The following is a 933,416-nucleotide window of genomic DNA, read 5'->3' as shown; positions in this document are numbered from 1 at the left end:
CCTTTTTTATACTCTGTGTGTTTGGAAGAAATCTGTTTCAGAAAACTTGGAGTCGACTTAGCTATATGCGTTCGTCTGGGTAGCCGCCTGAAGAGCACGATAATTCTCCAACAGATCAACCGATTCGGTCCAACATTTGGCCTTAGTGATATTTTGATGAACTTCGAAGATCGATCTACTCATTCGGCAAACTTGCAGTTTAAGACCTCTCTGGATAAGCTGTGTAAGCTTAAGACCTCAATGGTCATGGCTTCACTTCCTTTATGCTAATAATTTAGTTATAAGTAAAAATATGAAATAAATAAATCAATAAATATTTTTATTTATCTCTCTCTCTCTCTCTGGAAACGCATTGCTTTTTTGCAACAAGTGTTCTCGGGGCTCCTATTACTACCGTAAATATTTTTCAGAGGCAAGTCTATACTTCCAGAGAAAATGGCCTGAAAGCTATAAGGAACCCCTAAGGCAATCATGTAGTGGCTAGTGCGCACGACAACTTACGAACCGGATACTGCGTTGGTCCAAACTTTGTTTATCGCGATATTTCAGCGAGCCTTATATATACAAAATTCGAAGATGGTGCTTTTCGGTACACTTCTTCTGGTATTTTCCCCCCAATTTTCAAGAATTTTAGCTCAAGTGGTATGAGCGAGTTTTCTTGAACGGAGCAACAGATTTGGTCCAAAATTTGGATTTAGTAATATTTTTTCCAAACTTAGTTTTTACTCGAAAATGGGCCATACTGGGGTACTTCCCTCACAAATCTTCGAAATAGTTGTTTAAGTGCAGTATAAGGTATATTCGAGGATCTTAAATTTTTTTTAACTAAAGGTATTCCTTGTGTTTAGAGCGGTATTATGTTTTTCGTGGGCAAGTCCATATTTCCTGACATAAGAGTCAAAAGGTGAAAATTATACTGTGGCGAACTGAAAAGACTGGTGGGCGCAATATCTTTTGAAAGGAATGACTCCCAAAATAAGATCTACGCCCAAAATGAATTATGTCGGTCCGGTCCATTTCTCCATACCTCCTCTGCAACACTTGTGATCAATGATACAAATCCATATTTTGTTTGCAAGCTCATACGTCCGAAAATGGCTACAAATTTCTGAAAATCTCCTAATGCATAGTTTTTGGGTTTAAGGATTTTGGCTGTGTAGCCGCTATTCGATCTGTAGATGAAAGTTTCAATTCACACAGGCTCAGGGTATATTCCTGTCCGCAAAGTCGAGTGGTACTTGTTGAGATTTTGTCGAAAAAGATTAAGATTTCGTTTGTCGTCACAAGGTTCTTTACCGAAGGAGGAAAAATTAACTTTTCTAGAAATGTGCATCCATTGAAAGTACTTCCGAAAATACAATTGCTGTGGGTTTCTATGACGTTTTCTTCTTGTTTTATTTAAAGAGTAATCGACAGAAAAATCTCTGAAGATAAAATTCATTGTAATTTTGAAATATTGGAAATAATATAATATAATAAATCAATATATATATAAAGTAGAAAAATGTTTGTACGTTTGTTTTTTTTTAAGTTTATGGACTCAAAACCCGCTGAAACGATCTACCTGAAATTTTCAGAGTATATCACTACATGGCCTGAAGGTAACATAGGCTATAAAAGTTTCTGAAATTCCGCGTTGATCCGGAGATATAGCATCAGAATCGGAGGTACCTCCAAAAAATTTATATTTTTTATGCAAGCGCACCGGGTTCAGCTAGTAAAATATAAACATTGACCTCAAGCTCAATAATCTTGATTTTATTAAAATTCGAAAGGTCGAACAAAACATAAAAATTCGACAGAAAAATACTTTTGTCCAATATACATTTACGACACTGCGGTGGAACAGAAATTATATCATAAAAAATGTTTGATATACATAGTTTTTTATTGCAAATTTCAAACATAATAAAGAATTTGTAATAGTTATGAATTTCAAAATCACGGTTTTACATTTTATTGTTGAATTGCTCTTATAAAAAATTTCAAAAACAAAATATCGCAAAAATTTTTTTTCTGGATGTTATTTAAAAGCCAAAAAAATGCTCAAAAAGCCTAACTTGTTCATTATTTTTATATTTTCAAATATGTTGGACAAAAGTATACCAATGTAGTTAAATAAATCGCTGTAATGCTTCGATCTACTTTACATATTTCTTGAATAATTTAAAATTTTACTCAAAAATTAAAAAATGTGTAACATAGGCTAATATCATATGGGAACTAAAATCATTTCGGGGGTAATTTGGTATTTTGTGTCTTCAGAGACCAGAAAACATTCCTACCAAAGTTGGATTATATAGGTCCACGTTTTGGTATAGCCCCCACATAAGGCCCCTTATAAAGTACGCGTCATTTTAATATATTTTGAATGTATTAGACCCACTTAACCAAAGAATCGGTTGTAACTTTGTATTTTGTGTTTCTAGAGGCTAAGAAACATTTCTACCATAAAATGTTTATATATGTCCACGTGTTGATATAGCCCCCATAATACAATATGTCCCGATTTTCGATATTTTGAACGTTTTAGCCTCATTATCACACCGAGATGGCTGAAATTTGGTATTTAGTCTTCTTTAGGCGTATAAAACTTTCCCCCAGAAATTTGTAGGTATAGGTCCACGCCATCATATAGCCCCCATAGAACGGTACCTTCCGAATTTCGGTATTTTGAAGGTTGTGGCCACATTAATCCACCGAAATGGCTGAAATTTGTGGTGGAGGGTATAAAAAGTTCGGCCCGACAGAACTTAACGCTTTTCTTCCTTGTTTTTTAATAAATATTGTTGCCAACAAATATTGACACCAAAAACAAGTCCTATGAATAATTGGTTGGTAGTAAAATCGATAATAGAAGTCGACTTTTCCCATAACCAAAAGTAGATTTCGATTTTTAAACTTTTCAAGGCAACAAGTGGACAAAGTGAGTAATCAAAAGTGCACATGCCTATTCTCAATAGGCACATTGTTCTACAGATACGTGCAAGGTGATGCAGGAAATGTTTGAAGTTCCCAGGCAGAATTGGTTATGAATTAATCCTGATTATTCCGAACATGAGTATAAACTTTTTAAATCATGGAGACAGAAATCTGCATTTTTGTAAATATTTAGAAAGACAAAAAGAGTAATACTCGTCAGTTCCACGTCACACTTTTCGGTTTTGAAGGCTTCAGAATTTTTCATATCTTCCTCTACATTTTTTGTTAACTTAGGACAACAATTTAAACCTAGTCACAATAAAAAATTGCCCGATTTTTCGTTAAATAGTTTTTTATTTGATTTTAATTTTTTTTTCTGCGTCTGATTGAGATTTTAGCTCCTCAGGAAAATAATTTGTGGGAATTTTCAGGAAACTAATTTTATTGCTATTTTTCTTAAGATTTAAGTGGTAAAACAGTTGTTTCCCTTAAAATTCGCATATTATTTAAAAAATAAAAGTATTCTCAAAAAAATAACTAACCTAAATAAAAAAAAAAATGCCGATTAAAAATATATTAAAAAATCTACAATTTGAAAAAAAATATTTTTTAAAAATTCACAATTAGTGGAGAAATAGTTTTATAAATCCATGAAACTTTTTTAAAAATCCACGCTTTGAAAACAAACATTCTTAAAATCTACGATCTGAAAAAAAAAACATTTTTTTTTTAAAATCTACAAAATGAAAAAAATCTATTTAAAAATACCGGATTTGAAAAAATGTAAAATCCACAATTTAATTTCACAATATTTTTTTAAATGTCCATTAAATTTTATTTTATTTAAAAGGCGGCAACACTGCTAATTATACTGCTCTATTTTCTCTCAAATTCTCTTCATAACAATAACAAACAATTCAGCTGTTCCATATCTCTTAAATATTTCGCAGACATGCTCAGTAAATAGAAAAATACAAACAATCCAACACTCTCTTAACCACTCTCATATAGAGAAGAATTTTCCCGAGTTGTGTTAACCAAAGAAGAGGAAAAATTGTTAGCAGCACCGCGTTGCCGCCAGCAACGCACGCACACTACAATAATAAACACTCTTGTTAGTAGATCTCCGTTTTCATTTCCACTCCTCGTGGATGTTTGTGCGAGTTTTCCGACAATTTTCAGTTAACAGGTTGCTTGCATTATTTGTGCTGTGTGCTTCGTGCTGCGGTTGTTGTTGTTGCTGCATGTATGGATATTTGTTTTTTATTGATACCATTTTTTTCTTGTTCATGGTGGCTAAGGTATTTTTTCCATGATGAAGTACTATTTTTCCTCGGACAATTTGTGTGTGAGCTGTGTAAACGGTTGAGTGGCAATGTTCACTACGTTTTTTTTTTTGGGTTTGATGGGTTTTGTTGTTGTTTTTGTTAAAGTTATTACACTTCGAGCTCTGCTGCATGATTTGGTTCAGTTTACCACAATTTTCCCCTTAACAACTTTAATGTTATTTTATTAAAGGAAAATTCTGTGTAAAACATGAAAAGAATACACAAGGAAGATACGTTAGTGGATAGTAGTAGCCTCTTAACATATGCCAAGTTGTTGAGGTGGCGACGCGGCGGTGTCTTGAGACTTCTTCTGGGGGTTTCAAGCACAACAACAAAATATTAAAATTAATGAAATTAAAAATAAAATGAAATTGCTAATTAAATGGCGTTTCTGGGTATGGCAGTTAAAGCAGGAGTTTCAAAAATGGGACTTTAATTCCCAAACCATATGGTTGTGGAGTACTTAGGGAATACGCAACTAAATTAGAATGCACAAAATAGAAGAGGTGAAAAAGGATATCCCAGAACCAATCCCATACAATGAAACATAGACAATACTTAGAATAGATTAAAAATTATAATAAACTGCCCGAAATTAGGGACGATAACGTTGTAACCAACAATTTCCTGGGCAACAGAAATAAAGGACGACCGTATTCTTAAATTAAGTTAATTAATTATTAAATTAATGAAACAAAATATTTACATAAAATTTATATTTTGTGGGTGAGATTCCGGAAGGAGTGGACCGATGTTTATACAAATTTTTTTTAATATTTTTAACAAATCCACGATTATTATAAAAATATATTTTAAAAAATCCACGATTATAAAAATATTTTTAAAAAATCCACGATTATTATAAAAAGATTTTTTAAGAAATCCACTATTATATAAATATTTTTAATATTTAAAAAAAAAATCCTCGATTATTATAGAAATATTTTTAATATTTAAAAAAATCCACGATTATTATAAAAATATTTTTAATATGTAAAAAAAAATCCACAATTGTTATAAAAATATTTTTAATATTTATAAAAAAATCCAAAAATCCAACTGCCGAACGAGTCGGTTGTGTTTTCCTAATCAAAAAATAAAATAAAAATAGTCAAAAAACAGAAATTTTTCAAGAAATCTTGAATAAAGAAAAACCCACATTTAATTCCTTGATTTTGAAAAGAATGAGGAAACAGTCCACGCTTTTGCAAGCGGGAGGAAGGCCTCCCGATATTTCTGAAGGAGCAATGAAAGATAATGCAAATGGAGCTACTCCGAAAACTAAAATTAATTGTACCAAGGATCTTAAAGAACCAATTTCAAAACCATCAAATGATACGAACAGAGATCATGAGAATCAATTGCAAAGTTCCGTTTTTGAAAAACCAAATAATTGCATCCTTGGGGAAGATTCTGCATCTTGCAATAGCAATGAAACTTTACGTAATGATTGGGATCCGGACTCAATTTCCATTGCTTCCGTAGATCAAGATTTCAAAGAGGTGAGATCAAAAAAAAGACGTAAACATGAATGTGATATGGAAATTGATTTATCAAAACATGTTTTCAAACAATTAGATAAGGCAGATGCTAATATTAATCGCTCAAATAGATTTTCGTTATTGGGTAATTTAGATATTGAGTCTAGTGTAAATGAAAATATTATACATAATAACACACGCACTACAAAAAAGAATGAACCACCTAAGGCGGAAAGAACTTCGTTTTGTCCTCCAATTTTCCTACAAAATGTCAATATAACGTCTCTCGTTAAGCAGTTAAAAGCTAAGAATGTAGATTTCAAAATTAAGAATCAGTCTAACTCTAAAAGCAAATTGTTTTTGAAAGATGCGACGACACACGCTGAGATGATGGCATTATTGAAGGAAAAAAATATTTCTTCTTATACATATACTCCCAAGGAGTTCAAACGCCAAAGTATAGTCTGCCGTGGTCTATACCATAAAACTGAGGCTAATGATATTAAGTCAGAAATAGACATTTTTGTTCCAGATACTGTGGAAACCGTCACAAAGTTTTCTACGGATTTTTCCAAGAAAAACGGTTATGATACCGGGTTGTTTTTAGTAACTTTAAAGCCAAATCGAAGAGCAAATGAGATTCTAGGCATAAGGTATATCCTTGAACAAAGAGTATATTGGGAAAAACCTAAATCTTCAAAAAAAATTCCGCAGTGCTATAGGTGTCAACAGTGGGGACATATTTCGAAGAATTGCAGTCGCCCTTCGTCATGCGTTAAATGCAATAAAAAACATGAACACGGTTTATGTGAACTTGGTCCTGATGATAAAGTATTTTGTGTTAACTGCAAAAACTTTGGCCACACGGCAAATTATAGAGGATGTAGCTCTTATAAGGAATTTATTTCTTATAGAAACAAAATTGCTGAAGAATCCAAAGCACGAAAAATGGCTGCGGCAAGAAATGTTACAGGGTTTTTAAATAGTCAAAACTTGGTTAAAGAAAATAGAACATTTGCTAATGTTCTTAGAGTACATGAGAAGCAGGAAAATCCTGCTTTAATCGATGAATTTTTAAAAGTTGCCAAAATTTTATGTGATCCTGAACCTATAACCGTAGAGGATAGGATAAAGGATTTCTTGAGCAAGTACAAACAAATGTCGAAAGATCAAGCAAAGGCTGAATGCTTGAAAATAATGGAAGTTGTCCAAGATGGGTACCACCGGTAATTCTTTGAACATAGTTACTTTTAATGTTGGCTCCCTTGTCAACGTCAGTAGAAAGCTAGAACTTAACGTAATCTTGGATCAAGCTAAGGTTGATATAGCGTTTCTCCAGGAGTTACACTTGCCTGAAGAAAACAATATTTATTTAGACAACTTTATAGTTCTAAGGGACAAGAGCTCTGTTGGAGTGGGCATAGCTATTAAGAAGAGCATTTCTTATTCAAAAATAGCAATTCCTAATTTGAAATTTCCAAATTTATTTGTAGAAATCAACGTTTTGATAAACGGAACAGTTCAAAAAATGTTATGTGGGTCTGTTTATTTCCCTAGTAATTATGATCGCAGGTATATATGTAATGGTTTATCAGCAATTCTGAATTTTTCTCAAAATTTTGATGGGCTTATAATGGGAGGAGATCTAAATGCTAAACATGTTACCTGGGGTGATCAAATTAATAATTATAATGGTGAGGTTCTCTCAAATTGGTTTGTTAATGAGAACTTAAATGTAAATAGAATTTGTGATTCCGATCCCACTTATCCAAGATGTTCATCACATTTAGACCATTTTATTGTTAGTAGTAATTTGGTTGGTAACCAAAATTTCACAACAAGTACATTACCCACATTTTCAGATCACTTACCTCTGAAACTTAAGCTGTCTTTTCCCCAATTTGACTTTATTTTGCAACCCAACGAAACCTTCATCTCATTTAAGAACACCAATTGGGATTCATTTAAACGAGATATTACTAACTCCTTGATGTGTCACTATCCACCCATCAACCGAAATCTGACAAATTCTGAGATTGACTATTACATAGAGGAATTTGTGACGACTCTGAATTTTGTTGCACAGCTTCATTCCAATGAAGTTAAAAGAGGAAATTTTAAATTCATACCGTCAGATAAATTAAAGGCATTGCTTCGAGTTAAGTATAATTGGCAAAAAGATTTAAAAAGAATTTTTGCCCGAACCTTGAATAGAAACCACCCAGACTATTTATTGATATCGAAACAAATTGATTTGATAAAGGTAATAATTAAGGAACAAGTAGAGTTAGAGCAGGCCAACATTTTTAACTCAAAACTAAGTGAAATAAAACCTGGCCCTTGGGCATATAAAAAGATATTTAATATTATAGGGAAGAAAAATAGGTCAAAGGTAAAGGATATTTCTGTAAATGGTGTTAATATAAATGACGTTAATCAAAAGGTAGAAGCTCTCAAGAATCATTTTAGTTCCATTTATCAAGGTTCTCCTCCGGATAGAGACACATCGTACATAGATGAAACCATAGATCGTGTTATATCTAGTGTACCCGATTCAATCAACACATTTGATGATTCCACGACAGCGTTAAATAATGAAAACGACACATTTTTTACGTCATTAAATGAACTTCAGGCAAACTTGAAATCAATCAATAACAAAAAGTCGTGTGGTGTGGATAATATATCCAATTACCTATTAAAAAAATTCCCGATGAAGGCCTTAGAGTATATGACAATATTATTTAATAACTGTATAAATAACAGTTATTTTCCTAGGGCATGGAAGATCGCAAAAATTGTATCTATACAAAAAAAGACCGGCGACAGTGATATTAATAACTTAAGGCCGATTTCACTTTTGTCCAACCTTGGAAAATTGTTCGAAAAAACTATTAAGGAAAAAATGGATATAGGGCTTGTTGATTCTTATATTCCTCAATATCAGTTTGGTTTCAAGAAGGGAAGTTCAACGGTTCATGCACTCCTAAAATTTCATAATGATATTGTCCAGAATCTTAGGGAACGTCGCTGTACAGTAGCTGTATCACTAGACGTTGAAAAGGCTTTCGACAAGGCCTATCACAACGGAATTTTGTTTAAAATGATCGAGATTGGTTTCCAACCATCGATAGTAAAACTGTTTAAAAGCTTTTTCGATGAAAGAAAATTCTGTGTTCAATTTGAAAACACTCAGTCATCTTTGTGCAATGTTACTTGCGGAGTGCCGCAAGGATCCATATTGGCACCTCATTTATATAACATTTTTATATATGACTTTCCCCATCTATTGGATGAATCCAAGGGTATACTTTATGCCGACGACTCTCTTCTCTACGCCCATGATGAGTCCCCGTCAACTGCCCTTCAACGTGTCTCATCGCATCTTAATCGAGTCAAATATTTCTATTCGCAATGGGGTATTAAAATTAATGCCTCAAAGAGTAAAGCAATTTGCATACGAAATGCTTCTGGCAAATGCAAATATACTGTAGTACCGGAAAGCAAACAATTAGATCTGCAGTTAGATGGTGATAGAATTGAGTTCGTAAATAGTCTAAAATACTTAGGAGTTAATTTTGATAAACTTTTAAAATTCAACAGGCATGCTGATTATAATTTGGAAAGAGCAAATCGGATTAAAGGTGCTTTTTCAAATTTATTTAACAACAAATTTTTGTCAGTTAAATCTAAATTATACCTCTACAAAGTTAGCATACGTCCTGTCCTATTGTATGCCTTTACTATATGGTTTAACATTTCTCCAACCACGATGAAGAAATTAGAAATTTTTGAGCGGAACATTATCCGGAAAAGTATAGGTCGAAATTTTCAGTCACGTTTTAAGAGACTTTCAAATGAATTCATTTACAACGAGAGCAATATTACACGGCTTTCATCATATGCATTGGATCTGATGAGGCGATTTGTAGATAGACTTGCTGATTTCGATGGGTCTATTTTCCAGGATATTTTAAACAGCGAAAATGAATTAAATTGGACGAATACAAATTATCTTTCCGCTTTTGGAATACTACATGAGTGGCCAAACACTTCTGTAGAAAACTTTTATACTTGCTCTACACCTGGCACACATAGGGGGTAATTTTTTATGTATTTAGTTTAAGTTAATGTATAAGTTTTGTTTTTTTTTTTTTTTTTTTTATTATTATTAGTTATAAGTCCTAGTTTTTAAGTCCATTACAACATATATAGATTAAACTCTATTCGCTATTGCTAGTGTCGGGAGCAAACACTATATTACTGTAATTATCGAAAATTTGTTAAAAACAATTAATTAACTAAAAACTGTATAAGCATGTAGCATCCTCATTTTCTGTAATGTAATTAAAATAATACGCAATAGTTTTAAGTGTTCCTGATATTTTCTGTTAATACTATGGCTTTTATGAAATGAAAAAAAAAGTCTCAATAAAAATACAATTACAATTATTATTATAAAAATATTTTTAATATTTAAAAAAAAATCCACGATTATTATAAAAATATTTTTAATATTAAAAAAAAACCACGATTATTATAAAAATATGTTTTAAAAAATCCACGATTGTTATAAAAATATTTTTTTTTAAGTCGACGGTATCTGAAAAAAAAATTTTTAAAAAATATTCTACATCTTTGTGTTTATTTCAGTTTTAGTCCATATTTTGTTGTATTCAAGTATTTGAATAACAACAAAATGTTTTACAGTGGATATGAAATTGATTAGTTGCGGGCGGGGTGTAGGGAATACTATAGTTTCAGTTGTCACCAAACAACTTCATCAGTTCCCTTTTCCGCTGACTCTGTATCGATAAACAGGTCAATAAGCCCATCCAGCAAATTAAACAAAATGAGAAATTTGCTATATGGCCCTAAAACTGATTACCCTACAATTTGAGTCGAACTAAAGAATTTTATATCCACTAAAGAATATATGAAGTTGTTTCGTGACAACTGAAACTATAGTATTCCCTACCCTCCGCCCGCAACTAATCAATTTCATATCCACTGTAAAACATTTTGTTGTTATTCAAATACTTGAATACAACAAAATATGGACTAAAGCTGAAATAAACACAAAGATGTAAAATTCTGCAGTCCAACAATAAAAAACGCCAACAAAAATATTCTATTAAAAAATACTTTTTTTTAAAAAATCGACGATTATTAAAAAAATACTTTTTTTAAAAAATCGACGATTATTAAAAAAATATTTTTAAAAAATCGACGATTATTAAAAAAAATATTTTTAAAAAAATCCACGATTATTGAAAAAAATATTTTTTAAAAAATCGACGAATATTGAAAAAATATTTTTAAAAAATCCATGATTATTGACAAAATATTTAAAAAAAATACACCATTATTATTTTTTTTTTAAATCCACAATTATTATAAAAATATTTTTTAAAAAATTCACAATTTTTTAAAAGTCGACGATTATTGAAAAAATTTTTTTAAAAAGCCCAAGATTATTGAAAAAATATTTTTTAAAAAATGCACCTTTGTTGAAAAAATATTTTGTTAAAAAATCTACAATTATTATATTTTTTTTTAAATCGAAGATTATTATAATAATATTGTTTAAAAAAATCCAAGATTATTATAAAAATATTATTTAAAAATCCACCATTTTTATAAACATATTTTTCTAAAAACCGCGATTATTATAAAAAAAATTTATAAAAATCCACGTTTATTATGAAAATATTTTTTAAAAAATGCACGATTACTATAAAAAAATATTGTTTAAAAAATCCACCAATATTATAAAAATTTTTTTAAAAAAATTCACGATTATTATAAAAATATTTTTTAAAAAATACACGATTATTAAAAAATTAGTTTTTAAAAAGTCGACGATTATGATTTTTTTTTTTTTGAAATCCACGAAATTCACGATTATAAATTTTTTTTTAAAAAAATTCACAATTGTTATAAAAATATTTTTTAAAAAAAATTAACGATTATTATAAAACTATTTTTTTTAACCTAGGGTTATTATAAAACTATTTTTAAAAATTCCACGATTATTATAAAAATATTGTTAAAAAGATGGACGATTATTGAAAAAAAATCACGATTATTGAAAAAATATTTTTAGAAAAAATCCACGTTTGTTGAAAAAAAAATTAGTTAAAAAAATCCACAATTATTATAAAAATATTTTTTAAAATCCACTATTATTATAAAAATATTGTTTAAAAAAATTCACCATTATTATACGAGTAGAACTATTTTTTTAAATCTACTATTATTATAAAACTATTTATTTTTTAAATCCACAGTTATTATAAAAATATTTTTAAACCAGTAAGGAAAGGATCAAAGTCGGGAGGGGCCGACTATATGATACCCTACACCACTGTGAATATGTAAAATATAAATCGGAGCTATATCCAGATCTTAACAGATTTCGATATAATTTGGCACATTTATTTCCAGACCGAATTCAGTCATACATCCCTAATTTCATCGAAATCGGAACTACAGTGTTGGTCACACAATTAGCACACCCCACTACCAACATTTATTTTGCCTAAAAAGACCTTCAAAAGTAGTTGTATTTAATAAAGTATTTGTATTAGTATATTCTCAGTAGTATGCTTAAAGAATACAACGCAATACAGAAACTGAAACATAATTGTCAATTTGAATAACCTCCAAAAATGTAAAAAATTTCCTAAATTCACTGGACACGTAATTAGCACACCTAAAAAGAATCACTAATATTGTGAATAGTTTCAATATTTTCGTCCATATTCAGTTTTAAATCCCTTTCGTTTGGGAATAAGTTCCAGTCTGCTAGTTATACTCTCCTCCAGTCTCCGAAATTTTAGTGTCAGAGGGGAATTATATGGGGTACACCTTGGGTCCCAAGGACTGATGGAAATGTCAGTTTTTTTAGTGTTTTTTATCGATTTTTTCACATGTAACAAACTCATTGAGGCAAGTAGTTCATAGAAACATCAAATAAAACATCATATTCTTGTTCATCTTTGTAAATTTGCGAATAGTGGGATGTACCCACCAGCAGTGTGCATCTGTAAAGTCCGTTTGACTCAAAAATTTTCATTAAAAATCTGTAATATGATGCGTTGAGCTATTGATTTTATGAATACTTATCCATCTGGACTGAATTTTACCGATATGTCTTGATGTATGTCACGATAAACCTATGTTCATCTCTATGGGACCTACACAAATTTCAATAATTTTCTAAACATAAGGCAAATGAGAGATAGCCTAGTGAGAACGCAAGGTAATATGTTTCCCGGAGCTTAAAACGATTCAATTTGAAATCAATAATCCAGAAAACATTTATCTTCAATAGTATATGCATACTTTCATGGATTTTAACCAATTTCAGCAAACCTCAAAATCCCTTATGGTCAGAAAGGGGTTATACTTTTAAACATACCCACGTGCCACGTATTCATCTAGTGCTTAATTGACAGTTTTGTAATGATAGGTCCTTGGTGTTATCCAGACGTGTAATTTTGAATTACAAATGGTGTTATAAGTTGATTTTTCTTCACATAAGGGTGCATTTTATTGATCTTCTTTCTATAAACCCCTTCCAAATCGAAAATTTTCTTGAATGAATCATGGACCTTAAACACTTTTTAAAAAGTTTTTGCACTTTATATTTCAATTTCGGTAATCGGTTAACAATTCCAATAATTTCTGATCCAATTGTGCATTTATTTTTAAAGTTTTGGTGACTTTCTGACGTTTAAGTGTACATTACAAAAAATGGTCCGCTATTGGGATATATTTTGAGATTTCGGGGTGATAAATTATTTTTTCTTTCAAAAAATGATTTGTTCAATACGTTTTGAATATGAATTAACATCAATATAAATTAATTTTTGTATATTAACTGAATTAAATTAAAAAATCTTATGGTGTGCTAATTAAATGTCCCCTTGATAATTTGGGCGTCTTCACAAAACTTTTATTTTCAAAAAACCACTGATAGTACTATTCACTTATATCATTAAATCTGTTAAATACATTATAGAAAACGATTTTGTTTACGAAAATTTTTCAATTTGTCCAATCAAAACTCTTAGCTGACTGAAATCATTTTGCACCAAAGGGGTGTGCTAATTCTGTGACCAACACTGTATATAGCGTGTTAGGTACAGAAAATACGTGAAATCGGCCGAAAATATATATGGAAGCTATATCCAAATCTGAACCGATTTCGATTTTATTTGAGACACTTATTTCTAGACCGAATTCAGTCAAACATTCCAAATTTCATCAAAATCGGACGTATATAGCGTGTTTGGTGCAGCAAATACGTGAAATCGGGCGAAAATATATATGGGAGCTATATCCAAATCAGAACCGATTTCGATATAAGTTGGCACATTTATTTCTAGACCGAATTCAGTCACACATTCCAAATTTCGTCGAAATCGGACATATATAGCGTATGTGGTACAAAAGATACGTGAAATCGGCCGAAAACATATATGGGAGCTATATCCAAATCTGAACCGATTTCGATATAATTTGGCACACTTATTTGTAGACCGAATTCAGTCACACAAGCAAAATTTTATCATAATTGGACGTATATAGCGTGTTTGGTGCATCAAATACGCCAAATCGGGCGAAAATATATATGAGAGCTATATCCAAATCTGAACTGATTTTCACCAAAAGCAATAGCATTCTTCCTATTGCTAAAAAATTGTAGTCACCAATTTTCAGCTGAATCGGACAAAAAATGCGACCTCTAGGCTGCGAACAAAAATACATGGACAGACGGACGGACGGACGTACAGACGGACGGACATGCATAAATCGACTCAGAAAGTGATTCTATGTATATCCCTCAAAGAAACTATATGTCTATCTCGCTTCCTTTTGCACGTTACATACAAATGCACAAAGACATAATACCCCTTACCACATAGTGGTGTAGGGTATAAAAATTCACGATTATTATTAAAAGTCCTAATATTACTTTAAAAATATTTTCTAAAAAGCCCGCTTTTATTGAAAAAAATATTTTTTTAAAAATTCCGCGATTATTGAAAAAAAATATATTTTTTTTTAAAATCCACAATTATTGAGAAATATTTTTTAAAAAATCCACGATTATTGAAAAATTATTTGTTAAAAAAGGGATTTAACATTTTAAAAACCATCATATTGAAATTGAAATGTTGGGACTTGGTGAAATATGTTTAATAGTCACTATTAAAAATTAAAACAAAAAAAAAACCAAAAATGAAATACTTGTAATAACAACCAAAATATTTCTAGTTAATAATTCCTATTTTCTAAAATTTCTGAGTGTGTGTCACACCCGCATAGTTTAATTTGATCTTCATGAAAAACAACAAAAAAATCACAGAAAATTTTAGATAAAATTTCAAAATTGTGATTTCTAGGGGTTTAGTTACAAATGTCTACTGATGTGATAAAAATTATGCTGGTGAAACTAGAAGCGGAAGTTGGTGGAAATTTCTACTGAATACGGGGGTGGATGAAATCACGGAAATCTAAACTAATCATAATTTAATACAAAATGAGAATTAAAGATGAATGGATAGCCGGTAAAGTTTAAATTACAATGATATTTATTAACCTAAAACCCATGAGAGAGAGCTTGTTCCGAGCTGCCAACTTTAAGGAATTTGTATTTATGTGGACTGGAAGCCTTTCCAATTGTTGCAAAGGATAATATTCCTTAAAAATATTATTTATTACTTTAGAAATATACTTCAAACTGCAATATTTTCTTCTCAATATTATCACGTTTTGTTAACCATGGTATTTCCGAAAACCACCCTCGTTCATCAAAGTCACATGTGTGTTTTTCCTTGAACAATGTGTAGTATGGTTGGTGGTTAGTTGACGCGCTAATAATGCTCATGACGATGACAATGATGACGATGCTGTTGCGTTGATAATGAACTTAGGAAACTAATATGGTCAATAACCAATATTGTACAAATTATTTAGCATGACTTGTTGGTTGGTTGGTTGTAACAAAACCAACGTGGAAAGAAACCGACAAATAGGCAGTCATAGTTTCCAGCAAAAAAAAACAACATTGGACACTGAATGCCAAGAACATCTGAAATCATGTGTGTTTGAACGCTGTTGGTAGTATCTAAGCCAAATAAGAACAAAAAACAATAGAGGAATGGCCTGCTAATCATGACAGGCGGATACAACGGGGACAATCGGGGAAACGACGGAACAATCAGCACAAATTCGTGAGTGAACAATGTAAACAATTTGTAGAATCTTAGCGTGTAGTCACTACACTGTAGCGTTGTCAAAGCCCAAGCAAGCAACAGCCGTTCAAGTCCACCATTCAACGTAAGAAATCGGGGTAATAAGAAAAAAAAAAAACGAGTAAAAGAAACCTCATAAAAATGAAAAAAAAGAAAAGCCAAAAGACAACAACATTAGTTGGAACAGATTTAAACATATGATGTGTGTCTTACTTACTAACTTCTCTGCCGGAGGAATGGACCTGTTGACTAAGCCGAACAACCAACCAGCCAACCAACACAAAAAACCAAATAAGAAATGTGACCAAGATTATTAGTATTGGCAATATGAAATGGGGGAAAGCAAAGTAAATAAATGCTGACAACCGTAATAGGCCGATAATGTTTGATAATAATGATCATGGAGTGGTATGGAGCAGCAGCAGCAGAAACAGCGGAGCAAGAAATGAAGACAACAAACAAGAAACTCTTTTTTCCGTGACTAAACAATCAGAACAAAAATACCGTATAACCATGGATGATGGTTGAATATGGTGGTGGTTAGGAGTAAAATTTATGGGCTGTAAAATAAATGGAGTATACAGTAAGCCACAGTGGGTTGGAAATGGAGTACAAGTCTGTAGAATTAAATTAATTAATTCAAAAGAAAAATATTTAAAGGACCAACACACCTTTAAGCCTGGATTTTATTAAGAAAACTATTTAAAGGGCCAACACATCTTTAAGCGTGGTTTTTTTTTTGAAAAATATTTAAAGGACCATCACACCTTTAAGCGTGGATTTTTTAAGAAAAATATTTAAAAGACCTACGCACCTTTAATCATGGATTATTTAAGAAAAATATTTAAAGGACCAACACACCTTTAAGCGTGGATTTTTTAAGAAAAATATGTAAAGGACCCACACACCTTTGAGCCTGGATTTTTTAAGAAAACTAAATGACCAACACACCTTTAAGCGTGGATTTTTTATGAAAATTATTTAAAGGACCAACACACCTTCAAGCGTGGATTTTTTAAGAAAACTATTTAAAGGACCAAAACACCTTTAAGCGTGGATTTTTATGAAAATTATTTAAAGGACCAACACACCTTTAAGGGTTGATTTAAAAAAAAAATATTTAAAGGGCCAACTCACCTTTCAGCGTGGATTTTTAAAGAAAAATATTTAAAGGACCAACACACCTTTAAGCGTTTATATTTTAAGAAAAATGTTTAAAGGACCAACACACCTTTAAGCGCGGATTTTCTAAGAAAAATATTTGAAGGTCCAACACGCCTTTAAGCGTGGATTTGTAAGAAAAATATTAAAAGGACCATCGCACCTTTAAGCGTGGATTTGTAAGAAAAATATTAAAAGGACCATCGCCCCTTTAAGCGTGGATTTGTAAGAAAAATATTAAAAGGACCATCGCACCTTTAAGCGTGGATTTTTAAAGAAAAATATTTAAAGGACAAACATACCTTTAAGCGTGGATGTTTTAAGAAAAAATTTTTAAAGGACCAACACACCTTTAAGCGCGGATTTTCTAAGAAAAATATTTGAAGGACCAGCACGCCTTTAAGCGTGGATTTGTAGAAAAAATATTTAAAGGACCAACACAACTTTAAGCGAGGATTTTTTAAGAAAAATATTTAAAGGACCAACACGCCTTTAAGCGAGGATTTTTTAAGAAAAATATTTAAAGGACCAACACGCCTTTAAGCGAGGATTTTTTAAGAAAAATATTTAAAGGACCAACACGCCTTTAAGCGTGGATTTGTAGAAAAAATATTTAAAGGACCAACACAACTTTAAGCGTGGTTTTTTTTTTAAGAAAAATATTTAAAGGATCAACACACCTTTAAGCGTGGATTTTTTCAGAAAAATATTTAAAGGACCAACACAACTTTAAGCGTGGTTTTTTTAAGAAAAATATTTAAAGGATCAACACACCTTTAAGCGTGGATTTTTTCAGAAAAATATTTAAAGGACCAACACACTTTTAAGCGTGGATTTTTTAAGAAAAATATTTAAAGGACCAACACACCTTTAAGCGTGGATTTTTTTAAGAAAAATATTTAAAGGAACGGCTCAACTTTAATCGTGGTTTTCTTTTTACGAAAAATATTTGAAGGACCAACACACCTTTAATCATGGATTTTTTAAGAAAAATATTCAAAGGACCTACAGACCTTTAAGCTTGGATTTTTTAAGAAAAATATTTAAAGGACCAACCGACCTTTAAGCGCGGATTTGTAAGAAAAATATTAAAAGGACCATCGCACCTTTAAGCGTGGATTTGTAAGAAAAATATTAAAAGGACCATCGCACCTTTAAGCGTGGATTTGTAAGAAAAATATTTAAAGGACCATCGCACCTTTAAGCGTGGATTTGTAAGAAAAATATTAAAAGGACCATCGCACCTTTAAGCGTGGATTTGTAAGAAAAATATTAAAAGGACCATCGCACAGTGTTGCCTCAGTGGACAAAAATCGAAAAATGTGTTCTTGACTTTTTTATAATTTTATGGTTTTATTTTATTGAGAACACTTCAAATAGGACAAACCTCAAAGATGTTGTCGATATTTGGCGTTACTATAAAGTTATAGCTCGTTAAACATAGAACATTTTTCGTATGTGACATTTACTAAAATGTATTAAAAAAGAAACCCATGTTCAAGGAAGTTTTTTAAAGAAATTATTGACATATCCCACAACTTTTGAATAGGGAATTAAAGAGTGGTCGATAGTCTTGCAATTTATGAAAAAAAAGTTTACATATAATGTGTATACATAAAGTACCGTTATGTTGATTGAAACAGTAACGTGTTATACAAAACTCACGAATTTCGCTTTTTTCATGGAGTGTATCTAAAAATTGCAGCAAATTGCAGTTTCGACCATTTGGTACATGAAACAGACATCCCTTTCGAATTAAAAAATGCAAAGTTTTCATCCTATAAAATCCGATTCTCGGAGCCACAACCATATCATCATAAACAATTTGTACGAAAGGAGCAAGAATCCATGCTTTGCCTCAGTGGATAAATTCACTTGATTGGACTGCTTCGTTTTATATATCCAAATATGAAACGATTTTTAACAAAATCGGTAAAACTGATCAGAGGCCCAAGCAAATAGCGCGTTTTAAATTTGAAGGCGGTTCAAATAAAATTGGCTGAGTTATAGCATAATCGGGGAAATATATATATGTGGGGGCTATATCGAAATCTAATCAGATTTTTAACAAAATCGGTAAAACTGATCAGAGGCCCAAGCAAATATCGCATATTAAATTTGAAGGCGGTACAACTAAAATTGGCTGAGTTAATACAGAATCGGAGAAATATATATATGGGGGATATATCCAAATCTGAACCGATATGGACCAAAATGGGAATTTTTCATTCCTATGCCCGCATAAGTACTTGTATAAAAATTCATCGACCTAGGTCAACTGCTTCTATTTTTGTCCACGTTTACAAGGAAGCGGCAACACTGTGCATCGCACCTTTAAGCGTGGATTTGTAAGAAAAATATTTGAAGAACCAACGCACCTTTAAGCGTGGATTTTTTTAAGAAAAATATTTAAAGGAACAGCCCAACTTTAGTCGTGGATTTTTTAAGAAAAATATTTAAAGGAACAGACCAACTTTAGTCGTGGATTTTTTAAAAAAATTATTTAAATTACCAATACACCTTTAAACATGGATTTTTAAGAAAAATATTTAAAGGACCAACAGACCTTTAAGCGTGGATTTTTTAAGAAAAATATTTAAAGGACCAGCACACCTTTAAGCGTGGATTTTTTAAGAAAAATATTTAAAGGAACAGCACACCTTTATGCGTGGATTTTTTACGAAAAATTTTCAAGGGCCTATAAGCCTTTAAGCCCGGATTTTTTACGAAAACATTTTCAAGGGCCTATAAGCCTTTAAGCCTGGATTTTTTACGAAAAAATTGTCAAGGGCCAATAAGCCTTTAAGCCTGGATTTTTTACGAAAAAATTTCAAGGGCCTATAAGCCTGGATTTTTAGCGAAAAATTTTCAAGGGCCTATAAGCCTTTAAGCCTTGATTTTTTACGAAAAAAATTTCAAGGGCCTATAAGCCTGGATTTTTAACGAAAAATATTTAAAGGACGATAGGGCTTTAAACATGGATTTATTTTAAGAAACGTGTTAAAGGATTATATGGCTTTAAAAACATTTATAGGACCAACACACCTTTAAGAGTGGATTTTTTAAGAAAAATATTTGAAGCGCCAATAGGCCTTTAAGCGTGGATTTTTTAAGAAAAATATTTAAAGAGCCTATAGGCCTTTAAGCGTATATTTTTTAAGAAAAAATTTGTAAAGGCATTTAAGCCTGGGTTTAAAAAAAATATTTAAAGCGCCAATAGGCCTCTAAGCGTGGGTTTTTTAAGAAAAAATATTCAAGGGCCTATAGGCCTTTAAGAGTGGATTTTTTAAGAAAAATATTTAAAGCACCAATAGACGTTTAAGCCTGGATTTTTTACGAAAAAATTTTCAAGGGCCTATAGGCCTTTAAGCCTGGATTTTTTAAGAAAAATATTTAAAGGACGATAGGGCTTTATGTGTCAATCTTTTTTAAGAAACATATTAAAGGATTATAGGGCTTTAAGCGTGGATTTTTTAGGAAAAATATTTAAAGCGCTAAATAGGCATTAAAGGGTGCGTTTTTTTAGAAAAATATTTAAAGCGCCAAATAGGCATTTAGGCGTGGATTTTGTAAGAAAAATATATAAAAGGCATTTATCAACAGGCCTTTAAGCGTGTATCGTTGAAGAAGTTTAGGTTTTGCCAAATTAAAATTGCAGTAAACCATTTATGTGTGATGCATACTTTTAGGCGTTATTTGTCAGCTGTTAACCAGGGTTAACCTGAAATTTACAACAACTGTATCATCAAAATATTTTCGTTATGCTACACTCTATTACAGTAATAACCTGGATCTGTCTGCGATTTCAAGCTCTAATTTTGAAATTATTTACCAACAAATTTGCCCTTTTATAAAACTATTGCCGCAAGCAAACCACCAGAACAGAAAATAAATATGCCATAAATAATTATAGGAAATTCTAGTAAATTATACAAAGCATATAGGCAATTGAATCATTGAACATATATGAGTAGCTATGATTACTACTTCTTGCGGTTTTCCCAACAAAACCAAAAGGAAGTCACTATCATCATCGCCATGGCATCATGGCAATCCCCTGGCCTGGGTAAGGCCCAACAAAATACATAAATGCATTTGGAAAAATAACGGAGAAAAGAAGGAAATCATTTTCAAGAATCTTCTAACCCGCTGAGGGAAATAGCAAACGACAAGAACAATGGTTTAACAAGCAGAAGCAGGAGCGACAGCAGTAGAAGAAGAAGTAGAAACAAAAGTTAACAATTTATGGTTATGATTATTTACAGCTGAGAATTTTTTGTCACGACAACAACAAAAACCTCTTTAAATTGGCAAAGTAACGGTTAATAATGCAATGCAACAGCGAAATGCAAGAAAAGCCAACCAAGAGAAATGCAACAAGCCATGAAAAGCAAAAAAGCCAAGACAAGAAACGGAAAATAGAAAATTGCCACAGGAAAACATGTTCTCAAAATGGCTTAAGCGGCGACCAAGAAGATATAGAAAACTGGTTGTTGGTGTTAGCCAGGTTTTAACATGAAATTCAAAATCTATGAAGCTTTTTTTGCTGTTAGCTGACAGATATCAAGATTTTCCAGCAAAGATTAATTCTAAGCCAAGTCAAGTCAGGGTTTGAAGACAAGAAAAAATAAGAGAAACAAATCAAAAAGGTAATCGACTAGAAATGAAGATGGTTTGGGGCACAAGGTATTAAAACAGTCATGGTATTTGTTTTTTGGATTTTTGAGGAAGTAAAATACCTCAAACCTAATAATGATGATGATGATAATCATCATCATCGTCATAATACAAATAACAATAATGAAGATGAAACTAAAAACGAAAAGTTTGTTCAGTTTTTTTGTCTTCATCTTGGTTTACTGTTCTTTTACAATTGCCATTATGGTTGGTGTTCGGGGAATTGTTGGTAATCATAACATGACTGGCCATGATCACCACAATTTAAAAGCCTTTTTCATTGCCATCATTGTGCCATATTGGGAATGTACAGAGAATTGTGTGTTACTTGTTTGGTATTCTATGACATTGGCTGTTATGGTAGAAGGGATTATTTGCCTTTTTGTCTCTCACTCTCTTAACAAATTGTTTACCTTTTTAAATAATTGTTTTTTTTTTTTTTTTTTGTTACTCTAGAAATCCATTTTTAGTCTTGGAAATTTGTCAAGCCTTCACGTGTAGAATCCTTGATAAAATATTAAAACATAATTTTTCTATGGAAATCAACGAAAATCAGAAAACGTATGTCAATTTGTATTCACAAAGGATGTGCGGTGCATACTTTTAGGCAGCACATATTATACAAACACGTAGCAAGAATTTTATCATGCAAACTTGTAATTGTAAAAACATGGGTAAATTAAGACTTACCAAAATTGTAGATGTAAGTAATGAGAAATTTTTAAATTAACGTACCTGGAATGAAAACAAATACATGTTGGTATTTAGATAAGTGATGAGAGATAAATTTCACTTTTTAAAAATGTTTATTTAAACAAATTATCTGCGCTTTAATTAATTTAATTAATTAAATAAATATTTTATAGTAAAATATATACTTATATACGCTGATTTTTAAGAATATTTTTGATAGATTATAAAAAAGGGTTTCGAGGAAATCAAAACCTAAAAGCGTCAATAGAGGATATATAAGAAAATATATTTGAAAAGGTCTTAGAACTATAACTGTGGATTGCCATCCTGCTTGCTCCCCGTATCAGCTGAAAATCAGTCTAGAAAATCTGTCACTATAGCATTACACGTGTCTTTTTCTAAGTAGGAAGGCCATTAAAAGTAACTTGTACCTCGCAGTTTTCATCAAAGCCATGCCTTTTTGGATGCTCAAATATTTGGAGACTTGTATTAATTTTTGCAGATGAGTACTAATTTTCTCAGGCTCATATTTTGCAAATCATAAGGATTTTGGATTTACAGGGCGAGACAAAGTGGTAGCTCTTATCATAAATATTTTGAACATTTAAAATCATTTTCTGACGTTGAGTTGAATTATTTACTATTTCAGACTTTCTCTAGCAGATGGCTATTCAAACTCTTATCTTTGGGCTGATTGAATACCGGCTACACAGCCGAAAGTAATATATTTAAGGAGTTTTCAGGATTTCAACGGTAAACTTTACCATGGAGGTGTATAGGAGGTAACCAGTAGAAGGTATATTGATATAGTTCCGAGTTTAAAGTCACATATCAAAATGTTGTATAGTTTAAATCTTCATTTATCACAAAACTATTGATTTTTATTTCAGTAATAATTTCCACAAGTGACGCCTTTTCGTGACGCCGCACACTGGTCGAAGCCATTGATCTAGCGGCGCGAAAGTCAAAAAATCAAAGTATAAAATTGCGAAATCTTTTCCATTGTATCGATTACAGACACTCTGCTGACTAAAATTTTGTTTTAAATTTTTTGTTGTTATTAACTGTCAAGTGCAAGAAATTTTGATGCATCCGATTTTAACAAAATTTTTGCTAAAACCCTGATTTCATATTTGTTTAATTGTTTAATAAATTCGTAATAAAACTAAACAAAGTTTATTTTTTATTGATAGGGGAGGGTGTAAGTTAAATTTAAAAAAAAAAATTGGGGCCTGAAGTTACTTAGGTATATAGCAATAAATTTTCAAAAATTAATATAATTTTTTTATGTTTTTTGTGAAATATACTTTTGTTGAGGTTCAGTCCAATTTCTTTACTAATGGACTACCTACTAGTGGACTACCTAGATTCCGAACAAATTAGCTGCAAATAGGTGCAAATATTGCTAATAAATGGTCTTGAAAGATAGCTTAAATCCTCAAAATACCCAAAATCTGTGCGTACAGTTATATGGGGGCTATATAGAAATGTAGACCTATGTTTACAATTTTTGGTGGAGAAGATGTATAACCAACGAGAACCTCCTATGCCAAAATTCAGCTTATTTGGTCTGAAAATGTAAACAAAATCCTAACAATACCGAATATTGGGAGGTACAGTAATATGGGGACAATATTAAAATGTAGACCTGTGTCCACAATTTTTAGTGGAGGATGTTTGTGTCCACTGGGAACCCCAAATACCAAATTTTACCTAATTTGGCCGGGAAATGTAGCTTTAAAGCCCCAAAATACTGACAATCGGGAGGTACCTTAAAAGGGGCCTATACCCAAACGTGCACCTATGTCCACAATTTTTGGTGGAAAGGTTTAGTGATCACTAGAAACCCGAAGTACCAAATTACAACTAATTTGGAAGGAAAGTATGGCTTAAATCCTCAAAATACCGAATATCAGGAGGTACCGTTATATGGGGGATATACCAAAATATTAGCCGATTTGGTTCATATTTAGTCCATTATTACCCACGGAAACAGACATAGTTTGTGCAAAATTTCAGAAAGATATCTCCATTAGAGTGGGGCGATTTGAACACCATCACGGGCGCCTGGAGTTTACTGAGCAAAAAAGTCAACTAGACCATATGTCTACGGTGAAAATCGAGCCCCCGGATTTTGACTTGAAGTTATTTTTCAAGGATTTTTGGATATTTTGGCATATAAGAACCAAACCACTGAGTTTTTCGATCCAACACAAATACAACAATTGTAGCCAAGACAATAATAAAGAACTCTCTAGTACATCGCAAGAGCATTGGAACGCTCCTTCAGTTAGTTATGGCCTCGAGAAGGTGCACATTTTTCGGAAAATATCGATAAATGACACTGTGCTACAAAATGGGACTCAAAGTCAGTGGGTCGAAAATTCCTTTTGGAGATGAAAGCCCTTGGTGAGAGTACTAAGAACCCAAAAGGAAATAATCACCATAGGTCAAGTTTCCGAGATATCGCGTGATTAATGGTTTAATTTTGGCCCCTTAATTTGTGAGAAAATAGCTTCATATCTCTCTAAAGCGTTATTGTATCTTCATTTGGGCATTACATTTCTTCGGTCAAATCGAATGGTGAATCTTTTTGTAGAATATTTCATCCCTCTAACTCAATTCCTTTCATGTCCTTTATTTTTTGAACCGTAGTAAAAGTAACACAAGACGAGATTTTACAGCATCCAAATATTCTACAAAAATGTTGTTCAGAAGATTTTAGGTACGGTTCCCATTGATGACCAATCGATATTTCCCCGTTTTCATGGTCCTTTTTGACATTTACCCGGTTTTTGTTCAGAAAACTATGTTTTGTTTTTATGTATATTCGTTATTGGTCTGTGGTGCTTCTGAAATACTTACCATAATTAGCTCTTGTAATGACGAACACGTTAATAACAAATTTTATTTGAGGAAACAAAATATCTCACCGTAATCCTTGACCACCAGTAGCGATGGAAGAGGACTATTGAGTAGCGCACAAAGAAAGACTTAATCGCACTCTACTCCAATAAGAACTCAATATGTAAAATTTAGGAGGTCCAGACCTCAGTTTATATATTGGATTTATAATCCTGTGGCCTATTCCGTCTTGACATATAAAGACATCCGTATGTTGGCATACGCTCTGCGCAAAGTCAAGAGCACTCCGCTGACTGCATTAAACTGAATAAGGCTGCTGGAATAGTCTAGTTTAAGTCAGTCAGAAGCGCTTTTAGACTCAGGGATATGAGCTGTTTTGGACACGCTTCTGTCCTCCACAAAGGAGTCTCCCTGGCCCCTGTGGAGATCAGTGATTACCTTTGACCAATACTCAACTTCAGAGCGGCTATGATCTTGATTTTACATGGAAGACTACTTCAACATAGATTGCTCATATTGCTATTTTAAAAGCCCTGGAGCTGGAATTAAGTGGTTTTTAGACGCCGCCACATAAATCATTCCTTATAAAAGCCAGGGTTGTTAACATGTGTAGAGATCTGCTAGGAAGGCTACAGAACGAAAACACTGTTTGTTGTCGAGAAAGAGATTGCGAATATTACAATTTGAACGACATCCGTTTCATACAGTTTGCAATCGGTTTAGCCCGGTCCGTCCGTCTGTCTGGCTGCTGGAGCAGACGATAACTCTCGAACATAAAATATTTTGTCCAAACATACATAGAACTAGTTCGAAGATGGGCCATATCGGTACACTCTCTCTGGTACCTTACCCACAAAAACTCAACAATTATCGGTAAAATGGTGCGCACGTTAACTCTCGAAGGGAGTAACTGATCTGGGCGCTATTCCACAAAACAACTTATCAACTTTTCATTTTGCACTTAGCAATATTTTGATAATTCGCAAATTTTTCTGTTTCACAGAACCCTCCTTATTTTTGATAAGTGATAAGTTGCTAATGATAAGTTGAGTTTGCTAAGTTTTCAGTTTTCTGTTCCACAGACGTCCTCTTCTGCTAAGTGAAAAGTTGTAACTGCAAACTCTTTCGTTCCACAGATAACATTGCATTTTGTTTTTGCTGACCAAATTTTGATAAGTTTGCCTAAAATTTTCGGGGTAAACGTTCTCTTTGGCCATGTACATTGTTAAAATAGGTAAAGTTTTTAAAACGTTACGAAGGGTGATTTTGTTTGGAAATATTGAAAACACGATAATGACAAGAAATTATAAGGATCCACCCCCTCTGAACTTCCCTCTGCAAACTTCCACCTTCAGAACCATCTGAACTTCCACCCTGCGAACAACCCCATTCCAAACTTCGACCCTGCGAACCACCCCATTCCGAACAACACGCTCCGCACCACCCCACAAATCACTTAGACTAAACTCTATTTCAGGGTTTTTTATTTTATTTTTATTTTATTTTTGCTTTACTTTTATTTTTATTTCATTTTTATTTAATTTTATTTTATTTAATTTTATTTTTATTTTATAATTATTTTATTTGTATTTTATTTTTATTTGGATTTTAATATTATTTTATTTGTATTTTATTTGTATTTTATTTTTATTTTATTTTATTTTATTTTATTTTATTTTATTTTATTTTATTTTATTTTATTTTATTTTATTTTATTTTATTTTATTTTATTTTATTTTATTTTATTTTATTTCATTTTATTTTATTTTATTTTATTTTATTTTATTTTATTTTATTTTATTTTATTTTATTTTATTTTATTTTATTTTATTTTATTTTATTTTATTTTATTGTATTTTATTTTATTTTTTATTTTATTTTATTTTATTTTATTTTATTTTATTTTATTTTATTTTATTTTATTTTATTTTATTTTATTTTATTTTATTTTATTTTATTTTATTTTATTTTATTTTATTTTATTTTATTTTATTTTATTTTATTTTTATTTTATTTTTATTTTATTTTTGCTTTACTTTTATTTTTATTTCATTTTTATTTAATTTTATTTTATTTAATTTTATTTTTATTTTATAATTATTTTATTTGTATTTTATTTTTATTTGGATTTTAATATTATTTTATTTGTATTTTATTTTATTTTTATTTTATTTTATTTTATTTTATTTTATTTTAATTTTGATTTTTCAAATTAAATAAACGCCACCAATGTTTTATTTTATTTTATTTTATTTTATTTTATTTTATTTTATTTTATTTTTATTTTATTTTATTTTATTTTATTTTATTTTATTTTTATTTAATTCTTTTTTATTTTTATTTTCATTTAATTTTCATTTTATTTTATTTTATTTTTATTTTGTGTTTATTTTATTTTATTTAATTTTTCTTTTATTGTTTTTTTAATTTTTGTTTTATATTTGCTAAGTACAATAAGAGAAACTGAAAAGAAATTTTGTGGAACAAAAAAATATAATTTTTCAAAATAGCTACTTTTTGAGAAGTGCAAAATGAAAAGTTGATATGTTGTTTCGTGGAATAGAGCCCTGGCCCAAACTTTGAACATCGAAATATTTCTACCATACATCAAAATACTGATTTTAGACCCTAAGTATGTTTGGACAAAATCAGACAATATATCTCCGTTCGTCTGTCTCTCTAACTGGACAGAATGATATCTCTCTCTCGACCACATCATCCAACAGGGTCTCACCTTTCGGTTTCGTAATATATTGTTCAAGTCTATAATTCTTGAGACATTGTTCCAATGTCTCTAAATGACCCTGCTGGCATCAACTCAAATGATTGATGAACACAAAAAATTTATGAATCAATTTGGCCGAATCTTTTTACATGGTACAATTTATTTCCAGCCTTACATCAAGTTCTATGAAGGATTATATTGGAAAACACCTCCCCCACAGAAGTTCAAAATTTTTCCTAATATGCAGTTTATGGGCTGTTCGAGGATCGTTTCCAAATGAATGTACTTACTGAATGGGCTTCTTGTGGTCCTGTTTACAGCAATATAATGTTTTTCGTGGGCAAGTCCATGCTTTCGGACATATTGGTCCACAAGTTCTAAAAAAATCCACGGTGACACCTAAAGTGCCTGATGGTCACGACAAATATCGAAAGGAGTGATTGACATTCGTACTTCAATCATGTACATATGTATGTCTCTTAAAGGGAGTCCTCGATTTCCTCCAATCTTTGCACATCGTAATCGTTCATCCAAACTTACGTTTAATCCGAAGATGGGCATCTGTCCACTTCTTCCCCTTTCTTGAATAAAGCCCCGAGAAAATAATAAGTTAGCCACTCGATCTTAGAGTCATAAAAAAGAGAAGTGACACTTGAGATTCTAGAGAAATTTAAGAACTCTATAGTTCCATAAGGCTAGAAAAGGAAAATAGCTTACAGCAAACTTCAAAAATAAACAAAAAATCTAACAACTCATCGCTTAGAATATATTGTAGCAAACAACAACAGCAGCAACAAGTACAAAAGAAACACGAATAACAACAATCCATGGTTTTATAAGAATAATAACGACGAAAAAATAAGAAGAATGCTCGTTAAACAATGTTCAGTTGTTTCTGTTGCTGTTTTGTTCATTTAAGCCATGGCTTAAAAGATTACAACAACACAATACAATTGGCGGGGAGCATATTAAAACAAACAGCAACAATAAGAACAACAAAAGCAACAGCAACAACAGCTAGTACCCAAAGAAGAATAATAAGAAGAAAATAACATACAAAAACAAAACAGCAACACACATTTTTTCCTACTTTCCAGTCAAACTACTTTAAGTTCGTTCACCGCTCGAGCTACTTACTCACAAGACAAGACAACGAACTACACGATCGCCAGGCATACATAGATGGTGACGTTGAAAGAGCGTTCGCGTTAACGTTGGCAGAACAGCCGAAGAAAACACCGGCTTGAGAACTAAATCTAAATATTATGCTTGGAGTTTTAGAAAGAAGAACAAAAAACACGAAGCAATGGAGGGGGAGGGGAATATGACGACATAATAAAACTATGACGGTTATAACATAACATTGGGTCAATAGAAGGGGGGCTCTGGTTGGGTGAGTTGGCGGGCCAGTTTAGCTTAAAAATAAGCCAACATTGAGGGTTATTACCAAATGTTTTGTTTCTCTATTTTCGGTAGTTTGTCTTTAGAAAACAATCAACTTGGCTCATTTTCCAAAGGCCAGAATCACAAGAGGTAACACGTTTGTTGTAAATTAGACTTTACAACAATAGCAACAAACACAAGAGGAGGTTTGTTAAAATCCGCTGTTATTGTTGTGGCAGCTGTTCTACTACTCCTCAGCATTTGTTATTTTGGGTTTATCACATTAATGCTCATTATTGTTATTAACTTAATGTGGACTACTCTATGGCCTATGGGGTCGGTTGGTTGGATAAACGGTCGGTCGGTCGTTAAGATGAAATTTGTTGTGGAAGGGCGTACCATTCAGTTGAACGAACCTTAGAACACACACAGACACATCGCATACCTCAAACTAATGATTATACAACGAAGCGTTAAAGAAACAATAAAAAAATGCCATGCCGATAAAGAGCATCGTGGAAGTGAAGAAGAAGAGGAGCGAACCTAGAATTACTGCGAACCATTAATGTTTTGTTAGTTTTTTTTTTTTTTTTTTTTTTTTTTTTTTTTTTTGACTGACCTATCTTATGATTTTGTAAGTGGGTAATTATCAGATCAGCGAACCCTTAAAAATAAAAGCGGAAGTAAACTAGAGAATAGCATGTTAATGACAATCATGGGCTCATAACTAAACTTTATGTGTTCAACATTAAGCATGTCACTAAAGGTTTCGGTTTGAAAGAAGGAGGAGGATGTGGAAGAAGCTAGCGGAGGAGGATCGCAAGGCCCTTAAAAATTATCTTAAAAAAATTCAAATAAAAATTCATAAAATATTAAAAAAAAATAATCAATTTAAAAAATCAATAGAACTATTTTAAAACCTTCGTTTTAAGAGTCTGAATACGCTTCAAAAATATTTAAAAGAACGCCTTGGACGGGGATGTGGCCCTTGTTACGGGGGATACTAGAAAAGTTTCTGACCTAATAATGAAAACGCGAATATTTACCATCAAAATAGTTTTATTGTTTTCTTAAGTAGTCTCCAGCTTGATATTTACACTTTTTAATGCGCCCAAACCTATTGTCGAATCACTTTTTCCACTCCGATTGAGATACCTCCAAAACATGGTTTTTGAACGTTTTAATAGCATGTTCTGGGGGCAAAAATCGTTGACCACGCCTTTTTTCTTGACTTGCGGGAATAAAATAAATTAATTTGGTGCCAAGTCAGGTCTGTACGGCAAATTACCCAACTACATGTTCGTGTTCGTTTTTATTTTTATGTCTTGTCTTTATCGGTATAGAAAATAACCCCGGACCATGATTTTGCTACGATTGTCACCGTCTCATCGACCATATGTCTGTGTCAGTAAGATGCAACGAATGTCGTGATGGGGTACATTTCGGGAATGGTTCAGGCCTGACCTTCCTGAAGGGGTATAACGATAGGGATTGGCGAAATTTCAATGCGCATCATGAGCTATAGCATTCAACCCTAGAAAATGGTCAGAGATGCATAGCCCTAGATAGTTCCTCATTTGGCACCGTAAACGAAGACGCACCCACCAGGATTTTATCGTCTTTGCATTATTTTCTACTTGGCAATGATAAATAAGACATGTAACAAATAAAAAAGTATCAGTCGGCTTTGCCGACAGAGATATACCCTCAGCATGCGTATATTGAAACAAATTTTTCCCAAAATACGTATGTATTTAGGGGGTTTTAAAGATTTTGGGCGTTTGAACCGACAAAAATGTTGATTAGGATTAAAGATCAGTTTTGCGGAGGAGATACTAACACGAATGGATCGACATTGACCGTTATGGAAGTGGATCTCCAGCCACTACATATGGTGCCATAGGGGGTTTTTACACTCTTCGGGCTGTTTGCTCAAGAAGTATGGACTTGTCACTAAAAAAAACTTTTGCCATCGTAATTGAGGCAGGGAATGCAAGTTGCTTGAACAAAAATCAAAGTGATTCGATATGAGGTCTTAAAGTGAACTTATCCGAAATTTTGTGTGGGAGGTAACGGATGGAGTGGGCAAATATAGCCCATATTTCAACCTGATCTATATCTGGTAGATATATTAGGACGTGTAAAGTATAGAACAATTCGGCCACTCCCTTCAAGAGTTACCGTACGAACAATTTTTCCGAACATGTTTGAAATTTTGTGAGGGGAGGTACCTCAAGGAGTGGACCGATATGAGTTATGTTCAAACTTAAACTATGTTTGGACAAAATATTACTAAGGACATATTTTTGACCGAATCGGCAGATCCGTTCGAGAGTTATCTTTCGCTCCAACCACCTCACACGGTGTCATAGGGGTTTTTTTTGCAAGTTTCATGCTATTTTCTCAAGAAGTATGGACTTGCCCCTGAGGAAACTTGTACCGTCGTATGGAGGGCAGTGAATACAAGTTGCTAAAACCAAAATCAAAGCGATTCGAGAGATGGCCCTAAACTGAACTTTTCCGAAATTTTGTGTGGGATGTACCCGAAGGAGTGGACCTATTGAGACCATATTGGAACCTCATATTGCTCTGGTAGAAAGTTTACGCTATACAAAGTATGGACCAAAACTTTCACTCCCTTCAAGAGTTATCGTGCGCACAAACTTTCCGAACATTTTGGAACTTTTGTGGGGGAGGTACCGGAAAGAGTGGACCGATGTAGCTCATCTTCGAACTTAAACTAAGTTTGGGCAAAATATTACGAAAGCCAAAATTTTAACCGAATCGGTTCATCCGTTCGAGAGTTATCGTGCGCTCCAGCCAGCAGGACGGACAGACAGACAGACAGACAGACGGACGGACATGGCTAGATCGACTCCAAATTGTCTGAAACACATTTCGTCCAAACATACTTGGGGTCTAAAACCATTAGTTCGATGAGGCACATTTTCATCGTATCAAAGTGTATATACCCTCCTTATCCTAAAGGTTGAGGGTATAAAACTGGGACGCGAGAACAAAAAAGAAAAGAAACTGGTGTTATTAAAAGTGAGCAATGCAAAAAATAAAATAAATTATAATAAATGAAAATAAAATAAAAATAAAAGAAAATAAAATAATTAAAATAAAAATGAAATAAATAAAATAAAAATCAAAATAAAAGAAAATAAAAATAGTCTGGCTTATTCCCATTGTTGTTGTTTTAATATTTAAAACAACTAATTTATTAGTAGAGAAGGTTTGGCATTGTTCACCAAGGGGTAAGGCAGGGAGGACTAGTTTCGATCATTGCCACAGGAACTCATCAGTTCCCTTGTTTTTTGTTTTTTTTTTTGGATATTCTCCACCGAAGTTATTATTCAATAACTTCATCAAAAAAAAATTATACCCAAACATCAATCGTAAGCTCAAAGTATAAAGATGAACCAAGAAAAAACGTCAATGAGAAGTTTTTCTTTGGCAACCTGGCACAACCCAGACGAAAGTGTTTGCAAAACAAACGAAAACAACACAACAAAATGTTGTTGGTAGCTTTTTCTAGCCATAACCAACCATACACAAACCGTGCCAGTGCTTCTGAAATAAAAATAAAATAAATCAAATAAAAATAAAATAAAACAAAGATATAAATAATATGAACATAAACTAAAAATTAAATTAAAAACTAAAATAAAATAAAAATTACAAAAAAAAAAATTAAAATAAAATAAAAAAAAATAACATAACATAAAAATAAAATAATCTATATATATAAAAATGGTGTAAAAAATGTATAATAATTCATAAAATGAGAACGGCTAGGCCGATTTCTGTAAAATTTGTTGTCAGTTATTCGTATTTTCGAGGAGAAGGTCTTTACGGAAGAAAATTTTAGAAAATCTCTCTGGAAAAGTCGGAAAATTGGAAAAATCGAAAATTGAGTTTTTGTATGAAATTTTATTCCTTAATAGCGAGACGAAGTTCGCCGGGTCCGCTAGTATAAAATAAAAATAAAATAAGATAAAAATAAAATTAAAAATAAAATAAAAAATTCTGAAATAGGGGAGGGGGGTTGTTCGGAGTTTGGAAGTTCGGAATGGTGTGGTTCATAGGGTTGAAGTTCGGAATGGGATGGTTCGGAGCGGGTTGGTTCGGAGGTTGGAAGTTCGGAATGGGGTTGTTCGAAGGTTGGAAGTTCAGAAGGGTGTGGTTCGCAGGGTGGAAGTTGGGAGAGGGGAGTTCAGAAGCGGTGGTTCGGAGGGTAAAAGTTTGGAAAAATGAAACCGATCCTTATACTTTCATGTCATTACCGTGTTTTCAATATTTCCGAACAAAATCTACCGTCGCACAGTGCGAAATATGGGAACTTTAGTGGAACTTTACTCAAAAATTAAAATACATAAAACTAATGAGATTCTTGTTGAATTCTATTGCTAAGTATCCCATGACTAATGCCTCATATTCAGTTTTGCGATTTAACCCGCGAAACAACTAGAAATGCACTTAAAAGTTGCACTTTTGTTTTACAATATTTATTTTCTTAAAAAATTGCTTTTAGCTTTGCTTAAGTAATATAGTGATACAAACAAATTGTACGTTAGTTGACTATAGTTTTGGTTGCTATTATAATTCTCGAAAATTTTTTGATTATTTAGCGTTTATAGATTTGTAATATCTAATTAAGTTTGGTTGCTACCCGTTGCCCAAAAATGTGCCTTTTTAAAAGTCTACTAAATTCTTTTTTTATAAGTTCTGAAGGTTTTTTAATGTATTGTGGTGAATTGCAGAAAAAATCGCACATTTTCTGAGATGTAGGATATGTTTTCAATAGACAAACCAAAAATTAGCTGCAGGATCGCGCAGGTATGCGAGATATGCGACTTTTTTAGAAAGTCATTGGAATATTTATATATCTATATTTTTTGCAAATTTGATAAAAGAGCCGGCATTAGACGTCAACGTTGGTTTCGTTTATCCCATAATGGTTTCACCAATACTAAGAAATGTTGCTTTTAATAGTTTTATAACTATTCTTGCGAATTTCATTCACATTTTATAGAAAAATTGTCAAATTTGAGCAGTTTTCTCAGGACATCGTTAAGTACATACCTAAAACAAAGCATAGTTGCACCAGATGCTTTTAGGTGATATACTCATTTGCAGAACCGTGTAATAAGATAAACATATCCTCAGTCGAAACGTTCAATTTTTAAAATTTATGTTATATCAATGACACTATACTAAAAATCTCAAAAACAATTTTTTTTTCATTTACTAACATTTGTGGATGCTTGGGGGAGGGGCCAAAGCAAGGATCTATGCCCTGAATTGTTTTTTAGAATGGTTTCTATTCAATGAAGACAAATTTCAAAGTAAACCCAACTCGGTTGGCAATAATTACCTAACACCATTTAAATATGGGGTACCCCCTCATATTGGGGATATAGCAAAACGAGAATATAGGTACTTTATTAATATTTCGCAAAACGGTTTTCTTCCTACGAAGAACATAAAATACCAAAATGCAAACAAATAGATTGGTAAATGTGCTTGGAATCTAAATGTGGTATATTGGCCGGTACCGCTCAATGGGGGCTATACCTATACGCGAACAGATATTGACAATATTTTGTACATATGTTCTCCATCCACTGAAACCCCAATAAACCAATTTGCAGCAAAATCGGTTGAAAAATGAACCTAATACGTAAAAACGGTCAACACCGATATATGTGGGGACTATAGGAAACCGCAGGTCTATGTGGCCCATATTTATCCACGTACGACCCTCAACTATAAGAAACATTTTTGGAAAATTTTAATAACCTACGTTCTTCATATTAACAATGTACATTGGCAAAGAGGACGTTTAACCCGCAAATTTTATGCAAACTTATCAAAATTTGGTCTGCAAAAACAAAGTTTTCTGTGGAACGAAAGTTAAAAATTTTTTGCAAAATCTTAGCAAAATACACTTGGCACTTGGATAACGACCGGACAAAGACCAGTTTTTTTATGTCGATTGCGATCTTTTGAAACAGGAAGTTCCCCAAGAAGGGGGTTATATCTTCAGAATTGTTTAACCTCTACCTTTCTGAAGTCACTAGCCGGCTGTACTTGGAAAACAGATAAAGAAACCTGTAGTAAGCTACCAGTGTCGTTTGTCAACGTAAGTGATATGCAATGGAAGAACTAACAAACTTGTCACAATGCAACCCTAAGAACCGCGACAGGATGTGTTCTAATTTCTTCAATTTACATGCATGCATGAGGAGACTAAGATAACCCTATAAAAATATTCTTTAAAAATCACAGCTTTTTCACTGAAAATGTTGTGCCTACATTTGGCAAACTATTCGACTTTAACCACTGTATATATGTACATATGACCACTGTTTAATCTCTTCAAACCCGGCTGTATACTTTTTATATCCATTTCGTTCTAAATGTGTTTTACATTCTATAGTCCGAACAACATCGTCGTTTCAGGTAAATAAAAATCACCACAAAGTGTGGCCATAATCGTTAATGTAGCACCTTTTTTAGAGTTTAATGTTGCAGTTGTTGTTGTTCTTGTTTTGATAGGTATGGAGGTGCTCTTAAATGGTGGACGGTGATAGTGTTGCTGCTATTGCTGCTGGTATTGCTTTATTGTGGTTGGTGTTTGTTCGTTCGTTTAGTGATAGTTACAATTGAACCAAAGTGGTAAACTCTTCTGCAATAATATCATGTGCAACAACAACAACAACAAAAGAACAACAGCGTATTGAACATGGTATGGTCAGCGGCATCCATCCATCCATTTATCTATCTTGCCACCTAGCTAGGGAAAAACGAAACACAAAAACAAAACGACCTACGAGTACTCCTATTTTATATGCACCACCACATCAGGTGGCGGTATGAAGTAGCAGCAATAGTGAAGCGATTAACAGACAAGCACCTCATTTTCATTAGATGTGTGTTTCACAGACCTATCACATGTAAAAAGTTGGTTATACCAAGAAAAGAGTTAAGTGATTTTGGTTCAAATGCTCATTAAAATGTTCGAGGCGTTAAAAGGGAAATGATGGAAATGATCATAAAATGTGTCCAGTGGTGAGGTATTTGAACATTATATCAATACCAACGTACTATATGAAAGAAGTTCCAATTTGTGATATAATCTTCAATTTTTTCTCCAAAAATCCACGATTGTTACAAAATATTATTTAAAAAATCCACGATTGTTTTAAAAATATTGTTTAAAAAATCCACAATTATAATTAAAATATTGTTTAAAAAGTCTACGATTATTATAAAAATATTGTTTAAAAAATCCACGATTATTATAAAAATATTGTTTAAAAAATCCACGATTATTATAAAAATATTGTTTAAAAATCCACGATTATTATAAAAATATTGTTTAAAAAATCCACAATTAATATAAAAATTTTGTTAAAAAAATCCAAGATTATTATAAAAATATTGTTTAAAAAGTGGGTGCCACCGTGGTGCAATGGTATGCACGCCCGCCTTGCACGCAGATGGTCGGGGGTTCGATTCCCCGGCCAGGCAACATCAAACATTTTTCAACGGTGGCAAAATACCCCTCAGTAATGTTGGCGACATTTCCTGGGTATTTCAGCCTTGAAAAACTTCTCCACATGTGGTGTCTTAAGACACGCCGTTCGGACTCGGCGATAAACAGTAGGTCCCATATCATTGAGCTGGGGTGCACTCATGGATATGAGAGAAGTCTCCCTTGTCCCGTATGGGATGTTGTGGAACAATGTTTTTTTTATTGTTTAAAACGTCTACGATTAATATAAAAATGTTGTTTAAAAAATCCACGATGATTATAAAAATATTGTTTAAAAAATCCACGATGATTATAAAAATATTGTTTAAAAAAATCCACGATTATTATAAAAATATTGTTTAAAAAATCCACGATTATTATAAAAATATTGTTTAAAAAATCCACGATTATTATAAAATTATTGTTTAAAAAATCCACGATTATTATAAAAATATTGTTTAAAAAATCCACGATTATTATAAAAATATTGTTTAAAAAATCCACGATTATTATAAAAATATTGTTTAAAAAATCCACGATTATTATAAAAATATTGTTTAAAAAATCCACGATTATTATAAAAATATTGTTTAAAAAATCCACGATTATTATAAAAATATTGTTTAAAAAATCCACGATTATTATAAAAATATTGTTTAAAAAATCCACGATTATTATAAAAATATTGTTTAAAAAATCCACGATTATTATAAAAATATTGTTTAAAAAATCCACGATTATTATAAAAATATTGTTTAAAAAATCCACGATTATTATAAAAATATTGTTTAAAAAATCCACGATTATTATAAAAATATTGTTTAAAAAATCCACGATTATTATAAAAATATTGTTTAAAAAATCCACGATTATTATAAAAATATTGTTTAAAAAATCCACGATTATTATAAAAATATTGTTTAAAAAATCCACGATTATTATAAAAATATTGTTTAAAAAATCCACGATTATTATAAAAATACTGTTTAAAAAATCCACGATTATTATAAAAATATTGTTTAAAAAATCCACGATTATTATAAAAATATTGTTTAAAAAATCCACTATTATTATAAAAATATTGTTTAAAAAATCCACTATTATTATAAAAATATTGTTTAAAAAATCCACTATTATTATAAAAATATTGTTTAAAAAATCCACTATTATTATAAAAATATTGTTTAAAAAATCCACTATTATTATAAAAATATTGTTTAAAAATCCACTATTATTATAAAAATATTGTTTAAAAAATCCTCTATTATTATAAAAATATTGTTTAAAAAATCCACGATTATTATAAAAATATTGTTTAAAAAATCCACTATTATTATAAAAATGTTGTTTAAAAAATCCACGATTATTATAAAAAGATTGTTTAAAAAATCCACGATTATTATAAATACATTGTTAAAAAAATCAACGATTATTATAATAATATTGTTTTAAAAATCCACTATTATTATAAAAATATTGTTTAAAAAATCCACTATTATTATAAAAATATTGTTTAAAAAATCCACTATTATTATAAAAATATTGTTTAAAAAAATCCACTATTCACGGTGCTCTTGAAACAATTTTAAATGGAAGGTGCTTACACCTCGGAAGTTTTTGCGGATTCTGAAACTACAATGTTTGTAGATGAGAAAAATCAAAAAAAACAAAAAAAATCGCCGGAGCGCTTTTTAAATAAATCGCGATTTAAGTTGAAATTTTTAGGGGTTGTTTAGGTTTTCACGATTTTGCTTAGAAACCGCAAGTCCTATCAAAATGGGACTAAAGAAAATGATGTAGTTATCTACAAGATCGACATTTATGGTATTTTCGTAGTTTTTACCATTTTTGAGATATAGAAGTTCAAATTGGAATAATGCACTGACTGTATCGCCCCCTTATAAAGCAATGTCATGAAGGGTGCGCCTTAACTAACTTTTAATGAAAACCGCTTACACAGGGGAAGCTTTTGTGAATTCTGAAACAGCAGTGTTCATAGATGAGAAAAATCCAAAAACAAGAAAATAATCGCAGTAGGGATTTTTAAATAAATCGCGGTCAAAATTCACATTTTTAGGTGTTTTTTAGGTTTTCACCATTTTGCTTGGAAACCGCAAGCCCAATCAAAATGGAGCTAAAGAAAATGTTGTAGCTGTGAAAATTCTCTAGAGGATTGATGTTTATCATTTGTTCCCAGCCTGTACCAATTTTGAGATAAAGAAGCTCAGTTTACATTTTTAGGTTTTTTTGTTAGGGTTTCGCGATTTTGCTTGAATACGGTAAGCCTTATCGATATGGGACCTGAGAAAAAGCTGTGAAAATTCTCTACAAGATTGGCTTAAGTATCTGATCCTAAGTTGTAACATTTGTTTAGATATATGAGTTTATGTTGGGAATTTGCAGTCGTGACATTGTTTTAAAGGGGACGATAAAGAATTGAATTGAATTTGAATTGTCCCAATTTTAACTTCCATATCTCAAAAATGGTAAAACCGACGAGAATACCGTAAAGGTCAATCTTGTAGAGAATTTTCATAGCTACAATATTTGTTTTAGTCCCATTTTGATAGGAATTGCGGGTTCTAAGAAAACCTAAACAACACCTAAAAATGTCAACTTAAATCGCGATTTATTTTAAAAGCGCTCCGGCGATTTTTTTTTGTTTTTTGATTGTTCTCATCTATAAACATTGTAGTTTCAGAATCCGCAAAAACTTCCGAGGTGTAGGCACCTTCCATTTAAAATTGTTTCAAGAGCACCGTGTATTATTATAAAAATATTGTTTAAAAAATCTACGATTATAACAAAAATATTTTTTTCAAATATCCACGATTTTTATAAAAATATTGCTTTAAAAAATCCACGGTTATTATAAAAATATTGTTTAAAAAATCCATGATTATTATAAAAATATTGTTGAAAAAAGCCACGATTATTATAAAAATATTCATTAAACATTTTACGATTACACTGTGCAACATTTTCAAGGCAATTTTGGGCAAACAACTTCTACTGCGGATTTTATGAAAGTACAGACCCAAACGCCAAAAACCATATTTGGATTTTGTTTTGTTAGATCGGGCTTAGATTTTATGGCCACACCTAAATATGGCTAATTATTGACTTTTTAAATAAACAGGTATTGTGAACATTGTTTGAAATATGGTTTTTAGAAAGTATGATATGAAATAAGGCCTAAACAACATGAAATAATTATTTTAGAGTTTCAGTATGAAGAATTGCTGAGCGCATTGATTGGACAATTTTTGCGAAAGGTTAGTGAGTTCAACTCCCAAGGTTTAGCTACTGCTGACCATAATTCCAGAAATTATTTAAACTTTCATATATTTTATCGACTTTGATGCGCTAGATGCAGTTTTTCCCGGTTCATCTGTTTGACACGTAAGTTCTTCTACTTTATTGTAGATTGCTGAAATCGCGAAGTAAAACTCTTATTACTTTTGTGAGATAAAGCCAAGATAAATGAAAAAAGGGGTGGTTTTAGCCCAGGTCGGATGAGGCTATAAAATCCAAACCCGATATAACAACACGAAATCCAATTAGGGTTTTTGTAGTCTCAGTATGTATTTTCAGAAAATGCCCATAAGATGTTTTTTGCATTTTCAGTGTTGCATAGTGTTATTATAAAAATATTCTCTAAAAATTTGCGATTATTCTAAAATTATTCTCTAAAAACCCACGATCATTATAAAACCATTCTTTAAAAAATCGACGAGTTAAATTTCAATTCCCAATTATCCTTTGAAGAATTTCCCTTTAATGCTTTTTCCAAATTGAATGTTATTATTTTCCCATTCTAAAACAAATACTCCTCCGCACCCTGTAAAACTTTATATACAAACCCCTAAATGATAGACAATACCACCAGAGTCTGATGATCAGACAGAACAACGTTGCATCTCTTCATCATAGTTATGTCCCCCAAAAAAGAAACAACAATAAAATGACAATTGAAAATCAATCAATAAAAACATTTTATTTCACAAAATGAAGCAATGCAAAAAAATTGAACTGTACCACACTTCATTTAACTGCAATGTTAAATGGAATAGATTTTTTGTGTTAGAGTTTAGTTTCGTCTACATATCGTCACCATAAATGCCAAAAGTCGTAACTAATAAAATAATAATTTTACAGGAGAAGCAAAAAACGTTATAAAATGAACACAATGGAGACTGTTTTATGGAATATTAATCTTATGAGGGCGAGTATATAGAGTAAGTAATGAAACCAAAACCGCGGAAACGCTTGGTTTTGGGATCCGTCATTACAACAAAATCTGCAATGTTATCCCATTTACCGAAATGCCTATTCTTGAATAGGATCGTTATTTTTTAACGCAGAAGCCTGAAATTTAGCATGTGGATGTATTTTAGTCTTATGTATTAGATTCAATTAAAAAAACACTTTTGACTTTTTTGGAGATACGACTTCGGGCACTTATGGTGACGATATTTACCTTTTGAAAAAAAAAAATGTTCCTGAATCTGCAGGACTACCATTTATAAGGTGTTAGTATGTATATTGTATACGGAAGTGTATTAGGATGAGGCTAGCTTGTATGGAGGAAAAACATACATTATCATAGTTTGAACGCATGATAACTATCGAAGCAAGTAACCGAGTTTGGTCCAAACTATGCACATCTTAATATTGGTGATACGTCACTTAATCTTTCCGTTCACATTGGCCTTTCTGTTTGACGTAGAATCGCAGCCACGTTCCGGGCCTGTGGGGAGCTCTTTGTAACACCGGTGATATATGAATTCTTATTTACCGCATTCCGCCAAACCAGAGATCCATAGGTAAAAATTGGGAGTACTGTGGTCATTATGATCACAGAAATTCCTCGCAATAAAGACAACCTAAATACTTCTTATGCTTTCCTAATATATTCCTCTTTTAACTCTATGCCGGCAACCCTGCACAACAATTGTTTAAACACTAAAACCTCCAAACCAAGCAAAATGTCGCAAAGGAAGTTTCAATATTTGCAATACAACCCCAGAATAACATCAACAACTGCAACATCGTCATCGTCGATGACAAAAGTAAAGCAACAAAAAATTGTTGCAACACATATGAGTTACAATAACTAAAACAAGTACAGCACAAAAATTGTAAAGATACATACACTAGAATAAAGTTGGCATTTTAAGTGCTATTTTTAACAATCATTTCAGTGTTCTATGTAACCAACGTGTGCCGCTGTTGTTGTAACTGATTTTTTTTTTCTGAGAAATGGAAAAATAACATTGCATCACACGAGAACAACAACATTGATGATGTTAGAAGAGGTTGTTGGTTGGTAGGTAGTAAAAAAATGGAAAACTATCAAAATCCTGCAACAGTTTTTTGTTCGTTTTGGAAGAATAGCTAACGGAAGAGCTCAACAATTTAACTGGATGACTAGAAACTGTAAGCGGTGTCACGATTGAGAATGAAGGTCTGGTTGCCCGGTTGCTTAGTTCCGTTTAGTGTTTTTTCTGTGCTCCCTGGATAGATGGATGGATGAATGGAATGATTTTCTCACAGGGTTATTCATAAATAAAAAATAATGATTGAAAGATTTGACGTTGGAGTAGAAATGTTAAACGAGAAACCATAGTTTTTATTTGAATTGTTTTTAATTTGAAATATGTGAATTTAATGGAAGGTAGGGATAAAAATCGCACTGATATGTACCTTAAAATAAGAGGAAGTAGCTAGGGGAAACAGAGAATTTTCAGACAACCCACAAACGTAGATTATTTAAAGAATATTGTAGAATATTTTTTCAGGCAACCCACAAACGTGGATTATTTAAAGAATTTTTTTCATGCCATCCATAATTTTTTTCATGCCATCCACAAGCGTGGATTATTTAAAGAATTTTTTCAAGCCATCCACAAGCATGGATTATTTAAAAATTTTTTTTCAAGCCATCCACAAGCGTGGATTATTTTTTTTTTCAAGCCATCCACAAGCGTGGATTATTTTTTTTCAAGCCATCCACAAGCGCGGATTATTTATTTGTTCAAGCCATCCACAAGCGTGGATTATTTTTTTTTTCAAGCCATCCACAAGCGTGGATTATTTAAGGAATATGTTTTCAGGCAACCTACAAGCATGGATTATTTAAAGAATACCTTTTCAGGCAACCTAGAAGCGTGGATTATTTAAAGAATAAATAAAATCCAAATTTGTAATCCGCAACCTTGCAACTTTATTCTTTCCATAACCTCTAACCAACTCAAGCGTCGAAATGTTATAGCAACAAATGAGATTGATATACCAGAGCATTCCCAACCCCAATTGTCAATAACAATTTCCCAACAACAACTACGAAAAACACAAATAAATAAATTGAATCTCCCATATGAATGTTTGGAATCTTCCTTCCTTCCCCAGGCACCAGCACCAACATGTTTCCACATTTTTTTCCCATTTGTGTCCAGACACAAATATAGCGACAACGAAATTTAAATCAGTGTTGTGGTCTTGATCTGAGGTTTATTCAGTAAAATACTCGTCGGTGGTGGTTACCGTTGTGATGTTGTTATTCAAAATTGAAATAAACATTGCATGTGGCTATAATTGAATTCAATTTGAAAAAAATACCGGTGTTGTTGTTATTGAGGTCTACGACTACGTTGATGATGTCCACTTTTTAGGGTACTTTCATTATTTATGATAGTAAAAAGCTGAAAAAGAATAGGGGTCCATCACATCAAATCAACCAGATGATAGGTATTTTCCGGTCATTTAAATGTGGCGGGGGAGCCAATTTTTTTAAGTTCAATCACACATTTTATTTTCCATTGCAGCAACAACAAAAGGGGAGAAAATAAATAATGACATTTATATCCGCCATATTAAAGTGTTTGTGTGATCATCTAAAGCTTGTTAAGAGAAGAGTACACGATAGGGAATATCTATCGTTAGACGATAGAGAGTATTTATCATTAGACGATAAACGATAGAGAGTGTCTATCGTTAAACGATAGATAGTGTCTATCGTTAAACGATAGATAGTGTCTATCGTTAAATGATAGAGAGAGCCTATCGTTAAACGATGGAGAGTATCTATCGTTAAACGATAGAGAGTGTCTATCTTTAAGCGATAGAGAGTGTCTATCTTTAAACGATAGAGAGTGTCTATCTCTAAAAGATAGAGACTGTCTATCATCAAACGATAGAGAGTGTCTGTCGTTAAACGATAGAGAGTGTCTATCGTAAAACGATAGAGAGTGTCTATCGTTAAATGATAGAGCATATCGTTAAACGATGGAGAGTATCTATCGTTAAACGATAGAGAGTGTCTATGGTTAAACGATAGAGAGTGTCTATCTTTAAAAGATAGAGACTGTCTATCATTAAACGATAGAGAGTGTCTGTCGTTAAACGATAGAGAGTGTCTATCGTTAAACGATACAGAGTGTCTATCGTTAAACGATAGAGAGTGTCTATCGTTATACGATAGAGAGTGTCCATCGTTAAACGGTAGGGAATATCTATCGTTAAACGATAGAGAGTGTCTATTATTTAAAGAATATTATTATTATTATTATTATTATTATTATTATTATTATTATTATTATTATTATTATTATTATTATTATTTAAAGAATATTTTTTCAGGCCATCCACAAGCGAGGATTATTTAAAGATTTTTTTCATGCCATCCACAATCGTGGATTATTTATAGAAATTTTCTTCAGGCCATCCACAATCGTGGATTATTTAAAGACTATTTTTTCAGGCCAACCACAAGCGTGGATTATTTAAAGAATATTTTTTTTTTTCACAAGCGTGGATTATTTAAAATATATTTTTTCAGGCAACATAGAAGCGTGGATTATTTAAAGAATATTTTTTTCAGGCCATACACAAGCGTGGATTATTTAAAATATATTTTTTCAGGCAACATAGAAGCGTGGATTATTTAAAGAATATTTTTTCGGACAATCCACAAGCGTGGATTATTTAAAGAATAGTTTTTCAAGTCATCCACAAGTGTGAATTATTTAAAGAACATTTTTTCAGGCCATCCACAAGAGTGGATTATTTAAAGAATATTTTTTCAGGCCATCCGCAAGCGTGGATTATTTAAAGAATATTTTTTTCAGGCCATCCACAAGCGAGGATTATTTAAAGAATATTTTTTCAGGTCATCCACAAGCGTGGATTATTTAAAGGATATTTTTTCAGGCCATCCACAAGCGAGGATTATTTAAAGATTTTTTTCATGCCATCCACAATCGTGGATAATTTATAGAAATTTTCTTCAGGCCATCCACAAGCGTGGATTATTTAAAGACTATTTTTTCAGGCCAACCACAAGCGTGGATTATTTAAAGAATATTTTTTTCATTTAAAGATTTTTTCATGTCATCCACAAGCGTGGATTATTTAAAGAATATTTTTATCATTTAAAGATTTTTTCATGTCATCCACAAGCGTGGATTATTTAAAGAATATTTTTATCATTTAAAGATTTTTTCATGTCATCCACAAGCGTGGATTATTTAAAGAATATTTTTTCAGGCCATCTACAAGCGTTGATTATTTAAAGAATATTTTTTCAGGCGTGGATTATTTAAAGAATATTTTTTCAGGCAACCTAGAAGCGTGGATAATTTAAAGAATATTTTTTTCAAGCAACCTAGAAGCGTGGATTATTTAAAGAACATTTTTTAGGCCATCCACAAGCGTTGATTATTTAAAGAACATTTTTTAGGCCATCCACAAGCGTTGATTATTTAAAGAAAATTTTTTAGGCCATCCACAAGCGTTGATTATTTAAAAAATATTTGTTCATTATTTAAAGAATATTTTTTCAGGCAATCTAGAAAAAAATCCAACGAATATTTTTTCAGGCCATCCACAAGCGTGGATTATTTAAAAAATATTTTTTCAGGCAATCTAGAAGCGTGGATAATTTAAAGAATATTGTTGCAGGCAACCCAGAAGCGTGGTTAATTTAAAGAATATTGTTGCAGGCAATCCAGAAGCGTGGTTAATTTAAAGAATATTTTTTCAGGCAACCTAGAAAATAATCCAAAGAATATTTTTTTCAGGTAACCTAGAAGCGTGGATTATTTAAAGAAAATTTTTAAGGCCATCCACGTGCGTGGATTCCTTAAAGAATATTTTTTCAAGTTATCCACATGCGTGGATTATTTAAAGAATACTTTTCAGACAATCCACAAGCGTGGATTATTTAAAGAATATTTTTTCAGACCATCCACAAGAGTGGATTATTTAAAGAATATTTTTTTCAGGCCATCCACAAACGTGGATTATTTAACGATTTTTTTCAGGCCATCCACGTGCGTGGATTCATTAAAGAATATGTTTTCAAGTCAACCACAAGCGTGGATTATTTAAAGAATATTTTTCAGGCCATCCACGTGCGTGGATTCATTAAAGAATATTTTTTCAAGTCATCCACAAGCGTGGATTATTTAAAGAATATTTTTTCAGGCCATCCACAAGCGAGGATTATTTAAAGAATATTTTTTTCAGGTCATCCACAAGCGTGGATTATTTAAAGAATATTTTTTTCAGGCCATCCACAAGCTAGGATTATCTAAAGAATATTTTTTCAGGTCATCCACAAGCGTGGATTATTTAAAGAATATTTTTTCAGGCCATCCACAAACGAGGATTATTTAAAGATTTTTTTCATGCCATCCACAATCGTGGATTATTTATAGAAATTTTCTTCAGGCCATACACAAGCGTGGATTATTTAAAGACTATTTTTTCAGGCCAACCACAAGCGTGGATTATTTAAAGACTATTTTTTCAGGCCAACCACAAGCGTGGATTATTTAAAGAATATTGTTTTTAGACCATCCACAAGCGTGGATTATTTAAAGATTTTTTTCATGCCATCCACAAGCGTTGATTATTTAAAGAATATTTTTTTCAGGCCATCCACAAGCGTGGATTATTTAAAAAATATTTTTTCAGGCAATCTAGAAGCGTGGATAATTTAAAGAATATTCTTGCAGGCAACCCAGAAGCGTGGTTAATTTAAAGAATATCTTTTTCAGCCAACTCTAAAGCGTGGATTATTTGAAGAATATCTTTTTCAGCCAACTCTAAAGCGTGGATTATTTGAAGAATATTTTGTTCCGCCAACCCTAAAGCGTGGATTATTTGAAGAATATCTTTTTCAGCCAACCCTAAAGCGTGGATTATTTGAAGAATATTTTGTTCCGCCAACCCTAAAGCGTGGATTATTTGAAGAATATTTTGTTCCGCCAACCCTAAAGCGTGGATTATTTGAAGAATATCTTTTTCAGCCAAACCTAAAGCGTGGCAGTCCTTCGAAGACATGGTGAAAAATAATGAACCTTTTTTGTAATATCGATATATAATTTGCTATTGCTTATATATATTTGGATGTTTGCCTTGGAATGGTCATTCGCTGTTCTCCACTTAAAATTTTGAAATTGATAGCAACATTGAAAAATTGTTGCTTTATCCATCCAAATGCACCTGCATAATTTAATCCAAAGCACATGCTTATATTTTTGTACGATTATTTTTATTAAAATCGTTGCATTTTGAATACAAATTGCAATGAAATGTATGTCATTACTAACAGACGTTGCGCTGCAGCGGCTGCAGTAGTTTAAAGCTATGTTGGAATTTATCCAAGTTTTTTTTTTCTGTTTTGAGACAGCCATCAAATACGTACTACTCTAATGCTGGTAGAGAGACAGTTAGACACATACCTACCAGATGACTGACCATTACTGTTTGAAGCAAATGTCACCAACGTCATATTCGCCGCCATCATCTTCAATTAAATTAAATGATCTCGAACTACAAAACAACTGTCAGATAATAGAAAGCAACAGGATCTCTGCTGCCCCAATGTCCTCCTCCTCCTCATTCGCCATATTGTGGTGGGTAACTGTTAAGAGAAAATCACACAGCAATGGACGGATTTTACACAAAGATGTATCTGCTTTGCTAATAATGATGATGGTTGAGTGACTGTCATTTCAGACATCATACAATTATGTCAGAAGAATGCAATTTCTATAGAAGTGGAGGCACAGACAGACAGGCAACAGATGTACAGATGTATGAACAAGCAGCAGCAATGGGTCAATTTAGTTGAAAGTCTAAATTTTGATGACCCCAATATCTTGATTTGTCATTACAATTGTGTTGTTGTTATTGTTGGCATAGAAATTATTCTAATTTCACAGAAGCTCGAACAGATTTGCAATTTGCATTGTTTGACAAGTGTGTGTGTGTGTAGAGTAGGTATGTGTGTACGTGTAATTATGTTTTCGGGGCCAGAAATGTTAACAAATGATTGACTTTGTCTTCTTTAGAAACTAAAAGTGTTTATTTGTGAGTCCGGCCAGAGCAAGAGAACTTTGAAAACAACCAAACCCCAACCCATCCATGATTGTATTTTGGATGGCCAATCCCATAAATTTTTATGGCAAATTTGTTATATTTTGCCATCACCAATGACGATGTCATTCCATGCATTTTCTTTACCCCTAGCCCCCCACAAAACAATTACATTTGGAAACAATAATATTGTTGTCATTGTTGTTGTCATTCAAAGTGGTATCATTTGCCAAATAACACCTTAATTACATTACTATGAATGCTCGTAAACTTCTCCACCTTCTCTTGCCATACTTCATATATCATCTATACACGAGAGGGGATTCCACATAGCATACCTCCTCCTCATGTGTGTCATACATACATAGTTTGGCTTGCCTTATGCGGAGCAGACAGACACCATATCCATGCAATATGTTTGTCGTTGTGACTGTCAGAGAACAACCTTTGGCAAACAATCGTTAAATCAATCAGTCGCTGCGCACCTTTTGCGAAAAAAATAAACAAACGAAACGAAAATGTTGCCGGCTTACAGCGCAATAGTAAATACCGATACAGTTGAGCACTCCAAGTCTTTAATGCCTTGTCGTCTGCAATGTTGTTTCGAGCTTTTTGTAGGCAGTGGTTTCAGGCATTGGCGTGGTTTAAATTTTCTAAGGAAATTTTCTGTAGAATCCTTTTGGAATGCATAACAAAAATTAACAATGAATAAACAAAGCTCACCCCTGGAAGGTGTAGACAGGTCTAAAATAGTCTGGTTTAGTTTCTTAAAAAATTAAATTTTATCTCAAAAAATTGTCTTATATATATTGACTTAATTTTTTTAATTAGGTACCTCCCAAGCAATGTTTACTTCCCCAAGGAGTCTTCATAGATACGTCACTGGTTATTTCACACCAATTTTGTTTCTGTTTTTTTTTTTTATTGTGCTTCACACTAAAATTACATTTTTAGCAAAAAGACCATGAAAAAATAATAATAAAAACAAAATATTTGGCTAACGACTGTTGCCATTGCTTGTTATGTCATAGGCACACCGCCAGCCATACTCACAACACAAACAAACGATATGGAAATGGAATTGACACCAAAATAAATATGAAATTATATTAAGTAGGTGGTTGTATCTTCATATGGAAATAATAATACGAAGATTATTTTTGGTGAATATTGATTTCTTTAATTAAACATTACGCATTATCAATACAAATTTATTATGAAATGATGTATACTTTTAGGCGCTAGAATTGTAAAAACATCTGAAAGGAATAGTGAATTGTAAACGTAAAGGTATAAATAGAATACAAATCTTTGGACCACAGAGAGGGAAAACATTCCGAGACGTGACAACAGTTAAGCTTAGGAGCATTCGAATAATAGATATAAAAAATAGAATTAACCGAGAAAATCAGGTGAAAATAGGAACACGATTTTGTTGGAAATGAATTCTATATGCCAAATTCAAAAGCCTGACGAAGGAAATTATGAAGGCTGGCGTATCCAAATGAAAAGTGTGTTTATTGATTGTTGACAATAGAGAAATTTCAGCGGGAATACGAAAATGGATCCATCGAAGAAAGATGCGGAGACATCAAAATTAATGGGAGAAGATCAAAAGGTGCTTGTAACAATTTACTAAGCGTGAAACCATATCAATTGAATGAATCATTGGAAACATGGGTAAAGAAGCTGGAGAAAGTCCACAAATATCAAGGGCCAATGCAGAATTTCGTGGTGGTTATAGAAATGGGACCGGTTGCCGAGCATTTCATTTATGCTAACGAGGGTATACACAATTTCATATGGGCAAAATGTGCCTCATCGAAATAATGGTTTTAGACCCCAAGTATGTTTGGACGAAATATGTTTCAGACAATTTGGAGTTGATTTAGCCATGTCCGTTCTACCAGCCTTAGATGAGATTCCAATATGGACTCAATCGGATCGCTTTGATTTTTGTCGTAACAACTTGTATTCACTGCCCCCCATACGACGCTATAAGTTTCATCAGGGGCAAGTCCATACTTCCTGAGAAAATATCCTGAATGGTAGAAAAAACCCCTATGACACCGTGTGTAGTGGATGGAGAGCAAGATAACTCCCGAATGGATCTGCCGATTGGGTCCAAAATGTGGCCTTCTTAATATTTAGTTCGAAGATAAGTCATAACGGTCCACTCCTTCAGGTACCTCCCCCACAAAAGCTCAAAAATGTTCGTAAAAATTGTGGCCACGATAACTCCTGATGGAAGTGACCGATTTGGTCCATACTTTACACATCCTAATATATCTACCAGATATGGATCAGGTTCGAATATAGACTACATTTGTATACTCCTTCGGGTACCTCCCACACAAAATTTTGGATGAATTCACTTTAAGATCTGCTCTCGAATCACTTTGATTTTAGTTGAAACAACGTGCATTCGCTGCCTCAATTACGACAGTAAAAGTTTTTTCAGGGGGAAGTCCATACTTCTTGAGAAAACAGCGTTGTAAAAAACCCTATGGCACCATATGTTGTGGCTGGAGAGATCGAACAGAATACTGCGTTCGTACACACTTTGGATATTATAATATTTGGATATTATGATATAAAGGGTCTGTTCGAGGATCCTTTGGACATTTTTACCGAAGGTTTTCTTAGTGGACCTGTTTACAGCGATATTATGTTTTTCGAAGGCTAGTGTGATAAAAAAGCCCTATCTATCGTTATCCCCGCAAATTTTTGAGCTCTAATCCCATCCATACTTTTGTCGGTTGATACGCCCAAAATTTTGAAAACCCCCCTAAATACATATGTTTTTTTTTTTTTGTTTTTTTTTTTGGGAAAACGTATTTCAATCCACACAGGCTGAGGGTATGTATATCTCTGTCGGCAAAGCCGACTGAAACTTTTTTATTTGTTTTTTTTTTTTTTAATTAACGTAGCAACTGCAGGAAGAGGCCGAGAGGAAACCCGATTTGGAAAAGGATGAATTTCCAGAACAACAAGTTTTTTACCAAATAGGCATCGAGAAAAAGTGTTGAAATTTCCGGATCTACATCAAAGAACAAAATTCCAGGGTAAGGGGGAAAAGAAGAAGCAATTCAAAGGAAATAGTTTTGTCATGTGGCCAGATTGTGCAGTTAGCAAAAGGAGGTAATATGATCACTGCACACACGGAGCGCTTTTTAAATAAATCGCGATTCAAGTTGACATTTTTATGGGTTGTTTATGTTTTTACGATTTTGCTTGGAAACCGCAAGTCCTATCAGAATGGAACTGGAAATGTTGTAGCTATCAAAATTCTCTACAAGATTGACCTTTATGGTATTTTAGTAGGTGTTACCATTTATGAGATATAGAAGTTCAAATTGGGACAATTCACTGACTGTATCGCCGCCTTATAAAACTTTTTCATGAAGGGTGCGCGCGCCTTAACTAACTTTTAATGAAAACCGCTTACATAGGGAAAGTATTTGTGAATTCTGAAACAGCAATGTTCATAGATGAGGAAAATCCAAAAACAAGAAAAAATCGCTGTAGGGATTTTTAAAAAAATCGCTGTCAAAATTCATATTTTTAGGTGTTTTTAGGTTTCCACGATTTTGCTTGGAAACCGCAAGTCCTATCGAAATGGTGCTAAGGAAAATGTTGTAGCTGTGAAAATTCTATAGAGGAATGACCTCTCTGTTTTGTTCCCAGGTTGTACCATTTTTGAGATAAAGAAACTGAGGTTACATTTTAAAGTTTTTTGTTAGTTTTTCGCGATTTTTCTTGAATGCGGCAAGTCTTATCGATATGGAACCTGAGATTCTTCAAGCTGAGAAAATTCTCTACAAGACTGGCTTATATAACTTTTCCTAGGTTGTACCACTTTTTAGATATATAAGTTTAAGATGGTAATTTGCAGTCATGGCATTGTTTTATAAGGGGGCGGTACAGAATTCAATTTGCATTGTCCCAATTTGAACTTCTATATCTCAAAAACGGTAAAACCGACGAGAATACCATAACGGTCAATCTTTTAGAATGATAGCTACACCGTTTTCTTTAGTCCCATTTTGATAGGACTTGCGGTTTCTAAGCAAACCAACTTAAATCGCAATTTATTTAAAAAGCGCCCCGGCGATTTTTTTGTTTTTTGATTTTTCTCATCTATGAACATTGTAGTTTCAAAATCTGCAAAAACTTCCCAGGTGCAAGCACCTTCCATTTAAATTTGCTTCAAGAGCATCGTATAACTAGCGTGTTAATGCGGAGCGTCAGCTGCCACGACAAACCAAAGAAGTTTTGGCTCAACTACACTCGGTCTGGTGCAGCCGCCTAAATTCTTTTAGGAAAATGATTGTTGACACTAAAAAAAAAAAAAAATATTTGTCTTAATATGTTAGAAGTTGATGATGACAAAAGTTGGAATATTGACCACTAAAATAGTATTCTGAATCACTGTAAATTCGCTAGGTTTAGCAAGTTATCCTTTAAGAATGTCTGTTAGTCTTTTCATCCTCGCCTTATTTCTATAGTTGATTTTATTTCTTCCTAACTCTTAATGCGTCGAATCATCTACAAATGTATGATAAACTTACCAATTTTCGTTTCAGACAACCAAGATTTTATATGAAATCGACGCTTACCTGCAAATAAAAAATGTGAAAATAAAAAAATATATATTAGTCTCTTTGTAGATCTTCACACAGATAATATTGTAAATTTGTAAGCAATTTGGTGACACAAACATTTGCAGCATTTCTTTATGGCAGCAAATTGTCAATGTGTCATAAACAAAATTGTGGGAATATTTGATGAACGGTAATAATAATTAAAAACATGGTGGCAATTGCGAAAATTGCGTTTTATGGTGTATTTAAATAGAATGAAAGCAACAATTTGTACAACAGTTTGTAAGATTAGGTGCAGCTAAAGTAGTGTCGTTTTCCAACTTCTATCGGAGGTAGTCCTTGTGATCCTGATTGTAGGTAGTAATAATGGCCAAAAAAAAAAAAAAAACTAAAAAAAACGTGCTTGCACCAACTAAAGTTACTGATGATCACGATCAGTTTCGAATTGAATGTCCGATTTGGTCGAAACTTCACAATTAAGATATATTTCTCCCAAACATAAATAATATCGGACAAATCTTTCGATCACGAACCAAAGTTCAAAATTTTCAGATTCTGTATACAACGATGTGATGTTTTTCCTGGGATGTCCGTACTTCCTGACGTTATGGCCCGACAGCTCTAAAACTCCTACGGTAACCAACAAAATTGACCCGTTGATAAGAAAACTATCGAAAGGAGTGACTGCTAAACTTGTATGGATGATGGACTAGGGGTTATTCGATTTTAACAAATATTAGATAACTTACCTGTACTGGCACTTATAAGACTATTGCCTTGTTGAACAGGAGAAACATCAAATAAAACAAGTAAGAAAGTATCAGACAGCAGCTGTGCCGACAGAGATATACCCTCATATTTGGACATAGAGAAAAGAAATAAACACAATACTTATGACGTCTATAGGGGTTTTTTAAGTTTTGGGGCCAATTTCACAGGAAGTTTGGGCTTGTCCCCGAACATGTTAAAAACGATATCAGACGAGTCCTTAAACTGTGATCTTTGAAAACTTTGTGTGGGAGGTACCCGACAGAGTGGTCCGATGCAGTCAATATTCGGACATAACACTGTGTGTAATTTTTTGAGTCATGTTTTATTAACCATATTCTGACTCCACAGTATGATAGAAAACCAAAAATGAGAAAACACGTGTCTCGCCGTTTTTCCCTATCTCATCAACTTTCGCGGTTATAGGGCTCCAAAGGTTTGAGGCTTTGATGTAAAAAGGGTCATTTAGTCAGGACTATATCTTCCAAACCGTTAGGAAATTTGAATGTATCTCAGAGGGAAAGTTGTTGCTCTTATCTTAAAGTACAAATATTGTGAACACATATAACCAATCAAACTTCATCTGCAAGGTCAAAATCGCCATGGTCAAATTTCTTTTACAAATTTTTCTCAAGTTTGGTTTACAGCTTTCAAACCGATAAAATTTGAAGCAAACAACCAACTACAAAAATGTACCTCAGATCTCAGTAAACATCTTTCTAGAATATGGTTAATAATTTTCGTGTTGAACAGTGTTATTTACGGACCTGAACAGGAAAGAATGATCTAAAATAATCGAATTTTGAGCTTGAAGAATTGTTCCTAGAATCTTCATTTGTTCTAGAAACTTGTTTTTTGAAATCTAAGGTACATTTTTGTAGTTAACTGTATCCTTAATTTTTGGGCGGTGCGTATCTTTGGACCAGAGTCGGAGAAAAAAGTATAAAAATTGGATATTTTCAAAAGATTTTTGCTATTTTTACCATTAAGAACCGTTCATAGAGATTTCGCATATTCCAGAAAGTTTTTTATTGAAGCCTTTGCTACACTATTGTGGTTGATAGTTTTCTTGAATTTTCAACAGTTTAATATCTATGGAGCAGAAGCCGAGAAAAGAGGATAAATATCTCAATTGTTTTGCTATTTTAACCATTAAGATCCATTTCTACAGAGTTCGTTCGCATATTCTAGAAAGATGTTTACTGAGATCTGAGGTGCATTTTTGTAGTTGGTTGTTTGCTTCAAATTTTATCGGTTTGAAAGCTGTAAACCAAATTTGACTAAAAATTGTAAAAGAAATTTGACCATGGCGATGTTGACCTTGCAGATGAAGTTTGATTGGTTATATGTTTTCACAATTTTTGTACTTTAAGATAAGAGCAACAACTTTCCCTCTGAGATACATTCAAATTTCCTAACGGTTTGGAAGATATAGTCCTGACTAAATGACCCTTTTTGCATCAAAGCCTCAAACCTTTGGAGCCCTATAAACGCGAAAGTTGATGAGATAGGGAAAAACGGCGAGACACGTGTCTTCTCATTTTTGGTGTTCTATCACACTGCGGTGTCAGAATATGGTTAATAATTTTCGTGTTGCACAGTGTAATCCGAGTCTGTAAGAAATAATACAATGTACAATGTTTGGACCAAAGCAGTTTCTCCATTCGAGGGTTATCTTACGTACTACCCAGTTTAGTTGGTGTTGGCAGGCTTTTTTGGAGCTTTTGCGCCATTATATCAGGAAGTTCCCTAAAGTACGCAACAAAAATAAACACCTGGTTTACATCAGCGATAGGCGCCATCTATTTGTATTGCATACTTTTGGGGGTGTCATTGTGTGAGTGCATGCTTTTTCAATTAGTTGAATTGCCTGACGCTGGTTTACATCCATCCGTCTGTTTGTATGAGTGTGTGTATTTGCGACTAGATTGTCATTTCGCTTGAACATTGTAGATTCTACAATATTCTACAGATTCTATTTATCGGCATTATATTTTCCATTGCATACTTTAGGGGTGGCATTGTGTGAGTGCATGGTTTTTTTGATGGGTTGAATTGTGTGAGTGGAGAGAGAAACTCTCATTGCTTCCTCGCGAGTAAAGGCAATGGCTGTTGTAGAACATTCTAGATCAGAGCTGAGCAAAATCGAGAGAGAGAGGCAAATTTAAGGGAGAATTAATATTTAATTTTTCTTGATGTTTCATTACTTATTTCACTCATCGAAATTATGGTTTTAAACCCCAAGTATGTTTGGACGAAATGTGTTTCAGACAATTTGGAGTCGATAGAGCAATGTCCGTCCGTCTGTCTGTTTGGCTGGGTGGAGCGCACGATAACTCTCGAACGGATCAACCGATTCGGTCCAAAATTTGGCTTTCATAATATTTTTTCCAAACTTAGTTTAAGTTCGAAGATGGGTTATATCGGTCCACTCCTTTCGGTACCTCCCCCACAAAACTTCGGAAATGTTCGGAAATTTTGTGCGCACGATAACTCTTGAAGGAAATAACCCATTTGGTCCATACGTTGCACATCGTGAAATTTCTACCAGACTTAGATGATGTTCCAATATGGACCTAATAGGTCCACTCCTTCGGGTACCTCCCACACAAAATTTCGGAAAAGTTAGTTTAGGACCTGCTCTCAAATCGCTTTGATTTTTGTTGTAGCAACTTGTATTCACTGCCCCCCATACGACGGTATAAGTTTCATCAGGGGCAAGTCCATACTTCCTGAGAAAATAGCCTGAAAGGTGCAAAAAGACCCTATGACACCGTGTGTAGTCGTTGAAGCGCGCAAGATAACTCTCGAACGGATCTGCCGATTCGGTCCAAAATTTGGCCTTCGTAATATTTTGTCCAAATATAGTTTAAATTCGAAGATAAGCCATATCGGTGCACTCCTTCAGGTACCTCCTCCACAAAAGTTCAAAAATGTTCGGAAAAATTGTGCGCACGATAACTCTGGACGGGAATGACCGATGTAATCCATACTTTGCACATCCTAATATATCTAACAGATATAGATCAGGTTCGACTATGTACTATATTTGTCTACTCCTTCTGGTACCTCTCATACAAAATTTCGGATAAGTTCACTTTAAGACCAGCTCTCGAATCACTTTGATTTTTGTTGGAGCGATTTGCATTCGCTACCTCCATTACGGCGGTATAAGTTTTTTCAGGGGCAAGTCCATATTTCTTGGGAAAACTCCCCAAAAGCTGAGATGGTCTGTCTACAATGATGACGTATATGACATACATTTCTGACGTATATTACATACGTCGGAAACGTCGTAAACCTAGCCAAACAAACAAGGTTTTTGACAGAATAAACAAACTAATTTTATATCCTAAAAATTGATGTTTTTCCATAATAATAAAACTCATTTTATTATTATTTTTTTGAGATCATATTTTATTACAAAACAGGCATAAAAAGATTTCACTCTAAAATGTACATTTTATAAATATTTTTTACATTATATGGACATTATACATACATATGTTGGTTTATTACTTCACCCGCAAATTCTTAGAATCTACGTAAAGTAGTGGTAGTGTTCGGAATATATTGTAGATGGCGTGCTAAGTGGGTAATCCAATTTATTGTTCAATTATTTCAGTTATTTTAAAAACTAAAATATTAATAAAAATATGCTGTTATTTAAAAAAAGGTACCGACGCTCTTCAATAACAAAGACAGGCTTGCAGAATTAATATTAAGTGAAAAATATGATGGTAACATACATTTTTTGAGGTTTATGACATTTACTACTTTTTATACGTTTTCTACGGGTATATGACGTTTTCGACGTTTACAACTTTCTTACAGTCGAAAACCTAAAAAATCTTCATACAGACCATCTCTGCCCAAAAGGTGTAAGAAAAAAACCCTATGTCACCATATTGGCGGTCGGAGAGCACGATAACTCTCGAACTGTTCAACCGATTTGGTCCAACATTTGGTCTTCGTCATATTATATCCAAACTTAGTTTCATGGGGCAATACCTGTTTACAACTTCCGGTATTTCTCCCCAATATTTAAAAAACTTTTTACAACTTCCGGTACTTCTCCCCATTATTTAAAAAACTTTGGATCTTTTGTCAAAATTTAGTTTAACTTCTAAAATGGCCCATATCGGTCCTCCCTGGGGGTACCTCCGCCAGAGTAGTTCAACATTTGTGCCTTAGTGCAGTTAATTCCTAATCCACATTTTTGTCGGCAAGTTAAAATGTCCAAAAAGGGCCACAAAATTCTGAAGAGACCGTAAATACATTCGATCTGTCCGTAGGTGAAAGTTTCACTTCACATTGACTGAAGGTATATATCTGTCGGCAAAGCCGACTGACGCTTTTTTACTTGTTCTTATTAAGGTAAAAATTGTTGACAACATGTTTACAAAGTATTGACTTTGTCGCCATAATAGTAGACAAAGTGGTGACATGTCGACACATGACCCTATGCTTCCTACAGGGTAGATTTGAAGTAAACAGACAGACACCAAAGCAAGTTAAATAAAACACTTTAAAAATCAAATATTTTCTAAAGTTTTTTGTTTACCTTTACGAACCGGTCATAGAAAGTTCGTATGCTTCAGAACGTTTCTTACTAAATTTTGAACGGTTTAGTATCAATGGACCGAAAGCAGAGAAAAACGGAAAAATTGCATTGTTTTGGTTGTTTGACATTTAAGAACTGTTGACATTTAAGAACAGAGTTCGTATGTTCTGAAAGTTGTTTATTGAGATCTAAGGGTACATACACTTTTGTATTTGGTTGTTTACTTCAGTTACCATCGATTTTGTCCTTGAAGATGAAGGTGGTTTGGTGGATTGTATGTGTTCACAATTTTTGTTCTCTGAGACAAAAGCTATAACTTTACCTCTGAGAGTAAACCAAAATTCTCAGCGGTTCGGAAAGTGTGAGCCTGAAATAATTATGACTTTTGAAGTCAATGCCTCAAGTTATTGGCGACAGTGCAAGTGATGGGGAAAAACGCCGGGACGCGTATCTTCTAATTTTTGGACTTCTATCACGCTGTGGTGTCGGAATATGGTTAATGTTTTGAGTGTCGCACAGTGTTATTTTTGTCATATATAAGGATACTCTCAGCCTTACATATTATTACCTTATTCTTCGTTCCACACCTCTAGCTAGGAGCCGTTTTCCGTATGTTATTCCCTTATTAAGTTTAGAGTAAGCATTATTGAGGGTTTAGTTAATGTGTTACACTTATGAAGACAAAAAAGATTATTTCAAATAACAAAAGTTATTAGTTTTAAACGTCTTCTACAGTGGTCAGTAGCGTAAGAGATCGTAATTTAAACAACAAATCTCTCAACTCCTCAAAACAAGGATAAATTTCATTTTATACAAGGCGTTTATCTTTCGTGAACTATTTTTTTAAAAGAGATATTTTCTCCCCTATGTTAAATCTTTAATATCGCCCTGCAAACAAATCAACAACAAGCAAAAGATAACGATTGTACATACAGTATGCAAAGTTCATATTCGTACACCCCTAAAAAAATGAATAAAATCGTTATTAATTCCATATTTTATGTGCAAATATGAAATAATTGATAGGAATTACCATAACGAAGAAAGATTTAAGAATAACAAAACAAATTTTTAATTTACTCCGTCTTTTAGGTATAGATGGCGCCTGTGTGGGTGGCAAAGTTCGTATTCGTACACCTATAAGCTCTATATATTTGGAGTTTTTAAGGATTTTCGAAGCAAAATACCGTAAATTTTTGTTCTTTTCTTCTTTTGGAATGCCTCTGCTATAGAAATATGTAAAAATAACGGTAATTTTATTAAAAATTGTGCATGAATAAAAAGTCGGACGAATATTTGAAATACTTAAGAAAAATTCGAATTTTGGACGAAAATAGCTAATAGCAGTCCTTCTGTAACAATATTCGAGGTCTAATATAAAAAAAATGTGGTCAGCGTTTGGAAATGCAAATAAACGTAATCCGGGCTTAGGTAAAGTCAACACATTTTTGGTTTTTACTTGGTGAAAATCACAAGTTTCGTTTTATATTTGACATTAAATGTATAGAAGTTTTAGAATACGGTTTCGAAAATCATTTTGTGTCAAGACATATCGGAAATTACGAGGAATAATCAATTTTTAAGGAAGAAAATTTTCCCAGAAATAATGAATTTCTTCAAAAGGTTACCCCACGTTCTTTCCTGGAAAATTTACTTCATTCTTTTGACATTTTTGCACTCATTTTGGATCCTTCGGTAAAGAAATATAATTTTCAAGAAGTAAAAACCATTATTTTCGCAATTTTGGCGGCCATAACCCTCGTTCATAGTAAGCGTAGAATTTCAGACGTACGCAGACAGTATGAAAACTTGTACAGTTTCATTTTTCTTCATAATTTCTCACAGTTTTCGACATAAAATGATTTTCGAAACCGTATTCTAAAACTTCAATACATTTTATGTCAAATATAAAACGAAATTTGCGATTTTTACCAAGTAAAAACCAAAAATGTGTCTACTTTACGTAAGCCCGGATTACGTTTCTTTGCATTTCCAAACGCTGACAACATTTATTTTCATATTAGACCTCGAATATTGTTACAGAAGGACTGCTATTACCTATTTTCGTCCAAAATTCGGGAATAAATTGCAATAGTTAATCATACCTAGCACATTTTTCTTAAGTATTTCAAATATTCGTCCGACTTTTTATTCATGCAACATTTTTAATAAAATTACCGTTATTTTTACATATTTCTATAGCAGAGACATTCCAAACGAAGAAAAGAACAACAATTTGCGGTATTTTGCTTGGAATATCCTTAAAAACTCCAAATATATAGTGCTTAGAGGTGTACGAATACGAACTTTGCCATCCACAAATGCGCCACCTATACCTAAATGATTGAATCATTTAAAAATTAGTTTTGTTATTCTTAAATCTTTCTTCGTTATGGTAATTCCTATCAATTATTTTATATTTGCACATAAAATATGGAATTAATAACGATTTTATTCATTTTTTAGGGGTGTACGAATATGAACTTTGCATACTGTAAATATAAAAAAACGATGACTAATAGACAAAAAAAAAGAAACCTGGTGCCGTTAGAAGGTCTGAGGAAGAGACAAAAGTTAAACCCACTTCATCATCATCATCATAGAGTGTGTTAATAAGCCGACTTATTGTCATATTGGGGGTTACCAGTAACTAAAATGAAGAAAAAAAACTAATGTTTAAATTTCCACACTTCAACACCAACAACTAACTATAAAAAATAACATTGAACTTGGCCTATTGTACGGTGGTCGTATCACAAAGAATAGAGAAGTAGGTACATGAAAAGCGGAATAAATAAAAAAAATACGACAACACAATCAACAAACTTAAGTCTCTCTACCAAGCCCAATAAGACAAACGCTACACACAAAATACATTTTTTTGAACGACTGGAAACTTTTCCCATTGGTTTTCTTGGAACAATTGCCTTTTGATGTCTTTGTCAATAACAACAAGTTGCTGGTACTATCTATGTATGTAGTTTTTGTAAGTATGTAGTCGCTTTATTGTCGTCACATAAAAAATATGTTTGTGGCAATTGTTAAGTATTTAAGAAATTGTATTTTTTCTGGTTTTATTAAATAGCTCGTACATACATACGTATGTATGTACGTACACATGGAACGTAGTATGTGGATTAACGTAAAGTCACCGCTTTTTTGGAATTTCAGAATTTTAATTGAGTAAGAATAGAATGAATGAGTGGAAAATATTTGAAAATATAGTGAGTAATACAGGTCCGCTTACCAATAGGTTTCTTGGTATACGGATATTTCAGAACGCAGGTAACGACTATATGATATAATTTTTAAAGAATGTTTATCAAAGACCAAGATATAAAACATCCTGGTTATAAGAAAAATTTCCTTGGCGAATATATAACACATCATGAGTTTTTATATATAACTAGCTGACTCCAGTCCGCGTTGCTGGTCCATCGTAATGAGTTTTAATGAAAACTTTTTATGGACTTCATGCTTGACAAATCAAAAATAGGTATTTTCTACCTCATTTCTTCGGGCCCACTATCAAACCTAGGAGAATTTTAAATGTATCAATAGATTTGCCTTTAGCACTTCTTTTCTATCACGGACTTTGTCGGATTTGTCGCCCATTGATGCTGTTTAGGATTTATTATCGTCCGTGTCCCCTGTCTTTATCCGAAAGCGATCTAATTATAAAAGCTAAAAAAATGTTAAGTAGAATTCCGTTGAATCTCTCCATTTAAAGAAAATTTGTAAATATATCGTTTTTCTTGATCGGGGGAGCAACGACCGTTGTCTCGAAAATTAATTTGCAACCCGATGCACTCATAAGTTTAGCAAATATAGCTATTATAAAACAATAGGTCCCCGAAATTTTACAAATATATAGCATTTTGCACTATGGACATTGCTGAAAATTTTCTGAAAATTGCATGAAAGTAGGTTGCGTAGTTTTGGAAAAATAATGTATTGAAAAGAGTGGACGTGGCCATCAGAATCAAGATATAACATATTTAAAAAAGTGGGCGTGGTACGCACGGTGCGCTTTAACTAATTTTAAATGGAAGGTGCTTACACCTGGGAAGTTTTTGCGGATTCTGAAACTACAAAGCTCATAGATGAGAAATATTAAGAAACAAAAAAATCGCCGGAGGGATTTTCAAATAAATCGCGATTTAAGTTCACATTTTTAGGGGTTCTTTAGGTTTTCACGATTTTGCTTGGAAACCGCGAGTCCTATGTAAATTGGTCTAAAGAAAATGTTGTAGCTGTGAAAATTCTCCCCAAGATTGACCTTTATGATATTTTCGTAGGTTTTACCGTTTTTGAGATATAGAAGTTCAAATTGAGACAATGCACTGACTGTATCGCCTCCTTATAAAACAATGTCATTACTGTAATTTCCCAAATTAAACTTATATATCTTGAAAACGGTACAACCTTGAAAAAAATAAATCATTCAATCTTGTAGAGAATTTTCACAGCTTTAACATTTTCTTTAGTCCCATTTTGATTTGACTTGCGGTTTCCAAGCAAAATCTTGAAGACTTAAGATAAAAACCTAAAAATTTTAACTGAACCTCTATATCTCAAAAATGGTAAAACCAACGAAAAAAAACTAAAGATCAGTCTTATAGAGAATTTTCACAGCTACAACATTCTTTTTAGACTCATTTCGATACGACTTGCGGTTTCCAAGCAAAATCGTGAAAACCTAAAAAAACCCTAAAATTGTGAATTTTGATCGCGATTTATTTAAAAATCCCTCGCGATTTTTTTTTTGTTTTTTTTATTTTTCTTATCTATGAACATTGCTGTTTCAGAATCTGCGAAATCTTTAAATGTGTAATGTGTTTTCATCAAAAGTTAGTTTAGGCGCACTGAGCATGATATTGTTTTATAAGGAGGCGATACAGTCAGTGCATTGTCTCAATTTGAACTTCTATATCTCAAAAACGGTAAAACCTACGAAAATATAATGAAGGTCAGTCTTGTGGAGAATTTTCACAGCTACAACATTTTCTGTAGGCCCATTTACATAGGACTCGTGGTTTCCAAGCAAAATCGTGAAAACCTAAAGAACCCCTAAAAATGTGAACTTAAATCGCGATTTATTTGAAAATCCCTACGGCGATTTTTTTAGTTTCTTGATATTTCTCATCTATGAGCATTGAAGTTTCATAATCTGCAAAAACTTCCCAGGTGTAAGCACCTTCCATTTAAATTTGGTTAAGGCACACCGTGTACGGTATTTTGGCTCCAAATATGTACTTAAGGCACACAGAACCCATCGCCTCCCAACATTTATGCTAAAACCGATATAATCATAAGTTTGACTTTAGCATATATCGTTTAAAAGAAAGGCGTGGGGAAGGTACCCCACCTCCTCCGAAATTCATAAAATATACATAACATTGCATAAAAACCTAAGGGTCCAGCCGTTCTCAACTCATGCCATTACCAACGAACGACATTTGATTTTTATTTGTGTATATAGATTGTTCCACAAACATCCCAGAAGTAACAAGGGAGACTTCTCTCAATGAGTGCACTCCGATTCAGATTAGCTCAATGATATGGAACATATGTATATATTTTTAACGCCTAGTCCGAACGGTGTGACTTAAGACATTACTTGTTGAGAAGTTTTACATGGCTGAAATACACAGGAAATATCGACAGCATTACACTAAGGTGTATTGTGCCACCGTTCAAAATTAGTTGTTGCCTGGTCGGCGCGTAAGGCTGGTGTGCATACCTTTTCACCACGGTGGTTCCCATGAATTCTTAAGCCATGAATTCTTTGAGCGATCAATTGACACTTGGGTATAAAAAGTTTCTTGCTGAAAAACAAGAAACTAGGGAACTGATGAAGATCTGCGGCGAGATCTGAAACTACGAGTATAGTCTTCCCTGCCTCACCCCTTGGTAAACATCGCCAAATTATTCCACTAATAAATTAAACTTCTTTTAGTGGAATATTTTGAAAAGCTAAATGGACCAATAAAACTTTAAGTATTATTTTTAATGATTTCCATAGCTGAGACCTTCCGGACCTACGCACTGTTTGAGGATAGTGAAAAAATTATCGGTAGACATATTTGTTGGCTGCTAATTAAATATATAGCAATGCACAATCCAAATTAGAGTATCGGAGAAAATGCCACAGTGCCTATAATTTCTGGATCTAAGAAGCGAAAATCCTTACTTAATAATGGGTTTTTATAGTACTTTTTTGTAGTCGTAACTCCTTACAAACCCCCCTGCTAACCCATTATATTAATGTCGTACTGAATTACTAGCTATTCAATGACCACTAGAGTAACTAGATATTCTGTGGCCACTAGAAGAAAAAAAAATACGCTAAAAAATCTATTTTTACAACAGTTGAGGTGGAATTTGTTTCCAATTTCAACACACTTCATATTTTTTTTTATTTCGCTCTCTGGTGGATTTGATCATTTGTAGCCGAACACACTACACAATCGGTCACGCGTACGAACATTAAGGGTTGTTAAACGCTAACATGTGCACCACCATCTGTTCTTTAATTTGTCAACAAAAAGCTCGCCTGTCGATGGTGAGCGTTGAACACACAACCCTCTGATTTGTAGTCGTACACACACGCTCTGTGCCACCGTACTCATAACATAGTAAGGAGTAATATAAGCAGTTATTTTTGTTTACATTACTTTGTAATGGGTTACAGAATGACTAGCGGATCCGAATTTTTGCTGAGTAAAATAAATCATCCTAATTTTGATACCTCCCGCAAGCAATTTAAGGACCATTATCTGCGAATTTGTTCCTAAAATCGTTAAAGTTCAGAAAAGCGGGCGGGTCGCTTATACTGGAGCTATATCTAACCGTGGACCTATATTGAAAATTTATTCCAATATAATAATTGTTCCACTAACATCGCAGACGGGACAAGGGAGATTTTTCTCATGTTAATAAGTGCACCCAAATTCATATTAGCTCAATTACATAGGACCTACTGCACGGTGTGCCTTAGCAAATTTAAATGGAAGGTGCTTACACCTCGGAAGTTTTTGCTGATTCTGAAACTACAATGCTCATAGATGAGAAATATCAACAAACAAAAAATCGCCGGAGGGATTTTAAAATAAATCGCGATTTAAGTTCACATTTTTAGGGGTTCTTTAGGTTTTCACGATTTAGCTTGGAAACCGCGAGTTCTATGTAAATGGGTCTAAAGAAAATGTTGTAGCAGAGAAAATCTCCACAAGATTGGCCTTTATGATATTTTCGTAGGTTTTACCGTTTTTGAGATATAGAATTTCAAATTGAGACAATGCAATGACTGTATCACGTCCTTATAAAAAAATGTCTTTACTGCAATTACCCAAATTAAACTTATATATCTTGAAAATGGTACAACCTAGAAAAAAAATAAATCATCCAATCTTGTAGAGAATTTTCACAGCTTCACTATTTTCTTTAGTCCCATTTTGATATGACTGGCGGTTTCCAAGCAAAATCTTGAAGACTTAAGATAAAAACCTAAAAATTTGAACTGAACCTCTATATCTCAAAAATGGTAAAACCTACGAAAAAACCTAAAAGTCAGTCTTATAGAGAATTTTCACAGCTACAACATTTTCTTCAGACTCATTTCGATATGACTTGCGGTTTCCAAGCAAAATCGTGAAAACCTAAAAAATCCCTAAAATTGTGAATTTTGATGGCGATTTATTTAAAAATCCCTCCGGCGATTTTTTCAATTTTTTTATTTTTCTTATCTATGAACATTGCTGTTTCAGAATCCGCAAAAACATCCCATGTGTAAGCGGTTTCCATTAAAAGGTAGTTAAGGGGTACTGTGCATAATATTGTTTTATAAGGGGACGATACAGTCAGTGCATTGTCCCAATTTGAACTTCCATATCTGAAAAACGGTAAAACCTACGAAAATATCATAGATGCCAATCTTGTGGAAAATTTTCTCTGCTACAACATTTTCTTTAGACCCATTTACATAGAACTCGCGGTTTCCAAGCTAAATCGTGAAAACCTAAAGAAACCCAAAAAATGTGAACTTAAATCGCGATTTATTTGAAAATCCCTCCGGCGATTTTTTTTTTGTTTCTTGATATTTCTCATCTATGAGCATTGTAGTTTCAGAATCAGCAAAAACTTCCGAGGTGTAAGGACCTTCCATTTAAATTTGTTAAGGCACACCGTGACTGGTTATCGCCGAGTCCGAACGGCGAGTCTTAAGACCCCACTGGTAGAGAAGTTTTACATGGCTGAAATACTCAGGAAATGTAGCCAACATTACTGAGAAGTATATTGCCACCGTTGAAAATTTGATGTTGCCTGGCCGGAGAATCGAACCCACGATCTTCAGGGTGCAAGACGGGTATGCATACCATTTTTTGCAATTAGGTGTATTTTATCAAAAAATGTAAAATTACAGTCAAATCGGTTGAAAAATTTTGCTAAAATCGTCAAAATACCGAAAATCGGGTGGTACCTTTATATGGGGCTATACAATTTTGTGTCGATAGGTCGATTAGAAATATTTTTGGCACACCTTCCCACACAAGTGGGAACACCATGCAACGTCCCGATGAACGTGGAAGGCACGTCGAATGTTGACGGCAGCGAAACGATGACCGTGGAAGGCACGTAAGTTGATGGTAGCTTTAGCACAACAACGCCACAATGAATGTTGACGGCACGTTGGTTAACGTTGGTTATAGGCTGCTTGGATACAACGGTTGGACGGTGACGGCACTCCGGTTGTCGGCTACGTTGCACGTCCCGGTGAACGTAGAAGGCATGTAGGTAGGCGGTAGCTGTAGCACAACAACGGCACGACGAATGTTGACGGCACGTAGAATGGAATCTGTTTGAGAACAGTTGCGACGTGATGAACGTGGACGACCCGTGGGTTGATGGTAGCTTTAGCACACCAACAGCACGATCTTAGGTCATAATAGCTCGACTCGAAAGAGAAACAATTGAAAATATCATTAAAAAATTACATTCGCTTTAATAAGGCAAAAATATAATAATTATTTTTTAATGCGAGATTCCAAAAAATAAAAAATGTAACGAAATTTAAAGACATTTCATTAGAAAAAAATCTCCACTTGGCTTCAACTTTAATGCCTTCACATCCTGTCACAAAATATCCTTGTGTATGTAGCTGGGGAAAAACTGTTTCTCTTGTCGTCTACTATGTTTATGTTTGTGTCTGGTGCTGCCAGTTGCTGTATGTTATGATTTGCTGTTTCTGAGGCTGAGCCAAGAGTACGTGTGCTGTGTATTGTTTGTACACTTCCATGTCTCATATCCCTAGGCTAGTTAAAGCAAAGCATATTGAATTTTAAAAGCAATTTGTAACGTAATATATTTTCACTTAGTTTGATGTGATATTCCCACTTTATAAAACAAACGAAGTTATGGAAGCATTGGACTCAAGGGGCATATGTCCCCTTTGAATAGAATCAACACAGAGAGATTTTATAACAAAATATGGGTGGGGGTAAGGATAGTGAGCGAAATTTGAGTTGGTTTTCTAGCTAGCTAGCCAGCCAGCCATAACGAACGATTTGTAATAAAAATCGAAACTTTTATTACAACACTAGTTAATATTCCTTACCACAAACCATCCAACTCGCTGATGCTTTTGCAAACTGACTGTAATAGCAGCAACAGTGATGCTATCAGGCGGTAGCATTTGTCTAATCTAAAATTGTCCTTAGTTTTACAAGTATCCTTAAGAGATATTCATCATCACCATAAGTTCCATGATGGTGGCTGGCAAAGAGCAGTCAGGCAGGACAGAATAGCATAGGATAAGAAAGGCAGTCAGTCATGTAGCCAGCCATCCGATTCAGCATGCCTGACAGTTACTAAATTAAATGAAGTGTAACAAATTAATTTATCTTGTCTATGTAGTTGTCATATACAAGCACATACATACAGTTAATATTTTAAAGTAAATGAGAAGGAATAATTGCTAAGTTATCTCTATGCCATGGAGATTTTTTATTTTTTTTTTAATTTGTCTAAAAAAGTAATTAATTTCCTGATAAAAATTATAAGAGCTATTCCACATTAGAGAAATTCAATCTCCAATTAAAATTGTTTGGAATTTTATAAGCGCATTATTTCCCAGGAAGATTTAGTGATAAGAAATTTTTGCGAGGAAAGTTGTCGCAACCAAAAAATATTTAATTTGATCAATATTGTCGGATTTACTGTTTGATTACTGGATGTGTGGTGCATACTTTTAGGCTAACAAATGGGTAAGCCAGACGTTATCTTAACTTTAAAAATCTACTCGTATTATAAATTGTATAAAACTCCACGTTTATTGGTCAGTAGTGGCTTGAATAAATATTCTTTAAAAATCCACGTTTATTAGTCTACTAGCAAATGCCCGCTACTTCGTATGCGGAAAGGGAACAAAATATATATAAACAATATTTAATACGGGAATGGTGAATACTGGAGATTCTGTTGTACTAAGACCTATTTTTATTAACAATATTTTTTTTCGATTGTAGTCAGAATTTACAAAAAAAAAAATCTGAAGAATCGCATCCCTACACAACTACCATATTTTTTATTTCGAATTTCCAAAACTACGTATCATATTGCAAATTTCAGATTTGACTCCTGGTTTTAACCCTTCACTAACACAGCATTCCCTTCCAGTACGAATTTCCAAACACTAAACTTTATCTCACCCCTTCACAACAACAATCACGCACATTTACAATGCAAGGTTCTAGCTTTAGCGGTTTCGCCCAGAACCCGAATAGGTCCGTTAAATTTTCGACATTCAAAATGTCCATAAAAATCCAAAATGACCATAAAAATCCACGTTTTCGTATATCCATATAACGGTACCTCTCGACTTAGTGTATTTTAAAAGATTATTTCCTTATATTCAACATATATCCTAACCCCAATTCACTTTTCCAGCTTTATCTGTTCTCCTGAAACCCATTATAGTACTATTTAGTACTTTTTGTATAAATAAGTACGAATTTTCAAAACCTCCTCCCTACCTCCACTCTAAACACCAATTGCTAATCTAGTACCGAATTTCAAAATTCCAGTTCTACCCTTTACAAAGTCACAAATTGTACAAAATTCTCTACCATATAGCAAATACCAAAAGGTACTAAATTTTGTACCATTTAGCACTTTTCGTACACGATTTTCCAAAATGTACTTTCATATCTCAGCTCCATCCGTTCACCTAACCCCAATTTATAGCCAATGTAGTTCCATTTAGCACTTTTCCATAAGTATGAATTTCCAAAACTACCTCAATCCTCACTCCAACAGTAATCTGTTCACGCAAATACAGCGAATTCCGTACCATTTAGTACTGCTTCGTTCACATTAGTACCATTTTCCAAAGCTTCCTCCATATCTCAATTCTATATTTTAACAGTAATCTTAATTCCAAATTTCAGGATTCCAGCTCTTCAAATCCAAATTATACTAAACTCACTACCATTTAGGACTTTTCCACCTTTGGTACATCTTTCTTACTCTTAATCAGTGACCCCCATTCCAAATTTCAGGATTCCGGCCATATTCGTTAACCCATATCTAAATTGTACTATATTTAGTACTATTTAGTACTTTTCGTATAAGTTTAGTTCGAATTCCAAAAACCTTTCATTTTTACTCTTCAACAGTGATTCTCATTCCAAATTTCAGGATTCCAGATCTATCCGTTCACCCAAATTGTACTAAATTTAGTATCATTTAGTACTTTTCTTGTAGTTTTGTTGTTGTTTTTGTAGAAGTAAAATTGTATGTTCTTGTTGTTGTTGATTTTGTTTAATTAAAAAAGTATGGTTGTTGTTGCTGTAGTTGTTGTTTTGTTGTAATGAAGTAGAACTCTTTTTAGAGCAAATTACATTTGGTCCTCTTGCTCTTTTTAACTTGCAATGCAGCTTTAGTGGCGGTTTCAAAAACTTCTCTAACACCTTCCTTGGACTTGGCCGAACATTCTAAATAGGCAAAGGCATTGATTTTTTCAGCCATAGCACGACCTTCTTGTGGCTTAACTGGTTCTTGCTTCATTTTTGCAAGATCCCGAATTGTATTGGGATCGTTTCTCAAATCTTTTTTGTTACCCATCAAAATAATGGTCACATTTGGACAAAAATGCTTGACCTCTGGGGTCCATTTTTCAGGAATATTCTCTAATGAATCTGGTGAATCCACTGAGAAACACATTAATATAACATCTGTGTCTGGATAACTGAGTGGGCGAAGTCTGTCATAATCTTCTTGTCCATAATCTTATTTCGTGCACTTATAGCTCGAATTTCTAAAAACCTTTCTTTGTTACTCTCCATCAGTGACCCTCATTACAAATTTCAGGATTCAAGCTCAATCCGTTCACCCAAATCCAAATTGTACTAAATTTAGTATCATTTAGAACTTTTCGTGCACTTATAGTTCGAATTTACAAAAACCTTTCTTTGTTACTCTGCACCACCTACCCTAATTTCAAATTTTAGGATTCCAGCTCTATCCATTCATCCAAATCCAAATTGTACAAAATTTAGTACCATTTAGTACTTTTCGTACCCTTATAGTTCGAGTTTACAAAAACCTTCATTGTTACTCTTCATCAGTGACACTCATTCCAAATGTCTGTATTCCAGTTCAATCTGTTCACCCAAATCAAAATTGTACTAAATTTAGTACCATTTAGTACTTTTCGTATCCTTATAGTTCGAATTTCCAAAAACCTTTCATTGTTACTCTTCATCAGTGACCCTCATTCCAAATGTTTGTATTCCCGCTCTATCCGTTCACCCAAACCCAAATTGTACTAAATTTAGTACCATTTAGTACTTTTCGTGCACTTATAGTTCGAATTTCTAAAAACCTTTCTTTGTTACTCTCCATCAGTGACCCTCATTACAAATTTCAGGATTCCAGGTCTATCCGTTCATCCAAATCCAAATTGTACTAAATTTACTACCATTTATTACTTTTTGTACACTTATAGTTCTAATTCCAAAAACCTTTCATTTTTACTCTTCATTAGTGATCCTCATTCCAAATTTCAGGATTCCAGCTCAATCCGTTCACCCAAATCAAAATTGTACTAAATTTAGTACCATTTAGTACTTTTCGTAACCTTATAGTTGGAATTTCCAAAAACCTTTCATTGTTACTCTTTATCAGTGACCCTCCTTCCAAATGTCTGTATTCCAGCTCTATCCATTCACCCAAATCCAAATTGTACTAAATTTAGTACCATTTAGTACTATTCGTGCACTTATAGTTCGAATTTCCAAAAAGTTTTCTTCGTTACTCTCCACAATTGACCGTAATTTCAAATTTCAGGATTCCAGCTCCATCCGTTCACACAAATCCAAATTGTACTAAATTTAGTACCATTTAGTAATTTTCGTACACATAAGTACGAATTTCCAAAATCACCCTCATGTCTCAATCATACACTTCAACAGTAATCTTAATTCCAAATTTCAGGATTCCAGTTCTATCCGTTCACCCAAATATAATTTGTACTAAATTTAGTATCATTTAGTACTTTTCGTACACATTAGTACGATTTTCCAAAAACATTTAATTACATCAACACCACTTCCCAACCTTGATTTCCATACCAAATTCCATGGTTCTAGCTACATCCGTTCAAAATATACAATTGGTACTAAATTTTGTAAATTTTAGTACTTTTCGTACACTTAGAAGTCGATTTTCCAGAAACCCTTTGGTACAACTTTCTAGATCTCCATCAGTTACCCTCATTCCAAATTTCAGAATTCTAGCTCTTACCGTTTCCTAATACAAAGGGTACCATATTTAGTACTTTTCGTACACTTCTGGGTCGAATTTCCAAAAACCCAGCCTTATATTCTTAAAAAATCCACGTTTATTGGTGGTTGCTTGAAAAAATATTCTTTAAAAATCTACGTTTATTGGTGGTTGCTTGAAAAAATATTCTTTAAAAATCCACGTTTATTTGTCCACGAGTGGTTGGAAAAATAGTCTTTAAAAATTCACGTTTATTTGTCCACGAGTGGTTGGAAAAATAGTCTTTAAAAATTTACGTTTATTGGTTTAAGAGTGGTTGGAAAAATATTTTTTAAAAATCTATGTTTATTGTTCTATGAGTGGATGGAAAAATATTCTTAAATCAGATATTCTTTAAAACCCTGGAAAAACATTTATACCCCCCAAAAATCTTTTCGTTTCACATAAAAAGTTTTATGTCGATGTAAATCTTTTAACTCCTTTATCAAAGGAATCAAGAATTGCATATTATTCTTAATAGGATACATTCCTGGTTTAAAGGAATGCGTATAATATTCACAGAGATAGCGGAACAGTCACTCAGTCAGTCACAGAAGTAAAAGAAAAACATCCTTATGGTAAAATGAAATAAACAGAAGTGTGTGCAAAGGCATGTGTTAATATGCAATACCACACAAAAGATACATACATTTGTATATGTGTGTATATGGAAACGATTTGGTGTAACATTTCCAAGAGGAGAGATAAAATGTATAATTTTCTTGATTCTATACACGCGTCAAAATGTCGTCACTTTTCACTCTATTTTATTTATATCAGTTGTGTTTTGTTTCTTGTCCTTTACTCCGTTAGTTTGGCCTTTTGCAAGGCACATAAGAAGAATGTTTTACACAAACACAGTTATAAGATATATTAACATGTACATATGTGTGGAAAGATTTACATACTTAAATTACATATGTATGTATGTAGAAGTTTAGAGAATGGAGTATAAATAGGAAATGAAATATAATTCAGTTATATACATATACAGATAAGGGCATACAAGTTGTCGTACTTTTGCATCCAATCCTTCAAAAAAACCTTTTTTTATATGAAAAAAAAAACAAAATATTTAAAACTTAATAATAATGATGTTTTTTAAATAATAGTGAATTTTCTAGAAACATTATTCCACTGTAAATGGGACCACAAGAAGTACGATCTTAATCTGCCGCAAGGACAACCTGTTGCAACAAATTTTGAAACGTACTTTTGCGTTCAAGTACTTTTGCGAATAATTTTAAAATTTTTAAAAATTCTGTTTCTTGTTTATTGTTGACGTTTGATCTTTAATATTTCTTCTTGTGATTTTAGTTCGGCTAAAGGTCCTTGTAATAAAACAACGAAATTTTGTTTTATTTTTAATTATTTATTTCCAATATTTCGGACGTCTTCGACGGTCATCATCAGGGATTTTTGGTATTATTTTAACAGGTAGCAGGTGTATTTTTAAGATTATCTTTCAAGGCCGTGGATTTTAAAAGAGTATCTTAAGAATGTGTAGTTCAAAAGGGCGTGGATTTTTTTATAAAACATCTTTTCAAGGACTTGATCCTTTTTAGAAATATTTTCGAAGACCGAGGATTTGTTAAGCACGTGGATTTTTTCCAGAATATTTTTCAAGGACGTGGAATTTTTAAAGAAATTTTTTTTCAAGAGCGTGGATTTTTTTTAAGGACATTTGTCGAGGCCGTAGATTTTTCTTAAGAATATTTATTCAAGGCCGTAATGTTTAAGGAATATTTTTAAAAGGACGAGGACTTCTTTCAGATACTTGGATTTTTTAAAAATATTTTTGAAAGTCGTGGACTTTTAAATATTTTAAAAATATTTTTCCAACAAATGTTTGTAAGATTATTTTTTAAGACAGTGGATTTTTTTAACGACGTAGATTTTTAAGGAAACATTGCCAAGGCTGTGGATATTTTTAAGAATACTTTTTCAAGGCCGTGGGTTTTTAAAGAACATTTTAAGAATAATTTTCAAGGGCGTGGATTCTTTTAAAAAAACATCTTTTCAAGGACTTGAAATATTTTTAGAAATATTTTTGAAGGCCGAAGGTTTGTTATTTTTAAGGACATGAATTTTTTCCACAATATTTTTTCAAGGACGTGGATTTTTTAAGAACATTTGTCAAGACCGTAGATTTTTCCTAGGAATTTTTCTTCAATGCCGTAATATTTAAAGAATATTTTTAAAAGGATGAGAATTTCTATCAGGTACTTGGATTTTTTAAAAATATTTTTGAAGGTCGTACATTTTTTTAAAATTTTTTTCACGGCCGTACATTTTTTAAGAATATTTTTCCAACAAATATTTGTAAGATTATTTTTAGGGCAGTAGATTTTTAAGAATATTTTTCAAGGACGTGGATTTTTAAGAAAAATGTTCCAAGGCTGTGAATATTTTTAAGAATACTTTTTCAACGCCGTGAATGTTTAAAGAATATTTTAAGAATAGTTTTCAAGGGCGTGGATTTTTTTATAAAACATCTTTTTAATGACTTTTTAGAAATATTTTTGAAGACCGAGAACATCTTTAAGGGCGTGCATTTTTTCCAGAATATTTTTTCAAGGATGTGGACTTTTTAAGAACATTTGTCAAGGCCGTAGATTTTTCTTAAGAATATTTATTCAAGTCCGAAATGTTTAAAGAATATTTTTAAAATGACGGCAATTTTCTGAGACTTGGATTTTTTAAAAATATTTTTGAAAGTCGTGGATTTTTAAAAAGTTTAAGAATATTTTTCCAAAAAATATTTGTAAGATTATTTTTTAAGGCAGTGGATTTTTTTAACAATATTTTCAACGACGTGGATTTTCTAAGGAAACTTTTTCAAGGCTGCGGATATTTTTAAGAATACTTTTTCAAGGCCGTGGGTTTTTAGAGAACATTTTAAGAATAATTTTCAAGGGCGTGGATTCTTTTAAAAAACATCTTTTCAAGGACTTGAAATATTCTTGAATGCCGAGGGTTTGTTATTTTTAAGGACATGAATTTGTTCCACAATATTTTTTCAAGGACGTGGATTTTTTAAGAACATCTGTCAAGGCCGTAGGTTATTCCTAAGAATACTTCTTCAAGGCCGAAATGTTTAAAGAATATTTTTAAAAGGATGAGAATTTTTATCAGCGACTTGAATTTTTTAAAAATATTTTTGAAGGTCGTAGATTTCTTAAATTATTTTTTTACGACCGTCAATTTTTTAAGAATATTTTCCCAACAAATATTTGTAAGATATTTTTTGGGGCAGTAGATTTTTTAAGAATATTTTTCAAGGACATGGGTTTTTAAGGAAATTTTCCAAGGCTGTGGATATTTTTAACAATACCTTTTCAACGCCGTGAATGTTTAAAGAATATTTTAAGAATAGTTTTCAAGGGCGTGGATTTTTTTATAAAACATCTTTTTAATGACTTTTTAGAAATATTTTTGAAGACCGAGAACATCTTTAAGGACGTGCATTTTTTCCAGAATATTTTTTCAAGGATGTGGACATTTGTCAAGGCCGTAGATTTTTCTTAAGAATATTTATTCAAGGCCGAAATGTTTAACGAATATTTTTAAAATGACGGCAATTTTCTGAGACTTGGATTTTTTAAAAATATTTTTGAAAGTCGTGGATTTATAAAAAGTTTAAGAATATTTTTCCAAAAAATATTTGTAAGATTATTTTTTAAGGCAGTGGATTTTTTTAACAATATTTTCAACGACGTGGATTTTCTAAGGAAACTTTATCAAGGCTGCGGATATTTTTAAGAATACTTTTTCAAGACCGTGGGTTTTTAAAGAACATTTTAAGAATAATTTTCAAGGGCGTGGATTCTTTTAAAAAACATCTTTTCAAGGACTTTTTAGAAATATTTTTGAAGGCCGAGGGTTTGTTATTTTTAAGGACATGCATTTTTTTCCACAATATTTTATCAAGGATGTGGATTTTTTAAGAACATTTGTCAAGACCGTAGATTTTTCCTAAGATTTTTGCTTCAAGCCCGTAATGTTTAAAGAATATTTTTAAAAGGGTGAGAATTTTGGATTTTTTAAAAATATATTTGAAGGTCGTACATTTTTTAAATTATTTTTTACGGCCGTCAATTTATTAAGAATATTTTTCCAACAAATATTTGCGATTATTTTTAGGGCAGTAGATTTTTTAAGAATATTTTTCAAGGACGTGTATTTTTAAGAAACATTTTCCAAGGCTGTGAATATTTTTAAAATACTTTTTCAAGGATGTGGACGTTTTAAGAACATTTGTCAAGGCCTAGATTTTTCTTAAGAATATTTATTCAAGGCCGAAATGTTTAAAGAATATTTTTAAAATGACGGCACTTTTCTGAGACTTGGATTTTTTAAAAATATTTTTGAAAATCGTGGAGTTTTAAAAATTTTAAGAATATTTTTCCAACAAATATTTGTAAGATTATTTTTTAAGACAATGGATTTTTAACAATATTTTTCAACGACGTGGATTTTTAAGGAAAATTTTCCAAGGCTGTGGATATTTTTATGAATACTTTTTCAAGGCCGTGGATTTTTAAAGAAGATTTTAAGAATGGTTTTCAAGGGCGTGGATTCATTTAAAAACATCTTTTCAAGGATTTGATCCTTTTTAGAAAAATTTTTGAAGACCGAGGATTTTTTAAGAATATTTTTAAGAACGTGGATTTTTTCCAGCATATTTTCTCAAGGACTCGGATTTTTTTAAGAAAATTTGTCAAGGCCCTATATTTTTCCTAAGAATATTTCTTCTAGGCTGTGAATATTTTTAAGAATACTTTTTCAAGGATGTGGACATTTTAAGAACATTTGTCAAGGCCTAGATTTTTCTTAAGAATATTTATTCAAGTCCGAAATGTTTAAAGAATATTTTTAAAATGACGGCACTTTTCTGAGACTTGGATTTTTTAAAAATATTTTTGAAAATCGTGGAGTTTTAAAAATTTTAAGAATATTTTTCCAACAAATATTTGTAAGATTTTTTTTTAAGACAATGGATTTTTAACAATATTTTTCAACGACGTGGATTGTTAAGGAAAATTTTCCAAGGCTGTGGATATTTTTATGAATACTTTTTCAAGGCCGTGGATTTTTAAAGAAGATTTTAAGAATGGTTTTCAAGGGCGTGGATTCATTTAAAAACATCTTTTCAAGGATTGGATCCTTTTTAGAAAAATTTTTGAAGACCGAGGATTTGTTAAGAATATTTTTAAGAACGTGGATTTTTTCCAGCATATTTTCTCAAGGACACGGATTTTTTTAAGAAAATTTGTCAACGCCCTATATTTTTCCTAAGAATATTTCTTCTAGACCCTAATGTTGAAAGATTTTTTTAAAGGACTAGAATTTTTGCAGGGTCTTGGATTTTTTAGAAATATTTTTGAAGGTCGTACATTTTTTAAAAATTAATTTTTAACGGCCGTCAATTTTTTAAGAATATTTTTCCAACAAATATTTGTAAGATTATTTTTAAGACAATGGATTTCTGACAAAATTTTTCAAAGACGTGGATTTTTTAAGAAAATTTGCTCAAGGATGTAGAAATTTTTAAGAATACTTTTTCAAAGCCGTGGATTTTCAAAGAATATTTTAAGAATAGTTTTTAGAGGGCGTGGATTTTTTATGCACATCTTTAGGACAACGTGTATTTTTTAAGAATACTTTTTTTCAAGGGCATGGCTTTTTCTAGGATTATTTTTCAAGGACGTGAATTTTCCTAAGAATATTTGTTCAAGGATGCTGTTTTTTAGGAATACTTTTTAAGATCGTGGTATTTTTAGAATAATTTTCAGGAACGTGGACATGCGAAATTTTTTTTCAATGTCGTAGATATTGTAAAATTAAAATATCCAGGACGTGGATTTTTTTAAGAATATTTTTCCAGAACGTGCATTTTTTGATGAAGAATATTTTTGATAGGAGTCGGATTTGTTAAGAATTTTTTTCACGGACACGGATTTTTAAATAATATTTTTTAAGAAGTTGGATCCATTAAGATTTTTTTAAGGACGTGGGTTTTTTTAAGAATTTTTTTCAAGGACGTGGATTTTTTAAAATATTTTCAAAGATTTGGTTTTTATTAAGAATTGTTTTCGAAGACGTCGATTGGATTTTTTGAGAATATTTTTCAATGACTTTGTCAAGACCGTGCTTTTTAAGAACTTTTTTGGAGAATGTGAATTTGTTATGAACTTCTTTAGGAGAACGTGAATTTTTTTAACAATATTTTTTCAATGCCATGGCTTTTTTAATTTTGTTTAAGGGCGTGGATTTTTCGTTGGGCTTCGAGTCCTTAAGAGTGGTGTTTAAGGGGCATAGATTTCTGAAAAACATTACTTAAAGGACCTACATTTTATCCTCTTTGGATTTTTTAAGAATATTTTTTAACATGGATTAAAAATATTTTTTTTTAAATTTAGATAGTTTTATGGAAATTTTTGAATGAAAAAGATTTTTTTAAATCTTAGATTTGAAATTTTTAATACATTTCGAAGAAAGTGGATTTTTGGAACATTTCTTTGAGGACGTGGATTCGAATACTCAAAATTCTAGCAAATTTCCCTAACTCTTAAAATTCTAGCAAAATTCCCTTTTTAAATATACCCTTCACACAACCTTTTAAATATATATAATTACAAGACAAACCTCATAAGTTGCCTGTATAAGGTTGCCATTTCTTGGCCGGTCAGTGTCTTGCCTGTTCTTTCCACAACAAACTGTTGCTCAAACTGTTGAACTCTTAATGTGTTCTCTCCCTCTCTCTCTCTCTCTCTCTCTCTCTGATTCACTGAGCTTTCTTTGTCTATCATCTAACACAAATGTAAATTTCGCCCGAGGCGGCAACAGTGCCAACGACGCCATACAATCATCACAAACTAATTTGTTTTTTCTTCTTCGCTATAGTATACTTTTAGGAGTTTATTATCATTACAGTGCCATATGGTGGTGAAAATTGTTATGTGGTTGTCCCCTGTGTTGCTTCCCCAAAGTTTTTGTCGTTTTTTATTTTAATATTTAAGTTCAAGTAATGATTATGAGTACAACAAAAAAAGGACAACGCGCATTTAATGGGCATGATGGCGCGAAGGATGACAGGGTGGAGTAGGAAAAGAAGAAATTGTGGAAAATACATGAAATAATAACAATGGTTGAGTTCATCTCGCCTCTTAGTGGGCGATTATACAAAACAAAAAGAAAAAACCGAACACAAAACTAGGACGGACATTGTTGTGTTATGGTTTGATGGTGGTGATGTTTATGTTGACATCAGCGGCGACGATAATCATCAGCATGTTGTCGAATAAGTGTTTCTGATGAGAATGATGATGATGGTGCTGTGCTGGTGGTGACTACGATGACGGTGATGAGAATGAAGATAGCAAGTTTGTCGTGTTTCTCTAGCGTAACGGACCTTTGCATGGTTAAGCTTACAAGTTGTCGTTGTTGTTTTTTTTTTTCATTTGACACACAAGAGATTAATAGTTAACATTATAAAAAATTATATTAAAATTTTTATAATTTTTCCTGTTCCACTTTTTTTGTTTTTTTTTTTTTTTCTTTCTTGCAGACCCAAATGGCGCCATTGTCATAGGTCTGTGGGTGTAATAAAGGACACAAATATGTAAAAATTTGTTTAATTACAAATTGATGTAGTGCTCGCACCAAATGAAATTTGACATTGTGCGAAAAGAAAAATGTTAATAAATGTGGGGGAAATTTCATTTTGCGAAAAAAAGAGAAAATAAAAAATGATTAGAAAAAAGGGCAACTAAAAATAATCAAATGTTTAAATTGAAGGAATATAGATTTTTTAATTTTAAGATATATTTTTCAAAGGGATCATGGAATTTTTATGAAAATTTTCAATGTATTTTTTGAAAAAGCTTTTCGCAGGGCCATAAAAATTCTAGGACATTTTTAAAGATATTTTTCAAGGCTTTTGTTGGATTTTTTACTATTTTTCAAGATTTGTCACACTTTGAGAGATTTTTTGATGCATATTTTAGAAGTTGGAAAAAGGCTTGAAACTTTTCTTACGCGAAGTAATAACATTTTTCTATGGCATACTTTTAGGTACTGTGAACAAATATTGCCTATTTTTAGGCTTCATAAAATAAAAACTTCTAATTACTGCATATTATATAGCAAAAGCGTTATTTTAATTGTACACTACAACACTTAAAGAAACCCACCACATAAACACAAATGACGCAATACAACAACAACAAACAAATTCTTTGACAGCCATGTAGAGAGAAATATAAAAAAGCATCATAGGCCAAAAACATAAATGCTTATAATACAACCAAACAAATTATAATGAGATGACTTAGAAGGCAAAAAAAAAAAAAAAAAAAAAACATGGAGAAACATAGTAAACCAGCTGTAAAAAAGTGTGGCTGGAATTGAAGCCAAGCGTATAGAAGTTTGTCAATATCTGGCACGTCTGTCCTGCCATCCACCACTACAATGATTTGCATAAAAATAATAATAGAAGTGTCAACAAGGTATCTAAACTAAATAATTTGTCAAACGGCAAAACAAAAGAAAAAAATGTGTACGAATATATCAAAGGCAACAGACATACGACGACATAAATACATCAAAATTATCGACAAAAACAAGTAAACGTAGGAAACCCAAGAGGTGGTGGTGACACAATTGCGGCCAAAAAACAAAGAGTTTTTTTTTGCTTAATGAACAGCAGCTACTGATCGTTTGCCAAAGATAAAATAATAGACAAACAAAAAAGGTTATTATGTTTTGAGTCTGGAGTTCAAGTGGAGAATTTGAGAAAAACAAAGATTATTCGATTATTTAAATGAGATATTTTTTTTGAGATGCTGGAGAGCAAAAGGGGATTGTTATTGATATAAAAATAAAGGTATTTTAGGTGTATTCTCTTGAGACCTCCTTTAGGATTAAATTTTAAATACAAATTTTGGACAAATGTATTAAGGAAAAATTGAATTGACAAATTTTAAAAAATTTAGAAAAAATAGTAATCGTCCGAACCCCATTACTACATAGGACGTAAAATTTTTGTAATTGAACGTAGTTTAATACAAACAAATTTAATGAAAATCGAAAGGGGTCGAAAATCTTTAAAAATTGATTTTAAATATTAAATCGCGAAAATAGCATCCAAGCCCACTGTGCAATTTTTTTTTGCTATTTTTCATTTAATTTTTTTGCTGAACATGGATTTTTTAATTATATTTTATAAGAACGCAGTTTTTAAGAATATTTTAAGTACGTACATTTTTTAAAATACTTTAGGGACGTTGCTTTTTTTAAGATAGTTTTATGGACGTGGATTTTTTAAGAAAAAATTTTGAGGCCGTGGATTTTTTAGGAATGTTCAAAAATGTAGTTTTAATAAAAAATATCTTTTTAAGGGGCGTGGATTTTTAAAAATATTACTTCAAAGACGTAGATTAAAAAAAATCATGGACGTAGATTTTTTAAGAATATTTCTTCAAAAACGTAGTTTTATTAAAAAATAATTTTTCAGGGATGTGGATTTTTAAAAATATTTCTTCAAAGACGTAGATTTAAAAAAAATCAAGGACGTGGATTTTTTAAAATTCCTGTTTCAAGGGAATGGATTTTTTTAAAATTTTTATAGACGTTAATTTTTTACAATTATTGTGGACGTGGATTTTTTGAAAATATTTGGAGTTGTTAAATATATTTTTTCAAGGAAGACGATTTTTCAAGGACTTGGATTTTTTAAAAATACTTTGCAAGGACATGGGTTTTTTGAAAATATTTTTACAAGGACGTTGACTACTAAAAATATTTTTAAAGGACGTTGACTATTAAAAATATTTTCAAAGGACGTGGACTTTTAAAAATATTTTTTGTGGACGTAAATTAAAAAAAACTTGTTTTCTAGGATGTGAATTTTATAAAAATATTTCTCAAGGACGAGGATTTCCTAAAAAAAAAATCAAGGATGTGGATTTTTTAAAATGACTAAGTATGTGAATTTTTAAAATGACTTTTTGAGGACGTGGAGTTTTTAAAATGAATGTTTAAGGGCGTGGATTTTTTAAAAATATATTTCCAAGAACGTGAATTTGTTAAAAATATATTTCCAAGAACGTGAATTTGTTAAAAATATTTTTTCAAATACGTTGATTTTTTTTCTTATTTTTTTGCAAGGACGTGGTCTTGTTAAAAATATATTTTTAATTGATTTGATTGATTTAAAAAAAAATCAAGGACGTACTATATTTAGAACCTCGATTTTTCAAAAATATTTTTTTCAAATACGCTGATTTTTTTTATATTTTTCAAGGACGTAATCTTTTTAAAGTAATTTAACGCAAGAGAGCAATAGTAGACGCAGATACATGCTAGAAATGCTGCACATAATTAATGTACCAGCGGAAAAGCGTATGAATTATAAGGTAGACACAGAACACTGTGCCAGAATCTATAGAAATATTGTAGAAAAACACAAAAAACTTTAGTTAGTTGGAAATTAGTTGTGAGCAAGAAGAGATGTACCGATAGTCGATAAAGAAAAACGAAAAATGTAATTATTTTTCACATATGTCGTTTATATATTTTTATAACAAAATGTTATTTGTTTTTTCAAAAGAAAATCCCTGATGATGAACACCGAACATTGGAAGAATAAAAATAAAATAAAAACAAACAAAAAATTTGTTTTATTTTCTGACCTAAAAGCCAAACTAAAGCAACAGAGATTTTTAAAGTAACTATTTTAAGAAAGTGGGTTTTTTACATTTTTTTTTTTAATTTTTTAAAAATATTTTTGAATCACGTGGATTTTATAAAAACATTTTTAAGCACGTGAATTTTATAAGATTATTTTTTTAAGAACGAGGATTCTATAAAAAATGTATTAAAGGACGTCGATTTTTTAAATATTTATGGACGCGGATTTTGTAAATATTCATAGACGCGGATTTTTTAAATATTTTTCAAGGAAGCCGATTTTTTAATTTTTTTTTGTTTTTTTTTTTTTTTTTTTTTTTTTGTTTTGAAGGACGTGGATTTTTAAAAAATATTTTTGAAGGAGGATTTTTAAAAAATATTGGCACTGATTTTTAGATTTTAAAAAACATATTTTTGGAAGTACTTTGATTTCTAGATTTTTTAGAAATATTTTTCAAGGACGCGTATTCTTTAGAAATACTTTTTCAATATTTTTAAAACAACGAATTTTCTTCACTTATAAATTCGTTATTTTAAAATATTAAAATAAAAACAATGGTATTAGCCAGATTATTTTGAAAAACAAAATTATTTAAAAATATCGGAAGTGAATGACTAGAAGATTATTTAAAAATATTTTTTCAAGGACGTGGATTTGTTAAAAATAGATTTTCAAAGACGTGAATTTTTTAAAAATATTTTTTCAAGGACGTGTTATTTTTTAAACATGTTTTTTTAGAGTACGTGTTATTTTTTAAATATTTTTCGAGCACGTTTTATTTTTTAAAATTGTTTTGTCAAAGATGTGGATTTTTTAAAAACATTTTTTTAAAAGGACGTGTTTTTTTAAATGTTTTTTCAAAGACGTGGATTTTTTAAAATATTTTTTAAGGACGCGAAATTATAGAAATATTTTTTTGAAGGACGTGAATTTATAATAATAATAATAATAATTGTTCCACAAACATCCCATAAGGGACAAGGGAGACTTCTCTCATATCAATGAGTGCACCCCGATTCATATTACCTCAATGATATGGGACCTACAGTTTATCGCCGAGTCCGAACGGCGTGTCTAAGACACCACTTTTGTAGAAAAGTTTTACATGGCTGAAATACTCAGGAAATGTCGCCAACATTACTGAGGGGTATTTTGCCACCGTTGAAAAATGTTTTGATGTTGCCTGGCCGGGGAATCGAACCCACGACCTTATGTGTGCAAGGCGGGTGTGCATACCATTGCACCACGGTGGCACCCACGTGAATTTATAGAAATATTTTTTCAAGGACGTGAATTTATAGAAAAAATTTTTTTGAAGGACGTGAATTTATAGAACTTTTTTTTCAAGGACGTGAATTTATAGAATTTTTTTTTTTTTTTTTTTTTTTTTGAATGACGTAAATTTATAGAAATATTTTTTCAAGGACGTGAATTTATAGAAATATTTTTTTCGAAGGACTTGAATTTATAGAAATATTTTTTTAAGGTCATGAATTAATAGAAATATTTTTTAAGGATGTGAATTTATAGAAATATATTTTTGAAGGACGTGAATTTATAGAAATATTTTTGCCGGATTTTTAATAATATTTTTGAAAGGGGTGGATTTTTTAGAAACTTTTTTGTCAGATTTTTAGAATATCTGTCAAAGGCGTGAACTTTTTAGAAATATTTTTGTAGGAGTCGAATTTTTAAGTATATTTTTTAAAATCATGAATATTTTTGAGGTATTTCTGATTTTTAAAAATTATTTTTAAGGGACCCGGATTTTTTAAGAATATTTTTTAAAGACGTAGATCCTTAAGACCATTTCATTCAATGACGGTTTTTTTTAAGAATATTTTAATGAGGTGGATGTTTTAAGAACGTGATTATTTTTTAACATATTTTTAAGGATGTGAATTTTTTAAACAACGAGGTACATATTTTAAAAATATTATTAAAGACGTGGATTTTTTAAAAATTTTATAAATATGTGATTTTTTTAAATTTTATTAAGGACGAGGTATTTTAAAAATATTATTAAAGACATGGTTTTTTTAAGAATATTTTTTAAGGATGTGGATTTTTACGAACGTAAACTTTTTAGGAATTTTTTAAGGACGTGGATTTTTTAAGAATATTTTTAAGGAAGTGGACTTTTTAAAACTATTTTTAAGGGCGAGGACTTTTTTAAGAATATTTTCTAGCAACGTGGATTTGATCTTTTTATGAAACTACACCATTTTCACATGTAATTCGAAGAATTTCGATTTTTTTCATTTGAAATTCGAATTATTTTATTTGTAATTTGAGAATTCCATTGAAATTCGAATGTTTTCATTTGTAATTCGAATTATTTCATTTGTAATTTGAATTTTTTTCCATTTGTAACTCAAAGTTTTTCATTTGTAATTTCAACTGAAAATATTAAAAATACAAATAAAAAATTTCAAATTACAAATGGAAAACTTCGATTACAAATGAAAAAATTGGAATTACAAATGAAATAATTCGAATTACAAATGAATAAAATTGGAATTCTCAAATTACAAATGAAATAATTCGAAATTAAATTGGAATTCTTTTTTGAAGGACATGGATTTTTTAGTAAATGTCTTGATTTTTCAAGAATATTTTTAGGACTTAGATTTTCTGAGAATATTTGTAGAAGAACTAAGATAATGTTTCAGAAATATTTAGGAATATCCAATATTTTTTTTTTTTTCAATGACTACTCACTCGACTTTTAAACTGAATTTTTCGAATATTTTTTCAAGGACCTTTAATATTAGATTTTTATGCCTCAGCCTTTAGGCTAACAAAGATATGTATATACATTTTAATGCGACCAAAAATGAGGCTCATCAAAATAATGACCTTGGACTCCATGTAAGTTTGGACAAAATTCATTTCGGACAAATTGAAGTCAGTTTAGCCATGTCCGTCTTTTGTCTGCCTGGCTTGCTGGTGCTCATGAAAACTTTTGAATAGGATATAGATATTCGGACCATAGATTGTGTGCCAGATTTCGGATATCCTTCATTCATCCAATCAATCCTCTATTTCCCTGAGAAATTAGTTTCCCATAAAAAACTCAATTGCAAAAAAAAACGTTGCTAATAATAAAAGCATCTGTTCTTATCTCAATCTCAAAACGATAAAACATTCTAAATGCCTTGGCAAATACTATACATTGTTTGTCAATACCACAAAGATAAGAAAGAAGAAGAACAAAAACTAGATTCAAAAAGAACACATCTTTCCGTTCATTTTCTCTCGGTTTTTTTGTTTTGTTTTGATGTTGCATCAAAAGAAAATCCAGTTTAAAGAATTCCAATTTTACTTCCTGGTTGGTTACAAGCCCAACCAAGAAAAAAAGAGGAACAAGAACACCAAGACCAGGAGGCCCAACAACAAGTTTTCTTTGAGCATTTCACCAGATTGCCTTCACTTTACAACTGCCAGTTGGTTGGTTGGTCTCTAGTAGAACAAGAAGAAGAAGAAAACAATTTCAAGCTATTATAACGTGACTTTTATAGGCAACATGAAGATGACAATGCAGCAACAACAACGACAACTGGTATCAAGAATAAAAGAAAATCCAGTTTTCTTGTAATCACATTCTTTTCTTTGTCAAGCTTTTTCTTGGTTTACCAGTTTTGCCATCTTCAAAACACTCCCAAACGAACACCCCAAGTGAGAGAACTTCTTATCCAAGTCAAATGCAGCTCATCATCATCGTCATCATCATTCGCATTCGCATCTGCATTTCTAGCTTTAATGTTGTTATCAACAAAAACAACAACATTATGAGCTCCACTATAAGAGTTGCAACATAAAACACCTCTTAAGACATTCTAAAGAGGACAAAGAAGTAGACTTTAAGAGGCATTTATATCCACTTTTGTCTGCTATCCACCGGCAACAGCAGCAGCAGCATTTATTCCCATCGTCTTAACGTAAATGAGAAGAAGTGTGCTGTTGAAGTACGATTTGAAATTATTTGACCGCGTAGTTGGTGGAAGGGGTAATGGGAGAGAAAAAAGCCAAAACCAAAAGAACCCCAAATGTGCAACATGTAAAGTGTTTTTGCCACATACAGTCAGTTAGACAGTCATAGCCATATGGTCGTTGTGGCCCATAGTAGGTCAACGACCAAACCAGACTTGAAGACAAAACACATGCAACACATGTTGGAAAAGTAGCAACAACATCAAAGTGATAATCATAACAAGTATTATCATAAATATCATCATCATGTTGAAGAAGTTCTTTCCTGTTGCATGTGTTGCACTTAGCGCAAGAACAGCAGCAGCAGCCAACAGCAAATGTTGTTGTTTTTGTCCAAGGGTTAGGGGAAAAACTTATTCCGAGTAATTGCAAAACAAATCCTGAAGGAGGGTTGATAAAAGATTTAAAATTTTTGAAGAGGGATTAGTAATTTTTTTTTAAAAGTACTAAAAACATAAAAATTAAAAAAAATCTATGAATTAAAATTTAGGATTTTGAGCAATAATTTAGGCTTAGATATATGGCTAAATTTAATCCATTTAGCCTGCCTGGCTGGTGCGAACGAAAAGTCTCGAATGGCTTAACGGACGTGGATTTTTAAGAATACTTTTGAAGGACATGGTTTTCTTATAAATAGTTTTGAAGGACGTGGATTTCTAAAACATATTTTTATAAAGGACGCGGATTTTCAAAAGTATTTTTTCAAGGACGTGGATTTTTTATAATTATTGTTTGATTTTTTAAAATTATGTTTTGAAGGACGTGAATTTTGTTATAATTATTGTTTGGTTATTTATAATTATGTTTTGAAGGACGCGATTTTTTTATAATTATTTTTTGAAGGGCGTTGTTTTTTCTTATAATATTTATTAAGAACATGGAATTTTTAGAACTATATTTTAAGGACGTGAACTTTTTACAAATATTTTTGTAGGACGTTTTACAAATATATTTAAGGACGTGGATTTTTTAGAAATAGTCTTAGGACATTGACTTTTTACAAATAATTTTAGGATGTTATTTTTTTAGAAATATTTTTATGACATGGTTTTTTAGAAATATTTTTTAAGGACGTGGATTTTTTAGAAATATTTTTATGACGTGGATTTTTTCGAAATATTTTTAAGGACGTGGATTTTTTAGAGTCATTTTTGAAGGACTTTGAATTTTTAGAAATACTTTTTGAAGGAACTGGATTTTTTTAGAAGTATTCTCAAGGACGTGGATTTTTTTAGAAAAAATTTTAAGGACGTTGAATTTTTAGAAATATATTTTGAAGGAAGTGCATTTTTTAGAAGTATTCTCAAGGACGTGGATTTTAAAAAAAAAAAAAAATTAAGGACGTGGATTTGTTTAAAAAAGTTATTAAGGACATGGAGTTTTTTGGATTTTTTTCTGAAGGACGTGGACATTTTTAAATATATTTTTTTGTTGATTGACGTGGACTATTTTTAAATATTTTTTGATTGACGTGGACTATTTTTAAATATTTTTTGAATGACGTGTATTTTTAAATATTTTTAAGGACGTGGATTTTTTAGAAATATTTTTGAGGACGAGGATTTTTAAACATATTTTAAGGACGTGGGTTTTTTAGTTTTTTTTTTTTTTTTTTGAAGTATTTTGATTTTTTGGAAATACTTTTGTAAGGACGTGGATTTTGTAGAAATATTTTTAAGGACGTAGATTTTTGTTGAAGGACGTGGAATTTTTAGAAATAGTTTTAGGACGTTGACTTTTTACAAATATTTTTAGGACTCTGATTTTTTAGAAATATTTTAGGACGTGAATTTTTTAGAATCATTTTTGAAGGACTTTGATTTTTCAGAAATACTTTTTGAAGGAAGTGGATTTTTGTAGATATATTTTTAAGGACGTGGATTTTTTTAGGATTTTTTTTTAAGGACGTGCATTTTTTTCTTATGAAAAATTTTTAAGGGCATGGAATTTTTTGGGTATATATTTTTTTTTGAAGGACGTGGACTTTTTAAAATATTTTTTAAAGGACGTGGTTTTTAAAGTCGTGGATAGTTTAGAAATATTTTTAAAAACTTTAAAAACATCAGTAAGGTTGTGACTTCTTATAAAGCATGTAACTCAAAATTGAAAGGATAAAATTATTTTTTTCGAAATGGAAGTTTTAGCACAAGGTTTTCTAATTACTTTCTTTTACATAAAAATTTGTGCACATTATTCGCATAAAATGTGATGGAAATCACATTTTTTATAATACTTTTTTGTGGATTTTTTTCCAAATCCTAAAAATTGAAGTTGAGTTTTACTAACTTCGCCATCCTTCGCCACTCTGCAAATTTTCTGAAGAATGTTCGAAATAGTGTCAAGTTTATAAAAAATTTGGTTCCAGCTGCATATATTTGCATTTCCGTGTGTGACATTAAAAATACTGACGATGCCTCTGGTCGTTTCAGTGAATATGCCGTATTACTGTATTCTCAGTTTCTTCTTTGTTTTGTGTTTTAATTATTTGTTTTGGTTTTTTATACCCTCAGCAGTTATGCTAACGAGGGTATATACACTTTCATACAGGCAAAACGTCCCTCATCGAAATAATGGTTTTAGACCCCAAGTATGTTTGGACGAAATGTGTTTCAGACAATTTGGAGTCGATTGAGCAATGTCCGTCCGTCTGTCTGTCTGGCTGGAGCGCACGATAACTCTTGAACGGATAAACCGATTCGGTTCAAATTTTGGTTTTCGTAATATTTTACCCAAACTTAGTTTAAGTTCGAAGATGTGCTATATCGGTCCACTCCTTCCGGTACCTCCCCCACAAACGTTCGAAAATGTTCGGAAAAATTTGTGCGTACGATAACTCTTTAAGGGATTAAGCGATTTGGTCCATACTTTGCCCATCGTGAAACGTGTACCAGACTTAAATAAGGTTTCAATATGGACTCAATCGGTCCACTCCTTCGGGTACCTCCCACACAAAATTTCGGAAAAGTTCAGTTTAGGGTCATCTCTCGAATCGCCTTGATTTTTGTTTTAGCAACTTGTATTCACTGCCCTCCATACGACGGTACAAGTTTCATCAGGGGCAAGTCCATACTTGCTGAGAAAATAGTCTGAAATTTGCAAAAAAACCCCTATGACACCGTGTGAGGTGGTTGGATCGCAAGATAACTCTGGAACGGATCTGCCGATTCCGTTCAAAATTTGGCCTTAGTAATATTTTGTCCACACATAGTTTAAGTTTGAAGATAAGCCATATCGCTCCACTCCTTCCGTTACCTCCCCCACAAAAGTTCAAAAATGTTCAGAAAAATTGTTCGTACGGTAACTCTTGAAGGGAGTGGCCAAATTGGTCTACACCTTACACATCCTAATATATCTACTAGATATAGATCAGGTTCAAATATGGACTATATTTGTCAACTCCATCGGGTACCTCCCACAAAAAATTTCGGATAAGTTCACTTTAAGACTTGCTCTCGAATCACTTTGATTCTTGTTGAAGCAACTTGCATTCGCTGCTTCAATTACGATGGTAAAAGTTTTTTTAGGGTCAAGTCCATACTTCTTGAGCAAACAGCCCGAATAGTGTAAAAACCCCCTATGGCACCATATGTTGTGGCTGGAGATCCACATCCATAACGATCAATGTCGATCCATTCCTTTTAGTATCTCCTCCGCAAAACTTTTGATCTTTAATCCTAATCAACATTTTTGTCGGTTCAAACGCCCACAATTTTTAAAACCTCCTAAATACATACGTATTTTGGGAAAAAATTGTTTCAATATACACAGGCTGAGGGTATATCTCAGTCGGCAAAGCCAACTCATACTTTTTTACTTCTTTCTTATAAACTTTATTAAGGACATGGATTTTTTGGAAATATATTTTAAGGACGTGAACTTTTTACAAATACTTTTGTAGGACGTTGACTTTTTAGAAATATTTTTTAGGACATGGATTTTTTAGAAATATTTTTAAGGACGTGGATTTTTTAGAAATATTTTTTTAGGACGAGGATTTTTTTAGAATAATTTTTGAAAGACGTTGACTTTTTAGAAATACTTTTTGAATGAAGTGGATTTTTCAGAAATATTATTAAGGACGTGGATTTAAAAAAAAAATAATTAACGTGGATTTTTTTAGAAATATTTTTAAGGACCTGGATTTTTTGAAGTATGTACATTTTTTAGAAATATTTTTTAGGGACGTAGAAATATGTTTGAAGGAAATATTTTTTAAGGACGAGAATTTTTTAAGAAATATTTGTTTAAGGACATGGACTTTTTATAAATATTTTTAAGGACGTAGATTTTTAAGAGATGTTTGTTAAAGGACGTGGATTTTTTAGAAGTAGTTTTAGGACGTTGACAATGTTTTTTAGGGCGTTGATTTTTTAGAAATATGTTTTAGGACGTGTATTTTTAAGAAGTATTTTTATGACGTGGATTTTTTAGAAATATTTTTTAAGGACGTGGATTTTTTAGAAACACTTTTGACGGACGTTGACTTTTTAGAAATATGTACTTTTTGAATGAAGTGGATTTTTTAGAAATATTCCTAACGACGTGGATTTTTTTAGAAAAAATTTTAAGGACGTGGTTTTTTTTTGAAGGACGTGGATTTTTTTTTAAGGACGTGGTTTTTTTTTTGAAGGACGTGGATTTTTTTTTAAGGACGTGGACTTTTTTTAAATATTTTTGAAGGACGTTAAATTTTTAAAATAATTTTTGAAGGACGTGTTTTTTACATGTTTTTAAGGTGTTGTGTGTCACCATCACATTATGTTGCCATGCTTTTTGATATTCAGTATTTTGTTTTGTTGAGTTGGTCAGTGCCACAACGAGTTCATTGCTTTCATTGTTTCTTTGTTTTCAAAGCGCTACTCATATGAAGTTCATTGCTTCATGCTCACTCATATGTTGGCGACAGTTTAGAGTTTCCAATTGAAAACTCAAATACTATTGTAATGAGTCAGAGTTCGGCCAATGGGAATGAAGAATATCCCAATAGTAAATTTCATTGAGTGAAATTCCAGAATATGAGTATGAATGAAAATATGAAATGCATGACAACATATGTAAAAATATCAAATACACACATACAAATATACCAAATGTAAAATAGATTTGTAAGAACTCTTTTCTGATTGGTTAACAGAAAAGAGTATTGAGTGATATCTAGATTTAAGAAATTTTGTTAGAATTAAGAATTTTATTATAAATACCGAAAGGAAAAATAAAGAAGTCAGACTTGTGCTGACATCCATCAAACTTGCTCTATCAGCAAGCCGACAACAAAAAAATAAACGGTGTTTGAAATACTTATTACAAAGGACGTGGATTTCATAGAAATATTTAATGACTTTGATTTTTTAAACATATTCAATGACGTGGATTTTTTTAGAAATATTTTTAAGGACGATGATTTTTTAGAAATATTTTTAAGGTCGCGTTTTTTTTTTTTTTTTTTTTTGAAGGATGTTGATTTTTTTGAAATATTTTTAGGGCGTGTCTTTTTTAGAATCATTTTTGAAGGACGTTGATTTTTTAGAAATACTTTTTGAAGGAAGTGGATTTTTGCAGAAATATTCTTAAGGGCGTGGATTTTTTTAGAACATTTTTTTTAGGACGTGGATTTGTTAGAAAAAAAATTTAAAGGCATGGAGTTTTTTGGATATTTTTTGATGGACGTGGACTTTTTTAAATATTTTTTGAAAGACGTGGACTTTTTAAATATTTTTTGAAAGACGTGGACTTTTTTAAATATTTTTTGAAAGACGTGGACTTTTTAAATATTTTTTGAAAGACGTGGACTTTTTTAAATATTTTTTGAATGACGTCGTTTTTAAAGACGTTCTTTTAAGGACGTGGACTTTTAGAAGGCTGCGTATTCTTAAGAATATTTTCGAAGGACGTAGATTTTTAAAAATATTTTCGAATGACGTGGATTTTAAGAACATTTTCGAAAGACGCGGATTTTTAAGATTTTTTCTGCATATTTGCCGTCGATTTTTAATAATTTTTTAAAGAACGTATTTTTTTAAGAACATTTTCGAAAACGTCGGTTTTTTAAGAATATTTTCGAAGAACATGGTTTTTTAAGAATATTTTCGAAGAACGTGGGATTTTCTTAAGAATATTTTCGAAGGACGTGGGATTTTTTTAAGAATATTTTCGAAGAACGTGGGGTTTTAGAATACCTTAGTTTGCTCCTAAATCCACATTATGGCCAGTTCCCGGATTGTGTTGACTATTCTTTTTCCTATGGTTGTGGTTGGTTACAATATTAGTAGCATTATTTTTATGAGGGAATACTATGCGTCCCAAATTTCATGGGCCCCAAAAATTTCCCAACAATCCTACAGCCATCCAACAACAGCTTTAAAATAATTTTTGAAGGCAATAATCGTAGATTTTCCAAAACCATTTTTAATGCACTAATCGTAGTTTTTTAATATTTTTAAAGCCACCAATCGTGGATTTTTAAAATATTTTTTGAAGCCACCAATCGTGGATTTTTTAAAGTGTGTTTTGAAGCCACCAATCGTGGATTTTTTAAATATTTTTTAAAGCCACCAATTGTGGATTTTTTTAAATATTTTTTGAAGCTTCCAATCGTGGATTTTTTAAAATATTTTTTGAAGCCACCAATCGTAGGGGTTTAAAATATTTGTTTGTTGAAACCACCATCGTGGATTTCTTAAAATATTTTTTGAAGCCACCAATCGTGGATTTTTTAAAGTGTGTTTTGAAGCCACCAATCGTGGATTTTTTAAATATTTTTTAAAGCCACCAATTGTGGATTTTTTAAATATTTTTTGAAGACACCAATCGTGGATTTATTTAAATATATTTTTTGAAGCCACTAATTGTGGATTTTTTTAAATATCTTTTGAAGCCACCAATCCTGATTTTTTTTTAATTCATTTTGAAGCCATCGATCTTGGATTTTTTCAAATATTTTTGAAGCCACCAACCGTGGATTTTTAGGAATATTTTTTGAAGCCACCAATCGTGGATTTGTTTAAATGTTTTTTTTTTTAAGTCACCATTTGTTGATTTTTAAAAATATTTTTTGAAGCCACCAAACGTGAATTTTTTAAAATTCATTTCAAAGCCACCAATCTTGCATTTTTAATATATTTTTTTAAGGCAATACATCTGAGATTTTTAAAAATAGTTTTTTAATGCATACGTGTATGATTTTTTTATGTTATTCTGCAATACATTTATGAAATAAAATTTCTCAAACAAAAATGCTTTAACTTAGAAATTTTATCCAAGGTCATACAAATACTTTAGCTTATAGAATTACTGAATATGTCTGACTGAAAACTCTTTGTAAAATTTGTTCAGCTGTTATCTCTTACACAAGAGATTACTCGGAAATCCGAATAGCTTATGTTAAAAATTTAGCTTTAGACAATAAAAAATGAAAATAAAACAAAACATATTTTTAGGAAGAAACGGATATCTGCCTAAATAAATTTTGCAATAAAACAGAGAACAAAATTGTTAAATTTCCGTTTAAACACACATTGCAAAATGTTATCACATTTGCTAGACGGCAGTCTATTGTCTTTGGCGTGGGCGTCAAAAGTATACCGTTTGCCGGCAAAGGGTTACTAAATAGACTATTAACTTTCGGCCCTATTTGAAAGGAAATTCACGTTATACATATATGACTGATTTATTTACTTCTCAATTTCTCATCTGCGTTTTCTAAATTCCCTTTCGCATAACCCTATTGAACACACACATGAAGAGAAAGTCTCTAGATGTATTTGTAAGCATGCATGAACGTATGTATGTATGTATGTTTCTGTAGACTTAATAAAATTAAAACAAATATTTGCATTTATCATATGAAAACCCACACCGAAAAAAACTGAATACGGACAGTGTGTGTGATGATTACAAAAAGAAAACTGAAGAAGAAACTGTTCTTCTTCGTGTAGTCATTCGTTGCTGGGTGTAAAGGATTGTTTGCATACTAAAGCGACAGGAATTGAGTTTCACTTTATATGAAAATACATGGCACAAAAAGAGGAGGGAATAGTTTATTCAGGGTTATTTTGAAACACAATACTGAATAGTGCTGACATGAAATAGAGAAGTTGCAGGACGAAATCGAAAGAAGAAAACAAAAAGGACTGCAAAAAGAACAGCTAAGGAAAAACTATTTTTAATTCACCATTCAGTGTGAATGAAGTAAAGCACAGTGGTGTGAAATTTAATAATAGTGGAGTTTTGTTTTTTTTAGGGTATATCAGGGATTTGAGCTTGGTATTACTTGAGATATTCCATTTAATTTCAGAGACCATTGTTGTTCATTATTTTCTGAAGAAAAATAATGGTTTATTTTTAAGAATATTTTTGAAGGTCCGTTCCTCAAAGCATTTTGTTAAGTTCTTGTTTCAAGAATATTTTGAGAAATAATTTTGTTTTTTTAATACACAATTTTAAAGAAAACATTTTATAAAGGCATAAATCGTAGAATTTTTTTTTAATATTTTGTTTTTTGGAGACATTTTCTAGTAATAATAGTAGAGTTTTTAAGAAAATTTGTAGAAGGCAATAACAGTGGAATATTTTTTTTAAGGACATGAATTATTTAAGAATGTTTTTCGAAAGGCGTGGATTTCGAAGGACGTGAATTTTTTTAAGAATATTTTTGAAGGACGTGATTTCTTAAGAAAATTTTTTGAAGGACGCTTTTTAAGAATATTTTTTAAAGCATTAATCTTGAATTTCTTAGCATTAGTTGATGTATAGTGGATTGTTAAAGAGCATTTTTAAAGCATTAATTCATTTATGCTAAATTTTGAATAATATTATTGGGAACATTCTTCGTGGATTTTTAAGAATATATTTTTAGGCATATATATAGGCACATAGGCATCGTATATTTTTTAAACTATTTTTAAAGCATTAATTAATGTATCGTAAAATTTTAAAACTATTTTTGGAATATTTTTAAGTATATTCTTGAGAAATACCGCCAATTTTTAGAATATTTGTTGAAGGCATTCGTAGATTTTTAAAAATATGTTTGACATAATCGTGGATTTTGGAAGACATTAATACTATTAACCAGAAGCAGATGGAAACAGATATGTTACTCTCTTTACCAATTCACACCATAACTGTTTGAAAGAGTAACAATAACAACCAACCAGTAACAGAAACTTCATTACACTCATCAATACTCACTGATTTTTGAAAAACATCAAAACTGATGCATTCAGTTGTATCAGTGCACGGCTTTAATTAATAGTCGATTTTTAAAAATCTTTTTGGAGACATTAATCGACGATTTTTAAAACTATTTTTAGAATATTTTTAAGAATATTTCTTGAGAAATACCTGCAATTTTTAGAATATTTGTTAAAGGCATTATTCGTAGATTTTCAAAAATATGTTTGATTTAATCGTGGATTTTCGAAGACATAAATCGTCGATTTTTTAAGAATCTTTTTGAAAACATTAATCGTCGATTTTTAAATATATCTTTGAAGCCATTAATAGCGAATTTTTAGAAATATTTTTAAATCATTAATCGTGGATTTTCAACATATTTTTGAAGCCAAATATCAAAATATTTTTGAAGGCTTCTTAAAAGTAGTGAAGCCATTAATGGTTGCTTTTTTAAGAATATTTTTTAAAGCATTAATCTTGGATTTTTAAAAATATTTTTTTAAGCATTAATTAATCGTGCATTTGTAATGATATTTATAATGCATTACTTAATCGTGGATTTTTAAAAATATTTTTTAAGCATTAATTAATTTATCTTAAATTTTTTAAACCAATAAATTTGTCGCGGACTTTAAATAATATCTTTTAAAGCATTAATTAATCGTGGCTTTTAATAATATTTTTTAAGCATTAGTTAATTGATCTTAAATTTTTTAAACAAATAAATTTTTCGCGGATTCTTAATAATATTTTTTAAAAATATTTTTTGAGGGCAGTAATCGTGAATATTAAAAATTATTTTTGAGGACATTAATTGTGGGTTTTTAAAAATATTTTTGAGGGCATAATCGCAAATTTTGAAAAGTATTCCCTTAAAGCGTTAATTAACCTCGGATTTTTAAAACTATTTTTGAGGGCATAATCGCGAATTTTAAAAAATAGTATTCTAAATCATTAATTAATAGTGGGTTTTAAAAATATTTTAAGGCATTAATTAGTCATGGATTTTTTTTTAAAAAAATTAAAGCAGTTAATGGTGGATTTTTTTAAAAACATTTTAAAGCAATAAATCGCCGATTTATTTTTTGAAAGCATTAAATCGTTGAAGAGACTAGTGTATTTTGAAAAATATTTTTGAATGCATTAATAGTGGATTTTGAAATATATTTTTTCGAAGGCATTAATCGTGGAAAACGTAATGACCCAGCAACAAAATCCTCACAAAATAATGGGGTTTTATAGTACTTTTTGGTAGTCGTAACTACTTACAAACCCCCTACAAACCCATTATTTTAACAAGCGCATGTCGCACTGAATAACTAGTTATTCTATGGCCACTACAAGCTAAAAAACATATGTTCTATTTTTAGAATATTTGAGGTGGAATTTGTTTTCAATTGCAACACATTTCATATTTTTATTATATTTCATTCCGCTGTCTGCTGGAGTAGATCATGCGAAGTTCTGATTTGTTGCCGAACACGCTACACATTAGCCCACGCGTACGAAGAGTTGTTTAAACGCTTACATGTGCTTGCCACCAACTGTTCTTTGTTTTTTATTTATTATTGTCTTTTTAGGACGAAGGCCATTTGTTTTGTTTAACAAAAAGAACCCGACCGACGGTGAGCGTTGAACACACAACCCTCTGATTTGTAGTCGGACACAAACGCTTTGTGCCACCGTATTCATAACTTAGTAAGGAGTAACATAAGTAGTTATTTTTGTTTACATTACTTTGTAATGGGTTACGTAATGGCTAAGGGATCCGAATTTTTGCTGGGGAGGAGCAACTTCGGGGATTTTTAAAAATATTCATGAGCAGCATGTGGAAAGGATGATGTGCAACTACGTTGATTTTTAAAAATGTTGATGAGCAACATCGTTGATTTTCAGAAATACTGATGAACTAGTCGTGGATTTTTAAAAATATCGATGAGCACCTTCGTGGATCTTTAAGAATGCTGATGAGCAGTATTTAAAAATACAGTATAGTCTCGATAATCCGGACACTCGTTAATCCGGACAACGCGGTAAATCCGGACACTAGAATTTTTTACATTGTAGACTCTGTAATCCGGACAACGCATATTTTTCTTACCTCGATAATCCGGACGTCAATATTTTTTTCCTATCTTGGGAAATAGATTCTTATTTATTTCATTGACGTTATATTCTTAACAATAGCAATTGGTGTATATATAAGAAAAATTAGGTTTTTCAAAGTTTTCAGTCAAAATCTCGACTTAATAGATATCCACTGTCAACTCAGTTATACAGTCAATATGGAATTAACTCTCTGAATCTGTCAAATAATTTTCCTATCGTTCAACCATTAATGACTGGCTATGACAAGCAACAGTATTAAAATCTTGGGTTGGGTAGCCTGGTTCCCTGAAAAATCGATGTTGAGAGGTCCTTTGCTCTAAAGGAATTAGTTCATTAGTGAGAAAGTCCCTTGGGGCATGTAATGCATTCCAAGGATATTTTACCTAGAAATGTTTAAATCTTTTAAAGCGTTAGGATTAGTAGGTTAGTGTTCATTGGGATTTATAGTTAAACGAGGTTGTTATGTAGGAATTTCAATAAATATATATGGTATTCCAAAAAAAAAAAACGCAAAATTTCATGTCAAAATTTCAGGGACTAAGGGGATGGAGGAAAGAAATATTTTTCTGGTTACATCGATACTACCATGGTTCCAATATCTAGTTCTGGTAGCAGAAAGTATTTTCGGGAAACCCATAAATTTTTGTCTATAACAGTCCATGTAGTGGTGTAGGGTATGACTACTTGTTTAAAATTATTACTCTACCTTAAAAACGTCAATTATGCTTTACCACCCAATTCTATTTGGTTTTTATTCTTTTAAATGTAGGTACATATTTCATACATTACATGAATGAATGAGTATAAATATATAATTGACAGTTCAGAAATTCGTATCACCGTTAACATTGCAGTATTAATTAACATTTTGGGAAATATTCGCCAGATTCGTCAATAAAACAAGGATACCAAAAAAAAGAGAAATAAAATAATCAGCAAATGTCAATTTTAAATTGAAATATAATATTTTGATGTTGCCTATCGTTCGCAAAGTACTAATTATCGCAAAAATGCTTAAAAACATAATACAATAGAAATAAACCAACATAAATATTAAAACATATATATAAATAGTTTATTTGTTGTTATAAATGTCAATCATGTACCTATATAAACAATACGCGTTAGGATTAATAGGTTGGTGTTCATTGGGATTTATAGCTAAACGAGGTTGTTGTGTAGGAATTTCAATAAATTTAAAATAAAGTAATATGGCCCCTTTTATTTTTTTCTTTGACATTCAAAAACATCGGTAACTAAAGCTGGGTACACATTGTTAGTTTTGAATGACACCTTTGTTGCTGCTTGCTAGTGTGGCCGCTCATTTTTGTCATTCATCATGCACAATATATTTTGTGGTTGCTGGCTGATTCGTCAGTTATCGATAATTGCAAAAAATCGTCATTCAAAACTGACAATGTGTACTGTACTTAAGGACTGTTTTTTGTTTGTTTTACATTCTCGTAATTATGCAACAAAAAAATAAAACAAATTTTTTAGTTTCTTCTACGAGATGAAGTCATTTCGTGATGTTAATAGAAATGGCTTAACATTCCCCACAATGAGATGAGTGCATTTGAATTCTGAAGTTCTATCACGAGTCATAAGAGGCTCAAGTCCAATGGACAAGGGAAATCAATATATGTATGTACATGGGCTGAGAATTTTAAATCATTAAAAAAAAAAACATGCATAAATATGCACCAGTTGTAGTAGAGAAGATTTAGATGACAAGAGTAATTCGTAAATGTCGCCTAAATTATGCTAGAGGATTATAAGACGTAAATTTGGTAGCCAGGGAAGTTGCTTCCGGTCTTAAAATGGTCGCAGCCCATTATATTTTCATAGAATGAATTAATTTACCTTATATGTCAGGTTATTATATAGCAAAAGTCCATTATTAATGATTTAAACGTACAAAGTTATATATTTTTGTTATAACTCGGTAATCCGGACAATTCGATAATCCGGACACCGCCGAAACATGTGGTGTCCGGATTATCGAGATTATACTGTATATCCTGGATTTTCAAAAACAGTGGTAAGCCACATCGTTGATTTTCAAAAATATTGATGAACAACGTCGTAGATCTTTAAGTACGTTGATGAACAACATAAGGTATTAATCATGGATTTTGAAAAATATTTTTGAAAGCATTAATTATGGAAAAAATATTTGCAACACCGTTGATTTTTGAAAATACTGATGAGCAACATCGTGGATTTTTAAAAATTTTGATTAGCTACATCATGGTTTTTATACCCTACACCACTATGTGGGGTGGGTATTATAAGTTGGTTTTGCCCAAAAAGTTTGTAACGCATCGAAATAATGGTCGTAGACCCATACTTATATATACCAAAATGATTGTCTCGACGAGCTGAGTCGATCTGGCCTTGTGTGTCTGTCCGTCCGTCTGTCCATCTAAACCTTGTAATCACGCTACAGGTCGCAATTTTGATCGGATCGTTACCAAATTGTGGGAGTTGATGAGGGTCCCGGAGGGGAAGAAGCCTATTGATTTTGGTGATGGTCGGATAATATTTAGGGGTCGGAATGGGCAAAAAACTTATTTGGAGGAAAGGTCAACTTTTTTCCAAAGGGAATATCTCAGCTTCCATAAGGGTATACCAAAAGAAAAACCTGCCGATGAAAGTAGAAAATATCACCTTTCTAACGATGTAAAGGAGGTTGTCGTAGGTGGTCAAACAGCAAAGATATCGCAATAGCCGCAAATAGAACCCAACTTTTAATTTTTGCGATTTTAGTTATAATGACGAATATCACAGCCTTGGTTGGCGACTATCCAAAAGCAAAGTTTGGCTATAAAAGTAAAAAATATCATCTTTACAATGATGCAAAGTAGGTTGGCGTAGGTGGCCAAATAACGGAGATATAGCAATAGTCGGTAATACATCCCATTTTTCATTTTTTTTTCGAAATCGCGCTACAGGTCACAAGTTTGATCGGCTCGTTACGAAATTTTGGGGGTTATTTGGGGTCCTACAGAGGAAGAAGCCTATTGATTTTGGTGATGGTCGGATAATATTCAGGGGTCGGAATGGGCAAAAAACTTATTTGGTGAAAAAGTCAACGTGTTATTTCAAAGCAAATATCTCCGCTTCTATAAGGGGTATATCAAAACCAAAACCTGCTAATGAAAGTAGAAAATATCACATTTGCAACGATGTAAAATAGGTTGTCGTAAGTGGTCAAACAACGAAGATATCGGAATAGCCGTTAATAGAACACAACTTTTAACTTTTGCAATTTTAATAATAATGACGAATACACAGCTTTGGTTGGGGACTTTCCAAAAGCAAAGTCTGGGTATAAAAGTAAAAAATCTCATCTTTAAAATGATGCAAAGTAGGTTGGCGTAGGTGACCATGAGATATCGCAATAGTCGGTAATACATCCCACTTTTTAATTTTTTTGTAATCACGCTACACGTCGCAATTTTGATTGGATCGATACGAAATTTTGGGTGTTAATGGGGGTCCCACAGAGGAAAAATCCTATTCATTTTGTTAATGGTCTGATATTATTCAGGGGTCGGATTTTTAAAAAAATTATTTGGAGAAAATACAAACTTTTTATTTCAAAGCGAATATCTCTCTTCTGTAAGAGGTATATCTAAAAAAGTCTGACTATGAAAGCAGAAAATCCCATCTTTACAATGATGTAAAGCAGGTTGTCGTAGGTGGCCAAATAACGGAGATATCGCAATAGTCGGTAATACATCCCATTTTTCCATTTTTTGTAATCACACTACAGGTCGGAATTTTGATCGGATCTTCACGAAATTTTAGGTATTGGTGGGGGTTTCAAGAGAAAGAAGCCAATTGATGGTTGGCGTACATCCCATTTTTCCATTTTTTTTTTTATTTGAGTTGTACTGGCGATGCACTTAAATGCGTTTCAATGAAATTGGCCTCTATTAATGAAGACATTCAGAGCAAAGGCGCTAAGCTATCCCAATTTTAGTATTTTGAATTTTACCAGTCAAAAGCTTATGCACAGGAGTAGTGGTGTAGGGTATCACATAGTCGGCCCCAACCCGACTATAGCCTTGGCTCACTTGTTTAAAAATGCAAATGGGCAAATTCGCGGATTTTTGCAAATTTTGAAGAGCAACTTCGAGGATTTTTAGAAATATTGATTAGCAACATCCTGGTGTTTTAAATGTTGAATGTTGATGAACAACATCGTGGATTTTCAAAAATATTGGCGAGCAAATCCAACTGGAGCCAAAATGTCGGAGTGTTTGCAATATTTTTACGCTTAGACTTACCCAGCAAAAGTACTCTTACAAAACCGCCTACTAACCCATTATTTTAACAAGGGCTTGTCGCGCGATAAATAAATAAATAATAAATAAATAAATAAATAAATAAATAAATAAATAAATAAATAAATAAATAAATAAATAAATAAATAAATAAATAAATAAATAAATAAATAAATAAATAAATAAATAAATAAATAAATAAATAAATAAATAAATAAATAAATAAATAAATAAATAAATAAATAAATAAATAAATAAATAAATAAATAAATAAATAAATAAATAAATAAATAAATAAATAAATAAATAAATAAATAAATAAATAAATAAATAAATAAATAAATAAATAAATAAATAAAATATTGACATCTCTTAGAATGTTGATAAGTAACATCGGGACTCTTAAGAATATTGATGACGGATTTTTGAAAATATCGTGGAAAAATATTTCAAGAATATTATTCGTTTATTTTATAATAATATTTCTAAGAATAGCTATCGCGGATTTTTTAAGAAAATTTTCTTGCCACCTATGAAATTTCTTTTTAAAATTACGGATCTGTTCATGGTATATTTAGGACCACCACTCATGTTCTTGTTTTTTGCTATAGTCACAGGCTGAGGGCATTTTTCGATTTCAGAAAAACAATCAAGGATCTTATTGAAGAAGATTCGGTGTAATAATAATACTGGAATATTTTGAGAGTATTTTTAAGAATCTTCGTAGTAATGTTTGCGGATTTTTTAAAGAAGCTTCAGGGCAATCTTTACGATTTTTTTAAGAATATTGTGTGCAGAATTTTCAATACGAATATTTTTTGAAGGATAATTATTTAAGCTTTTTTATAATATTATTTTTGGATAAGTTTTAAAAGAATCTTCCGTTAAAGAATCGATTTTTCAGATTTTTTAATTCTTAAAGTGTTAAGAGAAACAATCAAGGATTTTTTGAGAAATTCTTTGAAGAAGCTTTAGAACAATGTTCTCAGATTTTTTTGAAAAAGCTTCAGGACAATCTTTATCATTTTTTTTAAAGAATATTGTCTGAAGGATTTTCATGACGAGTGTTTTTTTTAATGGATTTTATTTAAAATAATCGAAGATTTTTTAAGATTATTTTTAGATATATTTTTCTAAAGGAACTTCGGATCAATAATCGATTTATCAGATTTTTTACTTCTTAACGGCTTCATAGAAGCAACCAAAGATTTTATTGAAAAATATTCATGGCAATAACGCTGGATTTTTTGAGAAACTCTCTGAAGAACAATGTTCACGGTTTTTTATATATATAATTGTTCCACAAACATCCCATACGGGGCAAGGGAGATTTCACTCATATCAGTAAGTGCACCCCGATTCATATTTGTTCAATGATATGGGACCTACTGTTTATCGCCGAGTCCGAACGGCGTGTCTTAAGACACCACTTTTAGAGAAGTTTTACATCGCTGAAATACTCAAGACATGTCGTCAAAATTACTGAGGGTTATTTTGCCACCGTTGAAAACTTTAAGCGTGCAAGGCGGCTGTGCATACCATTGCACCACGGTGGCACCCATTCACCGTTTTTATCGTTATGAATATTTTTAAGAATATTTTTTGAACGATTTTCAGAAATTACTATTTAATAGCATTATTACTTAAACTATTTGTCGATTTTTTAAGAATATTATTTTTGTGTGGTTTTGAACGCCATAGGAAATTTTTAAGGCTATGATATATATTAACCTAAATAGCTTAAGAAAGTGTAATAATTTTGGCATAATAATGTTTGGATTGCTACACTGTTCTCACTTTATGGCAAAAGTATATAAACTTTTTGGTTTGAGACATCAGCACATCTCTACTCTCATATGAGCTGATGATACTCTGTTATGTTAGTAGGTAGCAGTGGTATGTAAAGTGTAAAGTCATCGTTTTATAATCAAATTTTTTTGCATCTTTGAACAAACACAAGTGAACAAGTATGCATACATAGTAGTAAGATGAAGTAAACCCTTTTCCCCAACACAAATATAAAATTCAACAATTGTTAAGCTCTTGGAATTGTTCTATGGAAAAGGCAATGGAAGACACGGTACTAAGATGTACTATGTGATGGCTATCAATGTGGATTGATGACTATTGCTTAGGTGAAAACACCTTTAAATGTCGAAAATTATTTTAAATAGTTATTGCATAACTGTAAATGATGGCTTTTTTATATTGATTTTTTGAAAAGGAGAAAATGTGACTTATTGGAGACTTACTAGTCCACTATTAGTTCCGCTACTGTAAGAAGAATATAATTGAAGTTGCGGCTGCTAAAAAATGCATATGCAAAATTCAAATTGAAGCAGTTGATACGAAGATCGGACAATAATTGTCATTTCGTACGAATTTGCCATCCCATGTTTCATATGTATAAGCTATGCATATTAAAAGAAGCAGTGAGAATATCAAGTAAAGTCAAACTTTAAAATTTAACTGTGACTGCTTTTTGACAAACCATCGCAGAACGTGTCGAAGAACCTAAGGAATATGTTAACCATTCAAGAGGAAAGGAAAATATGTTTTCAGATTAAATTGACCAAAAACTTGTTAGAGAAGCAAAAAAAAAAAAACAAAGTTTAGTTAACAAATGTGTGTGTGTGTGTGAAGCAAAGAGCAGAGCATTGCTTATTCTAAGGCAAGAATGACAAGACAGCCAGCCCCATGTAGTTTGTCAACACCATATCCAAAGTCTGGTCACACTTTGTCGCCCGGAACTATATTATATTGACTCTTATTTTGATTAAATAAAGTTTAAAGTGTTGATAGTAAACACTTTTGACAAGTCAAAAAAAGGATAGGAGAAACATCTAAAGTTGTTTGTTTAAAAAGACAATTTTCTTCAAGGGAAAATTGTTGAGAAAAGGGGGAAAAAAGAATAAACTAATACAAACGAAGAGTAAGGATAACTATAATGTACAGAGAAAATATTGTCGTTAGGTTTATTTTGCTATTTGATAAAAACAATTTGTTTCGAAAACAAACAACCATTAAGGTTATTTTGTTTGTGATAGAAATCTTATTTTCCTCTGACTCCATTCCAAAATCCATGAAAAAGGGAATATTGAAAGTCAAGCTAATCAAGTCGAAAAAAGAAATAAATTCTCCAATATTGGTATGATGTGTTTGTTTACATTTCCAAGATTTTTGTTTTCTAAGTCAAATTATGGGAGCAAAAGAACATGCTGATTTTGCTTAGGGCAAGTAACCATATTATACTACCAATAATATTGTTTTTATTTCATACCCGAAACCCCCCTTTAGGCAAATAGAGGTAGAAATTTCATGTTGTCCAAGAAATTCTTAACGAACAACTTATCCAAAAAGACCTTTGGGTTATTAATTGATAGGCAATGTATTTACGTATCCTTCCAAGAATCACTTGTGATTTATTTCATGACTCCCCACACCCCAATGAAAAACATCCATTTAGGGGGTCCTTTATAATTAGCTTTAAAAGAGATTTTAAGAAAACCCTTATAATTATATATTGATATTTTGTGCTGAAATACTAATTAATTTTTAATAATGTTTACATAATTATAGGCATATTATAATACATGCGTCAACATGTGGCGCCTAAATGTAGGCACACATTTATGTGTGTGTTTAATAACAAAATCCTATAAATATTCCGCACAATAATAATAGTAGGAAATGGGGGTGGGTGGCCACATGAAGATGTCTTGCTAATAAATATTTCATAAAGGGTTTCAATATATATTCTGCGCAATTCTATGTGGTCTATCCCCAAGAAAATTCAGGGTCATTTCTATAATTTCACATGTAAATGCAATTAATTTGCTCTTGTAGATTTTGTTGGGCATACAAATTATATTTTTATTCAATTTTAATTACGTTGACATATAATTATATATGTGTGTCTAACTAAGTTCATTAAGTATTTGGGGCCTAATCTTAGGCTAATTATAAATCGTTCGATATATTTTCATAACTAGGGATAAAGTATCAATAAATAAATGAACGAAAAATTTTAGACATGAAGAATAACAAATAAATGATGTGCATTTTCCATATGTAGTGAGAAGGAAATTTTATAAAAAAAAGTTATTTGCAGTGGTCGGATAGTGTCTGCACGCCAAAGAATTATTGAATTTCTTAGCCTATTTTGTAAAAAAATCATTTGTTCATCTTGGTCTGTAGGAACGAAGAAAAGAATCGATGATAAAAGCACAGGACTTATGCTGGCATTATTGAAAGAAGTATTTTGAATTCGGACCAGCTAATGGGCCACACCAAAGTGGAAGGCCCAAACTCTAATGAAAAAAAAAATAACACCATAAAAGTAACAATTTCTAGACACTAAAATTTAACGAGGAAAAATCGAGTAAATGTATTGAATGTATTTCCATTAAGGTAATGAAAATGTTCATAGTAGTGATGAAACGATTTTATAGCATTAATGAAACCGTTCCATTGCAATAATCATAAAGTTGCATTACATTAATGAGTTGTACTTTATTACATTGTGTGTAATTTTACGTCGCACAATTTGTGTTCTGAAAGACAAGAGCTAAAACTTTGCCATCGAGAGCAAATTAAAATTCGTTGCGCTTTAGAAGGCATGAACCTGACAAAATATTTCCTTTCAACATCATGGCCTTAAGCCTTTGGGGGCAGATAACCGCGAAAGTGACACGTGTCTTCTTATTTTTGGTCTTCTATCACTCTGCGATGTCTGAATATGATTAAGTTTTTTTCGTGTCGCACATTATTACATTAATGAAAAAGTTTCATTCCATTAATGAACATATTCATAAATATTACTATGCTAACAACTTTACGTTGATACAAAATCAATTAATATATATATATATATATATTTTTTTTTTTTTGGAACAAACGTAAAATTTAATTTATTTAATTTTTTTCGTGTTGCTCATTGTTACTTTAATGAAAAAGTTTCATTCCCTTAATGAATATATTCGTAAATATTACACTAATGCAACATTAATGCAAATAACTTTACGTTGATTCAAAATCAATGACAAATTTCATGGATTAAACGTAAGATTTAATTTATTTTATGAAGCTGTCATTGTGATAATACCCGATTTGAATTCCAATCAAAATATGTATGATACCAAACGACAGTTTTTCACGTCTGCAAAGCTCAGGACTTATCTTGATCCCTATTTTATCCCAAGTGGACATTGACTTCTCGGTAGTTTCACCTGGGGAACGGCCTTTAACATCCGCTAAAAGATTTAAGCTGACTTGTACCGCGCGTTCACCCATGAAAACAATAAAAACTTGGTTGGAATTATGGTTAGTAACAAATCTAAAGTTGAGGACCCCGCAAACGTTTTAAGGATCACGAACTTCAAGTCTGCACTTGAAATGTCCGGTCTCCTTATAGAGTAGGTGTAGTTTACCCTCTGGCAGATGTTCGATCGATAGACACAACACGTAAGTTGGACATCGGTAAGCTGTAATCACAACAGATAGCCATAGCTTATTCCAATCAACTGGCCCAATTGTTTAATTAAAGCACTCCTCGTCCCGATAACATATCAGCACAGAGGCAAAATATTGCCCACTCCATGCAAACAGCCGCAAATACCATACCTTCAACAAGGAACCTATGGTATAACCAGGAGTGTCGTGCGGCTATCGAAGATAGAATGCGGCATATTGGGCTACTCTACAGCTGTAGTGCGTGAGAGAGCTATCGGGAGAAAAGGATTGAGGAGAAACGACTTTTCCGCAAAGAGATTTACAGGAGCCAGAATGAAGTCCGAAAATTCGTCCAAAGAGTGAAACATCAAACTGATGGCTTTGGTACCGACACATCTTCCTCTAGATATCAGAATGGTAATGTAGTAGCTGATGCAGATAGCAGGAACGAAAATAGAAATTCATTTGGGGGGTCCACTAAAACAAAGATGACATTTTTGAAGAAGAATGCTAAAAAATTGTATGAAAAAATGTCCGTGCTCAGGACATGGAAAGAACATTTTTCCAAACTGTTTTGGTATCCAATACTATCGAAGACGACGAAGATACCACATATCCAATCTCAGAAGATGATATCGAATGTATACCGCTCGGCCAAGATGATGTAAAGACAGCAATAAACCGACTGAAGAATAATAAGGTAGCAGTAGGCGATGGCATACTAGCCAAGCTGTTCAAATACGGAGACGGCACGCTGGTAAGGTGTATGCATCAGCTAGTTAGCACCATACGGCCGGAAGAACAGGAAACGAACGTATTTATTGAGCTTCCTTTTGCTTAGCTACTACTTTTGAGAAGCAATATATCATCAGATGCTTGCAATAGCAATATTAAATATATTAAAGTATTAGTAATATATATACAAAAGCTTTAAAAGTGTTACTATTGCAATATAAAGGACTTCGACGAATAATTACTGAAATTGGGATTGCTTCAGTCTCCCCTCTGATGCTGAAAGCGTTCCGATGAAGCATCAGAAATATAATGTTGTGGAAATTGCTACAACAAACCCTATCAGGAATAATGAATTATTGAATCTGTTACAATAAACCAAATCCGGGTTAATTGGTTGTTGGATATGCTAAACTGTATGAGGATGATGGGTTGTTAAATTTGGGCAGGTATAAGGTTTTTGAATCTGCTAAAACTACAATGATGGTATGAAGATGGCGTTGAAGTAGATTTATTGGATGTTCAAACCAAACTTTCTTCGGAACCTCCCTGGAGTAAAACTGCATTATGCATTTTGTAGACACTGCTGATGCACTATTGCAGGAATGAACTATCGTGTTACATGGCCACTGAGTTGGGCGTCAGTGAAAGAAACAAGACTATTGCAATATTGTATACATGATTTACTTACTCTCTGTATGTGTTCAAAATAGTTCAAATTGCTCTACAGAAAAGGAACAAATTTTTTTGAGTTTCGTACTGCTTAGCTACTACGTCTGAAAAGCGAGATCTCATCTAGTAGGGCGTAATATGTCTTAATAGTAGTTTACAATGTTTGTAGAAAGCCTATTTGTGAGGTAATGAAGCTGTAATTTTAGAATATTTCACTCATCCCATAAAAAGAATAATTACAAATTACCTTACTAAACCATTATTTTAATCACGGCACATCGCCAGAAATAAGTTGTCATTTTCTGGCTACTAAAAGATATCATACATGTTATGTCATTGCTTATAGACGATAATAAACTATTTTGAGTATATTTCGTCAAAAAAAAAAAACTTATTACAAATTTCCGACTGGTTATTTTAAGACATTTTCATATATTTAACTCGCTTTTGTTCCATTGGGTTCATCAAAATGGTGCCGCGATCTATTTCTTGCTACATCGTGATATCGGACAATATTTTAATTACTTTTTTGCTTGCAAATACATATATATTTTAAAATGAAATTTTCTTACCAAAAATTAATTTCGTTTTTCAGTCGGACATACCTGAAAATAAAATAAAAATATTTATCATTAAATCTTTATAACAAATGTTAAAAATTGAAAATTATCCCAAAAGATATTTTATTATTTTCCAGAAAATATTTCTCGCTACAACACCTATTAATATTAAACAATGCAAATGGTGAATAATGCTTTCCTAAAAGTATGCAACATATTACACATACAATGCCCCTAAAAATATGCACCACACACGACATTCTATGTGGTATATGAGCGATTCATCTTACAAGTTTTTGTCATTTGGCTACACAAGTATTTGGCATATTGCAAAAGACATGTGGTTTTACAGCTAACCGTTTTTGCGGTTTAGGAAAAGTTTAGTGAACACTGCCTAAGATGGAATTTCTGGTTATAACCTAAGTGTAAAGAGGTAAAACTGAAATAAAGATTTGTTGTTGACAAAATGAACTATTAGTGCGACAAACATAAATATGGCGGTTTTGACACATTTATGACCATAATATGTATACTCATCAGAAGTATATGGGTAATGGAATGTTATGAATGTGTTCCCGTACACAAAAACTTGCAAACTTTTTTAAAAGACTGTTAGTCCATAAAGAATTTTTTAAAGAATATTTTTTTTAAAGACTGTTAGTCTTTAAAACTTGGATTTTTAAAGAATATTTTTTAAAAGACTGTTAGTCCTTAAAACGTGGATTTTTTAAAGAATATTTTTTGAGGGACTATTTGTCCATAAAACGTGGATTTTTAAAGAATATTTTTTTTCTGAGACTATTAGCCCTTAAAACGTGAATTTTTAAAGAATATTTTTTCAGGGACTATTTGTCCTTAAAACGTGGATTTTTCAAAGAATATTTTTTTCTGGGACTATTAGTCCTTAAAACGTGAATTTTTAAAGAATACTTTTTCTGGGACTATTAGTCCTTAAAACGTGAATTTCTAAAGAATATTTTTCAGGGACTATTTGTCCTTAAAACATGGATTTTTCAAAGACTATTTTTTGAGGGACTATTAGTCCATAAAACGTGGATTTTTTAAAGAATATTTGTTGAAGGACCATTAGGACTTAAAACGTGAATTTCTTAAAGAATGTTTTTTAAGGGACCAGTAGTCCTTAAAACGTGAATTTTTAAAGAATATTTTTTGAGGGGCCAGCAGCCCTTAAAATGTGGATTTTTTAAAGAATATTTCTTCAATATTTCTTTAAAACGTGAATTTTGTAAGAAAATTTTTTAAGGATATTTTTTTGAGGGACTATTAGTCCTTAAAACTTAGATTTTTTAAAGAATATTTGTTGAAGGACCATTAGTCCATAAAACGTGGATTTTAAAGAACATTTTTTGAGGGACCAGTAGTCCTTAAAACGTGAATTTTTAAAGAATATTTTTTGAGGGACCAGCAGTCCTTCAAAATGTGTATTTTTTAAAGAATATTTTTTGAGGGACTATTAGTCCTTAAAACGTGGATTTTTTCAAGACTACTTTTTGAGGGACTATTAGTCCCTAAAACTTAGATTTTTTAAAGAATATTTTTGAAGGACTATTAGTCCTTAAAACGTGGATTTTTTAAAAAATTGTTTTTTTTTTTCAGGGACTATTAGTCCTTAAAACGTGGATTTTTTAAAGAATATTTTTTGAGCGACTATTAGTCCTTAAAACTTGGATTTTTTAAAGAATATTTTTTGAGGGACCATTAGTCCTTAAAACGTGGATTTTTTAAAGAATATTTTTTGAGGGACCATTAGTCCTTATAACGTGGATTTTTTAAAGAATATTTTTTGAGGGACCATTAGTCCTTAAAACGTGGATTTTTTAAAGATTATTTATTCAGGGCTAATAGTCCTTAAAACGTGGATTTTTTTTAAGAATATTTTTCAGGGAATATTAGTCCTTAAAACGTGGATTTTTTAAAGATTATTTATTCAGGGCTAATAGTCCTTAAAACGTGGATTTTTTAAAGAATATTTTTTCAGGGAATATTAGTCCTTAAAACGTGGATTTTTTAAAGAATATTTTTTCAGGGAATATTAGTCCTTAAAACGTGGATTTTTTAAAGAATATTTTTCAGGGAATATTAGTCCTTAAAACGTGGATTTTTTAAAGAATATTTTTTCAGGGAATATTAGTCCTTAAAACGTGGATTTTTTAAAGAATATTTTTTCAGGGAATATTAGTCCTTAAAACGTGGATTTTTTAAAGAATATTTTTTCAGGGAATATTAGTCCTTAAAACGTGGATTTTTTAAAGAATATTTTTTCAGGGAATATTAGTCCTTAAAACGTGGATTTTTTAAAGAATATTTTTTCAGGGAATATTAGTCCTTAAAACGTGGATTTTTTAAAGAATATTTTTTCAGGGAATATTAGTCCTTAAAACGTGGATTTTTTAAAGAATATTTTTTCAGGGAATATTAGTCCTTAAAACGTGGATTTTTTAAAGAATATTTTTTCAGGGAATATTAGTCCTTAAAACGTGGATTTTTTAAAGAATATTTTTTCAGGGAATATTAGTCCTTAAAACGTGGATTTTTTAAAGAATATTTTTCAGGGAATATTAGTCCTTAAAACGTGGATTTTTTAAAGAATATTTTTTCAGGGAATATTAGTCCTTAAAACGTGGATTTTTTAAAGAATATTTTTTCAGGGAATATTAGTCCTTAAAACGTGGATTTTTTAAAGAATATTTTTTCAGGGAATATTAGTCCTTAAAACGTGGATTTTTTAAAGAATATTTTTTCAGGGAATATTAGTCCTTAAAACGTGGATTTTTTAAAGAATATTTTTTCAGGGAATATTAGTCCTTAAAACGTGGATTTTTTAAAGAATATTTTTTCAGGGAATATTAGTCCTTAAAACGTGGATTTTTTAAAGAATATTTTTTCAGGGAATATTAGTCCTTAAAACGTGGATTTTTTAAAGAATATTTTTTCAGGGAATATTAGTCCTTAAAACGTGGATTTTTTAAAGAATATTTTTTCAGGGAATATTAGTCCTTAAAACGTGGATTTTTTAAAGAATATTTTTTCAGGGAATATTAGTCCTTAAAACGTGGATTTTTTAAAGAATATTTTTTCAGGGAATATTAGTCCTTAAAACGTGGATTTTTTAAAGAATATTTTTTCAGGGAATATTAGTCCTTAAAACGTGGATTTTTTAAAGAATATTTTTTCAGGGAATATTAGTCCTTAAAACGTGGATTTTTTAAAGAATATTTTTTCAGGGAATATTAGTCCTTAAAACGTGGATTTTTTAAAGAATATTTTTTCAGGGAATATTAGTCCTTAAAACGTGGATTTTTTAAAGAATATTTTTTCAGGGAATATTAGTCCTTAAAACGTGGATTTTTTAAAGAATATTTTTTCAGGGAATATTAGTCCTTAAAACGTGGATTTTTTAAAGAATATTTTTTCAGGGAATATTAGTCCTTAAAACGTGGATTTTTTAAAGAATATTTTTTCAGGGAATATTAGTCCTTAAAACGTGGATTTTTTAAAGAATATTTTTTCAGGGAATATTAGTCCTTAAAACGTGGATTTTTTAAAGAATATTTTTTCAGGGAATATTAGTCCTTAAAACGTGGATTTTTTAAAGAATATTTTTTCAGGGAATATTAGTCCTTAAAACGTGGATTTTTTAAAGAATATTTTTTCAGGGAATATTAGTCCTTAAAACGTGGATTTTTTAAAGAATATTTTTTCAGGGAATATTAGTCCTTAAAACGTGGATTTTTTAAAGAATATTTTTTCAGGGAATATTAGTCCTTAAAACGTGGATTTTTTAAAGAATATTTTTTCAGGGAATATTAGTCCTTAAAACGTGGATTTTTTAAAGAATATTTTTTCAGGGAATATTAGTCCTTAAAACGTGGATTTTTTAAAGAATATTTTTTCAGGGAATATTAGTCCTTAAAACGTGGATTTTTTAAAGAATATTTTTTCAGGGAATATTAGTCCTTAAAACGTGGATTTTTTAAAGAATATTTTTTCAGGGAATATTAGTCCTTAAAACGTGGATTTTTTAAAGAATATTTTTTCAGGGAATATTAGTCCTTAAAACGTGGATTTTTTAAAGAATATTTTTTCAGGGAATATTAGTCCTTAAAACGTGGATTTTTTAAAGAATATTTTTTCAGGGAATATTAGTCCTTAAAACGTGGATTTTTTAAAGAATATTTTTTCAGGGAATATTAGTCCTTAAAACGTGGATTTTTTAAAGAATATTTTTTCAGGGAATATTAGTCCTTAAAACGTGGATTTTTTAAAGAATATTTTTTCAGGGAATATTAGTCCTTAAAACGTGGATTTTTTAAAGAATATTTTTTCAGGGAATATTAGTCCTTAAAACGTGGATTTTTTAAAGAATATTTTTTCAGGGAATATTAGTCCTTAAAACGTGGATTTTTTAAAGAATATTTTTTCAGGGAATATTAGTCCTTAAAACGTGGATTTTTTAAAGAATATTTTTTCAGGGAATATTAGTCCTTAAAACGTGGATTTTTTAAAGAATATTTTTTCAGGGAATATTAGTCCTTAAAACGTGGATTTTTTAAAGAATATTTTTTCAGGGAATATTAGTCCTTAAAACGTGGATTTTTTAAAGAATATTTTTTCAGGGAATATTAGTCCTTAAAACGTGGATTTTTTAAAGAATATTTTTTCAGGGAATATTAGTCCTTAAAACGTGGATTTTTTAAAGAATATTTTTTCAGGGAATATTAGTCCTTAAAACGTGGATTTTTTAAAGAATATTTTTTCAGGGAATATTAGTCCTTAAAACGTGGATTTTTTAAAGAATATTTTTTCAGGGAATATTAGTCCTTAAAACGTGGATTTTTTAAAGAATATTTTTTCAGGGAATATTAGTCCTTAAAACGTGGATTTTTTAAAGAATATTTTTTCAGGGAATATTAGTCCTTAAAACGTGGATTTTTTAAAGAATATTTTTTCAGGGAATATTAGTCCTTAAAACGTGGATTTTTTAAAGAATATTTTTTCAGGGAATTTTAGTCCTTAAAACGTGGATTTTTTAAAGAATATTTTTTCAGGGAATATTAGTCCTTAAAACGTGGATTTTTTAAAGAATATTTTTTCAGGGAATATTAGTCCTTAAAACGTGGATTTTTTAAAGAATATTTTTTCAGGGAATATTAGTCCTTAAAACGTGGATTTTTTAAAGAATATTTTTTCAGGGAATATTAGTCCTTAAAACGTGGATTTTTTAAAGAATATTTTTTCAGGGAATATTAGTCCTTAAAACGTGGATTTTTTAAAGAATATTTTTTCAGGGAATATTAGTCCTTAAAACGTGGATTTTTTAAAGAATATTTTTTCAGGGAATATTAGTCCTTAAAACGTGGATTTTTTAAAGAATATTTTTTCAGGGAATATTAGTCCTTAAAACGTGGATTTTTTAAAGAATATTTTTTCAGGGAATATTAGTCCTTAAAACGTGGATTTTTTAAAGAATATTTTTTCAGGGAATATTAGTCCTTAAAACGTGGATTTTTTAAAGAATATTTTTTCAGGGAATATTAGTCCTTAAAACGTGGATTTTTTAAAGAATATTTTTTCAGGGAATATTAGTCCTTAAAACGTGGATTTTTTAAAGAATATTTTTTCAGGGAATATTAGTCCTTAAAACGTGGATTTTTTAAAGAATATTTTTTCAGGGAATATTAGTCCTTAAAACGTGGATTTTTTAAAGAATATTTTTTCAGGGAATATTAGTCCTTAAAACGTGGATTTTTTAAAGAATATTTTTTCAGGGAATATTAGTCCTTAAAACGTGGATTTTTTAAAGAATATTTTTTCAGGGAATATTAGTCCTTAAAACGTGGATTTTTTAAAGAATATTTTTTCAGGGAATATTAGTCCTTAAAACGTGGATTTTTTAAAGAATATTTTTTCAGGGAATATTAGTCCTTAAAACGTGGATTTTTCAAAGAATATTTTTTTCTGGGACTATTAGTCCTTAAAACGTGAATTTTTAAAGAATACTTTTTCTGGGACTATTAGTCCTTAAAACGTGAATTTCTAAAGAATATTTTTCAGGGACTATTTGTCCTTAAAACATGGATTTTTCAAAGACTATTTTTTGAGGGACTATTAGTCCATAAAACGTGGATTTTTTAAAGAATATTTGTTGAAGGACCATTAGGACTTAAAACGTGAATTTCTTAAAGAATGTTTTTTAAGGAACCAGTAGTCCTTAAAACGTGAATTTTTAAAGAATATTTTTTGAGGGGCCAGCAGCCCTTAAAATGTGGATTTTTTAAAGAATATTTCTTCAATATTTCTTTAAAACGTGAATTTTGTAAGAAAATTTTTTAAGGATATTTTTTTGAGGGACTATTAGTCCTTAAAACTTAGATTTTTTAAAGAATATTTGTTGAAGGACCATTAGTCCATAAAACGTGGATTTTAAAGAACATTTTTTGAGGGACCAGTAGTCCTTAAAACGTGAATTTTTAAAGAATATTTTTTGAGGGACCAGCAGTCCTTCAAAATGTGTATTTTTTAAAGAATATTTTTTGAGGGACTATTAGTCCTTAAAACGTGGATTTTTTCAAGACTACTTTTTGAGGGACTATTAGTCCCTAAAACTTAGATTTTTTAAAGAATATTTTTGAAGGACTATTAGTCCTTAAAACGTGGATTTTTTAAAAAATTGTTTTTTTTTTTTCAGGGACTATTAGTCCTTAAAACGTGGATTTTTTAAAGAATATTTTTTGAGCGACTATTAGTCCTTAAAACTTGGATTTTTTAAAGAATATTTTTTGAGGGACCATTAGTCCTTAAAACGTGGATTTTTTAAAGAATATTTTTTGAGGGACCATTAGTCCTTATAACGTGGATTTTTTAAAGAATATTTTTCAGGGAATATTAGTCCTTAAAACGTGGATTTTTTAAAGATTATTTATTCAGGGCTAATAGTCCTTAAAACGTGGATTTTTTAAAGAATATTTTTTCAGGGAATATTAGTCCTTAAAACGTGGATTTTTTAAAGAATATTTTTTCAGGGAATATTAGTCCTTAAAACGTGGATTTTTTAAAGAATATTTTTCAGGGAATATTAGTCCTTAAAACGTGGATTTTTTAAAGAATATTTTTTCAGGGAATATTAGTCCTTAAAACGTGGATTTTTTAAAGAATATTTTTTCAGGGAATATTAGTCCTTAAAACGTGGATTTTTTAAAGAATATTTTTTCAGGGAATATTAGTCCTTAAAACGTGGATTTTTTAAAGAATATTTTTTCAGGGAATATTAGTCCTTAAAACGTGGATTTTTTAAAGAATATTTTTTCAGGGAATATTAGTCCTTAAAACAGTGGATTTTTTAAAGAATATTTTTTCAGGGAATATTAGTCCTTAAAACGTGGATTTTTTAAAGAATATTTTTTCAGGGAATATTAGTCCTTAAAACGTGGATTTTTTAAAGAATATTTTTTCAGGGAATATTAGTCCTTAAAACGTGGATTTTTTAAAGAATATTTTTTCAGGGAATATTAGTCCTTAAAACGTGGATTTTTTAAAGAATATTTTTTCAGGGAATATTAGTCCTTAAAACGTGGATTTTTTAAAGAATATTTTTTCAGGGAATATTAGTCCTTAAAACGTGGATTTTTTAAAGAATATTTTTTCAGGGAATATTAGTCCTTAAAACGTGGATTTTTTAAAGAATATTTTTTCAGGGAATATTAGTCCTTAAAACGTGGATTTTTTAAAGAATATTTTTTCAGGGAATATTAGTCCTTAAAACGTGGATTTTTTAAAGAATATTTTTTCAGGGAATATTAGTCCTTAAAACGTGGATTTTTTAAAGAATATTTTTTCAGGGAATATTAGTCCTTAAAACGTGGATTTTTTAAAGAATATTTTTTCAGGGAATATTAGTCCTTAAAACGTGGATTTTTTAAAGAATATTTTTTCAGGGAATATTAGTCCTTAAAACGTGGATTTTTTAAAGAATATTTTTTCAGGGAATATTAGTCCTTAAAACGTGGATTTTTTAAAGAATATTTTTTCAGGGAATATTAGTCCTTAAAACGTGGATTTTTTAAAGAATATTTTTTCAGGGAATATTAGTCCTTAAAACGTGGATTTTTTAAAGAATATTTTTTCAGGGAATATTAGTCCTTAAAACGTGGATTTTTTAAAGAATATTTTTTCAGGGAATATTAGTCCTTAAAACGTGGATTTTTTAAAGAATATTTTTTCAGGGAATATTAGTCCTTAAAACGTGGATTTTTTAAAGAATATTTTTTCAGGGAATAAGAGTCCTTAAAACGTGGATTTTTTAAAGAATATTTTTTCAGGGAATATTAGTCCTTAAAACGTGGATTTTTTAAAGAATATTTTTTCAGGGAATATTAGTCCTTAAAACGTGGATTTTTTAAAGAATATTTTTTCAGGGAATATTAGTCCTTAAAACGTGGATTTTTTAAAGAATATTTTTTCAGGGAATATTAGTCCTTAAAACGTGGATTTTTTAAAGAATATTTTTTCAGGGAATATTAGTCCTTAAAACGTGGATTTTTTAAAGAATATTTTTTCAGGGAATATTAGTCCTTAAAACGTGGATTTTTTAAAGAATATTTTTTCAGGGAATATTAGTCCTTAAAACGTGGATTTTTTAAAGAATATTTTTTCAGGGAATATTAGTCCTTAAAACGTGGATTTTTTAAAGAATATTTTTTCAGGGAATATTAGTTCTTAAAACGTGGATTTTTTAAAGAATATTTTTTCAGGGAATATTAGTCCTTAAAACATGGATTTTTTAAAGGGACCATTAGTCCTTAAAACGTGGGTGTTTTAAGGAATATTTTTTGAGGGACTATTCCTCCTTAAAACGGGGATTTTTTTAAATATTATTTTTGAGGGAATATTAGTCCTTAAAATGTGGATTTTTTTAAAGAATATTTTTTCAGGGAATATTAGTCCATAAAACTTGGATTTTTTAAAGAATATTTGTTCAGGGATTATCCATCACTCCATGAAGGGTTAAAACCCCGGAAGATAAACCTTATTTGTCGATTAATACCCTTTTCTCTAAAAAAATGGCTCAGCTCTTGAAAAAACCTATATGCCATTTGAGAAAAACCATCCGCCACAAGATTCGCAGTGAAAGATGATGACGCTGATGTTGTGGTGTTGGTGCCTTTACACACACAAGAATGTTATTTTAACATATGCCAATCTTTCAAATTTACCTCTAAGGCATGAAATGAACAAACAACCAAGTGGTAGAATGTAGTTGCCCATATTCTATGCTGATACTTTCTTTTGAAACTAAGACAACAAGAACAACACAGATGCAACAGCAACATTAACCTCATCTTTGGCCTTGGGCCATATGAAAAGCAACAGAAAATACAATCCTCTATTACAAAAAAGAAGAAAAACAGAAGAAAAAATAAAGGCAAACGAAGTAAAACCATCGTCTGTATGGTAACATAGTTTCACGTACGCAATATGGCCAAGCCAAAACGGGAGGCAGGCACGAGGCTAACAACGACACAAACTCGACTCAACTCTTCGGGCAGCACGCAGCAATGATGTTGCTACAGCTTTTCATGTCTTCAAAGATAACAGAGAGATCCCCAGAAAAAGGCAAAGGAACCCTCTAAGACATTCATAGGAAACACAACAACAACAACTGAAATGGTGCTTTCGCTATTGGTTACATTTCAAGGAATTAAGACAACGTCAAAGCAACCATCCGCAAGCTAGAAGACAATAATATACAAACATAGAGAACGAACGAACAAGCGAACATTCATCAGCCATTTGGGTTGGAGAGCTCTAACAGGAGAAAAAAAAAATCTTCACTCAGACGCCTTTTGATGAAGAAATATAAAAAAAAAAACAGAAAAGTGGCAGAACATTGACGACGGCATATTAACCGCCATCATCATCTTATTCTTTACTTTAAGAGTGAGTTACGACGGCAAATAATGTGGCAACAACATATTTCTAATAATCTTCCAGCGTCACGTAATAATGTGATGTTTGTATCTTCATTTTGTCCAAGTGGCATTTTAATGTTTTCTCCACTCCGTATCATCCATTCCCTTGTTCTTGGGGCATAGAATGAACATGTTTGTTGTTGAAATAAGCACGCAAAGAAAATGAGAAACCTTCCGTTTGTGAAAAAAATAAGTAGAAAATACTTGTGGCGCTAAGTAAAATGTGGTGAAAAACTATGTGCGAATTATGAAAACTATGTTCTTCCAACGCTAAAGGCTTTATTGAATTATGTTGAATAAGTGCAATAAACTTTGTGGATGTAGTGGGATTTTTATAGAATTTGTTCAATGCTTGCTTGCGAAGGGATTTTTAATATGCGAATTTCTAAGAATTTTTTAATGATATTTGGATTTTAGGAAAACAGATTTTAAGAATTTAGAACTTATTTGAGCTCGTCTATCATCTTATATGGGGAGAATCAATGAGCTACATTGGTGAGTCACAGAATTATAAAAATGGTTAATGTTTCGTAGAAAGCAGATAAATATGAATCTGTCAGCGCGAGGCGCAAAATCATCAAAAGCGCTCGAACCCAACGGAATTTCAATGATTTACCATCAACGACAGCTGTATGAAGCTGCTGATTAAAGTGCTAAACTTATCATTAGCTACCCTAATAGTTACCGAAGCCTGGAAAACGGACAGTGTGGTGCCGTTAGTGAGGCTGCCAGCAAAGGTGAATCATACAGGCCGATCTCACAAAAGATATCACTAAACGCCATATACACACATATTAGTCGAGGTCTCAACCACAACAAGCCGTGTCATAGAACAATGATGATAGCATTGGATCTGACTACATACGTACAGATGTTCCCACAAGAAAAGCAAACACGTAGAGTGAAACAGGGAGTTATACATCCCGCCGAGAAATAGCTGTATCTCAGATTACGTGCCTAACAATAGCCCGCTTTTGGAAGGTCATAATCGTCTGGTTCTGGGGGACTTTAATGCGCATCATGAGATGTGGTATTCGGCCAGAGAGGAACAGCCGCTGGCTGAGCAGATTGACAGCTCTACGTTTTGCACGGTCAATGAGGACGCCCCTACCAGAATTAGAGGAGAGTGTCACAGCTCGCCAGACATAACCATCGTGTCACTTGGTCTGACAAATGACGTTACCTGGCAACCCGTCATTTCCCTTGGATCACCATAATTGTCTCCATTAGCAGACCACCCGATTTCATTACCTCTGAACGCCGCACATTCGCCAATCATAAGGAAGCTGATTGGCCGGGTTTCAGAGAGTTCACCAATCACCGCTTCAGATAACTGCCCAATCCTTCTGATGTTCGGGTAGCGGAAAGGACTGCTGCAGCCGCTCGCCATATCCCTGCTGGTCGAATACCCGAAGTAAGACCAAACTTCCCATTAGGGGCGACGGGATTACCAAATGAGCGTGATGAGCTTCGCCGAAGCAACCCCAATGACCCCAGAGTCAGGGAGCTGACACTGGAAGTTAACAGGCTGGTCGGCGAGCATAAGCGGAACAAGTACTTAAATCATCTGAGGAGTTGCAACATTGGAACCGGTATAGGTGAATTGTGGGCAAGGGTTAGTCACTCTCGAACCCTGGAAGAAGGGAATATAGGACCTCAGTCACGTTTGGCGACGTTACGTTGACTAACCCAAAGAGGTGCGCAAGTTATTTCAATCGACAGTATGTCGAGCACCCCGAGAGTGACAGGGCGAAGAGAAGAGTATTACGTCACATCAGATCTCTTCCTGCCGAGGAGGAACCACCACAGTTTACAATGGATGATGTTGCCAATGCCATCAGGAACGAACGCTAAATCATCCAAAGCGTTGGGCCCTGATGGAATCTCCATGGTAATGCTGAAGCAGAGTGAAGTATCTCACTAAAGTTCTCAACTTGTCGCTATCCACCCTCATTGCTCCCGAAGTCTGGAAAATGGGCAGGGTGGTCCCACCACGGAAGCCCGGCAAGGATGCCAGCAAAAGGCCAATTTCGCTTTTGTCGCCCGTAGCAAAGACCTTTGAGGCCTTAGTCCTCCCCAGAATCAGAAATAGCTATCAATTTGCCGATCATCAGCAAGGATTCCGTAAGCAGCACAGAACGACAACTGCGCTGCACGCCATTACCACATATATTTGTCAAGGACTCAACCAGACACGGCCGTGCGATAGAACAGTGATGGTGGCGCTTGAGTTATCAAAATCCTTTGATACAGTCAGGCACTCCACGCTGTTTGAGGACATTGAGCAGACAAGCCTCCGGCCTTGAAACGTTGGATAGTCAATTATATGTGTGGACGCCAGTCGTACGTGGAATTCAGGAACAAGAAGTCCAAACCCCGTAGAGTGAAACAGGGAGTTCCCCAAGGTGGGGTGATATCTTTGGAAGAGAATTGAATGTTGTGGTCGACGGTAGCAGAATTCCGACCACAAACTGCCCCAAAATTTTAGGGGTCACATTCGACACTATTTTCACGCCGTGCGCGCACGCCACAGTTATCTGCGACAAACTGAAAAGTAGGAACAAGGTCCTCAAGTCCCTAGCCGGCAGCACTTGGGGTGCAGATAAAGAAACCTTGTTGACCACATATAAAGCAATAGGTCGGTCTGTGGTAAGCTATGCGGCTCCAGTCTGGTCCCCGAGATTATGTGATACGAATTGGAAAAGATTCAAACATGCCAGAATGCCGGCCTGAGAATAGCAACAGGGTGCCTCCTCAAATCTTCTGTGGACCATCTACATGAGGAGGCAAAGTAGGAACAAGGTCCTCAAGTCCCTAGCCGGCAGCACTTGGGGTGCAGATAAAGAAACCTTGTTGACCACATATAACGCGATAGGTCGGTCTGTGGTAAGCTATGTGGCGCCAGTCTGGTCCCCGAGATTATGTGATACGAATTGGAAAAAGATTCAAACTTGCCAGAACGCCGGCCTGAGAATAGCAACAGGGTGCCTCCTCAAATCTTCAGTGGACCATCTACATGAGGAGGCAAAGATTCTTCCAGTAAAGCAACACAATGAGATGCTTTCGTTGCAGTACCTGCTTGGATGTTACGTGTGAGCCATCCCAATCACCATCTTGTGGGTAGGCCCGACAAATTCAGGCAGATCAGGAAGGATATCCATGCTCTATAGGGAGAGGTCCAACGATACGGGAGAGAACCCCTAGATCAACAAGCATATCAAGCAGGTTTATATAGTATTCACACGGATGCAGTTGCCAAGGCCTTAAGCAATTATAGTGTGAATAAAGTCCTCGAAATACATCCCCCATCTATTGCTGTATCTGCTTGAGTACCATATCATTCCATCCACAGCCCACGCATGTCAGGAAAGATCTTCATGATCTAGAGAGAAAGAGGTCTAAAGATACAAAAGATAACCTCTAAATCAACATGTATATGAAGCAGGTGTGAGTAGTATTCATACTGATGCAGTCGAGGAGGCTTTAAGAGTCCATTGTATGAATACCGTAATCGGAAATCACCTACCATCCGTGGCGGCAGATGAACAACAGATGCCTTAACAAAAGAGATTTGTTTTAGCGCAACTAAGATGCGGTTGGTGTAGCTGTCTCAAGTCACAATGGGCCCGGATTGATAATAATGACACACAATAGCAGACTTTTTAATACGCTACACCTGTTTAACTGCCCTGCCAAACTAATCATTGTTTCATTATCGACAAATTCTATTTAGGTGGTCTCATTTCTGAACTAGGAGTTAGGAACAGAGTCGAATTAATAAATTAATAACGAACATTTGTGTAGAGGATGCTACAACAACACTCAAAACATAATACCATTTATATTGCATAAATATCACGAGGGCCTCGCTCTTGGAAAATTTAGGTCATTACCGAGGGGTATGGAGAATAAAATTATAGTTTGGTAACAAAGAGCACAAACACTACGTACGAGAAGCGTTTACGGGAATGTTGGATATTTCGGGGCCCATAACTCAGGAAGTATTGGATACCCGTAAGTGTGCTGTGCTTAACCGTTGTTTTGCCCTCACATTCGCTATAACAGTTCAAAGACCATCGAAAATTCGATTAAAAGTTAAATTCCTCAACATCAGTCAAAACCAAAAATATACATTCTCTGTGCGACTAGAAAAAGCATATAAAATTTTGCCGCGGTTTCCAGGAGGTACCTGAAGGAATGACCTAATCTCGGAGGCCATTCATTTCGATAGTTATCGTGCGAACTAGCCATTTTAGTTGGTCACTGTTGTATTTTTAGAACTTTTGGGTCATTATTAGACAGCGGAATCCTATGCAAATGCATATATGGTTAGGATGATCGAAGAGAAAATCTGATTAGACAGAAACTCGTTTTATCACAAAATAAAACGAATTAGGCCCAGACATTTTTGCATATTTTGCATATCGTGCATATTTTGACATATTTTTAAATATCTGAATAAAATGAGGATATGCAAAAATATATTCAAGGATTTGTGGTCCAAATATACCACCGAAATGGCTGAAATTTGTATTAAGTCCTCGTTAGGGGTATGAAACTTTACACCTGAAATTTGTCGGTATAGGTCCACGTCTTCATATAGCCATATAATGGTACATCCGGATTTGTGGTATTCTGAAGGTCTCAATATCCTTAAGAAATGGCTGAAATTTTGAATTAAGTCTTCCTTGGGGGTTAAAAATGTTCCACCTAAAATTTATCGGTATAGGTCCACGTCTTCAGATAGCCGCCATAGAATGGTACCGCCGGATCTTTGATATTTTGAAGGTTGTGGCTTCTATATCCCTCCGAAATCGCTGAAATTTGGTATTAAGTCTTCCTTGGGGGTATAAAACTTTCCACCTGAAATTTGTCGGTATATGTCCACGTATTTATATAGCCCCCATAGAATGGTACCTCCGGATTTGTGGTGTTTTGAAGGTTGTGACCTCAATATCCCACCGAAATGGCTGAAATTTGGTATTAAGTCTTCCTTGGTGGTAAAAAACGTTCCACCTAAAATTTGTCGGTATAGGTCCACGTCTTCGTATAGCCCCCGTTGAACGATACCTCCCGATTTCCGATATCCCACCGAAATGACTGAAATTTAGCATTTAGTCTTCGTTGGGAGTATAAAACTTTCCACCTGAAATTTGTCGGTATATGTCCACGTATTTATATAGCCCCCATAGAATGGTACCTCCGGATTTCTGGTATTTTGAAGGTTGTGGCATCAATATCCATCCGAAATGGCTGAAATTTGGTATTAAGTCTTCCTTGGGGGGTAAAAAATATTCCACCTAAAATTCACCGGTATAGGTCCAGGTCTTCCGATAGCCCCCATAGAACGGACCTCCGGATTTCTGGCATTTTGAGGGGTGTGGCTTCAATATCCCACCGAAATGACTGAAATTTGGCATTTAGTCTTCGTTGTGGGTAAAAAACTTTCCACTTGAAATTTCTCGGTATAGGTCCACGTCTTCCGATAGCCCCCATAGAACGGTACATCAGGATTATTGGTATTTTGAAGGCTGTGGCCTCAATATCACACTGAAATGGCTGACATTTTGTATTAAGTCTTCGTTGGGAGTATAAAACTTTCCACCTGAAACTTGTCGGTATAGGTCCACATCTTTATATAGTCCCCATAGAACGGTACCTCCCGATTTCCGATATTTTGAAGGTTGTGGGCTCAATATCCCGCCGGAATGGCTGAAATTTTGGTATTATGTCTTTCTTGGGGGTAAAACATTCCACCTAAAATTTGTCAGTTGAGGTTCAACCCTTCATATAGTCCCCAGAGAACGATATCTCCCGATTTTCGGTATTTTGAAGGTTGTGGCTGTGGTTATACATTTCTCTATTTTATTGGCTTGTCTGAAGAGAATTTTAAACAGAAAAATGGTACAAACATTTTTGTACCTATTATTGAAATATTTGTTGCATAGGAAAATATGTAAAATGCATGTGCATATGCACATATTATTTTTTGCATATGCAAAATTTATGCATTTTGCATAATTTTGCATATGTCATATGTTTCGATTGCAATTTAATCAGAAGCCAAAAATATGCCCAGTCTCAAAATTTGGCGTGAATCGGACCAAAAATAGGGGTTGCATAAAATTCCGCTGTCTAATGATTTCGTATAGCACCATATTACGGTAGCTACAGATTCCACGTACTTCGAAACAAACTTGTAATACAAAAATCAATATATTTTATATACGGCATATACGATCAGTGGCTGAAGGTATATCTCCGTCAGTACATCTGACTGATAATTTCTTACTTGTTTCTTTATTTTCTCATCTTGTCGCTGGTAAAATTAAATAACGACTTCTCTTCCATTTCAGGTTTTCATAGTCGAGGCACCGGTATTGTCTAGAACAATTAATTTAAACTTAAGTCATTCAACGTCAGTACTGTCACCAGCGGAATCCACAATTGTGGAGTTGTTAGGACTATTTTTTGTTCAATCCTTAAAACGATATTTTTCAGCAATCGCTTTTTTAGTCCTCCACCAAAAATATGTTCAAAAACCGAAAACCCCCCTCCAAAATCTATGTCTTCACTGGTCAACTAAATATATGACTATTAAGCTCATGGAGTATTTGTATTTGATCTGCCAAATATTTAAAAAATATTCATGATTAATTTTTTTTCAATATTTTCTGCTGGCAATTAATTTTCTAGCAAAAGTTCAAGTTCAATGTTAATTATGGTGGAGTAGGTGTTGGTGGTTCACATTAAAATTTCACCAACAATAAAACAAAATAATTGCTGGTCGAAAAAAAAACATAAAAAAGTTTACGATTTTATTTGATGGTTTCATACGTGGCAGATCATAACAGAGGATAATTTATGTTGGTTTTTGAGCTACGATCAGTTAATACACATTCGTTAAAAAAAAATTCAATAGAAAAAAATAACAACAACTACATGATGATAGCTAGAAAATTGGGAAGTAAATCGACATTAAAAGTTCAATAAACTCCTCGTTTAGTTGCTCAAATGAAAACCATAACTAATTCGATTAGAAAATGGCGAACAAAAGCTAAGTGAAGAAAAAACAAAGTTAAAGTTCACACACACACGCCATAAAATTACAAAGCAAACAATTGGTAAAACAAAATAAAGTTTTTGAAAACCCTTAGCTATGATAGGCTTAAAATATCCAACAGAGGAAGAAGTAGAAGTTCATCTTCATTTTGACCTAATAGAAGGTTGTTTATTTTGTTAAGGCATAGAAGAGCAAAGCAAACAATAATCATTAGGGCATAGGAAATTTTAGTTTTTTTTTTTATTCAACCATCGTCATGACTTTCAATCTATTCGCTGATGATTATATTTATTTTTATAACTAATTTGATGGCAAACACAAAATAGAAATAAACACAAGTTTATGTTTAACCATAAACACCTCATATTGCCTATAATAGTAACATCACACCCAAGCAGGCAGGGAGATTCAATCACAGTTGTTGTTCTTGCTAAGAGATCAATTTCTGTTAAATTACTGTTAGAACCGCACCACACTTATGAACCACAAATTGTGATTTTTATGCAAGCTCTCGCGCCACCGCCATTGATTAATTGAATTATTAATGAAAATTTTATCTCCAGCGAAGACATGAATTTGATGACCATAATAAAAACCATTAAATTGATAGGGGGCTACCCTTTAATTTTTGAATGCCTTCGAAAGCCTAACGATTACCTGGCTAGTTCACGACAAGCTTTACTACAAAGTATGCAGTATCAAAAACACTTTGACTGGCCACCACCACCAACCATATCGTTTACAGTCACGCTATGTTCTTACCATTTGCTTAAAGGAATAAGAAGAGAAGAACAAGAAAAACTGCGGCCATATGTTGTTTTCTCCTTTAGAAATTAGAAGTGTTAAAAAGCGTGATGGTTCACGTTATCTAAAGGCAATCGACTGTTAATGGAAAACAATTTACTTTTTAAATACATTATTTATTATAAGAAAAGTGATTTTAGGGGAAGGGTAAGAAAATGAGACAATGATTAATTGTACAATTCAAGGTATTCCGTCATTTTTTTACAAATCTGTTGAAAAAGTACGGTAATGGACAGAAATGCCCAAAACTCTAGCAGATATAGATCAAAATCAATATACATACATACATGTGTCAGATAATCAGATGCCAAGAATTATATTGTTAGATTTTGCACGGAAAATGTTTAAAGTGTAAACGGAGGAAAAAAGGCCCAAACATATTTTGCAGCAAACATATATTTGTTTGCAATCAGTCCCAAACATAACATATCTTTGAGTCCTGCAAACAAATATATGTTTGGGTGCAAACAAATACAAACCCAAAAGCCACAAAAAAACAATGTGAAACGCATAGAAATGTATGCTCCCTTGCTCTCAGTAAGCGCTTAGTGGCTATCTCAGACATATACACACATTTATAAATGGTGGTGGTTTATTGAAAGGCATAAAAAAAGCAAATGCAACAACAGACACATAGGTACAAAAAAAACCAAAGAAATACATAACAGACTTTAATAAAAGAAAAACTGAATGAAATAATTTATAAAAAGTAGCACCTTTAAAAAGAAAAAAAAAAATTATATAGAAACATCGTTGAACGCTTCTCCTTAGTTGTGAAATAAAACACATTTTCCTGAAAGTTGAAATCATTAGCGGGAAATCGGCTTCTGGAATCAAATGATTATATAATGTAATAAATAGGTACATTCATATATCAAATATATGTACATATGTATGTATATGAAAAATGTATTGATGTAATTACCAATATTAAATGCAATTTCTTCCCTGTCCAATAAGATATTTCCATTCACCTTTTTGATTCAATTATAAAATTTCCAATTATAACATGTATTGGGCATTTAATTTACTAGAAATCGTCATTTCTTTAAGAAAACTCCAAACACTGATTTATTCACTCACTTTACAGTCTTTACTCAACGATTGTGTTTAGAAAACTGAAGAAAAAAGAACAACATAATTTAATACAATTTTTTTCTTTTCCTCTTCGCTTGCTACGTTGGTTAACAACAACAAAGCACGAAACACACATGTTTTACCGCATACACACCACCAAAGCTTTTGCGTCCCATATTACACCATAAACACAGCTCTTTATTATAAAACAGCATTCCGCTGCCGCGAGAGCCCTGTTTTTACTCTCAAACAAATAAAATTCGGATATGTTACAAAATGTTGCAAACATATATTTGTTTGGACACAAGCTAATTATGTTTGGATCCAAACATATTTCTAGCATATATTTTTCTATGTGTATAAAACACATTTGCATTTGAACAGTAAAAAGTTCGATGACAGAGAAGCCACTTCACAGCCGATATGTCTGAAGAACTGCCAAACCAACAGCGAAACTAGTCACATAATTTGGTGGTTGTGTGCGTTCGAGTCTGCGGCTTTCCTTGCAAACAAATTTCGATCATAAAGCTTAACTTTAAACGAGAAAATTAACATTAAAAATGACCTTCACTTTAACTGGTAAAATTTCAAAAACAAAAAAAAAAGTGATGGAAAATTAAAAATTCCATAAAGTACTAAACTGCTACTTTTTCAGTGAAAAGGTACTTTTTGGAGAATATATTAAGTTTTTTTTCGGTTTGTCTGATTAAATTGCAATCGAAACATATGACATATGCAAAATGCATAAATTATGCATATGCAACAAATAATATTTGCATATGCAAAATTTATGCATAATATTTGCATATGCAAAATTTATGCATTGGAAATATTTTCTTATACAACAAATATTTCATTAAAAGGTACGAAAATGTTTAAGTATACAATTTTTATACCCTCAGCATTTATACCAAAATGTGCCTCATCGAAATAATGGTTTTATACCCCAAGTATGTTTGGACGAAATCCGTTTCAGACAATTTGGAGTCAATTTAGCTGGCTGGCTAGTGAGCACGATAAATACTCTCGAACGGATAAAACGATTTGGTCCAAAATTTAGCTTTCGTAATATTTTGTCCAAACCTAGTTTAAATTCAAAGATGGGTTATATCGGTCCACTCATTCCGGTACCTCCCCCACAAAAGTTCGAAAATGTTCGGAAAACTTGTGCGATGGATAACTCTTGAAGGGACTAACCGATTTGCTCCATACTTTCTGATTTTCTAGCATGGACTCAATCGGTTCACTCCTTCGAGCACCTCCCACACTAAATTTCGGAAAAGTTCAGTTTAGGACTAGCTCTCGAATCTCTTTGATTTTTGTTGCAACAACCTGTATTCACTACCCCACCTGTATTCCATACTACCTGAAAAAATAGCCGGAAAGATGCAAAAAACCCTATGATACGGTGTGTATTGGTTGGAGCGCAAGATAATTCTCGAACGGATCAACCGATTTGGTCCAATATTTGGCCTTCGTAATATTTTGTCGAAACATAGTTTAAGTTCGAAGATAAGCAATATCGGTCCACCCCTTCAGGTACCTCCCCCACAAATGTTCGGAAAAATTGTTCGCACGATAACTCTTGACGATAACGCGATAACATACTTTACATTCCCTAATATATCTACCAGATATATATCAGGTTCGAATATGGACTAAATTTGTCCACTATTTCTCGGGTACCTATCACACAAAATTAAGGATAAGTTCACTTTAAGACCAGCTCTCCCCCCATACGAGGGTACAAGCTTCATCAGGGGCAAGTCCATACTTCCTGAGAAAATATTCTGAAAGGTGCAAAAAAACCCGCCTATGTAGTGGTCTGAGCGCCAGATAACTCTCAAACGGATGGGCCGATTCGGTCCAAAATTTGGCCTTTGTAATACTTTGTCCAAACTTAGTTTAAGTTCGAAGATAAGACATATAGGTCTACTCCTTCAGGTACATACATACCTCCCACACAAATAGGGATAAATTCACTTTAAGACCTGCTCTCCAATCACTTTGATTTTTGTTGAAGCAACTTGCATTCGCTGCCTCAATTACGACGGTAAAAGTTTTTTTCTGGGGCAAGTCCATAATGCTTGAGAAAACAGCCCAAATGGTGTAAACCCCTATGGCACCATATGTAGTGGCTGGAAAGCGCGATAACTCTCGAACTGATCAACCGATTTGGTCCAAAATTTGGCCTTCGTCATATTTTGTCATAATTTTAGTTCGAAGATAGGCAATACCGGTTCACAACTTCCGGTACTTCACCCGAATATTAAAAAAATGTCGCTTAAATGGTATGCAGGATATCTCTTGAACAAATTTGGTCCAAACATTGGATATCCTACTTTTTCCAAATTTTGTTTAACTTCTAAAATGGAGGTGCCTTAGTTCAACATTTGTGTCTAACCCGCTGTTTTTGTAACTTATTTTTGTTCGTTCGTCTATATTCGTAATAATTTAGGCATCCATAGCTAAGCCCACAGATGACATACAGACTTAATTTTTCGTAGATTAGTTCCAAATATAGTTAAGAATTTCTCATTTAAAAATCAGTGCTCTCCGTTTGCGCAAAGGCGAGTAAATCGATCTACAAAATTTGACAATTCGTGTGAGAAAAATACAATGTTTTACAAAAACAATGTTTTTTTACAAATACAATGTTTTACAAAAACAAGTGCAGTTTAAGGTCCGTTCGAAGATCCTTTGGAAATGTATACCGATGCTGTTTGTTGTTGTCCTGTTTACAGCGATATTATCTTTCACGTGGACAAGTCCATGCTTCCTGGCATACTGGTCCAAAAGTTATACGATGAACCATTGAAAGATTTGACTCCCAAAATAAGATCCAATTCCATAATGTACTATGTCAGACCATTCCGTTAAGTACCTCCCTTGCAACATTTTTGAACTTTAATCCTAATCCATATTTTCGTCGGCAAGTACAAAAAAGGCCACAAAATACAGAAAAGACCCAATTCACATAGGCTGAGGGTATATCTCTATCGGCAAAGCCGTCTGATATTTTTTACGTGTTCTGTTTAAAATTCTCATCAGACAAGTCAATAAAATAGAGAAATATATACCCACAGCCATAACCTTCAAAATACCCAAAATCGTGAGGTATCATTCTATGAGGGCTATATGAAGACGTGCACCTATACCGACAAATTTCAGGTCGAAAGTTTTATACCCTCAACGAAGAGTAAATACCACATTTCAGTCATTTCGGTGGGATATTGAGGCCACAACCTTCAAAATACCGAAAATCGAAAGGTACCGTTCTATGGGACTTCATGAAGACGTGGACCTATACCGATAAATTTCAGGTGGAACGTTTCATACCCCCAACGAAGACTTAATACAAAATTTCAGCCATTTCAGTGTTATATTGAGGCCACCTCCTTCAAAATATCGGAAATGGGGAGGTACTGTTCAATGGGAGCTATATGGAGACGTAGACCTATGCAGACACATTTCAGGTGTAAAGTTTCATACCCCCAACGAAGACTTAATACAAAATTTCAGCCATTTCAGTGTTATATTGAGGCCACCTCCTTCAAAATATCGGAAATGGGGAGGTACTGTTCAATGGGAGCTATATGAAGACGTGGACCTTTGCGGACACATTTCAGGTGTAAAGTTTCATATCCCCAACGAAGACTTAATACCAAATTTCAGTGGGATATTCAGGCCAAAAATCCTTGCATATGGTTTTGCATACGCCCATTTTATACAAATATGTAAAAATATGGAAGATATGCAAAATATACAAAAATGTCTGGTCCTATTTCGTTTTATTTCGTGATAAAACGAATTTCTGTCTAATCAGATTTTTTCTACGACCATCCTAACCATATATGCATTTGCATAGGATTCCGCTATCTAGTGATCACTCTAGCTTCTTAACAAATTGACATATGACTCTAAAATTTTGGACAGTCGCGTCTTTTGTTTGCAGATAGGCCATGTTCTGTATCGGTCGACATTTTGGAATAGCCCCCATATATCGGTATGACCCGATTTCATGTATTTTTCAGTTTTTAGATACATTTTATAACCTAATTAGCTATAATTTGGCATTTACGGTTCCTGATAGCCGAAAATTTTTCCAACAAAAATTATGGACATAGATCCACTTTTGGAATTGCCCCCACTAACGGTACCGTTCGTACTTCGGTACTTTTGTATTAAAATGGTATTGAAAAAAGTACTATTGTGCAGAATTTTCCATCCCTGGTATATGCACAAGAGCACATGTTACTCGCTCATGCCGACGATACCGACATCTTGGATCGAACCTTGTAAGAAGTAAGATAGGCACAGAATATGGTATCAACGTGTTATGCGTCCTAAAAATTGTAAAGTCCCATTAAACGGTACCATTTCTTTCAGGTATTTTTACGTCACGAAAACCCCAATCCCAAAATTAGTTTGACCCTATTTAATAACCCTACTTTAGTGAAAGAAGTCGCTTAATTTGCAGAAATTAGTAAAATCGGGTATATATTGGGAATATACTAAAACGTAGACCTGTACAATTTCGGCAAAAGTATAGTATACTTTAATTCCAAGTTTGACAAACAAGGCCTGAGATCTGGTGGTATCTTTTTTCAAGAAAGAGCATCGACAGACCATCTAGCCTATGTATTTTAAGGAAGCTCTAGCTATATACAGATTTTGGTAAAAAAATTGTTTTATATACCCACTACCAAGGCTGCTAAAGGGTAAACACTTTGGCGCCCAGCCCAAAAATGGTGAGGGGTGGGTCGAAGAGATATCTTTAACCAATCGCAGAATATATCTAGAGCTCCCAGAAATACATATCGCTCATTTACTCAAAGAGTGGCATATCTCAAATAATGCGTTTTCTGAGTTAGCAATTTTCTACGACTTCCACTTTATCTTGTGTCAAAATTTTCATGCTGATATCTCTAAAATTCGACGAGTTACAGCTCATTTACTACGAGTTGCCAATAATTCAGCACAAAAGTTTTTCGAGTTTATGAAGCACTAAAACACTTCAAATCATGATTGATATTGCACCGATATTTAGCAGTGATATCTAGCTAGCTGTCTGCAAAGTATGGATTTTAGTTTTTGTGTAATAATCTTTTTAAGTTGGGAAGTCAAATTTCAATCGCCAACTTAAAACGCGTTTTTCTCGAAACTGGATTTTTTGAGATGTGTCACTCTTTGAGTAAATGAGCGATATGTATTTCTGGGAGCTCTAGATATATTCTGCGATTGGTTAAAAAATTATTGTACATACTTACTACCAAGGCTGCTAAAGGGTTATTACTTTGGGGCCCCGACCAGCAACTGTGGGGGGTGGGGGTCGGTGCTCTATATTTTTCTCTCGAAAGTGCATCTAGCGTATGTATTTCAGGGAGATCTAGATATATTCAGATTTTGGTAAGAAATTTTTAAGGCTGCTAAGGTGTGGGTCGACGGGGGATTTTTTTCTGGAAAGGACATCGACAGATCATATAGTCAGGTAGCTCTACATACATTTAAATTTTGGTAAAAAATTATTTTACATACCCACTACTAAGGCTGCTAAAGGGTAAACACTTTGGGTCCCCGCCCAGAAATGGTAAGGGGTGGGTCGAAGGGATATTTTTTTCTGGAGAGGACATCGGTCTTTCGATGTAGCCTATGTATAGCCTATGTACTTCAGGGAGCTCTATTTTATTCAAATTTTGGTAAAAAATATTTTATATCCCCACTATCAAGGCTGCTAAAGAGTAAATACTTTGGGCCCCGCCGAGCAACGGTGAGGGGTGGTAGACGGGATATTTTTTTCGGGAGAGGCCATCGAAAGATCATATAGCCTATGTATTTCAGGGAGCACTAGATATATTCAGATTTTGGTAAGAAATTATGACCATTACCTAGGCTACTAATGTGTAATTACTTTGGGGCCCACCGCCCAGCAACAGTGAGGGGTGGGTCGGCGGTACATTTTTTTCTGGAAAGGGCATCGACGGACCATCTATATTCTGCAAACAAGTGTTTGAAGCCTCCTTTTTGCCACAAATCCAACGTCTAGCTTATGTTATGTGTTTTGAAATTTTATTCGACTTTTAATTAATTTTCAATTAATTTTCTATACAAATCGTGGAGCAACACACAATTTTCATTGGATTTTTACTATTATATTTCGCTTGTTTAAATAACCTTTAATTTTCATTAAATTTCAAATTTTGTAACTAATTTCATAATGGTTAACAATTTACTACATCTTTTAAGAAATCAACACCAATTTTGTTATAACAACTAAACGTTATATAAACTTTGCAAGTTCAACCTCCCATGCTTGGTTGTTATTTGCAATTACTTGCTTAAGATATTATCTGAGCCGTGACATTTTAAAGGAGCCTCCTTTCTGTTTACAAACATACAAAGAAACAAGCTCCAACAACAATAGCTGGCTGGCTCATCATTACAAAGTTCATTATGGTGTTGCCGTTTAAAGGCTTTTCAACCATAGTTTCTGCCACTGCCGCTGCATTGTTGCGCCTCTTGCCACTTCCACAATGCATCGAATGTCAAGTTCAGTTACTCTTGCGCATTACAAGATCACAAAAGAAGACAATGCAATGAAAAAAATAAAAAAGATTTTCAAAAGAAAGGTGTAGCTACCATTCTTGGTAGTTAGTCATTCTCCCTAGGCTATTTTGCCAGCCATAGAAGAAAACCTTTTCTCAACCTGCTGCTGCTTCTGGTGATGATGGTGGTGATTATGTTACGGGAAACTAAAAAAACAAAACGTCTATGTCGACATCCGTCTACTTCCTCAGAGCAATGGCATGGTAGTATGACTGGCTGACTGGCCAATGATATGCTTTTTTTGTCGGTCTACTATGGAAGCGTGGAGTTCGCGCTGATGCTCGCTCGCCCCTTTTATTTTTATTATTATGTTTTGTTCGGTCATTGCACCTGTTTATCTATGAAATTGTTGTTATGTTTCTGTTTTATTTTAATTTAATTTGTTTTTTCTATGCTCTTTTTGTTTTGTATTTGTTAAATGTTCATATTTAGTGTAGCTAACTAACTGGCAGGCAGACGGCAGTGATATGGTCGCTCATTCATCATTTCACATGATCACTGGTGCTGCTAAACCTGGGTGGAAGGAAGGAAAGAAGGAAGGAATGGTTGTAAGGCCTATGTGCTTTGTGGTGAACTGTGGACATGCGTGCATGTAACGTGTCATGCGTTACGTTTTTATGTTTAGAATTTCAAAGCTATCATCTCGCCATCAATATTTCATGCGGTTTGTTGTTGTTGTTCCAAAACATTAGTTATAATTTTAATTGCTATGGGTTTAATTACACCACCTTTTATTGCGCATCGGTCGGTGTTTTATGAAACCCAAAAATAGATTGCCTCTCGTCTATGTCGAAAATAATGAGCTGGTTCCGCAGAATTTAACTCTGGTTTTGTAAACAAAAACATATTTTATTTTGTAATTGTCACTCAGGAAATTCCACGAAAAGTGTTCTCTTATGTTCCTCTATTATACTCATAGCCTTTGATACGATAAAAAAATGTAGCTAATCGAAATAATGGTGGTGGTGATTTAAAAATTCCAAGATAAGAGAAAAAATATTAAAAAATCCACGATTAATGAAAACATATGTTTTAAAAAATCGACTATTAAAGAAAATTAAAAAATCAACGATTATTTAAAAACTCCACGATTATTGAAAAAATATTTTTTAAAAAATCCAAGATTATTGAGAAGATATTACTTAAAATAAACCACGATTATTGAAAAAAATATTTTTTAAAAAAATCCAGGATTATTTAAAAAAATATTTTTTAAAAAATCCACGATTAATGAAAAAATACAAAAAAACCCACAATTAATGAAAAAATATTTTTTAAAAATCCAGGAATAATAAAAAATATTTAAAAAAATCACTATTATTGAAAAAATATTTAAAAAACCCGCAGTTATTGAAAAAATATTTTTTTAAAAAAAATCTACGATTAACGAAGAAATATTTAATAAAAAATATTTTTGTTTTTTAAAAATCCATTAATCGTGGATTTTATTAAATAAAAACAAAATATTTTTTTTTTTTCTTAAATCCGCGATTAATGAAAAAATTTTTAATAAAAAATGCTTTTTAAAAATAAAAAATCCACGATTATTGAAAAAAATATTTTTTAAAAATTCACGAATATTGAAACAATTATTTTTTAAAATATCCAGGATTAATGAACATTAGTGAAAAATATTTTTTAACAAATCCAAGATTAGCGAACAAAATATTTTTCAAAAAATACAGGATTTATAAAAAAAATTAGAAAATCGAGGATTAATAACACAATATTTTTTAAAAAAATCCAGGAAAAATGAGAACACATTTTAAAAGATCCAAAATTATTGAAAAAATATTTTCAAAAAAAAAAAATATATATTAAAATATAAAGGATTAATGAACATATATTTAAATATTTATTACAATACAAGGATTAATGAAAATTTTTTTTAAAAAAAATTCACGATTGTTTTTTTTTTTAAACCCCGATTATTGATTTTTATTAATTTTTTAAAACATCCACGATTGTTGAAAAAATATTGATTATTGACAAACAGAAAGATTTTTTTAAATAAACGATTAGTGAAAAAAAAATTAAATAATCCACGATTTAAAAAAAAATTTTAACAAAAATCCATGGTTAGTGAAAAAATATTTTTTAGAAAATATAGGAATATTGATTTTTTTTAAATTTTAGAAAATCTAGCAGTGGTAAAGATTTGGTTTTGTTTGCAAGTGAACTTGCTCGAGTTCTCTGATCGAGAATTTCTTTGGCAATACGAGCAATTGACACTTGGGTGTAAAAGGCTTCTTGTTGAAAAACCAGAAACAAGGGAACTGATGAAGATCTGTGGCGAGATGTGAAACTAGTCTTCCCTGCCTTACCCCTTGGTAAACATCGCACTAATAAATTAAAGTTGTTTTAAAAAATATTAAAACAACGACTATTAAGCCTGACTATTTTGAAAAACAAAAAAAAAATCTAGGATTATTGAAAAAATATTTTTTAAAAAATCCAGGATTAATATAAAAATATTTTGAAAAAACAAAGGATTTATACAAAAGTATTTAAAAAAAATCAGTATTAATAAAAAATATTTTTTAGAAAATCCTGGATTAATAAAAAAACATTTTTTTAAAAAAATTCACGATTATTAAAAACATATTTTTTAAAAAATCCACGATTAATGAAAAAATATTTTTTTAAAATCCAGGAATAATGAAAAAAATATTTTATTGAAAAATCCACTATTATTAAAAATTAATTTTTCAAAAATTTCAATATTAATAAAAAATATTTTTTTTCAAAAATTTCAATATTATTAAAAAATTAATTTTTAAACAATCCACGATTATTGAAAAAATATTTTTTACAAAATCCACGATTATTAAAAAAATATATTTTTTTAAAAATTAGGGAAAAATATTTTTTATAAAAATTAGTGAAAAAAATATAAAAAATATAAAAATCCAAGATTAATGAAAATACATATATTTTTTAAAAAATCCAAGGTTAATGGAAAAATATTTTTCAAAAAATCCACGATTAATTACAATTTTTTTTAAATCCACGATTAATTAGAATATTTTTTTTTTAAATCTACGATTAATAAAAAAATATTTAAAAATTAACGTTTAATAAAAAATATTAAAAAATCACGATTAATGAAAAATATTCTTTAAAAAATCCACGGATTGGTGAAAAAATATTTTTTTTTAAAAAATCTACGACTAATGAAGAAGTATTTTTAAAAATAATTTTTAAATAAGTAACGGTTAATGAAATATATTTTTTAAAAAATCCACATTAATGAAACAAATATTAAAAAAACTCCACAGTTAATGAATAAAATATTTTTTAAAATTGTTTAAAAGAAATATGGAAAAAGGTAATCCCTTTTTTCCAATACCTAACAAATAAGCATAAAATACTTAGGAAATTCGTAAATTCAATTCTGTTGAAAATCCTTCAAAATTCTTCTCTTGGTCCATAAAGAATATTGTAGCTCTGCAGTAATCCACAATAAAAATTAAATTTTAAACTTTTAAAGATATCTTTAATTTTAAAGAAGGCTACAAAATATTATTTTAAGAATAAGGGATATTTGCTGTTGTGGAAAAAGCAAAAAACGATTTCATGGAAGTGGGTGGGACTTTCCAAAATATGGCTAGGGATACATAAATTGTTCAATACCTATTTCCATGTAAAAATGTTTCATAAAAACCTTTGCCAATATCAATACTCTTTGTCGTCGTCGATATATTCTAATACCGCGATAACATGAAACTTATGGCATATGGTCGAAAGTGTTTTGCTGTTGCTACCCTCTTAGAAAGAGGAAGAGGATGTAATACTACTTTACCCTTGTCATATAACGAACGACAACACACAGACGGGTTTCCGGTTTCCTGGCATCGAACAGTTTTTCCCAGATAACAAAAAACAACCTTCATACATGTGTTACAGTATTGCTTCAATATAGAAAAAAGTAAAGTAAAGCAGAAAAATATGAAAAATACTTGAGAGAAAAACACCAAAAAAATGCGAAGCAACAAATCCCAAGCCATTTAGCGGAACGCTTATTTTTTGCTAATATTCCTGGGTTGTCTGGATGGTGTTCTGGTCGATTAAAGTGTCTGACATTCTTTCCACAACTTTTGTTATCTTTCACTAATCCCTACTCCCCTTCCTTTAATACGACCTACACCTAGACACAAGTGAACACACGTGGATATTATCGATGTAGTGGTTGTTGTTGCTTAACACATGCAACAACATTTCCTAAAAGCACTTTGTTACTTTCCTTTTTTGTTGTTGTTCAAGTTCCTGGAAAAGTTTGCTTATATGAAAGGATAACAAGTATGAGAGGTAGGAGTATCTGTTATCTCCTTCTTCTTCATTTTGAGTGGAAAGAGGAAGACATTTTCACTGAAAATGAGAGGTTAAATATTCGCCATCGAATTCATGTAATTTCCAATGTGGTAAACGTATTAGAAAAAATGTCATGCCTAAGATAAGTAAAGAAGCAAAAGAACTGACAGACATTTTTTTGGAAGGCTACATAAGCGCCAACATAATGTATTTCTAAATTTAGCATATAGTCAAGATGGATAAGGCAATTTGTTCAAAGTTTGTTGCTATTTTTGGTAAAACGATTTAAAAAGTGCTGTGTATTAGGCCAGGGCGATTTGAAAACCTTAATGGGCGGATCGCGTTTCTGATTCCTGGGTTTGTACTGAGCAAAAAATCCTACTAGAGCATATGTCTACCGTGAAAATCCAGCCTCCCGATTTTGACTTGAAGTTTTTTATCCACTTCAGACTCGTTGTTAAGAATTATATTAGATTTCGGAAAGGCTTTTTCGGAAGTGTTTGAACATTGGCATTCGGTTATGGGGTTTTTTAAGAAGTTTCTAATGGCATTGACCATGCAAAAATTGCATTGACCATATATTTTTTATTCATTTGTTGATGTCAGAGAGATGCCATTGAAGATAATTTTGGATAAACTTTTGGACGCCACAATTATAATAAAATACTTTTGTCTTTCACCAGCGCAGAAGTTCTTCAGAGTTTGTACAGAAATGTCTGACACATATAATAACGAATAATATATAGAATATATTTTCTATTTGATTTCCGATCTGAGACATAAATAATGTTAATTCAGTCAAGTTGTTAAGAATTGTATTAGACTTCGGTAAGGCATGCTTACACATCGAAATTTCTAAAAGAATTCCAACCGATTTTTCGGAAGAGTTTAGACACTGACATTAGTTATTGGGGTTTATCACCTTTGATAAAAAAAATTGCAGAAGTCTTATTCTTGTTAAAAAAAATCAGAATCCTCTACAAGACCATGACGAAAGTCTAGCAAATAAGATCTTCAAATAATAGAAAAACTTTAATTGCAATATTAAGAAAAACTTAACTAATGTCATGTCTTGGTAACCTGAAACATATGTATGTGTTGAGTCATAAAATAAAAATTATATTTTTTAAACTTTTTATTGTTCTTCTTTGCTTAACGAAAATGGGCCTATAAAATAAGACAAAGACAAAATAAACAATAACACCACTGCTTTTCAAGGCCCCTTAAGATATTGTTCAAATTATTGTGTCTATTTAAAAGTAAACAAGTTCCATTTGTTGTCTTTTTTTAGTATTTGTTTAAAAGAAATAATTTTTTAAAAAAAATTATAAACGCCTCTTTTTACATAATTACAAGTAACTTATTGTGGAGCTATTTAAACTTTAAAGTTACAAAAAACATGGCACAAACAACAGGGGCGTCCCATAATGACTAGGCATAGAAAACAAAAAGTAGTCACAGCTCAGTACTGCGGTGGTAGTGTGATATAGGCCCATAACTATTAGCCATTAAAATAATTACAAAGATGTGCGCGTAGTCAAAAAAAGTCAGGGTATAAAATCCAACAAGAAAAATAACAACAATTTGGAATTACGCCTATAATTACCTGTGTAATTATAGATGACGAATATAATAGTCAAAGGTATGTACTTGGTTGGCACCACAAAGCTATTTAATATGGCATTAGCCAGAAATGTTAATCATTTGAACTTCTTGAAGTGTAAAACCAGAAAACAAAAAGACAAAAAACAAATGAATGCCTTAACAACCATTGTATACGGAAAAAAAGGTGTTTGGTATAACAAAACAATAACGATTATTATTATAAATTACGAACTGTTTTGAAGGACAAATGTGGCGGGCTATTTAGGCAGTAAGGGAACACTCTATAATTTCTAAATAAGAAGAATTTGAGTTAGCACTACTTCATATCATTACTGCTTCATGATTTTGCAGACAAACATTAAATGCCATGGATAAGTTCTACCTAAAATTTTAGACAAAAACTATTGGAATAAAGACTAGCTTTTCCAAACATACCATGGAAAATACCCTTTACAAAACCATTACGAACTCATTATTGTTAAAATAATTATTGTTAAAATAATTCGGATGAATATTGAGGCTTGGACCTATTCTGACATATTTAGAGGGGAATGTTAAATACCTCTACGAAGAGTAAATACCATGTTTCAGCAATTTCAATGCATTATTGTGGCCATAACCTTCAATATACCGAAAATCGGGAGGTAGCGTTCTATGGGGGCTATATCAAGGCGTGGACCTGCAACGGCAAATTTCTGGGGAAAAGTTTCGTAGCCCCAACGAAGACTAAGTACAAAATTTCAACCATTTTGAACTAATATTGAGGTGACAACGATAATAGACAAAATATTTTTTTTTTTAAATCCACGATTAAAGATAATATTTTTTTAAACACTCTCCGATTATTAACAAAATATTTTTTTAAATCCACGATTAAAGATAATATTTTATTATTAACAAAATCCACGATTAATGACAAAATATTTTTTAAAAAAATTACGATTAAAGAAAAATATTTTTTAAACCATTCACGATTAATAAAAAATATTTTTTAAAAAATCCACGATTAATAAAAAATATTTTTTTAAAAAATCCACGATTAAGAAAAATATTTTTTATAAAGTCCACGATTAATAAAAAATATTTTTTAAAAAATTCACGATTAATAAAAAATATTTTTTAAAAAATTCACGATTAATAAAAAATATTTTTTAAAAAGTCCACGATTAATAAAAAATATTTTTTAAAAAATCCACGATTAATAAAAAATATTTTTTAAAAAATCCACGATTAATTAAAAATATTTTTTAAAAAATCCACGATTAATTAAAAATATTTATTAAAAAATCCACGATTAATTAAAAATATTTTTTAAAAAATCCACGATTAATTAAAAATATTTTTTTAAAAAATCCACGATTAATTAAAAATATTTTTTAAAAAATCCACGATTAATTAAAAATATTTTTTAAAAAATCCACGATTAATTAAAAATATTTTTTAAAAAATCCACGATTAATTAAAAATATTTTTTTAAAAAATCCACGATTAATTAAAAATATTGTTTAAAAAATCCACGATTAATTAAAAATATTTTTTAAAAAATCCACGATTAATTAAAAATATTTTTTTAAAAAATCCACGATTAATTAAAAATATTTCTTAAAAAATCCACGATTAATTAAAAATATTTCTTAAAAAATCCACGATTAATTAAAAATATTTTTTTAAAAAATCCACGATTAATTAAAAATATTTTTTTAAAAAATCCACGATTGATTAAAAATATTTTTTAAAAAATCCACGATTGATTAAAAATATTTTTTAAAAAATCCACGATTAATTAAAAATATTTTTTAAAAAATCCACGATTAATTAAAAATATTTTTAAAAAATCCACGATTAATTAAAAATATTTTTTTAAAAATCCAAGATTAATTAAAAATATTTTTTAAAAAACCCACGATTAATTAAAAATATTTTTCAAAAAATCCACGATTAATTAAAAATATTTTTTAAAAAATCCACGATTAATTAAAAATATTTTTTCAAAAATCCACGATAAATTAAAAATATTTGTTAAAAAATCCACGATTATTGAAAAATATTTTTTAAGAATCCACGATTATTAAACAAATATTTTTTAAAAAATCCACGATTATTGAAAAATATTTTTTAAAAAATCCACGATTATTGAAAAATATTTTTTAAAAAATCCACGATTATTGAAAAATATTTTTTTAAAAATCCACGATTATTGAAAAAATATTTTTTAAAAAATCCACGATTATTGAAAAAATATTTTTTAAAAAATCCACGAATATTGACAAACTATTTTTTAAACAATCAGCGATTATTAACAAAATCCACAATTATTGACAAAAGATTTTTTAACAAATCCACGATTATTGAAAAAGATTCACTTTGGCAGTTTTGTTGAGATGTGTGTTTTACTTACTATTTGTATTTTACTTATTGTAATTTCTTTTTCTCATATAAAAATTTAAATTTTGAAATATTCATTCGGAAATTGTTTTAATATCAACCGCTCTTTTGTTTGCCGTATAATAAAAAAGTTATACAACCGAATATTGGTAAACACAATACATCGTGGTGTAAGCCCCTTGAGACCATCGGTACATTGTGGCTAATCTCATACACAACAACTTTAAAGTGGGATGTAGTTAAAATTGATTACTTTAGGGGATGGCAGAGAAGACTAGTTTCGTCCAACGCCACTTGGACTCATCAGTTCTCTTAGTTCTTTGTATTGAAACAAAGAACCCTTCCCCAATTTTATGACGACTCGAGCTCAAGAATAAGTGTGACTGATGAATTCGTTTAAATGCGAATTCAACCGAAACACCTAAAAACTCTCGTAGCCGCATATGTAAACCAAATTAACTACTCCCACTGTCACGTCTCCACATTGCAGAGAATGCACATAATTATAAAATTGGGGAAGGGTTCTTTGTTTCAATACAAAGAACTAAGAGAACTGATGAGTCCAACTGGCGTTGGACGAAACTAATCTTTTCTGCCATCCCCTAAAGTAATCAACTTTAACTATAACCCACTTTAAACTTGTTGTTTTTTTAAATTTGAAAACAACAAATATGAGATTAAGCTTGACTTACATACAAATGGTAAGATTAATAAAAAATATTTTTTTAAAAATTCACGATTATTGACAAAATATTTTTTTAATAATCCACGATTATTGACAAAATATGTTTTAAAAATACACAATTATTGAAAAAATATATATCGGCCTTTTTGTAGAAAATTTACTTCTGTTGAAACTGAGGTATGGGGTATTGTATCTCGCGAATTGTTGTAATATACCATAACTTTTGAACGCATTTAGGTAAAATAAACTGTTTTAGCACGATTCAACGATGGATTTCTTAAAATTATAATTTGAGCGGAAGCGGAATAAATGTAAAAAAATAGGAAAAAATCGTTGAAGGAAACGAGTTTTTTTAAGACAATTTTCAATTAGTGGCTTTACAATACAATGTAGAGTATAATGTTCAAAGAAGAAGTTAAAGAATACACTTCAGAGATGAAGTTTCTAATGTATGATTTTTTAATATAACCACCGCATCAATCTCAAACGGATGCTGACATTTTGAAGACTAAAAAATTGGGGTTTTTGAGTTTTTGCTCTAATCGGGACGCGCAACTGTACTCGTTTAAAAACTGATTATGAGATTGTAGTACATGCGATTACACATTTTTTGCTGTATAACTCGGGCGTGTAGCCTTCAAAGGTTCACAACAATCTCAGCTTAAAGTCGAAATTTTTGTGCGTAAATTTTTCTAAAAAACCTGTTTTTTGGATTCAAAATTTACAAATGCCATTCGATTTCAGTGGAAACCCGCGTGAATTTAGTTTTTTTACGTTCTGAATCTAACAAGCCTTGGCGCGTCTAAATCCATCCACTAGATCGGCGGATATCGGCGGTTAGTAAGGTGTTTTGATTGGGGGGTAAGGAGTATGATTTTCGGATATTTAAAAGAACATCTTAGTAATTCAAAAATTCTCTGAAAATATGTCGATTTATGGACTAAGAAAGCATTTAATGTTGTTATAGTTGCCTTTCTCCCAGCCCTTTGCATCTCAAATGCTTGATGAAATGTTTAGCCAGCAGGAAAAGGCGCTTAGCCTTAGATTTGTTATTTCACGCCCTTTAGGTCGAAGATCAATATTTTCTGTGATACTTTTATTTCTCTTCGCAATGAAAGCAGCAAAACTGTACACCCACCTAAACATTTTGTTACGCTTCTCTGCTAACTAAACCCTTCATTAAACATTTATGGTATAAAGCTTTATATTTTGTGTTAAATGTCACCTCATGAAATTCGAAATTAAATACAATTAAAAAATATTTTTTTGTGAAAGTTAACCTAATATTGGAGGTGGTGGTCTGCCTTTACAATTGATAAAAACCACAATCAATAACACATCGTTTTTCAGAAAAAGAAAAAAAACAAAAAACCAACTGACAAAGGTGGTAACTTAATACCTTATAGAAAATATCTGAATGAACTATTCTCTGTCTGTATGGGGCAATTAATTATGTTTCACTTTTATTTTCAATACCCTTTTCACAATCTCCCTCTAATTGTTAACTAGACGCGTCACATAAAAGTACCTACAAACAAAACCACATTAAAAGCGATTGTATTACCAAGGTCTTTGGTGAATGAAATGCTGATAGAAAACAGCAAAACGAAAAGCTATATGTCAATGTCTTGTTAGGAGAAGTTTAAATACAAAAACAGTAGTGGAAATTAATATTAAAAATATTATACAGTCTGGCATGGTTATAATGACTTCCATGAAACTGCTTCAGATGATCCTTGTCAAAATAAATTAATGGAGCTTTTTAAGAGGTTTCTTCAGGACACAAAAATTACATTGAACATGATTTTTTTAAACATTTTTGGCGACACAGAGTTGGCATTTAAACTTTTAGACGAAGCAATGAAAACAAAATACTTTTGAAATTTCCTCAGAGTTTTGGCCGAAATGTCTGACAAATATTTGATTTCTGATCAGAGACAGAAATTATGTTACTTTAGCCTCTTTGTTAAGAATTCTATTAGACTTCGGTAACGTTTGGCTATAGTTTTTAAGGATGAACCAAAAATGACATTGCACAAGGATTTTTGTAAAGATTAGTTAATAAACCAACAATTCCATTTAAATTTATTTTACCCTCAGTCTTTAGTGTAACGAGGGGATGTACTCTTCAACGCGATCAAAAATGGACCCAATCGAAATAATGATTTGGACCCCAAGTATATGTGGACGAAATCCTTTTCACACCACTTGGAATCATTTAGCTCTGTCCGTCCGTCTGTCTCTCCGGGTAGTTCGCATAATTAACTCTCGAACAGATCAACCGATTGGGTTTAAATTTTGCACCTCATAAGTTTTTGTCGAAACTTATATCAAGTTCAAAGTTGGACCATATCAATGAAAATACTCGGGTTATCTCGGCCACAAAAGCTAGACATAGATTGGGTGTTAATATGAGCTATATCGGTCCACTCCTTGGGATAACTCCCACACAAAAATTTGAAACATTTTCGCAAAAGTTTTTAAGGACATGTATCGGATCGTCTTGAATTTTTTTAAGATAATTTGTCCTAGTGGCGTGCCTCCGTAACTTTTAATTCACGATTTATGAAAAAATATTTTTTAAAACATTGACGGTTTAAGAAAAAATATTTTTTTTAAAAAAATCCACGATTTATAAAAAAAATATTTTTTAAAAAATAAAATTTTTATGAAAAAATATTTTTAAAAATTTTACGATTTATAAAAAAAATTTAAATTCACGTTTTATTAACAAATATTTTTTAAAAGTGTTATGAAAAAACATATTTTTAAAAAAATCCACGAGTTATGAAAAAAATTTTAAATCCACGGTTTATAAAAATTATTTTTAAAAAACCCACGATTTGTAAAAAAAAAAATTAAAAAAAAATCTAACATTTATGAACCAATTTTTTTTTTTAAAAAAAATCACGATTTATTGTATTTTTTTTTTTAAATGCGCAATTATTATTATGGACGAAATCCTTTTCACACCACTTGGAATCATTTAGCTCTGTCCGTCTGTCTGTCTCTCCGGGTAGTTCGCATAATTAACTCTCGAACAGATCAACCGATTGGGTTCAAACTTTGCACCTCATAAGTTTTTGTCGAAACTAATATGAAGTTCAAAGTTGGACCATATCAGTAAAAATCTTCGGGTTATCTCAGCCACAAAAGTTAGACATAGATTGGGTATTAATATGAACTATATCGGTCCAGTCCTTGGGATAACTCCCAAATAAAAATTTGAAACATTTTCGTAAAAGTGTTTAAGGACATGTATCGGATCGTCTTGAATTTTTTTAAGAAAGTTTGTCCTGGTGGCGTACTTCCGTAACTTTTAATTCACGACTTATGAAAAATAACAAAAATATTAAGAAGAAAAAATATTTTTTTAAAAAATCCATGATTTATGAAAAAGTATTTTTAAAAAAATTCATGATTTATGAAAAAATATTTTTTAAAGAATCCATGATTTATGAAAAAATATTTTTTTAAAAAATCCACGATTTATGAAAAAATATTCTTTAAAAAATCCATTATTTATGAAAAATTATTTTCTATAATATTCCCGATTTATGAAAAAATATTTTTCAAAAAATTCACGATTTATTTATTAAAAAAACATTTTTTTAAAAAATCCACGATTTATAAAAAAATATTTTTTTAAAAAATCCACGATTTATAAAAAAATATTTTTTTAAAAAATCCACGATTTATAAAAAATATTTTTTTAAAAAATCCACGATTTATAAAAAAATATTTTTTTAAAAAATCCACGATTTATAAAAAAATATTTTTTAAAAAATCCACGATTTATAAAAAAATATTTTTTTAAAAAATCCACGATTTATAAAAAAATATTTTTTTAAAAAATCCACGATTTATAAAAAATCCACGATTTATAAAAAATTATTTTTTTAATAAATCCACGATTTATAAAAAAATATTTTTTTAAAAAATCCACGATTTATAAAAAAATATTTTTTTAAAAAATCCACGATTTATAAAAAAATATTTTTCTAAAAAATCCACGATTTATAAAAAAATATTTTTTTAAAAAATCCACGATTTATAAAAAAATATTTTTTTAAAAAATCCAAGATTTATAAAAAAATATTTTTTTAAAAAATCCACGATTTATAAAAAAATACTTTTTTAAAAAATCCACGATTTATAAAGGAATTATTTTTTACAAAAAATCCACGATTAATGAAGAAATATTTTTTAAAAAATTCACAATGATTTTTAAAAATCTACGACTTATGAAAAATATCTTTTTAAAAAATCACGATTTAAGAAAAAATATATTTTTTAAAAATCCATGATTTATGAAAGAAAAAATATTTTTTAAAAAATCTACGATTTATGAAAAAATATTTTTAAAAAAGTCCACGATTTATGAAAAAATATTTTTTAAAAAATTCACGATTTATGAAAAAAATTAAATATCAACGATTTATGAAAATCTAGTTTTTTTTAAAAAAAAACCGACGAATCATTAAAAATTATAAAAAAATCTACGATTTATGAACAAATATTTTTAAAAAAATCCACTATTTTAAAAAAATATTATTAAAAAAATCTACGGTTTATTACAAAAATATTTTTAAAGTATCCACTATTTATTGCAAAAAAAATTAAATCCGCAATTATTAAAAACATTTTTTTTAAACCCACGATTTATGAAAATCTAGTTTTTTTTTAAAAAAAACCCCACGGTTCATGAAAAAATATAAAAAAAAAATATAAAAAAATCTACGATTTATGAACAAATATTTTTTAAAAAATCCACTATTTTCAAAAAATATTATTAAAAAAAATTTCCGGTTTATTACAAAAATATTTTTAATGTATCCAACATTTGTTGCCAAAAAATTAAATCCGCAATTATTAAAAACATTTTTTTAAATCCGCGATTATTAAAACCCATTTTTTATCCACGATTTATTTCCAAAAATATATCATTTTTTAAATATCCACGATTTTTTTTAGTTTTTAAAAAACCCACGATTATAAAAAATATTACTTTTCCAAATCCACATTTATTTTTTGTGCAAATTATTTTTTTAAAAAAATCAACGCATAAAAAATCACCTTTTGCTCAAAAATATTTTTTTAAAAAATCCAAAATTATTTTTTGTGCAAAAAATTTCAAAATCTTGGTTTAAGTTAAAGGATTTTTCTGAAAATTTCATCGAAAGTAGTCAATGGATGAAGGGAGTACAATGGATAAAGGTAAGTATGGACACAAATGCTCAACTGGTGGCACAAGCCCATCGGCACGTACCGGTAATAAACATCAATGACAGGATGACACGGGAACATCCTGACTGACTGACGGGAATCAAGGGAGACTCCAACATCAGTCAATGGCTTTAAGGACAAATCTGTCAGATAACTTAAAGATATAAAACACTACAAACGATCCGAATTTGCGCTCTAAGAAGGAGGTATTTTTTGCATCAGATGCAAGCTGAGGTACATGAGAAAATTCGAAAGAACTTACCCTCATGTACTCCGAAGTGAATTTCAAGTGGGCAAAGGAGACTCAAGGAGCCTGCACAGGCTACAAAGAAGTCTAGGAGGTTGGGCCGACTGAAAAACCAACATCTTCTGCTAAGACCAGCCAAGTTCTACAGCAAGGCCTGTAGGTTTCACCCAAGAAGACAATGGTCCAACTGACAAAATTTTATGTTTTGTGAGGGTCGGGCCAAAGGGTAGCAATCCAACGCTTAAAATTGAGGACAAATACATATATTCGTTATTTATTATTTAGAGATTTTTGATAAGTCATTAAGAGGTCCAAATATGACACTAAACCTAGATTTTTTGAAAAAAACTGTAACTCCCTTTCATAAATTCACTAAAAATTATATCTACTGTAAATGTATATCCGTTATGAAAGTAAAAAAGACATTGTTGTTGTCGTTGTTGCTATTGTGATATTTGATTTTCATAAATTGAAAAATAATCAAACACGATTCAAGTTTCCTAATATGATTGTATTTCATTACATGTCTGACACTATTGAACATATGTTGGCTTGCTATTATTGTATAAGGAAGTTTATAAGAAGACTACAAAAAAGAGGAGAAGAAGTATACTACAAAATGGAAATGATATGAAAAGTAAATCGATACAAACAATCGAACAAAAACAAGTAAAACATTGAAATGCAATCAAGGGACACCGAGCGAAATCAGTCAGAGAATGGAGTTTCTCTCGAAGTCGCTTATGGTTTAGAAACAAATGTATATTTTAAATGGAGTTAAAGTTCGGAATATGCAGATTCATGGGTATCCATTTAAAAACAGAATTCCCGGACTCATATATAAATAAAATACATAACTTCAATAACAAGATTTTTTGGGTGTTATAACATCCGACTTTATAGAAGGACCTAGCCCCAAAATCACTGTGGGAGTTACATCCGGACGCCATATTTAAATCCTTTCTTCGCTTTTTTATCAATGTACCCTTATCGACAGCACTGCAACAACAACAACAATAAAATACATAAAATGTAATAGAATTCGTCGACAAGAAACAAAAAAAAACTATAGAAAATAGTGTAAGTAAAACTAAAACAACAACAATATTCATACAAACTAAAACAACGTTTTCAATTCACTGAGCAATGAACGAAATTTGATCTTTGGCAAATGGAAATGATAAACTTACAAATGGCAGCAGTGATGAGCGTTGGATGGATGGATAGATGGATGAACGGATGATGAGGTGACGGTCTGTTTTCTGTACAAAAAAAGAAGCGTTGATAATGCAGTCTGCAGACTTACATATGTTTTACAACAAATACGCCCCATGCTCCTCTATCGCTTTGTTTTTCATTTTCTTGGGCTTCTTCATCATATGTACATATGTGGAAGGAAGGAGTTAGACATACACACATCAGACCAATAAACTTCTTTAGTTTCAGTTTTTCAATTCAAATTTTATTTTTGCAGCGGATGAGCAGCAGAGTTGCCATTTTATTTAGGAAAATTCACGAGACCTCTGCTACAATGAACGGCAACTAAAATTTTTCGATAGAGAAAACTTATACCAGAGGTAAGGCGAATTTTTTTCTATAAAAAAAAACTTGGGCCAGAGGTCCGCCGATTTTTTTTTTTTCTATGGGAAAAAACTTAGACCGGAGGTCCGGCAATTTTTTTTTTCTATAGAAAATACCTTGGACCAGCGGCTCGGAAAAATTTTTTCTATAGAAAAATGCTTGGACCAGAGTTCCGGCGAATTTTTTCTATTGAAAAAAGGTTGGACCAGAGGTCACCCGAATTTTTTCTATAGGAAAAAAACTCGGACCATAGGTCCCGCGAATTTTTTTCTATAGGACCAAACTTGGACCAGAGGTCCTGCGTATTTTCTTTTCTATAGGAAAAAACTTAAACCAGAATTCCCGTGATTATTTTCTATAGGAAAAAACTAGGACCAGAGGTCCCCCGAATTTTTTTTATAAAAAAAACATGGACCAGATGTCACCCGTATTTTTTCCATAGAAAAAAACTTGGACCTGACGTTTGAACCTGAAAAAGTTTGGACCAGAGATCCGGCGAACTTTTTCCTATAGAAAAAAAGTTTAGACCAGAGGTCCCGTGAATTTTTTTCTATAGAAAAAACTTGGACCAGAGGTCCCGTGAATTTTTTTCTATAGAAAAAACTTGGACCAGAGGTCCCGTAAATTTTTTTCTATAGAAAAAACTTGGACCAGAGGTCCCGTGAATTTTTTTCTAGAGCAAAAAAATTGGACCAGAGATCCCGTGAATTTTTTTTAGAGCAAAAAAATTGGACCAGAGGTCCCGTGAATTTTTTTCTATAAAACAAACTTGGACCAGAGGTCGCGTGAATTTTTTTCTAGAGAAAAAAATTGGACCAGAGGTAGCGTGAATTTTTTTCTAGAGAAAAAAATTGGACCAGACGTCCCGAGAATTTTTTTCTAGAGAAAAAAAATGGGCCAGACGTCCCGTGAATTTTTTTCTAGAGAAAAAAATTGGACCAGACGTCCCGTGATTTTTTTTCTACAGAAAAAATTGGACCAGACGTCCCGTGAATTTTTTCTACAGAAAAAAATTGGACAAGAGGTCCCGCGAATTTTTTCTAGAGAAAAAACTTGGACCAGAGGTCCCGTGAATTTTTTTCTAGAGAAAAAAATTGGACCAGACGTCCCGTGAATTTTTTTCTAGAGAAAAAAAATTGGACCAGACGTCCCGTGAATTTTTTTTTAGAGAAAAAAATTGGACCAGACGTCCCGTGAATTTTTTTCTAGAGAAAAAATTGGACCAGACGTCCCGTGAATTTTTTTCTAGAGAAAAAATTGGACCAGACGTCCCGTGAATTTTTTTCTACAGAAAAAAATTGGACCAGACGTCCCGTGAATTTTTTTCTACAGAAAAAAATTGGACCAGACGTCCCGTGAATTTTTTTCTACAGAAAAAAATTGGACCAGAGGTCCCGCGAATTTTTTTCTAGAGCAAAAAAATTGGACCAGAGGTCCCGCGAATTTTTTTCTAGAGCAAAAAAATTGGACCGTGAATTTTTTTCTAGAGAAAAAAATTGGACCAGACGTCCCGTGAATTTTTTGCTACAGAAAAAAATTGGACCGGACGTCCCGTGAATTGTTTCTACAGAAAAAAAATTGGACCAGAGTTCCCGCGAATTTTTTTCTAGAGCAAAAAAATTGGACCAGGGGTCCCGTGAATTTTTTTTTTCTAGAGCAAAAAAATTGGACCAGAGGTCCCGTGAATCTTTTTTCTAGAGCAAAAAAATTGGACCAGAGGTCCCGTGAATTTTTTTTTTCTAGAGAGAAAAATTGGACCAGAGGTCCCGTGAATTTTTTTCTAGAGAAAAAACTTGGACCAGAGGTCCCGTGAATTTTTTTCTAGAGAAACAACTTGGACCAGAGGTCCCGTGAATTTTTTTTCTAGAGAAAAAACTTGGACCATAGGTCCCGTGAATTTTTTTCTATAGAAAAAACTTGGACCAGAGGTCCCGTGAATTTTTTTCTATAGAAAAAACTTGGACCAGAGGTCCCGTGAATTTTTTTCTATAGAAAAAACTTGGACCAGAGGTCCCGTAAATTTTTTTTTATAGAAAAAACTTGGACCAGACGTCCCGTGAATTTTTTTCTATAGAAAAAACTTGGACCAGAGGTCCCGTGAATTTTTTTCTATAGAAAAAACTTGGACCAGAGGTCCCGTGAATTTTTTTCTATAGAAAAAACTTGGGCCAGAGGTCCCGTGAATTTTTTTCTATAGAAAAAACTTGGACCAGAGGTCCCGTGAATTTTTTTCTATAGAAAAAACTTGGACGAGAGGTCCCGTGGATTTTTTTCTATAGAAAAAACTTGGACGAGAGGTCCCGTGAATTTTTTTCTATAGAAAAAACTTGGACCAGAGGTCCCGTGAATTTTTTTTCTATAGAAAAAACTTGGACCAGAGGTCCCGTGAATTTTTTTCTATAGAAAAAACTTGGACCAGAGGTCCCGTGAATTTTTTTCTATAGAAAAAACTTGGAACAGAGGGCAGGCGAATTTTTTTCTATAGAAAAAACTTGGAACAGAGGTCCGGCGAATTTTTTTCTATAAACAAAAAACTTGGGCCAGAGGTCCGGCGATTTTTTTTTTATGGGAAAAAATTAGACCGTATGTCCGGCAAATTTTTTTCTATAGAAAATACCTTGGACCAGCGGTTCGGAAAATTTTTTTCTATAGAAAAATGCTTGGACCAGAGGTTCCGCGAATTTTTTTCTATAGGAAAAAAACTTGGACCAGAGGTCCTGCGTAAAAAACTTGGACCTGACGTTTGGACCTGAAAAAGTTTGGACCAGAGATCCGGCGAATTTTTCCTATAGAAAAAAGTTTAGACCAGAGGTCCCGCGAATTTTTTTTCAATTAAAAAACAACTCGGCCAAAGGTCCCTCGAATTTTTTTCTATAGAAAAAAAAAACTTGGGCAAGAGGCAACAACACTTTATGGTTTGGTTTCAGTGTTTAGTTTTCTGACTAATCCGACCAATTTTGTTTTTGAAGATACCAAAATCCGCCACACTGTGCAACAGCCACTGTTATGACGAGATGTGTCCGCGCCATTCATTTTATGTGAGACATAACAATTGATATCTTATGACTGCAATATGGCACATGTGTGTCGGTGTGTGTAAACTGCATAAAGAAAGCCAACAAGAAAAACGGAAGGAAGGAACTAACAAATAGTTATGGGTGTGTTTGTATGTAAAGATGGACCAAAATGCAAAACTGTATTAAAATTACAAATACTCTTGTAAATGGCAAAGTGAAGGGTGAGAGAAGATGGATCATTTAGATGATGATGAAAGACTACAATCGCATAAATAAAAGCTGGTGTTGTCATTCAAATGCATATTAATCACTTTATATTTGCCAAACGAAAAAGACGACGCCTAGAGTTAAAGGATACAGTGGGTGTATTAGAGAAAACAAAAAGAAATTTTGAAACGGAAATCTTATGAAAATCAAATACAAATGTATTCGGTCGAACAAATGTAAAAACTCAAAACAAACGAAAATCTTTGCACAAGTGAGCGTAATGTGCTGAATCAAGTGAAAATATCTTGCCAAGATTGCTGGAAGAGCAAAAAACTAAAAAGGACTTTTTTAATTTCTTGGCATTGTTGTCATTGTGTCAAAGGATTTGACGCTAAATTAAGTGTACAGCAGCAGGAAGAAGGAAAAAATGAACAAATATGTCGTCTACATTTATTTATGGATTTACATTGGATTCTATGGTGCAATTGAAGCGGGTGATGCTGATGAACAGTGAGTGTAAAAACTTTGAATAATTTACAAAAAAAAATGAGAACTATTACGAACTAAAAATTATAACTATTACGACTGGCATAATGAAGAGCGGCTATGAGAAACAAATCCCATTTTCCTATCGTTAGTAAAAAAACATTTTTGGCATAAGCCACTATCTCAGGGCTTTTGACAAATTTCGGAGTTCATATTTCGGGAAGTATGGAAAAAATTATGTCGTTGAAATCAAGAACTTGCTTCGAACTTGCCTTAAATTGCAGTTAATATATATAAGAAATTATTTGTGGGGGTAGGTTTCCGAGATAGTCCTTCCTAGAATTTAATCTAAGTTTGGAACAAATATTTTATGGTGCAAAATTTGGACCAATGTCTGTTTTTCCTTTTGAGATTTATAATTAGCACCATGTATTTTGGTTTGTCACAATAGGATTTTTTGAAGCTTTCGGGACATAATGTCAGAAAGCCTGGACTTGCTCATGGAAAAATTATATCGTTGTTATCACGACCGCAAGGAATGCCCCCAGTAAAATTTTTTTAAACGATCCTTTAAATGACCTCAAACTTCATCTAGTTGAATATTGTTGAACTTTCGTGGGGAAGATATTAGAAGCAGTAGACCTAGATAGACCTTATTCCAACTTAATTTTAGTTTGCGAGAAATATTACCCACAGTTTTTTATAGATGTGCTTTAAACATATTTTCAATGATCGTGGATTTTTTAAAACATTATTTTCAATAATCGTTGATTTAAAAAAAAAATATTATTTCAATAATCGTTGATTTTTCAAAAAATATTTTTTTTCAATAATCGTTGATTTAAAAATAAAAAATTCTTCAAAATCGCTGATTTTTTATGAAATATTTTTTTTAATAATCAAATAATTTAATGATTTTCTAATAATTAAAAAAACGATTTTTTTCCAACAATCGTGAATTTTTTTAAAAAAATATTTTTTTTCGATAATTGTAGATTTTTAAAAATTTTTTCCAACTTTGTATATCGAATAAATTGTAAGGGAGACAAGTCCAAAATATGCTAGAAGGACAAGTCTGACCAAGTCTGGAAGAGAAGACGGCATTGGCGGCCTACTGTACATTGACAAGGCATACACCTGACTTCAATAATGTTCAAATTCTGACTCAAGAGAATAACTACCAAAGAAGATTCACTCTTAAGATGTTACATACAATTAACACTCCAAGCAATTTAAGACTTAATTACAAAACTGACACAGACAACTGCGCTCATATTTACCGACACATAGTTAACAAATACAAACCCGACAAACTTTAGTTGAAGTACAGTAAGTTCGCTGACGTTTAGACAACTACAACTTTCCTTAAGTAAGTTTGTAATTTTGTATTCTTATTAAAAAAAAAAACATTTTTCAACAAGAGAAGATTTTTTTTTTTTTTAAAATAAAAAAACATTTTTCAATAATCGTGTATTTTTTACAAAATATTTTTCAATAATCGCGGATTTTTTAAAAAATATTTTTCAATAGTCGAGGATTTTTTAAAAAACATTTTTCAATAATCGTGGATTTTTAAAAAATATTTTCAATAATTAAGGATTTTTTATAAAATATTTTTTAATAATAGTGAATTTTTTAAAACTATTTTTCAATAATCGCGGATTTTTTAAAAAATATTTTTCAATAGTCGAGGATTTTTTAAAAAACATTTTTCAATAATCGTGGATTTTTAAAAAATATATTTTAATAATTGTAGATTTTTAAAAAATATATTTTAATAATCGTGGATTTTTAAAAAATATTTTCAATAATTAAGGATTTTTTATTAAATATTTTTTAATAATAGTGAATTTTTTAAAACTGTTTTTCGCGGTTTTTTTTAAATATTTTCATAGTCCTGGATTTTTTAAAAAGCATTTTTCAATAATCGTGGATTTTTAAAAAATATTTTTTAATAATAAAATAAAAAATATTTTTCAATAATTGTGGATTTTTTAAAAAATATTTTTTAATAATAGCGGATTTTTTAAAAAATATTTGTCAATAATTGTGGATTTTTTAAAAATTAGTTTTCAATAATTGTGGATTTTTTAAAAAAGATTTTTCGATAATTGTTAATTTTACAAAAATATTTTTCAATAATCGTAGATAAAAATAGTCATCAATGGTGGATTTTTTAAAAAATATTTTTCAATAATCGTCTATTTTTTAAAAATATTTGTCACTAAATGTGGATTTTTTAAAAAATATTTTTAATAATCGTGGATTTCTTAAAAATATTTTTTAATAATCCTGTATTTTTTAAAAAATATTATTAAATAACCATGAATTTTTTTTTAAGAATATTTTTCAATAATCGTGGATTTTTGTAAAAATATTTTTCAATAATGGTGGAGTTTTTAAAAAATATTTTGCAATAATCGTGTTTTTAAAAAAAATATTTTTCACTTATTGTGGATTTGATAAAAAAAAATATTTGTCATTAATTGTAGAATTTTTAAAAAAGTATTTTTTAATAAACATAAATTTCTTAAAAATATTTTTCAATAATCGTAGATTTTGTTTAAAAATATTTTTCAATAACCGTGAATTTTTTAAAGAATATTTTTCAATAATCGTGGATTTTTGTAAAAATATTTTTCATTATCGTAGATTTTTTTAAAAATATTTTTCAATAACCGTGAAATTTTTAAAAAATATTTTCCAATAATCGTGTTTTTATTTTAAAATTTCGTTTGATTTCAAATAAAGTATATCTCACTCACCCTCTCTTCCTTTGCAGTGTTCACATTAAATTGCATATGCCCAAAGGTGGGTCCAACACAAGAAAAGCCGTCCATCATCGTCACCCGATAAGGCATAAGAAAAATCCCCCATCACCACCGCCACCACATGTGCATGGTGGTGGTGGACATGCCCATATATCACCAATACCAACACCCCTAGATTTTCAGGATGCTAGTGGACCTGGATTAACACATGTCTTTCATGATAGTTCCCATAATTATGCGACATCGCCACATTATTTACATGGTCTGCAAGGAAAGCAACAATCTTCAATTTTGTCAGCACTGGACGGTGGGGGTGGTGGTGGTGCTGTCAATGAATATTATACAACTGCAGATGGCAATCCGGTGGCTGATGGCGGAGAGCATGGCGAGTTTTTACTAAACGAATATTTGACTTCAAATTTTGCCTCATTCCCACATCATACCACATTTGAAGCTGAAATAATGTCACAACCACACACAAATGCTCCCAACGAACTGGCTGCTTATCATAGACAAAGAATACGAGAAGCTATAGCAACGCCATCGCCAACATCCAGTTATCACAATACAGCTCATCAGCATCGTCATCATCATCATTATGACACTGTAGCCGCTGATGTGATTGCGGCTGATCAAGAACACGAATTGGAAGACAATGAGGTCTTAGGTTCTTTGGACCAGCATACAGCGTCATCCCTACTGGGCAATTCGGGAACAGCAGCTGAATGGTCGTCACTGGCTACCACCGCCATCAACCGTCATTTGGCTAAGCCGCCTAAAGGAGGAGGAGGATTTTCAACTATTCAGACCATGAAAGGCGAGCACTTGTTAAGGCACATCATGGAACAGCAACAACAACGGGAGCATCAACATCCTTTGTCGTCAACATTTCCTTATCAACAGGAAATTACAAATACCGTTGCTGGGACAACGGCCCATATAAGGACATTGGGCAAGGACAAATACAGAAATGACAAATTACCACAAATACTGATGGGTGCCACGACGACGACAACATTGGGCGCCGGTGATGGTGATGTGGGCGATGCCATGAATAACTATGATGATGTTGATTTGGTCACGGCTTACAGTGACCAACCTGCTAAAACGGAAAGTGCTGGCGGAGAAGGAGGAGGCATAAAAACCTTAAGCGTGGATGACATATGGTCTCAGTTACAGCGAGCATATCTTAACAAGTATACCCCGCAAGCCCAGCCGGCAGCAAGAGATCCAAACTCCTCATCCTCTTCCTCCAGAAAACGTAAAAGAAATTCCCAAAAATCAAAGAACAAAAAAAGGAATCATCAACATCAGTCTCATCACCACAGTATAAGATCAACGCCATCCACCTCCACCTCTCTACTTTCCACTTCCTTTCCAACTGTCAAGACTTTAAAGTATGAAAATAATCGCTTTAATGAAGCGGAGTCTGTAACAAAACCGCTGTCATCTGGTAAATCATACATTTCCTATACACCGTATAGTTCAGCTTCTTTTACCAGCTTTCCTTCCTTTGGAGCGGCCTCAGCTACATCTGCCACAGATACGGATTTATATGATGGTGGTCGACGGCCAACACTAGCAACTCGTCCGTATCATAATTTCAATAAAGCCTCCAATTTTGAGTCTTTCGATGATGCTGATGCTTCCGAGTCGGAGGATGAAGATAATGTTGATGATGAAGATGAAACCAATGATGAGTTGATTATTCAACATTATCAACAATCGGAAGAAGATGATGCTGCATCATCATCCAGTGATGAATTAACGCGGCACAAAAAAATTGGTAATAATCGCAGTCATCGACACAGTAGCAGTTCGCCTTATGGCCACAACACTCAACTGAATAGTCCTCTCAATTATTTCGATTTATATGCCTCGTATAGTACACCAGTAGCTGCGACCGTTGCCACCCATTCCAATGTCCCCATATCAACATATCATCCCAATTCATATTCATCCTCCTCCTCTTCGCCCTCCTCCTACTCATCATCATCATCATCACAACAACTGCCGAGTGACTCCCAGACACCAAATCTTGAATCAACTTCATATCAATGGCGTGAACAACAACATTATCCATCGGCCTCCTATCACACATATCAACAGCAATATAACCACAACAAACGTCCTCAACAGCAACAGCTGCAGTTGTATCAACCGGCCACCAGCAATGCACTACATTTGCCCAAGGCAACACAAAGCACGACGACTACAGTGACAAAATCCTCATTGTCCTCCACGGCTGCTGCAGCAAATGATTTTGGCAATCAGTCAGGGCAACAACAACCACAGCAGCAACAACAACGTTATAAGAAACGCAAAAATCGTTTGAAATCAAAACGCAATCGCATTGTGGTGACTTAATAGGGAAGTTTTAGCAGTTGGCCGGCGGCGGCGGCTTGTGGTGGAGTTGTAGTCACGAAGTGGTTGTGTGTGTACAGTACTTAATGCAAGTACTGTTAAAGAAGTAAATTTAAGACTAATGAATGTTTGGTCCTTTGAGCTGAATTGTTAGTAGCTGTAAATTATATTTTAGACGGTTACGGGCGCTTTAGTATAAAACCCCCCTAATTTAGACTGTATTTGTTATTTATTAAATAAAATGTATAACAAAATATTATGTTATAAAAATTTACTTTACAGGCCACTTAAAAGTGGTCGGGGTTATAGTTTCTAAGAACTGAAAGTTTTATTTTTTAATACCCTATTTCTCATAATAGTGAATAGACATACCTGGAGCTACGAAGAAGTCGTTAGGTCTATATAGGCTCGATGATTTCATAAGAATTTGTGTAGGTTCTAAGAGAATAAAGATATCCAATGACCCCAAAGAAATTTTTAAAACTAAAAAGTACCTAAAATCTATATGAGCTTCTGAGAATGCAAGAAGTTTGTATGAAACAGAGTTAAGTAAGAACTCAGATAAATTCTCTGATCTAAAAAAAGGAACTCGAAAATTTCGCAAAAGTTCAAAAAGTTCGATGGAAATCAAAGTGTTCAAATGAACTTCAAGAGTTCAAAGGAGCTCAAAAAATTCAAATAGAGTTTCTCAAGAACTCAATGAGTTCTCAAGAAATCAAAGAGTTCACACGAACTCAAGAACACTTACGATTTAAAAGAACTCTTAGAGTTAACAGGAACTCTTAGAGTTTGCAAGAACTCTTATAATTCACGAGAACTCTTAGAGTTCACAAGACATTTTTAAGTTCACAAAAAATCTTTGATTTCACAAGAACTCTTAGAGTTAACATGAACTCATAGAGTACGCAAGAACTCATAGAGGACGCAAGATCTCAAAGAGTTCACAAGAACTCAAAGAGTTCACAAGAAATCTTGAGTTCACAAGAATTCAAAGAGTTCACAAGAACTCTTAGAGTTCGCAAGAACTTAAAGAGTTCACAAGAACTCAAAGAGTTCACAAGAAATTTTACGTTAACAAGAACTCAGATAGTTCACAAGAAATTTTACAGTTCACAAGAACTCAGAGAGTTCACAAGAGCTCAAAGAGTTCACTAACACTCTTACAACTCACATGAACTCCTACGATTCACCAGAACTCTTAGAGTTCACAAGAAATCGATGACTTCACAAGAACTTTTTGAGTTCAAAAGAACTCTTTGAGTTCACCAGAAATCTTTGAGTTCACAAGAACTCTTAGAGTTCAGAAGAACTCTAAGGGTTCCCATGAAATCCTTGAGTTCAAAAAAACTATTAGAGTTAACAAAAACAATTAGAGCTCACAATAACTCTTAGAGTTCACAAGAACTCTTACAGTCCACAAGAACTCAAAGCGTTCATAAGAAGTCAGAGAGTTCACAAGAACTCATAGTTACTCATGGAGAACCAACATTTATATAGTTAACATAAAAAATTAGAGTTCGAGCGAAATTGTGGACTAACACGTAAAGTTCACAAGAACTCATGAGTTCAAAGGGACTTACGAGTACAAACAAATCATAAAGTTCTTAACAAGTTCTTGAAGAGAACTTAAAAAGTCCACAGGCGCTCATAGAGTTATAAGCATCATGTAATTGAACTCACAGAGTTCAAAGGAACTCATGGAGTTTACACGAACTTATCGAGTTCGAAAGGGCTCACAGAATTCATCGGAAAACAGGGAGTTTATAAAACTAAAAAAAAAAATTAAATGAATTTATAGATTACAAGTGTTTCCAAAAAAATCTAGACAGTTGTAAGGAATTGATAGAAATTACTGGAGTTCCTGGAGTTCACAGGAAGTCATAGTGTTCACAGGAGTTCTAAGGTATCAGATGAACTCACTCACGAACTCGCAAAAACTCATTGAGTTCAAGAAACTTCAATGTTCGTTGAACTTTTGAGATTTTTTTAATTCAATGCGTTCCTTTGAAACCTGGTTTCCTGGGCACTCGTGGTGTTCCATTAGAGGAACATAGTTATCAAAGAAACGAATTAAACTCAAAAGATCTCAAAGAGTTCAATGGATATCGGAGACTTCAATGAATTTCAGAGGAAATACAGTAATATAAAGATAACTTTTAAAGTTCAGAGTAACATAAAGAGTTCATAGGAAGTCACTAGTACAGGAACTAATAAGGAAACTAACAAAAATTCAAAGCAACACACAGGGTGTAAAAGATCTCATAGAGTTCACATGGACTTATCGACTTTGCAGAAATTCGCATAGTTCGTAGGAACTCAAAGAGTTGGTTAGGGTTCATTGAGTTCATAGGAAGTAAAGGAGTTCAAAGGTGTCATAAAATTTAAAGAAACTTGTAGAATTCAGACCAATTTAAGGGATTTATAGACTACAGATTTTTATATTGATTCCAAATCTCAAAGGGTTTCCAATGACTCAAGGCTCAGAATAATGTGAAAAAGTTTTCGGGAATTCATAGAGTTAATGGAGTTCCTAGAGTTCACAGGAAACATTAGAGTTCAAAAGACTTCTAAAGAGTTCAAAAGAACTTATAGATTTCAGCAGGGCACCATAAGTATCTTACTGAATGTTTATTTTCATATTTGATGAATTTTCATAGTGATGAATTTGTTAAAGCATTCAAATTCTCCAAATTCTCGAGCTCAAAGGACCCTTACAATATGTAGACACTCCTGGAACTCATAGAGACTTCTACAATTCATAGAACCCTAAAATCTATAGGAACTCTTGGAATGTAATGGAACTATTGGATATCATTGGAATTCCTAGAGTTTAGAAAAAATCCTAGAGATTAAATATATATTTTCTTATAATATATAATAAGGCAAACTTACCAGATGTTAGAATAAATAAATTTGTGTATTAGAAAATATCATACCTGAAAAGAGAAGAAAAGACAATAAGTTAGAAAGTGATTGTGGAACATTACAATTTTGAAATGTAAAATCATACATAAGGTGGCACAGCGGTATTTACGTCAAAAAAGTAGCAATGGAATAAGTTTGAAATACCTTCAAAATTAATAACTTGTGGATATTAATATACATTTATTTCAATACCCATCAGGAAAATGCTTAACTAAGTATGAAATTAATTCCAATAAAAAGGCGTAATAATATCAGATTTATTCTGCTAGACAGCAGAGAAAGCAGATCTGTTTTTGAGCATATCAAACACAAAATTATACATTTTCATGGTACAGCGAAATAAGAGACTCATTCATTGGTTTTATTGCAAAACACCAACCCATCCATATATTTACCCATACACTCACTGTCCTCAGTTCTCGAAGGATAATAAAAACCAATGGAACGTGCCGAAATATAAAACTTTTTTGGAAATAAATCAAAAATTGGAAAATAAATACAAACGGACTGAAATGTAAAACTGGTATTAATAACAAAAGAAAAAGGACGAAAATAAGTGGAGAATAAAAAGATGGAAATAATAGACAAACATGAAGTGTTGTATTAATTTTTGGGCAATAAATGGGAAATGGATGACAAGACAACGGGCCAAAAATAGCCACAAAGAAATATAAATAATCATCAAATTAACAGTATATTTCCTCTTGAGACGCCAAAAAAGATACTAATAAATTATATAAATTTTATAAAAATTTAACAACATTACAACAACTATAAACGCTGGAAATGTTTGCTCCCTCCAACCCTCACCATCATATCAAATAACAACTATGAAATGCAATAAAACAAGAGAATGAATAAATGACGAACTCACCACAGCAAGCCAGACAGACTTACAAATAACTGGAATGTGCATTTAGAACATCCATCTAGCCATCTATCCACCCACCCAACTAATTTGGGACAACATTTGAGCCACATGAGTTCTCATTTACAGTCATTCAAAAAGATGACATCAACTTCTCCCAGGGAAAGTTCAAACAGTCAAACTGTGATGCGAAAAATGAAGAGTATGCCATTTAAATGTTTCGTCTTTATTGTTGATGTTGTTGCATTTTTTGCTTTAGCTTTTATCTTACTAGGACAGCTGGTTGACAAAAAAAGGGAGTTACTGTTTGGTGTGTCAAAAATTTAGATTGAGAATAAAAACAAACATCATTAGGTTTATGTGAACTCATTGAGTTTGAAGAGTTCCTTAAACTCAGTGAATTTTTTTGTTTATGAACTCAAATGGTTCCCTGATCTCTTTTAGTTCCTAAGAACTAAAGAAGTTCCTTTGAAATCAATTCTATCATATGAACTCAAGGAGCCCATATTACCTCTAGAGGTCTATATGTGTTGAAGGAGTCCATATGAAAGTAATTAGTTCCTGATAACTTAAATATTTCTTGTAAATTCACTGAATTCAATGAGCTCAACTTGTTCCTACGATCACTACGAATTTCTTTGAACTTCATCCACATCATGAGAAACCTATATCAATTATTTCCTATGAACACAATTAGCTTCGTGAGCTCACATAAACTCTTCCTTTGAACACTGTGAGTTTTTTTAGCCGTTGATTTTTTTATGAACTACAGCAGTTCATATGAACTCTATGTGTTCCTATAAACTCTATGAGTTCCTATGAAATTTATGAGTTCCTATGAACGCCATTAGTTCCTAAAGATGCCATTAGTTCCCATGAACTCTATGGGTTGCAATCAACTCCTGGAGTTTGTTTTTGAGTTCCTATGAAATCTATGGGTTCCTATGAAATCACTCGTTCCCATGAGCTCTATGGGTTGCTATCAACGCGAGTTACTTTAAACCCTGTGGGGTTTCGTAGTACTCTATGAGTTCCTATAAACTTTGTTAGTTCCTATGAACTCTATGAGTTCCTATGAACTCTATGAGTTCCTATGAACTCTATGAGTTCCTATGAACTCTATGAGTTCCTATGAACTCTATGAGTTCCTATGAACTCTATGAGTTCCTATGAACTCTATGAGTTCCTATGAACTCTATGAGTTCCTATGAACTCTATGAGTTCCTATGAACTCTATGAGTTCCTATGAACTCTATGAGTTCCTATGAACTCTATGAGTTCCTATGAACTCTATGAGTTCCTATGAACTCTGTGCGTTCCTATGAACTCTATGAGTTCCTATGAACTCTATGAGTTCCTATGAACTCTATGAGTTCCTATGAACTCTATGAGTTCCTATGAACTCTATGAGTTCCTATGAACTCTATGAGTTCCTATGAACTCTATGAGTTCCTATGAACTCTATGAGTTCCTATGAACTCTATGAGTTCCTATGAACTCTATGAGTTCCTATGAACTCTATGAGTTCCTATGAAGTCTATGAGTTCCTATGAACTCTATGAGTTCCTATGAACTCTATGAGTTCCTATGAACTCTATGAGTTCCTATGAACTCTATGAGTTCCTATGAACTCTATGAGTTCCTATGAACGCTATGAGTTCCTATGAACTCTATGAGTTCCTATGAACTCTGTGCGTTCCTATGAACTCTATGAGTTCCTATGAACTCTATGAGTTCCTATGAACTCTATGAGTTCCTATGAACTCTATGAGTTCCTATGAACTCTATGAGTTCCTATGAACTCTATGAGTTCCTATGAACTCTATGAGTTCCTATGAACTCTATTAATTTTCTATGAACTCTATGAATTCCTATAAACTCATATGTACGACATTAATTCCTATAGACGTCATTAGTTCCCATGAGCTCTATGGATTACTATCAACTCCGCTAGTTTCTTTAAATTCTGTGGGGTTTCTTAGTACCCTATGCGTTCCCATAATCTTTCTTAGTTCTTTTGAACTTTATGAGTTCCTATCAATTCTATGAATTCCTGGGAACTCTATGAATTCCTGTGAACTCTATGAGTTCCTATGAAGTCTATGAGTTCCTATGAAGTCTATGAGTTCCTATGAACTCTATGAGTTCCTATGAACTCTATGAGTTCCTATGAACTCTATGAGTTCCTATGAACTCTATGAGTTCCTATGAACTCTATGAGTTCCTATGAACTCTATGAGTTCCTATGAACTCTATGAGTTCCTATGAACTCTATGAGTTCCTATGAACTCTATGAGTTCCTATGAACTCTATGAGTTCCTATGAACTCTATGAATTCCTGTGAACTCTATGAGTTCCTATGAGCTCTATAGGTTCCTATGAACTCCATGAGTTCCCATGTAATCTATGAACTACTATAAAATCAGTGAATTTCTTTGAATTCTAGAAGTTTCTATGAACTATCTGAGTTCCTATGAGCTCCATCAGTTCCTTTGTTCTGTGATTTCCTTTATTAGTTCTAATGAACTTTGTGGGTTGCTATCAACTCTTCGAGTTTCTTTGAGCTCTTTGGGGTTTCTTTGTACTTGAACTGTTTGGGTCTCTATGAACTTCATGAGCTAATATGATCACTATGAATTGCTATGAAATCAGTCAATTGCATTGTATTTCTATAAGCTTCTATGAACTCAATGAGTTCTTTTGAACTCTATGTGTTCCCTTGAATCCCATAAATTCCTGCGAACTCTGTCAGTTCCTTTAAAATTTGAGTTCCTATGAACACCATAAGTTCTAATGAATTCTATGAAGATTATGGATTTTTACAAACTCTATGAGTTGCTACTCAGTGAACCTACAGGAACTAAGTTTGTTCATAGGAACTAATTGTTTTCATGTGGTCTCCTGTAACACATATACACTCCTTATGTTGATGTGGGTGCCTTGAGTTCATAAGAAAGAATTGTGTTCAAAGGAACTAATTTTGTTCTTAGGAACTAAGTGAGTTCAGAACAACTATTTGAGTTCAAATGAACTCATTGAGTTTAAAGGAACTCTTTGCGTTGAAAGCAACTTCGTATGTTCGTAAAAGCTTATTGTTTGACTAGCAGCTACAGTAGGATTCTGTTAACTTCTATGTTTTGTAATGGAATGTAATTTCCTAATTACCCATCATGCCTAAAAGAAAAAAACACAAAGAACAAAAAATACGAAACAATAATACAAAATTAAGTCCTTAGAGAGCTAGCTTGCATGAGTATGGGGAGGAGGGGAGGTGATGGAAGGATGTGTGTGTACACAACACTTTATGTGTATATTGAGAAATTTAATTGTGTGTGCATCATACGAGTCTTATGACTTTTCCTTCAACAATCAACATGCTAACTCATTTGATTTCTCATTACATCCCCTGCTCCCTTCTCTGGCCATCAATCGATCCTTCCAGTTTTCCCTCACCCCATCAGTCATTTCTCCAATAACAACGCGACATTTGGCATATACAGTTTGTATGTGACATTCAACCTAAAAACTGACACAATGCCACAACTACTATCCATAGCACATAAAACACCCACAGAGAGTTGGATTTTGATACATGCGAATGATGTCAACTAACTAACTAATAATAATGATAATGGGGATGGCCCTGAGAAGAGGTCAAGCTGTCAGGAGGAGTTAGGAGGCAATATTGTAACTGAAACCTACCTACTAATACATTGGATTGGAGGATGGATTAAAAGACAGTATTGTACATAGCTTTATTGTGAACAGAGCGATAAAGGTTATGACTTGAAGTGTATCATATAACTCTGGACTAGAGAGGGAGACAGAGAGAAAACTAAATATCAATTGTGAGTGGGTAATAAAATTAACGGGAACATATGTTGACCTATAATGCGTAATAAACTGGCAAACCAATTGTCACTTTTGCTGCTGCTGATGATGATGATATTGGAAGCCATACATTGTGAAGTTGAGAACGGATGTTGGGGAAGTATTAAGAGGAACCCTGGTGCCAGCGTATGTGACTAATTTACGATGTTAATTGTCAAAACCGGTAATAAAGATATTTCTGACTGATAGCAAGTGAGAGATATCGTTTTAATTGAGTTATTTAGAGAAATAGTAGTAGAGATTTAATTTTTCAAGGAATAGCAAGGAAACATTAATGGATTTCTAAGAATATTTTTTCAAGGAGTAGCAAAAACAATAATAGAAATATTTTTAATAAGATTTAAAATGAACTAGTAAAGTTAATTTTAAGTCACTAACTGCATAGAAACTCACAGAGTCCATAGAGTTATAGAGGTCATAGATAGTCATATAGTTCATTGGAACTCAGGGAATTCACAAAGCAAAGTTTATACTTCATAGGAACTCACAAAGGAACTCTGTGATTTCAAAAAAAAAAAAAAACTCTCGGAGTTCATAATAGGAACTTATGGATTTCATAGGGACTCCTAAAAGAACTCTTACCCCCAGTTTATGTATTTCGAAACGAAAATGTGTGCGCATGAAACACACCCAAACTTTAGTTTTTGAAATATTATTGCCTTTGCTTTTACTTCAAAACAAAAAACAAATTTGAAAAACACACTCAAATTTGGTAGTCTTTCTTGCGCATTCATTTTCTTATCGACATACATGAACAGGCTGTTAGAGTTCATTGGAACTCATAGTGTTCATAGGAACTCACAGAATTCATAAAAACTCATACAGTTCAAAGGAAAGCTCGGAATTCATAATACTCACACAGTTCATAAGAACTCACACAGTTCAAAAGAGCTAACACAGTTCATAGAAGCTCCGAAAGTTTATAGGAAGCCGCAGAGTTCCTATGAACTTATAGAGTTCAAACAAACTCACGGAGCTCATAGGAATTTACCTGAAAACTCATGGAGTTCATAGAAACTCATACAGTTCATAGTAACTAACAGAGTTCATGGGAACTCACAGAGTTCATGGGAACTCACAGAGTTCATCGAAACTCACAGAGTTCAAAGTAACTCACGGAGTTCAAAGTATCTCACGGAGTTCAAAGGAACTCACGGAGTTCAAAGGAACTCACGGAGTTCATAGGAGCTCATAGAGGTATTCAGGGGCATTGTAGTGGATTTTTTAAAAATATTTTTTTTAAGAAGAAGCTGAGAAATAATAGTGCATTTTTTAAAAGGTTTATATTCTTTAATGATTAGCAGAGCAACATCACTAGATTTTTTAAATATTATTATTTTTTTTCGGGTATTAGAAGAGCAATAATTTTTTTAAAGAAGGTTTATTTCAGAGATATTATCGTGGATTTTTAAAGAATATTTTTTTCAGAAATTAACAGAGCAATAATCCTGTATTTTTTAAAGAAGATTTTTTCGTGGTTTATCAGAACAATAATCTTAGATTTTTGAAAAATATTTTTTCAGACATTAACAGAGCAATAATCGTGGATTTTTAAAGAATTTTTTCATAAATTAACAAAGAGATAATAAGGGATTTTTAAAAAATATTCTTTCCAAAATTAGCCTAGCAATAAACGTGGATTTTTTAAAGAATAATTTTCAATCAACCACAGACCAATAAACGTGGATTTTTTAAAGAATAATTTTCTATCAACCACAGACCAATAAACGTGGATTTTTTAAAGAATAATTTTCAATCAACCACAGACCAATAAACGTGGATTTTTTAAAGAATAATTTTCAATCAACCACAGACCAATAAACGTGGATTTTTTAAAGAATAATTTTCAATCAACCACAGACCAATAAACGTGGATTTTTTAAAGAATAATTTTCAATCAACCACAGACCAATAAACGTGGATGTTTTAAAGAATAATTTTCAATCAACCACAGACCAATAAACGTGGATTTTTTAAAGAATAATTTTCAATCAACCACAGACCAATAAACGTGGATTTTTTAAAGAATAATTTTCAATCAACCACAGACCAATAAACGTGGATTTTTTAAAGAATAATTTTCAATCAACCACAGACCAATAAACGTGGATTTTTTAAAGAATAATTTTCAATCAACCACAGACCAATAAACGTGGATTTTTTAAAGAATAATTTTCAATCAACCACAGACCAATAAACGTGGATTTTTTAAAGAATAATTTTCAATCAACCACTGACCAATAAACGTGGATTTTTTAAAGAATAATTTTCAATCAACCACAGACCAATAAACGTGGATTTTTTAAAGAATAATTTTCAATCAACCACAGACCAATAAACGTGGATTTTTTAAAGAATAATTTTCAATCAACCACAGAGCAATAAACGTGGATTTTTTAAAGAATAATTTTCAATCAACCACAGAGCAATAAACGTGGATTTTATTAAAGAATATTTTTCAAGCAACCACAGACCAATAAACGTGGATTTTATTAAAGAATATTTTTCAAGCAACCACAGACCAATAAACGTGGATTTTTTAAAGAATAATTTTCAATCAACCACAGACCAATAAACGTGGATTTTTTAAAGAATAATTTTCAATCAACCACAGATCAATAAACGTGGATTTTTTAAAGAATAATTTTCAATCAACCACAGATCAATAAACGTGGATTTTTTAAAGAATAATTTTCAATCAACCACAGACCAATAAACGTGGATTTTTTAAAGAATATTTTTCAAGCAACCACAGACCAATAAACGTGGATTTTTTAAAGAATAATTTTCAATCAACCACAGACCAATAAACGTGGATTTTTTTAAAGAATAATTTTCAATCAACCACAGACCAATAAACGTGGATTTTTTTAAAGAATAATTTTCAATCAACCACAGACCAATAAACGTGGATTTTTTAAAGAATAATTTTCAATCAACCACAGACCAATAAACGTGGATTTTTTAAAGAATAATTTTCAGTCAACCACAGACCAATAAACGTGGATTTTTTAAAGAATAATTTTCAATCAACCACAGACCAATAAACGTGGATTTTTTAAAGAATAATTTTCAGTCAACCACAGACCAATAAACGTGGATTTTTTAAAGAATAATTTTCAATCAACCACAGACCAATAAACGTGGATTTTTTAAAGAATAATTTTCAATCAACCACAGACCAATAAACGTGGATTTTTTAAAGAATAATTTTCAATCAACCACAGACCAATAAACGTGGATTTTTTAAAGAATAATTTTCAGTCAACCACAGACCAATAAACGTGGATTTTTTAAAGAATAATTTTCAATCAACCACAGACCAATAAACGTGGATTTTTTAAAGAATAATTTTCAATCAACCACAGACCAATAAACGTGGATTTTTTAAAGAATAATTTTCAGTCAACCACAGACCAATAAACGTGGATTTTTTAAAGAATAATTTTCAATCAACCACAGACCAATAAACGTGGATTTTTTAAAGAATAATTTTCAGTCAACCACAGACCAATAAACGTGGATTTTTTAAAGAATAATTTTCAATCAACCACAGACCAATAAACGTGGATTTTTTAAAGAATAATTTTCAGTCAACCACAGACCAATAAACGTGGATTTTTTAAAGAATAATTTTCAATCAACCACAGACCAATAAACGTGGATTTTTTAAAGAATAATTTTCAGTCAACCACAGACCAATAAACGTGGATTTTTTAAAGAATAATTTTCAATCAACCACAGACCAATAAACGTGGATTTTTTAAAGAATAATTTTCAATCAACCACAGATCAATAAACGTGGATTTTTTAAAGAATAATTTTCAATCAACCACAGATCAATAAACGTGGATTTTTTAAAGAATAATTTTCAATCAACCACAGATCAATAAACGTGGATTTTTTAAAGAATAATTTTCAATCAACCACAGACCAATAAACGTGGATTTTTTAAAGAATAATTTTCAATCAACCACAGATCAATAAACGTGGATTTTTTAAAGAATAATTTTCAATCAACCACAGACCAATAAACGTGGATTTTTTAAAGAATATTTTTCAAGCAACCACAGACCAATAAACGTGGATTTTTTAAAGAATAATTTTCAATCAACCACAGACCAATAAACGTGGATTTTTTTAAAGAATAATTTTCAATCAACCACAGACCAATAAACGTGGATTTTTTTAAAGAATAATTTTCAATCAACCACAGACCAATAAACGTGGATTTTTTAAAGAATAATTTTCAATCAACCACAGACCAATAAACGTGGATTTTTTAAAGAATAATTTTCAATCAACCACAGACCAATAAACGTGGATTTTTTAAAGAATAATTTTCAATCAACCACAGACCAATAAACGTGGATTTTTTAAAGAATAATTTTCAATCAACCACATACCAATAAACGTGGATTTTTTAAAGAATAATTTTCAATAAACCACAGACCAATAAACGTGGATTTTTTAAAGAATATTTTTCAAGCAACCACAGACCAATAAACGTGGATTTTATTAAAGAATATTTTTCAAGCAACCACAGACCAATAAACGTGGATTTTTTAAAGAATAATTTTCAATCAACCACAGACCAATAAACGTGGATTTTTTAAAGAATAATTTTCAATCAACCACAGACCAATAAACGTGGATTTTTTAAAGAATAATTTTCAGTCAACCACAGACCATAAACGTGGATTTTTTAAAGAATAATTTTCAGTCAACCACAGACCAATAAACGTGGATTTTTTAAAGAATAATTTTCAATCAACCACAGACCAATAAACGTGGATTTTTTAAAGAATAATTTTCAATCAACCACAGACCAATAAACGTGGATTTTTTAAAGAATAATTTTCAGTCAACCACAGACCAATAAACGTGGTTTTTTTAAAGAATAATTTTCAATCAACCACAGACCAATAAACGTGGATTTTTTAAAGAATAATTTTTAATCAACCACAGACCAATAAACGTGGATTTTTTAAAGAATATTTTTCAAGCAACCACAGACCAATAAACGTGGATTTTTTAAAGAATAATTTTCAATCAACCACAGACCAATAAACGTGGATTTTTTTAAAGAATAATTTTCAATCAACCACAGACCAATAAACGTGGATTTTTTAAAGAATAATTTTCAATCAACCACAGACCAATAAACGTGGATTTTTTAAAGAATAATTTTCAATCAACCACAGACCAATAAACGTGGATTTTTTAAAGAATAATTTTCAATCAACCACAGACCAATAAACGTGGATTTTTTAAAGAATAATTTTCAATCAACCACATACCAATAAACGTGGATTTTTTAAAGAATAATTTTCAATAAACCACAGACCAATAAACGTGGATTTTTTAAAGAATATTTTTCAAGCAACCACAGACCAATAAACGTGGATTTTATTAAAGAATATTTTTCAAGCAACCACAGACCAATAAACGTGGATTTTTTAAAGAATAATTTTCAATCAACCACAGACCAATAAACGTGGATTTTTTAAAGAATAATTTTCAATCAACCACAGACCAATAAACGTGGATTTTTTAAAGAATAATTTTCAATCAACCACAGACCAATAAACGTGGATTTTTTAAAGAATAATTTTCAGTCAACCACAGACCAATAAACGTGGATTTTTTAAAGAATAATTTTCAGTCAACCACAGACCAATAAACGTGGATTTTTTAAAGAATAATTTTCAATCAACCACAGACCAATAAACGTGGATTTTTTAAAGAATAATTTTCAATCAACCACAGACCAATAAACGTGGATTTTTTAAAGAATAATTTTCAGTCAACCACAGACCAATAAACGTGGTTTTTTTAAAGAATAATTTTCAATCAACCACAGACCAATAAACGTGGATTTTTTAAAGAATAATTTTTAATCAACCACAGACCAATAAACGTGGATGTTTTAAAGAATAATTTTTAATCAACCACAGACCAATAAACGTGGATGTTTTAAAGAATAATTTTCAATCAACCACAGACCAATAAACGTGGATTTTTTAAAAAAAAAATTTTAAGCGACCACAGACCAATAAACGTGGGTTTTTTAAAGAATAATTTTTAATCAACCACAGACCAATAAACGTGGATTTTTTAAAGAATAATTTTCAATCAACCACAGACCAATAAACGCGGATTTTTTAAAGAATAATTTTCAATCAACCACAGACCAATAAACTTGGATTGTTTAAAGAATAATTTTCAAGCAACCTTCGATTAATAAACGTTGTCCATGGATCATTTTGGTCCACTTGTCCTAGTCTTGGTTTCCTTTTAAAGTCATATTTATAGCTGTTGGCAAAGTCAAGAGATCATTTTTTGTTTTTATTATAAAGTTCAATCCTTGCATAAGAAGCGAGCGATATGTTTGCCCAATGTCACCAATATCTCCCATGAATTTGCTGCCTCTCATCACAAACTTTTATTATTATCTTCAAAACTGTCAGCTATGGAACCACATTTCTAGCATATGTCAATAACACCTCTAAACACTAATGCCCACACCATTCTAAAAATCGAAAACTTATACCGTCCACTCCAATAACTTGCTTAGGAAAAAACTAATACCCCAAAGACCACCACTTTTGCCATAATTCGTTTCAACTCGAAACTCATTGCAATACATGACATATGCAGATCTAAGTAAATTTTGCTGATGATAGTTGTGAGGATGGGGGTGTTGCTGAGGATATGTGTCCTCAAGTTGACTGTTTATATGAATTTTTGATGACTTTTTGGTTGGTGTCGACATTTGTGGGACATCTCACATTTCATCAACAAAACCCTTTCAGTTATGGGGGTGATGATATTACTTATATACACAGCAGGGTGCGGTTGGTTGGCGATGACATCTTCTTTTCACTAACCATCCTCTCCCTCTTTTCACAAGCCTTTTAATCCGTAAACCCCCATCACCAATGATCTGGGTATGTTTGATGGTGACTATTGTGCATATTTGAGCTGTGAGGTGAGTGAATTCGTTGTCATCGACATTTCCCAGGTGGGCATGGACAGAGTCAACCAACCAACATTGCTGATGGCGACACACCTTCATTGCTGCGACGACATACATTTCATACCTAAATAACGTATAATTTTCCAATTAAATGTAATTTTAAATACTTTGCAAGTTTAACTGATGATGACGATGAGTAGCATTTTTCTGGGTTTCTGTCACATATATGGCAGTTTGCGTTGCTGCTTTGTGTGTGTGTATGTCTCACCCCATTCGCCGTGTCAATTCAACAGCGTAAAAACACCTTCACCTAACACGCTTTTAATTGCATTAATGTTATTAACTTGTTTATTTCAAAAGAGTTACCTTGCGTTGTGTAATCGAAGTTAGTGGGGGCGGTTGAGAGGAATTCTCAAAGGTGGACTTCAATTTCTGTTGAAAACTTGCGCTGACACTAGTTTAGTGTGTTAATTAATGCCCAAAGGTAATTTCGATATGTTAATTAGGTAATTTTGTGAGACGGTGCTGATGGGCATAAGGGAGGCTAAAATATTTGTTTAAGGTTGCGGATGTTTTGGAATGAGATTTTCAAAGATCCTTGGAGAAAAATTCTTCAAATCTCCCTTAAAAATCCACGGTTATAGCTCTGGTAATTTCTTAAAAGAATATTCTCTAAAAATCCACGATTATAGATCTGCTAATTTCTGAAACAATCTTTTTTAAAAATTCACGAGTATAGCCCTGTTAATTTCTGAAAAAATTTTCTTTAAAAATCCAAGTTTATAGATCTGTGGTTGGGTGACGTAGGGGATGGAAGATACCAAGGAACGGTCCTGACCGGTTTTATCATGGCAAAGCCCAGGATTTATCTTGGTCCCTCTTTCATCCCAAGTGGACACTGACCTCCCCGTGGTGTCACCTGGGGAACTGCCTTTAACACCCGTTAAAGGTAGTGAGCTAACATGTGCCGCGCGTTCACCCATAAGAACGTTAAAAACTTGGGTTTGGGCGTCGGGTTAGTAACCCTCCCCTAGAAAAAACAGCCTACTATGAAAAAACGAAAGAAAAGAAAAACAAACCCCTCTAAAGTTGACGAACCCCGCAAACGTTTTAAGGACCATGATCTGCGAATCTGCACCTGGAATGTTCGCACTCTTTATAGAGAAGGTGCAGTCTTCGCATTGGCAGACGTACTTGAAAAGTACAAGACCGATATTACTGCCATACAGGAAATACGATGGATTGGGAAAGGCGTCACAACAACACCTAAAGGTGACGCACTGTATTATAGCTGCCATGACGTAAAGCATGAGTTTGGTTGTGGATTCGTAGTTAGTCGGAGACTAAAACATCTTGTATCCAGCTTCACTCCAGTGAATGAAAGACTTGCTGCAATTCGAATAAAAGCTAAATTCTTCAACATCAGCTTTATTTGCGCTCATGCTCCCACTGAAGAAAAGGACGAACAGACCAAAGATATATTTTACGAGTGCTTAGAAGAAACATATGACCGTTGCCCTGCCCATGACATTAAAATCATTCTAGGCGATTTTAATGCCAAAATTGGAAAGGAGAATATCTTTGGCCCAACAGTCGGGAAATTCAGTCTCCACAGTGAAACATCTGACAATGGTATGAGACTGATAGACTTTGCAGCTGCAAAAAACATGGTAGTTAGCAGTACCAGATTTAATCATCTCGATATTCATAAGGGCACCTGGCTGTCTCCAGATCAGAAAACAAGAAACCAAATTGATCATGTTGTGATAGATGGAAGACATTCATCGAGCGTGTTGGATGTACGATCGTTCCGAGGCGCAAACATTGATTCGGACCACTACCTTGTTGCAGCAAAGGTACGCACCCGCTTAAACGTAGCAAACAAAGTACGAGCAGACACAACACGAAAGTTAGACATCGGTAAGCTGCAATCACAACAGATAGCCACAGCATATTCCACTCAACTAGCCCAATTGCTTAATCAAAGCCCTCCTCATCCCGATAACATATCAGCGCAATGGCAAAGCATTGCCCACTCCATGCAAACAGCCGCAAAATCCATACTTGGATACCAGAGACCTCCACCAAGGAATCCATGGTATGATGAGGAGTGTCGTGCTGCCACCGAAGAGAAAAATGCGGCATATAAGGCTACTTTACAATCCGTAGCAACGCGTAGCGCACGAGAGAGATACAGGGAGAAAAGGAGAGAGGAGAAACGTCTTTTCCGCAGGAAAAAGAGAGAGATGGAAAAGCGGGAGTGTGAAAAAATCGAGATGTACAGGAGCCAGAATGAAGTCCGAAAATTCTACCAAAGAGTCAAGCATCAAACTGATGGCTTTGGTACAGGCACATCCTCCTGTAGAGACCAGCAAGGTAATTTGGTAACTGATACAGATAGTATACTCAGGATATGGAAAGAACATTTTTCAAATCTGTTGGTATCCAATAGCAGCGAAGAAGACGAAGATACCACAGTCCCAATCCCAGAAGATGGTATTGAATGTATACTGCCCAGCCAAGATGAGGTAAAGACAGCAATAAATCGGCTGAAGAATAATAAGGCAGCAGGGGCCGATGGCTTACCAGCCGAGCTGTTCAAAACCGGAGGCGACACGCTGATAAGGTGTATTCATCAGCTAGTTAGCACCATCTGGCAGGAAGAACGAGTACCCGACGATTGGAACCTGAGTATCCTGTGCCCCGTTCACAAGAAGGGAGATAAGACTGTATGCTCTAACTATAGGGGCATAAGTCTACTCCCTATTGCCTACAAGATCGTGTCAGGGATATTGTGCGAACGACTAAAGCCAATGGTCAACGAGATTATTGGACCATACCAATGCGGCTTTAGACCTGGCAAGTCCACCATTGACCAGATATTTACCCTGCGGCAAATCCTGGAGAAGACCCAAGAGATGCAGATCGACACCTACCACCTTTTTGTCGATTATAAAGCAGCCTTCGACAGTCCGCTGCGCTCAAAGGTATTCCAAGCCATGTCTGAATTTGGTATTCCCGCAAAGCTCATCCGGCTTTGTAAAATGACTTTAACTGACACGAGGTCCTCAGTTAAAATAGGAAAGAACCTCTCCGAAGAGTTTGGTACCAAAAGAGGTTTCAGACAAGGAGACAGCCTTTCGTGTGACCTCTTCAACATCCTGCTAGAAAAGGTTATACGAGAGGCAAACGTCAAAAGAAGTGGCACAATCTACACCAATAGTCACATGTTACTTGCTTATGCTGATGATATAGACATCATGGGTCGATCAGTAAAAGAAGTAACTGATACCTTTATAAAGGTCGAAGGAGAATCTGCTAAAGTGGGTCTGGCGGTAAACGGTGAGAAGACCAAGTTGATGGTGTCGACGCGCAATGCGTCCATTGAGCTCGGACCGACTGTGGAAGTTGGTTCCTATAATATTGAGGTAGTAAAAGACTTCGTCTACCTCGGCACCTCCGTCAACACAACAAACGACATCAGTTGTGAAATAAAAAGAAGAATTGTATTGGCCAACAGATGCTACTTTGGATTAAGTAAGCAGTTTAAAAACAAAGCCACATCTCGTCAAACAAAAATAACGCTCTACAAAACACTGATACTACCCGTGCTGATGTATGGCTCCGAAGCCTGGGTACTTGCGCAAGCAGACATGGCAGTGCTTGGTGTGTTTGAGAGAAAAATTCTTCGAAAGATCTACGGACCAATCTGCGTTGACGGTGAATATCGACGTCGCATGAACCACGAGCTGTATCTGCTATACAACGACATGAATATTGTTAAACGTATCGAGATGCAGCGATTGCGTTGGCTAGGCCATATCATAAGAATGAGCGATGATGAACCCGCTAAAAAGGCGTATGAATACATGCCACATGGCGGTGCACGCAGAATTGGCAGGCCAAGGAATAGATGGCGCAAACAAGTGGATGTTGAGATGAAAAGGCGCGGTATTCCAGAGAGCAAAGCAACAAATAGAGAGGAATGGAGATCTCTTCTTAGTTCGGCCTATAGAACAAATGTTCTGTAATGGGCCAGCTAAGTAAGTAAGTAAAGGTTGCATTAAAAAATATTCTTTAAAAAGCAAAGTTTATTGGCCCGTGGTTGCTTGAAAAAATATTATTTAAAAATCCACTTTTATTGGTCTGTGGTTGCTTGAAAACATTTTCTTTAAGAGTCCGCGTTTATTGGTCAGTGGTTGCTTGAAAAAAATATTCTTTAAAAATCGACTTTCATTAATCTGTAGTTGCTTGAAAAAAAATTTTTTAAAAACTCAGGTTTATTGGTCTTTGGTTGCTTGAAAAAATATTCTTTAAAAATCCACGTTTATTGGTCTGTGATTGCTTTAAAAAATATTCTTTAAAAATCGACGCTTATTGGACTGTGGTTGCTTGGAAAAATATTCTTTAAAAATCCAAGCTTATTGGTCTGTGGTTGCTTGGAAAAATATTCTTTAAAAATGGACGTTTATGGGTCTGTGGTTGCTTGGAAAAATATTCTTTAAAAATCCAAGCTTATTGGTCTGTGGTTGCTTGGAAAAATATTCTTTAACAAGTATAAAAGTGTCAGTCGGCTTTGCCGACAGATATATACCCTCAGCCAATGTAAAGTGAAACTTTCACCTACGGACGGATCGAATGTATTTAAGGTCTCTTCAGAGTTTTTTGGGCTTTTTTGGACATTTGAACTTGCCGATAAAAATCTGGATTAGAAATTCACTGCACTAAGACACACATGTTGAACTTTTGTGGGTGAGGTACCCTTAGGGAGGACCGACATGGGCCATTTTAGAAGTTAAACTAAATTTTGAAAAAATATAAGGAGATCCAAAGTTTGGACCAAATTGGTTGCGCCATTCAAGTGATATCGTCATAGCATTTTTGGCATTTTTTAAATATTGGGGAGAAGTACCGACAGTTGTGGACCGGTATTGCCCCATGAAACTAAGTTTGGATGTAATATGACGAAGATACAATGTTGGATCAAATCGGTTGAACAGTTCGAGAGTTATCGTGCTTTCCGACCGCCACATATAGTGACATAGGAGTTTTTTACACCTTTCGGGCTGTTTTCCCAAGAAATATGGACTTGCCCCTGAAAAACTTTTACCGTCGTAATGGAGGTAGCGAATGCAAATAGCTTCAACAAAAATCAAAGTGATTCGAGAGCAGGTCTTAAAGTGAGCTTATCCGAAATTTTGTGTGAGAGGTACCAGAAGGAGTAGACAAATATAGTCCACATTCGAACCTGATCTATATCTGGTAGATATATTAGGATGTGCAAAGTATGGATTACATCGGTCACTCCCTTCAAGAGTTATCGTGCGCACAATTTTTCCGAATATTTTTGAACTTTTGTGGGGGAGGTACCTAAAAGAGTGGACCGATATGGCGTAACTTCGAATTTAAACTATGTTTGGACAAATCGGCAAATCCCTTCGAGAATTGTCTTGCGCTCCAACCACTACACACGGTGTCATAGGGGCTTTTTGCATCTTTCAGGCTAATTTCTCAGGAAGTATGGACTTGCTCCTGATGAAATTTGTACCGTCGTGTGGGGGGCAGTGAATACAAGTTGTTGCAACAAAAAGCAAAAGAAGCAAATCGAGAACAGGCCCTATTCTGAACTTATCCGAAATTTTGTGTGAGAGGTACCCGAAGGCGTGGACCGATGGAGCTCATCTAAAAAAAATTTCACGATGTGCAAACTTTGGACCAAATCGGTTACTCCCTTCAAGAGTTATCGTGCGCACAAATTTTCCGAAAATTTTCGAACTTTTGTGGAGGTACCGGAAGGAGTGGACCGATATAGCTTCGAACTTAAACTAAGTTTGGGTAAAATATTACGAGAGCCAAAATTTGAAACGAATCGGTTTATCCGTTCGAGAGTTATCGTGCGCTCCAGCCAGCCAGACAGCCAGACAGACAGACGGACGGACGGACATTGCTCAATCGACTCCAAATTGTCTGAAACACATTTCGTCCAAACATACTTGGGGTCTAAAACCATTATTTCGATGAGGCACATTTTGCCCGTATGAAAGTGTATATACCCTCGTTAGCATAAATGCTGAGGGTATAAAAATCCAAGCTTATTGGTCTGTGGTTGCTTGAAAAATATTCGTGAATAATTTTCCAAAATCCAAGATTTGTTTGAAAAAAATTATAAATATATTTCGCCTTTGTCAAATCTATTTTTATTTTATTTTATTTTATTTTATTTTATTTATGTTTTATTTATTATATTTTTTTTTCTTCATTTTTTGTGTTTAATTACCATGAGCTTTATTTGTTTTTTCAAGGGCGTATGAGTTGTGGAAGCACTCCACATAACTTATACGCACCCTGATACAAGGTGTTGTAAGAGCTTAGTATTTGAGTATGGTTTGCTTATTTTTCTCAAAAAACTAGTATCAGTTTATTTTTATATTAGATTACTTTTCCAAAAAAATCCCTGTGAATTTCTAAATATCTTTTCATTCATTATTTAAGTTCATTGGCCAAATATCCAAAGCAAACTTTTGCTAATATTGAACTACCACTTGGAAACCACATGCACTTGTTTTGCAATCAAACATTGATGTCCAAACACCATACCTCAAAACATCACATCAGACAGCACATTTAAGAAGGACTTTATCATCAACAACAGCGTTTCGGCAAACAGATTTTAGCAAATTTGTGTGTGGCTTGCACAGGATCCAGGCAGTGTAACTATGTGTGTTGAAAAATCTACATCATCAACTCTCAAATCCATACTTTAAAATCTTCATGCATTTTACGAAAACTGGTCGCTCAACTTTGAAGCTATCTAAGCAAGTAGAGTGTGATTAAACATAACAAAATCAATAATCCTTTGAGGATATGCAACAGACATACATAAGATGTCCAATGTCAAATATTTAGTATTGGTAGGAGGGATTATGGATAAAGTGAAAGCTTTATTACTTACTGAAAAGTCTGGGCGTATGCCTATTATTACTACAAGAAATGGTTATACGGCCCAGGGTTCAATAATTAATATTAATCATACTACCCAAATGTTCAAGATACTAAAGATTAAGCAATTTGTTGGATTGCTAAATGACTTTTGCATTTATTCACATGAAATAATACCGCATATGAAAGGTTATCTAACTGGCATTTATGTAGTGCAAACAATAAATGTTTATTAAAGAATTGTCTGTATAAGACTTAATTTTTCTTATCATCATTTTCAACTTGAGAGATTGCTTCAATTCCTTTACTTCATTTAAAGAAAATACAATCCCCTTATAACATTTTAGACATTCTTTTCAAGCAATAGGAATTTTATTGCATTTCATTCTTGTTACAAATCGAATTTCACTTCATTGGCTATACATATGTAAATGTATGTAATGTATACATGAATCCTTTTAACGAAGGAATACAATTATGTTGAATAAGTGAGTCTAATAACACTGGTAAATGAAGTTAAGTCGTAACACATTTATATGCAACTTAAAATTGCCTTCTTATTCCATATTACAACTACTTACTTCCACACTACACACATATTCTCCCTCATAGAAACAATTGATTTAGATGGTGTTCTGCAATTCTTTATTGTCCTTCTTTACCCATTCTTTGCTCTTTTAACGCATTCTTATGCCGAATACTTTGCACAATAGCAACTAGCCTTCATATGCAAAACAAAGTAAAAGTCCATTTGGTATCACCATATTATTTGCCTTTCTCCTCACCCGCTGTTTGCATTCGTTTTTTTGTTATTTACTTTTATTGTTGTAGTTATATATGATGGATATTTTTTCCTTTATTTTCTGTAAATGAACACTTATTGGGAAAATGCTTTTAAGCCAAAGGGTAGTATAAAAATGAATGGAACCATGATTTGAGGGTCCATGATTTGAGGGTCCATTTTTATAATCGTGGATTTTTAAAACATAGTTTTTCAATATTCGTGGATTTTTTAAAAAAATTATTTTTCAATAATTGCGGAGTTTTTAAAATATATTTTTTCAGTATTCGTGGATTTTTTAAAAAATAATTTTTCAATAATCGTGGATTTTTTACAAAATAATTTTTCAATAATCGTGCATTTAAAATATATTTGTTCAATAATCATGGAGTTTTAATAAAATATTTCTTTCAATAATCGTGGATTTTCTAAAAAAATATTTTTTTAATAATCGTGGATTTTTTAAAAAAATATTTTTTCAATAATTGTCGGTTTTTAAAAAAATATTTTTCATTAATCGTGTTTTTTAAAAGTATTTTTTTCAATAATCGTGGATTTAAAAATATATATTTTTCAAAAGTCCTGGATTTTTTAAAAAATATTTTTTAATAATCTTATTTTTTAAAATATTTTTTCAATAATCGTGGATTTATTAAAAATATTTTTTTAATAATCGTGGATTTTTTAAAAAATATTTCTTCATTAATCGTGAATTTTATAAAAAATATCTCATCATTACTCGTGGATTTAAAAAAAAAATCTCATCATTAATCGTGGATTAAAAAAAAATATTTCATCATTAATCGTGGATATTTTAAAAAATATTTCTATTAATCGTGGATTTTTTAAAAAATATTTCTTCATTAATCGTGGATTTTTTAAAAAATATTTCTTCATTAATCGAGGATTTTTTAAAAAATATTTCTTCATTAATCGTGGATTTTTTAAAAAATATTTCTTCATTAATCGTGGATTTTTTAAAAAATATTTCTTCATTAATCGTGGATTTTTTAAAAAATATTTCTTCATTAATCGTGGATTTTTTAAAAAATATTTCTTCATTAATCGTGGATTTTTTTAAAAAAATATTTCTTCATTAATCGTGGATTTTTTAAAAAATATTTCTTCATTAATCGTGGATTTTTTAAAAAATATTTCTTCATTAATCGTGGATTTTTTAAAAAATATTTCTTCATTAATCGTGGATTTTTTAAAAAATATTTCTTCATTAATCGTGGATTTTTTAAAAAATATTTCTTCATTAATCGTGGATTTTTTAAAAAATATTTCTTCATTAATCGTGGATTTTTTAAAAAATATTCCTTCATTAATCGTGGATTTTTTAAAAAATATTTCTTCATTAATCGTGGATTTTTTAAAAAATATTTCTTCATTAATCGTGGATTTTTTAAAAAATATTTCTTCATTAATCGTGGATTTTTTAAAAAATATTTCTTCATTAATCGTGGATTTTTTAAAAAATATTTCTTCATTAATCGTGGATTTTTTAACAAATATTTCTTCATTAATTGTGGATTTTTTATCAAATATTTCTTCATTAATCGTGGATTTTTTAAAAAATATTTCTTCATTAATCGTGGATTTTTTAAAAAATATTTCTTCATTAATCGTGGATTTTTTAAAAAATATTTCTTCATTAATCGTGGATTTTTTAAAAAATATTTCTTCATTAATCGTGGATTTTTTATCAAATATTTCTTCATTAATCGTGGATTTTTTAAAAAATATTTCTTCATTAATCGTGGATTTTTTAAAAAATATTTCTTCATTAATCGTGGATTTTTTAAAAAATATTTCTTCATTAATCGTGGATTTTTTAAAAAATATTTCTTCATTAATCGTGGATTTTTTATCAAATATTTCTTCATTAATCGTGGATATTTTAAAAAATATTTCTTCATTAATCGTGGATTTTTAAAAAATATTTCTTCATTAATCGTGGATTTTTTATCAAATATTTCTTCATTAATCGTGGATTTTTTAAAAAATATTTCTTCATTAATCGTGGATTTTTTAAAAAATATTTCTTCATTAATCGTGGATTTTTTAAAAAATATTTCTTCATTAATCGTGGATTTTTTAACAAATATTTCTTCATTAATTGTGAATTTTTATCAAATATTTCTTCATTAATCGTGGATTTTTTAAAAAATATTTCTTCATTAATCGTGGATTTTTTAAAAAATATTTCTTCATTAATCGTGGATTTTTTAAAAAATATTTCTTCATTAATCGTGGATTTTTTAAAAAATATTTCTTCATTAATCGTGGATTTTTTAAAAAATATTTCTTCATTAATCGTGGATTTTTTATCAAATATTTCTTCATTAATCGTGGATTTTTTAAAAAATATTTCTTCATTAATCGTGGATTTTTTAAAAAATATTTCTTCATTAATCGTGGATTTTTTAAAAAAATATTTCTTCATTAATCGTGGATTTTTTAAAAAATATTTCTTCATTAATCGTGGATTTTTTAAAAAAATATTTCTTCATTAATCGTGGATTTTTTAAAAAATATTTCTTCATTAATCGTGGATTTTTTAAAAAATATTTCTTCATTAATCGTGGATTTTTTAAAAAATATTTCTTCATTAATCGTGGATTTTTTAAAAAATATTTCTTCATTAATCGTGGATTTTTTAAAAAATATTTCTTCATTAATCGTGGATTTTTTAAAAAAATATTTCTTCATTATCGTGGATTTTTTTAAAAATATTTCTTCATTAATCGTGGATTTTTTAACAAATATTTCTTCATTAATCGTGGATTTTTTAACAAATATTTCTTCATTTATCGTGGATTTTTTTAAAAAATATTTCTTTATTAATCGTGGATTTTTTAAAAAATATTTTTAAAATATCCAAGATTATTGAAAAGCTATTTCTTAAAAAATCCACGATTATTTATAAATTTTTTTTTAAATCCACTATTATATAAAAAAACATATTTTCATTAATCGATGATTTTTTTACAAAATATTTCTTAACTATTCGTGGAATTTTTTAACAAATATTTCTTCATTTATCGTGGATTTTTTTAAAAAATATTTCTTCATAAATCGTAAATTTTTTTAAAAAATATTTCTTCATTAATTGTAGATTTTTTAAAAAAATATGTCTTCATTAATCGTGGATTTTTTAAAAAATATTTCTTCATTAATCCTGGACTTTTTAAAAAATATTTTTTCAATAACGGTGGATTTATTAAAAAATATATTTCAATAATAGTGAATTTTTTAAAAAAATATATTTTCAATAGTTATTTTTTTAAAATATAGTTCAATAATCTTGGATTTTTAAAAAAAACAATATTTTTTTCAATAATCGTGGATTTTTTTAAAAATATTTTTTCAATGATCGTGAATTTTTGAAAAATATTTTTTTAAACCCTCGATTATTTTAAAAAATATCGTAGATTTCATAAAATATCATGGCAATAATCGTGGATTAAAAATAAAAATATTTTTGCAATAATCGTGAATTTCTAATAAATATTTTTCAAATAATCGTGGATTTAAAAAAAAATGCAATAATCGCGGATTTAAAAAAATGCAATAATCGTGGATTTGAAAAGTTGTAATAATAGTGGATTTGAAAAGTTGTAATAATAGTGGATTCTAAAAAAATATTTCTGCAATAATCGTGGATTCTTAAATAAATATTACTGCAATAATCGTGGATTCTAAAAAAAAATTTTTTAGGAATAATCGTTGAGTTTTACTAAATATTTTTTAAATAATCGTGGATTTTTGAAAAAAAATTTCAATAATCATGGATTTTTTTGAAAAAATATTTGTTCAATAGTGATGGATTTTCTTAAAACTTACTTTTACTTTATATTTATTTTACTTATATTTTCAATACGGGGACTTTTATAAACAGCCCCATCGTGAACGTAAAACCCCCGTGAGTTTTGTCTATCTGTCGTTGCAACTTAAAGGAGAGAGTGAGAAAACTCACAGGGAGTTGATATTCCTAATAGGATTGAATATTTTTTAAATAATCGTGGATTTTTTAGAAAATATTTTTTCAACAATCGTTGTTTTTTATATATATTTTTTTAATAATCGTGGATTTTTTAAAAAATATTTTTTTCAATAATTGCGGATTTTTAAAACAAATATTTGTCTAATATTCGTAGATATTTAAAAAATAGGTAAACAAAAAATCTAACAAAAAAACCTAAATTTTTTAATACGTGGATTTTAAAAATATATTTTTTCAATACATGTATTTTTGAAAATATTTTCAATATTCGTGTAATTTAAAAAAATATTTGTTCATTTAATTTATCCAATTACCGTGGATATTTTTTCAATGAGTGAATAAAAAAATATTTGTTAACCCACGATTATTGAAAATATATTTAAAAAAAATCAGGATTATTAAAAAAATATTTTTTTTAAAAATCTACTATTGTTGATATGTTATTCAAAAGTTACACTGACTATAATAAGTCTTCGATAAATCCTTATTTTTGATATTCCTTTAAACCCGTTAAAATAAAAATCTAATATTTTTCTACTCCCTCGTACATTATTTACATGCACTTGAGAATGAAGAAGAAGACCACGATGCCATCCATATATGAAGTAAGCAATTATAAATAAATACTTCATATCTCTGTCTTTGATATCGTTTGCGATTGTTTGAGTTCTCCATCTCCTTCTTCTAGAGGCATATTTACATTTCTATTAGATCACATTCAGGCAGTCATCCTTTATGCACACTCCTACACATATACATAACGTTATGCATGCATCTTATATTTACACTTCAAAAGCAATCGGTTGTTGTTCTAATGTCTAAGTATTTGTATTTGCCACACATATGAATGTGTCCATGTAGGTGTAGGTGATATCTGACAATGAACAAATATGAACATGTGTAATTGTTCAGTGCTATTTCTAGTTCTCTTGCCGCCTTTCAACATTTACAGTTCATTGTATCCGAGCTATGTGCAAAGCAATGTTTGGCCAACACTTGAGAATCCTGGCAACAACAGCTGGGCATAGCATAGAACAAAAACAACAACATTGTTAGTTGTATATACATACATATATATACAATAACAAATATATATATAAAGATACTTCAACTAAAATTCTAACAATTATAACGATGATAATAATAATATTAGTAGCACAATTGTAAGAAACAATAACAAAAACACAGATACAGATACAGCTGTAACAATATTTTCATTGTAACATCTGTATCAGAATTATAGAAACAATTAATTATTATTTTTTGTTGTTATTTGTAAAGGAACGAATTCGGGAGGCAGAATCTGATTTGACAAATATATCGTAGTGAGAGATAGATGTGGAGTGACGGCAAGTTTTTGTGGAAATATAGGCAAATAGGGATGGAATGTGTTAAGGACAATTACAGTGGGTCGAGGATATTTTTATAGCTAAATTTTTCTTCGAATGAGAAATTTGTCTATAGAGAAAATCCAAAATAGGTAGAGTTTAATATCTTTGAGTTTTTTAGATCCTAGTTTTGTTTGCATTTGTACAATTTTCTTGGTCCTTGAAATTTATTTAGAAAAAATATTTGTTAAAAAATTCACAATTATTGAAAGAAAAAAAATTTAAAACCATATACGATTATTGAAAAATATTTTTGTTATGAAATCTACGATCACTGAGAAATATCTATATATATAAAAATGGTGTAAAAAATGTATAGTAATTCATAAAATGAAAACGGCTAGGCCGATTTCTGTAAAATTTTTTGTCAGTTATTCGCATTTTCGAGGAGAAGTTCTTTACGGAAGAAAATTTTGGAAAATCCCTCTGGAAAAGTCGGAAAATTGGAAAAATCGAAAAATCCACGATTATTGAAAAAATATTTTGGAAAAATCCACGATTATTGAAAAAGTATTTTTGAAAAAATCCACGATTATTGAAAAATATTTTTGAAAAAATCCACGATTATTGAAAAATATTTTTGAAAAAATCCACGATTATTGAAAAAAATATTTTTAAAAAAATCCACGATTATGAAAAAATATTTTTGAAAAAATCCACCATTATTGAAAAAATATTTTTAAAAAAAATCCACGATTATTGAAAAAATATTTTTGAAAAAATCCACGATTATTGAAAAAATATTTTTGAAAACATCCACGATTATTGAAAAAAAATTTTGAAAAAATCCACGACTATTGAAAAAATGTTGTTGAAAAAATCCCCGATTATTGAAAAAATGTATTTGAAAAAATCCCCGATTATTGAAAAAATATTTTAGAAAAAATCCCAGATTAATGAAAAAATATACATATTTTAAAAAATTTACGATTATTGAAAAAATACTTTGAAAAAATCCACGATTATTTTTTTTCTTCTTTTTGAAAAACCCCGTTTCTAAAAAAAATATTTTTAAAAAAAACCCGATTATTGAAAAAATATTTTTGAAAAAATCCACGATTATTGAAAAAATATTTTTGAAAAAATCCACGATTATTGATAAAATTCACGATTATTGAAAAAATCCACGATTGTCGATTTTTTTTTAATTTTTTGAAAAATTCACGTTTTTAAAAAAAAATATTTAAAAAAACCCGATTATTAAAAAAATATGTTTAAAAAAATCCAAGATTATTGAAAATATTGAAAATCTATGATTATTGAAAATAATAAATAAATTCAAGATTATTGAAAATATTTTTTTAAAGAATCCACGATTATTAAAAAATATTTTTTAAAAAATCTAAAATTCAAAAAAAAACTAAATTCAAGATTTTTAAAAATATTTTTGCTTACGATTATTGAAAAATTATTTTTTTTAAACATCCAAGATTATTGAAAAAGTTTTCTTTTAAAAATCCAAGATTATGGAAATAATATTCTTTTAAAAATCTCGCGGATTTTTATTACTATTGAAAATTATATATTTTTTAAAAATCCACAATTATCGAAAAAAAATATATTTTTTTAATGCGCGATCATTGAAATAATATTTAAAAAAAATACACGACTACTGAAAACATATTTTTAAGAAATCCACGATTATTGAAAAAGTATTTTTAAAAAACCCCGAATATTGAAAAAATATTTTTTAAAATAAATTAAAGTTTATTAAAAAATATTTTTTTTTTTAAAATTTGGATTATAGAAAAAAATTTAAAAAATACAAGATTATTAAAAAATATTTTTGCTTACGATTATTGAAAACATTTTTTTAAAAAATACAATAAGATTTTTTTAAAAAATATACCATTATTGAAAAAATATTTTTTGAAAATTCCACGATTATTGAAAAATTTTTTTCAAAAAATCCAAGAGATAATTGAAAAAATATTAAAAAAAAACTTTACTAGTATTGAAAAATACATTTATTAAAATGCACGATCATTGAAATTATATTTAAAACAATACTCGACTATTGAAAACATGTTTTTAAGAAATCCACGATTATTCGAAAAATATTTTTAAGAAATCCACGATTATTCGAAAAATATTTTTAAGAAATCCACGATTATTCGAAAAATATTTTTAAGAAATCCACGATTATTGCAAAAAATATATTTAAGAAATCCTCGATTATTGAAAACATATTTTTAAGAAATCCTCGATTATTGAAAACATATTTTTAAGAAATCCTCGATTATTGAAAACATATTTTTAAGAAATCCACGATTATTGAAAACAAATTTTTAAGAAATCCACGATTATTGAAAAAAATATTTTTAAGAAATACACGATTATTGAAAAAATATTTTTAAGAAATCCGCGATTATTGAAAAAAATATTTTTAAGAAATCCACGATTATTGAAAAAATATTTTTAAGAAATCCGCGATTATTGAAAAAATATTTTTAAGAAATACACGATTATTGAAATGTTATTTCGTTAAAAATCGACGTTTATTGAAAAATTAATTTTTTAAAAATCCACGATTATTGAAAATTTGATTTTTTAAAAATCCGCGATTATTGAAAAATTAATTTTTTTAAAATCCACGATTACTGAAAAAAATTTTTAAAAAATCCACGATTATAGAAACAATATTTTTAAGAAATCCTCGATTATTGAAAAGTTGGGGGTTATCATGAACGGCAATTCCCCGTGAATTTTTTCACTTTCTCCCTTAAGTTGCAACGGCGGAAACGAAATAACGTTAAAAATCTACGGTTATTGAAAAGCTAATTGTTTTAAAAATATACGATTATTGAAAAGCACGGTGCTCTTGAACCAACTTTAAATGAACGAAGCTTACACCTGGGAAGTTTTTGCATACTCTGAAAGTACAATGTCTATAGATGAGAACATTAAAAAATTAAAAAATCGCCGGAGGGATTTTTAAATAAATCGTGGTCAAAGTTCATATTTTTAGGTTTATTTTAAGTTTGCAAACCGCAAGTCCTATCGAAATGGGCTAAAGAAAATGTTGTAGCTGTGAAAATTCTCTGGAGGATTGACCGTTATGATTTGTTCCTAGGTTTTACCATTTTTGAGATATAGAACTTCAGGTCACATTTTTAGGTTTTTTTCTTGGTTAGGGTTTAACGATTTGCTTGAAAACGGTAAGTCTTATCGAAATGGGATTAGAGAAAATCTTATAGCTGTGAAAACCTTTTACAAGATTTTTCCTAGGTTGTACGTTTTTTGAGATATATAAGTTTAGGTTGGGAAATTGCAGTCATGACATTGTTTTGTAAGGAGACGATACAGTCAGTGAACTGTCCCAATTTGAACTTCTATATCTCTAAAATGGTAAAACCTACGAAAATAGCATACGGGTCAATCTTGTAGAGAATTTTCACTGCTATAAAATTTTCTTTAGTTCCACTTTCAATAGGGCTTGCGGTTTCCCAGCAAAATCGTGAAAACCTAAAAAATCTTAAAAAATGCGAACTTTAACCGCGATTTATTTAAAAAGCGCGCCGGATATTTTTTTTACATTTTCCTCATCTATAAACATTGTAGATTCAGAATACGCAACAACTTCCCAGGTGTAGGCTCCTTTCATTTAAAGTTGGTTCAAAAGCACCGTGAAAAAATATTAAAAAACTCCACGATTATCGAAAAAAATATTTTTTACAAATTCCCCAATTATTGAATAAAATATTTATTAAAAAACTCACGATTATTTTTTTCAATATCCACGATTACAGAAAAAAATATTTTTAACAAAATCCATGATTATATTTAAAAGTTTTTTTTAACAAAATAGACGATTATTGAAAAAAAATCTTTTGAAAAATCAACGATTATTGAAAAAATACTTTTAAAAAATATCCACGATATTTGAAGAAATATTTCTTAAAATATTGAAAAAAAATATACGATTATTGAAAAAGTATAAAAAAATATTTGCGGGCATAAATTAGAACGACTTATGTATGTTGTCGATATTGAAACTATTTTTGTACTCTCCAGCGCTATGTGTAACAGTTAGCCAAAGTTGCCATAAAAACTCTAATAGCCAAATAAATTCCACTATAAATTCAAGCATGATAAAAAACGAAAACTGGGTCAATTATTCATTAGCGAAATTAAAAAATATATATAAATATTCACTGCAATTGGTGTCCATTAGGATGAGTTTAGCATTTCTATGTACATAACTTGGACACACAGAATAAACGAAGAATGGGACAATGGAATAAGAGCTACAAATGAATGAGTAAATGAATGAATGACTAAAATGTCAAGACCATAACACGGATGATGGTGATTATGAATTGACTTAGTGTCATATTACCGTTGCTGCTCCTGGTGCCTGCTGCTGCACCCAAATTCCGTTAACCTAAGCAAGAAGGAAAGTCATTGTCTTTATTGTAATTAAATTAATGCTTGTTCTAGTCTAAATCCCTTAACACTTCCCGACCATCCACCCCTTTCACATGGTGGTAGCGACAACAACAACAACTGTTGTCATCAGCGCCATCAGTATTCTCATCATGTTGGTATTAATTAGATTATCCTTTATTTGTCATATATTCACGTATTCATCAAAAGTTCTACCTCCCCCTCCATTGCAGATACTCCTTTCATTTTATGTCTGTCTACTCATTTAGAGTTTATTAGGCATATTGCTTATTCGCGTCCATCATCACCATCGCCTTTCGCACACCACTTCGCTTGACATGCTTGCTTGCTATGTGTGTGTTCCCATGTTTTATAATTTCCTTAATACTCCAAGGACTTGATTGCTCTTATTGTTCTGGAAAAGTTTTCAAAGAAAAAAAGGCACTGCATGTAATTTGTACATATAATTGAATATGTGTAGAAATATGTGGCGAGGGGAAGAGACCACGAACTTGAAGCAAAAGGGCGTTGCTAAATTCTTTATAGCAACAGAACTAATCTTAAGTTAAAAAAGTTTTATTCTTCAGAGAATTCATTTTGAGGGCAGTAAGTTATTTTCATGGATAGATATAACAAGCAAGAATTGGATATGCATGATGAACTTTTACGGCGGTTTGCCTCCTTTGGTATGTCGGTCTAAATATTCATTTCAGTTGAATGTTTGCATAAACAGATGGAGACCGATTTTTTTCGGATAGAATCACTTCATTTCAGATAGAATCAAACAATGTTAGTATCATTCTTCTCTGCGAAGTTATCACTGCCATAACAACTTAAAACATCTACAATTTTTGAAAAAATATTCTATATTGAAAAAACATTTTTTAAAAAATCTACGATTATTAATTTTTTTTCTTTAAATCTACGATTATTAAAAAAATATTTTTTAAAAAATCTACGATTATTGAAAAAATATTTTTTTAAAAATCCACTATTTAGGAAATATATTTTTTTAAAAATCCACTATTTAGGAAAAAATATTTTTTTAAAAATCCACAATTTGTGAAAAAATATTTTTTAAAAAAGTCAAGATTATTGAAAAAAATATTTAAAAAAAAAAATCCACGATTATGAAAAAATATTGATATTTAATTAATTCTCTTTCGAGTTGAGCTGTTAGGCCTTTAGAGATACATTGAAAAATTAGGAGTCTACCGAAGTCCCACGCATCCAACCATTACACTACGTTTCACGGGTGGTAAATCCGATCTTCAGGTGTATTAGGATGTTGTTTTTGTGGCAGACGAAGGCAAAGCTTGGTAACTGGTATATATATCGAACTTCATTAGATAAATGTAAAATAAACTTACCATAGTATTTGTGAACATTGAAAAATGGGATTACCAAAGCAGGACTATAGGAAAAGTTTGGAGTTTCAATTAACTGACATAATTTCGCATATACATTTATCTAATGAAGTTCGATATATATACCAGTTACCAAGCTTTGCCTTCGTCTGCCACAAAAACAACATCCTAATACACCTGAAGATCGGATTTACCACCCGTGAAACGTAGTGTAATGGTTGAATGCGTGGGACTTCGGTAGACTCCTAATTTTTCAATGTATCTCTAAAGGCCTAACAGCTCAACTCGAAAGAGAATTAATTAAATATCACTATAAATGGCCTTCGCCTTAATAAGGCAAAAATAAAAAAAAGAAAAAATATTTTTTTTAATGCACGATTATTGAATATATCGCTCACTTACGCGCTTTAAGTTGGCGATTGAAATTTGACTTCTCAACATTAAATGATTATTTCACAAAAAGTACACGAACCACTAAGACCATATTTAGCGAACAGCTGGCCATGTGTCACTGCTAAATTTCTGTGCAAGATCAAGCCTGATTTGAAGGGTTATAGTGCTTCATAAACTCAAAAAACTGTTTTGTTGAATAATACCAAACTCGTAGTAAATAAGCTGTAACTCGATGGGTTTTGAAGATATCAGATTGAAAATTTGACACAAGATAAAGTAGAAGTCGTAGAAAAAATTGCTAAAATTGCTGCATTTTTTCAGTTATGCCACTCTTTGAGTAAATGAGCGATATATATTTTTTTAATCTATTATTATTAAAAATATATTTTTTTTTTCAAAAACCCACGATTATTTTTGAAAATATTTTTTAAAAATTTACGACTATTGAAGAAATATTTTTTAAAAACCCACCATTTTTGAAAAAAGATTTTTTTAAAAATCCACAATTTTTGAAAAAAGATTTTTTAAAAATCCACCAGTTTTGAAAAATGATTTTTTTAAAAAAATCCTCGATTATTGAAAAAATATTTTTTTAAAAAATCCTCGATTATTGAAAAAATATTTTTTAAAAAATCCACGATTATTGAAAAAATAATTTTTAAAAAATCCACGATTATTGAAAAAATATTTTTTTAAAAAATCCACGATTATTGAAAAAATAAATTTAAAAAAAATTTTTTTGATTATTGAATTTTTTTTAAACAATGCACGATTACTGAACTTATTTTTCAAAAAATCTAAGATTATTGAAAAATGTTTTATTAAAAATTCACGATTATTGAACATATAATTTTTAAAAAATCCACTGAAAAATATTTTTTAAAAATCCAATATTTTTTAAAGATCCACTATTTTTGAAAAATCCACGATTATTGAAAAAAATATTTTTTGAAAAATCCACGATTATTGAAAAAAATATTTTTTGAAAAATCCACGATTATTGAAAAAAATATTTTTTGAAAAATCCACGATTATTGAAAAAAATATTTTTTGAAAAATCCACGATTATTGAAAAAAATATTTTTTGAAAAATCCACGATTATTGAAAAAAATATTTTTTGAAAAATCCACGATTATTGAAAAAATATTTTTTGAAAAATCCACGATTACTGAAAAAAATATTTTTTGAAAAATCCACGATTATTGAAAAAAGTTTTTAAAAAAATCTACAATTATTGAAAAAATAAAAATTTTTAAAAAATCTACGATTGCTGAAAAATATTTTTTAAAAAATATACGATTATTGAAAAAATATTTTTTAAAAATGCACGATTATTGAACATATATTTTTTAAAAAATCCACGACCATTGAAAAAAAGTTTTTAAAAAAAATCTACGATTATTGGAAAAATAAAAATTTTTAAAAAATCCATGATTATTAAAAAAATATTTTTTAAAAAATTCATGATTATTGAACAAAATATTTTTTAAAAAATCTACGAAAAAAATTTACGATTATTGAAAAATATTTTTAAAAAATCTACGATTATTGAAAAAATATTTTTAAAAAACCTACGATTCTTGAAAAATATTTTTAAAAAACCTACGATTATTGAAAAAAATATTTTTAAAAAATCCACGATTATTGAAAAAAATGTTTTAAAAATTCATTATTTTTAAAAAAATATTTTTAAAAATCCAATCTTTTTGAAAAAAGATTTTTTAAAAATGCAATATTTTTGAAATATGTAATAATTTTTGAAAATCCAATATTTTTGAAAAATATTTTTTAAAAATCCAACAATTTGGAAAAAATATTTTTTAAAAATCCACGATTTTTTTAAAAATATTTTTTAAAAGATCCACGATTATTAAAAAATATTTAAAAAAAAATCCACGAATTGAATTTTAGATTTTTTTTAATCCACGAATATTGAAAAAACATTTTTTTTAATCCGCCATTATTAAAAAAATAGTTTTTCAAAAAATCCACGATTATTGAAAAAATATTTTTTTTTAAACTCCACGATTATTGAAATATGTATGTATGTATATCGATCGTGGTAAAGAATATCGATGAATGGTGTGTTATGGATGGTCCACCTGTACCTATGAGTGTCAACACTCATTCGCTCCCTGTGAAAATATTTTAATTTTTTATTATTTCTTTATTTGTTTAAGTGTTATTTTTCCATCTTTGAATGTGTTTTCGACTCAGTGTAATATTGTCTAAATTTCTTGATTATTTCATGAATTTAAAAACTTATTTACAAATTATGCAAAAATATATATAGTGAGTAATGTGTGACTGATCTCTCGATGTTGTCAATAGGAACGATGTCCCATATCATTGAGCTATAATAGCATCGGACTGTAATGTTAGTGGGAAATGTTTAAATAAAAACTAATAACTCCTCAATTTGAACGGAATTTATTTCACAATCTCTAAAAAAATATTTCGGTTATTAGTATAAGACATGCAGTTTAATAACTTAAGTTTTGTGCAGCATATTGAGTTTTCAACAAATTTTCTCCGCACAGCTTGTTTAATATGAAGTTCTATGTACATATGAAGTTTTTGGTAGTAAGTAATTCAAGTGTGCTTGTGTGTGTGTGAATGCAAAAATTGCATGCAAATGTTGTTTACTTAGTTGACGACGAGGATGACGTTTACCACACGCTTACAAACTTGTAGATATTACCCCCTCAAATCAAATAGAAATAGAATCGACGAGTAACCCTTTTTCATAGTTCTGTGGACATGAAGTCATGGGTTTCTATTCTAGTTCATTCTAGGTTGCAGGCAAATAAAGTTCAAAGTTTTGCAATGAAATTTCAACCTGGGGGACATGACATGATGCTGCTGTTGATGATGATGATGAAAATGGAAGGTGTGATCTGTAAATATTGGGCGGTGAGTGTTGAGATTTCTTCATTTAAAGGTTAACGGCCATATGTGGGTATGTGTGTGTATTTTGGAGTAGGTTAACCCAAAAGTTCTACAAATTTACACGCACACACCCTTCACACAATTTCAAATAGTAGTTTCATTGCCTTATTTTCACCAGCAAGCAACAACCTCTATTACATTTGAACAAGTTTGTGTATTCTGGGTATATATTTGACTATTCAATTTGCCAAGTGTCAATGACCACCACATATAGGAGAACATTTTGTAGGAAATCTTAATATTGGGTCTCATTGTTTTCTAAACATTAAAGATTTTGGGCTAAGGATTTAAATCGTTGTAGGCAAATTTCCTATGTATATTTTGTGAATTAATAATGGGAGGAAAATCGCAATTTTTAACATTATTAAAAAATAAAGCTGATATTGAAATGGAAGCCTGCAACGGAATAGCTCGAGGTTTCAATGTTGGTTGAACCCCTCAGGCCACTGCTAACTTGCATTTCTTGAGCCATATAAAGTTCTGTGTTTTACAAGCCGTCAGGATTTGGCTTTCCGAACTATAAGTGATCATTCTTTAAGTCAGAAAATGTTTCCTGTTTCCTCTCATTAATAATGACTATACAGTTCCCTATTCAATTCCACATATGTAACTCCAACTTACTGATTATTGTTTTTAAATTTTAAATTCCTTAAATTTGTTATTTTATTTATTTTCTGAATTTATTTGTTTATGTCGATAACCAAATCCAATCAATAGTTTTTCGGTCATATATTTTTGTTCAATTTTTACCACAAAAATTTTTTCATTTAATTTTATTTAAAAAAGCTTCTCTCAACACAAAATTGGTAAACAAAATTTAAATGAAATTCTCCAATTTACAGAATGGCAGGCAGCAGTTGCAACAACAAAAACGCACCAACTACAATTCCAATTAACAAATAAAATATTTATATTGGCTTTAAAACGAAAACAATTGAAAATAATTGTATTTGAAATTTAAAACCAGATATTTTTTGGTTCGCAGGAATATCTGGAATACAACTACTGATACTGGAGCTGGCTTCTGCTGTGCCCGTTCGTGTTTATGGGACAGCAACACAATAAGATTTGGTTCAATTTCAAATGCATTTTCACAAAACATAGAAGGCAATGTTTTAATTGCTGTATTGACCAAATTGCAGACGATGATGGTTTAACAAAAATATGGATGAATGAATATTGATGCTTTCTATCCACTTAAAATTCTGCATGATACATACTGGGTTATTGAAGCAAATGCAAATTTATCTATTGCAGAATAAAACTGTGGGAATTGATAACAAGTTTAGAATAAATATTATTAGAATTGTGTTGTTATAAGAAGTGATAGCAGAATTTTCTTCTATAGCTATGAAAAAAAGTTAAAAATTATGCGTATGAGTGTTGACAGCACTTATACGCCAGCTAGTAGGTAAAATTTTATAAATTTTGAGACCGTTTAAATATTTTGTATAAATTTGTTATATTTAATTTAATTTTAAAGCAATAATAAGACGGTACAAAATGTTGAAGAACATTTTGAATGAAGGCGCTGACATTATTACAAATATTTTTCATTTTCAATAAAGGCGAATATTTTTTCATGTCCAAAGGAGCCGTGGATATTTTTAAGAATATTTTTCATGTCCAATGGAGGCGTGGATATTTTTAAAAACATTTTTTCATGTCCAAAGGAGGCATGGATATTTTTAAAAGCATTTTTTCATGTCCAAAGGAGGCGTGGATATTTTTAAAAACATTTTTTCATGTCCAAAGGAGGCGTGGATATTTTTAAAAGCATTTTTTCATGTCCAAAGGAGGCGTGGACATTTTTAAAACATTTTTTCATGTCCAAAGGAGGCGTGGATATTTTTAAAACATTTAATCATGTCCAAAGGAGGCGTGGATATTTTTAAAATTATTTTTTCATGTCCAAAGGAGGCGTGGATATTTGTAAAACATTTTTTTCATGTCCAAAGGAGGCGTGGATATTTTTAAAAACATTTTTCATGACCAAAGGAGGCGTGGATATTTTTAAAAACATTTTTCATGACCAAAGGAGGCGTGGATATTTTTAAAAACATTTTTTCATGACCAAAGGAGGCGTGGATATTTTTAAAAACATTTTTTCATGACCAAAGGAGGCGTGGATATTTTTAAAAACATTTTTTCATGACCAAAGGAGGCGTAGATATTTTTAAAAACATTTTTTCATCACCAAAGGAGGCGTGGATATTTTTAAAAACATTTTTCATGACCAAAGGAGGCGTGGATATTTTTAAAAACATTTTTTCATGACCAAAGGAGGCGTGGATATTTTTAAAAACATTTTTCATGACCAAAGGAGGCGTGGATATTTTTAAAAACATTTTTTCATGACCAAAGGAAGCGTGGATATTTTTAAAAACATTTTTTCATGACCAAAGGAAGCGTGGATATTTTTAAAAACATTTTTCATGTCCAAAGGAGGCGTGGATATTTTTAAAAACATTTTTCATGACCAAAGGAGGCGTGGATATTTTTAAAAACATTTTTCATGACCAAAGGAGGCGTAGATATTTTTAAAAACATTTTTCATGACCAAAGGAGGCGTGGATATTTTTAAAAACATTTTTCATGACCAAAGGAGGCGTGGATATTTTTAAAAACATTTTTTCATGACCAAAGGAGGCGTGGATATTTTTAAAAACATTTTTTCAGGACCAAAGGAGGCGTGGATATTTTTAAAAACATTTTTTCATGACCAAAGGAGGCGTGGATATTTTTAAAAACATTTTTTCATGACCAAAGGAGGCGTAGATATTTTTAAAAACATTTTTTCATGACCAAAGGAGGCGTGGATATTTTTAAAAACATTTTTTCATAAAAACATTTTTTCATGACCAAAGGAGGCGTGGATATTTTTAAAAACATTTTTTCATGACCAAAGGAGGCGTTGATATTTTTAAAAACATTTTTTCATGTCCAAAGGAGGCGTGGATATTTTTAAGAATATTTTTCATTTTCAATGAAGGCGAATATTTGTTCATATCCAAAGGAGTCGTGGATATTTTTAAGAATATTTTTTTCAAGATCCAATAGAGGCGTGGATATTTTTAAGAATATTTTTCCAAGTTACATCAAGGCGTGTATATTTTTAAGAATATGTTTTCAAGTCTCTTCAAGGCCTGGATATTTTTAAGAATATCTTTTCAAGTCAACTCAAGGCGTGGATATTTTTAAGAATATGTTTTCACATCTTCTTCACATCTCTTTTTCAATTTCCCTTACTGCAAATAGTTTATTTTGTCCATCCTCTTGACATAATTGATATTTCAATATTTAATCAACACATCAATTTCAAATGCATTCCTGCATTCATACTTACACACATACATATAAATAAATACTAAAACTCAAATAAATGTCTTCCTTTCCTTTGAACTTTATATGATTGTCATATGACAAAATATTTATTTAATAATAAATTTTATTATATTAACACCAGCCATTCATAGCATGGATATGAAATTAAATTGCAAAGGCAAATAAAACAACCTACACAATTTGAAGAAGTCTATCGACATTTATAAGGAAATGCAACTTAACCGAAGACCAAAGAAGAGAGAATTGCACTTGCAAAGGACATTTCGATTATCAACATAAATATATTTAAAAATGCAATCAGTGTAACATTGGCAAAGGCTTTGAAATTTTTTTGTTGCAGTTCAGACAGCTACTCACATTCTTTGCTAGAGAGAACCCCCCACAGAGAGGGTCATGACAAACAAGAATATTTGTACTACACAATAACATTGTAACGTCCAACTTTACTTGCATCTACTTCTAGTTCCACTTTATCGTTCATTCATTCGTTCGTCCTTCCATAATCCTTTTGATATTTATGACACATTCAGTATTGCCTTGATGTGCTAGTTATTATTGTTTCTTTTATTATTATAATTCTATGATATATAAGTGTGTATATAGAAAAATGTATCGTTGCATTTTTATATATTTATATTTACTTAAGATACAATAATAACAACAATAAAAATAATAAAAAGATTTCCATAATAAATCCTTAAATATGAAAAATGTAAATAACAATAAATGAACTCAACTGAAAGTGTCAGATAAATATGTATTTTTCGTTTCGTTTTAGGAAAATGAAATCCATAAAACCCACCATCCAAAGACCAACGACATATTTATTTATATTGTACAACAAAATTATGATTGTTCAAGAAGTTTTTATGCTGAATGACGAAATGATAATTTAATATTTCCTTGTCTTTTCATTTTCATATCCTTCTATATGGACAATAATGGAACAATATAGATTGGAAAACTTAGCAAGTGTCAGAACATTTCGTGACACAAAAATATGTATGTTATTGTTTATTTTCATTTAATATCCGTAAATGTGAGATTTATGATGGATTTGTAGATTAAAGATGAAAACAGTAGTAAAACAAAAGCTTGTTGTGGATAATTTTAAAATGGAAAACATAATTTTACTTCTGAGTCGAGAATGGAGCGTATTAGTAGTATTAATTTTGTAACACTGGGCGTATGATAAATATAATGTGCTATATGTTATTAATACGTCACCTACTCTAACAAAAACATTAAAAACCAAAGAATATCATGTCATATTCAGCAGTAGCAGATGGTCATATATTCTACGAATAAGTAGTTTATGTTACACAGTTTGTCTTTTCCATTATTCTTTAAAAACCACGTTTATTGGTCTGTTGGTCCTTGAGAAAATATTCTTTAAAAACTCCACGATTATTGAAAAAATATGTTTCTACATACTCATAATAATTGAAAAACTATTTTACAACATATTCACGATATTTGAAAAACTATTTTACAACATATTCACGATATTTGAAAAACTATTTTACAACATATTCACGATAATTAAAAAAATATTTTACAACATATTCACGAAAATTGAAATTTTTTTTAAAAAATCCACGATTATTATAAAAATATTTTTTAAAAAAATCCACGATTATTATAAAAATATTTTTTAAAAAATCCACGATTGTTATAAATTTTTTTTTAAAAAAAATCCACGATTATTATAAAAATATTTTTTAAAAAATCCACGATTATTATAAAAATATTTTTTAAAAAATCCAATATTATAAAAATATTTTTTTAACCAATCCACGATTATTATAAAAAATATTTTTTTTTTTAATCCACGATTATGATTTCTTACGTCTGGAGTATTCCCCCATTGGCTTAACTTCATCATTACTTTCTATTACAGAGAGTAATGTTTATTTACAAAACGCACTTGACAGCCTTGCAGGTTTTCATATTGGTAGCGATCAGTAAATTTTGCAAGGCTGTCAGTGCTTTTTGTAAAAATTACTCTCTGCAATAGAAAGTAATGATGAAGTTAAGCCAATGGGGGAATACTCCAGACTTAAGCAATCATATGATTGAATCTTCAACAAAACAAAACAAACAATCCACGATTATTAAAAAAAATATTATTTTAAAAATCCTCGATTATTAAAAAAAATCATTTGAACAAATCCACGATTACTAAAAAAAATAATTTAAAAAACACGATTATTAAAAAATCCACGATTATTGAAAAAATAAATTTAATAAAAATCCATGATTATTGGAAATTTAAAAAATCCACAATTATTGACAAAATAAATTTAAAAAATCAACGATTATTGAAAATATAATTTTAAGAAAATCCACGATTATTGAAAATATAATTTTAAGAAAATCCACGATTATTGAAAATATAATTTTAAGAAAATCCCCGATTTTTATAAAAATACTTTTTCCAAAAATCCAAGATTTTTATAAAAATATTTTTTAAAAAATACACAATTATGAAGAAAATATTTAAAAAAATCCACGATTATGAAGCAAATATTTAAAAAATCCACGATTATGAAGCAAATATTTAAAAAATCCACGATTATGAAGCAAATATTTGAAAAAAAAATCCACGATTATGAAGCAAATATTTAAAAAAAATCCACGATTATTATACAGTGTTGCGCATATCAAAAGCAACAAATCCAGGATTTTACATTAATTCAATTTTTAGATCCGTTACAATTTTTTAAAATGCTATATTTTGTGCATAGTTGTTCTTTATTATGTACAGAGAGCTTTCAACAAGTTGTTTCTGTACTTTGTAGTTGGATGGGATAACAACAACAACAATATTGACTGATCCTCAAAAATGGGGAGTGCAAAACAAAAGCAACTATAGAATATTATTAGAAATTGTAGTGTCATCGGTGTTAATTAACTGTACTATTGAATTAAATTTGTCTTTTGGGGCGTGGTAGGGTCATTTTAGAAAGCATTTGCATTTGTTATCCTAACAGGGTTGCAACTTTCTACCACATTTCCCATGGTCTGGGGAAAATATCATAATACCCTCAAAATCAAAATTTTTTCCTCATTTAAAAATTTAAATTTTGAAATATTCATTTGGAAAGTGTATTAATATCAACCGTTCTTTTCTTTGTGTATAATAAAAAAGTTAAACCGAATATTGGTAAACACAATACATCCAGGTGTAAAACCCCTCGTGGCCAACGGCACATTGTGGCTAAAAACGTTGGGGAAAGTTTAAGAATAATACGAATATGAGCTTCCAAGAATTAGTTGGGACTCTTATTTTCGATATATGGCCTAGAGTACTTCGCAGAAGAAGTTTTGAAAACAATTTGAAAAGTTATACATTGGCCAAGAAACCACTGCCATACCCCAAAAAAGACAATTGATGAAACTCTGGTAGAAAACGCAATGTATTGTACGGTTTACAAGACCCAATATGATTTTTTTTAATAAATTATATTAAAAATCAGATTTAGTAACAAAAAATATAAAAAAAACCCTTAACGATATTTTACCCAGTGTTGTTTGAAACAATGCGTTCTTGACAGTTGTGTCGTTTGAGTTGGGAGCTGTATAACTTTTCAAATTGATTTCAAAACTTCTTCTGCGAAGTACTCTAGGTCATATATCGAAAATTAGTGTCCCAACTAATTCTTGGAAGCTCATATTCGCATTATTTTTAAACTTTCCCCAACGTTTTTAGCCACAATGTGCCGTTGGCCTCAAGGGGTTTTACACCCGGATGTATTGTGTTTACCAATATTCGGTTGTTTAACTTTTCTATTATACGCAAACAAAAGAACGGTCGATATTAATACATTTTCCAAATGAATATTTCAAAATTTAAATTTTTAAATGAGAAAAAAATTTTGATTTTAAGGGTATTATGATATTTTCCCCAGACCATGGCAAAAGTGTTAGAAAGTGGCAACCCTGTTAGGACAAAAAATGCAAATGCTTTCTAAAATGACACTACCACGCCCCAAAAGACAAATTTAATTAAAAAGTACAGTTAATTAACACCGATGACACTACAATTTTTAATAATATTCTATTGTTGCTTTTGTTTTGCACTCCCCATTTTCGAGGATCAGTCAATATTGTTGTTGTTGTTATCCCATCCAACTACAAAGTACAGAAACAACTTGTTGAAAGCTCTCTGTACATAATAAAGAACAACTATGCACAAAATATAGCATTTTAAAAAATTGTAACGGATCTAAAAATTGAATTAATGTAAAATCCTGGATTTGTTGCTTTTGATATGCGCCACACTGTAAAAATATATTTAAAGAAAGCCACGATTATTATAAAAATATATTTTAAAAAAATCCACGATTATTATAAAAAATCCACGTTTATTATAAAAATATATTTTAAAAAAATCCACGATTATTATAAAAAATCAATGTTTATTATAAAAATATATTTAAAAAAAATACACGATTATTATAAAAAAAATCCACGATTATTATAAAAATATATTTTAAAAAAATCCACGATTATAAAAAAAAATCCACGATTATTATAAAAAATCCACTATTATTATAAAAAATCCACGATTATTATAAAAAATCCACGATTATTATAAAAAATCCACGATTATTATAAAAAATCCACGATTATTATAAAAATATATTTTAAAAAAATCCACGATTATTTTCAAAATATTTTTGAAAAAATCCACGATTTTTATACCATACCATACCATATGGAGGGTATAATTAAATTTGTCATTCCGTTTGTAACACATCGAAATATTCGTCGGAGACCCTATAAAGTATATATATTCATGATCAGCATAAAATTCTATGTCGAATTGACCATGTCCGTCTGTCCGTCCGTCCGTCCGTCTGTCTATTGAAATCAAGATACAGCTCGCAATTTTAAAGACAGAGAGTCAAAATTTGGTACAGAAGTTTTTATTACTTGCAGGATGGTTGGTATTGAAAATGGGATATATCGGTCCACATTTTGATATAGCCCCCATAGAACGGTACCTCCCGATTTTCGGTATTTTGAAGGTTTTAGCTTCTTTATCCTATCAAAATGGCTGAAATTTGGTACGTAGTCTTCTTTAGGGGTATAAAACTTTCCTCCAGAATTTTGTCGGTATCGGTCCACGCCTTCATATAGCCCCCATAGAACGGTACCTCCCGACTTTCGGTATTTTGAATGTTTTAGCTTCTTTATCCTATCAAAATGGCTGAAATTTGGTACGTAGACTTCTTTAGGGGTATTAAACTTTCCCCCAGAATTTTGTCGGTATCGGTGCACACCTTCATATAGCCCCCATAGAACGGTACCTCCCGATTTACGGTATTTTGAAGGTTTTAGCTTCATTATCCTACCAAAATGGCTGACATTTGGTACGTAGTCTTCTTTAGCAGTATACAACTTTCCCCCAGAATTTAGTCGGTATCGGTCCACACATTCATATAGCCCCCCCTAGAACGGTACCTCCCGATTTACGGTATTTTGAAGGTTTTAGCTTCATTATCCTACCAAAATGGCTGAAATTTTGTACGTAGTCTTCTTTAGGGGTATAAAACTTTCCCCCAGAATTTTGTCGGTATCGGTCCATTGTTCGTCAGAAATATGTCTGTACAGTTCCAAGCTTTCATATTGCCCCATTTCTCACTAAAATTCGTCGGTATAGGTCCACGTTTCGATATAGCCCCCATAGAACGGTACCTCCCGATTTTCGTAATACTGAAGATTGTGACGTCAATATCCCACAGAAATGGCTGAAATTCGTTATTTCGTCTTCCAAGAGTTATAAAATATTCCAGAAGAGTATTATCAGTATAGGTCCACGTCTTCCTACATCCCCATAGAAGCGTACTTCTTGATTTTCGGTATTTTTTAAGTTTTAGCCACATTCTCTTACCGAAATATAGGAAATTTGGTATTTAGTCTTCTTTGAAACTAAAAACTTTCCGTCAGAAATTTGTTCGTATAGATCGACGTTTTGAAATAGCCCCCATAGAATGGTGCCTCACGAAATTGCTGAAATTTAGTATTAAGTCTTCTTCATACACGAAAGGAAACTAATTATTCCATTTTACTTCAATACTTGTGGTGGAGGGTATAACAAGTTCGGCCCGGCCGAACTTAACGCCTTTCTTACTTGTTATAAAAATAAATTCTTAAAAAATCCACGTTAAAAATACTCAATTTTTATAAAAATATTTAAAAAAAAATCCACGGTTTTTATATTTAAAAAAAAAAATCCCCGATTTTCATAAAATTAATTTTTAAAAATGTACACGGTTTTTATAAAAATATTTCTTTAAAAACTCCACGGTTTTTGTAAAAATATTTTTTAACAAATCCACGACTTTATAAAAAAATTTTTTTTAAATCAACTATTTGTATTAAAAATTTTTTTTTAAAAAATTCGCAACTTTATAATTTTTTTTTTTAAATTTCCACAATTTTTATAAAATTATTTTTTTAAAGTCTACGGTTTTTATAAAAATATTTTTTTAAGAAATTCACGATTTTAATAAAAATATTTTTTTTTTATAAAATCCACGACTTTATAAAAATATTTTTTAAAAAATCCACCATTTCTATAACAATATCTTTAAAAAAAATCCATGATAATTGAACAAATATTTTAACACAATTTTTATAAAAATGCTGACATGTGAAAAGTGAGTGTGATTCTCATTCATATGAGAATACTAGGCACTTAAAGAGTTCGGTTTTTTCGCTAAAAAGGCGCCATTTCAAAAACTGAGAAGCCAATTGATAATTCCCTTCGCCGGGATGAAATCATGATATTGGTAAGGATCAGTAAAATTTTGCAACACTGTCAGTTCGTTTTGAAAAACATTACTCTCTGTAATAGAGGGTAATGATGAAGTTTAAGCCATTGGGGGTAACACTCCGGACTTAAAAACAATCAAGTGAGATTGAAACTTCAACCAAAAACAACACAAACAAAAATATTAAAAAAAAATCACGGTTTTTATCAAATATTTTTTAAAAAGTCCACGGTTATTATAAAAATATTTCTTTAACAAATCTTCGATTTTAATAAAAATATTTTTTTTTAAAAATCCACGATTTTTATAAAAATATTTTTTTTATATTTTATTATAAAAATATTTTTTTAACAAATCTACGATTTTAATAAAAATATTTTATTAAAAAATCAACGACTTTATAAAAATATTTTTTAACAAATACACGATTTTTATAAAAACATTTTTTTTAAAGTCCACGGTTTTTATCAAAATATATTTTTTAAAAAATCCAGGACTTAATAAATTTATTTTTTAAGAAATCCACTATTTCTATAAAAATATCTTTTAAAAAATCTACTATTATTATTTTTACACAATTTTTATAAAAATATATTTTTAAAAAATCCACGATTTTTATAAAATATTTTTTAGAAAATCCACGATTTTTATAAATTCTTTTTTAATAAGTATTTAAAAAAATTACGACTTTATAAAAATATTTTTTACAAAATCCACGATTTTTATAAATTCTTTTTTAATAAGTATTTAAAAAAAAATTACGACTTTATAAAAATATTTTTTACAAAATCCACGATTTTTATAAATTCTTTTTTAATAAGTATTTAAAAAAAAATTACGACTTTATAAAAATATTTTTTAAGAAATCCACGATTTCTATCAAAATATTTTTTTTTTTTAAAAAATCCATGATTATTATAAAAATATTTCTAAAAAGCCAATATTATCATAAAAATATTTATTTATACAAAAATATGTTTTAAAAAATCCACGACTATTATAAAAATATTTTTTTATTATAAAAATATTCTTTATAAAATCCACAATTATTAAAAAATATTTTTTTAAAAAAAAAATCACATTAATCACGATTTAAAAAAATCAACGATTATTATAAAAATATTCTTTAAAAAATCCACGATTAGTGAAAAAGTATTTTTTTAAAAATCCAGGATTATTGATAAAAATATTTTTTAAAAAATATTTTTTAAAAAATCCAGGATTATTGAAAAAAAATATTTTTTTTAAAATCCACGATTTTAAAAATATTTTTTAAAAAAAAACCTACGATTATAAAAATATTGTTTTTTTAAAGTCCATGATTATTATAAAAATATTTTTTTAAAGAATCCACGTTTGTTGAAAAAATATTTTTTTAAAAAAATTTACAATTATTGAAAAAATACTTTTTAAAAAATCCAGAATTATTGAAAAATATAGAAATTCCACCTTTCACATTCAAAAATCTGGTCAAGTAGCACACGGCTGTGCTTTGCCGAGTTTCGAGTGTTTCCTCCAAACCCCTCTCTAAGTATATTTCAAAAATACAATAATTTAGCACACACTATTTCATAAATATTCATGAGGTCTTTTCTCTGAACTTGTGCAGCATAAAGATGTGCCATAGCCATAACTTGTAGCTACAATGAAATGAAGCAATTAGCAATGCAGCGTAACAGATTTGCTACAAGCCAAACCAAAACTATGGGTCCTTGATGAAATTTTACCATGACTATCTGCGCCACCTTGACCTCCCTCCCACCTTTACAGCAGCAACATAATGTTTAGCTTACAAATTGCAGCTGTTTAGTTTGGCTTTTCAAATGAAACATAACACGTCATTATTTATTCAAAGAATGGGAGATAGCAGCAGCATTATTAAATATCATCTCATTACCTTTAAAGAGCTGTTGTAAAGTCAAAAATTTCAGTTACTTCTTCTTTGTCTGCTGCTTGGTGGATGCTATGACAGGCAATAGACGAAGAAGAAGAAAGAGCAAAGGACAAAATATGGCCTGGAATGTTAAGGCTGACAAATTACCATTAACACTTTGTTAGGTAACAACAACAAAAACTAATCACTCATCATGAAATATCTTATGTGGTTATAAATTTGTCACTTGCCACCAAAATTTGTTTATCTCCGACAAGAATGTTGTGCAGCTTTTTTATGGTGTTAAACATGTAAAAGACCAAAACCAGGAAGGAATCAAGCAACCTCTAAAACTTTGCCCAAAAATGCCTTGCTGTTGGTAACTGTAGTTGACAGAATAAAATTTCTTATCTTGTTGGCTGCAACATACCACCATCACCAACCAACCAGCAGGCCTACCAGGGTAGACACAACAATTTGCCATTAAGTATCCTGTCTGTCTTGAATTCCATTTCCGTCGAAAACAGGTGTAATGGTTCTTTAGCTTCGCTTCATTTCACGAGCGAAAAACATCATGAAAGACATTGGCGTAACTGACTTCAACTCTATTTTTCCGTACGAAATTACAATTGCAATATTTAGAAGACTGGCTCAACGACGACGCCTATGCCCCATGGGGAATAAGAGACGTTATGCAAATTTTATTTTTCGTCAAATACATATTTTTTGCTTGAGAAATTGTCTGTTGTGCTGCTGCATAAATTAGTCAAAAGCAAATAAATATTAAAAAACAAGTTCTATCAAGAAGGTGAGCAGAATAAGCTAGAATAACAAAAAACGAGGACAAATAAACTTTAATCTGAACTTAAATTTGACTGTCAAATATCTTTAGCCACAAAAGCACAAGTTTGTGGAAAATTATAAGTTTAAAGATTTATTAACGAAAAAACTCTTAACTGGCCCTAAATTTCTACAAGAGATGACCGAAATTACTATAGCCTTGAAAAATTTTTTGTGGAAATTTTAAATTAATAAAAAGCATATTCTGTCGAATACTCACATATCTGCGAAAAATGTAAATGCAAACTTCTTTGCTTACCTGTAATGAAATATGAAAGAAAAAATAATAATATTAACAATTTTAAATTAAATATAGAAAACACAATAGATGTAGATTTATTTTATTAAGCCTTTAATTGATAGGAATATAAGGAGCTTATAATTATTAATAATCATACTTTGTGTGGTACTAAGGAGCGTATGACTTATAATTGTCATTCATACGCCACAGAGTACCATAAACAATGTTTTAAAACATTGAAGAGCGGATACCAATCAACAAATATTGAAACGCACTTTGAAACGTTTAATCTTCTTCACATAACTTATTGTTTTTTTTTTTGTGATTTTGCATACATTTTCAAAATATAATACAATTTATTTTTAATCCAAAACAAATTGTTCCTAAAATATTTTTTTTTCTTATTTTTCCCCATTAAAAGTCCTTGCATTTTATATATACATGTCACATAACATTTTATCTATCAATCATTAAGTGTGCGCTCGCATATATTTTAAACGTTCAATTGTTCCAGTGAAAAAGATAAACAACAAAAATTGCCTTTGGGAATTTTGACACATTTCTTGCCATGGTTTCTTATTGTTGTCAATGTTGTCAATATAAGAATAAGAAGAAAAAAGGGGGTAAAAACATAGAAACAAAATCACTGAAGGATGTGTAGGAGAATAAAATTAAAAAGTACTTAGCATAAACATTAGGACGGGGCGATTTGAAAACCTTAATGGGCCCTTCGCGTTTCTGATTCCTGGGGTTGAACTGAGCAAAAATGTCCACTGGACCATATATCTACCGTGAAAATCGAGCCTCCCGATTTTGACTTTAAGTTTTTTATTGACGTTTTTTGGATATTTTGGCATATAACAGCCAAACCATTGAGATTTTCGATCCAGCACAAAGACAAGCATTGTAGCCAAGACAGTAATTAAAAACTCTCTAATACATCGCAAAAGCATTGGAATGCTCCTTCAGGCAGTTTTGGCCTTAGGAATGTGCAAACTTTTCGGAAAATGTCGATAAATGACATTGTGCTACAAAATTTGACCCGAAAAATATTCAAGTTTTCTGATGCAAAATTATATCGTGTTGGAATCCATGGACAACGAAATGCCTTTATTTCGTTTGGGTCACTTCGTTTTATTTTTTTAAAACGGTAAAAGTAGTGAAAATCTGGGTTTCTTACATTTTCAAATTTAAGCGGGCATATCTTATTTTTTCCACAACGGATTTCTTTTGATTCTTCTTCCTTTAAAAGGGGCGAATAATGTATTTTGAATAAGCTATTATTGTTTTAAATCGGTTAACAAATGGCTAAGTTATAGTGGTTTATGTCTGAAAAACCCCACAAAAAACCTATAAAGGAATTTCTCATAATTTTCAAAAATATAATGTTTTTTTTAATTCTCTTTCGAGTTGAGCTATTTAGACCTAATAGGTACATTGAAAAATTAGGAATCCACCGAACAAAAAAAAAAAAAAAAAATATAATGTTTTTTTGTTTTGTTCAATATTTATTTTGAAAATTATGAGAAATTCCTTTATAGGTTTTTTGTGGGGGTTTTCAGACATAAACCACTATAACTTAGCCATTTGTTAACCGATTTAAAACAATAATAGCTTATTCAAAATACATTATTCGCCCCTTTAAAAGGAAGAAGGATCAAAAGAAATCCGTTGTGGAAAAAATAAGATATGCCCGTTTAAATTTGAAAATGTAAGAAACCCAGATTTTCACTACTTTTACCGTTTTAAAAAAATAAAACGAAGTGACCCAAACGAAATAAAGGCATTGTCGTTGTCCATGGATTCCAACACGATATAATTTTGCATCAGAACACTTGAATATTTTTCGGGTCAAATTTTGTAGCACAATGTCATTTATCGACATTTTCCGAAAAGTTTGCACATTCCTAAGGCCAAAACTGCCTGAAGGAGCATTCCAATGCTTTTGCGATGTATTAGAGAGTATTCAATTACTGTCTTGGCTACAATGTTTGTCTTTGTGCTGGATCGAAAATCTCAATGGTTTGGCTGTTATATGCCAAAATATCCATAAAACGTCAATAAAAAACTTAAAGTCAAAATCGGGAGGCTCGATTTTCACGGTAGATATATGGTCCAGTGGACTTTTTTGCTCAGTTCAATCCCAGGAATCAGAAACGCGAAGGGCTCATTAAGGTTTTTTTGCTTCCACACAAATCGCCCCACCCTAATAAACATGTACATACGTACAATCATATACATATATTGGAATATATGACATGAGACAAGTATTAAGGCCATATAAGATGGAGCGTACATCTACATCTACAATGTGAGCTACAAAAATAGAATACTAAAAGGAAATCAATTTCCAACTAAACTTTGATTTTTTAAATATTAAAAATCGTGTATTTCTTTAAAAAATATTGTTTCATTAATATTGGATTTTAAAAAAAAATATTTTTTATTAATTGTCGATGGCCTAAAAAATATTTTTTCATTAAACGTGAATTAATTTTTAAAAAATATTTTGTTACTAATCGTGGATTTATTAAAACATATCTTTTCATTAACAGTGGATTTTTTCAAAATTATTTTTGCATAAATCGTGGATTTTTAAAAATATTTTTTCATAAATCGTTGATTTTTTTAAAAATGTTTTTTCATAAATCTTGGATTTTTTTAAATATTTTTTCATATATCGTGGATTTTTTAGAAGTATTTTTCATAAATCGTGGATTTTTTTTTAAAATATTTTTTTCATAAATCGTGGTTTTTTTAATATTATTTCATTAATCGTGGATTTGTTAAACAAATATTTTTTTATTTATTGTGTTTTTTTAAATACTTTTTCACATATTGTTGATTTTTCAAAAAAAAAAAAATATTTTTTCATCTATTGTGGATTTAAAAAAATATTTCTTAATAAATCGTCATTTTTTTAAAATTATTTCTTTTTTAATCCCTTAATCTTTTTGTAAAATATCTATTCATTAGATATTTTTCTCTTCATTATTTTTGCATTTTTTAAAAAAATATTTTTTCATTGATCGTGCATTTTTTAAAAATATTTTTTGCATTAATTGTGGATTTTTTAAGAAACACTGTTTCATTAATCGAGGATTTTTTTTAATAAATATTTTTTCCTTGATCGTGGATATTTCTAAAAAAATATTTTTTTTCAGTAATTTTGGATTTTTTTTTAAAAAAAATATTTCTTCATAAATCGTTAAATTTTAAATGATATTTCTACTTTAATCGTGCATTAAAAAAAAAATTGCATTAATCGTGGATTTTTTAATAATGATTTTTTCGTTTATTGTTTTTTTTTTTTTTTTTGATAATGTTTTTTCAATAATTGCGGATTTTTTAAAAAATATTTTTTCATTAATCGTGGATTCTTTAAAAAATATATATCATTAATCGTGGATATATTAAAAAATATTTCTTCATTAATGATGGATTTTTTAAAAAATATTTCTCATTAATGGGGGATTTTTTAAAAAATATTTCTCATTAATAGGGGATTTTTTTAAAAATATTTCTTCATTATCGTGGATTTTTTTAAAAATATTTCTTCATTATCGTGGATTTTTTAAAAAATATTCCTTTCGTGGATTTATTAAAAAAAATATTTTTTATTAATCGTAAGTTTTTAAAAAAAATTTCAATAATCGTGGATTTATTAAAAAATTTTTCAATAATCCTGGATTTATTAAAAAATTTTTCATTAATAGGGGATTTTTTTAAAAATATTTCTTCATTATCGTGGATTTTTTAAAAAATATTCCTTACGTGGATTTATTAAAAAAATATGTTTTATTAATCGTAAGTTTTAAAAAAAAAAATTTCAATAATCGTAAGTTTAAAAAAAAAAATTCAATAATCCTGGATTTATTAAAAAATTTTTCAATAATCCTGGATTTATTAAAAAAATTTTTTTTTATTAATCGTGGGTTTTTTTTAATTTTTTTTTTTAATAATCGAGAGTTTTTTGAAAATTTTTTTTTTCAATTATCGTGGATTTATTAAAAAAATATTTTTTATTAATCGTGGGTTTAAAAAAAAAAAATTCAATAATTTATTTATTAAAGATATTTTTTCACTAATCTTAGATTTAAGAATCATTGTTTCATTAATCGTGGATTTTTCAAAAAATGTTTTTTTCAATAATTGCGGATTTTTTAAAAAATATTTTTCATTAATCATGAAATTTGTAAAACAAAATATTTTTTCAATAACCGTGGATTTTTTAAAAAATATTTCTTCTTTAATCGCGGACTCTTTAAAAAATGTCTCATTAATCGAGGATTTTTTAACAAATATTTCTTCATTAATCGTGGATTTTTTAAAAAATATTTCTTAACTAATCGTTCAATTTTAAAAGATATTTCTTTTTTTAATAATTTTTTCATTGATCGCGGATTTTTTTAAAATAATTTTTTCATTAATTGTGGATTTTTTAAGAATCATTGTTTCATTAATCGTGGATTTTTAATAAATATTTTTCCCTTGATCGTTTTGGATTTTTCAAAAAAATTATTTTTCAATAATTGCCGATTTTTTAAAAAAAATGTTTTCATTAATCATGAAATTTGTAAAACAAAATATTTTTTCAATAATCGTGGATTTTTTAAAAAATATTTCTTCATTAATCGTGGATTTTTTAAAATATATTTCTAATTAATCGTGAAATTTGTAAAAAAAATATTTTTTTCAATAATCGTGGATTTTTTAATAAAAATTTCTTCATTAATCGTGGATATTTTTAAAAATATTTCTTTATTAATCGTGGATATATTAAAAAATATTTTTTCATAAATCGTGGATTTTTTAAAAAATATTTTTTCACAAATCGTGGATTTTTTAAAAAATATTTTTTTCATATATCGTGGATTTTTTAAAAAATATTTCTCATTAATCGGGGATTTTTTAAAAAATTATTTTTCATTATCGTGGATTTTTTAAAAAATATTTTTTCATTATCGTGGATAGTTTTGAAAAATATTTCTTCATTAATCGTGGATTTTTTAAAAAATATTTCTTCATTATCGTGGATATTTTTGAAAAATATTTCTTCATTGATCGAGGATTTAAAAAAAATGTTTCAATAATTGCGGATTTTTTAAAAAATATTTTTCATTAAACGTGAAATTTGTGAAAAAAAATATTTTTTTCAATAATCGTGGATTTTTAAATAAATATTTCTTAATTTATCGTGGATTTTTTAAAAAAATATTTCTTCAATAATCGTGGATTTTTTTAAAAATATTTCTTCATTAATCGTGGATTTTTTAAAAAATATTTCTCATTAATCGGGGATTTTTTAAAAAAATATTTCTCATTAATCGGGGATTTTTTAAAAAATATTTCTTCATTAATCGTGGATTTTTTAAAAAATATTTCTTCGTTAATCGTGAATTTTTTAAAAAATATTTAAAAAATCATTAATCGTGAATTTAATTAAAAATATTTTTCGATAATCGTGGATTTATTAAAAAATATTTTTTCTATAATCGTGGATTAAAAAATATTTTTTCGTTAATCGTGAATTTTTTAAAAAAAATATTTCTTCGTTAATCGTGAATTTTTTAAAAAAATATTTCTTTATTAATAGTGGATTTATTAAAAAAACATTTTTATTAATCGTGGGTTTTTTAACATTTTTTCTATAATCGTGGCATTATTAAAAAAAATTTCAATAATCGTAGATTTATTACAAAATATTTCTTTGATAATCGTGGATTTAATTAAAAATGTTTTTCGATAATCGTGGATTTATTAAAAAATATTTTTTCTATAATCGTGGATTAAAAAATATTTTTTCGATAATCGTGGATGTATTAAAAATATTTGTTCATTAATCGTGGGTTTTTTTTAAATATATTTTACCATTAATAGTGGATCTAAAAAAATATTTACACATTAATCGAGGGTTTAAAAAAATATTTAACCATTAATCGAGGGTTTAAAAAAAAGTTTACCCATTAATCGATGGTTTAAAAAGAATATTTTTCTATTAATCGTTAGTTAAAAAAAATTTTTTTAAGTGGACTTTTAATTTTTATTTTCAATAATCTTGTTTTTTTTATTAAAATTTTTTTTCATTATTTAAAGCGCCGGAAGATCCCAAATTGAAAGCAATAGTGTAACCACCATCTTCCTGTCGACTGTCTGTAGCGCATTTTGTTCTTCCTTCATTAAAAAACAAGACGCACACACACAATTGTGCGTATGATGCTGTCGTCACATATTTATGTGTTTTTCTGCAAAAACAACGAAACAAAGCAAATATATGCCTAAATTATTTATGAAAATTGATACCCAAAGGCATAGGAACAAAAAATAAAACGGATAAAAAAGAAATGCATATCCACCCAGACAAATAACAACACTTGATGATGTGAATGTAGTGTGTGTGCCAAGGATGATTTTAAATTCTCCTTTTGTACACAAGCCTCTGAATACTGGATGGTGGTTGTTGGTTGGTTTGGAGTTTAGTGCCAACAACCAATGTTTTCAACTTTTTTCTACCATTTGAAAATGTTTCCATGGAAATCGAGCTAACGACATATAGGCATATTAAGGCGAAGAAAAAGAATAGGGAAAAAACATCTTTACATACTGTTGCTTGTAAATCAAAAGAAAAAAAATGAAACGAAGAAACCATGTGTTGGGCCAAGTTCGCACAAAAAGAGGAAACAAGAAAAAATCATAGATGGAAGCTATGATTTCTAATGCAATATTAATTGCCATTTAAAAATACACAGATTCGTAAGCAAACAAAAAAAGCGGAAAAAATAGACTAAAAACAGAAACTGAATTTTAAATACAGACATGGCCTAGCCAAATCGTTCTTAAGAAGAAATATTGGCAATATTTGGCATTCAATGTTTTGTTGAATTTTTGTTTTTTTATCTTCGGGAATGAAACATGTTGTTGATTATTATTTCTCAGGGAATTTCGCAAAAAGGAAATTAAAAGAGAATAAAGGGTGGGAATTGTAAATAAAATTACAGCATTTACAAATCTATGTACAATGTGGGATATTAAAGAGATTGCAATTTATTCTTAAATTAAATTTATTTATTATAAGCCGAAGGCCGCCCAACAGTATGCAATATTTAGAAATGTTTAAAATTTTACCTAAAAATGTCGCAAAAGAAATTAAAACAGATGATCCAAAAATTATTTCGAAAACATTTATTTTAAAGACCCACGTTTTCTGTTCCTTGGAAAAAATATTAGTTAACAAATCCACGTTTATTGGTCTTTGGAAACAATATTAGTAAAAAAATCCACGTTTATTGGTCTTTGGAAACAATATTAGTTAAAAAGTCCACGTTTATTGGTAGTTGGAAAAAATATTATTTGAAAAATGCACGTTTATTGGTAGTTGGAAAAAATATTATTTAAAAATCCACGTTTATTGGTCCTTTAAAAATATTATTATGTTATTATATTATTATATATTATTTAAAAAATCTAAGTTTTTACAGGTCTTTGGAAAAAATATTATTTAAAAAAATTCACGTTTGTTGGTCGTTTAAAAATATTATTATGTTATTATATTATATATTATTATATTATATATTATTTAAAAAATCCATGTTTATTGGTTCTTGGAAAAAATATAATTTTAAATGCCCACGTTAGAAAAAATTGCATTAAAAAAAAAATACAAGCGTACGTAAAAATACTTTAAATAACATTTCCAATCGTTTCGTATTTTCCATAGGAACACATACAAAACGAAACATAACCCAATCTGGCTGAGTTCGCTGTTTAGTTTCGTTTTGTTTACATTCGTGAGTGCGAACAAAACGAAAAGCAAAAAGTTCTCAACTCTTCAAGAGCAGATAGAAAACTAAATAGTACTAAACACATGTGAATAAATCAAAAACGTTTGGTGGTTGATAAAAAATTCACTGTGGTATGTTGATGTTTGTTTATAGGGTTGTTAAGCAATTACACGTGTGTGTGTACCTGAGTGTGTCATTGACAATAACGCACGGCAAACGTTTGCCTAAAATTCTTTTTGTTCCGGTGGTGAATGAAACAACGCGGCAAAGCATAGACGAAGTACATTAGAGCAATCGTACAGTTTTCATCTTTTTATATTGAAAAGTTTGTGGTTTTTAGATTCACTTTGGCAGTTTTGTTGAGATGTGTGTTTGTGGTTTTGTTTTGGTTGTGAGAATGAAACGATTCAGAGAAACTGAAAAGTTTGTGTCTTTGTGTGATTGGTACGGGAATTGTTTTTTTTTTCTTTGCGTTCATTGAAAAATTCACGTTTATAAAAAATATTATTTAAAAAAATCCAAGTTTAGAATAGATTTTTAGTAAAAATATTATTTAATAAAATTTACGAAGAAAAAATATTATTTAAAAAAAAATATTTTTAGAAGAAATATTTTTTTTTAAAAAGATGATTGCTTGAAGTCTGGATTATTCCCCCATTGGGATGAAATCATGATATTTGTAGCGATCTGAAAATTTTGCAAGGCTGTCAGTGCGTTTTGTAAGCATTACTCTCTATAATAGAGTTTAGCCTATGGGGGAATACTACAGACTTATAGCAATCTTATGATTGAATCTTCAACAATAACAAAACAAGCATTTAAAAAAAAATTGTTAAAAAATATTTTAGAAAAGAATGTTATTTAAAAACCCGCGTATAAAAAATTTTATTTAAAAAACCCACGTATAAAAAATTTTATTTAAAAAACCCACGTATAAAAAATTTTATTTAAAAAACCCACGTATAAAAAATTTTATTTAAAAAACCCACGTATAAAAAATTTTATTTAAAAACCCACGTATAAAAAATGTTATTTAAAACAGCCAGGTATAAAAAATTTTATTTAAAAACCCTACGTATAAAAAATTTTATTTAAAAAATTCACGTTTAGAAAAATATTATTATTTTTTTTTTTCATTAGAAAAAAATAATATTTAAAAAAGAACCCACCTTTGAAAAGATATTATTTAAAAAATCGACATTTAGAAAAAATAATATTTAAAAGGTCTAGGTTTAAAAAAAATATTATTTAAAATATCCAAGTTTAGAAAAAAATATTATTTAAAAAAAAGGACCTTTAGAAAAAACATTATTTAAAAAATCCAGGTGACAACTGAAACTATAGTATTCCCTACCCTTCGCCCGCAACTAATCAATTTCATATACACTTTAAAATATTTTGTTGTTATTCAAACAATTGAATTACAACAAAATATGGACTAAAGCTGAAATAAAACACAAAGATGTAAAATCCAGGTTTAGAAAAAATATTATTTAAAAAATCCACATTTGGAATAAAATATTATTTATAAAATCCACTTTTAGAAAATATATTATTTAAAAAATCTACATTTAGAGAAAATAATATTTAAAAAATCCACGTTTAGAAACAATATTACACTCTGCAACATTTTTAAGGTGATCTTGTGCAAACAATTCGAACTGAGGATTTTTTGGAAGTACAGACCCAAACGACAAGAAACCCTAGTCGGATTTTATGGCCCCATCTTAACATGGATAAATATTGAGTTTTTAAAGAAATTCTGAAGCAAATTTGTAGATAAGGACAAGAATAAAATATTTGGAGAAATAATGAACTCGAAAAACTACATTTATTGCCTCAAATTTAAAAATATATGCAAAAATTCCACAATTTTTATACATTTCGCACCGTATCTCCAAACCCGGTAATTTTTTCTGAATATTTTCTTTTGGAAAAATATTCCCTGGAATGTAATACACAACACTTTAGAACATGTCATTGTTGTAATATGCCTTTATGCCGTTGTTTTCAGTATATTTTTCAACGATGATTTAATAAAAATGTCAATAATGTAGTGAAGTCCGAAATGCGTGAATAAACTGTTGGTGTGAACTGTGTTTGAAATACGTGTTGTAAAAGATACGATACAAAATACCGCGGAAACAACATGAAGTAAGCATTTTAGAGTTTCAGAATGTTCTAAAGAATTGTTGAGAACTTTGGAAGATTTTTGCAAAAGGTTACTCGGTTTAACTCCCAATAGTTTAGCCGATACTGACCAGAATTTCTGCAATTATGTAAAATTTTCTATATTTTATAGATTTTGATGCCCTAGATGGAGTTTTTCTTATGTGTTTTCTTTCAAAAGATAAGTTCTACTAGTTTGGGGCTACAATATTGCTAAAGACAGCAAGGCCAAGTTCCTATTCGTTTCTGAGATAAAGGCCTGATAAATGCAAAAAAGTGTAGATTTAGCCCGGCTTAGATGAGGCCATAAAATAGATCTGACAGGACAAAACCCTACTAGGGGTTTTGTAGTCTAAATATGTACTTTCAAAAAATGCATACTAGAAGTTGAAAAAATATTGCTTAAAAAACTCGACGTTTAAATGTTTTTAACATATCAAAATTTATTATACCCTCAGCCTTTAGGCTATGAAGGGTATATACCGTCACCATAAATGCCGGAAGACGTAACCCACAAAAATAAAACTTTACAGGAGAAGCAAAAAACGTTATAAAATGAAAACGGTGTTATAAAATATCGAAAATTTTTAGTATCGTGTTTTAAGACAGAGAAGAAATATATTTTTGGAAAAAAATTAAATTTATTTCCAGAATGTTAGAAGCTGTGTGGGTTACGTCTTTTGGTATTGTATTTTTCTGAAATGCCGAACGACGTAACCCACAATTTATTGAGTATACATTTGAAGAAAGTAGAATAAATTAAAAATTATAATTAAATTAGAACTACTTGATTGGCCTACGCGGCAAAGCGAACTTTTAACTAACAATCTGGCGGTGTTTGGTTCAATTCCCAATCTTAACGGTGATATATCAGTGGATCACAATTATGAGAACTGTCTATTCCAACCAGCACTGCAATTAATGTTGAGTGTTCCTTTCCTCCAAAGGATTAATTCATTTGCACTATGATTAGTGAGAATGTCCATTAGGAGCACGTAATGTATTCCAAGAATACTTTACCCAAAAATTTTTATAACATTTAAATAGCCCAGTCATAATAGATATGCGTATAAGGGGGAAATAGCAAAAATTCCCACAAAGCTGGATTTTGGTGGAGAACTAGGGTTTACCATTAGAAGCAACGTCCAAGAAGTGCTCTTCGATCCCATGTGAGCAAAAAAAGTTTTTCGGGGACAAAGGTCATTTTTGGAGGCATTATTCAGTTTTTTTTTTAATTTGTCTCAGAAACGGTAAGACTTAGCAAAAGCCGTCTAGAGTACAAGTTGTAGATTTAACAATTATCTACAATACACAACTACGAGTATAATAACCACACTATGTGTTCCGGATCCGCCACCCGTGAAAACTATATTTATCCGTAATCAGCGCAACAAACCTTACCTTCGTTCCCGATGGGCTTTCAATTACACATGTGGTTTAAATGGGCTATTTTTGCATAAAATTACTCTAACATGAAATAACTCTACTAAACACGCTCCGATTTTGTTGGAATTTGTTTTAAAAGGTATAATTTCGCTCTTCAAGGAAACATATATATTTTGGGGAAACAGACCCGGTTACTTCGGTTATTTTAGCCGGTTCGTTGTGTATGTGCATATTTCCATTATATGTGCATTAAAATCATATGTTTTTTAGAACAACTATATCTCAAGAATGGTTCCTTCTAGGAAACGAATTATAAAGGCCGAACTTATAGATAAGTCTTCTGTTTACAATATTTACTTTAGTCACTTTTCGATTAGATTAAACGTTTTAAAAATAATAAATCCGAAAACCTAGAATTTCAATACATTATTAAAAAAATTAAAAATCACAGGTAGGTCTAGGGATTGTTGTATTGTACTCGCGCAATTATGCAACCAATAGATTTAAATTCCATTTTGTCTTATTCGTAGGCTATAACATTTATATAAATCAATGTCTATTTTATGTTTTTCGATTTCACGTCTGTGAAATGTATACACATAGGCTACGAAGTCAATATCCTTAAAAAAACACTGAATAAATATAAATCAATTGTATAGAGGTTTTAGACGACGAAAATACTCAGGAAATGGCACCTAAGTTATACTGGAGGAATATAAGAAGTAAATGTGGTAGCCAGGAAATAGACTCCCAGTTTTAAAATGGTCTCAGCCCGCGATATTTGTTAAAAATTAATTCGATTACCTTAGATGTCAGAGTATTATCTAGTAATGATTTAAACTTACAAATTATATGTTTTTGTTACTACTTGGTAATCCGGACAATTCGATAATCCTGATATATCCGAAACATGTGGTGTCCGGATTATCGAGATTATACTGTACTTATAATATTAAGTGTATTAGACGATATTTAATACATCAGGTCCAGAATATTATATTTATTGTGGTATTTAAGTCAATTTATCGACAAAATATAGTTAATATAAAATAAGTGAGGTGTAACAATTTAAATGTAACTTTTAATTCTCATAAGTAATGTTGCCATAAATGTAATGACAATCACTTGGAATTAAGTGTTTTAAGTCTAGCAGGTGTTGACATTTCTTTTTTGAAACTTTAAGCCTCTGTGCATACATCTAAGGAGGACCCACTGCCCCAAGATCTCCGGATCAAACGCTAATTTTTGCAAGCAGTTGAGTTTATTCAATCTCAAGCCATTATATATGCTATACCACGGGTTGATAAAAAAATTTTTTCGGCAAACTTACACTATAAACCGACGAAAATTTTGAGCATATACACCTTTTCGGGTCAACGTCTCATAAGACTTGTCACGTACATCAGTTTTTGTTGCCATTTGTCTTCAAAATAACCACTTACTTTTTTGTTGTTCTTGGGAGGTTTATTTAAACCATGGTATAGGTCGGTCTTCAGACATCATCTTCAATTAGACACTTCAATCACTTTTTTATTAAAACTTTCGACATGTTACCAAACCTGGGTTTTGGCTATGACCTGCGTATAAGGGGAAATATCCAAAATTCCCACAAATCTGAATTTTGGTGCAAAAAGTTATTCGAGCTACAAAAACAGCCTAAAGTAAAAGTTGTAGCTTTAAAAATTAGCAACAAGAATGGTCTTTATAATTTTTAAAACGGAATGACTGGTGAGGTATCGTCATCTGAGTGTCAAATTAAACATACAGGGAAATAAGCCGCATAAGAGTCGAATTAAACATATAGGGAAAAACGCCGCATAAGAGTCGAACCGATTAAAATATAAATAACCACGCCATGTGATAGGTATTTCTATAAGCTTCCAAACGACACCCACTTTGTAGTAATAGGTTCAGTAGAACCGGGTCTAACCCGGTTTTTTAATCCGGACTTTCGGATCAAATAACCGGATAGCCGGATCCGTCCCAAAGGAAATTATACATTTCCGTAATCAGCTCAAAATACCCTCCCTCTGGCATTATAATTGCTGCAAAAATCAAAGACTAAATTGTTTGAACTGCTGTTTAATTTTCAAATAATGTGGGTTACGCCTTTTGTGTTTTATGAAAATTACAGTATGCTGTTACGTCTTTTGGCATTTCTTGAATAGGATCGCTATTTTTAAACGCAGAACTTTAAAATTTTGCCAGAGCATGTATTTTAGCTTAATGTATCAGATTCCACCAAAAAACGAATTTCGATTTTCATGTCGGTTACGTCTTCCGGCATTTATGGTGACGATACACTTTCATACGGGCAAAATGTGCCTCATCGAAATAATGGTTTTAGACCCCAAGTATGTTTGGACGAAATGTGTTTCAGACGATTTGGAGTCGATTGATCAATGTCCGTCCGTCTGTCTGTCTGTCTGTCTGGCTGGCTGGAGCGCACGATAACTCTCGAAGGGATGAACCGATTCGGTTCAAATTTTGGCTTTCGTAATATTTTGTCCAAACTTAGTTTAAGATCGAAGATGAGCTATATCGGTCCACTCCTTCCGGTACCTCCCCCACAAAAGTTCGAAAATATTCGGAAAATTTGTACGCACGATAACTCTTGAAGGGTGTAACCGATTTGGTCCATACTTTGCCCATCGTGGAGCGTGTACCAGACTTAGATCAGGTTTTAATATGGACTCAATCGGTCCACTCCGTCGGGTACCTCCCACACAAAATTTTGGAAAAGTTCAGTTTAGGAACATCTCTCGAATCGCTTTGATTTTTGCTTTAGCAACTTGTATTCACTGCCCTCCATACGACGGTATAAGTTTCATCAGGGGCAAGTGCATACTTCCTGGGAAAATAGCCTGAAAGTTGCAAAAAAAACCCCTATGACACCGTGTGAGGAGGTTGGAGGGCAAAATAACTCTCGAACAGGTCTGCCGATTCGGTCCAAAGTTTGGCCTTAGTAATATTTTGTCCAAACATAGTTTAAGTTCGAAGATAAGCCATATCGGTCCACTCCTTCAGGTACCTCCCCCACAAAAGTTAAAAAATGTTCGGAAAAATTGTGCGTACGATAACTCTTGAAGAGAGTGGCCGAATTAGTCCATACTTTACACATCCTAATATATCTACCAGATATAGATCAGGTTCAAATATGGTCTATATTTGTCCACTCCATCCGGTACCTCCCACTCAAAATTTCGGATACATGTTCACTTTAAGACCTGCTTTCGAATCACTTTGATTTTTGTTGAAGCAACTTGCATTGCTGCCTCAATTGCGATAGTAAAAGTTGTTTCAGGGGCAAGTTCATACTTCTTGAGCAAACATCCCTGAAGTTCTAAAAAACCCCTATGGTACCATATGTAGTGGCTGGAGATCCATTCCTTTTAGTATCTCCTCCGCAAAACTTTTGATATTAAATCCTAATCAAAATTTTTGTCAGTTCAAACGCCCAAAATTTTTAAAACTCCCTAAATACATGCGTTTTTTGGAAAAAAAAAAATTGTTTCAATATACACAGGCTGAGGGTATATCTCTGTCGGCAAAGCCGACTGATACTTTTTTACTTGTTTTTTATTAATTTCTCGTTGGAGTCAAGCTTAATGACCGATGATTTTTGAACGTGAAAGTGAAGTGAAAAAGGAAAACCGAAGACTCGACTCCACACAACCACCACTATGTGACATGTTTCGCCTTTGGTAGAGGATCATCAGACATATCGCCTGTGGAGCGGCTTCGCTGTCATCGAACTTTTCTTCTTTCAAATGCAATTTTGTTTTTACAAAGATGGATATTTAGCCATTAATTTGTATGGCTTCCATGACAAACGCTTAGCGCTCTAACTCCAGCTCCAACGAGAAATTAATTAAAAAGTAAGATTAAAAATGGCATTCGCCCTAACAACATTTTATTGACTCTTTTTTATTTATATTTTATTTTTATTGTAGGTTATTATTTTATTTATTTTTTATTTTACTCATTATTTCTATTAGCTTATTTTTAAATTAATTTATTATATTATGTATTTCTTTTATCTTTAGTTTTTATCTTATTTATTTTTATTTTATTTAATTTATGTTTTTATCAGCAGAACGCAGATTACATACATTTCTAATTGAATATAGTCTGTACATTTGACATTGATTTTGATTTTCACTTTTAATGAAATTATAAAGTCACTTAACCTTTATCAAAAAAAAAACAAAATGCCACAAAAGATACATTTTTAATATTCTATAAAACCACGAAAAAGGACAACATATATTGACTTTCATTCTTCTGATGTCTGTAAATCATTTTCATGTTTTTTTTTTTTTTTTTTTTTCAAACAACAAATTGTTTACGAAAACGAAATCACTGTTGCTGTTTATGGCAAAAGATTTGTTCGCAAAACCGCTATGCTTTATCTTAGGGTTGTCTGGTCCTCCATGGTTTGACTGGCTGGATGGCTGACTGACTGATTTGACAGTGATTGATGTATCCTTATCAATTATGTTAAACATAAGCTTTTTATTACTTTGAAGGCAGGTTTTATACTAACCCTTAGGAGTTTTGTTCTGTTGACGTTGTTATGACTTTAGATAAATATTTATTAAATGAAAGTATTCTATTTTAAGCATATGTATATATATTTAGAAGAATAATTTGAAGAAGTGTATTTTGTAGATATAAAAGTCTACCACAAATTTAAAGAAAGGCAACGTATTGTATGATGTACTACACATCCACTTATTATATTAATGATATACATACATATATACATATATAATAATATACATGTATCGAATTCGCCATGAGATGCGCTAAAAAGCCAGAAATTAAATTAGTTTAAGGCTGCCATAAAATATGCAATATTCAGGGTGGTGAAAAAGTATGCTGTATTCACAACTATACTAATACTTAAATTTATCCATTAAAATGACATGTAGATGGTGTTTTTAAATATGTCAAGGATTATTTGTACGTTTATTTGACTATGGGTGGGTAAGAATGTAATTTTACATTCCTTAAAAAATCCATTGGGTGTTTACAGTTGGATTGTTAGTTATTTAAAAAATATTCTACAAAAAAAATATTTGTTAAAAGACGACATATAGATGGCGTTGTTATAAAACATTAGGCATTATTTTGTGATTATTTGTACAAGTAACAAGACAACATCAAATTGTTTAGAGATAGCAGCGAAAATTGCTCGTAATATTTTTGGATATTGTAGCTGTTTATAATTTCCTTACAAATGGTCACTCAGATATTTTTCGATCTATCAATATATGTATTATCTCTCGTCTAGATACATATTTCTGTCGAAGACAAAACCAAAAGAAATAACACCATTCTCAGAAAGAAAATCCTTTTGTTCATAAAAATAATCCTCTGCATTATTTTTCAAGAATGCACAAACGATCATCTATTACCAAAAACCATGAAAATTAATATAAGGTCACTGTGGCAAGACTCTCTTATGTCTGTTAATTATGTTTAGGAAATACTCATTTTCAATAAGAAAGGGGACAGCATAATCAGTGAATCATTTGTCACAATTTATTTTTAATATTTTTATGACAACCAACACATGTTCTACACATCGATAGAAATTATTTTCTTCGTTCTATCAATAGACTGAGTTGTGGCTCATATAGAACAAATGTTGTTGTATGTTTTTTTGCAAATATGTGACAGTTGAATGTGTCTCATTTGACGGACAGAATAAATTAATTAAAAACTTTGTACACAGGTGGATGAATAATCGAAAAAAAAAAATAGTATTGTCAATAATAAAAAAAGAAACAAAAAAATGATCAGCCCAAAAAATTGTTTTAGCTGCTGCGACGAATGGGATTCTATAGAAATATCAATAAAGGACATTTCATTTCATCGTATTTATCGTTTTATTAGAAAATTGTACAACGAAATTTCGTTTTTACACTTTATATCACTTTCTATAGCGTTTAAAGTCATAAAGTCATATATTTTTATTTGAAACCCCTTCATGACCATAAAATATCTATGTGACATGAAGGTGCATCACATTCTTGGTGCTGTAATTCACAATCCACAAAGTGAAATAATGGCTTACAGCAGATTTTTTATACCATTAAGGAATTGCACAGAAATGTGTTGAATTTTATTTTTCGAACATGGATAATGGGTTCAGCTGAGGATTATTGCCATAATACAGAATTTTTTTTCGATATTCCACGATTATTGAAAAAATACTTTTAAAAAATTAGGGATATTGAAAAAATAATTAAAAATCCATGGTTATTGAAAAAAATATTTTTTTTAATCCACAATTAATGAAAAAAATCTTATAAAAATCTACAATTATTGAAAAAATATTTTTTTTAAAAAAATCCACGAAACACTAGGTCGTCATTGAGCTAATATATTCCATGATTATTGAAAAAAATACTTTTAAAAATTTTAATTAAAAAAAATACATGGTTATTGAAAAAATTATTTTCTACAAAATCCACCATTGTTTAAAAAAATCTTTTAAAAAATCTACAATTACTAAAAAAAATATATATTTTTTTTTTAAATCCACGAAACACAGTAGGTCATCATTGAGCTAATATGAAGAGAAGAAGCCTCCCTTGCCCCGTCTGGGATGTTTGTGAAACAATATTTTCTAAAACATCCAATATTATTGAAAAATATTTTTAAAAAAGGCCACGATTATTGAAAAAATATTTAAAAAAAAAGGCCACGATTATTGAAAAAAGAATTTTTTAAATCCACTATTATTGAAAAATATTTTGTTTTAGAAAATCCACGATTACTGAGAAAATATTTTTTTTAAATCCATGATTATTGAGAATATTTTTTTCCACGATTATTGAAAAAATATTTTTAAAAAATCCACAATTTTTAAAAAAAAATTCCATAATTTTTGAAAAAAAAGTATTCTTAAAAAATCCACAATTTTTGAGAAAAACGTTCTTAAAAAATCCACGATTATAGTAAAAAATGTTGGCAAAATCCACGATTATTAAAAAAATACACGATCATTAAAAAATCCACGATTATTGAAAAAAGTTTTTTTTTAATCTGCGATTATTGACAAAATATTATTTTAAATCCATGATTATTGACAAAATATTTTTTAAGTCCACTATTAAGAAAATATTTTTTAAAAATCCACGATTATTAAGAAAATGTATTTTTCTTTTAAATCTACGATTATTGAAAAAGTATAAAAAATCCACGATTATTGAAAAATATTTTTAAAAAATCCACGATTATTGAAAAATATTTTTAAAAAATCCACGATTATTGAAAAATATTTTTAAAAAATCCACGATTATTGAAAAAAATATTTTTAAAAAGTCCATAATTATTGAGAAATATTTTTTCCACGATTATTGAAAAATATTTTTAAAAAATCCACGATTATTGAAAAAATATTTTTAAAAAGTCCACAATTTTTAAAAAAATATTTAAAAAATCCACAATTTTTAAAAAAATATTTAAAAAATCCACAATTTTTGAAAAAAATATTCTTAAAAAATCCACCATTTTTGAAAAAAATATTCTTAAAAAATCCACGATTATAGAAAAAAATGTTAAAAAAAAAATCCACGATTATAAAAAATTGAGAAAATATTTTTTCCACGATTATTGAAAAAATATTTTAAAAAACACAATTTTTAAAAAAAATATTTAAAAAATACACAATTTTTAAAAAAATATTTAAAAAATCCACAATTTTTGAAAAAAAAATATTCTTAAAAAATCCACAATTTTTGAAAAAAAATATTCTTAAAAAATCCACCATTATAGAAAAAAATGTTTAAAAAAATCCACGATTATAAAAAATTGAGAAAATATTTTTTTCTATGATTATTGAAAAAATAATTTTAAAAAATCCACAATTTAAAAAAAAAATATTTAAAAAAATCCACGATTTTTGAAAAAAAAAATTTTAAAAAAATCCACGATTTTTGAAAAAAAATATTCTTAAAAAATCCACGATTATATAATTGTTCCACAAACATCCCATACGGGACAAGGGAGACTTCTCTCATAGCAATGAGTGCACCCCGATTCATATTAGCTCAATGATATGGGACCTACAGTTTATCGCCGAGTCCGAACGGCGTGTCCTAAGACACACACCACTTGTAGAGAAGTTTTACATGGCTGAAATACTCAGGAAATGTCGCCAACATTACTAAGGGGTATTTTGCCAACGTTGAAAATTTTGATGTTTGACTGGCCGGGGAATCGAGCCCACGACCTTCAGCGTGCAAGGCGGGTGTGCATACCATTGAACCACGTTGGCACCGAAAAATTCCACGATTATAGAAAAAAAAATTTTAAAAAATTCACGATTATAAAAAAAAATTAAAAAAAAATCCACGATTATTGAAAACATGTTTTTTTTAAATCTACTATTATTGACAAAATATTTTTTAAATCCACAATTACTAAGAAAATATTTTTTAAAAATCCCCGATTTTTAAGAATATATATTTTTTTAAATCCACGATTATTAAAAAGTATTTTTAAAAATCCACTATTATTGAAAAATATTTTAAAAAAATCCACGATTATTGAAAAAAAATATTTTTAAAAATCTAGTATTATTGAAAAAATATCTTTAAAAATCTCCAGGAATTGGAAAGCAATATTTATAAAAAATCCACGATTATTGAAAAAATATTTTTAAAAAGTCCAGGATAATTGGATAGCAATATTTATAAAAAATTCACGATTATTGAAAAAATATTTTTAAAAAATCCACGATTATTGAAGAAATATTTTTAAAAAGTCCAGGATAATTGGAAAGCAATATTTATAAAAAATCCACGATTATTGAAAAATATTTTTAAAAAATCCACGATTATAGAAAAAATATTTTTAAAAAAAATCCACTGTTATTGAAAACATATTTTTTATAAAATCGACGACTATTGAAAAAATATTTTTTAAAAAATGCAAGTTTGTTGTAAAAATATTTTTCCAATCCAAATCCAATATTATTGAAAAACAAATTTAAAAAAATCCACCATTAATGAAAAATAAATTTAAAAAATCCAATATTATTGAAAAACAAATTTAAAAAATCGACGATTATTGAAATTAATAAATCCACGATCTATTAATGAAAACATAATTTTTAAAAAATGCACTATCAGTGAAAACATAATTTTTAAAAAATCCACAAAAGTTTTTTAATAAATCCACGATTATTAAAAAATATATATGTAAAAAAATCGACGATTATTGAAAAAATATTTTTTATAAAATCGAAGAATTTTAAAAAAACATTTTTAAAAATATACATGATTATTGAAAAAACATTTTTTTTATAAAATCGAAGATTATTAAAAAAAAAAACAATATATATAAAATATTTTTCATAAAATCGAAGATTATTAAAAAACATTTTTAAAAAAAATACACGATTATTAAAAAATATTTAAAAACAAAATTCACGATTAATGAAAAATAAATTTAAAAAATCAACGATTAATGAAAAATAAATTTAAAAAATCCAATATTATTGAAAAACAAATTTAAAAAAAAAAAAACACGATTAATGAAAAGTAAATTTGAAAAATCCAATATTATTGAAAAACAAATTTATAAAAATCCACGGTTACTGAAAAAATATTTTGAATAAATCCACGATCATCGGAATTTTTTTTTAAATCTACTATAAGTTAAAAAATAATTATTAAAAAATCCATGATTATTGAAAAAGTATTTTTTAAAAAATCGACGATTATTGACAAAGTATTTTTTAATAATATGAGATTGAATCTTCAACAATAAACAAAACAAACAAAAAACAGCCGAGGCACGGGCGAATGGAGCTTTGTTAAAAACAAAATTCCAATAACAACCTCGCAGGCAACTGTGGTGATGTTATTTTCAACTCACAGAATTCGACGAATTTTTAGTTGATACGTGCTGACATGTTGCAGAATATTTTGATGTTGGTGTTTCTTTGGAAAAGCCGAGAAGTGAGTGTGATTCTCATTCATTTGGGAATACTATACACTTAAAGAGTTCGGTTTTTCACTAAAAAGGCATCATTTCAAAAACTGAGAAGCCAATTGATAATTCCCTTCGCCGGGATGAAATCATGATATTGGTAGCGATCAGTAAAATTTTGCAACACTGTCAGTTCGTTTTGAAAAACATTACTCCCTGTAATAGAGGGTAATAAATGAAGTTGAGCCAATGGGGGAATACTCCACTCAAGCAATCGTAAATCCACGATTTTAAAAAAATATGTAAAAAAGCGCAATTGTTGACAAAGTAGTTTTTAAAAAATCGACGATTATTGAAAAAGTATTTTTAAAGAAATCCACGATTATTGAAAAAAAAAATTTTAAAAAGAATATTGAAAATAATTTCTTTTAACAAATTCGTGAATTTTTAACAATCCACGATTTATAAAAATACAGTCTATTAATCCACATTGTTTTAATATTCTTTAAAAAATCGTTGGCTTTTAAGGAATATTTTTCAATATCCGTGGATTTTCAGAAAGTCTAGACTCGACCTCTAAAAAATGCAACGTAATTTCCTTCTACACATTTTGTCCTTTAGAAAAATACTCCTCCTTCTTTCTATAAAATAAATGCAATACATCCTAATATAATTTGAAGCATTTCAAATGTAAGCTGGCTGGTGTGTGTGTGCGAGTCTATATGCACTCTAACAATTTTGCTATTTATGTAGATACATAAACGTAAGTAAGGATATGAGGGTTTATGTGTGCGTGCAAAATATGTGTTAAAATCATGTTTTACTTTAATGGTCATAAATTCTATTGCTTGTGGTGGTGGTATAGCTATCCGGAATTTTTATATTCACTCTGACATACAGTGCGGTGCATACGAATGTGTGTGCTCGACCATGATGCCCATTTCGTCTCGTCGTTCGTGTTACACATTGTGTGAATAACGATGACTATCAGAGCAATAGAGGAGTAATACCCTTCATTGTCCAAGGGTACTACATATCGGTACCGAAACATTCATGAGGCATGGTTGTAACCATAACCGTTTCCGGTGTACAATGATGTTGCCAGAAAGAAGCTTTATGTTGGTCGACGAGTGTGTATTGTATTTGTGTGTATGGGAATGAGAGAGCAAAAGTGTGTGTAAATGCTGCATTTTAAACATCAACCTTAACCAAAGAAACTTTAGCGGTTTTCTTCCGGTATTTATAGGTATTTTTATGGCTTAAAAAATGTTTCTCTTCGCATATGTATTTTTACCGCTTCCATCAGTGATAGGGTAGCTGTTGTATTGTAAAAAATGATGTAAGCTTTTATTTTTTTATTATCTATATTTTTGTTGTTGTTGTTTGCAGCTTTATCTTATGAATAATGTTTTGTTTAACTTGTTGTTTATGCCATTGCAACATGATCTTGTGTTGCTGTTTTTTCTTCGTCAAATAGCCATAAATATTTTATCTGTCCTTAGAAGGTAACATGGAATCAATTTTCTTGTAGCTTTGTGAGATTTTTTAAATGAAAACCTTTATAAAATGTAGGATATAAAAAGGACAAACAATGTTGGAGAAATTCTTTACAAGGAAAAATAGTAGTAATCATCTGGGCATGGATTACATATTAAGTATTTAAATTACGATGTGCATAGTTTGGACCAAATCGGTTACTCCTTTCCAGATTTGTCGTGCACCATCCAGCCAGACAGACGAAAGGGACTACTTGTTTTTCTACAGCAAATATCATCAGACCCTAGCATAACTTTTTCTTTGGATTTTGTGGATTGTGGAATTTTTAAAAATATTTTTTATAAAAAGCGTGGATATTTTAAGGTATTTTTTTTTACAAAAACAGCGGATTTAAAAAAAAATATTTTTTATAAAAATCGTGGGTTTTTTAAAGAATTTTGTTTTTTTAATCTACAATTTTTAAAAACTAATATTTTTATTATTATCTTGGATTTCTAATTTTTTTTATGTTTTTTTTAATAGTCTGGCTTAATCCCATTGTTGTTGTTTTAATATTTTAAAACAACTAGTTTATTAGTGGAAAAGATTTGGCATTGTTCGACAAGGGGTAAGGCAAATATTAAAACAACAACAATGGGATTAAGCCAGACTATTTTGAAAAAACAAAATTGCAAACGCTATCCCAAAAAAAAAACGCCACAATGTTTCTAATTTTTATAATTATGGTGAGCAATTTTTAAAGAATATTTTTATAAGAACCGTGGATATTTTAAAGAATATTTTTATAAGAACCGTGGATATTTTAAAGAATATTTTTATAAATAATCATATGATTTTGAAAAATATTTTTCTATACACGTGGATTTTAAAGAATATTTTTCAAAAATCGTGAATTTTTTATTTTAATTTTTATTTTTTAAGATTATTTTTATAATCATGGATTCTTTATTCTAATAAAAGTTGTGGATATTTTAAAGAATATTTTTATAAACAGTCATGGATTTTTTAAAGAATATTCTAATAAAAATCGTGGAGGGTTTAAAGAATATTATTATAAAAAATCGTCAATTTTTAAAAGAATATTCTAATAAAAATCGTGGATATTTTAAAGAATATTTTTATAAATAATCATGGAATTTTTTAAGAATATTCTAATTAAAATCAAGGATTTTTTCGAAGAATATTTTTATTAAAATCGTGGATTTTCAAAGAATATTTTTATTAAAAGCTTGGATTTTTAAAGATTTTTTTATAAAAATCGTGGATTTTCTAAAGAATATTCTTCTAATAAAATCGTATTTTGATTTTTGAAGAATATTTTTATAAAAATCGTGAATTTTTCAAAGAATATTTTTATAAAAATCGTGGATTTTTTAAAAAATATTTTTATAAAAATCTTGGATTTTTAAAGAATATTTTTATAAAAATCGTGGATTTTTAAAGAATGTTTTCATAAAAATCGTGGATTTTTTAAAGAATATTTTTATAAAAATCGTGGATTTTTTAAAGAATATTGTTTTTTATATAATTATCGTGGATTTTTAAAGAATATTTTTTATAAAAATCGTGGATTTTTTAAAGAATGTTTTTATAAAAATCGTGGATTTTTTAAAGAATGTTTTTATAAAAATCGTGGATTTTTTAAAGAATATTTTTATAAAATTCGTGGATTTTTTAAACAATATTTTTATAAAAATCTTGGATTTTTTAAAGAATATTTGTATAAAAATCGTGGATTTTTTAAAGAATATTGTTTTTTATATAATTATCGTGGATTTTTAAAGAATATTTTTTATAAAAATCGTGGATTTTTTAAAGAATATTTTTATAAAAATCATGGATTTTTTAAAGAATATTTTTATAAAAATCGTGGATTTTTTAAAGAATATTTTTATAAAAATCGTGGATTTTTTAAAGAATATTTTTATAAAAATCGTGGATTTTTTAAAGAATATTTTTATAAAAATCGTGGATTTTTTAAAGAATATTTTTATAAAAATTGTGGATTTTTTAAAGAATATTTTTATAAAAATCGTGGATTTTTTAAAGAATATTTTTATAAAAATCGTGGATTTTTTAAAGAATATTTTTATAAAAATCGTGGATTTTTTAAAGAATATTTTTATAAAAATCGTGGATTTTTTAAAGAATATTGTTTTTTATATAATCATCGTGGATTTTTTAAAGAATATTGTTTTTTATATAATCATCGTGGATTTTTTAAAGAATATTGTTTTTTATATAATAATCGTGGATTTTTTAAAAATAGTTTTTATACCCTGCACCATAATATGGAGGGTATAATTAAATTTGTCATTCCGTTTGTAACACATCGAAATATTCATCGGAGACCCTATAAAGTATATACATATGTATATTCATGATCGGGGTAAAATTCATGTCCGTCTGTATTGATATTGCAAATGGGCTATACCGGTCCACGTTTTGATATAGCCCCCATAGAACGGTACCACCCGATTTATGGTATTTTGAAGGTTGGGGCCACAGCAACCCACCGAAATGGCTGAAATTTGGTATTTAGTCTTTGTTGGAGGTAAAAGCTTTTCTGACTGAAATTCGTCGGTATAGGTCCACGTTTCGATATAGCCTCCATAAAACGGCACCTTCCTATTTTCGTAATTCTGAAAGTTGTGGCGTCAATATTGTTATAATATATTATAAAATATTCTAGAAGAGAATTATCAGTGTAGTGCCGCGGGTTGTCATATACCCCACAGAAGCGTAACTCTTGATTTTCGGTATTTTGAAGGTGTTATCGAAATATCGGAAATTTGTTATTTAGTCTTCTTTGAGTCTAAATACTTTCCGCCAGGAATTTGTAGGGGAAGATCGACGTTTTTTAAGTTTTTTAAGAATTTTTCATAAAAATCGTGGATTTTTAAATAATGTTTTTATAAAAAATTATAATTATAATATTTTTATAAAAATTTATAAAAATGTGAATTTTTTATAGAGTATTTTTTAAAAAATATTTTTTAAAGAATATTTTAGTAAAAATCGTGGATATTTTAAAGAACTTTATAATAAAAATCGTGGATATTTCAAAGAATATTTTCATAAAAACCATGGATTTAAAAAAAAAAATAGTTTTATAATTGTGGTGGATTTTTTTAAAGAAACTTTTTATAAACATTTTGGATTTTTTAAAAATATATTTTTATAATTAACGTAGATTTTATATATTTATTTTTTATAATAATGTTGGATTTTTTAACTAATTTTTTAAAAAAATCTATATATATAAAAATGGTGTAAAAAATGTATAGTAATTCATAAAATGAGAACGGATAGGCCGATTTTTGTAAAATTTTTTGTCAGTTATTCGTATTTTCGAGGAGAAGGTATTTACGGAAGAAAATTTGGGAAAATCTCTCTGGAAAAGTCGAAAAATTGGAAAAATCGAAAATTGAGTTTTTGTATGAATTTTTATTCCTTAATAGCGAGGAATTTTTAAGGATTTTTTTAAAGAATATATTTTTAAAATGATCATGGATTTTTTTAAGGAATATCTTTATTATTATGTTCTTATAATTTAAAATAATGGTGGATTTTTTAATATCGTGGATAATTTAAAAATGTTTTTATTAATCGTGGTTTTTGTTTAAATATTTTTATAATTATTTACAAAATTTCGTTTAAAAAAGTATTTTTATAATTTTTGTTAAAATTTTCAAAAATATTTTTATAATTATTTTCAGTCCTCTCAGTTTTTCTAATATGACCGGAGAACTTGTTGCCGCTGGTGCTGTTGTTGTTATGGGTGATTTGCACCATAAACACAATGATTTGTTGCTATTGACTTCTGTGATTCTCTTTTATTTCCATTTTTTGTTCATCTACACCACAATTGTTCTCAGAACTTTTTGGCCTATTTGTTGGCAATGATGCTGCTGTGGCTGGGTTTTAGCTTACAAATATGTGCTAGGCAACAGAGCATACATTCAGGGGCCTTTGTACCTAACATTTGGTGCACTATTCAGCAATAGTTGGTATTTGTGTGCAATTGAAAAAAGAGAAGAAAAAAATAGATTGGCCTATTTTTTGCTACACAACCACAATCCCGTTTACAACAATTGGACAAAAATTGAACTCAATCACTTGTGCACAGACACTAGCTACTACCACCACAACTACACACACAGAGAATGTTATACGAATAGGTTTTTATTGTGGTTTTTGAATTGGAAAAACAAAACGAAAATCTCCCAACATGGCTATGGTCGTCCGTCCATTCGAATCATCGTCATCGGTGGTTATCCAATACATAATATTATTGATTGAATGTCCTGTTTGTTGACATTTGACTTTTTTCATTCCTGTCATGTGGACCGCACATTGCTGTTGTTGTGGTTTTCGTCGAACTACCAATCATTGGTCGTCGGTGTTGAAATAACAATTAAATTGCATTGCAATGTGAATTGTTGACATTTTCAGTTAACAATTCAATTCAGTTTTTTCTCCCCATGTTTGATGCTCGGCAGCAGGTTTGTCGGTTCAATACAATTCGGTTGTGTCACCCAGAGAGCGAAAGGATGGACGCCTGTTTTTTGTGTTATTTGTTATTGCGGTGTCGGTCGCTCTCTGCTACTCTGCTCTATTATTGTTGACATTTATTTACCAAGTTTAATTAAAAATTGTATTGTTGAAATTTAGATTAATGTTTGACTTCCGGTAATAGTGTTGTTTTAATTAAAAATAGATTATCGAAAAATGTTGTTTGTCGAATGAAATATTTTTTGTAATGTGAGGTTTTTGCCTTTCGTCTCGGCAATCATATTTGTTTATTTAAGGAGAGTAAAAAAGGAGACATTTTTAAATGACGCCTGAAAGCATACACCAGTTTTTATAATAATGCACAGTCGCCATGAGGTAATGACTGTTGGTGCAGGGAATTTGTATTGACGAAATTAAGTTCTCAATAAATTATGGAATTTTTTATAAACAATTTTTTTCTCAGTTTTTGTAAATAATTTTTTTTATCTAAATATGCACATAAATTAATTTCAAATAATTGAAATAATTTATTGACTTCAATTTAAAATGATGTGTTTTTGGGGGGCTTTGATGACCGCATCATTAAATTATCTTCTTCTCATGTAAACACATCTAACAAAAAAATATTTTTGGAATCTTGACAATATAAATTATGCAAATTATGTTTTTGTATTGTGCAGAGGTTGTGGAGGCTTGACAGCTTATGTTGTTATTGTTTATAATTTATAATTACACATGGAATTTATTTAAAACCAAGGTACATATTTTACAAAACACACAAACAACGATACTCGATATCGGTCATTTCTCATTTGTGACATGTGCTGTTTGTTTAATGAACTTTTCTGGTCAAAATAATTATTTTGCCACAAAATTAGAATTGATTAAAATGCAATTTTTCCCTTATTATTGTCCATTCATGCAGACAGACGGTGTTGAATGGAACCGCACAATTGTGCGGTTCTTCTTGTTGGCATGGCAGCGACTGCTGGTGAGATTCTGCTGTTGAGGATGACATTTTATTTTTGGTATATTTAATACAAAAATAATGGTTTTGCTTGTAATTAAAAACATAATTTTATAATAAATAAAAATTTGAATACTTTTATAAAATTGTGTTCCACTCACATATTGCTGGCGGTGGATGGTTGGTCAAAGTGAATTTATTATTGGTGTGCGTATGGCACATTAGGTTGTTTTAGAAAAAAAATATATATTGTGATAATTTAATTAATTTAAAATTTTTTAATTTTAAAACTAACAGTTGTCCAAAAGAATCATTGTGAAAGATTATTTTTAATGGATTTTAAAAATTATTTTTATATTAATCGAGGATTTAAAAAAAAATTACAATAGTCGTGGTTTTTTAAAAAATCGTGGTTTTTTAAAAAATATTTTTTATAATAATCGTGGTCTTTTAAAAAATATTTTTGTAATAATCGCGGATTAAAAAAACAAAAATTATAATAATTGTGGATTTTTAAAAAGAAAAAAATATTTATAAAAATCGCATACTTTTTAAAAATGTTTTTATAATAATCGTGGATTTTTTTAGAAAATATTTTTATAATAATCGTGGATTTTTTAGAAAATATTTTTATAATAATCGTGGATTTTTAGAAAATATTTTTATAATAGTCGTGGATTTTTCAATAAAATTTTCTATCATAATCGTGGATATAATCGTGGATTTTTCAATAAATATTTCTAGAATTATCGTAGATTTTTCAATAAATATTTTTATAATAATCGTGGATTTTTCAATAAAATATTTTTATAATAATCGTGGATTTTTGAATAAATATTATTATAATAATAGCGGATTTTTAAATTATTTTTATAATAATCGTGGATTTTTCATTAAATATTTCTATAATAATCGTGGATTTTTCAAAAATATTTCTATAGTAATCGTGGATTTTTCAAACATATTTTTATAATAATCGTATATTTTTCAAAAAATTTTATAATAATCGCGGGTTTTTTAAAGAATAATTTTACAATAATCGTGGATTTTTTAAGGAACATTTTTTCAAAAGTCATGGAAATTTTGAAAAATATTTGTCAAAAAGTCCTGAATTTTTTAAAGAATATTTTTTTAAATCTAGTATATTTAAAGTACTTTTTCAAAGATCGTGGATTTTTATAAGAACATTTTTCAAAAATTGTTGATTTTTTCAAAGAATATTTTTTTAAAAAGTCTGGATTTTAAAAGAATATTTTTTCAAAAATCGTGGATTTTTTCAAGATATTTTTTTCAAAAATCGTGGATTTTTAACGAGTATTTATCCATGATTTTTAGATTGTTTAAAGAATATTTTTATAATATCCGCGATTATTAAATTATATTTTTTCAGTGACTGTGGATTAGTCGTGGATTTTCAGTCGTGGATAACCGGAATTCGCCGAATATATTTCTACTAGCAAAGTGCCCGCTACTTCGTATGCGTTAAATATACAAAACAAATAAACAATATATAATATAGAATGGTGGAAACATTTTGTGTACAAATACGTACCACTTTAGTTCGATTTTCGTCACGCCTACATATCAAGAGCAATCCACATTTTTTGAGATATTTTAATTGAGGTTCTCAGCGCAAATACGGCCTAATCCAACAACCGCCATCCTCATTTTCAGCTCTATCTGTTCCCCCAAAACCAATTATAGAACTATTTTGTACTTTACATGTAAATACATAAATACGAACCTCTTCCTATTATGTATTTCAAAATTCCCTTTACACAATCAAAAAAATGTACCAAATCCTGTGCCATTTACAACTTTTCGTATATTTATGGCGCATATTTCTTAAATCGGACGTTATAAGCAAATGATAACAGTAATCTTAATTCCAAATCTCACGAATCCAGACCTATCCGTTTATCCAATACAAAATTGTACCACACATGGAACCATTTCGTACCCCTAAGTGTACCTAATTCCACATTTTAGGATTCGAGCGCTATAATTTCACCCAAATCCTAATTGTACAAAATGTAGTACTTTTTGTAAGCATAAGTACGAATTTCCAAATCTAAGTACGCATTTCCAAAACTAACCCCAACAGTAATATTAACTCCAAAATTCAAGATTCCAGCTCTAGCCGTTCGCTCAAATCCAAATTGAACCAAATGTAGTACTTTTCGTACTCATAAGTACGAATTTCCAAAAATACTTCCATATCTCAATCCTACACTCCAACAGTAATATTAATTCCAAATTTCTTGATTCCAGCTCTACCCGTTCGCTCAAATCCAAGTTGTACCAAATTTAGTACCGTTTAGTACTTTTCGTACATATACCAAATTGTACCAAATTTAGTACTTTTTGTACTCATAAGTACGAATTTCAAAAACTACTTCCATATCTCAATCCTACACTTCAACAGTAATCTTAATTCCAAATTTCTTGATTCCAACTCTATCCGTTCGCTCAAATCCAAGTTGTACCAAATTTAGTACTATATAGCACTTTTCCTACCCATTACTAAAAATTTCCAAAATTTTATCAATCCTACAATACAACAGGTATTTTAATTCCAAACTTGAGGATGGCAGCTACATCAGATCACCGAAATCCAAATTGTACCAAATTTAGTACTATTTAGTACTTTTCGTACCCATAAGTAGAAATTTTCAAAACTACCTCAGTGCTATGTTTAAACAATAAGCTTAATTCCGAATTTCAGAATTCCATATATATCCGATAACTCAAATCCAAATTTGGTACCATTTAGTACTATTCGTATCCATAGTACGAATTTCTAAACCTACCTCTATCAACACTCCAACATCAATTTTAATTCCGAATTTGACGATTCCAAATGTATCCTATCACTGAAATCAAAATTGTACCAAATTTAGTACTTTTCCTACCAATAAATAAAAATTTCCAAAACTTTATCAATCCTACACTCCAATAGTACTCCTTATTCCAAATCTCGGAATTTCAGCTATATCCGTTCACCCAAATACAAATTGTACCAAATTTGGTATCATTTAGTACTTTCGTACCCATGAGTACGAATTTCTACAACTACCTCAATCCTACACGCCAACAGTAATCTTAATTCCAAATTTCAGGATTACAGTTGCATCCGATCACCGTAATCCAAATTGTACCAAACTCGATACCATTTAATACCAATTGTATACAAACCTTCCTCTTTCAACACTCCAACAGTAATCGTAATTCCGAATTTCAGGATTCCAAATGTATCTGATCACATTAATTAAAATTTGGTACCATTTAGTACTTATCGTACCCATAACTAAAAATTTCAAAAACTTCATCAATCCTACTTACCAACAGTAATCCTTATTCCGAATCTCGGGATTCCAGCTATTTAGTACTATTCGTATCCAAAGTACGAATTTCCAAACCTACCTCTATCAACAATCCAACAGCAATTTTAATTCCGAATTTCACGATTCCAAATGTATCCCATCATTGAAATCTAAATTGTACCAAATTTAGTACTATTTAGTACTTTTCCTAACCATTACTAAAAATTTCCAAAACTTTATCAATTCTACACTCCAATAGTACTCTTTATTCTAAATCTCGGAATTTCAGCTATATCCGTTTACCCAAATCCAAATTGTACCAAATTTGGTACTATTTAGCACTATTCGTACCCAAGAGTACGAATATCCACAACTACCTCAATCCTGCATGCCAACAGTAATCTTAATTCCAAATTTCAGAACTACAGCTGCATCAGATTACCGTAATCCAAATTGTACCAAATTTAGTACTTTTTGTTCCCATAGATCCGAATTTCCAAACCTACCTCTATCCAGCAATCCAAAAGTAAACTTAATTTCGAATTTCAGGATTCCAAATGTATCTTATCACCCAAATCCAAATTGTACCAAATTTGGTACCATTTAGTACTTTTCGTTGCCATAAGTACGAATTTCCAAAAGTATCCCAATCCCACACTCCAATAGTAATCTTAATTCCAAATTTCACTATTCCAGCTCTATCCGATCACTTAAATTCATATTGTACCAAATTTGGTACCATTTAGTACTTTTCGTACCCAAAAAACGAATTTCCAAAATACCTCTATCCTACACCCCGACTGTAATCCCAATTCTAAATTTCAGGATTCCAGCTCCATCCGTTCCCCCAAATCCAAATTGTACCTTATTTAGTACTATTTAGTACCTTTCGTACCCATATGTACGAATTTCGAAAACTACCTCCATATCTCAAACCTTCGCTCCAACAGTAATAGTAATTCCAAATTTCAGAATTCCAACTTTTTCGGTTCGCCCAAATTCAAATTATACCAAATTTAGTACCATTTAGTACTATTCGTACACATGAGTACACATTTTCAAAACCACCTCCTTATATCAACTCATCTTCTAAACCTTGATTTTCATTCCAAATTTCAAGATTTTAGCTCTATCCGTTCACGTAATACCAAATAGTACTAAATTTAGTAACTTTTAGTACTTTTCGTACACTTATAGTTCGAATTTCCAAAAACCATTTGGTACACCTTTCTAACTCTCCATCAATGAACCTCATTCCAAATTTCAGAATTCTAGCTCTTCGCGTTTGCCTAATACAAAGGGTACCATATTTAGTACCTTTTAGTACTTTTAGTACAGTTCTAGTTCGAATTTCCAAAAATCCAGCCTTATCTGACACCTTCGGACCAAGAGTGACCCTCACCCAAAATTTCAAGATTCTAGCTTTAGCCGTTTATTCTGGGCGTTGATTATCAGTCAGTCAGTCAGTCAGTGAGTCAGTGAGTCAGTGAGTCATCATTACTGAACTCTTTTATAAGTATAGATAATCGTGTTTTTTAGACATATTTATAAAAATCGAGGATTTAAAAAAAATATTTTTTTAATAATCGTGGATTTTTAATAATTTTTTTAATAATCGTAGATTTTTAACATTATTTTTTTAATAATCATGAATTTTTTATAAAAATTTTTATATAACCGTGGATTTAAAAAAAAAATATTTTTAGAATAATCGTGGATTTTTTAAATTTTGTTTTTTTTTTTAATAATCCATTGTGTGTTGCATACTTCTAGGCCCGTAGTAAAAAAAAAATTCAAAATACACAACAGTTTTGTTCAAATTAATTATTATCAAAAATAAAAAGGTACCTAGCTTGTACCCTCCTACCTCATAAGCAAAAGCAACTATCAAACGTGTGTATTCTACAAAATTGGTACAACTACCTCCTACCCCTCCCCCATAAGACAACATCTATCCGTACTTTTGCAACAAAAACAGACAACACCCACAAACATTGGTTGAGGCATTATACCAAAACCAAACCACACACTGAAACATTTGTCGAGATTTTAAAGCCATAATCTTCGAATAGGATTTAGGTTCAAGTTTTCATGTGCCATGCAAGCCAACAAATGGCATTATTGCATGGTGTGTCAGTCAGTTAGTCTTTCGCCTAGTACTTCTAGTAAGTTGGTCTGTGTTGTGGTTTTTAAGGGAGGAGAGTGAATAGAATAAGGGGACCAGGGAATGAAATGAGTGGTGGTACCAGTAAAACTGTGGAGACACATCGACACACAAAGTATGAAGATTTCAGTGGTTTTTGAAAAGTATTTGCGGAGGTGTGTGAGTGTATGGGAAGTGAGAACGAAGAGCTAGGTTAGTTGGTTGGATAAAATCCTTACTGTATGAGAATTGTTAAAGGATCAACATTGCAACATGAACGACTACGATGACGACGACATTTTCGTAAAACCTCAACAGAAATCTGTTGTAAACTTCCTTGTTAATGAAGTTGACTGGAAAGAACAACAAAAGCCGCAACAAAGTTGGTAGCCATGTGAAGTATACCACCAACCAGCCAGCCATCTAACCATAGTCATCATCATACTCATCAACAACAATAATAATAACAAGTATAACAACAACAGGAACAATGCAACAACAGGTTGGTGTTATTATCGAAATGTAGGTTTATGCTTCCACATAAAATTTCTAAAAGGATCTGCCCTTGATGGGTTAGAAGAAATTTACGAATAGGAGGGTGGAGAAAGCTTAAATGAAAATACCGTTTTTCTGCATTTACCTCTTTTTATCCCTCCTAGTTTTCTTATTTCTTTGGCAATAACAAGAACAAAAAGAACAATGACACTCAGCTTAAGCCACAAGCATTACATATGGCCCGAATGGTGTTTGTTGGGTTGGCCAATGTCTGTGTGGTTTGCTGGTTATTTGAGTGTTAACTTGAGAGAATGAATTGGATGAAAAAAGAAAGGTTTTTTGTTTTACCATATTGGCATTTGGGAGTACAGAGATTTCAAAATCAGTACTTATGCTTCTTATAGTAAGCATAAGGAGCTAAGGTTGTTATAGTTAGGATAGGATTAATCGTTACAATTATTTTCTGGTTAAAATCATTTAGGTTAATGGAGAACAGGAGTTTGATTTTACGATTTTATTAGCATTGGGGGTAAAATGTGTGATGCATACTTTTAGGCTGGGTAATTTGAGTTTTTGCTTTATATGGGATAATTGCAAGGAAATAATAAACAAAACGGGTTCGAGTTATTCTGCGGCTGAGTTATGGATATCGATTTAGTTAACAGTGAGAATATTATTATATTCTGGGATGCGTAACATATAAATTTAAATATGTAATTCGATTTTTGAAAAAAAAAAACATATTCAGGTATGTGACGAAAACCGATTCGACTCGATTTCCCATAAATCGAAATCGATATTTCGAATTTTTGTAAATATTTTATTGAAATTTTGTATGTATAATTATACTTAGCGACGTTATTTATTGGTTATTGTCATAACATTTGGGTAATAGTAGGGAATATCAGAGCTGAAAACTTGAATATTTATGAACATTTTGGAAAGATTTGCGGGGATATAAATTTGACTTTTTAAGTTGTTTTTAGAGGACCAAAAATACGTTTGAAGAACACTAAGAGCTGTATATGTGATTTTTAGCAATACTTGTAAAAAAACGGGCTACGGAATAAATTTTCGAGTTTATTCTGATTTTAAGATTATTTTGATTATATTAGGGTGCCATAGTGGTGCAACAGTATGCACAGGTCACGTCAGACAACATCACATATTCAACGTTGGCAAAAATATACATCAAAAAATATTTTTAAAAATCAACTATTATTATAAAAATATTCTTTAATAACTGTGGATTTTTTTAAGAATATTTTTATAATAATCGTGAATTTCTTAAAGAATATTTTTATAATAATCGTAAATTTTTAAAGAATATTTTTATAATAATCGTGCATTTTTTAAAGAATATTTTTATAATCATCCTGGATTTTTAAAGAATATTTTTGAAATAATCGTGGATTTTTTAAAGAATATGATGAAATATTCTTTAACAAAACCACGGTTATTGTACAAATATTTTGTAAAAAATCCACGATGATTATAAAAATATTCTTTAAAAAATGCACGTTAATGATAAAAATGTTCTTAAAAAATTCACGATTATTATAAAAATATTCTTAAAAAAATCCACGGTTATTATAAAAATATCCTTAAAAAATCCACGATTATTTTAAAAATATTCTTTAAAATATTCACGTTTATTTTAAAAATGTTCTTAAAAAATTCACGATTATCATAAAAATATTCTTTAAAAAATTCACGATTATTATAAAAATATTCTTTAAAAAATCCACGGTTATTATAAAAATATTCTTTAAAAAATCGGCGATTGTTAGAAAAATTTTATTTAAAAAATTCACAATTACAAAAATATTTTTTTAAAAAATCCAAAATTATTATAAAAATATTCTTTAAATAATCGACGATTTATTATATTATATATGATTATTATGCAAATATTGTATAAAAAATTCTCGATTATTATACAAATAGTTTTTAAATGTCCACGATGAATATAAAAATATTCTTTAAAAAATCGACGATTATTATAAAAATATTCTTTCTACAAACAAGGGAGCCACCGTGATGCAGTGGTAAGTCCGCCTTGTACATAGAAGGTCTGCGGTTCAATCCTTGAGGAAATCAGATTCAGATAATATAATTTGTCCGTCTGTTGGTCATTACCTCTCGAATCTATCAAAAGATTTGCTTCAAATATTGCACCTAGTAATAGTTTGACCAAACCTAGATCAAGGGTCCATTTCCTAATATGTCCGTCTGTCGGTCACTACCTCTCGAACCATCAACAGATTCAAACATTACATCTCGTAATATTTTGTCCAAACCTAGATCAAGGGTCCATTCCTTAAGGTACCTCCCTCCTCCTACACAAAACTTCAACAATTTTGCGCTTTAATCCTGTTAAGGCCACTTCTCGGAATGTATTGACATCTTGAAAGCGGGTAGTGTTTGTGATCATTTTTGCAACAGTAACGTTTTTGTCTAGGGGGGGGCAATACTTCCTGAAATATGGGCTCCGAAATGACTTAATATTGAGGGCCGCCTCCTGCCTGCGGCTTTCACACTAAACTTTTTAGTAATCTTTGTGGACTATAATCGCTTTTTTCACCGACATTGGTCTAATGAATAACATAAGCCTCGAGTAACATATATATATATATTCTTATGTGTGGTGCATACTTTTAGGCAACACTCTGTCTCTCTCTCTCTCTCTCTCTCCTGAGAATATTATAAAATTCACCGAATTGCTTACCGTTATTTACTAATATTAACAAATGAAAATTGCATAGGCTATTTTTACCTGAAATGAGAAGAAAAAAATAATACAATGTTAATAAAAAATTGTAAATATATAGAATCTGCTTATTAACTATTAAGAAGAAACCAATCAAAACAATGGACAAATAAAAGGTGGGTAGGGCTGCATAAGTAAGGGGGAGTTTTAATTGAGCCAAGCTGCATGAGAGTAATATCAACATGGATTATGATGATGGAAACAGGAATAGCGTTATATAGGAATAGCGATTGAGGAAGTCCATTAAACGATAATGGTGTATGTGACACATTGGCCAGCAAAAGTTATCCAAAGTGTTCTAAGAATCGCTTAAGAAGCAAACGAAATCAATGCATGGAGATTCGGAGAACAAAACATTTAAGGTCCATGGTCCACAAAAGCATAACAAATATATTTTCTATGACTATTAAAGGATAATTTTGTTCCTATTTTTTAAATAATATTTTTCTAACATCAACAAAGCAAATATATTTTTTTCTAGGACCCCGTAGAAGCAATAATTCCAACATTTTTTTCAACAAATATTTTCGAAATGTGTTGTAAAAGGATCACTGACTTTTTAAAAAATATTTTTAAGGTCCACCAAAGCAAAAGTTGTGAATCCAGGGCCGCCAAAGCAATAATCGTGGATTTATTAAATAATATTTTTAGAGAATGGAAAAAACAAATATAATTTTTCTAGGACTCCATCCAAGAAATAGTAACAAATTTTGTATGGGAAAACTTTTCGATGACAAGCATAATCTAAGATTTAAAGAACATATTTTGTTAAAGGACCACAGTGTGACTTTCCTTGATTTATTATATAATATTAAGGTCCATCCAAGAAATAATCATGGAGTTTTAAGAACATTTTTCGACAAAGCAATATTTAAATTTTACTTTTCCATATAATAAATAAACAAAGAAGTAAATAAAAATCATTAGTATTGTGGGAGTGGTGCATACTTTTAGGTGTTCAATGACCGATATACGTAGATTTTATTTACAACATTTTTTTAACCAAAATGTAAAGAAAATGTAAAAATATATTCCTAAAGACATTGTCTTAATAGAATAGTTTTAACATTAAATACAAAATTGTTTCTCATTTCGGTGTGTGATGCATACTTTTAGGTAAATATTTACTTTTCGTGAACTACCACATTTAGCTTAGCAAACCCCAATTTCTTGATAATATGGCAATTTTTAATACTATAGAACTCAATTAACTCCATTGCCCATTTAGTTATTTGAATATATGTACGTTGAAACTGACACTACTGATACTGTATACATACTTTCCACGTTAATTGAGTCGCAAATTCCATTAAACTTTGCCCATAATTGCAAATATCAATTGCCTTCATTCTTCTACGTTTCAAAGTGCAATCTTTTGTTCTTGTGTGTAAGTGAATTGAATGGAAAAAGAAACAGATCGATTGATGGAGGTAAAATGCATATATACGAATACAAACATAAATTGCACTTTATTGATAACAAATTGAATTTTATCATTACAATTCACTCGTGGATGGTGGATGGATGGTTTTTATATTTCGTTATTATTTTTCAATTGAGTTTTTTCTTGTTCTACCTTTTTCTACACTTTTGTTTTGTCATGTCAAAGCTATCATTCAAAGGTGTAACCGTTGTTGTTGTCTGTGTGTATGAAGAAAATTAATTAGAAACATGTCCGAGAGAGAGAGTAAAAACAAATCATTGCAATTAAAGGTAACTACATTAGAAATATGTATGTTTGCATGAATAAATACATTGTCATGACAGGAATATAATGAAATGTAATTGAATTGGTTCATTTGCAATGTAATGAGATATGCCACTGCTAGGAAAAGTACCAACATGGCAGGGACAGCCAAACTGAAAAAAAAAAATGAGAAAAATAAAAACAAATTTTCCCCAAACTTTTCGAATAATTTATGAGAGAAAAATATTTTTAACATCAACAAATATTGAAAAAAATGTTCCTTAAACATCCATTTTTTGAAAAATCTATTTTTTTTGAAAAAAAAAAAAATACTTGAAAAATTTAATATCCCCGAATCTAAAACAATCTTTTTTAAAAATCCACAAACACTATTTTCTCGTTTGAGTTGAGCTTAATGACCGAACATTTTATTGCAAGTGAAAAAGGAAAGCCGACGATGCGAACCGACACAACCACAAATTGATGTGACTAGTTTCGCTGTTAGTAGACAGATCATCAGACATATAGGCTGTGAGAGTTGCTTCTCTGTCATCGAACTTTTACTTCTCAAATGCAATGCGTTCTTACAATGACGTATATTTGTCCGTTTTAGTCTGTAAGACTTCCATGAAAAACGCTTTTTAGTGCAGCCTTTGGAAGTTATGAGTTTGGCTTTGAACGCTAACACGTCGTGACAATATCTTCATGTGTTTTCGGGGAAGTGGGTTCATATCGACGCCTCCAAATAATAGTATGCTAAGTCGACTTAGCATGTTTTCAAGTTCTTTACATTTTTATATTTAACGTCCTTTAACTTAAATTCTGTCAAATTTTGGTAATGATCGGACAATCCGAACAGAAGTTATTAACAAATATTTACTTAGCATAGTACTGAAGTTCAAAAAATTTGCAAACTTTGAGAGCTTGTCCTGCAAAACTCACTGTTCAGAATTAACAAACTATTATTTGGAGGTGTCGAACGTCCTTTAACTTAAATTCTGTCAAATTTTGGTAATGATCGGACAATCCGAACAGAAGTTATTAACAAATATTGACTTAGCATAGTACTGAAGTTCAAAAAATTTGCAAACTTTGAGAGCTTCTCCTGCAAAACTCACTTTTTAGACTTAGCATACTATTATTTGGAGGTGTCGATATATAAGCCGGGCTCAGCCGGTTTTTCATTTTTGACATTTTGTTTGTTAGGGCGAAGACCATTTTAATGTTAATTTTTATTAATTTTCTCGTTTGTGTTCAGCTTAGTGTTTTAATGCAAGTGAAAAAGGAATATTTAGAAAATATTTAAAAATATTTTTAAAAAATCGACGAATATTTAAAAACTATTTTTAATAAATTCACAAACATTTAAAAAATATTTTAAAAAAAATCCACGAATATTTAAAAACTATTTTTAATAAATTCACAAATATTTAAAAAATATTTTTAAAAAATTCACGGATATTTAAAAAATATTTTTAATAAATTCACAAATATTTTTAAAAAATTCAAGAATATTTAAAAAATATTTTTAAAAAATAAACGAATATTTAAAAAATATTTTTAAAAAATTCACGAATATTTTAAAAATATTTTAAAAAATAAACGAATATTTAAAAAAAATCCACGAATATTTAAAAAAGATTAAAAAAAATCCACGAATATTTAAAAAATATTTTTAAAAAATTCACGAATATTTAAAAAATATTTTTTAAAAAATTCAAGAATATTTAAAAAAGATTAAAAAAAATCCACGAATATTTAAAAAATATTTTTAAAAAATTCACGAATATTTAAAAAATATTTTTTAAATAATTCAATAATATTTAAAAAATATTTTTTAAAAAAAAAATCAAGAATATTTAGAAATATTTTTAAAAAATCCAAAAATAATTAACAAATATTTTTTAAAAGATCCACGAATATTTAAAAATATTTTTAAAAAATCCACGAATATTCAAAAAATATTTATTAAAAATCTACGAATATTTAAAAAATCCACGAATATTTAAAAAATATTTTTAAAAAATATACGAATATTTAAAGAAAAAATTTAAAAAATTCACGAAAATTTAAAAAATATTTTTAAAAAATCCACGATTATTTAAACAATATTTTTAAAAAAATCACGAATATTTAAAAAATATTTTTAAAAAATCCACGAATATTTAAAAAATATTTTTAAATAATCCCCGAATATTGTTTTTTCAAAATAGTCTGGCTTAATCCCATATTTAAAAAATATTTTTAAAAAATCATATTCGTTTAAAAAATTATTTTAAAAAATCAACGAATATTTAAAAAATTATTTTAAAAAATCAACAAATATTTAAAAAATTATTTTAAAAAATCAAAGAATATTTAAAAAATATTTTTAAAAAATTCACGAATATTAAATGAAAGTTTTTTCGAGCTTGAGATCTTTAGTTGATGTGCATTTTCCTTTATTTATTTATTCTCCAATATTTCGGAATTCTTTGAATTCCATCTTCAGGAAGTTTATTTGATCTACAATAAAAATAATAAAGTACGACTTATAATCTATATCACAGTAATTTGTTACAAACTAAATGAAGGTATAAATAAAATATTATAAATAAACTCCATGAAGATGGAATTCAAAGAATTCCGAAATATTGGAGAATAAAAAAATAAAGTAAAATGCACATCAACTAAAGACCTAAAGCTCGAAAAAACATTCATTTAATTAAAAATCAAAAGGTCGAAGAAAACAACAATAACAATTCACGAATATTCTTAAAATATTTTTAAAAAATCCATGAATATTTAAAAAATAATTTAAAAAAATCCACGAATATCTAAAAAATATTTGAAAATCCACGAATATTAAAAAAAAAAATTAAAAATTCACGAATATTTAACAATAATTTTTAAAAAATCCACGAATATTTAAAAAATATTTTTTAAAAACCCACGAATATTTAAAAAATATTTTTAAAAAATCCACGAATATTTAAAAAATATTTTTAAAAAATTCACGATTATATAACAAATGTTTTTAAAAAAATCCAAGAATATTTAAAAAATATTTTTTAAAAAATCCATGATTATTGAAAAATATTTAAAAAAAAACACGAATATTGAAAAATATTTAAAAAAAAATAGGATTATTGAAAAATATTTCTTAAAAAAATACACAATTATTGAACATTTTTTTAAATTCAAGATTATTGAAAAACTTAAAAAACGAGTAATGAAAAATATTTTTTTTTTAAATCCACAATTATTGAAAAAATATTAAAAACAATCACGATTACTGAATAACTATATAGATACATTTTTTTAAAAAAATTACGAATAATGAAAAATCCACGAATATTTCAAAATATATTTTTTTAAAAAATCCACGTATATTTTAAAATATTTTTTTTTAAATCCACGAATACTTAAAAACATTTTTTTAAAAAATCCACGATTATTGAAAAATATATTAAAAAAAATACGCTGTTATTGAATTTGAATTTTTTTAAAAAATCCATGATTATTGAAAAATATTTTAAAAAATATCCACGAATATTGCAAAATATTTTTTTTTAAAAATTACGATTATTTAAAAATATTTTTTAAAAAAATTCACAATTATTGACAACTTTTTTAATTCAAAATTATTGAAAAACATTTAAAAAAATACGAGTATTGAAATTTTTTTTCTTTGTTAAATCCACGATTATTAAAAAAATATAAAAAAAACAAGTAAGAGCAGGCTATAGTCGGACAGGGCCGACCATGTGATACCCTATACCACTATAGATTTGCAATATCTTTCCTCCATGGATAAATATAACCTGTACATTACAAATTTTACCAATTTTCACACAAAAGTTTTGGTCCATTTAACCCGCTAAATATTATCCGATATTCATGTTGCTTTTCACACGCCTTCTCCATCATAAACTTAACTTTTGTGTAAAATTTCGCGGCGATCGAACTATTATTGCGACCTACAGAGCGGCTACAAAATCGACCAAAAATTTTGTTTTTGGTCCATTTCATCCCTTTAATATTTCACGATCATCGCCAAAAACTAATCAGTTCTATTCTGGTACAACCCCGACCTTCATACTAAATTTCGTGACAATCGGTCCATAATTGCGGCCTGTAGCTTGATTACAATTTTTAATGGACGGACAGACGGACGGACGGACGGACGGACACACATAGCTAAATCGCTTTATCTCGTCGAGATATGAAGTTTGGTATACCACATGAGGGGTCTACGACGAATATTTCGCGGCGTTACATGAATTTTTGGGAAAACAAACTTATTATACCCTTTTCCACATTGTGGTATAGGGTATAACAATCATAATTATTGAAAAAAATATATATTTTTTTAAAAAAATTACGATTAATGAAAAAATGTTTCCTAAAAGAATCACGATTATTGAAAAAATATTTTGTAAAAATCCACGAATATTTAAAAATATATGTTTTTAAAATATTTTTAAAAAGAAATCCACGAATACTTAAAAAAATATTTTTATGTAAATCCACGAATATCTAAAAACACATTTTAAAAAAAACCACGATTATTGAAAAATATATTTAAAAAAAAATACGCGGTTATTGAATTTGAATTTTTTAAAAAATCCATGATTATTGAAAAATATTTAAAAAAAAATTCACGAATATTGAAATATATTTTTTTATTTTAATTTTACCGATTTTTGTCAGTAACGCAAAAAATGAGTTAGAGAATTGCATTACTTGTATAGAAATTTCAATAAATTATTAAAAACAAGTCGTGTGACTCCAGTTAGTTTCAGTCTTTGATATACAAAATATTTATTCACGAATATTAAAAAAACCATTTATTAAAATATCCACGAATATTGAAAAAATATTTATTAAAAAGTCTATGAATATTGAATAAATGTTTATTAAAAAAACCCACGATTTGAAGAAATATTTTAAAAAAATCCACAATTATTGAAGAAATATTTTTAAAAAATCCAGATGTCGAAAATATTGTTAAAAATATTTTTAAAAAACTCCACGTTTATTAAAAAATCCACGAAAAGTTGTAAAAAAAACACGATTATTGAAAAAATATATTTAAAAAATCCACGATAATAGAAAAAGTATTTAAAAAAACACGATTATTGAAAAAAATATTTTTAAAAAATCCACGATAATAGAAAAGTATTTAAAAAAACACGATTATTGAAAACATTTAAAAAAAATCTATGATTAATGAAAAATACTTTTACCCTAAATTGAAGATGTATTAAAAAAATGCACGAAGCCACGAAACTCTATGTGAGTGTGAGACACATAAAATTCATTGCGAAGTTCAAATGCAAAAACAACACTCTAAAGATAAAAGCTAAAAATCCTGCGTGCCAATCTTTGCCTATACCTGGTAAAAATGCATTATACCTTTGTATATATGTATCATCAAATTGAATACCGGCACTCGTAATTAATTGAAATCAATGGATAAAGTGACAACGGAAGTATAGAACATATAAAAACTATTACTACTATTTTTTAAGTGGAACGCATAGTAATTTATCATGTCCTGGTTGATGACTATTTATTTTTACTGCTCTTTCCGAGATAGTAAATATTCTACGAATTTTGTTAAGGCGTTTCTCTTTTTATTTCCCCATTTTTACACTCAATTGCATTTTTAATCACTTCTGGAAAAAGATATTCCATCTATTCTGGCCATTTACAGTCAGTCCTGCTTCCCCATTATCCCACCCACATTTCAACTGATGCCAGCCAGCCAGCTTGCTACTGATGATGATAACGATACCATTTTGTTCTTGTCCTTACAAGTGTTTTGTTTAACATGTTTGCATTTCGATTTTTCTTTTTCGTTCATTTTAGCCCAGAAGCAGCTACTGTGTCAATTTGTTCTTCTTTGCCTCCTTCTAACCACATTTTACCTCCCAGTCTTAACGTCTCACCAACCAAGCAAACAACTTCAACAAATCGATACTGTCAAATGTTCATTCATTGTAAAGTCATTTGTATCGTAGTTTTAGCCCAGAAGTATGGTTGTCGAGACAAGTGTTGTTCTGTGTGAAAGTGTTTCCGTTTCTAAGTGAATGTTTCCGAGAGCGGCTGAGAGGATGCAAGCATGTTTTAAATTTGATTGGTTTGGGGGTTTTGCATTTGTTTCGATTGTTTCAAGTATTTGCTCCAAATAATTTATAATCGATATTGTGTTGATTTGCCATCGGACTGGAGGGAATAGTTTCGGATCTATTTTTGAGGAGAAAAACTATCAAGGCTACATTAAGGACGATTAAAAAAACTGTTTTAAAACATTCCAGAATTATTTAAAAATATTTTTAAAAATTCCACATAAAAATATTTTAAAAAATTCACGATTATTATATTTTTTTGTGCAAAATTCGAGATTACACCAATGTTTTTAAAAAAAATCAGTATTATTATTAAAATATTTTTGAGAAATCCACGATTTTTTAAAAAGTATTCTTTGAATAATCAACAATATTTGAAAAAATATTCTTAAAAAATCCACGATTTTTGGAAAAAATATTCATTAAAAATCCACTATTTAAAAAAAACTTACTCTTGAAAATTTCCACGATATTTGAAAAAATGTCTTAAAAAATCCACTATTTTTTTTTTAAATATTATTTTAAAAATCGACGATTTTTTGAAAAATGTTCTTATAAAAATCTACGATTTTTGAAAAAAGTTATTTTAAATATCATCGATTAAAAAACAAATATTCTTTTAAAAATTTAATAAAATTTTTAAAAATAATTTTTTTAAAAAATACACGAATCTTGAAAAAATTCTTTGAAAAATCCAAAAAAATTTTAAAAAAATATTTCATAAAAAATTCTCTAGTTTTGAAAAAAAAGTTCGTTAAAAAATGTTGCATAAAAAATTCTCGATTTTGAAAAAAAAATTGTAAAAAAATCCACGATAATTAAATAAATATTCGTTAGAAACCCACGATTATTGAAAAAATATTCTTTAAAAAATCCACGTTTGAGATAAAAATATTCTTTAAAAATTACGCGTTTGACGGAAAAACATTCAGAAAAAAATATTCTTTAAAAATCGGCGATTGTTATAAAAATATTCGTTAAAACAACTATTATAAAAATATCCATGATTATAATGAAAATATTCATTTAAAATCCATGATCATAATAAAAATAATCTTTAAAATATCTATGCTTTTTGGAAAAAAAAATCCTAAAAAATCCACGATTTTTGAAAAAATATTCTTTAAAAAATCCACGACTTTTAAAAATATATTCTTAAAAAATCCAAGATTTTTGAATAAATATTCGTTAAAAATCCACGATTATTGAAAAAATATTCTTTAAAAATCCAAGATTTTTGAATAAAAATTCGTTACAAATTCACGATTATTAAAAAAATATTCTTTAAAAAATCCCCGTTTGAGGAAGAAATATTCTTTAAAAAATCCATGTTTGAGGAAAAAATATGCTTTCATAATTCCACGACTGACGTAAAAACATTCATACACAATCATATATTCATATCAAATATTCATTAAAAAAATCCGCGATTTTTATAAAAATATTCTTTAAAAACTCCATGATTATAATAAAATATTCCTTAAAAAATCCAAATATAAAAATATTTTTGAAAAATTCACGATTATTATAAAAATATTCTTTGAAAAACCGACGATTATTATAGAAATAGTTTCGTCGAATTCCGGTTATTTAAAAAAACATTGTTGAAAATCCACGACTATTATAAAAACATTGTCGAAAAATCCAACAGTATTATAAAAATGTTTTAAAAAAATCCAAGATTATTATAAAAATATTTCTGGCGAATTCACGTTGAAAAATCCACCATTATTATAAAAATATTTTTAAAAAATCATAGATTATTATAAAAACATGTTTGGCGAATTTACATTTATTATAAAAATATTTTTGAAAAATCCACGATTATTATAAAAATATTTTTGAAAAATCCACGATTATTATAAAAATATTTTTGAAAAATCCACGATTATTAAAAAATATTATTGAAAATTCCACGACTACTAAAAAATATTTTTGATAAATCCATGATTACTAATTAAAAACCGAGATGATTTTTTTCCTGACCAAAATTTTTTCTTTAAAAAACTTAAGTTTCCTGGGGTCATTTTTTCCTATTCTAATGTTGTACAAATACTGCGTAGTTCCTTTGGTAAGTTCCAAGCACTAGGGGGTACTTCATTAAGTGTCCTAGATGATATACATGTATCATCAAAACTGTTATATGAAATGTGTTATACAGGGTCCCTTAAGAAGTAGTTATATATTCTCTTCCGTTGTACTCTCCGAGAGCACCTAAAAATCTGTTAGCTTTTTTAGAGTATTTTTTTTTAATCAAAAGAGAGCGAGAGGAAGTATTCCATGTTTAAGTATAAGAGTTAAATTTTAACGGAGGGTACCCACTTCCTAATTCCCCACAAAGAAGTAAAGAGTATAATACGAAGCCCAAGATGAATGTTTTAACTGTTGCATTTAAGACGTAGAAAAGAGAGAAATGCCAGCGCATAGATGGTCATCCATTTCAAGGAAAGGAAAGAATAACAAAAATGAAAAAAGGACAACAAAACCACATTGCAGACAATAACTGTTGAATATTTTATTAGAACGCAATGCTAAATATTATTTGCATGTTATAGCGAAATTAAAATCGCTTTCTTAAAAAATATTTGAATGATGAATGAAATTTTAAAAAGTTTACTTCTTTAAAATTAATACAAGTACGTCCTATATTAAAATAATAATAAAATTAAAATAATAAAAAAAAAATAAAATTACGTCATCCTTTCTGTTTTGAAATATTCGTGCCAAGAAAGAAAGAAAAACAAAAGTAAACAAGGGAGTGTAGCCAACACCCGGCTACTGCGAGTAACTTTCACTGAAATTGATTTTTCCTTGAATTTGTTTTTTTTTTTATTCTTTCTCCCTCACAAAGAAAATAAATAAACCAAAGGACTTGCGCAATGCCACTATGGGAGACTACTCCCCAAAGAGAAAATTTCCACGACTTTCTTGGCGTGCAAGAAATTCTCTGGAGTTATCAAACTGTATGCCTATGGTGGGTGTCACAACCATACCATCACATCAAAAGCTAACACAAAAATTGTTGCTTCATATAGGAGAATATTCTCAACATTTCAGCTCACAGTCCTTTCTCTTCCGCCGTGCCAGAGTTCTAGCGAAACAAAACGACAGACCGAACCAACGGAAATTGCAACAAGTAGTTTCCACAAAATGCCGACAAAGATTTTTATCATCATTTCAGTTATTTCAGTTATAAATTAAAGGCAATGACGTCGTGTCAGCAGCAGCAACAATATCAAAAGTAATAAAAAAACCTACACACCGCTCAGACTGGTGGTGCGCTGCTATTCATGTATGACTAAAACTTTATAGACTGTTGTGTTGGGTGTTAAATCAATAAAACAAATGAAATGAATTTAAGAAAATTAAATAGTTTCCAAGGATAAAGGAAAATAGTTTCCTTTTAATATTAGTCACCGATAAAGAAGACTAAATGTTTAAATTTAAGGCCTAATGAAACATAAATATTTTATTCCGCACGGCTGATGCATTATCATTGAGGAAATATACCAAGATATAATTAGTATTTTAATTCTTTATTTTTTTAAATATTTTTTCCAAAAATCGTGGATTTTATAAAATTTTTTTCCAAAAATCGTGGATTTTTTATAGAATATTTTTTCAAAAATCGTGAATTCTTTAAGAATATTTTTAAAAAATCGTGGATTTTTTTAAAGAACAACATTTTAAAAATCTTAAATTTTTTATCAATATTTTTAAAAACTTTGTGGATTTTTTATAGAATATTTTTTTTTTAAATCATGGATTTTTTAAATTGTATTTTTTTTTAAAAAAAATCGTGGATTTCTTATTTATTTTTTCAAAAATTCTGATTTTTTTATAGAAAATTTTTTCAAAAAACCTTATTTTTTGTAAAGAATTTTTTCAAAAATGTTGTATTTTTTAACAATATTTTTTAAATAATATATATTGTAAAAATGGATTTTTGGAATGTGGATTTTTATAGAATATTTTTTTTAAGTCATGGATTTTTTATAGAACATTTTTTTAAAGATCGTGGATTTTTATAGAATATTTTTCAAAAATTCTGAATTTTTTAAAGAGTTTTTTTTCAAAAATCCTGATCTTTTTAAAGAATATTTTTCAAAAATCATGGATTTTTTTAATTAATATTTTTTTCAAGAATCGTGGATTTTTAAAACAATAAATTTTCACAAATTAATGGTTTTTCAAAAATCGTGGACTTTTTAAATAATATTTTTTTTATATTTTTTTTTTTCAAAAATCGTGGATTTTTTAAATTGTATTTTTTTGTAAAAATCGTGGATTTCTTATTTATTTTGTCAAAAATTCTGATTTTTTTATAGAACCTTTTTTCAACAAGTTTTATTTAAAGTGGGATGTAGTTAAAATTGATTTAATTTCGGGAAAGGCAAAGAATACTAGTTTCGTCCAACTCCACTTGGACTCATCAGTTCTCTTAGTTCTTTGTATTGAAACAAAGAAATCTTCCCCAATTTTATGACGACCAGAGCTCAAGAATAAACGTAACCGATGAATTCGTTTAAATGCGAATTCATCAGAATCATTTAAAAAATCTGCCAAAAGTGAATCTAAACCAGTAGGAAAAGACCAAAGTCGGGCGGGGCCGACTATGTAATACCCTACACCAGTCGAAATATTTAAAAATGGAATAATTAGTATACACCCCAATACGCAAATTGGAGCCATATTTGGGGAAAATCGTTAAAATACCTATAATCGGGAGGGACCGTTATATGGGGGCTACAAAAAAACATGGACCTATCCTATGGACCTATCCCTATGGAGCCACATATGTAAAATTTCAGCTAGTTCAAGCAAAAAATGTGGCTAAGATCCCTAAAATACCTTAAATCGGGAGGTATCGTTATATGGGGACTATACCGAACCGTGGACCTATCTTGACAATTTTTAGTGGAGCAATTTCGCGGCCATTGAGAACCGTAAATGTAAAATTTCAGCTAGTTTGGGCAAAAAATGTGGCTAAGATCCATAAAATACCTTAAATCGGGAGGTATCGTTATATGGGGACTATACCGAACCGTGCACCTATCTTGACAATTTTTAGTGGAGCAATTTCGCGGCCATTGGGAACCTCAAATGTAAAATTTCAGCTGGTTTGAGCAACAAATGCGGCTAAGATCCTTAAAATACCTTAAATCGGGAGGTACCGTTATATGGGGGCTATACCAAAACTTGGACCGATATAGCCCATCTTCGAACTTGATCTTCCGACGGCTAAAAAAATGGTATTCCCCAATTTTCAGCGAAATCGGTCAATAAATGCGACCTGTATGTTGCGAACGGACGGACATGCATAAATCGACTCAGAAAGTGATTCTATGTATATCCCTAGAAGGAAGTATGGGTCTATCTCGCTTCCTTTTGTATGTTACATACAAATGCACTATCACATAATACCCCTTACCACATAGTGGTGTAGGGTATAAATAGACACATAGCACGGTAGAGTTGTGCCAAAGGAACTATTTGGAACTATCTAGTTCCTTTAGCAGTTCCAACGGCCCACTTTTTTTCTTTGAACAAACTGCGTATACTTACTATCACACGTTATATTTCATGATGTTACTCATACGTTTTGGAACTGGTACAAGGAACTAGGAACTAGACTGCCCAACTCTATAGCACGGTGACGATAGTTTGTTGTTGTTTACAACAAACCATCAAAATTTGTTATGCGTTTCTTTGCAATGCAAACACCATAACAGTGGGAAGTAGTTACTTGGTTTACATATGCGGCTACGATATTTTTTAAATGATTCTGATGAATTCGCATTTAAAGAATATTTTTATAATAATTGTGGATTTTTAAAGAACATTTTTAATAATAATTTTGGACTTTTTAAAGAATATTTTTATAATAATTGTACATTTTTTAAGGAATATTTTTTTGGATTTTCTTAAGAATACTTTTTTAAAATCGTGGATTGTTTAAAAAATATTTTTATAATAATTGTGGATTTTTTTATAATGATTGTGGAGTTTTTGAAGAATATTTTTATAATAATTTTGGATTTTTTAAAAAATATTTTTATAATAATTGTAAATTTTTTTAAAGAATATTTTTTCAAAAATCGTTGATTTTTTAAGGAATATTTTTATAATAATCGTCAATTTTTTTAAAGAATATTTTTTCAAAAATCGTTCATTTTTTAAGGAATATTATTATAATAATCGTGAATTTTTTTAAAAAATATTTTTATAATAATCGTGGATTTTTTAAAGAATTTTTTCATAATAATCGTAAATTTTTAAAGAATAATTTTACAATAATCGTGGATTTTTTAAAGAATATTTAATAATCGTCTCCAAATTCAAGCGTGATTTATTTTAGGATGTGTAAAGTATCGACCAAATCGGTAACTCCCTTCAAGAGTTATCGTGCGCACAGTTTTTCCGAACATTTTTGAACTTTTGTGGGGCAGGTACCTGAAGGAGACCGATATGGCTTATCTTCCAACTTAAACTAAGTTTGCACATAATATTACGAAGACCACATTTTGGACCAAATCGGAAGATCCGTTCAAGAGTTATCTTGCGCTCCAACCACTACACACGGTGTCATAGAGGTTGTTTGTAGCTTTCAAGCCATTTTGTCAGGAAGTATAGGCTTGCCCGTGATGAAAGTTATAGCGTCGTATGGGAGAGTTCGAGAGTTATCGTGCGCACCAGCCAGCCAGACAGACGGACGGACATATCTAGATCGACTCCAAATTGTCTGAAACACATTTCGTCCAAACATACTTGGGGTCTAAAACCATTATTTCGATGAGGCACATTTTGCCCGTATGAAAGTGTATATACCCTCGTTAGCATAAATGCTGAGGGTATAAAAATTGTGAATCTTTTACGATTTGTTTATATTTATTCGCTAATAATTTCTAAAGAAGGAGTATTCATTAAAGACTTACTTTCTCCCTCTGCTTCTATTGAAAAACATTACCGAACTCACACACTTGAGAGTAATTTGCACTTCAAGGAATTCAGACAATTAAATTATAATTACAAATGTCAATGGTGATGATGATGATGTCATTTGAGAGGCAATTCAAATGATGTTAAAGTGTCATTTATGGAATGCAAACAAACACACACATACATACATGTAAATGCATCATAATGCGTATTAGGGTAGATATCTCATAAAGGTCAAATATTTATCCATAAATCCACCTTTGTAGATCCTTCAAAAAGATCTGTTGCCGATAGTACTGAAAGATTTAAAAGTATGAATTATTATTTTGTTAGTTATTAACACAAAAATAGGTCCCATAGCTAATAAGCTAAAAATCGGACCATTCTGACCATCACTGAGGTAAGTAATAAAAAGCCAATGTGACAAATTCAATATACCCTCCACCTTATATTGTAAGTTATAAAAAAGAGATTTCGCAAAGCGCCAAACTCCAGCCACATTTTACAAATTCTACCCATTTGTTAGTGGAACAATACCCATTGTCTTTTCCGTACATCTTCCGAATGCGTTATGATTTGGTTGCATAAATTTTGGCATTAATAATTTGAGGTTATGTCTCAAAATTGAGAATAGAAGATTTTCAATGAATGACAAATGATTGTTGATGTTCTAATTATGTTGCTTAGTGGTGGTTATGTGTGTTTTGGGGGGAAGGTATGTTGAGGTATGTTTATTGTTCTTGTTGGTCTAATTAAAATTACATTATATTGTTATGTCGCACAAAATTTTATGACACACACACATAGATGTGTATATTCAGCAGCAGCAGCAGAGGTATAAGCAACACAATAGTTCCCACGCTCGATAAATATGAAGATATGAGGGCGCATAGTAGTAGTACAGACAGTGTGCGTAGGAATGCATTAGCACATATCACGTCTTGAAAAATATTCTTTTTGAAAAAATTATTCAGAAATAACCCTTGCTGTGCAATGGTTATCATGCCACCCTTGCAGATACTTATGTGTGGAATATTTCATACCTATTGTAATACTAACATTTTCCGATACTGTACCCCGATTAAAATCATTACAAACAATGGTAATCCAAATCACTTTGGATATTCACAGTTTACAATAAACAATAATGACGTTGAATATGATGATACTGATAATGACAGTAATAACAACAACAGTAAGGATCATAATGTTGATAACATCTCCGTTCTATGACTTATTCAAATGCTCCAACATGCACGCTCACACACATTTCGTTTATAAATGCAGAGCAATGCGCCGCTTCAGGCAGTGCTGCAACTGTCATTTGTGACAGCAGGTCTGAATAAGTATGTATATCCTTTAATTAACTTATAACAAATATTCCAGTGAAAATTTATTGGTTATTTGAAACTTTGATGCTTGTCAGCCACCACACAAAAACGCACATACATATGTGCGAGTGTGACGTCTGAGGGTGATTTTGTGCCTATATGATTTTGAAAAGGATACCATTTGGCATTGATTATTTATTGATTTGAAGCCAAGAGTTAAGTGTTAATACTGTAATTTGATTTTGTGTCAGGGTTTAATTATAATAACAACAACTATAAATTCCATTGCTGGCATAGTTTTATTTCAAATGATATTCGATGTCATGGGCCGGCTGTCATGTTAGGATTTTTAGACACCGACGACCACACGCATAGACAACATACGCAGTAGCAGCAGCAGCACATGCTTTGTTGTTACCCCTGCCAATAGTTAGTTGTTGTGCAGACAAACAAAAATCAATTGTAGACATAAATTGTGGCGATTTCTAATTAAAATTCAAAATTGATTTTAAACAATTAATTGATATTTGTGTCTTTGTGAAGTATCGATTTAAGCGACAACAATGATGATGATGATGAGTTTGGCTAAATACCAATAAACATAATAAATTGAATTGGCCAAAAACCAAAGAAAAAATAATATATTTTATTAAACGTAACGCTACAGCTATAAACCAAATGTGGGGATATTTAGGAATTCTTTTTTAAGGATCAGTGGAGTATTTATTCATTAAAAAGTTTTTTTAACCCACAGTAATTAAAAAAATAATTTTCGAAAAAGATTATTAAAAATTGATTTAAAAAACCCGAGATTATTAAAAAATTTTTTTGAAAAAAATCCAAGATTATAAAGATTTAATTTAAAATCCAAGATTATTAAAAAATTATTTTGAAAAATCCAAGATTATTATAAAATAATTTTTGAAAAATTCAAGATTATTAAAAAATAATAAAATACAAAATCCATGATTTTTAAAAAAATATATTTTATTTTTTTTTTTTAATTTACGATTATTTAAAAAATTCAAATCCACGATTATTAAAAAAATATATTTGTTTAAATCTACGGTTTTTAAAAAGAATTTTTTATGGGGTGACCCCCACTTGTAATGCCCAAAAAAGGTAATTTTTCATGAATTTTTTCCAAGAAAACTAAGAACCTTTTTTGGTAGACTTTTTTAATCTGAAAGAGTGTCTGAGAAGAGTGTAGACACTCGACACTCTTCTCAGATACTCTTGCAGATTAAAACAAATTGCTTTTTATTTTTAATCCATTCAAAAAATATTTTTTAAAAAATCCACGACTAATGCAAAAATATTTCAAAAAAATTCAGGATTATTAATAAGATATTTTTAAAAAAATTGGATTATTAAAGAACTATTTTTAAAAAATCCAGGAATGTAGAAGAAATATGTTTAAAAATCCAGGATTTTTGAAAAAAATATTTTTAAAAAAATCTAGGATTATTGAAAAAGTATTTTTAAAAGTCCATGATTATTTAAAAGATATTTTTTTAAGTCATGATTATTGAAATTAATCCATAATCCACGGTTATTGAAGAAATATTTTTAAATAAATCTGCGATTATTGAAAATATATTTTTTTGAAAATATCCACTATTATTGAAAAAATACTTTTGTAAAAAATCAACGATTATTGAAAATATATTTCTTAAAAAAACCCACGATTATCGAAAAAAAATATTTTTAAAATATCCAAGATTATTAAAAAAATATTTTAAAAAATCCACGATTATTGAAAGAAAATTTTAGGGGGTGACCCCCACTTGTAAAAATGGCCTTTTTGAGCCATTTCCATGAAATTTCCAAGAAACCTTTTCTGGTAAACTTTCTGATTAAAGAGTACATCTTAATCTGGTGTCTGATTTTTTTGTGGTACTTTTGTATGTAGCTGAAATGGAAAAATGAAATGAAAAAAGTCCAAATTTCAATTTTGGGCTTAAATTTTTTAAAAATATAATCGATCGATAAAGGACTAGATTTTGATGTCCTTGGTAACCCCACAAAATTGTATGACAATCTGTTCATGTCGAGAAAAGCACGTTTTTAGTCTCTATGTTACATACAAAACACCATAAATGTTTCCCTAAAAAATCCACGATTATTAAAAAAATATATTTTTTTTTAATCAACGAATATTGAAAAAAATTATTTTTTAAAATCAACGAATATTGAAAAAATATTTTTAAACAATCCACGACCGACTATTGAAAAAAATTACAAAAATCCACCACTATTGAAATTGAAATATATTTTTTTACAAATTCTCGATTATTCAAAAAAATTACAAATTCACGATTATTAAAAAAAAATAAATAATCCACGATTATTAAAAAAACCACGATTATTAAAAAACTATTTTTAAAAAATCCACGATTATTGAAAACATGTTTTATAAAAAATCCATTATTGAAAAAATAGTTTTTAAACTCCACGATTATTGAAAATTGTTTATAAAAGAATCCACGATTCAAAAAAAATCATAAAAAATCCACGATTATTAAAAAAAATAAAAATGTTTTTAAAATATGGCGTTACGAAATATGCCCCCAATGAAATAAGTTCCCAAACTGGAAATGATATAAGTCCCCAATAGTTTGTACACAAAACAACAACAACTATAATTTAAATTTTGGGGAATTTATTCATTTTTCATTTCTATATTTGGGGACTTATTTTCATTTTCAGTTTGGGGACTTATTTCATTGGGGACTTATTCCGTAACGCCATAAAAAATCTACGATTATTAAAAAATTTTTGTTTTTCGAAATAGTCTGGCTTAATCCCATTGTTGTTGTTTTAGTATTTTGAAACAACTAATTTATTAGTGGAAAATGGTTGGCATTCTTCGCCAAGGGGTAAGGCAAGGAAGACTAGTTTCGACCCACGCCTTATTGAAGTTTTTTTCTTTGTTCACCTTTATACTTCGAGCTGACGATTGATGTTTGGGTAAAAAAGTTTCTTGTTGAAGAAGTTATTGAAAAATAACTTCGGTGGAGAATATCCACAAACAAGAAACAAGGGAACTGATGAGAAAAAAAAACAAAATTGTATTAGCTATCCCAATAAAAAACGACGCCACCAATGTTCGATTATAAAAAAATATTTTTAAAAAATCTACGATTATTAAAAAAATCTTTTTAAAAAATCCATGATTATTGAAAAACACTTTTAAATAATCCGGAATTATTGAAAAAATATTTTTCAAAATCCACAACTATTGAAAAACAAGTTTTTTTCAAAACACACGACTATCAAAAAAAATATTTTTCAAAATCCACGACTATTGGAAAAATATTTTTTTAAAAAATTCACTTCTATTGAACAATCTTTTAACAAAATTCACGACTATTGAAAACAAATCCAGGATTATTGAAACAATATTTTTAAAAAAATCCGTTATTGAAAAATATTTTTAAAAAAATCCAGGATTGTTGAAAAAAAAATTTAAAAATCCAGGATTGTTGAAAAAAAATTTTTGAAGTCCATGAGTATTGAAAATATATTTTTTAAAAAATCAATGATTATTAAAATAATATTTTTTAAAAAATCCACGATTATTAAAATAATTTTTTTAATAAACTCCACGATTATTGAAAAAATATTTTTAAAAAATCTACGATTATTTGTAAAAAAAACTACAATTAAGAAAATATTTTTTTAAAGTCCAAGAGATCTGAAAATATATTTTTTAAAAAATCCACGATTATTGAAAAAACATTTTTAAAAAATCTACGATTATTGAAAAATAATTATTAAAAAATCCAGGATTATTGAAAAAAATTTAATAAAAAAATATACGATTATTTAAAAAATATTATTAAAAAGTCCAGGATTATTGAAAAAAATATTTTCAAAAAATCCATGATCATTGAAAATATATATTTTTTAAAGTACACGATTATTGAAAAATATTTTTTAAAAATCCCCGATTATTGAAACAATATTTTTAAAAAATCTGAAATATTTTTCAAAAAAAAACCCACGATTATTGAAAAAAATTTAAAACACGATTAGTGAAAAATATCCTGTAAAAAGTAAAAAAATATATATTTTCTTAAAAAACTCCACGGTTAGCAAAAAATATTTCTAAAAACTCCACGGTTAATACAAAATATTTTTTAAAAACACCACGATTAATAAAAAATATTTTTATAAACTCCTAGGTTAATAAAAATATTTTTATAAACTCCTAGGTTAATAAAAAATATTTTTAAAAACTCCACGATTATTGAAAAAAACATTTAAAAAATCACGATTATTGAAAAATATTTTTTAAAAATCCACGATTATTGAAAAAATATTTTTAAAATAGCAAGCATTATTTAAAAAAGGAAAAAATTCACGATTATTGAAAAAAAGTTTAAAAAATTCACGATACTGAACAAAATTTTTAAACAAATGAACTAATATTGAAAAATATCGGATAATAAAGATTTAAAACAATAAGAACTTCGTTTTTTAATGACCTAAAGCCAAACAATAACAAAAATCAAAAAATAATATTGAAAAACATTTTTTTTAAATCCACGATTATTGAAAAAAATGAGAAATATACGATTATTGAAAAAATATTTTTTAAGAATTTACGATTATTAAAAAATAATTTGTACAAAATCCAAGATTATCAATAAATAATTTAAAAACATATACGATTATTAATAAATAATTTAAAAACAAAATCCACGATCATTAAAAGATTATGTTTGAAAAAATCCACGTTAATTAAAAAATATTTTTAAAAAATTCACGATTATATAAAATATATATATTTTTTTAAAACCACTACTATTGAAAAATACTTTTTAAAAATTCACTATTATTGTAAATAGTTTTTTTTTTTTTAATTGAAGAAATATTTGTTGTTAACATTCCATGATTATTACAAAATTATTTAAAAAAATCATCGATTATTAAAAAATTGTTTTTAAAAAAATCAACGATTACTAAAAAATTATTTTAAAAAAAAGCAACGATTAATAAAAAATTATATTAAAAAAATCTACGATCATTAAAAAAATGGAAATTATTTTTATACACGATTAATAAAAAAAAGTATTTTTGAAAAAATCCACGTTTATTTAAAAATATTTTTAAAAATCCATATATAGCTCCCATATATATTTTCAACCGATTTCTGCACCAAATTTCCCTTGTTATTATTAAAACCTACAAAATGTCACAATAAAATTAATCAACACTAACTACTGGTTTTCGTGTATTTTGTGTGTACGTCGTACCAACGGTTGATGGCTAAAATGACGTAGAGTAAAACAAAATTTCATCATCATCAAATAATCAATTTGACACGAAGGACATATGCACGCTCACACACACATACGCAATGCTTTTCATTGTAAGCTAAAGAATAACCTTGGCAAATGGCTCATCACACACCGGCCAATAACAACAATTGAACTAAAATTTCTACTAAAAATATTGACACACAACAACATTCAATTAATGTAAATATTTTAATTAGGATTTAATATTGAGGAAGCGAGGAGAGAGAGGGAGAGAGGTCGGATGGAGGTGGTGAACAAGTATTGGCAATAAATATTGATGTCCATAAATTAAAAATGTCTAATTAACAAGGCAACATTTTGTTGTTATAAATTAGAAAATAAATAAGTGATTAATTATCATTGAATAATGAAAAATTATTGTATGAATCAATCTACAAGAGTTTTGCAAACAGACAACGGGATGGATGGATATTCGATTAGGTGATGTTGGGGTGTACGCACATAAGGAAACTGTGTGGGAAATAGTAATGGAGAAGATATTGAGGGACGAGAGAGGTGGCTTAGAAGGAAATACGTTGTGTTTCTCAGATATTAAGGCCGTGGTGCAAGGACATATATTTAGCAATAATAATGATTTTTTTAATTATTTGTAGAAAGAGAAAAAAGGTTATACCCGTAATAACGGAATATGAGATTGTTGGTAAAAGTGTCACTAGGACAATCATTTGAATTGAAACTGTAAACCCACAGTCAGCATCTTCCATAACCATTTTCAATTGATCTAAAATTAATTATCCAAGCTCTTCTCAGTATATGTTTCATTTAAATATTATTTCAACTTACCTTCTCTTCCCAAATATATTTAAAAATGTGTAAATATATTTACACTTGTGTTATAGTATCGTTTAAATGTTGAGAATTTCGAGTAATAAATTTGCATACCTGTAAATAAACAAAAGAAAGAACAAACATTAAAATACATTTCATTGTTAATAAATAATTTCATATATAAGTAAATAGTCAATATGTGTTTAAAAATACAATTTTTTATAAAGTTGTTTAATTTGTTGTGGTATAATTTTTGTTGGTTGTGCAACCGTGAATGAGCGCTGAATAACAAAAATAAACTTAATAATTTTCATTTATAGGAAAAATATCCGCTTGGTATTTTAAAAAGCAATGAGAAATATTATTGGGGATATTTTCACAGCAATATAACTGTTTTTAGTTGGTGCAGGGTAGGAAAGGATGATAAATAAACAGTTTAATAAAATCCGATATAAGCATATCATGTTTGCATACAAAATGCATAAAGAAGATTTCTTCGATAATGATGGTTTTTTTTTAATATCAATTTTTAATAATCGTGCATTTTGTAAAGAATATTTTTATAACAATCGTAGATTTTTAAACAATATTTTTATAATAATCGTGCATTTTCAAATAATATTTTTCAATAATAGTGGATTTTTTAAAAAATATTTTTTTATAATAATCGTGGATTTTTTAAACAATATTTTTATAATAATCGTGGATTTTTTATTTAAACAATATTTTTACAATAATCGTGGATTTTCTATTTAAACAATATTTTTGTAATAATCGTGGATTTTTTAAACAATATTTTTATAATAATCGTGGATTTCTTAAGCAATATTTTTATAATAATCGTGGTTCTTTTAAACAATATTTTTAAAACATTTATAATAATTGTGGATTTTTTAACAATTACTTTTATAATAATCGTGGATTTTTTAATAATTATTTTTATAATAATCGTGGATTTTTTAATAATTATTTTTATAACAATCGTGGGTTTTTTAATAATTATTTTTATAATAATCGTGGATTTTTTAATAATTATTTTTATAAAAATCGTGGATTTTTTAATAATTATTTTTATAATAATCGTGGATTTTTTAGTAATTATTTTTATAATAATCGTGGATTTTTTAATAATTATTTTTATAATAATCGTGGATTTTTTAATAATAACTTTTATAATAATCGTGGGTTTTTTTAATAATTATTTTTATAATAATCGTGGATTTTTTAGTAATTATTTTTATAATAATCGTAGATTTTTTAATAATTATTTTTATAATAATCGTGGATTTTTTAATAATAATTTTTATAATAATCGTGGATTTTTTAATAATTATTTTTATAATAATCGCGGATTTTTTAATAATTATTTTTATAATAATCGTGGATTTTTTAATAATTATTTTTATAATAATCGTGGATTTTTTAATAATTATTTTTATAATAATCGTGGATTTTTTAATAATTATTTTTATAATAATCGTGGATTTTTTAATAATTATTTTTATAATAATCGTGGATTTTTTAATAATTATTTTTATAAAAATCGTGGATTTTTTAATAATTATTTTTATAATAATCGTGGATTTTTTTAATAATTATTTTTATAATAATCGTGGATTTTTTAATAATTATTTTTATAATAATCGTGGATTTTTTAATAATTATTTTTATAATAATCGTGGATTTTTTAATAATTATTTTTATAATAATCGTGGATTTTTTAATAATTATTTTTATAATAATCGTGGATTTTTTAATAATTATTTTTATAATAATCGTGGATTTTTTAATAATTATTTTTATAATAATCGTGGATTTTTTAAAAATTATTTTTATAATAATCGTGGATTTTTTAATAATTATTTTTATAATAATCGTGATTTTTTTAATAATTATTTTTATAATAATCGTGGATTTTTTAATAATTATTTTTATAATAATCGTGGATTTTTTAATAATTATTTTTATAATAATCGTGGATTTTTAATAATTATTTTTATAATAATCGTGGATTTTTTTAATAATTATTTTTATAATAATCGTGGATTTTTTAATAATTATTTTTATAATAATCGTGGATTTTTTTAATAATTATTTTTATAATAATCGTGGATTTTTTAATAATTATTTTTATAATAATCGTGGATTTTTTAATAATTATTTTTATAATAATCGTGGATTTTTTAATAATTATTTTTATAATAATCGTGGATTTTTTTAATAATTATTTTTATAATAATCGTGGATTTTTTTAATAATTATTTTTATAATAATCGTGGATTTTTAAATAATTATTATACCCTCCACCATATGGAGGGTATAATTAAATTTGTCATTCCGTTTGTAACACATCGAAATATTCGTCGGAGACCCTATAAAGTATATATATTATTGATCAGCATAAAATTCTATGTCGATTTGACCATGTCCGTCTGTCCGTCCGTCCGTCCGTCCGTCCGTCCGTCTGTCTGTCTGTTGAAATCAAGATACAGCTCGCAATTTTAAAGATAGAGAGTCAAAATTTGGTACAGAAGTTTTTATTACTTGCAGGATGGTTGGTATTGAAAATGGGATATATCGGTCCACGTTTTGATATAGCCCCCATAGAACGGTACCTCCCGATTTTCGGTATTTTTAAGGTTTTAGCTTCATTATTCTACCAAAATGGCTGAAATTTGGTACGTAGTCTTCTTTATGGATATAAAACTTTCCCCCAGAATTTTGTCGGTATCGGTCCACACCTTCATATAGCCCCCATAGAACGGTACCTCCCGATTTTCGGTATTTTGAAGGTTTTAGCTTCATTATCCTACCAAAATGGCTGAAATTTAGTACGTAGTCTTCTTTAGGGTGTACAAAACTTTCCCCCAGAATTTTGTCGGTATAGGTCCACACCTTCATATAGCCCCCATATAACGGTACCTCCCGATTTTCGGTATTTTTAAGGTTTTAGCTTCATTATTCTACCAAAATGGCTGAAATTTGGTACGTAGTCTTCTTTATGGGTATAAAACTTTCCCCCAGAATTTTGTCGGTATCGGTCCACACCTTCATATAGCCCCCATAGAACGGTACCTCCCGATTTTCGGTATTTTTAAGGTTTTAGCTTCATTATCCTACCAAAATGGCTGAAATTTGGTACGTAGTGTTCTTTAGGGGTACAAAACTTTCCCACAGAATTTTGTCGGTATCGGTCCACACCTTCATATAGCCCCCATATAACGGTACCTCCCGATTTTCGGTATTTTGAAGGTTTTAGCTTCATTATCCTACCAAAATGGCTGACGTAGTCTTCTTTAGGGTGTACAAAACTTACCCCCAGAATTTTGTCGGTATAGGTTCACACCTTCATATAGCCCCCATATAACGGTACCTCCCGATTTTTGGTAATTTGAAGGGTTTAGCTTCATTATACTACCAAAATGGCTGAAATTTGGTACGTAGTCTTCTTTAGGGGTATAAAACTTTCCCCCAGAATTTTGTCGGTATCGGCCCACACCTTCATATAGCCCCCATAGAACGGTACCTCCCGATTTTCGGTATTTTGAAGGTTTTAGCTTCATTATCACACCGAAATGGCTGAAGTTTGGTACTTAGTCTACGTTGGTGGTATAAAACGTTCCCCCAGAACTTTGTCGGTATCGGTCCATGCCTTCATATAGCCCCCATAGAATGGTACCTCCCGATTTTCGGTATTTTGAACGTTGTGGCCTCAATATTCCACCGAAATGGCTGAAATTTGTTATTTAGACTTCGTTGGGGGTACTCAAACTTCCCCTTTAAATTTGTCGGTATAGGTCCACGCCTTCATATAGCCCCCATGGAAAAGTACCTCCCTATTTTTCGTATTTTGAAGGTTGTGTCTTCAATATTCCACCACAATGGCTGAAATTTGGTATTTAGTCATCAATGTGATATAAAACTGTTCGCCAGAAATATGTCTGTACAGGTCCACGCTTTCATATTGCCCATTTCTGACCAAAATTCGTCGGTATAGGTCCACGTTTCGATATAGCCCCCATAGAACGGTACCTCCGGATTTTCGTAATATTGAAGGTTGTGACGTCAGTATCCAACCGAAATGGCTGAAATTCGTTATTTCGTCTTCCAAGAGTTATAAAATATTCCAGAAGAGTATTATCAGTATAGGTCCACGTCTTCCTATATCCCCATAGAAGCTTACTTCTTGATTTTCGGTATTTTTTAGTTTTAGCCACATTCTCTTACCGAAATATAGGAAAATTGGTATTTTGTCTTCTTTGAGCCTAAAAACTTTCCGTCAGAAATTTGTCGGTATAGATCGACGTTTTGAAATAGCCCCAATAGAATGGTGCCTCTCATTGTTTTACCGAAATTGCTGAAATTTAGTATTAAGTCTTCTTCATATACGAAAAGAAACTAGTTATTCCATTTTACTTCAATACAAGTTGTGGTGGAGGGTATAACAAGTTCGGCCCGGCCGAACTTAACGCCGTTCTTACTTGTTTTTATAATAATCGTGGATTTTTTTAATAATTATTTTTATGATAATCGTGGATTTTTAAATAATTATTTTTATAATAATCGTGGATTTTTTAATAATTATTTTTATAATAATCGTGGATTTTTTAATAATTATTTTTATAATAATCGTGGATTTTTTAATAATTATTTTTATAATAATCGTGGATTTTTTAATAATTATTTTTATAATAATCGTGGATTTTTTAATAATTATTTTTATAATAATCGTGGATTTTTTAATAATTATTTTATAATAATAGTGGATTTTTTACACAAGTAATTTTGTAATAATCGTGGATGTTTTAACAATTATTTTTATAATAATCGTGGATTTTTAACAATTATTTTTATAATAATCGTGGATTTTTTAATAATTATTTTTATAATAATCGTGGATTTTTTAATAATTATTTTTATAATAATAGTGGATTTTTTACACAAGTAATTTTGTAATAATCGTGGATGTTTTAACAATTATTTTTATAATAATAGTGGATTTTTACAATAATTTTATAACAATCGTGGATTTTTAAACAATATTTTTATAATAATCTCGGATTTTTTAAACAATATTTTATAATAATCGTGGCTTTTTTAACAATAATTTTTATAATAATTGTGGATTTTTTAGCAATTATTTTTATAATAATCGTGGATTTTTTAACAATTATTTTCATAATTAACAATTATTTTTATGATAATCATGGATTTTTTAACAATTATTTTATAAAAATCGTGGATTTTTTAAGAATTATTTTTATAATAATCGTGGATTTTTTAACAATTATTTTTATAATAATCATGGATTTTTTACACAAGTAATTTTGTAATAATCGTGGATTTTTTTAACAATTATTGTTATAATAATCGTGGATTTTTAACAATTATTGTTATAATAATCATGGATTTTTTTAACAATTATTGTTATAATAATCATGGATTTTTTTAACAATAAGTTTTAAAATTGTGCATTTAAAAAAAAATATTTTTATAATTGTGGATTTTTTAAAAAATAATTTTATAATAATCGTGGATTTTTTTAAAAATATATTTATAATAATTATGGATTTTTTAAATATTTTTATAATAGTCGTGGATTTAAAAAAGAAATATTTTTATAATAATCTTCATAGAATAAGGATGTGAAGTCCGTCCTTAACCCTTCCGATTATAGTTTGTTGGCAACATCCTGCAACCTGTATACCTGTGTCTGCCGATATACTGCAGACTTTTCTATATTAATTTAAAATAGTTGTATGTACTTCTTTCATTATTTACCGACACAATTTCTGTTATCCAGGTCACAATCAAGCCCAAACAAAAAATCCTTAAATATATTAACACACTATCCTCGTGAAACAACAAAAACAAAAACACAACGAATGATGCTTTACAAAAAGCAATCAAACGCCTGCAATACATGTAACGCAAAGGTGGGTGGTTTCGGTCGATATGAAAACAAGTCGACACAATAAACAAGGTTTTAATGTCGTGTTCAACGTACAAAACCAGTACTGATCAGGTCAACAAGGGCAAAGTAAGTGAAATGATTACATTTCAGTAGCATATTATGGGTCAATAAGTAATGGTAGAGTTGAAGGGCACTCGCTTTTTAGGTCAATAATTTTTGGTCAACGAACGACGATTGCAGTATAAAACACCTACTGAAAATTTAGCTAAGATTCTATAGCTAAAATTGTTTAGACCCATTAAACAGTTATTCGTTGCTTCAGCGATATGGCTATTTCGAAACACAATCCCTAATTATTTCCCAAACTTTGGATGACATCTTCGTTTCTCATTACTCCTGCGAATTTTGTTCTCTACAAAACGTTTATTAACATTGGCCAGGATAAAATCATATAAGACAGCAACAACAAAAGCCAGTCCCACCTCTTACATCCTACGATACAACAAACAACATATTGTTGTAATAGTTTAAAGGTGAACAACAAAAAGGCGGCATAATGAAGTTTGTACGGTTTGTTGCCATAATCGGCCACCTAGCAATCCGACAGCCAGCCAACCAGCCAACCAACCAATGAAGCGTAAATGTCCTCCAACATTTATTCGCTTGAATGTGACCCAGCATCAGCAATGATGGGAATAATTTACAAAAACAAAAGCAAAGAGAAGAAGAAAAAATTAAATTGAAAGCATGGCCTGCAAATAAAATGTTGAATATTTTTTCACTCCGATTATATATGGAAAAAAAATTGAGCTGCTGGGATATAATTGCAACATGCATGACACAATTTCTGATATCCTTATTTAATTGAGTGGGAATTTATATGGCCATACATACATGTACATATATAGTCTCATGGAGAGTCAGTTGGCAAAGGATTTGATTGCAATTTACGTTGGCTACACCTTGTGTTAAATGTTGAATTTTATGCGAAGCTTATTAAGTTAAATCAGAAGTAGGATACGTGCCATTTAGTAATTATATTTTTTCTCAAAGGATTAAATAAAAAAAAAAAACTTCTGCTGACTCTACAAATAAATTTTTGAAATATCCGATGAAAAATATTCTTGAAACATTCAGGAGTATTTATTATAAAATTTTTCTTAAAAATCCACGATTATTATGAAAATTATTATGAAATTATTGTTATTATGAAAATATGCTTAAAAATCTGTGATTATTATGAAAATATTCTTAAAAAAATCTATGATTATGAACATATTCTTAAAAAAATCAATGATTATTAAAAAAAGTCCTAAAGAAATCGATGATTATTATGAAAATATTTTCAAAAAAATATGATCAAAAATATTCTTAAAAAGCCATGATAATTTTGAAAATATTTTAAAAAATCCACGATTATAATGAAAATATTCTTAAAAAATCCATCATTATTATGAAATGATTATAATTCATGATTATTATTATATTATATATAATATAATTATACATAATAATTATTATATATATTATAAAAATATTTTTAACAAATCCACGAATATTATACAAATATTTTTAAAAATCCAAGATTATTATACAAATGTTGTTCACAAAACCCACGATTAGCATAAAAATGTTTCTTCTTTAAATCCACGGTTATTGAAAAAATATTTTTAAAACAAATCCCGTTATATTTTTTCAATATATTTTTAAAAAAAATTCACTATTATTCAATAATTTTTATAAAACGTTTCAGTGGATATGAGTGGCGTTAGGAGCGTTCGTAGAAAATGTTAATGGTGGTCCAGTTAAAATAGGTCAACATATTATTTACTGACTTTTCCACCTTTTATTTGGGAACCCTCGTTTAAAACGTTTATGTTTTTTTTGACCAAAATATATTTTTTAAACAAATCAACTGCATATACCGCAACAGAAGTGGGCTTCCACAACCAACAGTTAGCTATCTATAAAAATAAAAATATTTTTAAAAAATCCGCGATTATTATAAAATATTTTTAAAAGATCCGCGATTATTATAAAATATTTTTAAAAGATCCGCGATAATTATAAAAATAGTTTTAAAAAATCCACGATTATTATAGAAATATTTTTAAAAAATCCGCGATTATTATAAAAATATTTTTGAAAAATCCGCGATTATTATAAAAATATTTTTGAAAAATCCGCGATTATTATAAAAATATTTTTGAAAAATCTACGGTTTGTTGAAAAATATTTTTGAAAAATCTACGGTTTGTTGAAAAATATTTTTGAAAAATCCACGATTTGTTAAAAAATATTTTTGAAAAATCCACGATTTGTTGAAAAATATCTTTTAAAAAATCCACGATTTTTACAAAATATTTTTTAAAAAATCCACGACTATTATAAAAATATTGTTTAAAAAATCCACGACTATTATAAAAATATTGTTTAAAAAATTCGCTATTATTATAAAAATATTGTCTTAAAATTCCATGATTATTACAAACATATTGTTAAAAAATCTACTATTATTGTAAAAATAGTGTTTAAAAAATCCACGATTATTATAAAAAAATTGTTTAAAAATCCACGATTATTATAAAAAAATTGTTTAAAAATCCACGATTATTATAAAAAATCGTTTAAAAAATTCACGATTATTATACAAAAATTGTTTAAAAAATCCACGATTATTATAAAAAAATTGTTTAAAAATCCACGATTATTATAAAAAAAATTGTTTAAAAATCCACGATTATTATAAAAAAATATCGTTTAAAAAATTCACGATTATTATACAAAAATTGTTTAAAAAATCCACGATTATTATAAAAAAATTGTTTAAAAATCGGCGATTATTATAAAAAATTGTTTAAAAATCTACGATTATTATAAAAAAAATTGTTAAAAAAATCTACGATTATTATAAAAAGCTTGTTTAAAAAATCCACGATTATTATAAAAAAAATTGTTTAAAAATCGGCGATTATTATAAAAAAATTTGTTTAAAAATCTACGATTATTATAAAAAAATTGTTAAAAAAATCTACGATTATTATAAAAAGCTTGTTTAAAAATCCACGATTATTATAAAAAAAATCGTTTAAAAAATCCACGATTATTATAAAAAAAATCGTTTAAAAAATCCACGATTATTATAAAAAATCGTTTAAAAAATCCACGATTATTATAAAAAATTGTTTAAAAAATCCACGATTATTATAAAAAGCTTGTTTAAAAAATCCACGATTATTATAAAAAAAATTGTTTAAAAAATCCACGATTATAAAAAAATTGTTTAAAAAATCCACGATTACTATACAAAAATGTTTACAAAATCCACGATTATTATAAAAATATTGTTTAAAAAATCCACGATTATTATAAAAAAAAAAATTTAACAAATCCACGATTATTACAAACAATTTTTTTAAAAATCCACGATTATTATAAAAATATTGTTTAAAAATTCCACGATTATTATAAAAAAAATTGTCTAAAGAATCCACGGTTATTATAAAAATATTGTTTAAAAATCCACGATTATTACAAAAATATTGTTTAAAAAATCCACGATTATTATAAAAATATTGTTTAAAAAAATCCACGATTATTATAAAAATATTCTTTTAAAAAACCATAATTATTATAAAAATATTCTTCTTACGATTATTACAAAATTATTCTTTAAACAATTAAAAAAGTATCAGTCGGCTTTGCCGACAGAGATGTGCCCTCAGGCTGTGTATATTGAAACAATTTTTTCCCAAAAAAACGTATGTATTAAGGGGGCGTTTGAACCGACAAAAATGTTAATTAGGATTAAAGATCAAAAGGAGGAGATACCTAAAAGGAATGGATCGACATTGACCATTATGGAAGTGGATCTCCAGCCACTACATATGGTGCCATTGGGGGTTTTTACACCCTTCGGGCTGTTTCCTCAAGAAGTATGGAATTGCCCCTGAAAAAAACTTTTACCATCGTAATTGAGGCAGCGAATGCTAGTTGCTTCAACAAAAATGAAAGTGATTCGATATCAGGTCTTAAAGTGAACTTATTCGAAATTTTGTGTGGGAGGTACCGGATGGACTGGACAAATATAGTCCATATTTGGATCTATATCTGGTAGATATATTAGAGTTACCGTACGAAAAAATTTGTCCGAACCTGTTTGAACTTTTGTGGGGGAGATTCCTGAAGAAGTGGACCGATATGGCTTATCTTCGAACTTAAACTATGTTTGGACAAAATATTACTAAGGCCAAATTTTGGACCGAATCGACAGATCCGTTCTGGAGTTATCTTGCGCTCCAACCACCTCACATGGTGCCATTTTCTCAGGAAGTATGGACTTGCCACTAATGAAACTTGTACCGTCGTATGGGTGCAGTGAATACAAGTTGCTAAAACAAAATTCAAAGCGATTCGAGAGATGGCCCTAAACTGAACTTCTCCGAAATTTTGTGTGGTAAGTCTGGTACAAATTTCGTGCGCACAAATTTTCCGAACATTTTCGAACTTTTGTGTGGGAGGTACCGGAAGGAGTGGGCCGATAACCTATCTTCGACCTTAAACTCAGTTTGGACAAAATATTACGATATCCAAATTTTGGACCGAATCGGTTAATCCGTTCGAGGGTTATCGTGCGCTCCAGTCAGCCAGACATACATACGGACGGACATTGCTAGATCGACTCCAAATTGTCTGAAACGTATTTCGTCCAAACATACTTGGAGTCTAAAACCATTATTTCGATGAGGCAAATTTTGCCCGTATGAAAGTGTATATACCCTCGTTAGCATAAATGCTGAGGGTATAAAAATCCACGATCATTTTCCTGTGAATATAATTTAAAACTAGTTTTTTGTCCTGATATCTTTCCAACACTCCAAAAAAGTTATTTAACTCAATTTCGTAGTATTTGTGCACAGTCAGTCAACAACAAAATGCCTTCGAATGAAAACTTTCGTCAGTATTTGTTTTTGAGGCCTGTGGATCCAAGTGGAATGAGGGGTAAAGAACAGAAGCTAAAAATTGTTAGCATAACTTTCGACTAACAAAATAATGGAGGGAAAACTATCAACGTTACAGTCACATCAAAACTACTACGGCGAGGACGACGTCGATGGTGGTGATGATGATGGAAAACGCAAAGTGACTCGATTTTGCTGGCTTATAAGGCAATTGGAGTTGAAATTGCAGTAAGAAATAGAATCACTGTGATGCTGGGGTTAAAATGAAAGTTTGTATTTTTTTTTTCTTTTTTTTTTTTGGAAAAAAGGAGACAGCTATAATACTGGAGCTAGCTGTAAAGTTATACAGCAATAATAGCAGCAGCAACAACGATGACGACGAAAAGCATCTCTCCCATAGGAGCATATCAAAGTTAAATTAAATTGTATTTTAAATTAAAAACTTTATCGTTATGGTATCCTGGCATCACACCCTCTGAATACACGGAACGCACGCATTTTCCCCATTGCGTGTCTAGAATGTTGGCAGAAGTTATGGCTGTAAAATGAAATTTTTGTATTGGTTTAACTTTTCGCTCGACAAAACAGCTTTGCATTTGAGTTGTTAAATAAACTTGTGGCCAACTGTGATACTCTCCTGTTCTTTTTTTTTTTTTTTTTTTGTGGGATAGAATTGGGAGAGATGATTTGTTGGGCGAAGATGGATTTGATGCGGGTAATGATGATCAGCATCATGATAAGCCGTGGAAAATGAAGGATGCTAAGTCGAACTATAAGCCAACTTTCTTTGATTTTCAACGCTTTAGATAGGGTCGGACAGCTAGCTATTCTGAGAAAGAACCCGGCCTTGGAGACTCTTAAGAAAATAATTTGTATTTTAATAAAATTGTCTCATTCTTAGACCTTAACATACTTAATTTTGAGCCCATCTTTTCCATCCAAGAACAGAAACCAAGAGGAACGCCAATCATCTTTGAAACCTCAGAAAGCCTATGATGAGCACAAACTGTCGTATAACATCAAATACGCTACTCCAAAATATGTGTGAGAATATTATAAAGTTAATTCCACCGTTCCATCATCATGTTTTTTGGACTAGCCACAAAGTATCCCAGGCTATTAACGTTGTTTTTGTTGCTGTTTTTTGTGGTTTCCAAGTACAAATTGCATTTGATGTCTGTGCTGCTGGGTTTTCATCTGTCTCTCTGTGACTCGTCGCCTAAATAACTTTGCAGACAGTTTTTTGTTGTTCTTGTTGTTTTTATAATTATTTTAATATTTGTTTTTATTTTGTTAAGGGGAGCATGGGGTGGAACAGAATTCTGTTTATTTTGTGTTCCACATAAACTTTATTTAAAATTCATTTTAATTCATATTTAATGAAATTCACATTAGCAGATGTATCAGCCCTCACCATCATCTCCATATGTCGTTATTAATTCGAATAGTTGACTGTTGGGATTGGGAGCTAAATTCTGTAGAGGAATATGCATTTTGTTCAACATGTTTTAAATAGGGGTTTTCTCAAGGAAAAAAGGGTTGATGTTTTCAACAAATCGTGGATTTTTAAAAATCTTTTTAGCAAATCGCGGATTTTTGTTCTTTTTCAACAAATCGTGAATTTTTAAAAAACATTTTTCCAAAAATTGCGCATTTATTAAAAACGTTTTTCCAAAAAATTATCGATTTTTTAAAAATATTTTTCAACAAATCGTGGATTTTTTTAATAAATAATTTTTCCACAAATTGTGGATTTTTTTTAAATATTTTTCAACAAATCGTGGATTTTCTAAAAAATATTTTTCAACAAATCGTGAATTTTTTAAAAAATATTTTTCAACTAATCGTGGATTTTTTAAAAAATATTTTTCAACAAATCGTGGATTTTTAAAAAAATATTTTTCAACAAATCGTGGATTTTTAAAAAAATATTCTTCAACAAATTGTGGATTTTTTAGAAAAAATATTTTTCAACAAATCGGGGATTTTTAAAAAAATATTTTTCAACAAATCGTGGATTTTTAAAAAAATATTTTTCAATAAATCGTGGATTTTTAAAAAAATATTTTTCAAGAAATCGTGGATTTTTGAAAAAATATTTTTCAACAAATCGTGGATTTTTGAAAAAATATTTTTCAACAAATCGTGGATTTTTGAAAAAATATTTTTCAACAAATCGTGGATTTTTGAAAAAATATTTTTCAACAAATCGTGGATTTTTAAAAAAATATTTTTCAACAAATCGTGGATTTTTAAAAAATATTTTTCAACAAATCGTGGATTTTTAAAAAAATATTTTTCAACAAATCGTGGATTTTTAAAAAAATATTTTTCAACAAATCGTGGATTTTTAAAAAAATAATTTTCAACAAATCGTGGATTTTTAAAAAAATATTTTTCAACAAATCGTGGATTTTTAAAAAAATATTTTTCAACAAATCGTGGATTTTTAAAAAAATATTTTTCAACAAATCGTGGATTTTTAAAAAAATATTTTTCAACAAATCGTGGATTTTTAAAAAAATATTTTTCAACAAATCGTGGATTTTTAAAAAAATATTTTTCAACAAATCGTGGATTTTTAAAAAAATATTTTTCAACAAATCGTGGATTTTTAAAAAAATTATTTTTCAACAAATCGTGGATTTTTAAAAAAATATTTTTCAACAAATCGTGGATTTTTAAAAAAATATTTTTCAACAAATCGTGGATTTTTAAAAAAATTATTTTTCAACAAATCGTGGATTTTTAAAAAAATATTTTTCAACAAATCGTGGATTTTTAAAAAAATATTTTTCAACAAATCGTGGATTTTTAAAAAAATATTTTTCAACAAATCGTGGATTTTTAAAAAAAATATTTTTCAACAAATCGTGGATTTTTTAAAAAAATATTTTTCAACAAATCGTGGATTTTTAAAAAAATATTTTTCAACAAATCGAGGATTTTCATCAAATCGTGGATTTTTTAAAAAAATATTTTTCAACAAATCGTGGATTTTTAAAAAAATATTTTTCAACAAATCGAGGATTTTCATCAAATCGTGGATTTTTTAAAAAAATATTTTTCAACAAATCGTGGATTTTTAAAAAAATATTTTTCAACAAATCGAGGATTTTCATCAAATCGTGGATTTTTTAAAAAAATATTTTTCAACAAATCGAGGATTTTCATCAAATCGTGGATTTTTTAAAAAAATATTTTTCAACAAATCGTGGATTTTTTAAAAAAATATTTTTCAACAAATCGTGGATTTTTTAAAAAATATTTTTCAAAAAATCGTGGATTTTTCAACAAATCGTGGATTTTTTAAAAAATATTTTTCAACAAATCGTGGATTTTTTAAAAAATATTTTTCAAAAAATCGTGGATTTTTTAAAAAAATATTTTTCAACAAATCGTGTATTTTTTAAAAAATATTTTTCAACAAATCCTGGATTTTTTAGAAAATATTTTTCAACAAATCGTGGATTTTTTAAAAAATATCAACAAATCGTGGATTTTTTAAAAAATATCAACAAATCGTGGATTGTTTAAAAAATATTTTTCAACAAATCGTGGATTTTTTAAAAAATATTTTTCAACAAATCGTGGATTGTTTAAAAAATATTTTTCAACAAATCGTGGATTGTTTAAAAAATATTTTTCAACAAATCGTGGATTTTTTAAAAAATATTTTTCAACAAATCGTGGATTTAAAAAAAAAATATTTTTCAAGAAATCGTAGATTTTTTTGAAAAATATTTTTCAACAAATCGTAGATTTTTTTTTTAAATATTTTTCAACAATTCGTGGATTTTTTAAAAAATATTTTTCAACAAATCGTGGATTTTTTAAAAATGTTTTTCAAAAAATCGTGCATTTTTTAAAAAATATTTTTCAACAAATCGTGGATTTTTTAAAAATATTTTTCAACAAATCGTGGATTTTTTTAACAATGTTTGTTGAGGGGCTAACAGAATATTTCATCTACTACACAAATGTGGCAAATCAAACTAGTCAAAAAATAAATTCACGTTTTCTGGCTTTTCTTCTATAGAACACAAAGCCCACAAGTCCCCCTTTATTGGTGTTTTTAAATATTTTCTGGTCCTTAACTAATTTTAGGTCAGTCATAAAACCATTGGGGAAATTATCATTAAGGTATTTTCTTTACGCTTTGGTCATAAACTCCACACACACAGTATCAAATAGCAAAATATCATTAAACCACAAAACTAAATCATACTTCTCCATCCACAGATCTATTCTGGCTATGGAACAATTTAATTTAAAACCAATCCAAAGAAATTAAACGAAAACCCACAAAAGCGTTTTTGCGGAGGGGAAAAAACTTTATGGCATAACTTTCAAATTATTTTTCCATTATTGCCGCCGCCGCAGCACAAACCAACGTAACGAAGCGAAGCTTAAGCAGCATACATCGTACAATATATTCATGCCAATGGAAAATACATTCATATGTTTTTCGTGGCAAAAGTATGACGAACAAGAAGAAGAAGTGGTACCAAAGCCAAATCAAAAAATATGAAATTCAGTTTTTATGCATTGCCATTCTTTTTCTTCTGTTGGCAAAATGTGATGAATTTATAAATAAAAATTGTTCCAAAGAATTCGTACATGAGTAAATTTTTGATGGAACTTGGCTTCTAGTTTTAGTTCTGGTTTTTTCGTTGTTTGTGTTTCGACAAGAACAACATGAGCCACACAACGACAACGGCAATGTTAAGTTGTGTTGTGTTGTTTGCATTTGATGAGAGTGTTGCTGCTGCATTGAAAAGTTTTCTGTTATGAGTGGGAGCAGGAAATTGTTGTGTGTGTTGACGATTGAAAAAGGGAACAGATTTAGCGAAAGGCACTACTAGTACTACTATCCGTTGCATTTTTCTTGTTGTTGCAGTTTCCATAACTAAAGAAAGTTTGAGTTTGAAAAACAATTTAAACTATAAAAAAGCGAAAACTTTTATTTTTCAAATTACTTGCATCAGAATAAAATAAAATAGTGACTATATACAGTCTGTCGCAAAAGTTAGTATACACCGTCGAAACCAAGATGTATTAGGGATAAAAAGCACAATAACTTATTGAAAACAACAAACAATTAGTTTTATTTGAGAGACACGAAGGTCGTCTTCGGTAATAACAATTAAAAGTGCGCAATATTTGCATACATTAGCAAATGTACGGTTAAAATCCCAAAAAGACCAAAAATGATGTCTCAAAAGTTAGTATACAACGGAGAATCCTCGTGGAACTGTGTAAACAATTCTTGATATTTTTGAACAAAATGAAACTAAATCTGTACTTAAGATCATAAAGAGTATATTAATTGGTTTTAATGGCAGTTATAGTACTTATAGTGGCAAGTCCAACGTACACTGAATCGTAAAATCCACAAAAATTGGTCATCTACAAATACAACAACTTTAGCGACAAAATTCCTGGTATTATGTCCTGTTTATGCATTTTAAAGCAATTAAATGCTCAGAAAAGCTCTAAAGTTTCAATATGGGGTGATCTTGATCGAGTTTCGACTTGTCCTTTTTGAAAAAACGGGAATTTCTTGAAGGAAACCCATACTTTTGAGAATGTTGTCCTTTTGCAACTTGTAATAATCCTTAATCCTTACACATAAGGACTTTCCTTTTCAGTTAATTTTTTCACAAATTATGTCCCTTTTCACATTCCCACCAAAAATAAATAGTAGGAGAACCTCAAGTTCTGATGTAAGCCCTACAGTAAGGATATGATAGCAAATTTAAAATTTTAATACACAGCTTTATCTGCTGTTATAACGCATGGATTGTGCAAAAACGTTCTAAAAAGCTGTGTTCGCTTCACTTAGGACCAAAATACAACTAAATGGATCAGTTAGAAGTAGTTCATTAGACATTAGTAGTACATTAGACACTAGGGACACGAGAAGAATGTCCGATACTGCTAAAAGGCCGGTAGGACAGTATAACTGTAGGGCTTACAACGGACCTTGAGGTTCTCCTACTATTTACTTTTGGTGGGAATATGAAGAAAAGGGGCAACATTTGTGAGAAAATTAACTCAAACGGAATATCCTTATGTGTAAGGATTAAGGATTATTACATGTTTCAAAAGAACAATGGCCTCAAGAGTATGGGTTTGCTTCAACAAATTCCAGTTTTTTTCAAAGAGGACAAGTCGAAACTCGATCAAAAGTATTTTTCAAAACGAGGATTTTTTTAATACTTTTCAAAATGTGTTTTTAAAAATATTTTTCAAAAAGTTAATTTTTTTAAAAATATTTATCAAAACGTAGATTTCTTAAAAATATTTTTCAAAACGTGGATTTTTTAAAAGTATATATTTAAAACGTGCATTTTTTAAAAAATTTTTTTTTTCAAAACGTGGATTTTTTTAAAACATTTTTCAAAACGTCGATTTTTTAAGAATAATTTTCAAAACGTGGATTTTTTTAAAAATATTTTTCAAAACATGGATTTTTTAAAAATATTTTGCAAAACGTGGATTTTTAAAAAATACTTTTCAAAACGTGGAGTTTTTAAAAATATTTTTCAAAACGTGGAGTTTTTAAAAATATTTTGCAAAACGTGGATTTTTAAAAAATACTTTTCAAAACGTGGAGTTTTTAAAAATATTTTTCAAAACGTGGAGTTTTTAAAAATATTTTTCAAAACGTAGATTTTTTTAAAATATTTTTCAAAACGTAGATTTTTTTAAAATATTTTTCAAAACGTGGATTTTTTTAAATACTTTTCAAAACGTGGAGTTTTAATAAATATTTTTCAAAATGTGTAGTTTTTAAAAATATTTTTCAAAACGTGGAGTTTTTAAAAATATTTTTCAAATCATGGAGTTTTTAAAATAATGTTCAAAACGTGGAGTTTTTAAAAATATTTTTCAAAACGTGGAGTTTTTAAAAATATTTTTCAAAACGTAGATTTTTTTAAAATATTTTTCAAAACGTGGATTTTTTTAAAATACTTTACAAGACGTTAATTTAAAAAAATATTTTTGAAAACGTTTATTTTTAAAACGACGTTTCAAAACATTACTTAAAAAATATTTTTCAAAACGTTGGTTTTTAGAACTACGTTTCAAAACATTTCTTAAAAAAATAATTTTCAAAACGTTAATTTAAAAAAATACTTTTCAAAACGTTAATTTAAAAAAATACTTTTCAAAACGTTGATTTAAAAAATACTTTTCAAAACGTTAATTTCAAAAAATACTTTTCAAAAAACGTTTTTAAAAGCGTTAATTAAAAAAGGTATTTTTCAAAACGTTAATTTAAAAAATACTTTTCAAAACGTTCATTTAAAAAAATACTATTCAAAACGTTAATTAAAAAAATACTTTTCAAAAAAGGTTTATTAAAACGTTAATTTAAAAAAAATATTTTTCAAAACGTTAATTTAAAAAATATTTTTCTTATTATTCAACGTTTTGGAAAAATGATTTAAAAAAATCCACGCTTTGAAAAAATCCACGTTTTGAAACATGATTTAAAAAAATCCACGTTTTGAAAAATATTTTCAGAAAATCCACGTTTTGGAAAAAAACTAAAAATGCATGTTTTAAAATTTGTTTCTAAAAAAATCCACGTTTTGAAAAATATTTTAAAAATCTATGTTTTGAAAATATTTTCAAAAAATCCACTTTTTGAAAAATAGTTTTAAAAAATCCATGTTTTGAAAATATTTTAAAAAAATCTACATTTTGAAAATACGTTTAAAAAATGCACGTCTTGAAAATTTTTTTTCAAAAATCCACGTTTTGAAAAATATTTTTAATAAATCCACGTTTTGAATCATATTTATAAAAAATCCTCGTTTCGAATCTTATGTATACAAAATCCACGTTATGAAAAATATTTTTAAAAAATCTATGTTTTGAAAAATATTTAAAAAAAAACACTCGTTTTGAAAAATATTTTCAAAAAATCTATGTTTTGAAAATATTTTTAAAATATCCACTTTTTGAAAAATATTTTTAGATATGTAAAAAAATCTACGTTTTGAAAATATTTTTGAGAAATCTACGTTTTGAAAAATATTTTTAAAAAATTTACGTTTTGAAAATATTTTTAAAAATACAAGTTATACAAATTTTTTTAAAAATGCAATCCAAATTTATTTAAGAATCCAAGTTTTTAAGAATATTTTTAAAAAATCCAAATTTTGAAAAATATGCTTAAAAAATTCTCTTTTTGAAAAATGGTTTAAAAAATCCACCTTGTGAAAAATGGTTTAAAAAATCCACGTTTTGAAAATTATATTTAAAAATCCACTTTTTGAAATTTTTTTTTAAAAATCCACGTTTTGAAATATATTTTTAAAAAATCCAAGTTTTAAAAAATATTTTTCAAAAATCCTCGTTTTGAAAAATCTTTTTAAAAAATCTAAGTTTTGAAAAATACGTTTAAAAAATCCACGATTTTAAAAATATTTATAAAAAATTTAAGTTTTGAAAAATATTTTTAAAAAATCCATGTTTTGAAAAATATTTTTTATAAAATGCACGTTAATGCACCTTTTGAAAAATATGTTTAAAAAATCCACGTTTTGAAAATGTTTTTATTAAAAAATCCACGTTTTGAAAATGTTTTTATTAAAAAATTCACATTTCGAAAAATTTTTATTAAAAAAATCCACGTTCTGAAAAAGTTTTTTTTTTTTTTTTTTTTTGTAAATCTACGCTTTAGAAATAATCCCTTAGGAGGGTGGGGATCCATTATTACCCGATGACCCTCATAATGACTCATAGAGCTAATTAAAGTAACGGGATTATTTGTGTATAAATGCAAATAATCCTTTTGCCAAACAAAGTCTTTGCTTTCCATCTCATTACTTTTCATGCATGAAGTTAATTTTAATTTCTCAAATAAATTAATACAACACTACGACATAAGCAACACTCCCAGTTTTTGTTTTATTGTGCCAATAGCCTTTTACATTCCAGAAAAATAGTTTCCCCCCTCAGTCCCTTTGTCCTTACTACCATCATCATTTGATGAAAATGACTTCCTGCTATCATTATCTCATTGCGTTGTAAATTAGATTCAAGGATCTTTGTCTTCCTCCTGACAAACAAAAAATTTTCGAAGAACGATTACTCTACGGAACTTTGAATAATTTCAAGAAATTATTCCCAAATGTTTTTTTTTTTCATTTTCATTCTCTGACTTTAATCGACTACACCCTGTTGTTAATGTCCTGTTTATTCCCTTCGTCATTTCGGGAAGTTGGTAAATTTGAGTATTTGCACTTCATTTGTTAATGAAATGCTGAAAATTTTCTAGATATTGATGCTAATTTCTGATGTTGTTGTTGCTGTTTATGGTGATAAATGACGTAACAAATAACAATTTGATGATGATGAGGATGTGCTTGATAATGTTTGTTAAGGAACATCTTTTATTTAACCAACCTACCCCCATCCCTTTTGAGGTATTAAGTTTTCTATTTCCTACTGCGACCATTGCAGTTAATCATGTGTTTGCGCCTTACTTCGTTCGCTATCCCGGTTTGCTATTCAACCCCAAACCATCCATTTTTCGTATATCCAATTTAAGGTTCTTTAAAGCTGAAACCCATGGCGGTTTAACAGAGGGGGAAAAACAACTATGTTAATTAATAGCAAATTATTTCAGAAAATTCCCTAAAGTATAACTTTTCAACGCGGGATATCAGTGGAGTGAGGGCATGCGACATAAGAAAAATGTCTATCAATGCCACCCGCCAACTACAAGTTTGTGCGTAGTTTGTGTACAACAAGTTGATGAAAAAACAGCAACGAATGACACTAATAATGCTAATACATTCTCAGTATCCCTTATTGTCTTGATAATAACTATAACACGCCAAGGTGAAATGTCCTGTTGTTAGGAGTGTGGATATTTATTTATGAACCCCACATTTTCCAAATGACATGTGGTCATTTGCCGCCACTAGTATTAAAGTCAAACATAAAGACTTGAGGTCAGATTTATTATCTACAAAGAAAATTCGTTAGCCTTCCGTGGATAGTACTAACTTTCTTATGTGGCCCGATACGGAACACTGGTCCCATAAAACAAACTAAAAATACATTTATAACTCCCTCGTCGCACAGAAATTAATTTTTTAAATGACATTTTTTTAAATATTTTTCAGCAAATCGGGAATTTTTAAAAAATATTTTTTAAACAGACCGTGGATTTTTTTAAAAATATTTTTCAACTAAACGTAGATTTAAAAAAAAAATAATTTTCAACAAATCGTGGAGTTTTTAAAAATTAAATTTCAGCAAATCATGAAATATTTAAAAATTATTTTTCAACAAATGGTGGATTTTTTAGCAAATGTTTTTCAACAAATCGTGGATTTTTTAACAAATATTTTTCAACAAATCGTGGATTTTTAACAAATATTTTTCAACAAATCGTGGATTTTTTAACAAATATTTTTCAACAAATCGTGGATTTTTTAACAAATATTTTTCAACAAATCGTGGACTTTTAACAAATATTTTTCAACAAATCGTGGATTTTTTAACAAATACTTTTCAACAAATCGTGGATTTTTAACAAATATTTTTCAACAAATCGAGGATTTTTTAACAAATATTTTTCAACAAATCGAGGATTTTTTAACAAATATTTTTCAACAAATCGTGAATTTTTTAACAAATATTTTTCAACAAATCGTGGATTTTTTAACAACTATTTTTCAACAAATCGTGGATTTTTTAACAAATATTTTTCAACAAATCGTGGATTTTTTAACAAATATTTTTCAACAAATCGTGGATTTTTTTAACAAATATTTTTCAACAAATCGTGGATTTTTTAACAAATATTTTTCAACAAATCTTGGATTTTTTAACAAATATTTTTCAACAAATCTTGGATTTTTTAACAAATATTTTTTTTAACAAATCGTGGCTTTTTTAACAAATATTTTTCAACAAATCGTGGATTTTTTAACAAATATTTTTCAACAAATCGTGGATTTTTTAACAAATATTTTTCAACAAATCGTGGATTTTTTAACAAATATTTTTCAACAAATCGTGGATTTTTTAACAAATATTTTTCAACAAATCGTGGATTTTTAACAAATATTTTTCAACAAATCGTGGATTTTTTAACAAATATTTTTCAACAAATCGTGGATTTTTTAAAAAATATTTTTCAACAAACGTGGATATTTTAACAAATATTTTTCAACAAATCGTGGATTTTTTAAAAAATATTTTTCAACAAATCGTGGATTTTTTAAAAAATATTTTTCAACAAAATCGTGGATTTTTTAAAAAAAAAACCTTTTTAACAAATCTTGGACTTTTTAAAAAATATTTTTCAACAATTCGTGGATTTTTAAAAAATATTTTTAAACAAATCGTGGATTTTTAAAAATTATTTTTTAAACAAATTGCGGTATTTTTAAAAAAATATTTTTCAACAAATCGTGGATTTTTTAAGAAAATTTTTTTCAATAAATCTTGGATTTTTTAAGAAAATATTTTTCAATAAATCTTGGATTTTTTAAGAAAATATTTTTCAATAAATCTTGGATTTTTTAAGAAAATATTTTTCAATAAATCTTGGATTTTTTTAAGAATATATTTTTCAATAAATCTTGGATTTTTTAAGAAAATATTTTTCAATAAATCTTGGATTTTTTAAGAAAATATTTTTCAATAAATCTTGGATTTTTTAAGAAAATATTTTTCAATAAATCTTGGATTTTTTAAAAAACAAATCATAAAAAATATTTTTCAACAAATCGTCCTTTTTTTAAAAAATTTTTCAACAAATCGTCCTTTTTTTAAAAAAAATTTTTCAACAAGTCGTCCTTTTTTTAAAAAAAATGTCAACAAATCGTGGATTTTTCAAAAATCATTTTTCAACAAATCATAAAATTTTTAAAAATCATTTTTCAACAAATCGTAGATTTTTTTAAAATTACTTTTCAACAAACCGAGGATTAAAAAAAAAATTCCAAAAATATTGGGTTTTTTAAAAAATATTCTTCAATAAATCGTGGATTAAAAAATAATCAAATCGTGGACTTTTTAAAATAAAATTTTCATAAAATCTTAAATTTTTTAAAATTATTTTGTGTTTTTTTAGAAAATATTTTTCAACAAATTATGGATTTTTTATAAAATATTTTTCAATAAATCGTGGAATTTTTTTAAAAATTATTTTCAACAAATCGTGGATTTTTTTAAAAATTATTTTCAACAAATCGTGGATTTTTTAAAAAATTATTTTCAACAAATCGTGGATTTTTTAAAAAAATATTTTTCCACAAATCGTGGATTTTGAAAAAAATACTTTTCCACAAATCGTGGATATTAAAAAATAATTTTTAACAAATCGTGGATTTTTTAAAAAATATTTTTCAACAAATCGTGGATTTTTTTAAAAATATTTTTCAACAAATCGTGGATTTTAAAAAAATATTCTTCAACAAATCGTGGATTTTTTTAAAAAAATATTTCTCAACAAATCGTGGATTTTTTTTAAATATTTCTCAACAAATCGTGGATTTTTTTTAAAATATTTCTCAACAAATCGTACTTTTTTAAAAAAAAAATATTTTTCAACAAATCGTGGATTTTTTTAAAAAAAATATTTTTCAACAAATCGTGGATTTTTTTAAAAAATTATTTTCAACAAACCGTGAATTTTTAAAAAATATTTTTCAACAAATCGTGGATTTTTTTAAAAAATTATTTTCAACTAATCGTGGATTTTTTAAAAAATTATTTTCAACAAATCGTGGATTTTTTAAAAAATTATTTTCAACAAATCGTGGATTTTTTAAAAAATTATTTTCAACAAATCGTGGATTTTTTAAAAAATAATTTTTAACAAACCGTGATTTAAAAAATATTTTTCAACAAATTGTGGATTTTGAAAAAAAAAAAATATTTTTTAACAAATCCTGGATATTAAAAAATAATTTTTAACAAACCGTGAATTAAAAAATATTTTTCAACAAATCGTGGATTTTGAAAAAAAAAATATTTTTCAACAAATCGTGGATATTAAAAAATATTTTTCAACAAATCGTGGATTTTTAAAAAAAATATTTTTCAACAAATCGTGGATTTTTTTAAAAATATTTTTCAACAAATCGTGGATTTTAAAAAAAATATTTTTCAACAAATCGTGGATTTTTTTAAAAATATTTTTCAACAAATCGTGGATTTTAAAAAAAATATTTTTCAACAAATCGTGGATTTTTTTAAAAATGTTTTTCAACAAATCGTGGATTTTTTTTAAAAATATTTATCAACAAATCGTAGATTTTTTAAAAAATATTTTTCAACAAATCGTATGTTTTTTAAAAAATATTTCTCAACAAATCGTAGATTTTTTAAAAAATATTTTTCAACAAATCGTAGGTTTTTTAAAAAATATTTCCCAACAAATCGTGGATTTTTTTAAAAAAATATTTCTCAACAAATCGTGGATTGTTTTTAAATATTTCTCAACAAATCGTGGATTTTTTTTTTTTTAAATATTTCTCAACAAGTCGTACATTTTTTTTAAAAAAAATATTTTTCAACAAATCGTGGATTTTTTTAAAAAATTATTTTAACAAATCGTGGATTTTTTAAAAAATTATTTTCAACAAATCGTGGATTTTTTTAAAAATAATTTTTAACAAACCGTGAATTTTTAAAAAATATTTTTCAACAAATCGTGGATTTTGAAAAAATAAATATTTTTCAACAAATCGTGGATATTAAAAAAATATTTTTCAACAAATCGTGGATTTTTAAAAAAATATTTTTCAACAAATCGTGGATTTTTAAAAAAATATTTTTCAACAAATCGTGGATTTTTTTAAAAATATTTTTCAACAAATCGTGGATTTTTTTAAAAATATTTTTCAACAAATCGTGGATTTTTTTAAAATTATTTTTCAACAAATCGTGAATTTTTTAAGAAATATTTTTCAACAAATCGTGGATTTTTTAAAAAATATTTTTCAACAAATCATAGATTTTTTTAAAAAATATTTTTCAACAAATCATAGATTTTTTTAAAAAAATATTTTTCAACAGATCGTAGATTTTTTAAAAAATATTTCTCAACAAATCGTGGATTTTTTTAAAAAAAATATTCTCAACAAATCGTGGATTTTTTAAAAAAAAAATATTCTCAACAAATCGTGGATTTTTTTAAAAAAAATATTCTCAACAAATCGTGGATTTTTTTAAAAAAAATATTCTCAACAAATCGTGGATTTTTTTAAAAAAAATATTCTCTACAAATCGTGGATTTTTTTAAAAAATATAAATATTAAAAAAATTATATCGTGGATTTTTTAAAATTATGAATTTTTAAAAATATTTTTAAAGAAAATCTTGTATTTTTTAAAGAAAATCTTGTATTTTTTAAAAATATTTTTAAAGTAAACCTTGTATTTTTAAAAAGAAAAATTTCAACAATTTGTGAATTTTTTAAAAATATTTTTCAACAAATCGTGAATTGTTTTTTAATATTTTTCCCACAAATGGTGGTTTAAAAACATATTCTACAACAATTCTTTATTCCTTATTTGAATATTTTTAAAGTCTTTCAAATTATTCCCAGACGGTAATTGATTTTCCGCATTTCCTGAAAATGTTTTCCTACTAAAAGAGTGTTTATTTATTCAAAAGTATTGCCTCTCATTTTTTATTTTTCTGTTAATCTCAAATTTTAATAACAACCAATTTTTTTAGTGAATACATAATTAAATTTTGTATGCAACAATTCTTGGTGCTTTTTTCACTGGTTATGCAATAATAATTTCCGTCTGCGAAAATTATTTTATGTTGCAACAATAATAATAAAAATATTATTCATTAATTTGCTGTTAATTAAATGGTAATTAGTGCCAGTTTAAGCGACTGGCTTTTATTTATCGATATCCTGAGTTTATAATTTTTCATTTGGGTGCACAGTTTTGCTGATCCACAGCTCCCATAGCTGGGTATGATGATATGTATGTATAAAAAAACAACAACAGTAATTAAATAAAAAATCATAATATTGTGCAACAATGATATAATGTAATCAATTTGTTCTTGTGTTGGGTAAAAAATTATATACACTGTAAAAAATATATATTTATATATTTGTATAAGAAAGGCGGTCCAAAATATGTGGACCCTACACCACTACATAGGAAGGGTATGCTGAGTTTATTTTAGGCCCAAAGTTATTTAATTATTTAATTTCTTTATTTGCCTTTGGTCCAGTGTTTGCAATATTTTTTTCTCAGGGTATATTTAAATATGTATTGCCTTTATGTTATTTAATAAATAATATTTTTTCTGGATGAACTGAGAAAAATAATACTTGCCCTGCACTACGAGAATGTTACTGTTGTTGTTGAAAAAGGGTCATTGTTGTATTTATCCTCATAAATAACTGATAATGACTCATTGTTTTAAATAATATATGTATTATACAGTTATATGGCAAATAAACGCAAAAGTATAACTCTGCATGTAAATGATTTATTAAAATAAGGGGAATACTTGTGGGAACAGAAATAATATTTATATGCTTAATAAATATTCTGAAACCCAACCCCGAAACGGATTTAAAACATCAGAGATTTTGTTAAAGCTAATAATAAATAAGGTTAAAAGAAAAGGCGCCTTGGTGATACGCAACAGTTTTCTGAAGGAAATCATTGCCCCTAAATGTATGCAATTCCATTTATAGTGCGGCGCAAGTACATCATTAGTTTGTTAAAGCGAAGTTCTTTAAATAAAATCCTTTTCTCAAAGAAGAACTATGGTCCTGGTATCTATCAATCTCCACAATATGCAATAGTTATAAACATGGTTCCTAAAAGTATGCAATTGAATTTAAAGTTATTAAAAATTGCTTCTTTTTTAAGTCAACAACCCTTTCCCTCCTTGTGTCCTTTTAATTAAATTTTGACACACTTTTTTCATGTGCAACATAACTTTTGTATATCGGTCATATGTTCCATTATCAAACTTTTTCATCTATCAACTTATCGAAAGTTTGAAACAATTTCCATTGGAGACGGAGGACAGTAGCAAATTAATGCCACCAAAGGTCTCAAAGCATAGTTGAATTAGTTGCCGTTCAACAAATACACTCCCATATAAGTTACCCGACACTAAAGTGCCATGAACATGGAACAATGAAGAAGAGAAGTTTTCCTATGCAGAGTAGTAAAAGCTTTTAAGGGTGTCAATGTTGATGCTCAAGAAATTGCAATTTAATAAACTCGGCTACAAAATGGACTTCTAATAAATTGTTCACAGGTTTATTCTTCTTCTGGAACTGGATAAAAGATTGATTCATGGTAGAAGCCAAAGTTATGGGACCTATGAAAAGAAAAGTGGACTTGATGGAAACAGTTCAGGTAACATACCACCAATACAATAATTATTTAAAAGAACCCGAACCTTACCTGAAAGAGGAAAGAAAAAAATAATTATTAGTAATTCAATACTCAGAAAAGAACATTATGTTCGGTAAGTTATAGTTCAAATGGTAAATTGTAAAGAGATCTAGTGACAAGATAAAAAGATAAAATATTTTCAACAAATCGTGGACTTTTTAACAACAACATAATTCAAAAATTAGTGGATTTTTTAAAAAATATTGTTAAACAAATCGTGGATTTAAAAAAAATATATTTTTCACGAAAAATTTTTAACAAATCGTGTATTTTTAAAAATAATATAATTCAACAATTCGTGGATTTTTTAAAAAATATATTTCAAATCGTGTACTTTTAAAAAATATTTCTCAACAAATCGTGGATTAAAAAAAAAAATTTCAACAAATCGTGGATTTTTAAAAAAATATTTCTCAAAAAAAGGTGGATTTTTTAAAAAAAATTTCAACAAATCGTGAATTTTTAAAATTTTTTTAAAAAATGGTTGATTTTTTAAAAATTATTTTTCAACAAATCGTGGATTTTTTAAAAAATATTTTTCAACAAATCATGGATTTAAAAAAAATATTTTTCAACAAATCGTGGATTTTTTAACAAATATTTTTCAACAAATCGTGGATTTTTTAGCAAATATTTTTCAACAAATCGTGGATTTTTTAACAAATATTTTTCAACAAATCGTGGATTTAAAAAAAATATTTTTCAACAAATCGTGGTTTTTTTTTTAAAAAAATTATTTTTCAACAAATCGTGGATTTTTAAAAAAATATTTTTCAACAAATCGTGGATTTTTAAAAAAATATTTTTCAACAAATCGTGGATTTTTAAAAAAATATTTTTCAACAAATCGTGGATTTCTAAAAAAATATTTTTCAACAAATCGTGGATTTAAAAAAAAAATATTTTTCAACAAATCGTGGATTTCTAAAAAAATATTTTTCAACAAATCGTGGATTTTAAAAAAAAATATTTTTCAACAAATCGTTGTTTTTTTAAAAAAAAATTTCAACAAATCGGGGATTCAACAAATCGTGTATTTAAAAAAAAAATATTTTTCAACAAATCGTGGTTTTTTTAAAAACAAATTTTCAACAAATCGGGCATTTTAAAAAAAATATTTTTCAACAAAATATGGGTTTTTGAAAAAATATATTTCAACAAATCGGGGATTTTAAAAAAAATATTTTTCAACAAAATATGGGTTTTTGAAAAATTATATTTCAACAAAACGTGGATTTTGGAAAATATTTTTCACCAAAATGTGGATTTTTGAAAAAATATTTTTCAACAAAATGTGGGTTTTTGAAAATATATATTTCAACAAATCGTGGATTTATTAATGGATTTATTAAAAATATATTTTAAAAAAATCGTGTATTTTTTAACAAATATTTTTCAACAAATCGTGTATTTTTTAACAAATATTCTTCAACAAATCGTGGATTTTTATAACAAATATTCTTCAACAAACCGTGGATTTTTTAACAAATATTCTTCAACAAATCGTGGATTTTTTAACAAATATTCTTCAACAAATCGTGGATTTTTTAACAAATATTCTTCAACAAGTCGTGGATTTTTAACAAATATCCTTCAACAGATCGTGAACTTTTCAAAAATATTTTTCAACAAAACGTTGATTTTTGAAAATATTTTTCAACAAAACATGGGTTTTTGAAAATATTTTTCAACAAAACGTGGAGTTTTAAAAAAATATATATTAAAACATCGTGTATTTTTTAACAAATATTCTTCAACAAATTGTGGATTTTTTAACAAATATATTTCAACAAATCGTGTTTTTTCAGAGAATTTTTTTCAAAAAATTGTGGATTTCTTTAAAAATATTTTCCCAACAAATTGTGGATTTTTTAAAAATATTGTTCAACTAATCGTGGATTTTTTTAAAAAAAATATTTTTCAACAAATTGTGAATTTTATAAAAAATATTTTTTAACAAATCGTAAATTTCATAAAAAATATTTTTCAATAATTGTGGATTTCTTTAAAAATATTTTCCCAACAAATTGTAAATTTTTTATAAATACACATTTTCCCAATACATCGTGAATTTTTTAAAAATATTCTTCCAACAAATCGAGAATTTTTTTTTAAATATTTTTCAACAAATTGCGAATTTAAAAAAATCCAACAAATTGGTGTTTTAAAAGATAAAATATTTTCAACAATTCGTGAATTTTTTAGAAATATTTTTCGACAATTCGTGGATTTTTTTAAAAAATATATTTTAGCAATTGTTGGATCAACAAATTGTGGTGCTTTAAATTTTTTTCCAACTAATCATTGATTTGAAAAAATACTTTTCAACCAATCGCGATATTTTTGAAATATCTTTTCAACAAATTGGGGTTTAATAAAAAAAAATATGTATAAGCGATTAAGAAACAATCACAAAGGATTGAATATCATTTCACAGATAATGAAAAAATAATTAATTCTAAATAATTGAAAATAAATTCTAAGGTATTCAATTGAAAAGGCAATAAGAATCTGTTCTCAGTCATTGCGAATAAAATGAAATGAAAATCAATTGCCGGAGAATGAGACTATATACCCCTTCATTATCATATCTCTGAGATTGGGAATAAAATGTCAAAGATGGAAAATAAATTCCACATGTGTTTTGTCAATACCCGGTAACTTCTGCTCTCGACCAATCCTTTGTGTCACCCTTACCATCTCCTGTTTTGTTCTTTTCGTTTGTTGTAACGTTAAGAGTTTGTTTCGCACCTCGTTATTTAAGGCTGCATATCGCTTTATTAAAGCTGCTTTTCATTATGAGCCGCTTCGTTCCACGTTTTATCGATCAACTTGATACCGCACTCAATCAGTTTAAGAAGCGTTTCTACTTCTTTTGCTGACATAATTTGCTCCCTTTGAGGCGAATTGTCAGCTTTCTAGCTTTTTGGTGTAGGCTCAAACGACCAATTTTAAACCGGAATCATTACAAACAAAAACGACGAAATGTCTTTATTTCGTAAATGCTTTTTTTTAGTGCATTGTTTTATTAAAGTAAAAAAATATTAACAACTAGGTATTACAATCTGACTTAATCTAACATAGATTAGTTTGTAAAAGAGAGAGGGACAGTGCACAAATGCGTACAAACTCGTCTGCCATTCAGTTTTATGTAGAGGTCATAAACACACTTCGTTATCTCACATGTGGCAAGCAAACTCGCTAAACATGGTCATCTCTCTTCAGCATAGATCACATCCCGTAATCCAACTTAAGCATACCACATATGTAGCAACAAGGGATAGTCTTACCTCATTTTATTCATACGACCTCCTACAAGATGAAGACCTGCCTACTACATCTTTATCATTCTCAAGTGACTGTATTTTATAAAAAAATAGATCCCGGTTTAACAAAATATCTCTCTTCTCTACACACACAACCCTCACCAAAACTAGTGAATGTCTTTATTAGAAAATCAGCCTGTTCGACACGTGAACACTTAGCTTAAAATGCATTTAAGAAAATCAATTTTGATCGGTTTAACTCACGGAATTTGAAACTTTGACTACAAAGCAATGCGACCCTCGTATGACATCTATGACAAAAGTATGTTAAGAAACTATAAAGCGTGTCCTATATTTTTTTGCTTCCTTTTGTGTAATGTTTTTGTCGGGATACTTTCAGTATTCCCTAAGACGCACACACACACACCAATAAAAACAACACGTAAAACATCTATGTTTTACGTCATATCAATTCGCGTTATTTACCATTCTATTTTTTCATTGGCTTTTCTTTTAGAACGGTTTTCTTAGCTTTCTACTCGCAGGCCGCCAACAACGTCGTCGTTTGGCTTGTTTTAATGGCGGAAGTAATTGACTTCCTTCCGTATGGCAGGAACGAACAGTAGAAGAAGCAGTAATAATAACACAGTCAGTGGTTGTTGCCTCTTCCATCATCATCCTGATCAATGCCAACAGTTTTGCATACATTCACAACAAACAGTAACAACACATCAATGGGCTATTAATGTATGCATCAAACATTATCTAATGCGTAGAAGGAACAACACCAACCCACCATTAAATGTTAGCCAAGTCAGCAAGCAAGCTAGCAAATGGCAAAGGCAAAGAAAGCTTAATTACATTTTGTTTACCTATCTATTAGAATAAATTGATTATTGTATAGAGAAAATGAGTAGATGGCAGATAGAACAGCACTGCAGCAGTGTGTAGACAAGAAAATTAAATTCCGTTTCCATTTTTCTTTCCTTTAATGGACACCACCATAGTTGCTGATCCATTTCCAGTTTGCCAAAGGCAAAAGAAGAAAACAACGATGCCATAAAAAATTATAGAAATGAAGCCTAATAATAGGCAACACAGTTTTTACAATAAAATTAAATTAGCCTAGTAGTGTGCATTGCAAAAATAAAAGGAGGAGCAGGAGTAAAGAATTTATCACGAAGTAAACTCACTCACAAGACAACCCGACAAATATTGTGGGGACTTTAAAGGTATTGCTTAGATTAATGGATAAATTGAAAGGCAATTAAAAACGAAGATCTTGTGTAAATTGATTAGAGCAATCTTAGAACAAGATAAAGAACAATTTAAATGTGTCAGTAGTTCCCTAGGCAAGCAATGACATTTTTTAAAGTAGCGAAAAGAAAAAAGTTTACGGGCAATGTTAAACCAGGATCCTTCTGAATGTAAGAAAAGCCAATAAGCCTTTCTTATTTGAGTGTCTATAGTGCACTGTTTTATTTAAAATAATCTTAAGAATTATGTATTACAATATGACTTAACCTAACTTAGAATAGTGTGTGAATGAAAGCAAGAGAGAGGAAGAGTGCGCAAATGTGTACGAACACATATTTCATACAATCTTATGGAAAGGTCATAAACACACTTTGTTATCTTATGTGTGACAAGCAAACTCGCTACAAATGTTTATCAGTCCGCAGTATAGATTACATCCAGTAAACTGTTTCAGAGAGAGGGAGAGTTCTCAAATGTGTACAAAAGCATCTTCCATACAATTTTATGGAGAGGTCATACCCACACTTCGTTATCTCATGTGTGGCAAGCAAACTCGCTACAAATGTTTATCAGTCTGCAGCATAGACTACATCTAGTAATGTATCTCAGACATATCACATGTAACAGTGGAAAGTTTTATCTCACTTTATTCTATTCTTGGTTCACAGACTCCTATCACACACTTACCTCATTAAGTGGAATGTATATTATAAATAGATTCCCGTTTAACTATCTTTCTCCTCTACACAAAATAACCTCACTAAGATATTCGTTTTCATTATTAGAAAATCGGTCTGTTGTTTTATTCCACTTATATTAAGAAACAAATTCCCCGTGACTTGAGAATTTATTTTCCGTATAGTTGAACACACATTAATATTTTCTATGCCTTCGGAGAAAATATAAAACCGAGGAATCCATTCTTCATCCTAAATAATTGGAGAATAGATTATAGGGAAATTGTCTTAACCAATAGTAATAAATAAACTCTTATGACTGACTGGAGAGTTAGTTGTCCACAGATTTGAAATCCGATAATATTTCCCATGTCCTCAGTGAAAATATAATGCTGAAGATTCCATTCTTAACCTTAATTAATTGGAGAACAGGTTCACTGGGATAGGAAAATCAATTTCATTAATATTAAGAAACAAACTCCAGAGACCGGAGAATTGACTTTCCGCATAGTTGAAACTCGTTTTAATTGTCTCTGTACTCAGGAAAAATTCAAAGCTGAAGAATCCATTCTTATTCCAGTGTCGTAATTGGAGAATGTATTATTTGGGATAGGGAAATCAATTCCGCTATTATTAAAAAAACAATACATATGGGGAGTTGTTTTTCCACAAAATATAAAACTGATTCTTAGTAGATTTCAGTTAAAGAATGCAATCAAAGAATGCAAAAGTCGATTCTAGAAACTGAAGAATCAGTAGTGGGTTGAAACATTAGCCTTAGGGTTTCAAGAATCATTCATCAGTTATCATTCCTCTGTGATGCTTAACAACTAAGTATTACAATTTGACTTAACCTAACTTAGACTAGTGTGTAAAAGAGAGAGAGAATGCACGAATTTTTACGAACGCATCTGCCATACAATCTTATGAAGAGGTCATAAACACACTTCGTTATCTCACATGTGGCAAGCGAACATGCTACACATGCTTATCTGTCTGCAGTCTAGATTACCTTCAGTAATCAACTCAGACATAGCATATATGTAATCATAGCAATCTATTTCGGACATACCACGTGTACCAATGGAAAGTTTTATCTTACTTTATTCTATTCTTGGTGAGCAGACCCCCACACCACTCACTTATCCCTTTAAGATCCATGTTCAACTATATATATATCTCTCCTCTACACAAAATACCCTAACCAAGACGCTCACTATCTTTATTAGAAAATCAGTCTGTTCGCTATGTGAACAGACAATGAATACGAGTCCACGTTTTTAACAATTAAAGGGAAAATTTTGCTTGACTCACCGATATTATCTATATACCCAGGGAAATATAATACTGTCGAATTCATTCATTGTCCTAAATAGTTGGAGAATAGATTCTCTGGGATAGGGAAATCAAGTCTAGGACAATTGCAAAGTTGGAACCCTTAAATATTTTTATGTCCTTAGGGAAAATAAAAAGCTGAGGAATATATTTTTAATCCCACATAATAGGAGAATAGGTTCTCTGCAATAGAGAAATCAATTCGACTAATATTAATAAATAAACTTTTGTGGCTGGAGAGTTGATTTTCCGAAGAGTTGAAACCGGTTATTAATTCAGCTCTGCTTCGACTGAATGTACCCACAGATCTACTTAAGTTAATGAGCAGGTTTGGCAGGTCTGTTGAAAAGGCGCAGTGTGTCGCGAAGGCCTGTGCCGCATGCTGTGCAGATGTTTTGCACGGTGTCATCGATCCTTGCTCTTTAAGAATACAGACGGCTGCACCATTCTGAGCGTAGTTGAGCCAAGACTACTCTGGCTTATCGTGGCAGCTGACGCTCCTCAGCTGCGATAGATGGGGGATGTTCTCCGAGGACCGCATTCACACGATAGTTGTTTATGGCTTGTTGATCTAGGGGTTCTCTCGTGTAATGTTGGACCTCTCTTTCGAGATTAAGAACATCCCTCCTGACATGTCTGGGTGGAGGCTCTAGCATGGCTTTTACGGTAACATCCGAGCAAGTACTGCAATGAAAGCATGCCATTGTATTGCTGTACTGGAGGAATCGTCTCATCATGTAGATGGTCCACTGAAGATGTGAGGAGGAAGCCCCTGTCTCAGTTCTCAGGGCGCTATTCTGGCGGGTTTGAATATTTTTCCATCGCGCTACACTTATAGTCGCGGACCATACTGGCGAAACAGCTTACCACAGACCGACATATCGCGATATATGTGGTCAACAAGGTTTCTTTATCTGTACCCCAAGTACTGCCGGAAAGGGACTTGAGGATCTTGTTTCTACACCTAAGCTTGTCGCAGATAGCTGTGGCATGCGCGGACGACATGAAATGCTGTCGAATGTGACATCTAGAATTTTGGAGTAGAGATTGTGGTCGGAATTCTGCTCCCAACGACCATGATATTCAACTCTATTCTCACCTCTGGAAAAAGGTGACACGATGAGTCAAATAGGAGTTCAGCCTTTCACAAATGACATCTGGAGGGGGTGGAAAACAGCTCTACATCTCCTGTTTTCCACCCCCTCCAGATGTCATTAGTGAAAGGCTGAACTCCTATTTGACTCATCGTGTCTCCTTTTTCCAGAGGTGAGAATAGAGTTGAGATATCACCCTACATTGAGGAAATCCCTGGTTCACTCTAAGGGGCTTGGACTTCTTGTTACTGATTATCCAACGTTTCAAGCTTGGCCGGAGGGTTGTCTGATAGATGTCCTCAGACAGCGTGGAGTGTTTGACAGTATCAAAGGCTTTTGATAAGTCGAGCGGCACCATGACTGTTCCATTACACGGCTTGCTCTGGTTGTGTCCTCGACAAATATGTGTGGAGATGGCGTGCAGCGCTGTTATCGTGTTGTGCTGCTTATGGAACCTATTTCTGAGGCTGGAAGGACTAAGATCTCAAGGGACTTTGCAACAGCCGACTAAAGCGAAATCCGTCTGTACGATTCACCTTTGCTGGCATCCTTGACTGGCTTCAGTAGCGGGACCACCGTGCCCATTTTCGGGAACGATGGCTGGTTGTGTCCTCGACTAATATGTGAGAAGATAGCATGCATCGCTGATGTCGTGCTGTGCTGCTTACGGAACCTATGCTGATGATCGGTAACTGGATAGCTATTTCTCACGCTGGGGAGGACTAGAACCTCAAGGGTCTTTGTTACGGGCGACAAAAGCGAAATCGGTCTGTACTATTCACCTTTCATCATTGCCTATTTTAAGGCTTCGGGAACAATGTGGGTGGTTAGCGACAGGTTGAGAACTTTCAGCTGTTTCAGCAGTACCATTTGTGACATATTGGAATGTCGTACTCGGAAAATTTTGTGGAATCGTGTATCTCGAATTTGCTCTTTGCTCTAGTTATTTGAGAGCTAGTTGTTTATTTGGGGCGCTTGTGTCATGGGAAACAGTAAGACGTTTGGATATTGTCTATTTAAATGGAATTTCACGATGAAGTCTCTGTTGAAAGGAGTTATGGACCACTTATGCGGATGATCTGCACAGAATAATTTATGTAGTTTTATATAAATTTTGTCACTAGCAATCAATTATATGCTATTGCTATTGACACTCTCCATAATACTCTTTGCCTGCTTCTCTATAAAATATTCCAATATTTTTTCTGACTTTGAAACCATGCAACCAAAATTTATCTTTCATTCCTATTTGAAATTAATAGAGCGGAAATAATAACAATTACTACATTAGGATAACATCGGAACTTTTTTGCTTCTTCAGTTCAGTTCTTCTCTCCCGGTATGGGTGTGTGTGCCGCTATTTACATGCACCATCAATTCACAATTGGAAATATTCTTCTGCCTAATTTATGCCCAATTGCCAAAAAAATATGAATATCAATAGAAAAATGGACGGGAAATGGAAAGAGAAGAAAATCCATTTCATTATCGATTTCCGCTTTAGAGACAGAAAAATGTGGCAAATAAAAAGGCAACGTCTCAATTGCAACAAAGTTTCAGAACAAATTTACTGCACATAAATTGTTTGCCAATGTAAGTGAGTGGAAGAGTTTTTTGTTTGCTGAAATGTGAAACGAATGTCGAAATGCAATGATATCCCCTTATAAAATCATATGTTTGTGTAAAGCCTAAAAGTATGCAGGGGGATTTAGTGGTAATAGACATTTACAAATTCCACAGATTATGCTACTAAAAATCAAAGTCGCTGGTAATGTAAAGTGACATTCAGTACTGAAACGGGTAATCGGGATACGATTGTACGCCCTTTAGGGCATCTGCTTTGGGACGTCTATAAAGACTCCATTTTAGGTCGTTTTAGGCCTTCAGTGCGCCTATACAAAAGGGTAAGTGCTTTTATAGTCCATTTCTGAAAGAAATGCGTGCTTCTATAGACCCTTTCTCAAAGAAAGGGTGCTTCTATAGTCCCCTTCTGAAAGAAAGGTGCTTCTAAGACTCTTTCTCAAACAAAGGCTGCTTCTATAGACCCTTTTTGAAAGAAAGGGAGCTTCTACAGACCCTGTTTAAAAGAAAGGGTGCTTCTATTGACCCTTTATCAAAAAAAGGTTGGTTCTATTGACCCTTTCTCAAAGAAAGGGTGCTTCTGTAGACCCTTTCTGAAAGAAAGGCTGCTTCTATAAAAGCTTTCTGAAAGAAAGGGTGCTGCTATTAACCCTTTCTCAGAGAAAGGGTGCTTCTATAGTCCCCTCTGAAAGAAAGGGCGCTTCTAAGACACTTTCTCAAAGAAATGGTGCTCTTAAGACTCTTTCTCAAAGAAAGTGTGCTTCTAAGACTCTTTCTCAAAAAAGGGTGCTTTTAAGACTCTTTCTCAAGGAAAGGGTGCTTCGGTAGACCCTTTCTCAAAGAAAGGGTGCTTCGATAGACCCTTTCTCAAAGAAAGGGCGCTTCGATAGACCCTTTCTCAAAGAAAGGGTGCTTCGATAGACCCTTTCTCAAAGAAAGGGTGCTTCGATAGACCCTATCTCAAAGAAAGGGTGCTTCGATAGACCCTTTCTCAAAGAAAGGGTGCTTCGATAGACCCTTTCTCAAAGAAAGGGCGCTTCGATAGACCCTTTCTCAAAGAAAGGGTGCTTCGATAGACCCTTTCTCAAAGAAAGGGTGCTTCGATAGACCCTTTCTCAAAGAAATGGTGCTTCGGTAGACCTTTTCTCAAAGAAAGGGTGCTTCGATAGACCCTTTCTCAAAGAAAGGGTGCTTCGATAGACCCTTTCTTAAAGAAAGGGTGCTTCGATAGACCCTTTCTCAAAGAAAGGGTGCTTCGATAGACCCTTTCTTAAAGAAAGGGTGCTTCGATAGACCCTTTCTCAAAGAAGGGGTGCTTCGATAGACCCTTTCTCAAAGAAAGGGTGCTTCGATAGCCCCTATCTCAAAGAAAGGGTGCTTCGATAGGCTCTTTCTCAAAGAAAGGGTGCTTCGATAGGCTCTTTCTCAAAGAAAGGGTGCTTCGATAGACCCTTTATCAAAGAAAGGGTGCTTCTATAGACCCTTTCTCAAAGAAAGGGTGCTTCGATAGACCCTTTCTTAAAAAAGGGTGCTTCGATAGACCCTTTCGCAAAGAAAGTGTGCTTCGATAGACCCATTCTCAAAGAAAGGGTGATTCGATAGACCCATTCTCAAAGAAACGGTGCTTCGATAGACCCATTCTCAAAGAAACGGTGCTTCGATAGACCCTTTCTTAAAGAAAGGGTGCTTCGATAGACCCTTTCTCAAAGAAAGGGCTCTTCGATAGACCCTTTCTCAAAGAAAGGGTGCTACGATAGACCCTTTCTCAAAGAAAGGGTGCTTCGATAGACCCATTCTCAAAGAAACGGTGCTTCGATAGACCCATTCTCAAAGAAACGGTGCTTCTATAGACCCTTTCTCAAAGAAAGGGTGCTTCGATAGACCCATTCTCAAAGAAAGGGTGCTTCGATAGACCCATTCTTAAAGAAAGGGTGCTTCGATAGCCCCATTCTTAACGAAAGGGTGCTTCGATAGACCCTTTCTGAATGAATGGGAGCTTCTATAGACCCTTCAGCTCGTCTATAAAGACTCCCTTAAGCTTGTCTATAAAGACTTTTGCGGTTCTGATTTTGTCATTTATGAACACCTCTTTTTTATAATTAATATTAAATAGTTATTGGTTGCCACCGTGGTGCAATTGTATGCACACCCGCCTTGCACGTTGAAGGTCGTGGGTCCGATTCCCCGGCCAGTGAACATCTAAAATTTCCAACGGTGGCAAAATACCCGTCAGTAATGTTGGCGACATTTTCTGAGTATTTTAGCCCTGAAAAACTTCTCCATAAGTGGTGTCTTAAGACACGCCTTTCAGATTCGGCGATAAACTGTAGATCCCATATCATTGAGCTAAATATGAATCAGGATGCACTCATTGATATGAGAGAAGAGTCCCTTGTCCCGTATGGGATGTTGTAAAACAATGCTTTTTTATTAAATAGTTATTGGCTCCTAATAGTATGCCCAACTGCTCCTAATAGTAAACCCACTGAATCCCTCTAATTGTCTCTTGCTCCCCAATGAAGTTTTCGACTGCGTATTCTATTTGAATCATCTTCTTAACTATTTTATTTCAAAGTTCATGCTAAGGATTTTTCCATTTACCTTCGTCTCCTGTACCACCTCCTAAAAGTATGCACCGGCTTTCATAAAGTACTCTAACAAATTGCTACTAGTTTTCTTTCATTTTATAATCACTGCCACTTTAACATTTCTTCTTAATTATTCTTCTTAACAACTGTCCCAAGTGACGATGGCCAGCCAAGAAGAGACAGAGACAAACAAAAAAACAGCTAAAGAATGTTAATGAATTACAGTTCATTCGCCGGCTGGTGAAAATCAAAACATAAAGAAATTGAAACAAGAAAAAAATATTATGACTTGTCTAAATTTTGCAGTTGCTCTGCTGTTGGTTGTTCGTTTTTTTTTTTTTTTTTTTTTTTTTGGTTTGACTTATTTCCAAGACGACTTACCTTGAAGTTGTACTCATTAATATTTAACAAGTTTCATAATTAAGTAAAAATTGCTGAAAACTTGTCGTGTTGTTGATGCTGTGTGTGTTTTTTGTTGCTATTCGTCTTTGCTTTGCAGTAGAACATTTTTGTGAAGTTTTTCTTGTTATTTTTGCCTTTGTTTCCCTTCTTTTCATCATGACAAGAAAAAGTCAAAGCCAACAGTTGAAACAACAACCACCAGGCTTGTTGGCCTGGGAGAAAATAGGAAACTAGTTGTGTTTCCGTTTTGCTCTCTCTCTCTTTCTAGGAACAACTAAAGTCAAAACCAATGTAAAAATGCCAAACGCTTTAGGCGAGCTTTTATTTTGCCAACAAACCAACCAAGGAAACTATAAAACATGGCATCAGGAGAAGAAAAGTTCACCAGTCAGACAAGACAACAACATACAAAACTCAGTTCGAGTTTCATGTTTTCCTCTTTTCCCATTCTCTCAAGATTTGTTGTTCTTTAACCAATTCGTTCTGGCCAAAAAACTTGCCTGGCTCTTAACTTTTCCCTCCATTTCCAAATCAAACAGTGATCAGGGAGTACCCAAAAGCAAAGAAAGAATGAACTGAGATAAAGTTTTAGTTTGATTTTGTTTTCCATTTAATTTGATTGTTGTTCGGGGAATTTCTTGCTGTTGTGTGTTTGTTTTTTGTTCGGTGGGTGTGTTTCCCCCGAAAAGAAATTCAACATTATTATTTATTCTCAATAGTTTTGTGATACTGCTGAATTGGAAATCATGAGAGTGTTTTATTTTCCTTTTTTCCTCAAGAGGAGGTAATAAAATCTTTTTGTATGTTTAGCCAATTAATTTGCCATTAGTTTATTTTCTATCCCGGTGAGGAAACTGTTAATTTGAAGTGTTTTTTTAAGATGGCATACTATGGGATGCAACAAGAGGATAAACATTATAGATAAATTGAATTGAGGTTTTTATAGGGAGTCCTAAAGGAAGTCTTAATTGCAATCGGCTCCGAGGTAGGATCGAGGAAAAAGGGGATTTCGTGTGTCGGAAGAAAATCACGGACGCGGCGGTGCAGGAAACCAAACTCAAAAACAAATGCAGATTACAGCGTTGTGATAGTTATAACGTACTGAGGAAGGATCACACCAGGAGTGGATGTGAAGGAATGAGCTTTTCTACTGCACCAGTCAATACAGACCTATCTCGCTTGATCCTGGCTCTAATGACAAGCACATGGAATGTATGGAGGTAGCAGTATACATTACATGCACTCCAGGTTATAGGCCCAAAATTAGGCCGCTGTGGGAAGGTCATAACTGTCTGGTTTTGGGGGACTTTAATTTCCATCATAAGTTGTGGCATTATGTCCTCGCAAACGACCAGAGGCTGAGCAAATTAATGGCTCTACGTTTTGTAGGGTCAATGGGGACGACCATACCAGAATTAGTGGAGAGTGCCACAGTTCGCCAAACATAACCGTCGTGTCTCCTGAAATTCGATTCTCTAAATCTATTTTGAGATACCTACAAAAATCGGTAAAATTAAAACGCAAAATCATGAACTAAAAGTTCAAACAAATGTTGACAGCACTCCTGTTATCGGTAGAACTTTACGACAATTTTTTTTGTCGCTAACGTACCGAAAAATATTATTAATTACCGATATTATTTTTGTTTTAACCGATTTTTGTCGGTAACTCCCAAACTAAGTTAGAGAATAGCACTACTGGTCTGCTAAATGACGTCATCTGGCAACCCGTCGTTTTTCGTGGATCGGACGATCACCCCACAATTGCCCCATCAGCAGACCGCTCGATTTCATCACCTCTGAACGTAACGCCTTCATCAATCATGGAAAAGCTAATTGGCCTAGTTTCAGAAAATTCACTAACCTCCACTTCAGAGATCTGTCCCACCCTTCTGATGTTCGGGTAGCACAAAGGATGATCAGGGACATCATTACTAGACAGCGGAATTTTATGCAACCCCTATTTTTGGTCCGATTCATGTCAAATTTTGGGACTGGGCATATTTTTGGCTTCTGATTATATTGCAATCGAAACATATGACATATGCAAAATTATGCAAAATGCATAAATTTTTGCATAAGCAAAATTTATGCATTCTACATATTTTCTTATGCAACAAATATTTCAATAATAGGTACAAAAATGTCTATGTGTATAATTTTTCTGTTTAAAATTCCCTTCAAACAAGTCAATAAAATAGAGAAATGTATAACCACAGCCACAACCTTCAAAATGCCGAATATCGGGTGGTATCGTTCTATGGGGGCTATATGAAGGCCTGAACCTAAGCCGACAAATTTTAGGTGGAAAGTTTTATACCCTTAACGAAGACTAAATACCGAATTTCAGCCATTTTGGAGGGATATTGAGGGCACATCCTTCAAAATACCAGAAATCGGGAGGTACCGTTCTATGGGGGCTATATGAAGACGTGGACCAATACCGATAAATTTCAGTTGGAAAGTTTTATACCCCCAACGAAGACTTAATACCGAATTTCAGCCATTTCGGGTGGATATTGAGGGTACATCCTTAAAAATACCAGAAATCCTGAGGTACCGTTCTATGGGGGCTATATGAAGACGTGGACCTATACCGAAAAAAATTCTGGGAGAAAGTTTAATACTGCAAATGAAGACTAAGTACTAAATTTCAGCCATTTCGGTGTAATATTAAGGCCACAACCTTCAAAATGCCGAAAATCGGGAGGTACCGTTCTATGGGGGGTATATGAAGACGTGGACCTATACCGACAAATTTCAGGTGGAAAGTTTTATACCCACAACGAAGACAAAATGCCAAATTTCAGTCATTGCGGTAGGATATTGAGGCCACAACCTTAAAAATACCGAAAATCGGGAGGTACAATTCTATGGGGGCTATATGAAGACGTGGACCTATACAGACAAATTTCAGGCGGAATGTTTTATACCCCCAACGAAGACTAAATACCAATTTTCAGTCATTTCGGTGGGATATTAAGGCTACAATTTTCAAAATACCGAAAATCGGGAGGTACAATTCTATGGGGGTAGGGTTTTGGTTAGGGAAATCCCGCACCGGGAATTCCCGGAAATTCTCGGTTTTTTGGTTACGGGATTTTCCCGGGAAACAAAATCATATTTCCCGGGAAATCAGGATATATCTTTTTTTACATTTATCATAACTAATATTGAATGAATGAATGAATTAACTATGCCCGCTACTTTTATACCGTAGAATTAGAATTCGATTAGATTTTACAGAATCAATTAAAAGAAAAAGATTTGGAAATAACTTTAATCTACAAAAGTGTTTTCAGGGAAAAACGTTATAAAATCCGCACCAAAAACATGGACTATAACGACGAATTATTATTCTGATTGGTCCAAACTTTGACATCGTATTATTTCATCTAGTCATGTATCAGGTTGGAATATGGACTATATCAGTCCAGACCTTCGGGTAACCCCAACACAAAATTTAGAAAAAGTGCAGCTTAACAGCTCATCTCGATTTTTTCAATTCGTACCAAAAAGTTCTTCTTGAAGGCCCTGTTACGACGGCGCAGCTTGTTTTGGGAGGGCAAGCCCACTCTTCCTGAGGTAAAGGCCCAAAATCTCAAAAAGCCATCCGGTACCAACTACATTGGGCAGTACATAAGATAACCGTCGAAGGGATAAATCTCCCACAGTCTCTCTTTTAAATGTTTGGCAACATGTTTTGTGTGCGGCCCTAGTTAAAACGGTAAACATTTTTTCGGGGCAAATCCATTCTTCATAAGAAATTGGCTCAAAAACTCAAAAAGCCGCTGGAAACATCAGAAATATGTTGTTTGCTTCTTTTCTTTAGGTCCGAGGCTGAGGGTATATCTCTGCCGGCACTGCTGACCGATATATTCTTACTTGCTTCAAGCAATCTTAAGGATAAGAATAAAACATACGATTTTCGAGGTCCATAAAATTTAAATTTCCTTAGCTTTGAATAATGGAAATGGTCCATGTTGCCTGGAGCATTTTTCCACATTTTTCGTTTTTAATCGATAGAGCGAAACGTGTAATCCATTTTTGAGACCACAACTCTTTGAAAATATTGTATTTCTTATAAGTAAATATTGATCCACTCTCATGTTTTAAAAATTCCCGGGAAATCCCGGATTGCCGGGAATGGCGATTTTATGATTCCCGTTTCCCGGGAATGATAAAAACCGGGAAAACCCAAAACCTTATATGGGGGCTATATGAAGACGTGGACCTATGCCGACAAATTTCAGGTGGAGTGTTTTATACCCCAAAGAAGACTAAATACCAATTTTCAGTCATTTCGGTGGGATATTGAGGCTACAACTATCAAAGTACCGAATATCGGTAGGTACAGTTCTATTGGGCCTATATGAAGACAGATTTCAGTTGTAAAGTTGCATACCCCTAACGAAGACTTAATACCAAATTTCAGCCATTTTGGTAGGATATTTAGACCACAAATCCCTGAATATATTTTTGCATATGGTTTTGCATATGCTCTTTTTATGCAGATATGTACAAATATGTCAAAATATGCACGATATGCAGAATATGCAAAATATGCAAAAATTTCTGGGCCTAATTCGTTTTATTTTGTAATAAAACGAGTTTCTGTCTAATCAGATTTTCTCTACGACCATCCTAACCATATATGCATTTGCATAGGATTCCGCAGTCTAATCATTACAGCTGCAAACGCTCATATAGATTTCTGGTCGAATTCCCGAAATGAGACTAATGTTCCCAGTAAAGGCGCGGGATTAGCAAATAAGCGTGATGAGCTTGGTCGTATTAACCAACCAACCCCAGACTCAGGAGTTAGCAGGTTGGACGGTGAGCATACGCGGAACAAGTGATAGAATCATCAAAAGAGTTACAAAATTGTAGCCGGAATAAGTGAATCATGGATAACCCTGGAAAGTAAGTTGGTTGGACCTCAGCCACGTTTGGCGACGTTATCCTGACTGATCCGAAGAGTTGCACAGGTTATTTCAATGGACAGTTTGATGAGCACCCCAGGAGTGACAGGGTGAAGTATGATATTGCGAATGTCATCAGGAACGTTAAATCATCCAACGCGTTGGGCTCTGATGGAATCTAAATGATACTGCTGAAACACCTGGATGTGCCGGGAGACAAGTATCTCACTAAAGTTCTCAACCTGTCGCTAGCCATCCCGAAGGAAAATGAAAATGGGCAAGGAGGTGAATCGTACAGACCGATTTCGCGTTTGTCACCCGTAGCAAATACCCTTGGTGTTCTAGCCCTAACCAGCGTCAGAAATAGCTATCTAGTTGCCGATCATCAGCATGGGTTCCGTAAGCAGCACAGCACGCCAACAGCGCTGCATGCTATCTCCACACATGTTAGTCGACGACTCAACCAGCCGCTAACCATCCACCCACATCGTTCCCAAAGTCTGAAAATGGTCCCGGTGGTCCCGCTACTAAAGACAGACAAGGATGCCAGCAAAAGAGAATCATACAGGCCAATTTTACTTTAGTCGCCTGTAGCAAAGGCCCTTGAGGTCGTAGTCCTCTCAGCGTCAGAAATAGGTTCCATAAGCAGCACAGCACGATAACAGCGCTGTACGCCATCTCCACACATATTTGTCGAGGACACAACCAGAGCAAGCCGTGTGATAGAACAGTGATGGTACCCGTCTCGACTTACCATAAGCCTTTGATACTGTCAAACACTCCACGCTGTTTGAGGACATCTATCAGACAACCCTCCGGCCAAGCTTGAAACGTTGGATAATCAGGTACAAGAAGTCCAAGCCCCGTAAAGTGAACCAGGGAGTTCCCCAAGGTAGGGTGATATCTCCGGAACTGTGTTGACCTCTACGTCTGCTGTTTTCCACCCCTCTAGACGGCAGCGAGATCGTAACGTATACCTTCCCTGATGTCATTTGTGAAAGGCTATACTCCTATTTGTCTGATCGTGTCACCTTTCTCCAGAGGTGAGAACAGAGTTGAATGTCATGGTCAATGGTAGCAGATTTCCGACCACAATCTACCCCGAAATACTAGGGGTCACCAATCAACCATTCATGCCATCCCAATCACCATAAGGTGAATAGGCCTCGCACACCCAAACAGGTCAAGAGGAATCATCATGATCTAGAAGAATCATCATGATCTGAAGTGAGTCTTTATAGACGAGCTGAAGAGAGTCTTTATAGACGAGCTGAAGTGAGTCTTTATAGACGAGCTGAAGTGAGTCTTTATAGACGAGCTGAAGTGGGTCTTTATAGACGAGCTGATGGAAGTCTTTATAGACGAGCTGAAGGGAGTCTTTATAGACGAGCTGAAGGGAGTCTTTATAGACGAGCTGAAGGGAGTCTTTATAGACGAGCTGAAGGGAGTCTTTATAGACGAGCTGAAGGGAGTCTTTATAGACGAGCTGAAGGGAGTCTTTATAGACGAGCTGAAGTGAGTCTTTATAGACGAGCTGAAGTGAGTCTTTATAGACGAGCTGATGGAAGTCTTTATAGACGAGCTGATGGAAGTCTTTATAGACGAGCTGATGGGAGTCTTTATAGACGAGCTGAAGGGAGTCTTTATAGACGAGTTGAAGGGAGTCTTTATAGACGAGCTGAAGGGAGTCTTTATTGACGATCTGAAGGCAGTCTTTATAGACGAGCTGAAGGGAGTCTTTATAGACGAGCTGAAGGGAGTCTTTATAGACGAGCTGAAGGGAGTCTTTATAGACGAGCTGAAGGGAGTCTTTATAGACGAGCTGAAGTGAGTCTTTTTAGACGAGCTGAAGTGAGTCTTTATAGACGAGCTGAAGTGAGTCTTTATAGACGAGCTGAAGTGAGTCTTTATAGACGAGCTGAAGTGAGTCTTTATAGACGAGCTGAAGTGAGTCTTTATAGACGAGCTGAAGTGAGTCTTTATAGACGAGCTGAAGTGAGTCTTTATAGACGAGCTGAAGGGAGTCTTTATAGACGAGCTGAAGGGAGTCTTTATAGACGAGCTGAAATGAGTCTTTATAGACGAGCTGATGGGAGTCTTTATAGACGAGCTGAAGGGAGTCTTTATAGACGAGCTGAAGGGAGTCTTTATAGACGAGCTGAAGGGAGTCTTTATAGACGAGCTGAAGGGAGTCTTTATAGACGAGCTGAAGGGAGTCTTTATAGACGAGCTGAAGGGAGTCTTTATTGACGATCTGAAGGCAGTCTTTATTGACGATCTGAAGGCAGTCTTTATAGACGAGCTGAAGGGAGTCTTTATAGACGAGCTGAAGGGAGTCTTTATAGACGAGCTAAAGGGAGTCTTTATAGACGAGCTGAAGGGAGTCTTAATAGACGAGCTGAAGGGAGTCTTTATAGACAAGCTGAAGGGAGTCTTAATAGACGAGCTGAAGGGAGTCTTTATAGACGAGCTGAAGGGAGTCTTTATAGACCAGCTGAAGGGAGTCTTTATAGACGAGCTGAAGGGAGTCTTTATAGACGAGCTGAAGGGAGTCTTTATAGACGAGCTGAAGGGAGTCTTTATAGACGAGCTGAAGTGAGTCTTTTTAGACGAGCTGAAGTGAGTCTTTTTAGACGAGCTGAAGGAAGTCTCTATAGACGAGCTGAAGGGAGTCTTTATAGACGAGCTGAAGGGAGTCTTTATAGACGAGCTGAAGGGAGTCTTTATAGACGAGCTGAAGGGAGTCTTTATAGACGAGCTGAAGGGAGTCTTTATAGACGAGCTGAAGTGAGTCTTTTTAGACGAGCTGAAGGAAGTCTCTATAGACGAGCTGAAGGGAGTCTTTATAGACGAGCTGAAGGGAGTCTTTATAGACGAGCTAAAGAGAGTCTTTATAGACGAGCTAAAGGGAGTCTTTATAGACGAGCTAAAGAGAGTCTTTATAGACGAGCTAAATGGAGTATTTATAGACTAGCTAAAGGGAGTCTTTATAGACGAGCTGAAGGGAGTCTTTATAGACGTGCTGAAGGGAGTCTTTATAGACGAGCTGAAGGGAGTCTTAATAGACGAGCTGAAGGGAGTCTTTATAGACGAGCTGAAGGGAGTCTTTATAGACGAGCTAAAGAGAGTCTTTATAGACGAGCTAAGGGGAGTCTTTATAGACGAGGTGAATGGAATCTTTATAGACGAGCTGAAGGGAGTCTTTATAGACGAGCTGAAGGGAGTCTTTTAGACGAGCTGAAGGGAGTCTTTATAGACGAGTTAAAGGGAGTCTTTATAGACGAGCTGAAGGGAGTATTTATAGACTAGCTGAAGGGAGTCTTTATAGACGAGCTGAAGGGAGTCTTTATAGACGAGCTAAAGGTTGTCTTTATAGACGTGCTGAAGGGAGTCTTTATAGACGAGCTAAAGGTTGTCTTTATAGACAAGCTAAAGGTAGTCTTTATAGACGATCTGAAGGGTGTCTTTATAGACGAGCTGAAGGGAGTCTTTATAGACGAGCTGAAGGGAGTCTTTATAGACGAGCTGAAGGGAGTCTTTATAGACGAGCTGAAGGGAGTCTTTATAGACGAGCTGAAGGGAGTCTTTATAGACGAGCTGAAGGGAGTCTTTATAGACGAGCTGAAGGGAGTCTTTATAGACGAGCTGAAGGGTGTCTTTATAGACGAGCTGAAGGGAGTCTTTATAGACGAGCTGAAGGGAGTCTTTATGGACGAGCTAAAGGGAGTCTTTATAGGACGTCTATAAAGGCTCCATTTAGGGCGTCCAAAAGTCTTGCTGTAAGTCGTCGAAAAGACTCCCTTTACGTCATCTAAAAGACTGCCTTTAGGGCGTCTATAAAAACTCCGTTTCGACGCAATTAACACCCCTTTTATGACCTCTACAAATTTTTTCTTTAGTGCGTCTATGGAGCCTCCCTTTAGGGCCTATATAAAGAATCCTTTTAGTACGTTTATAAAGACTCCTTTTAGGGCCTCGATAATGACTCCCTTAGGACGTCTCCCTAACTCCGTTAAGGACGTCAATAAAGACACCCTATGGGGTTTTCTAAAGACGTCCTTTAAGGAGTCTATAAAGATTCCCATTAGTCTGTCTATAACGGCTTCTCTCTACCGCATGCAAAAATATTCTGGCGCGTGTCCTTTAAATTGTTCACATTACTGAAAAAAGAAAACAAATTTCCATTTGATAAATGAAATGTCTTGCATAATTTTAGGCCTTTATGGAAATTATAGCATGCTTTTAGGCGAATGTCACTTAAATTAATCAAAATAGTTTTTGTTTTCCTACTACAGAATTTTTTTCACTACTTTATCACAAAAGAAAACACATTCTTATTTTCTATTCAAACAAATAGTGAAAGCCACTAGTCCGGACGTCCTTATGACATTTTGTTTGTCTATTTTTCCATTGTCCACCACCTACCAAACATTTGTCATCATTAACCGTCATTATGTAATGCCAACGCCTTCATCAAAAAAAGGAAAACAATAACTGTCATTTTCTTTAGAAAATTATTCATCTTTGCTTTCAGAGTTATCACCTTGCATAATGAATGCGTATTATCCCTATTCGGCATTGCAGCTTAGAGCTTTTAGTGGAGCTTAAAATTGGAGAGAGAGGAGGAAGAGAAACAAAAATGTTTAATTTTTTTGCTTTACATATTTTCCATTGACAAATCCTACTTTTTATCTAATACCAGCTTAGGGAAAATGAATCCTCCCCCAGTGTCTTTTTCCAGTTTTTTTGTTTGTTTTTTCTTCTCACACAAAAGGGCAACTCACAGCAAAATAGAAATGAAATGCAACCCATTGATATGCCCACACAGAAACCAACCACAATTAAGGAAAGGATTGTGTAACAAGACTTCATAATTTTGATTGACAAATGTCTATCAGGCATCTTCTTCTGTATGAATGTCATAGAAAAAGGGAGACATAGAAAACGGAAGACACTAAGCCCTAGCAAAACAAAAAACGGATATTTCTTCTACTCTTACCACCACTGAGTATTCAGAACTAACAAACAAAGGTCTTAAAAAAAAACAAACAAATCCACACCATAGAAATTTCCATTCATTCATTCATTCATTGGGGGTTTTGAAAATTGGACGCATTCTTCTAAATAATCGTGGCATATAACAATCATCATCAACATCGTCATCATAATTGTAATAAGTATGCTAATGATGATGGTGATGATGTCTTGTCATCACCGCTGAGAAAAATAGCGAAAAATGTCACTTCAATTGAAACGCTTTTGAGCGTTTCCCTCCTATAAAGAATTCTTGTGTTCAGCAGTTAAGGCAAATATGACGCCATACTTTTTCCAGTAGTTGTTGCTTTGTTGTTCAACATTTCTATTAGCACTTATTTTAATTAAGGGTGTGTATTGTATTTCTTATTGCTGTTTGTTTTTGTTTTACTTCTCAAATGTCCTTTAAAGTAGGTTACTCAAGTACCCTTTCGGGAGCAAGGTGAAAATGAAAAGTAAAACTCTTAAGTAACGAAGTTTTTTTTTGGGAAAGAGTTTAAGATTTAAAGTGAATTTTACTGCAACGTATGTACATAGTATTGTAAATTCAATCGCTTTAAGGCTAAGTATTTCTAGACAAATTGCTATTTGTATATTTCTACAGACTCCTTCAGCTCGTCAATAATAGATTTCCCGCTTCAGGCTTCCTTATGGTAGGTTACAACCACTCCGTTTAGGTCGTCGTCACCTTTCGTCCATAAAGATTCCCTTCAGCTCGTCTGGAAAGACTCCCATCGGCTCTGTAAACACTCCCTTCAGAGATCGCCTATAAAGATTCTCTTGAAGGGAGTAAACAATTTAGATGCAAACATATTATTTGTTTGCAACAATTTCTAACATAACACATGTTTGGATCCAGACTACGAATTATTGAGTGTTAAAATCTTTATTTAGAAGAACTATTTTGTTTTTTAAAATAGTCAGGCTTAATCCCATAGTCGTTGTTTTAATATTTTATTAAAACAACTTTAATTTATTAGTGGGAAAAAATTGGCGATGTTTACCAAGGGGTAATGCAGGGAAGACTATAGTTTCAGATCTCGCCACAGATCTTCATCAGTTCCCACAGATCTTCGTCAGTTCCCACAGATCTTCATCATATCTGTGCCGAAATCTGAAACTATAGTCTTCCCTGCCTTACCCCTTACGAAGAAATTATTTTCGGATAGGTAAATACATATTCTTTCGTGTGTAGTGTTGTTTGAATCAGTTTTTTTTTTTTTTGACGAAACATAGCTTTTAGCGGGCTAAAATTAGACACCGCCTAAAGGCGGACACTTTACTATATTCACAGACAATTTTTTGTATATATTTTTATGTTTTATACACTCAAGATAAATGTTTAAATTTTTTTCCCATATAAAAAATGTAAGATATTTCCAAAAATGTTCAACTTTCAACGACGTGGGACCAAAAAATATATAGGAATTTTAAATATTTATATATTTATCTCTGTATCCCAATGGTGGGAGTTACTTTTCCATACCTTCCTTCTAGCCATTTCGCAACACAGAGAGGGCTTGCAAAGCCCCACAACTATGGCATATCCTTTGTGGCTGTGATGGTTTTTCCAATTATACAAAGTAGCTGGTGATAATGATGCAATTCCTGACATAAGAACATCATCCAATGTGGTCTTTTGACGATGAAACACCAAATGTCCAACAGGTGACATCCTTTTTTATGGAATATTTAGGATCACAAGGGTAAAAAGTATATAAACTGCAGGCATGTAAGTCCGAATACACAAATGTACTGCTCCAAGTGTAAAGTTAATATACACTCCGATTCATCTGAATAGAACCAACCAATTTTGCCTACAAATACCGTTATATCTAACGATAGGAGAGGAATTGAAAATTATATGTTTGTGGACATACAGAGTATATATGTAGTAGCTGATATTTTTAATACCTAACCTGTATTACGTATGCGTTATAACGGTACTTTTTACTCGCTTTATGAAAAAATTTCAAAATATTGACATTTTTTTAAATGGTTCAGCAGGATAGAACCACCATACGAATTTGCACAAATCCTTTGTCAGATGTGGAAAACTTTTACAAAAACTACTTATAATTAAATATAAAGACCGTGTGTGTCCATTTTCATCAAATATTGGGCAAAAAAATTGTATTAGGGTCTTGAAATATGATGAAAATCGATGCTTAGACCTCAAAAAGGATTCTTATGAAGAAATCGATAGAAATTGTATACTGAATTAGGTTCAATATTTTCAAGACTACAACAAAAATACAAAAAAGTCACATTTTATAGCCTTATAAGTGCGAAACAAAAGAAATATGGTAAAGATAATTCAAATTTTACCTTTCCATTTCAATGATTGATATTTTATCTGAGGAAAATGAATGAAAATCGATGGGTTCCGCGCAGTTTCGTTATGTTAAGTTTATTTAATTATATAAAATTTATTTTTAATATGATGTTGCCTTTTTTATGTTAATTCGAAAAAATATTATTAAGTTTAATTTTATTTAATAATTGGCATGACAATTTTCTTAATTCTGTTTTTTAATTTTAATTGAAAAAAATAAATTTTTAATTAATTTATTGTTGTCTTATTATTTATGAATTAATTTTTTTACTGTTTTAAATTTTAAAGTCGTATAGTTTTCTTAAGTTTTATGAATTTTCTTAATTTTAAATTTTTTTTTTATAATTTTATAACATTTATTTTTATTATTATGATGACTTTTTTACATTAATTTGAAAATATATATTTTTATTAAATTATTTTTTATTATTTTTATTTATTTTTTTTTAATTATTTTTATTTATTTATTTTTTCTAAGTTTATGGCCCTTTCTTTAATTTTATGATGATTTTTTTCAATATTAATAAAAAAATATATTATTTTATTGTTTTTATTTTTTTTTTTAATTTATTTTATTTCATTTTAGTTTTTTTTTTTAATTATATCCTCAGCATTTATGCTAACGTGGGTATAAACACTTTCATACGGGCAAAATGTGCCTCATCGAAATAATGGTTTTAGACCCCAAGTATGTTTGGACGAAATGTGTTTCAGACAATTTGGAGTCGATTGAGCAATGTCCGTCCGTCTGTCTGTCTGGCTGGCTGGAGCGCACGATAACTCTCGAAGGGATGAACCGATTCGGTTCAAATTTTGGCTTTCGTAATATATTGTCCAAACTTAGTTTAAGTTCGAAGATGGGTTATATCGGTCCACTCCTTCAGGTACTTCCCCCACAAAAGTTCCAAAGTGTTCGGAAAAACGTGGGCGCGATAACTCTTGAAGGGACCGATTTGGTCCATACTTCACACATCTTTATATATCTAACAGATATAGATCAAGTTCGAATATGGACTATCTCCCACACAAAATTTCGGATAAGTTCACTTGAAGACCTGCTCTCGAATAACTTTGATTTCTGTTGATGCAACTTGAATTCGCTACCTCAATTACGACAGTAAAAGTTTTTTCAGGGGCAAGTCCAAGTTGGCAACAACTTCCTGTACTTCCCTCCAATATTTAAAAAATGTCAGTAAAATGTTGTGCAGGATATCCCATGAACGGGGCAACCGAATTGGTCCAAACGTTGGATTTCATAATATTTTGTCCAAATTTAGTTTAACTTCTAAATTGGCCGATATTGATCTTCTCTTTATGGTACCTCCCCCACAAAAGTTCAACAATTGTGTCGATCTGTCCGTAGATGAAAATTTCAATTCACATAGGCTGAGGGTATATCTCTGTCGGCAAAGCCGACTGATACTCTTTTACTTGTTTTATAACATTTATGTTATTATTATGATTCCTTTTTATGTTAATTAGAAAAGAAAATATATATTTTTTTTATTTTTTATTTATTTTTTAATTTTATGACAGTTTTCTTAATTTATTTTTTTTTTTTTTTTTTGTAATTTTAATTGGAGAAAATAATTATTGTTTATTATTGTTTTATTGGATCGACAAAGGTCATTATTTATAAATTTAATTTTTTATTCTTTAAATTTTTTAAATTTTATTGTTTACATTAATTTTATGATTTTTTCATTTGAAGTTTTTCATTTAAATTTTACAAAATTTATAACATTTATGTTTACGTTAATTGGAAAAAATATTATTTATTTTAATTTTTCTATTTTTCTTTCTTATCGGTTTTCAATTTTTTTATTTTTTTTTTTAATTGTTTGTTTGTTTTTTAATTTTACGATTTTTTGAAATTTTAATTGAAAAAATAATAATTTTTTATTGTTTTTAGTTTTTTAAATTTTTTAATTTAAGGTTTGTTTTTAAATTTTATAACCTTTATTTTAATATTACGATTTTTAATATTATTATTATGATTCCCTTTTTATGTTATTGGAAAAAATGTTATTATTACTATTTTTTTTTAATTTAAAAAATATTTTTTAATTTTTGTATTTTCTTATAAAAATATTTTAATAGCCTTTCAATGAACTTGCTGACCTGGTCATCCATCTTGAGTGCTCTGATCTTTATTTTTTATTTTAACAGTGTTTTATTTAACTTGCTTTGGTTCCTATCTGTTTAGTTCAAATAGAGTAACTCACAGTTGCAGTTGACCAATCGAACTGAAACTTTGCACATTTTTCAGATTTGGATGACAATACATGAATATGAAACCAAAACCAATATGGGTCCATTTTTTCCTATAGCACCCATATAGCGGTACCACCCGATTTCAGGTGTTTTGAAGATTTTGTCTTAATTTTTAGTCTGAATTGTTACAGTCAATTCAGACTAAAAATTAAGACAAAATCTTCAAAACATTTGGAGTTTCCAATTGTACAGAAACTTCCCCATCACAAATTATGGTCATAGGTCCAGGTTATGGTATAGCCCCCATATAACGGTACCACCCAATTTCAGGCAATTTAAAGTTCTTAATAGTTTTACGCTTAGCCTCAATAAGTACATTCTTCCTAATGATGGAATCTCTTAAAATAGAACGCTTGCATTAAAATTAAAAATAGTGGCAAAATTAAACGGCAAGCGTTTTATTTGGAAGGTTCCATCACGAGGAAGAATATACTTATTGAGTTTTTTTAAGTGCATTTATAAATAAAACACTGAAACTTAATTTTTTTAATTATTTTTTTTTTATTTTTTATTTTTTTAATTTTTTAATTCTTTTTATTTTTTATATTATTTTTGTATTGTTCAATAAGCACTCAATGAACTTGCTGACCCAGTCATCTATCTTCAGCGCCGTAATCTAAGGCAATTGGGAAGCTGCCTTCCAGCACAGTTCTCATAAAGGTTCCATTTTAATAACCACGCAATGAATCTTCTGACCTAGTCATCTATCTACAGTGCCCTGATCTATTTATTTTTATTATTATTTCTTTTTTTTTAATTTTTTGACATTTTTTTAATTTTCTTTAATTCTTCTTATTTTTTGTTGTATTTATTTTTTATAAAAAATATTTTAATAACTACTCAATGAACTTGCTGACCTAGTCATCTATCTTCAGTGCCCTGATCTAAGCCATTTGGGAAGCAGCTTCCCAGCACAGTTCTCATAAGGGCTCCATTCTACGTGTGGTTTGCATCCGAAACCTTGAAATGCCTTGAAAAGCATGGTCATCATCTCAATAATGAGATTATGTGGTATCGAAGTCGGTTTGACACGCCATTATACACAACCTAAATATTCATAAAATAGGGCTAGGATTTTTCTAAAGGATTTTAGCCACCGCCACCATATATGACCATTTGTGTCCAGGCATTATGACAATTTGGCCCCCTTTCCTGCGTACAGACGCCAAGTAAAGTAAAGTCTTACCAATTTTTTTTACACCCTCTACTGCAAGACCACTTAAAAGACTTCATTTTAGTTAAATAGCTAAGGAAAGGATCAATTGGAAAATCACATCACAACTATTAAACAAGACCACAAAACAAGTTTCACATGCGGTTAACACGCACTTAAACGCATTAAAGGGGATCAAAAGGGGTCATATATGAGAAACTTTCAAACTTCCAAACGTTCTGAGAAAAAACTTCAAGAGAAAACCGAGTAAAAAAACAACAAACAAAAAACTTTCAACATATTTAACTTTTTTGTTAAGACACAAACTTTGAGCCCGAACAACTTCTTCTTTCATGTTTTGACGTTGTTGTTATTCTTATAGCTCCAGGCTGGAAAATAGACAGCTATGTTTGTATGTCTAACCCTTCATCTTCATTTGGGGAAATGCCTGTCTATGGTATTGCCTTTTTTTACTCTTTACTATTAACTTACATGGATGCCATCATCATTATATACATATTTAGAGATTTTACTAGGTTTCTTTACAGGATTAAAGGAACTCACACGGACACACACACACACGAAGACACACACTCTTCTTCCATCTCTATGCATAAGCTGTTCCATTCATTCAAATTTTTGCCAGATAATAAAGTCGAAAAACATTTTAAGAAGACAAGTGTTAAACCACATAAGCCTGAAAATGTTTAAACAGAGGATTAAATTGTGAAAATGTTTCGAATCGGTTGCATGCATGTCGGTAGTCTTTCGGTTGCTTCGTTGTTGTGGGTGATGAGAAAGGATCAAAAGTTTTCGACTTTCGTCTAAAGTACTAATATGTATGTTGCTTTTATGATAGCATTTAAGTAAAGATTTTTATTTGATACGTTAGGCAAGGGAAGAAGAAAAATTTCGGTAGTCAAATAGGAGGAGAAGTGATTGAAAAATGTGCCTAGAAAATATTAAAAGAAAATATGTGTTAGAAAATATCTTTTTGCAATGAAATTTTTTTCTTTGAAAACTTTGAGTTATTTTGTTTGTAAAGATCGAAAATTTTATAAAGAAAAATATTTTATAAAGAATGTGTATGAGAGTTCAAAAGGGGTCGATTGGAAATATTGTGTTAGGATTAAAAGGGCTAAATTGAAAAATATGTATCTTAAGGAGGGAAAAATTTACTAGATTTATATAACTGACAAAAAGATAAAGCAGGGAGGAGTTTTATTATTAAGTTAAACACCAAAATTCTAACTCTGAAACTTTGCACGTCTAATCCGAATCATTGTTATAAAACTGTGCCACGATGGGTGTCGAATGATCTGAGAGTTGCAATCATAGATAAAGTTCATCCTAGTGATCTCAGGACATCATTTTCTCAGAACAAGTGGATCACTACAAGTTGCGGTTGACAACTCAGACTTTTACTAAGGAGTTAAAGTCATTAATAAGTAGACATAGGATTTTAGCCTGTTTTTTATTTCTTTCGATTGGACTCAAATTTTGGATCTAGACGTTTTAAGGGACAATTTTTCGATATTTGGGGTCATAACAAAAACATACAAACAATATGCAAAATATGTTCAAAAAATATGCAAAATATGCTAAATATGCAAACATTTTTTTACGAAAATCGCCAATTAAATTTGGAAAATCATTAAAAAGTGTAAAAGTGTTGTCGATTAACGTCGACTTTTTTTGAGACTCTCCAGACTTTCTGCCACAGAAATAAATCTGGACTAATAAGACTTAAATATAGACATAAACAAAATCAGTTTTCACAAGATGAGAAAATTTCCTATTAACCAGCGGTCCTTACTAAATAATGGGGTTTTGTAATACTTTTTGGTAGTTGTAACACCTTTCAAAACCCCCTACTAACCCTTTACTTTAACATGGGCATGTCGCACTGAATAACTAGTTATTCTATAACCACTAGAATAGCTAGTTACTCCACGCCCACTGGAAGTTGAACAGTTTAGAACAGTTGAGGTGGAATTTGTTTTCAATTTCAACGCACTTCATATTTTTATTTTATTTTGCTGTTTGCTGGTTTTGAACACACCAAATTCTGCTTTGTAGCCGAGCACACTACACACTACGCCACACACACGAACATTAAGGGTTGTCTAAAGGCTTACATGTGCACCATCAACTGTACGTTTTTTAACAAAAAGAACACGACCGGCAATGAGCGTTGAACACACAACCCTCTGATTTGTAGTCGGACACACACGCTCTGTGCCACCGTACTCATTACTTATTAAGGAGTAATATAAGTAGTTATTTTTGTTTACATTACTTTGTAATGGGTTACATAATGACTGACGGATCCGAATTTTTGCTGGGAAGTTGCTTTTCTATACAAATTTATTCAAAATGTACGGTAATGGAAAAATTAAAAAAAAAAAAAACAAGTAAAAAGTCGTTAAGTTCGGCCGGGCCGAACTTTTTATACCCTCCACCATAAAATAATGGAATAATAATTAAAATGGAAAATTAGGGTCCTTTCACAATTTTAGGTGGAACAACTTTTCGACTGGCTCGCACTATTGCTTAAATTACACTATGAACACAAATGTTGGGGCTTAAGTGCTCTACAAAGACAACAAACAAAGATATAACGCTAATTCCTGATGGCCCACAGGGTCTCTAACAAAAATTTCATCACGCCATATCGCGGAAGTTCGACTTACGGCGGATCTGTCCTTCGGGGTTCATAATATACTCACCAAGCCCTTTCTTCCCCAAGAGGAATTTTCCGTGCCCCAGACTTTCACCTCCATTTTGTTGCACAGTGTTATCTAATCTAATATAAAAAATGTGTTCAGCTAGGTGAAAGGTACCACTTACGAGGCTATATGAAAGAGTCAACCTATCTTTAAATTTTTTGGCGGAAAAGTTTTATAGCTGCAGAGAACTTCAAGAGTCAATTTGAAGTTAGTTTCATCAAAACAATGTAGACCCTCAAAAATGGACCCATGTTGACGAATTTTAGTGAAGAAATTTCGTGACCACTGAAAATTCCCGAAAATCGGGAGGTACAGTTATATGGGAGGATATACCAAAACATGGACCTATATTGACGATTATTTTTGAATAGACAAAATTGTAGCTAAAATTCTCAAAATACCGATCATTACAGCTAGTTCGGTTAAAAATTGCAGCTAAAATTCTCAAAATACGGAAATCGGGATATACCGTTATATGGGGGCTATACCAAAACATGGACCTATGTTGACGATGTTTCGTTGGAGATGTTTTATGACCACTGAGAACTTCAAATGTTAAATTACAGCTATTACGGTTAAAAACTGTAACTAAAATGCTCAAAATACCGAAAATCGGGAGGTACGGTTATAAGGGGACCATACCAAAACATGTTTGGTGGAGATATTTCATGATCACTCAGAACCTCAAATGTAAAATTGCAGATAGTTCGGTTACAAATTGTGGCTAAAATTCTCAAAATACCGAAAATCGGGAGGTACCGTTTTATGGGGGCTATACCAAGGAGTGGACCTATATTGTCCATCTTCGAACTTGACCTGCCTATGGAAAAAATACCCTCGGGTGCAAAATTTCAGCACTCTATCTCGATTATTGCGGACGCTAGAGTGATTACAACAGACGGACAGACGGGCATGGCTAGATCGTCTTAGTATTTTATCCTGATCAAGAATATATATCGTCTGCTCCGTCGGAAAAGGTCGTAAGTCCACTTTTTTTGGAAATCGCGTTTTTGTTACAGGATGAGAGTACAAGTCAAAACACGTCGTATGATACAAAGAAAATGGTAGCATGTCGCGTTTTTCTATATGTGTTGCCCTTGTCGGAAAAGGTCGTAAGTCCACAAAACGTACAAATTTGAGTACGAAAAGGTCGTAAGTCCACAGGAAAATGTATACTTTAAAAGAATACTGCAGCTAATGTAGTTCATATATAATGTGTAACGTCATCCATGGTTGGGGTACAATGTAAAGAACTAACCCACACCTTTGGATGATAATCGGATGATATTTGGCGGAGCCTGTGGACCAAACTTTTGAACAAAAATGTGATAATTTCTATGTTGCAACGAAAATTTACATTTGAAATCTATTTTCCCCTATAAGCGAACTGATTATGAAAGATGGACTTCTGGTCTTTTCATTGATACAAATTGGGATGCTGTATGTGTTCAAATACCTCATACATTGAAAAATTTGTAAAAAAATCAAAATTTTTACTGTTTTTACTGTCGTATATCTTACTTAACTTTAACAACTGGTAATTTGTGGTTTCTCTAGGGACATTTATTCACATAACGAGATTAGTTTGTATTCTGAATTCAATAAAGTAATACCTTCTAACGGACGGGTAAGTGCAATGTTTATATTATTAAATGATTCTAAAATAATAATTGATTGAAATGTTATTAAACTAAGAAGACATCATGGTTCTTGCTAACAAAGAGCAGTATGAATTTAGAATGGAATTAGACGATGGTGTCATGGGTCCAGTTCCCTATGGTTTTCACGGTGATTCTGAAAGATCTGATGATAAACTTCCTAAACGCAGGAAGACATTACATGCTGAAGATTCTACATGGTTTGCAGACAAAAACAAAAGATGCAGTGAGTTGGGACAGAAATACTTGAGAAGACAAAAAGGGCACTATTTGGGATTACAATGTAGCTAAGAAACCATGTACATTAACGGAATTAATCAGGAAATTTAATTGAAGGAAAAGGTCGTAAGGCAAAAATACAAGGTCGTAAGTACAGCGCGTCATGTTTTATATTAAATATTAGCCGAACCGGTCCACGTTGCTGGCCCTTGAAACAGTTTATGTTACGAAGAATAAATACCAAATTTCAGCCATTTCGGAGGAATATTGAGGCCACACCTTCAAAATACCGGAAATCGGGAGGTACCGTTCTATGGGGGCTATATGAAGGCGTCAATACCAAACATCCTAGAAGTAATAGGGTCGGAGATTCAACAACCGTTGCCTCGCTAATTAATTTTCTGACCGATACTTTCATAACATTTGCAAAAAAGCGTTTTTTAAAAAATCGGGCCTCCGAAATTCAAAAAATATAAAGCCTATTTTCACCTCGGTTTTTCCTTGTATATTCTCTGAAATTTTCAAAAAACATCGGTTTAGCCGTTTTTGAGTCTATGCGGAACATACAAACATACACACATTTTCTTTTATATATTAGATTTCACACAAAATTTTTGGTCCATTAAACCCGCTAATACTTATCTCATCACCATGTTAAATTGCAAGCTTATTCTTTGTCTTAAACTCAAATCATTCTTAAAATTTCGCTTCGATCGGAATATTACTGCGATCTACAGTAGAGCTACAAAGTCGTGTAAAAAATTTGGGTTTGGTCCATTTCACACCTTTCGATCATAACCAACATCTAATGGGGTCACTTCTGGTCGGAACCCGACCTCTCCACAAAATTTCGTGACGATCGGTATAAAATTGAGGCCTGGAGTTTTATTACAATTGTTAATGGGTGGACGGACGCACATAGCTAGATCGCTTTATCTCGTCAATATATGAAAAAATGGCAAGGGGAGGGGGTCTACGACGAATACTTCGCGATGTTACACGAATATTGGACAAATCAAGCTTATAATACCCTTTCCACATTGTTTTGTAAAGTATAAATATTTTATTTTAAAAACGTCCGTAAATTGTGGGAAAATGTCGTAAGTCCCTACAAAAATACAAAACTGTACAAGGAAAAGGTCGTAAGTCCAAAGACATCCAATTATCTCCTAAACGCGACGGAATTTTATCAAACAAAGTACAGATATTGAAGCGGAATAAATAAACGAAAAATACTGCCTTTACCACCACAATAAAATCTTTAATACAGAAAGCGCTGTAATGTTTTTTCTTCCTCCTGAAAAATTTATTAAAAGGGACTTACGACCTTTTCCGACAGAGCAGACGATATACTTTATAGGGTCGCAAATGATTAGTTCGATGTGTTACAAACGGAATGACAAACTTAATATACCCTCCATACTATGGTGGAGGGTATAAAAATTAAAAAAAAAAAACTAAATCGGAAATGTAAAAATCAACGTATCCAAATATAGTGATAGTTTCTACTCGGCTAAAATTGTCTAGCAAAAAAACGAAGGAGATAAAGTTAATCATCGCCATTCTCAATTAATTCTCTTTCGAGTTGAGCTGTTTAGACCTAAGAGGTACATTGAAAAATTAGGAATCCCCCGAAATCCCACACATTCAACCATTATGCTACGTTTCACGGGTGGTTAAATCCGTTCATCAGGCATATTAGAATGCCATTTTTAGTGGGTGGACGAAGGCTAAGCTTGGTTACTAGTATTTATACTACAAATCATTCGAAAATTGTATATTCGAATTATTTTTTTTTATTTTAATGCCAGTTTTTTTAATTCCAAACTTTTCCTATAGTCCGACTGGAGTGTTTTTAAATATCAAACAAAATATGCAGACTATTTTCACTGGGAGCCATCCCTGTACATCCCTGCAATTTTCAGTAAAATCGGTTCCGTAGTTTTGTGATGCAACATATTTTAAAAAGTGGGCATTGTCAAGACTTTGGGTCCCAAATAAGTACGTAGGTTTGGAGACATAACTACAATTATTTCGCAAATTAATTTCCAAGCCGATGCATTCGTAATTATTGTAAATCTATCATTTTTTAAAAAATATGGTATAGGGGAAGTAACCCACCCCTTCCGAAATTCAACAAAATATGTGGCCTATTTTCACCGGGGACCATCGTGACAATTTCATGAAAATCAGTTCAGTAGTTTTTGTAGAAAATATTAAAATAAAAAAAAAAACTGGGCGTGGTCAAATTTTCTTTGCATAAAAACCTAAGTTGGGTTATGACGAATATCTAAAAAAAGGATTATCCAAATCGGTCCAGCCGTTCTCAACTGATGTCATTACCAACGAACGACATTTGATTTTTATTTATATAGATATGTATGAATTATTGTTTTGGAGAGAGAGAGAGAGAGAGAACTTCCGACAATTGCTTCTTATGACATCGGCAAGTTTCCCCATCCTTGTGAAAATTGAACGCTCCTCCACACCCTTTCCATTGGTCATTGATTTACTCTTCCGATTAATATACATTTTCTTCAGATGTAATTCGAAACATTTTAGTTGTAATTCGTAACATTTCATTTGTAATTCGAGAATTTTATTTGTAATTCTAATTATTCCATTTGTAATTTGAAATATTCCTTTTGTAGTTCGAATTATTCTATTTGTAATTCGAATTGTTCTATTTGTAATTCGAATTATTCCATTAGTAATTCCAATTATTCCATTTTAAATTCGAATTATCCCATTTGACATTTGAATTATTCCATTTGTAATTCCAATTATTCCATTTGTAATTCGAATTATTTTATTTCAATTCAAAATAATTTTTTGTGTTAATTTTACACCTGGTTTTATTCGAATTATAAATAAAATGATTCGAATAACAAATGGAATAATTCGAATTACACATGAAATAATTTGAATTTCAAATGGAATAATTCGAATTACAAAAGGAATAATTCGAATTACAAATGAAATAATTGGAATTAAATCGGAAAAAATGTGATTTGTATACTTTCACGCATTTCATTATTTGCAAGCGGAGTTGATGGTAGAGTTGAAAACCTCAAAACTAGTATTTTTCGCTTTAGAAACAGAGTTCGTAATATGCAGGAATCTAAACACATTGGCAAAACTTTTTGAACACTATATATGTATTACATATTTTATACTATGTACGAATGTTAGTAGGACGTTGGACCACTAACACCTACAGCTTTTGAGGTTTTTTGCATTAAGAACAGTGTTCATAATATGCACGAATCTGAACATTGATTACACTCTATGAACATTATTCATAATATGTATGATTTTTTTTTCTGTACAAGTGGTTTTTATAGAATAAATCTGACCTCACTAACTGTATTGTATTCGAGAATCCTCAGAATTTATGTAAAGAAAAAAAAACTACCTCTTCCTACCATTTCTACTATCGTTTAGTTGCTAATAGCCAAAGTAATATAGGAAAGCAATCTCAATGAATATTTAACTTCATTGTACGATAATTTCTTTAAAATGAGTCACTTAATAATGTGATAGCAGCAACAAACTAGACATTAGAACTTTTGGAAAATCCACAAAAAACACACCTCAACACACACAGAGACAAATAAAGTGAACACTTTCCAAAGTATTCAAAGTAGAAAGGGTCAATTTGTATTTGAAGAATACCCTGGTGTACAATCCCAGATAGCATTTAGAAGACTGTTTTTTCAAAAATCACATTGAGGAGTCTTTTTAGAGTCCTTTTGGTGATCAAAAATTGATTAAGTCGCTTGTGTGATCAGAAAGGGACTCGAAAGTGACTCCCTGTAATGATTAAAAAGAGTTCAATTTAAAATACAACAACAAATGTGTAGCAATCACAAATAAATCATTGAGGTGTTTAAAATGTGACAATTTTTTGTTATTTATTGTCACATTTTGATCATCTGGAAGATTGAAAAATGCTTAATCAAAAAAGGGTCATACAGGTGTTTGAAAAGTGATTATAATTATGTACACTCTGATCATATTTTGAACAGTTAGGTGATTAAAAACTGATTGCTTTGTTTTATTTTTATTTGGTTGTAAATAAAAAAATAAAATTCTCATATACACTTTCTACAAAATTTTGATATAAATGTAACGTATAATATTAAAGGTACAGACAAACACAACACAACAGGTTTTGCCAAGTGAAATGAAGAAGCAGTATACTAACCACCAAGCAACATAAAGGATAATTAAAAGACATAACAAAGCAGAAAAGACTATAAAACAAAGGAAAGAAACAAAGAAGAATACAAAATAAAATTTTTTTAATTTATTTCGTCTAACAAAAAGACTCATAAATGACTCCCTAAAGACTCATAAATGATTATAAACATGACTCTAAAAAGACTCGAAAAAGGGTCCGAAATTAATCAACAAAACACCAATAAATGATTGAAATACGACTCGAAAAAGACTCATTTGTGATTTGTTTAGAAGAGTCGCCTGAGGTTATGTTTTCCTACCGACAAAGGAGTCATTTATGATCAGAAAATGAGCTCATATTCTAGCTTTTTAATCGTGCAGTCGGATCAAAAAAGACTCGAATTTGATTAAAATTTTCAAAAAATGCTGACTGGGATATAAGACCCAGTCAGCATTTTTTGAAAATTTTAATCAAATTCGAGTCTTTTTTGATCCGACTGCACGATTAAAAAGCTAGAATATGAGCTCATTTTCTGATCATAAATGACTCCTTTGTCGGTAGGAAAACATAACCTCAGGCGACTCTTCTAAACAAATCACAAATGAGTCTTTTTCGAGTCGTATTTCAATCATTTATTGGTGTTTTGTTGATTAATTTCGGACCCTTTTTCGAGTCTTTTTAGAGTCATGTTTATAATCATTTATGAGTCTTTAGGGAGTCATTTATGAGTCTTTTTGTTAGACGAAATAAATTAAAAAAATTTTATTTTGTATTCTTCTTTGTTTCTTTCCTTTGTTTTATAGTCTTTTCTGCTTTGTTATGTCTTTTAATTATCCTTTATGTTGCTTGGTGGTTAGTATACTGCTTCTTCATTTCACTTGGCAAAACCTGTTGTGTTGTGTTTGTCTGTACCTTTAATATTATACGTTACATTTATATCAAAATTTTGTAGAAAGTGTATATGAGAATTTTATTTTTTTATTTACAACCAAATAAAAATAAAACAAAGCAATCAGTTTTTAATCACCTAACTGTTCAAAATATGATCAGAGTGTACATAATTATAATCACTTTTCAAACACCTGTATGACCCTTTTTTGATTAAGCATTTTTCAATCTTCCAGATGATCAAAATGTGACAATAAATAACAAAAAATTGTCACATTTTAAACACCTCAATGATTTATTTGTGATTGCTACACATTTGTTGTTGTATTTTAAATTGAACTCTTTTTAATCATTACAGGGAGTCACTTTCGAGTCCCTTTCTGATCACACAAGCGACTTAATCAATTTTTGATCACCAAAAGGACTCTAAAAAGACTCCTCAATGTGATTTTTGAAAAAACAGTCTTCTAAATGCTATCTGGGAATACATATGTATGTATGTGTTAGGGGTAAATTGTATAACAAGTTTTTGTGTGAAGTTTGTATGAATGGATTCTATCAGAAATATGTTATACAAAAGGCAAAGAATTGGAAACGAGTGAAAGCTGCAAACACAATACAAAGTATATTTCTATAATATAATGTTTTTGTGAAGGGTAAGGTATTTTTGGAATTAAAGATTTCCCTGGAATGATGCATCCTTTGTAAAAACTGTCACAGCACGTTAAGTGATGTGCATATGTAGATCTATTAGAAAGGAAGTTTAATTGCATCTTTTCATTTATACTGTGGTATATGGTTACAAACTAGTTAAGTCTGGACCACTGAAAACAAGAAGTGGCTGGCCTAACATACTGGCTGGCAGGTCATTTCTTGTTTTCAATGGTCCATACTTAACTGCTTTGTAACCACATTACACAAATTTCATTATCAGGATATTTCAAATCAATTCTCTGTAAATGTAAATGATGTATAATATCCAAAGCATAATTGTTGAAAGTTTGAGATTTATATTGGGAAGACTGCATTTCAAATTTTCTTACGCACCACAAATTGTGCTATAGATTATATGTTAGATGTTTGGCCTAAAAGTATGCCACATATTTTGTAGTTTTAAATTTTGGTAAATAGTTTCTCTTTGTAGTCATTCTTATTCAAAGACATCATCACATTATTTGATGAAATATTTAAAATTATTTTATTGCATTAAAATATTTGTGGCTTGCCGTAAGCAACTTTGCTTCGGCTGCTAATAATAATCTTCTAATTATTTATTTATAAAGAGAGATATTTCATGCTGCATGTGCAGAAGATTTCTGCCCAAAATGTGGTTAAATATATTAGAAGGGAAAACAACTTACCTACCATAGATAATACAAATATGTCAAATTATTACTAAAATATTTACCTGAAAATAGATAAAGAAAATAAGAAATATTTATTTTAAATAATAGTATTAAATTTCAAAGGGTACAGGAAGGAGGCAGCTTCAATCTGTGATAATAAATTCAGTTTTGTTCATATATTTAAGTTATTTTGATACGAAGGTAAAGACTAATCAAAAACTCAAGTAACGGCGTTGGTTTTGGATCAAATATCATTGGCGCCATCCAGCACAACATAGAGGAACAACTTAATATTAGATGTATTACTTTGGTTACTTTGGCACCACGAGCGCCATCTAGCAACGCATAGAGTAACAAATTAATCTTTGGTTATTTTACTTGTAGAATAAAGGTTCGTGTCTACGCTTTCTACTGATTAACAACGACTATAGGTGGCTATAAGTTCAGCCTCTTTCATTACTTCCCTACTAAGGTAGCAAACACTGTTTTTTGCTTAGATTCCTATAGAAAAACTTTGTCCTCAGTTTCTGGGATTTTTTTTTATAAATAGACAAATTGGTCCACAGCTTTTTATGAAATTTTCTATAGAAAACAGTTGGTTGAAGTAGTTTATCTCTGAACTTTTTTATCTCCGTATTATGAATAGTGTTTAAAAAATGTACGTACATATGAGCCTGAACCACAACCATCAATCAGTGGTTTACCTTCTAGTAACATTTTCCAACTTCTTCTAACTCTCGTGTACATGTCGAGTGCCTCACGCTCACGTCTTTCTTGTTTGTTTTTTTAACAAGGCTCTATGCTCATTTTGTTTCACAAATTTTCACAGGTTCTTCGTGTTCCTACTAACTGCCGGGTTATCTGTTACGCTTTGTTCTTCTCTTTAGTAGCTTTACGGCACTGCTGATTGGACAAGTATAGTTACAATATTATTATAATTATTTCTAAGGTTACTACTCAGAATGAAGGTCAAAAAGTGCTGAAATACCTTAAATGCTATTTTTGTTAAGAGGGATAACAATAAAATATTGTTTGGTTTTTTAATAAATGTAGGTACCCCTTCAGTAAAGACAGTAGGGAAATATTGAAAGTGACTACTATTGACATATGATTCGTGGCTAGGATGGCGAGCAAATATAACTAATGCCATCTAGCAACTCATGAATGAACAACCAAAGATATATAACATAACAAGATGGGACATTTCCATTGCTACTATACAACGGCAGATGGCGCAGGGGATCTAACATAATGTTAATTTACAATATGGTGACATGAATTTATGTTATACTTGTTTTTGTTGTCGTCGTTTTCTGTTAGTTGTCTGTTATACACAAACACCCTCTATGGGTTAATAGTAAAATTAAACTGCATTATGGACTATGGCCACTCTTTACCATTGTACGCCTTTGGAACAACTTAATGTTCGGTGAATTTACTAACAAAACAACGGATCGTGACTACGCTAACGACAAATACACAACACGAGCAGTTGACACCATGAGCGTCATCTAGCAACTCATAGAGGAACACATGAATCTTTGGTTATTTTACTCGAAGACCGAAGGTTCGTGTCTATGCTAACTACAGATTAACAACTTGACAACAATTACCGTTGCCTATAATTTTAGTCTCCTTCATTATTTCACTACTGAGGTAGTAAACACTTTTTTATTTGATGGTCAAAGTTGTAATTTTTTATGTAGACAAAATTTTGTCTCAGATTCTATTGATCTTTTGAGGATTTTTTCCTAAGAAAAACTTGGGCCTCAGATACTGAGTATTTTTTCCTTAAGAAAAAAATTGTCATTAACTTCTGAGTATGTTTTCTATAGAAACAATCTGTCTTCAACATTTGAGATTTTTTTCTATAGAAAAAAATTGGTCCTCATCTTCTGAGGATTTTTTTATAGAAACAAATTGGTCCTCATCTTCTAAGGATTATAAAAATTGGTCATCAGCTCCTTAGGAGGTCTTTTTCTATAGAAAACAAATGATCCTCAGCTTCTAAGGATTTTTTCTATAGAAAACAGTTATAATCAAATTCTGAGGATTTATTTCTTAAAGAAAAGAATATTGGTGCTCAGCTTGTGAGAATTTTTTTCATAGAGTAAAATTGATCCTCGACTTTTGAGGGGTTTTTCTTGTAGAAATACATCCATCTTATGAGAATTTTTTTGTTATTGAAAAAAAAAAAATGGTATACAGCTTCTGAGGTTCTTTTTTCTAGGCCCTTAGCTTGTATAGGTCCTTTGGTCCTTATTTTCTGAGGATATTTTCTATATTTTTTTTTTCTACCGCAAAATGCCCTTCTGTTCCTAAAGATACTTTTGTATAAAAATAACGTTGGTCCTCAGTTACTGAGTATCTTTTTTTCAACAGGAAAAAATTGACCTCAATCTCTGCAAATATTTTCTTATAGCAAAAAATTGAAAAAAAATTGGTCATCTTATCAGGATTTTTTCTATATAAAACGAAATTGGTCCTCAGTTTCTGAGGATTTTTTATAAAAAAAATCCTTAGCTTCTGAAGATTTTTTCTATATAATAAAAAAAGAAAAAATTGTTCTTCCGCTACTGAAGATTTTTCATAGAAAAAGTTAGTTTCTGAAGCGTTTTTATTATAGAAAAAATTTATGCTCAGATTCAGAGGATAATTTCTTATAGAAAAATTTGGTCCCATCTGATGATTTTTTCCATGGAAAACAATTTTCCTCAGCTTCCGAGTTTTTTGTTTTTCTATAGAAAAAGTCGGTACTATGCTTAAGAGGATTTCACATTAAACTAATTAATAAAATATTTCTACATTGTTGCCTAGGGACTACATTTATTTGCAATTTTTTTCATCCTGGCCTAAAAACGGCAATTAAATTTCATAACACAATTTATATATTTACTGGAGTTTAAAAAAAGAACAAATAACAATATACTGAATATATATTTAATTAAAAGCAGCGTCTCGCTGTATAATCAAAAATTATTTATTTGTTTGTTTACACAACAACATAAACATATACATACATGCAGAGGAGTATTTATAGTATGTGGCAAAATTATGCAACAAAAAGATTTGTGGAGTTTAGCACCGAAGCAACGAATTTGAAATGCCCTTCGATTGTCCTACTATTCTGGGATGCGATTCTTAGCTCCGAATAAGTACAGTGCTTAGCTAAATAAATTCTAAGTTAAGAACTTCGATGCATTATGTTATTCTTAAATTTCAATAAAATCCATGATAAACCTAGAAACTAGTTATAAAAATTGTTCCCACAAACACTCCATATGGTGCAAGGTAAACTTTTCACACATTAATGAGTCCATTCCGCTTCATATATGTTCGATGATAACTCTAACTTAAATGTGAATGAATTTAATTCTCAAATTAAAAAAAATGTTACAAACAAATTAAATAGCTGTGTATACCCTTCATTCCATAATGTAGAACCTTTAAAAACCTACATTCGCATAAAGTAATCAACAACAAAAATAATAATAAATTATTATAAAACATATGCAACGTGATATTTCATTGATATAGTATTTTAGTTATTGAAAGGGAGAAAAAAACAGCATTGCACGTTTTTATTTTTTGCTGCCGCCATCCATCCATTGATGTGTTCCATTAAAAAAATTTTGTCAAATGGAAAATGTGCGAATCTGCAAAGGCTGCTGTTTCGGTGTCGGGTAAATGGATGCAAATAAAACGTGCTCGACGTGGGCTAGCATATTCATCACGTTTTTTATTTAAAATCGAAAATATTTTTTGATAGAATATTGATAATAATAATAATAATATAAATGCAAATAGATTATTTGCGTGCTTGCTGGTAAATTAGCTATGCGTTCGAAGAAATATAATTTGAAGATGGATTTCGTTTTTTTTTCGTTCTCAATGTGAAATATGAAATATGTGACAAAAATTTAAAAAGCACTATTGTGGAGTTGAGAAAAATAAAGGAATAAATTATATATTTTTTCATACAAAAAAAGTTTGGACTGTTTTTTTTTTTTATAAGAAACTAGCGGACCCGGCGAACTTCGTCTCGCTATTAAGGAATAAAATTTCATACAAAAACTCAATTTTCGATTTTTCCAATTTTCCGACTTTTCCGGAGAGATTTTCCAAAATTTTCTTCCGTAAAGACCTTCTCCTCGAAAATACGAATAACTGACAAAAAATTTTACCGAAATCGGCCTAGCCGTTCTCATTTTATGAATTACTATACATTTTTTACACCATTTTTATATATATAGATAGAAGATGTGTTTTTATAGAAAGGCTGGCTTGATTAGGTGATATCATACGCACCTTTGAAGAAGTTAAAAAATATTAATATGTGTCTACTATTACTATTTAGTAGGTGTGGGTGGTATCAGAAGCTGGGGACCAATTTTTTACAGAAAACAAAATCCTCAGAAAATGAAGACCAATTTTTTCTATAAAAAACACTCAGATTCCGAACACAATTTTTTTATTGAAAGCAATTCTCAGAAGCTTAGGACAATTTTTTCTACAGAAAAAAATCCTCAGAAGTTGGGGAGCAAATTTTGTCTAACGAAGAAATTCGTATAACGATGAGGAACAAAAATTTTTCTATAGAAACAAATTTTTTTCTATAGAAAAAATCCTCAGAAGTTGATTACCAATTTTTTCTATAACAGAAAAATCCCTAGAAGCTGAGGTCTATTTTTTTCTATAGAAAAACTTCTCAGAAGCTGGAGGCCAAATTTTGTATAGAAAAATATCTTTAAAAAATTGACTGTCATTTTTCTGTAGAAAAAAATCCTTAGAAGCACAGGAAGCGAAAAATCCTCAGGATGTGAGGGCAAATTTTTTCTATAGACAAAAAAATCTTCAGATGCTAAGGGCCATTTTTCCTATAAAAAAAAATCGGAAAAAATACTCAGAATATCGTCCTCTATAGAAAAAATTCGAAGAAGCGAAGGACAAGTATTTGTGAAGCAATTTTTTCTATAAAAAAAAAAGATATTGAGTACCAATTTTTTTCTCTACAAAATCCTTGGAAGCTGAGGAAAATTTTCCATATTTCAACAAAAAATCCTTAAAATTAGAGAACGATTTTTTTCTTCTCTGGATCTGAGGACCATTTTTTAGAGAAAAAAATCTCAGAAGCTGAGAACCAATATTTTCTAAACGAAACTATCCTCAGAATCTAAGAACCAATTGTTTTTCTGTAGAAAAAAATCCCCAAAAGCTGAAGACCAAATTTTTGTCTGTAGAAAAAAAGCCTCAGAAGCTGAGGACCAATTGTTTTTTTGTAGAAAAAAATTCTCAGATGCGAGAACCAATTTTTTCTATAACAAAAATCCTTAGAAGCTGAGGACCAATTTTTTCTATAGCAAAATCCTTGGATGCTGTTGACCAAATGTTTTTCTGTAGCAAAAATCTCTGAAGCCGATGTCCAAATTTTTCTTATGCCGACTAAATTTTTTCTATAAAAAATCGTCAAAAACTGCGAACCAGAAAAAATAGAAAAAAATTAAGATAAATAGAAAAAATCCTCGGAAGCTGATGACTACTTTTTTTCTATAAAAAATCTCAGAAGCCGAGGTCCAATTTTTTTTATAGAAAAAAACCATCAGAAGCTAAGGACCAAATTTTTTTCTTTGAAAAAAATCCTTAGAAGCCGAGAACCAATTTTTTTCTATACGAAAAATTCTCCGAAGCTGGTGACCAATTTTTTCTATAGAAAAAAATCCTCAGAATATGAGTACCAATTTTTTCTATCGATAAAAATCGTCAGAAGTTGAGGGCCACTTTTTTCTATAGAAACAAATCCTTAGAAGCTGAGGACCAAATTTTTTTCTATAGAAAAAATCCTCGGAAGCCTATGACCAATTTTTTTCTATAGAAAAAAATTCTCACAATGTGAGCACTAAGTTTTTCTGTAACAAAAAATCCTCAGAAGTCTCAGAAAAGCTATCATCATCAGAAGCTGAGGACCAATTTTTTATAGAAAAAAATCGTCAGTAAATGAAGACCAATTTTTTCTATTGAAAAAAATCTCAGAAACTTAAGACAATTTTTTTCTATAGAAAAAATCCTCAGAAGATTTTGGGGCAAATTTTGTCGAACAAACGAATTCGTATAAAGATGAGGAACAAGTATTTTTGTATAAAAAATCCTCAGAAATTGAGGACCAAATTTTTTAGTATAGAAAAAACCTCAAAAGCTGAGTACCAAATGGCTGAGACCAAACGGCTGAGGACAAATTTGTTCTATAGAAAAAAATCCTCAGAAACTGAAGACCCAAGGTTTTTTAGTATAGAGAAAAAATCGCAAAAGCTGAGGACCAAATTTTTTTCTACAAAAAAAATCGTTAAAAACTGAGGACCAAATTTGTTCTATAGAAAATGTCGCCAGAAGCTTAAAACCCATTTTTACTACAGCAAAATACCCTTAGAATCTGAGTACCAATTTTTTCTACCGAAAAAATCCTCAGCAGCTGAAGACCAAATTTGTTTCTATAGACAAAAATAAGCAAAATCTGAGGACCAAATTTGTTTCTAAAGAAAAAATCTTCAGATGGTGATGCCCACTGTTTTTCTATAGAAAAATCATCAGAAGCTGAAGACCGAATAATTTTATAGAAAACATCCTCCGAAGCTGAGGACTAATTTTTGTGTAGACAAAAAATTCTCTTAAGCTGTGGGCGATTTTTTATAGGAATAATCCTCGGAGTCTGAAGAGCAATTATTTTCTACAAAAAAATCCTCAGAAGTTGATAGCCAAATTTTTTTTCTACTATCAAAAGCCGAGGATCGATTTTTTTTTCTATTTTCTATTCCGCATAAGCTGAGGACCAAATGTTATCTATAGAAAAAATACACCAAAGAAGAGGAAAATTTTTTCTATAAAACAAATCTTCAGAATTTGAGGACCAATTGTTTTTCTATAAAAAAAAAATTCAGAAACTGAGTACCAATTATTTTCTTTAAAAAATCCTCAGAAACTGAGAACTAATTTTTTCTATAGAAAAAATCCTCAGAAACTTAGCACTAATTCTTTTCTATAGAAAAAATTCCCAGAAACTGAGGACCACTTTTTTTCTATAGAAAAAATCCTTAAAAAAATGAGGGCAACTTTTTCTATAGAAAAAATCATCAGAACCTGAGGACCAATTTTTTCTATAGAAAGAATTCCTCAGATGTTGAGGATCAAATTTTTTACAAAAAAATCTTTTGAAGCTGAATTCCAAATTTGTTTCTATAAAAATCCTCTGCAGGTGAGTACCAAATGTTTTTATAAACAATAAATCTCCAGAAGCTGAGGACCACATTTGTTTTTTATAGAAAAAATCCTCAGAAGCAGAGGACCAAAATTCTCAGATGCTGGGGACCAAATTTGTTTCATAGAAAGAAATGATGTTGAGGACCAATTTATCTTAACAGCAAACTCTGAGCACAGGATTCGAATATAATTTTATAGAAAAACCTGACGAAAGTCTCTGAAGAATTTTTTATTGAACCTGAGGACCAATTTTTTCTATAGAAAGAATTTCTCATATCTTGAGGACCAAATTTTTTACAAAAATCTTCTGATGTTGAGTCCCAATTTTTTTCTATAAAAATGCTCTGAAGCTGAGTACCAAATGTTGTTATAAACAAAAAATCCCAGAAGCTGAGGACCACATAGAAAAAAATCCTCAGATGTTGAGGACCAATTTATCTTAACAACAAACTCTGAGCACAGGATTCGAATAAAAATTTTATAGAAAAACATCACGAAAGAGTCTGAAGAATTTTTTATAGAAAATCTGTCCAGTGTCGAATATTCTCTTCGCGGTTCTCAGAAATTTTTGTTAAGCTGAGGATTTTTTTCCAAAAAAAGATCTCATGTTCGGAAAGATAATTTTAGATAAGAAATCTATCATCTGCTACTTTGAATTACTTTTTATTTTTTTTTACTTTGAAGTGCGAACAGTTGGTTAAATATTTTGTATATTTCACACTTGTATCGGCAGCGAATCAAATTGTATTTATTCCACTTTGCTTAGTTAGATGTTTTTGGTATAGCCTATCATCAGCTCTGTCGATTGGCCACTTCTGGCCACTTTCGTTAGGGGAACATTTTATGATTGTGTTAATAAAAATATGATTTTCTTGCTATTGAATATTACGAAAGGAAAAAAATTAAGAAAACAACAAAAACAAAAAATCAACACTAATATCTATTCCGACAATAAGTTTGATTTCATAGGAAAATTTGTTATGCTCTGTTTAGTCAGCATGAAACGTACAATAGTGTTAAAAAACAGCAAAGATTTCAATGTACAACAAATAAAAATTATTGTTGTAATTTTTCAACACTTAACATTTTAATTTCCAACATTGGTTGGTTGGTACCTTGTTTCAAAGACTGCTGGCCGTTGCGGCCGTTCAAAGTTAATTTTTATTTTGTTGTTTTTGCAAAAAAAAATTATAATTATTTTTCAATTTCATTTTTACACAATAATTCGATTGATGGCGTTGTTTTTTTTTTTTTTTTTGCCTCATGAAGAGCTTTGTTGCCTTAAAACTCAACAGGGAAAACATTGAATCGTAAATATATCAATAGACAGACGGCTAGTTGGCGAATAAATAATTTGAAATAATTTTTGGCTTTGTTTCTTTGTGAAGACACAAAGAAGAGGTGTTGAGATTAGCCATAGTTTTCAGCACGTTTTTTCCTTATATAGTTGTGGTTTCCCCCTTTTTGTTGCAACAACATTGGTTAGGTGCATCCACACACGCACCACTATTCGCCAAGTAATGAAACATAGACATTTAATGTAGCGCATAGAATTTGTAAATATTGTAAAATTTTGTTTTATAACTCAAAACAGCTGTATTATGGGTTCAATAAAATTATTTCCAAATTGCACGGTGTAGTTGCAGGTAATTGAAAACATCACGCTGTTCAATTTATGACTAAAGTGTGAACAAGTGCCTTGTTTATAATAGGAAGTTATTAACAAGAAAATTATATTTTAATTTTGTTTTTATAATTTTACGAAGATATACAAATTGGTCCTTTGGCTCCTGAGGATTTTTTTTCTATAGAAAAAATTTGGTCCTCAGGATCTGAGGATTTTTTCTATAGAAAAAATTTGGTCCTCAGTTTCTGAGAATTTTTTCTTGTGAACAAGTGCCTTGTTTATAATAGGAAGTCATTAACAAGAAAATTATATTTTAATTTTGTTTTTTAATTTTACGAAGACATACAAATTGGTCTTTAGCTCCTGAGGATTTTTTCTATAGAAAAAATTTGGTCCTCAGCATCTGGGATTTACTCTATAGAAAAAATTTGGTCCTCAGTTTCTGAGGATTTTTTCTATAGAAAAACATGTTGTCCTCAACTTCTGAGGATTTGTTTCTATAAACAAAAATTGGTCCTCAGCTTTTATTTTATTGAAATATTTTTATTGAAAACTTAGTCCTCAGCTTCTCAGGGATTTTTCTGAGGATTTTGGCCTCAGCTTCTGAGGATTTTTTCTATAGAAAACAATTGGTCTTCAGCTTCTGAGGATTTTTTTCTACAGAAAAAAATTTGGTCCTCAGCTTATGAGGATTTTTTTCTACAGAAAAAAAATTTGGTCCTTAGCTTCTGAGGATTATTTTCTATAGAAAAAAATTTGGTCCTTAGCTTCGGAGGAGTTTTTTTCTATAGAAAAAAATTTGGTCCTTAGCTTCTGAGGATTATTTTCTATAGAAAAAAATTGGTACTCAGCTTCTGAGGAGTTCTTCTTATGAGGATTGTTTTCTACAGAAAAAAATTTGGTCCTCAGCTTCTGAGGAGTTTTTTCTATAGAAAAAAATTTGGTCCTCAGCTTCTGAGTAATTTTTTCTATAGAAAAAATTTGGTCCTCAGCTTCTAAGGATTTTTCCTAAAGAAAAAAAATTTGGTCCTCAACTTCTGAGGAGTTTTTTCTATAGAAACAATTTGGTCCTCAGCTTCTGAGGATTTTTTTCTATAGGTAAAAATTTGGTCCTCAGCTTCTAAGGATTTTTCCTAAAGAAAAAAAATTTGGTCCTCAACTTCTGAGGAGTTTTTTCTATAGAAAAAAATTTGGTGCTCAGCTTCTGAGGATTTTTTTCTATAGGTAAAAATTTGGTCCTCAGCTTCTGAGTAATTTTTTCTATAGAAAAAATTTGGTCCTCAGCTTCTAAGGATTTTTCCTAAAGAAAAAATATTTGGTCCTCAACTTCTGAGGAGTTTTTTCTATAGAAAAAAAGTTGGTCCTCATCTTCTGAGGAGTTTTTTCTATAGAAAAAAATTGGTCCTCAGCTTCTGAGCAGTTTTTTCTATAGAAAAACATTTGGTCCTAAGCTTCTGAGGATTTTTTTTCTATGGAAAAAAATTTGGTTCTCAGCTTATATAGAAAAAAATTTGGTCCTCAGCTTCTGAGGATTTTTTTCTATACAAAAAAATTTGGTCCGCAGCTTCTGAGGATTTTTTTTTTTCTATAGAAAAAAATTTGGTCCTTAGCTTCTGAGGAGTTTTTTCTATAGAAAAAACTTTGGTCGTCAGCTTCTGAGGATTTTTTTCTATAGAAAAAAATTTGGTCCTCAGCTTCTGAGGATTTTTTTCTATAGAAAAAAATTTGGTCCTCAGCTTCTGAGTAATTTTTTCTATAGATAAAATTTGGTCCTCAGCTTCTAAGGATTTTTCCTAAAGAAAAAAAAATTGGTCCTCAGCTTCTGAGGATTTTTTTCTATAGAAAAAAATTTGGTCCTCAACTTCTAAGGATTTTTCCTAAAGAAAAAAATTTGGTCCTCAACTTCTGAGGAGTTTTTTCTATAGAAAAAAAGTTGGTCCTCAACTTCTGAGGAGTTTTTTCTATAGAAAAAAATTTGGTCCTAAGCTTCTGAGGATTTTTTTCTATAGAAAAAAATTTGGTTCTCAGCTTCTATAGAAAAAAATTTGGTCCTCAACTTCTGAGTAATTTTTACTATAGAAAAAAATTTGGTCCTCAGCTTCTAAGGATTTTTCCTATAGAAAAAAAAATTTGTCCTCAGCTTCAGAGGTTTTTTTTTGTAATAGAAAAAAGTTAGTCCTAAACTTCTGAGGATTTTTTTCTATAGAAAAAATTTGGTCCTCAGATTCTGAGGATTTATTTTCTAGGTCTAGGATTACCCTGATATCTAAGGTATTCTATGCAATTTTTATAAACAAATACCCCTAACAAATTCCTCTCTCAAAGACCTTTTTTCAGGAGAAAAAAATTAAATTAAATTCCAACGCCACCAACGAAGTATAATAACAATGAAATGTCTATCTTATTTTATTTATGTACTAGCAAAATGCCCGCTACTTCGTATGCGGAAAATGAAGAATATACAAATAAACAATACTTAATATGAAAAAAATTTATGTATCAACACCTATTTTAAATGATTTTTAATTTAATTTAATATTGTTCGTACAACTTTAGTTCCAATTTCTAAAAAAGGAAAACCCTGTCGCATTACAACGGTGCGGGTAGTTGTACCCACTTTTTCCAACCGAAGTAGTTGTAATTTCGGAATTTGTGATATCAAAATGTATTTCCGCATTTCCAACAACAGCTCAATACCTTGGCCCTCAGTGACCTCCATACCTAATTTCGCATATAAAAAACCTCCTTATCTAAAAACTAACACTGAACCTAAACAAAAATGCGAAATTCCAGCTATATCTCTTTATGCAACAACAAAACGGTACCAAATTTAGTACTAATAATAGGTAATAGTTTCAAAACTCACATCCCTATATCAAAAACTATATCGCAACAGCGATACCTATTTAATGATCCTTATCTTCATTCTATACCCCAACCGCTATCCTAATGCCGAATTTCACAATTTCAGCTCTACCTTTTATGGTACGTATATCCACAATGACATCCATAACTCAAACCTACACAACAACAGCAACCATAGTACCAAATTTCCGAATTCCGTGTACAAAATTTAGTACCGTTTAATACTTTTCATACGAAAGTACAAATTTCAATGACTAACTCAATCCTCCACTCCGGCAGTAATCTTAGTTCTATATTTCAGGACTTTAGCTCGATGCGTTAACCAAATCCAAATTTTATCACGTTAAGTATAATTAAGTACTTTTGGTACACATAAGAACAAATTTCAAAGGTTACTTAAATCCTCCACTCCAACAGTAATCTTAATTCAAAGTTTCAGTACCATTTAGTACTTTTTTGTTACCTAATATTAGATATTTCCAATATCATTTCAGCCATCAACGACCCTCATACCAAATTTCAGAATTTGTACGCATTAAAAAACTACTTACATGATCGTTCATCGTACCAAATTTAGTACTTCTCACACACGTGGGTATAACCTCAAAAAATTACTTTCTTATATCAACCATTTGTACCAACCGCGATTCTCATTTCCAGCTCTATCAGTTCCCCCAAACTAAATTATAGTACTTTACAAACACATAAGAACGAATTTCCGAAACCTCCTCCTAAAATGCCAAAACTTCCTGCTAACCCCTTTACACAATAACAAATTATATCAAATTCAATACCACTTACTACCTTTTATAGTATGCATTTCCAAAACCATCTCCATATCTTAACCCCACATACCAACAGTGACTCTAAAAACAAAGTTTAAAGTTCCACCCGTGCCTACACCCGATACAACATTTAGACATCTTTAGTACTCTTCGTAAATATACAAATGTTACACACCAATACTAACCCTAACTCCAAAAATACAGATTCCAGCTCCGTCCCCACACCCAACAACAAATTGAGTACCATTAAGTAATTTTCGTAAACTTATCGTACGTATTTTGGAAACCACATGTCTCAACCCTACACTGACAATTATACAAAATAACAACATTAATATTGATTCCAAATCTCAGAATTCAAGCAGTATCTGTTCGTCCATTATCAAATTGTACGAAACATAGTTCCATTTAGTATTCTTCGTACCCATAAGTACGATTTTCCAAAAGTACCTCAATTCTTCACTTTTACAGTAACTTTAATTCCAAATTTCAGAATTCCAGCTCTCTCCGTTCAACCATATCTAAATTGTACGAAATTTAATACTTATCATAACGATAAGTACGAATTTTACAAAACTCCCTGAATCCTACAACTCAACAGTAATCTTAATTCCAAATTTCAGGATTTCATCGCAATCCGTTCATCCAAATCCAAAGTGTACCAAATTCAGTACCATTTAGTACTTTTCGTACCCATAAGTATGAATTTCCAAAACTTCCTCAATCCTACAGTCCAACAGTAATCTTAATTCCAAATTTCAGGATTCCAGCTCTATCCGTTCACCCAAATCGAAATTGTATGAAATTAAGTACCATTTAAAACTTTCCGTACCCATAAGTACTAATTTCCAAAACTACTTTAATCTTACACTCCAACATTAATCTTAATTCCAAATTTCAGGATTCCAGCTCTATTCGTTCACCAAATACAAATTATACCAAATTTAGTACCATTTTTTTCTTTTAGTACCCATAAGTACGAATTTCCAAAACTACCTCAATCCTATAGTCCAACAGTAATGTTAATTCCAAATGTCAGGATTCCAGCTCTATCCTTTCACCCAAATCGAAATTGTACGAAATTTAGTACGATTTAAAACTTTCAGTACCCATTAGTACTAATTTCTAAAACCACTTCAATCCTACACTCCAACAGTAATCTTAATGCCAAATTTCAGGATTCCAGCTCTATTCGTCCACCAAATACAAATTGTACCAAATTTAGTACTATTTAGTACTTTTCGTACCCATAATTACGAATTTCCAAATCTTCTTCAATCCCACACTCCAACTGTAACCTTAACTCCAAATTTCAGGTTTCCAGACCTATCCGTTCAATCAATTACAAATTCTACCAAATTTAGTACCATTTAGTACTCTTCGTACACATTAGTACAAATTTCCAAAACTACCCCATATCTCAATCCTACACTGCAACAGTAATCTTAATCCTAAATTTCAGGTTTCCAACTATTTCCGTTAACCCAAATCCAAGTTGTACTAAATACAGTACCATTTAGTACTTTTCGTTCACATAATTTACGAATTTCCAAACCTATCTCAATCCTACACGCCAACAGTAATCTTAATTCCAAATTTCAGTTTTCGAATTCTATCCGTTCACCCAAATCCAAGTTGTACTAAATTTAGTACCATTTAGTACTTTTCGTACACATAAGTACGAATTTCCAAAACTACCCCCATATCTCAATCCTATACTCCGTCAGTAATCTTAATTCCAAATTTCAGGTTTCCAGCTCTATCCTTTCACCCCAATCCAAATTGTTCTAAATTTAGTACCATTTAGTACTTTTCGTACACATGAGTACGAATTTCCTAAACCATTTCCTTTTATAACACCACTTCCAAACCTTTATTTACATACCAAATTCCAAGTTTCTAGCTAAATCCGTTCAAAATATACAACTGGTACTAAATTTTTTAACTTTTAGTACTTTTCGTACACTTAGAGGTGGAATTTCGAAAAACCCTTTGGTACATCTTTTTAACTCTCCATCAGTTATGCTCATTCCAAATTTCAGAATTCTAGCTTTTCCCGTTTGCCTAATACAAAGGGTACCATATTTAGTACCTTTTTGTACTTTTCGTACCCTTCTAGGTCGAATTTCCAAAAACCCAGCCTTATCTCACCCCTACATACCAACAGCAACCCACAGTCAAAATTTCAGCTTTCCAGCTTCAGCGGTTTCGTCTGGGCGATGATATGCCAGTCAGTCTGTCAGTCACTCACTCACTCACTCAGTCATCACTAAGCTCTTTTATATATATAGATTATTTATTATTTATTATTTATTATTTATTATTTATTATTTATTATTTATTATTTATTATTTATTATTTATTATTTATTATTTATTATTTATTATTTATTACATTACATACAAATGCAATTTATACCAAATTTTGTATTTTCCATACTTATAAGTTCGAAATTCATAATGACCTCAATCCTACACTTCAAAAGTAGTTTTAATTCCAAATTTCAGTTTTCCATCTCTATGCGTTCACTCACATCCAAATAGTATCAAATTTAGTACGTTTCGTACCCATAAGTACGAATTTCCAAAACTTCCTCAATCCTACACTCCAACAGTAACCTTAATTCGAAATTTCAGGATTCCAACTCTATCCGTTCACCCAAATATAAATTGTACCAAATTTAGTACCTTTAGTACTTTCCGTTCCCATAAGTATGAATTTCCAAAACTACCTCAATCCTACACTCCATCAGTAACCTTAATTCGAAATTTCAGATTTCCATGTCTATCTAAATCCAAATTGTACCAAATTTGGTACCATTTAGTACTTTTCGTACACATAAGTATGAATTTCCAAAACTACCTCAATCCTACACTCCATCAGTAACCTTAATTCGAAATTTCAGGATTCAAACTCTATCCGTTCAACTAAATTTAAATTGTACCAAATTTAGTACCATTTAGTACTTTCCGTACCCATAAGTATAAATTTCCAAGACTAACTCAATCCTACACTCCAAAAGTAATTAAATTCCAAATTTCAGGATTCCAGCTCTATCCGTTCACCCAAATCCAATTTGTACCAAATTTAGTACCGTTTACTACTTTTCGCACCCATAAGTAAGAATTTCCAAAACTACCTCAATCCTTCACTCCATCAGTAATCTTAATTCCAAATTTCAGGTTTCCATGTCTATCTAAATCCCAATTGTACCAAATTTGGTACCATTTAGTACTTTTCGTACACATAAGTATGAGTTTCCAAAAGTACACCCATATCTCAATCGTACGCTTCAACGGTAATCTAAATTCCAAATTTCAGTTTTTCAGCTCTATCCGTTCACCCAAATCCAAATTGTACCAAATTTAGTACCATTTAGTACTACTCGTACACATAAGTACGAACTTCCAAAATCATTTCCTTATATCAACACCACTTTCCAACCTTGATTTCCATACCAAATACGAATATTGTAGCTATATCCGCTCAAAATATACAATTGGTACCAAATTTAGTAACTTTTCGTACACTTATAGGTCGAATTTCCAAAAACCCTTTGGTAGATCTTTCTAACTCTCCATCAGTTACCCTCATTCCAAATTTCAGCATTCTAGCTCTTCCCGTTTGCCTAATACAAAGGGTACCATATTTAGTACCTTTTAGTACTTTTCGTACCCTTCTAGGTCGAATTTCCAAAAACCCAGCCTTATCTCACCCCTACACACCGACAGCAACCCACAGTCAAAATTTCAGCTTTCTAGCTTCAGCGGTTTCGTCTGGGCGATGATATGTCAGTCAGTCACTCACTCACTCACTCACTCACTCATCACTAAGCTCTTTTATATATATAGATTATTTATTATTTATTATTTATTATTTATTATTTATTATTTATTATTTATTATTTATTATTTATTATTTATTATTTATTATTTATTATTTATTATTTATTATTTATTATTTATTATTTATTATTTATTATTTATTATTTATTATTTATTATTTATTATTTATTATTTATTATTTATTATTTATTATTTATTATTTATTATTTATTATTTATTATTTATTATTTATTATTTATTATTTATTATTTATTATTTATTATTTATTATTTATTATTTATTATTTATTATTTATTATTTATTATTTATTATTTATTATTTATTATTTATTATTTATTATTTATTATTTATTATTTATTATTTATTATTTATTATTTATTATTTATTATTTATTATTTATTATTTATTATTTATTATTTATTATTTATTATTTATTATTTATTATTTATTATTTATTATTTATTATTTATTATTTATTATTTATTATTTATTATTTATTATTTATTATTTATTATTTATTATTTATTATTTATTATTTATTATTTATTATTTATTATTTATTATTTATTATTTATTATTTATTATTTATTATTTATTATTTATTATTTATTATTTATTATTTATTATTTATTATTTATTATTTATTATTTATTATTTATTATTTATTATTTATTATTTATTATTTATTATTTATTATTTATTATTTATTATTTATTATTTATTATTTATTATTTATTATTTATTATTTATTATTTATTATTTATTATTTATTATTTATTATTTATTATTTATTATTTATTATTTATTATTTATTATTTATTATTTATTATTTATTATTTATTATTTATTATTTATTATTTATTATTTATTATTTATTATTTATTATTTATTATTTATTATTTATTATTTATTATTTATTATTTATTATTTATTATTTATTATTTATTATTTATTATTTATTATTTATTATTTATTATTTATTATTTATTATTTATTATTTATTATTTATTATTTATTATTTATTATTTATTATTTATTATTTATTATTTATTATTTATTATTTATTATTTATTATTTATTATTTATTATTTATTATTTATTATTTATTATTTATTATTTATTATTTATTATTTATTATTTATTATTTATTATTTATTATTTATTATTTATTATTTATTATTTATTATTTATTATTTATTATTTATTATTTATTATTTATTATTTATTATTTATTATTTATTATTTATTATTTATTATTTATTATTTATTATTTATTATTTATTATTTATTATTTATTATTTATTATTTATTATTTATTATTTATTATTTATTATTTATTATTTATTATTTATTATTTATTATTTATTATTTATTATTTATTATTTATTATTTATTATTTATTATTTATTATTTATTATTTATTATTTATTATTTATTATTTATTATTTATTATTTATTATTTATTATTTATTATTTATTATTTATTATTTATTATTTATTATTTATTATTTATTATTTATTATTTATTATTTATTATTTATTATTTATTATTTATTATTTATTATTTATTATTTATTATTTATTATTTATTATTTATTATTTATTATTTATTATTTATTATTTATTATTTATTATTTATTATTTATTATTTATTATTTATTATTTATTATTTATTATTTATTATTTATTATTTATTATTTATTATTTATTATTTATTATTTATTATTTATTATTTATTATTTATTATTTATTATTTATTATTTATTATTTATTATTTATTATTTATTATTTATTATTTATTATTTATTATTTATTATTTATTATTTATTATTTATTATTTATTACATTACATACAAATGCAATTTATACCAAATTTTGTATTTTCCATACTTATAAGTTCGAAATTCATAATGACCTCAATCCTACACTTCAAAAGTAGTTTTAATTCCAAATTTCAGTTTTCCATCTCTATGCGTTCACTCACATCCAAATAGTATCAAATTTAGTACGTTTCGTACCCATAAGTACGAATTTCCAAAACTTCCTCAATCCTACACTCCAACAGTAACCTTAATTCGAAATTTCAGGATTCCAACTCTATCCGTTCACCCAAATATAAATTGTACCAAATTTAGTACCTTTAGTACTTTCCGTTCCCATAAGTATGAATTTCCAAAACTACCTCAATCCTACACTCCATCAGTAACCTTAATTCGAAATTTCAGATTTCCATGTCTATCTAAATCCAAATTGTACCAAATTTGGTACCATTTAGTACTTTTCGTACACATAAGTATGAATTTCCAAAACTACCTCAATCCTACACTCCATCAGTAACCTTAATTCGAAATTTCAGGATTCAAACTCTATCCGTTCAACTAAATTTAAATTGTACCAAATTTAGTACCATTTAGTACTTTCCGTACCCATAAGTATAAATTTCCAAGACTAACTCAATCCTACACTCCAAAAGTAATTAAATTCCAAATTTCAGGATTCCAGCTCTATCCGTTCACCCAAATCCAATTTGTACCAAATTTAGTACCGTTTACTACTTTTCGCACCCATAAGTAAGAATTTCCAAAACTACCTCAATCCTTCACTCCATCAGTAATCTTAATTCCAAATTTCAGGTTTCCATGTCTATCTAAATCCCAATTGTACCAAATTTGGTACCATTTAGTACTTTTCGTACACATAAGTATGAGTTTCCAAAAGTACACCCATATCTCAATCGTACGCTTCAACGGTAATCTAAATTCCAAATTTCAGTTTTTCAGCTCTATCCGTTCACCCAAATCCAAATTGTACCAAATTTAGTACCATTTAGTACTACTCGTACACATAAGTACGAACTTCCAAAATCATTTCCTTATATCAACACCACTTTCCAACCTTGATTTCCATACCAAATACGAATATTGTAGCTATATCCGCTCAAAATATACAATTGGTACCAAATTTAGTAACTTTTCGTACACTTATAGGTCGAATTTCCAAAAACCCTTTGGTAGATCTTTCTAACTCTCCATCAGTTACCCTCATTCCAAATTTCAGCATTCTAGCTCTTCCCGTTTGCCTAATACAAAGGGTACCATATTTAGTACCTTTTAGTACTTTTCGTACCCTTCTAGGTCGAATTTCCAAAAACCCAGCCTTATCTCACCCCTACACACCGACAGCAACCCACAGTCAAAATTTCAGCTTTCTAGCTTCAGCGGTTTCGTCTGGGCGATGATATGTCAGTCAGTCACTCACTCACTCACTCACTCACTCACTCATCACTAAGCTCTTTTATATATATAGATTTGACATTCGTCTTTGAGATTGTCAATTTTGACGAGCAAATAAAATAATTTTTGCGAGTTCAGTAGGATATATGAGAGAGGCTAAAATTGTTGCCAACGGCAGACATTGTCAATCCATATTAGCCTGGACACGAGCCTAGTTTTGTGTATATTCCACTATACCCAGGACACAAGCCATGTATAGCCAAGCCACTGATTGCGTTGTTCCACTATTTATCGCTAGATGGCCCCAGGATATCATGATCGAGACGAATCTCCCATAATTTACCTACTGTCCTCATTTATTAATTTTTACTAAATCCTTATTAACATTAAGTACAAGAAATTAGCATTTAAGTGGATCTTCTATATAATGTAGCTTTTGGTGGCTAAGAATTTCTACATTGTATAGAAAATTCTTTATAAAAGGACCCATATGTGTCGGAACTCATATGTTGTTGGATATTTAATTTTTCAATAGCGTCGGGATATTTTCTTTTTTGAGAGGTAATTCCCATAATCTTTGAACTTTAGGCACTACAATCGTTATTCATGTTCTCAGTTATTCTCGTTTCCATTACTTCTTCCAAGTACTTCTTCACATTTAAATCACATCAAAATAAATACTAGGTTACCCAAATACATACATAAATGTTTTGCAAAACAAGAAAACAGAAATCAAAGTGAAACCGATACCATCAACCTTCGAAAAGTTAATTCCTTTACTAATACCTACTTAAACTAACAACTTTGTCACGGCAACACAATATTGGATGGTTGGTTGGTTCTCGTTGTTGGTGTGTCTGAACATACAAGTGTGAAGGAACAAAAACACAACAAGTGACAAAAGTTTTTTTATTTATTCCACCCCCTTGTTATCCTTTTCTCGCGTTTCATTACAACGCTTCTTCTGCAGTGAGGAGTTTTTGTCTTTCGTTTATAAAGTTTTTCCTTGATAGCTAGACTCTGACGACGACAATGATGATGTATTTTCTGTTTTTGGTTTTTGTTTCCTTTTTGTGCCATGAAACTCAAAACTTTGGGTGTCAAAGTGTGAAAAATAACACATACTCCTCTTTTCCAACCAACAACACCGAGGACTACAGAGAATGATGGAAAAGGAAGGGGCTTCAATGATATTGCCACACGCGAGTTGCAAGTTTCTGTTTTTAAGCGACTTTTAGTTTTATCGAAACAATTTTTATTTCCAGCATATAGCGGTGGAGGTATGTGGTGAGAGTAGTGGAAACACAAACCAAACTATGCTAAAAATAGTTGACAGGAGTTTAGTAGGTGAGTTTCTTCTGGTGTAAATGAAATGTTATTAAATTGAATGCAAGTTGTTGAGGGAATCTCTGTTGCTGATCTATTCGAGAAGTTGGGTTTTATTTACATAATGCGCCTGAATGTATGCAATGCTATTGAAAGGTGATGTTAGCTTAAAGTATGCAATGTTTCAATTACATTAGAGAACAAGTAGTCAATTGCGTTGCGACCATAGGAAAAAGTAGAAAAAAATGGTTCCTCAGCTTCTGAGGAATTGTTTTCTATAGAAAAAATTGCTCCTAAGCATCTGAAAAGTTTTCCTATAGAAAAAAATTGGTCATCAGTTTCTGAGAATTTTTTCTATAAAAAAAATCTGTCCTCAGCTTCTGAGGAACCTCTGGTACAAATTGAAAACTCATATTTACCAATTCAGCAAAATACTCATGTATAATTTCCTCACTCTTGCTCAAATTGCCTATAGAATAATTATCTGCTCCTTCCCTTGCTTATTCTCGAAAACTATTGCCAGAAAAACTACCTTGCTACAAAACTAAAAAAATCGATACATCGGCAATACATATGCAAAAAAATAAACAATTGGATATCATGTGTTAAATAAATAAATATTTATAGTCACTGGGTATCCTTTGGTAACCAAATCGTTGGTCCCCTCATTTCTTCTGTTGCCACTTCTTCACCCATCATAGGTGTGAAGACACACATTGTTCAGTTGGTAATAGTTTCAAGTGCTTGCCCGCTTGCTTGCTTTCGGTGAATATCATTGTATTTGCCAAACGTCACGAATGACAAGTACACAACAATAATAATAACAACAATAACAGAATTCTTTATGATATGTATGAAAAATATTACTGCAGAGGAAGTCGAAAATTAAAGTGAATGGAAATTGATATACGAAAAAAGAGAAATACAATAAGTAGGTATCAAATATTTGGCAGAGGAGTATATGAGGGCAACAGACTGACATGAGTCATGCAAATAGTGACGTTTAAATTAAAATTATAAAAATGTATTTGCCACAGCAATCTCTGAATAGACAAGGGAAGACTTTTAAAAGTACAGGAGTTGTTGGTGCCTTGTAATTCACAGGGAAGAGTGTTCCATAGGCGTATAGAACCAATAAAGAATTTCTACACCGAAACAAGACTCCGCCGTTTTAAGGGTATAACCTTTTTCCATCTTTTGGATCTAGTAAAATTAAGTCCCTCAAAAAGGTATTTTGGGTTTTGTTTATAAATAAGCTAATGTAGAAAAAATAATGATTTTATTTTTAAAGGGGTATTTAAACTTATCCCATATAGAGATTTAGAAAAAGTGTAATATGTTGCATTCTTAAAAATATAGTACCTCTATTATCTTATAATGGATATAATAAAAAATACAACAGTTTGGCTAGTATGGACTTAAGATCCATGACTACTATATGGATTTGTCAACTTAAGGAAGCACTGAGGTTGATGGTCAGAGTTCAAGTTGCTCAAGAGGAATGAACGAATTTATTGAATGTTATTCTACTTAGCTTCACTTTTGAGAAGCGACAAAGTCGTTTAGTCATGTATGATAAAATTTAGTTGTACATAGTTGCTTAAAGTAGTAGTATTAAATATATTTACAGAGGTGTATTTTTAGCCGTTAACTTTAAAAATGTAAAGATCAATCACAATAGGAAATATGAAAAGGTATAAAATCACAATGACAAAAGTACAAAAGCTTAAAAGTGTTACTATTGAAATGTAGATGGCGTTAAACTGTAATTATTAAAATGTTGATTGTTTCAAACTTAAAAAATCTTGCGCAGAAAATGGATAGGACATATCCTGCGAAGACCTCAATGTGACACAGCCAATGGAGCACGTAGGACCAACTTAGAACAACGTAACGTAACAGCAAAGTATACAAAGCGAATGTCGGAAACTCAATTCCTCAGGAACGAATTTAAAGTACTCACAGCGATGGAAGCAACTGGTAGACGCCATATGTTCTTAACGAGAACTATTTTATTTTGATATATAGCATATGTTTACACATTTTCAATATTGATTAATTATATACCTAAAGGACAAAAAATAAAGTTGAAGAAGAACTTTCGCCAGAAATGATTGTAAATATATTTTAATTGCAGTTACATTGAAAAATTAGGAGTCTACCGAAGTCCCACACATCAACCGTTATGCTACGCGTTTCACTGGTGGTTAAGTCCGATTATCAGTGGGTAGAAAGAAGGCCACACTTGGTAACTAATGCATATTTGGAGCAACTCTAGAAAATGCAAAGGTCGACAAATGTAAAACGATAATTTTCACATTTAACACAGCAACAGGTAATATGAGACTGCAATTAGAGGGAAAGTTATCCGAAATTTAGACCAGAATAAATATTTAGGCGTTATTTTGCATGACAAAATTGATTTAAATGCATACTGACTTTTTTAGAAACGTCAACGGTATATGATGGTCATACCAGGTTAAGTTGAGAGAGCATATCTACAAAGAAATAACTAGTCCCTGTCTAGTTTGGGATCTCCTTCCCATCAAATGGAGAGGGAGGAGCGTATAATTAGGTCTTGTCTGGACCTAAGGTCAACACAAATGCTAATGACAAATGCTCTTATGTTCCTAGACAAACTGCAACTGTAGGTAACGACTATAGACCACCGAGTATCACAGTTACACTTGATGAAGAAGGGTTTTCCTACAACGATGACAACTCCTCTTTTATCAAAGTATGTACGTTCGGCACGTTAGGTGCGATCTATCAAGTAGCACCATTGCCTTAATTGTAAATAGTAGTTTGTAAAATTAGTTCAAGTAGTTAAGTAAACTTAGAAAAATAAGAAGTTATGCTAAGTATATATCTAAGTTGTAGCTTTAAGATATTTTTTTAGAAAATAAGTGATTACAGAACTTTGTCTAACCACTCACAACATCTAATATACCTTAAGATCTACAACAAACCGGCAGCGAAACGATCGGTTGGATTTGTGAGACTTCGCTAAACATAATCTAGGTCACTATAGCACAAGTAATTAAAATTACCCTTAAATTTTTAATTAACATTAAATGAGAATAGTAAGAATATGATGTAGAAAGATGCTAATATTAGCATAAGGCCCGTGTCTAGAATATCCACAACAACGACGCCATCCAGTGACAAATAGCAGAACAATTTATATAAGTGGTTCGTAACTTGAGTACTGTGAATTTACGTTCAAAGTGATGGTTTGTATCGATGTTAACTAACAACAACTGCTTGACAACGCAACTAATTGGCGAAATACCACTTAGTGTTAGAAAACATTATCATGGCGAGCTTAACCATCGTAGAATGGGGGTAGTAGGAAAACGATATGAAAGGCTTGTATCCAAATAAGGTCCGCGGCAAGATTAAGGAAGGTTAAAGGACGCGTAGCTGTTGAAATTTTTTCGGAGACCTTTTGGTCCATTGTGTTCATGCCGAAAAGTAATAAGTAAGGTAAAGGCTACAGGAACATGTTTTAGAGAGAAAAAAAGTTACAACCTAATGCAAATTTTAAGAAAATGTGAAAACGGGCTTCTAATTGTTTACGGAGTAGAGTGGTGCCGTAAATTCTTCTTGTTGCAGACATTTCAGTTTTCTCGCAAAGCTTCGCAGAAAGTTGTGAGAGATGGGGTCGTATACCTAAAATAATCTCTCTATAACGAATTTCTCTATAACGTTATAATTCGTCGTCGCCAAATGCTATGTTATAGAGAAGTTCGACTGCAATTCACAATATTTTGGTCATGAACATTGGACAGTAACATAGTGCTCGTTTGTCTTTATTTTGTCTTCATCTTCGCATAGTATGCAGTAATCAGCATTCTCGTCTCCTTCCCATTTGCAAGACATCAATCTAATATTGCAGTGACCAGTGATTTTTCCAACCGATAATTTAGATTGGACTTTATTCAGGGAAAGTAGAGCAGCGCTGATGGCGGAAGGGTGGTTTTATCGAGCAAATCGATATTTCAAATTATGCCATATGGGCGCAACCTGGGACTGGCGACATCTAGCGACAAATAGGGATAACTTGATTAATAATAAATGTTTGAGTCTTGGCTATGGTAAATATAAGTACAGACGGAAGGATAGGTTGGCAACGTATGTAATTTCCATATATTTCAATTTCTCTCATAATTCACCTATTGTAATCACCCTTTGCCGAACAATTCATTTCCGGAAAGTGTGATCAAAAATTTTAACATTATCAGGGTGATTATGAATGTAAAGTCCCCGCGAGTTTTGTCTTTCTGCCGTTTTAACTTAAAGGAAAATGTGAGAAAACTCACGGGGAATTGATATTCATAATTGGACTGTGTATATTCATTTTAATTCAGAGTCAGAGAAAACGCTTCTAAGTGGGATCAAATTCATGATACCAGGCCGTAAGTTTTGCATGATGTTTTATATTTTTTCTGTGATAGTTATTTTGGGGTATATCTATATTAAAATATATTCAGGTGTTTCGAAGTTCTAATTTCAGATAACACAGTGCTACAGTGAAAATTTGCAGGGGTTCTAATGCATAAATTCGGTTTTGTGGGAGTCCACAGAAGACGAAAATACCTTTGGTTTCTTTGGGTCACTTCGGTTTTTCATTTTATAAGGGTAAATGTAGTGAAAAATGGGCTTTCTTGAATTTTCAACTTTAAACGGACATTACTTCTTTCTTCCACAACCGATTTGCACACACTGTTTTTCATTATAAAGGGGAGAGTAATGCCTTTCGAACAAGCCATAGATTTTTAGAATTGGTTAGCAAATGGCTAATTAATAGTGGTTTAAGTGTGACAAAAACGTATTAAAAAACAGTAAAATGTTTTTCCTTGTGCTCCAGGCTGCGTAAATGACACCTAACAGTACAATTATTTACAGTTAGCATGTAGGAAATTTAGTTGGCTTTCCAAAATGGGAAAAACCAACAAAATCCGTTGAAAAATGAATGCGTTATGACATTTTTTGTGTTTCAACTTTTTGGTTTTTTTCATATTTTCCTTTATAAAACATTGATATCTTGTGCGTAATTGTTAAGCAGGATAATCACAATTAGAATCATACATGCTAAGATACCCATCTTTTATAAAGGAAAATATGAAAAAAACCAAAAAGTTGAAACACAAAAAATGCCATAACGCATTCATTTTTCTACCGATTTCGTTGGTTTTTCCCATTTTGGAAAGCCAACTAAATTTCCTACTTGCTAACAGTAAATAATTGTACCGTTAGGTGTCGTTTACGCAGCCTAGAGCACAAGAAAAAACGTTTTACTGTTTTTTAATGCGTTTTTGTCACACTTAAACCACTATTACTTAGCCATTTGTTAACCGATTTTGAAAATCTATGGCTTGTTCGAAAGGCATTACTCTCCCCTTTATAATGAAAAATAATGTGTGCAAATCGGTTGTGGAAAAAAGAAGAAATGTCCGTTTAAATTTGAAAATCCAAGAAAGCCCATTTTTCACTACAATTACCGTTATAAAATGAAAAACCGAAGTGACCCAAAGAAATCAAAGGTATTTTCGTCTTCTGTGGACTGCCACAAAACCGAATTTATGCATCAGAAATCCTGCAAAAAAATTTTGTCCACTTTTGTATCACAGTGTAATTAATGCCTTTTGTGGTCAACAGAGGGTGCCATTCCGAAATCGTTGTTGGGATTATCGAATGATAATCTTGTCAATAGCTAGAAAATGTCATCAGTCCTATTCTGAACGTAAATTCCCCCTGAGATACAAAACTGAAGCGATTATTGGTAGGCTATTTACTTTTATCCCGATTCAGAAGAATTCTTTTGCGCCAATTTGTTTGGTAAATTTGGATGAGATATTAAAAAAAACTAACATCGGTAAGAAGATGTTGCACTGCTAATTCCTTCAGATAACCTAAAATTGTTCACAATAAGGAAAAAATCTTAGCGATATATCGGAGGAAAATGTTAACCCTCAATATAGCTAAAATCAGGCTGGTCATAGAAGTCCAGTGCCTACAAATTATTTCTAGGTCATTTATTGTAGAATTGTGTTTTTAGAGATTTGGATTAGATGCTTTGAATTCTGAAGATTATTCACCTTTTTCAGAATGCTAAATTGGACAATTTTGTACAATTGTTTTGTCTGTCCTGGTAGTTTTCTAGTTAGCGACGCATGAGGTCATATTCTGATTAGGGTGTACATCTATTTAAAGATAAGACTGGCAGCAATAAATTGTGTAGTTTTATTACCCACGAAGCATTATGCCTGCTGTGTGCATAATGCATTTCTCGGTACAGCGTGCATTTCTAATGTGCGTCGATTTATTTGTACTTTCTATTTTAAGGTCTAGAGTTAAATATTTTGTAATAAAAGAAGAGTCTCTCTAAAGCAACGAAACGAACAACATCGCTAACGCGGGTGTTTTCATTCTCTTAGGTTATTTTTCCTTTAGTTTCTTGGGAGCATTTGTGATGAGACTAGGAGTCGTCTCATCATTTGGTGACCCCCGACGTGATAGACTCGCGAGTTCAAAAAAGGAAATTTGTGTAGTTTGTTCGTTTTAGTGTAGTTACGTGTTGGGCTCGCATTTTTAAAAAAGAAAAGTGTTGTAGTCTATCCGTAATTTAGTAGCGAGATAAGCGCGTAGTAAAAAGTTACTACGTTGGATTTATCCGTTATTTTAACTAACGCAATAGGCGCGTAGTCAAAAGTGACTACGTTAGGTTTTTGATGTTAGTTAGGTGAAAGGCCAACAGTCGAAAAAAGGCAGTGTTGCGTCGATCACCATAAAGAATCGCGTAGTGAAAAAGTGTCTATGGTAGGATTCTAAAAGTTATAAAAACCAAGTGTAAAATAAAGTGACAAAAATAGAGCTTGCGAAAATGAATTTCGAAGAATTCATCCAACATCAAAGGATGGTGGGCGAGTATATTGTGTCGTTATATTTAGAAATGAGCAAAATTGCTCAGAACAGTGTATCCAAGGGGACTAGGGAAAAGTGTGATGTCATTGTTAGTTCCTTCACGGAAGCCAGAAGGGATTTTATAGACAATGATAGAGAGCTCCGGAATATAGAAAAAGTTCCATATAAAATGCACAGCATATTCGCATCAGGTGTGCGGTATGCAATTAAAAAGTTTGACGTATTATATCGTCAGGTGAGAACAGACATGGGTGTAGAGTCGAAAATAGTTTCTTTGGAGTCGCGAACTCCTTCTAGATTTAAATATATAGCTGAGATGGACAGCTTAAGTCCATTAGCGCAGTATGAAAAAAGATACATACTGCGCCATTCTACCACAATAAAAGGTGGTTTGATAAGAAATTTGGAATATTGTTTGAATGAGTTGGAGACCGAGATAAGGACTGAGTTTCCAAATAGAATATATATCAAGGAAAGATACGATATTGCATCATCAATATTGATGGAATATTTGAGGGAATTTCCTGAAGAAGACGATCTGGTGGAGAATTTCAATTTTTTAAAAATTTGCTACCACATAGTGCGAAGTGGGAACATTTCGAGAATAGCGCCTAAAAGAGTCAGAATTAGGGATTATCTAGTAAAGTTCAGGTAGTGTTGGGGCCACTCAGAAAGTTGGTGGGGACACGGAAACTACGGAAACTGAAAATGAAAACGTTCGCGTTGATGTTTCGCGAAAGTTCGAAAGTGTAATAAGTCTACTACGGAAAGCGAATGAGAAGTTGAAGTCCAATTTAGAGCAAAAAACGAAAGCTTACTCAATTGCTGAAGGAAAGGCTCAAGATGAAAAAAGGAGACGTGCTGAGTTGGAAAACAACATTCAGAGTCTGCGTGAAGAACTTGCGTGCAAGGAGCAAAATCATTTTCGAGATATTAATGAAATACGCTCTCGTTGTCAAGTTGAAATAGATGAGATGGACGGTCGCATCTCTAAACAATACGAAGCCAGATTGCAACAGTCTTCGGAAGTGATACGTGAACAATACGAAGAATTACGTGCCTCACGTACACGTATTGATGATTTGAAAAGTTACATCCGAGAAGTGGAATCTACAAATGCTGTATTGAATGGCCGCAATTGTGATTTGGAGAAATTGCTCGCCAATGAACGCAGACGTCATGCTTCTGATATTGCCAATGTGGAATCTGAATTACAGTGGTGCCGTGATAAAATGGCACAACAGCATCTAGACATCAAGGACTCATTGGATTTCGAAGTTGCTGCCTACGAGAAACTATTGTGTGGCAGTGAAAAGGATGGCATCGACATTTCTGAATGTGAACCGAAGGCTGAATTTGTCAAGGTACCCAAGAAAGGTACCAATGAAGTGCAAACCGTTGGCAGGCGAGTTAAACGTAAAATTCGCTTAGAAAGAATCGATGGTGGTGCTTCCGCTCCCGTGTCTCAATGGTATGCAACGAGTGCAGCACATGAACCAGCCAACATTGTTATGAAGTCACTAAAATGGCAGTGTGGCGAAAGCATAAAGAGGTCGCCGTGTAATGCCGTTGATGAAGAAGCTGACGGTGCAGATGATATCAAGCGTACAGTTATAAGTCGTGTATCATGTCATGGTGCTACCGGAACCGGTGCCAGAAGTTGTCTCCAAAACGGTTCCAGTTATGAAGAAAGATTTATTGGAAAGCAGTATCCTACAAAAAGAAATGTGATATACAAAATGTTTCATCGATGGAAGAAAGATCCACGTCGTCATAGCTGGTTGCTGAAGGTGTTGGGTGCTATCACCTAGACATAAGTTCTTATAATTCTATATATATTATGATTAATTTAGAACATAAGTAATGCCTTCAGCAGTTCGAAAATATAATATATAAAAATATTATGTTAATGATAATATCTCTATTTTGTAACATATTTACATAGTTGTTAAAAGATTAGAATACTTTGAGGACAGAAGAATGTTTAGTTTTGTATCTAAAATATTTTGTGTAACTGAAGTCAGATAAATAGCCGATCAAGAAAGTGTTCAATGACGGACCTGCAATAATTGTTAAAAGATTATGATCTTTTCACGGCGGGGAGTATGGACAATTTTGTACAATTGTTTTGTCTGTCCTGGTAGTTTTCTAGTTAGCGACGCATGAGGTCATATTCTGATTAGGGTGTACATCTATTTAAAGATAAGACTGGCAGCAATAAATTGTGTAGTTTTATTACCCACGAAGCATTATGCCTGCTGTGTGCATAATGCATTTCTCGGTACAGCGTGCATTTCTAATGTGCGTCGATTTATTTGTACTTTCTATTTTAAGGTCTAGAGTTAAATATTTTGTAATAAAAGAAGAGTCTCTCTAAAGCAACGAAACGAACAACATCGCTAACGCGGGTGTTTTCATTCTCTTAGGTTATTTTTCCTTTAGTTTCTTGGGAGCATTTGTGATGAGACTAGGAGTCGTCTCATCATAAATAGTCGTCGAAAGCTGAATTCTAATTTTAAAAATACTGCTGATTGTCACTTCTATCTTATTTACTTTATTTCATTTTGCACCCGTAAATTCTACTTTCCGACCATAATTTTTTTGTCTCTCTTTTGTCCATCCTTTATCTCTCTCATTCCTTTTGACAATTGCTGGGATTATTTTTCTTTCCAAATCCCATTATAGCATTATCCTGCATTGTTATATGCCTTGTTGAAGAATTAAGAAGAGCATCATAAGTGGATTAGAGTTTAACCTGCAACCTATCGTCTGCAGTAGTTAGGAAATCTACCCTCATTGTTGACAAAAACAATTATGAATGACAATTTAGTGAACTGAGGCAATGAATAAGACCTAAGCCTATTTCTTCATTTTTACTGTAATGAACTAACGCAGGTCATGGATAAATAATCTGTTGCGAAGTATGACACTTAAATATTTTCTAGTGTCATGTCATTAATTTCCGTTTAGCGAGGCGATTCTCATGAAAAGCTGACGTTACTTCATAGATTTTGAAATCACAACAATATTTGTTGCGTGCATCTAGGCGCTTGGCACAAAATTGTCTTCTCAAGACTACGGGATGTGGAAATATATTCCTATCATAAAGGCGTCCTTCAAAATCTCTCCAAAAAATTTGGTAACACTTGATTAAATACCAAATTTTGCCTACATTTAGACGCTAGCTTAAACATTGCCCACATTTTGGCTCTCGCATTGCCAATACCAATAAAAAAGAACCATATCAAGAATTACCATTACATTTGCTGATAATAAATCCAATTCCGATTCCTTATTTTTTCTACAATTGTTCCTCCTCCAATTCTCAATTTATGCACCACATCACACCGAACCAAACCAATTCATTGGATGCATCAATGCAGGCCAAATTAACCCCACACCAGGCAGCTAGCTTCATCAGCTCTGAGGCCAATAAATTCTACAACTAAATACAATTGTTGGGAATTCGAAAAGGATGGCCAGGAAACAAGGATGGGGTGGCTAACTATTTTACACAACAGATTGTAAATTGAACAAATGGGCCAAAATGCAACTTCAATTTTAATATATAAAATGTAAGAGGGACAGAGAGAGATAGAGAGAGCGAATGCAAACACTTAGCTCAGCATTACAATGACATTAATGCCCTGGGGAGCCATAAAATCAGTATGCCTATTTGGTAAGGTTTAGAGGGAAAACTTTGCATGAATAACTCGAGGATACAGTTTAAATATTCAGGTCAATTGGATTGGAGGCTTTTAAAGGCAAACAAACACACTGACAAAAAACTATGAGCGGGGGAATATAGATTTAATAATTTGAACAATTGTTTGTTTTAAGGGAGTTACCAGAGATATAAAAATTAACAAGTAAGAACGGCGTTAAGTTCGTATTGAAGTAAAACGGAAGTTGTATTGAAGTAAAACGGAATAATTAGTTTATTTTCGTGTAAGAAGAAGACTTAATACTAAATTTCAGCAACTTCGGTAAAACAATGTGAGGCACCGTTCTATGGGGGCTATTTCAAAACGTCGATCTATACCGACAAATTTCTGACGGAAAGTTTTTAGACTCAAAAAAGACTAAATACCAAATTTCCTATACTTCGGTAAGAGAATGTGTTTAAAAAATACCGAAAATCAAGAAGTTCGCTTCTATGGGGATATAGGAAGACGTGGACCTATACTGATAATACTCTCCTGGAATATTTTATAACCCATGGAAGACTAAATAACGAATTTCAGCCATTTCGGTGGGATATTGACGTCACAATCTTCAGTATTACGAAAATCGGGATGTACCGTTCTAAGGGGGCTATATCGAAACGTGGACCTATGTATACCGACGAATTTTAGTCGGAAATGGGGCAATATGAAAGCGTGGACATGTGCAGACAAATTTCATATATATCACATTGAAGACTAAATACCAAATTTCAGCCATTTTGGTGGAATATTGAAGCCACAACCTACAAAATACGGAAAATCGGGGGGTACCTTTCCACGGAGACTATATGAAGGCGTGGACCTATAACGACAAATTTAAAGGGGAAGTTTGAGTACCCCAACGAAGTCTAAATACCAAATTTCAGCCATTTCGGTGAAATATTGAGGCCACAACGTTCAAAATACCGAAATTCGGGAGGTACCGTTCTATGGGGGCTATATGAAGGCATGGACCCATACCGACAAAGTTCTGGGGGAAAGTTTAATACCACCAACGTAGACTAAGTACCAAATTTCAGCCATTTCGGTGTGATAATGATGCTAAAACCTTCAAAATACCGAAAATCGGGAGGTACCGTTCTATGGGGGCTATATCAAAATGAGGACCGATATATCCCATTTTCAATACCTGCAAGTAATAAAAACTTCAGTACCAAATGTTGACTCTCTATCTTTAAAATTGCGAGCTGTATCTTGATTTCAACAGACAGACAGATGGACGGACGGACATTGTTAAATCGACATAGAATTTTATGCTGATCAATAATATAGGGTCTCCGACGAATATTTCGATGTGTTACAAACGGAATGACAAATTTAAACATACCCTCCATACTATGGTGGAGGGTATAAAAACCATTAAATATGGATATTATTTATCCGCAAATTTTATACACAAACATAGATAATTTCATCCACACGGGTGTTTTTATCCACAATCGTGGATATTATTATTCACAAACGTGGATATTGTTATCCAAACGCGTGGATATTACTATCCTCTAGGGTGGATATTATTATCCACAAGCGTACATATTACCCACAAGCGTTGATATTATTATCCACAAGCGTACATATTATCCACAAGCGTTGATATTATTATCCACAAGCGTCGATATTATTTTCCACAAACGTGGATATTATTATCCACAAGCGTGGATATAATTATCCACAAGCGTGGATATTATTATCCAAAAGGGTGGATATTATTAATCACAAGCGTGGATATTATTATTCACAAGCATGGATATTATTACCCACAAGCGTGGATAGTATTATCCACAGTCGAGGATATTTTATCCACAGTCATGGATAATTTTATACACAGTCGTGGATAATTTTTTCCACATTCGTGAATAATTTTATCCACAGGCATGGATAATTTTATCCACATGCGTGGATAATATTATCCACAGGCGTGGATAATTTTATCCACAAGCGTGGATAATTTTATCCACAAGCGTGGATAATTTTATCCACAGGCGTGGATAATTTTATCCACACGCGTGGATAATTTTATCCACACGCGTGGATAATTTTATCCACATTCATGGATAATATTATCCATATGCGTGGATAATTTTGTCCGCAGGTTTGGATAATTTTGTCCACAGGCGTGGATAATTTGATCCACTTGCGTGAATCATTTTATCCACAGGAGTGGATAACTTTATTCACACGCGTGGACAATTTAATTCACAAGCGTTAATAATTCTATCCACGTGCGTAGACAACTTACCCACAAGCGTGGATATTCCTCAGTCGTGGATAATTTTATTCACAAACGTGTATAATTTAATCCACAGTCGAGGATAATTTTATCCACAGTCGTGGATAATTTTTTCCACGTGCGTTAATAATTTTATCCACAGGCGTGGATAATGTTATCCACAGGCGTGGATAATTATATCCACAAGCATTGATCATTTTATCCACAGGCGTGGATAATTTTATCCACAGGCGTGGATAATTTTATCCACAGGCGTGGATAATTTTGTCCGCAGGCATGGGTAAATTTGTCCGCAGGCATGATTAAATTTGTCCACAGGCATGGATAATTTTATCCACATGCGTGGATAATTTTATCCACATGCGTGGATAATTTTATCCACATGCGTGGATAATTTTATCCACATGCGTGGATAATTTTATCCACATGCGTGGATAATTTTATCCACATGCGTGGATAATTTTATCCCCGGGCGTGAATAATTTTATCCACAGGCATGGATAATTTTATCCACGCGCGAGGATAATTTTATCCACAGGCGTGGATAATTTTATCCACAGGCGTGGATATATTTATCCACAGGCGTGGATATATTTATCCACAGGCGTGGATATATTTATCCACAGGTGTGGATATATTTATCCACAGGCGTGGATATATTTATCCACAGGTGTGGATATATTTATCCACAGGCGTGGATATATTTATCCACAGGCGTGGATATATTTATCCACAGGCGTGGATATATTTATCCACAGGCGTGGATATATTTATCCACAGGCGTGGATATATTTATCCACAGGCGTGGATATATTTATCCACAGGCGTGGATATATTTATCCACAGGCGTGGATATATTTATCCACAGGCGTGCATATATATTTATCCACAGGCGTGCATATATATTTATCCACAGGCGTGGATATATTTATCCACAGGCGTGGATATATTTATCCACAGGCGTGGATATATTTATCCACAGGCGTGGATATATTTATCCACAGGCGTGGATATATTTATCCACAGGCGTGGATATATTTATCCACAGGCGTGGATATATTTATCCACAGGCGTGGATATATTTATCCACAGGCGTGGATATATTTATCCACAGGCGTGGATATATTTATCCACAGGCGTGGATATATTTATCCACAGGCGTGGATATATTTATCCACAGGCGTGGATATATTTATCCACAGGCGTGGATATATTTATCCACAGGCGTGGATATATTTATCCACAGGCGTGGATATATTTATCCACAGGCGTGGATATATTTATCCACAGGCGTGGATATATTTATCCACAGGCGTGGATAATTTTATCCATTGATGTGGAACATTTGATCCACATACGTGAATCATTTTATCCACAGGCGTGGATAATTTTATCCACTGGCGTGGATAATTTTATCCACAGGCGTGAATAATTTTATCCACAGACGTGGATAATTTTATCCACAGACGTGAATTATTTTTCCACATGCGTGGATAATTTTATCCACAGTCGTGAATTATTTTTCCATATGCGTGGATAATTCGATCCACAATAGTGAATAAATTTATCCAATGGCGTAGATAAATTTATTCACAATTGTGGATAATAAAAATTGTTTAAAAAAATGTTTATGCAAGATTTCCAATTGAAATTGCACTCTTAAAGTTTTCAAACACATATAACCAATCGTCACTGAAGTGAATAGTAAGTGAGAAGAAGAGGAAGCTATTACTTGATGGCCCATAAAAGTCAATAACCAAAAAAACGTGGCAACAAAAAAGAGACACCCACAAATTCATAGAATTGTTGTATTTTTTATGCTGTCGATTAGATTAGTGGCAAATTCTTATTCGCATTGGTTGCTAACTGTGAACATTTCCCGCACACTACTCAGTCTGTCTGTTCAAATTTGCCATGCCATACAAGAATTTAGCATTTTTTTGTTCGGAATGGAAAGAGGATACAAGACAGGATGAAATTAACATTTCATCTGTTGGTTTGATACGAATTTTTATTTGCTGCCTGTAATTCTCAACAGGAGCAGTTAGATACATTCTCGTCTTGCCCGCCTGCATCCAACCAGCCACAGGATCAGTAGACAAAAACTTTCCACACATGTGGTTTCTGAGTGGCAACATGTCTAGAAAAAAAGGAAGAAATGAAAAAAAAAAATGTGAATGAAAAGCGAATTGAACACGGAACTTGAGCAATATTGACTGCATTTCATTACAAACCAAACGAACTTTAGAAAAAAAATAGTCGAAAATAAAACTACATATTCTGGCTTAAAATTTATTCCATTACATATCACAGACACATGTGGAGGGACGCACGCCCATTTGCTATGGTGGCAAGCCAAGAAAATTTCAATGTTCCCCCTCCCTCTCTAACTTGAAACTTTTGTGGGAAAGACAACAATTTTCCATCCATACTTTAACCATTTCGACAAATACTTTTCAACACTTCGTATGTTTGCAGTGCAATGAAGTACAAAAAAAAAGAAATCAAATTGCAATGGACATTGACAACCAAAGAAAAGGAGAAAGCTATTTCTTCTTCCTCTCTTTCCTGCAGTTATGCATTTCTACGACATGCCGGCTTGATATCTCCACAAGGAAATCAAATGGCCATTAATATATTCTTAAAAAGGAATATAAATTATTCAATAAAAAGTTTTTTCTTTCTCTTCCTGGCCAACAACAAATTAGGGAGGAAGTATAAATAGAAGTAGAATGGAGTGTGGACAAATATTATAGGCGTATAAAGTCCTTCATAGGGAATAAAGAATTTTTCTCTATTAGTTTCACTCTGTGAAATTTGTACGGCTATGCAGGATAGCTTTCAAACACCCCTCAGTTACAGCAGGAATGAACCTCTCCGAATAGTTCAATACAAAGCAAGGTGTCAGATGTTGACATAACCTCGCTGGAAGAAAATATAAATGCAATCCCACGGCAGCGGGTGCTCTCGTACCGGATGGCCCGGAATGCCGCGAGTGGGTGCATCTCAAGGGTTCTTCTGGACTATTTCATCCGAGGGACTATGTATCTGCATGTTGCGTGAACACGGCTCCTTGTGAGTTGTCGCCGTCTTCAGAATACGGATAGCAACAGAAGTGGAGGTGGGGGATTAGCTTTTCAACTGTAACAGTCTATTCAATACATACCTATATCGCTTGAGCCTGGCTCTAATGACCCGTATGTACAATATATGGGGGTAGCAGTTAGGTGTGGAACTGTCGAGGTAGAGTTGCTGAACGTATACATCCCACCGATAATTAGCTGTACTCCAGGTTATAGGACCAACAGTAGTCCGCTTTTGGAAAGTCATAACCGTCTGATTTTAGTTACTTTAATGCTCATCAAAAGTCGTGGCATTTGGTGCCTGGAAATGACCAAAGGGGTACAGTGCTGGCTGAGCTCGATGTTTCGCACGGTCAATGAAGACACCGCTACCCGAATTAGCGGATAAGGTCACAGTTCGCTAGACATAACAATCGTGGTCTGACAAATGACGTCGCCTGTCGTTTCTCTTGGGTGAGACCATTATTGTCTTCATCAGTATGCCGCCCGATTTCATCAGCTCTGAACGCCGCACTTTCATCAGCAATGGAAGCTAATTGGCCTAGTTTCAGAGATTTCACCAATCACCGCTTCAGAGGACTGCTAACCCTTCTGATGTTCGGGTAGCAGAAAGGACGTTCAGACTCATCACCACTCCGTTGCAGCCGCTCGCCTATATCTACTGGTCGAATACCCGAAGTGAGACCAAACTTCCCAGTAAAGGCGACGATATTAGCAAATGAGCTTCGTCGTGCCAACCCCAGTGACCACAAAGTCAGGGAGCTGCCACTGGAAGTTAACAGGTTGGTCGGTGAGAATAAGCGGAACAAGTGGTTAAATCATCTGAAGAGTTGCAGCATTGGAACCGGAATAAGTGAATTGTGGGCAACGGCTAAGTCACTCTCGAACCCTGAAAAGAAGGAAGACAGTATTCCTGTCACGTTTGTCACTGACAGGGCGAAGGGAAGAGTACTACGTTGCAGTGGATCTCATTCTGCCGAGGATGAACAATTTAAAATGGATAATGTTGCGATGGAATGTCCATGGTAATGTTGAAGCAACTGGGTTGGGAGTGGAGTATCTCACTAAATTTCCCAACCTGTCGCTAGCCACCCTCCATATGGAAAATGGGCAGCGTGGTTCCTCTACTGACAGCAGGCAAGAATGCAGCAAAGGTAAATTGTACAGACCGATTTCGCTTTTTTAGCAAAGACCCTAAAGGTCTTAGCACTCCGCAGCATCAGAAATAGCTATGCAGTTGCCGATCATCAGCATTGATTCCGTAAGCAGCACAGCACGACAACAACGCTGCACACCATCTCCACACATGTTTGTCGAGGACTCAACCAGAGAAAGCCGTCTGATAGAACTCCTATTTGACTGATCTTACCGCCTTTATCCACGCGAGAAATATGCAAATATCCGCCACTAAATATACGGCCACTCTGTTCACCACATGGACGACAGAGGTGAGAACAGAATTGAATGTCACAAACTATCCCAAAATACTAGGGGTCACCTTCGACAGCATGTTCACGTCGTCCGCGCATGCCACAAGCTGAGATGTAGTAACAAGGTCCTCAAGCCAACCTTGTTGACCACATACAACGCTTTTATTCAAATCTCCTTTCTTTCAGACAGGGCAGAAAGGGTCTTTTCTTTCAGAAAGGGTCTATCGAAGCCCCTTTTCTTTCAGAAGGGGTCTATCGAAGCAAGCTTTCCTTCAGAAAGGATCTATCGATGCACCCTTTCTTTCGGAAAGGGTTTATCGAAGCCCCCTTCCTTTCAGAAAGGATCTATCGAAGAACGCTTTCTTTCAGAAAGAGTCTATCAAAGCACCCTTTCTTTCAGAAGGGGTCTATCAAAGCACGCTTTTTTTCAAAAAGAGCCTGTCGAAGCACGCCTTCTTTCAGAAAGGGTCTATCAAAGAATCCTTTATTTTAGAAAGGTTCTTTTCTTTCTGAAAGGGTCTATCGAAGTACCCTTTCTTTCAGAAGGGGTCTATCAAAGCACCCTTACTCTCAGAAGAGGTTTATCGAAACACCTTTGTTTCGGAAGGGGTCTATCGAAGCATCCTTTCTTTCAGAAGGGGTATATCTGAGCACCCTTACTTTCAGAAGGGGTCTATCGAAGCACCCTACTTTCAGAAGGGGTCTATTGCAACACCCTTTCTTTCAGAAGGGGTATACCGAAGAACATTTTATTTCAGAAAGGGTCTATGGAAGCAACCTTTTTGGCCTGCCCAGAGCTATATGCGACAAACTGAGATGTAGGAACATGGTCCTAAATTCCTTAGGCCGCAGCGCTTAGGATGCAGATAAAGAACCTTGTTGACTTGATATAGTTATTTATTCGACTTTCCAAATATATTTGAATTCTCTCCTCGTTTTCCATGTTACTGTAACGAAGGCAATCGTCCAATGGTCTACGCGTAGTATTTTACCGATTCTACTGTGCTATCTCGAAACTAAGCTAAACCCGTGGCGATAGGAAACACGCCTTCCATAGGCATTTTGCTTTAAAACACGCCAGTTTTTCAAAAATCCCACTTACCTGTACATCAAAATTAGGAGGCTGTTGCTGCAATAGATTTCCTGGTGATTCCATTTGATTGGGACCCTGTTGACCTTGATGATTCATCATTGGACTCTGCATTAAGGGGGACAAAAAAAGACAAATATCAAACCGGTTTCAAATCAAAATCATATCTCAATCCTTCCAACTTACCTGTGCCATTTGCATACCACCCACACCGTTCATAACTGGTGGCTGTAGCTGATTCATTTGTGGCATTTGATGATGTGGAAATGAGGAGTTCATTTGTTGACCTTGGCCACCGGGACCACCGGCACCGGTATTGGCTGATGAATTGCCAGGATGATCCATTCCGGCTGCACCCAACATATGGTTGAATGCATGTGGTGGAAATGCTGGATGTTGAGAGGGATCGAGTAGGGTAGGGGGACGTGGTAGGGTCTCTTCGGCTGGTGATGGTTGGCGTGAGCCGGGTGTACGACTGTAAAAAAAAAACAAGAAAAACATAAATAACAGTTCTATATTAGCATTGGGGGAAATGTTAATAGATGAGAAGCAATGTTAAATACAAAGAGGGAAATGTCTACAGTACTGTACACACAGTGTTATAACGGAGGTTGGTGGCTATGGTAGCAGGAAATATTTGCTTGTAGTTTAGACACCAACCATTTGGGTAAAATAACGACGGGAAATTTTAACACAAACAGTGAAATTGTTGGGATATTTTCTATTTCACCATAGATTCGCACCAATTTTGGACTTTGTTAACGGACCAATTTTTTTAACATATTTAGAGTTGTCACAATTCCTTGGGACAACTGTTTATAGGCATCAATGTTAAACTATAATAACAGAATTTTTTCAAATGGTTTAACACCACCTCCTAAACAAATTTATAATCGCGTTTTTAAAGATTTCCAAAAAATATATTTTTTCCGAGACTAACACAGCAATAAATCTGGATATTTTGGAGAATATTTTCGGACCATTAGAGCAAGAAGTGAGTGGAAGTGTGGTTTTCTAAATACAAATTTTAAATAAAAAAACAGACAACTTTTATATCCACATGTATTTAAAAACATATTTTCTTAATAAAAGTAATTTTTTAAAGAATATTTTTATGATAATCGTGGATTTCGTTAAAAAACATTTTTCCATAATGGTGGATTTTTTAAAATATATTTTTCAAAATTGGTTAGATTGTACGTATTATTGATTTTTTTAATATTACATCAAATTTCTATCTAATAGACATGTCTAATAATAATGGTGAATTTTTTAAAAAGTATTTTTGCAATAATTACGGATTTTTTTTAAAGAATATCTATATATATAAAAATGGTGTAAAAAATGTATAGTAATTCATAAAATGAGAACGGCTAGGACGATTTCTGTAAAATTTTTAGTCAGTTATTCGCATTTTCGAGGAGAAGGTCTTTACGGAAGAAAATTTTGGAAAATCCCTCTGGAAAAGTCGGAAAATTGGAAAAATCGAAAATTGAGTTTTTGTATGAAATTTTATTCCTTAATAGCGAGACGAAGTTCGCCGGGTCCGCTAGTTTTATATAATAAAGGTGGAATTTTTTAAAAATTATAATTTTTCAATAATCGTGCACTTATTTTTTTAAAGTCCACTCAATAATTGGGCATTTTGTTTTGTTGTAGTTGAAGATTCAATCATATGATGAAATGTATTTATTAGATTTAAGTTCTAATATAAGATTTGAGTGCAGTTTATGTTAAGTTTGTTTTTGTAACATATACGGCCTTATTGGATTGGTTACCAATCTTGGAAATAAAATTAATTGATAATTCCCTTCGCCGGGATGAAATCATGATATTGGTAGCGATCAGTAAATTTGTCAGTGCGTTTTGTAAACATTACTCTCTATAATAGAGAGTAATGATGAAGTTAAGCCAATGCACACTGGTCCCAACCTGCGACAAAAATCGAAAAATCGATATCAGCAAATCTCTGCGACAATTCAGCAAATTGTCTCTAACATATCATATTTTAATATTCCAGCACTGTTTTTGTAATTTATAACGGTATTTAGCAAAACAAAACAGAAAAAGTTGACATTTACGTATGATCTCTTAAAAACTTGAAAAACATCAGTAAGGTTGTGACTTCTTACAAAGCAAGTAACTCAAAATTGAAAGGATAAAATTATTTTTTTCGAAATGGAAGTTTTGGCACAAGGTTTTCTAATTACTTTCACATAAAAATGTGTACACATTATTCGCATAAAATGTGCTGGAAATCACATTTTTATAATACTTTTTTGTGGATTTTTTTTTCAAATCCTAAAAATTTAAGTTGAGTTTTACTAACTTCGCCATCCTTCGCCACTCTCCAAATTTTTTGAAGAATATTCGAAATAGTGACGATGCCTCTGGTCGTTTCAGTGAATATGCCGTATTACTGTATTCTCAGTTTCTTCTTTGTTTTGTGTTTTAATTGTAATTGGGATCTACATATGAATGTATTTTTACATTTGTATATTTTTGATATATGTATGATGCTACATATAATATGAAAAACAAACGAAAATGTAAAGTTCGGTCTCACATCCCCTACCATGAAATATTCTGACCTCAAATGGTATAATTTGTTTCCTTTCCTGTCCACGATACCAGTCGGAGACGTTTTTTGACTACTAAGAACTCCAAATGGCAAATTACAACCAATTCGAACCGAAAATGTTGATAAAATCTTCAAAATACCTGAAATCGGAAGGTACCGTAATATGAGGGATATACCTAAACCTGGACCTAAGACCACAATTTTTGGCGCAGAAGTTTTTGATCATTGAGAACTCCAAATGGCAATTTACAACCAATTCGGGCCGAAAATGTTGATAACATCTTCAAAATACCTGAAATCTGGAGGTATCGTAATATGAGAGCTATACCGAAACCTGGACCTAAGACCACAATTTTTGGCGCAGAAGGTTTTTGACCTTTGGGAACCCCAAATACCAAAGTACAGCCAATTGGGGCCGAAAATGTAGATAAAAGCTTCAAAATACCTGAAATCGGGTGGTACCGCTACATGGGGGCTATAGGAAAAACTGGACCCATATTGATGATTTTTTGGCTAAAGTATTTTTTACTTGTTTTTAGCATATACTGAAAAAATCAGATTGATCCGACAATTATAAATGTTTATGTCGCACCTTCCCATACAAGTGGGACAAATAATTCTTCAATCTTTAAAAATTATTTTTTAATAATCGTGGATTTTTTACAATTTCTTTTTTTTAAATCGTAGGTTTTTAAAAATTGAATTTTTAATAAAAATTAAATTTTCAATAATCTTTGATTTTTAAAAAATTAATTTGTCAATAATCGTGGATTGTTTAAAAATTAATCTTTCAATAATCGTCGATTTTTATATAATTAATTTTTCAATAATCGTGGATTTTTTAAAAATTAATCTTTCAATAATCGTGGATTTTTATATAATTAATTTTTCAATAACCGTGAATTTTTTAAAAAATAATTTTTCAATAACAGTAGATTTTTTAATAATTAATTTTTCAATAATCGTGGATTTTTTTAAAAATGAATTTTTCAATAGCCTTGGAATTTTAAATAAATAATATTTCAATAATCGTGAATTTTTTAAAAATTAATTTTTCAATACCCGTAGTATTTAAAAATTAATTTTTCAATAATCGTTGTTTTTTTTTTTAAAAACGAATTTTTCAATAATCGTGGATTTTTTTAAAAATGAATTTTTCAATTATCGTGGACATTTTAAAAATGAATTTTTCAATAACTGTGCATTTTTAAAAAAATATGTTATTGAAATAACACACAATTATTTCTAAAAATTTAAAAATTCACTATTATTGAAAAATATTTTTAAAAATCCACGATTTTTAAAGAATATTTCCTAAAAAATCTGCGATTATTGAAAAAAAATTATAATAAATCCACGATTTCAATAATCGTGGATTTTTTTAAATTAATTTTCAATAGCCTTAGAAATTTAAATAAATAATTTTTCTATAATCGTGGATTTTTAAAAATTAATTTTTCAATTATCGTGTATATTTTAAAAATACATTTTTCAATTATCGTGGATATTATAAAAATTAATTTTTTAATAACCGTGTTCAAAATACTTTGAACATAAATTTTCAGCTGTCATCTCTTTGCGAGTATTTTGAACATACTTTGAACAGAACTTTGTTGTTGCCATCTCTTGGCGAGTGGTCAGCATGTTCGAAATATATTCGAACAGAATTATCTGTTTGTATTGATAACAGCTAGACATTTAGGTTTAGAAGATCGTTTTACTTTCATAGATCGTAAATCTTAATTCCTTAAGTAGGTTTATGATTGTCTTAAGTGCTGTGTGCACTTATAACCTTTCTATCTGTATGTTAATGTAACGACCCTTTGCGGGGGTAAACAAGATATGATTAGATCACATTATGCGATAAGTAGTGTTAAGTAGTTTAGTGTGATATGACGACCTAGAACATAAGATGATTGAAAATAAAGAATGAACAGAATCGAAATAGCATTCGAACCGTCCGGTTGGTGTTTTTTTCTTCTCAACATTTTTAAACAGACGAGCTGCGGCTGTCTGTTGGATGCTGCGGCATCACATTAATAATTATTCAAACCGTGAATTTAAAAAAAAAATATTATTGGAAAGACGCACAATTATTAAAAAAAAAATGAAAATCCACTATTATTGAAAAATATTTTTAAAAAATTCAAGGTTATTGAAAAATATTTTTTTAAAAATCCAGGATTATTAAAAATGTTTTTTAAAAAATCCAAGATTATTGAAAAATATTTGTTAAAAAATCTACGATTTTTTGTTTAAATGTATAATATTGTTTCAATAATTGTTGAACTTTTTTGGTGGTTGGTTTAAAAGATATACATACATTTGTATTTATATGTATAAAAAATCATGTTCTTCTTAGCCATACTGACCCACATATGACAGACAGAACACACGTGTCATATAACACGATAATTACTAATCTCTCACAAATTAATTGATATGATATCTTAACAAGCAAATCAGTAACAACAAGAACAACAAACAAAACATGCAACAACACCTAACAAAACACCTCGCAGTCAGCCATACAATAAAAAAATAAAAACTAACAATAAAAACAGCAACAACTATTAATTAAATTGCCATAAATCTATTGACTGCATAGCAAATAGTGTTTAGCGAACAACAATAGTAAATAGTCGAGATCTATCTGTCAATTTGCAAAACAATAACTCTGGCCAATCACCAGAGACAACTTAGACTATAATGGGTGTATAAATCAACCATAAATGGATACCGACCGACAGGCAAAATGCAACAACTAACAACGCCAGTGGGTAAGGTAACAACTAAGTTAGCCAGCCAGCATAGTCAAGTTAGCCCACAACAGTATTGCAGCAGCAAGTAAACACAACACAATAAAAACAAGTAGTCAGGGAGTAAAAACAAAAGACTTAAGCGCCAAACTTGTTAAGTTAAATGAAAACAAAAAAATCGAAATGAAGGCGCTTGGGTGTTCAAGTGATTGCTAAAACAAAATGCTATAGAGAGATTGTTAAATGTGGATGGGCAAATAATTATAAACAATAACACAATATAATTTTAATGTTACAAATTAGCCTTTGTTGTTGCGAAGTAAAAAACAATAATGACGGCTAAATTAGTGGATTTTATGTACAATTAGGAAAAAACATATTGATGGACATTTTGTATCCCCTACACTTAAAATATGAAGAGTAGGCCGGGGCGATTTGAAAACCTTAATGAGCCCTTCGCGTTTCTGATTCCTGGGATTGAACTGAGCAAAAAAGTCCACTGGACCATATATCTACCGTGAAAATCGAGCCTCCCGATTTTGACTTTAAGCTTTTTATTGACGTTTTTTGGATATTTTGGCATATAACAGTCAAACCATTGAGATTTTCGATCCAACACAAATACAAAAATTGTAGCCAAGACAGTAATTAAGAACTCTCTAATACACCACGAAAGCATTGGAACGCTTCTTCAGGCAGTTTTGGCCTTGAGAAGGTGCAAACTTTTCGAAAAATGTCGATAAATGACACTTTGCTACAAAAGTTGACCAGAAAAATATTCAAGTGTTCTGATGCAATATTATATCGTGTTGGGATCCATAGACAACGACAATGCCTTTAGTTCGTTGGGGTCACTTCGTTTTATTTTTTTATAATGGTAAAAGTAGTGAAAATCTGGGTTTCTTACATTTTCAAATTTAAACGGACACATCTTCTTTTTTTTCACAACGGATTTCTAGTGATCCTTCTTCCTTTTGAAAATTATTTTTGAAAATTATGAGAAATTGAGTTATAGTTTTTTTGAGTGGTTTTTCAGATTTAAACCACAATTACTTAGCCATTTGTTAACCGATTTAAACAAATAATAACTTGTTCTAAAGATATTATTCACCCCTTTAAAAGGAAGAAGGATCACTAGAAATCCGTTGTGAAAAAAGAAGACATGTCCGTTTAAATTTGAAAATGTAAGAAACCCAGAGTTTGAGTAGTCACATTAATAATATCAACCACTGTGTCGAAAAAATCAATGACGACCTATGCCATGTGCACGACTGGGCCAAAGCTAATGGACTTTTCCTTAATCCAAATAAATCCAAATGCCTAATCATCCACAGAAACAAAAGATTATCTTTCCAGAACATTAATATTCGTATAAATAATGAACGAATTGAGCAAGTTTCTTCTGCTAAAAACTTGGGAGTAGTGTTTAACTCTTCATTAAGCTGGTCAAATCACGTCGATACTGTTGTTGGGCAGACATTTGCAAAAATTCGCACTTTATGGCTAACCCATTCCTTTACGCCTCTAAGCATACGTCGTCTACTGGCCAAAACCTATTTGGTACCAGGACTGCTGTACGGTTCTGAAATATTTGCACATTGTGACTCTCAGAGTCGTCTTAAACTAAACAGGGCTTTCAATAGTATTATTCGTTATGTCTATGGGCTGAGTAGAACGCAGGATATATCTCATCTCACCAATTCTCTTTACGGAATCAGTTTCCACCACTGTCCTTAACACAAAAGCTTTGCAATTTTTGCACAAGATCATAACTACTCACAACCCAAACTATCTATGTCAAAAAATTACTCTTTCAATATCCAGAAGAGGAAGGAAGATCAAACCCTTTCTCCGTAGAAGCCTCGTATCAGATTGGCAATTTTTCATTGGTACAATTCGTCTTTGGAATACTCTCCACATTAATCAACAACGCATCCCACTTTAAACGTACACTTGAGCTTTATTTCCGTAATCCTTCTCTTTTCCGTAATCCTACTTAATCTGAAAATATTGTGGTCATTATAATTGTAATCATCTTTGCTTGCTTTCATTCATATATTTTTATTTATTTTTTATTATTATTTTTATCACATTTTAAATGCTAATTAACTTTAAAAATGTTTATTGACACTTAATTATGTTACACTTTTCATTTATCTCTACAAAAATTTTATAATTCTCAAAAATGGAAATAGTTTTTTTTTTATAAACCTGTACTGTAATTTATAAGACTTTGTCTTGTTGTACAGGTATACACAAATATATAAATAAGTAAATAAAAAAATAAACCCAGATTTTCACTACTTTTACCGTTATAAAAAACTAAAACGAAGTGACCCCAACGAACTGACAATGCCGACAATGCCGTTGTCCATGGATCCCAACACGATATAAATTTGCATCAGAACACTGGAATATTTGTCTGGTCAACTTTTGTAGCACAGTGTCATTTATCGACATTTTTCGAAAAGTTTGCACCTTCTCAAGGCCAAAACTGCCTGAAGGAGCGTTCCAATGCTTTCGCGATGTATTAGAGAGTTTTCAGTTACTGTCTTGGCTAAAATTTTTGTATTTGTGTTGGATCGAAAATCTCAATGGTTTGGCTGTTATATGCTAAAATATCCAAAAAACGTCAATAAAAAGCTTAAAGTCAAAATCGGGAGGCTCGATTTTCACGGTAGATATATGGTCCAGTGGACTTTTTTGCTCAGTTCAATCCCAGGAATCAGAAACGCGAAGGGCTCATTAAGGTTTTTTCCTTCCACACAAATCGCCCCACCCTAATGGAGAGGGTATCATAAGTTGTTTTAGCTCAAAAAACCCACCCTTATATACCAAAAGAAATGTCTTGAGCAGTTGAGTTTTTTATGGTGATGTGGGGACAGAGTAGAAGAATTACGAATTATCAGGATCATACTGTATATTTTGAAGAATTATTGGATTTAAAGAAAGTACTTTTTAAGGGCTATAGGTGGTAAATTTTTGGGTTATGAAATGGAGCTCTTATACCTCAATTACACCTAAAATACTCTTTGTATCAGTGACAAAAAGATAATCATAAAAAAATCCCCACATCTTTAGGACACTTTAAGCCTAGAACATATATCCGGTACTTTCTTCCCTCGTGAGAAATGTCAACTCTTGTTCACACTAAACTATTTCCAACTTTACATACAACTTCCTCTTTCTCTTTAAAAAATAAATGTAATACCCCAAAAATAATTCGGTAATTATGTTAAACATAATAGGTATATGTAGTTACATAGTCACCAACCAACCTGTTGAAGCTGGTAAATTACATAGCAACACTCGCAATAAGTGGTATTATTATTTGTTTAATGATGATATGAATAACCGAATAACGTCACAACCAGTTTTACTATTACAACAGCAAAAAATGCCGGTTAACACTTTACGCTTCACTCTTATTGCTGGCTGCTGGTCAGAAAATACAACAACAAAAAACATCAAATAATAATTCATGGTCAAAATAATCATTGAAAACTTGATATCTCTCTCCGTTTTTAAAGTAAAGAGTGGCTTACTGGCTGTGTAACACCATTACAATCATTATGAGCGTCATTATTATCATCGTTATTATTATCTGTTGCTATCGCGAATTACCACATTTTGTAATTGCACCGAATGTAATGGGATACCTGTGGCGCATAAAGCTGCAACAGAGTGTCATTAAACGATAAAATTCAATATGTCATAACTAATAAAAGAAACTTTTTTCCATGAACATCGTAAAAGATGAAAGGGAAAAGGCTCCCGTTAGGGCGTCTCTAAAGTCGTTCATTAAGCCGTCTATATAGTCGCCATTAGGTGGACTATAAAGACTCACGTTAGAGCGTTTATGTACTCGCCCTTTAGCACGTCCATAAAAACTCCTTTTAGGGATTTTATAAAGATTTCCGTCTATAAAAAGTCGCTCTTTAGTCTATAAAGACTACCTTTAGGGCGTCTATAAAGACCCCCTTCACGACGTCTACATAGACTTCCCCCCTTAAGTAGCCTATTAGGACTTTCTTTAGGGCGCATATAAGGACTTTTTTTCAAAAAATTTTTTGTTATACTAATTTTATTAATATCTATATATATATATAAAATTCTCCTGTCACGGTGTTCGGCTTTGAACTCCTCCGAAACGGCTGGACCGAATTTGATGAAATTTTGTATGTGGAGTTTGTAGGTCTGAGAATAGGTTTTTAACTACTTTTTATAGTGGTCAGTGGAGTGACCAGGGTACCTCCCCCACAAAATTTTTTAAGAAATCGTGAAATTATAGTTATTTTTGAACGTTTTGTTTAAAAAACGTTTGCAATAATATGATTTTTACTGTCTTGATCTTGAATGGTCATCTCGGAAATGGAATATCGCGGTCAACCCAATTTTTCAAAAATGTATAATTGTAGATAATATCCTTAATTTTAGTAAGCGTGACTATAAAAACGCTTTTAACCGGGGCTCCAATAGGTGGGAAAGCGCGATCAATTCCACATTTTAGAATACAGTACAACACCGATAATATGCATTGGTCACAAAAACGACGGGCCAACAATGCGGTTCGAAAATCTAGAGTGATCAATATTTAACTGATAAATTGTAAATAGATTACAAAGGCTTACACGGAAATCCAAAACGACGGGACAGCAACGCGGAACCGGGTCAGCTAGTTTTTTTATATATTTTCTTTTAACAATATGTTTTTATATATTTTTTTTTATTAAAAATATTAAAATATTATCTTAAATTTAAAATTCACGATCGTTGATATACATATATTTTTTTTAAAAATCCACTATTATTGTAAGATATTTTTTAAAAAAATCCACAATTATTGATAATTTTTTTTAAATCCAAGATTTATAAATATTATTTAAAATATTTATTATTTTAAGTACAGGACCATATTTTTTTAAAAAATCCAGGACTATTAAAAAAATTTTTTTTTTAAATATACGATTATTGAAAAATATATTTTTTAAAAAATCCACGATTATTAAAAAATATTTTTTAAAAAATCTAATAATATTGTTAAATATTTCTTTAAAAAATCCACGATTATTAATAAATATTTAAAAAAACCCCTAGATTATTAATATTTTTTTTAAAATTCATTATTGTTGTTAAATATTTTTTAAAAAATCCACGATTATTAACATATATTTTTTAACCAAACCACGATTATTATTAATAAATATTTTTTAAAAAATCCGCGATTATTAATAAATATTTTTTAAAAAATCCACTATTATTGTTAAATATTTTTTAAAAAAATCCACGATTATTGATAAATATCTTTTAAAAAATCCACGATTATTAAATTTTTTTTAACAAAACCACAATTATTAACAAATATTTTTTAAAAAATCCGCGATTATTAATTTTTAAAAAAATCCACTATTATTGTTAAATATTTAAAAAAACACGATTTTTAATAAATATTGTTATTAATAAATATTTTTTAAAAAACCCTCTATTTTTTAAATATTTTTTTTTAATACAGGACTATATTTCTTAAAAAAATCCAGGACTTTTAAAAATATATTTTTTTTAAAAAATACAGGACTATTAAAAAATATTTAAAAAAAGGATTATTGAAAGATATTTTTTAAAAATCCACGATTATTGATACATTTCTTTTAAAAAATCCACGATTATTAACAAATATTGTTTTAACAAAACCACGATTATTAAGAAATATTTTTTAAAAATCCACGATCACTGGTATATAGTTTTTAAAAAATCCACTATTATTTTTAAATATTTATTAAAACATCCACGATTATTGATAAATATTTTTTAAGAAATCCACGATTGATAAATAGTCTTTAAAATATTAATTTTTTTAATACAGGGCTATATTTATTAAAAAAAATATTTTTTTAAAAATATACGATTATAATATTTTGTAAAAAATCCACGATTGTTGAAATATATTTTTATATGAAATATATATTTTATAACCTAGAGTACAGCTATTTATTGGCGGGATATATACGTTCAGCAACTCCACCTTAGCAGTTCCACATCTGGCTGCTACCCCCATGCATTCCATGTCATTAGAGCCTGGCTCAAGCGAGATAAGTCTGTATTAAACAGACTGGTGCAATATGAAAGCTAATCCCCCATCTCTACTTCTGGTGCGATCCTTTCTCAGTGCGTTGAAACTATCACAACGCTGTAAACTGTCGTTGTTGTTGAGCTTGGTTTCCTGCACCGCCACGACCATGATAGTCTTGAGACTCTTGATATCCACTATTTCCGCGATCTTACCTCGGAGTCCAGTGCAAATTGCAAAAAGGATTTTTTTTTTGGGATTGAAACAGCAACGGCTGGTGTTAAAAGCTGCGTGTGCGGCAACAGTTGGAGGGACTGCGCAAGGGTTATGTATTCACATGACGACAAATCACTGGGGGCTGTACATAGTCTCTGTCGTAGACCCTCGCATGGGCAGGCCCAGAACAACCCCTTAGATGCATCCACTACCGGCATCTATTGCAGCTCACCGAAGGTTAAGTGTGGTGGATGCCGATGTGACACACTGAGCACATCCATATTGGCCCTGGGGTTTCCATCGTCCCGGCACGGACCAAATAAATGTGTCGCCATATTGGGCGCCTATAAAGTCGCCTTATAGGTCTGCAAAGTTGGCCATTAAGGCGTCTATAAAGTCGGCCTTTTGGGCATCTATGAAGTCACCTTTTGGGCGTCGCCCTTTAGACCGTCTATAAAGTCGCCCTTTAGACCGTCTATAAAGTCGCCCTTTAGACCGTCTATAAAGTCGCCCTTATGGGCGTCTATAAAGTCGCCCTTTTAGGGCTTCGGACCAATCTGGAGAAGGGATATGTTGCAACCAATACAGAAAAATGTCTATAAAGTCACGCTTTAGGTCGTCTATGAAGTCACCCTTTAGGGCGTCTATAAAGTCACCCTATTGGGAGTCTATAAAGTCACCCTATTGGGCGTCTATAAAGTCACCCTATTGGGAGTCTATAAAGTCACCCTACTGGGCGTCTATAAAGTCGCCCTATAGGTCTACAAAGTTACCCTTTACGGCGTCTATAAAGTCGTCCTTTAGTGCGTCTATAAAGTCGCCCTTTAGGGCGTCTTTAACGTCACCCTTTAGGTCATCTATAAAGTCGCCCTTTAGAGCGTCAATAATGCCGCCCTTTTGGGCGTCTATAGTCGCCCTTTTGGGCTTCTATAAAGTCGGCCTTTTGGGCGTCTATAAAGTTGATTTAGGGCGTCTATTAAGTCGCCCTTTAAGACGTCTATGAAGTCGCCCTTTAGGGTCGCCCTTAAGATCTATATATCACCTTTAGGGGATCCTATAAAGTCTTGCTTTCGCCTTTTATGGCGTCTATAAAGTCGTGCCTTAAGATCTCTTATAAAGTTGCCTTTAGGTCTATAAAATCGTCCTTTAAGGGCCTATAAATTCGACCTTTAGGGCGTTTATTAAGTTGACCTTTATGACTTCAATAAAGTTGTTCTTAAGGGCGTCCATAAATTCGTCCTTTAGCGCGTCTATAAAGTCGCCCTTTAGGGCGTCTATTAAGTCGCCCTTTAGGACGTCTATGAAGTCGCCCTTTAGGGCGTCTATAAAGTCGCCCCTTAGGGCATATATAAAGTCGCCATATTGGGCGTCCATAAAGTCGCCAAATTGGACGTCTACATATTCGCCCTTTAGGGCGTCTATGAAGTCACCCTTTAGAGCGTCTATAGAGTCTCCCTTTTGGGCTTCTATAAAGTCAGCCTTTTGGGCGTCTATAAAGTTGATTTAGGGCGTCTATTAAGTCGCCCTTTAGGACGTCTATGAAGTCGCCCTTTAGGGCGTCTATAACGTCGCCCTTTAGGTCGTCTATAAGTCGCCCTTTAGGTCATCTATAAAGTCACGCTTTAGGGCGTCTATAAAGTCGCCCTTTTGGGCGTCTACGAAGTCGTACTTTTGGGCTTCTAAAAAGTCGCCCTTTTGGGCGTCTATAAAATCGCCATTTGGGGCATCTATAAGGACGCCCTTTTATGCGTCTTTTAGAGCGTCTATAAAGTCGCCCTTAAGGTCTATATATCGCCTTTAGGGGATCCTATAAAGTCTTGCTTTCGGGCGTATATATAGTAGCCTCTTATGGCGTTTATAAATCATGCCTTAGGATCTCTTATAAAGTTGCATATAGGTCTATAAAATCGTCCTTTAAGGCGCCTATAAATTCGACCTTTAGGGCGTTTATAAAGTTAACCTTTATGGCTTCAATAAAATTGTTCTTAAGGGCGTCCAAAAATTCGTCCTTTAGGGCATTTATAAAGTCGCCATATAGGACGTCTAAAAAGTCGCCATTTAAGGTGTCTATACAAAATCAGTTTTGAGTGCCTTTAAAGACTTCCTTTAGGTCGTCTTAACCGACTCACGTTAGGGCTTCTGTAAAGTCTCCCTATAGATCGTTTATAACGACAATTTTTTTTTTCCTCTTTATTTTGTTGTTCTGATGTCTTTTTTATGAGTTGGCGATTCTCTTGTGTGCTTGTGTACTTTTTTTTTCATTTGTGTCAGTTTTCTTTGATTTCTGTGTTGTAATTTTTGCTAGTCATTAACATTGTATCTTATACAAAAAAAAAGATTTAACCTATTTACCGTAATTAAAAAGGCTAAAATCGAGGGCAACATGATTTGGTTTGAGTGGTTTATTAAAGACTTCAACAAAAATTGATCTCAAACAAGAGTGAGGAGGTGATACCCTAGAATTGCTACTTAAAGTTTAAAATTATTTCGAACACCCTCCATCTAAAAAAGAGAATCTTCTCGTCACAGAAATATTTAAAAAATTTCTAAACTCTAGATTTTTTTATACCATTACTGTCGTTATTAAAAATGTTCTAATAAAATTATATTATTCAACTTTTGTGGAAAAACGTTACTAAATCATTGCCAACATCAATGAAAATTGCCAATTCATTTGATATTATCAACTTGTCCCATTAGTTATACGACTGCTCCCCTCTTTAACGGCTTCGGATGGATTCTAAACGTTTGTGTCTACACAAGTTAATGACCTCTATATGAACAGCAGCAATAACAATAACAACAAAAGCGCAAAAAAGTATCAGTTTTATAATTTATGAGCAAATCCAAACAAAATGACAACAATAATGGCTGACACCAACAACAACAACACCAACTATGTTAATAGCAATAAAAAATATTTAAAATGCATTTAAAAAATTGTGACACAACAAGCGAAAGCAAAATGAATGAATGAACAGCGAGAAAAAAACGTGTTGCTGAAGTTCCAACTATGATTACGCTTACAAACACAACAGACAAACAGTTTTTTTCTTCTTCGCCACACCACACCACACCACGCCACATTCATATTCAATTTTCAGTTTCATTCATTTATTTATTTTAGCTATTCAAGGGATAAGCGGCAGAGCTTTTAAAAAATGGGATTGTTTAAGTCTGGCTTAAGGCAATATTTTTGGTGATTCATCATCGACTAATCGCCCATTTTGGGGCAAAATTGTTTATTTGTCATGTTAAAAATGGTTACCTAAAAACGTTAGTTTTTTCAGTTCTGCTATCTCAATCGTGGAATCATTTCATGTAGTTTATTTTTACTTTATTAATTACTCACTCTTTTATTTATGACTATTGTCAAAAATTATTTACAATACATTGATGTTTTTTATCATTTGGAAGATTGAAAAGACTCGTGACACAGTAAACAATTTCGTTAAAAATAAAGTAAAATAGAGACACCCATTAGAGGTTGTCCATTTAGGGCGTCTATAAAGACACCTTTTTGGGGCGTCTATAATGACCTTTTAGAGCGTTAATAAAGACAGACTTTAGGGCTCCTATAAAGACACCCTTTAGGGTGTATTCTAATGATAAACGTGATCTTCCTTTGATAGAAGACATCATAAAGAGGAGTTCTTTAGATAAAAGTCCCCCTAAAAAAGTATTCTCCTAAAACAGTATTCTATTGATAAAATACCTTATTCATTCTTTAAGTTGAAAACTTTTAATCTCCTAAAGGAGTCTTCTATATATAAGACCAGTTGAAGAGGCCTTCTTTAGATAGAAGACTTTTTAAAGATGTTCTCTATTGATGGATGACAAATTTGAAAGACATTCAATAAAAATTGACTGAGTTGTAGTCAAACTCGGAAGCGATTTTTTGTCAAAATCTATGAAACTGATCAACGACCCCAGAAAACAAGTCATATTAAATTTGAACGTTATTCAATTAAAATTGGCCGATTGATTGCAAAATCGGGGAAAGATGTATGGGGGCTATATCCAAATCTGAACCAATTTTTGTCAAAATCGGCGAAACTGATAAGTAGACAACGGAATTTTATGCAACCACTATTTTTGGTCCGATTCAAATTTTGGGACTGGGCATATTTTTGGCTTCTGATTCAATTGCAATCGAAACATATGCAAAATTATGTAAAATGTATAAATTTTGCATATGCAAAATTATGTAAAATGCATAAATTTTGCATATGCAAATTTTACATATTTTCTTATGCAACAAATATTTCTATAATAGGAACAAAAATGTTTGTATGTACAAGTCATAAAAATAGAGAAATGTATAACCACTGCCTCAACCTTCAAAATACTGAAAATCGGGAGGTATTGTTCTGTGGGGGCTATATGAAGGCCTGAACCTAAACCGACAAATTTTAAGTGGAAAGTTGTTTACCCCCAAAGAAGACAAATTTCACCCATTTCGAAGGGATTTTGAGGCCACAACCTTCAAAATACCAGAAATCCGGAGGTACCGTTCTATGGTGGCTATACGAAGACTTGAACCTGTACCGAGAAATTTCAGGTGGAAAGTTTTATACCCCCAACGAAGACTAAATACCAAATTTTAGTCATTTCGGTGGGATATTGAGGCTACAACTTTCAATACACCAACAATTGGGAGATACCGTTCTATGGGGGCTATATGACCTATACTGACAAATTTCTGGTGGAAAGTTTTATACTCCCAACGAAGACTTTATACAAAATGTCAGCCATTTAAGTGTGATGTTGAGGTCACAACCTTCAAAATATCGGAAATCGGGAGGTACCGTTCTATGGGTGCTATATGAAGACGTGGACCCATGCGGACAAATTTCAGATCTACAGTTTCATACCACTAACGAAGACTTAATACCATATTTCAGTCATTTCGGTGGGATTTTTAGACCACAAATCCTTGTATATATTATTGCATGTGCTCATTTTATGCAAATATGTAAAAAATTTGTCAAAATATGCAAAAAATTCTGGACCTAATTCGTTTTATTTTGTGATAAAACGAGTTTCTGTCTAATCGGATTTTTCTACGACCATCCTAACCATATATGCATTTGCATAGGATTCCGCTGTTAACTGATAGGGCCTAAGGCCTAAGAAAATTTGAAGTCTATTCTTTTAAAATTGACCGAGTTATAGCAAAATCAGTGAAAGATACATGACTCTTTGATACGACCAAAACTTTGCCTCATCGAAATAGTGGTTTTAGACCCCAAGTATGTTTGGACGAAATTCGTTTCAGACACTTTAGAGTCGATTTAGCCCTGTCTGTCTGGCTGGCTGGTGCGCACGACACTCGAACGGGTCAACCGGCACAAATTAGTCACTTCGTAATATTTTTCCCAAACTTAGTTTAATTTAATTTTAATTTAATAAAATGGGACACATCGGTCCACTTCTTCAGGTACCTCCCCCACAAAAGTTCAAATTATGTTTGTAAAATTATGTGAGCTATAACTCTCGAAGGGTGAAATTGATTTGGTTCGAATATGGACTATATCGGTCCACTCCTTCGCGTACCTCCCACACAAAATTCGGAAATAGTGAAGTTTAAGAGCTCCTCTCGGATCATTCTGTATTTTTAGTGGTTTATCCTAGCTTCCCTTTTTACAACGGTACAATTTCTTTCCCGAGTAAGAATATACTTCCTGAAATAATGGTCCAAAAAAGATAACTCTCAAACTTTTTTTAAAAAATTTCTCCCAAACTTAGTTGAACGTAATTTAAAATGTCAAAAGTTTTTGGGTTTTTGGGAGTAACAGGCTCACTGTTTATGGTACCTAAACAGTCCTTTTTCCATGGCACAATAATCGAGGTAGAGTCATGGAAACATATACATAATAACAATTTTTTCATAAGTTCACCTTTGACAACACTCGTCTTTCACAGCCTGTTTCTGTATGTCGAAATGTGTGCGAATGAAACACGTTATATTATACTGTGCAACATTTTTAACGTGATCTTGTGCAAACAATTCGAACTGAGGATTTTTTGAAAGTACTGACCCAAACGACAGGAAACCCTAGTTGGATTTTGTTGTGTCAGATCCAGCTCGGATGTTATGGCCCCATCTAAACATGGTTAAATATTGAGGTTTTAAAGAAATTCGGGGCTATATCTTTGAAACCAATGCGAATCTTCTTCTGATATCTGAAGCAAATTTGTAGATAAGGACAAGAATAAAATATTTGGAGAAATAATGGACTCGAAAAACTACATTTATTGCCTCAAATTTCAAAATATATGCAAAAATTCCAGAATTTATATACATTTCGCACCGTATCTCCAAAACCTTTAATTGTTTTTGAATATTTTCTTTTGGAAAAATATTCCCTGGAATGTAATACACAACTCTTCAGAACATGTCATTGTTGTAAAATGCCTCTATGCCGTTGTTTTCAGTACATTTTTCAACGACGATTTAATAAAAATGTCAATAATGTGGTGAAATCTGAAATGCGAGAATAAACTGTTTGTGTGAACTGTGTTTGAAATACGTTTTGTAAAAGCATTTTAGAGTTTCAGAATGTTCTAAGGAATTGTTGAGAACTTTATTTGGAAGATGTTTGCAAAAGGTTACTTGGTTCAATTCCCAATAGTTTAGCCGATACTGACCAGAATTACAGCAATTATGTAAAATTGTCTATATTTTATAGATGGAGTTTTTTATGCGGTTTTTTTTTTTCAAAAGATAAGTTCTATTAGTTTGGGGCTACAATATTGCTAAAGACAGCAAGGACAAATTCCTATTCGTTTCTGAGATAAAGGCCTGATAAATGCAAATAAGTGTAGAGTTAGCCCGGTTTAGATGAGGCCATAAAATCCGAATCAAAAATATACACATTGTTTTATAAATATTATTAAACAATACACCTACAATTTGTTTTCTTTAGAATACAATTAAAGTTTTATAACATAAAAAAGTTCAGAAAAGCCAACAAAAATGCAGTGTGAAATATTTAAGAGAAAATGTGTCAGATCCTCTTTGTGCATTCCTGATAATACCCTAAACAGACGGCAGCGTTAATTTGCATTAAGATTTGCATTTAATTTTAGCCTGACAGACGACAGTTTCTGCATTTACGAAACGCCTGATTGCTGTTTTGTTGTTTGCATTGTATTTTTGTTTTCCTTGTGTCTCAGAGCATGAATATGCTCTCTCCCTCATAGGAATATGGGCTCTCTTCTACGGTATTGCCAAGTTGAAATAACTAAATGCCCTTTAAATTCAGTTTGATTTTGTGCATTAAGAATGTGGATAATGCACGAATTAATTTGAATTAAGGCAGTTATTATACCCTCAGCCTTTAGGCTAAGGAGGGTATATACACTTTGATACGATGAAAATGTGCCTCATCGAAATAATGGTTTTAGACCCCAAGTATGTTTGGACGAAATGTGTTTCAGACAATTTGGAGTCGATCTAGCCATGTCCGTCCGTCTGTCTGTCTGTCCTGCTGGCTGGAGCGCACGATAACTCTCGAACGGATGAACCGATTCAGTTCAAATTTTGGATTTCGTAATATTTTGCCCAAACTTAGTTTAAGTTCGAAGATGAGCAACATCGGTCCACTCCTTCCGGTACCTCCCCCACAAAATTTCAAAAATGTTCGGAAAATTTGTGCGCACGATAACTCTTGAAGGGAGTGACCGATTTGGTCCATACTTTGCACATCGTGAAATGTGTACCAGACTTAAATGAGGTTTCAATATGGACTCAATCGGTCCACTCCTTCGGGTACCTCCCACACAAAATTTCGGAAAAGTTCAGTTTAGGACCATCTCCTGAATCGCTTTGATTTTTGTTTTAGCAACTTGTATTCACTGCCCTTCATACGACGGTACAAATTTCATCAGGGGCAAGTCCATACTTCCTGAGAAAATAGCCTGAAAGTTGCATAAAACCCCTATGACACCGTCTGAGGTGGTTGGGGCGCAAGATAACTCCCGAACGGATCTGCTGATTCGGTCCAAAATAGGGCCTTAGTAATATTTTGTTCAAACATAGTTTAAGTTTCAAGATAAGCCATATCGGTTCACTCCTTCAGGTACCTCCCCCACAAAAGTTAAAAAATGTTCGGAAAAATTTTTCGTACGGTAACTCTTGAATGGAGTGGCCGAATTGGTCTATACTTTAAACATCCTAATATATCTATCAGATATAAATCAGGTTCAAATATGGACTATACTTGTCCACTCCATCCGGTACCTCCCACACAAAATTTCGGATAAGTTCACTTTAAGACCTAATATCGAATCACTTTGATTTTTGTTGGAGCAACTTGCATTCGCTGCCTCAATTACGATTTTAAAAGTTTTTTTAGGGGCAAGAGTTAAAAACCCCCTATGGCACCATATGTTGTGGCTGGAGATCCACTTCCATAACGGTCAATGTCGATCTTCCGCAAAACTTTTGATCTTTATCCTAATTAACATTTTTGTCGGTTCAAATGCCCCAAATTTTTAAAACCCCCTAAATACATACGTATTTTGGGAAAAAGTTGTTTCAATATACACAGGCTGAGGGTATATCTCTGTCGGCAAAGCCGACTGATACTTTTTTACTTGTTTTGTTCTGTCTAGGGTATAATGCACGAATTAATTTGAATTAAGACATGTAATGCAAATTAACGCCGTCGTCTGTCTAGGGCATAATCTTTCGATTTATTTCTTTTTACATGTTTCTATTAAAAACAAATGACTTCTCAGTTTACTGAGTAGTTATTCATTTTCTTTTTTTATTTTGATAAGTTGACTGACTAATTCTAATTTATTCTTATTCTCTAACCACATCCCTTCCATTATTATATGAAATATGACAGCATTAAGTAATGAATTCCCCAGGAATCTCAATAGCCTTACTTTGAAAAACTTCACTGGCAGAATAAAAAGCACTTACGAAGGTAAATGTCTACGAACTTTTCCCCATATTAGGAAAAAAAACCTACAGAAATCTTTGCTAAATAATACTTAACATAAATCACCATTAAACAGTTTCAAGAACTGATGAAGTCCGATGTGTGCTAAATAAACAACAACAAAAGAACCGGTTACCTTTCCTCATAACAATTCAGACAAAAAGAAAAACAAAACCAACCAACAACCATTGTCATCAAAAGCACACAAAAACAAATCTAAAGAAAAGCGAAAAGTTAAGAGTAAGAGTTATGTAAGAAGAAAACCGAAGAAAAACTTGCAAAGTTGAGGTAGAAGAAATCACATAAAAACAACAACAACAGCACTTTAGAAGTTTTCAACAAGAAATTGGCAAATCGTAAATGAAGAAAAACGAAAAAGAACGACAACGAGGAAAGAAATGAAAATGAAACCTAAAACTAAAACTGAATAAACCAAAACTATGTTGTAATAATAAGAAAACTTTGCAAAACTACAATAACAATAAAGAAGAGGAAGAATAAGAAGAATTAAACAAGGAAACCAAAAAACCAGCGTAATACCATAACTCCAAGTTATGTGTGGAGGGGCAAGCTGGCATTGTTGGATAATAACTAAGCGAACGAACAAGTGTCGTCAAAACCATAAAGCTGTAAATATGCACATTCACTCACTCCACACATGAGACTCTGCTGGAGAAGAAGCAGAAGAAGAAAACTCGTAAGATGTAGACACAATACCAAGTAAGTTCTTGGTAGACAGCCGCCATATAGTGTCATACATATTCTCACACAAACACACACAGATGGGGAAAGAGATGTCTGCTATAGTCAGGAGAAAAAAGGAAATGAACAAGTTTCTCCGATAACCGGTAAAATATAACCAAGTCAACGACGACGTAAACAAAGAAGTAATGCAAACAAGTCTACCATTTTGGCACATATACAGAGCAGCGCAAATGTGTTGAAATGTCTAGGATTACATGGCTAAATGGGTACAGTGCACTGTGATTCCGCCCGTGGACATAAATCGAAAAATTTGTGTCGACAAATTTGATTGCGATTGAAATAAATATTCTCTAAACACATTAAATTTTTATTATCCAGTATTATTTTTGCCAATTTACAGCGGTAATATGCCAAGTTAAGTCGAAGAAGTTGAGATTTGTATGTGGTACCTTTAAAACGAAAAAAGATCCGCAAATTATAGTGAAATTATAAAAAAATTAAGAGGTAAATGTACAATTTCCAAAATGAAACTTATAGTTGATGGCATTGACAATATTCTTACGAAAAAAAAATTCAAAATTCGTTTTCTAATTTCCTTAAAAATAAAATCTTTGTAAATGAATTTTTGTGCTATTTTTAATATCATTGCTATAAATTTATGTTGAGTTTTACTAATGTTGGCCCGGTAAGGCAAGACCATATTTTGTTTAAAATACAGGAGAAAGTCTCTAGTTTACGATAAAAAGAATTCCAGCTGCCACCATCTGCCACCCTGTAAGTTATTCCCCTTATACCACGCCTGTAAAATCGCCAAAATTCCGAAAATCGGGAGGTACGTTTATATGGGAGCAATATCGAAACGTGGACCTATATTGAACATTTTTTGCAAGGAGGTATAGTGTTCCCTCAGAACTTAAAAAGCAAAATTACAGCTAAATCGGTTGGAAAATTTTGCTAAATCGTCAAAATACCGAATATCGGGAGGTACGTTTATGTGAAAGCTATACCTAAACTTGGACCTATATTAAACATTTTTTGCACGGACGTATGATCTTCCCTCCGAAGTCAAAATACAAAATTACAGCCAACTCGGTTAGAAAATCTGGCTAAAATCGTTAAAATACCGAATATAGGGAGGTACGTTTATATGGGAGCTATACCTAAACGTCGACCTATATTGAACATTTCCTGCAAGGTGGTATGTTGTTCCCTCAGAACACAAAATGCAAAATTACAGCCAAATCGACTGGAAAATTTGGCTGAAATCAAATATATAAAATCGGGGGTATCTTTATATGGGGGCTACACCCAAATGTGGACCTACATCCACTAAATTTTTTTTCTCACTTTAGGGCTCGTTATAAAACTATGTTTAAAATTTCGAGGCGTTAACTCGATTAGAACTATTTTTGGCACTCCTTTCCATACAAATGGGACCACTGTGCAGATGAAAATTGAATAGAAAGGGGAAAAATAATGTACGAATAATTAATTGGTCTCTATGACGAAGATATTCATTCTATGGAAAACAATCATATGAAAAAAATATTTTCATGAAAAAAATCCACAAGACCTCAAAAATTGTTTTTTAAGAAAAAAAGTCTACCGTCGAAACCTGCAGATTTTTTAAATAGGAAGAAATTATCTGCAGGACCTGAAGAATTTTTCTAAAGGAAAAAACTAATCATCAGGATCTGAAGTGATTTTTCTATAGGAGAAAATTATTTTGAGAACTATACAGAAGAAGAAGCAACTAAAGATGAGTCAAACAGAAAATCACAAATATTTTGGGAGGGTTCTTTGGTAAATTAAAAAAAATCCACGATTATTGAAAAAATAATTTTTAAAAATTCAAGATTATTGAAAAATAAATTTAAAAAAAAACATGATTTTTGAAAACTAAATTTTTAAAAAATCCACGATAATTGAAAAAATAATTTAAAAAAATCACGTTATTAAAAATACTTTTTTAGAAAATCCACGATTATTGAAAAAATAATTTAAAAAAATCACGTTATTAAAAATACATTTTTAGAAAATCCACGATTATTGAAAAAAATATTTTTTTAAAAACAATCCACGATTATTGAAAAATACATTTTTAAAAAATTTACAATTATTGAAAATTTTTAAATTTTTAATCAACGATTATTGGAGATAAATGTTATAAAAAAATAAATGATCTTATTAAAAATCCACGATTATTGAAAAAAATATTTTTTTAAAAACAATCCACGATTATTGAAAAATACATTTTTAAAAAATTTACAATTATTGAAAAATAAATTTTTAAAAAATTCACAATTATTGAAAAATAAATTTTTAAAAAATCTACGATTATTGAAAATTTTTTAAACCCACGGTTGTTGAAAAAAAGTTTAAAGAATCCACGATTATTGAAAAAAATATTTAAAGAATCTACGATTATTGAAAACTAATTTTTAAAAAATCCACGATTATTGAAAAAACAATTTTTAAAAAATCCACGAATATTGAAAAAATATTTTTTAAAAAAACACGGTTATTGAAAAATTATAAAAAAATTACTTTAAACCATTTTAGCGAATATTTTTGAACTTCAGTGGGGGCAGGTACTGGAAGGAGTTGACCAATAAGTAACTCATCAATGTTTGGACGAACGCAGTATCCGGTTCGAGAGTTGGCGAGCGCACCCGCCACTACACATAGTGACTAAAAGGGGGTTTTCACAGCACCTGAGCATCAGATGATTTTATTTATGGGATATATATTCTTTTCAAAAAAAAAAAAAAAAAAAATCAATCATCAGGATCTGTGGAATATTTCCGTAGGAAAATAATAAGACCTGAGGTTCAAATGATTTCTTTTATACGAAAAAATTATATCCACAATAATCCATCCTCTATAGCAAAAAAAAAATCAATCATCAGGATCGGGGGAATATTTTTGAAGGAAAAAATAAATTGTAAGGACCTCAGGATCAGATGATTGCTTTTATAGGAAAAAAATTATATCCTCAAAAATCCATCTTCTACGGGAAAAATAAAACATCTGGATCTGGGGAATATTTATGAAAAAAAATCAATTCTAAGGACCTGAGGATCAAAGGATTTCTTTAATAGGAGAAAATATTTCCTCAAACCCCCATCTTCTATAGGAAAAAATTAATCATCAGATACTGGATCAGAGGACCAGAAGATTTCTTTTTATAGGAACAATATTATATCTTCAAAAATCCATCCTCTATAAGAAAAAAATCAATCATCAGGATCTGGGAAATATTTGTGAAGGAAAAAATAAATTCTGGGGATTATTTGATTTTTTTACAGGACAAATACATCCTCAAAAATCCATAATCTAGAGGAAAAAATCTACTATCAGGATCCGGGGAATATTTCCGAAGGAAAAAAGTAAATTCTAAGACCTGTAGTGGGATTCTCTAACTCATTTTTTGAGTTAACGACAAAAATCGATAAAATTAAAACGCAAAATTATGAATGAAAAATTCAAATTAAAGTTGACAACACTCTTGCTATCGGTAGAACTTTGCGACTACTATTTATTCGTCGCTAACTTACCGACAAACATTGTTAATTACCGAAGTTATAAGCATTTTAATTTTACCGACATTTGTCGGTAACTCAAAAAATGAGTTAGAGAATCCCACTACTGAGGATCAAATGATTTCTTTTTTAGGAAAAAAATTAAATCCTCAAAAATCCACCCTCTATTGGAAAAAGAAACAATCAATCTTCAGGATCTGTGGAATAAGGACAAAAAAAAAATAAATTCTAAGGGCCTTTGGATCAAATGATTTCTTTTATAGAAAAATACATATATTCTCAAAAATACATCTGCAGAAAAAAATCAAACATCAGGATCTGAGGAATAATTCTGAAGAAAAAAAAATTAATCCCAAGGACCTGAGAATCAGATGATTCCTTTTATAGGAAAAAAATTCATCCTCTATGGGAAAATTAAAACATCTGGATCTGGGGAATATTTCTGAAAAAAAACATATTTCCTCAAAAAACCATCTTCTATAGGAAAAAATTAATCATAAGATACTGGAGAATTTTTATGAAGGAAGCAAAAGATTCTAAAGCCCTGAGGATCAGATTAAAATGGAAAAAATTATATCCTCAAAAATCCATCCTCTATAGGAAAAAAATCAATCATCAGGATCTGAGGAATATTTCTGAAGGAAAAAAATAAATTGTAAGGACCTGAGGATCCGGTAATGTTTTATAAGAAAAAATATCCTCGGGATACCACGTTGTAAAGGGAAAAATAATCATCAGGATCTGGGGAATATTTCTGAAAGAAAAAATTCTAAGGACCTAAGGATAAGATGATTGCCTTAATAGGAAGAATATATCCTCAAAAAATCAATTCTCTATAGGAAAAAAATAATTCATCAGGATTTGGAGAATATATCTGAAGGAAAAAAATCAATTATAAGAACCTGAGGATCAGATGATTTCTTTTATAGGAAAAAATATATCCTCAAAAACCCATCTTCTATAGAAAAAAAACAATCATCGCGATCTGGGGAATATTTCTGAAGGAAAATATAAATTCTGAGGACCTGAGAATCAGATGATTTCTTTTAAAGGAAAAAAATATATATCCTCAAAAACCCTTCCCCTATAGAAAAAAACATCATCTGGATTTGGGGAATGTTTCTGAAGGAAAAAATAAATTCTAAGGGCCTAAGGATCAGATGATTTCTTTTATAGGAAAACATATATCCTGAAATATCCATCCTCTATAGGAAAAAAACCTTTTCCACACAAATCCCTTTCTTTACATTTCTCCCCACTGTAAATTTTCAGAATCCAGCCTAATATAACCATAATCAAGTCAATATTCTGCTATTTGGTGTTATGTGATGATTGCTATTGTCATCGTCGTATAGTTATTACTTTTGTTGTAATATTTTTGCACCGGCTGCTTGGTGGGTTGCTTTGGCAGCCTACTGAAAACTAAGACATTGAAGCATAAAATGACGGCGACGGCGTGCAGACATCACAATATCCACCATAACCAACAACACAACATTCGTTACTCCACAAGAGCCAGTCAGCCAGCCAGTCAGACCAACTGGGAAAAAGAAGTTTTAAAGAAAAGAAAAAACAGAAACAGAAAAGCGAAACCTTGAAGAAACCAGTTCGATAGTTCTAATGTCAATGCCATTACAAACAAGTTGGGGATTGTACAAAAGCATGTCTGGTTGGCTGCCTGGCTGGTTGACTGGATGCAGCAGGCAGTCAGAGTAGCAGCATAATGTTTGGTGGCTGGTTATTGTTAGCAATATTTGTGGTTAGTTTTTGTTGTTTGTTTTTTCTTGCAGCATGCAACATTGCAGCTTGTTGGCAGCACAAACACACAATAACATTAACAATTATTTAAGGAATATGAGATTCCAAAGGGGGATTGAGAGGCGGCTCAGCAGGGACCAGACTATGAGTAAGTGGCACTTCACCACATCGTGATTGTAAACAATAGCAACAACAACAACATTTGACATAACCACATATCAACAGCAACCATAACAACATGCCACGGTCGTCTCTGTTACTCAACTATGCTGCAATAGCCAGTGATGGAGATTTGCTTGAGTTGAGTCTTGAGTGATTACTCGGTTACCTTATTTGCTTGTAAAGATGATGACAATCACCACATACAAATTCAAACAAAAAAAATCATGGCAAATATTTGTGGTTACAGTTATGGAATTTTATTACGTAGTGTTGTCCGTACATGGTTATATATGTATATATATTTTTCATATCGATGATACATACCAACGCCGAATAGTTATAGATTTTGCACATACGACCATAAAAATTTTTTAAGAACATTTAGGTGTCTTTTTTCCTTCTAAAATCTCGTGTTTTGTGTCACGCGTGCATATAATTTTTTATGGTGGGAGTTATGTCCGAGTTCATAGAAGGTCAGAAGTCTCAAGTCTCAGACTGTGGAAGAAAATTTTTGGGAGTTATGTCGAGGAAAATTTAAAGAGAACATTTTAATTAGAGATTGTTGTGCGTCGGTCATGCCGTTGCATGTCGAACTTCCTCTAAAATCTCGAGTTTCGTGTCACGCGTCTCCGAGTTCATAGGACAGAAGTCTAGAAATCATGTTTCGCCTTAATAATAAAATAAATTTTTTAAAGAATTGTTGGGGTTAGGTCCTGAGATTGTGAGCGGACATACATATGTACATTAAACTGATTTTAACTTAAAGGGAAAAAATCGATGTCGAATTTTTTTATGCGACAACCCCTCTTCTCTGCATTTTCCGAAAACAAGGATCATGTCATAAAAGCCTGATTGAAATTGGAAGTGTAGCTAATGTTACTGAGCTTCTACAGATCGCAATGTTTACATGATTGTGAATCAGCACTGGCAACGCTGACTCAATTTAATACAAATCACAATAATCTGGTATTTAACCACCTAGAAATGTGTTCTCTCTCTCTAATCTCTCTTATCTTTTGTTCAGCCTAAATTCGTACTTACTTGAATCCTTTGTCATCGTCAATGCCATTGACAACACCATTCGTTGTTGTTACTTGATCATCCTTCTTCATACCATTTGTGTCAAATGGTGAATTGGCCTTTTCTTTATCGTCGTGCGACTAGAATTAGAAGAAAAAAATAATAGATTTTAATTAACAATTTATAATTAATATTGTAATAATAAGCAATGACAGGAAAATTCCTCGTTCAAGTAAGAAAGTAGTAGAAGTGACCTTATAATTATTTTTAGGCATGGTAAGCGCGTGAGCAATCGAAACATTTTTAAGGAAGTTGTTGTTGTAGCAGCATAGAAACTTAGAAGCCTATGTTTGATGCTGGGTTGGCAGACGAAACACAATGGTTTCAGCTCAATCCGATGCAAAGAACCCACTGCCATGGGATTGTGTTAAAGGAAATATTACCTTCCTATGGCTTGCCCATGTACAAATAATGAGTTTGAAAGTCGAGTTTTACTGCTGTCAAAATTTGCTGAATAAAAAATATTTTATCGAAAAATCTGAAACGCAAGGAGGATTAACTCCGATGACAATTTCAAAAAAAAAAATCCACGAACAGTTCTTTAACTGTATTTAAGAGAAAATTGCTGAACTTTTGTGAGGGAATTTGATGGAAAAAAATTTTACGGCATTGCAGAAATGTAACGGTATCGGATACACAATTCGTGTTTCTCAGTCTTTTTTAAAGCATTATCTCAGGAAAAATTTGTACCGCTGATCTTAACAATTGTAGAGCTAGTTGTAAAGTTCACTTCTAGTGTGGGAGGTATCCGAAGGAGTTGACCGACATATTTCTTCTTCGTGCTGATCTATGTCTGGCAGAAATATTATGAGGCGTGAAATATGGACCAAATTGGCTACTGCCTTCCAGAATTATCATGCCCACGATGATTTAAGTGATAAATTTTGAACTTTTAATCTTAGTTTGGACAAAATAGTATTACCGAATCGGTTGATAGCAAGACGGACGAATTGGGCTAAATCAAATCACGTGTTAATGTCTGGTTCCGAAGCGTGGGTACTTGCACAAGCAGATAGAACAGTGCTTGATGAATTTGAGAGAACAATTCTTAGAAAGAATATCGACGACGTATGAATCAGGAGCTGTATCTTCTATACAACGACATCAATATAATTAAGGGTAGCGGGATACAGCGATTGCGTTGGCTAGGCCATGCCATCATTAGAATGAGCGATGATAAAAACAAAAAAAACAAAATTCCAATAACAACCTCACAGGCAACTGTGTTGGTGTTCTTTTCAACTCACAGAATTCGAAGAATTCTTAGTTGATACGTGCTGACATGTTGCAAAATATTTTGATTTTGGTGTTTCTTTGGAAAAGCCGAAAAGTGAGTGTGATTCTCATTCATATGAGAATACTAGACACTTAAAGAGTTCGGGTTTTCGCTAAAAAGGCATCATTTCAAAAACTGAGAAGCCAATTGATAATTCCCTTCGCCGGGATGAAATCATGATATTGGTAGCGATCAGTAAAATTTTGCAACACTGTCAGTTCGTTTTGAAAAACATTACTGTCTGTAATAGAGGGTAATAAATGAAGTTGAGCCAATGGGGGAATACTCCACTCAAGCAATCGAAAAAGAAATATTTATATATGCATATGTATGCAAATTATATATTATACTAAGTTAAAGGATAATTCACAGGATATTTACTATCTTCTGAAATGTAGTCTATTCATCCTTATTTTGTTGATCCAATTGATTCTTTAGATTTTTGCAAACAAAAGTAAAAGTCTATGACAATCGAATTAAGATTGGACCTTTAACCTCTTTCATCAGAAGTCTTACTGGTCTTCTCCCTACTTATAAATATTGCCTTAGTATGAGCTTTGGATGGGAACAATATACATATTTTATTTTGTATGCAGCATATAAACTGTTTTTTCTCAAAATCGGCCACAAAAATATACGACAATTGGTTTATTTTTCGAGCTAGAGTTGGCACCGCAAAATGTTTTAATAAAAACAGGGTTTCGAAGACGACCTCAAAACTTCAAAGTATTTTTTTCTTTCAGATGAGGAAAAAAATCTGCCAAAAAGTTACGTAGTTTTCTCCGGAAAAAAATCATGAAAAAGGACTATTATTGAGCTTTACAACTGGGGGGTCTCCTTTTAAGACTAAGTACACTAAAATGTTGGCTTACATCCAGTTTGAAACTTGGTCATGAATTAATTGCTTACAATTTTTATTGCATGTAGTCCTTATGATTTGTATTGCCCCTTCATTTTCACATATTTTGAAAGCTTAAAGATTTTCTCACGTGGAAGAATTCCGTCCAGAATATACTCGTGCAAAAAAAGGAAATCCGACAAAAAATTCTAACTTTGCTATTTTTCAATGCAAGATTCGGCAGAAACAATATTGATATGTTCGAATATATTCGAACGAATGTCCTATCTAATGAATATGTAAGAAAAATGTAATACATTAGCCTATATAGTCCGAAATATAGGAAAAAAGTTAAAAAATTGTGCACATTTTATTAATTTTTAGTGGTATAGGAAGTCACTCTCGGAGTCGACCCGGAGTCGGAGCCGGAGTCGTGAAAAAAACTCGTCTGGAGTCGGAGTCAAGCCAAAAATACCTCGACTCCGAAACCCTGATGGCCACAACCATCAGAATTACGAATATCGGGAGGTACCCTTCTAGGGGGGGCTATATCGAAACGAGGACCTATAACGACGAATTTCAGTCAGAAAGGCTTTTAACTCCAACAAAGACTAAATACCAAATTTCAGCCATTTCCGTGGGTTGCTGTGCCCACAACCACTTCGCCACTTCGGTGGAATATTGAGGCCACAACCTTCAAAATACCGGAAATAGGGAGGTACCGTTCTATGTGGCTATACTAAGGCGTGGTCCTGTACCGACAAGTTTCTGGCGGAAGGTTTTATACCAGCAACGAAGACTAAATACCAAATTTCATCCATTTCTGAGGAATATAGAGGACATAACCTTCAAAACGCAGAAAATCGGGAGGTGCGTTATATAGGGGCTATATGAAGGCGGGGACCTATACCCACAAATTTCTTGTGGGACGTTGAATACCCCAAAAGCAGACCAAATACCAAAATTTCAGCAATTTCGGCGGATCATTGTGGCCACAACCTTCGGAATTACGAAAATCGGGAGGTGCCCTTCTCTGGGGGGCTATATAGAAACGACGAATTTCAGTCAGAATTTCAGTCCAACAAAGACTAAATACCAAATTTCAGCCATTTCTGAGGAATATTGAGGCCACAACCTTCAAAACACCGAAAATCGGGAGGTACGTTCTATGGGGGCTATATGAAGGCGTGGACCTATACTGACAATTTTTATATGGAACGTTTAATACTCCAAATGAAGACCAATTATCAATTTTCGGCCATTTCGGTGGATTATTGTGGCCACAACATTCAAAATACCACAAATGGGGTGGTACCGTTCTATGGAGGCTACATGAAAGCATAAACCTGTACCGACAAGTTTCTGGGGGAAAGTTTTATACCCCCAACGAAGACTAAGTACCAAATTTTAGCCATTTCGGTGTTATAATGAGGCTAAAACCTTCAAAATATCGGAAATCGGGTGGTACCGTTCTATGGGGGATATATCAATACGTGGACCGATATAGCCCATTTGCAATACCAAACATCCTAGGAGTAATAGAAACTCCTATACCAAATTACAAAGCTCTATTTTAAAAATGTCTAGCTGTATCATGATTTCAACAGACGGACGGACCGACAGACGGTCAGACGGACATGGTTATATCGACTTAAAATTTCATCCTGGCAAAATTGAATTATACCCTCCATATTATGGTGAAGGGTATAAAAAGAATTACACCATACACCCGATATACAAAAATTTCAAAACAATATTTGAATGGTCATTAAACCTAAGCGAATATTTTCGAAATGAGGTACCAGAAGTATTGGATCGATAAAAAAATTGATAGCCATATTTTAGTTCAAATCGGGGTCACCATTCGAGAGTTATCATTTTCAGAAAGAATGAACTACCCCACAGAAATACTATATCTCGCTAATCAGAACAACAAGCACTACTGGTCGTAAAAAATCAGATAATGCTCGATTAGCCCTTAAACTATACTAAGGCAACATTTTTGATGTTTTGTGGGGGGAGGGAGTGTTAGGTCCAGAATTTACGCTTCTTTCATCTCAAATCGATATACTGCAAACGTGTAAGCTTCGAATATCGGAAAATCCACCCTTTCGTTAATGACAATATTTTCCTATGGGATTTTCAGCAAACTTCGTCAAGCAAAATGCAGTAAATGTCAAAACTATATTCTATTTGTTGTCAGAAATGATTTTGTTTTACAGCTTAGGGTGAGGTAGTCAAGTGATGTTTACATACAAAGTTATTATCCAGGTCTGAATAACTTCCGTTTCAATTACCATCATTTTATTATGGGGTAGAGATGCTGCATTTCTCCTGTGCATTCACATTTGCTGCGGATGCTGTGCCGGTGGTGTTTACAATGGTGACAAACACACAAATTACAATCGTTTACAATGTTGGTTTTACAATTGGACAAAAATATTCCGGAAAATTTAATGTAAATGAATGAAAATTACCAACAACAGCAAAAATAGCACTAATAATAATATTAAAATATATAGTTGTGCACAAAAAGGGCATTGACAAGTAATGAGGTTATCCCTTTACGGGGCCGGTTTGTTTGTTGACTGGCAGGTTTTTTGGTGGTATTTGGTTATTCCATTACTAGAAGAAGTTGTTTGTTTATTTATTAAAGAGAGCTGGTAAGGTAAGGTAAGTCAGGGGTTTGTAACGAGTATTTGTGCTGGGTTATGGGATGGTACTGTTGGAGTTCATTATAACGAGACCTAGAACTTTAGTATGTTTTTAAATTTATTTATTTTTTGCCAACTTACCTTATCATTATCATCGAATTTCAGTCCTCTCAAACGCGGCTCAAGTCCGGACAAAGGACTCTCTTTGTTCGTTGGTGATCCACCCAAAACATATTCGACCATTTTAACACCCAAACCACTTGTTGAATCACGAGGACTGCAATGAGAAAAATAATAAAAAGAACATATATTAAATTTTTTCAGTGGAAGTAAAAAGTATCATTTTGCATTTCAGGCATAGATATTCCCCTCAGCCTGTGAAGCAAATCTAGTATGGGTTGTTTTTACCAATACATTACATACTCTTGTTATAATTACTGCGGAGGAACTATCCGAAATAAAGTTTAAATTTTATCCACGAACAGGTAGCTAGCTGTTCGTATGCCTACATATTTACACTTTATTGGAGGACGTACCGGAAGACCCTTTAGGGTTATTATCTCAGGAAGTGTGGACGAAAAAAAATTATACTGTCGTAATGTTAGCCACGAGGACTAACTGCTCTAAAAATCTCAATACGAAAAATGGTGAAATTTGCTGCGGAGGGTACCGAAAGACTTGACCGATATGTCATGTCTTTCTATAGTTATGGTACCCGTCAGAGATTTAAGTTGGTCGCCGCAGGATTGTTTAGACCCTTTGAACCATTATGTCAAGAAGCATGGGTTTGCTCACGAAAAATATTCTATCAATGTAGACAGGACCATGAGGAGTAGTTTCGGTAACAATTTCAAAACGATGCTGGAACAACCCTTAAACCGCTTTTAAGCGAAAATATTGAAATAGAGAGGTACCGGAAAAAGTTGTCCGATATAGTCCATTTTCGTACTTGATTTAAGTTAGAGCGAAATGTTACGAAGTACAAAATCAGTCACTCTTTTCCCCATTAGTCATTTTTGTTTGTCACCATAGAATTTTTTATTGCATAAAAAAAGTTATTTCGCTCTAAACAGCATTGCAAGCCGTTGAGTCAGGTAGTTATTACCTACCCTAAATAAGGTCCCCCAAAACCGGGATGTTAAGCGACCGCTTGCCCAATGGTGTTTTTCAAGTTTTGAAGTTGAGTACAAACTGAATTCGAATGGAGCCTCGTTGATACTTGGGCGACTCAACGAGTATTAGACATAGTTTTCAAGTCGATGCTGTGGTAAGGAGGTAATGCCACAGTCGACATCTTGTCTTACCACTAAATCAATCCACGGTGCTCTTGAAGCAACTTTAAATGGAAGGTGCTTACACTTGGGAAGGTTTTGCGGATTCTGAAACAGCAATGTTCATAGATGAGAAAAATCAAAAAACAAAAAAATTTCCGGAGCGCTTTTTAAATAAATCGCGGTTCAATTTGACAGGGGATTTTTAGGTTTTCACGATTTTGCTTTGATTTTGAACCAGCAATGTTCATAGGTGAGAAAATAAAAAAAAAACAAGAAAAAATCGCTTGAGTGATTTTTAAACTAATAAAGTTCACAGTTTTAGGTTTATTTTAGGTTTTCGCGATTTTGCTTGGAAGCCGGAAGTTGTATCGAAATTGGGCTAAAGAAAATTTTGAAGCTGTGAAAATTCTCTACAAGATTGTCCTTTATGATGTTTTTGTAGGTTTTACCGTGTTTGAGATATAGAAGTTCAGGTTTGAGATATAGAAGTTCAGCTTGAAAGCGGTAAGTCTTATCAAAATGGGACTAAAGAAAATCTTATAGCTGTAAAAATTTTTTATAAGATTGATCTTCGTAATTTTTCCTAGGTTGTACCAGTTTGGAGATATGTATTAAGTTTAAGTTGGGAAATTGCAGTCATGACATTGTTTTATAAGGAGACGATACAGTCAATGCATTGTCCCAATTTGAACTTCTATATCTCAATAACGGTAAAACTTACGAAACTAACACAAAGGTCAATGCTGTAGAGAATTTTCATAGCTACAATATTTTCTTTAGTCCGATTTCGATAGGATTTGCGGTGTCCAAGTAAAATAGTGAAAACCTTAAAAACCCCTAAACGTGTCAACTTGAATCGCGATTTATTTAAAAAGTGCTCCAGCGATTGTTTTTTTTTTTTTTTGATTTTTCTTATCTATGAACATTGTAGTTTCTGAATCCGTAATTTCAGAAAACTTCCCAGGTGTAAGCACCTTCCATTTAAAGTCGATTCAAGAGCACCGTGCAATCCTGTATGGACATCAGACCTTTTAATAAACCCCCTAATAAACAAAAATAATTCGACCGTTGTTGGTCTTTGTTTCTACAAGTGTTTTCTTTCTTTCAACTTTCCTTTCGCTGGCGATTAGGAACATGGACAATGATTCTTCAAAGATAGTCACCACAAAATTTGAGGAAAAATTTTCTCCACGCAGCAGAGTGGAACACAATCAAGTAGACAGCGAGGGGGGACTTAACACAGACCGATGAGGAAGCAATGGACATAATTATTGCTACCTCCCCCAGCCGGGTTGAGTTACCTCGTCCGGCCGAAAACGTTGCAATTTCAACCTGTTTTGACGGGGGAGGATGTATCGGCTGACGAAACCGATAAGCCACTGCTTCTTAGACAGGCCAAGATAGAAGAAATTGTCGGAGAGTGTGAAGCAGCCATTACTAAGTTGGATGAGTCAAAAATCCCAAGACCTCTCAAGGCGCCAAGAGTAAAGAAGCTGTGGAAAAGTGTGACTATAGGAATGCGATATGATATTGCAACCGAAATGTCAAAAAAGATCCGAAAACAGTCACCGATAGTGAATTTATACTAATATCGATAATGGATCTTCGAATTAGCGAAATTCGTACATCGAGTGATGGAGGAAAACTTGCCGAATCTCCTATGAAAGTCACGACAAAGGGCCTTTCCGACATTTACGATGTGAGTAGCAATATATCACGGTATGCCTACCTCATATCCACCACATATCAGTGTCGGTGAGATGTAATGGATGTAGGGAAGGGGTCACTTCCGAAGCTAAGGGTAGCCCTTTAGGACTACTGCGATAGTAATTAAGTTACTGATTGCTGCTCCGTGTTTCCAACTTCACCGTCAGATACTTCGTCGAGAATACTAGACACTAGATTGTCTCCTTAATAGCAACAAATACAGCACCTTACACTTGGAAATATATCCTTCCTGCAATTCAATTGCAAAGCGCACTGTCTGGCTACCGCCACCTGTAGCTTAAAACGTTGCGACGGTTAGAACGGTCTGCGGAAAGATCGTAAAATTGAATGAGTAGGAGGACTTGCCTTTTTTATGCACCAGTACGGACCTATCCCGCTTGAGCTTGACTCTAGTGACCCATATTTGGAATGGGCGTGGGACTGCCGTTGTAGATGTGCTTAATGTGACACCGATGACGCAATTATATGCCTGGCATTAGTTCGCAAGGGCAAAATCGTCTGGTGCTAGGGGCGTCAATGCTCATGAGCTTTGGCATTCAGTCCATTCCGACAACGACCAAAATGGTACAGTGCTAGTCGAGCAATTGATAATAACGAAGATTTTAGAGACACTATTCTTGCCCATGATCAGAAACAGTTTCCCTGGTGCCCAATATCAGCACAGATTCCACAAAATGCGCAGCAGCACAACATCATTACAGTACCCACACATATCAGTCGAGGACCGAACCACAACAAGCCATACGACGGGACAGTCATTGTGGCTCTTGACCTTTCGATCCCGTCAAGAATATAAAGAAGACTTCCCTACAGTCTTGTTTAAACATCAAATATATATGTGGACACTAGTCGTTTGTGAAATTCAGAAATAAGAAGTTCAAGACCCGTTGAATTAAACAGGGAGTTCCGCAAGGTGAAATGATATCCACGGCCTCCGGACAGCATATAGATCGTAATGTATGCGGATGATTGTACTATCGTCGATGACATATGTGATACTTTAAATATCTATATAGTTGACTTAGTACCTTTCTCCTATCTATCTGGACGGCTGAAATAAGGCCCCCTTGAACAAACTAACCACTGACTACCCCAAGATATTGGGTGTAATATTCGATAGCATGTTTAAGTCGAGCAACCCACAGCTATTTGGGATAACATCAGGAGAAGGTCCTCAAGTCGCTAGTCACCAGCACTTGGGGTGCTGAGATCACCCAGTTCACCTCTTATAAACTAATAGATCAGTCTGTTATTAGCAATACGTAGCGGAAGAATATTCAAACCAGCCAGAATGCCGCCCTGAGGACTGCAACAGGGCGAGTCCTCATGAAACCAATTTACTGACTATCTTCATATCGAGGCGAGATTTTGCCGGTGTATTAGCAGAACAAGATTTTGTCGATGTAGTACTTGTTGCCATAATCTTTTGGACATGCTTCTCCCACCCAATCACAGGAGGATAGATCTTCATGCTGTAGAGAAAGAGGTTAAAAGTTATTAAGGAGAACTTCTAGATTAATGAACCTATCAGGAATGCTTATATAGCATACACAATGATGCAGTTGCGCAGGCAATTCAAAGATATAGTGTATATTCCGTACTCGAAGACCATACCCTCTAGACAAAAGAACGCCAGTTGAAAATGCAAACACGAGAGATTTTAGCCCAACTGAGATCCGGACGATGCAGCGGCCTCATTTCGTATTGTGTCCCAATTGATAGTACGATACGATACACATGTCCTGCATATGGACTGGGACAGCTCGACACGCTACATTTTTTTAACTGGTCAGCTAAACACGCTCACATAACTCCTGATTTTTTATGGATACAGTTAGTTCATACGGTAAAGCTATGTTGGGTTCCGGATCACAGCAACATTATGGGAAACGAGGTAGCAGATGAACTGGCTCGAGGTGGCTCTAGGTCTATCGACTTATCAGTTGATGAAACCGTTCGGCCACCGATGTGCCCCTACATCGGCAAACTTCGGGAGATCTTCAATGAGAGAGCACATCAAAGATGGCTATTGGAGCCTGGTTGTAGGGAATCCAAGGCAATCTAGCCTGTCAAAGAACGGCTTCCCTCCTTTCACTTGATAAGTTAGGGATGAAAATCACGGTGGGACTTATAACAGGTCACTGCAGAGTGAGGTCCCTAACTTCAAAGTGGGACGACAGTGGCATTGACTACTGCAGACTATGTGAAGATGCGGAGGAGATAGATACTGTCGAACATCTGCTTTGTAGGTGCCCCTTGTTGCAAACAAGGAGATACCGAACACTAGGTAGATATGAGATAGACACTCTGACCTTCCTGTCTAACGTAGATCCCATCGTTCTACTCAACTTTGCCAAACCTCTATCATGGCTTGGCAAAGGCCCTTAAAAACTAATAATAATCTGACTCTTTTCACTCTTCCAGAACATTCTCATCTATGCCTTGGCATCAATCTCTTCATCTCCATCCTATCTGCGCTGCACCATCAACTCAACATCTCCTACCTCACCATCATCTCATCACCTCTACCCTATCACCCTCATCTCATAAAACTACATCAACACTCTCTCATCTCTATCATCTTTAAATTATCAGCAACACATCTCCATGGATGTTATTCTGAATAGAAATACCCTGTGAGTTTTGTCTTCGGCCATTTCAACTTATAGGAAGGGGTGATAAAACTCTGGGGGAGTTTTCATTTAGAATAAGCTCCATTATTTTTTCGTGGGCAAGTCAATGCTTCCTGAAATCATGATCCAAAAGCCCAGAACAAAGCTATGCCTACAAAAATATGGCAGTGTCAGACCAAATTCAAACAACTACAGTTTAACTATTAGAAAGCAAAGCTGTAAGAATCATTAGAGGGGTAGGGTTCCCATTCCACCATTTAATTAATTGACAAGTTTAGAATGACATTCATTTTATACTGATCACGTAAAATAATGTGCAATGAAGCTTTGTATTATCTTTAATCTTCCTTTGGAGTTCTCAAAAAATGGAGAAAACCAAAGAATGTAGGCTCACCTTAATATGCCAGCATTTCCACTCGCTGTCGTATCGGGCGCTTGTGGAAATGTACGTGGCCTCGGCAAAATGGTTTCAGTCTGTGTTGACCATGGCGAATCTTTCCAAACATGTGGATCACCAATGTGCAAGGGATTTAAAGGGCCACCGGTAACACCAGCCGATGAGGCACCTTTGCCGTCGGATTTCTCCCATAGTTTTTTGGCAGTGGATGTAGTGATCTGGAAATGGAGGAGAGTAAGAGAAAAGAATTGATGAGTAAATTTTGAATAAAAAATAAAAATTAAATTTTACAAAATTTAAGAGAATAACCTTTAGGCATTACTACGCCTATTGTTGCTGTTGTTGTTCCTGTTTATTTGTGGCAACAACAGCCACAATGACAACTGAATTACTTGACATTTTCTGAGTTTCCGTTTTAGTTTTAACCATGTTGTGTCATTTCCGCAATTTGCATACAATTTTTTGCCCTACGAACGAACATTCAATTCAATGAATTTGCGGATTTGTTGGAGGGTGTGTTAGGGAGGGAGAGGGGGGTCAACAGGACATGTAAAATCAACGCTTTTACCCGCCACCTTATATTTTCCATTGCGGTACCTTGTAATGCTGCTGCTATTTCTGTCATCAGTAAGTCAATCACCTCATTTAAGCTGCTTCTACTAAAGGGTGAGGTGAGCTGAACTGAACTGAATAACTAAGTGAAAGAGTGAATGACTCATTGCAAGAATGGCAGGTTGCTTAATTTTTGTTCAATCACTGCATTTGTAAAAAACGGAAGAACTGGCAGTTTGATGTTCTCTACGACTATTTCTATTACTCCGCATTAGAGGGGGGGACTAGGCTAATGACAACAGCCCTGGGAACAATTTGCAGAAAAGAGGGAGTTGGCTGTTCTTTTTTGTGTGATTTGATTTAGAACCCTCTCCCTCCCTTTAGAGCCCTTAAACTTTCATAATTTAAAATAGGTTTTGGTGTGTGTGTGTGTGCTTGGATACAGAAGAAGATGACGAAGTAGTAGGCAAGAGTTATTTGCCGCATGACCTAATTGCCAAATAGTGTACTAAGTACCACTGTGAATGACTGATGAGAATCAGTGATGATGGCAACAGAAACCCAAACATGTACACCAAAAAACGTGTTCAAGTATTTGGACCAGAATCTTTGACAAAACATCATCAACAAGAGTTAAGCAGAGAAATAGTAACTGCAGGCAAGTCAGTCAACTGTCAAAACGGAAATCACAAATTTTCTGGGAGGGTTGTTTGGTTGATGTTTGGGGTTTTCACTAATTGGACAGAGGGAAAGTAGAAAAATTAATTTTTAAAAACTCCACAATTATTGAAAAAATCGTTTTTAAAAAATTCACGATTATTGAAAAATAAATTTTTAAAAAATCTTAGATTATTGAAAACTAAGTATTTAAAAAATCTACGATTACTGAAAAATTAATTTTTAAAAATCCACCATTATTGTAGCAAATAATTTTTAAAAAATCAACGATTACTAAAAAAATTAATTTTAAAAAATTTTAAGATTATGTTTTAAAATTTTTTTTAAAAAAATTATTTGAAAATTTAATTTTTAAAAAATCCACGATAATCTATGATAATTGAAAAATAAATATTTTAAAAAATCTATGATTATTGAAAAATATATATTTAAAAAAAAATCAACGATTATTGAAAAATTAATTTTTAAAAAATTTAAGATTATCGAAAAATTAATTTTTAAAACATTTAAGATTATCGAAAAATTAATTTTTAAAAAATCAACAAATCAAATAAAATAAATAAATAATCGAAAAATTAATTTTTAAAAAATCAACAAATCAAATAAAATAAATAAATAATCGAAAAATTATTTAAAAAAATCCAAAATTATTGAAAAATTAATTTATAACAAGTCCACGATTATTGAAAAATTAATTTTAAAAAAATCCACGATTATTGAGAACGTAATTTTTATAAAATCCACGATAATTGAAAAATTAATGATTAAAGAATCCACGCTTATAGAAAAGTTAATTTCTAAAAACATCGACGATTATTGAAAAATTAATTTTTTTTAAAATCCACGATTATTGAAAGATTAATTTTTTAAAAATCCACGATTATTGAAAAATTAATTTTTTAAAAATCCACGATTACTGAAAAATTAATTTTATAAACTCCACGATTATTGAAATTTTATTTTTTTTTTAAAAAATCCACTATTATTGAAAAATTAATTTTTAAAAAATTCACGATTATTGAAAAATTAATTTTTAAAAAATCCACGATTATTGAAAAATTAATTTTTAAAAAATTCACGATTATTGAAAAAGTATTTTTCCAAAAAATCCACGATAATTAAAAAAAAAATAATTTTTAAAAAATCCACGATTATAAATATTTAAAAAATTCACAATTATAAATATTTAAAATATCCACAACTATAAATATTTAAAAATTCTACGATTATAAATATTTAAAAAATGCACGATAATAAATATTTAAAAAATCCACGATTATTGAAAAATTAATTTTTAAAAAATCCACGATTATTGAAAAATTAATTTTTAAAAAATCCACGATTATTGAAAAATTAATTTTTAAAAAATCCACGATTATTGAAAAATTAATTTTTAAAAAATCCACGATTATTGAAAAATTAATTTTTAAAAAATCCACGATTATTGAAAAATTAATTTTTAAAAAATCCACGATTATTGAAAAATTAATTTTTAAAAAATCCACGATTATTGAAAAATTAATTTTTAAAAAATCCACGATTATTGAAAAATTAATTTTTAAAAAATCCACGATTATTGAAAAATTAATTTTTAAAAAATCCACGATTATTGAAAAATTAATTTTTAAAAAATCCACGATTATTGAAAAATTAATTTTTAAAAAATCCACGATTATTGAAAAATTAATTTTTAAAAAATCCACGATTATTGAAAAATTAATTTTTAAAAAATCCACGATTATTAAAAATTAATTTTTAAAAAATCCACGATTATTGAAAAATTAATTTTTAAAAAATCCACGATTATTGAAAAATTAATTTTTAAAAAATCCACGATTATTGAAAAATTAATTTTTAAAAAATCCACGATTATTGAAAAATTAATTTTTAAAAAATCCACGATTATTGAAAAATTAATTTTTAAAAAATCCACGATTATTGAAAAATTAATTTTTAAAAAATCCACGATTATTGAAAAATTAATTTTTAAAAAATCCACGATTATTGAAAAATTAATTTTTAAAAAATCCACGATTATTGAAAAATTAATTTTTAAAAAATCCACGATTATTGAAAAATTAATTTTTAAAAAATCCACGATTATTGAAAAATTAATTTTTAAAAAATCCACGATTATTGAAAAATTAATTTTTAAAAAATCCACGATTATTGAAAAATTAATTTTTAAAAAATCCACGATTATTGAAAAATTAATTTTTAAAAAATCCACGATTATTGAAAAATTAATTTTTAAAAAATCCACGATTATTGAAAAATTAATTTTTAAAAAATCCACGATTATTGAAAAATTAATTTTTAAAAAATCCACGATTATTGAAAAATTAATTTTTAAAAAATCCACGATTATTGAAAAATTAATTTTTAAAAAATCCACGATTATTGAAAAATTAATTTTTAAAAAATCCACGATTATTGAAAAATTAATTTTTAAAAAATCCACGATTATTGAAAAATTAATTTTTAAAAAATCCACGATTATTGAAAAATTAATTTTTAAAAAATCCACGATTATTGAAAAATTAATTTTTAAAAAATCCACGATTATTGAAAAATTAATTTTTAAAAAATCCACGATTATTGAAAAATTAATTTTTAAAAAATCCACGATTATTGAAAAATTAATTTTTAAAAAATCCACGATTATTGAAAAATTAATTTTTAAAAAATCCACGATTATTGAAAAATTAATTTTTAAAAAATCCACGATTATTGAAAAATTAATTTTTAAAAAATCCACGATTATTGAAAAATTAATTTTTAAAAAATCCACGATTATTGAAAAATTAATTTTTAAAAAATCCACGATTATTGAAAAATTAATTTTTAAAAAATCCACGATTATTGAAAAATGAATTTTTAAAAAATCCACGATTATTGAAAAATGAATTTTTAAAAAATCCACGATTATTGAAAAATTAATTTTTAAAAAATCCACGATTATTGAAAAATTAATTTTTAAAAAATCCACGATTATTGAAAAATTAATTTTTAAAAAATCCACGATTATTGAAAAATTAATTTTTAAAAAATCCACGATTATTGAAAAATTAATTTTTAAAAAATCCACGATTATTGAAAAATGAATTTTTAAAAAATCCACGATTATTGAAAAATTAATTTTTAAAAAATCCACGATTATTGAAAAATTAATTTTTAAAAAATCCACGATTATTGAAAAATTAATTTTTAAAAAATCCACGATTATTGAAAAATGAATTTTTAAAAAATCCACGATTATTGAAAAATTAATTTTTAAAAAATCCACGATTATTGAAAAATGAATTTTTAAAAAATCCACGATTATTGAAAAATTAATTTTTAAAAAATCCACGATTATTGAAAAATGAATTTTTAAAAAATCCACGATTATTGAAAAATTAATTTTTAAGAAATCCACGATTATTGAAAAATTAATTTTTAAAAAATCCACGATTATTGAAAAATTAATTTTTAAAAAATCCACGATTATTGAAAAATTAATTTTTAAAAAATCCACGATTATTGAAAAATTAATTTTTAAAAAATCCACGATTATTAAAAATATATTTAATAAAAAATCCACAATTATTGAAAATTGGATTTTTAAAAAATCCGCGTTTTGAAAAATTAATTTTTAAAAAATCCACGATAATTGAAAAATTATTTTTAAAAAATCCACGATAATTGAAAAATTAATATATAAAGAATCCACGATTATTGAAGTTAATTTCTAAAAAAATCGACGATTATTGAAAAATTAATTTTTAAAAAACCCACGATTATTGAAAATTTAATTTTTAAAAAATCCAAGATTATTGAAAATATAATTTTTTAAAAATCCAAGATTATTGAAAAATTAATTTTTATAAAATCCACAATTATTGAAAAAATAATTTTAGAAAATCCACGATCATTAAAAAGATAAATTTTAAAAAATCCACTATTATTGAAAAATTAATTTTTAAAAAATCTACGATTATTGAAAAATTAATTTTTAAAAATCCTCGATTATTGAAAAATTAATTTTTAAAAAAATCCACGATTATTGAAGAATTAATTATAAAAAATCCACGATTATTGAAAAATTAATTTTTAAAAAATTCACAATTACAAATCCACAAATGTTGAATAATTAATTTTAAAAAAATCATCGATTATTGAAGAATAAATTAATAAAAATCCACGATTATTTAAAAATAAATTTTTAAAAAATCCACAGTTAATAAAAAATTAATTTTTTAAAAAAATCCACAAATGTTAAAAAATTAATTTGTAAAAAATCCACGAATATTGGAAAATAAATTGTTAAAAAATCTACGATTATTAAAACAATAATTTTTAAAAAATCCACGATTACACTATGCAACACTGAAAATGCAAACAACTTCTAGTATGCATTTTTTGAAAGTACATATTTAGACTACACAAAACCTAGTAGGGTTTTGTCCTGTCAGATCCAGTTCGGATTTTATGGCCTCATCTAAACCGGGCTAAATCTACACTTTTTTGCATTTATCAGGCCTTTATCTCAGAAACGAATAGGAATTTGGCCTTGCTGTCTTTAGCAATATTGTAGCCCTAAACTAGTAGAACATATCTTTTGAAAAAACGACATAAGAAAAACTCCATCTAGGCCAAATTCTGGTCAGTATCGGCTAAACTATTGGGAGTTGAACCAAGTAACTTTGGCAAAAATCTTCCAAATAAAGTTCTCAACAATTCTTTAGAACATTCTGAAACTCTAAAATGCTTACTTCATGTTGTTTCAGCGGTATTTTGTATCATATCTTTTACAACACGTATTTCAAACACAATTCACACCAACAGTTTATTCTCGCATTTCGGATTTCACCGCATTATTGACATATTTATGAAATCGTCGTTGAAAAATGTACTGAAAACAACGTGATAGAGGCATTTTACAACAATGACATGTTCTGAAGAGTTGTGTATTACATTCCGTGGAATATTTTTCCGAAAGAAAATATTCAGAAAAAAATAACGGTTTTGGACATACGGTGCGAAATGTGTAAAAATTGTGGAATTTTTGCATATATTTTGAAATTTGAGGCAATAAATGTAGTTTTTCGAGTTCATTCTTTCTCCAAATATTTTATTCTTGTCCTTATTTACAAATTTGCTTCAGAGGTCAGAAGAAGATTCGCATTGGTTTCAGAGATATAGCCCCGAATTTCTTCAAAAACTCGATATTTAATCATGTTTAGATGGGACCATAAAATCCGAGCTGGATCTGACACAACAAAACCCAACTAGGGTTTCTATTCGTTTGGGTCTGTACTTTCAAAAAATCCTCAGTTCGACTTGTTTGCACAAGATCACCTTAAAAATGTTGCACAGTGTTATTAAACAATAATTTTAAATAAATCCACGGTTATTGAAAAATTATAAAAAACACGATTATTTAAAAAACAATTTCTAAAAATCCACGATTATTGAACAGTAAATTTTAAAAAAATCCACGTTTATTGAAAAATTAATTTTTAAAAAATCCACGGCTAGTGAAACTTTTATTTTTAAAAAATCCATGACTATTGAAAACTTAATCTTTAAAAAATACACGATTATTAAAAAATTAATTTTTAAAAAATCCACGATTATTGAAGAATTAATTTTTAAAAAAATGTTCTTTAAAAAAATATTTATGAAAACAATATTTAGAATAGAGAATCCGCGTATAACAAATCACACGTGTCATATATGCTAATTAGGTATTTTTTTATTGTTCACCTGTCGTCCCATGATTAATAAATACGTAATAAAGTATAACAACACAAAAAAAAATGATATCCTTCTTTTGTCATGACCATAAAACATTACGAGGAACACCTTTCGTGACTGACCACTACTGCGTTTGTGTGGAATTTATGGGAATTTTTCTTTTTCATTTTGAAATACCAAGAAAATGTCCACTTAGCACAATATGGCCATTGTCACAAATTATGACTTCGTCGAAGGACCAATTTAAAGTGTAATGATATAAAGTCATATGTTTGTTGGAATGTTATGAATGGAAAAAAATCCACATTCATATTGAAATGTGTGTGGTGCATGTAACTCAAACATTTGTCACCAGGTTTTTTGTTTCCTGCTGCTTTCTCCCCGCTCAGCATATCGAATGCCTGGTAGTTTACAATGTCTAAAAACGCAATCTAGTAATGACCCTTCTACAAGGATTCATAGCAATTCTCAACACATTGCCTGTTGTTATGTAGTTGTTGTCGCCTGATTGTGCCTCTGTGCCATCTTCTGGGTTTACACAATCATCATTATTTTCAACAGCAATTTTGTGTTGGATTTCTAAGGACTGTTGGTAGTAATTACGGTAAATACGTTGTGGACGTTTATAAGTGGTACAGAGTATATAAGGGCTCGTAGTTAAAAAGACTTCTTTCGCTTGCCTATAAAGACTTCAGCTGACTTCCCCTTATCCAGCTTAAAATTCAAAACACCATCGGAAATCTTTGCGAAAAGTCTGCCAAATTCCAATTTACGATAGAAAATTTTAACGATCCAAAAATTCTTCAAAAGTTCATTAGACTTATCGATTTTATCTAGAATTTCATTGAATACAAACTTGACTTTTTTCAAAACTAAATTTGAAAATGATTTATGTTTTTTTGCTCAGATATTTATGTAGCATTAAATGCCCATACTTTAAATGTTTTTTTTTTTTTAGTTTTTTTTTTCTAAACATGTTTAATTTTCCAGTCAATATAGCCATAAATGTTTTGACTGGCCAAAAACGCTAAGAATAAAAAACAGACGAAAAACAAATCGATATCGTTTGCATGAGCAACACAACAATAAATGACTAAGTGTTGCGGAGAGGTACTAACCGAGGCGATGGCATGTACAAGGATGATGTACGACGTATATAGACGGCTAGAGAGACGGACATATATGTCTAACTAATCGACCCAATGTTGCCTTTAAATGGTAGTCTAATCTTGACACAGTTTTGGTCATTGCACTCTGGGGTAATTTTTTTATTGCAATTGTTGTTAGGTTAAACATTTCATTTGTAATGCCTTAAATGCGTGTTCAGATGTATAAAGTGAGGAGCGTGTAAATAAATAATGTTGTATACGTTGTTAAACATAATTATTGGCCAGTTGACTATTAGCGTAGCAAATTTTAAATACATAAAGTATAATACGAAATAGAGGGAAATGCATGCATCTGTAATAAAATATCAATAATCATGGCTTTAAAAAAGTTAATAGTCGTTGATTTTTTAAAAATTAATTTATCAATAATCGTGAATTAAAAAAAAAATATTTTTCAATATCTTCGATTTTTTAAAAATTACTTGTTCAATAATCGTGGATTTTTAAAACAAAAAAAAATTATTTTTCAATTATCGTGGATTTTTTAAAAAAAAATATTTTTCAATAATCGTGGATTTAAAAAAAAAATGTTTTCAATAATCGTGGATTTTAAAAAAAAATATTTTTCAATAATCGTGGATTTTTTAAAAAAATTATATTTCAATAATCGTGGATTTTTTAAAAAAATCATATTTCAATAATCGTGGATTTTTAAAAAAAAATCATTTTTCAATAATCGTGGATTTTTTAAAAAAATTATTTTTCAATAATCGTGGATTTTTTAAAAAAATTATTTTTCAATAATCGTGGATTTTTTAAAAAAATTATTTTTCAATAATCGTGGATTTAAAAAAAATTATTTTTCAATAATCGTCGATTTAAAAAAAAAATATTTTTCAGTAATAGTGCATTTAAAAAAAAATATTTTTCAATAATCTTGGATTTTAAAAAAAAACTATTTTTCAATAATCGTGGATTTAAAAAAAATATATTTTTCAATAATCGTGGATTTAAAAAAAATATATTTTTCAATAATCGTAACTTTAAAAAAAAAATATTTTTCAATAATCTTGGATTTAAAAAAAAATATTTTTCAATAATCGTGGATTTTTTAAAAAAAACTATTTTTCAATAATCGTGGATTTAAAAAAAATATATTTTTCAATAATCGTAACTTTTTAAAAAAAAAATATTTTTCAATAATCGTGGATTTTTTAAAAAAAATATTTTTCAATAATCGTGGATTTTTTTAAAAAATATTTTTCAATAAACGTGGATTTTTTCAAAAAAATATTTTTCAATAATCGTGGATTTTAAAAAAAAAATATTTTTCAATAATCGTGGTTTTTTTAAAACAAAATGTTTTTCAATAATCGTGGATATATTAAAACAAAATATTTTTCAATAATCGTGGATTTTTTTAAACAAAATATTTTTCAACAATCGTGGATTTTTTAAAACAAAATATTTTTCAATAATCGTGGATTTTTTAAAACAAAATATTTTTCAATAATCGTGGACTTTTTAAATAACAAAATTTCGATAATGCCGAATTTTTTAAAAACGAATTTTTCAAAAATCGTGGACTTTTTATAGAACAAAGTTTCAATAACCGCGAATTTTTCAAAAACCGTGGACTTTTTACAGAACATAGTTTCAATAACCGCGAATTTTTTAAAATCTAATTTTTCAAAAATCGTGGACTTTTTAAAGAAAAATTTTCAAAAATCGTGGACTTTTTAAAGAACAAAATTTCGATAAACCAGAATTTTTTAAAATCTAATTTTTCAAAAATCGTGGACTTTTTACAGACAAATTTTCAAAAATCGTGGACTTTTTAATGAAAAAATTTTCAAAAATCGTGGACTTTAAAAAGAAAAAATTTCAATTATCGTGGACTTTTTAAAGAAAAATTTTCAAAAATCGTGGACTTTTTAAAGAAAAAATTTTCAACAATCGTGGACTTTTAAGGAAAATCGTGCACTTTTTAAAGAAAAAAATTTCAATTATCGTGGACTTTTTAAAGAAAAAAATTTCTATAATGGTGTTTTTTTAAGATTGATTTTTTTAAAAGTCGTGTCTTTTTAAAGATAAATTTTTAAAAAATTTTGGATTTTTTAAAGATTATTTGTCAAAAATTTTGGATTTTTTAACGATTATTTTAAAAAATTGCGTTTTTTAACCCTAAGCTAATCCTGATTCAAATTCCCTTGAAGCTGTCCTCAAACTTCCAAACGGATATCATGTATGGATCAACATTCTGTCACACTGCAGCTGTCATATTATCACAAAGCATGACAAGTTTCATGACCTTTTAACTATCACGACCATTCCACACGACACTTGATTTTATGGTTTACGTTTGAGGTGGCACTCCCCAGACAGGTTGCTTTAATGGCCAGGACACTTATGTCTAACTTTTAAGAGATAGTGGTGATATATCAAATGACATGCAAATGTCAGGTTGAGGCATGGAGGAGAGATCACAGAGCTATGTGTGGTAAGAACAGCTTTAATGGTTGACGATGATTACACTGGGATGTGATGAGATTTAATTTGTAATTGTGGACAACGACAATGCAATTATAACAAGTGTTGATATGGTTGATCTAGTGAAAGGTAGATTAAGTTTATAAGCGAGGTTAAAAATTAATTTTCATTCAATAATCGTGGATTTTTTAAAGAAATTTTTTAAATAATCGTGGATTTGTTAAAGAATTTTTTTTTCAATTATCGTGGATTTTTTGAAGAAACTTTTTTCAATAATCGAGGATTTTTTAAAATTAATTTTTCAATAATCTTTGATTTTTTCAAACATTTTCTTTCAATAATCTGGGATTTTTGAAACTTTTTTTAATAAACTTTGACTTTTTAAATATTTTTTTCAATAATCGTGGATTTTTTTTAAATATTTTTTTCAATAATTTTAAAGACATTTTTCAATAATAGTCGATATTTTAAAGTCATTTTGTCAATAATATTGAATTGTTTAAAGATTTTATTGTTAAAGATTTTTAATAGTGGCTCATTTACAAAATTAATTTTTCAATACTCGTCGATTTTTAAAGAAATTTCGTTCAATAATCTTGGTTTTTCTAAAAATTAATTTTTCAATAATCGTGAATTTTTTAAAGAAAATTGTTTCTATAAACGTCTTTTTTTTACAATATATATATTTATCAATAATCGCAGATTTTTTAACAATTGATTTTTCAATAAGCATCTATTTTTTAAAGAAACTTTGTTCTGTAATCATGGTTTTTGAAAAAATAATTTTTAATAATCATGGTTTTTGAAAAAGTAAGTTTTCAATAATCTTTGATTTTTTAAACATTTTTTTAATAATCTTGGACTTTTCAAATATTTTTTTTTCAATAATCGTGGATTTTTTAAATTTTTGCAATAATCGTGAATTTTTATAATTTTGCATTTTTTAAAGACATTTTTTGAAAAATCTTGAATTGTTTAAGGATTTTTTTATAATAGTGGCTTTTTACAAAATTAATTGTTCAATAATCGTGGATTTTTTACAAATTAATTTTTCAATAATCGTGAATTTTTTTAAAGAAAAAATTTTTCAATAATCGGGTTTTTTAAAAATTGATATTTCAATAAGCTTGGATTTTTTAAAGAAAATTTGTTCAATAATCGTGGTTTTTGAAAAAAATAATTTTTTAATAATCGTGGTTTTGGAAAAATTAGTTTTTCAAATTCGTAGATTTTTTAAGAATTTTTTCAATAATCGTGTTTTTTAATAATTTTTCAATAATCGTGTTTTTTTAATTAATTTTTCAGTATTCGTGAATTTTTTAAAGAATATTTGTTCAATAATCGTGTTTTTTTTTTAAATTGTTTTTTCAATACGCGTGGATTTTTTAAAGAAAATTTGTTCAATAATCGTGTTTTTGAAAAAAATAATTTTTTAATAATTGTGGTTTTTAAAAAAATTATTTTTCAATAAGCGTGGATTTTTTAAATAAAATTTGTTCAATAATCGTGGTTTTTGAAAAAAAAAATAAGTTTTTGTTTTTGAAAAATTAATTTTCAGATTCGTGGATTTTTTTAAGAAAATTTGATCAATAATCGTGTTTTTTTAATTAATTGTAATAATCGTGAATAAAGAAAATTGTTTCTATAATCGTAGTTTTTTACAAAATTAATTTTTCAATAATCGCGGATTTTTTAAAGAATTTTTGTTTTCAAAAATCGTGTTTTTTTTTAATTTATTCTTCAATTAGCGTGGATTTTTTAAAGAAAATTTTTTCAATAATCGTTTTTTTAATAATTTTTTCAATCATCTTGAATTTTTTAAAAATTAATTTTTCAATAATCGAGTTTTTTAATTAATTTTCCAATAATTTCTTTTTTTAATTCATTTTTCAATAATCGTTGATTTTTTTTTCAAATTAATATTTCAATAATCGTGGACGACGACTTCAAGTCGTACTCGCCAAGTCGGTCCAAGGGGAAGGGAAAATTTATTTTCAAAATTAGTTTATTTTATGTTCAGAAGCTACGGCACAAGGCAACCATCATTATCCACTCGTGTTTTTTTAATTAATTGTAATAGTCGTGAATAAAGAAAATTGTTTCTATAATCGTAGTTTTTTACAAAATTAATTTTTCAATAATCGCTGATTTTTAAAGAATTTTTGTTTTTTAAAATCGTGTTTTTTTAAATTGATTCTTGAATTAGCGTGGATTTTTTAAAGAAAATTTTTTCAATAATCGTTTTTTTAATTAATTTTCCAAAATTTTCTTTTTTCAATTCATTTTTCAATAATCGTTGATTTTTTTTCAAATTAATATTTCAATAATCGTGGACGACGACTTCAAGTCGTACTCGTCAAGTCGGTCCAAAGGGAAGTCGGTTTCATGTTCAGAAGCTATGGCACAAGGCAACCATTTTTATCCACTATTTATCACATGAATATTTAATATGTAGGCCGGCCTTCTGGTAGGCCAATCGCGCATACCGAAGCAACAATAATTAAAATTCGGCATACTTTCACTTTATAAAAAAAAATCAGAATATAAAACAAACATGAAAAATGGAAACAAATATGCCGGTATGTTTTAGGCTGTGAAAACAATAACAACACAACGCCAGGTTAAATGGGAAGTTTTTTTGTTGGGCCTTAACTGTATATCTCTCTCCTTCCAAACAGTTAAAGAAAATCAAAGTACCATAAACTGAAACGAAAGTGACGACAGCAAAAATGATGGAGATTTATTTGTTTTAAGTGGTGACTAAATTGCAAATAACCAACCAAACAACGAAGCAACCGAATGACAAATAGCCTTAATAATAAAGAGGCTAAAAACAACAATAACTGATGGCAGCCACCATTCAACAAAATGCCAAAAATAACAACTTGAAGTATTCAATTTCCAAAATAAAAAAAAACGAAAAAAAACAAACAATGGTCACGCATAAGATTTAAACTACAACACCAAACAAAACAAAAACAAAACTTTAAATGTCTAAATCACGACACAGGCCTGTGCGAAAACGTGCGTAATCAACCGACCAAAGACAACAAAATAGAATGGCCAATATAAAGATAGACAAAAAAATCAAACAATATGTGAATAGGCCTAAACAGAATTGTCCGAGACGAAAAAACGAGCCATATCATTTTTTTCATGTCAAACTGGTTTTTGAAATGTTTAAAGGGGGCTTTGGAGGTTGTAAAATAAGCGGTTAGATGGCTAAATAAACATTCAACAACCATATGGTTAAATGACATGGCCAAAATATAGCACAAACAGCCGGTCGGTCAGCCGTTCTGTTAGCCGGCCAGCCGGCCGGCTTATAATCGACAAAACGAACGCACACCGAGGCATTACTCACAATTGTCATACATAAACGACAACGATGAATTCGCCTTTTTGTGACATGATAGATACATATATTGGTGGGGAGCAGTAGAAATGTAAACGCCACAACAGCTAAAGTTTTGAAGAACACAGTCAAGGACGTCCACAGAACCCACAATAGATATTTGCACTAAAGAAAAATATACATATATATCTTGCTTCTCTTTTGGTCTTCAAAAATAAAAAATCTTTTTCAATAATCGTGGATTTTAAAAAAAAAATTATTTCTCAATAACCGTGTATTTTTTTAAAAAATATTTATTCAATAATCATGGATTTTTCAAAAAACATATTTTCAATAATCATGGATTTAAAAAAAAATTATTCAATAATCGTGGTTTTTTAAAAAAATTATTTTTGAATAATCGTGGATTTTTAAAAAATCATATTTCAATAAACGTAGATATTTTTAAAAATTCATTTTTCAATAATCGTGGGCATTTAAAAAAAAAAATAAAAATCGTAGATTTTTAAAAAATGCTTTATTCAATAATCGTAAATTTTTTTCAAAATTCATTTTTCAATAATCATGGATTTTTTAAAAATTAATTTTTCAATCGTGTAATCTTAAAAATTCATTTTTCAATAATCGTGAATATTTTAAAAAAAATTTCAATAATCGTGGTTTTGTTAATAATCGTATATTTCCCAAAAAAAAAATTTAAAAAATCGTGGAATTTTTAAAAAAATATTTTTTCAATAATCGTGGATTTTTTCAAAAAATATTTGTTCAATAATCGTGGATTTTTCAAAAAATATTTGTTCAATAATCGTGGATTTTTCAAAAAATATTTTGTCATATAATAGTGATTTTTTAAAAAAAGATATTTTTTCAATAATCGTTGTTTTTTAAAAAGTTAATAATCGTGGATTTTCTTAAAAATACATTTTTCAACAATCATAAATTTTTTTTAAAAAGATAATAATCGTGGATTGTTTAAAAAATATTTTTTTCAACAATCGTAATTTTCTTAAAAAGATAACAATCGTGGATTGTTTAAAAAATATTTTTTCAATAATCGCAATTTTTTTTAAAAGATAATAATGATGGATTTTTTATTAAATATATTTTCAATAATCGTGTTTTTAAAAAACTTTTTCAATAATCTTTCATTTCTTAAAAATCTTTTTCAATTTAAAAAAAATATATTTTTTGAAATATTTGGAGATTTTTAAAAAAAAAAAATTTTAAATAATGTTGGGTTTTTAAAAAAATAATTTTTCAATAATCGTGGATTTTTCTAACAATTAATTTTTCAATAATCGCGGATTTTCTAAAAAAATAATTTTTCAATAATCGCGGATTTTCTAAAAAATAATTTTTCAATAATCGTGGATTTTTTCTAAAAACTAATTTTTCAATAATCACGGATTTTCAAAAAAATATTTGTTCAATAGATGTAGATTTTCTAAAAAATAATTGTTCAATAGATGTAGATTTTCTAAAAAATAATTTTTCAATAATCGTGGATGTTCTAAAAAAAATCATTAATCGCGGGTTTTTTTTTAAATATTTTTTTTTTGTTTGACACATATTTTTTAAAAACTAATAGTCGTTTTTTAATAAATATTTCCTCAATAATCGTGGATTTAAAAAAAAACATTTTTTTAATAATCGTGGATTAACCCATATCGTCCCGGGACAATTTTTTTATTTATTAAAAAAAAAAAAACACTTTTTTAGTGTAATTAGGACCCACCGATGTCAAAAATCAACTCAAAAAAAATTGAACACTGAGTTATTTGCCGTGTTATTGATTTATTTCACCATTTTTGTATGGAAAAAATGGTTGAAGATTGGTATTGAGACTTCTTTGGACCTACAAAACTTTTCCCCGAAATGTGTAAGCACTGGCCCATGTTTTGGATTGCCCCCCATAGAACGGTACTGCCCGATTTTCGGGAGATTTCAAGGATTTAGCTGCATTATCCTAAAGAAATGGCTGTAAATTAATACAGATTTAGTCTTTTTTGAGGCTACTGACCTTTCCTCCAAAAATTTGTCAGGATAGGTCCACGTTTTATATAGCCTCCCTTGAACGGTACCTAACGATTTTAGGGTATTTCAGAATTTTAGCCGCACTATCCTTTAGAAATGGCTAAAATTTAGTATTTAGTCTAGTATGGTGCTATAATAACTTTTCCTCGCAATTTGTCAGTAAATTTCCACGTTTTGATTTTTTTTTAAATATTTTTCCAAAAATCGTGGAATTCTAAAAAATATTTTTTTCAATAATCGTGAATTTTTTAAAAAATATTTTTTCAAAAACCGTGGATACTTTTAAAATATATTTTTTCAAGCATCGTGGATTTAAAAACTATTTTTTTCAAAAACCGTGGATTCTCTTAAAATAAACGGTTTCAAGCATCGTGGATTTTTTAAAAAATATATTTTAAAAAACCGTAGGTTCTTTTAAAAAATATTTTTTTTTATTTTTTTCTTAAAAATATTTTTTCAATAGTCGTGGATTTTTTAAAAAATATTTTTTCAATAATTGTGGATTTAAAAAAAATAGTTTTTTTTTTCAAAATTTCATCAAAATAGATCAAAATTAAACGTTGATTAATTAACTTTTTATAAAGAAATATGTATAAACTAATAATTTTTACTATTTTCGTAATTTTTATTATTTTTTAATTTTATTTATTTATTTTTTTGTTTGTCGTGTATATTAATTTTTTTTAAGTTTTAGGGCAAATTCATCAATCAAATTTGACTATTCATCCCCCCCCCAAATATTTTTTCGATATGTCAAAGTTCCGGTGTAGCCCTCATACAATGATATGGGGTATTTCGAAGATTTGTACGCCAAGTTTGATTTAAATCGCTGTAATTTTTCATATAGAGAGACGTACAAACCCTCCACCGAAAACACCATGTTTGGCAGGGTTTTTAATGAAGCCTGTCGCTAAATTTAAAATATGTAAATCGTAAAATCAGGTGGTACTGAAAAAAAAATAGAAGGAATTTTTGCGCCACCTAAGAAGACAAAATTTCAGAGTATAGCAAAAATAGAAAACAATTAAAAAACCTGAAAACTATGGGTACAGTTATTTGGGGGCCGTACCGGACCCACGTTTCGCGTCAAAAAATGTTGGTAAGAAATACTACTCTAATCAGCAAAAGTCACTTGTTTTAATTTATTAAGTACAGATAATGCGATTTCTTCCATTTTTCTCCCGACTAATTTTATATGGGCTGAAAAAAAATCGGGAATGACAAATAATTGTGATTTTACCATGGAAAATCGATTCTTTTGGTACTTTATAATATAATTGTTTTTATACCCTCCACCATAGGATGGGGGTATATTAAGTTTGTCACTACGTTTGTAACTACTCGAAATAATCATCGTAGACCCCACAAAGTATATATATTCTTGATCAGCGTGCAATTCTACATCGATATAGCCATGTCCGTCCGTCTGTCCGTCTGTCCGTCTGTGGAAATCACTCTAGCGTCCGAACGGATTGACGTAGGTTGATGAAATTTTGGGAAAATATGTTATATTTACGTAGGACTTTTGGTATTGAAAGCGGGCTATGTAGGTCCACGCTTTCGTATAGCCCCCATACAAAATGACGCGTGACGCGTCGTCGTTTTAAGGCATTTTTAAGATATTTGGCCCATTTTACCACCGAATTGGTTGTAATTTGGTACTTTGTGTCTCCAGAGGCCAACAAATATTCCTACCAAAGTTGGGTTATATAGGTCCACGTTTTGGTATAGCCCCCATATAAGGCCCCATATAAAGTACGCGTCATTTTAATATATTTTGAATGTATTAGACCCATTTGACCACAGAATTGGTTGTAATTTGGTATTTTGTGTCTTCAGAGACCAAAAAACATTCCTACCAAAGTTGGGTTATATAGGTCCACGTTTCGGTATAGCCCCCATATAACGCCCCATATAAAGTACGCGTCATTTTAATATATTTTGAATGTATTAGACCCATTTGACCAAAGAATCGGTTGTAACTTTGTATTTTGTGTTTCCAGAGGCTAAGAAACATTTCTACCATAAAATGTTTATATAGGTCCACGTGTTGATATAGCCCCCATAATACAATATCTCCCGATTTTCGATATTTTGAACGTTTTAGCCTCATTATCACACCGAGATGGCTGAAATTTGGTATTTAGTCCTCTTTAGGCGTATAAAACTTTCTCCCAGAAATTTGTAGGTATAGGTCCACGCCATCATATAGCCCCCATAGAACGGTACCTTCCGAATTTCGGTATTTTGAAGGTTGTGGCCATATTAATCCACCGAAATGGCTGACATTTGTGGTGGAGGGTATAAAAAGTTCGGCCCGACCGAACTTAACGCTTTTCTTACTTGTTATAATAAATATTTCCACAATAATCGTGGATTTAAAAAAAATCAATAATCGTGGATTTAAAAAAATCAATAATCGTGGATTTAAAAAAATCAATAACCGTGGATTTAAAAAAATCAATAATCGTGGATTTAATAAAAAATCAATAACCGTGGATTTAAAAAAATCAATAATCGTGGATTAAAAAAAATCAATAATCGTGGATTTAAAAAAAATCAATAATCGTGGATTTAAAAAAAATCAATAACCGTGGATTTAAAAAATCAATAATCGTGGATTTCAAAAAAAATCAATAATCGTGGATTTTTTAAAAAAATAATTTCTAAAAATATTTTTTTCAATAATCGTGGATTTTTTAAAAAAATATATTTTCAAAAACCGTGGATTCTTTTAAAAATATTTTTTCAATAGCCGTGGATTTTTTAAAAAATATTTTTTCAATAATTGTGGATTTAAACAAATAGTTTTTTCTTAATTTTCTCGTTTAGAGTTAAGGAAAGCCAAGGACTCGAACCCACATAGACACCAAATTACGTTACCTGGTTTCATTGGTGATAAAGCAAATCTTCGGACGTATCGCTAAGCGTTTGTCATGAAAGCACAACTAAATGGAAAAATCCTCATTGTTGTTGTAAAATACAAAACAAAAATGCATTTGAAAGAAAAGTTCGAGGACATCGAAGCCGCTCCACATCCGATATGTCTGAAGAGTCTTTACCGAAGACGAAACATGCATGTCACATAGTGGTGGGTGTGTGGGTTCGAATCGTCGGTTTTCCTTTTTCACTTGCATAATAGATCATATAGCTCGATTAAAAAAAATAAAAAATAAAAAAAAATAACAAAATTATTCAGTTATATTTAAATTATTTGTTCATTATTTCAATCATTGATCGCTTTATTTAATTGGGTATTGATGTCGTATACGTTCTGTCGACAATTATACGCCATGATGTACCTACGTCATAAAGTAAAATGCATAAAATGCTGAAGAATCTACAGTTAGCAAAGTAATAAATCGTGGATTTTTAAGCGATTTTTTTCAACGATTGGCAGACCAATAAATTGTGGATTTTTAAAAGGAATATTTTTAACTATTCACAGGCCAATAAATCATGGAATTTTAGATGAATATTTTCAACTATTGACAGACCAATAAATCGCGGATTTTTAATGGAATATTTTCAACGATCGAAGTCGTATACATTTTGTCGACAATTATACGTCATGGTGTATATTATAAAGTAAAATGCAAGAATCACATACTGAACAGATCGTGGATTTTTAAAGGAATATTTTCAACAATTAACAGACCAATAAATGGTGGATGTTTAAAGGAAAATTTTCAACGATTAACAGACAAATAAATCGTTGATTTTTAAAGGAATATTTTCAACGATTAACAGTCCAATAAAATTCAAAGATTAACAGACCAATAAATCGTGGATTTTTAAAGGAATATTTTTAAAGAGAGAAGTCCCCTTGTCCCTTATGGGAAGTTGTGGAACAATGTTTTGTTTTTTTTTTTCAAAGACTAACAGAGCAGTAAATTTGGGTTTTAAATGAATATTTTCAACGATTAACAGTCCAATAAATTTCAAAGATTAACAGAACAATAAAACGTGGATTTTAAAGGAATATTTTCAAAGGTTAACAGAACAGTAAATCTTGGATTCTTAAATAAATAAATATTTTCAACTATTGACAGACCAATAAACCTTGGATTTTTAAAGGAATATTTTCAACTATTGACAGACATATAAATCGTGGATTTTTAAATTTTACTTTCAACGATTAACAGACCAATAAATCGTGGATTTTTAATGGAATATTTTCAACGATTAAATTCTAAATTACTGTAGGGCGTATGACAAAACATATACGCCAATGTGGACTCAATTAAAAAGCTTAGCACACACTCCTTCCAATATAAAGAAATTTTCCAAAAATTCCCAAAGCTGAAAATCTCTAAAGTCCTGTTAACCTCTTTCTTTGCCACCATAAACTGTCATTAGTCAATCAGCCAACGATTATAATCTCAATCAATTGACACTTTTATTTCCAGCCTATTAACCAGCAACTGGTTATGTTATTGTTGTTCTTACTTGACATCTTTACGGTCTATCAAACTTCTTGTTTTCTTTAGTTTTTTTTAGTCTTTTAACTTGTCTTAATCGTCGCCGTTGGTATTTTTGTTAACGATAAAAAAAAACAAGAACAACACAAAATGTTTAAAAGCCACTTCATTTCATTATGGATTATAGTTTGACTTTAATTTGTTTCAATTTTCTGTTATTCCCTCCACTTTTGGTAGATGGTTGGTTGGTTGTTTTTATCTTCCTCCAATTACGTTCATTTTGTTTTCATTTCATATTCTATTCTATTAAGAGTCGTTGTTGATGTTGTTGTTTGCCTTTTATGGATTCTTTTGTAGTTGTTAAAATGCTTCCTCCTATTTTGGCCAAAAATGTATACAGCCATACACATGTGTGAATGTATGTTACGTTGTATTCAACTACCAAAGATGAGTACCCACTCGAAAGTACGAGTTTTTTTTTCTTCAATTCTTCCTACTTCGACTTGGGCTTCTTCTTAAGCACCCTGCAACATGAAAGTACGTACCTATGACATAAAATACAAAAATAACAACAACAGCAACTTGGTTAAGAACCTACATATGACAGAACTGCCTGGGTTCTCGTCTTTCTATCCATCTATCCGGGTATATTTTATTATTATGTCGAACTCTTGTTGGCAACTGACGTTAAACTGATGGCAAACTAATGCGACAGTCAGACAGACATACAAGCGCTAGGGACTTTTTAAACATTTCGTTTTTATTTTCTCCCTTTTGCAGTCAACCAACAGCCAACCAACCATCCAATAAATGTATGAATGAATAAATGTGTTGATGGTTGTCTGGATAATTTCTTGGTTGGTTGGTGGATTGTTTTGTTTTTGTTTTTTTTTTTCTGGTGGGTAATAAAAGGTCTTTGTACTCGTTTTCTTCATACCAATATTTATTTCTTTGTAGGTAAGAAGAATGATGGCAACAGTGGGAGTTAATCTTTAAGGGACATTTTTCTAATTGACTAACCTGGTTATTTAATAATAAGGGGAACAATACGTTAACAGAAATCCTCTATAGGTTTTTCTATGAGAAGGGCTCGTGGAAAATACGGCAAGGTTTTAAAGAAGTCCTTGGTAGAATTATTTTTTCATAGACTTGTTCAGTCATATTTTCTAATAAAAAAATTTTTCCATTTTCCTTTTATTGTTGTAAAATAATTCAGCGTAATCTCGGGTTTTGTTGTTTTTAAATTTTAAAACAACAAGTTTTATTTAAAGTTGGATGTAGTTAAAATTGATTTAATTTCGGGAAAGGCAAAGAATACTAGTTTCGTCCAACGCCACTTGGACTCATCAGTTCTCTTAGTTCTTTGTATTGAAAAAAAGAACTCTTCCCCAATTTTATGACGACCAGTAATGGGATTCTGTAACTCATTTTTGCTGTTATCGATAATTGTCGGTAAAATTAAAATGCTTATAATTTCGATAATTAACGAAATTTTTCGGTAAGTTAACGATGAATAAAAAGTAGTCGCTAGCCTCTACCGACACAAACAGTGATGCCAACTTTTCTTTATGTTTTTAGTCATAATTTTGCGATTTAATTTTACCGATTTTTGTCGGTAACAGCAAAAATGAGTTACAGAATCCCACTACAGAGCTCAAGAATAAACGTAACCGATGAATTCGTTTAAATGCGAATTCATCCGAAACATTTAAAAAATCTCGTAGCCGCATATGTAAACCAAGTAACTACTTCCCACTGTTATGGTCTTTGCATTGCAAAGAAACGCATAACAAATTTTGATGGTTTGTTGTAAACAACAACAAACTATCGTCACCGTGCTGTGTGTCTATTTTTAGATTCACTTTTGGCAGTTTTGTTGAGATGTGTATTATTTTATTGTTGTAAAATAATTCAGCGTAATCACGGGTTTTGTTGTTTTTAAATTTTAAAACAACAAGTTTTATTTATTTAATAAAAACTTTCATAATTAATTGCTACCATTGACGTATACGTTTTGTCGACTATTATACGCTATGTTGTACGTCATGAATAGACAGCGGAATTTTATGCAACCCCTATTTTTGTCAAATTTTGGGATTGGGCATATTTTTGGTTTCTGATTAAATTGCAATCGAAACATATGGTATATGCAAAATTCATAAATTATGCATATACAAAAAATAATATTTGCATATGCAAAATTTATGCATTTTACATATTTTCCTATGCAACAAATATTTCAATAATAGGTACAAAAATGTTTGTGTGTAGAATTTTTCTGTTTAAAACTCTCTTCATACAAGTCAATAAAATAGGGAAATGTATAACCACAGCCATAACCTTCAATGTGAGGGCAACATGAAGGCCTAGACATGTACCCACAAATTACAGGTGGAAAGTTCTATATCCCCAAGGAAAACTTGATACCAAATTTCAGAAATTTCTGAGGGATATTGAGGCCACAACCTTCAGAATACCGGCAATCGGGAGGTACCTTTCTATGAAGACGTGGAACTAACTATACCGACAAATTTTGTGTCGAATGTTTTATACCCCCAACGAAGACTAAATACCAAATTTCGGCCATTTCGGTGGGATATTGAGGCCACAATCTTCAAAATAACGAAAATCGGGAGTTATCGTTCTATGGGGGCTACATGAAGGTCTAGACCTATACCGACAAATTTCAGCTGGAAAGTTTTATATCCCCAAGGAAAACTTAATACCAAACTCCATCCATTTCGGTGTGATAATGAGGCTAAAACCTTAAAAATACCGAAATCGGGAGGTACCTTTCTATGGGGGCATAGACCTATACCGACAAATTTCAGCTGGAAAGTTTTATATCCCCAAGGAAAACTTAATACCAAATTTTAGCCATATCGGAGGGATATTGAGGCCACAACCTTCAAAATACCGGCAGTCGGGAGGTACCGTTCCATGGGGGCTATATCAAAACGTGGACCTTTACCGACAAATTTCAGGTCGAAACTTTTATACCCCCAACGAAGACTAAATACCAAATTTCAGCCATTTCGGTGGGATATTCAGGCCACAAATCCTTGCGTAGGGTTTTGAATATGCACATTTTATGCAAATATGTAAAAATATGTCAAAATATGCAAAATATGCAAAAATTTCTGGGCCTAATTTGTTTTATTTTGTGATAAAACGAGTTTCTGTCTAATCAGATTTTCTCTACAATCATCTTAACCATGTATGCATTTAGAAAGGATTCCGCTGTCTAGTCATGAAGCTTTAAAATGGATATCTTAGTACAGTAAAGAAAATTAATTTTGGTTCATCCAAAAGAGATGACATTTGGGAAGATCTTTGTCTAAAGAGGGCATATGTTTCGCTTAAACGACACACTTTTTATACATTTCTAAATAAACACTTTGTAGACTTGTTCAGTGATATTTTCTAATAAAAATATAACTCCGTTCTGTTCTTTTTAAAAAATGTTTATTGAAAGCAATGACCGAATTATTTAATAGGTAGCATGGTCGAATACGTTTTATCGCCAATGATACGCTATGGTGTACGTCATGAAATAAAATGCAATAAATGACTTAAATTGTTAAACAAAAATTCCGATAAAAAATTGGATATTCCAACAAATCAAATTATGAAAATCTATGATCTGCAGCTATATACCAACACTGACATGGCCAGATTATGCCGGAATAACAAAGAACAAATTTAAGATCAGCACGGTTGATAATTTAGGTCTAGGTTTTGTGGATAAATATTCAGCACTGAAGTGGATTTATTAGGTTCTTAAAACGCCCACAAGAATTTACAAGGATCGGCTTCTTCGTTTTCGAGCTATCGTTGGCACCGCAAAATGCTTTTATAAAGGAAGGGTTTCGCAGGTAGCCATTTACAACAAAACTATGCAATATTTTTTAACAACAAACATTCAAAAAGTAGTGAAAGATGTGCTTTTTCATATAAAAGAAAAAACTACTTAAGTTTCTTTGAAAAAAAAAATCATGAAAAATGTATTTTTTTTTTTGTGGTCAGCGAATCCCTAGTTTTGCCCTTAAAAAATATTTTCAAGAATCAGCAGACTAAAAAGTGTGACTAGGGTTAAGTATCAAAAGACCAAATCCTGCACTTTTTAAAGAATACGTTTTAAGGGCCAACGGGCCAATAAACTTGAATAAGAAGACCAGTTTTTCTAGGATCAACAGGTGCATTTTTAAAATATATTCTTTCAATAATCGTGAATTTTTTAAAAAAATATTTTTCAATAATCTTGAATTTTTTAAAAAAATTAATAATATTTTTTTCAAAACGAAGTGAGTGAGTGTGATTATCATTTATTTGAGAATACTACACACTTAAAGAGTTCAGGTTTTCGCTAAAATTCCCTTCGCCGGGATGAAATCATGGTATTGGTAGCGATCAGTAAAATTTTGCAACACTATCAGTTCGTTTTGAAAAACATTACTCTCTGTAACAGAAAGTAATGATGATGTTTAAGCCATTGGGGTGCTACTCCAGACTTAAAAACAAAATTAATAATAGTGAATTAAACAAAAAAAAAAATATAGTCGTGAATTGTTAAAAAATATTTTTATATTTTTTTAATAGTAGGTAATTTTTTAAAAATATTTTTATTTAAAAATCATAAATTTTTTGAAAAACATTTTTTTAAAAAATCATAGATTTTTCAATTAATATTTTTCAATAAATATTTTTCAATAATCGTGGATTTTTAAAAAATATTTTTTTCAATAATCGTGGATTTTTTAAAAATATTTTTTCAATAATCGTGAATTTTAAAAAATATTTCTTCAATAATCGTGGATTTTTAAAAACTATTTTTTCAATAATCGTGAATTTTAAAAAATATTTCTTCAATAATCGTGGATTTTTAAAAACTATTTTTTCAATAATCGTGAATTTTAAAAAATATATTTTATATAATCGTCGATTTGAAAAAAATGTCAATAAATGCGGATTTTTAAAAATTATTTTCTCAATAATCGTGGATTTTTAAAAACTATTTTTTCAATAATCGTGGATTTTTGAAAACTATTTTTTCAATAATCGTGGATTTTTAAAAACTATTTTTTCAATAATCGTGGATTTTTGAAAACTATTTTTTCAATAATCGTGGATTTTTGAAAACTATTTTTTCAATAATCGTGGATTTTTGAAAACTATTTTTTCAATAATCGTGGATTTTTAAAAACTATTTTTTCAATAATCGTGGATTTTTAAAAAATAAATTTTATATAATCGTCGATTTTTAAAAAATATTTCTTCAATAATCCTGAACTTTAAAAAAAAAATAAATTTTATATAATCGTCGATTTTTAAAAAATATTTCTTCAATAATCCTGAACTTTAAAAAAAATATATTTTATCAACAATCATGGATTTTTAATTAATTCTCTTTCGGGTTGAGCTGTTAGTAGGGTTTTGGGTAGGGAAATCCCGCACCGGGAATTCCCGGGAATTCTCGGTTTTTTGGTTATGGGATTTTCCCGGGAAACAAAATCATATTTCCCGGGAAATCGGGAAATATCTTTTTATATTTTAAAGTCTCATTTTTATACCCTCAGCCATTGGGCTAAAGAGGGTCCGGCTTGCTGGCTGGTGCGCACCATAACTTTCGAACGAAGCCACTGATCAGGTCAAAAATTTGGCATTCCAGATTTTTTCAAACTTAGTTTAAGTTCGAAGATGGACCGGTGGATCGGTGGTCCACTACTTCCGGTACCTTCCCCACAAAAGTTCAATAATTATCGCTAAAATGGTGCGGACGATAACTCTCGAAGGGAATAACCGAATCGGTCATAATTTTGCATATGGTAATATTACTTCCAGGCATTGAACGGGTTCCACACAAAATTCAGAAAATGTGAAATTTTTCAGCAATTTGTCTTTACGGCCCCCTTTACGGCGATACACATTTTGTCGGGGGAAGTCCATACTTCCTGAGATAATGTCTTAAAAGCTCCAAGAATTTCTGATCAATAACTTCATTGTTTGAGCCAAACCACTTTCCATAGAGCGATTTCATCAGCTTTGAATAATGGGCCAAAATCCGGGCAACTATGGGAAGATAAAAAAATCACGGAGATATTGATCCACTCTCGTATTTTAAAATTTCCCGGGAATTGCGATTTTTTGATTCCCGTTTCCCGGGAATGATAAAAACCGGGAAATCCAAAACCCTAGCTGTTAGGCCTTTAGAGATACATTGAAAAATTAGGAGTCTACCGAAGTCCCACGCATCCAACCATTACACTACGATTTATTCATTTTTTTTTTTTTTTTTTTTTTTTTGTTAATAACAAATATTTTTTCAATAATCATAGATTTTTTAATATTCTTTCAATAATCATGGATATGGATACATTTTAATATTTGTTTAATAATGGTGGATTTTTTCAGAAATATTTGTACAATTGTCGTCGATTGTTTAAAACATACATTTATAATAATTGTGGATTTTTTAAAAAATAGTTTTATAATAATCGTGTATTTTTAAAGATATTTTAATAATAATCGTGGATTTTTAAAAAAAATATTTTTATATTAATCGAGGACTTTTTTTAAAAAATATTTTTACAATAATCATGGATTTCTAAAAAATATTTTTATAATATCGTGGATTTTTACAAAATACTTTTATAATAATCGTGGATTATTTAAAAAATATTTTTATACTAATCGTGGATTTTTAAACAATATTTGTATAATAATTGTGGATTTAAAAAAAATATATTTTTATAATAATCATGGATTTTTATACAATATTTGTATAATTATCGTGGATTTTTTGAAAAAATATTTTTATAATAATCGTGAATTTTTTAAAAAATATTTTTGATAATAATCGTGAATTTTTTAAAAAATATTTTTATATAGTAATCGTGGATTTCTTAAAAAAATATTTTTATAATAATCGTGGATTTTGTAAAAATATTTTTATAATAATCGTGGATTTTTTAAAAAATATTTTTATAATAATCGTGGATTTTTAAAAAATTTTTTTATAATAATCGTGGATTTTTTTAAAAAATATGTTTATAATAATCGTGGATTTTTTTAAAAAATATTTTTTATAAAAATCTTGGATTTTTTAAAAAATATTTTTATAAAAATCTTGGATTCTTTAAAAAATATTTTTATTAAAATAATGGAGTTTTTAAAAAATATTTTTATAATAAATCGTGGATTTTTAAAAAATATTTTTATAATTTAAAAAAATATTTTTATAATCGATCATTTTTTAAAAAATATTTTTATAATCGTCGATTTTTTAAAAATTTTATTTTGGATTTTATTTTTCTAGGAGCAACAGACCAATAAATCGTGACTAACGCATCGTGGCTCGTTGATATTTTGAAGACCACATTCAATTCTTATTCCATATTCAATTTATTTTTTATGATGATTACGCTTTTTCGGATATTAAAAATAGTCTATCATATTCATTCCATTTTACCAATGCAGACCAATCACAGCTGTGGCCTATGATGATTTCCATAAACGTAAATACAATGCAAGAAAAATAAACTAGTCAAGCGGAAAATTGTTTTTCTCTTTGGGTGTTGTTAGGGGTGATAAAGAACAACAATGAATTCCCCAACCTTATATGAACAATCCAATATTGCAACAAATTATTGTTCTTGTTTCACTTATGGTCGGTCGTTGGGTCGTCGTCATTAAAATATTGTTGCCCACAATTGAAAAACGGAAAATATATATTTTAATTTAAATATATTTTGTTACAATAGATCAGAGACGTAGAAATAAAATGTTAAATTGTGAGATGATAAATACACAATGAAAAATCCAGTTAAATGTTTTCAAATTAAACTCCCCACATGTAATATATTCGACAAAAATGTTTCGCCCTAAGATTGCTTAAGATTAATCCAACAAATAATAATTCTATGTTTGTTGTTGTTGTTGTCTTTTATTGATAATTACCATTTCTTGGGTCGACAGCACCATATCTTCTCCATTGCGAGAATCGAAACATAAATTCATGTAAGAATTTCATCATGAGTGTAAAATTTTGATTATTTTGTGTGTTGACTAGAAACGTGTAATTTGATCGGCAATGGAATTTATATTTTGAATACGGTTTAGAGAAGTCGTAGCAATTTTCACACAGATTTCACAAATAACACCACATTAAACACTTTCGCATTAAACGAAAATTTGTTGTGAATTTTTTAGAATGAAATATTTTTTATATTTACACAAAACTATTTACAGATATTTTACAGATCGAATGTTGTCACACCGGATGGCTTGTTGAGATTTATATTTTTTTTCTATATACAGCAGCAAATATAGCGATTCATCATTTTTACAAATAACACATTTTCAATTTCATTTTCATTATTTAATAATTTTTATACATATTTATTTTTTATTTTTAATATTATGAAAACGAATTTAATTTTTTATATTTTTTATAAATTGTGTATAATACGTATAAAATATATAAAAAATATACAATTTTCAATTATAACTATCAGTATTTATAAATTAATTTTTACGTTATTTTTCAAAATTAATTTATTAATAACAAATTTCCGCTTTAATTTTAGTAATTATTTATTTAGATAATTAACCATATCATACATTAATTTTTATTTTTTAAATAGAATTGTATTTATTTATTTTAAATTGTGTGGATTTTTAATGTTATTTTTATTATATATTTCTTTAATTAATAAAAAAATTGCTGTTAGTATATTTATTTTTATGAATTAAAAAGTCATTTGTAATAATTTAAAAAAAAAAAGGTTTTTTACGATGTTTATATATTTTATTATAATAATGATTCATTTTATTATTATTTTAATAAAATTATTTTGAGTATTATATATTTATTACAAATGTTATTTAATAATTAATTGTTATTATTGTTATTATTATTATTATTATTATTATTATTATTATTATTATTATTATTATTATTATTATTATTATTATTATTATTATTATTATTATTATTATTATTATTATTATTATTATTTTTATTATTATTATTATTATTATTATTATTATTATTATTATTATTATTATTATTATTATTATTATTATTATTATTATTATTATTATTATTATTATTATTATTATTATTATTATTATTATTATTATTATTATTATTATTATTATTATTATTATTATTATTATTATTATTATTATTATTATTATTATTATTATTATTATTATTATTATTATTATTATTATTATTATTATTATTATTATTATTATTTATTATTATTATTATTATTATTATTATTATTATATTATTATTATTATTATTATTATTATTATTATTATTATTATTATTATTATTATTATTATTATTATTATTATTATTATTATTATTATTATTATTATTATTATTATTATTATTATTATTATTATTATTATTATTATTATTATTATTATTATTATTATTATTATTATTATTATTATTATTATTATTATTATTATTATTATTATTATTATTATTATTATTATTATTATTATTATTATTATTATTATTATTATTATTATTATTATTATTATTATTATTATTATTATTATTATTATTATTATTATTATTATTATTATTATATTATTATTATTATTATTATTATTATTATTATTATTATTATTATTATTATTATTATTATTATTATTATTATTATTATTATTATTATTATTATTGTTATTATTATTATTATTATTATTATTATTATTTATTATTATTATTATTATTATTATTATTATTATTATTATTATTATTATTATTTATTATTATTATTATTATTATTATTATTATTATTATTATTATTATTATTATTATTATTATTATTATTATTATTATTATTATTATTATTATTATTATTATTATTATATTATTATTATTATTATTATTATTATTATTATTTTTTATTATTATTATTATTATTATTATTATTATATTATTATTATTATTATTATTTATTATTATTATTATTATTATTATTATTATTTATTATTATTATTATTATTATTATTATTATTATTATTATTGTTATTATTATTATTGTTATTATTATTATTATTATTATTATTATTATTATTATTATTATTATTATTATTATTATTATTTATTATTATTATTATTATTATTATTATTATTATTATTATTATTATTATTATTATTATTATTATTATTATTATTATTATTATTATTATTATTATTATTATTATTATTATTATTATTATTATTATTATTATTATTATTATTATTATTATTATTATTATTATTATTATTATTATTATTATTATTATTATTATTATTATTATTTTATTATTATTATATTGTTATTATTATTATTATTATTATTATTATTATTATTATTATTATTATTATTATTATTATTATTATTATTATTATTATTATTATTATTATTATTATTATTATTATTATTATTATTATTATTATTATTGTTTTATTATTATTTTTATTATTATTATTATTATTATTATTATTATTATTATATTATTATTATTAACATTTATTAACAATTTAATTAACATTTTGTTTGTATGTAATTAATGGAATTATAACCTTTCTTTGCTATTCTATACTCTTTCTCCTTTTTGAAAATCAATAAATTTGCCTTTAAATTTAATTGCATCTAATATTCATTCCGTGGGATGTCAAGGTTCTCACAATTATTGTTGAGTTGAATGCATTAAAGGACTTTTTAAATAGAAAATTATACTTCTTAGGTATTCACCCACTAAACGGCCCATTAAGGTGCACAACAGTTGTGAAATGTCACACAGGGAATCAAAATAATGAAATAATAATATCTATAGACAGAAAGCATTGAGAGTTCATCTATAGGCAGAAAACCAAGCAAAGGGAATTCTATGAAGAAAAAAATATTTAAAGGTCGTGCTTCCTGACATAACGACACAAAATTCTAAAGTGATCCACAGTGAAAGGAGTGACTGACATTGGTCTCAAACTTAAATCAAGTTCGAAGACGGACTATATGGGTCAACTACTGCCGGTACCTTCTTCACAAAAAATTATCGCTTAAGTGCAGTTTAAGGAATGTTCGAGAATCTTTTTAAGAATTTGTAACGAAAATACTCCTAGCGGTCCTGATTACAGCCATATAATGTTTTTCATGGGCAAGAGAGTTGTTGCCGGTGGACGGGGTCCCATAAGCCGGTCATTATGGTTCCAACGTGAATAAAATTGGTCGGCTTAAAATAAGATCAAATAATGTGTACTAACGAACTTTGAATACCAATATCTCGCGAAAAATTAGTTCCGCAGGGAAAAAATATGTGGAATACTCAAGTCATATTTGGGTACCTGTGGTAAAGTCCGGCGCTAAAACCTGGCATGTTCCAAAAAAGTATTTTCCAAAATATGGGCACATGATTCCGAAGGTATCGTTTAGTGAGGTTATAGGTTCTATATTAATGTCTTCATAAGAATTTGGTACATATCCAGTGGTAATATATTAATGTCCTTATAAACAATTGCTCCATCGTGGAGGCTTGGTTTTACTAGACGGTAAATTCTATTTCCGCCGCATTCATCGTCAGGATGAATTTTTTTGTGCATATGTGTTTTAAAGTCTCTTCAACTAAACCATGCTTATTTATTAATAATGGTATCCATTCTGGAATAACCGAATGAAATCTAATTTTTTTCTTGGTTTCCTTGTAGTTAGGGATTTTCTTTTTTGAGCTTTCTAAGTCTTGGTCCCTCTTTCATCTCAAGTGGACACTGACCTACCCGTGGTGTCACCTGGAGAACTGCCTTTAACACCCGTTAAAGGTAGTGAGCTAACATGTGCCGCGCGTTCGCCCATAAGAACGTTAAAAACTTGGGTTTGGGCGTCGGGTTAGTAACCCTCCCCTAGAAAAAAACAGCCTACTATGAAAAAACGAAAGAAAAGAAAAACAAACCCCTCTAAAGTTGACGAACCCAGCAAACGTTTTAAGGGCCATGATCTGCGAATCTGCACCTGGAATGTTCGCACTCTTTATAGAGAAGGTGCAGTCTTCGCATTGGCAGACGTACTTGAAAAGTACAAGGCCGATATTACTGTCATACAGGAAATACGATGGATTGGGAAAGGCGTCACAACAACACCTAAAAGCGACGCACTGTATTATAGCTGTCACGACGTAAAGCATGAGTTTGGTTGCGGATTCGTAGTTAGTCGGAGGCTTAAATATCTGGTATCAAGCATCACCCAGTGAATGAAAGACTAGCTGCAATTCGAATAAAAGCTAAATTCTTCAACATCAGCTTTATTTGCGCTCATGCTCCCACTGAAGAAAAGGACGAACAGACCAAAGATATATTTTACGAGCGCTTAGAAGAAACTACATACATACCGTTGCCCTGCCCATGACATTAAAATCATTCTACCTTGTTGCAGCAAAGGTACGCACCCGGGTTGAACGTAGCAAACAATGTGCGAACAGACACAAACACAGAAGCATGTTCCACTCGACTGGCCCAACTGCTTAATCAAAGCACTCCTAGTCCCGATATCATATCAGGACAAAGGCAAAACATTGCTCATTCCATGCAAACAGCCGAAAAATCAGTACTTGGATACCAGAGACCTCCACCAAGGAATCCATGGTATGACCAGGAGTGTCGTGCTGCCACCGAAGAGAAAAATGCGGCATATAGGGCTACTTTACAATCAGTGGCAACGCGTAGCGCACGAGAGAGATATAGGGAGAAAAGGAGAGAGTAGAAACGTCTTTTCCGCAGGAAAAAGAGAGAGATGGAAAAACGGGAGTGTGAAAAAATCGAGATGTACAGGAGCCAGAATGAAGTCCGAAAATTCTACCAAAGAGTCAAGTATCAAACTGATGGCTTTAGTACAGGTACATCCTCCTGTAGAGACCAGCAAGGTAATTTGGTAACCTGATAAAGATAGTGTACTCAGGATATGGAAAGAACAGTGTACTCAGGATATGGAAGTCCCAATCCCAGAAGATGGTATTGAATGTATACCGCCCAGCCAAGATGAGGTAAAGACAGCAATAAATCGGCAGAAGAATAATAAGGCAGCAGGAGCCGATGGCTTACCAGCCGAGCTGTTCAAAACCGGAGGCGACAGGTTGATAAGGTTTATTCATCAGCTATTTAGCACCATCTGGCAGGATGAACGAGTACCCGACGATTGGAACCTGAGCATCCTGTGCCCCGTCCCACAAGAAGGGGGATAAGACTGTATGCTCTAACTATGCAGTCTACTCCCTATTTCCTACAAGATCGTGTCAGGGATATTGTGCGAACGACTAAAGCCTATGGTCAACGAGATAATTGGACCATACCAATGCGGCTTTAGACCTGGCAAGTCCATTGACCAGATATTTACCCTGCGGCAAATCCTGGAGAAGACCCAAGAGATACAGATAGACACCTACCACCTTTTTGTCGATTATAAAGCAGTCTTCGACAGCCGGCTGCGTTCAAAGGTATTCCAAGCCATGTCTGAATTTGGTATCCCCGCAAAGTACATCCGGCTTTGTAAAATGACTTTAACTGACACGAGGTCCTCAGTTAAAATAGGAAAGAACCTCTCCGAAGAGTTTGGTACCAAAAGAGTTTTCAGACAAGGAGACAGCCTTTCGTGTGATCTCTTCAACACCCTGCTGGAAAAGGTTATACGAGAGGCAAACGTCAAAAGAAGAGGCACAATCTACACCAATAGCCACATGTTACTTGCTTATGCTGATGATATAGACATAATGGGCCGATCAGTAAAAGAAGTAACTGATACCTTTATGAAGGTCGAAGGAGAATCTGCTGAAGTGGGTCTGGCGGTAAACGGTGAGAAGACCAAGTTGATGGTGTCGACGCGCAATGCATCCATTGAGCTCGGACCGACTGTGGATGTTGGTTCCTATAATATTGAGGTAGTAAAAGACTTCGTCTACCTCGGCACCTCCGTAAACACAACAAACGAGATCAGTTGTGAAATAAAAGAAGAATTGTATTGGCAAACAGATGCTACTTTGGTTTAAGTAAGGAGTTAAAAACAAAGTCACATCTCGTCAAACAAAAATAACGGTCTACCAAACACTGATACTACCCGTGCTGATGTATGGCTGAAGTGGGTCTGGCGGTAAACGGTGAGAAGACCAAGTTGATGGTGTCGACGCGCAATGCGTCCATTAAGGTCGGACCGACTGTGGAAGTTGGTTCCTATAATATTGAGTAGTAAAAGACTTCGTCTACCTCGGCACCTCCTTAAACACAACAAACGATATCAGTTGTGAAATAAAAAGAAGAATTGTATTGGCCAACAGATTGCTACTTTGGTTTAAGTAAGGAGTTTAAAAACAAAGTCACATCTCGTCAAACAAAAATAACGCTCTACAAAACACTGATACTACCCGTGCTGATGTATGGCTCCGAAGCCTGGGTACTTCCGCAAGCAGACATGGCAGTGCTTGGTGCGTTTGAGAGAAAAAATCGAAAAAAAAATCATCGAAAGATCTACGGACCAATCTGCGTTGACGGTGAATATCGACGTCGCATGAACCACGAGCTGTATCTGCTATACAACGACATCAATATTGTTAAACGTATCGAGATGCAGCGATTGCGTTGGCTAGGCCATATCATAAGAATGAGCGATGATGAACCCGCTAAAAATGCGTATAAATACGGACAGCTTGGCGGTGCACGCAGAATTGGCAGATCAAGGAATAGATGGCGCAAACAAGTGGATTATGAGATGAAAAGGCGCGGTATCCAGAGTGCGAAGCAACAAATAGAGAGAAATGGAGATCTTTTCTTAGTTCGGCCTATGGAACAAATGTTCTGTAATGGGCCAGCTAAGTAAGTAAGTCTTTTTTAGCAATTTCTCTTTTTGTGGGGAGATAGAGAGCCAGTATGGTTTCATCAAGAAAAAAATTTTCGGCAAAATATGAGATCAACCAATGGGTAGTAACGGAACTCTGAATGTACTCTCTGGGGCAGTGAGGACTTCCGCAGGAAATAAATATGAAGGTATGCGCAAATCGTTATACGGTACCAGCAGTAAAGTTGTCAAATAGAGTTCCGTCCGGCGCAAAAACTTGACATGTTCCCAAAAAATTATTTGCCAAAATAAAAAAAAATATTCTGCAGGATTTGAATTTTAGAAATGACCGTTGGCCACTTAAATAGAATTCCTAATAATTGTGCAGTTTCAAATCTATTCTTAGCTTGGCATATACGCTGAGAAGAGATATTGTAGGAGCAATCATATTCTAAGAACAAAATAGTGTATTTTAAAATTCTGAAAATATGTATTGGTGACGCAACAATATATTTTGTGTCATTGTTTCCTGATAAAAAATATATGGTAGAAACAACAATGTATATTTTCAGATTTTTAGAATACACTATTTTGTTCTCAGAATATAGATTAGAATATTTTGTTCTATAGGCACAGAAGAACGAGGGATGAGCAGTATTTGTAAACTCGGGGCGCTAAAAATTGGGAAAGTAGCGAAAAAGATTGGAGGGTTTAGAATCCGATGACGAATTTGTTTTTAAGAACAAATGTCCAGTGTGGAACCACAGAAATAAGTTTTTCGAAATATAGACGTCACGATAGCGATATCTTTAATTTCCGATCTATATATTATGAAAATTGTTAAATTTTGAAACAAGTCAGAAGTCCATGGCAGTATAAAGTTTAAACATTTAAATATATTATTTTTATTTATTATTTTTTTATAAATTGTTTTCATTTTTAGTTATTTATTATTTTTTATAAATTATTTTCATTTCTAGTTATTTATTTATTTGTATACATTAATTATGTATACATTTATATATTATTCCTCTTTTCTTCCTTTACAAATTTCACGTTTTCTTCATACACATGCTTTTGATTTTTTTTTTTTTTTTTTTTTTTTTTTTTTTTTTGATTCATAAATATTCATTACTATTATAGGTAGGTTTTATAATATATTTTAACAAAATTTGCCTTCGATATTTTTTTAATTAGAATCACAAATATTCAAAAATATGCATATTTTTCGGCCTATTTTACTTTCGTTTTGAAAACCACTTTCATTTTTTATCACATTAGCAATTCACATAATTCACTTTTTTCTACACACTAATAAATACAATTTTCTTCTTCTCCTCTTTGCTAATATTATTCTTTTAATTATGGGCTTTTATTTTTGCTCCATATTCATTTGTTGGAAATGATTTTTCAAATTTCCACAATTTTATGCAAAATTTATTATATTTTTTTTATTTCACAAATTTGTTTAAATACTCAAATCCACGGTTTAGTCGATTGATAAATTTATTTGTTGGTTCTGCGTCTTTTGAAAACCGCGCGCATAAAATTTACAACCACAAAAAACTCTGCGCCCAACGAAATGTTATAATTATTGACCAGAGGAGTCGCCTTCAACGGATAAAACAGTTTTAAACAAACCTTTTTCAGAGACCGCGAAAAAACACGCACCGTTCTCGTCGCGGCTATTTAACACAATCGATAGTTGACAACTGAAATAACACAGCGCGAAAAAATGGCAAAACAAAACAATACTCTCATCATCTCAGGCCCACCAAACTAAAACCGGAGAATAAGAAAAAAACAAAAATAAAGCACACAACAAATTTTATAAATAAAGCTCCATGCTAATACCACCAAAGCAACAACAACAACAACGATGATGACAATACTTACAAATAATAAAATAAAAAACAAGTAAGAACAGACTATAGTCGGACGGGGCCGACCATGTGATACCCTATACCACTAAACGCGTCTTCTTGGGATAAAGTTATAAGATGTGCATTAGAAATTTTACCAATTTTCACACAAAAGTTTTGATCAATTTAACCCGCTAAATATTATCCGATCATACCGTTGACTTGCACGCTACTTCTTCATCTCAAACCAAAACTACGTTTAAAATTTCGCGCCGATCGGACTATTATTGCGACCTACAGAGCGGCTACAAAATCGAGCAAAAATTTTGTTTTTGGTCCATTTCATCCCTTTAACATTTCACGATCATCGCCAAAAACTAATCAGTTCTATTCTGGTCCAAACCCGACCTCCATACTAAATTTCGTGACAATCGGTCCATAATTGCGGCCTCTAGCTTGATTACAATTTTTAATGGACGGACAGACGGACGGACGGACGGACGGACACACATCGCTAAATCGCTTTATCTCGTCGAGATATGAAGTTTGGTACAGGGACGTACGCAGGGGGGGGGCACGGGGGGCCCGGGCCCCCCCCGAAATGGATTGGTCGAACAAAATTTTTTAAGCTACTGTAACTAGATATTATATTTTTTTCTCATAAAAATGTTTGTATATTTAAAGATTTCAAATTAAAACTTATATTTTCTTAAGTTTCTGAACAGAAAATGTACATTATTAACAAGTTTTGTAAGAAAATATTTTAAAAATTTTTGTTTCTAAGGTGTTTTTGAGAGAAACTTCCAATAAAATCTGAATTACTTCTTCATGTCATATCATACCACTATCAAATGCTAATTCCTTAATGAATATACCCCATGTCTATTATTTATTCGAACTGTATAGAGCTCTCGAGGCTTAAAACTCATTCGGTTTTAACAAAAATAACGAGTTCAGTATTATTATGGGAATGGAAATATATAAAAAAATCTATTGAATAAAATGTATAAAGATCGGTCCGTCGTGGACTACATATCGACACCTCCAAATAATAGTATGCTAAGTCTAAAAAGTGAGTTTTGCAGGAGAAGCTCTCAAAGTTTGGAAATTTTTTTGAACTTCAGTACTATGCTAAGTCAATATTTCTTTATAACTTCTGTTCGGATTGACCGATCATTACCAAAATTAGATAGAATTTAAGTTAAAGGACGTTCGACACCTCCAAATAATAGTTTGCTAATTCTGAAAAGCGAGTTTTGCAGGAGAAGCTCTAAAGAACTTGAAAACATGCTAAGTCAACTTAGCATACTATTGTTTTCGATATTGAAAACCAATTAGAAATTTGTTTTACTGCCATCGCCAAAATTTTGTTATTCTGTTTTAGACAAATTTGCTGCTAAACAGTATGAGAAAATAATGAAGACAAATGCATTTTTTTTGCGTCACTTGATTTTTACTTATCATTACCGAAGTATAATTGTAACCTCAGACTTTAGATTACGAGATTATATACACTGGGATTGTATCGTATAGATTTCATCAAAATAATGATTTAAGACTTCACATATGTTTGGACGATATTCGTTTCAGCCAAGATGGGAGTACTTACCACCGTCCGTCCGTCTGTATTTCTGTTTGTCTGGCAGGTTGGAACTCATGATAACTCTAGGTCCAAATTATGGATCTCGTAATGTTTTGTCCAAATTAGATTTTAGTCATATCGGCACCTCCGCCATAAAAGTTCAAAAATGCTCACTAAAATGGTCGAAGGGACTAACCGATTCGGTCTAAAATCGAACCTAATATGGTTCGCAAAATTACTTCTAAAAGTACATCAAGGTCTAAGAGAATATGTTTGGACAACATCTTCAGGTTTCTTATACAAGTCTAACATAACTGCAGTTTAAAGACTGTTCGATGATTTTTTGGACATTTTGTAGTCTTGTTTACAGCGATATCCTACTTTTCGTGGACAAGTTTATGCTTCTTGACAAAGCTCTAAATACTACGGTGGCCAACTAAAAAGCTTATGGGCGCGGTAACTATCGAAGGAGTGTCTCTCAAATAATTATTAGTAAATAATTATGTGGGGTTCAATAAGGATCGATTGTTATTTGTCAAAATTATATAGAACTAAGTCCATCAAAGTGTTTGTCATCGAGTCCAAAGACTTCTAATCGTACAATTAAGAAAACAAATTATACCGCTTCTTTTGTAACATAATATTAAAAGTAAAAATAATCCTGGTATCAGAATCTATCTCTTTCGGTAAATAACGCTGTGCAACATTTTTAAGGTAATCTTGTGCAAATAATTTGAAGTGAGGATTTTTTGAAAGTACAGACCCAAAGTACAAATGCCCTAGTTCCGTTTTGTTGAGTCAGATACAGCTTGGATTTTATGGCCCCATCTAAACATTATTAAATATCGACTTTTTAAACAACTCGGGGCTATATCTCTGAAACCAATGCAAATCTTCTTCTGACCTTTGCAGCAAATTTGTAGAGGAGGGCCAAAATAAAATATTTGGAGAAATGAAAAAAAAAAAATAAATTTTATAATATATCTAAAAATTACATTTCGCACCATATCTCAAAAACTGTTAAATTTTTCTTAATGTTTTCATTTGGAAACATATCAACGACAACGACAGCCGATATTCTTAAAAATTAGGCTAAGATCATCGAAATAGTGAAAATCTTGCTATAGCAAAGACAACGGCCATTCTTTGTGGTTGTAAAATTCTGCGATTCAATATACTTCAATAAATTTTACATTGCGACATTGCCGAACGTGGCCCGATATTGTCTATTTTCAATTCTAAATATCCTACTCTGTAAATATTTAAAATTGTATCCTTAGTCCCAATTTACATTAAACGATTTTTCTTGCGGCAATTTTTCTCGTTCTCTTTTAAACTTGCCTCTTGCGTTTATACAGGCAATTCTGTTTTCAAAACAATGAATATAATGTCAAAAACGAAAAATATAAAAGGAATTGCCTGAAAATTGCCGGTACGAGCAATTTTTTTCTACTTCCATACCCCTTACGTGTTTCTCCTACAAACTGAGACTTGCCGCAAGTAAACTCGCCTAATGTAAATTTGGACTAAATATTATGAATTCTTTCTATTGAATTTATATACTTTGTACCATTATTTCATATAAAATATAGAATGGAATATAGAATAGAATATGTGCCAAAATTTCCAGTCCATCGGACAAAAATTTACCGAGATATGAGCTTTCGAAGGGAAACATTTATTGTGTTTTGTATGTAGCATAGAAACTAAAAACGTCTTTTCCTCGAAGTGGCATTTTATATGTTTTTGTGGGACTATTGTACACATAAATCATGTGCTTGACCGAGAGAGTCTTTAAAAAAAAAACTGCTGACGGAGTCAGAAAAAATATCAATTTTGTACCGTTCAAAATTTTTAAAAATTGATTTTTTTAATTCATTTCCGATAATAGACAAGATTATTAGGTTCGTAATGATCCCACAAAAATATATGCTGATCGGTTTATTCTTTTTCAAACTACAGTGGGTACCGCAAACTGCTTTAGTAAAATCAGTGTTTTATAACCGGGCATTTGAATGTAAGATTTTTCAAAAAAAAAGAAGGTAACATAAGGTTTAATAGATTTTTTATAAAAAATGCATGAAAATGGCTTTTCTCGTACTTATAAGTGGCCATAACGCCTTAAAATAGCTTTACGTAACGCTACACAACATTTGAATTTTTCATGATTTTTGGTCAAGTTGTGCCCCCCCCGAAATGAAATCCTGCGTACGTCCCTGGTTTGGTATACCACATGAGGGGTCTACGACGAATATTTCGTGGCGTTACATGAATTTTTGGGAAAACAAACTTATTATACCCTTTTCCACATTGTGGTATAGGGTATAACAACTAACAAAGTAAATGAGCGAAAAAATACCGGCAGACGTAGTAGAAGTAAAGAGGTAGCCGCGCGCCTTATTGGCCGTTTATTTGCCGCTTTATGAGGTTGGAGAATAGTACACATCACCGAGTATGAGTACTTGTGCTGTGGTGTAAACTATAACAACAACAAATTCGTACAAAGACCTCAACATCATCGTCATCGGCTCTAATAAACAAACGTCATAAACGACGAACAAATACGCATAGGGTTGCCAATTTAAACATTCAAAATTATTCAAATTATGGTGATATTCAACATGGCCATTTCGAAGAATTCACTTTAAGAGCGGTTTGGGCTCGGATCCAAATCATGTTGATAAATTTACCTTGAGGTCTGATAAACATTTTTTCTAGCAGTACATCCCAAATATGCCCCTTCATGTTCCATGAGAACGCATAATTTGTTCTGATATTTTTACATCTGAGCATGGCAAGATTGGTAGAGTTGCTAAGCTCGTTCAATTGAACGATCCGGATCACTAACTCATTCAATGGACACCGGCAATTTTTTTGACAATCTGCGTATACTTAATTTCACACGTTGGTTTTTATGATGTTATTCATTCGTCCTTGAACGAAGACAGTGATCCGGATCGTTCAATTGAACGAGATTGCCCAACTCTAAAGATTGGTATCATTATAAAGCCCTGGAGGACTTGATCCAACTATTTTTTTAGATAAAAGTCCATATGTCCGAAATTATGGAACTTTAGGAGATTAAAGATTTAACCGCATTGCCGATGTTGGACTCTGTTCGTAAATGAAGTTTTGAAATTCTCGCCCGTAGCCCGTCCACATGCAGAAGGGCGATTCAACAACTTAACCGGTGTTGTTGTCCATAGGCCGATCACCCACAAAAAGTTTTAATTTTTAAAGCGAGATTTAACCGCGGTCTTTGCAGTGATACCCATAATGACCAAGGCAATATGGGATTGTGAAAAATTAGAAAAAAAACATGGGTACTTATAGAACTATGAAATCCCGCATTTCTATCAGAATAAGTAGACCTACATGTACTTTGAACAGATCTCTTATAACATTACATTTTTAGCCGTTTGTTGGATAGGTATCATTAGCAGTGAGTCTATTTATTGCATTGGTGGACCTCATGAACACAGTCTACGCCAAAAACAAAACATCAAACTTCTTATAATTGAAGAAACCAACTTGGGTGGGGTTTTTGGAACATTCGGACCATTATCGATAGAAATATGGGCAATAAAATTATACCGTTACTACACGCAGAAAAATTTATATTAGAAATATGTTTGGATCCAAACAAATATATGTTTGGGACCGGTTGCAAACAAATATATGTTTGCAACATTTTCTAACATATCTCAATTTGATATGTTTGGGTGAAGAGAGGATGTTTGTCAACGAGAGTAATAACAGTGTTCTCGCGGCTGCGGAATGCTGTTTTATAATAAAGAGTTGTGTGTATTGTATAATAGAAGACGTAGACGTAGCGTCAAGACGGTAAAGAGAGTGAATAAATCAGTATTTTGTGTTTTCTTAAAGAAATCGTGTTTTTAGTAAATTAAATGCCCAATACATTTTATAATTGAATCGAAAAGTTGAATGGAATTATTTTATTGGACAAGGAAGAAATCGCATTTAATATTGGTAATTACATACATATGTTACATATTTGAAATATGGTATATCCATATTTATTACATAGTCATTTGATTCCAGATGCCGATTCCCCACTGATGATGTCAACTTTGAGTAAAATTTGTTTTATTTCGCAACTAAGGAGAAGCGTTCAGCTACGTTTCTATATATTTTTCTTTTTAAAAGTAAAGTGTGTTATGTATTTCTTTGTAATTTTGTATGTACCAATGTGTCTGTTGTTGTTGTGCCTTTCAATAAACAAAAACACCACCATTTGTGTGTATATTATAGAGATATCAAGTGAGTTCTTACTGAGAACAAGAGAGCATACATTTCAAAGTGTTTTACATTGAAATGTACGCTCGCTTGCTCTCAGCAATCGCCCACTGGTGCATGTGTTTGTTTTTTTTTTTCTTGTGACTTTTGGGTTTGTATTTGTTTGCACCCAAACATATAATTTGTGTGCACCCAAACATATAATTTGTATGCATCCAAACATATATTTGTTTGCAGGACCCAAACATATGTTATGTTTGGGACTGTTGCAAACATATATATGTTTGGGATATATGTTAGAGAGGCCGTTTTTTCTGCGTGTAGCAAAGTGCCCTCTACTTCCTATGCGGAAAGGATATAAAAAACAAACAATATTTAATATGGAAATGGCGAACACGGAAAATATTATTTCACTAATACCAATTGAGATTGAACTTCAAAAATAAACAAAACAAACAAAAAACAGCCGAGGCACTGGCGGATTGGAGCTTTGTTAAAAACAAAAAAAAACAAAATTCCAATAAACAACCTCACAGGCAACTGTGTTGGTGTTCTTTTCAACTCACAGAATTCGGTGAATTCTTAGTTGATACGTGTTGACATGTTGCAAAATATTTTGATTTTGGTGTTTCTTTGGAAAAACCGAGAAGTGAGTGTGATTCTCATTCATATGAGAATACTAGACACTTAAAGAGTTCGGTTTTTCGCTAAAAAGGCATCATTTCAAAAACTGAGAAGCCAATTGATAATTCCCTTCGCCGGGATGAAATCATGATATTGGTAGCGATCAGTAAAATTTTGCAACACTGTCAGTTCGTTTTGAAAAACATTACTCTCTGTAATAGAGGGTAATAAATGAAGTTGAGCCAATGGGGGAATACTCCACTCAAACAATCGAAATTGAGATTGAACTTCAACAATAAACAAAACAAACAATTTTAATCAATATTAAATTTTATTTTAAATATGGACTTTCTGTCCTCAGAAGGTAAAACATTCTTGTAAACAAAGAAACCCAAGACCATGTTAGTACCATTTATTACTTTATGTAGCCTTATAGTATTTCTATATAATATGGTACTGTATTACTAGACAAAATTCCGTCACACATTCCAAATTTCATCAGAATTGGATAGATCGGGCGAAAATATATATGGGAGCTATATCCAAATCTGAACCGATTTCGATATAATTTGGCACACTTATTTCTAGACCGAATTCAGTCACACATTCAAAATTTCATCAAAATCGCACAGAAAATACGTGAAATCGGCCGAAAATATATATGGGAGCTATATCCAAATCTGAACCGATTTCGATATAATTTGGCACATTGCTAGTCCGAATTCAGTCACACATTCCAAAATTCATCAAAATCGGACGTATGCAGCGTGTTTGGTGCAGCAAATACGTCAAATCGGCCGAAAATATATATGGGAGCTATATATAAATCTGAACCGATTTTCACCAAAAGCAATAGCGTTCTTCCTATGGCTAAAAAATTATATTACCAAATTTTCAGCTGAATCAGACAAAAAATGCAACCTGTACGTTACGAACAAAAATACATGGACAGACGGACGGACATGCATAAATCGACTCAGAAAGTGATTATATGTACATATATACCCAAGAGGAACTATGGGTCTATTTCGTTTCCTTTTGTATGTTACATAGAAATGCACAAAGACATAATACTCCTTACCACAGTATAATGATATACAATTCTGTACTATTTAGAACCTTTCGTACACATAAGTACGAATTTTCAGAACTTCCTCAATCCTATACTCCCACAGTGACCTTAATTTCGAGCTCTATCCTTACCATTTAGTTCCATTTAGTACTTTTCGTACCCATAAATACGAATTTCAAAACGTCGTCAATCCTACACTCCAAGAGTAATATTAATTCTAAATTTCTAAGTTCCAGCTCTATCCGTTCAACCAAATGCAAATTGTACCAAATTTAGTACCATTCAGCAAGTTTCGTGCCCATAAGTACAAATTTTCAAAATATCCTCAATCCTACACCCCAATAGCAATCTTAATTCCAAATCTCAGTATTTATTTATTATTATTTAGTACTTTCGAACACATAAGTACGATTTTCCAAAACTACCTCCATATCTGAATCCTACACTCCAACAGTAATCTTAATTCCAAAATTTAGCTTTTCAGCTCTATCCGTTCACCCACATCCAAATTATATCAAGTTTAGTACCATTTAGTACTTTTCGTACCCATACGTACGAATTTCCAAAATATCTTCAACATAAATCTCAATACCAAATTTCTGGATTACAACTTTAGGACGAATTTCCAAAAACCCAGCCTTATCGACCAACCTCGCCTCAAGACTAACCACCACCCAAAATTCCAGTATTCTAGCTTCAGCCGTTTCTTTTGGGCGTTGATTATTAGTCGGTCAGCCTCACAAATAACACAATTTTTAGTATATTTTAGTACTTTTCGCACCCGTATAGGACGAATTTAAAAAACCCAGCCTTATCGACCACCTTGGCCCCAACACTAACCACCACCCAAATTTCAGGATTCTAGCTTCAGCCGTTTGGTCTGGGCTTTGATTATTAGTCTATCAGCCACACACATTACACTATTTTTAGTACATTTTAGTACTTATCGCAACCTTCTAGGACGAATTTCCAAAAACCCAGCCTTATCGACCACCTTCGCCCCAAGACTAACCACCACCCAAAATTTCAAGATTCAAGCTTCAGCCGTTTCGTCTGGGCTTTGATTATTAGTCACACAAATTACACCATTTTTAGTACATTTTAGTACTTTTCGCAACCTTCTAGGACGAATTTCCAAAAACCCAGCCTTATCGACACCCTTCGCTCCAAGACTAACCACCATCCAAAATTTCAAGATTGTAGCTTCAGCCGTATATATAATAACAAAGACTTCAAAAACTTTAGTGCGAGAGGTGGCTCTAAAGAAGTGGCCCTTAACATTCGGACATTTCGATGTCCATATCTCAGGAAGTATTGGCTTCCCCTAGAAAAACACATATAATGTTGTAGTCAAGATCACTATCACTATTCAAATTTCAACACGATCCGAGAAAGAAACTGACTTATTGAACATTATCAGAGCAGTTATTTAATGAAATGATCTCACATCGTCCCCCTAGGAAGTGGATCTACGAACACACATATGGGACTTTTATGCGAGAGGTACCAGAATAGTTGTCCGATGTAGTCCATCGTTGCAATCAGAGTTAATTGAAGCTAGAGAGCAATATTACGATCTACGAAGGTTTGGCCACCAGCAATTTCAGTTGGTCAAAGTAGGATTTTTTAGGGCGTTTGGACTATTATGGCGGGAAAAATAGTCTTGGCCACGACTGTCATATATCACTGTAAACAAGACAAGGAGAACCTTTTACAAAAAGTTCAAAAAGATACTCCAGCAGACTTTAAAATGCGCCAAAAGTGTTACCCGATATAGATGTTATTGGAACTTGATGTACTATCGTCCAAAATGGATACTCAATTCGTAAATTACCGTCAACTTTGATCCTTTTAGTTGGCGAGGAAGAGGACAACCTACTGCAAACAAGTAATGGACCGATATAGTCCTTAGTCGAACCCGATCTGTGTTAGAAAAAAAATATTACTACCAGTCCTTTAGCTACCTCCCAACATTATATTTTTTCTAGGGGAGGACAAGGGTATGGGTTCTACTCAAGTCTTCATAAGAATTTGGTGCATCTCCTATGGTCATATATCTATGTCTTTATTAACAATTGTTCCATCTTTTGTATTTGTGGGTAAGGGTAAGTGGAGGCTTGATTTTACTAGACAGTAAACTCTGTTTCCGCCACATTCATCGTCACGGTGCAAATGTTTGGTGCATATATATTTTGAAGTGTCTTCAACTAAACCATGCTTATTTACTAATAATGGTATCCATGCTGGAATAACCGAATGAAATCCAAATTTTTTCTCGGGTTCCTTGTTGTTAGGGTTCTATTCCTTTTTTTGATATGTCCATTATCAAATGTGGGAACGAAAAATTCTTTTAACGGAGCCATCTGAAAATAACTTAATTTAAAGTTGTACTGATATAAAGAGAATAAAAACACTAACAATTTTATTTCCGCCGTAAGGGGAATTGTAAATTCCCGATATTTGTATTAACAATATCAAGATATTGATTGAAATCTAAAAAAAAATAAAATAATCCATATTTGGAGATGCGGGGCATCGATCCCCGTACCTCTCACATGCTAAGCGAGCGCTCTACCATCTGAGCTACATCCCCAACGTGCCAGCGTTTGTGTACATGACCCACACAATATGCATGTGCTAGGGCTACTTATCTGCCCCCCTAGACAAACAAACAACACATGTTATCATAATAAATAACTATCACTCGAAGGGAGGTGAGCTTGACCAGACAACACAAGAAGACAGTATAAATGAACGATTAAATAAATCTATTAGTGCTACAAAAACATTAGCAGAGGGGCAACAATAATGACGTTCACCGTTCATACATACATTTACTTAATGAATGAAGTTAACTCATCGCATAACATATTGGGGGGAAATTCGAAATAAATGTGATTTTGCTGCACAATGGCAACAATATTATGCGTAAAAAATAATCTAACAATGTAACATTAATGGAAAGAGTTTAGCTCAAAAGCCGTTAGAATTTTGAGGACGAGGTAGACTGTATAAGAGAAAAATATGCGTAGGTATCTAAAAAATTAAGTTTTATGACAGTAATGCTAGGTTTACATTTATGAAATCCAATCGATTTCAACTGTCGAGTCCATTGCTTAAACGTCAAATGAAATCCAATGGATTTCAGATGAGATTTCATTTGACGTATATGCAAAGGAATTGACAGTTGAAATCCACTAGATTTCGTAAATGCAAATGGACTAAGTTTCATTAATCAAATATCTAAAAAAATAAAATGGAGGTGGTTTAGACAAAACGTACTGAGCAAAATAGCGTAGAGCATTATCATACAAGATCAACAAACATTATCTAATCGGTAGCAAAAAGAGCGAATAATAGGCACTATCTCTTGGTGAAAAACTAGACTTTCCAAAGTTCATCTTCGAAAAACAGATTTTCTAAAGGTAAACGCTAATTGAAAAAGTATTGACTTCTCCTAAAGAATTATAATGTTGTAGTCAAAATAACAACGTTATTAAAATTTCAACACGATCCGAGAAATCGCCTTAAATTGGTTTAAAGCGCAAAAGTGTTGAACTCTTGGAACATAGAGCATATTCGAACCTAATCTATATCTAGAAGTAGTATTACGATGTGCCCACTTTGGACCAAATCGGTACCCGAGGACCGATGTAATCAATATTCGAACTTGATCTAAGTTTGGAAAAAAATATTACGAGGTGCAAAATTTAGACCCAATCGCTAGATTCGTTCGTGAGACATGGGGCTCAAAACCATTATTTCTATGAGACACATTTTTAATCTATCAAAGTTTATATACCTTCATTAGACATTTTTTTTTTTTTGAGACAGAAATTCTTCTATAGGTTTTTTCTGGACGGAAGGCATTCCAAATAACAGTGGAACTTATAAATGTCTTCAGTTGGCAGAAGACCGCCTAAAGAATTGTATGGACAGAAGACCCTCTGACTAAGAAGACTAAGAATAGAAGTTCTTGTAAGGGTCTTCAATGGGAGGCTAACATTTAAAGGTTATTCAATGCACAGAAAACCTTATAAGTGTTTACTCTGGGCAGAAGATTTACTGAAGATAATCCCTATCTATCTCACTAAAGGATAGAATACCTTCTAAGGGACTGTTTTGAAAGGCCTTCTATTAACAAAATAGTTTCCAAGCGCTCTCCATGGACTGAGGACTTTTAAACTAATTGATTGACTTTGTAACGGTCTTTTACGGTATTATAAAACCAACAACATATATTTTACATATTTCCTATCAAAATATGTTTGTTTTAACAATATTCCGTCTCTGTGCGTAGGCAGAGGACCTTCTGAAAGTTTTTTTACGAAAAAAAAGATCATCAAATAGGCATTATTAGGTCGTCTCTGTACAGATGGCCCCTCTCTATCGGTAATCTATAGGCAAAAGTCTTTCGGAAGGTTTTTTTTTTTATGGAGAGAAGGCCGAATTTTATAAATAATTTATATTTACAGACGGCCTTTTCACTCTCCTCCATAGAGATAGAAGTCCATGTAATGGCCAGAAGACCATGTGAAGTCTATTATAGATAGAAGATCTTCTTAAGGTTTTCTATATGGAAGTAGACTTACTAAAGATCTTCTCTTGACAACATGTTTTTAAGGAACGTTTTGATGGACAAAAACTCGTAAAGATCTCCTATGAACTGAAGGCTACTTTGTATTGTGTATATAATAGAATGTCGTCTGAAAATCTTCTATGTATAGAATACTTTCTTAAGGTATAATCTGACAACAAGAGATTCTTGTTTACTGTTCCACACATAGACTTATCCTTATCCTTGGAAAGAAACCCTTTTAAGGGACTCCTGTGTACTAAAAACCTGATAAATTTCATCTGTTGCCAGATGCCCTTCGAAAGCTTTGGAACACCATCTAAGAGTACTATGGACAAAAAAGCCATGTATAAGTCCGATTTAAAAAGAAGATCTTCCTCCATAGCGAGCTGTTGTCGATTTTATTGCTATGGATAAGTAGATTTGAAAACATTGACAGAAAACCTTCTTAAGGTATGCTATGGCATAAACAGATAACTTCTTCTGAACAAAACACATTCAAAAAGTTTTCAGTGAACAGAGACCTTCTATAGGTATCCTCAATCCCACGGAAGCGGGTTCTTTCGTACCGGATTAACCCGGCCAGCGGCTGTCAACCCCGCATCAAACCTATATTAGAAATATGTTTGGATCCAAACAAATAGTTGTTTGGGACTGATTGCAAACAAATATATGTTTGGATCCAAACATAATTTGTTTGTGTCCAAACAAATATATGTTTGCAACATTTTGTAACATAGCTCAATTTTATATGTTTGGGTACCAACATATTTTTTATGTTAGAACATATTTTTTATGGGTGGAGAGGATTTTTGTCAAATCAGTAACAACAGGGCTCTCGCAGCTGCGGAATGCTGGTTTATAATAAAGAGCTGTGTGCATGGTGTAATAGGAGATGCTGATGTTTTGTGATGTGTATGCGTAAAACACGTGTGTTTCGTGCTTTGTTGTTGTTAACCAAAGTAGCAAGCGAAGAGGAAATGAAAAAATGGTATTAATTATGTTGGTCTTTTTTCATCAATGTTCTAGAGAACATCGTTGAGTAAAGACGGTAAAGTGAGTGAATAAATCAGTGTTTTGTCCTTTCTCAAAGAAATTGTGCTTTTTAGTAAATTAAATATCCAATACATTTTATAATTGAATCAAAGAGGTGAATGGAAATATTTTATTGCACGAGGAAGAAATCGCATTTAATATTGGTAATTACATCAATACATTTTTCATATACATACATACAAATGTATATTTGAAATATGGATGTAGCTATTTATTATATTATATAATCATTTGATTCCAGATGCCGATTTCCCGCTGATGATTTCAACTTTGAAGAAAATGTGTTTTATTTCACAACTAAGGAGAAGCGTTCAACGATGTTTCTATATAATTTTTTCTTTTTAAAAATTCGACTTTTTATAAGTTATTTCATTCAGTTTTTCTTTTATTAAAGCGTGTTATGTATTTCTTTGGAATTTTGTATGTACCTATGTGTCTTTGTTGTTTTGCCTTTCTTCTATGCCCTTCAATAAAAAACACCACCATTTATAAATGTGTATATATGATAGAAATAGCCAGTGAGCGCTTGCTGAGAGCAAGTGAGCATACATTTCAATGTGTTTCACATTGACATTTACGCTCCCTTGCTCTCAGAAAGCGCCCACTGGTGCATTTTTTTTTTTTTGTGGATTTTGGGTTTGTATTTGTTTGCACCCAAACATATAATTTGTTTGCACCCAAACATATAATTTGTTTGCAGTACCCAAAAAATCTTCCAGAAAACCTAGATCTTCTATAGGTCTATGGACAAATAGATTCGAATTGTGTTTTACAGACAAACGGCCTGCTTTGGTAAGAGACTTTAAAGTATTCTATGGTCTGAAGATTTTCTTATGAAGATTTTAGAGAGAACACCTTCTAAAAATTTTTTAGTAGATGTTCTTTTTTCATCTAAAAGTGCACATCTTAATTTACTTTCTGATTTTGTGTTGTTGATAAATATTACGTAGTTTTGTGGTAATTGACCGTCTACCAAACCATATTTTTATGTTTTACGGGGCCAACTCTAGATCGAAAATTAATGAACCGATCATCATATATTTTTGTATGCTTAATAGGAGCGTAAAGATCTTCATCGATCGATTTTTTAAAAAATATTAGGTTTTACGGAAATGGTGGAACCCAAAAGTCAAAATTTAAATTTCTGGCTTAAAAAACTGACGTTTCTGGGTCATAAAACGGGCAAACAATTTTTTAAATAAAATCGATCGACGAAAGACCAGTTTTTGATGTCCTTGATAAGCCATCGCTTTATTAGTTTTTGAGCTAGAGTTGGCTCCGTTTTCAAAATGTCATTTCCAGAAAAACACGTTTTAGTTTCTATGTTATAGTATACTACAGATAGCATACAGCCCATGGGATGGGTAACAACACAACCCATCAAAAAATCATTACTAGACAGCGGAATTTTATGCAACCCCTACTTTTGGTCCGATTCATGTCAAATTTTGGGACTGGGCGTGTTTTTGGCTTTTGATTATTTTGCAAAACATATGAAATATGCAAGATAATGAAAAATTCATAAATTTGGCATATGCAAAAAATATGTGGATATGCAAAATTTATGCATTTTACATATTTTCTTATGCAACATATATTTCAATAATAGGGACAAAAATGTTTGGGTGCACAATTTTTCTGTTTAAAATTTAAATTTCAGTTTTTCGGAGGGATATTGAGGCCACAGTCTTCAAAATACCGGTAATCGGGAGGTACCGCCGTTCTATGAGGGCTATATGAAGACGTGCACCCATACCGACAAGTTTCATTTGGAAAGTTTTATACCCCAAGGAAGACTTAATGTCAAATTTCAGCCATTTCGGTGGGATATTCAGGCTACAACCTTCAAAATATCGGAAATCGAAAGGTGCCGTTCTATGGGGGCTTTATAAAGACGTGGACATATACCGACAAGTTTGAGGTGAAAAGTTTTATACCCCAAGGAAGACTTAATATCAAATGTCTGCCATTTCGGAAGGATATTGAGGCCAAAACCATCGAAATTCAGCTGGAAAGTTTTACACCCCTAACGAAGACGAAATACCAAATTTCAGTAACTTCGGTGGGATATTCAGGCCGCAAATTCTTGCATATGTTTTGGCATATCGTCACCATAAATGCCCGAAGTCGTATCTCCAAAAAAAGTCAAAATTAGTTTTTTTTATTGAATCTAATACAGAAGTCTAAAATACATGCCTTTGGAAAATTTCAAGCTTCTACGTTGAACAATAACGATCCTATTCAAGAAAAGCCATTTCGGAAAATGGGATAACATTGCAGATTTTGTTTGTAATGACGGATCCCAAAACCAAGCGTTTCCGCGCTTTTGGTTTCATTACTTGCTCCCAGTCGTATGTGATTGATAATATCCCATATACTCGCCCTCATAAGATTAATATTCCATAAAACTGTTTTTCATTTTATAACGTTTATTACTTCTCCTGCAAAAATATTATTTTGTTAGTTACGCCTTGTGGCATTTATGGCGACGATATGCTCATTTTATGCAAATATTTAAAAATATGTCAAAATATGCACGATATGCAAACACTTCTGGACCTAATTCGTTTTATTTTGTGATAAAACGAGTTTCTGTCTAATCAGATTTTCTCTACGACCATCCTAACCATATATGCATTTGCATAGGATTCCGCTGTTTAGTCATTACCAAGTAATGACTTTATTCAGTAAATGTTGGCAGTAGTAACTACTTACAAATTGACCGTAAAAGTAATTATTTTTACATGGGGATGTCATAGATGGTACTTCCTTAAATATGTTTCTAAGCACATATTTAATTTAACCACATAGTCGAAAAAAGCTAAAAAGCATATGTTCTATTTTTAGAACAATTGAGGTGAAATATATTCAAATTCAACACTCCACGTTTTTTGTTTTTTTTTTCTTTTATTTCGCCTTTGGATTAATCGATTAACCGACTTTTTGCAGTCAAAAGTCTAAAAATCGTAGTCGACATTTGTCTACGGGGAAAATCGCATAATCGATTATCTTGTGATCGATTTTCGATGGCGCTTTTACAGTTTTGGCGGTTTTACAGTTTCAAACGAAAACTCGAAAATCGACGAATAATCGATTATAATCGATTTTCTGCGGTTATGGAAAAGTCGAAAGTCAAGTTTTAGGACAACTGAAATAATCGCCAGACCGAAAAATCGCATTTTCAGTTTTAGACCAAAAACAAAAAGTCGAAAAATCGATTATAGCATTCCATTACCTATCCCTATTTTGAACAGTAAGAGTTGTTTAAACACATCCATGTACATCAACATTTCATCGTAATTTTGTGAACAAAAAACTGCCATACCGACGGTGTTCTAAACACACAACCCTAGGATTCTTAGTCTGACACACTAGCTCTATGCCACCGTACACATTACATAGTAAGTAAGGAAGTAATTACTTATGTGTAAACCATTATATATATACTGCCTGATAATGCGGAGGGTAATGAGAACTCATTATTCGGTAATGCATGAGTAATGACATGTGCCTATAAAATTTTTGTTGAGAATTACGCGCTTAAGAAAAACTTGTTTCAAATTTTCAATTTTCAAATTGTCAACGAATCAAGGAAAAACGAACGGAAAGTTTTTTCCGTGATTCGTTGGCAGAAAACATAATCGGTTGTAGACATTTTCCATCTGTTTATTTTTACAACAAACGAATTTACATTTATTCCGGGGGCACTCCTTCATACAGCTCTAGCACGAAGTTTTTCGTGAAGTGCTCGTGATCTTTGTAAGTTTATTCTTCATACTTCTCTTAATAATGGACCCAAAGTTCAAAAAAATCCCGCCAAAGTGGTATTCTTACAAAATGTATTATGGACACATGATTCCGATAGTACCATTTAACGTGGGTATGGGTTCAACTTTAACATATTAATGTCTTTATTAACAATTGTTCCATATTTTATGGGTAAGGGTAAGTGGAGGCTTAGTTTTACATAACTCAATTTCCGCAGCATTCATCGTCAGGGTGAAAATGTTTAAGTCTTTTCAACTTAACCATGCTTATTTACTAATAATGGTGTCCATTCTGGGATAACCTAATGAAATCTAAAAGCTTCCTCGTGTTCCTTGTTGTAGTTATGGTTTTCTTTTTCGGCTTTTAAAGTCCTATTTGCCGAATTCTTTATCGCCACACGTGGGAACGCAAAATTCTTTTAACTAAGCCATCTGAAAATAACTTAATTTTAAGTATTAATTTTAAGAAGCACTGAAATAAGGAATCTAATTATCGGTCTTCTATATGATTTCTTCAGACGTAAGACCTTTTAAAAGACAGGCCTTCTATGGACGGAAGATCTTCAAAAATATTCTATACAGAAAATACCTTCTATAAGTCTTCTTCTTTGGAGATGGCTTCTATAATAAAAAAAAACTCGTATGGCCGTTTATATACAAAAGACCTTCGAAGTCATTCTATAGTCTGAAGATTCTATCAAGAAGATTTCTAGAAAAAATACCTGATTAATGTCTACTTCAGATACCATACAGCCCATGGGACATGGGATGTGTGACAAAACAATGACGAATAGCACAAAACGTGCTAAAGAAAAACTTGTTTGAACTTTATTTTGTTTGTTTTTTTCGTTCGTTTTTCTTCGATTCTTTGGCAACGGCATAATCGGTTGTAGACTTCTCCATCTGTCTATTTTTACAGCAAACAAATTTACATTTATTCCAACAAACGACACACGAGGTACTAAACAACGTCATGCATAAGCTGGTATGGATGTGTGTAGTAAGTAAATGCATGACAAGCGAATGAGTAATAATCCAGCCAGTTGGTCAGGGAGGCAGCCAACCAGCCAGCAAACATTATCAGAGTTAGCAGTCGTCCAAAGCGTATGATTTATTTACTACAAGTTTGTATAATTTACAATGGTTTTTTGGTCTTCTTGCTCTCTTGGGCCTATGACCAATGTGGAATCGAGGTAAAATGAAGAGTTGAGTGTTAATTGAAGAATCTCACGCCGCAGTTGTTGTTGTGGTTGGTCACGTTTATGTTTTTGGTGTTTAATTTAAGCAACTTGAAAATAGGGTGTGAAGTGGGGGAGGGTGGAGGCCAAGTGGAAGAGTGTTTTGTATAAACATCCAAAAAAGAGACATATTTTGAATTTGCTACACGTTTTCTTTACTTGTAGAAGCAGACAATTAGCAGCATGTGATTTAAAGTAGAGTAAAACTCGGGTCTCTCACAATTTTTGGCTCTCTCTTTATTGTCAATTGATGTACTTAAGTTATGATTTTAGCAATTAATTTTTTTATGGCAAAACTGACAAATTTAATTTCAGCATAATTAAAATTTGCAGCTGTTGTAAGTATTAAATATTTTTCGGATTTATATACAAGTCAGATCTGGATAGCTGGACTTATTTTGAAAAATAGATAAACTTGAAATGTACACAAAAAAATTATTTTAAATAAAAGCAAAAAAGTTCATTGCTTGGAAATGGCCTACAATTACAAAAACAATGTGTGTATGTAGGTAAGACCTACAACAACATATACCAAATAAGACCGCTGAACTGTTTTACCTACAAAAATCGATTGGGTACCTAAAATATGTCTGTTTCAAAAATATTCAGTGGGTGGTGGTCAACATACACGTGGGGATGTAGCTCAGATGGTAGAGCGCTCGCTTAGCATGTGAGAGGTACGGGGATCGATGCCCCGCATCTCCAGAAACTCTTTTTTTTCAAGTTTTATTATTTTTTTCTTAATAACAAATTGTTCTAACTTTGCAATTAACCATTTTATAACCATTTTATTGTGAATGAAATTTTATACCACAAAAAGAAAACAAAAAATTTCATTTTAATTAGCACACACTTAGTTGAAAGTGGTTTCGTTCGTTTTTTCCCCTTCTTTGATATACTTCTATGGTTTACAAAAAAATCCAACAAGAACTGGGAGGGGGCCAACTAATTACTTCTCGAACATGAAATGTGTGTGTGTGTGTGTAGTTGCATGTTGATTTACTAGGCATTTAAATGTGGAAATTATTATGTTAATCGTATATAATTTACATATAATTAACCCTAAATAAAGTTCCATTAAAGCGCTGTAGCTTAGAGACGTCATATCAACACTCTCCAGCTATAGTCAACGACAGTTCTTGTTATAAGCATACACACAAACATATTAAATAACAAAAAAACATAAAACATTACAGCCCAGTTATATGAGAATTAATGAGAGTAAGATATCATATTCTTATTTGAATAGAGTTACCACTAAATTGGTGGATTTAAAAAATATATTTTTTATAAATCGAGGACTTTGTACAAAATATTTTTGCAATATATTGCGACTTTCAAAAAATATTTTTTGATAAAATATTTAAAAAAAATATTTGACGGTAAATAGTGAATAGAAATATTTTTGCACAAAACGTGGATTAAAAAAAAATATCTTTGTACAAAACGTGGATTTAAAAAAAAAAATCTGCAAAACGTGGATTTTTTAAAAAAATATTTTTCTGCAAAACGTGGATTTTTTAAAAAAATATTTTTCTGCAAAACGTGGATTTTTTAAAAAAAATTTTTTCTGCAAAACGGGATTTTTTTAAAAAAATATTTTTCTGCAAAACGTGGATTTTTTAAAAAAATATTTTTCTGCAAAACGTGGATTTTTTAAAAAAATATTTTTCTGCAAAACGTGGATTTTTTAAAAAAATATTTTTCTGCAAAACGTGGATTTTTTAAAAAAATATTTTTGCACACAACGTATACTTTTTATACCCTCCACCATAGGATGGGGGTATATTAAGTTTGTCACTACGTTTGTAACTACTCGAAATAATAATTGTAGACCCAACAAACTATATATATTCTTGATCAGCGTGCAATTCTACATCGATATAGTCATTTTCGTCCGTCTGTCTGTCTGTCCGTCTGTGGAAATCACTCTAGCGTCCGAACGGATTGACGTAGGTGGATGAAATTTTGGGAAAATCTATTATTTGTACGTAGGACTTTTGGTATTGAAAGTGGGTTATGTAGGTCCACGCTTTCGTATAGCCCCCATACAAAATGACGCGTGACGCGTCGTCGTTTTAAGGAATTTTTAAGATATTTGTCCCATTTTACCACCGAATTGGTTGTAATTTGGTATTTTGTGTCTCCAGAGGCCAAAAAACATTACTACCAAAGTTGGTTTATATAGGTCCACGTTCTGGTATAGCCCCCATATAACACCCCATATAAAGTACGCGTCATTTTAATATATTTTGAATGTATTAGTCCCATTTGACAACAGAATCGGTTGCAACTTTGTATTTTGTGTTTCCAGCGGCTAAGAAACATTTCGACCATAAAATGTTTATATAGGTCCACGTTTTGATATAGCCCCCATAGGACGATATCACCCGATTTTCGGTATTTTGAAGGTTTTGGCCTCATTATCACACCGAGATGGCTGAAATTTGGTATTTAGTCATCGTTGGGGATATAAAACTCCCCCCAAAAATTTGTAGGTATAGGTCCGCGCCATCATATAGCCCCCATAGAACGGTAACTTCCGATTTTCGGTATTTTGAAGGTTGTGGCCACATTAATCCACCGAAATGGCTGAAATTTGTGGTGGAGGGTATAAAAAGTTCGGCCCGACCGAACTTAATGCTTTTCCCACTTGTTAAAAAATATTTTTGCACTAAAAGTGGATTTTTTAAAAAATATTTTTGCACAAAAAGGGTGGTTTTTTTAAAAATATTTTTGCACAAAAACGTGGGTTTTAAAAAAATATTCTTGCACAAAAACTTGGAGTTTTTTAAAAAATATTTTTGCACAAAAACTTGGATTTTTTTAAAAATATTTTTGAACAAAACATGCATTCTTTAAAAAAAATATTTTTGCAATAAATCGTGGATTTTTAACAAAAATATTTTTGCAACAAGTCGTGGATTTTTTAAAAATATTTTTCAAGAAGTCGTGGATGGTTTTAAAAAATATTTTTCAAGAAGTCGTGGATGGTTTTAAAAAATATTTTTCAAGAAGTCGTGGATGGTTTTAAAAAATATTTTTCAAGAAGTCGTGGATGGTTTTAAAAAATATTTTTCAAGAAGTCGTGGATGGTTTTAAAAAATATTTTTACACAAAAACTTGAATTTTTTAAAAAATATTTTTACAAGTAATGGCGGATTTTTAAAAAAAAATATTTTTGCAACAAGTTGTGGAATTTTTAAAAAACATTTTTCCAGAAGTCGTGGATTTTTTACACAAAACTTGGATTTAAAAAAATATTTTTGCAATAAATCGTAGATTTTTTTAACAAATACTTTTGCTACAGTCGTGGATCTTTTAAAATATTTTTGCAACAAGAGGTGGATGTTTTAAAAATCGTTTTTGCAATAAATCGTGGTTTAAAAAATATTTTTTTCATAAATCGTTGATTTAAAAAAATATTTTTTCTTTCAGAAATTGTGGATTTAAAACAAAAAAAATATTTTCTTCATAAATCGTGGATGTAATACAAAAATATTTTATTCAAATCTAAGGACAAATTTAATAAAAAAAACACTACCCAAAAATGTTCATAAAAAAATCAGATTTAAAATATACCGCATTTTTGTACAAAAAATTTTTTAAAAAATCCGCTGTTTTGGACAGTATTTTTTAAAAAATCCTCTGTTACTGGAAAATATTTTTTAAAAAATCCACTATTACTGAAAAGTATTAAAAAAGACCACGATCACTGAAAAATATGTTTAAAAATCCATGTTTACTGAAAAATATTTTAAAAAAAAATCCACGATTACTGAAAAATATTCTTTAGAAGATCAACGATTACTGATTTTTTTTAAATCCTCGATTACTGAAGAATGTTTTTTTTAACAATACACGATTATTGAAAAAATAATTTTTATAAAAATCACTTTTTTTTAAAAAAATACCTTCTAAAAATCTACGATTTACCAAAAATATTTTCAAAGATATCCACGATCAATGAAAAATTAAAATTTAAAAATCCAAGTTTGTTGAAAATATTTTCTAAAAAATCCTTGAATAACCAAAAAATATTTTTTAAAAATCAACGATTTTCTAAAAATATATATTCTTTAAACAAATCAACGATTTTAAAAAAATATTTTTATTTTTTTTTAAATCAAAGGTTATCCAAAAACATAGTTTTTAAAAATCAACGATTTTACAAACAATATATTTAAAAAATCAACGATTTTACAAACAATATATTTAAAAAATCCACTATTTACCAAAAAATATTTTTAAAAAAATCCACGATTATTGAAAAAAACAATATTTTTTGTTTTTCCAAATAGTCTGGGTTAATCCCATAGTTGTTGTTTTAATATTTTAAAACAACTAATTTATGAGTGGAGAAAGTTTGGCATTGTTCGCCAAGGGGTAAGGCAGGGAAGACTAGAGCCAAAGAAATACTTTATTCACCTTCATACTTCGAGCGGACGATTTATGTTGGGGTATACAATTTTTTTTTTTTTTTGAAGAATTTATTGAAAAACTGCTTCGGTGGAGAATATCCACAAACAAGAAACAAGGGAACTGATGAGATCCTGGGGCGAGTATCGAAACTAGTCTTCCCTGCCTTACCCCTTGGCGAACAATGCCAAACTTTCTCCACTAATAAGTTAGTTGTTCTAAAATATTAAAACAACAACAATGGGATTAATCCAGACTATTTTGAAAAACAAAAACAAAATTGTAACAGCTATCCCAATAAAAACGCCACCAATGTTCTAAAAAATATTTTTTTCAAAAATCCACAATTGTTGAAAAAAATATTTAAAAAACAATTTGAATATTGAAAAAACATTTTTGAAAAAATCCACGATTTTTAAAAAAATATTTTTTTAAATACATATATTTAAAAAAATATCAACAATTTAAAAAAAATTAAAGAACTAAGATTTTTTAAAATAACCATGATTTTTCAAAATTATTTAAAGAAATTAAAAAAAATATTTTGTTAAAAAATCTACCGCATTTGATTTAAAATTTTTGAAATATATTTGTCAACAAATCCACGATTTAAAAAAAAAATGTTTGTTTAAAAATCCACGATTTGTCAAATAATATTTTTTTAAAAATCCGCGATTTTTCCAATCAAAAATTTTAAAAAATATTTTTTGAAAACTAAGGGATTTTTTATGTTTTATTTTTGTAATAAATCGCGTTGTTTCCAATATTTTTGACATTATTAATTTTTTAAAATACAAGTAAATTCTTTAAAAAATATCTTTAACATTTTTAGTTTTTTGTTTTTTATTTGGATTTTTAAAAATATTTTTCAACAGGTTTATATTTTTTGCAGAGTAATAAAACTGGAATTCCATATTCAAATTTAGATAAACACATAATCCCGTCAGTAGTATATAGTTCAGCGATATGGCAACCCTTGCTATACAAATTATTTTGGGAGAGCTATGTTATAAACAACTGAAACATGAGAACTAGTAACATTTTACAAAGATAGGTGCCTATTTGTATAATAAAATAGAGTTAGTATTTGTTCACCAAAGATAGTTTGCAAATTTCCAATTCGATATAAAAAAAAGACACTTTTTAAAAACAAAATCCCTTTCATTTCACTCCACGTTCTCACCCTAAAACGGAAACAAACAAATTCACAACCCACCCCATGCTGCTCTACAAAACAAAGTCCACGAGAAGGAGAGGAGAGAAATTGTGCACATGTGTTGTACGCACAGCAGCGTAAAAAACAAAAAAGAAGAAGAGGCAAAGCGGAAAGATAACTAACTGGGGACTAGGGCACTAAAAAAAGCGTCATTATCAAAGCAAACACAGATAGACGACACAACAGACCCGACCCCAAACAACAAAGCAAATGAAAGCCAACCATTCGACCACCAATCATACCCACATTGAGTCATTTTGAAAATTTGTTGGTGTATGGGGTAGACGGGGGCGGGCGACACCATGAAAACAAAAAGAAATACAAAAAAACATTGCAAAAGATAAGAAAATATACAGAGGAGCATGCTGAGTGGAATGTGAGAGCAGTACGATATAACACTCACTCTATGCTCTTCTCCACTCGGCAGACAGAACATAACATTATTTTTTATTGATGGAACAGCAAGCAACATTTGGCTGCTAAAGATGAGGCTACATTTGGTTTTGCATTTTAAATTTTAGTCCTATAAATCAAAGCGATTGACAGACCCTCCGCAAAAATTAAGGGTTTCTTCGATGCGTAGCTTAAGCGGCACATAAGCCAAAATTATGAACTTTTAAGGGAGGTATAGGAAGAGTTGTCCGATACCTACATATTTTCTGGAACTTAATGTACGTTTGGAAAACATTTTTTCTGAGCACCTTTTCGGCCAAATGAGATACTCAATTCCTAAGTTATCGTGCCCAATCAATCATTTTAGTTGATGCTAGTCATTTTAGGGGTTTGAACCATTGTCTAAGGAAGTATGGACTAGCCCCTGAAAATGCTACATATCTTCAAAATAGGAGTCGAGGGGATAGCCTGCTGTAAAACTTACAAAACGATCCGAAACATGTCCTTAAACTGCACTTTTGCAAAATTTGAACTTAATTTGTTACTCCCTTCGAAAGTTATCGTGGGCACAATTTTAGTGAAAATGTTTGAACTTTTTTGGTAATGGCTTCAGAAAGATTCTATTGAAGCACCCTTTCAATCAGAAAAGGTTCTATCGAAGCACCATTTCTTTCATAAAGTGTCTACCGAAGCATCCTTTCTTGCAGAAAGGGTCTATAGAAGCACCCTTTCTTTTAGAAAGGGTCTATCGAAGCAACTTTCCTTTCAGAAAGGGTCTATCGAAACAACCTTTCTTTCAAAAAGGGTCTATCGAAACACCCTTTCTTTCAGAAATGCTCTATCGAAGCTCCTTTTCTTTGAGAAAGGGGGTATCGAAGCACGCTTTTCTTTCAGAAGGCTCTATCGAAACACCCGGTCTTTCAGAAAGACTCTGTCGAAGCACACATTCTTTGAGAAATGCGGTTTCGAAGCTAGCTTTCATTCAGAAGGCTCTATCGAAACACCCTTTCTTTCAAAAAGGCTCTATCGAAGCACATTTTCTTTAAGAAAAGGTTCTATCGGAGCACATTTTCTTTGAGAAGAGGTTCTAACGGAGCAACCTTTCTTTCAGAAAGGGTATATCGAAACGCCATTTCTTTCAGAAACACCCTTTCTTTCAAAAGGGGTCTATCGAAACACCCTTTCTTTGAGAAAGGCGGTATCGAAGCACACTTTCTTTCAGAAGGCTCTATCGAAACACCCTTTTTTTCAGAAACACTCTATCGAAGTACATTTTTTGCGAGATAGGCTCTATCGAAGCACCCTTTCTTTGAAAAAGGCTATATCGAAGCACCCATTCTTTCAGAAAGGCTCTATCGAAGGGTCTATAGAAGCATCCTTTCTTTTAGAAAGGGCCCATCGAAGCACAATTTCTTTCAGAAAGTGTCTATAGAAGCATCCATCGAAGAACCCTTTCTTTCAGAGGAAGCACACACTTTCAGAAAGGATCTATAGAAGCACCCTTTCTTTCAGAGGAAGCACACACTTTCAGAAAGGATCTATAGAAGCACCCATTCTTTAAGAGGAAGCACACACTTGTAGAAAGGATCTGTAGAAGCACCCATTCTTTAAGAGGAAGAACACACTTTCAGAAAGGATCTATAGAAGCACCCTTTCTTTCAGATGAAGCACTCACTTTCAGAAGGAATCTATAGAAGCACCCTTTCTTTCAGAGGAAGCACACACTTTCAGAAAGGCTCTATCGAAGCACCCTTTCTTTCAGAAAGGCTCTATCGAAGCACCCTTTCTTTCAGAAAGGCTCTATCGAAGCACCCTTTCTTTCAGAAAGGCTCTATCGAAGCACCCTTTCTTTCAGAAAGGCTCTATCGAAGCACCCTTTCTTTCAGAACGGCTCTATCGAAGCACCCTTTCTTTCAGAACGGCTCTATCGAAGCACCCTTTCTTTCAGAAAGGCTCTATCAAAGCACCCTTTCTTTCAGAAAGGCTCTATCGAAGCGCCCCTTCTTTCAGAAAGGCTCTATCGAAGCGCCCTTTCTTCCAGAAAGGCTCTATCGAAGCGCCCTTTCTTTCAGAAAGGCTCTATCGAAGCACCCTTTCTTTTAGAAAGGCTCTATCGCAGCACCCTTTCTTTCAGAAAGGCTCTATCGAAGCACCCTTTCTTTCAGAAAGGCTCTATCGAAGCACCCTTTCTTTCAGAAAGGCTCTATCGAAGCACCCTTTCTTTCAGAAAGGCTCTATCGAAGCACCCTTTCTTTCAGAAAGGCTCTATCGAAGCACCCTTTCTTTCAGAAAGGCTCTATCGAAGCACCCTTTCTTTCAGAAAGGCTCTATCGAAGCGCCCTTTCTTTCAGAAAGGCTCTATCGAAGCAACCTTTCTGTCAGAAAGGCTCTATCGAAGCACCCTTTCTGTCAGAAAGGCTCTATCGAAGCACCCTTTCTTTCAGAAAGGCTCTATCGAAGCAACCTTTCTGTCAGAAAGGCTCTATCGAAGCACCCTTTCTGTCAGAAAGGCTCTATCGAAGCACCCTTTCCTTCACAAAGGCTCTATCGAAGCACCCTTTCATTCAGAAAGGCTCTATCGAAGCACCCTTTCTTTCAGAAAGGCTCTATCGAAGCACCCTTTCTTTCAGAAAGGCTCTATCGAAGCGCCCTTTCTTTCAGAAAGGCTCTATCGAAGCAACCTTTCTGTCAGAAAGGCTCTATCGAAGCACCCTTTCTGTCAGAAAGGCTCTATCGAAGCACCCTTTCTGTCAGAAAGGCTCTATCGAAGCACCCTTTCTGTCAGAAAGGCTCTATCGAAGCACCCTTTCTTTCAGAAAGGCTCTATCGAAGCACCCTTTCTTTCAGAAAGGCTCTATCGAAGCACCCTTTCTTTCAGAAAGGCTCTATCGAAGCGCCCTTTCTTTCAGAAAGGCTCTATCGGAGCAACCTTTCTGTCAGAAAGGCTCTATCGAAGCACCCTTTCTGTCAGAAAGGCTCTATCGAAGCACCCTTTCTGTCAGAAAGGCTCTATCGAAGCACCCTTTCTGTCAGAAAGGCTCTATCGAAGCACCCTTTCTTTCAGAAAGGCTCTATCGAAGCACTCTTTCTTTCAGAAAGTCTCTATCGAAGCACCCTTTCTTTCAGAAAGGCTCTATCGAAGCACCCTTTCTTTCAGAAAGGCTCTATCGAAGCACCCTTTCTTTCAGAAAGGCTCTACGAAGCACCGTTTCTTTCAGAAAGGCTCTATCGAAGCACGCTTTCTTTCAGAAAGGCTCTATCGAAGCACCCTTTCTTTCAGAAAGGCTCTATCGAAGCACCTTTTCTTTCAGAAAGGCTCTATCGAAGCACCCTTTCTTTCCGAGAGGCTCTATCGAAGCACCCTTTCTTTCACAAAGGCTCTATCGAAGCACCCTTTCTTTCACAAAGCCTCTATCGAAGCACCCTTTCTTTTAGAAAGGCTCTATCGGAGCACCCTTTCTTTCAGAATGGCTCTATCGAAGCACCCTTTCTTTCAGAAAGGCTCTATCGAAGCACCCTTTCTTTCAGAAAGGCTCTATCGAAGCACCTTTTCTTTCACAAAGGCTCTATCGAAGCACCCGTTCTTTCACAAAGGCTCTATCGAAGCACCATTTCTTTCAGAAAGGCTCTATCGAAGCACCCTTTCTTTCAGAAAGTCCCTATCGAAGTACCCTGCCTTTCAGAAAAGGTCTAGTCACGTCGTCCGCGCATGCCACAGATATCTGCGACAAGCTTAGATGTAAGAACAAGGTTCTCAAATCCCTAGCCCGCAGCATTTGGGGTACAGATAAATAATCCTTGTTGACCACATATAACAGTTCAGTCTGTGGTAAGCTATGCGGCGTTATTTTGGCCCGCGAATATAAATGCAATCTGCCCTGAGATCGGAGATTTTTTAACGGAATTTCGCTAACATACATTTCTAGGGTAAATGGCGTTTTTTACATTGTCTATTTCACTTTTTCCTTCAACAAAACCACTGTGCATGAAATCAAGTCTATACGAAAACAATTGTCACTGACTTCAAAGAGGGCGCACGACAGCACACAGAAGATAATGGCAAAAGGACACAACATACCACCCAGCCCAGCCAACATGCATGAAAAATGGGATGGAACACCCAATAAAAAGGGTGAAGAAGAGGTTGGTTATATTATATTTTGTTGTTTCTCTTATGTTTCCTTTTGCTCATTCATTTATGTAGGTACTGCATGTTTTTGCCTTGCCCTCATGCTTGCTTTTCTTTTATTGTTTCTTTTTGACATGCTGCAGAAGAAAACACGCTAAAATTTAATGCAAACGAAGCAGAAAAACAACAACGCTACGGACAACAACACAAGCTTTGCTTGAAGATAAAGAGGAAAAAATGCCGGCTGTTTATGTGAACTTGTTGTTTTTGTATTCAAATACCCCAGTCAGTTCATAGTAACTTTTGCACAAACAGCTGAATAATTTGTTTTCTTACTCAGTTAGTTACTCTCTCACTCATTTTAGGCTCTCGCTCTCTCCGGGTTATGTTAATGTTTACTTTTTTCATCACAGCAGAGAAAAGGAGGCATTTCCTCCCCTTTTCTTGTTCAAAGTTTAATGTGTGACAATGACAAGAACAGGATTACTCCTTGGCTGGCCCATCCACCACATAGTCAGCCTGCCTGCCTGCCTGACAGTAAGAAAGCCCGCAAATAAAGCCATGCTAGACTTGCCACAACCGCTAGCAAGCAGCCAGTCAGCAGGCAGGCAAACAAAGTAGTTCGTGTTGAAAATAAAAGGAAAACTTTTCGCCGCCATGTTGCCAAATTTCACCAAGGCATTGTAAGTTGGGACGTGGTGATATGTTCTTTCTTCTTCCCTTTGTTTGGAAGAATGAAATGTAATTCATCAAAGAATCGTTGGGCATTGTATGTGTATTTTTTCTTTTCTTTTTTTGTGATTCCTGTTTCCCTAAAAAGAGATTTTTTTGTTCTCCTCCATTTTAATTGCAGTGATTATGAGAGTAAAAATAAATGGGTTATGTGAACGTCAAAAATCATGTCAGCCACATTTAATGAAGAGCAATCAAACAATCAAGGAAGAATCATCATATGACTTTTTGGAACACATTTGTCCTGGTTGGACTAGGCCACAGGCGCAGGTTGTGTTAGCAATAAACCCTTTCTTAAAGAAAGGGTTCGTCGATAAAAACTTCCAGAAAGAAAGGATGCTTCGATAGACACTTTCTGAAAGAAAGGGTGCTTCGATAGACACTTTCTTAAAGGAAAGGTGCTTCGATAGACACATTCTGAAAGAAAGGATGCTTCGATAGACACTTTCTGAAAGAAAGGGTGCATCGTTAGACACTTTCTGAAAGAAAGTTTGCTTCAATAGACCCTTTCTGAAAGAAATGATGCTTCGATAGACACTTTCTGAAAGAAAGGGTGCTTCGATAGATAATTTCTGAAAGAAAGGGTGCTTCGATAGACACTTTCTGAAAGAAAGGGTGCTTCTAGGAAAGAAAGTGTGCTTCGATAGACCCTCTATGAAAGAAACGGTGCTTCGATAGGCACTTTCTGAAAGAAAGGATGCTTCGATAGACACTTTCTGAAAGACATGGTTCTTCGATAGACACTTCCTAAAAGAAATGGTGCTTCAATAGACACTTTCTAAAAGAAAGGGTGCTTCAATACACACTTTCTGAAAGAAAGGGTGCTTCGAAAGACACTTTCTGAAAGAAAGGATGCTTCGATAGACACTTTCTGAAAAAAGGGTGCTTCGATAGACACTTTCTGAAAAAAGGGTGCTTCGATAGACGCTTTCTGAAAGAAAGGGTGGTTCGATAGACACTTTCCGAAAGAGAGGCTGCTTCTATAGACCCTTTCTGAAAAAAGGGGTGCTTCTATATACGCCTTCTGAAAAAAGGGGTGCTTCTATATACGCCTTCTGAAAGACAGGGTGCTTCTATATACGCCTTCTGAAAGACAGGGTGCTTCGATAGACCCTCTTTAAAGAAATGGTCCTTCGATAGACACTTTCTGAAAGAAAGGGTGCTTCGATAGACACTTTCTGAAAGAAAGGGTGCATCGTTAGACACTTTCTGAAAGAAAGTTTGCTTCAATAGACCCTTTCTGAAAGAAATGATGCTTCGATAGACACTTTCTGAAAGAAAGGGTGCTTCGATAGATAATTTCTGAAAGAAAGGGTGCTTCGATAGACACTTTCTGAAAGAAAGTTTGCTTCAATAGACCCTTTCTGAAAGAAATGATGCTTCGATAGACACTTTCTGAAAGAAAGGGTGCTTCGATAGACACTTTCTGAAAGAAAGGGTGTATCGTTAGACACTTTCTGAAAGAAAGGGTGCATCGTTAGACACTTTCTGAAAGAAAGTTTGCTTCAATAGACCCTTTCTGAAAGAAATGATGCTTCGATAGACACTTTCTGAAAGAAAGGGTGCTTCGATAGATAATTTCTGAAAGAAAGGGTGCTTCGATAGACACTTTCTGAAAGAAAGGGTGCTTCTAGGAAAGAAAGTGTGCTTCGATAGACCCTCTATGAAAGAAACGGTGCTTCGATAGGCACTTTCTGAAAGAAAGGATGCTTCGATAGACACTTTCTGAAAGACATGGTTCTTCGATAGACACTTCCTAAAAGAAATGGTGCTTCAATAGACACTTTCTAAAAGAAAGGGTGCTTCAATACACACTTTCTGAAAGAAAGGGTGCTTCGAAAGACACTTTCTGAAAGAAAGGGTGCTTCGATAGATAATTTCTGAAAGAAAGGGTGCTTCGATAGACACTTTCTGAAAGAAAGGGTGCTTCTAGGAAAGAAAGTGTGCTTCGATAGACCCTCTATGAAAGAAACGGTGCTTCGATAGGCACTTTCTGAAAGAAAGGATGCTTCGATAGACACTTTCTGAAAGACATGGTTCTTCGATATACACTTCCTAAAAGAAATGGTGCTTCAATAGACACTTTCTAAAAGAAAGGGTGCTTCAATACACACTTTCTGAAAGAAAGGGTGCTTCGAAAGACACTTTCTGAAAGAAAGGATGCTTCGATAGACACTTTCTGAAAAAAGGGTGCTTCGATAGACACTTTCTGAAAAAAGGGTGCTTCGATAGACGCTTTCTGAAAGAAAGGGTGCTTCGATAGATAATTTCTGAAAGAAAGGGTGCTTCGATAGACACTTTCTGAAAGAAAAGGTGCTTCTAGGAAAGAAAGTGTGCTTCGATAGACCCTCTATGAAAGAAACGGTGCTTCGATAGGCACTTTCTGAAAGAAAGGATGCTTCGATAGACACTTTCTGAAAGACATGGTTCTTCGATAGACACTTCCTAAAAGAAATGGTGCTTCAATAGACACTTTCTAAAAGAAAGGGTGCTTCAATACACACTTTCTGAAAGAAAGGGTGCTTCGAAAGACACTTTCTGAAAGAAAGGATGCTTCGATAGACACTTTCTGAAAAAAGGGTGCTTCGATAGACACTTTCTGAAAAAAGGGTGCTTCGATAGACGCTTTCTGAAAGAAAGGGTGGTTCGATAGACACTTTCCGAAAGAGAGGCTGCTTCTATAGACCCTTTCTGAAAAAAGGGGTGCTTCTATATACGCCTTCTGAAAAAAGGGGTGCTTCTATATACGCCTTCTGAAAGACAGGGTGCTTCTATATACGCCTTCTGAAAGACAGGGTGCTTCGATAGACCCTCTTTAAAGAAATGGTCCTTCGATAGACACTTTCTGAAAGAAAGGGTGCTTCGATAGACACTTTCTGAAAGAAAGGGTGCATCGTTAGACACTTTCTGAAAGAAAGTTTGCTTCAATAGACCCTTTCTGAAAGAAATGATGCTTCGATAGACACTTTCTGAAAGAAAGGGTGCTTCGATAGATAATTTCTGAAAGAAAGGGTGCTTCGATAGACACTTTCTGAAAGAAAGGGTGCTTCTAGGAAAGAAAGTGTGCTTCGATAGACCCTCTATGAAAGAAACGGTGCTTCGATAGGCACTTTCTGAAAGAAAGGATGCTTCGATAGACACTTTCTGAAAGACATGGTTCTTCGATAGAAACTTCCTAAAAGAAATGGTGCTTCAATAGACACTTTCTAAAAGAAAGGGTGCTTCAATACACACTTTCTGAAAGAAAGGGTGCTTCGAAAGACACTTTCTGAAAGAAAGGGTGCTTCGATAGATAATTTCTGAAAGAAAGGGTGCTTCGATAGACACTTTCTGAAAGAAAGGGTGCTTCTAGGAAAGAAAGTGTGCTTCGATAGACCCTCTATGAAAGAAACGGTGCTTCGATAGGCACTTTCTGAAAGAAAGGATGCTTCGATAGACACTTTCTGAAAGACATGGTTCTTCGATAGACACTTCCTAAAAGAAATGGTGCTTCAATAGACACTTTCTAAAAGAAAGGGTGCTTCAATACACACTTTCTGAAAGAAAGGGTGCTTCGAAAGACACTTTCTGAAAGAAAGGATGCTTCGATAGACACTTTCTGAAAAAAGGGTGCTTCGATAGACACTTTCTGAAAAAAGGGTGCTTCGATAGACGCTTTCTGAAAGAAAGGGTGGTTCGATAGACACTTTCCGAAAGAGAGGCTGCTTCTATAGACCCTTTCTGAAAAAAGGGGTGCTTCTATATACGCCTTCTGAAAAAAGGGGTGCTTCTATATACGCCTTCTGAAAGACAGGGTGCTTCTATATACGCCTTCTGAAAGACAGGGTGCTTCGATAGACCCTCTTTAAAGAAATGGTCCTTCGATAGACACTTTCTGAAAGAAAGGGTGCTTCGATAGACACTTTCTGAAAGAAAGGTGCTTCGATAGACACTTTCTGAAAGAAAGGTTGCTTCGATAGAGCCTTTTTTAAGATGGCGTGCTTCGATAGACCCTTTCTAAACGAAAGCGTGTTTCGGTATATCCTTTCTAAAATAAAGGGTGCTTCGATACACCCTTGCTGAAAGAAAGGGTGCTTCGATAGACACTTTCTGAAAGAACGGGTGCTTCTATAGACCCTTTATAAAAGAAAGGGTGCTTCGGCAGACACCTTCTGAAGGAAAGGGTGCTTCGATAGACGCTTGTTGAATGAAAGGGTGCTTCTATAGACCCTTTATAAAAGAAAGGGTGCTTCTATAGACCCTTTATAAAAGAAAGGGTGCTTCGGCAGACCCTTTCTAAACGATAGGGTGCTTAGATAGACGCTTGTTGAATGAAAGGGTGCTTCGATAGACCCTCTTTGAAAGAAATGGTGCTTCGATAGACACTTTCTTAAAGGAAAGGTGCTTCTATAGACCCTTTCTAAAGAACGGATGCTTCTATAGACTCTTTCTAAAAGAAAGGGTGCTACTATAGACCCTTACTAAAAGATAGGTTGCTTTGATAGATACTTTCTGAAAGAAAGGGTGCTTCTATAGACCCTTACTAAAAGATAGGTTGCTTCGATAGACACTTTCTGAAAGAAAGGATGCTTCGATAGACACTTTCTGAAAGAAATGATGCTTCGATAGACACTTTCTGAAAGAAAGGGTGCTTCGATAGATACTTTCTGAAAGAAAGGGTGCTTCGATAGACACTTTCTGAAAGAAAGGGTGCTTCGATAGATACTTTCTGAAAGAAAGGGTGCTTCGATAGACACTTTCTGAAAGAAAGGGTGCTTCTAGGAAAGAAAGTGTGCTTCGATAGACCCTCTATGAAAGAAACGGTGCTTCGATAGACGCTTTCTGAAAGAAAGGGTGATTCGATAGACACTTTCCGAAAGAGAGGCTGCTTCTATAGACCCTTTCTGAAAAAAGGGGTGCTTCTATATACGCCTTCTGAAAAAAGGGGGTGCTTCTATATACGCCTTCTGAAAGACAGGGTGCTTCTATATACGCCTTCTGAAAGACAGGGTGCTTCTATATACGCCTTCTGAAAGACAGGGTGCTTCGATAGACCCTCTTTAAAGAAACGGTCCTTCGATAGACACTTTCTGAAAGAAAGGGTGCTTCGATAGACACTTTCTGAAAGAAAGGGTGCTTCGATAGACACTTTCTGAAAGAAAGGGTGCTTCGATAGACACTTTCTGAAAGAAAGGGTGCTTCGATAGACACTTTCTGAAAGAAAGGGTGCTTCGATAGAGCCTTTTTTAAGATGGCGTGCTTCGATAGACCCTTTCTAAACGAAAGCGTGTTTCGGTATATCCTTTCTAAAATAAAGGGTGCTTCGATACACCCTTGCTGAAAGAAAGGGTGCTTCGATAGACACTTTCTGAAAGAACGGGTGCTTCTATAGACCCTTTATAAAAGAAAGGGTGCTTCGGCAGACACCTTCTGAAGGAAAGGGTGCTTCGATAGACGCTTGTTGAATGAAAGGGTGCTTCGATAGACCCTCTTTGAAAGAAATGGTGCTTCGATAGACACTTTCTTAAAGGAAAGGTGCTTCTATAGACCCTTTCTAAAAGAACGGATGCTTCTATAGACTCTTTCTAAAAGAAAGAGTGCTACTATAGACCCTTACTAAAAGATAGGTTGCTTTGATAGATACTGTCTGAAAGAAATGGTGCTTCTATAGACCCTTACTAAAAGATAAGTTGCTTCGATAGACTCTTGCTGAAAGAAAGGGTGATTCGATAGAGCCTTGCTAAAAGAAAGAGTACTTCGATAGACTCTTTCCTTCTTTGTCTCCTCATTTAGATGTTCCTCTGAGGAGCAATTCACAGGACGGCATTCTAAATATTTTTCTATCATCTGCACCACAAGTCTTGCCGTCTAGGGACTTGAGAAACTTGTTCCTACATCTCAGCTTGTCGGATATAGATGCCACATCGTGGACGACGTTATCATGCTGTGGAATGTTACCCCTAGAATCTTGTGGTCGGAATTCCGGCTACCTTCGACCATGACATTCAACTCAGTGCTCACCTTTGCGGTCCATGTGGTGAACAGAGCGACCGTATATTTATGAGCTGCATCAGTTCTCAATAATAGATCAGTAAAAAGCGCTCCTCAGGTGGCCTTAAATGCGCTACTTAATATTTAACGCCTGGATATTTAGGTTCAGGTATCAGGCATCTAGAGGAATTTTGAGGCACAGGGAGCTAAGTGTGTGACGGCATGGACATGCAGGCATATCGCTACAGATAGGTAGCCAAGTGGCAGGGTAGGAAAAACTTGCTACTTCTTGCCGATTTTGGACTTTATTTAGTAACCTAAAATTGTCATTCCGGTGGTCAGTGTCCAAAGGGATTTTTCAGCTTTAGGATAATTATCTCAGCAAGTATGAAATTGTCCCCTAAAAAAATATACCTTCGTTATAAGGACACAAGGACACTGCAAATTCCCAAACCTGCTTTCCAAAAGTCAAAACAACAAAACTGCGTGGAGAAGTAACTTCATCAAAAGGAATATAATGACTGTCCATATCAACACATTACCAAGCCTCAACATTTTTTTAACTTGGTTCACTCGCAGCTTCACGTGTCGGTAATTGTGTTGAAATGAAGCGGTCAGAGACACATTCGGATGGGCCAAGTCTTTTGCACAAAGAACAACCAAACAACAATAACAACAACTACATTTTTCACATCTTCAATTCTTGTCTGTTTGCGAATTTCTTTCATTCCATTCGTTTTGCACTCATTTACATTTTGTTTCCAGACCTGACCGACCACCAGACCCCATAGACAGACACACACATATTGGTCACAACAGCAAGGCAAATAAAGGAGAACATGAAGAAGAATATCGGTGCTACTACTTGAGGGTTTTTTGCACGGATATATGAATGTGTGTTTGTGCCATCATCACGACAACGACCAGTATTCGACACCGCACAAAGGCAGGCTCCTTAGCATTCAGTCATTCACATCCAGGCAAAAGAATGAAAATGAAAACTTTAAAGAATGAGAAAATGAAACTATTCTTCAGTTGCATGCATGGATGAATGCAGAAAGCAAATGAATTGATACTGAGAATGTTGGCGATGGATGGTTGGTGTTGCTGTTTTTTTGTTGTTTTCAGGTTGTTGTTGTTGTTGCTATTGCATACCTGAAGAATATTTATATGGATGGGGGGCTGTGGTGCTTGTTTGTTGTTCAGATGATCCCAGTCTCTTTGTGTTGGGGCTATCATTTTCGTGTCGTGTCTGGATGAGTTTTTGATGAAAAAGGCGGTAAGCGACATGTGAAACCTTGCACAGTGGGTTGGAAAGTACTTTTGCAAATGTCTAAAATTAAGAAAATCGACGATGAAGAAATATATAGGAAATATTATACACTTTATCCAAATATCGTGGAATTATCCACGTTATTTTAATAACGTGGAATTATTATCCACGTTATCATAATAACGTGAAAATATTATCCACGTATAATAATTTGGAAATATTATCCACGTTATCCAAATATCGCGGACATATTATCCACGTAATCCTAATAAAGTGGAAATATTATCCATGTTATCCAAATAGCGGGAAATGTTATCCATGTTATCCAAATAACGAGAAATGTTATCTACGTTATCCAAAAAACTAGGAAATATTATTCACGTTATCCAAAAAAAGTGGAAATATTATCCGCGTTATCCTAATTACGTCGAAATGTTATCCGCCTTATCCTAATAACGTGGAATTATCAGCCACATTATCAAAATAAAGTGAAAATATTATCCACGTTGTCGTTATAACGTGAAATTATTATCCACTGTATCCTAATAACGTAAAAATGTTATCCGCGTTAAAAAAATAGCGTGGAAATATTATCCACGTTATCCAAATAACTAGGAAATTTTATCCACGTTATCCTAATTACGTGAAAATATTATCCACGTTATCATAATATAGTAGAAATGTTGTCCACGTTATCCTAATAACACAGAAATATTATCCATGTTATCCTTATAACGTGGAAATATTCACTTTATCCAAGTAACATGGAAATATAATCCGCTTTATCCTAATAACATGGAAAGATTTCCTCGTTATCCAAATTACGTGGAAATATTATCACGTTATCCAAATAAAGTGAAAATATTATTCACGTTATCCCAATAACGTATGAATATTATCCACGTTATTATCCACGTCATCCCAATAAAGTAAAAATATTATCCACGTTATCCAAGTAACGTGGAAATATTATCCACGTTATCCAAATAAAGTGAAAATATTATCTACGTTATCCAAATAAAGTGAAAATATTATCCACGTTATCCCAATAACGTATGAATATTATCCACGCTATCCTTATAACGAGGAAATATCATCTACGTTATCCCAATAACGTATAAATATTATCCACGTTATCCAAGTAACGTGGAAATGTTATCCGCTTTATTCCAATAACGTGGAAAGATTATTCCCATTATCCAAATTACGTGGAAATATTATCCACTTTATCCTAAGAAAATATTATGAACGTTATCCTCATAACGTGGAAATATTATCCACGTTATCCAAATAAAGTGAAAATATCCACGTTATCCAAATAAAGTGAAAATATTATCCACATTATCCCAATAACGTATGAATATTATCCACGTTATTATCCACGTCATCCCAATAAAGTAAAAATATTATCCACGTTATCCAAGTAACGTGGAAATATTATTCACGTCATCCTTTTAACGCGAAAATATTATCCACGCTATCCAAAAGTCGTAGAAATATTATCCACGTTACCCAAATAAATTGGAAATTTTATCCACGTTATCCAAATAGCTTGGAAATTTTATCCACGTTACCCAAATACCTTGAAAATTGTATCCACGTTATCCAAATGACTTGGAAATTTTATCCACGTTATCCTAATTACGTGGGAATGTTATCCACGTTTTCCTAATAACGTGGGAATATTATCCACGTTATCCTAATAACGTGAAAATGTTATCCCCGTTATCCGAATAACGTGAGAATATTATACACGTTATTCTAATAACGTGAAAATATTACCAACGTTATCCAAATAACGTGGAATTATTATCGACTTTATTCTAATAACCTGGAAATGTAGAATTATTATCAACGTTATCCTAATAAGATGGAAATATTATCCACGTTATCCAAATAACGTGGTGTTTTCCACGTTATCCTAATTATGTGGAAATATTATCCGCGTTATCCTAATAACTTGGAAATGTTATCCACGTTATGCTAATAACTAAGAAATAGTATCCACCTTATCCAAATTACATGGAAATATTAACCACTTAATTATAACAACGGGAAAATATTATCCACGTTATCCTTATAACGCTGAAATATTACCCACGTTATCCTTATAACGTGGAATATTATCCACGTTGTCCAAGTAACGCGAAAATATTATCCTTAATTCAAAATATAGTCCACATTATTTAATAACGTGAAAATATTATCCACGTTATCAAAATAGCGGGAAATATTATCCACGTTATGCTAATACCGTAGAAGTATTATCCACGTTATGCTAATACCGTAAAAATATTATCCACGTTATCCTAATACCGTCGAAATATTATCCACGGTATCCGAATACAGTGGAAATATTATCCACGTTATCCAATAAACGTAGAAAAATTATCCACGTCATACTAATAACGTGGAAATATCATCCATGTCATCTTAGTGGGAAATATTATCCACTTTATCCAAATGAGAAGGAAATTTTATCTACGTTATCCATTATCCTAACAATAGAAAGATTATCCATGTTATCCAAATATCATGGAAATATTATCCATGTTATCCAAATATCATGGAAATATTATCCACGTTATCCGAATAATGTGGAAATATTATCCACGTTATCTTAATAACGTGGAAATATTCATAACGTATAAATATTATCCACGTTATCCAAGTAACGTGGAATATTATCTGCTTTATCCTAATAACGTGGAAATATTATCTGCTTTATCCTAATAACGTGGAAATATTATCTGCTTTATCCTAATAACGTGGAAAGATTATCCACGCTATCCAAATTACGTTGAAATATTATCAACTTTAGCCTAATAACGTGAAAATATTATCCACGTTATCTTTATAACGTGGAAATACTATCCACGTTATCCTAATAACGTTAAAATGTTATCCACGTTGTCCTAATAACGTGAAAATATTACCCTAATAAAGTGCAAATATTATCCACGTTATCCAAATAACGTGGAAATATTATCCACGATATCCAAATAACGTGGAAATATTATTCACGATATCCTAATAACGTGAAAATATTATCCACGATATCCTAATAACGTGAAAATATTATCCACGTTAACTGTATAACGTGAAAATATTATCCACGTTAACTGTATAACGTGAAAATACTATCCACGTTATCCAAAAAAAACGTGGAAATACTATCCACGTTATCCAAATAACGTTAAAATATTATCCACGTTGTCCTAATGACGTGAAAATATTATCCACGTTGTCCTAATAACGTGAAAATATTATCCACGTTATCCAAAAAAGTTAAAATATTATCCACGTTATCAACAACAAAAGGTTGAAATATTATCCACGTTATCTGTATAACGTGAAAATGTTATCCACGTTATCCTAACAACTTTATCCAACTAAAGAGTTTTTTACCAAATAATGAAGAAGTCATCAGATTAATTCAGAAAATGCCAAGGATTAGCCCGGCTGGCCATATAGCCATATGTAGGTTTTCCTTTAATTCCTTAAAATTAAAAAAAAAAAAATAGTTTTCTACTTACCGCTGCTGCATTCCTTGAAGCGGCAGCTGCTGCGGCAGCTTGATTATTCATATATTGATTTTGTGGCATCATGCCCATGGCAGCGGCGGCAGCAGCCGCATGTGGCTGTCCGCCCAAATACACCAATTCGCCAGGACCCGGTTGACCGGGTGGCGGTGGTTTGGGTACACCGACACCATTCATACCCACACCAGGATGTACACCGGGATGATCGTACATATTACCCGTTGCTGCGGCCTGCATATTTGGTGGCAATTGCATGTGTGGCATACCCGCTGCTATGGCTGCAGCAGCGGCTGCGGCAGCTGCTGGATTATTCATGGCATGATTCAGCAAATTCGAATTGAATTGATGCGATTGCATTTGTGAGGGGTGAGGTGGCCCGTGCTGTTGATGTTGTGGATGTGGTGGCTGTTGATGAGCTGGATGTGGTGGTTGTTGCTGTTGTTGTTGTTGCTGCTGCTGCTGTTGTTGTTGCTGCTGATGGTGTTGAGCAGCGGCTGCAGCAACTTGAGACATCATTTGATTATGTTTAGCAACGGCTGCAGCTTGTTGCATAGCAGCCATACCGGCTGCAGCGGCAGCTGCCGCGGAGTTACCCATCTGATTGGGACCACCCATTGAGGGATGAAGACCGCCATTTGTGCCCATACTACCGATGCCAGCGCCCATACCAATGGGACCAATTGCACCAGGACCACCGCCAGGTGGTGCACCGGGAGCAGCATTTGCCGGGTTCATGGGTGGATTGTATTTCCATTTGTCGGGATTCTGGAATTAATGAGAAATAAAAATAAATCAATAAAATAAAAATTTTGTAAAAATATTTTTTTATAGATTAACAAATTTATTACTCTTTTGCCAGACATTGAAAATATACATGAAAATATGTTAAGTTTTAGGAGAGAGAGGGGAGGTGAAGGAGCTCCCTTTCTCCCTTCTTACCCAAAAACTCAAAACATTTTCATGAAAACGTTCATAGTCTGGCACAAGGCGAATTTGAACATTTTGTTTATTTTCATTTTAGTGATTACTAGCAAAATACCCGTTACTTCGTATGCGGAAAAGTAATAATATTCAAATAAACAATATTCAATATGGTGAACACTGAAAATTTGTATGTACTAATACCTATTTGAATTGATATTTAATTTTTTTCAAGTACTGTTCGTACACGTTCTGTTCGAATCTCAAAAAAAAAGACCTCTACCATCCATGTTTTATTAGAATGGTATAAGTAGTTTGAAAATTTTATCCACATTTTCCAACCGAATTTTGGAATTTGTGATATCAAAATGTTGAAAACCGATCGATTCCCCGGTCAGACAACATCATATTTTCGACGGTGGGAAAGGACCCCACAGTAATTTTGGCGACATTTCCTGAGTATTTCAGCCATGTAAAACTTCTCTACAAGTGGTGTCGTAAGGCATGCCGTTCGGACTCGGCAATAAACAGTAGGTCCTATATCATTGAGCTAATATGAATCGGGGTGCACTCATTGATATGAGAGAAGTCTCTCTTGTCCTGTCTGGGATGTTTGTGGAAAAATTATTACATTATTTAGAAACCGAATTCGTGTTAATAAAGAAACAATAGTACATTATTCATTACAATGTTAAGAATCCAGAACCTTAGCTCATATGTTACAGTTTTACCTCTACGCAGAAAAAAATAATTCATTCAATGTATGAATAGTGTTCAAAAAAATTTTCCAATGTTCAGATTTTTGTATTTTATGAACCTAGTTTATAAAGCAATAAATGCCGGTTTCTTTTTTGAATGAATCATAAACATGTAATATATGTATACTATTTTGCAAAATATGAACAAATTCATTCATTTCAAAATAATCTTCTTTAAAGCAAAACAATTTGCCTATATTCCTAAACTCTTTTTATATTTTTTATAAATTTATTTTTCTATAAAAATTTTTGTTTTTTTATATTGAAACTATTTTTTTATTTTATTTTCAAATTAGTTGTTTATTACTTAATTTTGTAATTCCTGTTCTTTAAAGGGTTCTCTTCTAATAATTAATTATGTATCTTGTAAATCAGAACAATGCGAACCATACGTACAAACATATTGAGTCCATCAGCACTAGCTTGAATTTTTAGATGTTGCATTTATATTAAAATAATTCAAAAATTGTATTTGCGAATTAATGCTATTGATATGGTGAGTGTCTTCCGACAACAAACGAAATCTATGGCGGTTAGTTAGTGGGGTAGTGGTTAGTAGTGTGGGTTGTTTAGGCTGTTATGCTTTGTTGACACGGAGTCAATGTGCGTGTAGATACGCTGGAGGGGAGGAAAGACAAAAATAATAGAATCAAAACCACAACATTTTCATAGGCAAAGCACAAAAACCGGTTTTGCCAGATAACGTAGGAGAAACTATGAAATTAATTTTTGTATTTTAGAAAAGCTTTCATACTTTTGCAAAAATAGTATTGTGTGCATTAGTAAAAAATTTTTTCCATTCACATTAAAAGAGGTACGTTCAAATTATGGACAACAAAAATTATGAACGGAATTAGTAAAAAAATTTCATACTTTTGTTTTTTCTGTGTACTTGCTCACCCAATGCCAATGTTTTGTTGGGTTTTAATAAACATTCTGATCCAATCTCAACAGTGATCCTCACACCAAATTTCATTTATCGATTCACTCAATACCAGTGCTTCAATATTTAGTATTACTTAATACTTATAGTACATTTATTGTACGACCACTTTTAACAATGAACCTGACAAATAAATAATATACCAGAATTCCACTTCTATTCCATAGCCCAATTCCAAATTTATTGCAATTTTGTACTTTTCACACACTATATATCGTCACCAAAAATGCCGGAAGACGTAACCCACAAAAATAAAACTTCACAGGAGAAGCAAAAACGTTATAAAATGAAAACGGTGTTATAAAATATCGAAAATTTTTAGTATCGTGTTTTAAGACAGGGAAGATATATATTTTTGGAAAAAAAATTAATTTTTTTTCCAGAATGTTAGAAGCTGTGTGGGTTACGTCTTTTGGTATTGTATTTTTCTAAAATGCCAAACGACGTAACCCGCAATTTATTGAGTATACATTTGAAAAAGGTAGTATAAATGAACAATTATAATTAAATTAGAACCTGATTATTGGCCTACGCGGCTAAGCGTACTTTAAACTAGTAATCTGACGGTGTTGGGTTCAATTCCCAATCTTAACGGTGATATTTCAGTGGATCACAATTAGGTGAACCGTCTATTCCAACCAGCACTGCAATTACTTATAATATCAAGTGTATTAGACGATATTTAAAACATCAAATCCAGAATATTATATTTATTGTGGTATTTAAGTCAATTTATCGGCAAAATATACAAGGTGGCGCAAAAGAAACCTCCAGATGTTTTTTGGCTGTAATTTAAAAAAAAATGAAAAAAGTTTGATTCTTCTTGTGCATTATTTTTATTTGGTATTTTAATTTTTTTTACATCAAGTCGAGAATATGATATCAGATAAATGGCCGCCGCCACAGCTTATTATCATTTGAGCCCTTTTTATGGCATTTTCCATCACTTTGGCCAAAACTTCCGGCGATAGGTCCATACATTCTTGGCGTATATTGTCCTTAAGAGCTGAAAGAGTCTGAGGATTGTTGATATAAACCCGCGACTTCAAAAAGCCCCACAAAAAGAAGTCTGGAGTGCCTCATAACTCATGATTATTTTTGATGAAATATCATCTTCCTCTTGGTGTTGATTAAGGATGGCTTGATCGTATGTTAGACGCGATTGGCGGTCAGCATCTAACAGCTGATGCACCGTCTGGACTTTGTACGGAAACATCTTCAATTCTTGTACCAAAATTCGCTGTAAAGACCGTCAACTGATACCCATTTGCGTGGCACGTCGTCTGCATTTTCTGATAGGAGGATTACTTTTGCGCCACCTTATAGTTATTATAAATTAAGTGATGTGTAACAATTTAAATGTAACTTTTAATTCTCATAAGGAATGTTGCCATAAATGTAATGACAATTTAAGCCACTGTGCGTATATCAAAGGAGGACCCATTGCCCCAAAATCTCCGGATCAAACGCTAATGTTTGCAGTTTATTGCATCTATTTGCATAAGTAAATAATACAGAAAAGTTGCGTTTTTCTCTGGACCTGTTTGAATATCATTAAAATCAGTTGAGTTTATCCAATCTCAAGCCATTATATATGTTATACCACGGGTTGATAAGAACATTTTTCGGCAAACTTACACTATAATCGTAGTTGTCTTAAAAAAAATATATCTTTGTTTTAGACCGACGAAATATTTGAGCATATACACGTTTTCGGGCCAACGTCTCATACGACTTGTCACAGGCATCAGTTTTTGTTGCCATTTGTCTTCAAAATAACCACTTACTTTTTTGTTGTTCTTGGGAGGTTTATCTAAATCATGGCATAGGTCGGTCTTCAGACATCATCTTTAATTAGACACTTCAATCACTTTTTTATTAAAACATTCGACATTTTACCAAACCTGGGTTTTGCCTATGACCTGAGTATAAGGGGAAATATCTAAAATTCCCACAAATCTGAATTTTGGTGCAAAAAGTTATTCGTGTTAAAAAACGGTCTAAAGAAAAAGTTGTAGATGTAAAAATTAGCAACAAGAATGGTCTTTATAACTTTTAAAACGGAGTCACCAGTCATGTGGTATCGTCATCTGAGAGTCAAACTAAACATATAGGGAAATAAGCCGCATAAGAGTCGAACCGTATTTCTATAAGATTCCAAACGACACCCACTTTGTAGTAATAGGTTCAGTAGAACCGAGTCTAACCCGTTTTTTTTAACCCGCGCTTTCGGACCAAATAACCGGATACGCCCAAAAGGAAATTATACATTTCCGTAATCAGCTCAATATACCCTCCCTCTGGCATTATAATTGCTGCAAAAATCAAAGACTACATTGTTTGTACTGCTGTTCAATTTTCAAATAATGTGGATTACGCCTTTTGTGTTTTATGAAAATTACAGTATGCTGTTACGTCTTTTGTCATTTCGTGAATCGAAGTGCTATTTTTAAACGCAGAACTTTGAAATTTTGGCAGAGCATGTATTTTAGCTTAATGTATCAGATTCCACCAAAAAACGTATTTCGATTTTCATGTCGGTTACGTCTTCCGGCATTTATGGTGACGATATATAGTCCCAGCTTCATTGCAACAACAACGCCAAATTTAATACCATTTAGTACATTTCGTATCTCTCAATAAGTCAGCCAGCCCTCAGCCTAATTTTAGAATTTGTATGCATTTCAAAATATCCTTATCTAAACACCAACACCATCCCTTATACAATAATTCGAAATTCCATCTTTATCCCTTCAAACTGGTACCAAATTCAGTATTTATAATATGCATAAGTTAAAAAACTACTGCCTTTTATCCAAAACTAAATCCCAACAGCAATTTAGTATTTTTCGTATACATAAGTACGTATACATAATACCGAATTTCACAATTTCAGCTCTACTAATTTACACAATAAAAATTTCTTAGGTCTAAACAGCTCAACTCGAAAGAGAATTAATTATAATTAATATAATAAGGCAAAAATAAAAAAAATTGAACCAAATTCTGTGCCATTATGTAATTTTCGTACAGTTATAGTACGTATATCCACAACCACATCTATATCTCAACCCTACACATCAAAAGGGTCCGTTCACCCAAATCCAAATTGTACCAAATTTAGTACCATTTATTACTTCTCGTAAACATAAGTACGAACTTCCAAATTAATTCCTTATATCAACACCACTTCCCAACCTTGATTGCCATACCAAATTTGAAGATTGTAGCTATATCCGCTCAAAATATACAATTGGTACCAAATTTAGTAACTTTCAGTACTTTTCGTACACTTATAGGTGGAATTTCCAAAAACCATACCGAAGGGTTCTCTCTCCATCAGTGACCCTCGGTCCAAATTTCAAATTCTAGCTCTTCCGGTTTGCCTAATACCATGGACACCATATTTAGTACGAAATAAGTACGAAATTGCTGGGTTCCAGATCTATTCATTCAACCAAATCCAAATTGTACAAAATTTAGTACCATTTAGAACTTTTCGTAAACATAAGTACTAAAACTACCCCATATATCAATCGTACACTTCAACAGTTATCTTAATTCGAAATTTCAAGTTTCCAGCTCTTTCCCTTCACCCAAATCCAAGTTGTACAAAATTTAGTACCATTTAATACTTTTCGTACACATAAGTACAAATTTCAAAACCTACCCTTCTAGGTCGAATTTCCCAAAACCCTGTGGTACATCTTTCTAACTCTAACAAAGGGTACCATATTTAGTACCTTTTAGTACTTTTCGTACCCTTCTAGGTCGAATTTCCAAAAACCCAGCCTTATCTCATCCCTACACGCCGACAGCAACCCACAGTCAAAATTTCAGCTTTCTAGCTTCAGCGGTTTCGTCTTGGCGATGATATGTCAGTCACTCACTCATTCACTCAGTAACTCACTCACTCACTAAGCTCTTTTATATACATATAGATTTAAAGGTTGTAAATAGTTTAATGCGTGTAAAATAAGATACCAAAAGTTTAGCTTCAGTTGTCATTGATTTGGAATCGACAAAGAACTTCATTACATTAATGAAAAAGTCGTTGATAAAAGTTGTGACTATTTTCATGGATTGGATGAAACATTATGCATAAAAAATTAATTGTTTTATATCATTCAATTAAACAAAGCATTATTGAATTTTAAAGCAACGACCAATTTTATACAATGCAATTAAATAATGCATATCCAAGTCGAATCAAAATTAAATAAGCCGGGCGTGTAAACGTAGAACTTTATGGCATTTCTGCAATTTTCATCAAAGTAAAATTCAAGGATGGAATAAAGCAAGAAAATTACTGATGATATTTACATATACTGTAAGAGTAATATTTTTGAAATTTTGGCAGGTTCTTGAACAGATCAATTATTTATAGATATTGTTTTTTGTTCAAGATATCAGCAGGATACATTGTTTGAATAAATGATCCTGAGTCAACGTAGATATTCATTGCATTAAAGAAAAAATGTTTCATTGAAGTTAAATTGATAAATCTTTGCATTGATGGAATAAAATCGTTTCATCAATAGCATGTACGTATTTATGCAATTGTTTCGTTCCATTAATGAACGTATGCATTAATTTTCCTTCAACGTAGCATTTTTCAGCAATGTAATGTATAGGTAAATTTAAATAAAACAGTAAGGGTTTTCTTCAATACAAAATCAACTGAACTAGGTGCGTTTGAGAAAGAACATGTGAAAGACTTCGATATACACCAGGCCATGAGAATGACTAAAAAACATACACAAACTAATGACGGGATTAATACTTTTCTTCAGGGTTTAAAAGTCAGCATCTAAAAACATTAGCATTAGCTGTACACTTCAACTGCTACACATTATTGACACACACGGCTAAATAAGCAACAGAACGCATATTTATTTTTTTACATTTTTGCTTATTTCGTTTTTTACGCCTAATATTTTTTTCATTAGGCATAATCGACGACCACGCTACATATTTAGCAGTCGGCTGACCATTCGTAAGAACGAATTAGCATTCGAGGGTGGTTTTTGATTAGAGTTGCCAACGCAGTAATAAACAAGTGAGCCAAGGCTATAGTGGGGTCGGGGCCGACTATGTGATACCCTACACCACTACCCCTGTTCATAAGCTTTTGAGTAATAAAATTCAAAATATTAAAATTGGGATAGCTTAGCGCCTTTGCTCTGAATGTCTTCATTAACACAGGTCAATTTTTTTGAAACGCTTTTAAGTGCATCGACAGTACAAATAAAAAATGGAAAAGTGGGATGTATGCCAACCATCAATAGGCTTCTTTCTCTGTTAGACCCCCATCAACCTCCAAAATTTCGTGAGGATCCGATCAAAATTTCGTAGTGTGATTGCCCAAAACTGGAAAAAGGGATGCATTACCGACTATTGCGATATCTCTGTTGTTTGACCACCTATGACTTCACATCGTTGTAAAGGTGATATTTTCTACTTTCCTTGCCAGGTTTTGCTTTCGATATACTTCCTACAGAAGGGAAATATTAACTTTGGAATAAAACGTTAGTCTTTTTATACCCTACACCACTATGTGGGGAGGGTATTATAAGTTGGATTTGGCCAAAAAGTTTGTAACGCATCGAAATAATGGTCGTAGACCCATACTTATATATACCAAAATGAATGTCTCGACGAGCTGAGTTGATCTGGCTATGTGTGTCCGTCCGTCAGTCCGTCCGTCCGTCCGTCTGTCCATCTAAACCTTGTAATCACGCTACAGGTCGCAATTTTGATCGGATCGTCACGAAATTTTGGATGTTTATGGGGGTCCCGGAGGGGAAGAAGCCTATTGATTTTAGTGATGGTCGGATAATATTTAGGGGTCGGAATGTGCTAAAAACTTATGTGGATAAAAAGACAACGTTTTTTTCCAAAGCGAATATCTCAGCTTCTATACGGGGTATACCAAAAGAAAAACCTGACAATAAATGTAGGAAATATCGCCTTTCTAATGATGTAAAGGTTCTCGTAGGTGATCAAACAACGAAGATATCACAATAGTCGCAAATAAAACCCAAATTTTCATTTTTGCGATTTTAATTATAATGAAGAATATCACAGCTTTGGTTGGGGACTTTCCAAAAGCAAAGCCTGGCTATGAAAGTAGAAGATCCTATCTTTACAATGATGTAAACTAGGTCGGCGTAGGTGACCAAATAACGGAGATATCGCAACAGTCGGTAATACATCCCATTTTTCCACTTTTTTGGAGATCACGCTACAGGTCTCAATTTTGATCGGATCGTCACGAAATTTTGAGGGTTAATGGGGGTCACACAGATGAAGAAGCCTATTGATTTTGGTGATGGTAGAATAATATTCAGGGGTCGGAATGGGCAAAAAACTTATTTGGAGAAAAAGTCAAGGTTTTATTTCAAAGCGAATATCTCCGCTTCTAAAAGGGGTATATCAAAAGCAAAACCTGCTAATGAAAGTAGAAAATATCACTTTTGCAACGATGTTACGTAGGTTGTCGTAGCTGGTCAAACAACGAAGATATCGAAAAAGCCGCTAATAGAACACAACTTTTAATTTTTGCGATTTTAATAATAATGACGAATATCACAGCTTTGGTTCGGGACCATGCAAAAGAAAAATCTGACAATGAAAGTAAAAAATCCCATTATTACAACGATGTAAAGCATTTTTCCACTTTTTTGGAAATCACGCTACAGGTCGCAATTTTAATTGGATCGTCTCGAAATTTTGGGTGTTATTGGGGGTCCCACAGAGGAAAAAACCTTTTGATTTTTGATAATGGTCGGATATTATTCAGGGGTCGGAAAGTGACAAAAGAAAATATTTGGAAAAAAGACTAACGTTTTATTCCAAAGTTAATATTTCCCTTCTGTAGGAAGTATATCGAAAGCAAAACCTGGCAAGGAAAGTAGAAAATATCACCTTTACAACGATGTGAAGTGGGTTGTCATAGGTGGTCAAACAACAGAGATATCGCAATAGTCGGTAATGCATCCCTTTTTCCATTTTTGTGCAATCACACTACGAAATTTTGATCGGATCCTCACGAAATTTTGGAGGTTGATGGGGGTCTAACAGAGAAAGAAGCCTATTGATGGTTGGCATACATCCCACTTTTCCATTTTTTATTTGTACTGCCGATGCACTTAAAAGCGTTTCAAAAAAATTGACCTGTACTAATGAAGACATTCAGAGCAAAGGCGCTAAGCTATCCCAATTTTAATATTTTGAATTTTATTACTCAAAAGCTTATGAACAGGGGTAGTGGTGTAGGGTATCACATAGTCGGCCCCGACCCGACTATAGCCTTGGCTCACTTGTTTCCAAATATTTTCTTTTGTCACCTTCCGACCCCTGAATAATATCCGACCATTATCAAAAATCAAAAGGTTTTTTCCTCTGTGGGACCCCCAATAGCACCCAAAATTTCGAGACGATCCAATTAAAATTGCGACCTGTAGCGTGATTTCCAAAAAAGTGGAAAAATGCTTTACATAATTGTAATGATGGGATTTTTTACTTTCATTGTCAGACTTTTCTTTTGGATGGTCCCGAACCAAAGCTGTGATATTCGTCATTATTATTAAAATCGCAAAAATGAAAAGTTGTGTTCTATTAGCGGCTTTTGCGATATCTTCGTTGTTTGACCACCTACGACAACCTACGTAACATCGTTGCAAAAGTGATATTTTCTACTTTCATTAGCAGGTTTTGCTTTTGATATACCCCTTTTAGAAGCGGAGATATTCGCTTTGAAATAAAACGTTGACTTTTTCTCCAAATAAGTTTTTTGCCCATTCCGACCCCTGAATATTAGGGGTCGATCATCGATAACAATTGTCGTTGAGTGGCGTTGCCAGTTGTCAAAATTGATCCACGTATGGCAACTCTCAACTGAAGTTGCGAATCTCAGTTGACGAAGCGGCTGTTTTTCAGCAACCACCAATTTTCAGTTGCAGTGAACATTTTCGAAGAAACAAGAAGTAAAATAGAAGGAAAAAATAAACATTTTGTTAACAATTATTGATTCTTTGCATCATTAATTAATTTTGTGTATCAATATGGTGAAAATAACGACAAAGCAGGAGTTCGAAATATTAATTGATAAACTGAGTGAAAATCCAAACTTAGCCCGAGGAGTTCGGGAGTTTTGGTGAAACCAAAGCCACAGCGGATGAAGCGTGGAGGTCCATTTCGGGCAGTTTAAACAGCCATGAACCTCCAACACGAACACCTGAAGAGTGGCAGAGTCTGGATTCACTTTAAAGCAAAGTTGAAGAAGAAAATGCCTCAAAATAAAATAAACTTCAACGACACTGGTGGTGGTTCATCACAATAAGTGAATTTATCGCCTTTGGAGCGGACAGCAGCAAATCTTTTGCAAATGAATTTGGTGACAAATACAGTAGGTTCAGTTTAAGTACAAATGACGAACATCCTCCATCTATATAGCCAACTACACCAGGGAATTTCGTTTTTGAATAAAAATGGTTTTTATTTTGCCTTTTTTCCTCCTCTGTCAATTTTGGCACAATTTGTCCTCTATCAAGTGGACAACTTCCTTCAATACTCTCGACAATGTAGATTGAGCCATGCAATTGTTGAAATCATAGCCATGGGACTTTTGGAAACTTCCGTCCTCAAAGAATCGCAACGCTGCGCACACTTTTAAAAGTGGGGGTATTGCTGTTGATCTGTATCTTACTTTGAAGTCATCCTTTAACGTTTCCACAACGTAAACTACGGCATCCTTTGGCAATCGAAAATACGCCTTAAACCTGAAATAATTTACTGATTATACAGATCTTTCCACATGATCATCAGCTTACAGTGCAGATGGCAATTCCAATGGATTCGACTTGTCCCTCAAATTTCTTCCAATAGATGCAATGTCCTGTACATTTTCTTCATCATCAAAAAATAATTCCACCTAACTTATCATTTTTTGGGACAGCAAATAAAACTTGACGATCCGAAGATTCAATGGGCAGGTTATATTCCAATCTTGGGTTGTTTTCCAAATTTGCTCGAAAACTCAGCCAAAATATTAAAATATTGTCCAGAATACACAAAAGAGTTATCCAAAGCGCAATTATTTTTAAAATGTTTTTTTTTTTTTTTTTGCGAATAGAGGTCACAAGTTTGAAAAAACACTGATCGATAACATGTTTATCGACCACCCAGTTGGGTTGACATTAATGGTACAACATTTCGTCTCAGTCGCGCAGACAACTGACAACGCAACTCAAGTTTAGTGGCAATACAAGATAGACCCATTATTCTACCATCACCAAAATCAATAGGCTTCTTCATCTGTGTGACCCCCATTAACCCTCAAAATTTCGTGACGATCCGATCAAAATTGAGACCTGTAGCATGATTTCCAAAAAAGTGGAAAAATGGGATGTATTACCGACTGTTGCGATATCTCCGTTATTTGGTCACCTACGCCGACCTAGTTTACATCATTGTAAAGATAGGATCTTCTACTTTCATAGCCAGGCTTTGCTTTTGGAAAGTCCCCAACCAAAGCTGTGATATTCTTCATTATAATTAAAATCGCAAAAATGAAAATTTGGGTTTTATTTGCGACTATTGTGATATCTTCGTTGTTTGATCACCTACGAGAACCTACTTTACATCATTAGAAAGGCGATATTTCCTACATTTATTGTCAGGTTTTTCTTTTGGTATACCCCGTATAGAAGCTGAGATATTCGCTTTGGAAAAAAACGTTGTCTTTTTATCCACATAAGTTTTTAGCACATTCCGACCCCTAAATATTATCCGACCGTCACTAAAATCAATAGGCTTCTTCCCCTCCGGGACCCCCATAAATATCCAAAATTTCGTGACGATCCGATCAAAATTGCGACCTGTAGCGTGATTACAAGGTTTAGATGGACAGACGGACGGACGGACGGACGGACTGACGGACGGACACACATAGCCAGATCAACTCAGCTCGTCGAGACATTCATTTTGGTATATACATATAAGTATGGGTCTACGACCATTATTTCGATGCGTTACAAACTTTTTGGCCAAAACCAACTTATAATACCCTCCCCACATAGTGGTGTAGGGTATAAAAATGTGTAATTTAATGACAAAATGCCTCCATCATATGGTAGAACCTAAAGAATACTAATTATTATTGTTTAAAAATAAAAAAAATATATATTGAACAGCTTCACCAAAAATTCACATGTCCTTTGAACGAAAAAGTGGAATTAATTATATCGTTATTTTTAATGCATTACACTGGTAACCCTGATCTCAAAAACAATTGTTTGCTGAAAACATGGCTAAGCCGTTGAAACTTTGTTGCTTATTCTCTTTTCTGATATGTGTTGATCATGTGTGCTGCAAAATATGAGTATGCGTGTTCGACGCTTATTTATTATAGCAACAATATCAAATAGCATCAGCATCGCTAGCAATATTTTTGTGAAATTTGTTACTACATGTTGCCGTTGTTCATTGTTGCTAAACATATTTCGAAGAAATTTTAGCAGGCAAAGCTGCAAATATTCGGTGCTTTTGCTAATATGGCGGTAGCATTTTAAACCCTGTTTTTCTTATATCCTCAGCATTTATGCTAACGAGGGTATATACACTTTCATACGGCAAAAATGTGCCTCATCGAAACAATGGTTTTAGACCAAATCCTTTTAAGATAATTTGGAGTCGATTTAGCAATGTCCGTCTGTCTGTCTGGCTGGCTGGAGCGCTGGATAGCTCTCGAACAGATGAGCCGATTTGGTCAAAAATTTGTCCAAACTTAGTTTAAGTCCGAATATGAGCCATATCTGTCCACACCTTCAGGTACCTCAACCACAAAAGTTCGAAAAATGTCGGAAAATTTGTGGGCACGATAACTCTTGAAGGGAGTAACCGATTTGTTCCATGCTTTGCACGTCGTTACATTTCTAAAAAACTGACATTTTCTGATCATAAAACGGACAACAAAATTTTAAAAATAATATCGACTCATGAGCTCACAAAATTATAATTATATGACAATCGGTTCATTAGTTTTTGAGCTATAGTTGGCACCGTACTTTTCGAGAAAAACACGTTATAAGTTTCTATGCTACATACAAATCACAATGAATTTTTCACTTCCAACACTCATCATATCTCAGTCAATTTTGTTCCGATCGACTTGAAAGTTGTAGCACATATTCCATGCTACTTATACTATAAAATAGGCCAATAAAATTTTTCTCGATTTTCCAAAATTTACAAGTGGGGGTCACCCCGAAACGGAATTAAAAAATATCCATTTTTAATAAAATTGTGAAGCGCCAAAGTCATAATTTCGATTTTATTGCTTGAGTGGAGTATTTCGATTTTAGCTGAAAAATTGATAGTTTTTTTTTCGCCATAAAGCTGTCAAAACATTTTTTTTTTTTAAAAAGTCTCTTGCTTCGAGCTACATTCAAAATTGCCATTTCGCTTTCTAACGCTCATATCTCAGCTAATTTTCGTCCGATCGATTCGAAATTTTTTGCACAATATTCTATTCTACCTGTATTTTAAAACGAACCAATAAAAATTTTTCGATTTTGTAAAATTTGTATGTGGGCATAACCCCTTAACACAAACTGATGGTATATTTCTGTCGGCAAAATCGACTTGTTTTTGTATAGGATTCAATGGAAGAATTCTCCCCTTTGAGACCCTCTATTCTAAAGAAACTTCTTAGGAGTAGCTCCGAAATACTCGAGCTAGTTTCATGCTCTACTCGAATTCGAGTGGGAGTACTCCTGCGAGTAGAAAAACTAAATCGAGTATACTCTATTTTTCTGTGTCAATCTCGTTACATAGTGGGAGTAAAATAAGTTCGAAATCGAGCAGATTCTACTCTTGCCGAGTATTTTCTCAAACCAATCTGGGCGAAAAAAAAATAAATTTATTTTTACACTCAATTTCACTCTTGAAGTAAAATCATTTTCAATTAATTTCTCGTTGAAATCGATCTTAATGGTCGTTTATTGCAAGTAAAATGGAATGCCGAAGATTCGAACCCAAACAAGAGGCTCGCCAGACAAAAAATTGCATTTGAAAGAAGAAAAGTTCGATGACAGAGAAGCCGCTCCACAGCCGATATGTCTGAAGAACCTCTACCTAAGGCGAAACATGCTTGTCACATAGTGGTGGTTGTGTGGGTTCGAATCTTCGGCTTTCCTTTTTCACTTGCAAAAACAAAAGGACATTAAGCTCGATTCTGACGGGAATAATATTAAAAATTATCTTCGCCCTATTGACAAAATTTTCAAAATCATTTTCTATTTCCAACAACTAACAGACCCCTCTCCGCGTTGCTGGCCCGCCGTAATGAGTTTTAACAACAACTACTTATGGACTTTATGCTTGACAATTCAATAATATATATATTCTACCTCACTTCTTCCGTCCACATTGTCAAACCAAGGAGGATTTTTAATTTAGCAACAGATTTCGTCTGTAGCCTTTCTTTTCTCTTACGGACTTTGTCGGCTTTTAGAATTTATTATAGTCCCCATGTCCAAACAATAGGCCCCCGTCTGCAAATATATAGCATTTTGGACCATAGGACATTCCTCAACATTTTCTGAATATTGCATGAAATTAGGTTCAATTGTTTTGGAAAAATAATGTATTGAAAAGAGTGGGCGTGGTTATCAGTTTTCAAGATATAACATATTTCAAAAAAGTGGCCGTGGTGGCTACAAATATATTCCAAGGGTACACACAACCCCATTGGCTCCCAAAATTTATATAGCGTTAAAAAGAAAGGCATGGGGAAGGTACCCCACCTCCTCCTATATTCATAAAATATACATAACAACAGCAAACATGAGCTTTTGCTGCAAATTTGATGGAAATCGATTCAGTGGTATAGAGAGATATAACATATTTAAAAACAGGCGTGGTCTGGTCTTTAGGCCCCAAATTGTGGATTAATCCGTACATCTTTCAAATATAGCGTTTTTTTTAAATATCGCATAGAGAAGATACCTCGGAATTGAATAAAATATGTAGCATGTTTTCGGGGGACATCCCGGTACATTAGGTCGGGCGATTTGTATGGAAGGAAAACAAATTTAATGAGCGCCTGGACTTTCTGAATCTTGGGATTGTACTGAGCACAAAAGTTTTTTTTGCATATTTTTGCATAAAACAGCGAAACCATTTAGATTTTTGATCCAACACAAAGACAAAAATTATAGCCAAGACAATAATTAAGAACTCACTGGTACATCTCAAAAGCATTGGAATACTCCTCCAGGCAGAACAAAAAGCCGTTTTCTTAAACCGATTTTGATGGAAAATATCACTGGGGGTGAAAAATTCTTTTTGGCTATGAAAGTCGATTAAGATATTATAGGAGTGGGTCGGGTATGGCCTTCCCGGATAACTCACTGATTTATAGGAATTTATATTTTCCGTTTAAAATAAATAGGAGACCGGGTTGGTTTTGATGTTTTATTAATATTTATTTAATATTAATAGTAATGAGTAATGTATTTGATTAAACGTAAATGATAGTTAATGTTTGAAACGAAAAGTTACAGCAATATTTCATGAGTAAAACATTTAATTAAAACAATAAAAAAAGAATTAACACAAAGAATATTAAACGTTTGCAAATTCAGCCGTCTGCCGTTTTGCCGTCTTCGATTAGCACGTCTGCTCGTCTTTTATTCGCGGAGTTAGAACGTCTTTTCTTCTCCGTGGTTGAGTAAGAACTAACTTCAAAGGAGTTTGAGTAAAATCAAACTTGTTGTTAGAGAGCTTTGTTCTAAATTTAAGTGTTGCCACGTTGTATTAAATAGATCGATCCCACATTTCGGCCATCCTGCGCTGAATTCGTCTCGAATTCTTCGTCGTCTTCCATCATTCCCCATGGCTTCATATACTCGGCACATGTTGTTGTTGCTCTGGGACCTTCGTTGAAACTCGCCTTCTTAACATCGTAGGTGTTATTTGATTTGACTTTGGTTACTTCATACTGGCCTAAATACTTCTGCTTTAACTTCAACCCTGGCCCAAATTGGGTCCTTTTTATTGCTACTAGGTCACCAATTTGATACTGCTTAGCCATTCTGCGTCTCAGATTGTAACCATGTCTGTTCTCGTTTTGTATTTTGAGAATTTCTTCTTTGGCCTTCTTTCTTATTTCATCTCGCTGTTCGTCGAATTGTTGAATCATCTCTTCTTCTATAAGTTCTTTAATATACAACTGGTCTGGTGTACGCATCTTTACTCCAACAAGAAGTTCGAATGGTGTTGTTTTAGTACTTCTCGAATACGTCGAATTCATGGCTTGTTGTACCTTGTCTAGATGTTTGTACCACTTGGTCGGATCATCAGCACTTAATTTTGTCAAAACAGATGTAATTACAGAGTTCATTCTCTCTACCTGACCGTTAGCTCTCGGTAATCCCGTCGTTATTAAAATATGTTCGATGTTTTCAGATTCACAATACTGTTTGAATTCTTCTGATGTAAACGCGGTACCTTGATCAGAGATTATTCTCACTGGATTGCCAAACACAGAACTTTGGGTTTGCAATTTAGAAATGACTTCAGCTGTCGTCGTACTTTTCGTCGGATATAACCAGCAAAATTTGGTGAATGAATCTACTACCACAAATATATGCTTATAATTCTTATTCGTCGATTCCAACGGGCCTAAATGATCTACGTGGTAAGTGTGTAACGGCTCTGAATGTTTCTGCAACGGATGAAGTTCTCCTTCTTGCTTTCCTCTTTTCCTATTCGCAACAATACACTGGACACAATTGTTAATGTGATTCTGGATCTTGCTGTCCATCTCTGGCATGTAATATTCTCTACGTAGAATCTCCTTAACTTTCTTCACAGCAAAATGTCCTTTTTCGTGCGCCTTTCGAATAAGTTCTCGTTGCATAAGTCTAGGAACCACAATCAATTCAGAATCGTCAACAATCTTGTATAAAATACCGTTCTTCATCATGTACCCGTCGAAAATATCCGTTTCTTGAAGTTTTTCCATTATAGGTTTCAATTCGTCGTCATTCATTTGAGATTTCCTAATTCGTACTATGATACCATCTTCTGTTATTGTCATCACTGGATATCTGCTCAAAAAATCAACATGTCTCATTCGAGAACCACTGCGATGTTCCACCTCATAATCAAATTCTTGTAAAAGAAGTATCCACCTTGCAACTCTAGTACATAAATCTTTCTTTCCCATAGTCTTGGTAAACGCATTGCAGTCTGTCACGATTTTAAAATGTATTCCCAAAAGATATACTCGGAATTTCTTTAATGCTTCTACAACTGCAAGAATCTCTAATTCATAACTGCTATATTTTCTTTCGGCGTCCGATGTCTTTCTGCTCATATAGTAGACTGGGTGGAGTTGTCCATCATCTGGTGATTTTTGCATCAAAATCGCACCATAGTCATCCATCGAAGCGTCTGTATGCAGTTCCGTCTCATAAGCTTGATTAAAAATGTTCAACACAGGAGAGTCGCATAACATTCTCTTCAAATTGTTGAAAGCCTGCAATTGTCTTTCACCCATCTCAAATTTAACGTTGTCCTTTGTCATGTCTGATAAAGGTTTAGCAATGCGAGAAAAGTCTGGTATGAACTTACGAAGATAACCTGCGAGTCCCAAAAAACTACGAAGTTGCTTTATGTTGGTCGGTACTTGGAACTTCATAACTGCATTCACCTTTTCAGAATTTGGATATATTTTCCCGTCTTCAATTATGTATCCAAGGAATTCTATTTGTCTTTTCAAAAACTTGCACTTCTTGATGTTGAGCTCCAGTCCGTATTCTCGACAAAGATTAATAATTGTTTTCAAATTAGCAATAGCTTCTGCCTCATTGGCACCTGGTATAATGATATCGTCAACATATGGTAGAGCTATTCCCTCACGAGTCGCTTCTCGGAAAATTGCGTTAATGTATCTTTGGAAAACAGCTGGTGAGTTTGATAATCCAAAAGGTACTCGTCTAAATTGATACTGCCCGTTATGGGTTACGAATGATGTAAATTTCCTACTTGGCTCGGCTACCGGTACGTGGAAAAATCCATTTTTAAGATCAATCGTACTGAAAACTCTAGCATTTTGTAGACGGTCTAATAAGTCTTCTATTAATGGAAGAGGAAACTTATCCTTGATCATGACTTTATTCAAACGACGATAGTCAACACATAGTCTTGGAGTTCCATCTCGTTTTTTCACAAGTACTACGGCGCTACTGTATTCTGATTCGGATTCCTCAATAATTCCATCTTTCAACCATTGATCTACTTGATCGTCTACCAAACACTTTTCTGCCAAAGGAAGTCGTCTCGGTCTTGCTGATATCGGGTCGTCGTTGGCCAATACAATGTTCATTTGGATATTAACAGACTTACATTTTTCCGGCTTATAGCTTCGTATCATTTCGGTTACTTGTGCCTTTGCTTGTTTGCTTGAATTCACGCCTATATCCAATTCAGGTTCTGTATCCACACACTCGATTCTCATTAGTGGGAAATTGTCACATTCGGGTTTTAGTTTTGTAATAGTAACACTACTTGGACGTATTAATATTTCAGCTTGTGAACAAAAGCTTTCACCAATTATCAAGTCAATGTTTATGTAATTTCGCGGAACGATCAAAAAATTTACTTTATAGTCCTCACCATCAATTGTTACTATTTTTTCGAACTGTCCAATTGGTTTAATTTTAGAATTTCCAAATCCAACTAAATAAAATTTTTTCTCACACGACATAATTTTTGAACCGAACTGTTTGAATACACTTTCATTCATTATGTTAAATTTACTGCCGGTGTCTATTAATGCTGTATAATTTTTATTGTCTATTTGCACAGTCTTTTTCATTAATTCGTCTTTTTGTTCTAAAAATCTTGTATTCAATTGTTTCACTGTATCTGAGACTACACAGTCTTTTGCGATATGACCGAACTGATCACACTTAAAACATTTTAAACCTTTACTTTTATTTTTACAGTCTATCGATTTGTGTCCTTTAATTCCACAGTTAAAACATTTTACTTCTTTTGTTGTGATACGACTATTGTCACTTTTTATTTTGATTGTTTTCTGGTTAACACTCTTTAAATTATTTTCTTGTTTTGATTTACCACGGAATGTCTCATATACCGATAATTTCTCTTTAAATTCACGAATGTTTTTTGCACCATACAAAAGGGCTTTGTTTATGTTCAAATCGTCTATTCCAGGAGGAGGCATTGTGACTCACAAGAGAGCCCATGTGCTCTAAGTGAGCGTAAATTTGTTATCGCTCACAGCCTGTGTAGATGCTAACACGTTGTGAACAACAACAAATTTGCGCTCATTGAGAGCACAAGAGAGACCCAAAATTTTTCTCTGCCTCACTCTGGTCTATTCCGTCAATTACATATTGTATAAGAGAGGTTCCATCTACCAGTCCTCTTTCTGCAATCTCTTTAACATTGAAAAAATACTCGAAAACACTTTCATTTTTTCTCATCTTTCTTTCAGAGAGTAACTTATGAATTTGAGCACTGTTTGTTTTATTTGCAAATTCATCACGAAGGGCTGTTTTTAATTTTTCCCAACTCGTTAAGCCACGTTCGCTTTGCACAAATAATTTTGCCAAACCACTCAATGACTTCTTTGCAAAAACAAATGTTTGAAAATCATCCCACTGCATAATTGTCGCAGTTTCTTCTAATTCACAAATCCACACATCAACAGGTATTCCGCTGCTTCCGTCAAATTGTTTAATTGAATCCTCGATGTCACGAAAGTTGAGTGTAAATCTTGGAGTTGTTGTATACATTGTTCTTGGTTTGTTGATCTCCGTTTTTTGATTTACTCCTCTGTCGCTGTCAGCTGAAAAGAAACTTTCGTTGTGGTGTGTTCTCTCGTTTTTTGTTATTCTCTCAATCTGCTGTTGTACGACTTCGTTTCCACTCAAATTGCTGCATGAAGGGTTGATTTGATTATCTGCATTATCTTCGTCGTTCTCATCATATTCTGCATCGCTCTCATCATCTTCTACGTCGCTGTTGGTACGGCTGCTTGTTAGTAAACTCCCTTTCTTTAAATTCTTGAAAATGTGCTGCGTTAGATCTTTGTTGTTGTAGTCGATGCCTAATACGTTACAAATTGAAATCAAGTCTGCTGTTATCAACTGCTCCTCAACATACTTCGCCTTTTGTTGATAGTTAGCCGAACTCTCGTCGAAATCGAAACCTTCAAATTCTCTCAACCGTTGTCTATTTGTTCTATCTCCTTCCGACTCAAAAATAAATTTATGTAAGGCGGTTATGTTTGCCTTTTGACTCCTACGAAGACTTTCACGAACACATTCAAACATACCTAAACTACTCATTGTTCTATTTTCTTTACGTCTTAAAGAGAAACAGAAATTCAAATGTAACCGTCGTTGTTCGTATTTGTGTTAGTGTTCAAAGATGTTACAATTCTTCTTTTGCACGTCTTGCTTTGTTCTTTTTACACGTCTTGTTTCTTTCTTTTGCACGTCTTGCTTTTTTCTTTTGCACGTCGCGACAATTCCGTTAGGTTTCTTTTTGTTTCTTACTAGAATGTTCGATTTATTTTGCAACACGGTTATGGTCTATTTTAAGGGGTTTTATTTCACAACACTCACGGTTTGGGACAATGTCTATGATCTTTTATTTTACAACACGCACGATCAATGTCTATGATCTTCGGTTTCCACAACGTTCACGGTCAATGTCTAGGATCTTGGTTTCCACAACGTTCACGGTCAATGTCTAGGATCTTGGTTTCCACAACGTTCACGGTCAATGTCTAGGATCTTGGTTGAGCTCCCAAAATATAGGAGTGGGTCGGGTATGGCCTTCCCGGATAACTCACTGATTTATAGGAATTTATATTTTCCGTTTAAAATAAATTGGAGACCGGGTTGGTTTTGATGTTTTATTAATATTTATTTAATATTAATAGTAATGAGTAATGTATTTGATTAAACGTAAATGATAGTTAATGTTTGAAACGAAAAGTTACAGCAATATTTCATGAGTAAAACATTTAATTAAAACAATAAAAAAAGAATTAACACAAAGAATATTAAACGTTTGCAAATTCAGCCGTCTGCCGTTTTGCCGTCTTCGATTAGCACGTCTGCTCGTCTTTTATTCGCGGAGTTAGAACGGCTTTTCTTCTCCGTGGTTGAGTAAGAACTAACTTCAAAGGAGTTTGAGTAAAATCAAACTTGTTGTTAGAGAGCTTTGTTCTAAATTTAAGTGTTGCCACGTTGTATTAAATAGATCGATCCCACAATATTATTATAAATAGGTCAAACTTCTGAGTTATGGCGAGATGAATTTATGTTATGTTCTTTTTTATCATGCACTTAAAGTTCATCAAGAATGAATTCGCCATAACTCAGAAGTTTGAACTATGCCCTTACCATACCATTTTCATTTGTTCATAGCGCAAAATTATAAAAATGTTCTATTTTTTTATTTTTCCTACTCAAATTGCAGGGTAAACAGCTTTAAGGCCATACAGCAAATTTCTCATTTTATTTAATTTGCTAGATGGCTTTATTGACCTGTTTATCGATACATAGTCGGCGAGAAAGGGAACTGATGAAGTTGTTTGGTGACAACTGAAACTATAGTATGTATTCCCTACCCTTCGCCCGCAACTAATCAATTTCATATCCACTTTAAAATATTTTGTTGTTATTCAAACAATTGAATTACAACAAAATATGGACTCAAGCTGAAATAAACACAAAGATGTTATCCAAAACTAAAATATTTTTTGTTCTGTTCAATATTTATTTTGAAAATTATTATATTTGGATGCTGTAAAATCTCGTCTTGTGGTACTTTTACTGTGGTTCAAGAAATAAAGGACGAAAAGGACGTGGAAGGAAATAAGTTAGAGGAATGAAATATGCTACAAATAGATTCGCCATTCGATTTGACTGACGACATGTAATCTCAAAATGAAGCTGCAACAACGATTTACAGAGATATAAAGCTATTTTCTCACAAATTAAGGGGCCAAAATTAAACCATTAATCACGCTTTATCTCAGAAATTTGACCTATGGTGAAATTTTCCTTTTGTGTTCTTAGTACACTCACCAAGGGCTTTCATCTCCAAAGGAATTTTCCACCCACTGACTTTGATTCCCATTTTGTAGCACAGTGTCATTTATCGATATTTTCCGAAAAACGTGCAACTTCTCGAGGCCATAATATGTATATTTGCTGTACTTGGCTGTGGTTTGGCTGTTATATACCAATATATCCAAAAAAAACCTTGAAAAAAACTTCAAGTAAAAATCCGAGGGCTCGATTTTCACCATAGACATATGGTCTTGTGGACTTTTTTGCTCAGTACAATCCCAAGAATCAGAAACTCCAGGCGCCCGCGATGGTGTTCAAATAGCCCCAACCTTTTAGACATTCCCTGACAATTTCAGGAAAATCGGTTCAGTAGTTTTTGCAGAAAAAATTTAAATTGAAGATTGAAACAAGTAAGATCGGCATTAAGTTCGGCCAGGCCGAACTTGTTATACCCTTCACCACGAGTTGTATTGAAGTAAAATGGAACAATTCGTTTCCTTTCGTTTATGAAGAACACAAAAACACAAATTTCAGCACATTCGGTAAAAAATGTGGCTAAATTGTTTTGGAGTAGTTTCAAAGTAAATCTGTATATATTATTGGTATGCATATTTTTATATTAGTTTTTAGTTTCTTGGTCTTACATTATATTTTTCGAGTAGTTTTTCCTTTTTATTTGGTTAAGCAATTCTTATGCATTTTGTAATTTACACTGATGGGCCGGTTGGCTTTGAATTACAAGTTAAATAAATTGAATTGAATTGAAATTGAATTGAAAAAATACCGGAATTCTGGAGGCACCGTTCCATGTGGACTATATAAAAACGTCGATCTATACCTAAAAATTTCTGGCGGAAATACCAAACTTCCGATATTTCGGTAAAACCTTTAAAATACCGAAAATCAAGAGGTACGCTTCTATGGGGGGTATAGAAAGCCGCGAACCTATACGGATAATTTTTTATGGAATATTTTATAACACCATGGAAGACTAAATAACAAATTTCAGACGTCACAACTTTCAGAATTACGAAAATCGGTAGGTACCTTTCTATGGAGGCTATATTGAAACCTGGACCAATTTCAGTCAGAAAGGCTTTTACCTCCAACAAAGACTAAATACCAAATTTTAAACATTTCGGTGGGTTGCAGTGGCCACAATCTTCAAAATACCGAATATCGGGAGGTACCATTCTTTGGTGGCTATATGAAGGCGTGGACCTGTACCGAAAATTTTCTGGGGGAATTTTTTATACCCACATCGAAGACTAAGTTCCAAATTTCAACCACTTCGGTGTGATAATGAGGCTGAAACCTTCAATATACCGAAAATCGGGAAGCCTCGTTCTATGGGGGCTATATGAAGGCGTGGACCTATATCGACAAATTTCTGGGGATAAGTTGTATACCCCCAACGAAGACTAAGTACCAAATTTCAACCACTTCCGTGTGATAATGAGGCTAAAACCTTCAATACACCGAAAATCGAGTGGCACCGTTCAATGCAGGTTATATGAAGGCTTCGACCTATACCGACAAATTTCATATGGAACGTTTAATACCCCAAATGAAGATCAAACACCAAATTTCAGACATTTTAGTGGAATATTGAGGCCGCAACCTTCAAAATACCAAAAATCGGGAGGTACCGTTCTATGGGGGCTATATCAAAACGTGGACCGATATAGCTCATTTTCAATACCAAACATCCTAGGAGTAATAGAAACTTCTGTACCAAATTACATCTATCTTAAAAATTGCAAGCTGTATCTTGATTTCAACAGACGGACGGACGGACATGGTTGTATCGATTTAGAATTTTACCCTAATCAAGAATATATACACTTTATAGGGTCTCCAATGAATATTGTCTCGCAAATTAATTTCTAAACCGATACATTGGTAATAATAATAATTGTTCCACAGACATCCCAGGCGGGACAGGGGAGACTTCTCTCATATCAATGAGTGCACCCCGATTCATATTAGCTCAATGATATGGGACTACTGTTTATCGCCGAGTCCAAACGGCGTGTCTTAAGACACCACTTGTAGAGAAGTTTTACATGGCTGAAATACTCAGGAAATCTCGCCAATATTACTGAGGGGTATTTTCGCCACCGTTGATAAGTGTTTGATGTTGACTGGCCGGGGAATCGAACCTTCAGCGTGCAAGGCGTGTGTGCATACCATTGCACCACGGAAGCACCGTACCGATACATTGGTAATTATTGTAAATATAGAATTTTTAATAAATAGGTTATAGGGAAAGTACACCGCCCCCTCCGAAATTCAACAAAAGATGTGGCCTATTTTCACCGGTGGGCATTCCTGTACATTCCATGACAATTTCAGGAAAATCAGTTCAATGGTTTTTGTAGAAAAGATTAAAATTTATAATTAAAAAAGTGGGAGTAAAAGTGGGCGTGGTCAAATTTTCTTTGCATAAAAACCTAAGTTGGGTTATGACGAACATTTCAAATAAAGAATTATCCAAATCGGTCCACCCGTTCTCAACTGAAGCCATTACCAATGAACGATATTTGATATTTGAGCAAATCGAAGCTCTGATTCAGACATTCTGTAATTGCTCGTACCTACGCCTGAAGGACCAAGTCCCATAATTGTAGTAGTATTATGCAGTCATGTACATAGCAGGTTGGGTCAAATCTCTCATTAGTTATGATCCCATAACCCATTTAAACAGTGATTTGGGCGAAATTTTGTCCACCTAATTTAGGCATACGTCTGGAAAGACCCTATAACCCCTTTTTGGCGACCCATAGCATCGAATAGCCACTTTATCGGTTTATGGATTGGTTTTTTTAATATGACCATTTTTTGTTCCTGGCTCATCAATCAAGATATGTCAACCTGTCCATTAAAGAGATTTCGGGGATTGTCCTTAGCTGTTCCGATTATTTTGTACGAATTTCTAAAGTCTGAAAGAGGTTAGGAACCTTAAGATCTATTAGAGTTAAACCATGCCACAATACTTACGTCAATGGTGTGTTCATCGCCACAGGCCCAGCGAGCCTGTTTCTGGGCAAATTGGGCAGCATATTCAGCGGCGGCGGCATCATGGACATTGCCTGTGGCCGAACCCATGCCGGGCGCCATGCCACCCGGTGATGGTCTTGGGAAGACATAACCTACAGCTGCGGCAGCGGCAACATCATCATTATTACGCGGTATAGTTTGGTCAATGCCGCGCATGCTTCTATCATCATTACCGCCCAATAACTTCATGTGTGTTAGTTGTTGTTGGTGCTGCTGCTGTTGTTGTTGCTGCTGCTGCTGGTGTTGATGCTGAAGATACTGTTGTTGTTGTTGCTGTTGATAATGATGTTGTTGCTCCTGCTGTTGTTGGTGTTGTATAAAGTTTTGAGAATGCAGTTGCTGCTGTTGTTGTTGCTGGGGATGGGGTGGCAACTGCTGTTGTTGTTGCTGCTGTTGCTGTTGATTGCTGGACAACGGCGACGATGAAGTTGCCAAAGGTGAAGAAGAAGTTAAGAGAAAATTTTGAAATGAATGTCGCTGTTGGTGCTGCAGATTGCTGCTGTTATTGGCTGACGCCGTTGTAGCTGCTGCTGCTGTTGCCACCGTTGCTCCCGATCCGCTTACAGTTGCCGATGAAGATGATACCGCCACAGCTGTTGCTGATGCTGCTCCTGTTGCCGCCGCCACAGATGTTGAGGACGCCGGCTGGTGATAATAGGAGGGCGGTGTGTTATAATGGGCGGATGATGACACCGTGGACTCAATGGGGGCAAAGGAAATAGACGGAGTCGATAGCAGCTCTATTTTGAGGCCGTTTTCTTTTTACTTGGGGGTGTATGAAAACAAATTCTAGTTGAGGACCCTCTTCCTCAGGTTAATGATGCGGCGTAAGCTTTTAAGGAGTTGCAAGTTGCTGTTGATGGATCAAGGGTCGAGGGGGGCGCTTTGTGTGAGTGAGTTGGTAAAAGTGGACACTTGCTGTTCTTCTTGTATTTTTTTTCTTTTGGAGACAATCAGACTTTTTGTTGTTGCTGTTGTTTGATATTCCTAGCTATAATACACAATATTGTTTTACGTTTACGTTTATTTTTGTTCTTTAGATGACCGATACGATCTGTTTGCTTTGTACACCACACACTGCGTTTAAAACGAGCGTGGAAAGTTCAGAGTTACTTAAAAACGACAATTTTTTTAAGAATTTTACACAAAATTTACACAAACATTGGCTTTGTTGTTGTTGTTGGTAATGATGGGTGTTCAAGCCAAGTTGTTGTTGGGTTTTTATGATTACAATGACGGCGACGCACGCGCGCTTTGACGCTTTAAAACGACAACGAGGACGATTTGAAACAAAACTCCGAGTTTTACGCGTTAATCACGACGTTTTTCGTACACCGAAACTTGTTGAATCGTTGTTGGGATATTGAACAAATTTCTTGTTGTTGTTAAGTATTGTTGTAATTTACACTTAAAAATTATTTTCTTTTAATTTTTAAAAGATTTTCGTTTTGTTTTTTTTTTATACACAGAAATAAATTACACAATGCAAAATGATGCGGATTGATGATTTTGGTTTAAAACGAAGACATTGACGACAGTGTTAGTGATTGATTACAATGACAACGGCAATGACGACGACAATGATAACGCTAAGGACAGTGCTTAATTACAACGACAAAATTTTTACAAAATTGACTTTTTATCCTTGGTAGGCCAGTTTTCGATCTTTACACATAAGAAAACCTCTTGCCGCAAATTGCTGTTATTTTTCCTCCTTCAGCTGTAATTCAGACGTTTTGAACCGAAATTGAAGAAAATGGTTAGTGGCGGCAGTTAAAATAAATCGGTTTTGCTCTGTTCAGTTGTTTCACTCAAAATTTTATTAAAGATTTTGCATTCAGCTTTTTATAAAAAATTATGGGTGTGTGTGAGGGGATTTTGATGAGTGCTTTTGTCGTCTTCGATCGCTTTTTTACTTATTTTGGTTTTGTAATAATAACTAAAAAATATTTTTATACACAAATTTTTACACTGAAAATAGAAGGAAAACAGAAAATGTTATTAGTAAAACTTGAAATAGAAATGGAATAGAACTAACATTGTCATATTTAACATATTTTTTTTTCAAGGACCAACAAAAGTAAATTTTTTTAAAGAATATTTTTTCAAGCACAGTTAAACAAACGTGGATTTTTTAAATATTTTTTTCAAGGACCTGAAACAAACGTGGATTTTTTAAATATTTTTTTCAAGGACCTGAAACAAACGTGGATTTTTTAAATATTTTTTTCAAGGAACTACAACAAACGTGGATTTTTTAAATATTTTTTCAAAGACCTACAACAAACCTGAATTTTTTAAATATTTTTTCAAGGATCTACAACAAACGTGGATTTTTGAAATATTTTTTCAAGGGCCTATAACAAACGTCGATTTTTGAAATATTTTTTCAAGGACCTACAACAAACGTGGATTTTTGAAATATTTTTTCAAATATCTACAACAAATGGGGATTTTTTAAATATTTTTTTCAAAGACCTACAGCAGACATGGATTTTTTAAATATTTTTTTCAAAGACCTACAGCAGACATGGATTTTTTAACTATTTGTTTTTTAAGGACCTGCAACAACGGTGGATTTTTTAAGAATATTTTTTCAAGGACCTACAACAAACGTGGAGTTTTTTAAGAATATTTTTTCAAGGACCTACAACAAACGTGGATTTTTTAAGAATATTTTTCGTGGTTGTTTCAAATATTTCTTTCAAGGACCTACAATAAACGTGGATTTTTTTAATATTTTTTTCAGGGACCTACAACAAACGTGTATTTTTAAATATTTTTTCAAGGAGCTACAACAAACGTGGATTTTTTTAAAATATTTTTTTCAGGAACCTACAGCAAACCTGGATTTTTTAAATATATATTTTCAAGGACCTACAACAAACGTGGATCTTTTATTATTTTTTTTTCTAAGGACCTACAACAAACTTCGACTTTTTAGATATTTTTTTCAAGGACATACAGCAAACGCGGATTTTTTAAATATTTTTTCAAGGATCTACAACAAACGTGGATTTTTTAAATATTTTTTTCAAGGACCTACAACAAACGTGGATTTTTAAAATATTTTATCCAAGGACCTACAACAAACGTGGATTTTTTAAATATTTTTTTCAAGGACCTACAACAAACGTGGATTTTTTAAATATTTCTTCAAGCACCCACAACAAACGTGGATTTTTTTAAGTATTTTTCAAGGACCTACGACAAATCTGGATTTTTTTAAATATATTTTTCAAGGGCCTACAACAAACGTGGGTTTTTAAATATTTTTTTTAAGGACCTACAACAAACGTGGATTTTTTAAAGAATATTTTTTTAAGGACCTACAACAAACGTGGATTTTTTAAAGAATATTTTTTTAAGGACCTACAACAAACGTGGATTTTTTAAAGAATATTTTTTTAAGGACCTACAACAAACGTGGATTTTTTAAAGAATATTTTTTCATGGACCCTTAGACCAATAAACGTGGATTTTTTAAAGAATATTTTTTCAAGGACCCTCAGACCAATAAACATGGCTTTTTTAAAGAATATTTTTTCAAGGACCTACATACCAATAAACGTGGATTTTTTAAAGAATATTTTTTCAAGGACCTACAGACCAATAAACGTGGATTTTTTAAAGAATATTTTTTCAAGGACCCTCAGACCAATAAACATGGCTTTTTTAAAGAATATTTTTTCAAGGACCTACATACCAATAAACGTGGATTTTTTAAAGAATATTTTTTCAAGGACCTACAGACCAATAAACGTGGATTTTTTAAAGAATATTTTTTCAAGGACCACTGACCAATAAATGTGGATTTTTAAAGAATATTTTTTCAAGGATATCAACTGCCTATGGTACTATAAAGCACTCGACATCGAACAGCCCTGTAGGAAGTGTGGGGTCATGTGTTGACATGTCGCCACATTGTCTACTAATATGGTGACAAAGTCAACACTTTGTCACCAGGTTGTCAACTATTGATACCTTTACCTTAATAAGAAGAAGCATTGTGTATATTGACAGATGATAGCCCAACGAAGCATTTTTTTTAATTTTCTTAATTGTTTGGCGTAAAATCAGTTTTGCGGTTGGTGAAAAAAGTGTTTTTGTAAAAATCAATAAAATATCGTGAAAACTTAAAGCATATATTTTCAATAACAAGTATGAGCAAAAGAAAATATAAAAGACATGTGAAAAATAAACAATTCTATAGCAAAGTACGAATTCTGAGGCGACTAACAACATTTGTGGTGAAATTTCGACAATTAGACATTATGTGGAACCTTTAGAAAAGATTGTGGAGCCTGATGTATATATTGTCCCGTCTCTTTATGTGTATTTATACATGTTTATTCTTTTCAATTCCTAGATGTTATATCAACATTCAGCGAATCGCCTGATAAAACGTTAAGTGCAACAGAAGAAGACTATTTTAAGCAGACAAGTCATTGGTGCGACTTGGCCAAGAAAATAAAACGAAAACGTTTTTTATTATTTATATGTTAAAATGTTTAAGCTGCCTTGAAAACATTGTCTTTATTTACTAATTTTTACTTAAGTGGAATCTTTGGCTTAGCCATTTAAAAGTATAAAAATACTGTAATACGCAATTTGTACATTTTTAGCATTTTCAATATTATTTGTTTTATTATTTAATGAAATAAAGTACTTAAACAAATGTGTAGCTTCATCTTCTTATTAAACGTACTATATAGCTGTTTTATCTATGAAAAGTTCCAAATAAGCTAAAAAATTTAGTATTGAAAATCTGGTACTATTGACTAACTACCTCCAATGTCTATACTGACTTACTACCTCCAATGTCTATACTGACTCACTACCTCCAATGTCAACACATGGTTCCTCATGAACTACTGACTTACTATTGACATACTAGTTCCATTGTCAGTACTGACTTTCGAATGACACGTTCATACAAAATGTCTATAGGAAATTACATTAGTTGTCTACAGTTTGTCAGTAGTACTGTTGACAATGTCAGTAGTCAGTATAGATTCACTATTGACATTTCCTACAGGGAGACTACCCTCCAGCCACTTTTGAAATGTTGGATGAACCATCCCAGCAAACCAATCGTACCGACATCGTAACGAAATCGGAACAAAATTCGGACGATACGTCCGATATCTGATCCGAAATCGTAACGATATCTTAACGAAAGTTGTATGAAGTGGTTGACATCATTTCGGAACGAAATGTCGGAGCGACATCGGATCGATTTCGGTCCGATTTCGTAACGAAATCTGAAGAAAATCCTTGGGAAATTCGGAAAGGAAATTTCTTTCCGACATTCATTCCGAAATCGGTACAAAATCTGAACAATTTCCTCTCCGAAAAATCGTTTAGAAATCGGAACGAAATCTGAACGACTTTGCTTCCGAAATTGTTCAGACGTGTCGGACATCAGACATTTGGTTTGCTGGGATTATACATACATACATGTATGTACATATGTATAGGTGTGCACTCCATTTCAGAATTGATAACAAATTACTCCAAATTCCGTTGAAGTCAGTAGAAACCCCAAGAATTAATTATTCTAACAAAATCTGCTTAAAAATTGCCCAGTTTGCATTATAACTTTTGCACATGTTGCAAACAAAAACTCAAAAAGAACAACGTGTATTTTGATGGTGATTTCGTCTGCGGCGTCTTCACAAAAAACAAAAACAATAACAAATTTAATTAAATAATAAACATTGCAAAAGTTGATTCAAAGACGAAGAAGAACAAAGATGAAAAAGAATAAGAACAGCAATAACAATAATAATAAAATCACAGCCTCATAAATCAAATAATAATTGAAACTGAAGCATAACAAGCTGAAGAAAACGAAGATGATGAAGAAGGAGAAGAACAAGAAAAATAACGAAAAACAAAAGGAAAGCATTAAAATCTTCAATTGTTGTCGCACAAAATCTCTTTTCCCGCCCCCCTGTGCAGAGATCATCTTGACCACACCAAAGAAAGGATAGGAGAAGAGAAAATAATTGCAAAATAATGACAAAAACAACAAAACGTAATGTCCACACCACGAGGTGGGGGTCTTCTCAAAACATAAAACAAAAAAATCCAATGGGAATCGCAAATGAAATGCAAAGCAAAAAAACCAAACCATACACGAATGTAATGTCGCCAACTATAAGCAGCGAGCCGCCTGTCCGTCCGTCCGTCCGTTCAAATAAAATGACGATAATGAAAACAAGGAAAAACAACATCATATGGATTGGATGTAGACAATATAATGTATAATGACAGAATGAGAAATGAAATATAACAACAACAATAACTACGGGAGCAGAAATAACATCCAAAGCAGCACCAGCCAGCCGCAGCATATTCAGAACAGAACCAAGACGATTCTGTGTGCGGCTCATTCGAATGGCAAAAAAAGTGTAGCAGCAGCCAGGCAATGTCAATGGAATGGCAAAAATAGCAATGAGGAAGATACCTACATGCCGTTGTAGCATAATGGCGCACAGGAGAAATATTGTGTCAGAGTGAGAGATGGAGAGTGAGAGCTGGGGTAAATTGTAAAATGCCCATCTCAAAAATGGGGCGGGAGAGTTAAGACATGATTATATTGGCAAAATTCTATAACAGGGTAAGTTGAGTACAAATACAGTAATGTACAATAAAATAGCACAACGACTAAGGGAATTAAGCATAATTTTTGATTACATGGGTAATATCTGTGCACAAATGTGTTTTAAAACCACTTAAGACAAGGCTTTAGTCGGGTGGGTCTATATACCCAAAGCGGGAAAAGCGAGTCACACATTGTCCGGCTCCCCTGCCAAAACTCGGTAAAATTAAAATGCTTATAATTTCGGTACCTAAAGATGGTTTTCTGTAAGTTAGCGAGGAATAAAATGTATTCATAAAGTTCTACCGCTATCAAGAGCACTGTCAACTTTAATAAAAAAATTCATTCATAATTTTACGTTTAAATTTTACCGACTTTTGTCGGTAACGATCAGTTTTGACTGTCGATTTTTTGGAAATATCGATAAATGTCAAACTGTCCAGCAACCACAAAATATTTTGTGGTTGCCTGACAAAAATAAACGGCCACACTGTCAAGCAACTGACTATTTGAGCAAAACTGACAGTCAAAACTGATCGTGGTACCCCACTTTACACTTCAGATACCACGAATCTGAAAGAATTTTGTCGATATGTGCATCCCAGGTAATCTAAAGCGATAATCATAGGGAAATTAGACAACCACTAAAATAATTCTTTCTGAAACTTTTGTTGATAATATTAAAAGTTTTGGATGGGGATTTGATGGGTGTGCTATAAATATAAAATTGTAGTACAATAAGTTGACATCAATTTTACATGGGCAAAGTACCGTTATAAAGAATTAAAAATTTAAGGTTGATAAAACAAGTAAAAAAAGTATCAGTCGGCTTTGCCGACAGAGATATACCCTCAGCCCATGTGAATTGAAACACTTTTTGGACATTTGAACTTGCCGACAAAAATGTGGATTAGGATTAAAGTTCAAACGTGTTGCGGAGGAGGTACTTAAAGGAATGGACCGAGTCATATCTTTTCGATAGATATCACGCCCACTAGCCATTTCAGTGGTTCATCGTATAACTTTTGGATCAGTATGCCAGGAAGCATGGACTTGTCCACGGAAAACATAATATCGCTGTAAACAGGACCATGGACCATATCGAACAGCATCGGTATGCATTTCCGAAGGATTTTCAAACAGACCCTAAGCTGTACATGGACACAAATGTTGAACGTTTGTGGGGGAGGTATCCTAAGGAGAGGACCGATATAGGCCATTTTAGAAGTTTAACTAAATTTGGACAAAATGTTAGGAGATCCAAAGTCTGGACCAAATTGGTTGACCCGTTCAAGAGACATAGTGCATACCATTTTAGTGACATTTTTTAAATGTTGGCGGAAGTACCGGAAACTGTGGACCGGTATTGCCCTTCTTCGACCTAAAACTGAAGTTTGAACAAAATATGACGAAGGTCATATTTTGGATCAAATCGGTTGATCAGTTCGAGAGTTATCGTGTTCTCCAGCCACTACATATGGTGCGATAGGGTTTTTTTCAAGAAGTATGGACTTGCCCCTAAAAAACTTTTACCGTCGTAATTGAGGCAGCGAATGCAACTTTCTTCAACAAAACTTAAAGCGATTCGGAAGCAGGTCTTAAAGTGAACTTATCCGAAATTTTGTGTGATAGGCACCCGAAGGAGTGGACAAATAAAGTCCATTTTCGAACCTGATCTATATCTGGTAGATATATTTGGATGTTTAAATCGGCCACTCTCTTCAAGAGTTATTGTGCGAACAATTTTTCCGAATATTTGTGGGGGAGGTACCTGAAGGAGTGGACCGATATGGCTTACGAGTATCTTCGAACTTAAACTATGTTTGGACAAAATATTACGAAAGCCAAATTTTGGACCGAATCGGCAAATCCGTTCGAGATTTATCTTGCACTCCAACCACTACACACTGTATCGTAGGAGTTTTTTTGTACCTTTCAGGCTATTTTCTCAGTGAATACAAGTTTTTGAAACAAAAATCAAAGCGATTCGAGCGCAGGTCCTAATCTGAACTTATCCAAAATTTTGTGTGGGTGGTACCCGAAGGGGTGGACCGAATCGGTTTCTCCCTTCAAGAGTTATTATGCGCACAAATTTTCCGAGCATTTTCGAACTTTTGTGGGGGAGGTACCGGAAGTAGTGGACCGAACTTAAACTAAGTTTGGACAAAATATTACGAAAGCTAAATTTTGGGCAGAATGATCCATTGATCCATTCGAGAGTTACCGTGCGCTCCAGCCAGACAGACTGACGGACAGACATGGCTAAATCAACTCCAAATTGTCTGAAACGGATTTCGTCCAAACATACTTGGGGTCTAAAACAATTATTTTGATGAGGCACATTTTGCCCGTATGAAAGTGTATATGGACAATATTATTAAAAATTTAACATCGTTGAAGCCAAGGTTTACCCATTTATAACTCGCGAATACAATTTAAATGCTTTTGGATAAAATGAAATGTTTTTAGACTTGGCAACAAATATTGGCCTTCAAAGTTGATTTGCGTGGAAGCTGTGGCTATATTTATGTTAAACCACATTTTTCCCGATTTTCCTGTCAAAGTGAAAGTAGAAGCCAACTAAATAAGGATCATCCCACCAATGTATAACTTTTAAAAATTTGATCTGCGCCTACCATTAAATGATGCTGACATTATGAAGCCAGATTTTGAGTGTTTTTTTTTTTTAATTTTCTTATAATTTCGTTCCGCAAACAGGTTTTTCAAAAAATCATATATAGGAATGAAGAACTCACGATTCTGATTTATTTGATATATGTGTCGTGAATGTAGCCTACATTGCTTCAGAGAAATCTGTATCCAAACACGAAAATTTTGTGCGAACAAATTTCTAAAAAATCATATATTTCGGGTCTAATTTGTACAATTGGCATTCGATTTACTCGTGCATGATTGCAAATTTTGGGTCGTTACGTTGCGGATCTCATAAATCATTATTCGTTAAAATCCATCTACTAAAACGCGAGATAGGAGAAATTCCAAGGTAGGAAAATCACCTAATATTTTTATATATTTTTTTTTATTTTTGCCTTGTTAAGGCGAAGGCCATTTATAGTGATATTTAATTAATTCTCTTTCGAGTTGAGCTGTAAGGCCTTTAGAGATACATTGAAAAATTAGGAGTCTACCGAAGTCCCAAGCATTCAACCATTACACTACGTTTCACGGGTGGTAAAGCCGATCTTCAGGTGTATTATGATGTTGTTGTTGTGGCTGACGAAGGCAAAGCTTGGAAACTAGTATATATATCGCACTTCATTAGATAAATGTATATGCGAAATTATGTCAGTTAATTGAAACTCCAAACTTTTCCTATAGTCTTGCTTGGTAATCCCATTTTTCAATGTTCACAAATACTACGGTAAGTTTTATTCCTACATCATTAGTAATTGCTCTTCTATATCAGAAGATTTTTTATTTTTTGATTTGATCATCAATTATTGTCTACTAAAGTTTTGACAAGTTGATGGTGGCTTAGAACGCTAAGACGCCGGCAACCTTGACACTCAGTTGTCGGAGACCCAGGTTCGAATCCCAGCCTGGCTCATGCTGACATAATTTCGCATAAACATTTATCTAATGAAGTGCGATATATATACTAGTTTCCAAGCTTTGCCTTCGTCTGCCACAACAACAACATCCTAATACACCTGAAGATCGGCTTTACCACCCGTGAAACGTAGTGTAATGGTTGGATGCGTGGGACTTCGGTAGACCCCTAATTTTTCAATGTATCTCTAAAGGCCTTACAGCTCAACTCGAAAGAGAATTAATTAAATATCACCTAATATTGTTTTTGAAAATATCGCGCATTTTATCGCGTATTCTGTCGGCCGCTTGCACTACTATGAAAAAACTAGTGCAGCATCTTCCTTTTTGCGGAAACAGAGATTTAAAAACTTCACTGACAAGCGAACTACATTCATTTTATCCCAAAAATAGTGTGTGATGCTACATCCACGGTTCTTGACTGATTGCCTTGAAATATGTATATATCGATGCAGATTTTCATGGTGACACTAAAACCGGATGCGGAACGAAATTTCATGAACTTTGAGCAAATTAACGATGTTTTATACGTTTTTTAATGCTAAGATGCATTATTTTTATTTATTTTATATTTATTTATTATATATTTTTATTACTTCAACAACCCGATAACTTTTCTCAATGGGAAACCTTCTATGTGAATGTAGATAAAGCAAAATCTGCCCATTTTCTTGGGAGTTTCAAGAAAAATAAAAGAAGTACTCCTATAGAATTTTTCCAATATTTTCAACTCTAGAATGCATTTGAAAACTATTATTCCAAATCAAAATTAGTTTTTTGTAACACAAATATGTGCTTATTTTGGCTATAATATCCTAACTACTATCCCGATGATTATAAGTTTGGTCTCATTTGATTTCCCGTGAAGTCTTTCTTTAAAACTGTTACTTTTTTGGAATTTTTGACGGGTAAATGTACCTATATTTTCAACAAATTCGGATTACATTTAAAATTTTGTCAATTTTTTGTAAATTCCGCGAATACAAATATTATGCAATCTACTTAATGACGTCACTTCGTGATAACTTTTTAGCGACAATTGTGCTCAATAAAATAATTAGCGTTTTCATAATAATTTTTTCTGAAAAGCAGAAGTAAAACCGCGATAACATTTGTCCGCAACAACCAAAAATTTGCTCGCGAGTGGATTTGTTCTGGGGAATTTTTTCTGAACCTATGTACCAAAAATCGTTAATGTAGCGCGAAAAGAAAAAATTCAATTTTTTGGAAATGGAATATGAAATAATTGGCAACATTTCCCATATACTCTCGTTAGCATAAATACTGAGGGTAAAATAATATAAATTCTTAATATTTCGTAGAGTAGAACTTTTGATTGCCACCTTGATTTCCGTTAATTGGACATCTCTTTCGAAGCGAAATGTGTAAAAACTTTCTGCACATCCCTGCAACCTTCTGAGATATATCGGTTCAGATTTGGATATAGCCCTCGTATATATATCTTTCACCGATTTTGCTATAACTCGGTCAATTTTAATTTAATATGCGATATTTGCTTAGGCCCCTGATCGGTTTTATCGATATTGACAAAAATCGGTTGACATTTGTGTATATTCATACTTTCGCCGATTTTTCTATAAATCGGCCTATTCAATTTTACAAAAATCGATATATATATATGAAGCCTATATCCAAACCTGAACCGATTTTTGTGGTGTGGCTACTCAGGGGTCTAAGAAAATAACACATATTAAATTTGAAGGCTATAACAAATCTGAACCGATATGGACCAATGTTGATGTATTTCATTACTATGCCTCATAAGTATTCTATTTTAGTCCGCTTTTGTATATCAGTAGTCACACGCGCAAACTTTGCAGTAAAGAAAATTGTGTTTTTTTTTTTTTTTTGAGGGAGCGGCGAGGAAAGTTTCCCTCTATACTTTCTCTTCCCCGCTCTCATCCAAAAACTCAATTTTCTTTATTGCAAACTTTGCGGGTGATACTACTGACTATGGAAGCGGCAACACTATGTCGGTGCATGTAGGGCGCTTTGAGAAGAACATGAATAATTGAGTGGTCCTAACATTGGCAGCCTTCCTTGATGGCCTGTTTTGTTTAAGATGAATCGAAACCAAATTCGTTCGAATTACTACCAAGCACCCGTTTTTATACCCTCAGCCTTTAGGCTAAGGAGGGTACAAACACTTTGATACGATGAAAATGTGCCTCATCGAAATAATGGTTTTAGACGTCAAGTATGTTTGGACGAAATGTGTTTCAGACAATTTGGAGTCGATCTAGCCATGTCCGTCCGTCTGTCTGTCCGTCTGTCTGTTCTGCTGGCTGGAGCGCACGATAACTCTCGAACGGATGAACCGATTCAGTTCATATTTTGGCTTTCGTAATATTTTGTCCAAACTTAGTTTAAGTTCGAAGATGAGCTACATCGGTCCACTCCTTCCGGTACCTCCCCCACATAAGTTCGAAAATGTTCGGAAAGTTTGTGCGCACGATAACTCTTGAAGGGAGTTACCGATTTGGTCCATACTTTGTCTAGCGTAAACTTTCCATTAGCGTAATATGAGGTTCCAATATGGTCTCAATAGGTCTACACCTTCGGGTACCTCCCACACAAAATTTCGGAAAAGTTCAGTTTAGGGTCATCTCGCGAATCGCTTTGATTTTTGTTTTAGCAACTTGTATTCACTGCCCTCCATACGACGGTACAAGTTTCATCAGGGGCAAGTCCATACTTCCTGAGAAAATAGCATGAAAGTTGCAAAAAAACCAATATGACACCGTGTGAGGTGGTTGGAGCGCAAGATAACTCTCGAACGGATCTGCCGATTTGGTCCAAAATAGGGCCTTAGTAATATTTTGTTCAAACATAGATTAAATTTCAGGTTCAAATATGGACTATACTTTTCCACTCCATCCGGTACCTCCCACACAAAATTTCGGATAAGTTCACTTTAAGACCTAATATCGAATCACTTTGATTTTTGTTGGAGCAACTTGCATTCGCTGCCTCAATTACGATTTTAAAAGTTTTTTTAGGGGCAAGTCCATACTTCTTGAGCAAACAACCCGAAGAGTGTAAAAACCCCCTATGGCACCATATGTTGTGGCTGGAGATCCACTTCCATAACGGTCAATGTCGATCCATTCCTTTTAGTATATCCTCCGCAAAACTTTTGATCTTCAATCCTAATTAACATTTTTGTCGGTTCAAATGCCCAACATTTTTAAAACCCCCTAAATACATACGTATTTTGGGAAAAAAATTGTTTCAATATATATACGCAGGCTGAGGGTATATCTCTGTCGGCAAAGCCGACTGATACTTTTTTACTTGTTATTGATATTTTTGTTCATTTGTAAACCAAAAGGAATCGAATATTTTTCAAGTAAGCAAAACAGAATCAGTCCGTTTTAGGACAATAATAACAGGAATTGTGGACCAATATCCTATGAACAGATCGATCCTCAATATGAAAAATGTTACATTTTCATAGGTGATGTAAACAATTTTGGAATTTTCCAACATAATTTTAAGGCGTGTGGGGTAGGTATCATAAACAGTGGACCACCTAATTATTCCACTGACAGATCCAATTAACACAGTTTACAGCAAAATCCAGAAATACTATGTATAATGGAGTGGCCCTAAATATTGGAACATTTCTGGGCTTCACCTATCAAAAAAAAAATATAATATAATGTTGTATTCGTGACCTACCCGCTATCAAAATTTCAACACTATCCGCGAAGTTGTCTTCTGCAAACATTTAAAACGCTGATATTCAACTGGACTTTTGCGAACATTTTTGAAAAATCGTATGAATTGGAAAAGCTGCATCGAGAAGCCGACAAAGAAAGGTCTATACCACTCTATACAGTTCTTCAAAGCATACATCAAATCCTTGTGGTAAAACATTTTTGCGGATACATTTTTAATTTTATTGCGAATAGTTCTCGTGGTTCTTATTTTTATACCCTCAGCCTTTAGGCTATGAAGGGTATATACACTTTCATACGGGCAAAATGTGCCTCATCGAAATAATGGTTTTAGACCCCAAGTATGTTTGGACGAAATGTGTTTCAGACAATTTGGAGTCGATTGAGCAATGTCCGTCCGTCTGTCAGTCTGTCTGTCTGGCTGGCTGGAGCGCACGATAACTCTCGAAGGGATGAACCGATTCGGTTCAAATTTTGGCTTTCGTAATATTTTGTCTAAACTTAGTTTAAGTTCGAAGATGAGCTATATCGGTCCACTCCTTCCGGTACCTCCCCCACAAAAGTTCGAAAATGTTCGGAAAATTTGTACGCACGATAACTCTTGAAGGGTGTAACCGATTTGGTCCATACTTTGCCCATCGTGGAGCGTGTACCAGACTTAGATCAGGTTTTAATATGGACTCAATCGGTCCACTCCGTCGTGTACCTCCCACACAAAATTTTGGAAAAGTTCAGTTTAGGAACATCTCTCGAATCGCTTTGATTTTTGCTTTAGCAAGTTGTATTCACTGCCCTCCATACGACGGTATAAGTTTCATCAGGGGCAAGTCCATACTTCCTGAGAAAATAGCCTGAAAGTTGCAAAAAAAAAACCCTATGACACCGTGTGAGGAGGTTGGAGAGCAAAATAACTCTCGAACAGGTCTGCCGATTCGGTCCAAAGTTTGGCCTTAGTAATATTTTGTCCAAACATAGTTTAAGTTCGAAGATAAGCCATATCGGTCCACTCCTTCAGGTACCTCCCCCACAAAAGTTCAAAAATGTTCGGAAAAATTGTGCGTACGATAACTCTTGAAGAGAGTGGCCGAATTGGTTCATACTTTACACATCCTAATATATCTACCAGATATAGATCAGGTTCAAATATGGACTATATTTGTCCACTACATCCGGTACCTCCCACTCAAAATTTCGGATACATGTTCACATTAAGACCTGCTTTCGAATCACTTTGATTTTTGTTGAAGCAACTTGCATTGCTGTCTCAATTGCGATGGTAAAAGTTGTTTCAGGGGCAAGTTCATACTTCTTGAGCAAACATCCCTGAAGTTCTAAAAAACCCCTATGGTACCATATGTAGTGGCTGGAGATCCATTCTTTCAGTTCAAACGCCCAAAATTTTTAAAACTCCCTAAATACATGCGTTTTTTGGAAAAAATTGTTTCAATATACACAGGCTGAGGGTATATCTCTGTCGGCAAAGCCGACTGATACTTTTTTACTTGTTGTAATAAGAATAGCTTTCTTGGGAAGTTCATATGTACCAAGATAATGGGCCGAAGTTTCCAAAGAAAAAAGGTACAGATAATTTGGTCGGTCGATTTGGTCGAAACTTTGCACAGCCTGATATTTCTTCCTGAATTATCGGTCCACGTCCTGAATTATCGGTCCACATTTTGGTATAACACCCACTTAACGTTACCTACGGATTTCAGAATTCTGTTTACCAAAAATTTTTGTCATAGATCAATGTTTTGGTCAGAGCGCCGGTTTGCGCGATTTTACTCGCCAGTGGGAGTACTCGAAGAGTACGAGTTTTACAAGAAATGTACTCTCCACTCTTTTGTTTTATTTGGCAACCCTCGCGAGTACTCCTGGTTTAAAAATTAAAGAGTATGAGTGAAAATGCTCAAAATAGAGTAAGAGTTTAACTCTAGGCATAGACTAATGAACATACAGACGACGGATTACTCAATTTTTCCGCGGTCGAGTAACTCAAACCCGAAAACTCAAAAAAGTTCGAAGATTTTTGGGGAAAATGACAATATTTTCTTGGAAATTATCTGAGGATACAGTTCCCATCAAAAACTATCCCCATGTAATCTTTTGCCAGAATAAAATATTTATTAACTTGTATTTTTACCACACTCAATTCGAACATACTCGGTGATAGCATTCCGGCGTCTATGTCTTTATTCGTCTATGCGTTAAGGGTAAAATCGAGTGAAAAATAAATTATTTTTTAGTCGTTAGTGTGTTCATTGGACTGAAGGTGGATGTGGCAAGTTCGGAGGAGGTTGTTAGAATTTCAGAACCCACATACATGTGATTGGCTCGCCGTAGACGCCCAGCACGTAGCCTAGATATACGTAATCGTATCGTTAGGTAACTTTCAACGTTTTACATCCATACAGCAGGGCAGATTTGACATTGTACTCGAACATTCTGGGTTTTCCAAATGTTGATTTTGTGGTACCAATTTTAGCTTATAGTAGATTTAGCTCAGAATTAAATTCGGTACTGTTCTATGGGGGCTTTAGGAAGGCGTGGAGCTATACCGACAACATTTTGGGGAAAAGTTTTATACCCCAAACGAAGACTAAGTAGGGTAAGTGCACCAGTAGTCGGCACTTTAATGATTCTCGTATCTTCAGCCGTATGTCATTCCGAGTCTAAATATCCAATCAAATTGAATTTAAGTTGTTATGATTCGTTATTTTGTGTAGTTTTAGATTATATAAACAATTGTTTTGATTATTTCTGTTCAACATGCAAAAAATACAATTTTAGTGAAATACTGCTTTTTCACCAGTAGTCGGCACCATTCCCCAATAGTCGGCATGATATGATCCAGTAGTCGGCATGTTATATTTAAATAAAGAAAAAATGCACACTTTACATTTTTTCTTAAATATTTGAAAGAACTATAGCTTAAGCATTAGTTATTTATACATTTCTAGTTTATTACATACGTTTCTATTGATTTTACTTCAAAAAATAAGGGAATTTAAACATATTGTTTAAATAAATTAGTTCGTACCAGTAGTCGGCATCTATTACCCAGTTGTCGGCACCCCACAACGTACGTACTTCAAATCATGGCTAATATTGCTTAAAATCGCTAAAGTTCCTTTCAAATTGAAACTATTTTTTTATTAATTAGCCTTTAAACTATTTCTTTAGTATTTTTTATAATTTTTAGCTAAAAGTAATCGATAAAAATCAATGTTTATAACCCCATGCCGACTTCAGGCAAATTTTATATTTTTTTTGTCCCTAAAGTCGGCATCAGCAAAAATTGCACAATTATAAATATTTTTTAAAAATTTCTTTTTCTGAAGTGTTCTTTTAACTGTTCTCTACCTATATAACAAAAATGTTGTGGAAAATTTCTTCATTTTAAAATAATTACAGAGCTTATAAGGTTAACATCTCTACAATTTTTTTCTTAAGAAACATGCATTTTCGGTTGTGGTGAAAAACCCTCACTGACAAAAACTTAAATTTCGATATAAAAATTGGTCCTAGCCCAATGAAATTTTATATAAAGTTAGCTGACAATATTGTTGAAGAATTTTTAAGATTATTTTCCTATTTTGTTTTCTTAATTTTTAGTTATTTGAGTTCAAATTCAAAAGGTGCCGACTACTGGTACATGCCGACATTAGGTGCACTTACCCTACCAAATTTCAGCCATTTCGGTGTGATAATGAAGCTAAAACCTTAAAAATGTCGAAAATCGGGTGGCACCGTTCTATGGGGGCTACATCAAAACGTGGACCGATATAGCCCATTTGCAATACCAAACTTCCTAGGTTTAATAGACTTCTATACCAAATTAGAAAGCTCTATCTTAAAAATTGCGAGCTGTATCTTGATTTCAACATACGGACATGGGTATATCGACTTGAATTTTACCCTGTAGTGCTATTCTCTAACTCATTTTTTGAGTTACCGACAATTGTCGGTAAAATTAAAATGCTTACAATTTCGGTAATTACCGATGTTTTTCGGTATGTTAGCGACGAATAAAAAGCAGTCGTAAAGTTCTACCGATGGCAAGAGTGTTGTCAACTTTTATTTGAACTTTTCATTCATAATTTTACGTTTTAATTTTACCGACAATTGTCGGTAAATCAAAAAATTAGTTAGAGAATCGCACTACTGATCAAGAATATATCGTCACCATAAATGCCCAATGACGTAACTAACAAAATCATAATTTAAAATGAAAAACTGTTTTATGGAATATTAATCTTATAACCGAGTATTTGGGATACTATCAATCATATACGAATGGGAGTAAGCAACGAAACTAAAACTGGAAACGCTTGGTTTTGGGATCCGCAACGTTATCCGATGTTTCCGAAATGCCATTTCTTGAATAGGATCGTTATTTTTGAACGTAGAAGCTTGAAATTTTGCATGTATTTTAGTCTTATGTATTAGATACAATGAAAAAAAGAATTTTGACTTTTTTGGAGATACGTCTTCGGGCATTTATGGTGACGATATATACTTTATAGGGTCTCCAATGAATATTTCGATCTGTTACAAACGGAATGACAAATTTATCATAATATGGAGGGTATAAAAAGAATAAAATCGCATTGATTAACTCTTAGCAATCGCAGTTTTAATTAAAGAAACTCAAGTAGACACTTTTGACTGTGAGTCACTGTGTAGCTCGGTAAGTATGGATATATCGTTGTGATCAGGGTCCCAAGGAATTCTTACTGTAACAATTTCAGCTCCATTTGAGAGGTGGCTCTAAACGGGACCAGTTTCCTTCAAGCTTTTTATACCCTACACCACTATGTGGGGAGGGTATTATAAGTTGGTTTTGGCCAAAAAGTTTGTAACGCATCGAAATAATGGTCGTAGACCCATACTTATATATACCAAAATGAATGTCTTGACGAGCTGAGTCGATCTGGCTATGTGTATCCGTCCGTCCGTCCGTCTGTCCATCTAAACCTTGTAATCACGCTACAGGTCGCAATTTTGATCGGATCGTCACGAAATTTTGGATGTTGATGGGGGTCCCGGAGGGGAAGAAGCCTATTGATTTTGGTGATGGTCGGATAATATTTAGGGGTCGGAATGGGCAAAAAACTTATGTGGATAAAAAGACAACGTTTTTTTCCAAAGCGAATATCTCAGCTGCTATATGGGGTATACCAAAAGCAAAACCTGACAAAGTAGGTAAAGTAAGTGTAAAGTAGGTTCTCGTAGGTGATCAAACAACGGAGATTTCGCAATAGTCGGTAATACATCCCATTTTTCCACTTTTTTAGAAATCACGCTACAGGTCGCAATTTTGATCGGATCGTCACGAAATTTTGAGGGTTAATGAGGGTCACACAGATGAAGAAGGCTATTGATTTTGGTGATGGTCGGATAATATTTAGGGGTGGTAATGGACAAAAAACTTATTTGGAGAAAAAGACAACGTTTTTTTCCTAAGCGAATATCTCAGCTTCAATATTAGGTATACCAAAAGCATGAAAGTAGAAAATATCGCCTTTCTAATGATGTAAAGTAGGTGATCAAACAACGAATATATCGCAATAGCCGCTAATAGAACCCAACCTTTTATTTTTGCGATTTTAATAATAATGACGAATATCACAGCTTCGGTTGGGGATCTTCCAAAAACAAAGTCCGACTATGAAAGTAGAAAATCCCATCTTTATAGCGATGCAAAGTAGGTTGGCGTAGGTGGCCACATAACGGAGATATCACAATAGTCGGCAAAACATCCCATTTTTCCACTTTTTTGGAAATCACGCTACAGGTCGCAATTTTAATTGGATCGTCACGAAATTTTGGGTGTTAGTGAGGAAAACAACACAGAGGAAAAACCCCTTTGATTTTTGATAATGGGCGGAAATTATTCATGGGTCGGAATGTGAAAAAAAATATTTGGAAAAAAGACCAACGTTTTATTCCAAAGTTAGTATCTCCCTTCTGTAGGAGGTATCGAAAGCAAAACCTGGCAAGGAAAGTAGAAAATATCACCTTTACAACGATGTGAAGTAGGTTGTCATAGGTGGTCAAACAACAGAGATATCGCAATAGTCGGTAATGCATCCCTTTTTTCATTTTTGTGCAATCACACTACGAAATTTTGATCGGATCCTCACGAAGTTTTGGGGGTTGATGGGGGTCTAACAGAGAAAGAAGCCTATTGATGGTTGGCATACATCCCACTTTTCCATTTTTTATTTGGGTTGTACTGTCGATGCACTTAAATGCGTTTCAAAAAAATTGACCTGTGTTAATGAACAAAGGCGCTAAGCTATCCCAATTTTAATATTTTGAATTTTATTAGTCAAAAGCTTATGAACGGGGGTAGTGGTGTAGGGTATTACATAATCGGCCCCGACCCGACTATAGGCTTGGCTCACTTGTTTCAAAATAAATTAATCTATCCTTATCTCATAATTAAGTTCAGATGAGATTTTATTTTGTTGTTCATCTTTGATTTTGAATTTCTCAATTATGTAATTACTTCTTTATTTATAAAATGGCAATGATCTTAAAACCAGTTTAGGGGGGAACCGGAAATATTAACCCTTCTTCGGCCAGTTTCCGCTTCACTAAAACCGGAACTGTGTAAATAAAGTCATGTTTACCGGTTTGTTATGCTATTTCAATTACCCATAGCTGTGCAAATACAATCATAAAAATATGGCGTCAAAAGAGAGCAGCCAGCAAAACAATCTCAGAGAGCAGTAAAATGAAAACAACAAAAAAGGAAACAAATTCAAAAGAAAATGCGAATGAGTTATTTTTAATGGACAGTGGACAAAGCACAGCGGCATACAACACATGCACAAAGACGCAAACAAAAGAGGATATGTGGAAGGAAATTGGAAAGAGAGAGAATGGAAAAAGGACAAGAATGATGAAATTAAAAAGGAACAACGGCAAATATTGGTGTGTGAGTGTGGCTGTGTGAAAATACAAAGTGGTGTTTAGAATTCTAATCAGAATTAAAAGAAAAGGGAAAAAATGAAATGGAAATGAAATGAAATGGAATGCAAAGGAAATTTCAAGAAAAGAAAAAAAAACAAGTCCTTTTTGTTAAAAATATCTTTTAAATTTTTAGATGGATTTGGGAGCCTTGCTTCCAAAACTATTTTTGTTTTTTTTTATTTTTAATTATTTTTTTAGTTTATTTGGAATTGATTTTTACCGTTTTCTAAAGACGTTGTGGTTGTCCGACAACAACGAACGGCGTTGCGGATGATGACAATCAAAAAATGCTTAGGCAGCAGCAAAATAAATTGAAGGTTATTTCCCTTGCAATTTCGTTGGTTGATTGGATTGGTTGGGTCGGTCGTTTAGTTGGATTGTATGATTGCCTGTATTTTATGTTGTCGGAAAAGATTTGTTGTTTCACCGCTTCGTCCCACCACAATAAATATTTTTTATTTTGTTTTATGTGGAAGAAGAATAAAAGCGTTGCTTAAATCTTATTATTTTGGGACGTACGAAAACCGGGGGTAGTAGGTAGCCGCCGTGTATGGGGTAAAACGCTAGAGAGCAGCACTCTTTAGAAAACCAGGAATTTCGTTTAGAATTTCCTTTATATTCGAAAAATAAAACTATTTTTTTTTCACATACAAAATTTTACAAAACGCCACAAATTATTTGCTTTTTTAATTTTTCTTTTTGGATATTAACAAAAATTTACACAGAATTTTTTTTATACACTTTATTTTTTTTGTTAGTAAAAAACACAACACCGTCGTCGAGCAGGCAGCGTCGTTGCTCGCGCTCACTCGCATTCACACCAAAAAAAATATAATACCGAAAGAAGAAAAATAATTAAATTATATGACAAAAACCTGGCGCAGTTGTTGTTGATTTTGGCTTTTTTCGCGTTTATGGGATTTTTTTCACGCAAAGGTTTGGTTGGTTAGGAGCAGGCTAAATATGCTGATGATGATGAGGATGGTTGGTGGTGGCTCAAAAAGTTGCCCCTTAAAACAATGAAACTTTTTCACTTTTTTCGGACGCCTTATCTATTTTTCTTTTAATTTTTCTTGGTGGAAAATGGACTCAAGATGATTATTTGCAAATAATTTTCATGGAAAAAAGAAGCTATTCTTTTATTTCTTTCTTTCCGATTGGTGGTTGTTTTGTTTATTTTCTTTTCGGTGTGCCACACAATTTAATTTGATGATCGATTGATTGGTTGGTTGTTGTTGTTGCTGTGGTATTCTTAATTATTTAGTTATATTTGTACAATTATTTACACAAATTTATTTTATCGGTTTGAAGAAGAATTTCTTCGTCGCGAGAACACACACAAAATGCTTCTGTTTTCAGTTGCGCCGCCGTTGCCTGCCAGACATTGGGATTTTGCGGTCTTTTTTGTGATTCTTATGTTCTCTCTCCCTTTTTCGTATGCTTCTCTCCTTTTGTTGTGGACTGCTGCTCTCTATCACTCTGTACAAAATACATATGCTCGCATTTCATACCCGTGAATTGTGCTCTCTAACCCCCCCTTATTTTATTGAGTATTTTAGTTTGTCTTTGTTTTTATCATTATTGGTTTGTTTTCTGCCACAGGGTTGCCACATTTTGAAAATTTGCAAATTCAGCATTAATTAAAAAAGGAAGCAAAATATTCCAATTTGAAAATCCTATTTCCAATTTAATTGTAAACACGTGAAATAATCGGAAAAGTGATAAGCAGTATGGCGCATTGTTTCGTTCTCCTTCTTTATTCATTAACAGCAGATGACTTATGCCAGAATACCACGCTGCATTACTTAACGTGTTTCCAATTAATTGGAACTTGGAATTTGTATATCCTTAGGCTTTAGGATACGACCGAAAAATGTGCCTCATCAAAATAATGGCTTTGAACCCCAAGTATGTTTGGTCGTAGTCCGTTTCAGACAATTTGGAGTCGATTTAGCAATGTCCGTCCGTCTGTCTGGCTGGCTGGAGCGCACGATAACTCTCGAACGGATCAACCGATTCGGTCAAAAATTTGGCTTTCGTAATATTTTTTCCAAACTTAGTTTAAGATCGAAGATGGTTATATCGGTCCACTCTTTCTGGTACCTGCCCTACAAAAGTTCGAAAATGTTCGGAAAATTTGTGCGCACGATAACTTTTGAAGGGAGTAACCGATTAGGTCCATACTTTGCACATCGTAAAATTTGTACCAGACGTAGATGAAGTTCAACTCATTCGGTTAACTCCCACACAAAATTTCGGAATAGTTCAGTTTAGGACCTGCTCTAGAATCGCTTTGATTTTTGTTGTAACAACTTGTATTCACTGCCCCCCATACCACGGTACAAGTTTCATCAGGGGGAAATCCATACATCCTGACAAAATTGGCCATCGTTATATTTTGTTCAAACTTAATTTAAGATCAAAGATGAGCCATATCCGTCCACACCTTTAGGCACCTCATCCACAAAAGTTTGAAAATGTTCGGAAAAATTTGCGCACGATAACTCTAGAAGTGAGTTACCTGGTTTGGTTCATACTTTGCACATCGTGACATATCTACTATTTACAGATGAGGTTCCAATATGGACTCAATCGGTCCAATCTTTCGGTTACCTAACATAAAATTTCAGAAAAGTTAAGTTTATGACCTTCTTTCGAATCGCTTCGATTTTTATTGTAACAACATGTGTTTGCTGCTCTCATTACGACGGTAGAAGTTTTATTAGGGGCGAGTCCATACTTCCTGAGAAGTAGCCCTCTAAAGGATCAGCCGAATCGGTCCAAATTTTGGCATTCATAATATTCTGTCCAAACTTTGTATATATTCGAAGGCACTGTCGGTGCACAAGTTCCGATAGCGTTAAACCAGTTCAGACACACTGTATTCGCTCGGATTTCGGCCTGGAGGATTGTGTTATGTTATGATTTGACAGTCGAAGGGAGATTCTTGTTTCCTGGTAAACGATATAGAGATCCAGTCCTTCCTTCTCCCTAGCACAGTGCCATCTGTAAACCCACAGCTTCCAGTTGGCATCTGCGCTAGGGTTAAATCAATCCACATGTCTCTTTCTGATATTAAAACTTCACATATAGCGACTTCACTTCTTTCAGGTATACCGTCTGATACAAAATGATCTATTGATTCACTCGTTGTGACCCGTAGTATGTTTTGGTGGTATGTTTGGTGTTCTCTTTCGATCTACTCGCTCATCGACTTAAGTCTAATAGCTACGATGGCTGCTTCATACCGTACCTGGATTTTTATGGGGTGAACAAACAAAATTATGTCTAAAACTCTAGTTGGTGTAGTGATCATTGCTGCACTCATGCTTAAGCAGCACATTCTTTGGACTTTTTGCAATATTTTCACATGGCATTTTTTGTCCGTAGCTGTCCACCATACCACAAGGCGTATGTTAGAATTACGCCTCTGTCTAGCCAGTGTATCATCCTTGGATTGAAATCCCATTCTAAGCCTATAGACCTCCTACAGGTTGATCTAGCCCATCGCCCAAGCGGGAAGATCTCCCCTTTGGCGTTCTCACCAACTTTGTCTCTTTATGTTACGTCAAGTAACGCGCAGCTCATCCATCTATTCCATAGCATATTGTTCATTCCCTGCGGCGCTCTCTGACCAACTTTGTCTCTTTTTGTCACGTCATGTAGAGCGCAGCTTGTCCATCTATTCTACAGCATACAGTTCATCCAGTTTCTCAGGGTTCGGGTTTACCTGAGACTCGTCTAAGGAGTGGATCAGCGTTTCATTGCTGACGTTGTTGGAAGACGCCTTCGATGTCGATTACACACCGAGGGTATACATCTTCATTTCGAAGGTTATCTCTATATGGTGCACTGCGTCATGTAATGCTGTTTCCACTGATCTGCCTTTGACGTATGCATGTTGTTTGTATTGTCGACCGTCCGTTCCATTGTCTTGAGTAAAAATGAAGTTAAACTTATCGGATGATACGATTTTGGTATTGCGTAAGTTGCCTTTGGAAATATAGACTACCCTTGCCTCTTGCCAGGTTGTGAGGGTATACGCAAATTTCAAGCAAGAGTTGTAGATTCCAACCATCTTCGACGATATATAGTTCACCTCCCTTTGAAGTAAGGCCGGGAAGATTTGGTCTGGTCCTGCTGCTTTGTATTATGAGAAACTAGGGGAAATCTAATTTTTGGTTACCTACGAAAATCGGTAAAATTAAAATGCACAATTTTGAATGAAAACTCAGAACTTAGTGACAACTTTATTTTGGTCGCTAATGTACCGAAAATACTCGGTAATAAAACAATTGCAATTACGACGATTATCGGTAATTCTGTCGTTAACTAGTTACAGAATTGCACTGCAGATCATGAAGATCTCTCCAGACTAGTAGATTGTGACAGAGATGCTCACGGGAGTAACAACCAAGGAGGTCCACATCTTGTTATGCTGATGTACAGGTAAAATCTTCGTATCCTCATGTAGATGACCGACTGGTACCTGTTGAAGTCCTCAGTTATTTAGTGGTCGGAATCAGGGCACCATTGATCAATATGCTCAGGGAGAGCCTCATTTCAGCCGTCCAGATGGTGAACAGTGTGGCAGGGGATTTAGCGACGAATACGTTCATATTCCTCAGATGGAAGAATTGCACTAAGTCAGAAAGGATCCGACACAAAAATCGTGCGATCATTCACACACATTATGCCGTCTGGAGGGTGTAGAATTTCAGTTAAACAGTTCAGGAGATATAACCCCGACTTGGGGAACAACCTATTTCACTCTACGGATCTTCCACTTCTTTTTCCTGAATACCACGAACGATTGGTGCAGACACATATAGTTGGTTACATGGCATCGAAGGCCTTCAATAGGTCATGCGCCACCAAAACTCTTCGGTCGCACGGTCTGTTCTGGTTCTGTACTCGACTGATTTGTGTGGATATGGCGTGTAATGTTGTTGGGGTGTAGTGCTGTTGTTGGTCAACTGGGAAAATGTTTCTCATCTCTCATAGAACGTCTAAAATCGTTGCTACTGGCGACAGGTGTGAAATCGGCCTGTACGATTCACCTCTTCTGGCATCCTTGCCAAGGTTCAGTAGCGGGACCACCCTGCCAACATTCCACTAACTTAAGGATTACCATCGATATTCGGCGAGGCCCCAACGCTTTGGATGATTTCGCGTTTCGAATGGCATCTGCAACATCGTCCATCGTAAATTGTGTTCGTGCCTCCTCAGCTGGCAGAGTTCTTCTTATACGGTGTAGCACACTCTTCTTCGCCCTACCACTCTCGGGGTGCTCTACGAACTGCCGGTTAAAATAACTCACGCAACTCTTTGGGTCAGTTACTGTCACGCCGTTGAAAGTAACAGCCATTCTGTCATCCTTCTTTCCCGGATTCGATTTTGCGAGTGATTTAATCGTGTCCCACAAATTTACACAATCCTGTACCAATGATGCATTGCTTCAGGGGATCAATCCACCTTTTCCGCTTATGTTCGACTACTAGCCTCTTGACTTCAAGAGTAAGCTCTCTAACTCTCGGATCTTCAGGGTTCGTACGACGAAGGTCATCACGCTCATTTGCTAGTCCCGTCGCCTCTGCTGGGAATTTTTGTCTTATTTCGGGTATTCAACCAGCAGGTATGTATCGAGCGTCTGCTGCAGTGATGATGCCCTAGAAAGTTCTGAGAGAATGGGCAGCTCTCTGAAGCGGTGATTGGTAAAATCTCTGAACCCTTGCCGTTCAGCGTTCAGAAGTTATGAAATCGGGTGTTCTATTTACGGAGACGACGATAGAAATATGGTTTGAGCCAGGGGAAATGACGGGTTGGCAGGATACGTCATTTATCAGACATGATGACCAATGGTCATATCTGGCGAGCTGGGCAATCTCCTCTTATCCTCGTAGGAGCGTCTTCATTCACCGTGCAAAACCTGTAGCTATCGGCCAGCGCTCTACCCCTCTGATCATTACCCAGGAGGGAATGTCAAAGCTCATGATGAGCATTGAAATCCCCTAGCACAAGACAGTTATTGCCAAAAGCGAATTAATGTCGGACATATAACGCATGGCACAGCTATGTATTCATCGGCGGTATGTACACATTTAGCCAATCTACCTCGGCACACATTACCGCTTTCCTCATACATTCCATGTACGGATCACTAGAGTCAACCTCAAGCGAGGTAGTCTGTACTGGACAAACTGGTGTATAATGAAGACATATATGCTCCTCCTGCGCTTCTTGTACAATCCTTTGCCAAACGTTGTAACCATCGCAATGTTGCAAGCTACATTTGACGGTGAGATTTGTTTCTTGCAACGCTGCGGCCATCATGTTCTTTTACGGAGACCCTTGCAACAGAATTGCAGAAACGATTCTTCTTTTTTTGTTCATGTTAGATGCTGCGTTTGTTGTTGTTGCTGATGCGGGGGTGTCCGGTATTCCGACGACGACAAAGTTGGTGACACGCTGGGAGAAAATCTGGCGTATCAAGTAGCAACATAACTCCTATCACAGTGGTCCAGGAAACGGTTAAGACCAGTTCATTCGCGGAAGTGAACCGATTTCCTACAACCATTGCATCTCACCAATGTTGAGATGTGGTGGATGCGGATCTGGCAAACGGAACAGATCCATAGTCTGGAGTTCTTCTCTATCGCAAGGCGAACCAAAAGAGTTCGGAGCAGGCATCACGGGATATATTGCCGACACACCATGGTGAAAAAATATATGAACACAAAACATAATTGTTGAGGTGACGGCCCCTGGTCGAAAATTACTCGGAATCAATCCGACGCAGCCCAAGGTATGTTTGTCGATTCTTTGGTCTATAGGTTAAAATAACCTTATTGATGGTGCATTATATTGTTATACCTCGCCAGTTTAAGCATCTAGACAAATTTGTTGGCAATATTATCATTACGTCTTCATATATTTCCCAGACTAGAGTACCATTTTCCCCAGCAGCTTTAGCCGCATCGTTTGATAGAAGTTCGCTGTGAAAGGTTTTCAAGAGCGTATTTGCAGCTTTATATAAGTCACGGTTACGATTTGTTTGAGGGAAGAGGAGGAAGCTATGAACAACATGTATCCACACCTCCAGTCAAGATACTTCACCTTAAACCTTCGGAAAAGTTCCTGAACCGACCTATTCCATTGTACCGGATGACATTACTTCTTAGCCAATTGGTTAAAAATCGTATCGTAGTGAAATTACCACTTCAAGTGCAGGAGCACCCCCTGTCGTGACCCCTATGGAGGTGCTGGAGGTGGTGGTGATTGTGGGACCTCGGACAAGCAAATTATAGCTAATTTTTAGGCGGTATAAAACACCCCCGATCTCGATACGGTCATAATATCCGTTACGGCCTTATATCCGTTAGGCGTTATGTCCTGTCCCCTTAGTAGTAATTAGTTGCAAAAAATAATATTTTCACTTCGGCTTATAGAATATTCCTGATTTTTATAATACTCAAAATAGAACATAGTTTTATCTTAGCTTTTGGCAACTCTGTATCAGACGCCGGAACCTGCACCAACACAGACACACACACACAGTTCCTTGATTGCAAAACATTTTTACTCTCTCACACTCTCTGTATTTAACTCTCTTGTAAAATGTAATTTGGGGGCTGGCTGGTTGACTGGATAGCTCTTCTGTATGCTATTGTGAATTGTTTTTGGGGATTACACTTGTTTCATTCCTTCATCGTATTCTTTTCATGTGGTTGTTGTTTTTGTCATCGTTTATACATTTGCACATTTTTGCTTTGTTCTTCTCCACACAGTGGAGAAGAACTGAAAAGAAATGTGGTTATGTGCGTTGCCGCATGACTGACTGCTTGGCTGAGTGACTGACTGGCCTGGCGCTGCTTATGTTTGAAATGAAAAACCAAACAATGACCGGAAAATACAAAAATGGAAGCAAAACAACAACATCGAAGAAATTCAAAGAAAAAGGATGATGAAGATGCATAAAAATAAATGTTCGCCTGGTGCCTGGAGAGTGGTGGAGTAATGAGCAAAATGACAAAAACAGTGTGGTCAATGGTCACATATGATAACTATCGGTAGAAAGTTATTTAAACGCTATTAAAATTTCAATACGATCCGAGAAGTGGCCGGCCTTATGCTGGATTAAAGCGTAAAAGGGTTGGAGGAGGTAATTTAGCGAAGGAGGTAATTTTGGGAGTCATTGTTTTCGAGCCAACCCACTATTTTAGTTGGCCACCGTAGTATTTTAAAGAACTTGTGGGTCTTTGTGTCAGCAAGCATGACTTGTTGACGAAAAAACAATATATAAATGCACTCAGAAACATAAGGACTACCTGCGATAAAAATTAAATTTACCATAAGCTAAGTTTGTGAGGGAGGTCCGGGAAAGAGTCGTTGTTTTCGGTTGTTGTGTAAATAGTAATGGCTGTTGTCAGCTGAAGAAAGTGTGTCACTTCAGTTGGCTGTAACCACAAGTCGATAGGAGTTAAGCTCGTGGATGCGACGGGCAGTTGAATAGATGCTGGGTGGCATGAGGGCTCTGATGCAGGATGGGAATCTGTTTCTACGTATTCTGTAGGAATTGGGAATGCTATCTTCACCACGCCTTATGGTTTCATTGGTCCTCACAAAAAAATCTATAAAAAATCCACGCCTTATGCCCTCTTTGGTCCTCACAAAAAAATCTATAAAAAGTCCACGCCTTATAGCCTCTTTGGGTCTCACAAAAAATTTATAAAGAATCCACGGTTTATAGCCTCTTTGGTCCTCACAAAAAATCTATAAAAAATCCACGCCTTATGGCCTCTTTGGTCCTCACAAAAAATCTATAAAATATCACGACTGATGGCCCCTTTGGTCCTTACAAAAAATCTATAAAAAATCCACACCTTATGGCCTCTTTGGTCCTCACAAAAAATCTATAAAAGATCCAAGGCCTATGGCCTCTTTGGTCCTCACAAAAAAATCTATAAAAAATCCTCGCCTTATGGCCTCTTTGGTCCTCACAAAAATCTATAAAAAATCACAAAAAAAATCTATAAAAAATCCTCGCCTTATGGCCTCTTTGGTCCCCACAAAAAAAATCTATAAAAAATCCTCGCTTTATGGCCTATTTGGTCCTCACAAAAATCTATAAGAAATCCTCGCCTTATGGCCTATTTGGTCCTCACAAAAATCTATAAAAAATCCTCGCCTTATGGCCCCTTTGGTCCTCACAAAAATCTATGAAAATCAATAAAAAATCCACCCCTTATGGCCTCTTTGGTCCTCACAAAAAATCTATAAAAAATCCACGCCTTATGGCCACTTTGGTCCTCACAAAAAATCTATAAAAAATCCAAGCCTTATGGCCTCTTTGGTCCTCACAAAAATCTATAAAAAATCCTCGCCTTATGGCCCCTTTGGTCCTCACAAAAATCTATGAAAATCAATAAAAAATCCACCCCTTATTGCCTCTTTGGTCCTCACAAAAAATTTATAAAAAATCCACGCCTTATGGCCTCTTTTGTCTTTAAAAAAATCTATAGAAAATCCAAACAATGTGGCCTCTTTGGGCCTCACAAAAAAAATCTGTAAAAAAAATCCTCGCCTTACGGCCTCTTCGATCCTTACAAAAAAAATCTGTAAAAAAATCCACGCCTTGTGGCCTCTTTGATCCTTACAAAAAATCTATAAAAAATTCACGCCTTTGTCCTCTTTGGTCCTCACAAAAATCTTTAAAAAATCCACGCCTTGTGGCCTCTTTGGTCCTCACAAAAAGTTTATAAAAACGCGCCCATTACAACATTTGTTCCATAGACCGAACTAAGAAAAGATCTCCAATTCTCTCTGTTTAGTGCTTCGCTTTTTGGAATACCGCGCCTTGTCATCTCTTCATCCACTTGTTTGCGCCATCTATTCTTTGGCCTGCCAATTCTGCGTGCACCGCCATGTGGCTCGAATTTATACGCCTTTGTAGCGGGTTCATCATCGCTCATTCTTATTATATGGCCCAACCAACGCAATCGCTGCATCTCGATACGTTTAACCATATTGATGTCGTTGTATAGCAGATACAGTTCGTGGTTCATACGACGTCGATATGGCCTCTTTGGTCCTCACAAAAATCTATAAAAAATCCACGTATTATGGCCTCTTTGGTCTTCACAAAAAATCTATAAAAATACACGCCATATGGCCACTTTGGTCGTCAGAAAAAATCTATAAAAAATCCAAGCCTTATGGCCTCTTTGGTCCTCACAAAAGTCTGCAAAAAAATCCACGCCTTATGGCCACTTTGGTCCTCACAAAAAAATCTATAAAAAATCCACGCCTCATGGCCTCTTTGGTCGTCAGAAAAAATCTATAAAAAAATCCACACCTTATGGCCTCTTTGGTCGTCAGAAAAAAATCTATAACAAATCCACGCCTTATGGCCCCTTTGGTCCTCACAAATAACACTGTGAACCGAAATTTTGGGGGGTGGAAAATTCCTTTTGAAAGTGAAAGCCCTTGATAAGTATATACAGAACCCCAAAGGGCAGATCCGCCGTGAGTCGAACTTTTGAGTTATGGCGTGATGAGTTTTTCACTCAGACCCTATAAGCCATCAGAAATTAGCGTTATATCTTTGTTCGCTGTTGTTTTGGATTATTTTTGATATGACATGTCTTCAGTCAAATCTAATGAGGATCTTTTTCGTAGAATATTTCGACCTTCTAACTCGCTTCCTTCCATATCCTTTTCGTCCTTTATTTCAAGAAACACAATAAAAGTACCACAAGATGGCATTTTTCAGCTTCAACATGTTCTGCAAAAATGTCGCTCAGAAAATTTTAGGTACGGCTCTCATTGACTACTAATCGGTATTGTCGCGTTTTCATAGTCCTTTTTGACATTTGCCCTGTTTTTGTTCATGTCATATCACCCTGGTTTTGTTCATATCATATGTGATCGATATGTGATCGATTTTCGAGTTAGCCCATAGATTGTTGACTTGGCGGTTTTACACTTTCAAAAAAAATCGAATAGTCGATTATAATCGATAATGAAATCGAACGTCGAGTTTTAAGGCAACTGAAATAATCGCAAGACCGAAAAATCGCATTTTTAATTTAAGACCAAAATCGAAAAGTCGATTACTGCTGTAATAGAACCTATCCCTATTCGAAATTAATTGACGTTTGAGAGAAATGTTACTGTTTATTTGAGGCGTTGGTGGGGAAAATTGAAAAGAGATGAATAAAAACAAAGCGGTATCAATTCTTTTGTATAAAATAATAATTGGCTTTATTGATTTCAAGTATGTTCTTTTCTAATACAACAACCAAAATTACCTTTGTAATTTGGGGTGGCGACAGAGGCCTTTGTGCTTTCGCTTTCAATGCTAGACGACAAGTGAACGCAGAGGTTCTTGCAAACAAGGATTGCAGTGATCGCAGAGGATCGTTGTCGTTTTCTACTACATTTACAATTAATTTCCTGTGAGAGCAAGAGTATCAAAGTGAGCGAAACAACAACAACCGCCCGTTGGCATCAACACTCTACGGTCTCCGCAGAGGGAACTTGCTGAGGTGATGCCTATCAGCATTAGTGAACGACTAGGCTCGGGAAGTTGAAGTCCAACGTATCTAACTTATACAGTTACGATGTGCAAATTTTTGACCAGTGTGAGTCTCTTCCTTCGGTAGTTATCATGAACCACAGCCATTTTAGTTGGTAACCGTAGGATTTTTAGAAGCATGGGATTGTCCAGAAAAAAACATAATAGCTTTGTTCCTTTTCGTTAGAGTTTCATAAAGTTTTTGCAGTTTTACCATTTTTAACTCGGAAAGTGTTCCTTAACCTCAAACAGTAACAAAACTTGAAACAAAATTTAAGAGGTAGCATGCGAATATGGCTTTCTTGCATTAACTGAAGTTGTAAAAAAACTTTTTTTTTAATTCAATCGCAACTGAATTTGCTTCCTCATTAGAAAATGTTCTTCTCCTGAGTTTACGCAAAAATCTTTGCAACTTTATTTTCTATCAAATCACTAGTCTACATTGCACGACATCTAGTTGATTTTGTTGGGTATTCATCTGGATAAAACACGCTTAATTGACAACACTGACACCAAGACAAAAAGGAATAGTAGTAGTGGAGCATATTCTTTTATGCGCAGAAATTTCATGATATGTATTTGTATGGATACGGCGAATGGTTGGATGGATGGATGGACGGCACGGCACGGCACGATTCATTCAAGAGCCAGCCATACATGGTGGTTTTGGTGTTCTCGCATATTTTGTTTCTTGTTTTTTTTTTTTTTTTTGCTTCATTGGTAGTTCAAAGCGAGCCTGGAAATAAATTTTGAAATGAATCGTGCACACCTTAACAACGATGAGGAGTATAACACCACCACCACCACCACCACCTGATTCGCTTTCATTGCTAAAAGCTATTGGTAGGTATTTGTTACCTAATCTGGGTTGAGTATATTCTGTTAAAGGTGGAATGTTTTTTTTATCGTAGAAGCCGGTTGTCATTTGTTTTTGTTTTGAAACTTTAAACAAGGTGAAAATAAGAGTCCCATTCCACTTAGGATGATGAAAATATCCTGTATTCTTATAGACAGGATGCCTAAGAGGGAACTTTCATATAAAAAAAGGATGATGTAAAGGGCGAATTTCGGATAACTTTTTAGGAATATAGGGGAGATTGTGGCCGACCAAAGGTTACCCACGTAGTGAGTTTGCCATTCTCCTACTAGGCGCGTATTCCCAAGTGAGGGATGGGAGGGGGTGTCTGCGATGTGTGGAGTCCGAGCCGACCTAGTCACTCTGCACCAAAGTACATCATCCTTTCTCCTTAAAACTCTCGAACGACTGATCGATCTGGAGATAAGGAGTCATGTAGACACCACCTCTCTAAGCCTACATATATCAAAGGCAAATCTGTGGAGTCTGCTTTGCATGAGGTGTTTATTTGAGAGGAACATGGAAAACTCAAACTTTACCTTGGCTGCCTTTCTAGGCATAGAAGGAGCTTTCAACAATGTAGAACTTGAATCCATAAAGCTCTCACTTAAAAACCCTAACTTGTTGGATAAATAATATGCCAAAAACAGAATTATAAACCCCAATATTGGGGAGACAAAAATCAGGAAAACAGTAACTAGAGACACTCCCGAGGGTGGAATGCTCTCACTGTTATTGTGACTACTTGTTATAAACATACATACTACTGATTTCCGGTAAGTTTCGGTCCACCATTTCGGAGCTTATGCAAGGAGCCTTATCGACGCTGTCGCGCTAAGCCAAGGCTAACGGCCTTGGAGTAAACCCACTGATTCATGCAAGAATTCTATTGGGAAAAGTTGGATTATACACTGGTTGTATAACACCGTGATGAGACCCATGTTATCCTATGGTTATCTTGTTTGGTGGCACTTACTGCGCCAAAAATTGACATCTAACAAAATAGACAAGGTGCAAAGAGCTGCCGCGATTATTATAACTGGAGCCACCAGGAACACACCCCAAGCTGCTCTGAACGCAATGCTAAACCTAAGGCCTCTGAGCCTCAGCATTAAGTGTCAGGCAACTCGTAGTGCCCTAATGCTGCATGAGCAGAATCTCTGGCGTGATTGTGCCTATGGACATGGATGTATCATGAATAATTCAGGTATCAATGTGAACGAACGTGGAAAACTAAGATTTGATATAGATACCGATATAGATGTCGGTATCCCTAGTAGAGACGACTGGAACCGCAGTAACCCCCCTCTGGACGGTCTGGCTTTTTATACAGACGGATCCAAGATGGAGGAAGATACGGGGGCTGGTTCTACTCTGAAAGGCTATGTCTTGAGTACGCTTACAGAACTGTAGAGTTTTCCAGGCTGAAATCTTCGCGATTTGGAAGGCAGCGGAATTGATAAAAAGTTTGGATGCAGAAATCTTTGAACCGGTGACTATCTTTGTGGATAGTCAAGTGGCTCTTAAAGCCATCAAATCCTGCAACATCAAGTCCGATGTCGTCCTTAAGTGTAGAACAGTCTTAAGAACGCTAACTAACGGCTACCGACTATGCTGGGTTCCAGAAAACTGCGACTATATGGGTAATGAAAGAGCAGATGAATTAGCTAGACGAGGATCGCAGTCTACAGATCTAGCAATCGCTGACTCCATCAAACCTCCCACTTGTCACTTTTTCCAAAGAATTGAAACGTTGACGAAAAAGCCAGTGAATTATGGTATAATGAACCTAGGTGCATCGTGTCAAGATCCATTTGGTCGTCTCTGTCAGTCAAAAGAACGAATTCTCTGTTGAACTCGAGTAAAGCTGAAGTTAGAGTAATGACGGGAGTTATCACTGGACACTGCTATATCAGGGCCTTTACCATCAAATGGGATGATGATGTTACTGACTATTGCAGACTCTGCAAGGATGAGGAGGAGATGGAGACGATCGACCACCTCCTGTGCCGATGTCCAGCCCTGGCTCGTAGGCTGTGGAACCTGCTGTAATCTACAAAATCATCAGAAATCTGAAGTGGCTGGGACAGCGCAACCTGAACACGTGAACCGTATTTCAAATATTCTACCAACCACCACCACCCAAACTTTTTCTCCATTAAAACTATTTTTTTTTCTATAATTTTCTACTCAATTACTTCATTTACACTTTCATAGCTTCCTTTTTTATTTTTTACCTCTTTTCTTGTGTCAGGAAACATAATTTCTCCAAATATATTGTTGCCCCAACAATATATATTTTCTGATTTTTAAAATACACTAATTTTTTCTTAGAATATGATTGCTCCTACCATATCTCTTCTCTGCGAGCAAAAATGCGATTTTTCGGTCCGGCGGTTATTTCAATTGTCCTAAAACTTGATTTTCGACTTTTTCATAACCGCAGCAAGTCGATTATTTGACGATTTTCGATTTTTCTTTTGAAACTGTAAAACCGCCAAAACTGTAATACCGCCAGGTCAACAATCTATGGGCAAACACGAAAATCAATCACAAGATAATCGAGTATGCGATTTTTCCTCCAGACAAAAGTCGACTACGATTTTTAGACTTTTGACTGCAAAAACTCGATTAATCGAAAGTCGACTTAACTATTCCTAAGGCGAACGCTTGCCTATCGGTGTTCCAAGATTTGCAGTTAGGGTACCAATTAGAACGGAACCTCATTGAAAATCTGGGCGTCTCAAGCCCATATAGACATGGTACAGGAGGGGTATGTCATGGTCGTCCTCCATTCCCCCACTAATTAAATGACTTATGGATCTGAATAAATTTAAACAACAAAACAAACATCCCAAAACCCAATGATAACAACAGTTCTGCAACGCCAATAGACATTGATTCGATTACAACCAGGACTGATGAAACAGAGCCTACGGTCGACTATACCTAACTTCGGGAGGGGGTATACACGGGGTACCCGCGCTAGCAGCTGTCGAAGACAGTCTTACAAAGTAGACAGCTGTTAGCCCTTCTGGAACGAATGTTGGGCCTGAGTCTCAATCTGGATGGTGTTCCTGCTGAGGCTGAGGTCAGTTTATTGGACGACGAACTCGATACAACAATCGTTCCAGCGACTGTAGTCGCCAATGAATTGGCATCAGTGGAAACAACCAATCCGGTGGATCAGTGGAAACAACAAACAACCAATCCGGTCTCCAAAAGCAGGAAGCCCCTGAGGATGGAGCCTCGACCACAGTCATGGCCGAAAAGGCTCCCACCGTCCCGGACAACACTGTAAATCAGTTCACTACGGATAAGAGTATGTTAGGGCTATGCACTATCTTAAGAAGTGCGTTGGCAGAGAACCCTCGACTATTTCTATGAGGGAGTTCAAATTGATCAAGACCAATCTCAAGGTTGTGAAGAAGTTTGAAAAGAGACATCCTCACCTACCCATGAAAATTCCTGAATAGGCTCTCTCTCTCACCCAGATGACCGAGGAAGCTAAGCTGATTTCAATACAGACATCGACTCCTGTAGCCCACAAATGCCAAAACAGGAGCGCAGTTTGCCTGACTCAGCGTCCTGCGGACTCACATCTCCTAACCTCGGCGCCTTCTTCAGGGGAATGCTCTGCCACTATACAGACTAGGTATCCTTCAAAGGCGAAAGGGTTCAGGGTAGCAGAGGTGAATCAACCCCATGTGAAAGCTTACCCGGCACAGTCCCTGCACCTAGGAGTGTGGATCCTACCAATTTCCTCCCCACCTCATCGAAAAAACCGATGAAGAGAAAAATGAACTTACGAACATAAAATAAAAACAAGCCAGGTGCTAAGACGATGGTGGGACGGCAGTTGGGCAATCACTCGCCTTCTGACGCGTTGTTGGTCGCTTATCAGACAGTAGAAGGGCCCAAACTGAGACGGCCTGCAAAGGTATTCAAGGTCAAAGCTCGCACAGCCGTCCGGTGAGAGAACACGTGAGCCATCCCAAACTGAAAGGGTGATCGCCGCAGATGATCTTCTGGTAGGAATCATTGATAAATCTGATCCTGAAGAGAGGATCATTGGTTGCTAGTGGAAAGTCCTCTGATTTACAAGGATGTCAATGTCATTAAATGTCAGGATAAACAATCAAAAGATTTCTCCAACCAGACAGTAAACGGCCTTGACGCATTTTGAAATGGCTGCAAGCTTACCGCAATCTCAACTACCGAGATCCCACACATAGTTTCAGCTACGACATGGGTATAATCTTCTTGCTCTCGAATGTGGCAGAGATGTTAAAGCTGATCCGTAAGGAGAATAGATGCCTCCAGACTAATAGTTGGAAATTAGTCAATTCCGTCCAGGATGGGGCAGGAACTGTAATGAAGTTCGCAGTGAAAGGTGAGAGTGCGAACTACATTAAGCACCGTAAGGGAGAATTGTACTTCGGGTTGGGTTGACTTCAGTTCCTCATTCCGCACTCACAGTAAAGAACGTGGACATCGTGGTATTTTTGTGGTGGAAATTCACCTGGAGGTAAGCTTGGGAAGATCGAAGCCTCGGAAGTAGCCAACCCACCACTGGGGAAGCAGTGACACCAATATGAGACGTGAGCTCGTATTCGATTTCATTTTAATTAATAATCTGCGAGTGTCCTGTAGGGAGCCACAATAGGGTAAGGGAGTAGGGTAATTGACTGCACTCTTAGAAAAATGGAGGTTGTGTCTATAACGCACTGGAGAGTATCGGAGGGGTGTTCCTTTTCGTATGAGAAGGTAGGTGATAGACTTTCAAGTCTCGTATAGAAGTAAAAGGCAAAGCGCCTCACAGCAACCCTAGAATGACCAAGCTGGAGAAAATCCAACTCTCTAGCTTGTTCAAGCCTGAATAAAATTCCAGAACTTTATACAGCGAGGGAAGTCGACAACATTAACATATCCTGTTAGGTGAACTCAACCAGTTTGGTGGAGCAAAAAACAACTGGTTAACCTCAAGAAGGTGAGCAGGAGGGCATGTAACAATATTAGTAGAACTAAACATAACATGGATTGTGACCTATACAGATATAATTTCTATAAGTATAGAATGAGGAATGCCAAGAGGAATTCTTGGATAAGCTTTATAGGGTGTTAACGGAACGGTAAGAAATCTCAAAATAACCTCAAAGGATCACAAAATCTATTGGCAGGAGGTTAGGCGAATTATGATGGCGCGTGGACGAACCTCATTCTAGAGACTCCAGATATACTGGCGAAGGAACTATGTGAACTATTACCTATCTAGTGTAGATACGAATGTGATCTGCAATTCTGACGAGAACCTAAAAATTTCTTGGGCCGTCTATACCTTTCTATCCTGGCCGGATTCTGTAATCCTGACAATGCTATAAATCGCCCCGCCTTTTTTAAAAACATTTTTAGAGATCATCTGAAAAGTTGGAACATTGGAGCCGGAATAAGTGAGTTGTGGGTTAAGTCATCCTCAAACCTGGAAAGAAGGAAGGTAGGACCTCAGTCACGTTTGGCGACGTTACACTGACTGATCCCAAGAGGTGCGCAAGTTATTTTAATTGGCAGTTTGTCGAGCACCCCTGTAGTGACAAGGCGGAGAGAAGAGTACTATGTCGGATTAGGTCTCTTCCTGCCGAGGATGAACCACTACAATTTACAATGGATGAATTTCCATGATAATTTGTTGGCCCATCTATACCTTTCTACCCTATAAATTTCCTGGCCGGATTCTGTCATCCTGACAATGCTATAATTCGCACCGCCTTTATTAAATGATATTTTTAGAGCTAAGAGGCCAGATCATCTAAAAAGTTGCAACATTGGAGCCGGAATAAGTTAATTGTGGGTTAAGTCATCCTCGAACCCTGGAAAGAAGGAAGATAGGACCTCAGTCACGTTTGGCAACGTTACGTTGACTGATCCCAAGAGGTGCGCAAATTATTTGAATTGACAGTTTGTCGAGAACCCCGGTAGTGACAAGGTGAAGAGAAGAATACTACGTCGCATTAGATCTCTTCCTGCCGAGGATGAAGCACCACAATTTACAATGGATGATGTTGCGAATGTCATCAGGAACGCTAAATCATCCAAAGCGTTTGGACCCTGATGGAATCTCCACGATAATGCTGAAACAGTTGGATGAGCCGGGAGTCGAGTATCTCACTCAACGGTTGACTTCCGTATCGTCAGATGCTTGGCAAATTACTGCATATATCTGAAGTATTGTGTTTCATAACGCTGTAATACTTAACAAATGCGAAGCTATGTATTTCAAAACGTCACAATTGCGCATTTTTAACCAATTTAAAAAGCAAAAATGTATCATTTTTATTTCTGATGCATTTAGTTGCATTTTTGAGGAACAATGCATGAGTGTGCAACTGAACTATTTTGACAAAGTTTAAAAACTACAAACATCCGACAATACGGAACTCAGCCAATCTGTCGTTAGCCACCCACATTGTTTCCGAAATCTGGAAAATGGGCAGGCAAGGATGCCGGCAAAGGTGAATCGTAGAGACCGATTTCTCTTATGTCGCCCGTAGCAAAGACTCTTGAGGAAAGTCATGTAAAAGAACAGTCATGCTGGCTCACGACTCATCAAAAGCTTTTGATACTGTCAAGTACTCCACGCTGTTTGAGGACATCGAGAAATCGATTTTCCTGGCCAAAACCACCATTTTTGTTGCCGCCGATTGTTAAGTTCTATATGGGATTCGATAGTAAACATATTGAAACTAAGGAAAAGCAAAAAAATAAGATCAAAATATTGGAAGTGTGGACGTGGCGTACTCCTAAAGACGAAGAATGTTGTCCAATTGCGGAAATTACATACTTTGTGCAAATTTCTGGAGAAAGAAACAGATATTTCTCAGAAACTATAACAGATATTGTGTTCATAGTTTTTTTGTTGGGTGGGTAGAATTGTTGCCTTTAAGAGTCGTTTTAATAAATTACCGCAGCGTTTACACGAAGTGAGCTATTTTATTTTTCCTCACGTACTAAATTTTAGTGAAATCCCAAGTTTAGAGGACTAGAACTTTTAGGTAACAACGTTTTCACAGAATGATGCCCGATAGTGTCCTCTTTCAGCCCATATTTAAGTTTGTGCCAGTCCCGTTCCGTCCTTTTTTTTTCATTTCATTGGAGTTTATTCAGTGATATTAATTTACAAATTTCAAATGTTGCCCCAGCGCCTAAAGGCTTTTTGGGACGAATTATTTAAATATAATCTAAGAGGACGTTAATGTAATTCATTTATTTGATTAATATAAGATAATATTAATATGATATTTTATCTCAACATTACAATCTACGTCAGAAGCATTTCAATGTTGCTGAATAAAAATGACAGAATCGCTGCCTTGAATGATGGTACGCTCGCGAGGTTCTTTATGGAATTCGTTGTTTGCATATTTCCAATCGGCACCTTTCAATTTTAAGGTTTGAGTTATTTCTGGTGTTTATTGTAGTCTGATTTATTTTAAAAAAGCTTTGTTTTCACATTAAAAATATTCTTGAATTTATACAATATTCCTATTGCCGGCGATATTTTCGTTCTTAATTCACTGATGTGTAAACCCCATGTTAAGTTTTGCTGCATGTTTATACCCAAATATTTCAATGTTTGGCATTCGAAAAGATGTGTCATTTTGTGAACAACGGGGTCGGAAACGAATAATTTTTGTCTTCGAGGAATTAATTATCAACTTGTTCAAGCGACAATACACCAATATGAGTTCAGCATCATGCTCTATTTGAAACTTTAGTATTACATCGTGATTGTAGGGATAGAGAAGGGTAATATCGTCAGCGTATATAACTAATTTACCAACGAGTCTCAAATTAGACATATCATTTAAGTATATTGTAAATAACAAGGGTCCCAACACGCTTCCCTGCAGCACCCCATGTTCAATGATTCCACTATCTCCTTTCACTCCATTAATCTCCACATATTGTTGTCTGTTAGTTAAATAACTTTCAATGAGTTGAAGTTCTTTTCCTTTCACATCGTAGTACGGAAGCTTGGCTAGCAGAATACGATGATCAACACGATCGAATGCCTTTGAAAAATCATAAAATGCAGCACCAACTCCTGCATTTTTATTTAGACCTCGCAAATAAAGTTAACAACATTTACTACTGATTCTTGAGTACCACTACCTTTCCTAAAACCAAATTGGAATGGGTACATTTGTCCAGTATTCTCAAGAAAAGTTGATAGCTGTTTGTGTATCAGTTTTTCAAATACTTTATCTACCAATGACAGCAAAGCTATTGGTCTATAGCCACATGTTTTGAATTTTGGTAATGGCGAGATTTTGGTAATGGCTGCTAATAGCGTCTTTAGACAGAATCAACACTTTGCCTGAGATGCCATCGTGACCAGGACTTTTGCTAGCATCTATGTTAGAAATTAGATCAATAATGTCTGATGCTTTAACATTACTAATACAAAAAGTATATCCACATCGTACTAGACTGTTCAAATGATGAAAATTATCGCCGTGGTTCAAAAATATATTCCCTTTCAATATTTTTGGAATGTTTGTTTTGTTTATTGTTGAATATTCAATCTCATTTGATTGCTTGAGTGGAGTATTCCCCCATTGCACAGAGAGGAAATTTGTGTTAAAAGGTGATCAAAAGCCCTAGAAAGCTCATTTATAGTCGGATTGATTGCACAAAGCATATCTTCTATACAAGGATTAATCCTATAGAAAATAATGAAAATCGGTCCAGATTTGGATGCAACTTCCATATATATTCGCTTCTGATATGAGATAAAAATGCACCAAAATCACACATGCAACCTGAACTAGCCTAAAAAAACATTGAGCCATTTTTCAAACAAATCGGTACAGATGTATATATAGTCCCATATACATACATTTCATTCCAAATTTTATTTTTTGAAACTTACTTAAATTAAATTTTTCTCAATTCACATGAGAAAAGCCGTGAATGTTTCTGAATAATGCAAACATATTTGATAGCTGTTGGTTTAGTCTGATAAATAAGAGTTCTGGTTATAAAGCGGAACAAAATTTAGTGTGAGTAAACCTTGCAATTCCATATAAAAATATTTCACATTTTAGTTGAGAAAAATTAGATTTTTTCGGAATGGCGCAAATATGCGCAATTTTTTATGATTGAATATGATATTTGAGACTCAAGCGCATAAAACATTAGAAGAAACTATGGTCGGGAAACGACGGGGAAATAGACTTTTTTTTCACTATTGAAATTGTAGTAATCTTAAAAATTATCATAAAAAATGTTCATAAAGAGGATATGTATCACCATTATTAAAGAGCAAAAATGTAAAATCAATCTGAAAATTGTAAATGCTAATCTTGTTCGGAGACTGTACAAAAACAATAAATCTTGAAAAATATAAATTTTCGCGAAAATAATGTCATTTTAATGTTCACCTAATTTCTTAGTTTTCGAAAATTTACTCTTTGTTTTCAGTATGGCTGAGTTCAATCGACTGCTGTATTGGATTGGTTAATCTTACAAAGTCGATGATGGTAATAGCAAATGTAGAAAAGAGTCTGGTTGCCGTTTATCAACATTTTTTCATAAAAAAACGATTTTCATGTTTTGAGTTTTGAGCAACTTTAGGCCTATGTTTCCCCTCTGTGCATTGGCTCAACTTCATTTTTTACCCTCTATTACAGAGAGTAATGTTTTTCAAAACGAACTGACAGTGTTGCAACATTTTACTGATCGCTACCAATATCATGATTTCATCCCGGCGAAGGGAATTATCAATTGGCTTCTCAGTTTTTGAAATGATGCCTTTTTAGCGAAAACCCGAACTCTTTAAGTATCTAGTATTCCCATGTGAATGAGAATCACACTCACTTTTTGGCTATTCCAAAGAAACACCAAAATCAAAATATTCTGCAACATGCCAGCACGTATCAACTAAGAATTCATCGAATTCTATGAGTTGAAAAGAACATCAACACAGTTGCCTGTGAGGTTGTTGTTGCAATTTTGTTTTTAACAAATTTCCCTTTGCGCGTGCCTCCGCTGTTTTTTGTTTGTTTTGTTTATTGTTGAAGATTCAATCTCATTTGATTGCTTGAGTGGAGTATTCACCCATTGGCTCAACTTCATTTTTTTGGAATATTTAAAAAGTATTCGTTGAATAAATTGCATTTAACTCTATCATCTTTTATTAATTCATCAGCATCGTTTTTTAACTGTAAGGATTTACTACCATTATTCCCCAAGCATTCATTTAAAAAATTCCAACATTTTCGTGGATTTTTTTCGAATTTTTCAAGATTCCAGCTAATATAGGAATTCATGCAGGTTTTGCTGGCTATCTTTATTATGAGACTGACGTTCTTGAGATTATACTCTAACTTCGCATTTCTTCCTTGTTTTCTTCTTCTTGCCAATAGTTTATTTTTATAATTATGTAGAGATTGTAATTGATAATTCTCTCAAGGCGCTAGCATTGTTTTGGATGATACCTTTATTTCTTCAAGCCATGTGTTTCTTTTTTTTACAATATTTTTAATAGTTGTTGTTATATTAAGAATGTCATCTGAATGGTTACTGGAATGACAAAATTTAGCAAAGTAGCTTTGAACATCTGTAGCTATATTACTATAATTATAGTGCTTAAATGATCGTTTTGTTATTTGGTTATTTTTAACCAAACTCTCCATACAATAGGTTGAATTCTATTGAGTCTATCTTCAGTCTTTCCGCTACATTACTATATACATGATCGATTGATGTTTTACTACTCGGCCGTGAAACCAGAGTATGACATGATTCATAGCCTACACATGAGAGAGCCGACAGAATATTTCAAGAGCAGGAAGCATTAAGCAGATCAATGTTTGAGTCTCCAACAATTATGGCTGCAGTTCTCGAGGACCAGACAACTCATTTTCCAAGTAAGTTATAAAAAGGTTCAAGTTGCATTTGGGAGAACGTTAAAACGATGTAAATTTTAAGGGCATTCCATTAATTAAAAATTCATTTAAGGATATCCGAATACACTCCACAAAATGTTTGCTCTCACAGATTTCTACTGCATAAGTTAGATGATCACGTACGTAACAGGAAGTGCCTCCGTATCCATCACTACGGCAACGATGTATAGCATTGTATCCTGGGATACTATACCATGTTTCTTGAAAAACCGGAAACTGCGCGAGAACTGACTTGAATTTATTAAATTTATTCAAAGAAGAAATGCTTCTGACGTTTACAGAAATCATATTAAACATGTCTTCATTATAAATCGATATTTTCAAAATATTTATTTTTATTTAACATTATAGTGTTTTGGTTGGTTGGTTGGTTTACGTGGTGGCTATAATCTTCATAGCCCCAATTAGTATGTTAAAATATACCGTTTTGAAAACCACACCACTCGGGTAGAGATTGTTATTCCGTTATAGTATGTTGGTAAATTATATCCAGCCTGATAAATTGAGAAACCTCAGAAGGTCCCCCAGACCTAGTTCGGTTGTCTCAGCAAGATCGTGTAGGAACGGTCGTCCAAAAGTTTTAAATCTTCTCTGCAGTTGTGCAGGGCAGGAGCAGAGAAGGTGTTCAACCGTTTCTTCCTCTTCTTCGTTTCCGCAGCTGCGACAGTAGTCATTGTGTGGAATATGTAAGCGCTTTGCATGGTTACCAATGGCCCAATGACCGGTTAGCACCGCAATTAGTCTTGCCAGGTTCCGTCGATTTTGGCTAATCAGGAACTTTGTACGTTTGATGTTGTAGTGTGGCCATGTAGATTTTGATATTTTGCAGGTTTCAGTCTTGTCCCATCTGATCTCTGCTTGTGAAAGATAGTATTTGAAGATATCCCCTTTAACTACTCCCATTGGTTGCTTTTTTTCTTGGTAGTTTGAGAAGCACACAGGCATGTCAGTAAGCTCTGTCTCTCCACGTTCCTAGAGCACGTAGCATTGCAGGCCGCAGTTGCTTTGATGTGTAGATCTATTGGCAGTATATGCATCATTGTATTGAGGGCTTCAGCCGGACAAGTTCTCATTGCCCCTGTCACCCCGATGCATGCCGATCTTTGTATTCTTTATAGTTTTCTCTGAATTGTTTTCTTTCCCACAGTTGGCCACCAAACTAGTGCTCCATATGTGAGTATTGGTCTTATTATGCGGCTCCCAAACATTTTGCGACATGTGTAGTATGCAACGGTTGCTTTATGAGCACGATGTTCCATGTTACGTTTCCATGACAGTTTTGAATCTAGGATAACGCCTAGGTATTTGGCGTGATCTGATAGTGGTATTTCTTGACCTCGTAGTCGAGGAAGATTGGTGATTGCATATTTGGTTTTTGTAGTAAATAGCACCATCTCAGTCTTCCCTGGATTCACCCCCAGACCACTACTTGTGGCCCATCTATCCAGCGATTTCAGGGCTCCGCTCATGATGTCACTCAGCACGGACGGAAATAAAACAGAGACGAGCATTACCACATCGTCCGCATAAGCAACCACCTTAATCCCCATATGGTCAAGTTTGCTTAGGATTTCATTAATCACAAGGAGCCAAAGCATTGGCGAGATCACCCCTCCCTGTGGGGTTCCTCGATTTACGTGCTTCGACAGCATGCTATTTCCCAGTGTAGCATTAATGACTCTACTCTGCAGCATGGTGGTAATCCAACCACTGATGAATGGTTCCACGCCGAAGTTATATAGAGCTTGTTCTATTGCTGAGGTGCTAACGTTGTTGAAAGCGCCTTCTATATCCAAGAAAGCGGCTAAGGTGTATTGTTTGTGCTCCAAGGACATCTCAATAGTCCTAACGACTTCATGTAGGGCTGTGTCTGTCGAGCGTCCTTTAAGGTAAGCGTGTTGACTTGAGGATATGTTATTTGAGTTCTCCATCTTTTCTCGAATATACACGCCGATGAGCCTTTCGAGTGTTTTAAGCAGAAATGATGAGAGACTTATGGATCTAAAGTCTTTAGCATTTTCGTGACTACGTTTTCCAGCTTTGGGTATGAAAACAACCTTTACCTGTCTCCAACTCGTAGCGACGCACAGTGTCACGACCGTGGCCAAAAATGGTAAAAACGAAATACTTCGTTGAACAAATTTATTGATGGGGGGGAGTGATAGAAAACATATTAATTAAGAAGAATCTGAATTTTAGTACTGATACGTGAAGTAGTTTTTGCTATATGAGGATTTAAATCCGACAATTTTAGTTAATAAGTATTTTTGTGTGTGTGTGTGTTTTTTTTTTCTAAAATTAATAAATTATATTATGCGTTAATATTTAAAATTTAAAAGTAACGGTCGCTGCAAAAGTGGTTCCTAAGTTCTCTTGGGATGCAATAAACTTGGCTACACCTTTGTTTGCATGTAAATATTAATCATATGGTGTTTACATTTACCCAAACATGTATTACTAAGTTTATTAATTTTCTGAAGCAAATTTAAAATTGAGTGGAGTGGGAAAAAAATTGTATAAAAGTGTATATCGATATTTTTGCTGTATGAGTAGTAAAAAGTGAGTACTTCAAATATATAAAGGTCCCAGCTGCAGAGGTTTGCAGACGAATGTGTCACATCTCTTTTTCAGCGACCACCTCACTGAGAGGATACCCTCTTTTTTAACAAATCGTTTTGCGGTGTTGGCTATAGCCCGAAAACGAATGAACCGATCATCATATATTTTTGTGGGCTTATTAAGTACCTAATAGTCTTGCTTTAAAACGAGAGAATTTTTAAAAATATAAATTTTTAAAAAAATTGTGAACAGCTAAAATCAAAATTCGATTTTTTACAAAAAATTGACCTTTTTTGACCACTAATCGGTCAAAGGAAATTTCTCATATATAAAGACAAGAGTTTGATATATTTAATATGCTCACAAACAATATGAAGACTAAACACCAAATTTCAGTCATATCGGGTGGATATTGAGGCCACAACACTCAAAACAGGCCACAACACTCAAAACTTTGAAGCATTTTTGGTATAATATAGTGTTTTAGTTGATCAAATAAACAAAAAATATAAAAAAGGTATTTAATTGTGTGTATTTTTGTGTTTTGTTTTTTGGGGTTTGACCTTTTTAAACAGTTAGAACATATCGTCACCATAAATGCCCGAAGACGTAACCGACATTAAAATCGAAATTCGTTTTTTGACGTAATCTGATACATAAAGCTAAAATACATGCTCTGGCAAAATTTCAAGCTTCTACGTTCAAAAACAACGAATCTATTCAAGAAGTGGCATTTCGGAAAATGGGATAATATTGCAGATTTTGTTTTTTTTTTTTGTTGTTTTTTTTTTTTTTGTTGTTTTGGTTTCACTTCTTATTCCCCTTCGTATATGATCGATAATATCCCATATATTCGCCTTCATAAGATTAATATTCCGTAAAACAGTTTTTAATTTTATAACGTTTTTGTTTCTCCTGTAAAGTTTTGGTTTTGTGGGTTGATGCAATATATGAAAAAACTAAAATTGTTAACTTTGACCTTGAATACCTCTTTCTGCAATGAACTACCAAATCTTATGCATTTTTGAAAACTAGACACCTTCAGCTGTCCAATGCCACTTTCCGTATAGGCGCATCCTTTTTAGATCCTGAGTAATAGGCCAAAACATATTATATTCTTGAAAAGTCGTAATAGGTCAAAACATAAGAATCTTTGAAAATCATTTTTTTTTTCAAAAATTTCCGATTTTCTCAAAATTTCTACAATGAAATGCTTAGTACTATACATGCGCTTATCTTTTCTATATCCTGAGCAATAGTCTAAAACATATATGAAAATTCTTGTTGTGTATTTATTTCAGCTAAAGTCCATTTTTTTGTTCCTTCAAAATTTGAAGAAACAAAATGTTTTACAGTGGGTAATGAAATTGATTACTACGAGCGGAGGCAGAGAATACTATAGTTTCGGAAGCAGCCAAACTTCCTCATCAGTTCTCTTAACCGCTGACTCCGTATCGATAAACAGGTCAATAAGAGTGACCAGAAAATTGAACAGAACGAGAAATTTTCTGTATCCTCCTAAATCTGTTGACCGCACAATTGAGTCAGAATAATCAAAATCATATACCCACTACTGTTTTTTAATGCTGTCTTTGCATCGCAAAGAAGACAAGCATAAGTATTGTTGTTTGCAGTAAGCAGAGATCACAACAAAATGTTGTTTTTGTTTTATGCGTAGTCAACAAGTAAGGCCGTGCTGATTGCCTGTTATTGTTGTTGGCTTTGTATTGTTGGACTGCAAAATAATACTTGTTGTGTATTTATTTCAGCTAAAGTCCATTTTTTTGTTCCTTCAAAATTTGAAGAAACAAAATGTTTTACAGTGGGTAATGAAATTGATTACTACGAGCGGAGGCAGAGAATACTATAGTTTCGGAAGCAGCCAAACTTCCTCATCAGTTCTCTTAACCGCTGACTCTGTATCGATAAACAGGTCAATAAGAGTGACCAGAAAATTGAACAGAACGAGAAATTTTCTGTATCCTCCTAAATCTGTTGACCGCACAATTGAGTCAGAATAATCAAAATCATATACCCACTACTGTTTTTTAATGCTGTCTTTGCATCGCAAAGAAGACAAGCATAAGTATTGTTGTTTGCAGTAAGCAGAGATCACAACAAAATGTTGTTTTTGCTTTATGCGTAGTCAACAAGTAAGGCCGTGCTGATTGCCTGTTATTGTTGTTGGCTTTGTATTGCCACTCTTATTGACCTGTTTATCGATACAGAGTCAGCGGTTAAGAGAACTGATGAGGAAGTTTGGCTGCTTCCGAAACTATAGTATTCTCTGCCTCCGCTCGTAGTAATCAATTTCATTACCCACTGTAAAACATTTTGTTTCTTCAAATTTTGAAGGAACAAAAATATGGACTTTAGCTGAAATAAATACACAACAAGAATTATTTTGCAGTCCAACAATACAAAGCCAACAACAATAACAGGCAATCAGCACGGCCTTACTTGTTGACTACGCATAAAGCAAAAACAACATTTTGTTGTGATCTCTGCTTACTGCAAACAACAATACTTATGCTTGTCTTCTTTGCGATGCAAAGACAGCATTAAAAAACAGTAGTGGGTATATGATTTTGATTATTCTGACTCAATTGTGCGGTCAACAGATTTAGGAGGATACAGAAAATTTCTCGTTCTGTTCAATTTTCTGGTCACTCTTATTGACCTGTTTATCGATACAGAGTCAGCGGTTAAGAGAACTGATGAGGAAGTTTGGCTGCTTCCGAAACTATAGTATTCTCTGCCTCCGCTCGTAGTAATCAATTTCATTACCCACTGTAAAACATTTTGTTTCTTCAAATTTTGAAGGAACAAAAAAATGGACTTTAGCTGAAATAAATACACAACAAGTATTATTTTGCAGTCCAACAATACAAAGCCAACAACATATATGAAAATTGTTTTTCAAAATCGTTTTTACCTTCGTACAAATCTGTTATACTGTTATACCACTAGTTATGTGGTTTTTGTCTCCGCTAGTTAAAATCTATTTTATCTTCAAACACATTTTAATGGGCATGCTTCCTCCACGCAGAGAGAGAAAGAGGTCCAAAAGTACAAGCGAGAACCTCTATATTAACGAACCTATCAAACAGACTTGAATAGCATTCACACTGATGCAGTTGCGCAGACCGTACAAACCCAGCAAACCAATCGTACCGACATCGTAACGAAATCAGAACAAAATTCGGACGCTACGTCCGATGTCGGATGCTAAATCGTAACGATATCTTAACGAAAGTTGTATGAATTGGTTTACATAATTTCGGAACGAAATGTCTTAGCAAAATCGAATCGATTACGGCCAGAATTCGGAAATTGCAATATAAGTACTACCAAGACAACGACCCTTAGCATAAATAGCATAAAAAACAGCAATATTCATAGGTGAAAAAAAAAATCGCAAAACTAGAAAAAATCGCTGGAGGGATTTTTAAATTCACATTTTTAGATTTATTTTAGGTTTTCGATTTTGCTTGAAAACCGCAAGTCCTATCGAAATGGGGCTAAAGAAAATGTTGTAGCCGTGAAAATTCTCTAGATACGTATATAGATGTTCAAGTCACATTTGTATCTTTGCAGTCATGACATTGTTTTATAAGGAGGCGATATAGTCAATGCATTGTCCCAATTTGAACTTCTATATCTCAATAACGGTAAAAGCTACGAAATTACCATAGATGTCAATCATGTAGAGAATTTTTATAGCTACAACATTTTCTTTTGTTCCATTTTGATAGGACTTACCCCTAAAAATGTCAACTTGACTCGCGATTCATTTAAAAAGCGCTCCGGCGATTTGTTATTTTTTTATTTTCCTCATCTATGAACATTGTAGTTTCAGAATCCGCAAAAACTTCCCAGGTGTAAGCACCTTCCATTTAAAGTTGCTTCAGGAACACCGTGAGAGGCGTTTACAAGCTGTTATTGATGCCCAAGGTTGGCATACGAAATATTGGAACCTACTTTTCGAAAAAATACCGTGAAAGACAGAGAAGTTGTGCATTTTGCAATTCTTTAGTTGAGCTGTTCTCATTTTTGTTAATTTTAAGACAATTTTTAGTGAAATTTAGCTACTTTTTTAGTTTATTTTATTAATAACTTCCTTCAGGAACTTCCTCCACGAAAGTTTAACACATTTGGTATTAAATCCAATCATAAGCCACGTCACGATAACAACGTTATTCAGGTATGTGATGAAAACCGAATCGACTCGATTTGCAGAATCGAAATAGTATATATTCGGGGTGCCAGTTTAGCTTCGCAAACTATGTATTTTCAATTTCAATAACATATTCACTAAAATTCGAAATTACGATTTCGATTTATGGGAAAACGCCAATACTTCTCAAGATATGGACTTAGTATTAAGGGCCACTCCTTCATATACAGTGTCGGCCAAGACTAAAGCACCCCCTCAATACATTTTTTCAAATGATAATTTTTTAAGAAAACACGGTTAAGTATTTGACTTTTTATTTCTCTTTTTATTAATTTATATATTTATTATTGAAAAAACACAAACTTAAGGAATTCTGAATTTAAAAAAAGTTCTTGGGGAACAAAAAAAAGCTAGTGAAATCAATATTTCCTTGCATATCCTTTATTATATGGATGACACACGCATATCTGCATGCAAATACCTACGGTATTAAATTATTAATTATTACAAGAGATATTGCTTCCCCGGGCTACTTTTGCGGCTTCAAATAATTTTTTTTTTGGTTTTGCATTTTTTTCCGCTGATTTTTGAGTTAACGATCTCCCACAAGTCTGTCGAAATGTTTTGGAAGCACTCCATAACCACTTTCGACACATATTTTGGTTCCTTATCTTCCTGGAAGATAATGGCGTCATTTCCTGAGTATTTCAGCCTAGTAAAACTTCTCTACAAAGTGGTGTCTTAAGACACGCCGTTCGGACTCGGCGATAAACAGTAAGTTCCATATCAATGAGTTAAAATGAATCGGGGTGCACTCATTGATATGTGAGAAGTTTAAGTGGCATCTCTTCTTCAACATAAGGCAACATCGCGCCTTTTTATACTTAACGATACTTGAAACGATCCATAATTCCATTAATTTTATGAATTGGTCCAATCCCTTCACTGGAGAAAAAAATCCCAGACCATTATGTTCAGCCTCCATGTTTTACAGTGCCTTTGCAATATTTAGGATCTAACCATTGCCCATTTGATCCACGCATTATGCCGTCCGAATCCTTTAAATTTAAATTGAATTCATCAGAAAACATAACAGACCTCCTTTTTTGGACACTAGAGTTCAGATGGGCCTTGGTGACTTCAAGTCTGGCGTTTTCATTTTTATACCCTCCACCATATGGAGGGTATAATTAAATTTGTCATTCCGTTTGTAACACATCGAAATATTCGTCGGAGACCCTATAAAGTATATATATATATTATTGATCAGCATAAAATTCTATGTCGATTTGACCATGTTCGTCTGTCCGTCCGTCCGTCCGTCCGTCTGTCTGTCTGTTGAAATCAAGATACAGCTCGCAATTTTTAAGATAGAGAGTCAAAATTTGGTACAGAAGTTTCTATTACTTGCAGGATGGTTGGTATTGAAAATGGGATATATCGGTCCACGTTTTGATATAGCCCCCATAGAACGGTACCTCCCGATTTTCGGTATTTTTAAGGTTTTAGCTTCATTATCACACCGAAATGGCTGAAATTTGGTACGTAGTCTTCTTTAGGGGTATAAAACTTTTCCCTAGAATTTTGTCGGTATCGGTCCACACCTTCATATAGCCCCCATAGAACGGTACCTCCCGATTTTCGGTATTTTGAAGGTTTTAGCTTCATTATCGTACCAAAATGGCTGAAATTTGGTACGTTGTCTTCTTTAGGGGTACAAAACTTTCTCCCAGAATTTGGTCGGTGTCGGTCCATACCTTCATATAGCCCCCATAAAACGGTACCTCCCGATTTTCGGTATTTTGAAGGTTTTAGCTTCATTATCCTACAAAAATGGCTGAAATTTGGCACGTAGTCTTCTTTAGGGGTACAAAACTTTCTCCCCGAATTTTGTCGGTGTAGGTCCATGTCTTCATATAGCCCCCATAGGACGGTACCTCCCGATTTTCGGTATTTTGAACGTTGTGGCCTCAATATTCCACCGAAATGGCTGAAATTTGGTATTTAGACTTCGTTGGGGGTACTCAAACTTCCCCTTTAAATTTTTCGGTATAGGTTCACGCCTTTATATAGCCCCCATGGAAACGTACCTCCCGATTTTTGGTGTTTTGAAGGCTGTGTCTTCAATATTCCACCAAAATGGCTGAAATTTGGTATTTAGTCTTCATTGTGATATAAAACTGTTCGCCAGAAATATGTCTGTACAGGTCCACTCTTTCATATTGCCCCATTTCTGACTAAAATTCGTCGGTATAGGTCCACGTTTCGATATAGCCCCCATAGAACGGTACCTCCCGATTTTCGTAATACTGAAGACTGCGACGTCAATATCCAACCAAAATGGCTGAAATTCGTTATTTCGTCTTCCAAGAGTAATAAAATATTCCAGAAGAGTATTATCAGTATAGGTCCACGTCTTCCTATATCCCTATAGAAGCGTACTTCTTGATTTTCGGATTTTTTTTAAGTTTTAGCCACATTCTCTTACCGAAATATAGGAAATTTGGTATTTAGTCTTCTTTGAGCCTAAAAACTTTCCGTAAGAAATTTGTCGATATAGATCGACGTTTTGAAATAGCCCCCATAGAATGGTGCCTCACATTGTTTTACCGAAATTGCTAAAATTTAGTATTAAGTCTTCTTCATACACGAAAGGAAACAAATTATTCCATTTTACTTCAATACAACTTATGGTGGAGGGTATAACAAGTTCGGCCCGGCCGAACTTAACGTCGTTCTTACTTGTTTGTTGATATAAACGGTTTTTTGCTGGTCGTCGACAAAATAAGCCGGCCTCTACTGCTCTTACGTAAATAGTTCTTTTGCTAATTTTTAAATCTAAGCGACTTTGTATTTGGCCAGTAGATGCTACGCATCATTTTTTGGATGAATATCGAGTAAGGTTTTTGGTATTGCCCCCCTTATAGCGGTAACTCCCGATTTTCGGTATTTTGAGGTTTTAAGCAACATTTTCCTGCTAAATTAGCTGTCATTTGGTAATTAGGGTTCCTAGTGGTCACAAAACTTTTCCACCAAAAATTGTGGACCTGGGTTTGTGTATAGCCCCCATATAAAGGTACCTCCCGATTTTAATTATTTTGTGGATATAAGCTACATTTTCTGAAAATTAATTATTTCGCCTGAAATAAGGGCCACAAAATTCTGAAAATGTTTAACATACATAATTTTTGGGGAAAAGGATTTTGGTTGTGTAGCCGGTATGCGATCTGTACATAGCTGAAAGTATTAATTCACACAGGCTGAGGATATATTCCTGAAATTATGAGGAACAAGAATCGGTTTCCGATCAGTTTTTTTACTCTTCAAATTCCTTTGCCGTAGTAGAAACATTTCCACAAATGTGCGAAATGTGCACTCATTGGAAGTACTTCTTATTTAACGACGCCCTCTTTTACCCAAAATACAATCATTGTGGTTTTCTAGCTGAAATTTTAGCAGAGATAGTCAAAATACGGCTATATCTCGGAAAGTTGAAAATAATCTTAATGGACATGACTGTGGTGGAACATGAAGAATTACTTTTATAGTTTTTTTTTCATTTTCGCTTATGGGAGGTGGTCTTCCACCGAGCACAACACTGCTCGTGTATGAGGAGATATGGTTCTCCACGGTCGCTGTTTGAACATGTTTGAGTGCGCTTTGAATGTCATCGTTTGATGGACTATGGGTATTGGGGGAATGTTGGGAAGTTCCTTACGAAAGTTGTATTTGATAGGCTCGCGTCTTTCGGAAGGGGGTCTGTTGCAGCTCATATTGTTAGGGTGGTCAAGTGGTACAGTGTGGTTTCACCGGTAGAAGCTTGGTTTCATGGTGGAGGTGGTCTTCGGGTGCCTTGGAGTGGCACCCTATTGCAATGCGCAGGGCCGTGTTTTGGACCGTTTGGAGGTTCCTCCACTGCGTATCACTGATACCTGGTGTCCATATAGGGTCTGCATAGTCTAGAAGGGGACGACCTATGGCTTTATAGGTGGTCAAGATGGTCTCCTTGTCTTTCCCCCATGTGCTGCCCGAGAGAGCTTTAAGGATTTTATTCCTTTTCCCACGTTCCCAGCCACGATCTCAGCATGTTTACAAAATAGGTACATGTTATCAAAAGTTACGCCTAGTATTTTGGGGTTCTTGGTTGTTGGGATGACTTGCCCGCGTATGTGTATATCAAATTTTGTGTTGACCTCTTTGGCCACGATGTCAAGATGGTGCCTGAGGACTTGGGGCGGATAGCTGCAGGTTACGGTCTTCGAATAAGTCCTTTAGGGATGGGAGATAGTTGTTTATGTGAGCCTCTGTGTCTTTAACATTCCTGCCAGTGGACATTACCGTACAATCATCATCAGCGTTCCTCACAGCAGTTGGATCTATGTTCCGGGACCGACACAAGGAACTCCTTGCCCAAGGACTGCTACCTCCCCAATACAGGAATACAGATGTAGTTAAATTATCCACTGTAATAGTTCCTCCAATACTGTATTGCGCTATATATTTTGTTGCATATGATAGTGTATTCGGCAAGCCTTACAATGGTACCCCTATTGTCATTATCCGTTCCGGAACTTCAAAGACCCATATCTCGGGAAGTATGGTCTTCCCCCCGAAGAACTTTATATTTTTGTAACTAGAACGAGAAGATCTACCTGTGGTAAAAATTTCAGATTTTTCTGCCGGTTGTTCGTATAATCAATTTGTTCCCTTGCGATTTAAAGGAAATTTTTGTATTTTTTTTATTTTTTTTTTTCTGTGAACGGTCGGTAAAGGAAATTTGTTCCCTTTTTGCCAAGATAATATACTTTATGAGGATTTATTTGGTCTGTAATTTAATTTGACAGTGTAAATCTACTGGATTAACTAAATCTAATTATATTTAAACGTACTGTTATAATTCAAATCCTTTGGATTTATTAAATCCAGTACAATGTAAAGGTACCTTTAAGACATTAATTTTTTAATTGTCGTATATTTTGCATTATTGAAACACTTTTGACGCTAAATTCAATTTCACAACTCCATTTACGGAGACTTAACTGTAATCGATACAAATCATCAAAGTTTTGCAAACTTTCTCACTCTCCCTCTCATTTTATGCTGCAATAGAATGTAGTGTTTGCAAGAATAAAAGACACACACACATGGATAATACATACCACAACTATTTGTCAAAGGATAAAACTGTTTTAAAATTCTAGAACTTATTTAAAATATAATAACAATTTAATTTAACAAATGATTTTGCAGCTAATCATTTCATAAAATCAATTCACTTGTCTCTGTTTACTATTGTTTGTTGCTTTGTTATTCGTTTTATTTTTCTCATTTGCTATTTTCGTTTCTGCTGCTACGTTCCGTCGCAGTCGCTGCTTACACCAACTCTGCGAAACAAAACACACACACTGTGTTTTGCCGCACTTTAGCACTAAGTAAATTAAAACAAAAAACAACGAAATAAAAGGCAAACAAAAAAATGTGGGGTCTCTATTGCAAAAGGGAGTCGGAGTCTTTTCTCTTCTCTCAAGAATTACACATTTTTTCTTTGACACTTCTAAATGAATGTAATATTTTGAATATTTTCCTCTAAATTATTGTTGTTCTTTTATAAAAACAAAACACACACTAACACACCTTTTTTTAGGATTCGCCCGCTGCTTTACACACTTGGTTTGGTTGTTTGTTTGTTGGTGGATGCTAATTAGAATTATTTCTTATTTGCGGTCTCTTTGCGAAGAAGAACATGAACTACACACAACACAATTTACTTGGCTTTGCTGCTGTTGTATTTTTTCATTTAAGATTTTTCTTCGACCGAACACATTTTGGTAATTTCGTTTTTGTTTGATTGAAGTGAATTCTCTTGGATACACGTTCCGAATTGCAGAAAAAGAACGGATTTATGTTAAATGTGATTTTTTTCTTTCTGTAATTCTTTTATTTATTTTTGTGTTGGATTGATTTACAAGACCGCTCCGCTGAGACTGAGGGTAATCAGATTCCGTTTTGTTGTATTTTTACGTTTGGGCACCACTTATTTGAAATCTGCTTTGCATTTTCTTTCGCTGTGGCAGCACTTATCCTAACAGGGTTACCGTGAAGGAAAAATTCATTAATTTAATCTTGTGGAATTTTAAATACGTTTATATTGTATTGGATTTTGTTCATCCTGATGCATGGTAGAACAAATGTAAGGTAAAGTTAATACTACAACAAATACAACTCGAACAACAACCACAAAGGAATTTGTTTTTGTTTGTAACGTTACTGCCAGTTGTATTTGTAAACAAAACAAGGAAATGTCTATAAATTATTGGAATTTAAAAAACTAATAATTTTTCACATTTGGTTGAATATTTTGGAAAACATGAATGAAAATTCGTTACATTTTCAATTTTTATGACTCCACATCATTCCACTAAATGCATAACTTCTCGCAGAAAGTAGAATTCTTGCAGAAAAGTTTGGGGTCGCTGGAAATTCATTGAAAAGGAGAAGCTGTTTCAATGTTTTGTTTTAAAAATCAAAGAAGCACATGTTTATTAGGGTTTTATTTTTTTAAATTTTAACAAAATACCTCACATATTAACTTATCGTTCGAACTTGGAGGAGGTTACATATCATTGATATGATAAGTCTTTCTGGGAAATGATTTTTTCCGAATGATATTGTTACGAATGTAACTGATAGGTTTAAGTTAATTTAGTTTAATTTCCGTTAATTTAAAAATTTGAATTGTAACGTAACGTTTTATTACGCAGTTATTTTATTTAAGCAAAAACAACTACCATGTAGAGCTCTCTTCATCATTCTAGTCGTTACATTTCCTTTTGTTAATGTTCTTTTGTTTGTTTTGCCAAAATCATGTAATTATCGTTTAGTTTGTTAAGGGCTGTTTACACCATATATCAATGTCATATGAGATGTCATTTCTTTCACCCATTCGACATTCTCTATGTTTGTCAAAATTGACGTCATCCATACAACTTTCAATTTGTGCGTTCATACCTACATGTGTTATTTTCGTATGACATAACCTATAAATATAAAAACAGCTGTTTTTGTCATTGTTTACATTTATTGTTGAGTTGCAAATTTGGGCAAATTTTAATTTTGGTTGAAGGAAAATGAATATCCAGCATGTTTGTTGTGGTAGAATAGGTTTTTAGGGTTATAAAGCCATTCATGTTTTTGCCACAAAGCAATCATTTCCAAGACTGCTTCTTTCGGCCAATCGATCTGTAAATAACACCCTTTATTTACTTTTCTAAATATTTAAATATACATAACTTCCCATTTTCTTTTTTAAAAGATTTTGTTTTTCAATTTTTTTGAGAATGCCAGAAAACAGCTGATAAATTTATGTTTACATACGAGAATGCCGTATCAAATAGAGCGCTCCCTAAATGAAAAATGTACATATGAGTTGCCAAATCATTTTGATAAATGAAAATGTTCATAGTGGTCACACTATGTGTACAACATTCGCAGGTAGAAAATTTGACATCTCATACGACATTGATAGATGGTGTAAACAACCCTTTACTTCTTTTCTTGCATTTATTTGTTGTTGTAATTACGTCATTGATCATCCCCCATGTATGTGAGTCTGGTTGTTCGCTTAGTGCGAATGTGCGTCTGTGTGTTCGTTGTACATATTCGAGGAGTTGCCAGACATTTTCTAGAGGACTCTCGAACAGGGAGACTTTGGGATATAAATACAGGGGAACTGGCAATGACGAGTGAGTTGTGTTTTAAGCGTTGAACTGAACAGATCGGTAAAAGAATAGCTGCGTGCTAACTAGAGACTTGCTGTGTGCTTAGTAATTAAAGTCGGTTCGGAATAAGTGTAATAAAGTAAATAAAGCATTGTAGAAACGTAATCTAAAACGAACCCTGTTTTATTTGGTACAAATCGTACTGGGGAATAAAACAACGTCTACACGGAGATTAGTTAAATCTAATTCCGTAACAATATATTTTTTTTCTCAAAAAATATATGTCCGTAATGTACATCGAAATAGAAATAAATGTATAAAATATCATATGAAATTTGACTTACTTACGTTACAACCCAGTTCAGTCAGCTGTGTATTGCTGCTACCTTTTCTTAAAGGGTTTCTACACGGTATGTTTTTTACATAACCGTACATACCAACTGTCACTTTTTACAAATCTGAATTTTGTACAAATCGTGTGAACCATACAAAAATTTCAATACATCAAAGTGTTATGTACATATGTATGGTATTATTTTTCAATTAGAGCGCGCTCTATTCTCTTCTGTACAACACAAGTAAAACAGCTGTTTTGTTTGTACGCAATATAAATAAGGAAAACAACAGAAAATAAATGAAAAATAAAATTTTACCGTGCAGAAGGAATTACATATGGACGCATATGGGTGAAAAAAAAGTGACAGTTGGTATGCACGGTTGTGTAAAAAACATACCGTGTAGAAACCTCATTATTCTACCATGATCCTTATAGCCCGTTTCCACGGCACGTCGTTCGTTCTCTATTCGTTGTTCGACCCATAACTACGAATAAATTACTTATTTCCCCACACAAAATTCTATGAACGAACGACGATTTTCCTACGTTGTTCGATTAGAAATACTCTCTGAACGACGAATTGGTATGTCCCATCCCTAACAAATGAGAGAATTTATCGAAAAAAATAATTATGACATGTCTAAATTCAAAATTGAAAAATTTGTTGAAAACACACAAATTTTTAGAAAAAAGGAAAAAGATGAACGAAAATTAATGAACTAAACATTTTATACAGATTCAGAAGGAAGATGATTGTGTTTCCTTCTTAATTCCACACACATTTTTTGTCCATTATTTCAAAATCGCGTAAAAATTCAGAAACGAAAAGGAAACAAATAACTGAAAGTCTGTATACACAAATATTGTTTTGACATGTCTCTCTCTCTTTAATTTTGAAAATAGAAACATATAAAAATATATTGAAAATACAAAAATTATTCAGAATTTATGGAAAAAATGAATGAAATGTGTGTAGTTAAATATAGAAGATATTGCTTTTCTTATTCATTTAATGTATATTTTATGTGTTTTCGGTTCAAATATTAGTGAAAACAAGGAAACAAAAATGAAGAAAATTGTATTTATGTTTCTGTTAATTACGAATGGTGTCGTGGAAACGGGTTAATTCGTGTACGTCGTTCGACAGGCGTACAACGTAATTGAAACGCTCGTGTGAACATGACATTAGGGTTCAAAAGGTTTAAGGTTTAATTTATTGAGCCTTCTTTTTACAAACGTAATAAGCTTTGTTCCTTTACTTTTTTAATGGTAAAATTGGTTAAGGAGAAAAGTGTCAAAATTGCTCTCTCATGAACATTTTTACCAGCAAAATAAAGGAACGGAAAAATAATTTTTCGTCTTTTATTTCACTGATTTTAATTTAGTTTTGTCATCGTTCGACTTTTTCTTCTGTTTTTCGTCCATTTTTTCTTCATTTCGAAATAATCGTCAAACGAAAAATTAGTTCTACCATTTTTTACCTGCAGAATTTGTCTGGTAGCCTGTGGTAGAAGAGAAAGGCATATGTGCTCTGTCTCCTCTCTCACTCTCTTAAAAATTGCTGCCAGTTTTACCACTTTTTGGGGTTAAGGAAGGCCTTGCAGGTTAAAAATAGGTCTGTTCCAGAACTGCAAGAATCTACTAATTTTTACTATTTTTATCGATAACATAAAGGAAAAAATGTTATCGTAGTAAAAAATTAGTAGCTTCTTGCAGGTTCTGGAACAGAGCAAATGGTAACAAATGGTAACCACAGGCAAGTAAAGGAACACAGAATGACACAATTACCCAGCATGGTACAATAATACAGGTAGCATTATCAAGCCAGCTGATGGTAACATAATGTGTCAATTGCATTGAATTGATGTCAAATTTTGACATCTTATGTTACCAACAATTGCCGATGCGGCTACCTGTGTATTTGTACCATGTTACCCAGGTAGTGGCATCGTAAAATTTTGAATATGTTTTGTCAAAACTTTCTTTATGTTGTTGAGGAAATTACAACAAAAATAATTGTTTTATAAAGGGATTTGACTTTTCATATTCGATCAGCTGGCGTGATACCACTACCTGGTAGTTCTGCCATGGAACACAGCTATAACTTTTAAGAGTGGTAGTGGTAGGTAGTATAGTATTATGCCAGACTATGAAAATTTTCATTGGAAACGTTTTGCCATTTTCTTCCAAATTTTCATTGACGTCTACACACATACTATATGAAATCATATGAAAATTTTGATATTTTCATCGCTTTGCATTGGTTTGAGAGTTACGAATTTAAAAACCATGGTACAGTAAAGTAGAGGTAGGCCAGGTTTGAAAATCGCTGAAAAATACAACCTTGCAGCCATGGCTTCCCAGCAAAAAGTTTGCATCCGCGGATGCTGTTGAATCACTACAAGTATACGGTATTTTTGCCGTTGGAGTACATCTTTTTCCATGAATTCACTTATGAATAGGGTTGTGTAGTTCCGGAACGAACTAGTTCCAAGGAACTATTCCGGACAAGGAACTATTGGAACTATATCCAGCTCTTGCATTCACATAGTTCCTTCAGTTCATGTAGCTCCTTTCGTTTTTCTCGTTCCTTCAATTTAACGCCTACGTCGATCTTTCGTTGTTGCTGTTTGTTCGCTGCAATTTATTTTTACGTCAATTCATCCACCAAACAATGAAAACATTTCGGTCTCGCAACTATTTGGAACGAAAAAAAAACAAAAGGAGCGACGAAAGAGAAAGATTTGTGGAACTATTTAGGTCTCGGAACTATTTGTAACGAAAAGATCGATGAAAGAGAAAGATTCGTTGAACTATTTCGGTCTCGGAACTATTTGGAGTGAAAAGAACGAAAGAAAATTCGTTGAACTATATCGATATCGGAACTATTTGGAACTATGGAACTATTTTAAGGAAATAGTTCCTTTTGGGAAAAGGAACTAGAAAGATCGATCCTCTCCGGGAACTAGATTACCCAACTCTACTTATGAATTTTACAAGAGAGCGCGCAGCTAGGATGCACTCCACTTTGCTTCCACAGCACACAGCTAAGATGCACTCTTTTTTCGATCCAAATCACGGCTTAAGATGCAGTGCTTTGGATTGAATTTATATGCGATCTTCGGATTGCATTTTTAATTAGTCTAAAGATACAATTAAAATGCAAATCATTGCGAAATATCCCAAAATAAATAAAATGCATTTATTATTTGTGTAAAACAAGAACACAAAGAACTTTATTATATAAACACAAATTAAAAAAAGTTTCCATTAAATTCAATCACATTTGAGCTTACTTCCTCCGTTCTCGATTTAATCCAAGCGCATCAGATTTTCTTTCATCATCCTAAGGTTTTTTATGTTTCCTTCCCATCACTAGATCAGCTTTCGAAATGGACTCCAACTCCACTCCATTAAAAATTTCCGTCTCGTGAATTACCGCAAAAATGTTCGCAACTTAAGGGGTGTTTACACTATCTATCAATGTCATATGAACTGTCACTTCTTTTATCCATTCGACATCCTTTATGTTTGTCAAAGTCCATACCACATTTAGTTTTTGCGTTCACACTAGCATACAATTTCGTATGACCACAAAATATAAATCACGCAACAAACACAATTTATTTTGTTAAAAACTGTAATCGCACTCACATTTTCGTTTTCTTTACCGATTTGCTTCATTTTTTGGTAAAATTGTTTTCTTCCAACAATTTATTTCTCAACTGCATACAAAAATACATAGCCGAATAGAGCGCTCCCTAAATGAAAAATTTACATATGAGTTGCCACATCATTTTGATAGATGAAAATGTTCATAGTGGTCACACTACGTGTACAACAAACACAACACATCTCATATGACATTGATAGATAGTGTAAACACCGCTTTAAGTTATTTCTTTATTTTATAACAAAGTCTTCGATATGTATACACTCTCGTTTAACTTTTGAAGAAATGTGTAGGGATCAACCAACTGTATTTTTCTGTAGGGATCTCTACAGCAACTGCTTATAAAAGCTTTTTAATGGTAATACTATGTTTCTTCTTCTTCTTTATTTGCAAATCCGTATTCGGATATTAGCGATCATACAATGTTGATTATTACAGAGTTGTTTGATTGTATATGTATAATAAAATAAAAAAAAAAATATTTCATTCAATTATAGCTAGATCTCTATTTCTGGCGGCGCTTAAAAGGCTTGTTTCATCTTGGTGTCCTGTCCATTCCTGAATGTTTTTGATCCATGTTATTTCTCGTCTCCCTCTCGGACGGCGTCCTTCTATTTTGGATCTTATGATTGCTTGGAGGAGATTATATTTTCTGTTTCTCATAAGATGTCCCAAATAAGCAGTTTTTCTCGTTTTTATCATTCTGATCATTTGACTTTTGGTATTCATTCGCCTCAGTACTTCATTATTTGAAATGTGATCTATCCAGGATATCTTTAAGATCCGTCGGTATATCCAAATCTCAAACGAGTGCAGTCTTCTCTCGTCTGCTGCTTTTAGTGTCCATGTTTCTGCCGAGTATAATAGTACTGACCATATGTAGCATTTAACAAATCATTTTTTTGTTTCCAGGGTTATGTCATGGCTCGTTAATATTTTTCGATACTTAAAAAAAGAGTTTCTTGCCATTTCAATTCGACATTTTATTTCCATTGATGGATCCCAGTTTTCGTTAATTTGAACTCCGAGATATTTGAATGTTGAGACTCTTTCTATTGGAGTACCATTGATGCTTAAAAGAGTGTTGGATTCGACGCCTCTTCTACTTATAATCATGAACTTTGTCTTTTTTATATTAATTTTTAAGGCATATGACGTACTTGCATGTTCAAGAGCATCTATTAATTTTTGTAGTCCTGCGAGGCTGCTTCCAATTAGGGTGGTGTCGTCGGCATAACGAATATTGTTTATAATTGTGTTGTTTATTCTTATTCCGATATTTTTCCCACATATTGACTCCTCAAATATTTTTTGAGAGTACAGATTAAACAGAAGGGGCGATAGTATGCACCCCTGCCTTACACCTTTTGAAATTGGAACATTTCCAGTAATTTCACCATCTACTTGAATGTTTGCGGTCTGTTGCCAGTATAGGTTTCTGATGCATTTTATGTCGCTATCCTCTAACCCAATTGAAATCAAAATTTCCATTAATTTGTGGTGGTTGACCGTGTCGAATGCCTTTTCGTAGTCGACAAAACATACGTAGACATCTTTTTGTACATCGCGGCAGTTTTGTATGAGTACATTCAAACTAAGTAGGGCCTCTCGAGTTCCCATGCCTTCCTTGAAACCAAATTGCGTTTTCCCCATATGTGCTTCACATATTGGGTATATGCGCCTATGTATTATCTTTAAAAATATTTTTAGGGCATGACTCATAAGGCTTATTAATCTATAATCTCCGCACGTCTTCGCATTGTTTTTCTTGGGAATCATAATAAACGTAGATTTTAGCCAGTCTTGAGGGTATTGTCCTGTTTCATAAATTTGGTTGTATAGCTTCAACAATAGTTGTGTATTTCTTCCATCTAGTAATTTAAGTAATTCAGATGGGACTTCATCCGGCCCGGTAGCTTTGTTGTTTTTCATTGAATTTATGGCCACATCTAATTCGCTTTCTGTAATGCGTCTTCCCCCAAAATTGGCTTCTCCATCTGTGCTATGCATTTCGGTTCTTGCGGTATCTGTGAACAGGCTTCTAACATATTTTTCCCAGTGTTTTTTCTTTTCTGCAGTTTCATATATGGCTGTATTATTCTCATCGAAAATAAATGTAGATGATCTTTTTGAATATATTCCAGATGCCTCTTTTAACTTTTTGTGGAGATTGAAATCGTCATGTAAGATTTGGAGTCTTTCAATTTCCTGGCACTGTTTGTTTAATTGCGCATTTTTTGCGGCCCGAGTTGCGACTTTTATTTCTTGATTAATTTCCCAATATCTTTCATAGTTTGAATTCTTATGTTTGCTCCTTTCTATGCGAAGTGCGCGTATCTCGTCGGTCATCCATGTGTCCTCTCTTTTAGATGTTGTGGTTCCAAGGATATTGCTGGTTATAGTATTTATTGAATTTTTTACATTGTTCCATAAGGTCTCGACATCTTCTCCATCAATATTTTGTAGTCCTGCATTAAGGTGATCTTTCATTGATTGTTTAGTGGAAGGATCGTTTAATTTATGAATGTTAACTCTTCGCTTTGGTGTTTTCTTTCGGATAGTAGTTAGCTTTATCTGTAATTTCCCTAACAGAAGATTATGGTCCGAGGGAACATCAGCTCCTGGATACGTAGAACATTTATTCATGCAGGAGGAATACCGCCTATTTATTAAAATGTAGTCAATTTGGTTTCTAACAATGTTTCTGTTATTGTCTTGTGGCGATTTCCAGGTGTAAAGTCGTCTTGGATGGAGGCGAAACATAGTATTAGCAACCTTAAAACTGTGTTCTTGACAGAATTGTATTAGTCGTTCTCCTCTTTCATTCCGTTGTCCTAAGCCAAATTTTCCGGTGATTCCGGTTGTTTCTTCTTGCCCAACTTTAGCATTAAAATCTCCCTGGATTATTGTAATATCGTGTGGTTTTGTCATCTTTAATAAATTTTCAACGTCGTAATAAAACTTTTCCAATTCATCATTATCGCTATCACTTGTAGGTGCATATACTTGTATTATGTTCATGTTTATTGGTTTTGCAGATATTTTTATCATCATCGCCCTATCAGAAATTGGAACATATCCAGTGACACAGGTCGCTATGTGGCTTTTTACTATAATAGCAACGCCCTTTCTATGAATTCCCTCTCTATTTCCGGAATGATAAATTTTTACGTTCTGGGAAATAAATTCCGCATCCTCCACCCACCACGTTTCACTGATACCCAGGATATCAATTTGTAGTCTTCCCATTTCGCTTATGGTGTTGTCTAGTTTTCCAAGCTTATAAAGACTTCTCACATTCCAAGTTCCTATTCTAAGTCTGGTTTTGGTTTTACCTCCGGGGATTCTTAGCACCCTCTGATTGCCGGAGACTGAGGGCCGTAGGTTATTTTCTGTATTCATTGTAATTGTATGATTTTTCTAGGCATTATACTATGTTTACATTTACGAAATCCACTCGATTTCATCTGTCAATTCCTTTGTGTATACGTCAAATGAAAACTCATCTGAAATCGATTGGATTTCATTTGACGTTTGAGCAATGGAATTGACAGTTGAAATCGAGTGGATTTCGTAAATGTAAACATAGTATAAGAGTGGTAAAAGAGAAAAGTGTAAAAATTGCACAAAATTGCTCTCTCATGAACATTTTTACCAGAGAAGTAAAGGAACGGAATCATGGTAGATCTGGCAGCAATGTCAAAAAGAAACATAAAAAATCATATTTCGTCTTTTCTTTCACACTTTTTAATTTCGTTTTGTCAGCGTTCGACTTTTTGTTCTGTTTTTCGTCCATTTTCTTCTTCATTGTGAAATAATCGTCAGACAAAAGTCGAAAAATCAATTCTGCCATTTTTTACCTGCAGAAATTTGTCTGGTAGCCTGTGGTAGAAGAGAAAGGCATATGTGCTCTCTCTCCTCTCTCACTCTCTTAAAAATTGCTGCCAGTTTTAACACTTTTTGGGGTTAAGGAACGCTTTGCAGGTTAAAAATGGTAACAAATTGTAAAAATGATAACCTCAGGTAAGTAACCCTGCGTTTACAAATGACAGGACAGTTGACTTCATATATTGATTGTCAAAATCCAACAACTTGCTTATTTGATGTAGGCGTCCCGACAACTGCAAAAACAGTTGTAAAATTTTGAATGAAAATCGTCGATTTCTTTTTGTTTTCTGTTCAAATATTTCGTTTTTGTTCATGTTCTTTTGTTTTCAACACATTTCAATTATTATTTCACTTATTTTTACAAAAATGTCAAAAATTTGCCTTCCCTACTGTCTGTGAAAAAATGATGGACAACTGGGAGACAAACTACAAATGTATGTATGTGTTAGTAAATCAGAGTTGTATTTGAAGACAAACTGTCTGGTGTAAACGCCTAGTTAAGGAACACAGCTATAATTAGTAACATCTTCTGAATGTCTTTGATGTATAAAAGTGTAATTTATTTGATTAAAGTTGTTAGTTTTGTCTAAAAACAAAAACACTTAAAATTTTCTCTTTTTCACAACAATTAGAGCACACAAGGTATGAAAAAGACCCTTCAGTGCTGCCAAATTCAATGATTATTTTTCTCACATTATTCACGATAGGAGGAATGTTCTCTCGAGAAAAATCTATTCCGCGAGAATATTCATGATTGGGCTGATTACACTGTGCAACATTTTTAAGGTGATCTTGTGCAAGCACTTCGAACTGAGGATTTTTTGAAAGTACAGACCCAAACGACAAGAAACCCTAGTTGGTTTTTGTTGTGTCAGATCCAGCTCGCATTTTATGGCCCCATTTAAACATGGTTAAATATTGAGTTTTTAAAGAAATTCGGGGCTATATCTCTGAAACCAATGCGAATCTTCTTTTGACCTCTGAAGCAAATTTATAGATAAGGACAAGAATAAAATATTTGGAGAAATAATGAACTCGAAAAACTACATTTATTGCCTCAAATTTCATTAATTTTTTCTGAATATTTTCTTTGGGAAAAATATTCCCTGGAATGTAATACACAACATGTCATTCATTCAGAACATGTCATTGTTGTAAAATGCCTCTATGCCGTTGTTTTCAGTAAATTTTTCAACGACGATTTAATAAAAATGCCAATAATGTAGTGAAATCCGAAATTCGAAAAAAAACTGTTGGTGTGAACTGTGTTTGCAATACGTGTTGTAAAAGATATGATGCAAAATACCGCTGAAACAACATGAAGTAATCATTCTAGAGTTTCAGAATGTTCTAAAGAATGGTTGAGTACTTTATTTGGAAGATTTTTGCAAATGGATACTTGGTTCAACTCCCAATAGTTTAGCCGATACTGACCAGAATTTCAGCAATTATGTAAAATTTTCTATATTTTATAGATTTTGATGTCATAAATGGAGTTTTTCTTATGTGGTATTTCCAACAGATAAGTTCTATTAGTTTAGGGCTACAATATTGCTAAAGACAGCAAGGCCAAATTCCTATTCGTTTCTGAGATAAAGGTCTGATAAATGCAAAAAAGTGTAGATTTAGCCCGGTTTAGATGAGGCCATAAAATCCGAACTGGATCTGACAGGACAAAACCCTACAAGGGTTTTTATAGTCTAAATATGTACTTTCAAAAAATGCATACTAGAAGTTGTTTGCATTTTCAGTGTTGCATAGTGTTAGTCTCAACTTACATTAGGCGAGTTTAATTGCGGCAATTGTCATTTTGTAGGAGAGAGAGGTGAGGCATATGGTAACCCTTTGCCTCTCAGCACCCTCTCTCACCTACAAACTGACAATTGCCGCAAGTAAACTCGCCTAATGTAAATTGGGACTTATTCAATGTATTGTTCAACAAATTCCACAAATATTTACATTTATCATCATATCTTTCCTTTACCGACCCACCGCATGCCGATTCCAACGATGTATTTCTTTTGTTGGGGAAATGTATACTTACCGACATGGTAGAATAAAGTAAAGGTAGGCCACAGCTAACAGCTGATTACAATTTTTTTCTTTTTATGGCCTAATCTGTCAAAAGCAGGGTTGACATTTTGTACTGTTTTTGACATAATGCAATCATAAAGGTAGATGTATCGCTGAATTGTTCCAACAAAAAACTTCTGCTGTAACACTATATCTTAAAATTTACAACAAGGACAAATAATGTGTATTCGCGTGGCAAAATAAAATTGTTGATTTTTTAGCAAAACTTACGAATGAACAATTTATCAAATATTGATATTAATTTAAATTTGTTCCAAAAGTACGGGATGTAAAAATTAGAATTTTTGTAAGAATTCTGCTGACATTTATCAGCAAATCGGATGCCAGCAATCACGATGTCAGATTAGCCAAACTTGTCAAGTAGAAAATAAGTGAATGACATTTTTTCATTGTCATAAGTTTGGGAAGAACTTTTGCTATTTTTTGAACACTTTTCCAACAAGAATTTTCTGGAGCCTAGCTAAAGAAATGTTTTTACACTATATGGCACTTTCAACATATAAAAAGTGAAGCTCTAAGTTCCATATGTTTTTGTAATACGAGATAGCTTTGCAGGTACATCTACCATTATTATTTTACCATGTCATTTGACGTTTTAAGCCATGGCTGACGGGTGGCATTTCTCAGTGATTTTCATACCTGGCCTACCTCTACTTCATTGTACCATGCTTACCGAGATATAGGCCTCCGAAGTCTTAAATCCCCGGCCGAAGGCCGACTACTTAAGAAAACTTACGATTTAAAGGAAATTTTTGTATTTTTTTCTGCGAAGGGTCGGTAAAGGAAATTTGTTCCCATTTTTCATTCATAATTTTGTTTTTTAGTTCTTGCTTTCAAACAAACACCTTTTTTACATCTACCTTCATAATATTCCCTAAAGTACACATAGGTTTTCATAGTTCGATTACCGGTTACTCTCGAAACATTCGATCGAATCTCGTCATGCCGCTTTTTCACGAACAAATACTCGATCGAATCGAATCACGTAATTAGGCCCCAGATCGACGAGACATTCATTTTGGTATATATATGGGTCCACGACCATTATTTCGATTGTTACAAACTTTTTGGCCAAAACCAACAACTAAAAATGTAAATATTTGTTGAACAATACTTTGGGTAATAATTTCGGAACGAAGTTGTGCCAGAAAAATGTTGAGACCGCCGCCTCCGTGGTCCCCTCAACAGCATCTACAATCTAAGGACAACTCACTTGAGGCTGTTACATTGGTCCTGGGTTTTCCTCCGTCCCGGCACGAACCAAAAGAATCCAGAGTAGGCATCGCATCTCGGCGTATGCTGCTCCAAAATTATAACTCTTAAGTTTCTTTAATCATATTTCGAAAAATCGAAGCTGTTAGTTGTTATTGGTGGTGAACGTAGATATATACAGCCCAATCATGAATATCAACTCCCGTGAGTTTTCTCACCTTCCCCTTTAAATTGCAACGGCAGAAAGACAAAACTCACGGTGAGTTGACATTCATGATTACCCTGATAATCCTAACAAAAGCTATTCCTTAATACTAACAAAACCGATTCCAAACCAATGTTATAATGTACATATTATCTGATATATGTATTTATTTGAATACTTTATTTTCTACATTTTATGATAATCTTTAGAATCAAGTTTGTTTGTTTAATTTAATTTTGAAATTTTTCTTTAAAAAAAGTTCTTACAAATATAAAGATGAAATAAAGTATATGTATGAAAGATTTCTCCCCAATATACTTTTTAATGTATGAATGCGGGGATTTCAATAGTATATTCAAGGAATACATTTGAATACTTTGTTGGTTCAAGAAAATAACAAAGACTAAAGTTAAATTTTACAAGTACAAAAAATATATGTACGACAACTAAAGAAAGAAATGGAATTACAATATAGCGATTTTTTATACATTTTTGTGGAAATTATGGCATTTTTCTTTAGTGAACAAAAGGAAAAGACACAGAATAAATAATGATAATTTCCTCTCTGGATTAAAAAACTTATCTAAAATAATTTCTTATAATCAAAGATATTATTTGAAAAAATCCTCTTCTTTGAGAATTGATTTAAGGTGATGTCCATCATTTTTGTTAGGATATTATGGAATATCCGGCTAAATTGATACAAATGAATAATATCATTGCAATATTATTTGATGCTTAGAATAGAGTCATTTTGAATGTGTGTTTGTTCTATTTTTAATCTGAATCTTGGTGTTCATCATCATCGTCTTTAACTTTCAACAATTCATCATCGTCTTCATCTTTATCTTTTTCATCATCTTTCTCTTTTTCGTCATCATCTTTATCGTTTTCGTCATCTTCTTTATCTTTTTCTTCTTCATCATCATTTTCATCATCATTGCTTTCGGCAGCTTTTTTGGAAGCTTTTGGTGGTCTGCCACGTCCTCTTCCTGTACTGACCGGCGTAGGTTTTGCTGCTTTACCTGATCCTGGTTTTCGGCCTCGTTTCTTGGGTATAGCTGCAACATCACCATTCTTTTGTGCAGCGGCAACTTCTTTTTTGGGGCGACCTTGTCCACGACCAGAACGCGAAATGTTTAGATTAACGCCACCTGATGAGGGACGTCCACGTGGATTTTTTACTTCGTCGTCTTTTTCGTCAGAGCCTAAAAAAAAAAAAAAATTAAGAAAAAAATGTAAATAACTGGAAGGGTAGATTATGTTGGAACATTTCGGCGCCCTTTTCTCAGGAAGTAATGGTAAAGAAATAAAATGTAATCATGTAAATTTGGAACAACTTTGAAACAAATTTGGAACAAAGAACTTTGAAACAAATGAATACACTCTTCTAAAAATTCAACAAGATCGGATCCAAATGAATACCCTCTTCTAAAAATTCAACACGATCGGGGAATTGAAAAAGTTTTGAACTCTTGCGGAACAGGAACCTGAAGTAATGGACTGACATAGTCCATTTTTGATTTGGATCCAATCATAGGAGTAACTCCTGTTGATATAGTTGTAATCAGAAATCACTAGAACTATCTTAGATATTTTTAAAACTCTTCTCGAAACTCAGATGAGGAAGAACTCTCCTCACGGCGGTAACACCCATCTTGTGTTGATATCCGGTAAAGTCTTCGTCTCCTCATAACGATGGTCCATTGGAGTCATGAGAAGGCAGACCTCAGAGAGGTATTCGGGCAGGCTTGAATATTTGTTCACTACATAGCGCTAACATTTTCACACCACAGACCGGCCTATTGCTTGATAACAGGTCAACAAGGGTTCTTTGTCAGCACCCAAGTGCTACCGGCCAACGACTTGAGAACTTTGAGAACTTCTGATATTTTCGCAAACAGCTGTGGCTTGCGCGAACGACTAAAACATGTTGTCGAACGTTACAACCACCAATATCTTGGGGTAGTTAGTGGTCGGAATCAGAGCAGCATCTACCAATATGTTCAGGATGGAGCCTCGTTTCAGCCGTCCTTGCGGTGAACAACGTAACAGTGGATTTAGCGGCCGATATGTTAATATTCCTCATTTGGAAGAACTGTACCAGCTATGTAGACATTTAACCTATCACTTGGATTTCTTTTGCCTTACAAATTCTAATGACTTGTAGTAACTAATCTAAAAAAAAAAAACTTACTCTCATTGTCGTTTTGTTTAACCTTTTTGGGGCGACCACGACCACGGCCTGATGGTGTCGGTTTACTTGCATCATTTGAAGTGTCCTCATCGACATTGCCCGTTGCTGAAATATTACGATGTTTGGTGAGTTTTAGAGAAATGTTTTTAACTTTTGTGAGGGAGGAGTAGAGCGAACCTGATCGGCTGATCCGTTCGAACGGATGCCAGTGATAGCAAACCCTAGTATTTTTGTTGTAGTTGTGATCACCTCAACAAAAACTAACAGTGTTGTGGTAAACATTTCATAATTCAACAGAAATCGCCTAGATGGATTTATTTGCCCTTACAAGTTCTAAGATATGTACCCGCTCAATCCATATATAATAATAAAAAAATGCAAATTAAACTTACTCTCATCGTCGCTATTTTTAACCTTTTTCGGGCGACCACGTCCGCGGCCTGATGGTTTACTTATTTCAAGTTTTGCCTTTTTTGTTGGCGTTGCTGCATCATTTGAATTATCCTCATCGGCATCAGATACATCATCTTCATCATCATTACTAGCTACTGGTATTTTTTTTGGACGCCCACGTCCCTTGCCCGTTGCAACAATGGTGGTAGAGCTCTTTTTGGTTGATTTAGGTCGTCCACGTTTAGGTTTGCCATTTTCTGCGGCATCACCAACGCGTCCTCTTTTCTTTGGTACAGTAACCGGAGACGACGTTGAGCCGCCTTCTTCCGTTGAAGAACCTTCAAAATCCGAAACTTTTGTATCCGCCATTTTTAGTTGTTTCCTGATATACTGAAGTGATGATGTGCCGCCACAGGCTACTTTCTATGCGTATGTTTTGTTGTTGGATTTTTCTTCGTTTATTTGCGCGCTCTTATACTATGCTTTGTTATTCATTCGCTTTATACAGATTTTTTTCTCTGCTTAGTGAAGGCAACACAAAGATTCTGCTGGGGAAAAAATATAATATAATTACTTTTTTAATTGCTTACTTTATTATAGCTTACCTATACGGAATGCGTTTTGTACAGTTATTACTTCAAATTAAACGATTCCACGGTCTTCAAAAACAAAACACATTTATTTTCACAATTTAATTTTCTGGAAGTTTATACTTTTCGCCCTTCTTTTCCGCTTGTTTCTCCCACAATACCCTCACTCTTCAAAGGATTTATTCGAATGACGCCAAAATAAAATTCAGTTGCCGGTTTTAGCCGATTGCCGATTGCAAAATATCGCACGCCGTCACAATAATCCAGGTAGATGTAGCGAGGAACAAAAATGAATGCCAACATTAAGGTAACAAGGTAATCAACACAAAGAATTACTACCTGTCAAAATATGCAAACAAGATGAAAAAATAGATTACCGTGACATATTAGAAATACAGCATAAATAAGCAATTATTTTAAGAATAATAATTACTTTTACCATTTCTAAGCCGAATACATAATCAAAGTTTTAGTGATGTTTTGCCCTGTGAGCTGAGAAAAAACAACAGTGTGACGCCGACACTAAAGTGGTGTTTACACTATTGTGCCATGACACATAAGATCTGTTCCTTTACGGGCAAGAATCTTCAAGTTTTACAACTTATTGCTTGAAAAGCGTTCCTTTACTTCAGACACCATACAATTCAAGATCTATTTAACAGGTCAGGTAAGTAGCACAACAACAACTCTATTTTGGCCGAAAATTCTTCAATATGTCAAAATGTTTGTTTACGTTTTCATACAATTTATTCACAATAACAAAATATTTGACAGATTGAAACCAATCAGCTGGCCGTTTTACGCCACCTTATAATTTCATCATGATACAATTCATATGGAAGCAGATTACAACTTTTGCCGGTTTTACCACTTTCAAAAGTAAAGGAACAGACCAATAGTGTGACCACTATGAAAAATTGCATCTATCAAAATGATGTGGCAACTACTATGTAAATTTTCATTTAGCGAGCACTCAATTTATGCGGCATTTTCGTAGGTAAACATAAAATTATCAGCTGTTTTGTTTATGTCCGTAATTTCTAGTCCTAGGTAACTGGGTAGGTAGCTACCTATTAGTTATCTTTACCTACGCGATATCTTTACCTACGCGGTAGAAACACTATGAGATATGCCGCTTTTTTCACGCTCAGTTTCATGTAAAATATTAAAGCCCAAGTACTACCTAATTCAAATGCTGCCTAATTCATTTGAATTAGGTAGTACTTGGCCTTCAGTCTTTCACATGAAACTGAGCGTGAAAAAGCGGGGTATTTCATTGTGTTTCTACCTTAATTTCTACGTGCCATTTACCGAGGCGTGTAAATTTTGAAAACATGTGGTAACATTGCTGAAACTGCTTCTTCTTTTTCAATGAATTTTTAGCGACCCCAAACTTTTTTGCAAGAATTCTACTTTTTCCGTGAAATTATTGTTTACATGTACCGGTTTCAAGTGTCAATTCCATAGCGCAAACGTCAAATAAATCCTCATGAAGTGGGTTAAAGTTGCGTTTAGACTTATAAATCCACTCGATTTCAAATGTCAATTCCAAAGTATATACTTCAAATAAGTCGTAGTTCTAAATCCACTCGATTTTATTTGACGAATATTGTATGGGATTGACAGTTAAAAGCATAAGCTTTGTTCCTTTACTTTTTTAATGGTAAGGGTGGTAAAAGTTTGTTTAGAAGTTTATTCTGGTGCTTGTGGTTCTGACATGAAAAGGGTTCAGCTGGCGTTCAATAGAGTCATTAGATATGTATATGGCATATGCATCCGGCAGCATGTAACACCGTACATACATAATTTTCTCGGCTGCAGCTTTCGTAATTTTGTGAGCCTACGTAATATGATCCATTTCTATAAAGTTGTTAAGCTTCAGTATCCTTGTTTCCTAGTTCGTTTCTTTCATTTTTCTAAATCACCGAGAAACCCCCAACTAATTATTCCAAGATTAACTCCGATTTTAGAGCATTCTTTTCACGTTAGGGTGGCCAGGATATATAATTCCTTGCCACTTTCTTTAAGACTTTCTATACGATTTTTTAGTAACGCAACGTACATTTCGTGAAAATCTCTTGCGGCACCTTCAATAGCCTGAGTAAACATATGCATGTATATGCTTGTATATATGTATACATAATTGCATCTTTTTAGCAATCTTGTGTTTTTATTTTTCTCCATGTTTTATTCTGCCTATGTTCACTTATGTCCAAAAATTTCACTTTCATTATAAAATATGGATGTTGCCACTCGGTCGTTATTTACTTGATTTGTTTAAGTACATTACGTTTTGGGTGGCTAGATTCAAATTCATATGTTAATGCAGTTTTCATTTTAGTAGTTAAAAATTCATCGTGTGCTTGCACAAAATGCCCTTTCTTCATAATCTTTGTTTTCTTGCTAAATTTAAATTTTCAAAAATTATAGTTTTTTTCCAATTAGTTATGTTTATAATATGTATATCATTGTATATTTTTGTTAAACGAGTAGTTGAACATCCCATCCATTTCCTGGTGTACTTTAAATCTCTATTAGTCGAAATGTTATAAGTTTATATCGTTTTTTTTTTATAATTACTACCCCTACTTTTACAGATAGTAATTATTTTTGTTTGAGTAGTTTAAATATTCCTTACTTATTACTTTATTTTATATTAATTTTGTTATATAAACATTATAATGTAGTATACAGTGTGGGGTGCGCCTCTTAAGGGTTAACCTATCCTAAATAAGAAGAAGAATACATGATTGATAACATTGATCATCTAAGGGGTAGTTTACACTATATGTAATTGTCATATGACACAAAATAAAATCATTCCATATCTATCCACGGAGGCAATGTGGAGACGTACTTTTATTACATTATTGCTTGTGTGGACGCACAGAGTAAATTGCGTAAAGAAAATCTCCAATATTGCACATATTAGCGAATATAAAACGATGGAAAAGTTCATGTCATATGATATTTACATATAGTGTAAACTACCCCTAACAAAACAGCTGTTTGTATAACAGTCAATAATACTGACTTAAGGGGGGAAGTAAAAGAAAACAAAGAGAGAAAGGAAAATATGAGTTGACATGATTAGATCTTCCTTACAAAAAAATACAGGAAGATCTGCCCTTTTTTGAATTTACCTGTGAAGAAGATTGGATGCGTGGCTCCAACCAACCAGCGAATAACAACAATACCGTTTTTGAATGTAATGAACTTTATTTATAAATGGATACGAAAATATCGATTGATTTAACCTGGTGTGAAGCTAAAATCACTAAACAAAATACCAAATACAAAGTTAAAGTTATTTGAAGCCTAAAAATAATTGAATTTGAAGCCTAAAAATATGAATTAAAATACAATAAAAAGACTTAAGGCTGAAATATAGAAAGACAAAAAAATGATTTAAAACAAAAGTAATACTTAGTTTACATTTGCAACTTTTTCGTGATTTCGCTGGCTTTTCGTGATTTCGCGCGAAATCCAGCAAAATTTTTCATGATTTGGCATACAAAAATGAAATCATCTCAATTCGTGATTTCAGCGAAATCAACATCGAAATCACAGTACACATGATATACAACCTTGCTTTTGTCTAGAAAAGTACCAAAAGTTGCAACACATTTTACGTATCACAATAAACAAGGTAGATGTGCGAATTGCTGCAACAAAAAATGTTAGTATCAAAATTTGTAAACAAAGTGAAAAAATACTAAATTACTTTGTTACAATGCCATTTTTCATTGTGTTCCCGTACTTTTTTAATGGTAATATTAGAAAAAAGAGCGAATTGTCAAAAATTGCTTCCCCATACAAATTTCTTAAAAAATACGGGAACGGAAAAATAACGGAAATTGCAAAAACTCCAGCAGAAATGTCAAAATCAATGTATCAGCTATAATATTAGATACCAATGAACATATGAACATGCTTGCTGCTAGTTTCTACTAGGCCAAAATTGTATGGCAGAAAACATGAGAAGAGGGTGTTATTCGGCGCTGTTTTTGTTTAAAGAGAAGTGCAAGTCTTGCTAGATTTCGGAGTACGGGAACGCAATTTTAGCACTAAACGGGAAAACTACTGCAAGTACTAATATTTTGCAGTTTCAGAGCTATCAAAATTTATTATTATGATGTCTCAACGATCAAATAATTTTTTATTTTTTTCATTTTTTAGTACTATACATAATTAATACGATATATAATTTTACGATAATGTTCGAAATAAAGTTGTAAAGTTCTATATTGTCGTATATTGTTGATAATTAATTCAATTTACAATAACTTGTTTTGAAAATTCATGTCCGATCAGCTGCGCATATGCATCTACCTTGATCAGTGTGATATGTTTGAAATCAACAAAAAATAAGTGTAAACACCGGGGTGTATTTCAGGATTTCGTGAAATCCAGTTGATTTTGGAGCGCAAGTGTAAACTTGGCATAAAAATACTTAAAAGCTAAAATACAAAGACTTAAATCTAAAACTAAAGCAAATACTCAAAACCAATCGTGAAAATAAACAATTCTACAACTTAAAGCTAAACAAAGATAAATCCATACAAATATAATCTTGGAACTCAGCGAGTTGGAGCCACACCACCGCCCATCCAGTCCAACGAGGGAGGCGCAGTTAAGCTTTGCCCGTCCGGCAGGCCCTGGTATCGTCCCCAATTGACCATTTACACCCATACTCCGGACAGATAGACGGACGACCAAGCCCAATAATTAAATTCCGAGTTTTTTTTGAAAAGAGAACAAAAAGATTGCATATTAAAAGGGGTAAACAATAGTGTTCAGTTAATTTTACTCACCTTGCTTTTTGGTGGACAGGTACACAACGTTGAATTGAGCTCATTTCAGAGTTAGGTGACCTAGTTTTGCTTTGCTCGTCGTCGAAGTGTAATCGACATCCATCCTTTTGTTTGTCCTTTCCTGGAATTAGAAAGAAATCACATACTTTAATTAATTTTAATCCGGAATATAATTATAAGCCAAACATTTACTTTACGTACTTACCTACATATTGGGGTCGTCATCAGCTGCCTTCAGCATTCCATACTCCTGGTGCACGCCATAAGAACCTGAAAGGAAAAAGAAGAAAATTTGATTAGAAAATAATAATATAATTATTTTTATTCACTAAACTATGATTTGCATAACTTTAGATTTTGTTTTTTTAATATTTTGTTATTGAAGCAATGCTTGATACAACAAAATTTTGCTATGAAAATTGAAGGAATAAATATGTATTTTGAATCTGAAATGAAAAATATGTTTTCGGCTTAGAGCCCTTTTAAAAAGGTGGTGGTAATGGGATGAACGAAGGTAAGTAAAGGGTCAAATCTGGGACACTAGAGACAACGAAGGTGTCATGGCGAGAGAAGTTCTCGGTGGGAGGGTTAAATCTCCTGGTTGGAAAGCCGCCAGGAGAGCTGTTTCATTAGGATAACTTAGTTCATAAGGTGAGTTCGACTGTTATAGTTTTTTAGTTTAGGGTAAGGTTTTCTTTTGACAGGCATATTTCAGGCCTCCTTGTGATTTTCCCCCTTTGCTGTGTTAAGACCGGTATGATTTCTTTCTTTTGGTCAACCGAATAGTCTGCGAGTGGCAAGAACCACCCCTCATCCGGCGAGCCATAGCCGCGCAAAACGCCAGCATACCGGCAACGCCACTCAAAAAGACAAATCTAGCGATTTTTCGTTCACTTTAGAACCTCGGTTGTTACAACAGCTTAAGGTCGAAAGACTAGGCAAATATGAATTGAAATAAATAAAATAAAAAAATAAATAAAAAGAGAAAAGTGTCAAAATTGCTCTCTCATGAACATTTTTACCAGAAAAGTAAAGGAACGCAAAAATGGTAGATCTGGCAGCAATGTCAAAAAGAAACATAAAAAATCAATTTTCGTCTTTTATTTCACAGTTTTTAATTTAGTTCTGTCAGTGTTCGACTTTTTCTTCTGTTTTTCGTCCATTTTCTTTTTCATTGTGAAATAATCGTCAAACAAAAGTCGGAAAATCAGTTCTGCCATTTTTTATCTGCAGAAATTTTGCTGGTAGCCTCTGGTAGAAGAGAAAACAATTTTCGCTCTCTCTCCACTCTCACTCTCTTAAAAATTGCTTCCAGTTTTGCCACTTTTCGGGGTTAAGGAACGCTTTTTTGCGTGGCAGACAATGATGTCCATTGTAAACAAAACAAAAAATCGACTAAAAGAATTACAGTACGGTTACACTAGAGTTTTTTGCCGAGTTAAACGCCTGTAATGCTAAGTTTACATTTACGAAATCCACTCGATTTCAACTGTCAAATCCATAGGTTAAACGTCAAATGAAATCCAGATGAGATTTCGTTTGACGTTTGAGCTATGGAATTGACAGTTGAAATCGAGTGGATTTCGTAAATGTAAACTTAGCATTACAGGCGTTTAACTCGGCAAAAAACTCTAGTGTAACCGTACCAAGATCGATTTAACAGGTCACGTAAGTAGCACAAATACAACTCTGTTTTGGCCAAAAATTCTTCAATATGTCAAAATGTTTGTTTACGTTTTCATACAATTTATTCACAATAACAAAAAATTTGACAGATTGAAACCAATCAGCTGGCCGTTTTACGCCACCTTATTATTTCATCATGAACCGTACTGTAATTCTTTTAGTCGATTTTTTGTTTTGTTTACAATGGACATCATTGTCTGCCACGCAAAAATCAGCTGTTTTTTACCACACAACGCACAACAGCAATTCTATATTGACCAAAATTCCTTCAAGCTGTCAACATTTTTGTTTACGTTTTCATACAATTTATTCACAATAACAAAACAATTGACAGATTGAAATCCAACCAGCTGACCGTTTTACGCCACCTTATTATTTCTTCATGGTAGGTTAAGAAGAAGAAGTTGGTGCATCCCATAGTTTCACAACTTAAACTTTCCGAAAAAAATAATAAGGTTTGTTTCTTGAATGAACGTTAGGAAAAAAGGAACACTCAACAGTTGTATTGCATGGACAAAGTTTACCTCTAGGATTATTAAAATAAATCCTTGGGCGAAGTGGGTTGCAGTGGTTAACGTTAAATTGGCTTACCACTGATTTGCTAGTGAAGGAATTCAAACACTACAGAGACAGGTGGACGGTGGACGATGTCTGAGCGTTTGAAAGAGAAGGATCTGCCGCGCTTCAGTGGAGCTTTGAGGGCAAATACAGATTTGGAAGCTAAACTAGCTGCTGGACTTGACAAGGAGCAAGAGGAAGCAATACGTCAAGAAAGAAATTCTTTTCTGAAAACGTAAGTGTAACATGAACATGTGTCATTAAGATCCATATTGAGCAAACATTTTTCGGCATAAGATGAATGTAGTGGCTGGACTCAGAAAATTCTGAAATCTTGTCCACAGGTAGGTCTTGGAATGCTGATTACGCCAATATATAAATCATGTGCGGGAAGTCCGTATTTCCCGAGATATAGACTTTCAAAATTCCGAAAAGCCCATATGATTTTTGACAAAAAATAATTTTTAAAAAAATTATGATCGCGTTAGCCCTGTTTAGTATCTGTCCATAGGAGAAAGTCTTAAATCCCGGCCGAAGGCCGGCTATTTTCCACATAAATATAATTTTTGGAAACTTTCTGTGGGAAAAGTTCCAAATCCAGCCACTACATTCAACTTGCTCCCATTTTTCTTACCCCCATTCCTTAGGCAAGGTGAAAAAGAGCAAACACTTGGCGATGTTTTAAAGCAAACACCCGCAGATCGACAAGATCAGGTCAAAATACATTTACAGAAGCTAAGAAATTTGGTACAAGAATGTATGGGTTATGATGAACAGCCCAAGGTTGTTGAACATGCCACCTTGTTCCTCTTTTGGTTGATGTTGGACCAGAAAGTCATCACGGTGGCGGCTACTATGCGTATACGTAGCATATTTGGTACCATTTTCGGCAACAGATTGGCCATAATACATCAAACTGTACGATCCATACGAGAACTTTTGGAAGACTATGAGGTGGAGGAGTTAAAAGATTGGAATAAGGGCAAGGGTAAAGCTAGAAAAGGACAAAAGCTTTGGGGCGATCATATCAAAGTAAAATTCCAAAATATGCCACTGGAAGAGTTAAGCAACCTTATGGATCTGGCACCTAATACTGGTAACAAAAATGCCGCTTCTCTAGGGTTTTCCATGCAATGGAATCAGTTGGAATCGGCATCTTCCAAATACCACAAAGTGGTGGAAACCTTTTTGGAAATGTCTCAAAAGGAAGAACAATCTCATTACATTATTAGTCTTACGGAGCTTTTGAATTCCAAGAAATCCAATGTAGAGTTGCAGAATGATCTCATTGAGTTACTGGGATTTGATCACTTCGATTTGGTGCAGCAGGTATTGAAGGATCGCAATAAAATTGCTACACAATTACAGGAGTTGGAGCAGCAAGAAAAACGTCAAAAACGTACAAAACAATTGCAACAAAAACAACAATCTAATAAGCTGACAAATGGTACAGAATTGCGACCCACAGTCGCTTCACAAGTAGTTGTCCAATCGGCTCTTGAAAAAGAGCTGAGCAAACAAACACGCCGTGAAGAGAAAAAAATGCAACGTTTAATACAAAGTATGGGACGTTCCGATAATGAGGAAAACGATCAAGCCCAAGCCCTTAATCCGATGCAATTGAGATTACAACAACAAAAACGTATGTTGGAAGTGGCTCAACATCAACCGTTGCTGAAGAGTACACAAGATTACAAAGACTTCCGCTCCACACTGCCAGCCCAAGTACGTTATCCATATGTTTTCGATAGTCAATTGGAGGCGAAACAACATGCCGGTTTTATTGGTGGCAATCGTATATCATTACCAGAAAATGCTGAACGCGTAGACAACCGGCAATATGAAGAGGTTAAAATACCGGCAACCGAACCACCACCATTAAGTGTGGGTAATAATCGCATCAATATTTCCGATTTAGATGAAATTGGTCAAATCGCTTTCGCGAATTGTAAGCAACTAAATCGCATACAGTCCGTTGTATATCCCGTGGCATATCACAGCAATGAGAACATGTTAGTTTGTGCTCCCACCGGTGCGGGTAAAACAAATGTAGCTATGCTAACCATTGTCCATACCATACGTCAACATTTGGAGAATGGCATTATCAATCGTGATCAATTTAAAATTGTCTATATAGCACCAATGAAAGCCTTAGCCTCTGAAATGGTAGCTAATTTCTCAAAACGTCTCAAAGAGTTGAATATTGTCGTAAAGGAGTTGACCGGTGATATGCAATTGACGAAAACAGAAATGCAGCAAACCCAAATTTTAGTTACAACACCAGAAAAATGGGATGTTGTAACGAGAAAAGGTAAGAAAATAATTTGAAATTCTGAAATTTAAAATGAGAGCAACTAGTGGAGTTGGCATGAAATGCTAATGGTGGCCGGACCCACCGAAATGAAAATTGTTCATATAGTTTTTAACACTCTTCAAAAATGTCATATTTGTTCTATTCCTGCACCATCATTTATAGACATCGGATTTTGCATATTTGCGTATTTTTTATGAATAAATATACGAAAATTCTGATTGGACCAAAATTCGTTTCGAAGAAAACTGAATGCAATGACGGGCTTATATTTTTTATTTTTTGCATATTTTTCATATGCATGAAATATGCAAAATATATGCAAAGTACGCAAAAAGTATGCAAAATAAGCAAAAAATTTGTTTTGACGAAAATCGTCAATTAAATTTGGAAAATCATCAAAAATGGCAGAAAAACAAATGAACTAGAAATTCAGCGTGATTACGGTTGGCGTAGTCGTATCCAAAATTGCAAGTTGACGTGCCGAAACGACTGATTGGTATTATGAATGTATTCGTACTTAAAAGCAAAAATATTAAATTTGAAAGAATTCTTTTGGTAGGAAAAAATTAATAAAAATGTTTGTAGATCATGTTTAAATTTTTAATCCAAGAGAAAAGCCAACTAACCCCACAGTTTTTACAATCGAAATAATTGTTTGGCGTAGACGTTTTTGTAGTCGTTGTCATAGGGTTATTTTTTGGTATCACGAAAAATTTACGACAACGACAATTTCGTTGTCTTATAAAAATAAAAAATATGTATATATTTTTTAATTGTAAAATAATTTGTTTGAAATCATCATCGTTATAGGGGGACTCTTTAGATTTTCAGTAGAAAGTCATCTGTCATCTGATAAAAACACGAAATTTGTCGTACGAAAATGATAAAAGTAGTGAACTTTTTTATTTCTTTTAGTTATTTTCCAATATATGTATGTATTTCATTAATCATTGCCAAAAAATTCTTTTGAAATTGATTTGTTTTTATTTTTATATGCTGTCGTTAAAAAAATCGGTCATGACTCTTTTCTGTAGTGGAATTCTCTAACGCATTTTTTGGTTACCTACAAAATTCGGTAAATTTAAAACTCAAAATTATGAATGAAAAGTACCAATAATAGTTGACAACACTGTTGCCGTCGGTAGTATCTAGCGACAACTTAATTTTTATCGCTAAATTACCGACAAATTTCATTAATTACCGAAATTATAAGCATTTTAATTTTACCGATTTTTGTCGGTAACCAAAAAAATGCTTTAGAGAATCCCACTACTGGTATTTTAACGCCATACGTGATACCGATTTGTCGTATCAAAAAAATAAATATTATTTATAACCCAAGAAGTCCGTCCTGGAAATGATGAATATGTTTCTTCGATATTTTATGGATGTAAGATGCTATACAATAAAAAATTGTATATATTATGTAATTTTCACCATATAAAAAATGTAAACTACGCCTACGACACTTGAACGCATACGACTACGCCAACCGTAATAACCCAGCAAACCAATCGTACCGACATCGTAACGAAATCGGAACAAAATTCGGACGATACGTCCGATATCTGATCCGAAATCGTAACGATATATTAACGAAAGTTGTATGAAGTGGTTGACATAATTTCGGAACGAAATGTCTTATCGACATCGGATCGATTTCGTAACGAAATCTGAAGAAAATCCTTGGGATATTCGGAAAGGAAATTTCTTTCCGACAATCGTTCCGAAATAAACACCTGCATGGATACAACTGAATATATCAGTTCCGACATTTTTCAACATTGAGTGAGTATGGATTTGTAGAATGTAGTTTCAGTTACAAGTTGATACTGATACTTTTTCAAACAGGTATGATATGAGTTGGTATAGACAGAAAAAAGGAACATATTTGTTTATATCTGGTTTGTACAAACTGATATAAATGGATATTGGTGTAATACAATAAGTATTTATTGTACGTAGCCCAAACAAAATAGGAATTGAAATAGAAATATTTCCACAGAGCTGAATTTTGGTGGAGATGTAGGATTTGTCATTACAAATGAGGTCCTAAAAATCTCTGCAGATCCCATGCGTGCAAAGAAACTTATTCATGGTCATAGGCCATATTTTTGTTTCATATATCTCAAAAACTGTGAGCCTTACCAAAAAGTGACTAAAGCAAAAGACAACGACCGTAAAATTCTCTATAAGATATCGCGTTCCTAAAAGTGACATACTAATGATATGCACATATAAAGCAACTATAATTTATTTGACCCGAAAGTCAGGATACAAAATCTGGTTAGACCTGGTGCTACTGGACCGAGTACTACAAACCAAGTGAAAAATGTGAATTTCGAAATTCTTCAGAATCATTCCATGGACCAATAACAAATTCTGCATTATGAAATCCATTAGGAATAACAAAATCGTTTAATTTGTAATGGAGGTTATATTATGTTTGTAATTCTGTTTGTAACTCCTCCAAATAATAATTTAAGATTATATAAAGTGTATATGTTCTTTATCAGCTTGACTGTACTTCTGAGGAAATGGACATTAACCGAAGTATGTATGTGGATAATATTTCGGTAAATGTATTGTAGGTCCATTCAGCTTGGACCAACCCACAGTGGATCCACTTGTATGGAGAAGGTGGCCAAAAATATTTAGAGTGTAAAAATCAAGCCAATGCACCGGTTACAGCTTTGTGCTGTTGCGAAGAGTGTTTTAAGAAACCACGAGCGTAACATTCTCCCCCTTTCCCCTCTGGAGGGGGTATACGGTAAAAATGGTTTTATGGTGTTAATACAAAATGACATGAACTAAGGTCCCAATTATCTTATGATGCAAAAATAGGTTTGGGGAAACAAAACAATCTCCAAAACAACATAAAATCCAACCAATTTAGCGGACTAAAAAATCAAAATGTTTGTCTGAAAATTGGTAAAATTTTGATTATAGATCTTATCGCGTTCATTCTGGAAGGCACGTACCGCCAATGTAAGACAAATTAAAATTATTTCCTAGGTGGGCACTGGTGGGCTTCATGTCTAAAACCTTAGGTCAAATTTAAGTATATAATCGAGTTGGCATTACAAAATACATTAAAAAAATATGCAGCTAACTAGAATTCCACAACACGCTAAAACACTATTATTTAATGCAAATTAAGCTATTACCTCCTCCTTCAATCCACCATAATATTTTGCTATACGCATTAGTTTCGCGATATTTTGAATATATTTACTTGCACTTAAAAAATAGGTAGTACTCACAACAAAAAATATTAGTCAAATGTTCCGAAGCAATATTGAAGCAATTCTTAAGAAGATCGCGTTCGAATGAAACAAAAACTAATATATTTTTAAAAAGGTCCATGTCAAAGCTGTCAAAGTTGCCAGATGTTGTACCAAAATTTTGACATTAATTTTTTTATTTTTGGCCAATGGGTGGATCCACTGTGCAACCCCTACTTTACAAAGTGACGCGTCGTTTTAAGGGCTTTTGAAGGCATTATTCTCCTAAGGTCAATCCCGACCAGAACACCAACATTTTCGGCGGTGGTGGCCTGAGTGTTTCAGCCATGAAAACTTATTTACAAGTTGTGTCGTAAGACACTCCGTTCGGACTCGGCGATAAAATTAGGTCCCATATCATTATGGCAATATGAAACGCTGTGCACTCATTGATATGGAAGAAGTAGCCCTTCTCCCTTCCGGGATGTTGTAGGCACATATAATATGTAAGTATAACGAACCATAGGAAAGCAAATATGTTACTCTCTCTCTATCTCCCTCTCTGTTAATCACCACCACACCAATTTAAAAATGTAACAAGCTAACACTTCCCTGCGGGAAATAAATTGGTTTAAAGGTATTTTAAATCTAGTTTTGAAATAACCACAAAAAAACCCTTCACCAATTGGCTTATGCGCGTGAAAAAAGTGTATAAATCAAGCTGGAGAATTCTTTGGAATATAATAAAACTATTTTTGATAAATATTAGCGTTTTCATTATTAGTTCGGAAACTTTTCTTCCACTCACTGAAACCAAAAAAAAAAAAATTTAAATTCATGTTGTAACAGTTCATGTCTTTAATATTTATTTATCCCCTAAATAATAAAAATGTTTAAAAATGTTATTTTGTATGAAATTTTCCTTAGAAATTATTCACACAAGCTTGTTACACCTACAGTATCTGTTGGTATCTGTAGTATTTGAAAAATATCTGTTGTACAACAGATACTTGAGAACGAAAAAACAAATAAAGTTCTCACTCGTTCATATACAACACAGAACTGTTTCTATCAGTTATGTTATTGTGAGTATACACAACCCAAACAATATCATAACTGTTACACTCATTCCCAAATTTATATCATATTATATCTGTTATGTATATGATATATCTGTTTTGTTGATACAAACAGTTATACCATTGCACGTGTTTATTCCGAAATCGGAACGAAATCGGTACAAATCTGAACTATTTCATATCCGAAAAATCGTTTAGAAATCGGAACGAAATCTGAACGACTTTGCTTCCGAAATTGTTCAGACGTGTCGGACATCAGACATTTGGTTTGCTGGGAAGGCTCATAAAATTAGGAAAATATAAAAGAATCGATTCAGATTTGGATATTGCTTCCGTATATAAATAATTTATAATCTGGGCACCACAGATTTCTGGGGTGTCTAAATTATCAAATTGTGCGAATTAACGAATAGTAAGGAAATCAAATTATTTTCACTCGTGGTAGTCGTAAAATAATACTTTTTTAAAAGCCAATCAGATTGTGAAAGTAGAGCTAGAAATATGACGCTTTTAAAGTTTACATCAGGATGTACTCGTAAGCAAAACACGGGACAGATGTGAAATTTCATCTTTTTGGAAATTACGATTTATTTTTATCCTATACAACAAGACTAATGCGTCATAAATTAATTAATTGGGTATACAATATGGTTATGACTTTTCGATTGTGTTATCAAAATTGTTTTCTTGTAGCTGGATCCTGCTAGGAATGAATGAACTTTTGAATTTTATTGACTATAATAACGTTTATTCCAAATGCTTTTCCAACAGAAATATGTAAGTGATTTTGCTATGTTAAAGACAATTCCAAGGTTTTTGGCTTCTTTTACCACCACCACGCTATTGTGTGGTTTTTCAAAGTGGTGGTCTTCATTTTGCTTATTATTCGTCATGGATTGGTATAAAAATAACACTGTGCTACACGAAATATTTGCAGGGGTTTTGATGCATAAATTCGGTTTTGTGAGAGTCCATGGAAGACGAAAATACCTTTGGTTTCTTCGGGTCACTTCGTTTTTTGATTTTATAACGGTAAATGTAGTGAAAAACGGGTTTCCTTGGATTTTCAACTTTAAACGGGCATAACTTTCCACAACGGATTTTTACAGCTTATTTTTTTAATGTCTTTCGAACAAGGTGTCGATTTTTAATTATACCCTATACCACAATGTGGAAAAGGGTATTATAAGTTTGTTTTGGTAAAAATTCATGTAACACCGCGAAATATTCGTTGGGGCCCCCAATGTGGTATACCAATCTTCATATCTCGACGAGATAAAGCGATTTTGAGATGTGTGTCTGTCCGTCCGTCCGTCTGTCCATTATAAATTGTAAACACGCTCCAGGCCGCAATTATGGACCGATCGTCACGAAATTTTGTATGGAGGTCGGGTTCAGATCAGAATAGATCCCTATTCTTATTGGTGATGATCGTGAAATATTTAGCGGGTGAAATGGACCAAAAACATAATATTTATCCAATTTTCTAGCGGCTCTGTAGGTCTCAATAATAGTCCGATCAACGCGAAATTTGAAATAAGGTAAGGGAATATGACGAAGAAGAAGCTTGCAATTTGAGATGATGATCAGATAATATTTAGAGGGTTAAATGGACCAAAACGTTTGTGTGAAAATTGCGAAAATTTTTAATATACAGCTTATATCTTAGTTCCTGGAAGTGACATTCCGGACAAGTGAGATATACTTGAAAGTGGAAAGCTTGACCTTTCAATTGATGCCAATTATGTTGGTGTGCATGATCAGATAACAGAGTTACAGCCTATTATATGCCGTTATTTGTTTGTAGTGTAATAATGAACTCGCTAGAAGTCGCAATTGTGCATCAATAGTCACGAAATTTTGCGCCGGGTAAGAGTATAGGTCGAAAAAGATGCTACATTTTTGAATGATGATCTGATATTCATTAGCGGGTGAAATGGACCATTACTTTTGTATGAAAAATATAAAAATTTTATTTTTGGTCGATATTTTAATTCCTTGAGGACATATATATTTCGCAAAATAGCCTACATATGAAAAAAAAACTACTGACCTTTCTTCTGATGTAAATTGCAATAAAGTGTTTGCTAGATAACGGCCCTACTGCCTAATATATAATGGGTTCTGTATAGAGAACCACATTTTTATCCCATGCTACATATTGTCTCTCCAAAAGTTTATGTAACACACGAAATATTCGTCCTAGACCCCTTATTTGGTATGCCGAAATTCTTATCTCGACGAGATAAAGCGATTTAGCGATGTGTGTCCGTCCATTAAAAATTGTAAGCAAGCTTAAGGCCGCAATTATGGACCGATTGTAACGAATTTTTAAGGAGGTTGGGTTCTGGCCAGAATAGAAATGATTAGTTTTTGCTGATGATCGTGAAATGTTAATGGAATGAAATGGACCAAAAACAAAATTTTAACCAATTTTGTAGCGGCTCTGTAGGTCAAAATAATAACCCGCAAAATTTTAAACAAAGTTTGAGTTTATGATGAAGAAGAAGGGTACAAACCAACGTGAAGATCAGATAATACTTAGCGGGTTAAATGGACTGAAACTTTTGTGTGAAATTTGTAAAAATTTCAATAACGTAGCGGTTAAACAACGGAAGTAGTAGTACTACATAAGTGGGTTTCATTACATTTTAGTTTGTGTGAACTAAATTTTCGTTTCCTGCTACAAAAATGTCTTTGTCATGCTAGATAACTTTTTGGTTTTGGTCATTAGTATTATACATTACATCTTTGATATTTGATAATTAAATTTTCACAATCATTGAAAAGAAGTTCCGTGGAGAGCGATTGGTCAGGGATAGTGGTATAGGGTATCCCATGGTCGGCTCCGTCCGACTATAGACTTTTCTTACTTGTTTTTAATTTAATTTATTTCATAATTTGGTAACCAAGCCTTACAGAAAATAGCTTAACCTAGACTACTCTAGTTAGACTAAATCATTAAAATTAAAATTTGAACAAAAAAATAATCACAAGTTTCCAAAAAAAAAAAAATTAGCACTTACACTGAATCATTAAAATTAATGATCTGTTCCAGTACTGCAAGAATCTACTAATTTTCACTATTTTTACCGATAACATAAGGAAAAAAATGTTATCGTAGTAAAAAAATAATAGTTTCTAGCAGGGTCTGGAACAGAGCATAAAATTTGAAAAAAAAATATAATAATAAAAAAATTGTAGAAAAAAAGTTGTAGCACATAAACTACTCCCTACAATACAGACAAATGCTCTGTTCCAGAACCTGCAAGAAGCTACTAATTTTTACTACGATAACATTTTTTCCTTTATGTTATCGGAAAAAATAGTAAAAACTAGTAGATTCTTGCAGTACTGGAACAGACCAAAAATAACACAAGGGAAATTTTTAGTGATAAAAATATCTTGATTTTAATAAAAAAAAAAAAAAAATATATAAAAATTAAGATGAAATGACAATCAACCCAGCTTTCAAAACCCAAGCACAAAAACTAATTCAAATATCATGATATAAAGTATGCATATAAATTTTGGTCTTAAAAGAGTGTAAGGATGGGCTGAAGCTCTTAAGAGAAAGTGGCAAGCAATTAAAAGACCGTGCTGTTCTAACAAAAAATTACCTTTCCAACACCGACGTCATCCTGGGCAAAACTATTTGCACATTCCTCGTTGATCTCCCGAATGAAAACAATTCGACGACACTCAATGGAACTTGCAAGTTATATGGTAACATGGGGCGCCTTCGCCACGTTTTTGTTCAAAATGTTTTCATATCGACATCATTAAAGTTTTTCCAAATATTATTTTTGGTAAGAATATTAGCATGTCTTGACTATAAGTTTTGATATATAAATGATTATAATTTTGTTTTTAAAATATTATTTTTGAGAATTTACAAAATGTCTAAAAAGTGGCGAAGCCTCCCCACCCATGGGGTAGCTTCGCCATCGACATAGGACATATATCAACGGACTCTAAAACTGGCATTTACCATACTTCCTCCCCAAATATCAACATTATGCATAAAAGGAACATGCTTTATATTTAATAATCAAAAATGATTCTAAAATTTACAAAAAGAAACATATTCTAGCCGTTAATTGAAGTAAGTACCTTGAATTTAGGCATAAAAATGAAATTTTTGCCAAATTATATAGGTTTAGCACAATATTTGATTTCTACTTCACATTATATCAATAGCATAAACATATTTCTCACATTAACCCACATCACCCCTATCATGGCGTAGCCGCCCCAACCCCTACATAGTTCATAATATGAATATATTGACATTTATAATTACTTTTGTCATGCAAATTATTTGGATTTATATTCTTCAGTAGTTGTCTATTAACGGTATAAAATATAATTTTGATATCACAAAAGGTATACCAGATATCACAAAATATACCTACCATGAATATTTTTCGCAATACCCCAAAAACATGAAACCGCGTGCATCAGCAATCATATATTTGATAGAAATGCCAATTTTTGGGAGATGAAAGATCTTCCTTAAACTCACAATTTTCCCTTTCACGGCATTTCTGTAGCAGTTATAATTATCAAGAAAATCGGTGCTGGCGAAGGCGCCCCAGTGGCGTAGCCGCCCCATGTTACCATATATCTTGTAGAAACATAAAAGACTCCTAATATTAACAAATAAAAAAAATGGTACCGTAGTGCGTATGATTTTAACTTGAATTTTTCTGGTTAATAATTACGCACAAGGTACCAATGTTTTCTAAGGGAAAGTATACAAAAAACCAAAAAGTATCTTCTACTCAGCCTAGAGCACGAGGAAAAGTATTTTCCTGTTTTTTAATGTGTTTTTGTCACACTTTAACGACTATAACTTAGCCATTGGTTAACAGATTTTTTAAATCGACAGCTTGTTCGAAAGACGAGGAGTAAACATTTCCCTATTCTGCATTAAGTCATTGTATGCGTACAATCGAGATCGATATTATAAAATTACGTATTTTTAGTGCATTAAACTAAAACCATGTCATCAATATTAATTTACGATTGCCAAAGTTGAGCTCAATCGGAATATGTTAACACGTGCTACTGGGGCCTCAAAGTTTCCATGGCCCTTTATATAGCCAATATTAAAATCCGACCCGATTTTCAAATTTTTTGTAGTATTACTTGTTTAGCCAATACAAAGAACTGATAAACTGTTTTCATCGGTTGGACAATAAATGTGTTAGCCCCCTCGGTCGGCAGGGGTGGGAAAGTGAGACGTGGGAACGTTCGAAAAAAAAATCCGACATCGATTTTTTCCATTTGAGTTAAAACCAGTCTAGTGTATATACTGAATAAAGGACTAAAAACTATAAAACGTATACTTCTAATTATAGTTATATTCCAGAACCTGGAACCCTATTCTATTACTTTTTCCCATTTTGTGTTAAAAAAACAAAAATTCCGATGATTAAATCTAGCTCCTTTGTTTTTCTGCTAGATAGTTTTGGCCGTGTATAAACTATCACCATATTTGGATACGTTGATTTTTACATTTCTGATTGAGTTTTTGAAATTTTTAATTTTTCCTTTACCGACATTTGTATAGGAAAACAACTTATGTTGTAATAGGAAGGCTGGGTTATTCGATATTTTCTCACCTTGTGAAAACTGATTTAAGTCTTATTAGTCCAGATTTATTGCTGAGGCGGAATATCTTGAGAGTCTCAATAACATAATCTGCAAAAAACGACGTTGAACGGCAAAAAAATGAATTTAGAACTCTTTTTGATGATTTTCCAATTTTAACTGACGATTTTCGTAAAAAAAAAGATTGCATATTTTTGCATAAATTTTGCGTATTTTTGCATGTTTTGATATGACCCCAAATATCGAAAAATTGACCCTCAAAACGCTTAAATCCAAAATCTGAGTCCAATCGGATAACAAATAAAAAACATGCTAAAATCCGATGCCTACTCATTTAGATTCATTTTTGAAAAACAAAACTGATTTATGACCAGGTCCACCAACGATTATGACAACACTTGCTTAAGTTGCCAGAGACAGGAAGATTTTTCCATAAACCAAACTTAAAAAAAGATTTCTAGCTTCACCGATCTTGTACACGCTTATACCACACAGTTTTTAGGCTAACATACTTAATACCACCGAAAATTAGCCTCATCGAAATAATGGTTTTGGACCCCAAATAAGTTTTTACGAAATTCGTTTCAGACAATTTGGAGTCGATTTAGCTCTGCCTGTTCTTTAAATCATGAATTAAAAAAAAAAACACATTGTTCATATTGTGGATTAAAAAAATATTTTAAATTGTGGATTTAAAATTTTTCAAATCGTGGATTAAAAATGTTTTTTCTATTTGTGTTATTATTTAAAAAGTGTTTTTTAAATCGCGGATTTTGTAAGAAATGTTTCTTATATCGTGGATTATTAAAATAAAAAAATATTTTTTTCTAATGTTGGATTTAAAATCGTGGATTAAAAAATATTGATATTTTTTCAAATCATGGATTTTATAAAAAATATTTTTTTCGAATCCTTGATTTTTTAAAAATATTTTTTTCTAATTGTGTTTTTTTAAATATTTTTCAAATCGACTGTTTTTTAGAAAATATTTTTTTTTAAATCGTGGTTTTTTAAAAAAAGATTTTTTTAATTGGTTTTTAAAATCGTGAAAAATGATGTTTTAAATCGTGGATTATGTAAAAAAGTTTTTTTTTTAAATCGGAGATTATTAAAATTTTTTTTTATCGGGGATTATTTAAAAAGTGTTTTTTAAATCGTGGATTTTTTAAAAAAGTGTTTTTTAAATCGTGGACTTTTTAAAAAAATATTTTTTAAATCGCGGATTTTGCAAGAAATGTTTCTTAAATAGTGGGTTATTAAAATCGTGCATTAAAAAATGAAATCGTGGATTATTTAAATCGTGCATTAAAAAATCAAATCGTGGATTTTTTTAAAAAAAAAATAATTATTCAAACCTTTGAACATTTAAAAATGGCTTTTCAAATCGTATATTTAAAAAATATATTTTTTCAAATCATGGATTTTTTAAAAAATATTTTTTCTTATCGCGTGTTTAAAAAAACCATATTTTTTAATTTTATAAAAACTGTTTTTTAATTTGTGGATTTTGTTAAAAATATTTTTCTAAATCGTGGATTTTGTAAAAAAAATATTTTTTAAATCGGGGATTTTGTAAAAAAATTTTTCTTAAATAGGGGATTATTGAAATCGTGCATTTAAAAAATTTCAAATTGCGGATTTTTTTCAAACTGTGAGTTTTTATAAAAACATTTTTTTAAATTTTGGATTTTTATTTTTCTTGAATTTTTTAAAAAGAATATTTTTCCAATCGTGGATAAAAAAGTATTTTTTCAAATCGTGGATTAAAAAAGTATTTTTTTTTAAGTCGTGGATTAAAAAACGTGTTTTTTCGTTGATTAAAAAAGTTTTTTTTTTTAAATCGTAGATTAAAAAATTATTTTTTCAAATCGTGCATTAAACAAGCTATTTTTTCAAACTGTGGATTAAATAAAGGATTTTTTCACATCGTGGATTAAAAAAAGTATTTTTTCAAATCGTGGATTGGTTGAAATCGTGGGTTTTTTAAAGATATATTTTTTAAATTCGTGGATTAAAAAAAGGTATTTTTCAAATCGAGAATTAAAAAAAAGTATTTGTCAAATTGTGGATTTTTAAGAATATTTTTTTTTTTTTAATTCGTGGATTTAAAAAATATTTTTTTAAAATCCTGGATTAATAGAATATTTTTTCAAATATCGGATTTTTTACAAAATATTTCAAATCGTGGATTTAAAAAAACTTTATCATATATAACCATATATATATCAATAGAGGACTTAAACTGTCAGTGCTAAAATACATGTCCGAATTGTTAACACGGCGTGTTAGCGTTCAGAGCCAAACTCATAACTTGCAAAGATTACGCTAAGCGTTTGTCATGGTAAAAAAAATTGAAAGAGGAAACGTTAGATGATTACGTAGCCGCTATACATCCGATATGTCTAATGAGTCTCTACCAAAGGCGAAACAAGTCACATAGTGGTGGTTGTGTGGGTTCGAATCTTCGACTTTCCTTTTTCACTTGCAAAAATTATCGGTCATTAAGCTCGACTCCAACGAGAAATTAATTAATATTAATATTAAAAATGATCTAATAGGCAAAAGTTTAAAATAAAAATAGCTTCCATTCGCCATTTTCCTCGGTTTTTATACCCTCAAACTTATCACTAAAGAACCCCTATTTTTTATTTCTTTCAGGTGCCGGTGATGTTGCCCTCATAAGTTTGGTAAAATTGTTGATTATCGACGAAGTTCACTTGTTGCATGGTGAACGTGGTCCAGTCGTTGAGGCTCTGGTGGCACGTACACTACGTTTGGTTGAATCATCGCAAAGTATGATACGAATCGTTGGTCTCTCGGCCACCCTACCCAATTACATTGATGTATCGAATTTCCTACGTGTCAATCCCATGAAGGGTCTATTTTATTTCGATGGTCGTTTTCGTCCAGTACCATTGGATACGGCTTTTATTGGTGTAAAGTCGGTTAAACCACTGCAACAGCTAGCCGATATGGATCAAATATGTTATCAAAAATGCCTGGAGCAAGTGCAGCAGGGTCATCAGGTTATGGTATTTGTGCATGCTCGTAATGCCACAGTGCGCACAGCAACAACGTTGAGGGAACTGGCCCAGCAAAATAAAACAAGTGCTGTCTTCCTGCCCGATACGACAAACAATAATTATGGTTTGGCTCAAAGGGCTATTCAAAAGTCGAGAAATAAACAATTGGTGGAACTATTTGCTGCCGGTTTTGCAATGCACCATGCTGGTATGTTGAGAACTGATCGTCAATTGGTGGAGAAATATTTTGGCGAAGGTCATATCAAAGTGTTGGTTTGTACTGCCACCTTGGCCTGGGGTGTCAACCTGCCCGCCCATGCTGTTATTATTAAAGGTAAGTTTTTTAATATCTGAAATTGGGAAACAAATTTCAAATCGTTACATTATTTTGTCTCGCTTTCTTTATTAGGCACCGATATCTATGACTCCAAACATGGTTCATTTGTGGATCTGGGCATATTGGATGTGCTGCAGATTTTTGGCCGTGCTGGTCGTCCCCAGTTTGACAAGAGTGGTTTGGGCACCATTATAACCACCTATGACAAACTAAATCATTATCTTTCACTGCTAACCAATCAATTCCCCATTGAATCGAATTTTGTACAATTTTTGGCCGACAATCTGAATGCAGAAATAACACTGGGTACCATTTCCAATGTTGATGAAGCTGTTGAATGGTTAAGTTACACGTATCTATTCGTGCGCATGCGCATAAATCCCCATGTCTATGGTATTGAATATGCGGAGGTAATGCAAGACCCTCTGCTGGAAGCGAAACGCAGAGCCCTCATTATGGGTGCTGCCATGAGTTTGGATAAAGCCCGCATGATACGTTTCAATCAACGGACAATGGATTTCAATGTCACCGATTTGGGTCGTACAGCATCACATTTCTACATAAAATACGATACCGTGGAAATATTTAACGAACTAATGAAACCATTTATGTCTGAAGCAGAAATCTTTGCCATGATTTCCCAAGCTCAAGAATTCCAACAGCTTAAAGTACGCGACGATGAAATGGAAGAATTGGATGAGCTGCGTCATAACTATTGTAAAGTTAAAGTTTTCGGTGGCAGCGAAAATGTTTGTGGAAAAGTTAACATTCTAATGCAAACCTATCTCTCACATGGTTATGTTAAATCGTTTTCCCTCGTCTCAGATATGTCTTATATTGTACAGAATATTGTGCGTATATGTCGTGCCTTGTTTTCCATCGTCCTGCGTAATAACAATGCCATCTTGTCGGGACGCATGTTACAAATTTGTAAAATGTTTGAAAAACAACAATGGGATTTTGAAACACCAATGCGCCAATTTGGCAACTTGAATGCAGAGACAATTGATAAGCTCGAGAGTCGTGGCATTAGTTTGTATACTTTGCGAGAAATGGAACAAAATGAATTGAAAGAGATCTTGCGTAATCCCAGAAATGCTGAAATGGTGTTGCGTGCTGCCAGAGAGTTGCCAATGCTTGACATTGAGGCAACGCTACAGCCCATAACACGTACAGTGCTTCGTATCAAAATCGATATATGGGCTAACTTTAATTGGAACGATCGTGTCCACGGTAAAGTTAGTGAAAGTTTTTGGCTGTGGATTGAGGATCCAGAAACGAATTTTATCTATCATTCGGAATTGTTTCAGGTAAGTTTAAAAGATGCTTTGGTAGTTTATGAATGTTAAAATCTATATCTTTTGGGTTAATTAAAGATGTTTACAAAACACAAATAGTCGATTCGTTGAGCATTTTTATAAGAAACATCAGTCCCCAAATGGGTATAGTTGTGCAAGCTATTTGGATTTTAAAGAAAAAATTCCAAGGACCAGTAATCATGAATTAAAAAAAACATTTTTCAAAAGCTCACAGATCTCGAATTGAAGATTTTTTAATTAATAAATATTTTCAGGACCAACAGTTCATAAAATAAATCGTGGAATATTGTTTTAATGTTTTTTTAAGTACATATGTATTTTTTAATTTTGTGTGTGTTTTTATATGTTTGTTTAATTGCGGATTTTTTTAACAATTTTTTTGAATTGAAAATCGTTTGCCTTACTTGAAAAGTTATTATTGATATTGTTTGGCTACAGGCTTTTTGAAAATAAAAATCGGGTGTTGATTTAAAGTTTTTTTAAATATTATTAGGAGGGTTGGCGTTTTTTGTTTGGGATGACGACTTCTATTTTGTTTTTCAAAATAGTCAGGCTTAATCCCATAGTCGTTGTTTCAATATTTTATTAAAATAACTTTAATTTATTAGTGGGAAAAAATTGGCGATGTTTACCAAGGGGTAAGGTAGGGAATACTATAGTTTCAGATCTCGCCACAGATCTTCATCAGTTCCCTTGTTTCTTGTTTTTCAACAAGAAACTTTTTATACCCAAGTGTCAATTGATAGCTCAAATATATACGTGTGCAAAGAAACACTCTGATCGAGAATTTCTTTGGCACTACCTAAACTCTAGCAACTTCACTTGCAAACAAAACCAAATCTTTCCCACTGCTATGCGTTCGTCGATTCTCGACGAAATAAATATTATTTTTATAAAAATATTAGCATATCTGGGCTATAAGTTTTTATATATAAACTAGCCGACCCGATCCGCGTTGCTGGCCCTTGAAGCAGTTTTATGTTACCTTAGGTTAGGTTAAAGGACGCGCAGCTGTCGTGTTGGACAGCCACTCCACTCGGAGACCTTATGGTCCATTGTGTTCATCCTATAGTAAGGGTAGGAGAAAAGAAAAGAAATAATAGCATATCGAGTTTAGAAGTAGGAAAAGGGAATAGTTAAGTAAGTTAGAGGATAGTTGAGAATGATTAATTAAGTGCTACGGATTGAGAGATTATTTGTAAGGAGAGAGAGAGAGCGAGTAAGGAGGTTAGCCGTATTAAGATGGTGTAGTTTGTTCGTGTTGAAGCCACTTCAGACCCTTGGCGAGAAGAAGCAGTGTTGTCGGCTCGGCTTGGCAGAATGTTGTCAGAGATGATAACGTATGTTCACCCATTGTTTGAACTCTCCTGGTCCTGAGCATTGGACAACGGCATAATAAGTGCTCAATCGTCTCTGTTTCTTCTTCGTCTTCGCATAATCTGCAGTAGTCCGTGGGGTCATCTCTATCCCATTTGCAGGTCATTGATCTTATCCTGCAGTGTCCCGTGATAACTCCAATCATTAGTTTTAGATCGGGTTTTCTCATAGAGAGTAGGGAAGTGGTCTTCCTTTTGGAGAGGTTGGGCCAGATTGCCTTTGATACCTTGCAGCCAGGTTCGTTATTCCAGATCTGACCAGCCTTCTCCCTGTATGTTTGTTCTAGGAGCCGATGAAGTGACACAGGGGTGGCCTGATTGAGTTATCGATTTCGATGTCGTTTGACTCAGATCCGCGACGTGCCAGTTCATCCGCCTTTTCATTTCCCTCGATGTCGCAATGCCCCGGGACCCAGCACAAGGTAACGATTGATCGTAGGGCCTCCAAAGCTTTCCTGCAGTGCAAGACCGCAGCAGATTTGATTGAATGGGATCTAAGTGATTTTAGGGCCGCTTGGCTATCCACATAGATAGTCACCGGTCCGGCTATATCCCCTTCCATGTTTTTAATCAATTCTGCTGCTTTCGTGACCGCAAAGATTTCGGCTTTGAAGACGCTACAATTTTCGCTTAGCTTGTACGAGATCCGTAAGTTGAGGGTATCGCTGTAGACGCCCGCTCCTGTTCCCTTTTCCATCTTGGATCCGTCGGTATAAATCTCTATACCGGGTAGAGGTAGGGAGTTGTGGGTCCAGGCTTCTCTGTCAGGTATCCGAACTTCAATGTCGTCGAAGTGTAATTGTGGTGATATATAGTCACTGATTACCTCCAAACCCACCGATAGTCCAGATTGTCGTAAGATAGCAGCATGGCCGTAGTCGAAGTTACGCCATGAATTTAACTCCTTGAGTCGGAGAGCACTCTTTGCTGCCAACTCCTGTACCACGAGATTCATCGGATGAAGATCCAGTAATACATTGAGAGCAGCCTGTGGAGTGCTTTTCATGGCACCGGTAATTAGGAGAGATGCCGCTCTTTGAACGACATTAATCTTACGGAGAAGGGATGTCTTACTCAAAGCATTCCACCATACCAATGAACCATAAGTCAGAATGGGGCGAACTATGGCCGTAAAAATCCAGTGTATGACCTGTGGTTTCAAACCCCAACTCTTACCAATAGAGTTCTTGCAAGAATAAAGGGCTATAAGTCCTCTCTTGGCACGTTCCTCGACATTCCTTTTCCACGTTAGTTGGTGGTCCAGGATAATGCCAAGGTACTTGGCCTCTAGGGAGAGCTTTAGGGCCACTCCATCCAGCGTTGGTAGGGTGAATGGTTTGACTTTTCTCTTGTTCGTAAATAGAACCAGCTCTGTCTTAGATGGGTTCACCCCAAGTCCATTGTTGTGTGCCCATCTTGATAATTTGTCCAGAGCTCCTTGCATGAGTTCCGCTAGCGTTTGTGGGAACTTCCCGTTGATCATTATGACCACGTCATCAGCATAAGCTACAGTCTTTATACGTAGTTGGTCAAATTCCTTAAGTATTTCGTTAATCACCAGGAGCCACAGCAGTGGTGATAATACACCTCCTTGTGGTGTGCCCCTGGTGACAGACTTCCGAATGGAGGTCTCACCGATATTTGAATTGATTATCCTGCCGCTAAGCATTCCATCGATCCAATTGATCAGTGTAGTGGAAACACCTAAGTTCAAGAGTGAATTGTGGATGGATTCAAGTTTGACGTTATTAAAGGCGCCTTCTATATCTAAAAACGCTGCTAACGTATAGTTTGAGCCCATCATATTCCTCTCGATTAAACCAACGACTTCATTAAGTGCAGTCTCCACCGATCTGCCTTTGATGTAGGCGTGTTGGGCAGGACTAATAACACTGTTTCCAAGTTTGGACCTTATTCCTAGGTCAAGCAGTCTTTCTAATGTTTTCAATAGAAAGGAAGATAGGCTGATTGGTCTGTAGTCTTTGGGAAGCGTGTGACTTGACTTCCCCGCTTTGGGGATGTATGTCACCGTGACCTCCCTCCACAGAACCGGTGTGAACGATAGACGTAGACAGGCCCTATAAATATGATCCAGGTGTGGTATCAACACCTCCAATGCATTTTGTAGCATAGCAGGGAAGATACTATCTGGACCAGGTGATTTAAAGGGCTTAAAAGTGTTTATCGCCCAAGCTATCTTTGTGTGACTTATGATCTCCCCGATGACACTCACTTCCCCTGTGGCTTGGTTACACATTGGTGGATCGGCTGAGCGATCTGGTGCATCCATGCAGTTGGGAAAGTGGGTTTTGGCCAGGAGATCCAGAGTTTCTAGACCGGAGTTAGTCCATGTGCCATCATCCCGCTTGATACTGCCGATGGATTTAGGGTCCTTCGACAGTACTCTACGAAACCTGGCTACATCCTTTACTCCCTCTATAGACTCGCTAAAGCAGACCCAAGATCTGCGTTTAGCCTTCTTTATTTCGCTGTTGTACTTATTGAAAGATACCTTGTAGTTCTCCCAATCTGTGGACAACTTCGTTTTGTTGGCTTTATTGTAGAGCCTTCTGCTAATCTTCCTGAGATTAGCCAGATCTTTCGACCACCAGACCGGTTGACATCTTCTGCCTGGGTAAGTGAGTGGGCAGGCGGTCTCATAGCTGTCCACCAAAACCTCTGTCACGTGATTCACTGCACTATTAACCTCAGTGGCTGTTTGGGGGTATCGTGATACTCCCAGCTTGGAGCTTACTAGTTCATTGAATTTGTCCCAGTCGGTTTTCCGTGGATTTCTATATGGTGGCTGTCGAATGTTATTATTATGGGTGACTTTAATAATAACATGTTTGACCTGTCCCGGAGTTTAATAGTAAGAGAAGTTTGTAATCGTTTGAATTTGTCTGTTGTGCACAATTCAATGCCAACGCGTGTTGATGTTGCGCATGCTTCCACCTCTTTGTTGGATTGTTTTTTTGTTTCGTGTTCGAGTTTGTTAGCATGCTCGAATCAATTTTCGTGTCCTGGAATTTCTGACCACTCGTTTTTATTTGTTTCTTTTAATGTACCTAGGTATTGTTCTCGTAAATTTTATGAGTATGCAGACTATAGTTCTGTTGACCCTGCAGCTCTTTCTGAGGCCTTTGGTTTGTGCAGCTTTGATGAAATATATGCACTGACGGATGTTGATTCTCAGGTCAATATTCTAAATTATGGTCTTCAATGTTTGCAAAGTGTTGTCCCTATTAGAAGAAAATATTGTAAAATTAATAATTTCGACTGGTTTAAATCTCCAGATATCCGATATCACCTTTCACTTAGGGATGTTGCATATAGCCAATACCTTCGTGATAAAAATATCGAAAATTGGAATATATTTTGTCGTTGTAGAAATCGAGCTAAGAAAATCATAAGGAGGCTGAAATTTATTGCACATAAGGATATATTTGTAAATAAAACCACAAAGGAAGTGTGGTCCATATTAAGTAAGAATGGTTTGAGTGATTCGGAGAGTGAAGTTGAGGGTGTGGATGTTGAGAGATTGAATGCGGATTTTGTTTCTAACCAGTCTATGGATATCTTTGATGTTTCTTGTATTCCTGTGGATGCTTATGGTGGTTTTTCGTTTCGTTGCATTGATTGTGCTGAATTGGAACTAGCTTTTAATAAAATAAAGTCGAAAGCTGTAGGTTATGATGGCTTTCAGCTTAAGTTTCTTAAGCTTGTGTTTCCCGTTGTTGGTCAATTTTTGTTACATGTTGTCAATACAATGTTAACAGTGTCTGTTTTTCCAGAGGTGTGGAAAATAGCCAAGATAGTGCCTATTCACAAAAGTGGCGATACTGGTGAATACAGGCCTATATCAATAATGCCAATTCTTTCAAAAATGGTTGAATATATTATGAAAGATCAAATGCTTGGCTTCATTAATCAGAATTCGTTGTTACATGAGAGTCAACATGGATTTAGGAGTAATCGTAGCACGACATCACTTCTTGTTGGTTTGACTGACAATATAAGGAATACAGTTAGTGCTGGAGGGTGTTGTGTTTTACTGTCACTGGATTTGGAAAAGGCCTTTGACAAACTAAATCATGCCAAATTGGTTAGCAAACTGCATAGTTTGTATAACTTTTCGTCCTCGGCTTGCAAGTTAATTTTTTCTTATTTGTTCAATAGACGTCAGTACGTCTGTTGTAAAAATAATGTTTCTCGTATGCTTCCAGTGAGTAGTGGTGTTCCTCAGGGGTCTGTTCTTGGCCCGCTGTTGTTTGTGATGTATGTCAATGATTTGTTGAGTTGTATTAATAGTAGGAATTGTATGTCGTTTGCTTTTGCTGATGATGTGCAAATTTTGTTTAAAGGAGAATTTGTGTTTTTGGATGTTTTGCAGTCGTCGATTGATTTTACTGTGAATATGCTGGTTACTTGGTTGTCTTGCAATGGACTCTCCATCAATACTCAGAAAACTAAAGTTATGTTCTTCGGAAACATGCAAGAGGATTCAATAAGTGTTTCCATCTATAGTACTCCTATAAATGTTGTAAGCTCTATGAAATGTCTTGGTTTGTTTCTTGATAGTGGTTTGGTGTTTGATGTGCATGTGAATTCTTTGGTGTCCAAGGTGAACTTTATTCTAAGAAAGTTGTACTGTTTGGACTTAGCTCTGCCTAAGAGCATTAGAATTCAGTTGGTCCATGCACTGATTATGCCTCACTTTTTGTATTGTGTTGAGATTTTTGGGGGTAGTCCGGGATGTGCTTTGCGTAAGTTGAAACTTTTGTTCCATAGTGTTATGCGATATGTGTTCTGTGTTAAACGTCGTGATCATATATCTCCTTATGTGAAAGAGTTTCTTGGGTGCACGTTTGAAAATTTTTTGAGTTTGCGGTCTATGTTATTCTTCTATAAGGTTTTTATGTTGAAGACCCCTTTATGTGTGTTGAGTCTGTTCACGTTTTCTCATTCTGAGAGGAACAAACAGATAATTGTTCCGCAGTTGACTCCTTTTTTGGAAAAATCGTTTTATGTTAGAATTTCGCGTGTTTATAACTATCTGCCACCATGTCTCAAGACATTTAATTCCTCCTTAAAATGTTACAAGAATAAATTATGTGCTCATTTTAATCGTAATCAAATACAGCGTTCACAAATGTTGCCTTAGTTTGTAATGATATATTGTTGCATAGCTGATTCTATTAATGATTATTTTGTTATATATTTTCATTTCTTAATTTACATGCTTTTGCTTTTATTTATGTTTAATTCTATTCATGATATGCTAAGAAATATTGTTAGATATAAGTATCTGAGAGTAGTTATTGTATAGCTGTTTTTGGAACCGCTCATGGCCCTATGGGCTAGGTTACTGTGTTTGTCAAATAAAAATTAAATTAAAAAATTAAATTGAATGCCATTAACAGAGACTTGGAAGAATATCTTCCGATGATCCGAAAAGGAGCACTCTTCTGATACCCTCCAGTCACTGATAATAGATTCGTCTTTATTAGTGAGGGTTATGTCTATAACCTCCCCCCTGATTCTATTTTGAAAAGTGTATTCATTTCCCCTGTTGCATATTCTGAGATTATATTTTAAGATAAAATCGAATACGGACTCACCTCTGGCATTTGTGTCTCTGCTGCCCCAGTGGAAATGGTGAGCATTGGCATCACATCCTAGGATGATGAGGCAAGTGCTACCCATCTCTTTGACAAGCTTCTCCACGTCATTGCCCGGTGGGTCAGGGCTCTCGAATGGCATGTAAATGGACGAGAATATGGTGGCTCCATGGGAGCTGCATTCCATCCTTACAGCCGTAATATCACCTCCGCTGAAATTAGAGAGGAATATTAGTTTAAGACTCTTCTTAGCAACTACACAGGTTCTTACCTTGTCCCCGTTGGATGTGGCGAAGGTGGTGTAGTTGCTATCGTTTAACCCAGCAACCTTATTCTTGTATAAATAAGGCTCCTGGATTAAGACGATGTCAACTTCAGACTTCTTGAGGGCTAGAAGAAGTTCAGCAGCAGCCGCTTTGCAGTGATGCAGATTAATCTGCATTATGCGAAGCGGCTGCTGCCTCCGTTCCTCCACTACTTTCGTCCTAGGCGGAATCTGATCCATCCTAGACCAAAGTGTAGTTTGCCCTCACGAGTCCTTAAGTACTCTTGCCCCTGAGTGTCTATTGACACCCTGATGGCAACACCTCCATTTTCCGGATTGTGGCTGACCAGATTCCATGTGCTGGTCCGGAGATTGGGGTTTTGTCTGCCGAGTATGGTCAGTATGCGCGCGGAATCCACAGGTGGAGGTGGCACCCAAGCTGACAACACTCTTCTGAAAGGGACCTCGTTGACCCCAACGACTGCCAATTGACATCCCTCCCAGAGTTCGCCAAGACCCTCTATCGTGGAAGTGAGGAAATCCAGAGATTCCCTATTTTCACAACAGATGACCCTAACGCCTCTGTATGGAGCGGCACTGCCAAATTGGGTGTGTTTAGGAGGTTCCCCTTCTCCTGCGAACACGATGTCACGCAGACGAGTTTCGATAAGTAGCCATCGATCCTCTCTGATTATCCAATCAGGGTCAGATTTATCGATGACCGCTGCTCGCAACTCATCCGGTACCATCGGTCTGCTTGTTCTTTTTCCCCTGCTGTTGGTCTTGAGATGGGAACTGGAAGATTCCTTGTGGCCCAAGTTAGCTTGTGAGGCTGAACTGGCTGCGGCATCTTTCCTGTTCCCAGTCTTAGGGCAACCGGCTAAGGGGGTGTGAATAATGGGTTGTTGACCTGAAGTGGGCCTCTTAGCACTGGGGAGTGGCTCCTCCATTGACCTGTCTCTCTTCACCGCGATTTTTGGTGGAGATGGATTGGGCTTGGTAGGTGCTCCCCCAGGTGCGGAGACCGGTGTTCGGTCGGACTTCCCAGATTTTGAACTCTTATGATGCGTCCCCTTCGGCTTGGCTGCCTTCTTCTTTGAGGTTTGCCCTGTCTGTGTGACGGGACATCCCTTTGAAGAGAGCTTTGAGGTCGAAGGAGGCGAATCATTTTATGGTTTACGGATCATGTCAACATCGCTTCCAGTTTGGCCCTTGGGGGCTGTGGGAGTCGATGTAGGCATTGACCTAACCTCTTCGTTTGCCGTAATAAGAGAAAGCTTGCTGATATCAGGTTTTCCCTTGGGTAAGTGAGGGTGAGATCTTTCGATCTTTTTCACTACCTTGAGATTAATCCTGATCAGCTTGCATTCTCTCAGCGTTATAGATGAGGGTTCCCTGTCAATGAACTTCCTGAGGAAGTGCATTGCTCTGTGGTACGCCTTCCTCTTTTTGGCCCATTTACTAGCAGAGCTATCCGAGGTGGTGGGAGCTTTACCGGCCGGTATTTTGGTCGGAGCTCCTTCCTCAACAGCAGCCAGTCCTTTTGAGCCAGCAACATCGGCTGCGGCCGATGGTTGGGTAGCTGGTGCATCGGTTGGTCCAGAGTTCATACAGGTGGCTGCTTCCACTGAGGTCGAGGCCGACTCATCGTTGACTACAGTCGCTGGAATGACTGTGGTGTTCATTTCGTCATCCGATGAGCCGTCCTCGGCCCCAGTAGAATAGCCACCCTGACTGAGACGCAGGGCCAACGTCTGCTCCAGTATCTCCAGGAGTTTCCGGCTTTGTTCAGCCAAACTGTCAGTGACAGCTCCCAGAGTGGGTACCTTAGGTCCGTCCCCTCCCGACACTACCGTCCCGTCAACCGTTGGCTGGGTTGCCCCAGACTTGGTATTAGATTTTAAATCTGAAGAATTGTCCTTAGGCATTGCATTGTTGTCATCAATCGGATTAGTTTTGGTTGTTTTTTTGTTTAAATTTTTGCTCTCCATACGTCATAGATTTAGTGGGGGAAGTGAGGTCCACCATGGCATAGCCCTCCTGTACCATGGCAAGGACATGACAACTAAGCCAATACTGCGTTGAGATGCCCAGGTATCAACGAGGCTCCGTTCTAATACAGTTGGTACCCTAACTGCAAACCTTAGAACACCGATGGGCACGGTTTCGCCTGACACCCCGGCGTTAGGGGGTCTCTAATAAGTAGGAGACCGCTACTTGGATAACCTTTGGTCGGTCACAGTTCCCCAACTAAACACTTCCAGGGTGTTGAGTGTGGAAACTGTGACCTTAAGCCCCCGCATCGCGTCAAGATTGTTATCCCTGGCGAGGGTTTATGTTACCTTAAGTCAGCGATTGTATTTTTATTGCATCGCTAATTAGTCGGGATATGCAAGTGATTATAAATAAAAAAAAAATCTTCAGATTTGTTTGTGTCGATATGTAATTTTAACATACCGCCAACAAGCTGATGACTTGAGGCATGCATTTATTTCATCTGCTGGAATAGTATAAATGGAAGTGTTTGTCTGAAATCTAAAGGTGAATTGCTTCTTAAATTATTATGTGCCATTGTAAATTCGTTCCAGGTGATATCTTATATTTAATATTGCATATGTGCCCTTCATTCACATGAATGTTCAGTGGCTTAAGGGCCAACTGTGTCGTCCTTCCACCTTCTTATAATGTGATTTAGCTATAGCTATCGATATGTTGCCTTCTAATTTAAATACTTGCTTTCCAATAAGACCAAAGCTTCGCTAAGCATAACATCTGGTATTTCCATTGATTTGTAACATATTTAAGAAAGTAGGAGTGGTCGGGTCTTATGGTTTGTACATTTTACATATATAGCGCATTTAAAAAAATAGGACGCACGGTATAACCAGCACCTCCGAGATTTAACAAAATTTATAGCATTTTTCCATCCCTGTACATCATCTGAAAATTACATGGAAATCCGTTTAGAACTTTTGAAGATATAACACATTTAAAAAAGTGGGCGTGGCCGGGTCTTAAAGCCACAAATAAGTCCCTCGGGTCGGAGACACAACCACCATTGTCTATCAATTAATTTTCGAACCACGCTCCGCCGAAATTCCACAAAATATATAGTTTATTTTCACCAAGCGCCAGAGGACATATATGCAGCCTATTTTCACCAGAATTATCCCGGTACATTCCCTGAAATGTGTAGGAAAATCGGCTCAGAAGTTTCAGAGATAGAAATTGGGCGTGGTCGGGTCTTAAGGTCCCAAAATGAGTACCTAGGGTCGGAAAGGTTGATGTTCGGAGCAGGGTGGTTGGTTCCGAGGGTGGAAGTTCGAAACATGGTGGATGGAAGTCCGCAGCAGGGTGGAAGGTCGAAGTAAGGTGGATCGGAAGGTGGAAGTTCGGGGCGGGGTGGTTCGGAGGGTGGAAGTTAGGAGCGGGGTGGTTCGGAGAGCGGGGTGGCTAAAATAGCGGTTTTATTAAATCAGACATAGTGGAGGTACCAAACCCCTCCGAAATTCAACACAACCCAGCAAAATGTTCGATGCCAAAGATGACATTCAATCATGGGTGCAAGTGATCTAGCATGTCATCTTTTTAGCATCTTCATCGATGAATTTTATATGAGCGTGGACCCCAAAAGATGACGTTCTTTTCTGGATCCTAAGCATGTCATTTTGACCAATGCGTTGACATGTCATTTCCACCAATGCTTTGGCATGTCATTTCCACCAATGATTTGACATGTAATTTTCACCAACCCCTTGGCATGAAATTTTCATGTATTGTTTGGAAAATGGAAATGCTGTATTGAAATATGATTTTCATGAAAAACAAAACTCTTTATTAATTCAAACGAATTCATGAAATAACTACAATTAATTTATCAGTTTAGTTTTTCAAAAGTTTACATCCAAAATTGCAATGTAATCACCACCGCTGCAACGCAAAAGATTACTTCCTCCGTTCTCTGCAACTGATATTCTTTCGTCTTACAAAAGGTTTTTTCAATTATCTTCCCATCACCAGTTCAGATTTCGACATGGACTCCAAATGCACTCCTTTAAGTATTTTTATTTCGTAAATTACTTTTATTTTATAATTTTGTTATTTTATAACAACATTTTGGTAATTTATACTCTTTTGTTTAGTGACGGAAATATGTAGGGATCTACAACCCGACTTGCTTTAGGGATCTCTAAGAACAAAATGTAACGAACGGGGAGGAGAGACTTTTTATGGAAAATACCATTTATGCTTAATTAATTTATTTTTAATTGTTTCTTTCCAAAAGTAGTTTCTTCTTTATTTTCAGATTCTTGTTCCTTTTCGTTTCGGACTTTTTTTCAAATTCCAAGAAGCGAGATTTGATTGATTTCATTCTATGTCAGATTTAGAACAGACAAGGGAACTTTTAAAATAGCAATGTGTGCAGTCCGATTCTATTTTTAGCTCGATGGTTGGGACTTCATATAATACCAATTGTTTAGAAGTTTTAGTTGTTTGATATGCAGGAAATGTAAGACAACATCACGACGACAGTTCTAACAACTTTGGTCTGTTCCAGAAACTGCAAGAATCTACTTATTTTTACTACGGTAATAATTTTTCCTTTATGTTATCGGAAAAAATAGTAAAAATTAGTAGATTTTTGCAGTACTGGAACATACCAAAATGAAAATAAACAGGTGTGTAAATAAAAACACAAACATCATCTCTATTGGATCGATGGAATGGGTACAAATGTTGATGAAAAGATCGGATCTTTCACGACTTCCTTTGCATTGGTTCAAATCCTAATGAAAAGATCGGATCTTTCACGACTTCCTTTGAACCAATGCAAAAGATGACATGAAATCACGTCATCTCAAAGAACCCCTTCCGTCAAATTTTGCTGGGAATGTATAGCCTATTTTAACCACGGGTCCTCCCTGTACATTCTCTGAAATTTTGAGGAAAATCGGTTCAGCTTATTTTTGGGATTTCTATTCTTTAGTAGTTCTCTTCTAACGGTATAAATTATGTTTTTGATATAAGAAAAGGTAAAGAAGATATCACAAAACATACCTACCATAATTATTTTTCCCAATACCCAGAAAACACAAAACCGCGTGCGTCCGCTATCATAACTGTGACACAACTACTGCCAACTTTTTGGAGATGATAGATCTTCGTTAAACTCACAATTTTGCCTTTAACGGATTTTAGCCGCCTGAGTGCCGAAGCCGCCCCATATTCTATTTTAGCTATTTTTCACACAATGGGTTTTGTATTTTTTCGATTGGGGATTTTTTAATTTTTTTCAAATCGTGGATTTTTATACTTTTTTCAAAGTGCTAATTTTAGATTAAAAAAGTATTTCAAATCGTGGGTTGTTTTGAAAAATAATTTTTAATTCGTGTACATTTAAAAAAAAAATTTTTAATTCGTGGATGTTTTAAAAAAATTTTTTATTCGTGGATTTTTAAAAAAAGCATTTCTTTCTTCTGGCATTTTTTAATATTTGTTTACTTCGCGAATTTTCTAAAAAGTCTAAAGCGTTGTTCCAGAGCTAAAAAGTTTTTACAATTTTTACCACTTTTACACATTTTACCCGAAACCCCGTTCCCGTACACAAAAAAGCTGTAAAATGTTCACTTCTCTTAACACTCTCTTTAAAAACTTTTTACACAACAAATTTGAGCGTGTAAAAAATAGTAGCATGGTTGCCGCCTTCTGATTGGCTGGTGGGTCGACTTTGACATTTGTTCAGGTTTTTTTTACGTTTTCCCATTTTTCTGTTCCCGTACTTTTTTAATAAAGTTGTATGCAAGGCCTACAGATGGTCGGCCAATAAACCCACCTGATTTTTATGTTTGTTGACAAAAACATTATTGTGATTTAAAATACAAGAAAACTCAAATCACAATAATGTAAAGTATATTATGTTTGTTGTCAAAAGTTGTTAACAGAACTCTGAATGGCCGACTTTCTGTAGGCCTTGGTTGTATGTGTATCTCATTTTTCACAGTTCGCTCTTTTATTACTTTTACCATTAAAAAAGTACGGAAGCACACATTAAGTAAATCGAAGTACAACGTGAATATTAATGTTTTTTTTTCAATAATCGGGGATATTTTCAAAAATATTATTTGAATAGTCGTGGATTTTTTAAAAAATATTTGTTTAATAAACGTAAGTTTAAAAAAAAAGTATTTTTCAAAAATCGGGGATTTTTTGAAATTTTTTTACAATAATCGTGGATTTTTTTTTAAAAAATATTCTTACAATAATCGTAAAAAAATATTCTTACTTATATGTAATAATAGAGAAGAATGGAATTTTCTTGTAAATGCCCTATGTTCCCAGGTGGAATGAATAAAGGAAAAAAATCGTGGATTATTTTAAAAATATTTTTACAATAATCGTGGATTTTTTAAAAAATATTTTTACAATAATCGTGGATTTTTTAAAAAAATATTTTTACAACAATCGTGGATTTCTTAAGAGATATTTTTCAATAATCGTGGATATAATTTTTTTTTCAAATCGAAGTTAAAAAAATATATATTTTTTTCAAATCGAAGTTTTTAAAAATAATATATTCTTTCAAATTGTTGGCGTTTTTTTATTGTTGGACTGCAGAATTTTACATCTTTGTGTTTATTTCAGCTCGAGTCCATATTTTGTTGTATTCAAGTATTTGAATAACAACAAAATGTTTTACAGTGGATATGAAATTGATTAGTTGCGGGCGGAGGGTAGGGAATACTATAGTTTCAGTTGTCACCAAACAACTTCATCAGCTCCCTTTTCCGCCGACTCTGTATCGATAAATAGGTCAATAAGCCCATCCAGCAAATTAAACAAAATGAGAAATTTGCTGTATGGCCCTAAAGCTGATTACCCTACAATTTGAGTCGAACTAAAGAATTTCATATCCACCACTGTTTTTATGTCGTCTTTGCTTTGCAAAGAATGCGAACATATGAATGTTGCTTCAATAAGCGGGGGTAAAACAACGAAAAAGTTGTTGTTTTTGCATTACGCATTGATCAACAAGGCCGTGCTGATGCCTATTATTGTTGTTGGCGTTTTTTATTGTTGGACTGCAGAATTTTACATCTTTGTGTTTATTTCAGCTCAAGTCCATATTTTGTTGTATTCAAGTATTTGAATAACAACAACTTTTTCGTTGTTTTACCCCCGCTTATTGAAGCAACATTCATATGTTCGCATTCTTTGCAAAGCAAAGACGACATAAAAACAGTGGTGGATATGAAATTCTTTAGTTCGACTCAAATTGTAGGGTAATCAGCTTTAGGGCCATACAGCAAATTTCTCATTTTGTTTAATTTGCTGGATGGGCTTATTGACCTATTTATCGATACAGAGTCGGCGGAAAAGGGAACTGATGAAGTTGTTTGGTGACAACTGAAACTATTTAAAATACAAAACACACACACATACAAACAATAACGTTTGTCAAAGTTAAACTTTTTCAACTTACAAAAAGTATACGCTCGACGTATTTCTGTAGTTCTCATAAGAATACATATGTTCTACTTTTTTCACCACACACGCCCTGGGTATACGGACGTTATTAGGTTTGCGTGAAATAAACACAAAGATATTCTTTCAAATAGTGAATTGAAAAACAATATATTTTTTCAAACGCTGGTGTGAAAACAATATATTTTTTTCAAACGCTGGATTGAAAAACAATATTTTTTTCAAACGCTGGATTGAAAAGCAATACATTTTTTTAAACGCTGGATTGAAAATAATATACATACATTTTTAAGTCGTGGATTAAAAAAATCTTTCAAATCGTGGATTTGAAAAAAAAATCTTTCAAACCGTACTTTTTTAAAATATATTTTCTATTCGTAGTTTTGTTTAAATATATTTCCAAAACGTTTTATCTTTTTTCAAGAAAATTTAAATCGCATTTTTCTAAAATTATATTTTCAATAATCGTGGATTTAAAAAAATTTTTTTTTCATAATCGTAAATTAAAAAAAAACATTTTTCAATAATCGGAAATTAAATAACATTTTTTCAACAATCGTGGATTTTTAAAAAAAATATTTTTTTATAATAGTAGTTTTAAAAAAATATATAACAAATCAAATTTCCATCTTAATATTTATTATTGTTTTTTCTTTTCAGGCTACCCGTAAATTTGTCTATAGTGGCAAACCTCAACAGCTGGTGATGACGATACCACTAAAAGAACCTCTGCCACCACAATATTATATACGCGTTGCCAGTGATACATGGCTGGGCAGTAACGCGTGGACAGCAATGACATTTAAACATCTTGTCTTGCCCGAACATCATCCACCATTAACGGAATTATTGCCTTTAAATCCACTGCCAGTTAGTTGTTTACAAAATCCTTTGTATGAATCCCTCTACAATTTTTCCCATTTTAATCCAATACAAACACAAATATTCCATTGCTTGTATCACACCAATAACAATGTCCTGGTGGGTGCGCCAACAGGTTCCGGTAAAACAATTATAGCTGAAATTGGAATGTTTCGAGCCTTTAATATGTCACCAAAGGCTAAAGTTGTGTATATAGCCCCTCTGAAAGCTTTAGTTAAGGAACGTATTAGTGATTGGAAAAAACGTTTTGAGGCTGGTCCTCTGCGTAAGAAAGTTGTGGAACTTACCGGTGATACAACACCCGATATACAAGCTATCCGAGAATCACAAGTTATTGTTACAACACCAGAAAAATGGGATGGTATAAGTCGTTCGTGGCAGACAAGAGAATATGTACAGGATGTTGTGCTAATTGTCATCGATGAAATTCACTTGTTGGGCGAAGATCGTGGACCCGTAATAGAAGTTATTGTTTCACGTACAAATTTCATTACATCACATACGGGACGTAATATTCGTATTGTTGGATTGTCAACTGCGTTGGCGAATGCTCAAGATTTAGCCAATTGGTTGGGTATAAAAGAAATGGGGCTGTATAATTTTAAGCCATCTGTGCGACCGGTACCTTTACAAGTTCACATAAATGGTTTTTCGGGTAAGTAAATTATTTTACAAATTTGTTTATAATGCAAACATTCAAAATTATACGGTGGAAGATTGCTCATCAGATTTTATTTATGAATTTCGTAATGTAGTGCGTATAACGAATACCGCAAGTACATGTAGTTTTGAATATAAAACAGGTTTAATGGAGCGTATGATTTATTTTTTTAAGTATTCGGCGGAATTTAAAACGTTGTTTTCTACTCACTGTGTGGTGAATGGGGAGGAAATATAAACATCTAGGTAACTGTGATGGCTGCTCGTATGTATATTAAATAGAGATCCGGAGGTCTAATATGTCTTTTTGTTTTGTAAATATTTGGATTCTGATTAACCAAAAATGGACAGAGAAAATTAACACTTTAGGTGGGTGAATAATAATTTAAGTGTCATCGAAGTGATTACAAGTCCGTTGACCTCAATATTCCACGATTTTGAACACCAAATAAAGAATTCGAAGACTACTAAGAACTTTTTGCAGGTTATGTGGGCATTATGTAGCCCTCTTCCTCTTACTGCCTTTTTGCATGATTTTCTGGTTCTGGGGCCAACATAGTATCTCAGAAAAGTTTTGGTAAGAACTTCACACAAAGTTTTTTTTTTTTTGCTAAAATGAGTAATCGATTCGGTCCAAACTTTTCACATCGTAATATTTCATCCAGACATACATGAGGTTTAAAATTGTTGGCACATGTGTCCCTAAACTTCTTGGCCTCTATTACGACAGCAATTTTGAAATTTTTCTCAGCAAATGTGTATCGTGCAGACCGATTTCGCTTTTGTCGCCCGTAAAAAAGATTCCAGCGTGACAAATAGCAGTACAGCAGCCGATCATCCGTATGGGTTTCATAAGCAGCACAGCATTGCATGTCATCTCTACACATTTTAGTAGAGGACTCAACCAGAACAAGCCCTGCGATAGGACGGTGTTGATGGCGCTCGCATATCAAAAGCTGTTTGAGGACATCGAGCAGATTACCATTCGGCCAATTTTGAAACGTTGGATTATCAATTATATGTGTGGACACTGGTCGTACTTGGAATTCAGGAACAAGAAGTCAAATCCCCGTAGAGTGAAACAGGGAGTTCCCCCAAGGTGGCGTGATATCTCCGGAAGTATTTAACCTCTACCTCCCTTGTATTCCAAACCATCCAGTGGCACTGAGATTGAAACGTATGCGCATGATTGTATGATCCTGGCGTCAGGTACCTTCCCCGATGTCATTTGTGAAATGATGAACTCCAATTTGATCGATCTTACCACCTTTTTCCATGCGAGGAATATGCAAATAAATATCCGCCACTAAATCTACGGTCACTCTGTTCACTCATGGACAGCGGAGATGAGGACTGAGTTGAATGTCAAGATCGATGGTAGCAGAATTCCGACCACCAACTACCCCAAGATTCTAGGGGTCACAATCGACAGCATGTTCACGTCGTCCGCGCATGGCACATCTGCGACAAGCAGAGATGTAGGAATAAGGTCCTCAGCGAATATAAGTGCAACGCGATGGAAAAATATTTAAACCTGTCAGAATGCCGGCCTGAGAACTGCAACAGAGTTTCCCTTCATATTTTCTTTGGACTATCTACATGAGGAGACAAAGATTCGTCTTGTTCAGCAACACAATGGCATGCTTTCGTTGCAGTACTTGCTCGGGTGTTACCATGGGAGCCATACTAATCACCATATGGTGACAGGCATGTCAGGAGGGATCTTCATGATCTAGATAGAAAGGTCCAACGTTACAAGAGAGAACCCCTAGATCAACAAGCCTATCAAGCAGGTTTAAATTTCATTCACACGACTGCAGTCGCTCATACCATAAACGACTATCGTGTAAATGGGAAGAACGTCGGAGAACATCCCCCATCTATCGCAGATGAGGAGCGTCAACTGTTACGACAAACCTGAATAGTCATGGCTCAGCTACGCTCGGGATGGTGCAGCCGGCAGCCGTCTGAATTCATATAGGCAAGGATTGATGTCACCGTGCAAAACATATGTCCAGCATGCGGCACAGTCCCGCACGACACACTCACATTGATCTGTGGTTACATCCCATCGAAGCAGCCACATTCCTAGTACTGGAGATAGTCCCATAGCCAGTCGGGTCTGACACAAGAGAAACGACGAATGACATTATTTGTTAGACTACATGACACGATGGTAAAGTCTGAAGAACTATGGCACACTCCGCTAATTCTGGTAGGGGCGTCCTCATTGACCGTGCAAAACGTAGAACTACCAATTGGTTCAGCCAATGTTGGCACAATTTCCTTCCTGCTACCTACCATACATTCCCTTTACGGGTCATTATAGCCAGGCTCAAGCGCGATGGATCTGTATTGAACAGACTGGTGCAATAGGAAAGCGAATCCCCTCACCTCCACTTCTGATGCGATCCCTCCGCAGTTGTAAGTCCATATCTACATTAGGCAATTTTCCTTGCGGCAATTGTCAGTTTGTCGATGAGAGAGAATGTTGAGAGGCAAAAGGGTTAGCATATGCCTCACCTCTCTAACCACAACAACGCTGTAAGCTTCAGTTGTTGTAGAACTTGGTTTCCTCCACCGCCATGACCACGATGTTCTTCCGACCCTAAAGTTCACCTCGATCTTAACTCGGAATCCATTGTAATTAAATTGCAAAAATATTGCATTTCCAGGGACTGGAACAGCAACGCCTGCAGTTAAGTGCTGCTTGTGCGTTTGTGGGTTTCACCTACAAAAATGTCAATTATTTTTAAAATTGTTGTTGGCAACATTGTTGTTTGCTTGAGTAGACGCGTGTTTTTAGCGCAGCTGATCTTTTTGTTTATACTGCTGTTTACGATTTATAATAACTACTTTTGCCGCAATATTTGGTGTGAATACATATATATATAATAGTGACTTATTAAAATTTCCGAGATTTTAACTATTTGCGCCTAAAGTGTGATTGCATCTTGTTGCGTAAGCCTTGCTGTGTTACATTGTTGTTGTGTTGCTGTAATTGCATCTCACTTTACTACATTTTTGGCCTTCTGCTGTTATTTATCTGTTGCTTCGATATGCCTGCTACAAAATCAGCGAAATGTAAGATCTGTGATGGATCTATTACCAAGACGCAGCCTAGTGTCCTTTGTATAGTTTGCGACCGTTGTATCCATACATCGTGTGCTAAAGTTGATGAAAAAAATTTGCAGGCCCTGAGGGCGGAAAAATCTTTTGCATTTATTTGTGATGCTTGTGAACCTAACATTAAGAAAACCAGTAAGAATGATGGAGTCATCGATAAAATTAACAGTTTGTCTGCAGTTTTGGATAACTTTATGCGGAATTATGAGACTGAGCAGAATCGCATTAAAACCTCTTTGGATGACTTAACGAGAGAAGTGACAACCTGTGTTTCTGAGATGAAGTCTGACTTGAAACAGTGCACTAATAACATTCAACGTATAGAAACAACAACCACTTCCAAATTTGTCGCTCTTGAGAGGGAGGATAACGTTATTCATAGGAGACTGAATCGTCCTGACATTCTAATTGGTGGTCTACCAGCTGGGCTAGAGAACTTGGAAGCACCTGTGATTGCCTTGGGCTCCTTCTTTAATGTGCCTGTTGCTAGTGTTGATATTCAGCATGTGTGCTATATCAATCAGAAGAATCAAATTCTTGTGAAATTCAATAAGGTCTCTACTCGTGATAATTTAATGAGGGAGTACTTCAAAACGCGTAATCTCCGACTCTGTGATATTCTGAGTGACCAGGCTGGAGACTTGACGAACCGAGTGTATCTAAATGATCAATTTTCCCCTGCCGCTGCACACTTGAATTTTATATGCAACAAGCTTCGACGTCTTGCAGTTATCAAGAAATTTAAAATTCTTAATTCTGATGAGCCTAAAGTTTGGCTACTTTTTTCTGATGGTACTAATGATACGTATAACTGCAGCCAGTGTGAGGCATTGCTTCGTGACGCTGATGGAAGGAATAATTGATGCCTGATCGTTGTTTTTTGTAGCCAGTTATTATGTACACTATTACTTCTTATTTCATTGCCATTGATTATTCAATTTTTTTTATTTTGTCTTGCAGTCTAAATCTTGTTTTTGAGTTTTTTGATCAGCTGCGTTAGAGTTTGGTTGATATATTTTTTATAAATTTTAATATGTTAATTAGCAATTGTAAATTTTTTCGTTTTATTTGGTTCCCCGCTATAACTAAGTTCTTGGCATTTTATGTCTTTTGATACAAATTTAGGTCATGTGGTTAGCAGTAACGCGTATATTGCCTCAGTTCTTGGATCATGCCATGAGAAATTGAATGTTGGTCATTGGAATTGTCGAAGTTTAAGACCGTCCGCTAGCTCTACAAAATTTGGCGATATTATGTCTATTTTATCTGGGTCTCACTTGAATGTTGTTGGTGTTTCAGAAACATGGCTTAAGCCCGAAGTTTTTAACAATGCTGTTACTATACCTGGGTATAAGTTTCTGAGGAGTGATCGTGTGGACGTAAGAGGTGGTGGTGTCGGCATATATATTATGCATGATATTCGATATAGGATAGTGCATAAAACATTTGTTTTGGGCAAATGTGAGTCTCTCTTTGTTGAGCTGTTGTCGGGTGATATTAATGTCTTATTTGGTGTGGTTTATCTGCCTCCTCCAGGAGATTTTGCTGCTTTTGAGGATCGTCATGCTGATTTATTCTTGGGTTATTCTTGAATTGTGGTAGTCGGGGTTTTAACTGCAATTTGTTCGACTTACATAAGGTTTTTCTGTCCGATCTGCTTGCTTCCGGTTAAACCTATCGGTTTTGCATAATTCGTCACCTACTCACCATGATTTATCTCATGGTTCGTCCTCCTTAGTTGATTTTATCTTAGTTAGCGATTGTTCCATGATTCACCTCTCAAATCAAATTATATGCCCATCGGTTTCTGATCATTCCCTCGTTTTTGCCTCACTTAACGTCAGTATGAACACAGTTTGTGAATATCGTTATTACGCTAATATTGACTGGTATGGAATATTCTCCTATTTATCTGCTTTTGATTTTGACACTTTGTGCGTCGTTAATATTGACGTTAAGTGTTCTTTGTTATCCTCTCTTATTACAGATTTGTTTTCTTTGTTCCTACAGTTCGTAGGAAAATTCATTCGGACGATAGTTGGATTAATACGAATCCTATTAAGTTGGCTCGTTCCCTTCGTGACCTAGCTTATTGTTCTTACTATCAGAATAAGAGTATAGGTAATTGGAGGACATTCTGTAAATATAGGAACAAAGCGAAGTCAATTATTCGTCGTGAAAGAAGGAAGTATTACTCGAAGAAATTTAACGGGATGGGTTCGACAGCGTTGTGGCGATTTTTTAGGGTGTCTGGTTTTACGGGTAATGATGGTATGGCATTTGACTTTGATTTTGATGACATGAACTCTTCCTTTGTTTTTCAGGGGTCGCCGAATGTTATCGATTTTGGTGAACATTCTTCTGATTTTACTAGTAATGGGTTTTCCTTTAATTGCGTATGTATAGATGATGTTGTCATTGCCCTTAATAAAATTAAATCTAAGTCTATTGGTATTGATGGGATACCTGTGGATTTCTTGAAAATAGTTTTTCCATATATTTCGGGTCATGTTCTAGATTTTATTAACTCTGTATTGACATCTTCAACTTATCCTTTGGATTGGAAGTGTGCTCGCGTTGTCCCAAAACCCAAGACAAGTGTCGTTAGTGGTCCTGATGATCTAAGGCCTATTTCTATACTTCTTGTTCTGTCGAAATTGTGTGAGCACATTTTGAAGGACCAAATACTTTGCTATGTGTCCAGATTTATTTATGATGATCAGTTTGCCTTCCGCAGACATTATAGTACCACCGGATTGCTTTTGTATTTCACTGATTTAGTTAGGAGCAATGCTAATATTAATAAAAGCACTCTTGTGGTCTCTTTGGATCTTACTAAAGCCTTTAACTCGGTTTCACTTCCCTTACTCGTTGCTAAACTCAAGAATGAGTTTGGATTTTCGGGAACAGCTTGTAAGCTCGTTACCTCTTATTTGGTTGGGCGGTCTCAATTTGTTTCGTACAATGGAAGATCTTCGCAAAGTTTACCTCTTGCATGTGGATTACCGCAGGGATCTGTTTTAGGTCCTCTACTTTTTATTCTTTATGTAAATAATCTTGCTGAATCGGTTTGTGATGTGAATTGTACACCGCTTTTATTTGTCGATGATATTTTTCTTATTTTTAGTGGGGATAGGAGCTCTCTATCTAGTTTGGAAAGTACGGTTAATCACTATCTTCTCTTGTTAAGGAGTGGTCGCTGAACAATGCTCTGACATTGAATCCTGCTAAGACCAAAGCCATTATGTTTGGTAGCCAGACCCACGCAATCAACATTTTTCTTGACCAGTGTCCAGTAAGTATTGTGGATTGTCATAAGTTTCTGGGTATATTTGTTGATGATAAACTTTTGTTTGATCATCATATGGACTTCGTCCAGCGAATGGTGTATGGGACTTTAAGGAGGTTGTATTCAACAAATTTATTCGTACCGCCTTGGGTTAGAAAAAGGTTAGCTCATACTCTTCTTATGCCACATATTAATTATGGTTTAGAGGTCATTTCTGGGTCACTGGAACGGGTGTTTTTGAGGTTGCAACGTACTGTAAATTCTATTGTGCGCTATGTTTATGGGATTAGACGTCGTGAGCATGTCTCGAACTATGTTAAGGACTTTTTGGGTGCGAATTTTGAGCACTTTGTGGCTAGTAAGGTATTATGTTTTTTCTATAAAGTTATTCGGAGGGGTTCACCAGTTTTCCTGACGAACATGTTTGTTTTTAACTTGTTTTCTAGGAGTACGCAGATAATTATACCGAGGATAAATCTTTTGTGATACGAGTTGCTCGGATTTGGAATTATTTACCGTTGGAACTAAGAATATTTTCGCAGTCGAACAATGCGTTTCGATTGAAACTACTGAATCATTTTTTGTCTCCAAGCCCTCATATCTCATAGAATGATTCCGATGATCCTTGTTGTGAACGTATGTTTCGAGTACTCTACTTATTTGAGTGCGTTTTTTAATAAATCGCTTGTTGCTTTTTACATCCTGTTTTATAATTTTTCACTTTTTTAGTTATGGCTGGGGAGCCAATCTTTTTCCTTTGCTTTAGAAATTAATAAATTTCTTTGCTTTTGTTAATTAATTGATGAATATAAATATATATAGATGTTAATTTAGTCTACTTTGAGCATAAAATGTTTTTGTAATACTATTTATTGGCCTTGAAGGCTTTAGTATTATTAAATGGATTAATAAATAATAATAATAATAATTATAAAAAAAAATTAGGAATCTGTTCATAGGCCATTTAGGTCCAGCACTCAAGTTATTGTATTTTTTGTACAATTCTAGGCTGAGCGGGGATGGTATTGACTGTTGGTCGACAAACCCAACTGATTATTTTTTTAATTTATTTAATTAATCGAGCTACATATATGACCTAAGGAGATTCTATTGAAAAAATGATATCTAGCGAAGTCCTACACATCAACCGCTATTCGGCGATCGTTTTGGTAGATTAACATCATCAGGCATGTTAGATGTTTTTTCTAGACAATTTTCGCCATTTAGAGCCCCCATTTATACGTACAACATTGCAAATTTGCATTTGTCAATTTTAAATTGAAGCTTTTTATTTCCAAAGACGATTCATTTGTCGCCCTTCTTTTCTAGAAATCAATTTTTTCAATATTACATTATATTAAAATGTTTCATATTTTTTTCCATGGTATTGTAGTATGTCTTCATATCGAAAGATTTTAAGTGGTGTGTGGTTCAGACGTAAGCATCATTTTCCGTTTTCTATATGACCTAAGGAGATTCTATTGAAAAAATCATATCTAGTTAAGTTTTTCACATCAACCGCTATGTGACGATCGTTTCGTTAACTTTTTTATTTTTGTGGAAGGATACTTTTATGTAGTTTGTTTCTTATGGCGTATAATTGATATTGCTTGCTACGTATACGCCTTTTTAATTAAATGTTACACTGGGCTATCTGAACGTGTAATTGATGTTACGACGTATACGCAAGTTAGGATTTTTTATTACATGCATACCTTATTTGATACCTTTGTGTTCAACGAAAACTAGTTTATGATTTGAAATGCATTAGTTATCAATTCTTTATTTTTAATTTCTTCGGCGACGCAACATCATTTTCGAATAAGTCAGGGAATTATAATGTCCAGAAAATGAATACCAGTTAATACCACGACCGTGTTGGGCATCTCCATAATGACCGTTAAGATTGCTAAAAACAACAAAATCAGTATTTTTTTAATTTTCCAACTAAAAAAACATCTTCTCAACTTACCTCACATGACACGCTCCATACCACCAACCACCCATAAATGATACCGCACAATTACTAGGATAATTATCATTATCCTGGTCTTTTGTGGTAAATTTTAAACCAATGTGACCTTTTAGAGAATCCCCTGCCGTACCCGAATATTTTCCTGTACGTCGTAGTACATACTTCTCCAATTCATTACCAATTTGAAAGGCATCATATTTCGCAAAAGCCTCAGCTTCATTGGTGCCATTAGTCATCAATATCAATAACTCTTGGGGACCTTGATAATTTGTAAGGGCATGCAGCTTATCCAAACCTATGAAAAATTCTCCCTCAATGTCGCCGAAGCCAACTTTATACTCTGCCCACGTGCGAAAAAAATCTACCGAACCATCTTGACGTCTTTGTATGACAGTCCAGTCACCACCTTCGGTCTGGGCATCACATTCAACGAGGAAACTTTCATTACTGAACTGTGGTATGCGTATATAATAAAAACCACTGCGTTCGGTACAGGCTGTAACTTCGGCACAACTTGCATACGGGCCATGGGTTTGACTTTTTTTGGGGAAGGGAAGGGAGAATAAAACAAAGAAAACATAAAATGTTTTATCAAAAGGTGCCGCTTGTTTTACTTACCATTTATAGGGCAAAGTATCAATGCGTATATCAAAAATGGGTAAATCTGTGGTAGTAAAGATTGTCATTGTAAAAATATTTTCGCAAATGAAATCGCTTACCTTTATTATTGATTTGTTTCCTGAAAAGAGAGAAAAAAAGTTATTACATTTAAAGCACTTTACGGTTTACTTAACGTGAAATTAAAAATTGTTATTAGTCATAGGGTACAACATATCCCGGTTCACACCGGGAGATGAAAATTCTGCACCTATTAATGAGTTGATTCATACTAGCTCAATCACATGGAACCTCCTTTTTATCGCCGATCTCGAACGGCTTTTCTCGGCTCGTCACATTTATCAGCACTGTCTTCAACTTACCTTAATTTCAAATTATCCATTGTGTTTTTAATCTCAGTAACATCTTCTACAAGTTTATCTATGACAAGTCTATCCTCCGAATTATAGAGTCCCTAAAATAAATACATACATATATTAATTTGCTATTGAAATGAAGCCGTTTTCATCGACTTATGTACATTGCCAGAAGAACCGTCTTCACAGCGCATTGCAAAAATGCAATTTATGATAAAAATCACTTGAAATAAAAATATTTTATTCAACATTCTTCGTGTAATCAAATCAACTTCTGTTTTATGTGGATGCTTTAAACAAACTAATGGCTTATAATGAAATATTGTTTTCCTTATGTTTAAATTTTTATAAAATGTTATCAGCATGAAATTGTGGTTAGCAGGGGGGATTTTTTGTGTCAGCAAGAATTTCGAGTTTTTTTTTTGTTGAAATGGGATTTTATTTTGAAAGCATTTTGGCAGGTTTCCCATGGACTGCAATATGTGAAGATATTAAAGTAAATTTAAATATTATAAGGCGATAAGAGGGATTTTTTAATGAATATACTTTTTTTGTTGTTGTTATATCTGGTACAGATGTGTTGGTTTAACTACTGATTATATTTTTCAAGATATGATTTTGGGATGAATCTTTTGATTAGGTTTAAGGATACCATTTTACTCGGTGACCTTTGGTCCATTGTGTTCATCCTGGGTAAATATATAAAGATGATGATGGCGAAAAAATTAAATTGTCATTGCTTATTGAAGTTGAAGGTGAAGAAGTTTCCGGGATATTTCAGTATTATTACTTGATTGTTAGTACTGAAAAAAAGTATTTAAGTGTGTTTGCCAAGCCAAGGCAAATTTAATGTCAGATAAGAAGGTGAGAGTATCTTATATCTACCCATATCATATCTTCATATGTGCAGCAAGGGAAACCTGTATATTAGATTCTGGACTGTATCCATATCTTCTGCTTCTTTACAGAATCTACAGTAGTTGACACCAATGTCACCCTATTTTAAAGTGAATGAATTTACTTATCTAGTGAAAGAAGGGAACTTGTTTTACGTTGGAAGATCGCAGATTGCCTCGGATATTCTATATCCAGGTTCCGTGAGCCATTTGCGGTGCACATTTTCATGGTTGACCTAACGAAATTTTCCGATGTGGCCTAACAGATTCATCAAATGGTATACACTGTGTGTAATTTTTTGAGTCATGTTTTATTAACCATATTCTGACTCCACAGTGTGATAGAACACCAACAATGAGAAGACACGTGTCTCGCCGTTTTTACCTATCTCATCAACTTTCGCGGTTATAGGCCTCCAAAAGTTTGAGGCTTTGATGTAAAAAGGGGTCACTTTTCAACACTATATCTTCCAAACCGTTGGGAATTTCGAATTTTTCTTAGAGGCAATGTTGTATATCTTCCCTTAAGGAACAAAAATTGTGAACACATATAACCCATCAAACTTCATCTACGAGGTCAAAATCGCCATGGTCAAATTTCTTTTAAAATTTTTCTCAAGTTTTGTTATACAGCTATCAAACCGATCAAGCAAACAACCAACTACAAAAATTTACCTCAGATCTCAATAAACATCTTTCTAGAATATACGAACCCTGAAGGAACAGGTCTTAATGGTCAAAATAGCAAAACAATTGCGATTTTTCTCCTCTTTTCTCGGCTTCTGCTCCGTAGATATTAAACCGTTCAAAATTCAATAAAACAGTCAACCACAATAGCGTAGCGAAGGCATCCATAACCAACTTTCTGGAATATGCGAAATGTCTATGAACGGTTCTTAATGGTAAAAATAGCAAAAATCTTTTGAAAATATCGAATTTTTATACTTTTTTCTCCGACTCTGGTCCAAAGATACGCAACCGCCCAAAAATTAAGGATACAGTCAACTACAAAAATGTACCTTAGATATCAACAAATGAAGATTCTAGGAACGATTCTTCAAGCTCAAAATTCGATTATTTTAGATCATTCTTTCCTGTTCAGGTCCGTAAATAACAAACCTTTCAAATTTCCTTGAGTTTTTAACAGTTTGTTATTTCCAAACCTGAGCAGGGGGAATGTTAAAAAAATGTAATTGTTCGTGAATTTCAGGCCTAAGAATCATTCCTAGAATCTTCATATGTTCTAAGAAGTTGTTTCTTGAAATCTTAGGTACATTTTTGTGGTTGACGGTATCCTTAATTTTTGGGCGGTTGCGTATCTTTGGACCAGAGTCGGAGAAAAAAGTATAAAAATTCGATATTTTCAAAAGATTTTTGCTATTTTTACCATTAAGAACCGTTCATAGACATTTCGCATATTCGCTACGCTATTGTGGTTGATTGTTTTCTTGAATTTTGAGCGGTTTAATATCTATGGAGCAGAATCCTAAAAAAGAGGATAAAAATTGAAATTTTTTGCTATTTTGACCATTAAAATCCGTTTCTACAGAGTTCGTATATTCTAAAAAGATATTTATTGAGATCTCAGGTACATTTTTGTAGTTGGTTGTTTGCTTCAAATTTGATCGGTTTGAAAGCTGTATAACAAAACTTGAGCAAAAATTTTAAAAGAAAATTGACCATGGCGATTTTGACCTCGTAGATTTTTGTTCTTTAAGACAAGAGCTACAACTTTGCCTCCGAGATAAATTCAAATTTCCTAACGGTTTGGAAGATATAGTCCTGACTAAATGACCCTTTCTACATCAAAGCCTCAAACCTTTGGAGGCCTATAACCGCGAAAGTTGATGAGATAGGGAAAAACGGCGAGACACGTGTCTTCTCATTTTTGGTGTTCTATCACACTGCGGTGTCAGAATATGGTTAATAATTTTCGAGTTGCACAGTGATATCGATCGACTTAGTGTCACCCGATATAGTACCTCTGCTAATTCCTTTCCTATTATATTACTATGTCCTGCAACCAATGTTGCCGAATTTGACGATTTTTTGGCCGAAAATTAAAAAATGACAATTTGACGATTTTATGGTCCAAAATGACGATTTTTCGCGTAAACCAAAATTTCATAAAATAAAACATTATAACTATATTGCAACCTCCATTTGATAAGTTTTTTAGCAATTTCCAGTCAGATTGGCTATACATATTAAGGTACATATCTGGAATGCAGGTGTTTTTACGATTTTTGCCTCACTTTCGAATAATTATGAGCTGAAAATGTTCGTTTAGGAATATTAAGGGATGAAAATCTTCCATGTAACGTTTTCAAGATAAAATGGGAATCGTATCTATATCGTTGTGAAAATAATTTCCCAGCAAAATTTATTTGAAGTTGTTCTATGTGAAGTAGTGATTGCATAGTTTTTTTGATGCAGTCCATGCAGAGTCATGAAAAATGCACTCCGTTTTTTACATTTTAGAAGCAACTGCTTAGAGATCCCTACAAAAAAAGCCAGTTTGTCGATCCCTACATACAAACAGCAACTTTATTTCTTCCATAGACGAAAAAGAGTGCATACATTTCTAAATTAAAAAATATAAACACTTAAGCTATGTAATTAAAAGTTGCGATCTTTTTTGCGGTAACCCACGAGACGAAAATGATACATGGAGTGGATTTGGAGTTCACGCCGAAAGCAGAACTGGTGATGAGAAGACAATATGTGTTCCGTTTACTTAAAATTTGTACAAATTGTTACTGGATGTTGTTCGTTTACTCTACAGTACAATGCAAAAGACCTTAAACGATTACAAGAAGTTACTGGATTTGTACAAATTTGTACAAATTGTTGAGTAAACGAACACACCTAATATAAAACAAGTAAGAACGGCGTTAAGTTCGGCCGGGCCGAACTTGTTATACCCTCCACCACAAGTTGTATTGAAGTAAAATGGAATAATTAGTTTCCTTTCGTGTATGAAGAAGACTTAATACTAAATTTCAGCAATTTCGGTAAAACAATGTGAGGCACCATTCTATGGGGGCTATTTCAAAACGTCGATCTATACCGACAAATTTCTGACGGAAAGTTTTTAGGCTCAAAGAACACTAAATATCAAATTTCCTATATTTCGGTAAGAGAATCAAGAAGTACGCTTCTATGGGGATATAGGAAGAATATCTTATAACTCTTGGAAGACCAAATAACGAATTTCAGCCATTTCGGTTGGATATTGACGTAACACTCTTCAGTATTACGAAAATCGGGATGTACCGTTATATGGGGGCTATATCGAAACGTGGACCTATACCGACGAATTGTAGTCAGAAATGGGGCAATATGAAAGTGTGGACCTGTACAGACATATTTCTGGTGAACAGTTTTATATCACATTGAAGACTAAATACCAAATTTCAGCCATTTTATGTGTAATAATAAAGACACAACCTTCAAAATACGAAAAATCGGGAGATACCTTTCCATGGGGGCTATATATAGGCGTGGACCGATACCGACAAATGTAAAGGGGAAGTTTGAGTACCCCCAACGAAGTCTAAATACCAAGTTTCAGACATTTCGGTGGAATATTCAGGTCACAACGTTCAAAATACCGAAAATCGGGAGGTGCCTTCTATAGGGGCTATATGAAGGCATGGACCGATACCGACAAAGTTCCGGGGGAAAGTTTTATACCACCAACGTAGACTAAGTACCAAATTTCAGCCATTTCGGTGTGATAATGTAGCTAAAACCTTCAAAATACCGAAAATCGGGAGGTACCGTTCTATGGGGGCTATATGAAGGTGTGGACCGATACCGACGAAATTCTGGGGAATAGTTTTGTACACCTAAAGAAGACTGCGTACCAAATTTCAGCCATTTTGGTAGGATAATTAAGCTAAAACCTTAAAAATACCGAAAATCGGGAGGTACCGTTCTATGGGGGCTATATGAAGGTGGGGACCGATACCGACAAAATTCTGGGGGAAAGTTTTATACCCCTAAAGAAGACTACGTACCAAATTTCAGCCATTTTGGTAGGATAATGAAGCTAAAACCTTAAAAATACCGAAAATCGGGAGGTACCGTTCTATGGGGGCTATATGAAGGTGTGGACCGATACCGACAAAATTTTGGGGGAAAGTTTTATACCCCTAAAGAAGACTACGTACCAAATTTCAGCCATTTTGGTAGGATAATGAAGCTAAAACCTTAAAAATACCGAAAATCTGGAGGTACCGTTCTATGGGGGCTATATGAAGGTGTGGACCGATACCGACAAAATTCTGGGGGAAAGTTTTATACCCCTAAGGAAGACTACGTACCAAATTTCAGCCATTTTGGTAGGATAATGAGGCGAAAACCTTAAAAATACCGAAAATCTTGAGGTACCGTTCTATGGGGGCTATATCAAAACGTGGACCGATATATCCCATTTTCAATACCAACCATCCTGCAAGTAATAAAAACTTCTGTACCAAATTTTGACTCTCTATCTTTTAAATTGCGAGCTGTATCTTGATTTCAACAGACAGACAGACGGACGGACGGACGGACGGACAGACGGACATGGTCAAATCGACATAGAATTTTATGCTGATCAATAATATATATACTTTATAGGGTCTCCGACGAATATTTCGATGTGTTACAAACGGAATGACAAATTTAATTATACCCTCCATATGGTGGAGGGTATAAAAAAAACATTTTGGATGACCGGAACATGATGACGGAAAGCAGAGGATGTAAACACAATAGCGATTGAATAATACAATTTGTGTTAATATAATACAGTTCATAAAACTCTATTTTTAACACAAATAACAAATGCATTTTATTTATTCAGGGATATTATTAATGGCTTGCATTTTTATTGCATATTTAAACTGATAAAAAACACATTCCGAAGATCATATCTAAATTCAATCCAAAGCACTCAATCAAAAGACGTGCCGTGGATCGAAAATGGAGTGTATACTAGACGTGTGCCGTGGAAGCAAAATGAACTGCAACCTCGCTGCACCATGCATGACTTCTTTCACACAAAAAGATGTAGTCCGAAATCACTTGCAGTCATGATTCCTCTACTTCTTTAGCTACAAACATTTTTCTGGGTATGAGCCCAGCTTTCTCAACTTCATACTAATGCCCTCTTTACAGCGGACAGTCAATAAGATTTTACCAATTTCCCACTGTGCAGCTGTCATTCAAACTATATATATATATATCCTTTATTTTTGTTTCATATATCTACACACAAAAGTAAACAAAAAGGTTCATGTTGAACATAGGGCGATTAACCATGGGAAAAAACACTCATCTTGTGAAATCTGTTTTTTTAAAGTCTCTTTGATATAACTAAATCGCTTTAAAAGCTAACCAAAACTAGTTTTGGAACATGATGGCGATTTCTGACGATTTTAAAGTCTCTTTGATATAACTAAATCGCTTTAAAAGCTAACCAAAACTAGTTTTGGAACATGATGGCGATTTCTGACGATTTTTCAATTTTCATTGATCATTTGATCAAAATCTGTCGGCAACGCTGCCTGCTACCCAGTAATGTTTAATGATATTTCTTATGTCATAAAGTATAGCTCGAATGTTTATGGTTCATATGACTTAAAAGCTTTAAGGGCCGCCTGAGTAACCCACATGAAATTCGTTTTTGATGGAATCTGATACATAAAGCTAAAATACATGCTCTGTCAAAATTTCAAGCTTCTACGTTCAAAAATTATGATCCTATTCAAGAAATGGCATTTCGGAAAATAGGATAACATTGCAGATGTTGTTGTAACGACGGATCCCAAAACCAATCGTTTTTGCGTTTTTAGTTTCATTACTTCCTCCCATTCGTACATGATTGATTATACCCCAAATACTCGCCCTCATAAGGTATTCTATAAAACAGGTTTTCATTTTAGAACGTTTTTTGCTTCTCCTGCAAAGTTTTGGTTTTGTGGGTTAAGTCTTCGGGCATTTATGGTGACGATATGTAAGTTAAGGAGTTGAGTCCTTTTTTAATAAAGAAACAACAAAAGCAATATTTAAATTTTGATTAAATTTATTAAAATGAATTTAAGTTAACAAAAGTTGTACTGATCTCGTTCTGCTCCCGAACTCATTTCATTCTGCCCATTTCGATTGTTAACCTGAAGCTTCGAGTTATTGACAGCGACGCTGGAATTATGCTGCTCACTATGTCTCCCACAGGTGCATTATGTTGAAGATGCGACTCGTGTACGAGTTTAATGTCTATAGGAAGGTATCATATTGCAGGGTTCTCAATGTATTAAATATGCTGAATAATATCATAGAGTTACCTTCAGCTCAAATATGCCTGCTCGGAATCATTTTGATTTTCCCAAGTGCTTGCCTTCTCCGAGTTGACTTCAAGACCATGGCGACAGGATTGGCAAGAATTTGTCACTTATTAGCACTAATACATCATTTGCATAAGCCACCAACAACTTAGTTTTCAACTGGTCTAAACACACAAGAATTTCATTTCAGAGTATAGGTGGGAGAACCCCTCTCCCCTGCGGTATACCTCTGTTTCAAGTATTCCTCAGGGAACTCTCTCCTATGCACAAATTGATGAAACTACTTATTAGCATCTCAGGTATGTTCGACAAACGCAGAGGGTCCTTAAGAAATCTCCGCCAGGATCGCTTACACCGGTTCCGACACGGTCCCGGGGATTTGTAGGGCTGAAACCTATTAATCGCCCATTGATGTCTTGAAAGGCTAGTCAATCTATATATCAGCTGTTAATCCTCTTCAGTCCGAATGAATTATGGCTTATTATAGGCAGAGTCTCCCACACGGGATCGCAGCAACAGATACGGCCGCCAGGTTACTGCATATTCAAAGAAATCCAATGCGATAACGGCCTGCTTATGGTCTTGAGGTCTTTTATAGACAGAAGATCTCTTAAGGTTTGCTAGAGACGTATCCTTTGGTCTATTGAAGCACCCTTTCCTCTGGAAAGGATCTACAGAAACACGTCTTCCTCTGGAAAGGGTTTATAGATGCACCTCTTCCTCTGGAAAGGGTTTATAGACGCACCCTTTCCTCTGGAAAGGATCTACAGAAACACCTCTTCCTCTGGAAAGGGTTTATAGAAGCACCTCTTCCTCTGGAAAGGGTTTATAGAAGCACTCTTTCCTCTGGAAAGGGTCTATAGAAGCACTCTTTCCTCTGAAAAGGGTCTATAGAAGCGCCCTTTCCTCTGAAAAGGGTCTATAGAAGCTCCCTTTCCTCTGAAAAGGGTCTATAGAAGCACCCTTTCCTCTGGAAAGGATCTACAGAAGCACCTCTTCCTCTGGAAAGGGTTTGTAGAAGCACCCTTTCCGCGGGAAAGGTTCTTTAGAAGCACCCTTTTCTCTAGAAGCTGTCTATAGAATCATCCTTTCCTCTGCACTAGACATATTCGCTGGACACTTCTAAAACTTCTTTTGTCATTAGGGATCTGTTCATAGTACTTTCAGGCTCACCACTGAAATACAATGCGACAGCATAAACGATGCGCTACATTAAAATTCTTTTCAAATACTACTCGGGACTCAAGTAAATTTTTTCTACATTCTTCTTCACTAATCTCTTTTTTTCTTACTTACAGGAAAACACTACTGTCCACGCATGGCCACCATGAATCGCCCAACATTCCAAGCTATACGTACCTATTCGCCAACAGATCCGGCCATTGTTTTTGTCTCGTCTCGTCGACAAACACGTCTAACTGCCTTAGATTTAATAACATTTGTGGCGGGTGATGAAAATCCCAAACAATTCCTCAACATGGAGGAATATGAAATGCAACAAATTCTACAGGACATCAAAGATTCCAATTTGAAATTCTGTCTAGCCTTTGGCATAGGTCTTCATCATGCAGGTTTGCAAGAACAAGATCGTAAAACCGTTGAAGAGCTATTCCTCAATCGGAAAATTCAAGTCCTCATCGCCACAGCCACATTGGCGTGGGGAGTTAATTTACCTGCCCATTTGGTTGTTATTAAGGGCACGGAATATTTTGATGGCAAGGTAAAGAAATATGTTGATATGCCCATAACTGATGTCCTACAAATGATGGGTCGTGCCGGTCGTCCACAATTCGATAATGAAGGTGTAGCTGTGGTATTGGTCCATGATGTTAAGAAAAACTTTTACAAAAAGTTCCTCTACGATCCATTCCCAGTGGAATCAAGTTTACTTGAAGTGTTGCCGGAACATATTAACGCCGAAATTGTTGCCGGAACAGTGCAAACCAAACAGGCGGCCTTGGATTATTTGACATGGACTTTCTTCTTTAGACGTCTATTAAGGAATCCAACATACTACAATTTGGAAGGTTTAGAACCAAGTCAAGTGAACAGCTTCCTCTCTCAACTGGTGGAGAAGGTAATCTATGAATTGGAGGCAGCCGCTTGTGTAGTACAAAATGAACATTTGTTACTGCCAACATTTTTGGGACGCATTGCTTCGTTTTACTATTTGTCTTATCGCACAATGAAACACTTCTTGGATGACCTGGAACCACAAATGTCAACCTCAGATATTTTACTTGCCATTGCGGATTCATATGAGTTTGATCAGCAACCTGTGCGTCATAATGAAGATAAATACAATGAGTAAGCCAGTTCGAAAATTGAAGAACTGCTAGTAGTTTTTAATAAAAATGTTTCATATTTTTGTTTTCAGGGAAATGGCTGATGTTGTTCGCTATCGTCCACGGTCGCCAACATGGGATTCACCCTATACCAAAACGTTCCTTTTGCTGCAAGCACATTTCTCACGGTTATCATTACCGAATTCGGATTATTTGACAGATACAAAATCGGCATTAGATAATGCAACACGTGTTATGCAGGTAAGATGATAGGAAATAATTAAATGTTGTCGATATAACAGTAAGAACTTTTCTATAACGAAATCAACTTTCTCATAACGAAAAGTTGTCGATAACAACTTTTCTATAATTAAAAGTTGTGGATAACACATTTTTTATAACGAAAATGTTTCGATAACAAATTTTCCATAACGAAAAGATGTCGATAACCTTTTCTATAACGCAAAATTGCCGATAAAAACTTTTCTATAAGGAACAGTTGTCGATAACAACTTTTCTATAAGGAACAGTTGTCAATAAAAACTTTTCTATAACGAAAAGGTGTCGATAACAACTTTTCTATGACGAAAAGGTGTCAATGACAACTTTTCTATAACGAAAAGTTTTTGATAACAACTTTTCTTTTATGAAAAATTGTCGATAACAACTCTTCTATAACGAAAAGTTGTCGATAACAGCGTAACGAAAACTTGACGATATTTTTATAACTAAAGATGTTGATAACTATTTGTTTTGATATACATTCGGTCTTCTATTCTTTTCCAGGCAATGGTTGACTATACCGCCGAACGTGGTTGGCTTTCGCCCACGTTGAAAATTCAACAGATAATGCAATGTGTGATACAGGCACGTTGGTTCGATGAAAGTGAATTCTTAACACTGCCCCATGTAAACAATGCCAATGTTCATCTATTCTATAATATTTCACACATATTTGAATATCTAACACTCCCGGTGCTTAAAGATATTTGTCGTAATGATTATGAAAAATTGGCTGGACCACTGAGAGATATGTTCGAAGAGCCTGAAATTGAACAAATCTATAAGGTTGTTCAAGATTTACCAGAAATTGCCGTTAATATTTCGATACAAGGACGGAAATATGATGAAGAAGAGTGTGTGAGACCTGTCAGTACAGATCCCAAATCAAATGTATGGACCGAAATACATCCCAACGAGGTAAGTTATTGGAAATGTTTCAGAAGTGCAGAAAAGACTAAATATGTATATCTATATTTTTTCAGGATTATGTCCTTTGCATTGATATGGAGCGTTTGAATACAAAACGACAATTCAATACCGCAATACATTGTCCCAAATATCCCAAGGGTAAAAGAGAGGCATGGTTTTTGACGCTGGGCTCCCAAGGCAGCGATGAGTTATTGGCTATGAAACGTATAAATATGCGTGGTTTAAAATCTTCCAATCGCATAACTTTCCAATGTCCACCACGTCGTGGTCGTTTACTGTTAACTCTCTATTTAATGTCGGATTGTTTAATCGGTTTCGATCAACAATTCGATTTGCAGTTTGAGATTGTTGATCCAAAACAATTGTAGTTTTCTACAAACAAAGGAGAAGACGAAGAGATTTGTTAAAATTCCCATCTAAAAGACTTGACAGCTTTAAAAGTATTGAATGTAAAATTAAACGAATATAATATGACACTATAAATACATACATACATATAGTAGTAGCTAGAGATCTTGAGTAGAACGTGGAACCATTTCTAAGCATCGTACAAAAAAGTACAGAACAGAATTTAAAACAAAACAAAAATTGAAGTGAATAGTTAAAGGTTTGTTTTTTTTTAATTCCTATTAAAATAAATACATATAATTAATCACGTGCATATGTATATAATCGTATATATCTTCAAAACATACATATACTTTTATATCTTTATATTTGATACATATATAGAGTTATATTATTATATTGCATTTTGTGTTTTAAAAATCCTAAAAGAAAAGTAAAAAATATAGAAAAATTAAAAAAAACAGTATGAATTTTTTAAATTTTATTATGGTTGTGATTTGATCAGATTAGCACATAGGGCACAATAGGCAATTTTGAGCCTTCCTTGGTGAACAATTTGAGAGGCGGAATATCGAGGGAATCAAAAAAATCGATTTGGAATTCTTTGATAAGTTTTCAAACTTTTCTGGGTTTGTAATATTAAGGTCTGTAATGTGGCTGTGCATCCTTAAACCCAACGATACTCTTACGAGGATATGAGGAAATTTGACATCACCATTATGACATCTGGTCTGATAAATGCCGTGTTCTGGCAACCTGTTATTTCCCTTGGATCAGGCCCTTGGCATTTCTATTAGGAAAAGTTGTTGATAACAACTTCTCTATTACGAAAAGTTAGGTATAACTAACAACTTTTCTATAGCGGAGAGTTGTCAATAACAAAAAAATTCTATTGCAAGTATTTGACGATAACAACTTTTCTTTAAAGAAACAAGATAAAAACTTTTGTCTAAGGAAATTATCGATAAAAAACTTTTGGTAACGAAAAGTTGTCGACAAAACTTTTCCAAACCGAAAAGTTGTTGGCAACAACTTCTTTATAAGGAAATATTGTCGATAACTTTTCTATTACGAAAAGTTAGGGATAACTAACAACTTTTCTATAGCGGAGAGTTGTCAATAACAAAAAAAATCTATAACAAACATTTGACGATAAGAACTTTTCTATAACGAAATGTTATCACTAACGAATTTTTTGTAACGAAAAGTTATTGACTGTCGATTTTTCGCAAATATCGATAAATGTCACTGTCCAGCAACCACAAAATATTTTGCGGTTGCATGATGGATGACAAAAATGAACGGCCACACTAGCAAGCAACAACAAAGCTGTCATTCGAAATTATTGAGTAAACGAACACACCTGATGTGTACCCAGCTTTACGAAAAGGTGTCGATAACAATCTTCATATAAGGAAGAGTTGAACAACTTTTTTGTAACGAATAAATGTCGACAATATTTTTTTCAAAAACGAATAGTATTCGTTAACGACTATTTCATAACGAAATGTTCTGGATAACAGCTTTTCCCTAACGGAAAGTTTTCGATAAAAAGTTTTAGAATGAAAAGTTGTCGTTAAAAGATTTTCTTTAATGACAAATTGTAGATAACCACTTTTCTGTAACGAACAATTGTAGATAACAACGAACAGTTTTCGATAAAAGCTTTTCTATAACGAAAATTTTCGATAATAATTTTTTATAACGAAAACAAATCTTCTCTGTAACAAGAAGTTGTTGATAACAAATTTTATATAATGAAATTTTATCGATAAAAGAGACTGACTTCCGAAACGTCTGTTGCTTTGTATTCGTGCATGAAAATAGGGGTTCTAGGATCGAGTTTCATACTAGAGTATTTTTTTGAAATCGCAATAGTGGGGAACTCGATTTACGAACCCCTAGCTTCATGCACGAATACAAAGAAACTGACGTTTCGGAAGTCAGCCAGACTTTCTTTTATGAACATTTGTAGTGACGTGTTCTTGCAACCACCATCCGTTGGCTCAGACAATCTTTCGATCTTCGTCTCCGTAAACAGAACACCTGTCTTCATAACCTCTGAACCATGGAGACGCTGATTGGTAAGGGTTCAGAGAATTTACCAATCACCACCTCAAAGAGCTGCCCTAAGATTTTGGGGTAGCTGAGAGAATTTTTCCGGGACATTATCACATTATCAAATTTCACAGTAGAGGTGACGGGATGAGCTTCATCGACCCAAGCGTCAGAGAACTGACAGTGTGGGTGAAGAAGAATTGCAACATAGGAACCGGAATAAGTGAATTGTGAGCAACGGTTATCACACTCAAACCCTGAAAAAGGGAACATAGGACCCAGTCACGTTAAGCTGACTAATCCGACGAGGCGCGCAATTTATTTTTATCCATAGTTTGTCGAGTACCCCATGTGTGACAGGGCGAAGAGAAGAGTACTACGGCGCATTAGATCTCTTCCTGCCGAGGGGGGCCCATCACAATTCAAAATGAATCACAAAACCATCAAAGTAACACAGTAGTATGTCCATGGTAATGATAGAACAATTATGAGAGTTGCTAACCTGTCGTAAAACATCCGAAGTTGTTGCATGGTCAAGCGGGGCTCCTCAGCTGGTGATGTTACCAACCCCTAATGATCATATTCAGGCGGCTCGTGGTCGGACTTGGCAAGAGGATGAGAGCATAAATGAGTCCCATGCTGGAGTGCCTCCCAATTATTCAACGTACATGCCAGTTTATTGTATGTCCAAGGGGGATATGACGTTGATTAATGATTCAGTAGAGGGAGTGTGGGGTGTCCACAAATAAGTTTAGTGGCGTCACAATATATGTGCAGCGGTTGTAGTATTGCAAAATTCGTATTATTCCTTTCTTTTTGTTAAACATGCTGCGTTTCATGAAGACCAAACAAGCTGTGATTTCGTTTTTTCGTTTTTTTATAGTTGGTTGGCGGCGCAGAAAAGTTCGTGTTCCCCATAGATAAAATGCAATTCTTGTTAATTTCTTTTCTTTGCACGTGTGCTTTTTCATAGAGGCCAGAAAATTCTGACAACGAGTGATGTGGAATATGCATTAATTGAAATTCAGGTACCGATTATCCATGTGAACAATTACTTGTGAATACAAGGGACACCTAAATTCAAGCGGAACTTAGCGTAAATTCCGACGTAAGCGTAGGCGTATATAAAAATAATTATTGTTTTTTTAGAAAAAAAGCGAAAGCAAAAATATCCTCCTATACAAAAATAATTATATAGATGTATTGATGGGATTAATGACGTAATAGGGAATTTTCACCAAATACCATAAATTGCCGGCGTTAGGCGTAAGGGGCTGAAATTTTGAATGAAACCGTACGATTTGTTGGAGATCAGTTATTTTTTTGTGTGTTGTGGAGTGTATCCTGACAATTCACAATAAGCTGACAATTGATGTCAATAAAAAAATGGAAAACCGCCATGAAAATTCCAAATGAAACGAAAAGGTAAAGGAAAATTGGTAATAAAAATGGTTTTCTCAAGAAAAATAGCATTTGGCGGGAATATTCTACCCTTATAAATAGCCGATGAGAGATAGACAAACCGTCATTTTGCAGCAGCGGACGTTACATACTAAATCCTCGTCAGTGTTAATAAGTGCCAAACAGATATAACCAAGAGTGGCAATAACATAACAAAGTAAACAAATTGTTTAGTTCAAAGTAATAAACGTTTTATTGTGAGTAAATAAAAACTGGTGTAGCTTTTGTTACAGTTGTTGATTGTGGTGTTTGTGGTGTTTTGTTCTTTTTATTTAAAGAATCTGCCGTGGAACTGCTGATTTGGTGTTGCACTGGCCTTCTTATTGATTTTGACAAAGGCCAGTGCATAAACTTTATCTCCATACACATATTCTGCACACGACTGTGTCTATATTGGATGTTTTGACCGTTGATGGTTTTTTTTGTTTGGTGACAGGAAATTACGATTCTCGTCTGAAGGCCAGGAAGGAGAAAATATTTATTGGCCCGCCGAGTGTATTGTGCGAGAAAAGAACCACTCCATTCGTATGTGATAGTCCCTCCTTTTGATTGAAAGGTGCGCTAAAAATAAAAACCCAAACCAATCAGTATACCGAAAGAGGCGATTATAAGGTAAAGTGTCTTACCGTTAATGTGTATGTCCGTCCTTGTTGGTCGAGTGCAAAAAGATTATAACAAGCTGGAGCGTTGATTTCAGCTGCTAAAAGAGAAAAAGAATATCGATTAGAAAAGAAATCTGTTTGAAAGAGGAAATAATATATTTACATATAAAAGAAGAGCATTTGATGATAAAAAGAAAGTGTATTCCATATTAAATAAGGTCATAATAGTGTTTAAGTTTTCGTTCAAGTAAATTGCTTATTTTTGTAAGGGAATAATACTACACGGAAAAATAGAGGTAGTGTACAGGCTGAGTAAATCAAAGAAATAGGAAAGATATTAGGACTGCAGATAAATTCTGTTTGACAACATAGTGGTTGTAGTTCCGTCTAATTGAGCTCCATTAGTCGAAGGTAAAGAATTAAAGTGTGCCGATTAATTAAGGCGAATTTGCAGGACTAAAAAAATTTCTAGGCTCTATGATTGACTCCAAATGAGCCATTATTGAAGATATTGCGAAAGATAGTATTATTTCTAATTGGAAACTTGGAAAGATTGTTAATAGCATAGGATTTAAGAATTTGTTCAATAACTATAAAATTAAATGTTATTTTTTAATAAAAATATGTTTGTGTAATGTTCTGTGAAAGTATATAAATATGGTTGTTTAAGTCAATTTGAGTGGAAGGTGATTGGATGAGGTAAGTGTAGGAGCGTGGTGTGTGGTTTTTGGGGTCCGAATAGAAGATTAGGGGAGCCTTCGGACCATGGAAGGGAGGGCACAGTGTGGGATTGGAAAAAATCAAGGTCCCCGTGTAAATGAAGAGCGAATTAGGCATGTTATTGTGGATCGTTCAACTATCATGTTAGTCCTCTGGGATTGATTCGGCGGGTTGAGTTCCCATGACCATATGAGACGAAAGAGCTAGTTGGCAAGCCAAGAATCATCGCCGTGAAGGGGGTACATAACAAAGTCTAGAAAATGGGCAGTATCAGAAATAGCTCGACAACATATCATGAAACGGATCGCCTTATTTTATTATGGCGCACTCAATGTGTGTCGACTTTAATATGACTGACGACATACGCGATGCTATACGCTACGTCAATCATTAAGGATGGCCTAGTGGCAACACTGGAGTTTGGCACCACTGTATGTCAAATTACATTCACTATCACACATACGTATGTGTAAATGTGAAACACGATCAAGCCATCATTATCATTAATTAAAAATCAGCAAAGGGAGCACAACAGCAAGAAAATAAAAATCATATTTTGACCGTAGTGAAAATAAATATTTTAGCAAAGTGTGCACAAATGTTAAAGACTGTCACATAACCTCTTAAAAGGGGATATTCTAATAAGAAGACCTACAAATAATAAGAACATTAATAAGTGAATATTACATTGTGACATTTTGCAAAGACCTCAAGCCTCCCAAATAAATTTGCATTTATTGCAATAAATTTGATTTTTTTTTCAAGGTAAGGCATTGCAAAATATGAATGTTTGCCCAAAGTGATTTTTTTACTGATTTTATGTTTTAATGATGTCACTATCAACAAAACTGGAAAATTCCAAATCTTGTAAAGGGCATTCCTGACCTTACATTGGTAAATTGCGATGTGAATTTACAACAACAATTAAAAGGAAGGGGGAACAGACTTCGATAACAGCAAGATCAATCCTTCCCAGCTATGAAGGTGCCTCCAGACATAACCACACAAACAATTTATGCGGTGATGTAAAAATACAATGTAGTGAATTGCTGAAAATTTAAGTCATAACCAAAACAATTAGAATATTACACCTTGAAAAAATTAAGACATCTAAACATATGTGATTTTTTCGACATATTTTTTGCAAAATATTTTTGTTCTATATATATATATATTTTTTTTATTGTCATAAATAACGGTTCTATTCCGAAATATTTGTATGTATATAATACATACTTCGATTTTTCCCAAATTTATTGAATTTTGCTTTGCTGTACATAACGGTACTTACTGACCTTCAATGTACATACATACATAATTAGAAATACATATATTTTTATTCCTATTTTGTAAATAACATCCCGTTAGGATTTAAGAATAGTTTAGAGTTTTTGTAAAAGAAGATGAGTGTCAAATATTAGAACACAACCCAGCAAACATTTTTAGACTTCACGCAAAAATAATTTTTTAATGGGTAATTTTTTCGAGTGCTAGATTATTGAGCTCAATCATCAGGCTATTTTAATAGACTTTTTGGTTAGTGCCATTGCACAAAATGGTTTTTGTTATAAACAAAAAAAAAAAAAAAAAAAATATTTTGACATTTAGCCTTTTTCTTAGTTTTTCCTTTTTTCTATTTTTTTTTATGTTTAATTAATTTAGTAATTAATGCAAATATGCATTTAATTTTCAAATTTTAAATTTAATTATTTTTCCTAATCTTATTATGAATTATGTTCAATAAAATGAATTTTGTTATGAATATGAAATGCTAAACTGACTTCGCATTTAAAAGGAATGTTGGGTAACCAAGGCTTTTAGGTTTTGAAGGTCACATGAAGGGACATTGTTAAATTAAAGGTACATACAATGTCATAGGTGACAGGGTGGGACAAGTGTACCTCGGTATGACATAAGACCTCGTCATACCACAAATGGTCACAGGTAAGATACAACAATGACTCACAATTGACCTTGTGCAATATAAATTAAAATCAACTTTACTTTTAATAAACGTTTGGTTTCCGTGGCATGGAATGTTTATTTTAATATGTTCGCGCGCTGAAGAATAACGGGTTGAGAACTTACCTCCTGGATGAGCTAGCCAGGCAAATTTGTTATCTTACCATGCCCAAACCGACCTCGTATATTTTTCATACATTTTTATTCGATTTTTTGCTTTGATTTTATTCAGCGGATAGCCGGCGCGTAACAATCAGCAAACAACCTTCGGCCACGTCTGAAACGTTGGATAATAAATAGTATGTTTGGACACCAGTCGTACGTGGAATTCAGGAATAAGAAGTCCAAACCCCGTATAGTGAAACAGGGAGATCCCCAAAGTGGGTTGATATCTCCACAATGTTTAAACCTCTACCTCTCTTGTGCTCCGTCCCCTCCAGACGGTCTTGAGATCGTAACGTATGCGGATGACATCTATGAGAAACTGAACTCCTATTTAGCCGATCTTACCAGCTCTTTTCACACGAGGAATATGCAGATATCCACCAATAAATCTAGGGCCACTCGGTTCACCACATGGACGAGCGCAGTATGCCGCAGCTATCTGCGACAAACTGAAATGTAGAAACAAGGTTCTACATTTCTTGGCCAATTCCAAAGCAATCTTATATGAGGCCTTGATTGTGGCATTATCATAATTGCCTTTGTCTTTTATAATATTAAGACACCTATTATTTTTATTTGTTAAATTATCTTTAAGCTGGCATATTATTTTTTTTCGCACATTTCCCGTCATTAAATGATATTTTGTATGCGTATTATAATGACGCCTAAGGTAAGATGGATATACATTTTTTATTGTTGCATTGCAGACGAGGCATTCTGCGTCATTAAAAATATTAATACAAAACACAAAATCATTTTCAAATTCTTCCCTCCACATATTTGCTGTACAACTGCAAAATCTTTTCAGTGTACCCAAAAAAAAAAAAAAAAAAACAAATAAAGCGGCATCAACCTGCTTGCATGACATTCAGTACAAGACTGAAGTAAAAAAATCAAAACATTTGCTCTCTTACTTTGCGTTCGGGTCGCGTGTGTGTGATTTGCCGAAAAACTTCGTAACCATATCAATACCCACGACCGGGTTTGATATGGATGATCTTGGCTGGTGTATGTACACTTTTTCCCTATTAATTTTTTTAATTTTTATAGAATTTACCGTTATTCGTATTATGGAATATAGTTTTGTTTTATGTAATATTGTTTATTAGGGATATGAAATAGAACAATGTACTTGGATTTTCATGAAAATGCTTCCTTACCCTTAAAACACGAGATTTATATGGTGTATGTAGACTTTTTTGGTTGACTGTAGCATCCATTCTCGAACAATGTGTGATTTATGCTTGGGGTCGTTATTTTGATAAAATTGGAATGTTGTCCCCAATCCGGTTTATTCAGCGATGCATTGCAAGTTATCCTTCAGTATATTTATAACAAAAGACATACCAATAGCTAAACACCTAAGAAATCCTTTTTGTAAAATAAAATTTTTAGTGTGGATATTTTTCACTGTGAGGTAGAAATTGATGTTTAACAATTTTTATTATTTTTATCTAATGGGTCGATTCCGTATTGCGAGGCGAGTAGTGTCGCGTTGCCAAATGCAATTTTTCGATTCCGTACGGCAATATTCGCCTGACGCCGTCAAATTTTGTTCATTTTCCGGCGACAACAAATTAGAGGTAGTTTACACTATCTATCAATGTCATATGACACGAAATAAAAACATTCCATATTTACCCACAGAGGCAATGTGGAGACGTAGTTTTTTTACATTTTTGCTGTTGTGGACGCACAGAGTAAATGGCGCAAGGAAAATCTCCAATATTACACATATTAGCGAATATATAACGATGGAAAATTTCATGTCATATGACATTTACATATAGTGTAAACTACCCCTTAGCTGTGCCGTACATTTTTACTAACGAATAAAAACGAAAAATTGAAACGTAAGTAACATTTTCATTTATTTTAAGTGAATTTATTTAATATTATATATGTATGTACGTTTTTGGTGTTTCAGTACTTATAATGGTGAAAATTACTACAAGACAGCAATTTGAAATGCTGGTTGAAAAAAATGGAAGCCCAGCCAAACGTAGCTCGTGGAGTCAGACTTTTTGGCGAAACGAAAGCCACTTTTGATGAGGTGTGGAGGGATGTTGCGGAGCAATTAAATAGTTGTGGTCCACCAACCCGTACACCAGATGAATGGCACAGAGTGTGGACTCATTTTAAATCCAAACTAAAGAAAAAATGTCGCAAAATAAGAACATTACGGCTACAGGAGGTGCACCATCACAAGGAATATCTTTGTCGTCAATGGAGCAAGTTGTAGCAGACTTACTACAGCTTAATATGGTTTCAAATCCTGCAGGAATTGAAGAGACATGGGATGATAATAACAGTGAAATTGGACAATCTACTGAAGTGGAAATGAAAGACCTCAAAATAGAGTTCGAAAATAAACAGTACACTAACATAGTGTACCGCTCCGAGAGCACTAAAAAATCGTTGTGTACCACATGTCGGAACACTAAAAAATAACGTAATGATAATGTACCACACACGAGTTTATTATGATTTGCGAGGAAAATTAAATATTTATAATTTTTGAGATAAGTACAAATTAAGACATAAAAAATCAGATACACATCTTAAATCCATGTATGTATACATTATAATTAATAACGTTGGGAACTTAAGTAGAAAATATGAAAAACATTGATTTGGTTGTTGTACAATGGCGCACTACAAATTCCCAGCAAAAATCCTCATTACAAACCTCCTTTCCCACCCATTATTTTAACAAGGGCATGTCGCGCGAAATATCTGGTTATTTTGTAATTGCTGGATACCCTATAAGCCCTCAGATATTAGCGTTATATTTTTGTCCGCTGTTGTTTAGCTTATTTTTGAGATCACATTTCTTCAGCCAAATCAAAAGAGGATTATTTTCGTAGAGCATTTTGACCTTCTATCTCGCTTCCTTCAATGTCCTTTTCGTCCTTTATTTTAAGAGCCGCTATAAAAGTACCACAAGATGATGTTTTTTAGCTTCGATATGTTCTGCAAAAATGTCGGCCAGAAAATTTTAGGTACGGGTCTCATTGACAACAAATCGATTTTGTCGATTATTGTTCCATTGTTTCGATTTTTAGATATCCGGCAGTCGGAACACTACAATTTTTAGTGATCCAGCAGTCGGAACACTACGATTTTTAGTGCTCCATTGTCCAAAAATAAAATCAGATATTTTGCACATTTACTTCTAATTTTTATTTATTAATATGTATTTATTTATCCTAAAAACATAAAATATTTAATTTCCCTCATAAATCATAATAAACAGACGATTACCTTAACGTTACTTTTTAGCGTTTCGGCTCGTGGTACGCTACGATTTTTAGTGTTCCGACAGTCGGAACACTACGATTTTTAGTGCTCCATTGTCCAAAAACCAAATCAAACATACATGGATGTAACATTTTATCTTAATCAAATTTAACCAAATATTTAACGTTCCTAAGAAAACATAAAACCTTAATTATTTTTTAGTGTTCCAACACGTGGTGCACTATGATTTTTAGTAATCCGGCAGTCGGAACACTAAAATTTTTAGTCCTCCGCAGTCGGAGCACTACGATTTTTAGTGCTCCGGCAGTCGGAACACAAAAATTTTTAGTGCTCCGCAGTCGGAACGCTACGATTTTTAGTCCTCCGCAGTCGGAGCACTACGATTTTTAGTGCTCCGGCATGCGGTACACTACGATTATCGTTGTGTTCCGGTACAGTATCACTAAAATATTTTTTAGTGTTTGTGTTCCGGAGCGGTACACTATCGTAGTGTACCTATCCACCTTGGTACGGTACAGAACGGTACTGTACGATACCATAGTGTTTATTTTCGAACACTGCCTCAAAATGAAGTACAGTGACACAGAAAAGTATACATACACCCTACAAAAATGTAGTTTAGGCTAAATCGTTGGGTTTTTTACAGCAACAACTGCACTGTGTGGCCCCCTTGGTGACAAAATAACCATAATTACACAAATTTATTTTAATCTAATACGTATATTTAATACAATTAAAGAAATTCAATTTTCACAACACAGAAAAGTATACATACACCCCAAGGAAATACGAGCATTATCGTAAAATTTATGGAATTAGTAGCAAAATTTATAATTTTTTTAGTTTTGGCGAATGTCTCAGGGTGTCTCAGATATATTTTAGAGAAAACAAATCATTTTTGGCGGTTTTATGCCGTTATTTAAGGTCGGACTTCTTGTATATCACATTAAAGCTGACCCTTGCTTAACTCTCTGCGTTTTTAGGTATTGTACTTTATAAAAAGCACAAAATTAGTTTCATATTGCAAATCTTGAGACCCAAGAAAGCTTTGGAGTTCTTATTGAGCAAAATATTCCTTCCTGGACGTCGATTAATGCACGTTTTTTCTCAAATTTCTCAGGAAGTTAATATTTTCCGCGGAATTCCTGGCGCAAATTACATACAAAATGCATTGAATTGCATTGTAGTATGGTCCGATACAATCCTTGGGCATTAATTGAATCAGAAATGTGATATATTTTGTTACAAACCTGTTCCCATATAAGCACTACCAAAAAAGCATGAAATTTGTACTGTGAACAACGTCGTTTTCGTATTATGATCATTACCGTTACAATAGGCCCGAAACGTTTCGTATAATTGTACATTTCTGAGTCAATTGATGCCCAAGGATTGTATCCGACAATATTACAAGGCAATTCAAGGCCATCTATATGTAATTTGCACCAAGATTTCCGCGGAATCTATTCACTTCCTGAGAAATCTGAGGGAAAACGTGCATTTATCTACGTTAAGGAAGGTATATTATGCACAAAAACAACTTCAAAGCTTTCTAGGGTCCCAAAATTTGCCATCTGATACGAATTTTGTGCTTTTTTATAAAGTACAATACCTAAAAACGCAAAAAATTAAGCAAGGGTCAGCTTTAACGAGGTATATAAGAAATTTGACCCTAAAGAACGGCATTTGACCCCCAAAAATTATTTTCTTTTCTCTAAAATATATCTCAGACACCGATAGACATTCGCCAAAACTAAAAAATTTATAAATTTTGCTACTAATTCCATAAATTTTACGATAATACTCGTATTTTCTTGGGGTGTATGTATACTTTTCTGTGTTGCGAAAATTGAATTTCTTTAATTGTATTTATACGTATTAGATTAAAATAAATTTGTGTAATTATGGTTATTTTGTCACCAAGGAGCCACACAGTGCAGTTGTTGCTGTAAAAAACCCAACGACTTAGCCAAAACTGCATTTTTGTAGGGTGTATGTATACTTTTCTGTGTCACTGTAGAGATTGACAACGTATTCTCCACTCGCAGGAAACGAAATAAACCGCAAGACCAAAAGATCCACATTCTTAAGGAGCAAACCGCAACTCAAAACGAACTTTTAAAGTTAAAGGTTAAAGTCATTGACATGGGATTTTTGAAAGCTTCCTTCTGCAAAAAAAAAAAAAAAAACTTAAAGCAGCACACACTTTAAGGAGTGGCTGTATTGCTGCTGATCTGTAGGTTTTTTTAAAGTCATTTTTTAATGCCTCTACTATATACATAAATAACAGCGTCTTTTGGAGGCCGAAAATATGCTTTAAACCTAAAAAAATTAACAATTATTTTGATGAATGTTGGAAACCAAACAAACTCACAATACTGATGGCAATTCTAAAGGATTATATTTACCTCTTAAGTGTCGTCTGATAGATGCTACAGTCAACCAAAAAAGTCTACATACACCCTATAAATCTCGAGTTTTAGTACATAGATCTATTTCATATCCCTAATAAACAATAACAGCAAAAATATATTCCATAATACGAATAACGGTAAATTCTATAAAAATTAAAAAATTAATAGGGAAAAAGTGTACATACACCCAATGAAATATTAAGATTACCGTAAAATTTATGGAATAAGCAATACAAATTTTACAGTTTATTGCTTTATCGAATGTCTCTGGTTGTCTATGATATATTTTAGACAAAATAGGAACATATTTTTGCTTTACTTCGCGTTTAGCTCGTTAAGGCGGACCCCTGCAGATTTCTTTGAGTTCTTTAGTCTGGTAGTTTATGAAACCCCAGGAAATACAGTGGACTAATTATTTTGAGATCCTAGAGCGCTTTGAAGTTGTTCTATGGATAATATATGCTCCTGAGCTTCGCTAAATATGCGAATTCCTGAGTTTTTCATAAATTTTATAGTTTTCACAGCATTCCAAGGGTCAAATTACAAGCAGGAACTGTCTGGTTACCCTAAAATTTGTAACAATTTGTACCAATTGTTGCTGGAAGTCGTCTGTTAACACAAAAAACCAGCAAAAGAGAGCGATTCGAGAGAGACATTTTGACAGTTCTTTCACTGAGAGCTTGCAAATTCTTGCTGGACAAATTTCTTCTAGCAAGCACTTGCAAGCTCTTCTTCTTCCTGAAAACAATCAATCAGCCATTTTTAGTTTTTTGTTGATTTATGTTTGTGAACATTAAAAACAATTTTATTGTGGAAATAACATAGTCTAATGTCATGTTCACACGAGCGTTTCAATTACGTTGTTCGCCTGTCGAACGACGTACACGAATTAACCCGTTTCCACGACACCATTCGTAATTAACAGAAACATAAACAAAATTTCCTTCATTTTTGTTTCCTTGTTTTCACGAAAATTTGAACCGAAAACACATAAAATATACAGTAAATGAATAGGAAAAGCAATAGACTTTCCTTAAAATGTATCTTCTATATTTAACTACGCACTTTTCATTAATTTTTTCCATAAATTCTGAATAATTTTGTATTTTCAATATACATATTTTTATTTGTTTCTATTTTCAAAATTAAACATAGAGAGACATGTCAGAATAATGTTTGTGTATGCAGACTTTCAGTTATTTGTTTCCTTTTTGTTTCTGATTTTTTACGCGGTTTTGAACTAATGGACAAGAAATGTGTGTGGAAATAAGAAGGAAACACAGCCATCTTCCTTCTGCATCTGTATAAAATGTTTAGTTCATTAATTTTCATTCATCTTTCTCCTTTTTTTGTAAAAATTTGTGTTTTCAACAAATTTTTCAATTTTGAATTTAGACCTGTCATAATTAAATTTTTCGATAAGTTCTCTCATTTGTTAGGGATGGGACATATCTATTCGTCGTTCAGAGAGTATTTCTAATCGAACAACGTAGAAAAATCGTCGTTCTTTCATAGAATTTTGTGTGGGGAAATAAGTAGTTTATTCGTAGTTATGGGTCGAACAACGAATAGAGAACGAACGACGTACCGTGGAAACGGGCTATAATTGTATTGTTTTATGGAGAAAAAATTTGTAAAGTGGAAAAATACTTTTTTGTTTCATTTTCTTTTTTATTTTTAATAAAATACAACGTGTTTGCTTCCTTTGTTGGCGGACAAATTGTTCTGTTTTGGCAAGTCAGCTGATTGCTTGCTGGTTTTTGCTGGGAGGTGTCTGTTTACTTTTTACAACTTTCTAGCAAAAGAGAATAAAAACCCCTTACTCTCTGAGAAAGTTCTTGCTGGACAATTCTTGCTGGGAAAGTAACCAGACAGACTTATTATTCTACAAACCCGCTCCTAAAGTTTTCAAAGCATCAAAAAAAAAAAGCACCACCAAAGAATGCATGAAATTTGTATGAAATTTACACTGTTAACTAGTATGCCCTCGTATTATGATGGTTAGGGTCACTTGAAGCGCTATAAATGTCGGATACTTTTACATTGCTGATTCAAGGGATGCTCGGGGATTGTACCAGACCTTATTACAAGGTAATTCGAAGGCTTCTGCATGAAACTTGCCCCTTGGAATGTCGTGAAAACTATAAAATTTATGAAAAACTCAGGAATTCACATATTTAGCGAAGCTCAGGAGCATATATTATCCATAAGAACAACTTCAAAGCGTTCTAGGATCTCAAAATAATTAGTCCCACTGTATTTCCTGTGGTTTCATAAACTACTAAACTTAAAAACTCAAAGAAATCTGCAAGGGTCCGACTTAACAGCTATACGCGAAGTCTGACCTTAAATAACGTCAATTCAAGCAAAAATATGTTCCTATTTTGTCTAAAATATATCATAGACAACCAGAGACATTCGATAAAGCAATAAACTGTAAAATTTGTATTGCTTATTCCATAAATTTTACGATAATCTTAATATTTCATTGGGTGTATGTACACTTTTTCCCTATTAATTTTTTAATTTTTATAGAATTTACCGTTATTCGTATTATGGAATATATTTTTGTTGTATGTAATATTCTTTATTAGGGATATGAGAAGAACTATGTACTTGGATTTTCATAAAAATGCTACCTTACCCTTAAAACCCTAGATTTATAGGGTGTATGTGACTTTTTTTGGTTGACTGTACGTTAACTATACATATCTTCTTCACTATCATCAAAAAATAGTTAGACTGAGCTTATCATTTTAGAAAACTATAACTTTTGTGTACAACTTGTTCTGATATTTTTTCTAATTTATTAAAATCAAAACCAAAAACGCTCAGCTACATCACCGATAACTTATCGACGATTATTTTCTATCGCTTTTAATTTTGTCGCAGATACGATTGACAACGCGACATGACTCGCGTCGCAATACGGAATTGACACATAAATTTTTGCTCATTTTATTAATTTTAAGTTAAGACACTAATGTAAAAATATAAAAAACAGCAAAATCGTGTTTATTAATTTACTGTTAGCAATCGCAGTTTTAATGAAAGGAACTGGCCGATATTTGTAGAATTTGAAATTTAAAATCGTCTATATTTAATTTTAATTATATAATTTATATATGATTTTGTCCATCAAAATCCATCCATAAAAAAAATACAGAATGCGTGCAGACTTTCCTGATCTTTTGCTTAAAATGCTATTGTTTTCTACAGCTTGTTTGCACATTTTAAATGAAGGTAAAGATGGCAGTGAATGAATATCTCCAAAAATAGTATTCGCTATATACTAAACTAAAATTAATTCTATTCTACCATTTTCGAGCATTTACTTACTGCTACAACGTTTCTTCTTTACTTTAAACACATCAGTTTTCGAGTTTCCAAAAAGTTCTTGCATTTCGGGCATGCTAGAAGTATCTAATTCATCGCTTAAACGGTTGTTATTAGGAGTAGCGGATGTTAGGCAAAAGTTTTTGCTACTAGAAGTGCCAGCTTCATTGCTCATACAGAAGCGGATAATAAAATTGTTGATACCGTAGTAATTTCAGCAACAGGTACCGCAACTCGCCAGATATTTTTGTGGATATCTTTGTGATGCCCTAAAAAGCTTGCAAGACTATCAACAGTTGATTCTTCTACATTTAACAATGTGGCATATGTGTCAATATGCTTTCATAGGGTTGTGCCTCTTAGGGATTTCGGGAATGCAGCTCCACTGTTTAAAGCGACTTTGCATTATATGGTTTGCCACAGGACAAGCTCTACAATAGAAATGGGGTTTTATTTGAAATACCAGCACTTCTTCTGCATTTAACAATAATTTCAATCGACTTAATACAGAGGGGATCAAGTAAAACACCGACAGTTAGTCCCAGCTTGCCTCGCAGATTTATTCGAACGAGTTGCTTGGCGTAATCTATTGACTGCTTTGACACATTTTCCAAAAGGCCAGCTTGAATGCAATCAGTTATCTTCTCTTTTTTATTGATATTTTAAATTGTGAGTCCCTCAATTTCTCCCACCCTTCTTCGATTAAACACCTGTATAAAGGCCTGTAAAGGAGACGGAAGAAGCCAGTGGCTTTTCTCATTTAATGTAATTTTGTGTTAAAAATATTTGTTTTCCAATGTTAATTTGCGCTTTTAATTGTAGTTTATCCCTGAAGATGGTTGACGATGTCAACCGAAATATTGGAATAAAAAGCTTATAAACAAAAACCAACAAGTCTTTTCACTGACCTTAAGTCGAACAATAACTTCAAAATAAAGACTGATAAAATAAATAATAAAATAAAGGTCAGATTCGACACTACGTTCACGTCGTCCGCGCATGCCGCAGCTATCTGCCACAAACTGCAATGTAGAAACAAGGTTCTCAAGTCCCTGGTAGTACAGAAACAACTTGTTGAAAGCTCTCTGTACATAAAGATCAACTGGACACAAAATATTACATTTTGAAAATTTGAATTAATGCGTAATCCCTGATTTATAGCTTTGATATGCGCAACACTGTATTTCGCAATTATAAATACAGTGAGTCACAGTGAAAAGTATCCATTTCAGTTTCTTTCATAAAACCTGCGATTGTTAACAGTAAATTAACCTTTAACTGTGGAGGTGGGGGTAAATTTTACCCCTTCGATCATATTTTGTTAATTACTTTCAAATGATTTGAGCGATCGATCTAATTTTCTCTGTATCTTCATATTTCCTTAACATAAGTAGGCAGTAATGGTTTGGTTGTCATATGACTAGCAAGTGAGGAGATATGCTTACGGTGGTGTAAAAATTACCCCACGTCCAAGTTCTTGTCACTGTGGCACAGAGAATATTTTACCACCACCTCCAAACTACCGTAAGTATCCTATGTAAAAAAATGACCCCACGTCCAATACGACGTATGAATTTCATGGAAAAGTTTTGACCACACGTCAAACTCGGCATATGAATTATATATTCTGCATTTTCAATTAATCCATTTTCACAGCAAATCAGTGTTCCTATAATAAGGCAATTGCTAGAAGAGGACGATAAGTTCAGCAACGTTGACGGTGATGTTCGATCCCGAATTCAACATAACCAAAGGCTACTTACGTTAAATTATTACTAGGATCTTGGGCAAGGACTCAATAGCCCCATCCAAAATATATATCAGAGACTCGAAATATGTTATATATGCTTAGTAGGCATAACAAAAAAACTAGACATACCTGTTTCCAATCCAATAAAGGAATGTAAATAGGTTGCATCATACCCATATGTATGTGTACAGTGCGCGATCACTATGAATGATAATTCAACTATTTGGTAACCTGCAGATTTTTAAAAAACGTGTGTTTTTGAATGATCTCTGTATTTTTATTAAATATGTAGGCAAGACTGTCAAAAAATGTAATTTCACGTTTTTAAGTATTGTTATATTATTTATTTCTTCTAAAAATAAAATATGTCTTTTTTGTTGGATTAAAAAAAGGTCTGTGAAATGTAGAGCCTAATTTTCTATATAAACAAAGAGTGTGGTTTGATTTGATATTATTTTATTATTTGCTGACACAATACCATGCAAAAAATGCAAAATATTATAAAAAATAGAAAATATATAAAGAAATATTTAAGAATATGTATAGGGGTAAAATTTACCACCACGTCAAAAAGTACGTCCTACATTTTCACCTCCAAAGTTAAAGGTTAATGAAAACTATTTTGTTGTTTTTTATATTTTTACATTAATGTATTAACCTGAAATTAGCAAAAATCAGTTAAATGGACACATAGCCCAGAAAGTCTGCGTTCACCTTACTACTTTTCAAAAACGATGCTAAAACTTTAATAAATAGGTAAATGAGATCAGTTTTTCTTTTATCAAAATATTATTGGCAATCTTTAGTACCAGAATAAAAAGAAAAATTCTTGAAAATATATTATTATTATTACGAAGATAACGGTAAAAAAGTGTTATAACTGCTAAATTAGAGCCCCAAAAAGTCTGCGTTCACTTTGTATGTTGCAATAATACCGTTAGTTTTTTTTGATTTTTTTGCAGTTTTCTCCCATTTTTAATCAATATTGTCACAACTGGTCATTCTGTGAGGTCGTTTGCATACTTAACTTAAAAAAGTAAGTTATTTCAAGATGGGAAACAAGGGCAAAGAAATTGGCATCGATAAAAGGAAAATTCTAGGTAAATTATGGAAAAAGCTATCGAAATATTGGCGAAATTGTAGGTGGAACATATTAGTCCATACATAGAGTGATAATTAGCTATAAACAAACCAGAATTTTTACGTCAAACCCCAGATCTGGGCATTATATAGGAGCCAAAACCTTAAAATCTCAGCAGTATGCTTTGAAACGTTATGTTGTTGCAACCAAAATTTCGCAGTTCTTCTGCATTTTGGTTCAAATTGCGCTTTATGATGTTTAGGTAACCATACTTGTCCATTGTCGATTCAATAAATACAAGTTGGCCCACTCCAGAAGCTACTACACACCCTAAACCATAACAGCACCCTCGCCATTTTTTACAGTGTAAAACAAGATTTTGTTTTTCAAGCGCCGTTCGAGCTTTCTCCAAACAGTTTGAAGTCCTTTCATTGCAAACATATAGAACATGCTTTCGGCCGAAAATATGACTTGATTCCGGAATACTTGGAGGCTTGTTTATGTATTCATTAGCAAATTCAACATGTTTCTGCCTGTTCACTAGTGATATGTACGGCTTTCGCCGTGCGACTATACCATGATATCCAGCTTATATTTCTGGCGGTTTGTGCACAAATACTTTTTTTGGATGCCATTTCCACATTTTCAACCATTTTTGAAGTAATTATCAAACTGTTTGTTTTAACTATATTAGTTATGTTACGCTCCTCCCGTTCTGATAATATTTTTGACCGTCCAAAACTGAGCTTTGACCGTCCAGATCTGGGCATTGACTTCAAAATTTCGATTTTTTTATAGATAATTATCACTCTATGTATGGACTAATATGTTCTACCTACAGTTTCGCCTGTATTTTGATAGCTTTTTCCATTATTTACCTAGAATTTTCCTTTTATCGATGCCAATTTCTTTGTCCTTGTTTTCCATTCTTGAAATATTTTACTTTTTTAAGTGTGCAAATGACCTCACAGAATGACCAGCATGGTACAATAATACAGGTAGCATTATCAAGCCAGCTGATGGTAACATAATGTGTCAATTGCATTGAATTGATGTCAAATTTTGACATCTTATGTTACCAACAATTGCCGATGCGGCTACCTGTGTATTTGTACCATGATGACCAGTTTTGACAATATTGATTAAAAATGGGAGAAGACTGCAAAAAAAAAAAATAAAAAAAAAACTAACGGTATTATTGCAACATACAAAGTGAACGCAGACTTTTTGGGGCTCTAGTTTAGCAGTTTTAACACTTTTTTACCGTTATCTTCGTAATAATAATATATTTTCAGGAATTTTTCTTTTTATTCTGGTACTTAAGATTGCCAATAATATTTTTATAAAAGAAAAACTGATCTCATTTACCTATTTATTAAAGTTTTAGCATCGTTTTTGAAAAGTAGTAAGGTGAACGCAGACTTTCTGGGCTATGGGGCTCTAATTTAGCAGTTGTAACACTTTTCTACCGTTATCTTCGCAATAATAATATATTATCTGGAATTTTTCTTTTTATTCTGGTACTAAAGAGTGCCAATAACATATTTATGAAAGAAAAACTGATCTCGTTTACCTATTTATTAAAGTTTTAGCATCATTTTTGAAAAGTAGTAAGGTGAACGCAGACTTTCTGGGCTATGTGTATGTATGTATGTATGTACTTTAGATCAGCCATGCACACGCCTTTACGAAAAAGTTAAACACAATCTCTTTCCCGTACAATTGCCAAGAATACAATGGTGCACAAGAAGAGAATGCTATTTTGGGTTTTTGTATGGGAGAGAGAGTTGTAGTTAACTTTTTCGTAAAGACGCGTGCATGGCTGCAAGAATAGCATGCTCTTCGTGCTTTAGATGTTAATTTGCCCCTTGGAATGTTGTGAAAACTATAAAATTTATGAGAAAACTCAGGAATTCGTATATTTAGCGAATCTCAGGAGCATATTTTATCCACAAGAAAAACTTCATAGCGCTGTTGGATCCCAAAATTATTAGTCCCACTGTATTTTCTGGGGTTTCATAAACTACTAGACTGAAAAACTCAAAGAAATCTGCAAGGGTCCGCCTGAACGAGCTATACGCGAATTCTGACATTAAATAACGGCAATTAATCCACAAACATGTTCCTATTTTGTCTAAAATATGTCATAGACAACCAAAGACATTCGATAAAGCAAAAAAAAGCTTATTCCATAAATTTTACGGAAATCTCTATATTTCATTGGGTGTATGTACACTTTTTCCCCGTTAATTTTTATTGAATTTACCGTTATTCGTATTATGTAATATATTTTTGATATATGTAATATTGTTTATTAGGGATATAAGATAGGACTATGTACTTGGATTTTCATAAAAATACTTCCTTACCCTTAAAACCCGAGATTTATAGGGTGTATGTAGACTTTTTTGGTTGACTGTATAACCAGATTTAACAAACCCACTGGGTTTCACATGTCAACTCCTTTGCGTATACGTCAAATAAATCCTTATTAAGAAGGTTAACCCTGCAAAAGGCCATAAAATAAACATGGCCTTATATGTATGTATGTATGTATATGATTTTGTCCATCAAAATCCATCCATAAAAAAAACAAAAAAAAATACAAAATGCATGAATGTCTCCAAAAATAGTATTAACAGCATCAATTTCGTCTTGGCTCCACCTCCACTCTTTTTCCAAAAGGAGATCCTGTAGTGAGGAAGAAAAATTTTTATTATTTAAAATTATTTTATATCGCTAATATACTAAACTAATATTATTTCCTATTCTACCATTTTTGAGCATTTACTTACTGACACAACGTTTCTTCTTTACTTTAAACACATCAGTAGTGGGATTCTGTAACTCATTTTTGCTGTTATCGATAATCGTCGGTAAAATTAAAATTCTTATAATTTCGATAATTAACGAAATTTTTCGGTAAGTTAACGATGAATAAAAAGTAGTCGCTAGCCTCTACCGACACAAACAGTGATGCCAACTTTTCTTTATGTTTTTAGTCATAATTTTGCGATTTAATTTTACCGATTTTTGTCGGTAACAGCAAAATGAGTTACAGAATCCCACTACAGTTTCCGAGTTTTCAAAATTTTCTTGCATTTCGGATATTCTAGAAGTATCTAATTCTCCGCTTAGCGGATGTTAGGCAAAAGTTTTTGCCACTGGAAGTGCCAGCTTCATAGCTTATATTGATTCCATTATCGTGTAGTTTCTTGAATACAGAAGCGGATAATAAAATTGTTGATACCGTAGTAATTTCAGCAACAGGGGTACCGCAACTCGGCAGATATTTTTGTGGATATCTTTGTGATGCCCCAAAAAGCTTGCCAGGCTCAGTTGATTCTTCTACATCTAACAATGCGGCATATGTATGTTGCAATATGCTTTCGTAAAGTTGTGCCTCGAAGGGATTTCGGGAATGCAGCTCCACAATATAAAGTGAATTTGCATTATAGGGTTTGCCACAGACAAGCAAATCTTTCCCACTGCTATGCGTTCGTCGATTCTCGACGAAAAAACACATAACTATTTTGTTGGTATTGCATACTACAGCAATAAACAACATTTCGACGGTGCCCAGTCTCACAATTAGGAGGGTTGGTGTTTTTGTTTGGGATGACGACTTCTATTTACATATATACCACTTGGGTATAAAAAGTTTCTTGTTGAAAAACAAGAAACAAGGGAACTGATGAAGATCTGTGGCGAGATCTGAAACTATAGTATTCCCTGCCTTACCCCTTGGTAAACATCGCCAATTTTTCCCACTAATAAATTAAAGTTGTTTTAATAAAATAATAAATCAACGACTATGGGATTAAGCCTGACTATTTTGAAAAACAAAATAGAAGTCGTCATCCCAAACAAAAACGCCAACCCTTCTGAAATATTTATATTTATTACATTGTATAATCATTTGATTCCAGATGCCGATTTCCCGCTGAAGATTTCAACTTTGAGGAAACTGTTTTTTGTTTCACAACTGAAGCGTTCAACGATGTTTCTATATAATGTTTTCTTTTTAAAAGTTTGACGTTTTATAATGTCTTGTTCATACTAAGGTTAATTCGCTCTCTATTCGTTGTTCCAACCCAAATTACGATATAATTACTTCATTTCCCATAAAAAATTTTGAGAACGAACAACGATTTTTGTACATTGTTCAATTTAAATTGCTCTCAGAATGACGATAAAATATGTCCCATCTCTAACAAATGAGAGAATTTATCCAAATAAATTAATTATGACAAGAAAAATACAAAATTTATCAAAAACCCAAACAACGGTTTAACGACAAGTATACATTCAAATCATAGAAAATTTTGTCTTCTCTTTCATTGCACTTGCATTTCTTGTCCATCGTTTCAAATTCGCGTATAAATTTAGAAACAAAAATCAAATGCCTGCCGGAAAGTCTGTATACCAAAAAGTTATTTTGGCAGGTCTCTCTCTCGTTATTTTTAAAATAGAAAAATTTGAAATATACTGAAAACACCATAATTGTGAGAAAAAAAAATAGAAAACATGAATGAAACTAATATACAGTCGAAATCGCTTATAACGTCGTCGTTTATAACGTCATATCGGTTATAACGACGATATCCAAAAGTTCCAAATCTCTGGAGCCCTTTATAGCCCTATCGCTTATAACGACATATCGGTTATAGCGACAAATTCCGTCGGTCCCTTCACCGACGTTATAAGCGATTTCGACTGTAATTTAATATTAAATAGATATCAAAAAGAAGGACAAATATTTTTTCAGTTCATATAAATTAACTTTAGTCGTCTTTTGGCTGAAACTTTCTTTAAAATCAGTAAACAAAAACTATCAAAATATGAATCATGTTGCTATTATGAATTGTGTACCATGTCGTATGAACGGGTTAATTCGTGTACGTAATTAAGAGAATGAACGACGTGATTCAAATGCTGGTATGAACATGGCATAAATTATTTCATTCAGTTTTTCTTTTATTAAAGTCTGTTATGTATTTCTTTGGAATTTTTTATGTACCTATGTGTGTGTCTGTTGTTGCTTTTCTATGCCTTTCAATAGATAGCCAGTGAGAGCTTACTGAGAGCAAGTGAGCATAAATTTCAATGTGTTTTTTAAGCACACTGATGCATGTGTTTGCTTCTTTTTGTTGCTTTTGGGTTTGTATTTGTTTGCACTTAAACATATAATTTGTTTGCACCTAAATATATAATTTGTTTGCACACAAACATATATTTGTTTAAAACTAAGTCGGTGCCTTATGATGATTATTTTGTACTCGTAGTACTCAAAGGTGGTAAACTTTTACCAACTATGATGGACGTGATACAAGGTGCTTTGGTACACTTGTCAGGCTAGGCCCTGGACAATGGTTTTAAAGTGAAAGTGGCGAACATAAACTCGTTCTATTCACCAGGAAGCACACACTTCCCGATTTCCAGCAACTAGTTCTGGATTGAGTTGCACTAGAGCTTTTTCTAGAAGGAAAATACATACGAACAATCCTGGATCATCAAATGACCTGGACCTTTGAAAGTCAGGAAGGAGACAAGTTTCATTATTTGGACATGCGAAGTTCTTGATCTTAATTGAAAGTCAGCTTGAGCTTGGCGTTAGGTTTATATGCACACCTCTTTCAGGCTTGACTTTCCTTTTGTAATTATTCCAAGTAGAATATCCACTTATCAAAATATCTTATAAAAGCTTAAAGATATCTGTAAAATCTTTCAAGCAGATATTCTTGCCATCAGAAAAGCAGAAGAGTTAGTTAGAGAAATTGAAATCAGAGAAATCGAGGCCAAGGCTCTCAAGTCATGGAACAAAAACTCGCGAGCTGTCCTTTCCTGCAGAACAGTTTTGTATGACATACGAAATATGGTTAAAATTTGCTGGGTTGTAGGACATAGTGATATAATGCGAAAGGCTGTTGAACTAGTTCGGGGTGACCCTAAGTCGATCGATTTACCAAATTAATAAATCTGTAAGGAGCGGGTGCAAATTTTGGGAGGAAGATCTTATCCATCTGAAGCTCGCGACTAAATTCTTTCAAATTTCCTCATGAACTTGAGTTTCCTTGCTGAAGTAGAAGACTTCCTCCTCAGTATGCAAAGTCAGGTCTCTCTTCACGAATTGCGGTCAAGTTCAGATTAAGTAACATCTCCTGGTTCTGCTCTTCTGAAGTAAAACTTTCCAATTGGTCGCGGAGTTCCCTACTCTACTTCTCTAAACGATCTTCAATAGTATGGGAGAGTCTTGTGCAGGTTGTCCCCGCTATAGTTCCGTTCCTGTCATTGAGAGAAATGGAAACGTTTTTAAAAAATATGCAGCTGACTTTATTTGTTTAAATCCATTTTTACACAATTTTTCATACATAGGTAAACAACATATAAGTACTTAATATTTTGAAGTTTATGTCACTTTCGGGACTTTTTATCCTCTTTTGCGACGTAACATCATTTTCACGTAGGTTAGAGAAGTGTGATGGCCTGAAAATGAATACCAAACCACACCTTTGGCATAGCTTGTGTCCCCATAATGGCCATTTAAGTTACTGAAAACAAAAAAGAAGAGGAAAATAAAACAACGACAAATTTAGAGTCTAAATTTTAGACGCCTGGAAAGTGGGATTTTTCTTTACTACCCACCTTGAATGGCACTTCGAATACCACCAAGCCCCCATATACATAACGGCACAATTTCCCTCAGCATGCACATCATTATCTTGATCTTTTGTTGAGAATTTCATACCGATATGAGACTTCAGAGAATCACCTGCCGTCCCCGTATATTTTATATATAATTTTAAAGCTATCATATTTGGCATAACCTTTAGCTGCGTTAGTACCATTCACCATGACAATCAGTAATTCCTGGGGTCCTTGATAATTTGTTAGCGCATGCAGCTTATCCATACCAATGAAAAACTCTCCATCAATATCACCAAAACCCGTCTTATATTCCGACCATGTCCGGTAAAAATCACCAGAGCCATCTTCACGTCTTTGTATAACAGTCCAGTCACCACCGTCGGTATGGGCATCACATTCTACGAGGAAACTTTCATTGCTAAATTGAGGGATACGTATGTAGTAGTAACCGCTGCGTTCGGTGCAGGATGTTATCTCTGCACAAGTAGAATAGGGTCCATGGGTTTGGCTAGGGAGAAAAAAGATTGGGAATTTTCTTTTATTGTTATCGAAAATTTTATCGTCATAGAAAAGTTTTTAACGACAATTTTTCGTTATGGAAAAGTTGTTGTAGAAAACGTTTCTTTATAGAAAAGTTGTTATCGACAACTTTTTGCTATAGAAAAGTTTTTATCGAAACTTGTCGTTATATAATAGGAGTAATCGACAAGTTTTCGTTATAGAAAAGTTGTTATCGACAAACGTTTCTTTATAGAAAAGTTGTTATCCTCAACTTTTTGCTATAGAAAAGTTTTTATCGAAACTTTTCGTTATATAATAGGAGTAATCGACAAGTTTTCGTTATAGAAAAGTTGTTATCGACAACTTTTCGTTAAAGAAAAAGTGTTATTAACACCTTTTTTTTAGAAAAGTTGTTATCGACAATTTTACCGTTATAGACAATTTGTTATCTGTAGATTCGTTGTGGAAATGTTGTTATCGACCAATTTTCGTTATAGAAAAGTTGTTATCGACAAATTTTTGTTATAGAAAAGTTGTTATCGACAACTTTTTGTCATAGGAAAGTTGCTATCGACAATTTGTCACTATAGAAAAGTTGTTATCGACATAGATTCGTTGTAGAAATGGTGTTATCGACAAATTTTCATTATAGAAGTAGTTATCGAAAATTTTTCTTTATGGAAAAGTTGTTATCGATAACTTTTCATTATAGAAGTAGTTATCGAAAATTTTTCTTTATGGAAAAGTTCTTATCGATAACTTTTCATTATAGAAAAGTTGTTATCGTCAAAGATACGTGGTTACCGATGAATTTTCTTTATTGAGATATTATAATCGACAATCCTTCGTTAGAGCAAAGTTGTTTGCCGAAGAGTTTTCTTTACAAAATTTCACTTTACCTACCATTTATAGGGTAATGTATCAACACGAATATCAAACATAGACAAATCTATAAAAATAAAACGTTATATTTATTGATGAACTAGTGCTCAGTCTAGTTAAAAGTATTTACCTTTCTTATCCGTTTGTTGGCTAAGAGTGGAATAAAAATTAACATTTTTATTAATTTAGAAGTTAATAAAAACCCTTACACCAAAACTGTTTACCTCAGATTGGAATTTTCTATGGAACTTTTGATGTCATCTATATCTTTTATAAGTTTTTTGGCTCCATATGTATCTTCCCAACCAAAGATACCCTAAAATGTATTTTAGAAAAACATTTTAAAATAAATTATATAATTATCACAATAATAATATGTATATAGGTTCAAATTTACACTTGCCACATTATCCTCACAACGCATTGGTAGCGCCGCCACAAATAAATTTATTGTGAAAAATACTCGAAATAAAACCCCAAGTTTCGACATTTTCAAGCAGAATTTTAACTTTGTATTTGATGGTTTATTAAGTACTGTCGATTTCTTTCAAAACATTCATATTTATACAGCATTTGAAAATTGTTGTTATCAGCATTGAAGCGGCGGTTTGCAAGGGGAATAACATGCCGCACCTCAATATTTTAATTAAGTCTTCAAAGTTTTGCGGAATTTTAAAACACACACATACATACATATGTATGTATGTGTGTTAATATTTTCTGCGGTGCCATTTGTATTTTTTATACCCTACACCACCTTGTGGTAAGGGGTATTATGTCTTTGTGCATTAGTTTGTAACATGCAAATGGAAACGAGATAGAGCCACAGTTCCTTTTAGGGATATACAAAGAATCACTTTCTGAGTCGATTTACGCATGTCCGTCTGTCCATGTATTTTTGTAAACAAAGTACAGGTCGCATTTATTGTCCGATTCGTATGAAAATTGGGGAAGATAGTTTTTTTGGCCAAAGGACGAACGCTATTTATTTTGGTAAAAATCGGTTTAGATTTTGATATAGCCCCCATATATATCTTCGCCCGATTTAAGGCATTTGGTGCACGAAACACGCTATATATGTCCGATTTCAATGAAATTTGGAATGTGCGACGGAATTTAGTCTAGAAATAAGTGTTGCAAATTATATAGAAATCGGTTCAAATTTGGATATATATATTCTCGGCCGATTTTAGTATTTGATGCACGAAACGCGCTATATATGTCCGATTTCAATAAAATTTGGAATGGTTGCCGGGATTCGAAATCGGTTCAGATTTGGATATAGCTCTCATATATATTTTAGGCAGATTTGAGGTATTTGATACACGAAACACGCTATATTTGTCCGATTTCAATGAAATTTGGAATGTGTGGCGGTGGTTAGTCTAGGAATAACTGTGCCAAATCATATCGAAATCGGTTCAGATTAGTGAACAAATATTTTTTTTTAAATTCACGTTAATTGGTGAGTGGGTCAGTGAAAAATATTTTTTTTTTAATATACGTTAATTGGTGAGTGGGTCAGTGAAAAAAATATTTTTTTTTTAAATCTACGTTAGTTGGTGAGTGAGTCAGCGAAAAATATTTTTTAAAAATTCACGTTTATTGCTGTGTTTGTCCTCGAAAAATATATTCTTTAAAAGTTCACGTTTATTGCTGTTTTTATCCTTAAAAAATGTTCTTTAAAAGTCCACTTTTATTGCTGTGTTTGTCCTTGAATAAGTATTCTTTAAAAATCCACGTTTATTAGTCAGAGGGTCAATGAAAAAAATATTCTTTAAAAATCCACGTTTATTAGTCAGAGGGTCAATGAAAAAAATATTCTTTAAAAATCCAGGTTTATTAGTCCAGGTTTATTAGGTCAATGAAAAAAATATTCTTTAAAAATCCACGTTTATTAGTCAGGGGGTCAATGAAAAAAATATTCTTTAAAAATCCACGTTTATTAGTCAGAGGGTCAATGAAAAAAATATTCTTTAAAAATCTATGCTTATTGCCGTGTTTGTCCTTGAAAAATATTCCTTAAAAGTCCACGTTTGTTGGTCTATGGTGCTTGAAAAAATATTCCTTAAAAGTCCACGTTTGTTGGTCTATGGTGCTTGAAAATATATTCTTTCAAAATCCACGTTTAATGGTCAGTGGGTCAGTGAAAAGTATTCTTTAAAAATCCACGTTTATTGGTCAGAGGGTCAACGAAAAATATATTCTTTAAAAATCCACCTTTATTGGTCTGTGGTTGCTTGAAAAAATATTCTTTAAAAATCCATGATGGATTGAAAAATATTCTTTAAAAATCCACGTTCGTTGGTCTATGAGTGGTTGGAAAAATATTCTTTAAAAATCCACGTTTTTGGGATATGAGTAGTTGGAAAAATATTCTTTAAAAATCCACGTTTTTGGGATATGAGTAGTTGGAAAAATGTTCTTTAAAAATCCACGTTCATTGGTCTATGAGTGGTTTGGAAAATATTCTTTAAAAATCCACGTTTACTGGTCTATGAGTGGTTGGAAAAATATTCTTTAAAAATCCATGTTTATTGGGATATGAGTAGTTGGAAAAATATTCTTTAAAAGTCCACGTTTTTGGGATATGAGTAGTTGGAAAAATATTCTTTAAAAATCCACGTTTTTGGGATATGAGTAGTTGGAAAAATATTCTTTAAAAATCCACGTTTTTGGGATATGAGTAGTTGGAAAAATGTTCTTTAAAAATCCACGTTCATTGGTCTATGAGTGGTTTGGAAAATATTCTTTAAAAATTCACGTTTACTGGTCTATGAGTGGTTGGAAAAATATTCTTTAAAAATGCAAGTTTATTGGTCTATGAGTGGGTGAGAAAATATTTTTTAAAAATCCACGTTTTTTGGGATATGAGTAGTTCGAAAAATATTCTTTAAAAATCCACGATTTTTGGAAAAATATTCTTTAAAAATCCACGATTTTTGGAAAAATATTCTTTAAAAATCCACGTTTATTGGTCTATGAGTAGTTGGAAAAATATTCTTTAAAAATCCATGTTTATTGGGATATGAGTAGTTGGAAAAATAATTTTTTAAAAATCCACGTTTATTGCTGTGTGGTTGCTTGAAAAAATATTTTTTTAAAAATCCACGCTTATTTCTGTGGGGTTGCTTGAAAAAATATTCTTTAAAAATCCAGGTTTGCTGCTGTGTAATTGCTTGAAAACTATTCTTAAAAAATCCACGTTTATTGCTGTGTGGTTGCTTGAAAAAATATGCTTTAAAAATCCAGGTTTGCCGCTGTGTGTTTGCTTGAAAAAATATTCTTTAAAAATCCATGGTTATTGCTGTTTGGTTGCTCGAAAAAACATTCTTTAAAAATCCAAGTTTATTGCTGTGTTTGTCCTTGAAAAAATATTCTTTAAAAATCCACGTTTATTGGTCAGTGGGTCAGCGAAAAAATACTCTCTAAAAATCCACGTTTATTGGTCAGTGGGTCAGCGAAAAAATACTCTCTAAAAATCCATGAATTCAAAACAACTGTAAACATCAAATGCCGTTTTAATTTATTTTACAATATTTCATATTTAATAATATTTTCTCTTAAACAATAAATACACCACTCTGTTCAAGCAAATTTGGGAAGTTTCCAAAACACAAAACCTGTGTGTGCCTCATTCCTAATCCTAATCAATTAATAATTTTTGCGTCCATTCACCATTAAAAAGTTCGAATTTCCGGAGTCCAGATTTTTCGTAATTCTTCCTAAATATTTTCATTGTCTTCCAATTTCTCCGAATCCTGGCCCTGGGCCATTAAACGATTGGCCTCTTGCATTTGCAGCTGTTGGCGTTGGCGATTTTTCTGACGGAATATTTCTTTGCTGGCCTCCTTAATTGCCTCATAGATTTTAGCCTGAGACATAATTTGTTTTTGTACATTTTCCACAGCCGGCTCGGCATTAATGTCTATTAAATCCGATAGACCCTCAGACATGTAATCGTTACTGTAACCGCTTTTGTCTTCAATATCGCCGCGTTTTATTACCGGATACGAGGGAGGATGGGAGGAGGTTCGCTTTTTACCACAACCTATGAAATACCAAGGAAGTGAGAGAATAATTTTTAGGGTATATTGGATCCTCTTTGTGGAACTAACCTGTAAAGGCATTGCAGAATGGTCGCTTCTCGTACTTCCACTGGATAATGCCGCTCAACTTGTGCTGCTTTTGAGAGAAAAAAATATTTTGTTGTTTTATTAAATTTAATCTTCTGACGAAGTCGATCTTACATTGTTCACATTCACCTCGGCCTGAGTCACATCGAACCACAGATGTAGGGTAAAAAGACCCACAAATAAGACACCATTTAAAGTCATTGTTATATCTGGAGAACTTGGAAACTTCACTTGATAAAATAATTTGTTCACAATCACAATTCTTGGTGTCCACCAAACAACTGACCACCGTTCACAACAACGTCCGAATGCCGTTTGAGTCAAAACTCAAGAAATCACTGCAACTTATTATTGTTTCAAGAAAACTCTTGCAGGTCCTTTCATTGGCTTAACGCAGTGACCTTTTCACAGCACAGCTGTATAAATGGCTTGTCCAAAATCGCTTTGGTGAACTGTGGTTGATATCCCGCGGAGCTTTTAAAGTGTTTTGGTGGTCATTTTGGTTGGTGGTAATTGATTTTTGTGTTTTCATAGATTTTTCTTTTGTTCTTCCTTAGACTGTTTTAGCGCGCTCTGGTTTGCAACACACTTACAGTCAATAATATTGCACCCACCCCCCTACAGCACAACATAACGCTTGTTGAGTTGTTGCTGTTGTTCCTGTTAATGTCCTGTATTATTAATAGGATATTTCTTATCATAGGTCAAATTGAAGTTTGATTTAAAGTCAAATGTCATTGTTAAAGATTGAAAGAAATTTTCTCAAGTCCAAACGGGTCTAAACACAATTTGAGAGAGGTATTTTTAATTTTTTTTAAGTTACCACAGACCAATAAAGGTGGATTTTTAATGAATATTTTTTCCAACACCCACAGAACAATAAGTGTGGATTTTTAAAGAATGTTTTTTTTTTAATTTTTTTAAAGATTTTTTTTTCAAGCAAGCTCAGAACAGTAAGCTTGGATTTTTATAGAATATTTTTCCAACCACTCACAGGCCAATAAACGTGGATTTTTAAAGAATATTTTTACAAGCAACCACAAACCAATAAACGTGGATTTTCGAAGAATATTTTCCAACCACTTATAGACTAATAAACGTGGATTTTTAAAGAATATTTTTCCACCCACTCATAGACCAATAAAAGTGGATTTTTAAAGAATATTTTTCCAACCACTCATCGACCAATAAACGGGGATTTTTAAAGAATATTTTTCCAACCACTCATGGACCAATAAACGTGGATTTTTAAAGAATATTTTTCCAATAAATCATAGACCATTAAACGTGGATTTTTAAAGAATATTTTTTCAACTCCTCATATACCTATAAATGTGGATTTTTAAAAAAATATTTTTTCGACCACTCACAGACCAATAAACGTGGATTTTTAAAGAATATTCTTCCAACCACTCATGGACCAATAAACGTGGGTCTTTAAAGAATATTTTTCCAACCACTCATGGACCAATAAACGTGGATCTTTAAAGAATAATTTTCCAACCACTCATGGACCAATAAACGTGAATTTTTAAAGAATATTTTTCCAACCACTCATGGACCAATAAACGTGAATTTTTAAAGAATATTTGTCAATTAAATCATAGACCATTAAACGTGGATTTTTAAAGAATATTTTTCCATTGAATCATAGACCATTAAACGTGGATTTTTAAAGAATATTTTTCCATTAAATCATAGACCATTAAACGTGGATTTTTAAAGAATATTTTTTCGACCACTAACAGACCAATAAAAGTGGATTTTTAAAGAATATTTTTCCAACTACTCATATACCTATAAATGTGGATTTTTAAAAAATATTTTTTCGACCACTCACAGACCAATAAACGTGGATTTTTAAAGAATATTTTTCCATTAAATCGTAGACCATTAAACGTGGATTTTTAAAGAATATTTTCCATTAAATCGTAGACCATTAAACGTGGATTTTTAAAGAATATTTTTCCATTAAATCGTAGACCATTAAACGTGGATTTTTAAAGAATATTTTTCCATTAAATCGTAGACCATTAAACGTGGATTTTTAAAGAATATTTTCCATTAAATCGTAGACCATTAAACGTGGATTTTTAAAGAATATTTTTCCATTAAATCGTAGACCATTAAACGTGGATTTTTAAAGAATATTTTTCCATTGAATCATAGACCATTAAATGTGGATTTTTAAAGAATATTTTTCCATTAAATCATAGACCATTAAACGTGGATTTTTAAAGAATATTTTTTCGACCACTAACAGACCAATAAAAGTTGATTTTTAAAGAATATTTTTCCAACCACTCATGGACCAATAAACGTGGATTTTTAAAGAATATTTTTCCAACTACTCATATACCTATAAATGTGGATTTTTAAAAAATATTTTTTTGACCACTCACAGACCAATAAACGTGAATTTTTAAAGAATATTTTTCCAACCACTCATGGGCCAATAAACGTGGATTTTTAAAGAATATTTGTTCGACCACTCATGGACCAATAAACGTGGATTTTTAAAGAGTATTTTTTAACCTCTCATAGGCAAATAAACGTAGAGTTTTAAATAATATTTTTCCAATCCCTCATAGACCAATAAACGAGGATTTTTAAAAATTATTTTTCCAATAACTCATAGACAAATAAAAGTGGATTTTTAGAGAATATTTTTCCATCCACTCATAGACCAATAAAGGTGGATTTTTAAAGAATATCTTTCCAACCACTCATAGAACAAAAAACGTGGATTTTAAAATAATATTTTTTCCATCCACTCATAGACCAATAAACGTGGATTTTAAAATACTATTTTTTCCATCCACTCATAGACCAATAAACGTGGATTTTAAAATAATATTTTTTCCATCCACTCATAGACCAATAAACGTGGATTTTAAAATACTATTTTTACATCCACTCATAGACCAATAAACGTGGATTTTTAAAAATATATTTTCCAACCATCCACAGACCAATAAACGTGGATTTTTAAAGAATATTTTTCTAACCACTCATAGACAAATAAACGTGCATTTGTAAAGAATATTTTTCCAACCAATCATAGACCAAGAAACGTGGCTTTTTAAAGAATATTTTTCAAACCACTGATAGACCAATAAACGTGGATTGTTAAAAAATATTTTCCATCCACTCATAGGCCAATAAACGTGGATTGTTAAAAAATATTTTCCATCCACTCATAGACCAATAAACGTGGATTTTTAAAGAATATTTTTCCAACTACTCATAGACCAATAAACGTGGATTTTTAAAGAATATTTTTCCAACTACTCATAGACCAATTAACGTGGATTTTTAAAGAATATTTTTCCAACTACTCATATTTTTTCAAATTTCAAGTCTCTTTTGTATTACGAAGGCGTACATTTGTCGATGGACCACCACTGTATAAAATCCCACGCGTTCGACTACAAAACTTCAAAACCGATCTACACAAACACAAACATAAAATGCTTAGTTGCATGTTCTAACCTAAAACTTGAGAGAGAACATTAATGGTACTTCTGTTTGTACTTTAAAACATTTTCTATATAATTTTGTAGGGCTGGCTGACAATGTCCCTTCCTCCCCCTCCAAAATAAGGAAACAATAAACTCAGAAAAGACCGATCCAAAAAGCTTGTAATGTCATGTCCACTGAAGTGATGTACGCCGGCAAAATATTGTAGCTATTTTTAAAAATCCTAATCATCAAACACCGAAATCTCTCACCGAAGAGAGAGCGAGAACATAAAACACAAATTTGAATGTTGCGTTTTCAATTTTCGAACAAGAGACCATAGAGAACAGAAAAAAAAATAAATAAAGAAAATAATGGAAAATTCAATGAAGAAAAATTTTTTGGTATGTCTTCTGAAGATCTGCGGGTGAGCATTAACGCAGCAGCAATTTCGAAAGTGCTCTCAAGGCGAACGGTAGCATTTGCAGTTGAAACGCGGAAACTTTGAATTGGTGAAGTGATAAAAAAGAAATATATTTTTGGATTTAAATTAGTCTGTAGAATTGATATACCAAAAAAGTGAGGAAAAAAAGACAAAATTTGGAAAATCATTTGAAAAACGGAAATTAAAAAATAAATTAATTAAAAAATAATTAAATCTACAAATGTGAGTAATATTATATCGAATGAAATAAAAAAAGGATTCGTAACTGAAATTTTGTGAAACACATAAAATAAGTGAAAAAATTCTATTTTTGTACTTTGAAGAATTTTAAAAAAGTATTGCGAAAGGTGACAATTTCGAAAAAGTGAACCTTGAACAAATAAACTTTGCATAACGCATAATGTTTCTATCTTAATAGATTTAAATAATAGTTTTAGCAAACATTTTGAAAAGTGTGGAAATGTATGGGAAATTTAATGCAATAAATGGCATGGACTAATATTGATTGCCATAATTTTTGGTGATGGAAACCCGAAAATAGCTACAAAAGCCGGCTGAAATTTTGTCAACCTAAAAAATGCTGGAGTTGGTAAACGCGAGCATTGAATGATCTACACAATTACTAAATTTTTGTGATAAACAACATTTTCTGGTCCAGAAAGCTGCATTTTTTATAAAAGTGATAAAAAACTAAAATTTTCAGAAAACGAGATGGCACATTTTTTCAGAGATTTTGAAATATACATATAAATATTTTTTTAAATTGAAAGCAGTAAATATTTTCATGGTTACCATAGTGTTTTCTATTTCTCTCTATTTAATTAGTTTGATCACACATCTTTTCCTCATTAAAGTAGCGAGAGTGTATGTGTAATATGGTGATGTAGTGGAATAGACCCAGACTTCGAATCCGAGGATTTCCACGTCAAATCGGGCAACATCAATTATTTAAATTTTTTTTTTGTCTATGAGTTACTAAGATAGAATCTAGTGGAGATGTTATCGACTATAAATTCGAGGGTTCCAAATTCAAAATCTGTCAACAACAATTTTGTTTCAAAGAATTATGGGAACAATACGTCGTTCTCTGTGGGAGTTGAGAATACTACTACATTACTTGTGCTGATGGGACGTTTGCAGGGTTCTCCATTGTGCGTCGCTCAGGAATGTAGTTCAGAAATGAGACGGCATAGGACTTTTTTCATGGATTTCAACTTTTGGTTGATGTGGGTTCCACCACCTCAAGGATCTTTCGATTCTGAACAGTTGTGATACGCCTGTCATCGTCAAAAATATCAAATTGTCTGTTGACTTCTCTTGTCCAGGAAGTAAATAAGGATACCATAGGCTTTTCCCAAGATAACTTTAAATTGCGCTTCCGTAATAAATTATAATGGCGGCTAAATTTTAGGACTTAATTCGGCGGAAGGATTATCTAGCGGCTACGATACTTCATAGATAGCGAATTTGTCTAGCTTTAGAATGGAATTTATGTGAGCCACCTTCTTAATGTCCGGAATTACCAATTTTCCCTAAAATTGGATTTACTGCAATTCACGATGGGATTAAACATTTTGGTCTCAACTTTGTACATCGTAATATATCTTCCAGATATATTATATCAGGTTTGACTATGGATTATATCGGGTACCTCCCAAACAAAATTTAAAAATTGTTGGACAAAGTGCAGTTTAAGGACATGTCTTGGATTGCTTTAACATTATTTGCAGCAGATTGTCGTTGCGGCCCCTATTACAACAGCACATTTATAGGGGACAAGTACTTACTTTCAGTTATTATGGCACAGAAGCTTTGGCGGCACCACTAAAATTATAACTTACGAATTAAGTACACGATTTCAGATCGTAAAGATTCTTCCAAACGTTTATATAGTTCAAAAAATGTCTGTATCGGACAACTCCTCTCCTTCGGATACCTTCCGTTTAAGGGCTTTTCGAGGATAGTTTTCAAATTTTCATTAATGGTAGTCCTTGTGACATAATGATCCAAAAACTCTAAAAACTCCACGGTGACCAACTAAAGTGGCTGCGAGGCACTATAACTATCGATGAAGTTCGAAGAAATACTATGTCTGGGCACTTCTCTCTCACTTTTAATAGCGGGTACTCGATCCATAGATCATGACTGTGGTTGTTGTAACATTATTTTGTATGTTTGTATTTTCCTCTTTCTGTTTAATCTAGCTCTGGGTCTATTTCCAGATTTAGGAATGTGACTTTTTCAATAGGATGCAACCACAGATCTACTGAAGTGAATTGAGTAGATTTGGCAGGGTAGTTGTAAAGAGGCAGTGTGTCGTGCGGGCTTGTGCCGCATGCTGGACAGATTTTTGCACCGTGTGATCGATCCTTGCCCTATAGGAATTCAGACAGCTGCACCATCCCGAGCGTAGTTGAGCCAAAACTACTCTGGTTTGGCATCTGCGACTGTATCTGTGTGGATGCTAAACCTGCTTGATAGGCTTGTTGATTTAGGGTTTCTTTCATGTAACGCTGGACCACTCTCTCTAGATCATGAAGATCCGTCCTGACATGCCTGGGTTGGGGGTCCTATCCACCATATGGTGATTAGGATGGTTCTCGCGGTAACAGCCCAACAAGTACTGCAACGAAAGCATGTCATTGTGTTGCTGTACTGGAAGAATCTTTGTTCCCAGTTCTCTACTCGGTGGGTGGCTAGCGACAGGTTGAGAACTTTGGTAAGACACTTGACTTCCGGCTCCATTAGTTGTTTTAGCATTGCCATGGAGATTCCATCTGGGCCAAACGAGGAGGATGATTTAGCGTTCCTGATGACATTCGCAACATCATCCATTCTAAATTGTAGTAGTTCATCCTCGGCAGGAAGATATCTAATGAGACGTAGTGCTCTTCTCTTCGTCCTGTCACTCCCGAAGTGTTCGACAAACTGTCGATTGAAATAACTTAGGATCAGTCAGCGTCCGGGGTTCGAGAGTGACTTCAGGTTTGCCCATAATTCACTTCTTCCATCTGAAATGTTTCAAACTCATGCTCACCGACTAACCTGTTAATTTACAGTGTCAGCTTTCTGAGTCCGGGGTTACTGGGGTTTGCACAACAAAAAAACTTCCTAAAAAATTGGCCAAATGGTTTAAAAACCATTCCGGCATCAACTAAAAGACTGATGAGTACAATAACATACTAATTGAGTACCCGATTTGGACGAAACCTTGCACATCGTAAAATTTATTCTAAACATGCATACATCCAGTTCCAAGAAGGTCTATATCGGTCAACACCTTCGCGTACCTCCTTTACAACATAGTATGTAGGGTATATTAAGTTTGTTTTTCCATTTGTAAGGCATTGAAATAATCATTTGCGGCCTTATAAAATATATATTAAGGCGACCTAAAAAATTACAAAATTGTTTTTTGAAACGCCTACCCCTTAAACCTTTTTCCATTTGATCAAAAAACCTTATAAATGAAATTTTATGGCGATCGGTTAACGTTAACCCGTTCCAAAAGAAGGATCTTTGTTTCCATGCTAATTTGTATGGGACCAAAGGTCAATTTTCACGAAAATGCTCTAAAGGCCTCATTTATGGTCCAAATCGCTCTACAGGCCACAATTATTTTCCAACCGATAAAAAACTTTACCAGTCCATTGTTGTGTCCAAAAACCGAATCCTACAAAAATGTTTGAAAGTCCACCAAACAATAGGTCTATGTTTGGGTTTAGGCCCCCTCCCGATTTTCGGTATTTTGAGGATTTTAGCTAAAATATTTAACCGAACTACCTGCCATTAGACGTTTGAGTTTCCCAGGGGTCACAATATCAATATAGGTCCATTAGTTGGTATAGCCCCCAAATTACGGTATCTCCCGATTTTCAGTATTTTGAGGATTTTAGCTGCAATACTTAACCGAATTAGCTATAATTTGGCATTTAAGGTTCCCTATGGTGTAGTGGACTTCCTTCCAAAAAAAATAAATAATAATAGTAAAAATTTAAATTACAACGGTTTTAAGCTGATATTGAATTCGTAAATCGCATGCGATATTTTACTTAAAGGCAGCTACTACATACATCAGCAGAATGATAACACAGTTATTGTTAGTTGCCAATTAGAGATAATCATATGTTTTAAATAAGTAATCACTACGAATGTAGTTATTCTTATTATTGAAGAAGAGACTTCCTCATTTCGATAGAACAAGAAAACTTCCTTTCTATATTTCGTCACCCGACAAGTAAAGTCTTCCAGAAGTAAAACTTATTCTCTACAATCTAAATAATCCTAGAGGGATTTACATTATAAATTTAACGAATACAATTCATTGCAAATAAAACTACTGTTTTAACACAAATTGCTACTGATTGTACTACATTTCGGGTGATATTCAGTGCCATCGATACAAAAGGAAAAAAAACCTTTTTTTTAATCCCAGGTAAAATTTCTATTCATTGCATTTTCATGCAAGTTCCAAATCTTAAAAACCCATGTTTATATATCCCACAGAAATTTGACACCAAAAACCAGAGGGTCATCCGGAATACTATCTGGACTCCAATTGTAGCACAACGCATTTTCGATTGGTTGCACAAAATATCCTCAAAGTCAATTCGATAATTTCAAAAGTCGAGCTTGGTCCAGATGAACGTAGTGAGTGAAATTATCCATCGTCCATTTTTCATCAGGTATACGTTCTGAGCAATTTTACATGTGTACTCACTCGTGCTAGTCAAGCGACGCAAGTAATCACCTAATTGAGATTAATATATTCATCACTTCGTTTGATTTTATTGGTATGTCAATTCAATCATAAATTACCGCCCCGCTACCGGCATACCCTGATTTGATTTTGCCTGACTCTCCAAGAAACGAGAAAAAAAACGATCATCAAGACACAATTATACCCTAACAGTATCATCATCAAGGGAAGTAAAGCAACAAAACTGTACCTTCCTCTGAACAAAAGGCAGAACGAAAAAGTAACCAAAAAGAGGGCGATCTCATGTTTTAAAACATTGTTTCAATTCAGTTGACACGGGCATTCAATCGGTACCAGCGAGAAATCAACTCGGAACCCTTATTAAGTGAATATTCTAAGTATTGCAATTGTGAATAATTCCAAGTTTAATAATTCCATACACAATTTAAATGTAAAATGTGCATATGAGTGACGAGTGATCATAACTTAATTTATACGTGGCATAGAGTAAAACTTTCAAATTTTTCATATTAATGTGTCCACGTTATGGAAACATTGTCGTTGATTCTATAAAAACGGTAATATTTGACAAAACGAGCTCCAAGTTAAAGGATAGTAATTGAATCGAATTTTTTAAATATACAATATTCGAAATCTAAATGCTGGAATTATAAAAAAAAAATATGAAACAATATATATGTATGTATATGAATTAAAAAAAAAATGGTGATCACTGTCTACCTCATATTCATATTTTCGCCATTTTATAAAATGTGTGTAATAGTGTTCAAAACGTATTGATCTTACATACATAAACACATAGTGACATAGCTCATAGCGAAGTAGTGATAATCCAAAACGCTTAACAAGTCTCTGGATTTAACTTCAATTTTATACAGAAATTTCCAACGAAGCTGATGTGATGAGGCCTCTTCAATCATCGAGTGTTGGTAAGTGTCATGGAATAAAATATTGATGTATGTATGTATGTGATCGTAGAAGAAATTCCAGAGATTTTTTTTGTTAGCATTATAATATTGTAAAAGATAATGAGTATTCTCATACTCTTCAGTAAGAGATTAATTATAGGATGCCATTAATTGAGTAAATTTCGTGAGCGTTGGCATTCATCGATTACAGTATGCTCAGAGAGTCTGTCATCTATGATTTTTTTTATTTTGTTTTGCTTCAAAGTGAACAACTTGATCAGTGGATATTTCCACTCAAAATTTATCTTCATAGTAATTTTGTTTTGATCGCTGTTTTCTTACTGCATCATAATTATCATTATTAAGCTTTCTATGTTGTTACAATTTTTATACCCTATAGTACGCATATAAGACTTTCTACATTTTTTTTTTGTTTTAATGATTAATCTTAGAATTAAATAGCTTTTAATGTTTAATATGAATAATGTATATTCTATCAATCGTTATAGTTTTTCTTGAACCCAAATGAATTACAATAAAACAAGTATGAATATGAAAATTATGTGCTAGACATCCTCCATAAGAGTTTATCTGTGATGGCGACATCGACCATGGAATGAGAAAGTAACTCAGGCTTAGTATAGGGGTCCTTAACATTTTCTTAATTGCCATCAGGACATTGGAAAGGGCGGGTAAAGAGGCACGACTCTCCTAACAACATCCAGGAGCAGTCAATCCAATACAAGGCATATTCTTAACCAATATAATTTCACTAAGGAATCATATGAGGTCGTTATTAGCAGGGGGCTTGTTTTGTTTTATAGTATAACGACTTTAATTTCATTTGATTCCCCATCTAATTTCATGTTTTAAAAAATAATGTCACTTAAATAAAAGGGAGTTATATTATTATTGTAAAAAAAAAATAAACTGCGATAGAAAGGAAAGGACCCGAACTCCCCAGCCGACTGTACAGCTAGCTTACCGAAACTCCCACTGTCCTACTCCAATCTATCGTGTATTGGCCTTTCAACGATCCAGAATTAATAAGTTCAGAGAAAATTATTCAGAAAGAAAGTATGTTCATTACAATAATTGGCGCCCAACGTGGGGCAAAAAAGGTTAGAAATATCCTTTTCTGCTCAGATTTTATTAATATTTTGTAGAGTTCAATTAAATGAATAACGTTGAGGAATCAGTATCTGGATGAGGCTTTCAGAAGAACCTATACTACCACTTTTTCGGAATATTGGCTACTTGAGGTTTAGAGGGTCGAGTAAGCTAACCATCTAGTTGATTGTGTATGTTCCATGGGCTTTAATCTAAATAATTGAATCTTCTTCTTTACGTAAATTTTTGGTTTTAATTTTGAGAGCTTCCATCTTTTGGGACGAAGTATCAGCATCTACTTGCATTACGGAATACAGAGATTGTGCTGCTTGCGAATTTTTGTCCTATTTCAAGTAGAGAATCGAGGAAAGATAATTAGCTGGTTATCCGATTGATGTGAGATTCGCAATCTCCAAAAATTCCATAGAACAGTTTTGCTTTTAAATGTGTTGGTTAAGATTGTCTTGAATCCTCATTCCTTGTCATGTCGTCAAACAGAAAACTCTTATTGAAAGAATTATTGATTTAAATAGTGTTGAATATCCACTACTTAAAACTATATATTTATTATTATTTCCGCGATCTTGGATTGAAGAATCCATACTAAATTATCTGTTTTATTTGAACATTCTTAAAAACGAAAATGGCACTGGCGAGAACACCTCCCAAAGATTCAATTGCTCCACCTGGAGTAGATTCGGTAAACTTCTGTTCAATTTGTAAAGAGATTTTGTCAGAAGATCAGAACTGTGTGATCATACAAGAATGTAACCATGTGTTCCACAAAGTTTGCATAGAAACGTTTTTATCTACTAGTTCACAGTGTCCGGTCTGTAAAAGATCTTGCGAATTGTCCGAATTACGTGCATATCAGCTCAACGTTTCTACGGCTCTTCCGCAGGGATTTGACTCTCCGTATATCAATCCTATTCCACCTCAAAATCTTACGGCAAAGCCAAGTGGTCGTGGAAAACCTCGAGGGGCAAAAGCCTACAACACGCGAAGCCACACTCGTAACCTTTTTCCTGAGGAATCGGCATCACTAGACCAAACCCAAGAATTAAATAGTCTTGCAAAAGATCACAAAGCTCAGAATTCTCATGAGCACAATTTCGCTCAAAATAAAAACAGTCAAAATAATAAGGGTGGTACAGGAAAAGTGGACTACGAGCGTATACAACGTATGATAGAAACATCTATGTGTCGATTATTGACTTCCTTCAATATGTCCCAATCCTTGGGTCCAAATACAAATGATGTTTCTACAAACGTTCCCATACGTTCTCCGGTAGCAAATCGTAATAATAGTAATCATGACTCTTTGAACGATGCTCTTAGTCGGAATCAAAGATCAGCGGACCCCATAGCGGATCCAAATCTTCATCAGCACTCTAATCTATCCTCGCATTATCGCTTGCCTTATACTATTGATAAAATATCATCTATTATTCAGGGTTGGAATCTTCGATTCGACGGTTCCCAGAATGGACTTAACGTCGAAGAATTTTTATACCGACTACGGTCTTTAACTGAAGATTATTTTGAAGGAGACTTCACGATTATCTGTAAGAATTTACAGATATTGCTTTCGGGTCGAGCTCGAGACTGGCTATGGCGATATAGGAAGCAAGTCCACAATATAGAATGGGACAATTTCTGTCAGGCTCTTAGGTCCCAATACGCCGATTTTAAAACTTCTTCTGATTTGAGGGAGGAAATTCGAAATCGGAAACAGAAACCGGGAGAAACCTTCGATGTATTTTTCGATTCCATTTCTGGTATAATCGATCGACTAGATATACCGATGTCAGAGACAGAGGTAGTCGAGACATTAACCAGGAATTTACGTCCTGAAATCCGGCAGGAATTGTTATATATCCAAGTAAAATCGGTGTCCCATTTACGTCAGCTAGTCCACAAACGTGAAAATTTTCTAAACGACGAACACGTACGTCGAAATATGGCTATTCGTCAAAATAACAACATGACTGCCAGACGACAAGTAGCAAAAATAGACTGTGAAGAAAATGTCGATGACTTTGATCCCAAATTGGGTAATGACAGCTCAGTTAATGCCCTACAAGGACCTTCGTGTGTATCTCTATGTTGGAACTGCGAGGGTAAAGGACACCACTGGCAGGATTGCCTCCAAGACCGCCAGGTGTTTTGTTATGGCTGTGGTGCCAAAAAGGTATATAAACCGAATTGCGTTAAATGCAATAACAATTCTGGCACAAAGACAAAAAACTTCCACAGTTCAGTTCCACCAAAGGAACACCTATAGAATTTTCTATATCTCAAACAGTCACACCTGAGGGAAATACTGACATGTCCACAATAGCAACTAACAAAGATCACCAGGAGTTGACTACAAATTTTACAATTTTAAAAAGAGCTAAAACACCAGATATTTCATCTGAGCACAACATATTAATCCCTCGTTTACCTTATCACCAAAGGTTGGCGAAATATATGCGTATGCGCGACGAAATCTTCAATGTTGACTTTCTACAAATGCAACCGAATAAATCTAAACGTTCAACACTACGGCTTCGGACGTATTTTAAGTTGAAAAAACTTTCAAAGAAATTTCTCATATCCGCTATAATTTCCAATCCAAACGACAGGCGGTATTACGCTAAAATTTCATTTTTGGATCTGACTGAATATGGGCTAATAGATACTGGGGCCAACATCAGCTGTTTAGGATCTGATTTGGCTAAGAACACATTTCCAAATTTCACAAAGTGTAAATCTTTTGTTCAAACAGCTGATGGTAACCCACAAACAGTACTAGGTTGGATTGATGTCGCCGTAACATTTAAAAATCAAACCCACAAAATGAAATTTTTCCTCATTCCGTCAATTTCGCAAAAATTGATTTTAGGAGTCGATTTTTGCAGAACTTTTCATTTATTTGACAATATCATAGGTAACTTGGACATTCTTAGCGTCGATAACTCATCAAGTGTAACCCCAAATGTTGCAGACCTTCCAGAACCTTTCCCCTGTCCCACAGAGGATAGCAGTCCCGATGAAATCTTTTTTCCTTTAGATGAACAACAGAAATCTCAATTATCTAGTATTATATCATTATTTCCGAGTTTCGAGAAACAGGGCCTGGGTCGTACCTCTTTAATTAAGCACGCAATTGATGTGGGAGAAGCTTCACCCATCAAACAACGACATTATCCGGTTTCACCGGCAATTGAAAAAATGATGTTTAAAGAGATCGACCGAATGCTCTCTCTAGGGGTTATAGAGCCATCATGTTCACCGTGGAGTTCTCCAATGAGACTCGTAGTAAAACCGCACAAAATACGGTTGTGTTTAGATGCGCGAAAATTGAATAGCGTAACCAAGAAGGATGCCTATCCACTTCCTTCTATTGAAGGAATATTCTCTAGATTACCCAAGGCTCATATTATAACCAAGTTGGATCTCAAGGATGCCTATTGGCAAATTGCCCTTGATGATTCATCGAAGGCCCTAACCGCCTTTACAGTACCAGGGAGGCCCCTTTATCAGTTCGTCGTGATGCCCTTCGGCCTATGCAACGCGCCACAGACGATGTGTAGGCTGATGGACCAGATCATACCTCCAGATCTGCGTCATTGCGTTTTTGGGTATCTCGACGATCTGATAATTGTGACGGCTGATTTCGAAACACATGCTGAAGTACTAATTCGGGTGGCTTCGCAGTTTCGGAAAGCTAATTTGACCCTAAATATCCAAAAAAGTAAATTTTGTGTCACGAAGGTGAACTACCTTGGCTACGTCATCGGTAATGGCGGAATAACAACAGATACGGAAAAAGTCAGTGCCATTAATAATTGGCCGGTACCTAAAAATCTCAAACAAGTTCGTGGATTTTTAGGGTTAGCGGGATGGTACCGCCGATTTATTGACAATTTCGCTTCCGTTGTTTTCCCCATTACCGAGGTAGTATCCACAAAACGAAAATTTGTTTGGACAGCAGATGCTCAAGCGGCCTTTGATAAAATCAAACAGCTCCTTACATCTGCCCCGGTCCTCATAAATCCGGATTTTGAAAAGAAATTCTTCGTTCATTGTGATGCCAGTGACTATGGCATCGGGGCCGTCCTGGTGCAACTGGACGAAGAAAATCAAGAAAGACCCATAGCATTTATGAGTCGTAAACTGAATTCCGCTCAACGAAACTATTCGGTCACTGAGCGTGAATGCTTAGCGGCAATAGAAGCGATCAAGAGATTCAGATGTTATCTCGAGATGCAAGAATTTGAGGTCGTAACAGATCACAGTAGCCTTGTATGGCTCATGCGTCAACCCAACCTTACCGGGAGACTTGCGCGCTGGGCCTTACAACTGCAAAGTTATAAGTTCAGTGTAAGTCACCGGAAGGGTCGGGATAACGTTGTTCCTGACGCTCTGTCACGACTTCCAGACCCAGAAATTGCATCCTTAGAAAACGTAGCCCCGGAAATTGATCTCGATTCACCACATTTTAGTGACCAAGATTATAGGGAGTTAAAAGACAGAATTGCTAGCAACGAAAATACTTACCCCGACTTAAAAACAGTTGATAATTTCGTTTATATCCGAACGGAGCACTACTCTGGGGAAGAGCTCCAAGAGCAACAAGCTTGGAAGCTCTGGATACCCAGAAATCTCCGTGAACAGGTCATTAGTCATGGCGGAATATGTAAAACATTGGAGCTCATTAGAAGGAATTTTTATTGGCCTGGATTGGTGCGGGATGTCCGAAAATATGTGAAAAGTTGCGAAGTCTGTAAAACGACTAAAGCCCCTAATTTCGTAATGAAACCCCCAATGGGGACTCAGAATGTATCAATCCGCCCATTCCAGCGCTTGTATATAGACCTTCTAGGCCCGTACCCCCGCAGCAAGAACGGTTTTACAGGACTTTTAATCGTTTTAGACCACTTTACGAAATTTCATTGGGTCTGTCCCCTAAGGAAATTTACGGCTAGCTCGATTCAAACATTTTTGGAACAGCAAATATTTCATATATATGGAGTGCCGGAGATTGTGGTGAGTGATAATGGTAGTCAATTTAAGGCTAACGAGTTCAACGCCTTTTTGACCAAATATGGAGTCACTCACACCTATACTGCCATTTACTCACCACAATCAAACGCCTCCGAAAGAGTAAATCGGTCTTTGATAGCCGGAATCCGAGCATATCTCAAAACCGATCATAGGATGTGGGATGAAAATCTGAGTAGCATATGCTGCGCATTAAGAAACTCCTATCATCAATCCCTCAAGATTTCACCGTACAGAGCTGTTTTCGGCTTTAACATGATTACTCACGGTTCATCATATAACCTTCTAAGGAAAATACAAATGTTGGACGAACCGATGGGTAATATTTCAAGGGAAGATCAGCTTCAAAATCTGCGACAGGACATTAAGAAACAAATTAAAAGTGCATATGAAAAAAATCAACATACCTACAACTTACGATGTAGAGAGCCCACGTTCCAAGTTGGTGATGAAGTTTTTCGCCGCAACTTTGCGCAGAGTAATTTGGAGAAAAACTTTAATGCCAAGTTAGCACCCATGTTTCTCAAAGCTAAAATCACTCAGAAAGTTGGAAACCATTATTATGTACTGGAAGATCCTGAAGGAAAACCCATAGGAACATTTCATGCGAAGGACATTCGCAAGTAAGTCCTTCTTTCCAACTAATTCTTCAGCTCACCGAGCAAGAATTATTTGGTTTTGTAGTGGACTTCCTTCCAAAAAAAATAAATAATAATAGTAAAAATTTAAATTACAACGGTTTTAAGCTGATATTGAATTCGTAAATCGCATGCGATATTTTACTTAAAGGCAGCTACTACATACATCAGCAGAATGATAACACAGTTATTGTTAGTTGCCAATTAGAGATAATCATATGTTTTAAATAAGTAATCACTACGAATGTAGTTATTCTTATTATTGAAGAAGAGACTTCCTCATTTCGATAGAACAAGAAAACTTCCTTTCTATATTTCGTCACCCGACAAGTAAAGTCTTCCAGAAGTAAAACTTATTCTCTACAATCTAAATAATCCTAGAGGGATTTACATTATAAATTTAACGAATACAATTCATTGCAAATAAAACTACTGTTTTAACACAAATTGCTACTGATTGTACTACATTTCGGGTGATATTCAGTGCCATCGATACAAAAGGAAAAAAACCTTTTTTTTAATCCCAGGTAAAATTTCTATTCATTGCATTTTCATGCAAGTTCCAAATCTTAAAAACCCATGTTTATATATCCCACAGAAATTTGACACCAAAAACCAGAGGGTCATCCGGAATACTATCTGGACTCCAATTGTAGCACAACGCATTTTCGATTGGTTGCACAAAATATCCTCAAAGTCAATTCGATAATTTCAAAAGTCGAGCTTGGTCCAGATGAACGTAGTGAGTGAAATTATCCATCGTCCATTTTTCATCAGGTATACGTTCTGAGCAATTTTACATGTGTACTCACTCGTGCTAGTCAAGCGACGCAAGTAATCACCTAATTGAGATTAATATATTCATCACTTCGTTTGATTTTATTGGTATGTCAATTCAATCATAAATTACCGCCCCGCTACCGGCATACCCTGATTTGATTTTGCCTGACTCTCCAAGAAACGAGAAAAAAAACGATCATCAAGACACAATTATACCCTAACAGTATCATCATCAAGGGAAGTAAAGCAACAAAACTGTACCTTCCTCTGAACAAAAGGCAGAACGAAAAAGTAACCAAAAAGAGGGCGATCTCATGTTTTAAAACATTGTTTCAATTCAGTTGACACGGGCATTCAATCGGTACCAGCGAGAAATCAACTCGGAACCCTTATTAAGTGAATATTCTAAGTATTGCAATTGTGAATAATTCCAAGTTTAATAATTCCATACACAATTTAAATGTAAAATGTGCATATGAGTGACGAGTGATCATAACTTAATTTATACGTGGCATAGAGTAAAACTTTCAAATTTTTCATATTAATGTGTCCACGTTATGGAAACATTGTCGTTGATTCTATAAAAACGGTAATATTTGACAAAACGAGCTCCAAGTTAAAGGATAGTAATTGAATCGAATTTTTTAAATATACAATATTCGAAATCTAAATGCTGGAATTATAAAAAAAAAATATGAAACAATATATATGTATGTATATGAATTAAAAAAAAAATGGTGATCACTGTCTACCTCATATTCATATTTTCGCCATTTTATAAAATGTGTGTAATAGTGTTCAAAACGTATTGATCTTACATACATAAACACATAGTGACATAGCTCATAGCGAAGTAGTGATAACCCAAAACGCTTAACAAGTCTCTGGATTTAACTTCAATTTTATACAGAAATTTCCAACGAAGCTGATGTGATGAGGCCTCTTCAATCATCGAGTGTTGGTAAGTGTCATGGAATAAAATATTGATGTATGTATGTATGTGATCGTAGAAGAAATTCCAGAGATTTTTTTTGTTAGCATTATAATATTGTAAAAGATAATGAGTATTCTCATACTCTTCAGTAAGAGATTAATTATAGGATGCCATTAATTGAGTAAATTTCGTGAGCGTTGGCATTCATCGATTACAGTATGCTCAGAGAGTCTGTCATCTATGATTTTTTTTATTTTGTTTTGCTTCAAAGTGAACAACTTGATCAGTGGATATTTCCACTCAAAATTTATCTTCATAGTAATTTTGTTTTGATCGCTGTTTTCTTACTGCATCATAATTATCATTATTAAGCTTTCTATGTTGTTACAATTTTTATACCCTATAGTACGCATATAAGACTTTCTACATTTTTTTTTTGTTTTAATGATTAATCTTAGAATTAAATAGCTTTTAATGTTTAATATGAATAATGTATATTCTATCAATCGTTATAGTTTTTCTTGAACCCAAATGAATTACAATAAAACAAGTATGAATATGAAAATTATGTGCTAGACATCCTCCATAAGAGTTTATCTGTGATGGCGACATCGACCATGGAATGAGAAAGTAACTCAGGCTTAGTATAGGGGTCCTTAACATTTTCTTAATTGCCATCAGGACATTGGAAAGGGCGGGTAAAGAGGCACGACTCTCCTAACAACATCCAGGAGCAGTCAATCCAATACAAGGCATATTCTTAACCAATATAATTTCACTAAGGAATCATATGAGGTCGTTATTAGCAGGGGGCTTGTTTTGTTTTATAGTATAACGACTTTAATTTCATTTGATTCCCCATCTAATTTCATGTTTTAAAAAATAATGTCACTTAAATAAAAGGGAGTTATATTATTATTGTAAAAAAAAAAATAAACTGCGATAGAAAGGAAAGGACCCGAACTCCCCAGCCGACTGTACAGCTAGCTTACCGAAACTCCCACTGTCCTACTCCAATCTATCGTGTATTGGCCTTTCAACGATCCAGAATTAATAAGTTCAGAGAAAATTATTCAGAAAGAAAGTATGTTCATTACAATGGTCACAAAACATCTCCACCAAACGATAGATCCATGCTTTGGTATAGGCCACATATAACGGTAACTACAGATTTTCCGTATTTTGAGGATTTTACCTATCTTTTTTGACCGAACTACCTGTTATTTAACATTTGAGGTTCCCAGTGACCACAACACATCTCCAAATTGTTAAAATAGGTCCATATTTTCGGTATCTTTAGGATTTTAGCTGCCATTTTTAACCGAATCAGGTGTAATCAGAAATTGTCAATGTAGGTCCATGTTTTGGTATAGCCCCCATATAATGGTACCTCCAGATTTTCGGTATTTTGAGGATTTTAGCTACAATACTTAACCGAACTACCTGTCCTTTGACGTTTGAGTTTCCCAGTGGTCACAAAATCTCTTCACTAAAAATTTTCAATATAGGTCCATGTCTCGGTATAGCCCCCATATAATGATACCTCCAGATTTTTGGTATTTTTAGAATTTTAGTTACATTTTTGACAGAACTACCTGTAACTTAAAATTTGAGATTCCCAGTGGTCACAAAATATCTCTACAAAAATTGTCCATGTTTTGGTACACCCAATTGTAAGTGTTTTCTGGATTTTAGCAACATTTGTTGACCGAACTATCTGTAATTTGATATTTGAAGTTCCCAGTGGTCACAAAACTTCTCCACCAAAAATTGTCAACATAGGTCCTTTCATATAAACCCCATATAAAGGTGCCGCCAGTTTGAAGACATTTTCAGATACATTTGCTACCCTTATTTAGCAATTTAGAGTATCCGCGATCAGAAAATAATTATTGCATTTTAGTTCAAAAAAATTTATGGTGGAGGGTACTTTTTTTGCTAACGGTTTTTAGCCTAAGAGTATTTAGCTGTCGTCAAAGCCTGCAGATTTTTGTTTGCTTGTTATTTCTTCAATTTTTGAAATGAAAATCTTTTTTGAGGTTGAGGTCAGTGTTTTTTCGCAACTTTGAAATTGCATCTTCATTATACCCTCAGCCTTTAGGCTAGAAAGGGTATAAACACTTTGATACGACCAAAAATGTGCCTCATGGAAATAACGGTTTTAGACCCCAAATATGTTTGGACGAAATTAGTTTCAGACAATTTGGAGTCTATTTAGCCATGTCCGTCCGTCTGTCTGGCTGGTGCTCACGATAACTCCTGAACGGATCAACTGATTCGAAGCAAATCTTGGGTATTGTAATGTTTTGTCCAAACTTAGTTTAAGTTCGAAGATGGACTATATCGGTCCTCACCTTCGGGTACCTTCTCCACAAAAGTTCAAAATTTGTCTGTAAAATTGTGTGAATGGTAACTCTCGAAGGGAGCAATTGGTTTGGTCCAAACTTTGCACATCGTATTATTCCTTCTAGATATAGATCGGGTTCGAATATGAAGTATATTAGCCCTCTCCTTCGGGTACATCCCACACAAAATTGGATTAAAGTGACGTTTAAGAGCTCCTCTCGGATCGTTTTGAAATTTGTTTCAGTAAGTTGCCCTTGCGGCTCCCTTTACGACGGTACAATTTTTTTCTTGCGCAAGTCCATACTTCCAGAGATATTGGCATAAAAGTTCCAAGAAACCCTGAAGGCACCAACCAAAATGGCAAATCCGCAAGTTATTCTCACAGGGAATTTCTGATTGCTGCAGAATTTGCACATCATATTATTTCATTCAGTCATGTATCAGGTTGGAATATGTACTTTATCGGTCCACTTCTTCGGGTACCTGCCACACAAAATTCGGATAAAGGTAAGTTTAATAGCTCCTCTCGGATCGTCCTGGTTTCAGCAGGTTGTCCTTGCGATTCCCTTTATGGCGGTACAATTTTTTTCTTGCGCAAGTCCATACTTCCTGAGATATTGGCCTTAATGTTCCAAGAAACCCTGACGGCACCAACCAAAATGGCAAATCCGCAAGATAATTATCGCAGGAGTTTCCAATTATCATATTATTTTATCCAGTCATGTATCAGGTCGGAATATGGGCTATATCGGTCCACTCCTTCGAGTACCTCCCACACAAAATTCGAAAAAAGTGAAGTTTAAGAGCTCTTCTCGCACCGTTTTGATTCTTTTTTCATTAGGTTGTTCTAGCGGCCTCATTTTCAACGGTACAATCTTTTTCCGGAGTATGTCAATACTTCCTGAGATAATGGTCCAAGCACCAAAACCCTCCCGGCACATACTAAAATGGCTATTGTGCAAGATAACTCTAAAAGTTTTTCAAAATTTTGTTTCAAATTTAGTTTAACGTAATTTAATATTTCGAGTCCTTTATGACGAAGTTTGGTTACTAAAAATGTTTGGTATATATATGTCAATGATTTGGTATGGCCACACATTACGGTACATACAGATTTTAAAGCAAACTCGTGAAAAAAATCTGTGTATTTTATATACGGCATAATCATTGTGTTTGGTTTGGTGTTTTTTTCAGTGGCTGATGGTATATCTCCGTCAGCACAGCTGAATGATACATTCTTACTTGTTTTCTTTTTCACAACTTCAAAAATATTTGTTTATATATTAGGGTTATGACTTTTTTACAACCTCATATCCCTGTATCATAGCGTGATGAGTTTTGCCATAAGATTACATAAAATCTTAATTATAAGGTGATTCGGTGAAAAAACCTCACGCACAAAATGATTTTAAAATTTGAATTTATCAAAATTATGAACAATTTTTTTAAGTCACTGAAAACAGATATATAATTGAAAATAAACTTTAGAGCCACATGAGATAATTAAAATGACATTAAATTTATTTCTCACTATTTTTCTTCAATTCTTAGAATCGTAAAAATGTCATTAACGCTTTTATTCAAAAATACAATTTTTTAACAAAAAACAAAAAAATTAAAATTTTTTCAAAGTGACTTTTTGCGACTTTTTTAATATTTGAATGAAATAAACGTTATTATAGTTATTAGTAGTATTAGTACGTGCAACAAAAAAAAAGTTTTGAAAAAATTTTTTTTTCATTTCATATATTTTTTCAAAAAATTATTTTTATACCCTACACCACTATGTGGAAAGGGTATTATAAGTTTGTTTTGGGGAGAATTCATGTAACACCGCGAAATATTCGTCGGAGACCCCCAATGTGGTATACCAATCTTCATATCTCGGCAAGATAAAGCGATTTTGAGATGTGTGTCCGTCCGTCCGTCCGTCCGTCCGTGTGTCCGTCTGTCCATTATAAATTGTAATCAAACTCCAGGCCGCAATTATGAACCGATCGTCACGAAATTTGGTATGGAGGTCGGTTTCACATCAGAATAGATCGCTATTTTAATTGGTGATGATCGTAAAATATTTAGCGGTTGAAATGGACCAAAAACATAAAATTTATCCGATTTTGTAGCTGCTCTGTAGGTCGCAATAATAGTCCGATCGCCTCGAAATTTTAAATAAGGTAAGAGTATATGACAAAGAAGAAGCTTGCAATTTGGGATGCCGATCAGATAATATTTAGAGGGTTAAATGGACCAGAACTTTTGTGTGAAAATTGTGAAAATTTTTAATAAACAGCTTATATCTTTGTTCCTGAAAGACACATTCTCCACTCGTGAGCTATATTTGGAAGACGATCTCTTGACCTTTCAATTGATGTCAATTATGTTGATGTACGTGATCAGATAACAGAGTTACAGCCTAATATATCCAGGTTTTTGTTTGTAGTGTAATCATAAACCCGCTAGAGGTCGCAATTATAGCTCAATAGTCACGAAATTTTGCACGAGGTAAGAGTTTAGGTTGAAAAAAATGCCTATAATTCTGCATGATGATCTGATTCTATTTAGCGGTTGACATAAACCATTACTTTTGTATGAAAACTATGCAAATTTTATTTTTGGTCCATATTTTCATTCCTGGAGGGGATATACCGGCAAAATAGCGTACATATGGAAAAATAACTACTGATCTTTCCCCTGATGCAAATTGCAATAATGTGTCTGCTAGATAACGCACCTACTGCCTGTTATATAATGTGTTTTGTGTAGAGAACCACAATTTCCTCCCATGCTACAAATTGTCTCTATCATGACGGAGAAATTTTCAGTTCAGTTGTCAAATTGGATTTTTATACAAATATTGCAACATGGGGTTGCCTCGGCACATATTTTATACCTCAGGATTTAGGGTAAAGGGGATACAAACAAAATAAGACCAAAGATGTGTCTCATCGAAATATTGGTTTTAGACCCAAAGTATATTTGGATAAAATTCGTTTCAGACAATTTGGAGTCTATTTAGCGCTGTCCGTTCATCTGTCTCTCTTAATGTCGAGCTGGCTGGTGCGCACAATAACTCTCGAACGGATCTACCAATTAGAACCAAATTTTATACAACGTAATATTTTGCCCAAACTTTGTTTAAGTTCGAATGTAGGCTATGTCGGTCCACACCTCCCCCAAAAAAGTTCAAAATTGTATTCGAAAAATTGTGTGAACGATAACTAGCGAAGGGTACCTCCCACACAAAATCCGGAAAAGGGAAATTTAGGGTCCTCTCGAATCGTTTTAAATTATTTTCAACAGATTGTACTTGCGCCGCAAATCCGCAAGGTAACTCTAAAGGGGATTTTCTGATTGCTCGAAATTTTACACATCGTATTATTTCATCCAGTCATGTGTCCGGTCGGAATATGGACTATATCGGTCCGTCCTTCGAGTACCTCCCACACAAAATTTGGAAAAAGTGCAGTTTGAGGACCCGTATCGGATCTATTTGATTTTTATTATTTTTGTTTTTTTTTTTTTGGAGAAGGTTCTTTTACGGTCCCTATTCTGGTCCCTTTCCCGGGGTAAGTAATACTTCCTGAGATAATAGTCCAGAATTTCCAAAAACACCTGCCGGCTACAACTAAAACTACAAATCTGAAAAATAATTCTCAAATATTTCCAAAACTCAGATTTTAGCTTACTAAAATTGATTTGGTATAGCCCCATATTACGATACCTACAGATTCCACGTATTTTGAAGCAAACTCGTGTTACAAAATAAATATATTTTTATACGGCAGAGCCTGAAGGTATATCACCGTTAGCGCAGCTGACTTATACTATCTTCTTTGTTGTATAATTGAATATGAATAATTTTGGGATTTATAAATTTGTTTGAAAGCAAAATTTTTGAATTTCTGTTCATTGTTAGTTATTCTACCGGTATAAAATACATATATTTTTGATATCACAATATATGCCCACAATGAACTATTTTCGAAGCATTTGTGAGGTAAAAGTGCACAATTTTTGGGCGATAGATCTTCAATAAACTCGCAATTTTCCCAGTTTCCAATTATCAAATATGCCAAATTGAATGGTATATATATTTATTTATTTAAGGTGTATTCCAAAAAGGAACTTGATATTCAAAGACAATTTGAAGATGTAGCAGGAGGGGCTAATCAATGTGAATTTTCCAATTTTCGAATATTTTTTAGAATGTATAATTTATATATTTTTCCACAAACATCCCAGTAAAGACAAGGGAGGCTACCCTTCTATCAATGGATTCATATTAAGTTATTGATATGTGACCTAGTTTTTATCGCCGAGTCCGAACGGCGTGTCCTAAGTTTCCACTTGTAGAAACGTTTTTCATGGCTGAAATACTCAGAAAATATCGCCAACATTACTAAGGGGTATTTTGCCACCGTTGAGAATTTGATGGAAATCGAACCCGGACATTCGGCGTGAAGGCGGTTTCACATAGCTAATTCCTACAGGTTGTGGTGTAGGGTATCACATGGTCGGCCCCGTCCGACTATAGCCTTTGCTTACTTGTTTTGAAATCGATTTGTGCGTGAACTTTTTTTATATTTTAATAGAATAAACGATAGCATAGTGATTAATAGGCAAAAGTTCATTCATCCCTGCTACAGGAAATCATTTTTGAGGAAAAATTTCAAAAAGTCATAACCCTATTATACATACATAATTCAATTATTTCCAATGTAATTCATGTAATTTTATAGATAAACTTCAATTTTCATACATACTCGTACGTATATAATTTATACTACCATGTCGAAATCTAAAACAGACAGTCACTGTTTTTTTTAATGCATTTCCCGACAAAAGTTTTTGTTGTTGTTCTTCTTGTTTTCCTTTAAATTTTCTGAGTATTTTTACCAAAAATAAAACGCATCTATTTTTGTTAGATTACTTTTTGGCTGTTTTCTTTATTTCCTTTTGGCGCATTTTCCTTGCCGCTACACCATTCTCCTCAATAGATAGTATGTGGGCTTTTGTGCGTAATCAAAACCAATGAAAAAACATTCTAGATTCACTTTCCACCAACTTCCAGGTGCTTTTCTACATATATGGGACAATAAGAGTGGGTTGATGATGATGCCTCACAAGAATCTCTTGTATTTTGTTTATAAAAAATAACAAAAATTATTGCCTGATAAGCGACAACATAATAAGTTGTTCTGTTATCTGTGTTGTTTGTCATAATGTGTTGTTTTTTTTTTTTGGATTTTATTTTCTTTTAGAGGAAATTTTATTTCGTTTTACATTTACAAAATTTTTTTGGGATTTTGATGAAAAAATCTGAGTATAAAAAATACACATTTTAAGGTGGGAGACAACATCATTGCGTTGCATTTCGAAAGAATTTCATTTCGTTTTTCTTTTCATTTTGTTTGTATTTTTATTCGCCTTTTCGATTTCACCACAGTGAAAAGTGACAATATTGCGGTGTTATTTTTATACCAAATGTGCAAAGAAGACGCATCGTCGTCGCGGCAACGCTATCACTTTAATGAAGGAAGCCACATAATTTGACCTGTATAAACAAAGTACCCCCTGCCATGCTTTGGCCCCCTTTTTATGAAAAGAAGTATATACTTGAGTATTTTGGGAGAAGGTCTTGAGGGGCAACAAACACATTTTGTTAACTCTGATTGATGTGCTTTTATAAGTTTGCAATATTAAACTTTTTTGCCAAAAGGAATTGGACTGTATTAATGGGTTTTTCACACATTTAAAAATACATAGTGTGACATGTTCCTATACACATGAACTTATAAAACCGTTCAAATTTAAAAAAGCAAAACATAAAATTTAAATATTCAAATTTTTATAATAAAAAATAAAATACAGTAAAAATACTATATTTTTTCATTCTAAAACATTCCACTTTTAATATATTTTTGAAAAAAATTTTCATATAAATGTATGAATTTCTCTGCAATTCCATTTGAAAAAAATGTAAAAATTTTTTGTGAGCACTTTTACGATTTTTGGTATAGAGGTTAAGGAAAAAAAGTTGGTTTCAGAACCGTTCGCGTTCGCAAAATTGCCAGATGCGCTCAAAAGTTATAGCGGTTTTTATTCTCATTTAAAGAAAAAAATTTATGCATAAATCGCTAACAACATCCTGACCCAAAGTCCTCTACAAACCTCTAAAAAATAAATTTAAAAATATCTGCAGAATCTAGACAATGCACAGAAAAGTATGAGACCGAATTTATAGAGATGGGTATATAAATTAAATTGTAATATGCGGATTTTTTCAAAATATATTTTTGCAAATTTTCCTATTTTCAAGGTATTCTTATCCACCGTTTAAGTGGATGGATTCGAACGCCGAAGGGCTCATTAGATCCGTCGCGTAAAAAAAACTAAAAAATTCAAAGGACATAGAATGAATGACACTTGCAAATTTTACAAGCAAAAATAGGTTTAAAAAAAACAAGTAAAAAAGTGTCAATCGGCTTAGACGACAGATATATACCCTCAGCCAATGTGAAGCGAAACTTTCATTTTGAACTTGCCGACAAAAATGTGGATTAGGAATTAACTGCACTAATACACAAATCTTGAACTTTTGTATGGCAGGTACCTTAAGGGAAGACCGATATGGGCCATTTTAGAAGTTAAGCTAAACTTCGATAAAATATTAGGAGATCCAAAGTTTGGACCAAATTGGCTGCCCCATTCAAGTGATATCGTCCTAGAATTTTAACGAAATTTTTTAAATATCGGAGAGAAGTACCGAAAGTTGTGGAACGGTATTGCCCATGAAACTAAGTTTGGATATAATATATATAATATATTATATATAATATGACGAAGACCAAATATTGGACCAAATCGGTTGAACAGTTCGAGAGTTATCATGCTCTCCGACCGCCACATATGGTGACAGAGGGGTTTTTTACACCTTTCGGGCTGTTTTCACAAGAAATATGGACTTCCCCCTAAAAAAAAATTTTACCGTCGTAATGGAGGTAGCGAATGCAAATCGCTTCAACAAAAATCAACGTGATTCGAGAGCAGGTCTTAAAGTGAACTTATTCGAAATTTTGTGTGAGAGGTATCAGAAGGAGTAGACAAATATAGTCCATATTCGAACCTGATCTATATCTTGTAGATATATTAGAATGTGCAAAGTATAGATTACGTCGGTCACTCCCTTCAAGAGTTATCGTGCGCAAAATTTTTCCGAACATTTAAGTTTTGTGGGGGAGGTACCTGAAGGAGTGGACCGATATAGCCCATCTTCGAATTTAAACTATGTTTTGATACAATATTACGTAGGCCAAATTTTGGACCGAATCGACAGATCCGTTCGGGAGTTATCTTGCGCTCCAACCACAACACAAGGTGTCATGGGGGTTTTTTGCACCTTTCCGGCCATTTTCTCAGAAGTAAGGACTTGCCCCTGATGAAACTTGTATCGTCGTATGCGGGGAAGTGAATACAAGTTGCTGCAACAAAAATCAAAGCGATTCGAGAGCAGGTCCTAAACTGAACGTATCCGAAATTTTGTGTGGGAGGTACCCGAAGGAGTGGGCCGATTGAGTCCACATTGGAACCTCATGTAAGTCTGAAAGAAATTTCACGATGTGCAAAGTATGGACCAAATCGGTTACTCCCTTCAAATTTTCCGCACATTTTGGAACTTTTGTGGGGGAGGTACCGGAAGGAGTGGACCGATATAGCTCATCCTGAAACTTAAACTAAGTTTGGACAAAATATTACGAAAGCCAAAATTTGAAGCGTATCGGTTCATCCGTTCGAGAGTTATCGTGCGCACCAGCCAGACAGACAGACAGACAGACGGACGGACGGACATTGCTAAATCAACTCCAAATTGTCTGAAACACATTTCGTTCAAACATACTTGGGGTCTAAAACCATTATTTCGATGAGGCACATTTTGCCCGTATGAAAGTGTATATGAAGAAAAGACAAAATTTTTTAGTTTTCCATAAAAAAAAAATTAAAAAATTTTTTTTAAGCTACATGTAAGATTTTTGGTACATAGATTGGGAAAAAAATCCCATTCTTAAATCTGTTCGAGATACTAATTTTGGTTGTTGCGCGCAAAAGTTATGGCGGTTTCAATTCTGGTAAAAAGAAAAAATCTTTAAAAGACTCTAATCATTATATCGAGAAACTCTCTTAATTAGGGGCTCCCTACATACTATATGTTTACTGAGGTCCCATAACTTTAGTGAAAAAGTTGTAAATTTTCGCGGAAATTGGGAAAGCATTCAAAACAATTGGTAGTTTACAACTAGTTCTAATAAAATTCAAGCTGTTTATGCATCTGAAAAATATATAAAAAATATGTACGTAATCTAAACATCGCGAAGATTCAAATGAAACCAAAACTATTCAAATCCGTTTAGCGGTTTGCATATTATAGCAAAAAACAAAAAATATATTGAGGAAATTTATAAAATTTTTGTAAGAGAAAATATTTATTAAAATTTATTTTGTGAGTTAGTTGAACAAAATGTAAGAAAAAATAGGTCGGAGTTTTTCTTCTATTTTAGTTAAATTTCACGCAATAAATCACATTTTTTATTCTAATCACTTCTCGAAAACACGCTAACATCTAGCAGAAGATATGGATATCTTTCAAATAAATGTTGGGTTCCTTTAAATGGGGTATAATCTTGAAATAAAATTGTATCGGGTAATGTTCATTTTGAAATGCGTGTAAATCGCGAATTCCTCAAAATCACTTGATGCGCATGCGGTTTACCAATACAGCGAATTCTTCTCTTTTAATTTGTACACATTTGCCAGGATTTACTTTGGCCGCTAAGATGTAGCATCGTATGCAGTTTAGTGTGCAACGAATTGTATAACGCTTATATTTTGCACAAAGTGCATACACATTTTATGCGCATCCGATTTCACTATCAACCGTGAAAAAATACATCGATCTAAACATATTTCAATAAAATCCATCAAAAACCGTGGATGTAGCATCACACAGTATTTTTTGGATAAATCGGATACAGCTCCCATGCCACTAAATTTTTCAAACCGCTGTTTTCGCATAAACGCGAGTGATGATTCACTTTCTTCATTGAAATGGAAACGATCCACATAAAACGCGAATTAGTCAGCGATATTTTGAAAAACATTTTTCGCAAATTTTTCAATTTTTGCAGTAGCCGTTTCCGCCGTTCTAGTAGATGGATTTTTACGCTCTGTGATTTATATGATCCAGATCGTCGAAAAACTAAAATATCGCGGGGTACCAGCACACTCAAAACGATATTGTAAATACTGTACCCAAAAAATAGGTTTTTTAGAAAGTATATCGCACTAAATTTTGGCCTTTGGCAGTAGATTACTCTGCTGTTGTGTGGGCTACATACTCAATATACATATCAGATTATGCGAAATCGCGAGTTCTTTAATCCTATAATTGGTTTTTCGAAATATCCGAATGCGCGTCCCAGTTACATAAAAAATACAAAAAACACCTGAAATCCGGCTTCAAAATGTCAGCATCCATAAAAGGTGGATGCAGTGGAAATTTTGGAAAGTGATACATTAGAAGTGTAATCTTCATTTTGTATTCTCCCACTTTTACTTTGGACAGATGTCCGTCATTTGAATGGTTTAATCAGAAATCGAATAGCAATGTAAAAAACCTGTTTAGCTTCAACGTTTTTTACCTATGTTTTTTCCTTTACGCGGTCGTAACTACCACGTAAATTAATTTTTTTTGCTAAATTTTTGAGCTTTGTACAAAAACATCTAAATTAATCCAGCAATAGTCATAGTTACTGGTAAACTACAATAGTTCGCGTATTATAATAGTGCAAACCTTGGCTTCATGGAAACTAAAAAATTTTGTCCTTTCCTCATATACCCTTTCTAGCCTAAAGGCTGAGGGTATAAAAATGTACGCATCAAATTTTGGCCTTTGGACTCCAATTACTACCATGCTGTATGGAGTACAATCATGAGATATACATTAAAATTCGTAAGATCTCAAGTTCTAAAATCCTATTATGCGTTTTGATTACTAAAAAAATCAAAAAATCCCGAAATTTCGAAATGTCAGTATCAATTTTAGGTGGATGCTGTGGATATATCGAAAAATCAAACACTAGTATCATGTTGCCCATGGAGTATTCTTTGAGTCTTTCTTTGGGTATAGGTCTATAAAATATAAGGTTAAGCCAGAAATAGGAAGGGAACATAAAAAAATTTGTTGGCTTCAACCCATTTTTACCCACTTTTCTACATTGATGCCAACACCGCTTCCACGTAAATTAATTTTAATGGTCGACATTATGGAATCCCTCCTAGAACATTTCATTTTGAAGAATTTCAGTCATACTATATAGAATATGTTAACAGTTCGCAAATTCTGAAAGGGCGAAACTCGGATTCATCGATTGTAAAACATTTTTGTTTACCATAAAAATATGTACATACCAGCTAGAATTACACATATTTATATCAAACGTGTATATACATATGTACATATGTATGAAAATAGTCTAATCATCTATTTGTTTATAATGAAAACAATTTCAAATATTTCGATACGAAATTCCAAATGTTTCTTCTTCGTCTTTCATTTGTTTATAATTAAAAAGTGAAATATTTTTTTTGAAAAACTATTCGACTAAATTGAGGTCAACGGAACAAAAAATTGTTCAGCAAGTGGAAGAAAAGCAACATGCAAAAATAAATATGATGCTGAGCTTACAATAACGTAATTTAAATAAATTTAAAAATAATAAACATAATTTGAAAATTCACTACCAAATAAAAAAATAAATTAATATATTTTTAGTGAATATAGGCCAATAAGAAATCCAACATTATATATGTATGTATGTGTGTACACCTTTTGTTTATTTTGATGTGTTATTGGATCTCCTTATTGTTGGCACATCTACAAGATAATGGACATCTGTTATATAGTATTAACATATGTTCCCATCTGTAAATTATAGTTTAAGACAATTAATTGAATAATAGACAATCTTGACTATAAACATAAACAAAATAATACACATACTCAAATATTTAGATTTATTTGTTTTAAATAAATACAAGTAAGAGAGGGTTATAGTCGGACAGGGCCGACCATGTGATACCCTACTCCACTACACCTGGGCACTATTTTCCAAGGAATTTATTTTATATGATTGCGACATATTTTAGCCGCCCGGTCATACATACATAAGTTCATAAACATGCCCTTTCGGACTTTTATTAACCAGTTGATAAAATGATTGATAATAGATCGATAATTTTTTAACTCACTAAAAACTGGCTGAAAAGTTATCTAGAGATGAACCACTTTGAACAAAAAAAATTTTCGGCAATTGTCCATGTCTAGATAACTTTTCGACCAATATAAAGTTAGTCGGAAAGTTATCTAGAGATTAACCACTCTGAAAACAGAAACATGTACCGTCTGTAAAGTAGTTGTATTTGTCGAAGAAATAAGGCACAAATGTATAAATAATTCGCACTTGCTTTTTCTTAATATTCTTCGTATAAATACAGCATCCAGTTATAGGATACAGTGTTGATGGACTGAACATATTCGTACATATTACTCATATTATTCTGGAATTAAAAAGGAACACGAAGGAAATATACAAATTTGCCCCTTCTTCTCTCTAACAAAAAAGAGAGAGACAAAAGAGAGGAAGAGAGAGAATGTGAAAAGTCAAAAATAAAAAACACACAGAAACAAAAATTGTTTTTTTCACATTATGTTTTAAACTGACTAAAAATAGGCAAAAAAAAAGTTAGTTTATTATCAGTCGAAAAATTATCTGGCGTTGGACAATACTGACTACTCAGGCGCTCATCGCCTTATAAAATTAGTCAGTTGGCACAAGGCAAAATGATCGATAAAATGCCACTTATGTTTAAAAAAAAGCTAGCTTTATGTGAGCTTTAAATCTGCCACAGTCCCTACAGGGTGGTAACATACCAGAGATATAGAACATACATACATACATACATACATACATACGCCGTCATTATTAGAAACGTAAGGTATTATATTCCGTATTTTATAATGACCAATCGGGGCTTTTTCGGTACATATTATTGAAACAATTTAGAAAGTATCAACAAAATGCAAAAAAAACAAGTAAAAAAGTATCAGTCGGCTTTGCCGACAGAGATATACCCTCAGCCTGTGTATATTGAAACTATTTTTTCCCAAAATACGTATGTATTTAGGTGGTTTTAAAACTTTTGGGCGTTTGAACCGACAAAAATGTTGATTAGGATTAAAGATCAAAAGTTTTGCGGAGGATATACTAAAAGGAATGGATCGACATTGACCGTTATGGAAGTGGATCTCCAGCCACAACATATGGTACCATAGGGGGTTTTTACACCCTTCGGGCCGTTTTCTCAAGAAGTATGGACTTGACCCTAAAAAAACTTTTACCATCGTAATTGAGGCAGCGAATGCAAGTTGCTTCAACAAAAATCAAAGTGATTCCAGAGCAGGTCTTAAAGTGAACTTATCCGAAATTTTGTGTGGGAGGTACCGGATGGAGTTGACAAATATAGTCCACATTTGAACCTGATCTATATCTGGTAGATATATTAGGATGTGTAAAGTGTAGACCAATTCCGCCACTCCCTTCAAGAGTTACCGTACGAACAATTTTTCCGAACATTTTTGAACTCTTGTGGGGGAGGTACCTGAAGGAGTGGACCGATATGGTTTATCTTCAAACTTAAACTATGTTTGGACAAAATATTACTAAGTCCATATTTTGGACCGAATCGGCAGATCCGTTCAAGAGTTATCTTGCGCTCCAACCACCTCACACGGTGTTTTTTTGCAACTTTCGTGCTATTTTCTCGGGAAGTACGGACTTGCCCTTGATGAAACTTGTACCGTCGTATAGAGGGCAGTGAATACAAGTTGATAAAACAAAAATCAAAGCGATTCGAGAGATGGCCCTAAACTGAACTTCTCCGAAATTTTGTGTGGCAGGTACCCGACGGAGTGGACCTATTGAGACCATATTGGAACCTCTTATTACTCTGGTAGAAAGTTTACGCTATACAAAGTATGGACCAAATCGGTCACTCCCTTCAAGAGTAATCGTGCGCACAAACTTTCCGAACATTTTCGAACTTTTGTGGGGGAGGTACCGGAAGGAGTGGACCGATGTAGCTCATCTTCGAACTTAAACTAAGTTGGGGCAAAATATTACGAAAGCCAAAATTTGAACCGAATCGATTCATCCGTTCGAGAGTTATCGTGCGCTCCAGCCAGCAGGACAGACAGACAGACGGACGGACATTGCTAGATCGACTCCAAATTGTCTGAAACACATTTCGTCCAAACATACTTGGGGTCTAAAACCTTTATTTCGATGAGGCACATTTTCGTCGTATCAAAGTGTATATACCCTCCTTAGCCAAAAGGCTGAGGGTATAAAAATTGAAACTCTTTTCAAAATTTGTGTGGGAGGTAAACACCTGCATGGATACAACTGAATATATCAGTTCCGACATTTTTCAACATTGAGTGAGTATGGATATGTAGAATGTAGTTTCAGTTACAAGTTGATACTGATACTTTTTCAAACAGGTATGATATGAGTTGGTATAGACAGAAAAAAATGAACATATTTGTTTATATCTGGTTTGTACAAACTGATATAAATGGATATTGGTGTGATACAATAAGTATTTATTGTATGTAGCCCAAACAAAATAGGAATTGAAATAGAAAAATTCCCACAGAGCTGAATTTTGGTGGAAATGTAGGATTTGTCATTACAAATGAGGTCCTAAAAATCTCCGTTGATCCCATGCGTGCAAAGAAACTTATTCATGGTCATAGGTCATGTTTTTGGGTTTTTTTATATATGTCAAAAACTGTGAGCCTTACCAAAAAGTGACTAAAGCAAAAGACAACGACCGTAAAATTCTCTATAAGATATCGCGTTCCTGAAAGTCACATAATAATGATATGCACATATAAAGCACCTATAACTTATTTGACCCGAAAGTCAGGATACAAAATCTGGTTAGACATGGTGCTACTGGACCGAGTAATACAAACCAAATCAAAAATGTGAATTTCGAATTTCTTCAGAATCATTCCATGGACCAATAACAAATTCTGCATTATGAAAACCATTAGGAATAACAAAATCGTTCAATTTGTTATGGAGGGTATATTATGTTTGTCATTCTGTTTGTAACTCCTCGAAATAATAATTTAAGATCATATAAAGTGTAGATGTTCTTTATCAGCCTGCTTCTACACCGATATAGCCCCATGGCTGTACTTCTGTGGAAATGACTTTAATGTCCGAAGTAGGTGGATAATACTTCGGTAAATGTATTGTAGGCCTATTCAGCTTGAAACAACCCCTACCTTACAAAGTGACGCGTCGTTTTAAGGGCTTTTGAAGGTATTATTCTCTTAAGGTCAATCCCCGACAAGAACAACAACATTTTCGGCGATGGTGGCCTGAGTATTTCAGCCATGAAAACGTATTTACAAGTTGTGTCGTAAGATACTCCGTTCGGGCTCGGACTTGCGGGAAATAAATTGGTTTGAAGGTATTTTAAACCTAGTTTTGAAATAACCACAAAAAGCACTTCAATATAACAAAACTATTTGTAAATGTTTGGAATATAATAAAACTATTTTTGATAAATATTCGCGTTTTCATTATTAGGTCGGAAACTTTTCTAGTAGCCCTCGTACATTCCACTCACTGAACCCAGAATTGATGCGTTCAGTTATAACAGTTCATGTCTTTAATATTTATGTATCCCCTAAATAATAAAAATGTTCAAAAATGTTATTTTTTATGAAATTTTCCTTAGAAGTTATTCACACAAGCCTGTTACACCTATAGTATCTGTTGGTATCTGTAGTATTTGAAAAATATCTGTTGTACAACAGATACTTGAGAACGAAAAAACAAATAAAGTTCTCACTCGTTCATATACAACACAGAACTGTTTCTAACAGTTATGTTATTGTGAGTATACACAACCCAAACAATATCATAACTGTTACACTCATTCCCACATTTATATCATATTATATCTGTTATGTATATGATATATCTGTTTTGTTGATATAAACAGTTATACCATTGCACGTGTTTAGTGGGAGGCACCCAAAGGAGTGTTTCGATGTAGTCCATATTCGGGCGTAATCCAAGTCTCTAAGAAATAATTCGATGTACAAAATTAAAACCAAACCGGTTTCTCCCTTCAAGGGTTATCTTAGGCACTAGTCAGTTTAGTTGGCGTCGACTCAGGAAGTATGGACTTGCTCCAACAAAAATTGCACCGTCGTAAAAAGGGCCGCAAGGCGAACATGTTTCAAACAAATTCAAAATGGTTCGAGAAGAGCTATTAAACTATACTTTTTCCAAAGGAGTGGGCCCATATAGTCCAAATTCGAACCTGATATGTGCATGGAAGTAATATTTCCCCATCCCTAGTTTGGTACAATTCGGTTAGTCCCTTCTGGAACTGTCGTGCGAATAATCTTAGCGAAAAATTTTGAACTTTTGTGGGGGTAATAACGGAAGGGGTAGACCAATATGGTCCGTCTTCGAACTTAAACTAAGTTTGGACAAAATTTAGGATACCTCAAATTTTAAACAAATAGGTTGGTTATTCGAGAGTTATCTTGCGCCAGCCAGCCAGATAGACGAACGGACATGGGTAAATAAACTCCAAATTGTCTGAAATGGATTTCGTCCAAACATACTTGGGGTCTAAAATCATTAATTCGATAATCTCGTCGACCTAAATGCTGAGGGTATAAACAAATATTAAAAGTATTTTAGAAATAGAAATAAATACTAAATTTTAGCCACTTCGGTGGAATTATGAGGCTAACACCTTCAAAATACCGCAAATTGGGCGGTACCGTTCTATGGGAGCTATATGAGGACGTTGACCTATACTGACCAATTCCATAAGACCGAAGACTATGTACCAAATTTTAGCCATTTCGGTGTTATAATGAGGCTAAACCCTTCAAAATACCGAAAATTGGGATGTACTGTTCCATGGGGTGTACATCAAAACGTATACCGATAAATTTCTGGGAGAAAGTTTTGCATCCGCAAGGAGGAAGAAATATCAAATTTCAGCCATTTTGGTAGGACAACATAGCTAAAACTTTCAAAAATGCCAAAAATTGGGAGATACGTCCTATGGGGGTTATATGAGGGCGTGGACCTATACCGACAAATTTCAGGTGAAAAGTTGTATAGCCAAGACTAACTACCAAATTTCAGTCATTTCGGTGGGATATTGAGGTCACAACCTTCAAAATATCGAAAATCAGGGGGTACCGTTCTATGGGGGCTATATAAAGACGTGGACCTATACCGACAAATTTCAGCTGGAAAGTTGTATAACCCAAACGAAGACTAACTACCAAATTTCAGTCATTGCGGTGGGATATTGAGATCACAACCTTCAAAATACCGAAAATCGGGAGGTACTGTTCCATGGGGGCTATATGAAAACGTGGACCTATACCGACACATTTCATATGCGTTTAATACCCCAAATGTAGACCAAATACCAAATTTCAGCAATTTCGGTGGAATATTGAGGCCACAACCTTCAAAATACCGAAAATAGGGAATTACCGTTCTATGGGGGCTATACTAAGGCGTGGACCTGTATCGACAAGTTTCTTGGGGGAAGTTTTATACCCCCAACTAAGACTAAATACCAAATATCAGCCATTCCTGAGGAATATTGAGGCCACAACCTTCAAAACACCGAAAATCGAGAGGTAAGTTCTGTGGGGGCTATATAGGCGTGGACATATGCCACCATATTTCACATAGAACGTTTAATACCCCAAATGAAAACCAAATACCAAATTTAAGCCATTTCGGTGGATAAATGTGGCTACAACCTTCAAAATACCGAAAATCGGGAGGAATCGTTCTATGGGGGCTATATAAAGGTGTGGACCTATACCTAAAATTTCTGCGATAAAGTTTTATACCCCCAACGAAGACTAAATACCAAATCTCAGCCACTTCGGTGTGATAATGAGGCTAAAACCGTTAAAATACCGAAAATCGGGAGATATCGTCCTATGGGGGCTATATCAAAACGTTGACCTATATAAACATTTTACGGTAGAAATGTTTCGTAGCCTCTGGAAACACAAAATACAACCGACCGATTCTGTAGTCAAATGGGACTAATACATTCAAAATATCTTAAAGTGACGCGCACTATATATGGGGCGTTATATGGGGTCTATACCAAAACGTAGACCTATGTATATAAACAAACTTTGGTAGAAATGTTTTTTAACCTCTGGAGACACAAAATACCAAATTACAACAAATTCGGTGGTAAAATTGGACTTACTTACTTAGCTGACCCATTACAGAACATTTGTTCCATAGGCCGAACTAAGAAAAGATCTCCATTTCTCTCTATTTGTTGCTTCGCACTCTGGAATACCGCGCCTTTTCATCTCTTCATCCACTTGTTTGCGCCATCTATTCCTTGGCCTGCCTATTCTGCGTGCACCGCCAAGCGGTCCGTATTTATACGCCTTTCTAGCGGGTTCATCTTGGCTCATTCTTATGATGGCCTAGCCAACGCAATCGCTGCATCTCGATACTTTTAACTATATTGATGTCGTTGTATAGCAGATACAGCTCGTGGTTCATGCGACGTCGATATTCACCGTCAACGCAGATTGGTCCGTAGATCTTTCGAAGAATTTTTCTCTCAAACACACCAAGCACTGCCATGTCTGCTTGCGCAAGTACCCAGGCTTCGGAGCCATACATCAGCACGGGTAGTGTCAGTGTTTTGTAGAGCGTTATTTTTGTTTGACGAGATGTGGCTTTGCTTTTAAACTGCTTACTTAAACCAAAGTAGCATCTGTTGGCCAATACAATTCTTCTTTTTATTTCACAACTGATGTCGTTTGTTGTGTTTACGGAGGTGCCGAGGTAGACGAAGTCTTTTACTACCTCAAAATTGTAGGAACCAACTTCCACAGTTGGTCCGAGCTCAATGGACGCATTGCGCGTCGACACCATCAACTTGGTCTTCTCACCGTTTACAGCCAAACCCACTTTAGCAGATTCTCCTTCGACCTTCATAAAGATATCAGTTACTTCTTTTACTGATCGTCCCATGATGTCTATATCATCAGCATAAGCAAGTAACATGTGGTTATTGGTGTAGATTGTGCCACTTCTTTTGACGTTTGCCTCTCGTATAACCTTTTCCAGCAGGATGTTGAAGAGAGCACACGAACGGCTGTCTCCTTGTCTGAAACCTCTTTTGGTTCTAAACTCTTCGGAGAGGTTCTTTCCTATTTTAACTGAGGACCTCGTGTCAGTTAAATTCATTTTACAAAGCCGAATGAGCTTTGCGGGGATAGCAAATTCAGACATGGCTTGGAATACCTTTGAACGCAGCCGGCTATCGAAGGCTGCTTTATAATCGACAAAAAGTTGGTAGGTGTCGATCTGCATCTCTTGGGTCTTCTCCAAGATTTGCCGCAGGGTAAATATCTGGTCAATGGTGGACTTACCAGGTCTAAAGCCACATTGGTATGGTCTAATTATCTCGTTGACCATAGGCTTTAGTCGTTCGCACAATATCCCTGACACGATCTTGTAGGCAATAGGGAGTAGACTTATGCCCCTATAGTTAGAGCATACAGTCTTATCTCCCTTCTTGTGGACTGGGCACAGGATACTCAGGTTCCAATAGTCGGGTACTCGTTCTTCCTGCCAGATGGTCCTAACTAGCTGATGAATACACCTTATCAGCGTGTCGCCTCCGGTTTTGAAAAGCTCGGCTGGTAAGCCATTGGCTCCTGCTGCCTTCTTATTCTTCAGCCGATTTATTGCTGTCTTTACCTCATCTTGGCTGGCAGGTATACATTCAATACCATCTTCTGGGATTGGGTCTGTGGTAAATTCGTCGTCTTCGCTGCTATTGGATACCAACAGTTTTGAAAAATGTTCTTTCCATATCCTGAGCACACTATCTGTATCAGTTACCAAATTACCTTTGTGGTCTCTACAGGAGAATGTGCCTGTACCAAAGCCATCAGTTTGATGCTTGACTCTTTTGTAGAATTTTCGGACTTCATTCTGGTTCCTGTACATCTCGATTTTTTCACACTCCCGCTTTTCCATCTCTCTCTTTTTCCTGCGGAAAAGACGTTTCTCCCCTCTCCTTTTCTCCCGATATCTCTCTCGTGCGCTACGCGTTGCTACGGATTTGAAAGTAGCCCTATATGCCGCATTTTTTTCTTCGGTAGCAGCACGACACTCCTGATCATACCATGGATTCCTTGGTGGAGGTCTCTGGTATCCAAGTATGGATTTTGCGACTGTTTGCAATACTTTGCCATTGCGATGATATGTTATTGATTAAGCAATTGGGCTAGTTGAGTGGAATATGCTGTGGCTATCTGTTGTGATTGCAGCTTACCGATGTCTAACTTTCGTGTTGTGTCTGTTCGTACTTTGTTTGCTACGGGTGCGTACCTTTGCTGCAACAAGATAGTGGTCCGAGTCTATGTTTGCTCTTCGGAACGAACGCACATCCAACACGCTCGATGAATGTCTTCCATCTATCACAATGTTTTATGGCATGGCAGCGTGAACTGCACCTTCTCTATAAAGAGTGCGAACATTCCATGTGCAGATTCGCCGATCATGGTCCTTAGAACGTTTGCGGGGGTCGTCAACTTTAGAGGGATTTGTTTTTCTTTTCTTTTGTTTTTTCATAGTAGGCTGCTTTTTCTAGGGGAGGTTTACTAACCCTGCGCCCAGACTCAAGTTTTTAACGTTCTTATGGTTGAACGCGCGGCACATTTTAGTTCACTACCTTTAACGGGTGTTAAAGGCAGCTCCCCAGGAGACACCACGGGGAGGTCAGTGTCCACTTGAGATGAAAGAGGGACCAAGATAGATCCTGGACTTTGCCATGTTAAAGCCGGTCAGGACCGGAGGAGAAGACCAACTGGTCTTCTATGAAAAGACCAACTGGTCTTCTATGAGAAGACCAACTGGTCTACTTTGAGAAGTCCAAATTGTGTTCTATTCGAAGGCAAATTGGTCTTCTATGAATCGACCATGTGCTCTTATATAAGAAGACCTACCGTGATCTAGGTCTAGTGTTCTTCTTTTTCCAGATATTGGATAACATTTCTAATTTCACATTTTCGTTTGTACAGAAGCAAATTTTTCTTTTAGCAGTACCGACCCATTCGGGATTTCTAAACCTCCAACTATTCATCATATAATTTTATATAAAAAACCGCACGGATGATTTTTAATTTCTTTACATAGGTCCCCCTAGAATTGTTTCTTTGATCTTTTTATTTCTCTCTGTACTCTTTTCGCGATTCAGGATCACCTATTCTTCTAGTGGCCACTTGTTTTGCTTTAAGGCATTGTTTGCACAATTAACACAGTCTGGCTTCAATTTAGCGTTCTCGGCCACACGTGGCTTCTACACACATGAAAATTTGTTGATTTACACAAATTGCAATTGTTTATTATATTGATATTTATATTATTCCAAATTAGAATATTTATTATACGGCATGTGTATGGATTGGATATACGCCTCAAAAAATTCTTTGAATTTAATAAATTTTCTAAAATTTTTAATTTTAGCCGCAAACTGCAACACATCTACCGTCACCCTCAAAAATAGAACACCAACGGATTTAAAACAACAACAAAAAACAACATGTCGGATGCAAACAGTGAAACATCACCGGTGACGCAACCACCACAGAATGGCAAAGAACGTTCAAAATCCACAGAGGAAAAGGAAATTCCACGCGAACCCGCCCTAACATGCAAAGACATTAATGTAAGTTCAAGGAGCCATTCGACATGGATCGATGAGTGGTACCCCAACTGTTTATGCTTTTTCGTTTAGATTAAGACTGAATTGGAATGCCTGGTAAAGCTGCTGGATGGTAAAATCACCAAAGATGAGGAGGTGGCAATTGAAGAATTACATCAGTATTTGATTGAAGATGAAGGTTCATGGGCATTGGGTGATAATTTCCTCGTTTTTGTACAACGGGTGCTGCGCGAACAGACCTTTTCTCCCGATACCCGGATACACATGATTCGCACCTTGGCCTATGCTGCCTTGAAAGATGATGTTATTATTATTCTGCATCAGGATCGTCGTGATCATACGTTAATGAATTTCGGTTATGACATTGAGAAACATACACCCGAGGAGCAGCAAGCATGGGCTATGTTTGTAAGTGTTTGCTTATAATACTGTTATCGATTTATTTTTAATATTTATTTGAATTTTGTAGATGTGCAATCTCTTCGAACACGTCAGTCCCTCCGAATGGCTGTTGTACATATCCGAATGGGAATATAATGGCCAAACTTTATCAAATATTCGTGTCACCACCAAAGTAGCTGTCCACTGTATTCTCTCAAATTGTCCAGCGTTGAAAAACACCGGTACCATGATGCTCTATAATATTGCCATTAAGGAAGTGAAGACTGTGGTATGTTTGCAGGGTCAAAAACTGAACAATGAAAGTGTTGTATTTATATTTGTTTCTTTTTCTATTTGAAGGTATTTGACGATGTTGCCATTGAATTGGCCATGGCCATTTTACAATTCTTCCAGAGCAGCCCAAATGAAGATCAAATATTCCGTGCATGCAAGGCTTTGGTTAGATTTTTGGAGGTAAGTTTTAAGCTATAGTATTGAAAATGTGACGTAAGGATGCTGTATTCGAATTATGAGTTTTATAAGTGATTCTCTAAAAATATTTCTACGAACTGCAAATTATACTCAAAAAGTGAAAACGTGGTGGAATATTCCAGTTTTGGTTTAAAAGAAGGGGTGTGGGAACACGAGAAATATGCCTCATCTAAATAATGTTTTTGGACCCCAAGTATGTTTGGACGAAATTCGTTTCAGACAGTTCTATCTGGATTGTTGGTGCGAACGATAACTTTCGAACGGATAATCCGATTCGGTCCACTCCTTCGAGTACCTCCCCCACAAAAGTTAAAGATTTTCGACCGGTTCTTACGATACCTGTCGAAGAGAGTAACCGATTTGGTCAACACAGTTTGCACATGGTCATGTTTCTTAGAGATATAGGTCAGGTTCGAATATGGGCTATATCAGTCCACTCCTTCGATGAATCCCACACAAAATATCTACATTTTTTGCAAGAGTGCGATTTAACAACAGGTCTCGAATCGTTTTTATACCCTACACCACTATGTGGTAAGGGGTATTATGTGTTAGTGCATTTGTATGTAACATACAAAAGGAAGCGAGATAGACCCATAGTTCCTTCTAGGGATATACATAGAATCACTTTCTGAGTCGATTTATGCATGTCCGTCCGTCCGTTCGCAACATACAGGTCGCATTTGTTGACCGATTTCGCTGAAAATTGGGGAATACCATTTTTTTAGCCGTCGGAAGATCAAGTTCGAAGATGGTCCATAGTCCAAGTTTTGGTATAGCCCCCATATAACGGTACCTCCCGATTTAAGGTATTTTAAAGATCTTAGCCGCATTTGTTGCCCAAACCAGCTGAAATTTTACATTTGAGGTTCCCAATGGCCGCGAAATTGCTCCACTAAAAATTTTCAAGATAGGTCCAGGGTTCGGTATAGTCCCCATATAACGATACCTCCCGATTTAAGGTATTTTATGGATCTTAGCCACATTTTTTGCCCAAACTAGCTGAAATTTTACATTTGAGGTTCTCAATGGCCGCGAAATTGCTCCACTAAAAATTGTCAAGATAGGTCCACGGTTCGGTATAGTCCCCATATAACGATACCTCCCGATTTAAGGTATTTTAGGGATCTTATCCAAATTTTTTGCTTGAACTAGCTGAAATTTTACATATGTGGTTCCCAGTGGCCACGAAATTTCGCCACTTAAAATTGTTAAGATAGGTCCATGTTTTTAGCCCCCATATAACGGTACCTCCCGATTTTAGATATTTTAACGATTTTCCCCAAATATGGCTCCAATTTGCGTATTGGGATGTATACTAATTATTCCATTTTTACATATTTCGACTGATGCAGGGTATTACATAGTCGGCCCCGCCCGACTTTGGTCTTTTCCTACTGGTTGTTTTTTTAATTTTGTGCAGCTCGTTTTACTAACAGCCCCTATAACGACGGCGCATTTTTTTCGGTGGCAAGTCCATACTTCCTGGGAAAATTGTTCAAAAGCTCTAAAAGTGTCAGGACTCTGACCTTTGCTGCCTCCATTAGTTACTGAGAGTTATGTTGCTGCTCAAGAACATCTCTCATTGTGTCTCTCATATCGTCGTCGTCGGAATACGAGATACCCCACAGTCTCCCAAACAACAACAAACGCAGCATCTTGCATCACATGTTGTTGTTTAATGTATCGGGAATAAAGGTAACAAACTGTCGATAGTCGGACTATCGTTTCGATGACTGCTATATCGGACTCTGAAGCAATTATGTTTTGATTAATAAATTTTGAATAAAAAGAATCGTACAGGGAGTGGATGAGGAGTACTTATCATCTTCAAACACCAGCCTATCCAATAGAGACCTATCTCGCTTCAGATTGACTCTAGTGACCCATACTTGAGATATGTGCCAGTAGCACTAAAGCGTGTGACTGCCGTGTTAGTGTTGCTCCATTTTTACATACCTCCGATGAATAGTTGATCCCTGTGTTGTATGCTAGATATAAGTTCGTTTCTTTAAGGCAAACCGTCTGAAACACCAATGCCCATCATGAGTTCATACCTAACATTAGTTCGTTTTTGGAGGGCAAAAACCTAGCCTGGTGTTAGGAGACAGCAATGCTCATCTTGAGCTTTGGCAATCCATCCTGGGCAATGAACAGAAGAGTACAGCGCTAGCCGAGCAAATTGATTGCTTCACATTTTGAACGCTGAACAAAGACGCTCCTTCGAGAATAAGAGGAGATGGCCACAGCTTGCTAGACATAACTATTGCGACATACGGTCTGATAAATGATGTGTCCTCGAAAGCCGTAATTTTTCATGGTTTAGACCATCTTTCCATAACTCTAACCGCCGTACTTTTCTGAACCTTGGAAAAGCTGATTGGCAAGGATTTAGAGAATTTACCAAACACCGCTTCTGAGAGCTGTACATTCTCTCAGATACTCGGGTAGTTGAGAGAATTTCCGGAACATCATCACAGCAGCAGTCACTCGCTACATACTTGCTGGTCGAATAGCCAAAATTAGACCAAATTTGCCAGCAGAGCTCCACTTTTTGCACGGTGAACGAAGATGCTCCATCGAGGATAAGAGGCAATGGCCCCAGCTCTCCAGATTGTGCCACCCAGTCTGATAAAAGACGTATCCTGGCAACTCTTAATTTCGCTTGGCTCAGATCACCTTTCTATCATCGTCTCTTTTGACGGACTACCCGACTTTATAACCTGTTCTCTCTTTTCTGAACTATGGAAAATTTGATTGGCAAGGGTTCAGAAAATGTCCTAATCGTCGCTTCAGAGATCTGCTCATTCGCTCAGATCCTCGGGTAGCTGTGAGAATTTTCTGGGACATAATCACAGCTGCAGTCGTTTGCCACATATCTGCTGGTCAAATACCCGAAATTAGATCAAATTTCTCAGCATAGGGGACTGGTCTAACAAATAAACGTGATGAATATCGTCGTGCGAACTTTGAAGACCGAGAGGTCAAGAGTCAAGTCAAGAGGTTAGTAGGAGAACATAAGCGGAAAAAATTGGTAGAGCACATGAAGCATTGCATCATCGATAGAAAAATCACTCTCGCACGGCTGTTACTTTCAGTGGCATGACAGTGTCAGATCCGGAGAGGAGCGCGAACTTTGAAGACCCAGAGGTCAAGAGTCAAGTCAAGAGGTAAGTAGGAGAACATAAGCGGAAAAAATGGGTAGAGAACATGAAGCATTGCATCATCGATAGAAAATCACTCTCGCACGGCTGTTGCTTTCAGTGGCATGACAGTGTCAGATCCGGAGAGGAGCGCGTTTTTTTTTAACCGGCAATTAATAGAGCACCCCGAGAGCGGTAGGGTTAAGAGGAGTGTGCTACATCGTGTCAGATAATAAAAATGCTTAAGCAACTGGATGAACCCGGAGTTGAGTATTTAATAAGTGTCCTCAATCTATTGTTAGCCAACCATATTGTACCAGAAGCCTGGAATCTTCGCATTCGCTGGCATCCTTGCCTGTCTCCAGTAACAGGAGTACATGCCAGCAGAGGGGAATCGTACAGGCCATTTTCTTTTCAGAAGCGAAAATTACAAAGTCACTACTCCTTCCCGTGATGAGAAGTTTTTCCCAACGTCAGGATGGATTTCGGAAAACTTATAGTACCACAACAGTATATATAGTAATTGTTCCACAAACCTCCTAGAAGGGACAAGGGAGACCTTCTCATATATAACGCCGAATCCCAACGGCGTGTCTTAAGACACCACTTGTACAGAAGTTGTTCATGGCTGATTTGGCCTGGGAATCGAAACCGGGCATTCAGCGTGCAAGGCGGTGTGCATACCATTGCACCGTGGTGGCACCCACATTAGGCCGGGTCGATTTGAAAACCTTAATGAGCCCTTTGCGTTTCTTATTCCTGGGATTTAACTGAGCAAAAAAGTCTACTAGACCATAGGTCTATCGTGAAAATCGAGCCTCCCGATTTTGACTTTAAGTTTTTTATTCACGTTTTTTGGAAATTTTGCCATATAACAGCCAAACCATTGAGATTTTCGATCGAACACAAGAAAAACAATTGTAGCCAAGATAGTAGTTAAGAACACTCTAATACATAGCAAAAGCATTGGAACGCTCCTTCAGGCAGGTTTGGCCTTGAGAAGGTGCAAACTTTTCGAAAAATGTCGATAAATGGCACTGTGCTACAAAAGTTGACCAGAAAAATATTCAAGCGTTCTGATGCAAAATTATATCGTGTTGGGATCCATGGACAACGACAATGCCTTTAGTTCGTTTGTATCACTTCGTTTTATTTTTTTATAACGGTAAAAGTAAAGAAAATCTGGGTTTCTTACATTTTCAAATTTAAACAGACATACATATTTTCTTTTTCTTACAACGGATTTCTATTGACCTTCTTCCTTCTAAAGGGGTGAACAATATCTTTCGAACAAGTTATTTTTTTTTTTTTAAATCGGATAACAAATGGCTAAGTTATAGTGGTTTAAGTCTGAAAACCCCCACAAAAAAAAAACTATATCTGAATTTCTCACAATTTTCTAAATAAATATTGAACAAAACAAAAAAAACATTATGTTTTTGAAAATTGTGAGAAATTCAGTTATAGTTTTTTGTGGGAGTTTTCAGACTTAAACCACTATAACTTAGCCATTTGTTAAAATAATAACTTGTTCGAAAGATATTATTCATCCCTTTAGAAGGAAGAAGGGTCAATAGAAATCCGTTGTAAGAAAAAGAAGATATGTCCGTTTAAATTTAAAAATGTAAGAAACCCAAATTTTCACTGCAAACGAACTAAAGCCATTGTCGTTGTCCATGGATCCCAACACGATATAATTTTGCATCAGAACGCTTGAATATTTTTCTGGTCAACTTTTGTAGCACAGTGCCATTTATCGACATTTTTCGAAAAGTTTGCACCTTCTCAAGGCCAAACCTGCATGAAGGAGCGTTCCAATGCTACAATTGTTTTTCTTGTGTTCGATCGAAAATCTCAATGGTTTGGCTGTTATATGGCAAAATTTCCAGAAAACGTGGATAAAAAACTTAAAGTCAAAATCGGAAGGCTCGATTTTCACGATAGACCCATGGTCTAGTAGACTTTTTTGCTCATTTCAATCCCAGGAATAAGAAACGCGAAGGACCCATTAATATTTTTTCCTTCCATACAAATCGCCCCGGCTTAACCCACATTTTAATTTTTACCTTTCTGAAATTCCATCTCCGGAACTGCTTAACCTCTGACGTTCTGAAATGATCAACTAATTCGGTCCAAATTTTGACTTTCGGTCCAACAATTTGCCTTCGTTTAATTTCGATGATAAGACATATCGGTCCACTCCTACCGGTAACAAAAGTGCACAAATTTTCGTTAAATTGGGAGCACGTTAACTCTCGAAGGGTGTTACCTATTTGGTCCATAGTTGCACATCGTAATATTTCTACGAGACCTATATTAGGTTCGAATATGAACGGTATTGGTCCACTTTCCACAAAAAATTTGGGAAAAGTGAAGTTTAAGAGCTGCTTTCGAATCGCTTTGATTTTTGCAACATTACGACGGTACAAGTTTTTTCAGATGCGAGCCCATTCTTCCTGAAGCTATGGCCCTAAAACTAAAAAACCCCTACCGCCACCAAGGGTAGTGGCTAGTGTGCACGGCATATCTCGAATCGGACATTACGTTGGTACAAACTTTGCATATCGTAATATTTCTGTGAATCTTAGATAAAATTCGAAGATGGTGCTTATCGGTCCACTTCTTTCAATACCTCCCCCACATAAGTTGCAACATATTCTCTAAATGGTACACGCTATACCTCTTAAACGAAGCAACAGTTTAGGTCCAAACTTTGGATCTCATAATATTTTGTCCAAACTTAGTATATGTTCGAAAATAGACCATATCGGTCCACTCCTCAGGGTACCTCCCTTACACAAGGTCAAAATTTTTGCTTAAGTGCGGTTTAAGGTCGATTCGTGGATTCTTTGGAAATTTTTGCCGAAGCTACTCCTGTTAGTCCTGTTTACAGTGATATTATGTTTTTCGTGGGCAAGTCCATGCTTACTGATATAATGGTCCAAAAAGCTCTATATTATACGGAGAACAACTGACCTCAATGATGAAAATAAGATCCACTTCTAAAGTGGTTAATGAGGTCCATTCAGGTCCTCCTCCGCAACATTTTTGGGTTTTAATCCAAATCCATGTTTTTGGTCGGAAAGTTTATTCGTCCAAAAGGGTCATAAAACCCATGCATAATTTTTGGGGAAAAGAAGTATGGTTGTGTCTATCTATCCATAGATAAAAGATACATTTCGCACAGGCTGAGGGTATATCACTGTCGCAAAGCCTACTGATACTTTTTATACCCTCAGCCCTTAGGGTAGAAAGGGTATATACACTTTCATACGGGTAAAATGTGCCTCATCGAAATAATGGTTTTAGTCCCAAGTATGTTTGGACGAAATATGTTTCAGACATTTTGGGGTTGATTTAGCAATGTCCGTCCGTCTGTCTATCTGGCTGGTGCGCACGATAACTCTCGAACGGATGAACCGATTCGGTTCAAATTTTGGCTTTCGTAATATTTTGTCCAAACTTAGTTTAAGTTCGAAGATGAGCTATATCGGTCCACTCCTTCCAGTACCTCCCCCACAAATGTTCCAAAATGTTCGGAAATTTTCTGGGCACGATAACTCCTGAAGGGAGTAACCGATTTGGTCCATGCTTTACACATCGTGAAATTTCTACCAGACTTAGATGAGGTTCCAATATGGACTCAATTGGCCTACTGCTTCGGGTACCTCCCACACAAATCGCTTTGAGTTTTGTTGCAACAGCTTGTATTCACTTCCCCCCATACGACGGTACAAGTTTCATCAGGAGCAAGTCCATACTACCTGAGAAAATGGCCGGAAAGGTGCAAAAAGTTGTGTAGTGGTTGGAGCGCAAGATAACTCTCGAACGGATCTGTCGATTCGGTCCAAAATTAGGCCTACGTAATATTGTATCACAACATAGTTTAAATTCGAAGATGGGCTATATCGGTCCACTCCTTCAGGTACCTCCCCCACAAAACTTCAAAAATGTTCGGAAAAATTTTGCGGGCGGTAACTCTTGAAGGGAATGACCGATGTAATTCATACTTTGCACATCCAAATATATCTACCAGATATAGATCAGGTTCGAATATGGACTATATTTGTCTACTTCACACAAAATTTCGGATAAGTTCACTTTAAGGCCTGCTCTCGAATCACTTTGATTTTTGTTGAAGCGATTTTCATTTGCTACCTCCATTACGACGGTAAAAGTTTTATCAGGGGCAAGTCCATATTTCTTGGGAAAACAGCCCGATAGGTGTAAAAAACCCTATGTCACCATATGTGGCGGTCGGAGAACACGATAACTCTCAACCGATTTGGTCCAACATTTGGTTTTAGTCATATTATATCCAAACTTAGTTTCATGGGCAATACCGGCCCACAACTTTCGGTACTTCTCCCCAATATTTAAAAAATGACACTAAAATGCTAGGACGATATCACTTGAATGGGGCAACCAAATTGGTCCAAACTTTGGATCTCCTAATATTTTATCAAAATTTAGTTTAACTTCTAAAATGGCCCATATCGGTCCTCCCTAAGGGTACCTGCCCTACAAAAGTTCAGCATTTGTGTCTTAGTGCAGTTAATTTCTAATCCACATTTTTGTCGGCAACTTCAAATGTCCAAAAAGGGCCACAAAATTCTGAAGAGACCTTAAATACATTCGATCTGTCCGGAGGTAAATGTTTCGTTTCACATTGGCTGAGGGTATATATATGTCGGAAAAGCCGACTGACACTTTTTTACGTGTTTATTTGTTAATAAACATTTGATTAATGTGAGGAGAACTTTGAACGAGTAGCCGGCTTTATGTCTGTGTAAGGGGGAATGTCTTAAATTCCGAACGAAATCCGACTACATACATAAAATTTGAATTTAAAGTTTATTATAGGGTCAAAAGGGTTCAATATGCGTATCCAACTTTCTGTCTGTCCACGTGTAAATGTCTTACAAACCTGTCGAAGAACGTTATGTCGTACTTAATTTTGACTTTGTGACCATCGATAGGAAGGTTATAACGATCAATGTGTAATTGGACCTTATGACAGCACTCCGAAATTATTTTTGGATCTTTTGACCGTTATATCAGGTCATTCCTTCAAACACTTCTCGCACTAAAGTGTTTTTAGTTTTTGTGGTACGTATTTGTTACAACGCAATAATTTTATTATCCATACTTCTCTAATAATGGTCTGAAGGTCCAAAAACTTCGTCCAAGTGGTATGCTTGCATCATAAGATTTTACGATAAAAACTTCCAAGTGTCTGCTAGGGAAACACTATCTACACATAGGCTCTCTTCAGCGAGAAATACAAAATTTCTGGATTGGACTAGAACAATATATTGGGCATCTCCTTCGATGGAGTATTGTGCTAAGATCGGATATGGCAATCCCTGCCAGTTGATCCCTTAAAAATTATGTCAATTACCTCAACATTTTGTCCAAAAACAATGGCATTCATATAAACTCTTTGGTAAATTTCCGTTCTGGGTGGATAACCCCTTAACATCCCGGTGGGTGTTATTACGTTTTTACCAATATATATTATTCGCATTGTATTTAAAAAAATTACACAAAATATTATAATTTATTTTATTATGTTGCGAAAAATTGCTTCCTTGAACAATAATTACGTTAATTATTTTTCTTAATTGTATAATTTTCTTAATTAAAAGAATTAACAAAAACAATTTAACAATTTTTCTTTTTTCATATTTATTTCAAGGTTTCACCCGATGTTGCTGCCATTATTCAAATGATTGGACCACATCCAAAACAATTTTCTGGTAAAAGTGAACGTGTCGATGACCTTATTAAAATCATAAGCCGTAAAGTGCCTGCCTAAGATGGGACACAGGGACGACGAGGCAGGAAACGTGACAAAGAAGACACCATCATAAGCACCACCACCCACCCACCAACCATCATCACATACATACAAACATATGTACAACATGCAAAGAAAACTACTCAAATTGTATCGGATAAATGGTATCAATTACGCAAAGAAGAAAATACTCACCCCGCATAATGCCAAAAATTATCAAATCAAAGCAAACAAGTCGTTTATATTATTAATTATTATAAGTTTAATGATGATTTATTAATTATTCAAAATAAATAATTTTTTTATATAGAAAAAAGTAGTGTTTCTTAATTAGAGAGTTCAAAGTTTTTCAGCGCCAAAATACTGAGAATAAATTTGGTTAACTTTTTATATATACATATGTATGTAGGTAATTGTTCCACAAACATCCCAGGCGGGACAAGGGAGACTTCTCTCATATCAATAAGTGCACCCGATTCATATTAGCTCAATGATATGGGACATACAGTTTATTGCCGAGTCCGAATGGCCTGTCCTAGGACACCACTTGCAGATATGTTTCACATGGCTGAAATTCTTAGAAAATGTCGCCAACATTACTGAGGGGTATTACGGTTACTCCCTTCAATTGTTATCATGTTAACCAGCCAGACGGATGGACATGGCAATATCGGCTCAAAATTGTAGAAAATTGAATTGGTTTTAACGTGTATGGGGTCTAAAACCATTCAGATTCAGTCATTGTTTACAGTATCGAAGGCCATCGGTAGGCCAGGAGCCGTCACGTCCTGCTCTGTTTCAGACCTTAACTGATACGGCATGTAATGCTGTTGTAGTACCCGTACTTTTTCCGGAATCCATGCTGACGTTGGGCAACTGGGAAACAGTTTCTCGTGGTGGGGAGAAATAGTGCCTATAGAACATAGATGGCCAGCATAAAAAAGGTAGCATTACAATTCCTTGTTTGAGCAGAGTTTGTCTGTAAAAATAATGGTGGTGGTCTTGTGTCTACTGCAAATTTCGTAGGCAGCAATGTCTTGTCCATCAAGGCTCAAGAATCTTTGCCACTGGCGACAGAAAGGAATTAAGCCTGTACGATTTTCCTCCGCTGGTATCCTTGTTTGGTTATTGAAGCCAACCTACGCAGCCAACGTGCCAATGCAACATCACTCAAAGTGAATGTTGGTTGTTCCTCCTCAGCTGAGAGGGCCCTATAAGACGAATCGCACTCTTCTTCGCCCCATCACTCTCGGGGTGCTCTATAAACGTTCTTCAGAACTGTCACGGTCACGCCATTGAAAGTAAGAGCGTATTTTCATCCTTCTTTCCTGGATTCGAGAGATATTTAACCTTTGCATACAATTTATTCAATCCTGCACCAATTCCAAACTTAGGAGAAGAGTACTGAAACACGTTTATCGGCGGTTTTCTACAAGAAAAAAAAAACAAATCATTGGTCGCCATTCTGTAATAATGCAAATCTGAAGAAGTTCGACAATGTCCAATATATAACACACCGAGACAAAATATGAGCATAGGACACTCATTTTGAAAGGGTATTGGACGTATATAAAAATGATGCTTGTTGTTGTTGTAGCAACGAAAAAATTTTAATTTATGTATGGTGTACAGTTATCCCATTTTGGTTCTTCTGTAGCCAGATTAAAAAATCTGCAACCTGGAATGGCTGCGTCTGTAATAGAGTGACAGGAGAGTGGAGTTAGCTGGGCAATGAAACAAATGCAACGTGGCCTGTAGTCCCAATCCTCATGCAGGGCATATGTTGGGCATCCTGCTGTCAATTCCGGCTCAATACGAATTGAGGCTAATACCACTCGGGTTTGCCAACATCTTGTTGTGATGCACAGTTAATATCTTCGCTCTTGGGTCTTCAGGGTTCGTGTGACTAAGCTCATCACGCTCATTTGCTAGTCCCGTTGCCTCTGCTGGAAAATTCGGTCAAATTTCAGGTATTCGACCAGAAAGTATGTAGCGAGTGGCTGCAGTTGTGATAATGTTCCGGAAAATTCTATAATTTACCGGAGTGAATGAATGAAGTTTTAATTGGCAAATTTGTTTATAAGATTTCCATGGTTCAGAAAAAAGCGCCGGTCAGAGATCAGCGATCATGATGAGTATTGAAGTCCTCAAGCACCAGACCAGTTATTGCCCTCAAATAGCGAACTAGCCATATTACTCAAAGCACAGCTAGTCATCGAAGGTATGTAGACATTAAGCAACTCTACCTGGGCAGTCCCAAACTTTACTACTACCCCCACTCATTCCATGTATGGGACAGACTGGTGTATATGGAAGGCAAGTTATACTATTCGGCTTTTTGTACGATCCTTTAGCAAAACGTTGTAACCATTTCATCGTTGCAAACTACATGTTATGGTGGCCTTTGTTTCCTGGATCGGGGCGATCATGATATACCGTAGACTTTAAAAGCCTACTATTTCGCAGACTTTGTTTAGGGATAGTTGCAATTGAATTGTAGGAATGATGCATTTTCAGGCCGCTGAACAACAACATGTGACGTTAGATTCTGAATTTATTGCTGTGTGCATCGTATTCTGACCACGAAAATGTATCTGACGACAATGCATCTGACACCGTACTGGATCGACCCGAAACCACACAACATCCATGTTCCGGCCAGCGGCGGTCATCTCAGTGTACATACATATGTTTGTATTTGTATCGATTTTTTGTACTGGGAGCAGCATATCCCGGGATGCCTGCTCCGGATTCCTTTGGTACGTGCCGGGACGGGGGAAAATCTAGGACCAATATATTTGTGCTCGGTTTGTCACATCCGCATCTTCACCCATATCCAACCTTCGGTGAGATGCAGCAGATGTCAGGAGTGGATGCATATAAGAGGTTGCTCTGGACTTCTCCATGTGAGGGACAATGTTGCTGCAAGCTGTGTGAACACTGGCGCCAGCGAGTCGTCGTCTGACTACGAAACTCCCCCACTAGCCGTTGTTGTTCCAATCCCAGAAAATTCATCCTTTTTGCAATTTAATTGCAATGGACTCCGAGGAAATAGCGGAAAAAGTTCAACTGCAGTTTACAGCGTTGCGGTAGTTACAAGGTACTGGGGAAGGATCGCACTAGAAGTGGAGGTGGGGGATTAGCTTTCATAGTGCCTGAGCCTGATCCGTACATGGAATGTATGGGGGTAGCACTTCGGCGTTAGTAGCACTTAGGTGTTAGGTTCCGAACATTTTCGAACTTTTGTTGGGGAGATACCGGAAGGAGTGGACCTATATAACACATCATTACTGAGGGGTATTTTGCCACCGTTGAAAATTGTGATGTTGATTGCCCGGGGAATCGAACCTACGACCTTTAGCGAACAAGGCGGGTGTGCATTCTATTGTGCCACGGTAGCACCCACATTGTAACTTGGCACAGGCCTTAAAAGTGGCATGCGTACTTCCCTGTTGTCAGACTTGTCAACCATGACGGCCCATATGAGCTCTTTTAAGGGTTTTTGATATGTTTTTCTTCTGAAGTGGATTTAGCTCGGTATTTTGGCTTTTCAAGGGGTAGAAAACCTCCACCTCAAAATGAAGGGACTTTCCAAGGAATAAACCTTAATGTAGAGGAAGAGCTTAGTACTTTCATAAACCAAAGGAAATTAATTGTTCCTATTTGCCACAATACAGTTCGTGGTGGAGGATATATAAATTTCGTCCCGGACGAACATAACGTCGTTCTAACCTGTTTCCAACACTCCTATTTTTCTTGAGAAAATACGTTTTCTTCTCTACAATTGTTTTTGTGTGCTGGGTATTGGTACTGATTGTTAGGTAGCCTTGTATGCTGCATTCTTCTCTTCGATAGCAGCATGCATCTCACCCGAAAGTATGTACGGTACTAGATTAGATTTTGTTGTGACGTTTCTTCCATTCAATGTCGCTAGCTCGTCAGGTAACACCAGGAGAGATCGGTGAAATGTAAAAGGGACCAATATATATCTTGAGCACATTAACCTCACCAGTCTCCTCCTTGGACTACAACATGATAGCACGGAATGTTGAGAGTTAGAAAGGTCTGCAAAATCTGGATCTCACAACAGCTTTAATTGGGCGCCATAATAAATTGTTTTCAATATTTCTTCAGATCTCAAAGATTTTATTAAAGCATCATTGATTGCATTTTGCAAAATAAGAAGCTACAAGAAGCCGATACGGCTTGATCTTAGAGCAAAATTTCAAGGTAAATTAAGTTATATTAGGGTATTTAAAAAATTCTAACTAAATTAAATGCCACTTAAATACTTGAATCTCCACAGCAAAAAGGGAAGAAGAAAAATGTTGACTTGTTGGCGCGCAATTGTAGCCAATGTTTTTGATTGGAGACAAACATTTCCGAGGGTAATTGAGTCTCCTGGGGAGCCGCGTCACCATCACCAGCTGGAAATTTCGGAAAAATTACATATGGATAGATTAATAAAATTTCTTTTAGAAATCCCCCTCCCATGACAGACTTACTTGTTTTCTTGTCAAATGTTGGCGATTGGGAAATGGCAATTATATCCTCGGGTTTCCTGAGAAGAATTTTACCCACACCCTTACACATGCGCAGCACCTCATGATTACTTAACTTTTCCAAATGCAATTGTTCCAGCAGTGGACAACTTAAAATCCATTCTCGTACATCATCGAAATCGTTGAGCAGCCGTACCGCTCCATTAACACTAAATCGTATGTGACGCTGATAAATGTAATCCAACCAAGCTTCACAAATAATTTTTAAAATCAGCTTCAGTATGACAACATCTTTGGTAGCCTTTATACACGGCAGCATTATTTGATCCAGAACATAGCCGACATATTCACTGGATTTTTCATTGTCATACGAATTACGTTGCCAATAGGAGCCGGCGGGAAAGCATAGCGTGAAATTTGCCAAACTTAGGATACGACAAACATCGGAAAGGACTTGAACACATTCATCGGTGGTTTTCTGCAAATAAAGAGAAAAGGGAATAATTGGACGCTAAATAGGAAATTATGCTAATCTTAAGAAGTGTAGAAAATTCCCTTAAGTTCAGGGAGAATCATATAATCACAAGAACTCTATTTTGACAGTATAATGGGTATTGTAACTATCAATCCCACACTGGCCGTTTCGATGCACCTTATTGACTCGGAGAAACGTTCTCGACCTCTTAAAAAGCAATAGGCCGGTCTGTGGTAAGCTATGCGGCGCCAGCGTGGTATGCAAAGATTAGCGCTACGCAGTGGAAAAATATTCAAACCTGCCAGAATGCCGTCCTGAGGACACCAGGGAGGCATCTTCATGAGGAGGCGAAGATTTTACCTGTGTATAAGCAAGACAATATGAAGTTCCTTCTTCGGTGTTATCGTCATGAGCATCTATGTCACAATCTTGTGAACAGGCTTCCCCATCCAGGCAAGTCGGGAGAGATCTTCATTAACGGGAATATGTAGATCAACAAGATTTTCAGGTAGTCTTGATAGCATTGACACTGATACAGTTGTGTAGGCAGCTCAAAGAAATGGCGTGTGAATGCAGCACTCGGATACGACGCCCATCCATCGGAGCAGAATAACTCCAGCTGCCAAGGCATATACGAATGGTTTTAGCACAATTATTATTCACATGTTGATTGGGACCGCATGATATGTTGCACATTTTTTACTGTCCACTAACCTGCTTCCCGATCCTTTATGGACACAGCCGGTCAGGGTTGTAGAATTATTGAGTATGAACAAAGAAGAACCATTTAACTTAAACCTATACAATAAGATTGTAACTATCTAAAAATATGTATTGTTGTTGCTACCATATTTACCATTATATGGTATCAGGTAACAATATCTATGTCGATTTATGTACCCAGCAAAGCAATTGTCGGATTCAGAACCGTCTGTAGTGCGACTCTCTAAGACATTTTTGGAGTTACCGACAAAATCGGTAAAATTAAAATGTTTGTAATTTCGGTAATTAACGATATTATTAGTAAGTTATGGACCAATAAAAAGTAGTCTCAAAGTTCTACCGGTAGCAACAGTGTTGTCAACGTTTATTTTTTGAACTTTTCATTCATAATTTTTCGCTTTAATGTTACCGTTTTTTGTCGGTAACTCAAAAAATGAGTTAGCGAATCGCACTACTGAACAATCGTTTCGATTTCTATTCGAGGCTGTAAGGAATTTTATCAACCAGATTTAGTTCGGATTTTGGAGAAATGATCACAGGAAAATAAATATCCCTTCCGAATTTCCCAAGGATTTCGTTCCGAAATTATGCAATCCAATTATGCTTAAAAAATGATCACAGCGTCAATATTCCTTTTCTGGGTGAATATAATTTTTTTTCAAGAATCGCCCTTTCAAAACTTACCTTTAATTTGTCGATATTAGCATTTATCTCACATATCAATTTTGTGCGCAAGGCAACACACACCAACATCAGGATATCAGTTAAATCGGCAGTTAATTTTGGCAGTTTAAAATTGGTGAATGCTTGCAGACATAACCTCACATCATTTTCCAATATTTGAAAGAAACGATCCATTTTCCATTCGTTGCAAAGTTTTTTGCATTCTTCTTTAACCCAGAGGCGCATGCTGTGGACCGAGTGATCTGTAAAAGCAAACAAACTGTTAAACAGAAGTTTCAAGATTTCATGTTCCAACTTACCTATTCTATGAAGTATTGGAATTTGTTCGGAAACGGGTAGCAAACTGGAATTGCTGAAGTCGGAATTTTGAAAATAATTATTACTCAAATTAATTAGATTTGTAAAAATGGCAATCCAAACAGTTCCGGTGGCGGTACCAAATTGCTGCAAGGAGGAACATAATTTTAAATAATTTTCCACAAAATATGAAATTTCAGTGAACTTACATTCTTCGGCGATTGTTTATATTCTTCGAGAAATTGTTCCACAGTGCCCGTTTGTGCCGTTGCCGATATCAGAGTCAGACGAAATAAACGATCCCACAAATTGTTGCTAACAAAATTTGTTAAAATCTCACCAATACCCTGCAGTGTGGAATAAACTGGTTCGGGAATATCTGAAAGGGGAAGTGCAGGACATTCGTAACTTTTTACATTTCATAAGCCACCACCGTTCATACCTCTGACATTATGTAAATACAACCAATTGCGTATTGAGTCAACATGGGTTAGCGAATAGCATGAAATCGGTGTATCGATCCACCATAGAATAATGTGATCCAATATTATACCAACATAGGACCACATGAGGCGCATACCACGCAACACATACTCATGTAAATCATCGTGATTGCATTGACCTGTGAAGGGAAAGATTTGTGAAAATAGTGAACACATTTTATTTAAAAAATCCTCGATTTTTAGTAATTTAAAAATATCATAAAAGATCCCACATATATTGTTGTTGTAGCAAGGCACAATCAACATGCTGGACATTTGTTGGGTATATTGTTGTTACTTCCATCCCAATGAGAATTGAGGATTAATGGTGCTAAAACTATTCGTGTTTGTTTTGGCAGCTCTCGTTCTTCGGTTGTGATGGATGGGGTTGGTTTCCTAGTACGGCATTCAGCTATCTAATCCTGTATAATAGGCTCGTTGATCTAGAGGTTCTCGTTTGTACCTTTCGACCTCTCTCTAGAACATGAAGATCTCTCCTGACGTGAATGAGTGGGGGAAACCTGTCCACAAGACTGTGACAGAGATGCTCATGGCGATAACACCCAAGCGGATACTACATCGACAACAGCTTATTGAACTGATGCTTCGGTGAAATATTTGCCACCGGTGGGCGGTGTCATGAGGATGCCCATGTTGCAATCTTCAAGGCTGCATTGGCATAACCTCTATATAACGCTCAACTATTTTGAGGTATTTAAATTTACGACTTTATGTTCTCGAGGGTAAAAACCTTATTTTAAAGGAATGGAAAACATTTCGAAAAGTGCTCGGTAAACTTAACAAGTAAAAAAGTATCAGTCGGCTTTGCCGACAGAGATATACCCTCAGCCTGTGTATATTGAAACAATTTTTCCCAAAAAACCGCATGTATTTAGGGGGTTTTAAAAATTTTGCGCGTTTGAACCGACAAAAATGTTGATTAGGATTAAAGATCAAAAGTATTGGGGAGGAGATACTAAAAAGATACCATAGGGGTTTTTACACCCTTCGGGCTGTTTGCTCAAGAAGTATGGACTTGCCCCTAAAAAACCTTTTACCTTCGTAATTGAGGCAGCGAATGCAAGTTGCTTCAACAAAAATCAAAGTGATTCGGGAGCAGGTCTTAAAGTAAACTTATCCGAAATTTTGTGTGGGAGGTACCGGATGGAGTGGACGAATATAGCCCATATTTGAACCTGATCTATATCTGGTAGATATATTAGGATGTGTAATTCGGCCACTCCCTTCAAGAGTTACCGTACGAACAATTTACCGAACATTTTTGAACTTTTGTGGGGAAGGCACCTGAAGGAGTGGACCGATATGGCTTATCTTCGAACTTAAACTATGTTTGGAAAAAATATTACTAAGACCAAATTTTGGACCGAATCGGCAGACCCGTTCGAGAGTCATCTTGAGCTCCAACCATCTCACGGTGGCATAGGGTTTTTTTGCAACTTTCAGGCTATTTTCTCAGGAAGTATGGACTTGCCCCTGATGAAACTTATACCGGCGTATGGGGGGCAGTGAATACAAGTTGCTAAAGCAAAAATCAAAGACATTTGAGAGATGACCCTAAACTGAACTTTTCCGAAATTTTGTGTGGGAGGTACCCGAAGGAGTGGATCGATTGAGTCCATATTGAAATCTTATCTAAGTCTGGTACATGTTTCACGATGGGCAAAGTATGGACCAAATCGTTTACTCCCTTCAAGAGTTATCGTGCGCACAATTTTTCCGAACATTTTCGAACTTTTGTGGGGGAGTTACCGGAAGGAGTGGACTGATATAGCTCATCTTCGAACTTAAACTAAGTTTGAACAAAACGAAAGCCAAAATTTGAACCGAATCGGTTCATCCGTTCGAGAGTTATCGTGCGCACCAGCCAGCTACACAGACGGACGGACATTGCTCAATCGACTCCAAATTGTCTGAAACACATTTCGTCCAAACATACTTGGGGTCTAAAATCATTATTTCGATGAGACACATTTTGCCCGTATGAAAATGTATATACCCTCGATAGCATAAATGCTGAGGGTATAAAAATGGAGATTCAAATGCGGATTCTTGGTAGCTGACGCTCCTCAGCTGCGATAGATGGGGGATGTTCTCCGAGCACCGCATTCACACCATAATTGTTTATGGCATCTGCTACTGGATCTGTGTGAATGCTATTTAAACCAGCTTGATGGGCTTGTTGATCTGAAAGTTCTCTCTTGTAACGTTGGGCCTCTCTCTCTCTAGATCATGAAATCCCTGCTGACATGCCTGGCTGTGGGGGTGCTATCCACCATATGGTGATTAGGATGACTCTCTCACGTCTCATAGTGTTGCTGGAATAATCCCTGCCTCCTCATGTATATGGTCCACTGAAGACATGACGAGGCACCCTGTTGCAGTTCTCAGGGGGGCATTCTGACAGGTTTTATTATTTTTCCCATCACGTTGCACTTTTATTCGCGGACCACACTGTCGCCGAATAGCTTCTTATAGACCGACCTATCGCGTTATATGTGGTCAACAAGGTTTCTTTATCTGCACTCCAAGTGCTGCCGGCTAGGGACTAGAGAATCTTGTTCCTGCATCTCAACTTGTGGCAGATTAAACATGCTATCAAATGTAACTCCTAGAATCTTGAGGTAGTTGGTGATCTGATTCTGCTACCATCAACCATGACATTCAACATAGTGGACGTAGATTTAGATCTGCCGTCTGGAGAAATCACCCCACATTGGGGAACTCCCTGTTTCAATCCACGGGGCTTGGGCGTCAAACTTGGTCAGAGGGTGGTCTCTTCGATGTCTCAAACAGCGTGGAGTGCTTGACAGTGTAAAATGCTTTTGACATACGCCACCACCACTGTTCTATGAGACGGCTTGATTTGCTTGAGTCCTTGAATAATATATATAGATATGGCGAGCTGTTGTTGTGCTGTGGTACTTACAGAACCAATGCAATTGATAGTATTTCTAACGCTGGAGAAGAGTAGCGGGACCACCCTGCCTAATTTCCAGACTTCGGGATCGATGTGGGTGGCTAGCGACAGGTTGAGAACTTTAGTGAGATAGTTCACTCCCGGCTCATTCAGCCGTTTCTGACCCAAGGGTGTTTGTCGTGAGCAAATTCTCACACAGATGTGGGTGCCTTAGCATCTGTGGTCGAAGGTACAACGACATGGACACAAGGGGGAAGTTCATACTCGACCCAGCTTTCAGATACAGGTAGCGACTCAGACTCCGAATGCGATAACGAAAGCAACAAAAAATGCAACCGTCATGGAAAACCCAAATACGAAGAAGGTTCACACGATGGTAGACAAAGTAAGCGACAGTATTGCAAAGCTCACAACACGCAAAAAACAGCTGTCTGGGACTCAACGACGCAAGTTCAAAAAGCAACAGACAATCAAAAAGGCTATACCGCAGGATGCTCAAAAGGGGATCACGAACACTCCCTTCACTTCTTCGGAAGTGGGAAAGACAAAAAAGAAAAAGAGCTCCACATCTTCAAATGTTTCGAGTGCACCGCGTAAAGAACCACGCAAAGGAGACAACAACATCGTCCATCAAGCGGAGATTCGGGCGATTGCAGAGTGTCTGAACTAGCTTAATGCAAACACGAGACCAACCACTGTAAACATCCTTACGACCCGTAAAAATGCAATCGAAGCAATAACATTCGGGATAGTAAAATCAAAAATTGTCTTGGATTGTATAAAATCGATCAGCAACTATTCTCAGCATGGCTCGGTTCGTATAATATGGGTACGGGGTCATGCGGGGAACAGAGGTAATGAAAAAGCAAGTTCTCTGGCAAGATATGGAAGGGAATTAGCAACAATAAACTTAGAGAGCCACTAAATGCCTTAGGCTTACAGGTGGCCTCACAGCTCATCTGGGTTTACAAGCTAATCTGCTCAAAATTAAATGTGGAGATAAAAGCATATGCAGCACATGCGGAGAAGACGACGAAATATTGGAACATTTTCTCTGCCAATGTCCCGCTTTTGCAAACATCAAATCCAAGTTTTTATGGAACGACACTATCATTAACCAAATAATGGTAAATGACCTGAAATAATTAAAGGATTTTGTTAGGAGCACAGAATTCCTTAAGTAAAATACGAAGTAACGTCGCCAAACGTAACTGAGGTCCTATCTTCTTATTTTTAGGGGTCGAGAGTGACTTAACCGTCGGCCAAAATTCACTTATTCCCGTTCAAATGTTGTAACTCTTCAGATGATTTAACAACCGAATAATCTGTTAACTTCCAGTTTCAACTCCCTGACTCTGGGGTTAGCACGACGAAGCTCATTACACTCATTTGCTAAATCCGTCGCCTCTGCTGGGAAATTCTTACTGTGGGTGGTCGACAAATAGGTATATGGCAAGTGGCTGCAGCAGTGATGGTGTCTCGGAACGTCCTTTATACTACCCGAACATCAGAAAGGTTAGGCAGATCTCTTAAGGGGTGATTAGTGAACTCTCTGAAACTAGGTCTATTAGCTTTCCCGTGACTGATGAAAGTGCGACGTTCAGAGGTGATGAAATAGGGCGGTCTGTTGATAGATACAATTATGAGGAGATTGTCGGATTTAAGAGAAACGACGGATTGCCCGGATACGTAATTTGTCAGTCTATAAACTTGAAGTGTAGCTATTTATCGCCGGGATGTATACGTTCAGCCACTCTACCTGAACGGTTCCACTCCATTACCCAGCAAAAATGCCCATTACAAAACCCCCTACTAACCCCTTATTTTTACAAATGCATGTGGCTCGAAATAAGTAGTTATTTTTAAATGAGTAGTCACGAGCTTGTCCTTGTGATCCAGAGTAAATGGTAATTATCGAAAGGAATGGCTGACATTAGTAATCGTAATATTTTCCTCATACTTAAATCAGCTTCAAAGATAGACTATATTGGACAACTCATTCGCACTTTAGGGGCTCTTCGAAAACTCCTATTTGCAAGTAGTTCATACTTCCTAACATGTGGACCGAAAGATCTCAAAAATCCTACTATGGCTATCGAGCCCACTCGAAAGCAGTGACTGTCAATCTTAGATCAATCCTCCTTCCATCAGGAAGCCTCTCAACAAAAGTTCAACACTCTTTGCGTGTTTTGAAATTTTAATAGAGATTCGATCTTGTGTCATGACATGACTGCGACAGTATAATTTTTTTCTATAGGTATATGGCTGGACATTAGGCCGGGGCGATTTGAAAACCTTAATGAGCCCTTCGCGTTTCTGATTCCTGGGGTTGAACTGAGCAAAAAAGTCTACTGGACCATATGTCTACGATGAAAATCGAGCCTCCCGATTTTGACTTTAAATTTTTTATCTAAGTTTTTTTGACATCTTGGCATATAACAGCCAATCCACTGAGATTTTCGAGCCAACACAAAGACAAAACTTGTAGCCAAGACAGTAATTAAGAACTCTCTAATACATCGCAAAAGCATTGGAACGCTTTTTCAGGCAGTTTTGGTCTTGAGAAGGTGCAAACTTATCGGAAAATGTCGATAAATGGCACTGTGCTACAAAAGTTGACCAGAAAAATATTCAAGAGTTCTGATGCAAAATTATATCGTGTTGGGATCCATGGACAACGATAATGCCTTTATTTCGTTTGGGTCACTTCGTTTTATTTTTTTTATAACGGTAAAAGTAGTGAAAATCTGGGTTTCTTACATTTTCAAATTTAAACGGGCATATCTTATTTTTTCCATAACGGATTTCTTTTGATCCTTCTTCCTTTTAAAGGGGTGAATAATGTCTTTTGAATAAGCTATTATTGTTTTAAATCGGTTAACAAATGGCTAAGTTATAGTGGTTTATGTCTGAAAAACCCCACAAAACAGCTATAAAGGAATTTCTCATAATTTTCAAAAATATAATGTTTTTTTGTTTTGTTCAATATTTATTTTGAAAATTATGAAAAATTCCTTTATAGGTTTTTTGTGGGGTTTTTCAGGCATAAACCACTATAACTTAGCCATTTGTTATTCAAAAGACATTATTCACCCCTTTAAAAGAAAGAAGGATCAAAAGAAATCCGTTGTGGAAAAAATAAGATATGCCCGTCTAAATTTGAAAATGTAAGAAACCCAGATTTTCACTACTTTTACCGTTATAAAAAAATAAAACGAAGTGACCCAAACGAAATAAAGGCATTGTCGTTGTCCATGGATCCCAACACGATATAATTTTGCATCAGAACACTTGAATATTTTTCGGGTCAAATTTTGTAGCACAATGTCATTTATCAACATTTTCCGAAAAGTTTGCACATTCTTAAGGCCAAAACTGCCTGAAGGAGCGTTCCAATGCTTTTGCGATGTATTAGAGAGTTTTCAATTACTGTCTTGGCTACAATGTTTGTCTTTGTGTTGGATCGAAAATCTCAATGGTTTAGCTGTTATATGGCAAAATATCCAAAAAACGTCAATAAAAAACATAAAGTCAAAATCGGGAGGCTCGATTTTTACGGTAGATATATGGTCCAGTGGACTTTTTTGCTCAGTTCAATCCCAGGAATCAGAAACGCGAAGGGCTCATTAAGGTTTTTTTTCCTTCCACACAAATCGCCCCACCCTACTGGGCATACTTCAATATTTGGCACCACATTTTCATGCAACTTCCTCTCAAAAGAGGGAATTTAATTTGTTATTTATTTATTTGTATAACTCCTGTACAATAAGACTTTAGTATTTTAGATTATAGTACAGGAACACATATGTATATTCTGTACTATAATCTAAAAGACCCAAGTCTTGTCGTAAAGGAGTTATACAAATCTTTGGCAATATTGTAGCCCTAAACTAGGAGAACTTATCTTCTGAACAGACCACATAAGAGAAACTCCATCTAGGGCATCAAAATCGATAAAATATAGAAAATTTTACATAATCGCTGAAATTCTGGTCAGTATCAGCTAAACTATTGGGAGTTGAACCAAGTAAACCTTTGCAAAAATCTTCCAAATAAAGTTCTCAGCAATTCTTCAGATCATTCTGAAACTCTACTTACTTACTTAGCTGGCCCATTACAGAACATTTGTTCCATAGACCGAACTAAGAAAAGATCTCCAATTCTCTCTCTATTCTTTGGCCTGTCAATTCTGCGTGCACCGCCATGTGGCTTGAATTTATACGCCTTTTTAGCGGGTTCATCATCACTCATTCTTATTATATGGCCTAGCCAACGCAATCGCTGCATCTCGATACGTTTAACTATATTGATGTCGTTGTGTAGCAGATACGACGTCCATATTCACCGTCAACGCAGATTGGTCCGTAGATCTTTCGAAGAATTTTTCTCTCAAACACGCCAAGCACTGCCTTATCTGCTTGCGCAAGTACCCAGGCTTCGGAACCATACATCAGCACGGGTAGTATCAGTGTTTTGTAAAGCGTTATTTTTGTTTGACGAGTTGTGGCTTTGTTTTTAAAGTGCTTACTTAAGCCAAAGTAGCATCTGTTGGCCAATACAATTCTTCCTTTTATTTCACAACTGATGTCCTTTGTTGTGTTTACGGCGGTGCCGAGGTATACGAAGTCTTTTTCTACCTCAAAATTATAGGATCCAACTTCAACAGTTGGTCCGATCTCAATGGACGCATTGCGCGTCGACACCATCAACTTGGTCTTCTCGCCGTTTACCGCCAAACCCACTTTAGCAGATTCTTCTTCGACCTTCATAAAGGTATCAGTTACTTCTTTTACTGATCGTCCCATGATGTCTATATCATCAGCATAAGCAAGTAACATGTGACTATTGGTGTAGATTGTGCCACTTCTTTTGACGTTTGCCTCTCGTAAAACCTTTTCTAGCAGGATGTTGAAAAGATCACACGAAAGGCTGTATCCTTGCCTGAAACCTCTTTTGGTACAAAACTCTTCGGAGAGCTTCTTTCCTATTTTAACTGAAGATCTTGTGTCACTTAGAGTCATTTTACAAAGCCGAATGAGCTTTGCGGGGATACCAATTTCAGACTTCTCCAGGATTTGCCGCAGGGTAAATATCTGGTCAATGATGGATCATTGGTATGATCCAATTATTTCGTTGACCATGGGCTATAGTCGTTCGCACAATATCCCTGACACGATCTTGTAGGCAATAGGGAGTAGACTTATGCCCCTATAGTTAGAGCATACAGTCTGATCTCCCTTCTTGTGGACTGGGCACAGGATACTCAGGTTCCAATCGTCGGGTACTAGTTCTTCCTGCCAGATGGTCCTAACTAGCTGATGAATACACCTTATCAGCGTGTCGCCTCCGGATTGAATCTGTGGTATCTTCGTCGACTTTGCTACTATTGGATACCAACAGTTTGGAAAAATGCTTTTTTCATATCCTTAGCACACTATCTGTATCAGTTACCAGATTACCTTGCTGGTCTCTACAGTAGGATGTGCCAGTTCCAAAGCCATCAGTTTGTAGTTTCACTCTTTGGTAAAATTTTCGGAATTCATTTTGTCTCCTGTACATCTCGATTTGTTCACACTCCCGCTTTTGCATCTCTCTCTTTTTCCTGCGGAAAAGACGTTTCTCCTCTCTCCTTTTCTCCCGATACCTCACTCGTGCGCTACGCGTTGCTACTGATTGTAAAGTAGCCCTATATGCCGCATTTTTCTCTTCAGTAGCAGCACGACACTCCTGGTCATACCATGGATTCCTTGGTGGAGGACTCTGGTATCCAAGTACTGATTTTGCGGCTGTTTGCATGAAGTGGGCAATATTTTGCCATTGTCCTGATATGTTATCGGGACGAGGAGTGCTTTGAATAAGCAGTTGGGTCAGTTGAGTGGTATATGCTGTGGTTATCTGTTGTGATTGCAGCTTACCGATGTCCAACTTCCGTGTTTGCACATCGAAACGAACGTACATCCATGATTTGATTTCTTGTTCTTTGATCTGGCGACACCCAGATGCCTTATGAATATCGAGATGCTTAAATCTGGTACTGCTAACTAATATGTTTCTTGCAGCTGCAAAGACTATCAGCCTCATACCATTGTCAGATGTTTCACTGTGGAGACTGAATTTCCCGACTGTTGGGCCAAAGATATTCTCCTTTCCAATTTTGACATTAAAATCGCCTAGTATAATTTTAATGTCATGGGCAGGGCAACAGTCGTAAGTTTCTTCTAAGGGTTCGTAAAATATATCTTTGGTCTGTTCTTCCTTGTCTTCAGTTCCAGCATGAGCGCAAATAAAGCTGATGTTGAAGAATTTTGCTTTTAATCGAATTGCAGCGAGTCTTTCATTCACTGGGGTGAAGCTGGAGACCAGATGTTTTAACCTCCGACTATCTACAAATCCACAACCAAACTCATGCTTTCTGTCATGGCAGCTATAATACAGTGCGTCACCTTTAGGTGTTGTTGTGACGCCTTTTCCGTTTCATCATATTTCCTGTATGTCGGTCTTGTACTTTTCAAGTACATCTGCCAATGCGTAAACTGCACCTTCTCTATAAAGAGTGCGAACATTCCAGGTGAAGATTCGCATATCATGGACCTTAAAACTTTTGCGGGGTTCGTTTTTCTTTTCTTTCGTATGTAAGTTGTGTATTACATTCCAGCGAATAATCTTCCAAAAGAAAACATTAAGAAAAAATTAACGGTTTTGGAGATATGGTGTAAAATCTATACAAAATATGGATATTTTCGATATTTTATAAAATTTGAGGTAATGAATGTAGTTTTTCGAGTTCATTATTTCTCCAAATATTTTATTCTTGTAGTTATCTACAAATTTTCTTCAGAGGTCAGATGAAGATTCACATAGGTTTCAAAGTTATAGCCCAGATTTTTTTTAAAACGTCAATATTTAACCTTGTTTAGATGGGGCCATAAAATCCAAGCTGGATCTGCACAACAAAACCCAACTAGGGGTTTTGTCGTTTGGGTCTATACTTTCAAAAAAAAAAAAAAATCCTCAGCTCAAACTGTTTGCACAAGATTACCTTAAAAATGTTGCACAGTGTAATCAAATCCATTATTATCCATGGTGTCGTATGGAACGTGACAGTACTCATACGACCTATAGAACCTTTTTCCTTATGATTAATTTCATTCGCCCAAATACGATGCAAATTACAATGAAAATTGGATCATAGACCCGACATAAATATCTGATCTAATTATAGACTAACATTATTCTTATCCTTCTTACCAAATATTGTGGGGCAGATGTCAAAGGCCTTCTCAATAAATTGGGCCACAAAACTTCTTTCATTTTGGAGGAAAAAATCAATATGTTTGCTGCGCAATGTTACTGAGGTGCCGCGCTGTGATGCGCCATTTACATGCACCATCTCCGGATTCATTGCCAGCGCGGCATAGTCATGATTATTTTCATTCAAATACTGCTGAAATTCTCCATCTCCGGTTAAATTCAGTGTTAAAATTCTCAATATTTCTATGCTGGAACAATTCGATTCGTTGGCCGTGTCGCGCCAAGCCTCCTGTTCGCCCATATTAAAGAGGCCGAACATTAGATCCAATGAATTCTGTTCGATGCGTTGCTGGGAGGCTAACTGAGAATAAATTTTCGCATTTTGAGCAACAAATTTAAGAGTCTTCGCCGAAAAAGTATCTCACCTGTAAAACATGTGCAAAATCTATCGACTTATAAGGCAGTAGTAGGGCTGGATACATATTGCTACAAATGTTGGCATTTAGCTGTTCATCTTCCGGTTTCTTGGATTCTCCATTTTCTTCACCATCCGTTACCGTCATAGGTTTTCGACATTTATTATACAGTTGAGTAATTTGTAGGGCCCAGTTCATCCACACCTCCGAATGCAGAGATTTTTTCAAGAGATAATTAACCTGCAAGGAGAAATAAACAGAGAAAAGCTAATTCTTAAGATTTTTTTTCTAAAGGAAAATTTCGAGATTCATCCTGGCTGAATAGAATTTTCTATGGGAAAATTTTAATTCAGCCTGGCTGAATAGAATTTTCTATGGGAAAATTTCAATTCAGCCTGGCTGAATAGAATTTTCTATGGGAAAATTTCAATTCAGCCTGGCTGAATAGAATTTTCTAAGGGAAATTTTCAATTCAGCCTGGCTGAATAGAATTTTCTATGGGAAAATTTCAATTCAGCCTGGCTGAATAGAATTTCCGATAGGAAATTTTCAATTCAGCCTGGCTGAATAGAATTTCCGATAGGAAATTTTCAATTCAGCCTGGCTGAATAGAATTTCCGATAGGAAATTTTCAATTCAGCCTGGCTGAATAGAATTTCCGATAGGAAATTTTCAATTCAGCCTGGCTGAATAGAATTTCCGATAGGAAATTTTCAATTCAGCCTGGCTGAATAGAATTTCCGATAGGAAATTTTCAATTCAGCCTGGCTGAATAGAATTTCCGATAGGAAATTTTCAATTCAGCCTGGCTGAATAGAATTTCCGATAGGAAAATTTCAATTCAGCCTGGCTGAATAGAATTTCCGATAGGAAAATTTCAATTCAGCCTGGCTGAATAGAATTTCCGATAGGAAAATTTCAATTCAGCCTGGCTGAATAGAATTTCCGATAGGAAAATTTCAATTCAGCCTGGCTGAATAGAATTTCCGATAGGAAAATTTCAATTCAGCCTGGCTGAATAGAATTTCCGATAGGAAAATTTCAATTCAGCCTGGCTGAATAGAATTTCCGATAGGAAAATTTCAATTCAGCCTGGCTGAATAGAATTTCCGATAGGAAAATTTCAATTCAGCCTGGCTGAATAGAATTTCCGATAGGAAAATTTCAATTCAGCCTGGCTGAATAGAATTTCCGATAGGAAAATTTCAATTCAGCCTGGCTGAATAGAATTTCCGATAGGAAAATTTCAATTCAGCCTGGCTGAATAGAATTTCCGATAGGAAAATTTCAATTCAGCCTGGCTGAATAGAATTTCCGATAGGAAAATTTCAATTCAGCCTGGCTGAATAGAATTTCCGATAGGAAAATTTCAATTCAGCCTGGCTGAATAGAATTTCCGATAGGAAAATTTCAATTCAGCCTGGCTGAATAGAATTTCCGATAGGAAAATTTCAATTCAGCCTGGCTGAATAGAATTTCCGATAGGAAAATTTCAATTCAGCCTGGCTGAATAGAATTTCCAATAGGAAAATTTCAATTCAGCCTGGGTGAATAGAATTTCCGATAGGAAAATTTCAATTCAGCCTGGGTGAATAGAATTTCCGATAGGAAATTTTCAATTCAGCCTGGCTGAATAGAATTTCCGATAGGAAATTTTCAATTCAGCCTGTCTGAATAGAATTTCCCATAGGAAATTTTCAATTCAGCCTGGCTGAATGGAATTTTCTTATTGGTTTTCTTTTTTGCCTTACCGTTTTCTTAAGCACAAATGTCAGCTGGCAAAATCTCCGATCATTTAATTCCATAATAATGCGAAATTTTTGCATTAGCAAAGCATTATAGGGGCTGCGTTTGATTTTCTTTGAAAGGGATTGAAAGTCTTTGTTCGTTGATTGATCCTTTAAACTCCAATATAACTCCACAATCCGTTCACATTCCTCCAGTAGGGTGTCCTTAAAACAACAAAGTAAAGTTTGAATTACGAAACAAATCTCATTACAGTGACAGAGCCTCTTACATGCTCACTATAGATGTCCACCTTGACATCGATAACCAAACGTTTGGTAATTCTTCTAAGGTCATTGCCCAATTTCGAAAGCTCCGCAAAGGTTTGCATTGGTTGCGATTTATTTCGACAATACCATTTTGGTGTGGAACTCATTGTTTTAGAATATTTTCCGTTTCAATTGCGTTTAGTTGGTTGTGTGAGTTCCTTGTTTATCCTCCTTTTTCCCGTTTTTCTTCAATTTTTTGCAATTTTTATGATGGTCGTTTGGTTTCGGTTAACTGATAAATAACAGGAAAACCAATAAATATTGGAACCTATCAGCAGCACATGTTCCGTTTCTTTTTATTTTTCGTGTAAAAATTTGTGAAATCAATTTTGCAGTAGAAGAAGGATGAGTGGCTGTTATATTTTGTTGTCTATTTTTGTGATTTGAAAATATTTATTTGTTTACCTTAGCAACGCTTTGTGTAGCAGAAACAGTAGCAGCAGCTTACCATAGTTACATATATGCCACTATTTAGGGAAGGATCAACAACCTGGAAATGTGATAGGCATAATGAAGAACGTTTTAGACTTATGTCTGTTGTTGCATTGTGAAATCGTTGAAAGATATATCTGCTTAAGATGTCGGGCTATTGATAAGAAAGCTATAGCCTTATGGCCATATGCACCCATTTTGGGGAACACATTCAATGACATCTTCTAGTATTGTTTTTGTAGTATAGTCTTCCTCGCTACAACTGTACCCAGCAGAATGTTTACAGCTAAATAGTACTTGAATCATGAGCCCAATGTTGTTGTAACAGTATTTGACATATTTGTATGATCGTTTTCCTGCTTAATCTGGCTCTGGGTCTATCTCCAGTTATATGAATTTGGCATTTTTGATGGGATGTAACCACAGAACTACTGGAATTAGTTGAGTAGGCTTGGCAGGGCAGTTGCAAAAGGTGTAGAGTGTCGTGCGAGCCTGTGCCGCATGCTGCGCAGATGATTTGCACTGTGTTATAAATGCTTGCCCTATAGGAAATCAGACGGCTGCAAAATCCCGAGCCTAATTGAGCCAAAAACAACTCTGGCTTGTCGTGGCAGCTGACGCTCCTCAGCTCAATCGATAGTGGTTTATGGCATCTGCGAATTATATTTAAACCTGCTTGATAGGCTTGCTGATCTAGAGTTTCTCTCTTGTAACGTTGGACCTCTCTCTCTAGATCATGAAGATCCCTCCAGACAACGCTTGAATCCTCGACTAACATGTATAGATAGCGTGTAGCGCTGTTGTCGTTCCTTACGGAACCCATGCTGATGATAGACAACTAATAGCCATTTCTGAAACTGGGGAGGAATAAAGCCCCAAGAGTCTTTGCTACGGATTGGTTTGGTTCCTATGATTCACACTTGCTTGCATCCTTGCCTGGATTCAGTAGCGGGACCCTCATGTTCATTTGCCAGACTTCGGAAACAATTTGATTGGCATGCGACAGGTTGAGAACTTTAGTAAGAATCTCAACTCCCGGCTTATTTAGCTGTTTCAGCATTACAATGGAGATCATCACCATCAGAGCCAAACAATTTGGATGATTTAGGGGTCCTGATGACATACGCAACACCATCGATTGTTAATTGTGGTGGTCCATCCTCGACAGGAAGAGATCTAAATTGACGTAGTACTCTTCTCTTCGCCCTGTTACTCCTTGATGTTCGACAAACTGTTGATTAAAATAACTTGCACACCTCTTCGGATCAGTCAGCGTAATGTCGCCAAAAGTGACTAAGATCATGTCTTCCTTCTTTCCAGGGTTCGAGAGTGACTTAGCCGTTGCCCACAATTCACTTATTTCGGCTCCAATGTTGCATCTCTTCCGATGAATTAGCCGCTTGTTCCGTTTATGCTTACCGACCAAACTGTTAACTTCCACAGTTAGCTCCCTGACTCTGGGGTCACTGGTGTTAGTTCGATGTTCGAAGCCTATCACGCTCATTTGCCAATCCCGTTACCCCTGCTGGTAAGTTTGGTCTCACTTCGGCTATTTGACCAGCAGTTAATTGGGGAGTGATGATGTTTTGGAACTTCCTCTCTGCTACCCGAACATCAAATGGGATGGGCATATATCTGAAGCGGTGATTAGTGAACTCTCTGACACTAGGCCAATTAATTTTCCCATAATTGATGAAAGAGCGTGGATCAGGGGTAGTGAAATCGGGCAGTCTGATGGTGGAGACTATTATGGGGAGATGATTTGACCCAAGAGAAACGTGACACGATGCCTATGTCTGGAGAACTGTGACATTATCCGCTAATTCTGATAAAGGCGTCCTTATTGACCGTGCAAAATGTAGAGCTACCAATCTGCTCAGCCAACACTATACCCCTTTGGTCATTGCCGAATACCAAATGCCACAACTCATGATGAGTATTAAAGTCCCGCATGCCAAATGTATATCGGCCTAGGGAGTTCGACACATGACTGCTACCCTCATTTATTCCATGAACGGGACATTAGAGCCAGGCTCAAGCAAGATAGGCCTGTATTGAACAGACTGGTGGAACAGGAAATCTAATCCCACATCTCCACTTCTGGTGCGATCCTTCCTCATTACGTTGTAAACATCATAACAATGTAAGCTGCAGTTGTTGTTGAGTTTTTTGCACTATACACTATTTCCTCGATTTTACCTCGGAGTCCATTGCAAAGGTTTGGATTTCTGGAATTGGAACGGCTGAAAGTGTGCGGCTGCTGTTGGGAGACTGCGGGGTAATTTTGTATTCTGATGACGACTATGACTCACTGGGAACTGTGTTCTCACAGAATGCCGCAACATAGTTCCTGTTGAAGTCCTTCGTATGAACGGGCCCTGAACAACCACTGCGATTCACCCACTCCCGGCATGCATGCGGATGTGTCAAACTGAGCTCATATAAATTGATCCTGGGGTTTATTTCTTCCAGGAACGGACCAAAAGAATCCGAAGCAGGTATTCCGGACAGACACGGCACTCTGAGATGGCAGGCGCTATCCGCAATACGGGCATTGTGTGGTTCCGGGTCAATCCGGTGTCGAAGAACCCGCCGACGTGGGATTGAAGGATATAGTGTGAAAGCAGTATTCGGACACCAACGTCATCCATCAGCAGGAAAACACGAATGGAATGTACAGTGAAGAGGATTCACGTGCAATGTTTATCAATGGTTATCCCTGAGATTCTAATTATTTTTCGTGCCACCGTGGTGCAATGTTATGCACACCTGCCTTGCACGCTGAAGGTCGTAGGTTCGATTCCCCGGCCAAGCAACATCAAACAATTTTCAACGGTGGCAAAATACCCCTCAGTAATGTTGGTGACATTTCCTGAGTATTTCAGCCATGTAAAACTTCTCTACAAGTCTTAGGTGTCTTAGGACACGCCGTTCGGACTCGACAATAAACTGTAGGTCCCTTATCATTGAGCTAATATGAATCGGGGTGCACTAATTGATATGAGAGAAGTCTCCCTTGTCCCATCTGGGATGTATATGGAACAATTATTATTATTATATTAAATTTTTTCGTGGATAAGTCCATGCTTTTTGACATAATGACCCAAAAGGTCTAAAAATCCCAGGATGACCGTCTAAAATGGTCTTTCTTTGTACATCGTAATATTTCTCTCAAACTCAAATCAAGTTCGAAGATGAAAAATATCCTTCTAGTGCCTCCTCCACAAACGCTTAATGTTACGTTGAGGTCTGTTCGAGGATTTTATTTGAATAAACAAGTAAGAAAGTGTCAGTCGGCTGTGCCGGCTGAGATATACCCTCAGCCTCGGCCCTAAAGAAAAGAATCAAACACAATACTTTTGGCATGTATAGGTTTTTTTTAGTTTTTGGGCCAATTTCTCAATGGATATGCTACGATGCGCAAAGTTTGGACCAAATCGATAGGTCCATTCGAGAGTTATCGTTAGACAGCGGAATCTTATGCAAAAGCATTTACATATGTACTATCTATGGTTAGGATGGTCGTAGAAAAAATCTGATTAGACAGAAACTCGTTTTGTTACAAAATAAAACGAATTAGGCCCAGAAATGTTTGCATATCGTGCATATTTTAACATATTTTGACATATCTGCATAAAATGAGCATATGCAAAACCATATGCAAAAATATATTCATGGATTTGTGGTCTAAATACCCCCCGAAATGGCTGAAATTTGGTATTAAGTCTTCGTTAGGGGTATGAAACGTTACAACTGAAATTTGTCCGCATAGGTCCACGTCTTCATATAGCCCCCCTAGAACGGTAAAATTGTAGCCTCAATATCCGACCGAAATTACTGAAATTTGGTATTTAGTCTTCGTTGGGGGTATAAAACTTTCCACCTGGAATTTTTTGGTATAGGTCTACGTCTTCATATAGCCCCCATAGAACGGTACCTCCCGATTTTCGGTATTTTGAAGGTTGTGGCCTCAATATCCCAACGAAATGACTGAAATTTGGTATTTAGTCTTCGTTGTGGGTATAAAACTTTCCACCTGAAATTCGTCGGTATAGGTCCACGTCTTCATATAGCTCGCATAGAACGGTAGGTTATGGCCTCAATATCCCTCCGAAATGGGTGAAATTTGGCATTAAGTCTTCGTTGTGGGTGTAAAACTTTCCACCTGAAATTTGTCGGTATAGGCCCACGTCTTCATATAGCCCCCATAGAATGGTACCTTCGGATCTCTGGTATTTTGAAGGTTGTGGCCTCAATATCTCTCCGAAATGGGTGAAATTTGGTATTAAGTCTTCCTTGGGGGTAACAAACTTTCCACCTAAAAATTGTCGGTTTAGGCCTTCATATACACACCATAGAACGATACCTCCAGTTTTTCGGTATTTTGAAGGTTGTGGCTGTGGTTATACATTCCTCTATTTTATTGACTTGTCTGAAGAGAATTTTAAACATAAAATTTGAACACACAAACTTTTTTGTACCTGTTGTTGAAATATTTGTTGCATAAGAAAATATGTAAAATGCATAAATTTTGCATATGCATAAAATTTTGCATATGTCATATGTTTCGATTGCAATGTAATCAGAGGCCAAAAATATGTCCAGTCCCAAAATTTGACATGAATTAGACCACAAATAGGGGTTGCATAAAATTCCGCAGTCTAGTTATCGTTCACACCATTTTACAGAAAAATTTTGAACTTTTGTGGGGGAGGTACCCAAAGTAGTGGACTCATATGGTCCATCTTCGAACTTAAACTAAATTTGGACAAAATATTGCGATACCCAAAATTTGATTCGAATCGGTTGATCCGTTATCGTGCGCTAAATGACTAAATCGACTCCAAATTAGCTGAAACGAATTTCGTCCAAACATACTTGGGGTCTAAAACCGTTATTTCGATGAGGAACATTTTTGCTCGTATCAAAGTGTATTTGGTAATATTCAAAAAAGTTTTTCAATCGTTGAAGTTGAGGTTCACCATTTAATAAGTCGCGAACTGTTAATATATATTTTATAAAATATGAATATATTTTTATTAATTGAAGTGTTTAGCCACGATCTCATAATATGGACCATAACAAATCATTTTCGTGGAAGATGCGTTGGTGGTAATATAAAAAATGGGAAAAATGTGTTGAAGTTTACTTGTTTTTTGTGTTCTTTTTTGATTTCTGGCCAAACCACGCAAAATTCGAACCTGTGCTCAAAGAAAGAACTAAACAATACCCCTTGGGCTACATGGTTCTAGTGTATGACTTTTGGATATATACACTGCATCCCCCTAAAATCGATGCTGACATTTTGAAGTTTTGATTTCAGTGTTTTTCGAATTTTTCTTATAATTATAGGGTCAACTAGATAATAATCCAAACTAGTTTATAGGATTGTAGAACTCGCGATTCCACGTCGTTCGATGTATATCTCATGAGTGTGCTCCGTACAGCTTCCTAGTAATAGGAGTCCAAAGGCGAAAATTTGGTGCTTACATTTTCTGAAAAAAAACCTATTTTTTGGCTTTAAAATTTACAACTGTCGTACAGGTACCCCTGAACCCCGCGTGATTTTAGTTTTTTTACGTGCCGGATCTAATGAGCTCTTCTGCGGTCGAACCCATCCACTAAAACGCCGGATATATGTAGATACCTTGAAAGTAGGAAAATCTGCAAAAATATATTTTGACAATTCCGCGAATTGAACCGCGATTTTCTTTGATTATTTTTGCATAAATGTAATCCTTTATACGCGATTATAATATTTGCCAAAAAGGTGTGTCACAAATTACAAAGATTCAGGAGTAATATCCCTATTTATCCCAAAATAGAATGCGGTGGCACATCCGCAGTTCTTGACGAATCTGTCTAAAATAATTTATATTGACGTGGGGGGCCATTGAAATCGGATGCACCTTATAATCATATGCACAACGCGTAATTTTTGCCCACTTGAAGGTTTTTTGAATAGTAAGATGCAACTGATGGCACACTTTGGCCGCTGAATGAAACATGGGAAAATCCATGCATATTGATAGACATGGACTCCCTGTATCCGAAAAGCACATACACCTCAACCGATTTAAACCAATTTGCGAATTATACGGTTTTTAACTTCTATGTTTTTTCTTTGATTGTAATTTCAATATTCTACTTCTTATTTCTATTGCTTATCACAGAAAGCAAATATACTTTAACGATGACTAATTACTTTTCTTGTAGAAGTTTAAGCAAAATACTTTAGGATTTGGATGGAAATTTAGCGAAATAATAGAATAACTCCCAACATTTATTTTTCAAATTTTTTTCAATAATTTCCAACAATAAGTTTCCGTTCTTTGTTGTTGTTGTAATATGCAAGTTATAAACGCGATCTTTATAATTTTGGTCTCATATTTTTCTACGCGTTGTCTAGATTCTGTTCGTATTTTTAAATTATTGTTTTAGAGATTTTTTGGACTCTGATTTAGAATAAATAAAATTTATTCCAAGATTTCTTCAATATTTTTTGATTTTCAGCGAAAATAAAAAAAAAAATTATCAACTATTTTAGCATCTACGGATAGATATCAAATGCTGCTAACGATTCATATACAGTGTTGGTCACAGAATTAGCACACCCCTTTGGAACAAAATGATTTCAGTCAGCTAAGAGTTTTGGTAGGGCAAATTGAAATATTTTTGTAAACAAAATCCTTTTCTATAATGTATTTAACAGATTTGATGATATAAGTGAATAGTATTATCAGTGGTTTTTTGAAAATAAAAGTTTTGTGAAAACGCCCAAATTATTAAGGGGACATATAATTAGCACACCCTAATATTTTTTAATTTAATTCAATTAATATACAAAAATTTATTTATATTAAAGCTAATTCATATTCGAAACGTATTGAAGTAAACATTTTTTGAAAGAAAAAATAATTTATCACCTCGGAATCTCAAAATATATCCCAATAGTGGACCATTTTTCGTAATGTACTCTTAAACGCCAGAAAGTCGCCAAAACTTTAAAAACAAATGTACAATTGGATCTGAAATTATTGCAATTGTTAACCGATTAGCGAAATTTAAATATAAAGTGCAAAAACTGTTCAAAAAGTGTTTAAGGTCGATGATTCATTCATGGAAATGTTCGATTTGGAAGGGGTTTATAGAAAGAAGATCAATAAAATGCACCCTTATGTGAAGAAGGATCAACTTATAACACCATTTGTTATTACAAATTACACGTCTGAATAACACCGAAGACCTATTACTACCAAACTGTCAACAAATCACTAGGTGAACACGTAGCACATGAGTATGTTTAAAGGTATAACCCCTTTCTAACAACAAAGGATTTTGAGGTTTGCTGAAATTGGTTAAAATCCATGAAAGTAGGCATATACTATTCAAAATAAATGTTTTCTGGATTATTGAATTTAAATTTAATCGTTTTAAGCTCCGGGAAGCATATTATCTTGCGGTATCACTAGACTATCTCCCATTTGCCTTATGTTTAGAAAATTATTGAAATTTGCGTAGGTCCCATAGAGATGAACCTAGGTTTATCGTGGCATACATCACGACATATCGGTAAAATTCAGTCCAGATGGATAAGTATTTATAAAATCAATAGCTCAAAACATCATATTACAGTTTTTAATGAAAATTTTTGTGGCAAACGGACTTTACAGATGCACACTGCTGGTGGGTACATCCTACTATTCGCAAATTTACAAAGATGAACAAGAATATGATGTTTTATTTGATGTTTCTATGAACTACTTGCATCAATGAATTTGTTTACATGTGAAAAATTCGATAAAAAACACCTAAAAAACTGAAATTTCCATCAGTCCTTCGGACCCAAAGTGTACCCCATATAATTCCCTTCTGACACTGAAATTTCGGAGACTGGTGGAGAGTATAACTAGCAGTTTGGAACTTATTCCCAAACGAAAGGGATTTAAAACTGAATATGGACGAAAATATTGAAACTATTCACAATATTAGTGATTCTTTTAAGGTGTGCTAATTACGTGTCCAGTGAATTTAGGACATTTTTTACATTTTTCGAGGTTATTCAAATTGACAGTTATTTTTCAGTTTCTATATTGCGTTTTATTCTTTAAGCATACTACTGAGAATATATTAGTACAAATACTTCATTCAATACACCTACTTTTGAAGGTCTTTTTAGGCAAAATTAATGTTGGTAGTGGGGTGTGCTGATTGTGTGACCAACACTGTATACATGTTCTTATTACAACACAATAGGAATTTTTAAATATTTTTTCTTTACAAGAGAGTAAAACCGCATATAACTTTTGAGTGCAGCATCCAATTTTGTGAACGCGAACTGATTTGAAACCACGATTTTTTTCGTAACCCATGCACCAAAAATGGCGGATGTGCTCGCCAAAAAAGTTTTTAATTTTTTTTTCTATGTAATTGTAAAGGAAATTTGAAATTTACCATATACCCTCGTTAGCGTAAAGGCTGAGGGTATAAAGATCAACACATTTGAGCTTAAATCTAGTTTAAGGTTTTGAATTTTTAATAGCGAATAGTCCTTGTTGAATGTCGCATAATTTTATTCTAGAGGAAGCCAAGACCTCCCTATATATGGTCCGACATACCCCAATATCCGCTTGTGGGAGTATCGTGGTGGCTGTGGTTGTACCCAAACCGCGGGAGAGTCTTCGGCTTGGATGTGGAGTTGCATTAACAACCGGCTGTCTGTTGTAATTTTGTGCTTAGGGTTCCTAGTGGTCACAAAACATTTCCACCAACAATTATGGACATAGGTGGAAGTTTTGATATTGTCCCCATGTAACCGTACCTCCCGATTTAAGGTATTTTGAATATCATGACCACATTTTTCAACCGACTTGGCTGTTATTTTGCATTCCGTGTTATCACTGCGTGTAAAATCTTCTTACAAAACATTTTCAATGTGGATTTATGTTTTGATGTAGCCCCTTTTATGGTACGCCCCGATTCACTGAATTTTTACTTGTTATCCCATATTTATTACCGGATTTAGCTATAATATGGTATTTTAGGGTCTCCGGGGGTAGAACTCCTCCTTGCAAAAATTTCTTATGATAGGACCATATTTTGATTAGGTCACATTCAAATGCCCAGCTAAATTAGTTTTAATTTCAAGCAAAATCCCATATTTTAAAAGTGCAGTTATCAGAAGATTTGCAAATATTTGCAGCCTTAAGGTGGTTATTCGGTATCCAAAGAGTCCAATTTAATTCCCCAAAAAATACCAAGATTACAAGATGCACTCTAAAAGCGCGTAAAACCAATAAAAATCCTATAAAAATTATTTTTTAATTTATTGCTATATAATTTAAGTCAACTCTCCGCTATCAATTAAAAATAAATTATGTTCAGTTTTATTACGAATGTATTTAACATTTAAACAAATATGTATAGATGGGATTCTACCCGGTATTTACCCAAAACTTGGGTAAATACATGGTAAATACCTTTTAAATACCTTTTCAGGGTGTTTATTTGGGTATTTAAAAAAAAACAAAATTGAAAATTTTTATTTGTCAATCGGCTAAAAAATTATTTCAAATAAAATTTAGAACCGCTAAAAAAGTATTGTACCTGTATAAAATACACTAATCTATCTGATTAATCTGTTGATAAGGTATGCGTTAAAATGTGAAGACTGTTAAAAATGGAAAAATAAAATTTGATCGTTTTTAAGATGGGAAGACCTAAAAATGAACGAATATGGAAGCAATTTGCAACAAATCCAAGCAACTCAAAGGCAGTTCTTTGCAGATACTGCAACACGGTTTACAAATTCCCAAATGTTAATAAAATGGCAAAACATTTGGTCAACTGCGTCAAGTGCCCAATTACGTTAAGAAGTGAAGTAAGTGAAATGATTCCAAGTGAACAGAACACCCTAATGCAAAATTCTAACCACTACAGAGATGTTTCAAGCGCATCAACTTCCCTTCCACCATCAAACTCGAGCCTCAAAATATGCGATGACTACAAAGATAGCCTTGAAGAGAAACTTGCCAGAGCAATTATTGTATCTGGAGCTCCTTTTTCAATGGTTGAGCATCCACTTTGGCAGCAATTTTTCGAAGAATTGAATCCTTCATTTAAATTACCAAATAGAAAGACAATTTCCAGCAAGTACTTGAACAAGATATATGATGAAACTTCGAAAAACATTACTGAGCAAGTGAAGACAGCAAGTTACATGCATCTGCAGTGTGACGGTTGGAGCAATGTGCGCAGTGAAGGTGTAATCAACTTTTTAATCTCAAAGCCCGAGATGGTGTTTGTCCGAAGCTTGGCAACTGAAGACAACAAGCACACCTCAGCATATATCGCCGATGAGATTATTAAAGTAATGAATGTTTACGGTGAGCACAAGTTTATAGCTCTCACTGGCGATAATGCTGGGAATATGCAGGGTGCATTTAAAGAGGTTCAAAAGGTATATCCTCAAGTAGTACCACTAGGATGTGTAGCCCATTGCCTTAATTTGCTCAGCGAAGACTTTATAAAATGTCCCACTGTGAAGAACTATTTTTTACTAGTTATTGATATAATCAAAACTATTAAATACAGTAAGGTCCTTTCATGGACATTTGCTAAGATCTGTAAAGGAAAAGGATCTGGAGAACAGCTAAAACTCCCAGTTAAAACGAGATGCGGCAGTTATGCTACTTCATTAAAAAGCTTAGTGAACAGTGAAGTATCCCTTCAAGCCTTGGCTGTTCATGAAAAAATAACCCTGAGTCCAACAACAAAATCATCATTACTCTCGGAAGATTTTTGGAACACGTTAGACATCAATTTACAACTCTTCCAACCTATAGCAGAATGGACAACCTTTTTCGAATAAAATCAACACAATATACATCGTGTGAATTTTGCATTTAAAGACATTCGTAATAAGCTGCAAAATACATTAACAGCAACAAACGAAATTAATGATGACGAAAAAAAAAAGAATTATTGTCATCCTTTGATAAAAGGATGAAAAAAACGATTAAACCCATACATTTGGCAGCAAGTTTACTTGACCCCAATAGCGTTGGGCATGACTTAAATTCATCTGAATTTTTAATTGCGATGGAATTTATTCATGATATGGTTTTAAAATTTAATGTAAATGTAATGACGGATCTAGCAAACTATAAAGCTAGAGAGGATCTATGGTCAAAAGATTTTGTATGGAGCTGCGTACAAGAAATATCTCCTACTACATGGTGGAACAGTGTTTGCGTCACAAAAGAACTTACAATGATAGCGGTTCGTATTTTGACTGCTCCATGCACATCAGCAGCCACAGAACGCTCATTCAGCACTCACAGTTTTATGCACTCCAAAAAGAGAAACAGATTAAGTGCAGATACTGCTGCAAAAATATGTTTCATATCTCACAATTGGAATCTCTGCAATAGAGCGAAAAATCAAAGGTGTAATTCCCAGAAAAAATATATGCCCTGAGGAGGAAATCTTAAATTTATCTCCAATATTGGATGAATCACCATCCACGTCCAGTGGTATTACCCACTCTACGCCTAACTCTTCCATAATTTGTATTGGGAGTGATACTGATTGTGACAGTGATGTTATGATCTAATATTGCAAAAATATTGTGTTTAAATAATAGGTTTAATTGTTCATTGTATGCCGTTTAAATGTACATTAATAAAATTTACTATTAAATGGACCATGTAATATTTCAGACTGATTTTTGTCCTAAATTACTTATATAATAGTTTTTACCCACAATTTGGGTAAATACCTGGGTATTTACCCATTTTTACCCAATATGCCCAAAATAATGGGTATTTACCATTTGGGTATTTACCCATTTCCCATCTCTACAAATATGAAGACAATTTTTTAGCAACAAATTTTTTAAAATCTGATGCAGCAAAATTTCTTTTATTTGATAGTAAATAACTGAGTGAATATTTAAAACAACAAAAATGAAAAAACAATATTTTTGTCAGCAAAGTGACTGTAATCGATACAATGGAAAATATTTCGCAATTTTATAGTTTTATTTTTGGACTTTCGCGCTGCTAGATCTGTCGTTTCGACCAGTGTGCGGTGCTGAGAACACTGTGGGGTTGAGCCGTCAAGGTACCCACGCTAATCATCACCACCTCATACCCCAATATTTAGGAACGCACGTTCATAACCATTCCTGGAGATAAGTCTAGGTTTTTATAGAGTCTTCATGGTATCTATTACAACGCTACACACCCGAATGTATTAAGGATTTTATTCGTGTAGTTCGTGTTGATAGAATTCGTCCCTGAAATAATTAGGTTTACGGTTTGTGTCACCTACCACAAATGTACTCTGGAAACTGCCAAAAAATATTTTGTCACCTATGCATCTATTCATAATACCCCGGTTACACTTAACCGGATTAACCCAGTGAGTTTGGATTTAAAATGTCAATTCCATAGCGCAAACGTCAAAAAATCCTCTCGAAGTGGGTTAACCCGGCAAAAAACTCTAGTGTAATCGTACTGTAAGACATTTAGGTTAATCACTCATGTTTTGGTTTTTTGTACAGTCATGGGTTGACGGAAGTTAGCTGTCGTCAAAACCGAATGATTCTTTTTCAATTGTCAGAATAACTATCGGATATTGAGACTGAACATAAATACATACTACTAAATTTGATAATCCAATCCATTATTGTCCAAGGTGGCGTATGAAGTGTGATAGTACACATACGACCTATAGGACGTTTTTCGTTGTGATGATTTCCATTCGCTCAAATATCCTGCAAATTTTAAGGGAATTTTAATTTTAACCCCAACGTTACAAAAAGGGCCACAGAATCTGAAAGCCTCCCCTAATACACAATTATTGTGAAAAGGATTTCGGTTTCGTAGTCGGTATTCTATTCAATTCTGTCAATAGATGAAGATTAAATTAACCTAGACTGAAGGTATATCTCTGTCGGCAAATCCGACTTATACTTTTTTAATTGTTTTATATTTGTTGTTTCTTAATACAACACACATGTTATTTCTTATCCTTCTGCCCATGTACGCCATGCTTCTGATCCAAATATTAGCAAAGGTAGCATCATTGTCTTGTAGAGTGTAATTTTTGTTGGGTGCGACCTCACGCATTGTTTTTAGTCAGCTTACCAAGGCCAATATAGCATTCATTAACCAATATTATTCTTGACTATATTTCAAAACTAATGTTATTTGTTTTATTTATGTTTGTCCGAGAATATTGGAGGCATGAAACCTCTTTTCTGCCGATGTCACTCAAGACCTCTTAAATAAAACACATCGTATTTTTATATTCTTTCGAATTCGTATCATTGTTTTTGATTTTTTTTTATTTATTTTCAATAATGTATAGGTTTTCTTTTTCATTTTCATTACACGTTTCTTTCATTAATTTTCTTTGTGATTTTTATGGATTTTCACATTATTCCGTATTACATTTAGTACATCATTATTAATAAGTTCCATATGTGTTGTTGTTGTAGTTTGTGTATTGTTGTGGGTGTATATATAGTTTGATTTCCATTCGATAATATTATTAATAATAATAATGTATATATAATTAATAAGTAGATATATAGACTTAAATATTCCTTTCTTTTATATAGAGTTAAATTGTCTTTGTATTTTTTTTTTTCATTTGTTAAACATTTACGATTTGTTTGGGGGATTTTGTTTTCGTACGCTTCGTTTCATTTAACTTGAGATTTGGGTTTTGTTTGTTGTTGTTTTTTTTTACATTCAATTTCTAATGAAATTAATCGAAAAAATGTAAATAGTTGAATATTTTTTATACAATCTTTTCTGTTGCACATTTTTTGAAAATGTTTTTATTTTGTAAGTATTTTTTGTTTTGTTTTATTACTCTATTTTTTGCTTGCAAATGTAGTTTTCTATTTTATTTATTTTTTGTTTTTAATAAAATTTGAATTTTTTTTGTTTGGTTTTTTTGTATTTAAGCGAAAATTGTTATCATCATCAGTTTTTGCTATCACAATAAATTGTTACAATTAATAGTTTAGTGTTCTTGTTTGTTGTTTTTTTGTAGGAGTTCTTTAGATTTCTTTGTTTTGTTGTTGAATTTTTGGAATATATTTTTGTTTTTTTTTTTTTTTTGTGAGTTTATTGCAAAAGTTTTCATTCGTAAGTGTAAAGTACCAAACACCACCACTGGCCATATTTCTTAATTTTACGGTCAGAGAGAAAGGTTGCTAAGTGGTTTTCAGTCTCCCCCATCTGTCGCACCCATGAACTGAGAATTGCCGTAAGTAAAATAGCATTGACTGTTTTTGAGTTTCATAAATAGGACCTTTTACATATTTTACGCATTTTCGTTCATACAATTCAATATTTACTGGCTTTGGGGTTCTCAGCCTTTTGAGGTACTGGTTGAGGCAAACCGCCGCTTTGCTTCTTCCATGACAAACTCAAAAAGTTCTACAATGAGAAACCCGTAAAGTTTTGGCATTTCGAACTGTAAGTTTCGAGGTCAATCTGGTCTCTAACCACTCACATAGCAAGTCAGACAGCGGAATTGCTGTAGGAGGTTATTACTGGTCACTCCCGCATACGATCAATGATGACAAACAAGTGGGAAGACAACAATATTAAGGCTTTGTGAAGACTAGGAAGAAACCGAAACGATCGGATACCTTTTCTGTGCACATTTCTACAATGTACATACATGGATGTGCTCGGTCTGTTACATCCGCATTAACGACACTCAAACTTCGGTGAGACGCAATATATACTGGAAGTGGTTGCATCTCAAGGGTTGCTCTGGACTCGTCGTTCATATGAGGGCGTGAACACAGCCCCAGTGAGTCGTTGTCATCATCAGAATACGAGACTCCCCAGCAGGCACCCCAAAAGCATCAGCACACGCAGCACTTAAGACCAACCGTTGCTGAGAATGCGTCCTCTTTGCTATCTAATTACAATGGACATAGAGGTAAGACCAAGGAAATAGTGCATTTTAGGAGTCGGAAGAATATCAGGGTCGCTGGGGTCTAGGAAATCAAGCTCAACAACAACTGCAGCTTACAACGTTGCGATGGTTACAACGTAGTGAGGAGTGTGTTCAACACAGACCTATCTCGCTTGATGTCCTGGCTCTAATGTCCCGAACATGGAATGTATGGGGTAGCAGTTAGGTGTGGAACTGCCGAGGTAGATTTGCGTGTATACATGCCGCCTCTAAATAGCAGTTCTCCAGGTTATAGGCCCAACATTAGCCCGCTTTTGAAACTTGGGGAGAGAGATTAATGTTTATCTTGAGTTGTGGCATTCGGTGCTCGGAAATGACCAGAGGGGTATAGTGTTGGCTGACTAGATTGATAACTCCATAATTAGCGGAACATGTCACAATTCTCTAGATGTAACAAGTGGTGTCACCTGGAAAGCCTTCGATTATCTTGGGTCAAATCATTTCCCCATAATTGCCTCTATCAACAGGCCGTCCGACTTTATCACCTTTGAACGCCACACTTTCTTCAATCATGGTAAAGCTAATTGGCCTAGTTTCAGAAAGTTCACTAATTACCACTTCAGAGATCTGCCCCACCCTTCTGATGTTAGGGTAGCAGAACGGCCGTTACGAAACATCATTACTGGTGCAGGTGCTCGAGTACCCGAAGTGAGAGCAAATGAGCCTAATTAGCTGCGTAGAGCCAACCTCAGGGAGCTAACACTGGAAGTTAACAGGTTGGCCGATAAGCATAAGCGGAACAAGTGGTTAAATCATCTGAAGAGTTGCAACATTGGAGCCGGAATAAGTGAATTGTGGACAACGGTTATGTCACTCTCAAACCTTGGAGAGAAAGAAGATAGGACCTCAGTCAAGTTTAGATGTTACGCTGACTGATCCGAAGTTTACTACGTCGCATTAGACCTTATTTAAAGCGTTGAATCCTGATAGAATCTCCATGGTAATGCTTAAACCACTGGGTGAACAGGGAGTTGAGTATCTAACCAAAGTTCTCAACCTGTCGCTAGCCACCCACATCGTGCTCGATGTTTGGGAAATGAAGACTCTGGTACTGACAATCACTCCAAGCTGTTTGAGGATATTGAGCAGACTACCGTCCGGCCAAGTTTGAAATGTTGGATAAGCAATTATATGTTTGGACGCCAGTCGTACGTGGAATTCAGAAACAAGAAGTCTAAGCCCCGGAAAGTGAAAGAGGGAATTCCCCAAGGTGGGGTGATATCTCCGGAACTCTTTAACCTCTATCTGTTCTATATTCCACCCCGTTCAGAAGACATTGAAATCAAAACGTATGCGGATGATTGTACCATCTTGACGTCAGGTACCTTAACTGATGTCATTTGTGAAAGGCTGAACTCGTATTTGACTGACTTTACCACCTTTTTCCGCGCGAGGAATATTCATATATCCGCCACTAAGTCAACTGCCACTCTGCACTGAGTTGAATGTCATTGTCGATGGTAGCAGAATTCCGACCACCAACTACCCCAAAATTCTAGAGGTCACATTCGATACCACATCGTACACGTATCATACAGCTATCTGCGGCAAGATGAAATGTAGGAACAAGGTCCTCAATTCCCTAGCCATCAGCACTTGGGGTGCAGATAAGTTTCTTTATCTGTTGACCACATATAACGAGATAGGTAGGTTTGTGGTAAGCTATGCTATGAATATACGTGCAGTGCGATGGAAAAATATTCAAAGATGTCAGAATGCCGCCGTGAGGACTGCAGCAAGGTGACTTCTCATGCCTTCAGTGGATTTTCTATATAAGGAGACGAAGATTCTATCAATACGGTAACACAAAACCATGATTTCAGTGCACTACTTGCTGCGGTGTTACCGTGAGAGCCATCCTAATCGTCATAGGCTGGGTACAACCGGTCTCCGCCTCCCCACCTAGGCATATCCGGAGGTATCTTCATGATGTAGAGAGAGAGGTCCAACGTTGCAAGAGAGAAGAAACCCTAGATCATCAAACCTATCAAGCCGGATTGAATAGCATTCAAACAGATACAGTCGGAGATGCCATAAATAACTATCGTTTGAATGCAATCCTCGGAAAATATTCCCCAACTATCGCACCTGAGGAGTGTCAGATGCCACGACAATCCACAGTAGTTTTGGCTTAACTACGTTCGGGATGGTGCTGCCGTCTATATTCCTATATGGCAAGGCTTTGTTCCAAACTTTGGATCTCCTAATATTTTGTCCAAATGTAGTTTAACTTCCACTCCTTAGGGTACTTCTCCCACAAAAGTTCAACATTTTTGTTCGAAGATCCTTTGGAAAATTATACCGTTGCTTCTCCTTGTGATCCTGCTTAGAGAGATATTATGTTTTTCATGGTCAAGTTTCCTGATATAATGGACCAAAAGCTCTAAATTATACGGTAGTCAACTGAAATGACTGGAGGTCGCGGTATCTGTTTCCAATTATATATTTTTGCCAGACAGTTCATATGTCCAAAAAGGGCCACAAAATCTGAAAACCTCCTAAAAACATAACTATTAGGGAAAAGTATTTTGGTTGCGTAACCGGTGTTCGATTTTATATAGTGTATATATGTAAACACTGACAACATAGACTGATACTTTTTTATCCATCCTTGATTGTCCCATTCATTTTCCTGTTCCTTCCCTTTCTCGTTTCCCTTGTATCTTCTTTTATATTTTCAGAATAAACAGAACGGACAGCTTGTCTCTGAGTGAAGTGGCTGTTCCTCAACAGTGGCAACTGCGCATTGTACAAGCTAACCTAACATTCCGATCATACTAAACCCTTTTGTTAAACGGATTTTCTCCCAATAACGAAAACGTTTTTATACCCTCAGCATTTATGCTAACGAGGGTATATACACTTTCATACGGGCAAAATGTGCCTCATCGAAACAATGGTTTAAGACCCCAAGTATGTTTTGGACGAAATCCGTTTCAGACAATTTGACGTTGATTTAGCCATGTCCGTTTGTCTGTCTGTCTGGCTGGCAGGAGCGCACGATAACTCTCGAATGGATCAACCGATTAGGTATAAAAATTTGCCTTTCATAATATTTTGCCCAAAATAAGTTTAAGTTCGAAGATGGGTTATATCGGTCCACTCCTTTCGGTACCTCCCCCACAAAAGTTCGAAAATGTTCGTAAAATTTGTGCGTACGATAACTCTTGAAGGCAGTATTCTATTTGGTCCATACTTTTCTCATCGTGAAATTTCTACCAGACTTAGATGAGATTCCAACATGGACTCAATCGGTCCACTCCTTCGGGTACCTCCCACACAAAATTTCGGAAAAGTTCAGTTTAGGACCTGCTTTCGAATCGCTTTGATTTTTGTAATAACAACTTGTAATCACTGCCCTCCATACGACAGTACAAGTCTCATCAAGGGCAAGTCCATACTTCCTGAGAAAGTAGCCTGGAATGTGCAAAAAACCCTATAACACCGTGTGTAGTGGTTAGAGCGTAGTATAACTCTCGAAGCGATCTGCCGATTCGGTGCAAAATTTTGCCTTTGTAATATTTTGTCCAAACTTAGTTTAAGTTCGAAGATACTCCCCATCGGTGTACTCCTTCAGGTACCTTCCCCACAAAAGTTCAAAAATGTTCGGAAACATTGTGCGCACGATAACTATTGAAGGGAGTTACCGATTTGGCCCATACTTTACACGTCCTAATATATCTACCAGTCCACTCCTTCGGGTACCTCCCACACAAAACTTCGGATAAGTTCAATTTAAGACCTGCTCTCGAATCCCTTCGATTTTTGTTGAAGCTACTTGCATTCGCTGCCTTCATTACGGTAAAAGTTTTTCACGGGCAAATCCATACTTCTTAAACAGCCCAAAAGGTTAAAAAAACCCCTATGGCACCATATGTAAGGCTGGAGATCATAAACTGATCAATCGATTTGGTCCAAATTTTGGCTTTTGTCATATTTTATCCAAGTTTGGACAAATTTTCCGTTCGGAGATAGGCAATACCGGTCCACAACATCCGATACTTCCCCCCAATATTTAAAAAAATGTCACTAAAATACCATGCACGATATCTCTTGAACGGACTTAGGGTATATTTCTGTCGGCAAAGCCGACTGATACTTTTTTACTTGTTTTTCTCTATTCAAAGTTGCTGGTTTGCCATTGAATACAATCCACATATCCGTAGACAGAAGTAGTTGCATGCAAAACAGGTGTAGTAGGTGTAGTGGTGTAGGATATTACACAATCGGCTTAGCCGCTAGCAGCCTCTCTTTTATTTTTCAATCAATTATTATATGTATAACTTTTTTGTAATTCATCTGCTGTTGCTAAGTATTCCAAAAGTCGGTTTTCCATTGTTCTTTTGGAATTTAAAAATGTTTTTTAACTTTGCGTCTTTTGTTGAGTTTGATTTGTATATTTGTGGGCCATTGTTTTTGTTTTCTATTTTTCTTTACAATTCTATTTCTATATTTACTATCATTTACAAATCGGCATTATTGGTTCAAACAAATAATTATTTACAAATTATTCTTTTCTTAAAAACAAAAAATAATCAATATTGAAAAGCAGTACTTTTTCTCTCTCGTTCAGTTAAAATTTGATCGCAAAAAAGTTTCTTTTAGATAAATTTTGAAAAAAACAGCTCTTTTTCATTCTCTCTCCAAGATATTGGAACTTAATAACTGGACATTACAGCAGGGCTATTCTAGGACGAAAATAGGCTGCTCTTTTATTTAATTTACTACACTGAGTAGGAAAACATTATTTATTTTTCGTCTCTTGAAACGGATGGAATTTGTTTATTCTATAGCCTAAATCCACAGTATTTCAAAACAAACAGCTAGCCTATTTTCGTTCTGTTTCTTGTTTCAATACAAAACAATGGCCACCTAAAATCAAACTCGCAAATGTTTCTTTGTTTATTAGACAATATGAGTATTTCATTTGATTCGAACAATAATTCAGGACTTTTTATAGTTTATTTGTTGTTTCTTCTTTTTTTTCAATAATAAAAATATATTTTTTAAATTTATTCTTTGTATATAGTTTGTGTTTTCTTTTGTTATAATTTGCACACATTTTAAATTTACAAATTCTAATAATAATAAAAAATATATTTTATTTTCAATATTTACGCATTTTATATATTATACAATTAACGTTTTGTCAAAAATATATATAAAGCCTTTTAAATAAATAGTATTATTACAAAAAAAAATCTATTTATTGGGTAATTAATTCTCATTTAATATAGTTGAATTACAATAAACATGCACATATATATCACTACTAAATTGCCTATTGCAATATAAATATATAATTTTAAATATAAAAAACAAACTAAATTATATTGCAAATTTAAAAAAAAATATATTTTATTTTGTTTTAGTTTTAGTATAAAGGACTGCTTTCTATGAAAATCTTATTTTTTCTTCCATTTTTCAGACTTATTTGCAGATACTTCACAAATATTTTTAAGTCTTCTATGAGTACAAGAGCTAATGCATGATAAATACCAGGGATCAGCTTTAACATTCAAAATCGTTCATCGCAAATGGACACAAGCCTTCCCGTAATGTCACCAGGCACCGATGTAGCCAGAGGGGCTCCGGGCCCCATCTGAAGTGGTAATTTTTTAGACATTTTTGGTATATTTTACTCACAAAAGTTCAAAATTTGTCTATTGCTTATGAGAGATCATATTTTGAAACGAGGACTAAATTTAGAAATGGGAGTATATTTGGTGCAGCATTTTTGTACTATACGCTGTGAAACATTTTACAGCAGAATGATTCTGATTTACTTCACGGCGATAATAACATGACGTATCCAGGCCGCATGACAAAATCCATGTTGTGGCTGCTTCGATGGGATGTAACCACAGATCCACTGGAGTTAGATAAGTAGGTTTGGCAGGGCAGTTGAAAAAGTGCAGTGTGTCGTGCGGACCCATGCCGCATACTGGGCAGATGTTTTACACGGCGCGACCAATATCCGCCCAATAAGAATTTAGGCGACTGCAATATCCCGAGCGTAGTTGAGCCAAAACTACTCTGGTTTGTCGTGGCAGCTGACGCTCCTCAGCTGCGATAGATGGGGGATGCTCTCCGAGGACTTTATTCACACTGTATTTGCTTATGGCCTTAGCAACTGTGTCCGTGTGAATGCTATTCAGACCTGCCTGATATGCCTCTTGATCTAGGGGTTCTCTCCTATATTGTTGGACCTCTCTCTCTAGAGCATGAATATCTTTCCTGATATACCTAGGTACCAGCAGATGGTGATCGGGATGGCTCTCACGGTAACACCCGAGCAAGTACTGCAGCCAAAGCATCTCATTGCTTTGCTTTACTGGAAGAATCTTTACCTCCTCATGTAGATGGTCCACTGAAGACTTGAGGAGGCACCCCGTTGATGTTCTCAGGGCGGCATTCTGACAGGTTTGAATCTTTTTCCAATTCGTATCACATACTGCCCAATTATGAATACAAACTCCCCGTGAGTTTTGACTTTCTGCCGTTTCAACTTAAAGGGAAAAGTGAGAAAACTCACGGGGAGTTTGTATTCATAATTGGGCTGATTATCTGGGGACCAAACTGGAGCCGCGTAACTTACCACAGACCGACTTATCGCGTTTTATGTGGTCAACAAGGTTTCTTTATCTGCACCCCATGTGCTGCCGGCTAGGGACTTGAGGACCATGTTCCTACTTTTCAGTTTGTCACATGTGCGCACGACATGAATGTATTGTCGAATGTGACCCCTAAAATTTTGGTGCAGTTTATGGTCGGAATTCTGCTACCGTCGACCATGACATTCAACTCTCGTCCAAACTGCGCTGTCCATGTGGTGAAAGGTGGTAAGATCGCCTAAATAGGAGTTCAGTCTCTCACAGATGTCATCAGGGTAGGTACCTGACGCCAGGATCGTACACACATGCGCATACGTTACGATCTCAATGCCGTCTGGATGGGGCGGAATACCGGAAAGGTAGAGGTTAAAGAGTTCCGGAGATATCACCCCACCTTGGGGAACTCCCTGTTGCACTCTACGGGGTTTGGACTTCTTGTTCCTGAATTCCACGTGCGACTGGCGTCCACACATATAGTTGACTATCCAACGTTTCAAGCTAAGCCGGAGGGTTGTCTGTTCAATGTCCTTAAACAGCGCGGAGTACCTGACTGTATCAAAGGCTTTTGATAAGTCAAGCGTCACCATCACTGTTCTATCACACGGCGGTCTCTGGTTGAGTCCTTCACAAATATATGTGGAGATGGCGTGCAGCGCTGTTGCTGTGCTTCTTACGGAATCCATGCTGATGATCGGCATCTGAACAGATACTTCTAACACTGGAGAGGACTAAGGTCTCAAGGGTCTTTGCTAAGGGCGACAAAAGCGAAATCGGCCTGTACGATACACTTTTGCTGGCACCCTTTCCTGGCTTCAGTAGCGGGACCACCCTGCCCATTTTCCAGAATTCGGGAACGATGATGGTAGCTAGCGATAGGTTGAGTACTTTAGTGAGATACTCCACTCCCGGCTCATCCAGCAGATTCCATCAAGACCCAACGCTTTGGATGATTTACCGTTCCATATGGCATTCGCAACATTATCCATTGTAAATTGTGATGGTTCATCTTCGACAGGAAGAGATCTGATGCGACGTAGTACTCTTCTCTTCGCCCTGTCACTCCAGGGGTGCTCGACAAACTGTCGATTAAAATAACTTACGCACCTCTTCGGGTCAGTCAACGTAACGTCGTCAAACGTGACTGAGGTCTTATCTTCCCTCCCTCCAGGTTTCGAAAGTGACTTAACCGTTGCCCACAATTCACTTAAACCGACACCAATGTTGCAACTCTTCAGATGATTTAACCACTTGTTCCGCTTATGCTCTCCGACCAGCATGTTAACTTCCAGTGTCAGCTCCCTGACTCTGGGGTCACTGGGGTTGGCTCGACGAAGCTCGTCACGCTCAGTGGCTAATCCCGTCGCCTCTGCTTGAAAGTTTGGTCTTACTTCGGGTATTCGAACAACAGGTATATGGCGAGCGGCTGCAGCAGTGATGATGTTTCGGAACTTTCTTTCCGCTACAGGAACATCAGAAGGATTGGACAGTTCTCTGAAGCGGTGATTGGTGAACACTCTGAAACCTGGCCAATCAGCTTTCTTATGATTGACGAGGGTGCAGCGTTCAGAGGTGATGAAGCCGGATGGTCTGCTTATGGAGACAATTATGGGGAGATGGTCTGATCCAAAAGAAATGACGGACTGCCAGATAACGTCATTTGTCAGACCCTCTAATTCTGGTAGGAGCGTACTCATTGACCGAGCAAAACACCGCTCAACCAGCGATGTACCCCTCTGGTCGTTTCCGAGGCCCGAATGCCACATCTCATGATGCGCATTAAAGTCCCCCAAGATCAGACGCTTATGACCTTCCAAAAGCTTGCTAATTTTAGGCTTGTAATCTGAGATACAGCTATATCTCGGCGGAATGCATACGTTCAGCAATTCTATTTCGGCAGTTCCATACCTGACTGCTACCCCCATACATTACATGTACGGGTCATTAGAGTCAGGCTCAAGCGAGATAGCTCTGTATTGAACAGACTGTGCAAAATGAAAGCTAGTCCCCCACCTCCACTTCTGGTGCGATTGCGGTTGTAACCATCACAACGCTGTAAGCTGCAGTTGATGTTGAGCTTGGTTTCCTGCACCTCCACGACCTTGATCTTCTTTCGATTCATAAATTCCACTATTTCTTCGATCTTACCTCGGAGTCCATTGCAATTAAATTGCAAAACGGATGCATTTTCTGGGATTGGAACAACAACGGCTGGTGTTAAATGATGCGCGTGCGGTTTCTGTTGAGGGGACTGCGGGGGAGTTTCGTAATCTGACGAAGGCGTTTCGTAATCTGACGACAACTCACTAGGGGCTGCGTTTGCGCAGCAACATAGTCCCTGCCGTTCTTTAACATCAGTCTCATCTGCGCCCCGATCGAAGAGTATCTTTCTCCAAAGATATATTATACGAGTGCCTAGAGAGAGTATGTGACCGCTGCTCTCATCATGGCATTAAGATTGTAATGCTAATGGGTCCATTCCGTATTGCGACACGAGTCATGTCGCGTTGCCAGATGCAATTTTTACGTTACGTACGGCAATATTCGCCTGACGCCGTCAAATGTTGTCGCCATAACGTTCATTTTCCGGCGACAAAAAACGAGAAATTGAAACGTAAGTAACATTTTCATTTAAGTGAATTTATTTAATATTAGACACGGTTTTGGTGTTTCAGTACTAATAAGACCGACTCATTCTTTTGATGAGGTTTGAAGGATGTTGCGGAGCAATTAAATAGTTGTCGTCCACCAACCCGTACACCAGATGAATGGCACAGAGTGTGGACTCATTTTAAATCCAAACTAAAGTAAAAAAACGTTTTAAAATAAGAAGAACATTACAACTACAGGAGTGGACCATCACAAGAAATATCTTTGTCGTCCATGGAGCAAGCGGTAGCAGACTTACTGCAAATTACTATGGTTTCAAATCTTGCAGGTGCGATCTAGGGAATTGAAGAGACATGGGATGATAATAACAGTAAAATTGGACAATCTGCTGAAGTTGAAAATGAAAGACCTCAAAATGAAGTAGAAATTGACAACGTACGCTCCACTGGCAGGAAACGAAATAAGTAAATAATGATAGAAATACATTTCCTGAACATTTCAAAGTGGCGGCTTACAACGCTCGTTGCCGTCAGGACTAGGCGAAAAGAAAACGATAACTTAAAATTAACTAAATAGAAACATTTATATGGTAGAAAAGTTTAAAGACAGATAGCTAGAATGCAAATCCTGATATTCAGGCTATTTTGTATTAAGAGGCGTATTATTAACACCAAATTAATATTACTAATACACCCAAGATCTAATAAGTACCCAGTAAACCGTATCGAAATCGGTACGCGTTTCTGATGCTACATCCGATTTCGGATCCGAAATCGTAACTAATTTACAACGAAAGTTGTACATATCGTCGGTTTCATGCTTAAGTGTTCCATACGCCATTTGCCTGATTCGAGAAAAACTCAAGTTAATGTTTAAGGCCATACAGGATAAAAATGGTGCAATAATCCAATACTTTAAGAGCTCAGTTCTACTTAACTAAACTCATAGAATATATCAGTAGTTTATTTTAGTCAGATATCTGTTATAGTCTAGAAGTTATAGCAAATTTTTATAATTGCAAAAAGTTGCTGAATTGTTCCATGGAATCTTTTTTTCATGTTTTTGGCAGTTTGTGTCACATGGAACACGTTTTGCCACATTTCAACCAAAACACTTTTTATCAATCGTGTTCCACCTCCCTTATATGAAGTGCTACTGCGGAGTTTAAAAATCAGGACTTTAAATGAAACATTTATTTTTCTCATATAAATACAATAAGGACCATTATTATAGGTTTCTTAAAACATTTATTTAAGGGATTTCTCCCACTTATCACTATTTGTTTGTTGTAAAAATATCGATCGGACAAAACGGATTGATATTTTGCATATCTAAGGTAACATAAAACATTTAAACGCGATTTTCTTATAATACCATTTTTGTAGTCGGTTAGCTTCAAGTCGAATGGACGTTTCTGCGTATATTTTTGTTTACTTACATCAAAATTTTGTCTTTAAACTATGGATTTTTTGTTTAAACGATTGATAAATTTTCGTTTTCATAAAACAATACAATATTCAAAAATATTTGGATTTAGAAACTATTATTCTTCAGTTTTTAAACCAAGTCCTTTAAAACAATTTGTTCCATAAGCCACACTTTTCCGTAACTTAGCAAAAATGGGCAATTTTTTGTTCCAAACGCCATCATTTTTGGTGCGGAACAATTCGTTTTTGTCTCTTTTTGTTCCATACGCCAAACGACATGGATATGGAACTAAAAAGTTCAAAGTTGTTTTGTTCCATACGCCAGGCTTTATGGATATGGAACAAAACCACAAGATTTGTTGAGTCACAAAGCGGATATGGAACATACTGGCATCTGAATATCTCAGAAACTATAAGAGATAGAGAAAAACCGACTAAAAAATCTGAAAGAGCATGGTTCAAAACCTTGTAAGGTACCTTTATCTCAAAATGTCAAAAATGGCGTATGGAACACTTAAGCATGACACCGACGATATGTCAACAAAAATTCCGGAACGAAATTGGATCGGACCTTGGGATATTGGGAAGAGAAAAAACTGGCTGAAAAATTTCCTTACGAATATTGAAAATAAATTGAAAGATTTTTTCCGAATGTTCTTCCGAAATTGTTCAGAAATGTTGGATATCCAACATTTGGTTTGCTGGGTAATAACATAATATTTGTTCACTACAAAAACCAGACAAAAACAAAGCATTAATTAAGAAATTTGGGGTCATTATTATGTGTTCTTTTACTATCTGATGGATTTGAAAACGCAAAATAAACCAATTTAGAGGCATTAAAAATATAATTTTTACATTGAAAGTTATTGCCAAGGAGCTCCTACTTGAAATTCAATCATCACTTCTAACTTTATGTTAACCGGAAAGCTATAAATCTGTTCGGTAAATCCAAACTATAACAAAAGAAGACATATGATAATGGGGGTTAGTGTTTCTTCCTCGCTAACCAAAAAATCCACGCCTTCAGTGCAGTGGAATTGCCTGCTCTCGAATCGATTTTTGCAGCAACTTTTATTTGCTGGCTCCATTACGAAGGTACACTTTTTTAGGGGCAATATATAATATTTCCTGAAAAAATGGCACGGAAGCTGTGAAAAGCACTACGGCACCAATTGTTGTGGCGGCAGAGCACGATAACTCTCGAATGGTCCAAAATTTTGCATTCCTTATATTTTGACCAAACTTAGGGGTCGATTATGGATAGCAACCCAACTCCGGTTGCGTTGCCCACAGCAAATTTAGTAATAGAATTTGCTATTTCCGCATTAAAATTTATACTTTTTACAATGAAATTAATAGCTGAAGGTTCAAAGCACTGATTTTGATTGAATTTGACAAGAATTTCCGTCTTTTTTGTCATTTTAATTGCACGATTTTCTCTTCTGGCAACGCAACTACAGTTGAATTGCTATCCATAATCGACCCCTTAGTATAAGTTCCTTCGGGTACTTCATCCACCGAAGTTCAAAATTTTCGCTAATATGGCCCGCGCTATATCTGTTAAACGGAGCAACCGATTTGGTCCAAACATTGAGTCTCCTAATATTTTTTCCAAATGTTGCTTAACTTCGAAAATGGTACATCTTATCGGTCTTCTCTTTAGGGCACCTCCCCCACAACAATTCAACATTTATGTTTAAATGCAGCTTACATTCTGTTCGAATATCCCTTGGTAATTAATTCCGATGCTACACCTAGTGGTCATGTTTACAATGATATTTTGTTTTTCATGGCAAATCCATGCTTCCAGACGTAGTGGTCCAAAACCTCTAAGTTATATGGTGACCAGCTAAAATGACTGGTTTGGAACTATGCCGATGCATTCCTTCAGGTACCTCCTCCACAACACTTTTGAGCTTTTATCTAAATATTTATATACTTTTGTCTGTAAGTCCGTACGTCCAAAACGGGCCACAAAATCTCAGAACCTTCTAAATACATACCCAACAAAATGTTTGTAGCCAAAGAAGTAGTTGAATCATGAGTGCAAGTGATTTCTGACTACATGTTTTTACGTGAAAGAAGTCATGAATTTTAAAAGGGCATGGTGCAGTGAGGATACTGTCTTATTTGCTTCTTAAGCATACATTTTGCATTAGTTCTTTGTAGTGAATAAATATACATTCCATGGAATGCAAGCATTTTGAGGATATGGATATTTAGAAAGTTAGATTTTAATACTAAAAAATACCCCAAAACATCTTTTTTTAGAAAGTTAGCTTTTAATACTCAAAAATACCCAAAAACATCTTAAAATGCTTCTTGCATAGGGTCATGCAAAAGAGGTGATGAACATCTAAAATTGATTGCATCCTAGCTGCACCATGCCCTTGTAAAAATCATGACTTCTTTGACGTAAAAAGACATAGTCACTTGCACTCATGCAGTCTGACATTTCTTGCACAGATTATCTTTTTGGATACAAACATTTTGCTGAGTAATTAAAATACCATAAAATAAATTGTTTCTTGTGTTCTTAAGAATTTTATTTGCAAAAAGTTATTATAAATAGTTGTGTCTTTTTACTTTTTCAGTAATAATTATTCAGTAACTTCTTTTCAGAGAGTAAGGGAGATTTTACTCTTTGGTACGAAAATAGAGAAAAAAGTAAAAAGACAGCAATTAGTAAACTTTAGCAAGATAACAGTTGATAACCAAAACAAAAACATTGGCGCCAATGCATGAAAGAAAAACTAAATCCAAAGCAATGAAAAAGTTCTTCAATTTTAAGCAAAATAAATAAAAAATAATTAATATATTAATAAAACAATCAATAAATATAGCTGAATCGTAATATTTAATATTTTCCACAAAAATAAGATAAACATTGAGCACCTGACCATTAGCAGATGATTAAAAAACAGCTTATCGAACTTGCTAAAGGTTGCTGGGAAAAATTCTTTCAGCAACTTTTAGCAATTTCTCAGCAAACACCTGTCAAACTTGTTCTCTCACTTCGCTCTCTTTTACTGAACTTTTGTGTAAAAAGACAGCATTTAGTAACATTTCGTAATAATTATTACAAATTATCACGTAAAAAGACACACCTAATGTAAACATTGCTAAAATGTGAAAATTTTATGAAATGGATTCAAATCGGACATTGTCAAAATGTGAAGAACGGAATGCATTTTTCATGACTCTGCGTGGACTGCTTCTAAAAAAGCTATTCAATCACTACTTCACATAGAACTTCAAATAAATGTTGCTGGATAGTTATTGGGGAAAAGGATTTCTGTTGCGTAGTCGGTATTCAATTCGATATTGCCAATGATGAAAGTTACAATTCACACAGGCTGAGGAAAGCCGACTGATGCTTTTTTACTTGTTTTTATTACTTTTTAAAATAAGATATATTTTGACAACAAGAGAAGACATCAGCTGGGCTCACAGGGTCAAGTTGTTGTGCTTTCCATCTCCCTTGTAACTTCACGAATATATTTTGGAACTTGTACAGAACTTTTTTTAATACAATTATCGACTTAGACAAATTGCAGAATCTTGCAATTTTTACATCTTGACATTTGTTGAGTTGAAAAAGTGAGTACGCCCACTTCGCATACATACATGCATATTTACGAATTTTAAGCACCTTAGTCAAATATTTGATAAATTTAGTTGTAATTTGACATTTTCAATTCTTCGTTGTGGGAAAACGTTAGGGTCCTTCAGTTTTCCATTATACGTAAAAAATCTTCAAATGTGGCAGCCCTTTTCACGATACCCAGCACCTGCTCGACCATCCCTCTGTTATTAAAACCAAATTAAGCGACTCAACTCCTTCAGTTGCCAACACGTAACCCTTCGGTTATAGCGGCCGATTTCGTCGGTCGCTTTACCGACTTTATAAGCGATTTCGACAGTAGTTATATTATTGATTCAAATTCCTTTACACAAATTGTTACGAAATAGCTTCTGAGTTCTTCTCGAATCAGGCAAATGGCATATGGAACACTTAACCATGAGACCGACAATGTACTGCAGTGAAGTAGTCCAATTAAAATTGTGACTTGATATAGGAAAGCTTTACCTATCACCGCCCTATGCCTCCGACAAACCGACAATAGCCGCAAGGAAAATGGCCTCAAAAAATTGAGTTTTCACTTTTTACAGTATCTTGCAAAATCGTCTACACTAATTAGTGTGTATCAGTACTGTCCAAGACTTGGAAAAAACACTGTCTCCATTGCAAACACCAGCAACAAAAATACCCATGTGCTTGTGCACTGGAGAGAGGGTTTTTGCAATGTTAAATTTCCACTGGTGTATAGGAATAGCGCCGAAATCTAAACTTTATTCCATCTCTAAAAATCAAACCAATAATAAATCAAACAAAAAATAAAAGACCAATTTTTGTTTTTGTTGTTTGCACGTTTTTTTGAGTATAATATAAAATAATATTTAACAAAAGAAAAATATAGCTTAAAAACAAAACACTAAGTATTTCAAATATCCTTAAAAACTGTACATAGAAAGTAAATTATAAGATTAAACGTCTTCAGCTTTTTTAAAAATAATATTATATGTCTGTAAATATATATATATTTATAGATTTGTATATATTTATAAGTATATATAGAAGTAAGTTGTTGTTGTTAATTTTAGTAAGTATGGTGTGTTAAACTTGTTATTGTGATTTTTTTCTTTTTCATCATCTTCTTATTTTCTTGTTTTTGTATACATATTTGTTTTGTATATAGTTTTTTAAATTTAATCTGTATATAATCAGTATTTGTATGTATATATATAGAATACGTAATTTCTCTCTTTTTTTTCTGTTTTTATATATAATAATAAAATCATTTCATTTTCAAGTTTCTTATTTCTGTTTTTATGTTTTAATTATAATTAAGTTAATTGGTAATATTTGTGTGATTAGTGATTAGTATTAACAGTTGTTGTTGTGGTATTTTGTTGATGCAAATGCATTTGTTGCTTTTGCAATTGCAATTGTTGCTGTTGTGTTTGTTGTTGTTGTTGCTCTTCTAGAGTTGGAATATTATCTTGTAGTTTCAGGACTTGTAATCTTGGATTATAATACCCGGCTAAATAATATGTATCATTATTATCGTATATCGATTGATATTGCTTTGAATCTGCTCCGAACTTATTAAAATAACGAGCAAATTGTAAAACTTCACAGCGATGTGATATTGTTTGTACATCGTTTTCATCTTCATGAGGTGATTCGAAGAGAGCACCCTAAAATTAAAGAAAAAGAAAACAATATTCAATTAAAAAAGCAACATCTTGGCAAGAATTGTGGAAATCTTACTGGGAATTTCAATTTTGGACATCCCGTTGTCTCTTCGGGATGATAAAACCATCGTACACGCACAATTTTATTATTGCATGAATTCTCCCACATTGATTCGATACGTCCAATATAGGGACGATCCGGTCGTCCAGTTGATAAAAATACTGCACAATCCCCAACCTGAAATGGAAGAATTAAAGAAGTTAGAAGGAATCTTTATAACACTCTTTTAGGAGAAAACATTTTAGTAATGAGATTTCCATCAATGGAAGTCAATACAAATTTGTAATTACTTGATAATCGGTGTTGTGTTTCTTCCTTGTATGGATAGCTGGAGGATATTTTTTCTGTTACAAGGACAATGGTTAGTTATCACGTCAAGTAGCTGCAACTACCTCGCCGATAGCAACAATCACGATGCGGCACTTAAAGGCTTTATATTCATAAATAAGGCTCAACCAAAGTTTAATCAGCTAGCGGCGAAATGGACTGACATAATCCGTCTTGGGATAGGATTTAATTTTGGAGTCATTCCTTTCCTTTTAGTTGACCTCTCTATGAACTTTAGAGGTTTCGGCCCATTATGTAAATAAGCACGAACTTGGTCACGAAAAAATTTCATCCTTGTAAACAGAATGTCAAGGACTACCTTGAATAATAATACCAGAACAATCCTCGTACAGCTCTTAAATTGCATTTAATCGAATTTTGTTGATCATTTGTGAGGGCGGTGCGAAGAGGAATTGTCCGATCTTCATTTAATTTTGAGAGAAATGTAATGATGTGCAAAAGTTGCAATAATCTCTGTAACTCCTTTCAATAGTTGTTAGCTATCAAAAACACACCGCAGGCTGCGCTAATGGTGGATGGATATCAAACGTTTGAATATTCTAGTTGAAAATAACGCAACCAGAAGCGTTTTTAGGCTCGAGTAGATGAAGATGTGAGGTGAGCTGCGTTCTGAAAACGCTTCTATACACCACAATGGTGTCGGCCTGGGCTCTCTGGAGATCAGTGATTACCTGTCACCAATACTCAACATATCAGAGCAGCTAATATCTTGATATCAACTAGGAGGGAATGGACCCATGTGGATGTATATAGATGGATCAAATTGGGCATTGCACCGGACTTTTTTTCAGTTGAATCAGACCGTTTTCCAAGCAGAAATTCGAGCTATTTTTTGATGTTGCATCGTCTGTATGTACGTGTATATATTTATTTTATGGATTCAGCTCTGCTCCCGACTCGCAAGTTCAGAAAGGACGTTGTTGTTGTTGTAGTAGCATATAATGCTGGGTTGGCAACCGCTGACCGAAACACTTTTGGTTTCGCGTCAATCCGGTACGTAAGAACCCGCTGCCGTGGGATTGCAGAAAGGGCGTTTGGTTTGGATGGGCAGTTGAAAAGGTGCAGCGTACCATGCGGACTGGTATTGTTGAGCAGATGTTCTGCGTTGTGCCATCCATCAATCCCGGCCCAGTAAGAATTAAGGCGGCTAAACAATACGGAAGAATAACCACCACAATTTACAATGGATGATGTTGCGAATGTTTTTAGGAACGCTAAATCATCAATAGCGTTGACACTAATGTAATCTCCAGCTGAAACAGCTGTATGAGCCGGGAGTTGAGTATCTCACCAAAGTTCTCAACCTGTCGCTAGCACCAAACATCGTGCCCGAAGTCCGAAAAATGGATAGGGTGGTCCTGCTACTGAAGCCAGGCAAAAATCGTACAGGCCGATTTAGCTGTTTAATCTCTACCTCTCCTGTATTCCGCCCCCTCCAGACGGCGTTGAGATCGTAATGTATGCGAATGTTTGTACGATCATGACGTCTGGTACCTTCCCTGATCTCATTTGTGAAAGGCTGAATTCCTATCCGCCACTACATCTGCGGCCACTCGAGTGGCGGATCCGTTCAGTAAATGGACGGCAGAGGTTACTGTCATGATCGTTGGTTGCAGAATTCCGACGACAAATAAGCCCAAAAACATTCGACAGCATGTTCATGACGTCCTCGCATGCCACAGCTATGAAATTACAAATGGAATAATTCGAATTACAAATTATTCCATTACAAATACCAACCCCCCCCCCCCCCCCCAAACTTGTTCAGAAATATCCACCATTAGACTTCTCTCATTCTTAGCTCAATCACTTAGCATCTCCTTCTTATCGTTGAATCTTGTTGTCCACTGTTTGGACAGTCATACATTCTACATAGGATGGGTACAAGTTTGATCTGGGAACCAGCTTAAGAGCTTAATCTTCGTAGGAATGACCCTGCTACGTGAACAAAATCTTCTTCGACAATTTTTGGGTGTTATTTCCGGGATTTTTTGGGAGTTATGCCCATATTCATTGATGGACATAAGCCCAGAGACCCATAAATTATAATTATTGGTTTCTTTTCTTTGGGAACTCAAATTGAAATTGGTTTTAGAATAATTCAGTAGCACTATAATACGTCACAAATGATCCGTCGGCTATAACGTTTGTTTTTTTTTTTTGCATAATTTGCTACTTACAGTTATTGTTTCTTTTCCCCGTTTAATTGTCTTATAAAATTGCTTGCGTACTCTGCCCTTGGTACCCTTGCTACCTGATTTACAATAGGCTGTACCCAGCCAGCCCCATAACTGGCGATCAGGTAGGAAGGCGGCAATTTTACTGCCCTTGGAACTGTTATGTTCGACCATATCATCAGCCTTAGCCTGAAAAAAAGAAACAAACATTAGCTTTATTTCAAAATACCACAGTCTTGTCGCTCGACATCTTACCTCATCCGAAACTTCGGACATTAAATTTGAAGTACTCTCCTCTTCTTCCATTTCCAAATGTTCAGTTTTTACTTTGACACTTGGTGTCGTTGATGTGGTGGTATGGTGATGATGCCGATGATTATTGCTGGATTCACGTTTAATGTGTGATATATTCATGGTGTCATCCTCCTCATCCTCGAGTTGCTGATCTTCATCCTCTTCTTCTTCTTCCTCGTCGTCATCATCATTTTCAGCTGTGGCCAACGGCAGTTGAGAATCATCTTCCGTATGAGTATTGTTTTGATAATGCTTATATTCTCCTCCACCTTCCTCCTTCTTGTGTTTGCCATTTGTGTAACTGCTCTCATTGAGGATATTTTTAGAATGATGTTTAGAGGAGATTTCTTCTTTTGTTGTGCGTTCACTTTTCTTGCTAAACGACGAAGATGTACTGAACTTCTTTTCCATTTCCGAAACAATTCCAATTTCCATTAGATTCTTGCGATGCTTCTTGTGTTTCTTGCGTTTCTTGTGCTTATGGTGTTTACGCAAACTTTCAGCCGATTCCATGGAACCATTTGTAGATAATGAAGATGTTGCAACTCCTAAGGTTAGTGTTGTGGTGGCGGATGATGACGAAGATACATTTGTTGCTGGGCCACCACCATTGGTTGTGGTCACAACAACATGTTGTTGGGCTTTCTTCTTTAGACTCTTGTTACGTTTCTTTTCACTACGTTTGGCGGCAAAGATTTCCATAGCAGTAGCTTGATGGTAATCTCGATGAGATCCTCCATTGCTAGTTATACGATCATCACCTTCCCGACCGTTGTTGGTAGCAGTAGTTTGGTCGGCAGCAGCGGCTGCTTCACGACGTTGATGGTGATCTGTATCATTATTGTTTGTGGTTTTATTAGCATTGGCTTTCTTTTGTTTGCCTAAAGAGTAGAGGGGATTATCGTTGTACTCTGTATGTGTTGTGGTTGTTGTAGTTGTAGTAGTTTGGTTGTTGATAGAGATGGTGATTGGTATGTGTGTATGTATGTTTGTTATATATTAAGGAGTAGTTGGATTAGGAGCAGTAGATGTAGTAACAGTAGAAGATTTGTTGTTTTGGAGACAGGTCAGGATAGTAGTAGGAGTATTTATTGTTGTTTTTGTTGTTAAAAAAGAAAAACAAGAAATAAAAAAGATAAAAACATAAGAATTTTGATATTCTAAATTCAAGGAACAAAAACAAATCTCAACTCAAACTGAAATGCATACCCAGCGCAGCAGCAAGCAATTCTTTTTTTTTTTTTTTGGTATTCCAAAAACAATTTCAAATTGAAAAATTTAGTAAGAATACAAAATTGTTATGTCAAAAGTCAATAATATCCCCTGAACTCTTTTGTTTAAAAGCTATTATTAATAAAATTCTTTCAATAATTAACCAAACTTTCTTTTTGTGGGATAAGTGTATTTATTGGTTATGGAAGGCTTTCCGGTTTCTGGCATGCAATTCAAAATTTTCTTTTAATTTTACCAAATGATAGGGGGAGTTAAAGCACTTACCGACAATGGGGTAATGACTGAGAAGATATCTAATGTTTTGTAAACGGATCCTGCCGCTGTCACCATCATCAAATTCGACACTAACAAATTCCTGCGAAGTCACATCATCATCGGAAGATTCACTTTCGATGGCACGTCCGGGATATAGACAGCGATATTGTTGACTCCAATAGGCACAGAGACGTGTACCCACGGGTACATCCTCCACAGTTTTGGGTGCAACTTCCAAAATCTAAAATCGTCAAAAAAATGTTTACTGTTATAGAAATATAAACCCAAGATTCATTAAATAGAAAGAAAAACAAAAACCAAAACAACAATTTCTAAAAAAATTGGTTCGATAACAATTTCCATAGGAAACTGTGGTCGATAACCACCAATTTCCATAGGAAACTGTGGTCGATAACCACCAATTTCCATAGGAAACTGTGGTCGATAACCACCAATTTCCATAGGAAACTGTGGTCGATAACCACCAATTTCCATAGGAAACTGTGGTCGATAACCACCAATTTCCATAGGAAACTGTGGTCGATAACCACCAATTTCCCTAGGAAACTGTGGTCGATAACCACCAATTTCCCTAGGAAACTGTGGTCGATAACCACCAATTTCCCTAGGAAACTGTGGTCGATAACCACCAATTTCCCTAGGAAACTGTGGTCGATAACCACCATTTTCCATAGGAAACTGTGGTCGATAACCACCAATTTCCATAGAAAACTGTGGTCGATAACCACAATTTCCATAGGAAACTGTGGTCGATAACCACAATTTCCATAGGAAACTGTGGTCGATAACCACAATTTCCATAGGAAACTGTGGTCGATAACCACAATTTCCATAGGAAACTGTGGTCGATAACCACAATTTCCATAGGAAACTGTGGTCGATAACCACAATTTCCATAGGAAACTGTGGTCGATAACCACAATTTCCATAGGAAACTGTGGTCGATAACCACAATTTCCATAGGAAACTGTGGTCGATAACCACAATTTCCATAGGAAACTGTGGTCGATAACCACAATTTCCATAGGAAACTGTGGTCGATAACCACAATTTCCATAGGAAACTGTGGTCGATAACCACAATTTCCATAGGAAACTGTGGTCGATAACCACAATTTCCATAGGAAACTGTGGTCGATAACCACAATTTCCATAGGAAACTGTGGTCGGTAACCACAATTTCTATTGAAAATGTTGTCGGATAACTACAATTTTTGTGGAAACTGTGGTCGATAACAAAGATTTCTTTGGAAACTGGTAAAACAAATTTCCACACTTTTTTGTGGAAAGCTTTTGCGATAAAAATAGCAAAGTCTTTCGATAGTAAAATGTTTCCAATTTCTTCTTACTTACCGTATCTTTGAATATCTCCTCGCGAGACATTATATGCGATTTATTGCCTCTTTCACCATCCAAAGTTATGGCATAGACATCCGGTGGCTGTAGAGGTTTCATAATGCCAGCATAAAATAGGCCACCCATATCGGTGAGTACCCTCGTTTCCTTGCGGAATAAATGATCCTGGGTTAACATCAAGGTCCTATCAATTGGATTCATTTTATGCATTGACGAAGCTGCTGTTGACGAAGAGGAGGTCGAAGTGGATGATGGTGTGGATTTGGAAGATTGTTGTTGCAAAGCACTTTCATTGTCTGTTGATATGGAACGATTGTGATTGTCACCACTGCTGGAGTTGTGTAGACGTTCATGATCATCTTCATCATCCTCAGCACCACTGGAACGCCGGGAAGACTGAGAACCGCCCAGTTTACGTTCCTTGCAGACAATAACATGGCATAACTTTTCCGAAGAGGCATGTTTTTGCCCCAGTCGCAAGACGCCAGTTGTATTGTTCGCTGCGGAATTACCATTTGAAGCTAAACGCTGTTGTTGGTCACTTGTGGCAGCTGCTGCCAGACAACTAGGTTCCAGACGTAGCGGCTTATATATGGCTGTACTATTGCTGTTTAGATTGGAAGCTGTGGAGGTGGTATTATCATTTTCTAATTCTACTTCGGGAGGTGGTGGGAATTGAGGATGGTTGTGGTGGTGATGGCTGGCCGATTTACTAGAATCGGTTGTGGCAAAGCGAATAAAGCTGGAGGGTGCCAAGTAATTCGAGGTGGTGGAGCATGTGGCCGAAGTTTTGCTGGAAAAGTTACCAAATTTGTAATCACACAGCGGAGAGGAAGTCAGTGATGAGGTGGTAGTGGCCCCAGTAGCTCGTTCACCACCGGCTACCAATGAAAGCGTTGAATTTCCCACCAAAGATAGCTGTTGAGTGGCTGCCTGCAATTTTGAACACTTCTTCTTTTTCTTATTCTTCGAAATTTCATCCAGTTTACGTTTCTTTTTGCGATACTGCCTCGTGATGTCGGCCAAACGCATCCTCATACTACTCTCCATAATGCTAAAGATTTCTTGCGGGGTGGGCCACTTACCGCCCATGCGCTGATAATTGGGATCAACACAATTTTGGAAGGCATTCTGTAGCTCCTGTTGCAGTTGAGGATCGTCAAAATCCAAATCACTGGGTTGGACATCGGCGGCGGCTAGCATTTTATGGCGTTTCTTTTCCTTGGAATATTTCTTTTTGTTCTTCTTACCGCATTTCTGGGATTTCTTGCTGCTGCCGCCATTTGAATTGGAAGAGGAGGATTTGGAGGAGTGTTTGGAATGTTTGTGCTTCTTGCGTTTGACGGGTACATCGAGAAGCTCAGAGCTGTTGGCGGCAAAACAGGTGCCACTGGTAGATGGCAGCTCCAGTGTATCCATAGAGGGGAAACTGGAGTTTTGAGAGTCCACTTGGAAGCTGCTGGAAGAAGCAGGCTTTACAAAACTAGTCGCGGTGGAGCTATGTGGGAAATTTGTAGAGGTAGAGGCAAAGCTTTGTGGCGATTCATTGGATGCGGGTCTATAGAAGCCATTGGTGGTGGCGAGAGTGGCACTGCTGCTTTGGACTTCCTCCTCTTCCTGTATGCGTTGTTCGGCTAAAGCACATAAAAGATTTAGGCCACCCAATGCTTCCACTTCACTCTGTCCCAGGTGATTGTTGAGAGTGTTTGGTGGTGCTGCTGCTGGTGGCGGCGGAGATGTTGCTACTTGTTGCTGTTGTTGGGGAGGTTGAGGAGATGTAGGGGCAATGGCGGCGGGGTTATAATGATCATGGTTGGAGTTTAGAACTCCCGAATTTAGCTGGTCACAGTTTGTTGCTTGAGTAGTAGTAGTGTCCAGTGGATTATAGGAATTTGATTCCATCACCATCGTGGAATAGGGGCTTTGTTCAGCCGTAGCATGGCACATATTTTGATCGATTATTGGATCCAGGGGTTCTTGTTTGACACGAAGAGCACCACTTTTCACCAGACTGCTGGTACTGATGTTTGACAACAGTTCCAGACCGGTTAAGTCTTCCTGACCTGGGTTTCGCCCAGACAATGTGGTAGCTGTAGCTGCTGAGTTGGTGCTACTGCTTATAAGGGCAGGGGTAACTGAGGTTTGGCGTCCATCGTTGAACTCCTCAGCCAGGGCTAAGGGGCCATCGGCCTTTAAGGCCGTTTTCAGTTGATAGTTCTGTTGCTGCTCCAGCAGCTCTTCCTGTTCGGCAGCCTCAAGCCTTTGATCATGATGATCGTGGACGTTTTCTTCTGCTTCCTCATCTTCGGGTCGCAATGTTGTGGAACTTTCTACCCTTGGACTGGTTGTATTCGGTCTCTGTGTCTTGGTAAGTTCTAATGGCTCCTGAGCCTCTGCATCGTGATAGAGTTCATCGTTTTGTGTTAACGGCGGTGTACACTGGGCTGTGGTACAGGGTTCGAGTGAGTTAGTTGGAACCTGGGATTGCTGATTGTTGAGAGGACACGAGGAGTTTTCATCCTCACTGCACACCGGAGTGTCCGTTTGTATGTTGACATCTTGCATTTGTGGTCCAGCCGATGTCTGCTGATTGCCCGTTGATGGAATGGTTGAGGGAGGAAGCACTTGATTTACAACTCTTGGAGCACCGACCACAATTTGGGGTGGCATTCCTTCCAAATTTGATTTGAAATTCAAAGCCATATCATCCCCCAAAGGTGTGGGAGGTCCATCGATAGGTAGAGTAGAGGTGGTATTGGTGGTGGTGTTGTGGTTATTGCCTGCAATGCTGGCTGCCATGGTGGTGGGGGCATTGAGAAAACTTGAATTTGTGGCCAGGGTAACACTAACATGGGGCGTGGTGTTGGTGGTGCTGTTTGTTGTCGGCGGCGGCACACTGGCACATGATGCAGCTGCCACACGATTCAAGGTAGCCGACAAGTTGAGCAATGTGGGTGTGGGAGAGGAATTGGAAGCGGCTGCAGCAGCATGAAATAATAAAGGTGGTAATTGGGGTGTTGCTGATGCCGCAGCTGCTGCTGCTGCCGATTCAATGGTGGCCGATGTCGGTGGTGTTGGCAAACGCATCAAATTTAAAGCTTGAGTTGTGTTCGCAGGTAATTCCAACAGATTCGTTGCACTTGTATTCATCAGCGATTTGTCACGACCATCAAAGTGGGCCGGTGGCGGTATTGGTGGCACTCCCAAAGTAGCCGATGCCGTCATTGTTGTGGTCGTTGTCTTGGATGCGGCTGCTGCCATAAAATCGCCACCGCTCCAATCTTCCAATTTCAATGCTGACGGAGGTATTAGTAGTGGATGGGGAGGTGGTGGTATGGTCGGCGGGTGTGAAGATGCTGCTGCCATCAACGAGGCTGGTGCCGGAGCTAAAGCTAAGGTGGTGTGCGTTCCAGGCGGTGCGGGTGCCAACGTTTTTGTTTGACTTCCTCCAGATGACTTCATCATTTGCCCCGTATCATTGATGCCCGGCGGGCCGGTGCTTGCAGTGGCCAAACTCATAAAGCGTGTCGTTGTCGAAGAACTACTCGACGAAGAACTCAGAGTGGTTCCGGAGGCAGCACCCGATACAACACTACCACCTAGACTTAAATTTATCGAACTACTGGTACTATTCGTCTGTTGATTATGCTGGCACAATGTGGATGTGGCTGCGGCAGCTGCTGCTGCTGCCGCCGCTGCTGTTAGGTAATTTGAGCCCAGAAACTGCAAGGACGTAGCATAGGGTTGGGCTGCTGCTGCCGCTTGCAGTGTTGAGTGCGGACTCATGGAGGGAAATATGAAATTGGGCGGCGGTTGTAAAGTGGCCGGAGCTGTGCCCTGCGATAAATAAGAGGGCCAGACAAAGGCCGCTGCGGCCGCCTGTTGGAAGGGATCTGTGGGTGTACATAGAATTGGAATTGAATTTGATAATCCTTGGACTTTTTTTGTTCGTTAGCAATCATTGATATTCACAGAATGTCACAAGCGGAACAAAAGTGAAATAAAATGAATTGTAAGAATTTTGATTTTTTGGATTTTCAGATTGTTTTGAGATGGGGGGTGGTGGTGGGGGCGGAGAGGTCGTTCGGTAGGAGGTTTTTTTTTTTTGGTTTGTAGTGAAATGTTACAAGGCGTGTGTGTGTGGATGAGATTTTTTGTCAGTATGATATGGTTGGATGGATGGCGAGAGTGAGAGGCAGCGTTTTATTGATGGGAAAATATGTTTGCAAGGTAATTTGAGGGGGAGAAGAGAGAGAAGGGGAATTTAAGCAGATTAGTTTTAATGTTGCATAATGTAAAAACATAAAGTTTCATTAAAAAGCTTGAAAGCTGATGATGAAAATTTAGCAATGGGGGAGGAGAGAGTTTTTTTGGTTAAACAAAAAACTCTTTCATCTCCTCTGAGAATGGACAATGTTATGCCACTCCACTTACCTAAAGACGTTGCGGTTGCTGGTAATAAAACAACTTGACCACGACTTGCCTCTCGTGAGTATTGTAAACCTACGGTAGCGGGGGACATTGATATCACGGATTCTATGGGAAGCGCATCTGGAAGGGGTTTGAAGAAAGGGCAATTAGAATCTTAAAAGAGACAACAACAACAACAAAAACACTTACTTGGATATTGCCAAAATGTTGAAGAAGCACGATTAACACTTTGTTGCAAACTAGCTGCATTTAATGCCAACTCATCTGCAGTGGCTGAACTGGTCATTAAATCACCATTTCCTGTAAAATAAAAATTGCCACAACCAGTGCCAACTCCACCTGAAATAGCATCGAAAAAGAAGACGGAATGTGAGCTATGAGAAACAATTAAGAAAATGAAAGAATAAAAAAGTACAGTATTTTATTAAAAATGAAATATTGGCAACGCCTAAAAGTATGCTATGAAATATAGAATATTTACAAACACCAATTTAACCCACTTAGCGCCGACATTTTTTGCGAGAAAAAAATAATAATACATATGAAAAAAATGTTGTCACGGCGTGTTAGCGTTCAAAGCCAAACTCATAACTTCAAAGGCAGCGCAAAACAGCGTTTGTCATGAAGAAATGCAATTCAACGGCCAAATATCCGTGGTTGTATAAAAACACATTTGCATTTCAAAAACCAAAAGTTCTAGGACATAGAAGCCATCCCACAGTCGATACGTCTGAAGAGCTGCTCAACTAACAGCGAAACCAGGTCACGTAATTTGGTGACTGTGTGGGTTCGAGTCCTTGGCTTTCCTTTTTCACTTGCAAACAATTTTCGATCAATAAAATTCGTTACACCAACACTTATTGTTATACCCTCAGTCAATGTTTCAATTTAAATGCAGATGGAAGTATTAGTAGTGGATGGAGCGGTGGTGGTATGATCGGCAGGTCTGCAGATGCTGCTGCCATCACAAGGCTGGTTGTCGTACGTACATGGGGGCGGCTACCAAAGACTTCGTTGTCTGATTTCCTCCAGACGGCTTCATTAGACAGAGATATTAGTAGTGGATGGAGAGTTGGTGGTATGGTCGACGGGTGTGAATATGCAACTGCTGTTAACGAGGCTGAGGCCAAAGAAGAAAGCTAATTTGGCATGCTACCCACGTGGTGCGGATATCAAATTCTTCGTTGATTGGCTTCCTCCAATCAGTCGACTTTAGCATTTGCCCCGTTACAGTTATACCCAGGCGTCCTGTGCTTATTGTGGCAGAACTCATAAAGCATTTCGATGTCGACGAACTACTCGAGACAATTTGGAATCGATCCATGTGGTCCATGTGTTCTAGGATTGCTTGTGGTCCTTTTGCAACAATATATTTTTTATCGTGGGCAAGTAAATACTTTCTGAGATATGACCAAATAAAATTGCTGGAGCGACTATCTGACATTAGTCCAAACTTTGTACATTGTAATGGAGGTGAACTAAAGTTCTGCCCACTCCTTCGAGTACCTCTCCACCATTGTATGTATCCCTGGGTACCTCCTAGGTCGCGCGATAGCTTACGAACGGCTTTGATCCAAATTTTGAACCACGTTATATTTTGCCTAAACTTAGATATCGGTATCTTTCGGCGTTTTCCACAAAAGTTCAACCACGGATTGTATCGGAACCACACAACACCTGTGTTCCGGTCAGAGGCTGCCACCTCAGTGTACATATGTTTTATTTGAAACATTTGTTGGGAGCTGAATATCCCTGAATGCCTGATCTGGATTCTTTTGTTCCGTGACGGGACGGAGGAAATCCCAGGACCACTACGGATGTGCTCGGTTTGTCACATCCGCATACACCACATTCAAACTTTGGGAGATTCAATAGATGTCGGGAGTGGGAGCATATAAGGAGTAGCCCTAAAGTCGTCGTCATCACATTACAAGACTCCCCCGCAGCTGTCGATGTTCCAACCCCAGGAAATGCATCATTTTTGCCATTTAATTGTAATGGACTTCGAGGTAAGATCGATAAAATGGTGGATTTTATGACATGGAAGACCATCATGGTCACGGCGGTGCAGGAAACCAAGCTCAACAATAACTGCAGCTTACAACGTTGTAATGGTTACAACATACTGAAGAATGATCGCACCGGAAGTGCAGCTTGGGGATTAGCTTTCTATTGCACCAGTCTGTTCGCTTGATCCTAAATCTAAAGACATTCCATGTATGGGGGTAGCAGTCAGGTGTGGAAATGCCGAGGTGTGTGTGCGTTTTTCACGGCCAATGAGACCCTACCAGAATTAGCAAAACGTACACATAACTCATGATGAACATTAAAGGGTCCTAAGACTAGTCGGTTATGACCTTCAAACAGCGGGACTAAGTGCTACATACGTACATTCCATGTATGGGTCATTAGATTGAGGCTCAAGCGAACAGACTGGTGCAATAAGAAAGTTAATCCTCAACCTCCACTTCTGTGGGGATACTTCCACACTACGCTGTAAGCTGCAGTTGTTGTTCAGCTTGGTTTCCTGCACCGCCAAGACTATGATATTCTTCAGACTACCCTATCAGAATTAGCGGAGAGTGTCACAGTTCGCCAGATATAACCATCGTATCACCTGGTCTGACAAATGACGTCAACGGGCAACCCATCATTTCTCTTGGGTCAGATCATCTCCCCATAATTGTCTACATCAGCAGACCGCCCGATTCATCACCACTGAACGCAACACTTTCATCAAACATATGAAATCCAATAGGTCCAACCCAAGTGAATCCAGAACCTGGGAGCTGACACTGGTAGATAACAGGTTGATCGGTGAGCTTAAGCGAAACAAGTCGCTAAATCATCTGAAGAGTTGAAAAATTGGAGCCGGAATAAGTGAATTTTCGGTAACGGTAAAGTCCCTCTCGAAGCCTGGAAAGATAGAAGAAAGGCGCTCAGTTACATTTGGCGACCTTATGCTGGCATATCCGAAAGAAGTGCGCAAGTTTTAGTTTAATCGACAGTTTGTGAAGCATCCCGGACGTGACCGGGTGTCAGGAACGTTAAATCGTCCAAAGCGTTTGGCCTTGATGTAATCTCCATGATAGTGCTAAATCAGCTGGATGACCCGGGAGTGGAGTATGTCACCTGTCGCTAGCCATGCACATCGTTCCCCAAGACTGTTGTTACTGAAGCCAGGCAAGAATGCAAGCAAAGGTGAATCGTACAGACCTTTGATCGCTCGTAGCAAAGTCTTTTGGGGCTTTTTTCCTTCCCAACGTCAGAAATAGTTCATCATCATGGATTCTGTAAACAGAACAGCTCGACAACGAAGACGATCTTGGCGTCGTGTCCTATCGTCGATGACATATGTTGTAGGTTAAATGTCTACATAGCTGACTTAGTGCAGTTCTTGGATCTGAGCAATGTGAACATATCCGCCGCTGAACATGCCACACTGTTCACCACTTGGACAGCTGAAGACCGCCATGTGCCAAGGCAACACGAAAGGCTTTAGTCCAGGTAAGATTCGGACGATGCAGTCACCTCAATTCGTATTGAGTCCGAATTGACGGCACATGCCTTGCATTTGTTAAATTGCTCAGCTAAACCCAATCACAGCTTACACCTGGGAAGTTTTTGCGGATTCTGAAACAAATAAAATCGCGATCAAAGTTCACATTTTTAGGGTTTTTTAGGTTTTCACGATTTTGCTGGAAAACCGCAAGACCTATCAAAATGGAATTAACGAAAATGTTGTAGCAGAAAAATTCCCTACATTATTGTCCATTATGATATTTTCGTAGGTTTTACCATTTTTGAGATATAGAAGTTCAAATTGGGACAATTCACTGACTGTATCGTGTCCTTGTAAAACAATGCCATGACTGCAATTTCCTAACTTAAACTTATATATCTCGAAAAAGGTACAGCCTAGCCATTTTTGTAAAGAATTTTCAGAGCTATAAGATTTTCTTTAGTCCCATTTCGATAAGACTTACCGTCTTTTAAGCAAATCGTGAAAACACAAAGAAAACTAACAAAAACCCTAAAAATGTGACCTTAACTTCTATATCTCAAAAATGGAACAAATCATTACTGTCAATCCTCTAGAGAATTTTCACAGCTACAACATTTTCTTTGGCCCCATTTCGATTCGACTTGCAGTTTCCAAGAAAAATCTAAAAGTTCGACATTTTAGCGTACATGTAGTTTAAGGGCTGTTCGAAAATCGTTTTGAAATTTTTACCACAGGTACACCTTGTGGTTCTGTTTGCTGCGATATAATATTTTTAGTGGGTAAGTCAATACTTCCTCACATAATTTCTCAAAAGCTTTGGTATTGAAATATCGAGGATTTATTTGACGTGTACGTAATGGAATTCACATTTGAAACCCAGTGGGTTTGTTAAATCCGGTTATATAAACGCATTATAAAGGCCTTCTGTGACCCCCAAAATATCGTTAAAATAAAAATAAAAAACGTAAAACTATTTCCAAATCATGTTTTCCTTTTTCTTATAACAACATTAGCTAAGTGATGAAAACGACGAATGACCTTCAACTCAAGCGATACTTTACGGTTTACTGCTGCAAATGTTACTGACATTTACAACAGATATTTATTTTTGGTTTTGAAATGCTATCGAAATATTATTTTGTGTCAAGGTTAGCGAAATATTTTCGCTGCATTTGTAGTTTCTCAAGGATAATGGTTGGAAGTATTTCGTCGTTCTTTTCAATGACCTTTTCCTGTTTTCTTCTTCGTCTTCAAAAAAGAAAAGGAGAAAAAGTTTATCAGTTTAAATTCTGGTTTGTGTGTGTGTGTGTTTAAATGTATTTAAGAATGTATGGTTTTTGTGTATATCCGTTTATAGCATACACCAAGGTGTTATTTGTATTTAATTTTGGTATTGCATACTTTTATGCATATTTGCACATTTGTACATGTGTATGTATGTGAATTATGCATATATGTATGTATTCATGCACTTTTGTGTTAAATATTTGCAATTAAATCAAGTGTAATAATGAAAACAAAAGAAGAAATAAGTGTTTTATTTTATTCCGGATAATTAATATCAGCTACTCAAACCCAGAAACACTCTGCCAATTCGATACGGGAATATACATATATAAAAATTTATTCGCAAAGAGTAATAAAAATTAGTTTCAAACCCACTTTTTTAATTAAATGCATTTTCCGGGTACCCTTAAAACTACCCTGCGTACGTCCCTGTTAAGTTCGAAGTTTGACTAGAAAGATAATATGACAGCATGATATATTGCTTCTGTAGGAAGGGTGCTTCTATAGCAGGGACGAGCTTCTTTGCTTAGATCGTATAGTGAGGGCGCCCACTGAGTTGTTTTTGCATTTGCTTCTCTCTCTCACGTACAGTGTAAATAAATGAAAACAAACAAAAACATAACGTGGCTGTTGCTTTTTTCACTCATACGTTCATACATGTCTTCGCTTAGGTTGTATTTCTGTGGTCGTCGCTGTTCTATAGACACTTTCCAGAGAAAAGGGTGCTTCTATAGACCCTTTCCGGAGGAGAGAATGCTTCTATAGACCCTTTTTCAGAGGAAAGGGTGTTTCTATAGACACTTTCCAGAGGAAAGAGTGCTTCTATAGACACTTTCCAGAGGAAAGGGTGCCTCCATAGACCCTTTCCAGAGGAAAGGGTGCTTCTATAGACCCTTTCCAGAGGAAAAGGTGCTTCTATAGGCCCTTACCAGAGAAAAGAGTGTTTCTATAGACCCTTTCCAGAGGAAATAGTGCTTCTATAGACCCTTCCCAGAAGAATGCTGTTTCTATATACCCTTTCCAGAGGAAAGAGTGCTTCTATACACACTTTCCAAAAGAAGGGTGCTTCTATAGACCCTTCCCAGAGGAAAGGGTGCTCCTGTAGACCCTTTCCAGAGGAAAGAGTGCTTCTATAGATCCTTTTTCAGAGGAAAGGGTTCTTTCATAGACCCTTTCCAGAAGAAAGGGTACTTCTATAGACCTTTACCAGAGGAAGGGGTGCTTCTATAGACCATTCCCGCAGGAAAGGGTGCTTTTATAGACCTTTTCCGGAGGAAGTGGTGCTTCTATAGAACCTTTCCAGAGGAAGGAGTGCTTCTATATACACTTTCCAAAAGAAGGGTGCTTCTATAGACCCTTTCCAGAGGAAAAGACGCTTCTATACATACTTTCCAAAAGAAGAGTGCTTCTGTAGACCCTTCCCAGAGGAAAGGGTGCTTCGATAGACTCTTTCCAGAGGAGGGGGTGCTTCTATATACCCTTTCCAGACCATTTTTATACCCTCCACCATATGGAGGGATTAATTAAATTTGTCATTCCGTTTGTAATACATCGAAATATTCGTCGGAGACCCTATAAAGTATATATATTATTGATCAGCATAAAATTCTATGTCGATTTAACCATGTCTGTCTGTTGAAATCAAGATACAGCTCGCAATTTTAAAGATAGAGAGTCAATATTTGATACAGAAATGTTTATTACTTGCAGGATGGTTGGTATTGAAAATGGGATATATCGGTTGGTATAAGTCCACGCATTCATATAGCCCCATAGAACGGTACCTCCCGATATTCGGTATTTTGAAGGTTTTAGCTTCATTATCCCACCAAAATGGCTGAAATTTGGTATTTAGTTATCGTTGGGTGTATAGAACTTTCCACCTGAAATTTGGTGGTATAGGTTTACGCCTTCATATTGCCCCCATAGAACGGTACCTCGCGATATTCGGTATTTTAAAGGTTTTAGCTTCTGTATCCCACCAAAATGGTTTAAATTTGGTAATTCGTCTTCGTTGAGGATATAAAAATTCGTTCCACCTGAAATTTGTTGGTATAGGTTCACGCCTTCATATAGCCCCCATAGAATGGTACCTCCCGATATTCGGTATTTTAAAGGTTTTAGCTTCTGTATCCCAACAAAATGGTTGAAATTTGGTAATTCGTCTTCGTTGAGGATATAAAAATTCGTTCCACCTGAAGTTTGTTGGTATAGTTCCACGCCTTCATATAGCCCCCATAGAACGGTACCTACCGAATTTCGGGATTTTGTTCCATTTTACTTCAATACAGCTCGTGGTGGAGGGTGTAGCAAGTTCGGCCCGGTCGAACTTAACGCTGTTCTTACTTGTTCAGATTAAAGGTTGCTTCTATAGACCCTTTCCAGAGAAAAGAGTGCTTCCATAGACCTTTTTCAGAGGAAAGAGTGCTTCTATAGACCCTTTTCAGAGGAAAGTCGTGCGTTGGGTATCAAGCTGTCAAATTGGGCCTAATACGAATTGAGGCGTCGTCCTGATCATAACAGGGCTAAAACTACTATTGTTTGCCTTGGCAGCTTGTGTTCTTCTGTCAAGTACGACATTCACACTATATCTTTAAACTGTATAAGTGTGAATACTATCAAAGCCTGCCTGATAGGTACCCGTCTTTAGATTCCCGTTGTTACCATTGTAACTCGCTTTCTCTTTAGAACATTAAGATCTCTTATAAAGTGCGGCGGTGGGGGAGCCTATCCACAAGGTTATGACAGTAATGCTTATGACGATAACACCTAAGCAGGTACTGTATCGATATCTTGTTGTGCTAATGCACCGGTAAAATCTTTACTTACACATAAAGATGGTCATCGACAATAGGAGCCGACGTCAAGAATCAGGAAGGTAAAAGATAAACAAGTTAGCGTGTCCCCGTGGGTGCAATGGTAAGCACACCCTCCTTGAAGTATGTTTGTCCGAGTTCGATTCCCAGGACAGGCAACATTAAATTTGTAACGGTGGCTAAAATACCCCACAGCGTTATGATGGCGACAGCCTTTTAAGAAGAAATGCGCCGTTGGGATTCTTCTATAAAGTGTAGGTCCCAGTTATGTTTTTAAAACACGGCTGACGAGAAGCCTTCTCTGTGCCCTTCAACACATTGGCATGGTTGACGGTATCGAAGGTCTTCGACGGATCAAGAGCCACCATGATTGTTTGGTCGCATGGACTTTTCTGGTTCAGTCCTCTCATTATGAGGGAAGAGTAGTGCCTCTAAAATCTTTGCTACTGGCGTCAGGAGAGAAATCGTCATGAACGATTCGTCTTTGCTGTGATCCTTGCCTGGCTTCATACAAATTTCCAGACTTCTGGTGCAATATGGGTGGGCAAATGATAAATTAAGGACACTTGTCAAATACTTGACACTGGGTGCATGCGGTTACTAAAGCATTACCATTGAGATTACGAGTTGGCTCAGGCTTTGGATGATGATTTTACCTCCTCGGCTGAGAGGGCTCTTATACGGCGTATGACACTCCTATTTGCCCTATCACTCGCGGGGTGTTCTATAAACTAGTGTTTGAAATAACACTCGCACTTCCTCCGATCTGTCACTGGCATTGAAAATAACAGCAGTTTGTTCCATTATTATTCTTTTCCGGATTCAAGAGTGATTTAACGGTTGTTCACAAATTACGGTAACAATGTTGCTTTGCTTTAGGTGGTCTACCCTCATATTCCGCTTATGCTCTCCTAATAGCCTCTTGACTTCAAGAGTATGTTCTCTAACTCTTCAATCTTGGTATGACAAAGATGATCACGCTTATTTTCTAGTCCACCAGAAAGTACATATGTAGCGAGCGACTGTAGCCGAAAAATTCTCTTAGCTCTCAAAGGATCTGCGGTGATTGGCAAATTCTCTGGTCCTTAGCCAATTAGCTTTCCCATGGTTCAGAAAAGTATCACAGTCAGAGGTTATTCAAGTCATATGGTATGTTAAGGGAGACGAGGATGGGAAGGGGGTCTGTGTCAAGGGAAATGACGGGTTGCCAGTACACGTACGACATTTTAGAGTGGTTGTGTTATTATGTCAGGAAGAATGGATTTCCCACGAAAACAAAGTATATCGTTTCATAAGGACCACCAAGACTACGTTCGCTAGTTATTTCCGAATGATTCGTGAACAGCCTTTAAACTGCACTTATGCGAAAATTTTATATCATTGTAATCAGGATCACCTCCGGTGAAAATTTCAAAAATTATTCTCAAACAGTTCTTATATTCTCGTGCTCATCAGTTATTTGAGTTGGTGCCATTAATGCCACTATCTCGGGACGTATAGACTTGTTCATTACATCAGTGTAATCAGAACCACAAGAACCACAAAACAATTCTCGAACTCCACTTGTTGGAATTTTGATGGTGATTACCGGAATGAGTGGAATGATATTTACCATTTCCGGACTTTATCTAAACCAAATATCTATTAAAACACACATTATGGCTGTTACAATGTACTTTCGGCAGACACCAGGGACGTACGTCTACAATAGATGTCTTAAATTCAACGTCATATACATATCTATAATTTTAAAACCCTCAGCCTTTAGACTAAGGAGCAATATGTCAACACCTTCGGCGCCTCCCGCACGAAATTTGGAAAAGGTGAAGCTTTTCGAAACGCTTTGATTTTTGTTGTTATAACTTGTATTCGCTGCCCCCACTACGACGTTACATTTTTTCAGGGTCAAGTCCATCCGGTCCAAAATTTGGCCTTTGTAATATTTTATCCAAACTTAGTTTAAGTTCGAAGATGGGAAATATCTGACCACACCTTCCGGTACCTACCCCCAAAAATTCAAATATTTTAGCTAAAGTGGTACGCACTATTATCTTGAACGGAGCAACCAATTTAGTCCGAATTTTGCATCCTTTTAGTTCAACATTTTTGTTTAAGACTAGTCTAAGGGCCGAGGAACCTTTACAAATTCTTACCAATGCTACCACTGCCTGTTTACAGAGATACTGTGTTTTTTCGTGGGCAAGTCTATGCTTCCTGACATAAGGGTCCAAAAGCTCTAAAGTATACGGTAACCAATATCTATCGATCTCCCAAATATAGATATAGACTACCAAAATAAGATCCACTTCCAAAGTGGGCAATGCGGTCCATTGCTTCAGATATCTTCTTCGCAACACTTATGAGCTTTAATCCAAATCTACATTTTTGTCGGCAAGCTCATACGCCCAAAGAGGGCCACAAAATTTTTAAAATTCCCTAAATAGATATTTTTTATGGAAAAAAGAATTTCGATTCACTTAAGCTCAGTGCATAACTCTGTCGGCAAAGCCGACTGATACTTTTTTACTTGTTTTTATTACCATTATTTAATTTTTGAAGACTTCCTTTAACTCATCTATTAAGACACTAATTTCTCTATTAAACACAATTATAAAATTAAAAAAAGGTGCCAATATCCTGGGAATTTCAAGTTAATTTAGTCTGTGGTTCTTAGTTCTGGGGCTCAATTCTTGTTCTATGGAAATTTGAAATGAAAACTTTTATAAAGGAAATAAATGTCAAATGAAAAATTTTTCTGAAGAAAATATTTTTCATAGAATAGGAATCCAGCCCCTGCTGTATTAACAGTTTTTAAGGCACATATCTTTCTACGTAAAAGAAATCGGAGCATTTGGATATATTTTACTTTACATTTATAAATTATTTTATATTACCTTAAATGGTTATAAGCCATTGAAGTTAACAAGAAATATTCTTCTTTTTCTTTTAGTTCATTTAATACTTTAAAACGCACTATCTCCTTTTATTCATTTAATTTAAAAATGAAACTGTACGCCTAAAAATATGCTTTAAAATTTAACAATTAAATTCTTCCATATGCCAGCACACAGGAAAAAGAAAACTCATTTATTACACATACGCACACATGAACGACAAACACACAAACAAGGAGACGCAACAAAAATAGCTCAAACAATTTAATTTTAGCACAAAACTCACAGCCAGGTAAGTTCCCGCAATTTTTAGGGAGATTTTTTACAAACAAATTGACACTTTCAAATAAAAAAGAAATATTTGTTGGTGTTACCCGGCAATAATTACACCAAAACTCATTTAGTTTTTGTAAAGTAATTTTTGTTTATTTATTTATTTTTTAATTATTATTCACAAGTTTTTCTTAAATATTTATTTATGTTAAATTTTAAATAATTTCTTTTCACTGCCTTTTTTCGCAATTTAATTCCAAAAAATTATATATAACAATAACAATTAATGAAAATCACATTAAAAAAAAAAATTGAAAGTCAGAGATTGCGACAACCAGGAAATATATCGACGGAGTCAACAGCAACGCGTCGTTAGACAACATTTTGCATGGATTGCTTGAACTCAACTGTGGTGTGTGTATGTACATATGTATGTGTAAAGCTGAGGATATGTTTGGCAAAAAGTTCTCGCGCGCTTCTCATTGTGTTTTAGTGATGTGTGTGTGTGTGTGAATCTATAAACCTGTCTATGTGTGTTCGTCGGTGTAATGCAAACACTGGTGATGAGCAAAAATCAAATGACCTTGAACTATTTTATATTAACGCACACACAAACGACACCAGAAGAAGAACAGAATACCCACGCCACCACCAACAACAACATCAGCAATAATATTGCACAAATACAACAAAAACAATGCAACAAACATTAGGCAAGCCAACAAACTGTTAGCCAGGCAGGAAGGCAGTAAAGACCTGGGTGACTGGGTCCTTATGTTGATGTTACTGCAGCACAACACCAAAAAGGGCTTTACGGTCATTACTGCCATTGTTGTTGTATCAACGAAGATGATGGCGATGGCAAACAGAGTTGCCTGATTATTTAAAACAAAACAGAAATAGTTGGGATTTAGAGGTGAAAGTAGCCTTCATAAACGAGCTGAAGAGAGTCCTTATAAATGAGCTAAAGGTCGTCTTTATAGACGAGCTAAAGGTCGTCTTTATGGACGAGCTAAAGGTCGTCTTTATGGACGAGCTAAAGGTCGTCTTTATGGACGAGCTAAAGGTCGTCTTTATGGACGAGCTAAAGGTCGTCTTTATGGACGACCTAAAGGTCGTCTTTATAGACGAGCTAAAGGTCGTCTTTATACACGAGCTAAAGGTCGTCTTTATAGACGAGCTAAAGGTCGTCTTTATACACGAGCTAAAGGTCGTCTTTATAGACGAGCTAAAGGTCATCTTTATAGACGAGCTAAAGGTCGTCTTTATAGACGAGCTAAAGGTCGTCTTTATAGACGAGCTAAAGGTCGTCTTTATAGACGAGCTAAAGGTCATCTTTATAGACGAGCTAAAGGTCGTCTTTATAGACGAGCTAAAGGTCGTCTTTATAGACGAGCTAAAGGTCGTCTTTATAGACGAGCTAAAGGTCGTCTTTATAGACGAGCTAAAGGTCGTCTTTATAGACGAGCTAAAGGCCGTCTTTATAGACGAGCTAAAGGCCGTCTTTATAGACGAGCTAAAGGTCGTCTTTATAGACGAGCTAAAGGTCGTCTTTATAGACGAGCTAAAGGTCGTCTTTATAGACGAGCTAAAGGTCGTCTTTATAGACGAGCTAAAGGTCGTCTTTATAGACGAGCTAAAGGTCGTCTTTATAGACGAGCTAAAGGTCGTCTTTATAGACGAGCTAAAGGTCGTCTTTATAGACGAGCTAAAGGTCGTCTTTATAGACGAGCTAAAGGTCGTCTTTATAGACGAGCTAAAGGTCGTCTTTATAGACAAGCTAAAGGTCGTCTTTATAGACGGGCTAAAGATCGTCATTATAGACGAGCTGAAGGTCGTCATTATAGACGAGCTGAAGGTCGTCATTATAGACGAGCTGAAGGTCGTCATTATAGACGAGCTGAAGGTCGTCATTATAGACGAGCTGAAGGTCGTCATTATAGACGAGCTGAAGGTCGTCATTATAGACGAGTTGAAGGTTGTCATTATAGACGAGCTGAAGGTCGTCATTATAGACGAGCTGAAGGTCGTCATTATAGACGAGCTGAAGGTCGTCATTATAGACGAGCTGAAGGTCGTCATTATAGACGAGCTGAAGGTCGTCATTATAGACGAGCTGAAGGTCGTCATTATAGACGAGCTGAAGGTCGTCATTATAGACGAGCTGAAGGTCGTCATTATAGACGAGCTGAAGGTCGTCATTATAGACGAGCTGAAGGTCGTCATTATAGACGAGCTGAAGGTCGTCATTATAGACGAGCTGAAGGTCGTCATTATAGACGAGCTGAAGGTCGTCATTATAGACGAGCTGAAGGTCGTCATTATAGACGAGCTGAAGGTCGTCATTATAGACGAGCTGAAGGTCGTCATTATAGACGAGCTGAAGGTCGTCATTATAGACGAGCTGAAGGTCGTCATTATAGACGAGCTGAAGGTCGTCATTATAGACGAGCTGAAGGTCGTCATTATAGACGAGCTGAAGGTCGTCATTATAGACGAGCTGAAGGTCGTCATTATAGACGAGCTGAAGGTCGTCATTATAGACGAGCTGAAGGTCGTCATTATAGACGAGCTGAAGGTCGTCATTATAGACGAGCTGAAGGTCGTATTTATAGACGAGCTGAAAGTCGTCTGAGGGGAGTCTTTGTAGACGAGCCGAAGGGGTTCTTTATGGACGAGTTGTAGGCAGACTTTATAAACGAACTGAAGGGAGACTTTATAGACTAGCTAAAGGTAGTCTTTACACACAAACTAAAGTGAATCTTCACAGATAAGCTAAAGCGACATTAAAGACAAACTGGTGGTCGTTTTTACAGACGAGTTAAAGGAAGTCTTTATAGGCGACCAAAAGGAGTCTAAACGGATACGTCATAGACGAGCTGAAGGGAGTCGTTATTGACTTTTTATTTGAGCTAAAGGTTGTCTTTAAAAAAGAGGAGGGCTATAAGGACCCCCAGAAAGAAGATTTTATAAGCAAACAGAAGTGAGTATTTATAGATATAAAGAAAGTCTTAAAGAGGTAGATTTTATAGAAAATCAGTAGAAAGACTTTGAAGAGTGGGAGGATATGAAAATAAAGGATGGTTGGGTTTCTTCGACATATTAAATAAAATAATGTCAGACATATTTCAAATTCAAACAAAATGTTCCTTATCACCATTTCAAAAAGTACGTTTTAATTTGTTTCTTCTTTTCAACCAATCGCCAACACAACGCCGACATAAATTGTTCCGTTCCTTGTTCTTTTTACATTTTCCCTTAAATATATTATAAAGAACAATTATAGATTATACATATATTGCATATTTGAGAAGTTATAATTTTTTTGAGACGGCAACCCCACAATGTCGTTGGACTGACGCCCTTGATGCTCTGCTGAGAGTGTTTTGAAGTGATTGCAGATGTGTTTGTATTCAAAAGTATTTACTGGGGATATGGACAAGTGCAATAGGTGAGTGGGTGTATGAGAGTGCGTCCGTGTGTTAACTTCAATTTAGAACTTTTTTAAGCATCTATACACAAATTATTGAGTGTAAAGTAATTTAAAGTGTTATTGTCAAATTTATTGGATTATTCTTCTATGCTTCAATAGAGACACAATCAATAACGATTGAATGACTAATGGCTGTGGTGGAGAAATAGAGGCCTCGTATTTAGTTTTATAACCTTGGCCGTGGAACTAAATCAACACAAAAGAGTATTGCTTGATCTACATGTTAACGATGAGGCTATTTATTGGGACATTTTTAATTTTTCGCGGTTCGGAATCGTTGAAGCACTTCATGGACATTTTTAAAGTTTTTGGAATAGGGTAATACATAGAGGATATTCGCGAGACAAGCTCAGCTACACTTGTGACTTATATAAGAATATTTCTGATAGACCAACAGAATAGAAGGCATGGACTTTAAAAAATATATTTCAACGAAAATACCGACCAAAATTATGGATTTTTTACAAAACCTTTTTTAATAGCTTAACATAGCTAGAAATTCAGGTCTTGTTAAGGATATCTTTGAAGGAAACCATAAATTATTCCTTAAAAATATCATTGTTTAACCTACCCTGCTACCCTGTAATTCTAATTTTGTGTCTATTGTACAAAATACCTTACTATTTTACAACGAATTTATGATTTGCCATGAATTAGATTGACATTCATTCGCCTCACTGACAATACTCTTATAATTGAAGCAAAACAAGCGTGTAAACCTAATTCGAAACCTTAATTATGATAAAGAAGTTCGTGACTCAAATTGTCTATTAAAATCAAACTGATTAAATTACACCAAATGTCAAAGGAACAAACACGTGACCTGTCTCAGATATTTTACGCAATGTCGGTTACAATCGGGACGAACAGATGAGAGGAAAAGAATGTGCAAAAAGAACATTGAATGGTGAAGGAAGGTCAATGAATGTGTAATTTCTTTCAACGCCAAGACCTGAAGGAGTCTTTATAGACTACAGTTCGCCTTCAGGAGTCTATATAGATTATGCTTCTACGTAGATTTCCATTCTGCTACAACAACAACATTTAGGTCGTCTATAAAGACAACGTTTTGCTCGTTTATAGAGACGACCTTTAGCTCGTCTATAAATCGTGTATTTCGTATATTTGGAGGACTTCGAAGGCTAGAAATCGTGTATTTTTAAACAATATTTTTGGAGGACTTTCAAGGCCAGAAACCGTGGATTTTTACAGAATATTTTTGGAGGACTTTCAATGATAGAAAACGTGGATTTTTAAACAATATGTTTGGAGGACTTTCAAGGCTAGAAACCGTGGATTTTTAAACAATATGTTTGGAGGACTTTCAAGGCTAGAAAACGTGGATTTTTAAAGAATATTTTTGGAGGACTTTCATGGCTAGAAAACGTGGATTTTTAATGAATATTTGTGGAAGGCTTTCAGGGCTAGAAATCGTGGATTTTTAAAGAATATTTTTGGAGGACCTTCACGGATAGAAATCGTGGATTTGTAAAGAAAATGTTTGGAGGACTTTCAAGGCTAGAAAACGTGGCTTTTTAAACAATATTTTTGGAGGTCTTCGAAGGCTAGAAGTAGTAGATTATTAAACAATATTTTTGGAGGACTTTCTAGGCTAGAAAACGTGGATTTTTAATGAATATTTTTGGAGGACTTTCAAGGCTAGAAAACGTGGATGTTTAAAGTATATTTTTGGAGCACTTGCAAGGCTAGAAAACGTGGATTTTTAAAGAATATTTTTGGAAGACTTTCAAGGCTGGAAATCGTGGATTTTTAAATAATATTTTTGGAGTATATTGAAGGTTACAAATCGTGGATTTTTTTAAGAATATTTTTGGAGGACTTTCAAGGCTAAAAGACGTGGATTTTTAAAGAATATTTTTGGAAGACTTTCAAGGCTAGAAATCGTGGATTTTTAAATAATATTTTTGGAGTATATTGAAGGCTACAAATCGTGGATTTTTTTTAAGAATATTTTTGGAGGCCTCTGTAGGGCAGAAATCGTGGATTTTTTTAAGAATATTTTTGGAGGCCTCTGTAGGGCAGAAATCGTGGATTTTTTAAGAATATTTTTGGAGGCCTCTGTAGGGCAGAAATCGTGGATTTTTTAAGAATATTTTTGGAGGCCTCTGTAGGGCAGAAATCGTGGATTTTTTAAGAATATTTTTGGAGGATATTGAAGGCTAAAAATCGTGAGTTTTCTAAGAAAATTTTTGGAGGACATTGATATTTATAAATCGTGGATTTTTTGAGAATATTTTTGGAGGACATTGAAGGCTAAAAATCGTGGATTTTTAAAGAATGTTTTTCAAGGACTTTGGAGGCTAGAGATCGTAGATTTTTAAAGATTGTTTCTCAAGGACTTTGAAGTCTAGAAATCGAAGACTTTTAAAGATTATTTTTGCTAGTAATTGTGGACATTTTTATACCCTATACCACAATGTGGAAAAGGGTATAATAAGTTTGTTTTCCCAAAAATTCATGTAACGCCGCGAAATATTCGTCGTAGACCCCTCATGTGGTATACCAAACTTCATATCTCGACGAGATAAAGCGATTTAGCGATGTGTGTCCGTCCGTCCGTCTGTCCGTCCATTAAAAATTGTAATCAAGCTAGAGGCCGCAATTATGGACCGATTGTCACGAAATTTAGTATGGAGGTCGGGTTTGGACCAGAATAGAACTGATTAGTTTTTGGCGATGATCGTGAAATGTTAAAGGGATGAAATGGACCAAAAACAAAATTTTTGCTCGATTTTGTAGCCGCTCTGTAGGTCGCAATAATAGTCCGATCGGCGCGAAATTTTAAACGTAGTTTTGGTTTGAGATGAAGAAGTAGCGTGCAAGTCAACGGTATGATCGGAAAATATTTAGCGGGTTAAATTGATCAAAACTTTTGTGTGAAAATTGGTAAAATTTCTAATGCACATCTTATAACTTTATCCCAAGAAGACGCGTTTAGTGGTATAGGGTATCACATGGTCGGCCCCGTCCGACTATAGTCTGTTCTTACTTGTTTATCTATAAAGACGACCTTTAGCTCGTCTATAGAGTCGACCTTTAGCTCGTCTATAGAGTCGACCTTTGCTGATCTGCTTCCCTCAGCTCGGATCCACAAGCATTGAACTTTTGTTTGATTCCTTGTGATTGATGATTTTTAAAATGCAAATTTACAACTTCCCAAAATATAAAAAATCTAAAGAAATGAACAAATATGTTTTTCCTGTAGACATACATCAACCTTGATGAATGTCAAACTCCTTTGATTTATATTTTTTCACAGTAGCCTGGTTTTGCATAACTGCTGGGATTTTATGTGTTTTTAAGCAAAACATCAACATCCTCCTACGCTGAAGTAAACACACACACAGGTATTTGCCTGATGACTCCTTGCTGCGAATGACACTGGAAATACAAGCAGCAGGCAAAGCTATCATCTGTGGTTCCAGTGCCGGAAGTGTGTTACAATTACCACAGGAGATGCCACATAAGCCTACGGGTATTCTACTGATTGTTGTATTAGGAGAAGGGGTTACATAAAAATGCACAATAAATTAAAACGTAAAAAATATATTTATGAATGAAAAAATCTTATCAGGGACGGGATTTTTCTGAGGTAAGCAAATTAACTGATCTCCATGCCAGACTTTGGCAAGGGACCTTAATTTCCACTCATTGTTTATCCATAGAAATTTCTTCAAAATACCAAAGAGCACTCTTACTAAATTGCATCTACCGTCCAAGTCAGCTTTTACATTCATAACTTCGTTAAAATATGTATAGAAATAAAAAAAACTGTATCCCCATTCATTGCAAAAGGAAACATATGTCAACATACCGAGAAATTTGAAATCATACACACTCGCCCAACCTAACATCTGCACAGCAAACACCTCTGAAGGCAACGGGGCATAATTGTAATGTCAACATTCACAAAAAATTAAGAATAACAGCAACAACAACAAAATAAATAAACAAAAGGGATTACAAAAACACACCTACCTAGCTACCACCAAACACCACTAGGTTAGCCAGGACAGACGAAACCAACCCAGCATCCCATATTTTCATCTAACCACAGGGTATTATCCACGACTCACTCTCATATTTATACTAATGAAAGGAATCTCTTTTTTGCTCTTCGCTTTGAGTCAATGAAGTCAGAGATGGATGTTATTAATGAACTGAGGCTAGAAATAGTGGTTATAAAAATATTTGTGGAGGGCTTTGAAGGTTAGAAATCATGGATTTTCAAAGAATATTTTTGGAGCACTTTGAGGCCTAGAAATCGTGGATTTTTGAAGAATATTTTTGGAGCACTTTGAAGCCTAAAAATCCTGGATTTTTAAGAATATTTTTGAGGACTTTCAAGGCTAGAAAACGTGTATTTTTAGACAATACTTTTGGAGGACTTTCAGGGCTAGAAAACGTGGATTTTTAAACAATATTTTTGGAGGACTTTCAAGGCTAAAGAATACTTTTGAAGGACTTTCGAGGCTAGAAAATGTGGATTTTTAGGCAATATTCTTGGAGGACTTTCAAGGCTAGAAAAAGTGGATTTTAAACAATATTTTTGGAGGACTTTCAAGGCTAGAAGAATATTTTTGAAGGACTTTTAAGGCTAGAAAAAGTGGATTTTTAAAGAATATTGTTGGAGGACTTTCGAGGCTAGAAAACTTGGATTTTTAGACAATATTTTTGGAGGACTTTAAGGCTAGAAAACGTGGATTTTTAAACAATATTTTTGGGGGACTTTCAAGGCTAGAAAACGTGGATTTTTAAACAATATTTTTGGAGGACTTTCAAGGCTAAAAACCGTGGATTTTTTTGGAGGACTTTCAAGTCTAGAAAACGTGGATTTTTAAACAATATTTTTGGAGAACTTTAAAGGCTAGACACCGTGGATTTTTAAAAAATATTTTTTGAGGACTTTCAAGGCTAGAAAACGTGGATTTTTAAACAATATTTTTGGAGGACTTTAAAGGCTAGACACCATGGATTTTTAAACAATATTTTTTGAGGACTTTCAAGGCTAGAAACCGTGGATTTTTAAACAATATTTTTGGAGGACTTTCAAGACTAGAAACCGTGGATTTTTAAACAATATTTTTTGAGGACTTTCAAGGCTAGAAACCGTGGATTTTTAAACAATATTTTTGGAGGACTTTCAAGGCTAGAAACCGTGGATTTTTAAACAATATTTTTGGAGGACTTTCAAGGCTAGAAACCGTGGATTTTTAAACAATAGTTTTGGAGGACTTTCAAGGCTAGAAAATGTGGACTTTTAAACAATATTTTTGGAGGACTTTCAAGGCTAGAAAATGTGGATTTTTAGACAATATTCTTGGAGGACTTTCGAGGCTAGAAAACGTGGATTTTTAGACAATATTCTTGGAGGACTTTCAAGGCTAGACAACGTGGATTTTTAAACAATATTTTTGGAGGACTTTCAAGGCTAGAAAACGTGGATTTTTAAACAATATTTTTGGAGGACTTTAAAGGCTAGACACCATGGATTTTTAGACAATATTCTTGGAGGACTTTCGAGGCTAGAAAACGTGGATTTTTAGACAATATTCTTGGAGGACTTTCAAGGCTAGACAACGTGGATTTTTAAACAATATTTTTGGAGGAAAGAATATTTTTCGAGGTCTTTCAAGCCTAGAAAACATGGATTTTTAAAGAATATTTTTTTTCGAGATCTTTCATGCCTAGAAAACGTGGATTTTTAAAGAATATTTTTGGAGGACTTTCAAGCCTAGATAACGTTGATTTTTTAAATAATATTTTTGGGAGACTTGAAGTATATTTTTATATCAAGTTTTTTGTTAGGTCTAAAGGCCATATGTCCAGGATATTTATTATTTCCATCTCTGTCAGAGATTGTGCATATGTGCAAGTGAGAGAAAGAGAGAGTAGGAACACAAAAATAACAACGCAATAAATTTAAAGAGCTTCTATTATTTCGTGGCATGGGTGTTGTGAGTAGATTGGCCCAGGGCTAGAGTAGATACAAAATGCTGGTGCAAGTGAGAGGGAAAGAAAACCTGTTAAAGAAACAATTATAAAAGGATTTGCAATTAAGAATGTCATATACAAGTCAGAACTAAGGGAAGGGAGGTAAGGGTCATAACACAATTGCCGCCAAAATAAAAAGGGGGAAACAAAAACAAATGGAAGCATCACTTCAATATTGGGGAATATAGAAATGAAAACGGGGAGAGTAGTAGAAGTTCATAATGCCTGACTCTTGTAGTGGCTCTGTTATTTTATGATATTGTTATTGCTAATGTTTTTGTTGTTGTTGCTGCCACAAGGTACGACGACCATTGCAACATAAAGAAGCCCTGTTTTGCCACTGACTCTAACAGACACCGTGACTATGGCAATAAAATTGTGTGGAAATGGACAGACAAAAAGGACTGATGTTGGTGTTGTTATTGTTGTTCTTTCTCTCATTGAGGGTTGGTGCATGTTTGTGAATCATCAATGTCGTCGTCATCATCATCCTTTGTCTTCCTTCACTTCCACTTCCTCCTACATCTTCCGCCTTATATAATGAGAATATGAGATGTTACCATATGGAATAAATCCCATGGCGGCATAAAGTTAAATACAACGACACAGTCTAACAATTTGCCCCCATACGAGAAGAACAGCCACCAACAACAACCGCGTACACAACACTCTCACATAAACAAAATCTTGTTTCCTACTTTGTCTGGTGTTTTTCATCTTTTTTAACAAGCCAACGCAAAACTGTAATGCGTTTTGAAGGATATTACCAATAGGACAGTGGTGAAAAAGAATCAAAGGAAGAGTTCGGAAGTGGGAAATGTTTAAATATTTAAAGAATATTTTGTAAAATATCTTCAGTCACTTATAGAAGATATAGAAGGATTATAATTTGGAACTGGTTATGGGCGAATTAAAATTAAGGCATAACAGACCTCCAATTAATTTTGAAAAAAAAATGTAAGAAAATGCTGATTGTGCAAGATAAATTTGTTTACCATAAAGAATTGTAAAAAAAAAATTATTTTTTTTTTTCAAAGAGTGAGGAATCGCCTTCTGAATTTCAATTTCTTTATTTCGTTTGAATTTGTTTTACGTGTTTGAAGCCACTGTGCCTATGCCCACTCATCTTGCAATTTAATGATGAATGTCAGCCGTCATCTATCCCATTAGACACGCTTCGCTATAATTACAATTTGTGTGACCCTCTATACAATTGATACGCTTATTATCTCAACTAAAAAATCTCTCATTTATGTCCAATTTCAAATATTTAAGAGAGGGGATGATTTGCTGTTTTTGTTGTTGTTAACATTGTTTTTATTTTTGTTTTGTTTTTAATTATTAAATGGCGTACTGAAATGGGGTGACATGGTTTTTTCCTTAATGCTTAAATTTTACCTAGAAGAGGAACAAATCTTTAAAAACAATCAGGGGGTACTTTTTATAAAACAGAAAAGTAAAGACTTTTTCGAAATTCAAAAGGAAGTCTTATTGACGAGCTGAAGGTAGTCGGTATAGACCACCTGAACTGAGCCTTTATAGAGGATCTGGACAAAGTATTTAAATGTCGTCTTTATAGACAGGCTAAAGGTCGTCTGCATAGACGATCTAAAGGTCGCATTTATAGCCGAATGAAGGGAGTCTTTATAGACGATCTGAAGGGAGTGTTTATAGACAAGCCGAAGAGAGTCTTTTTTACGTGAGACGAGCTGAAAGGAGTCTTTATAGGAGAGCTGAAGGTAGTCTTTATAGACGAGCAAAAGGGAAGAGGTCTCTGCAGACGACAGTTGAATGGAGTCTTCAGTATTTACAAAAAATCTTAGGCAAACTGACGTCAAATTAGCCTTGCGTCAGGTTGTCCTTAAGGACTCCTTTCAGTGTTAGTCCTAAAAAGAGGGACAATCAAGAGAAACTTTTTTTAGAACAGCAAAGAAGAGCCTTTTCTTTTTACTTCCTTCTACCGTGGTCCATTTAACGTTATATTCTAAGGCGCTTGATCGGTTTCGGGCTTAGATATGCTAACCTTTTTGTTCACTTTTATCTTCTTCAGTGACATTGATGCAGTTCCTTTAAATACGTATTTTGTTCGGAAGTGTTTGTTTTTCGTTTGTACTTTTTCGCTTTCTTGCCTCCCTGCTTTCTTTCAGGTGCTGTTTTTCGCATCACACACTATCGGGTTCATCGCGTTTAGCTTGTTTCTGAGTTTAACAAAAGGTGCTTCTTCTACCTATTTTAGACGAGCGATATACTTTTCGCCGTCTTCTCCATTTTGGTCGTCTTTGTTTCATTTTTACGTTTTAAAGTTCCATGGTTGTTCTCCTAAATGATCGTTTGCGTTGTTGGTATTCATTGTAATTTAGTCCAAACTTGAAGCCGTTATTTCAGTACAGTCCAATTTGAAGTTACGTTTCACGGTCCTATGATTGTTTATGTAAGCAGGGAGACCATGCTTGGGTTGAAGTATAATCTTTATGAAAACCTGCTATCAGACCCAGACCTGCATAAACCAGGACAAAAAGAGACGTTCACATTTACCTTGGAAATAGAACAGAGTGCGTTCTTCAAGTCTTCCTAGGTTTTAATAGGGCGGAGGCAGACACAGTATTAGTCTAGAAGGCATTTCAATAAGTTTTCGCTTCACATACTCAAGTTCCAGAATACTACAACTGTCAGGCCAGGGGATCAAAAAAAGTCATAAAGACGGAAAATATGTATTGCTGCGCTCCTCCCTGGTATCAGATGCAGACCGGCAAACCGCCCACTGTGTGCCAGAAGACGCTGCTGAATTTTTTGTAGTATAATTGTTCCACAAATATCCGATAAGGGATGCCTCGATTCATATCACCGAGTCCAAACGTCGCCTTAAAAGTTTTACATGGCAAGACGGATGTACCTACCATAGAACCACAGTTAGAATACCTTCCGTAAAGAACGGTGTTTACTATTGCATGGGTGTTTGTGACAGCAGATGGGACATGAGGTCTCCCCTGGACGGCTATAACCATGCGCAGAAGCAGCAATACCATGCGTCGCCCAACGCCCCAATTGAGCACTGCTGGGTGCAAGGAATTTTCAGCCCCTCTGCTCTTAAGCCGGCGACCGGCAACCTATTTATGTGCAAGTACCCCCGACAAGATCGTAAAAATCTGTGATCCGCTATTGTCGTTCGAGAATACCCTTACGAGGCTTTGTAGAGTCAGTTCGAGTCTTTTAAGAAGAATTGAAAGGAGTATTTATGGAAAAACTACCGCAATTCTTTTAGCAAACTGACGTTTAAAAACGTTCGCATCAGCTTGTCTATAAATACTTCCTTCACCTCCAGTCTTTAAGAACGAAATTAAGAAATTCTTTATCGGTGAGCCTAAGAGATAAAGGTGTATTGATTGCCGAACAAAGGGGAGTCTTAGTAGACGAGCTAATAGAAGTCTCTATAGAAGAACTGAAGGGAGTCTTATAGACGAAAGCTCTAACAGACCATAGGGAGCTGATAGAAGTCTTGAAGGTTGAACTGAAGAAGGTTGTTTTGTTTGAAAATTTTACCTATTATGGCAATATAAAAAATGAATATTAGTTTTAATTATTTTTCATTGGAGAACGAGTTTAATTAAGGATGATTTTCTTTTGAAAGTGAAAAAAGAAATCCGAATATTCGAATCCACACAAGCACCATTATGTGACCGGTTTCGCCGTTGGTAGTGACTCATCAGACATATCGGCTGTGGAGTGGCTTCTCTGTCATCGAACTTTTCTTCTTTCAAATGCAATTTGTTTTTACAGAGGTGGATATTAGTCCATTCAATCTGCATGGCATCCATGACAAACGTTTAGCGCAGCCTTTGGAGGTTATGAGTTTGGTTATGAACGCTAACACGCCGTGATAACACTTTTTTCTCATATGTTTTTCAAGGAAGTGGGTTCAAACTCCAGCCAGGCTCAAACAGATTTTTATGTATTTAAAGTTTTGCCTATTAGGGCGAAGATCATTTGTAATATGACCGATGATTTTTTTGCAAGTAAAAAAGGAAAGCCAAGGATTCGAAGATTTTACAGACGAGCTAAAAGGAGTCTAAATAGAATAGAAACAATGGATATAGATATATATAGACGATCACAGAAGGGAGTATTTATAAGGGAGTATTTGTAGGCGAGTTCTCAAAGCGCTCTTTCTTGTCGAAAACGGAAGTCTTTATAAATGAAATTGGGGTCTTATAGACGAGATATGAAGGTAACCATAAAGACTCTGCAAGTCTTAGGCTGTCTAGAAAAGGTGAGCTGAAGGGAGTCTTAATAGATGAACGGAAGGGAGGTATTTACAGACGAGCAATCAGAAATCTCTGTAGACTTGTTGAGGGATGTCTTAATAGACTAGAGCTGTTTTTTCAGAACGTGAATAAACACTACCTTCATCTTCTCTTTATAGACTTCTTAGGGACGTGCAAAGTCTTTATAACTGCCTTAAGTTTTCGTCAAAAAGACTCCCTTCAGAAGTATTTTTATTTTGTAAGCCGACTGAAATATTCGGAGTGTAAACTTGCCGAGCTGAAATATACTTTGAAATATTCTGTGTGATTAGGAATGTAAACTTCCCGAGCTGAAAGATATTTTGAATGACAAGATAAAAAGGTGGTCTTAGAGACTGCTTACTTTCGTAAAACGTCTGACGAGCTGAATTGAAATATTTTACGACGGGCTGAGGAAGGTTCAGACAAGCTGAAAGCAGTCTTAGTAGACAAGCTATATGGAGGCTGAAGAAGAGCTGAATCTGTATAGACGGGCGCCGAATGAAGTGTTAACGGCTAGAGCTCAATGCGGTCTTTCTTAAGAAAACTGAAGGGAGTCAAAGAGACTCGTTGCTAAGACCTTCAGGGGTAGTTCTATTTTGTAAGCCAACTGAAAAGTATTCGGGGTGATAATGAATGTAAACTCCCCATGAGTTCTGTCTTTCTGCCGTTTCAGCATAAAGAAGAGTGTGAGAAAACGCACGGGGAGTTTATGTTCATGATTGGGCTGATTATTTTGGTAATTAGAAAACTGTACAGAAGTCGCTTATGTTGCTAATTACATTTCGTTTTAATAAGGGTCAATACAAAATTAATATAAAATTTGTTTTATCACCATTTTCAAAAGTACGTTTTAAGTCAAAATCGTAGTTTATCTCTCTTTTCGCAGACATACAGAGTGTGTCACTCAAAATGATGCAAGCAATATTAAGAAATGTAACTTTATATAGAAACTCTAGCTTACCTTAATTAAGTGGAAAGTGGGCAAAATGATACATTTTTCTTACCTAAAATGAAAAGAAAGAAGAAAAAATATTATTACGAGTTTGTAATAGATTAAAAAAAACGAATAATTTTAATTGTTCTTTTTATATAAAAGATAATTACGTCTGAAATTACGACCTTTGGTGAACTTTACCTAAAATATCTACTCATGTATTATTCCCTCACAAAAAACAAATATCGCAAATTATCACATCATCATCATCAGAAACACTTTTACCCGTCCATAAATAAGACATAACCAAACACATCATAAATGTGTACAAAAAGCAACACCAAACGGAAGGAAGCCGAAAAAAGCCAGTCGACCAAAAGAATACCAGATAAGGAAAAAATAAAAGTAAACGACAAACGAAAGTGAAAGTCCTTTTTTGTGCAAGAAAACAGTTTCTAACAAAACAAAAAAACTCTTCTTTATTCATACGTATATATTTGTCACTTAAGGGATGTTCCGCAAAGTTCATTATAAACGGAGAATGGGAAAAATGGTGGTATATGACAAATAACGGAAGTCCCACAGGGCAAGAAGTGGCATAACCTCCCACTCCCATCCGAACGAAACACATGTGGCGGCGGCACACGCAAACGTTTACCCCAAGTACCGCGTCGATTCGCATACAACGAACAACAGAAAAATCAAAAGAAATTATAAACAATAACAATTCCAATAACTACAACTAAACGACAATGATGACGCAGTAGTGCCTCGTTGAGGAAGAAAGGAAGTGGCAGACAATGGAGCACGAGGCACTTGAAAAATTCGTTTATTGGATATTAGAAAACACATAGACGATATGGACATATTTTTGTGTGCCCGCCAAAAAAGGAGAACAACAAAATTTAAAGAAGAGTTTACCAATATTACAGTACTTGGAGAAGCATGCAAGTGGAGTGGAGAGGCTGAGAAATCAATTTGGCATCAATGGTCGCAGGGAGGCAGACCAGATTTTTTTACGTTAAATTCGCCATTCATGTTTTTGTTTTCATTGATGAAGAGCAATTGAAGGAACTACCAAAAGATACACACAGAAATGAGAATTAATTTTCTTTTTGTACTGGGAAAACATTTTTATTTGATTAGAAGGGATTCCTAAATGGTAGTCAAAGGACGTACTAAATAAATGCATACACGAGAACTAAAAGGAGTCTTTAAGGACGAATTTGCAGACGATCTGAAGTGAGTCTTAACAGCTAAAGGGAGCCCGAAGAAAAGCTGAATCTGTATTGACGGACGCTGAAAGGAGTATTTACAGGCGAGAGAAACCCCCTTTCTTTACGAAAACTAAAGGGAGTCTTAGAGACTCGGAACTTTCCTATGACGTATATAAAATACGAGCGAAATGAAATATTTTACGACGGGTTGAGAGGAGTTCAGACGAGCTGAATGGAGTCTTAAAAGATGAGCATTAAGAAGAGCTGACTGTGTATAGACAGGCGCTGAAGTAAGGGTTAACAGGCTAGAGCTTAAGAAGGTACAGCCGAAATCGCTTATAACGTCGGTCAAGGGACCGACGGAATTTGTCGCTATAACCGATATGTCGTTATAAGAGATAGGGCTATAAAGGGCCCCAGAGATTTGGGACTTTTGGAAATCGTCGTTATAACCGATATGACGTTATAAACGACGACGTTATAAGCGATTTCGACTGTATTTCTTAAGAAAATTGAAGGAATTCAAAGAGACACGTTCCTAAGACTGAATGGAGTTTTAATCGACTAGAGCTGGGGGAAGTCATTATAGACATATAGTATTTTAAGAAACAGGGGAGAAGAACACGGATCCTTTATAGACGAACTGAATGGGAGTCACTGTAGAAGAGTTGAAGGTGGTGTCTAGTAAGATTTTCTTCGGCTCGAGTCTTTAACCAGAAAATATTTATAGAAAAGCTGATCTGAGACAGATTGACGTCTTAATAGATTCGCGTCAACTTGTATAAACGGACTCCCTTCAGTGTAAGTCATTTAAAGGCAATCAAGGGGGACTTTTAATAGAACAGCAAAGGAGAGCAGTTTCTTCTTTTTTCATCCTACTGTGATCCATTGAGAGCTATTGATTTCAGGCCAAGCTTTTTGTTCACTTTTGCTTTCTCCGGTGAAATTGAAACATGACATTTATGACTGATTTGATTTAAAACGTATTCTGTTAGGACGTTGTTAAACGAAGAGAAACAACGTCTCTCTGGCTCGAATACTTTATATGCACTATTTTATTAAAGTAAAATGTAAGTATTAGAATATGACTTAACCAACGTAGACTATTGTGTAAGAGAGAGGGAATGTGTACGAACGCATCTGCCATACAATCTTATTGAAAGGTCATAGACACTCTTCGTTATCTCTCATGTGGCAAACAAGCGTGCTACACATGCTTATCAGTCTGTAACCTAAATTGCACCCAGAAATCTAACTCAGATATTTTACATGTGGCAATCCCAGACATTCACCATCTTTATTATAAAATCTGGTTGTCCGCTACGTGAACAGACTTGCTTATTTTCTATTTATACTTTTTGGCTTTGGTTGATCTCTACCACAACTTTGCTCAGTGCAATTGTTGGTATAAGACCATAACCTGCAGGAGATCATCCCTGAGGGTTTTGTGTTTGTTTTTCTTACCTCTCACTATCGAGTTTATTGGGCTTAGCTTGTTTCCGAGTTTAAAGAAAGGCGCTTCTTTTTCCAATTTCAGACTAGTAATATGTTTTTTTGTTTGTCTTCTCCATTTTCGTCGACCTTGTTGTTTCGTTTTAGAAACAAACTCGTTTTGTTCCTTCCTTTTTGTTCTACTTCATCGTTTGCGTTGTTGGTATTCATTGTAATTGGGTCCAAATTTGAAAACGTTATCTCAGTACATTCCGATGTTAAGTTACGTTTTGCGGTCCGATGGTTGTCTAGGCAAGCAGGGAGGGTTGAACAAAATCCTTATGAGAAACTGGGTTCAGAGTCAGATCTACATAAATCAGGACAAGTCTTAATCTTATTGAGAGGTCATAGACACTCTTCGTTATGGCTCATGTGGAAAACAAGCGTGCTACACATGCTTATCAATCTGTAACCTAAATTACATCCAGAAAACTCAGACATTCCACATGTGGCAATGAAAATTCTAAAATTCATTCTCAAGTGGACTGACTGTATTTTATAAAAAAGGAACCCTGCTTAACTAAAATATCTCTCTTCTCAACACATGTAACCCTTCCAAGACATTCACCATATTTATTATAAAATCTGCTTGTTCGCTACATGAACAGACTTGCTTATTTTCCATTTATACTTTTTCGATTTGGTTGATCTATACCACAACTTTGCTCAGTGCAATTGTTTTCCTGTTTTCTCTCAGCTGTTGGTATGTATATGGCCACAACCTCCAGGACATTATCCCTGAGGGTTTAGTGGTTGTTTTACGTATCTCTCACTATCGAGTTTATCGGGCTTGGCTTGTTTCCGAGTTCAAAGAAAGACGCTTCTTTTTCCAATTTCAGACTAGCAATATGTTTTTTTTCCTTTGTCTCCTCTATTTTCGTCGAATTTGTTATTTCGTTTTAGATACAAACACGTTTTGTTAGTTCCTTATTGTTCTACTTCATCGTTTGCGTTGTTGGCATTCATTGTAATTGGGTCCAAATTTGAAGGCGTTATCTCAGTACAGTCCGATGTTAAGTTACGTTTTAGCTCGACCTCGTCGGCCCCTACCACGACGATCCGCTCGGGAATCACTGGTGTGAATCCTGGCGTTTCGAAGTTGGCGCAGGAAAAGACGCAGCCTCAAGCTAAGCAGCCGCTAAAGGTACCGCCTATATCGACTGCTTCGTCGGTGGCTGCGGCTGGACCTGCAGGGGATAAGAAGGGTGGAGAGCGAGCAGCGGCGACGATTGTGCAAAGGTCTGGTCAACAGACCATTGCAAAATCGTCTGCAACTGTCAGATCTCATTCTTCTGGAGGAAGGAAAGATGGAGCGTGGCACAGGGCTGACACGGCGAAGATGCATGTGGCGGGTTCGAGGGATGGCCCATCGACCTCAAAACAGGGAGGATCTTCGAGGACATCTGCGCAGGAATGCGTTAAGAGGGTTAGGTCCTCCGAAGATCCACATCCTGTTGCTAAGAGGGTGGTGGAGCATCAGTCGAACAACCAGGTGAAGTCCTTCGCAAAGGTGGCCGGTCAAAAGAAGGTAGAGAAGGCTCAACCGGGGAAGGCCGACCAAGCCGACCAAGGGCTGAAACCTTCTCAACCTACTGTTGAACGACCATCGGTGTCAGCGGGCTCCGAGGTGATGGTCGCTCCGGATGATCTTCGGGTAGCGATTATTGATAGAGCTGATCTGGATGGGAGGATCAGCGATTCACACTGGATAGAGGTGGAACGTCTTCTTAGGAAGATCATAACGTCCGACGAGGTAGACGCCAGGAAGACCGGCTTTGGCCGGGCAGTCGCTCATAGGGGCATCAAAGTCCTCTATTGTCAGGACGAGGAATCTAAGGACTTTCTCATCCAGACGATCGAGGGCGCTGGTGAGCTCTGGGAGGGCTGCAGGCTGGCCGCGGTTCCTGTGGAAGAGATACCTCGAAGGATCGTAGCCACAACATGGGTCCCCCCTCCAGACTCTGACGTGGAGGAGGTCATGAAGATGATCAGAAAGCAGAATAGAGGTCTCTTCATCGACGATTGGAGGTTGCTGAACTTCTTCAGAGAAGGAGAAGGCATGGTGATGAGATTCACCATAGATAGTGAGAGTGCTAACTACATCAGAAACTGTGGGGGAGTGCTGTATTTCGGTTCTGGTGGACTCCGGTTCCGGATCCCGAAGTCGCAGTGAGGTTGTTCAGCAGCATGGCCTGCGAGTGGTGCAGATTAATCTGCATCATTGCAAGGCTGCGGCTGCTGAACTCCTCCTCTCCCTCACAGTTTCTGATATAGACATCGCTTTGGTCCAGGAACCCTATTTATACAAAAATAGGGTTTCTGGACTAAACGATAAGCGCTTCTCACTATTCTTCGCCAATAATGGTGAGAAGGTAAGAACCTGTATTGTAGCCAAGAAAAGTCTTAATCTTATCCAACTCTACAATTACAGCGATGGAGATACGACTGTAGTGAGGCTAGACGAAGATACCGGTAGGGCTTTGGTACTAGCCTCGGTCTACATGCCGTATGATGCACCCGACCCACCAAACGGATTGGTGCGCAGACTGGTGGAGGAGACTACGGGCATTTGCAGGTTAGTGATGGGCTGTGATGCGAATGCTCATCATTTCCACTGGGGAAGCAGTAACACCAATGCGAGAGGTGAGTCCATATTCGATTTTATTTTAGCTAATAATCTGCGAGTATGTAATAGGGGTAATACTGCCACCTTCCATAATAGGGTAAGGGAGGAAGTCATTGACTTAACCCTTACAAATATGGAAGATACATCCATAGTAGACTGGAGAGTATCGGAAGAGTGCTCCTTTTCGGACCACAGGGCGATACACTTTCGAGTCTGCTATGAGTGTAAACGGCAACCGCCTCATCGCAACCCAAGGAGGACAAACTGGGAATACTACAACTCCCTTGTTTCCTCGTGGTTGTGCGAGTTCTCTGAACCACGCACAACGGAGGAATTAGATGGCCAAGTTGTAGATCTTACACGTGTCCTCAAGGGCTGCTATGAGAAGTCTTGCCCATTATCTTATCCTGGTAGGAGAACTCAACCAGTTTGGTGGAACGAAGAGTTAGCCAAACTTAGGAAGAATAGCCGGAAAGCTTATAATAAAGCTAATAACACTAAAGTTGATGCCGATTGGGATCTCTATAGAGAGAGCTTCAATAGGTATAAAAGTGAAATCAGGAAGGCTAAGAGAAATTCGTGGATTAGCTTTAGTGAGTCTATAGAGGGGGTTAATGCAGCAGCTAGATTCCGTAAGGTGATCTCAAAGGATCCTAAGCCCATTGGGAGCATCAAGCGGAATGACGGTACCTGGACTAACTCCGCTCTAGAGACTCTAGACCTGCTAACAGGAACCCACTTCCCTGGGAGCGAGGATGCCTGCTCGAGTAAACCCGGTGTGAACACGAGGAGGACCCACACCTCAGAGGAGTTGGCACTTGTCGACAGGATAGTAAGCTATCACAGAATCTCATGGGCGATTAGCACTTTTCAGCCCTACAAGTCTTCGGGACCGGATGGTATTATCCCAGCGATGCTTCAAAACGCACCTGCCGTCTTGATAATCATTCTTCAGAAGATTTTTAGGGCATGTCTACGACTATCGCACATTCCGGCACTGTGGAAGGAGGTAACAGTGACCTATATTCCCAAAGCTGGGAAACCAAGTCACTCGTTGCCGAAGGACTACAGGCCGATTAGTCTCTCCTCCTTCCTTTTGAAGACTTTAGAAAGGTTATTGGATTTAGAAATAAGAACTTTCATAGGCCAAGACCTTATAAGCAACTCACAGCATGCTTATACTAAAGGGAAATCGACAGAAACAGCGCTACATAGTGTCGTAGGGTACATAGAGAAAAATCTGAATGATTCGAATTTCACTCTGGCAGCCTTTCTGGATATAGAGGGCGCCTTTAATAATGTGAAACTCGAATCGATTCATTCTTCTCTAGAATCATTGGGTGTCCCCTCTATCCTAATAAACTGGATCGATAGCATGCTTAGAAGCAGGCTAATCAATTCTAATATTGGGGAGAGCTCCATCAGGAGATCTGTTACCAGAGGCACTCCTCAGGGGGGAGTTCTGTCTCCCTTACTCTGGCTACTGGTGATAAATGGGATACTCACTGATTTCGACAAACTAGGAACTAAGGTAGTTGCTTATGCGGATGATGTAGTCATCCTCATTAGTGGGAAATTTTTGTCTACATTGTCTGATCTAATGCAGGGAGCACTTGCCAAACTCTCACGCTGGGCGCACATCAATGGCCTTGGTGTGAATCCGGCTAAGACAGAGCTGGTGCTCTTTACCCGAAAAAGGAAAACCGCCGAGTTCGTACCACCAACGCTGGATGGAGTACGGCTAAATCTCTCTAAGGAAGCGAAGTACCTGGGAGTGATTCTTGACCATCGTCTCAGATGGAAAAGGAACACAGAGGAGCGCACTAAGAGGGGTCTAGTTGCACTCTACTCCTGTAAGAACTCCATAGGTAAAAGTTGGGGTTTGAGACCGCATGTGATTCACTGGTTGTTTATGACAGTGGTCTGCCCAATTTTGACCTATGGATGTCTTGTTTGGTGGCAGGCCCTGAACAGCAAGCCAAACTTGTCTAGGTTAACTACTGTGCAAAGATCTGCTTCAATTCTAATTACAGGAGCAGTGAAGAGCACCCCTCAGGCAGCACTGAATGCAGTGCTGAACATCCAGCCTCTGGATATTCTTGTTCAGTACCAAGCATCCCGTAGTGCCTTGAGGCTCAAGGAGCTTAACCAGTGGCGCTCTTCAGGGTCTGGACATGCTAGCATTTTACAACAGCTAAGCAGTCAGATCGGACTAAGGGTTGGGAGGAGTGTAACCGATTACATTTCGCCTTCACTGGATTTCGATGTGGCGAAGGTGATTATCCCGGATAGAAGTGAATGGGAGCATGGCAGACCACTACCCGATAGCCTTTCCATCTTTACTGATGGTTCGAAGATGGATGTAGGTACTGGAGCGGGGGTGTACTGCGAAGAGCTAAACATTAAACGCTCGTTCAAGCTTAATGCAAATTGCAGTGTTTTCCAGGCTGAAGTCTTCGCAGTTTTGAAGGCCTTAGAATTAGTAGCAGGAATGACGGACAACGCAGGCAGGACAGTTACAGTCTATGTAGATAGTCAGGCTGCCCTTAAGGCGTTAGGATCCTATACTATTAAATCTAAGATCGTTCAAAAATGTAGGTCCACCTTAAAAACTTGCAATTTAAGCGTCAACCTTTGTTGGGTTCCAGGGCACTGCAATGTTGAAGGGAATGAGATTGTTGATGAATTAGCAAGGCGAGGCTCCCAGTCCTCTGACCTTATGGTAGAGGACTATGTCAAGCCACCGCTCTGCTACTTCCTCGGCAAACTCTGCCAGCTCTATGCAGAGAAAACCGTAAGAATTTGGCAAGACGCACCTGGTTGCAAGGTGTCGAAGTCAATCTGGCCGGCAATCTCAGGGCGTAGAACTGCGTCCCTTCTCTCACTTTGCAAGTCGGAAATCAGAATCGCTACAGGGGTCATAACCGGCCACTGTAGAATAAGATCTTTGACTTGTAAGTGGGATGATAACAACATTGAGTACTGTAGGCTATGTGAGGATGAGGAGGAAACGGAGACAATCGAGCACCTTTTATGTAGATGTCCTAGACTGATGATCAAAAGGCATAGACTATTTGGTGTACACGTGATTGACTCTCTGTCTTACTTCTCCTCTATTGACCCTACTATCCTGGTGGTTTACTGCAAGAGTCTAAAGTGGCTCTGGGGCGGGTCAGAACAGGCTTAGCATAGTATAGAAAAATAATCTCTTTCTTCTTAAAACAATCTGCTACTCTCCTTCACAATTACTCATCCTTCTTATTCTTGTCTCTTTTGTCTTAACACTTTCTCCTTCCCTCCTTTCCATCTTTCCAACCTAATCCACATTCTCCTTCCACTTAGCTCACCATATCATCATCATCATCTGAAGGCCCACAGCACCATTCAGAATACAATCTGCACTCTCGTAACATCGTACAGCATCGCCCATAGCAAAAAAAAAAAAAAAAAAAAAAAAAAAAATAAAAAACACACTACACCATCAGCACTCACGCACCACCGTATACCGTATGCACAAATCACCATATACCCATCAGTCACACATCACCACAATCTGTAGTTACGCAACATAACACATGCCCGCACATAGAAAGAAACACATCACACTTTCCGCTACACATCTACTGTGAATCTTCTTTTCTACACTATCCATCATCTATCCATAAAATCCACAACCGCACACTTCATCATCATCAATAGCCTTGTATCATCATATGCAGACAAAGGACAACATTCAGAACATACATCACAGCTCATGACTCCTGTACACCATCATCACCACACGTAACATCATACAACCTCATCGATTACACACAACATATCACACTTCCACTTCACATCATCACCATCTACATTCACACTTCACCATATAGCCGTATCAATAATCACTTCATCAATAGCCGACTTAAACCCACATCATATCACAACAACATCAATAGTCAGGATGATCACAATGGACCTCAAGGTCTCCGAGTGGAGTGGCTGCCAGCACGGCAGCTGCGCATCCTAAACCTAACCTAACCTAACCTAAGTTACGTTTTGGGGTGCGATGGTTGTCTATGTAAGAAGGGAGGCCATGCGAGGGTTGAAGCAGAAACCTTATGAAAAACTGCGTCAGAGACAGATCTGCATATATCAGAACAAGCCCAATCTTTACATCAACCTTGGTGGCGGTAGAAGTGAGTGCGTTCTTCAAGTCTTACTAGGTCCTAATAGGACAGAGGCAGATGCAGTATTAGTCTACAAGACATTTCAGTAAGATTTCGCTCCACTTACTCGGGTTCCAGAATACTACCGGAGCTTGCTTTGTAAGAATCCACTCACTATACGAAATTGCTGGAGAATGTTGGTTTAGGACTTTGGTGCATTTGTAAGCATATATACTGCTATTCTATTAGGAGTTTATTCATGGATTTAATTTTCTGGTTCATCTGGGTGACGGGAAGGAGATTATTGGATTACGAATACTGAGGATACGCCTGCCATCGACGAAGATGTCAGCCTGTGTGTTGACTTCTCTCCTCCAGAAAGTGAATAACGATACGTTAGACTTATCCAGACACTACTTTAGATTGCTCTCCCGAAGGAAATTTGAAGTAGTGACTAATAGCTGGAAATTTTTGCATTTACGTCGACGAAGTTGAGACCGTATGAAATTAGTGTGCAGCTGTCTGCATACGAAACCACCGAAATATCTCCTGGTGAAGGTAGGAGATTTGCAAGATAGATATTAAATGAAATGGAGGACAGTACACCGCCTTGCGGTACTTCCACTTTAGTCCTTCCGAACTTAGACTATTGGGCACGGAATTCAACGAAGGCTTGTCAACCATTTATGTAGTTAGCAAGCTATCATTAGGAAGATTTGTGTTCATAATATCAGAAATCAGCATCGAATGGTCAAACGCTGCAACAATGATGCGTTCCGGTGGTCGTCGCTGATCTAGATCATTCGTAAGTTTTGTGGTTATCTTTTGCAAAGTAGTGGCTGTGCTATAACCTTTCCGATACCATGTTGATGCGATGCAAGGTGGAAATGTAGTTTGAAGGATGGAAGGAATAGGGATTCCAAAACCTTTGCTACAGGTAAAAGAAGGGAAATCGAAAGACACATTCCAAATATCAGGAATTACCAATTGGCAAATTTATAATTAAAAGAAGTACATATTTGTCAAGTAACATATGTGGAAATCAGCATCAAATGATGACTGTTTCGAACGCTTTGGGCAGATCAAGAGCTGTCACAAATATGTTTTCCGGTAGTCGTGGCTGATTTAGGTCATTCGCATTCTTTGAGGTTATCTCTTGCAAAGTTGAGTTTGCTATGGACCTTCTGAAACCATGTTGATGTAAATTAAGGAGGAAATTCTGTTTCAGGGATAAAAGTAGTTTGAACCTACAACTCCAACCTTTAATATAACCATGGATGTGTCGTTTGGACCAAGGGCTTTGGATGGTTTAAACTGTGGAGTTAAAATGTTCACTGGAAGATGTGATGCACACTTTTTGTCATCTGACTTTTTATTGTGGACCAAAGTTGCTTAAAATTAATTGACAACATGTAGCCGCTACGAACGCCTATGTTCGAGAACAAAATTCTCTATTTCTCTGCTCAATCACACAATTCTTTCGTCAGCCGTTGGTCTTGGTTTTATAGTCGGGCACAACGACAACTGCACCCTTATACTGATTTCGCAATACATCATTTTCTCTCCCACACTCCCTAAAACTCTTCGAAATTTACTGCATCCAAGTATGCATCTTCGTAATGAGCGGAATGAAATCAAGATTTTACTTTACTGAAGAAAAGTCTGTGCTAAAACTGCTTTAAGGAAAAAGCAAAAGTGCCCTCAAAAAGTAGCAAAAAAATAACATATTTTATTAAAAAAGTGGTGCAGTAGGTACGCCGGTATTATTAGATCTGCCTGCGCTTCGGTTTTTGAAGGCACAACTGACAGTCAAAGCAATTCTTGTTCAGCAAAAGGGCACGACCAAGTTTATTTTGCTATAATTAAATAAATATGTTTAAATATATTTCTTTACCCAAATTGTTACATATTATTATATGTCTTTAAAAAGAACCTTTCAAAATGCCGTCGGCAATTCTACTTCTATTTCTTTCAACAAGCCCACACAAAAATGTATTTTATCACCATTTCAAAAAGTACATTTTTTCGTTTGTTTCAAAGCTCGCATCAGACAACCACAAACAGCAACAACACAGACATAACATATACTATCTCTTCCTTGCCGCCCACGTACATAACTTGCGGTGCTTTCCTTCCTCATTACCGCACAACGAGCGAATAAAATAAGAAACTACGTCATAATAATTGTTGTTTATGCCGATGTCGATGTTTGTTCGGCTCCCTTTGCACACGACAACCGAATCTCAAGCATCCTTTGAAGCAGGCTTTAACTTATATTATGGTATATTTCTATGTATTTGTAGGGAGGAAAGACCATGTTTCTGACTAAAAATTATTGCGTAGTTTTTGCAATTTCATTTTAGTGGGAATTTTCCTCGTATACGTACGAATGTTGATTCATTTCTTTGCTTTATGCTTTTTTTGTTTTTGAGATTTGCAAACTAATTTCAAGGGCAACACCACCATATTCCACAAATACAGGCCATGTTTCTGCCGTCTAAGTCGTATAAATCTTCCGAAGAACATCCTCGTGCTACAACTTCCCAGCATCACAAAACATCCAGTATGTACAGGCAAGTCAGTCGTGCCAAGAAGTAGACACACACAGACAAGCGAGAGATAAACCACTTCTCATTCACACAATCGGAAAACAACGACGAGAGATTTTTGTTGTTGTTAATGTTCGTCGCATCCGAATGAGAAGGATGAAATACAGTGTTTCGAAACGAAAGTCATTGGGAAAAGGTCAGGATATGGCCTTGGAACAGCTACAGAAAGAAGAGGCCAGGATTATCTATAGACGAGCCAGAATTTATAGACAATCTAAAGGGTGTCTTTATGGAGGAGCTGAAAGGAGTATTTATGGACGAGCTGAATGGGGTTTTATAGAAGAGCTGAAGAGTCTTACTGGACGAGTTGAAGGAAGTCTCGATAGACGAGCTGAAGGAAGTCTCAATAGACGAGCTGAAGAGAGTCTCTATAGACGAGTTGAAGGCAGTCTCAATAGACGAGCTGAGGGAGTTGAAGGCAGTCTTTATATTCGAGTTGAAGAAAGTGTCTACAGACAAGCTAACGAGAGTCTGATGAACTGAAGGCAGCCCTTACAGACGAGCTGAAGGGAGCCTTAATAGAAGACCTAAAGGGAGTCTTAATAGACGAGCTGAAGGTTGTCTTTATAGACGAGCCGAAGGGAGTCTTCAAAGACGAGCTGAGGGATTTGAAGCAGTCTTTATATTCGAGTTGAAGAAAGTCTATAGAGACAAGCTAACTAGAGTCTGATGAACCGAAGGCAGCCCTTACAGACAAGCTGAAGAGAGTCTTAATAGACGAGCTGAAGGGAGTCTTAATAGACTAGGTGAAGGTAGATTTTATAGACTAGCTAAAGGGAGTCTTTATATACGAGCTGAAGGAAGTCTTTATAGACGCGCTAAAGACAGCCTTCATAGACGAGCTGAAGGGAGTCTTTATAGACGAGCTGAAGGGAGTCTTTATAGACGTGCTGAAGGGAGTCTTTATAGACGTGCTGAAGGGAATCTTTATAGACGAGCTGAAGGAAGTGTTTATAGAAGAGCTGAAAGGAGTCTTTATAGACGAGTTGAAGGGAGTCTTTATAAACGAACTGAATGGAGTCCTTATAGACGAACTGTGTGGAGTGCTTATAGACGAGATGAAGGGAACCTTTATAAATGTGATAAGAGAGCCTTTATAGACGAGCTAAAGGGAGTCTGATGAACTGAAGGCATTCCTTACAGACGCTCTGATGGGAGCCTTTACTGACGCGCTGATGGGAGTCTTTATAGGTGACCTAAAGGGACTCTTTATAGGCGAACTGAAGGTAGTCTTAATAGACGAGCTGAAGGTATTCCTTATGGACGAGCCGTAGGGAGTCTTTAAAGACGAGCTGAAGGAAGCCTTTATAGACGCGCTAAAGACAGCCTTCATAGACGAGCTGAGGAAAGTCTTTATAGACAAGCTAAAGGGAATCTGATGAACTGAAGGCAGTCCTTACAGACGCTCTGATGGGAGTCTTTACTGACGCGCCGATGGAAGTCTTTATAGGCAACCTAAAGGGAGTATTTATAGGCGAACTTAAGGAAGTCTGATGAACTGAAGGCAGTCCATACAGACGAGCTGATGGGAGTCTTTATAGACGAACTTGCTGAAGGGTGCCTTTATAGACGAGCTAAAATAAGGCGTTTTTTGGCGCACAAGGAAAGAGAAAATGTATCCAAAAGCAAATTGCAGAAAATACCCCGCTTTCAAGACACTGTAAAACTTTGCCGCCAGATTCCATAGAAGAGACAACAAACAGCCTGTTTCAACTCAATTTTTGGGGATTAACATTAACACTGAAGAGTCTGGCAGGTATGCCAGACAATTGGGATTGAGGTGGTTTGGGCGGCAACGAAACAAAACAGACAACAACTACAACAAGAACAGCAAACTACTAATGGCATGAGACACCATCATGGAAACGTGTGGTTATGGGATGGAAATACAATTCCAATGAGGAAGTTGTATTTCATATTAAGTCTGTGTGTGTGCGTGTTGTTAAAAGTGAAAGGAATTCCAACCAAAAAAGGCACAACAGAGTGAGCATGTGAGTGCACCAACAACACGACCAAAAAAGACATCGGCGACACATAGAAATTCAAAGTTAATATATTTTTGCACTCGGGCGACAAATGGAAACGTGAGGTAAGGTGATGTGAATGAAACTTTTAAAGACCTGACTGCTGCTGTTGGATGACTGTATTTGGGTGTTTGAATGCATTGTTTGAGTAAAATACAATTTAAAGAGAAGCCCAATGGAAAAGTCATGTTTTTGGGGAAAATTTTCCAAATTGTTGTTATATTTAAATATGAAAAATATTCGCAAAGTAAGAAAACAAATTTTATGTGTCTGGATATTTCGACTGACTGCTTCAAGTACTTGGAATTTTAAATTAAACATTATTTAAATGGGAAGCTGTGCAGGCAAGTCAGTCTAGCCTATGGAATAAATTTGCAAGGTTTAAAAGGTTTAGTTGTAGGTTTGGGAACTTTTTAGGAGGTGTGAAAAAGAATGTTGAATATTTTAAAGATGGAATCTCGCAAAACAAAATAAAATTATTATAAGAAATTAAGACTTACCAAAGAATTAGAGGAAGTATTTTCTGGAAGGAAATGTTTATAGCAACTAAAAGAGTATCTTTCTAGAGGAAAGAAAGGAAGTCTTTATAGACCAGAGAGAGAGAGTATTTATAAAAGAACTGAAGAAAGTTTTTATAGACAAGCTGAAGGGAGTCTTTATGGACGAGCTGAAGATAATCTTTATAGACGAGCTGAAGGGAGTTTTTATAGACGAGTAACAAGAAGTGTGTATGCACGAGAGAATATTTTTAGACGAACTGAAGATATTCTTCATACCCTAGCTGAAGGAGTCTTTAAAGACAAACTGAAAGGAATCTTTATAGACAAGCTAAAGGGAGTATTAATAGTGGAGTTGAATGGAGTCTTTATAGACGAGCTGAAGGAAGTCTTTATAGACGAGCTGAAGGGATTCTTTACATACGAACTAAAGGGAGTATTTACAGACGCGGTAACGAGAGTTTTTAAGACGAGGTGAATGGAGCTTTTATAGAAGGGCTGATGGGTGTCTTTATAAACGAAGTGAAGGCAGTCTTCATAGACAAACTGAAGGGAGTCTAAATAGACGAACTTAAGGGAGTCTTTGTAGACAAGCTGATTGGAGTCCTATCAGATGAGAGAAAAGGAGTATTTATAACTCTGAAGAGAGTCTTTATAGACGAGCGGAGGAAGTCTTTATTGACGACCAGGAGAATTGTTTATATGCGAGCAGGATGAAGTCTTTATAGATGATGAAGGGAGTCTTTATAGACGAGCCGAAGGCAGTTTTTATTGACGAGTTCACGGCAGTCTTTATATATGAGCTGATGGGCGTATTTTTAGACGAGCTGAAGGGAGTTTTTATGTGTGACCTATAGACGACCTAAGGGAGTCTTTATGTACGACTTAAAGGGAGTCTTTATAGACGACCAAAAGGGAGTCTTTATAGACGACGTAAATGGAGTCTTTATAGACGACCTAATGGGAGTCTTTATAAACGACATAAAGGGGGTCTTTATAAACGACATAAAGCGAGTATTTATAAACGACCTAAAGGGAGTCTCGATAGGATGAGCAAACTGGATATTTTACATACGAGCAGTAGAAACAGTAGAATTTCTCATGACACTTAGAAGTCATAGAACCGACCGGAGTTTTCAAGTTAATTTTAGACAACCAAAAGAGAATTTTTGTAGAAGACCAAATGTATTTTTTATTTATTTATTATTATATTAACTTGCAGTAAATACAATGCACCAAATGTAATTTTTACAGACACCTAAAGGGAATCTTTATAGATCTTTCATGAAAGTTTCTATAAACGAGCAGACGGAAATCTGTGCTCAAGGGAACGTTTAGCAGGTGGACTTTGTAGAGGAACAAAATAAAGTCATTAAAGAAAAACAGTAAGAAGTCTTTATATTATAGGGGTGGTTATACAAGGTAGTACTTATGGACAACATGAAGGCAGGCACCTTCTGGTCTTAATGATGACCAAATATAGACTCTAATCTATCGAAATGAAGTTTACATGGATTTTGGGAATCTTGATAGAGACCTAATGGAAGTTTCTACAAACAAGCAGAAGGAAATCCAACCTGACGGGAATCTTTATAGAAATGCGAACTAGGAATTTGTAGAGGTGCAAAGAAATAATAATTGAAATGAAGACAGGCAACGTCTAGTCTATCATAATGAAGATTTTATGAATGCCGAGAAGGGAGTGTTGCAAAAAAGCACAGGTTTTATGAAAAAGTTAGATATTAATTTATTGATGGGCCAGTTCTTGGATTGTCACAAAAAGGAATTCGCTCATTATTGAAGGAGTTAGGAGATTAAAGGGTTTGCTTTTTTAATAAATTTTAATGCGTTATTAGTTCGAAGTAGCTGTTATTTAAGGTCACTTATACTTAGTATGCAATCATCAACAAATGTTTATATCACCATTTTCGAAAGTACGTTTTAGGTCTCGAAGTGACTGTTATTTGGTCTTTAAGGTCAATTATAATTGGTATACAATAATCAAAAAAAAAATGTATATCACCATTTTCAAAAGTACGTTTTGGGTCTGCCTACCAGGCAATCAGAGAATCTATTGTTTTCACTTACCGTCCAAGATATCCTTAGGTATTTTCATATGGAGTTCATACTGAAGATATGATGGACAACCAGAGTCTTTACAAATTCCTTATAGACTAATATTTGTATATTTAGAATATGTGATATTTAATTGTTAGCGCTACTTATTTACGTTATATTACATGATTACGTTAGACTACATGCTACATTTAATTGTCTACACTACTATTGATTACTTTACACTACACATTGGCTACTGCAAGTTAGTATGAAAATCAGCAAGTAAATACAAGAAGTTCAAATATACAAATTCCCACAAAGTCAATAAGACAATTCACATAAAACCCGCAACAAATGGCGTGCAATCGAATCGGATAGTAAACCAGCAGCAGCTACAATACAACAACACATTTCCTCTTACCCTGCACCTCCTTCAAATGTATCTCTTTTGGCTTAGAAGTCTTGAAATAATTTCATGTTCTGTTGCAAACAAAACTATCTGAAAAAAAACAACAACCCGCAGTGCACAGTATCCGCAACACCAACGTAGCATCATACGAATGGCATTTATGCACGAATTATCAACCCGACAACAACGTAATGACGATGGATGCGAACGACTACTATAACGATGCTTAGACTACTGCAGCCGAAATTCCAACAACAAAAGCAAAATAAAAAATACAACAAAACCAACAACAACAACATACATTTCAAGAATATCTGAAAACGAGAATGAATGTTTGGCGGCGCCTTTAATTTTTAAAGAGCGCACTTTAATTTTGGCATTAACACAAAGTGCACAGTGGGAATATACGTGAAGGGGGCTAAGGGGTTTTTTATATATGTTTGGAGCCTAACTGAAGAAATTTGTTAAGAGTAGCGTTTAGAATAAAACTAAACGAGTTATTTAAGCCGAACCCTGCATACCATGGTTAAGCTTTGCAACATGGAACGTAAACTCTCTATTCCAAACAGGAAAACTTGCAGAATTAAAGCAGAATGCATTAGACTAAATAATTATTAGTAAAATGCGCTGGATTGAGTTTAAGTTTATAAGGAGACCGGCTCCTATACTCCGAACGCAAAGAAGGAGATCCCCATACACACGGCGTTGCTATTTTCATTAATAGGAAATTCCACAACTCTGTACTATCTTTGTCAGCTATCTCAGGGCGGATAATTACGGTTCAAATGAATAACAACATCGCCAAAATTACTATAATCCAAATGTTATGCCCCGACGGAAGTCTCAGATCTCCAAATGAACGAAAATTGGTACGATGATCTAAACCGAACTTTACGACACATAGACAAGAAAGATATACATATATTGATGGGCGATTTAAATACACGCATTGGCAATAATAAGGGCGAAAAAATGCTAATGGTGAATTGTTTCTTGAAATATGTTCAAAATTCGACCTCGAGATAGGCGGGTCTTTCTTCCCGCATAAAACTTGTCACAAAATAAGATGGCGATTGTGAAATACACGTATCCCAATAGAAAGTCAAATAGATCATTTGTGCATTGCCTAAAAGAATTTTAGAATGCTGCAAGACGTAGTGCCGACATAGCCTCAGATCATTTTCTTCTAATGGCTGAACTTTAAATCATGTACCGAATACAGATTCGCCAATCCACGACCAGAGAACCGAAACGCGGCCCTATTAATACCAACAAACTGCAATCTGAAGAAAAAAACGCAGATACCACTAACAGAAGCGCCGAACCTTAACAGCCGAAATGAACGAAAATTAAAAACGCATTATCTGAGACTGCTGTCGAAACAGTAAATTTCCACAAAAAAGATCATAATGGATGGTTATCCCAAAAATTTTGGAATCTAGTAGAGGAACAACGTAAAGCCAATACAAAATTACTGTCGGAAAACAGAATAAATAAATATAGAGGACCTTAAAGGGAATTTTTATAGGAGAGCTTATAGGAAACTTTAATGACAACATAGCTGTCTTCGAAGTCTTTGTAAAGTTTCTTTTTACCCACTGTGTCTTGACTGCATTTATCTTCGATATTTTTATATTGTCTTCTTGTTACTGCACTTGAATGAAAGGGGGTCAAACAAAGTGTTGTTGTTGGTGGCGGAGGATGGATGGGTGTATGGTATGATTGCAAATCAGCTAATGTTAGCAAAATGAATAAAGAAGTGTGAAATTGTAAGATAAAAATATGCTGTTCTTAAGTTGATTTTTTATGTTGCCGTTTTAAATATCATGAAATTGTTTAAATTCTTAAAAAAATGAAGAATGAAAAAATACGTACAAGGTTAAGGCACAGATGAGACTGAGTCGATCAGATGGGAATAGAAATTGAAAGTGTTTTATTGCAATAGAGATAACCGGATCTAAAATAAGTTTTATATGTTAGAAGAAGTAAAGTGAGAGGAATTCTGAGATGAGGAGTGTATAATTAACTTTTGTACATACTTTCGATTCATGTTCTGTTTCGGTTCGGGTGGCGAAACAATTAATTTTTAATGTTCTACCAATTTATCATAAAATCTACAGACGCGAAATGCGATGCACCGAGCATCATCTATATATCTCTACAAGGAGTGAGAGGTCAAACAATTTGAAATTGATGGTGGAAAATCACCGACACGAATATTTAGATAAGCAAACTTCGACAGAGTCGCAAGGAACAAGGCCTCAGTCAAGGGACCAATGGCTCGACAACGAATGTCGTGCAGCTACAGAGGTTATTAATTCCCGATTCGGCGGCTAAAAGCCACAATTTCCTTCACTCAATAACCTGAAAATTTTGAGTGAAAGGAATAGCGACCGACCAAAGATTATGCACGTAGTGTTCTCCTACGAATCAGATATCCCATAATGCCGGGATGTCAGGTGAACGCGTGCTTTAAGGTGTTCCAAGGTTTGCAGTTAGCCTACCAACTGTATTAGAATGGAGCACCGTTGATACCTGGAAGCCTCAAAGTGAGATGCTTGCATCTCAGTACTACCAATACACAATATAATATAGATCCGGAGAACAAAACTGTTCACGTAGGAACAGGCTTATTTTCTAATAAAGATAGTGAATGTCTTGGGGAGGGTTGCGTGTGTAGAGACGAGAGATATTTAGTTAAACAGTGATATATTCTTAATAGAGTCCACTTGAAAAAGATAATAAATAAAATGAGATAAAAATGTCCATTGCCACGTGTGGAATGTCTGAGTTACATTGCTGGATGTAATTTATTCTGTAGACTGATAACCATGTGTAGCGAGTTTGCTTACCACACGTGAGATAACGAAGTAAGTGTATGACCTCTCCATAATATTGTATGACAGAAGCCATAGTAAACTGTATGACCAAGACCAGAGAGATCCAGTCTACGGTCGACTGGACAGTAGATCAGCGAGGAGACGGACATGGTGTACCTTACCTATATTTAGTCATAGATAGTCTGGTGAAACAAAGCAGACAATTTGCTAGCCTTGCTGGACTCTAAGTTTCAGTCAGGGCAGGGGTTTTGCTGAAATCGAGGACAGTTTATCTGAGAACGAACTTGAAACCAAAGTTATTCCTGCGACTGCAGTCGCCAAAAAACAAATCCTGGCACTAATGAAAATCTCAAAACTTATGAAACCAAGACCGCCTCGATTCCGGAACGACTATCTAACCGAGACAGGATGCAGTTAAGAAAGGAATCCCGACAACCAATTTAGTCAAGCAAACGGCCTTCGAATTAAACCAACAAAAACAGAACTGGTAATATTCACTAGAAACTATAACTTCGGCGACTTATGCCACCCGTACTGCATGGAGTGCAACTACATCTCTCCCCGGAGCTAAGTATCAAGCTACAATTCTGCACTGTCAAAGGAACTCGAAAAAGGGAAGATGTGTGACTGAAAGTATCCATTATGTTGATGTATACCACTGTGGTAAGACCGATCCTCAAGAATCTATTTTCTGGTGGCACTCGTTACTCCAAATTGGACAAGTGGCAAATAGCAGCATCGACTCTAATAACAGGAGCCTTTAAAAGTACTCCACAAGCAACTCTGAAGAGAACTAGGAGCAGAGTCAAAAGAACAGAAGGCTGTTGAAGACTTGAATCGTTGGCTCGACAGCACATACGTGCGTGGATGTATCGCAAGAGAATTAGAGCAGACTTTAAAGTACAGAAGACTTTTTAAGGTCTTCCATAGAAGGCAAAAGACCATTTAGGGACTTCTATAGTAGACAGAAGACCTTTTAAGGTCTTCTATAGTCGACGGAAGACCTCTATGGTCCTCCCAAGTAGACAGAAGAATTTTTAAGGTCTCTATAGTGGACAGAAGTTATTCTAGCGTCAGGGCAAAAAAACATGTTAAGGTCTTCTATAGTAGATATAAGATATTTTGGGGTCTTCACTCGTTTAAGGTCTTCTCTAGTAGATATGACCTTTTAAGGTCCTCTGTAGTAGACAGAAGACCTTTTAGGATATCCGCTAGAAGACAGAAGACCTTTTAAGGTCTTCTGTAGTCGAAAGAATACCTTTTAAGGCCTTCCCTAGTAGACAAAAGACCTTTTATGGTCCCATTATCATAAGAACTTTTAAGCCCTTGTCACAAATTAAGCAACTCTATATATTACAAGTCTTAAGACTTGAAGATGTTGAAGTCGATAACCCAAGTAGATATGACTGGAATCGAAGTAACCCTCATCTGGTATACCGACGGCTTCAAGTTGGAAGAAGGCACCGGTACTAGCGTCAACTGTGAAAGTTTAGATCTTGAATACTCAAACAAGTTTGACACCGACTGTAGCGTATTCCAAGCTGAAATCTTTGCGATCAGGAAGGCAGCACAATTAATTAAAAAGTATTGATGCTGGTCTTCGGTTGTCTAAAAACGACCTCAAGAAGTATTTCGTTGACTATAGAAGAACTTAAGAGGTCTTTTGTTGCCTGTTGTCTAGTAAGTCAACTATCGAAAGTCAAGAGAAGCACATCGATAATTCAAGTGGTCTTTGTGGAATATAGAAGACCTCAAGAAGCCTTCTGTTGTATATAGGTGACCTCAGTAGTCTATCGATGATCTCAAGAGGTTTCCTGTTGTCTACAGGACCCATTAATAGGTCTTCTGTTGTCTATAGACCACATCAAGCAGTATTATGTTACCTATACACGGGGAGAAGAAGTTGTCTATAGAAGACCTTAACGTGTCTCCCGTTGCCTAAACCTATTTTGTTTTCTATAAAAGACCTCAAGATATCTCATGTTATCTACAGACGAGCCCACGAGGTCTCCTGTTGCCTATGTAGGACATCAAGGTGTCTCCTGTTTTCTATAAACGATTTTAAAACGTCTTTTCTTGCCTATAGAAGACCTCCACCAGTCTCTGGTTGTCCATAGATGACGTCCTGAGGTCTTCTTTTGTCTATAGAGGCCTGAAGAGGTCATATATTGCCTATAGGTGAGCTCAAATGCTGCCTATTAGAGGCATCACGAGGTCTCAAAGGCCTTCTGATGTTTTAAAAGACCCCGAGAGGTCATCTACTGCCTCACAAGGTCTATAGACGACATCAAAGGTCTTCATTTGTTTATAAATGACCTCAGTGGTGTGTGCATTTTGTATGCGGTAATCAAGAGTTTTCTGCTAATAATAAAGCAGTCCACATTCCCATCCCAAACACATTCCCCTAGAACGGATTTTAATCAGTTGTTCAGCAATTAATTACTTCAAAATTTTACCTCATGAGACAAACCTTCGGCTAGAAATCGGTACTTTTATTTACGAGTAGATCGAACACGGGCTGCACAACTGAAATCCGGATTTCGTCCAAATTATTTGGGGTCTAAAAACTTTATTTCGATTAGACACCTTTGACACGGTAACCTTAAAAGTGAAGTTATAATGAATATCTCCAGGAGTTGAGTCGATCTGGATATCTATGTTCGGCCATCTGTCCCTCCCTCGCAGTCCTCAAATAATCCCCCTGTACTGAGTCCACAGTGACCTTCATGTCTATACATCCTTTCTCCTTATAAGAGGTCACAAACAAGTAATAGTCTCACCAGATGTACGGAGATCTGGATTCTGAAGCTCCAGCATTTTCAGTATGAGGTCCCTATACCGTTTAAGGGGAGGAACCAATGTTACTAACACATTATAGCAAAGTAGCTTAGGGATGGAGACAGCAGTAAGCTTAGTTCTCTTTCAAAGGCCAATAATAGCCTGAACAACTTAGTAATTTCTTAAGGAAGTATCCGCCTTCTCAGTACTGGGTCTTTTTTTACTTGGCGTTCTGGGTAATAATGGCTGCATAGTTTTGGGTCAGTTTTGTCAACGATTGCCACTCGAAGTTTTTCATCGGGCACCATTGGGGTCGGTGGTCTGGTATAAGGTTTATTGTGTTCTTGCTAAGGAGAGGTTCCTGCCTTCTCGATGTTGTGGGCTGGGTAGAAGGTTGATAGATTGACGGAGAAACCATCATCTTCTTGGGCGGAGGCTGCGGGCCGCTGGAGGGGCGAACACACGCTTCACAATTAATACTGCAGAATTTGGCTTGTGTTCTCAAATGATGATTGTGTCTCAGTCAGTCCAGCCATCTTAACTTCTTTACTTGTGGACGGGCATACAACAGACTGTCCTTCAGCTTTACCCCACATACATACAATCCCTTTTATTACAGAATGCTTTTTTTATAGAGAACCTTTAACGACGGCAAACAATATGGCATCTCTATGTTTACTATCGTTCTTAGCCTCGTAAGGTTTTGCTTTTAATGGTCGAACAACCATTAAAAGGTTTACTTGTTTTTGTAAAGAACGAAGTTATAAAACAAGCCTCCTCCTCCTCCTAAATCAAAGATATTAACTCGTTGAATAGTTGCCAGTGTTTTGTGGTTGTTGTTGCTATTGTTGTTGTCGTTAGTACCGTAATGGTGTTCGTTCATTCATTCGGTAGTTGAGAGTGTTTTAAATGAATTGAGAGAAGTCGTCTACGACACCAATAACAATAAAAACAACACTTTATGCATGATGATTGCTGGTGTTGTTGTTGTTGCTGCTGAGACACTGACGGAAGGAAGGAAAAAACAAAAGAGTAAAAATGGCAAAACAAATAAAAACAGGGTTGTCGTTATGCTGACATTTTCAACAAATAAAGTAGCATTTACATCACGAATACGGCTGACTTCCGTATCGTCATTTGCTTTCTGTTGTTTAAACTTCGTTAAAATATATTACATGCACACTCATACATTGTTCCTCGAAAATGCAACTTAATGTATCAAAAATAAAAATGATACATGTTTGATTTTTACCTGCGTTGAAAATATGTATTTTTGACGTTTAGAAACACATAGATTCGTAGTTCTTAATTGCAACGGCGTCAGTCATTTGTAAAGCAACTGACAATACGGAAGTCAGCCTACCTTATCATCTTGGGATTCGAAATAATGGGGAACCCATTTGACGTATGTCAGCTTCTTTGTTCAGATCGTCAGCTACTTTTAAATATATCGCCTGTATCTCTCTCATCATGACTGAATATCCTTGTGGATGTTATTTTTCGATTTAAGGAATTCATGCAACTGGGTTATTTTTCTTCCGAGCCTCTTCAGATTTTCGCTTCCAGAAAATTTATTTTTAGGCATGCCTTCACCTGAATTGTTTGATGTCGGCATCACAATTACCGAAGTTCTTCCTAATGGGGAATCTACACCTCCCATATTTTCAACTCGTAGACCCGAGCATCTTCCCAGTGGGTTTCTTCAACCTCTATGTTTGTTCTTTTGGTTTCTTGGTTTTCTTCGTTCATTTTAGGTTTCGTGATCCAAACTCAAAGCCGCTATTTCCGCACGCAAAATGTGCAGTCACGTTAAGATCCCATGGGTCCCTATTTCTAGATCCATGCGACTGCCGAGATAGAGTCGATTAATCTGTACATACCGCCGATGAATAGTTGTGCCTGCATTATATACCCGACATTAGTTCGATTTTGGAAGACAATAATCGTCTGGCGCTAGCGGACTTCAATGCCCATTATGAGCTGTGGCATTCAGCCCTTGGCAATGACCAGAGGGGTACAGCGCTGGCCGAGCAAATTGGCAGAGTCACATTCTAAGCCGTGAATAAGAGGAGATTGTTACAGCTGGCTGGACAGCACCATTGTGGCACCCACCAGGTCTGATAAATGACATGCCATGGCAACCCTACAGTTCGATTAACTCAGACCCCCTACCTATCATCGTCTCCTTTACAGACCACCCGATTTCATAACCTCTGACCACCGCACTTTTCTGAAAAGGTGATTGGCAAGGGTTCAGAGAATTTGCCAATCACCGCTTCAGAGAGCTGCCTACTCACTCAGATCCTCGGGTAGCTGAAAGAATTTTCCCGGACACCATCACCGATGCATTTGCTCACCAAATATCTTGTGGTCGAATGCCTGAAATCATACCAAACTTCTCAGCAGAGGCGACGGAATTAGCAAATGAGCGTCATGAGCTTCGGCGTACGAACACTGAAGCGTTAAGAGTTGGGCAAAATGGCCAGAGTGATTTTTAAAGAAGTCGCGCAGCGGGAGAATATTCAAACCTGCCGTTCTGAGAAGTGGAACAAGGTGCCTTCTTATGACACCAATGTAGCATACTCATGAGGATACGAGACACAGCACAACAAGATGTTGTCGATGCAGCATCTGCTTGGTGTTACCGCAGTGAGAAGCCCAGCCACTATCTAGCCACATCAGGAGAGATATTCATATTCTACAAAGGTATAAGCGATAACCTCTGGATCAACGACCCCATCAAGAGCATTCACACTGATGCAGTTGGAGTTTTAGTCTAGTTACCTTCAGTTTCGATTTCAAAACTGTCCAAGGGAAAGGGTGCTTCTTAAGATCCAGCTTAAGACCCTTTCCAAGGGAAAGGGAGCTTCTTAACACACTTTCCAAGGGAAAGGGTGCCTCTTAAAATCCTTTCCAAGGGAAAGGGTGCTTCTTAAGACCCTTTCCAAGAAAAAGGCTGGTTTTAAGGCCCTTTCCAAAGGAAAAGCTGTTCCTTAAGACTTTTTCCAAGGGAAAGGGTGTTTCTTAAGACCCTCTTCAAGGAAAAGGGTGCTTCTTAAGACCCTTTCCAAGGGAAAAGGTATTTCTTAAGACCCTTTCCAAGGGAAAAGTTGCTTCTTAAGACCCTTTTCAAGGAAAAGGTTGCTTCTTAAGACTCTTTCCAAGGGAAAGGCAGCTTTTTAAAAACCTTTTGAAGGGAAAGGGTGCTTCTTAAGATCCTTTCCAAAGGAAAGGCTGTTTCTTAAGACCCTTTCAAGGGAAAGGCTGCTTCTTAAGACCCTTTCCATGGAAACGCCTGCTATTTAAGACACTTTCCAAAGGAAAGGGTACTTCTTAAGACCCTTTCCAAGGGATAGGCTGCTTCATCTTGGAAAGGGTGCTTTTTAAAAACCTTTCCAAGGGAAAGGGTGCTTCTAAAGACCCTTTCCAATGGAAGGGGTGCTTCTTAAGACCCTTTCCAATGGAAAGGCTGCGTCTTAAGATACTTTCCAAGGGAAAGGCTGCGTCTTAAGACCCTTTCCAAGAAAAATGCTGATTTTTATGACCCTTTCCAAGAGAAAGGCTGCTCCTTAAGACCCTTTCCAAGGGAAAGGCTGTTTTTTTAAGACCATTTCCAGGGGAAACACTGTTTCTTAAGACACTTTTCAAGGGAAAGGGTGCTTCTTAAGACCCTTTCCAAGGAAAAGGCTGCTTCTTAAGAACCTTTCCAAGGGAAAGAGTGCTTCTTAAGACTTTTTCCAAGGGAAAGGGTTCTTATTAAGTGCTTCTTAAGACCCTTTCCAAGGAAAGGGTGCTTCTTAAGACCCTTTCGAACGGAAAGGTGGCTTCTGATTATCCTTTCCAAAGGAAAGCGTGCTTCTTAAGACCCTTTCCAAGGGAAAGCGTGCTTCTTAAGACCGTTTCCAAGGTAAAGCGTGCTTCTTAAGACCCTTTCCAAGGTAAAGGTGGCTTCTGAAGACCCTTTCCGAGGGAAAGGGTCTTAAGTGGTAACCTAAAGAATGGACCGATATTGCACATCTTCGAACTTAATCTAAGTTTAGATAAAATACTACGAGGTGTAAAATGTTGATGAAATCCGTTAATTCGTTCGTGCACACCAGCCAACCAGACAGGCAGACCGACATACATTCGGGCGGCCAGGGCTAGTTCGACTTCTAGTTGTCTGACATGAATTTCGTTCAAACATATATTAGGTCTGAAACCATTATTTCGATCGGGCGCATTTTGGATCGTATCAAGGTGTGTATACCCTAGCCTAGCATAAAGTCTGATTGTTCAAAAGTCCACGACTTACAAATAATTTATTTTTCTTTTAGTTCGTTTCTAAAAAAAAATCGATTTGGTAGTTTTTTCCAAAAAAAAAAATTGATTAATTTGGCAACTCTATTTCTCACAAATGCCTATATGTTGTGTGAGCGCGGCGAATGTGTTCAGTACGTTTTAGTACTCAACGAAACACATTCAGCCATTCAGTTCAGTTCAACCATTCATTCTCCATTCATTTTGTATGTTGAACGGTTTGTGGGTAGAGCATTTAATGAAGAAATCTTATTAGTAGTGGATATATTTTTTTTCTTGTTTTGTTTTTGCTTGAGTGTGTTGTTTCCACTCTCCCCAAATTGTGGTGATGGTGCTGTTTATCCAACAAAAAACAACATTCAGCCAATCATAAGCAAGAGTGTGTGTTGTGGTTTGCACTGCACCCATAACAGGTGGTGGTATTGGTGGCAATGCCAGCGATGTGGTTGGGTCGGGGGAAGAGCTTAAAAATATGTCGTTGCCTTAATGGCTAAATGAGCAAATGAAAAGCCCATGGGCTACACATGAAGGGGGAGGGGTCAAAGCAAATGAGACGAGTTGATTGTTATGTGCTAGCAAATCATTAGGTGTTGTTTCCATTAGAGGCTTTGAGGACTAATGCAAGGATCAAGTTATGGAGTATGAAGATAACACATTGTTTGTCAAGTGATTCGATGATGTGTGGCAAAGAGTATTCACATTAAGTGGGTTTAGTTTGATTGGTGAGAATGAACCATTAACCATAAAAAAGAGGAGTGTACAATAAGTGATGGTAAGTAAGAGAAATGGGAGACTATTGCGAGAATAATGTGTGTATGGCTGAACGTTCACTATTGCTGAAGATCAGAGAGCTTTGCATGATGGGGTTACTCACCATTGGAGTGAGTAATAAAATAAGAGGGCGTGGCTTTGCATTAAATGGTTGATTGGTGTAACCAATGGCATCGTAGCTTGTATTGTTGCCATTTATTTTGTTTGTTGGACATTTTGAAGAAAGGCCATTTGAAATATGTAAATGTTTAATATTTTAATTGTTTACTTTATTGTTGAGTGGAAAAATAAAAAAATTATTGAGATCACTTATGTATTTTATACAAATGAACATTTTTTTGTATACTATATATTTTTAAATGTTTAAATAAGACAATAAATCTCATTTGCACAATGTAAAATGGAATATTGGAATGTCCAAAAATAACAAAACAGTGCCGTAAAATAGACGTCTAAGTAATAATTATGAAAAACGTATCAGACCGTGACACGTAATTCAAAAAAAAATTTAAAAATGTTTGTAAATATTTATGCTTACCATACAGGTTTCATTTTTAATTTTCCAAAATATCGATTTCTTGACTTACCTAAAAAGAAAAAATTAAACAATTATTAGAATTTAAAAGTAATGAAATAGGTATACATTAGACGATTTTCCTTGTGGCAATTTTTCTCGTTCTCTTTTAAACTTGCCCCTTGCTTTTATACAAGCAATTCGGCACGTTTTGTTTTCAAAACATTGGAAATAATGTCAAAAACGAAAAATATAAAAGGAATTGCCGGCACGAACAACTTTTTCCAATTCCATACCCCTTACGTGCCTCTCCTACAAACTGAGACTTGCCGCAAGTAAACTTGCCTAATGTAAATTGGGACTAATCTAGCTATAGGGTTACTTCTACACGCAGAAAAATATATGTTAGAAATATGTTTGGATCTAAACAAATGTACATATGTTTGAACTAGTTGCAAACAAATATGTATACCTATGTATATTTGCAACCTTTTTTAACATATCTTAATTATATTTGTTTGGGTACCAACAAATTTTTTATGTTAGAACATATTTTTTGTGGTTGGAGAGAGGATTTTTGTCACAACAGTGCTCTCGCTAATTTTGTAATAAAGAGCTGGTGCATTAGAAGACGTAGAAGCGACGACTTCTTCTTTTCCGATTAACTCATTGAGGAGCATAGGGCCTCTACAAACATCCTCCAGGATGATCTGTCATTTGCTATTACTTTTATTTCGCTCCGTGATTTTCCGGCGAATTCTAACTCTTCCACAAGACTTCTTTTCCACGAGTTTTTAAGTCTTACTTTTTATCTGCTACCTTGGGGATTCCAATCTAGGGCTTGACGGCATATTTCATCGCTATTTTTCATCAATGTGTGCCCTATCCACTTCCACTTTCTTCTTTTTATGATGGTTGTTATTGGATCGGTATTGCACCTTTGGTAGAGATCGGAATTGCTTATAACATTTGGCCACCATATTCTCATGATGTATCGGAGACATCGATTTGTGAATGACTGTAGCTTTGAATTTAAGGCTGCCGTTGTCAACCAGGTTTCGCACCCATAAAGTAGTACGGATAAAACGTTCGACTTGAATATATTTATTTTTGCATTCGTCGATATTATTGAGAGAGCGCCGAGAATTTTTTGCGAGAAAACTTAAATTTTTTTATGAAAATTATATTTTTGAGATTTTTTAAGCATTTTTTAATAAATAACTTTTTTTCTCTAAAACGTATAGTTTTCCTGCAATCGGGCCTTCTTTTAAAAGTTCCAAAAACTTTGAAGGGTAATATAGGTGTATCCTTACATGCCAATCCCTTGGTTTTTGATTGAGAAAATACTCTTACTATATTCCTAATAAATCCCTGACTTTATATGATTCTAACATTTTGTATTAAATTTTTATCGCATATTTAAATTTTTCATCAAAAGTCGAAAATTACAAAAAAGTCGATTATTTTGAATAGCTTGGATTTTTGGCCAATTGCGTGGAAATGCGTATGTCAAATGAAGCGTAATCAGCGTGAACTTACAGATAACAGACAATACAATAACAAAATGCAAAATACCCCACAAAAATATTCGAAAAAACCAAAGTTTTACGTCAATTTTTGCAACCATTTTTTTGGCGTTTAAACGACCAGTGGCTTTATCTGGGTTAAAGGCTCCGTTAGCTTTACCAATTCTATTTGCGATGTCGGCTTCCGCTACACCTTCGATTGCAATTATGCTTCCGAGATAACAGAATTTCTCCACAAATTCGATCGGTTCGCCCTCAATAAGGAAGTGGGTTGAGTTTATGGCTTTTGTGCTTATTGCTTTGGTTTTACCTATGTTTATCTTAAGTCCTGCACTAGTTGACTCTGCTACTAAGTCATTAATCTTTGACTGCATATCGCAGGGTTTTGTGGACAAAAGACATATGTCATCTGCATAATCCAGGTCCTCTAAACTCTCCGTTACCCTTCATTGAATTCCTCGATTTTTATGATCGATTGTGTCAGTGAGAATTTTGTCGATGACCAGCAGAAAAGGAATAGGTGAAAGCAAACAGCCTTGTCTTACACCCGACGTAGCAAAGAACGGTTCTGAGAGGCGTCCATTGTGTAGAACTCTGCACTTAAAGTCTTCATATTGCGCTTTTAGAGGTTGAAAAATTTCTTGGGGATGGCAAGCGAGCTAAGAATACTCCATATTTTTTTGTCGGTAAACACTATCAAAAGCAGTAGAATAATCAACGAAGGTGAGATATATATGGGTTTACCATTCTTTTGTTCGCTCCATTATGATTCGGAATGTATTTATGTGTATTTATGAAACTATACTGAGTACGCTAAGGCTAAAACCTGTCAAACTTTCAAAAAAAGTCAAATGACGCCCGGTTGCACTGCTTGTTGCCTAGGCCAGAAGTTTTTTAATGAGGAAACATCGAAGAAATGTGGAGGCCAAAACGGCCTAAGCCGCATGTTACATTTAAATCAAGAATATATTTGAAAAATAAATCAATATAACTATGGTTGTTCAAATTTTTTAATTTTACTGAAGCGAAAAGTTGAATCAGCTAGAACTGGGATGCAATTGGACTTAACAAGGAAGAATGTGCAGTTATAGCATTAGATTTTATAAAATCTCTTATTGTCTTAGTATTCATGACCTACCTAAAATGAGAAAAAAGAAATGAAAAGAAAAAGAGAAATACGGTCTAGTATTCATAATGCCAAAGGCCAAAAATGTTTGGTATCTGCACTGGAATTCTGTAACTCATATACCCTCAGCCTATGCGAATTGAAACGTTCATCTAAGGACATATCGATCCTTTTTGGATATTTCATCTTGCCTTTGAACTTAGAAGTTAAACTAAATTTGGACTAAATATTAGGAGATCCCAAGTTTGGACCAAATTGGTTGGCCCGTTCAAGAGATATCATGCATACCATTTTAGTAACATTTTTAAGTACCGGGGGGAAGTACCGGAAGTTGTGGGCGGGTATTGCCCATCTTCGAATTGAAACTACCGGAAGATGTAGAACTGAACTGAAATTAATTTGGACAATAGACGAAGCCAAATTTTGGATCATATCGGTTGATCTGTTCAAGAGTTATCGCGCCAGCCACTATAGCTAGGGGTTTTAACACCTTTCGGGCTGTTTTCTCAAGAAGTGTGGATTTGTTCTGAAAAAAAACCTTTACAGTTGTAAAGGACACAGGTTGGTAAAGGATACAAGTTGGTTCAACAAAAATCAAAGTGATTCGAGAGCAGGTTTTAAAGTGAACTTATCCGAAATTTTGTGTGGGAGTGGACAAATATTGTCCCTATCCAAGAAAAATTCGGATCCGTTAGTCATTATGTAACCCATTACAAAGTAATGTAAACAAAAATAAGTACTTAAATTACTCCTTATTAAGTTATGAGTACGGTGGCAGAGATCTAGTGTGCCCGACAACAAATCAGGGTGTTGTGTGTTCAACGCTCACAGCCGGCCGGGTACTTTTTATTAAAAAAAAACAATGAACACTTGGTGGTGCTCATGTAAACATTGAAACAACCCTTAATGTTCGTGTGCGAGGCCTAGTATCCCAGCAAAAATTCGGATCCGTTAGTCATTACGTAACCCATTACAAAGTAATGTAAACAAGCTTATTTTCGCATTACAAGTAATATCGACGCCTCCAAACAATAGTATGCTAAGTCGACTTAGCATGTTTTCAAGTTCTTTACATTTTTATATTTAACGTCCTTTAACTTAAATTCTGTCAAATTTTGGTAATAATCGGACAACCCGAACAGAAGTTATAAACAAATATTTACTTAGCATAGTACTGAAGGTCAAAGAAATTTCCAAACTTTTAGAGCTTGTCCTGCAAAACTCACTGTTCAGAATTAGCAAACTATTATTTGGAGGTTTCGAACATCCTTTAACTTAAATTCTGTCAAATTTTGGTAATGATCGGTCAATCCGAACAGAAGTTATAAACTAATATTGACTTAGCATAGTACTGAAGTTCAAAAAAAATTTCGACACTTTGAGAGCTTCTCCTGCAAAACACACTTTTTAGACTTAGCATACTATTATTTGGAGGTGTCGATATGAAAAGTAATGGGTTACTTCTTAAAAAAATTACAAGGCAAACCTACTTACTATACTCCTCACTAAGTAATGAGGACGGTGGTACAGTGTGTGTGTGTGTCCGACTATAAATCCTAGGGTTGTGTGTTCAACGCTCATCGTCGGCACGCGAGATTTTGTTAATTAAAAAATAACAGTTCGTGGTGCACTGAACATTTAAGTTCTTAAGCAACCCTTAATGTTCGTGTGCTTAGCACAGTCTGTAGTGTTCAACTCGGTCAGAGAGCGAAATAAAATAAAGTAAAATAAAAGTAAGAAGTGTGATGAAGTAGTTACGGCTGCCAAAAATCCCTTACAAAACCCATTATTTTGGGAGGATTTTTTTCTGGGTATTCATACTTAATCTATGTCTGGTAGATATGGTAGGATGTGTAAAGTATGTGCGCACAATATTTCCGAAGATTTTTGAACTTTTGTGGGGGAGGTACTTGAAGGAGTGGCCCGATATGGCTTATCTTCGAACTTAAAATAAGTTTGGGCAAAATATTACGACGGCCAAATTTTGGACCTAATCGGCAGATCCGTTCAAGAATCATCTTGCGCTCCAACCAGTACACACTGTGTCATAGGGGTATGTTTGCACTTTCAGGTCATTTTCTCAGGAAGTATGTACTTGCCCCTAATGAAACTTGCAACATCGTATAGGGGACATTAAATACAAGTTGCTACAACAAAAATCAAAGCGATTCGGGAGCAGGTCCTAAACTGAATTTCTCCGAAATTTTGTGTGGGAGGTACCCAAAGGAGTGGACCGATTGAGACCATATTGAAACCTCATCTAAATCTGGTAGAAAGTAATGTGCAAAGTATGGACCAATTCGGTTACTCCCTTTAAGAGTTATGTGGCACACAAATTTTCCGAACATTTTCGAAATTTTGTTTGGGAGGTACCGGAAGGAGTGGACCGATGTAAACCATCTTCGAACTTAAACTAAGTTTGGATAAAAGATTACGAAAGCCAAATTTTGGCTTTGATCCCTTCGAGAGTTATCGTGCGCTCCCGACAGACGGACTGACATGGCTAAATCAACTCCAAATTGTCTGAAACGGATTTTGTCCAAACATACTTGGGGTCTAAAACCATTATTTCGATGAGGCACATTTTGCCCGTATGAAAGTGTATATGGTAAATTTCAAATTTCCTTTACAATTCCATTGGAAAAAATTTTAAAAAATTTTTTTTCGAGGACATCCGCGTTTTTTGGTACATGCGTTAAGAAAAAAATTGTGGTTTCAAATCTGTTCGCGTTCACAGAATTGGATGCTGCGTCCAAAAGTTATGGGTGATTTTATTCCCTTATAACGAAAACAAGTAGCAAAAGCGTTAAGTTCGGTCGGGCCATTTCGCTGGATTAATGTGGCCACAACCTTCAAAATACCGAAAATCGGAAGGTACCGTTCTATGGGGGCTATATGATGGCGTGGACCTATACCTACAAATTTCTGGGGGAAAGTTCTATACCCCCAACGAAGACTAAATACCAAATTTCAGCCATCTCGGTGTGATAATGAGGCCAAAACCTTCAAAATACCGAAAATCGGGAGATATCGTCCTATGGGGGCTATATCAAAACGTGGACCTATATAAACATTTTATGGTAGAAATATTTCTTAGCCTCTGGAAACACAAAATACAAAGTTACAACCGATTCTGTTATCAAATGGGACTAATACATTCAAAATATATTTAAATGACGCGTACTTTATGTAAACCAACTTTGGTAGGAATGTTTTTTAGCCTCTGGAGACACAAAATACCAAATTACAACCAATTCGGTGGTAAAATGGGACAAATATCTTAAAAATTCCTTAAAACTACGACGCGTCGCGCGTCATTTTGTATGGGGGCTATACGAAAGCGTGGACCTACATAGCCCGCTTTCAATACCAAAAGTCCTACAAATAATAGATTTTTTTCTAAAATTTCATAAACCTATGTCAATACGTTCGGACGCTAGAGTGGTTTCCACAGACGGAAGGACATGGCTACATCGATGTAGAATTGCACGCTGATCAAGAATATATATAGTTTGTGGGGTCTACAATGATTATTTCGTGTAGTTACAAACGGAGTGACAAACTCCCATCCTATGGTGGAGGGTATAAAAATATTTAAAAATTCCCTTTGTGTTGTAATAAAAAAGAAGACTAAATCGGTAGCATAATTTAATATAAAATCAGTTGAGGCGCATGCGCTTTTCGCATACATCGAATGCATCTCTATCAATATATATGAATCTTTCCATGTTTCCGGCCAAAGTGTGCCGTCAGTTGCATCTTACCATTCAAAAAACCTTAAAGTGGGTAAAAATTTCGCGATGTGCATGCATATGCTTGTAAGGCGCATCCGACAGTCTATTAAAAATACGTCAATATAACGAATTTTAAACTGATTCGATAAGAACCACGGATGTGCCACCACATTCTATTTTGGGTTAAATGCGAATATTACTCCCGAATCTCTGTAATTTATGACACACGTTTGAAATTTTAAAAACAAAACTACCGAACCGATTTTACTGAAATTTTCAGGGATGTACAAGGATGGCTCCCGGTGAAAATAGGCTGCATATTTTGTTTGATATTTAAAAAAACGCTACATTTGCAATAGTAACGAATGTATCGGTTTGAAAATTTACGAATTAATCTAGAATCTAGGTACATCGTTTGGGCCTAAAGACCCGACCATGTCTACTTTTTTAATGTGTTATAGGTATCTCCAAAGTACTGAACCGATTTCCATGAAATTTGCAGTAAATGTTCAAGGTCTGCCTTGGCAATGTGTGCTTTATGAATTTCAAACGCTATATGTATATGCCAAACTTATGATTATATCGGTTTCAGCATTAATTTTACGAGAAAATGGGGTTGTGTCTCCGACCTTAGGTACATATTTGGAGCCAAAATACCGGACCACACGCTCACTTTTTTAAATATATTATGTCTTGAAAACTCATGACCATGCTCACTCTTTCCAATACATTTTTTTTTTTTTTTTTTTCAAAACTACTGAACATAATTTCATGAAATTTTCAGAAAATGTTCAGGAATGTCCCGTGGTACAAAAGGCTATATATTTGTTGATGAATTTTGGGGGCCTGTTGTTTTATAATCGATATATTTGCTAAACTTATGAATGCATCGGCTTGCAAATTAATTTTCGAGGCAACGGTGGTTGCGCCCCCGATCAAATGTTCTTTCTTGGTGCCCGAAGTTAGTATGTTATATCTCGAAAACTAGCGAACCTATTCTCACGAAATTTTGTGGAATGTGCCGTGGTACATCAAGGATACATCGTAGGTGGCACGGTAGAAAAACGACATACATATTTACAAATTTCCTTAAATGGCGAAATTCAACGGTCCATCAGCCATGAAAAACTAAAAACATATACCTCTAGATAAGCTTAATCAAGACTTAATCCTTTTTTTTACTTTTCTTATTAGATCGCTTTAGGACGATAATAAATACTAAACAGCATCAATGGGCGATCAAATCCGACAAAGAAAGTTTGCAGACAAAATCTGTTGATAAATTTAAAATCCTCATTGAATAACTCGGTTTGACAATGGACCCGAAGAAATGAGGTAGAAAATACCTATTTTTGAATTGTAATGCATAAAGTTCATAAAAAGTTGTCATTAAAATGTAATACGACGGGTCAGAAACGCGGATCCGGTTCTGCTAGTTTTTAATAAATATTTAGCATTTGGGAAAATTATTATTTATTTTTTTTAGAGGAGCTAAGGATAATGAAATTTAGTTTTATGTTTTCTTCGATCTTTGTACTTTTGGTATAAGTAATAATTTTCGGGCTTAAGTTAGTGAATTTTATTTTAAGAACATTTTACTCTTTCAAAGACATTCATAGAAAAGAAGCCTTAAAGGGTTATTTCTAGTTGTGCTGGCCAATAAAAATCAATTTTCATAATTTTTTCTGAGAAAACCACCAATATTTTAAGGTAAATCTTTTATTTCTATGAAAGAACACATCTTAAACATCATTGGAATTTTTGTTGATGAAAAAAATTGCACAGTTTTGTGGTAAATGGCTCCTGCGAAACCCACTTTTTGTAAAAACGTTTTCATATATTTTGGTGTGCGTTTTAAGATCCTAATTTCAGAATTTTCAAAAATCAATTTTAACAAAAATAGTAACCTGTAAAAGTCAAAATTTTTATTTTTAGAAAAAAATGGCCAAAAAATCTGTTTACATAAATAAAAAATTAATTTTTTGAAAAATTACAAAGAGTCATCCATTCCTGGTCCATACAGGAGCTCTTCCGCCGACGATGCAGCTTGTAAAATGGAAATTTGGTGTTGCCTTCGCAACCTTCTTCCTTCACGAGTGTACACAGCCGCACGTCTCCCTGCCAGTGCGCCAGTGCAATTCGTGCTTGGTCGATTTTTTAGCATATTCGTGTGCGTATTGTCCACAGCTCACTCCGATCGAGCTCAAATAAAATAACAATGATTTTGTACCTTCGTTAAAAAGACCAATCGCAATGTAAGCTGCTAAATTTACAACGAATGCTCCACTAAGTTGACTGAAGCATTCGTTGCTATTTTGATTGAGACTCTTTACTTAGATCGTTGTATATAGGTCTAATAGCATCCAAAACATTTGAAGGAAGTGATCTGTAATCGTGTACGAAAGCCTCTTTTCTTGTCCGAGCCCGTTGATATGAACACCACGAGTCTTCACCGGTAGGACATCTCTCGTGACGTGAATTTGTATCGCTTGAACTTTAATGATCAAATGTCGTCCATATTGCCGCATGCATATCGTGAAATGAATTCGAATGGCGTAGAATTGCAAGTCCATAGTATACAGTGAGCTTGTCAATCAATTTTCCTGTAAACATTCCTTTGCCTCCAAGCTTTTTGTTACTTTTTACTAAACTTCGAAGGCGGGACCCCATACGCTTTTGGACGTGTTAGATACATTCCTTCTTTATGACTTCTTCCTCGCCATATGGATTAGAATTTAATAGGCCAGTGTACGTCTTCGAGTCTCATTGATAGGTTTCAAGTGAATTCATTTCAGGGAATTCCCAACAGGTTGCCATTCTGAGGTACATTAAAATTATGCATAAAGAAGTGGTATAATAAACCAATAAAGTACCCCTTAACACACAAACCACTACGGGTTCTCCACTTTGAAAGGTCATATCTCAGTCAATTTTGCTCCGAACGACTTGAAATTTTTTGCGGCACAATCTGTACTACCTGTACTTTAAATTCGATGTTTTGAAATTGACAAGTAGGCATAACCCCTAAAACTATTAATGAATTGAATTTTTGGCGCCTTAGTTATACTAGAGCAGGGATAGGCGATGTGCGCCTACTGAGAGCAAGTGAGCATACATTTCAATGCATTTTACATTGAAGTTTTCGCTCACTTGCTCTCAGTAAGCGCACATCGCCTATCCCTGTACTAGAGTTTTCCCAAAGGAACTATATGGAACTATTTAGTTCACTTCGCAGTTCCAATAGCCCACATTTTTTTCTTTGAACATACTGCGTATACTTAATGTCACATGTTAAATTTCATGGTGTTACTCATACGTTTTGGAACTAGTACAAGGAACTAGGAACTAGATTGACCAATTTTACCTATTACTAAAAACCGTAAAGCCATTAACCCCAAAAAACAAAAAGGAAGAAAATTCATGACACGTGTTGCCTTGAAAGACCGGCATAGACAATAATACACATGATTATCGTGATGCTAGTATGTACACACCAAAAATTGTTAAAATATCATCCTTCATTCAATGTCAGAAGAGGCCATAAAGACATTGACTTTTCCAGGCAAAGGTAAGTAACTCGCAAAAAAAATAAAAAAGGAAACAACAACAAGAATAAGAAAAAGAAAGTCTAGCAAATAAACACTTAACAAATGTGTATAAAATTAACTTAACTTCCGGTAGGCAATAGAAAGAAACAACACAAGGCAGCTACAACAACAATAAGAAAAACAATTTTAGTTGGCGCTATAACGACCAAATCAAAGAAGAAAAGTATCTGTGCACACACACTGAGGGACTTGAGAACACCAAGAAGATGAAGATAAAAATGAAATAAACAAAATAAACCCCCCACAAATTGTTTGCCAACCACCCAGCCACTCTGAACTATGAGCTTTTGATAAAAAAGAACCCAATTTGTTTTATTAAAATGCACATTCACTCATCATCGTCATCAACACCATCATCATTACCGCCACCACCAACCACCATCATCATCATTGGCACAGTGAGACATTCTTCTTCATCGTCATCAGTTAGTTACTTTTAGATTTTGTTGGTATTCTTTTTTTCGTTTTGTTTATTTTTATCATTTCTTTGTCTTGCTTTTTGTTGTCTAACTTTTGCGCATCTATTTTTATGTGTTGTAATATTATTAGAATAACAGAAGAAAAATACTACGATGGAAAGCATGGTACCCACTGCAAACAACAACAACACCACACTGTGAAAGTAATCGGTATTCGGTTTTTGTTTGTTGTCCAACAAGAGTGGCGCTGGCTGGCTGCAACTGCTTTGTTAGTGGGGTAGGGAGGGCATACAAAAAAAAAAAGAAAAAACATTTGCTTGTGAAGGTTATTTTGAAGAAGAATGAGGTTGTGTGGGGAAGAGATAAGGTGTAACACAGAAGAGAACGACAAAAATAGAGAGAGACCTGTTTGCTTTGTAAACATCATTAAATTATTTTGTTTTTCTTTTTTGTTTGTTGCTATTATTAGTGAATTTTTTGATAATAGTGGTGATGGGTGGGGAGGTTGGGGTTGTTGTAATTGCGTAAATGGCCAAATCTATATTTCTAGGAGGAACAGTTTGTTGTAAATATCCAATGATTACCAAAAATGGATTTTCAAGAATCGATGTTATGTCTAGTCGTGGATTTTGAAGGAATAAGTATTTTTAAGAACGATCTGAGCTGGGATTTTAAAGGCGATTTTAAGGACGAACTGATTTAGTGATTTTTAAAGAATTTTTAAAAGTCATAAATTATTAGAGAAATATTCACGCCGGCGATTTTAAAAGATTCTTTTAAAATCGTAGATACTTTAAAATATATTGTTCTACAAAAATGGATTTTTTAAGATTTTTTAAATATTCTTAAAAAATATTTGTATACGTTTTTTTTTCAACAAAAAGTGGATTTTTTTTAATTTTTTTTTTTTTTAACATGAAAAATATTTTTTAAGCTTTTATATTTATAAAATTTTATTTCTAAAATAGAAAATCTTGCATACTAAAAAAATGTTGTTCCAACAAATAGTGGATAAAAAATAATAATATTTTCTTCTAAAAAATTGTGTGCTAAAGAAATGCTTTTTTTCCAAAAAAAATCGTAGAGATTTGAAAATTTTTAAAAAATATTTTTCAAAAAATTGTGTTTGTTAAAAAACAATATTCACAATAAAGAGCGCTTAAGAGAATATTTTTTTTTTTTTTCAAAAAATTGTGGGTTTAAAAAAAATTTAAGATGTGGATTTTAAAATTTTTCTCAAAAAATAGTTGATATTTTTTATTCGTGCATTTAATTTTTTAGATATAGTGGATTATTGCAAAAAAAAAAAAATAAATCTTGGCTTTTCAAAACAAATATTTCCAACAAATCGTGGATTATTAAAAAAATTATTTTTCAATTAATTATCGATTTTTTAAATATATGTTTTCAAAAAAATTGTGGATTTTTAATTTTTTTTCAAAAAAAAAAAGAATGTTGATTTACCAAAAAGTATATTTTTGGAAAAAAAAAAAAATCTTGAATATTATTTCAAAAAAAATTTAACCCAATATTTTCCAAAAATCATGCATTTTAACATATTTTTTGTTTTCAAAACATCGCGGATATATTGAAAAAATTGTGGATTTTTTATTTATTTTTTTTTAATTTTCGGATTTTTCTTTTTTAGAAACATCGTTGATTTTTAAAATATATTTTTTCACCAAGTCGTTGGTTTTTGAAAAATATTTGTAGGTATACGTTTTTTCACCAAAAAGTGTATTTTTTAATTTTTTTTTCAAAAAAAAAAAAATCGTGAACGTGAAAAATATTTTTTAAGCTTTGATATTTATAAAAATTTATTTATAAAATAGAAAATCTTGCATATCTAAAAAAATATTTGTTCCAAAAAATTGTGTATTAAAAAAAAAATTATATTTTCTTCTAAAAAATATTGGGTTGAAAAAACGTTTTCTATTTTCAAAAAAAAAAAGAAAATCGTAGAGATTTAAAATTTTGTAAAAAATATTTTTCAAACAATTTTCACAAAAAATAGCGCTTTCAAAGATTATTTTTCTTTCTCAAAAAATTTTGGGTTTAAAAAATATTTTAAGATGTGGATTATAAAAACTATTCTCAAAAAAATCGTTGATATTTTTATCGTGCATTTAATTTTTTAGATATAGTGGATTTTTGAAAAAAAATTATTATTATTTATTATTATTAAAAAATTATATTTCAATAAATTATGGATTTTTTAAATATACATATGTTTTCAAAAAATTGTGTTTTTTTTTAATTTTTTTGGTTGTAGAGAAAAGTATATTCTTGAAAAAAAACATTGAATTAAAAAAGTGTTATTTCAAAAAATATTGGGTTGAAAAATTCATTTTAAAATATTTTTCAAAACATGCGGATATATTAAAAAAATTTTGGATTTTTTAATTTTTTTTAAATACAATTTTTATTTAAATTTTGTATTTAAAAAAAATTTAACAAATGGTTGGTTTTTAAAAAATATTTTTTCTCAAAGTCGTTGGTTTTTGAAAAATTTTTATTAAAAAATTGTGGACATGCATAAAATCAAAAACTCGTGGATTTCTAAACAGATTTTTTAAGAAATTTCTCACAAAAATCAAGAAAAAAATTATTTTCCAAAAATATATGAATCTTTGTTTCCAATTGTTTGAGTGGAGTATTCCCCCATTGGCTCAACTTCATTTATTACCCTCTATTACAGAGAGTAATGTTTTTTCAAAACGAACTGACAGTGTTGCAAAATTTTACTGATCGCTACCAATATCATGATTTCATCCCGGCGAAGGGAATTATCAATTGGCTTCTCAGTTTTTGAAATGATGCCTTTTTAGCGAAAAACCGAACTCTTTAAGTGTCTAGTATTCTCATATGAATGAGATTCACACTCACTTTTCGGCTTTTCCAAAGAAACACCAAAATCATTCATATGAGAATACTAGACACTTAAAGAGTTCGGTTTTTCGCTAAAAAGGCATCATTTCAAAAACTGAGAAGCCAATTGATAATTCCCTTCGCCGGGATGAAATCATGATATTGGTAGCGTTCAGTAAAATTTTGCAACACTGTCAGTTCGTTTTGAAAAAACATTACTCTCTGTAATAGAGGGTAATAAATGAAGTTGAGCCAATGGGGGAATACTCCACTCAAACAATCGGAAATGAGATTGAACTTCAACAATAAACAAAACAAACAAAAAACAGCCGAGGCACGGGCGAATGAATGGAGCTTTGTTAAAAACAAAATTCCAATAACAACTTCACAGGCAACTGTGTTGGTGTTCTTTTCAACTCACAGAATTCGAAGAATTCTTAGTTGATACGTGCTGACATGTTGCAAAATATTTTGATTTTGGTGTTTCTTTGGAAAAGCCGAAAAGTGAGTGTGATTCTCATTCATATGAGAATACTAGACACTTAAAGAGTTCGGTTTTTCGCTAAAAAGGCATCATTTCAAAAACTGAGAAGCCAATTGATAATTCCCTTCGCCGGGATGAAATCATGATATTGGTAGCGTTCAGTAAAATTTTGCAACACTGTCAGTTCGTTTTGAAAAAACATTACTCTCTGTAATAGAGGGTAATAAATGAAGTTGAGCCAATGGGGGAATACTCCACTCAAACAATCGGAAATGAGATTGAACTTCAACAATAAACAAAACAAACAAAAAACAGCCGAGGCACGGGCGAATGAATGGAGCTTTGTTAAAAACAAAATTCCAATAACAACTTCACAGGCAACTGTGTTGGTGTTCTTTTCAACTCACAGAATTCGAAGAATTCTTAGTTGATACGTGCTGACATGTTGCAAAATATTTTGATTTTGGTGTTTCTTTGGAAAAGCCGAAAAGTGAGTGTGATTCTCATTCATATGAGAATACTAGACACTTAAAGAGTTCGGTTTTTCGCTAAAAAGGCATCATTTCAAAAACTGAGAAGCCAATTGATAATTCCCTTCGCCGGGATGAAATCATGATATTGGTAGCGATCATTAAAATTTGCAACACTGTCAGTTCGTTTTGAAAAAACATTACTCTCTGTAATAGAGGGTAATAAATGAAGTTGAGCCAATGGGGGAATACTCCACTCAAACAATCGGAAATGAGATTGAACTTCAACAATAAACAAAACAAACAAATATATGAATCTTTACTATTTTTTTTTTACATAATAGCCGAGTTCTCAAATACCGAGTTCTCAAATAACTTTTTTTAATAGTTTCTTTTGGTTTAAACGTGCAAATTTTGGAATAGTTTTTCTAAAAGTTATGATTTTTTTACTAAAAAACGTGTTTTAAAAAACGTCGATATTTTAAATAGCGGACTTTTTTTAAAGCGTAATTAACCCTTCTTGCCAAAGAATGGGAATTTCAATCATATCAATAAATCCCCAATCCCCAACAAATACAGTTAGTCAACTATATAATTGCAAAAGATGAATTTTTAAATATTTAGACGTTTAATTAGGAGTTACTACAAGATATTCTTTCAATAATGTTGGGATTTTTGTAAATATCTGCTTATTTACCTGTTAATGACAACATCAAGTCAATAAATCCAGAAATCGGTTGGAAATAACAAAAACAACGGGCAAAAAGGATAGGTACCTGGTTTTTGTGGTGTCAACTAAATAATTGCAAAACGAATTAATGTGCAATAAAATCGTGGGATTTCCCGCGATTTTTTGCATTTAAGGATTTTTAAGACTTTTATGGAATGTGGACATGTAGATCCATCATTTTTGATCATAAATTAATTTTTGTGGGTGTAACATAGACGGTATATTCAGAAAAAGAGAAAGTCAGGTATACGGTTTTGGAAAATATGCTACTTTTGGTCTATTCGATTTATTACAATTGTAATTCCGAAAGAGAAATGCCTAAAATCACCTCTCGTAAGCTGAGAAGTGTATAGAACATCATAGAGCGTACCGAGAAAGAAGCCAGGCTCAAACTGAGGGCGTTACATGGCAGGTCCAAATAGTAACCACACGAATTGACTGTAGAATGATTAAAGAAATTAACGAAATAGCCCAAATCAGCACCAGAAAATTGCTTTTTCTAATTAAAAATGATTTTGGAGTAAGTGTGTCACATGGGAAAGTCAGAAAAGTGCTACATAATAACAAGCACTCATCACGAGTGACTAGGTAAAAACCATTGCCCTCCATTCACAATATATAGAAACTATTCAGACTTGTTATAGACAACTTTTCACGCCATCTTTAGTATGGGGATGGCGTTATATTTTCTGATAAGACTAAAATTATGTTGTACTATCACAATGGACCTCAAAAAGTATTTGGAAACCCCTTGGAAAACCATGGAAAACAAAAATTTAATACATACCGTAAAGTTCGGAAAATTTTCAGTTATGGTATGGGGTTCTATACCAAGCAGTGACGTTGATAAAATCCTGATTTTGGAAGAAAGAATGACATAGGAGGTTTATTTAGATGTTTTTAGAAAAGATTTAACCAAAAGCGTCAAGAAATTTGGGCCTGTTGGCCCTGAAAATTCAAACGAATTGCAATATGAGTACTACCAAGACAACGACCCTAAGCATAAATCTAATTTATGTAGGACTTGGTTGTTATACAACTGTACCAAAGTCATTTACACCCCGCTCCAGTGTCTAGATATTAACCCCATCGAAAATTCATAGGTACGCCTGATGGAAAAAGTCGGGAATAGGTCGCCCACTAACCTGGGGGACTAAATAAAATGCAATAAAGAAGAATGGCTGAAAAATACCATTGGAATATGACATTCCGAAAATTATTTATTAAATTCAGATACGTTTACAAGCTGTTTTTGATGCCAAATGTGAGCATACGAAATATTGAAACCAACTTTTCGAAAAATACCGTGAAAAACTGAAAAGTTGTGAATTTTGCAATTTTTTAGTTGACAGTGCAAATAATGAGTTGTACTCATTTTTTGTTAATTTTAAGAAAATGTTTAGTGAAATTTAACTTCTTTTTATTTTATTATATTAATAAACATGTGTAAGAATTGCATTGTTAACAAAAATATTAATAATGATATTTATTTATATCAATAAAATGATGTTTTATTTAAAATTTTGTAATAATTTTGGTTTTGCAATAATTAAGTTGACTAACTGTATATGAAAGGACAAGAATTGAAGCCGAACGACCTACCGCAACGTAGAATTTTTGGTGAATGGGCTCTTGGAAAGTTGGCCGAAGATCCACTTTTTTATCGAAAAATTGTGTTCAGCCGCCTAGATCGTGCGATTTAACGCCTTTAGACTATTTTTTGTGGGGCTATGTTAAAGCTCATGTCTATACACACATGCCCGCTTCATTTGACACATTGGAAGACAACACTGATGCATTTATTCACGAGATACCGGCCGAAATGTTGGAAAGAGTATGCCAAAATTGGACTAAGCGGATGGACCATTTAGGGCGCAGTCACGGTCAACATTTGCTTGAAATAATCTTCAAACATTAAATTATATGGACCGTACTATCGATTCAAATAAAGATTTCATGCATTTTTCTGAATTTTATGTGTTTTTTTTTTTTTTTTTTAACTTTCCTATAGTTCTTAAAAAATCACCCGTTAGTATAGAAAATATTACATGACGAAATATTAGAAAAAATGATAGTATTATGCCCAGTTTATACTACAAATGTGTACTAAAAAATTTAACTATTTTTTAGTAATTACGAGCTCGAGAAAGAACATTTTATGCAATACTGACTTTAAAGGATAATTTAAAAAATCATGGATTTTAAAAATACTTTTTCAATTTTTTTTTTTTTAGTTTTATACCCTCCACCATAATATGGAGGGTATAAGTGACTTTGTCATTCCGTTTGTAACGCATCGAAATATTCATCGGAGACCCTATAAAGTACATATTCTATTCTTGATCAGGGTAAAATTCTAAGTCGATATAACCATGTTCATCCGTCCGTCCGCCTGTTGAAATCAAGATACAGCTCGCAATTTGTAAAGATATAGCTTTGCAATTTGGTATAGACGATAATTGGTATTGCAAATGGGCTATATCGGTCCACGTTTTTATATAGCCCCCATAGCACGGTACCACCCGATGTTCGGTATTTGGAAGGGTTTGGCCACTAGAATCCACCGACATGGCTAAAATTTGGTATTTGGTCTTCATTTGGGGTAGTAAACGTTCCATATGGAATTTGTCGTTATAGGTCCACGCCTTCATATAGCCCCAATAGAACATTCCTCCCGATTTCCGGTATTTTGACAGTTGTAGCCTCAATATCCTATCGAAATGACTGAAAATTGGTATTTAGTCTTCGTTGGGGGTATAAAACTTCCCACCTGAAATTTGTCGGTATAGGTTCACGTCTTCATATAGCCCCCATAGAACGGTACCTCCGGATTTCTGGTATTTTGAACGTTGTGGCCTCAATATCCCTCCGAAATAGCTGAAATTTGGTATTAAGTCTTCCTTGGGGGTATAAAACTTTCCACCTGAAATGTCTCGATATAGGTCCACGTCTTCATATAGCCCCCATAGAATGGTACTTCCCGATTTTCGGTATTTTGAAGGTTGTGGCCTCAATATCCCACCGAAATTACTGAAATTTGGAATTTTGTCTTCGCTCTTGGTATAAAACTTTCCACCTGAAATTTGTCGGTATAGGTCCACGTCTTTATATAGCCCCCATAGAACGGTACCTCCGGATTTCTGGTATTTTGAACGTTGTGGCCTCAATATCCCTCCGAAATAGCTGAAATTTGGTATTAAGTCTTCCTTGGGGGTATAAAACTTTCCACCTGAAATGTCTCGATATAGGTCCACGTCTTCATATAGCCCCCATAGAATGGTACCACCCGATTTTCGGTATTTTGAAGGTTGTGGCCTCAATATCCCATCGAAATTACTGAAATTTGGAATTTTGTCTTCGCTGTGGGTATAAAACTTTCCACCTGAAATTTGTCGGTATAGGTTTACGTCTTCATATAGCCCCCATAGAACGGTACCTCCGGATTTCTGGTATTTTGACAGTTGTGCCCTCAATATCCCTCCGAAATGGCTGAAATTTGGTATTAAGTCTTCGTTGGGAGTATAAAACCTTCCACCTGAAATTTATCGGTATAGGTCCACGTCTTCATATAGCCCCCATAGAATGGTAGCCCCCGATTTTCGGTATTTTGCAGGTTGTGGCTGTAGTTATACATTTCTCTATTTTATTGACTTAAACAGAAAAATTGTACACACAAACATTTTTGTACCTATTATTGAAATATTTGTTGTATAAGAAAATATGTAAAATGCATGAATTTTGCATATGCAAAAATTTATGCATTTTGCATAATTTTGCATATGCCATATGTTTCGATTGCAATGTAATCAGAAGCCAAAAATATGCCCAGTCTCAAAATTTGACATGAATCGGACCAAAAATAGGGGTTGCATAAAATTCCGCTGTCTTCAAATCTATATACCTTTTTTAAAAAAATGTCATGGATTTTCAGTTAATATTTATCTCAGAGAACATTTTTTAATAACAAGTAACGGTCCTGATCAGTTATAACAGAACAGAGTCCATGATTTGTGTTTGTTGTTGCCTTGGTTCTTTTATCCAAGTCAGCATGGTAAGTGGGAAATAGCATATCCTGCAGAAAACCAAAATATACCTCTTTTAAACCTTCTATGAATACTTGTGGTACAAATATCGTGCTGCAGTGTGGTCCTACCAACGTTTTACTCCACTACAGAAGAATGCAAACACCTTTTGAACTTTTAATGGAACAAAACGTGATCTTATATAATAAAACCCCCATTTCCGAAGGCATGGAAAATTGATTAACCCGCTGTTTGTTTGGTTGTTCGTTCGTTGCTTCTCCTGGATTGCATTTGTGGCGTAGAAGAAAAAAAGAAACACTTTTAAATTAAAATTAAACTTTTTTTAATATCAAAAGCCAACGAACAATAAACGCCACAGATCCACACATGGACGCACACACACACACGAACAAACAACAACAGCAAGAAGCAACTGGTTGCATGTAAATTTTCTTAGTCAACAACAAAAATAACAGCAGCAACAACAACAACTATGTGAACAACAAGAAAACAACAAATTTTGCAATTCTAATTCCAGTCCAGTTTTTTTACTGGTTGCTCGTCCTCCTGCCCCTTCGTTCTCCACCTACTTGACTTAGTAGATCCCATCAACAACAACCACATTTGTGTTACACTTCTTTACCCCCTACGACGAAGTCCTCCTCCTGCTCTCCCCTCCCCAACCACCCCATAAAAAGTGAATAAATTTTATTTTAACACAAAATGTTATTTTAGGTCGCCGTGAGTGTTATCATTAGTTGTTTTTGTTATTTTAAATATTGTTGTTGTTGCTATTGTTGTTTTTATAACAATTTGACATACACTAAATAAAGTATAGTGTGTTATGTGTATGTAATTTATATGCATGTGCTTCTTAGTATATATAAGAGACGTCAGGAATCCATGGAAATATACAGATGACATGGTGCTTAGATTCGAAAGAAATAGAGAGAGGTATTTTCGAACCTAGCTGATAATTCCGAATATAACAAAGACATGTTTATGTTCAAATACCTTAAGAGCTGTAAGAGTGGATTTATAAAGCATTTTGGCATAGTCCTGGTTTTAATGAAATTCTAAGGGCCATCATGAGATCGATAGGTGGTTTCTATCGGCTGAATAGGTTGACGGTCATGGAATACAAATCGCAATTGGTAAAAATGATGCTATTTCTAGAAACGACTTTAATATTAGCTGTGATGAGACGTTAGAACGAAATATCTTGTCTCCAGATTCACCATGGAACAATTCGGATTAGGTTAATTTCTTAAACAATAGTCTTTGCACCCATACCGCGAACGAAGACGAGTGCCCGCCCCATATGGAGCACATACATTACCACTAGAGCTGGCAAAAAAATCGATGGCACTACTATACTATCGATAGTATCGATTGTTTTTTAAATGCAATACTGATAGATAGTTTTGTATATCGATATTATCGGATAAAAAACTCCTAACCTAAAATCTATTAAAATGAATAGAAATTTCGCGGCTTTTCGGTTTTGTGGATATGAGAAAGTAAGTCCGTAGTGACACGTACAAAATTTTCGGAAAAATAAATTGTATTTTTGTGTCTTTTTATTAAATAAAAGCAATTGTGTTTTCTTTCTGTGAAATACTTGTGTAAAATGTCAACAAAATCATAGACATTTCCACCATTTTTATTTCCAAATTAATTGTGATGACAATTTAACGATAATATCGATAGCTATCGCTTTGAAATATCGAAAATAGCTAATGTTGGTTGGTAATATCGATAGTTTGCCAGCTCTAATTAACACTGTCCTGATTGCTATTTTTACATAGGATTTTAACGACGAATATTCGACAAATACTAGATAACGATGCGGGTGCGAAGGACAATTCTCCCAGAAAATGCATCCTTTTTGCAATTTAATTGCAATGGACTCTGAGGTAAGATCGAGGTAACAGCGTTGTGATAGTTACAACGTACTGAGGAAGGATCGCACCAAAAGTGAAGGTGGGGGGTTAGCATTCTTGTTGCATCAATCTGTTCGATACAGACCTATCTCGCTTGAGCCTGACCCTAATAGCACGTACATGGAATGTATGGGCTTAGAAGTTTGGTGTAGAACTGCCGAGGTAGAGTTGCTGAACGCATATATCCCCCCGTAAATAGATATAATTCAGGTTACAAGCCTAGCATTTGACCGCTTTTGGTTTGGGGGCATATAATGTGCATCTTGAATTGTGGCATTCGGTCCTCGGAAATGACCAGAGGGGTACAGCGGGAGCAGATTGATAGCTCTACGTTTTGCACGGTCAATGAGGACGCACAGTTTTGCCGCTTCCATACAAAAGTGGACAAAAATAGAAGGCGATGACCTAGGTTGATGAATTTTTTTCACAAGTACTTTGGTCCACATCAGATTTGGATATAGCTCCCATATATATCTTTCCCCGATTTTGCTATAAATCGTTCAATTTGATGAATATCCTTTAAATTTAACATGGGATGTTTCCTCAGGACTCTGTTCAGTTCTACCGATTTTGATTTGATTTCGCAAAAATCCGTACAGATTTGGATATAGCCTCCATATATATCTTTCACCGATTTTTCTGAAAAGAAGGAATACAGGACCTCACAGTCACGTTGGCGACGTTACACTGACAGATCCGAAGAGGTGAGCAAGTTATTTTAATCGACAGTTTGTCTAGCACCTCCGTTGTAATAGGGCGAAGTACTACGTCGCAATAGATCTCTTCATGCCGAAGAGGAACCCGCCACAATTTACAATGGATGATGTTGCGAATGTCATCAGGAATGCGAAGCGTCGGTCCCTGATGGAATCTCCATGGTAATGCCGAATCAGATGGATACTAAAGCCAGGTAGGGATGCCAGGTCGTACAGACCGATATCGCTTTTGCCCCCGTAGCTGAGAACGAACGTACTCTTAGTTTTTTGTGAACCATAAACAATTAAAAATTTATGCAATTTTTTATTTATAATTTTTAATAATTTGCATTGTGGACGATTTTCGACAAAATTAATGTTGAAAAAATGTTGAAATAAGTACTGAAACATCAAGAAAAATTAAATATTAATTCTTCCTTAAATTTGCCTCTTTCTCGATTTTGCTCAGCTCTGCTCTTCAGTCTTTACTCTTCTCCACCGTCAGCAATAGCGATCCAGTTGCCGAGTAGCACAACAACAGCTCTACACCACATGTGTACACTATCAGTCGAGGACTTAACCAGAACAAGACGAGCGATAGGACATTATTGGTGGTGGTCGACTCATCAAAATCATTGGATGCTGTCAACAACTCCACGTTGTTTGAGGACTTTGAGACAGACAACCCTCCGACCAAGCTTGAAACGTTGGATAATCAATTGTATGTGTGGACGCAAGTCGTACATGAAATTCAGGGAGATCGTAAGGTATGCGGACGATTGTACGATCTTGTTCATCACATAGACTGCGGGTGTGAGCACTGAGTTTAATGTCATGTTAATGCCACGGCAAACCAGCGTTTTTGCTCAACTATGTTCGGAATGGTGCAGGCATCCAAATTTCTATATGGCAAAGTTCGATTATACCGTGCAAAACATCTGTCCAGCATGCGGCGCCACAGGCCCGCACGACACACTGCGCCTTTTTCAACAGCCCTGACAGACAAAACTGCTCAGCTAAATCCAGTAACTTAGTGGTTACAACCCATTGAAGCAGCCACAATCCTATAACTGGAGATAGACCCAGAGTTAGATTAAGCAGAACTTACAAACATACCAGGGTTTGGGTATCGGAGTCGGAGTCGAGCAATTTTGCTCTAGTCGGAGTCTGAGTAGAAAAAAACTAACTAAACCAAAAATTATGGACATAGGCCCACGTTTTCTTATAGGCCCCACATAACCACCCGGTTTAAGTTATTTTGAGGATTTTATCTACATTTTTTGACCGAACAAACTATAACTTGACATTCGAGGTTCCCTCCAAAAATTATGGACATAGGTCCACGTTTCTTATAGCCCTCATATAACAGTATCGCCCGATTTCCGGTATTTTGACGTGTTTAGCTACATGTTCTACACACAGAGAAGAGATATTGTTGGAACAATCATATTCTAAGAGCAAAATAGTGTATTTTAAAAATCTGAAAATATATATTGTTGTTTTAACCATATATTTTTTATTAGCAAACATGATGACACAAAATATATTGTTGCGCCAACAATACATATTTTAAGAATTTTAAAATACACTATTTGCTCTTAAAATATGATTGTTCCAACAATATTTTTTCTCTGCGTGTAGCAGAATTGGCTTAATTTGGCATTCAGGGTTCTCAGTGATCAAGAAACTGCTGCACCAAAATTATGGACATAGGTCCATGTTTTCTTATAGCCCTCATATAACAATATCACCCGATTTCAGGTATTTTGACGGTTTTAGCTACATTTTTCTGACCGAGTTTGCTATAATTTGGCATTTAGGGTTTCTAGTGGTCAAGTAACTTCTCCGCCATTAATTGTGGGCATAGGTACTTTCGCAACAGAAAGAAAATTAATAATTTCATATTAGCTCAGAGTATTTCATGGTGGAGGGTATAAGAAGTTCGGCCTGGCCGAACTTAATGTTTCTTACTTGTTCTTTTTTTAAAAAGTGCAGTTCAAGGACATGTCTCGGATCGTTTTGAAAATTTTTGCAGCAGGTAGTCCTCGCCACCCACTTCCTAAGATAATGGGGAAACTTAACCTGATGACCACGATAACTTAGACAAGACTTTTTGTTGGTTGGATCACTTTCTCTCACAAACCTTAGACTCCAGATATTGAGTAATAGAACAACACAAAATTTAAATTTAACAGGCTAATGGAATTTCAAAAGCTCGCTTAACTTAAGTAAAGAATTCATTCGAACATTTTTTAGCTTACCAAACAGTTTCCAAAATTTCAAATGCCACCGAAACTTTTGTCTGAACTTACCTAAAAAGAAAAAGACAATAGAAATTAATTAATTCAGAAAAAAATATAAAATAAAATGATTCAATGAAGAAGAAAGATCATGTCAAAAGTAGTAAAAAAGAAAAATGTAACACCCACCCAAGGAAAAGTTCCTCAAATTCGACACCTAAATGGGTCTCTATTACAACAAATTTCTTCTCAACTATCAAATACCAAACATCAAAATCGAGACATTTACAAAATAGACAAACTCAAATTTGAGATCAATTTAAAGATATTGGATTCTTGGACATGTGTAACGATTTTCAATCGGCATTTAAAAAAAGAAAAAAACTGACATTTTCAGTAATTTTATCACCAACTCTTTTCTTTATCGATGGGTGGACAAAAGAAACTACAACACCATATGTTTTCCTAAGATGTTTATCACAGTGCACTTTAAAAGAACCACAAAAACAGTTGTTTATAAAACAATAAAATTTACACAATTTATCAATGATATTGTTTTTCTGTTTTCTCCGTTTTTTTATTGTTTTTGCCTTTTTGGTTTTAGTTAAGAAACACGAATTGTCTGACAAGTTTTTGTTTGTATTTGCGTTAGTCATTCAAAAAAAAAGATAATACCATTTGAGTGAGTCATTGATGTGTTGTGCGTTTGTATGAGTGTATTTGAAGTGAATTGCGCTCATTTATCACCTTTAACTAATCAATGCAGTAATCCCCACCAACAGCAGCAACAACAATTCTTGGCAACAATGTCTTTGCAAGATAATTCATTAGCAAAGTTATAAAACATTACACCATCGCTTAATGTGATCAGCCAAAGAAGGTAAGAAGTGGTCTCAAGTGCCGCACTTCTTGGATTATATTGTTGATAAATTTTAAATAATTTTTTAACTGAATGAAAATTGTAATGTGGTGCACCTGACGTACTTTCTATACAAATTCCCATGTACGAAGAACTTAGTCCACAGTAAGGACCTTTGGTTTAACGAAAAAAATATATAAATAACAAGTACAGAAGTATCGGACGGCTTTGCCGATAGAGATATACCCCTAGCATGTGTGAATTGAAACACTTTATTCCCAAAAAACGTATGTATTTAGGGGGTTTTACCGATCTAGACCAAACCCGTTCGTAGGTATTGATATGGTTACGAAGTTTTTCGGCAAATCACACACACGCGACCCGAACGCAAAGTAAGAGAGCAAATGTTTTGATTTTTTTACTTCAGTCTTGTACTGAATGTCATGCAAGCAGGTTGATGTCGCTTTATTTGTTTTTTTTTTTTTTTTTTTTTTTTTTGGGTACACTGAAAAGATTTGCAGTTGTACAGCAAATATGTGGAGGGAAGAATTTGAAATGATTTTTTGTTTTGTATTAATATTTTTAATGACGCAGAATGCCTCGTCTGCAATGCAACAATAAAAAATGTATATAAACAAAGGAGAGGATTCGAAATGCGGTATATGTATCTGTTTGCTTTGATGAAAGCACTGATATAAGGGACACGAGTCAAATGCTAATTTATATTAGAACCGTAGACAATTTGTTCAATGCATTTGAAGAAATTTTAAAGTTGAAATCGCTATCATTAATTAACTCTTAGCAATCGCAGTTTTAATAAATGAAACTGAAGTGGATACTTTTGACTGTGATTCACTGTATATTATTTTTAATTTTAGTCAAACAAAGCGAACGCGCCAACAATATATTTTTTCTATTTGAAAATTTTGCCTTTTTAGGCGAAGATCATTTTTAGTATTATTTTTTTTAATTTATTAATCGAGCTTTTTTATGATCTATAATGCAAATGAAAAAGGAAAGCCGACGATTCGAACACACACACCCACCACTATGTTTGGCTCTGAACGCTAACACGCCGTGACAACTTTTTCCTGTGTTTTTCATTTCATACTCAATATGAAAATCATCACCCTGTTCTGTTCTGTCAGTGTAATTTTACCCACACATAAACAATTTAAGCGCTCGCTCTTCTTGGTCGGCTGTGATCTAGACCAGTTCCGAACAGCCATTTGTCGAAGATGTCACAATTCACACACATACGATCCGAACGTAAAAAAAGAGCGTGCAATAGAGAGCAAATGTTTTGATTTGTTTTTGTTTTGTAGCTTGCGTGCAAACAATCTTATTAACACACCTTCCATAAAATGCCAATGTTTTGAATGCATTCACATCTGTGGCTTCGCTCTTTTTGGTCGGCACTGATCTAGACCATAGCCGACCAAGAAGAGCGAGCGCTTAAATTGTTTATGTGTGGGTAAAATTACACTGACAGAACAGGGTGATGATTTTCATATTGAGTGTGAAATGAAAAATATATTGTTGGCGCGTTCGCTTTGTATGACTTAAATTAAAAATAATATAAATAACTTCATAATTTGAAAAGTATTTTTCTTCATATGTTAATTTTTTTGAGAGAAAAAACAAATTGTATATAAAAATGATTTTTTAAGACTTTCTAAGCATACATACATTTTTTATTGTTGCATTGCAGACGAGGCATTCTGCGTCATTAAAAATATTAATACAAAACAAAAATCATTTTCAAATTCTTCCCTCCACATATTTGCTGTACAACTGCAAAATCTTTTCTGTGTACCCAAAAATAAACAAATAAAGCGGCATCAACCTGCTTGCATGAAATTCAGTACAAGACTGAAGTAAAAAAATCAAAACATTTGCTCTCTTACTTTGTGTTCGGGTCGCGTGTGTGTGATTTGCCGAAAAACTTCGTAACCAAATCAAGTCCCACGAACGGCCATGATCTAGACCATAGCCGACCAAGAAGAGCGAGCGCTTAAATTGTTTATGTGTGGGTAAAATTACACTGACAGAACAGGGTGATGATTTTCATATTGAGTATGAAATGAAAAACACAGGAAAAAAGTTGTCACGGCGTGTTAGCGTTCAGAGCCAAACTTAGTGGTGGGTGCGTGGGTTCGAATCGTCGGCTTTCCTTTTTCATTTGCATTAAAGATCATAAAAAAGCACGATTAATAAATTAAAAAAATTAATAAAATTAAAAAATATATTGCTGGCGCGTTCGCTTTGTATGACTAAAATTAAAAATAATATACAGTGAATCACAGTCAAAAGTATCCACTTCAGTTTCTGTTATTAAAACTGCGATTGCTAAGAGTTAATTAATGATAGCGATTTCGTTCTTTTTTATATTTTTACATTAGGGTCTTAACTTAAATATAATAAAATAAAATTAACGAAATTCGGAGAAATGTAGATAAAAAAATAAAAATTAAAAATTACATTTCCATAAAATGATTTCAACTTTAAAATTTCTTCAAATGCATTGAACAAATTGTCTACGGTTCTAATATAAATTAGCATTTGACTTGTGTCCCTTATATCAGTGCTTTTATCAAAGCAAACAGATACATATACCGCATTTCGAATCCTCTCCCTTGTTTCATGTTCTATGAATTTCCCTATTGACTCGGTGCGGCGGACTGTTGTGGACCGAGATAAAGGCACCTCTTTGAAAATGTCTTCCATTTTTCCACCAGTATCTCCAAAAAAAGGTAATACTGACATAAAAACTTCTTTAAAAAACCCCCCATCTTCAAAAGGTCTACATTTCTTGGCCAATTCCAAAGCAATTTTATATGAGGCCTTGATTGTGGCATTATCATAATTGCATTTGTCTTTTATAATATTAAGACACCTATTATTTTTATTTGTTAAATTATCTTTAAGCAGGCATATTATTTTTTTTCGCACATTTCCCGTCATTAAATGATATTTTGTATGCGTATTATAATGACGCCTAAGGTAAGATGGATATACATTTTTTATTGTTGCATTGCGGACGAGGCATTCTGCGTCATTTAAAATATTAATACAAAACAAAAAATCATTTTCAAATTCTTCCCTCCACATATTTGTGTACAACTGCAAAATATTTTCAGTGTACCCAAACAAAAACAAATAAAGCGGCATCAACCTGCTTGCATGACATTCAGTACAAGACTGAAGTAAAAAAATCAAAACATTTGCTCTCTTACTTTGCGTTCGGGTCGCGTGTGTGTGATTTGCCGAAAAACTTCGTAACCAAATCAATACCCACGAACGGGTTTGATCTAGACCAGTGCCTACCATTGGCAATTTATGACAGTGTGTTAGTAAGTTTGTATACACGCTAGCTACAAAACAGAAAGAAATCTAAACACTCTTTCTTTGCGTTCGGGTCGCGTATTTGTGATTTGCCGAACAACTTCGTAATCTCAACAATACCAACGAACGGCATGGGTTTAGAACAGAATTCGGCACCTCTTTACTCGCGAGCAAGCAAAGAGAGCTTCTCTCTACACTCACTAATTGAAAAACCATGCACTGGCAACAGTGTTTAGAACAGGGATAGGCGATGCGAGCTTACTGAGAGCAAGCGAGCATACATTTCAATGCATTTTACATTGAAGTTTTCGCTCACTTGCTCTCAGTAAGCGCACATCGCCTATCCCTGGTTTAGAATAGGCCTGCTCATACAACTACAAACATATTTTGTTATTGTGTTGGTTTTGAAACACAAACATTTCGATAGTTTCCCAACATACAATTCAGTCTAATTTTATAAAATTTACGAAAAAGAATTCGTAATACATTTTACAATTACACGGGTAAGCAAATAATTAGCATACACATTCATTATGTTCAGGAGAATCAATTTTCGTTTATTCTCCTGTGGCTACACAAGAATTTATAATTCAAATATGATGTTTTGTTTGAGTAATGAGGGTTTGTTGGGTTGTCTTGTGTAAAGAAAAATATTTGTGTATTAAAATTGTTCATTTCAAAAACAAAAGCTTTCTTTTTTAATTGTGTGAGTGAGCAAATTGACACACACCGACAGCAGAAGTGTGCCCTTTGAGCAGCCTTGGTTTAGACTAGGCCTGCTCACTCACATACAAATACATTTTGTTATTGTGTTGGTCTGTAGACTGTGAGAAATATTGTACAAGTTTTTTTTTATTTTATGTTTCAAAATTTAAAGTAGAAGAATTATTTTATTTTGACCAAATATGACAGTTGATGTTATAATTTGTTGCAAATCAAGTTCGTGACAAACCAAAGTGCGCCGACAAACCAAACACTCTAATTTGCCGTAATAATCTTCGGCAAATAAAAATTCGCATTCAGTATCTTCATTCATTTTTTCAGTGTACGCATATAAATTCATAGACAAAATCGAAAACAGAACCTTCCTCATTGAATGTTCAATAGAGACTGATTGGTAATTTTGAAAATGTTCAAAACAAAAACAAAAGCTCTCTTTTTAAATTGTGTGTGTGAGCAAATTGACACACACCGACAGGGGAAGTGCGCACTTTGAACAGCCTTGGTTTAGACCCTTATATCAGGAAACATGTTTTTGCCTACAAAAAACATAATATCGCTGTAAATAGGAAAATTAGGATTACCTTCGGTAAAAATTTACAAAGTATCCTTGAACAGACCCTTAACCGCACAAAAATGTTGAAAAATTGTGTAGGTGGTGCCCCAAGGAGTGGACCGATAGCGCCCACTTTTGAACATAAAATAAGTCTGGACAAAATATTTCAAGATCCAAAGTTTGAGCCAAATCGGTTGCTATGTTTTGAGATATCGCACGCACCATTTTAACGAATATTTTCGAACTTTTGGGTGAAAGTACCGGAAGGAGTAGACTCATAAGCACCACCTTCGAATTTCATTTAATATTCGAAGAAATATTACGATATGGAAAGTGTGGACCATGGCACAATTACCAAGGTAGTGGTATCACACCAGCTCACACTGGTCGAAACCATTGACCCAGCGCACGATGGGGCCAATAGCAGGTTTTCGAGGCAAAAAGTCAATTTTTGAAGTGAACAATTTGAAAAAAATAATAACGGATTTCGATTGCCAACACTCTGAATCACTAAAAATAAAAAAATAAATCAATCTGGTAACATCACATAGCGATATACTGATCTGGCAATGGTGACATATTTTCTTATGCATCATTTTCCGACATTCATTATAAATAAGTAGTGAAAGCATTTTAGGCGCCAAAAAGAACATTTCAACATTTTTATATTTGTTAAACATCGAAAGCTCTTCAATGGGTATGTAAAATAAGATAGTGTTAACAAATAATGTTATGTGTGGTAAATGTATTTTTGAGTTAAGATGTTATGTCTTTTTTGGAGTATTTTGCTTTGTTATCCATGCGTTCTCTGGAGTATAACTTTTGAGATCTAGGTAGATCTAGGATGTTATATATATGTGGTGAAAGGTATTAATGTGTACTATCATTTTGTGAAAAAATTAGCTGCGCCTATCTGCGCCTTTTTATAAAAATCTGATTTCAGATGTCGTAACACTTAAAAATTTGGACATTTTTATGTTTTGGTTGGCGAATAATCGGAAACCCATTAATGTTACCAATTGGATTTCGGAAAAATTTAATAGATGTATATAATAATAATAATAATAATATATAATTTCAAAGATATCGCAAACTTTGGCTTTTGTGGCGGAATCTTAGCCGATTTTTTCTAAATTTGGAACCTTTGAAATTTGAACATATGTATATAGGGGAGCTATTTCTATATCTGAACCGATTTCAATATAACTTGACAAACTTATTTGTAGTCCGAATTCCATAACATTTTCCAAATGTTATTGTAATTTGATGGAATTTGCATGCTTGGTCATTTTCCTGAAATCGGGCGAACATATATATGGGAGCAATATCCAATTCTGAACCGATTTCAATATGATTTGCCAAAAATGTTTCTAGATCAAAATCCGTCACACATTTCAAATTTCATCAAGATTGGACATACATAGCGGGGTTGGTGCACCAAATACCTAAAATCGGGCGAAAATATATATGGGAGCAATATCAAAATCTGAACCGATTTCAATATAACTTGGCAAAACTTATTTGTAGTCCTAATTCCGTGGTATTTTCCAAATCGCATAAAAATTGGGCAGAATTTGCGTGTTTGGTCCATCAATTGCTTGAAATCGGGCGAACATATATACGGCAGCTATATGTATATATGAACCGATATGAACCAAATTTGGCATATTAGTTTCTAAGCCCATTATAAACATCTGTACAAAATTTGGAAGGTCTAGCTTGCCCCAGTGATTTGTTGCCTCGCAAACATGTCATTGGCCCCATCGTGCAGCGGCGCAACCGAGTACTGTAGCTTTGTGTTGTCTTTATCTTCCTTTGTATTTATTGACATTCGTATTCTCTCTTGAATACGTAAACTTTCTAATGTATATCTTTTATTTTCAATCCTCTCTTTATCTAGTATTCTGACATTTTTCAAGTCAGCTGTATGTTTCTTCTCGTTGACATGTTGTGCTAGTGCCGTGTTGTTTTTTCCTTTCTTTATGTCACACTCATGTTCGCTCAATCGTACTCCTAGTCTTCTTTTTGTTGTCCCCACATAAACCTTGTTACAATATTCTGTATCATTTCCATTGCATCTAATCTCGTATACAACGTCGTTTTCGTTTAGTTTGTCTCTTTTTGTTGCTCCTCTTGCGAAAATTGTAGTTAGTGTTTCATTTGATTTGTATGCAATGGTAGTGTTGTTTGTTGTTATGATGTCTTTTAAGGTTTTATTTTCAGTGAGCTTAGGTATAAATGGAACACTAAGATAGTTTATTTGTTCTGTATTTTGTTGTTTTGAGTTTTTCTGTGTGCTTTTTTCAATTACTTGCTTTATTGTTTTAATTGGAAAGTTATTCTTTTTTAAGATTTTCTCTAATAGTATCTTGTTTTCCTTGTGGAATCTGACGTCACTTAGTTCAAATACTTTCTTTGCGAGATTTGTTGCAGTATTGATTTTCATGTTATACGGTTGCGTCGAGTTGTAATTTATTAGTCTCCCCGAAGACGTTGGTTTCGTATACCAATTCGTTATTATTTTATTGCTTTCTCTTATTATTTTTAAATCTAGGAAGGGGATTGCACTTTCAACTTCTTTCTCCACTGTAAATTGAAGTTTATTGTGATATGAATTTAGTTTGTGAAGAATAATATCCATATGTTGTTTCTTTACTATAGCAAAGATGTCATCCACATATTTTGAAATATATTTTATCTGAATGCCCTTCGAGTTGAGCTCCTCTATCACTTCGTCAAGTAGTTTGTCCAGTACGATATTCGCAATAGTGGGTGAACAAAGTAAACAAAGTTTATTTTTTCTTTTTTTTTTTTTTTTTTTTTTGATGGGGTACACCCTCTCCTTTAATTAAAAAAAAATGGGGCCTGAAGTAACATAGTTATGTAGCAATCAATTTTCAAAAATTATTATTATTTTTTATGTTTTTAGTGCAAATAATTTTGTTGAATGGAGCGTAACTACTAAGGTCCACTGAGGTTCAGTCCAATTTTTTTTACTAATTAAATTGGACTTCCTAGATTCCGAATAACTACAATTTAGCTGCAAATCTTGCTGATAAATGGTCTCGAAAAATAGCTTAAATCCTCAAAATACCCAAAACCTCTCGGTACAGTTATATGGGTGCTATGTCAAAATGTAGACCTATGTTCACAATTTTTGGTGGAGAAGACGTATAATCAACGAGAACCTCCTATGCCAAAATTCAGTGTATTTAGTCTGAAAATGTAGACAAAATCCTAACAATACCGAATATTTGGAGGTACCGTTATATGGGGACAATATCAAAACGTAGACCTATGTACAAAATTTTGGTGGAGAATGTTTGTGTCCACTGGGAACCCCAAATACCAAATTACACCTAATTTGGTCGAAAAATGTAGCTTTAAACCCCCGAAATACTGAAAATCGGGAGGTACCTAAAAAGGGGCCTATACCCAAAAGTGAACCTATGTTCACAATTTTTGGTGGAAAGGTTTAGTGACCACTAGAACCCCTAAGTACCAAATTACAACTAATTTGGAAGTAAAGGGTGGCTTAAATCCTCAAAATACCAAATATCAGGAGGTACCGTTATATGGTGGCTATACCAAAATATTAGTCGATGTTGTTCATATTTAGTCCATTATTATTAAGGACACAGACTAAGTTTGTGCAAAATTTCGGAAAGATATCTCCATTCGTTTCCACGTTATTAATTTCGCGCAGCTAGATCAGTGATTTCGACCACTGTGCAGCTGTTCGAATATGAAATGTCAAATAACATAACACCAGGGTAATTGTGACCAACGTGCGCACCAGCCACTACACATGCTGGCCGTAGTTGTTTTTTCAGCTTTCGGGCCATTTTCTCAAGAAGTATGGACTTGCCACTAAAAAACTTGTACCATCATAAAAGGCGCTTGAGTGCAACATGTTGCGAGAAAAATCAAAAGGATTCAAGAGGAGGTCCTAAACTGAACTTTTCCGAAATTTTGTGTGGGAGGTGTCCGAAAGAGTTGACATGAAATGTTACGATGTGCAAAGAATGATTAAAATCGGTTACTTCGAGAGTTATCATGCACACCATTTTCGCGAAGAGTTTTGATCTTTTGTTGGGGAGGTACCCGAAGGAGTGGACCGATATGGCCCATCTTAGAACTTGTTTTAATTTAAGCAAAATATTACGGCTGCCAAATATTGGACACATGATGTCGTAGCGGTTTTTTAGAGCTTTCGGGCCAGTTTCTCTGGAAGTATGGACTTGCGCCTGAAAAAACTTATACCGTCGTAAAGGAGGCGGCAAATACAAGTTGTTACAAGAAAAATCAAAACGATTCGAGAGGAGGTTTTAAACTGATTTTTTTTTTTTTTGAAATTTTGTGTGGGAGGCACCTGAAAGAGTGGAGCGATATAGTCCATCGTAAAAATATTACGATGTGCAAAGTATGGGTTAAAACGGGAAGTCCCTTCGAGAGTGCGCATAATTTTTGCGCAAAATTTTGAACTTTTGTGGGGGAGGTACCCCAGATCCCTAATTTCAAAACCAGGAAATATTGGCTTCGCCCCGCAAAACAAAATATAAGATAGCCGCGATCACAATGACAGCCTCCCAATGTGTTGAACTGCTATGGAGAAGTACCTCCTGAAGGAATGAACCGATAATCCATTGTTATACCCTCAGTCAATTTTAGTAAACATTTTTGAACTTCTGTGGGAGAGGTAACCGAAGCAGTGAACCGATATGGTCCATCTTGAACTTGATCTAAATTTTAACAAAATATTACGATGTGCAACGTTTGCGTGCACCGGGACAGAGAGGGCTAAATCGACACCAAATTGTTGAAACAGATTTCTTCGAAACATATACATATATGGGGTCCGAAACCAATGACGCACATCTTTTACCGTATCGTTAGCCTAAAGGCTGATGGTATAAAAATGTATAGACGCGTGACACGAAACGTGAGATTTTGACTGAAGAACACGAACACAAAATAACACGGCCCTCACGCAACTCTCTAATAAGGAAAATGAGAAATGCTTCAAGGTGCCCAGACATAACTTCCGGGAATTCCTTGAGTGTTATGTTCGCCAACGACAGCAGTAGTTGTTGTTTTACCAACGGAAATATCTACATACATCTTTTTAGGTTATCTGTCTCTGTTTACTCCGTATCCAGATTCGAAAATTCTGCAACCTGGACTGGCTGCGTGGGGTTAGATGGGCAGCTAAACAAATGTAGCGTCCACATGCGGGGCATCTTGACATCAATTCGGGTCCATTTAGTGTTGAAGCGGCTGCATTGTCTGGATCTTAACTGGGCTAAAACTACTCGTGTTTGGCAGCTGGCTTTCTTCTGCTACGGATGGAGGGCGGTCTTTGTACTGCCGGCGCAGCTGCATCAGTGTGAATGCTGTCCAAGCCAGCCTGATAGGCTCATTGGTCTAAAGGTTCCCGTTTATACCTTTGGACCTCTCTCTCTCTCTCCAAATGATGAAAATCTCTCCTGACGTGCCTGGGTAGGGAAACCCTGTTCACTAGATTGTGGCAGGTACACTCACGACTGCATCGACATGCATTTTATTGTGCTGATGCACCGGTAAAATCTTCGTCTTCTCATGAAGATGGTGCACTGATGTCATGAGAAGGCACCCTGTGGCAGTCCTCAGGGCGGCATTCTAGCAGTTTTGATAATTCTTCTTCCTCGACTAATATGTGTGGACATGGCATCTAATGCTGTTGTGATGTCGTGCTTTTTCCGAAATCCATGCTAATGTTGGACAACTGGGATACTGTTCCTTTCCACTTCGGCCTGTACGGGACAATATGGTTGGCTAACGATAAGTAATGTCATTGAGATTCCAACGCTTGAGACGATTGTGCGATTCGCTCATCGTAAATTCTCCCGGACCAGGATCCGTCACATCAACAAGTATGTGTTTGTGTTCGTACGTGACCTCGTGTCTGCTTTTGGTCCGTAATCGGCACTGAGCCACCTAACAGCATCAATAACAGAAGCCAGAGTAGCGCCCCCCCTAATCTACAAAGACTGTCTTCTGACTCCCTTTAGCTTGTCTATAAATACTCCCTTCAGCTCGTCTATAAAGACTCGCTCCGTTTGTCTTGAAGACTACCCTCCGCTCGTCTATGAAGATTCCCTTCCGTTGGTCTATAAAGACCCCGTTCTGCTCGTCTATAAAAACTTCCTTTTGCTTGTCTACAAAAACTCCCTCTTGCTCATCTATAAAAAAAAACTCCCTTAATCTCTACAAAGGCTGCCTTCTGCTCGTCTATAACGACTGTCTTCTACTCGTCAATAAAGACTCCCTTTAGCTCGTCTATAAATACTCCCTTCTGCTCGTCTATAAAGATTTACTTCTTCTCGTCTATAAAGATTAACTTCCGCTCGTCTATAAAGACTACCTGCTGCTCGTCTATAAAGACTTCCAGCTGCTCGTCTATAAAGACTCCCAGCTGCGCGCCTATAAAGACTACCTTCTGCTCATCTATAAGATGAGCACTACCTGCTGCTCGTCTATAAAGACTTCCAGCTGCTCGTCTATAAAGATTTACTTCTTCTCGTCTATAAAGATTAACTTCCGCTCGTCTATAAAGACTCCCTCTTGCTCGTCTATAAAGACTACCTTCTGCTCATCTATAAGATGAGCACTACCTGCTGCTCGTCTATAAAGACTTCCAGCTGCTCACCTATAAATTCCCATCTGCTTGTCTATAAAGACTGCCTTCAGCTTGTCTATATTAACCCCCTTCTGCTCGTAAATAAAGACTTCCTTTTGCTTGTCTACAAAAACTCTCTCCTGCTCACCTATAAAAAAAACTCCCTTAATCTCGTCTACAAAGACTCCCTTCTGCTCGTCTAAAAAGACTGTCTTCTACTCTTCTATAAAGACTCCCTTTAGCTCGTCTATAAATACTCCCTTCTGTTCGTCTATAAAGACTCCCTCCGCTTGTCTTGAAGACTCCCTTCTGCTCGTCTATAGAGACTCACTTCTGCTCGTCTATAAAGATTAACTTCCGCTCGTCTCTAAAGACTCCCTCCAGCTCGTCTATAAAGACTACCTTCTTCTCGTCTATAAAGACTTCCTCTTGCTCATCTAAAAGGACTACCTTCTGCTCATCTATAAGATGAGCACTACCTGCTGCTCGTCTATAAAGACTCGTCTATAAATAAAGACTCCCAGCTAATCGCCTATAAAGATTCCCATCTGCTCGTCTATAACGACTGCCTTCAGCTTGTCTATATTGACTCCCTTCTGCTCGTCTATAAAAACTTCCTTATGCTCGTCTACAAAGTCACCCTTCTGCTTGTCAACGCCGACATACTCGTCTGAAAAATACTTCCAAGTTTAGCATTGACCTACTATCTAGTTCTTTTTTTTTATTTGCCGTCGGCAAATCACCTTCGCTTTTCATGGCCTCTGTGTTTTTGGCTGGAAATCAATTAAAAATGTCTTAAGTTTCAATTTCGATAAATCATTTCTAATATTTTTATTACAAATTACAACAAATGATGTTTCTTTTGAAATTTATTAATGTTTATAAAAAAAAATCATTTTGCCGACGGCAATTCGATTTGGACCCTATTTTCAAATAAATTATCTGACCTATTCCTTAATCGAATACCGTTTCGAATCGTTTGCAAGAAAATTCGTTTTTCGAAAATCAATTATTCCCAAAACGCTTATTTTGGAAGTTAATGATAAACTTTCATTCATTTCACTCGCGCTCATTCATTAATCAGAAGAAATTCCCCCTCCTACTATTCTTCGAATGTCATTAACATTGAAACCCATTAAATGAAAGACCGATGAAAAAACCGAAAGACAAAACCGGATAGTTGTTTCCAAATTCAACCGGGTGGTGGTATTGTTTTGAATTGTCAAATGTATTTGCGAGCGTTTATAAATGTCCATGTATCGATAGATTCATAAAAAAATAAAGAAAAATAACAAAACAAATTTTATGACAGCAGCGACCGACGGCTGAGATGACGGCTTATTGGATTTGTATTTGAAATCTTTTTTTTGATGTTTTAGGAATTGGGATTAGCTTTGGGATTGAAATGTTGTTATTAGCCGCCATATCATTTTATTGCCGTTAGGGTATAAAATTTTGGGATTTTTTTAATTGGTTTTGTCCAAAAAAGAGTATGTATTTAAAAATAATAAAATCCACTGGGAGAACATATTGCGGAATCCATGTCCATAAATTTCCCAAGGGGTTAACCAAAAATTTGAGAAAACAAAATAAAAAACGATGAAACGATGATTGGCCCAGAAAGGTCCTAATGAGGTGCCTTTCATCCATAAGACATATACATATGACCGGAAAAATAAAAACAAAAAATTGAGGAAGTGCTTCATAGGAAATATTCAACGGGTTAACAAACCTTGTCGGGCCCTTAGGACTAGGTAAATATTTTTGGTTTTCTGATCTCTCAAAATCTTACAACCCAATGCAACTTTTCCCATGAAACGTGCAAAAAAAGTTTTTAGCTTTCAAGTGCCTCTCAAATCAAACTTTCAATGAAACCAAGAAAGTAGGTAAGTATTAAATGTGTGTGTGTGTGTCTCATAATATGACTTCCACATCAACATCATTATCATATCTATTCGATGCGATTGAATTTTCCAGAATTATGAATATTGTAATTTCAAATTAAAGAAACAAATTCCAAGAAATTCGTTGGTTTTTTTTTTCTAAACAAAAGGGATTATTGCATCAACGAATGGTACTACCAGTCAACAAGGCAAAACCTACCAACCAAGCAGCGCTATTTTGCTCGACCACAATCAACATCGCTGCCGACCAATCGACCAACCAACCACCCACCCCCTGCAGTGATAGTAGTTTGAGGTTGCTTGAAATATAAGCGGTTTGAAATGATCTAATCATAGTTTGCGGTCACAATCAACGTGCAGCGGGGCGGCGGCTAATCCATTTTCCAGCTGTGTGGAATGGACATAAGACTCTTGTTGTCGTTGTTGTTGTTGTTATTCTTGATATTATTTTAATCAAATTTGTTCAAATCATAGAACAGAAAAAATGAAGATTTCGAAAACTTCGCAAATTTTTGCAGATTTTTATTTTTTTTTTACTTTTTTACTTTAGGGGAATTATAAATTTCGGTTTAATTTGTCAAGGAATCGGAATTCATTTCTAAGTTGAGAAAGAAAGTTATTTTTTGGCAAGCATTTGAAATATTTTTGTTTATTGTGAGAAACAGAGATGTGGTTTCACAAAGACGCTGCAAAACTTTGAAAAACGCGTTATATTCAGAAAGTGTCTATAGAAGAACAGTTTCTTTCAGAAAGGGTCTATGGAAGAAGCCATTGATAGCCAAGCGCCACTTAAACCTACTCTATTAAACCAATCCCACGACGAAGGGGGATTAACCCCGAACACCCGTGTTCCGGCCAGCGGCTACAACCTCTTTCAGAAAGGGTCTATAGACGCACCCTTTCTTTCAGAAAGGGTCTATAGAGCACCCCTGCTTTCAGAAATGGTCTATAGAAGCACCTTTTCTTTCAGAAAGGGTATATAGAAACAACCTCTCTTTCAGAAAGTGTCTATGGAAGCACCCATTCTTTCAGAGAGGATCTATAGAAGCACCCCTGCTTTCAGAAATGGCCTATAGAAACACCCTTTCTTTCAGAAAGGGTCTATGGAAGCACCCATTCTTTCAGAGAGGATCTATAGAAGCACCCCTGCTTTCAGAAATGGTCTATAGAAACAACCTCTCTTTCAGAGAGGATCTATAGAAACACCCTTTCTATCAGAGAGGGTCTATAGAAGCACCCTTTCTTTCAGGAAGCGTCTATAGAAGCACCCTTTCTTTCAGAAAGGTGTATAGAAGCACCCCTTCTTTCAGAAAGGGTCAATAGAAGCATCCTTTCTTTCAGAAAGGGTCTATAGAAGCACCTTTTCTTTCAGAAAGGGTCTATGGAAGCACCCATTCTTTCAGAGAGGATCTATAGAAGCACCCCTGCTTTCAGAAATGGTCTATAGAAGCACCTTTTCTTTCAGAAAGGGTCTATGGAAGCACCCATTCTTTCAGAGAGGATCTATAGGTCTATAGAATCACCCTTTCCTTCAGAAAGGGTCTATAGAAGCACCCTTTCTTTCAGTAAGGGTCTATTATAGAATCACCTTTCTTTCATAAAAGTGCTACAGAAGCAACCTTTCTTTCAGAAAGGGTCTATTATAGAAGCACCTTTTCTTTCAGAGAGGGTCTATAGAAGCATCCTTTCTTTCAGAAAGGGTCTATAGAAGCACCCTTTCTTTCAGAGAGGGTCTATAGAAGCACCTTTTCTTTCAGAAAGGGTCTATAGAAACACCCTTTCTTTCAGAGAGGGTCTATAGAAGCACCCTTTCATTCACAAAAGGTCTATAGAAGCACCTTTTCTTTCAGAAAGGGTCTATAGAAGCACCCCTGCTTTCAGAAATGGTCTATAGAAGCACCCTTTCTTTCATAGAGGGTCTATAGAAGCACCCGTTTTTTCATAAAGGGTCTATAGAACCACCCTTTATTTCAGAAATGGTCTATAGGAGCACCTTTTCACCAAATGAGCTACCTGATGATCGTATACCCAAAGTGGGAGCAAACTTCCCAACATAGCCGACGGGATTGGCAAATGAGCGTCTTCGTACCAACCCCCATGACCGCAGAGTCAAAAAGCTGACACTAGGAGTTACCCGGTTGGTCGGTAAGCATAAGCGGAGCATGTGGTTAAATCATCTGAAGACTTGTAACAATTGAGCCGAAATAGGTGAATTGTGGGCAACGGTTAAGCCACTCTCGAACATTGGAAAGAAGGAAGATAGGACCTCAGTCACATTTGGCGACGTTACGCAGACTGATCCGAAGATGTACGCAAGTTATTTTAATCAACAATTTGTCGAGCACCCCAGGAGTGACAGGGCGAAGAGAAGAATACTACGTAGCATTAGATCTCTTCCTGTCAAGAATGGACCACCACAATTTACAATGGATGGTGTTGTGAATGTCAGCAGTCATCGCAAAGTCACCTAAAGCGTTGGGCCCTGATGGAATCTTCATGGTAATGCTGAAATAGCTGGATGTCGATTATCTCACTAAAGCTCTCAACCTGTCGCTAGCCACCCACATCGTTCCCGAAGTCTGAAAAATGGGCAGGATGGCCCCGCTACTGAAGCCAGGCAAGGATGCCAACAACGGTGAAACCGATTTCGCTTTTGTCGCCCGCAGCAAAGACCCTCGAGCCGTCTGAAATAGCTAACCAGTTGCCGATCACCAGCTTGGGTTCCGCAAGCAGCATAGAACAACATTATCTCCACACATATTAGTCGAGGACTCAACCAGAGCAAGCCATGTGTTGGAACAGTGATCGTGGCGCTTGACTTATAAAAAGCCTTTGATACTGTCAAGCACTCCACGCAATTTGAGGAAATCGAGCAAACAACCCTCCGTTCAAGTTTGAAACGTTGGATAATCAATTATATGTATGTGTGGACGCTAGTTGCCCGTGGAATTCAGGAACAAAAAGTCTAAGCCCCGTTGAGTAAAACAGGAAGTTCCCCAGGGTGGGGTGATATCTCCGGAAGTGTTTAACCTCTATCTCTTCTGCAATGCCAAACGGCATTGAGTTCACCTTTTTGACTAATCTTACCATCTTTTTCCACCCGGAGAATATGCAAAATTCCGACACTTAATCTACGGTCACTCTGTTCACTACATGGACGGCAGACGTGAGCACTGAGTTGAATTTCATGGTCAATGGTAGCAAAATTCCGACCACAAACAACCGCAAGACTCTAAGGGACACAATCGGCAGCATGCTACGGCTATCTGCGACAAGCCGAGATGTAGTTACAAGGCCCTCAAGTCTCTAACCGGCAGCACTTGTGGTGCAGATAATGAAACCTTGTTGACCACATACTTATAACGCGGTCGGTCTGTGGTAAGCTATGAGTCGCCAGTTTGGTCCACGAATATACAAAAGTGCAACGCAACGGAAAAATATTCAAACCTGTCATAATGCCGTCCTGAGAACTGCAACATGATGCCTCTTCATGTCTTCAGTGGACCATCTACATTAGTATACAAAGATTCTTCCAGTACAGCAACAAAATGGCAGGCTATCTTTGCAGTACTTTTTGTGGTGTTACCGTGAGGAGATCCATCCAAATCTCCATATGGCAAAATTCAACATTGTGAAGAAGGTATGGCAGGATTTGGAGCTTTTTTATTAATTTGGAAAACATAAAAAGTTTGCAAGTTTCTTGAAGTTACTCTACCAAGATGTAGGTTTTAAATGATTTTCTGCAGACGTTTTTTGGAGGACCACTGATCTTCTAAAAAACGGATTTCAAGGCCCAAAAGAACTAAAATTTACTTTGCAAATTTTCCAATCACTGCAGTGTGTCGAATTTTATGTGCGCCAATATTTTTTAAAAGAAATTCTCGTTTTTTACGTTATAAAAGTAACAACAACAAAAGGCACAACAACATCGTAAAACAAGAAACAAGTTCTTTGCTTGCTTTTCGCCTTAAAATCAGTTGGCTCTATTGTTGTTTATAAACAACGTCAGACACAAACAACTTAGCGCGCAACAATTACGTGTCACAATGCAATAGACTGCCCAACTCAAGGCTAGTCGAACTCTTCCAACACATGGAAGATGAGTATGGACAAGAAGAGTTATAAAACAGTCGTTAGTTGATACTGGAGAAAGAACCTGAACAATGAAATTGTTTTTGTCTTTGTGCCTAGTGGTAGCAGTATGATAGCAAAGGACCCAAAGTAATTTTGATTTAATACTTCAACGTTCCCATCCCTGTTGTGAACTCTCTGTTCGTTTCACTATTCCATTCTCGCGGAGTATAACAGTTGATACGGGACTGTTATCTAACAGCACAATGAAAATTCAAAATGTTATATTTATATTTGCTCATTTTCGGCCATTGCAAAGACCGCCCTATGGCCAAAAATGAGAATGAATAGAGAGAGAAGTAATAACTTCTCTCATTTTCGGCCATTAGCAAAGACAGCAAAGACAAAGAATAACTTTTCTCATTTTCGGCCATTGCAAAGACCGCCCTATGGCCAAAAATGAGAATGAATAGAGAGAGAAGTAATAACTTCTCTCATTTTCGGCCATTAGCAAAGACAAAGAATAACTTTTCTCAATTTCGGCCATTAGCAAAGACAAAGAATTAACTTTTCTCAATTTCGGCCATTAGCAAAGACAAAGAATAACTTTTCTCATTTTCGGCCATTAGCAAAGACAAAGAATGAATTAATTCTCTCATGCCTGCCTGACGTAAGCAGCAGCCACGTTTTGGTATAGCCCCCATATAACGCATATAACGGTGCCCCCCGATTTACGGTGTTTTGATGTTTTTAGCTACATTTTCAGACCGATGTAGCTATAATTTGACATTTAGGGTTCTTAAATGTCAATAAACTTATATAACAAAAGTTGTGGACATAGGTCCACGTTTTGGTATAGCCCCCATATAACGGAACCCCCCGATTTGCGGTATTTTGACGTTTTTAGCTACATTTTCAGACCGATTTAGTTATAACTTGACATTTAGGGTTCTTAAGTGTCAATAAACATATATAACAAAAGTTGTGGACATAGGTCCCCGTTTTGGTATAGCCCCCATATAACGGTGCCCCCCGATTTACGGTGTTTTGATGTTTTTAGCTACATTTTCAGACCGATTTAGTTATAACTTGACATTTAGGGTTCTTAAGTGTCAATAAACATATATAACAAAAGTTGTGGACATAGGTCCACGTTTTGGTATAGCCCCCATATAACGGTACCCCCCGATTTACGGTGTTTTGATGTTTTTAGCTACATTTTCAGACCGATGTAGCTATAATTTGACATTTAGGGTTCTTAAATGTCAATAAACTTATATAACAAAAGTTGTGGACATAGGTCCACGTTTTGGTATAGCCCCCATATAACGGAACCCCCCGATTTGCGGTATTTTGACGTTTTTAGCTACATTTTCAGACCGATTTAGTTATAACTTGACATTTAGGGTTCTTAAGTGTCAATAAACATATATAACAAAAGTTGTGGACATAGGTCCCCGTTTTGGTATAGCCCCCATATAACGGTGCCCCCCGATTTACGGTGTTTTGATGTTTTTAGCTACATTTTCAGACCGATTTAGTTATAACTTGACATTTAGGGTTCTTAAGTGTCAATAAACATATATAACAAAAGTTGTGGACATAGGTCCCCGTTTTGGTATAGCCCCCATATAACGGTGCCCCCCGATTTACGGTGTTTTGATGTTTTTAGCTACATTTTCAGACCGATTTAGTTATAACTTGACATTTAGGGTTCTTAAGTGTCAATAAACATATATAACAAAAGTTGTGGACATAGGTCCCCGTTTTGGTATAGCCCCCATATAACGGTGCCCCCCGATTTACGGTGTTTTGATGTTTTTAGCTACATTTTCAGACCGATATATCTATAATTTGACATTTAGGGTTCTTAAGTGTCAATAAACTTATATAACAAAAGTTGTGGACATAGGTCCACGTTTTGGTATAGCCCCCATATAACGGTGCCCCCCGATTTACGGTGTTTTGATGTTTTTAGCTACATTTTCAGACCGATTTAGTTATAACTTGACATTTAGGGTTCTTAAGTGTCAATAAACATATATAACAAAAGTTGTGGACATAGGTCCACGTTTTGGTATAGCCCCCATATAACGGTACCCCCCGATTTACGGTGTTTTGATGTTTTTAGCTACATTTTCAGACCGATGTAGCTATAATTTGACATTTAGGGTTCTTAAATGTCAATAAACTTATATAACAAAAGTTGTGGACATAGGTCCACGTTTTGGTATAGCCCCCATATAACGGAACCCCCCGATTTGCGGTATTTTGACGTTTTTAGCTACATTTTCAGACCGATTTAGTTATAACTTGACATTTAGGGTTCTTAAGTGTCAATAAACATATATAACAAAAGTTGTGGACATAGGTCCCCGTTTTGGTATAGCCCCCATATAACGGTGCCCCCCGATTTACGGTGTTTTGATGTTTTTAGCTACATTTTCAGACCGATTTAGTTATAACTTGACATTTAGGGTTCTTAAGTGTCAATAAACATATATAACAAAAGTTGTGGACATAGGTCCCCGTTTTGGTATAGCCCCCATATAACGGTGCCCCCCGATTTACGGTGTTTTGATGTTTTTAGCTACATTTTCAGACCGATTTAGTTATAACTTGACATTTAGGGTTCTTAAGTGTCAATAAACATATATAACAAAAGTTGTGGACATAGGTCCCCGTTTTGGTATAGCCCCCATATAACGGTGCCCCCCGATTTACGGTGTTTTGATGTTTTTAGCTACATTTTCAGACCGATATATCTATAATTTGACATTTAGGGTTCTTAAGTGTCAATAAACTTATATAACAAAAGTTGTGGACATAGGTCCACGTTTTGGTATAGCCCCCATATAACGGTACCCTCCGATTTGCGGTATTTTGACGTATTTAGCTACATATAACAAAAGTTGTGGACATAGGTCCACGTTTTGGTATAGCCCCCATATAACGGTACCCTCCGATTTGCGGTATTTTGACGTTTTTAGCTACATTTTCAGACCGATGTAGCTATAATTTGACATTTAGGGTTCTTAAATGTCAATAAACTTATATAACAAAAGTTGTGGACATAGGTCCACGTTTCGGTATAGCCCCCATATAACGGCACCCCCCGATTTACGGTATTTTGACAGTTTTAGCTACATTTTCAGAGCGATTTAGCTATAACTTGACATTTAAAGTTCTTAAATGTCAATAAACTTATATGACAAAACTTGTGGACATAAGTCCAAGTTTTGGTATAGCCCCCATATAACGGTTCATTTAAGTTCATATTTTCGTATAGCCCAGATACCTCCGAACTAGCTGTTAATGACATTTGAAGTTCCCACTTTATGTACCGATTTTCGGTATTTTGAGGATTTTAGCTACAATTTTAACCGAATTAGGAGTAATTTGACATTAAAGACTGCCATCAAAAACTGTCAACATATGTCCATGTTTTATTATAACCCCTATATAACAGTACCTCCCAATTTGTAGCCCACCAAAAATTGTCAACATACATAGTTAGATATAGGCACGATAAAAAAGGCCTCCCGAATGAAGCATTTTATGTACATTATCTGACATTTTAACGTACCCACATAAAGTTGGGGACAGGAATGAAAACTAATTATTCCATTTTAGTTCAGAATATTTTATGGTGGAGGGTATAAAAAGTTCGGCCCGGCCGAACTTAACGCTTTTTTACTTGTTAAATTTAGCATTATTTTTTGGCATTTTAATATTTATTTTAGCATTATTATAAAGCAGATTTAGCTGCAACACTTTTTTAGATCTGGTCACACTGGCGCCAACTATCATCAGTGGTGAGCGGCAGTCAGGCATTCCAACAAGCAACGAGCCATTATTCCACGAAATCGGGGGATTTCTTCTTTCAATGTTTTGTTTTTTTTTTTGTTCAGATGCTTTTTGTTGGTGTTGTAGTTTTGTTGTTGTTGGTTTTTGTTAATAAATTTCATGTGTTCATTCTTGTTATTTTTGTTGTTGTTATTATTGTTATTTTTTTTTTGCTCTCTCTTAATTTTATGTATTTTTTCGCATTAGTTTTGCCTGATGATTTAGGTTGGCGTTTAATGACTATTTTTTATAATTTATTTCAGTTTTTGCTGTTGTTGTTGATGTTTCATTTATTTTTTCTAATTTCACAAAAATGTAAAAATAGCATTTTTCGGCATTTGAAAAATTTACGATGACTGGTAGAATTGAGAATATAAAAATTAAGAATCTTCCGATGCAATGGACTTCTTTCTCTACCATGGAATTTTCCTAAAATCGAACCAACATTTCAAAATATGCATTCAAATGAAGGCGTGGCAATCTCATTCAATTGAACGATCCGGATCACTATCTCGTTCAATGGACACCGGTAATTTCGTTGACAAAACTGCGTATACTTAATTTAACACGTTGGTTTTTATGATGTTACTCATTCGTCTTTGAACGAGGACAGTGATCGTTCAATTGAACGAGATTGCCCAACTCTAATTTTTAAGAATATTTTTCATGTCCAAACGAGGATTGGATATTTTAAAGAATATTTTTGTAGGTCCAATCAAGGCGTGGATATTTATAAGAATATTTTTGTAGGTCCAATTAAGGCGTGAATATTTTTAAGAATATTTTTGTAGGTCCAATTAAGGCGTGAATATTTTTAAGAATATTTTTTCATGTCCAAAGAAGGAGGCGTGGATATTTTTAAGAATATTTTTTCATGTCCAAAGGAGGCGATGACATTTTTAAGAATATTTATGTCCAACGGATAAGAATATTTTTTCATATCCAAAGGAGGCGTGGATATTTTTAAGAATATTTTTAATGTCCAAAGGAGGCGTGGATATTTTTAAGAATATCTTTTCATGTCCAAAGGAGGCGTGGATATTTTCAAGAATATTTTTTATGTCCACAGGAGACGTGGATATGTTTAAGAATATCTTTTCATGTCCAAAGGCGGCGTAGATATTTTTAAGAATATTTTTTTATGTCCAAAGGAGGCGTGGATATTTTTAAGAATATCTTTTCATGTCCAAATGCGGCGTGGGTATTTTAAAGAATATTTTTTCATGTCCAAAGGAGGCGTGGATAATTTTAAGAATATTCCTTCATGTTCAAAGGAGGAGTGGATATTTTTAAGGATATTTTTGTAGGCCCAACTAAGGCGTGGATATTTTAAAGAGTATTTTTTCATGTCCAAAGGAGGCGTGGATAATTTTAAGAATATTTCTTCATGTTCAAAGGAAGCGTGGATAATTTTAAGAATATTTCTTTATGTTCAAAGGAGGCGTGGATATTTTTAAGGATATTTTTGTAGGCCCAACTAAGGCGTGGATATTTTAAAGAGTATTTTTTCATGTCCAAAGGAGGCGTGGATAATTTTAAGAATATTTCTTCATGTTCAAAGGAGGCGTGGATATTTTTAAGAATATTTCTTCATGTTCAAAGGAGGCGTGGATATTTTTAAGGATATTTTTGTAGGCCCAACTAAGGCGTGGATATTTTAAAGAGTATTTTTTCATGTCCAAAGGAGGCGTGGATAATTTTAAGAATATTTCTTCATGTTCAAAGGAGGCGTGGATATTTTTAAGGATATTTTTGTAGGCCCAACTAAGGCGTGGATATTTTTAAGGATATTTTTGTAGGCCCAACTAAGGCGTGGATATTTTAAAGAGTATTTTTTCATGTCCAAAGGAGGCGTGGATAATTTTAAGAATATTCCTTCATGTTCAAAGGAGGCGTGGATAATTTTAAGAATATTTCTTCATGTTCAAAGGAGGCGTGGATATTTTTAAGGATATTTTTGTAGGCCCAACTAAGGCGTGAATATTTTAAAGAATATTTTTTCATGTCCAAAGGAGGCGTGGATAATTTTAAGGATATTTCTTCCTGTTCAAAGGAGGCGTGGATATTTTTAAGGATATTTTTGTAGGCCCAACTAAGGCGTGGATATTTTAAAGAATATTTTTTCATGTCCAAAGGAGGCGTGGATAATTTTAAGAATATTTCTTCATGTTCAAAGGAGGCGTGGATATTTTTAAGAATATTTAATCATATCCAAAGAAGACGTGGATATTTTTAAGAATATTTGTTCATGTCCAAAGGAGGCGTGGATAATTTTAAGAATATTTCTTCATGTTCAAAGGAGGCGTGGATTTTTAAGAATATTTAATCATGTCCAAAGAAGACGTGGATATTTTTAAGAATATTTTTTCATGTCCAAAGGAGGCGTGGATAATTTTAAGAATATTTCTTCATGTTCAAAGGAGGCGTGGATTTTTTAAGAATATTTTTGTAGGCCCAACTAAGGCGTGGATATTTTAAAGAATATTTTTTCATGTCCAAAGGAGGCGTGGATAATTTTAAGGATATTTCTTCATGTTCAAAGGAGGCGTGGATATTTTTAAGGATATTTCTTCATGTTCAAAGGAGGCGTGGATATTTTTAAGGATATTTCTTCATGTTCAAAGGAGGCGTGGATATTTTTAAGGATATTTCTTCATGTTCAAAGGAGGCGTGGATATTTTTAAGGATATTTCTTCATGTTCAAAGGAGGCGTGGATATTTTTTTAAGGATATTTTTGTAGGCCTAACTAAGGCGTGGATATTTTAAAGAATATTTTTTCATGTCCAAAGGAGGCGTGGATAATTTTAAGAATATTTCTTCATGTTCAAAGGAGGCGTGGATTTTTTTAAGAATATTTAATCATGTCCAAAGAAGACGTGGATATTTTTAAGAATATTTTTTCATGTCCAAAGGCGGCGTGGATAATTTTAAGAATATTTCTTCGTGTTCAAAGGAGGCGTGGATTTTTTTAAGAATATTTAATCATGTCCAAAGAAGACGTGGATATTTTTAAGAATATTTTTTCATGTCCAAAGGAGGCGTGGATAATTTTAAGAATATTTCTTCATGTTCGAAGTAGGCGTGGATTTTTTTAAGAATATTTAATCATGTCCAAAGAAGACGTGGATATTTTTAAGAATATTTTTTCATGTCCAAAGGAGGCGTGGAAAATTTTAAGAATATTTAATCATGTCCAAAGAAGACGTGGATATTATTAAGAATATTTTTCATGTCCAAAGGAGGCGTGGATATTATTAAGAATATTTCTGCATGTTCAAAGGAGGCGTGGATATTTTTAAGAATATTTTATCATGTCCAAAGAAGACGTGGATACTTTTAAGAATATTTTTTCATGTCCAAAGGAGGCGTGGATAATTTTAGGAATATTTCTTCATGTTCAAAGGAGGCGTGGATATTTTTAAGAATATTTAATCATGTCCAAAGAAGACGTGGATATTTTTAAGAGGGCGTGGATATTTTTAATAATATTTTTCATGTCCAAAGGAGGCATGGATATTTTTAAGATTATTTTTTCAAGTCAAATCAAGGCGTGGATATTTTTAAGATTATTTTTTCAAGTCAAATCAAGGCGTGGATATTTTTAAGATGATTTTTTCAAGTCAAATCAAGGCGTCGATATTTTTAAGAATATTTTTCTAAAGGAGGCGTGAATATTTTTTAAGAATATTTTTCATGTCGAACGGAGGCGTCGATATTTTTAAGAATATTTTTCATGCCCAAAAGAGACGTGGATATTTTTAAGAATATTTTTTTATTTCCAAAGGAGACGAGCATATTTTTAATAATATTTTTCATCTCAAAAGGATATTTTTAAGAAAATTTTTTTATATCCAAAGGAGGCTTGGATATTTTTAAGAATATTTTTTCATGTCCAAAGGAGGCTTGGATATTTTTAAGAATATTTTTTAATGTCCAAAGGAGGCTTGGATATTTTTAAGAATATTTTTTATGCCCAAAGTAGGAGTGGATATTTTTAAGAATATTTTTTCATGTAAAATCAAGGCGTGGATATTTTTAAGATTTTTTTTTTTCAAGTCAAATCAAGTTTCCATCTAAAATTTTTAGGCGTTATCATAAACAATGGACCTAGTTATTCCACTGATAGACCCTGACAACAACAACAATCTGTCTAGTTCCATATAGATCGTTTCACGTTTAGACACTGCAATAATATTCCATATACTCACTGAAGATAAGTCATGAAAATATTCTTTCATATCGACTAACGATTCAATTCATTATTATTAGGAATTTTTGAAACTTTAAAAGTCTTATTTTGCTAAATAAATGGGAGATAATTTATCTTGGGTTCAACTTAAAAATTCCCCACTATGGCATCTTTTGTGGACCAAAAATGTTTTCAAAACATCTACGGCTAAAAATTGTATGACATCAGCAAAGTAAAATGTTTTCACGATAATTTTTTTTGCTCTTCCGCAAAAAATGAAAACAAAATAACAACAAAAAACTAAAGGAGATCATAAAAAAGTAAAAAAGAGATGGAAGAAAAAAAAATAACTCAAACTGGAACCAATAACTATGGGACAAGAGAAGTAGAGGGGAGTGATTGCAAGCAGTTGCATTAGCGCTTAGTAAATGATGCTCCTCTGACTGGCTTTGCTGGCAGGCAGGAAGTCAGGAGCAACTAAGCTTTGCGCACACAAAAAATTGAAATAAAATAAAACAAGTTACTACTTAACGATCGAGAGGAGAGCTTGCAAAGAAGTCGATTTTTTGTGTGACTTTAATATTTCTCTGTTACCACCACACGCTTCTATTACCAGTGGCAGGCAGCCGTACCACTGGCCATCACAGTACCTGGCAGCAGGCACTTGATGGCTCCTTATGTTTATTGGGTGGTTGTTAGAGAGTTTGTTCATTCGTTTGCTTGTTCGTTTCGTACTTACCTAAATCAGCTACTCGTATACCAAAACAATTCATATCCTTATTAAGTTGCTGCGACAAAGGCAATGTTGAGGAACTCGTTAAAGAAGGCGGAGGACCAGGTGGTGGTGGTGCCGTTGTTTCCTGTGGCCGTTTGCGAGCCACTGCAATTCCAATTGGCACAGTATTATCTGCAAGCAAAAACGCAAAACAAAAACAACAATGAGACGGAAAGAATAAATTTAAAATTAAATTGCCAAACAAGTAACAACCTAACGGCTGGTTGGTTGGTTGGTAGGTTGTCTTGCCCCTTCCTTCATTCCTCCTGCGTATTACAGGAGTTGGGGGTTATTTGTTAATAGGACATTTATATGGTAATTATGATAGTATATTTTTATTATTTAGATTTTGGATAAAAATAATTGGCAGATAGATATACATATGAAATTTATATTATATTTGAATAGACAAATTGTAAATTGACAATGAATATTCTTTTAAATATATTTTTAGATCCACAAATGTTAATTTTTCTTAAAGATAATGGATATTTTTAAGAAGGCGTAGATATTTTAAAGAATGTTTCTCAAGTCCCAGTAGAGACGTAGATATTTTTAAGAATAGTTTTTCAAGTCCCATTAGAGGCGTCGATATTTTTAAGAATATTTTTTCAAGTCTCAATAGAGGCGTAGATTTTTTTAAGAATATTTTTTCAAGTGCCAATAGAGGCGAGAATATTTGTAAGAATATATATTTGTTCAAGTGCCAAAAGAGGCGTGAATATTTGTAAGAACATTTTTATTTTATATTTTCAAGTCCCAATAGATGCGTGGATATTTTTAAGAATATATTTTCAAGTCCCAATAGAGGCGTGGATATTTTTAAGAATATATTTTCAAGTCCCAATAGAGGCGTGGATATTTTTAAGAATATATTTTCAAGTCCCAATAGAGGCGTGGATATTTTTAAGAATATATTTTCAAGTCCCAATAGAGGCGTGGATATTTTTAAGAATATATTTTCAAGTCCCAATAGAGGCGTGGATATTTTTAAGAATATATTTTCAAGTCCCTATAGAGGCGTGGATATTTTTAAGAATATAATTTCAAGTCCCAATAGATGCGTGGATATTTTTAAGAATATATTTTCAAGTCCCAATAGAGGCGTGGATATTTTTAAGAATATATTTTCAAGTCCCAATAGAGGCGTGGATATTTTTAAGAATATATTTTCAAATCCGTATAGAGGCGTGGATATTTTTAAGAATATATTTTCAAGTCCCAATAGAGGCGTGGATATTTTTAAGAATATTTTTGTAGGTTCAATCAAGGCGTGAATATGTTTAAGAATATTTTTGTAGGTCCAATCAAGGCGTGAATATGTTTAAGAATATTTTTGTAGGTCCAATCAAGGCGTGAATATGTTTAAGAATATTTTTCAAGTCCCAATAGAGGCGGGGATATTCTTAAGAACATTTTTATAGGTCCAATCAAGGCGTGGATATTTTTAAGATCATTTTTATAGGTCCAATCAAGGCGTGGATATTTTTAAGAATATATTTTCAAGTCCCAATAGAGGCGTGGATATTTTTAAGAATATATTTTCAAGTCCCAATAGAGGCGTGGATATTTTTAAGAATATATTTTCAAGTCCCAATAGAGGCGTGGATATTTTTAAGAATATATTTTCAAGTCCCAATAGAGGCGTGGATATTTTTAAGAATATATTTTCAAGTCCCAATAGAGGCGTGGATATTTTTAAGAATATATTTTCAAGTCCCAATAGAGGCGTGGATATTTTTAAGAATATATTTTCAAGTCCCAATAGAGGCGTGGATATTTTTAAGAATATATTTTTAAGTCCCAATAGAGGCGTGGATATTTTTAAGAATATATTTTCAAGTCCCAATAGAGGCGTGGATATTTTTAAGAATATATTTTCAAGTCCCAATAGAGGCGTGGATATTTTTAAGAATATATTTTCAAGTCCCAATAGAGGCGTGGATATTTTTAAGAATATATTTTCAAGTCCCAATAGAGGCGTGGATATTTTTAAGAATATATTTTCAAGTCCCAATAGAGGCGTGGATATTTTTAAGAATATATTTTCAAGTCCCAATAGAGGCGTGGATATTTTTAAGAATATATTTTCAAGTCCCAATAGAGGCGTGGATATTTTTAAGAATATATTTTCAAGTCCCAATAGAGGCGTTGATATTTTTAAGAATATATTTTCAAGTCCCAATAGAGGCGTGGATATTTTTAAGAATATTTTTGTAGGTCCAATCAAGGCGTGGATATTTTTAAGAAGTAGTGCCAGTTGTATCCCGATCAACAGAACTACGATGCATTATTCAGTGTGAAGTCTGGAAAATCACGGCATGTCAAAAATCGATGTGTACAGTCCAAATTATTTAAATCGTTTCTAAATCAAAATGTATGAGCTTTATGTTAAACTTTAGTTTTGATTCTTCAAAAGTAAGGTCAGAGGTATAATTCTATACGATTATAACATTTATATTTACATAATTGCACAAAATAATGAGCAAATAAATTTTATATAAAATGTACTGTATCTTCAGAAATAGGTGGGGTAACGCCCACCAATTTATGTTATGTCTTAGTTTTGACTTATACTTTAATTCTATGTTTTTAAAGTAACTACTAATGCGAGGAAAAAAGTTCGGGGCCGAAAGGGTTAAAAATATTTTTGTAGGTCCAATCAAGGCGCGGACATTTTTAAAAATATTCTTGTAGGTCCTATCAAGGCGTGGATATTTTTAAGAATATTTTTGTAGGTCCTATCAAGGCGTGGATATTTATAAGAATATTTTTGTAGGTCCTATCAAGGCGTGGATATTTATAAGAATATTTTTGTAGGTCCTATCAAGGCGTGGATATTTATAAGAATATTTTTTGTGGGTCCATTGAAGGCGTAGATAATTTTAAGAATATTTTTTAGGTGCAATCAAGGCGTGGATATTTTCAAGAATATTTTTTGTTGGTCCAATCAAGGCGTAGATATTTTCAAGAATATTTTTTAGGTGCAATCAACGCATGGAATTTTTTAACAATATTTTTGTAGGTCCAATCAAGGCGTGCATATTTTTAACAATATTTTTGTAGGTCCAATCAAGGCGTGCATATTTTTAACAATATTTTTGTAGGTCCAATCAAGGCGTGCATATTTTTAACAATATTTTTGTGCGTGCATATTTTTTAAAATATTTTTGTAGGTCCAATCAAGGCGTGCATATTTTTTATAATATTTTTGTAGGTCCAATCAAGGCGTACATATTTTTAGGAATATTTTTGTATTTTTTGTTCATTGGACTCCATCTGACTCGTCTCCATCTCCTGCTCATCTATAAGGACTTCCTCCGGCTGGTCGTTATTTTTTACAATTTCTCTCTAAATAATATAAACCCTTTCCGTACTCCACTTCATAAATCACTTCTAATGAACGGTAGGGAGTAGCTAAAAAATGTAAGTGAGCAAAAGAAACACAATTGTAGTCATCCTTGTAATCGACATAACAATTATCGTCATCGTTATTATTATCTTGTCTCTTCGAATTCATTTAATTTCTATTTTGCCGTGACTTCTGTTTTTCGGTTAACTACGTACTTCATTTTTTCTTCCTTCTATGTTTTTTACATCGTAATACAAGTTCTTAAAGTGGTTGTTGTTAAGTGTCCACTTTCGTTTGCTGCCGTATGTCGTTCTCCTTTTTATCCTGAATATGCTTCTAAAGATATCTGGAGGACCAGCAGAAAAAATATATTAAATTTTAATAACCTTTTCCTCCTTGTCGAACTCTACCTCCTCCCAATTCACAGTCTCTCACCAAACTTTAGTGTTGCCATCCATTTTGGACAAAATAAACGAATAAGGATTCAGCGATGGATTTTTCAAAATTTCCCTTCCAGGACCTTGGGTTGTGGTTCGCAAATTCATCTACAAATTTGCTTGGACATAGATTTTCAATAAATATCCGGCTTAACTCTAGTTTAGTAAAAACTCTCCGATTTTTTGAAACTTTTTCCAGAGGTAGATATTGTTGCGCTGATCACGGAAATGTATAATTTTCTTGGGGGACGGACCCGGTTATTGGACCCGAAAGTCCGGGTACAAAACCCGTGTTGGACCCGGCACTACTGAACCGATTGCTATGGGTATCATTTGGATTTTGGGTATCATTGGAAAGCTTATGGAAATACGTATCCAACAAGTGGTCATATGATGAGGTTATTTCCAGATGGTCAGGTGATATAAACCAAAAACTGATTTTTGGACCCTGATTTTTTCATAAAACCCTCAAAAAGTCGAAAATGGGCCCATTATGGGTGCCCGCTTAATGTATGTCAGATTATAGCTCTCACTTTAACCTTTCCAAAATGGTGCTATATGTTGTGTTCTGGATCCAGAGATATGGCTCTTAGAATCTCGAAACCCCGGTTTCTCCAAGTGGCTATTTATAGAAAACAATTATAATTTAAAAAAACATTTTGTTCCCGTTCTCGAGATTTGCACCTGTCCATAGGAGAAAGTCTTAAATCCCCGGCCAAAGGCCGGCTACTTAAAGAAAAATTTATAATTTAAAAGAAAATTTTGTTTCCGTTCCCGAGATTTGCGCTTGTCCATAGGAGAAAGTCTTAAAGGCCGGCTATTTAAATAGAAATTATAAGTTAAAAGAAAATGTTGTTCAATTAAGAAATTTAAAATTTCCCATAGACCCCTATAATCTAAAGAAATGAGCCCTACAGAACCGAGGTCTGAAGATTCTAAGGGCCATATCTATGGATCCAGAAAATGTATTACAACATATAGAACCATTTTGGAAAGGTTGAAGTGCGAGCTATAATCTGACATACATTAAGCGTGCTCCCATAATGGACCCATTTTCGACTTTTTTTAGGGTTTTATAGAAAAATCCGAGTCCAAAAATCAGTTTTTGGGTTATATCACCTGACCACCTGAAAATAACCCCATCATAGGACCACTTGTTGGATAGGTATTTCCATAAGCTTTCCAATGTAGCAATCGGTTCGGTAGAGCCGGGTCTAACCCGGGTTTTGTACCCGGATTTTCGGGTCCAATAACCGGGTAACCGGGTCCGTACCCCAAGAAAATTATTCATTTCCGTGATCAGCGCAACAATATCTACCTCTGGAAAAAATTTCAAAAAAAATCGGAGAGTTTTTACTAAACTAGAGTTGTTCCAAAATGGGCCTCCCAAACGACCAAAACTAAATCATAAAATATCAAAAAAAACGTTGGTAATTTTTGCCTGCAAAAATACCAAAAGAGAAGGCCTTAAATAATTACTTAAAGTCTTTGGGTATTTTTCTCTAAATTTCATTTTGTGCAAAAAACGTTTTTTTCTTATTTTTGTCATGCCTTTCCTTTACATGGAAAATATTCAGCTACAACGAAAACAACAACACCAATAAAAAACAAGTGCATTTTAAGTTGAATTGCCGCCGGCAATATGCTCTTATGTGAATAATTTTACTTCTGCTGCTTTTGTTGTTGCTCCGTTTTGGCCAAGTAAACATTGAGTGGTGGAGTGCTGGAGAAGAGGTAACAAACAAGAAGAAGAATAGCAACAACAATCATAGACTTTATACCAGCGAACATACACACACAAGCAAAATGAACAACATGACAAAAATGTTCATTGGTTGTGTGGCACATTACGATAGGGGCGCAGCAAACAATCTTTGAACTGGGGGAGGAGGGGTAGAGATGGCAAAAAAAAAAACACAGCCGCCAATGTAGTTGTTATCATATCCATATCGTGGAAAAGTCACAAAATGTAGAACCAAAACGAAATGGGGTGGCGGGAAGGCAAACACACACAATACGGCTGGCTCCCAGTAAGTGTGGCCAAAGGCGTGAGGGGTATATAGATGTGAACACAAAAATCGACGTCACGAAATTTTGCCATTATTTTTATACCCTCCACCATAGGATGGGGGTATATTAAGTTTTTTCACTACTTTTGTAACTACTCGAAATAATCATTGTAGACCCCACAAAGTATATATATTCTTGATCAGCGTGCAATTCTACATCGATATAACCATGTCCGTCCGTCTGTCCGTCTGTCTGTCTGTCCGTCTGTCCGTCTGTGGAAATCACTCTAGCGTCCGAACGGATTGACGTAGGTTGATGAAATTTTGGGAAAATATGTTATATCTACGTAGGACTTTTGGTATTGAAAGCGAGCTATGTAGGTCCACGCTTTCGTATAGCCCCCATACAAAATGACGCGTGACGCGTCGTCGTTTTAAGGAATTTTTAAGATATTTGGCCCATTTTACCACCGAATTGGTTGTAATTTGGTACTTTGTGTCTCCAGAGGCCAAAAAATATTCCTACCAAAGTTGGGTTATATAGGTCCACGTTTTGATATAGCCCCCATATAAGGCCCCATATAAAGTACGCGTCATTTTAATATATTTTGAATGTATTAGACCCATTTAACCACAGAATTGGTTGTAATTTGGTATTTGGTGTCTTCAGAGGCCAGAAAACATTCCTACCAAAGTTGGGTTATATAGGTCTACGTTTTGGTATAGTCCCCACATAAGACCCCTTATAAAGTACGCGTCATTTTAATATATTTTGAATGTATTAGACCCATTTGACCAAAGAATCGGTTGTAACTTTGTATTTTGTGTTTCCAGAGGCTAAGAAACATTTCTACCATAAAATGTTTATATAGGTCCCCGTGTTGATATAGCCCCCATAATACAATATCTCCCGATTTTCGATATTTTGAACGTTTTAGCCTCATTATCACACCGATATGGCTGAAATTTGGTATTTAGTCTTCTTTAGGCGTATAAAACGTTCCCCCAGAAATTTGTAGGTATAGGTCCACGCCATCATATAGCCCCCATAGAACGGTACCTTCCGAATTTCGGAATTTTGAAGGTTGTGGCCACATTAATCCACCGAAATGGCTGAAATTTGTGGTGGAGGGTATAAAAAGTTCGGCCCGACCGAACTTAACGCTTTTCTTACTTGTTTCTGTTGCTTTTTCTCCCTGTGTCTTTTTTGTTTTTTTTTTTTTTCTACCAACAACAACTCATAGCGTTACAAATTCACTGATTTTTATCAGATGAAAAGCAAAATTACGTAGCCAAAGCAAAAAAAAAAACAAGCAAAGAAACAGAAAAAATTTAAACCTACCGCAACCCGGTGCCTTTTACTTGGAAAGAAACTAATTATGAATTCATACAAGTCTCCCCAGTCTTTGTTGTGAAAATCGACCAGAAATCTACGGCATGGTTTTGTGCAAAAATTACGCCAATTGCACAATCTTGCCATGCAAACCAAAAGTCCACTAACTATGCCGTTAGAATGCTAAATAATGCCAGCAAAAGAAGAAGAAGAGCTTTGGCGGTTAGACTTGGAAAGTGGATTTTAACATTTAACAAACTGTTTTTTAATAATATTTTTTGAAGTCCAATTGAGGATATTTTTAGTTATATTTTTCACAGCCAATATAGGCGTGGATATTTTCAAGAATTTTTGTTTTTCACGACTAATATAGGCGTGGATATTTTTAAGAATACTTTTTCACGGCCAATCGAGGCGTAGATATTTTTAAGAATATTTTTTCATCTCCAATATAGTCATAAATATTTTTAAGAATATTTTTTCACGACCAATATAAGCGTGGATATTTTTAAGAATATTTTTTCACGACCAATATGGGCGCGGATATTTTTAAGAATATTTTTTCTTGGCCAATCTAGGCGTGGATATTTTTAAGAATATTTTTTCTTGGCCAATCTAGGCGTGGATATTTTTAAGAATATTTTTTAATGACCAATCTTGGCGTGGATATTTTTAAGAATATTTTTTCATGACCAATCTTGGCGTGGATATTTTTAAGAATACTTCTTCATGACCAATCTTGGCGTGGATATTTTTAAGAATATTTTTTCATGACCAATCTTGGCGTGGATATTTTTAAGAATATTTTTTCATGAACAATCTTGGCGTGGATATTTTTAAGAATATTTTTTCATGACCAATCTTGGCGTGGATATTTTTAAGAATATTTTTTCATGACCAATCTTGGCGTGGATATTTTTAAGAATATTTTTTCATAACCAATCTTGGCGTGGATATTTTTAAGAATATTTTTTCATGACCAATCTTGGCGTGGATATTTTTAAGAATATTTTCTCATGACCAATCTTGGCGTGGATATTGTTAAGAATATTTTTTCATGACCAATCTTGGCGTGGATATTTTTAAGAATATTTTTTCATGACCAATCTTGGCGTGGATATTTTTAAGAATATTTTTTCATGACCAATCTTGGCGTGGATATTTTTAAGAATATTTTTTCATGACCAATCTTGGCGTGGATATTTTTAAGAATATTTTTTCATAACCAATCTTGGCGTGGATATTTTTAAGAATATTTTTTCATGACCAATCTTGGCGTGGATATTTTTAAGAATATTTTTTCATGACCAATCTTGGCGTGGATATTTTTAAGAATATTTTTTCATGAACAATCTTGGCGTGGATATTTTTAAGAATATTTTTTCATGACCAATCTAGGCGTGGATATTTTTAAGAATATTTTTTCATGACCAATCTTGGCGTGGATATTTTTAAGAATATTTTTTCATGACCAATCTTGGCGTGGATATTTTTAAGAATATTTTTTCATGACCAATCTTGGCGTGGATACTTTTAAGAATATTTTTTCATGATCAATCTTGGCGTGGATATTTTTAAGAATATTTTTTCATGACAAATATATATTATTTTTTTCATCTCCAATATAGTCATAAATATTTTTAAGAATATTTTTTAATCTCCAATATAGTCACAAATATTTTTAAGAATATTTTTTCACCACCAATATAGGCGTGGATATTTTTCAGAATATTTTTGCACGACCAATATAGGTGGATATTTTTAAGAATATTTTTTTCATCTCCAATATAGCCATAAATATTTTTAAGAATATTTTTTCACCACCAATATAGGCGTGGAAGTTTTTAAGAATCTCACATTAAACCTCAAACGTCACAAATATTTTTAAGAATATTTTTTCATTTGCAATATAGTCAAATATTTGTAAGAATATTTTTAACGACCAATATAGGCCTGGATATTTTTCACCGCCAATATAGGCTTGGATATGTTTAAGAATATTTTTTCACGACCAATATAGGCCTGGATATTTTTAAGAATATTTTTCACCGCCAATATAGGCGTGGAAATTTTTAAGAATATTTTTTCACGACCAGAATAGGCGTGGATATTTTTAAGAATATTTTTTCACGACCAATATAGGCGTGGATATTTTTAAGAATATTTTTTTCATCTCCAATATTGTCATAAATATTTTTAAGAATATTTTTTCACAAAGAATGTTTTTCGCGACCTATATAGGTGCGGATTTTTTTAAGAATATTTGTTTCATCTAAATAAATATTTTTAAGAATATTTTTTTCATCTGTAATATAGTCATAAATATTTTTAGGAATATTTTTTCACGACCAATATAGGCGTGGATATTTTTAAGAATATTTTTTCATGACCAATATAGGCGTGGATATTTTTAAGAATATTTTTTCATGACCAATATAGGCGTGGATATTTTTAAGAATATTTTTTTTTCATCTCCAATATAGTCATAAATATGTTTAAGAATATTTTTTCACAAAGAATGTTTTTTCACGACCTATATAGGAGTGGATTTTTTAAGAATATTTGTTTCATATCCAATATAGTCATAAATATTTTTAAGAATATTTGTTTCATATCCAATATAGCCACAAATATTTTTAAGAATATTTTTTCACGACCAATATATATATGTGGATATTTTTAAGATTTTTTTTTCATCTCCAATATAGCCATAAATATTTTTAAGAAAATTTTTTTCATCTCCAATATAGCCATAAATATTTTTAAGAATATTTTTTCAAGTCCAATGAAGGCTTGGATATTTTTAAGAATATTTTTTCACGGCCAATATAGGCGTGGATATTTTTAAGAATATTTTTTCAAGTTCAATAAATGCTTGGAAATTTTTAACAACATCAAAGTCTCCCTCCGGCTCGTCAGTAAATGCAACCTGCGGCTCCTCTATGAAGACCCCTCATGCAAATGTATTAATGCAATGCAAAATAATATCCAAAATTGTCACTAAACACCAGCTGATAATAACTTTCATATTTCTATTAAAATTAAAACAAAGTTCCGTGTCCACCATCGAAATTATTATCTTGTTGTTAGGGAAACGGATGACCACCATCCGTTTAAATAGCGGTATTTACTTGTTGTTGGGTTCCAGTCAATATATTGCATATTCCTTTTTTTTTGTTGCCCTCATAAGAGTTTTAGTAAGCAGCGTAAAGAAATTCTCTTGCCTGTTAATTTGTGAGCAATTTGGAAAATTAACCAGCATAAAAATGTAACAAATTTCAATGAACATTATTTTGCACTTTTATCATTGACCCCCCTCTTCCATTCTCTTCCTCTAAAGATTCGGTGGCATGGTGGAATACATTTTGCAATAAGCAAATTAAGTTTCGCATATTTTTTTAAGGGGTAATTGTTGTTTTTCGTTTGCAGTTATTGAATGTTTTGTGTCTTTGTGTATTCCATTATAATTGGAATTTAGCTAGAATGGTGGAATGAACGAATGAAGTTAAACCATGATCATTGACAAATTACCATGAAGTGTGGTGTTTTGAGAGCTAATGAAGTTTCAAGAATACTTTTGAAAGGATCCACAGGGCAGACAATGCAGGGGACTTTTTATACAAATTATTTCAATGAAATGAAAATGAAGATACATTCGAGGATTTTATAAAGTGTTTGTGGTAGGCTGGTTGGCGTGAGGGAAGAAAGAAACCAAGTAACGGTATTGATCGGCTTTAACATGGCAAAGTCCAGGGTTTACCTTGGTTCCTCATCCATCTCAAGTGGACTCCCCATGGTGACTCCTGGAGAACTGCCTGTAACACCCATTAAAAATAGCGAGCTAACATCGAGCTAAGAGCGGTAAAACTTGAATTGGATGACGAGTTAGTAGCTCAACCCTATAAAAAGCATTCTTCTATGATAAAAAATAAATACAAATCCCTCTAAAGTTTCGTCCCCGCGAAAGTTTTAAGGATCATGATATGCGAATCTGTGCCTGGAACATCCAGACTCTTTGCAGAGTATGTGAAGTTTGCGTACTGGCGTATGTACACACTTGAAAGTGTACAAAGCTGATATTATCGCCTTACTGAAATTGCGAGGGAATTGGGCCATCACAAACGATTCACACGGTTGGATGGGAGAATTGCCACAATCCTTATAAAAGGATTATTTTTTTAACATAAGTCTGTCTCATCTGTGCCCTCAGAGCGAAGAACAGCATTAAACACATGGTAGTGAGCAGCATGTCATTTTGTGATAGACGGATGGCATTCATTTACTTTGTTAGATGTCCCGCCGATTCGAGGAGCAAACATCGATTCAGACCATTTATATCCAAAAACAAAACGCCAATAGGGAGTTTCGGAAGTACAACTTTTCTAGCCCAAAGTTAAGCAACTTCCTCGACTTCTTAAGTAATTCTCTCCAGACCTGTCAGTGGCAAATGTGATGACAAATCCATCGTTCCTCTGAAAGGAGTTGAGAATTCTCCATTTTTCCATCTGAAGCCCAACGATCTGTTTCTCGGCTAACTTTAATTTTCGTCCCATCTCCATTGAATGAGGAGGGACCCATACTGAAGTCACCATCCCACATGGTATATCATTGAAAGGTACAACTGACAGTTTGCCAACTTCTCAAAGCGAGCCAATCTCATTAACTGTTTCAAGAAGAAAATCTGCTGATTTCTTGTTCTCACAGCTAATCACCTTGGCTCCCTTGTTAATAACAGCACGATCAAGCCGTACATTTGTCTGGTGTGGTTGACCAGATCCGAAATGAGAATGTCCCTAAGATGACCTTCCACCAACAACCAATGAAAATCGCTGATGCGTCCATTGGGATCAGCCTTGTCGATGATTTCTAGTCGAATGTTATCCGGGACAATACGTCGAACAGTATTGTCAACATGTATCGGGTTAGACGACGAGCATGGATTCTGCAATGAGCTGAGCTTTGCGTTATCCCTGTTCGACTTCGCATACGTACAAGGTTACGAAGAAGATGCACTTATTGAAGAGATTTCCACCAAGGAACACATGGTGGAGTGTCGGGCTGCTACCGACGAGAAGAATGCGGCGAATAGGACACTAGATAGGTATCAGAAAAAGGGGAAATGGAAAAGCAGAAGTGCGAAAAAGTCGAGATTTAAAGGAGCGAGAATGAAGTCCTAAAATTCTACCAGGGAGTGAAACATCAAACTGGTGCAGGTACGTGCTGTTGTTGAGACAAACAAGGTAGCCTGGTAACAGATCCAGATAGTGTGCTCAGGATATTGAAAATAACACTTTTTCAAGTGATCTTCTCACTAACCTTCCTCGTCCCCGAAGCATAAGATGCAGTCGATTGGACCGGCAGTAACATTGTCAGCTTCTTCGCAACGGGAGGCTGTTCCTCGGAGGACCTCACGACCTATTTACAACCATTGGTTTGTGATTTTGTATTGGTCGACGGAGGACTGGCGACCTTTGAGCAGTTGACGCTGCCACAAACTCATCATTGCTCCACCTGCTCGTGTTCACACCTAAGTCAGGTGGTTTTCCTTTGCTCATCAGCTGACTTACTTTCATCACACACTTTTGTTTTAGAGTTAAGGCAGCTGAGGAATCAAATGAAACCTTACCAGAGGACTTGGACACTTTCTTGGCTTCTTCTTAGCCTTTTTTTGTAGACACCGACTATGCCGCTTTGTCGAAAAAAAATCCGTCGTCACTTCCTTAGGGGACTGGAGGATTCTCCCGTTCTTAGGATGGGAATTTCGCAAACAAGCTGTTACCTCTTTGTTGCTTAAGAAGTTTCTTTCGAACTTCCTCACGAACTTGAAGTTAGGTCTTATCAGCTGAAATTTCCTTACGCTGATGGTGCTTGATTTTTTTTGTAGCAATTGTAGTAATTTTCTGCTCTTTGGTATGCTTTCTTATTCTTTATTCATTGGCTTTGGCATTTTTGAGGTCAGTGAATACACCGCCTTATTGATGGATGTTTCACTCTTGTCCCTAGTATTTTTTACCTGAGAAGCAGAGGTTTGTCGGAGTTTTCCGACGCTAAAACGTCCGACCCAGTGGGACAAGTAGTTTCAGCAACTTTACTAGCGGATTGGGGCTCAGTAACATGACTAGAGGTTTGGACATGGACCACTTTCATGACCATGGCTTCATCCTCTTCAGTTAGCGATAAATAAATATCCAAATATCATCAGGGATGCTGTCCTCCTTGAGAGTTGGAGGGATAGGTAGATGGTTTGCGGTATCAGTGAATCATTCGTCTTATTGATGGATGTTTCACTCTTGCCCCTATACTTCTCGAATATTATTTGTCTGAGAAGCAAGGGTTTGACGAATTTGTTCGACACTAAAACATCCGGCCCAATGGGACAAGTGGTTTCAGCAACTTTACTAGCGGATTGGGTCTCATTATCATGACTAGAGGTTGGGACATATACTACTGTCATGACCATGGCTTCATCCTCTTCAGTTAGCGCTAAATACCCCCAAATATCATCAGGGATGCTATCGACCTTGAGAGTTGGAGATATACTTTCCTCGATTAGGATGTTACTTCGCATCCTAATGCTATGTCTGTTTAGGCGGTCCAGTTCCAAAGTGTCATCTCTGCCTTAAGCTACAGTTTGTTTCTTTGCAATACCAGAATTTGAGCTGTTGGTGACGGGTGATGGCCAGGGATAGATTGATGCACGTGTAGATGTGAAGTCTGATGGTGCCAAGGCATCCATCCACAGGTACATACATCAGTCGAAGGTTTATTTTTGGGTTTTGATATACGTTGGGATATACGTTCGTATATCCATGAGATATTCATTAATTAAGGAACTGATACTCCTTGAGTCGCCCAGGTATCAACGAGGGGGCTCTGTTAAAATGCAGTGGGTAGCCCACTGCAAACCTTGAGGAAACTTATAGGCACATTTTCTCTTAAGTGGATCTTATTTAGGAAAATAGATCACCAACTGATTCTATATGTCGCTCGTCGCAGAGATGCATTGTGGAATAATCATTTCACCACATTGGCTCGCGACAATCCCTGCTCGTTTTTCATCCGGCTTTGGCGGAGACGTGTGCACTAACCAGCCAGACGAACTGAATTCTCTTAAATAGATTTCTTTCCAACATACGAGTATGTATCTGGAGTCCAAGACCATTATTTTTGCGAAGCACATTTTTTCGTTCGTTACCCAAAAGTTGGCCTAAACTTTAGTCAACGAACCGACGTTTTATGCTAATAATCCACATTTGCTGTAATTTAATTTTTATAAAATATTCCGCTAATTAAAAATTATCATCATTTATATACAGCGATGTATAAATTTCAAGCTTAGGTTATCTTTCGTTGTTTGAATATTGTAATTGACTATTAAATGATCGGCATTTGGAGGTAATTAAGATAATTTGTATAACTAGATTTCCAACAATGTAAGCGGAATATGTGTCACTTCCACTGTTATATAGAAAATCCTAAATGAGAATCTTAAAGGTAAATTCTAAAAAATAAAATTTTTATTTGAAGAAAAAATCAAAATACTCAAAAAAACAAAAGTTTTCTTCTGGTCGTTCGGTCTATTGCTTGCACTCAACACAAAATAGCTGGAATACGCACCACAACCACCACCTGTGGTGCTTTAGGGTATTCAATTCGAATTCAGTTCAACAAAAGAAAAAACAAAAACCCCGCACGCACACAGCGACTCCATAAACAGGCAAATCCCCAAAAGATATGAATAATTTCGTGTCTAAGAGCAGCATAATTTGATGGTAGGGCGTTTGCGCTCGTGTGTGTATGGAAGGGAAGGGGAAAGAGAGATAGTTTTAGCCTGCTTGATTAACAACAACAACTAAAGTAGATTTACTCGTTCATGCATTGTTAAAAAAACTCAAGTCATGGCTAAAACAACAACAACTACAAGAACTAACTTCATTTGCCCCCAAAGATAAGAAGTCTCTAAGAAAGTGACAAACGGTCAATTTAAAGTGGCAAAATGACATGAGGATTTTTTTTTTGGTTTGGTTCGTTTTGTTGTTTCGGTGCGTACTTGCTAGATGGCCCAGCTGATATACCGGCATCCAAGGTCTTGAGTAATGCGTTTTTATTGACACCTAATCAATGGGCACAACCAGGGACGTACGCAGGGTAATTTCAGGGGACCTAGGCCTACCGAAATGAAATACACTTCTTGACCCGAACCTTCCTAAATTGGCAACTACTTCACTAGGGACCTTATGGAAAGTATTGAGGAAAAAGATAGAAGTAAGAAGTTATGAAAAAGGGTTTTAATTGTTTGAGATATAGGCCTGTGTCACGATCGTGACGCTAAACAACAACAACAACTAAAAACTTTAGCGACGACGAAATACTACACTTTAGTTGTTGTTTAGTGTCACGATCGTGATACGCGCCCATTTCTATAATTTGTCTCGTTGTAGCCATTTCTGAGCTTTGCAAAAGGCTGTGAGAGACTCCATTGTATGTTCACCAAAAATTCGCAGTCATTTGGTCGTGCTCCGTTGTCTCAAACGGTCGATTTAAAGTGGCAAAATGACATGGGGATTTTTTTTGGTTTGCTTCGTTTTGTTGTTTCGGTGCGTACTTGCTCAGATGATATACCGAAGTACTACACTTTAGTTGTTGTTTAGTGTCACGATCGTGACACGCTCCCATTTCTATCATTTGTCTCGTTGTAGCCATTTTTGAGCTTTGTAAAAGGCTGTGAGAGACTCCATTGTATGTTCACCAAAAATTCGCAGTCATTTGTTCGTGCTCCATTGTCTCTATTTCTTTTTCATCTTCGCATGGTCTGCAAAGCATTCTCATCACATCCCTTGAATATTTCCGACACCTATTTCTAGTTTAAACCTGTTCAGGCAAAGTAGAGATATGATTCTGCGTTGGAAGACGATTACCCAGATTGCTTTGAAAGTCTTGCATCTTAGTTCATTGTGCAAAAATCTGGCTAGCCTTATCACGGTATCACTGTTCTGCCAGTTGCACGAAGTAGCACAAGTGTGGCTTGGCGGAGTTATCGATTATAAAATCGAGCCACTCAGTGATCTGAAAGAGAACTTAAAGTTACAATCAATTTAGGGCCCCAAGACCTGATCTGAACTCTAATTGGTTTACGTATATAAGTTTTATTGTTCAAATCACCATCTACCACATCAGAGATCCATTGAAAGAAATGGCTGTCTGTGTGAGGAATTCTCTCGATTTTTCATCCTGACATCTAATGACATTGACTCTCTTATGAAGGCTTTCTCTGCCGAAACACGTCATACTTTTCTCGACGCTGTCAGATAAGACGACTCTCCTCAGAAGACCCTCTACCAGCAGCCTATAAACATCGCTGATCTTTCTTTCGGGATCACCATTGTCAATGACTGATACTAGGAGGTCGTCTGGGGCTTTCATCATAGCAAGTCTAGTTCTCGAATGACCGTTAGTGCTTTTACAGGTTGCTGAGTCATACGTCTCATTGGGGTCCGGTGGGCGTCCTCAGATGACCTAACCCTTGTTGCACTTTGTTGGTGCGAGAAAGGTTTACATTTCGGAGTTGACCCTTTTCCACAGGGGAAGATGTCCCAACAGTCTGTCTATTTATTTGGTTATTTGCTGAGGTGCCATCATTTTTGGTTTGGTTAAAGATAGTGTCACATGTGATGACGCCGGCTTGAGCCCTAGCCTCGATATCAGAGATGCCTTAGTTGCAGGATTCTGTGTTATCGTTGCCACAGGACAAGACGACACCATTTCTCCTCCGACAACTTAAGAGTGTGAGGGCCCCGACTCATTCGACACTACTACGGGTGGTTTCGGCTTGGTCCCACCGTCCTAACAACTTCTAATAATTACAGCATCGCCAGTAAATCTTTTTTCGATTTTTCTCCTTAATGATGGAGAAGGAGAGTTCTGCTTTCCGCCTTTCATTCTCTATAACAATGACATTTTGCATGGGGTGCCGACGTCTTCTTTGAAGTTAGAGGTGCACCAGTCTTTTGTAATAAGCAGTCCCTGTGTTAACTAAGGACAATTCTTGTCCGTCAGAGAGTTATGGATTATTATCCCAATATCCATTCAGATCACTGTCGTCACTGAGTCCGATAATGACACCCCTTCCTTCCTTCCTTCAGATGATTGATAAAATCAGTCTTAACTTACTCACTATACCGCCTGAGTCTTAGATACATTTCGTCAGGAGTCAAGAAGTCCCCGCCTTTGGAATGTGGTTTGGGTAATTTTTTACGTTCTTCGTCGGCATCCATAGCCTGATCCGTCATAGGTCCTGTATAATAGAATTTGTGTTTGTTTGTTGTTGTGTTGTAAAAGAGAATCCATAAGATATAGAGTTAATGGGCGAGAAATGTTCGATCATGGCGTAGCCTTCCTTTGCCACGCCAAGGACTTGACATATAAGTCTGTACTTCGTTGAGGCGCACAGATATCAACGAGGCTTTATATTATAGTAGGCACCCTATTGGAAGTTTGTAAAATTCACTAATAATCACGTGTTCGCCTGACACGCCGACCTCAAAAAAGCAGGAGATTACTGCTGGATAAATGTGGGTTGGTTCACAACTTTATTCAGTCAAGACAACATGTTGAATGGACAACGTCATGACAATCTCCGCTTTTGATGCTTCTGGTGAACTTAGGATCCTTCGAAAGAATCCTACGGAATCTGAATACGTACTTATCCCATGTTGTACTTATTAAAAGACACCTTATAGATTTTCCAATCAGTGGACACTTTCGTTTTGTTGCGTATGTTGTATAGCCTTCTGCTGAACTTCCTTAGATTAGAAAGGTTTTTGTTCACCTATGAGATGTCAGCCTGAGGATTCCCTTTTTGAAGACAAGAAGATTTCGACAATGTTGGAATGTCGGAATATTGGAAGGTCGGATTTTCTAATCATTGCTACGGCTTTCTTATTTTCCATCTCCCAGTGGACTGGAGATGTTCGAAAATAACTTTTAGGATGTGGTAATCATCCTCATATCAAATAAGGTCATTAGTATTTTATCATCACTACCGATTATTCCTGGATTGTTCGAACCTATTCAGAGAATGACAAATTTGATGCTTCTTCTTCAGAAATATGAACGTTGACTACCACATCTAGTTTCAGCTGCGGATCATTGCAACGGTTTTCCTCTTTTCGGCTTTCCTATGAGCTAAAAGTTTCAGACACATTTGGTTACCGAAGCTGAAAATTTTTAAAAAAGTGTTGGAAGGTCGAATTGTCTAATAATTGCAACGGCTTTCTGCTTCTCATAGAGCTGACGATTGTGGAAAATACCTGTGAGGTTACAGTAATCATCATCATCTCAAGTAAGGCTATTCCTATTCGAATTGGAAGCTTCTTCTTAAGAAATACCAACGTTGTATAGAGTTTTTGGATAGGATGATCAACAGTTTGATCACATTTGGTTTCAGATACTGAAAATGTTAAAAAAGTGTTGGAAGATCGAATTGTCTAATCATTGCAACGGCTTTTTCTTTTCTACATTCCACTGAGCAGATGATGTTCGAAAATACCTTTGAGGACGCGTTGATTTTGGCAAATAAGGCTATTCTTACATAAGAGAATGACAAAATGTATGCTTCTTTTTCAGAAATATCAACGTTGTCCACAATTTTCGATAGGATGACTAAAAATTTCAGACACATTTGCTTTCCGAAGCTGAAAATGTTTAAAAAAAGTGTTGGAAGATCGAATTGTCTAATCATTGCAACGGCTTTTTCTTCTCTGCTTTCCGTTGAGCTGACGATGTTCGAAAATACCTTAGAGGAAACGGTGATTTTGACAAATAAGGCTTTTCTTACATACTTATTACCACGAATCAATCGTTTTCTTCAGAGAATTACTAAATGTAAGCTTCTTCTTCATAAATATCAACGTTGTCTACAGTTTCTGGTTAGGATGACTTAAAATCCCAACAACACTTGGTTTCAGATGCTGAAAATGTTACAAAAAAGTGTAGGGGGAATGTCGAATGGTCTAATCATTGCAACGGCTTTCTTTTTTTGCTTCACAGTGAGCTGGAGATATTCAAAAATGCCTTTGAGGATACGGTAACCGTCAGCCTATTGAATAAGGCTATACTTATATGATCTTTACTACGAATCAATCGATTGTTTAAAGGAATAACAAAGTGGAAGCTTCTTCTTTAGCAATACCAACGTTGCCTAAAGTTTTCGATAGATTACTAAAAGTACCAACCACATTTGATTTTAGCTGCTGTTGGAAGGTCAAATGGTCTAATCATTGCAATGGCTTTCTTCATTTCTGTTTCACAGTGAGCTGGAGATGTTCGATAATACCTTTGAGGATACGGTAAACGTAGTCATGTCAAATAAGTCTTATCATATATGATAATAAATACAAATCAATCGAGATTTTTCAGAGAATTGCAAAATGAAAGATTCTTCTTCAGAAATAGTAACGTTGTTTACAGTTTCTAGATAGGTTGATTAAAAGTTGCAACCACATTTGGTTTCAGATGCTGAAAATGTTACAAAAAAGTGTTGGAAGGCCGAATTGTCATTGTCATTGCAACGACTTTCTTCTTTTCTGCTTCCTAGTCGGCTGAATATTTTCGAAAATACCTTTGAGGATTCATGCATGATTCATCCAAAGCATATCAAGCTGTAATGTTTTGAGGCCGCGTGTTTTAGCTCAAAGCGATTGACATTGCACTTTAAAAAGACAAAAGTTATGTCATTATGTAGCTTTACAATATCTTATCAATTCTGCAGCACCATCTGTCATACCGCCAAAGTTGGGATGGAACAATTATACCTTCAGCCTTTAGTCTAACGAGAGTATTTATATTTCGAAACGATCATAAATCTGTCCCATTTTCAGCCCAAAAAGCTTATCCTTGCTCTGAATAAAATCCTTAAAACTAAACAAAAATATTAACAAAAATAAATAAACATTTTCTACTTACTTGAACTATTCACCATATTGCCGCCGCCAGCACCCGATGCCGCCCCCGTTGCCGACATATGAGCCGCCTTATCCATTTCATGAACTTTAGGAGAGGATGCTTCAATTTTCACCAGCGTTGTTAGTGTCGATGAGGACATAGTCTTTGCTGCCGAAGTCAAAGAACCAATTGTATGATGATGCTGTTGTTGTTGATGATGATGATGATGTTGTTGCTGCTGCTGGTGCGGATGATTATTGGATGTGGTTACTTCCGAAACTTGGCAAGGTTCACGTTTAATCTGTACAAAAGTATATGATGACGAAGAGGTTGATGAAGCGGCGGCTGCACCAACATTTGGTGCATGCGGAGAACTAAAAGTAACCGGTGAAGAGGTGACAAAATGCGGCGATGCTGTCGATAAGAAAGTAGAAGTATCAAGCGGTGCTAGACCCGATGAAGTAACGGGTACTAGAAAAGTTGTGGTAGTTGAGGAACTAGAACGTTCAAAATGTTGTTGCTGCTGCTGGTGATGTAGAGCAGAGCTGCTGTGGTGCAAGGGGGGCGGCAGCGTTGAAGGATGATGGCTAGAGGAAAACTGAGAATGATGATTGCTGGAGGAGGCATGTGATTGAGTATTAGAGCCGCCGGCTGCACCCAAATTTGTAGAATTTAAAACATCAGCAGCTGTTGCAGCAGCAGCACCATTGGAATGATTTGCGCCTGAGTGATGATGAAGATGGTGTTGATGTTGTGGCTGAGGCTGATGTTGGGAGGAGCTGGATTGTGTTGTGGTATTAAATGATGCCATTTAAATTTTAATTGGCACCTGTGTTGATCAAATCAAGCTTAGCTTTATTATTATTTTGTTTTTTGTTTTGAGGTTTAGTTTGAAATATTTGCTTTACTTTGTTGTTATGGATTTGCGTCACACACAAACTTTTGATTCTGCCTTTTAATGCATTCGCATTTTTGTTGTTGTTTTATTTATTTTGCATTTTTGCATATTTATAAATTTGTTGTTTTTTAGCTTTTTTTATTAAGGAACGTATTTTCAGTGTTATTATAGTTATGTATATTTCTGCAGGGTGTTTTCAAAGTCTTTGAGTTTTACATTTTTTTACTGTTAAAATAATAAGCTTTAATTAAATATTATATTAAAATATATATTATAAAGATAAGGCAAGTGGTGCGATATTTTTTATACATCTTATGATATTTTGGTGGTGGACGGGGGACCGTAACTAAACCATAAATAAAAGCCGAAAATAAATTAAGGAGTAATATTCAATATATCGATCTTAGGAACCAAGGGAACAAAGTAGACTTTTCTCATACCAATGAATTCACCCCGATTCATATTTTTGACACCGTCAAAATGTGATGTGGTCTGAAATGGAAATCGAACCTGGGCATTCAATGTGCAAGGCGGCTGGGCTTATCATTGCACCATGCTGGCACACCCATGTCTAAAGGTGGGGAAGATAAACAGGTTATACTGTTAACACACTTGCATATTTTAGGCGCCTTTACCGGGACCTTTAGAAATAAATACTAAAAACTCATATTGCATTATTTTAGCAGGTTGTATAACCTGGTGTTATACCATTCAATATGAAGTTGTTTTAGTAATTATTTCCAAAGGTTCCGGTTAGATCTTTATAGTCAGTTTGATTTTTTAGGCCTGTGGATTAGGCCGTTTTGGCGCGATCATTTGTATTGACCTTGCCGTCGGCAAAATTAAGGTCTAAAGAAAATAATTTCCATGGTTCTATTTGTATGTCCGTCCATCAATTTCTTGTAATGGTAATTTCAACAATTTTAGATTAATTTTTTTTTAATTTTGCATGCCTACTGATAAGCTTTACTCAGCTTTTCATATCAGTAGTCCCACATTTGTTATCAATTTATGAAGCTAATAATTTTCCATTGATCAGACTGACCTAATTATTTCCGCATTTTATTTTAGAAAAGTAAACGTCACACATACATAATTACAAAATGTTTTCTTTATTAGAATTGTGTTACATAAAAGTTTATTATCGGTTGACATTTCTGGTGGAAGGCTATTCACCGATTGTAAAAAATCCGTTTGGATGCAAATATTGGAGTCATAGGAGGACAATCTTCAAGTCTCCTCCTCGGAGCATTTTGAAATAAAAAAGGAACAAGTAAATGAATCCGTTGGCTTTTTAAATACCCTAATTTTCGTAGGTGGCATTAGCATTATTGGGTACACAAGAACTACCAGCGATGGAAATTTTCAAAACAATATATATGGATATAAGGGATTTTGTAGGCCTTCTGATTAATACAAGAACACGAAAATGAAATTATATAGTTACAAAGAAGCCCAAAAGTCGCTCCATTTTAAAGTCGAAGTAAAAATTGCAACACGATTCGAGAAGTGTCCTTAAGCTGGAAGTAACCTCAAAAGCCATAAATATTTATTACTGGGGGATAGATCAAGAATGGACTATTATCAAACTTGATCTGTGTTTCGGAGGAATATGTAGGAATAATAAATATGTAGGAATAACGTTTAAATCCAATGAGATTTTCAATTCTAGAGTTGTCGTGTTCCTCCGCCATTTAGCTTGGTACTTGATCCAAGTTTGTGAGAAATATCATGATGTACCAATTTTGGACCAAATTGGTTACACACATCGCTACAGCTATCGCCGACAAACTGTATATAGGAATATGTTTCTTAGTCGGCAGCATTTGATGTGCAGAAAAAGAATTCTTGTTGAACTCTTGTAACGCGATAATAAGCTATTGGAGGTCAGATAAAAATATATGAAAGCTCTCAGAACGCGACACAGTGGTAAAATACATATCTAGAGAGCAGAAAATAAGAGCAATATGGTGAACGAAGTTGCTTTTTGCAGTAAAGTACGCATAGCCCCAAGAGAAACTAAATATAACATTTTAGTCATTTCGGTTAGATAATGTTTGCAAACATAAGCGACGGGATTAGCAAATGAGCGTGATGAGCTTCGTCGAGCCAATCCCAGTGACACCAGAGTCAACGAGTTGATACTGGAGGTTAACAGGTTGGTCGGCGGGCATAACCGGAACAAGCGCTTAAATCATCTGAAGAGTTGCAACATTGAAGCCGGTATAAGTGTACTGTGGGCAACGGTTAAGTCACTCTCGAACCCTGGAAGATAGGATCTCAGTCACGGTTGGCGACGTTTCGTTGACTGACCCGAAGAGGTGCGCAAGTTATTTCAATCGACAGTTTGTCGACCACCCCTGGAGTGACAGGGCCGTGGATGAACCACCACAGTTTACAATGTATGATGCTGCGAATGCCATCAGGAACGCTAAATCATCCAAATCGTCGGGCCCTGATGGAATCTCCATGGTAATGCTGAAACAGTCGCATGAGCTGGGAGTGGAGTATCTCACTGAAGTTCTCAACCTGTCGCTAGCGATCATCATTGTTCCCGAGTCTGGAAAATGGGCAGAGTGGTCACGCTACTGAAGCTAGGCAAGGATACCAGCAAAAGTGAATCGTTCAGGCCGATTTTGCTTTTGTCGCCTGTAGCAAAGACCCTGGAGGGAGCATGGATTCCGTAAGCAACACAGCACGGCAACAGCGCTGCACGCCATCTCCACACATATTTGTCGAGGATGCAACCAGGATACGCTGTGTAATAGAACATATACTGTCAGCCACTCCACGCTGATTGAGGACATTGAACAGACAATCCTCCGGCCAAGTCTGAAGTGGACGCCAGTCGTACCTGGCATTCAGGAACAAGAAGTCCAAACCCCGTAGGGTGAAACAGGAAACTAATTTAATATACGGATATCCGCCATTAAATCTACGGTCATTTGTTTACCACATGGACGGTAGAGAATTGAATGTCATGGTCGAAGGTAGCAGAATTCCCAAAAATTCTAGGGACACATTCGATTTCATGTCGTACGCCCATGCCACAGCTATCTGAGATGTAGGAACAATGTCCTCAAGTCCGTAGCCGGCAGCACTTGGGGATCAGATAAAAAAAACCTTTTGGACCACTTATAACGCGATATGTCGATCTGTGGTCTGTGGCCAGTTTGTTCCCTGAATATAAGTGCAACTCGATGAAAAAACATTCCAAACCGTCAGAATTCCGGCCTGAGAACTGGAACAGTGTGCCTTCTCATGTCTTCAGTGGACCATCAACACGAGGAGACAAAAATTGTTCCAGTACAACTATCCTAATCACCAACTGCTCCAGTAGGCCTCTGGTTACATCATATCGAAGCAGCCACAATCCTCTAACTGGAGATAGACCCAGAGCCAGATTAAGCAGATAAACGAACTTACAAACATATGGCATCTGTTCAACACAAGGGTGGTAACTCAAAATTTTATATTTTTTGTTAACAAAAAAATGTTGATCCATATGTCTAAAACAAGTGGATGCAACTAGAAAAAAAGTTTCTTTTGTTGGTACATAGTAGTTACCCTGAATACATGAAGAGCGACTTAACAGTATTTTTTATTTTGTCCAACTCCTTCGGGTACCTCCCCCACAAAAATACAAAACTTTTCGCTAAAATGGTGTGCACGATACTTTGCACATCGTAATATCTCTGCGAGCAATAGATCAGTTTCGAATATGACTTATATCGGTCCACAACTTGTATTCGCTGCCCCCATTACGAAGATAGTCCAAAAGCTAAATTGTAGTCCAAAAGCTTTATGTTATACGGTGACCAACTGAAATGACCGCAGGGAGCGCTATCTGTCGAAAAGAAATAATATCCACTTCCAAAACTTTTTAGCCTCAATCCTAATATATTTGTATCGGCAAGTTCATACGCCCAAAAAGGACCATGAAAACTAAAAACCGCATAAATATATAATTATTGGGGAAAATGATGTTGGTTGCGTAGCCGGTATTCGATTGTTTGATGTACAACCTAACTTGAGTCTCATCGGAAAATGTAACGTCTTCCTAGTACTCTCGATTGTATAAAAAGTGCTCCATGCGGATCTTAAGGGGTGAGTACATTAGCTGCCTTGCCTGCTTACCTTGCTTGCTTTTGATAAAAGAATAAAAAAGAAAAGGGCAAACCAGTTCGAAATTTGCTCGGCCTTCTTTATTCTTTTATTTTTATTATATCAGAAATGAAGCAGGAAAGCAAAGCAATCAGGCAAGGTAGCTTATGTACGCAGGCCTTAATAGCCGTCTCTCAACGTTTAGTTGTGATAGCAAAGTTTTTTTTCTACACTATATTTATGAATATTTTTGTAGTCCTTTAAATATTAGATCCTTGTTACACTTTCGACAATGAATTGATGCCTGAATAAAAATCTTCATTGCAAAAAATTAGGTTGACACCGTGAGCGTGCCCAATGGCCTGAAACTCAGAAGTCCTAGCAAAATATCCCTCAGTAATGTTGGCGACATTTCCTGTATATTTCAGCCATGTAAAACTTCTCTACAAGTGATATCGTAAGACACGCCGTTCGGACTCGGCGATAAACAGTAGGTTCCATATTACTGAGCTAATATGAATCGGGGTGTACTCACTGATATGAGAGAAGTCTCCCTTGCCCCATCTGGGATGATTGTGGAACAATTTTGGTCGGCAATTACTGTCATTATTTTCTAAACATTTGCTATTTTAATTCATTTCAAAAAGAAAGTAATTTTCAGCAAAATTTCCATATTTACAATTATCAAGATTTTTTTTAACCTAAGATCTCTATCTCGTTAAAATACATTAAAATGTAAATTTAGACAGGGAAATAAGCAAATGATGCAATAGAGATCAATGAATATCAATCCTCTTATCAATGGTCCCTCATCTCATTATGTGTTTCTATGATTGACAAGAAAAAAAAATACAATTTTATTCAGTGAATATTTACTTATTTCATTTAAATTTACCAAAATTCTTGATTTTTTCCATATCTCTTACCCACATCACGGTAAAATTCATTGGAATATGTAGATACTTTTTCAATGGAAAATTTCTGGCTTGTGCTCCCATTAAGTAAGTTGGGTAAATTGAACTAATGTCATTGCTGAATAAAACGAATCCTCTCATATGTGGTGTAACATCTCATTATAGTATTGTCAGCTATTTAATTTTACAATGGAGACAACTTCACTATTAAAGTGAATTTTAATCAATAAATATGTACATAATTCATTGCAATTTAGAACATTTGTGATACTCCCCTCATAAAAATTCACGGAAAAATACATTTCTGTCTTATTTTTTTCTAATTCCTCATTGAGACACGCAGTTGTTTGTCAATGAAGACATCTTCACTATTGAATGATAACATGAGCATTGTTAACGGAACTTGCAATGTTTTTCATATCATTTTGCCAAAATCACATCTATTTTTTTAATATTAAGTCAGTTTTTCAGCAGCGAATTCTTCTAATTTGATGTGAAGGGAATAATTATTTCCTCTCTCTAAGAGTATTGCTTCTCATTATCTATTGACAACTCATAGATCAGCTGATATGTATTTGGCAGTATTCTGTAGAACATTACGTTACACTTACATTTGCCTAATTAAACGAAAAAAGGCGGCAATGATGTAAACGTTGTTGAAACATCACTATTCACTCATTATATTAACTCGTAACTATTTCACCACTTGAATTATTGAATAATATAAAGAATACAATTTATAAATTATTTATTTCACATTATTGAAGAATTTGTTATAAGGATGCAAAACAAAATTTGTTGTCAAATGTGTATTGCATGAACTATGTATTAGAAAATAACGCACCACTTGCATTAAGCATTTATAACAATTCCTTTTATTTCTTTGTTATTTTATTTTTTAAACAAAACCAACCTGCTATGTTTTTTCACAATACGGATACATATTATTTGCACATTAAAAAATAATGGTTTATTTTGTAAAATATTTCTCTTTTTCGTCACACTTTTTCGTCATACACAACAACAAAAATATTAAATTTTATTTATCTGACGGATACAGGAAACAACAATTCACTTGCAACAAAAACAGCAGTTGGAAAAAACTGCATTTCGTTAGAACTTTCTGTAAAACTCCAAAAACAGACAAATGGGATGTACTGTAAAAGGGGGAACTAACTTTTCCTCGACTCTTTCACATGTTTTCAAGCACTCATACCAATTTCTTTGATTTTTTTGTTGACATTTTTAAATTTTTGCATATAACACAGCATAATTAACCATGAATGTTGCTGTCGTTGCTCTCTTTGGAACATTTAAAGAAACATTAATTTATATTTCTTGTTTATTTTTTAATTAAAATTTATGGGTCATTTTTTCTTTCTTTAGTTTTATAGATTTCAAGTTCTTTTGGAAGTTTCGAGATGGCGTCGGAGAGTGGAGTTCTCCCGTTCTACTCGTATGGTAGTAATGCAAACGTTTGGCGACCGGGTCACTATTCGCATACATTCGAACCGATTGGATTTCTTCGTCTAACTGGCGCGGCTTTGCAATTTGCTTTTGCGCTTCCTTGATGGTGATGCATTTCTTATGAAATTTTCTCACTTGTTGTTGCTTTTGTGTGTATTTGTTGTTGTTGTTTGGTGCTTAAGAATCAACTTGTTTTTCTTCTTGTTATTCTCAACACTACTTCTTATTCCTTGTTTTCCTTTGGCCTTTTTTTGTTTATTTTATCTTTTCGTAGAACCCTTTTTCAACTGAATACAAAACGGCAAACACAGATTCACACATACACACGCACATTCACGATTAACAAACTCCACTTTGTATTCACCAAACACCGAACGAACTTTAAGGATGATTTTCTTATTAAAACTTTTATCTTTTTTACTGCTTTTGATTTTGTTTCCTTCGCTTCAAACCTTTTTCATTCTTCCAACATTCAGAAATTTCTTAGAATTCTTTGGAAATAAAAATCACAGATTCCTTCGTTTCTATTTTTTTGACACACAGAGTGTGGCCCCTCAATAAGATTTGTTGACTGTGGGACAGGGCCGTCGGGGCGGGGGGAGTAGAGAACGAACCTCACTCATGTTGCAAAATTGCGACGGCTTTGTTGTTTTAGCTGTTTTAGCACAAACACGAAATCAAAAACTGAAAGATACACGGAATGAACGAAACGAAATGGCACCAACTATGAACGAGCAGCGACGACGACGAACGGACGTGTTTTTGTTTACTTGTGTTTGTGCGCGCATCAAACACAAATAAGAGAGGGCAAGCAAACGCCAAAAACAACAAATGACAACGGCGGCAGAGACGTCAGAGGCACAACAACGCAAACGATAATGTTCATAACAGCAGCGCAACAACAAAAATAAACAAGCAAACCACTTCAAAGTAAATCCACCAAATAAAAAAGTAACTTTTCAAGTTTTCACTTTTTTGTTTTAATCACTTTTTTCGTTTCTTTTTCGTGTATCCCCCCACAAACACAAAGAAGTTAGTTGTCACACACAGATATTATACTCCACTTTAATTCTTTCTTCTTGTTGTGTTTTCTTTTTGTTGTTGCCTTTTAATATTTTGCGTAAAGAGAAGCAAGCAAGCTAAGTTATTCTTCGTCTTCCTTCACCGCCATCACACACAATTTCATTCATTTCCTTTCCACACCGCACTACATTTTCGTTTATTTACGCACACTTTTCTTTTAATTGTTTGTTTTTCATGTTTATATGTTTATTTAATTACATTTTTCTTCTTCATTTTCCACAGCATTTTTTCTTTATTGCTTTATTGAAAGGAGTTTTTTGTGTCCACAAAATCAACTATCCGTCTTGAGTTGTCAGTGGTGCCATCGTTCTAGGGATATGTAAGTTCGATTTTGGATTAGTCGATTTTTCAGTTTTGCAGGTCTAAAAATCGAAGGAGACTTTCGGTTATAGAGAAAATCGAAGTATCGACTTTTCATGGTCGCGTTCGATTATCCAAATCACGATAAAAGGTCTGTTCGATAACTTCGCAAGTAAAAAGTTGTTGCAAGTACTTGCAACTACTATGTGTGTTCGTTTACTCAAAATTTTTACAAATTGTTACTGAATGTTGTTCGTTTACTCTACAGTACAATACAAAAGACCTTAGCCGATTACAAGAAGTTACTGAACTTGTACAAATTGTTGAGTAAACGAACACACCTACTGTTTGGTTTACATTCGGCGTCATTTCGTGATTTCGAAGGCGTTTCGTGATTTCGCGCGGAATCAAGCAAAATTTATCGTGATTTTGCATACAAAAATGAAATCATCTCATTTCGTGATTTCAGCGAAATCAACATCGAAATCACAGTACACATAATATACAACCCTGTTTTTGCCTAAAAAAGTACCAAAAGTTGCAACACTTTTCACGTGTCAGAATAAACAAGGTAGATGGTCAATTGCTGCAACAAAAAATTTTAGTATAAACATTTGTAAACAATGAGGAAAAATATTAAATTATTTTTTACAATGCTATTTTTCATTGTGTTCCCTTACTTTTTTAATGGTAATGTTAGAAAAAAGTGCGAATTGTCAAAAATTGCTTCCCAATACAAATTTCTTAAAAATTACGAGAACGGAAAAATGGTGGAAATTGCAAAAACTCCAGCAGAAATATAAAAATTAACCTATCAGTTATCGTATTAAATGCCAATGAACATGCTGCAAGTGTCTACTAGGCCAAAATTGTATGGCAGAAAACAGGAGAAGAGGGTGTTATTCTGCCCTATTTTTGTTTAAAGAGAAGTGCAAGTCTTGCTAGATTTCGGAGTACGGGAACGCATTTTGAGCACTAAACGGGAAAACTGCTGCAAGTAGTAATATATTGCAAGTTCTGAACACAAATTTTATCTATTAAAATTTATTATTAAGATGTCTCACTGCAGCTATGCTCCAGAATATCGATAGATTGTTTTCCCTATCGATATTATCGGATTAAAATTTTTTAATCCAATATCTCATGGTAGAACAAATATAATACGGCGTTTATATTATAGTTTTTTGCAGGGTTAACCTTCTTTGTGAGGATTAATTTGACGTATACACAATGGAAATGGCATTTGAAACCCAGACCCACTGGGTTAACCCGGTTATATGTAAACGGCCTTTAAGGTAAAGTAAATACTACAACAAATACAACTCAACAACAACCACATTGAAATTTGTTTTTGTTTGTAAACCTTAGTGTCAAAGTACATGTAAACAAAACGAGGAAATGTCTATAAATTATTGGAATTTAAAAAACTAATAATTTTTCACATTTGGTTGAATATTTTGAAAAACATGAATGATTAGATTTATATTCAATAATTCATTGAAAAAAGAGAAGCTGTTTCAATCGTTTGCTTTTGAAAACAAAAGATCACATGTTTATTAGGGCTTTATTCTTTTCAAGTTTAACAAAATACCACACATATTAACAAATATTGTACGCCGGCGTTTTAGTGTGCGGCATGTCGTTCGGACCTGGAGCAAACCCGTTCGTTGGTATTGATATGGTTACGAAGTTTTTCGGCAAATCACACACACGCGACCCGAACGCAAAGTAGGAGAGCAAATGTTTTGATTTTTTTACTTCAGTCTTGTACTGAATGTCATGCAAGCAGGTTGATGCCGCTTTATTTGTTTTTTTTTGGGTACACTGAAAAGATTTTGCAGTTGCACAGCAAATATGTGGAGGGAAAAATTTGAAAATGTATTTGCCAAAAAGGCTAAAAGCTATAAAGGATAACAAAGGATGTCATACCAAGTGCTAAAACCCTAAGAAATCCTTTTTGCTTCGTAAAACTTTTAGAGTGGATAATTTTCACTGTGAGGTAGAAATCGATGTTGTTTAACAATTTATATTTTTTTATCTAAATTTACCCGAATTTCGTTAATTTTATTTTACTATATTTAAGTTATGACCCTAATGTAAAAATATAAAAAAGAACGAAATTGCTGTCATTAATTAACTCTTAGCAATCGCAGTTTTAATAAAAGAAACTGAAGTGGATACTTTTGACTGTTATTCACTGTATGTTATTTTTAATTTTAGTCATACAAAGCGAACGCGACAACAATATATTTTTTCTATTTGAAAATTTTGCCTTTTTAGGCGAAGATCATTTTTAGTATTAATTTTTTTTTAATTTATTAATCGAGCTTTTTTATGATCTATAATGCAAATGAAAAAGGAAAGCCGACGATTCGAACCCACACACCCACCACTATGTTTGACTCTGAACGCTAACACGCCGTGACAACTTTTTTCCTGTGTTTTTCATTTAATACTCAATATGAAAATCATCACCCTGTTCTGTTCTGTCAGTGTAATTTTACCCACACATAAACAATTTAAGCGCTCGCTCTTCTTGGTCGGCTATGACCTGGAGGAGGTTACATGTCAATGATATGAAGCCGTCTTTATGGGAAATAGTTTTCTTTCTGGTGAATAAATTTGTTCTTCAAAAATATATATCCCTAATATAGTCCCAATTTACATTGGGCGAGTTTACTTGCGGCAATTGTCATTTTGTAGGAGAGAGAGGTGAGGCATATGGTAACCCTTTGCCTCTCAGCACCCTCTCTCACCTACAAACTGACAATTGCCGCAAGTAAACTCGCCTAATGTAAATTGGGACATTCATCGAACATAGAAATAAAGGGCCAAACCTATAGCTCTGCGTCTTGCGTGTGCGTTCAAAAATACAAAAACAAAATACATGTATTTCAATTTAAAATACATGAATTTTGTTTTTGTATTTTTGAACGCACACGCAACGCTATAGGTTTGGCCCAAATACATAAAATGTCGTATGGAATTTGACACGAACACTACAACCCAGTTCAGTCAGCTGGGTATTGCTGCTACCTTTTCTTGTTCTACCATGCCGATATCTATTGAAATGTATAGAAATTACGCGAATTTTTGGTTTTGTGGATGACAGCAAATAAGTTCGTAGTCACACGTACAAAATTTTAGGACAAGTAAACAGTATTTTTGTGACTTTTTATTAAATAAACACAATTGTTTTATCTATATTATATTTTTGTGAAGTAATTGTGCAAAATATCAATAAAAGCATAAGCATTGTTACTACCAAATTAACGATAATATCGATAACAATCGATTTTTTGAAATGAATTAATGTTGGGAATATCGATAGTTTGCGAGCTCTATTGCATCCTCGCTAGAGCTGGCAAAAAATCGATGGCACTATCGATAATATCGATTATTATTTAAAAATTCAATATCGATAGATAGTTTTCCCTATCGATATTATCGGAATAAAAACCCCTAACCTGAAATCCATTGAAATAAATAGAAATTTCGCTGCTATTCGGTTATGTGTGTATAATAAAGTAAGTCCGTAGTCACACGTACACATTTTTCGGTGAAATAAAATGTATTTTTTACATTTTTTATAAAATAAAAGTAGTTGCTTATTCTCTTTTACATTTCTGTGAACTACTTTTGCATAATTTTAAGAAAATCATTGACATTTCCGCCATTTTCATCTCCAAATTAATGTCGATGACAACTTAACGATAATATCGATAGCAATCGATATTTTAAAACGTTATATCGAAAATATATAATGTTGGGAATATCGATGGTTTGCCAGCTCTAATCCTCGCTGCACCATGCCCATAAAAAGATGTAGTCCGAAATCACATCGAAATCATTTACTTCTTTGGCTACTAACATGTCTTTTTCCAATTTAAGCGTTAATGGCCTACGTACATATTTCCGTCGCGAATCTCGTAAAGCGCTTTTTCAAGGCAACTAACTCTTATGTTACACGCTGAAACTTTCATACGAAACTTCCCATTATTTTGGCGTTCATAGATCGCATTTTCATAAAATTACTTTAGTATGGAACTCGATCTGTGAACGCCAAAATAATGGGAAAGTTTCGCCGCAAATTTTGCGCGTGTAACTACTGAGTATGGAACTCGATCTATGAACGCCAAAATAATTGGAAAGTTTCGTATGAAAGTTTTAGCGTGTAACATACTCTTATGTTAATTTCAAATTAATTACAGTGAGTGTCAAAAATATTCGGTTTTAAATTTCACCAATAATAACACCTCAGTATTTTAGAAGCCCATACCCAATATTCAAAAAACCATGACACAATTACCCAGGTAGTGGCATCGTAAAATTTTGAATATGTTATGTCAAAACTTTCTTTATGTTGTTGGGGAAATTACAACAAAAATAATTTTTTTATAAAGGGATTTGACTTTTCATATTCGATCAGCTGGTGTGATACCACTACCTGGTAGTTCTGCCATGCAAAAAACCAAATACTTAAAAAAATGTTGGTCCTGTGGCAATTAAAAAATGTAGGTAACATGGATCCATGGCAACCCTATAAGCGAGAATAACAAAGAAGAAGTTGTTAACCCTGTTTTCTATGCGTCAAAAATATTCGGTTTTTGTAACTTTTGTTAAATATTTTGGCAAAAACCCGGTCAATATCGAAATTTTTCTGCAATATTAGTATAAATTTCAATAATTGCGAACAGTATCTTTGTTCCTGTGTGCAATAATATCATATTTCATAGCAAATTATCAAAATTTAGGGCTAAGGAAAAATGCTATCCTAGAAAAGAGAAAACTGTTTATATTTTGTTATAAAAAGGGCAGAAACAAAGGGAATTTTTGCTCATTTTTTAATAATTAGTCGAATATAGTTGAAATAATTTGCAAAAGTCACGAAAATACAGAAATAATTGATTTCGTGCAACACATAAGCCAGCCAAACCAAGGACTGGGAGGGAAGGTAGAGGAATCTCCTGGAAAATTACGGCTAAACCGCTCTTAATTTTCTTGAAATTGACCACCGAGCCCTAAATGACTTTCAGAAGATAGAAAGCATGCACTTACATTACAAAAAAATCGTAAGGATAAAGCCTTTCATGGCCTTGTAACACATCATAAGTCATTGATAAATACATGCCTCCTAAAAGCGTCTTCGTACTTTTTGTGTTGGAGTACACAGAAAGGCCGGAAACTTGGTGGTATACTGATTTTCCTGTTTAGGCATTCAAAACTAACTCCATTTCACCAAGTTTCTGATGTACATCAAGTTTTGAAGGTACATCAAGGCGAAATTTGAACTAGATTTTTGGTTATGTAAATAAGCCAATCGTGTGTGATGTGTTACAAGGCCATGAAAGGCTTTATCCTTACGATTTTTTTGGAAAGTAAGTGCATATTTTCTATCTTCTGAAAGTCATTTAGAGCTCGGTGATCAATTTCAAGAAAATTAAGAGCGGTTAGTCGTAATTTTCCAGGAAATTCCTCTACCATCCCTCCCAGTCCTTGGTTTAGCTGGCTTATGTGTTTCACGAAATCGATTATTTCTGTATTTTCGTGACTTTTGCAAATTATTTCAACTATATTCGACTAATTATTAAAAAATGAGCAAAAATTCCCGTTGTTTCTGCCCTTTTTATAATCTATATATATAAATGAGCTTGGTGATAAGTGATTGACTGACTGACTGACTCATCATCAACGCCCAGCCAAAACGGCTAAAGCTAGGAGCTTGAAATTTTACCAGTGGGTCACTGTTGACGCAAATGTGCGAGATAAGGCCGGGTTTTAGAAAATTCGTCCTGGAACCACAAAAAATAACAACAACAAAAATCCTTATTTTTCATTACTATTACGTACTTATTAACTTAGTTGGCCCTCTGCAAGACATGTGTAAAATTAACAATGCCATAACTTCTTGATATCGTAAGAGATCACACATAATTTCAAATTTTGTAGTTTACTTCTAGGCGCACTTATTTTATCGTAAACCACTAAATAATAGAAAGACAAGACATTTGTTATCTTCCATTGCAACAGATGTCGCAGTTGGTGATAATGGTGTATAAACATCAATTACGCAAATGAACAAATGAGTTGCTGTTGAAGACAACATTAGGGGAATAAATTCAGAAATCGGCCAGAAATAACAACAACAACTAAAAACTGTATGGACCTGACTTTTTGGTAATAACTAAATGTTTG

General features: G+C 33.9%; 10 protein-coding genes, 1 non-coding gene and 1 pseudogene across 27 annotated transcripts; 3 read left to right on the top strand and 9 right to left on the bottom strand.

The window, feature by feature from the left end:
- Positions 1-22,262: 22,262 nt before the first annotated feature.
- Positions 22,263-573,430, bottom strand: LOC141404703 (maternal protein pumilio-like). Of its 6 annotated transcripts, none has more exons than XM_073988353.1 (9): positions 573,025-573,430; positions 516,338-518,368; positions 490,584-491,354; positions 413,682-413,902; positions 407,794-407,929; positions 402,846-402,964; positions 375,247-375,535; positions 375,073-375,168; positions 22,263-22,569 (listed from the first exon to the last, which is right to left on the bottom strand). In XM_073988353.1, exons 2-9 carry the CDS (start codon positions 516,584-516,586, stop codon positions 22,561-22,563), a joined length of 1,890 nt encoding a protein of 629 aa, XP_073844454.1. In that variant the 5' UTR covers positions 516,587-518,368; positions 573,025-573,430; the 3' UTR covers positions 22,263-22,560. The 6 variants fall into 6 exon arrangements, with proteins under 6 accessions (XP_073844454.1, XP_073844431.1, XP_073844419.1 ...); XM_073988330.1 differs by lacking the exons at positions 22,263-22,569; positions 573,025-573,430 and adding exons at positions 109,827-109,906; positions 537,477-538,683; XM_073988318.1 differs by lacking the exon at positions 22,263-22,569 and adding an exon at positions 209,770-210,260.
- Positions 460,799-460,871, bottom strand: TRNAA-AGC (transfer RNA alanine (anticodon AGC)). Its single transcript has one exon. It is a non-coding gene; the product is annotated as a tRNA-Ala (tRNA).
- Positions 573,431-586,655: 13,225 nt separating the features above from the next.
- D1 (D1 chromosomal protein) lies at positions 586,656-589,947 on the bottom strand. Of its 4 annotated transcripts, none has more exons than XM_073988168.1 (4): positions 589,713-589,927; positions 589,107-589,652; positions 588,715-588,819; positions 586,656-587,725 (listed from the first exon to the last, which is right to left on the bottom strand). In XM_073988168.1, the coding sequence occupies exons 2-4, from the start codon at positions 589,474-589,476 to the stop codon at positions 587,295-587,297; spliced, it is 906 nt and encodes a 301-aa protein (XP_073844269.1). In that variant the 5' UTR covers positions 589,477-589,652; positions 589,713-589,927; the 3' UTR covers positions 586,656-587,294. The 4 variants fall into 4 exon arrangements, with proteins under 4 accessions (XP_073844269.1, XP_073844279.1, XP_073844289.1 ...); XM_073988178.1 differs by having other exon boundaries at positions 589,107-589,655; positions 589,713-589,897; XM_073988188.1 differs by lacking the exon at positions 588,715-588,819 and having other exon boundaries at positions 589,713-589,947.
- Positions 589,948-596,428: 6,481 nt separating this feature from the next.
- Positions 596,429-650,851, top strand: obe (activating signal cointegrator 1 complex subunit obelus). Of its 2 annotated transcripts, XM_073988109.1 has the most exons (10): positions 596,446-596,582; positions 596,677-596,990; positions 597,403-599,066; positions 611,647-612,345; positions 612,421-613,658; positions 629,072-629,948; positions 647,844-648,852; positions 648,923-649,091; positions 649,617-650,030; positions 650,096-650,851. In XM_073988109.1, exons 2-10 carry the CDS (start codon positions 596,845-596,847, stop codon positions 650,408-650,410), a joined length of 6,531 nt encoding a protein of 2,176 aa, XP_073844210.1. In that variant the 5' UTR covers positions 596,446-596,582; positions 596,677-596,844; the 3' UTR covers positions 650,411-650,851. The 2 variants fall into 2 exon arrangements, with proteins under 2 accessions (XP_073844201.1, XP_073844210.1); XM_073988100.1 differs by having other exon boundaries at positions 596,429-596,990.
- LOC141404638 (uncharacterized) lies at positions 620,786-623,250 on the bottom strand. Its single transcript, XM_073988157.1, has 2 exons — positions 620,936-623,250; positions 620,786-620,876 (listed from the first exon to the last, which is right to left on the bottom strand). Exon 1 carries the CDS (start codon positions 622,918-622,920, stop codon positions 622,099-622,101), a length of 822 nt encoding a protein of 273 aa, XP_073844258.1. The 5' UTR covers positions 622,921-623,250; the 3' UTR covers positions 620,786-620,876; positions 620,936-622,098.
- Positions 638,125-653,446, bottom strand: LOC141404630 (ficolin-2-like). 3 transcript variants are annotated; one of them, XM_073988146.1, is made up of 6 exons: positions 652,951-653,446; positions 639,324-639,415; positions 639,063-639,082; positions 638,962-639,007; positions 638,341-638,880; positions 638,125-638,277 (listed from the first exon to the last, which is right to left on the bottom strand). In XM_073988146.1, exons 2-6 carry the CDS (start codon positions 639,341-639,343, stop codon positions 638,157-638,159), a joined length of 747 nt encoding a protein of 248 aa, XP_073844247.1. In that variant the 5' UTR covers positions 639,344-639,415; positions 652,951-653,446; the 3' UTR covers positions 638,125-638,156. The 3 variants fall into 3 exon arrangements, with proteins under 3 accessions (XP_073844247.1, XP_073844225.1, XP_073844236.1); XM_073988124.1 differs by lacking the exon at positions 652,951-653,446 and adding an exon at positions 639,482-639,662; XM_073988135.1 differs by lacking the exon at positions 639,324-639,415.
- A 22,086-nt stretch (positions 653,447-675,532) lies between these two features.
- On the bottom strand, positions 675,533-677,746 carry LOC141390758 (fibrinogen C domain-containing protein 1-like; annotated as a pseudogene).
- Positions 677,747-680,742: 2,996 nt separating this feature from the next.
- On the bottom strand, positions 680,743-681,762 carry CCAP (Crustacean cardioactive peptide). Of its 3 annotated transcripts, none has more exons than XM_073963715.1 (3): positions 681,482-681,762; positions 681,350-681,416; positions 680,743-681,282 (listed from the first exon to the last, which is right to left on the bottom strand). In XM_073963715.1, the coding sequence occupies exons 1-3, from the start codon at positions 681,566-681,568 to the stop codon at positions 680,957-680,959; spliced, it is 480 nt and encodes a 159-aa protein (XP_073819816.1). In that variant the 5' UTR covers positions 681,569-681,762; the 3' UTR covers positions 680,743-680,956. The 3 variants fall into 3 exon arrangements, with proteins under 3 accessions (XP_073819816.1, XP_073819817.1, XP_073819818.1); XM_073963716.1 differs by having other exon boundaries at positions 680,820-681,282; positions 681,350-681,413; positions 681,482-681,662; XM_073963717.1 differs by having other exon boundaries at positions 680,820-681,282; positions 681,350-681,413; positions 681,497-681,662.
- A 3,106-nt stretch (positions 681,763-684,868) lies between these two features.
- On the top strand, positions 684,869-732,655 carry LOC141404682 (uncharacterized). Its single transcript, XM_073988282.1, has 6 exons — positions 684,869-685,493; positions 722,453-722,654; positions 722,724-723,059; positions 723,121-723,321; positions 723,393-723,506; positions 732,366-732,655. The coding sequence occupies exons 2-6, from the start codon at positions 722,529-722,531 to the stop codon at positions 732,483-732,485; spliced, it is 897 nt and encodes a 298-aa protein (XP_073844383.1). The 5' UTR covers positions 684,869-685,493; positions 722,453-722,528; the 3' UTR covers positions 732,486-732,655.
- A 4,070-nt stretch (positions 732,656-736,725) lies between these two features.
- On the bottom strand, positions 736,726-752,645 carry LOC141390755 (uncharacterized). Its single transcript, XM_073963713.1, has 10 exons — positions 752,253-752,645; positions 751,987-752,187; positions 750,245-750,475; positions 749,817-750,180; positions 739,591-739,770; positions 739,358-739,527; positions 739,151-739,295; positions 738,852-739,093; positions 736,973-737,447; positions 736,726-736,894 (listed from the first exon to the last, which is right to left on the bottom strand). Exons 1-10 carry the CDS (start codon positions 752,394-752,396, stop codon positions 736,752-736,754), a joined length of 2,295 nt encoding a protein of 764 aa, XP_073819814.1. The 5' UTR covers positions 752,397-752,645; the 3' UTR covers positions 736,726-736,751.
- Positions 752,646-762,547: 9,902 nt separating this feature from the next.
- On the top strand, positions 762,548-763,591 carry LOC141398664 (uncharacterized). The gene has a single exon (XM_073976229.1). It carries the CDS (start codon positions 762,548-762,550, stop codon positions 763,589-763,591), a length of 1,044 nt encoding a protein of 347 aa, XP_073832330.1.
- A 19,509-nt stretch (positions 763,592-783,100) lies between these two features.
- Positions 783,101-927,263, bottom strand: wge (BAH domain and coiled-coil containing protein winged eye). 4 transcript variants are annotated; one of them, XM_073988249.1, is made up of 11 exons: positions 925,285-927,263; positions 918,477-919,594; positions 898,347-898,514; positions 794,002-794,151; positions 793,816-793,932; positions 789,379-793,319; positions 788,015-788,246; positions 786,479-787,428; positions 786,227-786,412; positions 783,714-783,875; positions 783,101-783,640 (listed from the first exon to the last, which is right to left on the bottom strand). In XM_073988249.1, the coding sequence occupies exons 2-11, from the start codon at positions 919,264-919,266 to the stop codon at positions 783,314-783,316; spliced, it is 7,023 nt and encodes a 2,340-aa protein (XP_073844350.1). In that variant the 5' UTR covers positions 919,267-919,594; positions 925,285-927,263; the 3' UTR covers positions 783,101-783,313. The 4 variants fall into 4 exon arrangements, with proteins under 4 accessions (XP_073844350.1, XP_073844370.1, XP_073844340.1 ...); XM_073988269.1 differs by having other exon boundaries at positions 789,379-793,274; XM_073988239.1 differs by having other exon boundaries at positions 918,477-919,578; positions 925,285-927,259.
- Positions 927,264-933,416: the final 6,153 nt, after the last annotated feature.

This window comes from Musca autumnalis, unplaced genomic scaffold (assembly GCF_047663935.1).
Source record: "Musca autumnalis isolate F117 unplaced genomic scaffold, ASM4766393v1 scaffold_1, whole genome shotgun sequence".
NCBI classification, from domain to species: domain Eukaryota; kingdom Metazoa; phylum Arthropoda; class Insecta; order Diptera; family Muscidae; genus Musca; species Musca autumnalis.
Note: the sequence above shows the minus strand (reverse complement) of the source record. Positions and strands in the feature narration are given on the sequence as shown.

Excerpts from the sequence above, each read along its gene's own strand:
- LOC141404703 (XM_073988318.1), bottom strand. The coding sequence starts at position 516,586 with ATGAAGTTATTGGGCGGTAATGATGATAGAAGCATGCGCGGCATTGAC. Across the intron at positions 491,355-516,337 it reads GCGATGAACACACCATTGAC|AATCCCGACAAATGGAAATA; the intron begins GTAAGTATTGTG and ends CATTAATTCCAG. Across the intron at positions 375,536-402,845 it reads GACGATGACAAAGGATTCAA|TCGTACACCCGGCTCACGCC; the intron begins GTAAGTACGAAT and ends TTTTTTTTACAG.
- D1 (XM_073988168.1), bottom strand. The coding sequence starts at position 589,476 with ATGGCGGATACAAAAGTTTCGGATTTTGAAGGTTCTTCAACGGAAGAA. Across the intron at positions 588,820-589,106 it reads TAAAAATAGCGACGATGAGA|CAACGGGCAATGTCGATGAG; the intron begins GTAAGTTTAATT and ends GTAATATTTCAG. Across the intron at positions 587,726-588,714 it reads TAAACAAAACGACAATGAGA|GCTCTGACGAAAAAGACGAC; the intron begins GTAAGTTTTTTT and ends TTTTTTTTTTAG.
- obe (XM_073988100.1), top strand. The coding sequence starts at position 596,845 with ATGTCTGAGCGTTTGAAAGAGAAGGATCTGCCGCGCTTCAGTGGAGCT. Across the intron at positions 648,853-648,922 it reads AATGAAGATAAATACAATGA|GGAAATGGCTGATGTTGTTC; the intron begins GTAAGCCAGTTC and ends TTTTGTTTTCAG. Across the intron at positions 650,031-650,095 it reads CCGAAATACATCCCAACGAG|GATTATGTCCTTTGCATTGA; the intron begins GTAAGTTATTGG and ends ATATTTTTTCAG.
- LOC141404638 (XM_073988157.1), bottom strand. The coding sequence starts at position 622,920 with ATGGAGAGCAAAAATTTAAACAAAAAAACAACCAAAACTAATCCGATT.
- LOC141404630 (XM_073988124.1), bottom strand. The coding sequence starts at position 639,568 with ATGTTGAATAAAATATTTTTATTTCAAGTGATTTTTATCATAAATTGC. Across the intron at positions 639,083-639,323 it reads ATGGATAATTTGAAATTAAG|GAAACAAATCAATAATAAAG; the intron begins GTAAGTTGAAGA and ends CTCTCTTTTCAG. Across the intron at positions 638,881-638,961 it reads GATACTTTGCCCTATAAATG|TCAAACCCATGGCCCGTATG; the intron begins GTAAGTAAAACA and ends CCCCAAAAAAAG.
- CCAP (XM_073963715.1), bottom strand. The coding sequence starts at position 681,568 with ATGACTTTAAATGGTGTCTTATTTGTGGGTCTTTTTACCCTACATCTG. Across the intron at positions 681,417-681,481 it reads CCGAGGTGAATGTGAACAAT|CAGCACAAGTTGAGCGGCAT; the intron begins GTAAGATCGACT and ends TTCTCTCAAAAG. Across the intron at positions 681,283-681,349 it reads ATTCTGCAATGCCTTTACAG|GTTGTGGTAAAAAGCGAACC; the intron begins GTTAGTTCCACA and ends GGTATTTCATAG.
- LOC141404682 (XM_073988282.1), top strand. The coding sequence starts at position 722,529 with ATGTCGGATGCAAACAGTGAAACATCACCGGTGACGCAACCACCACAG. Across the intron at positions 723,060-723,120 it reads AGCAAGCATGGGCTATGTTT|ATGTGCAATCTCTTCGAACA; the intron begins GTAAGTGTTTGC and ends TGAATTTTGTAG. Across the intron at positions 723,507-732,365 it reads CTTTGGTTAGATTTTTGGAG|GTTTCACCCGATGTTGCTGC; the intron begins GTAAGTTTTAAG and ends ATTTATTTCAAG.
- LOC141390755 (XM_073963713.1), bottom strand. The coding sequence starts at position 752,396 with ATGAGTTCCACACCAAAATGGTATTGTCGAAATAAATCGCAACCAATG. Across the intron at positions 739,528-739,590 it reads GTATTTACATAATGTCAGAG|ATATTCCCGAACCAGTTTAT; the intron begins GTATGAACGGTG and ends TTCCCCTTTCAG. Across the intron at positions 736,895-736,972 it reads AACATTTGACAAGAAAACAA|CTGGTGATGGTGACGCGGCT; the intron begins GTAAGTCTGTCA and ends CGAAATTTCCAG.
- LOC141398664 (XM_073976229.1), top strand. The coding sequence starts at position 762,548 with ATGGCAAAACATTTGGTCAACTGCGTCAAGTGCCCAATTACGTTAAGA.
- wge (XM_073988249.1), bottom strand. The coding sequence starts at position 919,266 with ATGGCATCATTTAATACCACAACACAATCCAGCTCCTCCCAACATCAG. Across the intron at positions 786,413-786,478 it reads TGTCCGAAGTTTCGGATGAG|GCTAAGGCTGATGATATGGT; the intron begins GTAAGATGTCGA and ends TCTTTTTTTCAG. Across the intron at positions 783,641-783,713 it reads GTCCAAAATTGAAATTCCCA|GGTGCTCTCTTCGAATCACC; the intron begins GTAAGATTTCCA and ends CTTTAATTTTAG.